General features: G+C 38.4%; 4 protein-coding genes and 2 pseudogenes across 7 annotated transcripts; 4 read left to right on the top strand and 2 right to left on the bottom strand.

Annotated features, from left to right (window-relative positions):
* Window positions 1–163,350: 163,350 nt before the first annotated feature.
* PUS7L (pseudouridine synthase 7 like) lies at window positions 163,351–184,492 on the bottom strand. The gene is made up of 9 exons (XM_068971328.1): window positions 184,441–184,492; window positions 180,290–181,215; window positions 177,473–177,632; window positions 175,680–175,872; window positions 172,884–172,982; window positions 171,940–172,021; window positions 169,888–170,168; window positions 165,588–165,641; window positions 163,351–164,412 (listed from the first exon to the last, which is right to left on the bottom strand). Exons 2-9 carry the CDS (start codon window positions 181,200–181,202, stop codon window positions 164,086–164,088), a joined length of 2,109 nt encoding a protein of 702 aa, XP_068827429.1. The 5' UTR covers window positions 181,203–181,215; window positions 184,441–184,492; the 3' UTR covers window positions 163,351–164,085.
* A 183-nt stretch (window positions 184,493–184,675) lies between these two features.
* IRAK4 (interleukin 1 receptor associated kinase 4) lies at window positions 184,676–207,950 on the top strand. Of its 3 annotated transcripts, none has more exons than XM_068970592.1 (12): window positions 184,676–184,741; window positions 186,379–186,548; window positions 188,932–189,074; window positions 189,852–190,034; window positions 190,422–190,582; window positions 191,796–191,860; window positions 195,442–195,556; window positions 195,984–196,093; window positions 201,390–201,573; window positions 202,697–202,759; window positions 207,246–207,404; window positions 207,520–207,950. In XM_068970592.1, exons 2-12 carry the CDS (start codon window positions 186,388–186,390, stop codon window positions 207,553–207,555), a joined length of 1,380 nt encoding a protein of 459 aa, XP_068826693.1. In that variant the 5' UTR covers window positions 184,676–184,741; window positions 186,379–186,387; the 3' UTR covers window positions 207,556–207,950. The 3 variants fall into 3 exon arrangements, with proteins under 3 accessions (XP_068826693.1, XP_068826692.1, XP_068826694.1); XM_068970591.1 differs by having other exon boundaries at window positions 188,929–189,074; XM_068970593.1 differs by lacking the exons at window positions 184,676–184,741; window positions 186,379–186,548; window positions 188,932–189,074; window positions 189,852–190,034 and having other exon boundaries at window positions 190,455–190,496.
* Window positions 207,951–224,650: 16,700 nt separating this feature from the next.
* TWF1 (twinfilin actin binding protein 1) lies at window positions 224,651–237,656 on the bottom strand. Of its 2 annotated transcripts, XM_068970257.1 has the most exons (10): window positions 237,572–237,656; window positions 235,681–235,758; window positions 233,325–233,503; window positions 231,730–231,825; window positions 230,460–230,564; window positions 229,608–229,628; window positions 228,694–228,819; window positions 228,294–228,444; window positions 228,003–228,124; window positions 224,651–226,707 (listed from the first exon to the last, which is right to left on the bottom strand). In XM_068970257.1, exons 1-10 carry the CDS (start codon window positions 237,594–237,596, stop codon window positions 226,537–226,539), a joined length of 1,074 nt encoding a protein of 357 aa, XP_068826358.1. In that variant the 5' UTR covers window positions 237,597–237,656; the 3' UTR covers window positions 224,651–226,536. The 2 variants fall into 2 exon arrangements, with proteins under 2 accessions (XP_068826358.1, XP_068826357.1); XM_068970256.1 differs by lacking the exon at window positions 229,608–229,628.
* Window positions 237,657–276,987: 39,331 nt separating this feature from the next.
* TMEM117 (transmembrane protein 117) lies at window positions 276,988–864,826 on the top strand. The gene is made up of 8 exons (XM_068971681.1): window positions 276,988–277,037; window positions 286,130–286,434; window positions 372,460–372,592; window positions 569,647–569,746; window positions 650,027–650,124; window positions 742,892–743,051; window positions 849,741–849,870; window positions 863,821–864,826. Exons 2-8 carry the CDS (start codon window positions 286,158–286,160, stop codon window positions 864,465–864,467), a joined length of 1,545 nt encoding a protein of 514 aa, XP_068827782.1. The 5' UTR covers window positions 276,988–277,037; window positions 286,130–286,157; the 3' UTR covers window positions 864,468–864,826.
* Window positions 864,827–947,720: 82,894 nt separating this feature from the next.
* Window positions 947,721–950,111, top strand: LOC138078635 (syncytin-B-like; annotated as a pseudogene).
* Window positions 950,112–993,321: 43,210 nt separating this feature from the next.
* On the top strand, window positions 993,322–993,650 carry LOC138077670 (E3 ubiquitin-protein ligase RBX1 pseudogene; annotated as a pseudogene).
* The last annotated feature ends 6,488 nt before the right edge of the window (window positions 993,651–1,000,138 follow it).

Genomic DNA, 1,000,138 nt, shown 5'->3' with positions numbered 1-1,000,138 from the left:
TGTTCACTCTGAGTTGACCTCTCATAACAAGCCTCTGTTTCATGCCTTTAGTCCATCTGTTCATCACAAATGTGGAAGTCTTGTCCAAGGAAGATTTTCTTACTTTTGCCAAGGAAATTACCCAGCTTGATAATGGTAATTCTTCCACAATCCATCCCCTTCTTATCTACCCCTTGCTCACAAGTGTCATTTTTATTCATCACAGAATTACAGACTCCTCATGGTGTTTTTCTAAATTAATCCTACTGTTACTCTAAACAAAGCAAAAATGGACTTGACCCACAACTGTTTGGTGGTTACCTTCAGTATACTGTAATTTAGAGTCATTCCAGTTGCCCTGCAGCTCTGAATGCATCGTTACCTTAGGAGCCATGCCTGTGTGTGCATGCTAATTCACTTCAGTCATATGACTCTGTGCAACCCTATGGACTGTAGCCCACCAGGTTCCTCTGTCCATGGGATTCTCCAAGAAAGAATACTGGAGTGGATTGTCAGGCCCTCTGCCAGGGGTACTAACCAACCCTGGGATCAAACCTGCATCTCTTACATCTCCTGCATTGGCAGGCAGGTTCTTTACCACTAGTGCCACCTGGGAAGCCCAGGTGCCATGCCTACCTTCATACAAATAACAGAAAATAGAACTGCACCTGTTTAACTGACTATGACTGCTGACTGCAGGCAAAATAAATATTTCATTTTCATCACAGAATGTTTGTCATTCAAAGTAGTATTTGCAGTGGAGCATTTGATTTTTTTTGATCTGCTGTAAATTTTTGGAAACAATGTCCTAGGAACAGGACTGTTTTTTTCTTGTTTTAAAGAAGCAGGAAGATGTATGGGATATGTATTTTATGTCATTATAATCTGCACAGTGTTTAGTAAAGAGCATTATTTCTTTCCTTTTATAAAAGATAAATGTTACACAATATCTAAGTAACTGACTGGATTTCTAAAAACCCTGACACCAGAATTTTTTCATTATTCCAGACCAGAACTGTTGTGATGAATATCACAACATTTACTTATCTCTTTATTATCTTTCATTATCTCTCTTCCTTTTTCCTTCCCTACTGGTGAACATGCCATGAATAAACTAATCTATGCCACCTAAATCAAACATTTCTCCACATGGACAATTATAGCTACCACTTATGGAATTCCTTTGACATACCAAGCACTATACAAGGGACTTTAGAAAGGTTACTTTATTTATTTATGCATTTCCCCCCATGAGACTTAGAGAAATTTGGTAATTCAACCCAGACCACATATCAAATCTCTTTGGTTTCAAAATCCATACTTTTTAAGAGAAGACTATATTCTTCATACTAGCTCAAATCTCATGCAGCACAGTCATAACCAACAACAACTTGGAAAATAAAGCCATAATTATATCAAATGTATTGTTTGATTTATAATGCCAACAATTATTATTATAAATACAAACTATGTTATGATATTGGCACAGTGTAGAAGAAGTAATTCCAATCTTTCAGAGCAAGGATATATGTGCACTATACTCAAGATAGACCTTGCTTTATCATCTGAATTCGACCATGACCAGCTGTGTAAAGTTCAAGAATGTATTCAAACTCTATAAGCCTACTCTTTATCAACTGTAAAATAGAGGCAATGATATTTATCTCAGGCAATTGTTAAGGTGACTAAGAAAGCTAACATATTTGGCATAATACTGAACAAAATATGTGCTTAATGTATGTTCGTGCTGACTATGATTTTTATTGTGTTACAAGAGAAGACTGAGCATTCATACCAAAAGAAACAACTAAGTGAATACAGACTGCTTTTCAAGTATTAGTAGGTAGGGTTTAGGTTTATCATTCTCCACTGTTTACCTAAAACTGGGGGGTTTTCTGAGATGCAAGACTTTCAATGTGAAAACGGGATGTGCTGAGCAAACTGGGATGAATGGTCACTCAGGTGCAAGGTTCTCAACTAAGGCACCATCGACTTTTTGGGCTGAGTGAGTCTTTGTTATACAGTTGCTCCCCTGTACATTTTAGAATGTTTATCAATATCCTTGCCCTCTATGCATTCAATGCCAGGAGTACCTCACTCCTGTTGTGACAACCCCAAATATTTCTAGACATTGTCAAATGTGCCCCCAGGGAAACAAATTGGCCCCAGTTGAGAACCACTGACCTAACAGGGGGAAAGAGTTGGAAAATGGTAAATGCACAGAAAATGGGTTTGCCAAGAGACCCCCAGAGTTGCTGTTTAATTTTTAATTGTAAATGACCAATTGTTAAGTAGAAACTCTATATGTTGTAGCAGATCTGGAAATTTTTCATTATTATAGTTAAAATAGTACAAGCTGTGGCCATTGAATTAATAACTTTTAAACCATTGTTATTTGCAGTATTCATATACAGGTATACAGAAAAAAACCAAGCTCCACTTCCCAAGGATTTATTAACCTATATTCTAATTGTCTATTTACTTTTCTGCAAACAAAACCAGATTATAAGCATCACGTGAAGAAGAACTATAAACAGACTTTGAGGAAGTGTCCTCCATCACCAAATGCTGTGTAAGTACCAAAATTTCTATAACCTAGGAGAACTAGGGAAAATTATCAGCCAATCTTACAAAAGACTGGTTCCAAATAGGGAAAGGAGGACGTCAGGCTGTATATTGTCACCCTGCTTATTTAACTTATATGCAGAGTATATCATGAGAAACACTGGGCTGGATGAAGGACAAGCTGGAATCAAGATTGCTGGGAGAAATATCAATAACTTCAGATACACAGATGACACCACACTTATGGCAGAACATGAATAAGAACTAAAGAGTCTCTTGATGAAAGTGAAAATGGAGAGCAAAAAAGTTGGCTTAAAGCTCAATATTCAGAAAACTGAGATAGATCATGGCATCTGGTCCTGTCACTTCATGGCAAATAGATGGGAAAACAGTGGACACAGTGACAGATTTATTTTGGGGGGCTCCAAAATCACTGAAGATGGTGACTACAGCCATGAAATTAAAAGACACTTACTCCTTTGAAGAAGTTAGGACCAACCAAGACAGCATATTAAAAAGCTGAGACATTATTTTGCCAACAAAGCCCCATCTAGTCAAGACTATGGTTTTTCCAGTAGTCATGTATGGATGTGAGAGTTGGACTTATAAAGAAAGCTGAGCACTGAAAAATTGATGCTTTTGAACTGTGGTGTTGAAGAAGACTCTTGAGAATCCCTTGGACTGCAAGGAGATCCAACAAATTCATCCTAAAGGAAATCAGTCCTGAATATTCATTGAAAGGACTGATGCTGAAGCTGAAACCCCAGCACTTTGGCCACCTGATACAAAGATCTGACTCATTTGAAAAGACCCTGATGCTGGGAAAGATTGAAGGTGGGAGGAGAAGGGGATGACAGAGGATGAGATGGTTGGATGGCATCACCAACTCGATGGACATGAGTTTTAGTAAACTCTGGGGGTTGGTGATGGACGGGGAGGCCTGGCGTGCTGCAGTCCATGGGGCAACAAAGAGTCAGACACAACTAAGCAAGTGAACTGAACTGAACTGATCAGCCAATCTTATCATCTCTCTTTTAATTATGATATTTATGCCATTTATACTTAATATAATTATATATTTACATCCCGCTATTTGTTTCCTATTCTCTTCTCTTCTTTTTTTCTAGGAATAGTAGTCTCAGTTGAGGTTTATTTTTTTCTTTCTCTTTCATAATTTAAAGATTTTGATCTACTTTCTTCTTCCTTGAGTGTTTTGCCAATAAAGATATGTCATCCTTATCCTCTGTATATGGGGTATCTTTGTAATGACTGTTTTTATGATTTTCTCTCTTGATCACTATTGTTGTATGAATCGTTTATGGTGTACCCTGAGGTAATTTTTTTCATGTGTCTTCCTTTTGGAGTTCATTGAATTTTAAGGACTGTAAGTTTATCATTTTCATCAAATGTGCTAACTTGGGAGCCATTATTTTTTCAAATGTATTGTTTTTCCTTCTTCTCCTTTAAGGGTTCTAATTATACGTATATGAAATTGAATGAAATTGTCTTACAGCTCTTAAGGCTCAGTTCTTTAAATACTATTTCTTCCTTTCTGTGTTTCATTTGGTTTATTTATTTATTTATTTTTGCTGTCTTCAAATTCACTTGTCTTTTCTTCTGCAATGTCTAGTTTGACAGTAATCCTATTCAATGTATCTTTTGTCTCACAAGCTATAGTTTAGAACTTTAGCTTGGGTCTTTTTAGTAGTTTACATGCCTCTACTCAACTTTTTGAACATATGAAATGCAGTTGCAGTCATCCTTTTGACGTCTGTTTTTAACATATGAAAAAAATTCTTAGTCAAGTTTTGACTAATTGATTTTTCCCCTCAGTATTGGTCATACTTTCCTGCACCTTTGAGTGGTTGATAATTTTTGATGGGTGTGAATATTACACTTGTGAATATTGTGAATATTACATTTTGGGGTGCTACATGTGTTTATATTCCTATAAATCTTCCTGAACTTTGTTCTGGGATGCAGTTAGATCCTTTCTGATTCTACTTTTAAAATGCGTTCAACAACAGTGCATTTGGGCTTCCCAACATAGGACTAACAACCCAAAAAGATGTCCTTTCCATTATAGGGGACTGGAATGCAAAAGTAGGAAGTCAAGAAACACCTGGAGTAACAGGCAAATTTGGCCTTGGAATGCGGAATGAAGCAGGGTAAAGACTAATAGAGTTTTGCCAAGAAAATGCACTGGTCGTAGCAAACACCTTCTTCTAACAACACAAGAGAAGACTCTACACATGGGCATCACCAGATGGTCAACACCGAAATCAGATTGATTATATTCTTTGCAGCCAAAGATGGAGAAGCTCTATACAGTCAACAAAAACAAGACCAGGAGCTGACTGTAGCTCAGATCATGAACTCCTTATTGCCAAATTCAGACTGAAATTGAAGAAAGTAGGGAAAACCACTAGACCATTCAGGCATGACCTAAATCAAATCCCTTATGATTCTACAGTGGAAGTGAGAAATAGATTTAAGGGCCTAGATCTGATAGATAGAGTGCCTGATGAACTATGGAATGAGGTTCGTGACATTGTACAGGAGGCAGGGATTAAGACCATCCCCATGGAAAAGAAATGCAAAAAAGCAAAATGGCTGTCTGAGGAGGCCTTACAAATAGCTGTGAAAAGAAGAGAAGTGAAAAGCAAAGGAGAAAAGGAAAGATATAAGCATCTGAATGCAGAGTTCCACAGAATAGCAAGAAGAGATAAGAAAGCCTTCTTTAGCGATCAATGCAAAGAAATAGAGGAAAACAACAGAATGGGAGAGACTAGAGATCTGTTCAAGAAAATTAGATATACCAAGGGAACATTTCATGTAAAGATGGGCTCAATAAAGGACAGAAATGGTATGGACCTAACAGAAGCAGAAGATATTAAGAAGAGGTGGCAAGAATACACAGAAGAACTGTACAAAAAAGAGCTTCATGACCCGGATAATCACAATGGTGTGATCACTCATCTAGAGCCAGACAGCCTGGAATGTGAAGTCAAGTGGGCCTTAGAAAGCATCACTAAGAACAAAGCTAGTAGAGGTGATGGCATTCCAGTTGAGCTATTTCAAATCCTGAAAGATGATGCTGTGAAAGTGCTGCACTCAATATGCCAGCAAATCTGGAAAACTCAGCAGTGGCCACAGGACTGGAAAAGGTCAGTGTTCATTGCAATCTCAAAGAAAGGCAATGCCAAAGAATGCTCAGACTACCACACAATTGCACTCATCTCACATGCTGGTAAAGTAATGCTCAAAATTCTCCAAGCCAGACCTCAGCAATACATGAACCGTGAACTTCCTGATGTACAAGCTGGTTTTAGAAAAGGCAGAGGAACCAGAGATCAAATTACCAACATCCGCTGGATCATAGAAAAAGCAAGAGAGTTCCAGAAAAACATCTATTTCTGCTTTATTGACTATGCCAAAGCCTTTGACTGTGTGGATCACAATAAACTGGAAAATTGTGAGAGAGATGGGACTACCAGACCACCTGACCTGCCTCTTGAGAAATCTGTATGCAAGTCAGGAAGCAACAGTTAGAACTGGACATGGAACAACAGACTGGATCCAAATGGGAAAAGGAGTATGTCAAGGCTGTATATTGTCACCCTGCTTATTTAACTTATATGCAGAATACATCATGAGAAATGCTGGGCTGGTTGAAGCACAAGCTGGAATCAAGATTGCCGGGAGAAATATCTATCACCTCAGATATGCAGATGATACCACCCTTATAGCAGAAAGTGAAGAGGAACTAAAAAGCCTCTTGATAAAAGTGAAAGAGGAGAGTGAAAAAGTTGGCTTAAAGCTCAACATTCAGAAAACGAAGATCATGGCATCTGGTCCCATCACTCCATGGGAAATAGATGGAGAAACAGTGGAAACAGTGTCAGACTTTATTTTTTGGGCTCCAAAATCACTGCAGATGGTGATTGCAGCCATGAAATTAAAAGACACTCCTTGGAAGAAGAGTTATGACCAACCTAGATAGCATATTCAAAAGCAGAGATATCACTTTGCCGACTAAGGTCCATCTAGTCAAGGCTTTGGTTTTTCCAGTAGTCATGTATGGATGTGAGAGTTGGACTGTGAAGAAGGCTGAGTGCCGAAGAATTGATGCTTTTGAACTGTGGTGTTGGAGAAGACTCTTGAGAGTCCCTTGGACTGCAAGGAGATCCAACCAGTCCATTCTTAAGGAGATCAGCCCTGGGATTTCTTTGGAAGGAATGATGCTGAAGCTGAAACTCCAGTCCTTTGGCCACCTCATGTGAAGAGTTGACTCATTGGAAAAGACCCTGATGCTGGGAGGGATTGGGGGCAGGAGGAGAAGGGGACGACAGAGGATGAGATGGCTGGATGGCATCACTGACTCGATGGACGTGAGTCTGAGTGAACTCCGGGAGTTGGTGATGGACAGGGAGGCCTGGTGTGCTGCGATTCATGGGGTTGCAAAGAGTCGAACAGGACTGAACGACTGAACATAGGGCTTCCCTGGTGGCTCAGACGTTAAAGTGTCTGCTTCCAGTTCGGGAGACCTGGGTTCAATCCCTGGGTTGGGAAGACCCCCTGAAGAAGGAAATGGCAACCCACTTCAGTATTCTTGTCTGGAGAATCCCATGGACAGAGGAGCCTGATAGGCTACAGTTCACGGGGTCACAATGAGTCAGACACGGCTGAGCGACTTCACAAGCAACAGTGAAGCAGTGCTCAATATAGGGATTATTATTGCCCTTATGTATTATTCTTAATAATAATTAATTAGAGGCAAGAGCTGTCTGTGTACATCAATGCTTATGAATGGAAAGGTTTTCCAGTCTGGTTTGGGAACAGACACTGTTTCTAATCCTATAAGAGCCAAGGGCACTATCACTTCTGATTCTTTTGGGTGGTTCTTTCCTTATTCATGTAGAATGTCTCACATGCATATGCACTGTTTTTAAAGACTGGCATAGTTCATATTGTTCAATTATGATGGAAAAGTCGACTTAAAAGATGAACGTTGCTGCAAGATTTGGATAGTTCACCTTCTTCTGGAAATTTCCTTAAAAAAAACAAAGGATAATGGTAACTCCAAGCTTATAGAACAGTTACTATAAACAAAGAAATAAAGAAAAGAAATAAATAAAATATTCACAAAGGAGAAAGAAGGCTTGGCCAGCACAGATATTAAGTAATATGAGTGAAAAATACACTTTCTTAAGATGAGTATTCACCCTTTTTTTTGAAAATTATAGACCCTGTGTGACACATCAAAAGTTGAGTATGTGAGCAGGTTCATTAGCAGGAGTTCTCCTAGACCATGTTTTGTCAAGAGAAGCAGAGGAAACAGGCTATGCAAACAATAAAATGAAGCCAGAGCTATAGGAAGCTTTGTGATAAGACAGAAAGAAAGTAGCTGGAAAGCTACTGCACCTCTCAACCCCAACAAGTAGCTGAGCTGGTCCAGAACAATTCAGTTAATTCAAAGACGGCTTTTCTTCCTTAAGGATTGCCCATAATAAATGCAAATATACTCTAAGAAGCAAGCTGGGAAACAGGATCAAAATTTACCTACCACTGGAAAAAAGAATGTCAGAGAAATCTGGTTATGGAGCAGATAAAAATTGTGACCAAATATTTTAGAATTAATTATAAAACAATGAAGAGATTTCTTTTGAAATTAGACCTCAAATCAGAAATACAGGAAATGAGGGTCAGTATAGAAAGATAAAAGGAAGAAATAAAATATATTCTAGCAAAATTCAGAAAAGAAGTTGGGGGAACATCACAACTAAAACAAAATTGATAACAGTTTAACGGAAAATTGAAAAATATTAAGAAATAAAGAATTTGGAAAAATGAGGAAAGTGACCATATTGAAATGGAAATTATGGCAGGAAAGAAAAGAAGGAAAGAAGAATGGATAGATTAGGGAGGAAAAAATTAAAAGATATGTATTAGAAATCAACTGCATGAATTTTGAGTCATCTCTGAAGAAAAAAAAAACAGAAGAACAATTTTTTTAAAAAAATTGTTAAAGTCATGATGCAGGAGAGCTTTTGTTGAAATAGACACCTGAATCAGTGTATCTAGCAAGACACTCTGGCTACAAAGGAATTGACAAAAAAGGTCAACATGAAGACGTTTCCTAATAAAGTTATTGGGCTTTAAAACAAATAGAAATGTTTTTACCCAATCAGATAAAATAAATATTGTTTATGAGAATAAAATAAATAGGTTATATTCACATTCTCCACAGTAATATTCAACATCTCAAGACAATGGAATGATATCCTTAATATACATACTTGTGGAAAGAAAACATGAGACAAGGATTGTACCCACCCAAACTATCCTTTACGTACAGACAATAGACAAACAATTTTGAATATACAAGAACTCAGAGAATATTTTTCTGCCAGCCAAAATGCAAAGAGAGGATAGGTAAATGATGGCAAAATGAATGATAGTTTTGAATAATTTTAAGTTGAAGCTAAGATTGAAACAAATGTTGAGTAACAGAACAAAATGAAAATTATATCGAGTAAGATGGTTTTGAACCATGGTATTGGAGAAGACTCTTGAGAGTCTCTTGGACTATAAGGAGATCAAACCAGTCAATCCTAAAGGAAATCAACACTGAATATTGGAAGGACTGATGCTGAACCTGAAGCTCCAATACTTGGGCCACCTGATGCGAAGAGCCGACTCATTGGAAAAGACCCTGATGCTGGGAAAGATTGAGGGCAGGAGGAGAAGGGAATGACAGAGGATGAGATGGTTGGATAGCATCACCAACTCAATGGACATGAGTTTGAGCAAGCTTCGGGAGATAGTGAAGGACGGGAAGCCTGACGTGCTGCAGTCCATGGGGTCGCAAACAACTGGACATGACTAAGTGACTGAACAACAAAGATGAAAAATAAAATACAAATACATCACAGTTTTACATATAAAACCATATTGCATAGAAACAAACACCACATTGTAGAAATTGAATTAAAAGGAGATACAAGAAAGAACAGATTAATTGCAGGAGTTTTTAAAACACATCCATCAGTTTATGACATAGCAGAGGGCAAGAACATATGTGAGAATACAGAAGACCTAAATAACATAAGTAATAAAATAGTTGTATCTTGAGATATGACTTTTGTATAAGCATGTAGCATACATAAGTTCCAATAAATAAAAATAGTTCTTGATCACAGTCTAGTAAAATAAAAAAAATAACAAAAGCAGAAAAATTAAAGATGCTTCTAGAGAGTTTTAAAATAATTCTTAGGTCAAGTAGAAAACATATACTAAAGATTTCTAAAAGATTGTTTCAGAATATCAGCAATAATAAAAAGGTGAACATAGGGGTAAATTAAAACAAGACTCAAAAGAAATTTATTTTATAATTTTAAAATTTCAGATTACTTTAAAAAATAAAGGAAAAATTAACAAGTAATTCAAATATTATTTAAAATTAAAGGAAAACAATAAAGAAATTAATAAATATGTAAGCAGAATAAAATACTAGAGAACAAACTATTAGGCTCTTAAATTATACTAAAGATAATGTGTCTAAATGACTGGTGGAAGAAAATTGCCACAAACGAAGACAATTGCCACAAAAGGGAAACTCGAAAGTCTCCTTGACAAGTTAGTCTGTAAATATGTGTAGCTTAAATATGTGTAGTTACATTATCCTAGTGGCAAACTTTTTTTGATTTGTTTTTTGTCATGGGTGATAAGGGAGAGGTTCCAAGGAGAAAAAACAGAAACAAAAAACTAGACATCTTATTTCTGGTTCATAAATGAGAGGAATAAAAAAATAATAATAACTTTTACAACAGTATCACTAAGTAATAAAACTAAGAAATGATAGCAAAAGAAGTATGTGGAAAGATACACACTAGTGTCAGTGATGGTATTCTTGGATGATAGAGCATAATTAATATGTATTCTTAATTTTAGCTACAATGGGCATGTATCCCTTAAATAGTAATAATTAAAAGAGGATTCTCTATCTCAAATAGACCCAAAAATCAATTCCAGATTTACTGCATATTTAAATGTGAAAGATAAAGCAGTAGACTTTTAAAGAAAACAGAATATATATGTGACCTTGGGATCAGCAAAACTTTCTTTAAAAGGATTCCACATATATGTGTTAATACAGAATATTTGTTTTTCTCTTTCTGACTCACTTCACTTTGTATGACAGCCTCTAAGTCCATCCACATCTCTACAAATGACCCAATTTTGTGTTACCTTTTATGGCTGAATAGTATTCCATTATATGCCTATACCACATTTTCTTCATTCCTCTCCTGATGAACATTTAGGTTGCTTCCATGTCCTGGTTACTATAGGTGGTGCTGCAAAGAACCCTGGGGTGTATGTGTCTTTCTGAATCATGGCTTTCCCAGGGTATATGCCCAGTAATGAGATTGTTGGGTCCTATGGTAGTTTTATTTTTAGTTTTTTAAGGAACCTCCATACTGTCCCCCATAGTGATTGTATCAATTTACATTCCTACTAACAGTGCAGCTTAGTTCCGTTCACTTCAGTTGCTCAGTTGTGTTTGACTCTTTGCAACCTCATGAATCGCAGCACGCCAGGCCTCCCTGTCCATCACCAACTCCCGGAGTTCACTCAGACTCACATCCATCGAGTCAGTGATACCATCCAGCCATCTCATCCTCTGTCATCCCCTTCTCCTCCTGCCCTCAATCCCTCCAGCATCAGAGTCTTTTCCAATGAGTCAACTCTTCGCATGAGGTGGCCAAAGGACTGGAGTTTCAGCTTCAGCATCATTCCTTCCAAAGAAATCCCAGGGCTGATCTCCTTCAGAATGGACTGGTTGGATCTCCTTGCAGCCCAAGGGACTCTCAAGAGTCTTCTCCAACACCACAGTTCAAATGCATCAATTCTTCAGCACTAAGATTTCTTCACAGTTCAACTCTCACATCCATACATGACCACTGGAAAAACCATAGCCTTGACTAGACAGACTTCGTTGGCAAAGTAACGTCTCTGCTTTTCAACATGCTATCTAGGTTGGTCATAACTCTTCTTCCAAGGAGTGTCTTTTAATTTCATGGCTGCAATTACCATCTGCCGTGATTTTGGAGCCCCCCAAAATGAAGTCTGACACTGTTTCCACTGTTTCTCCATCTATTTCCCATGAAGTGATGGGACCGGATGCCATGATCTTCGTTTTCTGAATATTGAGCTTTAAGCCAACTTTTCACTCTCCACTTTCACTTTCATCAAGAGGCTTTTTAGTTCCTCTTCACTTTCTGCCATAAGGGTGGTGTCATCTGCATATCTGAGGTTATTGAGATTTCTCCCAGAAATCTTCATTCCAGCTTATGCTTCTTCCAGCCCAGCATTTCTCATGATGTACTCTGCATAGAAGTTAAATAAGCAGGGTGATAATATACAGCCTTGACGTACTCCTTTTCCTATTTGGAACCAGTCTGTTCTTCCATGTCCAGTTCTAACTGTTGCCTCCTGACCTGTATACAGGTTTCTCAAGAGGCAGGTCAGGTGGTCTGGTATTCCCATCTCTTTCAGAATTGTCCACAGTTTCTTGTGATCCACACAGTCAAAGGCTTTGGCATAGTCAATAAAGCAGAAATAGATGTTTTTCTGGAACTCTCTTGCTTTTTGCATGATCCAGCGGATGTTGGTAATTTGATCTCTGGTTCCTCTGCCTTTTTGAGAACCAGCCTGAACATCTGGAAGTTCACGGTTCATGTATTGCTGAAGCCTGGCTTGGAGAATTTTGAACATTACTTTACTAGCGTGTGAGATGAGTACAATTGTGTGGTAGTTTGAGCATTCTTTGGCATTGCCTTTCTTAGAGATTGGAATGAAAACTGACCTTTTCCAGTCCTGTGGCCACCGCTGCACCTAACAGTGCAGTAGGTGTCCCTTTTCTCCACATCCTCTCCAGCATTTATGGTTTGTAAATTTTTTGATGGTGGCCATTCTGACTGTGGTGAGGTGATATCACATTAATTTTTATTTGTATTTCTCTAATAATTAGTGATATTGAACGTCTTTTCAAGTGCCTCTTGGCCATCTGTGTCTTCTCTGGAGAAATGTCTATATAGATCTTCAACCCATTTTTTGATTGTGTGGTTTGTTTTTCAGTATTGAACTACATGAGCTGTTTGTATATTTTGGAGCTTAATCCCTTGTCAGTTGCTTCATTTGCAAATGGGCTTCCCTGGTGACTCAGAGGTTAAAGCATTCTCCTGCAATGCAGGAGACCTGGGTTCAATCCCTGGGTTGGGAAGATTCCCTGGAGAAGGAAATGGCAACCCACTCCAGTATTCTTGCCTGGAAAATCCCATGGACAGAGGAGCCTGGTGGGTTATACCGCATGGGGTAGCAAAGAGTCTGACACGACTGAACGACTCTCTTTCTTTTCTTTCTTTCTCATTTGCAAATACTTTCTCCCAGTCTGAGGGTTATCTTTTCATCTTGTTTATTGTTTCCTTTGCTGTGCTAAACCTTTTAAGTTTAATTAGGTCCCATTTGTTTATTTTTTGTTTTTATTTCCATTACTCTAGAAGGTGGGTCAAAAAATTTTTTGCTGTGATTTATGTCAAATAGTATTCTTCCCATGTGGAATCTAGAAAAATGGTACAGATGAACCTATTTGCAGGCAGGAATAGACATACAGACGTGGAGAACAGACCTGTGGGCCCGACAGAGGAGGTGGGGTGAATTGGGAGACTGGAGTCGACACATATACACTGCCATGTGTAAAATAGATAACTAGTGGGGAGCTGTTACATAGCACAGGGTACTCAGCTTAGTGCTCTGTGATGACCTAAAAGGGTGCGGTTGGGGTGGTGGGTGGGAAGTCCAAGAAGGAGGGGATAGTGGTAATGTTAGTCATTCAGTCATGTCTGACTCTTTGTGACCCCACGTAGTGTAACCCGCCTCTGTGGGCTACAGAATCTTCCATCAATGGCATTCTCCAGGCAAGAATTCCAGAGTGGATTGCCACTACCTTCTCCAGGGGATCTTCCCAACCCAGGGATTGAACCCAGGTCTCCTGCATTGCTAGCAGATTCTTTACTGTCTGAGCTACAGGGAAGATCCATACTTTGCAGAGTGATATCTAAATCATTTGGAAAGCTAATCTGATTTAAATGTCTCATTATCACCAGTCAATTGTTCTGACTTTTGAGGAAAACACATGCTGCTTCCAAGAGTCTCCTCTGTTCTTTTCTTTCTTCATCCTAGTCTGTAGATCTTGTAAAGAAAGATTTACAGTAAGCAGAATCTGTTGCATAAAACTGTATTGATAATAATAGTCATATTTCAGAAAATACTGTTTCTTTCACTTTGGTTGTTTAAAACTGAGACAGGTCTGAAAAGGTGGTTGAGGTATAGGACAAAGTCAACCTAGGTGTCCGTAAGTTTCCCAACTGTTTTCTGAGAATAAGGAAGGGAGTGAAACAAGAAAGGAAGGTGATCATAAAAGAATCACTGAGAAGAAAATGAAGAGTGGGATATATGTATATATATATATATATATAGCTGATTCACTTTGATGTACAGCAGAAACTAACACAATATTGCAAAGCAACTATACCCCAACTTTGTTTTTTACAAAGGATACAAAAGTGTCAATCAAAACTGACTGTAGTAAAGTTAAGAACTTTCATTAATCAAAAGATACCATTAGAAAAATAAAGAATGTGGAAGACATGCTTTGCAAATCGTGTATGTGACAAAGGACTTGTTCTAAATATATACAGGTAAAAGTTTTGCTTGGAATTACAATGAAATTAAGAACTTCTGTTGAAGACACTATTAAGAGAATGAAAAGTATGGAAGAAATTATTTATAGCACATTTTATCTGACAAAAATTTGTAACCAGAATATATTAGAAAAAACTTGAAATAAAAAAATAGACAACTAAATATAAAAATAATCAAAATATTTAAAATATATTTGGTTAAACAGTATATCAAAATAGCCAATAGATGTAGGAAAATGTGCTCAACATCATTAGTCAACAAGAAAATACAGATTAAAATTAAAAAACACACAATTTTAAAATTACACATTTTATTACATACCCACAGAATGGACAGATTTAAAAGATGAAAAGTACCAAATGGTGATAATGACTTGATATACTCAGACACTGCTGGGGGTGCAAAGCACTATGACCACTTTAGAAAGTGCTGAACATATGCGTAGTATATAACTCTTGAGTATATTCTCACAAGAAACGCATTAGTGAGTTCAAGAAGAGACATAAGAGACATGTACAAGAATGTTCACAACAGCACTATTTTTGCAATAGCCAAAAATGAGAAAATACCACAAAATCAGTCAACAGTAGAATAGATCAACAGACTGATATCTGTACATAGTGGCATGCTAGACAGAATGAGGATGTATAATCTACAACTACATGCAACAATAGAAATGAATCTCACTGAAAAAATATTTAGAGAAAGACTTAGAGCCTCCTTCTCCCAAAAAACAGTGCATACAAAGTGATTCAATCTATGTGCAATATACAAAAGCAGGCAAACTAGTCAATTTTATTAGAAGTGGCTAATTTCCAGGATGGGGAGAATAAAGATTGAAGTAAAGATGGGTGAGCTTCCAAGATGCCGGTGCTTTTTTATTTCTTGATCTTTGTTCTAATTGTACAGGTAGTTTGTGAAATTTCATATATCTGAAATCTTGTGTATTTTCATATCATAATGATATGTATCATTTTTCTGTGTATATGTGATGCAATACATTCTATAATAGACATTTTTAGAGTAAAATGTTACTATAAAGAAACTTCACTATTTTTTTTTTTTGCTATATGGAAAAAATTTGAAAGAACTTCTGGTAATTAAATATTAAAATAATCTTTTAAGATAAATATTTAATTCCAGACACAATTTAATCCATAGAGTCATAACTAGAAATCTCACAAGCCAAAATTGTGGAAAATTCTGATAAAAATAACTTGTTGGTTGTATAAACATTATAGGATTATTTGATAGAAGTATTTTGGACACAATGGATTCACACTGAATACATCAACTGAGTTTCTATGGAGACAAATAATAATAGTCCATGAAAAATGAAATATAATTGGAAGCATCAACTGCTTTAAAAGGATGTAAGTTTTTCAAAACATTTACACAATTATTTCTGTTTAAATGGCCTTTATAATTGGAATTCTGCAAAGTCTTATGAATTGATTTGTCTTGCTCCTGAAAGTTGGTCTTTTGGTCAAAAATTATTGAAAGCAAGTTCCTAATTGTTTATAGTATAGAGATACATATAAACAAAATGCTTCCTTCTGGACTTAATTCAGTAATATATGGTTCATTTCATTTTGCTAATAAGACAAAATTCTAGCAATCTATTAGGATAGAAAATATCAGGAAAAATTATTTTCACTAAGCTTTATTTAAAATCCTACAGTAGAGAGCAAGGATATACTATATTTAGAAAAAGTAAAAATAGCTTTCCTCTAACCATAGGGTCGCTAAGAGTTGGACACGACTGAGCGACTTCACTTTCACTTTTCACTTCCATGCACTGGAGAAGGAAATGGCAACCCACTCCAGTGTTCTTGCCTGGAGAATCCCAGGGACGGGAGAGCCTGTGGACTGCCGTCTATTGGGTCGCACAGAATCGGACACGACTGAAGTGACTTAATAGCAGCAACGAGGTGTTAAATTGGAAATGAGCACTGTGGCATACAACCAGTAGTTTTTCACCAGGGGGAAAAATGGCAGAAGATCAGAAAACATAGGAGCCATTCTTGAAGTTTACCCCAGTGACATGATTGAATGCCAAATAAGCTGAAATGCCACCAGGATGGAGTGAAAATAAGACAAGGAGCCTTCAGCAAACCAATGAAGGAAAGGATGTTATCTTCCCAAGGCCAGAAGAAGAAAGAGTGCTCTTACCCAGCCCACCTTGAATTAGAAAACTCTGGAAGCAAAGGGGGAGCTAATAATACAACGCTGTTCTAGCTGGGGAGGTGCCTGGAAACCCATGGCAGTAACAAGATGATGCCCAAGTGTTTAAATATAAGATTCTACCAGTGTGTTTGCAAAAAGCCAACTACATGCCTGCACTCAGAAGAAAATGACACTGAGCAAAAATCCATCCATGCATTTCATTTTGACATACAATGTCACATTTTTCAAAAATTACAACCATTTATTTTATAAAAATGTGGACTAATTAGACATACTCTAGGACAATGTCACAAAAAAAGAGCAAACATGTCAAATCTCTTTATTTAGCCTTTTAAGGTCTCAGTGTGTTTTCTTATCAATAAATTATGAAGACAGGACTGGATAATTTTGGTGACCATTTACAAGCCTAACATTTTATGTCTCTGTAATTTTATGACTTGAAATAAAGTATAAAAAACACACAATCACCAGGGAGTGGAAGAGTTTATGGGCTGAAATAGGTCAATATGGATATTAGATCTTCATTTTAAAGGAAAGGTAGCAAAAATGGAGTAGAAGGCAATGGCACCCCACTCCAGTACTCTTGCCTGGAAAATCCCATGGATGGAGGAGCCTGGTAGGCTGCAGTCCATGAGGTCGCTAAGAGTCAGACATGACAGAGACTTCACTTTCACTTTTCACTTTCATGCATTGGAGAAGGAAATGGCAACCCACTCCAGTGTTCTTGCCTGGAGAATCCCAGGGACTGGAGAGCCTGGTGGGCTGCCGTCTATGGGGTCGCACAGAGTCAGACACGACTGAAATGACTTAGCAGCAGCAGTAGCAGCAAAAATGGGCAATGCATTTTGGGATATAATCCAGGAACTTGAAGAAATTCTTACTCCTTTATGACACAAAATATGGTGGGAACCAAAAGCTAAAACCAATATTTCGCCATCCAGTGCAGGTCTGTGCAGCTCAGATGAATTATATGTAGTCAACCAAGTTTCACAAACACACTGAAGTGAAAAGAATGTATTTAACAACCATTTTTGAGATGTTTTATAGAAATAAGATTTATGCACACTGATTTTTTTAGTTCCATCCTTTTACACTGCCCACAAATATAAAAAGAACTCCTTTAACTATAAAGGGTAATAAAAACTGAAATAGACTCAACAGAAATGTGGGTTCTCCTTTATTTCATGTACTCACCTGTGTAAACTGAGACAGAAAATGTATTTCACATAAAAGCATGATGTTTTTATGGAAAATTTAAGAAAGACATTATGAAGCAAGTATAATTCTATATTATTTTCTAGTTGTTTGCTTTTTCCTAATTTTGTCTGCAAGTGCATGAAAAATGCTTGGAAAAATGTAGGTTTCAGAGCCCAGTTATGAGCCATATAAGAAAATCATTTTACCTGTTTTATTGCTACATACATTTTATTAACCCATTGTCCAAGTTACATATTTTACCAGACTTACTCTCAGTTGAATAGTGAATGTATTGGAAATTCAAATACATGTTAAGGCCTCCATTGGGGACCCTAAAATTTCTTTTGTAGTGGCTGCCTCCAAGAAAAACTCTTTAAAAATTATTTCAATCTGTTTTAAGAAACAGTAATAGTCCCTATCACATAGTACAGTAAAAGCAAATATGTTTTGTTTAATATTTTTAGAATATTTTTAGAACTGTGAGCATAACCTATCTATCTACCACATAATCTGCTTGACCAAAATTATCCAATGTATATAATTAAAAGATAAAGCCATCTTCTGTCATCCACAGCTAAATTAAATGAACTCTTAGGAATCACTTTGAACATATATCTTCCTAAGCAATTCTGTATATAGCTTTTTTTCACTTATGTGGCTGTAGATAAATACAAATAGGTGCTATTGTAACTTCCCAATACCTTTGAGGTAATGCTGAGAACACCCAAGGTTTGTAGTATCCAGAACAGAAATGCTGCTGAAACACAAACCAGATATCATCTCTTACCATCATTTTCTCCCTTCTTCCAGAAGTAAACAAGAATTCTAACATGCCTGCTGAGCTTGAGCCATATGAAGTTGGAAATTTGGAAAATACCTAGGTACCTGTTTATAAATACAAAGTAAGGAAGGGTAAGCTAAGTTACCTAATTTGACAGTGGTTTTCCGCAATCTGGATCAGAGCTGAAAGCACTGATATATTTGTTAATTATTCTTGATAGGGCTTTGTCTCATTTAATGTAAGCCAGAAAGAAGATAGGAGGAGCAGGGTGGTGAGCTCTGCCTATGTGTGAAATCACCATGGAAACCACATCTATGACTAATCAGTAAGAACAGGAAGGCATGATTTTGCACTTATTATTACAAAGCCCCACATGTGAACTTATTTAAATTCCCTCTCACTTTGTCTCTCTTTTGAGTTAAAACAATACTCAGGGTTTTATTTTTTCCAGAAGAGTGCCTGAGTGCCATTTAGCCAGAGATCCCCAGCAACCTCTTCTCTCAAAATCTGGCCCAACATTTCTCAAAGCAATTGAAAACATCTATCACCTCTCACCCTCTCTCTCTTTCCCTCTCCCAATCTCTTTCTTTCAATCGCTCTGCTCTGCCATCATATCTTTTTTTAAATATAGTAACAAGCGTAAAGATATGCCCACATCTGCACGTTTGGTTCATCACAGTTGGAATTGGAATAAAGAGCTGTTAGGATGGTTCAAAATGCTGTCTTAAAATATCAGGACAGAATGTCGAAATAGGATTCAAAATTAGATTGCTTAAGAACCAAAGTATTTCCAGAAGGACAGGTGTAGTCAAGAAGGTCAAATAAAATGAGGAGTGATAAATATCTATTGGATTTCACAGAGAGGAAATCATCGACGACCTTCGTGGAGCCACTGATGTAAAACTGGAGTAGGATTAATGAGGAGGAGGGGTGAGGAGGTGCAGACAGTGAGTTCAGAATGAAGTTCAAATAACTTCTTTGCAAAGAGAGAATGGCATCTGAGACATATGCTTGAAAAGGGCTTTGTTTTCTAAACATTTTAAAGGCAGAAGTGTCTTGAGTATGTTCAAACACTAACAGGGTGGAGCTAGTAGAGAGCAAACAGTTGAAGACTGAGAGAAGTCAGAGGCAGGAGGCGACAGTATCCTGGGAAGAAGCATGTGGACTGGCCATGGGCAGAAAGAGATACCCAGATAGTAAAGGGTAGGTTATAACCCAAATTAACATCTCAGTGTGGTGGCAGGAAGTTAAGAGAATTCTATGTTCAGACTTAGACTTTCACCCTAAGGTAAGTAACCAAGTCACCTTCTGAAAAGGAAGGTCAGGAAGCAGATGAGAGGTGTCAGGTAAGGTGAGAAAGTCTGAAAGGTTTTGTTTCTGATGAGGGCAGAAGGAGATTCTGGGGGAAATATTTAAGGATGGCCAAGAAGCACTGAGAAGCCACCTAAGGCTGGAGAGGAGTCTGTGGTGGCACCAAAGCCATGTTGAGGCCACTTTCTTCAGCAGGACCAAGTCACCTAGTAGAAGAAAATATTGGGTGGGTGCTAAGTCACTTCAGTCATGTCCAACTCTGTGAGACCCTATGGACTATAGCCCACCAGACTCCTCTCCATGGGATTCTCCAGGCAAGAATACTGGAGTGGGGTTGCCATGCCCTCCTCCAGGGAATCTTCCCAACCCAGGGATTGAACCTGTGTCTGTTATGTCTCTTGCATTGGCAGGTGGGTTCTTAACCACTAGAATCAATTGAGGGAAAATAAAATGGCCTAAAATATTCCTAAGATTATATCACCTATTGAAAATTATTTTTGCCAGCCTCAAAGACCTATTTAAATACATGCATACACAACCTTTTGGAAAGCACACCAAATTTGCCATATTTCTAGGAATTAATCACTGTAAGGCTGTTTGAGGCCAGAGATATGCCTTTCTGACACTGTGCCCCAGGATCTAACAGGGCCAGGCACGTAGCAGACAATAAATGTTGATAAATATTTATTTAAATCACTGCTATGGGTTTTGCTATGGGATGGGTTTCTTCAATATACTGTGAAAACAAAACATTGGTCATTTGTCTTCAAGACCAAAAGAAATCAGTATAGAGTATCAGTGTAAAAAGATCAGTATAAAATATCAGTGTAAAGTGCCTTCCCTGGTAGCTCAGATGGTAAAGAATCCACCTGCAATGTGGGAGACCTCGGTTTGATCCCTGGGTTGTGACAATCCCCTGGAGGAGGGCATAACAACCCACTCCAGTATTCTTGCATGGAGAATCCCATGGACAGAGGAGCCTGGCAGGCTACAGTCCATAGGGTTGCAAAGAGTCAGATGCAGTTGAACAACTAGGCATGCACACACATCAGTATAAAGTATTAAGGGTAGATTACTTACTGGCAAATTGCATGTGGAAAGACATACATGTACTTTTAGTTTATTACTAAAGCACATGATTTAAAAGAGATCCAGGTACACTTACTAAAAGGAGATCATCATATTTAACTATTGTGTCAGGAGGAAGTAGGAGACAGTAGCCAAAAGACAGAAGGCTGACCTCAGGGAATGCAGTCAGTACAGATACAAATTTCACGTCGTCAGTTGATGATCCAAGGACTTAACCATGAAACCAAAAATAACAGTAGTTAGTCATTATCAAAATAACATTCTGGGGTGTGTATTATGTGCCATGTTCTGGGCTCAGCACTTTAGATGAACTCTCTAATCTTTACAACAACCATGGGTGACAGGCACTATTAGCATCCTCTCTTTGTACAAAGGGGACTATACTTAGAGAGATGAAATAACTTGCTAATGGGTACAGATCTGGTAAGTGTCAGGGTTCACATGGGTTTAGCTCCATCACCAGAGTCTACTCTCTTCCCCATGCTGTCTTCTTGTCTAGTGCAACCCTTCATTTGTCTAATGTGGAAACCAAGGCCTGGGGAGTGAAGTGAGTTGTCTCTATTCACACACTTTGTTAATCATAGACTGATGAATAGAACTCAGGTCTCTTCCTCCCTAGCCCAGCAATCTCATATCCATTCTTGAAAGCCATAAACACTGATACATTAATTCTATATTAATGTAATTTCATTAATTTAAAATACCATAATTTCAAATACCACCTAATTCCAATTCATTGACTTGATGAACAAAATTCACCCTTAGCTAAGTGACTGGATCCATTTTTGATCTTAACAATTTTGACCAAACTGAAATGGATCTAATATAATTCATAACTTGGGAACATATTTTTAACTCAGATATTTGAGAGAAATTCTGTCATAATAATCTTTGCTATTATTCCATTATTGTAATGTGAGAACAGCAAGAAACAAAGACCACTATAAGAAGAATTTGGGAGAATACCAAAAATAGAAAAAAGTAACAGCAGGTCCTATCACTTCATAGCAAATAGGAGGAAAAGTGGAAACAGTGACAGATTTCATTTTCTTGGACTCCAAAATCACTGGAGTCTGCTATCACAGTGCTGTAGCCATGATGCTTGCTCTTTGGAAGGAAAGTTATGGCAAACAGTGTATTAAAAAGCAGAGACATCACTTTGCTGACAAAGGTCTGTATAGTCAAAGCTATGGCTTTTCCTATAGTCACGTACAGATACGAGTTGAATGATAAAGAAGGCTGAGTGCCAAAGAATTGATGCTATCAAACTGTAGTGCCAGAGAAGACTCTTGAGAGTCCCTTGGACAGCCAGGAGATCAAACCAGTCAATCCTAAAGGAATTCAACCCTGAATATTCATTGAAAGGACTGATGCTGAAGCTCAAATACTTTGGCCACTTGATGCAAAGAGCTGACTCATTGGTAAAGACACGTATGCTGGGAAAGATTATAGGCAAAAGGAGAAGGGGGTGGCAGAGGATGAGATGGTTAGATAGCATCACTAACTTCAATGGACACAAATTTGAGCAAACTCTGGGAGATAGTGAAGGACAGGGAAGCCTGGCACAGGCTTTGTGACCTTTATGAGGTCACAAAGAATGGGACATGACTTAGCAACTGAACAACAATAGTAGCTAATATTACTATGGTCAAGCAATAACCTAAGCTCTTTAAATTTATTATTTATGTATTTATCACAGTATTATCTCACAGAAGATGGGAAAAAATAGCACTCCATTTTTCAGTTCAAGGAAGTGAAGTACTGGGTGTTTTCATCATGTATCTAAGAAGCAGCAGACTCTGAATATGGATCTTGCCTCTCTGGCTCCAGAGCCCACACTCCTACTGGAGAACCCTTCACTCATATTCACATTTAGGCCTGTGCTGATTGTGCTTGTCAGTTCAGTCGTGTCCAGCTCTATGTGACCTCACGGACTGTAGCTTGCCAGGCTCCTATGTCCATGGGATTCTCTAGGCAAGTTTACTGGAGTGTGTTGCCATTTCCTTCTCCAAAATAATGTTCTTATTTTCATATAAACATAATTTATGCACATATTTAGTCGTATAAAAGAGTAGTAAATAGGACTTCTATACCATTCTTGAGTCTTCAGCTGAGGTCCCAAATCTGAGGTCAATGGATGAAAAGTACTATGTCTCTGATCTAAAGGACTTACCATAACTATTCTAGAAGTCATCACTTCTAAAAATCTATAGAAGATCAGGATAGAGTTTCATTAGAAATTCCCTAGGGGTTTTAGCAAGATGAATTCCTAGTGATGGGAGCAAAGAACAATCTTTGGATAGACTGATGGAGGTGGCATCAGTTCAGTTCAGTCTCTCAGTCGTGTCTAACTCTTTGCAACCCTATGGACTGCAGCACGCCAGGCTTCCCTGTCCATCACCAACTCCCAGAGCTTACCCAACCTCATATTCATCAAGTTAGAAATTCCCTCCAACCATGTCATCCTCTGTCATCCCCTTCTCTTCCCGCCTTCAATGTTTCCCAGCATCAGGGTCTTTTCCAATGAGTCAGTTCTTCACATCAGGTGGCCAAAGCATTGGTGTTTCAACTTCAACATCAATCCTTCTAATGAATATTCAGGACTGATTTCCTTTAGGATTGACTGGTTGGATCTTCTTGCAGTCCAAGGGATTCTCAAGAGTCTTCCAACACACAGTTCAAAAGCATCAATTCTTCGATTCTCACATCCATACGTGACTACTGGAAAAACTATAGCTTTGAGTAGACAGACCTTTGTTGGCAAAGTGATGTCTCTGCTTTTTAATAAGCTATCTAGGTTGGTCATAGCTTTTCTGCCTAGGAGGAAGTGTCTTTTAATTTCAAGGCTGCAGTCACCATCTGCAGTGATTTTGGAGCCCTAAAAAATAAAGTCTGACACTGTTTCCACTGTTTCCCCATCTATTTGCCATGAAGTGATTGGACCTGATGTCATGATCTTAGTTTTCTGAATGTTGAGTTTTAAACTAACTTTTTCACTCTCCTCTTTGACTTTCATCGAGGCTCTCTAGTTCTTCTTCACTTTTTGCCATAAGGCTTGTGTCATCTGCATATCTGAGATTATTGATATTTCTCCCGACAGCCTTGATTCCAGCTTGTGCTTCATCCAGCCCAGCATTTCACCTGATGTACTCTGAATATAAGTTAAATAAGCAGGGTGACAATATACAGCCTTGACGTACTCCTTTCCCAATTTGGAAACAGTCCATTGTTCCATGTCCAGTTCTAACTGTTGCTTCTTGACCTGCTTACATATTTCTCAGGAGGCAGGTCAGGTGGTCTGGTATTCCCATCTCTTGAAGAATTTTCCACAGCTTGTTGTGAGCCACACAGTCAAAGGCTTTGGCATAGTCGATAAAGCAGAAGTAGATGTTTTTTCTGGAACTCTCTTGCTTTTTCGATGATTCAATGGATGTTGGCAATCTGATCTCTGGTTCCTATGCTTTTTCTAAATCCAGCCTGAACATCTGGATATTCATGATTCACATACTGTTGAAGCCTGGCTTAGAGAATTTTGAGCATTACTTTGCTAGCATGAGATGAATGCAACTGTGTGGTAGGTAGTTTGAACATTCTTTGGAGGTAGCATACTCCAAAGGAAAGGTAAATAGACATCTCATTCTCCCATTGTATGCCCCTTTCTAAGTGGATAAACCCCTTGATTCATCTTGGTATAATACAAGAGTGAAGTAGAAGAGTCCTTGAGAGAACCTAGTGAATCCCTGGAGTTCAGAGGGCAGAGAGCATAGGTATGAGATGCACCCCTGGAGCAGTGTGGCAGTGGTATCTGGCACAGTGGCCTTTGGCAGGTAGATGAGTAGAGAGAGGAGGGTGGGGTAGTAGGAAAGACCAACTTGTGTTTCTAGAGTTTGGTAGAACCCGGATGCAGAGCCCAGCTCTGGTGGACCAAACAAATGTCATTGAAGTAAGCCAGATCCTAACCTAAGAGAGTTGTCTGGTTGGGAGGTGGGAATCCAGCAGAGAAAGACTATGATGGCTCTACCTCCAGGACAGAGCTTGAAAAGCTGAACATTGTCCTGAAAGATAAGCTGAAGAAAGTATCACCCATGACAGGGGATGTTACAATATGGAGGTCCTGAGACCATTGGCGGTGGGTCTCAGAGGAGCCACAAAAGAGCCTCCAACAGAGGAAAAGAAGCATTCAGGCATCTCCTACAGGAAGCCCAGGTCTTTTCCCCACTTTTTGATTGGGTTGTTTGTTTTTCTGGCATTGGGTTGTATGAGCTGCTTGTATATTTTGAAAGTCAATCCTTCATCAGGTGTTTCATTTGCTATTATTTTCTCCCATTCTGAGAATTGTCTTTTCATCTTGCTTATAGTTTCCTTTGCTGTGCAAAAGCTTTTAAGTTTAATCAGGTCCGACTTGTTTACTTTTGCTTTTATTTCTGCTACTCTAGGAGGTGGGTTGTAGAGGATCTCGCTTTGATTTATGTCATCAAGTGTTCTGCCTATGTTTTCCTCTAAGAGTTTTATAGTTTCTGGTCTTACATTTAGGTCTTTAATCCATTTTGGGTTTATCTTTGTGTATGGTATTAAGAAGTGTTCTAATTCATTTTCTTACACATAGCTGCCCAGTTTCCCAGCATCATTTATTGAAGAGACTGTCTTTGCCCCATTGTATAATCTTGCCTCCTTTGTCAAAAACAAGGTAACCATAGGTGCATGGGTTTATTTCTGTTCTTTCTGTCTTGTTCCATTGGTCTATAATTCTGTTTTTGTACCAGTCCCATACTGTCTTGATGACCGTGGCTTTGTAGTATAATCTGAAGTCAGGAAGGCTGATTCCTTTACCTCCATTCTTCTTTCTCAAGACTGCTTTGGCTATTCAGGGTCTTTTGTGTTTCCATACGAATTGTTTAATTTTTTGTTCTAGTTCTGTGAAAAATGCCATTGGTAATTTGATAGGGGTTACACTGAATCTGTATATTGCATTTGGTAGTGTAGTCATTTTCACAATATTGATTCTTCCTACTCAGGACCATGGAATATCTCTCCATCTGTTTATGTTGTCTGATTTCTTTCATCAGTGTCTTATAATTTTCTGTGTACAGTTCTTTTGTCTCCTTAGGTAAGTTTATTCCTAGATATTTAATTCTTTTTGTTGCAATGGTGAATAAGATTGACTCCTTAATTTCTCTTTCTGATTTTTCATCGTTAGTATATAGAAATGCAAGTGATTTCTGTGTATTGATTTTGTATCCTGCAACTTTGCTGAATTCACTGATTGGCTCTAGTAATTTTCTGATACAATCTTTAGGGTTTTCTATGTACAGTATCATGTCATCTGCAAACAGTGAGAGCTTTACTTCTTCTTTTCCGATCGGGATTCCTATTGTTTGTCTTCTCTGATTGCTGTAACTAGAACTTCCAGAACTATGTTGAATAATAGTGGTGAAAGTGGACACCCTTGTCTTATTCCTGATCTGAGGGGGGAATGCTTTCAGATTCTCACCACTGAGAATAATGTTTGCTGTAGGCTTCTCATATATGGCCTTTACTATGTTGAGGTAGGTTTCTTCTACACCCATTATTTGAAGAGTTTTAATCATAAATGGGTGCTGAATTTTGTCAAAGGGTTTTTCTGCATATATTGAGATTACCAAATGGTGTTTATCTTTCAGTTTGGTAATATAGTATATTGCATTGATTTTGTGTATATTGAAGAATCCTTGCATTCCTGGAATAAACCCAACTTGATCATGATGTATGAGCTTTTTGATGTGTTGCTGAATTCTGTTTGCTAAAATTTTGTTGAAGATTTTTGCATCTATATTCATTGGTGATATTGGCCTGTAGTTTTCTTTTTGTGTGTTGTCTTTGTCTGGTTTTGGTATCAGGGTGATGGTGGCCTCCCAGAATGAGTTTGGAAGTGTTCCTTCCTCTGCAATCTGTTTGAGAGAGTTTTAGAAGGATAGGCATTAGCTCTTCTCTAAATGTTTGATAGAATTCTGTGAAGCCATCTGGTCCTGGGCTTTTGTCTTTTGGGAGATTTTTGATCACAGCTTCAATTTCAGTGCTTGTAATTGGGTTGTTCATAATTTATATTTCTTCCTGGTTCAGTCTTAGAAGATTGAACTTTTCTAAGAATCTGTCTGTTTCTTCCAGGTTATCCATTTTATTGCCATATACTTGTTCATAATAGTCTCTTACAATCCTTTGTGTTTCTGCATTGTCTGTTGTAACCTCTCCTTTTTCATTTCTAATTTTGTTCATTTGATTCTTCTCTCTTTTTTTTTCTTGATGAGTCTGGCTAAAGACTTATCAATTTTGTTTATCTCCTCAAAGAAACAGCTTTTAGTTTTATTAATCTTTACTATTATTTCTTTCATTTCTTTTTCATTTATTTCTGCTCAGATCTTTATGATTTCTTTCCTTCTACTAATATTGGGGGGTTTTGTTCTTTTTCCAGTTGTTTTAAGTGTAAAGTTATTTTGTCTGTTTGATTTTTTTTAATTTCTTGAGATATGATTGTATTGCTATAAACTTCCCTCTTAGAACTGCTTTCTCTACACCCCATAGGTTTTGAGTTGTCATATTTTCATTGTCATTTGTTTCTAGAAATTTTTTTATTTCCTTTTGATTTCTTCAGTAACCTGTTAGTTAATTAGAAACATGTTATTTAATCTCCATGTGTTTGTGTTTCTTGCAGATTTTTTCTTGTAATTGATATCTAGTCCCATCGCATGGTGGTCAGCAAAGATGCTTGATATGATTTCAGTTTTCTTAAATTTACTGAGGTTTGATTTGTGACCCAAGATGTGGTCTATCTTGGAGAATGTTCCACGTGCACTTAAAAAGAAGGTGTACTCTTCTGCATTTGGATGGAATGCCCTGAACATATCAATGGGATCCATCTCATTCTGCTGTATCATTTAAGACTTGTGTTTCCATATTAATTTTCTGTTTTGATGATCTGTCCATTGGTGTGAATGGGGTGTTAAAGTCTCCTACTATTATTGTGTTATAGTCAATTTCTCCTTTTACGTCTGTTAATGTTTGCCTTATGTATTGAGGTGCTCCTACATTGAACGCATAGATATTTACAATTGCTATGTCTTCCTCTTGGATTAATCTCTTAATCATTATGTAGTATCCTTCCTTATCTCTTGTTATCTTCTTTATTTTAAGGTCTATTTTGTCTGATATAAGAATTGCTACTCCAGCTTTCTTTTGCTTCCCATTTGCATGGAATATATTTTTTCATCCTCTCACTTTCAGTCTATATGTGTCTTGAGGTCTGAAGTGGGGTTCTTGTAGACCACATATATATGGGTCTTGTTTTTGTATCCATTCAGCCAGTCTGTGTCTTTTGGTTGGAGCATTTAATCCATTTACATTTAAAGTAATTATTGATATATATGTTCCTATTGCCATTTTCTTAATTGTTTGGGGTTGATTTTGTAGATCTTTTTTCTTTTCTTGTATTTCTTGACCAAATAAGCCCCTTTCACATTTGTTGTAAAGTTGGTTTGGTGGTACTGAATTCTCTTAACTTTTGCTTGTCTGAAAGCTTTCTATTTCTCCATCAATTTTGAATGAGATCCTTGTAGGGTACTATAATCTTGCTTGTAGATTTTTCCCTTTCAGTACTTTAAATATACCCTGCCATTCCCTTCTGGCCTGCAGAGTTTCTTTTGAAAGATCAGCTGTTAAGCATATGGGATTTCCCTTGTATGTTACTTGTTGCTTTTCCCTTGCTGTTTTTAGTATTCTTCCTTCGTGTTTAGTCTTTGTTAGTTTGATTAGTATGTGTCTTGATGTGTTTCTCCTTGGGTTTATCCTGTATGGGACTCTTTGTGCCTCTTAGACTTGATTGACTATTTCTTTTTCCATGTTGGGGAAATTTTCAACTATAATCTCTTTAAAAAATTTCTCATACCCTTTCTTTTTCTCCTCTTCTTCTGGGACCCCTGTAACTTGAATGTTGGTGCATTTGGTATTGTCCCAGAGGTTTCTGAGACTATCATCAATTCTTTCCATTCTTTTTACTTTATTCTGCTCTTCAGAAGTTATTGCCACCATTTTATCTTCCAGCTCACTGATTTATTTTTCTGCTTCAGATATTCTGCTATTGATTCCTTCTAGACTATTTTTGATTTCAGTAATTGTGTTGTTTGTGTGCTTGTGTCTTAATTCTTCTAGGTCTTTGTTAATTGTCCCTTGCATTTTCTCCATTTTGTTTTCAAGGTTTTTGATCATCTTTACTGTTACTATTCTGAATTCTTTTTCAAGTAGTTTGCCTATTTCCTCTTCATTTATTTGGACTTCTGTATTTCTAGTTTGTTCCTTCATTTGTGTAGTATTTCTCTGCCTTTTCATTTTTTTTTTAACTTATTGTGTTTGAAGTCTCTTTTTCCCAGGCTTCAAGGTTGAATTCTTTCTTCTTTTTGGTTTCTGCCTTCCTAAGGTTGGTCCAGTGGTTTGTGTAAGCTTCATATAGGGTGAGATTTGTGCTGAGTTTTTGTTTGTTTGTTTTTCCTCTGATGGGTAAGGCCGAGTGAGGTGGTAATCCTGTTTGCTGATGATTGGGTTTGTATTTTTGTTTTGTTTGTTGTTTAGATGAGGCGTCCTGCACAGGATGCTACTGGTGGTTGGGTAATGCTGGGTCTTGTATTCAAGTGGTTTCCTTTGTGTGAGTGCTCAGTATTTGATACTCCCTAGCATTAGTTCTCTGGTTGTCTAGGATCTTGGAGTCAGTGCTCCCACTCCAAAGGCTCAGGGCTTGATCTCTCTTCAAAGACCAGCTTAGGTCCAATCTACCAAGAGGAATTACACCTCAAATGAGAGGGCCTTTACTTGAGTTCCAGAAGCCAGTGTACAAGAACACAACAGAGATCTTTGACTCAGTGGAAACTCAGTATTGCCTGCCACATGGACAGGCCTCCTTGGATTGCAACAGATGACTAGAGGGTCTCCCCTGTAGTTTCTTAACTGGTCACCTTATTGCCAGGGTCCAGCCCCGGTGGATCCAGGGTGATTCGAAGGTGGGGACGGAATCGGCGTCTTTAGAAAAATACATATTTAATCACAGATATAGAGAGAGATTAGAAATGGATAGTGTAGTAGGAAGATTAGTGGAGAAAAAGAGGCTGAATAACTTGGATTACATGGAATAGCATCCATGCTCCAGATGGGAATTCAGCCAGAAAAATGGGAGTAAGAAAGAGGCAACATGGGGGAATCAGTCTTTCCGGAAACTGATCCGATTTCTTTATTTTTGGGTTTGCTTATATACCTTTTGTTGCACATAGGGATGAATACAGAGTCACGTGGGGATCAGCAGTCCTGACCTTTATCAAAATCCGGTGCTTCACATAAATGTATAAAAAAGGTACATCATCTTCTGGCCATGAGTGAGACCTGCTGACATTTTATGATCCTTTCTTTCTGATAACCAAAAAACTTATTTCTTCCAAGGGTGTTTTTTCTTAAACCAGGCATCACCCTCCAAATAAAGTTACATTCCTATAGGGTGAGGGTGTAGTGAGTTACAATCAAGAAAGGAATTTATTTAACCCAAGGTTAACATGATTAATCTTAAAGATTAATTCTTATGTCTCCTATATGCTTAAAGGTTAATACTCATTTCTCCTATATGCTAGTTATATTCATTATAAGGGTAGGGAACATGGAGATTTAGCAGCAAACATCAGCCCAACAACTGAAAATCCTTTCACCAATGCTCCACTTAAGATCTATTTGGTCTTAAGATATGATAAAGCTACATTTTTACATAGCAATAACACAGCGATTTATAACAAAGTACAGTGATCTATTACAAAAGAGAAAATCCATTAACTCAAAAAGTCTAGTATTGCTAACATCAAAAACTACTATATTTCCTTTGCTATATTCCAAATACATTGATTAATATATTCCCAGGTGCCTAAGGATATGGAAGCCTGGCGGCAATCATTGACTCAACAAGAAGAAAAAGCCCTATGCTAATTAAGACTCTCAAAATACTCCAAAACTCTCTGTGCTGTTTATGGTTAAGAGGTAGTAAACAATCATGTGCGTAGTGGCAGCAGTATGGATAATCCTGTCACACAAGCTAGTCTGTCAGCAGAGAGGTTTGACCTGAGACATCCTTGTCCCACCCAGAGCAGGGAATTAGCAGCAATTATTGATACAACAAATGAAAAACCCTTCACCAATATAATTCCTAACCAACCCACTATACTAATAATTTCTAACTCCCCAAAATAATTTGCCTTTAGTAAGTCTAAAGTATCTCATGCCTCTCAGATTGGGAGGCTGTAAACAATCACATGTGGCCGGACGAACCTATACAGGTGGGCTAGATAACCTTCAGAGGAGTCCGTAAGCTGAAACACTCTTGTCATGCCCAGGAATTTTTATTGCCTTTGAGCTGCACGTTTACTCCTTCTCCAAGAGGTACGGTTATGGGGGAGAGCCCCCTGTAAAGTCAGAGGTGTAGGTGAGAGCATAAAACAGACTCTGGTTTGGGGGTTAGATACTCGGGAACAGGGGGTTTCCTGAGGCTTGATCACGCCTTTGTGTATGCCAAGCCTCGTTCCTCATGACCTTTGCCATGGGCGGAGTTCCTCATGCTGGCTCCCGGCACCTTATCTTCAGTCTAGCAGTTCTTTATCCAACATTTACATTGCTTTCAATAATACTTTTCCAAAAGAAATATTACTTCCTTGCTCTGACCTTTTTTTAATGCTTGCTCCCTCCCAGTTAAGATTGAACTCTTCAATATTCATGGAAGGGATTCAAAAAATCTATTTTCTTATTCATTTTCCAACATATAAGTGTTTTGACTTGTATTTGGACCCACTATGAAGAGGAAAATTTAAATAGATCTCTAAGAATACATTTTGGCCCCACGAAGTTCTGTGGATATGGACTTTTATTTCCCCAAACTTACTATGAATGTCACAACTCTGTCTCTCAAGCTGAAATGCTTCCATAACCCCAATCAAAATCCAACCACCCTTCAAAGTTCAGCTCAAATATCACCTTTTCTTAAATGTTACCTGATTCCCCCAGTTGGAATCAGTTAGTCCCTGGTCTGTATTCTCCTGTCCTTTTCTGTATTCTTTTCATTTTGATCTTGTTTCATTCTGTTTCATATTATAGTTAGCCATGTAGAAAGGGTGCAAGACAAAAGCCCCACATGTACATTCACTCCCAATTTTCAATTTATCAAGAAATAAAAAGATGAATTTATCAGATTCCAGTTACATGAAGATTCAAAGAGTCTGCCTGAACGAGCAGTGACTGAGACCTTTGAACAAGTCCAGGGTCAAACAAATCTAGTTACCTATGAGGAATGTGGTCTTCAGATGAACCTGAGTGAAGAGTGTGGAGATAGTGAGACTCAGTCTTGAGGTACCAGCAGACATGCACCAGGGACAAACCTGAGAGATCCATAATAAGTGGTACCAGTTCCCAACACCTGGATTTAGAAACCTCAGGAGAAGAATTTAAGAAACTGAACTTAAGAAAGGATTTTTATCTCTAAAGCATTGCAATGATGCTATTTGGGAGCCAGTTAAGAGTTTTTTCATATGGTTTCCACAGTGGGAAGGATGGGGGAAGGGATAGTTAGGGAGTTTGGGATTGACACTTGCACCCTGCTGTATTTAAAATGGATAGCCAACATGGATCTACTGTAGAGGATATTGAACTCTGCTTAGTGTTATGTGGTAGTCTGGATGGGAGGGAAGTTTGGGGGAGAATGAATACATGTATATGTATAGCTGAGGCCCTTTGCTGTCCATCTGAAACTATCACGATTGTTACTTGGCTATACTCCAACATAAAATAAAAAGGTTTTAAAAATTATTTCATTGACGGGAAGGAAGTTATTTCTTATGTCAGCTGAAGGTGAGAGTGATCAGGGATAAAAAGAAAGTATTGAAAAGCATGAGGATATGGGCATGATATCCGAGGGAAGATGACAAACCCTAAATTGTGATTTGGTCTGTCCATATGGGTGCTGTGAGAGGCCGAACAGCAAGTGTGTGGGCTCAGTGTGTGAATAGGCACAGAGGAGAGGAAGTCAACAGCCCACGTGTGACTGTGATACTATGACATATCAGTAGCAATGACCTCTGACAAATTACAGAATTGCTTTGGAATTAGAGAAACAACCTCTTATGGCTAAAGGGGGACACCCTAACGTGCCAAGAAGCTTGAGTAAATCACTCCACCAGGGAAAGGGATTTGCATCTGAGTTTCACCTACTGCTCACTCCTATATTCCAAGACAGGAGAAACTGAATGTCAAGGGTTACAGTTGGAGACACTTAATAAATGTCCATTGAATAAATAATAAGGATGTTGTCATGTTCTGTGGAAGATCTCATTATCAGTTCTTGCAAAACAGTGTGTCTGGCAATTCTCTCGTGAGTCAGATGGTAAAGAATCCACCCGCAATGCAGGAGACCTGGGTTTGATCCCTGAGTTAGGGAGATCCCCTGGAGAATGGAATGGCAACCCTCTGCAGTATTCTTACCTGGAAAATTTCATGGACAGAGGAGCCTGGCGGGTTATAGTCCATGGGGTTGCAAAGAGTCGGACTTGACTGAATGACTAACACTTTTAAAGACTTTCCTGGTGGTCCAGTGGTTAAGACTCCACGCTTCCACTGCAGGGAGACAGGTTATATCCCTGGTTGGGGAACAAAGATCCCATATGCCTCATGGTGCAACAACAGCAAAAAAATTAAATTTGATATTTTGGGTTTCCCTGGTGGCTCAAACGGTGAAGAATCTGCCTGTAATGTAGGAGACCTGGGTTCAATCCCTCCGTCGGGAAGATCCCCTGGAGAAGGGAATGGCTATCCACTCCAGTATTCTTGCCTGGAGAGTCCCATGGACAGAGGAGCCTGGTGGGCTATGGTCCATCGGGTCTCAAAGAATCAGATATGACTGAGCAACTAACACTTTCACTCTCACTTTCAGCCACCTGTATCTTTACCTGCTGAACATGCCCCTTTCCCCTTCCTCAAGTAAATGCAGCTCTTCTTTGATGGACCTGATCCTCCTTGGCTCTAACTTTTGATATTAAGTGAGGCTGTCAGTCGTGGGCACATGAATCAGGCTTGCCATTCAAATGGTTCAATTGTTTTAGCAACAGGGACTGGTAAGAAAGATTAACACAAGACTCAAACTTTGGTTAATCAGCATTTTTCCATAGAAATGTCATATGCAGAAACATATCTATCTTTCCTCACAGTAACAAACCTACCATGTTAACAACATTGGAGCTGCTGCTCCCAGCCATGTTCACGGTCATGTGGAGCAAAATCCAGCATGGAGGAGAAGAGAATGAAGGCCAGCAAAGATAAGCTCAGAGGTATGTGTGTGTGGGTGTGTGTGTGTGTGTGTCTAAGAGAGAGAGGCAGAGAGAAAATTTTTATTAGGAAAATAGTAATTATGTTTTTCAGTGTACATTTTCTCCATTAAACATTTTCCTGCTGTTTAAACAAAAATTATTCTTTTAAGTCAGAAGAAAACACAAATGTATATAATAAAACACATATTGGGAGGACACATGTGAATGTTTATCATCCTTTAGCTGATCTAGCCTCTCCAGACTTGCCTGTTTTAAGCTGTTTATTTCCATCCTATCACCATGTGTGACAGTAATGAAGATTCTGGCTTCATAGTCCATATGCTAGAAGCTGCATTGTTTTCAGTAACACTCTGGGACCCCACTATAAATATTTAAAGCATGTCAAGCTTGTTATCTACAAAGGAGATTCTGGGTAAGAACTGAGCTCTAAAGCTCTCCTAGAACATTAGCATGGGGTGAGAGAGTCATTATAAATCCATAAAGCTTTGTAAAATTCAGGCTGACTTCTTATTTTAGAAGTTGTCTTTGATTTTTCTCATATATCTTTCTTTGTATATCCTGTTTCTGACTCAATAGCCTTGTTTAATATTTCTAAAGGAGATCATCACACTGATTCTTAAAATCAAAGAACTTAAGGAAGAGGAATTTTAAAAAACCAACAACTAGGGGCAAAAACTAAGCAAAGAATAAAATGTTAAGGAAAAGTAAAATCAAAATTGTCATGAACCACCAACAGACTTGAAATCTGAATTATTCAAAGCAGCACATTTTCTGGATTCCAGCTCAATGCTGCAAGAATTGGAAACAGAAAACAGGGGCATTGTTATATATTTTTCACTGCCAGCCTTCTGCTGCTGCCACAAAGCACCCCAGTTCCTGTCCTGACTGACAGTTGGCAAAACCTTGCATGGAAATTAACAAGCAGAGTCCCTGGTTTTGTTTTTAAGTGATACAGATTCACCTTTAGATTTCTTCGGAAACCCTACTCCATCTAAAATTTTACCCACCAAATTCTTCTAATAATCTGTCAGGGAAGACTTGCTTTAATCATTTGCTTTAACATTGGGCACAATTGCAAATATAAAGACTGGATATATTAAGGCAGTTAATTTTCAAAAAGTGGATACAGTTCCTATCATTTCTCTCCAACTTGTGATCTTTAAATCGACATTGCCAGCATTTATCCTAAGATCATATAAGTAATAGACCATCTCCAAATTTATTACAAATATGTTGCCTCCCAACTCCATATATTTTTTGATAATTGAGACTTCAACAAAACACTGCAGTCATTCTTTTTCTTCTTCCCTTCTTTGAAAATAAACTTAAAAAAATTTTTTTAACCTTCACTTCCATAGGGCTATTCATGGGATTTATTTCTTCATGAAAGCAGAGTAGTCTCTCTGTGGTTTGAAGAGCCTTGCCTACAATACTTTTTTTTTTTTTTCTCTTCTCAGACTACTTTATGTTAAGTCCTGAATCTCTGGAAAGCCATGGTAAGGCTGTTGAACAATGCCTGAAAGGAAAAGAGGAAGAGAGAAAGCTGGAGTGGGTTAGTCACTGTCTTGGAAGGGCAGACTCAAAAAGGGAGTGTCATGGCAATGCCCAGCAAAGGAACACCTGAAAAGATGTAGCAAAGGAGAGGTGAATTTTGTTGCAGACTTAGGTGATGTTTTAAGTCAACTTTTTCACTCTCTTCTTTCACTTTCATCAAGAGGCTCTCTAGCTCTTCTTCGCTTTCTGCCATAAGGGTTGTGTCATCTGCATATCTGAGGTTATTGATATTTCTCCCAGCAATCTTGATTCCAGCTTGTGCTTCATCCATCCTGGTATTTCACAAGATGTACTCTCCACAGAAGTTAAATAAGCAGGGTGACAATATACAGTCTTGACATATTCCTTTCCCAATTTGGAACCAGTCTGTTGTTCCATGTCCAGTTCGAACTTTTGCTTCTTGACCTGCATACAGATTTCTCAGGAAGCAGATCAGGTGGTCTGGTATTTCCATCTCTTGAAGAATTTTTCATCATTTGTGGTGATCCACACAAAGACTTTGGCATAGTCAATAAAGCAGAAGTAGATGTTTTTTGGAACTCTCTTGCTTTTTCAGTGATCCAATGGATGTTGGCAATTTGATCTCTGGTTCCTCTGCCTTTTCTAATCCATCTTGAACATCTGGAAGTTCATGGTTCACGTACTGTTGAAGCCTAGTTTGGAGAATTTTGAGCATTTCTTTGCTAGCGTGTGAGATGAGTGCAGTTGTGCGTTAGTTTGAGCATTCTTTGGCATTGCCTTTCTTTGGGATTGAAATGAAAACTGACCTTTTCCAGTCCTGTGGCCACTGCTAAGTTTTCCAGATTTGATGCTTTTGAACTGTGGTTTTGAAGAAGACTCTTGAGAGGCACTTGGACTGCAAGGAAATCCAACCAGTCCATCCTAAAGGAAATCAGTCCTGAATATTCATTGGAAGGACTGATGCTGAAGCTGAAACTCCAATACTTTGGCCACCTGATGTGAAGAAACTGACTCACTGAAAAAATCCCTGATGCTGGGAAAGATTGAAGGCAGTAGGAGAAGGGGATGACAGAGGATGAAATGGTTGGATGGCATCAACAACTCAATGGACATGAGTTTGAGTAAACTCTGGGGGTTGGTGATGGACAGGGAGGCCTGGTGTGCTGCAGCCCATTGGGTCACAAAGAGTCGGACACAACTAAGCGACTGAACTGAACTGAGTTGAAATAGGTGATATAGGGATTCCCTGGTAGTTCAACTGGTAAAGAAAGTGAAAGTCGCTCAGTGGTGTCTGACTCTTTGCAACCCCATGGACTATACAGTCCATTGAATTCTCCAGGCCAGAATACTGGAATGGGTAGCCTATCCCTTCTCCAGGTGATCTTCCCCACCCAGGAGTGGAACAGGGGTTCCTGCATTGCAGGCAGATTCTTTACCAACTGAGCTATGAGGGAAGCCGAAAACTGGTAAAGAATCTATCTGCAGTGCAGGAGACCCCAGTTTGATTCCTAGGCTGGGAAGATCCCCCAGAGAAGAGCTACCCTCTCCAGTACTCTGGCCTGGAGAATTCCATGGACTGTATAGTCCATGGGGTCGCAAAGAGTCATACACGACTGAGCAACTTTCCCTTCACTAGGTGATTTAGCCTAGGAGAAAGCACTAGTACACAGCTTGGCAGAAAGAGCTTTTGTATAGTGTCTCCTTTTCTGCCCTTCTTCCTGATTGTCCATACAACAGAGAACTAGCCCGATGGGGGACATCGCCAGGACCCACCCCCCTCCAAAAGACTAAATGTCCACGTTTCCAGTTTCCAACAGATCAGGCATAAGCTAACTCAGTACTATGCTTGTCCTAAATAATGCATGTCTAATGAAATAAGTTTGGAAGGACTAAAAGTTCCCACTCTATCTCTCAGCTAAAATTGCATACAGATGCTGCTCTGTGCCTGTATTAACTTGTAACTGTGAACAAATTATAAGGTTTTAAGATCACAGAAAAGTTTTTGAAGTTGAAAATAACCACCATTACAGACAAAATAACCTGTCACTTCTTTTAGAGTTCAGGGAAATAAAATGTTGGTAAGAAAATAAAACATTCTGGCTCCATGCCAGAACATAACATTATACTCTCATGCACTTCTAAAGTGCTTATCTTAAGTGTCAGCAAGTGGTTGTTTGTTGAAATCCATATTCCTTAAGCATATTTAAGACCTTTTTGATTGACAATACTGAGTGTCTGTTACACATAAGATTATATGTTAACTTTGCTCTAAAGAAATAACATCCAAACCTTTATTTCATCAGATTCAAACTTACATTTATTTAAAAACCATCCACAAATCAAGGAAAGACAAATATTTAGTATATTTCATGAAAGAAGTGATAACTGTATTTTAACTCTGTAATGTCATTATCATTTCCTAGTTTTGATTATTTGAAACAAATAATACATACAGTTTAGAATCTGGCTAGGAAAACTTTACACTTCTGTCTGCAGATACTAAATCTAATAAGAAGAATAAGGTTTTTAAGACATGTGTAAGTTCATAAAAATGAGGCTTAATTATAATTTTATGCTGTGGTTTTGATGGTTTAATCATAATGGTTTAATCATAAAGAATAAATAACCAATATGAAATTTAAAGGGAAGTGGTTTTTACCAACACTCTGGTTAATCAGAAAATGTGCAATGTTAGGTCTCAAAAAGGAGAAAACCTCTTTCTCTCAAGACTTCTCTTCTGCAGCTGTAATATACAGAGGTCTAAAAATGACTGAGATGAATTGCCCCAAGGTTCAACCCAAGCTTTTTGTTTGAAGGGCACACTGAGCGTAAATTTTTGAGCCTAATTATTATGCCACTTCAAATACACTCCTCCAGTGGGATCAGTGGAACAGAGCCATCCACACACAGGTTGAGCATCTCAAACGTCTACCCTTCTGACCCTTTTTAGCTCCTCTTCCTGCAAGCCAACTTATTCTGGCTTTTATTTTCTTTATTTATCTTTCCTACACTCAAAGAGAAAAAATGAATGTGAAAGAAACAGAGCCACAGTACCAAGTTCTTGGGCATACATACATAAGCAGGTAGATAGACTCTCTCATACTGAGATTTTTTAAACTCTGTGCATAGCTTGTTTCAAATCAGGAAAATAATTTTTAATTTTCAGTAGCAATGGCACCCCACTCCAGTACTCTTGCCTGGAAAATCCCATGGACAGAGGAGCCTAGTAGGCTGCAGTCTATGGGGTTGCTAAGGGTCGGACACGACTTAGCGACCTCACTTTCACTTTGCACTTTCATGCATTAGAGAAGGAAATGGCACCCCACTCCAGTGTTCTTGCCTGGAGAATCCCAGGGACGGGGGAGCCTGGTGGGCTGCCATCTATGGGGTCGCACAGAGTCGGACACGACTGAAGCGACTTAGCAGCAGCAGCAGCAATATAGGGCCTAGTATGACATGTCATACAGGCCAGGGAACTCAGCGTCTGAGAGCACCTTCTGAAGAGTAGAACTGATACATCAGACCAGTTAGCAAACATGTTATAATGTAATTCTGCCTTTATGTTCATAGGTCTAATGTTTTCGGCTAATTTGGTATTAACTGGTCTAAAGGTCAGGAATTCTAGATTCTGCCCTTCCTTTAGAACTCTTTGTTACCTTGAGTAATTCATGTAAATGATCTGTTCTAAGTCATTTGTTCCCTCATCTGGGAGGTGAGGAAGTTGGATCAAGTCAGTTTCTAACCTGTGGGTCAAAAACTTGTTAAGGGCAATGAAGTTACTAAAAAGGTTCAGATAAATCAAATGTACAGCTGAATAAACCCTACTATCACACTAACACATATATTACTAATGTTTCAAATGTACGCATATATTGTTGCTTTTAGTAGACTATAAATTCATTTAAAAGGCTTACTGAATTCAGAAAAGCATTTTGTTATTTTGCATTTTTATTAATCATCTAACAATAAAATTACAACTGAAATTATGTGAGAGATCCTATTAAAGTATCTGGTGAAGTCTGAGATTATGCCAACTTTGAAATGCTAAAAAATCCTTGAAAAAAACGCCGTGCAAAATTCTTAGGCTGCTCTTTGGAAGGGCTATAGTAATGTAAAAATAGAGCTATTGGGCACCTCTTTATCCTGTTTTCTACCTCACTATTAAGGTGACTTTTTCTGTGTCTATGGCTGTGGATTCTAAACACAGTGCCTTCAGACTCCAGCTTAAACTAGGAATACCAAAAACCGGAAGCATGTCTATTTCTTTTTTTGCCAGGAAGATAATCTAGCCTCTAACAACTGCAACATTCTTCTTGGAACACAAAGCTTAGGCTGTGAAATTCCATATTAGAAAATAGTTTTGAGACTTGACATGAGAAAAATGAAATAATTCCTTCAGAATAAAAAAAGAGTGTTGGAGAGATAATATACTTCCATGAAATTAGTACCACAGAAATAGGAAAAACTGTATACTGTATTCATTGTAATGCTTTGGGCATAATATACGTATTATATAAACATAAGTTTTTTTTTCCTTTTCTTTTGTTTTCTTTCATTAGTCTTATAATATATGTATTCAAAACTGAAAGTGAGCTAAAGTTCTCACTGGGGATACCAACTGATCAATTATCAATCAGAGTAAATCTTTTTTTCTTTAGTTGATTCTTCATCTCTGTTGCCCATATACCCTCACAATCCTTTCAATGGTATTTTCTGTTGTTCACATCTCACAAATATCAGAGCACTGGATTCCTCTCAGCATCATTCAGAATGCTGGTGCTTACTTACTATCTACACTCTGATTTTCCACAGGCAGAGTTCACTTTGTCCCAGTGAAACCACAAATTCTTACTCCTGATTGATTCCAGGTCACTTCCTACTCAAATCCATTCTACTCTGCCATCAAAATTGTTTTTCTGAAATAGATTTGCTTACGTTAACAGCTGCACCCAAGTTTTAAAACCCCATTATCATAAAGAGACATTCTGCCCTTCTTAATCTAGCCTACAAAGTTTCACAGCTTGGATGTGAACCTCCTTTTTAGCCACATGTCAAACCAGCTAAATCTTACTATTGCACTATGATTTTTTGTAACTCATGGTATTTGCTACTGCTACTTAGTGGGTCTAAATTATTCTCTTTCTAAAGTCTCACCAATCCTGTGTCCCTACCTGTCAACCTTGTATTCTTCAATATCCAGACTAAACATCCTCTTTTTTGCAGCTTTGTCTTACTCCTTTGTCCTTGGGAGAATGAACTGAACCCTTTGTGCAATAGTAACTAAACATCTATGTGTGATAGCATACTAGATACTTTGGGTACAAATGTTTATAATGAGACAAATTCTTGCCTTCAGTGAGCTTTCAGACTAGTAAGGGATACAGTTCTGAAAGAAAGAAATGCCACTTAGTGCATCAGTTCTCTGACAAAAATCTGTACTCAGAGTGGTTGACCACAAAGAAGAAGGTGATCAGTTCTAGAAGAGGGCAAAGGGGGCAAGGAGGAATAGGTCCAAAAAAAATCATAGAGAAGATAGTTCCTGAGCTGAATCTTGAAAACATCAATAGGCATACAACAGGGGATAAATAAGAATCAAGAGAAACGAGAGAGTCTATATATGCAGTCATTCAGGTGTTCATTCAGCCATTTATTGGGTGACCATGATATGTCAAGCACTGCACTAAGGGTTGAGAACATAAAAATAAGTTAAAATACATTCTTATCTTGTAAAAGGCAAACAAGTAAAATAAGCAACTATATGATAACAGATACAGCAGACAGCCTCTAAAATAGCCTCATGGAACAAGGAGTCTGACTTCAATTGCATTTTGCTCTTTGATTCCTGACACCTCTCATGCCCTATTCTCCCCCTTTCCATTCCACCCATATCAGAGCAAGACAGTGAGAAAGCCTTGGGGCTCCATCCACTGGTTCTGGTGGAAAAGTTTGAACTATCCAACCCCTTTCCCGTGGGAACCCTGACCAAGGCCCCACCTCCTAACTATAATAAAAACTAAAGCTACTGTCTTCTCCCTTCTCTCAAGAAATTCCAGACTGGCTTTTATGCCTGCCCTACTCTCTTCAGAAAGACCCCATTATGTGAGTAATAAACATTTTTATACCATCTCGGTGCATGTGTGGTGTCATCAGTCTGGACATGCAAACCAATTATGGGTGGGATTTATTGCTGCCACAGGACAATCACAGAACATTCTCAATGATGCCAGCCTGGGTGTTCCAGGTCTTGTATAATCCCCTCTATTTGAATGTGGGCTGAGCCTAGTGACTTGTTTCTAACAGGTGTATCCTATCACTTTAAAGAAGTTGTATGCCTCTGTGCTAAGCCATGCCTGACTCTCTGACTCTTTGTGACCCCAAGGACAATATCCCACCAGACTCCTCTGTCCATGGGATTTTCCAGGTAAGTTGCTATTTCCTCCTTCAGGGGATATTCCCAACCCGGGGACTGAACCCTCATCTCCTGCATTGGCAGATGGATTCTTTATCACTGAGCCACTTGAGAAGTCCCTTTAAAGAAGTTAAAATAGTCCTCTGTGATTAGAATGCAAAAGACTTGTTTTCCCCTGCTCATTCTCTCCTGCTGTCTTCCTCAGTCTAATGGAAACCAGTTACCAGGCTGTGAGTTACCTATGAGGGCCACATAACAGAGAACTGAAGGAGGCTGGTGTCAAAAGCCAATGAAGGACTGAGGCCCTCAGTCCCTCAGCCTATGTGGAACTGAACTGGCCAAGAGCAAGGTCAGTGAGCTTCAGAGTAGATCTTCCCCTAATTGCACCTTCATATGAGACCACTGCTCTGATTCGCACCTTGATCACAACCTTGTAAGAGACCCTGGATAAAGAACCCAGCCAAGCCATGACCAGATTCCTGACCCACAGAAATTATGGTACAGTAAGTCCCCTACATACGAGCCTCAAGTTGTGAACTTTTGAAGATGGAAGCACACTTTCCATCCAAGTCAGGTGTGAGTGAAATTGCAGTTTGCCCTCTGTCTTCAGTTGCTGACAGTTCTTCAGCCCTACCCTCTCCCACCTCCTCTCCCTTCTCCAGTCAGTAACTTTTCTTGCCTTTTCATTTGATGCCAGCTCCTGTGTGCCAGCTGTCGTACCATGCTACAGTCCTTTTTAAGGTACTGTGCTGGGAGATTAAAAATATTTTATTTTTTGTGTATGTTTGTTTTTTATATATTGATGTTATTTGTGTGAAAAGTATTATAAACCTATTATATAGTACAGTACTATATAGTCGATTGTGTTTGTTGGGTACTTAGCTAACTTAGTTGAACTTACAAATGAATTGGACTTAAGAATACATTCTTGGATTGGAACTCATTCATATGTAAGGGACTTACTGTATAATAAATATTCATTGTTTTAAGTCACTAGGTTTGGAGACGATTTACTAAACCTCAATAGATAACTAATACAAAAGACTATTACAGTGGTGAAAATACATAAAGAAAATAAGCTACTTCTGAACATAACGGGTAAAGCATACCGACATGAGAAGCGTGGCAAATGTATGAAATGTGTTGCTTAAAGTAATTCAGCATCACTAGACTAGAGAGTCAGGGTAGGGTTTGTCTCCAGCTGAGCCCAGATAGATGTACTAAACCACGATAGGAGAGTGCATTGTGAGGTCATGGAAAGTGGAGAGAAAAGAGGCATTGAAGAATTCTAAACAGCAGGACAACATGATCATATTTATGTAACTTGAGCCTGTGCTGTTCTCTCCCTCAGATTCAGACGTGTCTGGACAGGTTTTTGAGGACTAAGTGGTGTAGACCCTCAGCAGTCCGTTTGCACGAGTGATCAAGAAACACCCTGGAAAATAAGTCAATCTGTAAGAAGCAAGAGTTCCTAGGACTCTTAAAGTCAGTGACAGAAGAGCAGTGCTTTAAGCTTAGCAACACAATGTCTGCAGCTTTGATTACCCTTAATTCCTGTCCCTGTAGATTGATGCCTGAGGTCCAAGAAGAAAGAACTGTAATGACGAGCGAGGAATCTACATGACTATTTCAGAAACTTCCCTGGTGGTCCAGTGGTTAGGACTCCAGGCTTCTACTGCAGAAGGAATGGGTTCCAACCCAGCTTAGGGGGAAGATCCCACATGCTGTGTGGTGTAGGGTAAAAAAAAAAAAACAAAAAACTACAATTAAAAATAAAATAAATGCACTTTACATTTTTTCCAAAAAAATATAAATAAATAAACAAAAGGACTGTTTCACAAGATTCCCATGAGAATCTCAGATCCCAAGACAATATCATCAAATCAACAGCAGTGGAGTCAGTAGATTTGGCAGGACGAAAGGTACTGGCTGCTTTGCAAGGACATTGGAGCCTTAAACTTTGGACACCGTCATTGGCATCAGCGCCCTGGCGAGGACTCCAGATCTTTTAGCAGAAAACATTATTCTCTTTTTTCTTTAGAAGGTAGAACAAGGGAGAAGGAAAATAATGGATGACCAAAAGACTACATACTTCAGAGTATACATGGAATGCCACCAGCCCCCCAGGCTCCCATGTTTGGAGAAGAATTTGAGAGATCTAGAGGTTTCTCAATAGGGAGGGGTCAGTGAAATATAAAGAGGAATACTATTTTTTATTAATAAACTTTATTCTTCATAACAGTCTAGATTTATAGAAAAATTGAGCAGATAATAGAGTTTTGACTGCTTTTCCCTATTATTAACATCTTACATCAATATGCTACCTATATTACAATTAACTAACCAATACTGATATATGATTATTAACAAAAACCCATAATTTATTCAGATTTCCTTAGTTACCATATGTTCTTTTTTTGCTCTATGATCTTATCCAGGACACCATCTAGAATTACATTTAGTTGTCACATCTCCTTAGGCTCCTCTGAGCTGTGACATTTTGTCAGACTTTCCTTTTTCCAATGACCTTAACAGTTTTGAGGAGGACTAGCCAGGTAGATTGTAGGACTCTCCTCTATTGGAATTTTCCTGATTTTTTCACATCATTAGACTGAATTTTGGGGAGGAGAAAAACTATTTTGATACTGATGTTGTGCATATACTTATCTCTATACTGCTTTGGCCTGGGAATATAAAATGTATTATGTTTGTATTTCAAAAAATCACTACTATAGAAGAAACATGGAGTAGGGTCAAGAAACTAAACAGTATGACCAATTTGAAGACTATTGCATGATTCAGATAAAATGCAATAAGGATCTGGGCCAAGGAAACTTTGCATGAAAAGAGAAGGGAGAGATATGAGATGTGTACAGAATGTTGAAATGGCAAAATTCTCTAGCCAACTGCATATGAATAGGAGGATTCTGCAAAAGTGACTGAGAAGAAACAGTTGAAAATGGGACAAAGAACCAGAAAGAGCAGAGTGCAAAAGTCAAAGAAAGAAAGTTTCAGGAAAGATGTGGTAAGTCAAATTAAAGAGGGCCGATGTGATCTTTGGACTTGAAAATTAATGGGGTTTTTGAAGTCAAGGTAGTAGCATGGTTGAAAGGGCTCAAAGTAAAATGAAACTGAAAGTGAAAGTCACTCAGTTGTGTCTGGCTCTTTGTGACCCCATGGACTATGGAATTCTCCAGGCCAGAATACCAGAGTGGTTCGCCTAGCGCTTCTCCAGGGGATCTTCCCGACCCAGAAATCGAACCAGGGTCTCCTGAATTGCAGGAGGATTCTTTACCAACTGAGCTATAAGGAAGCCCTGAATTGAAATAAGGAAATTTAAAAATAGTGTCAATATTCTAAGTATTCTGATCCTAAAGGAAAGAAGAATGACTAGTATAGAAGCTAGAGAGATACATAGAATGGAGGACATTTGTTGATAAATGAGACAAGAGCATTTATTTGTAGACTGTATGGGGTAGAAGGAACAAATAAAAAAGATTGAAAATATAGCAAAATGAAAAACTGGTTGTATAGCAGATGACAAGATGGTGTCTTCATGATAATAACAGTATACATACTGAGTATTTACCTAACTATTCCAGGCACTAGGGTAGGGCTTCAAAGCATTGTTTGTATTAACCTTAACAGTACTCTTAAGAGGTAAATATTGTGATTATCCTCATCTTCTGGATGAAAAAACTTAAGCAGATAGCAGTGTGAGTCAAGATTTGTACTCAGGCAGATTAACTCTACCATGGGGTCGCACAGAGTTGGACACGACTGAAGCCTCTTAGCAGCAGCAGCAGCCTAATCACTGTTATATACTGCATCCCCAAAGCCAAGGTGGTAGTCTGAAACAGCAGAAGAGGTATCTGTACCATGGAGGAAAGCAGCATATGTGGGTGGCATATGGTGGTTGCATAATAAATATTTGTAGAATGAATGGAAGAATAACAGTGCAAATATAAATACATAGCTATTGGGGCAGGAAGTTGATGGGGGTCACATTTTACAATGCTGATTACATCAGCATTGATGAATTTGTAACACTTCATACATAAACAGTATATCACTTGTTTCATTATATTACAAATCTGTATTTCACCTCTGTGTCCTCACTTACCTGAATCATACCTCCTCAGCAAAAGAGGGGGTGGGGCTGATCTATCCCTTGGATTCCCTAGGGCAGAACTGGAAAAGACTTCAGAAGATGTCAGAGGCAAGGAAGAAGCAGAGCACAATGAGAAATTGAAATCCAATGAGTTGAAAACCAGTGGTCTCCAAACAGATGGGAGAAGCAGAAGCAGGTTTGGAATCTAAAACTGTGTCACTAGGGATTTGAAATCCTCGGAGTCAAGAGCCAAAGCAGAGGCCTGGAAAAATGATTTCAAATGATGTGGCTTTCTGAGTCTTACTTTCAGCTCTCAGTCACAGTAATGAATGCCCAAACTGTCTAGTTTAGAATGGAAAAGACTACAGATCTCTTCAAGAAAATTAGAGATACCAAGGGAACATTTCATGCAAAGATGGGCTCAATAAAGGACAGAAATGGTATGGACCTAACAGAAGCAGAAGATGTTAAGAAGAGGTGGCAAGAATACATGGAAGAACTGTACAAAAAAGATCTTCATACCCAGATAATCATGATGATGTGATCTAATCTAGAGCCAGACATTTTGGAATGTGAAATCAAGTGGGCCTTAGAAAGCATCACTATGAACAAAGCTAGTGGAGGTGATGGAATTCCAGCTGAGCTGTTTCAAATCCTGAAAGATGATGCTGTGAAAGTGCTGCACTCAATATGCCAGCAAATTTGGAAAACTCAGCAGTGGCCGCAGGACTGGAAAAGGTCAGTGTTCATTCCAATTTCAAAGAAAGGCAATGCCAAAGAATGCTCAAACTACCGCACAATTGCATTCATCTCACATGCTATTAAAGTAATGCTCAAAATTCTCCAAGCCAGGCCTCAGCAATACGTGAACTGTGAACTCCCTGACGTTCAAGCTGGTTTTAGAAAAGGCAGAGGAACCAGAGATCGAATTGCCAACATCCGCTGGATCATGGAAAAAGTAAGAGAGTTCCAGAAAAACATCTATTTCTGCTTTCTTGACTATGCCAAAGCCTTTGACTGTGTGGATCACAATAAACTGTGGAAAATTCTGAAAGAGATGCGAATACCAGACCACCTGACCTGCCTCTTGAGAAATCTGTATGCAGGTCAAGAAGCAACAGTTAGAACTGGACATGGCACAATGGACTGGTTCCAAATAGGAAAAGGAGTGCGTCAAGGCTGTATATTGTCACCCTGCTTATTTAACTTATATGCAGAGTACATCATGAGAAATGCTGGGCTGGAAGAAGCACAGGCTGGAATCAAGATTGCTGGGAGAAATCTCAATCACCTCAGATATGCAAATGACACCACCCTTATGGCAGAAAGTGAAGAGGAACTAAAAAGCCTCTTGATGAAAGTGAAAATGGAGAGCGAAAAAGTTGGCTTAAAGCTCAACATTCAGAAAACTAAGATCATGGCATCCGGTCCCATCACTTCATGGGAAATAGATGGGGAAACAGAGGAAACAGTGTCAGACTTCATTTTGGGGGGCTCCAAATCACTGAAGATGGTGACTGCAGCCATGAAATTAAAAGACACTTACTCCTTGGAAGAAAAGTTGTGACCAACCTAGATAGCATATTCAAAAGCAGAGACATTACTTTGCTGACTAAGGTCCGTCTAGTCAAGGCTATGGTTTTTCCAGTAGTCACGTATGGATGTGAGAGTTGGACTGTGAAGAAGGCTGAGCGCCGAAGAATTGATGCTTTTGAACTGTGGTGTTGGAGAAGACTCTTGAGAGTCCCTTGGACTGCAAGGAGATCCAACCAGTCCATTCTTAAGGAGATCAACCCTGGGATTTCTTTGGAAGGAATGATGCTAAAGCTGAAACTCCAGTACTTTGGACACCTCATGTGAAGAGTTGACTCACTGGAAAAGACCCTGATGCTGGGAGGGATTGGGGGCAGGAGGAGAAGGGGATGACCGAGGATGAGATGGCTAGATGGCATCACGGACTCGATGGATGTGAGTCTGAGTGAACTCCGGGAGATGGTGATGAACAGGGAGGCCTGGCGTGCTGCAATTCATGGGATCACAAAGAGTTGGACATGACTGAGCAACAGAACTGAACTGAACTGATGTCTTTGTTAGCATAATTATGTCCCTTGCGTATGGTGCCTGGCATAGTGAATGTGGTTTGAAGCTGATAGGATATGTGGACGGACTGATCAAGAACTAGGAGAACTAGAACTTAATTGATAATTATTGTTGATGCGTGTATTTCTCAATCTCTTCCTACTTCTGGACATACAGAATGATTATCTCTTGAATGCAATCAAAGTTATCTGACCTGCTTTGATCAGTAACATAGGAGTGGTAGCACAAAAAAAAAAAAAAAAAAACTGAATGGGATGGAACACTAACCATCTGTAACTTTAAACTAAAAATTTTAGCAGAGTTCTTAGTGACTATTTAAATGAGCATATTTGAATTTTAACTTGATAATTATGCTGTAATGTCACTTGGATTTTTAGTATGTCCCTGGCTTATACTTGGATATTATTGACATATAATATATAGTCCTATTTAAGATGATAAATGATTACCCTTCAAAGGGAATGATAATAGAACTGTGATTCACAAGTGTATTAATCATTCTCTCTAATTGCAGGTATTCACAGTATTTCCAAACATTTTTATTGAGAACATATGCAACCCAGATGCCTCTCTCTAGTCTTCAGGTTTCCTCAAGTGTATCAGTTAGCATTTGATCAGGGAAGTGAAAATGCTGTAACTGACATAGAATAAGGGATTTTTTAAAAATAGGGATTGGTCCTTATGAACTTGTGGGAGCTGACAAAGAATTTAATGGAAAATACTTGCACATCTGATGGTGGGTCTGCAGTGCCAGCAGGTCAACAGTGCCCACAGTCTTGTGTGAAATGGGAATCTGTGAGGGCAAAATGGTACTCCAAAGAACAAACTGGAAGCCACAAGTAAAAGGTAGACCCCACATCTGTCTCCCAATATCTCCAAACTTGAGATGTGGATGACCTGAAGAAAGGGCTCATCCCCTTCTCCACGGTGCTGCACACCCACCTGGCCCAGGAAGCTAAGAAGCTAAAGGAAGACTTGGGGGGGAGCTGCAGGGCTGCAGGCCAGTGGTGGCCCAACACCCACACACGAGGCCAGCAGATCAGCAACAACGCACAGCACTGGCACTCTCCTCGACCTTCAGAGCATGGTCGCTGCTGCTTCATGTGGGCCTTCCAGACTCTCCCTGGCCAATCCTAACCTCAAAACATGCTGAAAAGCAATTCTTGGGAAGGTTATTTTATAGAAGCTGAGTTGATACAACAGAAAATCACATTAAGCAATGCTAGTGTGTTCTGCAAATCTGTGTTTCCCCTCATACAGGACTTCCCTGCTCCAGAGCTTTGCAGGTCACCTCCTTTTGCCTCCCAAGTATTCTGCCAGGTTGTTCTCTTAATATCCTGTTCCCACTCTCGAGTAGGCACGGCTTAGTCACTACTGAAATTATCGATACCCCAGAGTAATGGAAGTATGTGGGACCCAACACTAGAAGTGGCCGAGGCCACCATACTTCCTTTTATTTCCACCCAGCAATGGGAAACTAGATGTCAACATCACCTTTGGTTCCTAAATCAACCACCCAGAGTACTAGACAAAGAAAGAAGAGTTCAAATTCCGAACTCCATATGGCTCTCATGCAGCTTCTGTTTCTGCCTCAGCCTCCCCTCCCTCAAAGCTCCCATGGGAACATGACAGTGAGAACACACACTTCTTCAGGGAGAAAAGCCCCTTCTGCACTCACCAAGTGTGCTTGGGCCCAGTGGCCCGAAGAAGGAAACAACAGTGGGCACCCCAGCATGGTTCTCAAAGACAGCTAAATCAGCCTCAAAGAACACTGTGTGGGATACCAAAGTGAAGTCAAGTTAGTGCCAGGCTTTCCCTGCACAAAGAGGAAGAAATCAGGTCTGTGTTTTCTGCTACAGTCTAGTCTTATGGACCTTGTAACAGCAATGTTTAGGCAAAAACAAAATTCTCTCTCTCTGTCTCACACACACACAGACTCTCTCTCTCTCTCTCTCTCTCTCTGTCTCTCTTCCCCCAAGAATTATCAGTATTTTTAGGCATTTGGAAACTTAAAAGCAGATTTGGTGGGAGATTCTGTCTTCAGTGTGGAATGATCCTACTGAAAGTGCGAAGTGTTTAGTACTGAATAGAAAAAAGCCCTAACATCTCAGTGAATGCATTATCTTTCAAGTTCATGATTGGGTCACCATCTCTTCCAGGAACATTAGGGGATTTTTGTCTTACACTTGTGTAAGTTAAGCTTGGCTTCTGGTGGTTCCCATAACCTCCACCACCAAATCAAAATCTCTTCCACTGATGAATTGACAGCTCCACCTCCAGATGGACAAAATTGTGAACAGCTTGTAAAGGATTCTTTCCTAGTTAAAAAATTAAAAGTTCAGACATTCCATTGCCTTTTCAATGCACCTCCCAATGGAGGCAATCTCTGAGCCTCTATTTATGAAATACTTTTCTTGAAAGAGAATTATAAGAAATAAATGAGATGTTGTCTCTTGGCAAAACTTTCCATATAATAAGTACTCAAAGCTATTAGTATTACATATTACTCATAATATTCAACTCATATACATCTATGTGTACAAACATATATGTGTGTATATGAATACACATCCTTATATATCATTGCTTACAATATCAGGAAGAAATAATTAGTTTCCATATTGAGCACATATGTGAAAAGGAAAGAAATTCATCTCTCCAGAGAGTGGGAAGGAGAATGGAAAAGACAAAGAAGTATTGAGTGAGGAAAATTTCAGTGAAATAAAACAGACACTCTATAAATTAACTGTAGCAAAATCTCATTTATATTCCAATTTTGGATCTACCAACAGACATCCTTGAATAGTCTATATTATCTCAAATAAACTATAATAAACATCCCTTGACTTTTATTCCTACTGTAAAAATTATTAAAACTTTTGAGGACAATGAGTTCTACCAATTTTTCAAGGTTTTTCATAAGAACAGATGGTTGTGTGCTAATTTTTCACCTTATTTTGAGCTGTTAAATCATAGCATGTGTTTATTATGCTTAAACGTGCAAAGTTGAAACAATGTTAATTTTTTCCTTGCATTTTATATGCTTCAAATGTTTTTATTGTTTTCCTAAAGAAGACTATTTAAGTCATATGGAGGAATCTCTGTATTTACCAGGTTTTTCACATTTAGCAAATTAATACAGATAATAAATCATTTGTTTCATGTCACTAATGAATTCCTTCATGCACCCATGACTCAGTGATTAATTTTTGAGATCTTCCTGAGTGCCAGGTACTGTTCTAGACCCTGAAGAAACAGAAACAAGTCTTAGTTTCTGATTCAAACAGATTTATTGAGTCCGTTACCAGCATAGACATTTTTTCAATCACTATACAACGTAACCAGAGGTAAATGTAAAATACTGTGTGGTAAGGAAGGAAGTAACAAATGTTCTGTGGAGAACAGAGAGACGGTAGAAAAGAATGGTACGACAGAGGTGATATTTTAACTGGGTGTTAAAAGAGGGGTTTACACAGAAATAGGAGGAGATGGTTTTAAGTAGAGGATAAAACCTGGCAAGTGTCAGGGAGAGTGGGAAAATCACGTGGCCTGCGGGGTTATGGCAAACAAGGCCCAGGGGAGACAATGAGCTGCAGAGGGAAAGCAGCCCGGAGGTGCCTTCGGAAAGGCGTGCTGAAGAATTTTCGCTTGGTCCTGTCAGCACAAGGCCCTTTAAGGATTGACATAGTTCAAAGATTCAAAAAGTGGAAATCAAAGAAAATGACATAGACCTGATATTTTCCTTGGTATTTCTTATTGAATTTTAACCTGGGCATCACATTATACTAGGTTTCCAACCAATTTGAAGAAGGTCTGTTAATGAAGTATATGATAAAGTTTCAAAGTCAAGAAAGTTTAGCCAATGTGAATCTGGGAGAAAGCTCAGAATAGGATAATAATTCCAGGTGAAAGTTCTCTATTTCTGTAGTTACAGTGTGGAAAGTCTTAGTCGTTACACTGCAGAAAGATTTTGACCTGAAATATTCCCTTACCTCCTGGAATATTCAGGAGACTTCCTTCCAGCTTATCTATCATCAGGGATCGTAAGCTATCTGTAAAAATATATTTGCAATGATTCATCACTGTAAAAAATGTAAATTAATATTTTTAAAAGTATAAGAGCAATATATTTCTTTGGGGGATTGTATCTGCATGGGAAAGATAGAAGAAATAACAGACAGGATTTTAAGGAGACTAATTTATCAGAAGACATGAGAAGTTTTGTGTGTGGACATTTATATTATGATACAAAGTCTTTGAATCAATAACAAATAATTCCAAATCAATACCAGAAGCTAACACTATCTAAAGAGAAGCAAGAAGCAGAGTTTCTAAGAGCTAAAATAAGAATGGTCCTTTATTAACTTTAATTTTATAGAAAAAGTCGAATCTATTTCAACTTATAACCATTTACATCCATTCAGTTCAGTTGCTCAGTCGTGTCCAACTCTTTGCGACCCCATGAATTGCAGCACGCCAGGCCTTACATCCATTGGCTCTTATTAATTGGCATAGATATGGTGCACATAGTTGTTATTAGACAACAACTAATTGTTATTATTAGAAAGTATACTCAAATTTGTATCTTCATTCACCAGTTCTTTGTATACATATATTCATACAAAGTAGTCTAATTACTATAATGTATTATAATTAGGGTCTCTACTTGAACCAATTGGAGAAGTAATTTCTACCATTTCCATCTAAAAAGTCACCACCATTCATGATCAAGTTCAATTGCATTTGAAAGTACACTAGACCAGGAATTAAGAGACCATATTTTAGTACCCGCTGTACTATTGATCGGAGAAGGCAATGGCACCCCACTCCAGTACTCTTGCCTGGAAAATCCCATGGACAGAGGAGCCTGGTAGGCTGCAGTCCAATGGGGTCGCTACTAGTCAGACATGACTGAGCGACTTCACTTTCACTTTGCACTTTCATGCATTGGAGAAGGAAATGGCAACCCACTCCAGTGTTCTTGTCTGGAGAATCCCAGGGACGGGGGAGCCTGGTGGGCCGCCGTCTATGGGGTCGCACAGAGTCGGACACGACTGAAGCGACTTAGCAGCAGCTGCAGTAGCAGTACTATTGATAATCCCAAGTAGATTGCTACAAGCTATTTCATCTCCTTGAAACTCCATTTTTCCAACTATTAAATAAAACAGTTAGAAGGAAGATGTAGGTATCTTCTAGACCCCAGATGCAGATCCTGATATATAGCATTCATTCATTCATTTACTTATCCATTCAACTGATATTTACTGGGTATCTTATCTGTGTCAGTGCTGGAGATACAGCACCTGGGATACAGCAATGGGAAAGACCATCAGAAGTCCCTGCTCTCCTGGAATTTACACACTCACGATAGGAGATAAATAATAAATCAACAAGTAAATGCAGTAATTTCAGATAGTTATAAATGCTGGTAATATGTTTAAGAATATCTGATGAGGAGCAAGGATTTGGTTCAGTACTGTGTACAAATCGATGTACAGTGCATAATGTACCTTACCCCATATGCTTCATATTTGAATAATAATGTTTCTTGCAATTAAATTTTTGTACCCAGTGGTATAAATAGCAAAAATAGCTTATAGGCATCACATATATTGTTCTTTATAGATTAGCTGCCGAATTTAGTTTTATCCTCAGTTGTATTCAACTCTTTGCGATCCCATGGGTAGTAACCCACCAGGCTCCTCTGTCCATGGAATTCTTCAGGCAAGAATACTGGAATGGGTTGCTATTTCCTTTGATCCCTCTTGACACAGGGATCAAAACTGAGTTTCCTGCATCACAGGCAGTTTCTTTACCTGCTGAGCCACCAAAAATCTCTTTTAAAATATGATTATAATCTGGAGCATTTAGACAGATATTAACATGGAAGTAAAAAGATAGTAAAGTGAAAAGGATATGAGAAGAAGGTCATTCAGTTGTTCATCCTTGGGGCCCCATGATAGATCAGAAGGTGGTTAATATTTGCCATGTCCAGAAGGGCAGCGCAAAGCTAGAATCAAGACAACTGTGACTATCAGACTTATTGATATGATTTTGCTTGGATTATGCACACTTATGTTTCCATTTTTCTTTTATTAAATGACAAAAATATTTCCCTTTCTATTTTATATAGGAGACATAAAGACAAATTTATCATTTCCCTTCATTTGAAATGCTGATTGCTACCATGTGCATATTGAGTTCACAAAAAATATGTTCATCACTGAAAGGTATCAGTATGTGCAGTAATAGCCAAGTAGAGCTTTGTTAGGATGGGTTTTGAAAGCATTCATAATGTCACTATACAGTGATTGTTGTGGTTTTTTTTTTTTTTTTTTGAGTTCAAGTCTGTGCTTTAGGTCATAAATAATCCTTAAAGTTGTTTTCCTCTTAGCTGATTTGGTGAATACATTCTGCATTTTCCAAACATGTCATCTATAAACTACTTCAAATAGTACTCTGCAAAATGGAACAGAATTGCAAAATAATGGGCCAGTAGGTCAAACTATGGATAATGAAAGATACTGATGTATTTGTTCACATAAGAGATTTGGAAAATAATGTTAAATATGCCCCAGAATTCCATAGAGGAGTGGATGAGGATCTTCCCTTTATACAGACATCACATCCAATGTAAAAAAAATGAATAGGTCAAATTGTACCTCATTTAAAACAAAGAGGGATAGGACTTAGAATGATAATCACATCAATTTCTCAGCAGAATATTGCTGCCTCAAGGTGCTCTGGGTGGTGCAGTAAGATGGGTGGAATAAGCTGCAATTGACCAGAGAACTATAGCAATGTAACTTCAGGAAAAAAAAAAAAAAAACACTTAGTTTCCAAAGTGACAGAATGCTTTGAGAAAGTACCTCAAAGTCAGAGTTGAAGATACTACCCCACTTATTTAGACCTAAAATTTCTCTTTCACAGTATGAAAATAACATAGCCACATTTAAACCATTTTAGATTAGATTGATTTACTTGTGCAAAGAGTTTTTATCTCAGGATATGTATTTTTCAATCTGTTTGAAACTGTAAATAATGAGCCACTTCAGTCCATGGGATCTCAAAGATTCAGACACGACTGAGCAACTGAACTGAACTGCACACAAAAGAAGACTATCAATCTTTGAAACAAATATTTGGTAATTATAAATGCTATGAAAATAAAAGAAAATGTAGTGTAAGGTAAAATCTTCCAGTTATACTAGGTATCCCAAGATATAACAGGAAAACTTATTCCAACTTAAAAAAAATATATGTGACACTCAGAAGTGTCACACTGGCTAAGTCATCAGAAACACATTGTTTCTAAGAGCATTATTCCAGGTGCCATTGTCCACATAGCCCTGTGACAGGTTTGGTGTAACTGTGTTGTAACCTCCCAGCTTTAAAACAAGACATTTGTGAGCAAGCATTTCTTTTCTTTCAGTCCTTTGCTCTTTGCTTGAGGTACACAAGCACAGCCGTCACAGCACAGACAAAACTATAGACAGAAAATGGCCTGGCTAACGTCAAGTGAGCCATGCTCCGACCAAAGATGGGGAAGAGCTGTCCAGGCACAGATGCCTTGTGACTTGACTATGATCCTGTTCAGCCTGATGCTGAAGCTGAAGCTCCAGTACTTTGGATACCTGATGCAAAGAACTGACTCATTAGAAAAGATTCTGATGCGGGGAAAAATTGAAGGCAGGAGGAGGAGGGGACGACAGAGGATGAGAAGGTTGGATGGCATCATCGACTTGATGGACATAAGTTTAGCAAGCTCCAGGAAGCTGGTGATGGATGGGGGGCCTGGCATGCTGCAGTTCATGGGGTCACATAGTCGGACATAACTGCATGATCAACTGCGCTGATGATCCTTTCCCCCCTTGGACCAAGAATCAATTTGTATCTTGTTTTTTAGATCAAGTATGGAGTATGAATTTATTCAGTGGACACACCACTTCTGCTTCCAATCTGAGAGAACACATTTTGCTCTAGTGGTCCTATGAGCCTTCACATTGATGTGAATGGCTATAATTCTGTGCATGGGAGTGATCCTCAGTATATGGCAATAAGAGGCTACAGTGTATTCTTCCCCAAATGTGGATGTAAAATAAACAAATTGTCTTTCTAATCTTAAAATAATATCCTGTTTCACTGATGCAATAGCAGGAGATTAGCAGAGACCCGACCTCTAACTACATTAAATCTACAGAGCAAACAGAAAACATAAAATATTTCCAGAATATGAGAGAAATAAAATATGTCTGAAGTCTCATGGTATAGCCAAATAATACTTGATGGTTGACATAGTGCAACTTTACTTACTCTTTTTTCTTTTAATTTACTTCCACTGTCTTTTCCCTCTTACCTTTTTTAAAGCATTCTAAACAAACTGTTCACAGGGATCTAACAGTGACTCAGTTTATATGCTTCCTTAAAAACAGCATAATTGCTTTTAACTCATAGCAACCCTTATTACTTTTAACTCTGTTGCTGCAGGTCAATGAATATCTTATAATTGCTACATGTCCTCAAAATATTTTTGTTAAGTGTTCAAAGACAGAGCACCAATAAAGAATGAAAGAAGGAAGAATGAAGCCATGCGCTTGGGTGAAGAACGCCAGCTGTGTGGAAGTCCAGAATCAGCTTGTCTGATGGCTGCTTTGACACCTGCTGTAGAGACATCACTAGCCTAATGAGATAAGAGCCCACATACATATGTCACCAGTTTGGGGTAGGAGGCATATCGGATCCACTCCGTCTAGCCATTAGAGCTTTGACTTTGTTGTTTATGATGATGATGCTGAATATACTTATAGGATTGGAGTCATTTGATACTTACTGAAATATATATTAGTTTTTAAAGAATCAAAGTATGGGGGACCAAACAGTGTATTGAGCTAATTATACAGTATAGCTACTATTTTGCTATTCAACAGTTAAAAATTTGTCACCATAGGTCTTGCTGATCGCTGAACCCAGCGTAGGCAAGGCTCGAGTGGGGAAGCTGGAAAAAATCTGAGGAGCCATAGGAGTTGCAGACATGCTTTGTTCTCTAGTGGCTGCTACTGCTGCTGCAGCAAGCGATTTTCAGGTGGTGCTTATAAAGGTATACAGAACAAAGGGGGCATGCGGCCAAGCGAGGACATCATGGCATGGATGCACAGTGCTCTGAATGATCTCAGCTGTTACATAACCATTCAAAGTCATTGTTTACAGAATGTGGGGGGACAGCGAGAGGACATGGGGAGAGAACCTGACCACCACCATCTTAGCTAATTGTTATTCCTCTTCATCATAGAAATTGAATGTGCATTTTTTTTCTGAGGATCTCATTAATGTAGGTGTTCTCCCCATGTCAACCTTTAGTCCTCATTAATTCTCAACTTCATACTCTCCATAGGGAGTAGCTTCTGTTCTCATTGCTTCAGTTGTATCACTAAACTCACAGTCCCCAAATCTTCTATTCAACCCAGTTCTCTCACTTGGACTTCTGACCCATATATGAAACTACCCGCCAGATCTCCCACATTTGTCTTACTTTTTGTCTCCAAATCCATATGAGTTCTTCCCCCGTGCTTCTTTATTCACTGTATTTTGTCCATTGAATGTCATCATCATTCATCCAGTTATCAAGGTCTACACCGGAGACTCTGACTTCATCCCTGCTCCTTCCCTGATATATTAATTACTCCCTGATATAATCAGTCCTAGTAGTTTTTTCTGTTTCTTTAATATTATATCTATATGAGATGATGGATGTTACTAAACCTATTGTGATAATCCTTTCATAATGTATGTAAACCAAATCACTATACTGTATAACTTAAACTTAAATAGTGCTGTATGTCAATTATATCTCAATAAAATATATATGTATATCAAAAATTTAAAAACACAAAACCAGCATAACCTACTTTTCCATTATTATACAGTGATTCCAGAAGCTATCACTCTGTTCATCATGCATGACAACATTTTATCTATACCACGCTGAAGTTTCAAGGACACTAAATTAGGAAATTTATACCTATGGCTGATTCATGTTGATGTCTGGCAGAAACCAACACACTTCTGTAAAGCAATTATCATTCAATTAAAAATAAATAAGTTTAAAAAAATTTTTTAAGAAAAAAATTGCAAATAAATAGGACTTCCTGGCAGTCTAGTGTTTAAAAATCTACCTGCCAATGCAGAGGACATAGGTTCAATCCCTGGTCTGGGACAATTACATGCAGCAGGGAAACTAAGCCTGTGCAATACAGTTACTGAGCCCTCATGTTCTAGAGCCTGTGAGCTACAATTTCTGAAGCCTGAGTGCCCCAGAGCCTGTGCTCTGCAACAAGATTAACCACTGCAGTGAGAAGTCCACACACTGCAACTATAGAAAGTAGCTCCCACTCCCCTCAACTAGAGAAAAATGAAGACCCAATATAACCAAAAACAATATATAAATAAAAATTTTAAAACTACAAATAAATAAATGAAAGGAATTCATGTGTTCCACTCCGCTTATGCTAAAGCAGTAGAGTAACAAGGAAATCCTAAACCCACTTGTGACCGGAAGATACTGATGCACCAGATAGGGAAATGTCATGAGTTAAAGCTCATGAGTTCTCTATTCACTTTATTTGGTTATTATTATCTTAGAAAAACCCTAATTTCAATTTCTTTATTCTTATGGACTCAAGAAAAGCTCATTTAATAATCTAATGAGAATTCATTTTAATGCTGAGTTCCTTTGTTAGTCTGGACAAATTTTGTATGGCCCTATCAACTCATAGAACTTGTCATTTTGGCCATATCCAAGTTAGGAAAAACTCAAGCCAGTAACAATTAATGGTATTCAGACTTTCTTTTTTCCCATCAGTTTTGTCTTATCTTTTTTCCTTTCTTCTTTCATTCCTTCCTATTTTCCTCTCAATTACTTCTAAACCATTAATACAGTATCTGTTTCTTTAGAACCACTGTGCAATCCACACAGTTAGGAAGTATAGTATCAGAAGTCCCCTTGCACATTCTTCAAGACTGGTGACCAATAATATCCCAAGAAAAGATGACTCTAATTTTCCTTGTATCTGATGAAATGAGTTGGGACTAATGAATGTCAAACGGTAAGGGTCAAGGGACAGAATATCCATTTGCCAGAATCATTGTAGGAGTTTTCAAAGGGCAAATCTTTGTGTTGGACCCAACATTCATTCATAAGAAACAGTAGACATCTTTTTTTGTTCCTGTTGATGATGATCTAATGGTGGAAATTCCCTGCATACTTGCCAGCAGTGAAGAAATGTTGCTTCAAGCAGGACTACTGATGCCTTTCCATTATAACACATAAGGCTGCCAATGTAAAAACTTAGCTCGAGTTTCCTCACCCCCCAAAAAGGAGAGATCATGTGTCTTGAGAGCAAGTAAGGAAAGACAGAAAGAGCATTAACTCCAAACTGGGGACTCAGAAAGCTAGTTCTGGGCTCTGCAACTAGCTTCATGCCCCGGACCCTCATTTCTTCAACTGTGGAGTGAAAATATTGGATGAGATGATCCTTAAAGCCCCTTCTGAGGAGGGCATGACAACCCACTCCAGTATTCTTGCCTGGAGAATCCCATGAACAGAGAAGCCTGCTGCTGCTGCCGCTGCTAAGTCGCTCCACTCGTGTCCGACTTTTAGCGACCCCATGGACTGCAGCCCACCAGGCTCCTCCATCCATGGGATTTTCCAGGCAAGAGTACTGGAGTGGGATGCCATTGCCTTCTCCAACAGAGAAGCCTAGTGGGCTACAATCCGTGGGGTCACAAATAGCTGGACACTACTGAAGTGACTTAACAAACCCCTCACACCTCTAACACCCTTTGTTCCAGAGTTCATCATGAAAATGATTTCAAAGAAAAAATAACAGTGGAGTTTAAATAAAATAAATGAATAAAACAATGAGGAATATGAAGGATAGAGTGAAGAGCATGATGAAATAGTTCCAAACTCCTTGACTGAATAAATACAATCTTTTAAAAAATGAATAAATGAGATCAGTTTAACTGACAAATTCCTGCCACGCTTGTGATCTACGAATGTTCTAAGTAAGGACGTATTTTCCCACTGCAGATCAGAACCTCCTCTGGTAATGAGGCTGAATTTCAGCAGTGAACTTGAGATTCCACAGAACATAAAGGATGTGTTTTAGGGAGATAATGTGGACTCCTAGGAGGACTTGCTAGAGAAGCAAATGTTCTCTGTTCTGTTTCACAGAAGCTGCCTGGCACCAAATCCACAGGCACTAAGCTCACTACTTGCTTTTCCTCATACTCTCTCCATAAATGAAGGGAGACAAAGAAATAAAATGTACCAGTGAGAGAGTTCTGTTACTCACCCCAAACTAGATGCTTACAGTTTGATAGAAAAATTTAGTTTTTAATTGTATAATCTCATTCCTTGAGTCTCAGAAAAATGAAAATGAATGGGGTATTTCTTCTCATTTTTTTCTTTCAGTGTAATCATTTTAGGAAAGTTATTTTGCAATGCCAATTTTAAAACTTTCCCAGTTAACTGTTCTTTCATTTCTGCAGTGCCTAAGCAACTCCCAAAGTTCAAAGATCACAGTTCTTTACAAGGCAGCTCAGTATAACGATTATGTTCACACAGAGCAATGAATTGCATGCAGTATTTCACGCTCTTTCAGAGTGGTGACTGTTGGCAAGGCAAAACTATTGGTAATCCTTTCCACAGCTGCAAAATAGCCTCTGTGTATCATATCACTAGATCGAATGGCAATCAAAATGCACACTACCTTAACAAATAAATATTAAATTGTATTGAGACTCAAAAATTCAAGATGACCGAAATTTCACATCCTAACATCAAAAGATCTTTATTTATTTATAGTGGGTATTAAATTTGTTTGCAACCTTGCATGAAATATGCATTAAATTTTACTTATTTCATCTGACAGTAGTTTATTTGGCTAGGATGCACAGTACGATGTATGTGCCAGGAAGATTGCTGTTTAATAAGCGGGAAAAAATGGAGCTCATAAATGTTTGTGGAGGACTGGAATGTTCTACATTAAGACTAAACTTCAGTGATGTATTATTTAAAAATTATAACAGCACTTTGGAATTTGAAGTGTCTGATGTACTGTGTAACATAAAACTGTGTACAAATACCCTCTGTTTTGAGACAAATCCATTCGCTTCAGCCTCTCCACTGCCACCCAGAGGAGTTAAAAATCAACAAACAACAGGGAACATTTCTCTGAGTCAGCGTTAGGAGGAAAAACCGAGTTTCTTTAGGAGTTTGTTTTTGGAGAGCATCAGCCAAAGGATAATAATAACAACAACAAAAATTTGGGTGAAGTTTTCAAGTGACCGAGAGATCATCAACTGGAATTCAAACTTAACAAATGTGCAGGGGCATAGGGTTTCAAGTCACAGCCCAACACAGGTTTGCCTGGTGTAGGGCAGAAAACAGAGCATCTCTAAGCATGGCCCATTACTTAAACGCATAAAAGCACTGACTGAAACAGCTGAGTGTTTTCAAAGCTTTTACCCTTCAGTTAGTCTGGATAAAGTAACTTGTTTTAAAGTTAATTGTAGGTTACTTTTAAATACAGTGTGAGGGGGTCTCCAATTTATGATTCTCCTTTTCATTTATTGCAAAGATAAAAGTGGAGTGTGTGTGTGTTTCAGTTGAAAGGCTTTTATAAATTTATGTCCTGAGAGTACCCTGATGGTCTTCTTAGCAGAGATATGTTTTTGTTTTATTGATATGTTTCTGGGTAATTTTCCATGCTTTTTTCATCTTAATATGTTTTATGCATTTTTGGTCTTTTTGACACTCTTCAGTAGATCTTAAATAGGAAAGGTGGGATAAACTGCCCCAACTCTTTTAGTCTAATAAAAGATGCTTTCATAAAAAGGCATTAAAATTCCATTACTGTCTCTGTTCCAGGTCAATGGAAGACAGATACACAAATGTTATGGTTAATTCATATCTCCCATGAAGCTTATGATTTAATGTACACAATAAATATTAAATATGTATTAATGTATATACATGCTATATGTATCTAGTATACGGGAAGATGCCCTGGAGAAGGAAATGGCAACCCGCTCCAATATTCTTGCCTGGAGAATCCTGTGGAGAAAGGAGCCTGGTGGGCTACAGTCCATAGGATCACAAAGAGTCAGACACAACTGAGTGACTGAGAACACACATGGACACCTGTAAACACCACAGCCAAAGAAAAAAAAAAAAACACTTCCATCATCTCCAAAAGTTATCATGTGACCCTTGGTAATCCATCCCTCCTTCATGCAGTCTCCAAGCAATCATTGATCTTTCTGTCCCTATAAATGGGTTTGCATTTTCTAGGGTATTATAAAAGTGGAATTATAGACCATGTGCTCTATTTTATCCAGATTTCCTTCACTCAGCATAACCATTTTGTGATTCACTAGAGTATTTATGTGTAGTGATGATGTCTTCCCATTTTATAATTTTATTTATTTATTTTTGGTTGTGCTGGGTCTGTCTTTGCTGTGTGCAGGCTTTCTCTAGGTGCCGTGAGTGGGGGCTACTCTTCCTTGCGGTGCATGGACTTCTTGTTGCAGTGGCTTCTCTTGTTGCAGAGCATAGGCTCTAGGCACAAATAGTTGTGACACGGGGGCTCAGCAGTTGTAGTTCCCAGGCTCTAGAGCACAAGCATAGGCTCGGTAGTTGTGGCAGCATGAAGGACAACTTAGTTGCTTTGCAGCATGAGGGATCTTCTTGGACCGGGGATTGAACCAGTGTCCCCTGCATTGGCAGGCAGATTCTTTACCACTGAGCCACCAGGGAAGCCCAAAAATATCTTCCTTTTCACTGATGAATAGTATTCATTGTCTGACTCTACAAAAACTTCTGGATTTACTCTTTTGATGGGTATTTGGGTTGGTTCCAGTTTGGGTGAGTTTTTCAAATCTTAGACATTATTTTGTGTGAGTTCTCATTGTGGTTTTAATTTGTATTTATTTCCCTGATGATTAACAACTTGGAGCATATTGTCTTACATTATGTTTGTCTATTGTTTACTTGAAACTGTTCTTTATATATTCTGGATACAGGTTAATGTTTTCATCTATATTTTCTTATAGAAATTTTATCATTTTAGATTAGATCATTTAGATTGTTTTTAAACTAATGTTTATGTATGGTGTATAGTAAGGGTTGATTTTTTTTTCCCATTCAAATTCTTGTTTTGTTCTGCTTATGAATGTGTCTATTTTATCATCAATAGGAAACTAACTTTACAGTAGGTCTTGAAATTTACTAGGGTAAATCCTCCAACTTTCTTCTTTTTTATGGCTTTGTTTATTCTAGCTCCTTTGCATTTCCATGAAAGTTCTATGAAAATGTTTTTCTATTAAAAAAAAACAAATTTTGATTGGGATTACATTGATTTTATAAATCAGTTTGGGGATCTTAAAAATATTTGCCATCTGAGGGTATTTTCTTGAAGATTTTTTAAAGTATTTATCAAAGATATTGGCCTGTCATTTGGGGTGTTTTTTTTGTTTTTTTTTTTGTAGTGTCTTTGTCTGGGTTTGGTATCAGGATAATATGGCCTAATAAAATGAATTTGGGAGTGTTTCAATCTCTGCAATATTTTGGAATTGTTTGAGAAAGATAGGTATTAGTTCTTCTTTATATGTTTGGTAAAATTCCCCTGTGAAGATCCTCTTAACTTTCTCTGCCTCTATGAATTTAGGTGAAATAGTTGCCTATTTCAGTCCTTGAAGGGATGTCTTCCTGTGGGAGTGTTCATCTACAGACGGTGTGTGCTCAATGCCTTTGGTGAGAGGGCTGGATTTGATGTGGACACCACTTATGTCTTTACTCAGTTTGTGCAGGCAGCTACCACCTTGGTAGAGGGTGTGGCTGGGGTAGCGGGGCTAGTCCTGTGCTGGGTGTGAGGCCGGACTTCCTCTCTGCTTAGTGGCCATCACCACTCTGTCAAGGGTGGAGTCTCAGCCCAAGTTGTTGGAGCAGAAGCCCTGAGCATCAGGCTTAAGCTAGCTTTGTTCCCTTTAAGTTTGTGTTTTCCCTCTCCCCATACCAGGATCTTTGCCCCAGAGGAGGGGAGTGCTGAAGAGAGTGCTACCCACCCCTCACAGACAGAGGTCCAGTGTACTTCTTGAGTAGGCTTCTGGAGCTCCATTCATATGCAGCCCAGGGTGTAAGCCTCTTTTGTCTCCCATAGCTACTGGTCACTGCCCCTGCCTCTGCCACCCCCACCCTTTTGTGAAAGGGCTGGCAGGGACCCGCGTGAAATCTCAGCATGTGTCAGGAGGTTAGCTGTGGTAGAATGGCTGCCATCAGAGATCTTGGTAGCTTCTGTGGTGCTGCGGAAGCACCAAAAATGGCTGTTGCTCTACCCCAACTGCACCCCAGGGCTAGGTCACCTCTGCATCCCACAGTCAAGTCTTTTCCCTGGTTCTAGCCCCAGATTTAGTGCCACACTGTGGCTTGGAGAGTGAGATTTGCTCAGCTCGAGCTAAGGTGTACAGAGTGGTAGTCACAGGAAACCCAGCAACTGCTGTGGAAGGCTTCTCTCCTAATGAGCAGAGTCCAGCTTTCTCCAGCCTTTCTACTGACCCAGCAGCTGTTCAACCAGACAAGGGGACTTGTCCCTCTACACTGGATCCCAGAAGTAGGATACCCAGACTGTGGCTCAACTCAGCCACTTCCCATAATGGATGTCTGCTCACGCAGTCTCCATTTTCCTACCAGGGGCACAGGTCCTACTTGATTACTTTTCTTCCCTTCAGGCACAATTTTGTGAGTATCTTTCTTTCTTTCTTTCTTTTTAGTTTTTACTTATTTATTTATGGATGGCTGTACTGGGTCTTTGTTGCTGATCGTGGGTTTGTCTAATTCAGGTGAGTGGGGGATACTCTTCATTGTGGTTCGGTGGCTTCTCTTGTTGAGAGCACAGAGAAGGGCTTCAGTAGTTGTAGCTCATGGGCTCTAGAGTGCTAGCTCAATAGTTGTGATGCACAGGTTTAGTAGCTCTGCAGCATGTAGGATCCTCCTGGACCAGGGATGGAGCCCATGTCTTCTACATTGCCCAGTGTATTCTTTACCCCTGAGCCACCAGGGAAGCCCAGGTTTATCATTCTTACAGCCTTGGTTGTGTAAGAGTTCTTCTGCCAGTTTTGGGTTGGTTTGCAGTGAGGATTGTTCCACATGGAGATATATTTGTGATACGTTTGCATGGGAAGGTGAACTCTATGTCTTCTTATTCTGCCATCTTGATGTCCACTTTTACATATTTTTCATAACAGTATGTTCAAGCTGGTTTTAGTAAAGGCAAAGGAACCGAAGATCAAATTGCCAACATCTGCTGGATCATGGAAAAAGCAAGAGAGTTCCAGAAAAACATCTATTTCTGCTTTATTGACTATGCCAAAGCCTTTGACTATGTGGATCACAATAAACTGGAAAATTCTGAAAGAGATGGGAATACGAGACCACCTGACCTGCCTCTTGAGAAACCTATATGCAGGTCAGGAAGCAGCAGTTAGAACTGGACATGGAACAACAGACTGGTTCCAAATAGGAAAAGGAGTACGTCAAGGCTGTATATTGTCACCCTGCTTATTTAACTTATATGCAGAGTACATCATGAGAAACGCTGGACTAGAAGAAGCACAAGCTGGAATCAAGATTGCCGGGAGAAATATCAATAACCTCAGATATGCAGATGACACCACCCTTATGGCAGAAACTGAAGAGGAACTAAAAGCCTCTTGATGAAAGTGAAAGTGGAGAGTGAAAAAATTGGCTTAAATCTCAACTTTCAGAAAACGAAGATCATGGCATCCGGTCCCATCACTTCATGGGAAATAGATGGGGAAACAGTGGAAACAATGTCAGACTTCATTTTGGGGGGCTCCAAAATCACTGCAGATGGTGACTGCAGACATGAAATTAAAAGACACTTACTCCTTGGAAGAAAAGTTATGATTAACCTAGATAGCATATTCAAAAGCAGAGACATTACTTTGCCGACTAAGGTCCGTCTAGTCAAGGCTATGGTTTTTCCAGTGGTCATGTATGGATGTGAGAGTTGGACTGTGAAGAAGGCTGAGCGCCAAAGAATTGATGCTTTTGAACTGTGGTGTTGGAGAAGACTCCTGAGAGTCCCTTGGACTGCAAGGAGATCCAACCAGTCCATTCTGAAGGAGATCAGCCCTGGGATTTCTTTGGAAGGAATGAGGCTAAAGCTGAAGCTCCAGTACTTTGGCCACCTCATGAGAAGAGTTGACTCATTGGAAAAGACTCTGATGCTGGGAGGGATTGGGGGCGGGAGGAGAAGGGGACGACAGAGGATGAGATGGCTGGATGGCATCACTGACCTGATGGACATGATTTTGAGTAAACTCCGGGAGTTGGTGATGGACAGAGAGGCCTGGCATACTGCGATGCATGGGGTCGCAAAGAGTCGGACACGACTGAGTGACTGAACTGAACTGAACTGAATAACAGTATTTTCTTTATCAGATGTTTCTTTTGCAAATAGTTTCTCTCAGTCCCTGGCCTGTCTTCTATTTGTCTTTATATCATTTTATGCAGAGCAGATTTTATTTTCAGTGAGTCCTGTTGATCAGTTATTCTTTCCTGAGTTATGTCTTTGGCATTGTATCATAAAAGACCATCTAGATATTCTCCTATGTTATCTTCTAGAAGGTTTATAGTTTCGCAGAGGATGATCCATTTTGAGGTAATTTTTATGAAGTGTGTAACGTTTGTATCTAGATTGGCCTTTTGTACGTGGATGTTCTGAAGTTCCAGTACCATTTGTTAAAAGACTGTTTTTGTTCCTTTTTTTTTAACCTTTGCTCCTTTGTCAGATCTCAGTTGACCGTATTGAAAGGAGTCTGTTTCTGTGTTCTCGGCTCTCTTCCATAGATCTATTTGCTTATCCTTTTGCCAACACAATACTGTCCTGATTACTGTAACTTTACCGTAAGTTTTTGAAGTTTCATTGTGGCAGATCTCTAACTTTCATCTGATTCAAAATTGAGTTGACTATCCTGGGTTTTTGCCTCTCCATGGAGACTTATAGAATCAGTATGTAAATATCTACAAAATAACTCACTGGAATTTTGACTGAGATAACATCGAATTTATAGTGCAACTTAGTAAGAACTGACATCTTGACAATAGTATGTTTTACTATCCATGACCATGGTATATCTCTGCATTTATTTAAGTTTTTCTTTGATATATTTCATCAGCTTTATAGTCTTCCTCATAGATCTTGTACATATTTTGTTAGGTTTATACCTAAATTATCATTTTGGGGAAAGCTAATGTAAACAGTAATGTGTTTTAAATCCGAAATTCCACTTGTTCATCACTGATATATAGAAAACTGATTGACTTTTGTACATTAACCTTTTATCCACACCTTTGCTATAATCACTTATTTGTTCCAGCATTTGTTTTGCTTTGTTGTTTTTAATCATTTCTTTCGAATTTTCTACATAAACAATCATGTCATCTACAAAGACAGTTTTATTTCTTCCTTCCCATTCTGTATAGCCTTTGTGTTTGTTTGTTTGTTTTTTCTGTAACTTATTGCTTTATTTTTTATTTTATTTTTTTTGGCTCTTTATTTTTTATTATTATTATTTTTTTACTTTATGATAGGGAACACCCTTGCTTTCCTCTTAATCTTAGCAGGAAAGACTCACATTTCTGCCTATTAAATGTGATGTTAGCTACAGGGGAATTTGTATGTATTCTTTTCTTAATATAAATTTATTTATTTTAATTGGAGGTTAATTACTTTACAATATTGAGGTAGAAGTTTTCATCTATTCCTATTTTGTTGAAAGTTTTTTAATCATAAATGGCTGTCAGATTTTACCAAAGGCTTTTCTGCATCTATTCCATATAATCAGGTGATTTTTCTATTTTAGTCAGTTATGTGATGAATTTCTTTTCAAATGTCAAACTAAACTTGCATACCTGGGATAAATACCCCTTGTTTGTGATGTATAATCCTTTTAATATGTTAGATTAATCTGTTAATGTTCTTGAGGGCTTTGAACTACTATTGGGTTACTGTCAATTTCTTCCTTCATGTTTGTTAATATTTATTTTATGTATTTAGGTGTCTTTATGTTGGTTGCATATATGTTGTAGTCTTTGTTTTCAAGTCTATTTTATCTGATATTAGTAACACTACCTTTGCTTTGTTTTTATTTTCACCTGCATGGAATACCCTTTTTTATCCCTTCACTTTCAGTCTGTATCCATTCAGCTATCTTTTGATTGGAGCACTTAGTCCATTAACATTTAATATAGCTATTGATACATATTCACATATTTCCACTTTGTTAATTATTTGTGGGTTGTTTTTATAGTTCTTTTTTCGTTCATTTCTTCTGTTGCTCTCTTCTTGTGATTTGATGACTCTCTTTATGTTTGGATTGCTTTCTCTTCCTTGTGTGTATATCTGTTACAGATTTTTGGTTTGTGGTTACCATGAAGGGTGTGAGTGTGTGTGTGCATATGTCTTAAGTTTGAAACCCTCAAATTCTAACAACCCTCAATTTTCCTCTCCTTCCATTTACTGTTTTTCACATCATATTTTGCATATTTTCATTTTGTACATTATGCATAGATATGATTTTATTCCTTTTGTCTTTTAACCTTCCTAGTAACTTTACTACTGCTTGATCTATGACTTTTACAATATGTTCACCTTTACCAATGAGATTTTTCTTTTGTAATTTTAATATTCCTATGTCTGTGATCTTTTCTTTTCTGTTTATACAAGTCCTTTCAACATTGTTAGAAAGCAGGTTCTGTGTTATTGAAGTCAGTTAGTTTTTGCTTGTCTGTAAAACTTTTGATCTCTTCTTCAAATCTGAATAGCCTTACCAAGTAGAGTATTCTTGGTTGTGAGTTTTTCCCTTTCATTAATTTAAATGTATCATGCCACTACATTCTGACCTGCAGAGTTTCTGCTGAAATGTCAGCTGATAGCATTATCGGGGTTCCCTAGTATATAAATTGTTGTTTTCCCTTTCTATATTTAATGTTGTCATTTTAATTACAATATATCTTGATGTGATACTCTTTCATTTGTTTCTGTTTGGGACTCTCTGTACTTCTTGAACCAGGATGTCTATTTTCTTCCCCAGGCTAGGGGAATAATGTAAATGTTATAATAAATAATGTATAATAAAGGTATTATACATTATAAATATACATTATATACATTATAAATAAATGTATAATAAATAATATAATAAATAAATAAATAATGTAAATGTTAGTACTCTTGATACTGTTCCTAAGGTTTCTTAAAGTATCTTCAATTTTTTAAATTCTTTTTTCTATTCAGATGCAGTGATTTCCACTCCTCTGTCTTCCAGTTTGCTGATCTGTTCCTCTGTATCATCTAAATCTACTGCTGATTCCCTCTAGTGTATTTTTATTTCAGCTATTATATCTTCAGCTATTTGGTTCCTTATATTTTCTCTTTGTTAAACTTCTCCATTTTTGTGAGTGGTGGCTCAAATCTTGGTTCAGTGCTAAAAACACATTCTATGTTTGTTTGAGCCTGTTACAGTAGGAAAAAAAAAATGAGCCCAAGATATCTGCTAGTTTATACACAGAGTTAAAGTATCTCTTCTCTGGATCTCTCTGCTTTGAGACTATCTCCTCATTCTCCAGTCCCCAGAGCCTCTTTTGCTATTTTTCTGATTATAAGGATGGACTCTCTATTGAATATTTAGCCCCTCATGTATCCACTCCACTATATGCTGCTCTGTGACTGGGATCTACCCTTGCAGCAAAGCATGAGGAAAAAAAAGTGGGAAACATACCTTGTGCCTTTAGTTTTTAATCCATTCCTCAAAAAATAAACTTTCAGAGTCCTCGGATAGGGTTTTTTTTGTCTGATATTTTAGTTGTAATTAGTAGAAAATATGGCTATAGTTGGCTCACATAACCATGCTGGACACAGAAATCCCATCCTTATTGTTTAAATCAATGTTTCTCAAATTGTGGATCATGACCACTTGTCGGTCATATACTAAGTTTAGTGGTTGTTGATTCACATTCTAAAAATTAAGTGTGTTAGCAACTTGTCTAGATTATATCAGATTGCATCACATGTAGTAAAACTAAGTTATCTCATAAAATTTTTACTTGCTTTTTATTCAATAAAAATTTATTGAATGCTGGCTAAGTGTCAAAAACTGTTTTGCTCACGGGGAGTATAGTAGTGAACATAATGCACAAATATGCATTTTAAAAAATTTTACTTATTAGTTTGGGCTCGGTCTTCATTGCTGTGCATTGGCTTTCTCCAGTTGTGGCGATAGGGGGCTGCTCTCTAATTGTGACGCATGGGTTTCTCTTTATGGTGGCTTCTCTTGGTGTGGAGCATGGGCTCTAGAGCACGTGGACTTTCTTAGCTGTGACTCCTGGGCTCAGTAGTTGGGGTGCACAGGCTTAGCTGCCCTGTCGCATGTGGAATCATCCCGAACCAGGGATCAAACCTGTGTCCCCTGCATTTGCAGGTGGATTCTTAGCCACTGAACCACCAGGGAAGTCCCAATGCATACTTATTTTAAAATGGATTTGAAGAAAAAATATTTCTTAAAAGTTAGTTCACTCTACAGTAGTTAGACAAATAAAAGAAAAAGTCCACCTTACCTGTCTAGTCTTGTGTGAAGGAATTCTTTGGGGAAAGTGGAAATTGTACCCTATCACAAGAAACAGAAATCTAAGCTTCCTAGGAAATGATCTGCAATAATGTGGACCAAATAAGGTCTAAGAGCAATTTTACAATAGCTACAGTATAGGGTTTTGTGGGTGTTTTTTTTTAACAGAGCTTACATAAACAAGCGTCTTTTCCTCCAAAATGTTTACACTGATTGTTTTACACTGTTTATGAAGATAAAGAGAGTTTACATGATTTTATAGAATGGAAAGCTAGACCCATTGTTGTTAAAAATTCTACTGCCCCAGAATCAGGAATCCCCTATTGACTACATTTATGTTACAGGCCTCCAACGTGGTGCCTGATCTCTCTCTTTCTGCTCTCCCATATTATCTTCTCTGCTACTCACCATAATCACATTCCTGCTTATTTCTTATACAGAATGGTGTCAATTTTCCTTTCTTTAACTTGTCTTCAACTTCTTGCCTCAGATCTGAGGCAGATCTCAGGTCAACCTCAGGACCCATTCTACAGCCTCTTATCACTCTACCCTCCTTAAGCTAGAAAGGCTCTTTTTCCTTTGCATCTGGAGTCTTGTTATAGTATTAGGAGTTTTATTTTCGGTCTGTACTTGGGAATGGAGCAAAACAAGGCCCTATTGTCCTCATATCCAAACAGTCCCCTCAGTGGAAGTAAGAGAATGAAAGTATGCCTTTCCCATTTCAAAAGCCTCTGATAACTTGTTGGATAATCTATGTGTAGTCTATATGTTTATATATACATGAGAGCATATATCACTACATAGAGTCATACATGCTCCATCCTATTCAAATTTTGTTTTGTTACAGACATGTTTGTTTTTAGTAGAAATGTTCTTCATCTATTTCTGATATGGCATTAATATTGGGATGGGAGGCATAGCACCCATTCCATATGTACAGCAGAGATCTCTAAGGAACAGTTCCCTATATCCCACATCCTTCATTCTTTATTTTTTTCTCAAAACAGCCCTAAGTCAGCCACTGCCAGTCAAACCATATTGAAACAGGAGATAGACTATATAGTCCCTCTCTTCTTTTGTTGTTGTTCAGTTGTGTCTGACTCTTTGCAACCTCATGGACCACAGCATGCTGGGCTTCCCTGTCCTTTCCCATCTCCCAGAGTTTGCCTAAACTCATGGTCATAACAACAACAACAACAACAACAAAACTTTCCTAGAAAGTTGTGTTTTTGCCAGTTTTCACAAATAAATTTGCATTCCTGTAAGGTAATTGCAGAAAGCAATGCCCATTCCAAGTCATTCAAGTTTCTCTAGGCACCATTTTCAACCAAAAGAAAATTAACTGAGCATACATAGCTAAAGAAAATGTACATTTAGACAAACACAGTGATTCTTTTTAAAGAACAAATATTTCTTTCTAGTCTGCTTCTTAAAAATAAAAAAGTGCAGATCTGGAAGCAATTTGGTAAATTTACTGCATGTAAATTATAATTAGCTTTAGACAGAAATCATTTGTTTTCTTGAAAAGAAGTAGATAAACTCAAGGACAAGGAGATCAGATTCAAATCTTAATCCCAGAGTTAAGTGAGGCAGAAAGAGACCCAATGTGCAATGTCAACTATAAATATATGCTAGGCTCTTTGAATTACTATGTTACTGTCTACAGCGTTGCATTACTTTTTTGCTATAATGAAATCTTACATATTTATGGCTTTGACTACACAGAGACTTTGTGAATATGATTACTCTAGTTCAATATGCTTGCATATAAAATTGAGATGAATTAGAAGTTATATACCACAAGCACCAAGCCTGAAAATGCAATATCAAAGTTGGTTAATATGAGTATTAGTGAATTTCAAAAGAACACTGTTCAAGGAGTAAAATAAATGAGTTGAAGCAGATATTTAAATTCTGCTTTACAAAAACGGTGCTGTGGAATGTCTATTCTATCAGACTCTCCCCAGGAGGATCTTCTGTCTCACAGCTTTTACCAGGTAAACAATGGACCATATGCTTTTGCCTCTTCACACCAAAGATAGCTAGATAGGTGTCAGCAAGTAACACTAAGGTAACCCAACACTAAGTCCACCAGAAGTCTATAACATGCTTTGGTATGAAAGACTACACAGGAAAAGCAGAGCTAAGTCAATCAGATTTACCATGTAAAGCTGAAAATAACAGATATGGAAGAGAATGCCAGTTGGTGGTGAGCTGGGAGGCTGGAAGGTTAAGTAGACTCAAGGTTAGAATGTGCATTTGGACAATGAAAATTAACCAAAGTTAAATTTTGAGAGGAGGAAAGAGAGGGGGAAAAAAAAAAAAGAAAAGCATAGAGAAAAGCAGAAAATTGAACAACACCTAAAGTAGAAAAACTAGTGTCCCTCTGCCCATCAAGGAGTCTGAGATATTGACTTTTCCTGGAGACATCCCTCAAGGATGAGGTTTTGAAAATTGTATCTGCATAAAAACACACCTAAGCTGGGCAGTGGATAAGGTTCAAAGAACTTGTCATCACTGGGGACTACAGTTGGCTATATCAGCCTGGGAGTTAAGTGCTCTGAGAGGTGATCACATTCATGTGATCCAATCATGGATCACATTCGTGGAATCATCATCCTGCCCAAGACTTCCATTGTTTCCTTTTCTACCATATTTTCATATATTCACTTCATAAATACAGCACTTTGCTTGGAGAAGCCCAAAAGTACCTCTTTCCCCCTATTCTGGGACCTACCCCCTCAAGTCCCCTTAGATATTGCCTTATCAGATATGTATCTCTTCACACTTTCACTCAGCCTAAGTATCAATATATCACCAAATCTCTCATCTTAGTTCTGCATCAGCACTGCATCTTCATAAAGCTAAGACTTGTCTTTTCCCTTCCTTTCTCACATATGCATTTTGAAAGTCTACAGATGTATCTATGCTTCACACTTTTAATTAACCCCTTAGCCTACTGTAAGCTGGCTTCTCAAATTGCCAAATATCTCTTTTAAAACCTGAGAGGGATATTCTTTACCCCAGCAGATTTACTCTCCACTCTTTCCCATTTAGCTTGTTGCTCAAGGAATCTGACCTAGATGAACCGCCTCGACTGCTCTTCTTTTTTCTTCTGGCAACCCACTGAGTTTTGTCAGTGAGTCACTAGAGGAGGCCAGAATATGTGCAGAAGGTACACGTCAGGAGGGTCTCTTCTACAGCACAGTCTCTCAATCTCTCTCTCACACACATACACACTTCTTAATTACCCCATTTGAAGGAGCAAGTTGTTTCCTGGTGAAACTGACTGTTCAAGTCCTTAAAGTCTTTATCAAATTTTTCCTACAGTGGAATTTAGTACTCTTAAACATCTCTTCCTTCTAGATAATCTCCAATTTTTGAATTCTTAGTTTTTGACAGCTCATTCTCAACCCACTTTATCCATTTCTCTCTCCATGCTACTCTTTTTATATTGGTGTTTCCCAGAGCCCAAGTTATATTTATTTCATGTTTTCACTAGGATAACCCAATCCAATCTCCTAGCTTTAATACTCACCAAAACACAGTGTTTGGTTTATAGTAGGCACCCAATATATACTTGCTATGTGAGTGAGTGAACATGTACACTGATGACTACCAGATCTTATCTCTACGCCTGATCTCTCCCTTAATCTTCTTAATATGTATTATTAGTCTCTACCAAATGTCTCCATTCGGATGCCTTCACAAACATCAAAAACTCAACATGTTCAAAACAGAATTAATTATCTTTACCTTCAAATCTTAGTTCTTGTGTCCCCTATCTTATTTAATGCAAACCTACCCACCCAATTGCTCAATTTATAGATCTCGGTGTTATCTAAATAACCACCTAATTCCACACTTTGCTCCTTAAATCGAGTCAGTTCCACCACATTAAGTCCTCTCTTCCTCATACTTGGTTCTCCATCCGCTACAGTCTTCATCAGGTTCTCATGGTCTCTCATCTGACTAGCACAATGTTCTTTATTTCTGCTTTACTCCTTTCCAAATTGTCCTGGAAACAGCCTTCCAGGCGATACTTTTATGTTACTTCTCTACTTAAAATGACTCAGTGGTTCTCATTTGCATGACCTTCTTGGTCATGGCAGGCTTTCTACCTAATTTTCAAGCTTTTTGTCTTTTACTTCCAACATGTACTTTAAACAAGTTGACAATACTCAAAATAACTCTTACAGTTCTTTCGGTTAGAATTTTCTCCTCAATTTTATCTTCTATGCATCTTCATATCATCTAAAACCTCAAGTGATCTCCTCATTTATGCCTTTCTTCATTCTTCATTCTTTTTACCTCTCTCTTTTTCTTGGCTTAGCTAATTCTTTGAAAATTATTATTATAGCTCTGAATAAATGGTATTGTCATTACCTATCTGTCTCACCCAAGAGACTGTAAGACCCTTGAAGATATATCTTTACTTTGTTTGATGTATTGAATATAAGGCCTTCTTAAATAAAAAAAAAATGCAAAGAGATAAAGGAAAACAATAAAATTGGAAAGACTAGAGATCTTTTCAGAAAAATTGGAGATATCAAGGGAACATTTCATGCAAGGATGACATGATAAAGGACAGAAAAATCAAGGACCAAACAGAAGCAGAAGAGATTAACAAGAGGTGGCAATCGCTTATTGGCCTTTTGGCTAAGATCATGTGAAGAAGAGGTGGCGAGAATACACAGAAGAACTACACAAGAAAGGTCTTAATGACCAGGATAACCATGATGGTGTGGTCACTCACCTCAAGCCAGACATCCTGGAGTGTGAAGTCAAGGGAGCCCTAAGAAACATTACTATGAACAAAACTAGTAGAGGTGTTAGAATTCCAGCTGAGCTATTTAAAATCCTAAATGATGATACACTCAATAAGTCAACAAATTTGGAAAACTCAGCAATGGCCACAGGACTGGAAAAGTCTTTTCTTCTAATTGCAAAGAAGAGTAATGTCAAAGAATGTTTAAACTAGTACAATTGCATGCTCATCTCACATGCTAGCAAGGTTATGCTCAAAATCCTTCAAGCTAGCCTTCAGCAGTACATGAACTGAGAACTTCAAGATGTACAAGCTGGGTTTCAAAGAGGCAGAAGAACCAGAGATCAAATTGCCAACACCCGTTGGATCATGGAGAAAGTAAAGGAGCTCCAGAAAAACATCTATTTCTGCTTCATTGACTATGCTAAAGCCTTAGACAGTGTGGATCACAGAAAACTGTGGAGAATATTTAAAGAGATAGGGGTACCAGTCCACCTTACCTGCCTCCTGTGAAACCTGTATACAGGTCAAGAAGCAACAGTTAGAATCATACATGGAACAATGGACAGGTTCAAAATTGGTAACGGAGTATGTCAGGGCTGTATATTGTCACCCTGATTATTTAACATATGCAGAGTATATCGTGGGAAATGCTAGGCTGGATGAATCACAAGCCAGAATCAAGATTGCTGGGAGAAATATTAACAACCTCAGACATGTAGATGATACCACTCTAATGTCAGAAAGTAAAGGGGAACTAAAGAGCCTCTTGATGAGGGTTAAAAAGGAAAATGGAAAAAGCTGGCTTAAACTCAACATTCAAAACACTAAGATGATAACATCCGGTCCCATCATTCCATGGCAAATAGAAGGGGAAAAAGTGGAAGCAAAGACAGATTTTATTTTCCTAGGCTAAAAAATCAGTGCAGATGGTGACTGAAGCTGTGAAATTAAAAGATGCTTTCTCCTTGGAAGGAAAGCGATGACAAAACTAGACAGCATATTAAAAAGCAAAGACATCACTTTGTTGACAAAGTTTCATATTGTCAAAGCTATGTTTTTCCAGTAGTCATGTACAGATGTGAGAGTTGGACCAAAAAGAAGGCTGAGTGTTAAACAATTGATGCTTTTTTAAAAATATAAATTTATTTATTTTAATTGGAGGCTAATTACTTTACACTATTGTATTGGTTTTGCCATACATCAACATGAATCTGCCACGGGTGTACACGCGTTGCTAAAGAAAACTCTTGAGAGTTTCTTGGACAGCAAGGATATAAAACAAGTCAATCCTAAAGGAAATCAACCCTGAACATTCATTGGAAGGACTGATGCTGAAGCTGAAGCTCCAATAATTTGGCCTGATTTTAAAAGCCAGCTCATTGGAAAACACCTTGTTGCTGGGAAAGATTGAAGGCAAAAGGAGAAAAGGGTGGCAGATGATGAGAAGGTTAGATAGCATCAACTCAATGGACATGAATTAGAGCAAATTCCAGGAGATAGTGGAGGACAGAGGAGCCTGATGTGCTACAGTCCATGAGGTTGTAGAGGGTGGGACATGACTTAGGAACTGAACAGCAGCAACTGAATTCAGTAAGTAAGTGTTAAATGAATTTCTCTTTCAAATCCTGCTATTCTTATCCAAGATTTACATGGAAATTGTGTTATGGGTTAAATTGTTTCCCCATAAAAATACTGATGTCCTAATCCCCAGAACTTTAGAATGTGACCTTACTGGGAGACTGAGCCTTTACAAATGTAATCAAGTTAAAACAAGTTTATTAGTATGGGCCCTAGTCCATAAGACTCAGCTCAGTCATGCAGTCATATCTGACTCTTTGTGACCCCATGGACTGCAGCACACCAGGCCTCCCTGTCCATCACCAACACCCAGAGTCTACTCAAACTCATGCCCATTCAGTTGGTGATGCCACCCAGTCATCTCACCCTCTGTTTTCCCCTTCCCCTCCCACCTTCAATATTTCCCAGCATCAGGGGCTTTCCCAATGAGTCAGCTCTTCACATCAGGTGGCCAAAGTATTGGAGTTTCAGCTTCAGCATCAGTCCTTCCATTGAATATTCAGGATTGATTTCCTTTAGGATGGACTAGTTGGATCTCCTTGCTGTCCAAGGAAAACTCAAGAGAACACCACAGTTCAAAGGCATCAATTCATCGGTGCTCAGCTTTCTTTATAGTCCAACTCTCACATCCATACATGACTACTGGAAAAACCATAGCTTTGACTAGATGGACCTTGAAAGGCAAAGTAATGTCTCTGCTTTTTAATACACTGTCTAGGTTGGTCATAACTTTTCTTCCAAGGAGTGAGTGTCTGTTCATTTCATGGCTGCAGTCACCATCTGCAGTGATTTTGGAGCCCCCCAAAATAAAGTCTGCCACTGTTTCCACTTTTTCTCCGTTTATTTGCCAAGAACTGATAGGACCGGATGCCATGATCTTAGTTTACTGAATGTTGAGCTTACGGCCAACTTTTCCACTCTCCTCTTTCACTTTCATCAAGAGGCTCTTCAGTTCTTCATCACTTTCTGACAAAAGCTTTACCATAGTCAATAAAGCAAAAGTAGATGTCTTTCTGGAACTCTCTTGCTTTTTCGATGATCCAATGGATATTGGCAATTTGATCTCTGGTTCCTCTGCCTTTTCTAAATCCAACTTGAACTTCACAGTTCACATACTGTTGAAGACTGGCTTGGAGAATTTTGAGCTTTGCTAGTGTGTGAGATGAGTGCAATCGTACACTAGTTTGAACATTCTTTGGCATTGCCTTTCTTTGGGATTGGAATGAAAACTGACTTTATCCAGTCCTGTGGCCTCTGCTGAGTTTTCCAGATTTGCTGGCATATTGAGTGCAGCACTTTCACAGCATCATCTTTCAGGATTTGAAATAGCTCAACTGGAATTCCATCACCTCCACTAGCTTTGTTTGTAGTGATGTTTCTTAAGGCTCACTTGACTTTGCATTCCAGGGTGTCTGGCTCTAGGTGAATGATCACACCATCATGGTTATCTGGGTCGTGAAGATCTTTTTTGTACAGTTCTGTGTATTCTTACCACCTCTTCTTAATATCTTCTGTTTCTGTCAGGTCCATACCATTTCTGTCCTTTATTGTGCTCATCTTTGCATGAAATGTTCCCTTGGTATTTCTAATTTTCTTGAAGGGATCTCTAGTCTTTCCCATTTTATTTCTTTCCTCTATTTCTTTGCATTGATTGCTGAGGAAGGCTTTCTTATCTCTCCTGGCTATTCTTTGGAACTCTGCATTCAAATAGGTATATCTTTCTTTTTCTCCTTTGCCTTTATCTTCTCTTCTTTTCTCAGCTATTTGTAAGACCTCATCAGGCAATCATTTTGCCTTTTTGCATTTCTTTTTCTTGGGGATGTTCTTGATCCCTGCCTCCTGTACAATGTCATGAACCTCTGTCCATAGTTTTTCAGGCTCTCTATCAGATCTAATCCCTTGAATCTATTTGTCACTTCCACTGTATAATCATAAGGGATATGATTTAGGTCATATCTGAATGGTCTAGTGATTTTCTGTACTTTCTTCAATTTAAATCTGAACTTGCCAATAAGGAGTTCATGATCTGAGCCACAGTCAGCTCCTGGTCTTTCTTTTGCTGACTGTATAGAGCTTCTCCATCTTTGGCTGCAAAAAATATAATCAATCTGATTTTGGTATTGACCATTTGGTGATGTGCATGTGTAGAGTCTTCTCTTGTATTGTTGGAAGAGGGTGTTTGCTATGACCAGTGCATTCTCTTGTCAAAACTCTGTTAGCATTTGACCTGTTTCATTTTGTACCCCAAAGCCAAGTTTGCCAGTTACTCCAGGTAGCTATGACTTCCTAGTTTAGCATTCCAGTCCCCTATAATGAATAGGACATATTTTGGGGGTGTTAGTTCTAGCTAGAAGGTGTTGTAGGTCTTCACAGAACCGTTCAACTTCAGCTTCTTTTGCATTAGTGGTTGGGGCATAGACTTGTATTACTGTGTTATTGAATGGTTTGCCTTACAAACAGAGATCATTCTGTCGTTTTTGAGATTTCATCCAAGTACTGCATTTTGGGCTCTTTTGTTGACTATGATGGCTACTCCATTTCTTCGAAGGGATTCTTGCCCACAGTAGTAAATACAATGGTCATCTGAGTTAAATTTACCCATTCCAGGCCATTTTAGTTCACTGATTCTTAAAATATCAATGTTCACTCTTGCCATCTCCTGTTTGACCACTTCCAACTTGCCTTGATTCATGGACCTAACCATTCCAGGTTCCTATGCAATATTGCTCTTTTTTTTGGACTTTACTTCCATCACCAGTCACATCTACAACTGTGTGTTGTTTTTTCTTTGGCTCCGTCTCTTCAGTCTTTCTGGAATTATTTCTCCACTCTTCTCCAGTAGCATATTGGGCACCTACCAACTTGGGGAGTTCATCTTTCAGTGTCCTATCTTTTTGCCTTTCATACAGTTCATGGGGTTCTCAAGGCAAGAATACCAATGAGACTGTCATAAAAAGAGAAAGTTTGGATACAGATACACAAATGGCCAAAAGATAAAGTGAAGAGAAGATGGCTAACTACAAGCCAAGAAGAGAGGCCTGGGCACATCCTTCTCTCACAGCCTTCAGAAGGAACCCACCTGCCAACACCTAGATTTTGGACACAGTTGTGTCCAATCTCTGTTGTCTAAGCCACCTAGCCTGTGGTTCTTTATTATGACACCCATAGCAAACTAATACACATTGCAATTCACAGTTATTTCTATGCAAGTTTGTCTATATGTTTTTAATTTGCCACTTCTATTCAATCTTTAATACCATTCCTGGATGCTGAGCAATTTTCACTGGGCTTGGAGTTGGCAGTGTTTTCATTATTAAACGTTAATGGTATTCAGTTAACTGAATATCTTTTTAACTTAGTGAGTTAAAATGCAACTACTAACGTACTCTTGTTATGTGGTGGTGGTTTAGTCACTAAGTCATGTCCAACTCTTATGACCCAATGGACTGTAGTTTGCCAGGCTCTTCTGTCCATGGAAGCATACCTCTTTTTATACTTCTCCTATAAAACTTCCAATAGATCTTGAAAATATTTCATTGCATTTAAATTCATAACTATGTTACCTGAAGTTTATTTTGCATTTCTCTGGCTCTACTAGTTTTTTTCACCATATAGTACTTTCCTCTTAGATGTCTCCCCCCAGATTAACCAGTCGATATATACCATATAACCTCCTCTCTCTGAAACCATATTATTGACTCATTTCTCAGACACTGAGTGAGAACTTAAAGGTTTCAACAAATTGTCCAAAGTACTGAAGGTGGTAGAAGAATAGGGCCATCACAAGGGGGGAGAGGAGGTGGGAAAGGGAAGGATTGAGAGTTTGGGGTTAGCAGATACAAACTATTGTATGTAGGATATATAGACAGACAATAGGGTCTTACTGTATAGGACAGAGAACTATGTTCAATATCCTGTGATAAACCATAATGGTAAAGAATATATATATATATATATATATATACACACACACATCATACTACTATAAACTAAATTTTAAAAGATAAATAAAATTTAGATAGTAAAACAGAAAAAGAAGAATAGAGCCATCAAATGAAGCCTTGACTACAAAAAGCATGCAAACTAGTAAAAAGGACAAAATAAATATAGTAGATCTTGAAATTATTACACATGTGCCCAAAGACATTTGCAATCTCCAAATACCAGCATATAATTTCATTAGTGACTTCTACTAAAACTGATATAATAATACAAGCATTGCAGGGTTGTTTTGACAATTAAATGACATAAGATATCACAGACAGCGGTACTGTTGCCCTGAAGTCTGCAGATTCTGCACTTCTGTCTAGACTTCCTTCCCTGCTCTCTGTGACTCATGCTCACACATCAGCCTTGAAGCACTCACAGTTCAAAATGATACCTCTGCAAATATATGCCACAGACTTCTGTTTTCTTAAAAATGCTCAGATACCAAAAGTTTGCCCTATTCAAATGGCCACCATTTAAGCAACAAGGAGGGATTCGGAGGAAGGAGAAATCACACCTGATTGCATTAGAAGATCCTGGGTTAAACAAACTAGCTATTCATACAGGAATTTCATAATTTTTAATGCATGAATGTGAACTATTAATACTTCAGAAGGGTTAAGTATTATAGAATTTTCCCAATGTATATTATCACTAAAGAGTTGGACATGACTTAGCAACTAAGCAACAAACAACAAATATGATCATAAAGACATTTTTCATAGAAGAAAACATGGGAAACTGTTGCTCATAAAACTCCAGCCTGGCAATTCTGGCTTATAAAACAAATCTGAAATTCTTGAGCATAAAAATATTTTCAGTGTTCCTCAATTCTTTCTTTTTATTATTGTCTCAGTATCTTATTTTGATTATCTTCACTTGAGGTTTGTAATCCTCTCTGCATTTCCACAATTTATCTTTTTTTTCTACACTGTACAGCTCCTGGGATCTTTGTTCTCTGACTAGGGATCAAACCTGGGCCCATGGCAGTGAAAGCATTGAGTCTTAACTACTGGACTACCAAGGGATTCCCTCTATGCTTTATGTTCTTATTCATGAAGTTCAACCTGCCTTTCCTCCTCTCTGCACACACTCAATCTTTAGAGCACATGAGAAAATATTTCTTATCAGTCAAGATAGGTCAAGGTATTGAAAAGAAGTCATACTTCTTTTTTTCTCTGAAAACTTCCTACTTCCTGTACACTCAGGCAGAATTATTTTTGTTCTTTATGTTTTTGTTGTTCAGTTGCTAAGTCATGTCCAACTCTGCAACCCCACTGACTGCAGCGTGCCAGGCTCTCCTGTCCTTCACTGTCTCCTGGAGTTTGCTCAATTCATGTCCACTGAGTCCAGTGTTGCTATCTAACCATCTCATCCTCTGCCCCCCTTCTCCTTTTGCCTTCAATCTTTCCCAGCATCAGGTTCTTTTCAAATGAGTCGGCTCTTCACATCAGGTGGCCAAAGTATTGGAGCTTTAGCTTCAGTCCTTCCAATGAATATTCAGGGTTGATTTCCTGGTTTGATCTTGCAGTCCAAGGAGCTCTCAAGAGTATTCTCTTGAGAAGACTACTCAACATGTTATGTACTACTACATAACTATGGAAAAACCATAGCTTTGACTATTGAAATTTCCTACATTCCAGCATACTTCATGGGTATAAAATTATTTGTGACTATTTTCCTTATTAGGTTGCTACCTCCTTAGAGACAAGAGCTGAATTAAATTCCTCTTTCCATAGCTAGGACTCAGCACAGATGCTGGCCCATGTAGTATCTCCTCAATCCTTACAAATGAAACAATTAGATAATTGAAGCTAAATAATTCAAGTGCATACAATTCATCAATCAAGTTTTGACTATCAATAATTACCACCCAGCAAGAGGAAACTAAAAAAAAGGAAAGTTAAGATCTGAATGGGAATTGTAGAGAAGTTATAAAAGTCTGACTGAAATAGCTGATAGGAAGCAGTCTATAAAAAGAAAGATGGAATTAAAGAGATGATGAAATGAGAGAATTAAGCAAAGTCAAAGGATTCAAGAATCAATGGGTACTCAATGCAGGTTCAGTAGGTCTGAAAATTAGAAAGTTAAAGCACTTCAAGTCAGAAATGATATTTTTAGAGTTTAAGATTTAGAAATGAAGAAATGTAACCAAATACCTGCCTCTTTACAGAATGTATAAAAGTTTGAAGAAGCTGCAAAAGTTAGGATTGATCAGTGAAAATTACAGGAGAGGCAATTTCCAACTTCATTGGAAGTTGTCAGCGAAGAATTATTCAAGCAAGAATTATTCAAGCTTTGTGTAGCTAGATGGGGGAAATGGGATGGACATGTAAAACACTGGAGATGGTGAGATTCCAATGTAATATATATAAAATGGAGATAAGTGCACTGTGATCTAACTACCTATGGAAGAGAGGTTGTCCTAGAAGACAATAGATGGTGTTACTGACAATGTGAAAGTGAAAGTGGCTCAGTCCAACTCTTAATGACTCTCATGGACTGTATAGTCCATGGAATTCTCCAGGGCAGAATACTGGAATGGGTAACCTTTCCCTTCTTCAGGGGATCTTCCCACCCCAGGGATCGAAACGAGGTCTCCTGCATTGCATGTGGGTTCTTTACCAGCTGAGCCACCAGAGAAGCCCAAGAATACTGGAGTGGGTAGTCTATCCCTTCTCCAGGGCATCTTCCCAACCAGGAATCAAACTAGGGTCTCTTGCATCTCAGGCAGATTCTTTACCAGCTGAGCTACCAGGGAAGCCCATCTATATGAAGACAATAATAAACAAAAATGGCATAAACCTCAAAAAAAGAGAAAGGTTGTTTATTGATAGTGGCAAAGAGGATGTTGTTTTCTTCCTCAGGCCTGATGAATTACATGGAAGAGGAAAAAAAATCAGTTCAAGGGTCAAGGGCCAAAGAAGCTTACAAATGAGGTTCCTCTGAGGAAGTGAGAACTGTCAGTGGAAAGAACATATGCAAATATACATGGCAAAATATTAGGTTTGTGTGCATTGACAATGGCAGATTTACTTATGTAAAGCTGGAAATACTTAGTTATTCTATATTTAGACTGAAGAACTTGGAGGTGAATTTTTTTGCCCGTAAATGTATAGTGCAGAATATCAGAAAAAGTATTCAAATACTTAATAGTGAACTTTAATAATTTTTATTTATAAGTTATCTTTTGGTGTCTTGTTTTAAAGTCAAAGTACTTAGATTACTTAAAATATCTAAGGTTATCCAAAAATCTATTATAAAAGCATTATCATAAATTTAGAGGGGACACTGACAAACTAGGAAGTGTTCCTGGTAAATATGACTAGGTTGAAAGGCTCCAGGAATCAATGTTATATGAAAAATGATTTTGAAGTATGAATGCATAATCTAGAAAAGTCTGAAGCAGAGGCATAATATGTCCCTTCACATACTTAAAAAACCTTTCTTGGAGAGAGATTAGACATCTATATAGAAAAAATATTGATCTATGGTAATATCATTCCTATATGTAGATTGGAACTTGAAAAAGAAAACAAATTAATTGAAATTGTTTAAATTTTTTTTAAAGAAAAACTAGAAAGTAACCAACAACAAATTGGCTATCTTGTAGGGCAGCTGGCTTACCGAAGGGAGAATTGTCCAACAAAAAAATGAAAATATGGGGATTACATTATTATATGTTATTACATGGTTCTTGCATTGGAAGACAGATTAGATGATGGTTGGAGGTTCAGGACATTGTACAGGAGACAGGAATCAAGACCATCCCCAAGAAAAAGAAATGCAAAAAAGTAACATGGCTGTCTAAGGAGGCCAGACAAATAGCTGTAAAAAGAAGAGAAGCAAAAAGCAAAGCAGAAAAGGAAAGATATATCCATTTGAATGCAGAGTTCCAAAGAAGAGCAAGGAGAGATAGGAAAGCCTTCCTCAGCGATCAATGCAAAGAAATAGAGGAAAACAACAGAATGGGAAAGACTAGAGATCTCTTCGAAAAAAAACTAGAGATAACAAGGGAACATTTCATGCAAAGATGGGCTCAATAGACAGAAATGGTATGGACCTAACAGAAGCAGAAGATATTAAGATGTGGCAAGAATACACAGAAGAACTGTACAAAAAAGATCTTCACAATGAAGATAATCACAATGGTGTGGTCTCTCACACTCATCTAGAGCCAGACATCCTGGAATGTGAAGTCAAGTGGGCCTTAAGAAGCATCACTATGAACAAAGCTAGTGGAGGTGATGGAATTCCAGTTGAGCTATTTCAAATCCTGAAAGATGATGCTGTCAAAGTGCTGCACTCAATATGCCAGCAAATTTGGAAAACTCAGCAATGGCCACAGGACTGGAAAAGGTCAGTTTTCATTCCAATCCCAAAGAAAGCCAATGCCAAAGAATGCTCAAACTATGGCACAATTGCACTCATCTCACACGCTAGTAAAGTAATGTTCAAAATTCTGCAAGCCAGGCTTCAGCAATACGTGAACTTCCAGATGTTCCAGCTGGTTTTAAAAAGACAGAGGAACCAGAGATCAAATTGTCAACATCCGCTGGATTATTAAAAAAGCAAGAGAGTTCCAGAAAAACATCTATTTCTGAGTTATTGTCTATGCCAAAGCCTTTGACTGTGTGGATCACAATAAACTGTGGAAAATTCTGAAAGAGATGGGAATACCAGACCATCTGACCTGCCTCTTGAGAAACCTGTATGCAGGTCAGGAAGCAGCAGTTTGAACTGGACATGGAACAACAGACTGGTTTCAAATAGGAAAAGGAGTGCATCAAGGCTGTATATTGTCACCCTTTGTTTAACTTATATCCAGAGTACATCATGAGAAATGCTGGGCTGGATGAAACACAAGCTGGAATCAAGATTGCTGGGAGAAATATCAATAACCTCAGATATGCAGATGACACCACCCTTATGGCAGAAAGTAAAGAAGAACTAAAGAGCCTCTTGATGAAAGTGAAAGACGAGAGTGGAAAAACTTGGCTTAAAACTCAACATTCAGAAAACTAAGATCATGGCATCCAGTCCCATCACTTCATGGCAAATAGATGGGGAAACAGTGGCTGACTTTATTTTTCTGGGCTCCAAAATCACTGCAGATGGTGATTGTAGCCATGAAATTAACTGATGCTTACTCCTTGGAAGAAAAATTATGACCAACCTAGACAGCATATTAGAAAGCAGAGACATTACTTTGTCAACAAAGGTCCATCTAGTCAAGGCTAAGATTTCTCCAGTGGTCATGTATGGATGTGAGAGTCAGACTGTGAAGAAAGCTGAGTGCTGAAAAATTGATGCTTTGAACTGTGGTGTTGGAGAAGACTCTTGAGAGTCCCTTGGACTGCAAGGAGATCCAACCAGTCCATCCTAAAGGAGATCAGTGCTGGGTGTTCATTGGAAGGATTGATGTTGAAGCTGAAACTCCAATACTTGGCCACCTGATGCAAAGAGCTGACTTATTTGAAAAGACTCTGATGCTGGGAAAGATTGAAGGGGGGAAGAGAAGGGGATGACAGAGGATGAGATGGTTGGATGGCATCACCAACTTGAAGGACATGGGTTTGTTTAGACTCTGGCAGTTGGTGATGGACAGGGAGGCCTGGTGTGTTGTGGTTCATGGGATCTCAAAGAGTCCTACACGACTGAGCAACTGAACTGAACTGAACTGAAAGTTCCTTTTAAACTCAATTTCCTGGTTTAATAGTACTATATGTTTAGAAATCTATTTTATGTTTTAATCAAAATTGAATTAAGTCAAGAACCTTACGGAACCAAGTACATATTTTACAAGCTCCATTTTTCTTTACTGAAATGTTTAAGCAGGTTTAAACATAAATAAGCTCTTTTAAAACACACTTGGCTTTTAAAAGAATATTTATTCAACCATGACTGTTTCTTAAAAGAAGGAAAAATATTAGTGACTTATGTTTATTAAATGGATTTGAAGGACATTCACTCATGATTCACTTAAATGAATTCAAAGAGGTTGACTAATGGTTTTATACTTTCTGTCTAGACTAGAAGCTTAAAAAGCACACCTGTGACTCCCCAAGCCTCTGCTAAATTATGTCTGGTAAGACAGTTTTGTAAGAAGAAGAAAAACTCATCACCCACAATACCCACAAGTATGAATCTATAGATGGGAAGCCGAGAGTCATCATTGCATGTGACTGCAGCAGAGCTTCCCAAAAGCTTTTGGCCTTTGTGCAAATATGCAGAATGTATATTCCAGCAGGAGCTCAGGGAGGGCTGATCGTGGGAAGAAAAAAAAAGTGTGAACCATCTGTTAGTTTCCACTCCATAAATTCTCACCACCCTTCTTCATAAATCAATTCCATGGGCCTTGAGTCTTTCTCTTCCCTGACACTCCCAATGTTTAAGGGTCTATCTTTCTCCCAGTTTAACATTTGAGAAAGACTGGTGTTCAAGCAGTAATGCTGAGTGTGTTCATTGTGTTTTAAGCTAAAATGCAGTAGATTTCTTTTATCTTATCTGATTGGATGACTACTGATTTATTAATTCATTGGAAACTATTCATTCCAAGATTGCCAAATTATAGAAATGAATCAAATAATCCTTTCAGTCATTAAAATATTGGTAGTGGTTTTTCAACTTTGGTCTTCAGAGGCTGAACAGTTATATCCAAGAAATTGTACTGGTTCTTCCCAATTACAACATAAAAGGGGTCTGAAGTCCACTTACACCACTTACCTTTAAATCACCCATTAGTTCCAGAGGCATCTCTGTGACTTAATAGATGAGGCAGACACGTAAATAACTAACACAATAGAAGACAATACAATAAAATCTATTGGGAGCATTTGAACAAATATCACAAAGAATTAGCATTTGCATTGTACATTAAAATCCAAACAGGGTTTTGATAGAAAATGTGAAAGGAAAAAGAGGCAAGAAGGTAAGTGAAGGAAAAGTTGAAAGAAAAATTCACAGAAGCTTAGAAGTAGAAGCATGTTTTAAGAACAAGTCCCAGAATGCAGACTCTTTGTTCTTGGTTTCCTACACGTTTTTTGTTTCTCCCTCCCTCAGGAATTGTTCAGCCAGGATGGACGCAGCATTGGAAAGAATAGGTCTGCAGGATCTAGAAAAGGCTTTTCCTCTGATGTAAATACACTTGTCATCCAAACGGGACCATGAGACAAGGGCTTAATTAAATACCATCAATGTTAATATAGATATCTGAGCACTTACCACTTATTGCAAGAGTCATTCAGAGGCAGCAAGCGTCCTCAGTTTGATTTGCTCATTCTTCTTTTACCATTTCTACTCTCCTAGTCCCTAAAATTTTCTCAAATTGAAAAGTTCAGAGGGAACAAAAGATATAACCAGATCGCAATTCACTGGAGCTTTTTTTACCCCTCAAGTAAAATTAAGCGGTTGGCATAGCAGGTCATGAACATTCTTTCCAGTTGTAATGCTGTTGGATGCTACCAATACAAATGTAGTCAGCGTTTAATCCATCTCTCATCTTTCCTCTCTCCTTTCCTCCTTCCTATTCTCTCTTTCTTTCTCAGTCATAGATATTTATTTTATACATAAAAATGACATACATTTTTGACAACAATGATTTTTAAAAACTACTTAATCTTTAGGCTAGTCTGACATTTTTATCCAGAGGCATTTTATCCCTAAGTGAAAATTCTTATAGTATATTTACATATTTAGCCTACTAATCAATATAAAAATATATGTCATGTATATATGTGTATGTTTACCATGGTACACATATAAATCACTTGTGAAGAGAGTCTAATATAAAAAAGTGAAAATGAAACTCACTCAGTCATGTCTGACTCTTTGCAACCCCATGGACTATACAGTCCATGGAATTCTCCAGGCCAGAATACTCGAGTGGGTTCAGTTCAGTAGCTCAGTTGAGTCTGACTCTTTGCAACCCCCATGAAGTGCAGCATGCCAAACCTCCCTGTCCATCACCAACTGCCAGAGTCCACCCAAACCCATGTCCATTGAGTCGGTGATGCCATCCAACTATCTCATCCTCTGTCATCCCCTTCTGCCCTCAATCTTTCCCAGCATCAGGGTCTTTTCAAATGAGTCAGCTCTTCCCATCAGGTGGCCAAGTACTGGAGTTTCAGCTTCAACATCAGTCCTTCCAATGAACACCCAGCACTGATCTCCTTTAGGATGGACTGGTTGGATCTCCTTGCAGTCCAAGGGACTGTCAAGAATTCTCCAACACCACAGTTCAAAAGCATCAATTCTTTGGCACTCAGCTTTCTTTATTGTCCAACTCTCACATCCATACATGACTACTGAAAAAACCTTAGCCTTGACTAGATGGACCTTTGTTAACAAAATAATGTCTCTTCCTTTTAATATGCTGTCTAGGTTGGTCATAATTTTTCTTCCAAGGAGTAGGCATCTTTTAATATCATGGCTGCAGTCACCATCTGCAGTGATTTTGGAGCCCAGAAAAATAAAGTCAGCCACTGTTTCCACTGTTTCCCCTTCTATTTGCCATGAAGTGATGGGACCAGATGCCATGATCTTAGTTTTCTGAATGTTGAGTTTTAAGCCAACTTTTCCGCTCTCCTCTTTCACATTCATCAAGAGTCTCTTCTTCACTTTCTGCCATAAGGGTGGCATCATCTGCATATCTGAGGTTATTGATATTTCTCCCAGCAATCTTGATTCCAGCTTGTGCTTTTTCCAGCCCAGCATTTCTCATGATGTACTCTGCATAGAAGTTAAATAAACAGGGTGACAGTATACAGCCTTGACGTACTCGTTTTCCTATTTGAAACCAGTCTGTTGTTCCATGTCCAGTTCTAACTGTTGCTTCCTGACCTGCATACAGGTTTCTCAAGAAGCAGGTCAGATGGTCTGGTATTCCCATCTCTTTCAGAATTTTCCACAGTTTATTGTGATCCACACAGTCAAAGGCTTTGGCATAGATAATAACTCAGAAATAGATGTTTTTTTCTGGAACTCTCTTGCTTTTTTGATGATCCAGCTGATGCTGACAATTTGATCTCTGGTTCCTCTGTCTTTTCTAAAACCAGCTTGAACATCTCGAAGTTCACGGTTCATGTATTGCTGAAGCCTGGCTTGCAGAATTTTGAGCATTACTTTACTAGCATGTGAGATGAGTGCAATTGTGCAGTAGTTTGAGCATTCTTTGACATTACCTTTCTTTGGGATTGGAATGAAAACTGACCTTTTCCAGTCCTGTGGCCATTGCTGAGTTTTCCAAATTTGCTGGCATATTGAGTGCAGCACTTTGACAGCATCATCTTTCAGGATTTGAAATAGCTCAACTGGAATTCCATCACCTCCACTAGCTTTGTTTGTAGTGAGCAAAAACAAGACCAGGAGCTGACTATGGCTCAGATCATGAATTCCTTATTGCCAAATTCAGACTGAAATTGAAGAAAGTGGAGAAAACCGCTAGACCATTCAAGTGAAAGTGAAGTCGCTCAGTTGTGTCCGACTCTTTGCGACCCCATGGACTGTAGCTCACCAGGCTCCTCCATCCATGGGATTCTCCAGGCAAGAATACTGGAGTGGATTGCCATTTTCTTCTCCAGGGAGATCATTCAGGTATGACCTAAATCATGACCTTATGACCATACTCAAATGGGTAGCCTTTCCTTTCTCCAGGGGATGTTCCCAACCCAGGGGTCGAACCCAGGTCTCCCACATTGCATGTTGATTCTTTACCAGTTGAGCCACCAGTGAAGTCCCTAATACAAAATGGCTAATGTCAAATGTGAACACATCCCTATTCAACCCAGAAAGAATATGAGATTTTGCTCTGAGAAAGGAAAGTCTAAGAGTTAGTCATTTCAGTAGCGTTCCTAAGACTCATCAGAATTCTTGCCTCCAGGATTGTGATTCAGAACAGTGGTTAGATCAAGTGTAGGGATTTTATTCTAATGGACACTGATCATTAGACTGACATTGACCGTTAGACTAACACTTTAACATTAACATAAGACTTCCTCAGTCCTAATGGAAAAATTAAATAAATTTTTAGCACCCTTGAAGAAGTGGCAATCCTAAATCCAAAGTCGACAAGGGCCCCGTGAAACTTTCAGAACTGGTTTCAGCGGGGTTGATAACATGTAAGTATAGCGTAAACCCAGGCCCAGGCACTCTACTTCCACTTAGGAGTCCAAATACTCACTTCTGGAAGATTGGTCTCCACACTCTCAAAAAAATTCTGATTTGTGCTGCTTCTTAAATGCTGAATGTGTGGAAGGAAGGTGACAATTGAACTATGCAAAAGTGAATATGCTGATTTAGCCCATTAAGGAGAAACACCCCGGAAGGCTGGGAAAGCACAGGCAATAATCAGTTAAATGAGTCATACAAAATGAATCTCAAATAATTTTATATGTCATACAAGTAAGGACATTTCTCTCAAACAGATTAAATGTAACTAACTCATTAAACTATTTGGATAATATGGTGAGAATATTTGGATAATACAATGAGAACTAATAGCAGTAGACTAGACTGTAACAAAATGAACCCTTACGAAAAGGTACAGGATAATCTGTTTATAGGAAATTTCATAAACTGCAAGAAAGATTTATTTAGTAATGTCTGTACCACTGTAGAAAAAATATGGATATCCTCATTCAGCAAATCTCACGAGTCCCAATACTTGTAGATACATTAAATTTTCTGACTCTGAGAGTTTTGACAAACTTTGCCTTACATTCTAGCATCTTGTATGTAGGTTAGTAATACATATTCCTGGGAGACATATTTAATTTCCACTGGAGCAAAGCAAAAAATTATTTTCTAATCAAACAAACCACACTATAAACATACCCTTGAAAATAAACTAAGCAAATTTTATAGACTTGTTGGATTAGACTAGCCTTTAATTATAACAGAACTATTACATCTCTGATGATTAAATTATGAGTTGTCAGCATTTCCTTACATTTAGTAATTAATGACTTGATCATGAAATTTTACTTTCAGCTAAGGCTTGATAAGGAAAGGCCATAATTTAATTATAATAGCAGTAACAACAACCTCATCGAAGATGCAACGAAAATTCCTAAAATTATCCAGGAATTCAGTTTTTATGCCTTTTTCAATGTTATCCATTTCAGGTGCATATTGGTTAATTTTAGGTTGTTTGTACTTGATTCAGGCTTCCCCAGTGCCTCTGTGGCACTAAAGAACCCAAATTCAACAGTTTAAATGCAAGAGACTTCAGTCTGATCCCTAAGTCGAGAAGATCGCCTGGAGGGAGGGCATGGCAACCCATTCCAGCTGTTTTTGCCTGGAGAATCCCATGGACAGAGGAGCTTGATGGGCTATAGTCCATAGGGTCTCAAAGAGTCAGACACGACTGAAACAACTGAATGTGAGCACACAGAACATAATATAAGTTGTGCTCGTATGTCACTCATATTAAAAATCAAGTTTAAAATAACTTCAAAAATAAGATTTTTATGTTTCCATTAACATTTTGTGCACAGAAATGGTTAATAGTGACAAAGTAAAACTAGTAAAACTATATTATACATACAGTGATTTTAGAAAATAATAGATTATCAATTTGGTATTTCAAAGTCACAGCCAATGTACTGTTTCTATCTGTTGCATTGTTTATTTGACAAAACAATTGGCTTTGAAGCTTTTGTTTAAAAAAAAAAGCATAATCAAATGAAGAAGTCAACATGATATTTGGAACACATTACTGTAATTTTTAAGGCAAGACTAATTTTAAACTTTACAAAATTCTTTCGAACTATTTGAATTTCTAGGAAATATATTTTTTTAATTGCTTGTGAGTATGTGATAAATTACATATTCTCCCAGGAAGCAATTAAAGTATTAACTACATGTTTTAAACTAATTTTCCTAAGGATCAGATTAAACATTGAATAAGAGAAGAAGGACTTCCCTGGTAGCTCAGATGATAAAGCATCTGCTACAGTGTGGGAGACCTGGGTTCAATCCCTGGGTTGGGAAAGTCTCCTGGTGAAGGAAATGGCAACCCACTTCAGGATTCTTGCCTGGAAAATCCCATGGACAGGGAAGCCTGGTAGGCTACAGTCCATGGGGTTGCAAAGAGTAGGACACGACTGAGTGACTTCACTTTCACTAGAAGGATGATACTATGTCCAAAGGTAAGGAAAATTATTTTTCAACTTCTCTCCTTTAATACCATAGTGAAAGTGAGTGTCTTAAATATTATTAAGTACTGTCTTACAGAAATATCAACTGTCTTATAGTCATATTTATTCTGTCCCACAGTAACTTTAAGACGGTTTTCCAGGCTGCTCAGTGGTAAAGAATCCACCGCCCAGTGCAGGAGCTGTAGGAGACACCAGTTTGATCCCTGAGTCGGGCTGATCCTCTGGAGGAGGAAGTGGCAACCCACTCCAGCATTCTTGCCTGGAGAATCCTGTGCACAGAGGAGCCTGGAGGGTACAGTCCATAGGGTTACAAAGTGTTGGACACAGCTGAGCGACCCAGCATGCACAGATGATATCTCTAAAATAGTGACTTATATATTTAAATCTTAAAAGTTTGTGTTTAAATTTTAAATATGGTTGCCCTAAATTCTGAAACTATAGTTATTTCAGACAATTGAGTGAATTGCCCCAAATCAGTTGTTGAATGGTCCCATGTATATGGAAATGAGATACAAAGTTCATGCTCTCTTCCCAAAGTTTGCAAATGTTTCTTGATTACGTAATTCAATTACTTAGCAATTTGGAGGATTAAGATGGTAAAGAGAAAGCCCCAGGAAGATACTTAAAAATATCCCATGCTAAAAAGATTATGTGCTTTAGGCTTGACAAATGTGAAGTGACATCTGCCAACCCTTTTGTAGAAAAAGATAAAGGAACTGGTTCATCAAGGAAAAAAAAGAATTCTTACCAGGAACCAGTGAGAGGAATGACACATCATCAAAAAGAAGCAGGGCTAAGCAAGTGAATCACACGTACTGCTTCAGGAGATGAAAGGCAATGGCTTTTAATGGTTTTTAATTCATCTTATTAATATGCAGACCAAAGATAAAGAATCTTCTAGATCAAAGCCTAGAAGCATAATGGAAACTAGTTGAATACAACTAGATCTAAAAACGTCTGTCAAGGGCTTAATGTGCAAAAATGAAATACTTTGGTTCTACTAGATGATCTTTAAAAACTCTTTCAGCTCTATTGTCATATAATATTATATTATGAAACAAAACCCAAGAAGACATGTATCCTTTCATGCTAGTACGTTTTAATGCTGAAAAAAGGAAGTGTGCCTTGCCTAGCCATGAAAAACTGGGCTCTGGCAAATGGCTGTAGTATAAGAACTTTAAATTACACAAGATTTTTGAATGCTGTTTCATTTTCAGGCAAGACTGCCTAAGTTTTAACATTCAAATGTGATAATTATCAGAGAATATGTTCACTACTTTAATATCAATTGAATCATTGAGTCTATTAAAATTTGTCAACTAAATTAAAACTAACAGGCTCATATCTCTGTAATACTTTTTTCTCTGTGTTAAAATTGTTTTACATATATAGCAAAGAATCCTATTAGTGGTTGTTACCCACCACAGAATGAATAGGAAACTTTCTTTAGTGGACTCACTTAAGTGTGGGGACCATGAGCCCCATTATTCTATCCAAAGGATCAGTTACTTGAAAGAGAGGACCATGAGCCCCATTATTCTATCCAAAGGATCAGTTACTTGAAAGAGATAGATCTTCCTTATTCTATGGAGAATCACTTACACCATCTCCCTTAGTTATGTAAACGTTTGCCTAACAGTGCCATGGTCCTGTCAGAAATATATAATAAAAGCATTTTTGGTTCTGAGGCATTTTCTTAAAAGCATGAATGTGTGCTAAGTCTCTTCAGTTATGTACAACTCTTTGTGACTCTATCGACTGTAGCCTGCCCGGCTACTCTGTCCACGGAATTCTCCAGGCAAGAACACTGGAGTAGGTTGCTGTGCCCTCCCTCAGGGGATCTTCCCCACCCAGGGATTGAACCTTTGTCTTTTATATCTCCTGCATTGACAGGCAGGTTCTTTACCTCTATTGCCACCTGGGAAAAACTGCCCCACTCACGTGGGAACAAGTTAGTTATTTGGGGAGATCTGGCCTTCAAGGAGGCCCCAGGATACTTCTAGAACCAGAAGACTCCAGAGCTATGCTAAGAAGGAACTGGAGCCTTGGAGAGGGAAAGATTGATCCTTTGCACTTCCTTCTTAAAGGAGTTGACATACTGCAGCCTGGGGACAGGCTGGAGAATGTTCTTTATAGCTCAGGAGGAGCAAGAGTATGTATGACAGGCTCGGAGCCCTAGGGATGCTAGATGTGTATATGACCTGAGTGATGAGCACTGGGCAGCCTACCTATGCAAGGGGGCAGCTGCTTATTTTTGCCAGAGGAAGTGTTTTCACTGAGAATTGTCAGCCTTTCTGATTTTTGTCAGAAAACCCAAGAACATTCATGTGAAAACCCTGTTTTCAAATGAAGCCAATGAATTTATGATTTTATTGAAACATTGTGAAGGGCCATACAAAGCAAGTCTACAGGTGGATTCAACTCTGAGTAAGGGCATGGTGGGTCTCTAATGAAATCAAGTCAAAACAAGTAAGAACAGAGCCACTGAGACTGTGGCCTGAAAACAGCCACCTTTATGTGGAAAGCTTTAGCTTAAAAAATTTCCTCACCTGAGATCATTTCCACTTCCAAGGTCAGTCCACATGATCTTAGCCACTGCTGCTGCTGCTAAGTCGCTGCAGTCATGTCCGACTCTGTGCGACCCCATAGACAGCAGCCCACTAGGCTCCTCTGTCTCTGGGATTCTCCAGGCAAGAACACTGGAGTGGGTTGCCATTTCCTTCTCCAATGCATGAAAGTGAAAAGTGAAAGTGAAGTCACTCAGTCGTGCCCGACTCTTAGCAACTCCATAGACTGCAGCCTACCAGGCTCCTCTGTCTTCCAGGCAAGAGTACTGGAATGGGGTGCCATTTCTTACTCCAGGGGGTCTTCCCAATCCAGGGATTGAACCTGTGTCTCTTGCATCTCTTCCATTAGCAGACAGATATTTTATCACTAGTGCCACCTTTGAAGCTCCAAGGTCACTTCACATCCAATGACTAATCTACAAAGAATATAAAAATCTAGCCTCCTTGTGCCAACTCTGGATAACCTGAAGGACCACTTCAGTTCCAGAGCCACTCCTGAGACTATCACTGGGGCCATAACATAGCTCCACTTGTTTCTCTGCCCACTTCTTCTCTTCCTTTTTTCCTAGAAGAATGCTCCTTAATACTTATCCCATATACTAATCTCTTTTGAGTTCCTGGGGAACCCATTCTGAGATATAGATAGAAATAAGAATGATAAATTTTTGTGGATTTCATGGGTTCTTTTCTTTTACATTCCTGAGAAAATACTACTTAGGGAAAATTTTATAATACAAGTTAAGATGACAATTTTAGAATTTGGTTTTAGAGTCTGAAGAATATTTGGTTTAGATTTAAATGATTCTAAAAGGAAGATTGGAAGATGAAAACAATTATATTATTGTTTTCAATAATTCTAGATATAGAATAATGAGTTCGATTCCTGGGACAGGAAGATCTCCTGGAGAAGGGAATGGCTCCCCACTCCAGTATTCTTGCCTGGGTAATCCCAGGCACAGAGGAACCTGGTGGGCTACAGTCCTTTGGGTCCCAAAGAATTGGACACAATTTGAGCGGCTACGCCTGCACAAAGACATTGGTATGACAGTATAAGCTTGACTTTTCAAAGGATGCATTATAAATTTGAGGTTCTATCATAGAGTAATTTTGTCTAATGTACCAAGGAAAGGAAGAAATTTTGCTAGCCTTTTTATTTCCAATAATCTGTAATTTTACAAATAGACTTAATTGTATAAACTTATAATTGGACACACTTCTTGGATTTATGTTTAATTGGAGTTTTATAGGAAAAATTGATAATTAGGCAATTTAAATATAATTTCCTGAAATACTTTAAGGTTGTTTTTGCATCCTGGCAGTTTGAATGACCTTTGGTCAGATGGTATTTTCCTCAGGAACTTCCCAGAAATACTTTCTTTGAAAGAAATTGAATCTATCTACTAATTGCCTCATTTAAATTTATTTCTTGATTTGTGGAAACAGTTTTTGAAATTTTATGAAATGATGCTCACTTCCATAGCTCCTAGAAATGCACACTTTTTTCTAAAATGTTAAGTTCTGTCTGCAATATACATTTTAAAATACAAAAAAAATCATGCCCCTAAAATCATGTCTGCATTATCAGTTAAATGTTGATTTTAATTGTAATGCCTAAATATGCATCCATTCTTCTAATTAAAATAATGATTAAAACATGTTCTGAAAAATATATCTTTATATTTTGGTTTAGAGCGGTAAAGGTATGACTTTCTTAAAAGATGGTGATTGAACTCTTGTACCATTTACATATTTGTAATATTTATGAATAATTAATTCAGATGAGACTGAATAATAAAATGAAATCCACAGTGGAGTTAAATTTTTATTACACCTTTGATATACCTTCCCTTAAAAGAGAGTGAGAATGCTAGTGTGTGTGTCATGAAGAACACATGGATTTCACTAGTTAATAGCTTTCTGAATGTGGACAGTTTACTTCAATTCTAAACCTCAACTTCTTTACATAGAGATTGTAGCTCAAAATGTGATGGCGAGATTAATTGGGATAATATTGATATAAGGAAAATGCTTAGCACATACAAAATACCTGTCCCATAGTCAGGATTTTAAAAATTATAACAATCATTAATATTTGCATCAGAACACCTGGATTCCTGTCTCTATCATTAGCAGCTGCTGCTGCTACTGCTGCTGCTAAATCGCTTCAGTCGTGTCCAACTCTGTGCAACCCCATAGATGGCACCCACCAGGCTACCCCGTCCTTGGGATTCTCCAGGCGAGAACACTGGAGTGGGTTGCCATTTCCTTCTCGAGTGCAGGAAAGTGAAAAGTCAAAGTGAAGTCGCTCAGTCGTGTCCAACTCTTCGCGACCCCATGGACTGCAGCCTACCAGGCTCCTCTGTCCATGGGATTTTCCAAGCCAGAGTACTGGAGTGGGTCGCCATTGCCGTCTCTGTATCATTAGCTATGGGTCCTAAATCCTCTAACTTGGATTTTTGTCATGAGGAATATGAGGAATTAATAATACCTGGCCTTCTGTACAAGGTTGTCTTAAGGATTAAATGAGATAGTAGATATGAGAGTGAAATGTTAATCACAATGATCCTAATTTTTCAGATGAGGAAACTAAAGGCTAATTATTGGAAGCAAACTGTCAAAGGCTGGATTGCTAGCAAGTAGTAGAGCCCAGATTTGAAACCAAACCTTTAGTCCCTGAACACAGGATTTGGTTCAGTTCATTTTATCACACAGCTGCTTCTCATAAAATTTTTAAGCACTTTTCTTTGCATAGGCCAAGATTATTCCCAGTGCCTGGGGTAGGATTAAGCCAAAAAAAGAAGTGAAAGAGCCTCAGCTGCTGGGGTGAAAGGGCACAGGAGTGGAGAGTAGGGACAGCTAATATACTAACCATTCTGTTCCTAATAATAGTTCTCCCAGCATCCTGAATTCAAAGCTCTGAAGTCAATCTTTGACTTTCCCTTCATCACCCACAGTTGTGTTTCCAATTCCAGCCATTTCTTCTTTTAAAATGATTCTATTATCCCTCTTTTTATCCCCATTTCCACTGCTACCATTTCTACATATTGCTTTATGCCTAGATACAGCAAACAGCCAGATAACTTCCTCTGCCAAGTTGTCCTCAGCAATATTGCTAGACAACTCTTGCAAAGACTTCACTTTTAAGAACTGTGAGGACTGGGATTATACAGGAGTGGGCTGGAGCTGGCATGTACCAGCTGGCAAGACTAGACTGTGCACATTTCAATTCTGAATTCAGTGTAAGTAGCTTGAAGCTGGCTGTGGTGTGGATATTTATGCCACAGAAGTCAGTGAATATTACCAATCAGGGCCCATTTCCCCCCAGACAGCAGTTGTTAAGCATTTAGCAGCCCTGACTACATCTGACATATTCACCTCTTATAGATCCTCTGCAGAGTACTAATAAATACATATACTAAAGAAATCAGGAGAAGGCGATGGCACCCTGAATCCCAGGCATGGGGGAGCCTGGTGGGCTGCCGTCTATGGGGTCGCACAGAGTCGGACACGACTAAAGCGACTTAGCAAGCAAGCTAGCAAGCAAAGAAATTAAGGGCTTCCTTGGTGGCTCAGACGATAAAGAACCTGTCTGCAATGTGGGAGACGCAGGTTTGATCCCTGGGTCAGGAAGATCCCTTGAAGAAGGAAAAGGCTACTCACTCCAATATTTTTGCCTGGAGAAGCCCATGGACAGGGGAGCCGGGTGGACTACAGTCCATGGAGTCACAAAGAGTCAGACCTGACTGAGCAACTAACACACACAAAGAAATTAAGTAAAATCACTCAGCTCCTCAAAAATATATACGTGTTCATTCATCACAGTCCAAAGTCTAACTCTGCTGCCTAACTTTCTAGACCTGTTTAATTTGGTTCTTTCTTACATAGCTAACCTTTTTTATTCTTCTGTAAGACCCATTCCACTTATACTGGTAAGCCCCCACTGTTATTGGCGTGACCTATGATGAGCCCAACCGTTGTTACCTGTACTCATGCTCTGACTCCCACATAGAGAGATTTCTCTTTCTCCTACTTTTTCAACTTTCTATTATTCTCAAACCTTTTGATCTCTACAGAGTTTGTCCAATTATTTGGCATATATTTCTTTTCTATTCTTTCATTCCTGTAGCTATAGCACAAATGGTTTGCAAGCAGCATCTATGTGGTTGTTTGTATTTCTAGAATCAGGTAATTTGTAGTCAAACTCAAGAAGCTCAGCTAGCCCAGTGGTTTCCAAACACTTTTCTGTGATCTGATATTGTTGTTCTGGTTCAAAACATTCTTCCAAGATTAATGCTGGGCTTCTCATTTTTGAAGCAGTTAGTGGCCCTATCACACTCACAGTCCTCATGTGGAGAGAACCAGTGAGCCCCCTACCTGCAGCCCTCACTGGCCAGTCACCCTAGCTGTAACTGAAGGCATGGCTTGGACTGCCTCCATTTTTCTAGAATATTCCTAATAAAATTGATTTTTTTTTTCTATTTTTGGTCAGCATTCTCATGTGAATTAGTATTTTCTAAGTTTAACTGTGAAAAAAACTACATAATATAGGAAAAAGATTGGAAGAATAAGTTCTACTTCGTAATACGTAATAAAAAAAGATTCCTAAATTGACAGCTGTTCAAAAAACAATTACACATGAGTGCCTTAAATATGTTATTATATTATATAGTTATCCATTTTAATAATATTTACCCTTTGTGTGCCACATATACAATGTGAGTGACACCTCCTGGCTCAATTCAGGGCAATATGAGGTTTATAAGAAAGGACTAGTAATTCATCTGCAAATAAGACTCTGTTTAGACTGTAAATGGTTGAATGTTTACAGTGTGGTTTGCTAAAAATTCAGAGGATACAAAGATATTGGTCTGACCAAAAAGCTTGTTTGGGTTTTTCCATACCATCTTACAGAAAAACCCAAATGAACTTTTTTGGCTAACCTAACAGATCAGATAATGTTCCTTTTCTCACATGTTTTACCATCTAATGAAGGAGACAGGCCAGGAGGCTACAAACTAACTGTAAAGCGAAGAAATCACTATAAGTTCAGATTCACCAAACCATCATTTTTTTCACTTAAAATAATCAATAAACCCATCATCGTTTACTGAGCTGCAGCACAATTAGGCGGTTAGGAACACAGATGGAAGAGCTGGAATTTCAGCTCCGTTGCTAGAAAACTTTGCCAGTTTTCTCAGCCTCTCAAATACCTACATTTCCTCCTGTGGAAACTGTGGGGAATAATGACAGTATCTACCTCGTAGGGGTGTTTGTTGTTGTTATTTAGTCGCAGGAGTGTTAGGAGGTTCTAAATAAGTTACCACTTGGAAATGAGCACAGGGTCTGGCACATGGAAAGTGCTAGATAAATGTTGATTAAGTATTACTGTGGTGCTTAGAGATTTTTTTTTTGTCCTGTTTGATTTATCAGTCTTAACATATTTCATCTATTTAGAAGAGTTCAGTCAGTTTATGTTGTTTGGGTTCATTTGGGGATAGGATAAAGGAACATAGAGGAGGGAAAACCATCTATATTTGTATCATTGCTTTTCTTCACCATCAGTAGAATGAAAATGACCTCAGGATATAGAGTTTCTGGTACTGGAAAAAGTGTAACAGACACTGGAGGCCCTTCGCTTCCTAGAAACAACCACGTGCAAGCATTTTTTAATTGAAATGAAAATTAGATCATTTCAGTCATGAAATTAAAAACTCTTAACCAACAGGTGAGGAAATCAAAGCCAGATTTAAAGTTGGGTGGGAAAAGGCTTGAATTACGAACCAAATTCCATTTGCTTCTACTGGATTAGATGATTTACAACAAAATCTGGAAATTTCAGTGGCTCATAAACAACATAAAGTCAAGGTTTCAGTGTATCTCATAATTATCTTCTGCAGTCCAAACACATTGACAGAATAGATAGGTACAAATACTTTTAGAAATTTTCCCAGGGTCTAATGGGAATATGTATTGGAACAATAACAAAAATAGACTTCAGTGTTTGCTGCATTGTCCTTATACTAAGAGAGAAAACAAGAACCAAGACACAAAATAATTATGTATCCACTTCTGATGTATTTAAAGGAGCAATTGACACTTTATATGTTGAGATAGCTACATGCACATGTTTCCATAATTATTTATTCAGGCATAACATAATAGTTATTTTGACTTATTTTTTGTTTACTTTTTTATCCTATGGATTTGAGGCAGACTTTTCCTGTAAAAGGAATGCTAATCTTGAGTCACTAGCAACAATCAAGCAGTTATAATCTCCTCTCACTTTCAAGATTAAATCCACATATTTAACTTCTGCCACAATTCCCTACCTGTTGGAAATGATCTTTTGAAATGTGATCCAAAAAATAACTTTCATTGATTTCATGTGAAGGTACTAGAAAATGCTAAACTATCTAAAATAACTTCTCAGAAACTCTGAGCAAAATAGACAGCTTTATTTTTACAAAAGCCATTTTAAAATACAGGAAAAAGAAGTGATTCCATGAAAGTACATGAGGTATAAAGTGAGTATATCCCTCATTCTTTTGCTTCTTACCTGCTGAGATTTTTTTAAAAAAAAATGAAACAATAGCAATTACATGATTAACCCTAAAGAAAGAAGAAAGGGCTAATAATACACAGGAAAATAAATAAAAATATATTGAAGTTAAAGGTACCAATAATTAACAATGTAAAAGAACTAAATACTGTAATTATAACTCAAGGATCACTAGAACGAATTAAATAACAACTAATGGTTCCAGAATCACTGTGGATGGTGACTGCAGCCACGAACTGAAAGATGCTTGCTCCTTGGAAGGAAAGCTATGGCAAACCTGACAATGTATTAGAAAGCAGAGACATCACTTTGCAGTGAACAACATATGCTTACAAGAGAAACATCAAAAAACACATAAACATCCAAAAAAATTTTTTTAAGTAGATAATGTTATACCACACAGACATAAATTGTAAGAAGCAATATACTTGCATTGCTATACTTATGTAGCTGAATCACACAGAATAAACTTTTAGGACGAACCATTACTAGAAATAGAGACATTTCATTATGGTGGAAGTGTAAGTCCACCAAAAAAAAAAATGTAAAATTCAAATTTGTTATGCACATAGTAACATAGCCTCAAAGTATATAAAGCAAAATTTGACCAAAATTAAAAGGACAAACAGACAAATATGTAATCATGAGGGTAGATTTTAATACACTTAGCAACTGATGCAATAAGGATATACACAGTGAAGTCATAAACAATTTGAATAAGACATTTATCAAATTGACCTAATTAGCATAACACCTCATCTCAAACTTCAAAATATACATTATTTTTAAGCATATATAAAACATTTACCAGAACTGACAATATGCTAAATAACAAAGCAAATCACAACAAATTCAAAATAATTGAGTTCTATAGGACTAAGCTAGAAATCAATACCAAAAATACTATTTTTAAAACCCCAGATACTTTGCAGAATACTTTGGGAATTCATTTCTAACTAGCCCATGAGTTGAACCTGAAATATACAAATCTAAAAAATATTTTGAGCTGAATCATGATGAACATATGATACTTCAAATCTTGTGTTATGCAAGTAGCGCGTGAGTGCTCAGGCGCCTGACTCTGCCACCCTATGGGCTGTCGCCTGCCAGGCTCCTCTGTCTGTGGGATATTCCAGGCAAGAATGTTGGAGTGGGTCGCCATGCCTTCCTCCACAGCGTCTTCCCAGCCCAGGGATCAAACGCAGCTCTCTTAGGCCTCCTGCATTGACAGGCAGGTTCTTTACCACTACCACCACCTGGGAAGCCCTGGTATGCAAGTAGAGCTGTGCTTCAAGGAAAGTTTGTCGTTAAGTACTTACATTAGAAAAAAGACTAAAATAGATTATCTAAGTATCCATCTTAGGAACTTAGGGAAAAGAATAACAAATTAAACCCAAAGAAAGTAGAATAAAAGAAATTATAAAAATAAGAGCAGAAATCAGTGAACTATAATAAACAAAGCCAAAAATTTATTCTTTGAAAAGACTAATAAAATTTGTAAATCTCTGAGAAGACTGACCAAGGAAAAAGAGAAAAAAGGTACAAATTGCCAATAAAAGGAATGATTTATATTTCCTACCAATATTTGAAGGCAATAAAAGTCATCAAAATATTTATGCCAATTAACTTAAAATTTTAAATGAAATAGACAAATTTCTAGAAAAACACATCTTATCAACACTGAGAAAGAAGTAGAAACTTAGAGTCCCGTATTTCTAAATATACGTATTTCTACATCATTACATGAACTGGATAATAATAAAAATCTTCTCACAAAGAAAAAGGAGGGAGAAGTGAATTGGTGAATTTTACTAAACATTTAAGAAATATTAAACTTATCCAAGGGCTTCCCTGGTGGCGCAGTTGGTTAAGAATCTACCTGCAATGTAGGAGACTCAGGTTCAATCTCTGGGTCGGGAAGATCCCCTGGAGAAGGAAATAGCAACCCACTCTACTATTCCTGCCTGGAAAACCCCATGGACAGAGGAACCTACTGGGCTGTAGTATCGGCGTCACAAGAGTCAGATACAACTTAGCGAATAAACAACCACCAACAAAAACTTTATCCAAACTCTTCTTCAAAATAGGAAATAGGAAACACTTTCCAACTAAGTGAAATTTGATAAGAAAATAGAATAATGAAAAGATTTTTTAAAATAACTTGGGAAAGTATGCATCTTCAATAAACTTCAGATATAAATACACTGTTATGATTTTTAGAAATTATTTTTCCTTGTCCTAATTTTGAATTTTAAACAGTTCAAAAAGAAACTGCTTCTTGGTGTAACTCCATTTGTATTAATGGAATAAAGGAATTTGGGTCTTCTAAGTATTTGTTTTTCATTTCAATACTTCAATAATATTTTTTATTATTTATCTCCTTTCTTTTTACCTTCCCTCCTGAAGGTGGGCTTTTTCCTCCTGTGTACAAAACACTCGGTTACCTTCATCCCTAAAATTCCCCCTCAGCCCTATAAATTCCTGGTTCCCTAGCCAGCCTTTAACCAACTAGACTTGAAAAATGAACCTAATCTTCCATCTCTAATTTTTCACATTCCATTTTGTCTTTCAGCCTCAGCAACCTGATTTCCAACTGCACCATTCCACTCAATCTGCTTTCAGAAAAGTCACCAATAAACTCCAAATTCCCAAATGAAATGTAATTCTTTCTGTCTTTATTTTTTTTCTGGATCTTTCTGCTTCATTAACTCTGCTCACTTCCACAGATTCTCCAGACTTTTCTTCTGTGACAATAACCTCTTCTGGCTCTCTAATCACTATATTTTTTTGGCGCCTTATTCCTCTGATAATGTATTTCTAAACAGATGCTCTGTTCCACTTTTTAACATATGCAATATTCTTATTTATCAAAATAATTTGCATATCCACAATTGCTGTGCTAAAGCTTTAAAGAAACATTGTATTTTTAAAATTGGTTTAATACTGCTTACTATTTTTACTGCAAACATTCTTATTACCAAAACTTTAAATAGTCTATAAAGTTAATGCATGTTAGTATGTTATCACAAATTCTAATTCAGTGAATTTACCTGAAAGTGAATTAATTAAAATTGCTGCCAACTCCACCTTTCATTAAGTTGAAACATTCTAAGTGATTTTGATGCATCTTAATTAGTTGTGTTTTGAAAGCAGAAATAGCTACAAATTTGACCCCTATCTTGCTCATCTTTTAAAAATGTAGGATCACCTTTTCCCTTTCAAGATAAATCAGAATTTTCACATTTTAGAATATGAGTGACAAGGCTAGTAAGCTATCTGTTACTCTCTCTCAAACCCATGAAGAGAAACTTACTAATCACTACAGTTTCAACCTCATATACAACATAGAGACTGGGATAGATTCTCTCTAGAAAAAATTCACAATTGGCCCTTTCTACACCAATAAGAACATGATTGTAATCTTCACCCAGTAGCCCAAAGCCTTTCCTTTGTAGTCACTTTGGTCTGAATTAAACAACATATGAATATACAAGTCAATAATTGGAGCTTGAATACAATGAGAGTCCTGAAAGATGGTAGAAAATTAGGGATTTTCTACAGGAAAGTGTTTAAATTAACTTGCCCCTTTGGGGCAAAAAGTTGAGGAGCAGTTTTTGCATTTGTCAAACACTTGGCTTGGATTACAGTGAGCTACTCACCTCACTGTAAACTGTCAGTACATTTTAAAGTCCAAATGTGTCCTCAGATTAAGAAGAAAATGTAATATGCTAATTACCATGTGTTACCAAACCAAACTTGGGTCTACTTTGCTCAATCTGCAGTTTACTGATCCTAGGCTGCAATGAAGGAAAGTACAAAATTTATTGTGAATTCAAGCAAGGAGAACAGGCAGCTAATGCTCAGAATACTCGAACTCCTAGATGGCTTTCAGGGAAAGCTTTATAAAGGCAAGGCGAGGAAGTGTATCACAGGGTACCTGATCAGTTCATGGACGTTCTTCTGATTGGTTGGTAGTGAGGTAACAGGGTGGTATTTTGGGAGTCAATCCTCAACTCCAGTCAGTCTGGTTTTATGTATTCATTGTCATCATGCAGTTAGCTTCTTCCACCTGGTATGATTTAAATATCTGCAAAACAATCCAAGGATCTGGCTCAGGACATTGCCTATAGCCCTTCTTGAGGAGGAACCAAAGATCCTTGATTTTGTTTTATGGCTGAACTATTATTGTTTTGTCTTCCTTGTCTGCTTTCCCTTGTTTCTTCATTTCTCACTTCTGTGATTAAATTTGCTCTTTGGAACTTGGAGACAGCCTAGGAGTCTAAAGCCTTTCTACAAACAAGATACAGAGGACACAAAGGTTTGCCCCCAAGAAGGTCCCTCAGGGTCTTGCTCTGATAAATTCCCTGAAATCATTATTTATAATCACACTGTAGAAATTTACAAAATAGTAATACATACGTTGAATTCACCCAAATAAATCATTTCAATTACTATTTGTCTTTGTCTATGAATTATAATCCCACATGGGCATGCATTGACTCATCCCATAATTTGCAGCCTACTGGTTAATGATCTAGTCCACAAAATCAGAGAGCACCAACCATTAAAATGTAGAATACGTGTTTTAAATTATCAAATCTTTCTAAAAATAGTTTAAAGATGTTGTCTAACGAAAAATTATATTCTTTAATCTTTAGCTGAATTTATCTCTAATTCTTATATAATCTTATCATTGAGTGAATATAAATCATTAAGGAATGGAAATTTTCTAAGTAGGAAAGAACTTATGAATGAAGAGGAATTTGTGTGGAAAAGTTACTCTACTTGCAAATGTATAGTTAAGCTTTTAAATAAAACTTCATGTTTGAAAGGACTTGTTATTAAATTGAAATAGAATCTGTAATTCCTTCACTGCATTTCAATTTAGGTAAAATTTCTTCACCAAATATGAGGTCTTTTTATAAAGAATTCTCTCTCCCTATGTAAATTACCCAGCTGCCCCTTAAGCCCTTTAAGTCATTGTAAAAGATTGGATCTGTGAGTCCAAGTTCGATGCATGAAACAGGGCACTCAGAGCAGGTGCACTGGGACAACCCAGAGGGATGGGATGGGGAGGGAGGTGGGAGGGGATCTCGGAGTGGGGGATCCATGTGCACCTGTGGCTGATTCATGTCCACGCATGGCAAAAAAACTACCACAATATTGTAAAGTAATTAGCCTTCAATTAAAATAAATAAAGTGATTTAAAGAAAAGAAAGGAAAAAACAAACAAAAAAGAATGGGTCTGTGAAGGGCAAATACGTGCAGTGGCAACATAACCAGATCCTAGGAAGGAACTCAGTAATTCCAATTCAGATAAGTCTTAGTAGAATAAAGCATGTTTTAAAAATGCTGTTGCCTTTTGAAAGGTCCACATCTCATAAGACAAAGATAGCATAAAGGATGCCACAACAGTGTTTACAATGCCTGCCTAAGGTAGATTTGAGACTTTACAAGAGGTTTGCGGACTGTCTGCTTCCCATTAGTGATAGAGCAAAGCACAAGAGGCAGCTCCTACCTCTGCCTCCCTCCCCACTTCCGTTCACCCCTGTCAATCTTCACCACAACACATTGCTCTCTTAACTGACATGAACAGGAGGGCTCCACTGTGAAACCTTATCTTTTGACAATGGCTTTCTGAAAATCAAGCAGAACCAGGATAAGATGAATGAGGCAGGAAAGAAAATTGAAGCAGAGTATAATTTTGCTAACCCTGGCCTTGCCTTCCTTCCATCCCAGGCTTCTTGTCGGGCCCTGAGCACATAGGAGAAGGGGCTATATGTGTCTAGGGTTTCTTTTCATACCCTTTCAACTCCCACATTCTTCTGTCTCCCCATCTTACTAGTCACCACACCACAACTCCCTTCAAGGCAAATCCCTGTTTCCTATTAAAAAAGACTTTCTCAGGTTTTGACTACCAGCAAACTGAATTCTTCCAAAATGGCTAAATTGAAGTAATAACTGTAATAAATTAATCCATTCTAATGGAAATGGATAGAAAAGCCTGAAATCGCCTTCCTTCCTCTTCAAATAAACACATTTTAATAATAATTTGGAATAGTAAAAGATACTTCCTGGCCAGATAAAATAGGAAAAGATCAGGGAATTACACAGAACATAAATATCTTCTCCTCCTCTTTTCTCCTCTTATAACTTACATCTTTTCTGGTAAGGTAGGCATGCTGTTGTAGAGAAGCTAAATACTAGAATTTGAAACCCTCTCTGTAACTCACAACGTATATTTCCTAGAACAAGTCCTTATTCTTAGAACTTAAGTTCATCAACTATAAATGGAGTTTAAAAATTATCTAATCATAGAATTGTGTGGATCAGGTTGGTTTTATGTAAATCTAACAAATACTATAAAAATAAAAACTTTTCTTTTGTAATTTAAACAGTCTTATCAGAAACCCCACTGGTGCCATTATCTGTGTCTGACTTATGGGACATGAGGATATTTTTGTCTAGTTTTAACCAGTAAGCAATAAGATTCTTCACTGCCACATTTTAAAATTTATTACAATTTTCACTCTTTACAACTGATAACATTTTCATAATGACTACATGTGATACATGGTTTATAATAAATAACCAGGCAAGAATAACTAAAAGCAAAATCTTGGCATGTGGCCAAGTAAGAGAAATGGTTAAATTTCCAGACAGTCCAAGAGCAGAAATACATTGTCCATATGCCAGGCAGGCAGCAAAGAAATTAAAGCTAAGTAATAATATACCTGCAACCTCTGGTGCAACTGTGGGAAACATGGAAGAAATAGGGCAGATGCACTAATTTCAGGAAAGCTATTAGAAAAGAAGAGGTTAACACTAAATAAAATGTTGGAAAGTCATAAGGTAGAAAGGTAAAATCATGAATAGTTAGTGACCAAATCTCTTAGTAGTCATAGTAGTGGCCCATGGTTAACTTGACATGTAGCAATTTTGAAAGGCATACAGGCATAAGTTGACCAATACAGCAATGCTTACTAACAAAGTATAATTACCTATTTTATTTTAAAGTCTCTAGCAATCGTTTCTTCTCACTGATTATTAATCTAAATAATTTCTTAGGCAATTAAAAAATACAATGGCTGGTTAGCTCAAGGGCACACAATCCTAAAAAAAAAAACTAAGAAACAGATTTCTTATAACCATTTTTGATATTGTTAAAAAAGATAAGGATAATTGTATCTCCTTCAAACATCTTTCTTGTTTGGAACATGTTCTTCACATTAATTTAAACATCTGTAATCATGTTAGATGCTGCCTTCTGACTTGAAAAAAAATCTATTATAGAAAAACATGATTTCATTCAAATGTTAAAATAGATGAAAATTTATTTTTGAAATAGGATCTCCTTCACTATCCCTTATTTCCATGGTAAAATCACTTATCTTGAAGGGTCATGAACTCTTTTTATAAGAAAAAGAGTTCATGAGGATTCATGTCATCATCTGTGACCCATTATCTTTCCAAAAACATACTGACAACTTTGCTTTGACTATGAGAGATCATTTCAACTATTGTAAAAGGATAAAAACTATAAGGCTAGATTAATGAAAAATGTGTGTGTGAAAAAGTTTCTTATAGCCTTTTTATAAAAATCAGATTATGCTTAGATAATATAAATCTTACTTTTACATCTTATATCCAACGACTCCAATGTTAAAAATTATTGTGGTTTTTCTTTTTCTTCTTTTTTCTTCAGGTGGAACATGCTTTTACCTGAGGCCAAAGGATCTCTTCCATTCTTATTTCTGCTCTTCGAGCTATGAATACTGTCACACTTATTGTGGGAAATGGTTGTGTTCTTCTACTGTGAAATTTTAGGTTAATTACTTGAGTGCATTAAAAAACTAATGATTTACCAAAAATAGTGATTTTTTCCCAAAGGATAAGAAGTATCTCTCTTCAAATCTTAAAAATATACAATAAATTTGCAGATGTCTCAGGGAGAGAGAAAAGCTGGCCTGGTAGATTATAAAGCAGAACATCTATGAGATTCGGATATGATGACAGAGTTTAAAAAAATGGAATTAAGAATCAAGAAAATCAATGCATATCAAGTAAATATGCAATGTTAGAACAGTGCAAATGTGGCCAAATAAAAATGGTCATAGTAAACACTCTCTTCCAACAACACAAGAGAAGACTCTACACATGGACATCACCAGATGGTCAATACCAAACTCAGATTGATTATATTCTTTGTAGTCAAAGAAGGAGAGGCTCTACACAGTCAGCAAAAACAAGAATGGGAGCTGACTGTGGCTCAGATCATGAACTCCTTATTGCCCAATTCAGATTTTAATTGAAGACCATTAAACCATTCGGGTATGACCTAAATCAAATCCCTTACGATTATACAGTGGAAGTGACAGACAGATTCAAGAGATTAGATCTGATACACAGAGAGCCTGAAGAACTATGGACGGAGGTTCATGACGTTTCACAGGAGGCAGTGATCAAGAACATCCCCAAGAGAAAGAAAGGCAAAATGGTTGTCTGACAAGGCCTTACAAATAGCTGAGAAAAGAAGAGAAGCTAAAGGCAAAGGGGAAAAAGAAAGATATACCCATTTGAATGCAGAGTTCCAAAGAATAGCAAGGAGAAATAAGAAAGCCTTCCTCAGTGCTCAATGCAAAGAAATAGAGGAAAACAATAGAATGGGAAAGACTAGAGATCTCTTCAAGAAAATTAGAGGTACCAAGGGAACATTTCATGCAAAGATTGACTCAATAAAGGACAGAAATGGTATGGACCTAACAGAGCAGAAGATATTAAGAAGAGGTGGCAAGAATACTATATGGAAGAACGATAAAAAAATATCTTCATGACCCAGATAACCATAATGGTGTGATCACTCACCTAGAGCCAGACACCCTGGAATGTGAAGTCAAGTGGGCCTTAGGAAGCATCACTACAAACAAAGCTAGTGGAGGTGATGGAATTCCAGTTGAGCTATTTTAAATCTTAAAAGATGATACCGTGAAAGTGCTGCACTCAATATGCCAGAAAATCTGGAAAACTCAGCAGTGGCCACAAGACTGGAAAAGATCAGTTTTCATTCCAATCACAAAAAACGGCAATGCAAAAGAATGTTCAAACTACTGCACAACTGGATACACACACTAGCAAAGAAATGCTCAAAATTCTCCAAGCCAGGCTCCAACAGTATGTGAACAGTGAACTTACAGATGTTCAAGCCTGATTTAGAAAAGGCAGAGGAACCAGAGATCAAATTGCCAACATTCGTTGAATTATTGAAAAACAAGAGAGTTCCAGAAAAAACATCTACTTCTACTTTATTGACTATGCCAAAGTTTTTGACTGTGTGGATCACAATAAACTGTGGAAAATTCTGAAAGAGATGGGAATACCAGATCACCTGAACTGCCTCCTGAGAAATCTGTATGCAGGTCAAGATGCAACAGTTAGAACTGGACATGGAACAACAGACTGGTTCCAAATTGGGAAAGGAATATGTTAAGGCTGTATATTGTCACCCTGCTTATTTAACTTATATGCAGAATACATCATGCAAAATCTGGACTGGATGAAGTTCAAGCTGGAATCAAGATTGCTGGGAGAAATACCAATAACCTCGGATATGCAGATGACACCACCCTTATGAGAGAAAGTGAAGAAGAACTAAAGAGCCTCTTCATGAAAGTGAAAGAGGAGAGTGAGAAAGTTGGCTTAAAACTCAACATTCAGAAAAATAAGATCATGGCATCTAGTCCCATTACTTCATAGCAAATAGATGGGAAAATAATGGAAACAGTGTGAGACTTAATTTGAGGGGGGCTCCAAAATCACTGCAGATTGTGACTGCAGCCATGAAATTAAAAGATGCTTGCTCCTTGGAAGAAAAACTATGACCAACCTAGGCAGCATATTAAATAGCAGAGACATTACTTTACCAACAAAGATCTGTCTAGTCAAAGCTATGGGTTTTCCAGTAGTCATGTATGGATATGAGAGTTGGACTATAAAGAAAGCTGAGTGCCGAAGAATTGATGCTTTTGAACTATGGTGTTAGAGAAGACTCTTGAGAGTCCCTTGGACTGCAAGGAGATCCAACCAGTCCATCCTAAAAGAAATCAGCCCTGAATATTCATTGAAAGGACTGATGCTGACACTGAAACTCCAATACTTAGGCCACCTGATGTGAAGAGCCAACTCATTGGAAAAGCCCCTGATGCTGGGAAAGATTGAAGGAGGGAGGAGAAGGGGACGACAGAGGATGAGATGGTTGGATGGCATTACCCACGCGATGGACATGAGTTTGAGTAGGCTCCGGGAGTTGGTGCTGGATGGGAAGCCCTGGCATGCTGCAGCCCATGGGGTTGCAAAGAGTCGGATAGGACTGAGCAATTGAACTGAACTGAACTGAGAACGTAGTAAATGTTTTGTCTTTTTAGGAAGGTCAGATTAAAAATATATCTAAGGCCAAAAAAATAATCACAAATTACAATTACACTCCACATTGTTAAAGAAGATTTAGCCTAATATGTCCTTACCTTTGTGACACTGATATAAAAAACTGTCAAGACTATGTGGCAGAGGAGATCTGACACAGAAATTTCTAAATGCATTTTAATGGAAGCTTTCATATCACAATTATGATATTAGAGGTAACGTTACAGGTTAATAGAACATTTTTTAGCAGTCAATAGATATATGAGTTTTAAATCTTAAAAATAAAAGTCTGACAGATATTACAGTCAAGAAGTATGAAACATCCAAGATTTTACCCTACTTGAAGCTAATAAATCGGTCTGTCACAGTTTCCTGGATGTTTGTGGAAGACAAGAGTCTCTGGAGTAAAAGACGAGGTTTGCTGGTCACAGCAATACCAGCGGGCTATATATATCAGCATTTTTCCTGTGTCCCTGAGTCTCGTCCACATAGGGTGACGTACAGAGCCAGTGATGTCTGCACATGTGGTAGGTTACATTACAGGACTGAAATCCTGAGCTTAGGGAATTCAAATCTTTCATAATGGGCAGTAAGCCTGTGTGAACTTCTACCAAAGAATAACATATTTTTATATTGACAACAAAGAAACCTGCCTTTAATTTGAGGGCGATACTATTTCTATCTCCAAGGCTATTTGCTGTACTAGGTGTCAGCAAATTTTTTTGTAAAGAAACCAGGTAGTAAATATGTTAGGCTTTGCAGGCCATCTGGTCTCTGTTGCAATTACTCTACTGTTATTATTGTAGTATGAAAGCAGAAATAGACAATATGTAAATAAATTGATGTGCTGAGTTATAATAAAACTTTATTTACAACAACAGATGACGAGCCAAATTGATCCATGGGCCACGTCTGGTGTAAAAGCATCCTTCAAAATTAAACAAAGGCCAATCAGTGTCTGCTAATAAGATATACAAAAATATGAAAGCCTCCCAACGTTATGAAGCAGTTCTCACCTCTAGTTTAAGGCCAGATGTTTTAACTATAGGAAGTCCCCTACATACAAACCTTCAAGTTGTGAACTATAAATGATGTGAACATGTATGCCAGCCCTTGCATGCCATGCTGTTGTACTGCAGTACTATACTGTTCAAGTAACTGTACCACAAGATTTAAAATGTTTTCTTTATTGTTTGTGATTTTATGTACATATTATTTGTGTGTAAATTATTATAAACCTATTATGGTACCATTAGCTGATTGTGTTTGTTGAGTACCTAGGCTAACTTGTTGGACTTATGAACAAATTGGATTTACAAATGCATTCTCAGAATGGAACTCATTCGTAAGTAGGAGACTTATTGTATTTATATATCTAGTGATACACACACATACAAAGATAATAATATATCAGAGAAAATATCACTGAAAATGACTGTATTGGCTGATCAGTCAGACAAATGTATTCAATAACCATATACTGAACCTCTACTATGTGTCAGATTTTATTCAATGTGCTGAGATGCAAATGTGAACAAATCAATAGAATTTCTATTATAATGGCAGGAAAGAGGTTTTGAACAAGTGAGCAAGTTAAGCGTAAACAAGTGCTCTGGAGAAGGCACTTAATGTATAGAATGACAATATAAAATTTATCTCACTATATAGAATAGACAAAATAAACAGACTTACACATATAAAATAAACTGCTGCTACATGACAGAAGAAACAAATGGAGAAAATGTAGCAGAGTTAATATGCAGCATTTGAAAATTGGCAAACAAAATGGAAAATAAAACTAATTTTACTTTAATAATATATATGTCTAGATTAATAATCTGAAAAATGTCAGATATCTGAGAACATGAAGTATATATGTCAGGTTGTAGGGAAAGCTCTTCTTTCATACATTTTCAGTAGTACATGTCCATACTAAAGGATATCTGTATGAGGATATTGTATATAGCAGCAAAAATCAGAAATAAGTTAAACATCCATAAATAATAGTATAGATGAAATGTGGTACATATTAAAGATGCAATGCTGTAATTTAACAAAATAGTGTTTTTAAAATTATGTCAATGTAACTTCATCCCCCAAAATTTTGAGTAAAAATAAGCCAAGTTGCAAAAATGACCAGAATAGCTTTTTAACATTTTGGGGCTTACACACAAAAACGTCCTACATTTTCTATGGATGTATATGTATAGAAAGGTAAAAGGTTCTTAAAAGGATAACAAACTAAACATGGTTGACTTCTAATGCAGAAAGGGCTGGAATTGGGAGCAAACATCACATGGGATTTTAACTTTATCAGCAACATCCTAAATTTTAACTTAAATGGTCTATATACTCGTATGGGTCATAAGCTGAACATGCCCCCCAATCAAAGATATCAGATTTTAATCCCAGAACCTAAAACATTCTCTTATATGAAAAGATTTTGAAGGTGTGAATTTTGAGATGAAGAAATTATCTTGGATTATCTGGATGAGTTCTAAATGCAATCATAAGTGTGTTTACAGGAACTTTCCTGACAGTACAGTAGATAAGAATCCACCTGCCAATTCAGGAGACACAGGTTCAATCCCTGGTCCGGGAAGATTCCACAGCCACAGAACAGCTAAGCCCATGTGCCACAACTACTGAGCCCGCAGGCTGCAACTACTGAAGCCTGTGTGCCTATAGCCCATGCTCCTCAACAAAAGAAGCCGTCACAGTTAGAAGTCCACACACCACAACTAGAGAGGAGCCCTCACTCTCCACAAGCGGAGAAAGCCTGCAGGCAGCAATGACCCAGCACAACCATAAATAAAATTAATTAACTAAGTTTTAAGTGGCTAGACCATTTTATTTTAAAATAGAAAAGCATGTTTATGACAGAGAGGTAGAAAAGATACGACACAGAGATGAAGGCGATAAGAAGATAGAACAGAGATTTGAAGATGCTGACTTTGAAGACTAGAGAGATACAGCCACAAGCCAAGCAGCAGCAGCCGCCACCAGAAACTAGAAGAGACGAGGAATGGATTGTCTCCAAGAACATCCGAAGGGAGCATAGACCTGAAACTATCTAGTGTTTTTGGCCTGGTGGAACACATTTCAGACATAGATTCTCGAGAACTAAGATAGAATAAATTTCTGTCATTTTAAGTCACCCAGTTTCTGCTGATTTATTACAGCAGCCATGGGAAACTAAACTAAAGAATATACAAAGGGAAAAGACCAAAAATAAATCCCTAAAAGCCAAAATGTTAACAGCTATTAGTTCTGGGTCATAGGTTAAGAGTAATTATTCATTTCTTCCTTCTCTGAATTTTTAAAACTAAAAAAAGACACTGATAAAACTGTCAGAGGATTAGAGCATTTAGAAAATTTTACTTTGGAGCCAAATTTCTCAATTAGGGTATTACCTGTAGACAATCAGTTTAAAGATTACAAAAATGAATTAATGTCACTCAATCTATGGCATAGCCTCTAAATTAATTTAGTTGGTTCACAATTTCAAAGCCTCTGGTATACCTTGAAGAAAATCTAGGTTCTCTGGAATACTCTCCAGGTCTCTTGGTTGTTTCTAGATACCTTCAAGTTAGCATTCTGCAGGCAACAAGCTCAGTCTAGCAGAGAGCCTGAGGCTTGAGCTAAGCTTATAGCTGTGTATGCACTACTATGCTGGTGGCTGCTGTCCCTCCTTGGCTCATAACAGAATCACTGCAATCTTCATAGATATTTTTTAAATGATCAGTTATAAAAGGACCCCACAATGTACCAAGACTCTACCTGAGAAACTGCCTTTCACAAAAAGGCAATTTTTTTCTTGCCCATAGCCCCTTTCATGATAGCCATTTTCCTCTTTAGAAGGGAAAACATAATTCTCATCCATCCTGAATCTTAATATAGTATATTGTTTCAGGAAATACACTTGGCATGGATAATCATCTATGGATACACAAACTAATTAGTAGAGCTAGCAAAATTTCCATCTCATTAAAGAGATGTATTACCAATAAAAGTTTATTTTTGTATTTACCATTATCAAAATGTATGTACTTTATCAGTTTTATATTCATAATAATCATACTGAAAACTTAAGCTATTTTGACTTAAAAGTTGTATGGTCACAGGGCATAAAAATCTAAATTCCAATATATAAGTATACATATTTTTATGGAAAATAAGCATGAGAGGGGAGTCTTAGTTTGGGTCTACAAACCAGGAGCTTGAAGAAAGAGCTATGACTTTTATTAGCTGTTGAGTCACTCAGTCATGTCTGACTCTTCATGACACCATGGACTGTAACCCACTATGTCCGTGGAATTTTCCAGGCAAGATTACTGGAGTGGGTTGCCATTTCCTTCCCCAGGGGATCTTTCTGACTGAGGGCTGAAACCTGAGTTTCCATGTCTTCTGCATTTCAGGTGGATTGTTTAGCACCGAGCTACTAGGGAAGCTCATAAAACTTGGCATTTATTTATAAAAATAAGTTGCATTCACAGAGAAAAATTCAAACTTTATAAGCTTGATGTAAAATGTTACTAGTTTTTCTTATTTGAGAAAAACAGATCAAATCAAAAAGGTCTCATTTTCATAATACCCCGATATATAACAAATTATCAGACACATCTGTACATATGGGTACACTATATTCTTAGAATATTTTTGCAAATAACTTAAAATCTGATTTGGCAAATCATTCAACTGAAAAATATAGAAGAGCTATAACTCCATATGATTGTAACTATTCTTCATATATTCTAAATATTTACCCCTTCTCTTACATGCTGGTGATTTAGTCACTAAGTCATGTCTGACTCGTGTGACCCCATGGAATGTAACCTGCCAGGCTCCACTGTCCATGGGATTTCCCAGGCAAGAACACTGGAGTGAGTTGCCATTTCCTTCTCCAGGGGAATCTTCCCAACCCAAGAATTGAACCTGGATCTCCTGCATTGCAGGCAGACTCCTGTGCCACAGGCAGACTTTACCAACTGAGCTATAAGAGAAGCCCTTACCTTACATAGGATTTACAAATATTTTCTATCATTCCATAGGTTGCCTTTCAATCTGTTGATTGTCATTTGATGAACACACATTTTAAAATATTGATGTATTCCCATTTGTCTATTTTTATCAAATAAAATCAGTCATCAGTGTCGAAAATGATTTTTTTTTAAAATTTGGCACCAAAAGCAAAAACAACAAAAGTGAAAAGAAACAAGAGGGACCATTCAAACTAAAAAGCAAAAGATTTTCATACCAAGGAAAATCATCAAACAGTGAAAAATCAACCTAGAGAAATGTTTACAAATCTGTTTTCTGATATGGGCTTACTATCCAACATATATCAGCATCTCATGCAACTCAATAGCCAAAACACAAACAATCGGATTAAAAACTGGACAGTGGAACCAAACAGACACTTTCCCAAAGAACACAAATGGCCAACAGGAATATGAAAATGCACTTTAACAAGGATTAAAAATCCAAATCATTGGGAGGAAAAGTAAAGGAGAAAGAGGGAGAGAAGGAGAATGGCAAAGGCGCACGATGGCTGGATTTGTTGTGCCCAATACCGAGAAGACACAGGATCAGTTCAGTTCAGTTCAATCGCTCAGTCATGTCTGACTCTCTGTGACCCCATAGACTGCAGCACGTCACCCCTCCATTTCCATCACCAACTCCTGGAGCTTGGTCAGACTCATGTCCACTGAGTCGGTGATGCCATCCAACCATCTCATCCTGTCATCCCCTTCTCCTTCTGTCTTCAATCTTTTCAAGCGTCAGGGTCTTTTCTAAAGAGTCAGTTTTTTGCATCAGGTGGCCAAAGTTTTGGAGCTTCAGCTTCAACATCAGTCCTTCCAATGAATATTTAGAACTGCTTTTTTGAATTTCAGAACTGGTTTGATCTCCTTGCAGTCCAAGGGACTCTCAAGAGTCTTCTCCAACACCACAGTTCTAAAGTATCAGTTCTTTGGCACTCAGCTTCTTTATGGTACAACTCTCACATCCACACATGACTACTGGAAAAACCGTACCTTTGACTATATTGACCTTTGTCAGCTAAGCAATGTGTCTACATTTTTAATATGCTCTCTAGTTTGTCACAGCTTTTCTCCCAAGGAGTAAACATCTTTTAATTTCTTGGCTGCAGTCACCATCTGCAGTGATTTTTGGATCCCCCAAAAGTAGAGTCTCTCACTGTTTCCGTTGTTTTCCCTTCTATTTGCCATGAAGTGATGGGACCAGATGCCATGATCTTCATTTTCTGAATGTTGAGTTTTAAGCCAACTTTTTCACTCTCTCTTTCACTTTCATGAAGAGGCTCTTTAGTTCTTCTTCACTTTCTGCCATAAGGGTGGTGTCTGAGGTTATTGATATTTCTCCTGGCAATCTTGATTCCAGCTTGTGCTTCATCCATCCTGGCATTTCGCAAGATGTACTCTGCATATAAGTTAAATAAGCAGGGTGACAATATACAGCCTTGACATACTCCTTTCCCAATTTGGAACAGAGTCCTTTGTTCCATGTCCAGTTCTAACTGTTGCTTCTTGACCCGCATACAGATTTCTCAGGAGGCAAGTCAGGTGGTCTGGTATTCCCATCTCTTGAAGAACTTTCCACAGTTTCTTGTGATCCACACAAAGGCTTTATTATAGTCAATGAAGCAAAAGTAGATGTTTTTCTGGAATTCATTTGCTTTTTCTATGATCCAACGAATGTTGGCTATTTGGTCTCTTTCTGGTTCCTCTGCCTTTTCTAAATCTAGTTTGAACATCTGGAAGTTCTTGGTTCACATACTGCTGAAGCCTGTCTTGGAGAATTTTGAGCGTTACTTTGCTAGCGTGTGAGATGAGTGTAATGTGCGGTAGTTTCAGCATTCTTTGGCATTGCCTTTCTTTGGGATGGGAATGAAAACTGACCTTCTCCAATCCTGTGGCTACTGCTGGTTTTCTAAATTTGCTGGCATATTAATCCAACAACCTTCACTATATGAAAGCAAAACTGTACATGTACTGGCAAAAGGGCTGAATTCTCCTAGCATCAAGAGACCTGACCTTAGATTTTTTAGCTATTCTCTTCAATTTTCTATTGCTTAAGCACACAGATCTCTCTGTTTGCCTTTCTTATTTGATGTATTTGCTATTCTAAAAAAAAAAAATCTCAGAAAAGAAATGTAGATCTAGTTTTAATTTTGCTCTTGAAAAACAGTTCATCCTCCAGACTTTATACTTTGATGCTCTAGTCAAACTTCTCTGTCTTTAGGAGAACAAACAAACCAAATTTATAGCCTATAGATGTTTAAGTCTTTAGGAATACTGAGTGTTTCATTAATCCTAAACACTGCATTCAAGTATCCAAACATCTTGAATTATAAAAGGCATTTTTAACAGGAAGACAAATAATTACATTACCTTTAGTCTGGGCATTTGATCAAGAAGTTTCCTGTCACATTTAGGCAGGAATTTCTGTTTAGATTACTAGTCAGATAGATGTCCTATCATCTTTTTAATCAAGCTAACAACTCTTCAATCAAGGTTACAATGAAATCAAAACACATATAGGAACACACATCTTATAAACAGGAAAAATGCAGGTCATGACACCATACAATTAACTGTTTGCTCTTAGGGGAAAAGCTCTCATTGTTTCTTTAATAAAATTTAAAAAGTAAATTAAAAACCACTATAATTCATTTCAGGTGTATCTTTCAGGCATACAGAAACATGGTACTAGTCTATAATTCACAATCTATACATATTTGTTAATAAAGCTTCCTAAGTACTCTTGTGTGTTTTTTTAAATGATACTCTCTCATCTTTCTTTAGGTGCATGAGTTCTCTTTTTTTTTTCCCCAAAGTGCTCCATCTATGAAATTTTATACTCAAAGTCACATTAGGATAAATCATGTATTTCTAGCAGTAACTAGTCAGAATATAGCTAATCTTTTAGCTCTCCTGCTGCTAGACCATGGCAATAACTGATTTAAAAAATAATATAAAATAAAGGCCTTCCCTTCTTGAAGATTGTCCTTTGCTTCTCAGATGCTGAACTGGGGGTTTGAGGCAGAAGTGCTTGCAGGTGAATAGAAGAGTGAAATGATGCTAATTTTGGTGTTTCTCTAAATGTATCAACTGGGCATCAAGAGATAGCCCAGAGTGTGTTTCCCTACCTCTTAACCCTTAACTAATTCTTAGCGCCAAGGATCCTGTGGCCTGGTTTCTATTGAAAAGTTGTTTAAAAATCCAGAGAGATGAAGTGTTTTCTTTTCTGGATAAAATGTTTAAATTTTTATTTTAAAAAATATTATTATTCTCCAACTTAAATAAACATTCAGGTAAATCCTTAACTTTGAAAAGAAATTTAATTATCAAAGACAAAAGCTCCCTCTTTTTGTTGAAAAGCTGAACAAGTTTTCTACTGTTTCTTTTTCAGTGGAGGCCTCTCATAATGTTCTACCCTCAATAAAAAAACTCTGGGGTAGACCCATCAGCTCTGGGGACATCATTATTTTTCAGGATGATTGGTGATTAACAAATGCATTATATCATCAACTTGCATTTATTAAGTGCCCAAATGAACATAATGTTATGCTGCATGCTGTATGAGGCAAGTTAAATACACAGTCTCTACCCTCTAGAAAGAAATTATTTATATTTATCAGATAGCAGCATGATGTAATCTGTGGGGCATTGAATGAGAGCAGATTTTATTCATGAGAGTATCACTAACTGAAATATATCCTTTAGCTACTCCTTAGGCAAAAAAATGAAGAACAGGAAGAATTACTCTTGTTTTCTGTCTAGGTGTTCTAATAATGATTCTAAATCTCTGCTTCATGTCACAAAGGGATAACCTAGCTACCTTAAAATAAAGTTTAGGAAAATTTCTATTTTATCCAGTAAATTAAGGTGAAGAGATTATAGAAGAGATTCCCCCAAAATAGCAAACTTGTCATTGTCTAAAAATAATTTTAGGGAGTACAAAAAAGAACATTTTAATAATAATAAATTTATAGTAACACATATTAAAAGTGATTTATGTAAATGCTCCCTAAATCTTTGATATAAAATTTCCTTTAGATAAATTTATTCAAGTTTAAAAAGTGATTATATTTTTAAAAATATATTAACTATCATGCAGATATGACAAAAGTCATGAGGGCAGAAAGGAAGATGATGAAGTTTGGGATACATTGGGTTAAAGCATGAACTTAGCATGTAAGTAGCAAAAGAACAATGCCAAAATAGTCTGGCTGGCCTTTCACATAAAATTTTCTTGTTCAAAGTTGTGATGTCATTTTTTTCATAGGAGCATAACAGTTAAAATATCATGCAATACAAACCCATCAAAACTGTTCATCAAATAATTCACATCTAACACACTGAGAAAACAGATACCATTCCAACTACAATATTACAAAAATTATAAAATACTTAGGATAAAAAATAACAAAGGAAAAGAAGGAGGTGTTCTGAAAACCAGAAAACACCACTGAGATATATTAAAGACCTAAAAAAATAGAAAGGTACCCATTGTTCATAGATTGGAAGACTTGATATTGTCAAGATGCAATATGCCCCAAATTGATCTATAGATTCAATATAATTTTGGGAAATTCCTCAGTTAGCTCAATGGAATAAGTAGACAAGCTAATTCTACATGGAAATCAGAAATTAGAAAATTTACATGGAAAATCTAGAGACCCGGGATAGTCAAAACAATCTTGTAAAAGAAAAAACAAGTTGGAGAACTCACATTTCCTGACTTTAAACTTACGACAAATTTACAATGACCAAGACAATGTGGTGCTGGCATAGCTAGATGTATACCATTGGAATAGAATTCAGAGTCCAGAAATAAACCCTTATATGGAAGGATTTTTGGCAAAGGTACCATGAAAACTCAATGGCGAAAGAGTAATCTTTTCAAAAAATGTTGCTGGGACAAATGCATATCCATATGTAAAAGAATGAAGTTAGACCCACCTCATGGTGGTGGAGTTGGTTTAGTCAGTAAGTCGTGTCCAACTCTTGCAACCCCATGGACTATAGCCTGCCAGGCTCCTCTGTCCATGGGATTCTCCAGGCAAGAATACTGGAGTAGATTGCCATTTTTGACCCACATCATATCATATTCAAAAATTAACTCAAAATTCACCAAAGAACAAAATGTAAGCACTAAAACAATAAAACTCTTAGAAGAAAACATAAGCACATATCATTGTGACCTTGATTTAGGCATTGACTTTTTAGATATGATGGGCTTCCCTGGTAGCTCAGCTGGTAAAGAACCCACCTGCAATGCAGGAGACTCCAGTTCAATTCCTGGATTGGGAAGATCCGCTAGAGAAGTGATAGGCTACCCACTCCAGTATTCTTGGGCTTCCTTAGTGGCTCAGCTGGTAAAGAATCTGCCTGCAATGCGGGAGACCTGGTTTTGATCCCTGGGTTGGGAAAATCTCCTGGAGAAGGGAATGGCTACCCACTCCAATATCCTGGTCTGGAGCATTCCATGGACTCTATAGTCCATGGGGTCACAAAAAGTCAGATACAACTGCAATTTTTACTTTCATTTTTAGATATGACACCAAAAGCACAAGCAATGAAAGAAAAACAAAGCAATATTAGACTTCACCAAAGTTAAACACTTCTATACTAAAAAAAAAAAGTTAAAAGATGACCCATATAATGAAAGAAAATCTTTGTAAATCTTATATCTGATAAGAGATTTGTATCTAGAGTATAAAGAATACTTACATTTCAAAAATAAAAAGAAACCACCCAATTAAAAAAAAAATGACTCAGTGATTTGAATAGACATTTCACTAAAGAAAATATATAAATGGCCAACAAGTAGATGGAATACTGGTCAATGTCATTAATCATGAGAGAAATACAAATTGGAACCACAATGAAATGCCACATCATACTATAGAATAGCTATCAAATAGAGAGATAATAAGTATTGGCAAAGATGCAGAGAAATCAAACCCTCATACATTGCTAGTGGAAATATGAAATGATGCAGCTACTTTGGAAAAGTTTGACATTTCTTCAAAAACCTAAGTATCAATTTACCATATGCTCCAGCAACTCCAATCTTAAGTATACAACCAAGAGAAATGAAATAATATGTCCACATAAAAACTTACAGATGAATGTTATAGAACCTAATAACCAGATAGCATAACTAATCCAAGTGTTCGTCAGCTGATGAAGGAATAAACAAAATGTGGTATATATATACAATGAAATATTATTCAACCACAAAAAGAAGTGAATTATGAAAGTGAAATACACTACAACATGTTTACATAGGTTGAAACCTTGAAAACATTATGCTAAGTGAAAGAAGCCAGAAACAAAAATGCAAATATTGCTTGATGCAATATATCAAATGTTTGAAAAGGCAAATTCATACAGACAAAAAGTAGACTAGTGATTGCCAGGGGCTGGGATAAAAGATTGATTGGGAGTGATGGCTAATGGGAATATGGTTTGTTTGGGCAAAGATGATGATGATAGCATTCTGGAATTTGATAGTTGCAATGGTTCCATAACTTTATCAATATACTTAACAAAGTATATTTTGTATATTACATTTTAAAAGGGTGAATTTTAGGGTATATGAATTATCAGTTCAGTTCAGTTCATTTCAGTCGCTCAGTCATGTCCAACTCTTTGTGACCCCATGGACTGCAGCATGCCTCTTTAAACAGTATATATTACTAAACTAGCAGCATTAGTTCCCATTTTAAAAAATATGCATTAGCTTTGTTTCTTGTTTCCCTAGAATGTTGTTCAAAGAATAAAAATAAGCCAGATTCCAGTATCATGAATATATAACTAGTACTTATTAGTTTCTTACAGCTGCTATAACAAATTACCAGAAACTCTATGGCTTAAGATAGCCAAAATTTATTCTCTCATAGTTCTGAAGCCTAGGATTTCTAAATGAACATTTCAGGGAGACCATATTCCCGCAGGAGGCTCTAGGGGAGAATGCCTTCTCTTTTCCAGTATCTGGTGACTGACTATGCTCCTTGACTTGTGGCCACATAATTCCAATCTTTGCCTCCAGGCTCACACTATTTTCTCTCTTCTATGTCTAAGTTTATTCTGCCTCTCTCTTACCAGTCACTTGTGATGACATTTAGAGCCTATCAAGATAAAACAGGATAACCTCCCTATCTCCCTTTTTCCATAGAAGGCAACACTCACAGGTTCCAGGCATTAGCACATGATATGTTTGGGAGAAATTATTCCACTCATCCTACCTCTACTACATTGCAGCATTGATGAGTTTTAGTGACTCAATGTCCATGAATTTAACCAAACTCCAGATGGTCAAGCCCAGGGAAGCCTGGTGTGCTTACATATGGTGTGTTACATAGAAAACCCTAAAGATGCCACTAGAAAATTACTAGAGCTAATCAATTAATTTAGTAAATTTGCAGGATATAAAATTAATAATAGAATTATTATGCATTAATAATAATATTAATGGCATTCCTATATACTAACAATGAAAAATCAGAAAGAGAAATTAGGGAAACAATTTTCCTATTTGGAACCAGTCTGTTGTTCCAGGTCCAGTTCTAACTGTTGCTTCTTGACCTGAATATAGGTTTCTCAAGAGGCAGGTCAGGTGGTCTGGTATTCCCATCTCTTTCAGAATTTTCCACAGTTTGTTGTGATCCACACAGTCAAAGGCTTTGGCATGGTCAATAAAGCAGAAATCGATGTTTTTCTGGAACTCTCTTGCTTTTTCCATGATCCAGTGGATGTTGGCAATTTGATCTCTGGCTCCTCTGCCTTTTCTAAAACCAGCTTGAACATCTGGAAGTTCACGGTTCATGTATTGCTGAAGCCTGGCTTAGAGAATTTTGAGCATTACTTTACTAGCATGTGAGATGAGGGCAATTGTGCAGTAGTCTGAGCATTCTTTGGCATTGCCTTTCTTTGGGATTGAAATGAACACTGACCTTTTCCAGTCCTGTGGCCACTGCTGAGTTTTCCAAATTTGCTGGCATATTGAGTGTAGCACTTTCACAGCATCATGTTTCAGGATTTGAAATAGCTCAACTGGAATTCCATCACCTCCACAAGCTTTGTTTGTAGTGATGCTTTCTAAGGCCCACTTGACTTCACATTCCAGGATGTCTGGCTCTGGGTGAGTGATCACAATCTCATGATTATCTTGGTCATGAAGATCTTTTTTGTACAGTTCTGTATATTCTTGTCACCTCTTCTTAATATCTTCTGCTTCTGTTAAGTCCATACCATTTCTGTCCTTTATTGAGCCCATCTTTGCATGAAATATTCCCTTGATATCTCTAATTTTGTTGAACAGATCTCTAGTCTTTCCAATTCTGTTGTTTTCCTCTATTTCTTTGCACTGATTGCTGAGGAAGGCTTTCTTATCTCTCCTTGCTATTCTTTGGAACTCTGCATTCAGATGCTTATATCTTTCCTTTTCTCCTTTGCTTTTCACTTCTCTTCTTTCCACAGCTATTTGTAAGGCCTCCCCAGACAGCCATTTTGCTTTTTTACATTTCTTTTCCATGGGGAAGGACTTGATCCCTGTCTCCTGTACAATGTCACGAAAATCAGTCTATAGTTCATCAGGCACTCTATCAGATCTAGGCCCTTAAATCTATTTGTCACTTCCACTGTATAATCATAAGGGATTTGATTTAGGTCATACCTGAATGATTTAGTGGTTTTCCCTACTTTCTGCAGTTTAAGTCTGAATTTGGTAATAAGAGTTCATAATCTGAGCCACAATCAGCTCCCAGTCTTGCTTTTGCTACCTGTATAGAGCTTCTCCATCTTTGGCCGCCAAGAATATAATCAATCTGATTTCAGTGTTGACCATCTGGTGATGTCCATGTGTACAGTCTTCTCTTGTGTGGTTGGAAGAATGTGTTTGCTATGACTAGTGCGTTCTATGGCAAAACTCTATTAGCCTTTGCCCTGCTTCATTCCGCATTCCAAGGCCAAATTTGCCTGTTACTCTAGGTGTTTCTTGACTTCCTACTTTTGCATTCCAGTCCCTTATAATGAAAAGGACATCTTTTTTGGGTGTTAGTTCTAAAAGGTCTTGTAGGTCTTCATAGAACTGTTCAACTTCAGCTTCTTGAGCATTACTGGTTGGGACATAGACTTGGATTACTGTGATATTGAATGGTTTGCCTTGGAAATGAATAGAGATCATTCTGTCGTTTTCGAGATTGCATCCAAGTACTGCATTTTGGACTCTTTTGTTGACCATGATGGCTACTCCATTTCTTCTGAGGGATTCCTGCCTGCAGTAGTAGATATAATGGTCATCTGAGTTAAATTCACCCATTCCAGTCCATCTTAGTTCACTGATTCCTAGAATGTCGATGTTCACTCTTGCCTTCTCCTGTTTGACCACTTCCAATTTGCCTTGATTCATGGAACTAACATTCATAGGAACTAACGGTTCCTATGCAATATTGCTTTTTACAGCATCAGACCTTGCTTCTATCACCAGTCATATCCACAACTGGGTATTGTTTTGCTTTGGCTCCATCCCTTCATTCTTTCTAGAGTTATTTCTCCACTGACCTCCAGTAGCATATTGGGCACCTACTGACCTGGGGAGTTCCTCTTTCAGTATCCTATCATTTTGCCTTTTAATACTGTTCATGGGGTTCTCAAGGCAAGAATACTGAAGTGGTTTGCCATTCCCTTCTCCAATGGACCACATTCTGTCGACCTCTCCACCATGACCCACCCATCTTGGGTGAACCCACACGGCATGGCTTATTTTCACTGAGTTAGACAAAGCTGTGGTCCGTGTGATTAGATTGACTAGTTTTCTGTGAGTATGGTTTCAGTGTGTCTGCCCTCTGATGCCCTCTTGCAACCCCTACCATTTTACTTGGTTTCTCTTACCTTGGACGTGGTGTATCTCTTCATGGCTGCTCCAAAGCAAAGCGCAGCCACTGCTCCTTACCTTGGATGAGGGGTATTTCCTCACCATGGCCCCTCTTGACCTTGAATGTGGAGTAGCTCTTCTCAGGCCTCCTGCACTGGTGCAGCCACTGCTACTTCCCAAATGGCCATCTATATTTGTTCCTAAAATATTGAGTGCCAAGTATGTCCCTAGCTCTAGAAATAGTGTTCTAAGAATGCTGGATCATGGAAAAAGCAAGAGAATACCAGAAAAACATCTAATTCTGCTTTATTGACTATGCCAAAGCCTTTGACTGTGTGGGTCACAAGAAACTGTGGAAAATTTTGAAAGAGATGGGAATACCAGACCAACTGACCTGCCTCTTGAGAAATCTGTATGCAGGTCAGGAAGCAACAGTTAGAACTGGACATGGAACAACAGACTGGTTCCAAATAGGAAAAGGAGTACGTCAAGGCTGTCTATTGTCACCCTGCATATTTAACTTATATGCAGAGTACATCATGAGAAATGCTGGACTGGAGGAAGTACAAGCTGGAATCAAGATTGCCAGGAGAAATATCAATTACCTCAGATATGCAGATGACATCACCCTTATGGCAGAAAGTGAAGAAGAACTAAAAAGCCTCTTGATGAAAGTGAAAGAGGAGAGTGAAAAAGTTGGCTTAAAGCACAACATTCAGGAAACGAAGATTATGGCAGCCGGTCCCATCACTTCATGGGAAATAGATGTGGAAACAGTGGAAACAGTGTCAGACTTTATTTTTTTGGGCTCCAGAATCACTGCAGATAGTGACTGCAGCCATGAAATTAAAAGACACTTACTCCTTGGAAGAAAAGTTATGACCAACCTAGATAGCATATTCAAAAGCAGAGACATTACTTTGTTGACTAAGGTCCGTCTAGTCAGGGCTATGGTTTTTCCAGTAGTCATGTATGGATGTGAGAGTTGGACTGTGAAGAAGGCTGAGCGCCAAAGAATTGATGCTTTTGAAATGTGGTGTTGGAGAAGACTTGAGAATCCCTTGGACTGCAAGGAGATCCAACCAGTCCATTCTGAAGGAGATCAGCCCTGGGATTTCTTTGTAAGGAATGATGCTAAAGCTAAAACTCCAGTACTTTGGCCACCTCATGCGAAGAGTTGACTCATTGGAAGAGACTTTGATGCTGGGAGGGATTGTGGGCAGGAGGAGAAGGGGACGACAGAGGATGAGATGGCTGGATGGCATCATTGACTCGATGGACATGAATCTGAGTGAACTCTGGGAGTTGGTGATGGACAGGGAGGCCTGGCCTGCTGCGATTCATGGGGTCACAAAGTGTCGGACATGACTGAGCGACTGAACTGAACTGAACAGGATGTTTTGGTTGCCTAGAAAAGGAGGCTCTCACTATCTAGGGTTTCAGGGAATCCCCCACTGAAAGGTGTTTAAATTAAGACCTTAGATAGTAAGGATTATGCAGGAAGATTGGAAATGATACAGTTTATAAAACAGGGGCAAAGTAGGAAATAATTGGATTTCCATTTTGTAGGAAATAAATGGATTTGAATATGACTATTGTGTATATAACAAATAAAGGTTAATATCTTTAATATAGGTAGAATTCTTACAAATAAATAAGCAAAGCTGACCATATCAGGGGCATAAGACAATATACCAAAAAAGAAACTGAAATGTGAAATATTTTAGAAGTAATCAGTAAATAAAAATTGGAATTTAAAAAGTGAAAAAATCTAAAAAATTATTTTGCATGTTGTACTAGAAATGCTTTAAAATAACTAGCACTTATAATTGGAAAGAGGTACTGTGGGTAATTTGCAACCCACTCCAGTGTTCTTGCCTGGAGAATCTCATGGACAGAGGAGCCTGGCGGGCTACAGACCACAGGGTCACAAAGGGTCAGACATGACTGAGTGACTGAGAACAGACACACACACTCACTGTGGGTGATAATGCACGGTGCCTAGAAGCTTGGGTTGGGAGCCATATTGCCTGGGTTCAAAACTCACCTCTCACTTATCACCTGTATGATCTTTGGCAAGTTTAATCTCTCTTAGTTTCAACATCTATAAAATAGTTCCAGTACAAGCTCATAAGGTTATTGTGAGGTGAGGATTAAATATGAAATAATGTGTATCAAGTGATTAAAGCAGCACCTGGTGCCCAGTAAATGGTTGTTATTATTTTGTGACCCTGCCCAGTGATTTTATGTGGTACTGAATCCAAATACTGAATCATAACAGATACCTGGGCTCATTTCCCATCGACTTGTCTAGTCTTACACCATACAATAGCATTTAATTTCATAATGCTTATTCATATAATACATGTTAATTGCTGAAGACTTATGTTACTATATTAAAATATATGTTAATGACAGGATAAATTCTCTGGTTATCATCCTAATTTTGAAAACTTTCCTGGCTATTTTTGCATGAATTTTTTTCCTAAATGCCCTTTAAAATCTTTTTAAAATTTTCAAATTCCAAAGTAAAATGCTCCAAAAAAAAGGCATGGAGTGCACTTAATTATAGATGAATGTGGAGAGAGAGTCCCCCTATGTATGTATGTGCTATATTTCTTTGTTTTACCCTTCCATCTTCCCACATGAATACAACCACGATAGTATGATCTTATATATTTTTTCACATAGGTCAAAGAAACAAAACTCTATGTGCATGTATGTGTGTTTGTGTATATGTATATGCATATATATATTTACACACAAACATAATGTATTTATAAAACAAATTCTATAGGAAATTCCAAAACAAGTATTTCAATAATGTAGGAATAAGCATATCACTTCCAAAAATAACTCCATTAAAGGAGAAAAGTATTTATTTTAAAGATTCTATCTACCTAAAAATTAATCCTATTTCTTTATAATTAAACTGTATTTCAATAACCTATATATATAAAGTGCTAAGAAATTCTGTTTTTGGGTGAAAACCTTTGCCAGTTAATCTGAAAAAATTATCATATACATCCACACACATCAACACACCCGACTTTGTATTTCTTAATCCAGCTGTGAGTGCTCACATGTTGTACATGGTTATAGTCATTACATTTCATGGCATTTGGATTTTTATGTACTTGAAATATTCTGTTTAATCAGTACATTCAAAATGAAGGAACACAATTTATCATGGTTCTTTACAATGGGAAAATTATACATTAATCATTCTCCTTCCAAAATATCAAAGTTAAAAACACCTTACAATCTCTTATTACAGAGAAAGCAGAAGGGCAGTTTCTAGATTCTAGTACATGGACCAAAACAGGCTCTTCAGCAAGAGTCCTAAGCCTGGGCCAGACTGCCGAACTTCTATTCTGTGAAATAACAAATTCAACACTTAGCCCAAAAAGTTCATTAAGTCAAATAGAGGACCAGGTGAGGTATAACACAAATCAGTGGCAAAAACAGCACAAAGTATAATGTATACTATAAACAGCCCTGTGGACAAGCAGAGGCAAACTTCAGGGTTTTGCCCTTGCATTGGCCACCTCCAAGACCTCCAGAAGCTGCTGAATCAATGTGGTCACATGTTCACTTGTTTTGTTTATATTTTTTACACTTTTTATTTATATATTTTTAAACTTTAATTATTTAATTGTATTTTTGGCTGTGCTAGGTCTTTGTTGCTGTACATGTGGGCTTTTCTACAGTTGTGGTGTGCAGGCTTCTCATTGCAGTGGCTTCTCTTGTTGCAGAGCATGGGCTCTAGAGTGTGTGGGCATCAGTAGTTGTGGCATGCGGGCCCTAGAGCACATGGCATGGGCTTAGTTGCCCCGTGGCATCGTGGAATCTTCCCAAGGCAGAAATCAAGCCCATGTGCCCTGCATTGGCAGGCAGATTCTTAACTACTGGACCACCAAGAAAATCCTATTCACTTGTTTTAAACTTATAAAGGTATTTTGCTTTCTGATTCTTAAAGAACCCCTTTCTTCTCATATTGAATTTCGATTCTAGGGAATCCCCTAGCTGTCCAGTGATTAAGACTTTTTGTAACAACATGAAAACTCCAGTATTCTTGCCTGGAGAATTCAATGGCCAGAGGAGACTGGTGGGCTACAGTCCATAGGGTCGCAAATAGTCGGACATGACTAAGCAGCTAACAGTCTTAACTTAGGGAATTCCCTGGCAGTCCAGTGATTAGGACTTGGTACTTTTTCACTGAGGAGGGCCTGGGGAACTAAGATCCTACAAGTATATGTAAATATTCTTATATATATTCTTTTTACTTATTTATTTATTTTGGAGACTCTTCTTCCCTAAGTGTAGAGGGACTACACTCTCTTGGCTTTGTTAACACCTCATCGCTCTTGGATACATGCATCCTGTCCCCTCCAACCCTGGTACCCAAACAAAAGGAGGAGGGAAGGATAAATTACTTTTAACTCATTTAAACTTCTGCTTAAAAAGGAATAGTTTGGAGAGAAGTGAATTTTACTACACAAAATGTAGTGACCAACAAATAACACTTGTGTACTACAAAACACATATCGACTTTAAAAATTCCTAGCAATGGCAGAGGAAGAGACCAAGAAAGCCCTCTTTGTATTATCGTTCCCTTCTTGTTCTAAGACACGGATGCTTCCAGAGGCAAAGAAAGGAAAGGAATGCACAGTAGATGTTTCAAACTGTCCGTAAAGTTTTATTTTGGTTACATTTTCGTTGCAGGACAGATGAGAAAAATGTTAAGATTAATAAGGAAACATAACCATTTAATAAATGACATCTGTTGGAAAATAGCCTTTGAAAATTCAGCCCTTTCAAGTGAAAAAACATTAAAAATTCTCTAAGCTTCCCTCCCCAAAGTGAAATACAAATTGAGCAGAGCATTTCTAGGGGGGAAAGGTGTAGCATATTTTTCATATTTTGCAACTGCAAGTGTAAAACAAAAAGAAGACTGCAGAAAACAGAAGACACTAATAATAAAGTAAGAGATCACCAAAGTTGAAATAAATTTGAAACACATGGACATCACCAGATGGTCAACATGAAATCAGATTGATTATATTCTTTGCAGCCAAAGATGGAGAAGCTCTACACAGTCAGCATAAACAAGACAGGGCGCTGACTGTGGCTCAGACCATGAACTCCTTATTGCCAAATTCAGACTTAAATTGAAGAAAGTAGGGAAAACCACTAGACCATTCAGGTATGACCTAAATCAAATCCCTTATGATTATACAGTGGAAGTGAGAAATAGATTTAAGGGACTAGACCTGATAGATAGAGTGCCTGATGAACTATGGACGGAGGTTCGTGTCATTGTACAGGAGACAGGGATCAAGACCATCCCCAAGAAAAAGAAATGCAGAAAAGCAAAATGGCTGTCTGAGGAGGCCTTACAAATAGCTGTGAAAGGAAGAGAAGTGAAAAGCTAGGGGAAAAGGAAAGCTATACCTATTTGAATGCAGAATTCCAAAGAATAGCAAGGAGAGATAAGAAAGCCTTCCTTATAGATCAATGCAAAGAAATGGAGGAATACCATAGAATGGGAAAGACTAGAGATCTCATCAAGAAAATTAGAGATACCAAGGGACCATTTCATGCAAAGATTGGCTCGATAAAGGACAGAAATGGTATGGACCTAACAGAAGCAGAAGATATTAAGAGGTGGCAAGAATACACAGAAGAACTGTACAAAAAAGATCTTTACGAACAAGATAATCATGATGGTGTGATCACTCACCCAGAGCCGGACATCCTGGAATGTGAAGTCAAGTGGGCCTTAGAAAGCATCACTACTATTACACAGTCTAGGCTTGTCACAGCTTTCCTTCCAAGGAGGAAGTATCTTTTAATTTTACAGCTGCAGTCACTGTCTGCAGTGATTTTGGAGCCCAAGAAAAGAAAATCTATCACTACTTCCACTTTTCCCGCTTCTATTTGCAATGAAGTGATAGAACTAGATTCCATGATCTTAGTTTTTTGAATGTTGAGTTTTATGCTAGCTTTTTCATGCTCCTCTTTCACCTTCATCAAGAAGCTCTTTAGCTCCTCTTCACTTTCTGCCATTAAACTGGTATCAACTGCATATCTGAGGTTGTTGATATGGCTCATGTACTGTTGAAGCCTAGCTTGAAGAATTTTGAGCATTACCTTGCTTCTTGTGAAATGAGAGCAATTGTGTGGTAGTTGGAACATTCTTTGGCATTGCCCTTCTTTGGGATTGGAATGAACACTGACCTTTTCCTATGGCCACTGCTTAGTTTTCCAAATTTGCTTAGATATTGAGTGCAGCACTTTAACAGCATCATCTTTTAAGATTTGAAATAGCTCAGTTGGAATTCCATCATCTCCACTAGCTTTGTTCATGGTAGTGCTTTCTAAGGCCTACTTGACTTCACACTCCAGAATGTCTGGCTCTATGTGGGTACTCACACCATTGTGGTTATCTGGGTCATTAAGGCCTTTTTTAAAAAAAAAAAAATGATTCTCCTGTGTATTCTTGCCACTTCTTAATCTCTTCTGCTTCTTTTAGGTTCTTGCTGTATCTGTCTTTTAATGTGCCCATCTTTGCATGAAAAATCTCCAATTTTCTTGAAGAGATCTCTAGTCTTTCCCATTCTATCGGTTTCCTCTATTTATTCACTTTGCTCACTTATGAATGCTTTCTTACCTCTCCTTGCTATTGTCTGGAAATCTGCATTCTGCTGAGTATATCTTTCCCTTTCTCCCTTGCCTTTTACTTCTCTTCTTTCCTCACCTTTTTGTAAAGCCTCCTCAGACAACCGCTTTGCCTTCCTGCATTTCTTTTTCTTTGGGATGGTTTTGGTCATTGCCTCCTGTTCAATGTTTTGAACCTCCGTCCATAGTTCTTCAGGCACTCTACCTACCATATCTAATCCCTTGAATCTATTCATCACCTCCACTATATAATCATAAAGGATTTGATTTAGGTCATGCCTGATTGGCTTAGTGTTTCTCTCTACTTTCTTCAATTTAAACCTGAGTCTTGCAGTTCGGAGCTCATGATCTGAGCCACAGTCAGCTCCAGGTCTTGTCTTTGCAGTATATATAGAGCTTCTCCATCTTCGTCTGCAGCGAATATAATCAATCTGATTTCAATATTGACCACCTGGTGATGTCCATGTGGAGAGTCATCTCTTTTTTTGGAAGAGGATGTTTGGTATGGCCGGTGTGTTCTCTTGGCAAAATTCTGTTACCTTTTTCCCTTCTTCATTTTGTACTTCAAGGCCAAATTTTCCTGTTACTCCAGGTATCCTTTGACTTTCTGTTTTTGCATCCCAGTCCCCTATGATGAAAAGACATCTTTTTTTTGATGTTGGTTCTAAAACATCGTATAGGTCTTCATAGAACTGTTCAACTTCAGCTTTCACAGCATTAGTCACTGGGGCATAGACTTGGATTACTGTGATATTGAATTGTTTGCCTTGGAAACAAACAGAGATCATTTTGTTGTATTTGAGATTGCACCCAAGTACTAAATTTTGGACTCTTGTTGACTGTGAGGGCTACTCCATTTCTCTGAGGGATTCTTGCTCACAGTAGTAGATATACTGGTTATCTGAATTAAATTCTCCCATTCTGGTCCATTTTAGTTCACTGATTCCAAAAATGTTGATGTTCACTCTTGCCATCTCCTGCTTTACCAGGTACAATTCACCTTGATTCACGAACCTAACATTTCAGGTTCCTATGCAATATTGTTCTTTACAGCATCAGACTTTACTTTCACCACTTTTACAGACACAAGCACAACTGAGCATCATTTCTCCTTTGGCTCAGCCTCTTCATTCTTTCTGGAGCTATTTCTCCACTATTTCCAAGTAGCATATTGGACATACTGACCTGGGGGCTCATCTTTGGTGTCATATCTTTTTGCCTCTTCATACTGTTCATGGAGTCTTCTCCTTCTCAAACAGCTTTTGACATTTTGGTTGGGCTTATGGATGTCCAGAAGATGAACCATATTTCCTGGCCTCCTTAGTTGCTCAATGGGCAAGTGACTGAATTCTAGCTAATGACAGGTAAGTTTCTTTAAAAATATTAGGCCCATACCTTTTGATCCTCTCTTGGTCCTTTTTTTCCCTTTCTGCCTTGAAAACATTATAGCAACCAATTTGGATATAAGCAAACCTTGGAATGGAAATCTGTGTATTGCAAAGCAAGATAGAAGACATATGGTTCCCAAACACCTTGCAGGATAAATCTCTTCTACAGCATTGCACTGCCCATTTTAGAATTTTACTTGAGAAGTAAATTAATTACTCTCTTATTTAAACCATTGTTATTTGGGTTTTCTGTTACTGGCAACTGAACATTACCATATCTGACATTGGATATTGCACCAACTAATTTTCTTGGATATTAGTGTCAAGTACTGAGATCTCTCTCTACCATGTATGGGCTATTAAAAATATCAGTGCAAGGTGCTAAGTCATCTTGAGAGGGACAGCATTTTCTCCTCACACATAATGCGCAAGCTGTTGAATGACTAACTGGAGTACTTAGCCACAGTTTAGACAGAAATGAAAAAGGTGGAGTTCACAGAGACAGAAGTAGAAACACGGTCATAACAGTCATCAAGGCCGTGACTAAAAAAGACCTAAGCAGGCAAAGATCCAGGTCAACAAAATTAGCAAAGGTAGACTGGAGTTGGCAAGTACTTGGACCCTGATTAGAAATCAGTAGATCAGGAATCTGGAAGGATTTGAAGACACCCTAGAAGAATGAGACCTAAGATTAGAGATTCTGGGCCATAGAAGATCAGAAACTCACATCAAAGAGCTTAGCACAGAGCTTATTGTTGTTTTTTAGTTGCTAAATCATGTCCAACTCTTTTGCAACTGTATGGTCTGTAGCCTACCAGTCTTCTCTGTCCATGGGATTTCCCAGGCAAGAATGCTGGAGGGGGTTGCCATTTCCTTCTCCTTAAAAGGCTTAGGTTCCCATTAGAAGGCTTTAAGCAGTCATGGATAATCAACAGTAAAAATGAGGTCTATTACTGGCTGAGGAGTCTGTAATTTTAGAGCTCCCCATATGTTTAACACAGGGCTAGAATTTATCTCATAATAAGCAACTGATCTGAAACTTCAGATACCTTTGGCTGGGAAGAAGGAGTAAAATAATTAAAGAATAAAGAAATTCTTGATACAGGGATCCAAACTCCAAGTATGTTAGACTTTCTTGAGCTAATTTATGAGCATGATAGGATTTTATGAAATACAAGATCACAATAGTTGTCATGAAAATGTAGTCTTTCAGTCATGTCTGACTACTTGTGACACCAGGGTTTATAGCCTTCCAGGCTCCTCTGTCCATGGCACTCTCCAGGCAATACTGGAGTGGGTAGCCATTCTCTTCTCTAGGGGATCTTCCCGACCAATGTATCGAAGTCAGGTCTCCTACACTGCAGGCAGATTCTTTATCATCTGAGCCGTCAGGGAATAGGATCCCTTAAAGTCAAGATATAAACCAATTTAGTGAAGACCATGGTATGACACTGTCATTCTGGTAGAATTAAGTATTACTGACTAGTTTTGCATTTTCTCAAGCATAATGCATAAACCATATATATTCTACATGGAAGCCTGCAATAAGACAATTTGGTTTCATATGTAAAAATACGGAGGAGTCAATGGCACCCCACTCCAGTACTCTTGCCTGGAAAATCCCATGGACGGAGGAGCCTGGTAGGCTGCAGTCCATGGCGTTGCTAAGAGTCGGACACGACTGAGAGACTTCACTTTCACTTTTCACTTTCATGCATTGGAGAAGGAAATGGCAACCCACTCCAGTGTTCTTGCCTGGAGAATCCCAGGGACGGGGGAGCCTGGTGGGCTGCCGTCTATGGGGTCGCACAGAGTCGGACACGACTGAAGTGACTTAGCAGCAGCAGCAGCAGCATTTAAGAATATGGAGTTTGTTTGTTTGTTTTCCTCTAGGAAAATGTTGCCTACTAGGCAATTTTGCCTCTAGGCCTGATAGCTAAACCCTGAAACTGGAATAATCTAAGAAAGAGGTTGAGGCAACTTGGATCATCACATCCACTGTTTTTTCATGCTGCTATGAGGAAAAAAAGCAATCAACATACAGAGATAGGCAATATCCTGATTTTCCTAGTAACAGAGATAAAGAGAGAGACAGAGATAGAGAGAGACCAACAAAGAAAGAGACAGAGGCTCAAATCTTTAACAGATACTGAGCACCACATTTATGCCAAAATCAGCTTATTTATTTTGATGTAATCTATCCAAGTCTTCACAGAAATTTCTACCTTACCCAAATTTTACCTACTCCTGAAATTCTATCATATTTAAAACAGAATAAAATCCTAGTTTTTAAACTTTAGATTGATAAAAAAAATAAAGAGGCGGAGATAGGTTTTTCTTTTCAGTCCACATAGTTACAGAGTGAATTCTAATTAAATATGTGTGTGATTAACAGATAAATTTCAACTCATTCTACTATAGTGAGAAGAGAAAAATAGTAAAGTTTGAACAAACAGTAGATATAGAGATAATACTATAAGAAAATCAATAGAATGAGATTCCTAAAGAGAAAAAAGAGAAAGAGAGAAGAAATCTAAAGTAAAGGGGTAAAATTACAAATGGGCTTTCAGACAAGCTGTAAGTACTCCAGGCAATGAAGGATGATTGAAGACTGGAATTAAAAACAGATTCAAACAACAAGAAACATATTTTGTACAGAGGGACATATGTAATGGCTCAAGGGGAAGAAAGGAAGTAAGCCATGGAGCAGTGAACATGAGAGAGTGATTCACTCTGCAGTCACAGCAAGGTGATCAAGAGATGAGGTTAGAAAGCACAAAATGACTTTTCAAGTTAAGCAGGAAATTTCAAATTAATTTCAGGGTCCGAGTAGACATACTGAAATGGTAGCTGATACAAAATTAATCCTCTCCTGTTCTTGAAAGTCTTGAAGTAGGAAGAGGGAAGTTTGTAGGGAAATGAATAGGGAGAAGTTCAAAGATATTCACAGTTGTTTACATGTAAGAAATGCCCAAGTAGGAAAAGATTTTCAGCAAAAGACAACTCATCAATCACCTAATTTAATACTATCAGTATGCAAAGTACTGTGGTCTAGATGAGTGCCCTAAGGTTCAAGGCTTGGTTCCACCTCTTACATTATCATCTTATGCAACATCCTTGTTTCTTTGACCAAAAGGATCTTTGTCTATAAAATGAGGATAATAATGTATATTTAAAAGAATATTATCAAGATTAAATCCAATAAATTGTGCTCAAATGCTATGTGAATAGTACATATTATTGAAAAATAGAAGTGGACATTTACTTTACAGTGGTTTTAAGCAGCAGAAGAAACACCTTAGAGAAGCTGTCAGGGAAATGGAGTGCAGGGATTCACTTAAAGCACTGTAACTAAAACGTCTGTGATCCTAAAATACTTAGCTCTACTGCCTCAGTCCCTGATCTCAGGGACTCTGCAATTTAGTTGAAGGGGAAATATGTGAAGGGGAAATATGTTAAATAATGAGACAACAGGAAAAAAAACTATCACAAAGAAACACATAATTCACATTAGATGAGTGTTAGAGATACAAAGGTTTATGCTGGAACATTCTTAGAAGAACTTCCTGGAAAAGAAAAGGCTTGAGGCATGCCTTTAGAATGATTGGAATTGACTAATCAAATGAGGAATAAGAAAAGAAGAAAATGGCAAAATAATAAGGCTAGAAATATAAAGCATAGATATTCAGATTACTTAGTCCATCTATGTTAGAGAAAGAGATAAAAAGTTTAAATGTCATAGAAATGTTAAATGTTGCTTACATGTCATTGAAACAGAGGAAAATAACTACAAATAATTAACTCCAATATATACAAATATGTTAGATATAGAACATATAGAATAATATAAGACAATTTTCTATTTTGCTAATTGAGGGATAAATTAAAATAAATGCCTATGGGAGGAAAAGGGAATGACATAGGATGAGATGGTTGGATGGCATCACTGACTTAATGGACATGAGTTTGAGTAAGCTCCGGGAGATGGTGAAGGATGCGGCAGCCTGGCATGCTGCAGTCCATGCGGTCGCAGAGTGGGACATGACTGAGCAACTGAACAACAACAATGGAATATACTAACCAGAAACCAAAAACCAATAAAAGAAAATGTAAGCCAAAATGAACACAACCATGATCTTTATAAAGACTGTATTTATTTAGACAAAATTTATTTATTTAAGCAAAATAATACTATAACACTTAAAAAAACCTTATTTTAAATAAGGTAAGCTTATTTTAGTTATTCATTTAAAATAACTTTATTTTAAAATATTACTTCTGGATTTTAATGCTTATTTCAGATTTAAGGTTTAATAAAATTATATCCAGTTTCATAAATGCTTGTTATCATTGGCCTTAATAAAAGAGAAGTTAGAAAGAGAAAAATTGAATCTTAGGACTTTTTTTATATACTATTAAAAAAATTGATAAATCTTAACACAACATGGTCTTACAAACTATAAAAACTGCATTGTGTCATCTACTCATTTTGAAGCACCAAGTCAAAACTCAAAAAGTAGAAACACAAGTATAACATACATAAGAGAGAAGGAAAATGTGCTTAAGTTACAAGGTACTTCTAGGAAACATGGAACTTAGAACAATTCCCGCTGTCTTCATCTCTCTTCATCCCTCTTCTTCGCCCTTTTGGCTTCTGCTGAAACTCTCACAGGGAATGCTGTTGCATTAGAAATGTGAGAAACACCATTCAAGTGGTCCCTGGGCAACTTTGGGGTAAGACCTTACCACATTGTTACCAAAACGTTTTTTCCACTAAAGCATTTCTTATGAAAATGCAGTCTCTGGCAGGAGTAATAAATTCCAAAATTAAAACTGTGATGAGCATTTCATTATCAGCTTTTTATCTATTTTCCTAGTAGGACTTGTAGTCCTAGAGGATTTATTTGCAGGAATGGGAAGTGAGGAAGACCTTGGCATGGCTTGTGTATTATTTAGGATTCTTTTGTAACAAGCAACAGAAACCAAACCTGGCTAAATTAAGTCAAAAGAAAATAATGATATGAGTAGCATACATGCCCTTAGGGAAAGCTAAAGAACAAGGTTGGAAAAGTGGAACCAGACAACGCCAGAAGGTCTTCCCAATCCCATGTGACCATAAATGCTCAAATATAAACAAGTTTCTTTTATCTCTCATTACCTCACTCAAGTATTCTGTCCCTGGACAGCAACTGATTAGTCATATTGAGGTACTTACCTTACTCTTGACACTACTGGGGAAGGTTAGAGGAAGTGTTTGGCAGGAATAGCCAATGAACTTCTTTGTTTTCTGTAGGAACTAATCAAGCACTTGGGTTTCCATCATGGCAACACTACACACAAAAAAAGGTGGCTAATTTGAAAACAGCAAATCAGAGTGTCATTAGGAAATGGTAGAGAAGTCTGGCAGCCAAAAAAAAGAACCAAATACTGAATGGCTACACAGAAAATTTCTGTGGAGGTTTTTCAAGTGAAGCAACCCTGTAAAGCAAATGGTCTAGAAAGAAATAACAGCTTCAAATGCATGTTCACACACTACATAGAAAATAAGTTATTAAAACAACTCGATAATTGCTATTTGAGTATTGACAAAAAAGACTGAATATAGAAAACACTTAGAAATCAAAACCCAGTAAAAATGGAATGCCAAATAAAGATAAAAGCTAACTAAAAAGAAGTTTAACGGATCAATTTAGTTCAGCTGCTCAGTCATGTCCGACTCTTTGTGACCACATGAACCACAGCACACCAGGCCTCCTGTCCATCTCCAACTCCTGGAATCCACCCACACCCATGTCCATTGTGTTGGAGATGCCATCCAACCATCTCATCCTCTGTTGTCCCATCCTTCTCCTGCCCTCAATCTTTCCAGCATCAGAGTCTTTTCAAATGAGTCAGCTCTTTGCATCAGGTGGCCAAAGTATTGGAGTTTCAGCTTCAACATCACGCCTTTCAATGAACACCCAGGACTGATCTCCGATCTCCTTTAGAGAGTTTGACTGGTTGAATCTCCTTGCAGTTCAAGGGACTCTCAAGAGTCTTCTCCAACACCACACTTCAAAAGCATCAATTCTACTGTACTCAGCTTTCTTTATAGTCCAACTCTCATATCCATACATGACCACTGGAAAAACCATAGCCTTGTTTAGATGGACCTTTGTTGGCAAAGTGACGTCTCTGCTTTTGAATATGCTATCTAGGTTGCTCATAACTTTCCTTCCAAGGAGTAAGTGTCTTTTAATTTCATGGCTGCAGTCATCATCTGCAGTGATTTTGAAGCCCAAAAAATAATGTTTGACACTGTTTCCCCATCTATTTCCCATGAAGTGATGGGACCAGATGCCATGATCTTCGTTTTCTGAATGTTGAGCTTTAAGCCAACTTTTTCACTCTCCTCTCACTTTCATCAAGAGACTCTTTAGTTCTTCTTCATTTTCTGCCATAAGGGTGGTGTCATCTGCATATCTGAGGTTATTGATATTTCTCCCAGCAATCTTGTTTCCAGCTTGTGCTTCCTCCAGCCCAGCGTTTCTCATGATGTACTCTGCATAGAAGTTAAATAAGCAAGGTGACGATATACAGCCTTGACGTACGCCTTTTCCTATTTGGAACCAGTCTGTTGTTCCATGTCCAGTTCTAACTGTTGCTTCCTGATCTGCATATAGGTTTCTCAAGAGGCAGGTCAGGTGGTCTGGTATTCCCATCTCTTTCAGCATTTTCCACAGTTTATTGTGATCCACACAGTCAAAGGCTTAGGCATAGTCAATAAAGCAGAAATAGATGTTTCTCTGGAACTCTCTTGCTTTTTCAATGATCCAGCAGATGTTGGCATTTGCTTTGTGTTTCCTCTGCTTTTCCTAAAACCAGCTTGAACATCGGAAAGTTCACAGTTCATGTATTGCTGAAGCCTGGCTTGGAGAATTTTGAGCATTACTTTACTAGCGTGTTAGATGAGTGCAATTGTGTGGTAGTTTGAGCATTCTTTGGCATTGCCTTTCTTTGGGATTGGAGTGAAGGCTGACCTTTTCCAGTCCCGTGGCCACTGCTGAGTTTTCCAAATTTGCTGGCATATTGAGTGCAGCACTTTCAAAGCATCATTTTTTAGGATTTGAAATAGCTCAACTGGAATTCCATCACCTCCACTAGCTTTGTTCGTAGTGATGCTTTCTAAGGACCACTTGACTTCACATTCCAGGGTGTCCGGCTCTAGGTGAGTGTGAGTGATCACACCATTGTGATTATCTGGGTCATGAAGATCTTTTTTGTACAGTTCTTCTGTGTATTCTTTCCACCTCTTCTTAATATCTTCTGCTTCTGTTAGATCCATACGATTTCTGTCCTTTATTGAGCCCATCTTTGCATGAAATGTTCCCTTGGTATCTCTAATTTTCTTGGAGAGATCTCTAGTCTTTCCTCCACTTCTTTGCATTGATTTCTGAGGAAGGCTTTCTTTTCTCTCCTTGCTATTCTTTGGAATTCTGTATTCAAATAGGTATGTCTTTCCTTTTATCCTTTGCTTTTCACTTCTCTTCCTTTCACAGCCATTTGTAAGGCCTCCTCAGACAGCCATTTCTTTTCTGCATTTCTTTTTTTTTGGGTATGGTCTTGCTCCCTGTCTCCTGTACAGTGTTGCAAACCTCCATCCATAGTTCATCAGGCACTCTGTCCACCAGATCTAGTCCCTTAAATCTATTTCTCACTTCCACTGTATAATCATAAGGAATTTAATTTAGGTTATACCTGAGTGGTCTAGTGGTTTTCCCTACTTTCTTCAATTTAAGTCTGAATTTGGCAATAAGGAGTTCATGATCTGAGCCACAGTCAGCTCCCGGTCTTGTTTTTGCTGACTTGTAGAGCTTCTCCATCTTTGGCTGCAAAGAATATAATCAATCTGATTTCAGTGTTGACCGTCTGGTGATGTCCATGTGTAGAGTTTAATAGATACTCTATACTTAAAAAAAAAAAATACTACCTCTAAAGATAAACTCTGGAACTAGCTTGATTTTATGACTCTGAAGGAGCTGCTGTATCTCAAATTTTGTATGCCACAAATTGTTTTGATCCCACAGACAAGTCAAAATTCTAGTGGCATATGTAACATTTACAAATTGCCATGTAGTCTTGGGGTACATGCATGTGGTCACTTCTATATTTTTCCAATTAATTCCTTAGGCCCATATCTGCCTCTTGAGTAGGAAGTGCAGCATCTCTCTTTGGGATCCTCCTTTTCCCTGAACTCTCCAAAATACGCTGGCTTTACCCAGTAGAAAAGGGTATCTTCCACACTGAAGCAGAGAGTAGTTTTGCTCTTGATTTTTATGCTACCTGGTGCTACTGTTGAAATCTAGTGCAATAGACAGACTGTGTTCATATGATGTACACCCTTGTTCAGGTAGCCTTAGGTCAGGCAAAAAGTATGAGCTCTTTCACCCAGGGAAAACCCCACAAAGTTTGTCCACATTTGATTCCTGAGTCACACAGGGCTGTTTCCATTCTTTATCACATAAAGGACCAGAATCACTCTCTTTTTTCTTTTCCTTAAGATGTGGGGGTATCTTGATTTTAAATTCTATAAACTCAAAAGCTCATCCTATTCCTGCTGACAAGAAGTCTTCTCAAAAATTGTCCAAGGAATGACATGCTCAGGTCTCCTGGGCATTTCCACCCCTTCCCCTAACCCCAACCCCCTGCTTCCCCCCACACACACACTTCTGAAAGAGACCACTTTTAATGTCTGCAAGGCAATTCATCAACCTAAGGGAAACTACCCAGCTGATTATAATCACTTTCAGCTTCTCTATTGAGTCTATGTTTTCTTTGAAATCAGGTTTAACCACAATTTCCTTACTTTATATTTGCTAAGAAATCTTCAATTATGAATACCCATGCTAAGTTCGTTATATGAATTCCCATTAGCTGAGTTATCAATGCATGCAGAATAGATCCATGGTCTGTAGGGACTTATATGACCTGACTCATATCATCCTGAATCTTCACTCATACCATGTAACCCACAGCCCCAGTAACGTTAGTGTTTTCCCCCCTTGAATATGCTAAGCTCATTCATATCCTGCCCAATGCCTTCCACTCTGCCTTCTATGAAGGTTTTCTTTTTCATGACTCTTCAGATGTCCTATCTAACTCCTGCCTTCTTAATTTCAGTGTCACTGCCTCAGAGAGTCCTCTCCTGAAGTTCCTCTGTTTACTAATTCCATCACTTGATCATTTCTTCTGTCATACTAAAGCTATTAAAATTTGCTTTTTTACTTCTTTATTGTTTGCAACCTCCCACTAGAAGTGTCCTTCTCTGTCTTGTGTATTGCATTTCCAGACCCTGGAAAAGTTCCTGAAATACAGTAAGCATTCAATAATACAGTAAGCATTCAATAAATATTTTTTAAATAACATGAACTAATTTATGTGAAACATAACTTTTTTATAACTGTTGCTTTATTTGTAAAATGGAGATGACATCTGTGCTTCAAGGACTGAATAAGAAAAGAGCTTATGAATGCTGATATAGCACTACTACAAATACATAATTATAGCGGTACATAAAATATTAGAAAGGGAATTGAGAATTTCTTAAGCAGTTATTTACCAGGTTGTGAGCTCCTCAAGGGCAGGAATTCTATCTATTCCTGCTATCACTGTATATTTCATGCTTAGTATAGTGTTTGCCAACTAAATAAATACTTGTTGAATGAAGAGATGACTCAATTAAGTGAGAACAGCGTCTCTCTGTTTCCAGAAAGACTTCCATCTAGAAGGAAGAAATTTAGCTGTAATCCTTCAGAAGGAATTATGCCAATATTACTGTGCTCTGTTCTTCATTTACTCATTCATAAGAATCATTGAGGACCTACTACGTGCCACACACTGTATGTAAGATATGAAGGATACAATGATACAAATAAGACAACCAATCAACCAAAAAATAATGCTCCTGCCCTCATGGATGCCATTATATGATGAGACATTAATCAAATAATCACAGAAATAAATTTATAGTTTCAATGAGATAAATGCCGGGAGTGGACTTTAACTACTTTGGAAATAGGCATAGCTATTTCAAACAGATGTTATAAAAGTTTCTCAGACAGAATATATATTTTGGATATTAAAGAAGATAACTTTTTGAAGAGAGAGCTGGATCCAAGAATATACAATATAAATTAAAATTTTTGTCTCATCTACAAAGTTTACTAAATTAACTATTGAATGATTTGCATGTTCAAATATTTGTTTAGAAGGGAAATTTCACCTAACTCTCTTTATCCTTAAGTTTGTCAGTTGCCTTTAAAAGTTACCTGCATCCAGAATGTCTCCTCATGCTGTCAAAATGAAAATTTCCTCTTCTTAATGTGTTTTGAGTATTAACTTGATATTAAGACTTCTTAACTTGATATTAAGACTTTGATTTCAATTTGATATTAAGATCATGACTTCTTTCTGTTGGCATTTGCCTTTGTTCATAACTTTATATTCAACCATTAAAAATATTTGTTTTGGGTGAACCTGTTGCATATAGCGTAAAAGCACAAAGAGTGATATCTTTCCAAAAAAAAAAAAAAACTTTTCTGGGATTAAGCCATTATAAATGTACTGATAAATGTTTTTGGCCTCATTTCTATCCCAGATTACTGTTTAATTGAAAGTTTGTGTCCAAAACCAAAATGGAGTTAGACATGCAAGAGATCACTAAGGATACTGTCTCTGAAAGGTAAGGTGAGAGGAAACAGAAGTAGAATGGAAAAGCTTTTGGACCAAGGTACCGGTCAGAAAATTGAGCAAAGAGAGGAGAAAGGAAGGACAGCTGGTTAGGAAAGAGCTTCAGGCTAATGCAGCTCCCTGAAAACATTATGATCAGGCCAGAGAAGAGTCTACAGAGAGACTGCCCATCGAGGGGTCTCTACTATCCATGTCATCCAAGCTACTGGCTGCAGTAGCAGACAGAATATGTCAGCTCCAGTGCGTCAGCACATTCTGAAGATGCTGCAGCTGGAGCTGATAGGCTAATAGCTTGCCACATGGCAGGGTCACTTTTGAAGGGATAGCTGAGTGAAAGAGTTCAGTGAGTGCCACAGACATGCTATTTTACTCAAGTACCATCTACATATAGTGAAATGTACAAATCTTAAATGTATACAGCCTAACGAGTTTTAACAAATTTATAAATCCACTTACCGCATCCCAAATAAGATGTAGAAGATTTTGTTTACACAAAAATATTCTCTTCTGGCCTTAGATCCAAACTTCTTCCCCTTTGCCCCCACCACACACACATACACACTGAAATACCAACTGTCCTGATTTTTATTACCACAGTTTATTTTGCATTCTTTGAACTTTATATACATGGAATCACAACACATGTTCTCTTTTGTTCCTGGCTTCCCTCATGCAGTACAATACTTTTGATATTCATTAATGCCTTTGCATGTATCTTAAAGTTTTCCTTTTATTGTCTGAATACACCACCATTTCTTTATCCGTTTTCCTTGTATACATGTTTGGGTTGTTTCCAGTTGCTGACTATTACAAACAAAGTCACTGTGAACATTTTTTTACAAAATTTTGTAAAATTTTGTGGATGTATATTTTCATTAATCTTTGATAAATACTTAGGAATTGGACTGCTGACTCATATGATATGTTTAAATATATGAAAAATTGCCATATAGGATTCCAAATTATTTGTACAATTTTTTACACAGTTGGCTGTGTTTTGATTATTATTTCATTAAATGTACATACCAATTTTGGATGATCTGACATCCAAACAGAATTGAGTCTTCCACTCAATGAATATCATATCTATCTTCATTTTCTTCATTTTTTTCCTCTCAGAAATACTATCTTGTTAATGATATATAGGACATGGAAATCTTTGTTAAATATATTCCTAAATATTTCATGTTTTCATGCTACTGTAAATAGTGTTGTTTCTAAAATACCACTGCTCAATTATTCATCACTATTATATGGAAAAAAATCTTGACTTTTGTACACTGAGTTTGTGGTTTGTGAACCGGCTAAAATCATTTATTACTTTCAGCTATTTCTTTTGTTCTTGTAGATTTCTTTGTATTTTCTTGTATAAAATCATATTGCCCTTTCCAAAGGTAGAAATTTAATTTTTCCTTTCCAAACTTTATGCACTTCTTTTCCTTGCTTTATCCATTGGCTAGGATGTCTAGTATAACAAAAGTGATGAATGCAGATATATTACCTTTTTTTTCTGATCTTAACAGAAACTATAATATTTCACTGCTAAGTTTATTCTTAAATATGGATCATATTTTCTGGCTTCATTGACTGTTTTATTTTTTAAAATTTCATCCCCAGTGTTAAGCATAAAGTATCATCAGTATTTTTTAGATTATTTCTCAAACAGTACAAGTTCCTTCCTAACTTGGCTGTTGGAAAGAAAGGCTATTTATTCTGAATCTTCCTGGGACTTGAGTTGTTCTGAGGATAGCCCACAGTTTAATTAGAGTGGGTTTACCTACCCTCAGATATGGAAATAACATGGCTCTCTACTAACTATTAACAATTCATCTCACCCCAGTACTCAGTCCATCACACTTCCTGGCATACAGCACTCTTTTATAGTTTCCTAGAAAAGCTTGAGAAACCTATATGCAGGCAAAGAAGAAACACTTAGACCTGGACATGGAACAACAGACTGGTTCCAGATAGGAAAAGGAGTACGTCAAGGCTGTATATTGTCACCCTGCATATTTAACTTATATGCAGAGTACATCATGAGAAATGCTGGGCTGGAAAAAGCACAAGCTGGAATCAAGACTGCCAGGAGAAATATCAATAACCTCAGATATGCAGATGACACCACCCTTATGGCAGAAAGTGAAGAGGAACTAAAAAGCCTCTTGATGAAAGTGAAAGAGGAGAGTGAAAAAGTTGGCTTAAAGCTCAACATTCAGAAAATGAAGATCATGGCATCTGGTCCCATCACTTCATGGCAAATAGATGGGGAAACAGTGTGAGACTTTATTTTTTGGGCTTCAAAATCACTGCAGATGGTGACTGCAGCCATGAAATTAAAAGACGCTTACTCCTTGGAAGGAAAGTTATGACCAACCTAGATAGCATATTCAAAAGCAGAGATATTAATTTTCCAACCAAGGTCCATCTAGTGAAGGCTATGGTTTTTCCAGTAGTCATGTATGAATGTGAGAGTTGGACCGTGAAGAAAGCTGAGTGCTGAAGAACTGATGCTTTTGAACTGTGGTGTTGGAGAATTCTTGACAGTCCCTTGGACTGCAAGGAGATCCAACCAGTCCATTCTGAAGGAGATCAGCCTGGGGTGTTCTTTGGAAGGAATGATGCTAAAGCTGAAACTCCAGTACTTTGGCCACCTCATGCGAAGAACTGACTCATTGGAAAAGACCCTCATGCTGAAAGGAGGAGAAGGGGATGACAGAGGATGAGATAGCTGGATGGCATCATGGACTTGATGGACATGAGTTTGGGTAAGTTCCAGGAGTTGGTGATGGACAGGGAGGCCTGGTGTACTGCAATTCATGGGGTTGCAAAGAGTCGGACACGACTGAGTGACTGAACTGAACTGAGAAAAGCATAATTTTTATTTCATCCCAGATTTTCCTGTCATCACAAACACAAAGGTTTTGGGCATCTTAACCACAATATTTTGTCATTTCTGTGTGTATGTAAGTCTTCAAATATTTAGGAGAGTTCAATTTTGTTCTCCTTACCTTTTTGTCCCTTATATTTTCTACTTGTCTACTGTTTAGTGCTTGCTTCGATTTCATCTTCACTTCTCTGATGGTTTTGTTTTTGTCTTCTGCACCTTTTTTGAAATCTGCTGTCTCAGGTTTCTTCTCATCCTCCATTTATCATGTATTATATTTCCTATGTTCTTTTCTTTCTTCTTCCATTTCTTTCAATTTTTTGGCCAAACCACATGGCATGTGGAATCTTAAGTTTCCCAACTAGGGATTGAACCAGCACCCCCTGCATTGTAAGCATGAAGTCTTAACCACCAACAGGAAAGATCCTTACGTCTCTTTTTTGTCTTCTTTCATAGAAGTGATTGCTTTACCAAAATATAAAAGTATGTGTCACAATTTTTATCTTCTTTATGGTCACTCGTTTGCAGGCTGTTAGTAAATTTTGCTTCTCTTTTCCACATGTTTATCTCCCCCCCACCCACATATTCATCTTTGTATTGAGACTGTGACAGTTTTCTTTGTTACTCAGTATTGAATGACTTGAATTCTCCTGGGCCAGTTATTTGCAGGAGGTTCTTGGTTAGGAGGGTAAGGCCAAGATAATCTTCTATGATTTATGACTCAAAGATTCTCTCTTCTGCTTCCTACAAGTACTGATACAACGTCATTATTTGAGATGATTTTTTTTAGCCTCAAACCAGGTTTGGCAGTATTTTTGCCACCAGCCTACCTACTGAATTTTTCTCTTTAGGGTACACCCTTCATATTTAGAAAAAGCATTTCTTGCTGTTTTTGAGATCTGCTGTTACTGAACTCTCTTGTCACTTTTTCCCCCCACTTCCTACCATGCAAGTTTTTTCAGTAAAAACTGCTCTTGGCAGTATTTACATGCACTTTAAATTTGCTTATCATATTGTTTGCTGATTTTAAAAAATGCTGTTTTCCTTATTGCATATTGCTATGATTTCCATTCAGGAGAAGGGTAAAAAAAGCCCAGTTACACAACCACATTCATATCACAAGTCACCTGAAAGTGTTTTGGCAGAGACCTAATGACTTATAAGACTTAATGTCTCTTGGATGACATTAAACCCAATTATAAAAACAGTAACTGAGGATTTAGCTGTTAAGTTCTCTAATTTGTCTTATTAAACACATGTGAAATATTTCCTAATAGCTCCAACTAGGAGAAATTCTATTCCACAGCAATTACTAGAGCAGTTAAGCTGACTGTCAAATTACTTTACTTGATTTGTCACCTAGAAAGTGACTGCATGATAAAAATAAACATTCTAACACTTCAGAAACAGGCAGAGAAAATTCTGAAATAGTCCCCAGCTTTCTTTAGAGCACTAAAAACATGGAGAATACCTAGTAGAGTTAGATGAGTGACAAAGGGCTTATAAGTACTAGGATATATTTCACTGTGAAATTAGAGCAGGCATTGAAGTTGAAGGCTGTCTCCTACTGAGTTTTCTTCTGGGAATACTAAGAAACCATCAGTACAAAGGTCACAGAAGTATCTTATGAAGCTAACGACATGACTTTTTGTGGCTATGGAACTGATCAAGTCAGTTGTCAAATGTAGACTGAGAGCATGGGGGCATGAACCAAAGAGAAAGAAAAGTAAAGGGGAAACACAAGGAAATAACTATGAGTAGTCATATTTATATACATATATTTTCTAATACTTTTTGTTTTTAACATAGCCTTTAAAATGCACAATGATCATACGCTCCTCCACTCTCTCTGGCTCTATATAATATAGTGTTCCCAGTCTCTTCTTTCATCTGTAGAAAATATTTGTATCACACTGAAGTAGGTTCGGAGAAAGCAATGGCACCCCACTCCAGTACTCTTCCCTGGAAAATCCCATGGACGGAGGCGCCTGGAAGGCTGCAGTCCATGGGGTCGCTGAGGGTCAGACACAACTGAGGAAATTCACTTTCACTTTTCACTTTCATGCATTGGAGAAGGAAATGGCAACCCATTCCAGTATTCTTGCCTGGAGAATCCCAGGGACGGGGGAGCCTGGTGGGCTGCCGTCTATAGGGTCGCACAGAGTTGGACACAACTGAAGTGACTTAGCAGTAGCAGCAAAGTAGGTTAGAAAGAATTCAAGAGTATGAATTAAGGAAAAAATATTCTCTTTATATAAATATAAGAAAAATAAAATACACCTACTGTGGAAGACAGTAAGTATTGAAAATATATAAAGGTTAAAAATATTTTTTAAATTTTAATAAAGAATTTGAGCTTGCTTTTCTAATCATGGTTTAATCATGGGTTTTGTGTGTGAAATAGCAACATCCACACACTTTCTGGTTAAACTTATGATTAAGAGAATAATAAGTGATAGAGTATAGAAAATAGTAAATACTACATATATATATACATACATTTTGTGGGAAAAATTTAAATGTTTTTAAATCTTTTACAATCATTCAAAGTTTCAGTTCAGTTCAGTCGCTCAGTTGTGTCCAACTCTTTGCGACCCCATGGACTGCAGCATGCCAGCCTTCCTGGTCTATCACCAACTCCCAGAGCTTGCTCAAACTCATGTCCATTGAGTTGGTGATGCCATCCAACCATCTCATCCTCTGTCATCCCCTTCTTCTCCCTCCTTCAATCTTTCCCAGCATCAGGGTCTTTTCCAATGAGTCAGTTCTTCACATCAGGTGGCCAAAGTATTGGAGTTTCAGCTTTAGCATCATTCCTTCCAAAGAAATCCCAGGGCTGATCTCCTTCAGAATGGACTGGTTGGATCTCCTTGCAGTCAAAGGGACTCTCAACACCGTAGTTCAAAAGAATCAATTCTTCGATGCTCAGCTTTCTTTATGGTCCAACTCTCACATCCATGCATGACAACTGGATAATCCATAGCTTTGACTAGATGGACCTTTGTCAGCAAAGTAATGTCTCTGCTTTTAAATATGCTGTCTAGGTTGGTCATAGCTTTTCTTCCAAGGAGCAAGTGTCTTTTAATTTCATGGCTGCAATCACCATCTGCAGTGATTTTGGAGCCCAAGAAAATAAAATCTCTCACTGTTTCCATTGTTTCCCCATCTATTTGCCATGAAGTGTTGGAGAAGACTCTTGAGAGTCCCTTCACGTTCTGCCATAAGGGTGGTGTCATCTGCATATCTGAGGTTATTGATATTTCTCCCGGCAATCTTGATTCCAGCTTGTGCTTCATCTAGTCCAGCATTTTGCATGATGTACTCTGATATAAGTTAAATAAGCAAGGTGACAATATACAGCCTTGATGTACTCCTTTCCCAATTTGGAACCAGTCCATTGTTCCATCATATATTCAAAGTTTAAAATGCTTTGAAATCATGGTTGAAGGAATTAACTCTTCCTATTTTTCTTGAAAAATTCAATGTTAAAATTTTTTATGACAATGGAAATGATTCTTGTATCTAATCAAATGTCTCTTATCAACTAATCATACAGCTCTAATTTGAGGAGCACACATTGTTAGAGCAATCCTCCAGCACCTAGTTTGGATGTTATGACTGTTTTTATTCTTTTAGTGATCATTATAGACATTATACCACATCTTTCCAATTTAACAAAAATTAATCAATATATTTATCCATTTTTACAGATAAACTTATATTGTTAATACATTTTAGTTCCCTCCCAGGTGCTATGTTTTAATTTATCATCTATATTAACCTCAAAGATATTATAGACATCAGCATTTTGTCAAGTCAATGCTTGGTTATATTTAACTACATATTTACCACAGTTTTGTTCATCACTTGTTCTTCTACCTTAGGCTTTTGCTTTGGGATCTTCTGTCTTCTGCTTGAGGATTATGTTTGTTTTAATTTCTTCTGGTGATAAGCTTTCTGAGTTATTTCAATATATTTCATTACTAGTCTGGAATTAGCTATCATACCCAGAGAATAATCTTTACCTGGATGTTTTTAAGCTTTCTTTAAATTACTGATATATTATATATTAACTATTATTTGTCTCAAAGTGGCTTTATTTTTATTTATACTATTTGGGATTGATCAGACTTCTTAAATCTGTATTTTACTATCTTATTAGCTCCAGACAATTCTCAGCCACTATCTGTTGAAGTGTTGTCTTTACCTTATTATTTTTTTTCAGATTCAATTCCTTCAGATTCCAATTAAATGCATTTTGAATTTCCTGACTGTAACCTTCATGTCTCATCTCTGCACTTTTTTGTTCTTGTTGTTAACCTCATTGTTCCATTCTGGATTTCTTTAGGCCTATATTTTAGTTTACTATTTTCTTATTTCACATCCTAAAGATGATGCTGTGAAAGTTGCACTCAATATGCCACCAAATTTGGAAAACTCAGCAGTGGCTACAGGACTGGAAAAGGTCAGTTTTCATTCCAATCCCAAAGAAAGGCAATGCCAAAGAATGTTCAAACTACCACACATTACACTCATCTTACACACTAGCAAAGTAATGCTCAAAGTTCTCCAAGTCAGGCTTCAACACTATATGAACCATGAACTTCCAGATGTTCAAGCTGGATTTAGAAAAGGCAGAGGAATCAGAGATCAAATTGCCAACATCTGTAGGATCATAGAAAAAGAAAGGGAATTCCAGAAAAAAAAAAAAAAACAACAAAACTACTTCTGCTTCATTAACTACGCTAAAGCCTTTGACTGTTGGCAATTTGGTCACAACAAACTGTAGAAAATTCTTAGAGATGTGAATACCAGACCACCTTACCTGCCTCCTGAGAAATCTGTATGCGGGTCAAGAAGCAACAGTTAGAACCAGACACAAAACAACAGACTGGTTCCAAACTGGGAAAGGAGTACGTCAAGGCTGTATATTGTCATCCTGTTTATTTAACTTATGTGCAGAGTACATCTTGCAAAATGCTGGGCTGGATGAAGCAGAAGCTGGAATCAAGATTGGTGGGAGAAATATCAATAACCTTAGATACGCAGATGACACCACCCTTATGGCAGAAACTGAAGAAGAACTAAAGAGCCTCTTGATGAAAGTGAAAGAGGAGAGTGAAAAAGTTGGCTTAAAGCTCAACATTCAGAAAACTAAGATCATGGCATCTGGTCCCATCACTTCATGGCAAATAGATGGGGAAACAATGGAAACAGTGACAGACTTTATTTTCTTGGGCTCCAAAATCACTGCAGATGGTGATTGGAGCCATGAGATTAAAAGACGCTTGCTCCTTGGAAGAAAAGCTATGACCAACCTAGAAAGCATATTAAAAAGCGGAGACATTACCTTGCCAACAAATGTTTGTCTAGTCAAAGATATGGTTTTTCCAGTAGTCATGTATGGATGTGAGAGTTGGACTATAAAGAAAGCTAAGCACTGAAGAATTAATGCTTTTAAACTGTGGTGTTGGAGAAGACTCTTGAGAGTCCCTTGGACTGCAAGGAGATCAAACCAGTCAATTCTAAAGGAAATCAGCCCTGAGGATTCATTGGAAGGACTGATGCTAAAGCTGAAACACCAATACTTTGGCCACCTGACATGAACTGACTCATTTGAAAAGACTCTGATGCTGGGAAAGATTGAAGGTGGGAGAAAGGGATGACAGAGGATGAGATAGTTGGATGGCATCACCAACTTGATGGACATGAGTTTGAGTTTGAGCAGGCTCCAGGAGTTGGTGGTGGAGAGGGAATCCTGGCATGCTGCAGTCCATGGGGTCACGAAGTGTTGGACATGACTGAGTGACTGAACTGAATTGATTTTGCTTTCAATTTTGGGCACTGTTAATAAACTCATGAGTTATTAAACTCATTTTGATTATTACAATTTTCACTTCTGGAAAGTATATTAGTTCTTTTTCAAATATGCTAGATAGTATTTTAAATTTCTTGTTTCCTGCATATTTTCAAGCTTGTTTCTTACTTCTTTAAAAGTAGTCAACATGAAGCCCATGTCCAGAATTTTGAAGGTCTATTTATACCATCTTTTGTTTCTGCTGACACTCATACATGATGTATTGCTTCTTCTACTTTTTTTTTTTTTTTTTTCCTGTGCTGCTTAGTGTCTGAACATAAATGGGAAACCTGGGATAAGTTTCCTCAAGAGAACATTTGTGCTAGCATCTATGACATGGACTCACTACCACTTAAGTTCAAACCAAGTTCATGGCTTAAGAGTCTTTGGATTCTATAAGAAAAAGCATCTGGGCTTCAGCTTTGGCTCTATGTTTTACCCTTCTCAAGTTTTTTAATTGCACTCTATCTCTGTGCCTTCATCTATAAAATAAAAATAACAGTACTTAACCCACAGATGAATACTTACTGGTAAGATGTAAAATGTTAAACACATAGTGTTCAATGATTAAAATCCCATTATCATTATGTTCCCCCAACTTGCCTTAATGTCATAAAGTATTAGAAATATGCATGCAAATTCAGAAATGGGAAGAAATTAATCACGAATTAATAAGCAAACTGCACTGTGACACTTTGCATTAGGAACCAGCAGAGAAAGTATTTATCACCACGGGCTTGAAAACAAGGAGAGCTAGGGTAAATATTCTTTGAAAACTAGGGTAAGTTATTAACCTCTTCAAGCCCTAGAATCTTCACTTGTAAAATGAGAATAGTTACAGTCCCTGAGAGCTGGTTCTGAGTTGTAAGTGAAATTCTGCAATGCATTTAATATTTAAATCAAAAGTAGTCATTGTATAGGTAGTGATGACAAAGATGAAGAGATTAAAATTATTTTGGCAATTCATGTAAAAGTAGAAAGGCATTATAAGGGGTTTCAATTCTAATACTCTAAATTTTCTGTGAGGATAAAAGACTATTTTAGAATTTTCCTGAGATACATATACTTACCAAGCAAATTTACCTAGGTATAAATTATTAAGCCTGCTACATGTGAGGCATGGATGTGTACCTGAGGTATAAAAATGAATACCCTTGAATACTTAGTATAGATGACCAGATATTCACTCAAATAAGTATAACGTGATGTAGGGCTGTTATAAGGACACAGATTTTACAGATGAGACATTTATTAAGCCTAAACAGAGAGGAATGGAGAGGCTGAGAGAGAAAACATGAGAAAACTTGCTATATTTGGAAAGGAACAAACAGAACTGAACAAAAGGTATGTTTTCACAGAACACGAGGCAGATGACACTTGAAAGATAATCTGAAGCCATACTGTGCAGGTCTACATGTGCTGTCTTTAGGAATTTGGATTTTCATTCCATTAATACTGGGAAGCCGCAGAAATGTTATATGGTCTCAACACAATGACAGGATCAGATTTCTACTTTCAAGCGGGGCAGGAGGGTAACTGACATTAGTATACAAAGATAGACCAGTTAGAGTGAAGAATGGGGGCAGTCAGTTAGAAAATTATAACAACAATCAAAACGAGAGACAATATGTACATTAAAAACACAAATCATCAAATGCTTCATATGAAATTAGTTTTCTCTTTCAATGCCTTGGAAGAATGCTCTTAGAACTCAGAATAACTGCATCTCAGTTTGTCCACCGGTTTCTAAATGTAAAACGTGCATTGTTATTATTTACATATCATAAAATCTATTAATTTCTCTTAAAATATTTCATGGAAAAACTAGTTTCTTTTTGAAAATCATATGCAAAAAAACCCAGCACATTTTATCATAGGCTAAGGAAATTATAAAGGTTATGTTAATAGAAAGAGTCTAAACCTTCCCTTTTCAGAAACAAACACTAGTCCTTTATGACTAGGGGTGGGGGTGGAAACAATAATTAGCTAAGATTAAAACCCTATTGTAGTGAAAAATTCAGAATTCTGACTTAACGAGTCTAAGAAAATGCCAGTAAGGCTTACCAGAAAAGGGTGACTTGGAATCAAAGCAGAAAGAATCGAGTCCCTAACCCTCTCCACTCCCCACTCATCTTGTTGCTCAAACACCCTCAGCTGAGGAGTGACCAGCTGTTTGTTCTCTTCCCCCTAAAAACAACCAAATAGCTCTTGCTTTGACTTCATGATTAAATTTCCTCTTTGTAACAGAAAATATTAGTAATTGAGTTGAGTATGTAGAAAGGAAACTGATAAAGGAAAGGCAATTTAATGTTTCTTATATTTTGCCCTATTTTCCAATGTCTAAATATAAATAATTTCATGGGTATCGTGACTTTTCTCCGTAAGTAAAATTGTCCTTTAGTAAGACAGGGTCTGTGTAGACAGGCAGAGTAAATTAGCTCCTGCTTCTCAGTTGCTGAGAAAATGAATTGCTTAAGAAGATTAGAGTCATTTTCTTTACTTAAAGGTATTCCTGACAGCCCACACTGAAATTACACAAGATTAACTCCATTAACACCATTTTCCATTCTTTAAACTAGTAGCTTTCTAGAAAGTAGCATCTAGACTGAATAGTTCAAAGCATATTTTAAGAGAAGATCTCACAATGCTTAGAAACACTAATATTAGCATCATTTAAGGATTCAGAATGAGGTGCTGAGTGGTCAAGAAGTCTATTGGTCCTACAGTGAGCCGGAAGTGAAATGAAGATGCCACTTGTTTTTCTCTTCGCCATCTAGTGGTCTGCATACTCTTTTTGCAGATGGCATTTCAAATCAAATGATATTGTCAAGGATATCCCTCAAAGGCAGGGATATTACTGATTTGTCTTTCCCCATTGCATCTTACAGAGTGCTGTGAATTTAGGGGCATGTTTGGGGGCCTATCAAAAATAGGTAAAAGGAGAGGGGCTTAGGAAAATAAATTAAAACAGTACCATAAGACATCACGCTATCCTTAAGAATCTTTCTGAGTCTGAAAGCAAAATCCATAGCACAGGTACTACATTTTAAACTATTTATATATGGCAGTTCAGTAGTTAGATTTCACAATCCCACTGCCGAGGGCCTGGGCTTGATCCCTGACCCAGGAACTAAGATCCCACAAGTCATGTGGCATGGTCAAATAAATACTTAAATAGATAAATTAATTAATAAATTATTTACATTAACCACAATTAGTATTGTGAAAATGTACAATGCATAAATTTTTGTCTCTCTAGTGATATGCTGGCATGAGCAACCAGACCATTCTGAAAAATGCAATCATGATCCTTCAATTTCCTCACCTTATACTTGTTAAAATTTCAGTATTCTTTAAGTATTCTTCAGTTTCAGAAGTAAATACAGAAAAAATATGACAAGTCCTATTTTCCTTCCTCTCCATATCTCCCTCCAACCTCTTCTCCTATTCCAGCATTAATGCAAGAAAGTTTTCCATTGTTATATGCAGCTTCATTTCTTGTCTCTTAAGGGTAGTTCTCAGGTGGAAAATATTGAAGAACAGTGACCCAGATAGCTCTTAAAGATCTAAATTTGAATGAACTGCTGAATTCCCAGATTTAGAAATATGTAATTCTACTTATAAAAAATAAATAAATAAATCTAAAAGTGTGTTGAATTATAATCATTTTATGCTAAGACAGAGTCAGATCAGATCTCAAGGGAAATTCATTAGCCATTCAATTATAAAACTTTCAACAGAGAGCCCAGTAATGTAATATTAACTAAAATAACACTAGTTACATTTATTAACAATTTGCTAGGTGCTACACACTAGCACTTTCATAAGATTTTCTAAAAGAAAATCCCTATCAGTACAATTTTAAGATATGACACGTGATCATTAGTACTTGTGCTTATAATATATTGAATTTGTGTATTTTTCATTATTTTGTTTGATGCTATACTGTCCTAGACTGGAAAATGATTACTAACATAACTTCACACCTGACATCACAACAGAGAAATTCAGTGGGTTACTAAAGTGAAAGTGAAATCGCTCAGTCATGTCCGACTCTTTGCGACCCCGTGGACTGTAGCCTACCAGGCTTCTCTGTCCATGGGATTCTCCAGGCAACAATACTGGAGTGGGTTACCATTTCCTTCTCCAGGGGATCTTCCCCACCCAGGGATTGAACCCGGGTCTCCCACATTGCAGGCAGATGCTTTGACCTCTGAGCCACCAGGTACACACTAACACAGTGACAGGCCCTCTCTGAATTCAAGTACTCTCATTATTCCCCAAACTTCAATTGTTCATGTATTGCTGTTTTAATTACTGCTATATCTATACTAGTAGTTGCTTATTGCCTTTACATTGATTTCCTCTTTTCAAAATTAAACTTATTTTTCAAAGAAACATCAAAAAAGTGGAAAACCAATATTATTGGCCATAAAAAAAATGTACCTAGGAAAATAAAGTCAATAAAACACAGCAGTATTATGACACTCTCGTTAGATATTATTGTCTGCTGGTACTCCTGAGCCTAGGGCCTCCACTAGCTCTGTTAAAAAGGTAAACCCAGCAAGTGATATGTAAATATGAAATAGTCAGCTTTCTCCTTGTCTTAAACAGAATGGTTGAGGAAAAGGTTGGAAGAGTACTGGGAAAACAAAACAATTTTCTCACTGTACTTTTTCAATGAAACTTAATATTGTACCAGGTATCATCTAAAGAAACCTTCAATAGCCTATAATGGTGTTGCCTATCATTGAGATACAAGTCCCAAAATATTCTAGAAAACACCCCCAAATGATTTGGGAATTCCCTAAATGATCTCCTATTACTTTTATTTTGTTCTCAGAATCTCAAAAGGAATTTTCTTTTTCTCAAAACATGCCCCAATATGTCTATTAATCAATATCAAGAAATATTAAGTTGGTAGAAATAGAAATTATTATTAACCAAAAACTTTTCAGAAGGCAAATATTAAGTGGATGAAAGCAGTACTGATCTAGAAGCATAATAAAGTTCAATCAAATACCATCTTGCTTGAACTTGAACAGGTCAGTAAACCACTCAAATATTTTCCCATTTGCAAAAATAGGGAAAACACTACCCACCTACAGGGTGGAAACATGGATTACAACAAGCGGAGTGGAAGTGCCTGTCACAACACTCAGCAATTGTTACCTGGATCAAAGTTGCATATGACTTTGTTTATGATAGCTTACAAAAAATCCAAGTGTTTTTATCTTAATAGAAGACCTAAATTTGTTTTACCTTAGTAAGCCTGAGTCACTATTGCTCAGTTTCAAATATTACATTGAAAATTAAAGCTAATCCAAAGATTCTTCTGAGGGCCTAAAATGCTCCAGAAAAACCCTAGGTGACTACTCGTTTGGTCCAAAGTCTATTCAAGTCCTTGCTGGGGAAAAAAAATAGAAATTAACATGGCAAATAGTATTAGTATATTAATTTTCCACATGAACAGTATCTGAATACATTTTATGGTAACCGGAAATAAGTTTAGTGATCCTTTCTTTACACAGGGCCAAAGTGCTAAATAAAGATAGCTAAAATTATAGTGCCACCTAGAGGCAAAGAAAATACTGTCAATGATGGCACACTTAATACTTCCATATTTTCTAATTGCTACCCAATGTTTAAAAGAAAACTGAGATTTAATTATTGAGTAATTCAGTTTCAGATTATATTTATAAGATATAATTTATCATATAAAACTTAAAATATTACTTCTAACTTTTTTTACTACTTAATACAGCATCATTTCATTTTCAATGACCATTAGGTAATAAAGGTAATTCTGAAAATCCACAGTACAACAATCTGCAATGTTGGTGTCCTGAATTTATTATTAAAATATATAAAGGCAAAACAGGAATCTTCTAGTATTAAAAAAATTCCAAACATTCTATGACATTAACAGAATGGCCGTTTCATTTCTTTCTGTTCCCTTCCAAACTTGGATTTGTGGATATTTATTTAACAGTAACTAAGTGCTAGGTACTTTTCTAAGCTGCTTTATATATATTAACTCAAAATCATCAAAATAATCCTAAGAGGTATTACCATCCCTGTTTTTATAGAAGTTGAAACCGAAACACACAAACTTCTAAGGCCACACTGCTGTAAATGGCAGAGCCAAGCTTCAAACTAGAGGAGTTTGTCTCCAGTATCCATGCTTTTAATCACTATTCTGAAGTGCCCCTCCTGTGTAAAAGCTGCATTTAGTGTATACACTCCATTTGTGTTTTACATATACTTTTGAGGGGCAATATTTTCTCTCATACATAAAACTTTCATTGTTAATACCTACATGTTTTGCCATCAAATTGTTCCATCTCATTTCACTTTAGGTTAGCTAATGCTGGCCTTTCAAACTGATTCTTTCTACATATAAAAATGTTACACTAAGCAAATCTCACATTACATATGGTTTTTTTCTTCTTCTGAATTTTATTTCCTTATGTTAATATATCCAAAATGGTTTGACTGACTTAAATATATAAAAGTACCACATTACTGACATAATACTCTCTACAGTATTTTAAATTTAAATCATTATGTAATGCTACCAGCAATAAAAGAATGCTCAGATTTTTTCTAATCAGTATATTCCATTTGCTCCCAAATTCAACTGATATAAAGTGGTTAAAGAGATTTGTGACATGGAATAGTTAACCTAACAAATATTTAGAATTGAAAAAGACACAAATACCCCAATGTTCATTGCAGCACTATTTACAACAGCTAGAACACGGACTCAACCTAGATGTCTATCAGCAGATGAATGCATAAGGAAGTTGTGGTACACACACACGGAGTATTACTCAGCTATAAAAAAAAGAATGCATTTGAGTCGATTCTAATGAGGTGGATGAAACTAGAGCCTATTATACAGAGTGAGGTAAGTCAGAAAGAGAAACACAAATACAGTATATTCATGTATATATATGGAATTTAGAAAGATGGTAATGATGACCCTACATGCGAGACAGGGAAAGAGACACAGATGTAAAGAACAGACTTTTGGACTCTGTGGGAGAAGGCGAGGGTGGGATGATCTGAGAGAACAGCACTGAAACACGTATATTACCATATGTAAAACAGGTGACCAGTGCAAGTTCATTGCATGAAGCAGGGCACTCAAAGCTGGTGCTGTGGGACAACCCAGAGGGATGAAGTGAGGAGGGAGCGGGGAGGGGGTTCAGGATCGGGGGACACATGTACACCCATGGCTGATTTATGTCAATGTATGCCAAAAACTATCACAATATTGCAAAGTAATTATCCTCCAATTAAAATAAATAAATAAATACATTTAAGACACATTTAAATGTTGGAATGGGTAAAATGTTTTCTTCCTCTAGAAACATTAAAAAGGTGGAGATAATTCTATTATTTGTTGTTTATGAGGTTGGTGCCACCTTGATTCCTTAAATGAGCCTCAAAAAGAATCAATAATAGTCACTAGTAAGTGTCAGAGCTAGAGTCTGAGCGCAGATCTGACTCTAAAAATTTATGTTCTAGATGATAGAACAAAAATTACAAAAAAGTGGAGGGTCAGTATGGGTCAAAATAAAGAAATTGTATAAAAATTTATTTCAATGTTCATCAAAGATCATTTATTTCATAAAGGAGATATCATACTAATACTACCCTGGGATCAGTTCAGTTCAGTCGCTCAGTCGTGTCTGACTCTTTGCGACCCCATGAACCACAGCACGCCAGGCCTCCCTGTCCATCACCAACTCCCAGAGTCCACCCAAACCCATGTCCATTGAGTCGGTGATGCTATCCAACCATCTCATCCTCTGTCGTCCCCTTCTCCTGCTGCCCCCAGTCTTTCCCAGCATCAGGGTCTTTTCCAATGAGTCAGCTCTTCGCATCAGGTGGCCAAAGTATTGGAATTTCAGCTTCAACATCAGTCCTTCCAATGCACACCCAGGACTGATCTCCTTTAGGATGGACTGGTTGGATCACCTTGCATATCATGTTAATAAATAGAGGGATAATATTTTCCTGAAGTACTGTTCTGATCAATAATTTCAAAAATAGAAAAGAATGGCACTAATTAACAAAATGCTTCATCTTCCCCTCCAACCATATGTTTTCATTACAACCTAGTTTAATCTACATTTTAAGCAAGGAGCCTGAGGATATAAACACTACTCCAAAAGTTTTTCTTTAATGTTACCTTCTTTAATGTTATCTTGCAGTATGCTCCTAATAGTCCAGAAAGATTTTAACTTTCATAGCACAGAACAAAGGTCATTGAGATATTAGTTAATAGAAAGAACAAAGGCTTTGGAGTCTTAAGTTCAGATTTTGCCACTTGCTAACTGTACATCCTCTTCAATGTGAGTATCAAATTCCTACTTCATTGCGATGGTGTGTAATTAAAGAAGATAACAATTATAAAGCTACTAGCACATGGTGGACACTCAAATTTTAGCTCCCTTTTCACTTTCCTTTAAAAAGTGGCACATACTGATTATATCAAGGGTATCAGTTTTAAAAGTCATGCTTCATTATTTCCCTCAGACAAACTGTAGCATAACACGAAGCGTCAAGATCAAAAGAGATCAAAAGGGATAAAGTTGTTTCATCGATGTGGGAACCTTCCTTCTTGACATCAATACCATGGTCTTCCATCAGTTGGTATGAGAGATTACAGGGATGTTTCAAAATCTTTCTATAGCATCCTGGAACATTCAGTTTCAGGGTAGGTATTTTAAATTTACATGTCTGTAGTCCATCTCTGCTGAGTACTTCCTGGTACCACTGCCCTACTTTGTTTTTAGGGTACTGAATATTGTATCCAAGCACTGGAAGAACCACCTATGCAAGGGAAAGGGAAAAAAAAGGTACATGAAACAGCCTTCAGAAAAATACGTGATCATTTCTCTTTTTTTTTGGCCACCCTGCATAGCACATGGGATCTTACTTCCTTAACAAAGGACTGAACCTGCAGCCCCTGCAGTGGAAGTATGGAGTCTTAATCATTGGCCTGCCAGGGAAGTCCATATGCAATCATATTTTAAATTTACTTCTATGACTGGGAGTTGAATATGTAAAAACACACTCAGAATACAAACACTGCAATCACTCTAAAACATGCCACTGAATACTACACTATTTTGATTCTTTTTAATGCTGCCAGGCAAAAAGAAGAGCTAACTGAAATCAAGAAGGACTCTTAGTTAACAAGGTAACCAACTCAAGTCAGATATTATTTGACAAATTGCTGTTAAGGCAGAAGAAATGGAATAAGAAGTTGAGGTACATCTAATTACCCAACAAACTTAATCTTTATTCAGTCATACAATGCTAAAAGCATATTCTTTCTGGAACAAAAAGAATAATCCCTACTGCTCAATCACAGAAATTTTGACAATTTTCCATTTTCCTTGCTTACTTATTAATAAAAACATGAAAGCACAGAAGAAGCTGCCAAATTAATTTCTATTTTCTCAGCTGCTCATGAGTAAACTACATTTTGTGGAGGTTTCCTTCTTTGCTGATGACTTCTAGATATTTCTCCTTTAACTGGAACCAAAATGTAGGCAGCAAAAGGCACCAGGTAAAAAACTCAAATACACACAACATGAAAATTTCAAATTCATTATGCTCATTGGAAGAAGCCAGACACAAAAAATCACATATACTATATGAATCCATTTCTATGGCATTCTTTCAAAGGCAAAACTGTAGGGCAAGAAGTAGCTGAGCTGGGGCAGGGGCAAGGGTGAGAGGTGACTGCAAAGGGGCACAGGAAGTTTGAGGGAGACGGGAAACTGCTCTTTATCTTGATTCTTGAGGTAGTCATATGATTGTCTACATTTATCAAAACTCATAGAACTATAAACTAAGAAGTGAATTTTATTGTATATAAAGTATATCTGAATAAAAAGTAGTAGAAAAAAAGGAGGCGGGGAGGAGAAATGCTTAGTACACTGTCTTTTCAGCACAATGTCTATATTTAAGTCTAAATGATAATTTTTAAGCAAGTTTACCTGATGTATTGCATATGTGTTAGCTGATTCCTCTTCTTCAGTTACTAGATGAACCTATTTTTAAAAAACATGATGAAAATACAGATGATTCACAAATGTTCCAAATTCCCTCAACTTTTCCTAACTCTGTTACGTATAATACAACTTCTTAACTGAATATACTCATACTCAAATAAGATCTTTTCACAGCTTGTTTCTATAGGAGCAGACTACTTAAAAATTAGAATGATTCTTCTTGCTTTAACCCAATAACTGCAGGGGAAACAGAGAATGGGGCAGCTTATCACTCTGAAGCAACACCTTCACCTCAGTTATCAATCATCTTTTTCTAAATAGCCAAGTATTTTTTATTACACTGAATCAAAAATCTGTTTCCATGAAATCCCTCTCCAACCCCTGTCCCCAACAGGTATTATATTACTCTATGAGAAATAGTGCTTCTCAAAATGTGTTTCATAGACTAGGAATAATTGTCACACATACGTGGGAAAAAAAAAGTGAGTGATAAGTTTGAGAAATGTTGCTCTAGGACACGGAATAAATAATTCTGATTTCTCTGAGACATGAAAGCTCAAAAGTATAAAGGTTAGCTACCATCACTCCATGAGGATTAACACAGTCTCATTTTCCTAAAGCATTCACCATATAATGCCTAGATCGTCTCTAAACTTGCTTGCTTTCCCAATTCTCCCTACTCAGATCAATAATATGCCTCCTTTTTGGTTTTTCATTTTGGGTTTATTTGTTTGTTTACATGTTATTAACCCATTTTAACTGCTGCATTCAGAAGTGGACATAATATTCTAGATGTGATATGACCAAAATACATGGGACTATGATCTCTCTTGCATCATCAATTCCAGCTCTTTGCCTTTCACAAATTCATAAGCATTCTTAAAATACTACAATTTAAGCAATCTGTGAAAATACGGAACAAACATTTTCAAGTACAGAACACCGTAGCTCTCTTTAGAGAAGTCCCTCCAAGCGGATATCAACTGATGAACTAACCATTCTTTGTCGTATGGCATCTCCACAAAGATGAATTCACGTGAATTTCTCTTTGTCTAATTCACATTTCTCCATCTTACTCACAAAAAAATTATGAAAATCTGCCAAGTCACCTGAAATTAAGCTACATCTGTAGGCGTAGTACTTTTGCCTGGAAAATCCCATGGACGGAGGAGCCTGGTAGGCTGCAGTCCACAGGGTCGCTAAGAGTTGAACACAACTGAGTAACTTCACTTTCACTTTTCACTTTCATGCATTGGAGAAGGAAATGGCAACCCACTCCAGTGCTCTTGCCTGGAGAATCCCAGGGATGGCGGAGCCTGGTGGGCTGCCATCTATGGGGTTGCACAGAGTCAGACATGACTGAAGCAACTTAGCAGCAGCAGCAGCAGTAGGCCTAGTAATTCTATCGAAAAGGGACTCAGATTAGATTCCTATAGTTTCCTACAATTTTTAATGTAGATGTGCAACATGAAATATTCTACAAATATTGTTTTTTCCTTTTCTATATTTTCCATATTTTATGTCCTGAGCCTCCAATTCTTGCCTTTTCTTTTCTCAGTGCTAACTAATAAAGTATAAATAATCAATTTAAAAAATACAGATACTTTTCGCCACTAATGAAAAGAAACTCTGCAAAGTGTGAAAGAGAAAAGTTTTTCTTTTCTTCTATATCTCCTGAAAGAAAAGCAGACAAAATCTTGATCAAAAAATATCCTTGCAAATGTTACCTGGAACGAAGTCTTATGAGACACATGCATTTCAGAGATTATTGCTATATCTTGTCAAAGTGAACTTCTGAAAATTTGAATTAGAAATGGCTGACTTACTAAATAATGTATTGCCAAGAAATATTTAAAAGGACACGTTTTCTGAAAGGTATTAAAAAACTTAATGTTTTTCATTATTTATCAAAATGGAATCAACTGACATGGCCCTTCTTCCATTTATATGAGGTAAAATAAAACCTAAGATGCTGCTAGATTTCTTTTTACACAGTTTCAGAATCTGTGTCTCAGTTAAATGACTATTCTTAATGAAGCTCCTAGTGATCACTTTTTTTTTTCCCCTTAATGTTTCTTATATTTTATTGTTTGACTATGCCGGGTCTGACTTGTGGCACGGCAAGATCTTTGATCTTGTTGCAGCTAGCAGGATCTTTACTGTGGCATGTGAATGTTAGTTGAAGCATGAGAACTCTTAGTTGTGGTATGTGGAATCTAATTTCTTGACCAGGGATGGAACCCAGGCCCCCTGCCTTGGGAGCACAGAGTCTTAGACACTGGATCACCAGGGAAGTCCCTCGCTTTCTTATTTAAATATTCACAAGTCATTCATTTAATAGAATAGTAAAGCAGACCTCTTTGTTGTGGCTCACTCATCACTCAGCCTTGACTCCTTTTCTGATAGTGTATCTGCAATTTCCTGGGAGCTTCCCTCCCAGTTCTTGAATGTGGTTTGGGTGGGATGGTTCCAGAAAGAAGTCCTTGGAACACAGGCTTTGCCAATCACATACTGCAGTCCACAGTAACTGGTCTGGGGACATGGAACAGAAACCAAGCCATTCTGAGACTCAATTCCATGGCTTTGACTGAAACTGTTAGGAAATAAAAGACTTCTTTGCTGGAGAAGAAACTGAGAATGGATCTAATAGAGAGGAAAGCAGAGCTGAAAGATGAAGAAAATGAGATGGATGATTTAGGACACTGTCTAAGCCCCTTCATAACAGCTGTACCTGAATCAATCATGGACTTCAGTTATGAGGGCCAAGAAATTCTTGTCTGCTTTCCTTAAGTTAGTCTGAGGTAGGCTTCTATCACTTGAAACAAACAAACAAACAAAATCCTAACTTATACATCTAAAACTCTGCTGTTAATTTAGATAAATCATCCTTTATGGTAAGGTCGGAGTCTGTTTTTTCTCCACTTTTGAAAAATAGGACCATACCCTATCTCCGCATGCTGACACTTTTCTATACCCCATGATTTCTCTAGTCGAGACCAAGCTGGGCTAGGAATCAGACAACTAGGTCTTCTGAATTCTGCTACCTACGTCACTTAACCTATCTCCTCTCCAGCCTGGGTCTCAATTTTCATTTCTATGAAATGGGAATTAGAAAAGAAGTCTCTAAAATATTTTATTCCCCTAAAGTTCAATGATTTTATGATGTTATATACAAAAGCACTACTCAAATCCCTTCATTAATTTTTAAAATATAGTTTTGAGATTGAATTAAGATAATGATGAATAGTCTCTTTTTGCATTACAATGCTATGAAATGAATTTATGTGATTTATGGAATTCAGTTTCATTATTTAGGTCAAATTCACAGAGATTAAAATACCATAAAAATACTAGCTGGAAATACCAATATCCAAAATATCCAAAATACCATGGAGGAAATGGAAGGATCAATTTTATAAGACAAATTATATTTCATTAATATAAATGTCTCTAAGATCTTGTTAAGAGAGAAAAAAACAAGTTGTAAAAACCACTTATATAAAAGAAATGACATTTCATATCCTATAGCATTATTATAGAAATTTTATTCATTTTCCTTTTCATGGTTTGAGTTTCGAGTCTCAAATTTCTGTCTTTTTTTTTCTCATTGTTAACTAACAATAAAAATCCACTTTCTGTGGATATTTATGGGAAAGCATAGAAAATGGTCTAGAAGGAAATATGCCAAAAGAGACTGATTTTCTGATAGTGGCAGAGGAAATCACAATAGAGTGGTGGCAGGAATGACATCTCCATCTGTACTGTTTTGGATTTTCAAGGAGCCTGTTTCACGCATTGGGTGTGTGCTCAGTTGCTCTGTCTTATCTGACTTTTTGCAGTCCCACAGACTGTAGCCCACCAGGCTCCTCTGTCCATGGGATTCTCCAGGCAAGAACACTGGAGGGGCTGCATTTCTTCCTCCAGGGGGTCTTCCCGACCTGGGGATGGAACTGCGTCTACTGCATCTCCTGCATCGGCAGGCGGATGCTTTTACTGATGAGCCACTGGGGAAGCCCGATTCATGAACTGCTTGTGGAATTTTCTAAAGAACGTGTTCTTTTAAGGAAGGCTTACTATCTTTGTAACTCTCACTTCATACCACTGACCATTTGTATACTTCTATTTAATGGCATGTTAAGTGTCAGCTGACAGCAGAGTAGAAGCAGATGAGCAAATACAAGTTTAAAAAAAAAAAGCATGTTTAGTTTTAATTTTTTTCTAAAATAAGAGTTCCTGAAAATAAGTGCTCCTGATACATAACTACTCTTGATGAAATGATACTTACTTTACTACTTGGTAACTGCTCATTGTCAGCATCTTCATCCAAACAGACCAAGTCACCCTCCACAACTCTTGAGCCATAAGTTGCAAGTCTGTAAGATACTGCCTCATTCCAGATTTTGCTGCTGTATGCATGAACGTAGAATATGCGCATAGAATGGGGGAAGGAGAACCACGCCTGGATGCAGCCCTCCTCTGTCATGCCAAAGCGATGCAGTGAGTCTAACAGTGCTCTCTCCCGAACTTTGAATTCGGGCATCAGGGAAAGTGTGCCTTTAGCATCCTCTGAAACAAAGAGATCAGTCAGTTCCTTTTATTCAAAGGCCAGTTATCAAGAGCTTTACCATGCTCTCTAAATGTACTGAGCTATCCTGGGAACCTGAATATGAAGATGAGGCTCAGCACCAACCATAAACCAGAGCTACATTTGAAGAGGTTTTTTGTTTGTTAAAAATCATTAATCATATGGTTCATTCACTTTCCCTGCTTTAAAAAGAGGACATTAGTAACTCCAATTTCAGGATGGAGATTAACTAATTTGCAGTTATTTAGAACACTTTTTTTTAAAGCATTATACAAGTCCCTGAGCTGAGATTTTAAAGAGCTATTATGGACATTGTACAGAATTTTTTGAATAAGAAAGGGTTGACATCTGGATCCTTCAAGTATACTATTCAATATTCTACTATTCAGCATGCTTTTTAAAATGAGATTACTGGACTCCATGGCAAAGCTGCTTATTCAGGTAGGGCCTTGGAGTAAGCATTTTAACAAACGCACCAGGTTTCTTGCACACACTAAAGTTTAACAGTCACTGCCATAAGGAAATTATTTTCTCAGGACCCTACAATAGATGTGATTTTGAACTTTGTTTAGTGTTACTTAGATTACTCATAACAATGTGAAATGCTCATATGGTTTATAGATTTGGGTGTGGCATAAAAATATTTTTCACCTATTAATCATTATATATGTAATATGTACCTAGTTAAAAATAATGGAGATATTAGAAACTCATGTCCTTTATTTGTATGCAAGTGAAATTTAATATACACATATATGTTGATCATATATTTAATGAATCTAAAATCTTATGGTTGCTGTTACTACTTAAATACACATAACATTTATTCAGTATTCAGAAAAAGCCAGGCACTATTTTAAGAGCATTAAATCTATTATTTCATTTAAATATTAACAGTCTTTTAGGTATCATTATTAGCTTCAATTTGAAGATGAAGAAACTAAAACAATGAGGCTAAATCACTTGCACGAGACCATATGCTGGGAAGTACTAAAGTTGTATTAAATCCATGTAGATGGCACCCCACTCCAGTACTCCTGCCTGGAAAATCCCATGGACGGAGGAGCCTGGTAGGCTGCAGTCCATAGGGTCGTGAAGAGTCGGACATGACTGAGCGACTTCACTTTCACTTTTCCCTTTCATGCATTGGAGAAGGAAATGGCAAACCACTCCAGTGTTCTTGCCTGGAGAATCTCAGGGACGGGGGAGCCTGGTGGGCTGCCGTCTATGGGGTGGCACAGAGTTGGACATGACTGAAGCGACTTAGCAGCAACAGCAGCAGCAGACTGACTCTAGAACCACAGTCAACAAATTTTTTTTAGTGCTTCTCATTAAGTATTCTACATATATTTAGCTAAAGTTTTCAAAATTAGCAATCAGGGCTAAATGGAGACTAGATCTAAAACAATGCACAAAGTACCAGATATAACAAATGTACTTTTATTTAGTTTATTTTTCAGTCTCCTGATTGCAGTGAATTATACTTACACCAATGTCAGTTTAGAACTGGGAACTCTTATCTTTTTTGAGGATTTAGGCCAGGAAAAACTCATAAAGCATCTTTCCCCTCACCCAACCCCAAAGCAAGAGTTATACAAAAGTCCCATAACAATGTAGTACCTAATAAAAATGCTTAAATATATATTACAGTCTATTTCTTATCACATTTATGTAGAAATGAATGCTATCCTGATGATATAACACTGGTATATCTACCTAACTATATACGAGGTAAAGAAACTTTTAAAGTACCAGTCTGAAGAAAATATTTCTTTGCTCTATTTACAGGATCATCCAAATCTTCTGGTGTAAAAAACAATTTTACAGCCTTCACCTTTAAAGACCAAACAAGCAAATACATATTAGATGAAAATGACAAATTACTTACTTTAAAAAAAAGGTACATCTTGAAAGAATAGGCATTTAACATGATATTTGACATGGCAATTCTATCTTGAAGCATTCATAAGCTAAACAATTTAGAATTAACTTCCAGTGCAAAGCAACCTAATATACAGATTTAAAACCTTATGGACTGCAAAAATGGTCAACACAACTTCCATACATCTTCTGTCATTTTTTGCCTCTATCATAGAAGTAAGAACACTATATTAAGTGATGACAGAAAACTCAGGCTTTTCCAACACACACAACAAAAAAGGGGGAAAGAACAAGCATAGGCAAGTGGCAAGCCACTAATTTCATTTGTGTTCTCAAGTTTCAGAACTCTTTGTCTTTGGTCTTAAAAATAATTTTTAAAAAAATAAATGTAAATAAAAGTTTAACAAATTCCCAACTTTAATATTTTCTTTTAAAACATAAACAGATTAAAAGATGCTCCTTTAAAAAAAAACATATCTACTAGTTCCTGTATTTTATCACTGTTTCCAGTACTACAACTTATTTCTAAGTATGCATCTTAGAGTAGGAAAGGATCTTAAAACAGGGCATTCAATCTAGCCTCCAACTCATTTTTCTTTTATACTGTTCATTCATTCAAACAAATATTATTCAGCATCTGTTTTGCTGTAAAGTGATATCATGAATATAGTTGCTATTCAATAAACATGATGTACAGTACATATATTTGGGGGTATACATGCATTTATATGCTGGGTTAAGAAAGCAATGAGCTGGCTCATGTAGTAAGTACATCTGACAAAACAGGTAAGTTCATATCTTTTCAGAATCCATACCGTTTCACTCTTCAGCAAAGCCAATCCAATTTGGTCTGTGTGAACTTTCCTTCCCATCCCAAATCTCTGTGGTCCATAGTAATTCACAAACCCTTTATTCTGTAAACACACAAAAAAATCAGTTAATTAAAAATATATTACTATAGACTCATGTCTGTGATCTCCCAAAAATCACATGTTGAAACCCTAACCTCCAGTGTGATGGTATCTGGAGATAAGGACTTGAAGAGATAATTAGATCATGAGCATAGCGGGTTCATGGATAAGATAAGAACTCTTATAAGAAAAGGTGCTGGAGCTAGCCGACTCTCTTTCCACCCCATGTGAATACAATAAGAAGACCAGGCAAGTATCCTGATCTCACGCTTCTATCCTCCAGAACTATAAGTAATTTTCTCTTGTTTAAAAATCACCTTGCCTATGGTTCTTTGTTACAGTCTCAAACTAAGATAAATAATACAATTATTGTGTCAAAATATGTAACCAAGTCTTTCTCTTTGTTTTTATTGTAATAAAAGAATCCTGTAATTGGCAATACACACATGGATACCAAGTGGGCTGAGAAACACTATATGGTTAAAGAATACAAAGGAAAAGAATAAATGATTGAAAATCAGAAAATAAGTGAAAAAGCTTTAAAAATATGTGAGCTTTTCATTCCCATTATTGAGGAGTTTTCTGGCATGTGGGATTCTTGGTGCTAAAATCAAGAAAGCTCTGGGAAAACTGGGATGAACTAGTTACCTAGTACTGCATCTGCTCTGATTCCTGAAGCTCCTCCTGATTTCAAGGATTCGGCTGTCTGCAGATGCTTGAAATACGAAGCAGGTTTATTTTCAAACCCAGCAAGTCCTGGCTTTTTTGTATATAATGGTTGCTTTTTCGATTATCTCAGTTTCTGAAAGTCTGGGCCAAGACAATGGCATAGCATCACTTCAGTAGGAACAGAAAATTGATATTTACTACTGCAACCATTGAGGATACTGGTTGGTGGTTAAACATGTCCTCACAAAGCAAACAGCAGGCCCATATGGTTTCCTGAAAAACAAAAGAGCTCTCTACACTCTATGGGGGGAATATATTAATATATTCATTCAATGATGATTATCGAGCACCAATTCCAGGACTGTTCAATAACAGATGCAAATAAAAGATAATCTGTAATCAACACGCTACACAAGGAACTGCATCCTGATCTCATGCCACAAAGATCAACTGCAGATAGAATAAGTACCCCCTGTATTAAGTCTCACAGTTAAATCTTTTAACTATTTCAAATTTGGAAAAATAACATTAGACAATATCCTAAAAACACCAGGAGAGTTTTAAGTACCCCTGCCAAGTTATTCAGGGTTGATTACAATAAAATGTTTATAGCAATCTGAGTTATAACCCTTTAAAACAAAACTCCAAAGATTTCTTATTTTCAGGACTTCTCAGCTCGCTTCCCCTCATCATAAGAACTAAAGGAAAGTTGGCTAAATCTAAGATTATTCCTACAGAGATTTTAAAATGTATATAAATAGATACCAAATGAAAGATAGGCAATAAATAACATCAAAGTTCAGAAAGCCCCACTCCCTTTTCTAAGAGATATCTTTGTAATAGTTTAACAGGGGGAAAAGAAAAAAAAAAATAAAGTCTTAGGTAGGTCTAGAGAAAAGGAAAAAATAACCATATGAGGATTTTAAATATCTTTAGTGAAGATATTTTCCTGACTGTTAGGAATAATAGTGATTAAAATCTGGTTTCTGTTTGTTTTCCTGTTGGAGAGGCATAAAATTGTATGAAAAGGTCTTTGTGGTCAGAAACTTGCAGCAGTGTTTCTCAATGTTAGCTGTGGAGTAGAATCACTTAGGGAGATTTTTTAAAATGCTAATGCCTAACCTATATCCCCAAATGTTCTTATTCAATCGGTCTGGGAGAAAAAACAGATTATTGAATTTTTTTTAAAACACCCTAGGTTGAGAATTTCTGGTCCAGATCAGGGGTTGGCAAGCTATTTAACTACCCCACAAGTCAAATCTGGCCCTGTAACCACTGCTTTTGTATATAAAGTTTTATTGGAATACGGCCATGTTCATTCATTTATGTATGGTTCATGGATGCTCCCACACAAAAGCACTAGAATAGCTGCAACAGAGACCATATGTCTACAAACAAGAACATTTCTTTTCTGGCCCTTCACAGAGAAAAGTCTGCTGACCCACAGTCTATATGATCAGATTGAAGGCTATGGCTATATGTACACATTTAGATGCCCAGCAAATATCATTTTAAAACTTACAGTAAGTAATTTTTTTACTGTAAGAATAATAAAATGTATATGATTTACCATTTGCATACATTGAAACAAAATTCAAAATTAGATTGAAAAGAAAAAACATTCTGAAAAGTAATATAAAAACTATTTACCAAAGATTTCTGAAAAAAAACGCTGAACAAAGTCTCCCCCCAAATTAATCTCTCTGCCTGTAATATTACTCTAAATGGCAGATGCTAAAAAACAAACAAACAAACAAAAAAAACCTGTCCTTTTAAATAGATAGGTTTTACCCTTCCAACTGGGGGAGTCTACACAATTTTTTAAATTACACTAACATTGTGTTTTTTTCAATACAAAGATATATACCAAGAAGAAAAAATAAAAAAGATAAGTAAAATGGATCCAATTATCAGTTTTTAAAATAATTATACATACACATAAAAAGAAAATGTACAAAAGAAAATATTTCCCTTCATATCTCAATGTAAATAAAGATTTTCCCAAAATACTCTACAGTGCAGTTTTCTTACCTTAACATTTTCTATTGCCTCCAAAATTCTCTCTCTCAGGTTTGCAGAATCATTTATTTGATTTTTTAAATTTCTGATGACAATATCAAAGTGATTTCCTTTGAGCTGACCAAGTCTAAGGGAATCCTCTACAGGCCGAATGTTAAACACACTCATTCTTTTCTTTTCAACTTCTTTTTCAATATTTTTCAACCTATAAATGATAAATCATTTATCATTTGGATTCAGTTAACTCTTACATTTAAAAAATAGTTTGTGTTTAAACTGTTAAAAATTATTAATATGTTTAAAATATTAAAAATGTCAAAAATTAATTTAAAATAAAGTTTAAATGACAGATGGCAGACAACCACTTATACTGGAATACTGAAAAACTGGAGGGATTATTTCAAAAACACATCTTTAATTTATTTCAACAGATGTGCACTAAAAACCCTTTATCATAGGATTATATTAACAGAGTTATTCTAAGAACTGGAACACATATTCCTAATGCTATCACTCTATGTAGCCTTCTGACTTCTCCTCAGTTCAAGTGAAAGAACCTCTTAACTGTTCGCTCTTCTGTCCTTAGACTTTGCTCCTTTCCTTCTCAGTTCTTCTCCAATGTTACCAAAAAGCCACTAGCGCCAGAGGACTTTCCTAAAGTTCTGCTCTGAACACTTCTTTACTCAAATTTTCAGTTCTTCACCAATATTAGATCCCAATTGTCTTATCCTAACTTCTAAGATCCTGTAAGAACTGATGTAAACTTTTCTTTTTCTATATTTTCTGTAGACCTTAAAGAAACCATCTGCTTTATCAGGCAGACTGTTTTGCTTACAGGCCCTCCAAAATATCTTCAGATTTTCTGCCTCTGCTAAAATCTTACTATTGGTTAAAGGGTAATTAAAATTCCATACCCATAAGCCAAATCAAACTACTCTTTCCTCCTAGAAACTAATAAAATATTTTGTCTTTGGTGGTTAAAAAACAGTTTTTAACATCTAAATACCTTTCAACATCTAAAGTCATTCCTTCTTAGCACAGTGCACTTCTTGACCACAAAGACAAAATCATAAACATTTTTCTATCCCTCATATGAGAACTTAAAAATATTTAACAGAAAATAGTACTTAAATATCTCATGACTAAATATTAATATATTTTTAATACGTCAAGTTAGGCAGAATTTTAGTCCAATGATTCAATTTTTTTTAACTTTACCTTAAGGAAAGCATCCTTAAGGCACAGATTTAAGTGTAATAAAGTTAATCACAGTAGTATTTACAGTGAAAAATTGGAACAGATTTCTATATCCCAAAACAAGGGAAAGTTAAACAAATTAGTCCATATAATAAACATGACTTTGAAATATTTCAGGACATAAATTTTCATTAAAAATACTATTTTACTTTTATTAAGTAAAATACAAATTACATATACAGTACGATTTTCACATATATAAAAAAGGCCTCTGTAGCATCTGCAAATATCTTAGTCTCTGAAAAATGTCTGAAACAGACCAAACTGTTTTTGTGGTTATTTCTGTGTAAGAGAAATTTTAGTGACATTTAATATTCTTTTATATTCTTCGAAATCTTCTACAATAAACATGTATTACTTTTACAATAATAAAAGTCTATTTAGAAGATAATTATACTATTAATGCAGAATATGCTGCTCAGTAAGCCTATAATTATTACTGATAGTGAGGTTAATATGCTCCCAGTATTATTCTCAGTTTTTAATCTAGTATTTATTTATTTGATGCAATAAGAAAATAAAGTTCTCTCCTTTAAACATCTTATTACCTCTCTGGTGTCACTTTTCTAACCACCATCGCTTGATAAGTGATGGCTTTCTTGTCTTTAAGTCCTGCATAACTAAAATCCGAAGGGATCACACCAAGTTTGACAGCTAAAAAACCAACTGCTTCAAACATTTCTAGATTTTCTTTTCGTAGGGTAAAAGCTGAAACAAACAAAAAATCCTCAATTACAAAAAAAGCAGCTAAATATATCATTTACATTCTTAGCAAACTGACAGATCATTATAGTGAATCAAATCATTAATTTAGATGAGTATCTTTAATCAAAATACAATCAGTAAAATACAAACCTCACAGATTTCAGCTCTCATTTTTAAAATGCTAGTTGGTTCACTAAAGGCTTACAGAAAAAAAAAAAAAATCCACATTCCCTGATTAGGCATTCATATTAGCTCTAATCCACCCCTCCAGTCTGCACTTGGGCTATCTTATATATCCTATAATTGTAACCCAGAGAACTTGTCACAATCCTTGGATGAACTAAAGCCTTTCACTGTTGTGGACTTGGATGCATTGAGGTCCTTTGTCTAAAACACATGCTCTCTCTACTTATTATTTGCCACACTTTTTTTCATGCTTCAAGATCCAAGGGCCACAGCAGTTTTCCCTCAAATTCCTTCCAGGTTCTCAAGGCTGAATGCTCCCAAAGTAGGGATCGTGTTTGTTTCATTGACCATTATACCCTCAGACTAACACAGTAAGTATTCAAATATTTGTTGAATAGATGAAAAAACAAACGTTACAAGGAGTTGATTACTTAAACCTACATGTCTTCACAAGCTGTCATTATCTACATCATGACACTGAACACCATGCCATAATTTATCTCTTTAAGTTTGTGTGCCCTGTAGATCGGGAGTTCCAGGCCAGGAAATCAGTAAACAAAACAGAGCTTGTTGCCTCATGGTAGAGCCTTCAAATGTCTATTAGATGAGAAGGTGAGAATGAGATCGCAAAAGTGGAAGGAGGAACAAGCCCAGTAACAATTACCACCAAGCACTACCCCCCGACCCCTGCCAACCTGTTGGCCTATATAACCTACCAACATTGACAGTAAGAAAACATCTCAGTCCTCAGTTCACCATAAACATACGACACTTCAAAGTACTGTCCTCTTCCCTCATATCATGGAAAGGAAATTCAAAGTATTCTGCAGAATAATTTGTTTTGTACAGCTCCTCTAACCATCATCAGGAGCTACAAGAGTCTCTCTGAAGAGCACTCTAAGAAAAATGAACATTTAACATAAGCTTGACTCAGGAAGCAGAAGGATGTGAAATCTATCTATCTCTGAATAAATGAAATAGCTAAACAAAAGCTTGTAATATCTATTCTTTAGAAATCATGTTTAAAAGAAAAGAAAAGAAAGATCTGTATGTTCTTTGTATCTCTCTATAAAGAATCTCTAAAAACATGGAAACAGCAAGTTTCAAAAATATGCAGGGTGGATATTATTTATGAAAAGTTTTAAAAATTTGCAATGATTCGGTATTTGAACATATTGCAAAATGACCACCACAATAAGTCAACATTTATCACCACACATAATTACAATTTTTTTCTTGTGATGACAGCTTTTAAGATCTATTTTCTTAGCAACTTTCAAATATATAATACAATATCATTGACTATAGTCACCATGCTATACAGGCCTCCTGATGGCTCAGTGGTAAAGAATCCACAGGTTTGATCCCTGGGTCAGGAAGATCCCCTGGGGAAGGAAATGGCAATCCACTCCGGTATTCCTGTCTGGGAAATCCTATGGACAGAGGAGCCTGGCAGGCCATAGCCCATGGGGTCCCAGAGAGTCGGACACAACTTAGGCCACAGCCAGAGGGATGGCAAAGAGTTGGAAACGACTTAGTGACAAAACAACAACAATCATGCTGTCTGTACACAATATTCCAGGATTTGTTTATTTTATAACTGGGAATGTGTACCTTTTGACCACCTCCATCGATAAACATAAATTCGTATTTCTAAAAATTCATTTTAAATTGCCAATAAGTTAAACATAATTACAACATAAGCAAAACCTGTTTTGAGATCCATAATAATTTACGAGAACTATCCTAGTCCTGGAGCCAAAACTTTGAGTATCAGTTAGTAATAGTGTGAAAAAAAAATAGTATTTTAAATATACCAAATCCATGGAACTGGACAGACATCACTAAAATATCTTAAAAGTAAAGGAACAGCCTGGCTAGGAACTGCAAAGTGTGAAAAACAGACCAAGAAAGTGTATTACATAGAATAAAAATCAGAATCTGATAACAGGGCTCAGAAATCTCTCTCAACAAGCCCTTTTGATGATTGTATGAATGCAAAATTTCGAGAAACTCTTCTTTAAAAGATGGACAGTGTCAAACGAAGGAACTCCCTATAAGTCTGCAGGATTCTTTCCATAGGCGATGAAGTCCAGCTGTTCCAGATTACAAGGTATTCTCTTCACTTCCCCAAGTACCGCAAACATATTTTACTTCTTTCCAAATACTTAAGATAATTTTCAAAATACGAACTCAAGATTCACCCCCGTGAGATTTATTAAACAAAGTAATTCTTTAACTTTATACATTTGTGACTACATTAACTATAAACATGTGTTAATCACACTTTCATCAATAAGGTTAATATTTTACAACTAGTATATTTTGAAAGGCTTATCTTTCACTTAAAAAAGGACCCATATATTGTTTTCAATATCCCTCTGGACATGTCTATTTAATTCATTTGAAATTACACAGATTTCACACAGTTTTATCTAAGTGTACCTAAGAAAATGGTAATGATGTCTTGTTACCTGTGTATGTATCTTTTCTTCCCTGGCATTCAAGAAGAGACCTCTTCCAGTGCTTGTGTGCTTTGACCCGAAATCTTACAGTTATCACAACATTTGGGTTATCAGCACTGTCACTCAGTTCAGGAAAGGATTTGGTCTCCACAAGATTTCCAAACTTCTTGTTGACAAAATGGTGGACAGCTTTTCTGTGTTCTTTGTTCGTATCAGGTTTAAAGGTAAATTTGGAATTTTCTTTCTTTGCATCCAAATATTTAAAAAAGTCAAATGCTTCCTCTTCGGATACCAAGTGACAAAGTTCCTTATACTCAAGATTTGGCCTTACAACAATTTCACAGTTTTTTCCTACAGTTATTAAAAAAGGAAATTTCTGCCTAATAGCACTATGCAAGGTAGCCCTCTGGTTCTTATCAAGGATTCTGCCTAATGAGAATTCAGGAGATGGTCCAGTTAGCTCAGTTTTGGAGTCCCACTTCTCTTTTATATCACAGGCAAACTGATTCAGTAATTCATTAGTTTTTTCATCTAACAAGGAGCCTAATACGTCAACACTTTCTTCTTCACCTTTGTAAGTTCTATCTTTGATAGTATCTTCCTTTTCTGAACAAGGCACAAAATTGTGGTCATCACTGGAGCTACCAGCCAAAGTACTGACTTCTTGATTGCTTGTCTCTTCAAAAGATAAAATCTGAAGATCTAGTTTTGCTTTTTTAGCCAAATTATTTGGCTCAGGTAGTACTTTAGTAACCTTGTAAATAGGTTTGTCACTGGCTTTATTAACTAACTCTCCCTGTTCATCAATCTCAATAACAATGAAGTCACTTGGTGAGCCTTTTATGTTGCCACGAAAACCAACATGATCAGTTATAAAACACAAAGAACTAAATCTGACTCTGAAATCTGTATCCTCTTCCATTCTTGAACAATGCCTACAAAAGAAACAGAGGTGATCAATTACCAGGAAGAAAAAAAAAATCTTCATAACAAAAAAAGAAATAGGTTTGCAGGATTTATTTAATTCTGCTTCTCTCTCTTCCTTCCAATTCTGAGTCCCCTTAAATGACATTACTAATTTATTTCTATATATCATGTGTATTTTGACTCTCCTATACCAAGACGGCATGTCTGGTCATTTGTATCTTGACTCTTCACCCACTCCACGTTTTCATCTATTAAAATTCCAGGATTAAAATGGGTTAGTTTCAAGCTCACTTTTAAAATATCATTGGTAGACCAACAAAGAAGAGACTGGAACATACACTTTTTTTTACAATGAGTTGTCTGAATTCCATCCCTGAAACCTAAAATTTCCAGTTAATTTCAGAGAATCTGTGACTAGATACTAATATATGGAGGGATAGGGGTAGGGTAAAGGCTGAGGGGAAGACAGGAAAAAACAGTCCACAATGACATATAATGAAGTACTAAAAACAATTTGCAGGATTTCCATGGTAGTCCAGTGGTTAAGACTCCAAGCTTTCAATGCAGGGGGTGCAGGCTTGATCCCTGGTCAGGACACTAAGATCTTCTGGGCATGATTCCAAGGCGCATGGCCAAAGAAATTAATTAAATAAAACCAACATGCAATGTGATTAGGCTTCAAGGAAGGCTTATGTTAACCTTGGACCTTAAACCTTCATGAGAGTTCAGATACAAACTTTTTCAGCTGACCCATAAGAAAAGTACAACCATCTCTCTCTGGCATCAGAGAGAAGACACATTTACAGAGCTTCTTGAAGCAAACTTCACTCACTCTTTGCACAACCCATGGCTACCAAATGGAGTTTCAGGAGAGAGAAAATGCCCAAGGAACTGGTACTGCCCGATTCTCTGTGTTCATCATGCTCTCCAGGTAATACATCATCTGGACCTTCATCCCATTTCTACGGTGTATCTATTCATCTGAACCAATTTAGAAAACCACTTCCACTCCATCCTTTCTGTAATGTGGAACTCACAGAAATTTCCTAATATTCCACTGTCCTAGGAAATAAATCGGATATATTTATTTTTCCTCATTCCTTAATTTCCTGCACAGACTCCTCAGTTTCTTGCCTGAACTGAAACCTGGCTATTTCCCTTGGGCTGCTTCTTCTGTAGTCCTCCTATGTGACAGCTATTTTTCCTTGCATACCCACCTGGGGACCTGGAGGTTGTAAATATTTTCTGTGTTTGCCACTGCTGCTTCCAAACCACTTTTTCTTCCTCTACCTCCTCAAATCCCATTTCCTTTGAAGTTCATACCATCAGGCTGTACTATTTGCTGCCACCCTCTCTCTGGTCTCAGGACAATTCTTCTTCACTCACTAATGACTTTAATACCTAACTTAAAATATACTATCCAGCCTGACCTCCACAACCATCTATATGGATGATTCATTTAACATCACAGTCCCTCAGTTCCTTAATCTCAACCGCAAACCTTCTACTTTGTCTCGGTCTAAGCTTTGATTTTCTCATCACCAAAAGTTGCATCACCTTTAAGCATCTGGCTCTCTGATTATCCCTTACTGCCCTTTCATCACCTCTATTTTAATACGTTCATTCCAGAAATTCTTATACACTATGAAGGCCTCTAATCTCTGCTTCTATTACTAGTCCACCATAGTCAATTTTCCACATAGTAGCCAGAATGATGATTTAAAAAGGAAAATTAAATCATAGCACAACCCTATTTAAACCCTCTAATCACATGTATAATAAAATCCAAATTACCTACCCTGGCTTCCAAAGACTTCTAAGATTCTGAACTCTGTTCTCCAAATTTATCCTGTACCCTTTCCCCATTATCCACTATACTTCAGCTACACTGGCCTTCTTCAGTTCCTTTATGCCAGCTGTTCCTGTTGATTAAATCAGTCTCTCTTCAATAATATCCTTAAAGAGATCTTCCTTGACCAATAATCGGAATAAACCAGCAAGTCACTATTTTCCATAAAATCTTATTTAATTTTCTGCATATTTCTATTTAATCATTTTACTTCACTATTTACTAAATACCTACCCCAACTAGAATGTTTGCTCCATGAAAGAATCCTGTCTGCCTTATTCATTGATTATCTCACAATTAGAACAGAATCAAGCACATAGTAGGTGCACAATCAATACTGATTATTGGATAAATAAAATGACTAGTACAAAATAAGGGCAGTAAGAGTGAAGAGGAAGAAAGAGGGGGTCACTTTTGCCTAGAATAATCAGTAAAGCATAATGCAAGAAGTGGCCACATTTTCAAAACACTTCAGGAGGCAGAAATGAGGCAAAGGCATAAACAAACTATGCAACGTGTTAAGAAAAAACTGAACAGCCCAGATACAGAGCAGTAGGAGAAAGTGTTTTCTAGCACAGTTCTGGAAAATATGGCCGGATTAGTGCCAAACTAGGTAAAACACTTAATGCCCTGTCAGGAGCTTAGAATCCATTGAGTGGTTAATCGATGGCCACTGGAGGTGTCTGAGCAGGAAAATAACACAATCCTAAAAGATGTTTTAGTAAGCTGACTGATAGTACTAGGCAGGATGAATCTGTTGAACAGTTAGAGGAGATCAAAAGCAAAACAAGATGTGATCAAGTGCTCAGCTGTAGGAAGAAGATATGAAAACATTCTAAGCTAGTGGCATAGGAGAACAATTTGAGAATACAACGATGAGGGAATTACAGCCAAACATCCTAGTAAGAGTGGAACTGTGCTGAAGGGCAGCCAAGGAACCCACACAGAGTCGAGTTTCCATGCCACAGATGTGTCAATAAGCCTGCCGGGCGGACATGGAGAGGGCAGTTTGGCTGACCCAAGGCTTGGGAATTTGGATTGTGGCTAAGGGCAGAGTCTAGGAGGATGTTAAAAAAGGACAGTAGCTCCTCCTGTTCCTTCCACCGCCAACGCTCCACCTAATTCACTCTTACTTCCTACTTCTGCCACCAACCAGCAGGACTGACTCCTGGAGCTTAGACTTCAGGCGCTTTCCAAAGCACCCCCGACACAGCCATTGGCTTCACGGGCGTCTTCTCCACCCCCATCCCCGCCTAAAACTCAAGGCGCGGTACTAGCTCACATCGCGCTCCTCTTGGGGACAGAGCGTCAGGGTCTCAATGCCAATACTGTCATCGCCCCCTGCACAAGCCCACGTGGCGCCAAGAAGCTCAGCCCAGTCTACCTCAAGTCCAGCTGAAGGGTTTCCTCCGCTCCTCGCCGTGCGCATGCCCGGAAGCCATAAACTAGCTAGTCTCCGACAGAAGAGTATTTAAAGGGGCAGGCTCCTACTTAAAGAAACGCCTCTGTAATTTTTGACTCAGTGAAGCGGCGAGGGGGAAGCACAAAGAGGAAGGGGGCGGAGAGGGGCGGGGGCGGGACCTGACGGATTGGGCACGCCCCGGCCCTTCGTTGTATCTGGGTCCTGAGGTCGCTGGCTCAGCCCCACGGCGCCGTGTGCGCCCCTGCGCCCCGCGCCCGGGCAGGTAAGGGGTTCCGGACTTGCGCGCCACCTTCTCCGCGAAGTGTCCGAGGTCTGCGCCCTGGCCTCAGGGTTGTGGAGGGACTGCTCGGAAGGAAAATCGACTTCCCTTCAGCCCAAGTGAGAAAAGTTAGAGGGGAAGTAGGTTGCGTGCGCAGCGCCTGCTCCAGGGTAAAGATTTGGGTGGGTCCCTAGGGATTAGAAAATTGGTGGGTCCTCCATTGGAGGACCGTGGGGCGAAGAGAAGCGTCACTCGGTGGTCGGACCCCGCCTCGAGTTTCTCAACTCCCGAGCTATGTGTTCTGAGAACCCTGTTTACGAAATGAAATCTCTTTTCCTCAGAACCAGGAAGTAGGACCAGCACCCAACAAAGATGCTGACAGCGTGGAAAGCATTCTGAACACCCACAAAATTCTAATTAGTTAGTTTCTCAGGCTTCCAGAAAATTAGAAAGTGGAGTGGCATTGTCAGCACGTTCTCAGATGGGGAAAGGGTACCGACAGCCTGGAAACAAGAGGGAGCAAAGGGATGAAAAGCAACCTCAGAAAGCATTTAGCCATTTAGGATGGGATGCTGGGGAAGATTGAAGGCAAAAGAAGGGGTGGCAGAGGAACAGATGATTGGATAGCATCACCGACTCACTGGACGTGAATTTGAGCAAATTCCCAGAGACAGTGGAGGATAGAGGAGCCTGGGGGGCTATTTGGGGTCGCAAAGAGTAGGACGGGACTTAGTAACTGAACAAGTGCCTCAAAAACGTCTCTGCCTAAAGAGCTGAGAGCAGAGGATATTCAGATTTGCCTTTTCCCTTTCTGAGGGTAATCCTTGAAGAGACCTGTCAGAAAGTTAAGATTTCTTTTTACTTTTGTTTGCGTGCTAAACGTTCATTTGACGTTTGCTTACCCCTGTCCAAACAGAAATCCTGAACTTCCAGGCTAAACGTGCTCCTTTCAGTCTTCTCCATCTTATTGTAAAGGTCAGGAAGAGGGCGGAGAGGGGCGGAACCACGGGCGTCTTCTCCACCCCCATCCCCGCCTAACTCAAAGCGCGATACTAGCTCACAGAGGGTCAGGGTCCTTTCACAGTCTTCTCCATCTGCCTAAAGAGTAGTTAGGTGGCAAACCACAGGGTTCACCTTAGTAGGGAATGAATTATCATCAGGCAAGTCTGATGGATTCAAAAATTGCGGCAGAATCAAGGAAGAACATGTTACATAAAAAGGTAGTGAATAGACCATCTTTGAATGCTATACAAATTATTTCAGGACATTTTTTTTTTTTTACTTCTACCAAAGAATGTTGCATAAATATTTACTAGTAAAGAAATACAGATTGAATCAAATACATTTGATTCCTGAATATGTTTACATGAATTTTTATGAAAAAGTACACTTTTTGCACCTTTTTGTAAATTTCACTTAGAAAATATTAATGTCAGAAAAAAATAATCCTGTAATTTTTAATTAATATTTAGAGGCGGAGAAAGACTAAAATATCAATGTCTTGACCTTGGAGTTTTCCTTTATTACAGTGTAATAAGTTGCCAGCATTTCCTATGTTAGAGCAAAGTGTGATGTATAAGCTTATAGATGTCATCACTAAAGCTACTGTAAAATTTTAATGAGAATTTTCCATATTTTAGGAATAAAAGATGAACAAACCCATAACAGCATCAACATACGTGCGCTGCCTCAGTCTTGGACTAATTAGAAAGCTGTCCGATTTTATTGATCCTCAAGAAGGATGGAAGAAGTTAGCAGTCGCTATTAAAAAACCATCTGGTGATGATAGATACAATCAGTTTCACATAAGGTAACATAAAAATCTTTCTCTTTTTAAATTCTTACATCACAATTTAGAATGATTAATAGGCACAAATACTGTCTAATGCTGCAGTTCAGAAAATAAATCTCTCTAGGGGAGGTATGGTAATAAATCCCTCCTCTTTTTTTTTTTTTTTTTTGCGACTTTTGCTTCATTCTTCAATATATCAGCCAGGTCAATACTGTGATCTTGCAAATAAATTTTTATGGTTAAATTCACGTATTAGTCTCTAATTCACTTAAGTGGTATATTTGGGGAATTCTTCAAATTGATGTTGTAAAGTTGCTTGTACATGTATACATCTATAAATCGACTTCTTAGTTCTTACCCTGGATTTTTCAACACTGTCTTCAGAAAAATTCCATTCTATTTGTCTCTACTTGATTCAGTTTGAGATATAAGTACAAGTTTTGTTTTTGTCAGTTATTTCAGCCAAAACTCATGTCAAAATATGTCTCTGGAAGCAAAGGGAAATAAATTTATTTGTGACTTTCAGCATTTACCTGAAAAAAATCTGAAACTTTAGTTTTCATATTAGTCTTTCCAGGAAGTGTTTTCTCATGTGAAGGATGAGCATCTTAAATTATTTGGAGGAACCTTAAGTTTAAACCTCAAAAACCATTCTTATAGACAGTTTGTTGATATTCACTTGAAGACCTTGGGAGAAGGGACTTCCGTGGTGGTCCGGTGGTTAAGAATCTGCCTTCCAAAGCAGGGGATGTGGGTTTGATCTCTGGTCGGGGAACTAAGATCACACATGCCAGGCACGGGGTAGTCAAGCACGTGTGCAGCAACTCCTGAGCTCATGTGCTCTAGAGCCTGTTTACTGCAGCTGGAGAAGCCTGAGCCCCGAGATACAGCACAGCCAAAAAACAAAAAAAAAAAACGCAGAAAGCATAGTTGAGGGAATGAGGATAAAAGACTCTTCTTTACAGAATAATGGCAGCAAATATTGAAAGAATGAGAGAACTAAAAAATTACCAATTTATGACTACCAGTGAGTAATTGATTATGGAGGGCTCATCAGTGAGTGCTGAAACCCCAAGACAAAAGGGTGTTGATGAACAAGATACCCATACGATTTCAAAGTATATTCCACAGATGATTTATGAATTGCAAAGGGGAAAGGTGCTTTTGCAGAGAAAAAATCTGCAGTACACCTCCTTAACCAAGTAATCCAGCTGGTGTCATCAGTATTGGTACAGACTGCCAGTATGTGCCCCCGGATGTGATGCAGTGGAAAGGAGACATTGTCATCTATGTAATGCTCTTACCAGCAGTTTTTAATCTGAATTTAATCGTGAGAGATTCGTCAGACAAATCTAGACTGTGAGAGTTCTACTACACATCTGGTCTAAGTTCTATAAAGAGGACACAGACACAGAGATGAAGTGGGAGAGGGCGAAAGCATAAACATGGTTAAACATTACCTGGTCATTCGGTGAATCTAGATGGTTGCTCATAGTATTTTCCTTTCAACATTTCTGTAGGTTTGAAATTTTTTGAAATAAATTTTCAGGAAAAAACAGGGAGCGCTAAGTTGTTTAGGTTTTTTAATATTGCTTTCAAAACTGTTGATAGTTTTTTTCTTTTTTATTTATTTTTTCTAATTTTTACAATGTTGTGTTGGTTTCTGCCATATAACACAAATCAGTCATAATTATACATATATCCCCTCCCTCTTGAGCCTCCCTCCCTTTCCCCCATCCCTCCTCTCTAGGTCATCAACAGAGTGCCAAACTGGGCTCCCTATGTTATACAGCAACTTCTCACCAACTATTTTTAAAGAAATTTTTCATGAAAAACTGATGTTTTTCCCTCAGTTGAAATGGAATATAGTTAAGATCCAAGGAATAATTCTCCAAGTGTATGTATTTTCTATTTCTTTAAGCAGCCTGATTTATTAAAAATCATAAGGCTAACAGTGTTAATAAGTCATGAAGGGAACTAGTATAGCTTAGTATGTTGAGAGTACACCTGTGTGTGCAGTGAGATATCAGTTTGAATCTCAGTTTGTATACAGGTTTATTGGCTGTGTGACTGTGGACTGCTTACCTCTCATGCTTTCTCTTTAGTACATTAGCATGATATTCACAGTGTCTTTGAGAATTATATGAGTTCATGTTTTGCATCCTGTAGCCCACTGTAAATACTCAATGTCTGTCAACTTATCATCACCTTCAGCATCTTTTCTTCCTTCTGCCTGTCTTTCCTATTCTCTGTAATTCTTGCTGACTCTCTTTCTGCCCCTTTCTTTTTTTAATCATAGGAAGTGCTGTGGACAAGAAGGGGATTGAGGGGAATAATACCTACTTACTTGTTAACTCTGCTTACATACTAATCTTATTTCTCTGTTACTTGCTTTAAGGAGATTTGAAGCATTACTGCAAACTGGAAAAAGCCCCACGTGTGAATTACTGTTTGACTGGGGCACCACAAATTGCACAGTTGGTGATCTTGTGGATATTTTGGTCCAAAATGAGTTTTTTGCCCCTGCAAGTCTTTTGCTACCAGGTAAACTGAGCGTGTCTACGATATCAGTGACTAGGATGGAAAGACAAGTGACAGAAATAGGAATGTTTCTTCTCTTACTTTTTTCTCAGAGTAGATGAACCTTACCTTTAAGATTCTTCATTCTTTCAACTCTCCCCAACTCTTTAACAAGCACCCTAGACGCTGCAGACTTGCTGCTGAGAAAATCCTGAAACTGGTAAGACTTCAGGATTCAGTCTGAACATGCGGTTAAAGTCAGGTAGCTTTATGCCAATAGGAAGTTTAGAATGATGACAAAAAGCTCTTGCTTTTTTTCATCCTCAACTTCCACCCTGATGGGACTCTGATTTCTTATACTGTGTTCCAGTGGGTTAGTGTCTGGTTGCCTTCCTTCCCCATCAACTACTTTTTCCCTTTGACGCTATTTACACCAGCAGTTCTTACCCTTCAGAGGGCTTAAGAATCACCTGGAGTTCTTGATTAACATGTAACTTCCTACGCTTTACTCCAGACCTCATTATCAGAATTCTTGAATTAAGTTCAAGGTCAATGTGTTAAAACAGGTACTTCAGTGCTTCTGCTGCAGTGACTTATAGGCCACTTTTTGGAAACACTGCCTTGCCCATCCTTATCCAAATTTACAAATTCTTACTAGGTAAATTCTCATGAGTGCTGTGAAAATATGGGGCTAATGGGTAGAAACTGGAATGATGTTAAGTAAATTGAGCTCCTAATTTAACTTTTTCACAAACAGTTTTTCTTATGTAACAACAACTTGTATCTTATTTCACTTCTTAGATGCTGTACCCAAAAATGTTAATACACTGCCTTCTAAAGTCACTGTAACAGTTCAGCAGAAACCGAAGCCCCTCTGTGGCAAAGATAGGACATCTGTGATATCTGATGAGAATCTTAAACAAAACTATGTGCTACCTGACTCCTCAAGTCCAGAAAATACAAGTTTAGAATTTAGTGATACACGTAAGTAATATTTGCCTTGCTTTCTGCTAGTGAGTTTGTCATGAGACCATCACTGCTTTACAATAAAGCTCTCCTTTTGTTTATTTTCTCTGGCAATAGCTCTTCTGTGGTCTTGTCTTCCTCCTGATTTATTAGGTGTTGTCTTCATTGTTTTAGTGTTATAGGTGAGTAGATGTAATAGGACATATGAACAACCACAGAAGATGTGATAAAAAAAGAAGTAAATATTTACATAGTTTGAAAGGATCATTTTATAAAGAAAATAAGTGACTAGAGTTTAAATATTTGCATAGGTATGAAATATCCAAATTGAGAAAATACTGAAATTATGAAAACCAATTTCTTTTTTACTGAAGCACTCTTTTTCTTATTCTATTGACATTACAGGTTTTCACAGTTTTTCATTTTTTGAATTGAAGGATGTCACAAATAACTTTGATGAACGGCCCATTTCTGTCGGTGGTAACAAAATGGGAGAAGGAGGGTTTGGAGTTGTGTATAAAGGCTACGTGAACAACAGGACAGTAGCAGTGAAGAAGCTTGCAGCAGTAAGTTATATTTTCTGGAAGAGAAATAATTACACTGTTTCCTAGTGTGCTATATGTGAGTGAGTGAAAGTTGCTCAGTCGTGTCCAACTCCTTGCGACCCCATGGCCTGTATAGCCCATGGAATTCTATAGGCCAGAATACTGGAGTGGATAAGCTTTTCCCGTCTCCAGGGGATCTTCCCAACCCAGGGATTGAACCCAGGTCTCCTGCATTGCAGGCAAATTCTTTCCCAGTTGAGCCACAATGGAAGCCCAAGAAGACTGGAGTGGGTAGCCTATCCCTTCTCTAGCGGATCTTCCTGAGATCCGCTAGATCCTCCCAGGAATAGAGCTGGGGTTTCCTGCATTACAGCTGGATTCTTTACCAACTGAGCTATGAGGGAATAATAAATATTAAATTAATCTTCAGGAAACATATTATTTCAGTGTGTATTTTCTCTCAGTAAACATCATTCTAAATTGGCAATTCTTAACATTTAAAACTTTGTTGAAAGCTACAGACACTGTCTTTACAAGAATTTAGTTGTATTCACGTACATACAATTATACACATAATTTGGTGAGATTCATAAAATAGAGAAGCCGAATTCTACACAGTGCTCCATGTAGAATCAATATTAAAACATTAAGATGCTAAGAAAATTTTATAAAAATATCTTCCTTATTTACTTTTCTCATTTAAAAATAAAGTTTAGAAAATATTGCAATAAAACATTTTAAAACTTCTCATTTGCACCCTTTGTATTTCTATTAGAATATCTTATATTTTAAATCTAAAATATATATTCTAAAATATCAATACAATACATTTTTTATAATAAAGATCCCTTTGTCATATATGTTGCAAATACTTTTGCACATCTTGTTTTTCTTTTTGCCTTCAAAATTGCTTATGTTTTCTAACACACTGAATTTTTTTTCAGAATGTTTACAGTAAAGTCTCTTATTATTTCATTTTGTTCCCACAATGAATCACTGAAGTATATGTAGTTATATGAGTTATATGGTTTTCTTCCTTCCATTTAACCAGCCATGAGATCTTGAGCAAATCACTATTTCTAGTTCTCAGTTGTTTATAAAATGGGGAGAATGATGACTTACATATATTTAAAAAAAAGCAGGATCTGCCAGATGATCTCTTGTACCCCTTCTAGCTTTAGGAGCCTCTGGGTTATTGTATGGTATTATATTGTATATTATTTTATATTTTTAGATGGTTGACATTAGTACTGAAGAACTGAAACAACAATTTGATCAAGAAATAAAAGTAATGGCAAAGTAAGTTAATTTGGCAGTATGGTACTATGGAAGAGAGCAGAACAAGAAAGGACCTATTTCTTACCCAGAGTATGCCAAGAACTGGTGATATTTTTAAATATAGGCTAAAATAGTTTAATGAACTTGACAGAACTTTAACTCTACAATTTTATGGCTACATATACTCACTCATATGTGTGTAGATTAAACAGCAGTCATTCTAAATCATGGCAAAATTATATGGAATTTCAACTATCTGGATAGTTGATAATGGAACTATGATTCCATTATCATGTTTTCTGTTCCCAAAATTTATGAGAGGTAAATTATAGTATATATATGCATGTGTGTATAAATATATATTTATATATTAATATATACATGGCAAATAGTCCATTTGATATGTTAACACCATAAACCAGGGAAGTGTTATATGCAAGAATGTTTAGAAGCCATTGACTCAGTATGTTTGAAAATTATCAGAAAGAGAAGGAAAAACAAATTGGGAAATTTATTCTAATAATTATAGTGATTGATACTTCACTATATGTTGTTGTTCAGTCGCCAAATCGTTTCTGACTCTTTGCGACCACGTGAACTGTAGCATACCAGGTTTCCCTGTCCTTCACTATCTCCCTGAATTTGCTCAAACTCATGTGCGTTGCATCAGTGATGCCATCCAACCATCTCAACCTCTTGCCCTCTTCTCCTCTTGCCCCTAATCTTTCCTAGATCAGGGTCTTTTCCAGTGAGTCAGCTCTTCACATCAGTTGGCCAAATATTGGAGCTTCAGCTTCAGCATCAGTCCTTCCAATGAATATTCAGGGTTCATTTCCTTTAGGATGGACTGGCTTGATCTCCTTGCTTGATCTCCCTCAAGGGACTTTCAAGAGTCTTCTCCAGCACCACAGTTTGAAAGCATTAATTCTTCAGCACTCAGCCTTCTTTATAGTTCAACTCTCACATCCATACACGATTACTGGAAAAACCATAGCTTTGACTATACAGACCTTTGTCGGCAAAGTGATGTCTCTGCTTTTTAATATGCTGTCTAGGTTTATCATAGCTTTCCTTCCAAGAAACAAGCATCTTTTAATTTCGTGGCTGCAGTCACCATCCACATTGATTTTGGAGCCCAAGAAAATGAAGTTTGTCACTGTTTCCATTGTTTCCCCATCTATTTGCCATGAAGTGATGGGACCAGATCCCATAATCTTACATTTTTTAATGCTGAGTTTTAAGCCAGCTTTTTTACTTTCCTCTTTTTCACCTTCTATACCATAGACCAAAAACTGTAATGCATTAACCAATTGTTATAACCACAATTGTTGTAACCATCCCCAATACACACACTTTTTTTTTCCCACTGAGATACAGAAACATTAAATAACTTTATCCAAGGTCACTTAAACATAAATATGTAGGTTTCAAATCCAGATCTGTCTGACTCCAGAACTTGCGATTTTGAAATAAATCCTTAATAGGATTTACCAATTTATTCTCATTAGACCCATTGCTATAAATGACCAATTCTAGTTGCTTAACTTCAAGAAAGAAAGAAAGATTGGAATTAATTTTTTCAGTAAAAATAATGTACACTGAAAAAAATAAAAAGACTGTCCAGGATTTGTTCTTTCTACTCCTACTTCCACTCTCCAGTCCTAAAAGTAACTTGTTCAAAATAGATAATCTGGAAAATACAGGAAAATATTCATCCCTGGAATATATCACTCAGAGATAACCACTGCTAGTATTTTGATGTACTTGCTTCATGATGAGTGTGTGGCATTTTTTCCATGTTGAAACATTTAAAATTATTGCATAACATTCTAGCATATATACAAATTATGTTTTATTTAACCATTACCCTTCCATATTTGTTTCTAATTTTCAGTATTACAAATTAAAGCACCTTTAAATCTCTTACATAAATATTTAAGTGCAAATATGCTTTTTTCATCAGGAGACAGTCCTGGAAGAATTACTGGTTCTGAATGCATGCACTTTTTAAAGACTTTCTGAATATTTGTCTAAATGACTTTGTAGTTGTTATAGTAATTTGGTGGCTCAGATGATAAAGAATCTGCCTGCAATACAAGAGACCCAGGTTCAGTCCCAGGGTCCAGAAGATCTCCTGGAGAAGGCCATGGCAATCCACTCCAGTATTCTTGCCTGGAGAATGAATCCCCATGGACAGAGCAACCTGGCAGACTACAGTCCATGGGGTCACAAAGAGTCAGACATGACTGAGTGACTTTCACTTCACATACTTCTACCAGCAGTTTATTGCGATTTCACAACTGCTACCACAATACCATTAAATAGTATTGCTCTTTTTAAAATAAATATCAACCTCTGGCCCTTACTAGCAGAATGACCTCAGCCAAGTTTCTTAATTGTCTGTTTTCTCATTTGTAAAATGGGATAATTATTTTAATAATGAAATGTTTCATTAAGTTATTTTAAGGGTTAATTAAACAAAGCAGGTAAATCAAGTACCACATGCCTTGTTAGTATAAACTCAGCAAATGTTATCTACTCATTTTTAAAGTGTGCCAATTTGGTGGAAAATGGAATACTTGCTGTTTTAATTTGCACGTCATGGAATATATTCTGGGCTCTCATATTTGTTGCTCTTTAGTCACTAAGTCCTGTCTGACTCTTTTGTGACCCCCATAGACTGTAGCCTACCAGGCTCCTTTGTCCATGGGATTCTCCAAGCAAAAATTACTGGAATGGGCTGATGTTTGCTAGTTCAGGGTATCTTCCCAGCCTAGGGATCGAACCTGCATCTCTTGCTTGGCAGGCTGGTTCTTTACCACTGAGCCACCAGGGAAGCCAGAGGGCTCTCATATGTATTTGCTCATTTAATTCTCATGGCATTTATGTTACATAATAGGCATTATTACCCACATTTACCAGGGAAAGTTGCTGAAGCTCAGTGAGGCTGTTAACTTGTGAAAGGTCACATTTCCAGGAGGTGGCAGAGCTGTACTTTTAAACTTAGGACTTTGAGCCCAGATTTCTTTGTACATACTGTACCATAGATGCCTGCAGTTTTGTTATACTTCAGCTTTATTTAGTCTTATTACTCTCAAGTATATAAAGAAACTCAAATTAGGTTATAAATAACAAGATACTATTAAAGATCAAAAATGTATAAATTAGATGTAATTGAAAATCAGATATCTGTAAATCAGTGCTTTGAATGTGTTTGAGAATTCTTGAAAGGGTTGTCATACACGTTTCGGCACACTTCTTGAACTCTTGTTTACGCTGTCATTAAAAATTATGTGAAACAATGGTAAACACCTACCTAGTTCTTAACCAAACTATTATATGTGAATTATTGAGCTTTAATTTTAAAATCAAAATTATGTTGATTAATATTGACCAAAAGGGAACTGTTTACAGAACATTATAAACAGTTATACTAAACATATATAAAGATTTAGAAACATATGTATCACATTGCAATAATGTATAGCATATAATTATTTCTTTCTCTGTTTTCTTTTAAAGCTCTAAATTGAATAACATAACCTTCAGGGAAATATGTGTATATATGGTAATAATTTTGGATGGAAAATTATTTGCCACAGGTGTCAACATGAAAACTTAGTAGAGCTCCTTGGTTTCTCAAGTGATGGCGATGACCTCTGCTTAGTGTATGTTTACATGCCCAATGGTTCATTGCTGGACAGACTGGCTTGCTTGGTAAGATGTTTTTTATTAGGTTGTTTGGCTTCCTGTTTCTGTGTTGGAATTCTAATATTTTCTCTATGACAGAATCTTTTAAACTGTATTAATATCTTTTCTAGTTTGTGAAAACTATACAGTTGTTATTTGAACAATTGGAATTCCCTTTCTATCAGATGATAATCTAAAATGGAAAATTATCAGTCAAGGCTAGACTTTGAAGATGCTCTCATATATTTTTATTGTTTGATAAGAAATGCTAACTTCCATTTGATCTTATTTAGCTCCTTTTGTTTAACAACTTAAAAAGTGGTAGTTCTAAATTGTTAGCAATGTAATAATATGGTCAGTAGCTGCTTAGAAGAAATGTTCTGTTATATATTTTCTATAGATTTTTTTTATTCTCCTCTTTTATTTTTAATTGGTTTGTTTCTTACTTCGTAAGGATGGTACTCCCCCACTCTCTTGGTACATGAGATGCAAGATTGCCCAGGGTACAGCTAATGGCCTCAGTTATTTACATGAAAACCATCATATTCATAGAGATATTAAAAGGTAAATGCTGCCTTTAAAAAGCTTTTGGAGAACAGTCTTTAAAGAATAATTTTCTCTCATTCTTCCTATTCACTGTTGACATGAACTTCTTAACTTGCCATGAAAGCTCGTCTCACTAAGGACATCTATAATCTCTCTTATTTCAAACCCAGTGACCTATTTCTAGTACTCATCCTAAGTAACCTGTGTCTTTTGGTTTGTTTTTCACAGTATGTTACTCTGTTCTTCTTGTCAGAATTATTTTCTTATTTTCTGGATCATCACTCTTTTTTGAATCACTTTCATTCTTCATGAGTACATTTCAGTTATCTTCCTTGTTATGTATTTATTTAGTTAACAAATATTAATTGAGCATCCATTATACGACAGGTACTGTAGATGGTATAGTTAGCAAAAGTAGCATTTGTAGCATCTGTCAGCAATCAGATAATCACAAAATAATATTAGAACTTTAGTGTATAGTCTATAGGATTAGTATAAAAAAGAGTTCCCTGAGAAAATTAAACTTACGTAGAGATCCAAAGAATGAACAGGACATAAGTGAGCACAATTTGAGGACAGCTGTAGAATATGGAGGAAAAGTATTCTGGGAATAAGGAAGCACATTTCTGAGACCAGTGTTCAGAGGGAACATGATGGATTACAGGAGGTAAAATAAATGACTAAAGTGCAGAAATTGAAGGAGTGATTGATAGAGAAATAAGATAAAATTATAAGGTAGGAAGAGAGCTAAGCCCTGTGTAGGACCTAATAGACCAATATAAGAGCTTTAATTTTATCATAAGTATAATCAAATGCCATTGAATAATTATAAGGAGAAATGTGGCATCATAGTTGAGTTTTGAGAAGATCACTTTGGCTTGAGTATAAAGACTCATTTGTAAGAAAGGGGAGCTTGGAGCCTGTCATAGAAGATTTGGTGATAACAGTTTATATGAAGAAATGTGAACAGATTCTTGCTTACTCTTGCCTGCAGGGTGGGTGGGTAGCATTCAGGGAGAGGAACATGCCAGGAATGACAGGAGGATTTATGGCTTCTAGAACCACATTCTGGAATGATTGTGGCATGATTCATTTACAGAGAAAGCACTGAAAGAGGACAAGGTTGGGATTGGAAAATGTGAGTTCTCTTTTGTACATGTTGTGTTAAAGGTTCCTTTAAGATACAGAAGTGAGTAGAGATGTTAATCAGCATGACGTACATGGTGGAGCTAAAAGAAGTCTGAGCTGAAGATATCAATTTCTGTGTTACTATGTATGAGTTGAAGAGCTAGCATATAGTTACCTTAACTTTAAGAAAGATACAGATTAAGAAAAGGTTACAAGATTTAGCCCTGAGGAACTATTTAAGACTTAATGGCCAAGTAGAACAAAATGAGTCTAAAAAGGAATCTAAGAAAGGATGCAATGAAGCTGAAAACCAGGAGAGTGTGGTATCCCTGAGAACAAGGAAAGACAGTTGCCTGAGAAGGATTAGTCAAAATTTTCAGTTGTTTTTTGGAAGTCAGAATGAAAACTGAAAAATGACCCATTTTAAAAAACATTTAAATGAAGCATTTGATTAGTGCCATGAAGGTCATTAGTGACTTTCAGGAAATCTATCTCCATGTAGTAATTGGGTCAGAATTCAGGTGGTAGTTTCATGAAAAGATGGGGTCGATAAAGGACAGAAATGGTGTAGACCTAACAGAAGCCGAAGATATTAAGAAGAAGTGGCAAGAATACACAGAAGAACTGTACAAAAAAGAGCTTCACGACCCAGATAATCACGATGGTATGATCACTCACCTAGAGCCAGACATCCTGGAATGTGAAGTCAAGTGGGCCTTAGAAAGCATCACTATGAACAAAGCTAGTGGAGGTGATGGAATTCCAGTTGAGCTATTTCAAATCCTGAAAGATGATGCTGTCAAAGTGCTGCACTCAATTCGCCAGCAAATTTGGAAAACTCAGCAGTGGCCACAGGCCTGGAAAAGGTCAGTTTTCATTCCAATCCCAAAGGAAGGAAATATCAAAGAAGGCTCAAACTACCACACAATTGCACTCATCTCACATGCTAGTAGAGTAATGCTCAAAATTCTCCAAGCCAGGATTCAGCAATACATGAACCGTGAACTTCCTGATGTTCAAGCTGGTTTTAGAAAAGGCAGAGGAACCAGAGATCAAATTGCCAACATCCGCTGGATCATGGAGAAAGCAAGAGAGTTCCAGAAAAACATCTATTTCTTCTTTATTGACTATGCCAAAGCCTTTGACTGTGTGGATCACAGTAAACTGTGGAAAATGCTGAAAGAGATGGGAATACCGGACCACCTGACCTGCATCTTGAGAAACCTATATGCAGGTCAGAAAGCAACAGTTAGAACTGGACGTGAAACAACAGACTGGTTCCAAATAGGGAAAGGAGTACGTCAAGGCTGTATATCGTCACCCTGCTTATTTAACTTCTGTGCAGAGTATATCATAAGAAACGCTGGGCTGGAAGAAGTACAAGCTAGAATCAAGATTGCCGGGAGAAATCTCAATCACCTCAGATATGCAGATGACACCACCCTTATGGCAGACCGTGAAGAGGAGCTAAAAAGCCTCTTGATGAAAGTGAAAGAGGAGAGTGAAAAGTTGGCTTAAAGCTCAACATTCAGAAAACGAAGATCATGGCATCTGGTCCCATCACTTCATGGGAAATAGATGGGGAAACAGTGGAAACAATGTCAGACTTTATTTTGCTGGGCACCAAAATCACTGCAGATGGTGACTGCAGCCATGAAATTAAAAGATGCTTACTCCTTGGAAGAAAAGTTATGACCAACCTAGATAGCATATTCAAAAGCAGAGACATTACTTTGCCAACAAAGGTCTGTCTAGTCCAGTCCATTCTAAAGGAGATCAACCCAGGGATTTCTTTGGAAGGAAAGAGGCTAAAGCTGAAACTCCAGTACTTTGGCCACCTCATTCGAAGAGTTGACTCATTGGAGAAGACTTTGATGCTGGGAGGGATTGGGGGCAGGAGGAGAAGGGGACGACCAAGGATGAGATGGCTAGATGGCATCACTGACTCGATGGATGCAAGTCTGAGTGAACTCCGGGAGTTGGTGATGGACAGGGAGGCCTGGCGTTTTGCGATTCATGGGGTCGCAGAGTCGGACACGACTGAGCGACTGAACTGAACTGAGTCAAGGCTATGGTTTTTCCAGTGGTCATGTGTGGATGTGAGAGTTGGACTGTGAAGAAAGCTGAGCACCGAAGAATTGATGCTTTTGAAGTGTGGTGTTGGAGAAGACTCTTGAGAGTCCTTTGGACTCCAAGGAGGTCCAACCAGTCCATCCTAAGGGAGATCAGTCCTGGGTGTTCATTGGAAGGACTGATGCTAAAGCTGAAACTCCAACACTTTGGCCACCTCATGCAAAGAGTTGATTCATTGGAAAAGATCCTGAGGCTGGGAGGGATTGGGGGCAGGAGGAGAAGGGGACGACAGAGGATGAGATGATTGGATGGCATCACCGACTCTATGGACATTAGTTTGAGTAGACTCCAGGAGTTGGTGATGGACAGGGAGGCCTGGCATGCTGCGATTCATGGGGTCGCAAAGATCAGCCATGATTGAACTGAACTGAACTGAAGAGAGAGTGAAATATGAGTATAAACAAATCTAATGAGACACTTTTATTTAGCCCATGAAGGGGGATAGCTGGAAATCAATGTGTCATTCAGCAAACTTTTTTTTTTTAAGATGGCAGAGACCAAAGCGTGCTTTTATGCCTGTGGGAAGAGGGATGTGATAGAACAGAAGAGAGAAGTGAGGTAGTTTATAGAATAAGGTTCCTGAGAATGTAGAGAGGAGTCCTGTAGAGGGATTGGCCTTAGAAAAGAGAAGATACACCATCTCCCATCCCTTACTCAGTGTATTCTAACTGATCTGTATTCTAATTGACTGCTACCTCATTGTCTCTTCTGTTAATCCTGTGTATTCTTACTGAGGGATATGTTGACTTCAACTGCTACCTCCATGTGGGTGACTCAAATCTATATCGTCAGCCTCCAGTCCTATATTTTCAGTGTCTCCAGACTAAATCACCCTACCACAATGTTCCATAGCACTTCCTAAGTCAACACGTTAGAAGTCAAATTCATTTCTCTTCCAACCCAAATTCTTCCCTCTGTGTTTTTTTCCTAATCAAGTGAAGTCAGTATGCATCCCATCTTCTAAGCTAAAGACTTCCTCATTCCCCATACCATATAAATTAAAAGGTTCTATTGAGTGTACCTCAAAATTTGCACCTCCTTTTCTCCTCAGCCTTTATTTACACTTTCACTATCTCTTATTTGCTTTTTCACAAACTTTCCTGGTCATCCTTTAATTGGTCCGTGCCAGTTCTTGTCTGTGCTCTAATATACTGCCAGGTTGTAGTTCTAAAAATCAAGTTTGATAACATCATTCCCCACTATGAAACATTCAGCTGGCATTCTGTTGCTTCCAGGATAAAGTTCAAGTTCTCACATTCCATTGACACTAGTTACTTCAAATTGAGCATGTGTTTTTTGTTTTCATCATTGTGTCCATTCTGTTCCCCTTGCCTCAAATGCCTTTCTTTCCTTCAGTAACCTCAACTTCTAATAATCCTTCAAGACTACACACACTTTTCACCTTCTCCTTGAAGTTTTCTGCAGTTCTTCTGCACACACAGTTGTTCTCTCAGCATCACCATTAGGAATTTTTAGAAATTATTTCTATGCCTTTGTCACAGACAAGATTCTAAGATTGTCCCCATGCCCAGCACTGAGCTTAAATACTGTAACACGTTGTGGGTCTTCAATAAAGTTTTGTTGAATGAAAGTATGATTGTATGAGCAAATGCATAAAATAAATGAATTAAGATCTTTTAGCCATATTATTTCCCTTCAAAAGATTTCAGAGAGAGTACCCCCTAAGAAATGATATAGTTGAGATACTCTGGTTGGAAGTTTGTTTTTAAATGAATTGAGAAATTTTAGGGGAGGAATTAAGAAGGGTGCTTTCGCATACTTTGAGGGAAGTTGCCCTATAATAAATTATTTGTGAAATAATAAAAATATCACTAATGTGAAGAGTTTTACTTCACTTTTTTTTCAAATTTTCCTTACAGAAACAAAAAGGAAGACAGTTTTATTCTTCTTTAGCTATAATCCTTAATCCAGATTTATTTACATAAATTCAAGCTTTTATGATGTGTATTATAAAATACTCTGTAAATACATACAGTGTTATACCTTCCTGAGGAACTGTTTGATTTGTTTAAAAAGAAAAACTGTTTTTCAGTGCAAATATCTTATTAGATGAAGACTTTACAGCCAAAATATCTGACTTTGGGCTTGCACGGGCTTCTGAGAAGTTTGCCCAGACAGTCATGACTAGCAGAATTGTGGGAACAACAGCTTATATGGCACCTGAAGCTTTGCGAGGAGAAATTACACCCAAATCTGACATCTACAGCTTTGGTGTGGTAAGTTTCATATATGTGTATTTATGTATACATGTAATAGGCTTCCCAGGTGGTGCTAGTGGTAAAGAACCTGCCTACCAGTGCAGGAGGTATGAGATATGGGTTTGATCCCTGGGTCAGGAGGATTCCCTGGAGAAGGCATGGCAACCCACTCCAGTGTTCTAGCCTGGAGAATCCCATGGACAGAGGAGCCTGGTGGGCTACAGTCCATGGGGTTGCAAAGAGTTAGACACGACTAAAACAACTTAGCATGCATGCACACATACTTGTAATATATTATATTTTACTATACATATAATTAGTAACAATAATCATTCTGGCTGTACTTGTGAAATTGAAATAGAATATTTTGAATACACCTATGTTGCTTAGCTCCCATATGTAAAAATACAAATTGCTCACTTTAACCTCTAGTTAAATGAGAAAGTAATAAAAACTTCTCTGAATTCGTAAGGCTTTTAAATTGATTTCTGAAATTACTGTAAGAAATAATATTTTTGCCACATGAATTAGCATGAAACTTAGTATATAAATTGTGTCCTACACTATGCATTTTAGTGTCATATTTTAAAGAGGAAATTTTTTAAAGGAAATATGTTGCGGCATTTTCTGATCTACCAGTTTGATAATAACCTTTTATGATGGTGTAAGGAGTGGGGCAGGAGTGGTTGGAGAATTGGAAAATCCTTTATCTTTTACACTCATATGTGTTTCTTTTATGGATGTCTACTGTCATAACACTGTGAAGTTAAGGCACAAGTTTCTAGGATATGCCTGAGGTTTAGAAAATAGTATTCTCCTAAAAGCCAGAGAAAATTATCCTTGTGAAATATCTTCTGCAAGACAGGAAAAAGAGTATCTCCAGAACACATATTTAGGGGGCTGATTGTTTAGCGAGTTGCCAGTATTAAAGAATTGCGTGTGGAGATGGATGAGTTCTGAGGTGTCAGGGAAGAAAGGGTGGTAAGAAATGACGACAGCTCGTGTTCTTTCCACTTTCATGCCTAAAAGGCATGCAGTGTGTGGAAATGGTTCATTCAATTTCATAATCAAGAGCCATGTTCCTTCCAGTTTTTATGTGTTGTCTTGAGTCTTATATTTACGGGTTTTACTTTCTTCTTAGGTTTTACTAGAAATAATAACCGGACTTCCAGCTGTGGATGAACACCGTGAACCTCAGTTATTGGTAATCGAAAGATTTCACTTTTCTAGCTCTTTTCTCTTTCATTTATAATCTAAATTTATGTGGGTAAATTTGACATCTGGAAATGTCATTTTCTACTGGCAATCTTTCTGTTGGCAATACATAGTGGCATATGGAAAAAGCATCAATTATTTTTAATCTCAGCTCTGCCATGAAATATTTGTGAAGCTTAGAGAAGACACTGATATATTCTATGTTCTAGTTTCTTTGAAAATCACAATGGAGCTGTATGATTTCTGAGATCTCTAGTGTATTTTTATTTTGTTACTTTCATGGTGATTACTAATACCATTTTCAGAGGAAAAATAACATTCTTCCTTAGAAATTTGTGTCAGACTAGAATTGCTAATAAAATTCTTTCTCCATTTCTATTATGGAATATTTTTAATAAAGTTATTATAGGAAATTTTACCTGTGTATTATATAGGGATTCATTGACAATTATATAAATAGACTAACTGAACACTAAAACTACAGTAAAGTTATGCCAAGCCTTGTTTTCCTGTATACTAAATTTTAAGAACTTACAGGGTCCTATTAAATTAAAAACTTACATAAATACTACCACATATGTTTTTCATAAAATTATTCATATACCTCAGTTTAGCTCGGTTGCCCACTCTTTTCCAAATCCTTGCCACACCATGGACTGCAGCACTCCAGGCTTCCCTGTCAATCACCAACTCCCAGAGCTACTCAAACTCATGTCCATCCCATCAGTGATGCCATCCAACCATCTCATCCTCTATCGTTCCACTTCTCCTCCTGCCTTCAACCTTTCCCAGCATCAGGTTCTTTTCCAGTGAGTCAGTTTTTCACATCAGGTGGCCAAAATATTGGAGGTAAAGCTTCAGCATCAGTCCTTTCAGTGAATATTCAGGACTGATTTCCTTTAGGATGGACTGGTTGGATCTCCTTGAAGTCCAAGGGACTCTCAAGAGTCTTCTCCAATACCACACTTCAAAAGCATCAATTCTTCAGCACTCAGCCTTCTTTCTAGTGCAACTCTCATATCCATACATGACTACTGGACAAACCATAGCTTTGACTAGATGGACCTTTCTTGGCAAAGCAATGTCTCTGCTTTATAATATGCTGTCTAGGTTGGCTATAGCTTTTCTTCCAAGGAGTAAGCATCTTTTAATTTTATGGCTGCAGTCAACATCTGCAGTGATTTTGGTGCCCAAGAAAATAAAGTCTGTCACTATTTCCACTGTTTCCCCATCTATTTGCTATGAAGTGATGGGACCAGATGCCATGATCTTCGTTTTCTGAATGTTGAGCTTTAAGCCAACTTTTTCACTCTGTTCTTTCACTTTCATCAAGAGGCTCTTTAGTTCTTTGTCACTTTGTGCCAAAAGCTTTCAGTTCAGTTCAGTTCAGTTCAGTCACTCAGTCGTGTCTGACTCTTTACAACCCCATGAATCACAGCACACCAGGCCTCCCTGTCCATCACCAACTCCCGGAGTTCACTCAGACTCACGTCCATCGAGTCAATGATGCCATCCAGCCATCTCATCCTCTGTCGTCCCCTTCTCCTCCTGCCCCCAATCCCTCCCAGCATCGGAGTCTTTTCCAATGAGTCAACTCTTCCCATGAGGTGGCCAAAGTACTGGAGTTTCAGCTTTAGCATCATTCCTTCCAAAGAAATCTCAGGGCTGATCTCCTTCAGAATGGACTGGTTGAATCTCCTTTCAGTCCAAGGGACTCTCAAGAGTCTTCTCCAACACCACAGTTCAAAAGCATCAATTCTTTGATGCTCAAAAGCTTTAGTGTAGTCAATAAAGCAAAAGTAGATGTCTTTCTGGAACTCTTGCTTTTTCTGTGATCCAGCGGATGTTGGCAATCTGATCTCTGGTTCCTCTGCCTTTTCTAAATCCAGCTTGAACATCTGGAAGTTCACGGTTCACGTTCTGTTGAAGCCTGGCTTAGAGAATTTTGAGCATTACTTTGCTAGTGTGTGAGATGAGTGCAGTTGTGCAGTATTTTGAACATTCTTTGGCATTGACTGTCTTTGGGATTGGAATGAAAACTGACCTTTTCCAGTCCTGTGACAACGGCTGGGTTTTCCAGATTTTCTGGCATGTTGAGTGCAGCACTTTCACAGCATCATCTTTCAGGATTTGAAATAGCTCAACTGGAATTCCATCACCTCCACTAACTTTGTTGATAGTGATACTTCCTAAGGCCCACTTGACTTCACATTCCAAGATGTCTGGCTCTAGGTAAGTGGTCACACCCTCATGGTTATCTGGGTCCTGAAGATCTTTTTTGAATAGTTCTGTGTATTCTTACCACCTCTTCTTAGTATCTTCTGCTTCTGGTAGCTCCATACCATTTTTGTCCTTTATCGAGCCCATCAATGCATGAAATGTTCCCTTGTTATCTCTGATTTTCTTGAAGAGATATCTAGTCTTTCCCATTCTGTTGTTTTCCCCTATTTCTTTGCATTGATCGCTGAGGAAGGCTTTCTTACCTCTCCTTTCTATTCTTTGGAACTCTGCATTCAGATGCTTATATCTTTCCTTTTCTCCTTTGCCTTTAGCTTCCCTTCTTTTCTCAGCTATTTGTAAGGCCTACACTGATTTTATTCTAATTTCTGTGTTCTAATGGGACAAACCACTGTGAAAAATTCAGACATGTGTATACCAGATTATTTCCCTAGAACAAAGGTTAGAAAGTCAAAAGGTATAATATATTTTCTCAAAGGCTCATGCAATATTTTTAAGAAAAACCATAAATGTAATGTCTCTATATTAAAATGTTGCTACAGATGTCCCTTATATAAGTATATATTATAAAGCTTGCCATGGGTTCTTGGATATGTACAATGAATATTGAAAAGTGAAAGTGAACGTTACTCAGTCATGTCCAACTCTGCAACCTCATGAAGTATATGGTCCATGGAATTCTCCAGGCCAGAATAATGGAGTGGGCAGCCTTTCCTTTCTCCAGGGGATTGTCCCAACCTAGGGATCGAACCCAAGTCTCCCACATTGCAAGCAGATTCTTTACCAGCTGAGCCAAAGGGAAGCCTAAGAATACAGGAGTGGGTAGCCTGTCCCTTCTCCAGTGAATCTTCCCAATTGAAAGGCAATTGTCATTGCCTTTCTTTGGGATTGGAGGGGTCTCCTGCATTGCAGGCGGATTCTTTACCAATTGAATATTACATGGTATCTAATATTTTACATTAAAGTATAAAGCCTCCAATTATTATGAAAAGTTAATATTTTCATAATATTTCATAATATTTTATACAGGGTGAGTGCATGCTTAGTCATATCTAACTCTTTGCAACCCTATGGACTGTAACCCACCAGGCTTCTCTGTAGCACATAGTGAAATTTTGTCTTTATTAAAGAAATAAATCGTCTGTTCCATTGGTTATTGGAGGTCAGGAAAGAAGCCTGGGCTGGAGTTACAGTTTTTGAGCCGTTCATGTACAGGCATACATAATGCTTTGGATGTTGATTGTATTATACAGAGAAAGTATATAGATTAAAAATATAAGAGGGAAAAAGATTACTACCACAAAAATAGGACTTGCAATGACAGAATTACTCTGTCATAGTTCTGGAAACCAGAAGTTGAAATCAAAGTTTTGTCTAGGCACCATTCCCTCTGGATACTTTAGGAGAGAGTCTTCCCTTGCCCCTGCCATCTTCCAGTGGCTGTTGACATTCCTTGACTGGTAGCCACATCCCTCCAGTATCTGCCCCTGTGACTGTCTTCCCCTCTGTGTGTATGTGTATGTGTTTCTTTCTTATACAGATGTTTATCATTGGATTTAAGGCCTACCTGGGTAATCCAGGATGATCTTATCTTAAATTGCTTAACATAATTACATGTGCAAACACCTTTTTCTCCAAATACAGTTACAGTCACATGTTCTGAGAATCAGGACTTGGACATTTCTGTTGGGGGACCACTGTTCAACCACTATAGCATTCTCGTTCTCCACCTCTCCGTATTCATTACCTTTCTATCATGGCCTTGCCCCCTTTTTCCTCCTCCCTTTTTCTCTTGATTCAACAGTGTGAGTAACCCACAGAGCAGTGTGCTTGTGCAGAGAGGAAGATCTGCATTCAGAGTTGAAGTTGCATCATTGGGGGCACAGCACAGGAGTAGACCTCACTGTGCTGGAAGCCTAGTAAGGGCTGCTAATGAGCATGTGAGAGCAATGGCTAAATGTTTCTAGGAAGGAGATATGTAAGTATGTATTAATATAAGTAAGTAAATAAATAGAGTTTGTCCTAGACGTCCTCAATTCTTAATAAGGTTACAATAGCAGATAGTAAATATGAGTAAATGTTATTACAATATAGATTAAATAATTTAAATTATTATTTTATAACATAGTAATATTAATTTAGTTATAATTTATATTTATTTATAAATACACTTATGAATTTACCTGCTTGTTTCTCTTTTATTTGAAACTTTTAAAGTTTTAACTTTTGCCTTAAAGCTAGATATTAAAGAAGAAATTGAAGATGAAGAAAAGACAATTGAAGATTATGTTGATAAGAAGATGAATGACATTGATCCCACTTCCATTGAAACTATGTACTCTGTTGCCAGTCAGTGTCTGCATGAAAAGAAAAATAAGAGACCAGACATTAAGAAGGTATTCACTTTTATATGTATTTAAAATGTGAAGGAGGTGGGGTTTGTCATTTTTTCCCACGTGTACATTTCCAATCAATTATTTAATGCGTTTGTTTTCTCTTTCTTTATAAAAGGTTCAACAGCTGCTGGAAGAAATGACAGTTTCTTAAAACTTTATTGGAATAGACTGTTGGATTTTTCTATACAGCTATCTAAATCATTTTTTAAACTAAAGTGTTTGGGTTTTTTTGTAAGTATTCTTTATCTTTTATAAGGCAGCATGGTGAAATGCAGTGGTTATTAAAGCTTATATAGAACTCACAATATAGAGGACAAACAATAGTCGAACCACTGTTGCAACACAACCCAACTTTCTTAGAGTCACTCTGAGTTCTTACAGTAATCCCTGAGATATTTCCTTGGAACCTCAGCAAACACAGTTTGAAAACTCAGAATTAGCTAAACAGAGGATGGGACTATAGGGTGAAAAGACCCTGTGCTGAAGCCTGACTGTATTACTAATTTTCTGTAAGGGTTTGGGAAATGTCTTAGCTGCTTTGAGCCTTGTTTTTTTCGCCTGTAGTGTTGGATTAATATCTACTGTGCCTCTGTGACAGGTAGTCATGATGCAGAGTATGTACAAGCACTTTGTAACTTGTAAAGGGATATAAAATTTAATGTTTATATAAATAATGATAAAATCCTATTATAGTTTTCATTTCTTTATAGGGTCATGTTCACAGTGTGCTATTAGCAATCATTCACCATAAGCCAGTTATGCCCTGATGGTACTCCCATGATGATGTGGCCATTAGATTATGTTATTGGCAAATTTGAAGGTGTTTTGAGATGCAGCTAAGGTCCCTCATCTGCTGACTTTGAGTATCAATAATAAGATGCTGTTTTGGGGGCCTGACCTAATAAGGTAAGCTCTTACAAGAAGTCTGAGCGATCCTCCTGTGGACCTTGAAGTAAGCTACCATGTTGTAGGAAGGCCACATTGGCTATAATTTACTGATAGCCTCTAGGAGATGAGAGCTACCTTCCAGCTCTCAGTCAGCAAGAAAAATCTGGAACCTTGGTTGTGTAATACCAAGAAACTCAATTTTCCAAAAACCTGAATTAGCTTAGAAGAGTACTTCAAATTTCACCATAGCCCCTGCTGACACCTAAATTTCAGCCTTGTGAGACCCTCAGTAGCAAACATGGATTTCTATGCCTGGACTTGTGACATACAAAATCATGAGATAATGAATGAGTCGCTATAAGCTATTAAGTCTGTGATATTTTTTTATGCAGCAATAGAAAATGAATATACATATTCCCATGGTTCTCCCATGGGGACATTCCGCCATGTTCATAGGTTATATCCACAATACCAGGTATCTGCAATTACTCATTCATTCAGTAATCTTGATATCATTAGTTCTTTCATTAACCCCTCTCAAGAATGGGCAGAGTGAGCTATAGTAGAAGGTGATTGTCCTCTATATTATTTAGACTTTCCTAAATGTTTTCTTGGGAAACAAAGATAGTACACTTTTCAAGTCACCTTTATAAACTAAGCATTTAAGCAAAAAGAAATGTTTGCTAGTGGAAAAGGAAAATAAGTAAAATCACTTGATAACAATCTCACTAGGAACCCACATAATCTGAGGTACGTTATGGCTTATAACTGAAAATGATGCTGTTTGAAAATATAATGAGAATTTAATTATTTCTTGAAATTAAATGGTAAACGAGGAGCCAGGCTTCAAATCCACTCTCATATGTAAGCCTATGCTCTTAACGCTTCAGCTTTCTCTTTCTCCTCACCCTTGCCTCACCTCTCAACTAACTTACCTCATGGTTATTGGGATCCCAATGGTGCAGTCAGTTTCCTACTAACAATACAGATGCTTTCTCACATTGATTTTTTTCATGATTACTTTTTTACACAGTTGAGTCTGTTCTTAGCTGAGTAACTTGGTAACTTTAATTTTTGTTCATGTCATCATACCAAGCTGGCTTGGTATCATTTTAGATAATATCTTCCCTAACATCAAGCTTCTATGCAACAGTCTCTTTTGGCCTTTGTCTAACCACTTCATCCACTCTTCAGTGGATTTTCATCTGTGTTTTTGACAGTTTATGGATAAACAAAGATGTCAAAGAGACAGGATGTGTCTGAGTTTATTTATCCTGCCTTTGGCAAAGGAGTCTTTGTCTGCAAAATGAAAGTGGTTAGAAGGCAAAAATAGGATTAAAAAAAAAAGAAGATGCCCACAGTATAGATGTAGCAAGCTCTCGTGTTGTATGCAGTTGAGATTTCTTGCACCATTGGGACCTTAATGACTGTGAGATGGGTTGTTTGAGAGGTGGGGGAGGCGTGAGAAGGAAAGACAGAAAATGATGCTCTACCCTTCAATTTCACCCTAAAGAAATTGTCCATTAAACCTGGGATCTGGGTTGTTCGCTAACCACCTCTCCAAAGCATGCATTTGCTCTGAAAATGGGCTTTCAGAGAAAAGAGAAGGATGTGCGTTATTAGCTAAGACCCTATCTCTCCGCAGGGGAAGAGCCAAAAGGTAGCAGAAGTGATGTTCTTAGTTCTGTAAGATTGCACAAGGTACCTAATCTGCTCCATCAGACTCAATCTCTGTTAAATTGGCTTCCTCCACTGTGTTCTCTGAGAGCTCTCACGTGACAGGTTACCTTCCCTTTACCCTCTTTATCAGTCAGAAATAATTTCATAAGCATCTACTCTGTACTCAGCATTTCCTTTATATACGGGCCAGTTGTCTGATGTGGCTTGGCTGGTGTTTCAGGAAGTTTTCTTTGTTGTTGAAACTGTGCTTAATGCTCTCCCTGGATTATCTGCTTCCATATCCAGAACAGTCTTGTAAGAAAGAGTCTATTAACTGTGATTTACCAAAGAAAAAGCAGGCAGAGAGAGGAGAAATGACTTGTTAAAAACCAGACAGCTAATCAAGGGGCAGAGTGTGGATGCTCACCCCACTTCCTCAAATTCTAAAGCCTATACATTTATGACTATCAAATAGCAGAAAAGTGAATAGGAACTCCTCCACCACTGTTCTTCTCATGAACAAAGTGGATTCTGTTGAGGAAAGGTAAATAAGAAAATTGCTTGGTCAAATAAAAATGAATGTCATTGCTTGGTTAAATAAAAACAAATGTTATTACTAATCAGGTGAGCAGTATTTCAAATGCTGCTGGGGAAAAAAAGTCAGGAAATCACTTATTTTCAGAAAAACACTAATTATACAGATATAAATTCTTCTGAGTAAAAATGCCAAGAACACTAGTGTCATCTTCAGCTTAAATAGGCCTTCTCTAGTTTGGCTGGCATTGAAATATTAGAATTTTATCTTTATTCCTCCAGGAAAAAAAAGCATATGTATAAAATAGCATGTCCAAACTATATTAAAAAAATTCTAAATGAGTAACCCATTTCACTGATTTTGAAAATTTCACAGTATAATTTGGTAGACATTTCCATTCCATTAAATGGTATTGGTATCAGACTTACCAAAATTAGATATGGCTTCTCTCTCAAGAACTCTGTCTTAACTATTTTGAAAGCAGCAGTATAGTAAATCCAAGATTCCAAAGCAAGAGTCCGCACTGTTTCATGTCCGATGGTTATGTGCTGCATGGTGCGGGCTGAGTTTGTGTGACTCTTAGCTCTGGGAATGAATGACAGAGGGGTTTCCCTCAACTCGCAGCTGGACAGGACTAAAGTTCTGAGAAGAAAAATGTACAATGTACAAGCTCTTTTCACTGTTTCCTCAAGGCAGAATTTAATGGCCTGTAGTGATATCTAGTTGAAGCATTTTCTTAACTGCCTTTGGAACATGCTTCCCCCTAATCTTTTATAGAGACAGAAAAAATCAGACAGATTTTTGAAAAAACTGTTTGGTGGAGACTTTGATGTGAATTTTTCATGTTGCCTCCAACAACTGATTGTGCAAACCAATAAGTAATGAGAGCAGGGTTGAGAACCAGTGACCTGCCCCATTACCAGAAAGAACAATTGCTTTTTTTCCCTGTATTTTTGACCCATTGAATTTTGCCAACTAGCCAACTAGCCAACTAAATTTTTAATTCTAAATTTTTCCAGGTTCTAAGAGGAACAGGCAGATAAGAGAAAAAAATAGTCAATATTTTTCTTTACTTTTCCTGAAATAAAATTAAGACAGATTTAAGACATTCTAAAGTATTTATTGGGCTTCCCTGATGGTTCAGTTGGTAAAGATCTACATGCAATGCGGGAGACCTGGGTTCAATCCCTGGGTTGGGAAGATCCTCTGGAGGAGGGCATGGCCACCCACACCATGCAGTATTCTTGCCTGGAGAATCCCCAGGGACAGAGGAGCCTGGCAGACTAGTTCATTGGGTCCCAAAGAGTCACACACGACTGAGTGACTAAGCAAACACAAAACATTTATTGCTCTGTTCACCTTTTGGTTCTATAGCTATACAAAATAACTATGGTCCCAGCTATCTATAATTCCTTTTTTCATTTTCAAAATAATCATCAGTTCAGTTCAGTCACTCAATCGTGTCTGACTCTTTGCAACCCCACGGACTGCAGCACGCCAGGCTTCCCTGTCCATCACCAACTCCTGGAGCTTATTCAAACTCATGTCCACTGAGTCAGTGATGCCACCCAGCCATCTCATCCTCTGTCGTCCCCTTCTCCTCCTGCCCTAAATCTTTGCCAGTATCATGGACTTTTCCAGTGAGTCAGTTCTTCACATCAGGTGGCCAAAGTTTTGGAGTTTCAGCTTCAGCATCAGTCCTTCCAATGAATATTCAGGACTGATCTCACTTAGGATGGACTGGTTTGATCTCCTTGCAGTACAAGGGACTCTCAAGAGTCTGTGCCAACACCACAGTTCAAAAGCATCAGTCTTCGGCACTCAGCTTTCTTTATAGTCCAACTCTCACATCCATACATGACTACTTGAAAAATCATAGCCTTGACTAGATGGACCTTTGTTAATACAGTAAAGTCTCTGCTTTTTAATATGCTGTCTAGGTTGGTCATAGCTTTTCTTCCAAGAAGCAAGCGTCTTTTAATTTCATGGCTGCAGTCACCATCTGCAATGATTTTGAAGCCCAAGAAAATAAAGTCTTTCAATTTGTTTCCCCATCTATTTGCCATGAAGTGATGGGTCTGAAGGCATGATCTTAGTTTTCTGAATGTTGAGTTTTATGCCAACTTAAGCAACAAAATAAGCATATATTCTAATTTTTTCCAACTTTATGGAAGTATAGTTGAAAAAATTGTGTATACTTAAGGTGTTCAGATGACACCACCCTTATGGCAGAAAGTGAAGAGAAACTAAAAAGTCTGTTGATGAAAGTGAAAGTGGAAAGTGAAAAAGTTGGCTTAAAGCTCAACATTCAGAAAATGAAGATCATGGCATCTGGTCCCATCACTTCATGGGAAATAGATGGGGAAACAGTAGAAACAGTGTCAGACTTTATTTTTGGGGGATCCAGAATCACTGCAGATGGTGACTGCAACCATGAAATTAAAAGATGCTTACTTCTTGGAAGGAAAGTTATGACCAACCTAAATAGCATATTGAAAAGCAGAGACATTACTTTGCCAACAAAGGTCCGTCTAGTCAAGGCTATGGTTTTTCCAGTGGTCATGTATGGATGTGAGAGTTGGACTGTGAAGAAAGCTGAGCACCAAAGAATTGATGCTTTTGAAGTGTGGTGTTGGAGAAGACTCTTGAGAATCCCTTGGACTGCAAGGAGATTCAACCAGTCCATTCTGAAGGAGATCAGCCCTGGGATTTCTTTGGAAGGAATGATGCTAAAGCTGAAACTCCAGTACTTTGGCCACCTCATGCAGAGTTGACTCATTGGAAAAGACTTTGATGCTGGGAGGGATTAGGGGCAGGAGGAGAAGGGGATGACAGAGGATGAGATGGCTGGATGGCATCATTGACTCGATGGACGTGAGTCTGAGTGAACTCCTGGAGTTGGTGATGGACAGGGAGGCCTGGCGTGCTGTGAGTCATGGGGTCACAAAGAGTCGGACACGACTGAGCGACTGAACTGAACTGAACTGAAGATGTTCAACATGATGCTTTGATATACAGCTCTCAGTATCCCCAAGGCATTGGTCCCACGGCCCCATGGATACCAAAATCCATAGATTCCCAAGTCCTTTCTATAAAATGATGTAGAATTTGCATATAACCTATCTACATCCTCCTGTATATTTTACATCCTCCTGTATATAAGTAATCCTGTAAATTACTTATAACATCTAGTACAATGTAAACATGATATAAATAGTTGTAAATACAATGTAAATAGGTAGGTAGTTGCCAATGTGGCAAATTCATTTTGCTTTTTTGACCCTTCTGGAATTTTTTTCCAAAATATTTTCAATTGATAGATGCAGAACCCATGGGTAGAGGGACCCAACTGTTCATTGTGAAATGAATACCACAGTCAAGCTAATTATATACATCCACCACCTCACATGGTAACCTTTTTAGTTATTTTGGTGTGGTGTGAATACTTCAGATCTAATATTTTAGCAAATTTCAAGTATATAATGTAATATTACTAACTTAAGTCACCATGCTGTACTTTAGAGCCTGCAGACTTACTTATTTTATAACCAAAACTTTAACCCTTTGACCAACCTCTCCCCATACTCCTTCTAAAGTTTGAACCATCCCACTATAAGAATAGACACAGGTAGGATTGGCTTTTTAATCACTCACATTCTAGTCTCAAAAATAGTATGGAGGCAACCGTAATGAATCTCCAAAAATAATGCTGAGATGAAATAAGGAAAAAATATGAAATATTCTCACCTAAAACAAAAATCATTAAACTCAACAAGCTTTGATTGTTTTCTGTGGTACAGGCACTTAAAAAAGCAATGTATATATGCAAAGTCCTTGTTCTCAAGAGAAACTCTCTGTTCAGATAATGATTACATACAAGTAAATTTATAAAAACAGCATCAGGTAAGGAAAACTGTTAAGAAAACATTAACACTATGTGTTGTCATAGATTCCCTTCACATAGAACATTTAACAACATCCAATGGCACCCCACCTAGAAAATCCCGTGGACGGAGGAGCCTGGAAGGCTGCAGTCCATGGGGTCGCTGAGGGTCGGACACGACTGAGTGACTTCACTTTCATGCATTGGAGAAGGAAATGGCAACCCACTCCAGTGTTCTTGCCTGGAGAATCCCAGCGATGGCGGAGCCTGGTGGGCTGCCGTCTATGGGGTCGCACAGAGTCAGACACAACTGAAGTGACTTAGCAGCAGCAAGCTCAAAAAAAAAAAAAAAAAAAGGAAAGAAAGAAAGGAGGCTACCAGTGTAAGTCTCAGAAGTTACTAGAATGTACTGTAACTTTAAAAAAGAAAATAACCTAAACTGAATCAATTTTTTGTGTGTTACGCTGTGTTATCAGAGACCTCTGGGTCTCAGTGAGCCAAGAAGACTTCATTATAAAGTTTCTACTACTAATACTATCCTGGGAAAAGGAATACTGTTTTTCAGATTATGTCAGATGTTTTCCTCTATTGGCTATTTATGCATCACATAATTTGGAGAAGATAGTAGTTAAGGTCATCTAATCTGATTGCCTCGCACTATGCGCTCAGTTGTTATGTCCAAGTCTTTGCAATCCCATGGTCTGTAGCCTGCCAGGCTCATCTGTCAATGGGATTTTCTCAGCAAGAAATACTGAGGTGGACTGTCGTTTCCTCCTCCAGGGGACCTTCTTGACCCAGGGATCAAACCCATGTTTCCTGCATCTCTTGCACTGGCAGGCAGATTCTTTACCATTGAGCCACCTGGGAATCCTTTGCTTTGCATTGACTGTGTGGGTCACAATAAACTGTGGAAAATGCTGAAAGAGATGGGAATACCAGACCACCTGACCTGCCTCTTGAGAAATCTGTATCCACGTCAGGAGGCAACAGTTAGAACTGGACATGGAACAACAGACTAGTTCCAAATAGGAAAACGAGTACATCAAGGCTGTATGTTGTCACCCTGCTTATTTAACTTGTATGCAGAGTACATCATGAGAAACACTGGGTGGGAAGAAGGACAAACTGGAATCAAGATTGCTGGGAGAAATATCAATAACCTCAGATATGCAGATGACACCACCCTTATGGCAGAAAGTGAAGAAGAACTAAAGAGCCTCTTGATGAAAGTGAAAGAGGAGAGTGAAAAAGTTGGCTTAAAGCTCAACATTCAGAAAACGAAGATCATGGCATCTGGTCCCATCACTTCATGGGAAATAGATGGGGAAACAGTGGAAACAGTGTCAGACTTTATTTTGGGGGGCTCCAAAATCACTGCAGATGTTAATTGCAACCATGAAATTAAAAGATGCTTACTTCTTGGAAGGAAAGTTATGACCAACCTAAATAGCATATTGAAAAGCAGAGACATTACTTTGCCAACAAAGGTCCATCTAGTCAAGGCCATGGTTTTTCCAGTGGTCATGTATGAATGTGAGAGTTGGACTGTGAAGAAAGCTGAGTGCCGAAGAATTGATGCTTTTGAAGTGTGTGTTGGAGAAGACTCTTGAGAGTCCTTTGGACTGCAAGGAGATCCAACCAGTCCATTCTGAAGGAGATCAGCCCTGGGATTTCTTTGGAAGGAATGATGCTAAAGCTGAAACTCCAGTACTTTGGCCACCTCATATGAAGAGTTGACTCATTGGAAAAGACTCTGATGCTGGGAGGGATTGGGGACAGGAGGAAAAGGGGACGACAGAGGATGAGATGGCTGAATGGCATCTTCAACTCGATGGACATGAGTTTGCATGAACTCTGGGAGTTGGTGATGGACAGGGAGGCCTGGCATGCTGCAATTCATGGGGTCGCAAAGAGTCAGACATGACTGAGCGACTGAACTGAACAGAATGCCATGTTTATCTGGCAGTCTTTTTTTTCATTTTGATTTTTTGGTCTGGGTTCACCTTTTGGAAGATAATGTACAGTGACAAAGACTGTTGTAATCTACATATCAGTTTTTACTGTGGAATTTTTTTTTTAATTTCATTCATTTATTTATTTTGGTTGCACTGGGTCTTTGTTGCTGTGAACAGCCTTTCTCTAGTTGCAGTGAGCGGGGGCTACTCTTTGGTTTGGTGCGCTGGATTCTCAATGCGGTGGCCTGTCTTATTGCAGAGCACAGGCTCTAAGCACACAGGCTTTGGTAGTTGCAGCGTGTGGGTTCAAGCTGTGGAACACAGGCTTAGTTGCTCTGCAGCACGTGGAATCTTCCCAGAACTGGGATCAAACCCATGTCCCCTGCAATGACAAATGGATTCCTATCTACTGTGCCACCAGGGATGTCCAGAATGTATTTTTATGATTAGGAAAAATCACATTCTGGTTTATAGTGAAGTACTTTGAAAATTTAGATAGTATGAATTAAATCTTCAGAGACTGATCATCTCAGGCTGTTCCATAATACTGATATCTAAACTCTAGGTTGTGACAGGCCCCTTCTTCTGCTACAGCCATTCTAACAGCCAGATAGTGTCTTTACCTCTTTTAAGAATTAGAAAGGAGCTAACAGTATGGTGATAATCTTTTTGCAATATGTAAGTGTAGCAAGTCACCATGTTATACACCTTAACCTTACACAGTGTTGTGTCAATTTTATCTCAATAAACCTGGAAAATAAAAGAATTAAAAAGTTAAGTGGAGACTACATCCTTAGCCCATCCTCTCCTTTATAAAATGTGTATAAATAATGATAGAACTTTTATTGTCAAGAAATCATATCCCATTATATATTTTAGACAAAGACTAGCATCCTTTATAACCATAACAGAGTTTGACTATTATAAGTTAATGAATATTGACCTTAAAAATATTGACATGCTGACCAATATCTGTTTAAAAATAATATCACTTCCATTGTTGGCATTCATTGGTCAAATATTCTTAAATCAATTCATAAGTTAGAAGGGAACATGCTATTACTTACTCTGTTAAATATATTAGGAAGCCCTGCCATACCAAGATTATTCTTTTGCCAAGAAAGATTAATAATAGTATCAGCCCTTGAATATTCAGGCCTAGAAAATGGCAAAGGAGCTTTTAAAATTCTCTCCATAAAAAAAAAAAAAAAAAGGCCGGCAATAATTGTCAGAATTGACTTTTTCAGAAGTGGAAATTAATCAAAAGCTTGCAGCAACCCCATGAGCATTTATTCAAGGAAAACAGCTAAATCTCAGTGAAGACAACAACAACAAAAAAAAATAAAGACAACAAACTTTGTGGCATTTTAATTTACCCTACTCCCATCCCCTGCTTCCTACCTCAGCAGTAACTTAAAAAAAAATAGCCCACATTTTTGGTACCAGAGGGAACAGAACAGAACTGGAGTTCTTCACAGCCTGATTCTGAAAGAACTACAGTTATTTAACGTGTCTGGCGGTTCCCTGGAAGACTCTATTCAAAGGTTTATCTCTATTTGATGTGACTAAAGCTAACGTATCACTAAAAGCTTTTATGTAGAGTCATTGTCAAAATCATTTACTGGGAAATTTATATGTCAGTTTAATATATTTTATTTATTATATTGGAATGTAATTGCTTTATAATGTTGTATTAGTTTCTGCTATACAAAATCATGAATCAGCAATATCATATGCCCTGTCTGTTAAGCCTCTCTTCTGCCTTCCCATTCTACCCCTCTAGGTCATCACAGAGCATCAAACTGAGCTCCCTGTACTATACAGCAGTTACAGCGGAGGAAGCGGGTGGGGGGGGTGAATGAGGGAGTAGCATTGAGAGATATATATATACTGGTTTAGTTGTTAAATCGTGTCTGACTCTTGTGACCCTGTGGACTGTAGCCTGCCAGGCTCCTCTGTCTAAATCGGGTAGCTGGCAAATGTTTTAATCACAGCTGCCTAAAGTGATGAATAGTACAAACAATAGGTTAAAATCCTTGAAAGGAAAACCTGAGGGAGAAGACCTTCATTATGGCTTTGAAAGGTCTTGAATACATTCTTGGGGATGCAGAAAGCCACGCACGTGTGTAAAGGCCATGTGCATGCTCAAAAAATCTGTGATGGCCTAAGCTCTAACCTCTGGCTGACCTTCAGGCTCTGGACAAGCAGGAGGTGAAAACTAAAGGAGAGTCTAAACTGCCTGGCTGAGTGTGGATGATGTGTCTCACGGAGGTGCACACAGAGCCTGTGGCAAAAACAGGGATTTATTGGTGTCAGACATCAAGCAATCTTTATTGATTCATCAGCTGATGACTAAGCTGAGTTGAGATTTCTGTGGCCACATATCATGAAGAATACAAACTTTGCAAAATTAGCTCATAAAGTCACTACATAAACAACAAATCAAACAACAACAACAACAAACCTTGGGGAGGAGGCAACCTGATGTCCAGAGTTTCCACATTATATTATATTAAATTCCCAGCTTTCAATAAAAATAGACATGCCAATAAACAGCAAAGTATGATTCATATCTGGGGAAAAAAATTTCACTCAAAACTGTACCTAAGGAAGCCTAGATGTTGTGCTTATGAGACAGACTTTAAATCAGTATTTTAAATATGTTCAAGAGCTAAAGGAAACTGTGTATAATGAATTAAAGGAGAACATGAGAACAATGTCCTAACAAATACATGACATCAGTGAAGAGATATAAATTATGAAAAGAAGGCGAAGAGAAATCCCAAAGTTGAAAAGTACGATAGCTGGAATGACAAATCCATGAGAGGGCCTAACTAGATTTGAGCAGGCAAAAAACAAAGAATCATCAGTCTTGAAGAGAAATCAGTTGAGGAACAGAAAGAAAAAGAATGAAGAAAAATGAGCAGATCCTCAGAAATCTGTGGGGCAGCTTCAAGGTGACCAAAGTATGTATAGTGAGAGTTCCAGAAGGAGAGGTGTGAAAGTGCTAGAAAGAATATTGGAAGAAAGAATGGTTAAAAACTTAGTAAACTTGATGAAAAATGTTAGGCCACTCAACCGAGAAAGTAAGAACTGCAAGTAGGATCAACTCAAAGAGATCTTACTCCCAGATACATCATAATAAAGACAATCTTGAGAGCAGCAAAAGCAAGAGATTTAGCAGATATAAGGGATCCTCAAAAGGCTCATTATCTAATTCTTCAGCAGGAAACCCAGACATTCAAGGCCGGAAAGAAAGAGTGTCAACCAGTAATTCTAACAAAACAATTCTAAAACATTGAAGAAAATAAGACATTGATAGAGAAACAAATGTTGAGAGAATTTATCAGAAGAAAATCTGCCCTTTGAGAAAAGAAGAAATCCTTCAAGCTGAAATGAGAGAATACTAGAGACTAACTATAATCCACAGGAAATAAATAGAAATAAAAACACCAGGAAAGGTATTATACACATAAATGTAAGAGGCATCACAGATATCTTGTGTGTGATTAAACCAAATGATTATAAATGTCATAAAGCAATAATTATAAATCTGTGTTGTCAGACACACAGTGTTTGTGCATAAAGATGTAATTTATATGACAATAATAGTTCAAAGAAGGGGGCTGGTACAGATCTAGACAGGAACAAAGTTTCTGCATATTATTGAAATCAGGTTTATATTACTTGAAACTAGATTTTTGCATAAATTAAGATGTTAATTGTAATCCCCAGGATGCCACTAAGAGAATAACTTATAAAATATGCTAAAAGAAATGACAAGGAAATTTAATTATTATCCAGGATATACATAAATATGTGTGTATATGTATATATATAGTCCTTCAGTTCTTCCACTAATGCTTTTGTGTTAAATATATATTTATATATAGGATAATATATATTATATAGTAATGTTAATATTATATTGATATATAATCTTCACAATAAATATATATTATCTCTAATATTATATTATAATACATAATAAGTATATGCTTTCCAGGTGGCTCAGTGGTAAACAATCTGCCTGTCAGTGCAGGAGACTTGGGTTCGATCTCTGGTTGGGAAGTTCCCCTGGAAAAGGAAATGGCAACCCACTCCAGTATCCTTGCCTGGAAAATCTCATGGACAGAGAAGCCTGGTGGGTTACAGTCCATGGTGTTGCAAAGAGTCAGACACGACTGAGCAACTTCACTTTCACTTGAGCAACTAGACAACAACAACAATCCTCATAACAATCCTATGAATTTGATAATACTATCCACATTTTAGAAATGAGGGAATTGAAGAAAAGTAACTTGCCCAATGTTACACAGCTAGTAAATTGCAGAGCTGGAATTTTAACTCAGACATCTGACATCGGTCTGTGCACTTTACTATGCTGCCTCTCATCATACTGATCATAATCATCTTCCCTGTCATTTGAGGAGAGCTAACTGTTGTGCCAAAATCTGTTGGATCATCGAAAAAGCCAGAGAGTTCCAGAAAAACATCCATTTCTGAATACCAGACCACCCGACCTGCCTTTTGAGAAATCTGTATTCAGGTCAGAAAGCAACGGTTAGAATTAGACATGGAATAACAGACTGGTTCCAAATAGAGAAAGGAGTATGTCAAAGCTGTATATTGTCACCCTGCTTATTTAACTTATATGCAGAGTACATCATGCTAAATGCTGGGCTGGATGAAGCACAAGCTGGAATCAAGATTGCCGGGAGAAATATCAATAACCTCAGATATGCAGATGATATTACCCTTATGGCAAAAAGTGAAGAACAACTAAAGAGCCTCTTGATGACAGTGAAAGAGGAGTGAAAAAGCTGGCATAAAACTCAACATTCAGAAAACTAAGATCATGGCATCTGGTCCCATCACTTCATGGTAAATAGATGGGGAGACAGTGACAGACTTTATTTTGGGGGGCTCCAAAATCACTGCAGATGGTGAGTGCAGCCATGAAATTAAGACACTTACTCCTTGGAAGGAAAGTTATGACCAACCTAGACAGCATATTAAAAAGCAGAGACATTACTTTGGCAACAAACATCCATCTAGTCAAAGCTATGGTTTTTCCAGTAGTCATGTATAGATGTGAGAGTTGGACTATAAAGAAAGCTGAGCACCGAAGATGCTTTTGAACTGTGGTATTGGAGCAGACTCTTCAGAGCCCCTTGGACTGCAATGAGATCCAGCCAGTCCATCCTAAAGGAAATCAGTCCTGAGTATTCATTGGAAGGACTGATGCTGAAGCTGAAACTCCAACATTGTGGCCACCTGATGTGAAGAACTGACTCGTTGGAAAAGATCCTGATGCTGGGAAAGATTGAGGGCAGGAGGAGAAGGGGGTGACAGAAGATGAGATCATTGGATGGCATCACCGACTCAGTTGGCATGAGTTTGAGTTACCTCCAGGAGTTGGTGATGGACAGGGAGGCCTGGCATGCTGCAGTCTATGGGGTTGCAAAGAGTTGGATACGACTGAGTGACTAAACTAAACTGAACTGTTATGCCAAGTGTTAAGTCTACAGCAGGATCACATTTAATAGCTCTGTAATGTAGGTCCTATTTTTTTTTTCTTATTGAGAAAATTGATGCCCCCAAGTTTAAGTAATTTCTCACTCATTTTCATTGTGTTAGACAGCAATTCTCCACTGTTCCCTAGACGCATGCCCTTTGCAATATACTTCTGTAATTCTTCCCATCAAGAGGTAAATTTCATGTTTCTGGTCCTCGGATTCAGAATGGTCTTGTAACTTACTGTGGCCAATAGACTGTAGACAAAGTGATATATCAGTTCCAATCCTGGGTCTCCAGAGCCCCTGTGCACTACTTTTCTCTGTTCTGTCTCTTGAATCATTGTCCACTGCTATGAGAACAAGCCAGGGCTAACAGGCTGCTGCTGAGACCGTACTAAGCAAAGACATCTCAGATGACATCATTCTAGACCAGCCAACCTGCCAGCAGACCACAGATGTGAGAGAGGTCAGCCAACCAGGAGACTTGATAATTGCTATTTTAAACCACTAATCTAGAGGTAGTTGTAGCTACCATTAGTATGGTAGCAATACATAACTGATGCAGTCATGTAGCCAGGATGTGACAGCATCTCTCTGTCACACAAATACACACACACACAAAGACATGATCTGTGGGCTCTGATCCATGCAGCTTGATAACAGGAGACTAAGAAATTGATTTAACCCCACCTCCATTCATGAAGCCACGAATGTGGAGGGGCACAGGAGACCCCCTGCCCTAGCACCAGCATTGGTTGAGTAGCAGGGAAGAGGAGGGGAGGGGCCTCCGAGAACTTTCCAGCCTCTTCAAACTAAGAGACATCTCTGTTGCCCGATCTCTGTTCCTTTCTTAAGAGACCCACCCCTCAGCCTGTCCCTCCTTCCTTCCCCTCTCCCTCACCCAGACCTGGTGGATCCTTCAGACCTTTGCCTCTTTCACTCCCTTTGCTGGGGCGGGTGCTGTTTGTATGTGGAGAGTAGATCTTTGAAGTTCCTGTTCTTTTCCAGCCCAAGTCTCTAGAAGTGGAAAGGTGGAAGTGAACAGTTTTTTTCAATATAAATAAAGGGTTTATAAGACACTACAGTCTAACTGAATTCTAGCAAATGCAGATGTAATGGATCAGCACTAGCTGTTGAGTAGAAATTTGTCTTTGGTCTTCGCAGAACAGTCCACTCGGGAATGGGTCAATACTGGAGTTTCCTGGGGTAGAAACTATGGTCTTCTGAAGGCAAGAGGCTGGGCAAGTGCTAGTGACATTTGCCCTGCCCAGAAATACAGCAATGGAGGCCGGTGCCACTGTGCCGAACCTATCACTGCTTCAGCGTGCTCCTTTCCCCACTGTCCAAGGAAAGGCAAAATCTCATTTTATTTATTCAACAATGAAGTGTCCACTATGTCCTAGACACTGTTCCAGGTGCTAAGGATGTATCAGTGTAAAAGCCACCAAACTTGTATGGAGACAAGCAACACAGATACATATTTCTTAAGTGCTTTGAGGAAAAATAAAGCAGGATTAAGGTGTGAGGACAGGAAGTACAATCAGACTTGGGAGGTCAGGGAAGACCTTTCTAGGCAGGTGACACTTGAGCAGAGGCTGCATTAAATGAGGACGTAAGGTACGTAGATATTGGGAGAGAGGGTGAGGAACAGCAGTTTTCCTGAGGCAGCAGCCACATGCTCGGTCCTTCAGCGGTCCTGCCAGCAGCTGAGCCGATTGGACTGATCAAGGGATGTGGAGAGAGCCATGGGCCAATTATCACCGTTAATCATAACCACTATAGACCAATAGGTAGGAATAGTTTGTGGACTGAATGGAGGGAAACATTCAATTTATATCATTTAAGGCAAACTGTATCCCGGTCATGGCTACCCATGAATCATTTGTGGAACTGTGATTCCTGGGCCCACCTACTCTTTATCAAAATCTCTGGAGATGAAGCCCTAGAATCAGGGATTTTTAAAAACAGAAACAAAAACCCCCCAATATTTCTAACGTATGATCATATATGCAAAGAGAACACATGAAGAATGTATGTACCAAACTCCAGTATAGGAACCTCAGGCAGAAATGAGCAGAAATGCCTTAAAGAATTTAACTTTTTAAAATAGTTCTCAAAATTAGCCCTTTTAATGAAATTCTGTCTTGGTAAAACTGCTACCAAAGACATCCAGTTTGTAATATAGCCCTAATAAAAAGGATCAATCTGATCCTTTATTGCAAACCAGAATGCACTCAGTATTTGTTGGATGAATGTCTCAACAGTTTACTGTCAAGTCTGTTGGTCACCCTACTCTTCTGGGTTGCTGCTATCACAGTAGAAACCAATAATGCCATTTCCATTATTGCTGCAGTAGTGGGAAAGTTCTCATCTATTAAGCACTCCATTCATACAACCTGCTTAGGTTTCAAACTAGTTAAAATCCTTTTTGATGTAGATAGGTTAATTAACAAACAGATGAATGGATTTCTAACCCATCAACAAGTATCGCATTATTTGAGTGAAAGTTGCTCAGTCATGTTCGACTCTTTGCAACTCCGTGGACTGTACAGTCCATGGAATTCTCCAGGCCAGAATACTGGAGTGGGTAGCCATTCCCTTCTCCAGGGGCTTTTCCCAACCCAGGGATCGAACTCAGGTCTCCCGCATCGCAGGTGTTTTCTTTACCACCTGAGCTACCAGGAAAGCCAACTGCACTATGTAGACTTATCCAAACATTAAAAAAGAAAGGTCATACTAGAAAACCAACTTAGGACGCAATTTAAAGAGAAAAATTTTATTGCAATATAAAACGCACTTATAAAATGTCCACAGAAGGCATGTAATTCTTCACTGCTATATAAATTTACTGGGAATACTTTATTCACTTTCTATTGTTATGACATCACCTAAAACATAAACGATGAGTTATACTCTATAACAAATGCATCACTGATTTTCAACAATCATTGGTTTAATAATTAAAGATTATATAATCACATCTATATTCTGGAATGTTCACTTTCATGTAGTGTAATAGAGTTTAAGAGTATAATTGCACATGGATGGTATAGAAAGAAAAACATTCACTACTAAATTATTTTATACCATTATAACAGGTTAACATTCTTCCTGACTGAAAATAAGAGCTTCAGCAGCTTGGTCTATAGTCAACACAGTTCCAGGATTCTCAATGCAGTAGTGTGTATGCGTTTGTGTGTGTGTACCCACCGAAAAACGTAACTCTTTTGTAGAAAAGTGCAACATTACTGTAATTATTTTGCATGTTTAAATATGCAAATATGATTATTTGTAAACAAACAAAACCCCACACAAATACTAATTCTAGGAAAAAAAAATCTGTCAACTCATTATTCTAACATGCTTTAGTTGAACACACATTGGATTTCTGAAAGGTGCATATGTTACCTTAGATAATAAAGTGTAAAAATGACTTTCTTATTTCATACTATGAAATGTGCATGTCTGGTATTTGCTTTATGCATCATAAAGTTTAGATCAAGAAATTCTAAATCCTGGATCCCCACAATTCACTTAGAAAAGTCCTCAAAATTATGGCTCTTGCAGCAGGTTTATCAGATTACACATGATGAAGTGTTCTAGCTCCCTCTATTTCAAGTATTGAAGAAAATGAGGCTCAAAATCTCTGGAGGTTGTTAACTAAAAATGTAAAGCTTTAGAAAACAGTTAAATGTGTTTTGAAATATGATATAAACTGAAACATATTCTTAATCTGTGTTAGGCTGATGAGTACCAGGACTTTAAAATAATTTTATTAAATCTGAACATTCATTCAAAAGTGATAAAGAACAATTTGCCTATTAGTGTACGGTTTTAGACAAATCAATTGTGATGTTTAAAATGTTTTCAATATTGTTGACATCAATTTTGTTTTCTTTTGAATATTAACTTGATGTTCAATTAAACATAAATATTTTGCCTCACACTACATATAATGAAATGACTTGTTTTTGAAATGGAAAAAATTTTATAGCACTAGAATGAGAATGTACTAAAGTTGTTTAAACATGTCTTTCAACATCATCAGAAGTCCTATAGTATAGAAAATATCTAGTACCTTTAAGGTTTCAGAGTGAGCTGATCTTCTGCAATTTTAAAGCCATTTAAAAAACCAGAAAGTCAAATAGAAAAGACTGCTGCAATAAAGCACTGTCTAAACATTGCAGATATGATCCCACAGTCTGAGTGAGCACTGCTCTTCAGAGCAAGCAACTTTCCACTTTTTCCTAGGCACATGAAGTTTTCAGCTTAGAAAATAACCTAACCTGGTCAACATATTCATTAAGTGGAATGAATATTTTAAGGTCTTTCTCCCTTAAAAAAAAAAAAAAGATGTATCACCAAACAGTAATAAGACTTGTATTTTACTTTTAGACATTAGCCTTTTCTGGAATTGGCCCAACTGTATAAAATTTTAAGAATTATATGAAAAGTGTGGAATATCACTCTATGAAAACTGTGATGAAATTAAACATCATTATATTGAACTCTTTTCTAGATTTAACTCAGAAATCATAAGTCTTCTTTAACATTAATTTTATAAACATAGAGAAGTGAAAAGTGCTAATTTTCAAAAAGTACAATTTTTCCCTCTGCTATATATTAACATGGAATGATTTCCGTTCTCCTGTACTAAAAGCTGGACTTTTAAAAAACTAGTATTATAATATTTTTATTCAGTAGTAGCTTCAGTTTCAGCTGGACCCCTAATTATTCTTCGAATTCCTCTTTTTCCTGAAGGGCCTTTTGGTTTTGCAAAACTTTGTTTATGTGCATGCTGCTTGGGATGTACTTCTTCATAAAGGAAGTCTGCAGTCAACTCATCCCCATTGTCTATCTCGATCTGTAAGAGGTGAAATTAGCAAAGTGTAATGCAGTATGAAAAAACACAACATTCAAAACCTAATACAAACAACGTTTGCAGGTGTGAATGCTCACAGATAAATACATAATACCCATTCCAGCAAGAAAGAACCCAAGACCATATGAAAATAGTTCACTTGAATCTTTTTTGGGAGGAAGAGGTGGGAGCTATATGGAGTTGCTTTAATATATAATCCGCTATATTTATTTCCTGTTTGGTTCTTTCTTCTCCAGTTTAACTAATGTTTAAAAGTAGTATAGTAGGAATCATCACTATATTCTTAAGTTGTTCTGCTTTAGTACACTATATTTTCCAGAAACATTACTAATGGAGCCTTCATCACTTGGGTCACTTGAAATCACTCTGTTACACAGGCTGGCAAACTGTGGCCTGCAGAACAAATCTTGTTCAAGTTAAGAGTGTGTTCTACATTTCTAAAGGGCTGTAAAAAACAAAATAATAAAACAAGAATATGTGAAAAAGACCATATGTGGTCTGGCAAAGCCTAAAATACTATCTGGTCTTCTAGTAGAAAAAGTGAGCCTGCTATAGGTGATTCTTAAGAACTTCAAAAGCTCTTAAAATGCTCAGTACCTAAAACACTGGTAATTTGTAAGGACCTGTGTTTTAGGAGTTGAAGAGGTCAAGAATAAACCATATGTTTCCCCATGACTCACCTGCATTTAAGAGAACTTGTAACTTAGTTCCCCAAATTTATGTTATGCTCATACTCTTTCCCAACAACTGGAAAGATTCTCAACACCCCATGACTCAGTTATAAATGAAGACTGTGGTTTCTTACTAATAAAGTCTTGAGAAAATAAGAAATAAGCAGCTTTAGTAGCACTGTCCAACAGAACTTTCTGCAATGTGGACTTACCCTCAAAATTCTGCACCAAATACAGTGCCATTGGTCACATGTAGCTAAAATGAGCATCTGAAAGGTGGCTAGTGCTTTTAAGGAACTGAAATTTAAATATCATTTAATTTTTATTTATATTTAAATAGCCACATGTACCTTGTGGCTAAACATTAGATCTACAGGGAGGCTGGGATCATAATAGATCATCCCCAAGCACTTAAGAGAATTTCCTAAGGATTCATGATGAGAAAAAGGGAAAAAAAAAACCTTTTCATTTACAAATTACAGTACATCATGAATTACATGAAAAACAATAAAAATGTAATAAAAATTGAAGAATTTTAAATAGGTATTAAATGTATTAATAAGATAAATTAGGTAAAATAAATTAGATAAATAATTAGGTAATTACCTTTCTAATGACATCCATTTGTAGTTGTCTTTCTACAATCTCTAGCAGAGGGCTCTTGCAGCTAGAATATAGCATTCGTTCTCTTATACTGCATGTGTATCCAGGCATTGAATAAATAAAAACTGTAAATTAAAATAATAATAAATCCAATTAGCATATCAATTAAAGCAAATACTAAATCTTGTAAAACTACAATTAAGCCCTCTGGTCAAGAAATAAGCAAGAATATAGTGATGAAATGCCAATCAGCAAACAAAAAGCAACATGTTAAAAAAAAAAACTACCATATACCTATAGACTCCAAATAGTCTCCTTCATGAGAATGTTTATACAGAAAGAAATGATAACGTGCTGCATCTTTGGGAATCCTCTTTGGCAAATCTTTTAGTTCTGTATTTATTGTGTTGGCCAAAATTATAATTTCATTTTTTATATCTATTTCCTGTCAATAGAAACAAAATAGTTATTAAAATAGATACACAGAAATTTAAAATTTATAATTAAAAAAACAAAGAGATAAGGGGAAAGTTACATAATTTCACTTTTTCCAGTGAATATATTTGCTTTTGTAAGTTTAAAAACAATGAATAAAAAATAAACACTTAAAATCCATTAAAAGCAAACCTTATATTAATATAAGCCAAAGGTCCCGAAGAGAGAAGCCACTTCATAAAAATCATATGTCTCTTACCAACTGCACATAGTTCAGCTGTCTGTTATTCAATTTTTCCAAAGCTTGAAAAGCTTCTTGAGAAATAGGAAATGCTACTCCTTGTAGTGTTTGATGCTTAGCGTCCACACTCACGTCAGTTTGTACCTAGTATGACAGATTCAATTTACTGATGAATTTTAGCATTAAGCAGTGTCAGATGGCAAAGAAAACCTAAACTCTACAGAGTGCCATTCCACCCTTTTAATATAATTAATTCTGCCCATTTAAATATAATTAAAAGTAACACTTAAAACACTATGAACTTAAAAGGCAAATTGTTCACATTTGTTTCAGGTTCTGCTAGCACTTTGTCAACATGCAGAGTGTATGCCACATTTTGATGAAAATGCCAAAAGTGAACATCTGAGTGAGTGTGCAATGTTAGCAGGACTTTGTTTATATGTTTGGTTTGGCACAACTGCCATGAGCTATACACAAGCTCTTTGAAGTATCTTCAGATTATACTTTTAATTATGATATTTTACTTGATAAAGCTTATGAACACTTGTGATATAAATACAATATGTATAGAACTTTGTTCCTCTAGACATACAGTGCAACACAAACACCATGCAGAGTTGAAAGGAGTACAAACAATATACAAAGACAACATAGCTCAACAAATTAGACTACTGCAGAAGTTCCAGACTTAAGAGCTTTCATTCCTAAGAACATGGGTGTGCACGTTTTGGAAGAAGAGTACTTCAAGAAAGCTTTCAATGCACATATTTACGACTTTCATACTCAATAAAAGATATTTTAGTATAGGGTCTCATTTGCAGTACTGCAACAAAGTCAAAATTGAAAGTTTACTTAAAAAAAATGAATGGAGATTCTACAGCATAAATGGCATTGGATAATGAAAACATTATAGAACATATGCAAATGCATACCCCAATAAGATCCTCTGGGTTCTGATTGCAAGGAATAAAACAAACTATCAAACTTGTTAAAAAAAAATCACGTAAAAATCCATACTCCAATAACTTGAGTTAAAATAATAATGATAGATCCTTGCTATCAGGTCAATATAAATAATATTCATTTTCCAGACTGATTCTTATTAGTCCGTTACTCAGAGAAGTGAACAGTAGTTTCTGCTACTTGTTCTTTTCTGTAAAATTCCAGTAGAAATACAGTACCTATTGCTGCAATAAATACATTAGATATGATAAACTATAATATGGATGAAATTTATTGACTCATATGCTAAACAAGTACTCATATAACCATCTCCTATATATGTATATATATGTATGTGCACACACCCATCCAGGCAGTGCCCACAGACAACTTACAGAGCCTCTAGAATCCTAAACACACTATAGCATAGACGTTTTACTCTCTTTAGCCATTAGTATTCTCTGAAATAACAAAACAAACCTTCCTCAGGCATCCTTATTAGATATCATATCCCTCACACTATGTAAGTAACATATACTTTTCCCATTTATTTAGAATTCAAAGTATAAAATTAAGAACAGCTGTACTTCTAACAGGAGGATTACTAATCTAACCCATATATTATAAAGACAGGAGAAAGCTATTTATGAAGTTGACATGAAGTTTAATATTTACTTCCAAGTTTTTCCTAAAAACACATTGAACACGGTCTTGTCTCTAAATGGAACAGAATGTTAGCTATTCAACTTATTTATTCTCCAGTTACCTCTTCATCTATTAATTAAAAATTACAATACTTTTAAGCACTTAAAATCTTGCAAGATTTCAAAATGGTAACATACCTCATTAATTTTAATTTGTCGTAATTCTTCCTCAGCTGCAGTCAGCGGGGCAGGAGAAGACTGTGACAGCAAATATTTTTTATACCCATGTAATGATACATCTTCCTGTAAGCACAGAAATTGACTGTTACTAGTTGTCAGACTACTTTAGGAAAAACAAAATTATTAATTTAACAAAAAAATATTTTAATTGAAAATAAATGGTAACAAGAATCTTACTACTTCTCTATTTTTAAAAATATTTTATTCTACAGTTTTCAAAAAGCTTTAAGGGGAGTAGCTATGCTTCATTTCCTAAAGCTTTATAATTACTACTCTTTTGTATGAGGTGGTGGTGGTAATGCCAGACACATGATGAACCTGATCGTGCTTCAAGTCTACAGGACAATTACTACTAACCTTCTGGGGACGCCTTCCCCACAATTATTTAATAATCAGCATCCTCAGATTATGAATTCTGTACTATAATTATTTATAGAAAATAATTATAGTTCTTATTTTATATAATTATTTATAGAAAATAATTATAGTTCTTATTTAAAAGAAAAATTACTTCAAATAAATTTACTTCTCATCAACATTCTGTGGTTTGGAAGACTGAAACTAGAATTAAGAAACCAGACCACTTCACAACTAATGTGAATAAGCAAAGCATTCCCATTCTTGTGCTCTACCCATCAGAATGTAATAGTCACTGAATCACAATAAAAGCTCTGAATACAAAACAAAAAATTTGTTCAAAAAATACACTGTAATTTTCTGAATGTGGGGGTATATGTACAAATACATGTATTTACCATACAAATTTTATAATGAAGTAAATTCTTAATCTTAACATACATCTTAATCAACAATTACCCCAATCATCAATTTACCTTTCAATATTCTAGTTTAAATAAAATAGTTATTGCTTCCATATTATGAGTATTAATGTCCAAAATACCTAAAAACCACTGTTTCTTTTAAGTAGCCTCTCATTTTCTGAGCCTATTAACTCATCCTTAAAATGAAAAGGTTGAACTAAATGAGGGGTTGAACTAAATTATCTCTAAGAGAGATTCTAGCATTTGAAGACTGAGGTGTCAACATATTTTTAAAGGGTGAGTATTTTATGTTTCAGTTAATATGCATATCATATGAAATGTTTCCTCTTATTCTTATGCTTACAGATTTACCAATCAGAATTCACATTAATTACTCCATTACCTAGAAGTTCTTTAAGTGTTTTAACTGCAACACACAGACTCCATATATAATATAAGTTTTGTACCTTTACTGTTCCAAACACTTCATCTTTAATGTGGCCACCTCCAAACTCCTTTTTCAGAGTTGCTCTTGTTGCTGCATACAACATTTTTTGACGAACCTAGTAATTGTGAAAGTTTACTTGTAAGTTTACAGGTGAAGACTATCATTACAAAAATAGCATTTAATGAATGTTTTAAAACCGACAAGCACATTAAAAACAAACTATGACAAAGTCCATCAAGTGTAACATGCTAAAATGTGCGTATACAGATAGGCATCATAACACTGGCATCTAAAACATCAATAGCTACTAAGGTAGATCTCAACTTATAAGTCATTTTTCAAAAAGTAGAAAAAGCTAAATTTTAAAAAATTCTTCATTTTTTCAAAGTATAAAATGAGTTCAAGAATTAAAAGAAGCTACTTAAAACACTACTTTAAAGTCATTGAAATAAAGTAATCTTGATAGACATTCTACTCAAAGCAAGTCTAGGTGAGATATTACTAATTAAAAATCAAATATTCATGGCATAACTATGGCATAAAACATTCTATGAGGGACAAAGATGAAAAGAATTATAAAATATACTATTATTAAGGAGTCTGATATTTATAGCATCTACGGGAAGCTACTAAAGATAACTGCCAACCAGTAGAAATCATTTCATAATTTTGCACTGTCAAATCCAATATTTCTTTCAGACAAGATATATAGAGTTAAATAGGAGGGGATGACTTTTGAGAATGATATCTACAAAACTTTAAAAATTATTATTTTTCTATAAGAAGAAAGAAGTCTTTAAAATATTGGACTGTATGCATATATTAATTTTTTTTGTTCTATCACTTAAGGGCTTCCCTCATAGCTCAGTTGGTAAAGAATCTGCCTGCAATGCAGGAGACCTAGGTTCAATCCCTGGGTCGGGAACATCCCCTGGAGAAGGGAATGGCAAACCACTCCAGTAGTCTTGCCTAGAGAATCCCTATAGACAGAGGAGCCTGGCTGGCTACAGTCAATGGGTCGCAAGAGTCCAAGAGTCGGACGTGACTTAGTGACTAAACCACCATCACTCAACTTTCCTAAAAGAAATACTTATCTGTATGTATGCTCATCACCTGAATGGTAGCTATTAAGAATATTTCATATAATGCTCAGTTAGTTCTGTAAAAATTATTTATTATGATTAGAGCAAAATAGTAACCTTTATTCTTCAGAGGTCCAGAAAGTCATTTATAATAGCCACAAATTTTTAAATTTAAAATCAATAATAATTATTCTGATTTCAATCAAGGTCAAGATTTCTGAATCTCGGTAAATTATCCTTGGTTCTACATTACCAATCCAAGGATTTTTTTCCATCGTCATTCCCTTCTATGAAAAAGACTATTGCTTCCTAACTTTTTCTTGGCCTAGGAATATTTCAGAAAAAAATTTTTTAGCTTTTAATGTTAAAGTGAAAGTGGAAGTGAAGTCAGTCGTCTCCAACTCTTTGAGACCCCAAGGACTATAGCCAACCAGGCTTCTCAGTCCATGGGATTTTCCAAACAAGAATACTGGAGTGGGTTGCCATTTCCTTCTCCATTTAATGTTAAACAAGTTACCAAAAAATTACTTACATGAGAATGATCAGGAGACCACGCAATGAATATCCATTCATATCCCTGGGCATTCTGAGAATCTAACCTGAATAATACATAGCACGGTTGTTTGTCCTCCAACAGGGGTAAAACAAAAGAATCATAATCCTGATCCCAGGAATCTGAAGGCTTCCTACACGACCCAATCACAAGTTTCTCTGTGAAGAACAATTTTTAAGACACATAAATGGTTTGAAATACCAAATGGTGGAATAATGAAGAACAGAAGAATAAATTAATATGTAATTATTAATTGCTCTATTCACATCAATATATGAAAAGGACCTTGGCTGTAACAATACAATATACAGGAGTATATAATAAAATATTAGTACATACAAAAATATAATATAAAGTAGTATTAAAAAGTAAAAATTATGACCAGGACAGGTAAAATAATGTTATGAAAAACACAAGAAAGGAACATACAAAAATGATTATAAATAGCTGAGTTAGATGGTTGAAGAAACGGTATAGTCTATTTTCCAAATGTTTGTTATAAAGTATCAACAAAATGTATTTAACTAAGCATCCAACCACTCAAAGGTGTAATTTCTGAAATTAACATTGAATTGCACAGTTAAGAAATACTAAATAAAAACAGGTTTAGCTCCTACTTGGCCATAGTATTACAAATTTAAAAATCTGTCCACAAGCATAAATTGGTACAGTCACCTTGAGACATTATTGGGAGAATCAAGACTGTATTCTGCATAGAGAAACTCTTGCACATATATACAAAGGTATTCACTGCAGCACCATAAAATAACAGTGGAAACTGAAAATAGCCCACATGTTCATCAATAAGAGAAGGGACATAAAATATGTGGCAGTCATGATAAAATTCTATTCATATTTAAAAAGAATTAATGAGCCTCTATCAAAGGGGCTTCCCTGGTGGCTCAGAGGTTAAAGCGTCTGGGTCGGGAAGATCCCCTGGAGAAGGAAATGGCAATCTACTCCAGTATTCTTGCCTGGAAAATCCCATGGACGGAGAAGCCTAATAGGTTACAGTCCATGGGATCGCAGAGTCGGACACAACTGAGCGACTTCACCTCACCTCACCTCACTTCACCTCACCTCTATCAAAACTAATTATAAAAATATTTACAGAAAAAGGAATGATGCAGAAAAAGACATCAGCTCATATGAACTTAAAAACTCAAAAACAGCACTACATGTTATTTAGGGATTGCACATACAAAAAAAGTTCCTAATATAGTTTCCTCAGGAGAAGGTTGGAAAGTACAGTTGTTTAAACATCAAATTACAAAGGTTTGAAGCAAATTGAAAAAATGTTAGCAGTTATTAATTTAAGAAGGGATGGAAGTATTTGTCATTTATTCTTCATAATTTCCTTATTTAAAATTTTTTCTCAAAACAAAAAACAGGATAGGTGACAGACAAAATAGTGATTTTTCTGTTGTAGAGATGTGAGTTATACCAACTTTTCCATTTTACTTACCTAAGTCAATTAGAAAGTGATAACACTTAAAATTTTAGTTCAATAGTTCTAAAACAGGCTACTTTACAGTATATGTTTATTCTCATTGAGTGTGTTAACATATGCAGAACTGCATATTTTTCAAACTATTTTAGTATTTTTAACATATAAGAGAAACTGGAAACCAAATTAGATTTACTTCCAGTTTATGAAAGAACAAGATATTTTTCCAAAGCAAAATATTTCAAGGTAATTAAGAAATTAGGCCAATGGGATGTTTTAACATATTCATTTGAGATTAAGTAATTATAATTTAATTATTCACACTCAAACCAGCCAAATTAAAAGACTCTCCCACCCAATTAATTTCCCTGCTTTCAGCTTTATTTTGAAAGGCTCAATTTACAGTTTATTATATTCTCAGAACTGTTTCCCATTAACAAGAAAAAGGAATCATTTCTCAGCAAACATTACAATCAAGTTGAAAAAACAGGCAGTTTAAAACCCTTTCCTTCTACTTCAAACTAACTTTATTGAAAAATAATTCACAAATAACTGTTTATTTTTCAGATAATCGCCTGTTACTGATTTTCATTCCAGAGATGCAAGCACTGACATTAGATACAGATTGCATTACAGAAACTGAGACTCAAAAAAGTGAAAGAGAAAGATGTCACACCAAAACCAACATCTTTTTGTTTCCCTGATAGTCAACTACAGAATTCAGAAGGTAAGCAAGGGCCTTTAGGAAATGCCCAAAATATAGAGGATACAGGTTAACTAAAGGCAAGCTTTCAACCCGCTTCACATTTATTAATAGTCCAAATCACTGACAATGACTTAGCTTTACATAACACCCAATAATTCAAGAACAAAAAATGTCTAACTAACCATTTTCAATAGATATCTTCAGAAGTCTGTATTTTCCATTTCTTGCTCTGGCAAAGATATCTTTAACGTCTTCACTTGCTGTGCAAAAAGATACAGAAAAGTAATATTTATGCATTAATACTTTCTAATGCTACAATAATAATGCTAATTGAATAAGGAAAACATGAAATATAATACAAAGAAAAAAATCTTGAGTATGCAATATTTTCTTATTAACAGTCATTTAAATTATAAAACTTAAAAGGTATACCAGACACTGAAAAACGGCTTTTGCTGTTGTTGTTCAGTTGCTAAGTCATGCATGTCCAACTCATCTGCGATCCCCCGTACCGTAGCCCGCCAGGCACCATACCAGAGCGGGTTGCCATTCCCTTCTTCAGGGAATCTTCCCCAACCAGGGATCAAACCTGCATCTCCTGCACTGGCAGGTCGGTTCTTTACCACTGAGCCACCAGGGAAGCCCCATATACAGCTAAGAGACATAAGTATGTTTTAAAAGTATATTAATTCTAACCTGTCCTAGCTACGTTAGAATTGGGAATGAATATATGAAAGTTTCTCAAACCCAATAATGAACAAATTACAAATCTGAGAAATACCTTTACTGATTGAAAATGCTGAAAATCTGCTCTCATTCTCTTCTGGTCCAATTTCAAGTTTACGATAAATAAAAACACTCTCTTCATCAATTCATTTTCTACATTTTCATGTTTAAAGATGACAATAAACGTCAAATGCCCTATCCTGATTGAAGTCAATAAAATTCCTTCAAGTTTATACTTCTGGTCACACTTTTCTGACTAGTATTTCTCAAAAAGCTGGAGTAATCTCACTGAGCAAATGTATACTTAATAACCTGTCCCTTGCGCTATTAAAACTTCAATTTCGTTCTGATTTTGTTCTTGGGGTGTATATTGACAGCAAGAACCACTTTTAATAGTGCTTGTTATTAGACTCAAGCATCAAAGTCAATAATTAGATATCCATGCATCAAAACTAACGCAAACAAGAGTGCTTTCAGATTTGAGGCTATTTTGCTTTTCTTTGCGTGTGCAGGAGGAGGTATGGGGTGGTGTCAAAGACTTATGAACAAAACAATTAGATGTTCATCTGGGGAAAAGATTCGTTGTCTATTAACAGGAAGATCTTGTGTTTATACTAGAACTCGTTAAGTGATCGCGAGTAACCCCGGGACATATTATTTGATTCTGATGAGGTGAGAGCTTTCAGACTGCCCATTAGCAAACCATGAAATAACACAGGTCAATTAAAATTGCACATTCAACTGCCTGAATGGGATAATTATACGATGCGACACAGATCAGACTTTTCAGTTCCCCGAGGAGTACCTAAGAACGACCAAGACGCCTCCTACTTAGGATACATACAACGGTGCTGATGTTCCCATTTTGGAAGAAAGCGCGGAAGAGTTTGGGAAGCATTCTTAGTAGAAATGAAAAAGATTCCGCATCTTTCTTTTTATAATTCAAATAATATAACAACTCTTCTGGACCGTGAAAAAGAAAATTCGCCTGTCTCTTGACAATAAAAGGACCCCGATCGCCTTCACGTCTCCAGGTCTTCCCAACCCGTTAAAGTTGGGTTAAGGTCGGCTGCGGCTGCAGGCACGCCCCCTTCACCCCGGCCGCCGCCGGACCCACTTCCTTCGCTTCGGCGAATTTCGGGTCCGTCCGCAACGTGGCGGCGGCCGGGCCCGGGAAGGGAGGGAGGCAGGCCGAGAGCGCCCGGGACACGGGAGCGCAGAGAGACTCAGAGGCCCGGCTCGCCCCCGACACACATTCCCAGTGCTTCGGGCCCGACTCCGGCCCCGCCCGGCCTGCCCGGGGCCTCCGGGGAGCCCCTTCCCCAAGGGCAGCGCCGGCGCCGTTACCTTGGATGCCGGTCTGGTGGGACATGGCGGCGGCCGCGAGCTCCCGGCTCCAGCGCTGAGTGCAGCGAGCGGCCCCGGACGGCGGCTCCAGGAAGTGGCCGCTCCTCCGCCGGCCCCGGCGCGTCATCGGCCTGCGACCTACCGCCGCCCCGCCCCGCTAGGCCCCCGGCGTCCTCGCGCGCCCCCAGCGCTCCCGCCGCCTCCGGTCACCCGGACTGTCTCCCAGCTGCGGGACTGCAGGTCCACACCTTCGGCCCTCAACTCCAGCTACTCCAGCTTTCTGCCTAGGGTCACTGTCCCCGGTGTTTGCCGCCGCTTCTCCGGCTCCACCACCATGAAGCACCACAGGGCTGGCAAGATAGCTTTCCCTTCTGGGGTCTGCCCTGCCAACGCCTTTCACTGGTTCAGCAAAAGGATGCTCAAAACCGGAAACGAACATTTTACTGAACACAAGTTTTCAGCTTTAAAAAGATGTGCAAGATATCCTTCTTGGTTTACTCTTCTGCTGTGTGTACAATTTAATGTAAAGGGTCCCGCTCCTCCCGATTTTTTAAAAAGGATAGGCAGTTTCCCATCAAAATTTGAAAGGCTTTTAAATTAATTTCAGACTTAAACCTTTTCTTTTTTTAGTTGGGCCCATTTAGAGACAAGGTTTTCCTTTCTCTTCATTCCAAAAAGAAACAGCCACTGAAAGTAAAATTAGCTGATTTGAGTACTCCTCTGTGGTCAGTTCCATCATTCCAAACTAACTGCTCTGCTTTCTATTGGTCCTTTAGTCTTCAATCAGGTAATTATTCAAGATTCATTTGTGAGGATAAAGTTATAGCATATTATTAAAAACTATTTTCCATTCTGTGCTTTTATGAGCATGTGTTTCCATTTCTAAGGATAATTTATTTATCGTCTAAATTTCTGGCTGCACTGGGTCTTTGTTGCTGCCCATGGGCTTTCTCTCACTGTGTGTGTGTGTGTTGGGGGGGTACCCTACGCGTAGCTTAGTTAGGGTGCACAGCCTTCTCATTGTGGTGGCTTCTCTTGCTGCGAAGCACAGGCTTTAAGGCACATGGGCTTCAGTAGTTGCAGCATGCGTGCTCTAAGGTGCTCAGGCTCCAGTAGCTGTGGCTCGTGGGCTCTAGAGTGTGAGCTCAGTAGATGTGCTGTGCAGGCTGTAGTTGCCCACAGCATGCAGAACCTTCTTGGACAGGGATGGAACCCCTTTCACCAGTATTGGCAGGCAGATTTTTCTCCATTGAACCACCAGGGAAATCCCTCTAAGGATAATCTTGGTAGTTATTTTTGTACTACTTTTCTAGAACTCCTGGATTATAATTTTTTAGGTAGAAAGCTTGGTGTTTTGTGTTTAGGGCCTTGAACTGACAAGTATAAAAATGTACAATCTGATTATCAACAAATACTTTGTACAGACCAATAATATAAGGACAAGTTAACAAAATCACTTTTGAAATGTGACATATTTTTAATTAGCAGGTAGGTAATTGCTTTTCTTAATGGGGTTCACAGCAAAAAAAAAGATTGCTGTGTTCTGTTCCTTGTTTTTTAGGCTCTATTTCTCAAACACATCTTCATATTTTGGAATAACCAAAATTTAATCTGAGCTTTATAACTTGTTTGGATTTAAGAAACGTAAGGAGGAGTTCCATTCTAACCAAATTCTTCCTGACACGACAGTTCACCCTGATTTACCAGTTTTCACAGCATTGTTGAGCACAGAGAGTGCCTCTGCAATTTGTTGACTGACTCATGTTCTGGTGAGTAGGGAAAATTGCTTAAGGAGGTTGACATTACTCAAATGTACAGATGAGAAAAATTAATTTTCCCATGTTGATCCTTAGAAAAGATCCCTGTATATTCAACCCTGAAGAGGAGGAAAGTCCAGGTAGGTTGGATAAAACCACCACAGCATCTGCCGGATAATGCTTTTTTTCCTGCCAGTACAGTAGTTTGAGTTAAAACTGCAAGGGACTTGTCTGCATTGTTTATGAAACAACAAAATTCCTCTAGCAAAACAGGAAATCTGAGGAGGGAAGATGTTTGTTAAAATGTGAACAGCATGGCCAAAATGTTTTTTTTTTTTTTTTTAACTGTCCATCAGCATTTCTACATGTAGTCAGATAATTTCCTTAGCAAATGGATTCTTGATGCCTTCATCGGATGTTGTTTTATGAAAATGTTTCTGGTCAATATTGACAGCACACTTAAATTTCATAATTTGTTATGTCTGATGTTCATTTCAGGTTAGGTTATTGTACTAACTTTAGAGAAACGGTTTATTGAGTATGTAGAGTGCTAGTGGTTCTTGTATTTTACCTATTTAAGAGACTAGATTATGATAGAAATCTTGTTTGTTTGGTTAATCTCTCTTGCTTGCATCTTTAATGTGATACCAATTACATGACTTCTCACCTTATCTTTTTTAAAAAATTGTGATAAAATACACATGAAATTTACCATCTTAACGATTTTTAAATGTTCGATTCAGTCATGTTAAATACAATCACCTGTTATGCAACCAATCACCAAAATTCTTTGCCTGTTGCAAAATTAAAACTTAATATCAACATTAAATAACTTTCCATTCCAACTCAACCTCTAGGCCCCGGCTAATATCATTCTATGTCTGTCTCTATGAGTTTGACTGTTCTTAGTACCTCATATAATTGGAATCATACAGTAGCTGTCTTTTTGTGATTGGCTTATTTCACTTACCAAACTGTCCTCGTTTCATCCATGTGTAGCATGTAGAATTCCTTCCTTTTAAAGGCTAGACAATATTTTAGTGTGTGTATTATACCATGTTTTGTTTATCCATTCATCCATCATGTCTTCCTTCTTGTTAGCAAAATCAATTGTATTATTCTCAGATATTTTTATCAGTTTTCTATAGCTACTAATTAACAAGTTAGCACAAAGTAGACAGCCTTACACAGCAGAAATTTATTCTGTCACAGTTTTAAAGGCCAGAAGTCCAAAATCATAGCTGCTATCCTTCTTGAGACTCTAAGGGAGAATCTTTCCTTACTTTGTCCAGCTTTTGGTGGCTGGTGGCATTTCTTGATTTGTGGCCCCATCACTCTAATCTCTGGAGTAGGAAATGGCAACCCACTCCAGTGTTCTTGCCTGGAGAATCCCGGGGACGGGGGAGCCTGGTGGGCTTCCATCTATGGGGTCGCACAGAGTCGGACACGACTGAAGCGACTTAGCAGCAGCAGCAGCAGCACTCTAATCTCTGCCTCTGTGGTCACATTGCTTTCCTCCTCCTCTGGGGTATCAAATCTTCCCCTGCTTTACTTTCATAAGGACACCTACCATTGGATTTAAGACTCACTCAGATAATCCACGGAGAAGGCAATGGCACCCCACTCCAGTACTCTTGCCTGGAAAATCCCATGGATGGAGGAGCCTGGTAGGCTGCAGTCCATGGGGTCACTAAGAGTCGGACACAACTGAGCGACTTCACTTTCACTTTTCACTTTCCACTTTCATGCATTGGAGAAGGAAATAGCAACCCACACCAGTGTTCTTGCCTGGAGAACCCCAGGGACGGGAGCCTGGTGGGCTGCCGTCTCTGGGGTCGCACAGAGTTGGACATGACTGAAGCTGCTTAGCAGCAGCAGCAGTAGCAGCAGATAATCCAGGATGATTTCTTCATTTCAGTAAACTTAATTGCATCTGCAGAGATCCCTTTTCCAAATAAAGTATCGTTCACAGGTTCCAAAATTAGGATGTAGACATATATTTTGGAGTGTTGTAATTCAGCCATCAGTCCGCTATAGATGCCTGAGGCTTCTGATACTCTTGATGATTGCTTCTTCTTGATATACTCCTTTTTCTCTTCTTTGACACTGCACTTAACTGATCTTCTTAACTTGGCTGGGCCACAGTATCCAGAGTATTATTGTCATACTTTAGTCTGGATGTTACTGTGAGGATGTTGTGGGGATGAAATTAACATTTAAGAAGGTAGACTTTGATAAAGCTGATAGTCTTCCATAATGTGGATGGGCCTCATTCAATGAGTTGAAGACCTTATTAGAACAAATACTGAACTCTAGAGCAAGAAGAAATTCTGCCAGTCTGACTGCCTTTGGACTTATATGGAAACCTCCCCCTGAACCTCCAGTCTGTGGGATTATCTCATCAGAAATTTTTGTACTTGTCAAGTCTCCACCATTGCCTAAGCCATTGGCTTAAAATAAATATCTCCTTTCATGTATGCATACATCCTGTTGATTCTGTTTCTCTGGAGAAGCCTAATACCCTTGTCCTCTTTACCTCATTTGTCAAAATTTGTGAAAAATGAATTAATTATATCTTCATCAAACTAGCCCTACTCTATAGACTTCAGTATTTCTCGGTGTGATATCATCACTTAAAAGCAGGTCCTTCTAACCTGCCACACAGCTGCCTCCAGACCTAGGAGACCTTGCTTATAATAACCACGTCACAGGTATCACATACAAAATTAACATAGTTGTTATCTAGTGACTAAGTCATGTCCAACTCTTGTGACCCCATGGACTGGAGCCTCCCAGGCTCCTCTGCCAAGGAATTTCTCAAGCAAGCATACTGGAGTGGGTAACCATTTCCTGCTCCAGGGGATCTTCCTGACTCAGGGACTGAACCCAGGTCTCCTGCATTGTAGGCAGATTCTTTACCAACTGAACCATCAGGGAATCCCTCATTTATATATCTTTCAACTTGTCACATCCAATTATTTTCCAATTCTTACAGATTCAGCTGGTTTTGCTTCTGAAAGCAGAACCCATTTTTAGGTTCCCTTTGTGTTTGTTTGGATTCCTTTTTTGTGTGTCTAGTTGCTCTACTCTTCTTACCTTGCTTTATTTTCTATATCGGCCCTACATGAACAAATCCATGCTCAATTGTCAAGTTCATTCCCTAAAGTGCTTTTCTGACTGGTCGGTCTCCCACATGCTGATTTTCATTGCCTCTCACTGCCTGCAGAACATGGGCCAGACTCCTCATCTTGGCACCCAAGGCTCTCTGCAGTGTCTTTCCTAACAGTGGCCTATGGCCATTACATGTTATCTTCTGCTGTTTTACTAATCTGGAAGACAACCCCTCACTCTCTAGCTATATGCCCAGTTTCCACTGTCTCTACCTTTCAACAGTTAACCCACCCTTTGGAGTCCTATCAACTTCCAAGAAGCTGTTTTTCAATCTCTAATATGTAAGGAGTCTTAGGTCTTCAAATACCTTTAGCATTTCATGTGTCTGTTCTAGCACCTCTCTTACTCTTTCCTGTAGTCACAGATGTATGTGAACTGACCCGTCTTCCTATTAGACCATCTAGTCCAAGGACTTTATCTTGTTGCTTTTTGCATCTCACATTTATCTGTTATTCATTCAGTTGTCCTTTCATTCATTACATTGTTTCTGACATTGGGGATATAATCATGATCACTGTGTTCTGTAAACATTTCTGGAATTAAAAAAAAATCTTGATGATTTTCATTTTACATGTGGAAATGAATGTTGCTAAGTCACTGATCCTCAGTGGAACTGCAAAATATGAGTGATGAGTGCTGAGCAGTTTCTCAGGGATGTTCTTTTAAGTTATCAAACCGTGTGATTCTTTGGTAATTAAAATGATTGTATATCTACTCAGTAAAACAACTGTTTGGAGACAGTTCCATTTAGTTTATGCAATTTAATGAATTTTCTTTTGAAAAATCTGTATTGTAAGATTCTTCTTTTAAAAAACCTTTATTTTTATGGTAATTATGTTTTCAGCAGTGACTACTCAGACAGTTATAAAAATTGCATACTCTAATGCTACCTCTTTCTTTAGAAACTAACTGATATAAAACAATGGCACCTTATTGTTGGCCCTGTCAAATTATGTATTCTTGTTATTTATATATGTGAATCCTCTGCTCTAACCATGAATATTTTCCCACCTTTTCTCATCAATTACGTCTCCAGTTGTTTAACATTTATCAGAACTGTCATGATACTAGTCCCTTAGATTTGTATAACGGTTTAAAGTTTTAAGGGGCTTCCCTGGTGACTCAGACAGTAAAGAATCTTCATGCAATGCAGGAGACCCAGGTTCGATCCTGGGGTCGAGAAGGGATCCCTCCACCCCTGGAAAAGGGAATGGCAACCCACTCCAGTATTCCTGCCTTAAGAATTCCATGAACAGAGGAGCTTGGTGGGTTACAGTCCATGGGGTTGCAAAGAGTCAGACACGACTGAGCGACTAATGCTTTGACACTTAAGTTTTGAAAGAAAACATATAGCCTTGTTTGAGCACTGAAATAATCCTCTCTGACAGGCTGAATGATGTATTCTCAGGTTTTATTTTTTAACTGTCAGATTGAAAATTGAAGCATAGAGAGAGGAAGTCAGCAGCTTTCAAGACTAGGGCAAATGTTTCTAAGAGATGGAAACCATTTAAGACAATGTATGCAAATAACAAGATTTATTATAAGAATACAGAGCCTGGCTTCATTTCTGCTTCTCTCTTTTTTGCTCTCTTTCCTAATGGGATCTCTCTGTGCACTCAATGGTAGAGTATGGCCACCTTACCCTTCCCAATTGACAGTCACAGTTCTAGCCACATGCAGAGATTTAATAGTTGTTTCTAAGTTTCAGATTCCTAGGGGAGCATATGATTGAGCCTGCTTGGCTTAGGTATCAAATTGTCCTGGGCCAAGTTGGCTAGTTTAGCCAATACACACTGTTCTATGAATGAAATGCAATTACTATAAGAGGGCAGATGCATCTTGGATTTGACAATCTTAGAACTTCTGCTTTTTAAAATTTGGTGGAGCAGCTGCTTAGAACCTCATTTAGAAGTCACAAACTCATAGCATCCCAAGGACAGTTAAATAACATAAGTGAATAAAACTGACAGATGGAGGCTGCAGGACCCAGATGGAGCACAGGCTCCATCAAAAGGCCGCTACGACTACTCAGTTTCAACTGACTGATGCTCCATGGGAGTCTGGGCCCAGATAACCAATCTTCTGATTTTCAAATAAACTCAGAAATTGGGATTTTATATAAAGTTCCCATCTAAAATTTTTAATCCCAAATGAGTGAGAAAACAAAAGCAAACCAAAATCCATGACTGTCTGCCGGTAGTTTAGGACTTCTGACCTAGATCTGTCTGGTCAGTTGTCACAGAATGACATATAAGCTCTTACATCCTCCATGAAGTTTTTATACAATGAAAGAGCAAACAGTGTGTACATCATTAACGTGTGTAGTCCATGCGTTTGTATATGCTGGGTATACAAATAAAGCATAAAGCATCATTCATCTACCTTGGCTCTGAATAAGAAACTTGATGAAAGCATATCTTCTTCACTTTGTGAGATAGTTTATTATAAAGAGCTGCACTATTTGCTTTGCTGCTGCTAAGTCGCTTCAGTCGTGTCCGACTCTGTGTGACCCCATAGACAGCAGCCCACCAGGCTGCCCCATCCCTGGGATTCTCCAGGCAAGAACACTGGAGTGGGTTGCCATTTCCTTCTCTAATGCATGAAAGTGAAAAGTGAAAGTGAAGTCTCTCAGTTGTGTCCGACTCTTAGCGACCCCATGGACTGCAGCCTACCAGGCTCCTCTGTCCATGGGATTGTCCAGGCAAGAGTACTGGAATGGGGTGCCATTGCCTTCTCCGGCACCATTTGCTTTAGGCTTTCCTAAAAAAAAAAGTTGATGCTGTGAAAGTGCTGCACTCAATGGGCCAGCAAATTTGGAAAACAGCAATGGCCACAGGACTGGAAAAGGTCAGTTTTCATTCCAATCCCAAAGAAAGGCAATGCCAAAGAATGCTCAGACTACCACACAATTGCACTCATCTCACATGTTAGTAAAGTAATCCTCAAAATTCTCCAAGCCAGGCTTCAACAGTATGTAAACTGTTAACTTCCTGATGTTCAAGCTGGTTTTAGAAAAGGCAGAGGAACCAGAGATCAAATTGCCAACATCCGCTGGATCATGGAAAAAGCAAGAGAGTTCCAGAAAAACATCTATTTCTGCTTTATTGACTATGCCAAAGCCTTTGACTGTGTGGATCACAACAAAGTGTGGATAATTTTACAAGAGATGGGAATACGAGACCACCTGACCTGCCTCTTGAGAAACCTGTACGCAGGTCAGGAAGCAACAGTTAGAACTGGACATGGAACAACAGACTGGTTCCAAATCATGAAAGGAGTACGTCAAGGCTGTATATTGTCACCCTGCTTATTTAACTAACGTGCAGGATACATCATGAGAAATGCTGTGCTGGATGAAGTGTAAGCTGGAATCAAGATTGGCGGGAGAAATATCAATTACTGCAGATATGCAGATGACATCACCCTTATGGCAGAAAGCAAAGAAGAACTAAAGAGACTCTTGATGAAAATGAAAGAGAAGAGTGAAAAAGTTGGTTTAAAACTCAACATTCAGAAAATTAAGATCATGGCATCTGGTCCCATTACTTCATGGCAAACAGATGGGGAAACAATGGAAACAGTGGCTGACTTAATTTTGGGGGGCTCCAAAGTCATCATGCAGATGGTGACTGCAGCCATGAAATTAAAAGACGCTTAGTTCTTGGAAGGAAAGTTATGACCAACATAGACAGCATATTCAAAATCAGAGACATTACTTTGCCAACCAAGGTCCATCTAGTCAAGGCTATGGTTTTTCTAGTAGTCATGTATGGATATGAGAGTTGAACTGTTAGGAAAGCTGAGCACCGAAGAATTGATGCTTTTGAAGTGTGTTGTTGGAGAAGACTTTTGAGAGACCCATGGAGATCCAACCAGTCCATCCTAAAGGAAATCAGTCCTGAATATTCATTGGAAGGACTGACGTTGAAGCCGAAACTCCAGTATATTGTCCACCTGATGTGAAGAACTGACTCATTGGAAAAGACCCTGATGCTGGGAAAGATTGAAGGTGGGAGGAGAAGGGGACAACAGAGGATGAGATGGTTGCCGTCCTCATCGACTCAATGGACATAAGTTTGAATAAACTCTAGGCAATGGACATAAGTTTGAGTAAACTCCAGGTGTTGGTAATGTACAGGGAGGCCTGGCGTGCTGCAGTCCATGGGGTTGCAAAGAGTTGGACACGACTGAGCAACTGAACTGAACTGAACTTCCTAAAGAACAAACCTTGTTTTAGGAGAAAAAAAGCCATGTAGAATCTATATGTCCCTGAACAAAATTTTTAACTTGAACCTCATTTTTCTCTTACGCCAATATCAATGTCTCATGACTGTCATGGACATATGATTTTATAAAGCTTTTGATGTATATTAGGTGCTCAACATATGTTAGGCTTCATATCTGCTAGTTGGAATTAAGTTCAACACAGTACTATAGTTTTAGAGCATACAGTATGAAACATGCAGTATGTTTCAAAATAGTGTGATTAAAAACAGGGCAAGTAAAGTTATACTGAATTTTCAAAAATCAAAAGTACTGACCCAGTGTTGGTTTCTTCTGAGTGCTGCTCAGTCATTTCAGTCATGTTTGACTCTTTGTATCCCTGGGGACTGTAGTCTGTCAGGCTTCTCCCACGGCATTCTCCAGGCAGGAATACTGGAGTGGGTTGCTGTGCCCTCCTCCTGGGGATCTCCCGAACACAAGGATTGAACCTGCGTCTCCTGTGTCTCCACATTGCAGGTGGTTTCTTTACCCACTGATCGACCTTGTTTTCTTATATGGGTCCATAAAACCACAGTATCACTAACTGCTTTGTCTTATTTACATTTCCTTAGAGTTATACAGCATCAAATAAGAAAAAGAAAAACTTTGGTCATAAAAAAATAAGGCTTAAGCATTAAACAACTTTTTTATGCATGTAATTATAACCCCCAACAATCTGTAATAAACACCTGGCAAGACTGCTAAAACTTTGAACACAGAAGAGGATATTACAGAAGATTCTTCCATTTCAGTGGGCTCTGTGTTTGAATGAATCACCAAGGAAACAGAATAGTTTGGGTTAAAGATCAGTTCCAGCAAATAATATCTCTTTGTCAGTCTCCCTGAGTGAAATCTAGGCTGAAGTAATCTTAACGCACTTTCTAATGAAAGAAACTGAACACTCAGGTTCAAAAGAGCTGTTTATAATGATAAGGATCCATATTGGAATCAAAGTGCAGGAAAACACAAAGCACCCAGCTTTTTAATGCATTATTTATAGTGGGATTTTCACCCCGGTTTGAAGAAGTGCCTTAGCAACGGGATCTTGAACCTCATTCTCATTATCTCTAATGTCTTTATGTGGGTAGGATGGTTTAAATGGCTAATGGGAATATTTGCAGACTCCTTTGGAAAGAAAGTGTTCTCTCTTTCTTTCCCTGTTTCTCTGTCTTTTCTAGTGATTCTAATTAACCCCTAAAAGCTCATCTAACATTTTAGTGGCACACGTGAGAAAGCCTGTCTAATACTAATTCCAAGATGGGGGACAACCATCTATGTCCTTTTAAGTATTTTTGTAGTCGCAACACAGGCAACTTCCACATTTCCGTATTAGAGGAATTTAGGGCTGAAATCTGCAGTCTGGCTGGAAAGCCGTGCAAGGGATTGTGAAGTTGAGCTTACCTAGCAGTCGGTTTTGTGCTTTGTGTGTATTTTTCTGTGTGTGAAATAAATTTGAGAAAACAGTTCATATCAAATAATTGGGGGATGGGTGGAGCTGGAGCTGAGCAAGACTGTGGGAGAATTAAGGCCTCTTCACCCACATCCTTAAGTACCCTTTGGAGATGTGTGAAAACCATAGTTTCCTGATGGGAATCCAAAATGGATTAACCTTTTATTAAGTATACTTCCACAACAAAGACTTTATACTAAAGCTTCAGTGCATCTATTCTGTTTTTTATTGGAAGACTAAGTCCATGTGTTGGCTTTATTTAGGGATGTTAGCGCATTAACTAACATTTTATATGTTAATGATGGGAACAGTCATACAATGAATTCTAGGAAAGGGATTGTTCTAAAGTCATTAATTATATTGGGTCATATGTATTTGTAAGGCATTAATAATATATTTTGGTGAGACTGATGGGTATTAGACAATATTCTTCCTTAACAAGAAAGTTCAGATTTTATTTACATGGCTAGGTACCCAGATAAAATTTGCATTTCCATCTCCCTTGCAGCTTGATGTGACTTTGTGATTAAATTCTGGCCAATGAGATAGAAGAGCTGTTGGGTGAGTCTTGACAGCCTTCTTAAACCAAAGCTAAATAGCTGGTGAGACCCCTTTTTGATTTCCCACTTCCTCCTGTTTCCTACTAGAATGAGGATATGATAACTGAAGCTTTAGCTGCTGTATTGGACTTGAAGTAACCTTGATAAAAAAAAAAAAGCCACAGATTTGGAGAGTTGAAAAGAAAGAGAGGAGCCTGAGTTCCTGTTGACTGTGGCTTTCTAGTATCAGACCTAGAATGTCTACCTTCAGACTTCTTTTACATGTAAGAATAACATCTTCCTTCCTTTTTAAGCCATTGTTATCACCAGTCTTCATTATTAGCAGCCAAATATATTTCATAAGTAAGACACTTTGTTTCACCAAAACTATTTCGTTTAGTTCACCGAGACCCAGGATAGCAGGTTTGTAAAGTGAGAGGTGTTATCCAAATTCCTTTGGTTCCTGAATTTTGGATAACAATTAGAATTTGGAAAGCAAGGGATACAGATAGTTTTAAAGTGATGTTATCACTAGTTGGTATTCTATATGCTCTGTAACCACAAGATGAGTCTGTGTGTTAATCATTCAACCTTGTCCAACTCTTTGCGACCCCATGAACTGTAGCTCGCCAGGCTCCTCTGTCCATTGGACTCTACAGGCAAGAATACCAGAGTGGGTAGCCATTCCCTTCTCCAGCCAGGGGATCTTCCTGACGCAGGGATTGAACCTGGGTCTCTTGCATTGCAGGCAGAATTGAGTGGAATGGGACCAAGGACTCCTCAGAGATGTGAGCATTCATCCTTTTTCCTTTTCTTTACTCACTGCCATGCAGCACATTTTAATACAAGTCACGAGCACCTTGGATTTAATACAGTAAAAGGAAAGTGAAGGGTAGATTGGTATACCAGAGAAAGAAATGGAAAATTCTTACTTCTGTGCTTTACTGTTCAATCATTAGGTTGGCCAGGGTTTCACTGGTTAATAGATCCTTCCATGTACTTCTCATTCCTACCTGCCAGTCTGTCACTAGCCCTTTCACTTTTTTTTTGTTTGTTTGTTTGGCTACACTGTGTGCAGCCTGTGGGATCTTAGTTCCCTGATCAGGGATTGCGCCCTTGGCAGTGAGACCGTGGAGTACTAACCTTTGGACCGCCAGGAGATTCCCTGATCAATCTTGTTTAAATTGGTTTACTTTGATCCTAGGGCTAGGCTGGTCTGTCGTCAAGAAGAAGCTGACTTTGCCACTTGGTTCCCAGGTCTGGTTTCATTCGGCTTCGTTATAGAACTGTTCTACTTGGAGTCACATGAGTCACTGACTCAATGTCCATCCCTCTTGCCCTCACAATAATACTTTTACCAGCCTTCCTGATGATGCTGGGTTTCATTCAGGTTTTCTGAACTGGTTTTCCTTCTCACCTTTCATATCATGAACTCTCCTTTTTTTCCCCTGCCTTAGAAATAACATCCCAGCTTATTTCTTTACACTGTAGCCCTTTGCCGTGGCAGCTCACATGAGCCCACATCAGTCCGTTTCTCCTGTCAGGGTTCATTAGGCTCCCTCTCATGGAAGCTCATTTCACAGCCCTTAGCTGTTGTTTCTTCCTGAACCATTCTTTCGCAGGATGACAGCACAGGTCCAGTTAAGTCACAGTTCACTTTCCCTGGCTCTAGACACAGTAACCTCCAACCCACTTTAACTTTGATCCTGTTCATTTTTAAAAATTGTTTTTCCTCCCTCCTTCCAGCCTTTCATCCCATCTGCCTTCCTTCCCTTACTTCCTCCTACAGCCATTGTCAGTGCCCTGATGTTTCCATGTCACTATCCTTGTTAACAGTGAGGAGAAATAGAGATTCCCCAGTGGATCCTCTAGTAAATCCTTATCATTGCGGCACATCTTAGATGTTTACTAGGGTGCTAGAATAAGCGTTGCACACTGCAAGCCCCATACTTGCTCAGCCTCAAGACTGAAGGGTTAGACTCAGTGAGAGAGCCAAGTTTCATGAGTAGGAGGAGCTTACGTGTCAGAGGTGAGGTCCTGGAGTAGTATCTACTACAGATAGCAGGCAGGATATGGTGGCAGTCTTTGCTACCAGGGAGGGATGAAGTTATGGGGGAACTGATGTCAAGTTGACTCTTCAGTTACCAGGAAAACCAGTAGAGGAACAGGCCCCTCACCCCTGCCTTTGATAAGCTATCATGGTGGAGACGTTCTTATCTAAGGATTAGAAATACCTCTAGCTGGGGCCAAGAGCAAGTATGTCAGCATGTACTAATTAGGCTTTATGGCTAAAGAGGAAAGGTCATCTCTGTGAGTAGGGTGTAGGTGAGGTGAGGTCTGGTTAAGCAGGAGTGTACAAACAGCAAGAAAACAGCCACCTTGGGTAACCTGATTATATGGTGTTCAAGAGGATATAGATCTTTTTGTTCTACAATTCAAGTCCAGAGGAGAAATACATTGAGATAATGATAATGGGCATGAGAAAAATACAGCTCAAAGTGAGATAAATTGCATTTTAAGAATTTAAAGTCTGAATGCGCATATGGGAGGCTGTATTATTTCCCAGAGGGGAAAGCTCTGGTTTTAAGCTCACATCCATGACTGCCTCCCTGTGTGATGGCAGTGAGACATTGAAGTTGTTCAAGACATTGAGAAAGTGAAACATTGAAGCAGGCAAGAAAGGGTGATTGCCCTGTAGTAGTCTTTGAGCTACAACAGAGCCCTGAGTTGTTTTGGTACTTTCTTATTTTTTTTTTTTTTCTTTCTGTTCTCCTCACTGCCATCCTGTAACATTGCAGTAATTTTGTTTTTGATTCTTCCCTGGTTTCTCTGGAGGGTGTCTCATGTGAGCCTACTGGTGCTGGGCCCTCTGCTCTGGACCGCACCATTCCTTCCTCCTACCCAGCGAACTTGTCCAGGCTGTCACTTGTTCACAATACTTGCCAGGTAACCAGAAGCCAGTCCGGTAAACTAATTCACAGCAAGGTGCTCATTCACAGGTTCATTAAACATTTACAGAGCAGCCCCGCTCCTGTGCTCAGTGTGAATGACTCACCAGGGCTATTCAGCTGCATTATCAATGTATCCTGTGGCAGCCTTGGGCTTTGGATCAATCAGTCCTGGGTTTGAATCACATCCTGTCACTTGCTAGATATCATCCTGAAAAAATTTACTTAGCCCTTCTGGAAGTCTCACTTTCCTCATCTGTATAATGGATACAAGACAATGATAACTCCTTGCAGGAGTTTTGGGGTTTTAAGAACAACCATATACACACAGTGGCTAGCTCAGAGTAGATTTTAAAGAAATAGTGACTTTTATGATATTATTGGTTATCCTTTCCAGATATTATTTATGAGGACCTCTAACACTTTAACTTTGGATGTAACTCACTGGTGCCTTAGCAATAATGAGAATTATAAGTCATATGACACGTTGTGAGAGACATTTAGGGAGTCAGAAATCTTTCCCTGCCTCCCACCCACACCAGTTGTCTCAGTTCTGACACTAGAATACCCAAGTATCAGCTGTCTGAGGAACTGAAGCAGAGTGGATTGCCGAAGACAGGAGAGGGGTTATAAGGATACACAGAGGTATGTTTTCTAAGGAGGCAGCCTGGCTCTAAAATGCCAGGAAACAGCAACAGCAGATCATGAGTGAAGAAAAATAGGTCACTTGTTTGGAATCAAGGTGTCAGGTAGCATGCAAGGTGAAGAGCCCAAAGCCATAAACAGTAACAGGCTGTGAAAACTGCTACCACAGCCGTAAACCAAATGGCTGCCTTCCCACATACACCCAATGGGTAGAACTGCTGGTCATGCAGTGTCTTTTTGCCACACTTGCACACATGCAAAACAACACCATCAGCCATCCGCAGCATCATTTGGAACAGAGGACAATGCTAAATCAAGAGACCAGACAGCTGGTTATGAAAAAGGGCAGGAGGGCAGTGCAAGAGAAAGTGGGAATAAAGCTCTCCATTTGTTTGGTTTGCCACCTTAAAGTGTATTGTACTTTTAAACTGTTTATGGCTTCAAGCTATAGTGTGTCAAATTTCAGAATGCCTAAATGAAACATCTGCTTGTTTGCATATTCTTAATACATTGAGTAAGACCTCTACTATTGTAGGATGCTTCTGTGTTGTGAAAAAAATTTCTAAATACTTATTCTGTATGCTGGTTGTAAAGGATTTTAAACTGGAAGCCGGGGGCTACCACTTCAGATGGCCTTTGAGCAGTCATCTGGGATTGTCAGCTTTCGGGGAAGGGAGGAGGTAAACAAAATGCTGTTTGGATGGTGTGGGATAACAACGAGCTGTGCGTTCTGCCCCATTACAGGCATTGTCATCCCACAGTTCTCTCTTCTACGGTATTCACCTCCTGCACGTTACCCGTGACAGCCTAAAACTCTGGGGAGATGACTGAGATAAAAGAGTAGCTGAGGCAACAGCAATTTTGGTGAACCCTGGATTTAGAAGCTAGTTGCAAAAAAGGAAAGACTTAGCTATCAAATGGCTAGTGTCTTACAAGTTCTTCAGATTTCGTAAGCTTCTAAAACTAGCTACATTATGATTATTACTTTTTAAAAGTGACTTACCTATCATGAACTAAAGAGTTATTTAAAGTAACATATTAATATTGTTGAGCTTGTGCCTCAGCCCTGTCCGACTCTTTGAGACATTTTGGACTGTAGCCCACCACGCTCCTCTGTCCATGGATTTTTCAGGCAAGAATATTTGGAATATGTTGCCATTTCCTCCTCTAGGGTAATGTTGTTGAAATTACCGAAAATAAATTTTCTGAAACCCAAACTGTGATATGATGTTAGGATTATTTTCTCTGATGTCTGATATATATTTATATTAATTTTATTGCAAAAGGGTATAACTGAAATTTCACAAAACCTAAATTCATGAAGAGTTTAAAATAAATTGAAGTTATCTAGAAGCTAGGAGCTGTGAAAGGATACAGAAATATCCTAGTTTCCCTAACCCTTTCAGTTGTTAAGGAGCACACTGGATTCTGGAGCATTTGAACAGATAAAGGGCCTTTGAAAAGTCAATAAGTAAATGAATATAAATATTGGTTCAAATATGCTCTTTAAAAATAATACTAATTGATTCAACTGAATACAAATTTATATAATTTTAAGTTGCTGGAAAAAGCAGTTTGTGTAGACAGTGTAACTGTTAACCTACTCTCAGAAAGTAATTTTAATGGATCTCTATCAAAGGCATTGGCTTTACCTGAAAGGATAACAAGCTGATAAGGGAAATATATATATTCCTGTTGTAGTTATGTTTAAAAAGTAATTATTGAATAAAAATTCCTCTTGGAGGAAGAATCGAGGGTGGTTTAGGAGATACTCCTTTTGTTTTATGATAGAGAAGAATATTTATATTTGTTTATTTCCTTTTGAAGTCCTGACTTGACAAGAGCAAAATTTGAGTTTATGGCCTTAAAGGACTGGAATGGGCTTAGGATTTTCATGAATTTAGGCAGCAACTAAGGAAGGCTTCCACTCCTCCTGAAAGCAATGGAAACTATTTAAATAATTTAGAGTCAGTGGACAAGGACTACACCATTCTTTTGAGCTTTTTTTAAAAGTTTTATTTTTCAGACTATAAATTATGTTAGTATATGAACACAATTGTCTTGGGGGATTTTGGATGGAACACTCATTAAATTGTTTGATTCTGCTTAGCACCAATGCAGAATTTATAAAAACACAGTTTTTCCTAAACTCAGGCTGAACACTGAATTGTTTATTTCCCATTAGCATAAAATTTACTTATATCAGCTATATTAATGCAAACATAAGAGTTTTATTCTTCAGAGAAGTTAGTTTTGTGATCTAAATTTAGAGCTGCTTCTCAGTTTACCTCATGAGTGATGATGTTATTTTAAAAAAACATAGAAACAAAGAAACTTTATGGCCCCTTTGGCTTATCTTCTTAAAGATGTGTACTTAGAGAACAGGTATATGCTTGCATTTAATTAGCAGCTCAAAAATACAGAAGAAGGTCTTGCTTTTCAAAGATGCCTCTCTAATGAATTTGTAGAATCTGAAGTCCACCTTAAGAGTGCACTTAGGACTTAGATTTTTTTCCCTACTTGCATTTTAAAACTTGCAGATAAGGTTATACAAATAGATTCTCACTTCTACCCATTTATGCATGATTAGTTCTAGATATTTGAGTGAATCAACATTCCTATGGGGAATAGGAAGTACATAAAAGTATGTGCTGACATTTTTCAACATTACATTTACTGAAAAATAAAATGAACTTTTAAACAAATGTTTTCTAATTTATAAGGAATCTGTGCTCCCTCCTCTCCACCTTAGCCTTTTCTTTGTTTATCAGTTCTCTTAATCTTAAAATTTTAATACCACCTTTGTGGGCTCAGTTCAGATTTTGATTTATTTTTTAATGGAGTGAGAAATAGAGATCAGAGGGATGTGTATATCCATGATATTTTAAAGAACTACATATCTTCATAACATCTCTCCATTCTTGATTTTTTTTTCATCACTTTCCTTTTCCTGCTTGACTTGTCATTTGTTCCTTCAACTTGAAATACCTCTCATATGGGGTTTCCTTCATTCCCCATAATGAACCACATACATTGGGAACAGGAGGTTAACATTAAGCCAAAGACAGAATTGTAGAGGGAGGGGCAGCACGAGGTCACGGCTGCTGATTAAGTCACTAAACAAGTTGGGGGAGGAGTCTCTCTTGAACTAGTCTGTTGACCTAATCATTCACTTTCTATGAAGTGGTGTAGACACAGTCTATGCCATGCTTTTACTTGTTTTTTTTCTTAACTTTAGTGAAGGAAAAAAAGAATACGGGCTTCTACCTGTCTCTGAGTCTCTATCTACTGAATGCAAGTTTTTCTGATTTTCAATTCTAAAGCTTCATTGGTGGCAGACTCCACTGTAAGACGAACTTCCCTATCTTGTTTCTTGGAATACTGTTGCATTTCCCCTTATGATATTTCAGAAGGCATGTTTAATCCAACAGCATTGATTTTCTCTATTATCCTAGTTGTGACTAGGTGGTTAAATTGAAATATGCATCGTTATAGCACATAACTCTCTAGGCTGTTGGGGACTTCTAGAAAGAGTTGTATTGACATTCTAATCATTTTGTGATCCTTTTCTATATGGAAGCGATCTAAGCTTATATTTCCCAGATAAAGGCAGTTGCATAAATGTGGTAAGATAAAATTAGAAAAAGAAGAAAAAGCCTATGTTTATCCATTGCATATTTTTCAGATATTCCAGCTCTCTAGTTCTTATGAGCATGTAATTAAAGGAATCAATGTAGAATCAGTGCATTGCTGTAGAAAAATAAGGAACAAGCATTCTTTATTTTGCAGATGTGCAATTTCATGCATCTTGCCCATGTTATTGTCCTCATAATAAAAAATCATTGGGAGGAAGAGCACTGCTGTCCCATAAATATAAGACAAATTAACCTCAAATACACAGAGACAAATAAATGATTTAAATCTTTACCAAACCTGTCTATCTATGAGATGTTTTAAAAAACAAAATGAATAAAATTTGCATTTATTACCGCTTGGTATAAATTATTTATAACTATAGAATCTTACAGATTAAATAAGCTCAATTGTCTGTGTGTCCAATACCCCTATTGTTCACATGAAGAAATCTTGTGTATGTATGTTAGTAAAAGTACACAGAAGTACATGGAATTCCAAACCTGGGTGCCCTGAGGCCCTAAGGCACAGAGATTTATAAATTTATCCACGGTGATACAGATTGGCAGTATCTGTATTGGCAGAGCTGACTAAACCCACCTTTCTTGGCTCCTTTCTTCTATTTTTTTTAAAGGGCTGTATCTTAAAAAGTTTTTTTTTTTGTTTATTTTATTTATTTGGCTGCACTGGGTCTTAGTTGCTACATGTGGGATATTTTATTGTGGTGTGTGGGATCTAGTTCTCTGATCTGGGATTGAACCCGGACTCCCTTCATCACCAGGAAAGTCCCCTGACTCCCCTTTTAATTCTCCTTTGTCATACTTCAAATGTGATTATTTGCAAGACTACTGAATTATTAAATCACTATGTTTCATTTGTGGGGAAGGACAGGAATTTGGACCTCCAAGGAAGATAAATTTTTCCACTAATTTATTTTGTGTATTTCTTAAATGTCAGCCATGAGGGTATAGAAGACCATGGTGGGTGAACTAGCTGTGGGTGCCCCCATGTGGGTGTGGCCTTAGCACGATTCTGTTTGTCTCTTTCATGGGGACAACTACAAAGAAATAAAAGATGATGAGCCTCATAAAGTTCCATAAACTTTAAGAGAGCTGGGCATTTGTGGATATGGAACTGATACTCAAGAATTCAAGACTTCTCTCTGAGCACACAAGACTCAGCCCACGTGCTTACGTGTATCTCGGTTGTTGTTTAGTCACTAAGTTCTGTTCAGCTTTTTTGAGACCCCATAGACTGTAACCCGCTAGCCTCCTCTATCCGTGGGATTTCACAGCCAAGAATACTGGAGTGGGTTGCCATTGCTTCCTCCAGGGGATCTTCTCAAGCCAGGGATTGAACCTGTGTCTCCTCCTTTGGTAGGCGGATTCTTTTTCACTGAGCCACCAGGGAAGCCCCATGTGTGTCTTTACTAAGGGACAAATGTGAGCTGACTTCTGTGAGAGGCCAGCTGTGGAAAGATAGCCACATAGCTATCTGGGTTGCGTGAACCCAGATAACCACCCACACCCACATTAAAACAAGATTTTTCTTTTCTTGCTATTAAGTCCTACAGAGAAACTCATATGAAGTAATTAAAAACTTTGGTTTTGTAGATTCAGGTAAATTTATGATTACTGCTTGTTCAGTAGTGATAATATTGTAACATAAGTCAGTTACATGATAAAACTGACTTTAATAATTTTTAAAATGGCTATAATTAATATTTATAAAATTCTTAAAGGTCTAAAGAGCACTGTAACATTGTTTATGTTTAACAAATATTTTATGAAAAAGTTATATGGTATGATATTTTGGAAATAGAATCTTTTTTATAAGTTCCCTGGATTTACCTCTCTTAAATGCAGTAAATCTATTTAGGGACAAGGCATTCGTACACAAAGCAACCTGTGGGTTCACAGAAAAGAAAACAAATTACAAGTAAATATTATTAAATGTACAAGTAAAATATTATTAAAATAGTCTCTATTTGTAATGATAAAATTCTTTGCATAGTAATCTTGAAATATCACTTGTTACTACTTCTGTGAGTCCTATGTCTCTAGGCAAAGCTAGTGGTTCATAGACTACTTATTCCTCAGGTTCTATGTTGTAATAGAATGATAATAATACTGGTCTTTTTCTTTAAAAGATGAGCTTCTTATATAATACATCTTATGTAAGATAATGCTGTCTTAGTTGTTTCTACAATACACAGTAAATGCTTGCTAGAAGAATTAATTAAAATATTGTTTGAAGGGGTGATCCATTGAAATTTGACAGTCATTTTATGTACAGAGAATTCTATTCAATAGTGGTAATTATAACAATATTAGACCTACTGTACAACTGAACTCATAAAATGTATTAGAGACACTGAGTGAAAGTCATGGACCCAAAGAGGTTGATAAACTTTTCCACCAAAATTTTGGTGAGATATTCATATAGGAATTTTATTGTAAAAATGTGAGGCCTTTCATGAGATCTGTTATCCCTGGAAATGAAACTTTAAAAGAAGATAATAGATGTACCAGAATATGCCAGATATTTTACTATTTTGTTTAATTCACTGTGTTCCATAACTTACATATTATTGGCTAAATATTTTAGATAAGAATATCTGTTTTAGATAGAGTATATTCCAAATAGGAAAAGGAGTACTTCAAGGCTGTATATTGTCACCCTGCTTATTTAACTTACATGCAGAGTACATCATGAGACACGCTGGACTGGAAGAAACACAAGCTGGAATCAAGATTGCCGGGAGAAATATCAATCACCTCAGATATGCAGATGACACCACCCTTATGGCAGAAAGTCAAGACGAACTCAAAAGCCTCTTGATGAGAGTGAAAGAGGAGAGTGAAAAAGTTGGCTTAAAGCTCATCATTCAGAAAACAAAGATCATGGCATCCGGTCCCATCACTCCATGGGAAATAGACGGGGAAACAGTGGAAACAGTGTCAGACTTTATTTTTGGGGGCTCCAAAATCACTGCAGATGGTGACTGCAGCCATGAAATTAAAAGACGCTTACTCCTTGGAAGAAAAGTTATGAGCAACCTAGATAGCATATTAAAAGCAGAGACGTTACTTTGCCGACTAAGGTCCGTCTAGTCAAGGCTATGGTTTTTCCAGTAGTCACGTATGGATGTGAGAGTTGGACTGTGAAGAAAGCTGAGCACCGAAGAATTGATGCTTTTGAACTGTGGTGTTGGAGAAGACTCTTGAGAGTCCCTTGGACTGCAAGGAGATCCAACCAGTCCATTCTGAAGGAGATCAGCCCTGGGATTTCTTTGGAAGGAATGATGCTAAAGCTGAAACTCCAGTACTTTGGCCACCTCATGCAGAGTTGACTCATTGGAAAAGACTCTGATGCTGGGAGGGATTGGGGGCAGGAGGAGAAGGGGACGACAGAAGATGAGATGGCTGGATAACATCACTGACTCGATGGACATGAGTCTGAGTGAACTCCGGGAGTTGGTGATGGACAGGGAAGCCTGGCGTGCTATGATTCATGAGGTTGCAAAGAGTCGGACATGACTGAGCGACTGAACTGAACTGAACTGATAGCAAAAATAAGATTTGAACTCAGACCTGTGTATCTATTAATAACTCCAAAAACTCTAGTAATCTTTTCTTCATAATGCCTATTTACTCAAGGTAGGAGATTAAATGGTCAAAAAGACTCTTTTGAGTAAGGCAGAAAACTATCTTAAAGAAAACTGTATGAGTAAGTTTTATTTTTAAAAATAAGTATTTGAAACAAAATGTATTTTTTGTGTACTGATGACAAATTAGTTGAAACACTTTGCACATCAGCTTAAATGCTGATTTTCAAGTTTCTCCCTGTTATTGTGGATAGAAAACACTTTGTGCCAGCTTAGCAGTTTTAAGTGACAAATTGCTTATATTAATATATATATCCTCACAGCACTAAAACACTAAAAATTATATGCAGATGTCCAGTATTGCTATTTTCAAAAATAATGACTAATCCATTAGCTAGTACTTGTGGATATAAGGGAAACAAGAGATTTGAGGAAGTTCATTATCACAGAGCAGGCCACGCTTCTCAAATTTCTCTTACCAAATCCACCCTTCCAGGGACCTAAAGGAAGCTTTCTGGTTAAACAACAAACAGCACTGCTCCATCCCAAAGAAGAGTGATTTACTGAGGTGAGGGGTCATTCGGGAACCCAGGTGTCGCTGGTCCGTGGCAGCAAGGAGCCTGGCCTTGCCTGTAGAAGGCAGTGGTATCAGTGTCGGTGTCAGACTTCACCTTGGCCTGCGGCGAGTGCTGCTCCCAGCACAGCTGCCCCAGTTCTCTCCATGTGACCTGAGATGCTGGCGACTCCAGCTCCAGGAAGTGGCCTGTGAATCAGAGGACAAACCAGAAGGTGAGGTAGGGCCTGTTTTATGTGATTTTCCTATTTCTGTGCCATGCTCAGGGGGGACTGGGGTCAGTGACAAGAGGTACTTAGAATTCAAGGGGACTGGTATGCAGAGGGTGGGGAAAACTGAGAGGATAAAGCCCCTCGATAGAGTATATTATAGGACTCAAATGCCTTCAGAGGTCAGGGGTCCAGGCAGGTAACTCAGATGACTAGGGAAGGCCTTTTTGAAGTAGCTGTTTTGCCATTTAAGAATATAGGCACAGCAAGGCCAGTTCTTTGTTTTCTGAGAAACTAGCCATTCATTTTTGTGTGTGTGAAATCTATTTGTTTTTAAATATTTGCAACTAAGTTAGAATTTTCTGTTTTGCTTTGTTTTTTACCTCGTCATGTGGCATGCAGGATCTTAGTTTCCTAACCAGGGATGAATCTGTGTCCTGTGCTGTTGGAAGCACAGGGTCCTAGTTGCTGGACCCCAAGTTAGAATTTTAGAGTAGTGTGAGGTCAAAGAAAATAATTTAACAGGCCTAATTGTTCACCAGTTTGCAAGCTTTGATATAGGGCAACTATTTGGGATTCTGGAGGGAAAGGACCTGCCACATTCCCTCTGATAGATGGATTTCATTGGTCTGCGATGAGTCCCAAGCATCAGATTACCCTAACGTGAAGTTGAGGTTGAGCCCTACTCACTTAATAGGTGGCATGAAGTGATGGAATTCCAGGAGCTGCAAGGCTGTATCAACAAGGCTTCCCTGGCTGCCTTTTCTCCTGCATTCTCTTATGCGAGTTCACCAACAGAGCCATGACTTCAACAATTCCCTCTACCTATGCTTCCCCAACTTAAATTGTACATAAGAATCACTCAAGAGCCTATTAAAATTACTAAACACACTGCAGGAGATTCTGATTCAGTAGGTGGGTTCTGGAATTTGCTCTTAACACCCACATTATTTTACTGTAACACAGATGGTCTGGAGACCACACTTTAGAAACACTGACTCATAATGGGTACTGTTGGCTGGCACATCTGTTATTTCAGTCTGAGTTTCTTGCCTAAGTTATAGGTCTGCATACACAACTGCCTGCTGGAAATCTCCATCGTCTTTACCTGAATATCTCAAACTTATTGTCTGAATCCAAATGTATTATTTTTCTAAAGCTTGCATACAGATTTATTTTTTTTATTTCATTAAAATGCATCATCATCAACATAGTTGCCCAAGCTAGATACAGGTACAATCTGCATTTGTACCTTTGGTGGGTAGGGACTAGCTTTCAGGATGCAAGGGTATATGGTGGGCAATAGCATGCCCACCAATCAGCTGCTTTCCTATCCAGTTCTTTGTCATGTCTGCTCAACTATCCTCCTGTGGCTTCCTAAGTGTAACCTAGTTCTTCTGGGACAAGCCAATACTAATAACAACTTTATTTACTGAGGTTTACTCTGTGCCAAGCACTATTCTAAGTGTTTCATATGTATTAACTCAATCTTTTCTTGAAGCCACTGAATTCTCTGTCTAGTTTTTGGCAGCTCCCTAACTCCATGAGGCTAAATCTGCTCCCCATCTAACCAGTTGCCAACTGGGACGTCTGGTTCAAAAGATATATTGTCATCTTCTTCCTACAGTCATACCACCCACTTAACTACAGATCCCAGGATCTAGGATCCCTGCTAGGGATTCCTCTAGGATCTAGGATTCCAGGGATATTGATGGCTGCCTGAATTGAAATAATTTTTAACTCAGTTCAGTTCAGTCGCTCAGTCGTGTCCTACTCTTTACAACCCCATGAATCGCAGCACACCAGGCCTCCCTGTCCATCACCAACTCCTGGAGTTTACTCAGACTCGCGTCCATTGTCCATCGAGTCAGTGATGCCATCCAGCCATCTCATCCTCGGTCATCCCCTTCTCCTCCTGCCCCCAATCCCTCCCAGCATCAGAGTCTTTTCCAATGAGTCAACTCTTCGCATGAGGTGGCCAAAGTACTGGAGTTTCAGCTTTAGCATCATTCCTTCCAAAGAAATCCCAGGGCTGATCTCCTTCAGAATGGACTGGTTGGATCTCCTTGCAGTCCAAGGGACTCTCAAGAGTCTTCTCCAACACCACACTTCAAAAGCATCAATTCTTCAGCGCTCAGCTTTCTTCACAGTCCAACTCTCACATCCATATATGACCACTGGAAAAACCATAGCCTTGACTAGACGGACCTTTGTTGGCAAAGTAATGTCTCTGCTTTTCAATATGCTATCTAGGTTGGTCATAGCTTTTCTTCCAAGGAGCAAGTGTCTTTTAATTTCATGGCTGCAGTCACCATCTGCAGTGATTTTGGAGCCCCAAAAATAAAGTCTGACACTGTTTCCCCACCTATTTCCCATGGAGTGATGGGACCGGATGCCATGATCTTCGCTTTCTGAATGTTGGGCTTTAAGCCAAATTTTTCACTCTCCTCTTTCACTCTCATCAAGAGGCTTTTTAGTTCCTCTTGACTTTCTGCCATAAGGGTGGTGTCATCTGCATATCTGAGGTGATTGATATTTCTCCCGGCAATCTTGATTCCAGCTTGTGCTTCTTCCAGCCCAGCGTTTCTCATGATGTACTCTGCATGTAAGTTAAATAAGCAGGGTGACAATATACAGCCTTGACGTACTCCTTTTCCTATTTGGAACCAGTCTATTGTTCCATGTCCACTTCTGACTGCTGCTTCCTGCATATAGGTTTCTCAAGAGGCAGGTCAGGTGGTCTCGTATTCCTATCTCTCTAGAATTTTCCACAGTTTCTTGTGATCCACACAGTCAAAGGCTTTGGCATAGTCAATAAAGCAGAAATAGATGTTTTTCTGGAACTCTCTTGCTTTGTCCATGGTCCAGCGAATGTTGGCAATTTGATCTCTGGTTCCTCTGCCTTTTCTAAAACCAGCTTGAACATTTGGAAGGTCACAGTTCACATATTGGTGAAGCCTGGCTTGGAGAATTTTGAGCATTACTTAACTCGTGTGTGAGATGAGTGCAATTGTGCGGTAGTTTGAGAATTCTTTGGCATTGCCTTTCTTTGGGATTGGAATGAAAACACATTTTCCAGTCCTGTGGCCACTGCTGAGTTTTCCAAATTTGCTGGCATATTGAGTGCAGCACTTTGACAGCATCATCTTTCAGGATTTGAAATAGCTCAACTGGAATTCCATCACCTCCACTAGCTTTGTTCATAGTGATGCTTTCCAAGGCCCACTTGACTTCACATTCCGGGATGTCTGGCTCTAGTTGAGTGATCACACATCATGATTATCTTGGTCATGAAGATCTTTTTTGTATAGTTCTTCGGTGTATTCCTGCCACCTCTTCTTAATATCTTCTGCTTCTGTTAGGTCCATACCATTTTTGTCCTTTATTGAGCCCATCTTTGCCTGAAATGTTCCCTTGATATCTCTAATTTTCTTGAAGAGATCTCTAGTCTTTCCCAATCTGTTGTTTTCCTCTATTTCTTTGTATTGATTGCTGAGAAAAGCTTTCTTATCTCTTCTTGCTCTTCTTTGGAACTCTGCATTCAGATGCTGATATCTTTCCTTTTCTCTTTTGCTTTTTACTTCTCTTCTTTTCACAGCTATTTGTAAGGCCTCCCCAGACAGCCATTTTGATTTTGTTCATTTCTTTTCCATGGGGATGGTCTTGATCCCTGTCTCCTGTACAATGTCATGAACCTCCATCCATAGTTCATCAGGCACTCTATCTATCAGATCTAGTTCCTTAAATATATTTCTCACTTCCACTGCATAATCATAAGGGATTTGTTTCAGGTCATACCTGAATGGTTTAGTGGTTTTCCCTACTTTCTTCAATTTAAGTCTTAATTTGGCAATAAGAAATTCATGATCTGAGCCACAGTCAGCTCCTGGTCTTGTTTTTGTTGACTGCATAGAGCTTCTCCATCTTTTGCTGCAAAGAATATAATCAATCTGATTTTGGTGTTGACCATCTGGTGATGTCCATGTGTAGAGTCTTCTCTTGTGTTGTTGGAAGTGGGTGTTTGCTATGACCACTGCATTTTCTTGGCAAAACTCTGTTAGTCTTTGCCCTACTTGATTCTGTATTCCAAGGCCAAATTTGCCTGTTATTCAAAGTGTTTCTTGACTTCCTACTTTTACATTCCAGTCCCCTATAATGAAAAGGACATCTTTTTTGGGTGTTAGTTCTAAAAGGTCTTGTAGCTCTTCATAGAAATGTTCAGCTTCTTCAGTGTTACTGGTTGGGGCATAGACTTGGATTACCATGATATTGAATGATTTGCCTTGGAAACGAACAGAGATCATTGTCGTTTTTGAGACTGCATCCACCTACTGCATTTCAGACTCTTTTGTTGACCATGATGGCTACTCCATTTCTTCTAGGGGATTCCTGCCCGCAGTAGTAGATATAACGGTCAGGTTGCCACCTCCTCTAAAACAGTGCAGTGCTAGAGTCGGGAGGGCATTCAGAGATTGTCTGGAGCGATTTCCTTATATTACAGACTTGGAAACTGAGGCTTAGGAGTACATAGTGGCTTTCTAGGGGTAAGAAAGATGTAGGAGAGCTGGAGATCAAACCCCAGGTTTCTGTTTCTGTGTTGAATGCTAGAAGGTAAGTTCCCATCATTCTAGGGGAGTTACATGATACAGGGGAGTTTTGCTGTGTATTTTCTGTATCTGCCTACATGTAGAATAGTGCCTGGAACAGTGCAGTGATTGCAAATATATACACCACAGATGTATCTATCTGTGCTAGGTTGGCAACACAGAAAACTCCTTTGACATGAAGAACTGTTGCTATGTTGCAGGAACATTATGTTTAATGTAGTATGTGGATTACTTAGCACCTCTAGCAAAAATGCAAGGAAGGAAATAGAAGGTTGTGGCAGCAAAGACCTACCTTAATTATTCTGCACAAATATCCCTCAAGAGAAATCTGCCCTGGCCACCCTTTCTAAAATTTCCATCTTTCTCCATGCTCTGATTCTGCCTGTTTTTCTTTTTTCTTTTCTTTTTTTTCCATTGAAATGTAGTGGACTTATAATATTGTATTAGTTTCTGATATACAGCACTGTGCTTCAGTATGTTTACGGATTATACTCCATTAAAAGTTATTACCAAGATAATGGGTATAATTCCCTGTGCTATGCAGTATCTTCTTGTTGCTTATCTATTTTATATATAGTAGTTTATATCTCTTAATCCCATGCCCCTAATTTGGCCCTCCCACCTCTACTTTTCTTAATCGCATTTCTCACTGCCTGAAGTTTTATCATTATGCCTTTTGTGTTTACCACCTATACACTCACTAAAACAGGCTATATGAGGGCATAAGCTTTGTTTTTTTCACCACTACATCAAGAGAAGTATCTGACACAGTAGAACTTCCTGAAAATGATGGTTTTACATTTTGGAATGGAAACTTAAATAACATTCAGCACTTTGGCATTTAGAGGCATAATATACCTCTCCAAATAGAAGCAAAAAAGACTCAGGGCTGTACAATGCTGGAGTCATAATGTGAGAGATTGGATAACATTATTCACAGGGATATTTACAAAAAACACTTTACATTAAGTAAATGACTTCTCCCATGTATTTTTACCCTGTATTGGACAAATAACCCAGTACTGCAAGTAAAACCATGACATTTGGACAGGGGATACTTGCTTATTTGTGAATACAAACATAATAGGTTGAATTCCTCCAAAATTCAGATTCACTTGGTAACTCAGAAGTGATTATATTTGAAACTAAGGTATTTATAGTTTTAATTAGTTAAGGATCTTGAAATGAAATCATGCTGGATTTGGGGCAGGTCCTAAATCCAATGACTGCATCTGATTTATTTATTTATATTTTTAAAAACTTTTCATCCTATATTGGAGTATAGCTGATTAACAATGTTGTAATAGTTTCAGGTGAATAGCAAAGCGTCTCAGCTATATATATATATATTTATATATATATATATATATATATATACATGTAGGCATTCTCCCCCAAACCGTCCTCCCATCCAGGCTGCCACATAACATTGAGTAGAGTTTCATGTGCTATTCAGTAGGACCCCATTGGTTATCCATTTCATGGAAAACATATACATGTTAATCCCCTCTCTCTCCCCACCCACAACCATAAGTTCATTCTCCAACCCTGTGAATCTGTTTCTGTTTTGTAAATAAGTTCATTTTTTATCATTTCTTTTTAGATTTCACTTATAAGGATCCAATGACTGTATCTTTATAAGAGAAAAGAGAGGAAGATTTGGACACAAAGACACAGAAGAGAAGATGCCATGAAGATCAGAGTAATAGAGCTGACAAGCTGAGGGACACCGGGAACCACTGGATGTTTCAGGTAAGAAAACATTCTCTCCTAGTGTCTTTGGAGAGAGAAGACCCTGATCAAGATGGTACCTTGACTTCAGAGTTCTGGACCCTAGAAATATGAGAAAATAAGTATCTGTTGTTTTAAACCACCATTTGTGGTAATTTGTCACAGCAGCCTAAAAAACAAATACAGTGAAGACAGGAGATAATTTGCTTACTTGTAGATAGAAGGATGTGGATTGTACCATATAAATTAGTCTACAATATTTTGAAGTTAAGTATCATAATACCTAATTCACTAAGTGAAGATAATGCTTTGAGACTTATCCTTTTTTAAAAATTAATTTTTATTGAAATATAGTTGATTTACAATATTATATTAGTTTAATGTGCACAGCATAGTGATTCAGTATTTTTGCAGATTATACTTCATTTAGGTTATTACAAGATAATGATTATAATTCCCTGTGCTATAAACTATGTCCTGTTGCTTACGTTTTATGTACAGTAGTTTGTATGTTAGCCTCATACTCCTAATGTGTCATTTCTCCTCCCCTCTTCTCTTTGGTAACCACAAGTTTGTCTTCCATGTCTGTGAGTCTGTTCCATTTTGCATGTAGATTTATTTGTATTTTTTAATCCACATATGAGTTATATCATACAGTATTTGTCTTTCCCTGTCCAACCTATTTCCCTGAGTATAGTATTCTTAAAGTCTAACCTCATAAGGCTTCCGCATTCTCTTCTACAGTGTACAGGCCCATGTAAGAGATGTGCGTGCTCAGCCGCTCAGTGGTGTCCACCTCTTTGCAACCGTATGGACTATAGCCCACCAGACTCCTCTGTCCGTGGGATTTTTCCAGGTAAGAATACTGGAATGTGTTGCCATTTCCTACTCAGGGGATCTTCCTGACCCAGTGATGGAACCTGCATCTCCATCCACATTGCTGCAAATGGCATAATTTCATTCTTTTTATGGCTAAAATTTCATTGTGTATGTATACCATATATTCTTATCCATGTGAATTTTAGGATTGTTTATTATAGTTCTATGAAAGATGTCATGGATATTTTGATACGGATTGCATTAAATTTCTGGATTGCTTTGGAAAATATGGCCATTTTAGCAATATTAATTCTTCCAATCTGATAGCATAAGTTATCTTCCATTTTGTGTATCATTTTCAATATCCTTCATCAGTGTTTTATAATTTTCAGAGTATAGATCTTTCACCTCCTTGGTTTATTCCTAGATATTTTATTCTTTTTGATGTGATTAAAAAATTTTTTTTCTCATTTTGATATTACATTATTGGTATAGAGAAATTCGGGCATCCCAGGTAGTGCTAGTGGTGAAGAACCCAGCTGCCAATGCAGGAGACATGAGACACGAGTTCAATCCCTGGGTTGGGAAGATGCCCCTGGAGAAGGAAATGGCAACCCACTCCACTATTTTTGCCTGGGAAATCCTATGGACAGAGGAGCATGGTGGGCTACAGTCCAAATGGTCACAAAGAGTCGGACATGACTGAAGTGACTGAGCACATACGCAGTACATACACATAATCAACAGGTTACTATATATTAATCTTGTATCCGGCAACCTTACTGAATTCATTTACTCTAATACTTTCTGGGTGGAGATTTTAGGGTTCTCTATATGGAATATTATGTCATCCTTAAATAGTAACACTTTTACCTGTCATTGTTTGCACAGACTTAATCTTTTTAATGATATCCTAAAACTCAGAGGAGTGGGCCAGGCAGGCCTCTGGGATGAGCAGCTATGATGGAAGAGAGGACCTAGGCATTGAAAAAAGGCTTGCAAAGCCCCTCCTTATTTTTCCAAAAGTTGAGACAGTTGAGGGTGGGGGGGATGGCTCCCCTTAACCCTTTAAGGAGGCAGGGAGAACAGCCCTTCTAGTCTATGGGCAGAGTTAAGCTACTGTTTTTCATTTCATGGCTACATGAACACATGGACATTTTCTTCAAATACAGAAGTAAATCATTTTCATTTCTTAATTTAAAAAATTCCTGTTGCTAATTATTTTTCTTATCTTTTGTTTTACTCTCCCATATCCTATCTTCCTGCCCTGAGGCCCTTAGTGCTAAAATAACTGGAACTGAAAAGTCCCTTTTCAACCAACTGGCTTTCCCTACTTCTTCAAAGACATTATTCACTATCCCATACAACCTGTTCCTGTGAATGAGCCATAACATTCCTGATTCTTCCAGCTTCTTCTCCATATCCCTTCTTCCCACTTTCTCTCCTACTGGTCTTTTCTCTCTCCCCTGCTTCAGTGTGTGCTGACCAAAAACCTTATGAGTAATGAGCATTGTTTCTGTGTATTTCCCTTTGCCTGGAATTTCTTGTTTCTCCCTTTTCTGCTTATCTAAATTCTTGTTATCCTTCAGTGTTTACTTCAAACATCTTCTTCCATCTGGTGTGATACAGCAATTCGTAAGGATGGCTTTATTCTCCATTGCAAATTTCTATAGACCTTATGTTCAAGTTGAATGCATTTGGCCTTCATCACATGTCACCTTTCATTAGTATTTATGGTGATTTTAATCCATCTCTTGTCTGCTTATTTACATCATGAGTTTCCTGCGGAGACAGACATGCTGTGTTTATCTTTGAAACCTCAGCACCTTGCAGTGCTTTAATGGACTAGTTGCCTTGGATAGGTTTATAGGTTGGGTGGTGTATTTGGTACTTTACATGAAATTAAGAGGGTTTTTTTCCCCCTCATTTTTTTTCTCTTTCTTTTTTTTAAATTATGATAACACATTTACAGGAGACTTGGAAAATACAGAACATAGTCACATATATTCCACTATATGTTACCATTATTTTTAAGTAGATAAATTAAGATTTTTAGCTGGAGTTGCAATATCAAACTCTCAAAAATTAACAGAATGAATATTTGGAAAAGTAGAAGGATATAGTAGATCTGAAAAGCACTATGAACCAATTCGACATAGGTAAGATTTATACAATTTTCACACAAGAGTAGGATACAAATTCTGTTCAATTTCCCACAGACCATAAACCAGGAGACACTGGAACATCTCTAGGGACATAAAACAAGGTACAAAAATCTCATGCTCTAAAGCTATTGAAATCAAACAGAAACTGTTCTCTTATTACTGTGGAATTATGTTAGAAATCAATATCAAAAGATACCTGAAAATAACCCACATATTTTCAAGTGCAATGTGACACTTACCAAGCGAGATCTTTGACTTAATTATTGAAAGCCTCAATAAAGTTTGAAGGCTGAAAAAACACAGAGGGTGATTGCAGGGAAGAAAGCATTTAAATGAGAAATTAGTATCAAAATGAGAAATTAATATCAAAGATACTTTAAAAAAACCCCATGTATTTGGAAATTAAATATCCACTCTAAAATGATAGGTGTATCTAGAAGCTATAACAAGGAAAATTAGAAGATATTTTATCAGAATAAAAAATAAAAGAGAATTTATCAGAATTTGTTGCATGCAGCTGAAGCTGCTAATCAAGAGTTTTGAAGTCCCTCAATCTAGCCTCTCCCCCTTGGGCTGTCTACGAAACCTGTCTAAGTGGATCTACTGGAAACAGTCTGAAGAAGAAAATAAAAGGCTATTTGTTTTAGGAGAAATGAAGCAGGAAGAAAGTGAAGGTCAGCTCAAAACTTCCCAAAGGCAAATTTGCCATTTAAAACCAGCAGTCACATTCCTGTGGATGAAGTCATCCCCAACCTCAGTCAAGTGCTGCTTCCTGGAAGTGAAGGGCTGGTCAGCTCTTAGGGCCTCTGTATATGTAAGAGTGGGTGTGAGGCAGGAGGGAGAGATCAAGAAGAGGCAGTAGAAACAACTAAAGTGAGTGGGCAGCGAAACAATTGACCCTCTCGGTCATCATAGCAGAAATGGCTCTTTGAAGGAACTGCTGCATTTATGCAGATTCTTCAGGATGGGCATGAGACAGGGCAAATGCTGGCCACCAAGCAGGTGACAGCTCTACTCTTCCTATGACTGCTAGTCTACGCTTTGTTTGCATGACTCTTTTGTTTTACAACCTGTACAGAAAAATCCCTCTGCCAAGCCCTTTATAGGCTAAAGTGGGGGCTAGGTGAATCAGTCATTTGGTAAAAGAAACTCCATGGAAATATAAGCAGGGCAGGGAGGAGATAAATAATTATGATAATAAGAAGATCATTTATGGAGAACTTATATGAACCAGGCCAAATGTTAAAATTGTAAGACACATTATTTAATCCCTCTAACAACCTATAAGGCAAGTACTACTAATGTATAGAGGTTCAGTAATTGGCTTAATATCACATTGCCACTATCTGGGCAGAACCAGGATCCCACAGCAAAGGCTCTAATGGTCTAAGCAGTAGACATGTGATGGTCATCTTTCCCCAAGCAAAATTCAGGACCTGCAGACTAACTAAAATATATCAGAGTACACTGCGTACCATGGGGATAGACATTCACAGTTAGGATTGCTGAGAAGAATCCTGGCAATAGAGTCACTGGCCTTTAAATACCAGAAGAAAATTATGGATCAGCTTCAAATGTCTATTCTTGCCTCTTTGGCAACAGGAAATTGTGCTGTTTGTGTTTGGAGTGTGCAATTAATATCAGTCTGACTGACCTATTGGAAGTTAAAAATAGTTTTGCTTGGAGTTCATCAAATCATTGATGAAAGGGTTTCCTGGTACACTTGATATGGATTACAGATGCTTCCTCCTATAGTTTCCTTTTGGTTTCAAAGGTCCATTTAGAGAGGATCATTTGGTCTGATAAAAAGTTTTCACCAAATTTTGAAATGTATATTGAGCTTGTCTTTTTCTTTTTTTTTCAAATAGAGTATAGCTCTATTATTAGTCTAATGGGATGAGGTAAACAGTGAAACATAATCTCATGTGGTTACTTCTAATTTCTGCACTTGGTTGGATTTTACAAAGAAATTATATGTAAACAAGACACATTTTAAGCCTGTCTATCGGCAGGGTTGACTCTGCTTGAGGAGGTGGAGTAGGCAGATGATTGGAGAGTTTTCATTTGAGAGTTTCCTACTTCCACTATTCCTATCATTGCCCGGACATTGCCTGAAACTGGGATCAGTTTGCTGCCTATAAAGAAAAGAAATGGAGTCGTTTGGTTAAAATAAGGATGGGCTAATGGGAGATACATAGCCCTGCCATCTTGGCGTCTTTCTGGGGCTTGTGTCTATACCATTTTCAAACACTGCTGGCCAACATTAGAGAAATGATTAATTTCTATGAGTAAGCAATCATCATCTGTGTACTGGACCAATAGACTTTGACCTGAAAGAAGGTTTTCATAGCACAATAAAGTTTGATGGGAAGGAAGAATGACCTTTATTGAGCAACCATTATGTAACTGGTATTGTATAGGAGTCTTATACATATTAAGGCATTTAAAACTCCCGATAGGTCTGTGTGGTAGGTAGCAACTGGGATGGAAAGAGACTAGAAAATAAGGATAACAGTAACATAAAGATGAAGAAAAGAAGCCCTAGGGATTCTTATTGTAGTTTTATAGTAGCAATTTGCTCAGGGTGTGGCTAGGGTTGTAGTGGAACCAGATTCAACACCAATAGTCCCTATTCCAGATCTCTAACTGTAAAAACCCATAGCCCTTTTGCGGTACACAGGAGGAAGTATAAGATGAGAGGCTGAAATCTGGGCTGATGAGATCCGTTGACTGGTTTCTGATCCTTACTCCACCGCTCGGACCAGTCATGAGATCCTGTATGAACTGATCAGTCTCTGTGTGTCTCTTTCCTCAAAGGTAAACATGGAAGTGAAACTAACAGCAGCTATCTATCTCACAGGCCTGTTGCAAGGATTTTTAACACTTTAATACATGAACTGGGTGTGGGGCACAATAAGCCTTCAATAAATCAGGCTTTTATTGTTGCATGTTATTGTGAGAAAGATCAAATGTAGAGGCTATTGCCCTGTCTGGTTGTTAGGGCTGAACTGGAGATCCTGGGTGGGTAAGACCCTTGTAGGCAGATCCTTTACAATCTGAGCCACCAGGTAAGATCCTGGCTTACCAAAGCAAAGGACACAAGCCTCTTGATCAGTGGTAAAAAGGGAACATTGTTATTGAAGAAAATCCTGCTCATTTCAATATTTTGCCTTGAAGTGGTTCTGGAGAACTGTATTCTTTAAAACTTGAGACCTCTCAGTTAAGAACAACTAGTAAGCTTTGCTGCTGCTGCTAAGTCGCTTCAGTCGTGTCCGACTCTATGCGACCCCATAGACGGCAGCCCACCAGGCTCCCCCGTCCCTGGGATTCTCTCGGCAAGAACACTGGAGTGGGTTGCCATTTCCTTCTCCAAGTAAGCTTTGGTTAAGCTTATTCTTAAAATTATTATTAAAGGAAACCAGACCACGTGTTAAGAAGATAGGGATCTAAAGGCAGGATAACAGCACCATGTAAAAGAGGCCAGATATTTCAGTTCTGATTAACTGAAGTTCATTCCAGTAGACACCTGTGTAATTCAACCAGTCATAGAGTGGAGCAAGTTTTTTCTTTCAAGTAATCTGGAGAGAAGTTGCTCAATGATTTTCACCCCATTATCCTTTGAAATACAGCGTGTTGTACACACTGTCTTTCAGGGATAGGAAAAGTGCCTTTTGTTTTCATTTGGCTTGTTTTTTGGGAGTGGGGTAGTTAATAAGCCACAGGCCTCAGTATTATGCTGCACAGTTCTTGAAGTTTTAAGATTTTCCAGTTTTAATTTATTGAAGACTTCTTGCTCTAAATGAAGATGTAAGGAAAATATAACACATGGTGAAGATAAGGAGAAAAGGGAATTCTATTATACCGTGGGTGGGAATGTAAATCAGTGCAGCTACTATAGTAAACAGTTCCTCCAGAAAAAAAAAAAAAAGAAAAACCTAAAAAGAAAATTAGCATATGATCCATTAATCCCACTCCTGGGTATATATCTGAAGAAAGCAAAAACATGGATTCAAAAGTTACATATACCTCAGTGTTCATGTGCATGCTTAGTCGCTCAGTCATGTCAGACTCTTTACAATCCCATGGACTGCAGCCTGCCAGGCTCCTCTGTCCTTGGGGATTCTCCAGGCAAGAATCCTGGAGTGAGTTGCCATGCCCTCCTCCAGGGGATCTTCCCAACCCAGGGATCGAACCGAGGTCTCCCACACTGCAGGCAGATCCTTTACAGTCTGAGCCACCAGGGAAACCCAATGTTCATAGCAGCATTATTTACAATAGCCAGGACATATATGGAAGCAACCTAAGTGTTCATCAACAGGTAAAGAAGATGTGGTATATATTTACAACAGTAAACTGCTGCTGCTGCTGCTGCTAAGTCACTTCAGTTGTGTCAGTAAAATACTCAGCTATGAAAAAAAAAAGAATAAATTTCTGCCATTTGCAACAGCATGGGTGGACCTAGAAGGGTATTATGCTTAGGGAAATAAGTCAAACAAAAACAAATATTGTATGTTGTCACCCCTACGTGGAGTGGAATCTAAAAAATGAAGCAAATGGATGAATGTAACAATGACTCAAAGATATAGAGAAAAAACTAGTGATTACCAGTGGGGAGAGGGGTGGAGGGAGGGGCAACATTGGGTAGGGAATTAAGAGGTATAAACTAGTATGTATAAAATAAATAAGCTAAAATATATATTGTACAGCACAGGGAAATATAGGCCTTAGTTTATAACAATTTTAAATAGAGTATAATCTATAAAAATATTGAATCACTATGCTGCACATCTGAAACTGATATACTATTGTAAATCAACTGTAGTTAAAATATGGGACTTTCGTGCTGGTACAGTGGCATATATATATATAGCATATGCTGACTGTGTGCTCAGTTGTTCAGTCATGTCTGACTCTTTGCAGCCACATGGACTGTAGCCCACCAAGCTCCTCTGTCCATGGAATTTCCCAGGTAAGCATATTGGAGTGGGTTGCCATTTCCTACTTCAGGGGATCTTCCTGCCCCAGGGATCGAACCCGTATTTCTTGTGTCTCCTGCATTGGCAGGAGGATTCCTTACCTCTTTGCCACCTGGGAAGCACCAGATACAGCATATGGAGCTCATGTTAATTAGTTACATGGTTTAACAAGTTTTTTTTTTTTTTTAATATAAAAAGATGGTAGACTTGAATGGTTAAACTGTGGAATTAATCTGCTATTTACTGAGCCATTACCATAACTCAGTGTGTTCAGTATTGAGGATGCAATGGTAAGATTTAGTCTCTGCCCTCAAAAGCATTTATAGCTTAATGGGGGAGGAAAAGACATAAAAAAGTACAGCACATGTAAAAAATGTCATAGTAAACTGTACAAAGTGCAAGCATAGGAAACAGCTATCCCTGGGGAAACTTGTGAAAGCTTCACTATGCTGAGAGTTCAATAAGATGATCACAAACTGACTACAATGGGGATTTATGTGGTCATTCTTAGAAGCAGAACAATTGTCAAACAGTGAGAAGTATGGTAGTGCATGCCCAGTGAACCCTGTGTACACTAGCTACACTGCAGGACTTGAGAATGGCTCTTTCCACCCCGTTTCAAAATCTGCTGACATCTCAGCTCTCCCTCTTGCTGCCCAATCAATTCCTGAATCATGCTGATAGTCCAGGAGAGAGGCTATTCTCCCAGGTTTGCTACTGGCAGTAGCTATGCTGCTGCTGCTGCTAAGTTGCTTCAGTCATGTCCAACTCTGTGCAACCCCATAGACGGCAGCCCACCAGGCTCTGTCGTCCCTGGGATTCTCCAGGCAAGAACACTGGAGTGGTTTGCTTTTCCTTCTCCAATGCATGAAAGTGAAAAGTGAAAGTGAAATCGCTCAGTCCTGTCTGACTCTTCATGACCCCATGGACTGCAGCCTACCAGGCTCCTCCGTCCATGGGATTTTCCAAGCAAGAGTACTAGAGTGGGTTGCCATTGCCTTCTCTGGGAAGTAGCTATAAATTGTCCCATTTTCCATTTGACTAGACAAACTAGTGATCACTTCCACAGCAGCTTTTAATACATTATAAGCAACCTGTAAACTGAGGTAGCAGTTGTTATTGGGTAGGGAGAGAAATAAAGGCCACACATACATACAGTAGGAAAGAAAAAAGTGAAAGTGAAGTCGCTCAGTCCTCCGACTCTTTGTGACCCCATGGGCTGTAGCCTACCAGGCTCCTCTGTCCGTGGGATTTTCCAGGCAATAGTCCTGGAGTGGATTGCCATTTCCTTCTCCAGCGGATCTTCCCAACCCAGGGATCGAAGAAAGAAACCGGTCAAATGTGATAAGAGGGTCTTCCTCCTGCATGCTGCAAATGAATCATTTAAGCACCACAGAATGTTAGTTTTCTGAGCTTCAGGCTGCAAAAACGTTAAAAATTGTGCTTGTGTGTGCTTCTGTATACATGCGTGTGTAAATGTGCCTATGCATTTATCTGTGTATATATGAATATATATGTATGCATATGTACATTTATCTGTTCATTTCTATGTGTGTATGAATGTATGTGTGCTTATAAACATGTATATACATGTGTGAATATATTAGCGTGTGTGTGTGTAAGAGAGAGAGAGCAAGAGAGAGAAACCAGACAAGCTGGAAAGTAAGTTTAAGACTTTCTCACATCCTCGCGGTCTCGGTCTCTCCCCATCCCCTCTCCTCCACACCAACAGACAAAAGCAGAAAGGATGCCCTGTGACCTGACTGCATTAGAAAGTTTGCAGCTCCTAAGAGGACGTTCCACCTGGGAACCTCATTGGTTCTCCACAGGATGGTGGGTTTTATAAGAAATCTCCGATTTCCCCGGGAAGGGACTGCTGCTGACAGGTTAGGCTGGAGCGCCGCCGCCCCCGGCCGCCACCCCCACTGCTCTGGGTACCAAAGTCGGCCCCCGCGCGCTCTGCAGAGGAGGGCCGGGCAGGGCAGCTGGGCCCCGGAGCTCGGCCCGCGGCGCGGGCGCTAGGGGAGGGAGCGGGAGGGCAGGGCGGGGGCAGGGGCGGCGGGAGGCCATGCCTCCAGCTGCGGAGGCTGCCGCACAGCTGGAGCCGGCGCGGTCACCGGCGCGGCGCCGTCGCCCTCGCGCTCCGGCTCTCGCTGCCCGGCCCGCGGCCGGCGGACTTTGCGGAGGGCGCCTGGCGTAGGCGGCGGCGGGTGTGGGCCGAGCCAGTATTTATAGCTCGGTGACAGCAGCCGCGGCAGCGACGCCGCTGGCCCGTCTCGCCGCGCTTCCCAGAGAGGCCGCGAGCGCGGCAGAGGGCTTCGCTCCCCCGGGTCTCCCGAGTGCGGACGCCCAGAGTCCGCGCGGCCCCCTCGGTGAGTACGCGGCCCGGGCGCCCGGCGCGCCTACCCCGGCTCTCGGTCCCGCCGCGGCGAAGCCCTCCCGGCCCGGCCGCCCGCAGCCGCGCCGCCTCCTCGTCCCTGCGCGCGACTGCGGCCCCGGCCGCGGCCCCCGGCCGGCTGCCCCGCGCCGCCCCTCCTTCCTGCCCGGGGCTGGCGCGCCGAGGGGTCGGTGAAGTGGCCGGGAGGGGAGCGCGCCCCTGCCCTCCTGAGAAAGGGCGGAGGAGGCTCGGGGGAGGGCTGGGGAGGGGGCACCCTCAAACTCCCGGGCTCCGGGGGGTGAGGGACGTCACCAGGATGGACGGCGAACTTTCCTCGCTTCAGTGATTCCTAGGATGCGAACAGAGTGAAAGCCCCAGTATTGTGCGTTAATTAAATTAACAGGTTGTAGTTCAGGACTGTTTTCCTTAAAAACAAAACCCCCCAGACCGCACAGAACTTGAGCACTTTTGAGTGTTTACTACCTTCATCACGATTAATAAAGCTATCTCTCTGTTCCTACTTTTGAAAATGCCGGAGGCCCACAAGTGTGTTTGACCCATGTGGGTCCACGTTGGCTCCCTTATTCATTCTACCCGCTGTGGAACAATAGGCGAGTGTGTGTGTATGAGAGATGCTAGTAAACATCACAAGCTTGTTTTAGTATTATGTGTAGATAGAAGTCTCATGATCGACTAAGTGTTTTTTTGAGTTAAAGTACATTGAATAAATGTGTTTTCCCTCTAGTTATAAATGATACGTTGTTTGAAATCCAGAGAAGAACTTCTAGGAAAATTTCAGGGTTTTGTTTTGTCTTCAGAATAAAGTTCTTCCAGTTTATTGAATATAAACGGTAGTAAGAGTCGCTGTAAGAGCTATTTCTGTTGTAAAACACTGAATTTTTGTCATGTTTATACTAACTCTATATTCTTCCTTCCCCAGTCTTTGTACTTTAAAGGTAATTATGGATTTTGACATTTTGACTCAGATACTTGTTCTCACCCCACTCCACCTTCATCTGAGCCTTGTATTCAGAAACCAGTACTTGTTTATTGTATTTAATTTGCTTCTTCAAATTGTCCGTCAGTTAAAAAGCAATTTCAGATATGAGTAAATTTTATTTTATTCATTAACTCTTACTCTTTTTGATGTTGTGTCTGGAATATGATCAGGACAATTAATTCTTCATCAGCACATGTCACAGAAGAGAAAGTCTAAGTATTTTAGAAGAATTAATTGTTCATTGTTTTTCGATTTAGGACATGAAAAGGCCGTTTTGATGGGAAAGCTGGCTAATGTCATGTTTAGAGGGGACCTCAGACCTGCTCTGCTTTCAAGTTTCCTATTTAAAAACTCACATTGGTTCAGTGCTTTGTTATCCCAAAGACTGGAGGGTAATAACAAGGAAAACAAGTAATTTAAAGATTGGAACAATGTGAAAAGAAAGTCTAGGAAGTGATTTATGGAGGTGATCCTCTAAATTAGCTAGGGTACCACAAGTACAGACCTGATATCTGTGCAGAGCCACTTACAGCAGTCTCATTGATTGACTTAAAAGGTTGCTTTTTATTTAAAAGGCTGTGTGGTCTCTTGTATTGGACTAAAAAATGAGAAGCTCCAACTTTACTTCTGTTACTATTGCTATTTGTATTTTTAAAACCTGTATTAAGCACTTGCATTATGTAAAATACTATGTCATTTCCTTGTGCTTGCCTTTTCATCCAACAATTCAAATAGTAAACTAAGACCTATTCTTACCTCAGGACTGGTCCAGGCAAATATATATATTTGGTTTTCTCACCTTCTGCCATTTCTCTTTTTACAGACTTGGATATCCCTTTATCAAGAGTCTGCTCTGTCTGGTATAGAATCTTCAGTGCTTTTTTTTTTCTCACACAGTTCTGGTCTGTTACCCAACTGTCATCCACACATTACTTTTTCGCTTATTTATCCATCAGCAAAGATTTTTTGAGTGCCCTGTAGGTGTAAGTCACCACCTAGTTCTCACCCTTGCTTCCTGCCCACTGGAAGTTTTTAGGTTATCCTTTTCAGTGTAGGAAATACACAGTAAATGAGAGTATTGACTTTGGGGTCATAAAGAGGTGGTTCTGCCTGCTTCCCCCAGTTGGTAGTTGTATGACCTTGGGCAGATAACCTTTTAAAACTCTGTTTCTTCACTGGTAAATCCAAAGGTTAGGTCTAAGGGTTGATTGAGATAATGCATGGAAAGTACTTGCCAAGAGCCCCAAATATAAAAAGCACTCCAAAATGTTAGTGCCTATATCTGTTCCAGAGGTATTCTTCTCAGGAAATGCATTCCCCATCTCAGGAAATGGCAAATCCATTCTGGGGTTTGTCAGGCCATGTCCACATCCGGTCCATCAGGACATCTTGTTATCTCTTCTTTTTCAACTGTATCCAGAATCTGGTGCATTTCCAAGTATCAGGCAGAGTGGTCAGATGGCATCACTCTTCTGTCCCCCATTTGCACAGAGTGAGGCCCATGTGGTAGGATGGCCTCAAGGCCTGATCATGATACTGCCTCCCAGATCTCTAGTCCCTTCATACTCCCCTGGACCCACATGCTGTCCAGTCACACTAGCCTCCTGGCTTTTCCTTAAATGCACTAATCATGTGCAGCTCAGGCCTTTCCCTTTGTCTGGATCATTGTTTCCTGAGATGTCTGCTTGCTTTACTTCCTTCTTTCACGTCTGCAATTGTCACCTTATAGTGAGACCTTCTTAACTTCCCTGACACCCCATGTTAACTTTTCATTTTCTGCATCAACTTATAACTTTCTAAAATACTGTCTGTTTCATTTTTCTCTGTTTAATTTCTTTTTCTCTCAATCTAGATCCTAAGGTTCAAGGCAACAGGGGTGTTGTTTGTTAGTAACCTTCACGTGTAGGCCAGTGCTTGGCACAAATACGCAATAGTGAACATTGAATAGTGAATAGTGAACAAGTGAATGATGAAATTATGGAATTAGTATGGAATTAGCAAATCTGGACTTCACCACTCTCTATATATGATTTTGGACAAGTAGCTTGTGCTTTCTGAGCCTCATTTTCAGTATTTGTAAAATACGATGATATTCATGCTTTGTGTTATAGTAAAATCCCGAGACACTGAGAATAGTATATACAAACCGCTCAGTAAATGTAATATACAGTTGATGTTATTTCCATGCTCATGTTTAATGGGAATGACCAGAAGTCACTTGTGTTTTAATAGTGGTCCTCAGGTAAGGAAGTGTCTGAAAGTGACCAGGCACTTACAAGTGAAATCTCCTTTAGTTTCCACTACTGCCCTGTGAGGAAAGTATTTTCCTGAGGATTCTGCTGGTGAAGAAGTGGAATCTCAGAGTGGTTAGGGATTTGCTCAAGGTCATAGAGCTAGTGAGTAGCAGGTCAGGTAGAAATGGACCATATTTCTCCCATCACCATTTGTTTTGCCTTCCTGACGCTTTTGATCATTTGTGTGAAGTCATTCTAATGATGTGATTTCACCCGATAAAAACACTAAGTGGTAAAACGTGATATAAACATAGGCTGTTGCTATTTATCTTTTAAGGAAATAGTATTAAATAATTTAAAGCTCTGTCTGCCCTTTTGATAGGCAATTTTTGAAGTGATTATTTCCCAGGGACTAAATGAAACGATTGTATCAATAAATAGTGTTCTGTCAACTGCAAAGAGCTTTACATACATTAATATAATACTATAGGTAGGTAACTGAAGTAAATAACCTTTAACTTTGTCTTGTGCTGAAACAGCCAAGAAGTATCCCACACACAGCTGTCTGCAGCACAAAGTGCATACCACAAAAAACAAAGTACAAGGAATCTTTTTAACAATTATTTTTCAAGACATTAGATTCAAGGTGCTGAAATAAAGTTCACACTTTTGGCAGGGTACAGGCATGATCATCTTTAATAAGCCCTTTGACAAGAATTAAGAAGGATTTCAGGTGAATTTTCAGACATAAATACCAAGGAGCTTCAAAACATTTAGAGAAATTCTTTTTTTTTAATCCTAGCACAGTGCTGCACAGTGCAAATGATATTCATATTACCTGGTTAGGTATCACTAGATTCTAAGACCTGCATTAGCAGAGCTGGACTTTGGGGGCACTTGGCTAGTAATACTGTCTCTTGTATAGCATAATTTTTTAGTTCATCAAGGACTTTGCCATATGAACTCATACTTTTTTTTTTTTAAATGGAAGTGATACACTCCATCTTGCTCATACTTGTCATTATGCATAAAGCATCACCCGAGCCAGGGTTCCTGCTGAGGGAAACATAAAATTTGTACTCTTGAAGTTCCTTGAGATTTTCACTTATTTGGAAAAACCCCAGTAAGTGAGGAAGGCAGGGTGCTTTGGTCCAATCAAGTAAATGATTAAAATAATTATCAGGGCTTTGATGTTCTCCTGGTCCAGTACTTGATTATCTTTAATGTAAACTGTTGGAGCTGCCTCCCAGCTAGGGTTGCCGTTTTCATCATGCCTCTTACCAGTTTGTCATTTTCCAAGTAGGCAGAGAAATCTTTCAAAACCCTGCTGCAACCAATTGTACTGCTTTGAAAATTTTGATTCTGTGGTCTCTAATCAGTAAAATAAAGAACATTCCTTTTGTGTAATCTTCCTTAAAATAGCCCCAGATTATCCTTAACTATCTGAGGGTGCCCCCAAGTGCTCTGTGTTCCAGCCACACAGAACTACTGATACCTCTCTCTGTCTGTCCCAGACGTCCTTTCCTGTGCCTTTGCTGAGCTCCTCCTCCAACTTGCACGTAATCACCTACTTTGCATTTCTCCATTCTTAGCTGTTAGTACCAGGTGAAATGGGGCTTCCGTGGTGGCTCAGATAGTAAAGAATCTGCCTGCAATGCAGGTGACCCAGGTTCAGTCCCTGCGTTGAGAAGATCCCCTGGAGAAGGAAATGATTACCCACTCCAGGATTCCTGCCTGGAGAATTCCATAGATAGAGAAGCCTAGAGGGTTACAGTTCATGGGATCCAAAGAGTCATACACAACTGAGCAACTAACACTTTCACTTTACTTCACCAGGTAAAATACTGGCTTGTAGTAAAATGCATGACATTTCTGATAACTACACTAAATACCAGTCCCTCCAGAGTATAAACCATGACTGAAGGCCTGTGGATTATCAGGCAGGGTATAAAGTTTCCGCCTGTCACTGCCGTTATGTGAAAGCAGCGGCTTCCAAGATACTGATGGTGGCATCTATCTCATGATTTTATTATTATGAGAGAAAATTGAATAGTGTGAATTAGTCTAGTTCTCAGAGGTGCAGTGTTCTGTATAAGTAGAGTTGGAAAATCAGAATGGATGTCAGTGATGCATTGCAAAAGGACAATCAGATCAATTCAACTACTTATACTGATGTTCAAAGGAGAAGGAAAAAAATTAGAGCAATCCTGGTCAGTCACATGATCCCAGTTCTTTCCAATCATGGTATCAAGTCAGTTTGAATAGTAATAGTAGATTCATTTATCTTAGAAGTACTATGAATCTTTTGTATCAATTGGCTTTATCATTAGGAACTTTCTAAACAACATAAAAAAAGGCCAGATTTTGGAATCTATGTCTTTGTGTGGAGAAGATGTAGTATAGAATGTTGAAGGCACGTGGCTTGAATTTGAATCCTGGCTCTGGCATAGGCTTGTTCTGTTCTTTGATGCAAGCTACTAAACTCAGTTTAAACATTGCTTCCAATAGAGTATCTCTTCATTAGGTTGCTATGAAATTTGAATGAGATGTTTGTAAAGCCCTTTAGCACAGTGTCTGCGAAGTGGTTAAATCTTTAATAAATGTTAGTAATAATGAGAACAGTGCAGAACCTGGTGCTGAAATGGTATGATAGCTGTAGGGATGGGGTTGAGGGTTTATCAGTGCTTGTTACTGGCCTATCATTCTTGAAGTCTTTGGATTCAATGCTCTTCTCTTTCCTTAGTGGAAGGAATGGCAGGTTGCTCTGCCTTCTTCTCATCTCATTTATACAAGGGGGCTTCTCTTTTGTAGTTCCACTCAGTTTATCCAGTTTATTGGTGGCCCACTATGAGGCCAGCACTGTGCTATGCCCTGAAAGTAAACAGCCCTTTCCCTGGAGACTTTGTGATCTAGGGAGGGAGACAAATACATAAATAGATAACTTCACTATGATCTGCTAAGAGCTAAGATAAAAGCACATTTACTTAAGATAAAAGCTCAATATGGAAGCAGAATTGAATTTTAAAAAATTTAAAAAAAAGTTTTTAGACTGTGTATACCCTGTAGCATAGTCAGTTTGAACAGCCTCAATCCTGGGTTAACAGTACAGTCACTGAAAGTTTGTATTGATCGTCAGAATGCTTTATGGGAAGTACAGAGGGGAAAGCAGTTTTGGTGGTCTGGATAACAGGCTGATATCACTAGGCAAACTTTTGTCAACCTCCTCACATAGGGAGTCAGGAAGTAGAGATGAGCACTGTTGTTGTTCAGGTTATGTAAGTTTTGAAATTTGGGGCCCACTAGGATACATTGATTCCACTTTAGAGTGTGAGGCAAGAATATATAAACATGTTTACCATAAAAGAATAAGACCAGATGATCCTATTCACTCGGCTAGTGTCTAAGTCACTGAATCTGTCAGAGGAAATGAAGATTAAGCTGTAAACATGATTGGAAATATTATTATTATAATATGAATTTATTAGTGGCTGCCCTGGATCTTTGTTGCTGTGCACAGCCTTTCTCTAGTTGCGGTAAGCCGGGCTGCTCTTCATTGCAGTGTGCAGGCTTCTAGTTGTGGGGGCTTCTCTTGTTGCAGAGTGCAGGCTCTAGGCACACAGGCTTCAGTAGTTGTGGCTCATGGGCTTAAATGTGGAATCTTCCCAGACTGAGGATCTAACCCACGTCCCCTGCATTGGCTGGTGGACTCTCAACCACTGGAGCCCCAGGAAAGTCCCTTCTTTGTTTTCTTATCGTTCATAAGGGAGTAGTAGTAGCATGCATAGCATGGCTCTGGGAGTTAGGACCTGTACTAAGGCAGGATTGTTGTTCAGTACTATAGTTCTCTCTTGAAACAATGTAAATATTGGAGAGGAACAGCTACCTCCAAATTTTTTTGAATGTTGTAACTCAGTTTGGACATGTGGAAATTGCAGAGCCCACAAAGCAAGATTCTGAAGTTAAAAACAACAGCAATAAAACAAATATATGCCTGCTTTCCACAAAACATTTATTTAAAAATGAATGAGAGTTATATGTATTTAGTTGTCTAAATCCGGCTGCCTTGCTTGTGTGTGGGTGGTGAAGGGAGTTGATGGGGGAACCACACCAGAATTCCTCACTGGTAGGAGAAGTTTCAGAGAAACTAACTTCTTAACTGACAGCCCTGTCCAGTTCTGATGGGCATGTAGCAACAATTTCTGCTTCAGGACTCATTGGCCTTGAGGTGTTTCTGTGTATTCTCTTCTAAAAGTGGTCTTTGGACACTTCCAAAGATTTTGCATGAAATTGAGTTGACAGCTGGCCCCTTCTGGCATTCTTCCGTATTGAATGCTGTGAAAATGCATGATGTTTGTCTTTGTTCTTAACTACTTTTATCTGCATTCTTTGGTGTGAGAACAATGTAGGTCTATAACTGGGTGAAGAACCTCATGTTAAAAAAAAAAAAAAAAAGCCATCCCTTAGTGATCTGAGCTCCAGCCCCTAAGAATAGATATTTCAGAGTATTTATGAAGAAGGAAATTGGTTGGAAGTTTTATGAATAGAAGGCACAATGACTATCTGTGTTGCTAAATTTTACTGCCAGTCTTTTTGTGTGTTTCCATAACTTTTCTAAATAATTAAGCCAAGTCTTCATTAGCTTAGATTGTGGTCTTAATTGATATTCATCCACCCAGAATGTTGGACTGGAACTTGGGAGGCAGCTTTGGAGGCTATTCTCAGGTCTTCCATTGACTTCAAGTTAATTCAGGCTTGTGACTTGATCTTTGTATCTTTTTCTATGTGTAAAATGAGAATTTTATTATTATCCTAAATTTAATTAGCTTTATTGCTGGATAAGAAAAGAGTTACAGCTTAGTCTGAGCACCAAATGGGCTCACCAAGACTGAACCCCAGAATTAGATAAACTAGTCACCCAGTCCCAGCCCTGGAGGACCTAGAAAGGCTTTTGTTTCTATGGGCAGACTGGCCCCCAAAGAGGAAAGAGAGAAGAGCTGAGCAAGATTTAGGGGTGGGGCCTGGGTATCAGCATTTTAAGAAAGCTTCTGTACTTGAAGTACACATCTGTGTTAGTGCCGTGCTCTTGAGGCACGTTACATATTTTGCAGTGCCTCTGGGCCCTTGCGTGCACCTAGGTTAAGCATATGTGCGTTCATCGCCGGGAAAAAAATTCTATCGATCCTCCAAACTCCAATTTGAGTATGTCCTCCTCTCTGAAATCTTTGCCTTTCTTCTCAGTTCACACAAGCAGTTGCCCAAGTTGTACTTGCAACTACTCTGCCATAGGCTTAGCTATTTCATGAAACTTATTCGGTGCTGAAATTATTTGACAAATAAGACTGAAAATTTTTATAAAAATCTGTACAAGTGCACACATTTTTCAATGTAAAAAAAAAAGAAGATCTGAAAGTATAGGCACAAAATTATTAAGGGATCTTAACTCCAAGGAGAAGGAGTTGGACAGAAGAGGATATTTATTTTTTGTTAGTTTGTGATCAGTTTACCTCTGTGTTTCTGTAATTTTGAAATGATCTGTTTCATGATTAAAAATGATAATCTAAAATAGGAAGAGTCATCATCCCAATTTCAGACCCCATTGTGCCCTCTCATATCCCTTTCTCTCTCCCCTACTCTTTTACTTCCCGGAGTCCTCATATGATCAGAAGTATGATGAGATAACAGGGAAGGGACAGTATTTACTATTCTCGGTCTCAAACTTGTCTTGGTACCATAACTAGGAATTGGTCTTTTCCAAATCTCTCTTTATTGGGTTGTTGTAAATCTGAACAGGTAGCAGAAAGAGAGGGACTACTTGTTGTTTTGCTCTAACCCTGTGTATCTTTTCTCACGCAGGTAAACTGTGGAAGTGAAGTTCTGAAGGATGGGTAAAGACTTTCGTTATTACTTCCAGCACCCCTGGTCTCGCATGATCGTGGCTTACTTGGTGATCTTCTTTAACTTCTTAATATTTGCGGAGGACCCAGTTTCTCATAGCCAAACAGAAGCCAATGTTATTGTTGTTGGAAACTGTTTTTCATTTGTAACAAATAAATATCCTCGAGGAGTTGGCTGGAGGCTTCTGAAGGTGCTTCTATGGCTACTTGCCATTCTCATAGGACTAATAGCTGGCAAATTTCTATTCCATCAGCGTTTGTTTGGTAAGTACCCATGAATGTAATGTAGGTAATTATTAAATTCTCTTCTCCAAGATAGAGCTTTGTTATTTCTAAATGCCAGTTTAGAATGCATTTCATTTGCCTTCCAGCATTAATTTGCTGTGTCCTGTGGTAGTTCTGGTTCCTCAGGTATTCTCTGTTGAATGGTGTACTTGTCTATGTCCTGAGGGATATTAGCATGAGGTAAAATTAGTTCTAAACTTAATTTTTTTAAAAAAAGGTGTTACCTCTAAAATGAATGTGTGTGAAATCTTACTTAAAGAAGATGTGTAAATAGCTCTTTCCCCAGAAGTAGTACCTAAGTGTGATGTCATAAAGGGTTTATAAATCATAAACAGAATGATTCCATATCATTAAAGTAGGCTAACCATTGCCCATATATTTATACCTATCATTCATTCAGGGAATTAGAATGGAAACTCTTAACTTGTTACTTTCATTTCTTTCCTTTTTGTCTTTGTAATTTTGAACATTGGTTCTAGATGTTTATTTTAAGCCTCCTGGTCAACCAGAGACCTGTATTATGGTAAGGAATCTCTTGGTAGTAAGCAACAGAATAAGAGAGTAAATTAGTTTATGTTTAAAAATAACTTACTGTATGGATTTTGGGATATTTCACAGAGACCAGGGATAGAATTTGTTTTGATACTTGGGATAAATGGAAACAAGGGCTTGAATTCTATCTGGATGATGAGACAAAGGATGTTCTTTGTCTCAACTTCTCTATCATATATGCTTTATTCTCCTTTCACCCTTAAGGTCAGTTTATATCCACTTAGAATGTTTTGACTCTTGTTCCCGAGTTTAAACTCTTTAGTTCAGTTCAGTCTCTCAGTTGTGTCCAACTCTTTGCAACCCCATGAATCACAGCACGCCAAGCCTCCCTGTCCATCACCAACTCCCAGAGTTCACTCAAACTTATGTCCATCAAGTCGGTGATGCCATCCAGCCATCTCATCCTCTGTTGTCCCCTTCTCCTCCTGCCCCCAATCCCTCCCAGCATCAGAGTCTTTTCCAATGAGTCAACTCTTCGCATGAGATGGCCAAAGTATTGGAGTTTCAGCTTCATCATCAGTCCTTCCAAAGAACACGCAGGACTGATCTCCTTCAGAATGGACTGGTTGGATCTCCTTGCAGTCCAAGGGACTCTCAAGAGTCTTCTCCAACACCACAGTTCAAAAGCATCAATTATTCAGTGCTCAGCCTTCTTCATAGTCCAACTCTCACATCCAGAGTTGACTCAGTTTGGGTGTGGTTCCTACCTCTGGCCCAAACTATTTTGGCCAGGAGGTGGATACTATTTATTCAACAAATTCATTGGTTACTTATTATGCCAGGCACTATTCTAGACTCTGAATCAAAAATGGAGGTTATCTACCCTCATAAACACATCCTACAGGAGGGAGAAAGGTTCTAATCAAATAAATGTATAAAATGTGAAGAGGTGGTAAGTGCTGTGGGGAAAAAGAAAGTTTTAAATGCTCCTGGGTCAATTAAGAAGAGAATTTAGCAATGAAACTTTAAATTTAGCAATTATAAGATCATAGGTCACTTAGTGTGGGTATTTTCAGTCTAGAAGCTTGGTTAGAAACAGATGGCAGTGGTTTAGGAAATAAACAAAAATATATGTACCTACATACACATAATTATACCGATATATTCTTCTCAATCTCTACTCCTCAAACTGTAGCCATCTGTTTCTATTACATAAACATAGAAAATGTACATCTTTTATATTTATTATAAAATATGTGGTTTCAAGAAATTTGATGAGGAAATCGGAAGTAGCTAAAACTTAAGGGGCCAAGGGGAGATTTTGTTGTTATTTCAGGTGATGGAGGTTTTATTGGAGAGGTGAGATTAATTGATCTGCTTGTCATTGTGGGGGAAGAAGTTAGATTGAAGCACAGATAAAGGTATAGAAGGAAGACGGTATCTCTGAAGGTTCCTTTGGTTTGTGACTTAGGACCCAGGCACAAATAGTGGTCTTAGGACAGTAAGAGAGACTTGGTTCCTCAGAGATAGTCATGAGTGAGATCAAGGTTGGTACTGTAGTAGGTATATTTGAGGCAGAGGAGTGGAGAGGTGAGTGTCCTCCCACCTGGAGATTTCTGTTTCACTGTGAGGAAGGAAGAGCTTAAGATGAAGATAGAGGGGTTGATGAACAAGGGGCTTATGAAAATGGCCAACATTTTTTTTGTTTGTTTGTTTTAAGAAATCTTATTTATTTGTTTGGCTGCATCAGGTCTTAGTGTGGGGGCTTCTCTCTAGTTGTCGCTCATGGGCTTAGTTACCCAGAGGCATGTAGGGTCGTGGTTGCCTTACCAGGGATCAAACCCATGTCCCATGCATTGGAAGGTGGATCCTTATCCCAGAAAGTGGCCAACGTTTGAAAGAGTTACAGGAGGGAATGTGCATGTGAACTGACTAGGACAAGGTTTACTGATGATTGCCAAGGGCTGTGGCGGTTAGTCACCATAAATTTCAATGACAGCAATCTGAATAGTGGAGCAGCTTTCTCTGTGAGAGTTCTGTCACCTGGCACAGAATTTGAGTGATTCATCTGGTTGGGGAATGCTCAGGCTTGCTGTATTAGAAACGAAGGATGGGAAACAAATGGAAAGTTCTAGGGAAAGAGTTATTGATGTGATTAGCAGAGGGTTCTCGCTGGACGTGGAAAGGAGGTGGGGAAGACAGTGGTTTGGGAGGAGTGGACAGGGGCCTGAAGATGTGGACGAAACCTAACTGGTGAACAGGTAATCCTGTTCAGAGAAGGGGAAGGACTGATGGGTGTGGTTAGATGGCATGTTATAGCAGAAGTACAGCCATTCTTTGGTGGTGATTCCCAACCAGGGTATGTTCTGAAGATAGTGGGTGCTAAAGTGAAATGCAGAGAGGGGTCATTGATACGAAGGATAACTAGGAATTAGATATGAGGTGGGCCATCCACTGAACATTGAACAGGTGTGGTGTTATGATACTAATCACATGGATAGAAGAGGTCAAGAGGAAGGGTAAGCAGGAGATGATCGGTTTTCAAAGATGGGTGAAGGGACAAGCAGAGCAATAGATATCAGTTATAAGCAATGGCTGGATGTACCTGTAACCCACTCCATAAATTTGCTCAATATAGAAAACTAATGAAAATTCAGATCAGAACATCCAGTTTATCCAGCATATCCAATAACCAGATTATCTGCCTATATTATAAAAGACTGAATGAAAATCATAAGGTGGAAAAAAAAAAAAAGAAAATTTAGGTGAAGGTAATGGTTTTTAATAATACAGGCAGATCATTTGGCTTTGTAATTATTACATTTTGTTAAGTTACTCTATTGTGGTCTTATCTCTTATACTAAAATTACATTTAGTCATGGCTTTTTAATTTGCTTACTCATATAATTCACCCCTGGGGGGAAAAAAAAATCACTCCAGATTTCATGTAGTTTATTTACTACAAATTGTTTTAGCAAAAATGTGTCCTCTTTTTTTTTTTTTTTGCTTACAATAGATAAGATTTTATAGAATAGTCAGCTTTATCTCTTCTATTTGGTAAGTTACTTTTTTCTTTTCTCCCCATATTAAAAGTCTATGAAATTACATGGGGTATTAGAAAAGGGATAATAATCTTCAGCAACTCTTGGTGATTACTAGGTAAGATAACTGGACTCCTAATTTAATTTTTTAATGAACTCCAGACTAGTCTCCTCCTTTCTTTCTCCATGGCTGTTGTTTCTTCCTTCACGCACAGATTCTTATTGGTCATTTGCTCCTAATAGTTCTCTCCTCCTCCAACTCATTCTGGATTTTGTTACTAGAATGAATATATATATATAAAAACATGGGTAAATGGCTCCTATCAGCTACAGAAGAAAATCAAAACTTCAAAGCACATTATTGTCTGCTCCTGCCTGCCTTTTAACCTGGTCTCTTTCCACGTGCTACGGAATTGTTTGCTAGTTCTCAAACCTGCTGTCTTCTCAATTCTCTGTCCCTTTGCATGCGTGCTCTCCTGTGCTCATCATACATACTTGTCCCCTTCTTGTTAATTTGGCCAATTTCTCTTTTTCCTTCATATCCAAATTCAAGTATTATGTTCTCTGTGACACTTTCTCTGACTGCCTTCTATCAGATGAAGTTGTTTTCTCTCCAGCTCCCACTGTGTCCACTTGCACCAAAGCACGTACAGGAGGAAACTCTGGAACTGACGCCATGCGGCCTCGTGGAAAAGAACCCACATTTTAATGCAGGCACACACATTGTCCTCATTGGTTTGGAATGTGATGAATGTTTTCATCTTTGTTCCCCTTTGTACATAATTCATTTTTTTAAAAGGCCATATTAAACCTCTAACAGTTTGTAGATGCAAGCTTGTGGTAGGTGGTGGTAATGGTGATGATGGTTTATGTATCTTAAGAGGTATGGGATTGTTCACTACAAGCACAGACACTTTTGTTATAGAAATTGGAATGGTTTACAAAATAATCAAAATTATTGTTTGACCAAGTAAACAGTTTCTTTTTTTGTAATTCTTTAATGAAATAAAAATATTAAATAGAATGTCACTACCCCTTTCATTTTACTGACTTGTTGAATTTTCCCTCATTTATTTTACTATGAAAAGTCTCCTCTTAGTATATTTCAGAAGGTCAACACAATATTGCCATTTTAAAGTGTGTGTGAGGAAGAGTGAATGATTGTATGAGCACACAATTTAATCCAGTTCATTGGTTATAAATCTTATTTTTATGAGACATGAAAACTATAAGCAGTTTAGTTCATAACATGAAACCCTGTCATGATTTATAGTTTGTAGTGGGATTTGTCCTAAATAAAAATACTGACTCTTGCAAATTGGAAACTGCTTTTTATCAGAGACAGAAATGATTACATCCATTTAAAACTATCCCCTTCTCACCTGTGCTGTATGACTGGAATAAAATGAGAGAGTTCGTTTTCCTACATATTAGCACTAAACTTGTAAGATTTCAGACTGGTCACAAATCCCAAATTTCCCAAATGTAGAATATAATTTAAGACCACATGTTAAATCAGAATTAATACATTTCAATTAAATTTCTTTAGTTTTAACACTGAATCTTGTTGAGGTATTATATTAGGATTTACAAAATTGGATTTCATTAGGCTATCAGTTTGAACTTTTCCAGTGCCTTTGTTTTCCATTTTGTTGGATGATTCCATTGTTTAAAAAACTAAGCATGAATTTAAATAATGCCTTTTATAGGATTGTACAGGACTGGAAAAGGTCAGTTTTCATTCCAATCCCAAAGAAAGGCAATGCCAAAGAATGCTCATCTCACACGCTAGTAAAGTAATGCTCAAAATTCTCCAAGCCAGGCTTCAGCAATACGTGAACCATGAGCTTCCTGATGTTCAAGCTGGTTTTAGAAAAGGCAGAGGAACCAGAGATCAAATTGCCAACATCCGCTGGATCATGGAAAAAGCAAGAGAGTTCCAAAAAAACATCTATTTCTGCTTTATTGACTATGCCAAAGCCTTTGACTGTGTGGATCACAATAAACTGTGGAAAATTCTTCAAGAGATGGGAATGCCAGACCCCCTGACCTGCCTCTTGAGAAACCTGTATGCAGGTCAGGAAGCAACAGTTAGAACTGGACATGAAACAACAGACTGATTCCAAATAGGAAAAGGAGTACGTCAAGGCTGTATATTGTCACCCTGCTTATTTAACTTATATGCAAAGGACATCATGAGACACACGGGACTGGAAGAAACACAAGCTGGAATCAAGATTGCCGGGAGAAATATCAATCACCTCAGATATGCAGATGACACCACCCTTATGGCAGAAAGTGAAGAGGAACTAAAAAGCCTCTTGATGAAAGTAAAAGAGGAGAATGAAAAAGTTGGCTTAAAGCTCAACATTCAGAAAACGAAGATCATGGCATCTGGTCCCATCACTCCATGGGAAATAGATGGGGAAACAGTGGAAACAGTGTCAGACTTTATTTTTGGGGGCTCCAGAATCACTGCAGATGGTGACTGCAGCCATGAAATTAAAAGACACTTACTCCTTGGAAGAAAAGTTATGACCAACCTAGATAGCATATTCAAAAGCAGAGACATTACTTTGCCGACTAAGGTCCGTCTAGTCAAGGCTGTGGGTTTTTCCAGTAGTCATGTATGGATGTGAGAGTTGGACTGTGAAGAAGGCTGAGCACTGAAGAATTGATGCTTTTGAACTGTGGTGTTGGAGAAGACTCCTGAGAGTCCCTTGGACTGCAAGGAGATCCAACCAGTCCATTCTGAAGGAGATCAGCCCTGGGATTTCTTTGGAAGGAATGATGCTAAAGCTGAAACTCCAGTACTTTGGCCACCTCATGCAAAGAGTTGACTCATTGGAAAAGACCCTGATGCTGGGAGGGGTTGGGGGCAGGAGAAGAAGGGGACAACAGAGGATGAGATGGCTGGATGGCATCACTGACTCAATGGACGCGGGTCTGAGTGAACTCCGGGAGTTGGTGATGGACAGGGAGGCCTGGCGTGCTGCGATTCATGGGGTCGCAAAGAGTTGGACATGACTGAGCGACTGAACGGAACTGAACTGAATAGAGAAACCTAAAATTATTATGCCAATAGACTTATTATGCTCCAAACTCTGGGAGATGTGAAGGACAGGGAAGCCTGGTGTGCTGCAGTCCATGGAGTTGCAAAGAGTTGGACACGACTGCGCAAGTGAACAGCAACAAGACATATAAAAAGGGGAACTTGATTTTTTGAGCTTATCCAAGAAATCATTTTTATTCCAAAAAAGGAATTGAAATGATTTACAAAGCATTTATGTTTAGCACATATGTTTTTAGAGTAGAAAATGATTCCATAGAATCAAATATGTTTTGATTTCTTGAGTTTTGCTGTAGGTTTTGTGCTTCCTTAGAGGCTGGACAAAAGGGAGTGTGTGACACATCATATAGGTTTGGATATCCGAAATGACAGAAAGGATGCAAACTGCATTTCATAGGGGAATTTTTCTGTGCAGTAAATTCTGGAATTTCTTGCCCTAAATTGTAGTAAGGAGATTTTTTTGTCTTTTTTTTTTTTTGTCATTTTTTTTCCCCTTATAGAAAACACTGAATGGTGAGGTGGCAAGTGCAGAAGTAGATTTCATATTCTTGTGTTTAAAAATGAACTTTCTTAAAAGTTTAGAGTATAACTTTTAAGCAAAAAAGCAATTATACAATATTTTATTCCCTGAAAGGAATTCTATGAAAGGCAAAAGTGATCAGTCTAAGTAATGCCTTCTGATTGAATGGCTTTGTTTAGGGATGGATATTAAAACATCAAGATTGTGACAGACTTATTTCTCAAACAAACTGCTCCTGCTATTTGTATTTCTCTGTTTCTTTTTGTTTTCTAACATCTGCAGAGCACCTATTAGTTGCAATTTTCTTTTTAATTTGGATGAAGGGCAGGCTATGTGGGTGAAAGGCAGGTCGACTAAGAATGAACGGACTAGTATAGTGTATAAAAATGATTCTGGCCCTGTTAATATTGTCTAGTTCCTTTTTTCAAACTTATATATACATAATTATTTGTATAAATTATTTATTAATTTTTTATTTCTTAGCCATACCATAAGCCTCACAAGGTCAAGAATAATGCTTTGTTGCTTATCATTTAATCCTCAGTGCCTAAAACAATGCCTGGAACATAGTATTATTTGATAAGTCTGAATGAATAAATACATTAAAATTTTTTGTCTTTTACATGTTATCTTTGCCAGTGTTGCCTTTTTATTGTAAGCTATAGAAGAGTATTCATTTGTTCATTTATAAGATATCAGACATGGTCCCTGTTTTCAGGGAATTTAAAATCTGGTTAAAGATAAGACACATATGCATGAAAAATTAATTACTTTGATAATACAGGAAATGCATATCAAGTATCAAATGAATAGAACAGATAGTGAGTCAAAAAGGGAGGTCACAGTGGACCAAGGGGAAAGAAAATTGCTGCCAATGTGGGGTTTAAGGGGGTCTGAAGCATGAGTGAGTTTAAAATTATCAAAGATGAAGCAAAGGATTCATTACAGATTTCAGGTCATGAGGTAGATGGTGTAGGCAAAAGAGATGAGAACAATTTAGCTTTTTTTAGAGTGGAGGAAAACTGAAGAGGTCATACTCATTTTGACTGGAGTGAACGGTTTGTGTTAGGAAAGAACAGGAGATGCAGTGGAAAGATAGGCTGGGTCTAAATTCTTTGTCTTATGTGGTGGTCTCAGACTTTGGACTTTATCACTGCAATATTTGAATCAAGGGAAGTATCTGAACAGTTGGGAGATGATTACAGGATTAATCCTGAAGCAGAATGTACTGGAAATTAGAGAGAGATTAGGGGAGAAGAAAGGAGTAGGAGAAGAATTGATATTTCTGAACTGTGGTGTTGGAGAAGACTCTTGAGAGTCCCTTGGACTGCAAGATCCAACCAGTCCATTCTAAAGGAGATCAGTCCTGGGTGTTCATGGGAAGGACTGATGCTGAAGCTGAGACTCTAATACTTTGGCCACATGATGCAAAGAGCTGACTCATTGGAAAAGACCCTGATGCTGGGAAAGATTGAGGGCAGGAGGAGGGGATGACAGAGGATGAGATGGTTGGATGGCATCACCAACTTGATGAACATGAGTTTGAGTAAACTCTGGGAGTTGGTGATGGACAGGGAGGTCTGGCGTGCTGCAGTCCGTGGGATTGCAAAGAGTCGGACACAACTGAGCAACTGAACTGAACTGAAAGGAATAGGAAAGTATTTTGGGAGCCTTATGCTTGAGACTTCTCACTCAGGCCAGTCTGGCATAGGTGTGAGATAGTGGGCAACAGAGTGGGAGGTACTGGAACCTTTTGCAGCTTCCACAGCTAATGAGATGTGAGGAGGTGAGAGTAAGGGTGAGGTAATGGGGATCTAGGAAAGCTGGTATTGTTGACTAATGGAATGATAATCTTATCAAAAAAGAAAGTCATTAGAAGAATCCAATTAGAGATAATGAGTTCAGTAAATGATAGCTTCAGGTAATGAGAACAAAGTGAAAGCCAATTTACCTTGACCTGTACTCAGTAAGCACAGATTGGGTTCACTTATCTTAATCCAGGCCCACCACTGCTTACCCAAACCTAGAGACCAGATGTGTTTAAGATTTCAGTGTTTGTACTTACAGTAATAGACTTCCCTGGTGGCTCAGAGGGTAAAAGCATCTGCCTACAACTCAGGAGACCTGGGTTTGATCCCTGGGTTGGGAAGATCCCTTGGAGGAGGAAATGGCAACCCACTCCAGTACTCTTGCCTTGAAATCCCATGGACGGAGGAGCCTGGTAGGCTACAGTCCATGGGGTCGCAAAGCGTCAGACACAACTGAGCGACTTCACTGCCCTACAGGACTGAAGAAATACTCCATCATCAAATACATCTATATATCTGTAGCTGAATGTATATGTAGTCACATGAAGTGGTACATGAAGTCACATGAAGATCAGCTCAGGTTAGGTTTTGCTGCTAAGTGAATTCAATCAAAAGGTTGAAGACAAAAGGAAAAGGAGGCAGCAGGGGATGACATGGTTAATTAGCACCACCAACTCAATGGACATGAATTTGAGCAAACTCTGGGAGATAGTAGAGCACAGAGGAGCCTGGAGTGCTACAATCCATGAGGTGGCTGAGAGTCAGGTGCAACTTAGCAACTGACCAACAACAAGAATTCAGATTTGGTCAGGTCTTGCCAGTAAATCAGCAAAGATAGAGTCTTTTGGTTTAAAGAATTACAGAAATTGGATAATGGATCTGTACTTGAGTATAAGCAAAGTTTCATATGAATCTTTGGTTTCCTCAAGATATCTATCTGCATAGAATTCACAATTCTTTTTCCAAAGGCTGTGATGAAAAAAGTAATGATTTGACTGATTAGAAACAAAAATACATGTTGAAGGTTTCTTTTCCTTGTGTTTATATTATGTAAAATATTAAGAGTGTGCTGTCTTCTGTGTACCTTGGTCTGTTTTAGTTTTAAACAGGAAGTTCTAAATAAAGCATTCTCAAAACATATAGAAATTTGAGGAGACAAATTCTAGGAATTTTCCTTTCATTTTATTTAAACAAAAGTCTGTCACCTATAAAATACCAAGTAACTCAACAATGTTTTGTCACTTAATGGATTTAATAAAGGTAAAAACTTATTTTTTGTTGTCTTGGCTTTAAGTCTAGTTTGAAATTTTTTCTTTGTATTTGAGTTATGCATATGATTTTATCATTTCAAAATAGAAAATATTCAGACGTTTCAGAAAGTGTGGATAAGATAGTCCTCGGGATATAGGAATGTCAAAACATGAAGGAACAGATTTAATCAGATATCTTGTAAGGAAAAATTATTAATTTAATGCAGTGATGTGAGTATGATCCAATCTCTTTTGTGCTAATTTGAGATCTCAATAGCTGAATAGTACAAATGACCCTAAAAGTTGATAATAACTATCCTGATAGTTTATAGTACATTAAAAATATGTGTATTTATTATTACCCAAAGTGATTGTCTGATTGACTTGTTTTTAGTATTGCATTCTCAAGATGCTACGTACTTCATTTTGGAGAACAAATGCCATATATGTAGCCAACATGCATAGAATATCCATAGTTTTAAGCTTTGTCTTCTCAAGATACAAGATCATGTTTGATACTCATGATAGATACTATTTAAATGTTTATCACCATCTTCATTCTCAACCAGTGTATACACAATGCCAGAGTCTTCATTTTTCTAGACAGTTGAATTGTCAGCACATAATTCCTTTTTGTAGAGTAAAATAATTTTAGAGTCAGAGTGACCACAGAGTTCATATTGAAGAAAATGTTACACCATTGCATGGAGTGGCATTTAATATGGAAGGAAAAAAGCAAAGGTTTTTGATATGTAAAGTTAGGAAATGTAAGCTGGGAAAATGATTGACATTTAGCATTAAAATAATCCCCAAGGAACACCCCTCTTCATAGGGGAATTTGATGTCTGAGAGTTATTAAACTTGGCAGCCCTTTCCAAAAAATTTCTCCTGTTACTTTAATGTTCTTCTCTGTCTTTGAGCAAGAAGGGAAGGTGAGGCTGGAAATTTCAAGTCTGCGGCCATTTCTCCCCACACCTGCTTCTTACGTGCCTTCGGTTAGTTTGCGGTGCAGCCAGCTGAGCATCCATTAGCACCAAAGGGCATCAGCCGCAGCTTCCAGTGTGTTAGGATCCTCTGGCTGCTCTGCTTCCCATAGGACAGAGGATACAAACACTATAAAAGATACCTCAAGGATTTAGTAAAACTAATTCAGATTAGGGCATGGTAATTAAGCAATTATTAACCAAGTACCTTTCTAGGTACTTTTTACTGTACTTGGTAGAAATGAGTCATTCAGGGGCCAAGGCACCCTTTCCTTTCCAGAGTCAATAGTGGCCTCCACTTTCTCTTCTCATTTCCTACTTATGGGAGGTAATGGTAGAAATTTCTTAGGAAAGCGTCTATCAAATGGAATTGATTGCAGCAGGGAGACCCCCCCACACACACATGGTGGTAAGAGAAACTGCTTCCAGTGATGAGCAAAATGTAACTAACCAGTTAAACAATACTTAGTAAAATTTGAAGTGAAGAGTGCTTGGTCACTTTTCATTTAGAATCACATTGCTGAGGTTTTGTTTTTCAAATAGTAGAATAGTCCTGGGTGGGAGAGGAATGTGATTTGAAAGAGTACTGACAAATAAGTTTCCCCTCATTTGTTTCTTTTCTCTTTTATTAATACCCATACCTTAGAATCATTTCTTGAAGGTTTTTTTTTTTTTTCTTGAAGGTTTTTTACTGGGTCGAAGTTTTATGCTACTTGGGAGGGTGATGAACCAACAGAGAGTTAACAGTTGACATCCTCGGGAGATCTAGGTTCCAAGGATAAGTGCTGGTGGATGGGAGAATGCTGGAGAATGTTCTGATGTGGTAGCTGGGTTGCTGTGCAGATTTCTAGGTAGAAGGGGAGAAGAAAAACCATTAGAAGGACTGGAGGAACACAGGGAATCAGGCTGGAACACGAGGTGCACAGCCTTGCCAAAGACAAACTCTAGTTGCTTTCAGTGGTAGACTTGAAGCTGCACATTTGATTTTGAATCAGTGGTGGTTGAAGTAGTCCTGCTGTTTTCGGTTTGTATTTTTATCATGGCTGTGACCCAGACTTATTGCTGATGGATAAACAGAAATGTTCAGGGTTGATTAGCTTGGCTCCAAGGTCACAACAATAGCCAGCTGTAAAATTGGAACATAAACTGAAGTCTCCTGGTGCCCGGACAGACGCCTATTCAGGTTCCCAGATGGTGAACTGACAGCCTGCGAGCCTTGCCTGCCTCAGGACTTGTTTTTGCAGGGCCACTCCCCATGGCTTCGCTCCACTTTGCCCATGTGCAGGGATCTTTTCTGGCATCCCCTCCTGCCTGACCAGCCTCTCTTTTGGACAAAGAATGTCATTTAGCTGACCCCACAGAATGTTGTGCAGTTTCCCGGGAAGAGCCTGTGGTTGGTGCTGACCCGGAAGATCTGAGCATGATGGTCTCTGCTCATGTAGCCATCAGTAATCTCACAGCCTTGCTGGACTTTACTTCTTCCCCAGATTCCAGAGGAATGTGATTACATGTCAGGATTTCCCTAGGCTTGTCCGTGCTTGTGTGATTCTTTGTGTGTTCTTGAGAATATGCCCATTGAAATGAATAGACCCGCTAAGAGTAAGTGCGTGAGCAGACATGTAAACTTGGGAGAGTGAGTCAGAACTTCCCCTCCACCAGCCCCAGAGTGTTTGTATTGTAAGTTTATTGTTTGTTTGTAAATTTTAAACTTCACACTCTCCTGCTGCTGCCACATTCCTACAAACACCTGACCCAGGTGACCAGGGGCACCAGGGTGAGGAGGCTGGCCTCTGCCACAAGTCCCTCTTCTTGAACTCCCTAAACTGTATCTCCCTAGTGACATTAAATGAACACATGATCAGTTGCTAAATCATGTCTGACTCTTTGCGCCCCCAGGACTGTAGCCCACCAGGCTCCTCTGTCCATGGGGTTCTCCAGGCAAGAATCCTGGAGTGGGGTGCCATTTCCTCCTCTAGGGGATCTTCCCTACCCAGGGATCTAATCTGTATCTCCCTTATTGGCAGGTGGATTCTTTACCACTGAGCCACCTGGGAAGCCCTAGTGACGTTCAAACACACCAATAAATCCATCACACGCTTTGTGTGCCTGACCCTGACCCCCGTAAAAGTAGTCGCCCATGGGTCCTTACTCTCCGCTCCCTGCCTGGCTGGTTGAGCCTGCTCCCTTGGCCTTCCATGCCCCTGTCCCTGTGTGGCCCCCCTGTGGCATGCAGTGACTGTCCCTCTAGAACATGTGAGTATAGTGTTTTCCTGTGTCTCTCCTTGTGTTTCCTATTGTGACTGCACCTGGCTGACCATCTCATGAGAGAATATAAAATGGTATTTCTTGGAGCTTCTTGATTTATCCACTCTTCCTGTATGAACTGTACCATTTTTCAGCATCATCAGTAGTAAACACTGTCTACCTATCATTTGCAAAGGACAGTGCTAGATGCTATGAGACATTGTCTTTTAGGAGGTTGCAGTGAGCTAAGAGATTAGACACACATACGAAAATACAGCTGTACTATAACGGCAGTGCCGGCATGTGATAATTGCCATGTAAGCAAGATGGGCAGTCTGTTTTGAGGGGTTTATTCTAAACAGAAATGGTTACATAAGCCTTTGTAATAGAATTCGGAAATTCACAGGAACCACAGCATCTCAGTGTGAATGGACTTAGCGAGAACATCCTTTTTATATTTTCAGCCAGCATTTGAGCATCTATGATAGTGGCAAACTCACCATCTCTCAGAAAGTGTGTATCTGACCACATTTGTACAACAGTTCTTGAGTCTGAATCTGAGTTTTCCCTTGCACTTCCGGTAGAATTCTACTGGATAGAGGAGGGCATTCCAAGCTGGAGCAAGCACTACTGGATAGAGGAGGGCATTCTAAGCTGGGCAAGCACAAAGTTGTTGGGGGAGCGGGGGTTACGGACAAATGGTTTTGAGGTAGAATGAGAATCTGCAGCAGCAGATGTGAGTTGACTGGAGGCAGGAAAGGGAAGTTGCAAGGCAAATTGTGGAGAGAATTGAATTTAAAGTTCAGGAACTTAAAATTTATTTTGGAAACATAGTAAGTCATGGAGCATGGCCAGCCTGTTTTAATTTAAATTACAAAAGTAGTATAATATTGTAGTGAGGAAAAACCCCAAACCCCCAAATATGTGAAATGAAAGAAGAAAATCAAACATTTTGATGACAAGGTGACAAGATCAAGATACTGTTGTAGGAAGATGAACACAGGATCAGTTGGCCTTGAGGCAGGAGGTGTGCTGCAAGTGCTCGAGTACACCTGACCTCAGATAAGCAAGGCTTGGTTTAGAAGTGGCAATGAAGATGGAGTATCAGAAAAAAGAAGGAAGAAAGGGTGTGAAGGAAGTCCTAGCATGCTCACTCTGCTTTTCCTTTTAAAAATAAAATCTTCATTTTAAGTACTTCTGTTTCCTGAGTCCAGGCCCCATCATTTACTGAACATAAAACATATCGATCCATTTCTAAGATTGAAACTTAAATTATCATTAAATCATCCTACCTTCTTTTCTCAGTTTGCTGAAAGAAATGAATGTATTTTTCTGGTTATTTGTAACACTAGAAGACCTTTAGGAAAAAACAGATTTATGCCCATATATATATATATATATATATATATATATATACTGTGAAGACAGTTAAAGCATTGAATTTCTGTTTTGAAGCTTTGTGTTTGCCTGCTGTTGTCCATTTTTTTGAATCATGCTCTTTGATTTGTCTCAATTCACTTGAAAAGTATGGCAGCCTTAATTATTTAGGGCTTGATTTTGTTCATTCAGTAAATGCTTACTGAACATTGTCTTGGCTCTGGGGATCCAGCATTGAGCAATACAAAGTCCTTGCCCTGAATGAGTTTACATTCTAGGGGGAAAAATGTACAATAAGCAAGTTATTACATGTTATGTCAGAGGGCAGTAAATTCTGTGGCAACAAATAAAGCAGGAGAACTTTAGGGAGGGGCCTGGGAAGTTGCTGAAATTCCCTCTCTGTAAAGGTGGCATTTGGGCAAAGGCCTGAAAGATGAATGAGAAACCCAAGTAGCTTTCTGGGGAGGAAACTAAAAAAGAAGAGAGCAGAGCAAGCCCCAAGGCAGTATGTTATTTTGAGTGTCTGATGAGCAGCAAAGAGGCTGAGCAGTGTGAGCAGAAAATAGGAGTGGGGTTGACATGTGCTGACAAGATTACAGTCATTTCATTGTAAACAGTCCTTTTCCCTTAAGTAAATGGGAAATCCTAAGCAAATACATCAGTGTAGCTTTAAGAATTTAGTTCCTAATATAGATATACTGTATTTCAAATTGGTATTTTAATTAAACTCTTGAGCCCTGCTGCTTGTTAAATACTGCACAATCAGTGACTTTTATTCTGTCAATTTCTTTACTCTTCTGAACTCCCCATTATGCTCCTTTATGGGGGTGCCCACCCCACTCCAGTCGGATATAGAAAGGAAGAAAGCTGCTTTTTTAAAAGGATGGGCTAATTTTTAAGTAATTTCAAAGGCACTCTACTCTGCCTGGCATGCTGCAGTCCATAGGGTTGCAAAGAGCTGGACACGTCTTAGCCATTCAACAGCACCAACTCTGCCTGTTCGTATCCCTCTGCCAGCACCGTTAACTCTGAAGTAGTGTTTTTAGCAGTATGGCGGGGAGGATGTTACTGAAGGCATCAGTTTTGGGGCAGTCCCAATTGTCTGTCCTAACTCTCATATTTCCCCCATAGAGTAAGAAAAAGGATCTTTTTTTTCCTCTAGGGATGAATAGATGTTCTGTCCACATTAGCGGGTCAGGTGTTGTAGAGATGGAGGTTCACAGCCCTTCCCAGGTTTTCTCTGCTTTATAACCCCAGCCATAAGTCTGTTGGTTTAGTCACATGAAAAATGACCCTACTCATTTATTCCTAGGTTGTTTTCCTGCTTCTATTGAGAGCCTAAACAGATCACTGAATTTTGTAAACATAAGCATTTGTTTAAACCAAGACAGAGAATTTATTTAACAGCCAAATTCTAGATGGTAGATCAAATTGAAAATGAAAGAAGACTATTTTTGCTCTTTCTCAGAAAACTACCAGCAGTGGGTGGAGGAGGATTTTCAGACAGAATACTTTGAGCAAATCTAGATTTTCTAGCCTTAGATAACCAAGAAAGATTAATAAAAGAGATGTTACACATCCCTTCAAAAGATATTTCTGGTGTGCCTGTTATATGGGAGACCCAATTCTAGGTACTGGGGATACAATGGTGAATGATAATAGGAAAGAAAACAAGATTCGTTTTCTCATATGTCAATGTACTTTGGTGGGGTATAAACAATTGTGGTCATTCATGCAGTTCATCAGATGCTTCTGTCTTACCCTTCTCCTCTGCGATTGTACTTTGTGGTCTTGTGATTAACTCTGTGGTAACTCTTGTGATTAACACTGACTAGTAAGTAAGTAGGCATGATGTGTAGCACTTCTGATCTAGAGCATTTGATTGCACATGCAAGACTCTACAGCTTTGTTTCCTCATTTCCTGAGTGAGCAGCAGTCTTCCAGGTAGTTGCTGCTCAGAGTCCCAGAGTGAAGGCAGTGTGGAATAGAGCTCTTAGCTTCCCCATAGTGGACATGTAGTATGAGAAAGGAATAAACTTTTGTTGTTTAAAGCCATTGAAATTTTGAAGTTGTTTGTTATCATTGCATAACCTGACTGATACCATAATCTAAAAATAAACCCAATTTTACAAAGAGAGAATTTCAAATAATGCTAATTCTATAAAGAGAACAAGACAGAGAGCTGATGGAAAATGCCTGGGGTGTGTGTGGAGGCTGCTTTAAACAGAGTGGTCAAATTAGCTCCCTTTGACTAGGTTATATTGGAACTAAGACCTGAATGGTGAGACGGAGCTAGCCAAGGGAAATCTGGAAGCAGTGCACTTCAAATGAAAGGAACAGCAAATCAAAAATCAAAAATTGAAAAAAATCTCTTTTGGTATGCTTGAGAAACATCAAGGATATTCATGGAGGCTGAAGAGGGAGGAGGAAGTAGGTAAGAGCTAATGTTGTAAGACTTGGCAGGTCATGGTAAAGAAATTTTATTTCATTTTAAGACTAAACCAGCATAGGGATTTGAGCAGAGAAATTACATTACTTGATTTAGGTTTTTATAGTGACTATTTGGGTTGCTCTGAAAAGGATGGCTTTATGGGGAAAGAATGAAAGCAGGGAGACTAACTTCTAACTGGTAGTTAGGTGATTGGTTGCTGTATTGGTCCTCATGAAAGAATATGATGGTTTGATTCAGGGCAGTAGTATGGAGAGAGAGAGAAGTGGATGGTGTTAGGATGCATTTTGGAGGTTGATTTTATAGGATTTGATGATAGATTGAATGTGGGTGATACTCAAAGATTTAAAGAGGGATCGTGTGTGTGTGTGTGTGTGTGTGTGTGTGTGTACCTTTTTGAGCAACTGGGTAGATTGTGTTGCTATAGGGAGATTGGGGGAATAAGAGATTTGGATATGAAAAATCATGTTTCTGTTTTGGACACATTGAGTTTGAAATGCCTATCTATAATCATATTTATTCCATACACATTGGGTGTGTTTGAGATTCCAGTTCTAGTAATATGCAGTAGCTTATATCAGACTAACTTTCCTGCAGATAGAAATTCTAACTTTTTATGCTTCCTCCTCCCCCAATACTACTATTTTAAGGCACTGGAGAATTACCAAAAGAAGGCAGAAACAGGAGAGGATTTAATCTTGATAAAAGGGAGCCATACTGGTGTGATACATGTATATATAGCTTTAAGGCTGAAGATATTTCTTAGTCTGTTAAGTGGAGGAAGAGCTATAACTCCAGTAGAAAGACACAATTCTTTGGATTTGAGGATTCAGAATATGCCAATCAGGGCTGATAGAGCAGTTGCAATGTAATGAGGGAAATCCTGGAAAAGTCATATCCACAGAGTGGCATGCCCTGTATTTTATGTGTAAACTATGCTTGAACGTACTCTGAACTGTACATTCTTGGAGGAATCTTCAAAAATCCCAATAAAAGCACTATAGCTGGTGGGTTGAAGAGCTGGATGGAGATTCTACTGGCTGTCCACCACTGGATAAAAAGTTTGGAATTTGAGTCCTGCTAAGTTAGAAGAATCGGTAAACACCTTGGGCTTTCCACTGAAATTTCAGAAGGGCTGCCCCTTAGAACGCTGTATCCTAGGGCCACGCGATTTGCCCCAGATCTGAGGAGGAAACCAACATAGACCCATCCTATCCAAGTATAAAATCAAAGCTACACAAGTTCAAGATAATTAGTCAACAATTTAAGTGAATGGTTGAACAAGAAATCAACACTCTTTAGAGGAAGATGGCAGAATGCAGAGTCTCTACAATGTATCATGTATAATGTCCAGTATACAATAAAAATTGATTTTATTTACAAAAACAAAACCAAAACCTCAGCACAGTTTTACCCATAGTCCAAAGAAAAAGTAGTTGATAGAAACAGATACCTAGATTACCTAGAACTCAGTTAGCAGACAAGGACTTTAAAGCAGTGTTTATGCATTGTTTGTTGGCAGGTAGGATAATACAAAGAAGACCACTAACAAGTTCATAATCAAACTGCTAAAATCAAAGATAAAATGCTAATCTTGAAAGCAGCTGGAGAATAGTCATTTTATATAGGGGAATAATGGTATGAATGATAGCTAACTTCTTGTTGCAAACAAGGCCAGAAAATATCTTTACTGAAATAAAAGTTTCAATCCAGAATCCTATATCCAGCCAACATACATTTCCAAAATGAAGGTACGTAAAGACATTTATCTCTAGCAGACCTTCACTATAAGAAATGCTTAAGAAGCTTCTTTAACTTGGAAAGCAGTGGAAGCAGACAGACACTAAAGTCTGTAGGAGACTGAAGAGCACTAGAAAACATAAATATGGGGACAGATTAGAAGACTATATTTTCACTTTTAATTTCTTTAAAACTGGATGTATAAAGGAAAAAATATATTATGAAACTTTATAAAATATATGACAATAATAGCACAGAGAATGGAGGTATATGAAACTATACTGTAGTGAGATTCTCATGTTTTACACGAGTTGACACAGTGTTAATCTTAGACTATGGTAAGTTAAGAAGTCATGTTGCAATCTTTAGAACAATCACTGAAAAATAATACAAAGAGGATAGGCGAGAAATCGAAATAGGAAGTAAATTAAAATTAAAAATTTTTGATTGTGCTAGAAGAAGACAGGGAAGAAGTAGCAAAGTATACAGGTGGGGTAAGGATAAATCAAATAGCAGAGTGGTAGACCTAAACCCAACGATATCTATAATTAGATTCTATGCAAAAAGGCTAAACATTCCAATTAAAAGGCAGAGATTGTCATGACTGAATTTAAAAAGCTTTATCCAAGCATGTGCTCACTGTTTGTAAGAGATGTACTTTAAGTATGAAGGCATAGAGCAATTGAGGTTGACAGGATGGAAAATGAATATATCATCTAGACAGTATATGAAAACTGGTGTGAATGTCTGACTATCAGACAGAGTAACCAAGGCATACATTTCAAAATGATGAATGGGTCAATTCATCCAGAAGATACAGCAAGTATATGTGTACCCAAGTATAGAGATTCAAAACACCAGAAACAAAAACTAACAGAATTAAAGGGAAGAAAGCAAAGCTATAAATATAGTTGTATGGATTTATTGTTCTTTTCATAATTTATAGAATTAAATTAGACAGAATATTTAATAAAAATATAAGCTATTTTAAAACTAATGTCAAGCATCAAACAAAAACCATCAGAATATACATTCTCTTCAAGTGGAATGGAATATTCACCAAAGTTTATTCTTCTGTAAGGAAAAGGGAGAATCGAGGATTTTTTATTTATTTGTTTACTATTTGGAATGTAAAACAGTTCAAATTAATTTCAGAAGATACTAATACAGAGTATGTTTTCTGATCACAATGGAATTATAATTAGAAATAGACAAAAACACAAAGCGCACAGTGCACACACAGGAAATCAGAAAAGATTTGGAAATTTAAAAACATTCTTTAAATACCTATGATCAAAGAAGAATTTAGAAAGGAAGTTAGCAAATATTTCTAACTGAATGATGATGAAAATATAACATCAAAGTTTATGGGATATAACAAAAGTAATGCTTAGAGGTAAATTTATATTTTAAATGCTTATATTAGAAAATAAAGATTTTTAATCATTGCATTAAGTTCCCATCTTCAGAGGTTAGGAAAAGAAAAACAAACAAAAAATAACTAGAAAGGAGAAAATAGAGAAGATAAGAGCAGAAAAGAAAGAGAAAAAGGACAAACGATGGACAAAATTAACAATGCCAAAGGTTGATTATCTTGAAAAAATAAAACTTCAAGTTATACTAAGATTGATCAAGAAACAAAGATAGAAAACAGTTTACCAATATTAAGCATTAAAGAGGGAATGTCACTACAGTTTCTAAACATGTTAAAACACAGGGAATACCAATTTATTTATGCCAATAAACTTCCCCAAACCCCACATAAGAAATGGATAAATTTCTTAATAGACTTAGTTTAACAAAACTGAAATAAGAATAAATAATCTGAATAACTTTTATATAGATATAATAAATTGAATTCATTATCAAAAATCTGTCCACAAAGAAATTTCCTGGGTTAAATGTTCCCATTTCTTTTGGCTTTGAGGAGTTGGTGTTATTCTCTATGCAAAAGAGACATTCAAGGATTTATTCATTCATTTATTTAATACTTGTATAGTAGTTATGTGCCTGGCATTGTTCCAAGCACTTTACAAATGAAAACAAAATGTCAGATGTTTATTGTGGTAAGGACATGGAGAGATGAAGGAGAATTTCAGGAATGATTACCTCCTACAAATATGCTGTATACCTTAACAGAACCTGGCTGTTTTCTTCCCACAAGTGACAGAAACTTGTGGGCAAACTGAATCATGCTTTCAAATGTGTACTCTGATACTGTGATCAATCAGTCAGTGCCTTATTCTCATTTTCCTTCTGCGTACAGAGTAAAACGCAATAGGTTAAAGTCTGAAATAATGAGGCCCAGTTATCTTGCTTTCTGTTCCCTGTTCTTGCCTCATCATTTTCTGGCTTTTGAAGTCATGCTGTCTGTTACCTTACATCTCTACATGTCAAACCTTATCTGTTCATTACAGTTTATTTCAAATGTTGCCTCCTTCCTGATTTGTCTTTGTATAAACCCTTTGCGTATTGCACATTGTAGGGATTTAATAAGCATTTCTTGAAGCACATGAATAGATGAGTGAATGAAGGCAGGTATCTATTATGTTAGATGATTCAAGAAGCAACCTTCTCATTGCAGCTTCATCCTCATTGGTATCGTGTTTTTAAGACTAAAAATTAACTCTGAATAAAATGTCTAGTTTGGCTGTACAACAGTGACTAATGTTTAATACAGCTGTTTAAGCTGTTACAGACCAATTTTGCAGCACTTGAGAGCAGGTTGACTTGATATTGATTTGATTGGGTAATTGATGTATGTCAACAAGAAATTAATGTTTCATGAAACATTAATTAGAGGTATTTTTCTAAGCATTTATGAGGGATATTTTTTCCTGTGTTCAGAGTATAGTACTAGGTCTTATTGGATGTTCAACAATTCATTCAGGTGTTGTTCTGATGGAAAAAGGCACCTTATCAGCTTTCTAGGTCCTATCTTAATTCCTTAATTCCTTAGTCAACATATTTGTTTATTATTAAATATGTAATTGGGATTAAATCATAAGTGATAATTTCTTAAAGACTTGATGTAAATGAGTGTAACAGTCTTTGCTGTTTCATGGGGTGAGTTGTGACTAAGGCTTTTCAAAGTTCCCTATCTTCAGAACCACCTGCTATGTATACAAACCACAGGCTCATCATTTTCCATTTTGGGCTTATATCCTTTAGTAATCAAAGATTGGCTTGAAAACAGTATTGGCACAGACCATCATTATGAGCACAGATACTATTCTAAAAATAAATGAAAAAATTGTCATAGAAAACCTGTGACTAAGGCATTGTACCTATTTGGCCAATGGAGAACACAGTGACACAGCAGGTATTAAGAAGTAAGAAAATTCTTTTAGGCATCTAATTTGCTAATTTTTAGTTGAAAATTCCAAATACTTCTCATTGTCTACCCTGTATGTGTGTTTTAATGTTACCAGAGAACTAGCTTACTCAAGAATGAAAGATTATAAATCATTATATGACCTACTTGAAGGGGTTGAGTATGACAATGCCCCTAGTTGCAAAGGTACTTTTGAATCTTTCCATCTTTAAATTATGACATTTAAGATAATAATGAGTTTCCCTACTCTACCATCAAGTGTTGCAGTGTTACTTGCTCCATGATGCAAAGAAATAATGTTGAAGTAAAATTTAGCCATCTTTGAATTCTTAATATCCTTGCAAAGCAGTCTGCAGTTTGTGTAATATCCATAGATTATAGCTTGCTTTTCTTCTTGTGATTCTTTTTTGGCAAAGAGAAAGAAGGAAAGAAATGATGATACAAATGAGGTATTTTACTGCAATGGGAAATATATTGAAATAGAAGATCATAAAGTCAGAGTCTAAAATGTAGGGGCAGTAGCTGAAGAGGATGGAGGAAGACCAGTAGAGAATTCTTCAAAAATGCCATGGGAAACAAAAATTTAAGAAGTGGGTGCTCAGTAGAGATGAATGCTTGAAGAAAGACAGAAAGATGTCGCAAATAAAGAGTCATTAAATGTGCTGATAGTTTAAAATAGAGACAGCATTTGTTATCAAAACTGCTTCTATTTTATCCTTTTTGTGGAATGATAATGCTTTATAGATTTCAATTCTTAGAGTGTTATCCTTCAGTTTAAAAATAAAGGAAAATCTTACATTTCTTTTTAAAGAAGCTTAGTACAGTATAATCTGGCACATTTAGCAAGTGCTGTGCAGCATAGGAATTATTTAGAAAGTCAATTATTTAAGGATCTACTTTAATCAAAACCTTTTCATATATGAGAGTATATCAACATATATCTGAAATCTGTTAACTCTAATGTGTAATATAAAGGAGTCAAGCTCATCCAACACATTGAGATGTTCACAGTTTTGATGAAGCTCTAATTTATCAGTTATTTTTCATATCAAATTTAATAAAAAGTTTGAATCTGCTATTGTTTTTGCTTGTCATGGATATTAACTAAAATCAGACTTAAACTAAAGCAGGAAAACATTTTGGTTAGTTTTATGTCATTAAAAAGAAGCTGCTCATTTTCATTCTAATCTTTTAAAGGTGTTTTTCTTTCTTTACTTTTCTACTCATTTTTACTGTATTCTTTTTTGGTTAGCTTTTACTTCTTACCTTTTCTTGTCACTTCGTGTTTCATTCTGAAATTTTATCTCTTGCCTTTTACCAAGATCAGTCCTTGAGTTTTTGCTATTTTGTTTTTGTTTCTTGCATATACTTGCTTTCTCCTTATTCTTTCAATAATTTTTCCTTATTTATCATTATAGCCAGTAATGAGTTATAATTGTTTTTGTAGTAGCTTACTTTTACTCTGAACTGAAAATTCCATACATGTCTTTACACACTGTCCTTTCATCTGTTTTGACTTCTTTTCATTTCTTTATTTTACTCTTGTTTTCCTATCCTAGTTTCTCTCACTTTGGTACTTGTTGGTGTTTTTTCCTTTGGACTAATGGACTAAACTTTCTTAGTTCATAATTCTGTAGGAGGGAGTGAAAATACTAAAGATTAGAGAGACTTCAGTTCAGTTCAGTCGCTGAGTCGTGTCTGACTTTTTGCAACCCCAGCTGATGTTGGCAATTTGATCTCTGGTTCCTCTGCCTTTTCTAAAACCAGCTTGAACATCTGGAAGTTCACGGTTCACGTATTGCTGAAGCCTGGCTTGGAGAATTTTGAGCATTACTTAATGAAGACTAAAGAGAACCTTCTGCTTTTCTGTCACAATAAAAAAGAAGTATTATGGACTTTGTCTCTTCATGGGTGAGAGGCCAGAAAGACTTATCAGCAGTATTAAATCCTGGAAGATAGCCTCATCTTGTCTGTTTCTCCAATCCCTATTCCCTCTTCTTATTTTTAATCTAAGCAAGTTTTTGGATAGTTGATCCTGTATTCTTCGTGTTCTTTTTAATTTGACTTGTTCTTCAGTTTAAGTCCTTTGTTAGTACTTGGCACACAAATAACACACTGTATGTATCAGTTGAGTTAATTGGAGCTACCGTCTAATGTACTGGCTTTGTTACCATCTAAATACACACTCAAACCTCTAATTTCTAGAAGGGTAATGGTGATACCAAATTGGATCTTGTGGGATGGAGTGATGCCAGGATGGCCTAAACTCTCTGGGGATCCAGGAGGGAATTATGTTTTCTCACTAGTAAATAACATGTGATATTTGATAAGTTTTCTCAAGTAATGAAAGATCCTCAAGGGAACTGGACTGATTAATACCAACTGTATTAATTCTCCTCTGTGAAAAACAAGTTAACCTTCAGTCATTTGTTAGATACAAGTTGTGCCAAGATATTATATAAATGATGTATTTTTTAAGAAAGAAATACAAATAGTTTATTTGTATCATTTGCTAAACCCCAGGACAAGGGGTTGAAAGGAATCATGGGGAAGAATACGTGTATGTGTATATGTGGAGTGGTAGCATATTCAAAAGCAGAGATATTACTTAGCCGACAGAGGTCCGTCTAGTCAAGGCTATGGTTTTACCCATGGTCATGTATGGATGTGAGAGTTGGACTGTGAAGAAGGCTGAGCTCCGAAGAATTGATGCTTTTAAACTGTGGTGTGGGGAAGACTCTTGAGAGTCCCTTGGACTGCAAGGAGATCTAACCAGTCCATTTTGAAGGAGATCAGTCCTGGGATTTCTTTGGAATGATGCTAAAGCTGAAACTCCAGTACTTTGGCCACCTCATGTGAAGAGTTGACTCATTGGAAAAGACTCTGATGCTGGGAGGGATTGGGGGCAGGAGGAGAAGCGGACAGCAGAGGATGAGATGTCTGGATGGCATCACAGACTTGATGGACGTGAGTCTGAGTAAACTCCGGGAGTTGCTGATGGACAGGGAGGCCTGGCGTGCTGCGATTCATGGGGTCGCAAAGAGTCAGACACGACTGAGCGACTGAACTGAACTGTGGTATGGTATACAAGGTGTATATAAACAGAGTCAGAGTCTAGTAGGGTAAGAGGATAAGCCGAAAGGGCTAAGCTGAGGTTTCTAGGAGATCCAGTAGCCTGCATGTCTCCTATTAGACATAGTCCTGGGTGCTCAGACCCGTGGACCAGATGTAACTGAGTTTTAACTGGAAATCCACATCTTTTCTTCTGAGATATGTTACTGCTTTATGCTTCGGTAGCTCAGGCAATTCAATTTGAATTCTGTGTTTCTCATTTCCATTCTAAAAGTCATGCTGGATTGTGTCTAATAGAGTTTCTTTCATAAACTCATTTCTCAATCTCTTTATTTCATTTGCTCTTTCTCTTGACTGTGATTTTGGCTGGATTGATCATCTAGCTGCTTAAAATTCAAAGAATCTAATTTGGGACAGAGTCTAGAACAAAAACATGTTGGGCTGCTTTATTTATTGTTGAAAAGAAGAGTGACAAATTATCACACCGTTATTGAGTTTGGATAACAATGGGCAAGGGAAAAAAATGTGAGGCCATTTTGCCTTGTCTTTATGTCTCGCTCTTTTTCCTTTCCCTTATGTATTAATTTTTCAGAATGATGTGCATCCACAGACCCATTCCACTGCATAGCTGGAACCTCTGCCTTTAGTCTCATTTGGTAAACTTACTCATGTGGAATAATTTGAACAGGTTAAACTTTTAGTCTGTTCAAATTCAAACACCTCGTTGGGGTAGTTTTGATTGACTTGGTCCCTTTGGGTAAACTCATTATTTCAGATTTCCTCTCCCTCTCCAAAATGTCATCTTGAATTATGATAGAAGAATGTGCCTTTCATGATCTGCATGGTGTCCAGTGGCTCATCCTGTCTCTGTGGCCTTGTCCCTTTCATTCTGGTTATTGTTTGTTTTGTACTTATGGTAAAGATTAGCAGTGATAAAACTTGTGATTTGGTTTCTCTTAGATTATTCAAGTGTGGCTGATTGAGCTCTCTGGGTCTTTGACTGGTTCATCTGTTGGCTCCTACCCAAAGTGTTCCACCTCTTCCTCACCATGGCTGGCCTCAGCCAGGCTTGGGCTGTCCACTCGGTTTCCTTCACTGGTATTCTGTCATCTCTAGGGTCATTCAGGAACTTAGGCTGATCTTCAACATATAGGTCTCAAGGGCACTCCTTTCATTTATATCCAGAAGAGGATGGAAAAGGCATGCTGTGTTGTGCATATTCGCTCTGTCATGTCTGACTCTTTGTGACCCCATAGACTGTAGCCCGCCAGGCTCCTCTGTCCATGGGGACTCTCCAGGCAAGAATACTGGAGTGGGTTGCCGTGCTCTCCTCCAGGGGATCTTCCCAACCCATGGATCAAACCCAGGTCTCCTGCATTGCAGACAGATTCTTTACCAGTTGAGCTACCAAGTAAGCCCCTGGAAAAGGCATACTTATTTTCAACTACCTCTGCCTGGAAGTGGCACAGATTATTTCTGGTTATATTCTATTGGTGAGAATATTGGAATCTTAAGATCTGTCCTATTTGTCCTATAAACTTGATTTTCAACTTGAAGTGTGTTTATTAAAAAACAGCTGTACTCTTTGACCTATTAATTGGGAGAATCTATTCCCTGATGTCTCAGATGGTAAAGAATCTGCCTGCAATGTAGGTGACCTGGGGTCAGTCCCTGGGTCAGGAAGATCCCCTGGAGAAAGGAGTGGCTACCGGCTCCAGTATTCTTGCCTGGAAAATCCCATGGACAGAGAAACCTGACAGGCTATAGTCCATGGGATCACAAAGATTTGGACATGACTGAATGACTAACACTCACTTTCACACTGTAGAAATAAAACTGGTTTTATGTAAACATATGTTTGCACATTTATGGGACTTGTAGCAGCAAATAGCTGAAATCAATATGAATGACAACAAGTAAGAAAAAGTTGAATAAAATGTGTGTTGTGGTCCTTTAATGGACCAAAACCTGGTGGTCTGGAGTTGACAATAAGAAAGTGAAAGAAAGAAAGAAGCTAGTATTTCCTGGTTTACACAGAGAACCAGTACAACCCTACAACAGGGCTTGCACTGCTCACGAAGGCTCAGGGCATCCTCTCGAGGAGGTCTTGAAAGCCCAGGCGGGAGAGTGAGCTCAGTGGGTTTCCACGCTCCAGAGGACTAGCTGGAGGGAATAGGGGAGAGAGAGAGAGAGAGACACGGGGACCCAAGCCTCTGGTGGAGGAAGGGTGCTTTAATGATCCTTCTGTGAGTATATATAGGCTGTTATACAAGGAATTTCTTTCGACAATGATAAAGATCAGAAAACCAAATGTACAGCAACTATTATCAAGGAAACAAAGAATTAGCAATGGTCATAAGGTCAGAAGACAATCCATGTCTCAAGAAAGAGGGTCATGACTAAGCAGTTTTGTCCTCAGGAGAATGTTTACTGAAGGAAATCCATGCATGTGTTTTATCTCATGACCTCAGTCCTGGGAGCAGCATGCCGCTCGACTTGTTCCGTTAACCAGGAACTGATAAGGAACAGAATATTTATGAGAGACAGAAAACAGCACACAGGAATTGTCCTGTTAAAAGTTCCCTGACAAATGTGGATTATCCATGTTACATAGTATTATGTAGTCATTAAAATTATATCTCTTGACCCACAGTGATGTCCATTTTGCTAAGGGAGAAATACAAGTTCCAGAATAATGTACATGTAATTTTGTGTTTATAAAACCAAAAAGCACACACACACACACACACACATATATATATATACATATAATCACTTTGTGCTGTGCTTAGTTGCTTAATTGTGTCAACTCTTTATGACCCCATGGACTGTAGCCTGCCTGGCTCCTCTGTCCATGGGGATTCTCCAGAAAAGAATACTGGAGTGAGTTGCTGTGCCCTCCTCCAGGAATCACACTTTATATGTATATATATTTAAAATTTGTTTGAACATAGAGTTGTGAAAAGATCTACTCAGCTTTTGAAACATTATCTTTTTGTCACATGTTACAATAAGGAAATTTTACTTTTGTAATAAAAAGTTAAAAATCAGGAAAAACATCACAGCTCTGAGAAGCCACTGTAACTTTTATCCAAACTGCTTTCTAGACTAGAGAGCTTCCTGCAGTCCCCAGGGGGAATTTCAGAGCTTTGAAGGGTGTGCTCTGAAGTCGGGATGACTTTTGTAGTTAAATTAATTGTTATATTATTTTACACAGGAAAACAGCTAAACTATTGGGATTTATCCAGTTATTGATGTTCTCAGAGGCAATCATCCTCAGAAAGACTGCTGAAAAAACCTGCTTACACCCTGGCCTGGTTCATGTCAAGCAACCAGTTTTCCAGAAGTGGATATAGTGAATGAAATAGCAAAAGTGTATCAATTTAGGAAGTTATTAGAACTAATCTATAATTTTTGGTAGATAAGAGGGAGGAACACATTTTGTAGCAGCTAAAAATATGAGAATCAAATAGGGTAGAAACAATAACATGTAGCTAAATTTGTGCTTTTGGTAACTCACTAGGTTTATGAGATTTTGATTGAAATTTTATTTTTACATAGGAAAACAGTAAACAGTTAAAAGGGAAAATTTTTTGTATGTTTTAGAAATTTTAAAGCATGGTACTGTATAAAAACCATTTTCAAATGAGACATTTTAGTAATTTAAAGAACAAATGTAAAGTACCTACTTTATTTAAAAAATAACATTGATTATTGCTCATGGATAAGAGTTTGATAATTGGAAGCCCCTGAAGATAGAGCACAGTGACTTAAATATAATAGATGATCAGTTTAGAAATGTGTACCAGTGATACTCTGAAAGTATCTATTGAAATGGGTCCCTGGAAAGCTGTGCTTATTCTTGATTAACCAAAACAAAATATATTTTAGCTGAATTATAAATGATCATAAATGGTAGTCATACATACTGACTCGTGAATAAGTTTGTCAAACGTTATTAGATTAGGGATCCAAGCATTACCACTACATTATTTTAATATGGTTGTGTTTCAGCTGCACATATAAATAGATTTATCCAAGGTATATGTTGAAATTATTCCTCTCCTGTAAGAGTTTCAGAATTTAAACCCTAATCGAACCCTGGTCTCCCACATTGCAGGCGGATTCTTTACATTCTGAACCTCCAGGGAAACTCAAGAATACTGGAATAGGTAGCCTATTCCTTCTCCAGCAGATCTTCCCAACCTAGGAATCGAACCCAGGTCTCCTGAACTGCAGGTGGATTCTTTACCAGCTGAGTTACCAGGGAAGCCCCCTATATGAGTCATAACATAGGTTAAATGAATAAGGAAGATTTTTATCTTATATTTTCTAAAACTTTATAATCAATAAACTTTAAAGCATTTTTATTCAATAATTTTAAGGCATCTATAAAACTTTATGAAAAAAAAATTTAAAGTACTCAATGAAATTGGTGAAATGGAAATGAGAATCTTCCATGGTGGTTATCAGTGACACCATATATATCAGTATATAATTCTGTCTATAATCCCATTGCCAGTTCCCCCCAGTGGTGAGGTCAGTGAGGGTAACACATCTCTCTGAAGCAAACTTTTACAAGCTGTGCCAGTATAGGACCCCAAGCAGTAAATAAGTTAGTTTTGCTATTCGGTGGGGCAAGTGTATCAGTAGTTAACATGCAGAGAGGGGCAGTTCTTACCTATTCCTCATTACAAGTCTGATGTGGGCTGTGGCTTTTCCATAGAGAGGCTGGATTCTGAATCATCTTTCACCCATTTGCTGTATTTTAAGGAGATCCCTGACTCCTCTCTGCAGATTTCATCAATGTATATCTTATCAGTATGCACAGGTTAAAACATTCACTTATTCGAGTTTATCTAGCTCAGCTAACTGATAATTTGTCCCTGCTGCATTTGGGGTAATCTATCCCCAAGCCTTTCTGTGTTATCTTGAATAATTGAGAGCCCGCTGGTCCCAGAGCCACATTGCTATCGAAGCTGCTGCTGGGCCTCCATGGCTCGATTGAGAGTGTTTCTGACTGGCTGGGAAAAATGTACATGAAGGTTGTAATAGACCTTGAGAAAGGAAATCTCTTTTACCAGGACAGAAGAATAATTCATATATAAGGAAAATAAATGAAAGTTTCCTTCAAGTCACTGGAGTGCCTCCCTCTAGTGTCTAACATTTTTCAAGTAGCATTTTATTTTTTACATTCCTTATTTCATCAGCTTTCAGTAGGAGAGTTTCTGAGTCTTAGTTTTCTCATTTATAAACTGAAGTAATAACTGCCTTCAGTTCTACAGTTTTGTGAAGATTAAGTAGTTAGAGGGATGTAAAAGCTCCTATAAATTTGCATACTACTCTAAGGCATTACTTTCTTTCTCAGTTTTTTTTTTCTTTTTATTACTTTGATAACTTCCTGGACTATATATTGATACTGCTACTTGAATATAACATATAACTAACCATGTTACATGGTTAGAGGATTATTAAAAATTTCATTTCTCACTAACTTGAATTTTTATCTTTTATTTTTTCTGTGCATAAAGAAAATCAGCCTGCAGTCACTCATTTCCAATTTCAAAATTGTCTTGTAAAATTAAGTAGCTGAGGCTTTGCAGAAGTTTGGGGAGCATAAGGAACTGCAGATGAGTGCCCACTCATTCTGGATGTTCAGATCCTAAGGAAAAAGTTGTATTGCCCAATTTCAGCTTGTTGTGTCTTGGAACTGGGCTCAGAGGGTCCCTGAAGACTTGCAGGCCCAGAGGCAGTGCTTTCCTTCAGGCGCTTTTCCATTGAGCCAGAATGTGTGACCTCGTGCTGCTGCAGGTTCACAAAGAGATTGTATTTCACTGTGCTCATAAACCCATCTTGTAAAAGAAACAAGGTTGTCTTTTAAACTTTTGCTCCTGTTGACAAGAAAAATAAAACCCAGCCTACTTTCAGGCAGGACTTTAGGTCCTGAAAAGGATTCTTAACAAAAATGAACAGTCAGCTTCTCTTATGTCCTAATGAGAAGTCAATCCTTTTCGTTTTTGTTGAGAATACTTTTGTATCAACTTCCCATTCTTCATGTACAAGTGCAGTCTATTATGAAAAAAAAAAAGAATCAGGATTGATAAATAGGCCATTTATGCTTTTTTCTGTCTGGAATTAGAAAGTTCCAACTATCAGGGCTGGTTAAATGGAGAGTTCTACAACCCATAATGAAAAGATGCTTGTTAAATTTACTTTTTAATCCTTGATCTTTGTTTTTATTATTATTATAGGCATGACATGTAATTCCCATCTTACGTATGTGTGAATTTTCAACTATTTGCTCTGTCATATCTTCTTATATATTTTATACCTGGCTATGTCAGTATTAAATAAGGCTGGGATCTATTTTGGGCTTCCCAGGTGGCCTTAGTGGTGAAGAACACGTCTGCCAATGCAGGAGACATAAGAGATACGAGTTCGATCTGTGGGTCAGGGAGATCCCCTGGAGGAGGGCATGGCAAGCCACTCCAATATTCTTGCCTGGAGAAGCTCACGGACAGAGGAGCCTGGCAGGCCACAGTCCATTGGGCCACACAGTATCAGACATGACTTAAGCAACTTAGTGTGCACAAGTTAATCTTCAGTTCAAAGCTTATGGAGATAAGGGAATTTAGATCAATTATTTTTATATCATTTATAAGAAGAAAGCATTTGTGAATTTCTTTGTGTCAGTAGTAAGGGTAAGAAATAATGTGTTTGCATTTTTGTTTATATATATTATTTGACCCTAAAAAATAGGCTGAATGTTTAACTTGTTAGTTGTAAATTGTTTGGTTAAATTCTCTCTCTCTTTTTTTTAGAGCAGAGAAAAGTTTATTGTAGGGCTACGCGAGGAGAATTGGTGGCTTATGGCTCATGTCAAAAAAGCTGAACTTTCTGATGATTTTCAGGGAATAATTCTTTTGAACAAGATTTGGGATGAGGGCTGCAGGGTCTGTGACTTTTTTCTGATTGGTTGGTGGTGAGGTAATAGAGCAGTATTATGGGAATCTTGTGCTCAATCTGTAGTTACAATCCTTCACCTGGGTGGGGGCCTTAGTAGCTGCATGTGACAGTTGAGCATGTGAAGTGAGGCTGGTACAAGCTGAGATGTGTTGGATGTTGTAAAGTGCACACAAAAATGAGCACAGAAAAGATATAAAATATTTTACTAATAATTTTTACATTGATTGAATGTTAGAATGGTATTTCAGATAAATTAAGTAAGATATAATATTATAATCAATTTCACTCTTAATTTTTTGATTGTGATTACTAAAACATTTACAATTGCATATAACATTCTTGAAATGGTGACATTACAGAGATGGATAACAGGTTAGTGGTTGCCAGGGGGTGTGCATTCCCTTGAAAGTAAAAGTTATTTAAAATTTCTCAGGGGACTTAAAGTTGTCTTCTATAGCAAATTAATTTTTTGGTTCAGTAAATGTTTGAGAAAATCTTTTGTTTGCATCACATTATTTTGATACAGGGGATACTCAATCCTTGCTTTGAGAAATTCACTAAAATGCCACATAGGAAGCCTCTCATTATATGGAATTATATGTTAAGCCATTTGGTGGGGAAAATGACCCACCATGTATGAAGGCTCAAAGAGAGACAGGATATAAAGAAATAAAATAAAATTACACATGAGACTCTCATACTTCTATTGCACAGTACTGCTCTGAATAATTTTGGTATAGTTGTATTATGTTTAGCTCCTTCTCTTCACTGAGTTCCCTCATTTTGCCCCTGAATTTGAGAGCAATTTAGGGAGATGTGCAATTTCCAAAGGCAATAATTTTCATTGTTTCACATCAAGAATTGCATTATTTCAAGGGCTTGCTAATTTCTTAGAGGTTTCATGTGTAGAAAGTTGACTTTAAATTCACTTTGGGTCAGAGAGCATGAGCATTCTGTAGTTCAGCTGTGTAGAGAAAGGACGCTCTTCTTAGGGACAGGGCACCGTCTTGTGGAATGTACTGAGTATAGCAGCTTATTTCAGCCATCAATTGTAGATTTCAAGATCCTAAACTAGTCAATTAATTTATTTCAGACATTTGGAAAAAGAAACTAAGACCAACAATAAAGATGTACACTTGTCTGTAGCATCTTCATTCATAACTACAGCTTATTTCAGTTCTGGGACTGATTTTTCTTAGTTATGTGATACTGAAGTTGAGACAGGATAATAGCATTCTGATTTGGTGTGCTTTTAAAAATATAAAGCTTTCATTGAAGTTCTTGAGCTATTTTTTCCTTTCTCAAATTTCCAACTGAGATACTTGTATTTTATTATAAAAAGAGTTCTATATTTTTGCCCTTTTTATTTGAAAAACAAAGAGTGTTTAAATTATTTGATCCAAACAAGTAAGCGCTGTTGGATAACGGAGGGAGAAAAGATTCAAACAATTTATATTAAATTCTCTGAAACTGATTTTAGTTATTTGTAGACGTGAATTTTAAAAAGTGAAGCTATTGAAAGAGTCTGGTTCATATATTTATTGCTTTTTAATGTTTCTTCTTGATGTATCATGTGTACATATGAAGATTAATTATTCAGTTTATATCTCTTCATCATCCCATTTCATATTCAAAGCCTGTCAAAAATAACTGCCAGATCACTGAGATATTAACACTGAGAACAGAATAGATTTCTCAACCACGTCTAGCAGAACAATTAGTAGATGAGGCAACATCCAGCCATTGAGCTAACCAAACTTTTCCAAAGCATTTATTGCCTTTTTAAGCTGATGTAAGAGAAACTACATATAAAGAGTGGCTAGGAGGGAATAAATCAGTTTGATTTTCCTTTCATTTGGAGACCCTAGCAGCCCATTTCTAAAATTTGTTTGTTTTATATATATTACATTTTTTGGAATCCAACAATTATATGAAAACCCATTCCGATTATGAAAATATAACACAGATACCCGGAAAATTCAAAACTGAGGAACGAGCCAACCAAATATGTTATAAGAAGGAAGCATAAGGTTGGCCTTGCCGCATTAGAGAATGGAGACAGAAGTTACCCATATTGACAACAGAGAGCTGAAATAATTGTTCCATTCTAATGATAATATTATTGCCATTGATTGCTTTATTAATCAAAAAGCCTTCATGAATTTCAATGTGGGAACAGACTTTAAAATCACTGTTTAATATGCATAGTATTTATTTACTAGATGGATCAGTTCTTGATGGAATAAGAATTTTGTTTAAATTCACTTTCCCCCAAAAGTCAGCTTTTAAATTTATAATATTAGTTTTAATGATGACCATTATTCAGTTCTGTCTAGCCTTTCCAGAAATCTATGCTTGTTTCATAGCCTCTAGTAAAGGTTTCTGTTAATGAGAGACCTTGACCCATGTCCTTTCAGGAGAACAATATATATATATATAAATTTTTTTTTAATAAAGTATCCAATTCAGTGGAGTCTTCCAAGCAACTGTTTCCACCATCTCCCATGATCTTGCTCCTTTCCTACTGTTTTTGTTTTTCTATCCCATCCCGTTTGTGAAAGCGAGGCACTGAGCCAACAGACACCTCATGGATTGGTAGCAATCTCAGTCACTTGAGTGCGGGGTGGCTAGCTGGCCTCTTTTGGTGTGAACAATTCAGCTCTGTGTGTATTGGTCCTAGTTAGGGCGGGCTCTGTAAGGACACTCTTTGAGATCAAGGTGCCCCATGCCCAGATAGGCTTGTCAACACGTGAGTGCTTCAAAGAGAACAGGATGCAGCTCCTCCTTACCGTTTTGCTCTTGAAAGAGATGGAAGGGACTCACCTATTTTCAGTGAGGCATTGAATGATTGCCCCTGCTGTCATTCTCCGGCATGACAGGAAGTCAGGACTGCTGCTTGAAACAAAGCTAGAATCCAGTTCTCAGGAGGAGATTTCCTAGGAGAAAATGTTATTTGGTATCTTGTAAATAGCCGTTCTCTGGGGAGAGTGATTAGCGCAGGCTAAGAATAAAGAATGTACTTTTCTGCCTGCTATTTTCTGCAATGTATACAAAACTGATTAAAACAGATTGTTGCAGGTTGCTGTTTCATGATGCACAAAAGCATCATGAAAATTTGAACAGTTGGAAGGCAAACTTTGGTGAAAAATACAGGGGCTTTTGCAAGAAACTAAACTAAATCTGCTCTTTAAAAAGGTGTAACTGGAGTCTGTTTTGTGTTTGGTCTACTTTGTGACCAGGATTTTGGGCCAGTGTAGACATGGGAGCTCAGAACAGGGGCCCCCACAGTTCTGATCCCAGCAGATCTAATGTGCTGCCTCTCACTGCCAGACCTGGAGGACCAGAAGGAAGAGCAGAAATTACACTCATTTGGGGTCAGAGTGAGGGCTGCTGTAGCCTCACTACACTACACTGCCCAGATAAAGGTCAGTCTACTCAAGGATGACAGGGGCAAGAAGACAGATTCCATCGACTAAGCATGGAAGCAGAAGGAATGTGGGATTGAAGAGCAGAGAAGAGCAAATTGGGGATTAAGGATTCCTTCTTTCTGCTCTGCAGGCTGTAGTCTCCAAGATGACTCTTTGTGTCTTTGCATTTCTGGTATGCCAGAGGTCTGCATGGGGCAAATCTGTAGAAGAAGAGTAAAGCAAAAGAGAGCTTATAGACTAATATAAATATCGATATGCAGGAAAACTAAGTTAAATATTGGTTCTACCTCTTAACAGGTGGGTAATCTTGAACACTTTACTTACTTACTCTAAGCATCATCAGTTTTGTATTGCTGAAGCGCATAATACCTACCTCATAGTGTCTTTTTTTGAAGATTAAATAAAATATAGTATATAAAAATCCAAACTGTACCTGCCATATTGTAAATGCTTAGTAAGTGCTAAGGTGACTATTATTTATCAGCTTCTATATAGTATGAATACTACTTTCTCATACCTTAATAATCAGCTGTATTATCCATGAACTATACACATGATTCATGGTTGCATGCTCTTAATTATTAGTAGTTTGCATCATCGGTGTAAATGCATGGCTGTTAAGGGAAAGCAACTCTAAACTCCTGCCCCGTTGCTAATGAGCAGAGAGAAGGGAAGGGGTATGAGTCCAGCTCTTACTATGCAGTTTTGTGTACATCCCCTGAGTTTACCTGTGCAACATTTTGATGAAATAGGTGCTATTATCTTTTTGTTTATAGTGAAGAAACCAGGATTCAAAGCATTTAAGTTGTCTAAGCTCACATGGATTAATGGTGGAACTGAAATAGTGGTTTTGAAAGTCAGGTATATGCTTTTGCACTTTAATCATATTTAATTTTTTTAAATAAAAGAAATTTAGGAGGTAGATATACTTTAATAACCACTTTGATAAAATTGTTTTTTAAAAAAGTAATACATAGATTCTATTTACATTTCATTCTTAGAACAACAGGTGAATCATTCACCTTCCAGGCAATCATTGGATGAGAGTGGGGAAGGGAGCAATTCCCTGGGTAAAGTAGCTCTTCATCAAAGGACCATTCTTCAAGAGGGTTGAGAGTTGGAGCTGGTACCTGACAGCATTCTCAGCAGCTTGGAAAACACATCCTTCAGTTTCGAAGGGAGATCTGGAAGGTTTTCCTAGCATCCATGACACTTCCGGTGACATGTAAGTTAGAAAAAGGAGAGTTCAGTTCAGTCACTCCGTTGTGTCTGACTCTTTGTGACCCCACGAATCACAGCTTGTCAGGCCTCCCAGTCCATCACCAACTCCTGGAGTTCACCCAAACTCATGTGCATTGAGTCAGTGATGCCATCCAGCCATCTCATCCTCTGTCGTCCCCTTCTCCTCCTGCCCCCAATCCCTCCCAGCATCAGAGTCTTTTGCAATGAGTCAGCTCTTCACATGAGGTGACCAAAGTATTGGAGTTTCAGCCTCAGCATCAGTCCTTCCAATGAACACCCAAGGCTGGTCTCCTTTAGGATGGACTGGTTGGATCTCCTTGCAGTCCAAGGGACTCTCAAGAGTCTTCTCCAACACCACACTTCAAAAGCATCAAATCTTCAGCACTCAGCTTTCTTCACAGTCCAACTCTCACATCCATACATGACCACTGGAAAAACCATAGCCTTGACTAGACAAACCTTTGTTGGCAAAGTAATATCTCTGTTTTTTAATATGCTATCTAGGTTGGTCATAACTTTCCTTCTAAGGAGTAAGTGTCTTTTAATTTCATGGCTGCAGTCACCATCTGCAGTGATTTTGGAGCCCAAAAAAATAAAGTCTGACACTGTTTGCGCTGTTTCCCCATCTATTTGCCATGAAGTGATGGGACCGGATGCCATGATCTTCGTTTTCTGAATGTTGAGCTTTAAGCCAGCTTTTTCACTCTCGTCCTTCACTTTCATCAAGAGGCTTTTTAGTTCCTCTTCACTTTCTGCCATAAGGGTGGTATCATCTGCATATCTGAGGTTATTGATATTTCTCCTGGCAGTCTTGATTCCAGCTTGTGCTTTTTCCAGCCCAGCATTTCTCATGAGGTACTAGAAAAGTAAACATTTAATATGGGTTTCTCTGGTAGCTCAGTGGTAAAGAATGCCTCTGCTAATGCAGAAGACACAAGAGATGTGGTTTTGATCCCTGAGTCAGGAAGATCCCCTAGAGTGGGAAATGACAACCCACTCCAGTATTCTTTCTTGGGAAATCCCATGGACAGAGGGGCCTGGTGGCTACAGTCCATGGACACAAAGAGTCAGACACAACTGAGCGACTGAGAACACACACATGGAATTATTTCCTATGTTCTGTTTTCCTACCAGTTATAAACTGTTTGAAGCTTAATTTTCTTTGTTTCCCTTTCAAATGGTAACAGTTCCCTTTGCAACTTCTATACTAGGTTGACTGTTTTCACACTTTAGTTTTGCTTTGAAGACCACTGTTGAAAATTTGTTAATAAATCTCACACCAAATAGTGTAAAATAGTGTAAAATTATTTTCCTCTCCAGGTTAAATGAAGGTCATTTGTATGTTTAGCCATTCTGGATGCGTTTAAGATAAAATTAGTGTCTTTTCTCATCAGGTTTTAGGCCTAGGGATAAGGACTTTAAGGATTATTTTATTATGAATATTATTAAATAAGGCCGTGATTCAGTTCAGCCCAATTAGATGTTATGTTACATATATTCTAAGAGTATTTTAGATTCATATTCCTTTTTTAATCTTAAGAGGAAATCTGGGTAGAAAGAAAGTACTTTTCGTTACTCTCTTATTGATTTCTTAATGACTTTCCCCGAGAGGTGATCATGGACTTTACCTCTTCTTTTCCTGGGCCATCCTCCTCTAAACCTAGCAGCCTCTTACTATACTGAGAGGTATGAGATAATCTTATTTGATGTCTCTGCATCCTCCCATATTTCAAGCTTTGTGTGTTTCTTGTATGACCTCTCATCTTTCTTGAGTAGAAGAGTACATACCACGTGTTAGGTTCTCTTCTAGGTGCTCAGAATATGCCAAAGAACAAACACTCTGAAGTCCCTGCCCTCATTGACCTCACAGAATAACTTACATTTATACTAAATAAGTCCTCATTTCCATTCTTAATTCCATCTCTTAAATGGTTTCTTTGAAAAATACCTATTGCATCTTCGAGCTTTCTACATGTATATTGATGTTCACTTTAATATACATACGTATATATGTATGTATGTGTGTGTATATATATATATATATGTATATATATATATTTATATTACAGTCAGGCTGCACTGGAGAAGGCAATGGCACCCCACTCCAGTACTCTTGCCTGGAAAATCCCATGGACGGAGGAGCTTGGTAGGCTGCAGTCCATGGGGTCGCTAAGAGCTGGACATGACTGAGCGACTTCTCTTTCATGTTTCACTTTCATGCATTGGAGAAGGAAATGGCAACCCACTCCAGTGTTCTTGCCTGGAGAATCCCAGGGACGGGGGAGCCTGGTGGGCTGCTGTCTATGGGGTCGCACAGAGTCAGACACGACTGAAGCGACTTAGCAGCAGCAGCAGCAGCAGCAGCAGCAGCAGGCTACCCTAAAACCACAATACTTTCTTAATTTTTCTCTCCATTGTCTGAGTAGTTTGCATCTAATATCCCATCTTCCTTAGTTCTCCATTCCCAGTAATATTGTAATCTAATGTCTTATCTTAAAAGTTTGCTTTTTTTTTCTAGGAAACTAGAAATGGCAACCCACTCCAGTACTATTGCCTGGAAAATCCCATGGACAGAGGAGCCGGTAGGCTACAGTCCATGGGGTTGCAAAGAGTCAGACACAACTGAGTGACTTCACTCACTTCACTTTTCACTTTCATACATTGGAGAAGGAAATGGCAGCCTACTCCAGTGTTCTTGCCTGGAGAATCCCAGGGATGGGGGAGCCTGGTGGGCTGTCTCCTATGGGGTCACACAGAGTCGGACACGACTGAAGCGACTTAGCAGTAGCAGCATACTCCCATGCTGCCACCTTGCCTTTTTCTTGGACCACTGAAGCATATTCTTTCCTAACTGGCCTCTTTGCCCATAGTTACTTCAGTCCTCAAGTCCAGTTTATAAGCTGCTGGCAGAATATTCTTCGTTGGGAAGTTCCCCAACACCAGCTCCAGTTTTGATGATTCACCAGGACTCAGAGGCCACAGTATGTACTACTCAATGGCTGTGATTATGTTGAAAGGATACAAAGCAAAATCCAGGAGGGGAAAAGCTACGTGAGGCACAAACCTGGGAAACCAGGCACAAGCTTCCTGAGTTCTTTCCCAGTGAAGGCATGCAGAACACACATAATTCTTCCAGAAAAGAGTTGTAACAGCTGTGTGAAGTGTTGCCAATCAGGGAAGCACGTTAGAGACTCAGTGCCCTGAGTTTTAATCGAGGGCTGGTCATATAGGCACCCTCTGCCCCTGGAGCATATCCAAATTCCAGACTCCCAAAAGGAAAGCATGCTTTTAGCATAGTCATATTATTTATGCAAACAGTTTATGAAGAGACAGCCTTATTAGTTATAGATGATGGGAACTCTTCCAACATCCAAATTCCCACGTGTCAGCCAAAGGCCAGCTGGCCTTTCTAAAGATTGCTGTTCAGGACTGCTATGTTAACTCTTTTTTGCACACTCCTCCTAAAGAGTAGCTCTGATGTCAGTCATTCACTAAAAGCTTAGTAAATATCTGAAATGCATTATGTACAGTGTTAGGTATTGGAGATGCAGTGATGAGCAAAATAGATAAAATTCCTATTTTGGGTAGCACAATGTCAGGTGGTAATCAAGGTTATGAAATAAAATAGAGCAGCTTAAATAGATAAAGACCAATGAGATAGAGTGGGTGGTGTTTTAGATGGAGTCACAAGGGAAGGCCTGTCTGAAGAAGTGAAATTTTAGTAGAGACTCAAAAGAACATCTAAGCATTGACAATAGCTGGTGAAATGCCTAGAATGAAACCACAACATTTATTGTAGCTGAAGTGGAATGCGAAAGGTGAGAGAATAGAAGGAGATAAGTTTGAAGATATAGAAACTGGATTATATGTGCTCTTTTCAGAGACCATGGTAAGAAGCTTGAATTTTATTCTAGCTGTGATGGAAATTTCTTAAAGCTTTTGGAACAGTGAATAATATAATCTAACATAGTTTTAAATGATCGTATTAGTTGCTGTCAAAAACTAGGGCAAGAGTGGAAGGACACTCAGTTCTAGAAGTCTTAAGATGTCTTGAAGGGTTGGACTAGAGAGGGAGCTGTGGAGTGATGAGAAGATATTAGGACAGTTTACTTCTTAAGAACTGCAGTCACCCAGTAGCTACAATATGCAGTTCTGATATCTTACTTTGGCCTTCAACACATTTTTGATCTTGAACCAATCTCATTCCCACTAAAAATTTCTCAAAATTTCCTCTTATATATTCCATATTTATTTCAGCATCTCTGGCCATTAATTAAATATGATACATTTCCCCTCACTTTCATGATTTATTTTATACTCATCTTCTTATGAAAAATTACAGTCCCCTGTAACTGTTCTTTTGCATCCAAATGTAACTTATTCTTCAAAACTCCTTTTCTACAAATGCTTCCCTATTTTCCACTTTGGAATTGATTTCTCTCTCTTTTTTTTTTTTTCAGTGCTTAATTGCTACCTAAAAATCTAACCTACACTTAAGTAAGTAAGTGCAAGTGTTAGTCTCTCAGTCGTGCCTGACTCTTTGTGGCCCCATGGACTGCAGCCCTCCAGGCTCCTCTGTCCATGAGATTTTCCAGGCAAGGATACTGGAGTGGGGTGCCATTTCCTTCTCCAGGGGATCTTCCCCACCCAGGGATTGAACCCGGGTCTCCTGCACTGCAGGCAGATTCTTTACCAACTGAGCTACAAGGGAATACCAGTTTTACGTTGCTCATGATTTGTGGGCCAGAAATGCAGAAAGGGCTCTGCCTACGTTGTGCACCTGGTGTGCCATCAGCTAGAGTCCCTGGGACTCGAGGATCTATTTTCAAGATGGCTAGTTGACTCCCTCAGTTCTTCTTGGCTCTTTTCTGTCTCCAAATCCTTCATCCTTCAGCAGGGGTATCCATTTACAGGTCTGATTCTTATAACTGTGTCTGCGGTGTATGGAGAAAATTTGCCATCCTCATATTACAGATGAGGACCAGTCTAGAGAACTTCTGGCAGAAATAGGCCTGTAATTTATCCGGTTTATTTCCAGGACAATGATATACCATAATGAGGTTTAATGCCTAGGCCCTCCGTAGTAGAGTCATAAATCTACCCTTCCATTTATACCTCTCACTACACTTTTAAGTGGAAGGCTTCCCTGGTGGTTCAGATGGTAAAGAATCTGCCCGCAATGCGGGAGACCCGAGTTCAATCCCTGGGTTGGGAAGATCCCCTAGAGAAGAGAATGGCAACCCACTCCAGTATTCTTGCCTGGAGAATCCCATGGACAGAGGAGCCTGGTGAGCTACAGTCCATGGGGTCGCAAAGAACTGGACACAGCCGAGTGACTATGCTTTCATTTTCACATGTTAAGTACTGGATATTCTTGTCTTATCAACAGACCCAAAAACTTTCTCATAATTTTGCTAATATTTATCTCTAGTTTCTTTTTTATTTGTACTTATTAATATTGAAATACTAATATAGATTGAGATGCTACTTTGTGAGATACAAGGCACTAGAGATATAAAGGTGAGCAGGAAATGTTCTTCACCCTCAAGGGATTCTCATACTAGCATTTAGAGATGGTGTTTCCTAGGTGGGGCCTCATCCTTCTTTCACTTCCTTTTCCCACCTCTTGTTAAAATCCTACTCATTTTTCAGATGTCAGAAAAAAAGGTCACCTCCTCCATGAAGCCATTTTTGTTTCTCTGGTCATCTTGTCATTTTTATATTGTAGGTTTTGTATTGTTCACAGTTTGTAATTGTATGGTTGTCTACAACTTCTTTGGGTCTCCTACTCTGTTGATATTCAGCAAGAGGAAAAATTTGGGTTCAGTTTATGATATATGCACCCCCACCTGTTGGAACACTGATGACTTTGTAACAGCTACTTCCAGTTTGCCAGAAACAAACATATCTTTTTTTGGTCCCTGCCTTCTACACAGGAGAATTCTGCCTCAGTCATGGCCTCTGTTGAAGTCCCTGGTGACTGTGATTGTCTCCAGGGCCTGTGATCATTGTCACCTGTGACTGCCCCTTGCTGCAGTTGTTTGGACTAGGAAAAGTGCACAGAACCCAAGGCTGATGAACTCATTAGCTGAACTGCAGCTTATCAGCCTTTCAGATTTTCTAATGAGTTTGCACTTAGACTGGAAAGTTTCAGTTTGTGGTAGATGTTTGCCCTATAATTTAATATGTTTTTGAGTCAAACAACCATATTGGTCTGTGCCCAAAGAGAGAGACAGCAATCGGAGACTCTGAGAGTGTGGCTCTGGTTGTAGTTGTTCCACAGTTCAACTTCCTCTAAGTTTGAACTTCACTTTAGTTTCTTTCTTTATGAGATTGCCTCTCAGATGATCACTGAGATCTTGATCTCACGGTCTTGATTGCATACATTCACTTGAATATGTTTTGCAACCCAAAATGCTTTGACCAAAATGTTGCCAGATTCAATCTTTTTTCAATCCACATTTTTCTGTCTCTCACTACATTTTAAAACTGATGGACCACATTCTGAAAAATGTATGTTTTCCTTGGCTTTTAAAGCACTGATTATTTTGACTCCCCCTTCTCCTGACATCTCCTTCTGTGCTTGCCTTTCTTTTTGTCCTATGAAATACAAGCATTCCCAGTGGTTTTCCTTTTGGGTTTTGTTTTCTTTGTTCCTACTTTTCTCTTGTTCTTGTCTGTTACCATGGTATCAGCTGTCATCTCTATGAAGGTTACTGTTAAATATACTTCATACACACATGCACACAGCCTTCATAGTCTTGACTTCTAAATTCCACTGTTTTCTTATTGGCATATGAAACGTAACTAGTCAAAACAGAATTCTTAATCCTTCCCTCCAGATGAGTTCATACAGCTACTGGATTATTTTAAAATTAACCCTATGAATTTGAGTCCTCATGAGTTTCTTATTTTCTTTTAATAGTGTTATGTTTCTCTTAGTAACATAACAAGAATTTTATTTATACACTTCTAGGTTTTCAGTGTTAATCTAGACTTTCAGAATACATTATGATTAAGAATGATTAATAAAAGACCTACTTGAGTCATAATTAATAAGAGTAGACCCTACTTGAAGTTCACATTTCTAGACCTGGCCTTTATCTGTCTGCTGAGTGGGAGGCTATTTTCATCTCACCTGTAATCCATTTTAGATGTCTAGGATGTAGGAAAGTAGTGACTGCAGAGTCACAGCAGTGAGTTGATCCTGTTGACCTAATGCAGTGTCCCCTCAGCAGTTCTGTATGGGTGAGAGCACCTTGTGATGTTGGTATTGAATAACTTACTTCACAGTGTCCAGCACAGTAGTTATTTGTGCTCTACCAGACTGCTTCTCTTATACAACACTTCTCTTGAAATTCAACTCCTGAACTGATTTGTTAACCTTTGCAGTAGAACGAGAGAGTCTGAGACGTACAGAAGGTAGGACTGACTTTAAGATGAAAGTGGCTTTACAGGTAGTTGGAAAAGCAACCTATCTGACTAATTCAGGAACTTCCAGATTCTTAGTCCCACCAAAGAAGACAGCAGTCATCTTCCGCTTGGCATGGAGCAGCTGTCAGTGAATGAGTATCTATCAAATACATGTGATAACCAAGCATTATATCTGTTATCAAAAAGATCTTGAAAATGAAGCCTCTGCCCCCATACATGAACCTTTCAGACTGATGAGAATTCAATACAAGGCCTAATTCAACCACATGAGAGAGTTGATGATTGTGCTGTTTTTGCTCATATTGCTTGAAGTCTGGTACCGTGTATATTTAATTAAGAAACTGAAAATATTTTTTTAGCTCCAGTTGAAGCCATCCTAATAGTAATGAACTTTGTAAGGCATGAAGAGAAAGTTGGATTGTGTAGAGCACAGTTTCTTGAATGTCTTTACTGATGGGTCTTCTGTCTAGACCACAGTGGCAATTTCATGATTTGTGAAAGATTCCAAACTGTCTCGTGGACTATCAAGAGACAAAATTATTTTCAGTGTATGTTAGAGAATTTTATTGTGTAACACATTGATGGTCTATATTTGCATTTTGAAGTAGCAGTACTAAATAGCCTTATTCCCTGATCATTCTGAATAAACAGAAATTTACCACATAGTGAAATTTGCCTATTGGACTCATGGAAAACTGTGTTTTGCAATGAATAGAGGCTAATTCAATGAATAGGAGACCTTTGAAATTCATTTTAGGTGTATTTTTACCACATTTTAATTCTTTTTGAAGTGAGAATGTACAAAAATCACTAACTTTCAGCAGCTGTAAAAATGACTATCATTATTGAGCACTTGCCCAGTGCATAGCACGGTTCACGGTACTTTATACTTGTTCTATCTCAAATTAGTAGACTCATTAGCTAAGTAGTGTATTAGAAAGAAAATGAGCTTTGGGGGCCATCAGAGCTGGATTTACCACTGTATAGATTTGTAACCTTACATAGCTATTTTTCTTGTCTCTGGAGAGGTTTGTCATACCATTCATGTATACTTGTTTTATCCTCATACGTATGTTAATATAAAGCTGGTCAAATCAATAGCACTCAGTGTTTATATTAATCCCTTGGGTGAGAATTGAATGTGAGTTTTTATTTTGAAATTTGGAGCCCACCTACACTTTTCTCAATCTGTTCTCAAGTTGTCTGATTCTCCTAAGAGCAGTAAAAATCTAAAAAATCTACTGGTGGGATTAGACAGCTGGAGCTTGCTACATTGTATTACATTTGAATAAGGTCTTTAGATACAGTGTTTATGGTGTATTTGTTTGCTTGCCTGCGTTTTCCTTAAGATCCTTAAGATTTTAGCAAGCCTTAGCATTCTGAGGATAGGAGCAGGCACCACACAGAGGCAGATTAAGAAGTTACAGCACTGAGTGTGACTGTTTTTGGGAAACCATCCCTGTTAACCAATGAAACACCAATGAAAAAGAGAAATCAATTAGATTCTTTATTATACTTGAAGATACTCTCATGCTTTAAAAATATGTTATATTCTTTATATTTTTCTAGGTTTAGAACAATACTTAGTATAGAGTTTTTGATATCTATAGAACCAAATGTGCATGCAAGAGAGAGACAGGAAAGAAAATTAAATTCATCTACCATTCCACCCTGTTGCTGGGAAAGATTGAAGACAAAAGGAGACAAGGGTGGCAGAGGATGAGATGGTTAGATATCACCAACTCAATGGACACGAATTTGAGCAAATTCCAGGACATAGTGACAGATAGGGAAGCCTGGCATGCTGCAGTCCATGAAGTCGCAAAGAGTTGGACACACAACTTATCAACTGAACAACCATTCCACCAGTCTTGACTAACCAGAATACAATTTTGATTCTGATTTTTTCCATTTTATTAAGTTTTATAAGATAACAATTTAAAAAGACTATATGATTTCCTGTCATATAGCTATCCTGTAATTTATTGAGCCAAATTTCATTGATTACTTAGGTCATTTTTCCTGTTGATATAAAAGAAGCATTTCTGTGTATAAATCTTTGCCTGAATGTCTGACATTTTAAGGGAAGACTCTTAGGGAATTATTTGAGTCAAAAATAATAGAATTTTAAAAAATTTCTGAAAACAAATCATACAATAGCTTTTTGAAAAGAATGGAACAAGTTGCATTTCCACCAGTAGCATAGAAGAGTTTTGTTTTTCTTTTTTCATCCCAGATGCCTTCCTTTTTAACAGTATGTTAGTGAATTTACAGTTGGTTTTGTGTATCTTGAGACAGAGTCAGGCATGGCAGTGCTCACTCCACTGGACCAGAAGTTTAGAGGATCTGAAAGTTGGAACTAGACCTGCCCTTGAGTGGAAGAGCTTGAGGCTGGGATGGGATATGGGACCAGGATGTAACTACAGACATTGGGAGGAAGTCCATTTAGGAAGGTGCTCTGTTGTATACAGAGTGCAGACATAATTGTTTTGTCAGGACAGAGAACCAGGCACAGAGGGATGTGAGCAAGAGACCCAGTTACCGAATCTAAAGGCTCAACTGGGACTAGGCTTCAGGAGCAAGCCGGAAGTCTAATTGTTAAAACTTGGCCAAAGGATCAGTTATCAGAGCCAGACTAAGAGTAAGTTCGACTTGATATCTGGTGCCCTACATTGAGCCAGAGTTTCTGTCTCACAGGGATGCTATTGGTCCAAAGCCTAAGAGAAGACTGAACATCCAGGAGAGATTAAGTGGCTCCCACTCTACAGAAAGGAGCTATGGAGTTGGAGCATACTGGAAGAGACAGACCACAGTAATGTCACCAAAGGTGACTATCAGGGTTTTAGAAGAAGTTAGAGAGAGATATGGTGATGTAGAGGAGCTAGAGGAGCCAGGCCTAGATATAGTGCTATTTAACACTTGTGTTAAATTGATAAATTAGGGAACAAGCCATTCACTATTCAAATGACATTAAATAAAAACAGTAGCTTGTAATTTGGGAAATTAGGTCTCAATATTATCTTGAAAAACTGGATAAATGATTAAAACCCAACAATAGCTTGGCAAGGACAAATGTCCAACAATACCTTTAAATAGGAAAACAATTCCTACCAATAAATTATTTCTACTCAATTACAGACTAAAAGATTGAAGACCTTTATTTCCTAGTTGACCTTTTCTGGAAAACTCATGAGCTATTAAAGGAATTTTTAAATTCAGACATTAGTAATTTTAGTCTTACCAGTTTTAATATCTCCTGAAATGTACTGGATTTTGTAGTGTCTGGTTACATTTATAACAAGAATAAAATATGTATCAGACCTCTCTTTGGTGCCAGCTGGCAGGTACTTCTTAGAATAAGTATTGTATTTTTTTTTTTTGGCTCCAAGTCAAAAGGAAATGGATATCATGAAATTATGAAAAGGAAAATCTGGTTTCTCTAGTGCTGGATGGGAAAAGGTCACTAAACACTACTGATTACTGCTTCCGCTGCTGTTTTAATGAAAACTTCTAAGAAATTGAGTGTTGAGGACCTGAGGTCAATTGAGTACAAAAGGGAGTTATTGAATATAGAGCAGAGAAAAATAAAAATTAGCTGAGGAGACACTGGAATGAGTCATCCCACTTTTTATAAATGGAAATATCAGTGCAGCAGAAAATTTTATTAGAATGATTTTCATGTGTTGCACTAATAGCGTGCTTTCAGTTTCATTAAAATTTTTATAATACTTGAAAGATATCACCCACTGATGTGGATTTTTAGATAAAGATGAAAAGGTTAGTGGTAAGGAAATGAGGGAACACTTATAGCCTGAGATATGGGCCTTTCAGGAGCCCTAACATTACAGAAAATGTAAAAATGTCTGATATAACTGTGCTTTTAAACCAAGTTTCTGCCAGGTGGTCGAGGTGATTTTTTTTGGAGGTGATTCAAGCCAAGCAACCCTCTTTCTGGCAGCTCAGCTCAGTCTGGGCCACTTATATGCCTAGCCATGGGTATCTGGTTGTCTGACCTCTTAAAACAGGAATTCTATCCTTTTTAATCTTCCTACCACCAAGAGTGGTTGAGTGTTAACTTCTGCCTCAATGTCTCCTTTACGTACTCAAGTACCATTCTTTTGTTGTCTTAACTTCTCTTCCACAAAAGCCCAAGTCTTTAGTCACTATCATATTTAATTATATGCACTATTTAATGCACTGTCATATGCATTTACAGAGTATTGTGTTTTATCTCAGTGATTGCATGATCGTCTTGCCAGGTAGTATAATTTAAGAAAAGAAGCAATTCAGGTTTTCTGAAATCAGTTTACCTGAGCGATTTAGCATCCTCACAGATTAAAAAGGGTGATTTGAAATTGTTTTTTCAAAATCATAGAATAAACCAGATTCTTTAAATTGTTCACTAAAAGAAATTTTATTTCCTTAAAAACAACTTTTAAATTTAAAATCCTTTGTGATATTAGTGTTTTAAATGTTATCTTCATCTTTAAAATGGGAATTTCTCAGTATACCCCGGATTGCTGGCAACTATTTATAATGTGGGCAATTGGTTTTTAAAAGATTGGGAAAATGTCCCTTTCATTTGTGAGTGAAAGAAGCATTGAAATTAGTGGGGAAAGTAATGGTTAGACAGAGAAGGCATTATTCTGTTTCTAAATCTAGATGGCAGAGCAGAGTGTGTTTGAATCAGAGAGATTTGTTGATGATGTCTTGATTTTAGATTTGCCACCGAATCTCCATGGCCTGAAGAAAAATCTTGACTCACCAGGGAAATGTTTTTCAGTTCCACATGCATATATTAATCTACAGTTAACTTCAGGCCTAAAGATTGCATGAGTGCATTAGATTACCTATAACATGTATTAAAATAGATTTTGATAGTACTAGTCCTAGAGTCCTCACCATGCCCTCGCATAGGAGAGGTCCTGGCCAACTCTTTTCTACCATTTTATTATCCCAGGTGAGTGTCTTAGCTTCCCTCTCTCTGATCATTTAACTATCTGAAGTGGAAAAGCAATCATACAGCTAATACTCTCTGTATCCAAGAAAACCACCTTTTCCTTGTCATTATACCAAGCAGGTTAGTCCCTTTATTGTTCTGATTTCTTCATTCCAAAAATAGCGTTTGCTTCAGTATTTGCATATCAGAATCTGTTTTTTAAGCCTTTGTCTCTGTGTGTGTATGTCCAGTCTCAAGATTTCTAGCTCCCTAAAATTTTAGTGAAAGCTTTGAAATGGTGGCTTCAGTTGATGGGCATCAGATGAGTTTCTTAGTACTCACATTAAGATACTTGTCCTTTTTCTCATTCCCAGTATGTACCCAGTTGAGCCTTTGAGGCATGTGATGGGAGGGTGGGAGGCAGTCCTGATGGGGGGTGGGAAGCAAGATCATCTCCCTTCTCTTCCTCACAGACTCCATGGGTCTAGATTTTTCTCCCATTACAGAACTCTCGTTACATCAACTGTTAAATCAATTCACATATACTTTTAAAACCACTTGTGATTTTTTATTCAAGTGTGTGTAAGAATAATATCAGAAAAATGCCATGTCTCAACCTTTTCTTTCGAGTGTGTATTAGAAATAACCTGAAGTGTTCGAATTAGAGAAGAATGAAGACTAATTCATCCATTTAATTTAGGAAAGTTACTTAGGCTTGGAGCAAAAACTTTCATTTTCCATGAACATTTCCATGAACTCCTGGGTCTAGCTCTAACATCTTATTCTTTATAGAGAAGGGAGTGAACTCTGCCTCCAGCCTATTCTCATTGATAACATTGTTTTTCGCTCTCTGCATGTTTTCTTATGATCCTCTGCTCCCAAATCCCTAAAATTTTTCTGTTGCTTTTGTTGGGATCAGATGAGTGAATATCGTTAAGAAAATATATTTTCTTAGCATTATCGTGCTCATAATATCTTTTATTTCTTTATTTCCATGTTGTGGTTTCAATGATTCTGTTCATTTTTACCAAATATTTTTACTAGTATGTTAAGCATTACATTGTATTTTGAAACTACCTTTTCTATCTAAACATTATTTTCTTTATATTTCTATTTTACTTTATCTATTTTATTTCAATTAATACTTATTCATAGTTGATCAATACATGCTGTTGTTGTTATTCTGCTGCTAAAATCATGTCCTACTCTTTTTGCCCCTGTGAATTGCAGCACGCCAGGCTTCCCTGTCCCTCAGCATCTCCTGGATTGCTCAAACTCATGTCCATTGAGTCAGTGATGCTATCCAACCATCTCATTCTCTGTCATCCCCGTCTCCTCCTGCCTTCAGTTTTTTCCCAGCATCAAGGTCTTTTCCAGTGAGTTGGCTCTTTGCGTCAGGTGGTCAAATATTGAAGCTTTATTTTCAGCTTCAGTCCTTCCAATGAATATTCAGGGTTGATTCCCTTCAGGATTGACTGAGTCCAAGGGACTCTCAAAAGTCTTCTCCAGCATCACAGTTTGAAAGCATCAGTTCTTTGGCACTCAGCCTTCTTTATGGTCCAACTCTCACATCCATACATGACTCCTGGAAAAACCATAGCTTTGACTATATAGACCTTTGTTGGCAAAGTGATGTCTCTGCTGATCAGTTCATATTAGATGAATTATTAAATAAAGATGGTAGAATGGGAGCTCCATGAAGGCTAGGATTTCTGTCTTTATTTTTTGTCTGTATTTTCAGCATTTACAAGAATGCTTAGCACATGGTAGACACTCAATAAATATTTGCTCAATGAATGAAAAAATATGATCCCCCCCTCAGTTAATAGTTAGGTGCTAATGTTTTGGGGGCTTCCCTGGTGGCTCAGCAGTTAATAATCCCAGTGCAGGAAATGCAAGAGATGCAGATTCGATTCCTGGGTCTGGAAGATCCCCTGGAGAAGGCAGTGGCAACCCACTTCAGTATCCTTGCCTGGAGAATTTCATGGACAGTGGAGCCTGGCAGTTTACAGTCCATGGGGTCACAAAGAGCTGGTGAGACTGAGCACATGCGCTGATGTTTTAAAGGTGTTTTTCCATGTAATTGTCAGTTAACATGTAGCCTTTCATCTCCTGTATGTCCTCCAAGGAAATTAGTCTCATTTCTTTATATTTTCATTTCAACCAGAAATAAACTTCACAGTTTAAGTGTTCACCAATCATAGTTTTTCACTATGATTTTGAATAACTTATCCTTCCCTACTCCAAGGAAAACTTGGCATCATTGAAATTATTCACTAAAGATGTCCTAGGCTTTGAAACATTCCAAAATAAAAGTTCAAAAAATGTTTTGAGCAACTGGAAATGTTTTGAGAGATGGAATTCTTTATATAAGCTCCAAGTTTGTCATTCTTAACCTCACTGGGGCCACCGACCCTTTTGAAAATTTGATATCTATCAAACATCTGACCCTGCCAAATGGACATACCAACATTTAACACACACATAATGTGTTTGCCTTAATAAGCCTCTGAAAGCTTATTCAGGCTTCTCTTGTGGCTCAGATGGTGAAGAATCCACCTGCAGTGCGGGTGACCTGGGTTCAAAAGCTTATTCATGAACTGTCTATGGGTTCTTGGACTCTGGTAAGATAACCTGACTTCAAGGGCAGGCATAACTATAATACTAGACTTCAAAGTTTTTAGCTCAGTGTCTGATTCTGATTCATCTTCCATCATAGAAAAATGCTTTATGCTTAACAAATATTAAGTGAAATAATGTCTAGTGATAAAAACGTCATAGTTTTATGATAATATTTTAAACTTTTTACTATCAACATGTTTACAAAGGTTAATAAAATTTGTCTTGGATATTTGTCCTGTCGTAATATAAAGGACATATATGATGTCCAAGGGGAAGGGAGCTAACAGGAGGACTTTTCTTTATGGAAAGCTGGGACTATCTAAATGGCATTTGCATGGGAACTGGACACAGGGGAGCAGAAGCAGTTAGAGGTATATTTGACCATGTGCAACTGTTACTCTAAATCTAAGACCCAGTTGTTCTCTTAAGTTTATGAATCTTTCCCATTTTTGCCACTGTGTGACAAGTTGCCATTATTGCTCGAGTATATTATCTCTAAGAAATCAATATAAATTGAATTTGTGCAAGGCACAGAGTCACGCAATATACTTTGATATGAGAGTAAAGGAATCTCTTGACTTCTGTTTTTTCATTAAGCACTTTGTTCACTTCCATCATGGCAAAAAGAAAAATAATTATTTTTGTTTGTTTATAGAAATACAATTGAGAGTAGCAGTATTGCAAGTAAGAATATTAAATATATCTTGTCAAATAAGATAAAAGGTATCATGAAATCTCCTATTTATACTGATGCATTTCAACAGACTTAATTCTGCCTTGTTTTGGGGATGTTAGGTATAAGTACCCAGATGTGAAAGGCAGAAATGCTCTATCCTTTTCACTGTTTCTCTGGGGCATCCTGGGGTAGACAGAGGAACACAGGAGAAGTTTTGGGCTACATTCAATTAAGTGCAAACCCAGATCCTGCAACCTGTTGTATCATTGATGTGTGGGAGAGTTGAAGCCAGGAGGGAGGGTAAGGAAAGGATAGGTTTGGAGGGCTTGAAGCTAGCAACACTTATCTGCAGAGAAGAAATGGCGTTAGTAAACTTGTTCTGACTCTGATTTGGTTTCGCTCCTCTTCTTCTCCATAAGTCTTTTATTCCCCTTCTCCTACCTGCAGGTCTCTTAAGAATCTCAATGAAAATGAACACACTCCTCATTCTTCCTTGAGATTGTGATCACTTCCTATTCTTCCTTGCTGCAAGTGTGATATGGTGATTGGATGAACTAACTCATTCATTTCTCAAATCATCCTGGAGCTCCTACTGTGTGTCAAGCACTTTGCTAGGTATTCAGTGGGGAACAGAAGAGACACAGTTCCTGCCATTGGAGCTCTAGGCCTCTGGTTAAATGCATGGTAGAGAGAGACATGGGGCAGCCTGACTCTACTGATCTCTTTGGCCATCAGAAGAGGGAAAGCTTGGAGGGAGAAAGGTTCAAGGGGAAATGGAGGCGTGAGGGGGGATTTCCTGCCCCAGCTGTTTGCTCTTCACTGCCAAATGTTTTCAGTGACTTAATGCAAACCTTGTTAAATGTTTTATTTCCTTAAAAAAATTGTTAAAATTATTAAGCTAAAGTAAGACTATTGTATAGAATTTAGAAACTGTAGCAAGATTCAGAGAAGAAAATTTCTCTTGTAATCCTTTCATCTAGAGACCACCTCTGTTAATATTTTGACATGTGTTCTCTGAATAAGACGTGCACTTAGAGTGTGTATTCAATATTTATCATAGTCCTACCCCTTCCAGGCCATTAGACGTCATTTTTACGCCCATCTTAATGGCTGCATGATTTTGTCACTTTATTGCACCCTGATATTTGGCTGAACATTTAGGATGTTCATGAGATGCCACCTTTTAAAACTAGTTACATCACTCCAATGTGAACATTTTTCTACATTGTCCCTACATTTTTCTACGTTGTTAGAAAGGCGAACCCAGTGAAGTGTTTTGTATCACTGCTGCTGGAATATGTAACTGCTGGGTCTGATGGGGCTTTCCCTACAGTTCCTGGGACTGAGAAATCAAAGATTATCTGTAGCAATTTTCCTACTTCCTCACAGGACTCATATGTTCCGTAGGGCTGAAGGGGCTAAACCATAAGCCAGGTAGATATACTGGGCAGAGCCTCTCCTTCCTTCTCACTTCTTGTTGTCCTAAAATAGATATGGCCTTCTTCTGGCCGATATGATTTCAGTGTTACGCCCAATGCTTCTTGCCTGGAGATTCCCGTGGACAGTGGAGCCTGGTGGGCTACAATCCATGGGTTGCAAAGAGTCAGACACAACTGAAGCAACATAGTATGCATGCATCCAATGCTTACGCTTCCCTCTGCAGCTCCTCCTAGTGGCTCATCCTTCTTTGCTGCTATAATTAGATCCAAGTTAGGGTTGGAGCTTTCCAGAGCATATTCGTATTATCTGAAACCACTTTTAAGACCTTTCTATGCCTAGTTGTAAATGTGGTGAGTTGCATGCAGAGATCAAATGTGATTCACTGAGGTAGAGATAAAATAATAACTCACCTTGAGCACATGCCACGTATCAGGTACTAACAATCCTATGACACAGTTAATATTATTACCCTCATTTGGCATATGAAGACCCACAGGTGGGTGGGGTTATATAGTGGCTGTAGGTCATCCCAGTGGGCTGTAAGTAAACCAGAATTCAAGCCTCTGTTGTCTGTTTCTTGAGCCCTCACCCTTACTCATCAGTTCAGTTCAGTTGCTTAGTCATGTCTGACTCTTTGTAGACTGCAGTCCGCCAGTCCTCCCAGTCCATCACCAACTCCCAGAGTTTACTCAAACTCATGTCCATTGAGTCAGTGATGCCATCCAACCGTCTCATCCTTTGTCATCCCCTTCTCCTCCCGCCTTCAATCTTTCCCAGCATCAGGGTCTTTTCCAGTGAGTCAGTTCTTCGCATCAGGTGGCTAAAGTGTTGGAGTTTCAGCTTCAATATCAGTCGTTCCAGTGAACACCCAGGACTAATTTCTTTTAGGATGGACCAACTGGATCTCCTTAAAGTCCAGGGGACTCTCAAGAGCCTTCTCCAACACCGTAGTTCAAAAGCATCAGTTCTTCAGTGCTCAGCTTTCTTTACAGTCCACCTCTCACATCCATACATGACTACTGGAAAAACCATAGCCTTGACTAGACAGACCTTTGTTGGCAAAGTAATGTCTCTGGTTTTTAATATGCTGTTTAGGTTGGTCATGGCTTTTCTTCCCAGGAGCAAGTGTTTTTAATTCCATGGCTGCAGTCACCATCTGCAGTGATTTTGGAGCCCCCAAAATAAAGTCTGTCACTGTTTCCACTGTTTCCCCATCTATTTGCCATGAAGTGATGAGACCAGATGCCATGATCTTAGTTTTCTGAATGTTGAGCTTTAAGCCAACTTTTTCACTCTCCTCTTTCACTTTCATCAAGAGGCTCTTTAGTTCTTCTTCGTTTTCTGCCTTAAGGGTGGTGTTATCTGCATATCTGAGGTTATTGATATTCCTTACTCTTCATGATGATATATTCATCATGTATATCATAAATATATGTGTATAATTTTTAGTTTAATTTACTTTTTTAAAAGTTCATGGGCTAAAATAAAACCAGGACATTACATAATTCTTACCTGAATTTTTAAGCCAATTATTTTACTTGCTTCTAATATTAGGTTTCTTTTAAGACTTTTATCAGGCAAAAAAGCAAAAAGTTTCATGAAGACTTACAAACTCATAGAATGTTTCAGCTTGAGTGAGGAGTCTCAGCAATGCCCTTGTCCTATTGTCTGGTTGTATAGACTTAGGTTGTGATTTTAGACCTTGGCTGGTTGAGGTTGATTTAGATTTCTGCTCTGATCTCTATTCCAGTCTCTTGGTCTGTGGCACTGAGTCATCCTCACTGGTTTGTTAGATATCTTACTCTTCTCTAGTGGGGAGTGGAATCCTTCAGTTTCAATTTCTGCTCCACCAGAATACTCTTACCAAGGACAGAGCCTGTGAGAGAACATAACTGCCAGACACACTCACATTGTTTGAGAAAATTATGGCCTCCATGGTGCTGTAGGACTCCTGGCAGATCATAGACCTTACCAGAGAAATCATTCTGCCCTTGCCCAAGCATTTCTTTTTTATTTTGATAATAAGTGACTGTGCCCTTTTTGTTTATGCAGGCTCCATCTGGTGTAGTCTGATGAAGGTTGATGGTTATTTTTATATCATCAGCAATCATATTTTTTGTTTCATTTTTAGAACATCTCTTGCAGGCATTTTGAAAAAAAAAATCTCTTTTTTAACTTGTTGCCAAATTCCTACAAAGGTTAACAGCAAAGTTTTTCAGTGCCAACCTCACTTAAGAATTAATCAGCTGGAGGGCATCACCGACTTGATGGACGTGAGTCTGGGTGAACTCTGGGAGTTGGTGATGGACAGGGAGGCCTGGCGTCCTACGATTCATGGGGTCGCAAAGAGTCAGACATGACTAAGCGACTGAACTGAACTGAAACAAAAGGTTATTTCACCATGCTAATCCTTTTGTTTGGCTTTGTATAATTGAGTAGCTAATTAGAAGCTGTTTCTGATTCTGTATTTCAAGATAAATGCTTTCTGGACTTTAGACCTGTTCTTTGATTTTCTTTGATTTTTTTCCTTCCCTCTCCCTTTCTCTGTCTCTCTCCCTCTCCTTTTTTCCTCCCCCTCCCCCACTTCTTTCTTCTTTTTTTAAACTAATTTGATACTTGCTTGGTGCAGTTCTTCATGTGGGTCTGATTGCTCTTGATTCTGTGTCGGCCTCCTATATGCATTTTTTTTTTTTTTTTTCCTTTTGGCTGATCCACATGGCTTGAAGAATCTTAGTTCCCAGACCAGGAGTTGAAACCACACCCTCAGCAGTCAAAGTGCAGAATCCTGAACACTGGAAGGCCAGGAATTTCCTCTGTGCCTGCCTCCTTGACACTGGGAATTATTCTGTGTTCTACTGAGTTTGCAACTGTCTGCCTTAGCCAGCACTCAAAGCCACTGTCTCATTCTCACCCAGCTTCTAGAAATGCTGTCTTCAGTCTCAAATGACTGTCTTCACACAAAATCCTCTTTCTTGTCTTCATGCTTTTTGATTTCTGTAAAATTTGATACCATTCACCATACTCTCCTTGATATTTCCTTATTTGATTTCCATAGTGAATGTTATCTACTGTATTACTCTGCTTTTTCTTCTTTTTCACTTCCATTTTTGTTTTTTATCTTCCAGTTTCCTGTAAGTACTAAGAGAACTAGATGACATAGCTGCTTCTGTGATTCAAAAATTCAAGCTTCTGTGATTCAGACACTGGAGATCATGCTGTGTCCCTAGCCCTCTTTTCCATTCTTTTCTTCTTTCCTCAACGGATGCTCTCTCTTTCAGTGACTTGGTTTACTCTGTAGAATTCACTGATTGGCTCTGGCTTGATGAAGTTCAAGTTTAAATCTTTAGGTCCAACCTCACTCATGTTATTTCTATCTCTTTTAGGACCTCTCCATTCCAGATTTGTCTCTGACGGCTGTCCATTTCTGCATCTTTCCCTATTCTGCTACTGCCATTACCATTTTCCCGGTTCCTGAGTTTGAAATGCTAAAGCCATTCTCTGATCTCTGTCTCTTTTATACTCAATAGGCTATCAGTTGCCAAATTTTATAGATTTTATCCCTTAAGTGTCCTGTACCCCTTCCTACCCACTCCTTCTTTCTTTTTTTTTTTTCATCATACCAATTCAAACCCTGTACTCTTTCAATAGGCATTTTAAAATCTATTCTTTACAATGTGGATAACTTTGTATGAATATATCATCTGAAGCGTAATTCAGAGAATGCCTCTTCTCTTTTTGGAAACCCAATTATTCACTGTGTTTAAAATGAAACTTAGATAAAATAATACTTTAAAATGAAACTTAGATAAAATAACGCTTAGATATTTGAAGTCCACAGCCTGACTCCAGTTACCTTTTTGCTTTTCCTCCTGTAGCCTGCTTCCTTTATCTTATACTGCATTTAAACTACTGTTTTGTTAGTCATTGATCTTGCTTTACGTATCTTTTACTCATGGTGTCATTCATAACTGGAGTCTTTGACTCTCGTTATAATAAACCTGCCCACTTTTCCATCTTCTATTATGCTTTAGTTGATTCTCTTAAAATAATGTCTCTATCCTTATTTGAGCCCTGTAGCATTTTATGTTTGTGTGTGTGTGTGTGTGCTTTTCTTACTTAGCTCTGCATTATTTCCATTTGCTGAGCTGTCAGTCTCTCTCTACTCAACTACCTAGCAATAGCCTAGAAACTTCAAAAATGTAGCACCTTGTTTTCTTTCTGATCTTTTCCCCACAGCACATGCATGCACTTCAGCAGAGAAGGTAGTTAATAAATATTTGGTGGATGCCTAGATGAATGAATTATATTTTGCTCATTTTCCAGTGCTTGGTTTTCTTTATATGCAGTTTATGTTAAAAAATTACTGTTTTAAAAGAGAAAGAGGTTTGGAATCTGACAGAGCTAGCTTTAGATTATAGACATCTGATTTCTACTTGTGTGATCTTGGACAATTTATGTAATTTTTCTGAGCTTTTACTTTCTCATCTGTTATTCAGAAGAATCACATGTGGTGCTTACTATGACATTTGAATGAGATATTATGTGAAAGACCTTGGCAAAGAGAAGAATCAGTAAAAGTTTTGCTTTCCCCGCTGTTTTCCATTCTTTCTTCTTTTTTTCTCTATTATCAGAAATGAAATAACAATACAATTATTATTTACTTTTTGTTACTGTGTCTCATCTCCCCAACTAAATGTCAGGTACCTTGAGGGAAGGAACTGTTTTTATATTCATATCAGCAGTTAAGATCAGGCTCTACAAAGAGAGTTGTTCAATAAATATTCATTGGATAAATGAGGTTTACCTCTTTACTCAGTTTCATTCTTTCCATTCAATGACTTTTTTATATTGGCTGCTTCTCCATCGTTTCTTCTGTTTGGCCTCTTTCCTCTTGTTATTCACACATCTCCCAAATTGCACACTCATGCTTTTAAGGTAGGCTTTCTTCCTGAATTCTACTGTTGTTTTATTTTTTAGTTGCTAAGTTGTATCCGACTCTTTGTGACCCCATGGACTGCAGCTTGCCAGGCCTCCTGTCCCTCACCATTACCTGGAGTTCGCCCAAGTTCATGTCCATTGAATCAGTGATGTTATCTAACCATCTCATCCTCTGCCGTTCTCTTCTCCTCTTGCCTTCAGTCTTTCCCAGCATCAGGGTCTTTTCCAATGAGTTGGCTGTTTGCATCAGGTGGCCGAAGTATTGAAGCTTCATCTTCAGCATCATTCCTTCCAATGAGTATTCAGAGTTGATGTCCCTAGGACTGACTGATTTGATCTCCTTGCTGTCCAAGGGACTCTCTACTGTACCTAGTCCTAAATTTTTCTCTCCAGATTGCCTGTACTAGAACACCTCTTGTGAGCAGGACCAGAGAAAAGCACAATAAGGAGTCTTTTTGTTGGATTTAACACTGAATCAAATATATCTCACAAACTTTGGTTTCTCTCAACATTTACCTAGTTTATTCCTTTCTTTGGTGTTAGACAGCAGTATGCTTGCAATGGATTCTGTTAATAGGAAGGACTGTATAGTTAGAGAATGGAGCAGTAACTTCATTGTCTATAGAGGTTCATTATGAACCTAATTCTTTTGAATTTTTTGTTTGAACTTAAAGACTTTCTTGATGATTTCCTGATAGTGATGGAAAATAGAGAATGCTATAGAAATTAACATGCAGGCAAATCTAGCCTTATTTGTGCCTCTGGCTTAATTATATTTAGTCATTTAAATGTCTGTGGGATTTTTTTAAGTAAAGGCATTACAGTAAAGTGATGAATTTGGTGAATTTATGTTAGCATGACATCATCTTAATATTATGTTTCAGTTGGTCTAGAAATCAGCTTTGCTTTGAAGTTTTCTTGATTAAACCATGTTGATTTATTAATGTAACCTTTGCTTAAATTTTCTGAATCTTGTTATTGTAACTCAAACAACTGAGGTAGTTTACATTAGTATAAAAGTTAGAATTCATGAAAATGCTCGTTGGTGTCTTCATGGTTTTATTTTGTCATTTTGTGGGGTATTTAGTTATTCTAATCACTGATGTTTTAAAATTCTTTAGAAGATCCAGGAAGAAACACCCCTCATCTCTGCCCAAGTTCTAAACAAATTAAGAAGTGAGACATAAATATTATGGTGATCAAGATAATATCTCTGTTCTGGAATACTGTGAGCTGGAGAGTATGTGTAGCTTGTATCTGCAGGCAAGGGGACTTCTCAACACTCAACTCTAGAGTTAAGTAGGCTTCCCAGTCCCAGGCAGTACTGCACTGATATACCTCCCCTGGAGGAGCAGAGCAGAATTTGTTGTGCTCTCCAGGAGAAACCAGGTCTCTAGGGAAAAGGCACTAAGCAATATATGCCAATTTTCTTCTTCTGAAATGATCAGTCAGATATGTCACTTCTGCCCTGTAAATGGAGAGAGGTTAGAAGTGGTATAGCCAGTGGAGCATTCTCCACCTGGAAGGAAACCATCCCCCCAGCAATGTTAATCATCTTGTGATAAGTTGGTGGTTAGGAAAAATGGTATGGACAATGAAAACATATTTATCTTCGTATGTTTAATAAAAGGAATAGCCAAGAGTTCACGTATTACTTTGCATTTAACAACTACCTAAAAATGTTTCTTTTTCATGTATTTGGTGTGCAAATTAGGATGACATCTGGTCACACATTTGCAATTACACAAATGATTTCCAATATGCTCCTGTAATAGGTATCACTGTTTTATCTAAGTCTTAATGATAAACCACAGTAGCATCTAGCCTGTTACAATATCAGTATTTATCATCACCAACACATCATAAGTGATTACTTCCCCTAGACATTGAAAAAATAACTATTTTGAAGTCTATACAAGAGACTAACTCAAAAGAGATATTTGGAAAGATTTTCCTACCAGTATCTCTGAAACTATTGGTTTGCATACTTGATTAAAAACAAAATTTCCTGTCATAATTTCAAGTTGATATGCCACAAAAATAGTCAGTTCATTTTGTATAATCATGGAACTTCTTTGAGGACAAACAGTTCTTTGAATTGAAAGTATCGAGAAATACACCAGTATTCTAACCACAGATTTTCATGCCTTCACATACAGAAACTTAAATGTCAGTAATATTCTACAGTGATTAAGTCATAGAAACAGTTCTGATGTTCAGGATGGGAAATAAATTTGCATATACAAATTTACATGCACATTAATATTTGATATATAAATGTTAAATATTAAATTATCTCCATCAAGCCTTATAATAAAGCTACATAAGTAACTCTTTAATAAAATACCTATAACACAGACTTGAAGTCCATAACACTATGTTTGTGTCCACATATTATATAAGAACTAAATAAAAAGTGGATTGTATGAAAGTAGGACTTCAAACAAGAATGAAAGAGTGGATTCTAATGGTCTGTATACATTTAGCTCTTTTCTATAAAATGCATTTTGTTGGCTATCCAGACTGTGATGTGGGTCCTTATTTGTTTTGCTTGCTTATTCTTTTTATATCAGAGATAAATTGTAAACATTACTAGATTAAAACTTGAAAGCAATATTGTTGCATACTCAAAAATGAAAAAGTACCCCTAACAGCTAAATTATAATGCATTATTATTCATTCAGTTTGCATGGACACTGAATGAATAGGTCCTTGAAAATAACTAACCCTCTAAAATAATAATAATGACTAGATCCTCTAAAATATAGACACACATAGATCCTTTAAAATAACTCCTATCTTTTTTATTTTATTGGTAATATATGAATCAAAAGTCTGACTAAAAGATTATAAAATATGGTGAGAAAATGACACATTATGTGAATTATAGTAGCGATCAAAAGAAAATATCATTAGTGACATTTTCTACACAAAGGTTGCCCTTTAAAATTACTCAATTATTGCAAGACTTTCATGCTGTGAAGATTCTTTCCACAAAGTTTCTTGTGCCCTGTCACCATAATGTCAAACACTTTATTAGGTAAAGTAAGCATTATTTTCTATTTGTGATATTATATCTTTCATCATAAAATCTTATATCTTATTAGGTTTTGTGATTTCCATGCTTCAGATTCTCAAGTGGCTCCTATTAGCTGCCAGAATAATTACAGAGCTTAGAGTTTTTAGTGCTAGGTAACAAACTATCCCAAAATTCAGAGGCTTAAATCAGTAATAAATATTTCTGATGTCACAATTTCTCTGGGTTAGGAATTTGGGAGGAGTTTGGCTGGTTACACCTTGGGATCTCTCATGAGGTTGTGTGACTATTTCAGCCAGGGCTACAGGCATGTGAAGGCTTGTCTTGAAAGTTCTCTTCCAAGATGACTCTCAAGTGGATGGCGAGTTGGTGCAAGCTATTGGCTGGAGCCCTTGGTTCCTTACCACTTGATTGTCCCCAAGACATGACAGCTGATTTCCCCTAGAGTGAGCAATTCAAGAGAGAGACCAAGGTGGAAACTGCAGTGTCTTTCAAACCTGGTCTTGGAAGTCACTTATTGTCACTTCAACAATTTATCACCTGTCATACAAGCCAGTCACAGTTCAGTGTGGGAAGATTCTACACCAGGGATAACTAGCAAGAGGTGAGACTTGGCAGGAAATATCTTGGAGTTTGGCTGTCACAATTTACAAACGTTTATTTTAGTTAAAAGTATTAAATTGGGTTAGAGGGTCATATTTATATGCATAAAACAATTTCACTGATTCTTTGAAACTTCTAGTTTCTAAGCTTCTTTTTAATAACTTTTTATTTTGTATTTACAAAATACAATTATTTTTTATTAACAATGCTGACAGTGCTGTGGTAGTTTCAGGTGAACAGTGAAGGGACTCAAACTTGCATATACATGTATCCATTCTAGCCTTCTTCTAAATCTCAGACATTAATTTCTTGCAGTCCCCAGAAGCATATCATATAGGCTGATGAATCTATATTCTGTTTTAGTGCCTTCTGTTGATATCCACTGCCTGGAGGTGGGGTGGGGTTGGGGCTGGTAGAGGCTGGTGCTTCCATAGTTATGGCTTCATGTTTTAACCTACTCAGTTTGAGATCCATGCCTATCCTCTGGTTTCTTAGTGTTCCCAGAATTGTAATCTGTCAAACTGCTGAAATAAAGATGAACTCCATGAAATCCTTCCTCTTTTAGATTTGTACCAATTTCCACCCAAGAATGGAAAAAAAAATGTTTCTATTTGCATCTCTGAATTGCACGTTATTTTATTCCTAAGTATCCGAAGAGCATGATCTTCTGGGTCTCACAGGGCTCATACTTGGATTCATGGGCTGAGCTTCATGGTAATGTGTACCATGATGCTTTAGAAGCAGTGTTGTCTTGCCTATGTCTTTTTATACTCAGCTAGAATATTTCAAGAAGATAAAATTATTTGTTATTAGAATTTTTTCCTTTAAATTCATCAGACCTCTCTGAATCCCAGCTGTAGGCTCAAACTAGTCACCTGCCACAATCTGCACAGCATGGTATGTGTTAAACAAATGTATCCCCAGTACTTTTAGCAGCTGCATAAAGAATATTTGTGGAAAAAATATTGAAATTAGAAGATTGTTAACCTATGTGCTATGCTGTGCTAAGTTGCTTCAGTCATGTCCAACTCTTTGCAACCCTACAGACTTTAGCCTGTCAGTCTTCTGTCCATGGGATTCTCCAGACACAAATATTGCAGTGGGTTGCTGTGCCCTCCTCCAGGGGAACTTCCTGACCCAGGGATCGAACTCTCATCTCTTATATCTCCTGCATTAGCAGATGGGTTCTTCACCATTAGCACCGCCTGGGAAGCCCTTGTTGATCTTTGTGCTCATTAAATATACTTTGAGAAAAATGAGATTTGGTTTTGTATGTCTTGGAATTATTCATTGCAAACACCTGTCAAGGTATCTTTGGTACGATAATGAAATATTTCAATTTAAAATGGGCAGCGTGAAACTCTTACCTAAACTCAGGAAAAAGCACCCTGACATATCCCTCCCAAATATGGATAATAGATTTTTCCTACATTTTATGTAAAGTGCTGTGTAACTATAGATTCAGCCCTCTTTTCCCCTCTTCCAACTGGATGTTTGTACCAAGCTTGTAGCCTATAGGATTTCAGGAACTGCAGTGCTTAAGTTCTGAGAAATTTTTTTCATAAGCTATGGAATATGTCTGAGAAAAAATAACAACATCTGAATTTCCTGTCTAAATTAACATTAGCCATCTTAGTCAATATTTACTCTTTTAAATAGATATTTTAATGAACTATAAAGTCCTAGAGGAAAGAGTTTTTGAAAGATTGAAATTAATTGTTACTTGAATGTTTAAAAGCGCTCCTTATCAAACTGTCTGGAAATGATATTCTCTTTATAGAAAGATAGAAAGATATTTCAACTACTGAAGAATTTTTTTCATGGTTTTAGAATAATTCAAGTTTTATACTTCCTTAATCAGTTTTGGCACAATAAATATTTTTCAAAAAGTTTGTTCATTTTGTATCCTATTTTTTTGTGACTATGTACCTTTTTCATTTCTAGTACTTTTTTCAGCCATCTCCCTTTTTTTATTCTTCCTTTTTTTATTTTTTAATCTGGTAAGAGAGTTGTCTGTTTTATAAAATGTCAACATTTTTAGCTTTGTAGATTCTTTGTATTTTATTTTTACCCTCAATTTAATTATTATTTGTTCTTGTCTTTAATATCACCTTCCAGGTATGTTCTCTTTTCTTTAAGTTGAATATTTAGTTTATAGATGTTCAGGCCTCAGTTTAGTTCAGTTGATTTGCTCAGTCCTGTCCGACTCTTTGTGACCCCATGGACTGCAGCGTGCCAGGCCTCCCTGTCCATCACCAACTCCTGGAGTTTACCCAAACTCAAGTCCATTGAGTCGGTGATGCCATCCAACCATCTCATCCTCTGTCATCCCTTTCTCCTCCTGCCTTCAATCTTTCCCAGCATCGGGGTCTTTTTAAATGAGTCAGTTCTTCACATCAGGTGGCCAAAGTATTGGTTTCAGCTTCAATCCTTCCAATGAACACTCAAGACTGATCTCATTTAGTATGAACCTCTTTGCTGTCCAAGGGAATCTCAAGAGTCTTCTCCAACATGACAGTTCAAAAGCATCAATTCTTCGGCGCTCAGCTTTCTTTATAGTCCAACTCTCACATCCATACATGACAACTGGAAAAACCATAGCCTTGACTAGACGGACCTTTCTTGGCAAAGTAATGTCTCTGCTTTTTAATATGCTGTCTAGGTGGGTTCAGGTCTTCTTTTGTAATGTAAGCAATTGGTGACTAAATTTCCCATTTTGTAATGCTTTTTTTGGTATTCTACATATTTGATATGGAATTTTTTGGAAAGGAGTCCTAGTGTAGTTTAAATATTTGAAAACTGCCTTTTGATGCAATTGTTTATCTGTTTTTCTCTGGGAAAATGTTTTAATACCAGGGCTGCTGAGTTGTTTTCTCTTGTGGAGATTTTTTTTTTTTTAATCTTAGTTGTATAAAATTTGTACCACATTTTAGTTTACTGGATAAGCTTAAAACACAGTATTATAGAAAGCTTATTCAAAGCTATCCTATGTCTTCAAATATTATAGAAAATGGAAAATATACAAGTAAATTCTGTTGAAAAAAATTGTTCAATTCTAAATATTTCTCCACTTTGGTTAGAATTTTTGTTTTATGAGTGAATTATTTTGAAATACGTTTTAAAATTTTCTGGACCATGAGATATAAAAATCATTAACTTTTTTTATTGATTGTTAATTAATTATATTGTGTTTGAAACTGTGGTCTGTGTGTTGTCTAATCATTGAATTTTGCTAAGATTTCTTTTGTAACATAATACATGATCAATTTGTAGAGTTTTCAGTGCATGTTAGAAGAATATGCATTCTGTAATTGCTATATGCAGAGTTCTGTATGTCTATTAAGTCATTTTAATTTTATTATTCAAATATTTTGTTTGTTTGTTAAAGTTTGTTGTCTACATGACCTATCAATAAATAACAGAGGGATGTTCAAATCTCACACTGTGTAGTAGGTTTCTTAGTTTCTCTGTCTAGTTCTATCAGATTTTGTTTTATATATTTTGAATTTATCTTACATGATGTACTGTGCCGGCTTGAAGATTATTGTATTTACCTGGAGAATTTAATGTTTGTCACTATGTAATTACCCTCTTTAGTCCTAATATTATTTTTTCACTTAAAATCTATTGGTCTAGAATTCATACCCATTCTAGCTTTCTTTTGGTTAGTTTTGTCTGATATACAATTTTACACCTATTGCTTTCAACCTTTCTATATTCTCCTGTCTCTCTTGCAAGCATTCATCTTTGATTTCATTTTTCTGTCAGTTTTCTAACTTCTAACAATTATTATACTATATATGATCAATATATTGCTTTTATATTGTGATCTGATTATCCCACTTTTTTGTGTTTTTCCCATTATGTAACTTTTCCTTCTTTTTGTCCTTTTTTGGGAAGGGAAGATGAACAAATTTTGTCCACTTCTCTGTTTCTTTCACTTTTTCCATCCCTCCTCTACTCCTCCTTTGGTTTATAAATTACACTTTCAATACCTACTCTTTTAGTGTCTACCCTTGAAATATCACTATTTCAAGTAAAATTTAAAAACCTAGCAACTCTACAGCTAATCAATGTTTTAAGCACCTCTCAAATGATACAAATTATTAGAATGTTTTAACTAAAGTCAATTGTTTCTTATATGGGATTGTTGTTGAGTATTCTGGTTCTTTTTTTTTAATTCCACAAAGTAGGCATTAATATTTTTATTATTTTATACAAACATTGTTTAGATTTGATATGTGTTGGTCAGTTTCTTTTCCACCATTCTTTCTTATCTCAGATATTTCTTTCTCTGGAAATGAAGTCAATCCCAGAGTCAAGTTCATTTTCCTTGAAGTACAACCTTTAGAAATTTTTTGAAGGTCTGTAGAAGATAAATGTTCTCAATATTTATTTTTCCTTTACTTTTTAAATCCTTATGACAGTTGTCTTTTAATTACAATTTTAGTGCATTTGCCCTCATGTAATTACCGATATATGCATGTTTAAATCTATCATTTTGCTACAAACTAGCTTTTTGTCTAATATTTTTCTAAGTTCTTTTTTTCTTCTTCTTTGCTTTCCTTTAAATAAATAAAACAATTTTTTGTATTTTATTTCTTATCATTCTATATCTTTGTTTATCATACATATTTTATTCTTTTAGTGATCACCCTACAGTGTAAATACATAACTGACTTACCAGAGTCTACCTTTGCTTACTATTGTCAACACTTTACAAGACCTTTATAGCTTTTGACTCCATTAATCCCCTCTGCCTTTAGACGTATTTTTGTCATAAGTTCCACATATGTATTAAACCTAAATGATAGTATAATTGTTGTTTTATTTAATTAATTAGTTTATTTTGGCCACACCACATGGCATGTGGGATCTTAATTCCCCAACTTGGGATCAAACCTGTGCCCCCTGCAGTGGAAGCATAAATTCTAAACCAATGAACCTTCAAGGAAGTCCCTTGTTGTTTTATTTTAAAACAATATTATCAAGGTATAATTATCATACAATAAAGTCCATATGTGTAAGTGTACAGTTTGGTAAGTTTTGACATATGTATACATCTGTGAAATGTTTCTTCATGAGCTTTTGTAATTACTTTTTCTGATCCCTTCAAACCTCAAGCAACAACTCTTCTGCTTAGCTTGCATTTTCTAGAAGTGTATATAAATGAGATTATACAATGTGTACATGTGTGCCTGCTGTTTAATTGATATATTGGTTTTTAATTTTAGTCATTAATTTTAGTTTTTGACTTTTTAATTGATTTCAAAAATAGATGCCAGTTCTGTGATAAAATTCATAATCTTTTAATCTATTTTCTTGAACATATTAATTGGTTATTTTGATTTCTATGTGAATCATTAATCACTTTATATTATTGGTCTTTTCCTATTGGGTTTTAAGTAATTTTCTTATCTTATTTTCCTGTGTACCTATTTTTTTTATTTTAAAATTTTTATTTTTACTTTATTTTACTTTACAATATTGTATTGGTTTTGCCATACATTGACATGAATCCACCACGGGTGTACTTGAGTTCCCAATCATGAACCCCCCTCCCACCCCATATCATCTCTCTGGATCATCCCGATGCACCAGCCCCAACCATCCTGTATCCTGTATCGAACCTAGAATGGCGATTTGTTTCTTGCATGATAGCATATGTGTTTCAATGCCATTCTCCCAAATCATCCCACCATCTCCCTCTCCCTCAGAGTCCAAAAGTCCGTTCTACACATCTGTGTCTCTTTTGCTGTCTCGCATACAGGGTCATCATTGCCATCTTTCTAAATTCCATATATATGCATTAGTATACTGTATTGGTGTTTTTCTTTCTGGCTTTCTTCACTCTGTAATCGGCTCCAGTTTCATCCACCTCATTAGAACTGATTCAAATGTATTCTTTTTAATGGCTGAATGATACTCCATTGTGTATATGTACCACAGCTTTCTTATCCATTCATCTGCTGATGGACATCGAGGTTGTTTCCATGTCCTGGCTATTGTAAACAGTGCTGCGATGAACATTGGGGTACAAGTGTCTCTTTCAATTCTGGTTTCCTCGGTGTGTATGCCCAGCAGTGGGGTTGCTGAGTCATAAGGCAGTTCTATTTGCAATTTTTTAAGGAATCTCCCCACTGTTCTCCATAGTGGCTGTACTAGTTTGCATTCCCACCAACAGTGTAAGAGGGTTCCCTTTTCTCCACACCCTCTCCAGCATTTATTGCTTGCAGATTTTTGGATTGCAGCCATTCTGACTGGTGTGAAATGGTACCTCATTGTGGTCTTGATTTGCATTTCTCTGATAATGAGTGATGTTGAGCATCTTTTCATGTGTTTGTTAGCCATCTGTATGTCTTCTTTGTAGAAATGTCTATTTAGTTCTTTGGCCCATTTTTTGATTGGGTCGTTTATTTTTCTAGAGTTGAGCTGCATAAGTTGCTTGTATATTTTTGAGATTAGTTCTTTGTCAGTTGCTTGATTTGCTATTATTTTCTCCCATTCAGAAGGCTGTCTTTTTACCTTGCTTACAGTTTCCTTTGTTGTGCAGAAGCTTTTAATTTTAATTAGATCCCATTTGTTTATTTTTGCTTTTATTTCCAGTATAATTGAATGTCAAAGGTAATATGTGAAGAATTATATAGATTCATGAAGATATAATTCTCCTAGGGAAGATTTAATTTTCTTCTTGAATGCAGATAGAAAGTGAGTTTTAGACTTTGGACTGGTCTGTTTCTGGTTTGTCGTCTTGTGTTATAGCTCTTTATGTACCACATCTGATATCCTGGACTGCACTCAGAGTTCCTGGTGTATTCTGATTTGGTATATTCTGAATTCCAGCTTTTGTTTCATCAGCATTATGAGACTACTAGAACCTATATTTAGGGATTTTCATGTATCCGTTATTCTTCACTTGGTCTTACCTCTGTCGACTTGAAAAAATGCACAATGTGAAAGTTGAGAGCTAAGTTTTATTTGTGGCCAAATGAGGACTGCAGTCCAGAAGGCAGCACCTCAGATAGTGCTGAGAAACTGTCCCGATGAGCTATGGGGGGAGGACAGTAGATACGTGATTTTGGTGAAGGGGGGACACATGCAATCAAGCGTTTATTTTTCCTGAAGTTTTCTACTAGTCTTGTGAAACTTTTGCTGGTCATGAGGAACAGTTGTCACCATGAAGGATTAGAGCTTTTGTAGATGAGGAGATACAAGTATTGGGCTCATAAAATCAACTCCTGAAAATATCTAACTATCTGAAGACCTGTCTTGCCAGTTTTTCTTTGAGCACAGAATGCCTCATCTCTGTTCTCAACTCTAAACTCCTTTCAAGGGGTGTTGAAAATCCGAAGCTGCAGCACACATGATTTAATCCTTGTAGAGGTAGATGGCAAGTGCCCATGGCAAGTACCCGTTTGTAGTTGATACCTCTCGTCTACATAGTTTAGGTGTCAGCAAATACTCTATAGGAACTTGTGCTAGAATGTGGGGCTTACTTTCTGAGTTTTCCTTTTTCTGGTAGTTGGTCCCTTGTGTTCTAGTAGTATTGGTAGCCAGAATTTCAATTTCTGTCTCACCCAGTGATTGCCTCAGATGATAAGCCACAGTATTCCATATGGTCCCTGAAAATCAGAAAATCTCTCAAGAGGAAAAGACAGCGGTAAGAGAGGAGCACAGAGAAATAACTTCAGAGATTTGAAGATCTCTTTTAAGTCTTCAATTGGGTCATAATGAGCACATACCTGTGAGGAAACCACTCAGGGTAGGGAAGGAACCACTCAAAAGGATCAGGGGTAAAATCCTTGGTTCTCATACAGGGCCAAGAATAGTTTGTGTCCCCACAAGTCAGAGAGGCAGAGTCTTGGAATTTATGGTGCATCAAGTAGAGTGGAGAGGTGATAGTGCGACAAAGTTAGCCCTAAAATAAAGAGTTCTTTGATCTAACAACGCTGAAAAACTAGGCTCAGTAGGATCAGATGATTTCCAGGTAACTTAAATACATCTCAGAACAAAACCCAAAAGTACTTAATAAGAATACAAACATATCTAACACTTAATAAGATGAAAATTCATAGTGTCCAGATTTCAGTAAAAAAATTATCAGGCATGCAAAGATGCAAGAATATATGACCCATGATGAGAAGAAAAATTAATTAATAGAACAAAGCCAGAATTGGCACTGTCAACATAATTAGTAAACAAAGGTATTAAAGATTATTACTGTAATTCGTATGTTTAAGAATGTAGAGGAATGCTAGCATGTGTTGGGACAGCCAATTTTAAATACTTTATGTTTGGTAATTCCAAAATCTGAAGTCCTTGTGTGGTCTAAACATTCTATTTGCTATTTCTGTCGACTCATGCATGGTAACATTTCTTTTTGTATTTGGTGAATATTAACTCTGAACTCATATTTTAATAATAAGATCTATGGGAATTCTGAGGATTTAAATTAGGCTTCTTTTGCTCTAGAATACATTTGGGTTTGCCAAGTTTGGAGTCCAGGAGACACTATTCTTTTAGGACAACTGTGGACTCTTTGGAAGATCCTGATTTACTGTAGAGATGCAAGTTCATTTCCTAATATGTAGTATCTCCAGGCTTAACGTCATTTTCTTAGCCTTCTTATGGGCCATGGCCCTAAAGGAACACCAGATTTTAAATGTGCTCACTCAATTCAGTTCAGTTCAGTTCAGTCACTCAGTCGTGTCCAACTCTTTGTGACCCCATGAATCGCAGCACACCAGGCCTCCCTGTCTATCACCAACTCCCGGAGTTCACTCAGACTCACGTCCATCGAGTCCGTGATGCCATCCAGCCATCTCATCCTCTGTCGTCCCTTTCTCCTCCTGCCCCCAATCCCTCCCAGCATCAGAGTCTTTTCCAATGAGTCAACTCTTTGCATGAGGTGGCCAGAGTACTGGAGTTTCAGCTTTAGCATCATTCCTTCCAAAGAAATCCCAGGGCTGATCTCCTTGCAGTCCAAGGGACTTTCAAGAGCCTTCTCCAACACCACAGTTCAAAAGCATCAGTTCTTTGGTGCTCAGCCTTCTTCACAGTCCAACTCTCACATCCAAACATGACTGCTGGAAAAACCATAGCCTTAACTAGACGGACCTTTGCTGGCAAAGTAATTTCTCTGCTTCTCAATATGCTATCTAGCTTGGTCATAAATGTACATCTCTTGTGTTTTTACAATTATATTTATATACATTACATTTATAGTACATAGCATAGCCAGACACATAGTAGGTGCTCAACAAATGTGTAAAACAAATATTTTTATTGTGAAAAAATATTACCAACAAAATGAAGAATTTTCCATATGAACTACTAACATGAACATCAAAATCTGTTTTTGTCAAAGAAGGCATTTTACAGTTCTGTAATTAGGTCTCAGTTTTCAGTGAGCCTATGCCTCTGGACTGAACCTCCATGTACTTCTTAGTTATCCCACAGTTCCCTAAGGCGGGAGAGGATAGCTTGAGAGGCCTGGAGTTGGGCACTTCTTTTCCTCCAGATCACTTAGATTCTGATTGAAACTTAGCATGTTAGGTGTGGTGAAGCAGCTGCTTCTGAGGGTAGTCCTTGTTAAGAAGAATAGAGTGTTCTGGAGCATTTTAAAAATGAGCCTCCCTCCCACCTCTGCCATGGCTAGGTGTCTGGAGTTTCTAACTTTCAGTCTTGCACACACTGAGTATTCTTGCCTGGAAAACCCCATGGACAGAGGAGCCTGGTGGGCTATGGTACATAGTATCACAAAGAATCAGACACAACTGAAGCAACTCAGCACAGCACAGAACAGCACTTGTACACAGTGAGCCTGCAGCATTAATTACAGTTCAGGTTTTCCTATGCCAGCACTGCCTGGTTTCCAAGGCAGTTTTTTGTGATTTCTTTTTTTTAATAAGTTTTTGTGTAATCAGCTGTGACTCTTTGTACTCACCTGTCTGCCTCTATAATGGTTTGACCTCGCCTGTGTTACAGGTCTTAGAATTAGAGTTTTCAGTCTGTTCAGCTTTTTGCTTGTTAAGTGGCTACTTCCAGGCTTCTTATATTTGGAATTGATAACCTGTTCATAAATTTTTAACACCATTATTTAATTAATCTGTAAGTGGAATGGGTAGAAAAATAGTAAGTTTGCAAATACAAGGAGCCAGTCTCAATGAGTTAGAGGACTTATGAATGAAAGAGGAAAGCTGCGAATGAAAACCAATTTCAAAATAGAAGGCAAAAGTCATGTATCAGTTCAGTTCAGTTCAGTCACTCAGTCATGTCTGACTCTTTGAGACCCCAAGGACTGCAGCACGCCACGCTTCCCTGTCCATCACCAACTCCCGGAGCATACTCAAACTCATGTCCATTGAGTGGGTGATGCTATCCAACCATCTCATCCTCTGTCATCCCTTCTTCTCCTGCCTTCAATCTTTCCCAGCATCAGGGTCTTTTCCAATGAGTCAGTTCTTTTCATCAGGTGGCCAAAGTATTGAAGGTGAAGCTTTAGCATCTGTCCTTCCAATGAATATTCAGGACTGATTTCCTTTAGGGGGGACTGATTGGATCTCCTTGCAGTCTAAGGGACTCTCAAGAGTCTTCTCCAACAACACAGTTCAAAAGCATCAATTCTTTGGTGCTCAGCTTTCTTTATAGTCCAATTCTCACATCCATACATGACTACTGGAAAAACCATAGCTTTGACTAGATGGACCTTTGCTGGCAAAGTAATGCCTCTGCTTTTTAATATGTTGTCCAAGTTGGTCATAACTTTTCTTCCAAGAAGCAAGCGTCTTTTAATTTCATGGCTGAAGTCACCATCTGCAGTGATTTTGGAGCCTCCCCAAAATAAAATCTATCACTGTTTCCATTGTTTCCCCATCTATTTGCCATGAAGTGAAGGGACCAGATGCCATGATCTTAGTTTTCTGAATGTTGAGCTTTAAGCCAACTTTTTCACTCTCCTCTTTCAGTTTCATCAAGAGGCTCTTTAGCTCTTTTTCACTTTCTGCCATAAAGGTGGTGACATCTGCCTATCTGAGGTTATTGATATTTCTCTGGCAACCTTGATTCCAGCGTGTGCTTCCTCCAGCCCAGCGTTTCTCATGATGTACTCTGTGTATAAATTAAATAAGCAGGGTGACAATATGCAGCCTTGACATACTCCTTGCCCGATTTGGAACCAGTGTGTTGTTCCATGTCCAGTTCTAACTGTTGCTTCCTGACCTGCATACAGGTTTCTCTAGAGGCAGGTCAGGTGGTCTGGTATTTCCATCTCTTTAAAATTTTCCAGTTTGTTGTGATGAAGTCATGTATGCTGCTGCTGCTGCTGCTGCTAAGTCGCTTCAGTCGTGTCCGACTCTGTGCGACCCCATAGACGGCAGCCCACCAGGCTCCTCCGTCCCTGGGATTCTCCAGGCAAGAACACTGGAGTGGGTTGCCATTTCCTTCTCCAATGCATGAAAGTGAAAAGTGAAAGTGAAGTCACTTAGTTGTGTCCGACTCTTAGCGACCCCATGGACTGCAGCCTTCCAGGCTCCTCCATCCATGGGATTTTCTAGGCAAGAGTTCTGGAGTGGCAAGAGTCATGTATACATGGATACAAATAATAGGAAACCTGGAGGACATGGCAGAATTTTGACTCCTGGCTTTATTTTGGCTTCCCAACCTTCCCAATATGTATGGTTGTGGGAGGACCAGTCCCTCCTGTCCCATCACCACCTATGATCAGGGAGCCAGTGTCTGAGCCTCATATTGATCAGGATTGCTTGAAGAAAATGGATCAGCCTTCAAGGGATTAGTCTTGACAGTTTAATTTTTCTTTTTTGTTGGATCAACAGAATGCCCAACACTAAATTAAAACCTAGTTTAAAAGTATAAATATTTTTTTTTTTCAAAGCTGGTCTCCATATAATAATGATGATGCAAAAAATTTATTAATAGTGATGATGTTGTCATTCCAAAAGGAAATCAGCCCTGAATATTCATTGGAGGGACTGAATCAAAAGCTGAAGCTCCAGTGCTTTGGCCACCTGATGCGAAGAGCTGACTCATTGGAAAAGGCTCTGATGTTGGGAAAGATTGAAGGAAAGAGGAGAAGGAGTAAGCAGAGGAAGAGGTGGTTAGGTAGCATCACTGATTCAATGCACATGAATTTGAGCAAACTCTGGGAGATGGTGGAGGACGTGGTCTGATTCTCCTTTCTTTCTAGAACCTTTTGAAATGTACATTATAATGCATATTATAATATACATGTTATACTTATAATGCATATTATGATTTTTAATTTCACACACAATTATGTTTCAACTCACCATATTTGATTTTCTGTCAAACTCAATGACACAAATATTTTCTGTGTAAACACCTACTTCTAATAAGGAATGATAGCCATCTGTTCAATGTTTTTAAATTCTCTTAATACACTGAAGTAAGGAGATTTGATCTGAATATTAATGAAATGGTGTCCTTAGGGTAGAAAAGTTTCATCATTTTATACTTATTATATAAAATTGTGTTTGTCTAACTAGAATAGCCTTCTTCCCTAATGATATTCTGGTGTGTTTTGTTATATAATTTTCTTTGTTGAGGTCCTATTCGTGGACTAATTCTCTAACTGTTGTTATTTTTATTCTGTTAGCATTTTAAAATTAGTAAATCTCGAAATATAATTTTCTTACAAACTATACATTTATACAAACCAGTCATGAATTCTTAATGTACTTATTTTAGTCTTATTGAAAGTGAAGTTCAATTAATTTTAAGTGCTCTGATCCAATTTCATTTGACACTTTATCCTCTTCTAGACCTAAGAAATTGAACATATTAATTGTCAAGTATGCTGATATTTAAAATGTTAAATATTAATGTTAAAGAATCTTATCAGTGTGTTACTTTGGGTTCATTTTATATATTAGAGAGGCATTCAATGATAGATAAAATATAAGAAGTAATATTTTTTGTTTTAATGAGTAAGACTAATTCCTTTCTTTAACCTAAAGACTTTTGAGTTAGCAGACTTTGAACTAATCTCTCATTAACAAAACAGTCCTTGAGATAAAAGTCATGTAACCTACCCCTTTTCACTGTGCTTGACTAGTGCCCATATCGCCTAGTCTTCACTGGAGGAAAATTATTACCTCCTGTGAGACTCAATCCTATAAGCTCTTCTGGCTACTACTCCAATATATGAAGTGTTTGACAACGAGGGAGATTTCCTAGAGGAGATCATGTCTGACCTTAATTTTAAGGCCCACAGGAAATATAGGTCTCAGTCCAGTGATGGAGGAAGAAGAGTACCCCAAGCAGAGTGTTCAGCATGAACACAGGAAACCGATGTCTGTTTAGTGTTGATGGAACTAGAGAGAAAGCTGGTGAGAGAGGAGAGATGAGCCTGGCTCAAGTCAAGCAGTGCCTTCTATACCATGGTAAGGAGCTTGAATTTTATTCTTTAGGTGAGGAGTGATCACTGAAAGATTTAAAATGAAGGGGTAGTATGACCATAGTTATATTTTAGTTAGCTCTATTGTGGGTGGATTGAGATGGGAAAAGAGGCTGGAGTAAGGAAGATCAGTCAGATTTTTGCCACAGTCCCACTGCAACAAATTATGGGAGAAGAGCATGCATGAAAGCTTATAAAATAATAAGACCATTGATTGAAATGGAAGGTGTGCAGGAATCAAGAATCAAGAATGAATCTAACCTTGTCAGTTTGAAAATGATAAGATGATGAAGTCAGCAGTAGGGGTGGATTTAGGGATGGGAAAGATCAGATTGGAGTCGTAGGTAAACTGTGTGTTGGGACAAGAGGTGGACATTTTGAATTCTTTTATTTTTTAATTAGCTTATTTATCTATTTTTTGTCTGTGCTGGGTCTTTGTTGCTGTGCTCAGACGTTCTCTAGTTACAGCAAGCGGGGCTACTCTTCCTTGTGGTGCGCAAGCTTTCCAGTTTCAGTGGCTTCTCTTATTGCAGAGCGCAGGCTCGAGAGGAGTGAGCTTCAGTGGTGGTGGTGAATGGGCTCAATATTTGTGCATGGGGGCTCAGTAGTGTGGCGCATGGGTTTAGTTGCCCCGTGGCATGTGATATCTTTCCAGACTGGGGATTGAAATCATGTCCCCTGCATTGGCAGGCAGATTCTTAGCCACTGGCCCACCACGGCATCCTGGATTCTTTCTTGTGTCCTGGGTTTGCATTGACAGTAGGACATCCAGGCATACAGTGGGTAGGTTTGCCCTTCCAGTCTGAAGCTCAGGAGGAGAAATCTATGCTGGAGATACTGGATATTAAACCCACAGAGTGAGTGAGACTCTATAGGGATATGACAAAGGGAAAGACTGAGGACAGGCCATGGGGAACATTGTTGTTTATGTGACAAGTGGAAGAGATGCCCCACAAATTGATGAGAATAAACAAGAAAGTAGAAAAAGCACAAGGAATATTTGGTGTTTGGGAAACCAAAGAAGTAGAGTATCAAAAAGGACAGAGTGGATAACTGCTGTGTCAGACGCAGCCTGTAAGTTAAAGGCCAGTATATTTCTACTATATTTGGCAATGGTGGGGACCATTAATATTTGCCAGAACAGTTTCAATAGTGCTTGCATTGTATGTCCGCCTCATGAGGGGGACTGATGAAGATTACTCTCTTAAAGTCTGGATGAGAAGGGAAATTGAATGGATGGTAGTTTAAGGACATGAAGTCAAGAAAGCACTGTTTTTAGGATGGACTTAAGAAGCTTAAAAGGCAGAGGGAAGAGAACCCAGAGAGAGAGATTGGATACAAGGAGAGAAAAGAAGGTTGCTGAAGCAAGGCACCAAAACAGGGGAGCCTATGGTTTTAAAAGCACGTGTGATGTTTTTGCAGGAAGAGCACAGAAAAATATAAAAGAAGATGGTAGGAATAGCAGAGAAAGTAGAAAAGTGGATGGATGTATATGAGTGGGAAGAAAGTTGAAGGAAGTCATATTTAGTGGTAGTGATATCTTCTTGAGGTTGAGACTAAGGCCACATTCTGAGAGTGAAAGAGGCTTAGTAGGAGCTTTGAGGTGGAACTTAAAATGGATGCATTACTGTGCAGTGCTGTGGTAACAGCAGGAGTTGGAGACCTTGATTATGTGATAGTACATCAACCCATTTGTGTAGCTCTTCCCCCGGAAGTTTACTGAAATTGGAGAAAGCAAATTGTAGCTCTGAGTCAGAGTTGGGGTTTTGTTGGGCTAATATAAAATAAACCTAGGGTGCACACAAAACAAGGGTGCTAGGGAAAAGAATGTGTGATAAGGAAACAGGAGTTTAATGCTGAATAGGAGGAAATGGATCTCAGGACATGTTTAATTGATGGGGAGAAACTGGGGAGGAGGTGAAGCTTAAAGAACTTCAGGGCTCCACAGGGCTCAAAAGGTGGGGGTAGTAGACACCAGATTTACAAAGACAGAGGGTTTTTGGTTGTATAGTGGAATGTTGTTTGCTCATTTGTTTGTATGTTCCTTCCTTTTTTAATCTATTGGGCAAATCTTTATGATTCAAAACATGCTGTGTGTCAGTGCCATGGAGACACCAGTGGTGAGGAAGACAAGCGTGGTCCTCACTGTGTTGCAGCTTACACACAGGTGTGGTGTGTGCACCGCAGACAGGAAGCTGCACAGTCTTGGGCATTAGGTTTTCTGAGGTTGTGTTATCTGAGAGATGGCTACATCATCACCAACAAGATGTGTTTCCCTGCATATTTTACATGTAGAAGTTTTTGGAGGACGTGAGGGCAGGTCTCAATTTTCCTTCCAGAATCTGCCCATCAGTATTTTATCCAAAAAAAAAAAAATTACCATATGTTCTGCTGAATACTGGGGACATAAAGAAAAAAAAATAAAGATTCCACAACTTGGACCATTATAAACCCGATTCTTTCTTACCTTCTCAGAGCCTTTGATTCACTCACTGGTCATCTTGTATCTGGTAAGACAACACTAGCTGCAGTAATAAAATCCTACAAAATATAGACTGACTATATCTCAATTGAATTTCTCACTCCTATAAAGCCCAAAACATGACAGATTCTTCTGTCTGAAGCAGTGATTCAAGGACCCAGGGACTTTGGGTCCCAAGGATGTAGGGCTCCACCTTTTTCAACTTGTTTGCAATACTTGCCTTGCATTGTGGATCAGTGTAATGCTAGGGAACTAACTTTGTCTGGCTCTGGGAGTGAAACATGTGACATAAGCTTAGCTAATCATTGCTTTTCATAATTCTGGTTATGGTGATTGGTTCCGGATCCAAACAAGCCCAGGTAGAGTTAATCATACGACTTTCTTAAGAAATGCTCCTACAAATCATTTCTCCCTAGACAAAATGAAGACACATACCTCAGGATTGTTTCAGTCATTTTAAGATTACAAAAATTATGTGCAGATGTGTTGGAGGAGCTGGTTAAGATGGGACCCTACTCTGAAGAAAGAGCTGGGAAACAGAGATAAATCAAGCCTTGATCCATATTGTTTGAGTGCTGGATCAAGCCTTTCTTGAAGTCATATTATTGTTTAGTTAAACTAAATCTACATTATTTTCTAAACATTTATAGTAAGGAGAAAATTATTTTTTGTTCAAGGAACAAATATCTTCAGAAAATATGAGAAGCCATAAAGATCAACTTATTAGAATTTAAGCTGATATTGGTTTTCTGTTTTATTTATTTAAATTTTAGAATGATATCTATTTAACATATGTTTTGTAACACCATTTTTGGAGTACATCAGAAGCCTAAGTATTCCATAGTGATAAAAAGCAAGGGTTTGGAACCGTTGTTTTTGTTATTAGCAACATAAAATATTATTACTGGTATGTAGAATGCCTGCTGTGCTGACTTTGAGTTTTGACTGCAGCAAATTAAATATATTCCTTTAAATAACTGCAAATTTTATTTATGTATATCTGTATACATTAAGTAGTTGCACATATACATTATGTATGTAATTGACACATTGTATATAGGAGATTTTGGAGCAGAAGACTTAATGAATAGTAGTGTTAACTTCAGTTTGGCATCTTCTTGAGGAAAGATCTCCTTTCATATTTCCTGGTCAGGGTAGTATGTGTAATGCCACATTTTCTCCTCTAAATTAAATACCTTGGTCAGACTTCCTACTTACTAAGGTGAACAGAGAGTACAAAACTGGTAATTTTTAGAGCATCTCTTTTTATCTCTAAAATTTAAAGCAGTCCCAGGGCTTGTTGAGTCCTGGAAATAGATCTTTGAGTCTGCATTAACCTGTCCTTCCCCTCTCCTCTTGCTGCTTCGGTGATGGTCTTTGGCACCATGATGGCATCTAAGAGAGTGTAGGTTGGAACCTGGGAACTTCCTGGTGAAATCTGAAACTGGCCCTGTGCAAGGAGGAAAAGAGCAGACCAAAGCATGAAGCAGACTCCTCCAGACTGGTAGGCTTAGCAAGCAAAGGAACTTATGTGTGAGGCTTGTCTCGAGTGGTCACAAGACAGTGGATCTCTGCATCTACACGCCAGAATCAGAGGTTTATACAGAGGTATTCAATGGGCTCAGTCATATATTCCATCCTGATGGTCTCAAAAACGCATTTCTCTCTTAAGACTGTGTTCTTGGAAATGGTTCTCATTAGGGGAACAGTGTGGGCTTCCCCGGTGGCTCAACAGTAAGGAGTCTGCTTGCAATGCAGGAGCCGAAGGAGATGCAGGTTCGATCCCTGGGTTGCGAAGACCCTTTGGAGGAGGAAATGGCAACACACTCTGGTATTCCTGCCTGAAGAATCCCATGGACAGAGGAGCCTGATGGGTTACAGTCTGTGGGGTCGCAAAGAGTTGGACACGACTGAAGCGACTTAGATACAAGCATAGGGAACCAGTGGGCAGCGTATATCCCAAGTCCGGGCATGGGGGTGAGGAACCTCTCATTGCCCTGGTTCTGTTCCTGGGTCAGCCAGCTGTCATGCCCTGTTGATGACCTCCACCAGCAGACTGCTGGAATCCTACCCAGGTTGCTGTGTTCCTAATGAGAGTGGGTGACTGCTCTGCTGGTTGCTCTTCCCTTGAGGCCAGCTCAGTATCTTTACTTGAATTCCAAGGCCATGACCCCTGATACTTTGGCCTTCACCAGCATCCATGGCTTCAAACCCAAGTGAGGTTTTGCCACCTTGGAGACCAGAATCTTTGTATCCTCTCTGAATCTAGAAGCCCTCCACTCAACCTTGCTTCAACAACTTCCCAGGAGTACCCCCATCTCTTAACTGGAAGCACACATACTTCTAGTCCTTCTCCTCTGAGGTTGTTTAGTTTATTTCTTTGTTCAAGGTCTCCTGCTGAAAACTGCTTCTAAAGAAAAGGGACCCAGAACTTAGCATAAAAATCTGGCTGTGAGGTAAAGAGCAAATGTTCCTTTTTATTCTTTTGCTGATGAGAACACAACAGCAAAAAAAGCCAAGAAATAAAGTAGTTTCTCCATAATTCTCTTACACCTATCTACTTCCATCTTCCACAATTCATGTAAGCTCATCATATATTTTAAAATTAGCTTTTAGGTCATTATCCTTGTTAGAATCTTATGATTCTTAGTGGTTCTAAACCTCCTGTATCTCCAGGAAAGATTCTGAGATTCTAGGCTATTTCAGTACTTTACACCAACATTTGTAACAATTAATCACTGTGCCCTCCAACCCTCTCTTCTAACGCATGGGCTTGTGTACCACTTTAATGCTGTCGATAGTTTTGTTTTCCAATTACCTTGACCATAGCAAAGGTGATGGCCCATACAGTCCAAGACATATTTTATTAGGAACATAAACAAACACTAAGATTTACAAATATGCATATGATTAAAATAAAAGTCATTTATCACTTTGTCAGTGATATATCCCTCTTAGTGATGTCTTTTATTTCAGTTGACTGTTTTCACTCAGGTATCTCCCTGAATCTCCTCTAAAGAAGAGTGTTAAAAAATTCTGAATTCTTTTACCTATAAGAAAGGTGGCATATAACTTATTATCCAAACAAATACACTTCAGAAAGGAAGGGGACACTCAATAATTATGCCAGGGCAACAGTCACAAGCCACTGCTATCCCAGGGAAAACAAACGTGTGTGTGGTCACACCATAGGGTGGAGATAGCTCACTTTCATGTGACATCCTTAGGTAACTCTGAGGTTTCTGATTTGATTAAATTGATGGGGAGGGAGTCAGCTGATGACAGTGTGTGTATACATATTTCTAGCATTAGGATGGTCACTCAATGAGTTAACCTTGAAGTAGCTTATGGGAAATTTTTTTTAATATGATTTGACTCAACATTTGGGTCACTCTGGTTCTGGCGTTAATATATTGAAGCTCTTTTATTGTGTGTTTCAAGTGAATTGCAAGTCTTGTTAACTTGCCATTTTGTTATAATGGCTCTAATGGCTTAAATTAGTGCCAGGCAATGAGTTCGGCAATGACAGCATAAATGATCCTGTCACATCTCTCATTTTACTAACTCGTCATGTACAGTCATCAGTCGTCATGTACAGTTAACCCACTGTATTTTATTTGCAAAGCACTCTTGAGTCACCAGCATTATGATTTGACTTTTAAAGTATATCCATTAGTGAAATTTTTGACATATGCGTATGTTAAGAAAGAAATTCACATTTTAATTTCAAAGAACTCTAATTTCTGGTCTTAGCGGTTCTTCAACATATCAACTGCTGAACTGAATAAATAGATCAAGGCTGAAGGACTTGCAGCAAAGGGAACACTGAGCCCATCGGTCTAAAATAAGATTTTCATTAACTACTCAAATGATGGTTGACTTTGAACATCTTCCTGCCTTGCTCACAGCTGTACCTCTAGCACTGGCATGTGAGAAACACACATTCAATACTTGTTGAAAGAATGAATGATATTCTTTGCAGTTTGCTTTAAGATATTTATGGCGTGGATTTTTCACTCTCAAGCATTCTCTGTTTAATATCTATTTATAATATTCCCGACAAGGTGTTGTGTGGAGACTTGCAATTCCCTGGATTTCTATAATTATTGATTCAATTATCACAAGTTGTATAAGGCTGTAATTTGCAGCATCAGTATCCTTTGCTTCAGTGGAACATTTTCCACATTCTTCTCTCAGTTATAATTCACTTTCCCTCTGACTTTCAGATTTGTCCTTTGCTTTTCTTGTACAGGCCAAGAAACCAGAGGAGGTAACCAAATCTCCCATATTTGCTCCATTTAGAGTTTTAGCTGGGGTAATGTTTCTGTTAGCCTGGTTTCCAAATGAAATCTAAAGTGCTATTTTAATAACAGAAAGGGATGAGGGAAAATTAGTTAAATCTTAAAAGATGGTTTCTTCCTATGCTCAGAAGCCTATGTGAGAGCTATTGTCTCTCCCTAGAGAGATATTTTCCAGATGGAAATATACATATTTTCCCCATAGCTTTGACATATCATCAAAAAGAAATATTTTCTCTCGTGAGAAATTTTATTGTAAGATTTCAGACCTACCCTATTTTATTTGTAGTTCCTATATGTACATCATCTTCTTTCTCATTATTTGGATAAACTTTCTCTTAGGAGAAACCAGGATGGCCTGTGTTTATTTTTTCTTATCTTGTTTTTTTTTTTTTTTTAGTCTTCCTCACCTTTCAGGATACTAGTGCTCTCAGTTCTCTTTATCATAAATCAAAATATTTATCTGGCCTATTTATGATACCAGTAATTTTTACTTTAGTATTCATCTTAATACATTTTCCTCCTTGAAGTATTTGCATTTTAACATTTTTGCCTTTTTTTATTGAAGTGTGGTTGATGTAGAGTATTATATGTTATAGGTATAAAATGGAGTGTTTCACAATGTTTAAAGGTTATACTCCACTTATGGATATTATAAAATGTTGGGTATATTCCTTGTGTTGTACAGTATATCCTGTAGCTTATTTTATACATAATAGTTTGTACCTCTTATTCCCTATATTGCCCCTCCCATTTCCTTCTCCTCACTGGTAACTACTGGTTTGTTCTCTCTATCTGTGGGTCTGCTTTTTTCATTGTTATTATGTTTACTAGGTTGTTTTATTTTTTAGACTCTACATATAACTGATATCATATAATATTTATCTTTTGGTCTAACTTTTATTTAGTGTAATACCCTCCCAGTTCATTCATGTTATTGCAAGTGGCAAAATTTCATTCTTCATTCTAGCCTTATTCCTGTGTGTGTATGTGTATTCATATGTTGATGGACACTTAGGTTTTTTCCATATCTTAACAATTGCAAATAATGTTACTATGAACATTGGGATTGACGTCTGTTTTTGAATTAGTGTTTTTTGGCTCATTTGGTTATATACCCAGGAGTGGAATTGGTGAGTCAAATGGTAGTTCTATTTTTAGTTTTTTGAGAAACCTCCATACCGTTTTCCCTAGCGGCTGTACCAGTTTACATTCCCACCAGTAGTGTAAAGGGGTTTCCTTTTCTCCACATCCCTGCCAACATTTGTAATTTGTCTTCTTTTTAATAATAGCCGTTGTGATAGATGTGAGATGATATCTCATTTTAGTTTTGACTTGCATTTCCCTGATGATAAGTGATACTGAGCAATTTTTCATGTGTCTGTTGGCTATCTGCATGTCTTCTTTGGAAAAATATCTGTTCAGGTGTTCTGCCTATTTTTTAATCAGGTTATTTATTTATTTATTTTTGATGTCCACTTGTTTGAGCTGTTTATGTATTTTGGATATTAACTCATTGTCAGTCATATCATTTGCAAATGTTCTCTCCCAAGTTGTCATTTTGTTTTGTTGGTGGTTAGCTTTGGCTCAGTCAGTTAAGATTCTACCTGTAATACAGGAGACCTGGATTCAATCCCTGGGTCTGGAAGATCCCCTGAAGAAGGAAACAGCAACCCACTCCAGTATTCTGGCCTGGGAAATCCCAGGGACATAGGAGCCTAACAGGCTACGGGGTCACAAGAGTCGGACACGACATAGTGACTGCACCACCACCACCTTTTATCTGTGCAAAAGCTTTTAACTTTAATTAGGTCCCATTTTTTATTTTTGCTTTTATTTCCTTCACTTTAAGAGACAGATCCAAAATTGCTACAATTTTAGTCAAACAGTATTCTGCCTGTGCTTTCCTTTAGGAGTTTTATGGTTTCCAGCTCCACATATTGATCTTTAATCCATTTTGAGTTTATTTTTGTATATGGTGTTAGGGAGTGTTCTAATTTCATTCTGTTATGTGTAGCTATCCAGTTTTCCAAGCACCACTTATTGAAGAGACTGTCTTTTCTCCATTGTGTGTTCTTGCCTCCTCTGCCATAGATTAATACGCCATTCTCTTCATTTTTAGTAATTATCTTTGTAAATGAATACTAGGCATGATTAGAAATCATGTTTTGCTGGGAACCACACTGACTCCATAACACATGTACGTGCTACCAGACCCCACACACCCCACACACTTGTGCACCAGCCTGTATGTGGAATGGATATTTTAGGTATGAGTAAGGCTATAAGGAAAAGGTAATGGCACCCCACTCCAGTACTCTTGCCTGGAAAATCCCATGGATGGAGGAGCCCGGAAAGCTGCAGTCCATGGGGTCGCTAAGAGTCGGACACGACTGAGCGACTTCACTTTCACTTTTCACTTTCATGCACTGGAGAAGGAAATGGCAACCCACTCCAGTGTTCTTGCCTGGAGAATCCCAGGGACGGGGGAGCCTGGTGGGCTGCCATCTATGGGGGTCGCACAGAGTCAGACACAACTGAAGTGACTTAGCAGCAGCAGCAACAGCAAGGCTAATAAGCCTTCTGATTCTTATGATAGAGACTTCATTTTTACTGTTCACATTTTCATGTACTTTATCATAAGTGAAGTTTGCCTATCATCTGACCAGTACTGGGAATGGGCCTGTGGGAACAAAAGGGAATTAAGAATTTATGTAACATCTTTACCATTTGCCCTACTTAAGTAGTTTCAGTAAATGAACCAAAAACATATTTCTGAAATAAAAAAATATAAGGTAAGTGTTCTAATTAATCTTATTTTCATGCTAGCGTTATGAGTGCTCTCTGTACACTAGATTTTCATGCTAGTATTTGCTCTAGGATGATGAGGTGGAGATTGTCTTGGACTTCATCATTTATTTACAAAAGAGCAATAAGGACCTTAGGTAGTAGTTTCTCCTGTAAGACAAGTGATAGGGGCAAAGACTTCAGAATATTAGTGAGATAAAAGAAATTAACTAAAATAAAACAATGCTGTATGTATTTTGAGTTGTACACTGATATCCAATAATAATTATATTGCAGGTCAGTTGCTCCGGTTAAAAATGTTTCGTGAGGATCATGGATCATGGATGACAATGTTCTTCAGCACAATTCTCTTTCTCTTCATCTTTTCTCACATATACAACACGATTCTTCTAATGGATGGGACAATGGGGTAGGTTATCTTTCCCCTTTCTCCTGTGGTGAGTGTTATATTTGAAACTCATAAGAATTCAATAATTTTTTAGTTTGTGGTAGCCTGAATCTTTATTAAAAATATTCTATCTTAAAAGGTATTTATGAATTTTTCTTACATAAGACATTTAGAGTCTTTTCTCCAAGAAGCTTATAGCATTTTAAAATACTTATATTGTATTCCTTATTCTTTAGGTCTTCTCTTGAGGTAGTTTGAGAGCAGGCAGTAATCTTAATATAGTGACAGAGTATGAGAATCAGGAAATTTTGACTTGTTTATATTCACACAATCAGTAGAACTGTGCTGAAATGAAGGTCTCCATGTTTACAGTTTCACTGCTCTACAATACACGGCTAAAAAAAAGTTTTTTTATACTGGTGGCATTTTTTTTTTTAACTCTCTGGCAGTTCCAACAGAGAGACCTTTGTTATAAATGGGCCATTTTAAAAGTGGGCCACCCTGTATTAAGTCCAGAGTTGTAATCTATACTTATCAAATCACTAATCAAATCACCATGGCATGAAGATGTGCTAACAAGTAGATTGTAGATTTTTTAAAACTTCTCCAGTTATTGGTTTGCTCTTTTTAAGTTTTAAGGGCACAATACAAGGAAAATGGCTTAATTTACAGCGTTAAGAATTAGATTAGTGACAATAAGAAACCACCTTAGATATTTGCTGTGCACTGAAACAGTTCCTAAGGAAAGTTTTGATCTATTCCCCCCAGTAGATTGGAAAGCCAGCTAATACCCTTTTCTTCTAAATGTAGTAAAAGCACTTCTGTCGACCAGTTCTATAGTGCAGTTGTTTTGATGTTATGTCTGGATTTTAGCCACCACTCTTCAATGCTGAGAGGGATAGCTCAATTAAAACTTTATTAGTTTTTCCCCTCACCATTAAAGGAGATGAATAGTCAAGGAAAGGCAGGCATTTCACAAGATTTATACTTTAGTCCGTACTCACAAGTGGTAAATTCAATAATGTGATTGTTTAATAGATCAAACATTCAGGCTTTAGGAAACTATTAAAACCCATTGTCTGTTAGTTATTTCTTAGGCTTCAAATGAAGCCTTTCATACTGGGTCTGTTTTTAAATAGTGGAGTTGCAGATTCTAACCCATGGCTAGTCAGAATAAGCCTCAGCCTTAGAGCCAGTACCTGTGTAATGAAACGGGTAATGGTGTTCTTGGAATTACCTAACACAGTTGAAAGTCTCTGAATGGATACATGTATATGTATGGCTGAGTCCCTTAACTATTCTCCTGAAACTATCACAATACTGTTAGTTAATTGGCTATACCCCAATACAAAATAAGTTTAAAAAAAAAGTCTCAGGAGAGCTGTGTATTCTCACCCCTGGGACCAGAAGTGGAGGGAATCCATGTAAAACTTACTCTTTCTAAGCTGTTGCTGGAAATAAAGTATTAAATACCATTTGTATGTAAAATATATCCGTTGCTTAGAAGTTGACTTTTCATTTGATTCTACTCTTTTTTTAAATTTTTTTAATTTTTATTTTTACTTTATTTTACTTTATAATACTGTATTGGTTTTGCCATACATTGACATGAATCCACCACGGGTGTACATGCGTTCCCAAACGTATACACAATGGAGTATTACTCTACTCTTTTTTTTTTCAAATGGAACTAAGTGAGGTCTGTGATAATCAGAAGTGCTTATTCTGAAGAAAGAAGCAGATTTAAAAGTAATAAATGCAGCAATGCAGATTCCCTGGCACATTGTAAAGCACTCCATAGCTAATAATAAAGTTAATTTTAGTGAGAGCTAGCAAGAATGGACCACAGTAACAGACCTGAATTGTTTCAGACCTCACAATGTCCCTCTGAAATAGGTATTTTTATTACATATTGGAATATGGCTGGCTCTCCATTTTACATATCAAGAAACTGAGGACCAGAGAGGTTTCATCACTCAAGCAATAATAGAGAAGGTGTTGAGCCATTAACTAGTGAATTCTAGTAATATAGCCTGCCCTAAGGTTAGCACACATTTGAGGGATAGTTGATCCTGTTGTTCCAACACCATATGGAACCTTTCTTTGTATTTTTATCATTCAAACTGAATTTGAAAATTGAAAGAAGTAGTAGGTATGTTCAGGAAGAGAATAGTTTAGAATTTTTTATATGTATTTATCTTAAGTAAAATGGAAGGTGATTGTCTTTTATTCTCAGACTAAATATAGTATTTCATATTCTTCTGTAATTCTTGAACTTTTCACCAATAGGCTGCATCTTTGTTAAAAAGAATCTCTTCTTGAGAGGACATTTTTAATGGTACCACTGAAAAAGAAGTCCAACCACAGGAAAAATGGTTTATTTCTGCAGATTAAAAAATTAAATCTCCATTTATAAAAGATGCATTATTAATTATTAATTATTTTGACACATGTCATTTGAACTAGTGAGTGCTTTAATGTAGGACTGCCAACCTTAAGGAAAATCAGTTCTCAGAGTGGGTGGATACCACTGTGCCTTTGAGGTAGATGCTCCATGTTATCTGAGGCATTGCTTCTCTTGTTTAAGGCAGGGAATGATGGAGCCAGAGGGTACAGGAAGGATAGCAGGCTCACAGATATCATGATTGACAGATTTTCTATCAGAGGATTGCTGGTGGTAGAGAGGAATTCAGGATTCTTTACCCTGTATCTGATTTACATTGAGGATTCCTATGTGTCCTGGTCTTTAGATCTTTCTAGGAATATTGGTTTAGAACCATTCCAAAGAGGACTTTAAGGATTTCCTATGAAGGCTAAACTTTTGTTCATATAGTTTAGAACTCCTTTCTAGAACAGAAGCTGTTAGGCCTACAAAGAGTGAATTTAGGATTTAAGATCGGAAAAAAAGATGTTTCCCTAGAATGATTTGCTTTTTTCCTCTTCCCCCCACTCAGATTTTAGAATTGATTATAAATTTAGGCTCAACCAGAGTCCCTTGATCCCTTGTTACCAAGAAAAAAATCCCTAGATTTATCTGATCAGAACTTCAATAGTTTTAGCCACAGCTTACTTGATAAGAGTCAAGTCGCCTGCTCCTAGAGTTCTCATTGCAATGAATTCCCTGAGGTATATACTCACTCATGGCTTCAGCTGCCTGTGGGGAGCTAAGCTGAGAGGCAATGAGATAAAGGGGATAAGAGGAGAGTTAGAGATGGGCTAAAGGGACCCAGGTCCAGACAATCCCTATTCCTCTTATCTTTGATTCTGCTTCCACTGCTCCATACCTCCTGCCACCAAAGTGATGCTGTCGTAACCTCTTTATTTTTTAAGTCACCAAGATGAAACTAAGTTCATCTTCCATTAATGTGTGAGACTGTAGGTGTGGGTTCTGCTGCAGAGAAGGCTCTCAGCCTGGGCAGAGTTTTACATCTAGACATTTTATAAACAATTTTGTTTTTACAAGGTGGCTGACTACCTAACCTGAAACCTCTCCCCCTAAAAGACATTTAGAGATGCTTAAAAATACAGTAGAGCCTTAGACTTTTCCCCCTCTGATTTCATATTATTTGCTTATTTTTATTTTTTATATGTGATTAACACTGACTGATTGAAATATAGTTGGTGGGTAATATTATATCACTTTCGGATGTACTGCCTAAATAATTTGGCATTTGCATACATTATGAAATGATCACCATGATAAGTCTAGTAACATCTGTCCCCATATAGAGTTATTACAGTATTATTGACCATATTCCTTATGCTTTATATTACATACTTGTGAATTATTTATTTTATAACTGGAAGTTTGTACCTCTTAATCTCCTTCTATTTCAATCCCATCACCTCCCTCCCCTCTGACAAACACCTATTGTTTTCTCTGTATCTGTAACTGTCTTCATTTTATTTTCTTGTGTCTTTGTTTTGTTTTTTAGATTGCACATAAAAGTGAGATCATAGAGTGATTTTCTTTCTCTGACTCATTTCCCTTAGAGCAATACCCTCTAGATCCATATATTCTGTTGCAGTGGCAAAGTTCCATTTATTTTATTAAGATTAATATTCCATTATATATGTAATACCACATCTTCTTTATCCATTCATATATGGATGGATATTTAGGTTCTTTCCATATATTGGCTATTATAAATAATGTTGGGCAATGAATATAGGGGTGCATGCTGCTGCCACTGCTAAGTCGCTTCAGTCGTGTCTGACTCTGTGCGACCCCATAGACGGCAGCCCACCAGGCTCCCCTGTCCCTGGGATTCTCCAGGCAAGAACACTGGAGTGGGTTGCCATTTCCTTCTCCAGTGCATGAAAGTGAAAAGTGAAAGTGAAGTCGCTCAGTCGTGTCCGACTCTTAGCGACCCCATGGACTGCAGCCTTCCGGGCTCCTCCATCCATGGGATTTTCCAGGCAAGAGTACTGGAGTGGGGTACCATTGCCTTCTCCGATAGGGGTGCATATGTCTCTTCAAATTAGTGTTTTTATTTTTGGGGTATAGATACCCAGAAGTAAAAATGCTAGCTCATATGGTAGTTCTAGTTTTATTTTTTTTGAGGAACCTCCATACTGTTTTTCATGGTGGCACCAATTTATATTCCCACCAACAGTGCACAAGGTTCCCTTTTCTTCACTTCCTCATCAACACTTGCTATTTATTGTCTTTTTGATGATAGCCGTTCTGACAGGTGTGAGATGGTATCTCATTGTGGTTTTTGTGTTTCTCTGATGATTAGTGATGTTGAGCATCTTTTCAAGTGCCTACTGGTCATCTGTGTGTCTTTAGAGACCAAATGTGTACTCCCGTCCTTTGCCCATTGTTAAATCTTTTTCTTTTTTTTTTAATGTTGAGTTAGATGAGTTCTTTGTATATTTTGAATATTGACCCTTTATCAAATATATCGTTTGCACATATCTTCTCCTGTTCAGTAGGTGGCCTTTTCATTTTGTTGATAGTTTCCTTCCCTGTACACAAGTTTTACAGTTTGATGTAGTCCCATTTGTTTATTTTCACTTTTGTTTCCCTTGCCTGAGGAGACAGATCCAAAAAAATATTGCTAAGACTTGTATAAAAGAACATACTGCCTATGTTTTCTTCTGGGAGTTTTATGGCCTCAGGTCTTACGCTTAAGTCTTTAATCCATTGTGAGTTTTTGGTATGGTTTGGGAAAGTAGTCCCGTTTTATTTTTTTGCTTGTAGCTGTCCAGTTTTCCCCACACCCTGAGAGAGTCTTTATAAATGCATAGTTGAGCTTTCCAGAAGATAAAGAAAAACCCTGAGGCCAATAATGAAGAAGGATTTGAACACCGAGACAGTGAGTCTGTGAAGTGACACTTAGGCAGTGACTTAAGGACTTGAGTTTTAACTTTCATGTCAGGATTAGAAACAAGGGACTTGGGTCGTATACGTAAGAAACTGAAATGGAAGCCTCCACATTAGATGGTCCTGCAAGCTGCCTCTGAGAAAAAGGATGGTCTGGAAACATATAACCACTGGCACAGGGAGCATCTAGGAAGTTTGATTTAGAGCAGGCCTTGGGTGGAACACAGAAAATCTTCCAAGAACTCATAGCCACAGGTGTGATTTATGGTTTTCACATGCATTTTCTCTTGGATTTAGAACACCTGCCAAATCTCCCTGGCTGCTCTTTTCTCCCAGTTTGAAGTTTCTGCTTCTCTCTGGAGCACCTCCCCACCCCCAAATAACTTCCAGAATGCTTCTGTTTGCTTATACAGAGCAATTTAGTTCCCGCTCTTCTCAAATTGTGTCCACTTTGATTTACTGGGGCTTTTCGTTTCATAACCAAAATCATACTGCTACGTGTTCCAATCAAGAAAACCGGTGCTCTAAGATGAATGCTGTCGTTCCCAGAAATGCAGGGGCTGCGGCCGTGGCATTTCGCCGTGCTTTAAAAATAGCAATTATCCTTTCTCCTTTCATTCAGCTGTGTATTTAATTAACTGTCTCTTGGGAGAGAAACACGAAGATGCTCAAAGAAAAGGGGGCAGAGCAATCAACCAAGTTAAAATTAAGGTTATGTAGTAATCACATTCCACGGTGTGCTGCCTTCTTTACATATAAGCCTGAAGCCTCAAGGCAGCGGGACACCGATAGGAGAGAAACAGGAAACCATTTTCTCCTGGAGTTAGAGGACTTGATTAAAAATGATTCCAGATAAATCTCTCTCCAATTTTTTAAATTGCTTGTGTTCATTAGGTGTGTCAAAGCCAATCTATTAGAAATTCTCTGTGGGCAGAAATGGAGGGCTCTGCTCCCGGTCCAGATTGAGGACCTCACTAGTAGAAACTGAGTCGTGTGTGGCTGGAAAGGGTTTTCGGTGTTTGGACACTTCAAACCCCTTTTAATGTGGTCTTTCTGAAGAGCTTCTTACTCATGGAATTTTTTTAGAATGGAAACTATTAAGCCCTAATTTAGGGAATGATTACCTGGTCTTTTCAGACCCCTCAAAGGCTAAAACATGTGTTGTTGTTCAGGCGCTCAGTCTGACTCTTTGCGACCCTGTGGACTGCAGCGTGCCAGACTTCCCTGTCCTTCACTGTCTCCCAGAGTTTGCTCAAACTCATGTCCACTGAGTTGGTGATGCCATCCAACCATCTCATCCTCTGTCGACCCTTTCTCCTCTTGCCTATATGACTATATGAACTCTTGACTATATAAACCTTTGTCTATAAGGTGATGTCTCTGCTTTTTAATACACTCTTTAGGTTTGTCATATGTTTTCTTCCACATGTGTAATATGTAAGAAATGAACTGGTGGGAAAGCAAAGCATTTGCACTGAGATTGAGGCTTATATATTTTGGGGCTCCAAAAATCACTGCAGATGATGACTGCAACCATGAAATTAAAAGACATTTGCTCCTTGGAAGAAAAGCTATGCTCAGCCTAGACAGCATATTAAAAAGCAGAGGCATTACTTTGCCAGCAAAGGTCTGTCTAGTCAAAGCTATGGTTTTTCCAGTAGTCATATATGGATGTGAGAGTTGGTCTATAAAGTAAGCTGAGCACCGAAGAACTGATGCTTTTGAACTGTGTTGTTGGAGAAGACTCTTGAGAGTCCCTTGGACTGCAAGGAGATCCAACCAGTCCGTCCTAAAGAAAATGAGTTCTGAATATTCATTGGAAGGACTGATGCTGAGGCTGAAATTCCAATACTTTGGCCACCTGATGCAAAGAACTGACTTATTTGAAAAGACCCTGATGCTGGGAAAGATTGAAGGCAGAAGAAGGGGAGGACAGAGGATGAGCTGTGGATGGCATCACTGACTCTATGGACATGAGTTTTGAGTAAGCTCCAGGAATTGGTGATGGACTGGGAGGCCTGGTAGTCCATGGGGTTGCCAACAGCTGGACATGCCTGAGTAACTGAACTGAGCTGAGACAGTGCACTAAGTCGTGTCCAACTCTTGCGACCCCATGGACTGTAGCCTGCCAGGCTCCTCTGTCTATGAGATTCTCCAGGCAAGAATACTGGAGTGGGTTGCCATTTCCTTAAGGCTTATATATAAAAAGATTCCAAAAAGGACCACTTGATGGCAGCAAAGGGCATGTTTTCATCACTCACTGCCTGTTTTCAATGTATCACAAGCAGGTTTACTCCTTTGAAAAGAAGTCTCCTCCCCCTTCTGAATTTTTGAAACTTGGTGTTGAAATATTTGCCCTGTCAGTGGTTAACAGCCATTTTAAGAAATCCACATAGTAAGCTCTCTTATAAGTACTTATTTTGTGATGTGTTTGGCCCCTTTTATGTTCTAAAGCAGGTTTAAATACAGTACATATAAACATCTCTATGAACACATACACTTCTATGTTTATGGGCTTATTCTAGGATAAATATTGTGTTTAGCACTGAAGAGATGAGACACTTGACTCACTGATAAAAAATTCCTACATGAACTAGAATAAGTGTCTGAAGAGTACATAGTATTTAGGGAAGGATGTGAAGAAGCTGATGTTTTCTAGTGTTAATCATGAAGAAATGTTTTATTTTTCCTGATAGAGAACCTTTTCCAGGGGAGTTTTACAAATATTAACTAATATGTTAATATGTGTTAAGTATTACAATAACAGAATTTGAGAAATAAGACAAAGTAATTCAGGCAATTTAGAAAATGGAGGTAAGAATTAGGTGGTGGGTGTGATGACAGTGGAAGAGACTGTCTCTCTCTTCTGTTTTCTTTCCTTACATTTTAGTAAGAACTTATCTGGAGTACTCACTGAAAGAGTGCAGTGAGCACTGTCTGGGAGGGGGATGTGGTAAGAGCAGTTGGTTGAGGGGAGGCGACAAGAGAGAATGTTTAAAATGGACACTATTTTAAAATCCAAGATGAATGGCTTGTATGTATAGAGGGGGCAGCAGAAGCCAGCAAGGATGAATCAGAGAAACAAGTGAGAGACTAGCCTAGACTTGTCTGTAGGTTGCATGAAATCATTTAAGGTCTAATAATGTTTTGTATAGTACACGTGTGCAGCTGCCCGAGACTTTTGCCTGTCACCCTCTTATCCTTTTTTTTTTTTTTTAAAGAATGATCATACTCTGGTCCATCAGGGTGTGCATACATTGCATCAGAAAAGACTCAGCTTCTGTTGCCAGGGATGTAGGTTACAGCCCAATATGAAAAATCAGGGTGAAATTTTTTACTCCAGGCAGTACTTTTTTCTTTACTAAATTCACTGTTTTTAAAACCTTCACTAAAGCTCTTAGTTTCCTTAATCAGACTTCTTTTCTAGTCACCAGTAGTCTAGAAGTAGGAGCCCTGCTACATGTTTTTATTGTTAAGAACTGTGGTTTTCATTTGCTCTTCAAATACAAAGTTGCAGGACCTACTGGTAGCTGCATGCTATGGAAGGAGTATTTTTGTGAGTTTGTTTATCTGTTTTGAAAGGTGATTAATTTGTTTTGATAAAATTACAAGAGAAAATTTAAATAGTCTTTAATAATGTTAAACAATGCAGTTTTCCTATAACTTAAACTGATAAAATTATTAAGTGCAAAACTATCCTTTTAAACTGTAGTAAATGAAAAAAGGTCTCTGAGAGTCCTTTCAGTGGTATGTAACAAAACATTGAATTTAGGGATGGGTAAAGGATGGAGGCCTGGTGTAAGGTTGAGGAGCTGGGGTGAGGAGAAAGCCTAGTTGTACGAGGCTTTTTAAGGAAGCCTGGAAGTGCTTGAATCAATAGCTGAAAAGCCTGATTGGCTACTAATATAAGGCTGAATGCAAATTCTGCTGGAGTGGTGCTTTAGATAATTTGTTGGCTTCATTCTTAATTAGGCTAAACATTGACTTGCTTGTACATTTAATTCACAATAATAGCACAATTAATTACTAAGGCTGGGAGGGAGGCGCAGAGCTGGTTGCCTGGAATGGACTGGTGAGAAGAAAAGCTGCAAATGAAGACTGAGTCTGGTCAAGAGGGCTGACCCAGGGAGGGAGGCTGGTGAGAGAGAAAGAAAGGGAGAAAGGGAGGGAAATTGAGAGAGAGAGAGACAGATAGACTTATTTAGCCAGAGGCAGTATAGCAACAAGACTCAAGTGGCTGCTTTTAATACTATTGGTTGCACATTACTTAGTTTTGATAGTATTAACATAAAGGTAAAATAGTGCAGTGTGTCTCAGTTGTCACAGGTTTATTTCTAGTGTTGGTTAAATTGATAAAATTTTAAAACATCAGTGAAAACCATACTCAATTTTGCATCCTTTTTCAGTTCAGTTCAGTCACTCAGTCGTGTCCGACTCTTTGAGACCCCATGGACTGCAGCATGCCAGGCTTCCCTGTCCATCACCAACTCCTGGAGCTTATTCAAACTCATGTCCATCGGGTTGGTGATGCCTTCTAGCCACCTCATCCTCTGTCATCCCATTCTCCTGTCACTATCAATCTTTCCCAGCATCAGGGACTTTTCCAACGAGTCAGTTCTTCGCATCAGGTGGCTAAAGTATTGGAGGTGAAGCTTCAGCATCAGTCCTTCCAGTGAATATTCAGGACTCATTTCCTTTAGGATTGACTGGTTTGATCTCTTTATTATTCTGTAGGATCCTTATTACTCTATGGGAATCATTATCATCTGTCTAGAATTGACATTGATTTGACACACTTGCCAGGTGTTCTGTGATCATTGTTCATAGCTGCTTATTTCAACTCTCTTGTTAGTTTATCAGCTTGTTATTCTTGTTGGTTTTCATTCAGTCATGTCTGACTCTTCATGACCCCATGGACTGCAGCATGCCAGGCCTCCTTGTCCCTCACCGTCTCCTGGATTTTGCCCCAGTTCATGTCCATTGCATCAGTAATGCCAATTCAGCCAACTCATCCTCAGCTTGTTACTGGGAAAGAATTCTGACCCAGGAATCAGATATCTGGATTGTACCCCAACTTAGCTACTTACTGGCAAAAATAACTCAAAAATTTAGTTTCCTTTTTTTCTTTTTAGAAATAGGTTGTTGTGAGAGGATTTTTATTATATTACTGTTATCACCTTCCTCATCATTATTATTAATCTGGGGGAAATGCATGCTTCTATATTGGAGTAACAAGCTAAATTAAACATAACATTGCCCAAAATCTTGGTTGCCTTTAGTTTTGTTTGGTATAGAAAGCAATGCGGTATAGTAGAAAGAGTATGGACTTTTGTCCTGACACCCTTTAACTGTGTCACCTTAGGTAAACTTTACTTCCTGAGCCTGAGTTCCTCCAACATAAAATGGGGATATGTGTACCTACCTTTGTGTTGCTGTGACAATCAGAGATAACAAAACAATTGATGTAATTCCTGCTATATAATGAGCTCCTGATAAATGCAAGTTGCTGTTATAATAATTGAAAACATAATACTTTATCAAATCTTTAGCTCTCATTAAATATCAGTTGTTATAATAACGGCAAGTACTTTGGTTAATATAATGAAGTGATATACTTTATGACAATGATCTTATTACATTATCATCAATTATAATAATTACTATCAATTTCATAAAAAATACCTAAATCAATGCTTGTCACCTATAGGTTTTCAATAAATATTAATTTTCTATGTCATAAAACATCATACATAATCATAAACGTAATTGATTTAGAAGTGAAATCAATGCATGTAATACATAGCACCCGGCTCAAATGCTACTGGAACACATCTTTATGAATGCAATAAGCTATTCTTTTCTTTTTTTTTCATCAGTGATGCTCAAAGACCTTTCCTGATTTAAGCAGCATATTAAATGAATATTGTTACCTAATTAAAAAAATACTGTATTGCATCATTTATAATAAAAGATCAATAAGGTAAAAAAATTTGAAGAAATTAAAGGGGTATTAGATTTTAATATTTTATAGCCTAATACTAATATTTTAATTATCTCTCCTTAAAAATACATATTTTAAAAGATTAGGAGGATAGTTCCCAGGTATGTTGAGAAGTGTAAAATATTCAACATCATGTGCAGTTAATAGTAAAAAATATATATCACATATAAAATGTGTGATATATATATAAAATATAAAATATATATCACATATAAAAATTAATACATTTGTTTGCTTCATTTCTTCATATACTATTTTTAATGTGTAATATGTTATTGTAATATATTTGAAAACATACATTATATATAATAGATATTATTCAATATACTTACATACATATATGTGTATATATAAATGTTAACTATTAGATAATCAAGTCTATTTATTAGTTAAGTCATTTACTTTTATTAGAGAATTTGATGTACACTTTTAAAGTTAAGCACCTAAAATAATTCAGTGAAGATAAAGTTATGAGTAACTACCCAGGGAAGAGAAATTGTAGCAGTATGTATATAATGTAATTTGTAAAAGGAATCCAAATTGGTAAAGAAGAAGTAAAACTCTCACTGTTTGCAGATGACATGATCCTCTACATAGAAAACCTTAAAGACTCCACCAGAAAATTACTAGAGCTAATCAGTGAATATAGTAAAGTTGCAGGATATAAAATCAACACACAGAAATCCCTTGCAATCCTATACACTAATAATGAGAAAATAGAAAGAGAAATTAAGGAAACAATTCCATTCACCATTGCAACAAAAAGAATAAAATACTTGGGAATATATCTACCTAAAGGAACTAAAGACCTATATACAGAAAACTATAAAACACTGGTGAAAGAAATCAGAGGACACTAATAGATGGAGAAATATACCATGTTCATGGATTGGAAAAGTCAATATAGTGAAAATGAGTATACTACCCAAAGCAATATACAGATTCAATGCAATCCCTATCAAGCTACCAACAGTATTTTTCACAGAGCTAGAAAAAATAATTTCACAATTTGTATGGACATACAAAAAACCTCAAATAGCCAAAACAATCTTGAGAAAGAAGAATGAAACTGGAGGAATCAACCTGCCTGACTTCAGGCTCTACTACAAAGCCACAGTCATCAAGACAGTATGGTACTGGCACGAAGACAGAAATATAGATCAATGGAACAAAATAGAAAGCCCAGAGATAAACCCACACACCTATGGATACCTTATCTTTGACAAAGGAGGCAAGAATATACAATGGAGTAAAGACAATCTCTTTAATAAGTGGTGCTGGGAAAACTGGTCAACCACTTGTAAAAGAAATGAAACTAGAACACTTTCTAACACCATACACAAAAATAAACTCAAAATGGATTAAAGATCTAAATGTAAGACCAGAAACTATAAACCTCTTAGAGGAAAACATAGGCAAAACACTCTCTGACATAAATCACAGCAGGATCCTCTATGACCCACCTCCCAGAATATTGGAAATAAAAGCAAAAATAAACAAATGGGATCTAATTAAACTTAGAAGCTTCTGCACAACAAAAGATACTATAAGCAAGGTGAAAAGACAGCCTTCAGAATGGGAAAAAATAATAGCAAATGAAGTAACTGACTAACAGCTAATATCAAAAATATACAAGCAACTTATGCAGCTCAATTCCAGAAAAATAAATGACCCAATCAAAAAATGGGCCAAAGAACTAAATAGACATTTCTTCAAAGAAGACATACAGATGGCTAACAAACACATGAAAAGATGCTCAACATCACTCATTATCAGAGAAATGCAAATCAAAACCACAATGAGGTACCATTTCACGCCAGTCAGAATGGCTGCGATCCAAAAGTCTACAAGCAATAAATGCTGGAGAGGGTGTGGAGAAAAGGGAACCCTCTTACGCTGTTGGTGGGAATGCAAACTAGTACAGCCACTATGGAGAACAGTGTGGAGATTCCTTAAAAAACTGGAAATAGAACTGCCTTATGACCCAGCAATCCCACTGCTGGGCATACACACCGAGGAAACCAGAATTGAAAGAGACACGTGTACCCCAGTGTTTATCACAGCACTGTTTATAATAGCCAGGACATGGAAGCAACCTAGATGTCCATCAGCAGATGAATGGATAAGAAAGCTGTGGTACATATACACAATGGAGTATTTCTCAGCCATTAAAAAGAATATATTTGAGTCAGTTCTAATGAGGTGGATGAAACTGGAGCCTATTATACAGAGTGAAGTAAGCCAGAAAGAAAAATACCATTACAGTATACTTATTGGAAAAGACTCTGATGCTGGGAGGGATTGAGGGCAGGAGGAGAAGGGGATGACCGAGGATGAGATGGCTGGATGGCATCACTGACTCGATGGACGTGAGTCCGAGTGAACTCTGGCAGATGGTGATACACAGGGAGGCCTGGCGTGCTGCGATTCATGGGGTCGCAGAGTTGGACACGACTGAGCAACTGAACTGAACAGAACTGAATGCATATATATGGAATTTAGAAAGATGGTAACAATAACCCTGTATGCGAGACAGCAAAAGAGACACAGATGTATAGAACAGTCTTTTGGACTCTGTGGGAGAGGGAGAGGGTGGGATGATTTGGGAGAATGGCATTGAAATATGTATAATATCATATAAGGAATGAATCGCCAGTCTAGATTTGATGCAGGATACAGGATGCTTCCCTGGTGGCTCAGAGGTTAAAGCTTCTGCCTGCAACGCGGGAGACCTGGGTTTGATCCCTGGGTTGGGAAGATCCCCTGGAGAAGGAAATTGCAACCCACACCAGTATTCTTGCCTGGAGAATCCCATGGATGGAGAAGCTTGGTGGGCTACAGTCCATGGGATCGCAAAGAGTCGGACACAACTGAGTGACTTCACTCACTCACTCTCTCACAGGATGCTTGGGGCTGGTGCACTGGGATGACTCAGAGTGATGGTTTGGGGAGGGAGGTGGGAGGGGGGTTCAGGATTGGGAACATGTGTGCACCCGTGGTGGATTCATGTTGATGTATGGCAAAACCAATACAATATTGTAAAGTTAATATATATATATATATATATATATATATATATATATATATATATATATATATAATGGGGGAAAAAAAGTTATGAGTAACTACCCAGGGAGAAGAAATTGCAGCAGTATGTATAAAAGGAACCTTACAAATTCATCTTAATTGAATATGTGGATGTATATAAAACCAAGGAATAATTAAGATTTTTGTAGGTGTTACGTGAGCAACAGATGTGATATATATGTGGGGATTATGTCAAGTTAATGCACATAGTGGGTTCAGAAGAAAGGAGAAAGCTAAGTCAGCATCTTAAACAATTTAAGTGTCTGGAGAAGATGGTGTTGATTATCATTTCACTACACTATCTACAGGTGAGTCAGTTTAGGGTAAATTTATGAAAATTCAGTAACCTAAACTAGTAAAGAAGCTAAATTTGTGCACCCATTTGCTGAACTGCTTCCAGGGAATTTGCTTATTACTTAGACCCTCAAGTATGGGACAGTTCTTAATTAAAATTCACAATAGCCATTTCTCTTTATGTTTCTTAGGAACAGGGTCTCAGACAAAACCAGACTATTGACATTGTTAATTTTCCTGAACTTGACCTCATTGATTTAAAAATACACTTTTTGAGTACTTCCATAGGGTAACAAAGAGTTGGACGTTACTAAGCGACTATCACTCACTCACTCACTTTGAGTACTAATCACCAGTTGTAGAGATTGATCTCCTTGGGGTCAAAGAAGTTTCTAGAGCTGGTTCAGGAAGCAGGTTACATACAAATTTAATCATGGCCAGACAATGGGTGATAATGGGTTACAAAGATAAGGTAAGAATCTTGGACTAGGAGATTCAAGTCAAGGTCAACAACAAGAGATTACCTGTCATGGTTGTAGACTAAATGTATAGATTACTTAAGAATCAGCAACAATTTTTTAAAAAATCTGCAACAAGGTAGAGCTGACAGCAGGAGTTTTGGAGAATCTAATGATCACTGTGGACCCTCTTCCCCAGAGTCTCAAATTTTGTGTACAATATGAGGAAGTTAATAGACTTCATTTTGAAAGCCATTGAAGTATGTGTCTCAGAGTTAGGAGGCTCCAAGGAAAAGATCTTAAAGCTAAGATGTATCAGTCAGGATAGATTTGTGTCTATATTAGTAACAATTGAATTCTACTTAGTAAAAATATATCATACTTATCCTTTCTATATGAAGTATCTTTAATAGACTTCTCCACCTTCTAACACAGTGTCTTTCTTCCTGTGAAGGGAATAGATATAAAATGATTAAAAAGTCATTATCTTGTAATTTGACATAAAAGGGATAGATGAATTTCTCATCAAACTCTAATACTCATTTGCATATGGTGATAATATTAGATGGTCAATCAGATAGTTAATGATTGATTGGAAGAGAAATCTATTTGATAGCAGGAAGGAATGGTACCAAGGTTCGTTAGACTGATGGTAGCATGCCCTGGTTCAGTTCTTTTTACAGCTAGTATACATACCAATTTGGTGAATACATCCATTCTGAATGATACTTCTCTTGCTGTGTCTGTCCTAAACACTTTGAATATCATCCCTACTTAATAGAAATAAATGAGGTAAGTTAGTAAATTCATCAGAAGAGACACAGGTCAGTGAGATCTTAGGAAGATATTGATAAAATGTATAATGAATCAGAGGTATCATGGAATTTTTTTACATTCTAGATGTACAAAATTGAGATGAGTCAAGAACACAGCTGGAATTCGATCAGTTAGTATAGAGGAGCCAACTGAGGCTGAACTTGAGCACTCCTGGTTTCCCTGGCAACAGGGCCCCCTTCCCAAGCAAGTAATATTTTAGTGTGAGTGAAGTAATAACTGGAAGTAGAAAAATATGTGTTCACGTCAATGCCTACTTCTGGGAAGGTTTGGGGAGGAGTTTGCTAAAGGCAAAGGATGAGGTCATGAGAGCGGAAGAATTTAAATTAAAAAAGGAAAAAAGAGTTAAATTCAGCTTGAGCTTGAAAGCTTCTGGGCCTAGCACCACACATAGCAGTGTTGCTTCTCTGACTTTGGGTGAAGCCAGGGTAGATAGTAAATCACATGGGTGCATATGTGATATATTATCTCTTCCATCTTAGCCCAGAGAAAGTACTGGGCTGGGAAATGGTGACCTGAGTAAATTGGCTTGGGTTAGAGCCATCTGCTGTCTGGATTTCTCTGCCTGCTTTTATATGTACCTACCCAGGAAGTTCTCATTTGCCCAGAAGGATCAAGAGGCAGTCAAAACAGATTTGCCCATATATTTCTGTGAATTTAGTTTACTTCGTTTTTAATGTTTCCATAAAGTGCTATTTTTTCTTGCCAAATGTATCTTTTCAAATTCTGCTCAATGGTCTGAACCTTTTCTACTTTTGTTAAATATTGGTTGAATGTGTAGCACTGCTTGGAGAACTGAGAGCCTGGGGAGAGTCCACAATGGGAACCTCACTCTTTCAATTCTATTTTTCCTTCTCTGTTCTAGAGGAAAGTCTTAGCCTTGATGTGTACACTGAGTATCCCTGGTTGGAACTAATTTTCAGTCAAGTTCTTAGGCTTCCCTTGTGGCTCAACTGGTAAAGAATCCATTGCAATGTGGGAGACCTGGGTTTGATCCCTGGGTTGGGAAGATCCCCTGGAGAAGGGAAATGCTGTCCATTTCAGCATTCTGGCCTGGAAAATTCCATGGACTCTATAGTCCATGGAGTCTCGAAGAGTTAGACACTACTGAGTGACTTTCACTCTCTATTATAATAAGGACCATGAAATTATTTTAAGATTAAAGATCTCATTGCTCTTTTCCAGGAATAAGTGGATATCAGGTTAAAATGTAGTAAGAATGAGTTCATAGGCAAAAAATGAAATGATAGGGATCCATATTCACAGTGAAGCCTCAGAAAGGGCCTTAGTGATTGGCCAAAGAAAGGCCAAGGTTAAGGGTTGACAGACAAATTTGACTCCATCTTCTGCACCCATGGCTGTAGTTTAAGGAAGTTAAAATCAGTTCCATTTTGCTTCAGGCAGTATTATGAAGCCCTATTTTTTTTCTTTTTTGTTTTAAAGATTTTTTGATGTGGACCATTTTTAAAATTTTTATTAAATTTGTTACAATATTACTTCTGTTTTATGTCTAGTTTTTTTGGCCACAAAGCATGTGGGATCTTAGCTCCCCAATCAGTTATTGAACCTGCACCCCCTGCATTGAAAGGCGAAGTTTTAACTATTCAGTGGCCTGCCAGGGAACTCCCAAAGCCCCATTTTCTCCTCCCAGATCCCAATAATCGTAAATAAGTGTCCATGTCATATAAGAATATGATTGTAACTGTGTGTGCAATCAGCAGTGTCTGACATGGTCCCAGTGACCCTACTCCTGCTATTCAAGGCCTTGTGTTCTTCTCTCCTTAAGTGTAGGTTGAATCTAGTGGCTCACTTCTAATAAATTGAGGATGTAAAAATGATGGGTTGTTAATTCCAAGATTAGACTTCGGTCTTCCCTCCCTTCTCCTTCCTGCCCCTCCCCATCTCCTCTTTTCCATCTAGTCCTTACTCTGGGGAACAAACTGCCCCATTGAGAGTTGTCTTATGGAAAAGCCCTCTGGCAAGGAGCTCTGCCAACAGCAGGCAGCAAGGACCTGAGGCCTGCCCATAACTACCTGAGTGAGCTTGCAAACAGATCCTCCCCATATCAAGCCTGGAGAAGATTATAGGCTTAGCCAATATGGTCATTCTAGCCCATGAGAGACCCTCAGCAAGAAGACCCAGGTAAACTGTGCTCAGATCCCTGATCCCCAGAAATTGTGAGATAATAAATATTTGCTATTTTTAAATTGCACATTTTGGAATAATTTGCTTTCCTCAGTAGATAATATACTGTTTAAAACAGAGGGTTATATGTGATGAAAACATTCAATAATAACGCTATATACACCCACAAATGCGTGCTCAGTCGTTCAGTCATGTCTAACTCTTTGCGATCCCATGGAGTGTAGCCCACCAGGTTCCTCTGTCCGTGGAATTTACCAGTCAAGAATACTGGAGTGGGTTGCTGTTTCCTTCTCCAGGGGATCTTCTCAGCCCAGGAATCAAACCCACATCTCTTGTACCTCCTGTATTGGCAAGTGGAGTTTTTACCACACACACATCCAGAAGGGCCACAAAATCCCTGTGAATGTATGGTAGGTATGAGTTTTCCCTTTGCTTTCCTCCATTTTACCTTTCTCTGCACTAATTTTATTTTCAGCTATGTTTTTCTGACTGTCTTCTTCCATGTTGATGGTAGGAAGACTTTAGAGCAGTCCCAAAGAGATTAGCAAATAATTAATGGATAATATCAGGCATAGTATGAACAGTATGGAAAGGCAAAAAGATAGGACACTGAAAGATGAACTCCCCAGGTTGGTAGGTGCCCAATATGCTACTGGAGATCAGTGGGGAAACAACTCCAGAAAGAATGAAGAGATAGAACCAAAGCAAAAACAACACCCAGTTGTGGATGTGATTGGTGATGGAAGTAAAGTCTGATGCTGTAAAGAGCAATATTGCATAGGAACCTGGAATGTTAGTTCCATGAATTAAGGCAAATTGGAAGTGGTCAAGCAGGAGATGGCAAGAGTGAACATCAACATTTTAGGAATCAGTGAACTAAAATGGACTGAAATGGGTAAATTTAACTCAGATGACCATTATATCTACTACTGTGGGCAAGAATCCCTTAGAAGAAATGGAATAGCCGTCATAGTTAACAAAAGAGTCTGAAATGCCATACTTGGATGCAATATCAAAAATGACAGAATGATCTCTGTTCATTTCCAAGGCCAACCATTCAATATTACGGTAATCCAAGCCTATGCCCCAACCAGTAATGCTGAAGAAGCTAAAGTTGAACAGTTCTATGAAGACCTATAAGACCTTCTAAAACCAATACCCAAAAAAGATGTCCTTTTTATTATAGGGGACTGGAATGCAAAAGTAGGAAGGCAAGAGATACCTGGAGTAACAGGCAAGTTTGGCCTTGGAGTACAAAACAAAACAGGTCAAAGGCTAACAGAGTTTTGCCAAGAGAATGCACTGGTCATAGCAAACACCCTCTTCCAAAAACACAAGGGAAGACTCTACACATGGACATCACCAGATGGTCAGTACCGAAATCAGATTAATTATATTCTTTGAGGCCAAAGATGGAGAAGCTCTATACAGTCAGCAAAGATAAGACCAGGAGCTGACTATGGCTCAGATCATGAACTCCTTATTGCCAAATTCAGACTTAAATTGAAGAAAGTAGGGAAAACCACTAGACCATTCAGGTATGATGTAAATCAAATATACAGTGGAAGTAAAAAATAGATTTAAGGCATTAGTTCTGATAGACAGTATGCCTAAAGAACTATGGATGGCGGTTTGTGACAATGTACAGTAGGCAGTGATCAAGACCATCCCCAAGAAAAAGGAATGCAAAAACGCAACATGGTTGTCTGAGGAGGCCTCACAAATAGCAGAGAAAAGAAGAAGAGCTAAAGGCAAAGGAGAAAAGGAAAGATATACCCATTGGAATGCAGAGTTCTAAAGAATAGCAGGGGGGATAAGAAAGCTTTCCTCAGTGATCAAAGCAAAGAAATAGAGGGAAAAAATAAAATGGGAAAGAGTAGAGATTTCTTCAAGAAAATTAGAGATAGCAAGGGAACATTTCATGCAAAAATGGGCACAATTAAGGACAGGAATGGTATGGACCTAACAGAAGCAGAAGATATTAAGAAGAGGTGGCAAGAATACAGAGAACTATACAAAAAAAGATCTTTATGACCCAGATAACCACAATAGTGTGATCACTCACCCAGAGCCAGACATCCTAATGCGAACAAAGCTAGTGGAGGTGATGGAATTTCAGGTTAGCTATCCTAAAAGATGATGCTGTAAAAGTACTGCACTCAATATGCCAGAAAATCTGGAAAATTCAGCAGTGGCCACAGGACTGGAAAAGGTCAGTTTTCATTCCAATCCCAAAGAAAGGTAGTGCCAAAGGATGCTCAAACTACTGCACGATTGCACTCATCTCACACGCTAGCAAAGTAATGATCAAAATTCTCCAAGCCAGACTTCAGCATTACGTGAATTGTGAACTTCCAGATGTTCAAGGTGGTTTTAGAAAAGGCAGGGGAACAAGAGATCAAATTGCCAACATCTGTTAGATATCAAAAAAGTGAGAGTGTTCCAGAAAGACATCTATTTCTGCTTTATTGACGGTGCCAAAGCCTGTGACTCTGTGGATCACAACAAACTGTGGAAAATTCTTCAAGAGATGGGAATACCAGACTACCTGACCTGCCTCCTGAGAAATCTGTATGCAGGTCAAGAAGCAACAGTTAGAACTGGACATGGAACAACAGACTGGTTCCATATTGGGAAAGGAGTCTGTCAAGGCTGTATATTGTCACCCTGCTTTTTAAATTTATATGCAGATTACATCAGGCAAAATGCCAGGCTGGATGAAGCACAAGCTGGAATCAAGATTGCTGAATACCAATAACCTCAGATATGCAGATGACACCATCCTTATGGAAGAAAGCGAAGAAGAACTAAAAAGCCTCTTGATGAAAGTGAAAGAGGAGAGTGCAGAAGTTGGCTTAAAACTCAACATTCAGAAAACTAAGATCATGACATCTGGTCCCATTACTTCATGGCAAATAGATGGGGAAACATTGAAACAGTGAGAGACTTTATTTTGGGGGGCTCCAAAATCACTGCAGATGGTGACTGCAGCCATGATATTAAAAGATGCTTGCTCCTTGGAAGAAAACCTATGACCAACCTAGAAAGCATATTAAAAAGCAGAGACATTACCTTGCTAACAAATGTCTGTCTAGTCAAAGATATGGTTTTTCCAGTAGTCATGTATGGACATGAGATCTGGACCAGAAAAAAAGCTGAGCACTGAAGAATTGATGCTTTTGAACTGAGGTGATGGAGAAGACTTTGAGAGTCCCTTAGACTGCAAGGAGATCCAACCAGTCCATCCTAAAGGAAGTCAGTTCTGAATATTCATTGGAAGGACTGATGCTGAAGCTTCACCTCCAATACTTTGGCCACCTGATGTGAAGAACTGACTCATTGGAAAAGACCCAGATGCTGGCAAAGTTCGAAGGCAGGAGGAGAAGGGGACGACAGAGGGTGAGATGGTTGGATGGCATCACCGACTTGATGCAGATAAATTTGAGTAAGCTCTGGGAGTTGGTGATGGGCAGGGAAGCTTAACATGCAGCAGTCCATGGGGTTGCAAAGAGCCAGACACAACTGAGCAACTGAACTGAACTGATCAGGCACAGAGACTGTGTAATGTATCATACGGTGGGTTTTAGAGGCACTATTCATCTTCTTCTGGAAGTCAGAGATAATTTTTCTATGAATTGTCATAAAGAAGACCCTCAGTGACCTTCCTAGTAATTTTCTTACAGTAACTAGAATAATGAATTTTAGTGAGCTGATTCTTTCCTGGTGTCTCAGTATGGTCTTTATTTTCAGTCTTAAGGACTAACCTCATTGTAGGTGTGGCACCCAAGTGGAAGTCATTAGTTTCTAAGGAGAGTGTATTACCTATTGGGCTTTTACAACAATATCAAGCATCATGGCAAAAGTTTTTGCCAATTTCTTTTTTCAGATGGATGGTTTCTTTTAGATATAAAGTTCTACTTGTGATCAAGGAAAAAGCAATTGTCAGGTAATATCTTCAAGTTTTCCAGTTATGTAATTCCATGATTTGTTGTTAGACAACCTACTTTTTAAGTGTTTCTTACCAAAAAGGTGTATATTTGGCTTGAAAACCTGGTGAAGGAAGGTTAATTCAAGGCAATGTCTCTTCCTGTTCTGACTATAGGGGTAGTTAAAACTCTGCAGGTCTTTTCTATTTCTTTCTTTAGAGCAGTGCAAATTCTTTGAGTCATCAGATTACAGGTGCCATATACCACTTTAATTTAGGAGTAATTGTGTAATGCTCTTTAAGTTAGGCATGAGAAAGTACCTGTATTTAAAACTGTTTCCAGACTTGGCAGTTTTTACTGCAGCCTGCACTTGCTCAAATAATTCTTAGCTAAAATCACCTAACACTTCCTTGTGAGCTTTGTGTGACACATTGATATATATGTATATCCTTTTAGCAGGAAATGAGTTTGAATTTTACTTCAGGAAGTAAGAATTATATTATAAGCAGAAATATAAAAAGATATGATAAAATGCTTTCAGCTAGTAATGTCATAGCATCCCTAACCAGAGAAAGCACAACAGAGACATGGGAATACCCTTTTACTTTGCAGAATGAAGCAGAAAATTCATGTCATGGTTTCAGGTAAAGATAGGAGGAGATACTTTTCGTGATAGATGTCTGTTAGTGGGCTGCAATTTATTATCATGCCTTTAAAAATTAAAGTTATACCCTGCCCTCATATAAAACCCCCACGAGGCTTCTGGCACTCACTTTGTAATTCTTCCAGCCTGTCATCTAGCAACTTGCTGATTTTTCTCTCTTATCCATGTAAAAGGCTTTAGCACCCATCTCATTGGCTTGCTCTCTGTTGTAAATCTTGCCATTGTTCCGGGTGTGTCTAAAATCCACACTGTCACCTGTCACCTCCTGTCAAAACATCTAATGGTCACTTCTTAGTCTTTATTTGACCTCTGCCTCCAGCGCTTGGCACTTGGGATCATTTCTGCTTTTTTGAGATACTATATATTCTTGGTTTCTATGTCCATATACTCCCCTCTTCTTTTTATTCTCTCCTCTCAAGTATTGCTTTTTAGTTTCCCTTCGGCTCTCATCAGCCTTCTTGTATGAGACCCATCCTCTTCACTTGATTGACAGTTCTCACGTCAGTAGTTCTAAAATATTTATCGCTTATTTTTCTTCTGGGATGCATATGATTTTAACTGCCATAAGTATCCATTCAAGCATCTCAACAATATTTACCCTTGATAAATCCCAAATTGAACTCAACTCAAATCCCGCATCGCAGCCCTGCTTTGTTCCATACAGTGAATGGCACTAGTATCTAACCAGTTGTTGAGTCCGGACACTTGGGTACTGTTCATTCTTCCTTTTCTTTGCTTATTTTATACATGCAGTGTCACAAAGGTTCTTTGATTATACCTGCTAAATACCTCTTAAATGCATCTGCTTAGGTCTGTCCTACTGCTACTCCCCTATGGTTTTTTCCTTGGATTCTGCAACAGCTACCCCTTCCAATTCATTCTCCACACTATGGTGATTCCTCTTAAAACGCAGATATCCCTGCTTACAGTTCTTCCATTTTCATTGTCTTCATAATAAAGTCCAACTTCTTCCATGGCTTAAAAGGCTCAAAATAATATGGCCCCAGCTTACCTTGTTATTATGCTCTTTTGTTACTTTTGCCCAAAGACTAAGTTCTATCCAAAGTGAACTTTCAGTTCTATAAATAGAACAATATCTTTCTCACCTCTGTCTGACTCTATCTATTCAGGTCTCTGCTTAAACATCACTTCCTCTTAGAAAATGGTCCTAACACTTAAAGGTCAGGTAAAATGTTCCTTCTTTATATTTGCATAACTCTGCACATCAGCCACATCATAACATATTTACCACACTGTGTTTTAATTGCCTTTTTACTTGTATATATTTCTCATCAAATTATGAGTTTTATGAGGGTGGTAGTTTTTTAAAAAAATTTTTAGGTGAAAATGCACTTTATTGACATTTGTATACATTATGAAATGATCATCATGATAAGTCTAGTAATCATCTGTCCCCATACAGTGTTTTTACAGTATTATTGATCCTATTGCTTATGCTATACATTGCATCCTCATGACTTTTAAAATTTTATAACCAGGTATTTGTACCTCTTAATCCCCTATACCTATTTGCATCCCCCCTTCTCTGGGAGCCAACTGTTTGATTCTGTTTTAATTTTTTGCTTGTTTGATTTGGTTTTTAGATTCCACATGTAAGTAAGGTCATATGACATTTGTCTTTCTTTGTTTAACTTTCTTCACTTATGATGGTACCCTCTAGATCCATTCATGCTATGACAAATGGAAATGTTTTATCTTTTTATGGGTGAATACGGTTTCATTGTGTATATAGATATCACGTCTTTATTCTTTTATTTATGAACATTTAGGTTGCGTCCCAGAAGTGAAATTGCTGGATCATATGGAAGTTCTATTTTTCAATTTTTGAGGAACCTCCATACTGGTTTCCATAGCAGCTGTAATTTACATTTCCACCAACAGGGGGCAGTTTTTCCTCTGTATTTTCACCAAGACTTGTTATTTGTTACCTTTTGGGTAATAGCCATTCTGACAGATGTGAGGTGGTATCTCATGATGATTTTGATTTGAATTTCCCAAATGATTGCTGATTACTAAGTGAGCATCTTTTCATGTGACTATTGGCCATCTGTTTGTCTTCTTTGGGAAAAAAGTGTATTCAGGTCCTATGCCCAATTTTTAATCAGGTTTTTTTTTTTTTTTTTAATGTTGAATTGTATGAATTCTTTGAGTGCTTTGGACTTAATTCCTTATTGACCATATCATTTGGAAATACCATCTCCCATTCAGTACATTGTCTCTTGGTCTGGCTGATAGTTTCCCTCACTGTGCAAAAGATTTTTAGTTCAATGTAATCCCATTTGTTTATTTTTGCTTCTGCTTCTCTTGCCTGAGGAGACGGATCACCAAAAATATTACTAAGACTGATGTCAAGAGTTTACTGCCTAGCTTTTTTTCTGGGAGTTTTATGGTTTGCGATCTTACATTAAAGTGTTTAATCTATTTTGTGTTTATTTTTGTATATGGTATGAGAAAGTAGCCTGGTTTGATTTTTTTGCACAAAGCTATTCACTTTTACCAGCATGTATATTTAAGAGGCTATCTGTTTCCCATTGTACATTCCTGTCTCCTTTGTTGTAAATTAATTGACTGTGTAGTTTTGCTTTATTTCTGGGTTCTCTATTCTGTCCTATTGATCTTTTTGTACCAGTACCAGAGAGTACAGGTGATATCAGGGAGCATGGTACCTCTGATTTTTCTTTCTTTAGTTTGCTTTGGCAATTCAAGGTCTTTTGTGGCTCTATTTCCATACAAATTTTAGAATACTTTGTTCTAGTTCTGTGAAAAATGCCTCTGGTATTTTGATAGCGATTGCACTGAATCTGTAACTTGCCTTGGGTAGTATTATCAATTTATCAATATTAATTCTTCCAATCCATGGGTACAGTATATCTTATCATTTGTATGTATTGTGTTCAATTTTTTTCATCAGTGTCTTATAATTTTCAGAGTACAGGTCTTTAACCTACTTTTTGTTATAGTTGTTCCTAGGTATTTTCCTTTTTGATACAGTTGTAAATGGGTCTCTTTTCTTATTTTTCTCTTTCTGATAGTTTGTTATTAGTGTATAGGAATGCAACTTATTTTTGTATATATTTTGCATTCTGCAAATTTAGTGAATTAATTGATAAGTTCTAATAGTTTTTTGGTGAGGTCTTTAGGATTTTCTATGTATAGTATCATGTCATCTACGAACAGTGACAATTTTACTTCTTCCTTTTTGATTTGGATTTCTTTTATTTCTTTTTCTTGTCTGATGGTTGTGGCTAGGACTTTCTATACTGTGTTGCATAAAAGTGGCAACAGTGGGCACCTTTGTCCTGTTACTGATGTTAGAGTAGATGCTTCTAGATTGCTTTGTCATAGATAGCCTTTATTACATCATGTTCCCTCTATATCCACTTTATTGAGTATTTTTACCATAAATGGATGTTGAATTTTGTAACAAGCTCTTTTTCTACATCCATTGAGATTATTATATGATATTTATTCTTTATTTGTAAATTTGATGTATCAAATTGGTTGATTTGTGGTATTGAACCATCATTGCATCCCTGGGAAAAGTCGAATTTGATTATGGTATATGATCCATTTAATGTATTGTTGGATTAGATTTGCTAATATTTTGTTGGGGATTTTCGCATATATGTTCATGAATGGTACTGGCCTGTAAGAGTGTGTATGTGTGTATCTTTGTTTTCTTTTAGTATTGGGCTGATTCTTTGAAGGTGACTTCAGTAGCATTCTTTCATCTTTAATTTTTCTGAATTGTTTGGGAAAGATATTAACTCTTCTTTAAATGTTTTGTAGAGTTCTTCTCTGTAAAAAAAGTCCTGACCTGTTTGAAAGTTTTTTGATTACTGATTCAATTTCATTACTGGTAAATGGTCTCCATGTTTTCTGTTTTTTTTTTTTTTTCTGATACAGTCTTGGAAGAGTGTCCATTTATAGAAACTACTCATTTTTTCTAGATTGTCTATTTTATTGGCATTTATAGCTGTTTGTAGTAATTTCATATGATCCTTTGTATTTTGGGGTTGGTTTTCATATCTCCTATGTCATTTCTGATTTTATTTCTTTGGACTCTCTCTCGCTTTTTCTGTTGGTAAGTTTGGCTAAAGGTTTATCAGCTTCGTCTCTTCAAAGAGCACAGCTCTTAGTCTCATTGAATATTCTACTTTTAAAAAATTCTCTATTTTATTTCCTCTTTGATCTTTATTATTTCTTTCCTTCTACTAGCTTTGGGTTTTGTTTGTTCTTTTTCTAGTTACTTTAGATGTAAGTTTAGTTTGTTTATTCAAGATTTTTCTTGTTTCAGAGGTAGGCTTATAATACTAAAACCATCCTTAGAACTTCCTTTACTGTGTCCCATAGATTTTAGAATGTTATGCGTTCATTTTCATTTGTTTCCAGCTATTTCTTGATTTTCTTTCAATTTCTTAAGTGATCTATTGGTTGTTTATTAGCATGTTGTTTAAATTACATGTATTTGAAGTTTTTTTTTTTTTCTAGTTTTTTCATGCAGTTGATTTCTAGTTTTATACCATAGTGGTTAGAAAAGCTACTTGATAAGATTTTAATCTTTTTAACTTTATCAAGGCTTTTTTTAAAGAAAGATTAGCATGCTAATTATCATGGGGAATATTCTATGTACACTTGAAAAGGATGTGTGATCTGTTGTTGTAGAATGGAATGTTCTGTATATACCTATTAATTCAGTCCAGTCTAATGTATCATTAAAGCCAGTGTTCTGCCTATTTTCTTTGCTGTGATATTGACAGCACCTAGTGAGATGTCTCTTCACTTTCATGCATTGGTGGAGGAAATGGCAACCCGCTCCAGTGTTCTTGCCTGGAGAATCCCAGGGACAGGGGAGCCTGGTGGGCTGCCATCTATAGGGTCACACAGAATCGGACATGACTGAAGCAACTTAGCAGCAGCAGCAGCAGCAGTGAGATTTCTACCTGGCACATAATAAGTACTCAGTGAGCATTTGTTGATTGAATGGATTATTGAATTTTCTTTCTAAAAGATTTATTATTAAACAGGCTATAAAGGTGACAGAATCACAGACAGCTCCCCAGGTGGCACAGTGATAAAGAATCAGCCTGCACTGCAGGAGATATGCATTTAATCCCTGGGTCAGGAAGATCCCTGGAGTAGGAAATGGAACCCACTCCAGTAGGAACACACTCCAGTATTCTTGCGTGGAGAATTCCATGGACAGAGGAGCCCAGCAGGCTACAGTCCATAGGGTAACGAAGAGTCAGAGATGACTGAAGCACGCACAGAGTGTGACATTTTAAATGATACTACAGTGAATGGAAAACATAATTCTCAGTTGCCTAAATTGCTACCAGAGAATGAATGTCCAGCATACAGGAAATCTTATGAAAAGTCAGTGGCATAATACTGTGGCATTAATTTACCCATCACAAAGTAATACGCTGATCACATGTTAATGAAATAGTGTGTTTTGAATGATTTTTGTAGGAGTTTGATTTTTGTAGGAGTGATGTGTCTACAGAACTACTGTGTTTACTACTGGCATTTTGCTTATTTAGTTCTTCAGCTTTAGTAAACCTTTCAAAACTTTTCGACTCACTTATCATATTTTGTCAGCTTTCCTCCATGACTGGGAGTTTGTAGATAGAATGAAAATATGAAGCTGCTTTTCAGCCAGAAGTTTTTATTCCAGGTTAAGTGATGGATGCATACTTTTTCTTTTTACAACATTGTTTTTTTAAATTTCACATCAGTATACCTTGATATCTGTCTGAAGATGCCAGATGCAAACTTGGCTATGTGAAACCAATTTTTAATTTTGATTCCTGTGTGATTTTAGCTTACTTGATCATGGATGGTGTTAATGTGTGCAGGGAAAATTTGAAACCTTGTGTAACTACAGTTAGTACACCTCACTGCAGCAGTTTAAAAGAAGGTTTGTTTGTAGCCATTTTGATCACCATGAGCATAAATAAGGCATGTGCTCTTCCGGGAGCCAGCACGGGAGATCCCACCCATGACAAGGTCATACGGGAGAGGCCTGATGGGCAAGGCAGAATCAGGACTCGAGGGATCCCCTGGACCTGCTTGAGCATCTACCCTCAAACCAGAATTTGTCCATTTTTCTATCTTATGCTTTTCGCCAAACTCTTCTGATATTAATGGGGGCTGTCCCTGACCACCTTTCTCTGAAGGAAATCAACTTAGGACTCTAGTTATTAAGTCTACTGGGCATGATAAGAGTGTTCCAATCCAAACCCCTCCGATGACTTTTTAGCTTGCCTGACAGGTTTGTTCAGACTCCTGCAGTTACGCATGTGATTGTTTACAGCCTCCCAATTGTGAGAGGCACAGGAAGCTTAAAACATTCTAGGAATGTAGAGCCTTTCGAGGAGTTAAAAATCATTAGAATAGAACTGGTTAAGGGTTTCATTGTTGAGCCAATGCTTGCTGCCAAGTTTTCATATCTTTCATTGTGTACCTGGGAGTGCATTAATTAATATAGTGATATATAGAAATATAAGTAAGTAGCCTTGATATTTACAACATTAAACCTTGAGTTAATAAATTCCTTCCTTGTTATAGCCCACTGGACCTTTGCCCTATAGGAATGCAGCTTTATCCAGTGCTTTCAGTTTAAACCTTCCATTAAACTGCTGCAGTGAGGAGTACTAACTGTAGTTATACAAGGAGGACTTGTATAACTAGACTTTAGAAGAATCACCTTTAGAGAAAATAAGTTTTCTGGTTAACTAACCTTTATCAGAAAGAAGGGTCATAAAATGTTAGCAGGCCTCCTGGCCAGAAGATGATGTAAATCATGTAAAACTTTTGCATATGGAAAGGTTGGCAGAAAGAAAGCCTGGTCTTGATAAGGGTCAGGACTGCTGACCCTGCATGACTCTGCATCTTCCATTATTCTCTATGTAGAGCTCAAGGTATATAAGCTTCCCTGGAAAACAATGTTTTGGGCCTTCCCTCATCATCGCTTGGCTCCCCTGTGTCTTTCTTTGTTTCTTTCTTTATCTTATTTTCAGGCTGACTCCCTGGGGCTTAGGGGCCCTCTGAGTTCACTTTCCTGCCTGGGCTTCTAAGACCCACGCGAGAGGGAGCCCAAGGCAGGGCACCTTCTGCTACTCAAGAGGGCGCCTGTGGCCTATGTGAACAGAGCAAGTCTCTTGTCTGAGGCTTTATTGGCTTTCTGCGTAAACCAAGGAATATCAGCCTCTTTTCTCTCCTCTATTCTCTTAACTGCAAATTCTTTCCTCATCTCTCTCTATATCTATATATCTCTCTTGCCTTGCCATCCATGCTTGGGATACCCTGGATCCAACCGGGGCTGGACCCCGGTAGTGCTCCACTCTATTTTCTCTGGTGATTCTAGATTTCTGACCACTTCCTTGGGCTTTCTTGTAGTTTTTTTTCCTTCATGGAGAAATGTAATTTTTGTTATAGATAAACATGTTTGGAAAGTGTTACATTTTCCTTCATATATTTCTTGCTCTTTTTAGAAAGTGAAAGCATGCACAGAGGAACCAAGAAGATAAGACTTTGGAGCTGGAATAATGGACAGTGGTTGCAGGTTTAGGGGATTTGGAGACAAAGTGACTGTAACTGGGCAAATGTAAGCTTTTCAATAAGATGGTGGAGCTTTGAGTCTTGGCTCTGTTTATTAATTATCAGAGCTTATGCAAGTTGTTTAAGTCTTTAAGCCTCAGTGTACATATCTGTAGACTTACCTTTTAGACTTGTTTTGAGAAGGATAAGAGATGATGATGATGGATTTGAAAGTGTTACCATCTGAGCCACCAAGGAAGTCCAGTGCAAAGTGAGGTAGCCCTTTAAATGATGATATTTTGTTGTTGGCAGGTTGTTTTTCCACTATGTTTTGTTGTTGTTGTTTAGTCACTAAGTCATATCCGACTCTGTGTGACCCCATGGACTTCAGCACACCAGCCTTCCCTGTCCTTCACTGTCTCCTGGGGTTTGCTCAGATTTGTGTCCATTGAGTTGATGATGCCATCCAACCATCTCATCCTCTGTTGCTCCCTTCTCCTCTTGCCCTCAATCTTTCCCAGCATTAGGATCTTTTCCAACAAGTCAGCTCTTCGCATCAGGTGGCCAAAGTATTGGAGCTTCAACTTTAGCATCAGTCCTGCCAATGAATATTCAGGGTTTATTTCCTTTGGGATCAACTCTTTTGATCTCCTTTCAGCCCATGGGACTCTGAAGAGTCTTTTCCAGCACCACATTTTGAAATCATTTCTCCACATTATAAAATAGTTGATACTTTGGAGTGTATCAAGAGTAAAACTCTGAAACAAGACCAGCAATGGCATGTACTTTGGGACTGCCATATGCTTACTGCTGCAGAGCTTTTCATTCACACCTACTCAGGCAACCTTGGGTCCTTGGTTTGGGATTAGTTTCTGGGATGGCATTATTCTTATTGAGATACTTCTTTGGACGCCTAGCATTTAAAGGATACTGCAGGTGAACTTCGTAAGCTATTCCTAAATCAAGATTATGTTCCATTTTTATATGCTATAATTTAATGAATTCTTATTTTAAAATAGTGATATTTGCTTGAGTACTGAGGCACCTGTGAAGCCAAAAAAAGATAGTTTTGCATAATTTTGTCAGTTTAGGTATATTACACAAGAATTCTTATGGATTGTAGAAGAATTCTATGTGACCTAGTCTTTTCCACAGAACCATTCTAGTTGTCAGCCAAGAGAAATAAGGGTTTAATTAAACAGAATAAAGTAACTTTTTCTATACCCTTCAGGCATTTGAGTTGAAGCCACAACTGGAAGAATTTCCTGCCTTTGTTATACTCTGGGAAGATCTGTCTGTGTCATCCTGTCTGACATCACCTGACACAGAACTGTGGCATTTCACCATCTTTTGTCATTAATCTCAGTGTTTAGAGAAGCCCTGATTGAACATTTCTGGTGCCCCAGAATTAAAGACTTTGAGTAAACTTCAGAATTTTAAAATTTGATTTTATTCAGAAACCCTTTTATTGTATAGGCGAATATTGATATTATTGTTTGTTTAAAATGAAAGAATATCTTGCTGGAATTATTCTTTGAAAAGTAAACTTTGTGATGGACTTACTGTATTTCTGAGTTCTTGATTCTTTAACTTATTTCTAAGAGTGCTTAGTGCTTAAATACACATTAGGCTGACTGATACCTGGTAGGAGAAGAATGCTTCTTTCTGTTTTCTTGAAAGAACTGAATTTCTGTTAATAATTCTCTTTGTCTTCTTCATCGAGTAACTAAGATAAGCACATTTTTTATCTCTCCCTCTTATCTTGTTCCAGATGAACATTTTTGTCTTTTATCCCAGTTATCATGTATTTAATACAGCCTCCTCAACTTTGTTGCAACATAGAAATAGATATTTCTTTTTCTAGAAAACCATAAAATAAACAACTATGTAATTTTGTATCTTTATATTCTTCCTCCCCAGCTTTATTTAGATATAACTGACAGAAGTTGTATTATATTTAATGTGTACAGTGTGATGATTTGATATATATAAACACTGTGGCTGCTGCTGCTGCTAAGTCACTTCAGTCGTGTCCGACTCTGTGCGACCCCATAGACAGCAGCCCACCAGGCTCCCCCATCCGTGGGATTCTCCAGGCAAGAACACTGGAGTGGGTTGCCATTTCCTTCTCCAATGCCTGAAAGTGAAAAGTGAAAGTGAAGTCGCTCAGTCGTGTCCAACTCTTAGCAACCCTATGGACTGCAGCCTGCCAGGCTCCTCCATCCATGGGATTTTCCAGGCAAGAGTGCTGGAGTGGGATAAACACTGTGAAGTGATTACTAAAATCAAGTCAATTAGCATATCCATCATCTTACATAGTTACCTTTTTTTGTGGTGAGAACTTTTAAGATCTACTCTTTTAGCAAATTTCAAATATATTATATAGTCTTGTTAATTTTGGAGAAGGAAATGGCAACCCACTTCAGTATCCTTGCCTGGAAAGTCCAACGGACAGAGGAGCCCTGTAGACTACAGTGCATTAGTCACCATGATACATAGTAGATCTCTAGACTTTCTTCATCTTGCATAGCTGAAACTTTGGGCTCTTTCAACAATGTCTCCCATTCCACATCCTCCACCCCTTGCCTCCAAACCCCTGGTAATCACCGTCCTACTCTCTGCTTGTATGAGTTCAACTCTTTAGATCCACATATTGGTAAGATTGGGATTCCCTGGTGGCTCTGATGGTAAAGAATTTGCCTGAAATGCAGGAGATCTGGGTTCGATCCCTGGGTAAGGAAGATCCCCTGGAGAAGGGAATGGCAACCCACTCCAGTATTCTTGTCTGGAGAATTCCATGGACAGAGCAGCCTGGTGGGCTACAGTCCATGAGGTCGCAAAGAGTCAGACAAAACTAAGTGACTAACACAATAGGTGAGGTTATGCAGTACCTGTTTTTCTGTTAGTGGCTTATTTCACTTAGCCTGTTGTCCTCAAAGTTCACCCCTATTGTTTCATATGACAGAATTTCTATCTTTTTAAAGGCTGAATAATATTCCACTATATGTATGTATGTATATACATATATACACACACATATTTATATGTTCTTCACTCATTCATCATTCTACAGACACAATTTGGTTGCTTTTGTATCTTGGTTACTGTGAATAACACTGAAATGAGCATGGGTATTTCTTTAAGATAATGATTTTCTTTCCTTTAGGTACATACTCAATCGGTCATGGATCATTAATGGTAGTTCTATTTTTAATTTTTTGAGGAACCTCCATACTGTTTTCTGCAATGGCTACAATTTACATTCCTAACAACAGTTTAGGAGGGCTCCTTTTCTTCCATATCCTCAAAGACACTTGTTATCTTTTGTCTTTTTGATGACAGCCATTCTAAGAGGTGTGAAGTGACGTCTCATTGTGATTTTGATTTGCACTTCCCTGATGATTAGTGATGTTGAATGTTCAAAAATACATATTTGTTGAAGATTTGTATGTCTCTTTTGAGATTTTTATCGTGAGTAATATTGATATGTCTGTTAATATTATGTCATGCTAATGAATAATGAATTTAGTGCATAATACATAATAAATTTATCTTCCTAACCTTTAGATCTCTAGACCTTATTCATCATTCATAACTGAAATTTTGTATCCTTTGACCAATATCTCTCATTTCTCATCCTATAATAACAATAGACTCTCAGTCTAAGGCCTAGGAAGGTTAGAGAAGTCATGAAAATTTATGGTAACCCAAAAAATAAAAATGCCATTCATATTTGCCCTCAAATACTTAATAGCAGAGGAATTTGTTGCTGTCTCATGAATGTCCTGCTTTGAACTACTGCTTGTCTGTCTTGTAACTCATCTTGATCTTGTGACCTAGTTCTTCAGTTCAGTTGCTCAGTTGTGTCTGACTCTGCAATCCCATGGACTGCAGCACGCCAGGCCTCCCTGTCCATCACCAACTCCCAGAGTCCACTCAAACTCATGTCCACTGAGTCAGTGATGCCATCCAACCATCTCATCCTCTGTTGTCCCCTTCTCCCGCCTTCAATCTTTCCCAGAATCAGTGTCTTTCAAATGAGTCAGTTCTTCCCGTCAGGTGGCCAAAGTATTGGAGTTTCAGCTTCAAAATCAGTCCTTCCAATGAATACTCAGGAATGATTTTCTTCAGGATGGACTGGTTTGATCTCCTTGAAGTCCAACGGTCTCTCAAGAGTCTTCTTCAACACTACAGTTCAAAAGCATCAATTCTTTGGTACTCAGCTTTCTTTATAGTCCAACTCTCACATCCATACATGACAACTGGAAAAACCATAGCCTTAACTAGACGGACCTTTGTTGGCAAAGTAATGGGTGCTTTTTAATATGCTGTCTAAGTTGGTCATAACTTTTCTTCTAAGGAGCAGGCATGTTTTAGTTTTATGGCTGTAGTCACCATCTGCAGTGATTTTGGAGCCCCCCAAAATAAAGTCTGCCACTGTTTTCACTGTTTTCCCATCTGTTTGCCATGAAGTGATGGGACCAGATGTCATGATCTTAGTTTTCTGAGTGTTGAGTTTTAAGCCAACTTCTTCACTCTCCTCTTTTACTTTCATCAAGAGGCTCTTTAACTCTTCTTTGCTTTCTGCCACAAGGGTGGTGTCATCTGCATATCTGAGGTTATTGATATTTCTCCCAGCAATCTTGATTCCAGCTTGTGCTTCATCCAGCCCAGCGTTTCTCTTATACTCTGCATATAAGTTAAATAGGCACAGTGACAATATACAGCCTTGATATACTCCTTTCCTGACTTGGAGCTAGTCTGTTATTCCGTGTCCAGTTCTAACTGTTGCTTCCTGACCTGCATACAGATTTCTCAAGAGACAGGTCAAGTGGTCATATCTTTAAGAATTTTCCACAGTTTATTGTGATCCACACAGTCAAAGGCTTTGGCATAGTCAATGAAACAGAAGTAGATGTTTTTCTGGAACTCTCTTGTATTTTCAATGATCCAGGAGATATTGGCAGTTTGACCTCTGATTCCTCTGCCTAGGCCTTAGCCTGGTTTTTATCCTTAAGTTGTCACTATAAAATCTCTAAGTAGACTATGTCTTTGGTTCCATTGTTTCTCTTACCAGTCTCAAAATCCTATTTTTTTTCTATGAAATCAAATGATAGGATCAGGAAGACTGGTTGTATTTTCTAAGAAGAAAAAAAATTAGTTGTATGTGTCCTTGACTAGGCATATTTGTAGTAGCTTTGAGGTCAAGCTCTGCTTCAAATCCTGCCTCTGATGCTTTTCTAACTCTCTTGTCTTTGGCTATAATAATTATAGATAATGCTTGTTAAGACTTGACTGTTTTCCAGGTGCTGTGTTACATGATTTCTATGTATCGTTTTATTTAGTGCTCATGAAAATGTTAGGTGGAGAGTTGCTAACAAAGGTTAAGTAGCTAATATTGTGTTGGACACAGTCAGAATTCAAACGCAGGATTTGGTGATTATTAATATAATGTATGAATATATTTATTTTTTAAAGATATAAACAGAAAACATTATAGCAGGCTATCATGGTACACTGCATTCTCAACTAAACAAAGATGATTTTTGCCCAAAACCCAGTGCCTTTATGATAACAATTCATTATCTTATACTGAAAAAAATACATAGAGTGTTTTGGTTTTAGGATTACAGGGAGAAGCACATGTTAAAAAGACCAATAGCCAGATGACCCTTAGCAATTCTAATGGTGTGCTACAGGGCTCTGGGTCTTCCCCTGGCCTATCAGCCTATCAGTAATGTAGCTGATGATAAAGAGGCTGAGGAACTGAACCATATTAATTAAGAATTCTTGGGCTTCCCATGTGGTGCAAATGGTAAAGAATCCATCTGCCAATGCAGGAGACACAGATTCGCTGGCTTGGGACAATTCCCTGGAGAAAGAAATGGCAACCCAGTCCAGTACTTTTTGCCTGGAAAATTCCATGGACAGAGGAGCCTGGCAGACTACCATCCTTGGGGTTGCAGACTCAGACACCACTGAGCATGCACATACCATGTATGCATAGACCCGAGTAAGGGGCTGAAAGTAACAAGAGGAAAATTAGAGACAACTTTAGATCCTACACTTGGATTCTACCTGAAAAATACAGGCTGTACTTTTTTAAAATTTTAAATTTATTTATTTTTTAAAATTGAAGGATATATTGCTTCACAGAATCGTGTTGGTTTCTGTCAAACATCAACATGTATCAGCTATAGGTATACATAGATCCCCTCCCTTTTGAACCTCCCTCGCACCTCCTTCCCATCCTGCCCTTCTAGGTTGTTCCAGAGCCCTGGTTTGAGTTCCCTGAGTCAAACAACAGGTTCCCATTGGCTATGTATTTTGCATATGGTAGTGTAAGTTTCCATGTTACTCTCTCCGTACATCCCACTCTCTCCTTCCTCCCCCCATCCACTATGTCCATAAGTCTGTTCTCTATATTTGTGTCTCCAATGATGCCTGCAAATAATTTCATCAGTACCAGGCTGTACTTTTAATGGAAGCTTGTTTAGTAAAGCTCTTAAGGTTTTAGCTGACTGGAGGCTGAATGGCAATCACTAGTGTGAAATGACTATTAGGATAGCTCATGCTGTAATACATAGAGTTGTTTTCCGAAATAAGGAAAAGAATCATACTCAAGCAGTAGCAGACCACATCTCATACATTTTGATCAGGTCTCATTTCGTATACTAAAAAGTTAATCAACCATCTGCTTGTACTTGGAGACCAGACCAAACTAATAAAGAATGTTCTGACTATTTGATTTCAGGAACTGTTAAATCTGGATTTTAGTCCTGGGAATGTTATCTCTGTCTTCAAATACTTGAAGAGCTGTCATGTACAATTGGGAGTAGTCTTAATCTTTGAAGTGCCAGGGGGACAGAAAAGAGAAAAGATGAATGAATCACAGTTATAGAGAATCAGTTTGGGTTTAATATAAGAAAGAGCTTTTAAACTATTAAAGCCATTTGAAACTAAAGGGACTGTTTTAGTTGGTAGAACAATGAGTTAGTTCCCTGTCAGGGTTCAAACAGCTATTAGCAAACCACTTGTCAGGGAGAGTACTGAAAAGATTTTTGCTTTGGGTGACTGGCTAAACCTGATGACCTCTAAGGTCTTTTCTAAGTCCAGAATCCTTTATTGTTATGAAAAAAAGGAGACATTAATGTTTGCAGCAGAGCAACATATTGCCTCATAAAATGACATCTAAATGAGGAGGAATATGAATTCTACGATGGAAATTACCTTTTCAGGAGATATATCTTTTAATTTTTAAAATTTGCACAATTAAAAAATTTATTTCATATGTAGTTTTACTTGTACTAGTTCAGTTCAGTTCAGTTGCTCAGTTGTGTCCGACTCTTTGTGACCCCATGGACTGCAGCATGCCAGGCCTCCCTGTTCATCACCAATTCCCAGAGTTTACTCAAACTCATGTCCATTGAGTCAGTGATGCCATCCAACCATCTCATCCTCTGTCTTCCCCTTTTCCTCCCACCTTCAACTTTTCCCAGCATCACAGTCTTTTCAAATGAGTCAGCTCTTTGCATCAGGTGGCCAAAGTATTGGAGTTTCAGCTTCAACATAAGTCCTCCCAATAAATATTCAGGAATGATCTCTTTTAAAATGGACTGGTTGGATCTCCTTGCAGTCCAAGGGACTCTCAAGAGCCTTCTCCAAGACCACAGTTCAAAAGCATCAATTCTTCGGTGCTCAGCTTTCTTTATATAAACAGTACTTTTAAAAAAATCTACAAGTAGGAATGTGAATTTATTATTTTAGGACAAAACTACAAATGTTAGGAAAATTGGGTCAGCTTAAATAGTTTTCCTGAAGAATACAATATTGAATTCAAATTGTCAGAAGGATCCAGGTGAGTGTGCACCTGAACCAAGGAGAGTAGGTGCACAACTGTTTACTTACATCGGTTCTAATGCCTCCATCTCCACAAAAGGGAGAGGCCTGCTAGACAGACTCAGAAGCCCGTGAACAGTTCATGAACCCCATGAACAGTATGAAAAGGCGGACTCAGTGGACCCATTGATTTGACAGAAGCCCTCTTTACCAGGTATAGAAAAAGTCAGGTCTTACCAAGAAACCCACACTCTCTTGTTTTCTGGCCATTTCCTTTTTAATTAAACACATTAAAAGGTGGTACCTTGGATCAAGTTATAGTTAAATCCAATAGGCTTGTAGTTAGTTATTTTAAGATACTTTTATTTTTGCTTGAACCCTATATGTATGCTTTATCGTGCAGGTTTTTTTTTTCAGTGTTTTTCATTTTATTTTTATTTCTCTGAAATTATTTAATCAGAATCAATTCTTTGTTTCAAAGATTTGGTCACATCTTGCCCATATCTAATTTTGCCACTGAAAATTTTGCCACTATAATTTTTTTCTTTTTTTGGCCTTGTGCGGGATGAAGTACATTATTATGACCCATTCTTTAAAATTTTATTTTTTAATTAATTAATTAAAATTACAGTATAATTGATTAACAATGTTGTATTAGTTTCTGGTATATAACAATGTGATGAAGTTATATGTATGTGTGTGTGTGTATATATATATATATAATTTTTCAGATTCTTTTCCATTATAGCTTATTATAAGATACTGTGTATGGTTCCCTGTGCTATACAGTAGGACCTTGTTTATCTATTTTATATATAGTAGTTTGTATCTGTTAATCTCAGACTCCTAATTTATCCCTCCCCTCACCCCTTTCCCCTTTGGTAACCCTAAATTTGTTTTCTGTGTCTTTGCATCTATTTCTGTTTTGTGAATAAGTTCATTTGTATAATTTTGTTTCAGATTCTACATATAAGTGTGACCCATATTTTAAAATTGCCTATTTTGATCAGGTTTCTATAAAGTATTCAAGAAGCCCAGTGTGAAGTTTCTTTTTAAATTAATGGTGGATTTACAGACTTCGAGACTGAGCTTATGATTGCTGGGAGAAAGAAGGATGGGAGGAAAGGATAATTAGGGAGTTTGGGGTGGGCATGTGCACACTGTGTTTAAAATCAATAACCAAAAACAAGGACCTACTGTGCAGCACATGGAACTCTGCTCAATGTTATGTGGCAGCTTGGATGGGAAGGTGGTTTGGGAAAGAATGGATACATGTACACATATGACTGAATCCCTTCGCTGTTCACCCGAAACTATCACAACATTGTTAATTGGCTATACCCCAATACAAAATGAAAAGTTTAAAAAATTAATAGTGAACTTATTATGATTTACTTTTTTACATCAGTAAATTTTTTCCCTACATATGCCTGACAAGTTTTTGAAGTGCCTTTGTAACGTTTTCCACTTTGCTTATACTAGGGAAAGGTCTCTATTTTCGTTTAGAAATTACTTTGCCGTGTTTCTTCAGGAAAAATCACACCACAGATTCCTCAGTTGTTGTCTCTCCTGAAAGTAACCTGGGAATAAAATATTCTTTCTTTTACTTCTCTTGTGATATCACTAGTCACAAAATAGAGAGTATTTACATATTATTAATATATATTTTGTTTAGGATCTCAGCCATCAAAGACTTGAACTACATGAATTCTTGGGAAAAAAATAACGTTCTTTGACTTCATTTCCCCTGGTTAAGGATTTCTTAATGTGTATCTTTTCAAGCAAGTTCTTATTTTTAAAGTCTTACTATAAAAATGAGAACTATGCAGTTGAAAAAGCTGCATAATAAACCACCCCCAAACTGAGTGGCTTAAAGCCAACTTATTTAATAGTTGCTTAAATGAAATAGCCATTTTATTTGTTTGTGTATCTATGGGTCAGCAATTCAGGGTGGATATTCCTTTGCCCATCTCATTCAGCTGTAGTCTGACATGCTTTAGAATGACCTTACTCATATATTTGTTCATTTCTGCTGTCAGCTGGACCACAAGTCCGTAGCCTGCTTGTACAGGCTTGTTCACATGGTGGCAGCATTTCAAAAGTTGCAAGAGAGAGTTCCCAGTAGCAGGAAGAGAAGTCTAATGAAAAAGCAATTTTTAAGCCTCTGTTTGTGTCACATTTGCTTAAATCTCATTGGCCAAAAGAAGGCATTTGTTGGTAAGGAAGTAGATGATGCAGGGCCATGGATGCAAGGAGATGTGATTAAGTTGTTTCTATAGCCAGCTATCATATTGGTGTGTACATTTATTTTAATTTTTGATGCATTTTAATTTTTTTATTTTTGTTAATGTAATATGAGCATAGACTCTAAAGAAAGTAAAAGTGTGGTGTGGACAGGAGGGAATAAAATATTAATACACTGAGAGTTCATGATCCTAAGAACTTCACATACTTTAGCTCATTTAATTTTGTGAGTTGGAGTGGAAACTGAAATTAAGGAAGACAAGATTAAAAGCCTTGTGTAAGGTCACAGTTAACAAGTCTGTGGTCTCAAAAAGCATTTTAAAAAAATAATAGAAAATATTAGTTATGATACATATTAAGGATAGGCACTCTTTTATAAACTGTATTTATTCTTATGTGTTGGTTCACAATGCATAATAAAATTCTTGTAATGGATAGGTTTTCAAAACGCTTTTAAGCCACTCTATTAGCCCATATGGCCTCCCTTGAGTGTATGAAACCAGAATGCTCACAACCAGGGGGATTTAAAAATATACTACTATTTCCCATTCCTGCTTTAGCTGAAAGGTGTACCTTGACTGCTATATTACATTGACATAGTGTTTTAATCAGGTGATGAGCACCCGACCTTTTCCACTGCAGTTAATCTCTTTTTATCAGCACCTACTAACATTTCTTTGAGACTTAAACAAAATCATGACCTTAGGAAAGATTTTATATTCCAGAGTGGAAGAGATTAGAACATAAATTTTCCTTATTGATAAAACCCTTTTAGAAACCAATAAAGAGCAAAAGAGGCATTGAAATAGTTTGGATGCAATACTGTGGTTTGAACTGAAACATTTGTTACTCAGATTGGGTGTCTGAAAGAGGTACGGGGAGAGCTTCCTATCACAATCTATTACTATTTCTTTGTTAATCTCATTTTTCTTCAATCGTACAAAATGAAATGTTCATTTTAAAATCAGCACACATACCAAAATGTCTTCTTTTATTTGCAAAATGGAACCCTTCCATTAAACATGGGAAGAGAAAGAGACTTTTAAGGAAATATCAACAGAATAAGAGCATTTCTATTAGAAGTTTCTTGAACTGAAATAAGTTTCTACTTGATGAGTTTATTTGAAGCTTCTCCCTTTGAGATTATTTTTTTCATACTTACCCAACATGAGTAAAAATTGCAAATTGATAAACTGGAAATCATTTGATAGAAAACAATAGAAAGAAAATGTTCATAAATTCCTACAAATCTCTGCATGCAAAGAATTCAAACAGTAACTTGAAATTCTCAAGAGTGCTTTAGAGATTGATTAGAGATTTTTTACAGCCATCATCTTCTGTGCTCTCCAAGTAAAGTGTGGGCTGGAAAGTTATTTTAAAGTCATTTTATTGCAAGGAAAACAGCAGGATTCTTCCAGAGCCCAAATGCTAGTAAAATTGCAATGAAACATTGAAAATTACAAGGTCAAATCTTTATATTTATGTGAAAGCAATATTCAGACAAAAAAGGTGATATTTTTCTAAAATGTGGCATATTCCAAAGAGATGTGCCATGTGTGTGCTAAGTTGCTGCAGTTGTGTCTGACTGTGACCCTATGGACCATAGCTGTCGACGCTCCTCTGTCCATTGGGTTCTCTGGGCAAGAATACTGGAGTGGGTTGCCATGCCCTGCTCCAAGGGATCTTCCTGACCCAGGGATCGAACCCATGTCTCTCATGTCTCTTGCATTGGCAGGCGGGTTCTTTACCATTGGTGCCACCTGGGAAGCTGCACATTTTGATAATTACCCCCAATTTAGGAAATACTAATGAAGAACATCATTTTAAAGGCATGAAATTTTTTTCATATATGAATCGCCAGTCCAAGTTCGATACAGGATGCTTGGGGCTGGAGCACTGGGATGACCCGGAGGGATGGTACTGGGAGGGAGGTAGGAGAGGGTTTCAGGATGGGGAACACATGTATGCCTGTGGTGGATTCATGTTGATGTGTGGCAGAACCAATACAATATTGTAAAGTAATTACCCTCCAATTAAAATAAATATATTTAAATTAATAAAAAAATAAAAGTGCTTATGAAATGTAATTGTGGTATGAGTACTACTTATTGAGTTTATTTTCAGATACTGCTTTGTATTTGGAGCATTGTTTTGAAAGGAAAGAGTCAGCAACAACAATCAGCTTGTAATTAGTGCCAGGTATGTCAATTTTTTAAAAAATGATTTTAGCAAACAAATGATAGAAACTGAAAATGAAGGTGATTAAAAGAAGGTAATTTCCCAAACAAAGCTAGATTACCTGAGTATAGAACCCCAGCAGGCCTCCTGTTTTGGCTCCTTGGGCTCCACTTTTGACTGCTGATAAAATAGGCTTATCCATGTTGGACCCTGGAAAAGGAAACGGCAACTCACTCTAGTATTCTTGCCTGGAGAATCCCATAGACAGAGGAGCTGGCGGGCTGCAGTGCATGGGGTTGCAAAAGAGTCGGACATGAGTGAAGCGGCTAAACAAACAACAATCTATGCTGGAAAAGGGCTCTGCAGGTGGTTCAGTGGTAAAGAATCTGCCTGCTACTGCATGAGACACAGGAGTCGTAGATTCCTGCCGAGTAATGAAGATCCCCTGGAGGAGGAAATGGCAACCTGCTCCAATATTCTTGCCTGGAAAATCCCATGGACAGAGGAGCCTGGTAGGCTATAGCCCATAACATAGAGTTGCGAAAGAGTCAGACACAACTGAGCGATGAGCACATGCCAGGAGAACAGACCATTAGAAGAGATCCAGTGTGGCCGCTCCAAACTGAAGCTTCTATAATTTGTTAGTTTGGGCTTCCCTGGTGGCTCAGCTGGTAAAGAATCCACCTGCAGTGAGGGAGACCTGGGTTCAGTCCTTGGGTTGGGAAGACCCCTGGAGAAGAGAATGGCTACCCAACTCCAGTATTCTGGCCTGGAGAATTCCATGGACTATATAATTCATAGAGTCGCAAAGAGGTGAAAATGACTAAGTGACTTTCACTTTCATAATTTGTTAGTTTAATAATATTTTGTTATACAATGCTATAAATCCATTATACTTGAATGGCAACTCACTCTCCCACTTGTCTTCAATTGTCATTTTGGGATAACAGATTTCATCAGAAAGAGTAAGAGCCTTTGGATGAATACTTATATATTTAAGTTCTTTTTCTGCTTTGTAAAATTGTGCTTTTGTTATAAGTACCTTTACTGTTTGCAAAGTTATACCAAACAGTAAACAACACAATACAAAAACCCCCTTGACTGTCCATTTAAACATAAATGATTCAGTTTTCTATTGATCCATTTAACATTTTTAACCTGATATATAGTGAATGTACAATATTATGCTAATTTCAGGTGTACAACATAGTGATTTGACATTTGAATATACTATGATATGATCCCCACAACAAGTCACCACCTACACATCTATTATTAAAGTATTGTTAACTATATTCCTTATGCCCTATATTACATCCCTGTGGCTTATTTATTTTATAACTGGAAGTTTGTACCTCTTAATCCCCTTCACCTATTTCACCCAATCCCCAAACTCCCTCTGCTCTGATGACTACCAGTTAGTTCACCCTATCTATGAGTTTGTTTTGTTTTTTCATTTGTTTTATTTTTTAGCTTGCACATAAAAGTGAAATCATACAGTAATTTGTCCTTCTTTGTGTGACTTATTTCACTTAGCATAATACCCTATTTCCATCTACTTGGACTGCAAGTCCATTCTAAAGGAGATCAGTCCTGGGTGTTCTTTAGAAGGTTGCTAAAGCTGAAACTCCAGTACTTTGGCCACCTCATGCGAAGAGTTGACTCATTGGAAAAGACTCTGATGTTGGGAGGGATTGAGGGCAGGAGGAGAAGGGGATGACAGAGGATAAAATGGCTGGATGGCATCACCGACTCGATGGACGTGAGTTTGGGTGAACTTCGGGAGTTGGTGATGGACAGGGAGGCCTGGTGTGCTGCAATTCATGGGATCGCAAAGAGTTGGACACGACTGAGCGACTGAACTGAACTGAACTGAATACTCCATTGTGTGTATGTATATACATATACATACACATCACATTTTCTTTATCCATTCTTCTATTAATGAACATTTAGGTTGTTTCTATATCTTGGCTGTTGTCAGTAATGCTGCAGGAAACAGTGATGCATTTATCTTTTCAAATTACTGTCTTTGTTTTCTTTGGGTAAATATCCAGACATGGAATTGCTGGATCCTATGGCAACTCTTTTTTTAAGTTTTTGAGGAAACTACGATTTTTCAATGTGGTTATACCAGTTTACATTCCCAATAACAGTGCACGAGGTTTCCCTTTTCTCCACATCCTTGCCAACTATTGTTATTTGTTGTCTTTTTGATGATAGCCATTCTGACAGGTGTGAGGTGATACATCATTATTATTTTGATTTGCATTTCCCTGATAATTAGTGACATTAAGCATTTTTTTCACATGTCTGGTGACCATCTATATGTTTTTTTTATTGAAGAAATGTCTATTCAGGTCCTGTGCCCATTTTTAAGTCAGATTGTCTCTTTGATATGGGGTTTTGTGTGTTCTTTGTATTAATATATTTTAGATATTAACCTCTCAGCATATACATCTTGCAGACATCCTCTCCCATTAAGTAGGTGGCCTTTTCATTTTTTAATGGTTTCCTTCCATATCCAAAAGGTTTTTAATTTGATAAAGTCCTATTTATTTTCTCATTTATTTCCCTTGCCTGAGGAGACAGATCACCTGAAACTATTACTGAGATTGATATCAAAGAACTTACTGCCTGTGGTTTCCTCTAAGAATTATATGGCTTTAGGTCTTACCTTTAAGTCTTTAATCCATTTAAAAAATTTACTTACTTGCTATTATTTTTATTTTAAGCTGTGTTGGATCTTTGGTGCTGCGCATGGGCTTTCTCTAGTTGCAGTGAGCAGCGGCTGCTACTGTTTGTTGCAGTGTGGGGGCTTCTCACTGCAGTAACTTCTTTTGTTGTGGAGAATAGCCTCTAGCCCCGTGGGCTTCAGGAGTTGCAACACGAGGACTCAGTAGTTGCAGAGTGCAGGCTATCATGCATGGGCTCCACAGGGGCTTAGTTACTCTCTGGCGTGTGAAGCCCTTCTGGACCAGAGATCAAACCTGTGTCCCATCAATCGGCTAACAGACTCTCATCCACTGTGCCATCAGGGAAGTCTGTCTTTAATCCAGTTTGCGTTTACTTTTGTAGTAAAGTAAGAAAGTATAAGAAAGTGATCTAGTTTAATTCTTTTGCATGTACCTTTACAGTGTTCCCCAGCACCATTTACTGAAGAGGCTGTCTTTCTCTCCACTGTATATTCTCACCTTCTTTGCTGCAGGTTTAGTGACCATATGAATGTGGGTTTACTTGTGGGTTCTTTATTCTGTTGCATTGATCTTTGTGACTGCTTTTGTGCCAGTACCATATTGTTTTCACTACTAAAGCTCTGCACTATAGTTTGAAATCAGAGAGTATGATCCTTCCAGTGTTGTTCTTCTTTTTCAAGATTGCCTTTTCTATTCAGGGTTTTTTGTTGTTCTATACACATTTTTGAATTATTCATTCTAGTTCTGTGATAGTTGCCATTGATATTTTGATAGGACTACATTGAATCTTCCTTGGTTAGCTGGCCATTTAACAGTGTTAATTCTTCAAAACCATGAGCATGGAATATATTTCCATTTATTTGTGTTGTCTTCATTTCCTGTCATCATTATCTGATAGTTTTCAGAGTACAGGTCTTTCACTTTGTGGATTACTTGTATTCCTAGATATTTTAGTTTTTTGATGCAACTGTAAATTGTTTTGTTAATTTCTCTTCCTGATAGATTGTTATTAGTATGTGGAAATAAAATGGTTTCTGCACATTTTTATCCTGCAGCTTTGCTGAATTCATTAATGAATCTAGTAGTCTTTTGGAGGCATCTTTAGGATTTTCTGTGTATAGTATCATGTCATCTACAAGTAGTGACTGTTTTACTCCTTCCTTTCCAATTTTGATACTTTTTCTTGTTTGATTGTTGTGGATAAGGCCTTCAATACTATGTTGAATAAAAGTGGCAAGAGAGGGCATCCTTGTCTTGTTTCTTTTGTTAGAGAAAACACTTTCAGCTTTTCACTGTTGAGTGTTATTTTAGCCTTAAGTTTGTGTAAATGACCTTTATTATGTTGAGCTATGCTCCCTCTATACCCATTTGTAGAGAGTTTTTAGTATAAACAGATATTTAACTTTTTTAAAAGGTATTTTTTAAAAGGTATTTGCTGAGAGGAAAGATGCTTTTTATTCTTCATTTTGTTAGTGTGGCATATCACATTGATTGATTGGCAGATATTGAACCGTCCTTGCGTCTGGGGTAAATCCCACTTGATCACGATACATGATCCTTTTAATGTATTGTTGAATTTGGCTTGCTAATATTAATGTTTTGTTGAAGATTTTTTCATCTCTGTTATTCAGTGATATTGGCCTATAATTTTCTTTATTTCTTTTTATTTTTTCTTCTTTTTTTGATGATGTTTTTGGTTTTGTTATCAGACTGACGCTGAACTTTTAGGATGAGTTTGAAAGCATTTCTTCCTCATGAGTTTTTTCTAATCTGAGAAGGATGATTTTTAACTCTTATTTAAATGTTTCATAGATGGCATCTGTGAATCTGTGTGGTTCTGGGTTTCTTGAGAGTTTTTGAATACTGATTCAACTTATTAGTAATTAGTCTGTTCACATTTTCTATTTCTTCCTGATTCAGTCTTAGAAGATTGTATGCTTTTCAGAATTTATCCATTTCTTCTAGTTTGTCCATTTTGTTGGCATATAATTGTTCATAGTAATCTCTTATGATCCTTTGTATTTCTGTGGTGTCAGTTGTAACTTATCTTTCATTTCTGATTTTATTTGGGGGGCCTTTTTTAATAAGTGTGGCTAAAAGTTTATCAATTTTGTTTATATGCAAAGAACCAGCTGTTAGTTTCATTGATCATTTCTCCTGTTTTTTAGTCTTCATGTATTTCTGTTCTGATCATTACTTTTTTGTTCTTTCTACTAACTTTGAGTTTTGTTTGTTCTTCTTTTTCTAGCTCTGTTTGATGTAAGCTTAGATTGTTTATTTGAGATTTTTCTTGTGTCCTGAGGTAGGTTTTTATGTCTGTAAACATTCCTCTTAGAACTGCCTTTGCTGTATCCCATAGATTTTGGAACTTTTTCTTTTATTTCTTCAGTGATCCATAGTTTGTTTAGTATTATACTATTTATATTCCACATTTCTGTATTTTTTTGCCATTTCTTCTTGTAGTTGATTTCAAGTTTCATAGCGTAGTGTTTGGAAAGCCACTTGATATAATTTCAGTCTTCTTAAGTTCTTAAATCTTAAGGCAGGAGGAGAAGGGAGCAACAGAAGGGTGAGATGGTTGGATGGCATCACTGAATCAATGGGCATGAGTCTGAGCAAACTCAGAAAGATAGTGAAGGACAGGGAAGCCTGACATGCTGCAGTTCATGGGGTAACAATTAGTCAGACAATGACTTAGTGACTGCAAAAGAACAACAAACAGTATTCATCCTGGGGAATGTTCCATGTGCCCCTGAAAAGAACGTTTATTCTGCTTTTGGTTGTAATATTCTGTATATATCTAATAAGTTGACCAATATGTCATTTAAGCTTAATGTTTTATTTTTGATTTTCTGTCTGAATGATCTGTCCATTGATTTAGGTAGTTGTTAAAGTCCCCTGCTACTATTGTGTTATTATCAAGTTTCCATTTATGTCAGTAAATATTTGCATTATACTGTTAGGTGCTCATTTTTCTCTCTCTTCTCCTAGGATCCCTATAATGTGATATTAGCATATCTGATATTGTCCCAGAGATCTCTTATACTGTCCTCATCTCTTTTCATTATTTTTTTCTTTTTTCTGTTAAGCTATAGTGACTTCCACTCTTCTGTCTTCTTCTCACTGATCTGCTCTTGTGCCTCATTTAGCCTAGTACTGATTCTGTCTAGTGTATTTTTCATTTCCGTTATCATATTCTTCTTCTGTTTGGTTGTCTTTTATATTTTCTAATTCTTTGTTAAAAAATTCTAATTTCTCACTCGGTGTATTTCTTCTCCTCTTGAGTCCATGACCATCTTCATGATCGTTAATCTGAACTGCTTCTTGGGTAGATTGCCTATCTGTATGTCACTTAGTTTTTCTTCTGGGGTTTTATCTTACTCCTTCATCTGAAGCATATTCCTTTGTTGACTCATTTTCTGTGAATTGCTGTTTGTATTTTTACATATGTGGTAGATGAGTTACATTTCTTGACCTTTGAGAAGTGGCCCTCAGTAGGTGATATCCTTTATACCTAGCAATGCAGCCCCTTCTCGTCACCCAAAGACAAGCTGGTTGCAAGGAACCATCTGGCCTTTGTTTGTGGATATGGTATAGTCCTGTAGGCTATAGGACTCTAGTTTTCTTGCTTCTGGTGTATGCCCTCTGGTGGGTGAGGCTGGGTCTTGGCCCTTTGGTGGGTAGCATTTTGTCTAGAAGTAGCTGTGGACTCAGATAGTCTTTAGGCAGTCTGTCTGCTGATGAGTAGGGCTGTGTCCCCACCCAGTTTGTTGTTTAGCCTGAGGCATCCAAGCAAAGGAGGTTATAGGCTATTGAATGTGGCCAGGTCTTAGTGCCAAGATGTCAGCCTCTAGGAAAGCTCATGCAGATGAATACTCCTTGATATGTTTCCCACCAGCATCTCTATCCCCAGAGTGAATCATAGCTGCCTCCACAGCCCCTCGCTCCGCCTCCCCAAGAGACCCTCTAAGACTAGCAGGTAGGTCTGGCCCAGGCTCCTATCAAATTTTTGCTTTTTTTGGCGGGGGTGGTCCTGGTGCATGTGAAATTTCTCTAGCCCTTTTAGAGAGAAGTCTCTATTCCCTGCCGCCCACCCCCACCTCATTGTCTGGAACTCCTGCAATCAAGACCCATTGGCCTTCAAGGCCAAATGCTCTGGGGGAATCCTCTTCTTGGTACTGGACCCCTGGGGTGGGGAACCTAATATGGGGTTCAGAGTTCTCACTCCTGTGTGAGAACCTCTGTAATATAATTATTCTCCAGTTTGTGGGTCTCCTACCCAGGATGTGTGGGATTTCATTGCATCTCGTATCCACTTTCTTAACCTTCTTGTAGTTCCTTCTTTATGTTTTTAGCTGTAGAAGGTATTTTTGGGTAAGTTTCAGTCTTTTACATTAATAATTCTGCAGTTAGTTGCTTGTGAGATGAGGTGACCTCTAAGGTCCTTCTACTCTGCCATCTTGGCTGCTTCTGTTTGATGGTAATTGTTAATGTTAAAATGTTAGATGTTAAAAGCAACATTAGATCACTGTAGACATTTTTTTAAATACAAAAAGTATAAGGAAGAAACAAAAATCACCTGCAATTAATGTACTTAGAAGTAATTGAAATAAACTTTTTGTTATAAATACATTTTTTAAAAAAAAATTGGCTTCTTTTCTTGAATGAAGGTGTAGCTAGATATGGAATTAGAAATGACTATTATTTGCCTTTGGCACTTTGAAGATATTATTCTATTGTCCTTTTATATCTATTGTTACTAATATCTGTGTAATTTTTATTCTTTTTTAGATAATAATTGTCTGTATCCTTCATTGCTTTTATAATTTGTTTGTGTTTGAAGTTTTCTGCATTTCACTATAATATATCTAAATGTGATTTATTTTCATTTATCTTGCTTAGAATTTTTTGCAACTCCCAAATTTTAGAATTAACATATTTGTGATTTTTGGAAAATTCTCAACTATTATCCCAGTATATATTGTCTCTCTCTCATTTCTGTAATATCCTTTCTTGTATTTCTAGAAGACATATATTATACCATTTTATCTTATTTTCTTTCCCTCTTAATTATTTCATTTTAAGAATAAGAAAATCTTATTCTTCTGTCTTTGTGGCTTTCTGTGGTGTACTGTATATTATCCACAGATGTTTTCTAGGTCACTAATTACCTCTCAAAACTTTGAGTGAAACTTCTGTTCTTTAACTTATCAATTTTAAATTTCAGATTGTGTTTTTCACTTCCATAAGTTTTATTTTATTTTAAAATCAGCCTTTTCCTGGGACTTACCTGCTGGTCCAGTGGTTAAGACTCTGCTTCCACTGCAGGGGTGCAGGTTCTCTCCCTTTAGTTCCCCGGTTGGGGAACTAAGATCCCACATGCCATGCAGCAGGGCCAAAAAATAAAATAAAATAATATTAGTCTTTTTCCTCCTTACATAGTGTTATGGGCTTCACTGTCTGCTCCACTCCCCCCACCCCGAAAGATTTTTATCATTAATTTTGTTAGATGCTTTTCCTCATGTGTTGAGACAATCATGTGATTTTTATTTTTTACATTCCTTGATGGCAGTTTTTCTTTCAGCACTTTGAATATATTATCCCACTACTGCCATGCAATGTTTCTGCTGAAAAATGCACTTACAGTGTTATGGTGGTTGCCTTGTATGTGACAAAGTCACTTTCCTGTTGCTGCTTTCAAAATTGTCTCTTTGTGTTTTAACTTTTGACAAATTGATTATAATATCTTAGTGTGGATTTCTTTTTTATTCCTAGAGTTGGCATATGTTCAGCCATTATTACTTTGAGTATGTTTTCCTTTCTCTCTTAACATTCTGCGACTCTAATAATCTAATATAACAGTTCACTTGTTGGTGTCCCATAGATCCCTTAAGCTTTCTTCACTCTTTTTCATTTTTTTTATCCTTGACTTAATTATTTTCAGTGATACTTCTTTGAGTTCATGAATTCTTTCTTCTGTTTAGTCTGTTGTTGGAACTTCTGGTGAGTTTTTTATTTCAATTAGTGCCTTCTTCCAGCTCTATGATTTCTGTTCAGTTGTTTTAAAACTTATTTTTCATCTCTTTGTTAAAATTCTCCCTTTGTTCATGCATTGTTCTCTTGACCTCTCTTATGACAATTGTTTTGAGTTATCTGTAAAATAAATCATACAAGTTTTTTTTTTTTATGGTCAGATTCTAAAGCTGTATCTTATTCCTTGCTTGCGATATCTTTGTCTGATTCCTCATTATTATTATTATTATTTTTTGACCCTGTGTGTTGGTTGTCTATGCAGTGGACAAACCAGACACCTATCTCAGACTTCACAGAGCAGCCTTGTACAGAAAAATACCCCATCAAGCATCCTTGCCAGGGATTCTGGATGCCTCTATGAACTGTTTCCTTCATGAGGTTGAAGTAGGTAGGCAGCTTTTGTTTTAGCCCCCTTGTCCTGTGGTGAACTAGGGAATGTGGGAGGAGGAGCTATAGCACCTACCAGTGCAAACTGCTGTCTCTATTCTCCCCCAAACTGTGCTAGACTGTGCTTGACCTGTCAGAGCTTCAAAACTGGTAAGTCAGATGCTAATTATTTAGGCATCCCTTGAAAAGTTAGGGCCTTGGATGTGGATCAACTTTCTCTCCCGGGGGGAATCTAAGAGTTAGGCTTCTTCATCTGCTCATGATATGCTGAACAAAGAGGAGGATCTGTGGTATCTATCAATCCAGGATGTCACCTTCATTCTCCCCTGGGCTGCTGGAATGTCAGAGCTCATTGGAGCTCCAAGATTGGCAAGACAGATGATAATTCTTTGGGTGGTCCCAAAGAAGTTGGATCATTGGACACAGGGATCAACACTTTCCCTCCCCAGGGGGAAACGGAGATAGAATATTTTTTTTAATCCATTCATTTGTGTTCAGCAGGGACAAGATCTATGGTGTTGACCAGCCCAAAACACCATCTCCGTTTTCCCCTGGTGGCTAGTTTGTGCTGAACACATCAAAGTCTGACAATCAAGATAGAAGTCATTTTTCTAGGAAGGCCCTGCTGGACAAATGAAAAAAGTCCCTTTTCCTTCTTGAGTGAAGCTGGGGGTTAGAGGTCTCTTCCTGACCATATGGCACTGTACCAGGGACAGAACTCTGACAAGAGATTATCCAGAATCTCTCAGCTGACTTCAGTAAGTCTGGGTTTGCATTCTCTGATGTATGGAGGCCTTTCAAATAGTTTCTGAATTTCTCACAAAAGTAATTTTTCTGAAAATTGTTGCTGAATTAGTGTGTTTGGTGGTGGTTGGAGGTAGGATGAACCAGCTTACAGTTTTTAATTAGTTTCTTGGGAGTCTTGTGTGCTCAGGTCAGTTTAAAGAATAATAATCCAATGGACAAACCTTGAATCTCATTTTAATTTGTTTTACTTTAGGTACTAATGAGTTAGAATTTTTAATACAGTTAGTGACAAGTGGTGCTAGTGGTAAAGAACCTGATTCAGTCCCTGGGTGGGGAAGATCCTCTGGAGAAGGAAATGGCAACCCACTCCAGTATTCTTGCCTGGAGAATTCCATGGACAGAGGAGCCTGGCAGGCTACACTCTATCGGGTCACAGATCTCAGACACGACTGAAGTGACTTAGTGTACATAACATTGGCTACATGCATTTCTTCTTTTGTAAAGTAAGGGTGAATATACATATTATCTTTTGAAAGCAAAGTGAGTTCATTTATCAGCCTACAGTCTCTGATGATTCAGTGTTAGCCACTTCTGAGTACTGTCATATCTGCAAGTTAACGTCTTTCTTGGCCTCCTCCAGAAAGTTGAAAATTAAATTTCATTTCTATATTTGGCAGGGAAACACATGCGTGTTTGAAAATGAGGCGGAATCTTGCTTTCAACTGTATTTAATACCTGGCAGTTAATCATAAAAAACCACCAATTTCAATCTCTCAGGATACTGTACCATATTCTAATTTTGTAACAATTAAAATAATATACTCCTTTTCCATTAAAACTTCTTTAGAATCTTAGTCTTACGTAATAGAAAAAGTTTCAGTTAGATATCTTCTTATAAATGAATAAAATAAGATACTCTGTGGTGTACCCACAGAGTAGGGCACATAAGACTCACTTGTTGATTAAAAAATATAGAAGATGCCTGACAGCATTTGCAAAAGTGAGATATAGGTTTATATGCTTGTGTTGTTTAACCCTTGGTTTAGAATTACTTTTCACAAGAGATAAAAGAGCGTGAGTTACAAGGTTTAGCATATATAAATTCCATATATGTCATATATTTTTCAAGTTTTAATGACTGAAACTCATCAGTGTCATAATTTATGATTATACTACACTAATATATTAGTGTTTAATTTGTTGTTGTTTTTAGGAAAGCTATTGCTAAACTGCTGTAGATTTGACTGAAAACCTTAAGATTTGAGGAAGTATGATACATTATAATGCCTTTAGAAATTCTATAAAGCACTAACTAAATATTTAACAATAGCTACCAGTAGAATTACATGGGACAGAGGTTGGGAGGTCAATTAGAAGTTGCTCAGAATCATAACTGGCATTTTTCCAAACTGTGTGTCTTTTAGTGTTTGTTAAGTGTGATACATAAATGAAAAAGCATTCCTTTTTTTTCCTTATAAGCAACTTTTTTTCCATTGAATTTCGAAGTTGGGCATGGGAAATAGATGTCACCTCAAAACCAATGTCACTTGATAGGTAGTAACTACGTGAGGGTGATGTTTTCGAGAGGATTCAAATACCCTCTCTAAGCAAAGATGCTCAGTGCAAAGTATCATTTTCCAATAGTGTGGGTGTTTACTGACCCTTTACAAGTGCTAATAAGATAGCAAATGTTACATCCAATTTTTCATTATTTGGTCCTTATAAAATATTTTGAAAATAGAATTACAGATGGCACAATTTATTCATGCCAACTCTATTTTCATATTTCTGGGATGGGTTTTCAGAATTTGTTATTCTTGGGCATATGATTATTTTGTTCATTGCTTTCCAGTCACTGCTCTGACTCAGACCTTACTGGAATTGGAATTGGGCCGATGGCAGTTTTGCAGTTATGCTTTCCTAATGACTCATTTGTACTTGAAATTTAGTTTTGAGTTCACAAGTGTAAGGTCTAGAATCTCTCTACTGCTGTATTTTATTTAACTGTAATTTTATTCAATATTCTACAGTGTATTCTACCCATGGCTGGTTTGTCTATCCTTTTTCAAAACCTGGTTGATAATCTGTGATTGTAGCTTAACATATGGGTATGGGAGATTTCAGCTCTCACTTAGAAGATTCCAGTCAGATTGATGACCTCCTTTAATTTGAATATATGTATTTTCTGGACAATTGTCCTCTCTGTTAAGGGATTCTGCACTTAGCTGCTTGAATCTTCTAAAATGTCAAACTCTTTTTAGCAAATGCCAGCTCCATAGAATGTGTTCCTCTATTTATCAAGTAGTAATAGTAATAATAATAACAATTATTATAATCATTTTGTTTTCCACCTAAGATTTTATTCTTAAAAGTCAACATGGAATGATTTACCTACATTTATGAGCTTAGATATTAAAATCTCTTTTATCTTCACCATCAGTAGCATTTCCTGACTCTCAAAGAAAGAGATTTTTATTTCTGTATTATATCTGAATACCTTAAAGGCAATATGTTTGAATGAGATAATGACTATATTATATACTTGCTCTCAGATAGCATTTTAGGCTGTATCTCCAAAATGAGAAACATGCCCTCCGATAAGATTTAACCTAGTATATAAATCAAGGCCAATATTTCCAATGTAGAAGCTGATCTGCCTAAGGAAATGTTAATTGTAAGAAAAACAATTAAAAACAAACACTCATAACAGCCTCTTAAAGGCAATTCTTGGAATGACGGGTGTTAGAGCAATGGATCATCACCCCCTCAGTCTACAACTCTAGCTTTCCTGGCAGCTGTTAACCCTTTGCCCTCTTGTAAGCCACATGACATAGGTAGACAAATGTAGGTATTGAGGGTCAAGCAAATGTGAGGTCTTTTCTTGTGCAGTTTCAGAAATTAGATTCGTAAACCATTTTATTATACAAAAGTGACTTCAAGGTAACTCCTTATTTCCTTTTAAAATACTATCATGAGACATTTCACTATCTTCTGGAGTTTTAGAAGATGAAATTTAGATGAGTGCTTTTAATTTAAAAGGTGAGAACATTTAGAAAATGATCTTCTATTTAAATGTTTTTATACCTCACACTGTAAAAGTTTTGTATAATCCTGTATATTATATTAATTCATTTGTATGCATCTTTAATTCATTTAAATTAGTTAGAATTTAATCTGCTGGATCTTTGATTCAAAAATCTCAAAGTATCCTGCCTGACTGTATGAGCTTATTATTTTTTCAGTATATCCTGGTGAGGTAGTGGTTAAGCATTACTCCTTATTTTACAAATGAAGTACAAATGAAGCTGAGAGAGGCTTAAGGGACTTGCTTAAAATCCCAGAGCAAGTTAATAGCAGAAAAGCAATAAAGGCATAGTTCCCTGACTTGAGAAATTTCCAATCTTTCCTCAAAATATATTCCTAATTCCACTCTAAAATGCTACATTGTCTATGAAAATTAGCATATTATTATATGCCCAGCGCTTTAGGAAATTAAAATGTACCTAAGAGGAATTTAATACTGATAAAATATCTCTTTCTCTCTATTTCACTTTGAGAGGATTTCCAAAGAAATATGTGTGATGTAAGTATCCTTATGTATACTGGTACAGTAAGATATTTTCTTTCATCCAGTCATATAAGGAGCACTGACAAAAGGCATCAGAAATAGTAAACAGAGGAGAAAATGGTGACTATAAGTGTGTTTGAGATTAATGGTAATTTTTCTTACTAATAGAGAGTCTTACAAGCTCAGGTATTTTTCTGTTAACTAGCAGGTGTTTGTCCTTCGAACTCAATGAATCATACAGTCATTGAAATGTTAGTACTATTGGGGGCTTTAGAATTTTCTGGAAGCTTACATAGAAAGCAGGATTTTGTTCTAAAACACGCTTGACAAGTCATCACACAGTCTCTGCTTGAGCACTTTGGGAGATGAAAACTTATCTCTTTTCAGAAAACATTGTTCCACTAGTGAATAATTGTAATACTCAATGCACAAATATTTCTTGGGCACCAATAATATATAGGTATATATTAACCTGTATGCAAATTTATTTTATATATGTTATATAATGAAAGAAATAGAAGATAATGTCTGATTTTGAGGACCTTGTCCAGGTTAATTCCTGAACCTCATTTTCCTTATCTGAACCTCAGATTCCTCATCTGAACCTCAGATTCCTCATCTGAACCTCAAATTCCTCATGATGGGGAATTGTTCTGAAGACAAAATGAGTCAAACATAAAACATATAGGAGAGCGCCTGCTACATATAGTAAGTGCTCAATAAATCTCAGTTCTTATTGTTCTCTGACCAGAAACCAGAGTATCTAGATACTGTATTAGAAAGCAGAGACATCATTTTGCCAACAAAAATCCTTATTGTCAAAGATATGGTTTCTCCAGTAGTCATGCATGGATGTGAGAGTTGGACCACATGTTGATATATGGCAGAAACCATCACAATATTGTAAAGTAATTATCCACCAATTAAAATAAATTAATATTTTAAAAAATAAGGCTGAGTACTGAAGAATTAATGTTTTCAAACTGTGGTACTAGAGAAGACTCTTGAAAATCACTTGGATAGCAAGGAGATCAAATCAGATGGTGATTGCAGCCATGAAATTAAAAGACGCTTACTCCTTGGAAGGAAAGTTATGACCAACCTAGATAGCATATTCAAAAGCAGAGACATTACTTTGCCAACAAAGGTCCATCTAGTCAAAGCTATGGTTTTTCCAGTGGTCATGTATTGATGTGAGAGTTGGACTATAAAGAAAGCTGAGTGCCGAAGAATTGATGCTTTTGAAGTGTGGTGTTGGAGAAGACTCTTGAGAGTCCCTTGGACTGCAAGGAGATCCAACCAGTCCATCCTAAAGGAGATCAGTCCTGGGTGTTCATTGGAAGGACTGATGCTGAAGCTGAAACTCCAGTATTTTGGCTACCTGATATGCAGAGCTGACTCATTTGAAAAGACCCTGATGCTAGGAAAGATTGAGGGCAGGAGGAAAAGGGGACGACAGAGGATGAGATGGTTGGGTGGCATCGCTGACTCAATGGATATGGGTTTGGGTAGACTCTGGCAGTTGATGATGGACAGGGAGGCCTAGTGCGCTGTGGTTTATGGGGTCACAAAGAGTAGGACATGACTGAGCAACTGAACTGAACTGAAAGGAAATCAGTCCTGAGTATTCATTGGAAAGACTGATGCTGAAGCTGAAGCTCCAATACTTTGGCCATTTGATGCGAAGAGCTGACTCATTGGAACACACCCTGATGCTGGGAAAGACTGAGGGCAGAATGAGAAGGGGAAGATAGAGGATGAGAAGGTTGGAGAGTTTCACCGACTCATTGGACATGAGTCTGAGCAACCTCTGGGAAACAGTGAAGGACAGGGAAGCCTGGCATGCTATAGTCCATAGAGTCACAAAGAGTCGGACATGACTTATGGACTGGATGACAATTGTTTTCCATGTGTAAGATGACAGAAAGGAGAGAGAGAGAGTTATTTATTTGTTCTCCACCCCATTGCCTTAAGTTAGCCCCTCATCACTTCTCACTGAACGACTGAAGTAGCCTCCACACGGATCTGTTTCTAGCCTCTACCTTTGCAGTCCATTTTCCCACAGAGAAACAAAAGAGAAATTAAAGTGCAAATGGAGCATGTTAATCACCATCTTAATAGTCACTGCTATGCATATACTTCAGTATGAACTGGTTCATATGACTGGCAGTGTCCTTGATCCAGCCCCAACTGCTTCTTCAGACTTATCTATACTGCATCTGTCCTCTAACATAGTCCACATTCTCAAATTTAGACACTGTGTCAGTTCTCCATGCTTTCTCAGGTCTTCAGTTCTCCAGGTCTGGCCTGGGCCTCCATCCCACCCCTTGTCTGAGCTGCAGCATCCTTCTCATCACCTGACCCTGTTTACTTCCTTCCCTAAGGTGGTGTTCCTACTCTCCTGTCAAGGTTCAATTTATTCACCTCCACCAATAAGTAATTTGACCTGTAAAGTGCTCTCAAAGACTTTTATTCCTACATTCCTACCTACTTACCACATAGGGCTACAGTAACCTTTTTGTCACTTCCCACCTCTAAACTCAAGAGCCTGGAGATGAGGGACCATGGTTTATTTACTTGTCTTTCCCTAGGGTCCTTTTCTTGGCGCATGGTAGATACTCAGTAAGTGTATGTTGACTGAATAACAATAGACAACAGAGTGAAACTGTTGCTTCAAAAAGAGTGTGATAAAAGTTGCAGAAAGGGAAGACTGTGCCCTGACTTGTAGGCAGAGAAAGGAGCACGGAGATGAAAGTACTTGAGCTAGAAGATTTTTCTTTCTGGAGTGAAAGGTATTCAAATAAAACCGCAGGGCATCAGTCAAACTGTAGTCCTTGTGCCAGAATGTAATCCCTAGTCAGCTACTTCCTACCCACTTCCTGTAAGACATTATACATCTATACAGTGGATGTTATAATGATAAGACTTCCCTGGTGGCTCAGATGGTAAAGCGGCTGTCTACGATGCAGGAGACCCGGGTTCAATCCCTGGGTTGGGAAGATCCCTTGGAGAAGGAAATGGCAATCCACTCCGGTACTATTGCCTGGAAAATCCCATGGACAGAGGAGCCGGGTAGGCTACAGTCCATGGGGACTCACAAAGAGTCGGACACGACTGAGCGACTTCACGTTCACGTTCACATTATATCCCTCAGCTCAGTTAAATATGTTTTAACTCTTTTGAGAGCTAGATTGAGGAGATGCAAGTTGTCTTCCTAAGCCTGATGATTGGGAACTCATGTAAGTTTTGTATATCATTGAGTTCTGTTGTTTTTGAGGACCAGAGATTGGAAAGCAAGCAAACAGGCTCACGCATAAGCAACAACTTGTAAAGTCCAGGATTTTGGAAATCAGCAATAGCTACATGGTCCTGCCATCTCATATTTTTCTTTCTTTTTTTATCTAGTGGTACATTCCAGTGCTCCTTTTCCTGTTCAGTGAATTGAAAGGCTTCTATTTCCCCTTGTCAGCATGAATATATGTGTTCAAAGGAAATCACATTTTGTATTTACTTATCTGACATATGATTGTTAGGAAGTGGCCTTTGTTAGGACTGGGAGAGAAGAGAAGGAAGGGGGTTGGGTTGGGGCTTGAAGGAGGAAAATGGAGTTTTGATTCGTGCCTGGTGTGTCCTAGTCATCATATGTATATTGCAGGTTTTAGCTCATTTAGTTCATATAGCAGTCCTGTTGTGTATTAGGAGCAGCATCTTTGTTATAGGTGAGATAACTGAGGCTTCAGAAATTAGGGAATTTGCCGAAGGTCACACAGCTTGCAAAATTGGCCTTTAACCTCATCTTTGACTCTGAAGCCTCTAGGGCTTTTGTTTAACCCCCATGAGATAACCATTTTTGAAAACTGGTGTCTTCCAAAGGTTTTTTTAGATGCCTTAGTGGTTTTACAGAAACTGACAGTACCATTACCAGATAAAGTGAAACTATTTTCCCACACTCTTTGGAGAGCTGGACTAGCCTTCAAAGAGGAAAGTAGCCCCAGTAGTTAGTTGTCTTCTCATTAGCTAGTCTAGCTGGTACTCTGGACTGTAGAATACTGAATGATCATAAGTCCCAGCCTGTTAACTAAAAAATCGCTGAAGCAATAATGGTAACAATACACAGCCAGATTATGAAATTAGCCCTGGGTCGGGAAGTTCCCCTGGAGAAGGAAATGGCAACCCACTCCAATATTCTTGCCATGGATGAAGGAGCCTGATGGGCTACAGTCCATGGGGTCGCAAAGAGTTGGACACAACTGAGCGAGCTCACTTCACTTCACTTCATGGGATTTTAATGGGTCATCTCTGAAAACTTCATCTTGTAGGTCTCTCTTTAAATAAGTCCATGTTCTCCTGATAATTTCACAAATCCTATAGAAGGCACAAGACAGTTTATAAAACTTGTGTCTCAGGCTCTAGGGTTGTTACTAAGGTGATAAACTAACTGGATATGAACTTGTCTTAGATACAGCAGAATTTAATCTGAACCATGTATGGAATAGATGATATTAAAACAGCAATAATCATAACAGAAATCTTTTATTGTTTGCCCTCTGATTGTATAATAAGTCCTGTTTAAGAAAAAATATAGTACAGTAAAACATTTTTATGAAAATGAAAATTATTGATGATTCTGTTATCTATGAAAAACACTGTTAATATTTTAGTGCATTTTCTTACAGTGATTTTAGTATATATTGTTTTCTAAAATTTAGATTGTACTCTATATTCAATTTTATAACCATTTTTTACTTAAATTTAATGTATCCCTTTTCACTGAAATGTATCATTAAAATTTTAAAATCACTATTTTATAAGTATTATTTTTATATTTAAGGGGTTTAGAAATATAAATCTAGGGGATTTCCCTGGAGGTCCAGTGAATAAGACTCTGTGCTCTCAATGCAGGGGGCCTAAGTTTGATCCTTGTTCTGGGAATTAGATCCTACATGCCACAACTTTAACAAAAAATTTCCACATGGTGCAATAAAGTTTGAAGATCCTGCATGTGGCCACTAAGACCTGATTCAGGCAAATATGTATATATTCTTATTTAACCATATCCCATTGGCTTATTTGGTTCAATTGGAGGTATGCACTGGCTAAACTCAGCTAATTGGAGTGCTTCCAAGAAATTTTTAAATTTGGAATTGCTCTGGTAGCTGAAACCCTGGCAGCTTTCACTGGCTTTGTTTGTTGGGTACTGTGTGCACTGGGAGTACACAGTCGCTTGGTTGTGTCTGACTCTTTCTGACCCCATGAACTATAGCCCACCAGGTTCCTCTGTCCGTGGGATTCTCCAGGCAATAATACTGGAGTGGGCTGCCCTTTCCTACTCCAGGGGATCTTCCTGACCCATGCATCAAACTCTGCATTGGCAGGAAGATTCTTTACCACTGTACCTTGTTGGTCTTTGTAAGAAAAAATTAAATTGACAATGCAGAGAGAAGATACAAGAGTCAGAAAAAAGGACCCCGCCAGTATCTCTAGTTTCACTTGTTCTTGAAACTCATTTTTATTTCTGGCTTCCCATGACTCATATGTTCTAACTTTCTATTGATACCCTGAGCTCATTTAAGCTGGGTTTCTGTTGCTTTCTACAAAATATTTTGACTAGCGCATTAACCTTGGAGGTTATAGATGAGAAAACTGAGGCTGAGAGAGCTTAGGGAAGCTGGAAAATGGTAGAATCGTGATAACACTCAGATATATTTGACTCCAAGATCTGCACACTCAACAATTAACATTCATTTTCCTGGAGCAGAGATTTTCTGGAACTTCTATTTCCATGTGTTTCTCTCCAACAAAAATAGCAGCAAGAACAGGAGAAATGATACATAGGCACCTGTTAATTTTAGTTTTAATTTTTTATTTTTTTCTTTTCTGGTACAGGGACAGAGAACTGAATATGAAACAGTGAAGAAAAAGTGCCTTTGTGTTTCTGTGTTTCCCACCTACTACTGTTAATGTGGGCTTGCTTCCCAGGTGGCTTTAGTGGTGAAGAACCTGCTTGACAATGCAGGAGACGTAAGAGACATGGATTCTATCCCTGGGTTGGAAAGATGCCCTGGAGGAGGGCATGGGCAACCCACTCCAAAATTCTTGACTGGAGAATCCCATGGACAGAGGTGCCTGGTGGACCATGGTCCATAGGGTCACAAAGAGTCAGACATGACTGAGTGATTCAGCATAGTACCGCACAGCACTGTCAATGAATGCCCTGCCAGTAATGACCAGGCTACTTCTCACACAGCTGGGACTAGTTATCAACTGCTTTATTAAAGATACTGGGCTTCTTGTTTCTTCCTTTGCCCTCCCCATTTCCCCATAACTCTGAGGTTTTAGAAATAAGGTCACCTACATGGAACCTGTGATATTTCATCATCATCACTACATCATCACTGGTGTTAATATTTGCTGAGTGATTGTCACAGGCCTGGAGCAATTTAGGCACTTGATGTTATTTTCTAATTTAATTTTTACTAATGAGACTTTTTAGGTATTTCTACCATTACTGTTTCAATTGATGCCATTGCTATTGTTTTCTCCATTTTACATATGAGGACTCTCTCAAAAGATACCTTTTTGAAGGTCACATACATAATTGATGGAGTCCAGATCTGAATTCGACTCTGTCTTCTCTGGAAGTCCATGCTTCTAACCGCTCTAATACTACTGCTTACAACATATTCAGTGGTAGGCATGGTTCCCTCAACCTGCACTGGGAAAGAGAGGGTGATAAGCAGACTGTATCCTTTTTAGTAATGGCTTCCCTGGTGGCTCACTGGTAAATAATCCACCTGCAATACAGGAAATATAAGTTTGATCCTTAGGTTGAGAAGATCTCCTGGAGAAGGCAATGGCTACCCACTCTAGTATTCTTGTCTGGGAAATCCCATGGACAGAGGAGCCTGGCAGGCTGCAGTTCATGGGGTCACAAAGAGTTGGGCATGACTTATTGACTAAACAACATTCTTTTTAGTAGTGGGGCTCACTGCTGGGAAAGGGGTCAGTGTTTAAAAGGGTTGTGGAATCCAGTAGTCAAGATAAGATCAAAGATAAAAATCCATCTCAACTGGTACAATATTCAGATCACTTTGCAAGGAGCATAGTGGTTCTGCTCTAATATAGGATGTAAATTACTGCTTGAGAATTACAGAGACAAGGTTATCCAGACATTGGAAAATAGAAAGGGAAGGACTGGAAAAGTTGTCAGAGCTCCAGCCGAGTATAGCTGTCACTGCAAATCTCTGGGCTTCCTAGTTGGTGCAGTGGTAAAGAATCCACCTGCCAGTGCAGGAAACTCATGTGATGCTTGTTTGATCCCTGGGTCAGGAAGATCCTTTGGGGATAGGAAATAGCAACCCATTCCAGTATTCTTGCATGGAAAATCCCATGGACAGAGAAGGCTGGTGGGCTACAGTCCATGGGGTCGCAAAGAGTCAGATATGACTAAGTGACTGACCACACATGCACACAGATCCCTAGATTCAGTCAAAGAATTGAAATGCATTAGAAAACAAAGTGTGGCTGTAGAAACTGACTGATCCCAAGCAGGCTTGAATGGGAAAGTTGGAGAAGTGTGTCTGTGGGAGCTGTGGTGTCACTGCAGATGTGTTAGCATGTAGGTATGCTGTCTTAGCCAGGGTTCCTCAAAGAAGCAGAACCAATAGGGAACACATGTACATACATATGAGAAAATGTAAAAACTATGTGTAATATATGTGATAAAAAAATATATATATAAATGAGATTCATTCTAAGGAATTGGCTCATGTGATTATGAGGCTAGGATGTTTTATGATCTACTCTGTATAAGCTGGAAAGCCTTCTGTGTAAATTCCAGTCCTGGTCCAAAGGCCTGAGAACCAGGAGGGCTGATGGTGCATGTCTCAGTCCAAGAGTAGCAGCCTGATGCCCTGGCTGAAGCAGTCAGGCTGGGAGAACAGATTCTCCCTTCCTCTGCTGTTTTTTTTTCTATTCAGACCTTCGACAGATTGGATGGTGTCCATCCGCATAGGGGAGGGCCATCTGCTTTACTGAGGCCACCAGTTTTAATGCTAGTCTTATCAGGAAACAACCATACATACATATTCAGAAATAAGGTTTAATCTGAGCACCCCATGATATAGTCAAGTTGATACATAAAATTATGCCAAACAATAGCCACTAGAAAGACTAATTTTAGAGTATATCAGCCAATGGGCAAGACCAACGATTTGGAGATTAGCCAACACTTGCTTGCTGCTTGCTGACTGACCTTTAGCAAATTATTTCACCTCTCTAAGCTTGAATTCCCTTATCTGCAAAGTGAGGATAAAAGTATTTATCATATACAGTAGCTAGGATGCCTGATCGACTTATAATTTACATGGAATAGAATGCTATTTTCAAATATTAAAATAAAAATTCTTTGGTTTAAAGAAGTGAGAGTAGGAGGAGAAATATATTAGTTAGGGTTCTCCATAGAAACAGAACCAGATCAAGTGAATGCACACACATACACACACATATACCACACATGCATACCACAAACATATGCACATACACACACCACAGACACACATACACATACCACATGCATATACACCACACATACCACAAACATACCACACACACACACCATAAACACATATACACACTGCAAACATACACACACACTACGTGCATATACGCCATACACATACCACAAACATACCACACACACCACACACACATATATGCCATAAACATGTACACACGCAACACAGACATACACCACACACCCCCCCCGCACACTACATACCACACCACACATACTCAACCAAGGATTTTCTCATGGGATTGTGAGTTTGAAATCTGTAGAGTAGGCCAGTAGGCTGGAAAGTCTTAGGCAAGAGCTGATGCGGCTGTCAGTTCAGTTCAGTTCAATCGCTCAGTCGTGTCCGACTCTTTGAGACCCCATAAATCGCAGCACGCCAGGCCTCCCTGTCCATCACCAACTCCCGGAGTTCACTCAGACTCACGTCCATTGAGTCAGTGATGCCATCCAGCCATCTCATCCTCTGTCGTCCCCTTCTCCTCCTGCCCTCAATCCCTCCCAGCATCAGAGTCTTTTCCAATGAGTCAACTCTTCGCACGAGGTGACCAAAGTACTGGCGTTTCAGCTTTAGCTTCATTCCTTCCAAAGAAATCCCAGGGCTGATCTCCTTCAGAATGGACTGGTTGGATCTCCTTGCAGTCCAAGGGACTCTTAAGAGTATTCTCCAACACCACAGTTCAAAAGCATCAATTCTTCGGCACTCAGCCTTCTTCATAGTCCAACTCTCACATCCATACGTGACCACAGGAAAAACCATAACCTTGACTAGACAGACCTTAGTTGGCAAAGTAATGTCTCTGCTTTTGAATATGCTATCTAGGTTGGTCATAACTTTTCTTCCAAGTCAGGAAGTAGAATTTATTCTTCTTTAGCAAAACCTCTATTTTGCATTTAAGGCCTTAAGGAAGAATGCATTAGATGAAGCCCTCATACAATATTGAGACTAAGACAACCGATTTTAGGATGCTATGTCTACATCTACAAAATACCTTCATAGCAACACCTAGAATAGTGTATGAAAAACTGGGTTATTCAGATTGACTCACAGAACTAACCATCGCTGGAAGTAAGACACCTGTGGATGATGGCCACTGAGAATACCCAGGAGGCTTTGAAGGGGAGTAGACGGGAAGACATGTCTCCTCAAACACACTTGGGGACCTTGAAGAAGGGGAGCCCTATGTTTTAATCATTGTGTACAGCCTGGGAGGTGGAAATCCATGCTCATTAGCCTCTTCATTCCTAGAACATAGTGGCCACAGAACAGAAATCGTTGCAGGTAGATGGGTCAAGGCAAGTGAATGGGCAGGCAACCTTATAGAATTCCAGTGGGAACTGATGCAGAGAATAACAAATTCCTTTCTGCCCTTGCCTCTGACAGTGATATGGACATGTTCCCTCCACAGGTCAGGTGAGATGGGGAGAATGAGAAGATAAGAAAGATGAGCAGAAGGCCTTAGACCTGGGCCATTGAGGAACTGCATTTATCAGGGCTAATATGAAGTTTCGGCTTCCAGGCAGAATATGAGTTAGAGATGGGAATTTCTATCACAGCAAAAATAAAGTGATATTTTTGCACACACGGGACTGTAGACTAAAACATTGTAAGCACAATACTTAGCATAGTGCCTGTCATATACTGAGCACTCAGTCAAGCAATGCTAACCATAGGAGTAATGGTATAGCAGTGAGCAGTGGTAATAGAGGAGTGGGCTGCTGGAGATGGTGATGGTACTAGTAACTTTGGTACATGGATTACCAGTCTCATGGTGGGCTCAGAGACTAGATGGACCAGAAGGGGGTGGTGGTGTTGAAAAATAACAGTGACATTACAGCTTATCTTGGTCTCAGATATGTCAAAGTTTTATGTGGAATTTTTCAGAAAACTCTTCTACCCTTAACCTCCACCTGCAGCCTCATACAATGTTCTAGTGAACCTCTGATACTGATGGAAGTGTGTGCTTTCTTTCAGGTGTGTAGATGTCAGCTGGAAGTCTGAGAGCTGCACAGATTTCCCCTTATTTATTTACCTTATTTAAGGTTGAGGCAACTGACCCTAAGGGCTCAGGGTAAATTAATTGCTGGGACTGAACCCAGGCCCTCTGCTACCCAGTAGTATTTCTACCATACCCCCTCTCTTCTCCTCAGGAGAAACACACAGCCACTTATGTAAAGAGCACATCTATAAATGCATTGTAGGAAATCAAAATAATGAAAAAATATGTAGAAATATACTATTGGAAGAATATGAGGTTCAGTTTCTAAAGCTCAGCTCCGTGAAACTGAAGTATAAAATACGAACTTTCCATAATGATGTCTACATCTGGTGAACAGTATCCTTCAGGAAATCTTGAATATTTAGAAAGGGAAACTTCATAGGAAATTCTGTTTTTAGGAAAGGTAGGTAATGTGGTGGTGACGATAAGCTGCATTCCAGGGAATCAGATTAATAACCAGCAAAGTAGTCACGGTGAAACAGACTCTAACATTACTTTTTGGTTTCACAGAAGATGATATTTTGATGTCCTGGGGAAATATATGTTGGGTTTAGTGATCCTTGTTTCTCAGACTTTTAGACAGTTGGTAGAAGTGACTTTCGGCAAAAATCTCCAGATTTTCTTGAAACAGGAGCCTGAGAAAAAATAGTCGGGAGCACTGTTCTCCGGTAATTGAGGCCAGTCGCCTGTGTAGATTCACTTTGCACAGCACACAGCAAAGAGCTGGATAAGACAAAGGGTAATGATGAATCAGACACCGAGTGGACATAGAAACCCATCTGTTAATGCTTGGGTCTCTTCTCTGACATCCCTACTAAGCCTTCTTCATGTCTTTGCTCAAATATCACCTAACCACTGAGGCCTGTTTTGACCTTATTTAAATTCTATCCTGACTCAACTCCTGTGCTCCCGAACCCAAATATCCTGCTTGATTTTTTTCTTTGGCATGCTTTATCATCTAACTTACTGAGAATTCCTTCATTTAGTGCATGTTATGGGTTAGATTGTATCTTCTTCATAAAAGATATGGTGGAGTCCTAATCCCCAGAAGGATTAAGACCTCAGAAGGTAACCACTTGGAGAGAGGGTCTTTATAGAGGTAGCTGAGTTAAATGAGGTCAGTGGGCAGGCAAAATTCAGTACAACTGGTATCCGTGTCACAAAAAGGGGAAAAAGAGACACAGAGTTAGACACACGTGGAAGGAAGATGATCGAGAGACACAGGGAAGAGATAGCTGTCTATAAACCAAGGAGAGAGGCTGGGAACTGACTCCCGCCTCACGGTTCTCAGAAGGAACCGACCCTGCTGACAGCTAGGTTTCAGACCTCTATAACTGGACAATCCATGTCTGTCCTGTAACCCATCCAGTTTGTGGTACTTTGTGATGGCAGCCCTAGGAAACTGATATGTTTACTATTTAAGGTGTGTGTTATTCCACTGGAATTATAAACTCTAGGAAAGCAGAGATTTTTCACTCTTTTGTTCACTGATAGATCCCAAGCATCTATAGAGAACAGTTCTTGGAATATTGTAGATGCTCAATCAGTATTTAAAAATGTGAATGAATGGGTGATTAGGCTTAAGCACGAGTAGTCTTAAGGAGCTTGCTACCTGTATCATCAGGTGGATAATAACGTCTTCTTTACAAAGATGAGGAAACTGATGCCTAAGATCGGGCTGCTCAGAATCATCACAAAACAGTACAGGTTTTCTGAATTCCGCTTCCAATTAAGGTCAGTATTTGATCTACTATCACAGTGGATCTCAGCTGTAGTTTGCATCAGAGTCACCTGCAAGGTGTGTGAAGACCTAGATATTCAGATTGAGACAGTGTGGGGAGTGGGCCCTGAGAATTTCTAATGAGTTCCCAGATGATGTTGGTGTTGCTGGTTCTGGAGGAGCACTCTGGAAACCGAAGTACTATGTAATAGCCAACTTCCTAACCTTATGACTTGGTAAGTATAAGTAGCTCAATACATAATCAAAGGCTGTGATACATTACCCATTACCATGGGTTGTGTATCTTTTGAAACTTGATTAATCACCTAGATGTTGCAAGGAAAATAAACACTCGTATTTCCATTCTTGGTTATTACTGTTTTTTCTTTCTTTAATGTTGTGCTTTCATGTTGGCTCTCTTCTTTTTTCCCTCATTTTCTTTGTTCTCTTTACTGTGATCTTTCTTTAGAAACCCTATTTGTTGTATCCTGTGAAATACAGTGATAAGTATGTGAAAATAATATAACTTAATTAAGCTTAAGATAAATTATCTTGCATTTAGCCTGAGGACAGCACAAAGCCTGCCATAATTTCTGTTGTTAACTTCACTTCGGAGGTTTTATTTGTTGAGGGGTATCTGAAAAACCATGGAGATTCAGTTCAGAAAAAAGCAAATTGGGCGACTGCAGTAATAATGTTTAAATCAGAGAGCTGAGGTTTTAGACACAGGTGATGAAGTTATCATGGAAAACATTTTTCCCCTTTGGCTGTTATTACTCTGTAACTAGCTTTAACATTTGTACGGGAATAGTGCATCATCCGGAAGAAAGGAAACTGGACTTCAAAAAAACAAAAAGAAAATAGAAAATTCGAATCAGAGAAAAAACATCTGTCTTAAATTGCTTGTTGTGTCCATACTGATGTTCTTAATTAAATAGAACAAAACCAAGGGAGACCTAGATTAATTCCTCAAATAACATATTTTTGTGTCATGATCAAGTGAACAGTGATACAATTTTGACTGGATAATCAATGATATTTGCTAGTATTTCTCAGATATGAAATTCTTAGATTGTATGGTTCTGAGACTTCTGAATACGTATAGCCATTTCAAATATGGGAAAGGATTTGCTCAGAGAACTTTTTCATTTTTTTTGATATGTGTTGAAATGGTAATTAAAACCACTAGAGGGCACTGTGGATAAACACTTGTACCAAAGACATCTATTCAGAAGATGCAACTTGTCTGAATTTAGTTGTACAGGAAGTCTTCAATTACCCACATGTACTGTTCCAAGATTCTGTTTTTAAATTACTATTTTGGAACTCAGAATGCATTTTTCTCATAGACTCAATAAAAAGAGTAGTGATATGTTCCTAAGTTAACCCCTAATAGTCCATTGAATGTACATTGTAACTGAGATTTATTGGCTGTATAAAAGTAAAAATAACAAAACAACAGAAGAGCCCCAGTAGAATATACAACTCATTTATATGTAATGGGGTTAAGAAAAACTGAATGTAGAAGGTTTTTGAGGGGCGAGGGGTCAGTTTAATTACAGAAGCCCACTGGCTTAGAAATATTACAAAGCTGCAATCTGTTCCTTCAGAAATGATAGAACAGAAATCGTCAGCAATGAGCTGCTAATCTGCGGGTGCCCCCACTAGCTAGACTGCTGGCACTAGCCCCCTCCTCCCTTCTGCTGTGGCTGAGGGTTGGGTTGACTGTGTTCTGCTTCACTGGGAGCCAGGTTAGTACTTTGCTTTCTGATGACCACTGCTTATGGGCCCTCTGCTTCTCCACCTGGTATTATTCAGGAGCATTTCTTCCTTTTTTTCCTTTATGTTAAGAGGCAGCCATCTGTCCAGCCAGCTGTATGTGTGCAGCTATTTCCTCCTGGCCTCAAGCTTGCAGGGGTGATTTCTTTTAGCAACTGTCCCGGATCTAGTTTCAGGAATTCATTCAGCTCACTTCCAAGGAGGGCACGGGACCACCCCCTTGGCCGCAGCAGTCACCCTCTGTCCCTCTGTCCTCCTGCACTGGGAATGGTGTCTGCTGCCACTTTCGTCCTTCTAACTTAATGACTATTTCTGGAATATCCAGTTTTCTTTTCTCTAGGGCTTTCACTCCATTAGTCTACATTTCAATCAGTGAATATTCTAACCTAGATGGGAAACAGCACCATTTATTTCTCTCCTCAGAGTTGAAAGTCAGTTTTCTTTATTCTCTTCAGAGCTCATGGGGATGAAGATGGAGGAAAAGGGTGAGCAAAATGTCTGAAGATGTGTGAGTGAAAGGCTCTTCCTCTCTGGATGGTAAATACCATAACTGCCCTCAAAATTTAGGTTGTATCAGTATCACCTGGGAGTGCTCATCAAAAATGCAAGTTCCCAGAGGTGTGGAGTGAGAGCCAGGAAGCATCCTCAGTGATTCTGTGTGATTCTGAGGAGGGTGGGATTCAGGCCACACACTGATAAATTATGCAGTAGGCCCTGCATCCGCAAGCCTCTTTCAGGCGAATGTGTTGTGATTTTAGAGTGCAATCCTTTGTTTATGGGTTTTTGTTTTAAGGCAGCACATGTGTCACTATCACCAAGGAGACAGGAAAGGTATTTAGTTGGTTTGTTTGGTTGAGGTTATGAAAAAATAATGTTTAGTGAAGATGGGCATCGATCTGATCTGCCCATTTAGGAGTATGCATGTAGCGTTTCCACTACATTTTCTACAAAAGGGGAAAGCATTATTCATGAAACCTTCTCCATGTATGTTCTTTTTAGATGATAAATAATTGAAAGTAAAGGTTGGCATCAGTATGCCATCTCAGGCTTTTCTTTTCCTTCTTTTTTTAAGGGTAATGAGGAGACAGATGGTGTTTTTTTCTATAAAAGCCAAAAGAAAAAAAAAAAAAAAAGAAACACCCCTCCCAAATCTCACAGTTGTGAAAGCAAGTCTTACACGGTTTCCAAAAGCAGATCTCAGATCCTGCAGGCCCTACCACCTTAGCCCCCAAGGACAGTGAATTTCATGGATGGTAGATTTACATATTCTGAATATATGTTACTGGATCGGCTAAATAGAGGGGATTTTGGTTGAATCCAGGTCTTTCTAAGTACACAGAAAATAAATATCTAAGAAGGGAGAACCAGCTGTGTCCAGGTGAATAGTAGTGGCTACGTTTCAAATATGCTGGCATTTAAATGAGTAATAGAAATTACACTACCCCCCATACAAACATCAAAATACTGTTTCATTTCGGTGCTTATAGCCTTTCATCAAAAGTAACATTATTACTTAAATGGAAGGAAGAAATCCGTTTTAGAAAGATAAAACAAGTTTCCAGTATGTGTTTTGACTAGACAGATGATGGCAAAAAAATTCCAGCTCTGCTGCCTCATTTTTAAATAGATCATTGAAATGACAGCACTTTGATTTTTTCAGTGTTCTTTTTAACATTTGACAAGTCTAAGTGCTTCTATCTACATAAGTCACATACTAATTAGCAATTAACCACTGTTATTTAATTAGACTATCTAGTTGGTGGATCACGCATTAATCACTCCCAATTTGTTGTGTGCTGGCTGTTTGTGGTGATGAGACCATTCTGCTGGGCTTCGTTTCATGCTGTGAGATGCTGCTGTGCCCAGACACAACCTCTTTCTGCCTTTGTCTTGAATTTACAGAAGCAACATAAAAATGTGTGGAATTGTGCTAACCCTAGCTAGTCAAGTAGACTTCCAGAAATGGTTACGAAAGACAAAAAGGAGTATTTGCTGATTGAGTAAAGGAAGAACCCTTTCACTGAAGAGATTCATTATGTTTTCTTCGTTCCTAAGCTTTGGATTTTCTCTCAGATCATTTGAAAATGACATGTACACTTTAAGGAAAGGTCAAAATTGTATCTTACACCTACTGAATTTGCGGAACTATAGCTGTACAATAAAAACTCAAATATTCAACACTTTTCCAAAGCTTTTGGTGAATAGGGTATATTGCATGAAATGCATTTGAAAGAATTTTAATTAGAAATGACCAGAGTAATTTAGAGACACTTATTTTAAGAAAAATGTTATGATTAGAGTAACTTTTTGTATGTTTTATTCTATTGGTTGTTATATAAATGGGGACTTCTACTATTATGAATTCTTTCAACAGCATATAATATGTCTTGAAAAATAGCTCCTAGGGCCTTATCAATTATTTTATCCAGAAAATACTCTTGATAATTAACTCTCCCCTCTTGTAGCTACACTGAACCAGGAGTAGACTTCATCTAAGTCAGTGGTTCCCAGCTCTGGGCAAAGGTCAAGGAAGCAGGTGATTTATGTATCCTAATTACCTGTGGAGTTTTTTGCTTGTTTACTTGTGTTTCTGTATGAAAGACTGTTGTTTCTTGTGGGGCTTTGTCATGAAAGGCAGCCATTTTTCCCCCCGATCGTGGGACAAGCTCATCTGGTGTGACGAGACTCATTGTTCCCCCAGAATGTGAAACATGCCAAAACCTAAGGCAATGATCACTTCAGGCACGTCTGACAGCAGTCTGACTTCCCTGAGTGACTGCACACTGGCAGTTCTCTGCTGGAAGATCCATTATATTTCCCAAGCAAGCTCACCTACAGCAGCCCTGAGAGAGAGGCAGCATAGAAACCAAAGCTTTGCGAAGGTATTGACTCATTCATATTTGCACAGTTCAGAAGCCCTGGAATCAGGACCAGGACCCAGTTTTTTCCTACTGGTCTGGAAGTCTCTCCACTGTACATTTCTCTACCTTCTCCTCATCTTCCTTTTCTTCCTCTTATCTTCTTCTGGATAAAGGCATTTAAACAAAGACATTCAAGTTTAGTGGGCTATTATTTTAAGTTGTATGTAATGATTTAGTTCATAAACATAACTTTGTGTTAACTTTTACTTCTTTAAAATGACAGGTTCATCAATCAGCTCAAATATGTATAGATTATCAACTAGTCAAATGTTACCTTTTATGCTGCATGCATTCCTAATTATTGAAAAATGGAATTATATCTCTGGAAGTATTTTAATAAAGGTTCTATAATCATGAATAATGAATCCCCCTAGCTGCTTTGACTTTTCTCTTTCCATGTATAACCCCCAACTTCAGAAAACAAAACAAAACAAAACACAGAATGAAGCCTGTCTTCTGTAAACAGAATGATTGCTGTCTCATTGTGATAGAAGCTGATTGGTGATAATACTCAGCAAATAGAAATCCTTCCTCCCCTACCACTCTGCAGCACAGGAAATATTTTAGTTGATAATAGAATTTCCTTATAAATTTGCAGTTATTAACTATACTAATTAAAAATAAATTTAGAATTAAGAACAAACTGGGATTAAAGAATTCCAGATCTTTTGGACAAATCCAATGATGATATATTTGGTAAGAGAAACAGCTTAACTCTTTTAAAAAAAGATTTAATGCAACTTTTAAAGGTTGCTTTCTATTTACAGTTATTACAAAACATTGATTATAGTCTCCACGTTGTAGGTATAGTACATCCTTGAGCTTATTTTACGTCTATTTGTATCTATCACTCTCCTACCCCTATACGGCCCTTCTCCCGCACTGGTAACCACTGATTTATTCTCTGTGGGTCTGCAGCTTAACTCTTTCAGTAAACATGGTAAGTTTCTGTGTTAGCAGTATTCAGGTATCATGATCAATGAATCAGTTACTTCATGTCTGTAATTTACACGGAGCCCAATCTGACAAGAATCAATGTTCTCAAAAGAATACATGGTGCTATGCTTCATATTACTTTTGGTATATTCTTCCTCTGGTCAAAGACCAGCTGTGCGATTTATAAAGTGGTAGCATGGCATAGTAGAACTCAATAACTCATTTTGAATTCAAGATTCCTGACTTCTAGTCTATCATTGGTTACCATCTAGTGTTATGATTTTGGGACATCATTAACTCCCATCTGTAAATGGAAGGAAATAGCCTAACATTATCATTTATGCCTTTTAATCCTAAAGTTTTATGTGAATATTTAAGCAAATATGCTTCAAACTCTGGGCAAACTCCCAGGCTATGAATGCTGATTGAAATCTGGGACTAGGGAGTTTCCATTTAAACTCTAATGATTTTAAAAACATTCTTGAGTTTTCAATAGTCAGGGTATTTTATGGACATTTTTAAGGAGTTGGCAGTTTGCTAAAATTAGGTAGCAGCTAGAACTCAGCCTACAATCTCTGCTCTGTTTAGGAGAACGCTGAAAACAGCACAGAGGCTACGATACACAGAAGTGACAAAATCCAAAATTTTTCTTCAGTTTACTCCTCAGTTTGTCAAACCAAAAATGTATGCCATGATTTCTAGTGATACTGAGGTTGGTGATAGAAATTACAAAGCTTGAAAAACCTAGACGTTTCTTTTTTTCTACTCAGAGTCTAAAATCAGAGCAAAACTTATCAGCTCGTTTGTTAAAAATATAAACAGGAGGAGAATTCACGTATTTAATTATTATTCTTTTCCACTGCACAAAGTAACTGACATTTAGTCTTTCAAGTGGAGATTTGTATATTATTATGTAAATGACCCAAAGATGGCATCTGTGTACATATTGGCCCAACAAGGCCTCTATGCTCACATCATAGCAGGCTTAGATAGTTAGCTGGCATCAAACTCAAATTCACATCTGTTTGGTTGCTTTACTCTGTGTCCTGTGTGTTGCTCCTTGGGTTTATACTGCCTAGGACTCTGCACTTCCTGGGCTTGGGTGACTGTTTCAGTTCACTTCAGTTCAGTCGCTCAGTCGTGTCCGACTCTTTGAGACCCCATAAATTGCAGCACGCCAGGCCTCCCTGTCCATCACCATCTCCTGGAGTTCACTCAGACTCACGTCCATTGAGTCAGTGATGCCATCCAGCCATTTCATCCTCGGTCGTCCCCTTCTTTTCCTGCCCCCAATCCCTCCTAGCATCAGAGTCTTTTCCAATGAGTCACTCTTGACTGAGGTGACCATAGTACTGGAGTTTCAGCTTTAGCATCATTCCTTCCAAAGAAATCCCAGGGCTGATCTCCTTCAGAATGGACTGGTTGGATCTCCTTGCAGTCCAAGGGACTCTCAAGAGTCTTCTCCAACACCACAGTTCAAAAGCATCAATTCTTCAGCGCTCAGCCTTCTTCACAGTCCAACTCTCACATCCATACATGACCACAGGAAAAACCATAACCTTGACTAGACGGACCTTAGTCGGCAAAGTAATGTCTCTGCTTTTGAATATACTATCTAGGTTGGTCATAATTTTTCTTCCAAGGAGTAAGCATCTTTTAATTTCATGGCTGCAGTCACCATCTGCAGTGAGTTTGGAGCCTGCAGTCTGCCTCTGTTTCCACTGTTTCCCCATCTATTTCCCATGAAGTGATGGGACCAGATGCCATAATCTTCGTTTTCTGAATGTTGAGCTTTAAGCCAACTTTTTCGCTCTCCTCTTTCACTTTCATCAAGAGGCTTTTTCCCCCACGTTAAGGAAGTTTTCAGCTATTATCTCTTTAAATATTTTCTTAGGTACTTTCTTTCTTTGTCCTTCTGGGACTCCTATAATGCAAATGTTGGTACATTTAATATCCCAGAGGTCTGTTAGACTGTCTTCATTTCTTTTTATTCTTTTTTCTTTATTCTGTTCTGGGACAGTGGTTTTCACCATTCTGCCTTCTGGCTCACTTATTTATTCTTCTGCCTCAGTTTTTCTGCTATTGATTCCTTCTAGTGTATTTTTCATTTCAATTATTGTATTGTTAATCTCTGTTTTTTCTTTAGTTCTTCTAGGTCTTTGTTAAATAGTTTTTGCATCTTCTTAACCCTTGTCTCTGTTTTTTTTTCTGATATCTTGGATCATCTTTAGTATTATTAGTTTGAATTCTTTTTTTGGCTATCTCTAATTCACTTAGCTGTGCTGGGGTTTCATCTTGGTCCTTCCTATGAGATATATTCCTCTGCGGTTTCATTTTGCCTAACTTTCTGTGATTGTGGTTTCAGTTTCAAAGGCTGCAGGGTTATAGTTCTTGCTTCTGCTGTCTACCCTCTGATAGATGAGGCTATCTAAGAGGCTTGTGGCAGGGTTCCTGATGGGAGGGACTCTACTGTTGGGTGTAGCTGTGTCTTATCTCTTTGATGGACATGACCATCCTCTGGAAGACTTTAAGCAGCCCTCTGCTGGTGGGTGGGGCTCTGGTCCCTCCCTGTTAGTTGTTTGAGCTGATTCATCCCGTCACTGGAGCTACAGGCTGTGAGATGGGGCTAATGGCAGCCTCTAGGAGCGCTCATGCCCCAGAATTGCTGCTGCCACCGTCTTTGTCCCTGCAATGAATCACAGTCACCCTCTGCCTCCACATGAGACCCTCAGTAGGCCTGGCCAAGTCTCTTATGAGGTCACTGCTTTTACCCCCCTGGATTTTGCTATGTGCCTTCCAGGAGTGGAATCTCTGTTTCTCCCAGTCCCGTGGATTTCCTATGATACAAGCTCCCTAGCTTTCAAAGCCAGTTTCTTTTTATTGCTCTCATGCCAATACAGAAGTGACAAAAAAGGGCATAAAGTAAGTTGTTAAACTCTAAACTGAACTGAAGTTACTTAAGTTGTGTCCAACTCTTTGTGACCCCATGGACTGTAGCCTACAAGGCTCCTCTGTGCATGGGATTTCCCAGACAAGAGTACTGGAGTGGGTTGCCATTTCCTTCTCCAGGGGATGTTCCCAACCCAGGGATCGAACTCAGGTCTCCTGCATTGCAGGCACATGCTTTACTGTCTGAGCCACCAGGGAAGTGAAGTCTTAACCACTGGACCATGAAGGAAGTCCCACTAAACTCTAAAACACTCTGAAATTAAGAGAATAGACTCTGTATTCAGAACTTGGCCATACAGCTTAGGTGACCTAGGGGAACTTCCTTGAACCTCATTTTTTTATTGCCAAATGAAGGTAACGATACTACTTCCTTCATAAGGTTGCTCTGAGGATCAAAAGAATTCTCCTTCAAATATTTCTAGAGCACAGACATAAATGTGTATTATGTATATGTTTCCCTGGTAAAATGAAGTGAAATACAAGTATCATATAAGTTATCTACAAGTGTTATGAGGAATGTGAGCATGTAGAAAGCATGAACATTATAGAAGCAAAATGTTTCAGAGTTCAGAGTAGATGATACTCAGTTCTAAAAAGCCATTAGGACTTTGGGAATAATTTTGCATTTATGTGAAAGACAACTCTGAAAGTTAATAGTGTGAAATATTAAAAAATATATTCAAAGATAAAAATCCCTCTAATGATCAAAATAATTCTCATATGTCCATTTTTATGGTTCATGTACATGTAGTCTTCACATATATTATATTCATACCACAAAAATATTACCCAAGTACAGAGATGAATTTATAAAAACCAAGGAGGCTTCTTGTTTTAATTTAATTTCCAGACAATGAATTGCATCAATGAGTTGTAGTACTTAGTAAAAACTACAAAAGAAGAAATAGATTAATTATAAGACTACAGTTCCCTGGCTCAAACATGATGCTGATTTTCATGCTTTAATTCACCTTGGTTTGACAAACTCAATCCTCCTAACAGAAAAAACAGACTGTGCTTGAACACCAACAGTAAGGTGACTTAGTGTTTCAAAAGCTGTCCTCATGAGGACAGGACGCCCTTTCCAGAAGATTAGCATGGTAAAGTGGGTTCAGAAAACACAATGAGCTCTTGACATTTACTCTTTGTGAACCAATGCACGATACTGCTAAGTGCAGTTATCAGGAGATGTGTGCAGTTGGTCTAGTGCATGGCATTAAGGGGGTTACAACAAAGAGCAACGAAAATAAAGTCAATTTGTACATCTACTTAGACTATATGCTGAGCAACAGAAATGCCAATAATAGAAAATGAAGTCAAATAAAATAGAGTGACCTGGAAAATGTATACAATAAAAATATTATTACTGAATAGGCAGATGTGAAAGAGAGCACTCCTCCACCTTACAGTGTTGCTTTCTGTGATGGATGATTTAGAGAGCATGGATTGACCATGCTGCTGCCAAGTTGCTTCAGTCGTGTCCGACTCTGTGCGACCCCAGAGATGACAGCCCACCAGGCTCCCCCGTCCCTGGGATTCTCCAGGAAAGAACACTGGAGTGGGTTGCTATTTCCTTCTCCAATGCATGAAAGTGAAAAATGAAAGTGAAGTTGCTCAGTCGTGCCCAACTCTTGGTGGCCCCAGGGACTGCAGCCTACCAGGCTCCTCCGTCCATGGAATTTTCCAGGCAAGAGTACTGGAGTGGGGTGCCATTGCCATCTCTGGGATTGACCATATGCACTGATAAAAACAAATTATTAAGAAAAAAGTAAGGAAATTATTTAATGTCTATTTTATGACACACATAGTTATGCTATAAGTCTTTTGGGGAAGAAAGCAGGATACAGCTGAACAAATGCAAGGAAGGAAAGGAGGGAGAGAAGGAGAGAGGGAGGAAGAAAGCGAAGGGGGGACAACAAATAACAAATGAAAAGAAGTCAAGGTATTATGGTGATTGAGAGGCAAATTTACCCAAACATTTCTTACTAGACTTTTATTAACATACGGAAAATTAACCATTAGTCATTGTAGGTATAAAATATATACATGCACACATATGTATATCTTTGGAGATATATATATCTCTTTGGATATATATATATATATGTATATGTATATATATATGGCTTTCCTGGTGGCTCAATTGGTAAAGAACCTGCCTGCAATGCAGGAGACATGGGTTTGATCCCTGGGTCAGAAAGATCCCCTGGAGAAAAAAATGACACCCCATTCCAGTATTCTTGCCTGGGAATTTCCATGAATAGAGGAGCCTGGTGGGGTACAGTTCACGGAGTTGCAGACATGACTTAGCAACTAAACCACCTCTCTCTCTCTCTCTATATATATATATATATATATATATATGAATTTATAAAAACCAAGGAGGCTATATATATATATATATATACACACACAGATTAAATTTCTGTTATAGCTAAAAGATGAATAGGTTGCTCCACCACTTGTATGATAGGCCTCTTATATAGTAGTGAAAAGAGTGAATAGCCTTAGATAAATAAGGTGATTTTGCTAGGCTCTACTTTCCTCTTGTATAGAATGGGGATTATAACTCTTAAATGGTTATAAGGAGTAGATGAAAAAATGCCTGTAAATTTTGACATACATTAAAGATTTCATTTTTCATCAACATTAGCACACAATGAGGGAGAAGTCAGGTTGAGCAGATACAATTTAGGAGCATTTGATCATCATAAGCAAGGAATATACAACTGTAGATTCATGCAATGCTGGTTTTCATTTAGGAAGGAACTAGAAAAGTTGAGATTTGTTTAACTTTTCATAAATATTCATCCTAGTTGGGCTTCTCCTTCTGAGAAGAAGGAAGCCTAACATAAAAATAGGCAGAGTTGAGACTTTAACGCATGTGTAAATTTAGGAAAACAAACTATGTGGGTAAATGAAAGATACGGAGAAATGAGTAAATGTTAAAATTGAATTCACTTATTTAAAGGTAGAAAACAAGGATGAAGAGAGAAATTCCTCTTTTTTTCATTTCTCTATTGATATGTGTTGAAAGGACTTTTCATGAGTTTAGGAACGTTTAGTAATGAAATACTAGGACAATTTGTGAATTCAGATGTTGTATTTTAGGAAAAAAAATGATGCTGGCAGCCTCAATGATGCTGGAACATCTCATTTTTTATTCTACAAAATTTGTATTAAAGAATCTTCTTTCTTTGAGAAAGGAACATTTCTAGAAGATTTCTGAAGTTTAAATATGGTAACAGATGGTGCTTCAAATCTTCTGTCAATTATGTATATGATATAATTCCAAAATTTAGATTTATTACACAGCTGCAATTCTGACTGAAATATTATAAAATCCAGGTACAGTCAGAGGGATATCCATTCCTATGTGGACCGCTTATATATATATTTGGAGGAAATTTCAGATTGCTCAGGTCACTTGTCCTTCTGTTTCAAGGATGACTCCCAGAGTGATTACTCTTTAGTTGTCAACACAGATCAGTGTGAGACCAAAAACCTGTCCATCCTTTGCATGATAAAGCATATTGACTAGTGTGAGGCTGTAGGTGATCCTGTTAGTCTATGACTTATCACTTTTGGCTTGTAATTTTTCTGACTCTTTTGCTTGAATGAGAAGCACTGGCTTTTTCCTTACTCTGGCTGTTTTCTAGATGTCTATGACAGTATTCCTTTGTTTGAAGCATGCCCATGTGTCCAAAATGATACCATAGGATATTCTGATTTTATACTTTTGCTTCTTTGGTTCCCTGCTGCCATATTTTTCTTTCTGTCTTTCCTTATAAATTTAGACTGTAATCAAAAACCTGAGACCACTTCATGACCTTAGCACATGCTGTCCCATATGCCTTTGGTGCTTTTTCTGAGGTTTCCATGTGTCTCTACTTCTATGTCCCATTCTCAGAAAGACATTCCCTGTCCTTTATATCATTAGTTCCCACTGATGGTCCCACTTGTTCCCACTTCCTACTTGCTTCTGTTATTTTTTATTTAAGTACTGTGTTTTGTTTTTTTTTTGTAGCACTTATTACAGTTTATAATTGTTGTTGCTGTTGTTTAGTCGCTCTTTGTGACCCTATGAACTGTAGCATGCCAGGCTCCTCTGTCCTCCACTATCTCCCAGAGTTTGCTCAAATTCATGCCTATTCAGTCAGTGATGCTGTCCAACCAACTCATCCTCTGCTGCCCCCTTCTCCTTTTGCCCTCAATCTTTCCTAGCATCAGGGTCTTTACAATGAGTCAGCCCTTCGTATCAGGTGGCCAAAGTATTGGAGCTTCAGCTTTAGCACCAGTCCTTCCAATGAATATTCAATATTGATTTCCTTTAGGATGGACTGGTTGGATCTCCTTGCAGTCCAAGGGACACTCAAGAGTCTTCTCCAACACCACAGTTCAAAAGCATCAATTCTTTGTCTCTCAGCCTTCTTTATGGTCCAACTCTCACATCCAAACATGACTATTAGAAAAACCATAGCTTTGACATAATTTATAATCATTCATTATATATGTTACTTAAAAAATCTTTCTTTCTCCTCTGCACCATGTCTACCTGGAACATTTTTATATTCTCAGATCCTTGATTAAGATATCCAGTTATTTTCTTTTCCATTTATTTGACATGTTTTAAAACTTATAAAGAAATTATAAAATAGCAGAACTCCCAGATATCTAGATTCTCTATTAATATGTTTGCGATATTTGCCCTATCATTTTATCTTCATATATACCTATTGTTATTATGTATAGACCTCCAAATACTTCAGCTTACTTTCTAAAAATGTCTCCTTTAAGCACTTTTTTGTTGTTTATAAACATAAGACAATTGTGAAAATCAGGGCACTTGGCACTGATATGATATTAATGGTTAATCCACAGTTCACATCCAAATTTTGACATCTGTTCCATTAACATCTATCCTGGCAATTGTTTTATGAGTCCAGGATGCAAGTCTTGATCACGCATTGCATTTAGACACCACATCTCTTTATTCTCCTTTCATATGAAGTCAGCTTTATAAAACCTTGGTATGTCAAGAAAGGATAGTTTAGTAGTGTTGTCGAGTATCTGTAAATTTGGTTTATCTGATGGTTCCTCATGATTGGATTCATTTTTGTCAGGAATGTTACCTGAGAGGTGTTTCTGGCTCACTGCATCATATGGTGAGGCACATGATGTCAAACTCTATGTTTCACTCAAATTTCTTTTTTTTTCAAAACAGTTAAGTCTTAGTCTCTTAGCAAATTTCAACTATACCACCAATGTTATCAACTATAATCACCAAAATTATATATTAGATCCTCAGATCATATTCATCTTATAGTTGAACGTTTGCATCCTTTTACCAACCTATTTCCCTCACTCTCTGGCCCTTGGCAACCTCTTTTCCACTTTTCGTTTGCATTCGTTTGACTTTTCTTTCTTTTTTAAGATAATAAATATTACCATGCAGTAATTTTTGTCACTCTGGCTTGTCACATGCATGTATGCATGCTAAGTCACTTTAGTCATGTCTGACTCTTCACAGCCCTGTGGACTGTAGCCCTCCAGGCTCCCCTGCCCATGGTATTCTCCAGGCAAGAATACTAGAGTGAGTTGCCATGCCCTTCTCCAAGGATCTTCCCGACCCAGGGATTGAACCTGTGTCTCCCGTTACTCCTTCATTGTGGGTGGATTCTTTACCTCTGAGCCACCAGGGAAGCACCTTGGCTTATTATACTTCCATCAGATTTCTTAACAATGACTGAGTGAATAGTAGAGGGTTATATTCTAGAACTCCAGACATACTGTTTGTCAGTATGTCTTACAAGTGGTATTCATGAAACTGTTCAAAACTAGAGATGACTGATGTGTGAATCCAGGCCTCTGGGCCCTCTGTCAGGTCTAGACTTAGATGTTATACACTATTAGCTTTTCTTTTTGTATTTGAAGTGTACACTTGTTATTTACTGTCAGTAAGCTGTATGATGAGGTATGGTGCTGTGAAGTCACTCAGTCGTGTCCAACTCTTTGTTACTCCCATGGACTGTAGCCTGCCAGCTTCCTCCTTCCATGGGATTCTCCAGGCAAGAATACTGGAGTGGGTTGCCATTTCTTTTTCCAGTGATGAGGTATCAGTCAGTTCAGTTCAGTCGCTCAGTTGTGTCTGACTCTTTGCGACCCCATGAATTGCAGCACGCCAGGCCTCCCTGTCCATCACCAACTCCCGGAGTTCACTCAGACTCACGTCCATCGAGTTGGTAATGCCATCCAGCCATCTCATCCTCTGTTGTCCCCTTCTCCTCCTGCCCCCAATCCCTCCCAGCATCAGAGTCTTTTCCAATGTGTCAACTCTTCACATGAGGTGGCTAAAATACTGGAGTTTCAGCTTTAGCATCAGTCCCTCCAAAGAAATCCCAGGGCTGATCTTCAGAATGGACTGGTTGGATCTCCTTGCAGTCCAAGGGACTCTCAAGAGTCTTCTCTAACACCACAGTTCAAAAGCATCAATTCTTTTGCGCTCAGCTTTCTTCACAGTCCAACTCTCACATCCATACATGACCACTGGAAAAACCATAGCCTTGACTATAGACGGATCTTTGTTGGCAAAGTAATGTCTCTGCTTTTCAATATGCTATCTAGGTTGGTCATAACTTTTCTTCCAAGGAGTAAGTGTCTTTTAATTTCATGGCTGCCATCTGCAGTGATTCTGGAGCCTAATCATACTAGGACCACAGCCTTGTCTAACTTAATGAAACTAAGCCATATCCTGTGGGGCCACCCAAGACGGGCGGGCATGGTGAAGAGGTCTGACACAATGTGGTCCACTGGAGAAGGGAATGGCAAACCACTTCAGTATTCTTGCCTTGAGAACCCCATTAACAGTATAAAAAGGCAAAATGATAAGATACTGAAAGAGGAACTCCCCAGGTCAGTAGGTGCCCAATATGCTAGTGGAGATCAGTGGAGAAATAACTTCAGAAAGAATGAAGGGATGAAGCCAAAGCAAAAACAATACCCAGTTGTGGATGTGACTGGTGATAGAACCAAGGTCTGATTCTGTAAAGAGCAATATTGCATAGGAACCTGGAATGTCAGGTCCATGAATGATGAGGTATAGGTTATTGTTACTTTAAAAAATACATATTTCCATGCATGTGCCTGTGTCTAGAACATAGGCATGAGGTAAATTAATCAATGAACCGGTGAATCAGTGTTCAGGATTAGATTTATGCCATGATATTGTGCCAGTTCTGAAAATCGATCCTCTGATCCTCATAATATGTCCTTGGTAGAACCATACCATGTCGTACCATTAGGGCATTTCCTGATTTTCCTCACACATTTTTCAGAAACAGGTGAAATAGCTGAGTTCTTAAAACTATGGAGTGATTTGCCCAAGGTCATGCATTGTGATTGGGATTTGAACATCTCTTTAACAATAACTTCCATATTTGGGGGTAATCCTCTTAATCTCTTCAACAGAAAGGATTTTCTAAGTGTAGAAGCATATTTTGACATCAGTTTCTAGGTTTCTTCTTTCTCCTTCAAGGATGACTGAATAGAATTTAATAAAAATGCTTTTAATGTAACTCTCCTTGATTGGAGATGGGTAATGGACTAGATGGGGTTCTGCCAAATAGATGTACTCAACTTGCCTTCAGCTTAAGGATGCTTGTGATTTTCTCAGGATGGAATCAAAGACCATTAATAGAACTTGATGTTTTCTTCAGTTCAGTGGAGAAAGAGATGTACTGATTTTGCTTTTTATTCTCATCTACATTGTCAACAGCAAAAATCATTTGTGTCATTATTGTATTATTCATTCTCTGGTGCTGTTAATCTTAGAGCACCGTGTACATTTTAAAATCCCTCAACCAAAGAAAGATGAGAAAAATAAGGAGATGGAAAATTCATTCTTTCTTAGGAAAGGGGTTATACAGCTATTTCCTGCTTTTCTGAAGTTTGCTTTACACCACTTCACTTTAATGAAAGACCGACATCAGTACTTGTTTTCACTAACCGAAAGAAATTTTGCTTTTGTAAGGAAGGTGAAAGTGAAAATAGGGTTTAGGATTTGTTCTGTTGCACTGAGTCATTATGGAGGCAGCACGCTCTGCATTATCGTGAGAGCCACTGCCAAACTCCTTTCCTGGGAACTACAGGCAGCATCTCAGCATCAAGCTGCCATAGCTTTGAAATGTGTTTCTGGGCATTAGTGCTTTTTTTTTTTAAATTATTTTGTCCATCCATTAGCAAAATATGTCCTAAGGTAACTGCTCCTTCACTTTGCATTTTTTTAGCTTTTGAAAGGTTTCATAGGAACTCTCCTTTCAGACAGTGGGAGAAACCTGTACTTTCACTTATTATATTATGATAGATTTTATATCAGAGAAACCCTCCTGTTACAAATGTCTAGAAATGCTGGATAAGATACAGCCAGCAACATTACTAATGTAATTAGTAGCTGTGACCATAAGAAAGTAAAGGAAATTCTCAGGGACCAACATTGAGAGTGATGAAAATAGGGGTTCTGTCCTTGCTTTTAGTGGTCTCGTGGGTAAATCAGTAACATTTGGCTTTGCATATCATAGTATTGGTGTTATATTTGAATATTGATAGATATTAATAATAAAATGATGATTTAATCAACATAAATAATAGTTGTTAAATTTGGACTAATAAATTAAAATATATGTGTGACTTTTCGTGCAGTTAAGTTTATGATGACTGCTCCTAAAGTCATGCAGATGCAGAATTTTAAGTTTTTGGTAGCTATGGTAGATTGTAGTCTTGGACTGCAGAACATCCAAGAAAGAGGGCTCGCATCACATTTTAGTGATTGAAAACCTACCAGAGCTATTGACTCCACAAATCACACTCAAGTAAAATTAAAATTAAAAAATAAAAATGAATGATTATTTTACATTTTGAAAAACCTAAAAAATCAAGAGAATTCCAGAAAATATCTACTTCTGCTTCATAATAATTTGCTTTTCCTCATACATTATCACATATAAATCCTTTTTGATGAATATATTATTTATGTTTGCATTTCTGGAATTTAATATGGATAATGTATGTTTTAAGACTTGCTTTATTTCACTTAACTGTTGGTCTGAGATGTATCTATATTGTTGTTCATGACTAAGTTCTATTCATTTTCACTGCTGTATTACATTGAGAAAAATACCACACATAATTTGTCCTTCCTGTTCTTAGTAGAAATTTCGGTTGCTTGTAGTCCTTTTGCCATTTCAAACATTGTTGATAAGAAGATTTTTGTACATGTCTGTTTGTGTACATATATACAGCTAGAAAATACTGTTGCTGTTGTTCAGTTGCAAAGTCATGTCCGACTCTATGTGACTCCCATCAACTGTAGCACACCGGCTTCTCTGTCCTCCACTATCTCCTGGAGTTTGCCCAAATTCATGTCCATTGAGTTAGTGATGCTGTCTAACCATCTCATCATCTGCCACCCCCTTCCCCTTTTGCTTTCAATCTTTCCCAGCATCAGGGACTTTCCCAAGGAGCCAGCTCTTCACATCAGGTGGCCGAATTATTGGAGCTGCAGCATCAGTCCCTCTAGAATATTCAGAGTTGATCTCCTTAGGAATGATTGGTTTCACCTCCTTGCAGTCCAAGAGGCTCCGAACAATCTTCTTTAGCACCACAATTCAAAAATATCAATTCTTCTGTGCTCAGTCTTCTTTATGGACCAACTCTCAACATCTGTACTTGGCTACTGGAAAAATCATAGCTTTGACTCTATGGACCTTTGTCAGCAAAGTGACGTATCTGCCTTTTAATATGCTGTTTAGGTTTATCATAACTTTTCTTCCAAGGAGGAAACGTCTTTTAATTTCATGGCTGCAGTCACCATCTGCAGTGATTTTGGAGCCCAAGAAAATAAAACCAATCACTGTTTCTACTTTTTCCCCTTCTATTTGCCATAAAGTAATACAAATGTATGCCGTGATCTTAGTTTTTTGAGTGTTGAATATCAAATCAGCTTTTTCACTCTCCTCTCATCACAAGGCTCTTAAGTAGGAATCAAATTGTAGGTTGTAGGTTATGTGTATCTCTACTTTGTCAGATACCACCAAATTATTCTCTAAATTGCCTGTTCCAATTCACACGTCTATCAGCTGTGGATCAACTTTTATTTATTCACCTTCTCATCAAACTTTTAAACTTTTTCCTATCTAGTAGATGTGATATGATATCTCCTTGGGGTTTTAATTTTCATTCCCATAACTATAGGTGGAGTTGAGTGTCTTTTTATGCTTAGTGATGTTTCATATTCTTCTGTGGAAAATATATTTGTTGCCCCTACTCCACATTTTTGCCATTCAGTTCTTTATCTTATTAAATTTTTTATGAGTTCAAGTCCTTTGGAGGTTAATCTTTTTTCTAGGTATATGTGTCATTAATAATTTCTTTATATTTATAGTCTTTTAGATCTTTTATTATGAGACATTTCAAACATAACAGAACTAGAGAATAGTGCCCTGAGCATGGGTACCATTGCTTTGCTACAATAGTATCAATTTTCTCTTGGTATATGGTTACTCTTGCTTCAAGTATATCTCTCCCCATAATCCACTCTTCCACCCCTCAAGCAAATCCCAGTTGTCATATAATTTTTATAGGGCCTTTATAAGAAAACTTTTTTTTTTAATTTTTAATTTTTTTTTAGTATAGCCAATTAAAATGTGATAGTTTCAAGTGAACAGTGAAGGGATTCAGACATATGCATACATTCTTCCCCCAACTCCCCTCCCATCCAGACTGACACATAACATTAAGCAGATTTCCATGTGCTATACAGTAGGTCATTGTTCAGTTCAGTTCAGTTCAGTCACTCAGTCGTGTCTGTCTCTTTGCAACCCCATGGATTGCAGCATGCCAGGCCTCCCTGTACATCACCAACTCCTGAAGTTTACTCAAACTCATGCCCATTCAGTTGGTGATGCAATCCAACAATCTCATCCTCTGTCATCCCCTTCTCCTGCCTTCAGTCTTTCCCAACATCAGGGTCTTTTCCAATGAGTTCGTTCTTTGCATCAGATGGCCAAGTTATTGGAGTTTCTGCTTCAACATCAGTCCTTCCAATGAATATTAAGGACTGATTTCCTTTAGGATTAACTGGTTGGACCTCCTTTCAGTCCGAGGGACTCTCAAAAGTCTTCTCCAATACCACAGTTCAAAAGAATAAATTCTTTGGTGCTCAGCTTTCTTTAATAGCCCAACTCTCACATCCATACATGACTACTGGAAAAACCATAGCCTTGAATAGATGGAACTTTGTTGGTAAATTAAATTATTTGCTTTTTAATATGCTGTCTAGGTTGATCATAACTTTTCTTCCAAGGAGTAAGTGTCTTTTAATTTCATGCCTGCAATCACCATCTGCAGTGATTTTGGAGCCCCAAAATATAAAGTCTAACATTGTTTCCACTGTTTCCACATCTATTTCCCATGAAGTGATGGGATTGGATGCCATGATCTTTGTTTTCTGAAAGTTGAGCTTTAAGCCAACTTTTTCACTCTCCTCTTTCACTTTCATCAAGAGGCTTTTTAGTTCCTCTTCACTTTCTGCCATAAGGGTGGTGTCATCTGCATATCTGAGGTGATTGATATTTCTCCCAGCAGTCTTGATTCCAGATTGTGCTTCTTCCAGCCCAGTGTTTCTCATGATGTACTCTGCATATAAGTTAAATAAGCAGGGTGACAATATACAGCCTTGACGTACTCCTTTTCCTATTTGGAACCAGTCTGTTGTTCCATGTCCAGTTCTAACTGTTGCCTCCTGACCTGCATACAGATTTCTCAGGAGGCAGGTCAGGTGGTCTCGTATTCCCATCTCTTTCAGAATTTTCCACGGTTTATTGTGATCCACACAGTCAAAGGCTTTGGTGTAGTCAATAAAGCAGAAATATATGTTTTTTTGGAACTCTCTTGCTTTTTCGATGATCCAGCGGATGTTGGCAACTTGATCTCTGGTTCCTCTGCCTTTTCTAAAACCAGCTTGATTATCTGCAAGTTCACAGTTTATGTACTGTTGAAGCCTGGCTTGGAGAATTTTGAGGATTACTTTACTAGCGTGTGAGATGAGTGCAATTGTGTCATATCCATTGTTGGCTATCCATTTTAAACATAGTGTGTACATGCCCATCCCAAACTCCCTATCCTTTCCTTTCATCCTTCACCCAGGCAACCATAAGCACCTGCTTAAAGTCAGTGAGTCTGTTTCTGTGTTGTAAATTCATTTCTATCATTTCTTTTTAGATTCTGTTGTAGTTTGTTTTTCACTTTTTTGCTTGTTCTGTTGATAAATAGAAGTCTTTAATTTAATGTAGTTGATTTTATTAGCTATTTTTCTCCACAGATTAATGTGATTATAGTTCTTGTTTAAGAAATCCTTTGTAGCTGAGATCATGAAGACATTCTCCTATCTTCTAAATATTTTAAAGCTTTCTTTTTCACATTTAAGTTCTTACTCAATTTGAATTAAATATTTATGTATGGTATGAGATATAGGCCCAGTTTTCTTTGTTCATTCATTTTGTTTTTAAAGAATGCCTGTTTGTCTAGGCACTAGTAATACTAGGTCCCCTATACCCTTCCCATCCAGTCTTTCATGCTATCTCTAGTATATATCAGTCCTCCAAATTTGTGAAGATTTATTTGTAGATTCTTTGTTCTAACATGGTCATGTTATCTTAATTACTATAACTTTATAATAAATCAGCATTAGTAAAGCAAAAGCTCTCAACCTTGCCCTCCTTCAAAGTCTTGACTATTCTTGGAGCTTTGCTCTCTCTTATAAATTTTAGAATTAGATTATTAAGTTCTACCAAAAGCTTTTGACATATTTATTTGGCATCACAATCCATGTATAGAAAGATTGGTGGTAAAATTATATATTTCACATTTGGAGGTTGAAAACGTGAATGTGTTATATTTTTCCATTTGTTTAGTTTTTTTCTTCTCTTTATTCTTTTCTTTAGTTTTCTCCTTCACAATGAGGTTTGACCTACTTAAAACTGTAATCCTCTTTTACTCACATAGTGTTTAACCCCATATTACAAATTGTTAGAAGTGAGAGCAGACTTTTATCTGTTTGGTTATTTCCTAAAGATACACATTAAGTACTCAATAAATTAATTTTTATAATAGCCACCATAAATATCATTTATATCTTTTGATAGATTCATTCCTTTTTTCAGTGATATCCTGGTAAATGTTTCACAGTAGGTTTTCTGAGCTTAAGGGAGAAGAGGAATGGTTTTCAGAGTTGCTGATTTTCATGGTATATATTATCCTACCGTGGCCAATTTCAGGCTATTGGGTTGGGTGCAAAAAGTTCCTTCAGTTTTTAAGTAAAAATAAAAGACACATTTTTCACTTTCACCCAGAAGTTTATTGAACAATATATTCACCATTTTCTCCCCTAACTTCTGCTATTTCCAGACAATTTCATAATTGTATGTCCTCAAAACTTTTTCACTCTCTGAACAAAGAATGTGCCTGGGAGCTTTTTACAGTCTTCCAGGGAATTGAATATTTTTCCATTAAGAAACTTTTATAAAGACTGAAATAAATGGAAATCCAAAGGTAAAATGTCTGGTGAACATGGTGAATGAATCAGAATTTCCCAGCCTAGTTGTAGCAGTTTTTGCCTGGTCATATAAGAAACATGTGGTCTTGTGTTATCCTGATGGAAGATTATGTGTTTTCTGTTGACTAATTCTGGACACGTTTCATCAAGTGCTGTTTTCAGTTCTAATTGGGAGCAGTACTTGTTGGAATTAATCGTTTGTTTTTCTGGAAGGAGCTTGTAATAGAGGATTCCTTTTCAGTCCTGTTGGGCTTCCCACGTGGTGCAGTGATAAAGAATCTGCCTGCAATGCTGGAGACCCGTGTTCACTCTCTTGGTAGAGAAGATCCTCTGGAGAAGGGAATGTTTACCCACTCCAGTATTCTTGGCTAGAGAATTCCATGGACAGAGAAGCCTGTCGAGGCTACAGTCCATGAGGTTGCAAAGAGTCGGATGCGACTGAGTGACTGACACCACTGCCCTTCCAGTCCTACCATATACACTACATCACCTTCTTTGGATGAAGACCAGACTTTACTGTGGTTGAAGTGAAGTGTTAGTTGGTCAGTCATGTCTGACTCTTTGCCACTCTGTGGACTGTAGCCTGCCACAAGTTCCTCTCTCATGGAATTTTCAAGGCAAGGATAGTGGAGTGGGTAGCCATTCCCTTCTCCAGGGGATCTTCACAACTCTGGGTCTCCTAAAATGCAGGCAGATTCTTTACCATCTGAGCCATTCATGGTTGGTGGTGGTTTATTTCATTTCTCTTCTCCCCACAATCTCTTCCATTACACAGTATTGTATAATATCCACTTGACATCACCCAGCACAGTTTGTTTTTAAAACAAAACTTTTTTTATGTTTAAGTAGAGAATTGCATGCAGAAATATGGTCAAGAAGGTTTTTTTGCTTAACTTATGTAGAACTCAAACATCAAAGCAATGAACATAACCAAGCTGGTGAAAATGAGTTTTGAAACTTGATTTGGATATTTTGAATATGTCAGCTATCTCCTGCCTGGTATAATGTTGATTGCTCTGAATTAGTCTCAGTTTGTTAGCTATCAACTTCAACTGGTCTGCCTGACTGTGGAGCATCATCCAGTTAGAAATCTCCAGGACAAAACTTTGCAAACTACTTCTGACATGTTTAATCAGTCACAGCACCTTCTCCTTACACTGGACAAATGTGTTTTTGCATTTCAGTTGCATTTTAACCTCTCTTGAAATAATAAAGCATAGTATGCTAAAATGTTGCTTCTTTTCTTCCATCTTCAATGTTAAAATGGCTACACAAAGATTCACCAATTTTGAGAATTTCTTTAATGCATGCTGATATGACAGCTGTCACAATACAATCTAACAAAATTATTTCAGATGAAGTTAAAGGCATCTAAGCTCTACTAGAGCCAGGTTATGGAAAAATCGGAATGAACTTTTTGTCCGGCCCAATAGTAATGTGAATGTAGATCTGGAAAGAGATATGAAGTAGCACACTATTGTATAGTATTCCACCAAACAGAAATAGTAGGTGTAAATAAACTCAAGGTCACAAATAATTGCAAAATGTAATAATGCAGCTAGGTATTGAATTGTATGTTTATATATTATTTTTAACAATGGCTTTAATTAACAGTTGACTTGCACAATTCTTGAAAATTTAGCAATGAAGTTTTGCAAGCTGTACATAGTGACTGCAGAATACCACTGTCTAGATCCTTTATGTTTCGTGTGACTGTTCTAGATATCTTTTCTCACTTTGTAAAATTAAGTTTTCTAATACTTTTTTGTTGGTGTATGGGAATGCAATTAAGTTTTATGTAATGTCCTTATATTTGGCAAACTGGTTATGATCTGTTCTTAACTGGAATAATTTATATGTACATTCTTCTAGGCTTCTTTGTAGACAGTGTTATCATCTATAAATAATGACAGCTTTATTTCTTCATTTCCACTCCTTATACATTTTATACCTTGTTGTTCTATTATTGCATTGATGTGAACCTCCAGTACATTTTAGTGGTAATGGGAAGTCTCTTCCTTTTGATTTTCAATGAGTGCTAAAGGATTTTCTTTCTTTTTGATATCTTCTTAGACAAAAAGCTTTGTATTATTCATAGTTAGATGAGAATTTGTTTCCTTTTTTCATTAGTCATTTAAATTCTATGTGCTTATTCTGTATCTATTGAGATGATCATTATATCAATACTATGTAACAAAAAATATTTAACTTGCTAGTAGTAGTTTGTCACATACTTAGTAATACAGTATCACAATACAGAGAACCATTGTTGACAGAAATAAAAGGAGACATGGAAAAATAAGTACACAGAAAAAATAAATGTATATGAACATAATTACATACTTGATCTACTGGAAGAAAATAGAGTACTCCATTGAATAATAAAAAAATACAGAATATTCTCAAGCCACATGGAATGTTTATAAAATTGGCCATTTAATAGGTCAGCTATAAAGCAAGTCTCAGAAAACTTCACAGATTCTGTATCATGCAAGCAATTTTCTCTGACCACACTAAGCTTCTTAACTACCTTTAAGTAACATCTTCTTATTTAAATTCAATTTCACTCATTCTGCTTTCAGCTACATGTACCTTGACTTTTAGTTTATTCATTTTTTTTGCATTTATCTTTGTAGTTTTTAAGTCCCAAAGTTCTGTTAGATTTTTCAGGAAATCTGCCAAAGTTTGTATACTTGTTTTTAATGATCTCTTAAAATCTTGGGGAAAAAAATTCTTCAAATATCATTAAACATAGTTATTTTATATTAGATTACATGCTGAATATAATTTCAACATTTTTTGTATGATTTTATTGTTGTTTTCTTCTATTTCTATATTCTGGTTGCTTATTTCCTCATGTTAGTATAATATAGACTCTTGAATTTAGAATCGATAGAATTTTTTGAGTTTTGCATTTAAAGTGCTTTACTGCAGAGAGAAGGTGAGTTTGCTTCACGCATAACTATAGCCTCTAGCAACCTTGTATTACTTGATATTAATATCTTGGCTTGCGATTTTTTGACCACATAAATATTGTGAGCTCAGTCTCCAAATCCCTTACCTCTGTCTGTATTCAAGACAATTTTTTTTCTCTTATTCCCCTCTGTAGGGTGTATTTTATTTTCTAATTCATTATTTTGTAGAGGGTACTGTTGTTGTTCAGCTGCTCAGTCATGTCTGACTGTTTGTGACCCCATGGACTGCAGCACACCAGGCTTCCCGGTCCTTTACCATCTCCCAGAGTTTGCTCAAATTCACGTCCATTGAGTCAGTGATGGCATCCAACCATCTCATTCTCTGTCGCCCCCTTCTCCTCTTGCCTTCAGTCTTTCCTAGCATTAGGGTCTTTTCCAACAAGTCAGATCTTTGCATCCGGTGGCCTAAGTATTGGAGCTTCTGCCTCAGCATCGGTCCTTCCAATGATTATTCAGGATTGATTTCCTTTAAGATTGACTGGTTTGATCTCCTTGCTGTCCAAGGGACTCTGAAGAGTCTTCAGTCTTTCCCAGCATCAGGATCTTTTCTGATGAGTAGGCTCTTCACATCAGGTGGCCAAGATATTGGAGCGTCAGCTTCAGCATCAGTTCTTCCAATGAATTTTCAGGGTCGACTTCTTTTAGGACTGACTGATTTGATCTCCTTGCTGTCCAAAGGACTCTCAAGAGAGTGTTACTTTTTCAAAATTTTTGCTTTGTTCAGGAGTCTGTAGTTTTACTGGCTAATTTTCATACTCCATAGGCTTTGTCTGCAATTCCTTACATGATTATACACTGTAAAACTCAAAGTGCTAGGCTTTCAGGGAAAAATTCTAAATTGATCAAAGTATACCATTATTGGGTATAGTTGACTGATATTTTGTTTAGAATATTTGCATTTTAGTCCAAAGGTGAAACTGACTTCTGATTTTCCTTTTGCATCAATTTCTTATCAGAATTTAATGTCAGCATTATGCTGACCTAAACTAAGTTGAGAAAGGTTCCCTTTTCACCTATTCTCTGGAAGAGTTTGTATAAAGATTCTTTTTTTCTCTTAGTGTTAGTGGTATTCCTCTTTCTCTTTTGTATTCTGCTTTCTCTTTTGTATACATTAAAGGCTATACATATTCCTATACACTTACACAACAGCTATAGAAGAATCTGACAAATTTTGGTGTATATTGTCACTTGCAAATTTTTTTTTTCCTGCTGTTACAGATTAAAACTGTTTTCATAGAATAAAATAGAGTGTGAAAATAGAGGTCATAGTTAAATGAACAATAAGGGTTTCAAAGCATCTTCTACTCCTGGCAAGGTAGTGTGCTCATTGGTTGAGAAAATTTTTAACATGGTAAAATAATACCAGTTGGCCAAAACCATGCAAAGTGTATTTGTCCACACTAGCTGTTAATGGCTGTGAGCATATTAACATTCAAAGCATAGGAAATATAAATACACACCATTTGGGGTGTTTTTTTTTTTCTGAAAAAAGTAATGCTTACCAAAATAAATAGTATTATAAAAAATCAGAATTTCATAGGAGATGTTTAATGATATAATGATGTTTGCTTTTATATTCTTTATAGCTCTTGGCACAGTACTGATATTTGAATGGACAGTATTAGAAAATGTATATTAAACAGTGGATAATTCCACCGTAATTTTAATGGTAGTTGGAGCATCCCTGTGTTAGGCCCTATCCATGTCTTTATTTCTTTGCTTGTGTGAAGTTATGTGTGAGTACCAATAGACAAGTGTATATGTATTCATGCATAAAATAATGGCCTTAAAAATTACTTTACAAAATTATTCATCAAAAATTTCACATTGCTTATAAAAATAATGTTTATCCACAACACCCATTCAGGTATAATTTGAAGAATTAAATAATAAATAAGTGATTATAGTTTTGCAAAGTATTATTGTGGGATTCAGATTAGAAAGAGTATAAATACTTGACATTTTTATATTTTTAAGGATTAATCAAAACATCTTCAAGAATTATATATTATAAATCACAATTAAAACTATGGGAACCATAAAGAAAACTGAAACAAAATTTATTTTAAATATACCATTTAAGAAATGTAAGAGTATAATCATTTGTACCCTCATATCAAATGAAAGGCAAAAAAATTAACTTTTGATTTTTGTCACCTTGTAAATAAAAAACATTCCAGAGCAAATGATGATCAATGCTCAGTGAATAATAAAGCTTTATTTGGCAGGTTTTACAAAAAAGTTAACTGGAGTCAATATTTGATCAGCTAGAGGGATAGAGGGACAGGTAGGTCAAAGCAATCATTAATTCACAGTTTTACTGCAGAATGAAGAGAGGTAAGCTGTGGAGCTGGAGTGAAGTGTTGTGGAGGTGGACGTGGGGCACTGGAAAGCTAGGAACCCAGCAGGGGACAGAGCTGCTGGGGAGTTGGGGGAAACAGATCACAGCCTTTGTTTGCTGGATGGGGCTTTCCAAAGGGCAGCTAAAGCAGTGAGAGCTTGAAGCAGGTCAGTCTACTTTGCTGGCTTTAGGTACTGAAAAGTTGATACGTAGATAAACCTCTTTCCTGACACTCTCTACCAGCACTTTGTCCCCATCTCTCTGGATTGTTTCTGCCTCTCCTTTAAAAATCTTTTAAAAATCTAATATTGATGGCACAAGCCTATTTTGAGGCATTGTGCTTGCTAGGTACATTATCTCAAGGAACTTTGAGTCTGGTAAGAGAACCCTTCAGAGATCTGCTGCTTAATAATATAGTTCTAAAGAGTAATTTCTTAAACCATTTTTATCTGTCACCTTTTGTTTCACAAAGGATGTCTTATATTCCTTTGAGTTAAGAATTTACATCAGTAAAGAGTGAAGATTTAATCTTACTGACAGCCCTGAGGACATTCAAGGGCAATATCACCCACGTTCTGGGAAGTTTAGGAGTGAGAGTGATGGCATGTATTAAAGATATTCAGATTGCTACTTCTTCTAAATGAAAATTTATTATTTCATTATTCCTGAGCTTTTATTTATTACAATCCTTGGGATCTGAGATAATTGAAGATAACAATAATAATCCCTTTATGTGTTACATACTGTGGAGTCGAAGGATTCCCAAGTGTGTCGCAGACTGCAGATAGAGTGGGAGATCCGAAATGGTGAAGGAAATGCACACACACACACACACACGGATGCCCTTGATGTCCTGAGGGAAACGTGCAGTTTTAAAATATGATAAACCCTGTGGAATGTCAGAGGTATTGCAAACCCTCCCCCCAGCTAACAGTAGCTATAGCAATTTGCTGCTAGAGGGAGGATAATAACAATGATGATGATAATAACAGGTAATATCCACATTTGTTCTAATGGACAACAGTAGCAAAAGCTATGCTCTCTCTCTCTCTCTCTCTATATATATATATATATATATAATATATATATATATACACACATATATATATATATATGCAAGGAATGTCAAACCTCTTTTCATTTCTCAGGAATAAATGAATAATAAAGTAAAGTGGAAGCCTGGAGATATAATAATTAAAAATTATTGTAAAACTGGACCCTGGGAGAAAATGTTGAAAGAGGAAATTTGAGCATTATGTGTTCTTTCGCTGCATATTTCCCTTCCTGTCAAGTGGAAAATCAGGTAGCCACTTAGGAACATCTATGATGTTTAGATTTTCTATAATCAAGTTACTTGACAATAGAAGTCATATCATCTTGATAAAGAAGCTAAAATCCTTAAAATGGTAACTAATGACTGGGTGAATGGGAGTCCTGGTGAGTTGGGGGATAATGTGGGGGCATTAGTCCCTGAATGGCCATGTCCCACATGCTCACCACTTATTATTCAAGTTAATAGAGAAGCAACTAACCTGAATATGTAGTAGCAACTTTAAAAGAGATCATATGGACTTAATCATCATTATCTGCTTCATCAATATGCTTTTAAAAATTGACATTCAGTTGGCAAGCTAATGTGATACATTAATGAATGGCACCATCACTGCAGTCAAAATGATCTGGATTCAGATACCAGCTCTACCCCTAAGTAGATATGGAATACTGGTAAGTTATTTCATTTTCCCAAGTTTCAGTTTCCTTATCAAATATAAAGATGAAAATAATAGTACCCATAGTTCATAGAGTTATCATGTAGATAAAATGTGTGTGGCACATAATAAAACAGTGCACATTAGCAATGCTGGTAAAGTTAGAGGAAGACATTTATGTCACTGAGTGATTCATTTCCTTCAATATGTTTGAGGCATTTTGGGGGCAAGGTTCTATGGGATTTGTTCACCCTTTCCAATCCTTTGTGATGAAACTGAGCCCATATCACATGACTTTTCTGGCATCTTTTAAAAAATAATTTCATTTGGCTACTTCTAGCCCTCCTTGAAGCAGGCTCATTGGGTCAGGGGTGATAATTAGACCTCCCAGTGTGCTCAGTGAAAGCTTCTTTCCTTTCCACTCGGGTTGCTTCAGGCTGACTGTGGGAAATAGGCAGTGGTTGGCCTCTTCATCTCATCACCTAGCACTCTGATTTCTCTTCCCAGTTTTCTCGGCTGCCTCTGGCTCCACAACAAAGGAAGGGCAGAGAAGTAGGAAAGTCACGCTCGACTCTGACTGTCCTGGCAAGCTCTGTTGGCACTCTCTGGGCGGTCGTGGGGGCTCTGTGGTTCCCTGATGCAGCATTGTTGGGAATTTCTCCCTTATAGTTCCCTTGATGTGGCCTTCTCTTTCTATCAATTCTGGTTCCACCCTCATTTTCCAGGCACTTCTGGTCTCTCCATTCTGTCCCAGGGACCTTCTTGGCTAGAATCTAAAACAACTCTTGTCGGCCCTCTGAAGCACATCCTTTATCTGACCAAAGCAAAGAGTTACAAACCCTTTAGCTTAGCTCGTTCTGCAGCTGTGGTCTATCCTCAGTGCAAGGAGAACTCTCAGCGAGGCTGTTGGGTCAGGTAGCCAGAGTCTCTTCCTTGTTAGATTTCTCAGGTGTAGACTGTGTGTATCATCTTAGTTCTGGAAGACAGGTATGAAATCTCTCTGATTCTGTTTTCCCAGGGCTTAACATTCAAGAACATCACTCCCCGATCCCAAGGAATACAAAGAGCTCTTGTAATTTGCAGCCTCTTATCTCTGTCTCTCTTGCCTTAGATGTAGGTATCCAGTTCTGGATTGTTGAAGAGGTTTTTGATCACCTCCTTTGTAAGGTTTCTTTAGTGGTCTCTAACACTAAATGGGCATCCTACAATTTAATTCAATTCAATTGCTAACTATCCTAGTTAGCACAGGCCCTACAACTTAAGGGTCTGAGTTCCACGTGACTGTTTTCATTTCAAATGCTAACTGCAAGTCCTCCATTCCAATGCTGTCTGCACTTCTGTCCAATTTGGTTACAAATTCAGGAATTTCAACACTCCGCCTTCAGGTTTGAAAATCCATTAGAATGACCCAGAACTCAGGAAGGTACTATACTTACAGAGACTCTTTTATTATAAAGGAGGATACAAATGAGCAGTCAGATAACTTGATACTTAGAGTAGCAAGTTCTAGAAGGCTCCTGAGCACAGAGCTTCCAGGCCCTCTCCAGGCACATACCTACAGAACACATCAGTATGTTCACCAAGATCTCCAATCCTCAGTGTTGAGAGCTGTAATCTAGGTTTTATTTCATTGATGTGATTAATTCATTGGCAATGTTATTGAACTAAATTTCTAGTCTCCTTCCTCTCCCTGGAGGTTGTAGGGTATGGTTGAAAGTTCTAACCCTCTAATCCTGTGGTTGGTTTCTCTGGCCACTAGCCTTTCCATCCAGAAGCTAGCTGGCCATACCCCCTCTCCCCCACCACCATGGGTCACTTTGCTAGTGTAAACTTCATATGGTCCAGAGTGGCTTGTATGAGAAACAAGAGACTTAGGAAACCCAAAGATTTTTGAAGCTTTGTGTCTAGAGCCTGGGACAAAGATCAATTATTATTTTTTTAATTATACCATCACCTTGAAATTTGGGAGTGATCGGTGCCTGTTGTTTAAAGCCCCAACCAAAAGTGAGACCGGAAGAATCCCATTTTACGTTCTGTTGACAGTGAAAGCGCAGCGGAACTATGCTGATGTGAATGTTAGTTCATGTAGAAGTGTGACCTTTACGTTTGGGTGAGACCACTTTAAATGTTTTTGGAATTTTGTAATCATGAGTGAAAGAAATGATTCAGATCAAAGCACTTGCTGAAAAATGACATCCTTGATAACTAGTGACATGTTTTTAATGTTTGCTGTAAACACCATGAAGGTTCTGCCTTTGGTGAACCAATTTGAATAGAGATTCCCCGGGTACCAAAGCATATATTGAGAAGAATATTTTATTATTTTGAAAGATTTGTATTTAGAAAGAATCTATGTGCCTGTAAATCTTAATCAAGGATTAGAAAGGAATAATTTTATCTAGTAATTTGTAAATTTTCAAACATGTCTGAGGGAACTAAACTGCTTTGACTCTGAAGGATGCCTTGGGGTCATATTGAGACTTCTCAAAAGGCTGCCCTTTTCCATAATCTGAAAATTGATTTTCTTGCAAATCTCCCTGAATATATGAACAATCAGTTTTGAAATTCAACTGAACTGTATCAAAGGGTTGGTTATAATAATTGTGAAAGCTGCATGGAGAGATTATCTTAAAAACCATATGTCATCTTTCAAAAAAGATGTCATAATATAATTTAGAAACTGGAATTCTTTGCAAGAAATGTTTAAAGATCAGAAGTACCTGTTATCACTTGGAGTACAAAGTTATGTTAGTTTTTAGGCTTATGAGTTAGGCTGTGTGATGAATGATATTTTAGATAACAATAAGATTGTTGAGGTAGATATGTCCTATTCTGTATGCCTCCAAATACCAGCATAGTCTGTACACCAGCCACACCATAAGCTAACCTGTGTGAACCCTACTTATATATGTAGCAGAGAGCCACATGTAAAACTGATAGTGATCATTAATCAAATCCATTTCATCTGCCTTCACTAATCAATGTTGTTTTAATTGTTGCTACAAAAGACTTGCATGTCCTCAAAATGACACATCACCTACATAATAAGGTGTTTACCTGAATTGTTTTCAAGCAACTTCGAGTCAGCTGTGTCTAGTTTGAACTGGGCTGGTAAAGACTGGATAGGATCTTTGACCCTCCAGATGAGCATGAGTGAGTGTCTGCTCAGTGACCTTTAGAAGTCAGGGGGTTGAAAACTCCACCCTCAGATCTTGCTAGTAAGCACCTTCTTTTCTGAACATGTAGAGACCTGTCACTTAGCTACACCCACACAGAATAACAATTATTGCACCCGTTTCCAGTCACTTTTCCCTACACTTCCCACATTCCGCACACTTTAGACCTATTTCTTTATTCTTTATCCCATAAATACCCTGAGCCCCTTGCTTTAAGGGAGGCATATCTGAAGCTTGTTCTCCTATCTCTTGGCTTGACTGTCTGTGAATAAACCCTCTCTTTGCTGCAAACCTTGGCATCTCAGCCATTTGGCCTGCTGCATATCAGGAAAATCAAACCTGGTTTGGTAACGTATTTATTACTCTGTTTATAATAGGTAGACAATGGTGTGGTTTAAATTCATACAGTTAACATGGGAAACAACTTAGATGAAGGCAAGTATAAATCTATGATACAGACTAATTTACAAAGTTAGCAGGAAGCTTATTTTGTTAAGTAAAGACAGAAAGATTAAAATTAGACACATGATTAAAAAATAAAAACTTTTAAAATCTCTACTGATTATTTACATCTATGACGTCTTTTTCCATGAAAATGAATGCACACTTTGGGAAAGATTAAACATTTAGCTGTTGAGAACAGTTTTTCTACAAATAACAGAAATTCACTGTAGAAAAATTTAAAATATGGATAGTCAAAAATCAGTCTTAGGAAAAACGTTTAGTGAAAAGAGCATGGACGCTGGAGCAGAACCCTTGAGTTTAAATAGTGACATATGCACTTACTAACTGTGTGATGCCGGGGGATTTGCTAACCTCTCTGTGCTTGATATTCCTCATTTGTAAAGTGGTAACAATAATAACAACGTTCTTATAGGGTAGATATGAATAGTAAGTTAGTTAATATCTGTAAAGTGTTTAGAACAGTGTCTGAAATAAATTGTATGTATGGGCTATGTTGCTTTGGTCATGTCCAATTCTTTGTGACCCTATGGACTGTAGTCTGCCAGGTTCCCCTGTTCATGGGATTCTCTAGGCAAGAATACTGGGTTGCAACCCCCTCCTCCAGGGGATCTTTCTGACTCAGGGATTGAAACCATGTCTCTATGTCTCCTGCATTGGCAGATGGATTCTTTACTACTAGAACCACCTGGATATTGAGTGCTTATATAAATGTATTTTAAATAAGTTATATATTAATACACATGCTCTTTGAACAAAAATTTTGCCCTACTATATATCTTGATCCTGTTTTTTTCATGTATGTTACCATTTTCACATTTTAAATATTTTATGCAATTCAGTTATTAAACAATGATTTATCACACATTTAATCCAAAAAGTATATAACCTATTATTATACTTTTAGCTTTGTTGACTGAAAGAAAACAAACAGTGTAAAAGCTGTGAGTGAAGTCTATTCAGTGTCTTAGTGAGGACTGTAGCCCAGCAGACAGCCTCTCAGAGAGCACTGAGAAATTGTTCAGAAGAAGTAAGGGGTGTGCCTGGGATTTTGGTGAAGGGGGTACGTGCAACCATGACGCATGCCAGGGGAAGACGGCTGCTAGTTATGAGTAATAGATACCTTAGTTAATGATTTCAGTGCTTCTCTAAGTATGGGAAGGTGCAAGTATCAGGCTCCTAAAAATTTTATCCTGAAAACTATCTGAAGACCTGTTTTGCCAGTTTTCCCAGAGCACAAAATGCCTTATTCCTGATCACTACCCTGAAACTGCTTTCAGTGTGTGTTGAAGGTCAGCAACTACAGTAGCTAACGACTTGCTTTGTTTAGAACCACATGACAAGTGACATTCTTTTGTTGGCAGCTTGTTTTCAGCTTTTTATTTTTTAAAACAAAATCATAATCTAAATTAGTAGCAGTCATGATTTACAGGTGGCATGGTTGGTAAAGAATCTGTCTGTCAATTCAGGAGATGCCAGAGATGCGGGTTCCATCCCTGGGTTGGTAAAATCCTTTGGGAGAGGAAATGGTAACCCACTGCAGTATTCTTGCCTGGAAATTCCATGGACAGAGGAGCCTGGCTGGCTATAGTCCATGGGGTTGCAAATAATTGGACACAACTGAGCAAGCATGCACTGATTTTAGGATAAGTTGTAAGAAACGGAATTATAGATGCATACATGAAAACACATATGTGAGCATTTTAAAATACATTAAAAAATATTTTTTAAATATCCTACTAATTTTCTTCCCAGAATCAGGGAATGAGGTTATTGCTACCCCCTTTTAAACTTCAGTTGTCAAACTACCTGTTTATACCATGTTGAGAAAGGTGTTTCCAACACAAAGTTTATCATTTGTCAAACTAACATTTTACTTTAAATTTTGATCTCTTTTCCTTCTAGAGATTAAATTTTTAAAGTTTTAATTATGCTTACTTGAACAGAGAATTGGAAATATTTTGGAATTTTAAGCAGTTGTGGGTGTTAGAATACAGCTTTTAAAATGCGTATGTGTGGCAACTTTAGCAGATAGCAGAGACGAGCTTGATTGTCTCTTTTGTATTTTAACATAAATTTATACTTAAAAGACATCTGTAGAAAAGTGTATGACACAGGAGAAAAAAATGAACAAATATATTGTCCATTCAACCTGATAACAGCAACCAACACTTGAGGCAGGCACTAAGTGATGTATATGTATGAATAAATATAACTATAAATATACATAGCACATATATTTTACATAATCTCACATCTTCATAATAACTTTCTGGGACAAGCTGTATTATTATCCTAGTTTTGAAAACCAAGAAACTGAGCTACCAAGAGGTTTTGTAACTTGCTCACGTTTCCATAGCTATACGTGATGGAGTCTCACAATTTAAACCAGGGAGTCTGGTTCAGACTCTATGCTCAACACATATTACCTTTCCAAATTCCTTAAACCAGGAATCAAAGACAAGAAGGAAGCCACAAATTTGAATTTTGGGGAAAATTGCCTTCAGAAAGTGAAGCTATAAATGGAGCCTATGTTGTGATTTCAAGGATTGAGAAATAGCAGCCTTGTTTGGGTCACCTAAGGCTTAATGAGTCAAGTATGGAATAAAGCTTGGACTTCCCTTGTGGCTAAGCTGGTAAAGAATCTGCCCGCAATGCGGGAGACCTGAGTTCAATCCCTGAGTTGGGAAGATCCCCTGGAGAAGGGAAAAGCTACCCACTACAGTATTCTGGCTTGGAGAATTCCATGGACTGTATAGTCCTTGGGGTCGCAAAGAGTCAGACACGACTGAGCAACTTTCACTTTCACTTCTCTTCATGGAGTGAGGCTTGGATTCCTCTCAGGTTGGCATGAGCTGTTACACAGAGCAGACACGAGCAGGTGCCTTGTGTAGGGTGGAGGAATGGATGCCACAGCTTGATGAAAGCAAGTCTCATGACTATGAGACTCTCCAAGGGAAAGCCAGAGACAGCCTGTGCCAAGAATATAGAAAGAAATTGCTTTAAATAATGATTCTTTCATATATTACTTTGAAGTGTTAAATCAAATGTGGTTGCTGTATTATGTGACCCCTGACTCCATTAGAAATGTAAGCTACATGTCTAAATTACCAAGTTGGTAAGGGTGTTTTCTGAATGAATCACTTATTCAACAAAAAGTATCTCCATGTGCCAGTTACAGTCCTGCTGCAGTTCTGGAGATTCATGCCTAAATAAGACAAATATAAACCTTTCTCTTAAGGAACTCCTAGTGGGAGGCAAATAATGTGCAAATACACAAGATAATGACAGACCAGACAGGGAATAAGTCATTTCAGGAGTTAACAAGGGGCTATCGAAGAATGCTGTGTAAACTCCCTGGACACACATTGCTTGTGTGTACAACACTCATATCTTGAAAGAAAGTAAAAGATGTTCTCCTCTAAATCAGCATATGATGTCAGATCATGTCACAGAGGTTCTAAGAGAAAATTTTCCATAAAGTCAGTGCTAGGACTTCCCTAGTGGTCCAGTGGTTAAGACTTCACCTTCCAGTGCAGGGGTGCAGGTTCAGTCCCAGGTTGGAAGGAGGAGATCCCACATGCCTCATGACCAAGAAACCAGAATACAAAATAGAAACAATATTGTAACAAATTCAATAAAGACTTTAAAGATGATCCTCATATGTGCCACAACTTCCTTATGCATTCATCTGTCGATGGACATCTAGGTTGCTTGATGTCCTCGCTATTGTAAATAGTGCTGCAATGAATGTTGGGGTATGTGCGTCTCTTTCAATTATGGTTTTCTCAGGGAATATACCCAGTAGTGGGATTGTGGGTCATATGGTAGCTCTATTCATAGCTTTTTAAAGAATCTCCATACAGTTGTCCATAGTGGCTGGATCAATTTACATTTCCACCAGCAGTGCAAGAGGGTTCCTTTTCTCCACACCCTTTCCAGTGTTTATTGTTTATAGATTTTTTTTGATGATAGTCATTCTGATCCGTGTAAGATGATACCTCAGTGTAGTTTTGATTTCATGTCTTGGAGAAGGGGATGACAGAGGATGAGATGGCTGGATAGCATCACCGACTCGATGGATGTGAGTCTGAGTGAACTCCGGGAGTTGGTGATGGACAGGGAGGCCTGGTGTGCTGCATTTCATGGGGTCGCAAAGAGTCGGATACGACTGAGTGACTGAACTGAACTGAACTGAATAATGAATGATGTTGAGCATCTTTTCATGTGTTTATTAGCCATCTGGATGATGTATGGCAGAAACCAACACAATATGTAAGGCGATTATCCACCATTCAAAATAAATTTTAAAAAAATGATCCACATAAAAAAATCTTAAAAAAAAGTCTATTTAAAAAGTCAATGCTATGATTATGTGTTTTGGGTAAAAAGATAAAATATATATGGCCAGCTAATAGATTAGAAAACTGAATATTTGTCAAAAAATACGACAATTGCAATTTAAATTACTGAGGTCAACCTGAAGAACACTCTTCAGAGTGTTTAGAGATCTAGACTCTGGGCCAAAGTCTGCCATTGATGAGCTGTGTGACTGCAGGGGAATCTATAAACTTCTCTATATTTCTTTGTTTGTTTATCTAGAAATAAAATTATAAAATATATATCAAGATAAAATGAATAACAAAGCTTGCATGAAGCTGATTTGTTTTACATTAAATGGTGTCAGTGTTTTAAGCAGTAGTGACTGAATCTGATCTATCTAATGCTTTTATAGGCTTCAATTCATAATGTCAGGCTTTCACCAGTTTTTCCAATTTTGTTTAACCAAGGTTGTTCTATATAAAAATGAATCATTGCTGAAACATTTATTTTATTCCAGTTGTGTTGATAATAAGCTGTTTGAGAGCAGCTGTGTTTCATTGTTTATTTTGATTCAATATTTAATTTGGAGAAAACCAACAATATAAAGATGTAGGAAATAGAGGTGCTCTTTTCTAGAACAGTCATCATACTTGTTGACATCATTTACTGGACAATTTTAACTTGCTCAAAATAATATATTCACTAAGAATCTCAGCAGCCTCTAGTCAAAAATGAAAGCTCACTTATGCAATAAGAGATAGTCAAATCAGTATGGCAAAATCTGAAACCTATATTTTTCTCACTGAACATAATCTATAATCACAACAGAAAGCTATTTCACCAGGTGTTACCCAGGAAGGCACTGGTAGGTAATCTTACCTGAATCAGTTTTTCTATGCTGTGAATACTAATGTAATCACTTTCTTGGGTTTTCATATTTTTCTCCACTATCCATTTAAAGATGAACCAAGAACTGGTTCTTATTTTCAGGATACTTCTTCCTTAACATTGTTTCAAGCAGTTGGCAAATTCATATACTGAAGGAGTAAAAGTTGTCATGGTGATTTAAAAAAAAATCCACATAGCTACATTCATTCTAAAAAGTGTTCCTTGTTTGGCAGGGGATTGGTTTCTGTAATGTACAAACAGTTATTGCAGGCAGCAAACTGCAGTTGTGGATGTGAAGCTGTGTAGGTTCATATGCATTCAGCTTTTAGATCTTTCCTTCACGTTTTCTTGGTTCACTGTGTTGTCAATGTATTTTGTACGTTCTCCTTTGTCAGTTTTGCAGATCGGAGAAATCATTGTATGAACTAAAGAAGGAAATAATGTATTTCAGTTTATTCAGAGCATCTATAGTTTAGAAAGAAATTAGAATAACAGATACATTTATAAGGAAATGGCTTATTGATACCCACCTTCTTATCACTTTATCAAAATCTCTTTAAGGTAAAGATAAAACATACAAATAGCTGTGGAAGAGTTATGTATCACATTTTTTTCCAGAGTCCCCATTATTCTGAGAAGAGAAGCTCATCATTTGAGACAATTCTGCCAGTCTTTGTGCTAGCAAATGTATTTCAGTAGTTCAGAAACACGTGATAACTTTGCTCTTTCCATTTGGGGAGGTCCTTACTTAAAAAAAAAGAGTTTAAATGAGTCATGGCAGCATTTTGTAAGTCATTTACAAAAGTTTGCACCATTTTGTCTCTTGTCACATTGAAGAAATAAGGCATATTTTTCGTGTTGTCAGCATCACTCTGTGATAGGCAAGTACCTACATAGTGTGTACAGCAACCTTCTCTAATGGATTGCATGCCCCACATAAGAACTTGCAGTGTGCTCATTAAAATTACAGCAACAGGAGAAGCAGAATAAATTGCCACCAAGCATTTGACTATGACATTTATGTGTATTTCTTCTTGACATGCCTATGGGCATGTCACTGTAAATTGTCCATGAGGATCGTAGTGACAGCTTTATGGACTAAAGTTACAGACCCATCCTCTCACTCGGCTAAATGGTGACAGCCTAAATAAGAAGAACATAGTGAGAATAGCTTATACATTGCTATATAATTCTGTTATGACACATTTTAGCGAGGACTATCCCAAGTAACTTGGGGATTTGAAACACGAGAAAGTAAGTATCATCAAATGATTTTCAATTATGACAAATATGAAGGCTCCTAGCCCTGGAACAATTACATATACAACAATGGTATCTACTTTTTAGGATTATTGAGAGGATTAGTGAAAACTCCTAGCCCAGTGATTAAAATATAAGAGAGATTTCATAAATATTTCATTTTTTCTTGTTTGCTAGCATTGTCTCTCTTTTCCTTTACTAAACTATGTAAAGAAACTCAGATGAGGTGCAAAAGGGTGGTATCAACAATATTCAGTGCAGTCATTCCGGGGGAAAGTTGGAGCAACTGGAGAAGAATCCAGGGAGAGGTAGTCTAGTATTTGAAGGGGCTTGGTACGTAAGTTAAAGCTGGGGGGAATGCAGAGATTATTTTGACAAGAGGCCCCGCAAAAGCAAAAGCTGTGCAGCAGGGGTTCACTTGATGTTTCTGACAGTCAGTGGAAGAACAGCTGAGATTGGCTAAAGGCAGAGGGCTTCAGCCTGATATACCCAGAAAACTATGGACTTCATCTTCTAGTAGCTGAATAATTTTACTTGCTAGAACAGTGGTGACATTTATAGAGAAAAGTTTGTCTGAAGAGGAGCTGTTTTCAAAGGTGAGAAGATAATTCAGTTTTAGACATAGAAGATTTTAAGAGAAGAAGCAGTCACAGTAGAAAGTGTAGGGCTGTATATATGAAAGCCATTTAGCGGGTGAGTTTTTACAGACATACGCAGCAGTAGAGAGAGACACGTACATAAAGAAAGATGGAGAGACATACAGAAAGGGAGGGAGGGATGGTCAAAGGGAGAGAGAGACAGAGGCTAACAGACAGAAGAAGAAGAGGAGGACAGAACAAAGGGGGGGAAGTACAAGGTCTTAACTAACTTTGGCATAAGCTCACATTTAGCAGATGGGAGGAGGCAACACCAGTGAAAGAGAGTAAAAGAATGGTCATTGAGGGAAAAAGAGAAAGAAAAATAGAAAATTGTCTACTGTGCTGGGAGGCATGACTTTCTTTTTACTCGGTTCAGTCACTGTATGGGTGACTTTAACTCACTTTATTTTTTATAACAACCCAATGAAACACTATCACCAAGTTCCAGAACAGAAAAAGAGGCTTTTATAATAAGGAGGTTGTTAAATAAGGCCATCCATGCACTTTTTAAGTGGCAAAGTTGGATTTGCACCAGGGATTATTTGACTGTGAGCTCTGCTTTTATGATCACATCCCCAAGGCAAGAGTTCAAAGAGGAAGGTTTTTAGCAGTTCTGAAAAGATACACAAAGAAAGAAAATTAGGCAAACCCATTGGCTTTGGTTGTTAAGAGATCTTTGATGAAGGTCAAGAAAATAGTTTCGATTGAGAGCTGAAAAGATTCACTGCATGGGAAATGAGGAGTTCATGGTTAAAAATCAGAGGCTGAGGTCCTCTATTCTCTGGGGAAACTGGGCAGTGCAGGAGAGAAATATGATAGTAGGTCTTTGGTGTCTGGAGTCAGAGGAAGGTTTTGGGTAGTGACATGAGAGCATGTTATCATCTTAGCAGCTCATATAAGACCATCTTTGTAAGATAGGAAGAACTTCTTTGAGAAGAAGATTGAGAGAAAGCTGCTGGGGCTTGGCTGGGTTATGTTTTATATTGAATAAAAAAATTACTCTGCAAGATAAATTAGGGAGAAAGAGGAAAGGCTTAGTCTCTGCTCTTTCTAGTTGGTGGATTTCCTGGCAAGGTGTAGTGGCCAGGGTCGAGAAAAGAGACTGGGAAAAAAATCGTGTTTAATGAGATTTTGTGTGTGTGAAAAATCTATGCTTCGTATGACATGACACCTTCTGTTATCCTTACACATGTCAGTAAAACTGCAAAATTCAAAATATACTTGGTACTATTAGTTGGTTTTGTTTTCTTGTAAGATTTACATCACTGTTTGTGAAGTATTAAAGTAGTCATTTCATAAGGAGGAGGGCCCATATTTCCTGAGCATTTAATTTGTTATGGTGGTTTCATATTGCTTTAAGATTAGAATAGTCGAACTAATAAACTTCTAGGGTAGAAGGAAGTGGTAGAGAGAAGAGATTGAAGATGCAGTGTGAGATTAGATGGACTCAAACAATAGGTGTGAGGAAGCACAGTTGAATGTTGGACTTTGAGGAAGGCAAAAGTTTTGGCCCATATGAGTAAACAAGTGAATAAAATGATTGCCAAGGAACAGAGAAAGATAGTTTCCAATGCTATTGCATTAGTTTCATAAATTTTTCTAGCAATGTTGCCATTTGAAATAGAAATGGATAAAGTCCAGGGGTATATTTAGGTAAGGACTGTATGTTTCCTTCAAATGTATCAGGAAGGTATATGACAGTTTTATTAAAAAAGAAATTTCCACTAACTAAATGTAAGTGTCTTAGGACACCTAATAATTTAAGTATCTATGTAGGCGTCCATATCATTTATGAAATATCTCCATTTTTGCTTCTGAGACTCTACCCTTGGTGGAATAATCCAAATGTCATCCACCCTCCGTATTGACTGCTTCACAATTTTGCTCTTATGGGCTGTATTACATATGTTTCTTGTCATTTTCTCTACCCATTGCAGCTGAGAAGGTGAACTTTCATGTTTAAAGTTCCACTGAAGGGATAGACCTGGGAGCCATGGTTTTAACCAGATTGTCTGAGTCTTCTCTGGACTTCAACTGATTGGAACATGGGAGTCCCCTGACAATGCAACAGCTAAGCTGTACTTACTTAGTGACTTATGATCGATGGCCTAACAAGAAAAGATGAACTGGGCTGATATGTTTCTCTCTCTCTAGAGAGTATTACTCGATAAATGCTGTGACAAAAAGCTTCAACAATTTACTGAAATGGAAAGAATGTCCTGAAGTTTACCTGTGGCCATAAGGGTGGGATAATCGTGATTTTAGGTCCAGTTTCTAAAAGGTCTTTAAGATGAGATCCTAAAATATAATTTTAATTCTTTGTTTTTAAAAAGCATTAACTCTCCAACTAATGGATCAAAGGGTGCAGTGCATCTTGCTCTCTGAGCTCTGATGTCTTCTCCCTTGAACAGTTGTAACATTTAGCTGAAACTGAAACAGTATGGTCCCACCTGCAACAGAAGTGACTGTTCTCAGAACTAGCGAAGAGACTCAGACTGCAAATACTGTCTCCAAGAATCTTTGATCATTTTATTCACTAAAATATGAGGACTGTATATTAGTATTTCTTCAGTATAGATGTTTTTCTATTTTGAAGCAAGAAGAGATTTTTAAGAATATGAAAGAATGCTGAAGATCCATTAAATCCCTCATTGGCAGTTTGTAGTCTGCATAACCTTGAATATTTTATTAGCAAGGCCATTTTGCTTTCAAAATGCAGTCTTACTGCTCAAAGTAATCTCTCATAGACTAGCCTCTTTAAAAAACTAGTTTCTATGTGGTTAAAGAGGACAAAAAATTGTCACTCCTGGTTTTATTTCTTCTCTCTGTATATTGTTCTTACTTCATTTCATTTTGGGGAAATATAATAAGGCCAATTAAAATTCTGTGCAATTTTCTGATGTTGTAAAGGATGCATGACTCTAAGCGAAGAAAGTGGCTAAAGGTGGTTGCTAAGAGCAACCAAAGAAGAGGCTGTAAATTAATAGGCTTGTTCCTTTCAAATATGGCATTAATCAGAAGGAAGGAGGGAAATTTAAAATAATTTCTTAAAGGAAGAACTGTGTGGTAGGGAGATTAGTAATATATTTGTATGCCAAGATGAATTTATGGGCCTCTTGGGGGTCTTTTTGAAGGGATTGTTGAGCGACAATTCTAAAGGGAGACCTATGACTGACTTACTGGATCAAAAAAGAAAACTGCAGAGCATGAGGTGATTCTCTAAAAAGAGAGATGATGATAAACTTCTGGAGTGAAGCCAAAATTAAATAGGTTGGGTGAAGGTTTTTCCTTAAAGCCATGGAGACAATGTCAATCAGTTGGCATTATTTCTGTTTTGCTTTGGAAAAGGTTTAAAGAGGTTCTGCTTAAATTTGATGCTGATTTTAAGTTAATTTAAACATTGGCTATTTGCATAACATGTATGTTTTTCACTGGAGAAGTGTTTGGAAGCTCATGCTAATTTGTGATTTCGGTAAAGTTTAGGACTTGTGATTTAAGTCAAAAACAAATCCATGATTCTGCTACTAACTGGTGCTAAAGTTACTTAATTGCAAGAGTATTTTGTCAGATGGCTCTTTGAAAAAGGTGTGGACATGTTCTGCAAGTCTATTGGTGAAGATTTCTATGAAATGTGTTGCAGTTCATATGTATAATGACTCAGGTGATGAATCCATTTTTAAAACAGTGTTTTCTCTCCTGAATGGTATGATTTCCAATGTAATATAAGAACCTACTTGTTCTCTCTTCAGTTTTAAGCAGTAGTAGGCTTATGCTTAATTGAGTGCACAACTACAAAATCCCTGTTATCTTAGTTTTAGTAATGGTGCTGCTGCTGCTGCTAAGTCGCTTCAGTTGTGTCCGACTCTGTGCAACCCCATAGACAGCAGCCCACCAGGCTCTGCCGTCCCTGGGATTCTCTAGGCAAGAACACTGGAGTGGGTTGCCATTTCCTTCTCCAGTGCATGAAGGTGAAAAGTGAAAGTGAAGTCGCTCAGTCGTGTCTGACTCTTAGCGACTCCATGGACTGCAGCCCACCAGGCTCCTCCATCCTTGGGATTTTCTAGGCAAGAGTACGGGAGTGGGATGCCATTGCCTTCTCTGTAGAGGTGTATAAATCTTTTCAAATCAGTGTTTGTGTCTTAAAAAAATGTCCAGAAGTGGAGCTAATTTTAGTGAAACTCTGTGCTGGTTTTCATTGTGGCTGTACAGTTTACAATCCCAGATGCAGTGCAAGTGTTCACTTTCTCCATACCCTTACCAACACTTATTATTTGTTGTCTTTTGCTAATAGCTATTCTTATGGGTGTGAAGTGGTATCTCATTGTGATTTTGATTATAGTCACCTGATGATTAGTGATTTGCACATGTTTTCATGTATCTGCAGGCAATCTGTGTGTCTTTGAGAAAATGTCCATTCAGGTCCTCTTTTAATCTGGTAGTTTTTTTTTTTCTTTCAAGTTGAGTTTTATGAGTTCTCTGTATATTTTAAATATTAACCCCTTATCATACAAATTGTTTGCAAATATCTTCTTTTGTTTAGCAGGCTGCCTTTTCATTTTGTTGGTGGTTTCATTCATTGTGTACAGGCTTTTTAAGGTAGTCCCATTTGTTTATTTTCAGTTTTGTTTCTCTTGTCTGAGCAGACAGATCCACAAAAATATTGCCAAGACTAGTATCAAAGTGTACTGCCTATGTTTTCTTATAGGAGTTATATGATCTCAGGGTTTGCATTTAGGTCTTTAATCCATTTTGTGTTTATTTTTGTATATTCTGTGAGAAAGTGGCCCAGTTTTGTTCTTTCGCATGTTAAGCTGCCCAGTTTTCCCAACACCATTTATTGAAGAGATTGTCTTGCTATCATTGTATATTCTTGGCTCTTGGTCAGTTAACCATATAACTGTAGGTTTACTTCTGAAATTTCTATTCTGTTTCATTGGTCCACCTGGCTGTTTTTGTGCCTGTGCTATACTTTTTTTTTTGATTATTTTAACTTTGTAGTATACTGTGAAGTTAGGGATCAGGATACCTCCCGCTTTGTTTTTCCTCCTAAATGTTTCCATTATTTGGGGTCTTTGTGGTGCTGTACCCATTTTAGAATCATTTGTTGAGTTTGGTTTCTTAATATTTTGTTGAGGATTTTTGCATCTATGTTCATCAGTGTTATTGATCTATGATTTTTCTTTTTATTGGTATATTTGCCTGATGTTGGTGTCAGGATGAAGCTGGCCACATAAAGTGAATATGGAAGCATTCCTTCCTCTTCAGTAGTTTTGGAATAGTTTGAAAAGTATGGGTGTTAACTCTTCCTTAAATATTTAGTAAAATTCACCTGTGAAGTTGTCTCATTCTGGACTTCCGTTTTGGGCAAGATTTTGATTATTGATTCGCTTTCATTACTTGTAATTTGTTTGTTGTTTTTCTCCTATTTCTTCATGCTTCAGTGTTAGAAATTGTAAATTTCTAGGACTTCATAGTTTCTCTCAGGTTGTCCATTTTATTGACATAATTTTTCATAGTAGTCTCTAGTGATCCTTTGTATTTCTGTGGTGTCAGTTGTAACTCCTCTTTCATTTCTAATTTTGTTTACTTCTGGCTAAAGGTTTATCAGATTTGTTTATCTTTTCAAAGAAGCAGATCTTTGTTTCGTTGATAGTTCCTTTTTAAAGTGTCTATTTTATCATGCCCATTCTGATCTTTATTACTTATTTCCGTCTCCTAACTTTCAGCCAGTTTTGTAATGTTTGGCATCATAGGTTACGTCTTTTTGTCTTGTGTATCCCTTAGCTACTTATTGTGGATATAGATGATTTTACTACATTTGTCTTTTAACATTCTTTCTAGCTTTGTATGTGGTTGATCTGCTACCTTCCTGTATGTTTGTCTTTATCAGTGAGATGTTTCCTTTCAGTTTTCATATTTCTAGTGGTTTTCTTTTCTGATTAGAGAATTTACTTGTAAAGCTGATTTAGTAGTGCTAAACTTGTTTAACTTTTCCTTCTCTGTAAAACTCTGTATCTCTCCTCCAGCTCTGAATGATATAGTGTTCTTGATTGTAGATTTTTTTTCCCTTTCATCATTTAAACTGTATCGTGCCACTTCCTTCTAGCCTGCAGAATTTCTGCTGAAAAGTCAACTGGTGGTCTTATGGGAATTCCTTTGTGGATAACGAACTACTTTTCTCTTAGTTCTTTCAAGTTTCTCTCTTTATCTTTAATATTTTCCATTTTAATCGCAATGAGTCTTGGTGTGAATCTCTGTGTTTCCTGCATCTGGATATCTGTCTCCTTTCTCAAGTTAGAGAAGTTTTCAGAGAACGTCAAAAATTCTCTTCTCTTTTCTTTCTTTTTTCTTCTCCTTCTGGGATCCCTGTAATGCAAAAATATTTTTATGCTTGATGTTGTGCTGAAAATCCCTAAAAATTTCCTCATTTTAAAGAACTTTGTTTTGTTGTTCAACTTGGGTGGCTTCCACTACTCTATTTTCCAAATTGCTTATTTGTTTCTCCATATTATCTAATCTTCTATTGATTCCTTCTAGTGGCTTTTTTTGGCTCTTGTATTCTTCAGCTCTGTTTGGTTCTTTACATTTTTTGTCTGTTGAACTTCTCACCATATTCATTCATTTTCTCCTAAGTTTGTCGAACATTTTGTTATCATTACTTTGAAGTTTTTAACAGATAGCTTATTTTCATTTAACTTTGTTCTGTTGGGATTTTAGCTTGTTTCTTTGTTTAGAATATATTCTTCTGTCACCTCATTTTGTCAAAATTCTGTTTTTAATTCTATATATTATGTGGATTGGTTACATTTTCTGATCCTATAGAGGTTGCCTCACGTAGCAGACGGCTTCTGGGGCTCAGGAGTACATTCACTCTGGTCACCAGGGCTCTAGGGATGCCCTCTATGTGGATTGTGTGGGCTTTCTGTTGTGGTGGGGCTGACTACTGTGGGCACACTGGTTAGTGAGACTGGGCTCCTGCCTGGTTGGCTGTCAAACCCTATCTCATGTGGTAGTTCCTGTCTCTCTGGTGGGCAAGGTTCGGTCCCAGTACATCTGGCTGCAAAACCTGGAAGGCTCGGGGCTGGAAGTCAGCCAGCTGCTGAGCAGATCTGAGTCCTAGTTTGATGGCGACATGGGCTAGGATATCCTGGGACTGGTGCTGGCCCAGTGGTGGGTGGACCAGCTCCTACAGCAGCTACTAGAAGTTCCCAGGGGGCTCAGAGATGTTGCCAGCTTGCTAATGAGCAGAGCTGAGTCCCAGCAAGACTGGCTGCTCAGCCCTGGGGAGTCCCAAGACTGGTGCCAGCTGGCTGGTGGGTGGGTAAGCCCCTGCACTGATAGACTAGAGGGAAGACTCCTAAATGTCACTTCCAGCAGCAGTGTTCTTATGGTAGAAGGAGTTCCCCCAAATGGCTGTTTCCAGGTCTGTGTCCCTGTGGGGAGTCCCAGTTTCCTTCTACATCTCCAGGAGGCTCTCTAAGATCAGCAGGTGGGTCTAACCCAAGTTCCTTATGAATTACTGCATATGCACTGGGTCTCAGAGTGTGTGAGATTTCCTATTCAGTCTTTAATGACAGAGCCTCTGTTTCTTATAGCCTCCTGGCTCTCCCGTACAAAACTTCCTACTGGCTTTCAAAGCCAGGTGTCTTTCCTGTTCAGCATCACCAGGCTGGTGAGCCCAGTATGGGCTCCTGGCACCTTGAGGAGAACCTCTGCAACTGTGCTTATCCTCCTGTTCATGTGTTGCCTGTTTTACTGGGCCTCGATTATATTAGGGTGCAGGTCTTAATTATACCAGATCTTTGTCCCTCCTACCATCTTATTGTGCTTCTTTTTTGAATCTTTGGTTGTATAAAATCTTTTCTAATATTCAAGTCATTCTCATCAATAGTTGTTCTGTAAATATTGTTAATTTTGGTGTGCTTGTGAGAGGAGGTTAACTTAGGATCTTATTACTATACTATCTTGGCCACCCAGTAATTATTTCTTAAAAAAATGAATAGATAGTTCATAGAAAAATGTATATATAAGATTATATTTTTATTTAGATTAAATATAAAACTGCAAAAAATTACAAATCTTATTTTATAAAAAATCTGTGTAAATCATTCAGGGTATGGGACTTTTGAACTGAAATTTTCCTTAAAACCAGGAAAGAGTTTATGTGGTAAGCAGCAGAAATGAGATAAAGAAGAAATCCTACTCTTGCATAGATAAACAATTATAGCTGAAATTCAATAAAGTTGTTACTGAGTCCAAGTTCATAGTGTTCACCTTGTGATGGGCCAGTAAAGTGAGAAACAAGTTGTTAGGGCAAAGAATAGTGACTTTATGTGGAAAGCCAGCACACTGGGAAGGTGGCAGACTAATGTCCCAAAGAACCATCTTCAGTTCAGTTCAGTTCAGTTCAGTTGCTCAGTCACGTCCGACTCTTTGCGACCCCATGAATTGCAGCATGCCAGGCCTCCCTGTCCATCACCATCTCCTGGGGTTCACTCAGACTCATGTCCATCGAGTCCGTGATGCCATCCAGCCATCTCATCCTCTGTCGTCCCCTTCTCCTCCTGCCCCCAATCCCTCCCAGCATCAGAGTCTTTTCCAATGAGTCAACTCTTCACATGAGGTGGCCAAAGTACTGGAGCTTCAGCTTTAGCATCATTCCTTCCAAAGAAATCCCAGGGTTGATCTCCTTCAGAATGGACTGGTTGGATCTCCTTGCAGTCCAAGGGACTCTCAAGAGTCTTCTCCAACACCACAGTTCAAAAGCGTCAATTCTTCAGCACTCAGCCTTCTTCACAGTCCAACTCTCACATCCATACATGACCACAGGAAAAATCATAGCCTTGACTAGACAGACCTTAGTCGGCAAAGTAATGTCTGCTTTTGAATATACTATCTAGGTTGAAAGAGTCTGAAATGCAGTACTTGGATGCAATCTCAAAAATGACAGAATGATCTGTGTTCGTCTCCAAGGCAAACCATTCAATATCACAGTTATCCAAGTCTATGCCCCAACCAGTAATGCTGAATAAACTGAAGTTGAACGGTTTTATGAAAACCTACAAGACCTTTTAGAACTAACACCCAAAAAAGATGTCCTTTTCATTATAGGGACTGGAATGCAAAAGTAGGAAGTCAAGAAACACCTGGAGTAACAGGCAAATTTGGCCTTGGAATGTGGAATGAAGCAGGGCAAAGACTAATAGGGTTTTGCCAAGAAAATGCACTGCTCATAGCAAACACCCTTTTCCAACAACACAATAGAAGACTCTACACATGGACATCACCAGATGGTCAACACTGAAATCAGATTGATTTTATTCTTTGCAGCCAAAGATGGAGAAGCTCTATACAGTCAACAAAAACAAGGCCAGGAGCTGAATGTGGCTCAGATCATGAATTCCTTATTACCAAGAACCATCTTACCTAGTTATAATTCAGGCTTTTTTTATACTAAAAGGGGAGGCAGGTAGTTGGTTGTTGCAAACTTATTGGTATCAGAATCCTTTGTTCTTGCATCTGTCTAGACTCATAAGGTCATGATGTTCCTGTAAACTTCTGAGATGACAAATACTATTCTCTGTTCTGAAACTCTGTGTTGTTCAGTTGCCCAGTCTCGTCTGGCTCTTTGTGACCCCATGGGCTGCAGCACACCAGGGTTCCCTGTCCTTCACCATCTCCTTGAGCTTGCTCAAACTCATGTCCATTGAATCAGTGATGCCATACAACCATCACATCCTGTTGTCCCCTTCTCCTGCCTTCGATCTTTCCCAGCATCAGGGTCTTTTCTAACGAGTCAGCTCTTTGCATCAGGTGGCCAAAGTATTGAAGCTTCTGCTTCAGCATCAGCCTTCTAATGAATATTCAGGATTGATTTCCTTTAGGATTGACTGGTTTGATTTCCTTACAGTTCAAGGGACTCTCAACAGTCTTCTCCAACACCACAGTTCAACAGTATCAATTCTTGAGCATTCAGCCTTCTTTATGGTCCATCTCTCTCATCCATACATGACTACTGCAACTCTTTATATAAATGGAAAAGTGTTACTCCTTTAAAGGTCAGAGCCTTGAGAATGGTCTATCCTTTATACTTTCAGACTATAGGCAATATTCTTAACTTGTAGCAATAGCGATAGTAAGCGAAGGTTAAAATCAAAGAAATGGACCCAATACAGACAGATATATTCATCCCTATTACAACGTGGGGCAGCAATTTCCTTTGTTACCCTTGTTATATGGGCCCTCTCTCCATGTTAATGAGGCTATAAAGAAAATATCACATGCAAATGAAGTAAACAGTAAATAAGTTTTGAGATCCAGTTAGTATCTTTGAGAATGATGGGGGTAGAGTCTGGCAAGGGTTTGTGGGGTAAGTAAATGAGATTATGGGAATGGGCCTTAACTTTAGAAGCAAAAGATGGTTTTCTAAGCATTCTCTGGAATTGTTGATCTTCCTACTCACTTGGTGAATCAGTATAAACAAGCTAACTATTTTGAGTTACTTGTGTCACCCATTCTGATTTGAAGCCATTGCTTAGTTGAAGGCAATCCCAAGCCTTGAAGAGTATGGACTGTAAATATTTAGTGCAAACAGTTTTGTAAATTGACGTGAGTATCTAAAATGTAAATTGGCATGACAGCCAATTGTCACAGTTGTTTTTCTTGATTCTTGCCAAGGAGTTTGAGCCCACCCACAGGGTTTAAAATAAGTAAAATGGGGAATCACCATTTAAATCTCTACTCCTTATAACTTTTAATAATGCTTATTTATGTAATGGTTTACTATGTATGTGACTTGTTTTCTGAAGTACCTCAATTTTGTTTTGGATGTTGTTATGGCATAAACAATATTTTAAAATGTTGTTAATCTTTTTACAGTTCAGAAAAGAATAAACCCTCAAGTATTAAATCAACTTTTTGAGTGAAATCTATAGATTTTTGGAAATATATGAATCTGTATTAATTTTAAACATTACATGGTGAAGTGAAACAAAGCTAGGCAGTGGAATTTTTTGCAATTTGGGTAGTGGAAAGGCCTCACTGAAAGGTAATAACATTTTAACAGAGACTTGGCAGAAGAAAGGGAATGAGCCTTGCAGATATCGATGGGAGGAACATTCAGGCTGAGAAAAAAGTAAAAAAAAAAAAAGTCTTGAGGTAATAAAAATGTACCTGCTGTGTTGAGTCAATACCAAGGAGTAGAACAACTCAGGGGAAGACGGCCAGCAATGAGTTCCATGAGTTCAAAGGGCAGGGTGTGTATGGCCTTTTTGGGCCTTGAGTGACATCCTTTTGGGCCTTTGGTGACAAATTATGGCTTCCCTGATAGCTCAGTTGGTAAAGAATCCACCTGCAGTGCAGGAGACCCCAGTTTGTTCCTGGATCAGGAAGATCCACTGGAGAAGGGATAGGCTACCCACTCCAGTATGCCTGGGCTTCCCTCGTGGCTCAGCTGGTAAAGAATCCACCTGCAATACAGGAGACCTGGGTTTGATCCCTGGGTTGGAAAGATCCCCTGGAGAAGGGAAAGGCTACTCACTCCAGTATTCTGACCTGGAGAATTCCATGGACGGTATAGTCCATGGGGATCACAAAGAGTCCAACATGACTGAGTGACTTTCGCTTTCACTATGGACAAGAATCGAGTAGGAGATGGTAACCCATTCCAGTATTCTTGTCTAGAAAATTCTGTGGACAGAGGAGCCTGGCAGGCTACAGTCCATGGGGTCCAAAGAGTCAGACATGACTGAATGACTGAGCACACACATATGGACAACAAAACATGTCGCTGACTCATTCATTATTTCTGGCACCTCACTTTAGAATTGTTATGAGAAGCCTGGCTTCTCTTCCCTGGCTGATGCATTATTCTATGCATCCAGCCTTTTCCAGTGAGAGACCAGTGAAGGGTACCTGCTTCCTCTGAAGGGTTGTGGACTGTAATCACTCTGTAGCTTTTTCCCCCTTGGTTACACAAGATCTGAGCCCCTTGGGGCAATGCAGAAAGTTAAGGAGTATGGAAAAACATTCTATAGAGAGAAGAGGCAGAATCAATCTCCTGGTCTGTGACACAGTAGAAGAGTTGCTGAAAATTCACGGATAGAATATTTTTTTGGAAGAAACGTTTAACATGCACCAGGAGAACTTTTTGTAAAGGCAGTGTCTTTTTATTAACTTTGTGAGTTACATGATTATTTTATGAAGATAACAATTGCCCTTCGTCTTTTGACTAAATCTGTGGTTTTCTGTTGCTATAAGATGTGCTTGGTGCTGGGTTTCCGAGTGGCTCTGAGAAGCAGAGCAGCTGCTCTCTGTGTCAGAAAAACATTTTTCCTCCTGTCTCAGAGTGGACATAGTTGGCAGGGGCTCATGTAGCTCTTCAGCCTTAGATCCATCTTCTGTCCAGGTGTGCATTCACCCGTCCTTTCACAAGACTGATGCTTTATCTGAGAGACCTTGGGACTGAAATAATTAATGACCCAAGGCTCCAACTTGGCTAAGAAAGAACAGCAAGGCCCTCATATTAGATACAAGGAATACAAATGTAAAAAACTATAAGGAATGGAATTTTTAACTTATTTATGACATTGAGAAAACAAACTGCATTTAATTCTTTCAACAACGTGTGAGATATTACTATGTTTTACTACTATTTGTGTTTTACAGGTAAAGAAACTAAACCATATAGATGAGTAAATAGCTTAAAGTTACAACCAATAAACAACCAAAAACTGAGTTTTGGATGCAAGCATATTTTACTCATTCAAATACTAACAGTTTTCTGTGTCGTAAACACTCTGGCAAAAACAAACAAACAAAATGACTCTAGAGAAAAATTAGCAAAGGTGGTAAAATTCAAGGAAGTCTCAGGGAGCGAATTCAGAAATAGGTAATCTTATAATTATCCTATAAATGAGATTTGTCATGGCCTGGTTTAAGGTCAGTGTGGTTGTGTCTCAAATATCTATGTGCTTAAAAATCATTTAGGGAGTTTCTTTTAAAATGCAGATTTGTGAACTCTAACCCAGAGGCTCTGGTTAAGTGGGGGTAAGGCAGAGTCTGGAAATCCCCACTTGGTAAGTATCCAGATAATGTTGATGCAGATTCTCTGCAAACACATTCTGAGAAATATTGCTCAAAGTGGAAATTCACTCGTCAGAACAGTACCAAGAAACAGGAGGCTTCCAGTTTCACATCCAGGAACTGAGAGAAAACAGACCAGTGCACTGCTCACAGATGTAGATAAACAGGGTTTCTCCAGCAGAGGCTTTTCCCATTTATTCCAGTCTGACTTTGAGAATAAGAGAAGGTGTGAAGTGAAGTGAAGTCACTCAGTTGTGTCCGACTCTTTGCGACCCCATGGACTGTAGCCTACCAGGCTTCTCCATCCATCGGATTTTCCAGGCAAGGGTACTGGAGTGGGTTGCCATTTCCTTCTCCAAGAGAAGGCATAGAAGAAGTAAAGTAACTCCCCTTTTAGGTAAGATTACAGAAATTTGAAACAAATGCAGAAGAGGAAAATGTAAAACATATTTATTATTTCCCTCCTTATTTTCATTCTGTACTTTTTTATTTCACTCACACAGCCAGATACGCTAGAAGAGATTCTCAGAGAAAGCTAAAAATACTGCTCTTGTCACTAACAGACTTCACATCCCCATTGCTTCTTTTTTTTTTTCTGAATCCTTAGTAGAGAAGGGTATCTTTTTGTCTCTTGCCTTTTTCTGACAAAAATTAGGTTCCTGGGCTCTGAGTTACTTTTGTGATAGATTCTTGTCTCTCTGACTAAATTCACTAGATCTGCATTGAGGCCAATAGTTCAGGTCCCCGGGATGTCACTCAGGCCTGACATTGGGCTCAGGTTGAGCAAGGGCTTTGTTTTAAATAGGGAGCTCAACCTGGCAACACAAAGAATAAAACAGAACAAAAGTCCCAAGGCTGTAGTCTTGAACATAAGTTCGTTCTGTCATTCAGCAAATGTTTATTGAGTGTTTATTGTTTGTCAGATATGTGCTGGATGTTAAGCTGAGGAATAATTCACGGTTAAAAGAACTGATTTAGAAAACCTCATTGTCTTTGGTTTCCTGTTGAAAACCTTTTAAATTTGTTTATCTATTCTGTACTGTAAGCTTATTTAAACCTATGATTAAATGCATTACTTTTGAGCATTTATGATGCCTGTTACCTGGAGAATTCTATTTTCTGTGCCTGGAGAACTCTGTGTATTTTGGGGTCATGTAAAGAAGAACAGTATTAAGACCATAGACTTAAAAGAGTCAAACCAACTCTGGGTCATACTTGCTTTTGATTCCTGTTAGCAGGGTGAACCCAGCTGAGTTATTTCTTTCCTCTGGGCTCATTTTTGAAAAATAATCTGTAAAACTCTAGAGGCTTTCTGAAGAGCAAATAAAGAATATAAAGGATTTGGCACATATTTAGTAGTTAATAAATTTCAGTTACTATTATTATGGTGGCTTCCCTTGGGGTTCAGATGGTAAAGAATCTGCCTACAATGCAGGAGACCCAGGTTCTATCCTTGGGTTGGGAAGATCCCTTGGAGGAGGGAATGGCTACCCACTCCAATATTCTTGCCTAGAGAATCCCATGGACAGAGGAACCTGGTGGGCTACAGTCTGTGGGGTTGCAAAGAGTCAGACACGACTGAGCAACTAACACTATTATTTTTGTGATTTTCCTAAAACCCATGAGGAGCCTACAGTATAGATGGGGACACAGATATGTCTTTAAAGGTGAAAAGCAAGGCACTGCAATGAGCACCAGGTGAGTCAGGGCAGCACCATGTGCTGTGGAGATAGTAGCGAGGAGAGGTGTTGGAAGCAGCCTCCTAAAGCCAGTCTCCACTGTGTGGTATAGACCCAGCATGCTGCCACCCTCTGATTCTATATTCAAATCCATCTTTAGTGTGCAGTTCTTTATTTTGAGCTACACAAATCGAGAAATATTTAAAAAGTAAGTAATAGAAGAAAAAGAACAGTTATTCTTGTAAGGGAAAATTAAAGGATGTGTGATTATTTAAATCTAGCAACATGGTTCTTAATAAAGTTTCTAGTACATGAACTCTTTTGGAAAGGCAAGAAAAAATACAAGACAAGGAGAAATCTAATGATAGAGCTTTTGTTTTTAATTTTTATTGCCTTCTCATGCCTCACGAAGGGATTGCAGGAAGCAGGTGCCAGTTAAGCATGTGCTGATGAATGACTGCTATTTCCCTCTTTTCTGACTGATTTTTGCATCTAAGCCATTGAACAAGAACAATTTTTGTTAAAAACAGCTTATCTGGAATGAGAGGACTGTTAACTTTTGAAGTTATACTAGTTGCATTATAGCCAGGGTGATCAAACCATCTGTCATTGAGAAGGGGATACTTTTGAGAATAAAAAGGGATTCTTTATTAATAACTAAGCTGAGATGCATGTCAACTGGGCTTGTCCTGGATAAACTGAATATGCAGGCAGCATAATGATAGTTTTTATTTATTAAATACTCATCATTAGTTGTTTCCTGATTAATATCAGAAATAAATTCAAAGAGCCTATAAAACTAAGCTAACAAAAACTCAGTCATGCAGATGCTATAAGAAAAGTTAAATGTTTAACATAAAGGAAAGAAATAAAGATGAATAGTTATTGAATGATTATTTTTTAGGCATCATCTCACTCAATCATAGATAAAATGCCCAGAAAGATATGTAAATTCCTCACGGTTTCACTGCTAGTAAGTAAAATAGATACAGTGGAAACAGTGTCAGACTATTTTTCTGGGCTCCAAAATCACTGCAGATGGTGATTGCAGCCATGAAATTAAAAGACACTTACTCCTTGGAAGGAAAGTTATGACCAACCTAGATAGCATATTCAAAAGCAGAGACATTGCTTTGCCAACAAAGGTCCATCTAGTCAAGGTTATGGTTTTTCCAGTGGTCATGTATGGATGTGAGAGTTGGACTGTGGAGAAAGCTGAGTGCGGAAGAATTGATGCTTTTGAACTGTGGTGTTGGAGAAGACTCTTGAGAGTCCCTTGGACTGCAAGGAGATCCAACCATTCCATTCTAAAGGAGATCAGTCCTGGGTGTTCTTTGGAAGGAATGATGCTAAAGCTGAAACTCCAATACTTTGGCCACCTCATGCAAAGAGTTGACTCAGTGGAAAAGACTCTGATGCTGGGAGGGATTGGGGGCAGGAGGAAAAGGGGACGACAGAGGATGAGATGGCTGGATGGCATCACAGACTTGATGGACATGAGTCTGAGTGAACTCTGGGAGTTGATGATGGACAGGGAGGCCTGGCGTGCTGCAATTCATGGGGTCACAAAGAGTCAGACATGACTGAGCGACTGAACTGAACTGAGCTGAATAGATATAAATGAGGCTTTAATTTCAGATCTGTCTGACTTGGGATTTTATCAAAAACTATATCAACAGTTTTTGTCTTAAAGCAAAAAAATGTTTAATAGCTGCATTTAAGTAAAAATTGTGATTCTTAAAATAATTCACAGTGTCTCAGCAATATAATTTCAAAGAAAGAAGTAAATTGAATCTTTCTATGAAGGTTAGTCTCTTTTCCTGGAATCCTTCAGAACATGGGAGCATCCCTACTTTTGAGGTAATTTAAAACAAAAAATAGAAAGGGATGCAAGCTATTTTCCATGTACACTATGCATTATTTTTTCCTAGTCCATTTCTTCTATACTCCAAATGTCCATGCAATTTTCCCAGAAACTGAGTATTTTTAATTTACCCTTTCCTTGTGCTTTTTCCTTGGTGCTGAGTGCTGATTTTTTATACTGGCTCACTGGTAAACTTGTTTCTATGTAATAAAGTAGACCAAGGTTACTTTGTGACTCCCATCTTGAACCTGAGTTGTGCTCTTACGTCTAAAGGATAACGGTGATACTGCAAAAGGAATAGAGATCCTGGTGACCTTGAATCCAGGCACATAATGCTGGCTATAGTCAGACCTCTGTTTTCAAATCTTTGTGTTTAGGCATACAGTAGCTGTGTGGGTTTGTGTAAGTTACTTCACTTCTCTGTGCAGAGCTGGCTTCAAGGATGTGTGATCTGCAGTTACCCAGGGACTGGTACTCGGGAGGACTCCTTTGTTCTTGTTCAGTTGCCAGATCATGTCCCACTCTTCATGACCGCATGGACTGCAGCACACCAAGCCCCTCAGTCCTCCACTATCTCCTGGTTGCTCAAATTCCAGTCCATTGAGTTGGTGATGCTATCTAACCATCCCGTTCTCTGCCACCCTCTTCTCCTTTTACCTTCAGTCTTTCCCAGCATCAGGTTTTTTTTTTTTTTTTTACAGTGAATCAGCTCTTCTCATCAAATGGCCAAAGTATTGGAGCTTCAGCTTCAGCATCAGTTCTTCCAGTGAATATTCATGGTTGACTTCCTCTAGAATTGACCGGTTTGATCTCCTTGCAGTCCAAGGGACTCTCAAGAGTCTTCTCCAGTACCACAATTTAAAAGCATCAGTTCTTTGGTGCTCAGCCTTCTTTAAAGAGGACTCTGCCCTTGGTTTAATTCTCTGATGTCTCTATCTTGAAATTTGTAGTATTTTTCAAACACAGAGCTTTTGCATTTTCATTTGGCACCAGGTCTCACAAATTATATAGCAGATCTTGTTTCAAATCCTTATTTTATTATTTTTTGAATTTATAAAAAATTTTAAAATAATTTATAAAACAGGGATAGTTTTCTTCATCTTAGGGCATGGGTTCCTCCTAGGAAAGAGCACACCAATGGGAAGGTAGAGTTAGGCAGTGAGCTTAGTCCAAACTGTTTAATTTATTAAGGAGGAAAGTTGAACTTGGCCATCACATGATGTTCACTCCTCTTAGTGTTTTTGGTTTAGCCAGCTGTGCGCATGTGCCATGGGTGGGGGCAAATAAAAGTGCTCTTTTAAATGAGAATATCTAGGAGATATTTGAAGCATAAGGCAAAGCTGCATGGAACCATGGTCAGGTATAATGGCATGATAATGAGGGAGAGTGTTTCTCTTTATGTCAGCAAAATTGGGCTGTGGTCCCACCATGTCAGTGCTGGCATCGTGGCATCAGGGTCATAGCTTAGGGGACTGGCGCTGGCCAAGCGCCAGGGGCAGTGTTGACACTGGTGATAAAGTTCCCTTTGAGGTTTTAAAGGAGCAGATACACTGACAGCCACTACCACCATGAAAATGAACTGACATTATCCTGGGAGGAAGTGGAGGAGAATGGCAGATGTCAGGCGCTTCCTTAGGCACTGTATGAAAAACACAGGTGAGAAATATTCTGCACACTCTAAGAAATAATTGGAATGGATTTTGTAAGGGGCTAGAGGTTCTTTAAAAGCTAATGAGGAAATGGCATCAGAGAAAGATGGGTTGTTGAGAAAATTAAGACCCTATTCTGAGTTATTGTGGTCTGTGACATATAGGTTACTTTGACAAATGAGCCTCCTTTATTTTGTTAATTAATGTTGGGAATAATTGTATTTCAATTATATATTTGAGGCAATGTGAATGAAAGTGTTAGTCGCTCAGTATGTCTGACTCTTTGCAACTCCATGGACTGTAGCCCGCCAGGCTCCTCTGTCCGTGGAATTCTCCAGGCAAGAATCCTGGAGTGGGTAGCCATTCTCTTCTCCAGGGAGTCTTTCCAACACAGGGATCAAACCCAGGTCACCTGCATTGCAGACAGATTCTTTACTGTCTGAGCCACTAGGGAAGTCCAATAAGGCCATGTAACATTCTAGCAAATCATAATCTGAACACCAAAAGCAAGGGGAAATAAACCTCAGTAGAAATGTTACTAATGCATCCCTTCTTTATAAAAAATGATAATGGATTGTTACTGTGGTGTTTAGAAAGGTTTTTATTTCTTGTTAACACCTCACAGCTCATGAAGTTGAAGGCCATTTAGTATGAAAGTGGTGGCTCAGATGGTAAAGAATCTGCTTGCAATGCAGGAGACCCTGGCTTGAATGTCCTAAATCAGGAAAATCCCCTGGAGAAGGGAATGGCAACCCACCCTAGTATTTCTGCCTGGAGAATTTTACCGACAGAGGAGGCTGGTGGGCTTTAGTCCACGGGGTCGCAGTCAGACATGACTGGGTGACTAATATACAGTATGCAAGTGAAGGATTCTGTTCATGTTCCTACATTTATACTGTGGAATTAAATATGGATAACAAATTGGCATATATTCCCAGTTAGCCAATACTGCCATATAGTTGAGTAATCAGTGTCCACAAAAATATCTTAATTTCTGGTAATGCATAGATTAAAATAGTTGGCTTCTTAGTACATGAACTTTGTAGGTGAGAACAGTGGGGATAAAGAGCTGTTCATCGAAGACAGTACTTTCAGAGGTTATTTCTATAGTTCATTAATGTGTCAACATTTGAATTATAGAGGTCCCAGAAGAAGAAGAAAGAGGGAAAGGGCCCGAGAAAATATTTGAAGAGGCCATAATTGAAAACGTCCCCAGCTTGGGAAAGAAAATACTCAGGAAGTGCAGAGAGTCACATACAGGATATACCCAAGGAGGAATAAATACACCAAGACACATATTAATCAAACTAACAAAAATTATTTAGTAATTACAAGGAAAGAGCTGACCGTGGATTCACTGGCCCAATGGAAGAGACAAAAACAACAGAAACAGAAGCCACCACCCATTTCTAGGAAGGAAAGTAAAGACAGGACATAAATTATTGGTTTGACACTTGGTACAGTGTATTTAAAAAAATGTAACACTGAGAAGCAGATTTCTCAGCCTGCAGTGCCTGCCATGGAGAAGAAATATGCCATTTAGCAAGTACCTTGCCCAGGTGTTTTTGCTCCTACCAGCTGGCAACTACAGAATATAACACCATCTTATACTCACCAGGAGACATTACAACAAGTTTCTGGGGAGTTAACAAATAGAAAATATCCAGGCATGCTCAGCAGGAATGAAGCTTTAATATTCTTAACCTGCTGAAGGCAGTGGAAAGTGTTCATTAGAACAGTTGCTTAAGTAAGTCACATTTATATCGTCTTCTAACCTATTTCTTTACTGAACTACTCTGAAGCTGGCATTTCCACAGGTATAACAACTTGCTGCAAACAGGTCAAGAACTCTGCTCTGACTTCTGCCAAATTTGGAGAGTTTCGTTTTCATTTATGTTTGAACCATTTTGGTTGATAGCCTAAATGAGAGTATTTGCCTGAAGACTTTTTGGGGGGCTTACTTTGGAATGGTCAATCCTGTGGACAGAGGAGCCTGGTGGGTTGCAGTCCATGGGGTCGCTAGGAGTTGGATACGACTGAGTGACTTCACTTTCACTTTTCACTTTCATGCATTGGAGAAGGAAATGGCAACCCACTCCAGTATTCTTGCCTGGAGAATCCCAGGACGAGGGAGCCTGGTGGGCTGCCGTCTTTGGGGTCCCACAGAGTCAGACACGACTGAAGCGACTTAGCAGCAGCAGCAGCAGAGCTAAATTTATCACTTAGAAACATTAAACAATAGCTTGAATGATACACTTTCTAGCCGCCAAAGTGACCAGATACAGTGTCACGCTTTAGTCCTGAGCTTTGTTAATTCACTGAGTCTTTATGTTGATTTGAAGAGAATGACTCCTGGAAGATTTTGTTCTCATTTTGAAATATCAACTGCTAAGTTGCCATACTATTCTATAAACATTTTTTTTAATGAAGATTACCTTCTAAGAACAATTTAGAAACATTAAGATAATTTCACTTGTAGTTGTGACCCTGCAAAAGTTGCAAAATGTTCCCGCTTCATGATTTTGGCAGAGTACTTCAAACCAAACTAACGATTCCGGCAGCACTATTTTATTATTCAATTTGCTAACAATTCCAGGTTCCTGCTACATATCTTAAATTTTCTTATTTATAGAAAGTGTTTTCTTCTCATAGACATAGCTTTAGAAATTTTCTGATACTGAAATATGTTGTTATAATACACAAACTCAAAAGAAGTTTGAGGGAGAAAGCTAGTAATTCAAAAGAAATGTAAAGTCAAGAGACAAAATTCAGAAAGGAAAAGTGTAGGAATTAAATCACCGTAACTTCTGTGTTGATAAAAACTCAGAAAAAAGAAATGTTGTAATTACTTGAAATGTTTAATTTTAATAAATGGAATACCATTTGTTTAAAAGACATTTTCATACTATTAGCCTCCATTTTTTCCTTCAAGGAATGTTTTGCTGGAGCATTCCTTTGGAGCGTAGAGATGCCCCAACTATCCATAAATATTTAAGATCCCACAGAATTATTTGATGTCTTGTAGCAGTTAATAAAACTGTATCAAATAATTTAGAGTAGATGAGCTGGCTGAGAATAGATGTCATGCAACACATATGAAAGAACTATTTAACATTCTAGGAAAGTGACTCTCCTCAGCTGGATATTCCATTTTGACACTGTTTATCACACACAGCTGGTTCATCCATGGTGGGTCATTCATGGCAGAGGATGTACTCAGTGGGCAACTCAAGAATATATGCATGATTGGATGAACCACAGGGAAGGGACTTTGACTCAATTTACAGTATATTTGCTTCAACATGTTTCATTTCTAGTGTTTAAAGATATATCAAGATATTTTGGATAAGGCAGATCTGATGAACTCAACATCAGATTTTATAAGACCAAAGGGGGACATTACAATATTCATCATCCTCAGAGACGTACTTTTAAAAATGAATTCAAATTAAATGCAATAAAGGAGTTTTTCCTGGAAGAATATTGAGGTTTGCTAATTCTATCCAAAGTACCATTTTAGAAATCTTAAAGCCATATGAAAAGGACAGTTTTTTTTCAGTGTCATGCAAAAAGCTGGTAACTTTAGGAAAAAGACTTTTCTAAAAGAATAATTTTATATCTAAGCCAGGTTTGGTAAACTATGGCTCATGGATCAAATCCTGCCTAGTTTGGTATGACCCATGAGCTAAGAATGGTTTTTACATTTATTTTAAAGTTAACATTTATTAAATAGGTATTCCATACCAGGTGCTACATGTCTTAACTCTTTTCATCTTCCCTATCCTTTAATGAGTTTAGCATTATCATAGTTCACACTTGTCAATGCGGAAACTGGAACAGAGCGAGCCAGAGAGCGAGCCAGAGTCACCCAGCTAATAAGGGTCAGAGCCAGGAGACAGCAGTTTGACTCCAGAATCTGTGCTTTTAACCTTTTATTGTCCTTTCAATGCTATAACACCTCTGAAGCCCAAACTCCCTGATCTGCTCTCTGTGCCCTCTCACCACTTGCCTTGTCCTTACTCTTCCGTAGTTCGCTCCAGACATCTTTGACTCTGCTGCTGCTGCTGCTAACTTGCTTCAGTCATGTTCGACTCTGTGCGACCCCATAGATGGCAGCCACCAGGCTCCGCTGTCCCTGGGATTCTCCAGGCAAGAATACTGGAGTGGGTTGCCATTTCCTTCTCCAATGCATGAAAGTGAAGTCACCGAGTCGTGTCCTAATGTGTCTTCTAATCCATGCAGTCTGTGGATTGTCACTGAAGTTTGCCTTCTTCACTGAAATACTTTTAACCCATCTCTGTCTTTCCAAGTCCTGCCTGCCTTTTAAGAACTGTCACTAGTAATAAGCAACTGGAAGATGCTCTTTTTATTAACCCCAAAACTTTTAGCAACCAACTATACAGAGGAGATAGTTACAGAATTATAGGAGAAAATTTGAATAATTTGAATGGTATTCACATATTTAAATGGTTGAAAAATGAGAAAAATAATATTTCATGACATGTAGAGATTATGAAAATGCAATTTCAATGCCCATAAATAGTGTTACTGCACTATAGCTATGCTCATTCATTTATGTATTGTCCATTATATATTTTTTGTTGTATATGATTGCTTTTATGCTGAAATAGTGGAGTAGGGCTTCCCAGGTGGCCTAGTGGTAAAGAACCCACCTGACAATGGAGAAAGGAGATGGAAGAGATGAGTTCAGTCCCTGGGTTGAGAAGATCCTCCGGAGGAGGGCATAGCAACCCACTCCAGTGTTCTTGCCTGGAGAATTCTATAGACAGAGGAGCATGGTGGGCTACAGTCCATAGTGTTGCAAAGAATCAGACACGACTAAAGTGACTTAGCACCCACTCATGCACAGTTATTGCCACAGGGACAGTCTGTACAAAGCCTAAAATCTTTACTATTTGGCTCTTTACAGAAAAATTTGCCAACTCCTGTTCTAAATTAGTTTCTGATCTTGATCTACAATGAAAAAGTACATAGTTTTTAATACATTTGACTTTATGGCATAATTATATCATAATTATTTATGAGCTAACATTGTGAATGGATAATCATAACATGTTTGATTGCACTAACATTTGCATGACATGTAGTAGGTTCCCAGTAAATACATAGTTTTGAAGACATGTTTAATTTAGTCATGTTTGTCATCTCCCTGAAGCAATTAATTGCCATAAATTTGAAAACAATACATTTGTGAAATCACAAACCATATTTGTGTCTGATTTAACTCAGCTAAATGTAATCTTAATTAGATGCATGGTATTCTAGCATTTCTTGTTTCCAATTCATTTTTTATGGTTCCTCTGTGCCATGCAGTATTAAAAATATATGCAAATCTCTGTGACTGTTCTCACTGAGAGACAGAATTTTCTGTGATCTGTAATCATCTATTTATACATAATGAAATTGATTTGTAAAGAATCAATAATTAGATGGCCTTGAAATATAAATCTTAGCTTTCTGCTATAGAACGACTTTCTTCTGGTTAACACTTTTCTAGGTTCTGAATCTGATGCTTCCACAATTATTGATTATAATTATTTTTAAAGTTAATGACTCTCTTGTGACTTCCTTCAAGGCTGGAGTAAGTCCAAAATGCAAAACTTCTGACGGAGGTAGTAAACAAATAAATCTTTAATCCTATCAAGCAGGTGCTTTACTGGAAGTTGTGCTTATTAGAAACAGTGTCTCACAATTCCATTAATAAAATCACATCAGCATAATGTAATAAGTCACATGTACAACAGTGAGGTTTTGGAACCAGAGCCAGCATCCCCATGAGAGTGAGTTGTATAAATCTTAATCTGAGAAACTATTAAAACCTTTTAGAACAAACAGGGATATGAGAAAAAGTTTCCTAGGTAAAGGCTAACTTCTCTTTATGAAATAGTAAGCTATATATTTGAAATATAAGATTGTTTGGACAAAAAATGACTATTTGCATATATGTAAAATAAGTAGAATAATTCTTTTAGAATGACATTGAACCATATTAATCTTTATTTCCACTGATACAAAATAAAAGCTGTATTCATGCTATTTATTGTGTCTCTGATAGCATAGAAAATTTGAGTAAGAGTTAGAAAAGAACTCAGCAGTTAACATTTTTAAGAGTCGCTTAGTCTAAATTCAGTTTTTTCACTGGGAAAATTTGAAATATAATTGATACTTCTGATCACTTTACATGATCTCTAAGTGTGTGTGAAGGAAATATTTTTTATAGGTTCTATAGCTACTATTTTCTATAGGATTTCTTTTTTAAAATTAATCTGTCACTGACTCAATGGACATGAATTTGAGCAAGCTCCGGGAGATGGTAAAGGACAGGGAAGCCTGGCGTGCTTCCTGGCATGCAGTACATGGGGTCACAAAGAGGTGGACAATACTGGGTGACCCAACAACAATGAAATGATAATTATGTAACATGGTGTTACATGTAAATCTTTAAAGAGTTTTAAATATACCAATTTACAAATACAAAATAATGCATGTAACATGCAGGTATGTTATATGGCACAATGATATAATGAACACCACTGCCCACATCAAGAATCAGAACACTAGTATCCTGGATCCCTTTAGACATTATTTTGAATTTTGTGTTTGTTATTCCCATGCTTTTATTTTAAAATAGTTTTATGGGGAATTGCCTGGCTATCCAGTGGTTAGGACTTAGCACTTTTACTTCTGAGGGCTTGGGTTCTATCTCTGGCTGGGGAACTAAGATTCCACAAACCATGGCTCAACCAACAAAAAAAAAACCAGTTTCATGTATCATAACTCCCCCCACAACTGTTGTCAATATTGCTTATCTTTGAACTTTTTTATTAATTTTTTTTTTATCCCTGATACTGTATCTGGCACTTTCATTCATTTTCTCTGCAGTAAAATATTCCACTGTGTGAATATAGCACAAGCTATTTATTCATTATCCTACCTTTGGGCATCTGGGCAAGTGTGTATACTGCCTTATTTTTCACTATGCTGCTATTCATATTAGTGTAAGTGTCTCCTGACATTTGCAGAATTTCTTTGTGGTATATAATGAAGAGTAGTTTAAGCATGGAAGATCATAGTTTATCCAAATAATGACTTTACTACGTAGTGCCTAACTGGTTTTACCATACGGCACATTGTTTTAAAAATGCATATGCACATTTGTTACCAGCAACATTTGATTGAATCTGTACCCTCCCTAGCACTTGGTATTGTCAGAATTCTTAATTTGTGCCAGTCTGTTGTGTGTAAAATGATATCACTATAGTCTTGATTTTCATTTCCTTAATTACTGATAAGAATGAATACCTTTATATTTTTATTACTTTTACATATTTCTTCTCTTGTGAAATATCTTGTGTCTTGTCATGTCTTTTGTCCATTTTCCCCCTCTCTATTGGGTCATTTGTCTTTTTCTTATTGATTTTTATTAAAATCCAATTTAAAATTATGATCTCCACCAAAGGAATGCTCATTTCTGATTAAATATTCTGTTGAAGGTAGATACCAGACTAAACCATATATATATTCTGTTATATAGATAGTAGCCTATATTAGCTGGAAATATGTTTATATTTTTTAAACCCAGAACTAAGAGTGATCTTTCATCGTAAAGCCTTTTAATTCTAATATGTCTATTATTGGGACAAGTTGAGTACTAAACTTGGCTTGACACTTTTATTTTATGCTAATTAATTATCATTTGTATTATACTTGGTACTTTGAAAAGTCTTCCAATATTCATTGAATTTAAAAGTTCATCATGATAATTATTTAGGTCATTGCTATCATATCTGTAGGTCATTTTTATTTTTAAAGCCCTTCCTAGTAGTATGTCATTATGCCATTGTCAATGATAACATTGTATCAATAGAAAAGCTACTTAAACATCATTATGTTAATTATTATAGCTATTTAAAATGCAACTTTAAAGCCAAATTGTGCTTTAAAGTGATATTTCAAATATAAGAGGAGAATCTATTCCTTGAAGTATGAGCTTTCCCTGATAAGGGTTTTTCATTCTTTTCTTCATCCTTATCAGAAAAAGTCACTATCTGAAGATAATTATTCACTTCATCTTTCCTACTTAATGTGATGACTTGAATTCCCAAATGCCTTTTCTTTTCAGAGCTCCTCACTGTACCTCAGGCCCCCATGCTAAATCTAATTTGTTCATTGACTTCGTATATTTACAGTAGCATAACAATGACCGTGTTGAATTACATGCTAAATATATTCTCCATGCTGTTGCTTTCTATATAAAAGAGAACTCTACTTTGCTGGTATCGTCAGACATTTAAACCAGTGTTCCCAGGTGGAATGAGAGTTCATCTTAAATCCAGTTTCTGAGAAGTAAGGATAAGCTGGAATCAAGATTGCCAGGAGAAATAACAACAACCTCAGATATGCAGATGATATCACTCTAATGACAGAAAGTGAAGAGGAATTCGAGAGTGTCTTGATGGGAGTGAAAGAGGAAGGTGAAAAAGCTGGCTTAAAACTCAGCATTTAAAAAACTAAGATCATGGCATCTAGTACCATCACTTCATGGCAAATAGAAGGGGAAAAAGTGGAAGAAGTGACAGATTTTATTTTCTTGGACTCCAAAATCACTGCAGACTATTACTGCAGCCATGAAACTGAAAGATGCATACTCCTTGGAAGGAAAGCTATGACAAACCTAAATAGCATATTAAGAAACAGAGACGTCACTTTGCTGACAAAAGTCCCTAGAGTCAAAGCTATGGTTTTTCCAGTAGTCATGTATAGAAGTGAGAGTTGAACCATAAAGAAGGCTGAGCGCCAAAGATTTGGTGCCTTTGAATTGTGGTGCTGGAGAAGACTCTTGAGAGTCCCCTGGACAGCAAGATCAAACCAGTCAATCCTAAAGGAAATCAACCCTGAACATTCACTGGAAGAACTGATGCTGAAGCTGAAGCTCCAATACTATGGCCACATGATGTGAAGAACCAACTCATTGAAAAAGACCCTGATGCTGAGAAGGACTGAAGGCAAAAGGAGAAGAGGGCAGCAGAGGATGAGGTGGTTAGATAGCATCACCAACTCAATGGACATGATTTGAGCAAACTCCGGGAGATAGTGGAGGATAGGGAAGCCTGGCATGCTGCAGTGCATGGGGTTGAAAAGAGTCGGACATGACTTAGAAACTGAACAACCACAACAAAGGAAACCTTATATGGGATAACTTCTCTAAGACTTTTGCTTCTCTGTTACCATCTAATGTTAGCAGAACTCCTGAAAATTACATTCAGTAGTTGCTGTCTGTGGGATGAATACATGCAATGTTTAAGGTATCAGGAAAGATATATGGAATACAAAGAATGATAAGGGGCCTCCTGGATACTACTTTAGAAACTGCTTGTATAAATGTGAAGTGGTAATAAATATTTATAAACTATTAAACTTAATAAATTATTATGAAGTTTGCATTGCAGTTTAACAAATATTTTCCATTTGACTCCCCCCTGCCAATAATATTGTGAGATGTCATTGTGCAGATAGGAAAAAAAAAATTACATTCAGGAAAATTAAGTGATTGGCTCAAGGGAGCTCAATGAGTAAAATTAAATTCAGTTCTTCCAATTGCAGAGCTTTTGCGTTTTTCATTATAACATATTTCCTTTCATACTTGTGTAACCTGAAAATTCTCCATGAAACTCGGTTAGTTGAGTTCAATCAGGTTCTAGCACACTCTCTAGAGCATCATTCGATTGGAAGCAGACCTGAATTCTCGATGTAACTTTAGAGATAGCCTGGAATGTCTGATTTAGCTATTGCTGGGTGACATTTGAGAGGTGGATTTTGTTCATGGGTAACCCACAGATTTGGAGGTCTTTCTTATTTGGATCCTGGGATTGCATCCATCATGAGTTTTTAACCTCTGAGTGTACATGTACGTGTACATTTCAGAGAGGCCTGATAGCCATAAATAGTAATTGGCCACCACTCAAGAGTCAGTAGATACTTCAACAGACTGGTTAAACTTTCCCTAGGCTGACCTGTAGCTCCAGCACTAGACTCAAATGGCTGATGGCCAGGAGTAAAAGTATCAAATACCATTTCCCTGGGAGCTGGCCCTGGTGTCCTCTTTGGAGGACTACACTTTCTGTCCTCTTTGGAGGACTGAACTTTCTGTACTGTCTTTAAGCTTTAACCTTTGGGCAAATCAAAATGACAACACCATACACCCTGTAAATCAAAAACGATGGGGCCAAAGACCATTCTTCATCTCTGTTGCCACTCAGGGCTTTTATTCTTCAAGTAATAAACATGAAGAAAACATGGATCACAGCTGTAAGGAACACAAGTATGTTCTGGGTAAGAAACTATAAATAACAATGTTAAATTTTCTTTGAAATGAATGAAAAGGAAGGATAGATTTATAGAAATGGTGTAAAAAGCTGATGGTTTTCCTTTCTCCACAGTGAACTTATCTAGTTATATGAAATAAAATGACTGCTTTACTGAGATAAAAAGAATGGTAATATATTCTTGACTCTGTCTTTCATTTGATTTACTTATCTGCTAAAACAAAGCAAAACTCATGACAATAGCTAATATAATAAAGCTCCTTTCTACTGACTATGAAGAGAAAGTCCTCATTTCTTCACTTGGCATTTAGGTGCTTTGTTATTCTTGTACCCAACTCAAAACCACCACTTCCGCATGGCCACCACTTCTTCAAACAATCACCTGCTGCCAGGTGGGTCTCTCTATCACTGCAACTCATAGATGCCCACCTCTGTACTTTTGTTTGTTTGGTTCCCTCAGCTCAGAGTATTCCTCCCTCATTTCTTCCTTTACTGGCTTCTACCCAAACTTTGAACCCTTCTTTACCCGCCCAGAGCAAAGTAGCCTAGAAGAGTAGGGGCTGACAGGCTTGTTCAGTAAAGACAGTAAATGTGGTAGGTTTGGTGGGCCATAACACCTCTGTTGCAACTGCTCAATTCTGCTATTGTAGCACAAAAGCAGTTTTAGATAGTATTTTTAAAAGTGAGCATGGCTATGTTCCAATAAAATTGCATACAAATAATTTATAAGGATTATTTATATAAAGGAGCCATAGTTTGCAAATTCTTGTCTTAAACATCTATCGTGATTAGCAGTCATTTGTCCTGTGCTTTCTTTTTTTCTTACTGTTTCATGTGTTTATCCGATACTTATCCAGCTAGACCATAAGCTCTATGAAGACAGTCTTATCGTTCTTTGTATTCCGTACATCTTTCCTGGTACCTTAAATATGGCATATATTCAGATATTTGTGATTTATTTAAACATCCTTTTAAATAGAGTAAAATGCCTGATTCCATCTTTACTTCCATCCTGTTGCCTTTTTTTGTGTGTGTACTCTTGGCTCCAAAGTAAATAATTCACCTGCAAAGCAGGAGACCCAGGTTCAGTCCCTGGGTCAGGAAGATCCCCTGGTAGAGGAAATAGCAACCCACTCCAGTATTCTTGCGTGGAAGATCCCATGGACTTAGGAGCCTGATAGGCTACAGTCTATGGGGTCACAAGAGTCAGACATGACTTAGAGACTAAACTACCACCATCATCACCACTGATTTTTGATACTGCAATTATATGTTGATTCTTTGCTGTGTGCAGGCACCAACCCATGCTGAGATATACTGTATTGCCTCTCTATGGTACAACATGTATTAAAGATCAGGATAAATGCTTTGACATGTATTCTAAGAAAAGATTTTATGACTTATTTGCTGACAGAATGGTTACGATGAGACCTTTTGCCTAGCCTGACAACAGCCCTCGTTTCTTAGGAGAACAGAGTATCACAGGTTGGCCTCCTCATAGAAAGCCTGCTGAGTTTCACCATTTAATAAAATAGAGTACACAGTGCAATTTGTACAATGTCAAACTTCAAAGAACAATTTATAACAATAATGTTTCTATTTACAGCATGCCACTAAGGAAGGGACAATAAAATGTCAAGTTTGACAATGTCCACTGATTGATGTTAAGGTCAGAAAGGAAAAGATTTCTGTTCTCAGAATTGCAGAGTCAGTTGGCACAAAAGAGGGCAGAATACAATCAACTTTGTATTCTTTTCAAAATTCAAGGCTTTGGGAAGGACAGCAGTCAAGATGTTATATTTACCCAAGAGAAGCTTGAGTAGAAAAACTGGAAACAATCAAACATTGCATAGTACCCGGTTTTTCCCCCTCTCTGCTAGCCTGTAAAAAGTTCTGATAAGTGCAGTCTGGTCATCAGTTTTTATTCATGCTATGCTGTAACCATCTATTTGGATATGTTAGCTGAGCCTTGCAAATGCTACGCCCACATTTTCTGGCAGCAAAGATGGGGTCTGAGAAGATTCGTTATAAGCCATGAGATTTGTAGAACTGATGAGGGGGCAAGTATAACTGCCCCAAGTGACAGGAAATACTGATCTGAGATGACTCCTCTTGGAATATGAATTAGCATGATTCACTAGTAGCAAATAATGGTTGGGCTGATCACAGTGAAGTATCTGATACATGTCAGCTACCTCTCTTTATAATAAAACGCCCCAAAGCTAAGTATAGTAATAGGTCATTCTCATACCACAGTGTGTGGGATTAAGTGCTCAACTTTGTGTAGGCTGTTACTGCATTCTGGATTGTTCACATACTGATAAAATCATAGAATTTCTGAAAGTATATTTCTCAATCACACCTTCTATCAAAATATTGCTGTTTCAACCTACTGTACAGCTCAGGGAACTCTAATCAGTGCTGTGTGGTGACCTAAATGGGAAGGAAATCCAAAAAAAGGGGGGATATATGTATACGTAAAGCTGATTCACTTTGCTGTATAGTAGAAACTAACACAGCATTGTAGAGCAACTATACTCCAACAAAAATTAATTTTAAAAAGTATGTTAACTGTCTCAGAGTGAACCAGTGAGCAACTGAGCTCAGCACTGTGGCCCAAGTACTGGGCGGGGAATGAAACCTAGAACTGGAGGTTTTCCTGAGTGACTTGTGATGAAATCAACTCATCTAGGAGGTGGAAGAGGATGTACTTTAATGCTGGCTTATGTAAATGATATTACTTTATCAGCACCTAGGGAACGCCCAAAGGCATTGAAATTGCATCACCTTTCACCCCACACTTAAAGAGTGTGGTATTGTCAAAGGAATAGCCATTGTGGAGGCCAGCTCATAGGAACAAAAAATACTGAAATCATTAAAAAATATGCAGACAAAATAGAGAACCAGAGAACTCAAGCTGTATGGAAGAACTTCAGCACTATCTACATAGAGATTGAGAGACTGAGTATTAGTTACTAATTTTTTTTTCTATTAATAGTTGCTGAGCTTGAATGCTGTGCCAGGGGACAGACATGAACAGAATAAGACAGATATTACCTCTGTGTGCTTCCCAGGTGGCTTAGTGGTAAAGAATTCACCTGCCAGTGTAGGAGGCTCAGGTTCGATCCCCAGGTTGGAGAGATCCCCTGGACAAAAAAATGGCAACCCATTCCAGTATTCTTGCCTGGAAATTTCCATGGACAGAGGAGGCTTGAGGGGTGCTGCCCAAGGGGTCACAAAAGAGTTGGACATGAGTGAGCAACTAAAACAACAAAATCCTGTGCACATGCAGCATATATTACAACCAAGTAACTTTATGATTATGATATTTTCAGGTGCTGCAAAAGAAGAGTAAGGGTGCTTTGAAGGTCTGTGATAAAAAATTGACCTGACCTAGTGTGAAGAAGGGTTGGGGGCAGGAAAGTTCCATTGAAGCAATGACATTTACACGTTGTAATCTGAAAGATGATTAAAAGTTAGACTGTAATGGGGGTAAGAAGAGAGGACAAGTGTTCCAGAGAGAGGGAGAGCCTATGAAAGTTCAAGGTGAGCATGATAAAGTTTTGGATCTACAAAAATGCTGGTATGGCTTCGAGCTGGATTAGGCTAAATTGCTTTTTCTGAAGAAAGAATAACAACAGATTTTCTCATATTATTCAAATTAAATTAATTATCCCCAACACCCTAAAGTATCAAGCCAGGAAATTCTTTTATCATTTTAGTATTCTAATTGTTACCACTTTCATCAATCCCATTTTTATCATAAATCCTATAATTGTATAGTTTTTTATTAAGTTTATCAAGTGTTTTTACATGTAACATTCAATTCTCACAATATGAGTCATAGAGACCAGGATACTTTTCTCTTTTTTAAATTAATTAATTAATTTTAATTGGAGGCTAATTACTTTACAATATTATAGTGGTTTTTGGAGAAGGCAATGGCACCCCACTCCAGTACCCTTTCGCCTAGAAAATCCCATGGACGGAGGAGCCTGGTGGGCTGCAGTCCATGGCGTCGCTAAGAGTCCAGCACGGCTGAGCGACTTCACTTTCACTTTTCACTTCCGGTGCCTTGGAGAAGGAAATGGCAACCCACTCCAGTGTTCTTGCCTGGAGAATCCCAGAGACGGGGGAGCCTGGTGCGCTGCCGTCTCTGGGGTCGCACAGAGTCGGACACGACTGAAGCAACTTAGCAGCAGCAGCAGTGGTTTTTGCCAAACATTGACATGAATCAGCCACGGGCGCACATGTGTTCCCCATCCAGAACCCCCCACCACCACCTCCCTCCCCATCCCATCCCCCAGGGTCATCCCAGTGCACCAGCCCTGAGCACCCTGTCTCATGCATCTAACCTGGACTGGCGATCTGCTTCACATATGATAATATATAAGTTTCAATGCTATTCTCTCAAATCATCCCACCCTCGCCTTCTCCCACAGAGTCCAAAAGACTGTTCTTTTCATCTGTGTCTCTTTTGCTGTCTCACATATAGGGTCATCGTTACCATCTTTCTAAATTCCATATATATGTGTTAGTATATTGTATTGGTGTTTTTCTTTCTGACTTACTTCACTCTGTATAATAGGCTCCAGTTTCATCCACCTCATTAGAACTGATTCAAATGCATTCTTTTTCAGTTCAGTTCAGTCGCTCAGTTGTGTCCAACTGTTTGTGACCCTGTAAATCACAGCACGCCAGGCCTCCCTGTTCATCACCATCTCCCGGAGTTCACTCAGACTCATGTCCATCGAGTCCGTGATGCCATCCAGCCATCTCATCCTCGGTCGTCCCCTTCTCCTCCTGCCCCCAATCCCTCCCAGCATCAGAGTCTTTTCCAATGAGTCAACTCTTCTCATGAGGTGGCATTCTTTTTAACGGCTGAGCAATATTCTATTGTGTATATGTACCACAGCTTTCTTATCCATTCATCTGCTGATGGACATCTAGATTGCTTCCATGTCCTGGCTATTGAAATCAGTGCTGCGATGAACAATGGGGTACACGTGTCTCTTTCAATTCTGAGACCAGGATGCTTTTCAAGGGAAATAGAGGGTATCAGCATAGACCTTACAGTTTCATTTTAGGCCAATTCTGATATTTACAGTGAAAGTCAGACATATTTACAAAAATCATTTTTGATTTTTCAGCTCAACTATAGGAAGTTCCTTTTTTTCTGGGGAGTTATAAATCAACCCCATCATCATTTTTTCATTGAATATGATTTTTTAAACATGTCACTTTTTTGATGATTAGTGAACTGAATATTTGTTTTCATTTACTAGTGACTATTTTTATTTCTTTTTCAGAGAAACATATGTTCATGTCTTTTGCTCATTTTTTTTCCTCCAGCTTTATTGAGATATAGTTGATAAATAATATTAGATAAGTTTAAGGTATACAAAATACTGATGTGATGCACTTTATATGTTAATAAATGATTAGCATCATAGCGTTTGCCCTTTTTAAATTAAGTTTTATTCTGTTTTACTGTAAAAGTTGCTTATGTGTTTTGGATATTAACTTCTCATCAGATATATGGTTTCTGAATTTTTAAAAAATGTATTCATTTTTAATTGAAGGATAATCGCTTTACAATATTGTGTTGGTTTCTGCCACACATCAGCATGAGTCAGCCATAGGTATACATATGTCCCCTTCCTCGTGAACTTCCTTCCCACCTCCTACCCCACGCCACCCCTCTTGCTTGTCACAGAGCCCTGGTTTAAGCTTTCTGAGTCGTACAGCAAATTCCCACCGCCTTGGTTTGTCAGTTTTCCCCCCATTCCTTAGGTGCCTTTTCACTCTGTTGATTGTTTCCTTTATTGTGCAGAAGCTTTTTAGTTTGATGTAGTCTCACTTGTCTATTTTTGCTTTTGTTGCCTGTGCTTGTGGTATCATATCCAAGATACTATTGCCAAGATCTATGTCATGAAGAATTTTGCCTCTGTTTTCTTCTAGGATTTTTACAGTTTCAGGTGTTAAGTTTCAGTTTTAGTCTCTTTTGAGTTGATTTTTGTATATGATGTGTATTTTTCTTTCTTTCTTTTCTTTTCTTTTTTTTTTTTGCATGTAGAAATCCAGTTTTACCTGCACCACCTGTTGAAGAGACTCTCCTTTCCCCTTTGTGACCTTACTGAAGATCAGTTGACCATATATGTGTAGATTTATTACTGGGCTTTCATTTATTTTCATTTCTCTAGATGTTTCATTTGGTCTCTATATATGTTTTTATGACAATTCTATTCAGTAAGACCATAGTGAGATGTCATCTCATAGTGAGATGTCACCTCATCACAGTGAGGACAACCATTATCAAAAAGTAAGAAAAAACAAGTGTTGGTGAGGATGTGAAGAAAATGGAAAACTGTGCAAGCCTGTGGAATGTGAAATGCTGGAGCCACTATGGAAACAGTATGGAGGCTTCTCAAAAAAACTAAAAACACAACTTATCATATGTTTCAATAATTCTGCTTCTGGATATATATCCAAAAAAATCGAAATCAGGATCTGGAAGAGATTTGTTTTCTCATATTCATTGTAGCATTTTTCACAGTAGCTAAAATGTGAACATAATATTAATGTCCATTGATAGATGCATGGGTAAAGAAAATGTGAGATACACACACATACATTCACCACCACCACCCCCCCCAACACACACACACACACAAACACACACACACTGTGCTTTTCTGGTGGCTCAGTGGTAAAAGAATCTGCCTGCCAAGCAGGAGATTCAGATTCAGTCCCTGGGTTGGGAAAATCCCCTGCAGAAGGATATGACAACCCACTCCAGTATTCTTGCCTGGGAAATCGCATGAAGGGAGGAGGCTGGCAGACTTCAGTCCATGGGGTCTCAGAGAGATTGACATTGACATGTACACACACACACACACACACACACACACACACACACACATATACACACACTGGAATACTATTTAGCCTTAAAAAATGAAATCCTAATATATACAGCAGTATGGATGAATCTTGAAGGAATTATGCCACATGGAATAAGCTAGTCACAGAAGAAAAAATACTATATGACTACAACTATATGAGATATATAAAGTAGTCAAAGCAGAAAGTAAAATGGTGATTACTAGAGACTAGGAATAGGTAGAGGGGGAATAGTAATTGGTGTTCAATGAGTATAAAGTTTCAGTTATGCAAGATGAAAATATTCTAGAGATCTGTACAACATTGTGCTTATAGTTAAGAATACTGTATTATACAGTGAACAATTTGTTAAGAGGGTAGGTCTCATACTATATGGGTTGTTTTTTTTTTTACTCAAATGTTTGAAAAAAGAAATATAATTAACTCATTACTTTATATTGGATGCTCTGTGTGTGTGTGTGTGTGTGTGTGTGTGTGTGTGTGTGTGTTAGTCACTCAGTAGTGTCCAACTCTTTGCAACTCCATGGACTGTAGCCCACCAGGCTCCTCTGTCCATGGAATTCTCTAGGCAAGAATACTGGACTGGGTATCCATTCCTTTCTCCAGGGAATCTTCCTGACCCAGGGTTGAACCCAGGTTTCCTGCATTACAGGTGGATTGTTTACCATCCGCACCACCAGGGAAGCCAATATTGGATGCCACTAAGAGACGAAACCATCTAAGGGACAGAGATGTGGAATACATGTGAGAAAATGAATTCTTCTTGAAAGAGGGCTTATAGACTGGATGACCACCTAAGATTCCTTTAGCTATGGGTTTCTATGATATCTGTGTGAAGATGTGTGAAGCGGTTTGCATATCATTAAGAATGCTGTCTCTAGTATAGGGATAATTTAATAATGCTAATTTACTAATTAATATACTAATGGTGGTATTTCAAGTGCTGTGGATTAAAAAAAAATAAGGAGAATGAAAAGCAAAGCGCAAAAGGATCTGCTTTAGCTCTATGGCATTTATGATGTATTATGGTCCTTGTTTGATACATGACTGTAATAAAGCATTGCCATTCAATTAGAGTAAGTTAAGTTTAAAATTAATATTGTGCCTGTGTTTGATTCCATTTAAAGGGCTGGAGAAAGGAAAAAGGGTTTTGAACCATTCACTGTGCATTAGCTCCAATGACAGACTATAAATCATATTAAGTCATGGGCCTCTGCCCAGTTGTGATCGCTGTGTGGTCCATGTCAATGTCAAACTTTAAAAATGTGCACCTCAGTTAGAACGGCATGCATTTAGTAATTGGACAGAAGTAAGTGGAATGAATAGGAGGTTAAAATCTGGCCCTTTGGAAATGCTTTGACACTTTACCCAGGAGCCTGCATTTATTAATAGTAATGGTTTCTAAATTTTTATTTTGGCCAGCTTGCTGATTATATAGAAAGCCCTAGAAGAGTGATGAAGGAAATACATTAGTAAAAAGTATTAAAAATTATCTTTGACATCTCTTGCACAAGGAGCAAGATCAGATGGTTGATGAAAGAGCATAATTCAATCAGTAGGAACATCCATTTTAGATTTTTTCTTTCTTGTTTGATATTTAATTCTTCCCGTTCGTGTTATGAAGATACATCAAGAATTCCATTATTACTAAGAAAATTCATCCTGTGGGCATATATTTTGAGCTTTGAATTTTGAACTTTCTCAAAATTCACTTATTAGCAACTAATGAACAGAAGAAATTAAAGAAATAAAATACACACATGTGTAAGTTTATGTATGTAGTGTATACTCAATTGAAAAGAAAAGCTTTGAGAAGGAATTAAAATTTCAAAATTCTCACTGTGTCAGAGATTCTTTTAGACAGTAACTAATTTGTAAACAACTAACAAGTATTATTTGCTTGAGAATATATGACATTGTGTAATATTTATATGCCATCACATTTTTATATTAGTTGTATGATATAATCAAGATTAGTTAATTAACTAGTTATGTTATTGCCATGATGATCAGCTCTTTCTTGGTGGAGGATGACAAGAAAAAAATACATTATTCAGGCATTGACATCAGGCATTGGATTCACTACATCACTATAGCTTGTTGTTTCTGCGTCTGCAATGTGGTAAGCAGTGAAAAGGAACAGCATTTGCCTATTATATACATACCTATCGCACTAAAACAAATATTACACAATCATATACCAGCCTTTTAATGAGAATCTGATCCTGAAGCATCAATATATTTATTTGCTTTATTCAGTTTAATATTTTTCTGGCATTTTGTATATGGAATCTTCAAGTCAGACAATTCCTTGGCAACAACGTTGAGAAAAAATAAGCAAACTCATCCAATGATGAGGACTGGGAAGTCATCTTGCATAAAATTTGCACCAAAGATGCTTTTGAATGAGGGGATGAGTGATTTACAGATAGAAATTTGATGGGACAACATGGAAATAAGTAGAAACATGAGATGAGAGATAGAAATTATTTATTAGAAATAGAGTGGAATGGAGGTTGGATAGTGAATATATGTCAGTACAGGAGTAGAAATGAGAATTTAAAATGGGCCCTTAGATTCAAAGGAAAGTTGAAGAAAAGCAGCGCTGGGGATGACGAGGAAAGAGGGAAGAAAAGACTCAATCCCACAGTTCCCACTTAATTCCAGTGTAAGTGTTAATTCCCATGACTCAAAGATGGCTTCTAGATCTTCACTAGCAGCCGTACTGGAATTATGTAAACCAGAAATAATCGGGAATAGGTCAAAGTGAGTTTTTATGGTGCTTGGGGACAGTTCAGATATGCATCCATAATGAATTTTGAAATAAAGAATATAAGCTATCCCTCCTGAGAGTTCATATTTAATAGGTCAGAGCAGATAGGGGTAAAATCATCTTTAGAATAAAATTTCCATAGGTCAGCAAGTTCTACAATAACCTGATTGGATATTAATGTATTTGAAAATATAATGTTTATTGGCTAGCCTTGCAAACATAGAAAAAGGTGAGTTGAGTTCATTCAGCCCACAAATCTAGACTGAATGCCTACCAGACACCAGACACAGGACATAGTGATGGACAAGAAGACAGTGACCCTACCCCCACATAGCACTTATAGTCATTGAAGTCACTGTTGGAATGATGTGGCTGACCTTGGTCCAGGAAAGAGGGTGTCAGTGATAACCATTTTCCATTGCCCAGAGCATGTCTCCTTTGAAGACAGAAGGAGCAGGTACTTTTGTTTTTCATTACTAAAGAACTGAATTATCTAGCTGATGTTGCTTGAGTTCATATTAACCATACAGGTTTCTGGTCATAATTTTGTTTTGCAGATATGTCTGCTAATTGGGAAAGAGTACACTAGTTGAACAAATATGAGGACTTTGGTCCTTGTGGCATTTATATTTCCCTTTTGAGATATGGACATTAGCAGTCTCTGTATTATTAATATATTATAATATATAATAACCCCTTTGGGAGGGTGCCCTTCTTAGACTGCTGCCAAAATCAGGTTGTTGAGTCTTAGAGGCTGGGGGCTAGACCGTATACTATCATCAGTCTCTCGGTCTCTTGAGGAATAGCCAGATTGGCTATTTGGTGACATCCAATATTTCCGGTTAGCTGTTCTTGTTCGCTCTTAACATTTCTGGAAGGAATTGGTCTTGTTCAGTTTCTTCAAATAATATAGAGCATGGGTTTGAGAAATATTACTTTTAAATTAGCCATGGAATAGATAAGCTCTTCTTTTCTTGCTTCTTCTTAGTGATTCCCTGTGTCATTCCTTGATCTCATCTTATCCCAGGCATTTCCTGCCTCAGATGTGGCTGGCAAAGGGCCATCCCATCATCTTATGTGTGTTTCTACTGTTCAGGGATCAGAGTGATCTCATGATGTGTTAATTTGCTTTTTTTTGTTTCCGGTCCATTTGCCTAGAAATCTGCTGTTATTTGGTTATAGGCAAAGCCAACTTCAGGCTATATATTTTAAAAAGACAGAAAAGAAAACCTGAAATTACCTGCCCTTTTTTAAGGAGATTTAAGTAGAGCAGCAACTAATTATCCTTTAACAAAATGTCTTGTCTTGGTATCAGCATTTTTCTTTCCTTCTTATTTTTTAGAACTTTCCAGCACAAAATACTTAAATAGATTTGTGCCTGATGACTATATCTATTTTTACCATTGTCCTGTGCAGATCTCAGTGGTATTTTGCTTTTATTAACCCAAATGTTACTATAGTTCACAGTGGACTTGGTTGAAGAGATTACTATTAGCACTGTACTTTTTTCATCCAAATTTGAAATGGGAACATGAATATTTTTCTTTTATGGTATACGTACTGGGGTATTTGTTTAATTATTTGTCATTACTTAGGTATGTGAAGAACAGTGACATAACAGGATGTTTAAAAAATTTAAAAACATTTGATTTTGATTTTTTTTTTCACCATAAAATATGGTGAACCTGATAAACATAGACAGACTCTAGCTGAAGCTTGGAAGGACAGATGAGTTTGGTGGAATCCTGGCTTAGAACTCCAAACAACACAGTTTTGAAATCTAGAGGTCAGAATTTCAGGGTCAGATGCTATTGGTGGAGACCAAGAAACTGAATATTAGTTTGCCATATGTATATGGAACAGAACTTTGAAAAAGTCCACCAAGAAAAACTGGTATCAGTAGAAAGGCTAAAATGAACCTAGAAATGGTTGCAAATTGGGAGCAAAGGAAATATGTGGCCATGAGATGAGGGCCGTGAGATGAGATGACACTGCATTAAGAGGAATGCAAGTTACAGATTATAGGAGAACATTGGAATGCAGACTGCAGAAGCTTTCAGGAAGTGTTTAATACTACGTTAAAATTTGAAAGATTCTTTTTGAGCACAGCAGTCAGGCATAGCAGGACTCCAAAATTAGCGACAGCTTAGCTCAATACATTTATCCTCTATAATGGGCCAGACACAGTGCTGGGTACTTTCATATTATATGGTGTACTGAAAATAATGCTGAAGCTAAAAACTTAAAACATGGGTTATTTCATACCTCATAAACATGCCAGACGGGAATCACTAGCATTCTATTACTTGCTAATATATGGAGTAATGATATATAGTGACCAGTAAAACAAAGATCATGGCATCCAGTCCCATCACTTCATGGGAAATAGATGGGGAAACAGTGGAAACAGTGTCAGACTTTATTTTGGGGGGCTCCAAAATCACTGCAGATGGTGGCTGCAGCCATGCAATTAAGACGCTTACTCCTTGGAAGAAAAGGTAAGACCAACCTAGATAGCATATTGAAAAGCAGACATGACTTTGCCAACTAAGGTACATCTAGTCAAGGCTATGGTTTTTCCAGTAGTCATGTATGGATGTGAGAGTTGGACTGTGAAGAAGGCTGAGCGCCGAAGAATTGATGCTTTTGAACTGTGGTGTTGGAGAAGACTCTTGAGAGTCCCTTGGACTGCAAGGAGATCCAACCAGTCCATTCTGAAGGAGATGAGTCCTGGGATTTCTTTGGAAGGAATGATGCGAAACTGAAACTCCAGTACTTTGGCCACCTCATGTGAAGAGTTGACTCATTGGAAAAGACTCTGATGCTGGGAGGGATTGGGGGCAGGAGGAGAAGGGGACGACAGAGGATGAGATGGCTGGATGGCATCACTGACTCGATGGACGTGAGTCTGAGTGAACTCCGGGAGTTGGTGATGGACAGGGAGGCCTGGTGTGCTGCAATGCATGGGGTCACAAAGAGTTGGACACGACTGAATGACTGAACTGAACTGAATTGAGTGTTGGACTGCAAGGAGATCCAACCAGTCCATCCTAAAAGAGACCAGTCCTGGGTGTTCATTGGAAGGACTGATGCTGAGGCTGAAACTCCAATACTTTGGCCACCTCATGCAAAAAGTTGACTCATTGGAAAAGACCCTGATGCTGGGAGGGATTAGGGGCAGGAAGAGAAGGGGACGACCCAGGATGAGATGGCTGGATGGCATCACTGACTTGATGCACATGAGTTTGTGTGAACTCCGGGAGTTGGTGATGAACAGGGAGGCCTGGCGTGCTATGATTTACAGGGTCGCAAACAGTTGGACACAACTGAGCGACTGAACTGAACTGAACTGAGTGTTAGAACTGAGATTTATTCTTTGTATTTGTAGCACTGGTCATTCTTTTCTGCATGGGCAGTGCTAGTTAGAGTTTGGAATATATAAAAATATCTAAACATGCCAAGACAAATAAATTCCATTTAAATATCCTAATCATCTCAGATTTATTGCACATATTAATGCTTAGATACAGTATATTGTAGCAGTGTTTAGTGCCAATTCATTCTATTTTTAGTTAAGGCTCACTCATTGCCAAGTTTTGATGTGTTTTCATCCATTAAAATGTAATGCTTGATGATACTTTGCTCATGTTTTGCGTCTTCTCTTCAACCTGTAACTTTTCCCAGAGCAAAACTCATTTGGCCCTTCAGTTTCCCTCAGATTTCCTCACTATCACCGTAAGACTCCCAGATTGGATAGTTTTATCTCTATGTCCTTCTGACTCAGCCCACTGCGGCTTGCTTGCTGCTCCTACTGCTCAGAACAAGCAGCCCCTAGGGTCACCAGAGCAACCCGCCAAGTGCAGGTCCTGGAGCTTCTTGGCAGCCTCTGTGTCACTCTTCCCATTCTCTTCCAGCTTCTTTGACTGCTTGCTGTCAGTCTCTTTCACGGGTTCTCCTCCCTCTATCCGTTAATGGCCCTTGAATGTGGATCCACATCTTCCATTTCTATAGCATTTGCCTTGATTTGGTACTAATCGCCTCTCACCTAGTGTGTTTCAAGAAACGCTGAAAGTCCTAATCACTGGGCACAAACCTCTCCCACCAACTCCAGATCAGACTATAACGGTGGCCAGAATAGTCACCCCTTAAGACAAGCCTAATTCTCCACTCTATCAAAATATACATTGCCCAATGAATAAAACAAAAGTCCTTACCAAGGCACACATAAGCCCTCTTGGGGGGAGGATAGGCACTCTGTCTATCATGTCTAATCCCTTGAATCTATTTGTCACTTCCACTGTATAGTTGTAAGGGATTTTATTTAGGTCATACCTGAAAGGTCTAGTGATTTTCCCTACTTCAATTTAAGTCTGAATTTTACAATGAGCTCACCATCTGAGCCACAGTCAGCTCCCAGTCTTGTTTTTGCTGACTGTATAGAGATTCTCCGTCCTCAGCTGCAATAGGTCTGTCTAGTTAAAGCTGTGGTTTTTTCAGTAGTCATGTATGGGTGTAAGAATTGGACTGTAAAGAAAGCTGAGTGCTAAAGAATTGATGCTTTTGAACTGTGGTGTTGGAGAAGATGCTTGAGAGTCCCTTGGATTGCAAGGAGATCAAACCTGTCAGTCCTGATGCTGGGAAAGATTGAAGGCAGGAGGATAAGGGGACGACAGAGGATGAGATGGTTGGATGGCATCACCCACTCAATGGACATGAGTTTGAGCAGGCTCCAGGAGTTGGTGAGGGACAGGGAAGCCTGGCATGCTACAGTCCATGGGATTGCAAAGCGTCAGACAGGACTGGGCAACTTTATTGAGCTGAACTAAAGGCACACCAGCCTCCTGAGTCAGGCCTCCGTTCTCCATCCCTGCCTCATGTCCCTCCTCTCTCCTCTCTGACAGAGGCTGACACCTCTGAACTGCTGATCGTGCCCATGTATCTGTCCACTTACCAGTCTGAGTCTCCAGTAACTTTAATCTTTTTATGCCCTATTCCCCATTGATAACAGTAAGAGTAACTGCAGTGTCTGTATTAAGAGGAGATTGTGATGGCCCAAGGAAATGTGGCCTGTGAAGCTGGTGAATTTCCTCCAAGCGCAATACAATGATCTGTACATGTTCATTGTGGCTCCTGTTTTTAGATCACTCTGAGGTGGGCTTGAAGGGATTGGCAGAGGATGCTCAGGAAACCAATAAAGCTAATTAAAAGCTTAGAAAATTAGAACCATGGAAAATAGGTAGAAGAATAATTATTCAGCCAAGAGAAGAAAAAGCCTAAGGGGAGATATAAGAGTGAAAAATTATTTCCTAGAGAGTAAACTGAGACCATCCTCCATTAATATTGAGAAGAAAACATAGCAAAACATGTAGGATTTATATTTGCCATAGGAAATTTATATTTCCCAGATAAGGGATTGGCTATGTAGAATTGTTTATTCATGAAACTCTCTGAATTTGTTTGTCTATAGATCTAAAAAGATATATTTACTTCCATCTAACCAGTTTAGGTGTAATGTGGCCTGCCTGCAAAGAAGTAACTTAGGGATCTTGTGCAGTCCCTTTTCTCTCAGTAAGTCTGTCTCCTTTTGCCCCTATTCATCTCTCGAAATGTCTCTTTCTGGCTTTCTGTCTCTCTACCTCTCTATTTCTATTTCTGGTCTGTTTTTCTATCTCTTTGTTCTCTCCTCATTTTCTCCCTACCTGACAATATCTCTGTCCCATCCTCCAGCCCCAATATGCAGTATAAGCAAATGTTTTTCAGAAATAGTCCAAACACTACTCTTCTACTCTTCTTATCTCACAGTCATTGTGTGTTTTTGGTTGGCATTACAGTATTTGGGGTTAGAGGAAAATTTGTATTTCTGTAATGAGTTGAGGGGTAAAGAATCTGCCTGCCAAGCACGTGATGAGGGTCTGATTCCTGGGTCAGGAAGATCCCCTGAAGAAGGAAATAGCAAGTGACTCCAGTATTCTTGCCTGGAGAATCCCATGGACAGAGGAGCCTGGCAGGCTACAGTCCACAGAGTTGCAAAGGAGTCATAGAAAACTTAGCAACTAAACAATAGCAGCAGTGAGTTGAGGACAGAAAAGCTTTATGACCACTTTCTTTGAAACTTTCTGTTGCCACTTTTTTTGATAAAAGTTTTATGATTACTTTCTCTGAGATCTTCTTTTTCCTGCCATATAGTTACTTATTTTAGCAAACTTCATATGTTTTCCTTTTGAGAAGATTTTTTTCTACGAGTTTTGAACAGAGCATTTGACCAGAGAAGTTCCTGTATTGCCTGATATTGGAAGTCCAACGGAAGGTGTATTAATTATAGAACTGATCTGAGAAACACAGACCCCTGCTCACCTTTGACCAAGGGTTTTGCAGGTCCCGTTTCTAACCTCTGGGATTTCATAGACTGTAGCTGTTACAGTATCTTTCTACGTATGTGTGGATGTCCCTTCTTCCTTTTATTTTGCTTTATTGATGCTTGTGGCGTTCTTCTTTGTCTTTCAATAATGTCACCTCATATTTATTCCCTATGATTTCTAGAAATCTAGAAATCTAGAAAAATAGAATTTTTTTCTATTCTTCTCTTTCCTTTTTTAGTTTTCAGCCTTTGGGACAGATTTCCCCTTATCTTTTTATGAGATTGACTCTTCATGGATGCAGCCTCCACTAGAATCCTGTCACTTGGCAGACCAATGGATCTCAGCACCTACTACTAGAATCCACATGGCAATGAGGTGACAGATATTAATGCTCATGTTATTTGTGAGCGTCACATGGCTGAACTGATACAACCATTTTTCTTTTGTCCTGAGCCGAGACAGTATTTCATCCTTGACTTTTTTAAAAAAAAATCTGGTGTTTACCAGATTTTAGAAGCTAAAAGGTAATTTAATTTTATTCCTTTTTCCCCCTCAAACTAATTCATGTCATAGTTGAAGAGAACAATCTAGTGTCCAACATCACGGGTACATTGTGACCCAGCAAACCCCAGAACTTGAGCTTTGTAATATAAACTATAGGAAGAAGAGTGAAATTGACACTGCTCGTGACGTGTAGAAGAGAAGAAATTAAGACAAGAGAAGGGATTGGTGGTCACTGTATGCCAGATGTGGAGTTGCCAGTGTATGAATAACCACTCTGGACTACTATTTCAACAGGTGCTACCAAATGTTAGCTGCCCTAGAATAGTTATTGGGAACTGAGTGTGAATAATGTTGCTCTAAGGTAGAATTATTAGTTAGTAATATTACCTGTAACTACAAGTCAAGTCACTTAAATTAGAGCTTTGGGTTCCCGGCCTCCATTTCTCTCTTCCTTTACTTTTAAAAATTATTTTGAGCACACACAATCAGTTTAATCGAAATTATATTATTTAAATGTTTTCAATTAAGTAGTGTTTAGGTTGCATTTTTCATGTGTGTGTCACAAACATTTACTGAGCCAGTATCATTTGCTAGATGTTACTAAAGCACCTTATTTATTTATTCATTTAAACCCCACAAAGGCCCTATGATTTGTATTATCTTCATTTTAAATGTATGAAAGCAGACACAATTTTCTAAGAGGGTGCTTTAGGTCAGACATGACTATTATTGACAGAGACTAAGATTTTTGGAAACTGGACTCCAGTTTTCTTTCTGTTATACCTTCAGTTCAGTTCAGTTGCTCATTCGTGTTCAACTCTTTGTGACCCCATGGACTGCAGCACGCCACGCCTCCCTGTCCATCACTAACTCCCAGAGTTTACTCAAACTCATGTCCATTGAGTTGGTGATACCATCCAGCCATCTCATCCTCTGTCGTCCCCTTTTCCTCCTGCCCCTAATCCCTCCCAGCATTAGGATCTTTTCCAATGAGTCAGTTCTTCACATCAGGTGGCCAAAGTTTTGGAGTTTCAGCTTCAGCATCAGTCCTTCCAATGAATATTCAGGACTGATTTCCTTTAGAATGGACTGGTTGGATCTCCTTCCCATCCAAGGGACTCTCAAGAGTCTTCTCCAACACCACAGTTCAAAAGCATCAATTCTTTGGCACTCAGCTTTCTTTATAGTCCAACTCTCACATCTATACATGACTACTGGAAAAACTGTAGCTTTGACTAGATGGACCTTGGTTGGCAAAGTCATGTCTCTGCTTTTTAATATGCTGTCTAGGTTTGTCATAACTTTTCTTCCAAGGAGCAAGTGTCTTTTAATTTCATGGCTGCAGTCAACATCTGCAGTATTTTGGAGCCCCCCAAAATAAAGTCTGTCACTGTTTCCCCATCTATTTGCCATGGAGTGATAGGACTGGATGCCATGGTCTTCATTTTCTGGATGTTGAGTTTTAAGCCAACTTTTTCTCTCTTCTCTTTCACTTTCATCAAGAGGCTCTTTGGTCCTTTTTCGCTTTCTGCCATAAGTGGGTTAGCTGTTCCAATTTGTCTGTTGTATTGAATGACAATTATATATTGTTATAATATTGAGTAACAATTATAGAATATATATCTGGAAAATACAATGGAAATAAGGAAAATTTTTTCTCTTATTTATATAATCCAAATTAATACTTGACATCAAATTAATAATTGACAGAGTGATAGTGAGTATTTTGTTTGAGGAATAGAAGATGAGTTCCAATTATAGATAGTTTATTTCCTTTATCAGATTTCGAGACTATTTAGTCCCATTCATAGAAAAGTAGACTTTCTTTTGTAAAACAGAGCTTATACAGTATTTTACTTATTATGCTATATCCCTTTTCTCTTTTTAAAGCTATTTTACTACTAGCATTGCACTGATAAGTTATCTTCCTTAGATGGCAGTCAGAATGAATGATTACTTGTCTACCTCTCAATAAAGTATAATAAATTTATGATGGTATAATAAAACACTAACAACAGCAGACAAACCACATTTAATGAATATATTTTAGGAGTCAGATAAGAAAGAAACTTTCCCCTGTTCCTCAGGGATAGTAAAATGTAGGGTGAGAATCTGAATGTAGGTTTGCATGCCTCCAGAGCTCAGAGTATTAACAGCTACCAAAAAAATAAGGAAAAAAATAATTTTAGGAAATAACGATTTTTAAAAAAAATTAATTCAAAAAATACTAGAAATTCAAGAACTCTTTGGACATCTGCTCAATCCACATATTTTCTTTGAAAAAACATTAATATTAAAATGAACTTTTATAGAACAGTCTTATTTTCTTTGTGAACAGATGGCCAGAGTTATATCTATGAAACATTTTTTTTTCATATTCTGGAGACACGATATGCAGTGGTTGTAGCATAGAGCTTATGAGTTCTCATTTCCTACACTGAACCAATTTAATAACATGACAAAAAATCATTAGTGTCTGACCTGACTTCTAGGGGCCAAATAGGCCTTTCAGTATTTGTTTATTTGAGTCTATAAGTTTATTTATTTTTCATTCTGACACTTCATAGTAAAATAAGTAAGATCTTCTCAACAGTTTAAAATGGACAGAAATCTTCATTCACAGATGTGTTTGTTGAACTGTGATCCATGCATTCACCAGATAGAATTTAAAAGGAATAGTTGATCCTTTCTCTTTATTTGTTTCACTAATCACTTTTGCCAAAGGGGACATATTATTTAGTTGTTTCTATTTTAAAGAAAAATGGCAACTTCCTCTTCCATATTTCCTTCTTCTTTCTCTGCATAAAGGCAGTCAGGAATGAAGCCGTTGCTAGTGCTTGCAGATGAGCCTCTATGCAAATTGCAGTACTTTGTAGCAAGATAAAACTCATAGAGTGCTCATCTCTGCATGTAGGACTGTTTTTTTTAGCAACGTATTAGATGCATGCAATAACTCACAGGTACTAAGTCCAAGTACAACTCTTGAATAGTTGAGCATATGCCTAAATCAGGTCTTGAATCTGCTTGACCAAAGAAACCATTCTCAGATCCACTTCTGGTTCACTCAGTAGCCTCTGAAAGTAATTTGTTCTGAGCTTTGTTTCCCCTCCAGTCAGTAAGGCTAATCATACTTACCACACGCCTCCATCACAGCAGTCTTCTGAGATTAATAAAAGTGTCCACTGAGCATCATAGATGCTGAAAAGTCACTGCCTGAGTAGTACTAGTAGATGGTGTAAAGGGTAGAGGTGGGAACACATTCAGTTCTTCTAAGTATTATGCAATAAAGCAAACACTATTATTTGCTATTAAATGCTGCTTCTCCCAGATTCCTACATGGAGACTTGTGGCCACGCTAGTTTTGGTTTTTATAAAAAAAGATTCTGAAACAAGCCATGCATAAAACATCTCTCTAGCCTTCAGCTCACTGTAGGATTTTCTTTTTAAAACTTTGTTCTGAATGAACTTTCAGAAAAATAAAACGAATCACATATTTTCTTACCTTTCAGAGCTGGGTGTGTAAACTGTTTCATTGGGGTTCATGAGTAATGTCGCACGTGTGCCACCCACTCCTCTTTTTGCACACATAGCAGACATTGCAAATCTCGTAAAATCCACCACTACCTGAGTGAAGCAGAACCTTAGACTTCTGCATAACTCTGTGCTATGATCAGTCTGTCAGACTTGGGGATGAATCAGAACCTTTGTCATTCCTCAACATATTATTGGAATTTTTTAAACTAAAGTTGTGCAACTTTTTTTTTTGGTGTCAGATGAACTAAGTCTCGGATGTACATGTCCCCCTTCCAGTTCTGTTCTGTGACATTGGGTTGTTTCTATAATTTTTAAGTCTGGGTGTACTTCTAATACAATATTTTTTATATTCCTCACATTCTTTCTGATTGATTGCCTCATTCATTTACTCATTAAGTAACATTTGTTGACCCACTGCCACATCTGAGTTAGTGCCTCTGCAGTAAAGCAACTTAGAGAAAAAATGTCATGTACAAAAACAGCCATGATACAGGATAACATGAGTTCTGATTCACTTCCCTCCATTAGAAACACAATTGTGTGTCTCTTCTTAAGCCTATGAGGCCTAATTATCAGTGTATCATTCTGTCCCTTTATAGCCAGGCTTTTGGAATTAAAGTGAATGCCTATACTCATGGTCTCCTTTTAATTTCTTCCTAAATGTGATCAAACTCACTATATTCTAATATTTTCCTCTACTCAACCAATGGTATATTTCTGTTGAGGTCAACAATGATCTGAATGTTAAATGTTGCAGCTATATTTCAACTCTTAATTTTTCACCTCACTTAAGTATTTCATAGTCAATTATTTTCTCTTTTTAAAATTTCTTATTTTGTTCCATTTTCTTGAATTTCTTGTTGTATTTCATTGTACTTAGTCAGTCACTCGGTCATGTCTGACTCTTTGTGACCCCATTGACTTTAGCCTGCCAGGCTCCCCTGTCCATGGGGATTCTCCAGGCAAGAATACTGGAGTGGGTTGCCATGCCCTCCTCCAAGGGATCTTCTCAACCCAGGGATCAAACCCGGGTCTCCCACGTTGCAGGCAGATCCTCTACCATCTGAGGCACTAGGGAAGCCCAGGAATAGTGGAGTGGGTAGCCTCTCTCTCCTCCGGGGGAACTTCCTGACCCAGGAATTTAACTGGGGTCTCCTGCATTGCAGGCAGATTCTTTACCAGCTGAGCTACCCAGGAAACCCTATATTTCACTAATAAACTCCAAAGTTTTTCTGTCTCTGGACAGATTCTATCTCTGTGTCAGTCATCTCTTTAGGCAGGCTGGAGTATTTTTCCCTTTGCAATTGTTTTGAGGTTGATATTCTTGGGATTCTCACCTCAGTTCCTCTTCCTTTTCTTTATGGAATTTTACCCACTTTTATAACTGTAAAGAACAAACTGTACCTCTAACCTAAGTGCTCTTACATCCTTCCCTGCATTCCAGTACAGACTCATATATTCAGCTACCTATTTTGCATGTCTCCAGTGTTCCGCAGGAAGATAAATCTCAGCTTTTCCAATACTGAGTGTATCTCCTTTTTCACATGTGCTTCTCTTCCTATATTTTCTAATTTGATTAATGGCACCACTGCCTACTCAGTTGCTGAAGCCGAAATACAGAAGTTTCTCTTAAATCCATCCTTTCTCTTAGCATCCTCATCCTGCAAATGAGGGAATTGTCGGTTCTTGTTCCTCGTTAGCTTTGACTGTGTCTCTACCTCCTCCTCTCTGCTGCTGGTTCCTTAGTCAGGCCTGTCTTTCAAGTAACTTGTTTTGGCAGTCTCCTGACTAGTCAAATTTCACCTCATTGTGGCCTTATCAATCAACTCTCCATGCTGCTGCCAGCTTAGTATCAATAGAATACAAATTAACATCTGATATACAAGCCTTGGATCAGTGAAAGCCCCCTTTACATTCAGGATTAAATGTAAACAATTCTTTCTTCAGGATCTAGTTGCTACCTGCATTTCCATCTCCATCTGTCATCACTCTGATCCTCTCTGTGTAGTAGCCCTTGGTTTGGGCTTCAGTTTCCTAGCACTTTGAATTTCTTGAATACATCATGATCTTTCTTGCCTAGTTATTCTTGCACCTGAAATTCCCCCTGTTCCTCTTGGCTTCCTTAAATTGACTCATACATTAAATTTCAATTCTGATGCCATTTCTACATTAAAGCCTTCCTTGAGTTATAGCTTTTTTTTTTTTTTTTAATTATAGCACTTTCTGCTTAGCATTGCTGGAGAAGGAAATGGCAACCCACTCCAGTATTCTTGCCTGGAGAATCCCAGGGACGGGGGAGCCTGGTGGGCTGCCGTCTATGGGGTCGCACAGAGTCGGACATGACTGAAGCGACTTAGCAGCAGCAGCAGCAGCTTAGCATTGCAGTTGTCCTCTCTAATCTTTAGCTGTCTATCTCAGTGCCTTTTACTATTCATAACACATGAGTTGAATCAATTGCCCCATAATTGGTTCTGTCCCCAATATCTATCCACTCTATCCCAGGGCTTCTGGACATACTCTTGACAGAGTTCCCCTGCCTGGGTTTGCTGGTGCATTGGCTAGTGGCAAACAATATGCAATATCGGATCCTGAAGTCACTAGGAGTTTGAGACAAAACCAGGCTGTTTTGCTTTTGATTAGTGAGGGAGAGAAAGATAAAAGAACTATGAAATAACTTCCCACCTAATTTAAAGCATCATTTTAATGTCATCTATATTGGGGATGCAAATCTTTTATCTTTGTGGTCTGTCATTACTATTCACTTTACCATGAAAAATGTCAGAATGATACTGTTTGACTTGTTTAAGTACTTCCTGCTTCTTCAAGTCAAGAGATCTTGTAAGTAAAATGTCTTACTATATCTTTGCATTATACATTTATTGGGGTGTATTGATTATCAGTTGTCTTCTTTGTAATATTGTGTAATTTATTTTTATAAATTATTATCTAGTTGCCTATCATCTCTCTAATCTTCTGCCACATCTTAATATTTTTTATTTAGGAAATATATAGAAAATATATTGGAAGGAAATTGTAATAGTTGTGAATAATGCAATGTCAGATCATATCTTCCTTCCAATCTTTAATGCTTTTTTGTTTTAATAGTGAACCTTTTTTTACCTTTATGATTAAAAAAACAGGAAGAAAATCAACAAAATAAAGGGAACGTATATATATGAAAAGTAATAACATTTTATATTCAGGCCAGTCCCTTTCTGAGAGAATAATGACCCACATTCCTTTTTAATACTTACTTAACCAACAGAAGTTTATTAAGTGCCTTAACCAAAGGGAAAAGTGCTGTGATTTAGAAGACAGAAAACCCAACTCTGCTTTAGAAGGTAGAAGAGGACAGGAAGACAAACTGATACTGGAGCTTTATTTCAAGAGATAGGCAAGAGTTGACTGCTGAAAAGATAAAGGAAGCTATTTCAGGCATAGGGAACAGCCTTGTGCAAAATCTCACAGAACTAGAAAAGCAAGGGGGAGTCAGTTTGGCTGAAGAGTACTATGCATATGAGCCGGAGAAAACTAGAAAGATTGTTTGCCACATAATTGTGTTATTTCATAAATTTTGGTAAGTATTGATGAAAGGAAAATACTTTTTCTTTTTTTGGAACTTAATTTTTTAATTTGAAGGATAATTTCTTTACAGAATTTTGTGGTTTTTCTGTCATACATCAAAATCAGCTATAGGTACACCCATGTCCCCTCCCTCCTGAACCTTCCTCCCATCTCCCTTCCCATCCCACCCTTCTAGATTGTCACAGAGCCCCTGTTTGAGTTCCATGAGTCATACAGCAAATTCCCATTGGCTATCTGTTTTACATATAGTATTGTAAATTTCCATCTTACTCTCTCCATACATCTCACCGTCTCCCTCCTCCCCTCCCCCCATGTCCATAAGTCTCTTCTTTATGTCTGTTTCTCCATTGCTGCCCTGAAAATAAAGTCATCAGTACCATCTTTCTAGATTCCATATGTATGCATCAGTGTACGATATTTATATTACTCTTTCTGACTTCACTCTGTATAACAGGCTCTAGGTTTGTCCACCTCATTAGAACCAACTCAAATGTGTTCCTTTTAATGGATAAGTAGTATTTCATTGGGAGAAGGCACTGGCAACCCACTCCAGTACTCTTGCCTGGAAAATCCCGTGGATGGAGAAGCCTAGTATACTGCAGTCCATGGGGCAGGGAAGGGTCAGACATGACTGAGCGACTTCAATTTCACTTTTCACTTTCGTGCATTGGAGAAGGAAATGGCAACCCCCTCCAGTGTTCTTGCCTGGAGAATCCCAGGAACAGTGGAGCCTGGTGGGCTGCTGTCTATGGGGTTGCACAGAGTCGGACACGACTGGAGCAACTTAGCAGCAACAGCAGTGTTTCATTGTATATATGTATTGCAGCTTCTTCATCCATTCATCTGTTCATGGATATATAGGTTGCTTCCATGTTTTCAGTTCAGTTCAGTCACTCAGTCGTGTCCAACTTTTGCGACCCCATGTTTTTTTTGCAGCATGCCAGGCTTCCCTGTCCAACTCACGGAGTTCACTCAAACTCACGTCCATCAAGTTGGTGATGCTATCCAGCAATCTCATCCTCTGTCCTCCCCTTCTCCTCCTGCCCCCAATCCCTCCCAGCATCAGAGTCTTTTCCAATGAGTCAACTCTTCACATGAGGTGGCCAAAGTACTGGAGTTTCTGCTTTAGCATCATTCCTTCCAAAGAAATCCCAGGGTTGATCTCCTTCAGAATGGACTGGTTGGATCTCCTTGCAGTCCAAGGGACTCTCAAGAGTCTTCTCCAACACCACACTTAAAAAGCATCAATTCTTCAGCACTCAACTTTCTTCACAGTCCAAATCTCACATCCATACATGACCACTGGAAAAACCATAGCCTTGATTAGACAGACCTTTGTTGGCAAAGTAATGTCTGCTTTTGAATATGCTATCAACGTTGGTCATAACTTTCCTTCCAAGGAGTAAACGTCTTTTAATTTCATGGCTGCAATCACCATCTGCAGTGATTTTGGAGCCCCCCAAAATAAAGTCTGACACTGTTTCCACTGTTTTCCCATCTATTTCCCATGAAGTGATGGGACTGGATGCCATAATCTTCATTTTCTGAATGTTGAGCTTTAAACCAACCTTTTCACTCTCCTCCTTCACTTTCCTCAAGAGGCTTTTTAGTTCCTCTTGACTTTCTGCCATAAGGGTGGTGTCATCTGCATATCTGAGGTGATTGATATTTCTCCCAGCAGTCTTGATTCCAGCTTGTGCTAATTCCAGTCCAGCGTTTCTCATGATGTACTCTGCATATAAGTTAAATAAGCAGGGTGACAATATACAGCCTTGACGTACTCCTTTTCCTATTTGGAACCAGTCTGTTGTTCCATGTCCAGTTCTAACTGTTGCTTCCTGACCTGCATACAGATTTCTCAAGAGGCAGGTCAGGTGGTCTGGTATTCCCATCTCTTTCAGGATTTTCCACAGTTTATTGTGATCCACTCAGTCAAAGGCTTTGGCATAGTCAATAAAGCAGAAATAGATATTTTTCAGGAACTCTCTTGCTTTTTCCATGATCCAGCGGATGTTGACAATTTGATCTCTGGTTCCTCTGCCTTTTCTAAAACCAGCTTGAACATCTGAAGTTCCTTGTTTTAGCTATTGTATATAGTGCTATAATGAATTTTGGGGTACATGTGTCTTTTTCAATTTTGGTTGCCTCAGTGTATATGGTAATTTTGTTCCTGATTTTTTAAGAAATCTACGTGCTGTCTTCCATAGTGGCTGTATCAGTTTACATTCCCACTAGCACTGAAAGAGGGTTCACTTTTCTCCACACTCTCTCCAGCATTTACTATTTGTAGACTTTTTGATGATGGCTGGCCATTCTGACTGGTGTGAGGTGGTAGTCATTGTAGTTGTGATTTGCATTTCTCTAATAATGAGCAATGTTGACCATCTTTCCATGTGTTTTTTAGCCATCTGTGTGTCTTTTTTGGAGAAATGTCTGTTTAGGTCTTTTTCCCACTTTTTGATTGGGTTGTTTGTTTTTCTGGTATTGAGTTCTATGAGCTGCTTGTATATTTTGGAAATTAATTCTTTGTCAGTTGTTTCCTTTGCTATTATTTTCTCCAATTATGAGGGTTGTATTTTCACCATTTGTAGTTTACTTTGCTTTTTAAAAGCTTTTAAGTTTAAACAGGTCCCACTTGTTTATTTTTGTTTTATTTCAGTTACCCTAGGAGGTGGGTCATAGGAGATCTTGCTTTGATTTATGTCATTGAGTGTTCTGCCTATATTTTCCTCTGCTGCTCTTACATTTAGGTCTTTAATCCATTTTTGAGTTTATCTTTGTGTATGGCATTAGGAAGTGTTCTAATTTCATTCTTTTGCACATAACTGTCCAGTTTTCCCAGCACCACTTATTGAAGAATCTGTCTTTGCCCCATTGTATATTCTTCCCTCCTTTGTCAAAAAACCCACAGGTGCATGGGTTTATCTCTGGACTTTCTATCTTGTTCCGTTGATCTATATATCTGTCTTTGTGCCAGTACCATATTGTCTTTATGACTGTAGCTTTGTAATATAGTCTGAAGTCAAGAAGGTTGATTCCTCCAGCTCCATTCTTCTCTCTCAAGACTTTTTTGGCTATTTGGGGTCTTTTGTATTTCCAGATGAATTGTGAATTTTTTTGTTCTAGTTCTATGAAAAATGCCATTGGTAATTTGATAGGGATTGCACTGAATCTGTAGACTGCATTTGGTAGTATAGTCATTTTCACAATATTGATTCTTCCTACTCAGGCACATGGAATATCTCTCCATCTGCTTCTGTCATCTTTGATTTCTTTCATCAGTATCTTATAATTTTCTGTATACAGTTCTTTAGTCTCCTTTTTGCTGCTGCTGCTACATCGCTTCAGTCGTGTCCGACTCTGTGCGACCCCAGAGACAGCAGCCCTCCAGGTTCTCCTGTCCCTGGGATTCTCCAGGCAAGAACACTGGTGTGGGTTGCCATTTCCTTCTCCAATGCGAAAGTGAAAAGTGAAAGAGAAGTCACTCAGTTGTGTCCGACTCTTAGCGACCCCATGGACTGTAGCTTACCAGGCTCCTCTGTCCATGGGATTTTCCAGGCAAGAGTACTGGAGTGGGGTGCCATCGCCTTAGGTAGGCTTATTCCTAGATATTTTATTATTTTCATTACAAAGGTGAATGGGATTGATTCCTTAATTTTCTTCTTTTTCATTGTTAGTATATAGGTATGCATGTGATTTCTGTGTATTGACCTTATATCTTATGACTGCTGAATTCAATGATTAGCTCTTAGTAATTTTCTGATAGTATCTTTAGGGTTTTCTATGTATACTATCATGAGATGGTTGGATGGTATCACCGGCTCAATGGACATGAGTTTGAGCAAGATCTGAGTGTTGGTGATAGACAGGGAAGCCTGGTGTGCTGCAGTCTAGAGGATTGCAAAGAGTCAGACACAACTGAGTGACTGAACTGAACTGATCATGTCATCTGCAGACAGTGAGAGTTTTACTTCTTTTCCAATCTGGATTCCTTTTATTTCTTTTTATTTTTTTCTGTCTCTAATTGCTATAGATAGGACCTTTAAAAATATGTTGAATAATAGTGGTGAAGAGTGGACATCCTTGTCTTGATCCTGATCTTAGATTGAATGCTTTTAGTTTTTAACCACTGAGAATAATGTTTGCTGTGGCCTTGTCATACATGGCCTTTACTAGGTTGAGATAGGTTCCTTCTATGCTCATTTTTTGAAGCGTTTTTTATCATAAATGGTGCTGAATTTTGTCAAAGGCTTTTTATGCTTCTATTGAGATGATCATATGGTTTTTATCTTTCAAGTTATTAATATGGTGTATCACATTGATTGATTTGTGGATATTGAAGATTCCTTGCATCCCTGGAATAAACCCTACTTGATCGTGGTGTATGAGCTTTCTAATGTGCTGTTGAATTCTGTTTGGTAGAATTTTGTTGAGGATTTTTGCATTTATGTTCATCAGTGATGCTGCTGCTGCTAAGTCGCTTCAGTCGTGTCGGAATCTGTGCGACCCCATAGATGGCAGCCCACCAGGCCCTCCCGTCCCTGGGATTCTCCAGGCAAGAACAATGGAGTGGGTTGCAATTTCCTTCTCCAATGCATGAAAGTGAAAAGTGAAAGTGAAGTCGCTCAGTCGCATCTGACTCTTCGAGACTCCCATGGACTGCAGCCTACCAGGCTCCTCCATCCACGGGATTTTCCAGGCAAGAGTACTGGAGTGGGGTGCCATTGCCTTCTCTGTGATATTGGCCAGTATTTTTCTTTTTTGTGTGTTGTCTTTGTCTGGTTTTGGTGTCAGGGTGATTGTGGTCTTGTAGAAGTTTAGAAGTGTTTCTTCTGCAATTTTCTGGAAGAGTTTCAGAAAAATAGGCATTAGCTCTTCTCTAAATGTTTGATAGAATTCTCTGAAGCTCTCTGGGGTTTTGTTTTTCGGGAGGCTTTTGATCACAGTTTCAATTTCAGTGTTTGTAATTGGGTTGTTCATAATTTCTATTTCTTCCAGGTTCAGTCTTGGGAGGTTGAACTTTTCTAAGAATCTGTCCATTTTCTCTAGGTTATCCATTTTATTAGCATTTAGTTGCTCATAATATTATCTTATGATCTTTTGTATTTTTGTGTTGTCTGTTATAACCTCTCCTTTTTTTATTTCTAATTTTGTTGATTTGATTTTTCTCCCTTGTTTTCTTGATGAGTCTGGCTAAAGGAAAAGGGAGGGAAAAGTATAAAGGAAGGGGTGGAAAAGAGGGTGACAAAAAAGAGAGAAAGGGGAAAGGAAAAATAGAAAAGCAAAGATAAATAGACATATGTGAAAAAGATTTATATATAATTCAGGAACAGCTACAGCGAGTAAAGAACTAGAAGAAAAGCAGTTGAATATTTCAAAACACAGTCAGAAAAATTAGCAAAAAAAGGGTAAAAAAGAAATCTTAAAAAGAAATTTTTTTTTAAACAAGAAAAAAACAAAAAGGAAAACTCTATAGCATCACAAAAGGCTAATATGAAGGTAGAAATATATAGGGGGAATAAGCAGTGTGATTTATAAGAAAGAAAAAAAAGGTTCTCAAGGTCTTAGCTCTTCTTGCTTGTGGAGTCTGCCCCCAGGGATGGGGTGGGTTAGGGTTCTGTGGTGTTTTCCTGGTTGGGTGAGCTTGTGCCTATGTTCTGGGTGATGGAGCTGGATTTCGCCTCTGTGAGTGCAGTGCAGTGTCCAGTGGTAGGTTTTGGGGTGTCTGTGGGTTCAGTGTGCCTCTGGGCAGTCCTTCTGGCTTTGGCAGTGTTAGACGCATCTATTTCTGCAGCTGCTTCAAAGTGGCCCTCTCAGCATGTCTTCACTGCTGCCAGCCCCCTACTTATCCCTGGAATCATTGCCAGAGCTTCTGTTCCCTGATCCTGCGCTTTGCTGCTGGCCGGAGCTTGCTAGGTAGGGTCTTGTGTGGCTTTTTTCTTGTCTCCCCGACCATGCCCTCTGCATCGTGGAGACTTGTGTGGGCTTCCCTCAGCCCCTGAGCTCACCCTCTGGATCGCAGGTCTTGTGTGCACTTGCCTCGGCCCCCTGAGCCCTCCCTCTGTGTTGTAAGGCTAATGTGCACTTGTCTTGGGCTCACCGGACTGCCCTCTGCACCTCACAATTTGTGTGCACTGCAGAGGTTTGTATGCCACCCCTCTCTCGGTATGCCGGCCTGCCCTCTGTGCTGCGAGGGTTGCGTGTGCTGGAGAAGTTTATATGCTTCCCCACTCTTGGCACCACAGGCTGCAGGACTTCTGTGGGCTTCCCCTCACTCCCCGAGCCTACTGTCTGGTTGGGTCCACAGTCTGTGAGCTGTTTATGGGCTGAAAAGTGCAGCTTTTCTTTTTTTTTTTTCTGCCCTCTAAGTCCCTACTTTGCCTGGTTTTCCAAGACTCCACAGGTCCCCGTTGGGCCCACCTGCAAGGGAGCTTCCCAGTGCTCAGGAACTCCTCCAGCTTCAGGACTCCCTCCTTCCCTCGAGGCACAAGGTCCCATCCAGGATTTCTCCACCTTTTCCCTTTATGTGTCTCCATCCTCTTTCCTACCTCATTTTGGGGAGCTTAACCCACCCCCCTGGGAGGCCGGGGGTCTTCTGCTGTCGCCTAGAAGTTGCTTTGTAGTAGTTGTTCGATATCTTGATGAGTGCTTGATGTATTTGAGGGGAGGCTGGTGATCTCCCTGTGTTACTCCTCAGCCGTCTTCTTCCGTCTTCTACTTTTTCTTTCTTAGTTAGCTCTAAGTAAGTATATCATATGCAGTATGTCATTTTATGCAATATATCATTTTGTTAAAATTAATATGCATTGAATTTTTTCTTCAGCCTTTATTTTCCAGGTATTAGTACTATTTGTTAAATTAATTTTTATTGGAGTAAGTATTTTTGTCTGGAAAAATCTCATGGACAGAGCAGCCTGGCAGTCTGCAGTCCATGGGGTTGGAAAGATTCAGACATGGCTTAGCAACCGAGCATGCATCCACAGTTGCTTTAAGTATAAAATGGATAATTAATCAGAACCTTTCCACTTCTTTAAACTTATCACAGTTTATTTGTATAACCCCCTTTGGATGAATCTCATTATATTTTTGTTTTATTACAAGTAGTTTCATTTTTGTCTGTGGTTTTAAAGCACAATTCTTGCATTTTATTTTTCCCATTTTCAGGCATCATTGGGGGATATAAAGCAGCCATTAGTAGAATGACTGTCACATTTCTAAAGAACCTAAAATAGTATTAAACTTCTCATCTTGACCCATAATTCATGTTTGTCCCATAGTTAATCTTATTGGAAAACTAGCTGCAAAGTGAATGAGAGCAGTGATGCAGCTATATTATATATATATATATATATATATATGAGAGGGTGTGGCTATATTAATTTCTTTTACTCTACTTTGAATGTAGTGGTACCAGGCACCTCCCCTCATGATCATAGCTTATTTCAACCAGAAGTTTTCTAATTTAAATAAATTCTGGTTTTGTTAATCATCAAAGGTAAAATCATGTCATCATATGCTGTGTGCTTTTAAATCAGTGATTCTGAAGCAGATTGTTCTTTGATATTTCCATCATTTTTTCATGAGCTGGCATCAGGAACTTTGGCAGCTAAAAGAATTCAAGCACTCTGAGCAGAGTTTAGATGTCTCCTGATGGTGGGATGGTCACGGTTATTCTGAATGAGATTAACTATTATTCTGAATGAAATTGATGAGCACTCAATCAATGAATAAATGAGGACCTTGTTTGAAGTCAGGAGGCTGTAAATGTTTCCTTTTCATAAGCTCCAGCTCTGATCATTTTTCATCTGTCCAAGTGTACTTAAATGTGTCATTTGGTGCTTATAACTCTTAGGGAGCTTACAACTTTTAGAATATAATCTGCTTTACAGGGTCCTTTGTAGTGACCCCCAAGAACCTTTGTAGATCAATGTGGTCTTGATGCTTGCCCGAAATTGCCTTCCAGACCACCAGGAGTAGTGTAAAGAGGCCTTAGCTACAGTGGTGGTTTCCAAGTCTGGCTGAATGTTAGCATTTCCAGGAAATTTTAAAATTTTAAAAAATGCTGATGTCTGCAGCCCACACCAGCTGAAGTCAGACTCTGTCAGAAAGGGGTCCAGTCAGTGATGTTTTCTGAAAGCTCCTGGGGTGAGTCTAGATGTCACAGAGACTGAGGATGAGCTGAGCATGGTCAAAACTAAAGGATGGAATGGGCATGCCCACCTGTTAGCCTTGGTGAAGGACCTGGGAACCAATGTCAGTCTGGGCAGAGAGGAAGACTCAGGCATAACGTCAATATACTGATGACTAGAGGGCTTGAAGAGGGAAAAGTTAAAGCAGATGGCAGGAGATGGGGGCCGTGCATTAGCTGGTGCCCTTGATGGTGTGTTCACAGATCAGGTAAAACTGTATTGCAAAGAGACAAGTTCAGGGGAAAAGGGACAATTAGTTTAAAAGATGACAAATACTTAAAATTAGTAGAAATAATAGTTTTCCTCTTTGCTGTCTTCTGTTCTCAATTTTGAGGGCAGCTGATTTGCATGTGTATTGTTAGACTAACTAAAGCCAGTGACATCTTTATCAAAGTAAAAGGCACCATGTGCTTGGCTTTCCTTATATGTGTGCACTTAATGCGTTGTCTATTAAAATCAGGTAAGGTTCACCAGGCTCCAACACTGATGTCTATTTGGAGACCTCCCTGGGGCCTATTCTTCTGCTCATTTGAAGCACTCCTAGCATGCCCTCACTCTAGCTCCAGGAGCTAGATGAAAAGCTAACCGTATGTGTAACCAGAGGGTCTACTTTTTACCTCAGACATTGCTCCCAGCTGCCCTTGTGCCTGCCTACGGACATGGTCTGGTTTTGTACTTTGGTGACCATGTTTCTATTAAATCTCCTCCCTGGAGCTGCTGATTTGATTTTTTTCAATTGGCTGAGCAACTTTAAATAGACCTTAGTTATCTGTTAATCCTTGATTTAGAATCCCAGTTCAGACTCTGACTGCTCAGCTCACTTCCTGGTTTCTGGTTGTTGGGACACATACATGGCAACCACTATTAAGAGGCTGAGAGGTGTATCCCATGCCCTCTTCTGCCCTGTAACCAACCAGTTTGCAAGGACTCTATAAAGATGTCTAGAAGCATATTTTTGAGCATGAATGATACTCAAATGGAATTCATTATAGATCAAGGTACAGGTCTGAGATCTTGGAAATGGAATTAAAATGTCAGAACTGCTGTACTGTTTCAGTATTTATTCAATATTTTTGAATGATAAAATATTAAAGTTTAGCTAAATCAGTATGGACTTCTCAGAGTGTTGATGAGAAGTATCATCTATATTTCATGAGATTCTATTTATATTTTTGTGTGTATGTGTGCTAGGGAAAATAGAGGCAATGCTACAAGGATTATGTGTTATATTCTAAATTTACAATCATAGAGATTTTAAAATGTTGTATCAGATGTTGATGGGAGTTATATTTTTGAACATGAAAAGAAATCCATCTTTAATTGTAAATTGGGAATAACTTCTGTGCTGGTTTGTTTTATGTGTAAACTCAGGTAAACTCTAGTACCCAGCTTTTGAATCCACACAAAACATCTGGAAGTTCATGGTTCATATATTGCTGAAGCCTGGCTTGGAGAATTTTCAGCATTACTTTACTAGTGTAGTGTGAGATGAGTGCAATTGTGCGGTAGTTTGAACATTCTTTGGCATTGCCTTTCTTTGGGATTGGAATGAAAATGGACCTTTTCCAGTCCTGTGGCCACTGCTGAGTTTTTCAGATTTGCTGACATATTGAGTGCAGCACTTTCACAGCATCATCTTTCAGGATTTGAAACTGCTCAACTGGAATTCCATCACCTTCACTAGCTTTGTTCATAGTGATGCTTCCTAAGGCCTACTTGACTTTACATTCCAGGATGTCTGGCTCTAGGTGAGTGATGACAACATCGTGATTATATGGGTCTTGAGGATCTTGTTTGTACAGTTCTTCTGTGTATTCTTGCCACCTCTTAATATCTTTTGCTTCCGTTACTGCTAAGTCACTTCCGTTGTGTCCGACTCTGTGTGACCCCATAGACAGCAGCCCACCAGGCTCCCCCGTCCCTGGGATTCTTCAGGCAAGAACACTGGAGTGGGTTGCCATTTCCTTATCCAGTGCATGAAAGTGAAAAGTGAAAGTGATGTCGCTCAGTCGTGTCCAACTCTTAGCGACCCCATGGACTGCAGCCTACCAGGCTCCTTCGTCCATGGGATTTTCTAGGCAGGAGTACTGGAGTGGGTTGCCCTTGCTTCTGTTAAGTCCATACAATTTCTGTGCTTTATTGAGCCCATCTTTGCATGAAATGTTCCCTTGTATCTCTAATTTTCTTGAAGAGATCTCTGGTCTTTCCCATTCTATTCTTTTCCTCTATTTCTTTGCATTGATCTCTGAGGAAGGCTTTCTTATCTCTACTTGCTATTCTTTGGAACTCTGCATTATCTTTCCTTTTCTCCTTTGCTTTTCGTTTCTCTTCTTTTCATAGCTATTTGTAAGGCCTCCTCAGACAGCCATTTTGCTTTTTTGCATTTCTTTTTCTTGGGGATGATGTTGATCCCCTGTACAATGTCACAAACCTCTGTCCATAGTTCATCAGGCACTCTGTCTATTTGATCTATTCCCTTAAATCTATTTCTCACTTTCACTGTATAATCATAAGGGATTTGATTTAGGTCATACCTGAATGGTCTAGTGCTTTTCCCCCACTTTCTTTAATTTAAGTCTGAATTTGGCAATAAGGAGTTCATGATCTGAGCTGCAGTCATCTCCTGGTCTTGTTTTTGCTGATTGTATAGAGCTTCTTCATCTTTGGCTGCAAAGAATATAATCAGTCTGATTTCGGTGTTGACCATCTGGTGATGTCCATGTGTAGACTCTTCTCTTGTGTTGTTGGAAGAGGGTGTTTGCTATGACTGGTGCGTTCTCTTGGCAAAAATCTATTAGCCTTTGTTCTGCTTCATTCTGTACTCCAAGGCCAAATTTTCCTGTTACTCCAGGTGTTTCTTGACTTCCTACCTTAGCATTCCAGTCCCTGCTAATGAAAAGGACATCTTTTTGGGGTGTTAGTTCTAAAAGTTCTTGTAGGTCTTCACAGAACTGTTCAACTTCAGCTTCTTCAGCGTTACTGGTCGGGGCACAGGCTAGGATTAACATGATATTGAATGGTTTGCCTTGGAAACGAACAGAGATCATCCTGTCGTTTCAGAGATTGCCTCCAAGTACTGCATTTCAGACTCTTTTGTTGACTGTGATGGCTACTCCATTTCTTCTAAGGGATTCCTGGCCACAGTAGTAGATATAATGGTTACCTGAGTTAAATTCACCAGTCCATTTTAGTTCATTCATTCCTAGAATGTCGACTTTCACTCTTGCCATTTCCTGTTCGACCGCTTCCAATTTGCCTTGATTCATGGACCTGAATTTCCAGGTTCCTATGCAATATTGCTCTTTACAGCATCTGACCTTGCTTCTCTTACCAGACACATCCACAACTGGGTGTTGTTTTTTGCTTTGGCTCCATCCCTTCATTCTTTCTGGAGTTATTTCTCCACTGATCTCCAGTAGCGTATTGGGCACCTACCAGCCTTGTAAGTTCATCTTTCAGTGTCCTATCTTTTTGCCTTTTCATACTGTTCATGGGGTTCTCAAGGCAAGAATACTGAAGTGGCTTGCCATTCCCTTCTCCAGTGGACCACATTCTCTCAGACATCTCCACCATGACCCGTCCATCCTGGGTGGCCCCACATGGCATGGGTTAGTGTTCTTTAATTAGACAAGGCTGTGGTCCATGTGATCAGATTGGCTAGTTTTCTGTGATTGTGGTTTCAGTTTGTCTGCCCTCTGATGCCCTCTATTAGTGCCTACCGTCTTGGTGGGATTTCTCTTACCTTGGACATGGAGTATCTCTTCACGGCTGCTCCAGCAAAGCACAGTCATGGCTTTTTACCTTGGATGTGGGGTATCTCCTCACAGCCACCGCTTCTGACCTTGGATGTGTGGTATATCCTCTCGGCTGTTGCTCCTGACCTTGGGTGTCAAGTTCACAATTTTTAATTAAAATGGAAATAAGCAGCAGCTTCTAATTTGCATCCACTGGATCATCGAAAAAGCAAGAGAGTTCCCGAAAAATATCTATTTCTGCTTTATTGACTATGCCAAAGCCTTTGACTGTGTGGATCACAATAAACTGTGGAAAATTCTGAAAGAGATTGGAATACCAGACCACCTGACCTGCCTCTTGAGAAACCTATATGCAGGTCAGGAAGCAACAGTTAGAACTGGACATGGAGCAGCAGACTGGTTCCAAATAGGAAAAGGAGTACGTCAAGGCTATATATTGTCACCCTGCTTATTTAACTTCTATGCAGAATACATCATGAGAAATGCTGGACTGGAAGAAGCACAAGCTGGAATCAAGATTGCCGGGAGAAATATCAGTAACTTCAGATATGCAGATGATACCACCCTTATGGCAGAAAGTGAAGAGGAACTAAAAAGCCTCTTGATGAAAGTAAAAGAGGAGAGTGAAAAAGTTGGCTTGAAACTCAACATTCAGAAAGCTAAGATCATGGCATCCGGTCCCGTCACTTTATGACAAATAGATTGGGAAACAGTGGAACAGTGTCAGACTTTTATTTTGGGGGGCTCCAAAATCATTGCAGATGGTGACTGCAGCCATGAAATTAAAAGACACTTACTCCTTGGAAGGAAAGTTATTACCAACATAGACAGCATATTGAAAAGCAGAGACACTACTTTGTCAACAAAGGTCCATCTAGTCAAGGCTATGGTTTTTCCAGTAGTCATGTATGGATGTGAGTTGGACTATAAAGAAGGCTGAGTGCCGAAGAACTGATGCTTTGAACTGTGGTGTTGGAGAAGACTCTTGAGAGTCCCTTGGACTGCAAGGAGATCCAGCCAGTTCATCCTAAAGGAGATCAGTCCTGGGTGTTCATTGGAAGGACCGATGTTGAAGCTGAAACTCCAATACTTTGGCCACCTGATGCGCAGAGCTGACCATTTGAAAAGACCCTGATGCTGGGAAAGATTGAGGGCAGGAGGAGAAGGGAACGACAGAGGATGAGATGGTTGGATGGCATCACCGACTCAGTGGACGTGAGTTTGGGTAAACTCTGGGAGTTGGTGTTGGACAGGGAGGCCTGGTTTGCTGCAGTTCATGGGGTTGCAAAGAGTCAGAGACAAATGAGTGACTGAACTGACTGAAGAGCAAAAACGGATTTCCCAAAGAAACGAGAAATTCTTCCTGATGATTGCAGCATCAATTCCTTCCCAAGAAGTTCCAACCTACTGGCCTGCCCTGCAGACCTCAGGCTTGCCAGTCCCACAGTTGTATAAGCCAGTTCCTTGAAAGAAATCTTTTTGTTTATGTATATTTTTCTGTGCGTGTGTATGTAAGCGTGTCTGTCTTTCTAAGTCTATCTGTCTGCTGTCTGTCTATCTATCTGTTTTATCTATGTATCATCTCCTACTGATCTCTTTCTCTGGAGAACCCTTACTGATAACAGTTTCCTAAATGGAAAGCATTTTAAAGACATGAAGTAGATAACATCCAGGTAAATGCTAGGATACAGGAGTTGGAATATTTTGTTCTTATGCTCCCATTTTAGTAAACTATTTTAAGAAGCAGATTGTGAAGGCTATGCAAAGCCTTCCGTGATACCGCCCTGGCTTCCTGGCCCCTTTTCCTGTCTCACTGTGCATCCGGCAGCAGCTCTGAGTGGCCCTTGTTGCTCCCTTTAACATTCTTGCTGCTTTCAATTCTCTCTGACTTTGTACATCTGCTCCCTTATACTTCAAATACATCTTCCCTCCTCTGTCCATCTTCTGTGAAGCCTGCTCTTCCCTGGCCCCTCTCTTTCACACCAGAAGAATTGGGAGTCTTTCATCTCTGCCTCTCCCCTGATGTACAGCATTGTCCACATAGGACTCTGTTGACTTATTTGCATGTCTTTTTTCATTTGCTAAATGGTAATGACCACATCTTGTTCATCTTTGTATTCCCAACACCTCACACAGTTCCAGGCATACGGGAGGTATTCAGTCAGTATTGCCAGAAGAATGAATAAGTAGCTGACCCTCTGTTTCAAGTTAAATTGCAGCCTGGGAGGCATTTTTAGTGGCTGTTTTTTTTAGGGTTGGATATGCTTTTTTTATCTGAAGTGGCTGAAGAGAAGTCTCTAGGCAGATAGACCTTTAATTCCTACCCAAAGCCTATACTTTTAGTATTTGTGGAGGATGATATATACTCCCAGCAGATTTAAGCTGATTGGGCAGAAATCTATGGCATTGTATATTGGTGGCATGAATGCTTCATAAACTCAGAGTACAACTTTGGTCCTAATTAATTTTAACTTTTCAAATTAATGACTTGAGACTCTTTCTGCATTCATTAGCAAGAAGTCCAGTCTCCCTTTTTAAATTTAACCTACCCAGTTCAGTTCAGTTACTCAGTCATGTCTGACTCTTTTTGACCCCATGGACTGCAGTATACCAGGCCTCCCTGTCCATCACCAACTCCTGGAGCTCGCTCAAAGTCATGTCCATTGAGTCAGTGATGCCATGCACCCACCTCATCCTCTGTTGTCCCCTTCTCCTCCTGCCTTCAGTGTCTCCCAGCATCAGGGTCTTTTCCAGTGAGTCAGTTCTTTGCATCAGGTAGTCAAATTATTGGAGCTTTATCATCAGCCCTTCCAGTGAATATTCAGGATTTATTTCCCTTAGGATTGACTGGTCTAATCTCCTTGCAGTCCAGTGAACTCTCAAGAGTCTTCTCTAGTACCACAGTTTGAAAGGAGCAATTCTTTGGTGCTCAGCTTTCTTTCCGTACCCAGTTGACCTTAAATTTTGTGCCTTACCTGACCCAATGTGGAGTCCCTGGGGTCTTTTTCAAATGTGAACCATCAAGGAAGCTATTGATTATTCTTCTACTGTTCTTGGGTCTAGCTGCCATGTAGTATGTCATTTGAAGCTTGCCCCCACATCATTACACACACTCCTGTCCACTATGCCTTGGAGCCCTCCCTGGCCCTGACCCGACCTGGGCCATGAGCATATCCCCCTTCAGAATGTTTAGAAGTTTAGAAGAGCTCCCATCAATCAGACTTTGCTGGCAGGTTTGGTTTGGGGAGGCCTCAGGATTCTGTCCTACCCCTGCGCTACAGTCACATCCTTCACAAGCCTGTGTACCTCCTCTCTTGAAGAGTAGATGGACCCATTTCCTCCCCCGTGACCAGCTCTGCATGTCAGGGATCTTGGAGAATTTTTGCAAGAGTCTCAGAGATTTAATACGCTCTTTCCTATTCCCCTTCCCCAGTAAGTTTCTTATCCTAATGCATGGAACTTCTGGAAAATTACCAGCATGATTCTTCCTGGAATCGAGGGAACATGTGCTTTGAGGTGACTTTCTGCTTCATCCCTTGAAATTAGTGAAGCCGATCTCTTGTTTATGAGTCTTTCAAATGGCACTTGATTTAATCTCTACCTTATCAGGCATTATGGATGGCAAAATGGTAGTCCTTGCATTTGATAAGGCTATATCACCACTTTTCCATTAAGAGATACCAAGAAACATGGTTAGTTAAAAAGCAGAAAGGTGTTTAAAATGCAATGCCTTGTGGAAGAAACTCAAAACAGTCTAAATTCCAAATGTGAATTGTCCACAGGCTCTGAAACAGGGACTAAACTACCTTGTGGGTACTCAGTGCCCTTTCCCACACCATTAATTTTCAGCTTCATCTTTTATGATTCCTTTATGTTGTGCTTGCTCTAGCCAAGATAGTTCACTACTTGCACTGCTCCAATACATGCAGACTTGCTCATATTTCAGGAATTTTCTCTTGTTCTTCCTCTTCCCTTTGTGGGACCTTCCAATTCAACCTAAAAATAATTTTTCTCCCAAAAGCTGGGTTTATCTTTTGCTAGCCCAGTGTTTCATCTATGACAGTAATAGCTACCATTTCTTAGTCTTTTCTATAATAACAAGTACTTTCTTCTTGGTGATTTTTTTAAAATATGGAAATAACATACCTACATAAAAGCATATAGAACATGCACATGTGTAACTTAATTTTTACCTGCATGCATGCTAAGTCGCTTCAGTCATGTCTGACTGTGCAACCCTATGGATTGTAGGTCGCCAGGCTCCTCTGTCCGTGGGATTCTCCAGGCAGTAATCCTGGAGTGGGTTGCCACGCCCTTCTCCAGGAGATCTTCCCAACCCATGTATGGAATCTGTATCTCCTGCATTGCAGACAGATTCTTTACCACTGAGTCACCTAGAACCCAAACTTTTATGACTCTTGAGAGTCCCGTGGACTGCCAGAAGATCCAACCAGTCCATTCCAAAGGAAATCAGTCCTGAGTGTTCATTGGAAGGACTGATGTTGAAGCTGAAACTCCAATACTTTGGCCACCTGATGCGAAGAGCTGACTCATTTGAAAAGACCCTGATGCTGGGAAGGATTGAGGGCAGGAGGAGAAGCGGATGACAGAGGATGAGATGGTTGAATGGTATCATCGACTCGATGGACATGGGTTTGGGTGCGCTCCGGGAGTTGGTGATGGACAAAGAGGCCTGGCATGCTGCAGTTCATGGGGTCGCAAAGAGTTGGACATGACTGAGCGACTGAACTGAACTGACTGAAATATTTTTAAGTGACACCCATGTTACCGATGTTATTACCATTTGTGTTAAACAGCAACAACAACACAATTGCCAGCACCCTGGAAACCCTCTGACTGTCTTTCCTAATAATAAACCTCTGTTTCTCCAAAGTAACCCATATCTCACTTGTATGCTCTTCGCTTTCTTGCTTTTCTTTGTAGTTTTACCACTTAGAATACTCCCCTAATCACTGTAGTTTCATTTTTCCTGTGTTTTGAGCTTTATATACTTATAATCATACAGCATGTTCTCTTTTATTTTTGTCTGGCTACATTTATGTAAGTTTCTGAGCTCCATCCAGGCTTTCTATAGTAGTAATTTGTTCATTTTCGTTGTTGAATAGTCTCCATTGTATGACTGTGCTGTAATATGTTTATCCATTCTTTTGCGGATAGACATTCACGCTGTTTCCAGTTTCAGGCTATTATAAATAATGATACTATAAACATTACTGCTTATTTCTCTTGGTGACCATGTACACATCTGGGCCTGGAATTTTCCTGTGGAAACTTTCTAAATTCAATTTTGTGAATAGATCTGTTTTTTAAAATTTCTTTTTTTGTTCCTATGTACATTTTGGGCATTTGTTTTTCTACTGTGTTGATTTCCTCTAAATTTCATAAAATGCCCTCTTATTATTTGTTTAATATCTGCAGGATCTGTAGCAATGCCCCTTTTTCATTCGTGACATATTTACTTTTCAGAAATCTTTAGTTGTAGCTTCTCTCTTTATATTTGACTCGTCTTGCTAGAGAGTTATCAATTTTATGTCTTTTCATAGGACCAAATTCTCTCACCTTATCTATTGTATATTTCCATTTTTTCTTCCACTTAAATTCTACTTTTAGAATTTTAAAATTATTTTTATCTTGTGGGGGTTTATTTTACTACTTCTTTAATTTCTTGAGAAATATTTTTAATTCATTAATTTTTAGCATTTTTTCTTTTTTAATATATTTATTTAAAATTGAAAGTTTAAGCATGGCTTTAGCTGTATCTCATGATATTTTTTATTACTTTCCAGTCCAAGATGTTTTCTCTGTCCCACTGAGATTTTGATTTTGACTTATATATTACTTGGATGTGTATTTCTTAGTTTCCAAAGATCTGGGGATTGTCGTTAGTTTTTTATTGTTGATTTATGGTCTAGTTACATTATGGTCAAAGAATATCCTCTATGTGATTCTGTCATTTAAGAATTTTGAGATTTGCTTTGTAGTCTTGTTCATTTTCTTTCATTTTCTTTTTGAAAATGTTTGCCTTGTTTATTTCCAATATGTCTGATATTCTTTGTTGCATTAGAAGAATGTATATTTTGGACTTATGTGGGTATATTTTTATGTGTGCCTGTGTGTGTGAATGTGTCTGTTTTTTCTTGCTGTCTTATTAATTTACTTTAATTCCTAAATTTTGATGGCATATTGTATAATCCTGACGGATTTAAATTTTGTTTAATTTACAATAATATTTTTGCCTTAATTGATGTTACTATAGCTATACCAGATTTCTTTTTGTTATTGTTTGCCTGTTACTTTTTAAACATTTTTTACTGTTTTTCTTTGAACACTTACGTAGTCTTAGTTTTAGTTATATTTTTTGTTTGTTTGGTTGAGTTCTTTTTGGCATCTGAGACCTTAGTTCCTTACATGTGTGTGTGTGCGTGCTAAGTTGCTTCCATTGTGTCTGACTTTTTGTGACCCCACTGACTGCAACCCACCAGGCTCTTCTGTCCATGAGATTCTCCAGGCAAGGACACTGGGGTGGATTGCCATGCCCTCTTTCAGGGGATCTTCCAGACCCAGAGGTTGAACCCACGTTTCTTATGGCTCCTGCATTGCAGGTAGATTCTTTACTGCTGAGTCACAGAGGAAGCCCTTAGTTCCCTGACCAGGGATCACATTGTGCCCCCTGCATTCAAAGTGTGGAGTCTTAATCACTGGACCACTAGGGAAGTCCTGTTATATTTTTCATGTGCTGTGCTTAGTTGTTCAGTCATGTCCAACTCTTTGCAACCCCAGGGACTATAGTTCACTAGGCTCCTCTGTCCATGGGATTCTCCAGAGAAGAATACTGGATGAGGTTGCCATTCGTAGATAGCATATAACTGAATTTTTACATTGCATATCAGGAAAGTATTTTTATTCTATCCGTATACTTTTTCTCTGCTTTTTGTATTGTCTATTTCCTCTAAGTACCTCATTTTTATTTAGTTTTGAGCTTTTTTGTTGTTAAAAATTTTCCTCAAATACATGGTAATGTGTGAAGTGTGTTCATTCTCAGTAGTGGGCAATAAAAAATGATTGGAAAGTCTCTGTGTAGACAGGCTTGTGACCAGTAAGACTCGAGTAGAAGGGGGTTGTGGTCTATGGGAATTGGCTTATCTCACTGGGTGATCCTCAACTGTTAATGACTTTGGGGGGAAGGTCAGAACTGGTCAGTTTTTTTGAAATGGAACTTTATCTTTAACCCATATAAGTAGTATTTTAGGTAATGGGGCTCACTGTTTAATATTAAAAAATATATAAATTTTTTGGCTTCTGCTTTCATTAAGGGGTCTAAGTCTGCTTGAATTTCTCCAGATATTGCTAGCAAATGTCCTTCTTAGCTAGGTGAGACACAAGTCATTTTCTGTGTTTATTGACTGGAAGAAAGTACATAAACTACTTATGCAGGATTTCCAATCCTATTTTAAGTTCCATCCTTTCTCTCTCTCACATCTAGAAATACTGAACCTCCTCCAGTCCCTGAGTATTGTCAAGGTTCAGAAACAGAATTAGGTCCTTCCTTAATATCCCCAAAGAATTTCATACTACAAGGCGAGTTGAAACCATCATCATCTCTCAATCTGCTTTGTAAAAACTTTATTAATATTTCTCATTTTCTGTTATCTCTTCTCCTACTTTGCAAGTTTATTCTTCTCTTCCTATACTGTCATATCATTTGAGTTTGGTGAGGAGAAGCACATCTTCTCACTCCACCAAGTTCACATGCAGTCCTGCCTCTGAAGTACTGTTATGTATGGCACCAAAGAGCCTCCTGGAAAATAACACTGAATAGGCAGTTAATACAAAGATATCTTGCTTAAGGACAGTGGGCAAGTGTTGAAATGGAAGGAATTATATGAATAAATCATAACATATTTTATTCCTGTCCCCATGGATTTACACGTGAATCCTAAGGTGAGAGAACATAACTGCAAATCATTGATACAGTAATTTCTCTGATGATTAGTGATGGTGAGCATTTTTTCATGTACCTATTAAGCAGTTGTATATCTTGTTTGGAAAAATGTCTATTTTAGTTTTCTGCCTATTTTTAATTGGTTGTTTGCTTTTTTGATACTGAGTTGGGTGAGCTATTTATATACTTTGGCTATTAGCCTCTTAATAGATGTATTATTTGCAAATGTTTTATCCAATTTAATAGGTTATCTTTTCACTTTATCAGTGGTTTACTTTGCTGTGCAAAAACTTTAATTAGGTCTCATTTGTTTATTTTGCTTTTGTTTCTTTTGCTTTAGGAAATGAACTTAAAAAAATATTGCTGCAATATATGTCAAAAAGTGTGCTCCCTGCATTCTCTGCTAGGAATTTAATGGCTTCTGCTCTGATATTTAGGTCTTTAATCCATTTTGAGTCCATTTTTGTGTATGATGTGAGAAAAATCTTCTAATTTCATTATTCTACTTATTAAAGAGACTGACTTTTCTTCATTGTATAATTCTGCTTCCTTTGTCATAGATTAACTGACCATAAGTGTGCATGGGTACTGTGAGTGCTAAGTTGCTCAGTTGTGTCCAACTCTTTGCAACCCCATGGACTGTAGCCTGCCAGGCTCCTCTGTCTATGGGATTCTTCAGGCATGAATACTGGAGTGAGTTGCCATTTCTTTCTCCAGGGGATCTTCCTGACCCAGGCATCAAACCAGCATCTCCAGTATCTCCTGCATTGGCAGGCAGATTCTTTACCACTGGTGTCATCTAGGAAGCCCATTAATCATGTGTTGGGTTTATTTTTAAGCTCCTTTTATGTTACTGTTGATCTGTCAATCTGTGTGTCAGTTTTTATGCCAGTACTCTGTTGTTTTGATTACTGTCATTCTTGTTCTTGTTGTTTAGTCACTAAGTTGTGTCCAACTAATTTATGACTCCCTGGCCTGTAGCCTACCAGGCTTCTTTGTCAAGGGGATTTCCCAGGCAAGGCTACTGGAGTGGGCTGCCATTTCCCTTTCCAGTGATCTTCCTGACCCAGGGATAGAACCTGTGTCTCCTGTATTGGCAGGAGGATTCTTTACCACTGAGCCACCAGGGATAGCTTTGCAGTATTGTCTGAAGTTAGGAAACATGATATCTCCAACTTTGTTCTTTCTCAGTATAGTTTTGGCAATTTGGGGCACAATTTGTGGTTCCACATAAATTTTAGGATTACTTGTTTTTGTTTTGTGAAAAATGTCATGGGTGTTTTTATAGGGATTGCATTAAATCTATAGATTGCTCTGGATAGTATGGACATTTTAACAATATTAATTCTTCCAACCCAAGAGCATGAGATAGCTTTCTGTTTCTTTTTATCATATTTTTATTCCCTTCATCAAAACTTTTATAATTTTCAGAGTATAGGTCTTTCTCCTCATTTATTACTGGGTATATTATTCACTTTGATGTGATATAAAATGGGATTTTTTTCTTGCTTTCTATTTCTGATAGTTCCTTATTAGTGTATAGAAAAGCAACAGATTTCTATATACTAATCTTATATCCCACAACTTTTCTGAATTCCTTTATTAGATCTAATAGTCTTTTTAGTGGCGTTTTTCAGGTCTTCTTGGAGAAGGAAATGGCAACCCACTCCAATATTCTTGCCTGGAGAATCCCATGGATGGAGGGGCCTGGTGGCTGCAGTCCATGGGGTCGCAACGAGTCAGACACGACTGAGCGACTTCACTTTCGCTCTGTCTTCTATGTATATAGCATCATGTCATCCTCAAATAGTGATAGTTTTACTTCTTCCCTTCCAATCTGGAGACCTTTTATTTCTTTTTCTTGTCCTATTGCTGTGGCCAAAAAAGTCAATACTATGTTAAATAGAAGTGGTGAGAGTAGACCTCTTTGTCTTTTTCCTGATTTTAGAGGGTAGGTTTGAGTGAACTCTGGAAGTTGGTGATGGACAGGGAGACCTAGGGTGCTGCAGTTCATGGGGTTGCAAAGAGTCAGACACAACTGAGTGACTGAACTGAACTTTCAGGTTTTCACCATTGAGTATGATGTTAGCTGTGGATTTGTCTTAAATGGATTTTGTTATGTTGAGATATGTTCCCTCTACCTCTACTTTGATGAGGATTTTTATCACGAATGTTGAATTTTGCCAAATGGTTTTTCTACATCTAGGTATATGGTCATTTAATTTATATCCTTCCTTTTGTTAATGTGATGCATGCATGCTCAGTTGCTTCAGTCATGTCCGATTCTTTGCGACCCTATGGACTGTAGTGCACTAGGCTCCTCTGTCCACGGCACTCTTCAGGCAAGAATACTGGAGTGGGTTGCCATGCCCTCCTCCAGGAGATCTTCCCAACCCAGAGACTGAACCTTTGTCTCCTGTATCTCCTACACTGCAGGCAGATTCTTTACCACCAAGCCACCAGGCAAGTCCTGTAAATGTGGTATATCACAGTATTTGATTTGTGTTTATTGGACCACTCCTGCATCTCTGGAATAAGTTGCACTTGATCATTGTGTATGAACCTTCTTACATATTTTTGAATTTGATTGCCAATATTTTGTTAACGATTTTTATCTATATTCATCAGATTTATTGGCTGGTAATTTTCTTATCTTTATTTTTTTATTTTTGGTAGTGCCTCCATCTGATTTTGGTATTAGGCCTTCTAGAATGAATTTGGGAATGTTTCATGCTTTTCTGTTTTGGGGAATAGTTTGGGACGAATTGGTACTAGCTCTTTATATGTTTGGCAGAATTCTCCAGAAACTAAAATTTTGGTGGTGAGCATGCTGTAGTGTATACAGAAATTGAAATATAAAGTTGTACTTATGAAACTTATATAATGTTATAAGCCAATGTTAATTAAAATAATAAATACTAAGCATTTTCCCATATTCTCTGTGGGTGTTTGACGCTTTAGGGTATCAGCAGCACTGTTGATATTAGGACATGTTGGGATAGAACTAAGGTAATAATGTGGGTACATTGATGACTGATCTCAGAATTGGAGAAGGTGGCATAGGGCACAATGACAGAATTACAATGTACTTTTGGGTCTTGACACATACACTAACAACATAAATAGTTGCAATAACAACTTTAGTGGACATCAGTACAAGAGAGGATATCTTTAGTACCATTTTTGATATCTGTATCAACTGGAATAAAGTTGCTAAGAGTACTAGTTCTAAAAGCACAAGTGAAACTCTATGAAATATCTTTGAATTATTTGGGAGAAAATTGGATGGACTTGAAATGTTCACAAGTGGGTGAAAGTGTGGCCTTATTTCCTTTTCTTGTTACCATAGGCTGGGGTGGTATAACCTGTGAAGCAAACACTCTAAAAGTCAGAGAATGAAATTCTTTACTATTAAATCAAAAGAAGCTATATAATTAGTGAAATTGCAGAGCAAATTTATAGAGCAATAAGATTGATCTCACTTTTAATTTGAAGCACATTTGATAATAATTGGGCATTCATAATTAGCTGAAGAGATGCCCCATGGGTGAGCCTGACTCTTAGACAGAGGGTCCAGGCCCAGAGATGTTTGAGGGCAGAAGTGTGTGCTAGTTGACACATCAGTAGGGTTTGACATCTGGAAAATATTTAAGAGTCCTATATTTGCTACCCTCAATCACCCATACTATTGGCAAACTCAGTTCTAGACTCCTCTCCCAAGCTTCTGTGAAGCTTTCTCAGCTCTGTAGTCTTTACTATGATGTCTACTTAAGCCTATCTTTTCCTTACCTTCTCCTGACACTTTGTAGGAGACTTGTGAAAGTCTTTGATCTGTCAGAGATGCAGCCTCTACTCTAAGCTACACTTAATCTGTCTTTGTTTAGTCTTTTGTCAACATGTTTTATTTAAAAATCAAGCTCCCTTTACATTAGCAGTCTAAGAGATGTAACCTCTTATCTACTTCTTATCTGTTAAATGCACAGATACTCCCTGTCACTCAGTTGACACCCTCTCATTGTGTGTCCTGCATCTCAGTGGAGACACATTCAACATATTGGTTTTAACTAAAATATGTATATACATTATTTTTAACTGTGGAGAAGAATCTTATTTTAAACTTTAGCACATTTAGAAAATGTGTATATGTAAATAGTACATTGACATTTAAACAAAGCTCCCTTCATTGTCTGAAGCAGCATCATAAAGAGTGGGCACAATATATTTATCCTTGTTCTTTTTAGGAGTCTGAAAACTAACCTAAGTCTATCAGCTAAACTGACGATCCTTTTCCTGCAGCACATTTAGTGGCACTCCTTTCTAGAAGGAAAAAAAAAAAAGTATTGTTAAAACTGAACAAAGTATTCAAAACCGCATTTTTAAGCTCTAAATTTTTTACTTGGAGAATAGTTACAGGCTTCCAGGTGGTGCAGCGGTGAAAGATTCACCTGTCAGTGCAGGAGATGCAGGAATCGTGAGTTTGATCCCTGGGTCAAGAAGATCCCCTGGAGTAGGAAATGGCAACCCACTCCAGTATTCTAGCTTGGGAAACCCCATGAACAGTATGGAAAAGCAAAAAATATGACAGCAGTATATGAGCCAACCAGGTCAGAAGGTGTCTAATATGCTACTAGAGAATAGTGGAGGGCAACTACTAACAGTTCCAGAAAGAATGAAACTGCTGGGTCAAGCAGAAATAATGTGCAAGTGCCTGGTGGTGAAAGTAAAGTCCAATGATAAAAGAACAATGTTGCATAGGAGCCTGGAATCTTAGGTACATGAATCAAGGTAAATTGGACATGGTCAAGCAGGAGACATTAAGACTGAACATCAGCATTTTAGGAATCAGTGAAATAAAATGGATAGGAATGGGTGAATTTAATTCAGATGACCATTATATCTACTACTGTGGACAAGAATCCCTTAAAAGAGATGGAGTAGCCCTCTTCTACAAAGCAGAAAGAGTAGAAAGCTGAGTGCCAAAGAATTAATGCTTTTGAAATGTGGAGTTGGAGAAGACTCTTGAGAGTCCCTTGGACTGCACAGAGATCAAATCAGTCAATTGTAAAGGAAATCAGTCCTGAGTATTCATTAGAAGGACTGATGCTGAAGCTGAAACTTCAGTACTTTGGCCACCTGATCCAAAGAACTGACTTATTGGAAAAGACCCTGACACTGGGAAAGATTGAAGGCAGGAGGAGAAGAGAATGACAGAGAATGTGATGGTTGGATGGCATCACCAACTTGATGGAAATGAGTTTGAGCAAAGAATAGCAAGAAGAGATAAGAAAGCCTTCTTCAGTGATCAATGCAAAGAATAGAGGAAAAAAACAGAATGGGAAAGACTAGAGATCTCTTCAAGAAAATTAGAGATATCAAGGGAACATTTCATGCAAAGATGGGCTCAATAAGGGACAGAAATGGTATGGACCTAACAGAAGCAGAAGATATTAAGAAGAGATGGCAAGAATACACAGAAGAACTGTACAAAAAGGATCTTCATGACCCGGATAATCATGATGGTGTGATCACTCATCTAGAACCAGACATCTTGGAATGTGAAGTCAAGTGGGCCTTAGAAAGCATCACTACGAACAAAGCTAGTGGAGGTGATGGAATTCCAGTTGAGCTATTTCAAATCCTGAAAGATGATGCTGTCAAAGTGCTGCATTCAGTATGCCAGCAAATATGGAAAACTCAGCAGTAGCCACAGGACTGGAAAAGTTCAGTTTTCATTCCAATCCCAAAGAAAGGCAATGCCAAAGAATGTTCAAACTACCGCACAATTGCACTCATCTCACATGTTAGTAAAGTAATGCTCAAAATTCTCCAAGCCAGGCCTCAGCAATACATGAACCGTGAACTTCCTGATGTTCAAGCTGATTTTAGAAAAGGCAGAGGAACCAGAGATCAAATTCGCTGGATCGTCGAAAAAGCAAGAGAGTTCCGTAAAAACATCTATTTCTGCTTTATTGACTATGCCAAAGCCTTTGACTGTGCAGATCACAATAAACTGTGGAAAATTCTGAAAGAGATGGGAAGACCAGACCACCTAACCTGCCTCTTGAGAAATCTGTATGCAGGTCAGGAAGCAACAGTTAGAACTGGACATGGAACAACAGACTGGTTCCAAATAGGAAAAGGAGTACGTCAAGGCTGTATATTGTCACCCTGCTTATTCAACTTCTATGCAGAGTACATCATCAGAAATGCTGAGCTGGAAGAACCACAAGCTGGAATCAAGATTGCCAGGAGAAATATCAATAACCTCAGATATGCAGATGACACCACCTTTATGGCAGAAAGTGAAGAGGAATTAAAAAGCCTCTTGATGAAAGTAAAAGAGGAGAGTGAAAAAGTTGGCTTAAAGCTCAACGTTCAGAAAATGAAGATCATGGCATCCAGTCCCATCACTCCATGGGAAATAGATGGAGAAACAGTGGAAACAGTGTCAGATTGTATTTTTGGGCTCCAAAGTCACTGCAGATGGTGATTTCAGCCATAAAATTAAAAGACACTTACTCCTTGGAAGAAAAGTTATGACCAACCTAGGTAGCATATTCAAAAGCAGGGACATTACTTTGCCGACTAAGGTCCGTCTAGTCAAGGCTATGGTTTTCCCTGTGGTCATGAATGGATGTGAGAGTTGGACTGTGAAGAAGGCTGAGTGCCAAAGAATTGATGCTTTTTAAGTGTGGTGTTGGAGAAGGCTCTTGAGAGTCCCTTGGACTGCAAGGAGATGCAACCAGTCCATTCTGAAGGAGATCAGCCCTGGGATTTCTTTGGAAGGAATGATGCTAAAGCTGAAACTCCAATACTCTGGCTACCTCATGCAAAGAGTTGACTCATTGGAAAAGACTTTGATGCTGGGAGGGATTGGGGGCAGGAGGAGAAGGGAACAACAGAGGATGAGATGGCTGGATGGCATCACTGACTTAGTCGACGTGAGTCTAAGTGAACTCCGGGAGTTGGTGATGGACAGGGAGGCCTGGTGTGCTGTGATTCATGGGGTCTCAAAGAGTCGGGCACGACTGAGTGACTGAACTGAACTGAACTGAAGCTCTAGGAGTTGGTGATAGACAGGGAAGCCTTGCGGACTGCTGTCCATGGGGTTTCAAAGGGTCAGACTCGACTGAGTGACTGAACTGAACTGAACTGAGCCCTCATAGTCAACAGAAGAGTCTAAAATGCAGTATTTTGGTACAGTTTCAAAAACAACAGAGTGATCTTAGTTAATTTCTAAGGCAAACCATTGAACATCCTAGTAATACAAGTCTATGCCCCAACCATTGAAGCCAAAGAATCTGAAGTTGACTGGTTCTATGAAGACCTTCAAGACCTTCTAGAACTAACACCAGAAAAAAAGATGTCATTTTCATCATAGTGAATTGGAATACAAAAGTAGGAAATCAGGATATGCAGAATAACAATGGAGGTGACGAATAGATTCAAGTTTGGCCTTGAATTACAAAATGAAGCAGGGTAAAGGCTAACAGATTTTTGTCAAGAGAATAGGCTTGTCATAGAAAACATCCTCTTCCAATAACACAAGAGATGACTCTACACATGGACATTACCAGATAGTCAATTCCAAAATCAGATTGATTATGTTCTTTGCAGCTGAAGACGGAGAAGCTCTATACAGTCAGCAAAAACAAGACTGGAAGCTGAGTGTGGCTCATATCATGAGCTCTTTATTGCAAAACTCAGGCTTCATTTGAAAGTAGGGAAAACCACTAGGCCATTCAGGTATGACCTAAATCAAATCCCTTATGATTATACAGTTGAGGTTGTTAGTTGCTCAGTTGTGTCCTACTCTTTGCGACCCCGTGGACTATAGCCCACCAGGCTCCTCTGTCTGTGGAATTCTCCAGGGAAGACTAGTGGAGTGGGCTGCCATTTCCTTCTTCAGGGGATCTTCCCGACTCTGAGATTGAGCCCATGTCTCCTGCCTTGCAGGCAGATTATACAGTGGAGGTGATTAATAGATTCAAGTGATTAGATCTTATAGACAGAATTCCTAAAGAACTATGGTTGGAAGTTCATAACATTGCACAGGAGATGCTGACCAAAACCATCCCCAAGAATAAGAAATCCAAGAAAGCAAAGTAGTTGCCTGAGGAGGCTTTACAAATAGGTGAGGAAAGAAGAGAATCAAAAGGTAAGGGAGAAAAAGAACAATATCCTAACTGAATACAGAGTTCTATAGAATAGCAGAGAGAGAGAAAATGGCCTTCTTAAATGAACAATGCAAAGAAATAGAGAAAATAGTCAATGCTATGGTTTTTCTAATAGTCACATATGGCTGTGAGAGTTGGAGGCTAGGTGCCAAAGAATTGATGCTTTTGAACTGTGCCAGAGAAGACTCTTGAGAATCTCTTAGACTTCAAGGAGATCAAATCAGTCAATCCTAAAGAAAATCAACCCTGAATATTCATTGGCAGAACTGATGCTAAAGGTGAAACTCACTGGAAAAGACCCTGATGCTGGGAAAGATTGAAGTCGAAAGTAGAAGGGAGCAGCAGAGAATGAATTGATTGGATAGCATCACCAACTTAATCGACATGAATTTGAACAAACTCTGGGAGGACAGAAGAGCCTGGCATGCTGCAGTCCATGGTGTCACAAGGAGCAACTGAACAATAAGAACAACTCTCAGAGGATAGAACATTGTCACCAGTAATTACTGGGCTTTTCTTCATTCAACCTCCTGGAAAGAGATTTCCTCTTTCTCTCTTTGAGTCTTGATTCTAAATTACCAGGAAAGGGAAAAAATAGGATATCAGCAAATTTGGTTATGCCAGTATGTGGGTGCCTGCTAGGTCGCTTCAGTCATGTCTGACTCTGTGTGACCCTGTGCACTGCAGCCTGACAGGCTTCTCTTCCATGGAATTCACGAGGCAAGGATACTGGAGTGAATTGCCATGCTTCACTCTTAGTACAGGATATCTATGTTCCAAGCCTGCCCCTGTGACTCTGTGGACTGGGGAAATGTGATAATGGGTTGAAGAAATTATTAGACAAGAGGTGCTGGATGATAATCCAGGAAGTGATACCTAACTTTGGGATGCTTTCTTCCCTCTTGGAAACTTTTGAGTTTACAAATATTGGGTCCATGATCTAGCAAATAGGAAGACTATAGAGATTTAGTGAGTAATGAACTATGTCAGTTTACTTAGTGAATATGAACTATGCTTATGTAATATAAATTCACGTGCTACAAGAAGGGCTTCTCTGGTGTCTCAGATGTCAAAGAATCTGACTGCAATGCAGGAGACCCGGGTTCAATCCCTGGGTCAGCAAGATCCCCTGAGAAGGGAATGGCTACCCATTCCAGTATTCTTGCCTGGAGAATTCCATGGACTGAGAAGCCAGGTGGGCTACAGACCATGGGGTCACAAAGAGTTGGACATGACGGAATGACTAAGCGCACACACAGCACATCATAACTGTTTCATAATAGATATGCAAATAAAGGATAGGTCTCTGACCTACTAGCTCCCATTTCCAAAATAATATAGTGGTCCAGAAAAGCAAAAAAATGGGGAGGTCCCACAAGATGGCAGAGAAGTAGGAAGTAGAATTTGCCTCCGTTCACAGAAACAACAAAAATATATATACAAGTGGCATGAATCACACAGAATATCTACTAAGCACCAACATAAAGCCTCGGATGCCCAAGAAGACAAGAAAATCCTCACATAACAACTGAGTAGGACAAAAAAGAAAAAGAAGGAATCAGAGTGGGGCCTGTACCCTAGGGGGAAGCTTTATATTCCTTATTTCATGTAATCCTCAAGAAATCCTTGTGAGGGAAAGATATTCTTATTCCCATTCTACAGATAAGGGAATGGATTATTATCAAGCTTATTGTTTATCCCAGGTCATAGAGTGGGAAGGTGGTTTGTCAACCCAGTACTTTCTGGTTCTAGGACTCCTGCTCTTCTGGTACACCATTTTAATTTCCCAGAATTTACCATAGTGGCAGAAATAATCTATAATAAGTTGAGGATAATCACAGGGAAACAGGAGGCTATTGTGTAATTCAGATTAGAGATGGTTATGAACAGAGATAAGATATTGGTAGCAGTAATGACAGAAAAACAACATAGTTTGAAGACCTATCAGAAGTAACCTCATGAAAGGTTACATTTGATTAACCAAATGTTGAGGGTAAAAGAGAGGGAGGAGTTGATGTTAATTATTCTAAGGTTTCTGTATCTACTACAGATGAATTTCACTGAGTAGGCTTAAGCAAGACAAGGAATGAAAGGAAGAATTGATGTAATGTGCGTGTGTTAGCAGTCAGGGTGGGTTTGTCCAATAAATACGCCATCTGCGGTCTTATATGTCTTCTGTAGAGAAATTAGAGAGAATGTATAGCTAAAGACGGGGAATTTGAGTTGGAACTTTACTTGTAAACATTTTTAGGTTCAGATGCAGGTTTAGTCACTCTAGACTCTTCTCTGGTGGCTCAGCTGGTAAAGAATCCACCTGCAATACAGGAGACCTTGGTTCGATCATTGGGTTGGGAAGATCTCCTGAAGGAGGGCATGGCAACCCACTCCAGTATTCTTGCCTGGAGAATCCCACGGACAGCAGAGCCTGGTGGGCTGCAGTCCATGGGGTCGCAAAGAATCGGACACATGACTGAGCGACTAAGCACACACACAGTCTCCTTCTAACAAGTGTCTGCAACAGTTGTCACCTTCCAGTGAATTTTGCTCTGTAGCTTCATACCCTAGGTCTTTCCTGGAAAGTTCATACACATGTTTTGATCTCCTTCTAAGTTTTTCAATAGTCAAGAAGTAGACATTTTGAGAAGAAATACTAAAATGTGGTTATTTGGATAATAGTTGAACAAGTGACTGAATTGAAGACTTTTAATCATTTCATTATAAATAATTAAGAAAGGTTAATCTCATAATATGTTTAATTTCCGGCATTTTATGTCAACAGATTTTCACCCCAAGCCTTAAGACCACTTAGAGTTTTTGCTTGAGGTTCATTGTGTTTAATACAGGTCTGTACTCATGTTAAGTCAACTCCTTATCCATGATTTACTTGTTTGTGACGCCCCCAATCTTGTTTATGTTGCCCAAACGTGGCTGAAAGAGACAGCTGTGACATTATGAATCCAGCTGGCCACAGATGGATCTTCAGTGAAGCATGAATCCATTTTGGGTTGGTGATCTATGTTTACTGCCTCTTGTTAAACTTTCAGAGATTCAGCTCCTAAATCACCTGGCATGACTGAATCCACTTACGTGTAAGTAATAGACTGAAGTAAGCTGGAACCTCTGTTGCTTGTGCTCAAGACTCTCACCTGTAGGGCCAATTCTTCATATTATCATTTTGTTGACTAGTTAGTCCATGTTAGAATCTGTTTAGTTTATGGCCATTTAACACATAAGTTTCATTAGGTGCAATAAGCTTAGTAGCTCATGTTTTGAGGTTACGATGATTATGAGCCTTTCCAAGATTTTGTTGATGTTTTCACATTTATGTTATGGATTTGACAGTTAAACTTGAAATCTCAAGGAGGGGGGAATGAAGTTGTAGCCTGAAAAGTAATTCTTTTAGAATTTTTAGAGAAAATATCAATGATGAATGTTTACCTGCAAGGCTGATAAAAGTGCAGGCTTTTTTAGATCTGTGCACGGATACCAGTTAAAGCACAAAGCAAAACAAAGATGTATGAATAGTTGAAATAATTAGCTAAAACTGAACAAAACTAAAACTTAACAATGGCTCCTAGCAAATAAAATTTAATTTTGAATCAGTATCCAAAAACTCTTGAGTGTATAAGCTCCATAACTTCACTTTTTCGGAGTCCAATGTGATATTCAAACTGGCCAGAATTGCTGATATAAATATATGCACACTGTGTCCTTTACAACCTGAGTAGGAAATAGTGCTAAATGTTAATAGATATGCAAATGAGTGAACTCATGGTTGAAAGTTTTTATGGCAGGTCTGCCTATTTGCAATTCTTCTTTACATTTGTCCAGAACAGCAAAATTTAGAATAACTGCTAAATTTTTTGATACAATATGTTCTTTTTAAAAAAGAAGCTTCTCTCATGGCTCAGTGGTGAAGAAGCTGCCTACAATGCAGGAGACACAGGAGATGCAAGTTCCGTCCCTGGCCAGGAAGATCCCCTGGAGAAGGAAGTGGCAATTCACTCCAGTATTCTTGCCTAGGAAATCCCATGGACAGAGGAACCAGGAGATTTTTAAAATTTTGTATCAGGCATTAGCTGATTTATAGTACTGTTTCAGGAGTACAACAAAGTGATTCAGTTATACATACATCATTTCCTTTTCAAATTATTTTTCCATTTAGGTTATTACAGATTTTTGAGCAGAATTCCCTGTGCTGTACAGTAGGTCCTTGTTGTTTATCTGGTTTAGATATAGTAGTGTGTATATGTCGATTCCAGATTCCCGATTTATCCCTCCCTCTCTGCCTTTTATCCTTGGTAACCATAAATTTGTTTTTACATGTGTGACTCTACTTCTGTTTTGTATATAAGTTCATTTGTATCAGTTTTTCTTTTAGATTCTGTATATAAGCCATATCCTATGATATTTTTCTTTGTCTGACTTTACTTAATGCAATAACCTCCAGGTCCTTCCATGTTGCTGCAAATGACATTATTTCATTCTTTTTAATGACTGAGCAGTATTCTGCTGTATAATATGTACCACATCGTTTTTATCCATTCATTTGTCCATGGACATTTAGGTTGCTTCCGTATCTTGGCTATTGTCAACAGCACTGCGATGAATATTGGGGTGCATATATCCTTTCAAACCATGTTTTTCTCCAGATATATGCCTAGGAGTGGGATTGCTGCATTATATGGTAACTGTGTTTTTAGCCTTTTAAGGAAACTCCATATCGTTCTCCATAGTGGCTGTACCAATTTACACTCCCACTGAAGTGTAGGAAGATTTTTTCCCATACTCTCTTTATCATTTATTGTTTGTAGACTTTTTGATGATGGCTGGTGTGAGATGATATCTCTAGGTAGTTTTGAGTTTCATTTCTCTAATATTATGATTAGTGATGATGAGCACCTTTTCTTGTGCCTGTTTGTCATCTGTATGTCTTCTTTGGAGAAATGTCTAGAATAAGTAATAAATTTTAAATATCACTCTTTACTTTTAAATATATTAACTAATTTATTCTTAATTAAATTCTCTCTGCTATGTCCTCTGCTTTATCATGGCATTCGGTACTCACCATGTGCCCACAGCCACAGAGGAGGGACATTCTCCTGTTTTGTGCTGATGTATCTTTCTACATGAATATAGGATAGTTATTCTGCCATCAAGGAGATATAAATGTAGTTGGAGAAGTGAAGTAAACACAGAAAACAATTTGAAAACATGTAAAAATTTTTCATGTCAATCTTATTTTATTGCTATTTTTAGGGTTTAATATATATTGGTTTACCTGTGTAGTGAAAGTGAAGTCGCTCAGTCTTGTCCGACTCTTTGCGACCCCATGGATGGTAGCTTACCAGGCTCCGTGATCCATGGGATTTTCCAGGCAAGAATACTGGAGTGGGCTGCATCAATAAATATGAATAACTTGGGTCACTTTGTTAATTCATAAATTAAGCAGATGTTTACTGATTACTTACCACTTGTAGGCAGTGCTCTAGGCTCTGGGGTATCAACAGTGGAAAGAATAGATAAAAATGACTTGCAGTCGTCCTGGAACTTATGGAATAGTTTTAGCTATTGGTTACTCTCTTGGTTTTCAGGATCTTGATAGGGTCTTGTTTCTTGACATCCTAGTAACTTTTGATTGAATGATGGATTTTATAAATAAAAATAGATGATATTTTATTCTTCCTGAAAAGGTTCACTTTTTCCTCTGTTAAGTGCGAAGAATAGAAGCTGATCACCTTAATTCAGTCATGAAATGGACTAGAAAAGGGGTTGATTTACAGTTTCAACAAGGACCCATACATCACAGGTTTTCTTTAGTCTTCATTACCCTAGTATATCCTGAGCTATACTCTCAGAATTTTCTGAACTATAATAGTTTCCTCAGCGTGAAGTAGCCAGACCTCTGCTATACTTTACAGAGACTTCCTCCCATCCAAGTCCTAACGAGGCCCAACCCTGCTTAGCTTCTGAGATCAGACAAGATGGGTTGTGTTCAGGATGGTATGGCCGTAGACTATAAAGACTTTCTACTTAGTCTCTCAGCTTTCCTTGTGCACAAGTTCATAATTTGGCAAAAGTCTTGAAAGGAAAACTAGCTGTGTCTCTTACTCTCTTCTGAGCATCTCCTTTCTCACAAGAATCTTGATTCCTTAAATTTCAAACAATGCCTCTTTAACCTACTGAGACTGTTCTCTGCCAGGGCAAAATCCAGGTTCTCGTTTTCTTGCCTTGCATGTGGAATCAGCTAATGTCCCCAGAGAAAATACAGTTAACTTTCCCATAAAGCTCACCAATCTGGTATCTTGGTTTTTCTTCTCTTCATTGCTTCATCATCTCTTAGATGACTTTAAGCAGATTTGAGGAGTTATTTTTATATTTTGGTTTTTTTTTAGGGTTTTTCTGCTGGATCATTGGTTGGTTGCATGCTTACTATCTCATCCTTGTTTTCAGATACTGAAATAGAAGAATCATGCCTTCTCTTATATACATCTATACAACCACAAAGAATGTAGCCAGGAATTTCTATCCTAGCCTAATGTATTCTGGAATTAATTGGCAGAGTGAACAGGTGGAGATGTAACATTGAACAAAATCTTCAAAGTAGGTGTCACTGAAAAAGCTGGACAATTAAAAGAGCTACTATGCTATAGTACCCTGAGTCCAGTGACCAAGAGCTGCTTAGATGGGTGAACTCAGTATTAGTGGGAATCCAAGACCTGATGGTAGCTCTAGGGAGCTGTAGCTTCTGGATGCTTCTCTTGGCTTCTTATTATGAATTATCCCCACAGGAAGTAATCCTTCATTGTCATTGTCTTATTAAGATACTTGGGAACAGAGATATTCTTTGTGCTTTTTATATCTCTACTAACAGTTGTAGGAAGAAGGTATAGCACAGTAGTTAAGTGCATGGATTTGGGAGTCAATCAAATTTATATTCAAAGCTTGTCTATTTATTGGATGCTTAAACTTGAGAAAGTTGCAAAAACTCTCTAAAGCCTTAATTCCATATCTGTGAAATGGGAATAGCAATACATTTCATTGTTCCAATATGAAAATTGATGAGGACTGTGTTTTTAAAATGCTAATAACAATCTCTAGCACATTGCTAGCATGCAGTTTTTGGTAGCTAAATTTTTTTTGGGGGGGGGGCTATTATGGAAACATGTGGAATAAGACCCAGAATTTTGAGATGAGACCTTAAGATATTTACATAGCCCCTCCAAAGTAAGTAGATGAAGCACATGGAAAAAGTTGTTAAGAATTATGTTTGTTTTTGTTGTTAAAAAACTATTTAAATATCTGTGTAAATATCTGTGTGTTTAAATATCAGATTAAAAAAGTATCTGAAATAACTCTAGAAAAAATAACTGAATTGGAAGCAGTTTAACTCTCAATGACTTCAAAAATGTGCTTCTTCATAGTTTCAATAGATAACTAACAAACATTTATCTACTGCATATTGTTTTAAAGTTAATCTAATGGATACTCTAAGTTGTATAGATATTATCATGTTTAAGAAAAGGAACAAAATTTAAAGTGAAAGAAAACTGAGTAAAAAAAAAATACTTAGAATTAAAAAATATGTACAGAGAAATTTGGTTCCTAGGTACCATTCATTAGTTAGGTGGTATTGATTGGGCAGGGTAAGTAATATTTTTGAATCTCAGTTTTCTTAGTGAAATTACAAATGGGAAAAATGATAGTTCGGATTTTCTTGACTATCAAATGAGAAAATGAAAATGCTTAATAAGCAATAAGCATGATCTTATTACCTGTTTTTAGTAGTCGGGTGTACCTTTGAACCTTTCTTTGAGCTCTGAGGAATATAAACTTGTGTTTAATAGCAAGCAAACAACAACTAGCTATGCCAAGTGATGAAATGGAATTTGGCCACTGCTATTAAATAATAATTTAAGTCACATGTATTTGAGTAAAATTTTACATCGCTTCCCTACGTGGAAATTTTTCCCAAGTCTTGACTTTCTTCTGAACATTATTCAGATATGACATTATACTTAAAACTTACTCCCAGCATCTTTTCAATAGTTCTGATTTTGAGAAGACAGAACTGGAGGAAAGTGAGCTCTTCTCTTCCTTTCTAGTTACTCTAATTCAGGAATTGTTTCTGCTCTCCTCATACTTGAGTGAGCATGGAATGATGCGTTTGCTGAGTATTTCTGTTTGATTTTCCAAAAGCTGTTGTCAGTCCTGCAGCTCAAAAATGAAAGGCACATGGTAATTGGTGTAGCCACAGTCAGTTTTCAAATCTAATTGGAACTGACCCAGACACCCTCAGAGCTCCTCCTAGCCTTTCAGATTTATAAGCGCATCTGGTGAGATAAAAGCAAGAAAGTTTGTTAAAAGGGGGAAAATTCCCTTTTGAGTGTTGCTGAACCAGAAAGCTTTGACTGTATGGTTCTCTGAGTCTGGACAATGTCTTGTGTGTTTGTTTCCACAGAGCATATATCATTACAGACTATATGGGCATCCGAAATGAAAGTTTCATGAAATTAGCTGCAGTAGGGACCTGGATGGGGGACTTTGTCACAGCTTGGATGGTAAGAAATTTTAACTTCACCGATTTCAAATGTCAGATGGAAGACATGCTCATAATGTTATACACACTCTTTTTCTTTTTAAATCAATAGCCTCATGAATTATTTTATTTCATGTTATATTTCAAATAACATTCCAAAGTGAAAAAAGAAGGATCTTGTTTTCATGGTTAGCATTATTGCACTTGTGCAAAGCCCTCACACATGAGAAAGTCTCATTTGTTTCACCAAATTTAAACAGTCATTTCAATAACAGGCTTGTTAGATAATCCAAGTCCAGTTATCCCTAAATTTCCAAGCAGTAAGTCACTGGAAATGCTGAGCTCTAATTGTTGGTCTTCCTGTCAGCCCAGCTCCTTTTTGACATAGCAGTGCTGTTTATTTTGTTACATCATTCCTCTGTCCTCCCAAGGGTTAAAGATACAGTTTTATTTTTCTCAACCAATGTGAATTGGATTTTATTCAGTACACACTATTTTTCATGGTTTAGGACAGAAGTTACTTCTCTTGCAAGGGGAACAAATTCATGAGAAAGACAAATCTAGAGATTATATGCAATATCTGTTTACCTCAGGAAAAAGCATCAATACAATTATAATACTAACTAATGATGACTGTCTACTGAGATATATTTGTATATGTAAAGTACATTTATGTGTGTATATATGTATATGTATAGACATGTATGTGTGTGTATATATATATGCATGTATGTGGGACATACACATTCATCAAATTAATGGAAAACTCTTCTGGGAAATTTTAAATAATTTTATAAGGATTGTTCGCTTGTTTTTGACATGTACACTTTTAAGGTAAGAAATACTGTTTGGGCTGTCTGATAAGACACATGAAGTATCTTTAAGGACTTTAAAAATGGTTTTCTGTATTTCTTTTCCTCGTTGAACCTACTAACTGAATGGTAACTAAGGAGGTCTGAGAGTTATCTGTTTTAGTCTCTTTCCTGCCTTATCAGTCTTTGTGTCTGCAGCAATTAGACAAACCATGTTTCATGCTGGGCTCATCTGCCAGGAGAGTAATTTCTGTATTTAAACACAGAGTTAATTAAAGACACTATGTAGCTTAAAGGCTCTGGGTCCTATAAGTTTATAAGAGAGTCTCAGAATGCAAAGAGCGTTGTTGTTATTGTTTAGTTGCTAAGTCTTGTCTTTGCGACTCCATGGACTATAGCCCACCAGGATCCTCTGTCCATGGAATTCTCCAGGTAAGAATACTGGAATGGGTTGCCATTTCCTTCTCCAGAGATCTTCCTGATCCAAGGGTCGAACCTGCGTCTCTTGCTTGACAGGTGGACTCTTTACCACTGAGCCACCTGGGCTTATAAAAATGGAACACTTTAGCATTCACTGACACCTTTCATAAGTGTAGTTAATCCTAATTAGCTTTATTCAAATTCATTCACTTAAAAATGAGAGGACCTACCAAAAGAAAGATGATGCCCAAATTAAACACAACTTGGCAGGGACATGCCCTATAGACGTGCTCCTGACACTGCAGGGCGATTGTCACAACTGTTACTGCCATTTCTGTTAATAGCTTTGTTTCTTACCTGAAACAGGTGTTTTCAGGGCACAGGAAGCAGTTATTTCTTAATAGCTACTACTGTCATCATTTTGCAAGTGACCATAACAGAGTTTGCCTAGCCTGTGTTTGAAACTCCTCCCTCCTCTATTTAATTTTAGAATGTTATCAGAACCCATTACCAGATGCTTTCCATTTTATTATTTTTAAAATTGAAATTTGAAAATGTTATTTGTTTGTAATCACTAGAAATAGGAATGAGAATAAGCTAGACATTAAGACCAGGCAGCCTCATCTGTTTCCACTGGGAAAACCGTTTAAAAGGAAATATCAACTTTAAACTCGTAATTCCCTTAAATTCTGAGCTGATGCCTTCTGGAAATTTTTGCATTTATTGTGAATTATGATTTTGACTCATTTTATGATGGCTACTTAATAAAATGCAAAAGAGAACTGGATCAATTCAGAAGTTTGGATTCCCTAATCTTGCCACCTATGGTTTGACCTTCCACAAATAATATACAATCCTTTGAGCCTTAGTTTGCACGTGTCTTAAAAAGGATTAATAGTTCCGATTGGTGCTCCTGGGTTTTTTGTGAAGATTAAATGTGTGGTCCTGGGACCAGACTTAACATGCAGATGTGTAAGGGAGATATAAGTGCTTTATTGTTACTGTTCATGTTTCTGAACCGCCATCGTCTTGACTGGTCCCAGTCCCTTGAAGTAATGCAAAGGAAGGCCATCGATCCAGACTTTAGGCTTTGGAGACTTTATATCCCTCCTCTGAAGCTCCAGGAGCACAAGAATCCCACCTTATCTCAGACCTGGGGTCCAGGCACTTGAGATTTTCTACCTATTGCCCAGGGTACATTTCCTTTTCACGGAAGTGTGCACTGACCCTTACTGAAGGCAGCGAGAAGCAACAGAGTAACGAAACATAAAGTTTGCAGGCTCAAGTCAGCCATTTGATACAGAAACCACTTCCTTTTCCATGACACCGTTATTTATTTGTCACCCAATTCCACCCAACTTCTCCTCAGACTTTCCCACAAAATAGTGTTTCCTAGGCCATATAGGGGTTTCCCAGGTGGTACAGTGGTAAAGAACCTACCAGCAATGCAGGAGACGTAGGTTTGATCTCTGGGTCAGGGAGATCCCCTGGAGAAGGAAATGGCTACCTGCTCCAGTATTTTCGCCTGGAAAATCCCATGGACAGAGGAATCTGGCAGTCTGCAGTCCATGGGGCCACAGAGAGTCGGACACAACTGAGCAACTGAGTGCACACACACATACACAGGCTGTATATATAGCTCTGCCTATATTGACTGGTTATGTTATTTTTATAATTGAGCTATTTTTCTTTTGAACCATAATGTTGGGTGCAATGTCTGGGCAGCACTGAGAGGCAAATGCAGGGTATGACTTTGCCCTTTAACCCTTCCTGATTGGATTTTTACCATGCAGTCTTCTGCCCTACTCTTGTGGTTTAAGGGAATACCAATAATTCCACAGTTCAATCTGTAGTCTTTCTCTCCATCATCCAGATTATCTTCAGAGTTTCTCTTAAATTTAGTACTTTAATTTCTTCTATTTCTACTAGCTAACCTTATAACTTTTTACCTTTTCCTGTACTGTAGATTAAGACTGGATTGGGAGTCAAGAAAACTGTGCTACAGGTTCAAGCCAGCAAACCTTCTGAAGTCTCTCATCTCTTCCTTTCTGTAAAATGAGGAAGTATCAAAATCCCTTTCTGCTTATGTTATCTGAAAAACTGACCATTTCCCGTTAGTCACAGGGACAGAGATGGGGAAAAAAAAGTTTTCTCCTGATTTGAAAGTTCAGTCACACAGAGAGGATTCCCAGAGCACATCATTTCTATTCCCATTTCTATTCACTGACTAGGCAGTACATTTCCATATAAATATTTATATGTCTACATATGTGTGCATTGATAACATTTAAAAAAATAATAGTTTTCCTCTTGAGAGGAGCCTAGGGAAGCTTTGACCTTCATTTGTCCAAAGAATTCTCATCATGAAATGAATATCAATGATGAAGGTTACTTGTGGAAAAGCAAGTGATTATTTACATTTCTGATAAAAGTATGCCTTTCAATATATTTTAAAACTAGAGAATTTTTCTCCGGTGGAAATAATTCAGAAGTTTCCCTTGGTTTTAAAAGGCACATCAGAACTGATGTAATCCACAGATGAGGCCAGTATGAACCAATCCGGCAAAAATCTTTGGCCCTCACTCTACTAAGTGTAAGGCTCTGCTCAGTTCAATTCCCTGGCAGTCCTGGCCATTCCGGACTCTGTTGTATGCCTTGGGCAGAGGGCAATGAGTCAGGGTTAAAGTTGCTATTTTTTTAAAATAGATTTAAAAAAAAATTAGGATAAAAGAAATATATAAAATGACCAGTTATTTAATTCAGCATTGAGCTGGCCCTTTTACTGTGTTGCAGAGACACAAAAGCAAAAACACGGGTGTCTTCTGTGACACCATGGCCATGTATCCCCATATTTGCCCACACTCTGTGCCATTAAGCAAGGAGTTGAGGAGGGTCAGACAGTCCCACAGCACATGGCTTCAGCTTGACCACCCCTCCCTTTGAAAGACAGAGGTCACAGCTCTGCTGAGCTATAAAGTGACAGGGGATTTTTGAAGACATGGTGATGACACCTGCTTCTGTCCCTCACCAGAAGAAAAATTACTTGCTGTCTATCTATCCCTATCCTATCCCTATCCTCATCCTTTTCCTCAGCCCCTGGTTCCTCCTGCTCTGGTGACTTTGTTTTACAGCAGTAGGTGGTACATGGCTCACAATAGTGATAGGGACATCACATTCTAGGTTTGAAGCCCATGGCTGTGGGGAGGTGCTTGCGTGTGTGCTAAGTCGCTTCAGTCATGTCCGACTCTTTGTGACCATGTGGACTATGGACTATAGCCCTCCAGGCGCCTCTGTCTATGGGATTTCCCAGACAAGAATACTGGAGTGGATTGCTATTTCTTTCTTCAGGGGATCTTCCTGACCTAGGGATCGAACCCAAGTTTCTTTCGTCCCCTACATTGGCAGATAGGGTCTTACCACTAGTAGAGAGGTGAAGAAGGATAAAAATAAGTGAAGACAGTTCTGATGGTAAACACTAATGTCATGATAAAGCACCCTACATCATAAAACCACATACTGTGTATACAGGCATTAAAAAAGTGCTCAAGAAATATTTATTGTGGGAATAAATAGATACATTGTAAGAATACATAGCAGTAACTTATTTTTCTTCTGTTCTTGTTCAGTTTTGTCACTTTATGTTATAAAATGGGCATTCTAAAGTATTGTCAAGGTTGGAGGGATGGGAACTGTACTGTTTGGGACACTTTCATATACCAGCTCCCTTCCCGCCTTCCAACAATTAGGCTGTGCACTTCCTCCTGCTGAGCCTGTGTCCATAATCAGGAGGACATGAGCTAGGAAACACCCTTGAATGGAAGTGATCAACTGTTTTTAAAATTCCTATTAGAGCATAGTTGATTTACAAGATTGTGGTAGCTATAGGTGTACAGCAAAGTGCATGTTATACATATATCACTCATTTTTAAAATTCTGTTTCCATATAGGCCGTCATCTATTTTATATATAGTAGTCTGTATATGTCAACCCCAATCTCCTAATTTCCACCCCCCACCCCACCCCTTACCCCCTTGGTTTGTTTTCTACATCTGTAGCTCTGCCTCTGTTTTATAGATAAGTTCATTTGTATCTTTTTTTAGATTCCACATGTAAGCGATGTCATCACATTTGTCTTTCTGTAACTCACTTCACTCAGTATGACATATATATATATATTCTTTTAAAGATTATTTTGTGTTATTTTGCATTATAAGTTATTACAAGATATTGATTGTAGCTCATTGTGCTATATAGTAGGGCCTTGTTAGCTATCTCTTTTATAGAGTATGTGCTTAGTTGATCAGTTGTGTCTGACTCTTTTGCAGCCCTATGAGAATCCTCTATCTGTGAAATTTTCCAGGCAAGAATCCTGGAATGGGTTGCCATTTCCTCCTCCAGCGGATCTTACCAACCCAGGGATTGAACCAGCATCACTTAGGTTTCCTGTATTAGCAAATGGGTTCTTTTCCACTAGCGCCACCTGGGAAGCCCCCAGTAGGAGTATGTTAATCCCAGACTCTTCGTTTATCCCTCACCCTTTGCCCCTTTGGTAACTATAGGTTTGTTTTCAGTGTCTTTGAGTCTCTCTGTTTTGTAAATAAGTTAAAGTGTATCATTCTACTCAATGGTGATGTACCTTTTATACAATACACAGTCTTTGGCAATATAAAGATTGAGCTTCTCAGATCCCACCAGAAGGTTTCTTGAGTGGTCATTATTGCTTTCAGGGGCATAGTTCTGCTCCTGGGGGCAATGGAAGAAAACTAAGTTGAGATAAATCCCTTCAACCACTTAAGCAGAGAGTTTTTACTGTACTATATAAGACAGAAAATTGGTTAAACTTCAGTGGACAGAGGCAGAAATAATTAAAGAATGGTATATACTTGAAAATAATTTATACTTTTGGGTTAGTATTTATTTACAAATCTAGAACAGAGTAGAGATGAGAAATACCTTTGCAGCATTCAAGAGTAAACTATTCTTTCTAGCTTATTATTTTTTAATATAAATTTATTTATTTCAATTGGAGGCTAATTACTTTACAATATTGTATTGGTTTTGACATACATTGACATGAATCCACCATGGGTGTACATGTGTTCTCCATCCTGAACCCCCCTCCCACCTCCCTCCTCATACCATCCCTTCTTTCTAGCTTAAACATAGAAAATATGAAATAAATTTTGTAATTATGAATACATACCTGAAACTTGGTGAATTTTTCTATCGTCCCATGTTTATTGCATGCTTAATAAGGAAAGGGTGTGATTGTTTATACTTTTTAAATTTCACCAAATTAGTCATAGTTTATTTAGTTCAAATTTTTCTGTTATATACACATCATTATTTTAAGGACTGTTCTGCAAATGCTAAGTTTGTGTGTGAATACTAACCTAGAATATAACCAACATCACATCTAGCTAGTTATCTTTTTGAAATTGAGTTTATTAATTCATATCATGATCAATGCCAGTTTTCTAATTATTTCTTTAGACTGATATTTCAAAATGACAGAATAAAGAGTATAATTGAATTGATTTAATATCTAAAATTAAGTAGCATTAATAGCTTTACTGAACTATCATAATAAAAGAATTTAAACCGTGAAACACTGAATAGAGGGACCATAGTCAGCAAACTCATTGAACAAGTATGAAAACTGAAGAAAAAATCAGAAACCTGCATGCAGATTTAGAAGCAGCAGAACTGGACATGGAAAAACAGACTGGTTCAAGATTGGGAAAGGAGTATGTCAAGGCTGTATATTGTCACCTTCGTTATTTAACTTATATGCAAAATGCTGGGCTGGATGAATCACAAGCTGGAATCAAGATTGTGGAGAGAAATATAAACAACCTCAGATATGCAAATGATACCACACTAATGATAGAAAGTGAAGAGGAACCAAAGAGCCTCTTGTTGAGGGCTAAAGAGTAAAAAAGCTGGCTTAAAATTCAGCATCCAAGAACTAAGATTGTGGCATCCAGTCCCATCACTTCACGGCAAATGTATGGGGGAAAATGTAACAGTGGCAGATTTTATTTTCTTGGGCTCCAAAATCACTGTGGATGATAACTGCAGCCATGAAATTAAAAGACACTTGCTCCTTGGGAGAAAAGCTATGACAAACCTCAGTTCAGTTCAGTTCAGTCGCTCAGTCATGTCCACCTCTTTGCGACTCATGAATTGCAGCACGCCAGGCCTCCCTGTCCATCACCAACTCCCAGAGTTCACTCAGACTCACGTCCATCGAGTCAATGATGCCATCCAGCCATCTCATCCTCTGTCGTCCCCTTCTCCTCCTGCCCCCAATCCCTCCCAGCATCAGAGAGTCTTTTCCAATGAGTCAACTCTTCACATGAGGTGGCCAAAGTACTGGAGTTTCAGCTTCAAAATCATTCCTTCCAAAGAACACCCAGGACTGATCTTCTTTAGCATGGAATGGTTGGATCTCCTTGCAGTCCAAGGGACTCTCAAGAGTCTTCTCCAACACCACAGTTCAAAAGCATCAGTTCTTCAGCACTCAGCTTTCTTCACAGTCCAACTCTCACATCCATACATGACCACTGGAAAAACCATAGCCTTGACTAGATGGACCTTTGTTGGCAAAGTAATGTCTCTGCTTTTGAATATGCTATCTAGGTTGGTCATAACTTTCCTTCCAAGGAGTGTCTTTTAATTTCATGGCTGCAGTCACCATCTGCAGTGATTTTAGAGCCCCAAAATACAAAGTCTGACACTGTTTCCACTGTTTCCCCATCTATTTCCCACGAAGTGATGGGAGCAGATGCCATGATCTTAGTTTTCTGAATGTTGAGCTTTAAGCCAACTTTTTAACTCTCCTCTTTCACTTTCATCAAGAGGCTTTTTAGTTCCTCTTGACTTTCTGCCATAAGGGTGGTGTCATCTGCATATCTGAGGTTATTGGTATTTCTCCCGGCAATCTTGATTCCAGCTTGTGCTTCTTCCAGCCCAGTGTTTCTCATGATGTACTCTGCATATAAGTTAAATAAGCAGGGTGACTATATACAGCCTTGATGTACTCCTTTTCCTATTTGGAACCAGTCTATTGTTCCATGTCCAGTTCTAACTGTTGCTTCCTGACCTAGACAGTGTGTTAAAAAGTAGAGACATCACATTTTTTACAAAGATCTGTATAGTCAAAGCTCTGGTTTTTCCAGTAAATGTGTACAAATTCGAGAGTTGAACCATAAAGAAGGCTGAGCACCAAAGAATTGATGCCTTGAATTGTAGTGCTGAAGAAGACTCTTGAGAGTCCCTTGGGCATCAAGGAGATCAAACCAGTCAACCCTAAAGGAAATCAGCCCTGAATAGTCATTGGAAGGACTGATGCTGAACCTGAAACTCCAGTACTTTGGCCACCTCATGGGAAGAACTGACTCACTGGAAAGGACCTTGATGCTGTGGAAGATTGAGGGCAGGAGAAGAAGGGTGTGACAGAGGACGAGATGGTTGAATGGCACAACTGACTCAATGGAGACTTATAGCAGAGACAATGGATATGAATTTGAGCAAACTCCCAGAGATACTGAAGGGCAGTGAAGCCTGTGTGCTGCAATCCATGGTGTTGCAGAAAGTCAGACATGGCTTAGTGACTGAACTACTGTTGGAGCTGGACCCAAGAGCCCAGTGTTACTCTGATATTTTTCTCTTTTGCTCTCTCTGCCTGTTCACTGAAGCTATTTCATGACTATAGTCTACTCCATGCTTGGTAAATTTACATTGCTTTTCATTATTTTATACAGTGAAATAGGAAACTGGATCAATCCTTTAAATAAGTAATGTGCTCTCTTTCTATGAAGATTCTCTCTAAAGTGAGATACCATGGTGAAGTGTATGCCAGTGGATTTGGAAGCACATTGAGGAAATGCTCTTCAGGGAAATCTGTAAGGAGATGAGAGAAGCAAGGGACAGATGGGGAAGGAGGTGAGCAAAGATGTGGTCATAGTCTCAGGTAGTCTATCCTTGACTTGAACCACTGGGCAGGTTCTGTGTTCCTGGGGATTGGAGTATACCAGTAGGTGACGGGGACGTGGGTATGACACACCATTGACTATAACACAGAAAACCCAAAAACGTTATACTGAATGGCACCCATAACTGTCAAAAAACATTGTCAGTTCATTTGATTATTTGATTGAAATGAGAAATCTAAGGGAGGAAATATTTTTTACATTTCCGTTTTATTCTTTGGAAAATTCAGAGGGAACCAAATATGGTCATTTTGACTTTGCATGTATAAATATTTTAATGTATCTATAAATATTTTAGCATTGTGTTTCATGTTCCTTCAAAATAATAAGTTCTTACTAAAAAATTAATAAGACTGGAGAGTCTAACCTCCTATTTTCTGATAGCATCACAAATGGTGATCAAGCATCTTTTGCTTTTTAGGGTTCTTGTATTTTTAAAGTACTAACAGAATATGATGTTAAAAAAAAGGATTTCTGAGTAAAATAGATTGTATTATAGAATATAGATATTTAACAATAGAGGCACAAAGTCCGTCTCTGCTGTAACTCTCCTAACCTCAATATCTATCAGAAATTCTATAGTATGTTATACTATGTATGTACTTTATATTTATTTATTAAAAATGTGTGGAATATATTATTCTAAGCATATAAAGGGTACCAGGAAAGTGCATTGGATTGAGCTACATTAAGATGTGAAAGGCACTATGGACATCTCTTATAGAGAGACACTCCCACTAGAGGCAGGAGATGCTCACATTCATCTTTTCCATCCCTAGCTTAGTTGCAGCATCTTTTCATGATACTATATTTCTATTACTTGGTTTCTACTTCCACAAGGCAGGTGTCCTTTTTGTCTACACATTTGTTGTGATTTTTCTAACTCAATATTCCACACTTTTTAGAGCACCATTTATCAATCATTTGCCTGAGGTTTAAATAAAAGCTAGGAGACATTGATATTTTTGCCTCTGAAAGTCCATTATATAGTGAAATGAATGCTGGTTATTAATATTAGCTCAGAACCCTCAAAAAAGAAGCTATGTGCTTCTTTATGTAGTAATTTTGAAAGTAGTTGGATTATTTATCTTTTACATTTTTTTTGGTTAGTTTAGTGCCTTTCCTGTGGATCAAGCACTATTTTGTGTATGTGTGTGTAAAATTTCAGTTAGTTTTCAATGCTTTCAACTACAATACTATCCTGTCAAGTGAAATACTTTTCTTAAGGGTATTTAATCATAAACATTAACAAGACACGGAATATAGCTTTTGTTGGTTTGATACTTTTTTCTGCCAGTGTGTGAATAAAATTTGTTTAATTTAGTCATTGGTTGGGAGAGGGGAGTGCGTATCTTTTTAGGTACTAAGTGATAGTACATCACATCTTAGCCAAGCTAATCCTTTATTTTTTTTTTAATTTTTATTTTTACTTTATTTTACTTTACAATACTGTATTGGTTTTGCCATACATTGACATGAATCCACCATGAGTGTACAAGCTAATCCTTTTAAACTTTAGAAAACTCAGACATTTTTCCTGTTCCCTTTGAACAGATATAGGTGTTTGAAAGCATGTTATTTCTGAGGCTGGAAGAAAGTAGAATAATAGTTTTATGTGATATTTTTAAGATAGATAATTCAGTTCCTGATTTTTTAAGTCCCAAGTGTTTTGTTTACATAAAATTGTTATCCTTTAAGCAGTTGTTTGCCTCAAGGATTTTTTGAGCAGTAAAGATTTTTTATATTCACAGTGTATGTTGCATTTGTAGTTAAATGTTCTATAAACATCAAAATGAAATTTATAGCAATGAAGTACTAGTACTTATGTCTCATTGCTGTTGTTTATAAAAGCTCATACATAATATTTCAAGAGATTGAAGTAGTTGAGTGAGCAGAGGGAGTATTTTGATAACGAATGATGAAGTAAAACCATGTTTGCCATATATTCTTCTCTGTTCTTATATATCTGAAATCTGTCTGGGAAATAAAGAACTTCCTTTTGCTCTTTATGCCAGACCTAAGCTTGACTCCAGTATCCTTCACTAGACTACCAGTCGCTCAATGAGTAGCTTCCTGAACATGCTACTGCACAAGAAAAGGACTAAACTGAGCATACAATACTAATGGGACTTATCAGTTACATATCATATAAAATAAGTGACCTTTGACATTTATGAAGACATTAAATAGCACAGAAGAGTAAGTTCACATCAGTTGTTCCTTTAATGCTAGATACCAGGGATCAGAGAAAGAAAGTCAGGACACCACTTATACCAACTTAAAAATTCCAAATTATTCTTGACTACTTTGCCGAGAATATATTTGAGAAGTATTACCTAAATGAGTCAAGTGGTTGAGATAAAACAGGAAACCTGGAGAGTAGCCTTCCATTTTCATTGAAAAGAATAGCACCTCTCATAAAGGTTTTAAAATACATCATGAAAAAGATACTGTGAACCTGTAGCTATGGAAGAAAAATGAAAGCTAATAATTTTCAAGATCTGAGTACTTTTTCCCTTGACTTATCATATAATTATCCTAATTTCTATTTGACATTTTCAATTTCAACTAGAGGTGACAAAATCAATGGATGATTTTTTAAAAATCCAAGTGCAGATTCAAGAAACCATAATGCATCTTATTTTGCTTCAATAAAGATTAGCAGAATGAATCAACTTTCTGCCTAACCATATGCTAGATATCTAAACTCATTTATTCATTAAATGCATATTTATATAGTGACTTACTACTTTACTATGACTGCATGTTCAGTCGCTTCAGTCGTGTTTCACTCTTTGAGACTCCATGGACTATAGGCTACCAGGCTCCTCTGTTTATGGAATTCTCTAGGCAAGAATACTGGAGAGAGTTGCCATGCCCTCCTCCAGGGGATCTTCCTGACCCAGGGACTGAACCCAAATCTCCTGTATCTTCTGCATTGCAGGTTTATTATTTACCCCCTGAGCCACCTAGGGAGCTCATACTTTACAACCTTATAATGTAATGCTTTTGAGTATTAAAAGGGGACTAAAGATAATAAAAATTATTAAATTGTTGAAACATTTTGTTTTAAATAAAAATTAAAAAAAGAGAGAAATATTTCTTTTACCAACAAATTGGATTTACTGTTTTGGCAGAGATATAAAATGTCTTTTCAAAGACCATTTGAAAAATGATTTTTTCTAAAATACAAAAATAACATATTCATGTATAATAAAGCAAATATATATTTTACAAATCTTATTTTGATTATATGAACACTTAAAATATAAGCAGAATTATTATTCTTGGTTCCTATTCACATATTTTACTTTCTTAATCTTGAAAATCTCTAAACTCTCTGTCCTGTGGACAGTCTGGCGGGCCACAGTCCATAGGATCGCAAAGACATGGATGCAACTAAAGTGACTTAGCACACATGTGCATAGATCATAATATTTTCGAGAAAATATGTTCTCTAGTGTCAAAAGCCCTGTGAAGCTAACAATGTATTCTACTCAACAGAGGATTGTACAATTTTATTTTTAGCACAATTTTAGCCCAAACATTTCCACAGATACCATATTTTTGCTACATTCCCACTATCTTTTTATTTTTACTAATATTTTTACATGGTAAAACTCATGAACTAAGTTGTCTCTAAGTGTAATTTTAAAATATTTTCCCCAATTTTGATGCTGCAAAGAAACCTAAGACACTTCATCCCTTATTCATTAATCTCACCTATTAAATACATATTAATAGTAAGCAATTACAGGGGCTTCCCTGGTGGCTCAGTGGTAAGGAATCCACCTGCTAATGCAGGAGCTGTGGATTCGATCCCTGATCTAGAAAGATCCCTTGGAGAAGAAAATGACAACCCACTTCAGTATTCTTGCCTGGAAAATCGCCATGGGCAGAGAAACCTGAGGGTTACAGTCCATGGGGTTGCAAAGGGTCAGAACTTACTTAGCAATTGAACAACAAAATCACCTACAGAGTAATAACAAATGAGTGATGAAGTAAACATTAGAATATATTAAATATTGTAAAATGGAATTCAAAGATCATTGCATTTAGTGTTAACCTCCTCTTATTAAAGGAATCTCCTCAGTGCCTTGCCCCAGCCAGCCCTTCGCAAGACTTGCTGAGTTGGTGGGTATTCATGCTGCGTAGGAATTGTTGTCCTGCACCATCTTTTAGTCTATTCAGATCTTCCCCACCTTCTTTCAATATCCTAAGTCATCAGTTTGTGGTGAAGTTTCAATGAGTGACAGTGGCTTTCTGTGTTAAACTTGCATAAATAATAAATACTGGAGTTTCAACTTCAAATGCTCCGAGGGCCAGGCCACTCTAGTACAGTGTGAAATATCTGGTATGAGATAAAAGGGTGTGCAGTAGCAGGGTGGAGGAGAAGAGGTGTTGAACCAGAGAGCGTATTTCCACAAAGAGACAAAAAATTTCAGTTTAGTGCAAAAATACCAGGAATGAGAAGGAGGCTGTAACTTCAGCACGGATGCTACCCACTTGCCACCTGCTTCTTGCTTTCGTGAAGCTGCAGACTGACTGACACATGACATGAACACGGAGAGATGGGGATGAGAAGTGAGCTTCGGGAAGGTGCCATTTTGGAACGTCTCAAGCATACCTCCTAAACGGATCCATTCTCTAAGGGTTGGTTCTCCCTGTTTGGTGATAGACATGTAGGGGAGTCAGGAAGTACCTAGGCTCTAATCACAGGTGATGAGAACAACCCCAGTCCTTGTACCACTTAGCGCTCATCTCACCCAAACAGTGAAGGCTCAAGTAGGCAGAAACATTTTCCCAGGAACACTTTCTCAAGTGTTAATGAAACACTTGTTATTGAGGTCAGGCTCACCATTACCAGCATGGGTACCAAGAGACCTGGCACACACGCTGGATTTGTTGGCTGACTGCACTGTGCAAATCTCACTAGGGTGTCCATATCCATAGCACTCTGAGGCAGTTTCTCAATATGTACAGTGAACCAAGCTTATTGTTTAACTGGTAGCCCCAATCAGGTTTTTTTTTTTTTTTTAAATCTGCATTTCACAAGGCAGTGGTTCCCAAATTTGTCTTTACTTTGGAATCTCCTGGAGTGCTTCAAAGACCACTGATGCCTGAGACAACAGGGAGGGGACTTAAATTGTCTGGATTGTAATCTGGGTGTGGAATTCCTTGAGCTCTAAAGTGCAGGCAAGTTTGGGACCATTTCTCTTAGGTGATTCCAGTAAGTTTGATGTGGGAGTATTTTGGCATATTCTTTGGGGTCATAACCAGCTGATATTAAGTAAGGCTGAAGGGAATCAAAGGAAGGAATCTTGTGTTGCTGCTGGGAGACTGTCCAAGACAGAGATGAAGCAGGGAATGAAGAGGCAGAATGGGTGAGAAGAGGGCTGGTCTTCTCACTGAGTTGCAGCACCCCAGAGGCACACACATTGCCACGAGGTGATGTGAGCGCTCTATGCATTTCCCCTCGCCTCCAGTGGTGTATGTCTAGACCTTGATTTGGGTTTCTTACAGAGCAACTTTGACTTCCTTCTGATATGCACAGCAGACTGTCCTGAATATACACCAGCTTTGCTAAAAAGCTAATCAGTAGCATCTGCCTTGGCTTTGGCACAAATTATTCAAGAAGTCTGCCTCTCCAGAGAGGACAGGCATCCCCCACCTTCTCCCAGTTCATAAGATGGAGAAGGATAGTCATGTCATCATTTTGCCTATTCTTATAGAGTATCTTCTCCATAAAGTTCCTTTTAGCCCACCCTCCCACCAGCAAAAGACCCACTCCCCCAGTTCTCTACATGCTTTAATTTGATTCTTTACTTGCATTAAATGTTACTAAATATTGTTGCACTAAGTATTGTTGCCATTTGCTCAGAGGGTGGGTTACTTTTAATAATTATTGCTTAGAGAATATGACTGTGAACTGCTGTGAGATAAATTGAAGCATGTGGAATTATGACTGTTCATATTGTTAGTGTTACTTAATTTAAAAATTATAGTGTTTCATAAATGAGAACATCTTAAAATATAGTCCACAATTTGCATTTGCTGAATGAAGACTTCTTTTTTTTTTTTACTAATTTTAACATCTTTTTATTTTTACTATACTGTACTATTATTCCCACAACTAAGCTAAACTGAAGTAACATCAAGATTGTATATTCACCATTTTATAAGTTTTTTCAAAAATGAGGTCAACCTTAAGTTGCTCACTCTAAATTATAAATATGCATGATGCTAATGTTATATCATTTGCTAGAGTCTCCTTTGCTTATAGGAATTAAGATATGAACTGCATGAAATATGTTTAATGATGAAAACTCCCACTGAAAGGCTTATATTCTTTAACAAATACTTGTCTGTCAGTTAAATTTTCCAAATGATGATAGGACTATCTCGGGTAAATAAGAATTCATATTTACTGAAATAAGTGGTTAAAAAGTAGTGTTGAAGAATGCTGAATCTTAAAGTATAATCTTGATGCAAAGTAGATAATTTAAAACTTTAGCTGCCATCAAACTTTATCTTATAATTTTTCTCTCCTGATGGGCTCTTAATTCCAATAGTACTGGAATTCCTCTATCAAGATTAGAGGCAAAAATACACTCATTTTTTAAAAGATTTCTTGCCATATATTTTTAGTCCTGTTTATTTTAGTAGGGTCCAGGTTGCAGATTTTGTGAAAATACTAATTTTATAGTCTCTAAAATGGATTATATGTAAAAAAAAATGTGAAGGGAGGAAGTTTAGGCTAAATATGCCATTCAAGAAGCAAACTTGAGAAGCAGATGCATAAAGATGACATTTTCCTAGTCAATGACAATTATAAAGAGCCTCTCATCTGGTTTTCCTGCCACATTATGTTTCCACAACAGTTCATTGACTTGTCTATAAAAGTAAAGCTTGGAGTCAATTAAGGTGTGACAACAAAGGAATTCAATAGAAAACCCAGGGGAATCAAAAGATAAGGTAAGTGTAGATTTTAATTCGGAAGATTTGAGAAAACAGCTGCACAAGAACAACAGCTTTTGATGCGAAGTGGATCTTGACAGAAGCCCAGATCCCTGATATTTCAGTCCTGTTCATTTGTCAACATAAAGGCGAGAAAGAGTCTTATGGGATTAAGCAAACTCCATGGCTAAAAATATGGTTTGACATTTCTTGAATGCACTTGACAAGACTCCACATAAAATTATATCAGCATTCTTTCCAGCTAAGAGAAGATTTTTAAGGGAGGCCAACTTCTTTTATTCAAATTCAAATTTCATCTTTGGTTGCCATGACATCTTAAGAAATTTAATCCTGTATTGTTCAGTATTAAATGTTGCGTATAGGGTATTTGAGTATAGATGGAAAATAAACTTTTAAAATGTTATTGTAAAAATTAAATTTCATTTGGACACTTTTAAAAGAATGAGCAAAGCCTGTAAAAGTCAATTACAGAGATTCTATACAATAGGAAAAGTGATTATTGACCATATTGTCAATAGCTGTCTGTGACTGCCCTGCTCTCTGGTTTCCTTGCTGCTGCACAGCTGGCTGACAGATTGTGGCTAATGTGCAAGCAGAGAAGGTGAGGGGGAGCTAGGGTTGCAGGATACAGGATGGATGCCAGCAGCCTGAGCGACTGGGCCGATGCCTACGGTGAAATTCTATCGTGATTGGGGTGATTGGAAGTCAGGGATGAATGAAAAATATATAATGGAAAGCAGGTACCTGTAGAGCCTCAAAATGCTAAGAGCTCCTCTTCATATATAATTACGGTCTTATGTTACCGCCTTAAAATATCTGCCTTCTTCAATTGTCCATCCCTTCAGAAAATATTATTTGCCAGCTTGTTAGACTTGAGGTCTTGTTCTCTTTTCCTGCAGGAACAACATACTGCAGTGTCCAATCACATTCTTTACTTTTTAAAAACCTTTCTCTCTCTCTTTTTAAATTATTTTAAGAAACAAAAGCAAAGTCAGATGGTTTAGTTTTCTAAAATGAATGCAAAGGTGTGAATGGTTAATCAGGCTGAAACAATTGCAGAGCTGTGCTTTTGAAAGCTTACCAAATGTTAGCCCCACTTTCAATGTTAGCATTTTTTTTTTCCTAAACAGTGGGTCCATAATTTTTAATGAAGGCTTTACCCATTCATCCTTGAAATTCATAAGTATAATGTACACCCAGATAATCACAAGATTTGGTATCAAACTGTGAGTCATGTAATTTCTGCATGCCTATGAATTAGCACTTGATACCCTCAAATTTCACTGCATTTCCTGTTTTCCCTACACATACCATTAAAAGTAAAAATGCTGACAAAATTATTATTAATTGCTTGTAAATCTGTTGCAGTCATCAAAAGAATGAACTTAATTGGGCTGGTTCTTGAGATACTAAAAGTGACTTGAAAAAAAGAATCCAAGCTACCAGATTGCCTGGTGAGAAACAAAGTGCTAATGTGGAAATGACAGAGAAGGTACAGAAACAAATGTAGGCAATTTAGAATAATGGGCATCTCCACCCAGGTTCCTAGTTTCAAATCAGAGAGCGGATGAAAGCACAAAAACCCTGGCCAATGGAAGACTGCAAGAGAAGCGGCAGATTGTAAATTAGCAGGACCCTGCCGCTAACCTGAAAAACAACATGACATTTCCTGAAGGTGTTCCAAGGATAAAAATAAAGACTGAGCATGTGTAAATATCCAAGCTACTCCCTGGAATAAGGCTCATGCATTTGCAAACAGCATCAACTCTTTTAAATCACCGAATCAGTCATTACCTTAGCATCTAAGTTATTTTGGTCACGTACTTCTCCATATATAGTATATATATATACATGTGTATATATATATATATATATATATGTGTATATATATATATATATATATATATATAGTGAAAAGGAAAATATTAGTCGTTCAGTCATTTCCGACTCTTTGCAATCCCATGTACTGCAGCCCACCAGGCTCCTCTGTCCATGGGATTTTCCTGCAAGAATACTGGAGTGGGTAGCCATTCCCTTTTTCAGGGGCTCTCCTGCCTTGCAGGCAGATTCTTTACTGTCCGAGATTCCAGGGAAGCCTCCAAATGAGTGATAAATATATTGGGCTTCATCTGCAATTCCTGGGTAAATTTGAATTAATCCTGAGCTGGAGCACTGAAAACTGATATTTGCAAATATTACAGTTACCATTTAGAAATATGTATATGATCTAAGTTTTCTTTTGAGAAAAACTACCCACCTATATTTAAAAAAAAAATGCCTTGACAAAAACAATCCTTGTTTGACTAATCATTTTGTTTCTTTAAGTAATGAACGTATGCAACGTTGGATCCTTGATGAATCAACATTTCTCTGTGGATACACATCTATGTTTACGTGCTGTTAGAACAGAAGTCACTGTATATAGGAATGTTGCTTTGAAGAAATATTTGCAAAACATGCAAACTTCTGTATCTGTATTTGGAAAAAAAAACAGGTTTTTGTTGCTAATATATACATGATATATATATATATATACACACACACACACATAGGCTTCCCAGGTGGCTCAATGGTAAAGAATCCACCTGGCAATGCAGAAGATCCGGGAGACACAGATTCAGTTCCTGGGTCAGGAAGATCCCGTGGAGGAAGTCATGGCAACCCACTCCAGTATTCTTTCCTGGAGAATCTCATGGACAGAGGAGCCTGGTAGGCTGTAATCTGTGGGGCCACAAAAAGAATTGGACACAACTTAGTGACTAAATAACAACAATGTGTGTGTGTGTGTGTGTGTGTGTGTGTGTGTGTGTATGTAATTCATTTTGGAGGAAAGATAATATATAAAAATCCAAGTTTTCTCCCTTTAAAATTTTTTCATTTTGGAAAATAAATTATAAAAGGAAATGATTGGTTAAAGTGCAAAATAATCCATCAATGAGTATTATTTTAATGAAAACTGTTACTTATATTTTAAAATTTTGAGTTGAACATAATTTTCTACAAATACAACCACTGAATAATATTGGATTTTATTGTACTGTTTATGAAGCTCTTCTGTCAGCACTCTGATTCTAATTGGTAATTCCAAAGAAATTATTATAGTTGCCATAGTAACAACAATCACATGTAAAACTTATTGCACTCATGTGCCAGAGCCCCTTCTAAAGGCAGTGAAAGTCTCTCAGTCATGTCTGACTACACTGTTCATGGATGTCTCCAGGCCAGAATACTGAAGTGGGTAACCTTGCCCTTCTCCAGGGGAATCTTCCCAACCCAAGGATCGAACCCAAGTCTCCCGCATTGCAGCAGATTCTTTACCAGCCGAGCCACCAAAGAAGCCCAAGAATATTGGAGTGGGCAGCTTATTCCTCCTCCAGTGGGCCTTCCTGACTGAGCAGTAGAACTGGGGTCTCCTGCATTGCAGGTGGATTCTTTACCAGCTGAGCTACCAGGGAAGCCCAGAGAATCTTGTTTGAGAGTGAGCATTACATATCCCCTTTCATCAACCTGATCATCTCCCCATTGTTGGTAAATTAAGGTAACTTAAAGTGAAAGTCACTCAGTTGTGTCAGATTCTTTGCAACTCCATTGACTCTACAGTCCATGAAATTTTCCAGGTCAGAATATTGGAGTAGGCAACTGTTTCCTTCTCCAGGGCATTTCCCAACCCAGGGATCAACTAGGTCTCCCACATTGCAGGGGGATTCTTTACCAGCTGAGCCAACAGGGAGGCCCATGGATAGTGGAGTGGGTAGTATCCCTTCTCCAGCAGATCTTCCTGACCCAGGAATCAAACTGGGATCTCCTCCGTTACAGGTGGATTCTTTACCAGCTGAGCTACCAGGGAAGCCCAAAATGTTTTAAGTCTATTGATGTATTTAAACCCAGTGCTAAAATGTATATGTATTATTACTCCCATTTTACAGTTGAAGAAATGGAGGCATTGTATGCCAAAGGTTACACAGTTATTAAGTGATTACAACCAAGAAGTTTCATGAGCCTTGGGCAATGGGATAATTATGGATATTGAGTAACATCTCATTTACTTGACACCAAAAATAGAGTTTTCTCCCATTTAATATTTAATGCAAATAAAAGTTAATTCCTGGAGGTTAGTGATTGTAATGGTGCTTTGATGAAAATGTTTCTGAATGTCTCTGTCTTAATAAACAAAAAATGATAGAGATAAGTTAAGCCTTTTTATTCATAGTGAAAATGTTGTTGAGTTTGTCTAGGGCTGGGTTCCGATCTCAGTCCTATTACTTAGGTGTTACATGATCTGAGCTTCAGTTTCTGTATTAGTAAAATGAACTGATACCTACATCCTTATAAAACAATTAGTGTAGAACTTAGGCCGTCATAAATGCTAGCTGTTATTATTTTTATTGACTTAAAAATTTCATTTCCATAAAAGGAACGTGAGTGTAATGTCTACTTTGTAAGGGTTTTGTGAATTAAATCAGTAGAATTGTATATGCTATCATTTCTAAATGCATATGTGTGTGATATACTCTAGTACAGGGCTTCACAGTTAAAATTCAATAAGCATATAGATTAAATGGGTTAATGCAGACAAAGCACTTAGAAAAATGCCTAGCACATATGGCACATAGAAAGTGTTTATTGCCTATTAGTTAGTGTTATTGCTATGGTATCATTTAGTTTCCATCCTTCAGTTTGTGCTCCTGTTATATTTATTCCCTATTCCCTGTTGATCTATGGTTAGGATAGATTAATTCATTCATTAAATTTTTTCATTTCTTTTCTTTTGCTAAGTCATGCCCTACTCTTTGTGACCGCATGGACTACATCATGCCAGGCTTTCCTGTCCTTCACTATCTCCTGGAGTTTGCACAAATTCATTTCCATTGAATTGGTGATGCTATCTAACCATCTCAACCTCTGCTGCCCCCTTCTCCTTTGCATTCAATCTTTCCCAGCATTAGGGTCTTTTCCAATGAGTCAGCTCTTCACATCAGGTGGCCAAAGTATTGGAGCTTCAGTACCAGTCCTTCCAATGAATATTCAGGGTTGATTTCCTTTAGGATTGACTGGTTTGATCTCTTTGCAGTCCAAGAAACTCTCAAGAGTCTTCTCTAGCACCACAATTCAAAGGCATCAATTCTTCAGGCCTCAGCCTTCTCTGTGGTCCAACTCTCACATCTGTACATGACTACTGGAAAAACCATAGCTTTGACTATAGGAATCTTTGTTGGCAAAGTGATGTCTCTGCTTTTTAACATGCTCTCTAAGTTTATTGTAGCTTTCCTTCCAAGGAGCAAGCATCTTTTAATTTCATGGCCTCAGTCACTATCCACAGTGATTTTGGAGCTCAAGAAAATAAAATCTGTCACTTCTTTCACTTTTTTCCCCTTCTATAGCCATGAAGTGATGGGACAATATGCCATGATCTTAATTTTTTGAATGTTGACTTTTAAGCCAGCTTTTTTCACTCTCCTCTTTCACTCTCATCAAGAGGCTTTTTAGTTCCTCTTCAGTTTATGTCCTTAGAATGGTGTCATCTGCATATCTGAGCTGTTGATATTTCTCCTGGAAATCTTGATTTCAGCCTGTGATTCATCCAGCCTGGCATTTTGCATGATGTACTACTCTACATGGAAGTTAAAAAAGCAGGTGACAATATACAGCCTTGTCATACCCTTTCCCAATTTTGAACCAGTCAATTGTTCTGTATCCAGTTCTAATCTGTTGTTTCTTGACTGGCACATAGTTTTCTTAGGAGGCAGATGGGTCTGATGGTCCCATCTCTTTGGAATTTTCCACAGTTTGTTGTGATTCATACTTGTTCCAGGTAATATCACTAAGATCCATAATTCAAGAAGGTGAGAAATAAATGGTAAGGAATGTATTGCGATCAGCTCTTAGTTGGAGGTGTCTATGGGACATCCAGGTACAGGAGTGAGTCAGCAGTTGAATACAGAAATGAAATTGGGCTCTAAACAGCTCTTTGGGAGTCATCAGAATTTGCCTATTATTTGAAACCATGAAAGAGAATTTAAAGAATAAGAAAAGGAGTATGCTGTATCTGAGCTCCAGAAAATAGACTTTTGTCTTCCAGTTGTTATTTGTAGCATTGCTATTTGTAGCATTCACTCCATAAGATGGAGTGAATGAATGCACAGATGATGTTATGAGAGTTCTCAGATTGAATAAATACTGATCACTCAGAGACCCGAGGACCTGTTCCATTTAAAACATCTCTGATGTTATCTTGCCTCTGTTTCATAAATGTAGACTAATGTTCACCTAGTTGTGCAGTCATCTCCATGGGTATTATAGACTTGCCTTTCTCAAAATTGAGTAGTGAATCATAGATTAAAAACAAACAGCCTTTTGCAAGTTATTTTGGTACCCTAGGGAAATCTTCACTGATGCTGTATATTTTGACTGGTCAGCAGCACTGGATAAATACATGTAGTTAATTTCTGTTTTGCCATTTCATGGATTAAAGACACTTCCTGACCAGCCTCAGTCCTCTTTTCTGGCTCACTTACATTCTTACAGAAGGGATTTGCCAGTTGAAGAAATAAGCTAGAAAACTTTAGAGATGGCTTGCTACAAAGTTTACATGTTCCTCTTGGGAAGAAAAGAGAGCAGTTTAGCAAATTCCTAAGGTTTGCATTTAAACAGAAGTCTAGATACCAGCACATTTAAGAAATGAGATTAAAATTCTTCAGCAGTATGAGCATCATTTTTGAATTGCTCACCAAGGCTTTTCAAACATCCTTAATACCTATGTCTACAAGATGATTCCATGGCATAACATCTAGGGATATGGAGAGCTTAAAAAATGATCTAAGACCTTTTTTTTTTTTTTTAAGAAAGAGCTCTACATTTATCTAGTAATAGAATAGAATTTCTGTCTTTATTGGACTCTGCATTTCTGAAATGATCTTTCATGGAAATTTCAAGAAGGTAATAGACTCAGTCTGTAAATAAGCTCTTATCTTTGCATGCTTTGCTTTAGAAGCAATAGGTAAATGTGTTACACCTTTGAAAGTACAGTGATAAAGATTTTTGATAGTCATCAATTTTGTGAGCATTTATAACATTGAGCATGAAAAGAGAAAAGCTTTCTTTATTTTTAACTAGAATGATGATTAGAAAAACTATTTCATGACTTCACCCAGAAGGAAATGATGAGCATCATTAAGCTATATTAATTTTAAACTTTGTTGGATTGCCATTGATTAGCTAGTATTCAGAAATGGGAGCTCTAAAACGTAACATTCTAGGTAGAATCGTGATTACTTTTATGTTTTAAGACAAGAATATCTAATCTTCTAATGGTATTTAGCATCATTGAAGCCACTCATCATAATTCACCAAGTCACCTGGATTTGTTTCTGAAGCATTTTCTTATTTTCACTTAGCACTGAGCCCCTAGATTGGAACAGCCTCTTGTTTTTCTCCCTTCCCAAATGAGAAGAATCCCAAGTTAACTGAATTGGCTCCCAAGACTCCTGGGGGAATAGACAGGAGCTAGGGTGGGTTTGGGCATAATGTCTCCTCCATTATCCATTGAATCCACAATGGAATGAGGGAGACTAGAGAGATCTCAGCACCAAGGGGTCAAAATGTAAACCAAAGTCACAGAATCATGCCATTCTGAGAAAATGGGCAAAAGCCCTGGTCAAAAACAATAGGATGGAAATGTAGAATAATAGTTTTGACATGGAAAGAATAACCTAAGAAAATGCCTTAATAAAGAGATTTCTGAACTAAGAGACTGGCAATTTTAGCTGTGGGTGAGTGGGTAGTCAGAGCAGCAGAAATGAATACAGTGACACTGTCTATATTCTGAGAATTGCTTAAGCATTTCTGGATGTTACATTAAACCACCTTCATGGTTAGTAGCGCTAAGAACTTCAGTTGAGCTTTTTTTTTTAAGAGAATCTATAAAAATGAATATTTAGGGGAGGTATATCAGTAAATTTTGTGGAAGAAGTGAAGCTTCATATTGTCTTTGGATCAGAGTCAACTTGAATCTCCTTACTAAGAATAGTCCCCCGGGGAAAACCAGCCTAAACATTGAAAATGCTTGCATTTGGGCAAGTTGTCTGTATGGGGTGAATTACACGAGACCCACTGGTTTCTAGATGGACAAATCAAATTATCTGAAATAAACATGTTATACTACTTAAGTGGTCATGCTGCTATAAGCCTTGCAGTTAAAAAATGACTAGCCCTCTAGTCAAGACTATGTTCACACAGATTTAAGCATTCTGCAAAATCTTCTTCATTGAATGGTTAAGAGCAGTTTCTACACAGAATTCTCCAAGTTGTCTGTCTTTGAAATTAGCCTTCTTAGCCAAATTTACAAGGCTTCTTATCAACCATAGAAATAGCTTAAAATATACCCTCAGTCTGTCAAGACTTAAAGCTATAATGTTTCATTCCATAGTAGGATTGCATCTAGCCCACTGTAGTTGACTGATAAATGCTTGTTGCAGGAACACTGTTCTTATAAAAATTGCCACATCTCTTATAAGATTTTTACACCTTTCTTTTACCTTAATTTCCCAGAAATTTGGGATCTGTACAATAGGATAGTTCCTAGAGGATTTTTTTGAATGGATTTTTATCTCAATTCATGTGCAGTAAAATGTACTTTGTTATACTAAACATGAATTTGTTGTACACCATAGGAAATATCTCCATGGATGATTCTGCTATCAAATCCTCCAGCATAACAATACTTAATGCACTGTAGTCCTGCTGGATTATAAAACTTATTAAATTTTCCTCCCCCTAGAGACTAATATACTTTTTTGATGTCTGGGTATACTCTTCTTGCCCCTATTGGATTTGATATTACAGTGTAAAAAATTATAGACTCTGAAATCAGATATTTGGGGTTCTTGCTTCAACTCTGCCACTTCCAGTTTGTGGTACACTGAGTAAGTTACATAGTCTTCTTGAATCCTAGTTTCTTTCCCAGTGGGGTAAAGAAAGTGATGTATACAGATACACATATCTGATGTTGCATTACATAATACAGTTCATAGTATGCATAATCGGAGAAGGCAATGGCACCCCACTCCAGTACTCTTGCCTGGAAAATCCCATGGACGGAGGAGCCTAGAAGGCTGCAGTCCATGGGGTCGCTAAGAGTTGGACACGACTGAGTGACTTCAGTTTCACTTTTCACCTTCATGCATTGGAGAAGGAAATGGCAATCCACTCCAGTGTTCTTGCCTGGAGAATCCCAGGGACGGCGGAGCCTAGTGGGCTGCTGTCTATGGGGTCACACAGAGTCGGACACGACTGAAACGACTTAGTAGTAGTAGTAGTAGTAGTAGTACAGTGTTCTTGCCTTGAGAATCCCAGGGACAGGGGAGCCTGGTGGGCTGCCATCTATGGAGTCGCACAGAGTTGGACAAGACTGAAGCAACTTAGCAGCAGCAGCAGCAGCAGTATGCATAATACAGGTGTGTAGTTCAGAGCCCTACACGGTTGGAGCTAAAAGATAAATTGTTTAATATTCTCTTGAAAATTCCAAACTGTCCTTTTATTTCCTAAGTTCCTATACTGTTAGGCCAGATTTAAAAAATCTTAGATCTGCAGCATTAATGGACCACCCTGTTTGCTGTGACAGTTAACCACCTAAAACGTTTTATTTGTACAAGAACTATGTGGGTGTTACTGAAACAGTGGAAAATAAAAAAGAGGAAAAAATTCACTCATATTCTTACTACCTGAGAAAACCATGGTTAATATTTTACTTAAAATTTTTATGCCGTTGTACATTATTATAATTACATTTCAGTGTTAATTACTTAGCACACTAACAATGAGCATTTATTCAGTGTTATCAAAATCTTTTCAATGACTGCAGCATAACTCTGTGTGGTTATAACCTAGTTTAAGGATTCTTTCATTGTTGTTTAGATTGTTTCTAGTGTTGTGCTATTCTAAATAATGATGCATGTTTTGCATGAAGCTTTTTCAATTTTTTCATGTTATTTTATTAATTGAGATTCCCCAAATTAGAACTTTTGAATCCCCTACATATGTACTTAACATTTTTATTGTGGTAATATATACATAACATAAAATTTACCATTTGAACCATTTTTTTTTATTGGCATACTGTCAGATTGCCAAAGCAGGGGCAAAGAGTCATAAAATCTAGTGTTGGCAAAGATATGTAGAAATGATAATTTTCATACATTATCAGGGGAAATGTCCACTTTTATAAACTTTTAAGAAAGCAACTGAGCCACATACCAAAATATTAAGTGCAGTATTTTTTGATTCAGCAATTTTAATCCTAGAAATCTAGCCAACAAAGATACTTGCACATTGCAAAAAAGTATATATGCTAAGAATTTCACTGCTATGTTGAGTATAAGGGCCAAAAATTGAAAATAGCTCGTGTATATCAGTAGAAAAAGAGTTAAATTATGATGTGTTCAGATTTTATAATATAACGCAACCATTAAAAAGAATAAATTAGGGATACATATGCCTTCATGGTGGAGAAGGCAATGGCAACCCACTCCAGTACTCTTGCCCAGAAAATACCATGGACGGAGGAGCCTGGTAGGCTGCAGTCCATCGGGTCGCCAAGAGTCAGATATGACTGAGTGTCTTTAGTCACTTTTCACTTTCATGCATTGGAGAAGGAAATGGCAACCCACTCCAGTATTCTTGCCTGGAGAATCCCGGGAATGGGGGAGCCTGGTGGGATGTCATCTATGGGGTGCACAGAGTGGGACAAGACTGAAGTGACTTAGCAGCAGCAGCAGCAGCAGCATGCCTTCATGGAAACTCTTCCATGATGGAGAATGTTGAAGCATATGTGCTAAAATATTAAAAGTTAACATTTTTCAGTTATACACTTCAGTGGCATTAACTCACATTTTTGTGGAACCATCACTACGCATTAATCTCCACCACTTTTTCATTTTTCCAAACTGAAACTCTATATCCATTAAATAATAACTTCTGTTCTTTCTCTCACCCAGGCCCTGGCAAAAACTGTTCTACTGCTGTCTCTATGAATTTGACTATTCTAGGTTCCTCTTATAAGTAGGATCATATAATATTTGTCTCTTGTGACTAGTTTATTTTACCTAGCACAATGTCCTCAAGATTCATACATGTTGTAAGCATCCACTGGAGTTTCTTTCCTTTTTAAAGCTGAATAATATGTCACTGCATGTATGTACTATCTTTTGTATGTCTGTCCACCCATTGATGGATATATGGGTTCTTTCCACCTTTTGGCTAATCTGTGGCTGTGAATGTTGGTGTACAATACCTCTTCAAATCCCTTCTTTCAGATATTTCTCCAGAAGTGGAATGTCTATATCATGTCATAATTCTGTGTTTCATTTCTGAAGAACCACCTTGCTATTTTCTAAAGCAGGAATATTATTTTGCATTCTCACCAGCAATGCAGAAGGGTTCTATTATCACCAACAGCTGTTATTTTCTGGGTTTTTGTTTGTTTTCTTTTTGTTTTTTACTTTTTTTAGTAATAGTTGTCCTATTGAATGTGAAGTATTTCATTGTGGTTTTAATTTACATTTCCCTAATGATTAGTGATGTTGAGACTCTTTTCCTGTGCTTATTGGCTATCTGACATCTTCTTTGGAGAAACGTCTGCTTATGTCCTTTAACCATATTTAATCAGATCGTCTTCTGTTATTAGGGCTTCCCTCGTGGCTCAGATGGTAAAGAATCTGCCTTGCAATGCAGGAATCATGGGATCGATCCCTGGGTCAGGAAGATCCTCTGGAGAAGAATACTCCAGTGTTCTTGCCTGAACCCCGTGGACAAAGGAGCCTGATGGGCTCTAGTCCATGGGGTCACAAAGAGTCGGACAGGACTGAGTGACTTTCACATTCACTTTCCTATTACTAAGTTGTAGAAGTTCTTGATGTATTTTGAATAGGAAACCATTCTAGATATATGTTGTGAAAATATTTTCTCCCACTCCATGAGTTTCCTTTTCACTGTTGATATTGTCCTTTTATACACAAAAGTTTTTAATTATGATGAAGTACAATTTATCAGTTTTGTTTTATTGTCTGTGCTTCAAGTGTCATGACCAAGAAATCATTGTCAAATCCAATGTCATGAAGCTTTTCTCCTGTTTTTTCCTCTAAAATTTTAATGTTTTAGCTCTTATATGTTTAGGTTTTTTATTTCTTTGAGTTAATTTTTGTATGAGATAGAAGGAAAGGGTCTGACTTCACTCTACTACATATGATGTCTAGTTTTATCAACACTGTTGAAAAGACTGTCCTTTCACTGTTGATGGTGTTGGCATCTTTTTAAAAAATCACTTGACCATATATGTAAGAGTTTATTTCTGAACTCTCTAGTCTCTTCCATTGGTCTATGTCTGTCTGTGTGCCATTATTATATTATTTTAATTGCTATAGTTTTGTAGTAGTTTTTGAAATCAGAAAATATGACTTCAACTCCATTTTTCTTTTTAAAATGAATTTTTAATTGATTTTTATATAGAAATATGCACATTCATTTTATAGACCAACAAGTTCTAAAAGAACCAAGTAAGATTCTTTCTACCTTCTGGGGGAAAACCAGTAAAATTTATATCCTGAGGGATCAATGCACTCTTTTCCCTGTGAGTTAATTTTTTGTTTGTTTGTTTTAAACTATTTTTTTGGAAATAATTTTAAGCTGACTTAACAGTTTCAAAAATAATACAGAGAATACCTTTCTATCCTCCAATCTACTTCCCCTAATATTAATGTCTTATGTAACCATAATTCACTTATATGAAAGAGAAAATTAACGTTAGTATAATGTTATTAACTAAACACAGATCTTATTTGAATTTAATCAGTTTTTCTGCCAGTGCCTCTTTCTGTTCCAAGATTTGATCCAGAATCTCACATTTTCTCTTTGTAATTGACAAAAAAGAAACAAATTTTGAGGATATAACTTTGTTGTTGTTGTTCAGTCACTAAGTCATGTCTGACTCTGCAACACACGTGGCTTCCCTGTCCTTCACTATCTCTCGGAATTTGCTCAAACTCATGCTTGTTGAGTTAGTGATGCCATCCAACCATCTCATCCTCTATCACCCTCTTCAACTCTTGCCCTCAGTCTTTCCCAGCACTGGGGTCTTTTTCTAACGAGTCTGCTCTTTGCATCAGGTGGCCAATGTATTGGAGCTTCAGCTTCAGCATCAGTCCTTCCAATGAATATTCAGTGTTGATTTCCTTTAGGACTGACTGGTTTGATTTCTTTGCCATCCAAGGGACTCTTGAGAGTCTTCTCCAGCGCCACAATTCTAAAGCAACAATTCTTAAGGACTTGGCCTTCTTTATGGTTGAACTTTCACATCCGTACATGACTACTGGAGAAACCATAGCTTTGACTATTTGGACCTTTGTCAGCAAAGTGATATTTTTGCTTTTTAATCCACTATTGAGGTTTGTCATAGCTTTCCTTCCAAGGAACAAGCTTCTTTTAATTTCGTGGCTCCAAATATAACTTTAAGACAACACAAATATTTCTATTTCTTTGCAAACTTTTGCCCAGTCTTTTTAGCATCCATTAGTGGATTTTGCCTGAAGCAATTATTACTGTGGTATTTGCCTAGCGGTAAATTTATACTTCCCTCATTTCCTTTTACATTCATTGATTGGACTTCTTTTGAAAGGAAAAACTATCCCTTCTTCCCCCATTTATTTATTTAGATCACATTTTTTAAGCCTCTTAATACAGTTAGCCAACTTGATTCCTAAGAGATTTCACTCAAGTTATGCTTATTAGCAATAGTATTTAATATGTAATAAAAATGTTTTGCTCCTTCAGTGGGCTAACACGTCTCCTTCTTGAGAGGCTCTCTCTGAATACCACATCTATGCAGACTCCCCAACTCTAATATTCTCTGTTTTAAAAGCTGAGCACCATGAAAGAGAATATCAGGGGATGGTAACTTAGAGGTGTTGGTCAGAGATAGTAAAATATTTGCTCAGATCAGAAGTTTGAGGAAGAATCAGGCAGAGAGAAAGTGGAGGGAAGAGTATTCCAAGAAGAGGAAACAATGTGCGCAAAGACCTGAAGCAGCCAAGTCACTGGTGGATTCCGTGAACTCAAGGAAGGCCAGTGTGGTTGGAGCAGAGTGGGCCAGGCAGAGGTGCTTAGGAGCTAAGTTGGGTGGTAAGCAGTGGTCACATCAGGCAGTCTTGAAGACTGTTTGAAAGGATGGCATTTGCACAAGGAGCAGTGGAAAACCATTGAGGGACAGTTTTCAGAGGTTGTTTCAGCATTGTCAGTTCTGTTACTAATTATATTTATTTCCTAGAGCTGCAATAACAAAGAATTAGGATTTAAAAATAATTATTCTCCCACAATTTTGGAGGCTAGAAAACTGAAATCAAGGTGTTAGCAGCACCATGTTCCCTTTGAAGAACCTAGGGTAGGATCTTGCCTTTTCCTAGCTTCTGGGGGCTCTAGGCATTCTTTGGCTTGTGGCATAATACTTTCTCATTTCTGCCTCTACCTTCACGTGAGTGACTTTTCCCCTTGTATCTTTATATCTTTATATAGTAGGCCTTCTCCATCACCCTGTGTCTCTTTCTGCTTCCTATAAGGATGCCAGTCATAATGGGTTAAGGGCTAACGAACCCTATTCCAGTGGAACATCTTAACTAACTACATCTGTGAAGACCCTATTTTCAAGTAAGGTGACATTCTAATAAGGTACTACGGGGAACAATTTCAACATATCTTCTAGTTCAGTTCAGTTCAGTTCAGTTGCTCAGTTGTGTCCGACTCTTTGTGACCCCATGAATTGCAGCACGCCAGGCCTCTCTGTCCATCACCAACTCCTGGAGTTCACCTAAACTCATGTCCATCGAGTTGGTGATGCCATCCAGCCATCTCATCCTCTGTCGGCCACTTCTCCTCCCTCCAATCCCTCCCAGCATCAGAGTCTTTTCCAATGAGTCAACTCTTCGCATGAGGTGGCCAAAGTATTGGAGTTTCAGCTTCAGCATCAGTCCTTCCAATGAATACCCAGGATTGATCTCTTTAGGATGGATTGGTTGGATCTCCTTTCAGTCCAACGGACTCTCAAGAGTCTTCTCCAACACCACAATTCAAAAGCATAAATTCTTCAGTGCTCAGCTTTCTTCACAGTCCAACTCTCTTTTAGGGTGACATAATTCAACACATCACAATAATCTGTGGAAAATTCTGAAAGAGATGGGAATACCAGACCACCTAACCTGCCTCTTGAGAAACCTATATGCAGGTCAGGAAGCAACAGTTAGAACTGGACATGGAACAACAGCCTGGTTCCATATAGGAAAAGGAGTACGTCAAGGCTGTATATTGTCACCCTGCTTATTTAACTTATATGTGGAGTATGTCATGAGAAATGCTGAGCTGGAAGAAGCACAAGCTGGATTCAAGATTGCTGGATCAATAACCTCAGATATGCAGATGACACCACCCTTATGGCAGAAAGTGAAGAGGAACTAAAAAGCCTCTTGATGAAAGTGAGAGAGGAGAGTGAAAAAGTTGGCTTAAAGCTCAATATTCAGAAAACTAAGGTCTTGGCATCTGCCTCCATCACTTCATGGGAAATAGATGGGGAAACAGTGAAAACAGTGTCAGCCTTTATATTTTTGGGCTCCAAAATCACTGCAGATGGTGATTGCAGCCATGAAATTAAAAGACGCTTACTCCTTGGAAGAAAAGTTATGACCAACCTAAATAGCATATTGAAAAGCAGAGACATTACTTTGCCAACAAAGTTCCATCTAGTCAAGGCTATCATTTTTCCTGTGGTCATGTATGGATGTGAGAGTTGGACTGTGAAAAAAGCTGAGCGCTGAAGAATTGATGCTTTTGAACTGTGGTGTTGGAGAAGACTCTTGAGAGTCCCTTGGACTGCAAGGAGATCCAACCAGTCTATTCTAAAGGAGATCAGTCCTGGTTGTTCTCTGGAAGGAATGATGGTGAAGCTGAAACTCCAGTACTTTGGCCACCTCATGCAAAGAGTTGACTCACTGGAAAAGACTCTGATGCTGGGAGGGATTGGGGGCAGGAAGAGAAGGGGCCGACAGAGGATGAGATGGCTGGATGGCATCACTGACCCGATGGACGTGGGTTTGGGTGAACTCTGGGGGTTTGTGATGGACAGGGAGGCCTGGCGTGCTGCAGTCCATGGGGTGGCAAAGAGTGGGACATGACTGAGCGACTGAACTGAACTGAACTGAATTCAACACATAATACTGCCAGTATTTCTTTTTCACTTTTGCATACCCACCTATATGGCAAGTTTTTGTAATTTCAAAATATCTTTTGATCTTATATTGTTAATGTAATAACTTCATGTATTTTGTTCAAGATACCAATTCAAAGTATCTTCGCAATGAAATTTTATAGTTGGGAACTATTTGCCCTGATGTTTAGTTTAATGGCCTTCTTTTGAGTAACAATGTGCATTTTTCCATACATTTGTGAGATATATGTAACTTCATGAATTATCTGTTTTGACACTTATTCTTTGACGACAGAAGACAAGAATTTTTCCTATTATCTATAATTACTTAATATGGAAATTATATTAATGTTTCATCTGTTGTATTTTCTGCACAAAACATGCCAATTTGTTTTTGGTACTTTAAATAATTTTTTTATAAAATGTTTTGTTTGGATTTCTTTTATATGTTTCAGTGCTTTTCTTTGAAATTTATTTTCAAAATGCATAGACAAGAGCATAGAAAATCCCCCTTTATCAAGAGGTCAGATTAAATAAGCTCCCCGTATTTTCTTCTAGTTTTCTATGGGTGAATTTTCTTTACATTTAAAGATCTTTAATGTTTATTTTTCCTAATTACTAAAATGATGCATTCCATATCTATATATAAACGTAAAATAAGTGGTTAGTGTTTAAGAAAATTTAGAAAAGTTTGAAGGGAAAACATTTTCCCATACCTTTAAGACTTGCTGGTAACTGCTTTTACCATTCAATTTGTTTATCTTCAGGCTTTTTTCCATGCCTATATTTTTAACCATATTGAATAAATCTCCGTGTACAATTTGCAGAGTCTCACTTTTCTAAAAATTATGATCACAGCGTGTTATTGAACATGCTTTGTAAATATTTTTCAATCAGTTGATTCATTGGCTCAGTATTTGTGACCCCATGGACTTCAGCACACCAGGCTTCTCTGTCCATCACCAACTCCCGGAGCTTGCTCAAACTCATGTTCATTGATTCAATGACTCCATCCAACCATCTTATCCTCTGTCATCCCCTTCTCCTCCTGCCTTCAGTCTTTCCCAGCATCAGGGTCTTTCCCAATGAGTCAGTTCTTCCCATCAGGTGACCAAAGTATTGGAGTTTCAGCTTCAGCATCAGCTTTATCAATGAATATTCAGGACTGATTTCCTTTAGGATTGACTGGTTTGATCTCCTTGCAGTCCAAGGGACTCTCAAGAGTCTTCTCCAATACAATTGTTCAAAAGCATCAATTATTCAGTGCCCAGCTTTCTTTATAGTCCAACTCTCACATCCATACCTGACTATAGGAAAAACCATAGATTTGACTAGATGGACCTTTGTTGGCAAAGTAATGTCTCTGCTTTTTAATATGCTATCTAGGTTTGTCATAGCTTTTCTTTCAAGGAGCAAGGATCTTTTAATTTCATGACTGCAGTCATCAGCATCTGCACTGATTTGGGAGCCCCACCCCCCAAAAAAAGTATCTCACTGTTCCATTTTTTCCCCATCTATTTGCCATGAAGGGATGGGGTTGGATGCCATGATCTTCATTTTTTGAATGTTGAGTTTTAAGCTAAATTTATCACTCTTCTCTTTCACTTTCATCAAGAGCCTCTTTAGTTCTTCTTCACTTTCTGCCATAATGGTGTGGTGATGTCATCTGTGTTTCTGAGGTTATTAATATTTCTCCCAGCAATCTTGATTCCAGCTTGTATTTCATCCAGTCCAGCATTTCTCATGATGTACTCTGCATATAAGTGAAATAAACAGAGTGACAATATACAGCCTTTCCAAATTTGGAACCAGGTCATTGTTCCGTGTCCGATTCTAATTGTTGCTTCTTGACCTGCATACAGATTTTTCAAGAGGCAGGCAAGGTGGTCTGGTATTCATATCTCTTGAAGAATTTTCCACAATTTATTGTGATGCACACAGTCAAAGGCTTTGGCATAGTCAATAAAGCAGAAGTAGATGTTTTTCTGGAACTCTCTTGTTCTTTTGATGATCCAGCAGATGTTGGCAATTTGATCTCTGATTCCTCTGCCTTTTCTAAATCCAGTTTGAACATCTGGAAGTTCATGATTGATGTATTGTTGAAGTTTGTCTTGAAGAATTTTGAGCATTCCTTTGCTAGTATGTGAGATGAGTGTAGTTGTGTGGTAGTTTGAGCATTCTTTGGCATTGGACTTTCTTTGGGATTGGAATGAAAATGGACCTTTAAAGTCCTGTGGCCACTGCTGAGTTTTCCAAATTTGCTGGCATATTGAGTGCAGCACTTTCACAACATCATCTTTTAGGGTTTAAAACAGTTCAACTGGAATTCCATCACCTCTACTAGCTTTTTCACAGTGATGCTTCCTAAGGCCCACTTGACTTCACATTCCAGGATCTGGCTCTATGTGAGTGATCACACCATCATGATTATCTTGGTCATAAAAATCTTTTTTGTACAGTTCTTCTGTGTATTCTTGCAACTTCTTCTTAATATCTTCTGCTTCTGTTAGATCCATACCGTTTCTGTCCTTTATTGTGCCCATCTTTGCATGAAATATTCTCGGTATCTCTAATTTTCTTGAAGCTATCTCTAGTTTTTCCCATTCTAATGCTTTCCTCTAATTCTTTGCACTGATCTCTGAGGAAGGCTTTCCTATCTCTCCTTGCTATTCTTTGGAACTCTGCATTCAGATGCTTATATCTTTCCTTTTCTCCTTAGCCTTTTACTTCTCTTCTTTCCTCAGCTATTTGTAAGGCATCCTCAGATGACCATTTTCCCTTTTTGCATTTCTTTTTCTTGGGCATGGTCTTGATCACTGCCTCCTGTATACAATGTCACAAACCTCCATTCATAGTTCTTCAGGCACTCTATCAGATCTAATCCCTTGAATCTATTTGTCAGTTCCACTGTATAATAGTAAGGGATTTGATTTAGATTGTACCTGAATGATCTAGTGGTTTTCCCTACTTTCTTCAAGTCGGAATTTGGCAATAAGGAGTTCATGATCTGAACCACATTCAGCTCCTGGTCTTGTTTTTGCTTACTGTGTAGAACTTCTCCATCTTCGGCTGCAAATAATATAATCAAACTGAAATTGCTATTGACCATCTGGTAATGTCCATGGGTAGAGTCTTCTCCTGTGTTGTTAGAAGAGGATGTTTGCTATGACCAGTTTGTTCTCTCGGCAAAACTCTATTAGCCTTTGCCCTACTTCATTTTGCACTTCAAGGCCAAATTTTCCTGTTACTCCAGGTACCTCTTGACTTCCTACTTTTGCATTCCAGTTCTCTATGATGAAAAGGCCACCTTTTTTGGGTGTTAGTTCTAGAAGGTGTTGTAGGTCTTCATAGAACTATTCATCTTCAGCTTCTTCAGCATTACTGATTGGGGCATAGACTTGGATTACTATGATATTGAATGGTTTGCCTTGGAAATAAACAGTGATCATTCTGTTATTTTTGAGATTGCACCCAAGTACTGCATTTTGGACTATTTTGTTGACTATGAGAGCTGCTTTATTTCTTCTAAGTGATTCTTTCCCACAGCAGTAGATAAAATGGTCATCTGAAATAAATTCTCCCATTCCTTAAAGATTGCCAAATATACTGTTGTACAGATACTTTACTAAAGGAGTCAGAGAACCCTGGCCCATTGGCAAAATCCAACCTACTGTCCGTTTTTGTAAATAAAGTTTTAATGGAATGCAGCCACACTCATTTGTTTCCATATTGTGTCTAACTTTTTGTGGTACATTTGAGAAGTTATGACAGAAGTTATAAACACCAAAAATCTTAAGTGATTACTGTCCCTTTCACAGAAAATATTTCTAAAGTCTGCTCTAATATACTTTATTATTCTTTGAGTTTTGTAACCTAAATTGTTTACTTCTTTTGACTTAATATATAACGTGGCAGTGAAATTTTGCCTATTACATTTTTATTTATATTTAGTTTTTTTAGGCCAGAATATGAATAACTTTAATATAATCATTTCAACAAAGATATATTAAATGTATATTTTATAACTAATGCTATATTAGTTCCTGGGGATACACTTACAACCTTTTCCAGTCCTGTGGCCACTGCTGAGTTTTCCAAATTTGCTGGCATATTGAGTGCAGCACTTTCACAGCATCATCTTTCAGGATTTGAAATAGCTCAACTGGAATTCCATCACCTCCACTAGCTTTGTTTGTAGTGCTGCTTTCTAAGGCCCACTTGACTTCGCATTCCAGGATGTCTGGCTCTAGATGAGTGATCACACCATCATGATTATCTTGGTCATGAAGATCTTTTTGTACAGTTCTTCTTAACATCTTCTGCTTCTGATAGGTCCATACCATTTCTGTCCTTTATCGAGCCCATCTTTGCATGAAATGTTCCCTTGGTATCTCTAATTTTCTTGAAGAGATCTCTAGTCTTTCCCATTCTGTTATTTTCCTCTGTTTCTTTGCATTTGCTGAGGAAGGCTTTCTTATCTCTTGCTATTCTTTGGAACTCTACATTCAAATGGGTATATGTTTCCTTTTCTCCTTTGCTTTTCACTTCTCTTCTTTTCACAGCTATTTGTAAGGCCTCCCCAGACAGCCATTTTGCTTTTTTGCATTTCTTTTCCATGGGGATGATCTTGATCCCTGTCTCCTGTACAGTGTCATGAACCTCCATCCATAGTTCATCAGGCACTCTATCTATCAGATCTAGTCCCTTAAAAGTAGTAGAATTTAAGCTCTGCTAGAGCATGGACTTTTAAAAAAATCTTTTTGTTCTTTGCTATACATGTAACACCTAGAATGTAATGTTTGGCGCATGGTAGGTGTTCAATAAATTCATCTGTGAAATGACTGAGTGAGTGAATCATACATTGTTGTTAAACTGAGATGTGTAATTGGTATCTCATTAGTGCTTAAGTGTGGAAGTCTTTGTTAGCTAGTGATCACATGCATAGAGATCCCTATTAAGCTGTGTTCTCCTCAGTGGATCTACGGTTTGTTAATCTATGGATCCCCATCATCTTGTATGTAGTTTATCACCTGTTGTTGTTGCTCAGTCGCTAAGTCATATCTGACTCTTTGTGACCCCATGGACTGTAGCATGCCAGACTTCTCCATCCTCCACTATCTCCCAGAATTTGCTTTAATTCATGTTCATTGAGTCAGTGATACTATCTAACCATTTAAAAGTTTATCACCCAGTAGGCCTCAAACATGTTAGTTGAAGTTCAGAGTGACTAAATTTCTGCCTTATGTTTGTTGGGTGGGAGGTATACGGAAGAGAGTTCAATGAACAACCTAGACTCCAAGGGACACTGAACAGAGAGCTTGTTTTCAGCATTTTAACCTTGGTTTACTAAACTAAAAGGAAGTGTTTTTTTCCTTTAAAAAGTAATTCTGTTGGAAGACAAAAATTGATTGGTCTTCACTTGACTTTGCCAACAAAGGTCCATCTAGTCAAAGCTATGGTTTTTCCAGTGGACATTTATGGATGTGAGAGCTGGACTATAAAGAAAGCTAAGAGCTGAACGTCCGTATAGTCAAGGCTATGGTTTTTCCAGTGGTCATGTATGGATGTCAGAGTTGGACTGTGAAGAAGGCTGAGCTCCGAAGAATTGATGCTTTTGCACTGTGATGTTGGAGAAGACTCTTGAGAGTCCCTTGGACTGTAAGGAGATCCAACCAGTCCATTCTAAAGGAGATTGGTCCTGCGTGTTTTTTGGAAGGAATGATGCTAAAGCTGAAACTCCAGTACTTTGGCCACCTCATGAGAAGAGTTGACTCATTGGAAAAGACTCTGATGCTGGGAGGGATTGGGGGCAGGAGGAGAAAGGGACGACAGAGGATGAGATGGCTGGATGGCATCACTGACTCGATGGACGTGAGTCTGAGTGAACTCTGGGAGTTGGTGATGGACAGGGAGGCCTGGCGTGCTGCGATTCATGGGGTCGCAAAGAGTCAGACATGACTGAGCGACTGAAGTGAACTGAACTGAAGAGCTGAAGAATTGATGCCTTTGATCTGTGGTGTTGGGAAAGACTCTTGAGAGTCCCTTGGACTGCAAGATCAAACGAGTCCATTCTAAAGGAAATCAGTCTTCACTTCATTGGAAGCACCAGTGCTGAAACTGAAACCAATACTTTGGCTACCTGATGCAAAAAACTGACTGATTGGAAAATACCTTGGTGCTGAGAAAGATTGAAGACAGGAGGAGAAGGGCACGGCAGAGGATGAGATGGTTGGATGGTATCACCAACTCAATGGACATGAGTTTGAGCATGCTCCAGGAGTTGGTGATAGACAGGGAAGCCTGGTGTGCTGCAGTCCATAGGGTCACAAAGAGTCAGACATAACTGAGTGACTGAACTGAGCTGACACTTGACTCCTTAGTCATTTCACTTTCTGCCTTGCTCCAGTACTGAAATTCTAGCTGGTGATGGAAAGAATGTTATATAATGGTCTCAACATAATTAAAACGCTGCCCTCAAAGAATTTTATAAAACAACGTAGGAAGAGAGTGACCAAGTTAAGAAGAGAAAAAATGGCTACCGTGAACTGTGGTACAGTGTAATGGAGGACCAGCTCAGAAAGAAAGGGATTAAGTGTGACTTGTAAAACACCTAAGACCCATCACATAACTCATGTTGACACACTTGTTATCCCAGCTGCATTTCTCAGACTTAAAAGATTGAGTTATAAACCATTAAAGAGATGCAAGTAGCATTTCCAGTAAGAAAAGCCCATTCCTCACTGGTTTCTTGTAGAAGCATTGCTTATAATGCAGTGCAGACCATTTTAGGAAGGAGACAATGCTTTAGAACACAAAGATACCCAACTCTTTGGGCAAAATGGTCAGTTATCTAAATCTGCAAACTTTGCTGGATGAACAAAAATATACTGGGCAAATGAACATCTGTCTTCCTTTTCTTCTTTACACCAAAGATTAACTGTTATAGATCATTTAAGGCTTAATACCACATGAATAATCGCTTGGCAGTCCCATCACCTAAATCTTAAAGCAATCTACCCTTTCCACATGTATAATCACAAACCTTGAGTGTAACAGAAATGTTTATATACTTATAACTTATTTGTGTTCTACATTTGCCTGTGGCTGTGATTCTGCAGGTAATGTGAAAGGGACTGTTGCAAATTTAATTAATGATTGCCAGCTGGGTATACTCAGTCAGAAACCCTCACTTCTTTTTCTTAGATCTTTGCATCCCCTGATTCACCATGCTTCAGGAAAGTTATTAATAATTCAAAATTTATACCCTGTAAAGTGAAGACTGATTGAGCTATGAGTTGATTAAAATTTACACTTATCCATTTAGTTGTGGTTTCTCAATTTTGAAAGAGAATGTCATGATAATGTTATTGATTTTGATTTTCACTGGATTGTTGCCTACAACTTTGCCAATGAATTGTCTAGGATAGGCTTGGATGCCTCCAGTGATGGAGTACTCATTACCTAATGGGGAAACCCTTTCTATGTCTTGATAAGTCTGACTATTTGAAAACTTCTCCTTTCAGTGACCTTAAATCACTTCTCTTCAGCTTATAGTTTTGGATTATTGCTCCAACTGTTGTGGACATACCAAAACTTCCTATATATTTAAAGGTACATGACATAATTCACCTAAATATTTTCTTCTCAGAGCAAAGAGCTACAGCTCAAGTCATTTCTGAGTTGACTTGACTTCAAGATAGCTTGATACCACAATCAATATTTTGGCAATATTTGTCTTGAAATGTGGATTTTGCACTATAAATCATTACTCCAGCTATGAGTATACCCAGAAAATGACTATACTATCAGCTTTCATGTTTTAGGTACACTGGTAATTTAGGCCAAGATTACATTTATTTTTAATAATCACATCAATTTATTCATTCATATTGAATGTACTGAAAACTATATTTTGTTACATAGGCTACTGTTAAGCCATGCCTCCTCTCCCATTCTAATTTGTTTATTGCCTATGATGATAAAAATTATATTTAACCTTATTATAACTTGTAAAATCCAGGACATGTCTGCATTTTTAAAAATACATGCTTTGATCATTTTTTCTAATCTACTCTATTTATTCTGCCATTGCCCTGTCACCCGCTGGTTTGAATCATAGAACTGTATGTCATCCAATTCCTTGACTGGTATATTAAACTTCAGCATTCCCTCTAGGTGATTCATTAACCAATCTCTTTGGATAAGGTCATTCAACCAATTTCAAGCCTGTAAATACACATTGTTATGAGCATGCATAGAAAAGTCAGAAATCCTAAATAAGATTCTCAAACCTCCCATATAAAAGATATAATATTTTAATTATCCTTGATAAATTATGCAGTTCTTCTATCTTTTTTTACCCTTAAAAGAAGATGACATAGCTACATCTCAAAATCTGAGAAACACTTTAAATGGAACAGAGTATGTAAATTGCTTGGCAAAATGCCTGGCACATAGTAAGCAGTCAGTTAAGACTGAATAGCTTCATCATTGTGTTATTTAGGGGAACATGTGCAGCAATAACAAGTAACTCCAAGATTTTAGTACCATATAACAGTCAATGTGGGTCATGTTGGTTGGCAAGTCACTTTCTTCAATGTTGTGATTTAGGGACTTGGACTCTTTCCATTTGGGAAAAGATGCCATTCCTTAAAAATCTCATTGTCTTCTTTATCTAGGTAGAATATAAAAAGGAGGTGGAGAAAGCATACCCACTCACAACTACTATCACCTAGAAGTGAAATAAATCACTTCAACTCACATTCCATTGAGAACTAATCCAGCTGCAGGAAGGGCTCAGGAAACGTGGCCTCCAGGGGAGTGACCACTTCCTGGTATTAGCTTAGCCCTGAGTAATATGCACGAGCACACATTTTTGGTGAACAGGTTCCCATCACTGCCTCCTTATTATCATCACCTTATTATCATCAATATTCCCTCATCAAACCACAGGCATCTCGTCCCTCTGTCTTGTCTAGTAAGATCTGTCAGCAGCAATGACAGAAAGAACTACCCGACATTTCACCATGTCCTCTCTATGTACTAAAGGGTTTTGAGGAGTGATAACATTATTGCAAACCCAGAAAAGAGCCTGATAGATGATTCAAGCACACGCACCCTGACACGCCTAGAAATGCAGCTGTTTGAAGGTATCTCATAGCCTGGTTGCAGTGATTGGCAAAGGCTTGATGAGCTGGCCAGTGACACCTCAGTCTTACACATAGAAAGAATTTCTTTTGATGTCTAATTAAACAAAAAAATCCTCTTTCTCCAAATCTGTAAGTTAAAATAACTTCCTAGATCTATTAGTTGCCTGAAGGTGAAGGTGAAGTTGCTCAGTCGTGACCGACTCTTTGCGACCCCATGGACTGTAACCCACCAGGCTCCTCAGTCCATGGAATTTTTCAGGCAAGAGTACTGGAGTGGGTTGCCATTTCCTTCTCCAGAGGATCTTCCCAACCCAGGGATCGAACCCAGGTCTTCCGCACTGCAGGCAGACACTTTACCATCTGAGCCACCAGGGAAGCCCATTAGTTGCCTACCCTATCTTATTATATATGCTTACTTTTTTCATATTTAGGGTATTAAAAGACTCCTGTGGACATCATTATAGCCATTTGTAATCAATTATTGTGTTGTATGTGTTTTCATATGTAGGAGTGTATGATTTATTATACTTAGAAATATACAAATGAAAAAACAAAGCATTGCCAATAATCCTCAGGTAGAGAGAGTAACAGTTTAAATTCTGGTGTAGTTATAATATTTTTCTCATTCGTATGAGAGAATTATTATTAATGACTATGTTGCATTACTTGGTAAGGATAAATATGCAATTGTTCATCCAAGCATTCCCTATTGTTAGATGCATGTCCGCATGGTTGTTGTTGCCTGTGCCATAGCACTGTAGTCTGTTTCCTGAAACAGGTAGAGGGTCTCTGCTCTGTGATATCATGGCCTTGGGGTCATTTATTTATTGCCCACTTCTGTGTAACATGGTGCACAGGAGAAAAGAATCTGATTGATGTTTGAGATTAATCAGTTTGTAGGATCTCTTGTTCATTCTCAGACCTACCCTAATATATACAGATAAGCTCCTGTGTTCTCACAGTGTTATTATTAGTGTCTTTTCTCACTTGCCACCTATCAACCATTCTACCAGACAGCAGAAATTTAAAAACAGGTCACCAGGAGGTTCTGCAGCAATATAAGCCAGATAATGATATGTATCCAGTAAGAACTCCAAAGGGCATTTATGCAGGAAGAATAAGAATGATCGGCAGATGATTCGCCTAGAATCTCTGCCAAGACCTCCACTTGGTGAAAAGGGCATTTGGGAGTTGTGATAAGGAGATATGGTTAGGATTTTGATGTCTGCTCTTATAATTATCATGGGAAGTCCTAGTACTTACAACACCAATACTGACAGCTGAGTCAAGCAACCATTGTTGACTTGCCTTCCCACTGAACCTGATGCCTCAATGAGGGTAATCAGACTATTTTCTCCTTCAGAGATGTAGGGTCGGCAAACAAAGAAAAGTTAAATGAGAGCAGTGTTCTTCACTTTATAACTTGTTTCTTTAATTGATAGCCAACTTAGCAAATTCTCTCTGAGCTGTTAAATGTACATGAAAAGATACAAAGAGAGAGACATGCATGTGTAAATTGCTTACCTTCAAACCTCCCCATATGTTGTGTCACACTTAACACTTAATAATTCTGTGTAATAGGATAGGTGAAATGAGAATGATTCGCTATCAGAATAACCTATTTTTATAAGAAATATAGTTTAAAAATCTAGTAATTTTCAAAACTATTCAGTTTAACATAATTTTGAGTAGCCACCTTGTATATCTAGGAAGACTAATTTTACTGTCCCTAATAGAAGGATTACCTTAGCATCCTTCATTTTATAAAAACTCTGTGGTAGAAAACCAAAAGGAAGAAAGTTATGAATTTGTAAAAGATATAAATAAATAATAATTGCACTAGAAAAGCAAAAGTAATTTCATCTCCAATCTCCCAAATCATTACTACTCTGTAGTGCTTCAGAAACAGGTTAAATTTCAGTTCATGTGAGTAAGAATCAGTAGTGGTTCTCTGGTGGAATGAAGGAATTACCATTTCTCTAAGCATGCCTGACATTCGCTTCAGGAGTGATTTGAAGTGAGAGAAGCTGGGAGTATATAGAAAGTAACCTTATATTAAACCAGCAGTAATTTTATATTTAAGCATCCTCATTTAATTCTGAAGGCAGTCAACCTTTCTAGTACCTATTAGTTTCTTGCACAGATGGACTCTCACTGGGGAGGCTTCTTAAAACACTTCAATGTATATGTGCTTTTTAATTGTATCCAGATTTTTATATTTGCACATTTATATTCCCCATATAAAGCTAATCTAGATGGACAGAAGTAAATAGGAAAAAATATAAAGGTCATTATGATCTTTATATTTTCTCTGGTTCCTTTAATCTACATGTTTGTTAAAGCAAAATTCTCATTTTTTTCTATTTTTCAAAAATACTTTATTTTGTGTTATATGCTAAAAGAGGGAATTTTGACTATATATAATTTCTCATATTATGCCCTTTAGAGCTAATGTTGTTAGCCTATTATTTATATTTTCATTTAATCATTTATCAAGTATTTGAAAATCTATAAACAGCAAGGGCCATATATTTATAATGTTTGGTCCTCAGTAATTTTTTTAAACTTTATATTTTATATTAGTGTATAGCCACTGGAGAAGGGAATGATAAACCACTTCAGTACTCTTGCCTTGAGAACCCCATGAAAAGTTTGAAAAGGCAAAAATATATAACACTGAAAGATGACCTCCCCAGGTCAGTAGTTACCCAATATGCTACTGGAGAAGAGTGGAGAAATTACTCTAGAAAGAATGAAGAAATGGATCCAAAGTGAAAAAAATACCCAACTGTAGATGTGATTGGTGATAGAAGTAAAGTATGATGCTGTAGAGAACAGTAACGCATAGGAACCTGGACTTTTCAGTCCATGAATCAAGGTAACTTGCAAGAGGTCAAATAGGAGATGGCAAGAGTGAACACTGACATTTTAGGAATCAATGAACTAAAATAGACTAGAATGGGCAATTTTAATTCAGATGACTTTTATATCTGCTACTGTGGGGAATAATTCCTTAGAAGAAATGGAGTAGCCCTCATAGTCAATGAAAGAGTCCAAATGCAGTATTTGGGTGCAGTCTCAGAAATGACAGAATGATCTCTGTTCATTTCCAAGGCAAACCATTCAATATCACAGTAATCGAAGTCTATGCCCCAACCTGTAATGCAAAAGAAGCTGAAGCTGAATGGTTCTGTGATGACCTACAGGACCTTCTAGAACTAATACAAAAAAAAAAAAAAAAAGATGTTCTTTTCATCATAGGAGACTTGAATGCAAAAGTAGGAAGTCAAGAGATACCTGGAGTAACAAGCAAATCTGGCCTTGGAGTACAAAATGAAGCAGGGCAAAGGCTAGCAGAGATTTGCCAAGAGAATGAACTGGTCATAGCAAACACCATCTTCCAACAACACAAGTGATGACCCTACACATGAACTTCACCAGATAGTCAACATGGATTTGAGATTGATTATATTCTTTGCAGCCAAAGATGGAAAAGCTCTATACAGCCAGCAAAAACAAGACCAGGAGCTGAATGTGGATCAGGTCATGAACTCCTTATAGCCAAATTCATACTTAAATTGAAGAAAGCAGGAAAAACCACTAGACCATTCAGGTATGACCTAAATCAAATTCCTTACGATACAGTGGAAGTGACAAATAGATTCAAGGGATTAGATCTGATAGAGTGTCTGAAGAACTATGAACAGAGGTTCATGACATTACACAGGAGGCGTTGATCAAAACCATCTCCAAGAAAAAGAAATGCAAAAAAGCAAAATGGTTGTCTGAGGAGACCTTACAAATAGCTGTGAAAAGAGAAGTGGAAAGCAAAGGAGAAAAGGAAAGATATACCCTGAATGCAGAGTTCCAAAGAATAGCAAGGAGAAATAGGAAAGCATTCCTCAGTGATCAGTGCAAAGAAATAGAGGAAAACAATAGAATGGGAAAGACTAGAGATAGCTTCAAGAAAATCAGAGATACCAAGGTAACATTTCATGCAAAGATGGGCTCAATAAAGGACAGAAATGGTATGGATCTATCAGAAGCAGAAGATATTAAGAAGAGGTAGCAAGAATACACAGAAGAACTATACAAAAGATTTTCATGACCTAGATAACCACAATGGTGTGATCACTCACCTACAGCCAGATATCCTGGAATGTGAAGTCAAGTGAGCTTTAGGAAGCATCACTACGAACAAAGCTAGAGGAGGTGATGGAATTCCAGCTGAGCTATTTCAAACCCTAAAAGACTTTGCTGTGAAAGTGCTGCACTCAATATGCCAGCAAACTTGGATAACACAGCAGTGGTCACAGGACTGGAAAAGGTCAGTTTTCATTCCAATCCCAAAGAAAGGCAATGCCAAAGAACATTCAAGCTATCGCACAAATGCACTCATCTCACATGCTAGCAGAATGGTGCTCAATATTCTCCAAAATAGGCTTAAACAATACATGACCTAAGAACTTCCAGATGTTCAAGCTGGATTTAGAAAAGGCAGAGGAATCAGGGTTGAAATATGCAACATCCATTGGATCATCGAAAAAGCAAAAGAGTTCTAGAAAAACATCTACTTCTGCTTTATTGACTACACCAAAACCTTTGACTATGTGGATCACAACAAACTGTGGAAAAGTCTTAAAGAGATAGGAACAGCAGACCACCTTACCTGCCTCCTGAGAAGTCTGTATGCAGGTCAAGAAGCAACAGTTAGAACTGGACATGGAACAATGGACTGGTTCCAAATTGGGAAATGAGTATGATGAGACTGTATATTGTCACCTTGCTTATTTAACTTATATGCAGACTTATATACATCATGCAAAATGCCAGGCTGGATGAAGCACAAGCTGGAATCAAAAGTGCTGGGAGAAATATCAGTAACCTCAGATATGCAGATGATACCACCCTTATGGCAGAAAGTGAAGAGGAACTAAAAAGCCTCTTGAAAGTGAAAGAGAAGAGTGAGAAAGCTGGCTTAAAACTCAACATTCCAAAAATGAAGATCATGGCATCTGGTCCTATCACTTCATGGCAAATAGATGGGAAACAATGGAAACAGTGAGAGACTATTTTTTTGATCTCCAAAATCACTGCAGATGGTGACTGCAGCCATGAAATTAAAAGATGCTTGCTCCTTGGAAGAAAAGCTATGACCAACCTAGACAACATATTAAAAAGCAAAGACAATGCTTTGCTGACAAAAGTACATCTAGTCAAAGCTATGGTTTCTCCAGTAGTCATGTATGGGTATGAGATTTGGACTATAAAGAAACATGAGCACTGAAGAATTGATGCTTTTGAGCTGTGGAGAAGACTCTTTAGAGTCCCTTAGGCTGCAAGATCAAACCAGTCAATCCTAAAGGAAATCAGTCCTGAATATTCATTGGAAGTACTGATGCTGTAGCTGAAGTTCCAATACTTTGGCCACCTGATGCGAAGAGCTGACTCATTGGAATAGACCGTGATGCTGGGAAAGATTGAACACATGAGGAAAAGGGGATGACAGGGGACAAGATATTTGGATGGCATCACCGACTCGATGGCCTTGAGTTTGAGCAAGCTCCAAGAGTTTTTGATTGACAGAGAAGCCTGGTGAACTGCTGTCATTGGGATCTCAAAGAGTTGGACACGACTGAGCAATTGAACTAAACTGAACTGAACAGCCAGTTAACAATATTGTGATAGTTTCAGGTGGACAGCAAAGGGGCTCAGGCTTACATATTCATTTATCCATATTCCTCCCAATCCCACTCATATCCATGCTGCCACATAACACTGAGTAGAGTTCCCTGTACTATATAATAGGTCTTTGTTCGTTATCCCCTTTAAATATAGTAGTGTGTACCTGTCCATCCTGAACTCCCTAACTATCCCTTCCTCCCACCCTTCTCCTCTGGTAACCATAAGATCATTCTTGGCCAAAAAATACACGAAATGATGTTGAACATCACTAATTACTAGAGAAATGCAAGTCAGAACTCCAATGAAGTATCACCTTACACCAGTCAGAATGGCTATCATCATCAAAAAAAAAAAAAATCCACAAACAATGAATGCTGGAGAGGATGTGGTGAAAAAGAACCCCCCTACACTGTGGTGGAAGTGTAAATTGGTATAGCCACTGTGGAAAACAGTATGGAGCAAAAACAGAGCTATCTCATGACACCGCAGCCTTACTCCTGGGCATATATCTGGAGAAAAGCATGGTCTGAAAGGATACGTTCACCCTAATGTTCATCGCAGCTCTGTTTATAGTGGCCAAGATATGGAAACAACCTAGAGGTCCATCAACAGAGGAAAGAATACGGAAGATGTGGTGCAGATATACAATGGAATATTACTCAGCCATTGGAAAGAAAGAAATAGTGCCATTTGCAGTAACATGTGTGGACCTGGAAATTGTCATACTGTGTGAAGTAAGTCAGGCAGAGAAAGAGAAGTATCATATGATAACACTTATATGTGGGATCTGAAAAGAACTGATACAAAGGAACTTATTTACAAAGCAGAAACAGACCCAGAAATGTTTTTCAAAATAATGCTGTGTGCCAAGGAAAGTGTGAGGGGGTTCAGGTGAATACATTGTGATCTGTAACCTGGAGGAGCTCATAGTCTAACGAGGGAAATGGGCATATTGTACTTCTGCTGGATCTTGGGTCATAAATAGAATTAAACCAAACAAAGCGGTAGGCAGCTTCTCAGGCAAAACACTATGTCCCAGTGTTTGAAAATCAGTTATCTGCTGCCCTTAAGAAACCACACTGGACCATTAGTATATGATTTTTGAGAAGGCTGCTTCATGTAAGGGTGTAAATATGAAGGTATTGAACAGAGAGACGCTTTGTAAGATCCTCACTGACTCATTATGAAGCACTAACCAATGATTTACTTAGCATTGATCTGTCTGTCCATGAGGTCTAAGGAAGAATCAATATGCTAACTTTCTATTTCAAGAGGCAGCTAATAACATTAAATCCTTTTTTTAGGTGGATCTGAGAATTGCTTAAGAATTGAAGTAAAAATAATCTAAGCTAGTGTTTGGGGAAAGAACTTGTACATAGTACCGCTTTCAGGACAAATTTGAAAGGTATATTGTACAGTAAAATAGTTATGAGATACCTCATGAGTCAGGAAGGCTTACACTCAGGCCTTGGAGATCACATTAAATTACCGGGACAATGTGAGCTACTTACATCTCCGTATCTGATTTTATTTCTTCCTGATTTGGGCTCCTCTTTTAGGCCTGTGGTTCTGTTTTCTCTCTCAGTAACTTTAGTTATCTTTGCATCTAATAAGTGACTTTGACTTTGCTTTTCTGCTGACCGTTTGCTGCTAATCCTGATTCATTTTTCCTTCTTGTTTTTCTGATACTGGTTTTCCATCTTACTGCATCTCAATGCTTAACTCATTCAAGGGCCCCTTAACTCAGTAAAGAGAAACTGAGAGTTATAGATGTTATCATGGTTTCTAGAGCAACTCAGCCCTACTTGTGGCATTTCTAACTAAGGAGACCAGCAGACCTTACTGACAAGCCTCCCTGCTCCTGCTGCTCTGTGTTTAGCATCATGCAACTTCTGTCCATTTTGCTCAAATGCCACCATCTCAATGAAGCCTGTCCTTTCCCCCTCCAAGTACAATTGCAATCATCCCCATCTTGGCTGCTACTTGCCCCTGCCCACCCATCTGTCTTACCATGCTTAGTTTTTATTTTTTCCATGTCCCTTATCACTTTATAATATGTAACTTCTTTACATTTATTGTTTAAATGTTTCTCTCACTAGAAAAATTCCAAGGACAGAGGAACCTCAGGGCTACAGTCCAAGGAGTCACAAAAGAGTCAAACAGGACCTAGCGATGAAACACCAACAGAATGTTAATACCATAATTTTTGTTTGTTTCATTGATGTAGCCCAAGAATCTAGAATAGTGCATTAGCACATTGATAATTCTTAATTCATGTTTATAGAATAAATGAGTGAGCGATTCTCATGTCCAATTCATTGCTGCAATTAGGAATGGATTTATTTTATATTCTCAGTACTCATTTCAAATAGCTACTTGCTGGGAATCTTCCTTTCAGTCAAGTGCTGCTACAGAAAATAGTTTTCCTCTGTATTGTATGAAAAGATTTGCTATCACTGTGAAAAATATGTAGAGGTTTGTGAGAATGGTTTTGATAAGCTGGAGATACTAAAAGAATGTTAGATTTTCTTCTATAGAACAGTATCCTCTTGGACATAAAGGTATTTACCTTAGGCTCATGTTATCATGAGCATGAATTTTATTAAGTTGTTTGTAACATACAAAGGGATATGACAACATGCTATACCTGAAATAAAAGTTAAAATATCATCTTATTACTCCTTAGAGCAACAAAAGAAATCTCAGCCACCTGCAATGCTTAAACATCTCTTGTAAAAGGGAAAGGGAAAAAGGTTCAGAAACCTTAAATAGGCAAAGAAAAGCAGTAATATGCTGCTATTCCTCAACACAAGGAAAGAACTTAGAAATACTATCAAAATTAACTTCTCTGTATCACTGTAAGATGATATAGAAGTAACTTTAGAAAAATCAGTTTTTATCCAAAGTTTAAATAATTTCTTCTGAAAGAAAAATGTGACATACTAGAAAAGATGACTAAAAATGTGTGAAATTCTGGGGTTACCTGTTCTAAAATGAAAAGCAACCTAGCATGACTTTTTGACAGAGCTTCATAGAATTATGCCAAGAACTGATTAAATTGCTCAGTTAAAAGAACAGAGATGACAAACAGGACCAGCTGTAGACCAAGCATTAGTCCACAGCAGCTGTGTACAGTGTGAGCTACAGAAGTGTCCAGCTAGGGAAAGTAATAACAGACAAGATGGCCACTCAAAATACAGAATTTAATGAAATAGACAACCCACTTTCATGATATTCTCTTTTTTTGTTTGTTTTTATTTATTTATTTTACTTTACAATATTGTATTGATTTTGCCATACATCAACATGAATCTGCCATGGTGCACACGTGTTCCCCATCCTGAACCCCCCTCCAACCTTCTTCCACATCCCATCCCTCTGGGTCATCCCAGTGCACCAGCCCCAAGCACCCTGTATCATACATCAAACCTGGACTGGCGATTTGTTTCTTACATGATAATATACATGTTTCAGTGCCATTCTCCCAAATCATCCCACCCTCTCCCTCTCCCTCAGAGTCCAAAAGTCCATTGTAAACATCTGTGTCTCTTTTGCTATCTCCCATACAAGGTTATCATTACCTTCTTTCTAAATTCCATATATATGTGTTAGTATACTGTATTGGTGTTTTTCTTTCTGGCTTACTTCACTCTGTGTAATAGGCTCCAGTTTCATCCACCTCATTAGAACTGATTCAAATGTATTCTTTTTAATGGCTGAGTAATACTCCATTGTGTATATGTACCACAGCTTTCTTATCCATTCATCTGCCAGTGGACTTCTAGGTTGCTTCCATGTCCTGGCTATTATAAACAGTGCTGCAGTGAACATTGGGGTACATGTGTCTCTTTTGATTCTGGTTTCCTCAGTGTGTATGCCCAGTAGTGGGATTGCTGGGTCCTAAGGCAGTTCTATTTCCAGTTTTTTAGGGAATCTCCACACTGTTCTCCATAGTGGCTGTACTAGTTTGCATTCCCACCACCAGTGTAAGAGGGTTCCCTTTTCTTCACACCCTCTCCAGCATTTATTGCTTGTAGACTTTTGGATTGCAGCCATTCTGACTGGCGTGAAATAGTACCTCATTGTGGTCTTGATTTGCATTTCTCTGATAATGAGTGATGTTGAGCATCTTCTCATGTGTTTGTTAGCCATCCGTATGTCTTCTTTGGAGAAATGTCTATTTAGTTCTTTAGTCCATTTTTTGATTGGGTCGTTTATTTTTCTGGAACTGAGCTGCAGGAGTTGCTTGTATATTTTTGAGATTAATTCTTTGTCAGTTGCTTCATTTGCTATGATTTTCTCCCATTCTGAAGGCTGTCTTTTCACCTTGCTTATAGTTTCCTTTGTTGTGCAGAAGCTTTTAATTTTAATTAGGTCCCATTTGTTTATTTTTGCTTTTATTTCCAATATTCTGGGAGGTGGGTCATAGAGGATCCTACTGTGGTTTATGTCGGAGAGTGAAATCTAACATCCAAAATGCTTAAGTTTCGATTTTCAATTTTGGATTTGAGGAGTGGTTAACTTAATGTTAAGCATTCTTTTTTGTTGATTTTCTTAAGCTATTAAGTATGCTCAGTCATGACCTCATGGACTATAAGCTGCAAAGCTCCTCTGTCCATGGAATTTTACAGGCAAGAATACTGGAGTGGGTTGCTGTTCCATACTCCAGGAGGTCTTTCTGATCCAGGGATCGAACATGTTTCTCTTATATCTCCTGCATTGGCAGGCAAATTCTTTACAACTAGTGCCACCTGGGAAGCCCTAATTAAGTCATATAGAAAGACGTCACTTTGGTTTCAAAGGTCCATATAGTCAAAGCAATGGTTTTTGGAATAGTCATGTATGAATGTGAGAACTGACCGTAAAGAAGCTGATTGCTGAAGAATTGTTTCTTTTGAATTGTGGTCCTGGAGAAGACCCTTGAGAGTCTCTTAGACAGCAGTGAGCTCAAGCCAATCAATCCTAGTGAAATCAGACCTGAATATTGATTAGAAGGGAAGATGCTAATGATCCAATACTATGGCCACCTGATACGAAGAGCTGACTCATTGGAAAAGACCCTGATACTAGCACACATTGAGGGCAGGAGGAGAAGGGGGTGACAGAGGATGAGATGGTTAGATGGCATCACCAACTCAATGGATGTGAGTCTGAGCAAACTCCAGGAGATAGTGAAGGACAGGGAAGCCTGGGGTGCTGGGAAGTGTTGCAGTCCACGAGGTTGCAAAGAGTCAGACACAATTTAGTGACTGAACAACAAAAGAGCACAGATATTGTCTTCAAAAATATTTGAAATCACGGCTCTCATAACAAGTGTGTATAGAAAATCATTTATAGACTTTGGAAAAGATACTCAGCCCTGGATACTACTTCAAACAAATAGAATCTGAATGTCCTGGGGTAAGACTCAGCAACCCTGTGACAGGAACACTGCTTAGGCGATTCTAATGCCTGTTGTTGGCTTTTGCCAGGAGGAGAACCCATTTACCTACATAAATCTGTGGAGAAATGAAAGGAATAAATTGAGTAAGAAATGGATGAGAAATGTGTGTTTCAGTTACACACTCCTGAGATTTATAACTCTTTATCCACAATTCCAAAACCTCAAAAGTTTTGAAAGCTAAAAAAGAAAAAAATATTTTATAACTTACTTCATGGAAAAATCTACATAGCCTTCATTTTTTGGCAAAACCACATCTGAACTGACATGAGGCTCTTTGTGCCCTTTATTTACACCAACAGTTGTGAAGACTCATGTGTTTTGTTACAGAAACACAATGCGTTTTATTGTGGAAGAGATACCTGATAGACTGTATGTCTACCACATTTCCCTTCTAGAATCTGAAGAATTTGGATTCATGTCAAAACCAATACAGTATTGTAAAGTGAAATAAAGTAAAAATAAAAATTAAAAAAAATAAATTCTGCAATATATCTGGCCCCAATAAATTTTAGATAAGAGATGATAGACTTGTGAAGGCCTCAGCTGACATTTTGTTCTGTCCTGCAGTGAATCAATTTGAGTATATTCTACTTCCCGGTTCTAATCTCCTTGAGGGCAGGGACTCTGATCTGCTTATTTTGTTCAATAATTACATTACATATTAGATCACTTACTAGTATCTTTTCCTCCAAGCCTGTATTAGTCAGGACTCACCAGAGAAACAAAACTAATATGAGTTGTATATATGCACATAGGAGATATATGTCTGTGTATATATATATATGTATATAGTAGATATATATACAGGTGATATACATATACATACACATAGGTGATATATCTCTGCACATAGGATATATATATATACACACACACACACATAGAAGATATAAATTATATATATATATATATATATATATATATAAGATTGTGGCATCTGGTCCCATCACTTCATGGCAAATAGATGGGGAAACAATGAGTGAGAGACCTTTTTGGGGGGGCTCCAAAATCACTGCAGATGGTGACTGCAGCCATGAAATTAAATGACACTTGCTCCTTGGAAGGAAGGCTATGACCAACCTAGACAGCATATTAAAAAGCAGAGACATTACTTTGTCAACAAACGTCTGTCTAGTCAAAGCTATGCTTTTTCTTGTCATGTGTGGATGTCATAGTTGGACTATAACAAAAGCTGAGTGCTGAAGAACTGAATCTTTTGAACTGTGGTGTTGGAGAAGACTCTTGGGAGTTCCTTGGACTGCAAGGAGATCAAACCAGTCAATCTTAAAGGAAATCAGTCCTGCATATTCATGGGAAGGACTGATGCTGAAGCTGAAGTTCCAATAATTTGGCTACCTGATGCGAAGAACTGCCTGATTGGAAAAGATCCTGATGCTGGGAAAGATTGAAGGCAGGAGGAGAAGGGGACAACAGAGGATGAGATGTTTGGATGCCACTGACTGGATGGACATGAGTTTGAACCAGCTCTAGGAGTTCGTGATGGACAAGGAAGCCTGGTGTGCTGCAGTCCATGGGGTTGCAGAGTCAGATATGACTGAGCAACTGAACTGAACTGAACTGATAGGATATATACATAAAATATAGGTTATATATATTTATGCACACCCATATATATACACACATAAAGGATATATGCATAGGATATAGGATATATATATATATATATATATATATACACACACATACATAGGAGATATATATATATACATATGTGTGAGAATATTTATTATAGAAATTGGTTCCTGAGATTTTGGAGGCCAGAAAATCCTATGCCATCTGTGAGCTGAAGAGCCAGGAAAGCCAGTGGTATAATTCAATCTGAATCTGAATACCAGGGAGTCAAGAGAATCTGAAAGCCAGGGGTTCACTGATATAAGTTGAAAGGCCTGAGAACAGGGGCCATGGTATAAGTCCCAGTCCAAGTCCTGAAGGTCTAAGAACCAGGAGCACCAATGTCCAAAAACAGAGGAAGATAAATGTCCCAACAGGAGTTAAAAAAAAAGAAAATCACCTTTCTTCCACCTGATGGTCTATTCAAAGTTTCCATGGATAGGATGATGCCTATCAATAGAAGGGTTATCTTCTTTACTCAGTCTATCAATTCAAATACTTATCTCTTTTGGAAGCACACTCACAGACACACTCATAAATAATGTTTCATCAGGTACCTGTATTCCTTAGCCCAGTCAAGTTAGCACATAAAATTAGTCACCGCAAGGCTCACAACAATCTTGTGAGAGACACAGGGCTTATTATTCTCATTATTAGAATGAACAACTTGAAACAACTCAGTGAACTATCATAACACTTAGTGGAAGCCACAGAGTTAATGATCAGTGAGTCTTTAGTAATCTGAACATTGCTTTACACTGAGTTGAAAAAGCAGCTGAGTTGTTTTCCCATATGTAAAGAAGTACATCAGTGTGTGGTTATCAAAACTTTAAAAAGGAAACATTTAATAAATACTTGTAAAATATATAAACATTTTCCAGATCTTGCAATGAAAAATAAATGAGTCAGTGGACACACATTTTATTTTATTTATGATCAGAGTCAGCTTTCACATAAATAGGGATGTATAAGGGTAAGTGAAAGTGAAAGTGAAGTCGTGCCCGACTCTTTGCGACCCCATGGATAGTAGCCTGCACCAAGCTCCTCCGTCCATGGGATTTTCAAGGCAAGAGTACTAGAGTGGGTTGCCATTTCTTTCTCCAGGGAATCTTCCCAACCCAGGGATCAAACCCAGGTCTCTCACATTGTAGACAGACGCTTTACCGTTTGAGACACCAGGGAAGGGTATAAGATTGACACTAAATTGTGGCTCTAAAATGTTTCTTCCTAATTTTCAGATTTAATACATTAATCACCCCTCTTATATACAATTTCCTCAATATTTTCAATTTTAGTGGACTAGACCAGTGAAAGTGTTAGTCACTCAGTCGTGTCCAACTCTATGTGACCGTGGACTGTAGCCCACCAGAATCCTCTGTCCATGGAATTCTCAAGGCAAGAAGTAGGTTGCCGTTCCCTTCTCCAGGGATCTTCCTGACCCAGGGATCGAACCAGGATCTCCTGCATGGTAGGCAGATTCTTTACCATCTGAGCCACCAGGGAATGGTTTAAAGGGAACAGGATTTTCATGTATCAACATCATTCTCTCTCCAGCAGCAGAATCTCCAGTTTCAGAATCAGGGGCCACATATTGCATCCAAGATCCTTCGCACTGAAGCTTAGGCCTGGGTTTCCTGCTCCAACTCTTTGTCTCTCAAGGATATGGTGGATGTTCAGTATTTTCAGTCTTTTCTAAAGGGGATTGTCATTTTCCAAATGTAAGTGTCAGGGAAGGAAGAGGATTAAGAATAAAACGGCTTACTTTGACTGTCATACTAAATTGTTCTGTGCATGTCATGAATCTTCTCTGTGTCTGCTTCCCCATTGTTAAATGAAGAGTGCAAACTATTGAATGGCTATGGACAATGTGAACTGATGTTAATAAGAGTGCTCTGCAAATTATTGTATATTTAATGTAGGTGAAGTATTGGTTGAATACATTGACTAAATAAAATATCCTTCTACAAAAAATTCTAAAAATAGATGGTAAATTGTTTGTTGAAATAAACCATCGTTAATATTAATGAAGTAGACACAGGGAACACTGGATAACAGCTTGGACTTTAGAATCGGACATACTGACATTTAGTCTGCATCTCAGCTCTGCCACAGTGTGACACTGGATCAGATCAAGCACCTTCTGCTCCCCATTCTGGGAATACAGTAATGCCAAGATCATGGAGGAAATGCATGTTAATTGACTATCAGAAAGCATATATTAAACTCCCAAAGATATAAAGTGAAAACTTGATTAGCATTTTCTCTGCTTTATATCAGTTAAGATAGAAATAAGGTATGTGTGGGAAGGGGAGGCATTTCTTCAGTGTATCCAGCTTTGTACTTATAGACTTGAAAACAAAACAGAGAACCTATGAGTTTATTTGTCTATGCACTTTTGAACATTATTAAATATCTTTATTCATTCTAGAATTAATTATTTTGAGATCTTAGTCATGCCTCTCTAGGATTAAAGATGAAAACTTGGAATCTTTTAAAATGTCATGTTCTATGTGAGGGTGATTGAAAGGGTGTGGAAAAATTAAATCATTACTAGGAATATGGTGAGGCAGCTGAAAAAAGCAGGGAAAAGGCTAACAGAGTTTTGCCAAGAGAATGCACTGGTCATAGCAAACACCCTCTTCCAAAAACATAAGAGAAGACTGGTCGAGAAACTCTATACACTCAGCAAAAACAAGACTGGGAGCTGAATGTGATTCAGACCATGAACTCCTTACTGCAAAATTCATACTTAAATTGAAGAAAATAGGGAAAGCCACTAGACCATTCAGATATGACCTAAATCAAATCCCTTATGATTATACAGTGGAAGTGACAAATAGATTTAAGGGACTAGATCTGATGGAAAGAGTGCCTGAAAAACTATGGATGGACCATCCCCAAGAAAAAGAAATGCAAAAAAGTAAAATGGCTGTCTGAGGAGGCCTTACAAACAGCTGAGAAAAGAAAAGTGAAAGGCAAAGGAGGAAAGGAAAGATATACCCATCTGAATACAGAGTTCAAAAAAATAGCAAGGAGAGATAAGAAAGCCTTCCTCAGTGATCAGTGCAAAGAAATAGAGGAAAACAATAGAATGGGAAAGACTAAGAAAATCAGAGATACCAAGGGAATATTTCATGCAAAAATGGGCTCAATAAAGGACAGAAATGGTATGGACCTATCAGAAGCAGAAGATATTAAAAAGCGGTAGCAAGAATACACAGAAGAACTGTACAAAAAAGATCTTCATGACCCATATAATCACGATGGTGTGATCATTCACCTAAAGCCAGACATCCTGGAATGCAAAGTCAAGTAGGCCTAGGGAAGCATCACTATGAACAAAGCTAGTGGATTTGATGGAATTCCCGATGAGCTATTTTAAATCCTAAAAGATGATGCTGTGAAATTGCTGCACTCAATATACCAGCATATTTGGAAAACTCAGCAGTGGCCACAGGACTGGAAAAGGTCAGTTTTCATTCCAATCCCAAAGAAAGGCAATGCCGAAGAATGCTCAAACTACCACACAATTGTACTCATCTCACACAGTAATAAAATAATGCTCAAAATTCTCCAAGCAAGGCTTCAACAATACATGAACCATGAACTTCCAGATGTTCAAGCTGGTTTTAGAAAAGGCAGAGGAACCAGAGATCAAATAGCCAATATCTGTTGGATCATCGAAAAAGCAAGAGAGTTCCAGAAAAACATCTACTTCTGCTTTATTGACTACACAAAAGCCTTTGACTGTGTGGATCACCACAAACTGTGGAAAATTCTGAAAGAGATGGGAAGACCAGACCACCTGACCTGCCTCTTGAGAAATCTGTATGCAGGTCAAGAAGCAACAGTTAGAACTGGACATAGAACAACAGATTGGTTCCAAATAGGAAAAGGAGTACATCAAGGCTGTGTATTGTCACCCTGCGTATTTAACTTGTATGCAGAGTACATCATGAGAAATGATGGGCTGGATGAAACACAAGCTGGAATCAAGATTGCTGGGAGAAATATCAATAACCTCAGATATGGAGATGACACCACACTTATGGCAGAAAGCAAAGAAGAACTGAAGAGACTCTTGATGAAAGTGGAAAAGGAGATTAAAAACGTTGGCTTAAAGCTCAACATTCAGAAAAACTAAGATCATGGCATCCTGTCCCATCACTTCAAGGCAAATAGATGGGGAAACAATGGAAACAGTTAGAGACTTTATTTTGGGAGGCTCCAAAATCACTGTAGGTGGTGACTGCAGACACGAAATTAAAAGACACTTGCTCGTTGAAAGAAAAGTTATGAGCAACCTGCTGCTGCTAAGTCGCTTCAGTTGTGTCTGACTCTGTGTGACCCCATAGACGGCAGCCCACCAGGCTCCGCCGTCCCTGGGATCCTCCAGGCAAGAACACAGGAGTGGGTTGCCATTTCCTTCTCCAATGCATGAAAGTGAAAAGTGAAAGTGAAGTCACTCAGTTGTGTCCGACTCTAGCAACCCCATGGACTGCAGCCTACCAGTCTCCTCCGTCCATAGGATTTTCCAGGCAAAAGTACTGGAGTGGGGTACCATTGCCTTCTCCATATGAACGACTTAGAAAGCTTATTAAATTTGCATCTCCAACATCTCCTGCATTACAGGTAGATTCTTTTCCTCTGAGTCACTGGGAGGACCCAAACTCTACCATGCAGTCAAAAATTACAAAAGACACAAAAAAACGTAACAGCAATAAATACAACTAGCAGAAACAGACCCACTGAAAGTTTAGTTTTTAGAATCTTCCATGTAGAACATAAAAAGATATTTTCAAATAATGCATTCAAGTAAATAAAGAAGAAATTAAAAATATAGCTAAGGAATGAAAGAGTTCAGTTCAGTTCAGTTCAGTCGCTCAGTCGTGTCCGACTCTTTGTGACCCCATGAATCTCAGCATGCCAGGCCTCCCTGTCCATCACCATCTCCCGAAGTTCACTCTGACTCAGTCCATCGAGTCCGTGATGCCATCCAGCCATCTCATCCTCTGTCATCCCCTTTTCCTCCTGCCCCTAATACCTCCCAGCATCAGAGTATTTTCCAATGAGTCAACTCTTCTCATGAGGTGGCCAAAGTACTGGAGCTGAAGCTTTAGCATTATTCCTTCCAAAGAAATCCAGGGCTGATCTCCTTCAGAATGGACTGATTGGATCTCCTTGCAGTCCAAGGGACTCTCAAGAGTCTTCTCCAATACCACAGTTCAAAACCATCAATTCTTCGGTGCTCAGCCTTCTTCACAGTCCAACTCTCACATCCATACATGACCACAGGAAAAACCATAGCCTTGACTAGACGGACCTTAGTTGGCAAAGTAATGTCTCTGCTTTTGAATATATTATCTAGGTTGGTCATAACTTTTCTTCCAAGGAGTAAGCGTCTTTTTTTTTTTTTTTTTATTAAATTTTAAAATCTTTAATTCTTACATGTGTTCCCAAACATGAAACCCCCTCCCACCTCCCTCCCCATAACATCTCTGTGGGTGATCCCCATGTACCAGCCCCAATCATGCTGTATCCTGCGTCAGACATAGACTGGCGATTCAATTCTTACATGATAGTATACATGATAGAATGCCATTCTCCCAAATCATCCCGCCCTCTCCCTCTCTCTCTGAGTCCAAAAGTCCGTTATACACAGCTGTGTCTTTTTTCCTGTCTTGCATACAGGGTCGTCATTGCCATCTTTCTAAATTCCATATATATGTGTTAGTATACTGTATTGGTGTTTTTCTTTCTGGCTTACTTCACTCTGTATAAAAAATTGCATGGCTGCAGCCACCATCTGCAGTGATTTTGGAGCCCCCCAAAATAAAGTCTGACACTGTTTCCACTGTTTCCCCATCTATTTCCCATGAAGTGATGGGACAGGATGCCATGATCTTCGTTATCTCAATGTTGAGCTTTCAGCCAACTTTTTCGCTCTCCTCTTTTACTTTCATCAAGAGGCTTTTGAGCTCCTCTTCACTTTCTGCCATAAGGGTGGTGTCATCTGCATATCTGAGGTTATTGATATTTTTCCCAGCAATCTTGATTCCAGCTTGTGTTTCTTCCAGTCCAGTGTTTCTCATGATGTACTCTGCATGTAAGTTAAATAAGCAGGGTGACAATATACCGCCTTGATGTACTCCTTTACCTATTTGGAACCAGTCTATTGTTCCATGTCCAGTTCTAACTGTTGCTTCCTGACCTGCATACAGATTTCTCACAAGAGGCAGGTTAGGTGGTCTGGTATTCCCATCTCTTTCAGAATTTTCCACAGTTTATTGTGATCCACACAGTCAAAGCCTTTGGCATAGTCAATAAAGCAGAAATAGATGTTTTTCTGGAAGTCTTGCTTTTTCCATGATCCAGCGGATGTTTGCAATTTGTTCTCTGGTTCCTCTGCCTTTTCTAAAACCAGCTTGAACATCAGGGGTTTCATGGTTCACGTATTGCTGAAGCCTGGCTTGGAGAATTTTGAGCATTTCTTTACTAGCATGTTTAAAAATGACCCAGACAGAACTTTTAGGAATAAAAATATATAATGATTGAAATGAAAATTTTAGTTGTTGAATTAAAGAGCATATTAAAGATAGATAATTATAATTATTAAATTATAAAATACATCTGAAATATATTTTCCATAATGATGTACAGAGAAATAGAAAATATTTAAAGAAGGTAAAAGACATGAGGTAACAAGCTTTTATGTGCCTCTTATAAAAATTCTGGAGGTTGAAATAGGATGGATGAAGTAATATTTGAAGGAAAAAAAGGTTTCAATTTTCCCTAATGTTAAAATTATGAATTTTCAGCTTCCAAAATCACAACAAATTCAAAATTTCCATCCCTAGACAAGTGAGAGTGAACATACGTATTATCAAAGGAAAAAATATCCTTAGAAGTAACAAGAGAACAAAACAAGTTATCTGAAATGACAGATTGATGATTTCTAACCAGCAACAAAGGAGTCCAGGAGAATATCTTCAAGGTGCTAAAAGAAAATTAGAACAGCATGCATTGCAAAAATTGTTTTGTAATGAAAGAACCAAGTAGAAACTTTCTTAAGAAGTAAAGCAAACTTTATCTTTACAAACTCCTACTAAAGAAACTTCTCAAGGCAACATTATATTTAAGATGCATGAAAAATGATTTTTTAAAAAGCAAACATGCTAGAAGGGATATATGAACCAAAAAATGTTTAATATGCTTTTAAATATAAGCAAAAATGATTGTGAAAAAGTACCATAATGACTTATTTGTTAAAAAAAAAATAGGCAGGTGATAATAAAAGCCAAATGAAACTAAGATTCTGAACAAATTAGCATCTAAGTGGGAAGGGGTGATCAGAGTTCAGTCCCTATAAGTTCATTGAATTGTTTGGGAGTAGAGTGGTGATATTGATTAACTAGATTTTACTTTTTTTCTAACTTTATTTTTAAATTTATTTTTAATTGGAAGATAATTGCTTTGTAATGTTGTGTTGCTTTCTGCTGTACAACCGTGGGAATCAGCTATAAGGATACATATATCCCCTCCCTCTTGAGCCTCTCTTCCCCGACCCCATCCCACCTTTGAGTCATCACAGAGCACAGAGCATGGAGCTGAATTTCCTATACAGCCCCTCCCTCTACCTACTTACTTTACACATGATGGTGTATATATGTCAATGCAACTCTCAGTCCATCTCACCCTTTCCTTCTTCCACTGTGTCCACATGTACATTTTCTACATTTGTGTCTCTATCCCTGCCCTGCAAGTAGGCTTATCAGTGCCATTCTTCTAGATTCCATATACATGCATTAATATACAGTATTTGGTTTTCTTTTTACTTACTTCTCTCTGTATATCAGGCTCTAGGTTCATCCACTTCAATATAACTGACTCAAATTCATTCCTTTTTGTGACTGAGTATTTTTGCATACAGGGTAAACTTTCTACGGCAAATTCTTAGTAAACAGAAATAAATACTATAGCATCCAAATCAATGGAGAAGAAAGAAATGAAATACGAATAAAAACTCAAACAATCTGAAAGATGCTTTCAAATTATGGTGCTAGAAAAGACTCCTGAGAATCTCTTGGACAGCAAGGAGATCAAATAAGTCAAGCCTGAAGGAAATCAATCCTGAGTATTTGTTGGAAGGACTGATTCTGAAACTAAAGTTGCAATACTTTGGCCACTTGATGTGAAGAGTTGACTCATTGGAAAAGACCCTGAGGTGGAAAAGATTGAAGGCAGAAGGAGAAGGGGGTGGCAGAGGATGACATGGTTATATATCACCAACTGAATGGACATGAATTTCTGCAAACTCCAGGAGATGGTAGAGGATAGAGGAGCCTAGTGTGCTACAATCCACAGGGTCAGAAAGAGTTGAACATGACTTAATGACTAAAAAAACAATAACAATCTGAAAAAAAGGCAAACTGAGGGAAAAAAAGAAAAGTTGAAGCAATAAGGATAAAAAATGAAGTGGTAGAAATAAATTATATTAGTAAGGACAGTTAGTTTTTAAAGGGCAAGATTGACAGATTAAGTTAAAGCAATTTTAAGCTATGTGCTGTGTATTAGTTTTCTGTTTCCACACAAGTTATCACAAACTTCGCAGCTTAACCCAAAGTCATATTGCAGATTTCTGAAGGTAGACATCTACATGAGCTATACTGGGTTCTCTGGTTCAGATCTCACAAGTCCGAAATCAAAGTATTGACCATCCTAAGCTCTTACCTGGAGGAGGTGGGGAAGAATCCACTTCCCAGCTCATTGAATTTGTTGGCAGAATTCTTTGGATCCAACAGGCAAGGATCATTGGGAATCATTCTTAGAATTCTACCTTGTTATTCAGTCGCTCGGTTGTGTCCAACTTTTGCGATCCCATGGACAGCAACACACCCAGGCTTCCCTATCCTTCATCATCTCTCAGAGCTTGCTCAACTCATGTCCCTTGAGTCAGTGATGCCATCGAACCATCTTGTCCTCTGTCATTCTCTTCTCCTCCTGCCTTCAATCTTTCCCAGCATCATGATCTTTTCTAATGAGTCAGTTCTTTGCATCAGGTGACCAAAGTATTGGAGCTTCAGCTTCAGCATCAGTCCTTCCCATGAATATTCAGGACTGATTTCCTTTAGGATTGACTGGATTGATCTCCTTGAAGTCCAAGGGACTCTCAGTTCAAAAGCTCAATTCATTTCAAAAGCATCAATTCTTTGGTGTCAGCCTTCTTTATGGTCCAACTCTTACATCCATACATGACTACTGGAAAAACCATAGGTTTGACTAGATGGACCTTTGTTGGCAAAGTAATATCTTTGCTTTTTAATATGCTGTCTAGGTTGGTCAAATCTTTTCTTCCAGGGAGCAAGTGTCTTTTAATTTCATCCTGCAGTGATTTTGGAGCCCAAGAAAATAAAGTCTGTCCCTGTTTCCCCATCTATTTCCCATGAAGTGATGGGACCAGATGCCATGATCTTCATTTTTGGAATTTTGTGTTTTAAGCCAGCTTTTTCACTCTTCTCTTTCACTTTCATCAAGAGGCTCTTTAGTTCTTCTTCACTTTCTGCCATAAGGATGGTGTCATCTGCATATCTGAGGTTATTGATATTTCTCCCAGAAATCTTGATCCTAGCTTGTGCTTCATCCAACCTAGCATTTCACATGATGTATTCTGCATATAAATTAAATTAGGAGGGTGGCAATATACAGCCTTCACATACTCTTTTCCAAATTTGGAACCAGTCTGTTGTTCCATGTCTGGTTCTAACTGTTCCTTCCTGACCTGCGTACAGGTTTCTCAGCACACAGGTGAGGTCGCCTGGTGTTCCTATCTCTTTAAGAATTATGTCTTCTACATGCTGTTTTCAAAACTCATGCCTCAAATATAAAGAAGGAGAAATTTTGAAAATAAAAGAATGGAAAATATGTACTAGGGAAACATTATCCAAAATAAAATTGATATAATTGCATCATATCAAGCTAAATGGATGTTTAGAAGGGAAAATAAGGCATTTTAGGGTTGAGAAGAGTTACCACATTGTGATGAATAAAATGAATTCACCAGGAACATGTAACAATTTTAAACTAATAGGTTCCCTATAACATACCTTCAAAATTTATAAAGGAGAAACTGACAGAATTTAGTAACTGATACATCTACCATCATAATATCAATACATATATTTTAAAAAGAGATACTGAAAATGAATAAGTATTCAGTATTAAGAACTTATAGTGATTAAAAGCAGGAGAATCAGTTTTAAAAGATAAGGAAGAAATATATGAGCAGAGATTCATATAATAAAGACTAAGGTACTATAAGAGAAATTAAAGTAACCAAGAAAATTTTGAAAACCTAATAAAATTAAAAAATTTTAATGAGATTAATCAAAATTAAAAGAAAAAAGCACAAATAAGCCATATGAAAAGTGAAAAATAAATGAGCAATAGAGATACGGTGAATATTGAAGTATAACTATATGCTCTATTCTAGATAAATATCAGCAAATTGAATTTAAAAAGCCAGATACAAGAAAAGCACATTATATTATTCTGTTTATAAATGTACAATATAAATAACTAAACAATATTCTATTATATTTATGTTTACAACCAGATGATGTAAAACCACAAAGAAAAACAGGAAAATGGGAATTACAAAATACAAAGTTTAGAACTGTGGTTACCCTAGGGGAATTTGACTAGGGATGAGTACACAGAGGGCTTAAAAGTCTTTGTTTTTATTCTGTTTTTTCCAAGGTAAGTAGTGGGAACATGCCATACTATTTATTTGTATTCCTAACGCCTTAATATACATAATATGCTCTTTGATATAAATACAACTTTGAATAATTTTAATTAAAACATCTTAAATATGTAGCTGCATGTGATATATTAACAACAGAAAACAGCTTGGTTAAAGGAGACTTCCTGAGTTTAATTTTAAAATATGCCCTGAAACCAATATTTTACTTTTATTAGAAATGAAAATACTTAGTTTTACTTTTAGACAATGAATGTTGAAATAATAATCCTATTGCAAAGATACATATTTAGGTCGCTGCTTTTGAATTCTGAGCTTGCTGTTATATCACCCAAACATTTAGTCCATCTGTGTTCAGGCAACAATGGAGCATGGAAATAATGCTTGCTTAAACTTATAAGGTATGTTACTTGGTGGCTGCCTTACTTGATAATCTCTCAAATTTATGGAAAATATGGACAACCAATGACAACCTATGTCAGATGGTTGATATAAGTTCATTTTCTTGGACTTACTATTTACTAACAATAGGAATGTTAAGTCAACTGAGGTCTGGAGATTTGTCACCTATCAGAGTTGACTGAAATATTTTGATAAATTTTGTGCAAGCAATATGGCAGGCTATATAATGGTGCTGGGTTTGGGAGACTGAGCCAGCTCCATTGGTTCTCTCATTAGAACTAGCTTGTTGTAGACATTTCATTCAGAAACTAGGATCCTGAGGTCCTTAACATGACTTTTATTTTCCCTCTGGGGAGATATTTGCTCTTTCTATGATATAAGGACTGTTGATGAATAATGATTCTTATAATCACATTTCTGAAAGCATCTTTTCTTTGTCTTTCTATTGGCCATCCATTCATATGTACAATTACAAAGCTATTGTAACATGGCCTATTTTGTATAATTAATTTCTCTAGTAACAATAATATCTATATTAAAAAATAAGGAAAGTCTAGAAACTGAAAGCTACTTATTCCTTCAAGTCACAAAACAAAAATAAATTCTTAACCATGTAATATTCAGCTACTATCATTTAATAATTTAGCCACTCATAAGGAATAGCATGTCAGAAGATAATGTAAATATTTTCCTGTTGGCTCCTTGCTTAGAAAAACCAGTAGTAATTTTCATTCTTCCCATTTTTTCTAAATTATAATTCAGTGTGGTATACAGCAAATTGTACTGGGGCACATCATATTTATTTTGCATCTGTTAACACACTGTTGGGAACTCTGCAGACCTTGCCTGGGAAGGTACTTTTAGATTGTGTCTATTTCTGTATTCAGGTTATTCAGGTATCTTTTTCTAAGTGCTTCTATATTCTGAGACATGCCTAATTTCCTTACTTAATAATAAAACAGCCCGTGACTCATTGTAAATCAGTAGGCATCCAGCAATAAGGTGCAATATATCACAAAAGCAGTGCAGCTATCATTGGAGATAATAAGCAGGTGCATTAATATTCATGCTATCTGAAATCCTGGTTGTGCTTCTAAAAAGCTATAGAATGCATTCCAGGTTTAATGTTCACCAATAGATGTTTGCCAGTGATTTTCAGATATTTCTTGTAGCAATTCATTCAAGGCGTCACTAGGTAATTTAGAAAACTTTCATCCTTGGTTTCCATTTACTTAATTGTATACTCAGCTCATGTACCTCAGTGAGCATGCATAATTCTTCCTGGTTGGACTTGGCTCTTTTTCTCAACTGGAAGTGCTGTTGTATAAGGCAGATTGTATGTGTGCATCTGTGTATGTGGTATGGTGTGTGCGGTGGGGGATCAGATGGCAATGAAAGGGAGAAAACTACATGCATTATCCTATACGGTACAGTATTTCCCTAGTGTCAAAGAAACACATTTGGACTTTGTTTCCGTATGGAATGACCTATGAGGGAGGATAAGAAAATAATACTTTACTATAAGTGATACAGAGATACCAATAAAACAGGAATACCACATAAAAATACACAGGCTGGCCATTGTCCACATCCAGAGGCTACCACACACCAGCCTCCAGAATTACACAATGTAGCAACACCACAGATAAGGCAGATGAAAGTGCACTCCTGTTCACTCTTTAAGGTAGATGATTAATACATGTCCTTATTTAATTTATCTATAAATAAATTTATAATAAACCAAACATATTATGCACATGAATAATTTTTAGTAGCATGCATCTTAGACTAAATATCCTTCTTGTTTGAAATTGTTTTTGATTTTTTTTATTTTTCCAGGCATTGATAAAGGCCTTTTCCACCTCTTTTGGAATCTTGACTATATATCTTCTGTGTCTTCCTAGCTTCCCAAGCAGTTAAGGGACAGGGTTGGGAAGAAAAGGAATATTCTACCATCCAGAGAAGAGTGGATGGTGAGGCTTAAAAGTAGTCAGTAGTCAAACATCAAGCAAAAAAAAAAAAAGAGTCCAACTCCTTACTCCAGTTCTGATGATGGTGGGAGAAATTTGGGGATATATGGCTGCAGTATGAACAAGGACTTCCCATCAATCTTCTTAGAAACATAGAAGTAAAATGAACATTTTCAAGAAATACTGGAGCCTTGCTCACCATCTTTTCCTCCTGTCCAATTTAAGTGCTGACAATTCCTGGTTTCTGACCAATGACTTTTTACTCACTGTCATGTTCATGTTATTCATAATGATAAGCAGTCTTTCTTCTTGGCCTGGGTATGTGAAGATTCACTCATTTTGATGTTGGCTTTAGCTATTGGTAAATCAATGTGTCTTGAACCATAATTCTCTGGGCAACTAAAGCCCTCAAAAATAGTTCCTTCAATATTACAAATTGAAGAAACTTTGTAACTTCTCATCCTGTCCCTGAATGAACCACTGTAGGGAATTTCAAAGCACATGCCAAAATGTGGATTTGCTTGGTATTGAATATTTGGCATTAATTGACTATTCTTGCTTAGTAAGTTCCAAATACTGGCTCATAATTCCACCTAAAGAATTTTGTACAATTAATATGTACAAATTACTATGTGTGATATACCTCAATCTAAATAAAAGTAGCATCAGTAAAGTCAGGGAAAGAATATTGCAGCTCTAGTGGATAATTATTACATTACTGATCATCTCAATTTACTTTACTTGGACAAGGAAGTTAAAAAATGAACAAAGAAAATACACATCTTGGTCATAATAACAATTATACAAGGACATTTATTCAAGTGTTTAGAAATAATTGGAGAAATCCATGAAGACCATCATATGCCATGCCATATGCTAATAGCATATGTGCTGCTCGGTCACTTCAGTCTTGTCCAACTCTTTGTGACCCCGTGGGCTGTAGCCCGCCAGGCTCCTCTATCTATGGGATTCTCTAGGCAAGAATACTGGAGTGGGTTGCCCTGCTGTCTTCTAGAGGATCATCCCAACCCAGGGATCAAACCTGCATCTCCTGCATCTCCGACATTGCAGGAGGATTCTTTACCCAGTGAGCCACTTTGGAAGTCCCTGCTGATAGCATATTTTGCCTTAATTTCATGACATGGGAAAACTACTGGAAAATGATTAGCATTATTACCTTTAAGAGATGAAAATTATTAATGCTCTTACAGAATGCTTATCATTCCATCAACTAAACACTTTTTCATATTTCACTTATCTGATAATATAGGTAGCCACATAACCTAATTAAAATTTTGTTACATATATATACTATACTGAATATAAAGCAAAGCTTTTCTTCAAAATAATCTCTCAGAAATTATTAACCTGCTTTATGTTCAAATAACTATAAAATCGCATATTATGTTTAATTTTATTTTGAATAAAGTTGTATTTGGGGAAAGCATTAATCTAAAACAATGTTAAATAAAAGTGAACTTTGAATGTTATTTAGGTCATCTGATAGATACTATTCAAAAAGGAGACAAGTATATCACAGATGTAGTAATTATTTTTGATGGTCTCAAAATTGCCAAAAATACATATCGTTGTAAAGAAGCCTCTTAATAATCACTTTAAATAGTAATATAGAATTTTTATTTTAAGATAACTGAGGAAACCAGAATTGAAAGAGATACTTGTACCCCAATGTTCATCGCAGTACTGTTTATAATAGCCAGGACATGGAAGCAACCTAGATGTCCATCAGCAGATGAATGGATAAGAAAGCTGTGGTACATATACACAATGGAGTATTACTCAGCCATTAAAAAGAATACATTTGAATCAGTTCTAATGAGATGGATGAAACTGGGGCCTATTATACAGAGTGAAGTAAGCCAGAAAGAAAAACACCAATACAGTATACTAACACATATATATGGAATTTAGAAAGACAGTAATGATAACCCTGTATGCGAGATAGCAAAAGAGACACAGATGTTTAGAATGGACTTTTGGACTCTGAGGGAGAGGGAGAGGGTGGGATGATTTGGGAGAATGGCACTGAAATCTGTATACTATCCTGTAAGAAACGAATCACCAGTCTATGTTCAATACAGGATACAGGATGCTTGGGGCTGGTGCATGGGGATGATCCAGAGAGATGATATGGGGTGGGAGGTGGGAGTGGGGTTCAGGAATGGGAACTCATGTATACCTGTGGCTGATTCATGTCAATGTATGGCAAAACCAATACAGTATTGTAAAGCAAAATAAAGTAAAAATAAAAATTAAGGAAACAAACAACAAAAAAAAGAAGCCTCTTAATAATCACTTTAAATAGTAACATAGAATTTTTATTTTAAGATAGGAGATATAGGCAATGAACTCAAAGTGTAGAGTATAAGTATCAAAGATTCTAACTTTATCTTAAAAGAGGAGTAAATCAGATGCTTGATCTGTGATGGAGGGTTGCCAAATGTAGTGACAGTCAGCTATGTTTCAAGACAGTGCTAAGTGGAGATATGATGGCTACTGCTCTCAGGCTCAGATGGCAAAGGACAATTCTCCAAGGTAAGTGGTACTCCCTGAAAGGCCTGGAATAGTGGTGATAGCTTACTTTGAATGGTGTCGCTGGATTTGTGGTCTCTGAAGAAGATTTAACAGTGGGACCAAAGACAGGTCTCAGTCACTCAGAGCTTTGTGCAGCAAAATTTTATCTCAAGTGACAGGACAGAGAAAGCTTCTGACATAGACACCAGAAGGGCGTAGAAAGAGTACCCACCCTCATTAGTTTAAGCAGGGCCTTATATACTTCTCAACTGGCTGCTGAGAACAGATAAAAAGAATACCTCAAGGTTTGTAAAAATTCCACCAGATCCTTTCCCAGGGCATACATCCGAGATAATTTTGGTGCAAGATTAGCCAGGGAGAATGGGTTCTGGGTGAAAATCTCTGGGTGAGATATACTGTTGCTGTGTAATCAGAGGGATGAGTCTTGAGAAACACGTTCCCAGGCGAGACTTGTTACAATTAAAATCATTAGCATAGAGCCTAAGAAAGGCATTTCTATGAGTAAAACATTGTGTTGTGTAGTCATTAGTTCTGGACCTGAAGCAAGGCCAGTTCTTGGGCAAGATACATTGTTCACAAGGCTTAAGGAAAGCATAAGTGAGAATGTTCACTTCCTCCTTAAAGGCCTTGGACCGCCTGCCTAAGCTTTAACTCTCACCATGGGGATAGGTGTTTTGATTGGGAGAGGGCTCTGCCACCCATCAACATGAGCCTCTTGCAGAATGCTAGTCTAGGAGCAACTCACATCATTCAGATGGCAATCCATTCCAGATGAGCCAGTATGAGAGTTTTGTTATTAAGAATAAAAAGGGAGAAAATAACAAGAAAGTCCAATAATAGTTGAATCCTCCACCAGAAATATGATACCACAAACCAGAGGAAAATTTTGATACAAACATCTCAGTGAACTAATAAAATTAGAAGAATCATTTTCTTTATAAAATAAGATTTCAGAGCAAGACTTTAGAGGAAAAAAAGAATTTAGAGAGGATGGTGTAAGACAGTAGAAGAAATGAGAGATGAAAGGCTCAAGGAGAGATGCAGAAGAGAAAAAGTAGAGGAATAAAAGTCAAATTGGAATCTCCAGAAACATTCATCAATACACCCAAAATCAAAGTACAGGATATGGCTGAGGGAGTAAAATTAAAAAGAGGTGTAGACATCGAAGACAGAAAAAGTAAAAGTATGCCCCAAGACTTAATAGACTAAAGAAAGACTTGAATCTTTAGACTTATAAGGCAAGTTGTGTCTAGAAAAGAGACAGACAACAAAAAACTTAGCAAAATTATTACACTTAAAAAAAAGCTACCATGGGCTTCCAAGCAATAAAAAAAATCAAATTCACTTGTAAAAAAAAAAAGGAAAAAAAATTCAGGCTCCAGTTTTCTGATATTTCTCTTTGGCATCACTCAATAGTGTTTTGGTTGCAAAGAGTCAGACATGACTGAGCGACTGAACTGAGGGCTGGCTGATTGACATTGTTATATGGCAGAAATCAACACAATATCGTAAACAGCTTTCCTCCAGTGAAAAATGAATACAAATTAGTACTTCCATTGTGGTAGTAGATAAGAATCCACCTGTCAGTGCAGGGGCCATGGGTTTGATTGCAGTTCCGGGAAGATTCTGTATGCCGCAGAGCAACTAAACACATTCACCACAGCTACTCAGCCCATGTTGTAGAGCCCACGAGCCGCAACTGCTGAGCCCGTGTGCCCCAGCTACTGAAGCCTGCGGGCCCTGGAACCTGTGCTCCGCAACAAGAGAAGCCACTGCTATGAGAAGCCCAAGCACCTCAACAAAGAGTAGGCCCTCTCACTGCAAGTAGAGAACACCTGCGCAGAGCAAGGAAGACCCGGCACAGCCTAATAAAATAAAATTGAACACATACAAGTATTAAAAATAAGGAAACAATGCCCTCAGTTCTAAGGAAAACAATTGTGATTCAGTAACTTCATATTCCGCCTAATTACTGCGTGTGTTAGTAGCTCAGACATGTGCACTCTTTGTGACCCCACGGACTGTAGCCTTCTAGACTGTTTAAGATCATGGCATGTGGTTCCAACACTTCATGGCAAATAGATGGGGAAACAATGGAAATAGTAATAGACTTTATTTCCTTGGGCTCCAGAATCGCTGTGGATGGTGACTGCAGCCATAAAATTAAAAGATGCTCCTTGGAAGAAAAGATTTGACCAACCTAGACAGTGTATTAAATAGCAGAGGCATTACTTTGCCGACAATTGTCCGTTGTCAAAGCTATGGGTTTTCCAGTTGTCACGTATGGATCTGAGAGTTGGACCATAAAGAAAGGTGAGTGCCAAAGAGTTGATGCTTTTGAACTGTGGTGTTGGAGAAGACTCTTGAGAGTCCCTTAGACTGCAAGGAGATCCAACCAATCCATCCTAAAAGAGATCAGTCCTGAATATTCATTGGAAGGACTGATACTAAAGCTGAAACTCCAATATTTTAGCCACCTGAAACGAAGAACTCAGTCATTGGAAAAGACCCTGTTGCTGGAAAAGATTGAAGGCAGGAGAATAAGGGGATGACAGAGGATGAGATGGTTGGATGGCACCACTAACTTGATGTACATGAGTTTGAACAAGCTCCGGGGGTTGGTGATGGACAGAAAGGCCTGGCGTGCTGCAGTCAGTGGGGTCGCAGAGTCATACACATCTGAGCAACTGCACTGAATTGGAGTGTAAAGAAAGAATTTGCGTGTAGGCTGCATTGTTGTCATGAACCTCCCCAAAGAATGTATCGTAGAAAAAAAGTTCTGACGTAGTGGAAAAACTCTAGCTATAGTGCTAGAAAAGACCACTGAGGCAATTTGTTTCCAGGACTAAGGTCCAAAAACGGCATGACTTCTGATTAGAGACCAGAGTGTAGATGTATTCCAAAACCGTAACAACATAGAAATGATATATGATGTAAGAAAGTATAATATTCTGATGTTCTCATCTGTTTTAGATGAGGGGGAAAGATATCATTTAAAGATGATAAAAAAAAACAGGGATTTAAGATATTCTGCAAATCCAAAAGTTAGTAGGAAAAATAAGATAATAAGTACAATAAGGTGATGGAGGGGGAGAAGGCAGAGGGAGAATAATCAGCAAAAATATTTTATCAATGCTGTACTAAGGAGTAAATAACATTGAAAGAAATAATAAAATACATCTATTAAATGAAGTTTTGTTTGTTTTACTTTACAATATTGTATTGGTTTTGCCATACATCATCATGAACCCACCACGGGTGTACATGTGTTCCCCATCCTGAACCCCCCTCCCACCTCCCTTCCCATACCATCCACCTCTGGGTCATCCCAGTGCACCAGCCCCAAGCATCCTGTATCATGCGTCGAACATGGACTGGCGATTTGCTTCATATATGATATTATACATGTTTCAATGCCATTCTCCCAAATCATCCCAGCCTCTTCCTCTCCCACAGAGTCCAAAAGACTATTCTATGCATCTGTGTCTCTTTTGCTGTCTCACATACAGGGTTATCATTACCATAAGATAATAATCAGAAAAAATAGAAACCTTTTATATTTCAGTAGTGTGTGTGTGTGTGTGTGTGTGTGTGTGTGTGTGTGTTTGCTCAGTAACTTGGTCGTGTCCAATGCTTTGCAACCCCAATGGCTATAGCCCACCAAACTCCTCTGTCCTTGGAATTTTCCAGACAGGAATACTGGTGTGAGTAACCATTTCCTACCTCAGGGGTTTTTCTCAACCTAGGGATCGAACCTGAATCTCTTGCATCACCTTCACTGGCAGGTAATTCTCTACCACTGTGCCATCTGGGAGACCCATATTTCAGTAGAATGCTCATAAGATATAGGAGAGAAAAATAAAGGAAGAAATTATTTAAATAGCTTTGCATGTTCTGTTGTATAATATTCAAGATGTATGGTTAAATAGAGCAAAGTTTCAAATGAGAATGCAAAATTGTATGTATAAATTTGCTCATTAATACTGTTAACATATATGCTTAATAGAACAGCACTATATCCCTTAAATAATACTTCACTGCATAATAGCTATATCAAGAGAGGCACTATGTAACTATAGTTATTGTTATTATGTTTTGATATTGTATCTTTAATAAATCAGTATTTTCAGTAATATCACATGCTAAACATAAAACTGTATGTAGTACCTACATTTGGAGAAGGAAATGGCAACCCACTCCAGTATTCTTGCCTGGAAAACCCCATGGACAGAGGAGTCTGGTGGGCTACAGTCCGTAGTATTGCAAGAGTCGGACGTGACTTGACGACTAAACCACCACCGCCACATACATTTGAGTACCTGCATGTATAATTGGGCTAAGAAAATGAGACTGGAAAAGATGGGGAATGTTAAAATGCAAATGAATGCTCAGTTACATTACATAAATCTTCTAGGAAACCATCTTAGATTGTTGCAGCCTTTGGTTGCTGACCTCCATTGCCTTACTTTTTAACAGCAATTTTAAACTATAGCATATTTTTAACATTATAGGATATTTTCATCATTTTCTAACACTTCAGTATATGATAGTCTTGTCTTTATGGAAGTGATGATTTGATTGTCAATCCCTTTGATTCCAAATCCAGTTATTCAACATAGTCACAGGAAGCAGAATGATTGGGTAGAAGTTCCAGATATCAACCATGAAACATCAATTATTACTGTTATAACACCTGTTAATATGTATTATGTGCCCTTAGATGAAGAACAGTGGCTCAGATGGTAAAGAATCTAATCTGCCTACAATGCAGGAGATCTGAGTTCGACCCCTGGGTCAGAAAGATCCCCTGGAGAAGGAAATGGCAACCCACTTCTGTCTTCTTGTCTGGAAAATCCTATGGACAGAGGAGCCTGGCCGGTTACAGTCCATGGACTAAGAAACTAACACAGAGAGATGATGAATAAGAAACTGAGACACAGAGGGGTTGATTATTTTGCACCAAATCTAAAGCTAGTTAGAGATAAAATATGGAGAAGGAGGGCAGGCTAACTGCTGAACAAAATATTAATAGGACAGAGGAGCCTGTTAGGCTGCAGTCCGTGGGGTCGCTAAGAGTCAGACACGACTGAGTGATTTCACTTTCATTTTCACTTTTCACTTTCATACATTGGAGAAGGAAATGGCAACTCACTCCAGTGCTCTTGCCTGGAGAAGCCCAGGGACAGGGGAGCCTGGTGGGCTGCCGTCTATGGGGTCGCACAGAGTCGGACACCACTGAAGTGACTTAGCAGCAGCAGCATCTGTGTAACCCTGCTCACTAATTTTTATTTATGGACAAAAGATGGGATATAACAACATAAAATTGAAAAACTGTTAAGAAAAGTTCATCTAAGGGTTTGTAATCCATTAAGTTCACTAGGAAATGTAAGGTATTACTGACATCATTGTCATTTTCCTGCTGCCCTATTACTCTCCACATCACATACACTCAACTCACACGAGAGCAAAGTTTTCACTTAGATTCCTGTAAAGATTACTTTCTTTCATATTCAGTGGATCAGATGGTAAAGAACCTGTCTGCAATGCAGGAGACCCTGGTTCAATCCCTGGGTTGGGAAGATCCCCTGGAGAAGGGAATAGCTACCCACTCCAGTATTTTTGCTGTATTTTTACTGTATTCTCCAGTATTTTGTCCATGGAGAAGTCCATGGACAGAGGAACTTGGTGGGCTATAGTCTATGGGGTCGCAAAGAGTTGGACATGATTGAGCGACTAACAACACTGACTTTTAAAACTCGATATTCATCTACCTCTCTACAAAAGTAGAAATACAATACAGAAATTCATGAAACCAGAAGTTTTTTCTTAGAAAAAATCAATAAATATAATGAACTTTTAGCCTACACAGACTAAGATAAGAGAGAAAATTCAAATTACTAAAATCTAAATAAAAGTGGGGACATTACTATTGATTCAGGAAATAAAAAGGATTATAAGAGATTATTATGAACAATACACCAAAAAGTGGGGTAAATCTAGGTGAAATGGAGAAATTCCTAGAAACACAAAAGCTACCAAAACTACATTATAAAGAAATAGATCTATAACTAGTAAGAAAACTGAATCAGTAATCAAAAATATCCTAACAAGTAAAAGCCCCTGGACATAATGGTTTCACTGGTGAAATCTACCAAACATTTAAAGAACTTTAAAAAAAAACAAAAATCTCTATATTCATGTTTCTGGTCAAATTGCACAATGAAAGTAAAAGTGAAAGTGTTATCGCTCAGTAATGTCTGACTCTTTGCAACCCTGCCCTGTAGCCTGCCAGGCTCCTCTGTCCATGGAATTCTAAGGGAAGCATACTGGAGTGGGTTGTCATTTATCAAACCTTACAATAAGCTTGTATTCTACTGAGTAAAGCTACCTTCAAGGCATAATGCAATAAGGAACTTAATGAAGTTCTAAATTTTATGCAAAGACCTAGTAAAGAGGAAACGATAAGAGAACAATTGTGAAACTCAAAGAGTTAAACAAATATCTCTCAGCTGAGAAAGTCCCACAATTTCAAATTCTAATAATCTTCCTTAGAGAGAAGCATCAGCAAGTTTTGCATTGTATTTATGTTACACAGCAACCTCTTTTTGCATTGTCCTCAGCAACCCCTTTCCTGCAACTTTTCCCACAAAGACTGTCCTTGACCAACATAAGAAATGCATTTGATTTTTCTAATGCAGAAGGTAATTGAATTTTTCTTTATTGAATGCATCCCTTTAATGACTGTCTCTGCTCCTGCCAATTTAGCTGCAAGTGACCTGACATTGATCTGATGATATGACTTAAAAAAGAGTTGGAGCTGGGGGTGAAAAAGACCAGCTGTCTAGCGTCAGAAAAATGTTCTTTGCCTCATCTTGCCATTTTCCTGAAAAAAGCCTTTATCCTTGAATGTCATTTTTACAAAACATGCTGCTGTAATAATTGGTATATAGCAGCAGATTGCCTCCTTCTAGAAAATATAATAAGTATTTACCAGAAAGTGCCCTGGAGAAAACATTGAAAATTGAATAAAATCCACCCAGTAATCATTCTGTACCTTGAAAATATTTATTACCATGCAGCCACTTTCTGAAACAGGATAAATATTGCTGAACAGAATTAATTAAATCTGTTACAAAACTGGTGAAACATGAAATATTTATTTAAGTATTTATTTACTTAACCTTGAGGTTTTGTAAAAAATAAAATTTGACAAGAGAATTGTTATTCAAGACGGTTATGAAGGAATAGTGGATGAAGTCATTATATTCAGAAGAATAGCAATTCTTTCCTCAAGGGGAGTTATGATATAAAACTTTTTATGCCCAAGAATATATGGAATTTAAATGTCTCTGCTTTTGTCTTTACTCGTTTTCTCATAAGCATGTAACTCACTTGATTCATGGTTCTCTTTTATTCTAACATCTTCCCTTTGTTCATTCTGTTAAATATCATGAATCTTTTTTTGATTGAAGATACAATCTATAGGCAGTAGTCTGAGTGAGAAAATAAAATCTTTTAATTGTAAAGTGTCATGAAGAAAATAAATAATGAAGTCACTAATAAATAAGTTTCCTTTAAAAGTAGATGAAACCAATGTTTTTCCTTTTGAATTCATAATATTACTTGCATTCACAATTACCAAAGTCATTAACAATTTAAAGAAATAAACTGAAAGTTTATATTAAGACTACTTATACTTGAATCTTCAGATTCAGTAAGTAAAACCATATCACACACAAAGTTGGTGTAAGCCAAGTTAAGACAAAGGTATAATAAATTCACGATGTTACTCAGTGACAGTCCATGAACTTGCTTTGGTTCTCATCAACCAAGAGAAGCTTGGGAGTTCTATCCAAGAACTGATGTTGAAAAGAGAGTATAAAGAAGAAATGAGTGAATATTTCCTGGAGACTGGGCTCCTCACCCTCTGTTCTGATTTCATCTTAATCACTAGCATGCCAGTGAGTGTTTTTAGAGACCATTTCTTAGATGTTGAATAGCACATCAAAAGGGCTTGCCTGAGAATTGGTGTGCCTTCCACAGAAATTCCAGTAGTATGGAAGAGGTCACTGATCCAGAAGACATCCCCCCTCTACCCAGTCAAAATCTTTCATCATAAATGATTAAATCTCACTCATTCCATTCCAGTCAGATCATTGCTGGAAGTCACACTTAAATGTAATGTTAACACTTTAAAAGAGCATGAAGAAGTATATTTTAATGGATGATGAATATGTTTCCTTACTCAATTCAGTATATCTCATCCTATATAGTTTCTTAATTTTGAATTTGTTTTGTTTGAATTTGAACTCTTATCAATTAAATATATAATTAATGAAGGTATATTTTGTGAAAAAAGGAACATGTGTGTGTACATACACAAATACATTTTCTTTTATTAGAAAAAGTATATTCCCCATCTCTATCAGCTTTTTAAAAATACTTTTGTAATAGGGTATTTACTTATGATTATTTTTAATATTGGCTGAAACTATTAATATGAGATGTGGCCAGTGAGCAGTTTCCTTTGTTAATGCATTTTTGTGCTTTTTGAAATTGAAGTATAATTGATTTACAGTATTATATTAGTTTCAGGCCTACAACATAATTCAATATTTTGTAGATAATACTCTATTTAAAGTTATTATTAAATATTGACTATATTCCCCATGTTGTACAATATATCATTTTAGCTTATTTATTTTATATAGGAATTTGTACCTCTTAACCTCTTACCCCTATCTTGCTGTTAATGCATTTGTAAAAACAAGCATGCATTTGTATCAATTCATTTCCTTGTATCTTCTTTGAGCAAATATTTTGAAGTCTTTTATGTAAAAGATTCTTAGACATTAAAAGGGAAACAAAGACAAATCTGCACCTTCAAGAATTTTAAAATGTAGAGAAGAGAGGGGAAATAGTACATAAATGAGGAAAATAGAAGGTGGAAAGTGATATGTGACATAAGAAGGATGACTCAGGACCACAGGTGGAAGGAACAGGGAAAAACATCACAGTGGTGATGTGACTTTACCCAAGATGTCAGGATCTGTGGGTGTGAGAAAAAGAGGTAGAACACTTTTGAGAAAATGCTGGATAATTATAATAAATGTGCCATAAAAGGGTTCAAGTCATGGGACTTCCCTGGTGGTCCATTTTTTAAAAATCCACCTCCCAAAGCAGGACATATGGGTTTGGTCCCTGATCTGGGAACTAAGATCCTACATGCCTCGGGGCAACTAGCCCATGTGCCACAACTAGAGAAGAGCCTGCATGCCACAACGAAAGATCACACGTGCTGCTACTAAGACCTGATGCAGCGAAATAAATACATAAATATATTTTTTAAAGGGTTTGTACCATTGAAAGGGAAAAGGGAGAAAAAAGAAGTCGCTATTTTGACTAGTAGTATAGGTAAAAATCTCAACAAATCAGGAAATATTTGAATTTTGGAGTTTCTGATTTAGAAACATTTTAAAAGAATATGGCATTTAATTTAAATATTATGTTTTTGTTTCTATGGAGAAGTTAACAGTATCTTAATATGCTTTCTTATATAAGATCATCTTGATGGATGTTTTTATTTATTTATTTTATTTATTTTTTACTTTACAATATTGTATTGGTTTTGCCATACATCATCATGAATCTGCCACAGGTATACACGTGTTCCCAATCCTGAACCCCCCTCCCACCTCCCGCCCCATACCATCCCTCTGGGTCATCCCAGTGCACCAGCCCCAAGCATCCTGTATCCTGCATCAAACCTAGACTGGCGATTCGTTTCTTATATGATATTATACACATTTCAATGCCATTCTCCCAAATCATCCCACCCTCTCCTCCTCCCGAATTTAGAAAGATGGTAACGATAACCCTGTATGCGAGACAATAATAGAGACATAGATGTATAGAACAGTCTTTTGGACTCTTGATGGATGTTTTTAAAAGAATATCACTATTTGATATGTTGAATGACCTTGAATATGCTCATTCATTATGTAAAGTCAAATGAACTGTGAAAACTTTTAACTGAAGGAAATATATCCTTATAATTTTTATCTCTGCATGTGTTCTAATGTTAAAATACATATTTTATTCTTAGCAAAATGTAGATTTTATATATATATAATTTATGTGTGTGTGTGTATATATATATATATATATATATATATATATATATATATATATATATATATATATATATAAAGCTGAATGGAAGATTTATGAAAGTGCCTAATAAGTTTCTTTCATTGTTGCAGGTCACTGATATGATGCTTCAGGACAAACCCTATCCTGATTGGGGAAAATCTGCAAGAGCTTTCTGGAAGAAAGGAAATGTTAGGATCATTTTATTCTGGTAAGAGACTGTTTCATTTATTGACTGTGTCTTGCCTCATTCACAAAGGACTTGAGTTGGACTTAGTTTTCTTTAAATATATAGAATTCTATCTGGAGAGGCATTTCTAGTGGACACTGCTCCGTCATTAAAATGATGAAAACCATTATCCTAACTAATCACTTTTTGCCTACACATTGTTGCATATACCCATTTACAAGAGATACATTTACTAATACAGTAAAGCAAATGAGATCAGAGGTAAGTAGGTTTTTGACTCAGTAAAAATAAGCTAGAATTTTCAATGAAATCTGATATAATCCAGCATATTTGACAGGAAATTGTGCAGGGAGGGAAATTCACTACAGACCACATCTGGCTCATTGGCACTTCTTTATGTAATTTCTTTTAGTTGTCCAGCCCAATTATTGCAATGAGAAAACAATCCATGTCTTATAGAACTTTGTTTTTTGGCGGAGTCAATGTTATTTATATATATTTAAACAAGCTTAGAGAGAAATGGTAGGAATATAGAAACAGCAAGAAGGGCATTTCACCAGGCTGTGTGACACTGTGCAAGCACAGGGATTCAACCTGATGTGTGAAAAGTTATCTACTCTGACACTCAGAAGGCTTGTAATTCATGATAATTTTAACTTCATAAATTGCATAAAGTGCATATTGTTTACCTGCATTTCAAAAAAGAAAAAATCTCTTTATTCTTGGATTTAATTCAGAGATTTTATTTTATTTTTTCATGTACAGACTCCAAAAACCATGGTTACTAAGTACTTGGAAGAAAGTATACACTCTAAGCTATCTTTATGCTTCAGCAATATTACTAAATATTTCTTTAGATATATAGTATTTTTAATTCAATTATTAAGACTCTTGAGAGTCCCTTGGACTGCAAGGAGATCCAACAAGTCCATTCTGAAGGAGATCAGCCCTGGGATTTCTTTGGAAGGAATGATGCTAAAGCTGAAACTCCAGTACTTTGGCCATGAGAAGAGTTGACTCATTGGAAAAGAGTCTGATGCTGGGAGGGATTGGGGGCAGGAGGAGAAGGGGACGACAGAGGATGAGATGGCTGGATGGCATCACCAACTCGATGGAAGTGAGTCTGAATGAACTCCAGGAGTTGGTGATGGACAGGGAGGCCTGGTGTGCTGCAGTTCATGGGGTCGCAAAGAGTCAGACACGACTGAGTGACTGAACGGAACTGAACTGAATTAGCAAGTAAACAAAAATAGATTTTTTACTACTATAAGAATGAATATGATTTTGTAGATGTTTATTCACAGCTTGTCTCTATGAGTCAAGTGTGGCCTATTTTTATGATGCATTTAACTTTATATCTTTTCCTATTTGTAAGCTCCCCATGTAGCTTGACCAGATAATATATACTATAATAATTATAGCATGTCTTTACTGAAGGTATGTTTTGCTCCAGTCTCTGTGCTGAGTATTTACTCATTTCATCCTGATAACCCTATAAGTAAGTGTTAGTAGTGTAAGTATAAGTCTCTGACTTTAAGGCTCCAATTCTTAATCTTTACACTAGACTATTTCTAGAAAAACCAAGGATACATTGGTGTACAAATTCCAAATCACTATCCTTAATCATTATTTAGGTAATGGTGCTAAATAAGAGTGTGAAATTCTGGAAGATCATTCTACCCTATAGAATTCTGTGCAGGGGTTTTAAGAATCATGATTTAAAAGGAGATAAACTCTAATATTGAAAGTGCTTATGGACTATGTCTCTTTTAAAATATCCTTTTACTGTGGAGGATTTCCTTGGCAGTCCAGTGGTCAAGACTTTGTGCTCCCATTGTAGGACACAGGGGTTCAATCCCTGGTCAAGGAACTAAGATCCCACATGCCCCCTGGAGTGGCCAAAAATAAATAACTAAGATAGGCATTTTTTAAAATCCATTTACTATGTTTACAGATTTCTTGTATTATTAAATGTATCTTCAAAGGCAGCCCGTTGATTATTGCAGGCTGCAGTCGCAAAGAGTCGGACACAACTAAGCAACTAACACACACTTTGTTTATTAGATAATACATTTGAGAGATGATTTTTCATTGTTATATTTCAGAGCATGGAGAGCATAAAACAATTGGAGGAAAATTTAAATACCACTTTGAACATGTTTTTTCCTATTTTATCCGTTACATATAGTCAGATTATCTTGACAACAGTATTCATGGTTTTAGAAAAAGGAAAATTTGATGTAAAAAGGTGAATAAGGAAATTATGTGGGAAGCAAAGAAATCTCCTTTTTTGTTTCTACTTTTCAGATAAAAGGGATTTAGCAAGTATAAAGAACATTTGTTTTTTTAGCTCTAGGAGATAAAAATATAGAAATCATTGGCAAGGTTTTAAATGAAATAAAACATAGTATTTACATACTCTGTGTTACCCATTCAAAAAGAGGGTTTTTTTTTTTTTTGCTTTTTCCCTAGTTAAGGAGAGATGAATTTATGTAAAGAAAAGAAATCTGTAGTAAAGAAATTTTGCAAAGGAAAGCCTTATAAGTTGCAGTGTGATTGTGTGCCAGAGTTTAAACATTACAACATGCAATTATGCTGTTGTAAACTTACCTTTTACCTATATGTAGCTGCTTAACTGACATTTCTGAGTCTGTCAGAAATATTTCATTTGCAACTATGTGGCTAAGTTCTTCCTTAATTCTTAGTAATAGATGTTTCTACACCAGAGGAAATGGTTCTTCTTTCTTTCAGTAAATGTGCAAAGGTACATTTCATGGGCCTTTAAGCCTTGGAGGAGACTCAAGTGTGGTAGGTTTGAAAATACTAAATGCAAAAGGACAGACTATAGAACTACCCTTCCAAAGCCCCATTCCCAGGCCTTTTGTTAACTACAAATAATAAAAATTTAAAACCAAAATCCTAAATTAATGCTGTAATGTGTGTGTGATCAGTTGTGTCTGATCTTTGCAACCTCATGGACTGTAGTCTTCCAGGCTTCTCTGTCCATGGAATTCTCCAGGCAAGAATACTGCGGTGGATAGCCATTCCCTGATCCAGGGGATCTTCCTGATCCAGAATCAAACCCGAGTCTCCTGCATTGCGGGATAATTCTTTATGTCTCAGCCACCAGGGAAGCCCCAAGTTAATGCCACATACTGTTCTATTTTCCAGAGGGATGCACAAAGCCTATTTTCACTCACCTGTATCTGAAGTGAATGTATGCATAAACATGGACATAAAATAACAAGTAGTATAATATTTATGTTAGCATCTATCTCCCTGCTTTATTTACTCTCTGGAGATACAGTTTATATGCTTTTGAGCGAAAACATGTCACAAAGATATTTCCCAAAGTTTTATATTAAAAAATAAGGGAAGACACTCTTCTGTAATTAGTAGGAGAATCAGTGGAAGAAGAAATTGGGAGAGCTGGTGGGTCATTCGGGCTTCACAGATACTTCAGTTCCTTGCCCTGGAGACACATTAAGAGGATTGCACTTTTCTGCACCCTCTGATCACATGACTTGTTTTGACCAATTAAAACATGAGTGGAAGAGACATGGGTTACCTGTAAGTAGAAGCATTTAATTGCCAATGAGAAGCATTGAAAATGGCTCCTTTCTCGGTAGCCACTGTTGGAGTTTGTGTCTAGCTGAAGCCCTTGTCATTCAGGCTCCATGAAAGACGAGAATAGAGCCAGCATCCTTAACAACACATGTAGTATAAGCAAGGAATCAGTTCAGTTCAGTTCAGTTCAGTCGCTCAGTCGTGTCTGACTCTTTGTGACCCCATGAATCGCAGTGAGGAATAAAATCTTTGTAAATATTAAGCCACTGAGATCTGGGGATGTTTGATAGGGCAACAATAACCAGCCTGTCCTGATGTACCCTAAAAAGTATAGTGCTGTCACAGCAGAAAGTGAAAATTTTTGTCTTTTAAGAGCTAGACAGAAAATGGCAAGGAAACCGATGATGGAGGCTAGAAAGATGGCAGTGCAGATGTTATAGTGCCAAAGCATTTGGTAAAAACTGTGGCCTGTGATTAATTAGATGCTTAGACTTGGAAAGCATAGTGTATGGCTGTGGGTGTCTGGGTATAAACAACCTCTTCCATTCTACTCTGTTGCATAGAAGAGATTGCATTTCATTTGTTCTGTATTTGATGATTCAGTTTAGTTCAGTCACTCAGTCATGTCCAACTCTTTCAACTCCATGGACTGCAGCATGCCAGGCTTCCCTATCACCAACTCCTGGAGTTTGCTCAAACTCATATCCATCCAGTTGGTGATGTCATGCAACCATCTCATCCTCTGTCATCCCCTTCTCCTGGCTTCAATCTTTCCCATCACTAGGATCTTTTCCAGTGAGTCAGTTCTTTGCATCAGGTGGCCAAAGTTTTGGAGTTTCAGCTTCAGCATCAGCATCAGTCTTTCCAATGAATATTCAGGACTGATTTCCTTTAGGATTGATTGGTTGGATCTCCTTACAGTCCAAGGGACTCTCAAGAGTCTTTTCCAACACCACAGTTCAAAAGCATCAATTCTCTGGTGCTCATCTTTCTTTGTAGTCCTACTCTCACATCCCTACATGACTACTGGAAAAAACATAGCTTTGACTAAATGGACCTTTGTTGGCAAAATAACATCTCTGCTTTTTAATATGCTATCTAGGTTGGTCAAAGCTTTTCTTCCAAGGAGCAAGTGTCTTTTAATTTCATGGCTGCAGTCACCAATTCAGTGATTTTGGAGCCCCCCAAAATAAAGTCTCTTCCTGTTTCCATCATTTCCCATTTGCCATGAATTGATAGGACTGGATGCCATGATCTTAGCTTTTTGAAGGTTGAGTTTTAAACTAACTTTTTCACTTTGTATATTTTTTAAAGGTACTTTTGTCTAGTGCCCTTATGGTTTGGGCTGGCAACTTTTGATCATGGTTATTTTTATTCTTGACTGAGAAACAAATGAGCTGATGCTGGTTTTTCTACTTTGAGTATTATGGTTATTACTCAAGTCTAACAAGGTTATTAGGAGAAGGCAATGGCACCCCACTCCAGTACTCTTGCCTGGAAAATCCCATGGATGGAGGAGCCTGGAAGGCTGCAGTCCTTGGGGTCACTGAGGGTCAGACATGACTGAGCGACTTCACTTTCACTTTTCACTTTCATGCATTGGAGAAGGAAATGGCAACCCACTCCAGTGTTCTTGCCTGGAGAATCCCAGGGACGGGGGAGCCTCGTGAGCTGCCATCTATGGGGTCGCACAGAGTCGAACACGACTGAAGTGACTTAGCAGCAGCAGCAACATGTTTATTTGACCAGACAAGAGCTAATCAAGAAATGATTATTGTCTTAATATATATGTGTGAGAGAGTAACAGGATAACAATAACAATAAATGAAATAAAGTAATAAAAGGACTGGAGAATTGGGGAAATATCAGTCAGAAGCGTTTTAGTAATAGCTTTACTAATATCCAGATGTATGTCCTATATTTCTACTTTGAGTTTCCATTTTCTTTTCTGTAAAAGGGATGTTTGTTATTTTGTGCAGTCCTTTTCAGCTCTGCAATGCTATTTTCTATTGTAAGCTTAAGGTGTTAGAGAGTAATTCTGTCTGCTTTACTCCAGAGAGCAGAATATGGACTGCTATAGTCTGAATGTTTGCGTCCCTCCAAAATTCCTATGTTGAACTCTTGATGCCCTGTGTGATGGTGGGACCTTTGGGAGGTGCTTAGGTGGTGATGATGGCACCTGTAGAAATGGGACTAGTGCATTTATAACAAAAATGCCACAGCCCGTTCTACCATGTGAGAGCACATTGAGAAGGCACCAGTTATATATTAGGGAGGAGGGTCTCACCAAACTCGACTGTGCTGATACCTTCGTCTTAGACTTCAGGCCTCCAGAATTGTGAGAAATAAATGTCTGGTGTATATGTGTCACCCAGTGTGTGATATTTTGCCATTATAGCCCAAATGGACTAAGCTATGAGTCAATGAGTGTAAGTCCCACGAAACAGATTTAGGTCCAAGTATGAAAGAATGCCCTAATAACATGAGTCTCTTAGTGCTGAATGAGCCTGCCTGATGTACTGCTAAATTTCCCGTCAGTGGAAGTATTCCTGCTAAGACTACTACATAATCCTTCAGGGATGCTATACAGGATTTTCACATTGAGTGAGAAAAAAGGTAAATCACTTAAAATTTTCATCAAACTTCAAGATTCTCTGACTCTACATTTTTAACTAGAAAAGTACTGCATATTGATTTTTAATAGAGGATACTAATTATAATTTAATATGTTCTGTATAATTACATCATCATTATAGCAAAATTTTTTGCAGTAGACAATAATTCATGAAAGGTTCCAGGGGCAACTAGAGTATGCACAGATTTTTTGCCTCACTTCCCAAGTGATAAATGAGCCCATATCTTCTCTCTGGATGGATTTTGTCTTTTTGCCTTCAGCCTTCCTTCCGCCTCAACATGCCTCTTTATGCAGTTGTCTATCTTTAATTAAAAGCTGCCTCTGTGAGGAAAAGCCGAACATTTTTAGCCCAGGTCATGTAAGTGTACCTGTTGAATCAATAGCCTTCACTTTTTGCACCACACTAAGTTAACAGACTCCATTTAAATCTGGCTACTTCACAGTGGATGGATTCAAGGATATGCTTCACCTGGTTTTCTTGCTAAATGTTGAGTTTCCTACTGCTGAATAAATAGATGATTGATGTTGCATTACTATTTTGTCAGACTGATGTGTTATATCACTTGGTGATTTTCATGTAAAAAGTAAATTTTATATTTATGCCTTAGGGATTTAACTCTCAATCATATATTTATGCCTGGGCATTAATACCCATGCCCTTCAAGACATAATTTTGCTGAATTAAGAAAAAGTCTTCTTTTCATTAACTTATTTAAGTAAATGCTTAAGCACTGGGTACAATATGGTTAGAAGTGGTTAGAAGCACAACTGGAGCAGGTTGCCTGACTTCCCATCCTGGCTTTATTACTTACCATTGCATGTCAGTTGTTACTATTTTGCTTTACCTGGTATTATGGTATGTTATGGAAACAATGGCAGCTTTTATTTTCTTGGGCTCCAAAATCACTGAGGATGCTGACTGCAGCCATGAAATTAAAAGACGCTTGCTCTTTGGAAGAAAAGTTATGACACACCTATGTATGCTCAGTTGCTCAGTCATGTCTGACTCTTTTGAGATCCCATGGACTGTAGTCCACAGGCTCCTCTGTCCATGGAATTTTCCAGGCAAGAATACTGGAGTGGGTTGCCATTTATTTCTCCAAAGAAAAACCTAGACAGCATATTAAAAAGCAGAGACATCGTGTTGCTGACAAAGGTCCCTATAGTCAAAGGTATGTTTTTTTCCGGTAGTCATGTATGGATGTGAGAGTTGGACCATAAAGAAGGCTGAGTGCCCAAAACTAATGCTTTCAAATTGTGAGCTGGAGAAGACTCTTGAGAGTCCTTTGGAAAGCAATGAGATGAAACCAGTCTATCCTGAAAAAAATCAACCCTGAATATTCACTGGAAGGACTGATGCTGAAACTGAAGCTACAATACTTTGGCCACCTAATGCAAACTGGTGACTCACTGGAAAAGACCTTGATGCTGGGAAGGATTGAGAGCAGGAGGAGAAGGGGATGACAGAGGATGAGATGATTGGATGGCATCACTGACTCAACGGACATGAGTTTGAGCAAACTCAGGGAGATAGTGAAGGACAGGGAAGCCTGATGTGCTGCAGTCCATGGGCTTGAAAAGAGTTGGACACAACTGAGCAACTGAACAACAGCAAATGTTACAACTGGTATTATGAGCACCAGGTGCTCTCTATGATGCTGAGAATGCAACTTTGAAAGCGAAAATAAGGACTCTGACAGCATAATGTTCTGTCCTGTGAGAAATATGGTGAAAGTGAAGTCACTCAGTCCTGTCCGACTCTTTGCAACTCCGTGGACTGTAGCCCTCCAGGCTCCTCCACCCATGGGATTCTCCAGGCAAGAGTACTGGAGTGGGTTGCCATTTCCTTCTCCAGGAGAAATATGGTAGTAGGAGGAAATACCTACCAAGGTGTAAGTGCTGTGATCTAGTTTGAGGTGAGCTATAGGGATGGTTTACCTAGGGGTGAGATGTCATCCAGGATAAGGAGTAGCCAGAAACATGATGATTGGTTAGGTATGTAGATTGAGGTCAGGCAGAGGAAGTTCAGGGTACTGTTGAGTGGTTAGGCTTGAGCCACTGAAAAGGTGATTATGGTACTCACTGAGATAGGAGAGCCTGGTGGAGGACCAAGTCTTAAGAAGAGGTGTAGTGAATCCAGACTTGAGCATGTTGAACTTGTACTAATTGAGGTGCCTACTATGCAGTTCTCTATGTGGACGTGAAGCTAAGGAGTGATGTCTGAGACAAGAATACAACTAACATTTGTATTTTGATTTACATTTTTATACTTTGGTAGATGTCATTATCTATATATATACAGTGTTTGAGTGGGTGTAGAATAAAAAGAGGGCTTCCCAGGTGATGATAGAGGTAAAGAACTGCCTGCCAATGCAGGACTCATAATTCCTGAGTCAGGAAAATACCCTGGAGGAGGGCATGGTAACCCACTCCAGTATTCTTACCTGGAGAATCCCATGGTTAAAGGAGCCTGGCAGGCTATGGTCCATAGGGTTGCAAAGAGTATGGCACAACTGAAGCGACTTAGTGCACACACACACACACATACACACACACACACACACACACACACACACGCAGAGTGAAAAGATCTGCTAGAATAAACCTGCAGAGCTCTTTTATTTAGGAGCAGTCAGAAGAGGCATCTTCAAAGAAGACAGAAAAAGAGGGGACAAAAAGAATGAAAATTCCAAAAAAGTGTGTCATGGATCCCAAGAAAAGAGAAAATGTCAAGAGACAGTCATGTCAACAGTGAAATGCTGGTGATATATCAAATAAGATCAAAATGCAAAGTGTCAATGAGACTTCACTCTAAAATTACCATCAGTGATGAGCTTGACAAGAATGGTTTTCTGGAATGTTGCTGATAGATTCCAGACTTGTACCTCTCTTGTATCAAGGGTAAACCCATGTTTAGGAGAGGAGGAAAGAGGAACAGTGAGGGGATTTAGAAGGTAGGAGAGAAAACTAAAGGAACATTTATATTTAAAAATTAATATTTCCCAGAAGAATTTAAATATAGTTTACTGATTTGGTTATTAATGTATTTGTTTCATCCAGAGCATATTCATTTCCCCCCCAAGAGGTAGAGCTCATTTCAAATTATTTGCTGCCCAGATATTGAATGAAAAGCTCTTAAATTCTGTAGTGACAATTTACTGTTTGTTATTCTCATGTTTTAGTAGGAAGATAGAGAATAAATAGTTAATAGAGTTTTAAATTAAAAATCTTTAAAAGTTTAAAGAAATGTATTAAAGTCAATTGGTGACTCAGTTCTCTCCATATTTCTGCTCAGATTACATTACTTGAGAGCATAACAGCATCTTAGCGTGTCCCTAGGACTGTGTTCCTGGTACACAGTAAGCATTAAATATACCCTTGTCATGTTGACTACTTTGGTGAGAACTGTCAAATCTAAGACACTCTATGATATTACTGAAAATTTCTTCAGATAGAAGACTTCATTTAAAATGATGAGGATAATTAAAAGTATTTTGACTTTTTGATTAACTGATATGTTTATTAAAAAACTGATAGTGCTTAGGAGTTTTTTTCTGAAAAATGTTTAGAAATTTTTTTTTCAGTTAAAAAAAAATCATCTTGGTTACAAATTATGTGCTTTACCTACACTAAAAAGTCAATTAAAATAGCATGGGATATGTTTCTACAGAGACTTAACGTTAGCCATACACTGACCCTGAACATTTTAAATTTAGGATCTTTCCCTCATCTCTTAAAAGTGAGTTAAGTTTAAGGAAAAGGAATTCAATAAATTGGTGTTATCTTACTTACTAGTACTTCCCTCTTATGGGGCTTCCCAGGTGGCACTATGGTAAAGAACCTGCTTGCCAATGCAGGACAAGTAGGAGATGTGGGTTCTATCACTGAGTTGGGAAGATCCCCTGGAGGAGGGCATGGAAACCCACTCCATTATTCTTGCCTGGAGAATCCCATGGATGGAGGAGCGTGAGAGGCTACAGTCCATAGGGTCACAGAGTCAAACACAACTGAAGCAACTTAGCACACATGAACCTCCCTGTTACAGGCTTTTAATTGCTAAGCCCTGGAATAGCAACCCTGAGTGCAGGAACAGTCCTTGATTTAGAAATGTTTGAAAGAAAATGTCCTTTAATAATGGGTTGGAAATACTGCATAGTTTTTCTGTGTAACAGTTATTGGTAGAACAGAATTATTCCTCTTCAGTTTTAAATTTACTGGTCATATGGAGTACTCCCCTGCACTGGGAGGCCTAAGTCATACTTATTACTTTTCTAAAGTATAGGTCATGTTTTCTAAGGTCCCTGAGTTCACATATAATAGTATAAATGCACAAAATTAAAATAGAAACAATAAATTCTAGAAGAAAAAAAGCAGCATTTAACCAAGTTTAGTGTCTCAATTCATCTCAGCAGTGTAGGAACCCTTGCCTGTCTTTTCCTTCTTTCTCATGAATGTGCCTCATCCCACTTTCTCTAATAGAATAAAAGTGCAAGTCTTTCATATTAACAAAACTCCAAGTATTTCTATGACTCTACCTATTAGAAAGCCCAAATATTATCTTCACTCTTGCTATTTCCCTAGTAACTATTAGTGGAATATTTTGAGGTATTTATCTTCATCCTGTATATATATTTATATACAAAGTACCACAGTACAAGTGTCTTAAACTGTCTTTGCTAGCATAAAAAAGTCCTCCTTAAAAAAAAGTGTTTGTTTTTGTGGGCTTTGGTCACAATCTGCCAGTTAGAATTAAAGTTTCCTATTCAGGAGATAATTAGTATTTCAGAAGAGCTGTCAATCTTTGTTTAAATCATTCCCATCATAACTGTCCATCAGCTTTTCGCAGACTGAATGAGACAACAATAAAGTCTCAGTGTCACCAAGTACAGCTGGTTGTTTAGTGCCCATGATTCATTTTGGTTCACATTCAGTGCTGAGATGGGCGAGCCACCAACTCAGTTTCTGTGGCGCATCATTCACTGTTGGAAACTCACCATTGATTGGTTTTCAAACCAGGATGGCTGGTAAATAATACTTCAACTTTCTCTGCAAGGCAAATCTTTTACTGTTATCAACTGGAAATGAATCATTGTTTATTTCATGGGCCACTGATCAAAACTAAGGCAGTTAAAGAATACAGGGCAAGGTTCATCCAAGACAAGCTGAGGCCTGTGACAGTCCCCACCCATGTGCAGTTTCTTTCTTTCTGAATTCCCCCCAGCAGTTCTGGTTCCTTAATGCCAGCTCTTTTTTTCAGAATATCCTATTCCTACATTTTCCCCTGCTGGGCAGATCTCCCTGTACCTGCTCTCTTTAGAAGAAGGGATGGATTCATTAACCATGTTAAAGACTGAACTGCTTTGATGCTTGTTGTTGCACCTGGGAAGCTTTCTGATGAAACAGAGATAGAATGTATAGGCAAGTGTCAGATCAGATGAGACTAAGTTTGTTCTCACATGTGTATTTTTAGCCTAAGGTGAAACTGAAAGTTGCTCAGTCATGTCTGACTCTTTGCAATCTCATGGATTTCTCCAGGCCATGGAGTTCTCCAGGCCAGAATACAGGAGTGGGTAGGCTTTCCCTTCTCCAGGGAATCTTCCCAACCCAGGGATCAAACCCAGGTCTTCTGCATTGCAGGCAGATTCTTTAACAGCTGAACCATACGGGAAGCCCAAGAATACTGGAGTGGTCGAGTGGGTAGCCTATCCCTTCTCCAGCGGATATTCCCGACCCAGGAATAGACCCAGGGTCTCCTGCATTGCAGGCAGATTCATTACCAACTGAACTATCAGGGAAGCCCTTTACTTAGCCTAAAGGTTAAACAAAATCTGATTATAATGCTGGGCATAAGAGTGACTCACATTTCAGAAACCAAACAAGAACCAGTGTCTCCATGTGTAAGCTGGACAAAGCTTTGCTCCAGAGTGATCAACGAAACATGCAAGCTTGTCTCACTCATTTATTATCAGATGGTAAAGAATCTGCCTGCAATGCAGTTGACCAAACCTGGGTTGGGAAGGTACCCTGGAGAAGGGAATAACAACCTACTCCAGTATTCTTGCCTGGATAATTCCATGGACAGAGGAGCCTGGTGGTCTACAGTCCATGGGAGTCACAAAGAGTTGGACACGACTGAGTGAATAACACACTATTGACTGTATTAGGAGTTCTGTTGGGAATGCAACAGTGAACAGGAAACATACATAGCTCTTGTGTCACATGATTTGCTGTCTTTCTTACCAACTAGATTATTGGTTGACTAGAAAAACTAAGCAAATAAAATTATAATGATAAGTTCTAAGAACAAAACAAATACCAGGTATTGTAACCTTTGCCAATTCTCTCCCTCTTCAGCTCACATTTCTTGAAAGGATTGCCCACATTTACTCTCCACCTGGGGCTTCCCTGGTGGCTCAGTGGTAAAGAATCTGCCTGCAATGCAGGAGATTTGGTTCCCATGCCTGGATTAGGAAGAACCCCTGGAGGAGGAAATGGCAGCCCACACCAGTATTCTTGCCTGAGAAACCCCATGGATAGAGGAGTCTGGTGGGTATAGTCCATAGGGTCAAAAAGAGTCAGACATGACTGAAGTAACTTAGCATGCATACACTCTCTACCTTGCCATTTGCCAATTACACTGTCATCTCTACTCTTCTTCTACTCCATAGTGGTTTCTTGTCATCAGTTCTCCTGAATTTAAGCTTTTCTCAGATTTACACTGCACAAACCATCACTATTTTGGAGGTTAACCAAGCGCTTCTGACTTTCGTGGGCCATGTTTTATTGTAAGGTGGTCAATTATGGAAGGACATAGTTGAGAAGTAATATCTTGACTTTTTTAATGTTCTTTGGTTCAAATAAGAAAGGGGAACTTTTGCATATGGGTATTAGACATTATATTATTTTCCTAAATATAAAATGTCATTGAAAAAAACTTTATACCAGTATTGTCGTTGTTGTTCAGCTGCTAAGTTGTGCCCATCTCTTCGTGATTTCATGTACTGCAACATGCCAGGCTTCCCTGTTCTTCATTATCTTTCAGAGTGCTCAAACTCATGTCCATTGAGTCAGTGATATGATCTAACCTTTCCATATTCTGTTGCCCCGTTCTCCTCCCACCCTCAATCTTTCCCAGAATCAGGATCTTTTCCAGTGAGTCGGTTCTTCACATCAGGTGGCCAAAGTGATCTTCAGCATCCAATGAATATTCAGGGTTGATTCCCTTTAGGATTAACTAATTTGATCTCCTTGCTGTCCAGGGGACTTTGAAGAGTCTTATCCAACACCACAATCTGAAAGCATCAAAGCATCTTTGGGGCTCAGCCTTCTTTATAGTCCAGCTCTCATATCCATACGTGACTACTGGAAAAACCATATATTTGACTATCCTTTTCATTATTATTTAGAATAAGAATGAAACTCCAGAAAAACACTTTCTCTTCATTTTTTAAATTAGTACATATATGTTGCATGGTCTCTCACTTTGTACAGGGCCTTGTATTTTAGTATTTACAAACTTGTGAGTTTTATTTCTTATTTTATTTTATTTTTTTTGGTTTCATTTTCCTAATAGGCAAATAGCCTTTTTCCTCTTGGTTTTATTTCTTTATTATTTATTTTTATTTTTTAATATATATTTCTTTATTTTAATTGGAGACTACTTTACAATATTGTATTGATTTTGCCATACATTGACATGAATCTGCCATGGGTGTACATGTGTTCCCCATCTTGAACCCCCCCTCCCATCTCCCTCCCCATTGCCTCCCTCTGGATCATCCCAGTGCATCAGCCCCAAGCATACAGTATCATGCATCAAACCTGGACTGGCAATTCATTTCACATATGATAATATAAATGTTTCAATGCTATTCTTCCAAATCATCCCACGCTCGCCCTCTCCTACAGAGTCCAAAATACTGTTCTATACATCTGTGTCTCTTGCTGTCTTGTATACAGTGTTATCATTACCATCTTTCTAAATTCCATATATATTATATGTATTAGTATACTGTATTGGTGTTTTTCTTTCTGGCTTACTTCACTCTGTATAATCGGCTCCTGTTTCATCCACCTCATTAGAACTGATTCAAATGTATTCTTTTTAATGGCTGAGTAATACTCCATTGTGTATATGTACCACAGCTTCCTTATCCATTCGTCTGCTGATGGACTTCTAGGTTGCTTCAATGTCCTGGCTATTATAAACAGTGCTGCAATGAACATTGGGGTACACGTGTCTCCTTCAGTTCTGGTTTCCTCAGTGTGTATGCCCAGCAGTGGGATTGCTGGGTCATATGGCAGTTCTATTTCCAGTTTTTTAAGGAATCTCCACACTGTTCTCCATAGTGGCTGTACTAGTTTGCATTCCCACCAACAGTGTAAGAGGGTTCCCTTTTCTCCACACCCTCTCCAGCATTTATTGCTTGTAGACTTTTGGATTGCAGCCATTCTGACTGGTGTGAAATGGTACCTCATTGTGGCTTTGATTTGCATTTCTCTGATAATGAGTGATGTTGAGCATCTTTTCATGTGTTGTTAGCCATCTGTATGTCTTCTTTTGGAGAAATGTCTATTTAGTTCTTTAGCCCATTTTTTGATTGGGTCGTTTATTTTTCTGGAATTGAGCTGCAGGAGTTGCTTGTATATTTTTGAGATTAATTCTTTGTCAGTTGCTTCATTTGCTATGATTTTCTCCCATTCTGAAGGCTGTCTTTTCACCTTGCTTATAGTTTCCTTTGTTGTGCAGAAGCTTTTAATTTTAATTAGGTCCCATTTGTTTATTTTTGCTTTTATTTCCAATACTCTGGGAGGTGGGTCATAGAGGATCCTGCTGTGATTTATGTCAGAGAGTGTTTTGCCTATGTTCTCCTCTAGGAGTTTTATAGTTTCTGGTCTTACATTTAGATCTTTAATCCATTTTGAGTTTATTTTTGTGTATGGTATTAGAAAGTGTTCTAGTTTCATTCTTTTACAAGTAGTTGACCAGTTATCCCAGCACCGCTTGTTAAAGACATTGTCTTTTCTCCATTGTATATTTTTGCCTCATTTGTCAAAGATAAGGTGCCCATAGGTGTGTGGGTTTATCTCTGGGCTTTCTATTTGTTCCACTTATCTTATTTCTGTCTTTGTGCCAGTACCATACTGTCTTGATGACTGTGGCTTTGTAGTAGAGCCTGAAGTCAGGCAAGTTGATTCCTCCAGTTCCATTCTTCTTTCTCAAGATTGCTTTGGCTATTCAATGTTTTTGTATTTCCATACTAATTGTGAAATTATTTGTTCTGCTGCTGCTACTGCTGCTAAGTCGCTTCAGCCATCTCCGACTCTGTACGACCCCGCAGACAGCAGCCTACCAGGCTCCCCCGTCCCTGGGATTCTCGAGGTAAGAACACTGGAGTGGGCTGCCATTTCCTTCTCCAGTGTATGAAAGTGAAAAGTGAAAGTGAAGTCGCTCAGTCGTGTCTGACTCTTAGCCACCCCATGGACTGCAGTGCACCAGGCTCCTCCATCCGTGGGATTTTTCAGGCAAGAGTACTGGAGTGGGGTGACATTGCCAGCTCTGTGAAAAATACTGTTGGTACCTTGATAGGGATTGCATTGAATCTATAGATTGCTTTGTGTAGTATACTCATGTTCACTATATTGATTTTCCAATCCATGAACACGGTATATTTCTCCATCTATTTGTGTTCTCTTTGATTTCTATCACCAGTATTTTATAGTTTTCTATATATAGGCCTTTTATTTCTTTAGGTAGATATATTCCTAAGTATTTTATTCTTTTTGTTGCAGTGGTGAATGGAATTGTTTCCTTAATTTCTCTATTTTCTCATTATTAGTGTATAGGAATGCAAGGGATTTCTGTGTGTTGATTTTATATCCTGCAACTTTACTATATTCATTGATTAGCTCTAGTAATTTTCTGGTGGAGTCTTTAGAGTTTTCTATGTAGAGGATCATATCATCTGCAAACAGTGAGAGTTTTACTTCTTTTCCAATCTGGATTCCTTTTATTTCTTTTTCTGCTCTGATTGCTGTGGCCAAAACTTCCAAAACTATGTTGAATAGTAGTGGTGAAAGTGGGCACCCTTGTCGTGTTCCTGATTTTAGGGGAAATGCTTTCAATTTTTCACTATTGAGGATAATGTTTGCTGTGGGTTTGTCATATATAGCTTTTATTATGTTGAGGTATGTTCCTTCTATTCCTGCTTTCTGGAGAGTTTTTATCATAAATGGATGTTGAATTTTGTGAAAGGCTTTCTCTGCATCTATTGAGATAGTCATATGGCTTGTATTTTTCACTTTGTTAATGTGGTGTATTATTACATTGATTGATTTGCGGATATTGAAGAATCCTTGCATCCCTGGGATAAAGCCTACTTGGTCATGATGTATGATCTTTTTAATATGTTGTTGGATTCTGTTTGCTAGAATTTTGTTGAGGGTTTTTGCATATATGTTCATCAGTGATATTGGCCTGTAGTTTTCCTTTTTTGTGGCATCTTTGTCAGATTTTGGTATTAGGGTGATGGTGGCCTCATAGAATGAGTTTGGAAGTTTACCTTCCTCTGCAAATTTCTGGAAGAGTTTGAGTAGAATAGGTGTTAGCTCTTCTCTAAATTTTTGGGAGAATTCAGCTGTGAAGCCGTCTTGTCCTGAGCTTTTGTTTGTTGGAAGATTTCTGATTACCGTTTCAGTTTCCTTGCTTGTGATGGGTCTCTTAAGATTTTTATTTCTTCCTGGTTCAGTTTTGGAAAGTTGTACTTTTCTAAGAATTTGTCCATTTCTATCAAGTTGTCCATTTTATTGGCATAGAGTTGCTGATAGTAGTCTCTTGTGATCCTTTGTATTTCTGTGTTGTCTGTTGTGATCTCTCCATTTTCATTTCTAATTTTATTGATTTGATTTTTCTCCCTTTGTTTCTTGATGAGTCTGGCTAATGGTTTGTCAATTTTATTTATCTTCTCAAATAACCAGCTTTTGGTTTTGTTGATTTTTGCTATGGTCTCTTTTGTTTCTTTTGCATTTATTTCTGCCCTTATTTTTAAGATTTCTTTCCTTCTACTAATCCTGGAGTTCTTCATTTCTTCCCTTTCTAGTTGCTTTAAATGTAGAGTTAGGTTATTTATTTGACCTTTTTCTTGTTTCTTGAGGTATGCCTGTATTGCTATGAACCTTCCCCTTAGCACTGCTTTTACAGTGTCCCATAGGTTTTGGGTTGTTGTGTTTTCATTTTCACTCATTTCTATGCATATTTTGATTTCTTCCATGATTTGTTGGTTATTCAGCAGCGTGTTGTTCAGACTCCATATGTTGGAATTTTTAATAGTTTTTCTCCTGTAATTAAGATCTAATCTTACTGCATTGTGGTCAGAAAAGATGCTTGGAATGATTTCAATTTTTTTTGAATTTACTAAGGCAAGATGGTAAATTATGGCCCAGAATGTGATCTATCCTGGAGAAGTTCCATGTGTGCTTGAGAAAAAGGTGAAATTCATTGTTTTGGGGTGAAATGTCCTATAGATATCAATTAGGTCTAACTAGTCTATTGTCTCATTTAAAGTTTGTGTTTCCTTGTTTTCTGTTTAGTTGATCTATCCATAGGTGTGAGTGGGGTATTAAAGTCTCCCACTATTATTGTGTTATTGTTAATTTCCCCTTTCATATTCGTTAGCACATGTTGTGGTGCTCCCATGTTGGGTGCATATATATTTATAATTGTTATATCTTCTTGGATTGATCCTTTGATCATTATGTGGTGTCCTTCTTTGTCTCTTTTCACAGTCTTTGTTTAAAAGTCTATTTTATCGGATATAAGTATTGCTACTCCTGCTTTCTTTTGGTCTCTATTTGCGTGGAATATCTTTTCCCAGACCTTCACTTTCAGTCTGTATATATACCTTGTTTTGAGGTGGGTCTCTTTTAGACAACATATATAAGGGTCTTGTTTTTGTATCGATTCAGCCAGGTTTTGTCTTTTGGTTGGGGCATTCAACCCGTTTACATTTAAGGTAATTATTGATAAGTATGATCCTGTTGCCATTTACTTTATTGTTTTGGGTTTGCATACATACACCCTTTCTGTGTTTCCTGTCTAGAGGAGATCCTTTGGCATTTGTTGGAGAGCTGGTTTGATGGAGCTGAATTCTCTCAGCTGTTGCTTGTCTGCAAAGCTTTTGATTTCTCCTTCATACTTGAATGAGATCCTTGCTGGGTACAGTAATCTGAGTTGTAGCTAATTTTCTTTCATCCCATTAAGTACATTGCCATTCCCTTCTGGCCTGAAGAGTTTCTAATGTAAGATTAGCTGTTATCCTTATGGGAATCCCCTTGTGTGTTATTTGTTGCTTTTCCCTTACTGCATTTAATATTTATTCTTTGTGTTTGATCTTTGTTAATTTGATTAATATGTGTCTTGGGTGTTACACCTTGGGTTTCTCTTGTTTGGGACTCTCTGGGTTTCTTGGACTTGGGTGATTATTTCCTTCCCCATTCTAGGGAACTTCTCAACTATTATCTCCTCAAGCATTTTCTCATGGTCTTGCTTTTTCTCTTCCTATGATTTGAATGTTGGGGCATTAAACGTTGTCCCAGAGGTCTCTGAAGTTGGCCTCATTTCTTTTAATTCATTTTCCCTTTTTCAACTCTGTTTCATTTTTTCTATCATTCTATCTTCTACCTCACTTATCCTATCTTCTGCCTCTGTTATTCTATTGTTGGTTCCCTCCAGGGTGTTTTTTTTAATCTCATTTATTGCATTATTCATTATATATTGACTCCTTTTATTTCTTCTCAGTTCACTTCAGTCCAGTCACTCAGTCATGTCCAACTCTTTGTGATCTCATGAACTGCATCACGCCAGCCTTCCCTGTCTATCACCATCTTCCAGAGTTCACTCAAACTCAAGTCCCTTGAGTTGATGAGCCATCCAGCCATCTTATCCTCTGTTGTCCCCTTCTCCTCCTGCCCCCAATCCCTCCCAGCATCAGAGTCTTTTACAATGAGTCCACTCTTCACATGAGGTGGCCAAAGTATTGGAGTTTCAGCTTTAGCATCATTCCTTCCAAAGAACACCCAGGACTGATCTCCTTTAGAATGGACTGGTTGGATCTCCTTGCAGTCCAAGGGACTCTCAAGAGTCTTCTCCAACACCACAGTTCAAAAGCATCAATTCCTCAGTGCTCAGCTTTCTTCACAGTCCAACTCTCACATCCGTACATGACCACTGGAAAAAACATAGTCTTGACTAGTTGGAACTTTATTGGCAAAGTAATGTCTCTGCTTTTGAACATGCTATCTAGGTTTGTCATAACTTTCCTTCAAAGCAGTAAGCATCTTTTAATTTCATGGCTGCAGTCACCATCTACAGTGATTTCAGAGCCCCCCCAAATGAAGTCTGGCACTGTTTCCACTGTTTCCCCATCTATTTCCCCATCTATTTCCCATGAAGTGATGGGACCAGATGCCATGATCTTAGTTTTCTGAATGTTGAGCTTTAAGCCAACTTTTTCACTCTCCACTTTCACTTTCATCAAGAGGTTTTTTAGTTCCTCCTCACTTTCTGCCATAAGGGTGGTATCATCTGCATATCTGGGTTTATTGATATTTCTCCCAGCAATCATGATTCCAGCTTGTGCTTCTTCCACCCCAGCATTTCTCATGATGTACTCTGCATAGAAGTTAAATAAGCAGGGTGACATATACAGGCTTGTTGTACTCCTTTTCTTATTTGGAACCAGTCTGTTGTTCCCTGTCCTGTTCTAACTGTCACTTCCTGACCTGCATATAGGTTTCTCAAGAAGCAGGTCAGGTGGTCTGGTATTCCCATCACTTTCAGAATTGTCCACAGTTTATTGTGATCCACACAGTCAAAGGCTTTGGCATAGTCAATAAAGCAGAAAGAGATGTTTTTCTGGAACTCTCTTGCTTTTAACATGATCCAGTGGGTGTTGGCCATTTGATCTCTGGTTCCTCTGCCTTTTCTAATTCCAGCTTGAATGTCTGGAAGTTCATGGTTCACGTGTTGCTGAAGAGTCTCCTGGAGAATTTTGACCATTACTTTACTAGCGTGTTAGATGAGTGCAATTGTGCAGTAGTTTGAGCATTCTTTGGCATTGTCTTTCTTTGGGATTGGAATGAAAACTGACCTTTTCCAGTCCTGTGGCCACTGCTGAGTTTTCCAAATTTGCTGGCATATTGAGTGCAGCACTTTCACAGCATCATCTTTCAGGATTTGAAATAGCTCAACTGGAATTCCATCACCACCACTACCTTTGTTCATAATGATGCTTTCTAAGGCCCACTTGACTTCACATTCCAGGATCTGGCTCTAGATGAGTGATCACACCATCATGATTATCTGGGTCATGAAGATCTTTTTTGTACAGTTCTTCTGTGTATTCTTGCCACCACTTCTTAATATCTTCTGCTTCTGTTAGTTCCATACCATTTCTGTCCTTATCGATCCCATCTTTGCATGAAATGTTCCCTTGGTATCTCTAATTATCTTGAAGAGATCTCTAATCTTTCCCATTCTGTTATTTTCTTCTATTTCTTCTGTTTCTTCTATTTCTTCTATTTTCTTCTATTTCTTCTGTTATTTTCTTCAATGCAAAGGCATTGATCGCTGAGGAATGCTTTCTTATCTCTCCTTACTCTTCGTTGGAACTCTGCATTCAGATGTGTATTTCTTTCCTTTTCTCCTTTGTTTTTCACTTCTCTTCTTTTCACAGCTATTTATAAGGCTTCCCCAGGCAGCCCTTTTGCTTTTTTTCATTTTTTTTTCCTATGGGGATGGTCTTGATCCCTGTCTCCTGTACAATGTCATGGACCTCCTTCCATAGTTCATCAGGCACTCTGTCTATCAGATCTAGTGCCTTAAATGTATTTCTCACTTTCACTGTATAATCATAAGACATTTGATTTAGGTCATATCTAATGGTCTCGTGGTTTTCCCTACTTTCTTCAGTTTAAGTCTGAATTTGGTAATAAGGAGTTCATGATCTGAGCCACAGTTAGCTCCTGGTCTTGTTTTTGCTGACTGTATAGAGCTTCTCTATCTTTGGCTGCAAAGAATATAATCAGTCTGATTTCGGTGTTGACCATCTGGTGATGTCCATGTGTAGAGTCTTCTCTTGTGTTGTTGGAAGAGGGTGTTTGCTATGACCAGTGTGTTCTCTTGGCAAAACTCTGTTAGCCTTTGCCCTGCTTCATTCCACATTCCAAGGCCAAATCTGCCTGTTACTCCAGGTGTTTCTTGACTTCCTACTTTTGCATTCCAGTCCCCTATAATGAAAAGGACATCTTTTTTGGGTGTTAGTTCTAAAAGGTCCTGTAGGTCTTCTTGAACCGTTCAACTTCAGCTTCTTCAGCGTTACTGGTTGGGACATAGACTTGGATAACTGTGATATTGAATGGTTTGCCTTGGAAACGAACAGAGATCATTCTGTCATTTTTGAGATTGCATCCAAGTATTGCATTTCTGACTCTTTTGTTGACCATGATGGCTACTCCATTTCTTCTAAGGGATTCCTGTCCACAGTAGTAGATCTAATGGTCATATGAGTTAAATTCACCCATTCCAGTCCATTTTAGTTCACTGATTCCTAAAATGTCGACATTCACTCTTGCCATTTCTTGTTTGACCACTTCCAATTTGCCTTGATTCACGGACCTAACATTCCAGGTTCCTATGCAATATTACTCTTGACAGCACTGGACCTTGCTTCTATCACCAGTCATACCACAGCTAGGTATTGTTTTTGCTTTGGCTCCATCCCTTCATTCTTTCTGGAGTTATTTCTCCACTGATCTCCAGTAGCATATTGGGCCCCTCTGACCTGGGGAGTTCCTCTTTGAGGATCCTATCATTTTGCCTTTTCATACTGTTCATGGCATTCTCAAGGCAAGAATACTGAAGTGGTTTGCCATTCCCTTCTTCAGTAGACCACAATCTGTCAGACCTCTCCACCATGACCCACCCATCTTGGGTGGCCCCACATGGCATGGCTTAGTTTTATTGAGTTAGACAAGGCTGTGGTCCGTGTGATTAGATTGGCTAGTAAGATGGTAGGTGTTGTGAGAGGGCATGAGAGGGAAGACACCCTGAAACCAAATCACAGACAACTATTCAGTCTAATCGCATGGACCACAGGCTTGTCTAACTCAATTTATTTCTTCTGGGTCCTTGTTAAACCTTTCTTGTGTCTTCTCAATTCTTGTTTCCAGGCTATTTATCTGTAACTCCATTTTGTTCTCAAGATTTTGGATCATTTTCACTATCATTATTCAGAATTCTTTGTCAGGTAGATTTCCTGTCTCTTCCTCTTTTGTTTGGTTTAGTGGGCATTTATCCTGTTCCTTTACCTGGTGGGTATTCCTCTGTCTCTTCATCTTGTTTATATTGCTGAGTTTGGGGTGGCCTTTCTGTATCCTGGAAGTTTGTGGTTCCTCTTTATTGTGGAGTCTTCTTGCTATGGCGGCGGGGGGGGGGGGGGGGGGAGGGTTGGACAGATGGCTTGTCAAGGTTTCCTGGTTAGGGAAGCTTGTGTCAGTGTTCTGGTGGGTGGAGCTGGATTTCTTCTCTCTGGAGTTGCAATGAAGTGTCCTGTAATGAGTTTTGAGATGTTAGTGGATTTGGTGTGACTTTGGGCAGACTGTCTATTGAAGCTCAGGGCTATGTTGCTGTGTTGCTGGAGAATTTGCATGGTATATCTTGCTCTGGAACTTGTTGGCCTTTGGGTGGTACTTGGTTTCAGTGTAGGTATGGAGGCGTTTAATGAGCTCCTATCGAGTAATGTTCCCTGGATTCAGGAGTTCTCTGGTGTTCTCAGAATTTGGACTTACCTCCTGCCTCTGGCTTTCAGTCTTATTCTTACAGTAGCCTCAAGACTTCTCCATCTCCCTTTGAAGACAATGGGCTGCCTTTCTGGGTGCCTGATGTCCTCTGCCAGCATTCAGAAGTTGTTTTGTGGAATTTACTCAGCGTTCAAATGTTCTTTGGATGAATTTGTGGGGGAGAAAGTGATCTGCCTGTCCTATTCCTCTGCCAGCTTAGGACTGCCTCCACTTCTGGGTTTTATAAATGGAATGAGGGGCTTTCATTTTCAGAGGATGTGTGGTTGGGGAGGAAAGATTTAGGATGCCTGAAAATTTGGAACAAAATATACTTCAAGAGATAAAATAAGAATGTTAACAGACTTTAGAGGTAGGAGATAGATGTTACATAGGCATGTACTATAAACCAAATGCCTGTGTCTCTCCATAATTTATATGTTGAAACATAATCACCAGTGTGATGGCATTTGGAGGTGAGATCTTTCAGAGGGGATTAGGTCATGAGAATGGAGGCCTCATGAATGGGGTTAGTGCTCTTAATAAAGAGGCCCCAGATTGCTCCCTCACCTCTTCTACTAAGTAAGGACACTGCAAGAAGCTGACTGGCATTGAGCCAGGAAGCAGGCTCTTCACAGCCTCTGAATCTGTGGGTGTCTTGATCTTGGATTCCCCAGTTCCAGAACTGTTAGAAATATATTTCTGTTGTTTATAAGCCAGTCTATAGTATTTTGTGATAGCAAACCCACTAAGACAGTATGTCCAACATAAATAATACTTTAAATATTTTGCTGATTTGTATTACAAATCTTATGTTTTTATTTTGAAATATTTATAGCTTACAAAATTGGGAGAATAGTAAAAAGAATTCCTGCATACCTTTCATCCATGTTCCTCAGCTGACAAATTTTAAAATCATTTGCTTTATCATTCTTTCTCACTTGCTATATAATTAGGTAAGGGTAATATATTGAGATCAGTCCTAGGTGTTCATTGGAAGGACTGATGCTGAGGCTGAAACTCCAATACTTTGGCCACCTCATATGAAGAGTTGACTCACTGGAAAAGACCCTGATGCTGGGAGGAATTGGGGGCAGGAGGAGAGGGGGATGACAGAGGATGAGATGGCTGGATGACATCACTGACTCGATGGACATGAGTTTGGGTAAACTCCAGGAGTTTGTGATGGACAGGGAGGCCTGGCGTGATGTGATTCATGGGGTCACAAAGAGTCAGACATGACTGTACAACTGAACTGAATGTATTGATATTAATTTCCTGATTTGGACAGTTAGATAATTCATGTTAGAGAATGTCCTTCTTTCAGGAAAGGACAAGTACTCTATTGTATTTCCTAAAACTATTTTCTTTTAAGAGTAATATTTTATTTCCTAAAACAAGGATATTTTCTCACATAGTTCAAGTGTCAAAATCAGAAAACTAACATTGATACAATATTTTATTTATAGACCTTATTCCAAATTCACCAATAGTCTCAATAATGTCCTTTATATGAAGAGAGAGAGTGGGAGATAAAAAAAATTAAAATATTGTTTTGTTTTCATCTGGTTTTCTGGTTTAGTACTCATTACAGAAATATACAATATATTTATTTGTCAAACCTCTTTAGAATTCTTTAGATGCATGTTCTTTTATGAGTGCTGAAATAAAATATTTTCATTAATCTTTGAAGATTTATTAGAACTTTTTCAAGATTTGATGAGCTTTAGATAGCACATCACATTATGAATATTTTCTTATAATATGTACATTTAAAAACTGAATGTATTCTTAGTATAACACATTTTCAGTTTGGCTCAGTGAACTTTTGAGAAGTAAATGCTGCTATCTGCCAATCTTCTTTAAACCTGTCCATATATTTGTTTTATGTAATTCAGAATCAGCAGTACTTTAAGCAAGCATTCAATAAGCTGCTAAAATAGATTCCATGTTGGGCTCAAATTGTAGAAGAAAGAGAAAACTTGTATTGGATTTCAGCTCCCAAGATCCATGCAGTTGATTTGGACAAATCAAAATGCAAATACAGTGATTGCAGGTCACATGATATGGTTCATCAACAGAAATTACCTCATGCTGACCATGAGTTCCATTTGGAAATAGAACATTAAAAAAGAGGATTAAGGTTGTCATGGAAATAGTCCCAGAGGAAATTGAATCTAATTAGGCCCTTGAAGAAAGCAGAAGTCAATAAGAAGCACAGAGAACTAGAACCTTCAGATCATGGCAGATTCAGCAAAAAGAAAAAAAAAAGAGTACTTGTGAGAAAATTGGAATAGTTAGCATTCTCATGTCCAATATCTGGCAAAAAGAAACATTTTTTATATATGAATAATCTTGTCATAGGGCTGGGGTTCCAGAGCAGGCTTCCATAGTTCTTAGAGGCACTGGGGTGAGCTAAACATAGTGACTGAGCCCATGAGTTGCACACACACGTGGATTTACCTGAAAGGGCAAGATTGCCTCTCAGGAACTGCCAGAGGCCTATTGACCATACTAGGCTCCAAACTCAGAGCCAGACAAGCAACAGTGTTGGCCTCATGCTGAGTGCCTGGTGGTTGAGGTGAAGATAATTAGAGGCCTCTAATCTCTAATGAGAGGCAGGGATTTATAATTTAGGTTTTATTCCCAATTATATTAAGAAAGTTGGCATTTTTTGTGGTTTTCTTACCGTGTTCCTCCAACTGTGAGTTCAAGGAAGGGATCATGTTTTGTTTTGCTCAGTATTCCCAGAGCCTACTGACTATTTAATAAACATTTGTTCGGTATCTGATGCCAGAATAAATGAGTACAATCTTTTATAAACAAAACTAGGGCCTTCTTATATTTTTTTTAATAGAGAATTGCCCTGGAGTGAGGACATCCTGGTGTGTGTGTCGGGGGGTGTGGGGGGGTGGGGAGCTCATCTGTATGAGTAGCCCTACGTCCCTTGGGGTATTGCCCTTCCCTTGGGGTTCTATCATTTATATTCCTGCCACCATCACCACAACTTTGGCCAAATGTGATAAGAAACACATTTTTCATTTCTGCTTGTCATGGTTAATGAGTCCAAAATGTTCCAGAAGACCAGTACAAAACATTAAAACAGAAAGTATTTTAAGAATGTGAAGATGTCATAAACACAGTCTGGTATCCTACATACAGGTCTGTGATCCTATACCATCTCCTCTGTTTAGTTCAGTTCAGTCGATCAGTCATGTCTGACTCTTTGAGATCCCATGGATTGCAGCATGCCAGGCCTCCCTGTCCATCACCAACTCCCGGAGTTTACTCAAACTCATGTCCACTGAGTCAGTGATGTCATCCAACCATCTCATCCTCTGTCATCCCCTTCTCCTCCCTCCTTCAATCTTTCCAAGCATCAGGACCTTTTCCAGTGAGTCAGTTCTTAGCATGAGGTGGCCAAAGTATTGGAGTTTCAGCTTCAGCATCAGTCCTTCCAATGAATGTTCAGGACCAATTTCCTTTAGGATGGACTGGTTGGATCTCCTCTCTGTCCAAAGGACTCTCAAAAGTCTTCTCCAACACCACCAGTTCAAAAGCATCAATTCTTCAGTGCTCACCTTTCTTTATAGTCCAACTCTAACATCCATACATGACTACTGGAAAAACCACAGCTTTGACTAGACAGACCTTTGTTGACAAAATAATGCCTCTGCTTTTTAATATGCTGTCTAGGCTGGTCTGGAGAAGGCAATGGCACCCCACTGCAGTAGTCTTGCCTGGAAAATCCCATGGATGGAGGAGCCTGGTAGGCTGCAGTCCATGGGGTCACTAAGAGTTGGACACGATCGAGTGACTTCACTTTCTCTTTTCACTTTCATGCATTGGAAAAGGAAATGGCAACTCACTCCAGTGTTCTTGCCTGGAGAATCCCAGGGACTGGGGAGCGTGGTGGGCTGCCGTCTGTGGGGTCACACAGAGTGGGACATGACTGAAGTGACTTAGCAACAGCAGCAGCTAGGTTGATCATAACTTTTCTTCCAAGGAGCAAGCGTCTTTTACTTTCATGGCTGCAGTCACCATCTGCAGTGATTTTGGAGCCCCCAAAATAAAGTCTCTCACTGTTTCCATTGTTTCCCATCTATTTGCCATGACTTGATGGGACCAGATGCCATGATCTTAGTTTTCTGAATGTTGAGTTTTAAGCCAACTTTTTCACTCTCCTCTTGCACTTTCATCAAGAGGCTCTTTAGTTCTTCTTTGCTTTCTGCCATAAGTGTAGTGTCATTTGTATATCTGAGGTTATTGATATTTCTCTCAGCAATCTTGATTCCAGCTTGTGCTTCATCCAATCCAGCATTTCTGATTATGTACTCTGCATATAAGTTAAATAAGTAGGGTGACAATACACAGCCTTGACGTACTCCTTTCCCTATTTGGAACCAGTCTGTTGTTCCATGTCCAGTTCTAACTGTTGCTTCTTGATCTACATACAGATTTCTCAAGAGCCAGGTCAGGTGGTCTGGTATTCTCATCTCTTGAAGAATTTTCCACAGTTTGTTGTGATCCACACAAAGTCTTTGGCATAGTCAATAAAGCAGAAGTAGATGTTTATCTGGAACTCTCTTGCTTTTTCAGTGATCCAACAGATGTTGGCAATTTGATCTCTGGTTCCTCTGCCTTTTCTAAATCCAGCTTGAACATCTGAAAGTTCATGGTTCACATACTGTTGAAGCCTGTCTTGGAGAATTTTGTGCATTACTTTGCTAGTGTGTGCAATTGTCAGACATTTGTACAATTCAAGGACCTTTTACTTTTTCCATTTGCTATTCTGCCTGATTCTTTGTGGTTCAGGCCACCGTATTTCTCACTGGAGTCTTCTGAATGAGTCTGGCACAGGATTATAGTTACTTTTCCAGTTATGAGTCTGAGTTATTGCCAGACTGTGGTGATTAATCCAGGACTGGTCTTGACCTCTATGTAGCTATTACCCTACCCAGAGTATTATATATGAGCCATGACAGTGGTGATTTTGTTGCTAAGCCATGTCCAGCTCTTGTGACTCCATGGATTGTAGCCTGCCAGGCTCTGTTATCCTTGGGATTTCCCAGGCAGGAGTACTGGGGGGTTGTCATTTCCTCCTCCAGGAGATCTTCCTGACCCAAGGATTGAACCTGGGTCTCCTGTATTGCAGGCAGATTCTGTACCATTGAGCCACCAGGGAAGCCCGTATATGAACCATACAGGAGCCCAAACCTCCATAGGAAAATTAGCTCCAGCCATAGGGTCACAGAGAGTCAGACACAACTGAGCTACTTTCACTTTCACTTTTTCAAGTCCTTTTTATATGATTTTCAACCATATTAACTTTTCTGTTATTACCTCACTATTGAAATATCCTTAGAAATCTATTCCAAAATTGGTATCATTTATTGAGTGTTTCCTATGTGGCCAGCATTGGGCATTCACTGTCATCGTTTCATTTAATCCACACCACCACTCTGAAAGGTAATAATCATCATTATCTGCACTTTAAAGAAAATCTCTGTCTTACAGAAGTTGTGTAGCTAGGGTTCGAGTGCAGGCTGGCTGATTTCAGAACTTACACAAAATCGCACTGGTGAGCCTACTTAATCCAAGATTTTAAGACATTAAGCACAGTTAATAATTATTAACTTATTTGTGAAATAAAACAAATAAGTTGTTGTAACCTTTTCTTTCTTCTTGCAAATGAATTTGGGTGGATAAAAAAAGAGACAAGTCCAAGAATCCTTTGAGTTTATCTGCTTTTGTTCTAATACCCTCATATTATTGACAAAGAAATCAAAACAAAAATCAGTTCAGTGACCTGTCAAGGTAACAAAATTATTATCTCTATGCCAATGAACACTCAGGACTATTGGTTCCTTGTTTAATATACTTTTGTTTCCTATATCACATTGCTTCTCTATATTATTTTTTAATCGATATAATTTAGACTAAAAGAACTTGCTGATGATTGGATATGTTAAGGTAACAGGTCATATAAGCCAATAGTAATAATCAGAACATTCTGTGTAGTTTAAATTAGTGTAATTGTATATCATTTTTTCTCAATTATAGGAATTAGGCAAGAAGAAGATGTACAATATGTAGTTTAATATGCCAATAAAGCATGCATGATGTATTAACAGAATCTTCACTGAAGTGTTTATATGAAAAAGCAATTGCTGTTTTTCTTATTTTATCTTCAGGAATTTCAAGGACTTCATTTCTTTAAAACATATTTGCAAGGTTGAAAATAAAGATTACAGTTGATGTCCTAAAAGCTGGCACTAACAACTACAATAAAAATGGCAGCATTTTACTAGGGGATGCTAGAAGTGTGAAGATATTAAATATTACAGCTAGTCAAAGGACCTTCTCCTTGGAAAACAGTGAATTTAATATTCCTGCAGAAAATATGCCAGAAAGAGAGAATAATTCAGCACTGATTGCAGGAATAAACTAGATGACATCCAAAGTTCTTGAGATTCTAAAACTCTATCATTCTATGTGGATGATTTTCTTATCTAAGCTTATCTATGTGTTTGGACAGACATGAAGAGTTCAGAATATTGATTAAAGCAACTCCAAGTAATATTGTAAGGAAATGTTCATTTTAGCATGGTTATTTTATGGAAAACTATCCAGCCATTAAAAGCTGTGCTTTGGAAGGATTTTTAATGACATGAAAGGTGGAGATGAATAAAAAAGATGCTGATCTAAGTAAATGTGGGAAACTGTTTTGATTGGAAACTGAAAAACCAAGAAAAAGGGAGCTAGAGATAAATAACTATTTATTTGGTAAAATTATTTCTCTGGGGATATGGGTTAGTAATTCTGAGCCTGCTTCACGTGTATACTGAGGTTGATCAATGAATAAATAAATGGTGCATGGTTTTCAGTGGATTTCTAACTGTGGAACTGGAAAGTTAGAAATAAGTAAGGTGGGTGGGTGGGTGAGGTTACAATGAGCAATGTGGTACTAGATTAGAGTCAGAAATATCAGTATAAATTCATGTTTAGTTTAATATAAAGATAGATGTATACTTACAGAAATAATTTTAGGTACATTTGTATATATGGGTTGGAATATATACATATATTTCTTGTTCTGTACATTGAGAGGGCTTAAGCAGAATGACACTCTGGTAGCAAAAAAGCACACCTAGCGACCAAATCTTGGTTTCTAATGTTGTTCTTCAATGAAAGAAATCAGGGTACCTGGGAGAAGTGTTCAACCCTAGATCTGGGTCAGATAATATATAAAGTGATCCTAGAGTATCTTGAAGTATACCAGAAGTTAAAGTGAAAGTGGAGTTGTTCAGTAGTGTCCTACTCTTCGCAACCCCATGGATTGTAGCCTACCAGGCTCCTCCATCCATGGAATTTTCCAGGCAGGAATACTGGAGTGGGTTGCCATTCCCTTTTCCAGGGGATCTTCCCAACCCAGGGATCGAACCTGGGTCTCCCATATTGCTGGCAGACCCTTTTAGCATCTGAGTCACCTGGGAAGCCTTGGGAACCAGAAGTTAAGGAAGTGTTCAAAAACAAAATAAGAGGCATGTCAAAGGGACTCATGAGTCAATTTCAAAGAGCTTCTAATGACCAAAGTTAGAATAATTTGATCAGCAAAATAAATGAAATAGTACTGGGTTATGCTTCAAAGTATCAAATAGGTATTCATGAGTTTATATCAATATTGAACAGACAAAAATGATTGAATGGGCTTCCCCAATGACTCAGTGGGTAAAGAGTCTGCTTGCAATCCAGGAGAAACTGGAATTATGAGTTCAATCCCTGAGTTGGGAAGATCCCCTCGAGGAGAGTGTGGCAACCCACTCCAGTATTCCTGCCTGAAAAATCCCATGGAGAGAGGAGCCTGGTAGGCTACAGTTCGTAGGGTCACAAAGAGTCAGACACGACTGAGCAACTAGGCAAGCAAGCGCGTGATTGAATAAATAAATGAAGAAGAAGATAGAAGTCTCCCACGTTGAAGAATTCTAAATAATTTATGGAGAAACTCCTTCCTTCAAAATAGTGAAGCTCAACTGCTCACTCATTGAATGCAGGCCAAAGTTTTGTCTTAGTTCCAAAGGGTAAAGTAAGGAAAGGATGAAAAAAGTCACCTGCCAGTGGAAAACTCTGGCAAACATAACCCCAGCTCTATGTTCAAGCTTAACATCATCAGTGATGAGCCACGTTGGTAGCATATAGATTGACCCCATCTCTAAAATGCTGTCCTGTTAAAAACATTTTATATTTACTTGGGCTTACTTTTTAAATACTGTGTCATCATAAGATTGGAAAGAAGAAAAGGCCATTTATCTCCTTTTCTAATATTTTGAGGGGCCTTCTGCCGAATTGTTAAGTAAACTCAGTTTATGGGAGAAGACGCCTATTCTGGAGGACCTCCTGGCTAGCAGCCACAGGCTTCATATGGCCAGTGTTCTAGCCTTACAGTAAGATTCTAATTATGGGCTTTCTGTTTAATTTACTGATCTCATTCCCATCTCAATGTAGAGATATCTCAAACATATATATGTTATAGGTAGGTAAAGAAGTTAGAATATATTGTGATCTCTATCATGCCCTCCTTATAAGCCTGCTTGCAGTTAGTAGAATTTGTAGGTTTGAGAGATCATCAAAAAAATTTAAATTACTAGTTAATGATACTTCTGAGGTTTTGGATCTAAATGGTCACTTTTAGAGGACTCATTCTCACTTAAAGTCTGTCTGTTTGGGGTTAATGTTCAATTTTTTCAGATCTCCTTTCCCCTTTAGACTTCCTTGCCTTACTTGATGATAGAGGAGAGGAAAAGCTCTGTATCTTTGCTGATCTCTGCAGTAGAGTTGCTGATTTAGCTTTATCTGTGGACACAGATGACTGACATATCATTAATTCTGTCTGATCTTTTAAGTCTTTTTCTACTTAGGGATTCCATGTGCTTTTTCCCACTCAAGTCTCAACAACCCCTTTGTCTTGATTGCAGGCCTGTGCTGTCCTCTCCAGTAGGTATTTGGAGCAGGTTTAATCTCTTGTACATAGCCCTACCCCTCTACAGTGTCCTAAAGCTGTAATAGCATCCTTTTGTAAGAAAAACCTGCCGCTTTCCTTGGACTACAGCCAGGGAAACCCTGATATGCTGGAGGACATTTTTTTAATGTGGTCATTTCTACACATCACTACTTCCTCCTTAAAGTGGACCCTGGTTGTATAGCAGGGTAAGATACTTGCTGTCTGGTCTCTTCATCTGTCTTCTATCTTTCTTTTACTTCTAATACTCATGGCTGGAAAAGCCAATTTCTCCTATTTCCATTCATATTGTATCCACCCTGTATTATTTCTACTCCTCTGTTCAAGACAGCAAGGGCTGTTTACAGAGGAGCCCTGAGATAACAGAAACTAGGAATTGCCAAGGATTAAAGTATATTGGCTTAGTCAGTCAGTCAGTGTTAGTCGCTCAGTCATGTCTGACTCTTTGCAACCCCATGGACTGTAGCCCTCTAGGTTCCTCTGTCCATGGAATTCTCCAGGCAAGAATACTGGAGTGGGTTGCCATTCCCTTCCCCAGGGGATCTTCCTTGACCCAGGGATAGAACCCAGATCTCCCACATTGCAGGCAGATTCTTTACTGTCCGAGACTCCAAGGAAGCCTCCATAGTTCCAGAATATAATCCTCACTGCATCTCCGCCCCGACCTTGCATTCAAGCAGCACTATAATGCCCTATGCTACACTTCCTAGGAATTTAAATCTTTTCAGAATACTTTATTCTATAAATCACGTGTGGTGGTTGTGTATACAAGAAGGTGCTGAAACTATGAACTTTGGGGAAAAGTCATGAACTGAGAATTTGAAAATTCTCCTTGAACTTTCATTTAGTCCCCAGTCCCTGGGCCACTCCCTAGAAATTTCCTTATACTAAGGTCTTCTTATTCCAGCATTATAATGCCAGTGTTCCAGTAGATGACTTGGGCCCTTCAGCTGTGTTAAGGAACCTTCAGTCTCCACCCTAGACCTTCTCTCCTCATGTGGGGAGGGGGGTCTAAATTGACCATCATTTGGAACTTGCTGCTTCAGTTTTTACGCATGTTTTAAAAAACACATATTTCAGTGTGTCTTTCTTACCACCAAAATGAATATTTACCTATTTTTTTTACATGGTTCCAAACAAGGGCTATTAAAATATTCTATTTTTCTCCAACTTGGCACTTACTTGGCTGCTAAGAATATGCCACTCTTAAAATGTTTTTAATTAGAAGATAATCACTTTACAATATTGTGATGCTTTTTGCCATATATCACCATGAATCAGCATTAGGTATCCAAAGTGTTCCCTTCCTCATAAACCATGAGTTTCCTACAAGTTTTAGGGCTGTGCTTCCTACCATTCACACGAGTTTCACCTTAATTAATTAGCTCAGAAAGAAATACCGAGAAGCTTCTGAAAAGTGTGATTGGCTCCCTCACCCTGCTGGTTGGTTGGGCCTTTGCAGAAGATGAGGACTTCCTGGGATGTGATCCATCACCCTGGTTGTCAGCACACCTCCCCTGCATCTTACTAACTTTGCACTGTTTACAAAGCTTAGTGTATCTTTTTTTTGAAAAATATTCCTCTCCGCATGACCTACCCCTTTTGCTTCCCTTCTTGTGCAACACCTGCAACTTCATTCTGAAATCTATTACCGGCCTTTGCCTTAACTCCCTTATACGTTACACACACAAGTACAACACCCCAGGATGTGCACATACATACACACGCACTGGGTCCACACACATTCTGTGCCCACACAGATGCACATAAACCCACACATATGTACACTCACATGCGGACACATATGAGAATATATTGAATTGATCATAATCCTTGGTCTATGAAAGTTTTATTATTGATTCATGCAATATCATCTTTATTCTACTCAACTAGATAAAGTCAGGCTTAGACTTTATGGATTTCAATCATTGTCAGTCTGCTTGTGCTATGCTGTGCTTCGTCGCTCAGTTGTGTCTGACTCTTTGTGACCCCATGGACTGTAGCCTGCCAGTCTCCTCTGTCCACGGGGATTCTCCAGGCAAGAATACTGGAGAGGGTTGCCATGCCCTCCTCCCAGGGGATCTTCCCAACCCAGGAATCGAACCCAGGTCTCTGCATTGCAGACAGTCAATCTACCTAAGAACCCACAAAGTACAATACTTTAAATTGGACTCTTTTTCCAACTACCTCAAATCTACATACTCTTTGATCACCTTTCTCTACCCTGCTTCATCTGTGCCATGTCCAGAACAAGGGGCAACCAAGAATCAGTAATTATTTTTCCAAAGGAAATTTCCTTTTAGCTGAAGACTGTCCAAAAAACAAATATTTCTAAAATAATTACTTATTGTTTTTAATATACTTATAATATTAATAATTACTTATTATTTTTAGAAATATTTGTTTTTTTTGACAAAGTCTTAGGCTAAAAGGAAATTTCCTTTGGAAAAATTTCAAGTATTAGAAGGCATGTGAAGTAAGGTTTGGAAGTCACTGGGAGCTTCACTTTTGCCTCTGAAACCCTCCTGTGTAAGTGTGATCCCCCAGTCCCTTTGTGAAGCTGGCCTTTCTTCTGAATATTCTTTTAGTAACCAAACCATGCCAGAGGCTATGTGATTCCCTATGATAAATCAATGAGTGCAGCTGTCATTGTAGGAAAAGTGGAGAATTTAACAAACATCACCATAGCTTTGTTCTCCACAGGCTCACTGCATTTCAGTCTTCCTCAGCTCTCCCAGTCATGTGTCCCCAACATTATCTTCTAGAAGCTTAGGGCAGAGCAGCCACCTGTACCACCAGGCTTCCACTCTTCCCTCCATCCATAAGGGATGGGAATGCTGAGCTCAGTGCCCCAGGATATGCATGTTTTATTCACATCTGCAGCTCTGATAAAGTAAAATTACTACATGCTGCACTCTCTCAGCGCAGCATTTTCATGTATCTTGGTGTGGAGTGCTAAATGTGCGGTAGGGAAGGGAGCAAAAACTATATGTTCAAATAAAAATACTTTACTCAAATGAGAAAGAGCAGACCACTTTTAGGTTTCCCCTCACACTTCTAAAATGCTGGCTGAGATTCCTTTGTAATGTATTGTGAAGCAACTTAGTACTTAATGAAATGAAATTTGAGTATCAGAGAAAGAAAATGACAGGCCAAAAAACTGCCATGAAACCGCATTAAAATGTACTTGGCGTACATTTGAATTACCCCAGTTGCATTGCAAAAATAGTACAGCAATAGAGTTACTGGAATTAAAAGAACAGAACATTGCCAAGGTTGAAACTATCAACAGCAGTTTAGTGTGTGTGTGTCTGTGTGTGTTTATCCTCATGAATAAATGAGTTTATATTTTCTTTTGTATAAGGTATGTATGTGTGTATGTCTGTGTGTGTGTGTGTGTATAGTCCTATAATCTTCAACTGGATTCTAATTTCTCACAAATGTTACATGAAGACAGTTTATTATTTGTTACCATTAAAGCAATTTTAGTATATAAATATCTTCACCAGTGATTTTACCATGGTGTAATTTTTTATGCAAAATATTGTGGTGCCAACTGAAGGTCTCTGAGGTTAATGAATTGCTCACTTAGCATCATTGCTTATAGTAAATCTGTCCTTGCTGTAGAAGACTCCAGTTAAGTGATCCCTGATTATTTATCTGCACTGCAGCAATAGTCTTTAACAAAATTGTGTCCACAGTGGATTGAATTTACTGGACTGGATTGGGAGAAGGAGAAAGGATACTAATATCTCTGAGACTGTACTGCAGTTGCTGTTTTAAATATATTATCACACTTAAGTTTTGTGAAACCCAAGGAGCTACATGTTATTATCCTTGTTATACACAAAAAGAAACTCAGGCTTCTAACTAATGTCATAAAACAGTTTTAAAAACACATACTCATGTTTGTTTCACCTTATCATGGTGCTTTGAGAGTTCCCTGGATGGCAAGGAGATCAAACTAGTCAATGCTAAAGGAAATCAACCCTGAATATTCCATGGAAGGACTGATGTGGAAGCTGCAGCTGAATACTTTGGCACTTAATAAAAAGAACTGATGCATTAGAAAAGACCCTGATGCTGGGAAAGATTGAGGGCAGGAGGAGAAGGAGATGACAGAAGATGAGATGGCTGGATGGTATCATTGACTCAATGGATGTGAGTCTGAGCAAACTCCGGGAGATAGTGAAGGACAGGGAAGCCTGGTGTCCTGCAGTCCATGCGGGTTGCAAAGAGTCGGACACAACTAAGTGACTGAACAACAATCATGGTACATGTAGATTCTATGTCTAAACAGTGCTCTACATGTTTAATGAAAGAAATAGAAGAACATGATGTAGCCACCTTCAAGAAGTCCTTTTGTCCTTTGGGGGAGCCTCCACATTTTGCCAGAGTCACATAGAATCACTGCTAGTGTTGGCTCAGAACTTGCCCTTATACACTTACTGTAGTTTGTTAAGATACTATGGCCATCTCCTCCATGTCGGTGAGCACTGGGCTAAGATATGGGCTCTGTTTCTGGATAAGAGCAGGATGGAGGGCAGAGATAAAGGTCACTGGAAATGCCCTTAAAATAGCATAAATAGGATGAATTATTTCTTTCTGAACAAGTTATAAAGGCAACCAACAGACCCCCTGGGTTTAGTATCATCAGTTCAGTTCAGAGCTCAGTCATGTCTGATTAATACTTTAGTATCATACTAATAATAGTGTGATACTAATACTTTAGTATCATAGATTTTTCTTCTACCCTGAAGTGTGGAGAGTTTGCCTCACTTTTAAACTCTAGTGAAATTAGTATATATACTGAGCTCAAAACATAGATATATAATATAGATAATACATGTGTAACATATATATCTATACAAACATCATATACATGTTTATGGCCTAAATATATCTCCTCAAATTCGTATTAGAAGTACTAACCCCCAATACCTCAAAATTTGACTGTAAGTAATTAATAGTATTTAAGTTTAAATAGTTATCAAGTTTAAATTAAGTCATTAAGATGGACCATATTCCAATATGACATATATCCCTATTAGAAGAGGAAATTAAATCAGAGATACACATAGGGTAAATCATGTGAAGACACAGGGAGAAGATAAAGGAGAGAAGCCTCAGAAGAAGCCATCCAACAACTTGATCTTGGGCTTCAGACTCCAGACTTGAGAGAAAATAAATTTCTGGTTTTCATGCCAGCTGGTCTGTAGTCCTTTGGTATGGCAGCCCTAGCACATGCATAATATAAATATAATAAAAAATTAGCCCAACTGATCCCAATCCCCAAACAATGAATTTTATTAAAAAATAATAATAAAGTTATATAATACAAAAATAATCTAATGTCATAGATTTTTGCAAATGCAGTTTCTAAGGTCTGGATGCCATTGGCTAATTCCATGTCATGTCTAATCTCCCACATGTTCAGTATTTGCATTACAGAGCCACAGCCATGGTTGATTTGCAGAAACATGACCCTAGGGCACTTTATTATTTGCAGCCATGGAAAAAAGATTCAATCATGTTTAGTCTATTATACTTATGAAAGAAAGAAATGGATTATTAGATTTTTGAAATATTCACAAGTTGGAACAAAATGGCTTTGCAAGTTAGCTAGAAATTCAGTTTATCAGACAGCTTTTTCTGCCTAATCGTGTGTTCAGTTCAGTTTGGTTCAGTCGCTCAGTCGTGTCTGACTCTTTGCAACCCCATGAATCGCAGCACACCAGGCCTCCCTGTCCATCACCAGCTCCCAGAGTTTACCCAAATTCATGTCCGTTGGGAGAAGATAATGGCAACCCACTCCAGTACTCTTGCCTGGAAAATCCCAGGGATGGAGGAGCCTGGTAGACTGCAGTCCATGGGGTTGTGAAGAGTCGGACACGACTGAGCGACTTCACTTTCACTTTTAACTTTCATGCTTTGGAGAAGGAAATGGCAACCCCCTCCCATGTTCTTGCCTGGAGAATCCCAGTACCAGCAGAGCCTGGTGGGCTGCCATCTGTGGGGTTGCACAGAGTCGGACACGACTGAAGCGACTTAGCAGCAGCAGCAGCATGTCCACTGAGTTAGTGATACCATCCAACCATCCCATCCTCTGTCATACACTTCTCCTCCTGCCCTCAATCTTTCCCAGCATCAGAGTCTTCAAATGAGTCAGCTCTTTGCATCAGGTGGCCAAAGTATTGGAGTTTCAGTTTCAACATCAGTCCTTCCAGTGAGCACCCTGGACTGATCTCCTTTAGGATGGACTGGTTAGATCTCCTTGCAGTCCAAGGGACTCTCAAAAGTCTTCTCCAACACCACAGTTCAAAAAGCATCAATTCTTTGGCACTCAGCTTTCTTTATAGTCCAACTCTCACATCCATACATGACCACTGGAAAAATCATGTGTTAAGGAAGAGCAAACCTTCCTGAAAACAAACCTTATACTTACTTCTATATTTGAACAATAATGCTAACTTACATACGTTGTGTCTCTAGTGTACTTTACAAGCTCTAAAGGACCTTTCAAGGATTGTCTCCTCTTTGGCAAACCCTTCCAGGGCTCTGTTTGATCTCACGTCACCCAGATTTCCCTCTGTTACAGCTTTAATTGCACCATCATGTGGTCTGTTTACTTACATGTTGATCTCCAAAGCAGCAACTGCGCCTGTTCACATTTCCATTCCCAGGACCCAGCAAGGTTCTGACATATGGCAGGTGTCCAGTAAATATTTGTGAAGTTTTGTGAAGCTTCATATGCCTTTTCAGAAACACCGATTTTACAGCTGAAGAACCTGACATTCAGAAAGTTTTGTTGACTAGTCAGGTTAAGGAGAGACAAAAAGCAGACATTGGGATGGGTAAGGTAGTGATATGGGAGTCCTAGTGGGCAGTCAGAGCCTGGATCAGTTTAGGTGTTATGATTTTGTTCCAAGGGAGATGGAAAGTCACTAGATACTTTTAAACAATGTGCAATATGATTTCATTTATATTTGTAAAGATTGCCCTACCTGCTAAAGGAAAGAAAGAGACCAATTAAAAGGACATTACAGGCATCCTTGAGAGAGACAGTGGTGGTTTCTTAGGAAGCAGCTGAGATAAAAAGATATAGCTTGATTCGAGATATATTTTGGAAGGAAAACTGTAAGGATTTTCAAACATATCAGACATGGGGGGGTTATTTATTAATTTGGTAAATATTTATTACCTGTTGTGTGTCAGTAACTGTTTTAGAAACTGAACAGATACGAGAAAAATCAGATAAGGTACCTGGTAAACCTGCAGTTTACATTCTGGTGAAGTTATACAGCTTAAACTGAACAAGCAAGCAAGTAACTAAAAAACCCATAATGGTTTTTGCCATAAAGAAGACAAAACAGGTTGATGACCGAAAGAGGCCACTTTACACTGTATCATTAAGGGAAATTCCTGTGGATCCTTAATTAGAGAACTTAATGACAAGAAGGAACCAGCCATGTGAAGATCAGGAGAAGGTATTCCACGCAGAGGAAATGGGTCATACAAAAGCCCTGCGATAGGAACCAAGCATGCCCTGTTCTAAAAATAGAAGAAACCCAGTGAGGCTCACAGGGAGTGAAAAAATTGTGGAGAGTCCTTCAAAACTAGGTCACTCCAAGAGGCAGTAGTGGGAGAGATGTGGTTTGGAGTCTGAGGGTCACTCTAAAGAGTAGAGCAGAAAGCCACTGTGAAATTTCAGTCAATATTTAAAAACAGTCATTCTAATTACTCTGTAAACAATGAATTATAGGAAGGTAATATGAAAAACAGTGACCTGGGCAAGACATGATATTGACCTGCACCAAAAAAGGTGGTGGTAGAGATAGAGGTGTTCATAGATTCAGAATATGTCTTGGAGGAAAAATAGACATGAGGAGGCACAGAGAGAGATGATCCAAAGATGACTTGTAACTTGTGACCTTCAGCACCTGGGCAGATACTGATGCCATTTAGAGATGGGAAATTGGCAGAGAAGCAGTTTGAAGAGGAGAATCAAGATATCTCTTTGCATAGGTGTCTGTTAAACACCCAAGTTATGTCAAATAAGCTGAGGATCAGAGAAAGAAAAAGAAATGTTACTTTCAGAGTTTTTCGAAGTGAGCAATACAATATTAAATGGTCAAGTTGAGATGCCCATTGAACATCATGTTGGAGATATCAATACCAAATAAAAGAAATAACCCAGACTCTGTATTTATGAGTGAGTGGAGCCACACCACCCTGACCTCTCATTGGTTGAGACAAGGCCATTGTTCCTAGTACATAGTTGTGAGAGAGGGACGTGTACTTACTGAGCTCAGATGAATGTACCGTGCTAGAGAAAGGGCATATCACACAGCTCATGCGTAGTGCACAGGGGTTCTAGAGTGGCTCACTTCCAGATTACTTCCATTACTTCCCCCATTTTTCACTTTTTAGACACCATCTTTTGACTCCTTCCGATCCCTGGGAGCCTTTCCCACACTTCTGCCTCCTGCCTTGTAAAGCTGGTAGAGACCATAGATATGCTTCTATTTCCAGCAACTGCACTGTTCATAAGATTTCTTTTGGGAACTACAATTAGTGTTTCAACACCTAACAAATGTTCACTATATTGAAAAAAGTTCATTGTAATTGTATGTGTCAGCATTGGGGGAAATGTTGCTCTTTATTTCAATGCTTTTAATATGGAGCCACATTCAACACACAATAATTTCATAAATTAGTGGAAATGTTTACTTCTAAGATTAACATAAACCAGACTGATTTTACATTTTAAAAACCCTCCTTTGTTCAATATTGTGAGCTCTTAACTCTGCAGTTACATGCGTGTGCCAGTGATGTGCTTTTCCATGCATCATCTAAAAGCACCCTATAATTGTCATTCCAGATTTAGATTCAGTGCCAAGCCACTCTTCTGACCTGAGCAAGGTGTTTTTATGCTACCCAGTTGAATCAACACATCAACTCTGTGGAGTAGTAATATTATCCCAGTTTCATAAATGAGGGCATTCCTGGTGGCTCATGTGGTAAAGAATCTGCCTGCAATGCGGGACACCTGGGTTCAATCCCTGGGTCAGGAAGATAACCTGGAGTAGGAAATGGCAACCCACTCAAATGTTCTTCCCTGGGGAATCCCATGGACAGAGGAGCCTGGCAGGCTACAGTCCATGGGATTGCAAAGAGTCAAACTTGACTGAAAAATAACACTTTCTACACTTGTAAATGAGTAAACAAGAGTGGTCTGGTCCATGAATTGTTTGATATCATATAGTGAGTAAGTAGAGGAGCTGACACTCATTTCCCTGCTTTTGAATAACAATCAGGTTAAATTAGTTTCAAATTAATTATGCCCTCTTGTCCTATTATAATTAGTCTTTCAGTTTGCTGTTTGTCCAGCTTACTGAATCACATGATATGGTTTTCTAGAAATATTTACTTTCACTCACTATTAATTCTCTATTCCCAAAATGCAAAGTATAAATGATGGCTCCAGTTTCTCCCTCCACCTGGGTTTTACCGGAGTTTCAGATTTATGAAAGTTTCATAAAAGCAGAGCCTCTATTGTTTCACTTTTATATTCTCAGTGCCTGGAACAGCAGACATCCAATAAATATGTACCAAATGGGTGATTAATGAGTATCTCGTTTTGAATGTCCCAGAGTCTCCCAAAGGGAACTTTCTGTTCTATTCTGCTCTTTTCTCCTCTGGTCCAGCCCACCTTCTGTCTCTCTGTCTCCCTAATTCTCTCTCTTTCTGTATTAGAATGGCACTATCATCGATTTATACCACCATATCCAATAATTCATCAAGTCCTATAAATTCTTCCTTCTTGTAGGAAGAATTGTGGAATTTGTGGAATCTGCCCAGTATTTGCTATCCTTTCTGCCATTTCCCTAGTTCAGATTGTCACCCCTTTTCTTCTGAAATACCATAATAGCTACCTAATTCGCTTTCCTACCAATATCCTTGCTCACTCTTAATCCATTCCTCACTCAGAAGCCAGAATAAAATGTCTATTTTGTTTAAAGCCTTTCAATGGCTTCTACTTAAGATGGCACTTATAACTTCCAAAAATTTTAATAGGATTTCAAACTGAATCCAATAATATACTGAAATGATCATCCACCATGATCAAGAGGGATTTATCCCAAGGATGTAAGAATTCTTCAGTATCCACAAATCAATGGGATACACCATGGTAACAAACTGAAGAATAAAAACCATATGATCATTTCAATAGATGCAAAAAAGCTTTTGACAAAATTCAACACCCATCTATAGTAAAAAGCTCTCCATAAAGTGGGAACGAGTTGACTCATTGGAAAAGACTCTGATGCTGGGAGGGACTGGGGGCAGGAGGAGAAGGGGACGACAGAGGATGAGATGGCTGGATGGCATCACTGACTCGATGGATGTGAGTCTGAGTGAATTCCGGGAGTTGGTGATGGACAGGGAGGCCTGGTGTGCTGCGATTCATGGGGTAACAAAGAGTCGGACACGACTGAGTGACTGAACTGAACTGAACATAATAAAGGCCATATATGACAAACCACAGTTAACAAACATCATTCTCAGCAGTGAAAAGCTGAGAGCACATTCCCTCTAAGATAAGGAACAAAGCAAGGATGTCCATTTTCACCACATTTATTCAACATAGTTTTGGAATGGCAATCAGAAGAGAAAGAAATAAAAGGAATACAAATCGATAAAGAAAAGTAAAACTGTCACTGTTTGCAGATGACATGATACTATTCATAGAAAATCCTAAAGATACCACCAAAAAACTATTTGAACTAATAAATGAATTCAGTAAAGTTGCAGAATACAAAGTCAATATATAGAAATCTGTTGCATTTCGATACACTGATAGCAAAATATCAGAGAAATCAAGGAAACAATCCCATTTACATGGGTACCCAAGCATCCAAAAGAATAAAATACCTTGGAATAAACCTACCTAAGGAGACAAAAAACCTTTACACTTGAAAACTGTAAGAAACTGGAGATGACACAAACAGATGGAAAGATACATCATATTTTTGTATTGGAATAATTAATATTGTAAATATGAATATACTTCCATGGCAATCTATAGATTACATGCAATCCTTATCAAATCACCAATGGCATTTTTCACAGAATTAAGACAAAAAATTTCACAATTTGTATGGAAACACAAAAGACCCCAAGTAGCCAAAGCAGTGGTAATAAAATGGAGCTGGAGGTTTCTTGACTTCGGACTATACCAGGATTTCAAAGTCAATTTTATGAAGCTTATGTTTGACTCTAACTTCATCCCTTGTCACTTCCCACCTGCAACTCCCTTGACACGCTTCCCTCTAGCCATAATGAATGTCTTTGATTTCCACATGACTTGATACTATCACTTGCCTTTGTATCTTTATACATTTTATCCCCTTTGCCTGGAGCACTTAAAACCTTTTTTTCTTTAAAATTATGAAATAAAACACACACAGAGAAAAAGACTTAAACATAACATACTATATAATGAATAATTATAAAGTGAACACCTGTGTATCCTCTACTAAGTCAAGAAAAAAAAAAAAATCAACTTCCCAGAGGCCCGCCAATGATTGTTTCATGTTAAAGCCTCTTTATCTTCCTCCCTCCACAACCAAGTTAACCACTATATGAATTTTATTTCCTTGCTTAAAAAAAAAAATAGTTTACCAATCACACATGAGTTTCTAAACAGTTTGATTTAGTCCTTTCCCATTTTAAGATTTATATAATCATGCTCTATATTTTCCTTCTTTCACTCATAATTATGTTTGTAAGACTTAAACATGCCTTGGTGAGTGTCTCCAGTTACATTCATGTGTCAGTTCCCTGAAGTGAAGTGAAGTGAAGTGAAGTCTTTCAGTTGTGTCTAACTCTTTGCGACCCCATGGACAGTAGCCTACTAGGCTCCACCGTCCATGGGATTTCCCAGGCAAGAATACTGGAGTGTGCTGCCATTTCCTTCTCCAGGGGATCTTCCCAATGCAGGGATCGAACCCAGGTCTCCTGCATTGCAGACAGGTGCTTTACCATCTGAGCCACCCTGCTCCCCACCAAAATTGAGATTTGTGGCTTAGATGAATCTTAGGAGTCCATCCTAAAGTATTAGGGTTTCAGCTTCAGCATCAGTCCTTCCAATTTCCTTTTAGATGGACTGGTTGGATCTCTTGCAGTCCAAGGGACTCTCAAGAGTCTTCTCCAACACCACAGTTCAAAAGCATCAATTCTTTGGCACTCAGCTTTCTTTATGGTCCAACTCTCACATCCATACATGACTACTGGAAAAACCATAGCTTTGACTAAATGGACCTTTGTTGGCAAAGTAATGTCTTTCTTTGGTTTTTAATATGCTATGTTGGCCATAACTTTTCTTCCAAAGAGCAAGCATCTTTTAATTTCATGGCTGCTGTCACCATCTGTAGTGATTTTGGAGCCCAAGAAAATAGTCTCTCATTGTTTCCATTGTTTCCCCATCTATTTTCCATGAAGTGATGGGACTGGATGCCATGATCTTAGTTTTCTGAGTGTTGAGTTTTAAGCCAGCTTTTTCACTCTCCTCTTTCACTTTCATCAAGAGACTCTTCAGTTCCTCTTTTCTTTCTGCCATAGGGTGGTGTCATCTATATATCTGAGGTTATTGATATTTTTCCCAGCAATCTTGATTCCAACTTATATATTAGTTAGGATCATGTAAACTCAGATTTACAGAAACCTAAGATCAACAGTGGCTTGAAAGACTCCAGAAGTGAGAAATCCAGGGTCAGTACAGTGATGCATGGTTTGCAGATTTCCAACCTTTTCACATTTTGCTGCGCTGATCTTTAGCATTGCAACTCATAAGCCAAGGTACATACTGGAAATCCAGTTGAATCTTCACATTTCAGTCTGTGGGTAGGGGAAGGGACTAAGTAAGCGCACGCATCTCTCTCTTCTTTTAATGGCACCTCCCCAAAATTGCACATATGACTAATATTTACATCCAAAATGCCTGACTCTAATTACATGCCCACTCTTGGTTTGGCTGCCAAGCACATATGGAATAATCACATGTTTATCCCTTTGGAAAAGGAGGGAACAGACTGCAACAACTTGTGACCTTTTCATCCTCTCCAGTCTCATCTCCCAGTTACTCAGTTCTCCTGCAATCTATTGCTAATTACATTTTGTATCATTTTAGAAATGATGTAAGTACATTTATATTTTATACACATATACATGTATATATTTAATTGCTTTGTTTATTGTATACTAGTGTTATGAGAGTGTATTATAGACATTTGTTCATCACATGCTTTTGTTTAATAATATATTTTTTATATATTTCCACATAGCGTAGATGAACCATAATTTACTTAACCACTCCCCTATTCATATACATTTATATGTTTTCAAATGTTTTCAGTGATTATTTTCTTAACATATATTATTTCATATTTGTATGAAACAGTATATGTCACTAGAAATGTAATTATTGGGCTAAATGGCATATACACTTTTAATTTTAATAGGTATAATGAATTTATTTTCTTGGAAGTTGTACCAAATTGCACTATCACTGGGAATGCATGAGATTATTTGATAATTTGTATTTTTACCAACACAGCATATTATCAGAATTTTTAATCCATGCCTTTGTTAGATTAAAAATGGTGATTCCTTTTATTCCTCTTTATTTGATGGTATTGATAATTTCCTTTTTATTTGGTAATGGTGAGCTTTTTTGGGGTTTTGTGGCAGGTATTTTGCCTTGCAGAAATATTTCATTTTTATCTAGTTTAACTTAGAGATCTACCATTAGTTTTTAGACTGAAAATCTTGTAGTCCTACCACTATCCATTGACCAAGCCTCCTTTTCCCTCACAGATTTGAAATACTGCAATACCTATAGTCTAATCTCTGAACTCTTAAATTTTCTTTAGTGATGCACATTTTTCATCCTTCTATTAGTACTAAAATTGTCCATTTTATGTACATATGGTTGCTTATAGTAGTCTCTTACGGTCCTTCATATTTCTGTGGTGTCCATTATAACTTCTCTTTTTTCATTTCTCACTTTATTGGTTTGGGCCCTCTCCTGTTTTTCGTTGATGAGTCTGGCTAAAGGTTTATCAATTTTGCTTATCTTTTCAAAGAACTGGATTTTAGTTATATTTATGTTTTCCATTGTTTTAGTCTATATTTCATTTATTTGTACTCTGAAGAAATAAACTGTATTAATTTGTGGAACTTTGTACTTTATATAGGAGTGGTCCACATTTGTTTTTCATTTTCCAAATTTTCTTGATTGTTCTAACTATTTTAGATAAAATTAAAACAGGTATTTTATTTTAGAGTGAGTTTATGATGCTTAAAAATCCTATTGACATCTTTATTAAGAAACTGTTCTCTTTTTACCAGTGACTCTCTCCCTTCCTTGCTTTTTTTGTTTTGCATATAGTACAGAAATTCCTTTTTTGATATCTTTAACATTCCCCTGAAGTCATCTAGTCACGGTTTCTCAATCAATAGTAGATAATTGTAGAAATTAAAAGTCCTTAATATTCTTGTGTCAATCTTTGATTTTTAATTCATCTTGTGTCTTTTTGTTCATTGTGTTTTCAATACTGGCATTATCAGATTTAGGTCATATTAGAAGTAATGTCTTCATGGAATATGCAAAAATAGCCTCTAGGTTACTTTCTTGTATAATTTAAAGCCAGGATCAATTAATTAGAAGGCCTAGCCTGAGAAACTCTGGAGAAGATTCTATTTGTCATTACTATCTAAGAGTTTACCTATTATATTCTCAGGTTAAAAATCAAATTAAAAACTAAATATGAATGAATTCAAACCATTTATCCTTTAATTTTAATTATTTAAGGGAAAATTGGGGGGGGAACTAAGAAAGTACTACTGAGAACTCTGGACATGATTATTAGGGGAAAATGATAGGAGGAACAGGAAAATGGGACTTTCTATAATCTCAATTTAGCTTACATTCTTTGATGGAAGTGACCATGTAAAGGAAATGTCTTATATGTACACTACATAGCATTTCTATAACTCCATGTGTGCTGGGTCAAAACAATCATTAATGCATCATTTTATAGAAAATGCTTTCATTCATTCTATATTAGTCTAGAGGTTTAAGAATTTTAATTTGACCACAGTCTGTAGGATAGCAAAGAGGTGAATAAATATGAAAATTATAAGATCAGTTTCTCAAGTTGAACCACATAAAGTTAAAATTCATTAGTTCTATTTTATCTTAACAACATATATATGAAGGTATAAATTTTACTTTGCTCGGGGGGTAATGTACCCTCCATTGGAAATACCTCACCATTTTTAAGTATGTTTATCAAAGAATGTTAAGAAACATTTAGCTTCTTCCTTGAGTAGAACTAAATAATATTGATAAGATATTCTGTGTTTCAGCTTTCTGTTTCTGAATACAAGAAATTTATGTTTTCCTTCTATAAATATATTTACCATATGAAGGAGAGCTAGAAACTGGCAGAATAAGATATTAATATAGCCACAGTGTTTATTCCCCTTTTAAAGAAGACAGTGTGCTTTCGCATTGAAAAATCTATTTCAGCTTCTTTTTTTCCAGCCCCTGTAACTTTGTTTGCTGCACATCGTGTTTTAAAAAGTCAATTCAGACAAGATGTTTAGTGTCACCATTTTGACATGCCATTTTCTCCTGCTACAAGGAATTTAAATGACAGTCATATATTTTGAACAATTTCTGAAAACACATTTTTTCTTTTAATCTATATACAAACTCAATTAGCGTGCAGGTCAGTAAGTGGGAAGGCATTTGTAGACTCAATCATTTTGGGTTAAGGAGTAGACACTCTGAAAGCTTACGAATTAATGGAATGGAAATAATGCTTGGAACCTCTCCAAACAGTAACAGTCTCAATGGAGCAATTAAATATGTATGAAGAATGTTTGCTGAGAAGTTCAAAGACATCAACCGAGGGTTTATATTTTTGGTTTAATTTATTCAGCACCTTCCAGTGAGCTGATGCTTGATGGTCTAAAGACGTTTCTGGGCCCTGTATACACTGTATCCTGCACGGAGCTTTGACTGACAATCAGTCAGAAACAATGTTTATTTTAATCATTTAAAGAAGTGCAAGAGAGGAGGGAAAATAGGAGTTTGGAATTAGCATTCAGGTACCTAGAACTGCCTCGTGAATGAATTGGGCACTATTAAGAGTATGCCAGACAATCTTCAGCCCATTTAATTGAAAGTATTGGCATTAGCAAAACTCCCATTTCTGCTCACAGCAGTGGCATTTAGGCCTTCAAATTATAGCTCACTTATGTTATCGCTGTAATCTGTATCTTCAGATCATTACTCTTCCCTCTCACAAAGAGAAGTCTGTGTGGTAGTGACTAGCTGCACTTTATGTCCTTAGTGAGTAATGCAGCTATTGTAATATTACTGATTAAATCAACTAATAAAAGATTTTTTGCAAAACAAAAAAGGCAACAGAATGAGAAGGCAATATTTCCTTTTGTGCTCTAGTCTTTTTTTAATTGCAAAGAACATAAACATATTTAATAGAGAAAGGTTGTTTTGTTTGTTTTTCTGGGGATTTCTATTCAAATGTATGTGGGGCTATACTCATAATCTCTCATTGGGCATTGTTGCTCATTATTCTAGGCTGCAGGAATTGAAATTATCAAACAACTGCAATCCATATAATGGGCAAAATATCCAAAGAAGGTCAAGGTTTCGAGGGGGTTCTCAGTGGCATGATTGCTCTGCTGGACGCCCCTACCATTTCCCCTTTACATATAGTCTCATCCTGGGAAAATGGCTTTACAGGAACCAAAGCCATCTCCAGAGTGAGTGACAACTCTGAGGAGGAGCCACAAAGCCGAGGCATTCATCTTTGAAATAGATTTACAACATTATTAAAGGAAAAAGCTGAAGCATCACCATAATTTAACTGGATATAAAATGAAAACAGACCTTCCAAAATGAAAACCTGAAATCCCAGGGAGGCATTTAAAAGGTGGTTACTGACAGTTCTGTCATGGCCAATTTATAAGCCGTGAAAATGCCCTGCTTTCAAAACTTCTTTTAGGACCCTGGCGTTTGGGGCCTATCAGCCATCAGTTGGATGCTTTTCTTATACTGAGGAAATCCTAAAGGTGCTTTTAAGTTGATAGATTCAGCTCCCCTGAGACCTGGCACTTAATGGTCTGTAATGGCAACCTGAGACCAAGCCTAGTCTGACCATTGTCACAGATCACCGAGCAAACAGTTCAGAGCTCTGTCACGTATATGTAAAACTGTAATTAACTTATCGAATAATTATAAATATTGAATAATCTTATTAGTTGACACTGAATCTACCAACACTCCTAACTAATCTTTTAGTTAGTGACTCTGTACTCTAGATGGTTAAAAAAATGGTGTTAAAGATATTCACCTGTAGGTAAGTCAAGCATGTGTTTCTGAGGTCACAGACAAGTAAATAACAAAGTAAGGCATCTAGCTCTAGGTTCTTAAAATGCTGACTGGACCGGATCACTCTCAGAAACCTTTATTCTCAAAATAGTAATACGCCACCCAGAGATCATCTCCACCCCAGCCTTACCACCCCCTGCCTTCTACTTCATTACCAACAGCAACAAAAAAGTGCAGATTCTTAGCATAGTGTTCAAGGCTTTACGGGCATCAGGTCCACCTCCATTTACTGTTTGCATCTTTGAACATCTGTAACTGCAAGGAGATCCAACCAGTCCATTCTGAGGGAGATCAGCCCTGGGATTTCTTTGGAAGGAATGATGTTAAAGCTGAAACTCCAGTACTTTGGCCACCTCATGTAAAGAGTTGACTCATTGGAAAAGACTCTGATGCTGGGAGGGATTGGGGGCAGGAGGAGAAGGGGGCGACAGAGGATGAGATGGCTGGATGGCATCACTGACTCAATGGACATGAATCTGAGTGAACTCTGGGAGTTGGTGATGGACAGGGAGGCCTGGCGTGCTGCGATTCATGGGGTCGCAAAGATTCGGACACGACTGAGCGACTGAACTGAACTGAACTGAAACCAGCTTACCTGCCACCTGCTCACAAGAACACAAGCTCTCCATGCTCTCCTGGGAAGTGGGGCATGTGGACCATGTTCCACTCTCCCTAGAGGGCCTTCCTCCCTTTTCCAGTTATTCACCTTCATACATCTCCAAAAATTCATCTTAAGTGCCATTTTTTTATGGAGTCCTGCTCCATCTCTATTATTTAGGACTTCTTTTCATTTTCACATCTCTTGATTCATCTTTACGTTATAGTACTGCTTCCTAGTCTTTGAGTTGGGTGTTGATGGGGGCTTGACTTACACTGAGGTGAAATACCTTTCTCAGTTGAAAGACTTAGAACACTTTGTTTAACCTTCTGAGCCTCACTTTTTCCACAGGGTTGTAGAAAGCATCTAAGGGTACTTGACACTGGGTAGGCATTAAAGACATTTAAGGAAATGTCAGACTCACCTAACTCTGTCCAAGAAAAAATATTTATTGTTCTCTAGCAAAATGAGAGCAATAAAGATTATTGACTAGAATTTTATGGTTGTTGCTGTTGATAGTTGTTACTTAGCAAAAAGAAGACAACAATTAAGAGAGAGGAGAAAGAGAGGGAGAAGAAGGTGAAGGAGAAAGATAAGAAGAATGCAGTCCTCTATTTAGCCTCTAATTAAAAAAAAAAAATCAGTGCTTGTAACATAAATGTCAAGAGCCAATGCATTTTTAAAATGTTTTTTATTGTGGAAAAATACAATATAAAATATAATGTAAAACACACTGTTTTCACCATATTTAACTGTACAGTTCAGTGGCACTAAATACCTTCACATTGTTGTGCAGCTCTCACCGTCATCTATCTCCCAAAGTGTTTACTTTCCTAAACTGAAGTTCTCCTGCCATTAAACACTAACTCCCCATTCCTCCTCGTACCCACCCCCTGGCTCCTGGCATTTACCAATATACCTTCTGACTCTTTGAATTTGACTATTCTAGCTACCTGGTATAAATGGAATCAAATAATATTTGTCTGCACCTAATGCATTTTTGAACTGTGGTTTTAATTGGTATGTCTAATATTACATTTATATCTTTAAAAAATTACCTATCAAAATACAGGAAAGAAATAAGTGACTGAGAATTTTTAAAACTTATTTTTATTGAGAAAATTATGGCATGTCATATTGTGTAAGTCTGAAGTATGCAATGTATTGATGTGATGCATTTGTTTATTGCAGTATGGTTACTTTTTCACATTGGTAATGAAACATTAATGAATCGGGTGAGTATCTGTGCATTAGAGAGGTCATATTATCTTTTTTCAATTATACAGTTAAAACATTCTCATATTAGCCCCAGAATAAAAAAAAAACAGCTGCAAATATTAGCATACACATTGCTGAAATTTTCACCATATTTGGAAAGGATGTTCAGGGTGATCAACTTAAAATGTGGGCTCCTATGGTTTATGCACAATTCATTCTGCCCTAAGGAGGCACCTTAAGGCAAGAAGCAGCCATCCACTCAACATATTGAAGCTAGAAAACTGGAGCATAACCATGTTAAAGGATGGAAAAAGTTTGGAAATAGGGAATGAACCAGTTGCTGTTAAACACTATGCTAAGAAGCCTGCAATTAATTTTCCTATAAATAATTAGGCAGTGGGTGGTGAAGGTGGGAAGGCAGTAGACTTAGATGAGCCTCCCCACATCCTAAGCCGCAAGAGCAGAATTGCTGAATTTCAAGTGTTGGTTATAAGGAGCTCCTTTTCCTAAAGACAAATCTACATAATGGGCTCAAGGAGATTAGAAACTGCGGTTATTTGAGTGACTCCATTAATTCAGCAGGAAGTTCGTATTCTCTAGGCACTTTATATGTTGACTCCATATCATTCTCATGGCATCTGTGTGAGGCTGACATTGTTACTCACATGTAGGCGGTGTGAGCAGACAGATTAGGTAATTTGTTTAAGGTCACACACTAGTAAGTGTAAGAGCCACAATATCCACTGTGATTTCAGGATGCATAAAAGCCGTTATGCTATACTGCCACCTTCTACGTGAACCCTTACAAATACACAGACACAATCAAAGAGAAACATTACAAAAACATGAATAAAGGTCTTGTCAGTAGAGAATCTTGGAAAATGATCTTGGGAAAAAAATTGTTTGATCCTCCATTTTTTCCCTTTACCTCATTTGACCAAAAAGAAAAAACAGAGGCAACAATTCAAGTAAGGTAATAGTAACCATTATGAAACAAAAAATTTAAAGACATAGATTAGAATGGCTTATGAATAGTTAAGTAAACTCAACAAATTTCTCATCATCAAAAGAAAAAATCACAAGTCAAAAGACTGACATATTGACTATATAATATATATCTGTGTATATTTGTTTATATATACATTTTCAATAGAAAATAATTTTAAAACATTTTAAATGATTGATACACTGGCAACATATTTTAAACTGAGATGATTAATATTCTTACTAAAGAATCAATTTGAAAAACACTATGAAAATAAAGTTTATAGAAAATACATAAAAATAACAGCATGTAAAATTAACAACTTGATTATTGAACACAGACATTCTAATGAAAACTGCAGGATACCATCTTCACCTATCAAATTGGCCTAGAAATTTTTTTAAGTTTCCACTGTATAAGATAAAAATAGACATTTATACACTGCTGGTGGGGAGTGTAATTTGAATCAACTTTCTAAGAAACAACTTTTAAAATACAGAAATTACCCTTAAATAATCATAACTTTTGATTCAGTAATTATTCTGCTTGTAAAAGTATAAGTTAAGAAAATGCTAGATATTGACTAGGGTCTATAATACTGACATATGAGAAAAAGATAGCAAGTCTAAATAAGCTAAATAACTTTTGTCATGGAATATTATTTAACATTAGCTGTTTAGCTAAAATAATATTTTTGAAGAACATTAATATTTTCTGATAAAATACCCACAATGTAACAAGTTTAGTGTAAAATCAGGATGCAAACTTGGAAATGGCATAATAATAGTTTTGTAGCACACACATGTGGGTACATGCATTGCACATACACAGGTATGCACATATAGCTACAGAAAAAATACTGAAATGAAATACAGTCAAAGAATTACAAAGCACTAGCAGGAAATCATCCATCAAATTATTATTATTTGAGTAATTTTATTTTCTATTATGTGCTTTTCTATAACTATGAGCATTAAAACATAATTTTAAAATGGAAAATAAGTTTTGAAAAACAATCCTTTCATATTTCAAAATGAGGATACATCACTGGATACTGATGATCACTACAGGATTGTTATTAAGTGAAGTGTGCTATTGATCAACTGACTTAGGGAGCCAATACAGATAATACCTTAGATCCCCAAGGGCATTTGATATTACATTATTCATATCAGTCATTTATAACTCCAATTACATTGCTGGAAACACTGCTTAGGGGCATCATTTGTGGTCAGCAGTTTTGAAAAAACTTTGTTTTTTTTTTTTTTATTTTAAAACAAAAAATCAATCAATTTATTTAAGTGGTCTCCTCACTTTCCTTCCCTCAGTTCAGTTCAGTTGCTCAGTTGTGTCTGACTCTTTGCAGCCCCATGAATCACAGCACGCCAGGCCTCCCTGTCCATCACCAACTCCCGGAGTTCACTCAAACTCATCTCCATCAAGTTGGTGATGCCATCCAGCCATCTCATCCTGTAGTCCCCTTCTCCTGGCCCCAAACCCTCCCAGCATCAGAATCCTTTCCAATGAGTCAATTCTTGGCCAAAGTACTGGAGTTTCAGCTTTAGCATCAGTCCTTCCGGTGAACACCCAGGACTGATCTCCTTTAGGATGGACTGGTTGGATCTCCTTGCAGTCCAAGGGACTCTCAAGAGTCTTCTTCAACACCATAGTTCAAAAGCAGCAATTCTTCGGCACTCAGCTTTCTTCACAGTCCAACTCTCACATCCACACGTGACCACTGGAAAAACCATAGCCTTGACTAGATGGACCTTTGTTGGCAAAGTAATGTCTTTGCATTTCTTTTCTTTTTTTTTTTTTTTTTTTCATTTTTTTAGCTTTTATTTTTTTTTCCTGATTTTTCTTTTCTTTTTTTTTTTAATTAAATTTTTAAATCTTTAATTCTTACATGTGTTCCCAAACATGAAACCCCCTCCCACCTCCCTCCCCATAACATCTCTGTGGGTCATCCCCATGCACCAGCCCCAAGCATGCTGTATCCTGCGTCAGACATAGACTGGCGATTCAATTCTTACATGATAGTATACATGATAGAATGCCATTCTCCCAAATCATCCCGCCCTCTCCCTCTCTCTCTGAGTCCAAAAGTCCGTTATACACAGCTGTGTCTTTTTTCCTGTCTTGCATACAGGGTCGTCATTGCCATCTTTCTAAATTCCATATATATGTGTTAGTATACTGTATTGGTGTTTTTCTTTCTGGCTTACTTCACTCTGTATAATCGGCTCCAGTTTCATCCATCTCATCAGAACTGATTCAAATGAATTCTTTTTAACGGCTGAGTAATACTCCATTGTGTACATGTACCAAAGCTTTCTTATCCATTCATCTGCTGATGGACATCTAGGTTGTTTCCATGTCCTGGCTATTATAAACAGTGCTGCGATGAACATTGGGGTACATGTGTCTCTTTCAATTCTGGTTTCCTCGGTGTGTATGCCCAGCAGTGGGATTGCTGGGTCATAAGGTAGTTCTATTTGCAATTTTTTAAGTAATCTCCACACTGTTCTCCATAGTGGCTGTACTAGTTTGCATTCCCACCAACAGTGTAGGAGGGTTCCCTTTTCTCCACATCCTCTCCAGCATTTATTGCTTGCAGATTTTTGGATCGCAGCCATTCTGACTGGTGTGAAGTGGTACCTCATTGTGGTTTTGATTTGCATTTCTCTGATAATGAGTGATGTTGAGCATCTTTTCATGTGTTTATTAGCCATCCGTATGTCTTCTTTGGAGAAATGTCTATTTAGTTCTTTGGCCCATTTTTTGATTGGGTCGTTTATTTTTCTGGAATTGAGCTGCATAAGTTGCTTGTATATTTTTGAGATTAGTTGTTTGTCCGTTGCTTCATTTGCTATTATTTTCTCCCATTCAGAAGGCTGTCTGTTCACTTTGCATATATTTTCCTTTGTTGTGCAGAAGCTTTTAATTTTAATTAGATCCCATTTGTTTATTTTTGCTTTTATTTCCAGAATTCTGGGAGGTGGATCATAGAGGATCCTGCTGTGATTTATGTCTGAGAGTGTTTTGCCTATATTCTCCTCTAGGAGTTTTATAGTTTCTGGTCTTACATTTAGATCTTTAATCCATTTTGAGTTTATTTTTGTGTGCGGTGTTAGAAAGTGATCTAGTTTCATTCTTTTACAAGTGGTTGACCAGTTTTCCCAGAACCACTTGTTAAAGAGATTGTCTTTACTCCATTGTATATTCTTGCCTCCTTTGTCAAAGATAAGGTGTCCATATGTGTGTGGATTTATCTCTGGGCTTTCTATTTTGTTCCATTGATCTATATGTCTGTCTTTGTGCCAGTACCATACTGTTTTGATGACTGTGGCTTTGTAGTATAGCCTGAAGTCAGGCAAGTTGATTCCTCCAGTTCCATTCTTCTTTCTCAAGATTGCTTTGGCTATTCGAGGTTTTTTGTATTTCCATACAAATCTTGAAATTATTTGTTCTAGTTCTGTGAAAAATATGGCTGGTAGCTTGATAGGGATTGCGTTGAATTTGTAAATTGCTTTGGGTAGTATACTCATTTTCACTATATTGATTCTTCCAACCCATGAACATGGTATATTTCTCCATCTATTAGAGTCCTCTTTGATTTCTTTCATCACTGTTTTATAGTTTTCTATATATAGGTCTTTAGTTTCTTTGGGTAGATATATTCCTAAGTATTTTATTCTTTTTGTTGCAATGGTGAATGGAATTGTTTCCTTAATTTCTTTTTCTACTTTCTCATTATTAGTGTATAGGAATGCAAGGGATTTCTGTGTGTTGATTTTATATCCTGCAACTTTACTATATTCATTGATGAGCTCTAGTAATTTTCTGGTGGAGTCTTTAGGGTTTTCCATGTAGAGGATCATGTCGTCTGCAAACAGTGAGAGTTTTACTTCTTCTTTTCCAATTTGGATTCCTTTGATTTCTTTTTCTGCTCTGATTGCTGTGGCCAAAACTTCCAGAACTATGTTGAATAGTAGTGGTGAAAGTGGACACCCTTGTCTTGTTCCTGACTTTAGGGGAAATGCTTTCAATTTTTCACCATTAAGGATAATGTTTGCTGTGGGTTTGTCATATATAGCTTTTATTATGTTGAGGTATGTTCCTTCTATTCCTGCTTTCTGGAGAGTTTTTATCATAAATGGATGTTGAATTTTGTCAAAGGCCTTCTCTGCATCTATTGAGATAATCATATGGTTTTTATTTTTCAATTTGTTAATGTGGTGAATTACATTGATTGATTTGCGGATATTGAAGAATCCTTGCATCCCTGGGATAAAGCCCACTTGGTCATGGTGTATGATCTTTTTAATATGTTGTTGGATTCTGATTGCTAGAATTTTGTTGAGGATTTTTGCATCTATGTTCATCAGTGATATTGGCCTGTAGTTTTCTTTTTTTGTGACATCTTTGTCAGGTTTTGGTATTAGGGTGATGGTGGCCTCATAGAATGAGTTTGGAAGTTTACCTTCCTCTGCAATTTTCTGGAAGAGTTTGAGTAGGATAGGTGTTAGCTCTTCTCGAAATTTTTGGTAGAATTCAGCTGTGAAGCCGTCTGGACCTGGGCTTTTGTTTGCTGGAAGATTTCTGATTACAGTTTCAATTTCCGTGCTGGTGATGGGTCTGTTAAGATTTTCTATTTCTTCCTGGTTCAGTTTTGGAAAATTGTACTTTTCTAAGAATTTGTCCGTTTCTTCCACATTGTCCATTTTATTGGCATACAACTGCTGATAGTAGTCTCTTATGATCTTTTGTATTTCTGTGTTGTCTGTTGTGATCTCTCCATTTTCATTTCTAATTTTATTGATTTGATTTTTCTCTCTTTGCTTCTTGATGAGTCTGGCTAGTGGTTTGTCAATTTTATTTTTCCTTTCAAAGAACCAGCTTTTGGCCTTGTTGATTTTTGCTATGGTCTCTTTTGTTTCTTTAGCATTTATCTCTGCCCTAATTTTTAAGATTTCTTTCCTTCTACTAACTCTGGGCTTCTCCAATTCTTCCTTTTCTAGTTGCTTTAGTTGTAGAGTTAGGTTATTTATTTGACTTTTTTCTTGTTTCTTGAGGTATGCCTGTATTGCTATGAACTTTCCTCTTAGCACTGCTTTTATAGTGTCCCACAGGTTTTGGGTTGTTGTGTTTTCATTTTCATTAGTTTCTATGCATATTTTGATTTCTTTTTTGATTTCTTCTGTGATTTGTTGGTTATTCAGAAGTGTGTTGTTCAACCTCCATATGTTGGAATTTTTAGTAGTTTTTCTCCTGTAATTGAGATCTAATCTTACTGCATTCTGGTCAGAAAAGATGCTTGGAATGATTTCGATTTTTTTGAATTTATCAAGTTTAGATTTATGGCCCAGGATGTGATCTATCCTGGAGAAGGTTCCATGAGCACTTGAAAAAAAGGTGAAATTCATTGTTTTGGGGTGAAATGTCCTATAGATATCAATTAGGTCTAATTGATCTAATGTATCATTTAAAGTTTGCGTTTCTTTGTTAATTTTCTGTTTAGTTGATCTGTCCATAGGTGTGAGTGGGGTATTAAAGTCTCCCACTATTATTGTGTTATTGTTGATTTCCCCTTTCATACTTGTTAGCATTTGTCTTACATATTGCGGTGCTCCTATATTGGGTGCATATATATTTATAATTGTTATATCTTCTTCTTGGATTGATCCTTTGATCATTATGTAGTGGCCTTCTTTGTCTCTTTTCACAGCCTTTGTTTTAAAGTCTATTTTATCAGATATGAGTATTGCCACTCCTGCTTTCTTTTGGTCTCTATTTGCGTGGTATATCTTATTCCAGCCCTTCACTTTCAGTCTATATGTGTCCCTTGTTTTGAGGTGGGTCTCTTGTAAGCAGCATATAGAGGGGTCTTGTTTTTGTATCCATTCGGCCAGTCTTTGCCTTTTGGTTGGGGCGTTCAACCCATTTACGTTTAAGGTAATTATTGATAAGTATGATCCCGTTACCATTTACTTTATTGTTTTGGGTTCGGGTTTATACACCCTTTTCGGTTTCCTGTCTAGAGAATATCCTTTAGAATTTGTTGGAGAGCTGGTTTGGTGGTGCTGAATTCTCTCAGCTTTTGCTTGTCTGTAAAGCTTTTGATTTCTCCTTCGTATTTGAATGAGATCCTTGCTGGGTACAGTAATCTGGGCTGTAGGTTATTGTCTTTCATCACTTTAAGTATGTCTTGCCATTCCCTCCTGGCCTGAAGAGTTTCTATTGAAAGATCAGCTGTTATCCTTATGGGAATCCCCTTGTGTGTTATGTGTTGTTTTTCCCTTGCTGCTTTTAATATTTGTTCTTTGTGTTTGACCTTTGTTAATTTAATTAATATGTGTCTTGGGGTGTTTCGCCTTGGGTTTATCCTATTTGGAACTCTCTGTGTTTCTTGGACTTGGGTGATTATTTCCTTCCCCATTTTAGGGAAGTTTTCAACTATTATCTCCTCAAGGATTTTCTCATGATCTTTCTTTCTGTCTTCTTCTTCTGGGACTCCTATAATTCGAATGTTGGAGCGTTTCATATTGTCCTGGAGGTCTCTGAGAGTGTCCTCGTTTCTTTTAATTCGTTTTTCTTGTTTCCTCTCTGATTCATTTATTTCTACCATTCTATCTTCTATTTCACTAATCCTATCTTCTGCCTCCGTTTTTCTACTATTTGTTGCCTCCAGAGTGTTTCTGATCTCATTTATTGCATTATTCATTATATTTTGACTCTTTTTTATTTCTTCTAGGTCCTTGTTAAACCTTTCTTGCATCTTCTCAATCCTTGTCTCTAGGCTATTTATCTGTGATTCCATTTTGATTTCAAGATTTTGGATCATTTTCACTATCAATATTCGGAATTCCTTCTCAGGTAGATTCCCTACTTCTTCCTCTTTTGCTTGGTTTGGTGGGCAACTCTCCTGTTCCTTTACCTGCTGAGTATTCCTCTGTCTCTTCATCTTGGTTATATTGCTGCGTTTGGGGTGGTCTTTTTATATTCTGGTAATTTGTGGAGTTCTCTTTATTATGGAGCTTCCTCACTGTGGGTGGGGTTCTATCAGTGGCTTGTCAAGGTTTCCTGGTTAGGGAGGCTTGTGTTGGAGTTCTGGTGGGTGGAGCTGGGTTTCTTCTCTCTGGAGTGCAGTGGAGTGACCAGTGATGGGTTATGAGACATCAAAGGTTTTGGAATAATTTTGAGCTGCCTGTATATTCAAGCTCAGGGGAGTGTTCCTGTGTTGCTGGAGAATTTGAGTGATATGTCTTGTTTTGGAACTTGTTGGCCCTTGGGTGGAGCTTGGTTTCAGTGTAAGTATGAAGGCATTTGATGAGCTCCTATTGCTTAATGTTCCCTGAATTCAAGAGTTCTCTAATGTTTTCAGGCTTTGTATTTAAGCCTCCTGCTTCTGGTCTTCAGTTTTTACAGTAGCCTCTAGACTTCTCCATCTATACAGCACCGATGATAAAACATCTAGGTTAAAGATGAAAAGTTTCTCCACATTGAGGGACACTCAGAGAGGTTCACTGAGTTACAAGGAGAAGAGAAGATGGAGGGGGTAGTTAGAGGTAACTGGAATGAGATGCGGTGAGATCAAAAGAGGAGAGAGCAAGCTAGGCAGTAGTCACTTCCTTATGTGCGCTCTATAGTCTGGCCCGCTCAGAGGTATTTACGGAGTTATACAGGGAAGAGGAGAGGGAGGAAGTAGACAGAGGTGACCAGGAGGATAGAGAGAGGAATGAGAAGGAGAGAGACAAATCCTGCCAGTAACCAGTTCCTTAGGTGTTCTCCACTGTCTGGAACACACAGAGATTCACAGAGTTGGATAGAGAAGAGATGGGGGAGAAAAGAGACAGAGGCCACCTGGTGGAGAAAAAGGAGAGTCCATAGGAGAAGAGAGTGGTCAAGCCAGTAATCTCGCTCTCAGGTAAACTTGGGTAGTGAAGTTTGGGTTTTTAAATGAACATAATTGACAACAAAAACCTAAGAGCAAAGGTTAAAAATCTAGAGTAGAGGTTGGATTTTCAAAAATACAATATTAAAGAAAAGAAGCAGAAGGAAAAAGCAGGAAAGAAAGAAAGAAAAAAAACCAAGAATTATTAAAAAAAAAACAAGCAAACAAAAAAAACAAAACAAACAAACAAAAAAAAAACCCACCAACAACCATCCAAAGGCTATATATGGTGTTTGCCTTAAAAAAAAAAAAAAAGTCTTTTTTTTAAAAAATAGTAATAATAGGTTATAGTAATAAAAATTAGAGAAATAGAAGACTTAACAATTTAAAAAAAAGGTTAGAAAAAAAAAAGAAAAAAAAAAAAGGAATGATTTTTAAAATAGTAAAAATATATCTGGCTCTTCTCTGATGTTTTGGGCCGTGTGGGATCACTTCCAAGGTGGTTCCCTCTGTTTAACTTCTTCCGTTTGCTGGTTTTTCAGGCTCACTAGTTCAGTCGCGCTGTGGGGAGGGGGGATGCCGCAAACAAATAGCGCTGTCGTGTGCTCACAGTGTCACAGCCCCGCTTGACCTGTCCCTTCTCGCGGCGCACAAACCGCTCCGGCTCTACGATGCACAGCCGGGAACCGTCTGGGGCCGGCCCTAGGCTGCATGCACTTCCCAGTCCAAGCCGCTCATGTTTGGCGCTCAGGTAGCCCTCAGAGGCACAGATTCAGCTGGGACTGCGCTTTGTGCCCTTCCCAGGTCCGAGTAGCTCAGGAGTTTGGCGAGCGTGATCGCCGCGGCTTGTCACCTTTTCTGTCGCTGCTGCTCAACTTTCTGGGTGGACCGCTGGCGTCCCCGGTGAGGCAGATTGTGACTGTCCAGCACCCCCAGAAGTCTTAGCAAAGAAGCCCGCTTGCAGTTAGGTAAGTAAAGTCTCTCCGGGTCTGCAATTGCCCCTTTCCAGTCCTTACGGCTCTGGCTGCCTGTCCCCGGCGGGGGATGGTCTGCAGCCGTCTTTTTCCGTTCCGTCCTTTGTTCTGTGCTCGGTCCTGGTGGTGTCTTATGTTCGAGCTTTTCGCGTGGTAGCTATCACACAGTCTGGTTTGCTAGCGCAAGTTAGATCGTTCTGGTTGCGCGTGGGGCGTTCCTGCCCGATTCTTACAAAGCACTGCAGCCCGCGCCTCCCGCGCGTCCCTGCCCTGCCCCCACTTCCCAATGGCGGATGCAGGCGTCTGTGCTGCTTTTCCGCTGGGGGAGTTACTGTTGGGCTTGTAATCTCTTGGTTTTAATTATTTCTTTATTTTTCCTTCCTGTTATGTTGCCCTCTGGGTTTCCAAGACTCGCCACAGACTCGGCAGGGAGAGTGTTTCCTGGTGTTTGGAAACCTCTCTTCTTAAAATTCCCTTCCCGGGACGGAGCTCCCTCCCCACCTCCTTTGTCTCCTTTTTCGTCGTTTATATTTTTTCCTACCTGTTTTTGAAGACAATGGTCTGCTTTTCTGGTTGCCTGCTGTCCTCTGCCAGCCTACAGAGGTTGTTTTGTGGAGTTTGCTCAGCGTTGAAATGTTCTTTTGAGGAATTTGTGAGGGAGAAAGTGGTCTTCCCGTCCTATTCCTCCGCCATCTTTATGCTCCTCTCTGAAAAAACTTTGTTTTCAAATTTATACATCGCTTTGCTGGCAAAGGTCCATATAGTCAATGCTATGGTTTTTCAGTAGTTGTGTGTGGATGTGAGAGTTGGACCATAAAGAATGCTGAGCACCGAAGAACTGACACTCTTGAACTGTGGTGCTTGAGAAGACTCTTGAGAGTCCCTTGGACAGTAAGGAGATCAAACCAGTCAATCCTAAAGGAAATCAACCCTGAATATTCATTGAAAGGACAGATGCTAAAGCTTAAGCTCCAATACTTCAGCCACCTGATGTGAAGAGCTGACTCACTGGAAAAGACCCTGATGCTGGGGAAAATTGAGGGCAAGGGAGAAGGGGGCTACAGAGGATGAAATGATTGGATGGCATGAACAACTCAATGGACACAAGTTTGAGCAAACTCAGGACAGGAAACCTTGGCATGTTGCAGTCCATGGGGTCACAAAGAATCAGACATGACTAAGCAACTCAACAACAATATACCCACATACTATGTATACAACTATATGCACATATAAAGATAAGATACTATATATATATATATTGAAGTTTATATAAAAATTTAATATATATTTGTATGTTCATATATAATAAGCAACATATATGTTTTGAAGAAATAGCATACCTTTTCTGTGTTTTTATTGCATTTCTGCACTTTTAAAAATTGCAGCCACATGCAGCTACATTTAAAGCTCTGTTGGTCAGTTATATAGAATCTCATTATTATACTTAAAAGAAGTTAGTATTGAATGTGGACCCAAAATGTCATGTTTTAACCTTTTAAATATGAAAAAGGGAAGAAATATGCAATCACATGTTTCAATAAAGCTAAATTTCATTTTCAGCCTCATCTCATTATTTATGATTTGATCAGAATCACAAGATGAAATTACTCATAAATAATACATGGGTATTTCATGTGGATTTTGATGTAGATTTATTCAGTGTAGAATTTTAGTGCCTTATATTACCATACATTCTTGTATTTTATACCAAAAGTTATGGCCAGTAGTAATATAATGCATTAGAATTTAGTATGATGTCACAAACCCCAAAAAGAATTTACAGATACAATTAAAAAGTATAAAATAGCATAGGCTTTTATTTTACTTGATTTCTGCTTCTGAAAATAGCATTATTTGGATTAATAAAATATCAATGCTTTAAAAGCATTTTCATTATCTTTAAAAATGCACAAATTTTTTTCTACAGGTTATTGAGTTTTACCAGTCCCAGCATGCGATGATAATTTGTTTGGTATTAAGTCTTTTTCAAAAGGGTTTATAACTTGGACATTATTTGGATAAACAGCCCAGCTTTATGCATAGGTTTTCCTATTTCCAGGTCTGTGGCTGGCTCATGTTGCCCCTGACAAATGGGCCCTATCCATCCTAGTTAACTCTTCCTCACATGAAAGAAAAGGCTTCCCAGATGGTGCTAGTGGTAGAGAACATGCCTGCCATTGCAGGAGGTACGAGAGACTCAGGTTAGGTCCCTGGGTCAGGAAGATTTCCTGGAGGAGGGCACATCCCAGTCCCCTCAAAGAGCCCATGTACTAGGTCACTGGAAGAGAGGGGAAGGGAATGTTGGACACCCATGAGACACTTCTCTTTCTCAAGCGCCACTCCAATCTGGACACCACTCAACTCTTGGTACGTTGGTTCTACTCAGTGAAACAGAACACATCATTCAGGAGAGAATTCTTGTTTTGCATATTCTTCTCAGAACAAAGAGTTATAATATGCAATAGGGAGGAAATCCATGAGAAAATGTGGTGTTTCTATTTTCAATAAAGTATATATTGTGCACATAGGTTTTTCAGTTGAGACAAAATTCTTTCTGCTATAACATTTCTTAACTCATTATTGTTCAGTCATAAATTTGTTAGTTTTCATACGTTTCTTTAGTATAATTTGTATCCCATATCTTTAAAATAAGCAGATTCAGAAAACCTAGAGGTTATTAATGCTTCTTGTTGTTCAGTTACCCAGTCATGTCTGACTCTTCATGACCTCGTGGACTGCAGCACACCAGGCCTTCCTGTTCCTCACCATCTCCTTGAGTTTGCCCAGGTTTATGTCCATTGCATGCTTATTACCTTTAAATAAAGAGAAAACATATGGAGAGGCATTGGTCAAAGGGCACCATGTTTCAGTTATGCAAAATAAAAATGTTCTGGAACTCTAATGTACAGCATGGTGACTATAGTTAATTCATTATTTTGAAATTTACTGAAACTAGGTCTTAAATTTATTCATCATACACTAAAAAGACAACTATATGAGGTCAAGGATTTGTTAAATAGCTCGATTGTGGTAATCATTTCATAATACATATGTTTATCAAAATATTATATTGCACACCATAAATATATGCAATTTTTGTCAAGGTGTTGTTTAGTCGCTAAGTCATGTCTGACTCTTTTTGACCCCATGGAGTATAACTCCCCAGGTTCCTCTGTCTGTGGGGTTTCCCCGGCAAGAATACTGGAGTGGGCTGCCACTTCTTTCTCCAGAGGATTTTCCCCACCCAGGGATGGAACATCTGTCTCCTCCTTTGGCAAGTGGATTCTTTACCTCTGAGTCACCACGGGAGCCCTTTTGTCAATTATATCTCAGTATAATAAAAAAAATGAATTGTACTGTGTATTAAAAATGGTTCAAATGTTACTTTTTTCATGATGGAAACTTAACTACCTTTTTACTAAGAATTTCTTTGTTTAGCTTAGCTTTGATTTCAACTCAGTAGGTACTAAAGCATAAGGTAGACATTTGTGAACGAAATGAATCTGTGGCATCATGTTTGATGTTAGACGGTAGTTCAGACCTTCCAAAGCTTAAAAGAAGTTCCGTATTCATTCCATTAAATTTTAAAAAATATGTGTTTATATTTTTCCTCTGGCATTAGCTCTTGTTATGTTAGGTAGTTACTGTCTATAATAATATGGACAGACATGGCCTCATTGAATAATTGTTGTTCTATTTCTTTCAATAGTTTGAAAGACTTGTGGCTCATATGGCTGATTATGAAGTTTCATTCACTTATGAAAAAAAATGTTCTTTCCTGATGACATATGGTGTATATTCTAGGGAAATATTTTTCACATTAAGGCATCACCAGGGAAAAAAATTAGACTGTTTTGACATTTCTTTTATTTAAACTCTTAGAGGAGAAAAATCAACCTTGTTAGATGAAAGAATCAATATTTATTCAAAACCTTTTGAAGAAACATTAAAGATGGGTTCAAAACATTTGTAATTACATTTTACCTTGGAAAGCTTTTTACAATTCAATAGTCAATGTTTCTTTTAAGGCATCTCAGTGGAGAAGATAGATTTCCTCGAAAATCACATATAAAAGAATTAACAAACACACAGTAGTGGCTGTGCTCACAGGCTACTGGAATGTTGAGATGAGTATTGATCAGTTAAGTCTCTCATCCGAGTGTTTCATTAGTCTGCATTTTCCAGCATGGGGCCATCGGGAAGAAGTGGCTACTGAGTTTGTGAAATATGGCAGTCTGAACAGAGATGTGCAGTAAGTGTAAAGTATACCATGGATATAAAGGCTTTAGTAAGAAAAAAAATGTAAAATATCAACTCCCTAAGTTTGTCTTGATTACAGGTTGTAATGATAATGTTTAGATACGTTGGACTAAATGTATTATTAAAATAAATGTCACCAGACTTCTCTGGTGGCACAGTGTATAAGAATCTGCTTGCCAGTGCAGGGGATACAGGTTTGATCCCTGGACCTGGAAAATCCCAGATGCTGCGAAGCAATGTGCTTGGTTGATCTTGTCTTCTGGACCTATGAGCCACAGCTACTGAGGCCACAAGCGGTAACTGCTGAAGGGTCTGCAGCTAGAGCCTGTGCTCCACGGCGAGGAGGCGTGCACACCACAGGGAGCAGCAGTGCTGCAACTAGAGAAAGCCTGTGCGAAGCAACAAGACCCAGTGCAGCCGAAAGTGGACCAATAAATAGATAAAATGTAAAAACCAAAGAAGCCTTAAGAGTCACCTTCTCACTTTTTTAACTGGAAGAGAATTGCTTTACAATATTGTATTGGTTTCTGCCATATATGAACGTGAATCAGCCATAGGTATACATAGGGTCGCAAAAAGTCGGACATGACTGAAGCAGCTTAGCACACACACAGGGGCTAGTGGTACCTGATGTGTTTTTCCAAGGCACATAGTGCTGTCCAGAAGACTGGACTTGGCCACCAAAATAATCCCACAGTTATCTATGGCTAGAGAAAGGTGAGAAAGCACATTCTTAAGTAATTTGTAGTCACTGCTGTGTTTACAATGAGAATTTCTGTGAAATTGTGCCTTATAAATTCACTTGTGATTTTCTGACTTCTCTTCTGGCCAGGAGAGGTCTAAACTTTTCCTCAGATCCTGCCTTGATCATCAGGTGCATAGATGTGAAAACTCCTTTAATATTAGATGAGAAGTTATGTGACATCAAAAGAAATTGTACCTAAAACATGCTATAATTGTTACTTATCAAAAAGAGGTCCTTAGTAAGAAAAAATTTCCACTTTGTAGGCGCTATCTAATACTCTCTATTTTCAAACCATTGGTCATATCATCTATTATTATCTCCTATAATAAATACCAAAAAAAAAAACTGTACATTATTTCTTATGTGGTGTTTGGGGAAAATACTATTCAGAGTGAATTCACTTTAAAGCTGGCTATATCAGTAACCATTATTTGCCATGACAACATGTACTTCAGTTCAATTCAGTTCAGTTCAGTCACACAGTAGTGTCCGACTATTTGCAGCCCCATGGACTGCAGCACACCAAGCTTCCCTGTCCATGACCAACTCCCAGAGCTTACTCAAACTCATGTCCATTGAGTCAGTGATGCCATCCAACCATCTCATCCGCTGCTGTCCCCTTCTCCTCCTGCCCTCAATCTTTCCCAGCATTAGGGTCTTTTCAAATGAATCAGTTCTTCATATCAGTTGGCCAAAGTATTGGAGTTTCAGCTTCAGCATGAGTACCTCCAATGAATATTCAGGACTGATTTCCTTTAGGATAGACTTGTTTGATCTCCTTGCAGTCCAAGGGACTCTCAAGAGTCTTCTCCAACACCACAGTTCAAAAACATCAATTCTTCGGCACTCAGCTTTCTTTATAGTCCAACCCTCATATCCATACATGACTACTGGAAAAACCATAGCTTTGACTAGACAGACCGTTGTCAGCAAAACAATGTCTCTGTTTTTAATATGCTGTCTGGTTGGTCATAACTTTTCTTCCAAAAAGCAAGTGTCTTTTAATTTCATGGCTGCAGTTCCATCTGCAGTGATTTTGGAGCCCCCCAAAATAAAGTCTCTCACTGTTTCCATTGTTTCCCCATCTATTTGCCATGAAGTGATGGGAAGGAAAGTTATGACATGACTGAGCGACTGAACTGAACTGAAATGATGGGACCAGATGCCATGATCTTAGTTTTCTGAATGTGGAGCTTTAAGCCAGCTTTTTCACTCTACTCTTTCACTTTCATCAAGAGGTTCTTTAGTTCTTCACTTTCTGCCCTAAGTGTGGTGTCATCTGCATATCTGAGGTTATTGATGTTTCTCCTGGCAATCTTGATTCCAGCTTGTGCTTCATCCAGTGCAGCATTTCTGATTATGTACTCTGCATAGAATTTAAATAAGCAGGGTGATGTACTCCTTTTCCTATTTGGAACCAGTCTGTTGTTCCATGTCTAGTTCTAACTGTTGCTTCTTGACCTGCATACAGATTTCTCAAGAGGCATGTAAGCTAGTCTGGTATTCCCATCTCTTGAAGAATTTCCCACAGTCTGTTGTGATCCACACAGTCAAAGGCTTTGGCATAGTCAATAAAGCAGAAATAGATGTTTTTCTGAAACTCTCTTGCGTTTTTAATGATCCAACAGATGGTGGCAATTTGATCTCTGGTTCCTCTGCTTTTTTTCTAAAACCAGCTTGAACATCTGGAAGTTCATGGTTCATGTACTGTTGAAGCCTGGCTTGAAGAATATTGAGATTACTTTATTAGCGAGTGAGATGAGTGCAACTGTGGTAGTCTGAACGTTCTTTGGCATTGCCTTTCTTGGGGATTGGAATGAAAACTGACCTTTTCCAGTCCTGTGGCCACTGCCGAGTATTCCAAATTTGCTGGAATATTGAGTGCAGCACTTTCACAGCATCATATTTCAGGATTTGAAAGAGCTCAACTAGAATTCCATCACCTCCACTAGCTTTGTTCATAGTGATGCTTCCTAAGGCCCACTTGACTTCACATTCCAGGATGTCTGGTTCTAGTTGAGTGATCACACCATGATGGTTATCTGTATCATGATCTTTTTTGATGGTTCTTCTATGTATTCTTGCCACCTCTTCTTAACATCTTCTGCTTCTGTTAGGTACTTCAGGCTGCACTAATTTAGAAGGAAAAAAAAAAGGACAAATATCACTTCATGGATAGAGTTTAGTTTAGTTTTTTTAAAAAACTATCTTCCATACTTCCTGACTTCCCACTAGTTTTACCGTGAGAAACCATATGGTAATTATAGCTCCATCTGCTGGAAGAGAAGCAGATGGGCCAAATCTTGAGGTTAAGAATCTTGATCAGAATCCACAAGTAAAAAGAAGAAAAGATTTTAACAAGTTGCTTTAAATATATTTTGGTTTGTTTTTGTGAGTTGCATATTAGATTTTATATAGCATATACTTCAATATACTAGTACCTCTGTTAATCACATAAATTGAGTTCTTCACAGCTTGTCATGGAATTTTCCTTTATTTTGGGGTAGTAGTTATATACAGATTACAAAATTACACTGTTTACTGTCCTTAAGATATAAATTTTAAAAATATAAAAGTACAAAAACTTATAAGTAGAACACATTGATATTATTTAGTAAAGTTGATCCACAGCCTTTACTATGTATTTCCCTTTATAAGTGAGATTTTTTCTTCCCTATAGATATTGATTTCTTACTGAAAAGCCTTTAACATTTCTTTTAAGGTGGGTTTAATAGAGGTGAACTCTTTTTACATTTCCTTTATCAAAAAAGTTCTTTATCTCTCCTTCAGTTCTAAGTAATAAACTTGCTGAGTAGAGTATCCTAGGTTGCAGGCCTTCCCTTTCAGTAATTCAATATAACATACACCTCCTAGGGGTGCAGCTCCCAACCTGATTGTTCCTCATGCCTTTCTGCCGGATTCTGTGTGTTTTTTGTTTTTTGTTTAACAAGAGTATTTTTTGTGTTTTTGATGTGTGTGTTTTGTTTTTTAACAAGAGTTTTTCTACCAGTCTCAAGTCAGTTTTCAGTGAGAATTGCTTCACATGTAGATATATTTTTGATGTGTTTTTGGGGGCAGGTGGACTCCATGTCCTTTTAATCCACCATCTTGTTCTCCACCAACCATCCCCTGGGGAAATCAGGGTAGTTATTATCATTTTCTTACAGATGAAGACACTGGGGCTCAAAGAGCATAAACTTGCTTATTATCACATAATTAGTAAGCAGAGTTGTAATTAAATATAGGTCTGCCTAACTCAGAAACTAATTTTCCATACCCACACCACTGATCAAAATATCAAAATATAATATGGAAAGTGCATAAAATCTGAAGTTTTTGGCTCCTATAGAATCAAAATTCTGGAGTTTTGGTATCTTAGTTAGAAAGTCTTTAGATATCATTGAAGTTTTGGCCGTTTGGTACCACATTTTCTGAAGGTGTATATTTGAAAAAGTTAATGCTGCAAATGTTTGTATCATTGTTATGCAAAAAAGTCATATGAAAAAGTAAAGCTTAAGGAAGCAGCCCAATTTAATCATAGGACATAGACAGAAGATACTGCGGTGTTCAGTAACTCCTGCTGTTGATATTGAGCCATTTAACTGGTAAAGAAAACCACTGTAATTTTCCCAGTTGAGTAGTAAATTGAAAAGTAAGAGTGTTTGAAAAACCTTTACATATGCCAGCATTTTGAATGGAATTTGGAACAAAGCCTTATTGTAAAGCTCAATTAAAAGCAAGTCCCTCTGAATGAAGTTCTGGAATAGTGTTTTTGTTTTTTTTCACTTTGCACCCCATGAAATTCACCTTATTGTAATTCTTTATTGATTTGAGTATAAATTACAAGATAATGACTTTTATTCAAAGTTGGAAAATTACCTTGTTTAATGAACTGGAATGTAAACAGCCAATGTTTTGCTATTAAAAAGAAAACCCAAAAGGGCTTTATGTAAAAGAGAAACCCTTAAGGATTAATATAAGTGTGAGTCAACTTCTTCAGGCCTTTTCCCAAACATTTTTTATATTAAAGACAAGTTTTGTCTTAAAAGTAAAAAAAAGTATTGTACAAACTATATTCAATATTCTAAAATTTGAATGTATCACAATTTTTTCAGTTTATCACACATGCACATATTATGTAATGTGTATGTATGTGTGTTCCAATTTCTATAAATTTGAAAATAAACATTATTTATTTTTTGTAACAGGTAACTGTAATAGTAAAGAAGTAAAAACTCAGTTTTCCTTTGGAAGTAGATGGCAGGAATTGAACCCAGGTCTCCCACATTACAGGCAAAATATTTTACCAGCTGAGCCACAAGGGAAGCCCAGGAACACTGGTGTGGGTAGCCTATCCCTACTCCAGAGGATCTGCCTGACCTAGGAATCAAACCGGGGTCTCCTGCATTACAGGTGGATTCTTTACCAACTGAGCTATCAGGGAAGCCCAAAGAGAAAGTGTTAGTCAATCAGTTATGTTTGACTCTTTGTGACCACATGGACCATAACCCACCAGGCTCCTCTATCCTTGGAATTCTCCAGGCAGGAATACTGGAGTGGGTTCCCACTCCCTTCTCCAAGGGACTTCCCAACCCAGAGATTGAACCTGGGTCACCCACATTGGAATTAGATGCTTTTTACCATCTGAGCCACTAGGGAAGCCCTTTGTTCACTCAATGAGACTAAAAGAATAGAGAATTCTGTTCATTCCTGTTGCTTCCACAAATGCATATGCTTGAGGAAGATGAAGGAGATAGCTTGTCTGAGGTACAAAGGTAATAGTTATGAATACTTTATAGCTTCCAGAATAAAGTTTCATGTGGTTTGTGTTCCCTTTTGTACAGTTTTATAGCAATTAATATGATATACCACTATTTTCATGAAATGAGATTCATTTTAAATATTGCTCTGTTACTAAATGAAGCAGTTAACTTCAAGAGTGGAAGCCAGGAAAAATCTCTTGACCAGAATTTGTATTAATCCCTGCTCTATTTTTTAGGTAGTATTTTTTATTGAAATTGTGCTTTGTAGAAAGCTATGATTTTTGCTCTTTCACCGAGAGGTAGTGGCATTTATAAGTTAACACTTTAAATAGGCTGCTATTTGAAATAGATAAAATACTTTCAATTTGGGAAGTTAATGATATGGTAAAATAAATTCAGAATTGCTTTTATGTATAACATAAAGTTTTTTTAGAAATGTAATATTTCTCTGTATGTTTGTTTAGTATGATTTCTTATGCCATTTAGAAAAGCATGAGATCAGTTCTGCATTTATTATTTTAAGCATTTCTTGAATGACATGGCACCTTTAAGGCAAGATATTGCCATCTAGATAAGATGGCTAACCCTGGAGATAATTGGCCATTTCACTGAGCTGCCATCACTGGTGAGATAGTTTTTTTGGACTTAATTGTCATTATGCCTCTAGTAAGGAAAAAATGGAAAAACATGTTACTGTACATGAAAAGCATAAATGGAAGATGCACCCTTCACTGGCTAAAACAAAGTAGAGTAATCAGGACATATTCTTATAGTTCATAATTTATTTCATTAAAGGTTCATCTTATATCCTGGAGGATCACATTAACATTTTCAAAGTAATTGAATTGTTTAATGTTTTACAGCATTTCAATTTTATAATTAGAATCCCTGTTTTAGGCTCTAAAATGTTACTTATTCAATTTCATGGCTTTCTAAAGAATTTTCAGTATACTTACAAACAAGCCAACACTGACTATGTATATAATGTACAGTTAATACGACAGAACTATTAGTTTAATGGGTGATTGAAAGTGAAAATATTAATTGCTCAGTCATGTCCAACTCTTTGCAACCCCATGGATCATAGCCTTCCAGGCTCCTCTGTCCATGAAATTCTCCAGACAAGAATACTGGAGTGGGTTGCCATTCCCTTCTCCAAGGGATCTTCACTGACCCAAGGATCAAACCTCAATCATCCACATTGAGAACAGATTCTTTACCATCTGAGCAACCAGAGAATTATGAGGTAGCATATTTTTCTTTCTGAATACGTTATTTTTCATCTGTTTCTCATTCATTGTTTCTGTCTCTTTTGTCTACCTAAAACATCGACCACTAGCTGGAAATTCAGAATCCATTTTCGATGTGTTCTCTCACCACCTTGATTTTGTAACTATTAATTAAGCGTCACCCTTTGGCATTTGTTTTCTCCACAAATCACAAATGTGAACATTGAACCATTTGCTTCAGAATGACCCACTGCTGCTGCTGCTGCTAAGTCGCTTCAGTCATGTCCCACTCTGTGCGACCCCATAGACGGCAGCCCACCAGGCTCCCCCGTCCCTGGGATTCTCCAGGCAAGAACACTGAAGTGGGTAAATGAATATCTGAATATCTTGTTACCTTAACTTACCTTAACTCTGAAGCTTGGGGAACATGGGGCAGTGTTTCTGAGAGCAAGGTTTGTGTGTGTGTGTGTGTGTGTGTGTGTGTGTGTGTGTGTGTGTGTGTTGGTGGGGCTGGAGTGAGAAGCCTACTCAGAGATCCCTCAGATGAGAATAACATTGATGAGAAGATATAAGGGAAGGCATAGAGGAGAAGAGAATTCTCACCTCATTGTTGCAGAGGAAGTGAATGACAGCATGGGCAACCTTGATTATTCAGTGTATATGTGTATGGGCATTACTCAGAGAACAACAGAAACTGGACATAACAGGTGATTTTCTAGCTAACCTAAAACCAACAAAAGGAGAACATATAAAGATGTGCTTTGACTACAAATTGTCTATTATATTTACATATTTGTAATACTGAATTTCACCATGTGTATGGATATTCACTGAAAGAACCTAAATAAGTAATACTGAATTTCACCATGTGTATGGATATTCACTGAAAGAACCTAAATAAATATTAGTAATAATAGTAACTGCTGCTGCTGCTGCGTCGCTTCAGTCGTGTCTGACTCTGTGCGACCCCATATATGGCAGCCCACCAGGCTCCCTCGTCCCTGGGATTCTCTAGGCAAGAACATTGGAGTGGGTTGCCATTTCCTTCTCCAATGCATGAAAGTGAAAAGTGAAAGGGAAGTCGCTCAGTCATGTCTGACTCTTAGCAACCCCATGGACTGCAGCCTACCAGGCTCCTCTGTCCATGGGATAACTAGCATATATGAAAACTAGCAATATTTTTAGCATTGTATAAACATTACCTTGTTAAATCCTCACAGCAACCTTATGAGTTATGTACAGATAATGTAAGTTGTTCCCAATTTGACAGAGCTGGAGTTAGAAGCCAGGCAGTATAATTGCAGAAAATGTGAGATAGGGATAGTGAATGATGAACACACAGATGAAAAACAAGCAACAGAAAAAATAACAGCTTTGCAAAGATGTCTTCTTGAGAAGTAAAATAAGATGACATGAAAAAGAACGCTTGGGTGACTTTTTGATTGGGAGTTCAGGGAACACTTATCTGAGGTTTAAGCTGAATACTGTATGATAAGAAACCAGAAAAGGAAAGATGAGAACAAGGATTCAAAGGCCGCAAAGCAGGAAGGAACTTGGTGTGTCTAGGAACAGAAAATAGGCCAGAGTGAAAATGGTACCAGATGATATTGGAGATAGGCAAAGGTGAGATCATGTAAATAGTAGGGACAGTTTTGAATCTCATTCCAAGTATAATGAGATACCATTGGAGAAGTGAGTAATACGACTTGGATTATGTTAAACAGGCCATTTTGGTGCTCTGTGCAACATATCATAGAGAGTCAAAAACTACAAGCAGTAACTAAGCGTATCTGTATAGTCCAAATGAAAGAGGACAGTTCTTTAGAGTGTAAGTAATGGACATGGAGACAAGTGAACAAATTCAGGACATGTTTTTGTCTTTTTTCAACCTTTATTATTATTTTATTACTGAAGTGAAATTGACATAAAAATTTAATAATTTTAAAGTATACAACCAGTAACTATTGGTATATTCGAAATGTACAATTATCACCTCTATACAGTTCCAAAACATTTGCATCACCCCAAAAGAAAATCCTGTACTCATTAAGCAGTTGCTCCTCATTTTTTCCTCCCTTAGATACTCACCATTCTGTGTTCTGTCTGTATTTATTTACCTAGTCTGGATATTTCATACAAATGGAACCATATATGTAGTCTTTTATGGATGATTTCTTTCACATAATATTTAGGTTTGTTTATGATGTATCATTTATTAATAATTTGTTATATTTTATTACCAAAGAACATTCCATGTATGGATAAAACACCTTTTATGGGGACTTCTCTGGCAGTCTAGTGGTTAAGACCTTGCCTCCCAATGCATGGAGCACAGGTTTGATCCCTGGTCAGAGAGCTAAGAACCCAAGATCCCACATGCCTCACGGCCAGAAAACCAAAATGTCAGACAGAAGCAGTATTGCAACATATGCAATAAAGACGTTAAACACACACACAGACACGCACATTAATCACCAGTTGACTGCCTTTCTCAACCATTTCCTTCATTCTGTGCTTTGGTTTTAGTGTTCTTCATTTTCTAATTTCTTAACGTGCAAAGTTAACTTACTTATTGGAGATCTTTTTAAACATAGGCATTTACAGCTCTTTGTCTGTAAACAGCACATCTGATAAGATTTTATTTGTTGTGTCTTTGGTTCATTCATTTTAAAATATTTTGCGGTTTCCCCTGCAATTTTTTCTTGATCCACTAGCTATTTAGGAGTGTGTTGTTTAATTTCTACATATTTTAAATTTTGAATTTTAAGTGATTTGTATATGTACTTTTGCATCTTGCTTTTTTTGGTCAACGTTACATCTCTGAGTTCCCTCTGTGTTGTTGATGTGCTCTGTGCCCCGTGCTCAGTCACTCAGTCATGTCCTGCTCTTTGTGATCCCATGGACTGTAGTCCTTCAGAATCCTGTGTCCATAGAATTTTCCAGGCAAGAATATTGAAATGGGTTGCCATTTCCTACTCCAAGGAATCTTCCTAATCCAGGGATCAGGCTTGCATCTCTTGCGTCTCCTGCATTGGCAGGTGAATTCTTTACCACTGAGCCATCTGGGAAGCCTGTGTTGTTGGTGTGAGTTATTTATTTTCATCACTGTAAATATTTATTTGCATTAATACAAGGTAGTTTACATATCCACAGAATTAGTGCTGCCTCTAATTATCTTTTTGTTAGTCATTATGATCAATTATGCTAGAAATATTCTAGTGTCATTGCAAGAACTGTGGCTTGTATATTATGGGCATTTTCAATTTTATTATACAGCAGTAAATGGTTATCGAAAGTGGTATAATAGTTTGAACAACATAATTCAGTTCACACTGCTCCATATCCTCACTGATAACTTGGTATTGTCAGACTTACATTTTTGTCAAACTAGTAGGTGTGTGGAAGTATTTCTTTGTGGTTTAAATTTTAATTTCCTTGAACTTTAATTAATAAGAGTTAAATTTCATATTAAGATTGACCCACAGTTTTCCTTTTGTTTCTATCTTTGTCAGACATTAAATGAATTGGGAAACTTTCTCCTGTTATATAATAATATTAACTTTACGGAAGTCTGAGGCCTAAGATATGATTTCTTCTGCTCTATTGTCTGGCGTTTAAACTAGAATGATTTTGCAGTTTGTTATGTGATGTTTTATTGCCCTATAACTGATACATGCATTATGATAAAAACAAAAATTGAAGTGGCACCAAAAGACATAAAATAAAAAGCAAACCATTACCACCTCTAGTTCCACTCCCCACAGTGGCTATTTAAAACTCTTCCTGTATTTAGTTCTGTTTTTTCTAATCCTAAACAATTGTATTGAAAGTGAAATGGTTAATCTCTCAGTCCTGTCAGACTCTTTGCATCCCCTCAACCTGTACCCCGCCAGGCTTCTCTGTCCATGGGGTTCTCCAGTCAAGAACACTGGAGTGGGTTGCCATTTTCTCCTTCAGGAAATCTTCCGGAACCAAGGATCAAACCCTGGTCTCCTGCACTGCAGGCAGATTCTTTACCATCTGACCCACTTTTTAATTGTATCAACTAAACAATAATAACAACAAACTATCAAAACATAGCAAATTTACTCTCCTATACTTCCCTAGTGGCTCAGATGGTAAAAGCATCTGCCTATAATGCGGGAGACTCAGGTTCTATCCCTGAGTCGAGAAGATACCCTGGAGGAGGAAATGGCAACCCGATCTAGTACTCTTATCTGGAAAATCCCATGGGTGGAGGAGCCTGGTGGGCTACAGTCCGTGGGGTCACAAAGGGTCGGACATGACCAAACAACTTCACTTTCACTTTTTCACTACCTTCTAATACCCCTCCAGCCCACTCTGCAGTGCTTCGTATTTATTTTCTTAGTATTGCTTCTTCTATTTCTTTCCTTTAAATAATGGCTCCATATTTCTCTACCTTTTTGCCCTTCCACATTCTTCAAACTTCTATCAGCTACATTATTTTTTTTTACACTGTAGAGGTTAATTACACACTTGTCATCGGAACTGTAATTGCCTTCCATGTTTCGTCTATTGATTCAGATCAACATTTGTAAACCCACTAATGATTTTTAAATTCTATGTTATATTTTAAATTTGATCCACTGAAGAATCAAATAAAATGACTGATCATGCAATTAAGGCAATGACATTAAATCTGACATTCAGTGAAGACCATGTAACCAGTACCAATGTCAGACAGATTCTCTCTTTTATACTCGAACAGCTGCCCTAAACCATGGATAGGAGAAGAGAATAAAGAGAATTCTATCAGGCTCATTCCCACTGCACCTCGCTTCCTGTTTTTCACACCTGCTGTCTCCTTGCTTTGAGCTCCCTGGAAGCTTACTGAAACGAAGGCCTGCTAAGCCTTTGTGCCTCTGCTCCTGCAGCCTTCATTCCGAATCACACTTATCCAAATCCCATTATCTTCTTCTCCTGAAAATTTATCAGAATCTTTCTCCCTCATGTTCTCCTTGCTATTACGGATTTTCTTCCTTTTATGCTGCTGCTGCTGCTGCTGCTAAGTCACTTCAGTCGTGTCCAACTCTGTGCGACCACATAGACAGCAGCCCACCAGGCTCCGCTTTCCCTGGGATTCTCCAGGCAAGAACACTGGAGTGGGTAGACCATCACTAAAACATCAATGGGATTTAAAGTGGTTAACAAAAGAACGCAATTTATCATCTTGATATAAAAGGTGTTTATCTTTGGATATCCAAGAGTGAGTGAGTGAAGTCGCTCAGTTGTGTCTGACTCTTTGCGACCCCATGGACTGTAACCTACAAGGCTCCTCTGTTCATGGAATTTTCCAGGCAAGAGTACTGGAGTGGGTTACCATTTCCTTCTCCGGGGGATCTTCCCGACCCAGGGATTGAACCTGGGTCTCCCACATTGCAGGCTGATGCTTTACCGTCTGAGCCACCAGGGAAGCCAGTAGATTTCTAAATTTTCAGCTGTTGGGGTTTAATATTTGCTAAAATTCCCTAACTGCACCACTATAAAAAAGGCTATTGGTAGAAAAGGTAAAAATTAAATGTATCACTTTTGATCCTAAAATAGCTTTCCAAACCTATCTTTTCAAATAGCCTTAATCTATGCTTGTTTTTATGTTTTAAAGGCAATAATCCAATCATTCTTTAGTCTTATTTCTCTAAATTATCCAACAGATATTCAAGGATAAATCTGATATATGTATACACACATATTTTTTCAAGTTCTTTGCCATTATGGTTTATTTATTAGATGAGCCAGCAAACTTAGTTGCTTCAGTCATGTCAGCCCCATGGACTGATTAGGCTCCTCTGTCCGTGACAAGAAAACTGGAGTGCATTGCTATTTCCTCCTCCAGGGGACCTTCTTGATCCAGGGATCAAAGCCTAGTCCCAGTCATTGCAGGCAGATTCTTTACCACTGAGCTGCCAGAGAAGCCCTATGTATAACATATAGAATGTTTTTCCTTGTACTATATAGCAGGACCTTGTTTATCTAATTTAATATATATCTATATCTATATATCTATCTATATCTATATATTAGCTTGTATCTGCTAATGTCAAACTCCTAATTTATCCCTCCCCACCCCCTTTCCCCTTTGGAAACCATGAATTTGTTTTCTATGTCTGTGAGTCTATTTCTGTTTTGTAAATAAATTCATTTGTATCAAACTTTAGATTCCATGTATAAATGATATCATATGGTAGTTGTCTTTTTCTAACTTACTGCATTTAGTATGATAATCTCTAGGTCCATCCATGTTGCTGCAATGGCATTATTTCCTTCTTTTCTATGGCTGAGTTTTTTGTCTCTATGTATTGTACTGTGCAGAGACATTACTTTGCCAACACGTTCCATCTAGTCAAGACTATGGTTTTCCCAGTATGTATGGATGTGAGAGTTGGACTATAAATAAAGCTGAGTGCTGAAGAATTGATGCTTTTGAACTGTGGTGTTGGAGAAGACTTTTGAGAGTCCCTTGGATTGCAAGGAGATCCAACCAGTCTATCCTAAAGATCAGTCCTGGGTGTTCATCGGAAGAACTGTTGTTGAAGCTGAAACTCCAGTACTTTGGCCACCGGATGCAAAGAGCTGACTCATTTGAAAAGACCCTGATGCTGGGAAAGATTGAGGGCACGAGGAGAAGGGGACGAAAAAGCATGAGATGGTTGGATGGCATCACCGACTCAATGGACATGAGTTTGGGTGGGCTCCGGAAGTTGGTGATAGACAGGGAGGCCTGGCATGCTGCAGTTCATGGGGTCTCAAAGAGTCAGACATGACTGAGAGACTGAACTGAACTGAACTGATTGTAATGTTCTGTATTTGAGCTTCAGCTCTATGGCAGCGTTCCCCAATCCCACCTCTTCTGTACATCTCACCTCTTCTCAAAGTAACCCATCTGGGGTCTGGAAGCGGGAAGAATGTAGGAAGAAAGAGTCCCCACTAGCTAGTACCAACATTTTAGCCTCCTATATCCCACAGTGAACAGTTTGAACTATTATCACAAACATAAGAAAAATAGAGGTTTGACATTTCTTTTGAAGGTTCCCATCCATTGTACTAAAATAATGCTTATTGGACTCACACAGTCCCATCATCTTGTTATCAAACACGCAGTTAAATTCATGTGACATCATCAGTGTTGAATGATCTAGGCATGAGAAAAGACTATGACATCTAACAGTGGAAATGAAGGAAAAGGGATGACCTTCTAAAATCTCTAAACTGAAAAGGAAGTCAGAATGTCACTAGAGCCTTTTGTTCTTAGATGAGGAATGGATGGTATTAGAGAGCTAAGTACCTAAACTGTAGCTTTAAGGAATGAGGACAGTAGACTGGGTGAAATGTATAAGTTTGAACTGGATGAATTCAGTTCATCCAAATTTTATTTATTAAAAAAAAAACAAAACAAAAAAACACAGAAAAATACCTACCTTTGAAAACTACCTACCAAGACTCATGCACCTCAGATCCTTTAAATGTTCTTGAAATTATCATAATATGATGATAAGTTTTGAAAATCACCCAATTTCATTAGGTTAATGGGTGATACCTTCAAAGTTTCCATTGGGCCAAATCAGATATTTCTGTGCCTGTACAAGCATACCACCAACTCCAGAGTGGATGGCCCTTTTATCTCATAATGCCACCAAAGCACAGAAAATTATTACCAATGAGAAATATGGGTTTGTGTATTAAATACATCATCTCTAATTTTAAAAAAAATTTAAGTGTTATAATTCAAAAGAAAATTTCCTTACCAGTTGAGAATGAGATAATATATAGTAGCTTTATGCTTGAATACCTGTTGAATAATTTGGACAAATAAGACTGAAGAATGATTGGATTATTGCCTTTAAAATGTAAAAACAATATTTAAAATGTTCATTTATTGTATATATATCCCTCACAACATCATAAATAGGTAAGCCAAGATAGCAAAGTGGCTGAGAGCTTGGCATTGAAGTCAGAGATGTACCTGTATGCATACTCAGTTGCTTTAGTCGTGTCCAACTCTTTGGAGACCGTGTAGCTCGCCAGGCTCCTCTGTCCACGGGATTCTCCAGGCAAGAATGCTGGAGTGTGTGGCCATGCCCTCCTCCAGGGGATCTTCCCAACGCAGGGATCAAACCTGCATCTCTTACATCTCCTGCATTGGCAGGCGGGTTCTTTACTACTAGCACCACTTGGGAAGCCCCTAAGTCAGAGATACCCCGATTTAAATCTAAGCTACCTGTTTGATTAAAATCTAAGCTTTGTGATCTTGGACAGGTTATTTAATTTCTGAAAGTCTAGTGTTCCTTATGCAAAATGAGGTGATTAATAGTACTTACCTCATAGGATTGGTTATATGAGAATTGAGTGCAATAATATACTATCTACTACATTATAACTGCTATCATTATCCTTTACTTCTTCTTCATCATCATAAACATTGTCACCATTTCAGAGATAAAAAATTAAGCCTTAATCTTCTGAGTACACATAAATAAGTACTCTAAGCTATGACCATTTTTTGTCTTCCTTTGACAAGGTTTCTTTTCAATATATATATGAAGAGCTTTTCTCATAGAGTAGATCCAGACTAATAACCTTTTAGAGCAAAGATAGTTAAATTTAACTAAGAAAAATTGCTTTTAGGTATTAGATGGCATTTTAACATGCTTGAATGCACTTTGAAAGCATCTTTCTTTCTTGTTACATTTTAAGAAAAGACATTGAAAGAACCTTCCCTCTACAATTATTTGTGCATTTGAAGACAAGTAGCTGGGCCAAGTTTTCTTCTAAGGCTAATTTTTTTTTTTTTTTTAATTTAAGTGAGCATTTTCCTGTGAATAGATGTTCCATGGAAGCCTGAGTTTATTTTCCAGATTGGATAGGTAACAATTTTGACTGATCTTAATTATGTCAGATTTCAAGAGCTAAGCATTTCTATTCTATATCTGGCCTGGAAATATTTCCAGTAAGCAATTATTTTAGGATTCCAAGAATCCTAAATTTCTAGAGCTGTATTTTCTATTGCTTCATAAAACATCACCACAAACTTAGTGTCTAAAAAAAACAACACTTTTTTTTCTTATAGTCTGTAGGTCATGTCTGGTATTATGTGGCTGGATTCTCTGCTCAGGCTTTAGACAGGTTGTCAGCTGGCTTCTCATCTGGAGACGTGGTCCTCTCCAGGCTCATTTCTGTTGCGGGCCTCTTTCACTTCCTTGTGATTATAGGACTAGCATCCCTATTTTTGTGCTGCCTGCCAGGGCTGCTTCCTGCTCCTAGATGAGAATGACCCCCCCTGCAGAGCTCTCCATTTCCCTTTACTGCTACCAGTCTCTGCTCTGAAAGAGCTCATGTGGTTGGGTTAGGAGCACCCAGATAATCTCCCATTTGGTTAACGAAAGGCCAAGTCATCAGTAATCTTCATTAAATATCCAAGAATCCCTTCTGATATGTAAAGTAATATAATCACAAGAATGATATCTCACAATATTCATAGGTTCTGCCCAGACTCAAAGGGAGGAGACTGCACAAGGACAAGGATCACTGAAGGTCCTCTTAGATTTTGCCTGCTCCCAAGCACCCAGCGAAATACCGAGGGTATATAGGTTCCTGTGGCTCTGTAAAGAAAGACAGCTCATAATCTGTTCTCACACCAACTTTGTTTCCAGCTTCCCTATTTCAATAACTATCATCCAGTTTAGCATGAGTTCTATTAATTTTCCTTTCAAATTTATATGCATATATATTTTATCCTCTGTATCATTATAACCATACCATTCATGCTTTACTGCAATGGTCTATGTTCTATTCTTTCTCAGTCTGTGCTTCACCTTCTCTCCAGGACTGAAGCTATTCAGCAAAATGATGAATTTGCTTGAGATATTTGAGTAAATGCCAATAAAATTGTCAATTACTGGTTAATTGCAACCAAATAGTCTTAAATTGATTTTCCAGATAATTTCCTCAATTGTCTCTTCCTCTTTGCTAGTAGAGATCCTGGGAGCAGAACACAAATTAGGCCCATGTCTGAGTTTACATCCAATTTTGCAATTTTCAAAGGAGTCTATATGTTAAAGAAAAAAGTGTCCTCAACAGTGGTTCATCTTCAGTCTTTATCCTGTAAAACCTCTGCCTAGTATTTGGCTGTTTTGACCACATATTCATTCTTGAAATTATCTTTCTGGCTTCTATAAAGTTGTTTCTTTGGCTGCCCTGGGTCTTCATAGTGGCCCTCTGCTTCTTCATTACGACTCTCTGGCTTTTCTTATTGGGCTTAGCTGCCCTCTGTCTTGTGGAATCTGAACCTGTGTTCTCTGCACTGGAAGGTGGATATTTAGCCACTGGACCACCAAGGAAATCCCCTAAAGTATTGTTTTATTTTGGATTTCTTCGTATATCCTGTCATATGTCTCTGGCCTTCTCATCCACCAACCTTCTCTGGATATACCATAAAAAGAGATGATCCTCAAGATTCTGTCATTGACTTTCTGGGTTTTTTTTTCCTTTTTTAATCTGAAAAATCTTATTAAGCTCCATGTCTTTAACAGTTATGGGTTCTTTCGTTGGCTCAACAATAAAGAATCCACCTGCAATGCAGGAGAGGTGTCAGGAGCCATGGATCCAATCCCTGGGTGGGGAAAATCCCCTGGAAAAGGAAATGGCAACCCATTCTAGTATTCTTAGCTGGAAGCTCTCATTGGACAGAGGGAACAGAATTCAAAATATTTCATTCCTGCTTTATTTCATATTTCTCACTTCAGTGAATGAGTTCACAGTCTTTTTAGTCACACAGTCTAGAAACTTTGGAAATATGTCACTCTTCCTAAAAGTTTCACTACTACCCACTACTACTATTTCCATATTTTCTTTCAAATTTGCTTTTTATCTGCAATATCCATTCCACTATTGCAATCTACTCATTTTTAGGTCTAATTTCATTAAATGTCCTAGATACTTTCCATACCTGAATAAAAACAAATCAGATATTCCTGAAAACTTCCATAGCAGCATGGTTTTTGCTTAACTTTGGATTTGTTTGTATATGTTGCCTTCCTTTAGCTGGTGATAAGTTCCTTAAAGGCAGAGATCATTCCTATGTCCCTTCAATTTATGTCTATGCCTTACATGCTCAAATATTTCTTGAATTTTCTGTGTCCATGCATGTGTTACAATATGACTTTCTTATTCAAAAAGCAATACTATTTGTCAATCTTGTACATTACCTGAAATAGCATTATTTTCTCAAGGAGCTATCTAAATTCTTGATAAAATTGCACTTTTACACAGCTTCAAAATTCTCCACTGATTGACCAGATAAGATGGATGACCTACTTTTCAAATGTCAGCAATCTACTATTAATTAAATCAAATTTATAAGCTGGTTCTCTGACTAATGCTGACATGCTCCTTTCCTCTTTTTTAGTGAAGTAGTTTTTTTTTTTCTTTCTAGTTTGTCCTGAATTATTTATATAAACAAATCAAAGATTCTTCACAGGTTCCCAAGAGAAAATAAATATATATCTGCAGTAATAAAGCTTTAGATGTTTTAAAAAATCTTTTTCCATTAGAATTCAAGAATGGAGCATGTCTCTTATGAATCCTAATATTAATTTTTTGATCTTCCATTGTGACATGACAATTTCTTTTACATATTTTTGTAAGACTGTTGGGAATTTTTCTAATTCTGTGGTCTATTTTGTCATCTTCTTTCATAGAAGTATTTTGTGTTTGTAATATCTGCTTTCCTAGCTATTATATTATGTCCCCAGTGTCTTTGAAAAGATTCTTTCTTCCAGGGATACTTAAGTTCTGAAAGCATTCTTCCCAGTGGACAGTCTCCTGATGATACATCTTCTTCAAGAGATATTTGAAAAGATACTGAAAATATACTTTCAGCCTTGGCTTGACTTATTAAACATCTTGGCTTCAATGAAGTCACATAATTTTACCTGAACCTCCATTTTTAACAGTATATAAATTCATCCCAGTTTTTAAAACAAATAAATCATAGTTGGGTTCTGCTTACCCCATAAGATCCTAGTTTCTCTTCTGTTTTAAAAAATAAATTTAACAGGAAAACATGAAACATGGTATGTTTAACTCAAAATTTCTGCTTGGCATTTTTAAAAGTCAAAAATATATTTGGAATATCATAGCTCTCATTTTATTTTCATTAAATAAACAAACAGGTGTATAGTTCTTGCTGGCATTATCTGTAGTTAATAGGCATTTATGTATAGCTTTATCTTTATTACCACTTTCATTACTGATTTGTGGTAACATTTTATACCTGAGGTAACAATTAGTAGAGTATGTTTCACATGCTTTCTTCTATTGAATTGGTGAATTATTTAGTATATACATGGTAATTCACTAGGAAGAAAAATTGTGTTGGTGAGTTTGCTAAGAGACAGAGAATTAGCATGCCCGTTAGGTCCATGAAGCCTAATTTTGCATTGCACAGGCCTCTTCCTTTGCTCTGTAAATACTGAAGGGAATACCATCAGTCGCAGAAGTATCTGAGCTTGGGGGCAGGTGAGGAATAAATACTATTTCCTCCACTCAGTTCAGTTCAGTCGCTCAGTCGTGTCCAAATCTTTGCAACCCCATGAACCACAGCACACCAGGCCTCCCTGTCCATCACCAACTCCCAGAGTTTACCCAAACTCATGTCTGTTGAGTCGGTGATGCCATCTAACCATCTCATCATCTGTCGTCCCCTTCTCCTCCAGCCTTCAATCTTTCCCAACACCAGGGTCTTTTCAAATGAGTCAGCTCTTCCCATCAGGTGGCCAAAGTATTGGAGTTTCAGCTTCAACATCAGTCCTTCCAATGAACACCCAGGACTGATCTCCTTTAGGATGGACTGGTTGGATCTCCTTGCAGTCCAAGGAACTCTCAAGAGTCTTCTCCAACACCACAGTTCAAAAGCATCAATTCTTCGGCACTCAGCTTTCTTTATAGTCCAGCTCTCACATCCATACATGACCACTGGAAAAACCATAGCCTTGACTAGACAGACCTTTGTTGACAAAGTAATGTCTCTTCTTTTTAACATGCTGTCTAGGTTGGTCATAACTTTCCTTCCAAGAAGTATACATCTTTTAATTTCATGGCTGCAGTCACCATCTGGAGAAGGAAATGGCAACCTCCTCCAGTATTCTTGCCTGGAAAATCCCATGGACGGAAGAGCCTGGTAGGCTACAGTCCATGGGGTCACAAAGAGTTGGACACAACTGAGAGACTTTAGTTCATTTCAATCACCATCTGCAGTGATTTTGGAGCCCCCCAAAAATAAAGTCAGCCACTGTTTCCACTGTTTCCTCATCTATTTGCAAATAAGTGATGGAACCAGATGCCATGATCTTAGTTTTCTGAATGTTGAGCTTTGCTAGATTTAATCAATTGATTTATGCTTACTGTTTTTAAAATATCGGTAATGTGACAGTCATTCGGAGAAGGCAATGGCACCCCACTCCAGTACTCTTGCCTGGAAAATCCCAAGGACAGAGGAGCCTGGTAGGCTGCAGTCCATGGGGTCGCTAGGAATCGGACACAACTAAGTGACTTCACTTTCACTTTTCACTTTCATGCATTGGAGAAGGAAATGGCAACCCACTCCAGTGTTCTTGCTTGGAGAATCCCAGGGACGGGGAAGCCTGGTGGGCTGCCATCTCTGGGGTCGCACAGAGTCGGACACGACTAAAGCGACTTAGCAGCAGCAGCCAGTCATTGATAATTAGTAATGGATGACACAGCCTAAATCCAAAGAACTTTGCAGTGCACTAAGTAATTTTTCCCTAAAACATGTGTTTTGTTCCACATCTAGAATTATGAAACACAAAGAAACTAAATTGATTTCTTGTGACCAAAACTAACTATGCTCTGTATCAATAAGCTACTTTTAAGTACCTCTGAGTAGACTGACATCATTCAGACACAACTAGAGAAATTCAGGCCACTGAAAGGAATGTGGCCATTTCATTTGTCACCTCTTATGTCAAAATTGCCAATGGCCAGGATTCCACATTAAGTTGCAATGGTTGGATACCACAGAACTCCAAGGGGCATTGTTTATGTAGATTAGCATGCCAGGACCCTGTCCACATAAATTAAAATCTGCATGGCCAGATGACCCAACCCAGAGGTGCCTTTTTTAGCCACCTCTTTCATGCCCTTTCAGAAACAAGAGTTGCTAAATATCTTCTTCATTTCAACTTGTTCACTGCATTTTGAGCTCCTGCTGTATTCAGGGCACTTTTCTTCATGGAATAATAGAGAGATATAAAGATAAATAAAACATAAACATATAGTTTAATGGACAACATTAAAGTCTAATAATTTCCTTTACCATCTCCAAATCCCCATAGAGCCACAAACAAGATAAGTTTAATAACTGCATCTTGTTTCACAGGATCCTATCTTAACACATCTGTTCAGGTTGGCCAAGAACTGACTGTAGCATTAAAGAAAGCCACATGAGAAGCTGTGCCCTTTCCCTAGGTCACTAAGCAAGCATCACCTTTGTGTTCCCTTGGTGCTTCTTGCTCGTAAGAGTGGGAAACAGGAAGGACACTAAAACCATTTCTTTATCGACTTCTAAGGAGCAATCTTGAGTTCATTAGCTAGGTGATGGTGCTGAGTAAACCCATGAATTTCAGGATGAGCTAGCTTGAGGATCTAGGTGGTGGTTGTTTTACTCACAGAGTTGCAGTGGTAACATTGGTCATTAAAACAAGCAAAATGAAAAGTGTCAGGATTATCTCATGGCCATCTCTCAGGTCACAACTTCTGTGTGCTGGTAGTTGGTGTTCCAAATGGAACTGGATGTTCGAACTGGCTCTCAGTTGTACAATGGAAAGTGAAGAAGAGTATTCTTCTGTTTATGCCTGCTTGTTTTATTTTCCCCTCTAAACAACATGGTGAGAAATAATGATATTAAATCATTTTAAATTCTATTGGCATGTCACATTTCATTTTATGTGTTTAGTACTTTAACATATGAAACTATAACTAACTTAATTGTAAGATTAAATTTGCCATCTTGATCCATGCATTCGTTCTTTTTTATAGTGATAACATTAGAATTTTCATTTTTAATAAGATTCACAGAATTTTATTTTCTTATGAGAAATTATAAAATACTATCTGACTTGTTTTGATTGAGCTCCAACATTTTAACACAAGTACTATAGAAAGAAATTAAAGTGATTTTTACTTCTTTTAGTGGTTACAGTAATTGTGCCACATAATCAGAAAAAAATATGATATTCATGACTGGAATAAAAGATTATAAACATTTTAGAACATGAGTAATGGCTAATCTATTAAAACATATGAAAACATTTATTATGTTGAATCACATGAAACTGCTATTTTTAGTAGTATAAAACATGATCAAATTTTGATGATTTTGTTTTATTCAACATATAATATATGAGTTAGGAGATTCTCTACATCCCTGCTGCCTGATTTAGTCAAAATGAAATTATGTGATGATTAACACTGAATTAGCCCTCTGTGGATAATCCAAGCTCAATACCAGTTCTTCTCTCTCTTGATTTAATCTCTGATTTCAGGCTATTTAATTGTGCAATAAGTCTGTCTTACAGTGGTTATGAATGGAAGAGGGAAAGCAACATTAACTAATTTAGTTACTTAAAATAGAAGTTCAGTATTTTTTCAAAAATCAAGAAATTAGAGTGAAAGAATGGTTAAGACTATGAATTAAACCACTATTGGGGAATTATCTTGATTCATTTACATGCACTACTCTGTTTCCAATCAACATACGTAATAGATATTTGAGTAGATTATAAAGTATGTTTCCAGATGAGATCCAGATGATATTAAATTTTTTAGCATATCTGCAGATTTTTAGCTAAAGAGAGAAAGTAGTTTACTACAGGGCAAGTCCTGTCCCTGGCAATCCATGTGACATGAGCAAGTTCCCTAACCTCTCTGGAAGCATTTAATTTTCTCGTTTAACTGACAACTAATAGTGCACATATAAATTCACAATTCCATAGCAACCCTGTGGTTCCCAGGAGCCAAGCCCAAAGATTGGGCAGTGAATTAGAAAAGCTCTTTTAACCCTTCTTGGTCTCACATTCTAATTCCTATTAATTTAAGAGGAGTTAGCAGCAATTGAGGGAAAGCAAACACACTGGAAATTTGAAAACATGGACGTGAGACTAACCACTTCAGCTGATAATTATGTGTGGGTTCTTTCTGTTTGACTGGTGGCCAGAAACCAGAGGCAGTAGAATTGATGAGCCAGGATGTCCTGCTGCTGCTGGCTACAGCTTGAAAAGAAATAATCCAGATAATTGTTTAATTGGATGCTATTTAAAAAGAGAAGTTGAAACTCCCAAGAATCATGATCCAGAGTAAACATCTTTTCAACCATATTGGTTAAATAAAAACCAAAGGATGCTGCATTGATGGCTAGCATCCATGAGGATCCATTTTCACTTCCATTTTCACTATCTTTTTTAACCATTTCCTGTCAGTTCTTGTTAGAGGCTCTGTCACTTTTACTTTTCAATGTTAAGCATTCCTGGATCATAACTTTCCAACATTATACTTACATTAATAATAAAAATGGAAAATGAGTGCGATCTTAGCTATGGATCTAGTAATGAGAGAGTAAAATCAAATGCTTCAAATGAGAGGCAGTGTGCACAGCAGTTATTACACAGGTTTTCATGGGTCAGCCTGGGTTTGAGTCATCTTATATCTTTTATTTTATATAATTGATAAAATCCATAGCACAGGTTCAGCTAACTGAACTTTCACTCACTCAGTTTCTGCACTTGCAATTTGGAGTTAGTTGATACTGGATTATAGTAAGAATTATACACACATACACACACACACACACAAGAATTATACTAGTTAATTTGTGTAAAGCTCTTATACCAGTCTGTGACATATTGCAGGTGGCATGCCTGTAAATTTTTGTTGTTGTTTAGTTGCTAAGTTGTGTCTGACTCTTTTGCAACCTCATGGACTGTAACACACCAGGCTCCTCTGTCTGTCGAATTTTCCAGGCAAGAATACTGGAGTGGGTTACCATTACCTTCTCCTGAGGATCTTCCCAACCCAGGGATCGAACCCATGTCTCCTGCACTGCAGGCAGATTCTTCGCCACTGAGCCACCTGGGAAGCCCATGACTAGTAATTTGTTATTGTTACTGTTTCCTTCATAGAAGTTTCACATAAAAGTGACTATTTTTGTATAACCTAATAGAGTCATGGCTCTTTGAAACTGGTGCTTTAACTGAATTATCATAGCATGGTACAATCTATCAGTTTTATAAGAGGTGGTTCAGAAAAACAAATCACAAGCAATAGTTTTGCTTCCACAAACTGTCTGCATCTTATCTATTTCTAGATAAGGCATTGAATGTAATTTTGGAGGTGGAATAACCAATTAATGGATTTTAATCCCCTTTTCCTTTTCTTTATTCCATCCTCTTGACTTTATTTTTAGAGCTCCTTCTCTGAGCTGTATGCATTCATATTTAATGATTGCCATTTTTATTCTTTTTGTAGTATTAAATATTAAATATCAGGCAGAATACTTCCTTTAATTTCTCTTTGGAGTAATAAAATATTATCAGTAACTTTCTCTTGAGATCTGTAGCAATACTCTTTGTCAAAACAGAAGTAATTAATAAAGCTAAGAAAGCACCTAGGAAAAGCTCTTAGGAAGAGTATTATTATTTATTGGGTAAATAAAATATATCAAATAAACTAAACATCTAAGACATGAATTGGTATAGATTTGGTCTCAGGAAGCTCTGAGACATTCTGGTCTCAGGAAGTTTTGTAGAGCTCTGAAGCTCGACAACAGATATTATGATAAATTCTAATTACCAAAGAGTTTTAATGATTACTTTTAATGACTTTATTCACAGTACAGTGAGATTATTAGCATGAGTAAGAATGACTCCTTTGAACAGACTGTGGTTGACAAGGAAAAGGGGTGTAGGGGAGGGATGAACTGGGAGTTCAGAATTAGCAGATGCAACAATTTTGTATAGAGTGGATAAACAACAAGGTCCTATTGTATAGCATAGGGAACTGTAGTCAGTACCCTGTGATAAACCATAATGGAAAATATGAAAAAGAATATGTATATGTGTGTGTGTGTGGGTGTGTGTGGGTGTGGCTGCATCACTTGGCTGTACAACTGAAATTGACACAACATTGTAAATCAACAATTCTTCAATAAAATAAATTTTAAAAACAAAATAACTCCTTTGTGAATTTTGTAATAGGTGAGACTTGTGATTATTCATCAAACAATTATTTCAAAATCTCATATTTTGTCACCTAAAAATATGCCTCTGCATTAATATTTAATTTTACAGTATCAGTTAACATACTTAGACCAATGAAGTAATATTAAATATGAATTCCTATGTAATCAACTGTCTTCACAAAAATAAGATTTCAGGTGTCTCTTGGGGAAAGTGCAGCAATGACATTAAAAATACTAACCTATCAACCACAGGCTCAGACCAATAGGATGGATGCCAGCCTTGGAGCTGTAACCCTGTTTCACCAAGACTTCACCCTCTCGTACTGGATAACAGGAAGGTGGCGGACCCTTGTGAAATAGGCAGAAAGGGACAAGCTTGAGAGAATTGGGATCCCAACCATTTACCAACCTGTACCAGACAGGGAAGCCTGGCATGCTGCAGTCTATGGGATCACAAAGAGCTGGACAAAACTGAGTGACTGAACAAGTTATACAGTGTATACTAAGAAGTATATATATTCATAGCATTCTTGTGAAGCACACATATGAAAAGCCAAGAGTGAAGAGGAAATACCTTTATTATCAAAAAAGAGCTTCAGAAAATAGTCAATATCCATCTATTCTTCGTGAAAGTTGTTATATTTTTGTTGACAAAAGAAATTGTAATTTAATTCAAATTTGCTTAAAGTTTCTCAAAACTCAAGAAGACAAAAACAAATTGACTTAAAATTTTTTTTAATTCCATTGTTCTTATGTTTCATTGTATAATATTTGCAATTTCTTTCTGTTTTAGTTAACAATTATTTAGGATTTCTCTCATGCTCATTTAATCCATTTGGATTTCAGGAAATGCTCAAAGATGTTCTAAACAGTAGCATAGATAATTTTTAATTTATACTTTGGAGATAATGAGTCAAGTTCTTTAGAATCTACAATTTTAATAAATTTTAATAAATTTTTATTTTCTAAAGTTAAAAAAAATGTATCTTTTCTATTCATAGGGTAAAAATCTAAAGAAGAGTTCATTATATTCATTTTATCAAAATATAACCTGTTCCAAATAGAAAGTTGTAAAAAGGAAACTTCAAGTTTTAGTTTAGAAATTTGTAGTTTGTTCAGTTGTTAAGAGAATTCTAGGATGATTCATATTATTCCATTTTTCTTTTCTCTTTTATTTATTCCTTTATATTAAAATTATTTCAGAATATTTTTTCTTTTTCATTTTTCTTCTTATAATTCAAAATAATATCTTTGTACAAAGATCACTCTAAAAGCAGAGGCTCTACTACATGATGGACATTCTCTGGCAGATTGCATTTTCACCGCCCACATTTCAGATTCACTTTGAATATCAGTATTAAAGACCAATTTAAATATTTTCTTTAAGACTTTATTTGATAATTGTTACAGTTTCAACCAATGTTCTTTGAACTCCATCTGCATATAATTGTGTATGATTTTATGGAGGCTACAAAAATATATAAAAGAAAAATCTCAGGCCCCTAATATTTTATGGCTTCCCTAGTAGCTCAGATCGTACCAAATCCACCCGCAATGTGGGAGGCCTGGGTTCGATCTCTGGGTTGGGAAGATCCCCTGGAGAAGGGAATGGCTACCCACTCCAGTATTCTTGCTTGGAGAATTCCGTGGACAGAAGTGCCTGGTGGGCTACAGTCCGTGCATTCACAAAGTCAGACATAACTGAGTAACTAACACACACAGTATCATGTAACTAGGGATGGGGGAATCAGACGTTGTGTGACCTGGATAGGTCACTAGGCCCGAAGTGATCTATGATATGAGTCCCATAAGAAGAGGTATGCATTCGGCATGTAGAAGTGGCTTCTCTACAGAGCTCGTCAGGCTATGGGGATGATGAAGGAGACCCATCTATCTATATTCTCTCTTTTTAGAATGATCATGGAATTCGAGGACTTTCTTACCCATCTGCTTTATGTGTGTCTGCCCCCTTCAGTAAAACAATGTATATATAATGAGAGTTACAACCAATGCTGTCTTTGGAATATATGGTATACTAAGTAAGGTTATTTATAATATTTTGTTGTAATTATTTGTTCTATAGTCAGTGCCTTATTTTTCTTTGGGAACATTCTTGAAAGAGATACTATCATACCTTTTTCTAATTGCTTTTGAAAGAAAGCTCAGGTTGCTTCTCTTTTCATCTTCCTTTTGGGGATTATGCCTCAGGATAAGTACTTGGCAAAGGGTAGATGTTTAATACAGCAGCTCAGGTGCACTCGCCACTGTTTGTATTGTTACTCTAATGTTCTTTACTGTCATGTTCCTTGCAGGACAGTTCTTTTTACTCTGACGTCTGTGGTTGTACTTGTCATTACAACTGACTGGATCAGCTGGGACAAGCTGAATCGGGGATTTTTGCCCAGTGATGAAGTTTCCAGAGCCTTCCTGGCTTCTTTCATCTTGGTCTTTGACCTCCTTATTGTAATGCAGGTAAATGTCTTTGTATTTTCTTCCTCTCCTGAAGCCACCCCAAGCTTTGTTCTCTATATTGTAAACATCATTCAGTGAAAGGCTCCATAAAGCTAGAGAAATGCATAGTTTACAGTTGCTATTAATGGAGCCTTCTCTAATCATATTTTCAGCCCTTTTACTGGGAGTATAAGCCAAATGGGCTTTTATGAGAAGGGCACCAAGAAGTCATTGTATGACCATTGCAAGGTGGCCCTGGAAACCATACAGAATGGTTTTGTTTTTTGCCAAAGCTTCAGGGGGAAAAAAAAATCACTGTCATTTAGTAAATGGAAAGCTGCAGAGATGAGGATGATATAAAACCAATGAAGCCAAGATAAGCAATTGCCAAAGCAACTCAGGGTTTTAAAGCAGTTGAAATGGAATAATATAAAAATGCTTTTTCTGGTTATGGAAATTATCACTTTCTTTCAGTATTCACAAGAGATCATTCCATTTTTATGTAAACAATATTTCTGCCCTGCTTAGCAACAGATTGTACAGTGGCTTTGTGCTAACCAGTGCTCCTCATGTAATCTTCTGGTGTGAATGCTTTGGGGTCTTAGGGATGTTCCTTTGAGTTAAGCAGAAAGAGACATTAACTATTACTTGGCACTTTGGCACTTTGGCACTTTGTCTTGTTCATTAAATGTCCATCCATTTGCTAGACATTCTCTTACTGCTTTCATAAGGCAGTTTTGTGTTTTCCCCTCCAGAGGCATTGTAAGTCACCAGAACAAAGGCTCCATTGCTGAAGGGAAAATAAACTTCATTATCTTCAGAATTTATGTGAGATTTCACAGAATACTAGACTGGTTTTCTCATTTCTAGAGGCAAAGAGATGCCTTTATAAAAGATATTCTTTAGTGTTTTGAAAGAGAATAACAATCTGTTTTGCTTTGTGGTTATTGTTGTTGTTTTTGAGGGGAGTTATGTTTTTGTTTCTTTGTTTTGGTATATAACATTGCCCAGGCATGAGACTCAAGATCATTCCTAGGATATATTCTTTTGTGCTGTGCTTAGTCACTCAGTTGTGTCCAACTCTTTGCAACCCCATGGTCTGTACCTCACCAGCCTCCTACGTCCGTGGTGATACTCCAGGCAAGAATACTGGAGTGGGTTGCCATGCCCTCCTCCAGGGATCGTCCCAACCCAAGGATCAAACCTAGGTCTCCTTCATTGCAGGAGGATTATTCACTGTCTGGGCCACCAGGAAATGGTATTATTTTAATGGATGACAATTTAAAATATTTTGTTATTTTTAAGAATTAAATAAAATTCAATTATTGTCTCATCTAAAACTTGACATACATTTTTTTTATTTCCTGTGTGATAGTTTAGCATAGTGAAGAAAGCCCTAGGGAAGCCCTGGCAAGGTTCCTTGTCTCTCACTTGCTGTAGGACCTCCTCTGGATATTTGTAAAATTAAGTTTATAGCACTTAGACAATAATGTGTCATGCGTTAGTTGTTTAAAGACTATTTTTATTTTCTTTCATCTAACACTCCTCTTAATGAATATACTATCATTTATAAAATATCTACTTTGCCCAAGTGGCCTACTGGTACCTCTTGAACCCATCTTAGTGTCAGAAGTATTCATAGTCAAGTAGACCATTATCTTTTCATTTGTATATGTGAGAGCATAAATGTCTTGATTTCCTACTACCATCCACCACCTTTTACCCTCTTTATATAGTTTTAATTATTCTTCCAATAGGTTCACTAAAATCAGGGATTGAAGTGGGAAAATGTAATGTTATAATTTGCCAATGTTATGGGTCACTCAAAGAGTATTGAATAAAAGAGAGATGGAAGGAAGGATAATCAGGATTTATGCATGCAGAGTCAGCAGGATTTGGAAGGAAAAGGCATTCTAGATGCAGGAAATGGCATGAAAGTGTGGAGTCAGTAAATACTGAAGTGTTCAGAGAGTGCCCAGAACACCTTGACTGAAGATGGAGAGTTTCTGCTGAGGAATATATCAGTTTGGACTGTTTTGGCTACAAGTAACAGTAACCCTGCCAAGCCAACGTAGTCAAAGGGGAAAGGGGGAAATGTATGGCTGCATGATGAGGCTGTCCTGCAGAATTAAAGAGGAGGTATGCAGTAGCGTTTTAGTGGCACACGAAAGCAGAGACTAAAGTGTAACAGGAAGCCCAGACCAAGCTCTTATTCTCCAGCTCTCATCTTTTTTTCTTCGCTGCTACTTTCTTATTCTCTTTTGCTGTAAAGCAGCTTTTTCAGCTTTCCAGTTCACATGGAAAAAGATGGCCACAGTCAGCACCTGAAAGAGAGACTGCTCTCTGGCTGTTGGATCTGCCTCTGGATTCCAGGGAAGAAGTAGCAGGGACCAGATTGTCCTACATCCGTCTGTGTCCTGCTGGGAGTGAAGCAGTCCTAAAGATAAATGGGGGAGAAGTTGGGCCTCAAAAACCAGATTAATAGGTGTCTAATACAAGGAGGAGTCGAAGATGAGGCCCCCCCCAGAGGAGGTCTGATTAACTTCTTTGCTCTCTCCCTCAACCCTTAGTAAGCCAGCCAGGCATACTGATTCATCATTTGCTATGTCTCTTGTGGGGCTTCCCAGGTGGGTAAAGAATCTGCCTGCAGTGCAAGAGACACAGGAGCTGAGGGTTCAATCCCTGGGGTCAGTAAGATCCCCTGGAGAAGGGCATGGCAACTCACTCTAGTATCCTTGCCTGGAGAACCCCATGGACAGAGGAGCCTGGCAGGCTGCAGTCCATGGGGTCACAAAGAGCTGAACATAACTGAAGTGGCTGAGCACGCATGCCTCTTGTAACCTTATCTTTCCTTCTCAGTCCTCTGCCACCATTCCAGTCCTGACTCTCCTCTGTACTATTGTAAACTAATCTCCAGTTGAACCTTCTGCCTCCAGATGTCCCTTTGGCCCATATGCCCTATACAACTCGCCCTCCTAAGCTTCCAATCTGAAACATCATGATGTGTATGTCACTTTTCAACCAAAAATATTGTCAGTGACTCCCATTGTCAAAGAATGAAGTCCAGACCCCAGGAGCTCTCTGTTAGTGCCCTGTGTGGTCTGACCTTATCTATGTATTCTCTCACATCTTCTATGATCTGGCTCTGCCCCAGCCCCGAGGACTGTTACTTGACCCCAGCAGCTTTATTCCAGGGTGTCTGTGATCCTCTGTTTCTTTCCCAGATCACGTCTCTCAGTCCTGTTCTGCTTGTTTTGACTTGACCACTGAAGACCGTTCCAGTGCCCCCTCATCAAAGCCATGGGATGACTTCCTCCTTGCAACTCCTGAGGCACCTTTTATCCAACCTGCAAATCAGCATTTCACCTTTTCCTGCTTGGTAGAGCATAAACCACTGCTTATAACTATCTGTCCCTGGAGCCTCTCTAGCACAGAGCCTTACATGTGCAGCAGTAGACTCAGACTAATAACTGCTTGATGAGGATAAAGTAGTGGCATTTTGGCACCGAGTTTCATGCAAACTTGGTCCCCCTCTGGGAGCATCATGTTGAAGTTCAAGGAACTAGTACGTGTGGTGAGAGAGTGGATTTAAGGAATCAGAGCCTCAGAAGGCATATATATTCAAGCTTTTAAAAATGTCTAACACAAATGTCCTAACAAGTCCATAACCAACTAAGCTCTGATCTAATCCACTTCATATCCACATATTTCCAACAAAAGAGAAATAGAAAAGTAGAGAAATTGCTAGAAATGGAGAAATGTTTTTACTAAAAGGTTTTGCCTCATTAGAATTATTTAAGTGATTTAAAAGTAATCGATTCTAGGCTTTTATAATGGTAGGAAAATTCAACTTATACGATTGAAAGATATTTAAATGCTTGGTTAAAAAAAACCCATTTGAATCTTATAGTATGACTATAAAGATTTTATATTAACAGGACTAGTGGGCCCATTCTGAATATTTTAAGAGAAAGTGCAATTATTTATTTTTATGACTTTTAACTAGAATTTTTCTACATTTTTGTGAATACTATTTGTTGTATCACATTTTTCTGAGTTTTAGTAAATTCGCTAGAACTAAGGCATAAACAGATGCCAATAAACTATAACATGACTCATATAAATCACACATTACTGTAGAACACAAGAAGTAAATTGTAAAGAACATTCCCTCTGAGGAAATCTTGTCTCAGATTTGTTTATGTCATTTAACTTTTATATACTCCTTGAATTCCTTCCTTAAGTATTTAATCTGCCATTATAGTCCATCTGGGATTCCCTGATAACTCAGGTGGTAAAAAAAAAAAAAAAAATCCACCTGCACTGCAGGAGACCTGGGTTCAATCCCTGGGTTGGGAAGATCCCCTGGAGGAGGGCATGGCAACCCACTCAAGTATTCTTGCCTGGAAAATCCCCCATGGACAAAGGAGCCTGACAGGCTACAGTCCATGGTGTCACAAAGAATTGGACACAACTGAGTGACTAAGCACATATATCCTACCTACTCATCTTTTCTGCTATATTGAAGAAAAGATATACCTAAGACATATAAGAATTAAAAATATATGTTGTCCAGGAAGCAAGGGCTTCCCAGGTGGTGCTAGTGGTAATGAACCCATTTGCCAATGCAAGAAACATAAGAGATGTTGGTTTGATCTCTGTGTGGAGAAGATCCCCTGGAGGAGGGCATGGCAACCCACTCCAGTGTTCTTGCCTGGAGATCCCATGGACAGATGAGCATGCTGGGCTATGGTCCATAGAGTTTCAAAGAGTCAGACACAACTGAAATAACTTAGCACACACACACAGAGTAAGCAAAGAACAAAATGTGTCTTAGGGGTTCACCAAAAAAGAAAAATAAACAAAAGAGAGAGAGCAGTGTAGACAGAACAGTAGGGAGGAGCTTCAGAAAACAAATTAAATTAAGACAAGCATCTTGAATTTTAGAAGGCAGAACAAGGAACAAGAAAAAATTTTCCAACTAGGAGTAGTATCATAGTCATAAATGTGAGAACTCAGTTTTGTTCCATTAAGATAAGAAAACATTTAAAAATTCATTTCTAGTGTTCATCTTACCAAGTGCTGGAGACAGAGGATAGGGGAAAGGAGATCAAAGATCAGTAACACAGTGCACAGGAGTCTGTAGCTGCAGAGAGGAATTTACAATTTAATGGAATAGATATGAGTAGAAAAATAGAGATATTTGAAAAAGACTATATTTAGATGAGTTATTCAGGTTGAAAGTAAAAATTCAGCTAACCCACCCTCCCAAAATATGAAGACTTTAGGAGAAGGAAATTCCTCTTCATAAGTTAGAGAACATTCTGGGGTTTTTACTAGACAAGAAGAGAGACAGAGTGAAAGAAGGAAGAGAAAGGAAGAGAAGGAGGAGGAGAGGTGAAAGGCTAGAAAGATAGATATAGGCAGGAGTGAGTGGAGGAGCCAGTAAAATTTTCCAGTGTGTGTGAGTGGGTGGAGTTGGGCAGGACTAGGCAGTGGTGATGACCACAGAGGCCAGTGATGCTGTCAGTTCTGTTCAGTTGCTCACTTCTGTCCAACTCTTGGCAACCCCACGGACTGCAGCACGCCAGGCTTCCCTGTCCATCACCAACTCCCAGAGCTTGCTCAAACTCATGTCCATCAAGTCAGTGATACCATCCAACCATTTCATCCTCTGTCGACCCTTCTCATCCTGCCTTCAATCTTTCTCAGCATCAGGGTCTTTTCAAATGAGTCAATTCTTTGCATCAGGTGGCCAAAGTATTGGAGTTTCAGCTGCAGCATCAGTCCTTCCAATGAATATTCAGGACTGATTTCCTTTAGGATTGGCTGGTTGGATCTCCGTGTAGTCCAAAGGCCTCTCAAGAGTCTTCTCCAACACCACAGTTCAAAAGCGTCAATTCTTCAGCGCTCAGCTTTTTTATAGTCCACCTCTCACATCCATACATGACTACTGGAATAAACCATAGCTTTGACTAGATGGACCTTTGATGGCAGAGTAATGTCTCTGCTTTTTAATATGCTCTCCCGGTGGGTCATGGCTTTTCTTCCAAAGAGCAAGTGCCTTTTAATTTCATGGCTGCAATCACCATCTGCAGTGATTTTGGAGCCCAAAAATATAAAGTTTGCCACTGTTTCCACTGTTTCCCCATCTATTTGCCATGAAGTGATGGGACCGGATGCCATGATCTTAGTTTTATGAATGTTGAGCTTTATACCAACTTTTTCACTCTCCTTTTTCACTTTCATCAAGAGGCTCTTTAGTTCTTCAGTTTCTGCCATAAGGGTGGTGTCATCTGCATATCTGAGGTTATTGATATTTCTCCTGGCAATCTTGATTCCAGCTTGTGCTTCCTCCAGCCCAGCATTTCTATAAGTTAAATAAGCAGGGTGACAATATACAGCCTTGACCTACTCCTTTTCCTATTTGGAACCAGTCTGTTGTTTCATGTCCAGTTCTAACTGTTGCTTCCTGACCTGAATACAGGTTTCTCAAGAGGCAGGTCAGGTGGTCTGGTATTCCCATCTCTTTCAGAATTTTCCACAGTTTGTGGTGATCTACACAGTAAAAATATTAGGTATAGTTGATAAAGCAGAAATAGATGTTTTTCTGGAACTCTCTTGCTTTTTCAATGATCCAACAGATGTTGGCAATTTGATTTCTGGTTCCTCTGCCTTTTCTAAAACCAGCTCGAACATCTGGAAATTCACAGTTCACGTATTGTTGAAGCCTGGCTTGGAGAATTTTGAGTCACTACTTTGCTAGTGTGTGAGGTGATATATCTATTGTTAAATTTTCATTTTTTCTTCGTTTATCAAAAATGCTTTGCATAACAACTCTGATGGATTGGTGTGGGAAGGTTAAAAAACTGTTGCGCTTCACACCTGGATTGGTATAGCTTAGCATCAAGATAACATCTGTTGAACAAAGTGCCCAGGAGGTGGAGAAAGTCATGAGTTAAACTGCTAGAATTTACAGGTAAATACAGGGAGGTTTTGAACACATATCTGTTTCCTTGAACTTTTCTTCTCTTTAACAGCTTGTCCTCTAGAAATCTTCTCTCAATACCTTGTGTGTTTCTTAGATATATATAGATATATATAATATACATATAGATAGATAATATGGATTAAATATTCATTGTATATGTAATAGCTTTATGTATTTCAGGGTGATGGGAGAAATCTTTTAAAAAAGAGACTTTTAAAGGGGAAAATAGATTTAAGGATTATATTTTGGTGAATATGTGTGAAAACACTGTTGATGCATCTTTTCAATGCTTCTCTTTCTTGTAATTTATCTATGCACTTGCCTATTACTTTCATACCTACATACCTACTTTCCTCCTGTAACATGTGAGCTCAAGGAGAGGAAATGTATTTTTTCATTTTCACAGCTAATTTATGTTCAGTATGTTGCAGCCTTACCATAAATATTTTGCTGAATGAAAGAATAAATAAAGGGATGAACATAACATTATTTCAGGAAAGCCAAAGAATATGAGATTTTTCAAGAAGTGAAATGTTTACGAACAGCAGGAGAATGAACCATCAATACTATCAGATTAGGTCATTTCCACTGAAGTATGATCCTACAGTAATTAAATATCCAAATAAAAATCTGAATAAAATGCTCAGTTAAATATTAAAAAGGACTCTTTGGTCTAGTTGGAAAGCACTTAAAGAGAAGTAATGTTTTCTGAAAAGTAATTATTAATGCACTGAAAAAATAATTATGAAGATTACATTCAACAGTCATTTCACTGAATTACATTTACAAATCTAAATTGTATTTCTTTTCTGTTCCACGCATCATTGACTATTTAAAAAATAGACATTGTATCTCTTGATAGACTTTATTTAAAAACTCCATTCACCTGACTTTAGTAGGGCACTTGTTTTGAGAGTGGAATCAGTTCCTTTAGAACATGGGGCAGAGCAACAAGCATGAAGCTATTTTAATTAAATAGCCATAGTGTTTTGACAAGTTGGCATATATTTTTAGGGTGAGTTATTTCAGCTGTTTTGTTTACAGCTTACTTAGAAAGGGTTGTTTAAATGTCTGTCCTCCAGTTTTAGCATCTTCTTCAGCTTTGGGAATACTTTATATAACTTTCTTCAAAGTATTTAAAACTCCTCTTCATATTTATTTTATATCTTTATTTTCCTTATGCAATTTCTACACTCTTGTTTGAAAACACAATGAAGGTGATTTCTGTCATAGGTCGACATGATGATATGAAATAAGGATTTATCCTTTAAATAATACCTGGATTAACCATAAATGCTGGTTTTCTTCATGATATGTGTCTAGGAGATCGAATCGCAGCTTTATTGTCACCATTTTGTGCTTCTGACATCATTGTTGGTCCAAGTGGATAATAGAGACATTCAAATTGTAGCCCCATTTAAATGCTTCAGACCCCTAGGTATTTTGTTCAAAAAGAAAAGTTAGAGGATAATCACAGAGGGGAACCTCAAATATTAATTAGTAGTCCCAGAAACTGGTCTCCAAATAGCAGACAGACTTACCATAAGTCATGTCTATGCAGCGTGATGGAGGCCAACCAAGCAGGCAGGAGGTGCCAGAGAACAGATTTTGGCAGAAGGTGATAGGTAAACTGGAAGCATTGGGGTTATCAGGCAAAATAAAATTTAGAATTCAATTGCAGTATATGACAAACACACTCACTCGAAAATGAAACTAATAGTCTGGCTAGCATATGAAATAGATCACAGTTTTAAAACAAGTGGGAAGGTCTATGAGGGATTATTGTGAGCAGGAAAGATCACTCAAGTCTTTATGGATAATGTGGGGGAGAATGTAGCTTGAATGTAGCTTGAAGGAATGATAAGATTTGTTTAAGCAAGTGGAAAATAGAGACATTCAAGTGGTAGCCCCTTTAAATGCTTCCGACCCCGAGGTATTTTGTTTTTTAAAAAAGAGCTGGAATATGATTTTTTAAAACTAGGAAGATATAAATTCTACACTACTGCACATGAGCAATAATTTTTTCAAAGCCACACTGAGGCAGGGAAACAGAACTCCCTTAAATTAGTATTTTTCCAATGGGTGCATTGTTTGCAGGTGCTGTGGCATGATCTGTGCTTGATCATCACCCCTAAAGAGTGTTCCAGCCCTGGCTGCTACCCTGTCTTTGTGCGTATGTATCATGGTTCTCCCTGGATCGCATGTATTGTGTTGCCATTTGTCATTGCATCAATTATACATGATTAAACAAAGTATAATGTTGAAGACTAACACATTCAGTCATTTCATCAGGCCCTCGGCTTCACTGGGGCAAGTTTCAAACTGGAAGTATTATACTACAGGTCAGAGTTTTATAGGTTTGTTGTAGAACGATAAGACGTCCTCATGAAGAGGACGTGACCCCACCAGTTGACCCACAAGTGGGATCTAGCACTTGGAAGTCTCCTCTCTGCTCCTCTGTGTTTGTATATCTCCTATCCGCATCATTCCCAGAGCGCAAGCCATTTTCAAAGGAGCAGTCTTGAGAGAGCAAAGTGTAGTTGAGACCATGTGATAGGTAGTCAAAGTTCCATTAACTCTGGAGTTGGACATACAAGATGAGCCTTGAGGAATACCGGGTAGAAACTAATGTAAAAGGCTAGCATTCCCTGAGCAACTACTATATTCTGAGCAAAGACCTGGATGCTTAGGCACACAATATCTTATTTAATCTTCTCAACCCCTCCTAAAGGATTGATAGTGTTATTGTATATAATTTAACAAATGAGCAAAGTGGGAACTGCCCAAGGTACGCAGAATTGGGATTAAAAAAAAGAAAAAACACAGTTGTTATGATTCCAAAGCCCATAGTTTTTTCAGATCTTGTAGTATTGTACATATCAAATGAATTAATCTACACAAATATACTCAAGTAATGTCTAAAGCAAAGCACTTGACATATAGCAGAAAGCTTCGTGAATGAAGGGAACACTCCTGCAACAGACTAGAGGCAGGATCTAAAGTGTGATCTTGGTTAAGTCACTTCATTTTTTTCATCTATAGTGTGATGTTTCCTGACCCATGTTATTTTTATGATAGTCTTAAAAAGGCACTTGAAGTGTGATATTTTTACATATTGAAACTATATACTCTGGTTAGAGGAAAATAATTTGGTTAAGAAGTATTTCAAACTTATGCTGTGAATTACAATGAGTCATTTAGGCTTCTTTTGATCTTGGCTATGTGGCTCAAGGGTAAAGAATGTGCCTGCAATGCAGGAGAGTCAGGAGACGTAGGTTTGATCCCTGGGTTGGGAAGATCCCCTGGAGGAGGAAATGACAGCCCACACTAGTATAATTTTTTTTTTAATATTTATTTGTTGATTGATTGATTTTTTAAATTGTTTTACACATTGTGTTGGTCTCTGCCAAGTATTAACATGAATCAGCCATAGGTATACATATGTTCTCTCCCTCTTGAACCTCCCTCCCATCTCCCTCCCTATTCTACCCGTCTCAGTTGTTACAGAGCCCTAGTTTGTGTTCGCTGAGTCATACGACAAATTCCGGTTGGTTATCTATTTTACATATGGTAACATATGTTTCCATGTTACTCTCTACATATATCCCACCCACTCCTTCCTCCTCCTGCAGCTGTAGTTTCTGAGTCAAATGTCCATTCACTTTGGAGTTGAACATGAAAGATGAGCCTTGAGGAATATTGAGTAGATAGTGGTTCAAAGTCCAGTCTAGTCTAGTGATCCTAGAGATTGGGTCCATTACCTGGTGCCCATAGTAAGAATCTTTCTTAGTGGAAATGGCAAATAAGCTATGAAGAAGGGTAGAATTTGCAGTGTAAACAGAACTGTGCTAAAAAGAAAACAAGGATGAAGAGAGAAAAGGAAGCAGGGAAGCAGAAAGTGTCAATATGTCTGTTCTCTATGTCTGTGTCTCCATTCAGTTCAGTTCAGTTCATTTCCTAGTCGTGTCCAACTCTTTGCGACCCCATGAACCACAGCATGCAAGGCCCCGCTGTCCATCACCAACTCCTGGAGTTCACCCAAACCCATGTTCATCGAGTCAGTGATGCCATCCAACCATCTAATCCTCTGTCATCCCCTTATCCTCCTGGCCCCAATCTTTCCCAGCATCAGGGTCTTTTCAAATGAGTCAGCTCTTCACATGAGGTGGCCAAAGTACTGGAGTTTCAGCTTTAGCATCAGTCCTAACAATGAACACCCAGGACTGATCTCCTTTAGGGTGGACTGGTTGGATCTCCTTGCAGTCCAAGGGACTCTCAAGAGTCTTCTCCAACACCACACTTCAAAAGCATCAATTTTTCGGTGTTCAGCTTTCTTCACTGTCCAGCTCTCACATCCATACATGACCACTGGAAAAACTGGATGGATCTTTGTTGACAAAGTAATATCTCTGCTTTTTAATATGCTGTCTAGGTTGGTCATAAATTTCCTTCCAAGAAGTAAGCATCTTTTAATTTCATAGCTGCAGTCACCATCTGCAGTGATTTTGGAGTCTAAGAAAATAAAGTCTGTCACTGTTTCTGTTGTTTCCCCATCTTGTGCCATGAAGTGATGGGACCAGAAGCCATGATCTTTGTTTTCTGAATGTTGAGCTTTAGGCCAACTTTTTCACTCTCCTCTTTCACTTTCATCAAGAGGCCCTTTAGTTCTTCTTCACTTTCTGCCATAAGGGTGGTGTCATCTGCATATCTGAGGTTATTAATATCTCTCCCGGCAATCTTGATTCCAGCTTGTGCTTCCTCTATCCCAGCATTTCTCATGATGTACTCTGCATATAAGTTAAATAAGCATGGTGACAATATACAGCCCTGTTGTACTCCTTTTCCTATTTGGAACCAGTCTGTTGTTGCATGTCCAGTTCTAACTGTTGCTTCCTGACCTGCATATTGGTCAGGTGGTCTGTTATTCAGAATTTTCCACAGTTTGTTGTGATCCACACAGTCAAAGGCTTTGGCATAGTCAACAAAGCAGAAATAGATGTTTTCTGGAACTCTTGCTTTTTCAATGATCCAGTGGATGTTGGCAATTTGACCTCTTGTTCCTCTGCCTTTTCTAAAACCAGCTTGAACATCTGGAAGTTTATGGTTCACGTATTGTTGAAGCCTGGCTTGGAGAATTGTGAGAATTACTTTACTAGCGTTTGAGATAAGTGCAATTGTGTGGTAGTTTGAGTATTCTTTGACATTGCCTTTCTTTGGGATTGGAATGAAAACTGACCTTTTCCAGTCCTGTGGCTACTGCTGAGTTTTCCAGATTTGCTGGCATATTGATTGCAGCACTTTGACAGCATCATCTTCCAGGATTTGAAATAGCTCAACTGGAATTCCATCACCTGCACTAGCTTTGTTCATACTGATGCTACCTCAGGCCCACTTGGCTTTGCATTCCAGGATGTCTGGCTCTAGGTGAGTGATCACACCATTGTGATTATCTGGGTTGTGAAGATCTTTTTTGTACAGTTCTTCTGTGTATTCTTGCCACCTTTTCTTAATATCTTCTGCTTCTGTTAGGTCCCTACCATTTCTGTCCTTTATTGAGCCCATGTTTGCATGAAATGTTCCCTTGTTATTTCTAATTTTCTTGAAGAGATCTCTAGTCTTTCCCATTCTGTTGTTTTCCTCTATTTCTTTGCATTGATCCCTGAGGAAGGCTTTCTTATCTCCCCTTGCTGTTCTTTGGAACTCTGCATTCAGATGCTTATATATTTCCTTTTCTCCTTTGCTTTTCACTTCCTTTCTTTTCACAGCTATTTGTAAGGCCTCCTCAGACAGCCATTTTGCTTTTTTGCATTTCTTTTTCTTGGGGATGATCTTGATTCCTACCTCCTGTACAATGTCACAAACCTCCATCCATAGTTCATCAGGCACTCTGTCTCTCAGATCTAGGCCCTTAAAGTCTTCAGCTGTACTTTGCTGGAGCAGCCATGAAGAGATGCCCCATGTCCAAGGTAAGAGAAACCCAAGTAAGACTGTAGGCACTGAGAGAGGGCATCAGAGGGCAGACACACTGAAACCATAATCACAGAAACCTAGTCAATCTGATCACACAGACCACAGCCTTGTCTAACTCAATGAAACTAAGCCATGCCATGTGGGGCCACCCAAGACAGACGGGTCATGGTGGAGAGATCTGACAGAATGTGGTCCAGTGGAGAAGGGAATGCCAGACCACTTCAGTATTCTTGCCTTGAGAACCCCATGAACAGTATGAAAAGGCAAAAAGATAGGATACTGAAAGAGGAACTGCCGAGGTCGGTAGGTGCCCAATATGCTCCTGGTGTCTCCATTGCTGCCCTGTAAATAATTTCATCAGTGCCATCTAGAGTCCAAATATATGTGTTCGTATACAATATTTTTCTTTTTCTGACTTATTCCACTCTGTGTAATAGGCTCTAGGTTCATCTACAGCACTAGAACTGAGTCAGATATGTTCCTTTTTATACTGAGTTAATATCTCATCGCATATGTGTACCACAGCTTTTTTAAGATTCATCTGTCAGTGGACATCTAGGTTGTTTCCATGGTCCAGCTATTGTAAATAGTGCTGTAATGAACATCGAGGCGCATGTGTCTTTTTCAATTTTGGTTTCCTCAGCGTATATGCCTAGTAGTAGGATTGCAGGGTCATATGTTGGTTTTATTTGTAGTTTTTTAAGGAGTCCCCATACTGTCTTCCATAGTGGCTGTATCAATTTACATTCCCACCAACAGTGCAAGAGCGTTCCCTTTTCTCCACAATCTCTCCAGCATTTACTGTTTGTAGACTTTTTGATAATGGCCATTCTGACTGGTGTCAGGTGATATCTCAATGTAGTTTTGATTTGCATTTCTCTAATAATCAGCAATGTTGAGAATCTTTTCATATGTTTGTCATTTGTATGTCTTCTTTGGAGAAATGTCTCTTTAGGTCTTTTTCCCACATTTTGATTGGATTGTTTGTTTTTCTGGTATTGATTTGTATGAGCTGCTTGTATGTTTTGGAAATTAATCCATTGTCAGTTGTTTCGTTTGCTATTATTTTCTCCCAATTTGAGGATTGTCTTTTCACCTCATTTATAGTTTCCTTTGCAGTGCAAAAGCTTTTAAGTTTAATTAGGTCCCACTTGCTTATTTTTGCTTTTGTTTCCATTAATCTAGGAGGTGGATCATAGAGGATCTTGCTGGGATTTATATGATGAGTGTTCTGCCTGTGTTTTCCTCTAAGAGTTTTATAGTTTCTAGTCTTACATTTAGGTCTTTAATCCATTTTGAATTTATCTTTGCCACACTAATATTCTTTCCAAGAAAATCCCATGGACAGAAGAGCCTGACAAGCTATAGTCCATAGGGTTGCAAAGAGTTGGACAGGACTGAACTACTGAGCACACATACACAGATAACTATAGTAATGTGATGATATATAAAGAGGCTGAAGTCTCGGTGCATTGCATCCATAATCTGCTAGTAGAGATGTACACTAAGGGGATGATTTAAACCCTTACCTGTTTGGAAGAATCACCAAAACTTACAAAAGCGTGAATTCTCTGACTATAGGGAGATTGCTAGAAGTTTCTCATTTAGAAATATACAGTGGGGCTGAGGGATTACTAGGCATTACAGATGATTCTTGTGACTCCAGTCACCTGGGAGCCACTTAAAAATGCAGATTTTCTGGTCTTCTTATAGCTAGAGGATTTGGCCTGTGAATATGAGTTTCTATTTGCTCAAATGGATTTCTCTGAAACTGATTGCTCTAAGGTAATGTCCTAGTTATAAGTGAATGTTTGTAGTTACTACAATTCAGATGGCTATACATAAAATTACACAAAAGAACCCTAAGAAAATTCGCATTGCCAGATGGTACTCAGAATTTATCACATTTGATGAAGTTTGGGGAATTATTCTGAATTTTGCATTTCCCCTATAAAAATACATCATTCTTGTGGTACATATTGTGAAAAGTTGAACAGTTAACATCAAATATGTATGTGTTGCATTTTTCTCTAATTTTTGATGAAAATATATTTTTTAAATATCCCTTTGCTAAAAATGTATTTCTGAGATGCTTACCATTTATTTGTTTAATATCTGTTTGATAGCTGAGTACATTTAATTGGCAAGTTGAGAAGAATAGAATAGCATGAAACCAAAGAAGTATCAATTTCTGTTTTATAACAAATTTCTACATAAAAGTATGCCTGGGGAAAGCAATGAAAATTGGTTGTTTATAATTATTTTCATTCCTTCTAAAGTGACTAGGTGCCAAGATATCTTTTGTTTTAATGAATAGGATGATAGTATGGATGCAAAATTAGGAAACTCAGGGACATAGAGGGGCTTCCGGCATATGCAGTAGGATGGTAGGAGCCAGAGGGTTAGAAGGAGTTGTTGTGGGAAAAAAAAAAAGAGAAGATATAGTGATGGCAGCTGCTACAGCTAACAGAACTTAGGAGAGGGAGAGGATTTTCTGGAAAGTTTGGTTCTATCAAATGCAGTATTATATCCAGCTTCTCAATGAAATTTCAAAATATATATAATATTCTCTAATCCTTTTGGCATTATTTTCCCTCAGTCCCATCCTCCTATTTTCAGTTCAAGATGGGCTTCTGCGCAAGATTCAGGGGGAGGACAAGGTCATGGAGGCCAAGGTGTATTCTGATTATACATATATGAAAATAAGTGGGTCCTTACATGTAATGAGTAAGTGCAGAAATAAGATCTGATGGGGACATTCACTTTGTCTTAGCCTCTTAATTATTGAATATCTGAACTTCTTTCCTGTTTGATTTCCATGGGACTACCTGTTAGTGCAAAGACAAATTATATGTTTGTTTCCTCTCATGGCCTTGATATATCAGTATACCCTGAGGTTCTTCCCTGGCCTCTTTATCTTTTTTTCCCAGCTATTTTTCCAAGACAGTTCCTCCGCATCATGGCATCAAGTCCTCCATTTAAGCTGGTCTTTCTCTAATCTCTCTCAAATCCAGGTACCTCTGCTGAATGTCAGGCTTGGATATCTAACTGCCCACTACCTGTATACTCCTAGATGTTCCATGAACTTCTCTGGGTTCTCATTTTTAAAATGAACCAATCATGAATCCCTCAGACTACTATCAACTTAGTCACTCAAGTGGAAAAAAAAAAAAAAAAAAAAACTGGGAAATATAAACGATGTTTCTTTCTCACCTACCTTCCAGCCAACAGTCAAGCTTAGGCCTTCTTTTTTGCTAAACATCTCTTGAATTTGTTTCTCCTGTACACCCTTATACAAACCTCTGCTTCAGTGTGTGTGCTCAGTCACTTCAGTCATGTCCAACTCTGCGACCCTATGGACTGGACCCTGCCAGGCTCCTCAGTCCACGGAGAATCTCCAGGCAAGAATACTAGAGTAGGTTGCCGTGCCCTCCTCCAGGGGATATTCCCAACCCAGGGATCAGACCCACGTCCCTTATGTCTTCTGCACTGGTAGGCAGGTCCTTTACCACTAGTACCAGCTGAGAAGCTCCTGCTTCACTTTGGGTTACCATCAACTTTCACTTATATGAGTACAATACGGTTTCTCTTTTTTTAGGCTTATCCCATTTCTCCAAAATAATCTTTTTTACATAAAAATTTGATCCTCAAAATTCTTCGAATAGAAATTCATTTGCACACTCTACTGGGCTTTTTATCATCTAATCCATGCTTTGCTGCTGGCTTCTTCCTGGCCTTCATCTTCCCTTCCCTCCCATCCCCCACCTTTTACAGCTTATATTCCTTTAATTCTTAAATACCTATTGATTACCAAAACCATGATGTCTTTGTTCATGGTGTAGACCTTTGCTCATGCAATGCAAAGGCCTCTCCTCAGTATGCACGTTTGGTTGCCCTTAGCCATCTTTCAATCCTCAGCTTAAATGCAGTCTTCTCTGTGAAGCCTCATCTGCCTCTCTCAGATAAACCTAAGTGCTTCTTTTCTTATATGTCCCAGGCAATTTTTATAAATTTCAATTAGAGGTGCTCCCCTATTGCATTGTGTTTATTCATTTATGTGTATATAACTATCCCACTATTTCAAAAGTTGTGAGAATTACATGCCATAGGTAAGTCAAATATAGAGAATATTCAAGAGGTGTTGGTTAAACTCAGACCAGCAGCTAGATCAGTACCTGACAAGTCACTGGGACTCATTAATCATGTTTTAAATGAAAAGTTTTACAGTATTTACAAATGGAAGTGATTTTATTATCTTTCTAGGCTTTGGGGCCAGTGTACTTTTATGAGCTTCTTATAAGTTTTCTACATGAGAATTGTATTTCTATTAATCAAAAATCAAAATGTTTGTTTTTACAGGGTTTCTTTAAGGTCCTGTTGACATTAGACAGCTTATACATTAAATGTGGTGTGGGTTCTAGAAATATTTATCATCTGATATTTTGCAGGGCACAATCCAAATCCAGAGTAGAGTCTTGCTTCTAACTTTACTGTTTTTCCCTGAGCCCATTTTTTGCTCAGGTAAACTCTTCTAGCTGAAACTGGTGTCCTCCATGACCACCATTAATATACCCCTTATAGACAGCTGGAAAAGAGGCTGAAAGAGTGGGAAAATGTGTTGCTGTGATTGTTCCTCCCTGTATTATGAAACAGGTTAAAAAAAACTGATTTAAAAATCATCAGAGAGATATTCTGAACATGACAAACCTTTTTTATTTTTTGTAATTCCTGGAAGAAGGAAAAGAGATAAGAATATTATGACTGAGCCTTGACTTAGCAGAGGGGCTTCCTTGAGAATGGAGTGATAGATAAACAACAACTTGCTTTAACATTAGGTAAAAATGTCTGTTATTGTGGGTGGAAAGACTATACAAAATGAATTAATACTTAAAACTTAAAAGCTCATAATCCTAAATATAGTCATAGAGACTCCATGATAATTTATTAATTTATAAAAATAACAATCATCTATTTTCAAGTCCTTACTCCATAATGTTAATAATGATATAAGTCTGCTTGGTATTTAATATAGAATCACTCAAAGGTTCAAACTTAGTAACAAACATACTTTTAAATATATGTTTATTATATTTTATAATAAAATTATGCTATATTTATTTATAATAAAATTATATTATAATTGAAAAGTTATGGTTTATTTTAATGAAGAGAGGGAAAAATTGTAGATTTTAACAGTGTAAAGTGGGAGAACTTGAAAAAGGAGTTCTAATAAAATGAGACATTCTAACTGGAAATATATATAGCTGTGTGAGATAGAGCATAATGAAATATAAAAAGATAATTTCATTAGAATAAAATTACTTGAATTTTATGAGACAAGCCTTGTCATGGAGAAGACACTAAACTTATCTTCTTCAGCATGGTCCAGGTGTTAATTCTGTCTGCATTTGTATGATTAGCAGCTCAGAAACATTTTCTGTTTGACTGCTAGAGTTCTCTTGTTAATACAATATGTATTTTCTGAGATGGTCCCCCAAAAGATAAATACCTAAATGAATAATGAAACTTCTCTAAAATTATTGACTCCCAGAGATCTAGAGTATTGAAGCACTCTCACCTTTTCTGTTCAAATTCATTTGGACACTTTATCTCAACACTAAAATGGCTTTCGGATGCCCTCATCCCTCAGTAAGAATAAGTCTGATGTGTTTTTGAATGTTTTAGAAAATTATTCCCTTATCTGAATGATTGTAACTTGCTTGTGAATCAGAAAGAGTAGATCATCAGCCCCCAAACTAGGTGGAGGAGGGCCAGTGTAAATATTTTTGACAGTTCTTTTGAGATCTGTTTTAAAGCTGTGCTTTAAAGGGAACTTGCAAATCTAATTAATATACAACTATAGTCCCATGATGCACAGTAACCTACAGGGATATTTTAAACTCATTCTGCCAGAAAGATTGTGATCATTTATACACCCCCAACAGTGACTGAAGATACTCGGTGTGGTAGGCAGAATAATGCACCCCAGCACGTACGAACACACACACACACACACACAAAGATATCCACATCTTAATCCCTGGAACCTCCAAATATGTTAAGGTATACAGTAAAGAGAAATTAAGTTTGCACTGGAATTAAGGTTTCTAATCAGCTGACCTTAAAATAGGAAGATTTTCCTATAATAGCCAGGAGGGCCCAATGTCATTACAAAGGTCTTTAAAAGAGTAAGAGGGAGGCAGAACCAGAAGGATAGCAGCTTGAAAAAGAGTTGGCCCAGTATTGCTGGCTTTGCACATAAAGGAAGGGAGCCAATAAGCTAAGGAATGCAGGCAGATTCTAGGATCAGAAAACAAGGAAGTGGATTTTTCCTAAAGCCTCCAGAACAAAGACAGGTCTGCCAACACCTTCATTTTAGCTCCATGAGAACCATTTTGAACTTTTGACTTCCAGAACTATAAGGTAATAAATTTGTATTGTTTTAAGGCATAAAGTTTGTAGTAGTTTTTAAATAAGTAGAGCTAGAAAATTAACATCTTTTTCCAGTCTTTGCTAATATGAGATATTATTGCTCTTTTAAATCTTTTTGCTAGTCCATAGGTCAAAAATACCTTATTGTGTTTCAGTTTTTTTAATTGTTAGTTAGATTGAGTTTATTCTGCTAGATATTTGATCGATACTAAAATTGTTTTATGAACATCAAGCACATGAGTTGATACTATTCATTACTGAGGTTCTAGGTTTTGTTTTTTTTTTTTTTCTTACAGATTTGTTTGATCATTGTTTCATTTTTGCTGTTGGTGTCTAACACATTAAGAAAAGCATTTGCTAAGTTTTTAATCAGGAATTTGTGTGTGTGTGTGTGCTAAATTGCTTCAGTCATGTCTGACTCTTTGTGACCCTGTGGACTGTCACTCGCCAGACTCCTCTGTCCATGGGATTCTCCAGGCAAGAATGCTAGAGTGGGTTCCCATACTCTCCTCCAGGGGATCTTCTCAACCCAGAGATCGAACCCAGGCCTCTTATGTCTCCTGCATTGGTAGGCAGGTTCTTTACCACTGTGCTACCTGGGAAGCCCAGGAATTTATGGTGAACGATTTATAAAATAAAGCAACTTTTCAACATCATAGAGGTGCTGTTTCTTAGTATGCTTTTTAGTTTGCACTCTTAATGTAGTAAACCATGAAAACAGATTTCTTACTTTGACCCATCCTTACACCACTAGAGTTATTGCTCTTTGTGATAGTGCATTATTTATAGTATACTGCTGCAGTCAATTTTGCAAGTATGTTTGTAAGTGAGATGTGTGTATTCTTTCCTTCCTGCTAATTTTTATCTTGGTCATGTTAGTCCTATAAATAAATTAAAAGTCCCTGACTTTTGTTGTGCTCTGGAATGATAAAGAGCTATTTGTATTACACTCTATTGTTCCATGCCTTGTTACTCCTCTTTCTGTACATGATTTTTACATAAGGTAAATAATCTCTATGTTTAGAGAGTAAATGAAAATACTCATATTATCAAACTACTATTTTGAGGTAGAACCTCTCTACCCCCATCTTTTAAAATTAAGAGTGTTTTGTTTTTGTTTTCCCACATCTTTAAGCCATTCCTGTCATTATGGGAGGAAAAGGAGGTGAGACATGAGAAACACTTCTCCCTGGAGAAGTGTTGTTGGCAGCATAGCTTCTGGTTGCCTGTAATTTCATTAGATTTATTTTCCTATCATGTTTTATTGTTATTACTCTGACTATCATTATCATGTGTGCATAGTTGCTCAGTCTTGTCCAACTCTTTGCAACCCCGTGGACTGTAGCCTGGCAAGCTCCTCGGTTCATGGGGATTCTCCGGGCAAGAATACTGAAATGGGTTGCCACGCCCTCCTCTAGAGGATTTTCCCAACCCAGGGATTGAACCCATGCCTCCTGCATTGCAAACAGATTCTTTACTGTCTGAGCCACCAAGGAAGCCCAAGAATAGTAGAGTGGGTAGCTGAGCTACCAGAGAAGCCCATCATTATCATTATTATGCTTTATATGAAATCCTGTGTGTAGTATACCAAATTATAAATATATTGTTAATTCATCTTTTATTATGTTGACTTAGACTATACTAATAGAAGCATACAGGATACAACATTTTTTAATGGTCAGTATATTTCAGCAGAATTGTTTTAAATTTGGGGTACTATATTAAAAATGTATTGACTTGAGAACAAGGTGGCAGGGGAGTAGGTGGACAGGGAGCACATCTCTCTCCACAGAAGCATCAGGAGTACACCTTCCGACAGAGAGGTGCATGCAGAACACCAGCTGAGAGCTGACAGGAGCACCTGACCAGCAGAAAAGTGTGTATAGACCCCCGCAAAACTCGGTAGGACAAAGGAACTGAGGGGAAAACAGGAGTGTTAGCAGGACTGGACCTGCCCGTGGCGGGTGGGGGTACTGAAGCAGGGGTCCAGTCCCTACATCGGGGCAATTGTCTGAGTCAGACTGATAATGAAACAGCTGATCTGTAGCAGCCTAAATTGAATGAGAATCAGACAGTCCTTGCCACAGCCATACATACCCCAGACAGGGACATAGATCCCCTGGAAGGTGCAGTGGCTAGGAGCTGGAGTTTGGAGATTGTGGAGAAGTCCCAGGGTGAGGACTGCTGTTGACTGTGAAGAGATGGATCCAGGGGATGTGAGGAGGAGACTGTGGTGGGAACTCCCAGTGGAGGAAAGTCGGGCAGCCATGGAAGCAAGGGGATACTGCTGAGACTCTCTCCCCCAACACGCCAGCATTGGTAGATGAACAACAGAGAGGCTGGCCCATCAAACACCTGAGCACTGAACTTCAGAGTAGGATCCCACCCAGGGTGCCCTTTTAAGTGCCTGATGTGCCGATCTACAGAATAGGACCCCAGCCAAAGGGGCCCCTCTATGTGCCTGATGCGCCAGACAACAAAGAAGGACCCTAGACAAGGAAGCCCTCTAAGTGCCTGCATGGGCAGAGCTAAGGAGAAACACTGGCCAAAAGGGCCTTCTGATCGCCAGCTATGGGAGGCTCAAAAAAAGACTGATAGGGCCATAACTCCTGTGGTGGAGGCAGTCCCTGTCCCTGCACACTTGGCACCACCAGGGTCCCCACAATCCAAGCAGCTGCAACACCTTCACACTCAGCTCTCTCTGGGACAGAGCTGCCACAGGCAAAGAGAGTCTTACATCTGCGTGCAGGGTCGCTTCAGTTGTGTCTGACTCTGCGATGCTGTAGACTATGGCCTGCCAGGCTTCTCTGTCAGGGAGGGTGGTTCTCCAAGCAAGAATACTGGAGCATATTGGCCAATACTGGTTACTAGAAGGGAATCCTTCTAGAGCACTTTATTTCCTGCTGCCCTAGCCAACAACTCCCCAGAGTACCTGATGCTGCCAGAACCCCTGCGGCCCAAGCAGCTGCACCACCTCCACACCTGGCCCTCACAGGGGCAAACCCAAGTCCTCCAGGGCAGCCTCAGGAGCAAACCCCAGTGAACAACCCACGTGCAGAGATGTAAATAAAACCACAATTGAAACCCAGGGGCAGTGTGACTAAGGAAGAAGGCCCAAAACCTTTCTACCAGCTGTACAAGCTAGTTAAATTCATATGATCAACTAGGCAGACTCTGTGTCTGTGGAATATATAAAAGGTCATTGAGAGCTCCTACAAAAGATGCACTAGTTCTGATAGCTGTGGACTGTGGAGGCAAGAACACACAAGAGTAGGAACAGATTAGAATCTGAGCTGCCCCCACAGCAGGTCCAGAGATCAGCACAGTGTTGGAGGGCATCCTAGGGAGGTGAGGTGGACTGTGACTCCCAGAAAGGGAAAGGACTCTGACAGCAGTGACTCAAGAAAAACATTTATTATTCTTGTGTTTTGACTTGTTCTATAGATTCTTTTGGATTTTTTTTTTTCCTTTTTTTCCCTCAAACCACCCTCCCCACCCCCACACTGCTGCTGTTGGAGTGGTCGATTTTATTAACACTATGAAATCTAACTAAGCTTTTGAACTTTTTTTTTCTTTTTTTTCTCAGTCACATTTTTTATTGTTGTTATAAACCTCTACCTTTCTGCATTGGGCTTTTGCAGTTCTGGGGAGTTTTCCTTTTTTTCCTTGTTTTTCTTTCTTCTTCTGTTTTTTTTTTTTTCTCTTTTTTGTAATTTTAATTTTAATTTTTTTAAACCTAGTATATTTTCTCTACATTTATTCTTTTGTTTGCCTTTCCTACTGTTCTTTTCCACTTGAGGTTAATCTTTAATGTATATAAATCCTCATCTACCTCTATTTAACTTTGCATATCTATTATTTTTTTTTTCTTTCCTGTCCCTCAACATATTTGTTAATTTTGTTTTCATTGCTTTATTCCCCACTTGGCACCTTGCTTTAGTTCTGTTTTCCAGTTTGTGCTTTAGTTACTTTTGTTCTTAACTGGTAAATATAATTTTTTATTACCTTTGTTTGCTGGATCAATCTCCTGTACTTTATTTTTGTTGGACTGTTTTGACTTTGCTCATGGGTGTATATGTGTACGTGTATATCCCATTATTTTAATTATCATTTGCCTGATTTTGTGTCTGCCATTTGTCTGGGGTTCATCTTTGGTTTCTCATTTTTGGATATTTGTTTTAATCTCACTTAATGCCATAACAAACCACTTGTGTAGTCTTCTTTACTGACTGGAGATCAAGCCCTGAGCCTTTGGAATGGGAGCACTGATTCCAAGACCCTAGACTACCAGAGAACTAACCATAGGGAGTATCACACAAAGGAGCCACCTGAATATAAGACCCAGCATCACCCAACCACCAGTAGCACCCTGTGCAGGACAGGGTGCTAAATAACAGACAAAACAAAAATACAAACCTAATCATCAGCAGACAGGATTACCACTTCACTCAGACTTGCCCATCAGAGGAAAAACAAACAAACAACAACTCACCATAAATCTCACCCTACAGGAAGCTTACACAAACCACCAAATCAACCTTAGGAGGGCAAAAACTAAAAGGAAGAAAGAATTCAAACTTGAAGCCTGGGAAAAGGAGACCTCAAACACAATAAGTTTACAAAAATAATGAAAAGGCAGAGAAATACTATAGAAATGAAGGAACAAATAGAAACACGGAAGTCCAAATAAATGAAGAGAAAATAGGCAAACTAAGTGAAAAAGAATTCAGAATAATGATAGTAAAGTTGATCAAAAACCTTGAAAACAAAATGGGCAAAATGCAAGAATTAACAAAAACCTAAAAGAATTAAAGAATAAACATGCAAAGACAAACAACACAGTTATTGAAATTAAAAATACTCTAGAAGGAATCAATAGCAGAATATCTAAGGCAGAAGACTGAATTAGTGAACTGGAAGATAAAATGGTGGAAATAACTTCTGAAGAGCAAAATACATTAAAAAGAATGAAAAGAACTGAGGATAGTCTCAAGAGACCTCTGGAACAATATCAAACACATCAACATTCAAATTACAGGGGTCCCAGAAGAAGAAAAGAAAAAGAAAGGATTTGAGAAAAATTTTGAAGAGGTTATGGTTGAAAATTTCCCCAGTATGGAAGAGGAAATAGTCAATCAAGTCCAAGAGGCACAAATAGTCCCATACAGGATAAACCCAAGGAGAAACACACCAAGACACATATTAGTCAAACTGCTGCTGCTGTTGAGTCGCTTCAGTCGTGTCCAACTCTGTGCAACCCCATGGATGGCAGCCCACCAGTCTCCCTCGTCCCTTCTAACAAAGACTAAACACAAAGAAAGAATATTAAAGGCAGGAAGGGAGAAGCAACAAGTAACATACAAGGGAAAGCCCATGCACTTAACAGCTGATCTTTCAGCAGAAACTCTGCAGGACAGAAGGGAATGGCAGGATATATTTAAAGTACTGAAATGGAAAAATCTATGACCAAGATTACTGTACCTGTAAGGGATTTCATTCAAAATTGATGGAGAAATAAAAAGCTTTTCCGGCAAGCAGAAGTTTAGAGAATTCAGTACTACCAAACCAGCCTTAAAACAAATGTTAAAGGGACTTATATAGTCAAGAAATACAAGAGAAGGGAAAAGATCTGCAAAATCAACCCCAAACAATTAAGTTTTCTCAATTTTTGCTATTTTTGGCAACAGGAACATATATATCAATGATTACTTTAAATGTAAATGGATTAAATGCTCCAATCAAAAGACACAGACTGGCTGAATGGATACAAAAACAAGATACATATATATGCTGTCTACAAGAAACCCACTTCAGACCTAAAGACACATATAGTCTGAAAGTGAGAAGATGGAAAAATATATCCCATGCAAATGGGAAGCAAAAGAAAGCTGGAGTAGCAATCCTCATATCAGACAAAGTAGACCTTAAAATAAAAAAGATTATAAGAGATAAGGAAGCACACTATGTAATGATCAAGGAGTCAATCCAAGAGGAAGATATAAGAATTATAAATATCTATGCACCCAACATAGGAGCACCTCAATACATAAGACAAACACTAACAGACATAAAAGGAGAAATTGACAGTAACACAATAATAGTAGAAGACTAACATGCCACTCACACCAATGGACAGGTCATCAAAAGAGAAAATTCATAAGGAAACACAGTTTTAAATGATACATTAGATGAGATGGATCTCATTGATATCTTCAGAACATTCCATCCAAATGCAGAAGAATACACCTTCTTCTCAAGTGCACATGAAACATTCTCCAGGACAGACCACATCTTGTGTCACAAATCAAACCTCATTAAATTTAAGAAAATTGAAATTATATCAAGCATCTTCTCTGACGACAACACTATGAGGCTAGATATCAATTATAAGAAAAAAGCTGTAAGAAACACAAACATGTGGAGATTATACAACATATTTCTAAATAACCAACAGGTTACTGAAGAAATCAAAAGGGAAATAAAAAAATTTTTCTAGAAACAAATGACAGTGAAAACATGATAAGTCAAAACCTATAAAGTGAAGTCGCTCAGTCATGTCCGACTCTTTGCGATCCCACAGACTGTAGTCTACCAGGCTTCTCTGTCCATGGGATTTTCCAGGCAAGAGTACTGGAGAGGGTTGCCATTTCCTTCTCCAGGGGATATTCCTGACCCAGGGATCAAACCCAGGTCTCCTGCACTGCAGGCATATGCTTTACCCTCTGAGCCACCAGGGAAGCCAAAACCTATGGGATGCAGCAAAAGCAATTCTAAGAGGAGAGTTTATAGCAATACAATCCTACCTCAAGAAACAAGAAAATCATTAGGCAACGTAACTTTATACCTAAAACAACTGGAAAAAGAAGAAGAAAACCCCAAAATTAGTAGAAGGAAAGAAATCATAAGATCTGAGCAGAAATAAATGAAAAAGAAATGAAAGAAACAACAGTAAAGATTAATAAAACTAAAAGCTGGTTCTTTGAGAAGATAAACAAAATTGACAAACCTTTAGCCAGACTCATCAAGAAAAAAGAGAGAAGAATCAAATCAAGAAAATTAGAAATGAAAAAGGAGAGGTTACAACAGACAATACGGAAATAGAAAGGGTTATAAGAGACTATTATGAACAACTCTATGACAATAAAATGGATAACCTGGAAGGAATGGACAGATTCTTAGAAAAGTTCAATCTTCCAAGACTGAACCAGGAAGAAATAGAGATTATGAACAACGTAATTACAAGCACTGAAATTGAAGCTGTGATCAAAAATCTCCCAAAAAACAAAAGCCCAGGACCAGATGGCTTCACAGGAGAATTCTATCAAACATTTAGAGAAGAGCTAATGCCTCTCCTTCTAAAACTCTCAAAAAATTGTGGAGGAAGGAATACTTCCAAATTCATTCTATGAGGCCACCATCACCCTGATACCAAAACCAGTCAAAGACAACACAAAAAAAGAAAACTACAGAACAATATCACTGATGAACATAGGTGCAAAAATCCTCAACAAACTTTTAGCAAACAGAATTCAGCAGCACGTCAAAAAGCTCATACACCATGATCAAGTTGGGTTTGTTCCAGGAATGCAAGGATTCTTCAATATATGCAAATAAAACAATGCAATACATCATATTAACAAACTGAAAAACTATATGAAAATTTCAGTAGATGCAGAAAAAGTCTTTGACAAAATTCAGTATCAGTTTATGATTAAAACTCTTCAAATAATGGGTATAGAAGGAACCTACCTCAACATAGTAAAGATCATATATGATAAGCCTACAGCAAACATTGTTCTCAATGGTGAAAAACTGAAAGCATTCCCCCTGAGATCAGGAACAAGACAAGGGTGACCACTATCACCACTATTATTCAAAATAGTTCTGGAAGTCCCAGTTACAGCAATAAGAGAAGACAAAGAAATAAAAGGAATCCCGGTTGGAAAAGAAGAAATAAAGCTCTCACTGTTTGCAGATGACATGATATTGTACATAGAAAACCCTAAAGATAGTATCAGAAAATTACCAGAGCTCATCAGTGAATAGCAAAGTTGCAGGATACAAAATCAGTGCACAGAAATCACTTGCGTTTCTATATACTAACAATGAAAAATCAGAAAGAGAAATTAAGGAATCAATCCCATTCACCACTGCAACAAAAAGAATTAAATACCTAGAAATAAATTTACCCAAGGTGACGAACTGTACACAGAAAAGTATAAGACACCAATGAAAGAAAGATGACATAAACAGGTGGAGAGATATTCCATGTTCCTGGGTAGGAAGAATCAATATTATGAAAATGACTATACTACCAAATGGAATCTACAGATTCAGTGCTATCCTTATCAAATTACCAATGACATTTTTCACAAAACTAGAACAAAAAATTTGTGGTTCATATGGAAACACAAAAGACCCCAAATAGCCAAAGCAGTCTTGAGAAAGAAGAATGGAGCTGGAGGAATCAGCCTTCCTGACTTCAGATTATGCTACAAAGCTACAGTCATCAAGACAGTATGGTACAGGCACAAAAACAGAAATATAGACCAATGGAACAAGACCAGAAATAAACCCATGCACCTATGGGTACCTTATTTTTGACAAAGGAGGCAAGAATATACAATGGGGGCAAAGACAGCCTTTTCATTAAATAGTGCTGGGAAAACTGGACAGTTATGTGTAAAAGAGTGAAATTAGAACACGTCCTAACACCATACACAAAGATAAACTCAAAATGGTTTCAAGACCTAAATGTAAGACCAGAAACTATAAAGCTCTTAGAGGATAACATAGGCACAACACTCGATGACATAAATCAAAGCAAGATCCTCTATGACCTCCTAGAGTAATGGAAATAAAAACAAAAGTAAACAAGTGGGACCTGATTAAACTTAAAAGCTTTTGCATAGCAAAGGAAATTATAAGCAAGGTGAAAAGACAACCCTCAGAATGGGAGAAAATAATAGCAAATGAAACAACTGACAAAGGATTAATTTCCAAAATATACAGGCAGCTCATACAACTCAATGCCAGAAAAACAAACAACCCAATCAAAAAGTGGGAAAAAGACCTAAACAGACATTTCTCCAAAGAAGACATACAGATGACTAACAAACACGTGAAAAGATGCTCAACATCGCTCATTATTAGAGAAATGCAAATCAAAACCACAATGAGATCTCACCTCACACCGGTCAGAATGGCCATCATCAAAATGTTTACAAACAGTAAATGCTGGAAAGAGTGTGGAGAAAAGGGAACGCTCTTGCACTGTTGGTGGGAATGTAAATTGATACAGCCACTATGGAAGACAGTATGGAGATTCCTTAAAATCTAGGAATAAAACCACCATATGACCCAGCAATCCCACACCGATGTGTATACCCTGAGGAAACCAAAATTGAAAAAGAAACGTGTAGCCCACTGTTCACTGCAGCACTATTTACAATAGCTAGAACTTGGGAAAAACCTAGATATCCATTAACAGATGAATGGATAAAGAAGCTGTGGTACATATACACAATGGAATATTACTCAGCCACAAAAAGGAACACATTTGAGTCAGTTCTGATGAGATGGATGGACCTAGAACCTATTATACAAAGTGAAGTGAGTCAGAAAGAGAAACATAAATGTTGTATTCTAACACACATATACGAAATCTAAATAAATGGTACTGAAGAATTTATTTACAGGGCAGCAATGGAGAAACAGACATGGAGAATAGACCTATGGACATGGGGAGAGGGGAGGAGAGGGTGAGATGTATGGAAAGAGTAACGTGGAAACTTACATTCAGTTCAGTTCAGTTCAGTTCAGTTGCTCATTCGTGTCCAACTCTTTGTGACCCCATGAATCGCAGCACACCAGGCCTCCCTGTCCATCACCATCTCCCGGAGTTCACTCAAACTCACGTCCGTCGAGTCGGTGATGCCATCCAGCCATCTCATCCTCTGTCGTCCCCTTCTTCTTCTGCCCCCAATCCCTCCCAGCATCAGAGTCTTTTCCAATAAGTCAACTCTTTGCATGAGGTGGCCAAGGTACTGGAGTTTCAGCTTCAAAATCATTCCTTCCAAGGAACACCCAGGGTTGATCTCCTTCAGAATGGACTGGTTGGATCTCCTTGCAGTCCAAGGGACTCTCAAGAGTCTTCTCCAATACCACAGTTCAAAAGCATCAATTTTTCGGCACTCAGCTTTCTTCACAGTCCAGCTCTCACATCCATACATAACTACTGGAAAAACCATAGCCTTGACTAGACGGACTTTTGTTGGCAAAGTAATGTCTCTGCTTTTTAATATGCTGTCTAGGTTGGTCATACTTTTCTTCCAAGGAGTAAGTGTCTTTTAATTTCATGTCTGCAGTCACCATCTGTAGTGATTTTGGAGCCCCAAAAGATAAAGTCTGCCACTGTTTCCACTGTTTCCTCATCTATTTCCCATGAAGTGTTGGGACCAGATGCCATGATCTTAGTTTTTAGCTTTAAGCCAACTTTTTCACTCTTCTCTTTCACTTTCATCAAGAGGCTTTTTAGTTCCTCTTCACTTTCTGCCATGAGTGGTGTCATCTGCATATCTGAGGTTATTGATATTTCTCCTGGCAATCTTGATTCCAGCTTGTGCTTCTTCCAGCCCAGCATTTCTCATGATGTACTCTGTATAGAAGTTAAATAAGCATGTTGACAGTATACAGCCTTGACATACTCCTTTTCCTATTTGGAACCAGTCTGTTGTTCCATGTTTGGTTCTAACTGTTGCTTCCTGACCTGCATATAGGTTTCTCAAGAGGCAGGTCAGGTGGTTACATTACCATATGTAAAACAGCCAACAGGAATTTGCTGTATGGCTCAGGAAACTCAAACAGGGTCTCTGTATCAACCTAGAGGGGTTGGGATGGGGAGGGAGATGGGAGAGAAATTCAAAGGGAGGGGATATATGTGTACCTAATGGCTGATTCATGTTAAGGTTTGACAGAAAACAGCAAAATTCTGTAAAGTAATTATCCTTCAATAAAAAAATAAATTTTAAAAAATGTATTGACTTTATTCCATTGAAATACAATTGATTTACAGTATGGGTTAGTGGCAAAAGGGCTTTCAATGTTTCATTTTTCAGTATTATGCTGACTGGGTTTGTCATTAAGGGCTTTTGTGTTGAGATATGTTCCCACTATACCCACTGGGGAGAGTTTTTATCATGAATCACTGTTGAATTTTTTTCAAATGCTTGCTTTTTCTGCATCTATTGAGATGATGTGGTGTTTGTCTTTTCTTTTGTTAATGTGCTGTATCAAGTTGGTTGATCTGGATATGTTGAATCATTCTTGTACTTCTGGAATGAATCCCACTTGATCATGGTGTATGATCTTTTTAATGTATTGTTGAATTCAGTTTGCTAATATTTTGTTGAAGATTTTGGCATCTATATTCATCAAATATATTGGCCTGCGATTTTCCTTTTTGCAGTGAGTTTGTTTGGTTTTGATATCAGGGTGATGATGGATTCATAGAATTATTTGGGGAGTGTTCTCTCCTCTTCAGTCTTTTCGGGTAGGTTGAGAAAGATAGATATGTGTTCTTCTTTGTATATTTGGTAGAATTTCCCAGTGAAGCCATCTGGTTCTGGAGGAGCTTTTCTTTACTATAGATTCTAATTCACTTCTAGCTATTAATATCATCAAATTATCTGTTTCTTCTTGACTCAGTCTTGGCAGAGAGTTTGTTTCTAGAAACTTGACCTTTTCTTTTACATTGTCCAATTTGTTGGCATATAGCAGTTCATAGTATTCTCTTAAAATTTCTTTATATTTCTGTGGTTATTGTTGTTGCTCAGTCACTGTCATGTCTGACTGTTTGTAACCCCATTGACTGCAGTATACCAAGCTCATCTATCCCTCACTGTCACCTGGAGTTTGCTCAGATTCATGTCCATAAATCAGTGATGCTATCTAACCATCTCATCCTTTGATACCCCTTTCTCCTTTTGCTTTCAATATGTACTAGCATCAGGGTCTTTGCATTAGGTGGCCAAAGTCTTAAAGCTTCAGCTTCAACATCAATCCTTCCAATGAATACTCAGGGTTAATTGCCTTTAGGATTGACTGGTTTGATCTTCTTGCTGTCCAAGGGACTCTCAAGAGTATTGTCCAGCACCACAATTCAAAAGCATCAGTTCTTCAGTACTCAGCCTTCTTTATGTCCAACTCTCACGTCACTACATGGCTACTGGAAAAACCATAGCTCTAACTATATATACCTTTGTTGGCCAAGTGATATCTCTGCTTTTTAATATGCTGTTGAGGTTTGTAATAGCTTTCCTTCCAAGAAGCAAGCTCCTCTTAATTTCATGGCCACAGTCACAGTCTTCAGTGATCCTGGAGCCCAAGAAAAGAAAATCTATCACTGTTTCCATTTCCCCCCCCTTGTATTTGCCACGAAGCAATGAGAATGGATATCATGATCTTAGGGTTTTTAATGTTGAGTTTTAAGCCAGCTTTTTCATGCTCTTCTTTCACTCTCATTAAGAGGTTCTTTAGTTCCTCTTCACTTTATGTCATTAGAGTGGTATTTTCTGCATATCTGAGGTTATTGATATTTTTCCTGATGGTCTTGATTCCAGCCTGTGACTCATCCGGCCCAACATTTTACATGAGGCACTCTGCATATAAGTTAAGTAAACAGAATGACAATATACAGCGTATTGTATCCCTTTCCCAATTTTAAATCAGTCCATTGTTCCATGTCTGGTTTTAACTGTTGCATCTTGACCTGCATACAGGTTCTCAGGAGATAGGAAAAATATTCTGGTATTCCCATCTCTTTAAGGATTTTCCTTAGTTTATTGTGATCCATAAAGTCAAAGGCTTTAGCATAGCCAATAAAGCAGATTTTTTTTTTCTTGAATTCCCTTGCTTTTCTATGATCCAAAGAATGTTGGCAATTTGATCTCTGGTTCCTCTTTCTTTTCTAAATCCAACTTGTATATCTGGATGTTCTTGGTTCATGTACTGCTGAAGCCTAGCTTGAAGGATTTTGAGCATAACCTGCTGGCATGTAAACTGAGTGCAAGTGCATGGTAGTTTGAACATTCTTTGGCATTGCCCTTCTCTGGGATTGGGATGAAAACTGACCTTTTCCAGTCCTGTGGCCACTGCTGAGTTTTCCAAATCTGCTTACATATTGCATGCAGCCCTTTAGCAGCAGCATCTTTTAGGATTTTAAATAGCTCAGCTGGAGTTCCATCACCTCCATTAGCTTTGTTTGTTGTAATGCTTCCTACAAGGAAGTCAAGACCCACTTGACTTCACACTCCAGGATGTCTGATTCTAGGTGTGTGACCACACCATTATGGTTATCCTAGTCATTAAGACCTTTCTTATATAAATTTGTGTATTCTTGCCACTTCTTAATTTCTTCTAGTTCTGTTAGATCTTTAATGTTTCTGTCCTTTATCATACCCATCCTTGCATGAAATGTTCCCTTGATATCTCCAGTTTTCTTAAAGAGATCTCTAGTCTTTCCCATTCTATTATTTTCCTCTATTTCTTTGCATTGTTCATTTAAGAAGGCCTTCTAATCTCTCCTTGCTATTCTCTGGAACTCTGCATTCAGTTGAGTATATCTTTCCCTTTCTCCCTTGCCTTTCACTTCTCTTCTTTCCTCAGCTATTTGTAAAGCCTTCTCAGACAGTCATTTTACCTTCTTGCATTTCCTTTTCATGGAGATGCTTTTGGTGACTGCCTCCTGTACAGTGTTATCAACCTCCATCCATAGTTTTCAGGCACTGTGTCTATGAGATCAAATCCCTTTGATCTAGTCATCACCTGCACTCTATACTCATAAGGGATTTGTTATAGGTCATACCTGAATGATCTAGTGGTTTTCCCTACTTTCTTCAACTTAAGCCTGAATTTTGCAATAAGGAGCTCATGATTTGAGTCACTGTCAATTCCAGGTCTTGTTTGTGCTGACTGTATAGATCTTCTCCATCTTCAGCTCCTAAGAATGTAATCAACTTGATTTCCGTATTAACCATCAGTGATGTCCATGTGTACAGTCATCTCTTGTGTTATTGGGAAGAGGTTATTTGCTATGACCAGTGTGTTCTCTTAACAAAACTCAGCGTTTTCCCTGCTTCATTTTGTACTCCAAGGCCCAACTTGCCTGTTATTCCAGATATCTCTTGACTTCCTGCTTTTGCATTCCAATCCCTTATGATGTAAAGGATATCTTTTTGGTGTTAGTCTGGAAGGCCTTGTAGGTCTTCACAGAATTAGTCAACTTCAGCTTCTTTAGCATCAGTGATTGAAGCCTAGACTTGAATTACTGTGATTTGGAATGATTTGCCTTGGAAATGAACTGAAATAATTCTGTTGTTTTTGAGATTGCACCCCATTACTGCATTTTGGATTCCTTTGTTGACAATGAGGGCTACTCCATTTCTTCTAAGGCATTCTTGCCCATAGTAGTAGATATAATTGTCATCTGAATGAAATTTGCCCATTCCTGTCCATTTTAGTTCACTGACTCCTAAAATGTCGATATTCACTCTTGGTGTCTCCTGCTTGACCATGTCCAATTTACCTTGATTCATGGACCTAACATTCCAGATTCCTATGCAATATTATTCTTACAGCAGCAGACTTTACTTTCACCACCAGGCATATCCACAACTGTGTGTCATTTCTTCTTTGGCCCAGCTGCATCATTCTTTCTGAAATTATTAGTAATTGCCCTCTGCTCTTCCTCAGTAGCATATTGGACACCTTCCAACCTGGGGGGCTCATTTTCTGGTGTCTTTTTTTTTCCACCTTTTCATACTGTTCATGGGGTTCCCATGGCAAGAATACTGGAGCAGTTTGTAATTGCTTCTTCCCGTTGACTACGTTTTGTCAGAACTCTTCACTATGACCTGTCCATCTTGGGTGGCTCTGCATGACATGGTTCATAGCTTCATTGAGTTACACAAGTCCCTGTGCCATAACAAGGCTGTGAGACAGGAAGAGGATTTCTATAGTATTTATTATTTCCCCTCTTTCATTTTTTACTTTGTTTATTTTGAGTCCTCTCTGTATTCTTGGTTAGCCTGACTAGACATTTGTCAGTTTTACTTTTCAAAAAATCAGCTCATGGTTTTGTTGATCTTTTCTGTTGTTTTGTGTTGTCTGTTTATCATTTCTCTGATCTTTATTAAATCCATCCTTAGCTGATTTGGGGCTCTGTTTGTTCCTCTTTTTCTAATTATTCTTGGTGGCAGGTTAGGTTGTTTTTTGAAATTTTCCTTCTTTTTTAAGGAAATCCTTTTGTTTCTACAAACTTCCCTCTTCAAACTGCTTTTGCTGGATGCCACAGATTTCATATCGTTGTGTTTTCATGGTCATTTGTCTCAAGGTATTTTCTGATTTCCTCTTTGTTTTCATCATTGAAGCATTGATTTTTAGTAGAATATTGTGTTATCTCCGTGTAATCATTTTTTTCTTGTTTTTCTTTCTTCAGTTGATGTCCTTTCACATCATTGTGATTAACAAAGATACTTGAAATAATTTCTATCCACTTAAATTTGATTTCCATTTGCATGAAATACCTTTTCCCATACCCTCACTTTCAGTCTATATGTATCTTTCTCTCCAAAGTGAGTCTCTTGTAGGCAGCATATTACAGGTTCTTTTTTTTTTTTAATCCAATCTGCCACTCTGTGTCTTTTGATTGGATCATTTTGTTCATTGGCATTTAAAGCAAATTTTATTAAGCATGTATTTCTTGTGATGTTAAACATTGTTTTCCAGGTGATTTTGTGGTTGTTCTTGCTTTTTTTTTTTTTTTTCGTGATTTGATTATTTGTATTATGCTAAAGCTCCTTTTAGGGTTTTGTGAATCCATTGTATCTTTATGATTTGTGGTTACCCTGATTTTAAAATTTAACCCATAACTATATCTACTTGCTTTAGGCTGATAGTCATATAAGTTGAAACACATTCTAAAAGATCTACATTTTTACTCCTTACTTCCATATATTGTGATTTTTTTGATGTCCTATTTTATATCTTTATGTTTATCATTTTGATGTTAATTATGGTTATAATTACATTAAAATTCTTGATTGTCTCTCAATCTTTGCCTTGAAATTTAAGTGATCTTTGTTAGGTAAAAGACGACCAGCACACCAAAAGAGTGTCTAACAGGCTTTAATGGTGAAGCGCTCCCGGGTGGGGTTCCCAGACCCTAACGGGGCAGGTCGAGGAAGTCCGTGCACCAGGACCGTGTTAGAAGTTTGTTTATATATGCACGCTGCGAGGAATGGCCAGGTTAATGGATGGGGGGTTTGGATAGGTTGCCAGGCTGAGGTGTCGCGGGCTGATAAGTCCTTCTACATGGTGGAGGTGGGGCAGGATTAGCTGGCTAACTGTGCTGTCACTGGTCCCCGGGATCTGGGAGGCCCCTTCCTTACGGACTTCCCCGCCAGCAGGGGAGGGAAGGGGTGGCCCATCATAGCCCCCGGGTCTGACCTTACAATTTTCAGTCCTTTTATATATTTGCCTTTCATATTGTCTAATGTGAGATATTTCCTATTGATTCTTGCTTATTTTCTATTCAAGAAGACCTTTCAATATTTCTTTTAGAGTAGGTTTAGCATTGCTCTATTTGTTTTTGTTTGTCTGAGAAATTTCTAGTTTCTCTTTTTATTCTAAACAATATTACTGCTGGATAGAGTATCTTAGGTGGCAGAATTTTCCCTTTCAGGACTTTGAGTACATCCTGCTACTTCCTTCTGGCCTGCAAAGTTTCTGTAGTGAAATAAGCACATAGGCTCTTGGGAGTTCCCTTGTAACTGACTTTTTGTTTTCTCTTCCTACCTTTAGAATCTTTTCTCTCTTTTGTTTGTTTTTATTTTTTAATTTTCTGTTTTATTTTGGAGTATGGTTAATTTACAATGTTGTGTTAGTTCCAGGTGTACAGCAAAGTGATTCAGTTACACATATACATATATCTGTTCTTTTTCAGATTCGTTTTCTGTATAGGTTATTACAAAGCATTCAGTAGAGCTCCCTGTGCTATGTAGTAGATGTAGTAGGTCCTTGTTGTAGAATCCTCTTCATCTTTTACTTTTGCCATTTTAATTATGATATGTTTTGGTGTGGGTCTATTTGAGTTCATCTTATTTGGGACACTATGTGCTTTCTGTAGGGCTTCCCAGGTGGCTCAGTGGGTAAAGAATCCACCTGCAATGCAGGAGACACTATTCGATCCCTGGGTCAGGAAGATCCCCTGGAGAAGGGCCTGGGAACTCACTCCAGTATTCGTGCCTGGAGAATCCCATGGACAGAGGAGCCTGGTGACCTACAGTCCATAGGGTCTCAAAGAATCAAACACAGATGAAATGACTGAGCATGTCCACACATGCTTCCAATACCTGGATATCAATTTCCTTCTTTGTGTTTGGTAAGTTTTCAGCCATAATTTCCTCAGATACATTTTTTATCCCCTTTTCTCTTTCTTCACCTCCTGGAGCCCCTATCACACATAGGTTGGCATACCTTATGTTGTCCTCTAGATCTCATATGTTACTTTTTTTTTTTCAATTTGTCTTTTTGTCTGCTGCTGATTGGGTGGTTTCCATTATTCCATGTTCCCGATGACTTATTCATTCTTTTGCATTATTTAGTCTGCTATTCATTGCTTTAAGCTCACATTTTATCTTGGCAGTTGAGTTGTCTAATTTTGATTGGTTTCTCTTTATAGTCTCTAGTTCCTTGTTACAGTGATCAGCATTTATGTCAAGAATCTTCCTTTACAAAAATTTTTTTCCTTAATTCCTTTAGCATTTTTATTACCTCCTCTTTAAACTTGGCATCTGGTAGACTGATGAGACCTATTTTACTCTGTTCTCTCAGGGAATTTCTCTTTTTGATTGGGAGTAGTTTCTCTGCTTTTTTTTCATTTTACTTAAGTTTCTATGTCTCTGAGTTTAGGAGAAACAATTATCTAATGTGGTCTTGAAGGACTCTTTTTTATGTGGCAGCATCCCTCTGTAGGGGTTTCCCAGGTGGTGCTAGTGGTAAAGAACCTGACTGCCAGTGCAGGAGATGTAAGAAGTGTAGGTTCAATCCCTGAGTCAGGAGGATCCCCTGGAGGAGGGTACAGCAACCCACTCCAGTATTCTTGCCTGGAGAATCCCATGGACAGAGGAGCCTGATGAGCTAGGATCTCAAAGAGTTGGACACAACAGAAGCCACTTAGCATACATGCACACACCCCTGCATAGACTGTGTGAGTCCAATATTTTTGACCTGAGGGTTGTTTTTGGTGTGGATGCCTGCTGTGTCTTTCCTCAGTATGCTGGTTGTTATCCCCTTGATAGGGGCTGTGATTGATTAGTGTTATGGTGACTAGAACCTGAACTGGATATTGGGCAAGATCTCCTCTTCATTCTGTGGCTGTCACAGATCTGTTGAGGTTAGGGTTGGCCCCCCAGTTGGATTAGAAGCCCCCAGATCTAACTCCAAGCTGCAGTGTGGGATCAGTGGAACTGGAATACCCCTGTAGGGAAAGGAATGGCTGAGTACACCTCTACAGGATCCGTCTCTAGGATGTGAAATTCTGTGATGCTGCCCACCACTTGGTGTGTACACCAACAATGTCTGCCACTGCTGGACCTGCCCTTGGACCTGTTCCCTTAGCAGAGATGATGATCGGCTCAGATGTCAGCCCCCTTCCATCCCATGTGAGCTCACAAAGCTTCCTGCCACTGGAGCCAGGCCTGGTGAGCATGCTGACAAAGGGATTCTTATGGCAGACCCATGCCCTGTCCTGTGCCCCGTGATATTGGAGCTCCTATGGTGGCACTGCATCCCACTCTGCACACGTGATGGCCCAGGACCACACTCTAAGCCCTTCTGGCTGTCTCTGTGCAGCTAGACTAAGTCTTCTCCCAGGGACTATCCACTGAAGCCTGAGTTTCAGCACCTAGTACCTGTGCATATCAACAGTCCTGCCCATCTTTGATTTCCAACTTGAAAGTAAAGTGACTGGCAGCCATCAGTGCCTATCCCTCTGGGCAAGCCAGCACTTGCACACTCTGTGTGAGCAGATTCAGTCCCCACCAGGTCACTACCTGTCCTTGGAGGCCTCTCACCTGACAGTGGGGGTTCCCTGAGCAAGGGAACCTTTCCTCTTTCACAGATCTCTTCCACAGGCACAGGTCTTATCATGATACCTTTCTCTTGGAGGTGGGAGGAATCCTACCCAATTACAGTGACTCTTTCTTGGCTGTGTAAGAGATCTTTTGCCAGGTTTCAGTTGGTTTTCTGTGAGAATGTTCCATATATAGACATATTTTTGATGTATTTGTGGCAGAAGGTGAGCTCCATGTCCTTCTACTCCACTTTCTTAATCTCCACTCCTCAAGTATAGACTCCTAAGTTACAAAAAGGTTACAAGTTTTTGGGAAAAAAAGACTGGAAAGCACAGAACAGAATAAATAATAAAATCATTTATAATATAACCTTCCAGATAAATTCATCATTATTTGTAGACTTTAACTTATATATATACATATTTTCCCCCAAACAGAATCATCCTCTGCATTATTATTGTTTGGTAAAATGCTTTCTCACTTCACAATGTTATTAAAATTTTCCATATCATTACATGTTCTTTCAAAAAATTATTTTAATTAATGTATTATAATTTTATCAGTGATGGTATTAACAGATTCCCTATTGTTAAACATTTATTTCCATTTTATTATTATTTGTGATACTTCAATGAACATGACACTGATTATTTCCTTGAGATAAGTTCTCAGAAATTGAATTGCTAGGTAAAAAGTGTTACATGTTATAATGACTTCTAATATACTCAGTTAAATTCCCCTTTAGAAGTTATTTTCTTTATAATCCCATAATAAGCACCAGAAGGTGACCACTCACCTCAACAGCAAAGAATATTGGATCTGTATTAATAGTTTCCAATTTGATTGGCAAAAAAGAGTATTTTATTTTTATATACATTGCTTTAATTACATATGTCCAAGATCATTAATTCAACTCTTAAAACTTGGATTTCTTTTTTACTTTCAGCAAGATAATATAGAACTGTAGATTCTCCAACCACCTTTAGGGGCCTTAGGTAGCATAGTCAACTAAAAACAAAAACATCCTTCTGCATCTCTCTGCAGGGAAACATGAATATCCACAATGAGTACAACATACAGAGACCATCAATACCCTCTCTTCTTGACAGGTTTTACCACCAGATGAGCTCAAGTCAGATTAAATTTTACTGCTGTATCAATGCTGGAAAAAATATTTTCAGAGCTTTTCTACTTCCTTATTGAATATAAGGGATGGTCGACATGTAGTAAGGATGGTCATTTTTTCCTTCTCAATTGGCTATTTATATTCATTCTTTATATAATTTGTTGTTCACTTTTTATTAAGATGCTTACTGTTTTCTTCATTGGCTGCAATTGCTGTCTGCACATTGACGATATTACCTCTTTTCTTGTAATATGTATCATAAATATTTGTCCTGAGTTTTATTATTAAGATTATTTGCAGGTGTTATCATGCTTGAGTCTGCTCAAGAATCACCTAGTGTATCTGCATGTGGTAAGGAGTGGCTGTGTATGTGTGCATGCATATGTGTGTGTCTGTGTGTGTCTGTGTCTGTGTGCACATGCATATTTGATGAAAGTTCCTGAGCACTACTCATAGAAAATACTATATAAAAGGTAAAGATAAGATTCGGGAGTCTGAATCTTAGAAGGCCCAAATGTGATTCTGATGCAGGTAATCAGAGACTCACATTTTTGTTTGTGGCTGAGTTTGTTCAATTTGCAGCTATTTTCACTTTCAGTTCAGTTCAGTTCAGTCGCTCAGTCGTGTCCGACTCTTTGCAACCCCATGAATGCAGGATGCCAGGCCTCCCTGTCCATCACCAACTCCCGGAGTTCACCCAGATTCACATCCATCGAGTCAGTGATGCCATCCAGCCATCTCATCCTCTGTCGTCCCCTTCTCCTCCTGCCCCCAATCCCTCCCAGCATCAGAGTCTTTTCCAATGAGTCAACTCTTTGCACGAAGTGGCCAAAGTACTGGAGTTTCAGCCTCAGCATCATTCCTTCCAAAGAAATCCCAGGGCTGATCTCCTTCAGAATGGACTGGTTGGATCTCCTTGCAGTCCAAGGGACTCTCAAGAGTCTTCTCCAACACCACAGTTCAAAAGCATCAATTCTTCGGCGCTCAGCCTTCTTCACAGTCCAACTCTCACATACATACATGACTACTGGAAAAACCATAGTCTTGACTAGATGGACCTTAGTCAGCAAAGTAATGTCTCTGCTTTTGAATATGCTGTCTAGGTTGGTCATAACTTTTCTTCCAAGGAGCAAGCGTCTTTTAATTTCATGTCTGCAGTCACCATCTGCAGTGATTTTGGAGCCCAAAAACATAAAGGCTGACACTGGTTCCACTGTTTCCCCATCTATTTGCCATGAACTGATGGGACCAGATGCCATGATCTTTGTTTTCTGAATGTTGAGCTTTAAGCCAACTTTTTCACTCTCCTCTTTCACTTTCATCAAGAGGCTTTTTAGTTCCTCTTCACTTTCTGCCATAAGAGTGGTGTCATCTGCATATCTGAGGTTATTGATATTTCTCCTGGCAATCTTGATTCCAGCTTGTGTTTCTTCTAGTCCAGCGTTTCTCATGATGTACTCTGCATAGAAGTTAAATAAGCAAGGTGACAATATACAGCCTTGACGCACTCCTTTTCCTATTTGGAACCAGTCTGTTGTTCCATGTCCAGTTTTAACTGTTGCTTCCTGACCTGCATACAGATTTGTCAAGAGGCAGGTCAGATGGTCTGGTATTCCCATCTCTTGAATAATTTTCCACAGTTTTCACTTTAGGTCTGATGAAATCTATCAATCTTTTCCTTTGTGGGTTCTGCTTGATGCTAAACTGTGGGCACTGTGTTTCAAGAGACATTGACAAACCAGAGAACTTCCCCAAAGGTCAACAACCAGGATATTGCGAGAACCAGAATGACAAAGGAATGATGGAGGGAATGGGATGTTTGACTTAACACATAGACTTTAGGAAGGAACATGCTGGTTATCTTCCACTGTCAAGTGGAACAAAGCATGTAACCATTCTCTACTGTACCAGAAGGCTGTACTAAGAACAGTGTGTTGAAATTCAGAGCATCAGATCCATCTCCCACCTTGAACTTCCTTTTACACAGCATCTCTCATCATGTCACTTCTCTGGAATCTTTTATGACGCTGGTTTTCTTTAGGAGAATCCTGTGTCCTATGAGAGCCCTCCCAACCCCAGCCTCATCTGGCAGCCTCACACTTACTCCTATGAGCCCTTTCCACAGTCATCAATGTGTTGCCCAAATGAGGGCTTGAATTTTCTCAAAAATCTAGACAAGTTCATGAGTCTTCTCCTTCTCAAACTTGAGTTTCATAAGTTATCTGATCTCTAACAGATAGATCTTCCCTTCCCTCTGCCCTGAGCCAAATGGCCCAGAATCCTTGGGAGTCCATTTCTCACATGACCTTTTTTCTGAAGTTTCACCACTGTGACCTTACTCAGAAAAAAGTCACTGAAACACTCAAAGATGTGTTTATCTGCTCTTGCATATATTAATATGTAGTTACTATTTATTAGGTATAAAGATAAATAAAATGCATATCATTTATTCTAAGATTCTCAGCATCTCTAAAAATAAGAATTAATGAAAATTAAATGAAAAAGTTTAGTGAATATTTAAAAATTTCAGAGAAAGGATCACAACTACATAATTCACATTTCCACAGTTATCAAAATTAAAGTGAATATATAATGCATTCAGATATAAAACTATGTTTAAGAGGATAAGTATAAAGGAAAATAATTAAATTTGCCTGACTTATATAGAAGAGTAGCAGCATTGTGTTCTGAATCAAATGCATAATTTTTGCTGAGATGATTAAGTGGAAGATGTTTATGCTTCCATTGGAAATTTGATTGGTGTTATACAGCATGTTAACTGAAAGACATGCTCATTTTTACTTGCTTAGGAATCCTTATAATGTTCAATAAAGCGGCTGCATGTTTTTGCATAACAAAAGAAAATGTGCATAGTTAATCACTGAATGTCTTGGGATAATGAGCATGTTATGTATTTTAGCATCTGTTATATTTATATTTCATTGTGGCCATTAATGGACAATTTTCCTTTCCACTGTATAGAAGAAAATTTTTTCTTATTGTTGCACAGCAGTTTGAAGTAGGAGTTATAGTTTTTCTAGAAGCAAATTACTCAAGCGTATTATTGTATTTGGAGTCAATCCTTTCAGGTATCAGTGTGCTGTGCAGCTGAAGTTCCGAGTCAGTAAGAAACCCACAATTGGGAGTCAGAAGCTCTCAATATTTTAATCCCATATCTCTACACTTTCAGAGTTGGCTAGAGAGCTGTCATGAAATGCCCATTAAGAAAAATGTATTCCTCAATATTATACACATGACTTAATTAGCCAGACCCAAGCCTGAACTTCTGTGAAAAGTTCTGTAAACTTCTGTGAAAAAAAAAAAATGTGTTTTTCTCTGTAAAGCAGTTAGCCAGCTAAATAATTTCTAAATAGTAGACTTGTCATCCTAATGCAGTTTGACATTATCTCTAGTTGATCAAAAACCCGAGCTTTTTCTCAAGGTGACTAAGAACCCTTTTATGCTTTGACTGTAGAATATTTTGAAAGTTGATACTAATTGTATTAGCTAAGGCTGATTTCCTTTGCAAGTTCCAAAGCAGTGCAGGGTGCACTGGAAGGCAGAAGCCATCATACTTATCTTAGAATCACCACCATTTGGCCAATGTGATGCAGTAAGAGTTCCCATAAATATATATTGAGTTGAATTAACTTCATTTGCCATGGATTATGGAAACTACCAAGAATTTCAGCAAAACTAACACTGTCAGTTCTACATAGAGTTTGAAGCTTTAAGGAACAGTGCATTTTATTCAGCCAGTAAGTAAATGTAGCTATGAGAAAACTATTAGATCTTATAGTTCATTCATTTAGCTACTTTTGGAAAACTATTATCTCAGACTAGACATTCTAATTCTAGCCAGGCAAATTCTACCCAGGCAAAGCAAATGTCATAATCAGTGTTACAGTCCATAACTAAAAGCTATCTTTGCTTGAGATACGGAACATTTTTCCCTACTGTGCATCTTGAATTTTTGCTACCATTTCAGCTCATTTGTTTTCAGTGAATTCTAGAATCTTCCTTTCACAGAAAGATATTCTCATTACTAGGGAGTTCAGAGACCATTAAAAAGCCCAGTGTTATGAGGTAAAGGGAAAGTCAGAAATAGTTTTTAAAAGAGAGATTATAAACAAAGTCTGTTGTATCCATGATGCCTTACCTCAATGACTCTTGAAATCAGAGTGAATCACTTAAGGAATTTAGGGAAATGATATGATGTCAGAAGTAAGAAAATATATCTTAGTATATATAGACACAATTGCATTTCCAAAATTCTAGCTTCTGCAGATATGTCACAGAGGCCACTGAGGGGGAGACCAAGACCTCAAAACTGGTGGTAAATGGAAATGGGACTATCTACCTCAATCAGAACACCTTCCATTTTGTGGCAGATTCCTATACAGTATCTCTCAGAGTTTCACTGTTCAAAATATTTGAACACCACACCTCTAGAACAGTACAAAAATGTAATTTTAAATTATTTATTAAGAAGTGTAAGGGTTTTGAAAAATCAAGCTGCAAACATACAGAATAGAGACTTAGTAACAACAGGCATGAAAACATCTTATTGCTGTATATGAACCATCACCATGCAATGGCTAATAAACAAACAAACCAAAAAACTTAATAGGAGCTAGGGCTAATACTAAAAGAAATATCAATTCAAATTTGACATGATAAATTCAGTTCTAGTCTGAACTGCTCAGCTGACTTATCCAGAATTGTGTTCAGAAAAATTCCTGTAAAACTGGAACATTTTCAGAAAACTTGTGCAGGATAGTGAAGATTAATACAAAACCTGGAAGAGAAAGTTTTCAACCAAATTAATTTTCTTAAAATACTGAGACACTGATATAAGACAGATATTTTGTCTTAAAGACAAAGTCCTTAGCCTTATTAAGAGATGGAATTAAGTTTTTAAAATTCAGACTATAAGAAAAAGAAAAGAGAAGTCCATGATGGGTATGAGTCATAGCTTGTTTTTTTTTGGTAATTTTTTTTTATTGTGGCAAAATAATGATAACATAAAACTGACCAGTTCTGTGGCTTTAACTATATTCACATTATTGTGCAATTGACAAAGACTCTCCCTGACCGGGCACCCCATGACTCAGCGGTAAAGAATCTGTCTATAATTCAGGAGTCACAGGAGATGCAGTTTCCATCCCTGGGTTGGGAAGATCCCTGGAGCGGCAAATGGCAACCCACTCCAGTCTTCTTGCCTTGAGAATTCCACGGATAGAGGAGCCTGGTGGGCTACAGTCCATAGGATCACAAAGAGTCGGACAGAACTGAGGTGATTTAGCATACACATAGCACCCACTGTCCTTGACCAGAGCCTAGTCAGGCTTCTCTAAGAGCTCTCCTCTGCTAGACTTCCTGCCTTGGCCTTATGCTCAAGCCTGCCTAGCCCTTTGTAGCAAAAATCCTACTACGTCAGCTTAGAGTGACTGCTCGACCTTTATCTAATCACCCCTGGCTGCCTTCTTCAAGAATCCTGTTAAGTTGGTTTAGTAAGAATTCCATATCCTTGATGTGTCCTATTAGTAATTTTCCATCCACTGACACCACCTCCCACCCTCTTCCCCATCCACTCTGCTCCTTAGATATGAATTCTCATTTGTCTCTACCGTGTTTAGAAGTGAGCCCAATATCTCTCCCCTACTATGGTGGTCTTGGCACCTACTGCAATAGTTCTGAATAAAGCCGCCCTTTTAATAGCATCAGAATAATTTTTTTTGCTAACACAATCATCACCATGATCCATCTCCATAATTTTTCATGTGAAAAACTGAAACTCTATGTTCATTAAACTATAACTCTTCATTCTCTCCTCACCTCAGTTTCTGGCAACCACTATGCTACATTCTGTCTGTATGAACTTAACTACACTACATATTTCATAAAAGTAAAATCATATGATATTTTGCATTTTTTGACTGGTTATTTCACTTAATACAATATCTTTAAGGTTCATCCATGTTGCACCACATGTCAGAATTCCCTTCGTTTTTAAGACTGAATAATAGTCCATTGAGAAGACTCAACTCATTGGAAAATATCCTGATGCTGGGAAAGATTGAGGGCAGGAGAAGCAGGTGACAGAAGTTGAGATAATTGGATGTCATCACTGACTCAGTGGACATGAGGTTAAGCAAACTCTAGGAGATAGTGAAGGTCCGGGAAGCCTGGTGTGCTGCAGTCCATGGGGTCACAAAGAGCTGGACAGAGTTAGCGATTGAACTACAACAGTATTCCATTGTTTGGATATGCCACTTTTGTTCATCTATTCATCCATCATAGAAACTTGAATTGCTTCTACCTTTTGGTTATTGTGAATAGTACTGTTGTGAACATGGGTGTACAAATATCTACATGAGTCCTTTCAGTTATCTTGTATATATAATACAAGTGGAATTGCCATATCATATAGTAATTCTAATTTAATTTTTTGAGGAACTACCATGTCAGTTTCCGCGGTGACTGTACCATTTTCAGTTCCGATCAATAATGCCCAAGGGTTCCAGTTTCCCAAATCTTCTCCAACACTTGCTATTTTCTGAGGGTTTTGGTAATACTCCTTGTAATAGGTGTAAAGTAGTTTTCATTTGCATTCCCTAATGATGAGCCATTCTTGTTTGCATTCCCTAGTGATGAGCCATTCTTGTTTTTCTTTAAAGTTATAAACATTTTTTGTATCAGTTAAAAGAAAAGCTTTATATCTGAGTTATTTGGAGTTCTGCCTCCTAATAACCTTAGGATCCCTCTAGCCTCCTAAGTTCCTATACTGTAAGACACCTCTGTCCAATAGAAATACAATGTAAATGATCTATATAATTTTGTTTTGTAGTAGCCATATTTTTAAAAAGAAACATATAAATTAATTTTAATAATATATTTGAATACAATATATCTAGAAAACTATCATTTTAACTTGTAATCCATATAAAACTTAAGGTGTTTTATATTCCTTTTTCATGCTAAGTCACTAGTGTGTAGTTTCTACTAATTTGTTGTTGCTGTTCAGTTGCTCAGTCATGTTCAACTCTTTGCTACCCCATGGGCTGCAGCATGCCAAGCTTCCTTATCCTTCACCATCTCCTTGCTCAAACTCATGTCCATTGAGTCAGTGATGCCATCCAACTATCTATTCTTCTGTCATCCCCTTCTCCTGCCTTCAATCTTTCCCAGCATCAGTGTCTTTTCTAATGAGTCAGCCCCCTGAATCAAGCAGTCAAAGTATTGGAGCTTCAGCTTCAGCATCAGTCCTTCCAATGAACAATCAGGACTGATTTCCTTTAGGATTGACTGGTTTGTTCTCTTTGCAATCCAAGGAACTCTCAAGAGTCTTCTGCAACACCACAATTCAAAAGCATCAATTCTTTGGTGCTCAACCTTCTTTCTTAGTTCTACTAATAGCACATCCTAATTCTTACTGTCCCCATTTCAAATACTCAATTGGCCCATGACTATTTGGGGCTATTAGCCCCCAGTAGCTAGTGGCTACATATTGCACAGATCTAAGCTCTTGATTCTAATTAAATACTCACTGAAGTTATGAAAAATTCAAAGACAAGAACAACCAGTTAATAATACATGGGAACAGTTAGAGACTTGATTTTGGGGGGTTCCAAACTCACTGCAGATGCTGACCACAGTCATGAATTTAAAGGATGCTTGCCCCTTGGAAAAAAAGCTATGACCAACTTAGACAGTATATTAAAAAGCAGAGACATTACTTTGCCAACCAAGGTCCATCTAGTCAAAGCTAAGGTTTTTCCTGTAGTCCTGTATGGATGTGAGAATTGGACTATAAAGAAAGCTGAGCACCAAAGAATTGGTGTTTTTGAACTGTGGTGTTGGAGAAGACTCTTGAGAGTCCCTTGGACTGTAAGGAGATCCAACTAGCCCATCCTAAAGGAAATCAGTCCTGAATATTGGAAGGACTGATGCTGAAGCTGAAACTCCAATACTTTGGCCACATGATGCAAAGAAACTGACTCATTGAAAAAGACCCTGATGCTGGGAAAGATTGAGGACAAGAAAAGAAGGGGATGACAGAGGATGAGATGGTTGGGTGGCATCATGGACTCAATGGACATGAGTTTGAGTAAACTCCAGGAGTTGGTGATGGACAGGAAAGCCTGGCATGCTGCAGTCTATGGGGTCACAAAGAGTCAGACACAACTGAGCAACTGAACTGAACTGAACTGAACTAATATACAGAAATCCCATACACATGGGTAGCTCGTGGGTAGATGAGGACATATTGCCACCTTGCCACCATCCACATGTTGACCACACATATTTCTGCCTGCTGCCGTACTCACAGGTGGAAGGAAACCTCTTTCTGGACAATGGCAGCCAGAGGGTCTCCATTTTGTTATGTTACTGTAAGGTGACAGTACTATTTTATACTATTTTATATTTCTTTAAAACTCACACCATCTCAACTAAGCTAAATTGTAAAATGTGGTTCAGCTAGTATGAACCATAAATGCTTTGATTGCCCAGGAACCAATATACAAACAAAGTTTGGAATCATGTCATTTGTGAATTGGTCAGTTTCTGTATAGAGGTGACTTCTTTAATATTTGATTTGTAGATCAAATAAAGGTTAATTTTTCCCCTATTGGCATGCTTTTTAAGATTTCTTTTTTCTTTGGACAAATTTTAAAGTCTTTGTTGAATTTGCTACATTATTGCTTGTTTTATGTTTTGTTTTTCTGGCCATGAGGCATGTGGAATCTTAGCTCCACAACCAGGAATTTAACTGGCACCCCCTGTATTAGAAGGAGAAGTCTTAACCACTGGACTACCAGGAAGTCCTGGCATGCATATTTTAAGTTTATCCTTTCCTTTTTCTTTTTTTCCAGTAGCCAGCAAGTCACAGAAGTGGTGCCATTCAAATTTCTTTTTTTAATATAAATTTATTTATTTTAATCGGAGGTTAATTACTTTACACTATTGTATTGATTTTGCCATACATCAACATGAATCTGCCACAGGAATACACGTGTTTGCCAACCTGAACCCCTTTCCCTCCTCCCCCTCAACTCACCGTACCATTCCTCTGGGTCGTCCCAGTGCACCAGCTCCAACCATCCAGTATCATGCATCGAACCTGGACTGGCAATTCGTTTCATATATATTATACATGTTTCAATGCCATTCTCCCAAATCATCCCACCCTCTCCCTCTCCCACAGAGTCCAAAAGACTGTTCTATACATCTGTGTCTCTTTTGCTGTCTCACATACAGGGTTATTGTTACCATCTTTCTAAATTCCATATATATGTGTTAGTATACTGTATTGGTGTTTTTCTTTCTGGCTTACTTCACTCTGTATAATCGGCTCCAGTTTCATCCACCTCATTAGAACTCATTCAAATGTATTCTTTTTAATGGCTGAGTAATACTCCATTGTGTATATGTTCCACAGCTTTCTTATCCGTTCATCTGCTGATGGACATCTAGGTTGCTTCCATGTCCTGGCTATTATAAACAGTGCTGCAATGAACATTGGGGTACACATGTCTCTTTCAATTCTGGTTTCCTCGGTGTGTATGCCCAGCAGTGGGATTGCTGGGTCATATGGCAGTTCTATTTCCAGTTTTTTAAGGAATCTCCACACTGTTCTCCATAGTGGCTGTACTAGTTTGCATTCCCACCAACAGTGTAAGAGGGTTCCCTTTTCTCCACACCCTCTCCAGCATTTATTGCTTGTAGCCTTTTGGATTGCAGCCATTCTGACTGGCATGAAATGGTACCTCATTGTGGTTTTGATTTGCATTTCTCTGATAATGAGTGATGTTGAGAACTTTTCATGTGTTTGTTAGCCATCTGTATGTCTTTTTTGGAGAAATGTCTGTTTAGATCTTTGGCCCATTGTTTGGCTTGTTTATTTTTCTGGAATTGAGCTGTAGGAGTTGCTTGTATATTTTTGAGATCAGTTGTTTGTCAGTTGCTTCACTTGCTACTATTTTCTCCTATTCTGAAGGCTGTCTTTTCACCTTGCTTATAGTTTCCTTTGTTGTGCAGGTGCTTTTAAGTTTAATTAGGTCACATTTGTTTATTTTTGCTTTTATTTCCAATATTCTAGAAGGTGGGTCATAGAGGATCTTGCTGTGATTTATGTTGGAGAGTATTTTGCCTATGTTCTCCTCTAGGAGTTTTATAGTTTCTGGTCTTACGTTTAGATCTCTAATCCATTTTGAGTTTATTTTTGGGTATGGTCTTAGAAAGTGTTTTAGTTTCATTCTTTTACAAGTGGTTGACCAGTTATCCCAGCACCACTTGTTAAAGAGATTGTCTTTAATCCACTGTATATTCTTGCCTCCTTTGCTGAAGATAAGGTATCCATAGGTGTGTGGATTTATCTCTGGGCTTTCTATTTTGTTCCATTGATCTATATTTCTGTCTTTGTGCCACTACCATACTGTCTTGATAACTGTGCCTTTGTAGTAGAGCCTGAAGTCAGGCAGGTTGATTCCTCCAGTTCCATTCTTCTTTCTCAAGATTGCTTTCACTACTCGAGGTTTTTTGTATTTCCATACAAATTGTAAAATAATTTTTGTAGCTCTGTGAAAAATGCCGTTGGTAGCTTCATAGGGATTGCATTGAATCTGTAGATTGCTTTGGGTAGTATACTCACTTTCACTATACTGATTCTTCCAATCCATGAACATGGTATATTTCTCCATCTATTAGTGTCCTCTTTGATTTCTTTCATCAGTGTTTTATAGTTTTCTATATATAGGTCTTTAGTTTCTTTGGGTAGATATATTCCTAAGTATTTTATTCTTTTTGTTGCAATGGTGAATGGAATTGTTTCCTTAATTTCTCTTTCTATTTTCTCATTATTAGTGTATAGGAATGCAAGGGATTTCTGTGTATTGATTTTATATCCTGCAACTTTACTATATTCATTGATTAGCTCTAGTAATTTTCTGGTGGAGTCTTTAGGGTTTTCTGTGTAGAGGATCATGCCATCTGTAAACAGTGAGAGTTTTACGTCTTCTTTTCCCATTTGGATTCCTTTTCTTTTTCTGCTCTGATTGCTGTGGCCAAAATTTCCAAAACTATGTTGAATAGTAGTGGTGAAAGTGGGCAGCCTTGTCTTGTTCCTGACTTTAGGGGAAATGCTTTCAATTTTTCACCATTGAGGATGTTTGCTGTGGGTTTGTCATATATAGCTTTTGTTATGTTGAGGTATGTTCCTTCTATTCCTGCTTTCTGGAGAGTTTTTATCATAAATGGATGTTGAATTTTGTCAAAGGCTTTCTCTGCATCTATTGAGATAATCATATGGCTTGTATTTTTCACTTTGTTAATGTGGTGTATTACATTGATTGATTTGCAGATATTGAAGAATCCTTGCATCCCTGGGATAAAGCCCACTTGGTCATGGTGTATGATCTTTTTAATGTGTTGTTGGATTCTGATTGCTAGAATTTTGTTGAGGATTTTTGCATCTATGTTCATCAGTGATATTGGCCTGTAGTTTTCTTTTTTTGTGACATCTTTGTCAGGTTTTGGTATTAGGGTGATGGTGGCCTCATAGAATGAGTTTGGAAGTTTACCTTCCTCTGCAATTTTCTGGAAGAGTTTGAGTAGGATAGGTGTTAGCTCTTCTCGAAATTTTTGGTAGAATTCAGCTGTGAAGCCATCTTGTCCTGAGCTTTTGTTTGCTGGAAGATTTCTGATTACAGTTTCAATTTCTGTGCTTGTGATGGGTCTGTTAAGATTTTCTATTTCTTCCTGGTTCAGTTTTGGAAAGTTGTACTTTTCTAAAAATTTGTCCATTTCTTCCACGTTGTCCATTTTATTCGCATATAATTGCTGATAATAGTTTCTTATGATCCTTTGTATATCTGTGTTGTCTGTTGTGATCTCTCCATTTTCATTTCTAATTTTATTGATTTGATTTTTCTCCCTTTGTTTCTTGATGAGTCTGGCTAATGGTTTGTCAAATTTATTTATCCTTTCAAAGAACCAGCTTTTGGCTTTGTTGATTTTTGCTATGGTCTCTTTTGGGTTTTTTTTGCATTTATTTCTGCCCTAATTTTTAAGATTTCTTTCCTTCTACTAACCCTGGGGTTCTCCATTTCTTCCTTTTCTAGTTGCTTTAGGTGTAGAGTTAGGTTATTTATTAGACTTTTTTCCTTGTTTCTTGAGGTATGCCTGTATTGCTATGAACTTTCCCCTTAGCACTGCTTTTACAGTGTCCCACAGGTTTTGGGTTGTTGTGTTTTCATTTTCATTCGTTTCTATGCATATTTTGATTTCTTTTTTGATTTCTTCTGTGCTTTGTTGGTTATTCAGCAGCATGTTGTTCAGCCTCCATATGTTGGAATTTTTAATAGTTTTTCTCCTGTAACTGAGATCTAATCTTACTGCATTGTGATCAGAAAAGATGCTTGGAATGATTTCAGTTTTTTTTGAATTTACCAAGGCTAGATTTATGGTCCAGGATGTGATCTATCCTGGAGAAGGTTCTGTGTGTGCTTGAGAAAAAGGTGAAATTCATTGTTTTGGGTGAAATGTCCTATAGATATCAATTAGGTCTAACTAGTCTATTGTATCAATTAAAGTGTGTGTTTCCTTGTTAATTTTCTGTTTAGTTGATCTATCCATAGGTGTGAGTGGGGTATTAAAGTCTCCCACTATTATTGCATTATTGTTAATTTCCCCTTTCATACTTGTTAGCATTTGTCTTATATATTGCGGTGCTCCTATGTTGGGTGCATATATATTTATAATTGTTATATCTTCTTGGATTGATCCTTTGATCATTATGTAGTGTCCTTCTTTGTCTCTTTTCACAGCCTTTGTTTTAAAGTCTATTTTATCTGATATGAGTATTGCTACTCCTGCTTTCTTTTGGTCTCTATTTGCATGGAATTTTTTTTTTTCCAGCCCTTCACTTTCAGTCTGTATGTGTCCCCTGTTTTGAGGTGGGTCTCTTTTAGACAACATATATTAGGGTCTTATTTTTGTATCCATTCAGCCAGTCTTTGTCTTTTGATTGGGGCATTCTACCCATTTACACTTAAGGTAATTAATGGTAAGTATGATCCCATTGCCATTTACTTTATTGTTCTGGGTTCAAGTTTCTACACCCTTTTTGTGTTTCCTGTCTAGAGAAGATCCTTTAGCATTTGTTGGAGAGCTGGTTTGGTGGTGCAGAATTTTCTCAGCTTTTGCTTGTCTGTAAAGCTTTTGATTTCTCCTTCATATTTAAATGAGATCCTTGCTGGATACAGTAATCTGGGCTGTAGGTTATTTTCTTTCATCAGTTTAAATATATCTTGCCATTCCCTTCTGGCCTGAAGAGTTTCTATTGAAAGATCAGCTATTATCCTTATGGGAATCCCCTTGTGTGTTACTTGTTGTTTTTCCCTTGCTGCTTTTAATATTTGTTCTTTGTGTTTGATCTTTAATTTGATTAATATGTGTCTTGGGGTGTTTAGCTTTGGGTTTATCCTGTTTGGGACTCTCTGGGTTTCTTGGACTTGGGTGATTATTTCCTTCCCCATTTTAGGGAAGTTTTCAACTATCATCTCCTCAAGTATTTTCTCATGGTCTTTCTTTTTGTCTTCTTCTGGGACTCCTACGATTCGAATGTTGGGCATTTAACACTGTCCTGCAGGTCTCTGAGATTGTCCTCATTTCTTTTAATTCATTTTTCTTTTTTACTCTCTGATTCATTTATTTCTACCATTCTATCTTCTACTTCACTAATCCTATCTTCTGCCTCTGTTATTCTACTATTTGTTGCCTCCAGAGTGTCTTTGATCTCACCTTTCTTGCATCTTCTCAATCCTTGTCTCCAGGCTATTTATCTGTGATTCCATTTTGATTTCAAGATTTTGGATCATTTTCACTATCCTTATTCAGTATTCTTTATCAGGTAGATTCCCTATCTCTTCCTCTTTTGTTTGGTTTGGTGGGCATTTATCCTGTTCCTTTACCTGCTGGATATTCCTCTGTCTCTTCATCTTGTTTATATTGCTGAGTTTGGGGTGGCCTTTCTGTATTCTGGCAGTCTGTGGAGTTCTCTTTATTATGGAGTTTCCTCACTGTGGGTGGGGTTTTACAGGTGGCTTGTCAAGGTTTCTTGGTTAGGGAAGCTTGTGTCGATGTTCTGGTGGGTGGAGCTGGATTTCTTCTTTCTGGAGTGCAATGAAGTGTCCAGTAATGAGTTATGAGATGTCAATGGTTTTAGAATAACTTCAGGCAGCCTGTATATTGAAGCTCAGGGCTGTGTTCCTGTGTTGCTGGAGAATTTGCATGGTATGTCTTGCTCTGGAATTTGTTGGCCCTTGGGTGGTACTTGGTTTCAGTGTAGGTATAGAGGCGTTTGATGAGTTCCTGTCAATTAATGTTCCCTGGAGTCAGGAGTTTTCTGGTGTTCTCAGGATTTGTAGTTAAGCCTCCTATTCTGGCTTTCAGTCTTACTTTTACAGTAGTCTCAAGACTTCTCCTTCTATACAGCACTGTTGATAAAACATATAGGTTAAAGATGAAAAGTTTCTCCACAGTGAGGGACACCCAGAGAGGTTTACAGAGTTACATGGAGAAGAGAAGAGGGAGGAGGGAGTTAGAGGTGACCCAAATGAGATGAGGTGGAATCAACAGAGGAGAGAGCAAGCTAGCCAGTAATCACTTCCTTATGTGCACTCCACAACTGGACCATTCAGAGATGTTCACAGAGTTATACAGAGAAGAGAAGAGGGAGGAAGGAGACAGAGGTGGTCAGGAGGATAAAAGGGGGGAATCAAAAGGAGAGAGACAGATCCAGCCAGTAATCAGTTCCCTAAGTGTTCTCCACCATCTGGAACACACAGAGATTCACAGAGTTGGGTAGAGAAGAAAGGGGGTGGGGTGGAGACCGAGGCGAGCTGGTGGAGAAAAAGGAGAGTCCAAAGGGGGAGAGACCAGTCAAGCCAGTAATCTTGCTCCCAATTAAAAATGGGTATTGAAGATTGGGTTCTTAAAGGTACAAAATTGATAAAATTACCAAAAAGCAAAGATTAAAAATCTAGAGTAGAGTTTGGAATTTCAAAAATACAATATTAAAGAAAATAAGGAAAAGAAAGTCACAAAAATTATAAAATATATATATATATATGAAATTTGCTTTAAAAAAATAGGGTCTTTTTTTTGCAAAGTAATAGTAAGTTATGAAAGTGAAAATTAAAGGAGTAATAGAGGACTTAAAAATAAAAAAAAATTTTTTTAAAAAGAATGATCGTAAACAGTAAAAATATATCTAGGACTTTCTTTGGTGTTGTTGTGAGTATTGTGGGGTCAGTTCATTTTTGGATAGTTCCTTGGTCTGGCTTCCCTGGTGGCTCAGACTGTAAAGTGTCTGTCTACAATGCAGGAGACCTGGGTTCGATCCCTAGGTCGGGAAGATCCGCTGGAGAAGGAAAGGGCAATCCACTCCAGTACTGTTGCCTGGAAAATTCCATGGACAGAGGAGCTTGGTAGGCTATAGTCAATGGGGTCGCAAAGAGTTGGACAGAACTGAGTGACTTCACTTTGGTCTGGCTTATATTTCTCAAGATCTATAGGCCCCTTCCTATGTAGTTGATACTAATGACAGGGTTTTAGTCTATTGTACCTGTCACTTCCAAGGCAGTTCCCTCTGTTTTAGTTTCTTCCGTTTGCTGGTCTCTCCAGTGTCTGATTTCCGCCCTGACACAAAGGGAGTGGTGGTTGACACTTTTTTTAGGCTCACTTGTTTAGTCGCACTGTGGGGAGGGAGGGATGCTGCAAACAAATAACACTGGCCTGTGCTTGCAGTGTCCCCTCATGTCACATGTGCTCTCCCTGCCCACATTGCTCAGGCTCTAGGTTGCTCCACCAGAAACCATCCAAGGCCAGCCCTGGGCTGCATGCACCTCCCAGGTCTAAGCCGCTCAGGTTCAGGCACTCGGGTAGTCCTCAGAGGCGCAGATTCGGTTGGGCTTGCGTTTTGTGCCCTTCCCTGGTCCGAGCAGTGATGAGGTGTTTGGTGAGCACAGTCGCTGTGACTTATCGCCTCCCCCGTCCCTACTGCTCGGTTTTCTGGGTGTACAACCGGCACACCTTCTCAGGCGGATGTTGACTGTCCAGAACCCCAAGAAGTCTTAGTTAGCATAGAAGCCTTCTTGCAGTTTGGTAGATAATGTCTCCTGGGGCTGCGATTGCCCCCTTCTGGCTCTGGCTGCCTGTCACCAGAGAGGGATGGTCTGCAGCAGGCTCGTTCTATTCAGTCCTTTGTTCTGTGCACGGGACTGGTGGTGTCTTAGGGCTTTTCACGTGGTAGCTATCCCACAGTCTGGTTTGCTAGCCCAAGTTACTTCACTCAGATTGCCCTTGGGGCATTCAGGCCAGATCCTTACTCTAAGCAATACAGCCCGCACCTCCTCCCTGCCCAGCCCCCGCTTGTTAGTGTCGGGTGCAGGTGTCTGCGCTGCTTCTCCACTGGGGAAGTTACCATTCAGCTCATAATCTGTGGGGTTTAATTATTTATTTATTTTTCCTCCCTGTTATGTTGCCCTCTGTGCTTCCAAGGCTCGCCACAGACTCGGCAGTGAGAGTGTTTCCTGGTGTTTGGAAACTTCTCTCTTTTTAAGACTCCCTTCCCGGGATGGAGTTCCATCCCTACCTCTTTTGCCTCTTTTTTTGTCTTTTATATTTTTTCCTACCTCCTTTCAAAGACAATGGGCTGCTTTTCTGGGTGCTTGATGTCCTCTGCCAGCATTCAGAAGTTGTTTTGTGGAATTTATTTAGCGTTTAAATGTTCTTTTGATGAATTTGAGGGAGAGAAAGTGGTCTCCCCGTCCTATTCCTCCAACATCTTAGGACCGCCCCCCTCAGATTTCTTAATTGTCTAAGTGTCTTTTTAATCTCTACAGAAGCAAAGGCACTATACTGTAAATATAGCACCATGGGTGCCAAATCAGAAACTGTCACATGAAATATTAGATCCTCCGAGATCCTTGTCAACTTTAATAATAGCAATATTTCATGAGCCAAGAGTCCCCTCTGGGGCCAGCCTAACACTAATAGCTGTTAAGTTCTAGCCCATTTCAGTGTTCCTCAGGGTTTCATATTTGTTTCTTCTTTGTTCAGCCTGCATGCCAAACAGTTAGAGAGCTTTTAAGCAATTAAGAAGGAACCTCTTGTCAATTTAAGCTTAACTGTTGACAGTTTGGATCACAGGGTAATTGTTCATGAATTAATGATGCAGTGAGGTTCATTGAAATTGAACAGACAGTATTGACTACCTTTCTATGCTTCCTATAGAAGTCAACATTTTTTACTACTCACAATGTCAGATACCCTTTCTTGTACACTGGATTTCTCCCTCCCATCCAGAGGGAAGCTGTCTGGGGACTAGATCCCTGCCTGCTGCCACTCTTCTGTCCCTCAGGGCATCCAGCTCCACCACAATGCTCCGTGACACTTACCCATGGACTGACAAGGAAATTTTTCATTCTTATCACCTTGGGCACATGCGTTTTACCCATGCTTCCCCAAATAGATTTAGCTCATTAAAGTAATATTAATTCAATAATTATATGAATGCCTACCAAGTATCAACTCTGTGCTGGAGGCATCACACTTACTAACTTATCACATGAATCAGGCACTGATTATTCTTCTGTTACATGTATGTAAACTGAGGCCCAGTGAAGGCACACCCTGCATGGGTCAATTACCACCCCTGGTACAGTGGATACATATGGAACATCTCTGGGCTCTGGCTTCCCTTATTTAAATGATGGGATCAGCAACACTGCTACCAAGTGTTGCTGTAAGAAATAAATTATGTAATGTTTTATTTTAATCCCTTTTCTTCTTCTCTTCACTTTGCAGAAATGGAATAAGTTTTTGCAGAGCATTGTACTTCTTAATAGAAAGAGGAAAGGAAGCCTCCTCATTTAGACTAATGAGCCAGTCTTTCACTGTGTTATACCAGATTGTTCTGTATCAAAGAACTGGGCCAAATGAAACTAAAACTAAATGTGCTTTTTGAAGGCTCTCTTTAAATATTTTTTAATAATATGACCACTAATGAAATTGTTCTATAGAATCCTATTGTAGTCTAAGTTAAAATTTATGACCCCAGCATGATTAATATATAGGATCTCATGCACTAGCATGATCCTATGAAATTTCTTTTAGGCAGAATCAATTTATAGCTAAAGTCTTATAAAAATGATATTAAACTACATATACATAAATGTATATACTTGGGCTTCCCTTGTAGCTCACTTGGTAAAGAATCTACCTGCCATGCAGGAGACCGGGGTTTGATCCCTCTGTCTGGAAGATCCCCTGGAGGAGGAAATGGCAACCTACTCCAGTAGTCTTATCTGGAGAATCCCATGGACAGAGGAGCCTGGCGGGCTACAGTTCATGGGGTTGCAAGAGTCAAACACAGCTTAGTGACTACACCACTACCAGACATAAATGTAGAAGTATAACACTATGAAAATATTGATATTCCATTTATACTGAATACTATTTATTTCTAGTCAGGCATTTGAGTGTGTGTATACTGTTTTGAACTATGGTGTTGGAGAAGACTCTTTTGAGAGTCCCTTGGAGTACAAGAAGTTTCAACCAGTCCATCCTAAAGGAAATCAGTCCTGGGTGTTCATTGGAAGGACTGATGCTGAAGCTGAAACTCCAATACTTTGGCCACCTCATACAAAGAGTTGACTCATTTGGAAAGACTCTGATGCTGGGAAGGATTGGGGGCAGGAGAAGAAGGGTACAACAGAGGATGAGATGGCTGGATGGCATCACCGACTCGATGGACATGAGTTTGAGTGAACTCCAGGAGTTGGTAATGGATAGGGAGGGCTGGCGTGCTGTGATTCATGGGGTCACAAAGAGTCAGACATGACTGAGCAACTGAACTGAACTGAACTGAATACATAGTTTTAACTAATACCAGAGGATTTTAAATATCTGTAACTTTAAATTATCTTAAAAATAATTTTGTGTAAAGCTATACCTTTTCAGTTGCAACTAATACTAGCAAATTTAAAATAGGTATTTGTGTATTGAGTTTTTTTTATCATGTTATATTTATTTTTATTACAATTGATAAGTGTGATAGATTACTAGAGAGTGTTGCTTAATATTTTCAAACCAGCAAACAACAATTGTGTTGTCAAAAACAGCTCAAGCAACTTGCACATCTCTCACCTCTCTGAGACTGTATTGTTCTTACTCGAAGTGTCTTTGATCAACCACTCCCAAATTTATTGCTTCAGACCACAGGGTATCAATGTCACTTATTTGATAAGTACCTATTAAATGCCAACAACATGCCAGGCCTGGGGTATTAAATGTGGTGGATAAAAATGGCATTGCCCTTTTGGAGCCTGGAATCTAGTGGCAGAACTAGGTATTAATCAATGAAGTATAGAAATATATACAAAAGAACAAACTATGGTGATTTTTCTTATGGAAAAGTACAAGAAGATATGAGAATATTAAAAGGGGGGACCTGGTATTGTCTGCAGAGCTTGATTACAGATTACCTCTCTGACCAATCAACTAGGTGAAGAAGGTGCTATAGGGAAAGACATTAGACTTTGCATGGATATAAGCTTGCTTTTCAAATATGTCTTCCTTGTCCTGAGGTAGGTTGCTTAAATTATCTGAAAATCTCAATTTTCTCATTTATTAAAAAGCAGAGACATTACTTTGCCAACAAAGGTCTGTCTAGTCAAGGCTATGGTTTTTCCAGTAGTCATGTATGGATGTGAGAGTTGGACTGTGAAGAAAGCTGAGCGCCGAAGAATTGATGCTTTTAAACTGTGGTGTTGGAGAAGACTCTTAAAAGTCCCTTGGACTGCAGGGAGATCCAACCAGTCCATTCTAAAGGAGATCAGTCCTGGGTGTTCTTTGGAAGGAATGATGCTAAAGCTGAAGCTCCAGTACTTTGGCCACCTCATGCAAAGAGTTGACTCATTGGAAAAGACTTTGATGCTGCGAGGGATTGTGGGCAGGAGGAGAAGGGGACGACCGAGGATGAGATGGCTGGAGGGCATCACAGACTCGATGGACGTGAGTCTGAGTGAACTCCGGGAGTTGGTGATGGACAGGGAGGCCTGGCGTGCTGCAGTTCATGGGGTCACAAAGAGTCAGACACGACTGAGTGACTGAACTGAACTGAACCAAACTGATAAAAGGACTTTGTTGTATTTACCAACACAGTTCTTTAAGACTGTAAACTAGATTTGTTAGTGCCTGGCATACAACAAAGCACTTAGTAAATAATAGTGTCCTTTCTCTCCATTGCTCCTTTGATGACAAACTTTTTCTTAAAGCTTAAAAAAATTGCATTCTTCTTCTTAAATATTCTTACAAATTCTATCCAAATCAAAGACAGGTAATTACAATATAGAATTTTACCTGTGGTAGAAATACTGATGTTCAATTTACCACATTTTATTTCAAGTCAAGTGTTTGACCAGGAGTGTAATTAAGGGCATGGATTCATTGACTTTAGGAAAATAGCATTATACATATCATTAGCTTGCCTGAGTAAAGTCATGTGTCTTAATGGAAAACCCACCAAACTAAGAGCTAGGAGAATGCGATTGCAAGTGAGATGCTTGAAAAGTCAAGGTGCAGCTCTGGGCCTCAGGCCAGTTCCAAATCCCTTTTAGCTCAATCATCATAGGAAGCTGAAAAATTAAATTAGGGCCTGTTTCACATGGTTGACTCTTATTCTTTCTGGGATTCTTAGCTTAAGGGTCACCTCCTCTGAGAAACCTGCTTTAACTGCCTAAGGTTTGGTCTATTGTCAGTTCTCTAGGCTCCCTAAATAGAAAAGGCCACTGTTTACTGAATGTGTGTGCACAGGACTGAACCTTCCCCGCACTATGTTCTCTGTGAGCGGGTGAATAGTGCCCGCCTCACATCTGAACCCACCTCACATCTGAGCTTGACAGTGCTCGACATTTAATGGGCACCATGCTGCCGAGAGAGTATTTGGTGTATCACCTAAGACAGAAAAAAGATCACCAGTTATGTGCTTAGCACCATAAAAGTGTTCTCAAAAACTGTATAGACTGAACTTTCACCTTAAGGAAGTTATAGTTAAGTGAAGAGAGCAAGACTAAAACACAAACAAAAATCAGACACTATAAGAAGGGCATCATAAAATGAGGTATGAAGACTGGAAGAGAGTTGACTGAGTAGAAAAAGGAATAGACAGAACACATGGGAAGATAATAAGTAAGTCCAGCAGGATGCATGGTAGTTAGTGGTGGGAACTGAAGCCTGAAGTCAAGTTATGAACGGTCTTGAAAATCAAGAGGAGCCATTTACAATTTTTAGAAATTTCATACATATGATTTCATATGATCCCATAATAATCCTTTTTTAAAATCCTCTACTAATATCCCCACCCCCCCCTTCCTCTCCCCTCAGGGAACCACTAGTTTGTTCTCTGCATCTGTGAAGTCTGCTTCTTTTTTGTTTTATTCACTATATTTTAGGTTCCATATATCATAAAGTGATATCAAGTGGTATTATAAAGTGTCTGATTTATTTTACTTATCATGAAAGTGAAAGAAAAAGTGTTAGTCGCTCAGTCACATCTGACTCTGCGACCCCATGAACTGTAACCCACCAGGCTCCTCTGTGCCATCCAAATCCATATATGTTGCTGCAAATGGCAAAATATCATTCTTCTTTATGGATGAGTAGCATTCCATTGAGTGTACATGTGTGCATGTGTATGGATATATACCACATCTTTGTGCATTTATCTGTTGATGGACACGTAAAGTGCTTAAATGCTTTGGCAATTGTAAATAACACTGCTATGAACACTGAGGCACATATAACTTTTCCTGGAGTTCTTTGGATATAAACCCAGGAGTGGAATTGCTAGGTCATATGGAAATTCTATTTTTACATTTTGGAGAAATGTCCATAAAGTTTTCCACAGTGTCTGAACCAATTTACATTTTCACCAGCATAGTAGGAGGGTTTCCTTTTCTCCACATCCTTGCCAATGTTCATTATTTGTATTCTTTTTGATGATAGCCATTCTGACAGGTGTGAGATAACATCTCATTGTGGTTTTGATTAGCATTTCCCTGCTGATTAGTGATGTTCAACATCTTTTCAAGTGCCTAGAATTTAAAGAATCTTTCATTCAAGAAAAAGAAAGTTCACAAAAACCGTAATAAGGCAAGATAGGAGAAGGTTTAGAAGGAAGGTTATCAGAATAAATAATGAGTCAGTTGAGTGGCCTTATCTTGTACCTAGGAAAAACTTTTGACAGAAAATTATATAGGTGAACATTACCTCACTCAGCCATGTCTGACTCTTTGTGACCCTATGGACTGCAGCCCCACCAAGCTCATTTGTCCATGGAATTCTCCAAGAAAAAGTCCTGGTGGGTAACCATTCCCTTCTTCAGTGGATCTTCCTTACCCAAGGATTGAACCCAGGTCTCCTGCATTTCAGGCAGATTCTTTACCATCTGAGCCATGAGGAAAGCCCTTTTGAGTACAGCATGGGAACAAAAGAAAGTTGTTATTGTTCAATTGCTCAGTCGTATCCAACTCTTCGAGACTCCATGGACTGCAGGCTAGCCTGTCCTTCACCATCTCCTGAAGTTTGCTCAAACTCTTATACATTGAGTCAGTGATGCCATCCACCCATCTCACCCTCTGTCATCCCTTCTCCTGCCTTCAACTGTTCCCAGCATCAGGGTCTTTTCCAGTGAGTCAGCTCTTCGCATCAGGTGGCCAAAGTATTGGAGCTTCAGCTTCAGCATCAATCCTTCCAATGAATATTCAGGACTGATTTCCTTTAGGATTGACTGGTTTGATCTTGCATCCCAAGGGACTCTCAGGAGTCTTCTCCAACACCACAGTTCAAAAGCATCAACTTTTCAGTGCCCAGCCTTCTTTATGGTCTAACTCTCACATCCATACATGACTACTGGAAAAACTATAGCTTTGACTATATGGACCTTTGTCGGCAAAGTAGTGTGTCTGATTTTTAATATGCTGTCTAGGTTTGCCATTCCGGAGAAGACAATGGCACCCTGCTGCAGTACTCTTGCCTGGAAATTTCCATGGACAGAGGAGCCTGGAAGGCTGCAGTCCATGGGGTCACTGAGGGTCAGACATGACTGAGCGACTTCACTTTCACTTTTCACTTTCATGCATTGGAGAAGGAAATGGCAACCCACTCCAGTGTTCTTGCCTGGAGAATCCCAGGGACAGGGGAGCCTGGTGGGCTGCCATCTATGGGGTCACACAGAGTCGGACATGACTGAAGTGACTTAGCAGCAGCAGCAGCAGGTTTGCCATAGCTTTTCTTCCAAGGAGCAAGCATCTTTTAATTTCATGGCTGTAGTCACCATCTGCAGTGATTTTGGAGCCTAAAAAACTAGTCTGTCACTGTTTCCTTTGTTTCCCCACCTATTTGCCATGAAGTGTTGGGACCAGATGCCTTGATTGGTTTTTCGAATGTTGAGTTTTAAGCCAGCCTTTTCACTCTCCTTTCACCTTCATCAAAAGACTCTTTAGTACCTCTTCACTTTCTGCCATAAGGGCAGTGTCATCTGCGTATCTGAAGTTATTGATATTTCTCCCAGCAATCTTGATTACAGCTTGTGCTTCATCCAGCCTGGGATTTCACAGAATGTACTCTGCGTATAAGTTAAATATGCTGCTGCTAAGTCACTTCAGTTGTGCCTGACTCTGTGCGACCCCATAGATGGCAGCCCACCAGGCTCCCTAGTCCCTGGGATTCTTCAGGCAAGAACACTGGAGTGGGTTGCCATTTCCTTCTCCAATGCATGAAATTGAAGTGAAAGTGAAGTCGCTCAGTCGTGTCCAACTCTTAGTGACCCCATGGACTGCAGCCTACCAGGCTCCTCCATTAAATATGCAAGGTGACAATATACAGGCTTGACATACTCCTTTCCCAAGTTGGAACCAGTCCGTTGTTCCATGTCTGATTCTAGCTGTTACTTCTTGATCTCCTTACAGGTTTCTGAGGAGGCAGGTAAGGTGTTCTGGGATTCCCATCTCTTTAAGAATTTCCTACCATTTGTTGTGATCCACACAGTTAAAGGCTTTAGGGTAGTCAGTGAAGCAGAAGTAGATGTTTTTCTGTGATCCAGAGGATGTTGACAATTTGATCTCTGGTTCCTCTGCCTTTTCTAAATCCAGCTTGTACATCTGGGAGATCTTGGTTCACATACTAGCTTGGAGGATTTTGAGCATTACCTTGCCAGCATGTGAAATGAGGGCAATTGTGTAGCAGTTTGAGCATCCTTTGGCATTGCGCTTCTTTGGGATTGGAATGAAAACTGACCTTTTCCAGTCCTGTGGCCACTGCTGAGTTTTCCAAATTTGCTGGCATATTGAGTGCAGCACTTTCATAGCATCATCTTTTAAGATTTGAAATAGCTCAGCTGGAATTCTATCACCTCCACTAGCTTTGTTCGTAGTGGTTCTTCCTAAGGCCTGTTTGACTTCACACTCCAGAATGTCTGGCACTAGGTGAGGGATCACACCATCGTGCTTATCTGGGTCATGAAGATCTTTTGTACAGTTCTTCCACGTATTCTTGCCACCTCTTCTTAATATCTTCTGTGTCTGTTAGGTCTATATTGTTTCTGTCCTTTATGATGTTTTTTGCATGAAATATTCCCATGGTACCCTAATTTTCTTGAAGAGATTTCTAGTCTAGTTTACTCTAATCCCTAAAAGAAAGTAAGGATTAGAAATACAAAGAGTTAAGGGATAGAGGGGGGAAAAAACCCACTCAATTGATTCAGAATTTATACCAGCTTTGACTCACTTTTTTTTTTTTTTTACTTTACATCAGTTGTGTTTAATAAAGAAAAAAACCTAGAGGCACATACACTTGACAAATTTAGTAATGTGGGCCGCTGGTGGCATTGAACATGAAACTAACATGCTCATAATAAAGTTTCTAGAAGTTTAGGGTAGATTCTTAGGATAGTACCTATATGCTAATTCAGTAGTGTCCAGTTATTTGCAGTGCTATGGACTGTAGCCTGCCATACTCCTCTGTCCATGAGGATTCTCCAGGCAAGAATTCTAGAGTGGGTTGCCTTGCTCTCCTCCAGAGGATCTTCCAAACCTAGAGTTGAACCCATGTCTCTGAAGCCTCCTGCATTGGTGGGCAAGTTCTTCACCACTAGTGCCTCCTGGGAAGCCCTCTTGAGATAGAATAAAGTCTAAAAGAAGTAAGACAATGAACAAAGTCATTTTAGAATAATACTTTTTATTTAAATCATGTTCTTATTATCTAACTCATGCCCACTTCTTTTATCTCATTAATCATCATAGCAGTTCAATCAGGTGGAGTACCAGTTATAGAAGAACAGATACTCAGAGAGATTAGTTGTCATATTCAGGGTCATCTAGTTAATGCAGAGTCAGAATTAAAAGGAAGAATTTCTGAATTTCAAATCTGTATCATTAAAGTTAAAACTAAAATTTATTAAATAGTAGGAGTGTTACGCACACATGTTCAGTCACTAGGTCATGTCCCACTCTTTTGTGACCTCACGAGGAGCCTGCCAGGTTCCTCTACCCATGGAATTTTCCAGACATGAATACTGGAGTGGACTGCCATTTCCCCTTCCAGAGGATCTTCCCAACCCAGGGATTGAACCTGCATCTCTTGCATCAGTGGGCAAATTCTTTACCACTGCACCACCTGGGGATATGTTTTCTATAAATAGAGTGAATTTAAGACATGACAATCAACATGTTTAACTTAATTTCTTGAGTTCTGTTAGATGGTTCATAATTTTTGTCCAGAGAACAATGCAGATAATGATTTCTTGCCAAATACTTTAGGGTAGTCCATGTAGTATTTATGTTGAAGAGGATAGATATTGGGCTCAGATTTGCTGGGATAAACCCTGATCCCCATTTACTAATTTGTTATCTTATGCAAGTTTCTTAACCTCTTAAGTCCTATTGTCTTTGTCTATAAAAAGTGGATAATAATAATAATAAACATGATTCTTTTAAAATAGGAGAGGAATAAATAAATGAATTGATGGTAAGGAATAAAAAATTCTCATGCAAGCTAAACCACTGTTGTACATATATTTTATACATCGATACAGACACACATGTAGTTCCTATTTGCCATGAACTACTAATTTGTATTTTAGGACATGTCTAATCCATTTCATTTTCTAACCATTCACTAGAGAAATGACACAGTTAGTTTTTCAGGAAAATAGAATACAAGCTTTTATGACATTTTACTGATTTTTAGTGATCTGTGTTGATTCAGTCAGTTCAGTTCAGTTCAGTCGCTCAATTGTGTCCGACTCTTTGCGACCCCATGAACCGCAGCATGCCAGGCCTCCCTGTCCATCACCATCTCCCAGAGTTCACTGAGACTCACGTCCGTTGAGTCAGTGATGCCATCCAGCCATCTCATCCTCGGTCGTCCCCTTCTTCTCCTGCCCCCAATCCCTCCCAGAATCAAAGTCTTTTCCAATGAGTCAACTCTTCGCATGAGGTGGCCAAAGTACTGGAGTTTCAGCTTTAGCATCATTCCGTCCAAAGAAACCCCAGGGTTGATCTCCTTTAGAATGGACTGGTTGGATCTCCTTGCAGTCCAAGGGACTCTCAAGAGTCTTCTCCAGCACCACAGTTCAAAAGCGTCAATTCTTCGGCTATCAGCCTTCTTCACAGTCCAACTCTCACAAACCTTTATTGGAAACCAGAAGCAAATAATTCCTAGATTCCTGGTTTTAGATTTTAAAGCACTCCATTAGGCATTGGAAAAAGTGCCTGAAAGTTAAATTTTAAAGGCTTTTCTTTTTATACCAAAGCCTTTTCATTTTCCCAATAAGGTCTATATGTAAAACATGGTATCACTCATGAGTAAGTACATGTTAGTAAGTACATGAGTAAGAGCACTTTATGACTATACTTTATAAATGTTTACATTTAGATATTTCTTCCTTGCCCTTCCTCCCCTCTCACTCTGCACTCCAAAGCTGTTACAAAATTATTTATTCAAAACAATGTGAGTAAACTTCAGCAAAACCCACTGTTGGCTAGAGCAGTTTTTGCATTCCCAGAAATTGAAGCTGCTGACAGGAGTAGTGCTATGAATTTAAGCATGTGAGAAGCAAGATTGAGCTTTTAAATTATTATTTGAAACTCAATCCCTTCAGTAACTTCTACTCCTTTCTGCTGTCTATAATATTCCTTTGTGGTTTTGGAAACTTGTAGAAAATACCTTGTGGCATCCAGTAAAATAAGAATGTAACAGAGCTGCTGGGAGAGGCTGAAAGAGGCAGAAGGAAGTGGAGGGGGTGATCCCAGTTCTTGTTAATCATAGCCTCCATCCTTGAGAAACACCCTCTGCTATAGACTGGAAACCTGACTCCATATTTCAAAGGACCAAATCACACATTTGTCTGAAAAGGAAAATAATGTATCTTCTGATGGAGATGAGGACAACCAGCCTTGCAAGAGATCCTTGGGAGTCAGAGTCACAGCATGTATACCATTCTAACACCCACATTTTCACATCTAACTGCATCTCAAAAGCCAGTGGACACACTTAATACTTTAATCCTATATTCTTTTCATCATAAAAATGATTATTAATTTGTTAGTACATCTTATAATTAAGTTTATGTGTTTACTTTATGTGTAAATATATATATGTTAGATATATGCTTTTTATAGACACATAGGCATTCAAAATATTTTGGCATTGAGAAGTGCAAAATAGTTTGGACAAAATTGTATAAATTAAGTGTTTATAAATATATGTGCAGTCTAACAATATTTCATTCCTTTGCAACTGACAGAATAGAGAAGGCAGCAATGAATGATTAAGAACCACTGATCTATGATGGGGAAATACTAGAAATATTTAAAGTAGATAATTTTTTTATTTTAAAGGATACTATAGGTGTTACATTAGAACTGAGGTTTGTAGAAATTTGTTTTCCAAAGATGAGAAATTTATTTATTTATTTTTTAAATATAAATTTATTTATTTTAATTGGAGGTTAATTGCTTTACAGTATTGTATTGGTTTTGCCATACATCAACATGAATCCGCCACAGGTATACATGTGTTCCCCATCCTGAACCCCCTCCCTCCACCCTCTCCGTACCATCCCTCTGGGTCATCGCAGTGCACCAGCCCCAAGCATCCAGTATCATGCATCAAACCTGGACTGACAATTCATTTCATGCATGATATTATACATGTTTCAATGCCATTCTCCCAAATCATCCCACCCTCTCCGTCTCCCACAGAGTCCAAAAGACTGCTCTGTACATCTGTGTCTCTTTTGCTGTCTCAAGTATTTTTAAAAATTTATTGAAACAATTATTTTGTAAAATGTGTCTTGACCTCCTAGGAAATTGTCAATTATCTGAGAAATTTAACACAACATCTTGATCTAAATTAAGGTGAAGAAATGTGGGATAAGTGTTAACATAGCTTAGTGGGTTCAGAACTGACTGAAGATTGGACTAATATGTTAATTTAAAAAATTAATATCAGTCTTTAACGTGATTTCTAAAGGTTTGCAGCAGGCTTTTATTTTTAATCCTCTCCTATTTAACTTCTTTCTAAGTAAATTGCGTTCTGGTCAGATTTGCAGATGAAACTAACTTGAAAGGGATAGATACTATATTGGATTATAAAACTTTAGGCCAAATCTAATAAGATGAAATTTAACAGAAGTAAAAGGTGGCTTCTACTCTTTAAAAACACACACGTGTGTGTGCACACATGTGCACACAGAGACACACATTAAAAAGATGGTGGAAACAGGTTTTAAAGTAACATGTATCAATATAGAACAATTTTTAAAAACAGTAGATGGATAATGGATATTTATTTACTATAAATTGGCTTTCAAAGCAGGAAGCTAAAGAAACTAAGGAGGAAAAAAATAGACCATAAAATTATAAATGAGAAGAGTAAATAACCATGAATATAGAGGAAATTAAAGGAATAATTTCAAAAGTATTTCAAAGGCATTATGCAAATATATTTGTATATGTGCACATAGGCATACACATTTTCAAAAGCCAACAACATACTTAATGGCTAAATATTAGAATTCTAAATGCATTTCCTTTCAATTTAGGAACAAGATAAGGGTGTTCTATCATTAGAGTTGGTTGGCAGATAACAGAAGCCATTCTGACTAATATTAGTATTTTAGATATGGTCATGTGGCAGAAGTGATTATGAAATGGTTTGAAGACTGTGGAGCAAGATCTAGGCTTAGCTTCCAAGTCCGTCACCCAGAATTCCAGTCTAAAACTGGCCTGCCAGGAGAGCTGCTGCCTCCATTGGGATTACGAAGTAGGGGAAACCCAGCAATCCCAACAGTTAGCTCCATGACCACACCATCTCAGGTATGACCTATGGCAGCAAAACAAATGCTCTGCGCACTACCTCTCAATACCTGCAAAAGAAGGCATGAGACACAGGGTCTCTGTATGATTGAGAAAACCTCAGAATGTCTATGAGGTTGCTCCTGGTTTAGAGTATCAACAGACCAGAAGCACGGCACAACTTGCCTCACTTCCACCCTACAAATCTCATGAGGAGACATTTTCTTCTTCTCAGTGTGAGCTAGATTATAGGTTGGATCTAAGCTTGAAGTGACCCTAGGAACTAAGCTAGAGGCTTAGTTTCCTAGCCTCTAGCAAGCAATAAGTCATTTTAAAAAGGAAATGAAACGACCATGACTGGAACAATCTAAAACGTCTGCCATACTATAATTCCATTGCTCAGGAAATGGTAGCCAATGAAATTAACCAAGAGAAAGAAATCAGAAGTATAAAGAAAGAAGCAGAATTATCATGTTTTTAGTTAATAGGGTCATATGCTCAGAAAACCAAGAGAATCAGCACGAACAATACTAGAAACAGTTAGAGATATATTTGGTTTTAATATATAGAAATTAAATAGCTTTTTTATAATCAGTAACCACTTAGACAATATAATGTTATCCCATTAACAAGTGCAACCACCACAACAAAAGATATACCAGCTCCCATAAAATTAATAAAAATGTTTATGTGAAGAAGGTCTTGAAAATTCCTGCTAGAAATATATATAAATATATACAAGAAATATTAAAATTCTGGTGATATTGAACCTTGCCATTCAAAGCAAGCTTCCTGGGTGGCACAGTGGTAAAGAATCTGCCTGCCAATGCAGGCGAGGCAAGAGACACTTGTTCAATCCCTAGGTCTGGACGATCCCCTGGAGAAGGAAATGGCAACCCACTCCAGTACTCTTGCCTGGAGAATCCCATGGACAGAGAAGACTAGTGGGCTACAGTCCATGGGGTCACAAAGAGTCAAACACAACAGTGCAACTGAGCACACATTCAAAGCAAAACATGTTTTTACATTGCTTTTTCTTACATATATTTATAAATTATACATAATATAAATATATTCTTATTCATATATTCATATAATTAATAAATATATAGCATATAATTTTATATAATTAATAATTCTATATTTTCTATAATATATTGATGTTTATATATTATAAATATATTGTTTTTAAAATAATAAAATATAATATGTTTATATGTTGTAAATATATTTTTAATAATAATATATGAATAAATATATTGTTAATATTAATAAAACAAATATTAGTGTTTATATATTATATGTTTATATCATATATAATAATAAATTATATATGATATATAATAAACATAAATATATAACATGATTTATATAAATATACATTTATTAATATTTATTTATAAATATATATAAGAAAAAACATGTTCTCTTTTAAATAGCAAGGTTCAATATAACCAGTATTTTAATGTTTTTTAATCATATGTAAAATATATAAATATATATACATGTGTTACAATATATATATATTTTTTCCCAAATCAACAAGACTTTTTTGGACCTGACAATTCTACATTTAAAATTGAAAAATACATGTGCAAAATTAGCTGTGAATATCTGAGCCAGATATTAAAATATATCATGAAATCATAACTAAAATAGTTTCTGCATTAAGAAGTAATAGAAATTCACTGGATTAAGGTAGAGATTTAGAACACACCTAAAAGATATATAGAAATAATCTAAAGTAAAATGAAGTTGACATTTCACATGAGTGGGAAGAAAATAAATTATTCAATAACTACTGAGGTAACAGGCTAGGTGTTTGCAAAAAACAAAATAGAATTGGATCTCAACCTAAATATTTAACACCAGAATCACTTCTAGGTGAAATAAATATATTAAGGAGAAAAATGAGTAAAAGACATAGTTGATAAATGTAAATAGTTAATAAACATTAAAGGAGATTCAACTTCACTCATAACTTAGAAAAAAACAATCAAAGTAAAGATCTTTCATTTTTTGCCTATCAGATAGAAAGGCCATAGGACCTCATTTATGAACACTAATCTGGCTGTAATTTCTGCTTTTCTGGAAAGGTTAGCCAGTATCACCATAACTCTATTTTAGCACATTTGCCTACTCACTTTTTAGCCAACTTCCAGCTATGGAAGGCCTTTCCTGTTAAAATATATGAGGCTTGAGGAAGAAACAGCTCAACCCTATCATCTCTAGCCATTTAATTACTTAGCTGTGCATGTAAAGAATTTGTTTTCTTAAGAGATACCATGTAGTTGTCTTTGTGGTGGGGTGGGGGATGGGAAGGGGAGAGCGGTGCTGGGGAGATGTGGGCTAGAGGCTTTGAAGGAGGGGAGGGAGTGTTTTTAAATCAGAGGCATCTATATGCCTATAGGCTTCCCTGGTGGCTCATAGGTAGAGAATCCACCTACCAATGCAGGAGATGCAGGTTCAGTCCCGCATCTGGGAAGATCCCGTGAAGGAAATGGCAACCCACTCCAGTGTTCTTGCTGGGATAATCCCATGAACAGAGGAGCCTGGTGGGTTACAGGCCATGGGGTTGCAAAAGTCAGACACAACTTCGCAACTAAACAGCCACCACCACATATGTCTATAGGCATGTTTGAATTTTTGACCATATGCGCATTTTCATATTTTAAACGTGGCATAGCATCTAGAACAGGGTTGGTGTTTGTCACACTCTTTCCTGAGGAGATGAACTGGGTTGTCATTGGGTTCAGATATAGGCATTACCTTCTAAGATTGGTCTGTGAGCTAGCCAGAACATGTTAGAAAAAGTAACCACGTCACAAAGGAATTTGCAGTCTTGCCAGAACAGGCATCTGGATATGTTATATAGTTAGTTGAATGAGGAACTGGGGTAGAAATTACAGCAGTGCTCATGAAAGAGAGTCTGGAAAAGGAATGAAAATGTGTTGGCTGTGGGCTCAAGGGATAGGATGGCGTCGGGGAGGATATTAAATGAAACAGCTTTGGATTGATGGAAAAAAAAAATGCTAAGCAGCAAGGCTCTCTGAGGAGGCTGCTGTGGTCAGTAGTGAATTCTGTCATTCAGAAAGCTGTTCAGGACTAAGCCTCCTGTCATTCAGGTAAGGGGAGCAAAGGGGTAGAGATCAAGCTTGGGATTCTACAGGCTCACAGACATAGAGTACAGACTTGCGTTTGCCAAGGGGGTTGGGAGGTGCAGAATGGGGGTATTGGGAGTTTGGGATAAGCAGATACACACTGTTATACACCGGAGAAGGCAATGGCACCCTACTCCAATACTCTTGCCTGGAAAATCCATGGACGAAGGAGCCTAGTAGGCTGCAGTCCATGGGGTCGCTAGGAGTCAGACACGACTGAACGACTTCCCTTTCACTTTCCACTTTCATGCCTTGGAGAAGGAAATGGTAACCCACTCCAGTATTCTTGCCTGGAGAATCCCAGGGACGGAGGAGCCTGGTGGGCTGCCGTCTATGGTGTCGCACAGAAGCAGACACGACTGAAGCGACTTATCAGTTAGCACTGTTCTACACAGAATGGATAAACAACAAGGTCCTACTCCAAAGCCCGGGGAACCAATTCAATATCCTGAAATAAACCTTAATGAAAAATAATATGAAAAAGAATGTGTGTGTGTGTATATATATATATACACACACACACATATATATATGTCTGAATCACTATGCTATACAGCAGAAATTAACACTACATTGTAAATCAACTATACTTCAGTAAAATAAATTTTAACAAACTCAGGATTCTCAGGATTCTTAGAGGTTATCCTAATCCTTCTGGTATTCATTGTTGGTAAGAGCCCTTAGATATTTTAAAAGATAAAAAAGAAATAGTCCTATATAAGAAAACAAACTTAAAATAGGTTGTAAAGCTAGCAGTCAGCCGACTAGTCTCTCAAGAACTCTTCTGGGGAACCAGCTCTTTAAAGCAGAACCACAGCAGATTGCTAGTCATATCTAAAGGCCACAGGACCACTTTTATCACTTTTTCCATTTGGCTTTGAGATTTTTCTAAAGGTTAGCCAGCTTTACCACATCTTAGCATCTTGGGAAATCCAGGGAATACTCCTTTCTTTTCAGCTTGCTTCCAGCTGATGGATTCAAGACAGCTGCTTGTAAGCAGCAAGAAGAGATATGACCTTGGAGCAAAGGTGGTAAAGCAACTTGGTCTCACCTTCCCTTCTTCAGACCACCAAGTCCAGAAAGTGAATGTTTAATACCCTTGGGAAGATTTCTGGCCTCTGTTCCAAACAATTACTGAACTAATCTAAATTACACAAACACAGACCATTTATCAAGGTCAGCCTGCAACGATTTGCATATCTAGGCAAAATGTTCCTGGTACAAAGGGTGAGCAGAGGATAAATAAAGCAGAAATAAGGTGCTGATTCAGTTCGGTCGCTCAGTCATGTGTAGCTCTTTGCAACCCCATGGACTGCAGCATGCCAGGCTTCCTTGTCCAACTCTGGAGCCTGCTCAAACTCATGTCCAACAAGTCGGTGATGCCATCTAACCATCTCATCTTCTGTCATCCCCTTCTTCTGCTGATTAGTCAAAGAAAAAAAAAAGGTGCTGCCTAGTCAAAAAAAAAAAAAAAAAAATCATTAAATACAATGGAAGAGTTAGCTGGTTACATGAATGATATTTTGTTTTCTTAGTATGAGACCAAAATGTGCTTTTCTTCTTTTATAATAACCTAAGAAACAAAACCCTTTGCAGTTTAGATGGAGACACTAAGACTTTGAAGGATGTTAACATTGTTGACAAATAAGGGAGAAGTGAAGAAAAAGAGACAGCCAACTCTAAGGAAGTGGTAAAGGAGACAATATTTGCAACCCTGAAATCAGCTCCAACTCTCCTTTTCAGGCCTTATTTCCTACAGTGATAAGCAAATTCTCTAAAACTAAGTGGTTGTCTATTAATAGCCCATAATTTGAACTGTGATTCTCCTCCAGTTTTACACATTCTCCTCAAAAAATTGTTGGTGGTGGTGGATTTGAGGTTCTTTCTTCATCACAAAATAATTGGGAGATGAAGCAGAGAGGTAAAGGGAAAATTTATTTAACCAAGGATACACTCTTAGAGGGAAAGCGGGCAGGCAGGTGAAGAGATGCCACACTGAGTTTCTTTGGCAAGCTAGTTATGAGGGGCATACAATGAAAGGGTGGAATAGTCACTGGTGAAGAGGAGTTTGGGGGTCGACTTCCCTGATTTTCACCCCAGCTCCATTTTCCTGATGGGAGGAGGGATTTCTGCCCCCCATTAGCTTAAATCAGAAATGTCCTGGGCCTCCCTGTGACTGACAGTAAAGAATCTGCAATGTGGGAGACCTGGGTTCAATCCCTGGGTTGGGTAGATCCCCTGGAGAAGGGAATGGCCACCCTCTCCAGTATTCTAGCCTGGAAAATTGCATGGATAGAGGAGCCTGTAGGGCAACAGTCCATGGCATCCCAGACCACGGGATCACAAAGAGTGGGATCGCCAAGACTTGGACACAACTGAGCGACTAAAACACACAGAAGTGTCATGGTGTTGGTGCATTATGAGAAAGGTAAGGAGAGCAAAGTGAGCAAAAGGCTACTTTTGGACTTGAGAGATTCCCACCTTTCCCCGCCTTTCCTTGCTACTCAAACACTTATCATCCAATTTCCTATCATTTCCTGCTTTCCTTTGTCTGCCTATGGGCCCCCACTGTGTGACTTCCTGCCACCTGGCTCCTGCCCCCATTTCTCTGCTGATATGTAGCTATCTGCCTGCTGTAACTATAAGCCCATCCCCCAAAGACAAGTATTGTATTATATGTTTCACTTATGTGAGATACCTAGAATAGTCAAATTCGTAGATGCAGAAAGTAGAATAGTGGTTGCCAAGGGCTGAGGGGGCAGGGCATAGAATAGAGAGTTTTATTTTATTAAATACAAGAGTTTCAGTTTGGGCAGATAAAATTCTGGAGATGGATGCTAATGGGGCTATACACCAGTGTAAATGTACTTAAAACTACTGAACTTAAAAATGTATTAGATGGTCAATTTTATGTTATTTTACCACAATTTAAAAGAAACAAAAAAAGCTAAAATCAGTAAATGATAATCAGTAAGGTACTCTTATAGTGACTGGCTTTAAACGTCCACAGTCTCGCATGTGCTGTGTCACCATCTCTCTGAAATAATATTTTTGGTGGGAAGAGCTTGGCACTAAGCTGATCATCCTTGAGTGTGTTTGGTAGACTGTGAGTCAGAACCATGTCCATGGCCTTGACAGGGAGTTTGAAAGCCTGATGGAGTCACACAGGGAGGGCAACCTGGATTGGGAGGTTGCCTGGCTTGGTCAGTGCTGAGCTCAAGGGTAATAAGGGGAAAAGTGAAGGGCTGAAGACAGATCAGACAGACTAGTACAAAAGTCTTTAAGGATTAAGGTGAACAGAGAGCTAATTGTGATTCATTTACACAGTCAACATATCATGATTATTACTTTATTTTCTGATTGTTAATGTTATTTTTCAATAAGGATGTAATTAATTCTACATTTTAAAATTCAAAGTATGCTGAATAGTGAGCCTGGTACTATTAATTGTCTCTTTTTTTATGGTCTGCAAATAAAATGACAGTTAGGGACAATATAGCTTCTTATCCTCTACTAGATAATTTATCTCACTTGTAGAAGAACAGAATATTTTAAAGGTAAAAGGGACCTTACAGATCATCTGCTAACTAAGGTTTCATTTTTTAACAAATGAAGAAATTGAGATCTGTGAAACTGTGTCCTTTATAGCATCGAATAACTTTCTTCTAAAATTCTGTCCATTCCATAAAAATAAAATCATTTTGTTTGTTTAATTTGATTACCTTTAAATAAGTTAACTTACATCATTTCAATCTAGGTCTTAGCTGGAAAGCCAGACTTTTATTATTTGTTCCCACTGCTCTCCTTTTATTATGCTCTAGGAAAGAGTATTTTGGACAAATGTTTGGCAGTGTATTTAATTTATAAGTGACATATTGCTTTAGTAATGGTGTATGCCACTTGCAGTGTTCCATGAGGGTGGATCTAAATCAACTTTCAGTTCCTACATAATGATGCCTGTACCATGTCCTTCACTCTTTAAATGGATTAATAGGGTTTTGGTCATCCTGCTTCAAAATGCAGAGTGTGGTTGTCCATAATCTCTTGTTCAAAATACACAGGCAGTGTGCAGCACACAAGACGCATGACAGAGCCTCTTCTTCTTCTCCTCTCTCTCCCTCTTTTTCCTTTTCTCAGCAGTGAAAGGACTCATAATAAGTCTGTCTTCTCTTAGACTCTTGCACACACTGCATGATAGTTGAAGCTGGAGCAGCAGGACATGCTTGGTTCCGTTTTCCAGGCCGTGTCACTTCTGCATATGTTGCTGAGTTGCTCTTCATTGTGTCAAATGTAGCTTGACCAATTTCCTCCAGAACACAATTTGAGTCAGCAGAGTGATTTCAGAGTTGAGTGCCTACTCTAGCTGACAGTCTGTGTGAATTTTAACTGAGGTTTCCAACACAAGGGGAAAGACGCATTAGGCCAAATGTAAGTAAAATCTTCAGCTCACTGAAGTGGGTTGTCCCTTTGCAAATAGTTGTATTAAGCAAGCATATCATTGAAAATAATGTTCCTCCAAGGGATGCCATGTGAGAAGAGATCAGTTTAGAAGCCAATGAATTAATTTTAATTGCTTTTTCTCTGATAAGGACATTGATTTGCCATTTCTTTAGACAACTGAATATAATTTGTTAATTTTCTCCATCAAGATTTTTATTCAGTCTGTCTTTACATATACACACAGGCACACACACACACTGACACACACACACACACACACAGTATGTATATGTGTAATCTTGCAATTAAATCACTTTTACCTATCCTTTAATATTTTATTCCATGGTGAATAGTTTTCTAAATTAAAAGTTTGAAATTTTCCCCATAGGTAACAGATTCTGGAAGGATTTCAAAGCCATGCATGTTAAACCTCAGATGTAGAAATAAATTTGAACTCCAAAAAACTCACAAATGTGATAGAATCATAAAAATCTCTGATGTGGACCCGAGAATACTCTTGGGCTCAAAGGTACTTAAGTTTCAAGTATTCACAGAGGAAAAAGGTAGTAGTTTCTCTGAATGATTCCTATCTTGCTGCATAACCTCACAGTTCTGGTAGCACGCTTAAGTATGTATTTAGTTGCACAGGAAACTCTCAACATAAACTCCAAACCCTCCACGCACGAGCACAGGAGAGTTCTGAAGAGACAATCATCAAGGTAGTTAATTAATTTTCTTATATCTGGCTCTGTTCCCAAAATAATTTAGGGTCATAGCATTCTTCAAGTAAACTGTCACTTCCCTCTTAGGGAACTTTGTGTTTTGCTTAATAATAGAGATGACTTTTCTTACAAGAGTTACCAATCATTGGATCAAAGTGACAGGACAACATTTTTTAAAACTCAAAGAAATAGTAAAAATAATAATAATAATAATAAGTACAAAAACAGTAGCTGTCCCTATCATTAGAATTTTTCCATAAAATGTTTCTATAGTCAGGTCTGGGAACAACAATTTCAAATAAGCTGCATATTAGAATTTCCTGAGCTTTTAAAAAAATACCTATATTTGAATCTCACTGTAGAGTAATTGAGGTGCTAGTGGTAGCACCCTGATCGTGCTAGTGGTAAGGAACTCATCTGCCAATGCAGGGGATATGAGACACAGATTCAATCCCTGAGTCGGGAAGATCCCCCAAAGGAGGAAATGGCAACTGACTCCAGTATTCTTGCCAGGAACCTAGGAGCCTGGCAGGCTACAGTCCCTGGGGTCACATAGAATTGTACACAACTGAAGCAACTTAGCACACAAGCACATAGAGCAATTGAAGTGACTCTGTAAGAGTAGTATCCAGTGAGTCAAGCCTGAGCATCGTGGCCTCAGAGGGATATGTTTATGATTTCGTAAGAGGGCTAATCACAAACAGGGACCAACAGAGTAATAGAAAGTACTTGACTCAGCTTCTAGTTAGAATCTTATATGGGCATTGTGTTTGAAAAACAAAAATAGAGGGACCTTTGGGAGTTGTGTTTGGGAGGCTATAAAAAGTGTTTTTATGGAGATTTTCTTAAAAGAACAACAATGTTTAACACTAAGGACATCTCAGAAATTACCAAAGCATAGTTTAAGAGAGAACACATAGGATAAAAAGTCGTAGAGCCTAGTAGGTGTTGGTATTAATTATTAATTACCACATATAGAAGTATATGCATTATATCTAACTTTGTATTTATTGAATTCATATCTCAATTACTTCCTTAAATTTTCTTTGGACTGTTAATGCTAAGACCTAATTATATGAAAAAGAACAAAGGGGAAAGCAATTTGCTTCAACTGTAGTTTTTGTTTTTATATTAAGAAAAGGAGACTTTTGAATCTTTGGGGCAATTTGTGCTGATAACAGCAAGAACCAAACTAAACACACACACACACACACACACACACACACACAAGACACAGAAGGAAGCTTGAAGTAAAGCATTAGGATTATTACAATAGACTAGACCTCTTTTCCCATCAGAGTTCATGTTTCTCTACAAGGCTCACTTTTCTCATCCTTAAAGGGTGCTGCTTTTGCTAAAGAGCTGATTCCTTTACATCCTAGCCTGTATCTCTAGGTTTAAAGTCTTGTGCCAGTGAGATAATAAAAATTGGGGGTTGAAAGCCTTTCTTAATCACAGTGAGTACTGAAACTATATTATTATTATTAGTCAAGTATACATTGGTAACAGAGATTCACTAGTATAAAAATTCAAACAAACTGCATTTTTGTCCCTCTTAAAATACCATAGACTGATATCAATGATACATCTCCTTACCACTTTCAAAGGCTTAGATCATAAAGTGTGATGGAATATCTTCAGACTTTTGCAAATCTATGTTTAATTTTTTTCCATGAAAGTTAGTAGATGATAGATCAATTTAACTCATTCTTCAGGCCCTCTGTTACACAAATTTTCTATTGTTTGTTTAAACAAACAATAAGTAAATTTATTTATTAAAAAACATGCTTAAAAAAAAGTCACCCATTCAGTAAAATATAAATAATGTAGTTATTTTAACAACTATGAAAACTAGAATCAGGTTGTCTGGGTGTTCTAGCAGAATTCATAATGTAGAAAATTAAGCTCGTTTAGAATATGTTGGTTTAAGCAGTACAAGTTGTTTCTTTCCAAGTGCTTGTAGCATCCCTCTATTATTAACCACAGCCTGGCAATTGACATTCCTGCCAGATCAGAGTGCTATTCTATGTCTCGTTATGTGAGAATACATTCTAAAATCTACTCTTTAGGTTCCCAGAGAAGTGCTGAGCACTCTTTTGGAAGTAGCATCCTTCTCCCCCTGAGGACTTAATCTGTCATTTTTTTCCTAACTTAGTAAAATGCAGCTGTCTTATGGAATAGATTCAGTTACTCACTCACTCATTCTTTCAATTGATTTTTTTATCCTCTTACTCTGTTCTCAAAACTATATCAGGCATTAAGAACATATAAGATGAATAAGACATAGTTCTTGCCTTCAAGTTGTTACAATGTAGCATAGGAGAAAGACCAAATCAGCCAACTTGACATAGGCAGGGTGCTCCAAAGAAGACCGTAACGGTCTTGGCTTCAAATGTCAATTTAAGGAAATGAAACACAAGAAAGATAAAGTAGCCAATCAATAGGTTATGTTTCCAACTGACCCAGTTTTTATCCAGAGTATATGCCCATATCATTGATACTTTCTTAAAAACTCTCACTATCATTTTCTCTTTTTTCTAAAAATAGTTCATTTCTGGGAATAGCCTGTCTGCTTTAGGAAAGTCTTGCCTGCCATACTTTTTTAAATCACTCAAGGCATACAAATAAATTCGGATTCTGATACAGAAATCTGGTATGAGTCACACAGGGAAAAAATAATTATCTTTTGATTGTGGATTTTTAATAAAAATTAAAAATTAAAATCAAGCTATTGCTTTTGTCAAAATTCAGGTGAGTTTACAGCAATTAGAACACACTTTGGAGTATTTTCTAACAGTTCATCCCAAGTGATATCTAAAATCAGAGCTGCTTTTAGAATGACGTTCCTATTCTCTACACAGCACTGAAATTGGTAGATATATCACCAATGGCATTAAAAAAAAAAAAAAAAAACCACACACACTCAAAAACACTGAAATTGCATTTCCCAAGCAATCACCCTCAGTAAAGCCTTTTCTGCATTGGGGTCATTTAGGAGACTGGCGAACAGATTTATCTTCTTTTCATTTTTATTTACTTTACTTGCCTTTTCCCCTTCTGTTTCTTAAGACAGATATATATGCTTGATAACTAAAAGCTGAAAAAAGAACATTTCACTGAAAAGAAAACTAAGTGCTTTTAATTTGGGGAATAATTTTTAGTAGTATTAATCTATAAAGAAAATTAGTCATAGGAAGAAATTTTATGTCATCTCAGTTCTTTTGCAAATTCTATGCAGAACCATAATCACTGGGAAAAGCATGAAATTAGAATTAATCTGACCAGCATACTTATATAACTTTCTATTAGTATTGAAAATAATAAAATCAGCAGACCCAAAGTAAATGGATATACAGTGCTGTTTTTTATTAATATTTCCAAAGGCCGAGGAAACTAAAATTTCATGCATGGTACTGTAAAACTTAAATGATGCACAGTAGTTTGAAACATGAGTTTTTCTTATATAACTTGGCCTTTTCAGGTCTATATATTTGTTTAGAAATCTGTATCTTTTGGTTTATATTGCTTTACACTGATGAAGTTTGTGTTTGAATTTAGTAATGAGATAGTCTTTTGAATTTGTCAAAATGAATGTCTAAAACAAAAAGAGATTTAGTTCTGTTTTATATGAAATTTCCTTTCCACTGGCTATTTGGAAATTACATAAACTCCACCTACTTATTCTGTTTGAGACATGTGGCATTACCCATGATCACCCAATCTGTATTTCCCTTGAATCAGATATGATCAGATATGTATGGAGAGCTCTTAGGTACTGGCTTGTGAGGAGTTCATTTGTATGATGGATTGGGGAGAACTGGGGGAAATAATCCATCCTATGGGAGGAATAGAGGAACTTGATAGAGTAAGCTATATATAGCACCACAAGAAGGGAGTGCATAGGAACAGAAAGAATCCCTGAAGCAGGAGGCTGGATCAGCCTGAGAAGCAGCAGAATTGAAAACATTTTAAACAGTCATTAGCAGGAAGCAAAACCAGCGGTTCTAGAAATTCTAGGCTAATGAGAATCCTCAGTGTCTTTCCAGTATTTTCCTAGCAGGTTCATGAACATTATCTTCTATGGTCGATGTCTGTTGAAAGTCAGGGGAAAAAAAGAAAGAAATGGAAAAGGCAGATGCTACTTGGTAAGAGAGAGAACCAAGTTCATGTGCAATTGTGAGCCTCATTGGTCAACTTCCCAGTAACAGTGTACGTGTGGTAGAAGATGGGGGATAATAAGGCAATTTTTTAAGAATAAGAAGTCTTGAAATGCCTCAACATCCTTTTCTTCTGGAGATGCCTTGGGGAAGACAGATGAGTAAGAAAAGAATGATAGTGACAAGATTACATGTAAAACAGATACAGGAAAAGAACCACACTCAACAACAACAAAACTAAACCCAAATGTAAATTATAAAAGAGGAAAGTGTAGTTAAATTAAGCTCCTTTCATTCATTTCTCATTTATAGTATTTATAGTATTGTCTTTGGAATGAGTTCATGGAGTCAGAAGAATTAACAGGATAAGAGGTATCATATCAGTGCCTCACTAGGTATTCAACTGAGTTCCTCTAAATAATTTTCTTTTGTTTATTTTATTTGGAATATCTTTTTCTAATTTCTTTTCAGCTTTGACCTCTTCCCCAAGCTGTAGACCGATAGACCACTTGACTTCTGGACACTGCCACTGAGCATCCTATAGGAGTCTCATACTTGACATCAGAACTTGTTTTATGACCTTTCTGCTGCTGCTAAGTCACTTTAGTCATGTCCGACTCTGTGCGACCCCATAGATGGCCTCCTACCAGGCTCCTCTGTCCCTGGGATTCTCCAGGCAAGAACACTGGAGTGGGTTGCCATTTCCTTCTCCAATGCATGAAAGTGAAAAGTGAAAGGGAAGTCGCTCAGTCATGTCTGACTCTTAGCGACCTCATGGACTGCAGCCTACCTGGCTCCTCCATCCGTGGGATTTTCCAGGCAAGAGTACTGGAGTGGGGTGTCATTGCCTTCTGCAAGCCATCTCCAGAAGAAAAGGAATTTGAGGCATTTCAAGACTTTACTATTGTGGCCCAAATTGCTTTGTCTCCTATATTTTGTGGTTGTTGTTAATGATGTCACCATCTGTTCAGATTCGATTTTTGTTTCTTCCATACCTTTGGTTCTTATATCCAATATATTGACATCAATACCAACATTAATTTTTCAAATCTCACTCCCAAATTCCTATCATTGGCCTCATCATGCCTTGCATAGACTTACAGTAAATTTTTAATATAAGACTCTCCCCACTCTAATCATTAATCTTCTTATATTATTGCCACAGTCATCTTCTTAAGGACCGATTTGATCTCATCATTCACCAGCTCCAGAATCTCTGTTGGCCCTATTGCATGTTGCATAAAGTCCAATCTTGGAAGTGTTGGAAATAAAGCCATCAGCAGGTCCCTCAGCCCCATCCCTGCCACTCAGTTTCAACCACACTGAATTTCTCACCCTTCCCTGCACAAGCCTGGACTATTCACACCTATTTTTATGTTCTTTGACAGTCGCTTCAGTTGACAGATTAACCCTCTTAGTCGTCTTTTCAACAGAGGACAAAGATCACCTCCTCTGGGAAGCCTTTGTAAATGCTCTCAGGCAGGATACTCTGTCCTTTGGCATTTTACTTCCTACCTGCAACATAGCACTTACCATATTTGATGATTTTTCTATCCTGGTGTCTGTGTCCCATTAGACTGTGAGATCCTGTAGGAGAGAGAAGTATCAAACCTGTGTGTTCCCAGAGCCTCACAGGGAGCCTACACAATATCTGCAAAGTAAATGTTGGCTAAACAAATGAACAAAGAAGCAAAGCATAGTGAAATGACTAAAGTCAGAGGAAGGACACTTAGAGAGATTTCAGAAAGCAGAACAATGGAGGGCAGGATCTAGTTAAATGCAGAGTAGAACGTGCTAAGTGTCAGAGCTGTTTTTAGAAAGTAAAAGTGTCACTTTCTTACAAATGCTCAGAAAGTGATTGAGCACTTATGAGGAGCTGGCTAAGGGATTTGTACATGAGATAAGGGGTGGCTATATTAAATGACCTCTAATTCAATTCAGAAGTTGTGTTATTCCTCCTTAGTAACAATGCCTCAGATCGTCTGATGATTTCTAGTAATGAGTAATAGCTGAATTTTAAGCCTGGTTCTGGAAGCTTTTTTCTCATAAATACTTGAGGATATACTCAGTTAGAACTCAGCAGAGCCAGGGAGAACAGTATATTAAGCAAACACAAATGACAAACTGTAATTTTTAGAAGATTGTACATGAAAACCAAAGTATCACGTTTTTAACATTGCAGGAGTGGGGTTTGCCTTTAGTGCTCTCAGAGCAGGGAGCAACTTCCTCCCTCTCCTGCCTTGTAGGGATTGGCATTAAGGGACATTGTCTGGCCTACATTTGGATTGAGTCCAGCCCTGTCTGCTTGTGGTAAATTGTAGCTCTAATATCTCTGTGGGTTTTATAAAACATAAATAATTATAATGCATTGTTTTTATATAGCATCTTTCTCTATGGAGTCTAAAGTGCTGCATGGATGTGTTATCTCATTAAATCTCACGGCACACTGGGGACATTGGGAGAATGCAGGGATATTATATCCCCTTTGAACCCAGAGCTGAAAAGGAATTGCTTCAACCAAAAGTAAATAAAAGCATGATTGAATAAAAGCAAGATTTATAAGACAATATAAGGTTAGAGTTTAAAGAAAGAAAACGACTATTAGAATTAAAGTTTTTTTTTTTAAAGGAATTGCTCTGAAAAATGTGTGTCTAGAGTGTGCTTATAAATATTTTAGCTATGAAATTAAAATAAAATGTGATAACTTTAGAAATTTAAAAAACTAGGGCTTTTTAAACCATCTGTAATTTTACCACAATAACAGAACAAATTTGGTATATTATCTCCATATTGCTAGTTTTTAATTTGGATTTTTATTTACTGTATATAGGCAAGATTATACTTATAGTATATATTCAATTTTATAAATTATGTATTTTTAACTTAACAATATGTCATAAAGTTTGCATAATTATAATTCTGAGAAGCTTATACAATTTTCCATGGAATGATATGCCATAATTAGTTTTACTCTTCTGTCTAAGTTTGTTTCTATTTTTTTCATTAGATTGAGTAATAACAAATTGAAACTGTGCACAAGGTTTTTTTATTTTAAGTTATTTCCTTAATTGAAAGATTTCCACATGCAGAATTATCAGGTTAATATGGATGTATAAGTATGTTATAACAAGTCTATATAAACATACTTCAAAATTAGCATGTAAGTCAGAAAAAGAAATAGTGAGAAAATAAATCTGTCTAAAGACTTACTATGTTTATAGGTTGGCAAAGCAGCCACTTTAAAAGTGAAAAATCAATTTTTTGTCAATGCTCAAACAAGTGGTTTGATTTTATTTTCCATCATGTCTTTATTTAATTTAATTACTTTGATAGTGTGAAACCAGATAGAAAAAAGAAAGTTGACTCATAGAAAACACAAATTTGTACCAGATGGAGGAAAATAGATTTACTTGGATAGAACAGATAATTTTTCTGCCCTTTTAATTTACATGGCCAAATGTTCTCTGAAAATAATTAGGTGTGTATGTGAATATCAATGCCTAACGTCCCATTTCAGGGAGGTAAATAAGATTGTGGTTTTCTTATTAATTATAGAGGCATTGGGGGAAATGATATGCATATAACTGTTTTTAGTGGTGAGTTTTTATATGGTTATCTGATTTATGACATAGTCATTTACCAAAGTCATTACTTCCACTCAAGGATAAAAAATATTGGCTTTGGTTAAGGTAAACATTAATAAGTGTTGAAATGTGATGTAAATACTGGCCAAGGAAACTGCCAGGCTGATGTTACTCTAAATGACCATCAGTCTAAATGATAACTTGAGTATGAAGTCAATACTAGCCTCAATATGGGTAAGGCATATAGTGTTAAGCATGGACTTGGGAATCCTGAGGTTTTAATCACTTTTCTCAATATTCTTATGGCTCTTAACTCATATGCCCATGTTTAACTATTCTATAGTTGAAAGCAATGTTGCAAACTGACTTAGGTTTATGTAGGACACCAAAAACATTTCTACTAGCTCACAGAAATTTTGCAGATCATTCATATTTTTATACCTTTAGCAATAGTGTTCAAATAATATGCTTTGAACATTGTAGCAGCTCTATAGGTTGCATTTTTTTATTTTACTACATATTCTAGTAAGAGGATCTATCTTGAGGAAAAAAAGAACTTAAATCAAAATTTCGTAAGAAAAGAGGATCTGGTGAAGTAACCAAGATGGCAGGGTAGGAAGACCCTGAGCTCATTTCCTGCCCTGGACACACCAAAATTCACAACTGTTCAAAGAGCAGCTATCTATGAGAGTGACCTGGAGAGAAGGAGAAATGAACTTCTACAGCTAAAGATAGAAAGAAGGAACCACAGTGAGATAGGAGGCATGAAAACACAATAGAGTCAAGACCCATCCCCCCCCCACCCCCAGTTAGGTAACACATAAATGAACATTATTACAATTGCAGAGGTTCTTCCTAAGAACTGAGGGGTCCAAGATCCACATCAGGTTCCCAATCCCATGGGTCCTACACGGGGAAGGCTGAACCCCTAGAACATTTGGCTCTAAAGACTAGTGGGGCTTACTTTCAGGAGAACCAGGGGGCTATGAAAAATACAGACTGTATTCTTAAAGGGCTCACACAAAATCTCAATGCTCTATGACCCCAGGTAGATGCAGTGATTTGAAAGCAAGCTGGGGAATACACACTCATTGATCTTGGAAAGCCTTTTGGATAAGGAGGAAGCAATTCAAACACCCTGGGACATAGAAACTCACAGGAGCCATTTTTGGGAGCTCATCCTACTACAAGGACACTGGTGCCATTAAGCAGCATTTTGGAATCTGCCTTCTAGCTTACTAGCTCTAGGAGCTGGCTCTGCCTACCAGTACCAGTCCTAGGACACTTCAGGTCTAACAGCTAGCTGGGCAGGGACATAGCCCCACCCATCAGCAAGCCAGCTGTCTTAAGACTCCCCAAGCCTCCAGCTGTTATAGGACCAGGTCTTACCCACCAGCCCAGCCCCAGCCCTATCCACCTGCCAGCCAACAGTCACTCCAGGAGCCCCAGGATCCTGCAATCAGAGACCCTGGAACACAGCTCTTCCCACCAGTCAGCTGGCACTAACCATAGAACTCCCTGGGCCCTAAAACTACTTACCAGCAGGCTTAAGCCACTTCTGAAACCTCTGGGCCCTATAGCCAGAGACCCTAGGACCCAGATCTGCCCACCAGTGGGCCAGTATTAGCCCCAGGAGTAAGCCTCAGCCACCAGCCCCAGGACTAGTGAAGCCCTACAGCCAGCCAATGTCAACACGTAGCCCATCCTCCAGCAGGCTGGAGCTACCAGGGATGCTGGTGCTACCAGGGCCTCAGCCCCACCCACTAGCAGGTTAACACCAATTCTGGAACATCCTGGATCTCTTAGAAAGTCGTGTCAAGATCTGGCTTCACCAGCAGATCATCAACAGTTCTGTCATGCTGGACCCTTCCCCTTTCCCCACCAACCCTCCCATCCAATAGCAGGCAGACACTAACCATGCAACCCTTCTCCAACCATGATCTCAGGACCTCACAGCCAGCAGCCATTCTAGGACCCACCTCCACCCATGAGTGGGTCAGCACTTGCCTTAGGACCGCCCAGCACTCCATAACCAGTTGCCTCTGGGCCAGCCCTGGGACCAGGATGCCCTTGACAGTGCAGCCAGCTGCACCAGAACATATTCCTGCCCACCAGCAGCTGGCAGCCTCCACACAAGGCAAGGTCAGATAGTTAACAGACCAGTGGCCAGCTTTCCTACCACACTGCCCACAGTAGTCAACCCACCACAACAGCAGGACCCATATAACCCACATAGGAGGACCCCTAAATCATATAGCTCTGATGACAGAGAGGAGTGTCCTGCTGGGCCCCATAGGACATTTCCTACATAAGGTCATTTCTTCAGATCAGGATATGAAACTAACCTAGCAAATACAAAGAAATAAAAGCAGTGAATTAAGTAAAATGAGGTGACAGAGAAAAGTATGTTCCAAGTGAAGGAGTAAGATAAAACCCCAGAAGAAGAATTAAGCAAAATGGAGATAAGCAAAATACTTGAAAGATAGTTTCAGGTTATGATCATAAAGGTGCTCAAAGAAGTCAAAGAAGAATGGATGAACAGAGTAAGAAGTTAGAAGTTTTTAACAGAATTAGAAAGATGTGAAAAAGAATCAAACAGAGCTGAAGAATAATATAAGAAAAAAAAGGAGAAATCAATAGTAGATTAAATGATACAGAGGAACAGATCAGTGAACAGAAAAAGTAGTGGAAATTACTCAAGCAGAATAACAAAAAAAAAAAAGGAGAGAGTAGACATCAACTACAAGAAAAGAATTGCAAAAATACACACATGGAGGCTAAACAATGTGCTCTAAACAACCAATGGGTCACTGAAGAAATCAATGAGGAAATTTTTAAATACCTGGAAACAAATGATGCAAAACAAAATGATCCAAAATCTCTGGGATACATCAAAATCAGTTCTAAGAGGGAAGATTATAGTGATACAAACCTACCTCAGGAAAAAAGTAAAATCTCAAATAACTAAACCAACACCTAATGAACTAGAAAAAAAGAACAAATACAACCCAAAGTTAGTAGATGGAATGGAAATCATAAAGATCAAAGGAGAAATGAATGAAATGGCTACTAAAAAAGCAATACATGATTAATGAAACTAAAAGATGGTTCTTTGAAAAGATATACAAAAATGCATTTAGCCAGACTCATCACGTAAAAAAGAGAAAGTGCCTGAAATCAGTAATGTCAGGAATGAAAGGGAAGTTACAACTGAAACCACAGAAATACAAAGGATAGCGAGAGATTATTATAAACAATTATACATCAATAAAATGAACAACCTAGAAGAATTGGACAAATACCTAGAAATGTACACTCTCCCAAGACTAGAGAAAGGAAGAAATCAAAAGTATGAACAGACTAATTGCCAATAACAAAATTGAATCATTCATTTAAAAAAAAAAAAACCCTCCCAACAAACATAAGTCCGGGATCAGACATTAACAGGTTAATTCCAGCAAACATTTAGAGAAGAATCAACATCTGTCCTTCTCAAACTATTCCAGAAAATTGTAGAGGAAGGAGTACACCCAAACTCATTCTGCAAAACCAGCATCACCCTAATAGTAAAACCAGACAAAGATATCACAAGAAAAGAAAACTATGGACCAGTAACACTGATGAACATAGAGGCAAAAATTCTCAACAAAATATTAGCAAACCAAATCTAACAATTAAGAGGTTCATACACTGTGATCAAGTGGGATCACAGAGATGCAAGGATTTTTCAATATCAATAAATCAATGTGATACACTACATTAACAAATTAAAGAGTAAATGTCATATGATCATTTCAATAGATACAGAAAAACATCTGAAAATTTTTAATGTTTATTTATGATAAAACCTCTCACAAAGTGAGTATAAAGGGAACATACCTTAACATAATAAAATCCATATATGACTAGCTTAAAGCTAACATCATAGTCAATGGCAAAAAGCTAAAAGCAGTTTTTCAAGAGAAAGAACAGGCTAAAAATGCCCATTATTGCCAGTTTTTATCTAACATAGTATTGGAAGTCCTAGCCACAAAAAAATGAGACAAGAAAAAAATATATAAGTAGTCAAAATTGGAAAAGAAATAAAAGTGTCACTGTTTGCAGATAACATACTGTATAAATAGAAAATCCTAAAGACACCAGTAAAAAACTACTAGAACTCACCAATGAATTCAATAAAATTGTAGGATATAAAATTAATATACAGAAATATGTGGTATTTCTATACACTAAATTATCAGAAAGAAAAAAAATCTAGAAAGTCCCACTCGCAATTGCATCAAAAAATAATAAAATACCTGGGAATAAAACTAAGGAAGGAAGAAAAAGACCTGTACTTGGAAAACTGTAAGATAACTGATGAAAGGTATTGAAGGTAACACAAACAGATGGAAAGCTACACTGTACGTCTAGACTGGGAGAACTGATATTGTTAAAATTATCATAATACCCAAGACAATCTTCTGATCCAATGCAATCCCTATCAAAATACCAAGGAATTTTTCACAAAACCAGAACAAATAATTTTAAGACAAAACAGTCTTGAGAAAGAAGAACAGGCTGAAAGAAGAGCAATTTCAAACTATAGGGCAAGTTGATTTCAAACTATAGGACAAAACTATGGTAATGAAAACAGTATGGTACTGGCAGGAAAGCAGACATACAGATCAGTGAAGTAGAATGGACAGCCCAGAAATTAATTCACACTTCAGTCAGTTCAGTTCAGTTGCTCAGTCGTGTCTGACTCTGCAACCCCGTGAATCACAGCACACCAGGCCTCCCTGTCTATCACCAACTCCCAGAGTTTACACAAACTCATGTCCGTCGAGTCAGTGATGCCATCCAGCCATCTCATCCTCTGTCGTCCCCTTCTCCTCCTGCCCCCAATCCCTCCCAGCATCAGAGTCTTTTCCAATGAGTCAACTCTTTGCATGAGGTGGCCAAAGGATTGGAGTTTCCGCTTTGGCATCAGTCCTTCCAATGAACACCCAGGATTGATCTTCTTTAGAATGGACTGGTTGGATCTCCTTGCAGTCCAAAGGACTCTCAAGAGTCTTCTCCAACACCACAGTTCAAAAGCATCAGTTCTTCGGCACTCAGTTTTCTTTACAGTCCAACTCTCACATCCATACATGACCACTGGAAAAACCATAGCCTTGACTAGACAGACCTTTGTTGGCAAAGTAATGTCTTTGCTTTTGAATATGCTATCTAGGTTGGTCATAACTTTCCTTCCAAGCAGTAAGTGTCTTTTAATTTCGTGGCTGCAGTCACCATCTGCAGTGATTTTGGAGCCCCAAAAAATAAATTCTGACACAGTTTCTACTGTTTCCCCATCTATTTCCCATGAAGTGATGGGACCAGATGCCATAATCTTCATTTTCTGAATGTTGACTTATATAGGCAATTAGTCTGTGGCAAAGTAAACAAGAATATACAAAGGCAAAAAGACTCTTCAGCAAATAGTCTTGGGAAAACTGGACAGTTACATGCAAGACTTACACTGACCTACTTTTTCATACCATATTCAAAGTAAATTCAAAACCAATTAAAGACTTAAATGTAAGACATGAAACTATAAATCTTCTAGAAGACATGCAAAGTATCTCTTTGACTTCAGTCTAAGCAATAATTTTTTGTATATTTCTCCTCAAGCAAGGGAAACAGCAGCAAAAAATAAACAAATGGGACTGTAACAAACTAAAAATCTTCTTCACAGAAAAGGAAACTATCAACAAAATTAAAGGGCCATCTACAGAATGAGAAAAGATACCAGCAAACAATATATTAAATAAGGGGTCCTATTTCCATCATTATTTGATTCACCTCCAACTTGTTCACAAGCACCAATAAATTATAGTGTCCATAGGCTTTTTTTCACCATTGTGTCCCAAGGACCAAGCAGAATACCCTGATAAAGTAGAGAATTGAGCACTTGCTTTGCACAATATTCTCTTCTCTTTGTGTGGTTGGATCAATCCCATCCTCAGTTCTCAGATCAGGTATCACCTCTTCCAGGATGCCTCCTGAGTGGCCTCTTTGTTATTATCTTTCTGTCTTCACTTTATTTCCTTCACAGCACTTACTAATTTTACCTCATTTCATCTAGTTGACTCTACTTCTTTTATCTTTTGTTCTCCCTGTATGTGCTATCGTGCTTGGTCATGTCTGACTCTGCAACCCCATGAGCCCACCAGGCTCCTCTGTCCATGGGATTTTCAAGGCAAGAATACTGGAGTGGGTTGCCATTTCCTACTCCAGGGCATCTTCCCGACCCAGGGATAGAGCCCGCATCTTACCACTGTGCCACCTGGGAAGCCCTCTTGGCTTAAGTTATTATACTTGAGAGTGGGGTCTCTGTTGGTCTGTTTTGTTCCCTGTTGCATCCATAGCATACATCACCTTACCTGGTACCTTTCACTCGAGAGGTTTAATCTACCTAGAGACCTTCTCTAGCCCTACTTAAAGTAACTTCTCCTAGCCAGTCATCCTAGCCTATTTTCTCTTTGGCACTAATCACTTTCTGAAATTATTCTGTTTGAGTGTTTGTGCTACATTCAAACTGTAAACTTCATGAAGGTAGAGCCTAGAACTAGATCAACTTGGAGATACTACTGTATGGCCAATGTGGAAAAAAGGGGCTGACATGACAAATTGCCATGTGTACAAACATTTAGCCAATAAAAGATGATGTCATGAAAGGAAAAGACAAGTTACATTAAAAAAAAAATAAAAAGCAGTAGTTAAGACTGAGATGCTTGGGGCTTGGCAGCTACTTTCCCACTTATATATTATAGTAAGTAAGTCAAATACCTTTTCTGAACCTCAGTTTCCGTACTGCAAAATGGGAAAAGGAAAACTCACCTTGTATCATTCTTTTAAAGATAAAACAAGGAAACATACGTAAATAACTATGCTGGTGCAGAGCCTGTTTCATTAGCTCATTGAATGGTGGCTGTTTGTCATAACCGTTCATGCTTCAGTGCCTGGCTGGAGGGATGGCAAGCAGAATGTTTAATAATATTAGTAAAAGGAAATCCATTTCCTTACATTTAAATAACTTTAGCGGGCATATCTTTATTTTGGATCATAGAATGTGTAACCTATAGATCATACTATATACTTGTCAGTGAGGGCATACAAAATCATAATCATTGACTTGAAAAAGAAAAATAGAAAAATTGTTAATTATGATCATATATATTCTTTCTCATTGTATGTAAATGAGTCTCAGGTAGTACAATTGAAATATTTCACTGATTCTGAGTTAATTAGTATCTCCTGTAGTTGCTTACATTATAACACACAAGCGTTCTTTGTCTGTATTTTTTCCAGAAAAGAAATATGAAGAAATCTGCATTTCTGGCTGAGGCAATTGTATATCTATATTTAGAGGCAAATGATACCTGATTCTTTGAAGTTTTTAGTATGGGTATTTAGTTGTTAAAGAGTGGATTTATTATTTAAAAGAGAAATACAATTATTAAAAACCCAGTATCTCTGAATTGAGAGTGGGAGTGGGGATCTATCAGAGAGCTATAACTTTGTAAAACAATTTGGAACCTTTATAAAACTAATTTCTGAAGACAGTCTATTGCCTGAACAGTTTCATAATGATGTGGACTGGCCAACTTCTCCTCTAGTGAGAAGTAATAAATCAAGTGCACCTGGATTTATATAGGAAAAATAACATATTAATTGATTTATGTATATGTGTTACAGATATCCATAAAACGAAGCTTTTGGCAACTGCAAATGTAATAATTTCAAATTTACCTATGACTCACCAAGTACAATTGAATGCTTGAAGGCAAAATTTTATGTTTTATGTTTAGTTTTTATGATTGCTTTCATGTAGCTTTTCTGTGCATTAAAAGTCAATTTTCAGAACCATAAGCTTACCAATTTTTACAAATAAAAATTTTATGAGGTATTATCCTGAGGTAGTATGAAATTATTTTCTGATAATTTTTACCACCTTCCCAAAGTTCACTGTTACTTTGTTTCCACAGGATATTGTTTGTAATATTTCTAAATATGACACTTTTCATTAAAATCTAATATATTGAACAGAGATATTATATGGGGCTTCAATCCAATAACATTAGTGATGACTTTTCAATGTTGCTTACACTGATAATTCTGTTTAAAATCAAATATCAAGACAGGCTTTAAATGGATTATTAATAACATATTTATAGAAATTGTGTCATCTTCTACCTACCATAATTATGAACAAGAAGAATTAATCCTTGGAGAGGTTCCCAGAAACACAGTAACTTCAATGACATATAGAACAAGAAAGACTTGAGATAAAATAAAATAGATTTTTTAGAGAGCTGTGCAAAATGTATATATTTTTGTATTGTTGTTCAGTTTCTAAATCATGTCTGACCCTTTGCAACCCCATGGACTGTAGCACACCAGGCTTCCCGGTCCTTCACTGTCTCCTGGAGTTAGCATAAACTCTGGTCCATTGAGTCAGTGATGCCCTCCAACCATCTCATCCTCTGTTGTCCCCTTCTTCTCCTGCCCTCAATCTTTCCCAGCATCAGGGTCTTTTCCAATGAGTTGGCTCTTTACATCATGTAATCAAAGTATTGGAGTTTCAGCTTTAGCATCAGTCCTTCCAATGAATATTCAAGGTTGATTTCCTTTAGGATTGACTGGTTTGATCTCCTTGCTGTCCAAGGGACTCTCACGAGTCTTCTCCAACACCACAATTTGAAAGGATTAGTTCTTTGGCACTGCCTTCTTTACACACATTACATTAAATTATAATATATATGACCATATTTATATATATACACAAGGAAGAAAGCTATAAAGATAATATACGTTAAATGTGTTATATTGTTCTTATAGTTCTCTTTCTCGTGTTTTTGTGCTACCTTGAGTCACCTACATAATATAAAATTTTATCACTTAATGATATGTCAAGCCACAATGCATTAGTAATGCAAATCTCAATGTTATTCAACTTCCAAAGAAACATAAAAGTTGTGTCTTTTTAGGAAGTTGCAAGGTTTAATAGCCAACACTGAAGTGAAAGTGTTTGTCGCTCATCATCACCCGACTTTTGTGACCTCGTAGCCTGCCAAGTGGACTGTAGCCTGCCAAGTTCCTCTGTCCATGGAATTCTCCAGGCAAAATACTGGAGTGGGTAACCATTCCCTTCTCCAGAGGATCTTCCCAACCCAGGGAATAAACCTGGGTCTCCCACCTTTTAGGCAAATTCTTTACCATCTGAGCCACTAGGGAAAAGTCAACACTAGTGGGCACCAAATCACCCCCAAATTAATCCTGTTTTCTAGTGCAATGATACAGGAGTCTGCCATCAGAGTATGATGAAAGTATTCTCAGGTAAGAAAACTGAAGTGCAAAGAAGTTGGGGAGAGAGTATTCATTACTACAAGTATTCTAAGTTTAGAGCCAAATCTATGAATTGGCAGTAAAAATTCTAAGATGGCCATAAACCATCTAGGGGCTTCCCAGGTGGCTCAGGGGGTAAAGAACCTGCTTGCAATGCAGGAGACACCAGAGATATGGGTTCGATTCCTGGGTTGGGAAGATCCCCCTAGAGGAGGGCATGGCAACCCACTCCAGAATTCTTGCCTGAAGAATCCCATGGACAGAGGAGCCTAGCAGGCTATAGTCTATAGGTGGCAAAGAGTTATACATGACCAAAGTGACTGAGAACAGCACAGCATAAACCATCTAGAGTTAAACATGCACCTCAGCCTGCGTATTTTGCGGCTTTGTCAATGACTTTCAGGGTAAACACAGACCCACTGCCATTCTTTGACTTTGCAATGGTAATGAGGCAGGATTCCTTCCTCGTGTGCTGCAGGTACCAAGATAATTATAAGAAAATATTATTTCAAGATGAGCTACAACATACCACTAACAGGAAAGTTTTAATTACAGATATAAGTTAGCATCCAAGGGAAATACACATTGACATGACAATTGACTTTTAGGTGGGAAGATAGTTGGAATGTTAGTGCATAATGAAAAAATTAATGAACAAGCTTGATATGGTATAGAAAAAAATCTCAAGTCAGACTGGGAACCAACCCTTTTGATAGTCACTATACAGGACTGGGCAAGCTACTTGACTGTTCTCTGAGCCTCAGTTTATTCCCTTATAAAATGAGAAAAATTTTCCTTGCCACATGTATTTGCATGTGGTTTATTGTCGATCAAGTGCTTGATACACTTTATGATAAATGTTTATGATAAATGTTGGTTTGTTTTGTCTGAATATAGTTTGAAATGTTGCAAGTTTATGATAAATGTTGGTTTGTTTTGTCTGACTATAGTATGAAAATACAATCTTCTTAACAGGATTTTTTTTTTTCTGTTAAATAGAATTCTTAATAAGGGGGGGATGCAGTGAAACACAGTGATACTGATTTAATTTCTTCTAATCTTTTCTCTACCAGTTGTCTGTTGGGTTATAATATGGGAGGAGTCTTGTGACATCACTGACCCTCATTGTCTATATCTGCAGAAGGAAGAGCCTAGTTTCTTTATTTATTAATGCCATTTGATATTCTTTGAGAATAAATGCATTGCATATAGTTGGTATTCAATATGTGTTGAATTAATTGAATTGTATGGTACAATTCAATTAACAGATACAATTCTATGTGCAAGTAGCATGAGTTAGTAGGAACTTCTTATATAGACTTCACATTCAATCTAAAAGTGCTGAGTGGATTCTATAAACCAAGCCGACAATAGTCACCTCGGGCTTTTCTGAATGGAACGTGTCAATATAAAGACAGGCAATTGCTAAGATGCATGCAAGGCTTCTTTACCCCAGCTTGGAGACTTGTTTTTCAAAAGGACCCTGAGGGTGGTAGAATCACTCTCCTAGGTTTCCAACAAGTAAAACAATGTATTTTCGGTTTTTCTTGGCCAATGATCTCTGAACTAAAAACAGGTTCAGAAAAGTTTTAGATTCACTGAGGTATAATTCCCCAGCAACAAAATGTATTTTGTTTTTTTCATTCCTCCAACCTGCCTCTATATATCTTGTTTTTCTAGTCTTTACTCTCTTACTTGAGGGTTGATAATTTTTCTCTAGCGCTCAGAGGATGAACTCTCTTGACCTAAAACTCATTGAAGAAAGGCCTGGGATTTCTGGTAGTTCAAATCCATTGCTCTAAAGGTTTTACTTTCTGTTCATGTTATCAGCAGACAGTGATAACTGGAGGTCAGAGGCAGACACTCTGTGATTGTCTTCTCTGAGAAAGATGAAGACAGAAGGAAATCATGTTAGTAGAGCAGCAAGGATCCAGCCTACTGTTTCTAAAACTCCATTGCACTCTGGATACAGTGAACTTAGCCTAGCGTTGTTTTGTTTTGTTTCAGAAAAGCAGCCCTCTTGACTTCACAAAGAGTGATGGTCAGAATATTTAACTACTGATACAGTGAAGGTATTGATCAACCAGAGTAGACAGCAGCTGTAAACAACCAATGCATCCATGCTGGTGCACACATTAGCCATTGCAGGAGCTGTTGAAAATATAAAAAGGAAATTTCAGGTCTCAGAGTCCCCTACTCAGTCAACATTGACTTTATTTTATACTAACAATAATTTATTTGAAATTAAAAGACTTGTAGTCTCTCTCCAGCCTCTCTCCTGCCTCTTTACTCTGTTCCTACTAAGAGCAAACCTCTTCATAAGGGATCTACAGTTATTGTCTCTACTTCTCACTTGCCATTTTCTCTTGAACCAAGCAGTCAGGCTTTTGTCTCCAATTTTAGCTTCCTCCGGAGCTTGGGGATCTTATCCAGAGCAACAGTCCTGACATTGCTGAATCCTATGGTTAACTTTCAGTCTTCTCACTCAGACTTTCAGCTGCATTCAGTGAAGTTGACCACTTCTTTCTTCTTGAAACACTTTTTTCACCTGGCTTCTAAGCTGAACTTTCTTTTGTTCTTCTTATAATATATGTCATTCTTGTTCTGTTTTCCTTACTGGCTTCTCCTCTTCCAAATTCTAAATGTCAGTGTGCCTCAGTGTTCAGTCCCTGGTTATCTTCTCTTGGCTTTCTATGCTCCTTTTCCAGATGATTTTATCCAGCTCTGTGGCTTTATATCATTGTGACTCCTACACCTACATCTCCAGTATTTTTTATTTTTTTTGGCCATGCCACATGGCATGTGGGATCTTAGTTCACTAACCAGGGATAGGACTCAGGGCTCTGCAGTGGAAGCTTGGAGTCTTAACCCCTGGACTGCCAGGGAAGTACCTACATCTCCAGTCTTGGTTCCTCCCCTAAGTTTGCCAACTGCCTACACAATACCTCTACTCAATGTTTAATAGCATATTCTAAATAGATCTCTAGATTTCTTATCTACCTCCCTATCTTCTACAAGTTGATTGGTTCCCCAAATTGTACCTTCTCAGTAAATGATACTGTCATTTACCAGTTGCTGGAGCAAATGGTAAATTCAGAAGCTCAGTTGGGGCTACTTCAAAATACTTCTTGATCTGAACACCGGATCAGCATTGTTGAACCACCATTATCTCACACCTAAATTATGACAGTCATCTTGTGTGTTGTCCTTAGTTGCTCAGTTATGTCCAACTTTGCGACCCCATGTGTTGAAGTCTGCCGAGCTCCTCTGTCCGTGGGGATTCTCCAAGCAAGAATACTGGAATGGGTAGCCTTTCCCTTCTCCAGGGAATCTTCCCAACCCAGGGACTGAAACCCGGTCTCCCACATTGCAGCTGGCCTTTATTCCTCCTGCAGCCAACCTACCACTCTGCACATCATTCACCCTCCTATATGCCCCTTATATGCCTGCTGTTTCTTGAACATTTCTGGGTCATTTCCTCCTCAGAGCCATTGCATTAGCTCCTCCTTCTAGCTGATGTCCTCCTCCAGAGGTGTGCAGAGCTGGTTCTTTCATATGAGTCAGTACTCCATACCAAGGTCACCCTCAAAGAAGCTTTCTTTTGACTAACTAAACTAGTACCCACCCCTAACTCACCGTGCTCCACCCCCTTACCCTGATTTATTTTCTTTAGAGCACTTATCTCTATTTGACATCATACTGTATTTCTATTTGCTGATTGACTGGTCTCTCTTCTATTAGAATATATGCTCCATGAGACATTGTTGACAAATATATTATGAAAAAGGAACCTATTGCAAGAAACACTAGAGCCCTTTACCTCAACCACACATCTGATCAATCTTATATCCTGTCTATGGTTTGTGAATATTTTTATATTGAATTACATTTATCCACTTATCTCCACTATTATTATTTTTTCACAGAGAAAAATGACTTCAATATTAAATTAAAATTTTACCAAGGACAATATCTACTGTTTTGACAGTATGCAATTAATTTTCCTATATAGCTTATAGAAGAAATTAGTCATTCAGACAATTGTATGTGACCATTCCTGGCAGCATGCATAGAGCCAGAACAGATAACTGGAGCAGTGACATTTTATACCAAATGTGCAAATACAATAAAGCACAAAATAAGCAAGGGCTGTTACTATTGAACTGCAGCCAGTGTCTGAAAAATAACATGAAAATGTGATGTTCAAAAACTCTTCCACCAGACTTCACATTTTCCTCTTTAGGAAAAGAGTTATTAGGTGGTCTCAATTTTTAAAATATCAACTTATTATATAGCTAATATTCATTCATCTTAAGTGCAAAATAAGTCAAGTTGTTGTTTGATGATGGATGAAAGATTTTATCCAAAAGGATCTATCATCGAGTTATGACACCATGTTTCTTTAGTCTTTGTATTAGCTTTCATTTTCAGCAACTTGTCCTAGTCAGTGGTTTGCCTGCACCCTACCCCCTCACCCCCACACACACATAGGAGTCCGTAAAATGTCAAGCACTCTTTCGGTGCATATTGGTGAACTGTACTGCCCTGGTGAGGGATATTGATTTCCCATTATTCCTAGAGGCCACATGATGCATTTCTGTTAGCTGTAAACACTTAAAGAATGACTTTTATTTTGTCCTTTACTGCATCTGTCTGCCCGGGCAGGACATCTGTAAATGAGGCCTCACGCTTTTCATCAGACATTCTTCCACCTTTGTGCTTAAAGGAATGATGCCTTCAAGCTGTCTAGATATAATAAAACTTACCTTAAAAAACCCACTGCTGTGGTACCAGAAACTCATGGTAGTCTCTTAAAAGTAACAAACTACACTCACTTCTCAAATCTACTTTGGGCTCGACTTATTTGCTTTCTCTATGGGCACTAAACTTACTCAAATCTCATTGAGGTACACGGGCTTCAGAATTAGCCAGGGAAATTCCTATTGGCCTTTGCAAGTGAAAAGGATTACTGATGAAGCAAATACGTCACACCACACTACAAAATATGCCTTTAGGATGAATTAGATTGTTTGAACAACAATTCTGAGAGTTCATCCTTATCTTAGAATGTGTAAAAATCTTGAGTCAACTTCTTTCAACATTTTATGTAAGGATTTACAGTTTGACTTGGATTTGTCTTAGTGAAGGATTAGATCTGCTATCTCTTCTACTCATTGAAGAAAGCCTACTTCAATCAGAAGGACAAGATTTTTCCCCAAAGCTTTTCAATCTTTTAAATACCATAAGTGACTCCTGAGAGAGAACTCCAAAAGAGTATGGAATTCATTTGCCCAGAGCGGGAAAAAACAATAATGAGTATTAGGAGAAAATGAGAGTATAACATAAGAATAATTGTCAAAAGATACCTATAAGAATTAACCTGCTGATCGTTCTCTTTTGTACCTCCTTCATGTTTATTGCTGGGCATCTCTGATATTCGTTGTTGCCTTGATCACCTTCCTAGTGTCACCCACTGTGGGAAATGATCTAAAATTTTTTAATCACATGTTGTTTTACATTCTGTTTTCTTGTTCTCTAACTTGGTTGAACGTGTCTCATGAGCTCCTTTACACTTATATGGGAATTAAAAGGGTATGTTGGATCATCACAAGGAGCATTTTTACTAATTCCCCAAATATTAACTGCCTCATCTAACGGTATTTAAATTTGACCGCTTTCTTCCTCCCATTATATACTGTTTCCTTTCCTCTGTGATCTTTGGCAAATGACTTAATCTTTGGGTTAAAGGAATGATCTTTCAAGCTGTCTAGATGTAATAAAACTTATCTTAAAAAGCCCACTGCTATCATGCCAGAGCCTGATGGTAAAATTTCTTAAAAGTAATTACTGTCTGTGTAATTGCAATACACCTTGTTATAGGGAAAAAAACATTTTTTTCATTATAATGAATCTCAGTTTGATGTGTAATATTATTTACAAAACCACATATTTATTGCTCTGTTTAACTAAATTCCATTTACATGAAACCCAAAAGTAATTGTATATCTTTAACTTTCAAGGAGCACCATTCATCAATTCATCAAGTATATGAGTTCTTAGTATATACTACAGGAATGGAGAAATGTAACAGTGAACAAAACAGGAGAAAATTCCTTATGTTGCTTGGTGCTTACATTCCAATGGGAGAGGCAGGTAATAAACAGACAAATAAGCAACATCTACTGTACATCAAGGTTTCCAAGGATTTATTCAGCTAAGTGATACCATGGCAGTTTTGCCAATTAGGAGAAGTGCACTGTTGCTGAAAGAAATCAGGCACTTGAGATTCTTAATATGAAGCAAAAATATCTTCCAAAGCATGAGTACAATTCTTTAGACCACCACCGTTCACTGTCATCTAAAATCTTGTTGCTAGGACACGATAAGCATGGAAAAACCAAGGATACTTTACAAGCTGGGGACATTTTGGGTAGAATAATGTTCTGATATTCGTGGACCTCTATTCAGTTCTGAAATAGGAAGAATGGAGATTAACAAAGGGAAAGAAGCAAATCTGTAAAGTTGAATTTTGAAATCATTTAAATCCTTATAATCTAAGTGCCTATAAAGAGGAGATATGCAAATTATTACACTGAAAATGGTATTTTTAATCAGTATTTAGGAATCTATTGTCAATTCTATTCTAAATTGTTATCTATACTTTTGGCAAACTATTATCTAAATCGTGTCTTAAATTTCTCAAAAACCAAGTGGCCAGTCTTTAGCTCCTAAAATATGATTTTTGTTCTGAAACCATGGTTTCATTTTTGCAGGGTAAAGTATTCACTGTTATTACATTTTTATCCCCTAATACTTCTCTAAATAGAAATGGGGGCCCCTTCATTTGATTTGGGAAATTGAATGCTAGTTGGGGAATTCAAAACCATGTTGGTTTCAAGCTTGAGTTCCTCTGCACAGTACCAAGCACTTTTCCTGAACCCCAGGGCATGTATCTCAATGAGAAAATGTGAGGAAATGATGAATCCAGGATATCTTGAGACTGTATATTCAACACCGTCCTGCAAGTCTATCTGGATGTGATCCATGAATAATAGAGCCACACTTGGATGGAATCACATTTGGACACATCAGTCCCAAATTACTCGTCCAAATGCAATTTGGACATCAGTGTTCAAATGTGATTTTTATAGCTATAAGCAAAAGTAAACCCTTGTATGTAAGAAATCTGAGTAGATATATACCATGGCATTTCTCATTTATTTTTATATGGGAAATATACCCAACTGAATAAAAATTAGCTGTTTCTCATATATGAAGCAAGATACAAAGTCGGAAGTCTGTTCATTACCGTAAGCTGATCATAACTAGAGTAGGGTGAGTGACACAATGTACTTAAATCATTCTCACATCACTGAGCCACAAATGGAATAGACGGCTGAAGGCGTTGTTGGATTTGAGAGGAGACCGTAGTAAGGAAGCTTTGAATTACTGAATACTGATAGCATTCCTTAAAGAACAGAGTAAATGAACATATTATAATGTAAAATCACAGGACCCACCTGTCTCTACCCCAATCTAGGTAGCTGAATACATCTTGCTTCGTCAACGTTTTCATCTGATGTTCAAAATATAATTTTTTAAATGTATGCAGAAGGGAAGAACACCATGGCTCTCATAACATGTACATACAATCTGTGCGTGAAACTGCTATACATCCATAGTTTTGATGCCAAGAGAATCTCAGTACCTGCTAGTAATCTCCTGTTGGTCAAATCTCCCTACTCAACTGTCTAATTGCAAATCAGCAACCTCTGGGACAGTTGATTAATGGAGAAAAAGTTACAGTTGATCTTCTTGGTCAAATTAGGCTTGGATAAAATACGAGAAACTTCTGGGGTTGGGGTGGGGAAATCATTTAAAGCCACTCATGGAACTGACTTTTGGTGAGAGATGAACATGCAATGACTGTTATCAGTGGTTCTCAGTAAGAACAGGTATAGTGTACACGCCCACTCAATTGCTCAGTCGTGTCTGACTCTTTGTGACCCCATGGCCTGTAGCCCACCAGGCTCCTCTGTCCATGAGACGATCCAGACAAGAATACTGGAGCAAGTTATCATTTTCTCCTCCAGGGGATCGTCCCAACCCAGGGATAGAACCCATGTCTCCTGTGTCTCCTGCATTAGCAGGTGGATTCTTTACCACTCTACCACCCGGGAAGCCCCCAGAACAGGTATAGCAGGTATAGATAATTCTAGTAATGAGTCAAAAGCAATTAAGGGTCATCAGTTTTCATAGTCAGAGGCAGCATGGCCCAGCAGAAAATATGTATTCTTTCGCCTGTGCTCTGCCATATGACAGCTACCTCATTTTGTCACAATTTAACCTCTCTGAGGCAAATTTTTCTTTTCTGTAAAATGAGTTAATAATAGCAAGTTTTAGGGGGTTATTTTGTATGTAATTATAAGTGTGTAGCTTAGGATGATGCTAGAACATTGCCAGTGCTTGAAAATGTATGATCCAAGTATCCTTGGGTTTCTTTGGCCTTTAGTTTCACATGTTGCTAGGTTACCAGCTCCTGCTGCATGGTAGCAATGCCTCCCCCATCACAGTGAAAGTCCACCAGTTATCCTGGAGGTCACTACAGTGTGAGATATACATTGCACAAAAAATTAGTTTGCTCCTGTTCTTCTGTCCTCCACTGAGGTCACTCACATGTCCCTTTGAGAGAAATGACCTTCCCTATGGTCCTGCTCCTGGTGCCCTCTGGGAGGACTCTGCTCTGACCAAAGTCCCATCAGAGACTTCAGGAGGCCAGCACTATGCAGTGGATGAGGGCAGGAGAAGATGACCTTCGTCCTTTTCCACTTGGACCCTGAAGCAGCTTTGTGTGTGATTCTCCTGAAAACAGATCTGTCTGCTTCCTCTGCTTCACTCTCAGGAACACTCTGACCTTGGAATGATGCTGGGAAATCAGCCATGCTCGTTGACTATTTCTCTGTCTTTTCCCTCTGTTTCCAGCAATGTGCTAGTTGCTGTTCAGGCATTATCTCACCTTCCCAAGAAGCCTGTGGGATTTGGAGATGAAGGTGGGGATTGAGAATATCATTCTTCTTCCTCTTTTATCTCCTATATTAAAAAAGAAACATACTTAAGGTATCACTACCATCTGATACCTCCATTAAGATGAGCCCAAAATGTATTGAAAGTGGTAGCAATGCTTATTATTACCATTCCATTCTAAGTAAAGGTCAAAATTTACACTGATTCAACAATGCATCTGCAGAAATACAGAGTAGGAATTGAACTAGGGGCTTCCCTGGTGAATCAGATATTTAAGAATCTGCCTGCAATAAAGGAGACCCAGGTTTGATCCCTATATTTGGAAGATGCTCTGGAGAAGAGAATGGCAACAAACTCTAGAATTCTTGCCTGGAGAATCCCATGGAGAGAGGAGCCTGGCGGGCTACAGTCCATGGGGTTGCAAAGAGTCAGGACACGACTGAGGAACTAAACTACAAAAATAAGAGTGGCAGGGAGAAGGTGGAGGCAGGGAGTTAAAAGACTAAGGAAAACAGCTTTTAAAACCCATATCTGGTCGTTTTGTTTATTTATTGTTTGGCTGTGCTGGCCTTCCTTGCTGCACGGGCTTTTCTCTAGCTGTGGCAACCAGGGGCTGCTCTGTAATTGTGGTGTGTGGGCTTCTCACTGCAGTGACTTCTTTTGTGGAGCAGGACTGTGGGTGTACAGGCTTCAGAAGTTGTGGCTCCTGGGCTCTATAGCACGGGCTCAATAGCTATGGTGCACAGGCTTGGTTGCTCTGAGGCATGTGGGATCTTCCCAGACCAGGGAGCGAACCCATGTCTCCTGCACTGGCAAGCAGATTCTTTACCACTGAGCTACCAGGGATGCCCCTGGACATTATCAAGGGGGAATCTGAGAGACTTTATGTATCATCTCTTTCATTAGTTCTTTCTTTGGTTTTAATTTCTCAGATGGTGTAAGATACTACTCTCACATTTTCCCCAAACTCTCTACCTTCATCTCTTTAAAAAAAAAAGAAAGAAAGAAAGAAAGAAAAGAATGCCACCATCTAGATGAAGAGGAAGACTTTCTCCCATCCTCTAGTCTACATTTCCTGAATTCCTCTTTCTATCTCCAAGTACAGTTGGGATATAATTAAGGAACTATTTGGGGTGTGGTGAGGATTTGATCCCAGTATACAAGAAATCTCTAGAGATTACTTTCAAACTAAAATCAATTTCATACCCAGTAGAAAGCTTTCATTTCATGAAATGAAAAGCTAAACAATAACAGTCCAAGAACATCTTTTCAAAAGAAAGTACACTAAGTACACTTGCCCAATTACTACCAAGAAGTATTCACTCCCTTTTTTTTAAATTGAAGTGTAGTTGATTTACAGTGTTGTGTCAGTTTAAGGTATACAGCAAAGTGATTCAGTGATTCTTTTCAGATTTTTTCCATTAACAAGGAATTAAATATAATTCCCTGAGCTATACATACAGTAAGTCCTTATTGTGTGACTATTTTATATAGATAGTAGGTGTATCTGTTAATCCTAAATTCTTCCTTAAACCAAGAGGTAAGAAAGGGAATTGCTCTATTGATAATGTTTTATGTTTCTTATCCTGGACTAGTGAAAGATTCTCTGGTTATCATTGCCAAGCATAATTTTTTATGGCAAATGTCAGTTATATTTTAGCAAAGGACTAAATTCAATTTTAATTCTTTGCAAGTGTCTTCTGAGTAATATAGAGCAAGATGATATCAATGAAAAAAAAAGTGCACTTTAATAAAATACAATAGTTCGCAAGTATTATTCCAATCCATTTTACACTAATATTTTAGATCAAAATATTCCAAATTAATCCAGCATCAGTGCTTTGGGTTTTCTGAATTTCCAAAATTACATGTCTATTTGCTGATGATGAAAAACCAGGAAAAGCAAGACCAACAAGATACTGGCATACGCACCAGTAGTAAGGGATGATATTGCATCATTTTATTTTTATACTTATGTATTTATTTTTTATAACTGGCTTAAAGTTCTCCATAGATCAAAAATTAATAAACACTGAAAACTTTCCTGATTACCACCACTCACATATTCTTCTTTCCTTTAAGGTTTGTTCTCCCTTAATCAGAATTTCTGCAAAGAGGGGAGTGGAATGAAACGTTCATGCACACTATTATCAGCACACCTCAGTTAGCTTCATATAGAGAAATCTCAGAAAATTTTAACTTTTAATGTCAAAATAATGGATTAAAATTTTAAAGTAATATTTTGTTATTATTTTTTCATCTCCAAGTTCTTTAGAAAATATTCACTAAATATAGAACTGTTTGTTAATTTAGGGGTAATTTTATTACTGGAAATAAAAACATGGATTCAGCTTAAGGTTTCTTCATTATTTAGTGTATTTCTTCTTCACATGCTAGTTATGAACTTTAATTTGGTGCTTCTATCCAAAAACCAAGAGCAGATGAGTCACCTAAAAATATCCTCATCTGCATCTTTTTTCCTTCCTTGTGAGAAGCAGGGTCATCCCACATGATTTTGCCTTGACAACAAGGAAATAACTAATGACAGTTTTGGAATTAATTCACTGTGCATCTCTCAGGCTAGCATGTCAGGCCTTCCATCATTTGGTTCAAACTGATGCTAAATTGCAAGAGAACAGGACAGAAAATTTTGGCATTTTTCCATTCCATATAGTTGCTAGCATAGATGATTAATAAAACTCCCTTGATGTGAATTGAGGAACTTGGTTAAATGAATTAGACCCTCTTTGTCTTCTTACAGAAAATATGCTGGTATAAATTTCTTATTTTTAAAAAATAGTGGAACAAAAAATAACTAAATTACCCCATATTTATAAAATATGGATCACTTCCTTCCTATAAAAATTTAAGATCAGACCTCCATAATGAAAGAAAGAAACATATATTAATGCACATCAATTCTGCATTGGTTTCTTATTATCACATTAAAGAGAAAATCTGAGGATATAAGTTATAACTTAATTTTAATTTTGATTGCATACTGCTACCTAATGTACATAAAACAACCATCACAGAACAAAACAGATACAACCAACAGCTGGCTGCATTTAAATGATTTTAAAATAAGTGCTTATAAAAAGTCAATTTTTGGTGTTTTGCTGCTTAGGAACAAAACAAATCACAGATATGTTGTCATGTTGGTTTTCTCTGACAGGACTGGGAATTTCCACATTTCATGGGAGACGTTGATGTAAATCTTCCCGGTTTGCATACTCCTCATATGCAGTTCAAGATTCCTTTCTTCCAGAAGATCTTCAAGGAGGAATATCATATTCACATAACAGGTAAAATTTCGAACATGATTTGATTGTCTTCTGGTTAACGTCATGCTGGCTGCTTTAAAAATGAAAATGGTAACAGTTTAGAAGCATCTGGCAATATAGTTTAGTTTTACTCACTTAGCAGTGCAAGGTGGTTCCAGATCACTGGGGGCCTCTGGACCATCATTCTGGACTTAAGTTCCTGGTGCTTTAACAATTTCAGCTTCAGCATCCAGTGGGCAAATGAGAATAAAGAGAATGGGGGAAATGACTGAGAGAGTTTGTCTGTTTCTTAGCCACCTGGCCTGGAAATAGAATGTGTCACCTCCACTCAGATTACATGAGGAGTACCTAGTGAGATAGCCCCACACAGAGTCAAGGAGAACAGAGAGACGTGATCTGCCACTGAGCACCCATGTGGTATCAGGTCTTGTATTCTAGCCTAGGAATATCACTAGCTGTCTCTGCCACACTCCTTAGGCCACTCTGCCTGGGTTTTGTTCATTAAGTAGGTTTCTTTTTCACAACATACAGCTCAGTATATTTTTTCAACATGAATACTCTTTGTGCTTTCTACTTCATTTGCTGCTGAGATCAAAACAATGGTATCCTACAGCTCCAGTCAGACCACATTCCTTTAGGGAGTTCAGGCCACTTCTCATTTGACTGAGTGAAACTGCTGTGGCAAGGTTCCATGTTTGCCTCAAGTCATTCACTTGTGGATCCTTAGATTATTCCATTTACAAATGTGTCCTGCTCTTGAAATGGCTTGAATATGATTTATTATAATATTCTTTCATGACATCTCAGTCATTCTCATCTAAACAAGTTATGTTCTTGGAGTTATGTTTTATAATTCTTTTTTTTTCTTTTAGCAAGAATCAGTAAGCTACATAATCAAATAAAGAATGGCATTAGTTCTCAAGCTGTTCAAATGCAGGTAGTGAACGTGTGTGTTTTAAGGACAATGGCCTAGGATCCTACACCTGCTATAATAAAAACTGCCAAAGAAATCTGTGCTTACACGACCGTCTGTGCTGCCGAATAAAAATAGCCTGAGCGCAGAGAACGTGAACATCTGAGTGCTGCAAAAAAAACCTTTACTTCCCAACTTGAAGGCTGTTTTTTGCTTTGAGCATGAGGCGACCTTCCTAAATTGGAGAATGAGCTCATGAATAGGGAAGATACAGCAGGTTTCTTTTCCTATTCAAAATGAATGAGGCCCATCTATTAAATTTGCTGGGTAAATCAATCAATTTGAGTTCAGGTCACATAGTGTGGTTTCAGAGTCCCCACTTAATCTCTGCAGCACACTGCCTCTCAGACTTCTAAAACAGCTATCACACACATGGTATCATCATATCCCTTTGGGTGGGCTTTTGCCAGAACCATCTGTTCTTACTATCAGCTCTTGTCTCAGACCATCATGGCACTAATATTGTCGCTGACTATCAGAAGGCTTTTCAAAAATATCCTATTTGAGTGTAGAACATCAAGTTTAAAAAAAGGAGAGGAGAGGTGGGGAGGGAGGCTCAGAGAGTCCATTGGCCGGAAAGGAAAATAAAACTGTTAAAAATATTTAATTCAGGGCTCTTATGCATAGCTTTGTCATATATGCTGTCATGTATAGACAGGGGTAGGGGCAGGTTTTGTGATGCCCAAAGCTTACATAATTTGGAATGTTCTACTTAAGAATGCATGTGTGTGTGCCAAGTCAACGTCAGTCGGGTCTGACTCTTTGTGACCCTATGGACTGTAGCTCACCAGGCTCCTCTGTCCATGGAATTCTCCAGGCTGGAATACTGGAGTGAGTTGCCATGCCCTCCTCCAGGGGATCTTCCCGACCCAGGGAAACTGAAGAAAATCAGGACGTTCCCCCTTTTGTTTTGTCGCTGTTGTTCTCTTTGTTCTGTGAATTGACTGAAGAGGTTGCTGAAGCCATTCTGGAGTACCACCCATCTGCCCTGAAAGGCCTTTGACTTTATTTGGTATTGTAAAATAGTTGTTTCTGGGCAAACCCAGGTAAAATATCTAAAACATAGTGCACTGTGTTGTATTTTAACATGCTCAATAGTTAGTAGCCCACAAACTTCCAAGAGAACCACAAATGCTAGCTTGATAGTTTCCTCCAAGTTCTGCTTTTTGTAGGTAGACCTTAATGCTTTCCGGGTCAGTAAATATAGAATCACCCCTGGGATCATTAAGCATGAAACACTCTCTATCTGTCAATAGTTCTGAAGCCTTAGTTTGTATGGGAATCACCTGGAAAGCTTGTGTAAACGATCCATCAGCCACACACCCAGAGTCAGATGCCTCAGGTATGAGGTGGAGCCTGGAATCTGCCATTCTCTGGAGCACCACCAGTGATGCTTCTGCAGGTAGCCAGAGGATCATACTTTGAAAAATACAGGTACTGAGAAACATTTCCTGTAATCCGAACTCCTCTCATCTCAGCATTTATGTGCTTTCTATAAGTCTTATCAAACGAAACCCAAGGGGCAGAATACACATTCAATAGAAATGGGGTAGGGACATCCCTTGTGGTGCAGTGGTTAAAAGAATCTGCCTTGCAATGCAGAGGATCTGGGTTCGATCCCTGGTGGGAGAACTAGGATCCCGCATGGAGTGCAACTCAGCCCATGTGCCACAACTACTGGGCCTATGAGCTCCAGAGCCCATGTACCACAACTCGAGACTCTGTGCGGGGCAAGAAAAGATCCTGCCAGACACAGCGAAGATCCTGCATGCCCCAACTAAGGCCTGATGCAGCCAAATAAACAAATAAAAATTTTAAATGGGGTAGTCAGTGAGAAAGGCATATCTGAGAGGAGTTAGAAAGTTCAGAGCTGGGGCCAAAACAGAGGAGGTCCCAAAGCAGAGCATGACTGGAGAAAGGTCCAGAAGAAGCTGGAGACAGAGCTAGAAAAGGATCCTACAGACTGCCAGACAGCTGTGTCTAATGCTTTCTGTGTTTGTTCTGTACCAGAAGAGCCTAGGCAGGGATGGCTGGGATTCTTCCAGGGTCAAGGATGGCTTGATGGTCTCAATTATCATTTCTCTGTGATCTGGAAAAGACGTTCAGTGCATGCTGAGGCAATGGAATGTAAAGATTTGGTGTGTAGATTCCAGCTCTGCTACTAACTGGTGGCAGGGCCCTTGTCAAGCTCTTTAACCTCTTAGAGGTTCAGTATTTTCATCTGTTAAATGGGGACAGTGATGGTACTTATCCCATAGGATTGCAGTGAGGATGAAATTAATTAATATGTACAAGGCACTTAAAACATTGCCTGCCGTGAAGCAAGCACTCACTAAGTTCTCACTGTTTTTACCTAAAGCTTTTCCTTTTATCCATTCAGAATCTGCTTTCCCTATAATTCAAAAAATACTAGGTAGCCTGAGAGAGGGCTCTCTGATTATTTATCAACTATTCTGAGTTCTTTGCTGTTATGTAAATAGCAGTTATGTTCTGAGTCCTTGAGAAAGACAAAGCTAGGAATGAAAAAAAAAAATCTCTCTCCCAATGAAATGCTCTATATGTAGAGGGTTATCTGGCACTGATGAGTTCCCATTGACATTTTAAAAGCCTTTAGGATTTGAGTATTTTTTAATCCTGATTCCTAGCTAGTTTTATTTATTCATGTCAGAAATAACTTGAATTGTTGCATCTGTTTAGCTCATCTGGATCCCCCCCCGACAGATGGTTTGCTGCAGTATGTATGAGCTTTCATTTTATAAGCTGAGCTACAGCTTATAAAAATAAATCATCTCTTTTCCAAGGGTGTGTTAAAATATTTTTTTTCTGGGAATTTTGACTTTAGTAATAAAGGGGATAAATGGTTAGTGATTTGGTCACACTGGTGCTTTTAGCTCAAGTCCACTGTTCATTCTCCTAAAAGTAAATGCTAAATACAACCATATAATTATCTCTTTCGCCCTCTCCCCTTTTACCTATAAGATGAGTGCAAAGATGGATTCAAAATATGATGTACCAAGTCTCTGGAGGCCAGAGAGGAATGGCCTCTCAATTCAGACTCTGAAGCTCCCGAAGTCCTATTAATGCCAATCCCGTTGGAAGCTCTGCCATCTGTCATCCTAGTCAGACAAAAGAAGTGTCCCATTGGTGGCCATCATCTGAGTAAATTAGGAGAGGGTTGGGGGAAAGGCCAGAAGGAAGGCCTGTGCATCTGTGAGGAGAGAATTCACACTACTGGCACGACGAGGCCCATGGGAACCTTTCGGCAAAAATGGAAAATGTAGCAGTAAACAAGCCTCCCTAGGTCTGTGTTCTGTTTCAGTTTCCTGAGCAGTGCGAGGGCAGAGGTGCTTCACAATGGCGAGAATGTGGAAAATAATGCATAAAAATAATGTCCTTCATTTTATTTCCATAGGTGCATGATTTCTGGCAAATTAGTTCCCAAGGATTGTTTTTTAAGGAGCTCTCCTGTGTCAATCAGATCTTGGAAAGTGCTGGCAAGGGCAGGCCAGTGGTCCGTCCAGCAGAATATTCTGTCTGGCAAAATTAGCAAGGGGCTTGTTATAGGGAAATGCAATGCATCTTCTTCACCATGACAGTCCCCAGTGATCATGAATTTATCCAAAGCATACAAGGATCTCTTACTATTCTCTTAGTTATGAATTTTTCTGAACCTTTCCTGCAGCAATTTCCATTTCCAACACATTTGTGAAGCTCTAGCATTAACTGTTTACTTCTGCCTAAAGCAGCAATTCCTTTTATTTGTCCCAAACTCATCTTCTTCAAGGCCATGGTTGCTCTGCCCATAGCCTGTCAGCCCTTGCTGCCCCTAAGCTGGTCTGTCCTGTCCAGACTAAGGTGTCCTGGGTTCATTTATGCATAGATGAGGGTTTTTATAGTAAAACTCACATGCTTTTCAGATATTTCTCTTTATAGCCAGAAGAAAGACTTGAGATATATAACTAATCATATTCTTTAAGACATAAATAGTTTGTTTTTCCCAATTTTCCAGACTTTATCTGATTTTAGCAGTATCTTAGAATTCACCAGATCATTGTGACAATGGCATTTGATTTGAAAGACTAGAACTTCACTCCTTGAAATTTTTCTGGACACAGTATTTCAGACTTTACTTATTGATTAATGGACACTTTCTGACTTAACATGTGTCTAAAACTAAACAAGAATCTAGGGAATACAGAAATGAGCATAGCACAGTTCCCAGTCTCAAGAAAGTCAGAGTGTGATGGTAATTGAATTCAGTACAACTTCACATCCTTTTCTTCTGCTTTTCATCATCACAAGTTTCTACCTGTATTCATCATATTGGATTATGTCCTAAAGGAGTAGTCTCCTACTTAAGAAAGTAACAATGACAAGAGGCATTTTGAGAAGCTATATTCATTTGCTTTTAAGTCTTGAGATAATTTACTAACTCATTTCTTATTAGTTCATGAACTTTTTAGTAAGTATCTTCAATTTGCTCAACCATCTCCTCATGACCCAAGCATTTAATGTGGTTTCTGGATATTCTTAAATTACCTGGTTGCAAGTGGGATGGGGGGGGGGGTGGGGCCAGTGCTTAAAGAGCGGCTAACTCAGAGTGCCCTGTTTACACTGATCAGGTCTGGAATGAGAGGATATTGAACATGGCCAGGAAACCCATTACAGCACACTGTTACTTATTTAATTATACAAACTTCATCTTCTTCAAGGTCAGGGTTTCCTGTGATCACATAACGGATGCTGGTGACTTTGTGGAGCATGACCACTGGGCATAGAGTCCGCCCAAATGGTGACACCTCTTGCTAGAGAGGTGCTAACAACACAGCTCAACCTCAATGCTAACTGGCAACCCTACTGAGTAAAAGATTTTTTTTAAATATTATAATTGCATATTTGAATCATGAAAGGTTCATTATAGGTAGAAATATCAGCACATATAGTATTTTTCCTTAGTTGAAAAAAAATAACACTTTTCCCCAAACTCTTGTCATTTCCTATGCTAAAATGAGGCTGATATTTAATGAAGAATTCTTTTAAAATTAACTAGCCCGGGATTCTCTAAGCTCCCACAAAGTAAAATGATAAAATTACCATCATAATATCATTTTTGCCAATCAGTAAGATTCATTACAAGCACACAACACAGGAAAGAAGCAATCCCACAACACCATGCAGGGATTTCTCATTAAAGGAGACAGTGAGGTATTTCTAGAAGGAGATAAATAGAAATAATGTATGGATTCTTACCCTTCCTCCTTGCTGATTTACATTATGCTATGTAGTTGAAACAACAGGGGGAAATGCAAAAACTCTCATGCAATTAATGCCAAAATACCAAACCTCTTGTTGTGGTTGCCTGACTGTACATTCACAACAACGCACATGAAAAAATGGCAATAGAAGCACTGTTAGTCTTTTTCTTTTTCTGTGTCTTACACCTTTTCATGTGAGTCATTTCAGAGACTCAAATTTATTTTTTATGGTAAACAGGATTTCTGAGAATATACATCTTTTTTTTTTTAAGGAAAGCTTTCTCCACTGAAAAATGTGTATTGCATCTTTTTTGTTCTAATGGTGAGATTTCCTGCTCCATCATAAAACATTAAGGTTTAGGCTGTGTTTATTTCGTAGACTCATCAAGAAGACTTTTAGAACTAGGAAGAAATCTTAAGGGTTATATAACTCAACTCCTTCACTTCATGGACAAGTACACTAAGTTGAGTTGTCCCACTTGATTTTGCTTTCTAGTTTGCTGCATCTCATAATTGTAATTTTTTAAAGAGCAGAGAATATTGCGAAGGTAACAAAACACTGTGTAGGAAAATGGAAAAAAGGACTGTAGAGAAAGATGGACATCCTTCCTCTGTACCGACGGATAAATGGAGCAGGAGTTATGTCAGGTGGGCAGGACGCAAAAAGTAAGAAGAGCCGTTTCTTCTCTATTTTCAGCAGTTGCATTTTCAACTGAGCAACTACAGCAGTGGGGGAAGGGCAAGGCTACCTTCGCAGAAGCAGAACAGGAAATAAATCAATAGGAATCCTGCCTCATCTAATTCTCTCCCCTCCACACTTCCCCACCCCCACGTGGTCTCTCGGCTATGGAAACGGAGTGGGGGTATGGGGAGAATCTATCCCCTGTTATTTAGCTTCACATTTTGTGTGCGTTTCTCTGGACTGCAAGCTGTAGACAAATTATCAATTGCTAGGGATTTTTAACATGTTGAATATGCTGATTCACAATGCATATTTACATTTAGATACACACTGGGGCCTCTTAGGTAATTAGTTCAGTGAAAGTAAAAGTGTTAGTCGCTCAATCCTGTCTGACTGTAGCCCACTAGGCTTCTCTGTCCATTGAATTCTCCAGGCAAGAATACTGTAGTGGGTTGCCATTTCCTCCTCCAGGGGATCTTCCCACCCATGGATTGAACCCAGGCCTTCCACATTGCAGGTAGATTCTTTACCATCTGAGCCAGCAGGGAAGCCCAATTGGTCCAGTGATATCTACCTGTTAATGTCACTGCTCAGTAATTCATTCTGTTTATCCAAACTGAAACACTGAGGGTATATCTTTGTTAGAAACCATTAACATGCTGTTCTCTCTACTTATATGGTATATTAACTGGATTGAAGAAACAGAAAGAAGAAATTGTAGAAATAATACTACCCTACATTTTGGGCAAACAATATATTTCAGAAAACTCTCGAATACCACTTCTTATTGTGCTTGCATGCATGCTAAGTCGCTTCAGTCGTGTCCGACTCTGTGCGACCCAATGGACTGTAGCCTACCAGGCTCCTCTGTCCATGGTCTTCTCCAAGCAGAAATACTGGAGTGGGTTTCCATGCCCTCCTCCAGGGGATATTCCTGATCCAGGGTTTGAACTGGCGTCTCTTACATCTCTTGAATGGGCATGCAGGTTCGTTACCATTAGCATTACCTTGCAGGTCCACAACTTTCCATTATAACCTGTGAAATGAAAATATCTCCTGCCATATTAATTAACAAGAAATGTCACAATCATCACCAATATCTGGCCTCCAAATGTGAAAGAGGACTCCCAAAACTGAGATCCAGCATATGCTGCCACCCCCACAGAGATTGCTTAGGGGCTGGGGGAATGCAAGGAGCAAGGTAAACAAGGAAACAAGATTGGCCCCAGACAGCTGAGGTGCATGTGAAAGGAAGAATTCAGTGAGCCCGGAGGCTTGCATCTTCCAGTACATACAATGCTGAATTCCTTAACTTGACACCTGATCTTCCATGTTCAAACTGCCTGCTCACTTTATTGCAAATTTCCTGACTTCCCCTCCTGCCTCCTTAGAGCAGTTTTGTCAGAACTAATTCCTAGATTTGGCGTCTTTAACCTTCCCTTCAAATAAAATAGCTCTCTACTTTCAGGTTGTGACAATATTTTTTAGTCAACAATCATGATAATCCTTTGAAGTGGTTTGATGGGTGTCTGAGTAACCTGTATGCAGGTCAAGAAGTAAAAGTTTAAATCGGACATGGAACAAGAGATGGATTCAAAATTGTGAAAGGAGTATGTCAAGGCTGTATATTGTCACCCTGCTTATTTAACTTATATGCAGAATACATCATGAGAAACGCTGGACTGGAAGAAACACAAGCTGGAATCAAGATTGCTGGGAAAAATATCAATAACCTCAGATATGCAGATGACACCACCCTTATGGCAGAAAGTGAAGAGGAGCTCAAAAGCCTCTTGATGAAAGTGAAAGAGGAGAGTGAAAAAGTTGGCTTAAAGCACAACATTCAGAAAACGAAGATCATGGCATCCGGTCCCATCACTTCATGGGAAATAGATGAGGAAACAGTAGAAACAGTGTCAGACTTAATTTTGGGGGGCTCCAAAATCACTGCAGATGGTGACTGCAGCCATGAAATTAAAAGACGCTTACTCCTTGGAAGAAAAGTTATGACCAACCTAGATAGTATATTCAAAAGCAGAGACATTACTTTGCCAGCAAAGGTCCGTCTAGTCAAGGCTATGGTTTTTCCTGTGGTCATGTATGGATGTGAGAGTTGGACTGTGAAGAAGGCTGAGCACCGAAGAATTGATGCTTTTGAAGTGTGGTGTTGGAGAAGACTCTTGAGAGTCCCTTGGACTGTAAGGAGATCCAACCAGTCCACTCTGAAGGAGATCAACCCTGGGATTTCTTTGGAAGGAATGATGATGAAGCTGAAACTCCAGTACTTTGGCCACCTCATGTGAAGAGTTGACTCACTGGAAAAGACTCTGATGCTGGGAGGGATTAGGGGCAGGAGGAGAAGGGGACGACCGAGGATGAGATGGCTGGATGGCATCACTGACTTGATGGACGTGAGTCTGAGTGAACTCCGGGAGTTGGTGATGGACAGGGAGCCCTGGCATGCTGCGATTCATGGGGTCGCAAAGAGTCGGACACGACTGAGCCACTGAACTGAACTGAACTGAATGGCAGAAAGTGAAGAGGAACTAAAGAGCCTCTTGATGAAGGTGAAAGAAGAGAGTGAGAAAGCTGGCTTAAAACTCAGCATTCAAAAAACTAAGATCATGGTATCCAGTCCCATCACTTCATGGCAAATAGATGGGGAAACAATGGAAACAGTGAGAGATTTTATTTTCTTGGGCTCCAAAATCACTGCAGATGGTGACTGCAGCCATGAAATTAAAAGACACTTGCTCCTTGGAAGAAAAGCTATGATCAACCTAGACAGCATTTTAAAAAGCAGACATCACTTTGCCAACAAAGGTCCAGATAGTTGAAGCTATGGTTTTTCCAGCAGTCATGTATGGATGTGAGAGTTGGACCATAAAGAAGGCTGAGCACCAAAGAATTGATGCTTTTGAACTGTGGTACTGGAGAAGACTCTTGAGAGTCCCTTGGACAGTAAGGAGATCCAACCAGTCAATCCTAAAGGAAATCAACCCTGAATATTCATTGGAAAGACTGATGTTGAAGCTGAAGCTCCAATATTTTGGCCACCTGATATGAAGAGTTGATTTATTGGAAAATACCCTGATGCTGGGAAAGATTGAGGGCAGGAAGAGAAGGGGATGACAGAGGAGGGGATGGCTGGGTGGCATCACTGACTCAATGGACATGAATTTGAGCAAACTTAGGGAGAAGGAAATGGCAACCCACTCCAGTATTCTTGCCTGGAGAATCCCAGAGACAGAGGAGCCTAATGGGCTGCTGTCTATGGGGTTGCACAGAGTCGGACATGACTGAAGTGACTTAGCATCAGCAGCAGCAGGGAGATAGTAAAGGACAGGAAAGCCTGGCATGCCACAGTATATGGGGTCACAAAGAGTCGGACATAACCGAGTAACTGAATAACAACACCGGTGTTATTCTCCATTTCACAGCACAAAAAATTGAATTTACATAGTTAACAAATAGAAGGGTTTGGAGGGAGAGGACAGAATCATAGAACTGGAAGGCATCTATTTCTGTTAACTCAATTTGAAACTAAAATCGTTGAGATCTGGAGAGGTTAAACACATTACCCACATTGTACTATTTGATCTCCGTCTGCTGGTGTCCAGGCTGCAGTTTTTGTCACTAGGATTCCCTTCTCACAAATCAGTAAAGATGTGTTAGAGCAGAGTGATGGTATCCATGTCAGGCAACACATTCTTAACTGGCGTCTCCTTCCTCTTGTCTTAATATATGGACACCAGGTCACTTGAGAAGTGACATAACCTGATTCTTTAATGTGAATGTTTAGTGGTCAGGCTGACCCAGCACCATTCAACTTGGGTAGAGAAAATAATTTGAAAGTATGAAAAAAAGCTCTTTCTATCTGCAGAGTTCCTTCAGTTTGATCACTGTACATTCACTACTTTTTTCCCTGATTTTTTTTCCCTTTTACTGTTATTCACTGAGCATCTTCTAGCCACCAGAAAAGCACCCTTCTCTAAGCTCCATGAGCATTCCTCTTTTTCCTTTCTGATTCTGTGGTGCTGCTTATATACCATTTCTGACATCATTACCCTAGAAACAGAAACCCCATATGGGAGACTGCTCTATTCATGAGTTGATAAATGTGATCTAAGCAGGGTTTTTCCAAGGGGCCTTTGTGAGCTCAGATGGTAAAGAATCTACCTGCAGTGTAGGAGACCCAGGGTTTCCTCCATTGGTCAGGGGGGAATACCTTCTCCAGTATTCTTGCTAGGAGAATTCCATGGATAGAGGAGCCTGTTGAGCTACAATCCAAAGGGTTGGAAAGATTCAGGCATGACTGAGAAATTAGCACTTTTTTCACTTTGTGAGTCAAAAAGTTGATGGTCAGTCATACAGTTTCAAGGACCTCTTCCCCTCCCCATAGCTTCATAACCAATGTCATTTACAAAAGGAGAATAAGTATGGATCTCCTACAACAGAGATGGACCCAAAACCCCTCTCCTAACTGCTCCAATCCGGAGAAGGCAATGGCACTCCACTCCAGTACCCTTGCCTGGAAAATCCCATGGATGGAGGAACCTGGTAGGCTGCAGTCCATGGGCTCGCGAAGAGTTGGACACGACTGAGCGACTTCACTTTCACTTTTCACTTGCCTGCGTTGGAGAAGGAAATGGCAACCCACTCCAGTGTTCTTGCCTGGAGAATCCCAGGGACAGGGGAGCCTGGTGGGCTGCCATATATGGGGTCACACAGAGTCAGACATGACTGAAGTGACTTAGCAGCAGCAGCAGCAGCAGCAACTGCTTCAATCACGAAAGCTACAAACTTAGTGCCTCCATGACACTGAATGAGAATCTCTGAACTTTTCATATCACCGGTCCCTCATTTTGCTATGCCTTCTTTTCCTATGATAGTCTCCATTCTTTCCCTTCTCTCTGCCCCCTCTCTTCCACATTAGCTGATCTTTTTCTGTACATTATTCTATCTGCAGCATAATAAAAACATATACTAAAAGAAGCATAACATTCTCCAAACTGTTCCCTGTCCTTTTCTTTCGCTACCGCATGAATTGCTACTTCCTTCAAAATTCTTTCTGCAGAAGTTAGCACTCAGTTTTTAGTCCATTTTCTCAATGTCTTCATCTTTATGGTTTGTATTACTCCTGTGACACCTCTTAGATGTGGCCTATTATTATTATTATTTATCTGTTGATGTCTCTGTTCTGTTTTCTCCCATAAGATGTAAGTTCCTTCCTTGAAGGCAGTGACATATGCCCTCAGGATCTACTAAGGTATCCTCCACAGAGTCTATTATGAATACAATAAATATCTGGCAATGATGCCTGCCTTTGTATTTGGTGGAATTTCTCTGGCTTGAGCTTTCTTGATTTATTTTACAGTTGATTCTGTTTTCATTTTGAAGATACAAGAGGGCAGGAGTGGCTTGAACTTAATAGTACGAGGTGTTATAAGCATCTTTTCATATCTGGAAATGTCTCCAGTGTCCCCACTTTAATTTGTAGTTTGGGTGTGCCAAATTAATCATTCAGGCAAGAATTCTCATTACAAATATTATAAACCCTGTATAGTTGAATGATTTTAGGACAGGCAGTTATAATTTCTGTTCCTGTGGTTTAAATAAATTCTCTTCATACAGAAGTTGTACCTTTCCATGCAAATGAAGACATTATCATGACTTAGGCAAGGCTTTGATGATAATAATAGTGACAATTACTGAGTTCCTATTATATAGCAAACATTGTGCTTAGTATATAATAATCTCATGAAATGTTAACCGCTTTAATAAGTACTGTTATTTTCTGCTTGTATAGAAATTGGAGTTTGGAGAATTTAAGCAACTAACTCAAGTTAATGTAGGTAGTAGGTTTTGGAATCCAGACAAGGGTTTGGGAAAGCCTTCATATTTGCACATTATAGGAGCTTGAAAATGTGTAATGATGATAAAATATTTTCCTAACCTCCTTTCCTCCACCGAAGGTCATATTTAAGCTATGTGTTCTATTGAAGTATGTATTACAAAATACGTGTTTACCAGTTTTAGTTTAAGACGTTTTCCCAAGATCCTAGCTGTCATGTGAGGCTGTAATTTAATAATGTTCAATATAATTATTTTTAAATACAAAATAATTTTGACATTATATATAATAATTATTACTAAAGCTTTTAGAATCTGTAAATATATCACATTATTTGCTATAGCAAAACTATGAGGTGTTACTAAGCTAACACTTCATACTGTAAAATTTGGAATGAATTATAATAAAAATTGTAATGGAATATAGTATCCCTTCAAAGTTTTTCCACATTATTTCCATTTAAAGATGCAAAGATTTCACTAGATAATATGTCTCTAAATAATATCTTATTTATATAGGACTTTTAAATCCTACAAAGAAGTCATAGTGGTTATAGTCTCTCCAAATCATATCTTCTAAAGCTTTGGTTATATTTATATGTCTGATGAATGAATTCTGTTCAATGAGAATTTGATGCAATTATTTTTAAAGTCTTGAAATGAATGCTCAAGGATTATTGATCTGAACCACATTGACTAATAGTTTAATCAACAGGTCACCAACAAACAGCAATGTGAATTCAATTGATGCACTTTTGTGCTTACATTGCAAAATGATTTATTTCTTTCCCAGACATAATTATAAAACCATAAGAGATATTCAATCATATGTTGGACTTTTCTAAGAATTTTATTAGAACTTGTTTTTAAACCTTAATTGAAATGTTCTAGAGAATAACCTACATGAAACCCAATTAGAGTATAGTGGTGGTGCCTTAAAAGCCAGGAGACTTTGTCTAGTTAAGTGCAAATACCATAAATTACTGGCTCTGGGATCAAGAGTTACATTTTCACATGCTTAACATCCATTTAGTAAATTCCCTTTGCCAATTGACTTAATGGCAGCATAGTACTCTCAAAAAATTGTTGACATGTCTAAAACATTAACAGTTAATGCTATAATACCATTATCTCCATTTTATAGGAGAAAACCCTGTTGCAGTTTTATCAGTCATTGACTAATACACAGTATTTCTTTTTTAATGCAGGCAAATGGTTTAACTATGGAATTATCTTTCTCGTCTTGATTTTGGATCTTAATATGTGGAAGAATCAGATATTTTATAAGCCTCATGAATATGGACAGTATATTGGCCCAGGACAGAAGATATATACAGTCAAAGACTCAGAGAGTCTAAAGGATTTGAACAGAACCAAGCTATCCTGGGAATGGCGGTCCAACCACACCAACCCTCGGACTAATAAAACTTATGTTGAGGGAGACATGTTCCTCCACAGCAGGTTCATAGGGGCAAGCCTTGATGTCAAGTGTCTGGCTTTTGTTCCAAGTTTAATAGCTTTTGTGTGGTTTGGATTCTTCATTTGGTTCTTTGGACGGTTTTTGAAAAATGAGCAAGGCATGGAGAATCAAGACAAAACTTACACTCGCATGAGAAGGAAATCCCCCTCAGAACACAGCAAGGACATGGGAATCACAAGAGAAAACACCCAGGCCTCGGTGGAAGACCCACTGAATGACCCTGCCTTGGTGTGCATCAGGTCTGACTTCAATGAGATCGTCTACAAGTCTTCCCACCTAACATCGGAGAACTTGAGCTCGCACTTGAATGAATCAGCCAGCACCACTGAGGGTGACGGGGATCCAACGACTTCTAAAAGTACACCGACGAACTAGATCCAGTTTTGGGGAAAGCACAAAGAGCAGCCTTGAGTGTAACTTTCAGAAGTTAGTCTTTCCTTTCGTAAATGTGAGGTTTACATAGCATTAGGTAAAGAAATACAAATGATGCCACAACGGTGCTCAACATGCTTTTTCTAGGACTCATTGTTTTCTATTTGTATTATTATGATACCTGTGCCTACAGTATATCTAACAGTCCTCTAGAGATTGCTTTTCACAGTTGCACAAGCTATTTACTGACTTTACAGCCTACTAGATTAGCTGGTTACCCGCGTATCCAATGTTCAACCATAGTGGTGCCTTGAGACATTAAACTTTTTAACTGTACCAGAAATGAAGCGTGGAACAGTTCTCTAACCTACTTCACATGGGTTTTTTTTTTTTTTTGTATACAATTATTTTCATCTCCACTTGATGTCTGAGCAGGAAACAGATATAGCCAAGATGTGGTTCAGAAAGTATGTCTCGCTTTCTTATTCAGCAGTGGAGTTGGTGACTTTGACAGCTGGACTGCAGAGAAGCATAGTGATTACCTTTGAATTTTTATTGGCTTCCTGCCAAATACAAATACAGATGCAGAATTCAGTAATAGGAGAACGCTAATCCAACATGGGTCACTACTTGTGAAATGTGACTTTCTCCAACCAGTAATTGCAATTAGATGATAATACATAATTATGTTTTCCTAATTACAGATAAATTGCTACCTGATTAAAAATCCTGCCCTTCACCTTTGGGACCAAAGGTTGAGAGGCACAGTTAGGTAAACTCTGAAGTTTATTGGCATTTACACAAAGCCCTAGAAAACCAAGGAACTGAAGTTTTAATCATGTGAGGGTTGTGCAGCCTACCATCTACAATATTTGTACATCTTTCTGTAAATATGGCTCTGGACAGTGAAAACTGGAAAACATATGCCAACTCTGAGCCGGGGAACACCTCTAAAAATCATGCCATGGAACTTTGTGAGGTAGAAAAGAAGATGTGCATGACAAAGTCTGTTTATTGGCTGCTTTTGTGTGTGTGTTTTTGTGTTGTTTTCTTTTTTTTTAAGAACTAAACATCGCACATTAATAAATCAGAATTATACATCAGTAATTATGTGATCTAGTTTTTTGTTTATAATAGAAGGATCAATTGTATCTTAATTTAACAACAGCACCCCCTGCCTTTTTTTAACTCAAAGCCAGGCAAGCTAAGAAATGGGACAATCCCAGCTTGCTTTTAATTTTGTTCCATAAATTGTGGTTACATCTTTCTTGAGGGGGTTGAGGAAGATTCACTTTTAAGGCAAAATTATTTTCTTGTCACATACCAACATAGCTCTATTTTGTCTTTATGATTTTTTAAAACCTCTCTTGTTTTGATCTCTCTGCTTTTAAGCTTGCTGCATGTTGAAATTAGCATGCATAATAGAACTATGCATTTATCTGTCACTTGAGAGTCAGCTTTAATAAACATCTTTCTACCATTGTTTGCTCAGCAATTGGAACCATGCCCCTGCTGTTTCTTTCACCTTTAATAGCATGCATGGGGTACTTAGGAACATGAATATCTCTGACACTAAAATTGCAGAGATCAAGCTCACTATGGTAACCCATTGCCCCTTCTGTGCAAAGGAACTTACCACATTATCCCTGATATGTAGGAACATTGGCCATTACCAAATCTCCATAGCATGGAGCATTCAACTTTTGGCTCTGGGACAAGTAGACAATGCCATTTGAGACTATATTTTTATTTTTTCTGAAAGTCATTGTCTTGTAGAATGAGGAAGGAATTGATTTAGAAAGTGGGTGTTATTATCCGTATGTAGTCCTTATTAAAATATGATTTGAGGATCTCTACATGGCTCTTAAAGAAGAAGTACTTCCTGAAGGAATCTTGTCAGCAGAGATAAGATAAAAAACAAACCAATCCATCAACCTTAGAGCACTATGCTTAGGTGATTTAGGGGGTTTCCTGGAGAAACTGGATATCAGCTGATATGAAAATATGTCTTTAAAGTTTCCATGAATTTTAGTATCAAGTGGAATAATTTCCAAGGATGACATTTTAATAGTCAAACCAGATTCAAGCCTTCAAAGGCTTCCAGTATTCAATTGTATAGACCACTCTGGACCTTGTCATCTGCACATGGGTCTCCCTCCTTTTGCTACCCCTTTTGTTGTATTGTACATTCCATTTGCACCTATTCCAACTAAAGATTAGGAAATGAAATAAAATCAAAGTCAAAATCACACCCATCCATGCTTAGTCTCAGATCTGGACTTATATGTCACTGGGTTATGACTCCACAGAGCTTTATGAATACCAAAACTTTTGGACTATCAAGGACACTTAAAAAATGTGTAGTAAATTCAGAAAATGGAGAGTTAAAAGAAGAGGATTAAAAATTACTAACCAAAATTCTAAAGAAAGCATAACAAGTGTGATGACTTAATTGCTGTGATGCTTAAGGACTATAAACAATTATATTTCTACTGTTCAGTAATTATAGTATTTCCTTCTGTGCAGTGTAGAAATTGTACTAATTTGACATGATTTTAGTATTCTGTATCATAGAGTACTTCATTAGCAGTTTAAATGGAAAATAATATATTCCTAGACATAAATCTTATCATCACATACCCATTTAAATCATATAACCACAGTCAGTTATCTCATCTCCCCGTGGTGGCTCCTTATTGTGTTCACTTATCTTCTTGCACATATCTAAGATCATCAGCGAATCCTATTAGAAATGTTAAGAATTATTTCTTCATTTATTCTGAGTCCTCAGACACAAAATCCCCTGTCACCTTGATAGCATCAGATTTCACATGTAGTGTCCAGTGGCACTACCTCTGACAAGACAACAGAAAGTTGTTCAACACAGACACTCATATCTGAAAGTAACAGTCGTTAGCACTGTCATATCTCATGACTGGGCTCTACGAGCAATTCTGTTACACTCTTTGGCTGTCTTATGCGTCCCATGCATTCACGCTAAGTCGCTTCAGTCATGTCTGACTCTCTGCAACGCTATTGACTACAGCCCATCAGGCTCCTCTGTCCATGTGGATTCTCCAGGCAAGAACACTGGAGTGGGCTTCCTTGTCCTCCTCCAGGGGATCTTGCCAATCCAAGGACTGAACCCACATCTCCTGTGTATCCTGCTTTGCAAGCAAATGCCAACTGTATTACCTGACACTCAGCCAGAATCTCAGCACCCTACCATATCTTAACACTTAGTTGTCCTCACTGCAAACTGACAGCTCACTCTTGCGTTATTGTTGTTCAGTCACTAAGTTGTTTCCGACTCTTTGCGACTCTGTGGACTGTAGCCTGCCAGTCTCCTCTGTCCATGGGATTTCCCAGTCAAGAATACTGGTGTGGGTAGCCTATTTCCTTCTCCAGGGAAAGCATCCTGACCCAGAGATCAAACCCACATCTCCTGCACTGGCAGGCAGATTATTTACCTCTTAGCCAGCAGGGAAGCTCTCATTCTTGGGTGCTGCTGCTGCTAAGTCGCTTCAGTCATGTCCAAGTCTGTGCGACCCCATAGACGGCAGCCCACCAGGCTCCTCCACCCCTGGGATTCTCCAGGCAAAAACACTGGAGTGGGTTGACCATTTCCTTTTCCAGTGCATGAAAGTGAAAAGTGAAAGTGAAGTCGCTCAGCCATGTCCAACTCTTCGCAACCCCATGGACTGCAGCCGACCAGACCCCTCCATCCATGGGATTTTCCAGGCAAGAATACGGGAGTGGGGTGCCATTGCCGTCTCCCATTCTCAGGTATGCAACCCCAATCTGGGTATTGTGCTTTTATTGACTTTTCTCTCTCAGGTGGAGATGTGACTTCCTACACTCTCTGGCCTGATTTCCCCCAGCTTTGTTCTGCAGAACTAAACTCCATCCACGCTCTACCATCTGCCTAACCTTCTCTCTCTGCTATAAATATCCATGTCATTTTCCAGTTATCTTCAACAAGAGTGACTTGTAAGCCACAAATGCTACATCTCAACTTCTCTAATTGTTCAGTTATAGTATAGCCTGGTCCAGCCTGAACAGTCAGACACGAGCCGAAGAATCAGACACGACTGAGCGACTTCACTTTCACTCTATCTGGCCTGATTTCCCCCAGCTTTGTTCTGCAGAGCCAAACTCTATAATCTATTAACCACTCTGCCCTTAGGAAGGAGAGAGCAACTGAATTAGTTCTGCAACAGATAAACTGGCACTTTTCTTCTTTATCCCTATTTTTATTTTTAAACATGTTTGTGTACATGTGGTTGTGATTAACGAGAACAAACATAGATAAGAGACCCAAGGTCAGGCACCTTGCACTTTCAGGCTGGACCAGGCTATACTATAATTGAACAATTAGAGAAGTTGAGATGTAGCATTTGTGGCTTACAAGTCACTCTTGTTGAAGATAATTGGAAAATGACATGGATATTTATAACAGAAAGAGAAGGTTAGGCAGATGGTAGAGCGTGGATGGAAACGCAGCAAGGAAGTCTTGGAAATGAAAAATGGCAGATTTAGTGCAAATGGGCCTTGAAACTTCAGGGAATGGAGGGTGGTTGTTGTCAAAGGAACTTCAATATGAAGTTATCATGAGGGCAGTACTCCTGCCTGTTAGGCAGGAGACTCAAAAAGATATTGAATACAACTGAGGGGGTGACACGAAAGGTTGGATGGTTTCCTAAGCATCCTTACACTCAAATGATGCCGCATCTGCCCCAGGGAGTGTGGTGAGACCCAAAAGTGGGGGTATGAGACCTTGGAAACAAACTACAGACAGAGGTGTTGGTGGAGGGGACAACACGAGACGAGAAGGACGAGATGAACATGTAACAGCTGAAAGGCTGCAGCTTCCTTGATGAGAGATCAAACACGAGGGCAATGTCTGTAGTGTATTATTAGCATATAAAAGCTGACATCTCGTGAACAAAAATATCTTGCGGATCCTTTGGGATAGACATTCTGAAAATTTTTAGTGAGAAACACTAAAAATTTAGTGAGAAACCCTAAAAAAAGTTAGGTAGTATTATTACTATTTTAACATATGTAAAATACCACTGATTTTGAGCGTAAAATACCACTAATTTTGAGTGTGAAGTATCAGTTACTTTATTTCAGAGAATATGAAACACATCTAATATATTTCATAGGCTTATTTCTAAGCTCTGTCTTCCAACATAATTTTTCATAAGGTTTCAAGTTTTTTAACACAACATAATTTTACTACTAGCTTTTTTAAGGGCTTAACCTGCATGATTGAGAAAGACCACTATAATTTACAGTGGAGAACTACAGTAATAAAACAGATTTATAGATGTTCCTTATCTTACATATTTTGTTCTATCTAGATCTTTGTTCATTCTTCATATCAATATTAAACCATTTTGATTATTTTCTATGTGCAAACTATTGCATTTAATCCTCCCATTAACCATTAAGAGTAAGTATGGACTCCATAGACTGTAGCCCTCCAGGCTCTTCTGTCCATGGATTCTCCAGAGAAGAATAGTGGGTTGCCACGTCCTCCTTTAGGGGGTCTTCCTGACCCAGGGATTGAAGCTGTATCTCCTACATTGGAAGGTGGATTCTTTACCACTGAACCACCTGGGAAGCCTAAGTAATCTCATAGATGATGAAATAGGTTCAGAGAGGTTTATTAACTGGGCCAAGATAATAAAGCTAGCAAATACAGAGTTAAGATTTGAACCCAAATTTGCCTGAATCCAAAGCCCCATTATTTTCCATTACAATCCTTCATAAAGATCCATTGAAACTAGAGTATCTTTCAAACAGGATCTTTGATAAGGATGACCTGAGAAGCAGTTGTAAGACCATAATATGCATGCTTTCTAGCAATTCTTATCTCTCAAGAATCTAAATTAAATAATTTCAAACAGCTGTCTGGAAGCAATTTGCAAGTTAAATCATATGATTGAAACAGGTAAGTTTGAATGAAATGGCATTTATTGCCAGGTGTTCTGATTTAAGCTACATTTATAGAACCACAACACAGATTTGTCCTAATACAATCTCCAACATTGGAACTGGTTTCTTGCATGGTTTCCTTTCCTGATTTGAAAGGAAAGAATGGACCTCTGCAAGTTTTAAATGAACCCTCGGGCAGATGCCAGAGTAATAATATGTAGTTATGAATATTTAAACTATAAAAAGTGCTTAGTGATTGGCCAGTTTTAGAAAGCGTAATTTGAACATGGACTCTGGAAACAACCATATTTTGAAGTAATCATCCATAATTTATCATTTAAAGTCTTTACCAAGGTGAGTAAGCTATATTGTGATAAATAAGCACTGATCTTGAAAATATGACCCTTGAACACTATGAACTTTAGTTTCTAATCCATCAAATGGGAATAGCTCACAGAGTTTTTGAAAAGAATAAGCTTAGACTGCATGTGAACACATACTGTGAACAGCAACAAGCTGTGCAGGTGGCAGGTAATGTCCCAGGCCTGAGGTTCAGGTCCCTCCAGTGCTCATCTTTCAAGGGAGCTCGGGGGCTTGCCTTCACCAGCAGCTCCACACAGCGTTGAATGTGGTTAGCCTGTTTGTTCCAAGTTTTCTGTCTCTCTGTAATGGTTTTGAACTCTGCAAACTGCAATGTAATCCCTTTTCACTTTTAACGGAAGTTCAGATTCCTTAGTTTGGAGCAAGTGGCTAAATTGTCTGAAATCAATGACCATAATCCCTTGGAGCTGCTGAGCCAAACTTATTCCTCAAGGTTTCCTCTGCTCTAGAGTTCTTCAATTATTTCCTTCCTTTTATGATTGCTTTACTAGCTTCTCCTATCAGGACTTTCTCATCGTGCCAGTAATCCACCACCTTTCATAAATCCTGAAGTGAAAGGGCTTGTGTCCTCACATTTAGACAAGAGCCAACACACGCACACCTGAGCCCCTGCCCTTCAGCATCTTCCAAGTGTATTAGGATGCAGTCGAGGTAGCCATTTCTGAATCAGGGTGTTGCTCCAGCCTTGCCTTTCAGAAAAAGCCCAACTGCATAGCCCATGGCATTAAGGCGATGCTTCGGCCAAGCTGTGGTGCTTCAAAGAATGATATTTAAAAACAGGATTGTGGTTTTCCATTCAGCTTAGAGACATTTGCCTTGAATACATTATTTTATCTGGATAGTTCAGTTGACTTCAATCTAACCAACAGGAGAAAAGATTTGTACTTAAAAATCACTCTTGAATGAAACAAAATGTGTAAGATGGGAGAAAAAGCAATGGCCAAATCGAGAAAGACAACTCGAACAATTACTATTAACAGTGATGAAATTACTATAAAACTATCTTTGAACAAATCATAATGTTCCTGAATTTTTTGAGCAATATTTAGAGTTTCAAAGATGCCAGAAAGCCGGCAGATTCTGCCATTTACGTAGCCAAATGGTCTCCGGTGGGAATAGATTGCATTCACTTTGTGTCTCACAGGCTTTGTCTCCTACTGTCTGTCATGATCACTTACTGCCACACAGAGATCTCATCGTCTCTCCCCAGGATAGCTGCAGTGTTCTTCCCAATGCTTGCCTTTATCCAGTGTAATCATTTTCCACACATTAATGAAACAATCTTTCTAAATCTGGTCATATTACTTTACCTTTTCAGTGACCACTTATTGCTCAGTTAATAGTTTTTAATATTATTGTGCACAAATGCAAATTCCCTATGCCTACACATATTAGGATTTCATTTCTTGCTCATGTTACAATTGAATCAGGTGTCCACTGGGTGGCCTTCCATTCAGCCATTTGGGGATCCAGACATATTCCAACAATGGTTCCTTGACTCTAGAGTTTTCTGTGTGTTTAAAAAATGACGTCTGGTGAGAAAAGAGAGAAGGTGAGGAAAATCTCACAGTAGGCTGTAGGAACAGAGCTAGAAGTGCCCTACATCACATCACTTTCAGCATGTGTGTGCTCAGTCACTCTGTGTGTCCAACTGTTTGTGACCCTGTAGACTATAACCCACCAGGCTCCTCCGTCCATGGGATTTCCCAGCCAACAGTACTGCAGGGGGTTGTCAATTCCTCCTCCAGGGGATCTTGCTGACTTAGGGATTGAACCCACATCTTCTGCCTGCATCTCCTGAATTGGCAGGCAAATTCTTTACCACTTGAGCCACCTGAGAAGCGCGTGCCCTTGGCCAAAATTCTGTTTCAGGGTCTGCCTAACCACAGGGGATTCCAGGAAACACCTTTAGCTCCCTGCTTACAAAGGACAGGGACAATTTTTATAATTTCTAGTTGGAGAAGCATTTACAAAATGTAAACCCAGTCATGTCTCACATCTAGGAGTTCAAACTCAGTGGCTTTAGGATAGAACTGCCACTGAGCTGAGTTTTTAAAGGTGACTGTCTCACAAACATCAATTCAGGGATCATTGCTAAAGTGTAGAATTCGCTCTGGCACTAAAGACTGTCTCTGACTTCCATGCCCACAGGGTTCTGATCATCCATCCATGTTTAACTACTTACTACTCCCCTAGTGAGCCTCCATATCACTTAACCCTGCTATTGTCAGTGTCTTCTGTTTGAAATACCCTTTTCCACCATGCCCCTAGGATTAACTCAAGTATCATCTCTTTAAGGCTTTCTTCACCTTCCAAACTGAAAATGACTACCCATACATGACCCACTTTCATCTAGCAAAGCGTTTTTAACATTCTCTTTTTTTATAGGTTTGCATATCTGAATCTACTATTCAATTATAAAGTCCTTGATCTTGCATATAGCAATGACTTGAGGTAAAATTTGACTGAATAGCTATATAGTGAAGCAGTGTACTTGTACTTAGAACTGTCTCATTTGAGTAGCATAATATTCTCAAATTCTCTGACCCCCTTGATGATAAATGTTGTAAGGGAATGGACTCAGCCAAACAATTTCTTTAAGTTAGGTGGGAAATAGGATAAATTTTTGCATTTGATCTGGGGAGTGAGGGGTATACTAGCCAGGGCTCTCTAGAGAAACAGAACCAATAGAACATAGATTTAGAAGATGTACAGATATGTGCATATAGATATGAAGATTTATTATGAGGAATTACCTCAAAAGATGGTGGAGGCGAAGAAGGCCCACAGCTGCTCTCTGCAAGCTGGAGACCCAGAAAAGTGGTGATGTAATTCAGAGCTCTAAGGCCTGAGAACCAGTGGAACTGATGCCACAAATCTCAGTATGAGGGCAGGAGAAGATGAGATGAGACGTTCAATCTCAATCAGCAAAGCAGGAAAGGAGAAGCGGACTGCTCCTTCCTCTGACTTTCCATTCTCTTCAAGCCCTAAATAGATTGCATGGTAGCAAACCCTAGGCAACCATGGCCCTGGGTTTCCCTATTGGCTCAGTGTTAAAGAATCCACCTGCCAATTCAGGAGACACAGGTTCGACCCCTGGGGTGGAAAGATCCCTGAGAGAGGGAAATGGCAACCCACTCTTGTCTGGAAAATCCCATAACAGCCTGGTGGGCTCCTGTCCATGGGGTTGTAAAAACGATTAAACTTAGTGACTGAACAATAGCAACAATGCATGGCCCCTCAAATTGACACATAAAATTAACCAAAATCTCATTGAAATGGAGTGTCACAATTGAGCCAGAAAATGTGTACAAATTCTTCCTTAGGTAAAGGAGGCTCAAGATAGGTGCTGAGAACCAAACCAGGACAAAGCATGAGAGGCAATTAAAACAAAGAGCAGCCAATCAGCGTGGCAACTGGAAGTCCATGTTCCAGGCCATGAGACGGAGGTTCTATATCCCCACCTGAATAGTCAGTTGCTTCTGCTACAGACTAGATGGGTGAGTTTACTGTGATTGATTGCATAGGCTGTGACATGATGACTGACCATGTATTCTGAGATGCTGGTTTTTGAAGAAAGGAAGTACACTACCTCATTCTATGTAGCATTGTGAGTAGTTCACAGCTCTCTGCAGACCCATAGCACTCAGGGCATCCACGGGAAGAAACCACACAGTGAAGAGAGATGATGAAACAGATTTGCAAGATCTTACATGCTGTTCTCTGGAAGCCAAAATTAGAAAACAAACATGAAGCTAGGAGCTCTAGGACTCAAATGAACAATGATTATAGAGGTACTCTTATAACTTGTGTCTCAGAATTCCTTAGAAGACATTTACATATTGAAAACATCAATTATTCTTCCCATTTGAAAAATGTAGATCTCATAATCAATTGCTTTGAGTCAATGTTTAGAATTATTCATGAAAGAGTTATATTGTAATGGCATTTGATGAGAACCAGCAGCAGCATCCATTAATTTGATTAGTTTTGTAGGGGCTGGAAGAAAAAACTGGCACACAGCCCTAACTGAATCAATTGTATGGGGTCTAAGTGTAAATATCTAAGCCAGTCTCACCAGCCTGAGATCCAGAGGAATGACAGCTGTGTGGGGAGAAAATTGTCAGGGAGGAGATGTCTCATGTCTTCTCATTTTGCTGCCTTGGCATTTTATCCTCAGTCACCTGTTAGTGAAAACAGTGACAGATTTCATTTTCTTGGACTTCAAAATCACTGTTGATGGTGACTGCAGCCATGAAATTAAAAGATGCTTACACCTGGGAAGAAAAGCTATGGCAAACCTCAATTCAGTTCAGTCACTCAGTCATGTCTGACTTTTTGCAACCCCATGAATCGCAGCACATCAGGCCTCCCTGTGCATCACCAACTCCTGGAGTTCACTCAAACTCATGTCCATCAAGTCGGTGATGCCATCCACCCATCTCATCCTCAGTCATCCCCTTCTCCTCCTGCCCCCAATCCCTCCCAGCATCAGGGTCTTTACCAATGAGTCAACTCTTCGCATGAGGTGGCCAAAGTACTGGAGTTTCAGCTTTAAGATCAGTCTTTCCAATGAACACCCAGGACTGATCTCCTTTAGGATAGACTACTTTGATCTTCTTGCAGTCCAAGGGACTCTCAAGAGTGTTAACACCACACTTCAAGCATCAATTCTGCGGCACTCAGCTTTCTTCACAGTCCAACTCTCACATCCATACATGACCACAGGAAAAACCATAGCCTTGACTAGATGGACCTTTGTTGGCAAAGTAATGTCTCTGCTTTTGAATATTATATTTAGGTTGGTCATAACTATTCTTCCATGGAGTAAGCGTCTTTTAATTTCATGGCTGCAATCACCATCTGCAGTGATTTTGGAGACCAAAAAAAATAAAGTCTAACACTGTTTCCACTGTTTCCCCATCTATTTCCCATGAAGTGATGGGACTGGATGCCATGATCTTCATTTTCTGAATGTTGAGCTTTAGCCCAGCTTTTTCACTCTCTTTCACTTTCTGTCATAAGTGTGGTGTCAACTGCATATCTGAGGTTATTGATATTTCTCCCAGCAATCTTGACTCCAGCTTGTGCTTCTTCCAGCCCAGCATTTCTCATGATGTACTCTGCATAGAAGTTGAATAAGCAGAGTCACAATATGCAGCCTTGGCATGCTCCTTTTCCTGTTTGGAACCAGTCTGTTGTTCCATGTCCAGTTCTAACTGTTGCTTCCGGACCTGCATACAGGTTTCTCAAGAGGCAGGATGGTATTCCCATCTCTCTCAGAATTTTCCACAGTTTATTGTGATCCACACAGTCAAAGGCTTTGGCATAGTCAATAAAGCAGAAATAGATGCTTTTCTGGAACTCTCTTGCTTTTTCCATGATCCAGCAGATGTTGGCAATTTGATCTTTGATTCCTCTGCCTTTTCTAAAACCAGCTTGAACATCTGGAAGTTCACGGTTCAGGTATTGCTGAAGCCTGGCTTAGAGAATTTTGAGCATTACTTTACTAGCATGTGAGATGAGTGCAATTGTGCGGTAGTTTGAGCATTCTTTGGCATTGCCTTTCTTTGGGATTGGAATGAAAACTGACCTTTTCCAGTCCTATGGCCACTGCTGAGTTTTCCAGATTTGCTGGCATATTGAGTGCAGCACTTTCACAGCATCATCTTTCAGGATTTGAAAGAGCTCAACTGGAATTCCATCACCTCCACTAGCTTTGTTCATAGTGATGCTTTCTAAGGCCCACTTGACTTCACATTCCAGGATGTCTGACTCTAGGTGAGTGATCACACCATTGTGATTATCTGGGTTGTGAAGATCTTGTACAGTTCTTCTGTGTTCTTGTATAGTTCTTCTGTGTATTCTTGCCACTTCTTCTGAATATCTTCTGCTTCTGTTAGGTCCATACCATTTCTGTCCTTTATTGAGGCCATCTTTGCATGAAATGTTCCCTTGGTATCTCTAATTATCTTGAAGAGATCTCTAGTCTTTCCCATTCTGTTATTTTCCTCTATTTCTCTGCATTGATCACTGAGGAAAGCTTTCTTATCTCTTCTTGCTATTCTTTGGAACTCTGCATTCAGATGCTTATATCTTTCCTTTTCTCCTTTGCTTTTCACTTCTCTTCTTTTCACAGCTATTTGTAAGGCCTCCTCAGACAGCCATTTTGCTTCTTTGCATTTCTTTTCCATGGGGATGGTCTTGATCCCCGTCTCCTGTACAATGTCACGAACCTCAGTCCATAGTTCATCAGGCACTCTATCTATCAGATCTAAGCCCTTAAATCTATTTCTCACTTCCACTGTATAATCATAAGGGATTTGATTTAGGTCATACCTGAATGGTATAGTGATTTTCCCTACTTTCTTCAATTTAAGTCTGAATTTGGCAAAAAGGAATTCATGATGTGAGCCACAGTCAGCTCCTGGTCTTGTTTTTGCTGACTGTATAGAGCTTCTCCATCTTTGGCTGCAAAGAATATAATCAGTCTGATTTTGGTGTTGACCATCTGGTGATGTCCATGTGTACAGTCTTCTCTTGTGTTGTTGCAGAGGGTGTTTGCTATGACCAGTGCATTCTCTTGGCAAAACTCTATTAGTCTTTGCCCTGCTTCATTCCGTATTCCATGGGCAAATTTGCCTGTTACTCCAGGTGTTTCTTGACTTCCTACTTTTGCATTCCAATCCCCTATAATGCAAAGGACATCTTTTTTGGGTGTTAGTTCTAAAAGGTCTTGTAGGTCTTCATAGAACTGCTCAACTTCAGCTTCTTCAGCTTTACTTGTTGGGGTATAAGCTTGGATCACCGTGATATTGAGTGATTTGCCTTGGAAACAAACAGAGATCATTCTGTCGTTTTTGAGATTGCATCCAAGTACTGCATTTTCTTGACTCTCTTGTTGACCATGATGGTTACTCCATTTCTTCTAAGGGATTCCTACCCACAGTAGTAGATATAATGGTCATCTGAGTTAAATTCACCCATTCCAGTCCATTTTAGTTCAGTGATTCCTAGAATGTCGACGTTGACTCTTGCCATCTCCTGTTTGGCCACTTTCAATTTGCCTTGATTCATGGACCTAACATTCCAGGTTCCTTATGCAATATTGCTCTTTACAGCATTGGATCGTGCTTCTATCACCAGTCACACCCACAACTGGGTATTGTTTTTGCTTTGACTCCATCCCTTCATTCTTTCTGGAGTTATTTCTCCACTGATCTCCAGTAGCATATTGGGCACCTACTGACCTGGGGAATTCCTCTTTGGGTATCCTATCATTTTGCCTTTTCATACTGTTCATGGGGTTCTCGAGGCAAGAATATTGAAGTGGTTTGCCATTCTCTTCTCCAGTGGACCACATTCTGTCAGACCTCTCCACCATGACCCATCTATCTTGGGTGGCCCCACACAGAATGGCTTAGTTTCATTGAGTTAGACAAGGCTGTGGTCTGTGTGATCAGACTGGCTAGTTTTCTGTGATTATGGTTTCAGTATATCTGCCTTCTGATGTGGAGAAGGCAATGGCAACCCACTCCAGTACTCTTGCCTGGAAAATCCCATGGACGGAGAAGCCTGATGGGCTGCAGTCCATGGGGTCCCGAAGAGTCGGACACTACTAAGGGACTTCACTTTCATTCTTCACTTTCATGCATTGGAGAAGGAAATGGCAACCCACTCCAGTGTTCTTGCCTGAAGAATTCCAGGGATGGGGGAGCCTGGCAGGCTGCCATCTATGGGGTCGCACAGCGTCGGACATGACTGAAGTGACTTAGCAGCAGCAGCAGCAGCAGCCCTCTGATGCACTCTTGCACCACCTACAGTCTCACCTGGGTTTCTCTTACCTTGCATGTAGGATATCTCTTCACGACTGCTCCAGCAAAGTGCAGCCGCTGCTGCTTGCCTTGGACCAGGGGTATCTCCTCACGGCCACCTCTCCTGACCTTGAACATGGAGTAGCTCTTCTTGGCCCTCCTGTGCCTGTGCAGCCACTGCTCTTTGGATGTGGGGTTGCTCCTCTTGGCCACCACCCCTGACCTTGGGCATGGGGTAGCTCCTCTTAGCCACCGCAGCCCGGTGACTGAGATGTACTACCCCACACCCGAGGTCAGGGGCCGTGGCCAAGAGGAGCTGCCCCACACCCGAGGATGGCAAACCTAGACAGTGTATTAAAAAGCAGATATGTCACGGACAAAGGTCCACATAGTCAAAGCTACGGTTTTTCCAGTAGTCATGTATGATTTTTAGAGTTGGACCATTAAGAAGGTAGGGTGCTAAAAAGTGATGCTTTCAAACTGTGGTGCTGAAGAAGACTCTTGAGAGTCCCTTGGAAAGCAAGGAGATCAAACTAGTCAATCCTACAGGAAATCAACCCTGAATATTCATTGGAAGGACTGATGTTGAAGCTGAAGCTCCAATACCTTGACCACCTGATGTGAAAAGCCAACTCGTTGGAAAAGACCCTGTTGCTGGGAAAGATTAAGGGCAGGAGGAGAAAGGGGAAACAGAGGATGAGATGATTGTATGGCATCACCAACTCAATGGACATGAGTTTGGGTAAACTCCGGGAGTTGGTGATGGACAAGGAAGCCTGGTGTGCTGCAGTCCATGGGTTGCAAAGTGAACAACAACAACCTCATAATTCCAGGCAGTGATATATGCTGTATCATGCTCCAACCCACCACGACCCCACTCCCTGTTGTCTTTTCTAAAGGACAGAGCAGAGGAGTCTTTTTCTGAAACCCAAGGGCTCAAGTATGTGTCAGAGCCCAAACCTGAAAAGCAAGGTAATGAATCGACATTGAGGAAAATGATAGTCAGAGCTGAGGGTTTCATTTCCCCGTGCAGTTCATCCATTTGAAAGGGCCAAGGAATGATCATTCAAGAAGGCAGAAAATGCTTTGTATCCAAGGGATCTGATGGGAGGAGTGGCAGCGGAATCTGCCAAAGTTGTCACAGTAATGTTGTCATGGTTCCAGAGCAATCTATCCAGCTTGAAGCAGGAAGCTTTCCTGGGGGAGGCCCAAGCAGGGTTACAGGGATGACTCAGTTTGTGTTTCCTGGGGCATGTGGCCTCCATGCAGAGGTGTGGGATTTAAGGAAGGTTACCAGTAGAGCTGGACAGCAGGTGAGAGACCAGGCTGTGTTCTGTCCCTGCCAACTGGACACAACAAATAAGAAGGGGAAAATATCTTAATGCCCACCCCACCCCAAACAGGAGCTGGCTTATGAGAAAACATCACACTGCTGAGGATGGCTCTCCTGGGACACTGATAAATTTGGATAGGGGTCACTCAGTAACTGAACAAGGATGAATCAACAGGTGTGTAGGGGTTAGTTGTTTCGTTGCTAAATTTTGTCCAACTCTTTGCGACTCCATGGACTGCAGCACACCAGACTTCCCTGTCCACTATCTCCCATAGTTTACTCAAACTCATGTCCATTGAGTCAGTGATGCCATCCAAACATTTCACCCTCTGTCGTCCCCTTCTCTTCCTGCCTTTAATCATTCCCAGCATCAGGGTCTTTTCAAATGAGTCAGTTCTTCTCATCAGTTGGCCAAAATATTGCAGTTTCAGCTTCAGCATCAGTCCTTCCAATGAGTATTCAGGACTGATTTCCTTTAGGATGGACTGGTTGGATCTCCTTGCAGTCCAAGGGACTCACTCTCAAGAGTCTTCTCCAAAACCACAGTTCAAAAGCATCAGTTCTTCAGCGCTCAGCTTTCTTTATAGTCCAGCTCTCACATCCATACATGACTACTGGAGAAACCAAGGCTTTGATTAGACAGACCTTTGTTGGCAAAATAATGTCTCTGCTTTTTAATATGCTGCCTAGGTTGGTCATAACTTTTCTTCCAAGGAGCAAGTGTCTTCTAATTTCATAGCTGCAGTCACCATCTGCAGTGATTTTGGAGCCCCAAAAATAGTCTTCTCCAGAAGCACAGTTGAATGCATTGTCTGGGTTTACATACATAGATAACTTGCAAGTCAAAAGGTAATAAATGTATCTTAGTTATAGCTCTGGTCCACTTCTTAAAAACAAAACAAAACAAAGAAACCTTGTTTCTGCAAATAGTTGTCCCCAAACACCAACAATACCAATAACATCCTCTTAATGACTTCTGGCGAACTTGGAGATGAGCTGCCCAGATCAGCAGCCACCTCCAACTGTCAGCTCCTCAGGCCAATCTCTGCTGCAGAGACACTTTGCCTAGGGACTCAGCCTTCCTGTAGCAAATCGAGTGCATTATTTTCTAAGTTAACTAAAAAGGAGCATCATAGGCTGGATGGGAGGGGAGTTTGGGGGAGAATGGATACATGTATAAGTATGGCTGAATCCCTTTGTTGTCCACAGGAAACTATCACAACTTTGTTAATCAGCTATCAGTTCAGTTCAGTTCAGTTCAGTCGCTCAGTCATGTCCGACTCTTTGCAACCCCATGAATTGCAGCATGCCAGGCCTCCCTGTCCATCACCAACTCCTGGAGTTCACTCAGACTCACATCCATCGAGTCAGTGATGCCATCCAGCCATCTCATCCTCGGTCGTCCCTTTCTCCTCCTGCCCCCAATCCCTCCCAGCATCAAAGTCTTTTCCAATGAGTCAACTCTTCGCATGAGGTGGCCAAAGTACTGGAATTTCAGCTTTAGCATCATTCCTTCCAAAGAAATCCCAGGGCTGATCTCCTTCAGAATGGACTGGTTGGATCTCCTTGCAGTCCAAGGGACTGTCAAGAGTCTTCTCCAACACCAGAGTTCAAAAGCATCAATTCTTCAGCGCTCAGCCTTCTTCACAGTGCAACTCTCACATCCATACATGACCACAGGAAAAACCATAGCCTTGAGTAGACGGACCTTAGTCGGCAAAGTAATGTCTCTGCTTTTGAATATGCTATCTAGGTTGGTCATAACTTTTCTTATACTCCAATACAAAATTTTAAAAAATTAAAAAGGAGTATCAGATTGCATTCACATGAATCAAACAGAAGTGTTTATTTATAGTGTTGTTGAAGGAAAACTCTCTTGTTGCTAAGTCACTTCAGTCGTGTCCGACTGTGTGACCCCATAGACGGCAGCCCACCAGGCTTCCCCGTCCCTGATATTCTCCAGGCAAGAACTCTGGAGTGGGTTGCCATTTCCTATCAAAACATGGTCCAAAGAAATCTGGATCCTCTAGACATCCTACAGAACTTCACACTGACTCATTTTACCAATGCTATTCTATTTGCTGGGCCAAATGAGCAAAAGATGGTTAACATACAGAAGGTCTTGGTAAGAGGTATGTTTCCTATAGGATATGGCCCTTCAGAAAATGCAAGTACCTGATTCATTTGTAAAATTTTCAGGGTCCAGTGGTTGAGAACATACTAACACATCCCCTTCAAAATTAGTGGATCTGCCACCAAAAAGAAAAGAAAAATCACAATGCCTAATGTGATTTCACATATAGTAACATAGCCCTAGTCCATATAGCAGGCAACATGAAAGGCTTCCAGATTTAAGTGGATTTAAGCTTTGATTAAGAAAAAACTGCAACAGTTTTTAGGTGAGGAACAAAAAACTCTGCCACCACTTGGACCATAAGATCAACAAGCCCCACAGAGCTAGAGGCATCAGTGATGTGAAAAGAGGCTGAGTGGCGTTTGTGCCACGTCCCACTGAGAAAATCACAACAGTTTTCCTGGGTTTCTGGAGCAAGTCCATGCCATCTGCAGCAGAGTGTAAAACATGTGTAAAACAACTCTTGACGTGGGACTAGGCCCTGGTAGAGATGGAACATCACTTAACCATATAACTCAATTGCTTATAAGCCAACTATAGGTTGGGTACACCCAGGAAATGTTCACTGTAAGATGAGTGATACATCTGGCTTCAGGCATAGGCAGGACCAGAGAGCACGTTGAAGGGTGAAGGAGGGTAAGCCAGACCCCATCCCACCACCATGGTGTCTGCTGTGAACTGAAGGTTTTATCTTCCCCAAATTCATATATGGAAGTTTAATCCCCAGTGTGATGGCAGTAGGAGGTGGGGACTTGGGAGGCAACCAGGTTTGGATGAGGTTTTGGGAGTAGGGACCCCATGATGGGATATGTGCCCCTCAGTTCAGTTCAGTTCAGTTCAGTCGCTCAGTCGTATCTGACTCTTTGTGACCCCATGAATCTTAGCACACCAGGCCTCCCTGTCCATCACCAACTCCTGGAGTTCACTCAGACTCAAGTCCATCGAGTCAGTATGTTCCCTTAAAAGGAGATAAATATCCCAGAATGGAATCTCTTTGTCATGTGAGGATGTTGCAAGATGGCAGCTGTCTCTGAACCTGGAGGCTGGCCCTCACCAGACACCAAGTTTGTTGGTACCTTGATCTTGAATTTCTCAACCTCCAGAAATGTAAGAAATAAATGTCTGTTGTTTAAGGCACTCCATCTATGAAATTTTGTTATAGCAGCCTGAACTAAGACAGTATCCACATTTATTATGGTAGTATCCTTTCCTCATCTGTTTTTCAGATATGTGACAGATCCCAAATTACCAACTAAAAGGAAAAAAAAAAATCTCAGGCTTGGTTTATGGATGGCTTGGCTTGGAATATGACACAGCTGAACACCAAATCTAATACGGCTCATTAAGGGATGGCCTTGAAAAACACTGGAAAGAGAAATTCTTCCCAATGGGCAGTGCTGTGGTTGGTTCACCTGGTCATATATTCTGTGTAGAAAGAAAAAGTAACCCATGTTTGGAATGTATGTGGACTTATAGGTTGTGGCAAGTGGCCCGGCAAGCCAGTTAAGGGTTGTGGAGGCATATGCTTAGACATAGGAGTGATAAAGTGTTAAGGTCTTTGTACCAAATGCTAATGCTTACAGAAAACATTCACCCTGAGAGAGAAATTAAACAACCAAATAGAAAAAATAACTCAGCAGTTGATGTCAGCCTCTATCACTGGACATCCCAGGTTAAGAAAAAAAAAAAAAGGATATATATACACGTACATATGTGTGAGTGTGTGTGTGCGTGCGTGCATATATTCTGCTTTCTAACCATGTGTTTGTGTATTTGGGAAATTGCTGAGGCTGAGTCATCATGGCAAAATATTGATAAGAAATAAACTAGAACAAGTAAGCTGGATTGGCAGCTTCCACAGGAAGAAACCCGAACTGCCCACTGAAAACATATCATGTTATGAAAGATGTTTTGTCCGTCATAATCCAGAGAGATTTTTCAGCAAAATCAGTTAGTTTGTGCTCGTTAAGACAGCAAAAACAATCTGTCAGCCTGACCCTTCTCCACCATCTTTCTGTGAGCCTTGGGCTGTCCAGAAGCTTTGGGGAGACCTGCCTGCCTGACAGCTGATTAGAATATTTCAGCGAGATGCTGCTATGAATAAGAATTCTTAAATAAGGCAGTGAGCTCCTTCCTCTTTCTGCCTGAGTGCTCAAAGACTTTCTAAGGATATTGGGACGCTTTTTAAGAGAGTCTATTAATTAGGGAATATTGGGTTAGATGTCTTCTTCCATCCAAAGAACATGTTTATTCCAGTATCATGAGCTCAAAAAAAAAAAATATATATATATATACATATATATATATATATATATAGAAGATTAGAAAAGAAACAGACACATAGATGCAGCCTTATTTTTACTGCACTATTAATAGTATTCCCTTTACTGAACAGATGCAGAAATATTTGATAATCCATGAAAAGTGAAAGTCGCTTAGTCGTCTCCAACTCTCTGGGACCCAGTGGACTGTAGCCTGCCAGGCTCCTCTGTCCATGGAATTCTCCAGGCCAGAATACTGGAGTGGGTTGCTGTTCCCTTCTCCAGGGGATCTTCCTGACCCAGGTATTGTGAACACAGGTCTCCTGCATTGCAGGCAGATTCCTTACCATCTGAGCCACCAAGGAAGCTGGGTGGGAATTCATTTATTCTGGAACCACAAAAGCTGATGTGTTAGGGTATGGATATTCATGAATACGAGATGATTAGGCAAGCTGTCTTCATCATTACCTCTTCAGTGTGGGCATCAGAAGAAAAGACAAGCAGTGCTTCCTTAGGAGCCAGTTATCTCCATAGACAGATAAGGAAGATCCCACCCAGGGCATGCTTTCTAAGGCTTTCTTCTCCATGTAGTACATTATAGAGCTTTTATTTTTTATTTTGTTTTGCAAAACAAACTTATACACCAAAATAGCAGTCACTCCACTAAAACCAAGCAGACCAGCCTAAGTATTCTGTCCTCCCCTTAATCTATAAACACAAAACTTGCCAATCATGTGTGCACACACACATGTACATGCACACACAAAGTGAAATAATTTAGCACAAAGTAATGACTTGGATTTTAAGATTATACAATATTTCATTAGCAAGAGAGTAACAAATTGAATGTAATCATATATTTTTATGAGCTACTCTATGAAATCTGTCTGGTTGATTGGATTATTGACCCATCATAGCAAAAAAAAATATCTTACAAAGCTGTCTATCTTAAAAATCATCTTCAATAAATACATATTGATTGGAAAAATGAGTAAAGGAATTAATGAACAAATAAGTGGATAGATGAATGGAAGGATTAATGAATGCAATGTAAGTGGTATGAGAGCTTTACATAATATATGATCAGATCATATATTATGATAAAAGCTTGCTTGCCCAAATTATCCAGAATCCAGTAACATCTCTCTAAAGTGTTCTCACTTCAATTGTTAACCCAGGTCACTCAGTCCTGTCTGCATTTGAGAGAAATGCCAAGTCCATTTTCATTATTGATTCCTCATTGCCATATGGAGTTGCTGTTGGAAATTGGTCCCTTTTAGTCACAGGGGTTGATTCACACTGCTAAGATGACACCCTTAGGAATTTATAGCCTTTAAAAAGAACAGGCTCAAGAGAATCCCCTGCTCCTGTCTTTGAGTTCCCAAAGTAGAGCTCTTTAGTTTATTTATCCTCAGTGTAAGGCCATTTTTTATACAAAGCAAAATGCAGTGGACAGGATGCTGGGTTCTGAGACTCCATCGGCCTTGGAATCATGATGGACTGAAAGCAGTTCTGCCTCCAAAGCATTTTTAAACTTGATATTGAACCTAGACTCTCCCTTTCCATCGGACGCACACCCCGTTAGGGCCCATGTTGTTCCTTTTTGCCAGATAACTAACTAAAAGCATGGGGTAATATTGAATCTCAAAGAGGTGATGTAGATCTTTCTCCCTCCCAGGAGGTTTCTGGGCCCCATATTTTTACTCTCCTTTACATATCAAGGGGAATTGAGAGGGAATTCCCTTGTCCATGACCAAATGGCCGGCTCCTTCTTCCTCAAGGGAAATCAGCCTATACATAACTAAGAAGAACTACTCATCAGACTCTTACATAAACACAAGAGAGTCGCCATAGCAAAGGACCACAGCTGCTACAAAAGTTTCGAGCTCAGTCTCACCCAGCACTGCACAGCAGTGCACACAGTGACATGTACTGAATCCTTTACTGCCAACCAGGCTCTCTTTAAAGCATGTCACACTCATTAGCTCATTTGATCCCCAGATAATCTCTGTGATAGACATAATCATTGTCTCCTTTTTACAGATTAAGAAACTGAGGCTGAAGGAAGTTCAGAAAGGTGGTGGGCAATGTTGCAGAACTAGAAAGGAGTATAAACAGATTCAAGTTTATAGGCATATGAATTATCTATAGATACACAAGTATCATAGGCGAGCAAAGCTTGCTACCACAACATCTCTTTGGCTTGTGGATTATTTTGAGATGAAAATACTCTAGGTTCAAAAGACTTGGAGAAGAAACTTTGACTTTATCCAGTTAACTGCCTAAAAGAATTCAGGTAGAGGGTCTGTTGCCAGAATAAAGCTATCACAAGTGGTTGTTGTTCAGTTGCTAAGTCACGTCCGACTCTTTGTAACCCCATGAACCGCAAAACACCCTGCTTCCCTCTCCTTCAGTATTTCCCGGAGTTTGCTCAAATTCACATCCATCGAGTTGGTGATGCCATCCAACCATCTCACCCTCTGTTGTCCCCTTATTTTCCTGCCTTCAGTCTTTCTCAGCATCAGAGTATTTTCAGTATGTCAGTTCTTCACATCATCTGGCCAAAGTACTGGAGCTTCAGCTTCAGCATCAGTCCTTCCAATGAATATTCGGAGTTGATTTCCTTTAGGATCAACTGGTTTGATCTTCTTGCTGTCCATGGGACTCTCAAGAGTCTTCTCCAGCACCACAATTTGAAACCATCAATTCATTGGCACTCAGCCTTCTTTATGGTCCAACTTTCTCATCTATACGTGACTACTGGAAAAATCATAGCTTTGACTATAGAGACCTTTTTCAGCAAAGTGATATCTCTGCGTTTTAATACTCTGTCTAGGTTTGTCATAGCTTTTCTTCCAAGGAGCAAGTATCTTTTGATTTCATGGCTGCAGAATACCACCAGAAATGTTTGCAAAGAATATGGCCTGGCTGCAGTGGAGGAAACTCCAGGCAGCACCTAGAGACCAGAGTCCACTCTGTGTCCTGTTGTCTCTGCCTGCCACAGCAAACATTTGCTTTTCCATCTCCCTGTGAATTGTCTTCTTCCACTTGGAGATCTCAAACCACTACCCCTAACATCTTCTTTTGTTTTTCGCTGAACATGGTATTTAAGGTGAGGGCTTTGGCCATTTGGGGCAAGTTTCTTAGTTTTCCTGAGTCTCTACCACGTATATGTGTCATCAAACTTTTGCTTGATTTTCTCCTGTTAACCTATCTCATGTCAATTTAATTCTATGATCAGCCAAAGAACCTAGAAAAATAGGTAACTTCTTTCTCCCTGACAATATGTGTAGCCTGCTCTGTGCTGTGCACTGACTTCATACCAGTAGCGTGATGGGAAGACAGCAGGAGGCCTGGGAGGCAGAAATCAGAGATCCTAGCAGAGTTTGACCCATTCTTTTTGCCTATGCTATTGTGTTCCTTTACCATGGCCCTACAAACAGAATTTATTTTTCATGCTTTCCCTGCGACATACAGAATTTAAAGTGCAGGAAGCCTCAGTACCATTGAATCAAATTTGATTACAGACATATTGTATGCTTCATTTTCTGCAACACTCAGAGAATTAACACACTTAAAATTCCTACATGTGGAAATGTGTCATTTCTTTGGCTAGTTTTGCTCTGATAGGATTTTTCTTTTTCATTTCTTTGGAAAACCAGTTTACTCAAATGCAGATCCCTGTGGAGGGAAAAAAATGGAAAACCGCTAGTGGAGAATCGCTTTTAGCTTTTGCTATATGCTTCTATTGGCAGAGGATTTTACATGATACCAAGGAAAAGCGAAGAATAAGTAAATTTGAAAAGAGATTGTTTCAATGATCAAAATCCTCCTATTATGCATAGCTATATATTTTTGTAAAATGTCAGGATTTACATAAGCAAATTATTTTTCCTTTCTCAAAACCATCCCTTTTCTTGTATTACAGATCTTGCTGTTATGTAAAAATTACTTTAAAATTCTTCAACACACGGTAATACAAAATGTGCATATTTGTTTAAAATATATTCTAGGCAGTAAGTGGTCCTGATAGGAAATCTCATTTCTAGGGGGGGTCAGCTAACATTAGATCAGAAAGGTTGCAGTTCAAAGTGCTTTCAACAGCGTTCCAGTTATGTTGGTCTCAGAACTGATCTTACTACACAGTATGATGAATGCCAGAACTCATCTCTCATTGGTGAAATTAGTAATAAGATATTTTAATAATATTTAAGTGATGAAGATATTTTAATGATACTTCTCATTTTTGGATGAATGCAGAATAGAAACCTCACAAATCTGGTGAAAGACACTCAGAGAAGGCACTCAAAACTTAATCCCTTCAGGACCATTGAGATCCAGCCATCAAACCAGAGAATCCTTGTTTCCTGATGGTTACTAGAAAAGTGACCACATTCTGCCTCTAAAATATTGTTCAGTCTGCCTCAGGTGAATCTCTCATGCAAGGTGTTTTAAGTCACTTAAGAGAACAGAGAGATGGGATGTTATGATTACAAGGCAGATTGCATGCACTCTTTCAAGCCTATTTAGAAAATATCTAATAAATGTTGATGTGGGATGCAGAATTTTGTCTAAGATCTGCTTTCATTATGATATGCTACCCTTAATGCATAATACATAACCTTCATTATCTCAAATTTTTAGAGACTACATTTATCTATAGAAGCATCTAGAGAGGTGCGTCATTCAATTAATAAGTCTGCATTTGGTTATTGTTAACCACTCATCTACTTACGGAGAAGGCAATGGCACCCCACTCCAGTACTCTTGCCTGGAAAATCCCATGGGTGGAGGAGCCTGGTAGGCTGCAGTCTATGGGGTCGTGAAGAGTCGGACACGACTGAGCGACTTCACTTTCACTCTTCACTTTCATGCATTGGAGAAGGAAATGGCAACCCATGCCAGTGTTCTTGCCTGGAGAATCCCAGGGACAGGGGAGCCTGGTGGGCTGCCGTCTATGGGGTCGCACAGAGTCAGACATGACTGAAGTGACTTAGCAGCAGCAGCAGCAGCAGCAGCATCTACTTACAGAAGCCAGAAACCTCAGCATCAACTTTGATATTATTCAATTTTTAAACAATACATTGAAACAGGCAGCAAATCTAAATCTTTCTAATATATAGTTCAGATACCTTCTTTTCCACCTCCACTACTACCCACCCAGACTAACTTTTTATTATCTATCACATGGATTGTTGCCACAACCTCCCACCTGTCTTTCATTGTGATCTTGGCTTTCACATTTCTGGCATAATATTTCACAGTGTCACCCACTGTTTATAAACCTTCAATAACCACCCCCCCCCCCAATCCTTCTTTTCCTTTTATCAGAATAAAACAGGATTCCTTACATTAGAATCCAAGGGCTGTCACCAGTTGACTGTCTGGTTTCACGTCATTCTCCAGTTCTCCCACGGTTGCGCACGCCTGTCAGTCACTGCCAAGATCCTTGCTATTGCTCCTGGGGTTCCCTCTGCATAGAACACACGCTTTTTCTTCTTTACCTTTCAAAGCTTAAATGTAAATGTCACCCCCTCCACTAATCTTTCCTGATCCCCTTACTCAGAAATAGTCTTTCCTGCTTCTGTTACCACATGTATCTAAGTTTAATAAGCACCATAATTCTTCATTTTATTCTGCCTCCTCTACTAAATTTGAGTGTTTGAAGGCATGAATCACATCTTCATTTGATGTTCTTTATAGCACAATGGTAATATATATCTACCTAATAACTTTGAATTTTCTGCTGTACATTCAGGGCTTCTCTGATAGCTCAATTGGTAAAGAATCCTCCTGCAATGCAGGAGACCCTGGTTCAATTCCTGGTTCGGGAAGATCCCCTGAAGAAGGGGATCCACTGGAGAAAGGATAGGCTACCCATTGCAGTATTCTTGGGCTTCCCTTGCGGCTCAACTGGTAAAGAATCTGCCTGCAATGCGGGAGACCTGGATTCAATCCCTGGATTGGGAAGATCCCTTTAAACTTAGTGGTTTCTTAAATGCTTAATGTAAGAGCAGTGGCATTAAGCATTTTTTAAATTAATAAACTTATTTTAATTGGATGATAATTACTTTACAGTACTGTGATGGTTTTTTGCCATACAACAACATGAACGGGCCACAGGTACACATGTGTGCCCCCCACCCTGAACCACCCTCCCTCTTCCCCTCCCTACCCCATCTCTCCAGGTTGCCTCAGAGCACAGACTCTAGGCACCCTGCCTCATGCACCGACCTTGCACTGGTCATCTCTATTACATGTGGCAATGTACATGTTTCAGTGCTGTTCTCTCAAATCAGCCCACCCTCGCCTTCTCCCACTGAGTTCAAAGTCTGTTCTTTATGTCAGTGTCTCCTTTGCTGCCATGCATGTAGGATCATGAGTGCCATCTTTCTAAATTCCATATAGTTGTGTTAATATACAGTATTTGTCCTTCTGGCTTACTTCACTCTGCATAATAGGCTTCAGGTTTATCCACCTCATTGCAACTGACTCAAATGTGCTAAGTGAATGTAGAAACCATGGAGGTGGTGGTAGCTCAGGAATAAGAAGGAGCTGATTTTCCAGATTCTACACCTCAACCCCCAAGGTCCTAACCCAGGACCTAGAGCAAGCACTTTAAAACACACATCCCAGATTAATTCTGAAGCAGATGGTTTCAGGATCACATCCTGGTATGTGAGTGGGTGGCAGGGCATGAACAAGGAAATGTTAAAGTGAGTCCTAGAGAAGAATTCACTGGTGCTGAGAAAGGAAACCTGGAGAGCTAGCGGGCAGAAGGTCATTCTCTTTGAGTTCTCTGTCTCCACAGTTCAGCAATCAAACCAAATGGATGTTGCAGGTTTTCACTAGAGAAAAAAGTGATCTATGATCATATTCTTTCTTTTGAATTACTCTTAAAGGCCACCTGCAGGAATACATCAGTGTTGAAGTATTGATTATTTCCTTATTTTGAACAGAACATGCCAGAAAGTAACAGACCTTGGTATTTAAGTTGGCAAGTTGGTGGTAGAAGGAAAGTCTAATAAAATCCCATCACTGAAGGTTGAAATGGTTTTCAACCAATCAGTGGTTGTTCTTCTGCAATCATTAATTCAAGTGCTTAAGCCCAATTGTAGTAAAATAAGCAAGTGAAACAAATAAGCAATTGATCATTTAAATTGATGAATTTCTTGCCCCAGCTACAACATGTAAAGAACTTGGAGGCTCCCATATTTACACCATGAAAAAGCTGAACTAACTGAAAATCAACAACTTTTCTGAGATATGTCAGAGAAATAGAGGCGACAGGGGCAAATTGTCACCCTGAGACTGGGAAAGATAGGTGAATACAGAGGATCATAGCCAAACACAGAGAATCACAGGTGACATCCACTTATCTGAATTCAGAGCTACTGAAGGCAAAAACTGGTAGGAGCACTTAAATGATAACTTTGGTGCATTGGTAGAGTTTGAGTGTAAACTAGCTTTACAGTGAGAACTCTTGAGGGTCCAGTCTTTAGGGCCCTCCACTCTTTCCAGGGTTCACCTTGTAGAATCCCCAAGTTCTCATGCTTAGCAGCTAAGAAAAAATTCCTATATTTCTTGCAGGGAAAGTGAGAAAGAAATCATTCTGAGAAAAATCCATTCTTTATAATAAAAATCTAACCTCTAAGTAAAACAGCTTTACCAGATACTTATCCACCTGAGGGAAGAGTAATTATTCAGCTCCAGGTCCTTCTAGCCCTTCTGTCTCACCTACAGAGAGAAAAAAAGTAACTTTAGAACATCTGTAAAAGTCATAGGTCAGGGACACAGACCCACTAAAAGATTGAGATTCAATCATAAAATTGTAGAATGTTTCTGGTCCCCCAAACCTCAGGATTGTATCAGTAGGGCTTCAATATCATTATAATGGATTACAGCTAAAAGAGCTGCAATATACAAATTCTATTTAAGAAGCAGTTCTTTGGTAAACCCAAGACAAGAGAAGAAATATAAACAACGACTTTAAAGGAAACTGAAAACTGAAGCCTCTGCCACCCACAGCTACAATAAACACTAAACATGACCCAAGTCCCAGTTAGATTAGCATAAAACTTCACACTAGCTGCTGTATACCTCAACTCCCTTTATCCTATGCATATTCAGCTTTCAACAAAATATTACAAGTCATGTTAAGAGGCAAGAATAAAACACAGTCTAAGAAGAAAAAAACAAGTATAATAACCATACTCAGAGATGGCATAGATTTTAGAATTATCGGTTAAGGAATAAAAATACTATGATTAATATATCAAGGTCTCTAATGAAAAAGTGCACAACATAGAACAGATGGGTGCTATAAACAGGGATAAAACTCTACAAGGATAAACAGGAAATGCTAAAAATTAAAACCTGTAAATAAAATGAAGAATGCCTTGATGGGCTCATCAATAAACTAAACACAGCCAAGGAAAGAATAAGTAAACTTGAAGATATGTCATTAGAGACTTTCTAAGTAAAATGTAAAATAATAATAATAATAATAATAATTTAAAAAGCTGAACATCCAGAATTGTGGGACAAGTGCAAAAGATTTATGTGTTTTTACGTTATGTAATTGGAATACAAGAAAGAGAAAATAAAGCAGAAAAAATTTTAAAACTTATAATATTTGAGAATTTTCCAATATCAATGACTGTGGGAAAACTAACAAGATGGAGCCAGTAGGGCTCCCCTCCCCACTGTCTACCGCTCTTGCCGCATGTTTTGTAGATGATTGTGTGACAGCTGAGCTCACATGTAGCACTGTGCATGCATGTCACGAGGTACTCGCCTGGCCACGTCCTGCTTTGTGCAGTACGCCTGTGTGAGCTTCACCATGAAAGCCCTGGCTGTTGCTGCACTGTTGCTACACTGGAGCCACAGCATGTTTTACGTTACATGAGGTTACGTTCTGGCTGCGTTTTGGCTGCATTATGGTTATGTTGTGGCTGCTGCTACAGCTCTTGTTTCCACCAGGAGGGAGACTGTGTTATGGCTGCCATGCCACCCAGGAGAGAATGAACATGTCTGCAGTTCCTGTTGTTCCTTGAGTCTCCTTGCAGCCTCTTAGCTACTTCCTTGCCTATCCTGGGTTCAGCGAACAGTGCACACAGTGTGAACAGCAAGACAGTTGGTGTCACAAACAGGATCAGCAAGTGCAAGTGGCATAGTCAGCAGGATGAGAAGCAATACAATGATAGACATCAAACCACAGGTAAAGGAAGCTAAGAGATCACCAAGTATGATTAATAACACATAATCAATACATAGACATATCATACTCAAACTCCAGAAAAATCAAAGAAAAAGAGAAAACTATAAAAGAAGACAGAAAAAATATGCCTAACGCCAAAAGGAATGAGAATAAAAGTTACATTGGACTCCTTGTCAGAAAACCATGCAGGCAATAAGAGAGTAAAATATTTAAAGAGTTGACAAAAAAAATCAGCTTAGAATTATGTACTGAGTAAAATTATCATTCAAAAATGGAAATATAGAGTCTTTTTAAAACAAAAACCAAAGGAATTCATTTCTGGTAGACCTGTTCTATAAATGTTAGAAGTTCTTCAGAGAGCAGAAAAATTATATAGGTGAGAATTTTAATCTATATAAAGAAATGGATAGAGTTCGAGAAAGAACAAAAAAGATAAAATATTTTATGCTTCTTCTTAAACAATGACACGTAACTCTGTCAGCAATACAATCATGCTAAACAATATTTGGGGTGATTATGGCTTACGAATGAGTGAAGTGGATGGTTTTAAAGGATGGGAGGGTGGTGATAATACTTGGCTATAAGGTGACTGCACAACGTATAAAGCAGTACACTATATATGAGAGTAGACTTCGTTGGTAGATACATGGCACACATGACAGCAACCACTAAAAAGAACCTTAAAAGTATAATTCATACGCTAAGAGAGGAGAGAAAATAGAATCATATTAAATGTTCATTTCAAACCGATCAGAGAAGGCAGAAACAGAGGGTACGTTCGTTTTTAAAAGAAAAAAAAAAAGGAAATAATAGAATGAGTGCAACAAACAGAGAACCATAACAAACATGGTTAGATAATACATCAACTGTAACACTGTATGAATCGGCTCAGACTGCCATAACAACATACCCTAGACTTTGAGGCTTAAACAACAGAAGTTAATTTCTCCCAGTTCTGGAAGTTAGACATTCAAGATGGAGGTTCTGCCTGATTCAGCTTCTCTTGAAGATTCTTTTCAGTATTTGCAGACACTCTATTACTATGTGTGCATACGGTCTTCCCTCGGTGCATGCTGAGATGAGCGACATGGAGAAAGAGAGAGAGAATGAGGAAAGGGGCGAGAGGGAGAGATGGTGGGCTCTCTGGGGTCTCTTCTTGTCAGCGCAGTGATCCTGTTAGATCAGGCTCCCACCCTTATTACTTCCTTTAACCTTAATTATTCCCTGTGAGGAGAAGGAAATGGCAACCCACTCCAGTGTTCATACATGGAGAATTCCATGGACAGAGGAGCCTGGCAGGCTACAGTCCATGGGGTCACAAAGAGTCTGTCCGCATCATCAAATATGGTCATCCTGAGGTTTATGTCCAAAAAGTTAGTCTTATTTCTTTAGAAAAATTCTTTAAATAGAAAAATATAAGTATATAAAACATGTTGCAGTGTAGTTGTCTTATTTATCAGCCATGTTGACGCGACGAAAATGAAACAAACAAGGAGGCACTGGCTGTTCCTGGGCGAAAAAGGGTCCCCAGTCCAGGACTGAGGCTTTGGAAAGGAAGGGAAAACTTGAACTATCACCTTTTTCAACGCGTCACCGCAGAGATTGAGGAGAGCAGACACTGGGCTCCAACTTAGGCCTACACAGAAGCGCGCCGGTGGCAACGGACTGTGCAGAAGTGTGACGGAGAGACCTACCCCTCGCCCGAGGTCCTGGGCAGTGGCCGAGAGAAGCAGTCCCACATCCAAGGAGTGGCGGCTGCGCAGGCACAGGAGGGCCTCCACGTACAAGGTCAGGAGGGGTGGTCATGAACAGATACACCTTGCCCAAGGTAAGGAGCAGCAGCTGCGCTTTGCTAGAGCAGCCGTGAAGAGATACCCCACATCCAAGGTAAGAGAAACCCAAGTAAGACAGTAGGTGTGGCGAGAGGGCATCAGAGGGCAGACACACTGAAACCATAACCACAGAATACTAGTCAATCTCATCACATTGACCACAGCCTTGTCTAACTCAATGAAACTAAGCCATGTCATGTGGAGCCACCCAAGACAGATGGGTCATGGTGGAGAGGTCTGACAGAATGTGGTCCACTGGAGAAGAGAATGGCAAACCGCTTCTATATTCTTGCCTTGAGAACCCCATGAACAGTATGAAAAGGCAAAATGATAGGATACTCAAAGAGGAACTCCCCAGGTCGGTAGGTGCCCAATATGCTACTGGAGATCAGTGGAGAAATAACTCCAGAAAGAATGAAGGGATGGAGCCAAAGCAAAAACAATACCCAGCTGTGGATGTGACTGGTGATAGAAGCAAGGTCTGATGCTGTCAAGAGCAATATTGCATAAGGAACCTGGAATGCTAGGTCCATGAATCAAGGCAAATTGGAAGTAGTCAAACAGGAGATGGCAAGAGTCAATGTCTACATTCCAGGAATCACTGAACTAAAGTGGACTGGAATGGGTGAATTTAACTCAGATGACCATTATATCTACTACTGTGGGCAGGAGTCCCTTAGAAGAAATGGAGTAACCATCATGATCAACAAAAGAGTCTGAAATGCAGTACTTGGATGCAGTCTCAAAAATGACAAAATGATTTCTGTTCATTTCCGAGGCAAGGCATTCAATATCACAGTAATCCAAGTCTATGCCCCAACCAGTAATGCTGAGGAAGCTGAAGTTGAATGGTTCTATGAAGACTTACAAGACCTTTTAGAACTAACACCCAAAAAAGATGTCCTTTGCATTATAGGGGATTGGAATGTGAAAGTAGGAAGTCAAGAAACACTTGGGGTAACAGCCAAATTTGTCCTTGGAATACGGAATGAAGCAGGGCAAAGGCTAATAAAGTTTTGCCAAGAGAACGCACTGGTCATAGCAAATACCCTCTTACAACAACACAAGGGAAGGCTCTACACATGGACATCACCAGATGGTCAACACCGAAATCAGATTGACTATATTCTTTGCAGCCAAAGATGGAGAAGCTCTATACAGTCAGCAAACACAAGACCGGGAGCTGACTGTGGCTCACATCATGAACACCTTATTGCAAAATTCAGACTTAAATTGAAGAAAGTAGGGAAAATCACTATACCATTCAGGTATGACCTAAATCAAATCTCTTATGACTATACAGTGGAAATGAGAAATAGATTTAAGGGACAAGATCTGATAGAGTGCCTGATGAACTATGGAGGGAGGTTCATGACATTGTACAGGAGACAGGGATCAAGACCATCTCCATGGAAAAGAATGCAAAAAAGCAAAATGACTGTCTGGGGAAGCTTTACAAATAGCTGTGAAAAGAAGAGAAGTGAAAAGCAAAAGAGAAAAGGAAAGATATAAGCATCTGAATGCAGAGTTCCAAAGAATAGCAAGAAGAGATAAGAAAGCTTTCCTCAGTGATCAATGCAGAGAAATAGAGGAAAATAACAGAATGGGAAAGAATAGCGATCTCTTCAAGATAATTAGAGATAACAAGGGAACATTTCATGCAAAGATGGGCTCAATAAAAGACAGAAATGGTCTGGACCTAACAGAAGCAGAAGATATTCAGAAGAGGTGGCAAGAATACATAGAACTGTACAAAAAAGATCTTCATGACCCAGATAATCACGATGGTGTGATCACTCACCTAGAGCCAGACATCCTGGAATCTGAAGTCAAGTGGGCCTTAGAAAGCATCATTATGAACAATGCTAGTGGAGGTGATGGAATTCCAGTTGAGCTGTTTCAAATCCTGAAAGATGATGCTGTGAAAGTGCTGCACTCAATATGACAGCAAATTTGGGATACTCAGCTGTGGCCACAGGACTGGAAAAGGTCAGTTTTCATTCCAATCCCAAAGAAAGGCTATGCCAAAGAATGCTCAAACTACCACACTATTGCACTCATCTCACACGCTAGTAAAGTAATGCTCAAAATTCTCCAAGCCAGGCTTCAGCAATGTGTGGACTGTGAAATTCTAGATGTTCAAGCTGGTTTTAGAAAAGGCAGAGGAATCAGAGACAAAATTGCCAACATCTGCTGGATTATGGAAAAAGCAAAAGAGTTCCAGAAAAACATCTATTTCTGCTTTATTGACTAGGCCAAAGCTTTTGACTGTGTGGCTACATAAACTGTGGAAAATTCTGAAAGAGATGGGAATACCAGACCACCTGACCTGCCTCTTGAGAAATCTGTATGCAGGTCAGGAAGCAATAGTTAGAACTGGACATGGAACAACAGACTGGTTCTACATAGGAAAAGGAGTACGTCAAGGCTGTCTATTGTCACCCTGCTTAGTTAACTTATATGCAGAGTACATCATGAGAAATGCTGGGCTGGAAGAAGCACAGGCTGGAATCAAGATTGCCGGGAGAAATATCAATAACCTCAGATATGCAGATGACACCACCCTTATTGCAGAAAGTGAAGAGGAACTAAAAAGCCTCTTGATGAAAGTGAAAGAGGAGAGTGAAAAAGTTGGCTTAAAGGTCAACATTCAGAAAACAAAGATCATGGCATCTGGTCCCACTTCATGGCAAATAGATGGGGAAACAGTGGAAACAGTGTCAGTCTTTATTTTTTGGGCTCCAAAATCACTGCAGATGGTGATTGCAGCCATGAAATTAAAAGACGCTAACTCCTTGGAAGGAAAGTTATGACCAACCTAGATAACATATTCAAAAGCAGAGACATTATTTTGCCAACAAAGGTCCATCTAGTCAAGGCTATGGTTTTTCCAGTTGTCATGTATGTATGTGAGAGTTGGACTGTGAAGAAAGCTGAGTGCCGCAGAATTGATGCTTGAACTGTGGTGTTAAGACTCTTGAGAGTCCCTTGGACTGCAAGAAGATCAAACAAGTCTATCCTAAAGGAGATCAGTCCTGGGTGTTCATTGGAAAGACTGATCCTAAAGCTGAAACTCCAGTACTTTGGCCACCTCATGCAAAGAGTTGACTCATTGGAAAAGACTGATGCTGGGAGGGATTGGGGGCAGGAGGAGAAGGGGACAACAGAGGATGAGATGCCTGGATGGCATCACCGAGTTGATGGACATGAGTTTGTGTGAACTCCGGGAGATGGTAATGGACAGGGAGGCCTGGCGTTTTGCCATTCATGGGGTTGCAAAGAGTCGGACACGCCTGAGTGACTGAACTGAACTGAACTGAATGGAATTTCTGAAGGATATTAATTCATAGTGTAATACAGACAGGTGAGTCACAGGTAGAGTTATATAAAGGATGTCTTAGCCAAGTCTTCCCACTTTCACTCTCTGTCTGCATATAATCATTACAGTGGTGTTGCAGGAAGGGGAACCCCTTCCAGGGCCTGAGAATGGACTCATCTAACACTGGGAAATGAATTTCCAAGGAGACATATACACTGACAAAGCAAGACACTTTGTTGGGAAGGAGCACTAGTGGAGAAAGGAGGGTAAAGGAACCCAGGAGACCTGCTGGCCCTGTGGCTCACAGTCTCTGGTTTTATGGTAATCTGGTTAGTTTCTGGGTTGTCTCTGCCAATTATTCTGACTCAGGGTCCTTCCTAGTGGCGCATGCATCACTCAGCCAAGGTGGATTCCAGCAAAAAGGACGTTGGGAGATTGGTAGGACATGTGACCTGGAGTCTCCTCTCTCCTTTTGACCTTTACCAAACTCTTGCTGTCAGTTGATAGTAGCTTGTTAGTTCTGTGTTGTTTCCCAGGAGTCCCTGTTATAAAATGACTCATGCAAGTGGTTACTATGGTGCCTGGCCAGGGTGGCGGTTTCAGTTAGTGGTTCCCATTTAACAATAGCAGCTGACACTTACTGAACACTTACCATGTTGTCATGGGACTATTAAAATTTCAGTAGCTATGGAGTAGACAGTATGATAATCTTTAGTTTGTTGTTGTTTAGTCACTAAGTCACGTCTGACTCTTTGAGACCCCATGGACTGTAGCCCGCCAGGCTCCTCTGTCCATGGGAATTTCCAGGCAAGAATACTAGAGTGGTTGCCATTGCCTTCTCCAGGGGATCTTCCTGACCCAAGGACTGAACCCGAGTCTCTTGCATTGCAGGCGGATTCTTTACCACTGCACCACCAAGGAAGCCCTAATCTTCCTTTTATAGGTGAGGAAACTAAGGCAGGGAAGGATGACACAATGGCCCCAATGTCACAGCTGGCAAGGGTGGACCTGGCACCTGAACCCTGCTGGCCTCTTTATTCACCCCACCTTCCACAGCCTCTGCCTCTACGCAGGTCCATGAAGTCATCTTGGAAAAAAAAAGAAAAATTTTAAAATTAAGGTTTCTTGTGAATGTGATATGCCAAACCCCACCCTCGCAGGCACTAGCACAGCCACTAGAGGGTCCCAGCCCATGCGACCACCTCAAGGAGAAGAAAGGCTACACGGAACTGGCAGCCAGATCTGTCTCCAGGGGAAAAGCCATTGGGCTGTGCTTGCAGGGGCCACACAGAGAATTCATCGCTGTGACCCGGGGCTGCCCTGTGACCTGAGACCCAGAACTATTTCTCTCTACCTGGTGGCCCCAGGAGAGCTGCAAATTCAGTTCAAGACCTCGTGTGGCAGAGAGAAGAGGACACACAGCCATCCAGAGAGACACAATCAGTAAGGACTGTCTGGGGAGTACCTGACCTCCTGATGAGCCAAACTAATTCCCTTCCCTCATGGAGAGAATCGGACATCACTATCTGCCCTCTCCTTCAGCCTGCCACTTAGAAATGCTTCCTCCTAGTGATCACACTCTTTAATTAAGAAGGTTCATTAAGCTCTGAGACAAGGCTGGGTCTTCCAGAAGGAGAGCATTTAGTTTTTATCTAGAGTAATTTGATTTTCTGTTTTAGAAATAAAAGAAAGAAAATATATATGTTTACTTGTTTAACTCACCTAGTAAAACCACCTCCCTTGTCTCCATTGCTAACAGAACTTTAATTTTTTACTTTAATGCAAAGGGCACAAGCACCATATTGCTTTTTTTTTTTTTTTTTGACTTATGCAATATTGGGGAAGTTACTTATTTGTGATTTGGTTCCTTCATCTACAATAAGTAGAATAAAAAAAAATAAGTCGAATAAGATTGCTGGGAGAACTATAAATAACCTCAGTTAAGCAGATGAAACCACCCTTGTGGCAGAAAGCAAAGAGGAACTAAAGAGACTCTTGATGAAGGTGAAAGACGAAAGTGAAAAAGCTGGCTTAAAACTCAGTATTCAAAAAACTAAGATCATGATATCTGGTCCCATCACTTCATAGCAAACAGATGGGGAAACAATGGGAAAAGTGAGAGACTTTATTTGTTTAGGCTCCAAAATTGCTGCAGATGGTAACTGCAGCCATGAAATTAAAAAACACTTGTTCCTTGGTAGAAAAGCTATGATAAACCCAGACAGCATATTAAAAAGCAGACACATTAATTTGCTGACAAAGGTCTGTATAGTCAAAGCATTGTTTTTCATGTGTGGATGTGAGAGTTGGACCATAAAGAAGGCTGAGCACCAATGAACTGATGCTTTTGAACTGTGGTGTTGGAGAAGACTCTTGAGAGTCCCTTGGACTGCAAGGAGATCCAACCAGCCCATCCTAAAGGAAATCAGTCCTGAATATTCACTGGAAGGACTGATGCTGAAGCTGAAACTCCAAAACTTTGGCCACCTGATGTGAAGAGCCGACTCACTGAAAAGACCCTGATGCTGAGAGGGATTGAAGGCAGGAGTAGAAGAGGGTGACAAAGGATAAGATGGTTGGATGGCATCACCCATTTAATGGACATAAATTTGAGCAAGCTCTGGGAGATGGTGAAGGATAGGGAAGCCTGGTGTGCTGCAGTCCATGGGTCACAAAGAGTCAAATGAAACTGAGTGACAGAACAACAGCAACCTCACAGGGTTATTTGAGATTTATAAGTTAATGCAAGCAATTAGTGCAGCCATTCTGATTATTATCCATGAGGAATGGAAATCAAGAAATCCACACAGGGTTGATTATGCAAACAAATTTGTAGCTTATCTGTATACTGCTCCAGTTCAGTAAAGTTCAGTCGCTCAGTCATATCCAACTCTTTGCGACCCCATGGACTGCAGCAAACCAGGCCTCCCTGTTCATCACCAACTCCCGGAGCTTACTCAAACTCATGTCCATTGAGTTGATGATGCCATTCAACCATCTCATCCTCTGCTGTCCCCTTCTCCTCCTGCCTTCAATCTTTCCCAGCATCAGGGTCTTTTCAAATGAGTCAGCTCTTCGCATCAGGTGGCCAAAGTTTTGGAGTTTCAGTTTCAGCGTCAGTCCTTCCATGAATATTCAGGACTGATTTCCTTTAAGATGGACTGGTTGGATCTCCTTGGAGTCCAAGGGACTCTCAAGAGTCTTCTCCAACACCACAGTTCAAAAGCATCAATTCTTTGGCGCTCAGCTTTCTTTATAGTCCAACTCTCACATCCATACATGACCACTGGAAAAACCATAGCTTTGACTAGATGGACTTTGTCGGCAAAGTAATGTCTCTGCTTTTTAATATGCTATCTAGGTTGGTCATAACTTTTCTTCCAAGGAGCAAGCATCTTCTAGTTTCACTCAGGCCAGTTCATTTCATCCCTCCTTTTCATCTATATGCTTTGTATTGATGACAGCTAATTCTACATTTCTAAGACCTTGCTCTTGAGCTTTAGATTTAAAATGTACCTGCCAAATGTATATACTTGAAGCACTGAATTAATATGTTTAGTGTGTCTAGCACTTTCCCACCATCATCACCCACTCAATAGACATTAGTTTGAGCCAAATCATGGGAGATAGTGAAGGACAAGGAAGCCTGGTGTGCTGCAGTTTATGGAGTTGCAGAGTCAGACACGACTTAGCAACTGAGCAAAGACAAAGACTTTCCCACAGGCCTTCCTATTTTATTGATAATTTACTTTAACCACTTACATTAAAATTTTACTACATAAACAGTGTGAAGTAGTTTTAAGTTTTAAACAGTTATACAAGTTAATTTCATTCTATGCCCTAAGGGGATTTATTGTATTAAAAGTATCTCATCAGAAATCAGGCTTCAATCATTGTTACTATACATTTGAATTACCATTATCAAAAATCTAAAACCTTAAATTAAATAGTCTAAGGGATATTAGAACTTTAAAAAAATAACTATTGAAGATATGAATGTGTTCAAGAAAAATGACTGGCTAGGAATGTTCTACAGTCTTCACTTGCAATAACAGGGAATAAGAACCCAGCAAGAGTAATGGACAGGGAGGCCTGGCATGCTGCAGTCCATGGGGTCACAAAGAGTCAGACACAACTGAGCGACCAAATTGAACTGAAGAGCCTCTGGCTAACATGCCAACAGGGGGCATCTCCCCCTCCACACAGAACTCTAACCTAACCAGGCTAGAGAGTTGTCTGCCCCTTTTCTCAGAAAGTTCTGGAATCATTTATCCTAAGCCTTTTCTGCAAGGTGCTAGTCAGGTGGCCAGTGCAGAGTGTGGCACTGTTCTTGTGTTATTGTTCAGTTGCCAATCATGTCCAACTCTTCACAACCCTGTGGACTGCAGCACGCCAGGCTACTCTGTCCCTCACCATCTCCCAGACTTTGCCCAAGTCCATGTCCATTGCATTGGTGATACCATCTCACCCTCTGTCACCTTCTTCTCCTTCTTCCTTCAATCTTTTCCAACACGAGGGTCTTTTTCAGTGACTCAGCTGTTCATGTCAGCAGTCCTTGTGCCTTTTGGCTAGTTATGTTTGAGTTTTTAGTAGAATTTGGCCTGACTGGCTTTCACAGTGGCACGCCATCCAGTAGCAAATTTGTGGATAAGAGAAAGCATAGACCCCCCCATCTACCTCTTCTTCGCCAGAAGATACCATATTTACCAAATAAGCTGTTGTCTTCTGCCCTGCCAAACTGGCTTTAAAACAGTTCGCATCCATTTCCTATTTGATGACTGGCCCTACAGTTCCCAGATATTCAAGTAATGAAAGAAGAAGTCATCCTAGATGATTTGCTTTCTCTGACTTTAGTTATTCAATCATTCCACATACCTAGTCTCTACATCCAATATGTCACTTCAGCTATATCCTTACCAAGTGTGCCATAATTCAGAAGCTCGCTCTTTTTCCTGGAACTCTAGAAACACTTAACTTTCCCTCCCCCTCATCTTGCCATAACTTCTAACACATTCCACATGGCAGCCACTCCAATGTACTCACAAGTCTAACCATATTCTTTATTCCACTGTCTTACACCACCAGCTTTCCTGGTTCTCCAGTTTGCAGACAGCATATTATAGAACTTCTTGTCCTCTATTATCACCTGAGCCAATCCTGGTAACAAAAGCCAATCCTTCTGTCTCCTAGACTGAGGGTTTTAGGGTTTGGTTTGGGGAGTTTTTTGTAGGTAGGGACAACATCATCCTTGTCTATCAAGCCCTAAACACAGTCTCCACCATGCTCTACTTGCTCTTTGAAGTGTTATTGTCATCCACCAACCCCCTCTGCCTCCCCTCTAAATCACATCTTTCCTTTTCAAAGAACATTCAGAGAAGAAAAAAGTGAAGATATTTATCAGCCTGAACATTTTCTGACCTCAAACTGACACCACTTTAACCAAAAACAACTAGACATTTGTCACTTTTTCTAGCTGCCTTGATGATGCTGGGGTGAAAGAGGCACAGCCTCTTAGACCTTGCCCTGGACATCTGGCAGGAGGAAATTGCTTACCAAGGCACAACAGTTCAAGCTTATGCTAAAATCTTCAGCTAATGTCGTTCAGGAAGAAAAGGTTTCTGATGAATTTCTGCTGCCCAATTCATGCATAGAAAAATGAAGAACAGCAGCCAGTGTAATTAGCAAGCAGATTTTCCAGCAACAGAATTTACACCTGGACATAAACATGTTCACTCTGGTTGGGATGAGCATTTGCTAAGGTAAATGCTTTTTGCAAAATTGTAAAGCTAATGATCTTGCACTGACAGCATAACCTTGAGCTTACTGCCAAATAGAATGCCAAGCGTAAACACTTAATGGAAGAAAACAAGCAATGATAATGGTCCTTCTTGTGACCCCCGGATTAGTGACACTTTGAGTGTTTCTGAGGTCAGTGGAAACACTTTCCTACTTGCTGGTAATTTTTTTATGCAGTTTTATGTATTTTATGATCTGACTTGATATGGATGAGAAGCACTTCATCAGTCAGTGCAAGATGCAATAATTGCTTCTCTTCCTCTGATTTCTTATCCCCAGAAGTGGAAATGATCAGCCTTGAACTGCAGTAGGGGCCAGTTATTATTTTTAAATATCAATGAAGTCTATAGGTAAAATCATTAACACTTATTCTGTTGGATTAGGGACATTTGTGGAATTAATCATGTGTCAGGGTAGGGAACAGGAACCATGTGAAGGAAGTTGAACACACAAGAAACTTCCTCTCACTCAAAATTCCAGTAGCCAGTGCTCACTGTTAAATAAGTGAATGGCATAGTGAAAGAAACACAGGATATAGAATGAAAGGACTTGGGGATAAATTCTATTGTCCAACCTCAGATAAGTTCAATCATTCTCACCTCCCAGTTGCCTTACCTCAAGAAAAAGTGGATAGTAATTTAGGGGTTATAGGATTGTTATTAGAACAAAATGAAATAATAATATATATGAAAGTTATTTGTATAGTACCTGGAATAAAGAGTTCAATAAATGCTACTGGGAATATGTGAATAATAAGCATTCATTCATGCTTTAAATTAAATGATATCCATATTATAATACTTTTCTTTCTTTCTTTTTGCCTCCCCAACATCTCATTGGGTGACATTTATATGTGATAAAGTGCCCACTTGATTATTATAGGAGCCAAAATAGGAGATACACTCTCTACTTACTTCCAGAAAACCAGTAACAGGCACATCACCCTATTATATATTTTGCTTATTTATCAAATTTATCATTATTTTTTGCACTTTCTTCAATACCTTAAGCTTCATAAGACAGAGCATTTTTATATATTTTGTTTGTGAGGAGATCCTCAGCACCTAGAATGCAGCTTGATACACACACAAAACTCAATGGATTTGATATTTCTGCCCATATTTCTGCCCATTTCTGCATGTGTGCATCCTAAGTTGCTTCAGTAATGTCCAACTCTTTGTAACCCCAGGTGCCTCTGTCCATGGGATTCTCCAGGCAAGAATACTGGAGTGGGTTGCCATTTCCTATGCCAGGGGATCTTTCCAACCCAAGGATCAAACACACATCTCTTATGTCTCCTGCATTGGAAGGCAGGTTCTTTGCCACTAGTGTGAGCTGGGAATCCCCATAATATTGATTTATGAACAAATAATGCAGAAATTAAGGGACAGTTAAAATTCACTCCAGTTGGTGGAACATAGATGTCAAGGTGTTCAGAGGAGGTGCTCACCAGAGATGTTGTCCACAAAAACCACTGCACAAGCAGAGGAAGCATCATGCTAGAATCTTCGGTTTCCAGAGCCATCTACGTTCCTGCCTATTTACAAAGCCTGCTTTAGTAGATTCCCTTAAATCTTGTGAGCTACTCAATACCCTTTCTGTTATTTATTTTACTATTATTTTCTCAATTATTATTATCCTTTTTTGGCCACACTGCACAGCATGCAGCATGGGGAAATTTTATTTCCCTGACCAGTGACTGATCACACACCCACCACCGGGAAGTATCAATAGCCTCTCTGCAAATCCAGTTTTTCATAAAAAAGATCTGATTCCTATTGGTTCCAGGTATGTGACTGATACTGAATTTATGCTTCTTTGGTGCCTATAGAAGAGTGATTGCTAAGATCACAGTTAGTAGGAACATTATGACAGAAGCAATCCCATTTTGGTAGTGTCACATATGACTTGAGCTGACCATTCACATGTTTAATCATTAGCTAAACAACTGGGGTGACAATTAGCTACATTAGAGCCATGCTCTGCCAGTTTTAATAATTTTAAATTCAACAGTCATACAATCATCGCTGAATACCTGCAAAAATTGCCTAGAATTAGAAATAATTCTTGACTATAAAATGGTGACATTAAGGTAAGCAAAGATTTTTTTTAGACCATAAGTAGTACTTACAAAAAAGACATTTAAATTTTTGCTGTTTAAAATATGATTTTAAGAAAATAGAAAGGCAAGCAACAATGGGGAAAATATTTGCAATTTCTAATAAATTATTTGTATTCAGAATATATAAGTACATATGAAAATATATTGATGTTAGTATAAATAATATATAAAACACTCTTACAACTCAACAATAAGAAAAGTCAGTTTTTAAAATAAGTAAAAAGCTTAAATAGATATTTCATAAAAGAAGATATAAGAATGCCAGTAAGCACATGAAAAGATGCTCAACATCTTTAGTCATCAGGGAAATGCAAAATAAACTCTCATACACTGCTGATGGGAGTATAAATTATATAATCACTTTCAGAAACATGTAATTAATTTTTATATAGATAAACAATGCTTATAAAATCCACCTCTTTGACCCTGAGGTATTTACACAAAATAAATAAAATCTTATGTCCACAAAAGGCACCCACACAAATGCTCACTGGGCCTGTATTCAAAATAGCCCAAACTGGAAATGACTAAATGGTCTATCAATGGGTGAATGGATAAAGAAATTATGGTATATCTATATAATTGAACACTGCTCAGCAATAAAAAAGAAGAAACTACTGATACACATAATAACATGGGTAAATTTCAAATAGTATCCTGGGCAAAAGCAATAAAATTCTAATGAGTTTGTACTATATGATTTATTCTAGCCCTATAATTGGCAAAGTAAGCTCTAATGATACAAATTTGATTAGTCATTACCTGATACAGGAATCAGTGGGGCAAGGGGGACTGACTGCGAAAGGGACGACAGATGTCTCTGTGGTAATGGAAATAGTCTATATCTTGATTGAGTAAGTGGTTGGATGGGGTACACATCTGTCCACTCCTCAAACTACACAGTTACAATGTGTGTATTTTACATGTGTATTACATGTAAATTTTTATCTTGATAAAATTGATAAAAAAGATCATTGATAATTTGAATACACAAAGCATGAGGCAGGATGTGGTAGGTGCTGCCATAACAATACAAGTTTAAATATGAAAGGAGAAAAGAAAAATTATTTTCACCTGGAGAAGTTAGGCAAGGCCTAAGGGAAGACACAGTGTTTGAGTGAAGGTTTAGGGTCTGGCTGCCATTTCAGCAATAGGGGAAGACACATGGATAGAGTATGCACGGGAAATGGCAAAGAATCAGGTGCAGCTGAGGTGCCCATTGCATTTATTCATTAACTCAGCAAATATTTTATTGATGGCCTGCTAGAACCAGGGACTCCCATGGTAGATGATAGAAAGTTCCTGGTTTCATAGATCTTACATTTTAACATGGAGACATATATAAAAACAAATAAATTTATAATATACCAACTGTGCAAAATATAGCTGGGAAAAGGAGAAAGAGAATGTAGGGGTGGGGATTTGGTTGCTCTGTTAGATGAAGTAGTCAGCAAAGATCTCTCTGAAAGGGTGACTTTTGAGCAAAGTCCTGAATAAAGAACACAGCAAATATCTGGGCTTCCCAGGTGGCCCTAGTGATAAAGAACCTGTCTGCCAATGCAGGCAATATAAGAGATGCGGGTTTGATTCCTGGATTGAGAAGATCCCCTGGAGGAGGAAATGGCAACCCACTTCAGTATTCTTGCCTGGAAAGTTCCATGAACAGAGGAGCCTGGCAGACTACAGTCCATGGAGTTGAAAAGAGTCAGACACAACTGAAGCGACTTAGCACAGCAGGTATCTGGAGGAAGTACATTTCGAACTGAAGGAACAGTTAATGCAAAGACCTTGAAGATGAAGCCTGACAGATGCACTCAGAGAACAGCAATGAGCAAGGAAGGACGTAGTGATTCCAGGGCAGGATCAGTGGGGAGCATGGCAGGAAGTGATGGGGAGTGTGGGAGAGGGACAGAACTCAGAGGGCCTTTCTTCTCATCAGTGTGCAATATGAACAACCTGAAGATCTCATTAAATCTCTAAATTTGGATTCAGTTGGTGTGGGGATACGGCCTGAGATTTTGCATTTCAAATAAGCTCGTAGATGATGCAACGATTATTGGTCCACAGATCACTTTTAAATATAAAATATTAGGACTTTGGAGAATATTTTAAGGAGTAGCATTATCTGCCGTTTACATCTGGGGGTCAAAAGCAGAGTCAGGAAAAAAAAGGAGACTACTGAAATACATTTGGGGGATAATGGTGATTTGGACTAAAATAGCTATGGAAGAGTGACAAGAAATGGTTGAATTTTTGATGTAGTTTTCAAATAAATCTGAAAAGACTTTTATGACAAATTAAAATTTTTATGCGATGTAAGAGAGAGGTCAAAGATGACTCCAAGGATTTGGTCCTAGCAAATGAAGTATTATATGAATCTGTAGTTCAAGGGAAAGACAGACATAAATTTAGAAGCACTGAGGACAGAGATGGTACTTCTTGCCATGAGACGAGATGAGATCACCATGTGAAGGTAGAGAGATATTCTAACATTGAGCCTGGGCATCCTCTGAAATTTAGAAGTCAGGAGATTAGGTAGAGCCAGTAAAGGAGATTAAGTATAAATGGCCAGTGAGGTATGAGAATCAAGAGGATGATGTCTCAGAAGCCAAATCATGAGGATTTTTCAAGAAAAGAGTGATCTTGACTTTCCTGGTGGTCTAGTGTTAAGAACCTGCCTTGCAATACAGGGGACACCAGTTTGATCCCTAGGTCAGGAAGATCCCACATGCCGCTAAGCAACTGAGCCTCTAAAGTCCTTGCGCTGCAACTACCGAGCCCACACACTGCAACTACTGAAGCCCACGCACCTTGAACCTGTGTTCCACAGTAAGAGAAGCCACCACATGAGTAACCCTTACACCACAATGAAGAATAGCACCTGCTCACGGCAACTAGAGAAAGCCTTCACAGCAACAAAGACCCACCACAGTCAAAAATGTAAAAATCAGTCAGTCAATCGACCTTTTCTTTTTTAAAGAGTGATTCATGTGTTGAATCTGCCAATTAGTTGAGTAAGATGGAGACTGAGAATGGTCATTGGGTTTAGCAAGGTAGGGGCCACAGGTGACCTTGATGAGAGCTATTTTATTGGAATGGTGAATTATAAAATCTGATTAAGGCGGGGTTTAGAAAGAATGAGAAAGGAGGAAGTGAAAACATTGAGTTTCTATGGTTCTATGGTGATCCCTTGGTAAAAGGGAGAACAGCAAAATGAACATAGCTGGAAGAGAGAAAGCACCATGAGAAGAACTGTTACGAAGGAAATTATTACTTTATGCTCTATGTTGCCAGGCATGACTCAGGAGAGAGAGAAAGATAAGGGATAATAAGGGATAATTGCTAGATGTTCTCAGAGATGAGAGACTGAAGCAGTTAGAGCACAGGTGGAAAGAGTAACTCAGGGCCATGGAAACAGGTGGGAGGGCAGAGCATAAGTGTTTAGATCTAGAGAGTAGGGAGCTACGGTGTGAGCTTGTAGGTCTCCAGGGAGTGGAAGGTCTTACTGGTTTAGGTTTTGGTGTTTTTTTTCCTCAATGAAAGAGAAAAACATCATTAGATAAGAGGGGTTGAAAGGTGCTAGAATTCTGAAGGGAGAGGATAAGCTGAGACGTACTTGTCTTGAGAGGATGAGAGAAATGCTAGGGAAACTATCAGACTGGCAGACAACACCATGGTTAGTTTTGAACTGAAGAAGAAAACGTCAACATAAACTGTATAGACGTTGAATAGGCAGAGAGTTGGCATTAACAGACTTCTGTCAAACAAATAGTTTGCAGGAAGAAAAAGGCACAAAAGGTAAGAGTACACAAAAAGAAAAAATAGACGGAATATGGGATGTAGCCATATAAGGAAAGAGAGTACATAAAAAGATAAGAAATACTGTGAAAGTGACCATTTGATTATATGCCTCTGTAATAGAGTCACAGAATTTTGAAATGTAGATAACAGAGAGAGTAAACTAGTTAATAGATTAATCACTTCCCTGGTAGCTCAGACGGTAAAGAATCTGCCTGCAATGTGGGAGACCTGGGTTTGATTCCTGGGTTGGGAAAATCCCCTGGAGGAGGGCATGGCAGCCCACTCCAGTATTCTTGCTTGGAGAATCCCCATGGACAGAGGAGCCTGGGGGACTACAGTCCATGGGGTTGCAAAGAGTCAGACATGACTGAGCAACTAAGCACAGCACAGGTTATAATCAGAGAGGAGTGTTGAAATCCATATTACCGAGGTCGTGCAGGCTTCCCAGGTGGCGCTAGTGCTAAAGAACCCGCTTGCCAATACAGCAGATGTAAGAGACTTGGGTTCCATTCCTGGGTGGAGAAGATCCCCTGGAGGGCACAGCAGTCCACTCCAGAATTCTTGCCTGGAGAATTCCATGGACAGAGTATCCTGATGGGCTACGGTCCATAAGATCACAAAGAGTGGGACATGACTGAAGTGACGTAGTGGACACACACATGTGCACGGAAGGTTGTGTAGTTGTCAGCAGCAACATGTCCTAGGATTTTCCATGAGAGAGATGTGGCACAAGCACAGATAAAGATGAGAATATTGCAGAAGACATTAAGGAGCCTAGGGCCTGCAGCATTGGAAAGGGCATCTAGAGGACACTTAAATCCCCAAGATTTAGGACTAGATGGGAGAAACTCTCCCCAGTTTCAACAGTTGGTCATATATTTATGGGAAAGGTACCCTTTGTGATAACAGGGGGCCAAATACTAAGATAGTCATGAAATAATGATGGGGTATAGAGGACTCAAAAAAAAAAAAAACTTTGCAGAATATCACCTGGGATTTCTACAGATGTATGGAAGAAGGGGAAATGGTCAGTAAAGAGTAAGAAGGACGCAGCATTTCTCTTGTCTGAAAGAGCTTCAAGGGAAGTGATGATTTAAGAGGAAACCTAAATTCAATCAGAGCATGAAGGCTAAGAGAACATTCAAAGAAAAGGATGACATGGAAGGGATTGGTAATTTGCTGAGGATTGGCCAGAAGTATGAAGCAGATTAATGCAAGGTGGAACTGAAAATTTAGAGTAGACACCAATCATGGAGAACTGAAAATAAGACAGAGTTTCAAATAACGATCAGGGAATACTAAGAAAAATTCAGATACAATTATAGAAAACTACCCTGGTGAAATCACCCTCCTGCAATGCAGGAGACCCTGGTTCGATTCCTTGAGCTTCCCTGGTGGCTAGGTCTGTAAAGACTCCGCCTGCGGTGTGGGAGACCTGGGTTTGATCCCTGGATTGGGAAGATCCCCTGGAGGAGGGCATGGCAACCCACTCCAATATTTTTGCCTGGAGAATCCCCATGGTCAGAGGAACCTGGTGGGCTACAGTCTATGGAATTGCAAAGAGTTGGATGGGACTAAGCAACTAAGCCCAGCACAGCATCCTGGTAAAATACAAATTTTCAAAGTTAATCCCTTAAAAGAGTAAAGTAAATGATCAATTGCTCTGTAAGATTCTGGGGACTCATTAAAGAGGTACCATTAAAAATTTACCAGAGACAAGAAGTATTTCAAACTGGAGTTCTTTCTTAAAGAAAGCAATATTTTTCCTAAGCTATTATAAGATTTAGGGGAAAAAATAGAAAGCTCTCTAATTTCCTTTACTAAAATTGATTTTTTTTTAAAGTCCAAAAAGTTTAAACAAATATTAGGACTACATTTTAAAATATTATGACTACATTTAAAAATCATATTTTGTTTGCATTTCCAATAAGGGTTTTAAAAATATATGTTTGTAAAACCATTACAAAACTCAGGTTTCACTGCTCACTGTTCAAAAACAAATACTCTAGAGACAAGTGTAGGAAAGGAAAACGTTGCTTTCCTTTTTTTTGAACTTGTCTCCTGAAACAACTCTGAAGACTCTACTCAGCCAAGAAAGATTTTAAAGGGAAAAAAGGAAAATGATCTGTTAATTCTTGAGGTAGGAGGTCAGATTCTTTACCAGTGCGTGCAGGCTTGTTAACTGCATGTGATCTTTTTTAGATGCTATCTGTTCACACTATCCGCTCACAAGATTACTGAAGGGGAAGTTGGGGAAGTGATCTAGCCATCCATTAATAACTTATTTTTTATTTCTTCTTCTTTAATGTAAGAAAAGAATCAACAGGTTGAGTCATCATGTGATCAAAAGATTTGAAAGGTGTGCTTTGTTCAGAGGTTAGTTAGGGGTTAATTATACAGGGTGACCTGATATAAAGGTTAGTTAAAATATAGCTTTGCCAAAGTGACAAGACAAAGGGACTTCTGCAAAGAGCTGCTTAGGTGGTCGTACATGGTGCCTTGTTGTCTTCATAAGTGGTACTTTAATATTTTGTAATATCTTTGCTCTTTAGAGCTTTTAGCCTTAAATTCTCTCTTACCTGATACTGATATTCCCACTGTAACTTTATTACAGTCCTTTCATTTTCAATATGATATTACTTTGTTTTAAGGGTATTTCCTCTAAGTAACAATGCCCAAGAGTATTTTTTAACCAAAGTGACCATCCCTGTCTTTATTTTTTGCTTTATTAGCTAATGAATTAATTTGGCTGTGTCGGGTCTTAGTTGCATCATGCGGATATTTCGCTGTGGTGCACAAATTCTCCAATGATAGTACGCAGGCCCAATAGTTGTGGTGCTCAGGCTTAGTGCTCAGCAGCATGTAGGATCTTAGTTCCCCAGCCAGGGACTGGACTCATGTCCCCTGCATTGCAAGGCACATTCTTAGCCACTGGACCACTAGGGAAGTCCCCATTCCTGTTTCTAATAGAATTTATCGGGCTAGTCCCATATAGTGCTATCAGTAACAGTGTGGTCTTCTTTTAAGGGCAGCTGACTTGAGTGGACACTACCATGTTTTGGTTTCCTATTGCTGCTATAACAAATTGCCACAAACCTGGTGACTTAAAACAGCACATAATTATTATCTGACAGTTCTATTGGTTAGAAGTCTAACATGGATTTCAAAGGGTTAAAAGCAAGGTATCAGCAGGACTGTGTTTCTTTCTTGAGACTGGTGGCTCAGACGGTAAAGCGTCTGCCTATAATGCAGGAGACCTGGGTTCAGTCCCTGGGTCGGGAAGATTTCTTGGAGAAGGAAATGGCAACCCACTCCAGTATTCTTGCCTGGAAAATCCCACGGACGGTGGAGCCTGGTAGGTTATAGTCCATGGGGTCACGACTGGGTGACTTCACTTCACTTCACTTCTAGGGAAGGATACATACTTTTTCCAGTTTCTGGAAGACTCCCAAATCCCTTGGCTTATGGACTTTACTCCTTCTTGAAAGTCAGTGATGTGGCATGTGTTTGGCCATTCATCTGTAGTAAAACTTTCCACTGTCCATATCTTGGGAAGTTTCTATGGAAATGACTCATATGCTTAGATTGACAATCTAGAATAATTTTCCTATCTCAAGGTTCATCACTTAATCACATTTGCAAAGTCTCCATTGCCATGAAACATAGCACATTCATGGGGATCAGAACATGAATATCTTTGGGAGGCAATTATTCTCCTCATCACACATCGCTGAGTTGCTCTGGGCCACCCAACCTCTTAGGGATTGTCTCGATCGCAGGGTGTTCCTTCTTTTTAATTATCATTATCTAGTATTCCTTTTGTGTGTCTCCAATCACTCTATTGTTAACTATTTAGATTTAACTGTGCAAGTGCAGAACCAGTTGCTCAAAACGAATGCCTTTCCTCTTACACACCTCCTATCATGAAGTTTCTGTTTGGATCCATTTAAATCTATTCTTGAGTGATTTTTCTCTGACAGGGTGGTAGCATGCCATATTCTTAGGATTTGTATATCCTCAAATTTTTCATCCTAACTAGTGGAGAATTGGAGAAGGAAATGGCAACCCACTCCAGTATTCTTGGAGAATCCCAGGGACAGAGGAGTCTGGTGGGCTGCCATCTATGGGGTCACACAGAGTTGGGCACAACTGAAGCGACTTAGCAGCAGCAGCAGCAACAGTGGAGAATATCATGCTCAGAGATTCCTACGTTGGACTCATCTCTTCTCATCAGTCCTAAGGTTTTTTTCCCACTGGTTTCTAGCTTTTATTGCTGCTACTGAGAAGCCTGATACAAAATTGTTTTTCCTTTTGAAGAGTTTTCATTGTTATTGGAAACTTTAATATGTTTTCCTCTTCTTTTTAGAGTTCAAAAATTTTACCAGGATATCCCTAGGTACATGTGATTATTATTTTTTTTTAAAATCCTTCCTTCCTGGATCTCAGTAAGCCCTTCTAATCTATTGGTTCAAGTAATTATTTAGCTCGGTTGAAATTTCTTCTCACTCCTCTTCCTTTTCTTATTTAAATTATAGCCTTTCTTCCATATACTCATTTATCTTTTCTGGAATTCCCGTTAAATCTATGCTCTGTTTATTAAATCTGTCTTCCAAGTCTTTTACACATTCCCTGATGGTTTGCATACCTCTGTGTGTTTCCCCTGTATTTTGAGAAACTAAGTTCTCTCAAGCATTTTGGTTCTCAAAATTTCAATTCTTTTTTAATATTCATTTATTAAACATTTAAGTTTAAAATCAGTCCTTTGAGAGGCTATAATTGAATGTCTTTAAGACACTTAATTTTCCTTACAGAAGTTAATATAGTTTGTTGCCATACATAGATATGTTTACAACAGAGTCTTTAAAAAACTTCTAGTTACTTCTTGAGCAGCAGTATTCCCTTGTGTGCTAGTGAGAGGATAGCAGTTTCTGTTGCTGTGGGCTAATCTGGCAGGTTGTCAGTTCCTTATTTGGGTCCAAGAAAGACCCTGTGCTCTATTCTCCCTTAAGCTATAAAGCCTCCTAGTTTCGAATTTCAGGAGCAGAGAGGGTTCAGCCCACTGTGAAACTCCCCTGGCTTAGAAGGTGAGGCTAATAGCACATCCTTAGAAGAACAATCAAGAAAAATGGTATTACTGTTGTTTTGTTAATTTTTTTTGAAAATCTGTGAATCTCTATGCACCAAGATCATCCCAGGATCAAGAACCTCTTTTCTTTCTCTAAAATGTGAATAATATTTCTGAAAAATTATACATGTAAAATGCAAAAAATAAAGTTAAATGCTCTGTGAAAAATATATGCAGTTGATAGATGAATATGTTCCCATATCTTCCTCTTCCTCCCAGGTCAAGTTTAAAAAAGATTTATCTTCTAGTTTAAGCCAGGCAAATATATACACTTTCATATATATGAATTTATTTTATTTCTGCAAAAAGACTCATGAACAAGCAGTATTCTTTAGAGATAAAAATGTTAACAGAGTTTCTATAAAGGTTTTACAAAATTCAGATTCAGATCTTTGATTCCAAGTCCAGTGTGTTTTCCACTATTCTACAGAATTGCCCTTACAGTGTAACACCATGCCCTCTAGCTTCAAAGAACATCGATTTAAGGGCTGTCCATTCTGAAAGCATTTATTAATATACATCTTTTGCAAGTCATATCATCTCTTACTTAATGACATGCAATAAATTTATGCTTGACTTTAGTTTATGAAAAAAATTTCTGTTGACTAGTTTAAATATTTTCTTCTGCCAGAATATCAGTGCTACATAATCTCCCATCTTCTTTTTTTTCTCTAATGCCAGAAAATTTAATTCAGTAAAATTAAGGTCTAATTATGGTAATCAAATCATCTTGAGCAACTAATAACACTGGATCCCTTTACTTCCTAAATTTAAGGAATCTTCTCTTTCTCATATTTTTTTTGTGAAAGCATCATCAAATAATTTTGAATAAATAAATAATAAATAAAATAATATTAAATAAAAATGAGTTGTAACTTTCTGCAGTTTTGACAGATATTTTAACTGGCTCTGGGTCCAAAACGTACACACCAGCCAGGTTAGCTATATAACTTGGGGGGCAATTTGGGTCATAGATGAGGAGTAAGACAAACAGATAAATAAGCTGATCTCCTTAAGAAATTAAGGAAAATTTGCTAGGGTTGGAGAAAAGTGATTTGGGGAGGAGAGACAAGGGAGAGGAGGTTGAATCAGAGGGGGAAAAATATAATAAACACTGGAAGCGTAGAGCTCAGATAGAAGAGATGAACAGTGAAGATCCCTCAGGAGATCTCATGCACACATTTAGTCCAATAACCCTTGATACAGAGTTCAGAGACTGACATGGGTATACGCTCATCAGCCAGCATCCTTTAACTCTCCTTCTGCTCCTGTCCCTAGACTTATTAATATATCCCTTGGCTCTTCATTACTGAAGTCACATCAGCACTCTCTAGCACAGTCACTAGCCACAGCATCCCTCTGGAATATGGAAACTCCTGTCTCCTTGCCATTGTGATCTGTTACTTCTATTTTCTTGTTGCAAATATAGGCTGTTATAACTTTCTATCTGTTTTGTGCTGGTCTCAGCCTATCAGTAACCAATGATGTGACTGGACCATCCTTAGGTTCTTATTCTGATGGCAACAAAATTTACCCAATGTACAGGGAGCTCTAGAGCTGGGAGAGCCCTTTAGAGTTGCCCAAGGTTGGAACAAGGACTTGAACCCTGCACAAAGGGGTCATATCTTTAGGGGAATCAGATCAGTTCATTCAGTCAGTCATCTCCAACTCTTTGTGACTCCATGGACTGCAGCATGCCAGGCTTCCCTGTTCATCACCAACTCCCAGAGCTTACTCACACTCATGCCCATCAAGTCGGTGATGCCATCCAATATCTCATCCTCTGCCGTCCCCTTCTCCTCCCACCTTCAATCTTTCCCAGCATCAGGGTCTTTTCAAATGAATCAGTTCTTTGCATCAGTTGGCCAAAGTATTGGAGTTTCAGCTTCAGCATCTGTCCTTCCATGAATATTCATGACTGATTGATTTCCTTTAGGATAGACTAGTTTGATCTCCTTGCAGTCCAAGGGACTCTCAAGAGTCTTCTCCAACACCACAGTTCAAAAACATCAATTCTTCGGTGCTCAGATTTCTTTACAGTCCAACTCTCACATCCATACATGACTACTGGAAAAACCATAGCTTTGACTAGATGGACCTTTGTTGGCAAAGTAATGTCTCTTCTTTTTAATATACTGTCTAGGTCATAGCTTTTCTCCCAAGGACCAAGCATCTTTTAATTTCATGGCTGCAGTCACCATCTGCAGTGATTTTTGGAGTCCCCCAAAATAAAGTCAGCCACTGTTTTCACTGTTTCCCCATCTATTTCCCATGAAGTGATAAGACCAGATGCTGTGATCTTAGGTTTTTGAATGTTGAGTTTTAAGCCAACTTTTTTACTCTCCTCTCTCACTTTCATTAAGAGGCCCTTTAGTTCTTCATTTTCTGTCATAAGGGTGGTGTCATCTGCACATCTGAGGTTTCTGATATTTCTCCCGACAATCTTGATTCCAGTTTGTGCTTCATCCAGCCCAGCATTTCTGTATATAAGTTAAATAAGCAGGGTGGCAATACACAGCCTTGATGTACTCCTTTCCCAATTTGGAACCAGTCTGTTGTTCCATGTCCTGTTCTAAGTGTTGCTTCTTGACCTACATGAAGATTTCTCAGGAGGCAGGTCAGGTGGTCTGGTATTCCTATCTCTTGAAGAATTTTCCACAGTTTGTTGTGATCCACACAATCAAAGGCTTTGGCACAGTCAATAAAGCAGAAGTAGATGTTTTTCTGGAATTTTCTTGCTTTTTCAATGATCCAACGGATGTTGGCAATTTGATCTCTGGTTTCTCTGCCTTTTCTAAATCCAGCTTGAACATCTGGAAGTTCATGGTTCACATACAGTAGAAGCCTGGCTTTGGAGAATTTTGAGGATTACTTTGCTAGTGTGTGAGATGAATGCAGTTATGCGGTAGTTTGAGCATTCCTTGGCATTGCTTTTCTTTGGGATTGGAATGAAAGCTGACCTTTTTCAGTCCTGTGGCCCTGCTGAGTTTTCCAAATTTACAATGCCAAAGAATGTTCAAACTACCATAATTTGCACTCATCTTTGGGAGATGGAGGAGGAGAAAGTGATGGAAAAATGAGTTACAATCAATTCAATACAGAACATCCACAATCTTTTTGCTCTTTTATCTGTGACTTGCCTTTTTCAATGGCAATTTCCATGTCATTTCCCCAAAATTCTAATGGCAAAAAATAAAATATGCCATCCTAGGTAAATGCCAAACTGATTTCCTTCCACAGTGCCACAAATAGGAAAGTGCTCAAATGGGACAACAAAGTCAGAAAAGATCATTAGTCAATGATGATGTCTTCCATATTGTATTCATTCTAATAGTCACAATCAAAGGGTACACATCCCCACTGACCCATAGCAGAGGCTTTGAATTTATCACGTCCTCTTTCTTGAATTAGACCTTTGGAGACCTAAACAAATAATATAACAAAATGGAACTTAGTATAGAAAGTCACTCTCAAAGAGCAGTATTGCATTCTCTGTCAAGATTTGCTCATTACTCCTAATTTAGAAATCTACACTCCATCTTCAAAGTCTGCATAGACACAGACTACACCACAGAAATGAGCATTACTAAAACAATATTTTCCTCCATAGCAAATCGAGCATAGGTTCACAGTAAAAGGCAGTTTTACTGAAATGATTTCTGGCAATGGCACTTTAAATTGCATGAATGCTTTTAAATCTGGGACAAGCTATGTGACTTTGGGCAAATCACTTTCCCCCTGTCTCAGTTTATCAATCTTAAAAGACACTGGGGGAAAGGGAGAAGCAGAAAGTTAATACCTGTTCTGTACAACAACCAGGTTTGTTCTAACGACGAACTGTGTTAAAGCAAACAAACATAAAACCAAAATCTTATGTACATGATTTGCTCAATGGTACTATAGTATGATAGAGGGATTCTTAAACTGAGTGTGCATCGGAATTACTTGTAGTCCTTCAAATGAGATTTATAGGCTGTATTGCAAGAGATTCTGATTCAGTAATTCTGGGATGGAGCCCAGAAATCACCATTTGTAAAAACTGCTCAGACAATTCAGATACAAGTAGTTCAGACCCACATGTGCAGAAATATTCAGAGCAGCTTAATTGGAGCACCCATGTCGCCTTCCCCACTCTGTTGGTTATTGGCACATGGCCATGGAAAACGGTCCTCAATGGTCCTGAGCCTCAGTTTCATCACATGAACATCTGGAATTAAATGGATCTTACTTGAAAGAACTGCACTGAGAAATGAAATGGATATTCTTTTTGAGACGCAAACCATTCTGTAAATGATTGTTAGTGGAAATTTATGTCATTGTACCTGCAAAAAGGGAGTTTAGAAGGAATAGGTGGATATATGGTTAAAGTGATACAGCTCTGGAAAGGTCAGTGAGAAAAAGGCAGAAAAAGAACATAGGTGACGTTCTTCTTGGGAAGGTAAGAGTAAGTAGTGACACAATGAACTAAAGTCTGGTTCTCCTCAAATCTGTTTACTTCCAACAGTGTTCATTTTAATAACATTTCAGGACTATTCCTATTTCTGTATAGGAGTCATGACTTAACAGTGATGCATCTTTCATGATAAGCAGCATAAAAAGTGCAGGTTTTGCTCCACTGTAAGTTTCCACTAGTATATTCTGCCTTAAGTTTAAGACTAACAGTGGCCATCTACTCACCAGGATGAACCAGTTATGATCAAGTACAAAAAATGGCTTCCAGCTCTGATTAAATCAACCCTCCATTATTCCTATCTCTGAAGTGAAGTGAAGTGAAATTCTCTCAGTCATGCCTGACTCTTTGTGACCCCATGGACTATATAGTCCATGGAATTCTCTAGGCCAGAATACTGGAGTGGGTAGCCTTTCCCTTCTCCAGGGGATCTTCCCAACCCAGGGATCGAACCCAGGTCTCCCACATTGCAGGAGGATTCTTTACTAGCTGAGCCACAAGAGAAGTCCATCCCTATCTCTTAACAATCGCCAAGATTAAGTAAGTTAAAATTCATAATACATTTGGCATATATTTAAAATCAAAAACACAGTCACTCTAATCTTGTACCTTTTGCCATGTGGAGACTGTTCAGATTTCTCTGTTAAATCACTACCACCCAGCTTTGCAAGTGATGAAAGCTTTCTTCTAATTACTTAGCTAGCCTTAACATTTATTGAGCACATTCAAGGATAGAAAGCTCTATGGAATTGAACTTGGCAGGAAAGGGTGGTTATAGATATACTCATACCACCCTCAGTAAGGCCTTATAGAACCGCAAGATCTAACCTTGAGAAGTTCTGCAAAACTGTCCACTATGGCTTGTAAACTGTGCATCTAAATAAGAAAAACATGTGTTTCACTGTCAGGAGGATGCAAAACTTGACTGAGTCTCTTCCTGAACTTGTTCATCGCACTGAGGTTATTAATGGGCTGTTGATTTTTCTCCCTCCACACAGCCTGTTGAGAAAAACTAGCAGAGGTACCTCCTGCTCAGTAAGAATCAAGCTAAGGTTATTATCTATAAAAATGAGATGCTGGAAAAGTTTTGAAAACATGTAGCACTAACTAGCAGAGAAGGCAATGGCACCCCACTCCAGTACTCTTGCCTGGAAAATCCCAGGGACCGGGGGAGCCTGGTGGGCTGCTGTCTATGGGGTCGCACAGAGTCAGACACGACTGAAGCAACTTAGCAGTAGCAGTAGCAGCAGCATTAACTAGTGAGCACCACTCAGAACACAAAGCAAGTTACAGTTATACGAAACATTTAAAAGTTTGTGTCCCAAATCTCATCTCAGGTTACTCTGTCATTAAGTGCAGTGCTGGATTAGCACACCAACTATTAATAGTACTTCCTCCTCTGCAAATAATGACACCTTGAAAAACATTCTTTCAGAAAATCACTGAAGAAAGTTGGATCATTTTTTAGGGGCATTCATGTATAACTCATTAGAAGAAAACAATATCATGATGCAGAGAAAAATAAATTGCGTATAAAGCCACTGTTGGTTCTAAAATTGTCATATTAAAAATTCAGTCATTTTCTTTCTCTATACCAAAATCAGGAAACCAGGTCTTGTGTTTGAAAGCGAATGTTAGTCACTCAATCGTGTCTTACTCTTTGTGACCCCATGGACTGTAGCCCACAAGATTGCTCAGTTCATAGAACTCTACAGCCAAGAATACCGGAGTGGGCTGCCATTTCCTTTCCCAGGGGATTTTCCCAAACCAAGGATCGAACCTACATCTGTGTCTTCTGAATTGAAAGGCAGATTCTTTACTGTCTGAGCCGCTAGAGAAGCGCTTGTGCTTACTGAGGAGTAATTAAAACTGTGAAAGGACCCAGTGCTTGGTAAATGTTATTAATTGGAATTAATTTAACAGGTCAAGGTCAGTTGAAAAGATCAAACAACTTCTCAAGGATGATGATGACCAGTGTTCAAACTCCAGGAGAGAAATCACAAAGTGGACTCAGTTTCTCTCAAGACCAAGTCATTGGATTGCCCTGAAAAAGTCCTTATTGTGTTATAAATTGGAAATTGTGCTTTATAAGAGCCTACACAATATATAAAAGTGTTTTTACAGATGATTTTTACAAACATTTACAATTTTTTCAAGAACCATTAGTTTGCAAAGAAGTGTATTTAACCCATTAATTGCCCAAGCTTCTTTAGCCTTCTTAATCAAGAATGAGACATTAGAGTGAGGTGAGGTCTGGTTTCAGATTGCTGTGCTCAATCCTGATTCTGCTCACTTACTAGCTGTAACACTTTATAATGTTCATTTCTGCTAACTATGCCTCAGTTTCACCATTTGTAAAGTGCGCCTAATGAGAACACTGTTGAAAGGATCAATTATTTGCACTAGTTCATTAACTTAATTAATAACATGGGCTTCCTAGGTGGCGTTCGTTAGTGGTAAAGAACCCACCTGCCAATGCAGGAGACATGAGAGATGTGGGTTTGATCCCTCAGTCAGGAAGATTCCCTGGAGAAAGAAATGGCAACTCACTCCATCATTCTTGCCTAGAGAATCCCACGGACAGAGGGGCCTGGTAGGCTACAGTCCATAGGGTCACAGAGTCAGACATGACTGAAGCTGCTTAGCACAATCGCACTCATGCTCAAAGTCTCTAAAAAGGAGAAAAAGCATTTATAAATGTTAGTTATTATGGTTATTCATGGTGATGGTGGTTTAGTTGCTAAGTCCTGTCTGAGTCTTGCGATCCCATGCATTGTAGCCCACTAGGCTCCTTTGCCCATGGAATTCTCCAGGCAAGAATACTGGAGTGCGTAGCCCTTCTCTTCTCCAGTGGATCTTCCAGACCCAAGAATCAAACTCGAGTCTCCTGCATTATGGATAATCTTCTGCATTGCAGGTGAGTGCTTTACCACTAAGATAGTTATTCATGATTTATTTTAATACAGAAATAACTTGTTTCTCACACGAGCATATATATAATTGAAATAAATTGAGGGAAGGCAAGTCAAATATATATATGAATTCATGATCCATAACTTGATTTTGATCAGTTCCATCTTTTGGTTTTCATTTTACTAGACTTGAAGTCTCAGAGACGTATTTTGGGGGGAAAAAAAAAACGTATTTTGAAGATACCTTTATTATATTTCAGAATGATCAACTCATAGCTATATAGGAATTTTTGTGGGATCATTTGGGTAAACTGTTTGTCAATTTTCTCAGTTTATAAAGAGTGGCTTTTGCTTTCCTGGGTCATAAGTTCCCAATTCCCTTGAGAGTTAATGGTGCATCCAAGTGCTCAGTAGTCACCTTGATTCCTCCTCTTCCTCATATTCCACATCTGATCCATTAACCTTGATACTTTTGTATTTCTGCTTCATCTGTTAACACTTCCTTCTCTCTCCAGAGCTACCATCTTACTCAAGCTGATAATATCTCTTTCTCCTTTATCTCCAGTCATATTCACCTTCTATATTCTTTAGATATTCAGGGCTTTTGTATTTGCTCTTCCTATGCCTGGAATAATTTCTATTTGAACATCTCACAGAGTTGTCACTTTCTCAGCTATGCTAGGGGCTGAATTGCATCTCTCTAAAATTCATATGTTGAAGCCCTAGTTCCGAGTGTGATGGATGGATTTGGACACAAGGCCTTTAAAAGGCAATTAGATTTAAATAAGATCAGGAGAGTGGTGCCCTCATGATTGGTTTAGTGCCCTTATTTTAAAAAGCCACTCTCTCTTTTCCCACCATGTGTTGCTATTTGTTGTTTCTGTTAAGTCATGTCTGACTTTTTTGCAACCTCATGGACTGTAGCCTGCCAGGCCAGGCTCCTCTATCTATAGGATTTCCCAGAGAAGAATACTGGAGTGTGTTGCCATTTCCTACTCTGGGGATCTTCCTGACCCACAAATTGATCCTGTGTTTCCTGCATTGGCAGGCAGATTCTTTACCACTGAGCTGCCTGGGAAGCCCCTCCCCACCGTGTGAGGTCATAGCCAAAAAGCAACCATCTGCAAGCCAGGAACAGAGCTCTCATGTGAAACTGACCATGCTGAGCACTCTGATCTCAGATCTCCTGCCTCCAGAATCACGAAGAAATGAATTCCTCTTAAGTCATCCAGTCCATGGTATTTTGTTATGACAGCTCAAGATGACTAAAACAATTTCCTATACAGCATATATCACAATCCATATTTATCGTGTTTATTTGTTCAGCAGATCAACCCTGAATATTCACTGGGGGACTGATGTTGAAGCTCCAATAATTTGGCCACATGATGTGAAGAGCCAACTCATTGGAAAAGACCCTGATGCTGGGAAAGATTGAGGGCAGGAGGAGAAGGGGGTGACAGAGAATGAGATGGTTGGATGTCATCACTGACTCAATGGACATGAATTTGAGCAAACTCTGGGAGATAGCAAAGGACAGAGAAGCCTAGAGTGCTACAGTCCCTATGGTAACAAAGAGTTGGACACAACTTGGCAACTGAAAAACGTAAAGCCCAGAGCTTTGTCATCTTGTTCACTGCTCTACCCAGCAGCTAGAACATTGATGGACATGCACATAGTAGATGCTAAAGAACAGTCTTTGAATAAATGAGCAAACATGTGCAGATGAGACACTTTTCCAGATGTGACATCTTTCCTTCAAGGAACATTACTTGTGGGGTGAAATACCAAAGTTTCAGTGAAAATTTAGTTTATAACCAACTGAGTTACAGATTGTACCCCATTCCATTTCTAGGCAAAGAGAAACGCACCTCAGACAACTAGTTGCATACTAAAACTGTCCTAAAGTGTAGAATCTACACGTGAGTCTCAATACTCTGTGGTTGGATATTATTCTTAGAGCAGGGAGGCCCAATTTGGAATTTCCCTCTGGAATCCAGACTTGACTAAATACTTCTGGAAGACTAATGAAAATAGGAATAACATCAATTTACTTGCTTTGGGAACTGAGGGTTCCCCCAGTAAAGTCCTTGGGGGAAAATATTAACCCAAGGGAAGAAGACTGAGGTTCATAGTTTAGATAAAGGAAAAGCTAGTGACAAAACAGAAGAGCCACTTGGGGTTGGATATAAAGTTTCTAACCCCCTCCTAAGGACAAAGGAAAGGAGAACATGTCAAAAATCCAAAGGCACCTTGAAGAGCTCTTTCATTAATATACAGTGGAACATCTGTATCTGACTGATAGCTGTTTCTTAGTGAAATACAGTAGAGACAGTGGGAGCAAAAGGCAGCCCTTCTCTGTAGCCTGTGATGAGTGTGGTTTGCAGGACCATGAAAGATGGATTTCCCATTTGTAATTCTTGCTGGAGCACAGTGCAAACCCAGCAGTTCCACTGACCAGAAGAGCAAATATCCAAAGTGGAGACACCACAGAGGAGGACATCCTGTCCTGGTGGCTTTACTCATCTTTGGCCTCAGTGGCAGCAATCATTTCGTCAGTGCAGATCAGGGCATGGCAGCTGAGAAACAGTCCCCAAAGACTCTTGGATCATTGCAGGTTTAATTAAGGGAACCTGTTAAGAATGGAGAATTGATTCTATTGTTGCAATTCTAATTTTTAGCTCCAGGCTATTGTAGTAGATATTGCATTTCTGGCACATAACATCAATCTTCACTGGGACTTTGGTCCTAAATCTTGGCAATACATGGCTGCTTAATAAATCAGCTCTGATATTCTATCTTACATGTTGACTACCCTAAAAATATTCATATAGTGCTTTAGAGTGTACAAAGTCAATCCACCCAGCAACTCAGTAATAGGGGTAAACTTTGGGGTTTAGGGAAAGAAATCAGTAAGCTCAAAGGGAAGAGCCATTAACTTCATTTTAATTCCTAGCTCTTCTTAATCAGACTGAGAAATTTAGTGCTTAAAAGCAAAATTTCTCATGGTGCTCAGAAAATGCAAATGATCTCTCGCTTGTCTCCCCCAGTGTCCTAGAGTACCATTCAAGACCTCAAGAGGAGACAGAGAATTCAGTGAGATACACCAGCATCGATGGGATGCTCTCCTCTCTTCCTGCACAGCCCCCCACCTCCATTTTATTCAGGCCTGGCCCCTGAGCAACCTTCAACAGATCATTCTGAAGAACAAACAGAAGAAAGCTGCAGTTAGGCATAGAGGCCTTCTGTCAAAAAGAAACTATATTCAAGCTCAGGCTATCTTATCTTGACTTTGTAAAAGTGATATAAATATAAAATGTTAAACCAACCTGACCCTTGATGTTCACATGTTACAGAGAGTATTATACAAAATATTGTTTTCATTCTGACACTAAAAAATTTTTTAAATGCACATGTTTTCACTAATTGAAAGGAGGGACTTAAAAATTATTATATATGTAATTTTGCCCAAAGAGGAGAAGTGTAGCATCTAAGTCCATGGTTTTCTCCAATTTTATTAGGATCTTCCATTGTACAGATGAGAAAATTAAAGATAAAAGAGATTTTATACTCAAGAAGTCACAAAACCAGGCCTCTATATCCAGAATTATTTTCCTCATTTTAGGAGGGAGTCGATTTAGAACTCCAAGCTAGCTCACAATTATGTAGTTTTTCCCTCTGACTCTTTTCCCCAAAGGAATATGACATTAGGCATTGAGTTGCTCTCTTCTCAAATTGTCATTATTATTATTATTATTATTTTGCCTAAGCATCAGAGCATCAGCTGGCTTTTCAGTTCTACTAGTCCATCAGTGTTTTCTTATTTCTATAGCAAGGGTTTCATCTTTAGTCCAATCTACGTCTAGTGCTGACATTCTGATAAGTTGGAATACTTGGGCATGGCACTAACGGAAGTCTCTTCACAGGGTCTGAGAAGCCTCCTGGAAACATATTCATAAAAAGGGAAAAAGGAAGCAGGCATGACACACCTCAATAAAGCCTTTGTCTTTGAAAGAGAATGAGCATTTTGAGTACATAGTGGCTGTCACTCAAATACATCTCCAGCCTGGATGCATGTCTAGAGAGAGAGAAAATGATAACTAAAAACTGAAGGAGCAGTTTTACATACAAATTCTGGAAGTGTTGTGTACAGGCAGCGCTGCTTGGGGACCCCTCTGACAAATTCTAACACAAGGGAAGAGGCGTTCCAGCCCCTGCACTTTTATCTACTGTGGAGCAGAGTGCACTGGCAATGATGCCTGGGGGAGCAGTGGAAGAGTTTACTAGAAGATTATTGTGCCCAAAGGGATCTTTGGAACATAATGGAGAAATAGCAAAGTCCCAAGGGGGCTTAATTATCTGTGAGAACACATACAGCAGTCCTTCGGGTTTCTTAGAACTACTTGAGGGTGAATATTGCAGGAGTTGATTCTACAAGTGGGTAAAAGAGCCAATGAAATTCATTTATAATAGTTACATTTTAAAATTATAAACAAGGAAGTGTGTGTGTGCTTAGTTGCCCCAGTCATGTCTGACTTTTTTTGACCCCAAGGACTGTAGCCTACCAGGCTCCTCTGCCCATGAGATTCTCCAGGCAAGAATAATGGAGTGGATTGCCATGTCCTCCTCCAGGGAATCTTCCCAACCCAGAGATGGAACTTGTGTCTCCTGCATTGGACAGGAGGGTTCTTTACCACTAGTGCCACCTGGGAAAATCTTTCCTTACTTTAACTTCCATCTTCTGAGTATTTAGATGAAGGCAGAATAGGGGAAGGATAGAGATCAGAGTAGAGATCAGAAATGAGGTACTCTGTACTCTGGAAAAACTGGTAGAACAGGCCTTCAGATAGATATTTTCAGAGGAAATTTTTTTATGAACCTGGTTTCTTGCATCTTCCCATACTGAGAAAAACACTAAAACCATTAACTAAGATTCCTGTTCCTCATAACTAGCAGCAACCTTCTCCTGAGATGTGAGCTTGGTTGCAGGTACCCTTTTTGCCAAAATCACATATATACTGACCGTCCCCCTTACCTCTTCTGAAGTTTTTCAGAGTTTTGTAAAAGGTTGTCTCCCAGGCTATAGTAGTCAGTAATCACTGAATAAACTTGACTCAGTTTTTATGTTGTGGGTTGTTTTGTTCAATAGCCTTTAAGGAGAGAGCACACCCTCAAGCCACTGTAGGTTCAAAACGTCAGAACCTTCCCAGATAAAATCTGAAACTGGTCCTCATACATGGCATGCAAAGAGAGTCCCAAGAAAGAGACAGACCATTCCAGATTGGGAGTTGGCCAGTTTGATAAGCAAGGTAGCTTACATATGAGACTGGCCCTGGGCAGCCAAGAGATGAATAGATTTCCACCCAGGTAGCTGCCAGAATTTTAAAGGTATATAGAGGCCTTGATGGGATTCAGTCACATGCACAATCGGGATAGTTTCAACAAAGTGTTACTCCCTAAAGTCTGCATCCTTGAAAATAGCTTCCACTGTGGGAATGGTGGGCAGAATATATCCTTTAACACCAGGTGACGAGGTGAGGAGCCCTGATTGCCCAGCTAGGTCCAGCTCTTCAGTCAACTGGTGGTCATGTCCTCTTGATGACCTCCTTCTGCAGCCACAATCTTCTAAGATTTTTAATAAGAATATACTTTGGCCATCTTATACGAAACCCGGATGCTGGGAAAGACTGAAGGCAGGAGGAAAAGGGGACAACAGAGGACGAGATGCCTGGATGACATCACTGACTCAATGGACATGAGTTTGAGCAATCTCCAGGAGATGGTGAAGGACAGGAAAGCCTGGCAAACTGAAGTCCATGGGGTTGCAAAGAGTCAGACATGACTGAGCAACTGACCAACAATTGTAATATATGCAGTTGCCTGTATCCACTGCATGTCCATGCAATTTCAGGGTTCTGTGACACCTGCTAGTTCCCGAGCCCATTTCTTCTATTAGGGTTTTAGCCAATTGTAGAAACAAAAATTAAATGTAAGTATAATAATAAAGCAATAGGTAGGAACCTAATTCAAAACATTCCATCTGATTCTAATCTCAGTTCAGTTCAGTCGGTCAGTCATGTCCGAATGCCTCAGCCACTGGAGAAGCCCTCCTCTAATCTATTACCAAGTAAATCAGCCAACATATTCCCCCTACCTAATGGGAAATGATGAAATCTTAGAGTATTCTTGGCATATTTATGTGTATTATGTCAATGTGTAGTGAAGTGAAAGTTGCTCAGTTTTGTCCGACTCTTTGTGACCTCATGGACTATAGAGTCCATGGAACTCTCCAGGTCAGAATACTGGAGTGGGTAGCCTTTCCCTTTTCCAAGGGATCTTCCCAACCCAGGGATCAAACCCAGGTCATCTGTGTTGCAGGCAGATTCTTTTCCAGCTGAGCTACAGGGAAGCCCCAAATTCAACATTCAAAAAATGAAGATCATGGCTTCCACTCCCATCACTTTATGGCAAATAGATGAGGAAACAATGAGAGACTTTATTTTGGAGGGCTCCAAAATCACTGTAGATGATGACTGTAGCCATGAAATTAAAAGAAACTGCCCCTTTGAAGAAAAACTATGACTAACCTAAACAGCATATTAAAAAGCAGAGACATTATTTTGCCAACAAAGGTCTTTCTAATCAAAGCTATGGCTTTTCCAGTAGTTATGTATGGATGTAAGAGTTGGTCTATAAACAATGCTGATTACCAAAGAATTGATACTTTTGAACTGTGGTATTGGAGAAGACTCTTGAGAGTCCCTTGGACTACAAAGAGATTAAACCAGTCAATCGTGAAGGAAATGAGTCCTGGGTGTTCATTGGAAGGACTGATGCTGAAGCTAAAGCTCCAATACTTTGGCCACCTGATGCAGAGGACTGACTCATTGGAAAAGACCCTGATGCTGGGAAAGATTGAAGGCAGAATGAGAAGGGGACAACAGAGGATGAGATGGTTGGATGGCATCACCAACTTGATGGACATGAGTTTGAGCAAGCTTTGGATGTTGGTGAAGGACAGGGAAGCCTGGCGTGCTGCAGTCCGTGGGATCACAAAGAGTCGAACATGACTGAGCAACTGAACTGAACTGATGTTAATGTGTATATATATATTCATGTATATATGCAAAGTTATATATTTTTTCATTAATATATATATGCATATGTATTTTAATGTATTTTAAAAGTCATATCTCCATTTTCTTTATCAGCTCTTTCAATAGTGACCATATTTGACTCTTCAGAACTCTTTTCATGGAATATTATTATCACGTTTGGGGGGTTTTGTTTTAGGATTTAACCTGGTCCAGGTTAAGAGAGGACATGCTGTCCCACTGATTATTTTTTAAATTCACAAATTTATCAAGTTAGGAAATTTTAACATTGTCAGAAAGAGGGAGAAGAATAGAGATCATGTGCTTGTTTAAAAAATAGCTTAGTTTTTTAAATAGCTTAGATTTAGATTTTAAAAAATAGCTTTAAATTTTAGACTTTGCTTTTTAAAATGAAAAAATGCTTAAGTCTGGGCATTTATACAAGTACAAATGTGAAATTATAATGGGCAACTTGAAGTGGTTCAACATGGATGCATTAACAAAATCACAAGTCAAAATTACCTTTAGATTGTGTGATCCTTTTGTCTACTTTCATGGAAGAAGCATTAGATAAGGACCTGCATCTTATCTTATAGGAGACATAAAAAACTTGACCTCTGGGTTGAAAATCTACATTAGAACAAAAATGTTCTAATTTTGCAGGGAAAATTAGACAGTTGGAAGACCATTTAAAATATTCTGAGTTTTTCTGATAGGGTTTCAGAGAATTCTCTGTTTGAGATTGTAGCTGGTGGAGTCTTATAAGTTCATGTAACATGGAGAGATGCTGGTATTCTCTTAGCCACTGAAGATAGAGAAGTGAACAATGAGCTGAGAGGGAAAGAGTATTTGCAGGCCAAACTCTGCCATCTGCTCAGGTAGCATAATCATGAAACATCTAATAGGCATTTTACTCTGTAATTTTATGGCATGTAAAGTTGGTGAATACTGGTGAGCATGTTAGACATTCAGTTACTTAGTAACAGTTGACCTTGAGTTGGATACTTTGCTTTTGTGAGACTTAGTTTCTCATCAGTAAAGTGGAAGGGGAAAAAATGTTATCTCTGCTGCTGCCGCTGCTAAATCCCATCAGTCGTGTCTGACTCTGTGCGACCCCATAGACGGAAGCCCACCAGGCTCCTCTGTTCTTGGGATTCTCCAGGCAAAACACTGGCGTGGGTTTCCATTTCCTTCTCCAATGCATGAAAGTGAAAAGTGAAAGCGAAGTCGCTCAGTCGTGTCCGACTCTTAGCGGCCCCATGGACTGTAGCCCACCAGGCTCCTCCGTTCACAGGATTTCCCAGGCAAGAGTACTGGAGTGGGATGCCATTGCCTTCTCCCTAAGTATCATTAAATTGTGAGGATTAAAGGAGACAATGTTCATGCAAGTTCTCCTTTACACTCATGAAAGTTCAAGAGTATAAAATACCTTTGATGAAAGGTACATTCAACAAACAATCAGTGCATCCCCACATACAGACAAACAGAAAGGCTCAGAACCTTCCAACAAAGTAGCAATGAGGAAGGAAACAATGGAGGGATGGAAGTAGCAAGAAAGAAAAGAAGACAGGAAAGAAGAAAGAGCTCAGAAACAGTGACAGATACATCAGTAGTACATTGGATAGGGTATTTTACACACTGGGAGAAAAAGAATCCTGGAGAAACACCCCATCATGGATGGCAGAGGGCAGGCAAGACATGGCAGACATCTGCTATCAGGGGAAGAAGAAGGTTATCAGTTATAAGGGAAACTGATGTCTGGTTGTCTCAGTGTTTACCAGCAAAACCAGTAGAGGAGCATGTACCTTACTACCTCTTTGTAAAACTATCACAGTGAAGATATTCTGATCTGAAAATTAGAACAGTCACTAAATGTGCAGAAGGCAAGAAGGCAAGGAGGAAGTTCAGTCATGTGAGTAGGATGTCAGTGATGCAGGGGCTGGTTGAGCAGGGGATGTACAGAGAGCAAGAGAACAGCCATCTTGGGTGGCCTGATCATAGCAGAAGGAAGGAGGGCAGGAAAGACCAATAAAAAAACGAGGGAAGGGAAAGAGCAAATCAGCCAGTCTAGTTGATGACACATTCAGGCATGCTTGAGCATGCTTAGTCACTGTCATGCCTAACTCTTTGTGACCCTAGGGAATGCAGCCCACCAGGCTCCTCTGTCCATGGGCTTCTCCAGGCGAGAACACTGGAGTGGGTTGCCATTTCCTTCTCCACAGGATCTTACTGACCCAGGAATCGAACCCAGGTCTCCTGCATTGCCAGCAAATTATTTACCAACTGAGCTATGAGGGAAGCCCCAAATAAGAACATTCTATTAATTCCCTTGCCATGAGTTTAGAATTTTTTAAAACAGGCAAAGATCTAGTTTGTTCTCTGTGGAGGTATCTTTCTAAGAAAATTAATAATAAATATAAATGAAAAGGAGTGAAAAGTGTTATGCTCCGAGCCCGTATCTCCGAACCGACCGAGAGAGCAAGTCCACCACAGTAATGCAAAAACAAGAAGGGAGTTTATCTCTAGCGCGCTAGGGCTCAAGTCTCATCCCACACAAGGGAATCCGACAAGAGCCCCGAACAAAGAAGTATGGCGGCTTATATACAGGCAGTTCTTTGTCTCAGTTACAGGAGTAGCTGGCGTTACATGATTGGCCAGGCAGGATGAGCGCATATCCTGTCTCTTTCTGGTAAACATGACTCAGGTCCTAGAGACTGTCGTTTGGTCCCTAACAAAAAGGAGTTTATGCCTCTTCAGAATAAACTTTTCAGGATGTCCTCGGGCTCTTCAGCAGTGTAAATAATTGACATCTAATTATAAATCATTTTGATCTGTTCAAAAGCAGGTCCCAAAGGGCTGCTGCTAAGCAATGTTTTTTTTTTTGACTGCTTCCAATTATTGTATTAATTAAAATTTAATTGGACAACCAAGCTCACTTCAATTACTTAATTAATTAATCAGCTACCTAATATAATAGCAAACCAAAAGCAAAACAGTACAATTTTGCAATTAAAACAGACAATATCAGATTAGCTTCCTTGGGACTACAGTGGTGTTAAGGCAGTTGCATTTACTTCCATATTTTAGCCCTTTAATTCTCAAATCTTTCACGTTAGTAATCCTCCCACTTCTTATTTTCTGCTGTTGCTGCTGCTTAGTCTCTCAGTCTTGTCCGACTCTTTGCAACCCCATGGACTATAGCCCACCAGGCCTCTCTGTCCATGGGATTTTTCAGGCAAGAATCCTGGCGTGGGCCACCATTTCCTTCTCCAGGGCATTTTCCTGACCCAGGGATAGAACTTGCATCTCCCGCACTGTGGGCAGATTCTTTATCCGCTGAGCCAACAGGGAAGATTGCCTCTGTCAAATTGCAACATTTATATTTGTCTAAGGCCATGGCACCCCACTCCAGTACTCTAGTCTGGAAAATCCCATAGACGGAGGAGCCTGGTGAGCTGCAGTCCATGGGGTCACTAAGAGTCGGACATGACTGAAGCGACTTAGCAGCAGCAGTTTCCACATCCAAGTTCAAGGCATGTTTGTTCAATCAGCTTATTCATAAACGTTTGAACTTCACCAAGACATGTCATTTTGGTTGAGTTATTTACAGTAGAGAGAAAGGCAAGACATTGTGACTTCCAGGCCTTATCCCTGGTTTTAAGACACAAGAAGAACTAATGAGGAGCCTGATTAATTTCCACAGGACTTGGCTAGTCTGTTTAACTTTCTAATTCTGTTTCAAACTTAGTAAATGTGCTTGGCTCAACAGTTGCTTTCTTTCCAGGAATCCTTTGAAAAAATCTAAGGTGTAAGCAAAATTAGTGAGTTTGAAGAATTTCCATTCTTTCTGGCTTTTCATGAAAGCTTCTGATCTATTAAAACGTCAGGAACAGTGCTGTGTCTCATCCAGATCTCATTACAGATGCACCCTTCTGAGCATAAGTCTCGCTGTGATGTTTTGCTTTGGTCCCAGTGAGAGGGTTACTAAGTCCAAGCTAAGTCTGCTCACCAAATAACAGACCAAAAGTTGGGGGACAAGGTATTGAGCAAGGAATAGTGACTTTATTCTGAAAGCCAAGCATCTGAGAAGATGGTGGACTAGAGTCCTAGAATATCATCTTATCAGGGTCTGGATGCCAGTTTTTATAGAATAAAGAAGTGGAAGAGGAGGGGAAATAAAGTAAAAAGGCAATAAGTCTTGCAAAATATCTCCTGGTTTGACTAGCCTGGGGGAGTGGGTGTGTTAATTTCTTCTTTCCTGCAGCCATTCACAAGTGGGCAGGGTCAGGGTATTTCCCCCTGAGCTGAACAAAGGCACTTTAGTTTAACATTCAGGCAGGGGGGCAGGGTTCCCCAAGGCAGGCCATTATGTATCCTTACAGCTATAGAGAATATCTTTTTTGTGATTATAGTAACAAAAACAACAAAAAGCAAAGGTTAAAGAAACAGATAAAACATAGAGTCAGATTTTGTTCTTCCCTGTTACAAGAGGAGAAATGAAGTAGGAGAAAGGGATTCTCATCCAGGGAATAGTCCTTCAATACAATGGGAAAACAGTGAAGTGGAAGCTAGGGCTTGGGATGACCTTGCAGACCAAGTTCTTTGCCCATCCCAACCCAAACAGCACAGCAGCAAACTCTCCTCCCAATTTACCAATTCTTTCTTATTTCCTTCCCCTGTGTGGTGTCCCAAGGAGGAAAGAACAGAAAAAAAAAAAAAAAGAAAACCCAAAACACAAAGAGGGCCTTGGAATGGAGGAACAGAAAAAAAATAGATCCTTATCATCCTTCCCTCTCCTGTTATAACTATTAATAGATTTCAGGTCCTCCTGAGCAGTATAACCTGTCTCCCCTCCTACCCCATAGGCAGAAAGTATTGGCCTTACTCTTGGATGGTGTGTTGGCCCCATCCAATCAGCAAATGAGCCACAAAGACTATCCCACTCATTGTAGCCTGGGTATAAAAATGGACTAAGGATCCCTGTTCAATGTCGGTTCTCCCTTGAGCTTGGCCCTCTGTTCTAACTGCGTCTCGCAGTCTAATAAACTTCATTCTCCTTTCATTTTTCCTCATGTCTGGAAATTCTTTTCCAACCTGTGCATGGACCAGGGCACCCCGGTCACTGCTCTCAGCAAATGGTCATCTCTTGTTGCCATGAAGTGCTAATTTGGGGACCCACTTCAAATGTGTTTCGGCAGTAGAACAAATAAAACATTCTTGAATGAGTGTCAGAAAGTTTTGGAATATTCTTAGAGTAATTGTACACTAAGCAGTTGCTGAGAGGATGGGAACCATGGCTTCCTTTTCAATTTTCCTTCCCATTTCCAGCATCCTTTATCATACCTGACACAATTTGGAGTTCTAATAAATGCTGGATGAATTAATGGATAAATAAGCTTAAAGTCACCACAGAAAGAAGCTTTGTCCACAGAGTCTGGCCATCACTCTTCCATTTCTTTTTTCCTGTTCACATATCCTACTGTTTCAATAAGCGGAGTCAATGTGGAAACTATGTAAATTACCACAGTGTTAATTCTTACTCACGTTTTATCATAACCAAGATGAAAATAGATTCATAGGGAATTAAGACTGACTTGCATAGAAATTTAAATCTATTCTGAAGCTAAATCTATTCAATTTAATTCTGAAGTTCAGGAGGCACTTGGCTGAACTCTGAAATCTGATATTTTTATTAACATTTCCTGGTAGCTTTCAAAATGTTACCCAGTAGTCAGGCAAGAATCCAAGATTCCTACTATGGCTAATTGAAAATCTGCCAAAGCCAGTGGTCACTCTTTTAAAGTTGCAAAATGCATTATCAGTTCAACATTGTGGTTTTCAAAATTCAGCAACCAGTAATGATAGACTCGAGAAAGCAGTTGGATCAGCTCTGAGGACTGTCACTGAGACCAGCTAGGGAAGATGGACACAAGATTAAAAAAGAGAGAGAGAGCTGCTTAAGTGTTCAGAGAGATAACAGAGTGAGGAGTATCAGGCCAACACTGGCAAGAGAAAGAGACCCCTAATGGCTGGTCTGCCCTGGGAACATTTGTTGATCCTGGTGAGATGGCTGAAGACTAAACAAAATTTTCACTGCCTTAAATGTCCACAGAGCTATGACGAAACTAGACAGCATATTAAATAGCAGAGACATCACTTTACCAACAATGGTTCGTATAGTCAAATCTATGGTTTTTCCAGTAGTCATGTGTGAATATGAGAGTTGGACCATAAAGAAAGCTGAGTACTGGGAAACAGATGCTTTTGGACTATGGTACTGGAGACTCTTGAGAGTCCCTTGGATGGCAAAGAGATCAAACCAGTTAATCCGAAAGGAAATCAACCTTGAATATTCATTGAAAGGACTGATGCTAAAGCTGAAGCTCCAATACTTTGGCCACCTGATGCAAAAAGCTGACTCATTGGAAAAGACCCTAATGTTGGGAAGGAGGGGAAGTGGGTGACAGAGAATGAGGTGGTTAGATGACATCACCGACTCAATGGACATGAGTTTGAGCAAGCTCTGGGAGATAATGAAGGACAGGGAAGCTTGGTCCTGCAGTCCATGGTGTTGGATACAACTTGGTGACTGAACAAAACCAGTCAGAAGAAAGCCACACACCCTACAGCCCTTATCCCAAATTTTGCCTATAAAAACTCCTCCTCCCAAACCACCAGGGAGTTCAGAGTTTTGAACACAGCATGAACTACCTGTTCTCCTTGCTTGGGGCTTCAAAAAACTGTTCTCTCCTCTAAAGTCCAATATTTCAGTTTATTTAGCTTCACTGCAAGTTAGGAATATGATCTTTCGTTTGGTAATAAAAACATCTATATCACTCAGAAAATCTAATTCTGAAATTGCAATAAAATGATCCCTGAATATTAATTCCTCCAGGTACCCGTAGAGCAAATAAAAAATTTCCTGAAGGAATACATTGTTTCATACCTCGAATTTTTTTTACAAGTAGTTTTTCAAATCAAAGTCACACACGGAGTCAAAGACATAACAAAACCGTGAGGAGATAAGACAACATGACTGAGGCCAGCAGAACAGAATAGACAGGGGAACATCCTGAGACTCCAGAGAACGTGTAGGAATTATCAGCTCCCTTGGATTTCAAAATCACTAAAGGTAATTTATTAATAAAATTAATCTAATTTCAACAAAGAGTTGTGCAATAATCTTCTAGATAATTTTAGTAACATAAATGCCAATAGTGCATAGTTCCCAATTTCAGAGAATTTACAACTTAGTCATAGCAAATATGTGCAGGCAGACTTGGAGATACTGCAGGTTACATTACAGACCACTGCAACAAAGCAACTATCTAAATAAAGCCAGCCACATGGACTTTTGGTCTCCCCGTGCTTACAAAAGATCCCCTGGAGAAGGGTATAGCAACCCACTCCAGTATTCTTGCCTGGAGAATCCTATGGACAGAGGAGCCTGTTGGGCTACAGTATATAGGGTCAGAAAGAGTCAGACGTGACTGAAGCGACTAGCATGTATATATGCATGCCTGTAGCCTATTAAGTGTGCAATATAATTATGCCTTTAAAATTCCATACTTTAATTTTAAAATATTTTATTGTTAAAAATGGCTAATTAGCATCTGAAGATGCAAGATTTTCACAGACCTACAATTTGTAAAAAGTTCAATACCTGTGAAGCAGGCAATAGACAAAGCACAATAAAACAAGGTATTTTTTTTCTTTTTATTTATTATTTTTATGGAAGGAATGCTAGGCCCTAAAAATAAAATAGCACAAAAGAAAAGATGCAGGCAGTTTCCATCCTCATTAACCATCCATACACGTGTGGGAGAGCGCATTTATCAAAGAATGTCGATAATAAGTGCAAAACCAGCCCATGCCTCTCTGAAAAAGAGACAGATACTGCTATGTGGGTAAATGTTAGAAGCAGGAGAATTGACTGAGGTGAGGGAAGAGAAGGCTAACCTGACAAAGTAATGACTGGGCTGTGGAAAAACAGTAGAATTTTACTGGTGTTATCTTCTCCAATGACAACTTGAGTACACATCTCCTTGACTGAAAACCTTTAGCAACTCTGCATCCACTGTAAGATAAGCTATGTGTAGCAGGTTTATCCAGTGGATTGAATAAGATGGTACGTCCAATTTGCAGTTCAGATGGAAAAACACGCCTACCCAGTCTGAATTAAAATTTGAGTTAAGGGGTCCTGTAGCAGGAAAGGGATGGAGGAGCATGGTCTGTCTTTTATTTTTCTCAGATCCCTCCTCTCATTCTCTTGCTTCTAGCTCTAGGCCATGGGCTGGAGAAAAGAGACTGAGAAAAACAAGAGGTCAGAGTTATTTAATCACATAAGGAAGCATGTCTTTCTCTCCTCACCAGTGGTGCCCTCCAGCAGCAGTATCCAGATGCTGGCTTTCCTGTGGAGCATTTTTGTGGGCTCCTCAGAGAGATCTCCATAGTGTACAGTCCTCATAGTGGGTGAAGCATTCTCTCGGGAACCTATTTTGGACTCTTCCATGCCCCTCACCCACCTGCTTGGCAACACTTGCCCAGCAACTCAACACACTGTGTCTTATCCCTGAGGCACCCTCACCCTTCCCTGGGTGAACATCTGTGAGGAACCTTTGACCACCCTGAAGCTGAGTGAGAAACCAGCCCTGATGTTCTCCTTGCTCCCAGCTTTGCTGCCTGAATGTGGAGCTCTGCCCGTCTTCTCATCTCCAGGGTTCTCTGGTCAGGAAATGTCAATATATGCAGCCTGTAGGTCCACGTATGTTTCCCAAGAATTCTTTCCCCTCCACTGGGAAGAGCCTAAGAATTTCTGTAGTTGAACAAGCATCAGCATAGGAGTAAAATGCTGGCTTCTTGTGGTTTTTGTTTTACTTTTATTTTTAATTAGAAGATTAACTACTTTACAATATTGTGATGGTTTCTGCCATACACCAACATGAATCAGCCATAGATATACATATGCCCCCCTCCGTTGAACCTCCCTCCCACCTTTCTCCCATTCTCACCCCTCTTGGTTACCACAGAGTGCTGGGTTTGTGTTCCCTGCATCATACAGCAAATTCCCACTGGCTATCTACTTTCCACAGGGCAATATATATGATTCAGTGCTATTCTTTCAAATCATCCCAACTTCTTTCTCCCCAACTATGTCCAAAAGTCTGTTCTCTATGTCTGGATCTCCTTGGCTGCTTCTTTTTGCTGGCACTCCCAGCCTCTCTGAATGTCTCTTGCTCATTTATGCTGTCTCTCTCCACCTGTCCTGCTTTTTTTCCTGTATGAGAAGATGAAGAGAAAAAAGAAATGCAGTGCACTATTCCTCTAAGCACACGATTTCCTGCCTTTATCTCATACAATCTGGAAGGAGTGGGGTGGGGAGAAAGAGTGCTTTGGACTCATCTTAATAAGGTCTCACAAGATCTCTGTTGCTCCTCTTAACGACTGCCCTCAATTTTGAGACTTTTGACAAAATTGAAGAGAACAAGAATTATAGTCAACATTCTGATTTCCTAATTATGACTCAGAAGAACTCAATCTGATTCTCTGATGACCCCTCCCACCTTTCCCCCATGCTTCTACACAACCAACATCCTTGACTTCTTGCAACATCCCAAGCATGGCTTATTCTTTCATGCCTGCCCCAAACTACTGCCACCTCTGCTTGAAATCTCTGTTGTTTCCCATCTGGTCAGCCAAATTTCTATTGATCTTTCCAGAGAAAAGTAGGGTTCTCTTCTGTTGAAACAGTCTTTTTTGTTATCCCATTGCTTCTCTATATGTATCTATCATGGCAATATTAAATTAAAGAGTAAATATTGAAATCAACCAAATTTTACCAAGGGATTAAAATCTCTGTCCTTCTAGAGTTTAGACTCTCATTCCCATTAGTCTAGGAGCTTCAAGAGGGCGGAAGTTATATTTTAATTGATGCATGTTCCCAGAGACAAGCTAAAAACCCTAAAGGATTTAGTGGTAAGTGAATGAGTTAGTGAAATAGGTGTTGTCAAAGGAAGAATACAGACATAAACAAAACACAACGGGATCACAGAAGGGAGAGGGACTCTCACTAAAAGAATCAGGAAAGCATTTTGGAGAAAGTGATATTTGTTCTAGGCTTTGAAGGAAGGTACTATGGATTGAACTGTATCCCCTAAAAATACATACGCTAAAGTCTTAACTCCCAATACTTCAGAATGTATCCTTATTTAGATATAAGTCATTGCAGATGTAATTAGTTGAGATGAGGTCATATTGGAGTAGGATGGATGCATGCTGTGCTGTGCTTAGTTGCTCAGTTCTGTCCAACTCTTTGTGACCTCATGGACTGTAGCCCACCAGGATTCTCTGCCCATGGGGATTCTCCAGGTAAGAATACTGGAGTGGGTTGCCATTCCCCTCTACAGGGGATCTTCCCAACCCAGGGATCGAACCCAGGTCTCCCACATTTCAGGAGAATTCTTTACCATCTGAGCCACCAGGGAAGGATGGCTGGGTCCCAGCTAATGCATATGACTGTGTGTGTGCTCAGTCACTCATTCTTGTCCGACTCTTTGCAACCCAGTGGAATGTAGCCCACCAGACTTCTCTGTCTATGGGATCTCAAGGCAAGAAAATGGAGCACATTGCCATTACTTCCTCTGGGGGATCTTTCTGACCCAGGAATCAAACCCCAGTCTTCTGTGTCTCCTGCACTGGCAGGTGGATTCTTTTACTATTGAGCCACCAAGGAAGCCCCGATATATATGCCGGATGTCCTCACAAAAAGAGGAAATTTGGGAAATAAGTTAGGGAAGATAGATAAATATATGTCAAATAATAACAATTGAAGAAAATAAACCAGCTTGGAGAGATAGAGTTTGATAATGAGGAAGGGGTCCAGGAAAGGGGATGATTGAGGCCTGTGCACAGGGAAGATGTCTCTAATAAGATGGCATTTGAGATCTGCAGGAAGTGGGAGCAAGCTGGGCAGCATTTGGAAGGTTAGCAGCCCTGCCCCTGGGGCAGGGGTGGGAGTGGCTGGCCTGTGCCTGATGGTGTCTGGGAAAACAAGAAAGCCACCATAGCTGCCACACAGTAAACAGAGAAGAGAGTTTTAACAGATGCAAGTCAGAAATTTCGGGAAGAAGTGAACAATAACAGGGTATAATGGTAAGAAATAACTAGAGCTTGCTAATACTTGGTTTTTGCTCTTGGAATTGCACATGAAAAGATGTGGCCATTCCCTAAAGAAATTGTTAATCTTTATTTAAGGCAATGGCATCCCACTCCAGTACTCTTGCCTGGAAAATCCCATGGACTGAGGAGCCTGGTGGGCTGCAGTCCATGGGTCGCTAAGAGTCGGACACGACTGAGCGACTTTACTTTCACTTTTCACTTTTCTGCATTGGAGAAGGAAATGGCAACCCACTCCAGTGTTCTTGCCTGGAGCATCCCAGAGACGGCGGAGCCTGGTGGGCTGCCGTCTATGGGGTCGCACAGAGTCGGATATGACTGAAGCGACTTAGCAGCAGCCTTATTTGTGATAGTTATTTCAATAACTTTAAAGATATACTATTAAAAAAAAAAGAAAATGTGCTCAAAATCATTAGAAAAATGCAAATTTTAGGCCCAGTGAGATCATAACACACCTTAAATACATAAAATTTTTATTTGGGAAAAAAAAAAGTGAGAACTAAGGCAGGAAGCACAAGTCAGTGCCAACTTGTATAGGATCTTAATTGTCACATGGAGAAATTTGAACTTTATCCTTTAAGAAAATGTTTGATATTTTTTAGAAGGGTAATGTCTTGATTTCAAAAAACAAAATTTTATGCACAGAATGGTTAATTTAATAAAAATGATAAAATACAAAATTTAATTAAAATCATGTTTTTTTTTACTAGAATCATTTCTTCTTTTACTAGAGTGGAAGTTTTAAAGTCATTAAAAATATTGAAGGTAGGATAAATAAGCAAATCTAATTGCCCAATTGACATGTTTAAAAGCTGGACCAAATTTATCTTGCGGAAACTCCAGAAGTTTGTTCTATAGTTTGAATAATTCTACAGGACTTTCCCCTCAGTAACATTTTTACTTTGTATGCAACAAAGATTGGTGACAATTAGCTCCAGTATTAACACATAATAAAAGACAATAATTTTAGAAATTAAAAAGTATGGCCATTCCAAACTTATGACTGAATTCAGTCAACACCCAGTGTTCACTTCCTGCCCTGGAATGGCTGCCACCCTACATGCTACTGCATGCAAAGACACTGAGGGTTTGATGACCCATTCTGCTCTTCCAAGTGAACAAAAGCATTTTCAACGTCGCTGGATGTATGGTTAGCACTTCAAAATGTAACTGCTGGATTTTCACTCCAAAAGAATGCTGAATTATTAAAAAAAGGTGCTCAACTTGATTCTTTTTTCCCTGCAACACATCTTTTCTCATAGCTTTTAATGCATAGGAGCCTGGAAACTTTGTCAAATGTTAAGTATAGGAAATGTTCTCAACATCTTAAGAGTCAAGTCAGCAATGAGGGTGATTGGATATTTACATAATTAGAAAACATGGTCAGAATTTAAATAAATCATTATAGGCACTGTCTCCACCGAAAGCCCTAAAGCTCCCACTCAGCTTCTAATTAATGCAAAGGGAAGAATGACATCAAATTACACACCAAACTCCAACTGTGATCAGTACTCAGAAATGTGCAAGAAAGTGAAGTTTCTCAGCCATGTCTGACTCTTTGCAACCCCATGGACTGTAGCCTGCCAGGCTCCTCTGTCTGTGGGAAATCAGTACTCAGACGTCAGTCAATAACCTGGCCAATTTCAAATTAGAGAGGAACTATACTTTGCAGGTATCCATACCTATTATTTGATTGACATTTACAAATAAGAATGAGTTCATACAGTTCTCTGGTGCAGCATGAAATATTTTATTTTTCTCTCTTCGGAGGCAGAAAAATTTGTAAGAGGCACTTTAATATTTTTTCTTTCATGATTGCCCCCAAATCTTGGCTAAAGCAGGGAAAATTAAACTTGGTCTTATGCTCTAGTTGAAAGCACAATAATCATTTCCAACTTCCTGGAGGTCTGAAATCTAGCCACGGTGGGAAGATTGACAAAATTTATCTAAACTGCCATTTTTCAAAAGCTTTCTACAAATGTGGTAGAGGAAAGCTGCTCCCCTCCCAATTCTCACCTGTATATAAATAGAACATACTCTAATTAGGATTTCATTTTAAATTCATTGGAAAAGACTTGAGTTTCACTTTTGAAGTTTCTGTCTAACCAGGTATAAAGATTATCCACGGGGAGTTGGAAAATATTTTTGTAAAAAAAGTGAAACTAAATACTGCTTCAGGCTAGGTTTCATTAGTATCAGCTTTTTCTTTTCATGTATTCTCTTGAATAGGGAAAGCAAATGATTTAAAACTCTTTATGACCATCATTCTCTCTTCTATGTATTAGAAGGCAGAATTCATCTGTTTGAGTTAAAAAGATGGCACTACTGGAGAGGATCTTAGAGTTTATCTAGTTTAACCCCTTTGAAGAAGGAATTCATGGGGCCTGGACTCCATCTTAGGCCTGTTCATGCTGATCATGCCCAGTCACCTTTCCAATGGACTCGGAACTCTGTGTTTATTGCCTATGAAAGCAACAACAGAAGGATAAGACCCCCTCCAGACAGGGGAACCTTGAAGATCGTGTCTAGGTTACTCATTGCCTAAGAGAAAACATACACTATCACCCCTTCCTCCAGACAGGCCATAAATGTTTCTGTATCTATCGGAGTGTAACCTCGGGTTTACTGATTATTGGCTAATTGTTTGACTGTTTGAGCACATAGCATATGAATGATGGGGTTATTGGGATTGTATTTTCCTTGGTTTATGTAAGTCTCAAGGAATTTGGAGTGGTGGGTTCAGACACATACACATGGGGTATAAAAGATTTTCACAAATGCTGGTCGGGGTCCCTGGCTAAGAGGAGACTCTGCCTTGGGCCTGCCGGGGTAATAAACTGCACTCCACTATCTGCATTGTCCTTCTGAGTGAGTTTGTTTCCCGGAACACGTGCCTCGCCCCTCTGGAAGAATTCAGCCTTTCAATGCCCGGTTTTTTCGCTTTGGCAGGTACTGAACAACAGGAAGGGAACTGAGCGCTCAGGTGAGGAGGAACCCACCTGGCAGGGTGGAAGAGGGGGCCTGATCACCCCCCTGGGAGGGACTAGAAGGGGCACGGACCCACAGGGGCCTGGAATAGGCTGGCAGCAGCGATTGCTTAGTACACAGGTCGACGAGTGTGCTATGGTTTAGGAAGGAAATTTGTGAAGGTCATTTAGGAGATGTGTCCATGCCATCTCAGGGAAAATTATTACCAGCGATCGCCAGGGGATTTTTAGGATAGGAAACTGGTCCTTGTATGCTCGTGTTCTGCCCTCCCTCAGGAGGTGTCCCATCTGCTGTGAAATTCTTGACCCCCTTGGAATTATTAGACTAGAAGGAAAGGGATACATAAGTGAGTATGAATTGACTTTTCCAGAGATGGCCAGGGACATGGTATATTTAACCCATCTGTGTTTTCATCCGCACCTGATCAAGCCCACCAAGGCAGAACGGACTTTAAGGGAGAAACAGTCTTGGACCACGTGGTTTCTGGTTTGGCTGTGCTGACCGGCAGGTGAAGGTATGCCAATCCCCTTTCTCCCTCTGGGATCTGGCAGGTAAGGCTCTTCTCACCCCAATTAGGAAGGAGGCAGAATGGCAATTCAAGTGTCATTGAGTGGAAATATCAGAAGTACATAGGGTACTGAGAACTTCGTAGACAGAATGAAAAGAAAAAGTAGAAGGTCTTAGAAGGTCTAAGAAGGTAAGCAAGATGGGAGGAAGTGAATCTAAGGCAACTGTATTGGAGTGCATGATTAAAAATTTTAAGAAGGGATTAGGTGGAGACTACGGGGTGAAGATGAAGCCTAACCACCTCCACATACTCTATGAGGTCCAATGGCCCCTTGCGGGAGTAGGATGGCCACCAGAGAACACCATGAACTTAAAAATAGTGGAAGCAGTCTATTCAGAGGAGAGCCGGGACACCTGGATCAATATCCATATATTGACTCATAGCTAGGGTTAGCTCAAGACCCTCCTACTTGGACAAGGTTCTGTATTCAGAAGGGAAAGGGAAAAACATTAATGGCACAAAAATTGACTCATGATTAAAAAGGAAATTCTACAGGATTTGGACGGGTCGACCTGACCCCTCCCCCATACTGGATAGTGACGCTCCTGACTCAGTGCTCCACCAGGATCGGAGGGCGCCTTAATACCCAATTCAGGGCCAAATGAAGTCCTGCAGCAGCTGCTGCTCCTCTGCCAGCTCTTCCCGAGGTCGTAGAGCCACCACCTTGGCAGGTTCCGATCCCAGTGACAGAACCTCTGGCCAGCACTTCCAGGATCCGGCTCCAGCCGAACCGCCCAAGCTATACCCATCTCTCCCAGTGAGTACTGCCAAGAAGGGGAGGGAGATGTTGGAATTAAGCAGAGACTGCTCTCTGCCAGAGAGCCGGACGGAATGAAAGAGAACAGACGAGATTTGCAATGCTAGCTGCTGCTCTGGGAAAGTCTATCTCAGGCCATCCGGAAAACCTCCTCTGCCCCAGGGACAGGACAGTCCTTCAACCGGTCCCAATGGAGGCCCTGGGCCCCATTACAGCGAAACCAGTGTGCCTGGTGCTAAGCTTTTGCCACTGGAAGAATGAATGCCCTAAGGCAAGGAAGGAAGAGGAAGCTCCCGCAGTTGTGGGGCTTGCTGACTTGGAAATTAAATAGGGCTGCCGGGGCTCAGAGATATCAGGTCCCCAAGAGCCCATGGTAACCTTAAAAGTGGAGGACCAAAACATTGATTTCATGGTGGATACAGGAGCTGAACTGTTGCTAGTAACAAAACCTGTGGCACCACTCTCCAAAAAGACTACCACCGTAACTGGGGTATCGGGAGAAGACATGATTAAATCGTTTTGCCAGCCCAGAAAATGTCAGATGGGGGGGCACCAAGTGATTCATGAATTCCTCTACATTCCTGAGTGCCCAGTTACCCCTGTTAGGAAGAGACTTGCTCTCCAAACTAGGAGCACAAGTGACTTACTCCCCTGAGGAGAGGCCCACCTTCCGGATGGACACTATGACTTATTAGCTCTCTGTCTCAATACCACCCCAAGATGAGTGGAGGTTGCATGAGCCTCCGAAGGAAGAACCACGTGGGCTGGAAGAGCATGAGAGAGAGCTAACTCAATTATTCCCTGAGGTCTGGGTGAAAGACAAAGCCCCCTCCCACCCCAGGCTGGCTAGATATCAAGCCCCAGTGATAATAGAACTCAAACCAGGCACCATCCCGGTTAGAAGGCTCCAGTACCCACTACTGATAGAGGCTGGGCTGGCATACTGCCCCACATCAATAGATTGAGACAAGCGGGCATTCTAGTAGAGTGTCAGTTGGCTTGTAATACGCCAATCCTGCCAGTTAAAAAGGAAGGAGGACAGGACTATAGGCCTGTACAGGATCTCAGGCTAGTCAACCAGGCTACTGTGACTTTACACCCCACTGTTCCAAACCCCTATACCTTACTTAGCCTCCTCCTGCAGAGGACTAAAATTTATTCTCGCCTAGATCTCAAGGATGCCTTCTTCTGCGTACGCCTCGCCCCAGCGTCACAGCCCATCTTTGCCTTTGAATGGGAAGATCCACTCGGGGGCACCAAGCAACAGCTCATCTGGACTCCCCCACAAGGGTTTAAGAACTCCCCAGCCATCTTTGGGGAAGCCTTGGCTTCTGACCTGAACTCATTCCATCCGGAGGAGTATGGATGTTGGCTCCTACAGTATGGGGATGGCCTGCTGCTGGCCGCCGAGACCAAGGAAAAGTGCTGGGAAGGGACAGAAGCACTGCTCCAGCTGCGGATGGAAGCAGGCTACCGGGTGTCGAAGAAGGAGGCACAGATCTGCACGGCGGAGGTAAGGTAGCTGGGGTTTGTTTTAAGAAGGACACAAGGGTCCAGACCCTAGTTGGGTCCTATATACTGATGGCATTAGCCTGATAAAACAAGGACAACGGCTGTCAGGTTAGCCAAAGTGGAAGGGGCCATCAAGACTGAAAAGGGATGGTGGGAATTGCCAAGTGGCGAATTATTGGTACCAGAGGAGCTGGCACACAATCTGGTAAGCCAAACACACCAAGCGACCCACCTAGGCCATGGTGCCTGCTCACAGGTTAATGCTGCCTCTCGGGTATTCAGACAAAAACCTCTGGGTATTTAGCAGAAAGGCACGCTGCCCTTTGAACACCAGGGAGTGGACTTCACTGAAATGAAACCTCACCGACACTACCATTACCTGCTGGTCATGGTATGTACGTTCTCGGGATGGGTAGAAGCTTTTCCTACCTGGACTGAAAGAGCATCAGAAGTAGCCCGGTGCCTGCTTAGGGAAATAGTTCCCAGATTTGAACTTCTACCAGCATTGGTTCAGACAATGACCCGGCTTTTGTAGCTGATTTAGTACAACAAGTAAGCAAAACTCTAAACATCAAACAGAAACTGCACACTGCATATAGGCCTAGAGTTCTGAGATGGTGGAATGAACCAACTGGACATTAAAGAGACTCTCCAAGTGGATCATAGAGACTGACTGCTCCTGGGTGGACTTGCTTCTGACGGCTCGGCTCAGACTCAGGATGACCCCACAGTCCCAAGGCTATTCTCCATATGAAATTGTGAATGGGAGGCCCCCCTCCCATAATAAAACAGATGTCAGCAAATTTGCCTCAGGTAAGGGGGAATAGGACTTCACAGCAGATGGAACTGGGTAAGGTAATAAATTGGGTAACTAAGTTTGTACAAGAAAAGGGTGCCGTTCCCCCTTGGGGAACAGATTCATGAGTTTACTCTTGGTGACCAAGTATGGGTCAAAGATTGGAAGCATGATTTGCTAGCCCCTTGGTGAAAGGGCCCTTATGTTATTTTAACTACCCCTACTGCAGTTAAAGTTGCAGGTATTGTCCCTTGGATCCATCATACGAGGGTGAAGAGAACATACCATGCAGATCCAAAAACACTGAGTGGACTGCACAGAGGGACCCTGCTGACCCTCGAGAGACTAAGACCATCCTTAAGAAGGAAAAGAAGATCCTGGACGAGCCCCTTCAGGATGAAGCCGCACAATCAACTCCTGCTGCTTGGCCTCATCAACATGATTTTGAATTTAACTTCCGTTTCAACTCAGGACAATGTTTTCATCTCATGGGCACATTCCCGCGCAGACTTCCACAACACTTCCAACTGCCGGGTATGTAGGGCTATGCCTCTCTCAGTCATGGATGGACTTCCTTGGTGGGTGTCACCGCTCTGCCAAGGAGATTTTAAACCACTCTGCTCTTTTCTGGGATGACAAAAAGAGACTTTCCTCTCTCTTGTCAATCATAACCTCTCCTTGCTCTCTTGGTGTAAGACCTACAGTCAATAGACTCGGGTCATGGGGTTACATTTGATATAAATGCCAGTGTAAAAAAAAGCCTAACCTACTTGTTGTAAATCTACCCCAGTAGCCCCGGTAAATCTACCTGATTTACATGCTAGGTGGACAAGATCCGTGTTTCAATGATATGAGTATCAGTTCAGTTCAGTTCACTCGCTCGGTCATGTCCGACTCTTTGCAACCCCATGAATTGCAGCATGCTAGGCCTCCCTGTCCGTCACCAACTCCCGAAGTTCACTCAGACTCATGTCCATCAAGTCAGTGATGCCATCTAGCCATCTCATCCTCTGTCGTCCCCTTCTCCTCCTGCTCCCAACCCCTCCCAGCATCAGAGTCTTTTCCAATGAGTCAACTCTTCGCATGAGGTGGCCAAAGTACTGGAGCTTCAGCTTTATCATTATTCCTTTCAAAGAAATCCCAGGGCTGATCTCTTTCAGAATGGACTGGTTGGATCTCCTTGCAGTCCAAGGGACTCTCAAGAGTCTTCTCCAACACCACAGTTCAAAAGCATCAATTATTCAGTGCTCAGCTTTCTTCACAGTCCAACTCTCACATCCATACATGACCACAGGAAAAACCATAGCCTTGACTAGACGGACCTTAGTCAGCAAAGTAATGTCTCTGCTTTTGAATATGCTATCTAGGTTGGTCAAAACTTTTCTTCCAAGGAGTAAGCATCTTTTAATTTCATGGCTGCAGTCACCATCTGCAGTGATTTTGGAGCCCAAAAAAATAAAGTCTGACACTGTTTCCACTGTTTCCCCATCTATTTCCCATGAAGTGATGGGACCGGATGGCATGATCTTCGTTTTCTGAATGTTGAGCTTTAAGCCAACTTTTTCACTCTCCTCTTTCACTTTCATCAAGAAACCCTTTAGTTCTTCTTCACTTTCTGCCGTAAAGGTGGTGTCATCTGCATATCTGAGGTGATTGATATTTCTCCTGGCAATCTTAATTCCAGCTTGTGTTTCTTCCAGTCCAACATTTCTCATGATGTACTCTGCATAGAAGTTAAATAAGCAGGGTGACAATATACAGCCTTGACATACTCCTTGATAGGAGTATATTGCTCCCTTATTCGTATCCTCTATAGGGACAACAGATATCATGATTAAAATAGAGGCCTTGACTAATTTCACAAAACAGGCCCTTCTGGATAGAACAAAGGCCATCCAAGCCTTAAATGAAGAGCAAATCCAAATGAGAAAAGTGGTAATTCCTAATAGAATGGCTTTGGACATACTCACAGCTGCTCAAAGAGGGACCTGTGCTATAATTAAGGTTGAATGTTGTGTATACATTCCTGACTTATCTGGCAATGTATCAGCTGCTTTAGATGACATGAAAAACCAGATAAAAGCAATGTCAAATTCCTTTCTGGACTTCGGTCCTATCTTGGGTGAAGGGCGATTGGTGGAAAACTATATTTACCACTGTTATAGTTGCCTTGATAGTTCTGCTTTGTGGACCCTGAATTTTACAATGTATTATGAACTTTGTAACCCGAAGATTGATGTCATTCTCCCAAATTGGCGGTCGGAGAGCCAGGGTGCAATATATCCCTATGAATGATGCTCATAATATGAGTTAAGAGCATCAAGAGGGGGGAATGAAGAAGGAATTCATAGGGCCTGGACTCCATCTTAGGCCCGTTCATGCTGATCATGCTCGGCCACCTTTCCAGTGGGCTCTGAACTCTGTGTTTAGTGCCTATGAAAATAACAACAGAAGGGTAAGACCCCCTCCAGACTGGGCAACCTTGAAGACCATATCTAGGTTACTCATTGCCTAAGAGAAAACATACACTATCACCCCTTCCTCCAGACAGGCCATAAATTTTTCTGTATCTATCAGAGTGTAACCTCAGGTTTATTGATTATTGGCTAATTGTTTGACTGTTTGAGCACATGAGCACATAGCATGTGAATGATGGGGTTTTGGGGATTGTATTTTCCTTGGTTTATGTAAGTCTTAAGGAATGTGGAGTGGTGGGTTCAGACACGTACATGTAGGGTATAAAAAGTTTTCACAAATGCTGGTCGGGGTCCTTGGCTAAGAGGAGACTTTGCCTTGGGCCTGCCGGTGTAATAAACTGCACTCCACTATCTGCATTGCCCTTCTGAATGAGTTTGTTTCCTGGAATGCATGGCTACAACACCTTCACTTTAAGAACCATTGCCCAAGGAGCTAAATAACTTGCCTTAGGTGACATAGTAAAAAGAATTGCCCTGATAGTAATACAATTCTGAGATCCTGATTTAAAGTTTTCTGTTCAAAGTGAAATATTTAAGCTCCTAGGGACTGAATTGGGGCTTCCTTGGTGGCTCAAGTGGTAAAGAATCTGCCCTATGTCAGGAAGGAATTTCCCCTGGAGAAGAAAATGGCAACCCACTCCAATATTCTTGTCTGGAGAATTCCATGGACAGAGGAGCCTGATGGGCCATAGTCCATGGGAGTCACAAACAGCCAGACATGACTAAGCAACTAACACTTTCACTTTAGGAACTGAACTAAATTTCAAAACTCCCACAGCCTCATGGTCTCAATGAAGTAAGATAATAATGCCTCCAAGAGATCAGATCTGAAATCTTTTAGCATGTAAATGTTTCATAAAAGTTTAGCTATTATTGTCAAGAAATAGTTTTTGGGTGCTCATACATATTAGCACTTATATGTCTCTATACTTGTGATACAAAGATTCTTCAAAGCTCAGTGCTAGGACAAGAACAATTCCTTAGCTATAAAGCCACGTGGAAATTTAAGAACACAGAAAATATAATGTAACAACACAACCTCATCATCCTCACTGACATTAAAACCAGAGCATCTGCCATCTCAGACATCATTTGCTGGCCTATTTTAAGGATACCTGAGATTCTGGCTCAGACTGTGTTGCCAAGAGCGTCCCTGGGGACTGAGGCAACCCAAAGTAGCCAACCATGTGTACACTCCCTAAAGACTCTGGGTGGAACTCCTTTCAAGGCTTTGGTCTGAGCCTGAGCTGAAGGCAAGGCACAACCTGATTCATACAAACACACAGTACTACACACTGGGCTTCCCCAGTGTCTCAACAGTAAAGAACCTACCTGTCAATGCAGGAGACCCAAGACATGCAGATTTGATCTCTGGGTCAGGAAGATCCCTTGAAGGAAGAAATGACAATTCACTCCAGTATTCTTGCCTGGAAAACCTCATGACCAGAGGAGCCTGGTGGGCTATAGGGTCTCAAAGAGTTGGACACAACTCAGCAAACGTGCACAATGACAGCACTATATTCTTCTCTGTGGGTGCTTAGTTGCTCAGTCATGTCCAACTCTTCGAAACCCTACGGACTGTAACCCTCCAGGCTCCTGTGTCCGTGGGGATTCTCCAGGCAAGAATACTGGAGTGGAATGCCATGCCCTTCTCCAGGGGATCTTCCTAACCCAAGGATCAAACCTGTATCTCTTATGTCTTTAACACTAGTGCCACCTGGGAAGACTTCTATTCTATTCTTGCCTAATTATATCAGGTGTGGGATCCATAGCTAAAGAAGAGGGAGGAAAGAAGGAAGGGAGACTATTTCTAGATCTGGACACCCTTCCTTTCCACTCCTTGGATTCTGTTGTCTTCATAGCACACATCATGACAATTGTTAAGCAATCACTGATTTAAAGTCCAGGACTTGGACATGAAAATGCAGACCAGCTACTCGTTTAACTAACAGTCACATGCATTTCACTTCATTAAGTCCATTAAAAGTGTTTCCTGCTTACTTTTTCTACTGTTCATCTGGGATGCAAAGAGTTGACTCATTTGAAAAGACCCTGACGATGTGAAAGATTGAAGGTGGGAGGAGAAGGAGACAACAGAGGATGAGATGGTTGGATGGCATCACCGACTCAATGGGCATGAGTTTGAGTAAACTCTGGGAGTTGATGATGGACAGGGAGGCCTGGCATGCTGCAACCCATGGGGTCCCAAAGAGTCGGACATGACTGAGCAACTGAACAGAACTGAATTGATTTAAAGGCTATGGCTATGCAAGGCTATGAGTTCCATAAGAACAAGAACCATGTCTGTTTGGTTTATTGCTTTTCCTCAGTGTTGAGCATAGTCGCTGACATATAGCAGTTCTCCGGGAATTGCTGTTGAGTGACCAGAGGCAAGCATGAATTCTCTCTGCTGATAACACATGGAGTAGCCTCAGACCCTCTCCTTGGAAACATGGGATGAAGGGGTAAAGTGGGTTGGAGGAGGAAAGTGAATGCATATTTATTGAGTATCCCTTTTGCTCTATGCATTTTCATATATTACTTCAGGAAAACCTTACCTTGTAAAGGGTGGACAAGAAAATGCAGACCAGCTTCTTGTTTGACTAATAGTCACATGCATTTCACTTCATTAAGTGCATTAAATGTGTTTCCTGCTTACTTTTCCTACTGTTCATCTGGCAGTGCTCAAATTTGGAGTTATTTTAGTGAAGCACTAAATTAACCAATTAGCAACTGTCAACTTTCTCTCTTTCTCTCTCTCTTTTTTAAAGCTTGTCAGGTTTCATGGATTCTTTTCTATGTCAAGTTTCTGTCTAGGAATTGGTTTATGTATGTGGACATCCTAGCTCTCTAAATCCAAGCGGAAAATTCCATTTCCTCCTGTCCCTTGAAATAGCAATCCCAACTGTGTCCCAAAGTCTTTTGTTCTCTTGTAGATGATAGTATGGGGCTTTCCAGATGGCATTAGTGGTAAAGAACCCTCTGGCCAATGCAGGAGATGCAGGAGATGGTGGTTCGATCCCTGGGTCAGGAAGATCCCCTGGAAGAGGGCATAACAAGCCACTTCAGCAATCCCACAGAAAGAGGAGCCTGGTGGGCTACAGTTCATAGGGTCGCAAAGAATAGGACACAACTGAAGTGACTTAGTACATACATAGCACAAATGATAGTATTTGCTCCCCTCAAAACCCTCCCCACCCCACCAGGAGAAAAAAAGAAAGATACAGATAGACTGTATAAGAAAATAGATACAGAGAGAGAGGCAGAAACAACTTCTGATTTCTGTCCTGTTCTATCCTATGATACATTTATATTGATGATAATAATAAAACTGAGCCCAAAGATGGTTGAGCTGCAATTAAAATGGCAGCAGTGGGACTTCCCTGGTGGTCCAGTAGTTAAGACTCCGAGCTTCTACTGCAGGGGGACAGGTTCCATCAGTGATCAGGGAAGCAAGTTACCACACGCCATGTGGCACGGCCAAAATAAAATGTCAGTTGTCATTTCTTGGGAGCTCAGAGCAGAGCACACATTGAGGAAGTATCTCATTACCCAGCTTACTCTAGACAGACTAGTGTTCTGAGGACTCTGCCACATATTAGGTGTGCAACACTAAGGAAGTTACTTAACCTCACTACACTTGATGCCTCATTTGTAAAACAAGGATAATAATAGTAGCAATTAAATTAGACAATGCATAGAAATTACTTTTCACAGTGCCTGGTATGAAGCTAAGTGCCAAGTAAAAAGTAGCTCTTATAAGTATATACTCAAAAAACATTTCTTGGGTTTTGTTATATAGGAGGCATAAAATTCAAAGTTGGGGGTGTAAACACTGATTTTTCTTCTAGACTTTAAGGCCATTTAGGCATAGAACTATTTTGAGAAGGAAGTCTCTAATCATTGCTCTGATGTCTCATATGTGTATGTCCCATAGGAAGGGCCTCTATCCCCACTTGGCCAGGGTTCATAGACACATAGACACATCAGACTGCTATCATTTATTCAGTTAATCTAGGAGTGTAGAAATCTGATGGATTCATCAAGATAGTGTGAAATTAAGCTGGAATAATTATCTAAATGAACTGGGAAATTGTTGACTATCCAAAGTGGATTTTTTGGTTACCAACCATTTGAATATCCTTCTGACTATGGGGATGGCCCCTCTGTGCGTTAAGTGCAGGATCTCCTGACTAGAGAAGAGCAAGGAGTCAGAAACTACCTCTTCTCACACTCCAGCAACAAACATGTGACTTGGACAGTCAAATGCTCTCACCTTGGACTTTGAATCTTGAGGCAACTGGGCAAAAAGACAGGGATAATTGATATCATATTTCCAGAAGGAAGGTTGTAAGTCTAAAGGGTCCAATAGTGGTGGTGGCTGCACAAAATCTTTAACTGGACTCACCTATGGGACCATCAGTTTGTGTTTCTTGATGCCAAGTCTTCTTGATTCTCATGTATTGTTCAAGCCTGATTCTCCATTTTTTCCAAGGATTCTGTGAGCTCCCCAATCCTTCCTGTAACTTTCCTTTGTTTAAGTTAGCTGAAGTTGATTTCTGTTGCTTGCAACCAAAAGTCTAACAGAAATACTCTTCTTTGACGAATAGTTCTTGGTGCTCTGCTCCAATCAGAAGCTAGGGAAAATCACCTTTTCTCCCGTCTTGGGAGTATCTACATATGCCTGGAGGGGACACACTTGAAAGGTTGCAGAAGATGCTTCTGATGAATGCAGGAAAAAAGGGGAAAAAAAGATAGACTAGGGATATAAGATATTTTTTAAGAAAACCAATAGTGATTTCTTTCAGGGCTTGAGTCCAAAGCAGTAATTTTATTTTCACGTCAACACTGATGACTTTGGGGCATAAACATGAATCTGCTTAAAAATACATACTCACACACCAGGAAAAGCCTCCAGGAAAAATTCTAGTTACTTGCTAAGACATTTAAATTTTAAAGTACAAATGAGTAGTTAAAGATGAAAATATAATTACATCAACTGATAGCCAGTAACAGCTGTTAGTAGACCTGCAGATACCACATTTAATTTTTACAGCCTTTATCTTTGCTGTGTCTACTCTACCCTATATAATGGAGACATACCAGAATATGAGTTTCATTTCCTCAAGGCACAGATTAGACCCTTTTAAGAGTGATAGGATGGCCAATTGTCAGCCTGCTATTTATCTGGTCATCCATCTTCAGGGATTTTCCTTAAGTACCTCTGAGAGAGAACATACCTTAAGCCCTATGAGCTACCCCATCTAGTCTTAACAAGGTAGTATGTTGTGTGGGGGAGCAGAGCTATGAGCAGAACCTCACTCCAGTCAGCCCCATTGCCTCTCAAGGCCTCAGTTACTGCCCCAACTTCTGCCGGATGAAGAGGTTTTCTCACTTATCTGGAAAGTCTCCTGAAGCTTTAGTTTTGCTAGTGATCACATGCTACTTTAGCAGCTGAAATTAAGAATAGGGCTTAGAATTGGAGCAGGGAAACAGAGAAAGGAAGAAAAAGAGGGACACTGACAAGGAGGAAAATAGCTTTAGCATTGCACATGGCATGGCAGACAGACACAGGAAGTGCTAATGGAGAGAACGAAGTCCAAAGAAATTGAGAAAGTCTTCCATTCCAGTTCTCATCTACTTCCCATCCTCACTCTGAGAACTCTCTGAGCTGTATTGGTGGGATCACGGATGGTGCTGTAACTACACTACTTCAGTCCTCCCCTCCCCTAAGGCGGCTCTGCATAAACCAACAGCTTGTCTGAGCCCAGCTTGAGCACCTGAGATGCAGTGGATGGAAGGACAGGCAAACCAAGGTGGTCAGCACCCAGGCTCTTCCACTGAACATCTAAAAGAATTTGAGCAAATCATTTAAACTCTCTGAAGCCCTCATTTCCTCATCTGTAGTAAGAGGATAATTACACTGCCCTGTAAAGTTGCAAAGATTAACAATATATTTTTTAAGTTGCCCAGTTGTAAAGTGAGCAATCAGTAATCAGTAACCAAAATTATTGTAGCGATTGCTGTAACTACAATAGTTATCACTTCATATCTGTCCTGCAGAACCATGGCAGTCCTTGGAATGGGAAGTCTCTGGAACTGATTTGTGGATGTGGACCTAGGTAACACAGAGAGATTACACACAAAGTACTCCCAACTAATCCAATCTGAGTATTAATTGGAATAGAGACAGTTCTAGAGAGGAATGAATAGGCTCCAAATTGTTCCCAAGGAGTGCATCCTGAAAAAGTAGTATGAAACGAATAGCTCAGCTGCAAAGACAGATGTGTGCCACTCTGTGGTGAAGCACGGCTTATCTCTCCTAATGCAGTCATCATGGAAATGAATATTCTGTGAAGATGTTCTGTGGGAGCATCAAATGAGGTAGTATATGAGAAGCACTTGAGATTCTAGAAACAGGGTTACCTGAATACAGCCTCCTTCCTTTTCTGAACGACTCTGAGCTGTTTAGTTGCGAATTCAAGCAGCTGCCCTAAGTTACTGGCAAGTAGGAATGAAGGGAGTCTTGAATTCTGTTGCGGTCCTGGGAGAAAAAACCCAAGGGGCTTCCTCTCCTGTGATCTAGGTAAGCAATTGCTTTAATGGCATGGAGCCAAAGAATTAGTACTTCAGCCAATGAATACAGATTAAGGTCTGTGTATGGATCGCTAGGGTAAGGTCAGTGCTGATCCTACCTTACTGAAAAAGAACAATGGAACTTCCAAATAAACAGGGAGCAAAAGACGGAATGAATAGCAAACTAAATAAAACAGCATAGTTTTTTAAAAGGAAAAAGTAAATTGTGAGAAAAAGAAACAATAAATTAAAAGGAAGAAATAAAATCAGGTATATCAATTATTACACTACATGCCAGTGAAAGGTTTGAAGACAGGAATTGTTAGACATCATATATTTTATATATTATATTACTTACTGTTTATAAGTAATGTGTGTGTGTGTGTGGTATGTGCGGGCTTCCCTGGTGGCTCAGATGTTAAAGAAACTGCCTGCAATGCAGGAGATTTGGGTTTGATTCCTGAGTCCGGAAGATCCCCAGGAGAAGAGAATGGCAACCCACTCCAGTGTTCTTGCCTGGAGAATCCCATGGTCAGAGGAGCCTGGCAGGCTACAGTCCATGGAGTCACAAAGAGCTGGACACAACTTGACACTTAACACTTTGACTTTTCATTGTTTATAAGTAACGTGTGTGTGTCTGCGCGCTCACTTAGTTGCTTCAGTTGGGTCTGACTCTTTAAGACCCCGTGGACTGTAGCCTGCCATGGGGTTTTGTCTGTCCCATGTCTCCCCTGTCCATGGGATTTTCCAGGCAAGCACACTGGAGTAGGTTGCCATGCCCTCCTACAAGGGATCTTCCTGACCCAAGGATTGAACCCATGTCTCTTAAGTCTCCTGAAAGGGCAGGCAGGTTCTTTACCACTAGTACCACTTGGGAAGCTCTACGAGTAACCTATGTAAAATAAAAGAATCATGCAATTCTTTTATTCAAAAGGGACACAGATGGATAAAGAAATACAAGTCAATTGCAAACAAAAAGAAAGCAGGAGCAGCAATATTAACGTCACTCAAAATGGAATTTAGGGTTAAAGGTGCTATGCAGATTAAAGAAAATAATTATTTTACAGAATTTCAATAGGAAAGGACTAAGGGAATGGACAAGATGAAATATTTGAACAGATGATAGACAAGGATTTTCCAAAATTGATGAAAGATATTGAGCCACTCATTCAAGAACCCCTATCAGAATAAATAGGAAATTACATAAAAGTATATCTCAATAAAACAATTTAAAAACAAAGACAAGAGAACAGCATTTAGATAGCCAGGGATGTATTTTGACTGCTTTAATATGGCAGAGAAATGATAGAAGCCAGAAGATTATGAAGTGATATTTTTTCACATAAAAAGAGTAACACACACACACACACACACAAATGTGAAGGGAGCGAAACAGATTAAAAGTTCTAAACTTGTAACATTACAGCTAGCTAGGGAAATGGGGAAAAGTAATCATTTTTATTATATGGTAATAAGTCAAGTTTTCTCGCTGGTTATAAAAGGAAAAAGCAAGTGTATGCTGTTTACTATATATATACTTTAGACATAAGATTGAAGACAAAGGTAGGAAAACAGTCTATAATACAGACACTTAAGTCACCATCAGATGATGTTAAGACTGTAAAAATAAACAGAGCATTATTAGAGATGAAGAGAGACAGTCCATAAAAAGAAAATAATAATTCACAAGAACGTATGAATCTAATAACATGGTGAGAACAGCCACTGACCCTCCTGATGGAGAACTTGGCTTCACCCCACTAACTAAGAACAGCTGATGGAACCAGGGTTAAGTATGAGGTATGGAATCTTACTGCCAGAGGTATTGCCCTCTCTGCCCCTAATATGAGTTACTTTGACATCTGGGGGTTGACTAAAGATTATTATTGTGTTTATAGTGACTATTTCTCAATAGAGAGAAAGTTGGGATGGAGGCTAAGAAACCCTGGGTGCTGACTTACACCATGTAGAGAAATTTTCGATTGGTGAAGGATATAGCCCACTGTTAAGAAGATGACACAAAAATATCTTCCTTGTCTTCAAGCAGCTTACATTCTGGGGAAGACTACCTTGCAATACCAGACATAGCATGATAAAAAATGGTAGGTGCAAAAGTATAAAGACATAGGATGCTAAGTGTCACAAAGAGAGTTACAAATAAAGTCAAATGTAAAGTATGAGAAATTGAATTAAAAGTCACTAATTCAAATGCAAGGTGATAGAAAGCCATGTTTTTATTTCACATCCAGTGTCAGGATTGCACAAGTTTAAAGTGTAATAATACCATATCTCCATGGGGGCTATTAGTCAGCACATCACACATACTTGAGTCTTGCATTTAAAAATTATTTGAAACCTATTTCTTACATTATGATTTAACAAAAAGAAATATGTGGAAGATTAAACTGTAAAAACTTGAAGTTCCTGTGAGACACTTACTTCATGCAGTTTTCTGTGGAAACCATCTTGCTTGGAGGAAGAGTCAATGCATACCCTTTCCCATGAGCTTTCAGTAAGACTGCATCTCTTTGGAAGGGATGCAAACACAGGGCTCCCACTAGCTTTAAAGGACTGACATGGGGAGTCAACTAAATAGGACAAAAGGAAAACAGTTGAGACAACCTGCAGCTTCCCAAATAGCATCCTGCAAGCCCCTCCATGTGAAAATTGCAGGGCAGAAATCTAAAGAAAGTATAGGAGCATTCAGAAAACAACTGGTAGAATAATCATTCTATCTAATTACCACAGTGCCTCATGTAAAATAGGACCAACTGATCCCAGCCATTCTCCTTTCCCATCTACTGAATGTAAACACAGCTCATGACTCTCAGTTGAAGATTATAGCCTTAATTGAAATTCTTGCATACCAAAATTATGCTCAGAATAAGACCAGGAACTTTCAGATGTTGAAGTTGGATTTAGAAAAGGCAGAGGAACCAGAGTGGAATTGTGAGGTGGTTTGAACATTCTTTGCACTCATCTCAAACACTAGCAAAGTAACACTCAAAATTCTCCAGGCCAGGCTTCAACTATATGCGAACTGTGAACTTCCAGATGTTCAAGCTGGATTTTAAAAAGGCAGAGGAACAAGAGATCAAACTGCCAACATCCACTAGATCAACAAAAAAGCAAGAGACTTCCAGAAAAACATCTCCTTTTGCTTTACTGACTATGCCAAAGCCTTTGACTGTGTTGATCACAACTGTGGAAAATTTTTCAAGAGATGGGAATAACAGACCACCTTACTTGCCTCCTAAGAAATCTGTATTTATGTCAAGAAGCAACAGTTAGAACTGGACATGGAACAATGGACTGATTCCAAATTGGGAAAGGAGTATATCAAGGCTGTATATTGTCACCCTGCTAATTTAACTTATATTCAGATTACATCATGCAAAATGCCTGGCTGGATGAAGTACAAGTTGGAATCAAGATTGCTGGGAGAAATATCAATAACCTCAGATATTCAGATGACATCACCCTTATGACAGAAAGTGAAGAAGAACTAAAGAGCCTCTTGATGAAAGTGAAAGAGGAGAGTGAAAAAGTTAGCTTAAAACTCAACATTCAAAAAACTAAGATCATGGCATCCAGCCTCATCATTTCATGGCAAATAAATGGGGAAAAAATGGAAATAGTGAGAGACTTTATTTTTTTTGGTGTTCAAAATCACTGCAGATGGTGATTGCAGCCATGAAATTAAAAGATGCTTGCTCCTGGAACAAAAGGTATGAGCAACCTAGACAGCATATTAAAAAGCAGAGACATTACTTTACCAACAAAGGTCCATCTAGTCAAAGCTACAGTTTTTCCAGTAGTCATGTATGGATGTGAGAGCTGGACTATAAAGAAAGCTGAGCACTGAAGAATTGATGCTTTTGAACTGTGGTGTTGGAGAAAACTCTTGAGAGTCCCTTGTACTGCAAGGAGATCCAACCAGTCCATCCTAAAGGAAATCAGTCCTGAATATTCATTGGAAGGACTGATGCTGGAGCTGAAACTCCAAAACTTTGGCCACCTGATGCAAAGAGCTGACTCATTGGGAAAGACCCTGATGCTGGGCAAGACTGAAGGCAGGAAGAGAAGGGGACAACAGAGGATGAGATGGTGGATGCCATCACCAACTTGATGGGCATTTGTTTGAGCAAGCTGTGGGTGCTGGTGATGCACAGGAAAGCTCCATGTTCTGCAGTCCATGGGTCGCAAAGAGTCAGACACGACTGAGCAACTGAACTGAACTGAACTGAGAATAGTGGAGTGGGTTGCCATACCCTCCCCCAGGGCATCTTCCCAATCCAGGGATTAAACTGGGGTCTCCTGTTGTTGAAGGCAGATTCTTTACCATCTGAGCCACCAGAGAAGCCCATTACCCTGGTTACCCTATGAAAAATAGACAAAAATTGGATAAGAGCTGAGGTTGGGAGGCCAATAATATAGGTTATTGCAATACTTGGGGCAAGAGGCAGTGGTGGCTTAAACAAGGGTTATAACGTGTTGTGGTCACTCCTTTGGATGTACCTCTGTCGAAACTGATTTCAGATGTCAGCCATGATTATCAGCTCACCCCTTCACCCCACCATCACACATTAAGAGGGGGCATGGAAACGTGTATTACTTATATAACAAGGTTTGTGGAGAGAACTGAGTAGGTGTCCCAAGATGGTCCAAAAATGTCTTAGAGCAGGAAAAGGATATTGCTTTAGGCTAGTCAGAGGGGGACTGAACTGCAGGCTCCCACACCTGGTTTGTCTCTCCCCTGTTGCCAAAGGAGGGAGAGCACTGGGGAAGAAGGGTGAGAGGGAAGGGTAAATAGTCAAACATCCAAAAATGGAGTCCAGATCTTTAAATTGATACCTAATGGGAGAGGTAGTAAGAGGAGATCAGACTCTGGAACTATTTTTAAGACTGAGGTATATTATTTATACTTCGAATAGAACCTGGGATGCAAGGAAAAGAGAGAAGTTAGGGAGTTATTTGTCTCTCACTATATCTTAGCAAATAACAAATTCTTCTTTTAATCAGCAAAAAAGTTAGTTTATTTGTTCATGGGGCTCCCCCCACCCCGCTTCTATATTGAAGGTTTTATTTAAATAAAAACATGATGTCCTTTACTTTCATTTAATCCTCTCCAACTCCCCCAACCATTTCCTCTGTAAAGTAAGACAGTGCTCTGCAAGCAGGAATGTTTAAAACATATTTATGTCCTGTATTAGAAGAATAAATTTTGTGAAATGACTATATTACTTTAAACAACTCAATGCAAGTCCTATCAAATTACCAAGGGCATTTTTCACAGAATTAGAACAAAAAGTTTTGTTATTTGTTTGGAAACACAAAAGACCCTGAAGAGCTAAAGATATCTTGAGAAAGAAAAATGGAGCTGGAAGAATCATGCTCCCTGGCTTCACACTATACTACAAAGTTACGATTATTAACACAGTATGGTGCTGGTGCAAAGGACAGAAATAAACAGGGTAGAAAGCCCAGACATAAACCCACACACTTATGTCTGGGTTTGTGTCATAGGTTAAGTGACTGTGGTCACTTAATCTATGACAAAGGAGGCAAGAATATACAATGGAGAAAAGGCAGCCTCTTCAATACGTGGTGCTGGGAAAACCAGAGAGCTACATGTTAAAGAATGAAATTAGAATACTCCCTGATACCATACACAAAAATAAACTCAAAATGGATTGAAGACCTAAATGTAAGGCTAGATACTATAAAACTTAGAGGAAAACATAGGCAGAACACTCTTTGACATACATCACAGCAAGATCTATTTTGACCCACCTCCTGAAGTAATGAAATTGAAAATGAAATAAGCAAATGAGACCTAGAGAAACTTAGGAGCTATTGCACAGCAAAGGTAATTATAAACTAGATGAAAGACAACCCTCGCAATGAGAGAAAATATTTGCAAATGAAGCAACTGACAAGGGATTAATCTCCAAAATATACAAATGGCTCATGAAGCTCAATAGCAAAACAACAAGCAACCCAATCAAAAAATGAGTGGAAGACCTAAACAGACATTTCTCCAAAGAAGACATACAGATGGCTAATGAACACATGAAAAGATGCTCAACATCCTTAATTATTAGAGAAGTGTCAATCAAAACTGCAATCACCCCAGACCAGTCAGAATGGCCATCATCAAAAAATCTACAAACAATAAATTCTGGAGAGGGTGTAAAGAAGACAGAACCCTCTTACCGTATCAGTGGGAATGTAAATTGATATAGCCACTATGGAGAACATTATGGAGGTTCTTCAAAACACTGAAAATATAACTACCATATGATCCAGCAATCTCACTATTAGGCATATACCTTGAGAATACCATAATTCAAAAAGACATATGTACCCCTAGTGTTCATCACAGCACCATTTACAATAGCCAAACCTGGAAACAACTTAAATGCCCATCAAGGGAAGAATGGATAAAGATGTGGTACAGTTCAGTTCAGTTCAGTCTCTCAGATGTGTTCCACTCTTTGCAACCCCATGGACTCCAGCACACTAAGATTCCCTGTCCATCACCAGCTCCTGAGGCTACTCAAACTCATGTCCATCATGTTGGTGATGCCATCCAACCATCTCATCCTCTGTTGTCCCCTTCTCTTCCTGCCTTCAATCTTTCCCAGCATCAACGTCTTTTCCAATGAGTTGGTTCTTTGCATCAGTCAGTCAAAGTACTGGAGTTTCAGCTTCGGCATGAGTACTTCCAATGAATATTCAGGACTGATCTCCTTTAGGATGGACTGGTTGGATCTCCTTGCAGTTCAAGGGACTCTCAAGAGTCTTCTCCAACACCACAGTTCAAAAGTATCAATTCTTTGGCGCTCAGCTTTCTTTATAGTCCAGCTCTCACATCCATACGTGACTACTGAAAAAACTAATTTTGACTAGATGGACCTTTGTTGGTAAAGTAATGTCTCTGCTTATTAATATGCTGTCTAGGTTGGTCATAGCTTTTCTCCCAAGGACCAAGCATCTTTTAATTTCATGGCTGCAGTCACCATCTGCAGTGATTTTGGAGCCCCTCAAAATAAAGTCTGTCACTGTTTCCACTGTTTCCCCGTCTATTTCCCATGAAGTGATGGGACCAGATGCCATGATCTTACTTTTCTGAATGTTGAGTTTTAAGCCAACTTTTTGACACTTCTCTTTCACTTTCATCAAGAGGCTCTTTAGTTCTTCTTCGCTTTCTGCCATAAGGGTGGTGTCATCTGTGTATCTGAGATTATTGATATTTCTCCCAGCAATCTTGATTCTAACTTGTGCTTCATTTAGTCCAGCATTTTGCATGATGTACTCTGCATATAAGTTAAATAAGCAGGGTGACAATACACAGCCTTGATGTACTCCTTTCCTGATTTGGAACCAGTCTGTGGTTCCACATCCAGTTCTAACTGTTGCTTCTTGACCTGCATACAGATTTCTCAGGAGGCAGGTCAGGTGGCATTCCCCTCTCTTTAAGAATTTTCCACTGTTTGTTGTGATCCACACAGTCAAAGGCTTTGTCATAGTCAATAAAGCAAAAGGAGACATTTTTCTCAATGATCCAATGGATGTTGGCAATTTGATCTCTGGTTCCTCTGCCTATTCTAAATTCAGCTTGAACATCTGGAAGTTCACAGCTCATGAACTGTTGAAGCCTGGCTTGGAGAATTTTAAGCATTACCTTACTAGCTTGTGAGATGAGTGCAATTGTGCGGTAGTTGTAGCATTCTTTGGCATTGCTTTTCTTTGATATTGGAATGAAAATGGACCTGTTCCAGCCCTGTGGCCACTGCTGAATTTTCCAGATTTGCTGGCATATTGAGTGCAGCACTTTCACAGCATCATCTTTTAGAATTTGAAATAGCTCAACTGGAATTCCATCACTTCCACTAGCTTTGTCTGTAGTTATGCTTCCTAAGGCCCACTTGACTTCAGACTCTAGGATGCCTGGCTGTAGGTGAGTGATCACACCATCGTGGTTATCTGGGTCAGGAAAACCTTTTTTGTATAGTTCTTCTGTGTATTCTTGCCACCTCTTCTTAATATCTTCTGCTTCTGTTATGTCCATACCATTTTTGTCCTTTATTGAGTCCATCTTTGCAGAAATGTTCCCTTGGTATCTCTGATGTTCTTGAAGAGATCTCTAGTCTTTCCTATTCTACTGTTTTCCTCTATTTCTTTACAGTGATCCCTGAGGAAGGCTTTCTTATCTCTCCTTGCTATTCTTTGGAAATCTGCATTCAGATGCTTATATCTTTCCTTTTCTCCTTTGCCTTTAGCTTCTCTTCTTTTCTCAGCTATTTGTAAGGCCTCCTCATATAACCATTTTGCCTTTTTGCATTTCTTTTTCTTGGGGATGGTCTTGATCACTGCCTCCTGTACAATGTCAGGAACCTCTCTCCATAGTTCTTCAGGCACTCTGTCTATCAGATCTAATCCCTTGAATCTATTTGTCACTTCCACTGTATAATCATAAAGGATTTGATTTGGGTCATACCTGAATGGTCTAGTGTTTTTCCCTACTATCTTCAATTTAAGCCTGAATTTTGCAATAAGGAGTTCATGATGTAAGCCACAGTCAGCTCCCAGTCTTGTTTTTGCTGATATAAACCATAATAAGGAATAAAATAGTAGAATTTGCAGAAATGTGAATGGATCTAGTGACTGTCATATAGAATGAAGTAACTCAGAAAATGAAAAACAAATATCACATTATATTGCTTATATGTAGAATCTAGAAAATAAATACAGATGAACTTATTTGCAAAGCAGAAATAAAGACACAGATGCAGAGAATGGATGAGTGGATACCAGGATGGGGGAGGGGGTGGGATAAACTGGGAGACTGGGATTGACAATTACAAAACAGGTGAAAAAGTGAGAACCTACTGTATAGCATAGGGAACCCTACTCAGTGCTCTTTGGTGACCTAAATGGGGAGGGCATCCAAAAAAGAGGGGCATGTATAGCTGATTCACTTTGCTGCACAGTGGAAACTAACGTAACTTTGTAAAGAAACTATACTTATATAAAAATTAATTTTAAATGCTTATGGATTGAAAAAACTGTAATATGTTATTCAGGTATTATGTTGACTTAAGATTAGATGCTACCTTGTTTATCACTCAAGTCAAACACTGATGTTAAACAAAATTTTCTTAGTATATCCTAAATTAGAACACTGAGATTTTATATCACTTTTTTTTAAATTAATTTTTTTATTTAATTTTAAAATCTTTAATTCTTACATGTGTTCCCAAACATGAACCCCCCTCCTTCCTCCCTCCCCATAACATCTCTGTGGGTCATCCCCATGCACCAGCCCCAAGCATGCTGTATCCTGTGTCAGACATAGACTGGCGATTCAATTCTTACATGATAGTATACATGATAGAATGCCATTCTCCCAAATCATCCCACCCTCTCCCTCTCCCACAGAGTCCAAAAGGACTGTTCTATACATCTGTGTCTCTTTTGCTGTCTCACATACAGGGTTATTGTTACCATCTTTCTAAATTCCATATATATGTGTTAGTATACTGTATTGGTGTTTTTCTTTCTGGCTTACTTCACTCTGTATAATCGGCTCCAGTTTCATCCATCTCAACAGAACTGATTCAAATGAATTCTTTTTAACGGGTGAGTAATACTCCACTGTGTACATGTACCAAAGCTTTCTTATCCATTCATCTGCTGATGGACATCTAGGTTGTTTCCATGTCCTGGCTATTATAAACAGTGCTGCGATGAACATTGGGGTACATGTGTCTCTTTCAATTCTGGTTTCTTTGGTGTGTATGCCCAGCAGTGGGATTGCTGGGTCATATGGCAGTTCTATTTGCAATTTTTAAAGGAATCTCCACACTGTTTTCCATAGTGGCTGTACTAGTTTGCATTCCCACCAACAGTGTAGGAAGGTTCCCTTTTCTTCACACCCTCTCCAGCATTTATTGCTTGCAGATTTTTGGATCGCAGACATTCTGACTGGTGTGAAGTGGTACCTCATTGTGGTTTTGATTTGCATTTCTCTGATAATGAGTGATGCTGAGCATCTTTTCATGTGTTTGTTAGCCATCCGTATGTCTTCTTTGGAGAAATGTCTATTTAGTTCTTTGGCCCATTTTTTGATTGGGTCGTTTATTTTTCTGGAATTGAGCTGCATAAGTTGCTTGTATATTTTTGAGATTAGTTGTTTGTCAGTTGTTTCATTTGCTATTATTTTCTCCCATTCAGAAGGCTGTCTTTTCACCTTGCGTATATTTTCCTTTGTTGTGCAGAAGCTTTTAATTTTAATTAGATCCCATTTGTTTATTTTTGCTTTTATTTCCAGAATTCTGGGAGTTGGATCATAGAGGATCTGGCTGTGATTTATGTCTGAGAGTGTTTTGCCTATGTTCTCCTCTAGGAGTTTTATAGTTTCTGGTCTTACATTTAGATCTTTAATCCATTTTGAGTTTATTTTCATGTGTGGTGTTAGAAAGTGATCTAGTTTCATTCTTTTACAAGTGGTTGACCAGTTTTCCCAGCACCACTTGTTAAAGAGATTGTCTTTACTCCATTGTATATTCTTGCCTCCTTTGTCAAAGATAAGGTGTCCATATGTGTGTGGATTTATCTCTGGGCTGTTCATTCTGTTTCATTGATCTATATGTCTGTCTTTGTGCCAGTACCATACTGTTTTGATGACTGTGGCTTTGTAGTAGAGCCTGAAGTCAGGCAAGTTGATTCCTCCAGTTCCATTCTTCTTTCTCAAGATTGCTTTAGCAATTCGAGGTTTTTTGTATTTCCATACAAATCTTGAAATTATTTGGTCTAGTTCTGTGAAAAATATGGCTGGTAGCTTGATAGGGATTGCATTGAATTTGTAAATTGCTTTGGGTAGTATACTCATTTTCACTATATTGATTCTTCCGACCCATGAACATGGTATATTTCTCCATCTATTAGTGTCCTCTTTTATTTCTTTCATCAGTGTTTTATAGTTTTCTATATATAGGTCTTTAGTTTCTTTGGGTAGATATATTCCTAAGTATTTTATTCTTTTCGTTGCAATGGTGAATGGAATTGTTTCCTTAATTTCTTTTTCTACTTTCTCATTATTAGTGTATAGGAATGCAAGGGATTTCTGTGTGTTGATTTTATATCCTGCAACTTTACTATATTCATTGATGAGCTCTAGTAATTTTCTGGTGGAGTCTTTAGGGTTTTCCATGGAGAGGATCATGTCATCTGCAAACAGTGAGAGTTTTACTTCTTCTTTTCCAATTTGGATTCCTTTTATTTCTTTTTCTGCTCTGATTGCTGTGGCCAAAACTTCCAGAACTATGTTGAATAGTAGCGGTGAAAGTGGACACCCTTGTCTTGTTCCTGACTTTAGGGGAAATGCTTTCAATTTTTCACTATTGAGGATAATGTTTGCTGTGGGTTTGTCATATATAGCTTTTATTATGTTGAGGTATGTTCCTTCTATTCCTGCTTTCTGGAGAGTTTTTATCATAAATGGATGTTGAATTTTGTCAAAGGCCTTCTCTGCATCTATTGAGATAATCATATGGTTTTTATTTTTCAATTTGTTAATGTGGTGAATTACATTGATTGATTTGTGGATATTGAAGAATCCTTGCATCCCTGGGATAAAGCCCACTTGGTCATGGTGTATGATCTTTTTAATGTGTTGTTGGATTCTGATTGCTAGAATTTTGTTGAGGATTTTTGCATCTATGTTCATCAGTGATATTGGCCTGTAGTTTTCTTTTTTTGTGGTGTCTTTGTCAGGTTTTGGTATTAGGGTGATGGTGGCCTCATAGAATGAGTTTGGAAGTTTACCTTCCTCTGCAATTTTCTGGAAGAGTTTGAGTAGGATAGGTGTTAGCTCTTCTCGAAATTTTTGGTAGAATTCAGCTGTGAAGCCGTCTGGACCTGGGCTTTTGTTTGCTGGAAGATTTCTGATTACAGTTTCAATTTCCGTGCTTGTGATGGGTCTGTTAAGATTTTCTATTTCTTCCTGGTTCAGTTTTGGAAAATTGTACTTTTCTAAGAATTTGTCCATTTCTTCCACGTTGTCCATTTTATTGGCATACAACTGCTGATAGTAGTCTCTTATGATCCTTTGTATTTCTGTGTTGTCTGTTGTGATCTCTCCATTTTCATTTCTAATTTTATTGATTTGATTTTTCTCTCTTTGCTTCTTGATGAGTCTGGCTAGTGGTCTGTCAATTTTATTTATCCTTTCAAAGAATCAGCTTTTGGCCTTGTTGATTTTTGCTATAGTCTCTTTTGTTTCTTTAGCATTTATTTCTGCCCTAATTTTTAAGATTTCTTTCCTTCTACTAACTCTGGGGTTCTCCAATTCTTCCTTTTCTAGTTGCTTTAGGTGTAGAGTTAGGTTATTTATTTGACTTTTTTCTTGTTTCTTGAGGTATGCCTGTATTGCTATGAATTTTCCTCTTAGCACTGCTTTTATAGTGTCCCACAGGTTTTGGGTTGTTGTGTTTTCATTTTCATTCGTTTCTATGCATATTTTGATTTCTTTTTTGATTTCTTCTGTGATTTGTTGGTTATTCAGAAGTGTGTTGTTCAACCTCCATATGTTGGAATTTTTAGTAGTTTTTCTCCTGTAATTGAGATCTAATCTTACTGCATTCTGGTCAGAAAAGATGCTTGGAATGATTTCGATTTTTTTGAATTTATCAAGTTTAGATTTATGGCCCAGGATGTGATCTATCCTGGAGAAGGTTCCATGAGCACTTGAAAAAAAGGTGAAATTCATTGTTTTGGGGTGAAATGTCCTATAGATATCAATTAGGTCTAACTGATCTAATGTATCATTTAAAGTTTGCGTTTCTTTGCTAATTTTCTGTTTAGTTGATCTGTCCATAGGTGTGAGTGGGGTATTAAAGTCTCCCACTATTATTGTGTCATTGTTGATTTCCCCTTTCATACTTGTTAGCATTTGTCTTACATATTGCGGTGCTCCTATATTGGGTGCATGTATATTTATAATTGTTATATCTTCTTCTTGGATTGATCCTTTGATCATTATGTAGTGGCCTTCTTTGTCTCTTTTCACAGCCTTTGTTTTAAAGTCTATTTTATCAGATATGAGTATTGCCACTCCTGCTTTCTTTTGGTCTCTATTTGCGTGGTATATCTTTTTCCAGCCCTTCACTTTCAGTCTGTATGTGTCCCTTGTTTTGAGTTGGGTCTCTTGTAAGCAGCATATAGAGGGGTCTTGTTTTTGTATCCATTCGGCCAGTCTTTGCCTTTTGGTTGGGGCGTTCAACCCATTTATGTTTAAGGTAATTATTGATAAGTATGATCCAGTTACCATTTACTTTATTGTTTTGGGTTCGGGTTTATACACCCTTTTCATGTTTCCTGTCTAGAGAAGATCCTTTAGAATTTGTTGGAGAGCTGGTTTGGTGGTGCTGAATTCTCTCAGCTTTTGCTTGTCTGTAAAGCTTTTGATTTCTCCTTCATATTTGAATGAGATCCTTGCTAGGTACAGTAATCTGGGCTGTAGGTTATTGTCTTTCATCACTTTAAGTATGTCTTGCCATTCCCTCCTGGCCTGAAGAGTTTCTATTGAAAGATCAGCTGTTATCCTTATGGGAATCCCCTTGTGTGTTATTTGTTGTTTTTCCCTTGCTGCTTTTAATATTTGTTCTTTGTGTTTGATCTTTGTTAATTTGATTAATATGTGTCTTGGGGTGTTTCGCCTTGGGTTTATCCTATTTGGAACTCTCTGTGTTTCTTGGACTTGGGTGATTATTTCCTTCCCCATTTTAGGGAAGTTTTCAACTATTATCTCCTCAAGGATTTTCTCATGATCTTTCTTTCTGTCTTCTTCTTCTGGGACTCCTATAATTCGAATGTTGGAGCGTTTCATATTGTCCTGAAGGTCTCTGAGATTGTCCTCGTTTCTTTTAATTCGTTTTTCTTGTTTCCTCTCTGATTCATTTATTTCTACCATTCTATCTTCTATTTCACTAATCCTATCTTCTGCCTCCGTTATTCTACTATTTGTTGCCTCCAGAGTGTTTCTGATCTCATTTATTGCGTTATTCATTATATTTTGACTCTTTTTTATTTCTTCTAGGTCCTTGTTAAACCTTTCTTGCATCTTCTCAATCCTTGTCTCTAGGCTATTTATCTGTGATTCCATTTTGATTTCAAGATTTTGGATCATTTTCACTATCAATATTCGGAATTCCTTCTCAGGTAGATTCCCTACTTCTTCCTCTTTTGTTTGGTTTGGTGGGCAACTCTCCTGTTCCTTTACCTGCTGAGTATTCCTCTGTCTCTTCATCTTGGTTATATTGCTGAGTTTGGGGTGGCCTTTTTATATTCTGGTAATTTGTGGAGTTCTCTTTATTATGGAGCTTCCTCACTGTGGGTGGGGTTCTATCAGTGGCTTGTCAAGGTTTCCTGGTTAGGGAGGCTTGTGTTGGAGTTCTGGTGGATGGAGTTGGGTTTCTTCTCTCTGGAGTGCAGTGGAGTGACCAGTGATGGGTTATGAGACATCAAAGGTTTTAGAATAATTTTGAGCTGCCTGTATATTGAAGCTCAGGGGAGTGTTCCTGTGTTGCTGGAGAATTTGAGTGATATGTCTTGTTTTGGAACTTGTTGGCCCTTGGGTGGAGCTTGGTTTCAGTGTAGGTATGAAGGCATTTGATGAGCTCCTATTGCTTAATGTTCCCTGAATTCAAGAGTTCTCTAATGTTTTCAGGCTTTGGATTTAAGCCTCCTGCTTCTGGTCTTCAGTTTTGTTTTTACAGTAGCCTCTAGACTTCTCCATCTATACAGCACTGATGATAAAACATCTAGGTTAAAGATGAAAAGTTTCTCCACATTGAGGGACACTCAGAGAGGTTCACTGAGTTACAAGGAGAAGAGAAGATGGAGGGGGTAGTTAGAGGTAACTGGAATGAGATGCGGTGAGATCAAAAGAGGAGAGAGCAAGCTAGGCAGTAGTCACTTCCTTATGTGCGCTCTATAGTCTGGCCCGCTCAGAGGTATTTACGGAGTTATACGGGGAAGAGGAGAGGTGACCAGGAGGATAAGAGAGAGGAATGAGAAGGAGAGAGACAAATCCTGCCAGTAACCAGTTCCTTAGGTGTTCTCCACCGTCCGGAACACACAGAGATTCACAGAGTTGGATAGAGAAGAGATGGGGGAGAAAAGAGACAGAGGCCACCTGGTGGAGAAAAAGGAGAGTCCATAGGAGAAGAGAGTGGTCAAGCCAGTAATCTCGCTCTCAGGTAAACTTGGGTAGTGAAGTTTGGGTTTTTAAATGAACAAAATTGACAACAAAAACCTAAGAGCAAAGGTTAAAAATCTGTTTTTGAAGACAATGGTCTGCTTTTCTGGTTGCCTGATGTCCTCTGCCAGCCTACAGAAGTTGTTTTGTGGAGTTTGCTCAGCGTTGAAATGTTCTTTTGAGGAATTTGTGAGGGAGAAAGTGGTCTTCCCGTCCTATTCCTCCGCCATCTTTATGCTCCTCTTATATAACTTTTTATCACGGATCTATTTACACTTCTGGGATATAAAGAATTTTTTACTTACAACTTTTGTTTCAAAAGATACCTGTTATTATTTCATTACTAATTAAAGAGACAGCTGTGTTATAATAAAAGTGTCTTAAAATTCTGGGTTATATCCCCATTGTTGTCATAAACTAAGGAAGTATGTGGTCCTATGTATGTCAGTTCTCTTTTCTGAATCTCATAAGGAAAATGAAGAAACAGGATTCAAAATTTCCCAGGATTATTCACTGATGCCATGTAAGTGTTGACAGCAAGTTTAAAAGTTTCAAAAACATTTAAACAGTTGTGTGCATTCTCACAATGACTTGTAACAAAACTCTTCACCTTTGTCTTGCCAAATACAAGTGAAATGGTTTCATGGTTAGAGAAACTGAGAGGAAATATTTAGCTCCCAAGTGAGGAAAGTTTGTAAGAATTACTTTTAAATAAACTTTTTAATGAAATGAAAATATATGTAATATATGAAAAAATATATTTAATGAAAATATGTCTATTGTTGAAAATAAAAAACACTAAAAAGTACAGAGAATATTTAATAAAAATGTGCAAATTGACCACATTTTTCATTCCTGATCTCTAGAGATTTAGAAAGAATAAGGTCAGCAGAACCTATTTGTTATTAAAATTTAACTTTCAAATATTTGCATACCTATAGTCCAGTGTTTTATTGATAGGTGACTCATTTGAAATCAAAGAGATAGTAAAATACTTAAATGCAAATTATCTAAAGTCACTGTGACCCTGGATTATTAACATTGAGCTTAAAAATATTGATATAACACTGTCAAAATTATGACTGTATGTTAATTATCCCTTGTCCAAAGAAAAGAAATTTTTGTATGTAATTTAAAATAAAACAATAGAAAGATGGCCTAAGTCATATAAACGTTTAAATCAACTTTGTTTTTTGACAACCAAAAAAACCACTTTCTTTTTTTTTTTTTTTTTTAGTCTTGATAGGTTGTTAATTTTTTTTTTAATTTTTATTTTTACTCTATTTTACTTTACAATACTGTATTGTTTTGCCATACATTGACATGAATCCACCATGGGTGTACATGCGATCCCAAACATGAACCCCCCTCCCTCCTCCCTCCCCACAACATCCCTCTGGGTCATCCCCGTGCACCAGCCCCAAGCATGCTGTATCCTGTGTCAGACATAGACTGGTGATTCAATTCTTACATGATAGTATACATGTTTCAATGCCATTCTCCCAAATCATCCCACCCTCTCCTTCTCCCTCTGAGTCCAAAAGTCCGCTATACACATCTGTGTCTTTTTTGCTGTCTTGCATACAGGGTCGTCATTGCCATCTTTCTAAATTCCATATATATGTGTTAGTATACTGTATTGGTGTTTTTCTTTCTGGCTTACTTCACTCTGTATAATAGGCTCCAGTTTCATCCATCTCAACAGAACTGATTCAAATGTATTCTTTTTAATGGCTGAGTAATACTCCATTGTGTATATGTACCACAGCTTTCTTATCCATTCATCTGCTGATGGACATCTAGGTTGTTTCCATGTCCTGGCTATTATAAACAGTGCTGCGATGAACATTGGGGTACATGTTTCTCTTTCAATTCTGGTTTCCTCAGTGTGTATGCCCAGCAGTGGGATTGCTGGGTCATATGGCAGTTCTATTTGCAATTTTTAAAGGAATCTCCACACTGTTTTCCATAGTGGCTGTACTAGTTTGCATTCCCACCAACAGTGTAGGAGGTTCCCTTTTCTTCACACCCTCTCCAGCATTTATTGCTTGCAGATTTTTGGATCGCAGACATTCTGACTGGTGTGAAGTGGTACCTCATTGTGGTTTTGATTTGCATTTCTCTGATAATGAGTGATGCTGAGCATCTTCTCATGTGTTTGTTAGCCATCCATATGTCTTCTTTGGAGAAATGTCTATTTAGTTCTTTGGCCCATTTTTTGATTGGGTCGTTTATTTTTCTGGAATTGAGCTGCATAAGTTGCTTGTATATTTTTGAGATTAGTTGTTTGTCAGTTGTTTCATTTGCTATTATTTTCTCCCATTCAGAAGGCTGTCTTTTCACCTTGCTTCTAGTTTCCTTTGTTGTGCAGAAGCTTTTAATTTTAATTAGATCCCATTTGTTTATTTTTGCTTTATTTCCAGTATTCTGGGAGGTGGGTCATAGAGGATCCTGCTGTGATTTATGTCTGAGAGTGTTTTGCCTATGTTCTCCTCTAGGAGTTTTATAGTTTCTGGTCTTACATTTAGATCTTTAATCCATTTTGAGTTTATTTTCATGTGTGGTGTTAGAAAGTGATCTAGTTTCATTCTTTTACAAGTGGTTGACCAGTTTTCCCAGCACCACTTGTTAAAGAGATTGTCTTTACTCCATTGTATATTCTTGCCTCCTTTGTCAAAGATAAGGTGTCCATATGTGTGTGGATTTATCTCTGGGCTGTTCATTCTGTTCCATTGATCTATATATCTGTCTTTGTGCCAGTACCATACTGTTTTGATGACTGTGGCTTTGTAGTAGAGCCTGAAGTCAGGCAAGTTGATTCCTCCAGTTCCATTCTTCTTTCTCAGGATTGCTTTGGCTATTTGAGGAAAAAACCACTTTCAAAATTGATGTAATCTGATTTAGAAAACAGCTCTATCTCAGATATTACAGTCCAGCCTTGCTGCAATTTAAATGTCACCAGTGGCTGTTTGCTGTATCCAATGCTCTGTTCCATGAGAAGAATCTCAACCTTCATTTTTAAAAAACTTTTTAATTTTGTACTGGAGTATAATTGATTAACAACGTTGTGATAATTTCAGGTGGACAGCAAAAGGACTCAGCCATACATGTACAAGTATCAATTATCTCCCAAACTCTCTCCCATCCAAGCTTCTACATAACACTGAGCAGAATTCCTGTGCTATACTGTAGGTCATTGTTGGATATTCTTTTTAAATATAGCAGTGTATACCTGTCCATCCCGAACTCCCTGGCTATCCCTTCCCCAAATCCTTTCTTCTGGCAACTGTAAGTTCATGCTCTAATTCTTTACTTCTGATCTTAAACCTTAATTTTTGCAAAACCTGCCATATTTGGTAATTATTTTGATAATTCAGTTCCCAATATATCATGCTTTGCCTTTTAGTTGATTTTGTGGTTCTGTCCATGGTACCACAGACAGCTTTTTGATGGGAAAGGCAGTGACCTCTCACGACTGTATGCTTAGAACCTTACATAAAGCTTGATAACTGTAAGGGTCCAACAAATGTTTGCTATTCAAACAGTGATTGCTAAGTTCCAACAGTGGTTGGAAATTGAATCACAAAAATTAAGTTTAGTCTTTTGTTCTGATGTGTGCTAAGCAGTTTAGAACAAAGCTACTAGAGGTGATGGAGCCAAAGCAAAAACAATACCCAGCTGTGGATGTGACTGGTGATAGAAGCAAGGTCCAATGCTGTAAAGAGCAATATTGCATAGGAACCTGGAATATCAGATCCATGAATCAAGGCAAATTGGAGTGGTCAAACAAGAGATGGCAAGAGTGAACATCGACATTCTTGGAATCAGAGAACTAAAATGGACTGGAATGGGTGAATTTAACTCAGATGACCATTATATCTACTACTGCAGGCAGGAATCCCTTAGAAGAAATGGACTAGCCATCATAGTAAACAAAAGAACCTGAAATGCAGTACTTGGATCCAATCTCAAAAACAACAGAATGATCTCTGTTCGTTTCCAAGGCAAACCATTCAATATCACAGTAATCCAAGTCTATGCCCCAACCAGTAACACTGAAGAAGCTGAAGTTGAATGGTTCTATGAAGACCTACAAGACCTTTTAGAACTAACACCCAAAAAAGATGTCCTTTTCATTATGGGGGACTGGAATGGAAAAGTAGGAAGTCAAGAAACACCTGGAGTAACAGGCAAATTTGGCCTTGGAATGAGGAATGAAGCAGGGCAAAGACTAATAGAGTTTTGCAAAGAAAATGCACTGCTCATAAACACCCTCTTCCAAAAACACAAGAGAAGACTCTACACATGGACATCACCAGATGGTCAACACCAAAATCAGATTGATTATATTCTTTGCAGCCAAAGATGGAGAAGCTCTATACAGTCAGCAAAAACAAGACCGGGAGCTGACTGTGGCTCAGATCATGAACTCCTTATTACCAAATTCAGACTTAAATTGAAGAAAGTAGGGAAAACCACTAGACCATTCAGGTACGACCTAAATCAAATCCTTTATGATTATACAGTGAAAGTGAGAAATAGATTTCAGGGCCTAGATCTGATAGATAGAGTGCTTGATGAACTATGGACTGAGGTTCGTGACATTGTACAGAAGACAGGAATCAAGACAATCTCCATGGAAAAGAAATGCAAAAAAGCAAAATGGCTGTCTGGGGAGGCTTTACAAATAGCTGTGAAAAGAAGAGAGGTGAAAAGCGAAAGAGAAAAGGAAAGATACACCCATCTGAATGCAGAGTTCCAGAGACTAGCAAGAGGAGATAAGGAAGCCTTCTTCAGCAATCAATGGAAAGACAGAGTGAAAGAACAGAATGGGAACGACTAGAGATCTCTTCAAGAAAATTAGAGATACAAGGGAACATTTCATGGAAAGATGGGCTCGATGAAAGACAGAAATGGTATGGACCTAACAGAAGCAGAAGATATTAAGAGGAGGCAAGAATACACAGACAGTCAGTTCAGTCACTTCAGTTATCAGTCGTGTCCAACTCTTTGCGACCCCATGAATCATAGCACGCCAGGCCTCCCTGTCCATCACCATCTCCTGGAGTTCACTCAGACTCACATCCGTCGAGTCAGTGATGCCATCCAGCCATCTCATCCTCTGTTGTCCCCTTCTCCTCCTGCCCCCAATCCCTCCCAGCATCAGAGTCTTCTCCAAAGAGTCAACTCTTCACATGAGGTGGCCAAAGTACTGGAGCTTCAGCTTTAGCATCATTCCTTCCAAAGAAATCCCAGGGCTGATCTCCTTCAGAATGGACGGGTTGGATCTCCTTGCAGTCCAAGGGACTCTCAAGAGTCTTCTCCAACACCACAGTTCAAAAGCATCAATTCTTCGGCCCTCAGCCTTCTTCACGGTCCAACTCTCACATCCATACATGACCACAGGAAAAACCATAGCCTTGACTAGAAGGACCTTAGTCGGCAAAGTAATGTCTCTGCTTTTGAATATACTATCTAGATTGGTCATAACTTTTCTTCCAAGGAGTAAGCATCTTTTAATTTCCTGGCTGCAGCCACCATCTGCAGTGATTTTGGAGCCCAGAAATATAAAGTCTGACACTATTTCTACTGTTTTCCCATCTATTTCCCATGAAGTGATGGGACCGGATACCATGATCTTCGTTTTCTGAATGTTGAGCTTTAAGCCAACTTTTTCACTCTCCTCTTTAACTTTCATCAAGAGGCTTTTTAGCTCCTCTTCACTTTCTGCCATAAGGGTGGTGTCATATGCATATCTGAGGTGATTGATATTTCTCCTGGCAATCTTGATTCCAGCTTGTGTTTCTTCCAGTCCAGTGTTTCTCATGATGTACTCTGCATAGAAGTTAAATAAGCAGGGTGACAATAGACAGCCTTGACGTACTCCTTTTCCTATTTGGAACCAGTCTGTTGATCCATGTCCAGTTCTAGCTGTTGCTCCTGACCTGCATATAGGTTTCTCAAGAGGCAGGTCAGGTGGTCTGGTATTCCCATCTCTTTCAGAATTCCCCACAGTTTATTGTGATGCACACAGTCAAAAGTTTTGGCATAGTCAATAAAGCAGAAATAGATGTTTTTCTGGAACTCTCTTGCTTTTTCCATGATCCAGCGGATGTCGGCAATTTGATCTCTGGTTCCTCTGCCTTTCTAAAACCAGATTGAACATCTGGGAGTTCACTGTTCACGTATTGCTGAAGCCTGGCTTGGAGAATTTTGAGCATTACTTTACTAGCATGTGAGATGAGTGCAATTGTGTGGTAGTTTGAGCATTCTTTTGCATAGCCTTTCTTTGGAATTGGAATGGAAACTGACCTTTTCCTGTCCTGTGGCCACTGCTGAGTTTTCCAAATTTGCTGGGATATTGAGTGCTGCACTTTCACAGCATCATCTTTCAGGATTTGAAACAGCTTAGCTGGAATTCCATCACCTCCACTAGCTTTGTTTGTAGCGATGCTTTCTAAGGCCCACTTGACTTCACATTCCAGGATGTCTGGCTCTAGATGAGTGATCACACCATCGTGATTATCTTGGTCATGAAGATATTTTTTGTACAGTTCTTCCGTGTATTGTTGCCACCTCTTCTTAATATCGTCTGCTTCTGTTAGGTCCATACCGTTTCTGTCCTTTAATGAGCCCATCTTTGCATGAAATATTCCCTTAGTGAAGTCACTCAGTGGTGTCCGACTCTTTGTGACCCCATGGACTGTAGCCTACCAGGCTTCTCCGTCCATGGCATTTTCCAGGCAAGAATACTGGAGTGGGTTACCATTTCCTTCTCCAGGGGATCTTCCCGACCCAGGGATCAAACCCAGGTCTCCCGCATTGGAGGCAGGTGCTTTAACCTCTGAGCCACCAGGGAAGCCCTGGTATCTCTAATTTTCTTAAAGAGATCTCTAGTCTTTCCCATTCTGTTGTTTTCCTCTATTTCTTTGCATTGATCATTGAAGAAGGCTTTCTTATCTCTTCTTATCTGGAACTCTGCACTCAGATGCTTATATCTTTCCTCTTCTCCTTTGTTTTTCACGTCTCTTCTTTTCACAGCTATTTGTAAGGCCTCCCCAGACAGCCATTTTTCCTTTTTTGCATTTCTTTTCCATGGGGATGTTCTTGATCCCTGTCTCCTGTACAGTGTCACAAGCCTCATTCCATAGTTCATCATGCACTCTATCTATCAGATCTAGGCCCTGTACAAAAAAGATCTTCATGACCAAGATAATCATGATGGTGTGATCACTCATCTAGAGCCAGACATCCTGGAATGTGAAGTCAAGTGGGCCTTAGAAAGCATTGCTACAAACAAAGCTAGTGGAGGTGAAGGAATTCCAGTGGAGCTATTTCAAATCCTGAAAGATGATGCTGTGAAAGTGCTGCACTCAATACGCCAGCAAATTTGGAAAACTCAGCAGTGGTCACAGGACTGGAAAAGGTCAGTTTTCATTCCAATCCCAAAGAAAGGCAATGCCAAAGAATGCTCAAACAATTGCACAATTGCACTCATCTCACATGCTAGTAAAGTAATGCTCAAAATTCTCCAAGCCAGGCTTCAGCAATACGTGAACCTGTGAACTTCCTGATGTTCAAGCTTGTTTTAAAAAAGGCAGAGGAACCAGAGATCAAATTGCCGACATCCGCTGGATCATGGAAAAAGCAAGAGAGTTCCAGAAAAACATCTATTTCTGCTTTATTGACTATGCCAAAGCCTTTGACTATGTGGATCACAATAAACTGGAAAATTCTGAAAGAGATGGGAATACCAGACCACCTAACCTGCCTCTTGAGAAATCTGTATGCAGGTCAGGAGCAACAGCTAGAACTGGACATGGATCAACAGACTGGTTCCAAATAGGAAAAGGAGTACGTCAAGGCTGTCTATTGTCACCCTGCTTATTTAACTTCTATGCAGAGTACATCATGAGAAACACTGGACTGGAAGAAACACAAGCTGGAATCAAGATTGCCAGGAGAAATATCAATCACCTCAGATATGCATATGACACCACCCTTATGGCAGAAAGTGAAGAGGAGCTAAAAAGCCTCTTGATGAAAGTTAAAGAGGAGAGTGAAAAAGTTGGCTTAAAGCTCAACATTCAGAAAACGAAGATCATGGTATCCGGTCCCATCACTTCATGGGAAATAGATGGGGAAACAGTGGAAACAGTGTCAGACTTTATTTTTTGGGCTCCAAAATCACTGCAGATGGTGGCTGCAGCCAGGAAATTAAAAGATGCTTACTCCTTGTAAGAAAAGTTATGACCAACCTAGATAGTATATTCAAAAGCAGAGACATTACTTTGCCGACTAAGGTCCTTCTAGTCAAGGCTATGGTTTTTCCTGTGGTCATGTATGGATGTGAGAGTTGGACCGTGAAGAAGGCTGAGGGCCGAAGAATTGATGCTTTTGAACTGTGGTGTTGGAGAAGACTCTTGAGAGTCCCTTGGACTGCAAGGAGATCCAACCCGTCCATTCTGAAGGAGATCAGCCCTGGGATTTCTTTGGAAGGAATGATGCTAAAGCTGAAGCTCCAGTACTTTGGCCACCTCATGTGAAGAGTTGACTCTTTGGAAAAGACTCTGATGCTGGGAGGCATTGGGGGCAGGAGGAGAAGGGGATGACAGAGGATGAGATGGCTGGATGGCATCACGGACTCGATGGAAGTGAGTCTGAGTGAACTCCGGGAGTTGGAGATGGACAGGGAGGCCTGACGTGCTGTGATTCATGGGGTCGCAAAGAGTCGGACATACTGAAATGAACGGAAGCAGTTTAGAAAGACTGTCATGCTTTGAGCATATTCGCTCAATTGTGTCCAACTCTTTATCACCCTTAGGACTGTAGCCTGCTGGGTTCCTCAATTCGTGGGTTTTTCCAAGCAAGAATACTGTAGTGGGTTGCTATGCCCTTCTCCAGGGGATCTTCCCAACCAGGGGTCAAACCCACATCTCTTGTGTCTCCTGCATAACTTGAGAATTTTTTATCCACCAAGCCATCAGGGAAGCCAAACCTTAGAAAGACTAACTGAGTTGTATAAGAGCAACTTCATTATTCACCAGAATAGAAGATTTGTTGCCAAAGTAAGAAGATGGGGAAATTTATCAGCATATCTGAGGACAGATGCATTCTGTTTCATGGAAATAAGAATGAATCAAAGAGAGCTGGAAGCCAAGTTATGTGACAATATATCAGGTTTTTATGAAGGCTACAAGGGAGCTTTTTCTTAGGGAAGTGTATAGTTTATATGTGGTTTATATTTTCTTTGAGCTTAATTTTATCTATCTTACAATATAGGTCATTTTTTTAGTGCCAATACAGCTCAGCTGTGCTGAAGGATTTTTTTTTTTTTTTTCCTCATTGGACCATGGTTTTAAAGAGTAAATACAGCAATGATAATGGAAGTGAGGGAATCCTAACTGAAAGATTCAATTCATTTGGCAAGACAAAATATTGCTTGGGTATTCTTGTCTCAGAAGTGAAGTGAAGTGAAATGAAAATCACTCAGTTGTGTCCAACTCTTGTCTCAGAGCTCCCCTCTATTCAAACCTGGGAATTCATGTTTGATGATAAAGGTCAGCAAACGGGACTGATATAAATGAATAAAATAAAAATTTCTGCAGCAGAGTTTATATCAACTTGTATAACCTACTTCTTATCTTAGCTCTTATATTTAAACGTCCACCATCAATCCTCAGCCATATGAAAGTTTCTTGGGATAATCTTGATCTTAGCCAAAAGGGATTTGTGCATTAGCCTAGTGTTCTGGGCCTTAATTTTAAGTTACGTTATAGTCACTTGACACTAACTGTGCATACTGATTTTGATAATTTACATTTAGTTCCTGTTACTAAGAACAGCTTTCACTTCAACACCCACTTTACTTACTTAGTTGTAAGGGCTTAGAAAATTAAAATCATGCAAAACTAGGCTTGGTTCCAACAGAAGGTACCAGAGTCATTTCTAGGACATAACTTGAGGGACTATCTGTGACCAATACTAACTCAGAGCAGCTTTGAAACACAACATAGAATCACAGAGTGGCCAGCCCAGTGGGCAAGGGAAAGAGGTGAAAATCATAGTATTCAGAGATTTAGGTTGGTAAATAAAATTCAAGGCTACTTATAGCCAATGCTTGTTTCTATACCCTGAATGTTCCTTTTTTTTTTTTTTTTAAGTCCTAATATACCATCCAAGCCTTGAAGAAAGACAAGGCTCTGGAATTTTTACCTTGATAAGAAGTAGTAACACCTTTTAGTGCTATACTAATAATTCATTGGGCTTCCCTGGTAAAGAATCCAAATCAGGAGTTCCTGGTTTGATTCCTGCGTTGAGAAGATTCCCTGGAGGGGGAATAGGCTACCCATTCCAGTATTCTTGTGATTCTCTGGTGGCTGGAGACTCCCCATGGACAGAGGTGCCTGGTGGGCTATGGTCCATGGGGTGGCAAAGAGTTGGACATGAGCGACTACACGAGGCATAGCATACTAATTCATTGTTCAACAAATCTTCACTGACAGTTCATCAGTTCATTAAATGCTTTATGTAATTTTAATTGACTATCAGGCACTGTTCTAGGTGTGATGATTGTAACATTAAAAAAAAAACAGTCAAAATTATCTGCCCTTAAGAAATTTATACTTGGATGGCCTTCCCATATCTATTAAATTTTCATTTCTTCTAATAAGGGTCTGTGGTTTCTGCCTAATGGTGTTCTCTCCACCTGGAAGCAATGGTAAAAAGGTTTGCTATGATTCTTGATCCTCTGATGCGTGTGCTGGGAAGGGAGTTGGTGTAGGGAATCAACAGGCTAGCCTACTTGCTGCCCAAATGTCAACCCAGGATCTCAAGGTCATCTTGATGCCATTAATAAATCTTCTCAGAAACACATCCCTATACAGTGAGGAAAGAATGTTTTTAAGAGATAGAAACAATCGTACTGCTCTAGAACCCACTGCTGTATGGTGTTAACATTGATGTCATATTCTTTATTAGTCACAGTTGAGTTTAAGAAACAAAAACAACTCAGGGTATTTTAAGCAGGAACTGACATGAGGCAGAGAATTAGATGCCTACAAAATAGTTAGATGTTATACAAACAGATACTTTCCTGTTTGGGCCTCCAGTAACATTCCAAAACTGTAAGTCAACACTGGAACTGTGCCAGAAAAAAAGGGACCCCACTATTACCTCAGAAACTGCCACTGTTTAACACACAGAAAACTGGGTAACAGAAAACGAAATATTACCTGAGAAAACTCATGACCATAACCAGGCTGGAGAGCAGAAATGGCCGAAAAAGTGTAGAAAGATGTCTTCCACTCTGCTTTCACCTTCCAAATTTTTGGCAAGTTCATTTTAAATAGTGGAATAGTTTGCAGCCAGAACTCTAGTTGTAAGAGTTGAAGAAGGCAAAATGCAGACTGAGTGAACCCAATTCATATTATGCAACAGCCACTTCAACCTCCCAGACTCTTAGACTTTCACTTGACCTAATGAATCCGTTTCTGGGTACCAAAACAGACATACTAAAAATCATTTGCCCAATGGATTCTCATACTTAGGAACATCTGGGGGAAAATTAATTAGAATTATCAGGATGAGACCTAGGATACATAGTCATATTAAACCCACCTAGAAAATAGTTTTAAAATATGTGATTTAAAAAGAAACATTGAGATTTGCTTATATGATTTAATTTTATGGATCTGACTCTATTCTGAATCAGAAAGTGAAATACTTATTACCTCAGGTAATTGTTCACTTCACAATGCCAAATGGAAAAAAAAATTCGTTCCTCAGTGATTTGCTCTTCCTAGTTCTCCATACAATTGGACAAAATATTGAAAATTTGGTGGCTGCATTTCATTACAGAAGTTTGCCCAGTGCTGTCTCCGGGGGTATTTCAAAGTAATATCCTATTCAGACCTCAAAATGTATTCTTGTCTAGTTTGCAAGCAAGAAAAAGTTTAGCATCATTCCAAGAGATGAGATATTCCTCATTTAGAAGAGCAAAAAAGCATGTTCTTTCTTCATCTAAGAGAAGATTTCCATTGAACAAATGATAACGTTTGACTTCTAATGATCAGCTGATTTAAATGCATTAGGTTACTCAGTTCAAAAATAAGTGGTAATTTATAATTCACAGAGAAATATCAAATCAACCTTGCATATAACCTTCCTCACAGTGCCTTGAACAATGTCAGCTGACTTAATGAAAGATGAATTCCCTATGCTGATTTAATACTTTGCTAAGATAATGCATCTGTAGCTTTTTCCCAGAGTGACTTAGTATTTCCTGGAAATTCTCATGGTTTCTGAGGTTTTCTTAAATGTGAATTTCAGTCATAATTAAAAGGTTGTTTTAGTCATGGTAAGTAGCACTGGTTGTTGAAACAAACAACCCACAAACCTTGGTGGCTTACCACAATGAAAGTTAATTTCTAATTCAGCAGTCCAACCGAGTCTTGAGTGATCAACTCACCGTCTAGCGATTAGCATTCTAGTCTCCAGGTATCTGATAGCTCAACCTCTTCTATATCAAAGTAAAAAACATTTTCTTTGAAGGGCCAGACAGTAAATATTTTAAGCCTTGCCAGTCAAGAGGAAAAATCAAAGATATTATATAGGTATTTACTGAACAAGAGAGAAAATAAATTACAGCAAATACTGTTCTGATAAAATTCAAAAATATAATAACTAAGTATAGTTCTTTGTAATATAAGCCTCTCAGTGAGAAAAACTGGATTATTTTGTTGAAGGATATAATTTTGCTTAATTGAGGCATAAAATTGCTTTCCCTATAATCAAAATGGTTGCAGAGTAGAGTAATGCTACTCTGTATTAAGATATTTTTTCATATTTCATCTTTTCATATGATATGATCTGCCAATACTGATATCAGTCCATGAGTGTATGATTTTAATTGGCCATATTCATATCTTAAAAGATAGGTTTAGGATTCTATTAGATTCTTCTCTTGCCTTTTAACTTGTCATTACATTGCAAACTAATCACTTCTGATGAAGATTAGAAGGAAGCTCCTTAACTGATCAACTGCATGGATTTTGAAATAAGGAAATTTTTGAACTTGCATTGCTATGTCCGAAGTATTGCTGTTACAGGAGTCTGAGCTGGAAAAGTATATCACTGCAAATTTATGTGGGAATGGAGATTTGTTTTCTTGTTTTAAATTTACAGTACAGAAAGTGTATAAATCAGCTTGACATTACTTATGGCTCAAACATCAGGGTGTTACAGAAATGACTTCTCAGTGTACATGTCTCATACTTAAGTGGTATTTTGCCTTCAAATTCTAGGTTGAATTCAGTAAACATTATCAATTCTGTGGAAAAAGTGGATTTCCAAAGTAATTTAGTTTTTGACAATAGCGGCTGAGCACTGCTTTTGTTATTCAGGAAAATTTCAATTTTGAATCTGTTTAATTTGACAGTAAGATATTAAAACTGCTAAACCATGCATCCACTACTCAACTACCATGTAGGAGGGAAATGTAAGAAATCCAGTTTCTATTCCTGACAAAAGTTTATGGAAGTGATAATGGATAAATCCATGAAAGCAAATGGGATATGTTGTTGATACTTCTGTTTCAACAACACATAATAGATTCAAATACTTTCTGCAAAGACTTTACTCATAAATAAGACAATTAACAACCATATGCTTTAAATATTTTTTCACTATTTTTGTTCATTTGTCCACAGAACCTTTTTCTGATCCACACATATTTTTACCATCATCAGTTGTAATACATCTTAGAAGATTCCACTCCATGTTGTATTGAATTAATATTTTCTAAACTTCTCTGGACAGATACTCACCTGTATTTCTACTCAGATGATTCAGTAACTTAAAACTCGACATCCAATGAGCAACTGGTAGTACAGGTAGTATTTACTTATCAAGGATCAAAAACAAACCACACAAAATCATCTACGTTGTTGTTAATGTTTTTGTCAACTCTTGATGTTGCTTCTGTAGGGTAAGGGAGTTAGAGAAGGCAAGGTTAGGAAAAACAATGAGACCGGCACTTTACAGGAACAGATCACCTTTAATGAGGCGGGAAGGGGCAGCAGTCAGATTAGTGAGCTGTGGCACTAACCCAGGAAAAGAGTAGGTATACATAGGCATATATGTGGAAATCTACTGTCTTAAGGGGGTCTGTTCTTCTCCAGGGTTGTTTGGGTTCAGTTCAGTTCAGTCACTCAGTCGTGTCCGACTCTTTGCGACCTCATGTCCATCACCATCTCCCGGATTTCACTCAGACTCACGTCCATCGAGTCCATGATGCCATCCAGCCATCTCATCCTCTGTCATCCCCTTCTCCTTCTGCCCCCAATCCCTCCCAGCATCAGAGTCTTTTCCAATGAGTCAACTCTTCGCATGAGGTGGCCAAAGTACTGGAGTTTCAGCTTTAGCATCATTCCTCCAAAGAACACCCAGGACTGATCTCCTTTAGAATGGACTGGTTGGATCTCCTTGCAGTCCAAGGGACTCTCAAGAGTCTTCTCCAACACCACAGTTCAAAAGCATCAACTCTTCAACACTCAGCCTTCTTCACAGTCCAACTCTCACATCCATACATGACCACTGGAAAAACCATAGCTTTGGCAAAGTAATGTCTCTGCTTTTGAATATACTATCTAGGTTGGTCATAACTTTCCTTCCAAGGAGTAAGTGTCTTTTAATTTCATGGCTGCAGCCACCATCTGCAGTGATTTTGGAGCCCAAAAAAATAAAGTCTGACACTGTTTCCACTGTTTCCCCATCTATTTCCCATGAAGTGATGGGACCAGATGCCATGATCTTGTTCGGGTTAGTTATCTTAAACAGCTGGGACAAGGAATTCTGGAGATAGGCCTGAGGCTGGGACCTGCTGGGAGTTGGATGTAATCAACCTTAATGTCCATTTTTTTTCTCCTTTGGGTGAGAGAGTTCTTTGTTTTATATAGAATAGTGGGGAAGACCCAGAGGGGAGTTTTAACTCTGGGCTATTTAGAGCCCTGTAACTTTCCTTCAGTTTCCATCATCCTTAACTTTTTGAGCAACTATACTCATCAAAGGGTAATAGGTTTGAATTATTTTTTTCTGGATGCATTTTTTTTTTCAGCCACAGTCAAACACAATTTAATTAACTCAACATAAGTAAACAGCTTTCTTGCTTGGCTAACAAATGAGCCATTGGAAAATTTATTTAGGTTGCAACCTAATTAGTTTTTCTTTACTTTTGTGAAGGAACTCTACTATGTTAAAGTATTTTGTTTTTAAACTTTCTAATTTTTCTGGACAATATTTTCCTGTCAGTTGGGAATATTTCAGTGTGTACTCTGTCTGGTAATATTAAGACATACAATATCAGCTTCCTATTGCTGCTGTAACACCGCAAACTTAGTGACTTAACACAACACAATTTATTATTTTACAGTTCTAGAGATTAAAAGTTTAAAGTGAGTCGAACTGGCTAATATCAAAGTCTATGTTCCTTCCAGAGGTTCTATGGGACAATCCAGTTCTCTGCCTTTCGCAGCCTCTGTATGCATGTGTGCTAAATTGCTTCCGTCATGTCCAAATCTTTGCAACCCCATAGACTGTAGCTCACCAGACTCCTCTGTTGGTGGGATTCTCCAGGCAAGAATACTGGAGTGGGTTGCCATTCTCTTCTCCAGGGGATCTTCCTGATCCAGGGATTGAACCTGCATTGCAGGACTGCAGAAGACCCTAGACCTGCAATCCAGGGTCTCCTGCATTGCAGGCAGACCTTCACAGCCTCTAGAGGAGTCCTGGCTCGTGGCCTCAGCCAGTAATTACATTACTCCAACATTTACTTCCATCATTCCATTTCCTCCTCTGACTGACTGTCTTGCCTCCCCTTTAATAAGGGCCTTGTGATTACCTTAGAACCACTAGGATAATAATGGTCTCAGTGTCTTTTTAGAATAATGAGATTCTGAACCAGACAGCCAGAACTACTGCAGGTCTTCCATTAAGGGATTTTAAACTGTGCGTTTTTAACACTACAGGGAAATAATTTAAGATACTTTTAGTGTTCTTAGTATGAGAGGCTATTTTACATCATAAAGTTGGCATAAATTGTTTTGTAAAAAGGAAAGTGTTTCTAACGGTGTTTCAGTGTTTGTATTGATACAAAGTAAGTTATCACTTTGTAGTAGGTGATTTGGCCGCTGAGAGAATACTGTATTGCAAAGGAAGCAATCTTATTTCTTAAGACAATAAACTTATATTTTAACAAGTTCTCCGCTTCTGTTCATTGATTTCTAATTGACTTCAGGCTGGGAATTGAGAAGTTGTTTGAAGTAGGACAGGTAAACCTCAGCATATAATGCACTCAGCTCAGCTGCAGCGTTTAAATTCTACATTTAAAATCCCTTTTTACAGACACCACAGCAAAAAATATATCTTTCTGGGTTGCAAGCATGCAAATAGTAATAGGGTGACATTGTAGAGTTAATGTTAAATAAAACCCAAACGTGGGATGTGCGGAAAATAAGATTTGATTAATTTGTGGACTCATTTCTATCTTTGCCTTTAGCTTTCTTTAAAAAATTTTTTTTATTGAAGGATAATTGTTTTACAGAATTTTATTGTTTTCTGTCAAACTTCAACATGAATCAGCCATAGGTATACATATATCCACTCCCTTTTGAACCTCCCTCCCATCTGCCTTCCCATCCCACCAGTCTAGGTTGATATAGAGCCCCTGTTTGAGTTTCCTGAGCCATACAGCAAATTCCCATTGGCTATCTATTTTACATATGGTAATGTAAGTTTCCATGTTACTCTTTCCATACATCTCGCCCTCTCCTCCCCTCTCCCCATGTCCATAAATCTATTCTCCATGTCTGTTTCTCCATTGCTGCCCTGTAAATAAATTCTTCACTACCATTTTTCTAGATTCCATATATATGTGTTAGAATATATATTTATCTTTCACTTTCTGACTTACTTCTCTCTGTATAATAGATTCTAGGTTCATCCACCTCATTAGAACTGACTCAAATGCATTCTATTTTATGGATGAGTAATAATCCATTGTGTATATGTACCACAACTTCTTTATCCATTCATCTGTCAATGGACATCTAGATTGCTTCCATGTTCTAGCTATCATAAACAGTGTTGCAATGAACAATGGGATACATGTGACTTTTTCAATTTTTGTTTCCTCAGGATATATGCCTAGGATGGGATTGCTGGGTCATATGGTGCTTTTATTCCTAGTTTTTTTAAGGAATCTCCATACCATCTTCCATAGTGGCTGTATCAATTTACATTCCTACAAACAGTGCAAGAGTGTTCCCTTTTCTCCACACTCTTCCCAGCATTTAAATTGTTTGTAGACTTTTTGATGATGGCCATTCTGACCAGTGTGAGGTGATAATATCATTGTGGTTTTGATTTGCATTTCTGTAATAATGAGTGATATTGAGCATGTTTTCATGTGTTTGTTAGCCATCTGTATGTCTTCTTTGGAGAAATGTCTGTTTAGGTCTTTTCCCCACTTTTTGGTTGAGTTTGTTTTTTGGCATTGAGTTGTATGAGCTGTTTGTATATTTTGGAAATTAATCCTTTGTCAATTGTTTTATTTGCTATTATTTTCTCCCATTCTGAGGATTGTCTTTTCACCTTGTTTATAGTTTCCTTTGCTGTGCAAAAGCTTTTAAGTTTAATCAGGTCCCACTTGTTTACTTTTGTTTTTATTTCCTTTACTCTAGGAGGTGGGTCACAGAGGATCTTGCTTTGATTTATGTCATCGAGTGTTGTGCCTATGTGATCCTCTAAGAGTTTTATAGTTTCTGGTCTTACATTTAGGTCTTTAAACCATTTTGTGTTTATCTTTGTGTATGGTGTTAGGAAGTGTTCTAATTTCATTCTTTTACCCATAGCTGTCCAATTTTCCCAGCACCATTTATTGAAAAGGCTATCTTTGCCCCATTGTATATTCTTGCCCCCTTTGTCAAAAATAAGGTATCCATAGGTGCATGGGTTTATTTACGGGTTTTCTGTCTTGTTCCATTGGTCTATATTTCTGTTTTTGTGTGCCAGTACATTACTGTCTTGATTATTATAACTTTGTAGTATAATCTGAAATCAGAAAGGTTGATTTCTATTTCTCCATTCTTCTTTCTCAAAACTTCTTGGTTATTCTGGGTCTTTTGTGTGTCCATATGAATTGTGAAATTTTTTGTTCTAGTTCTGTGAAAAATGCCATTGGTAATTTCATAGGGATTGCATTGAATCTGTAGATTGCATTTGGTAGTATAGTCATTTTCACAATATTGATTCTTCCTTCCCAGGAGAATAGAATATCTCTCCATCTGTTTGTGTCATCTTTGATTTCTTTCATTAGTGTCTTATAATTTTCTGTGTACAGTTTTTTGTCTCTTTAGGTAAGTTTATTCCTAGATATTTAATTCTTTTTGTTGCAATGGTGAATGGGATTGATTCCTTAATTTCTCTTTTTGATTTTTCATTGTTAGAAAAATAGAATTGCAACAATTTCTTTGTTATATAGAAATGCAAATGATTTCTGTTTTTTAAAATGAGAATCCTAGAGCAGTTTGGTGCATTCTGTTAATGCGTTAACAGGGATCTATTTTGCTTACACTGTTGCATCCCAAGGGACTCCCCCAGGGACCCTGACTTGCTGATGTGTGTATATATTTGCAAAAACAAAAGAAAAAAGTTACCCATTGTGATACAAGGTATCAGTCATGCAACTCAAGACTGGCTTATAAACATATAGTTCCCTTATTTACAAAGAGTCTTATTTTTCTGACAGGATTTATTCACACTGTTGTGTCCTTGATTTGATGTAGAAAATGCTGTTAATCTGAACATTTATAAATAAAGTCTTGAATAGAGATTAAATTTTAAATTGCCTATTGCAAGGCACTTAAATTAGTTGCATCTGCAAAGTCGTTTTTTTTCTTAATATTTTTACTTTATGTATACAAAGTTCCTTTTGACATGTAAATAACAAATTCACTCATTCCAGGGATTAGGGTATGGATATCCAGGGTTTGACTTCCCTGGCAGCTCAGTTGGTAAAGATTTTGCCTGCAAAGCAGGATACCCTGGTTTGATTCCTGGGTCATAAGATCCACTGGAGAAGGGATAGGCTACCCACTCCAGTATTCTTGGGCTTCCCTTATGGCTCAGCTGATAAAGAATCTGCCTGCAATGTGGGAGACCTGGGTTGGATCCCTGGATTGGGAAGATCCCCTGGAGAAGGGAAAGGCTACCCACTGCAGTATTCTGGCCTGGAGAATACCATGGGCTTTATAGTTCATGGGGTCACAAAGAGTCAGACACGACTGAATGACTTTCACTTCACAACTGGGGTTTGGGGGTGGGGATTACTTTGCCTACCCAACTAAAAGGTCATTGGGAAAATACATAATGCTTTGGCACCTAATTTGATAACAAAATAATCCACACTCCACTATGCCTTAAACATGCACCATATGGAGTCCATCAGTTTTGACCTGATGAATATGCACTGTTAGTTAAAAAAAAAAAGTTACAGTAGAGTGATATAGACCACTGTCAAACGGTGTTGTTATAACTGCATCATCGCAATGTAGACTGCACTGAGACAGCTAACGGGTTTGAACTGAAGGCACCACGCATGGTCTCTGTTGCAGATTCACCTCAGCTATAATATAAAAGCGGGCATTAAACAAGACAGAAATGAATGTGAATGTGTTCCACTAAAACTTTGCTTATGACCATTGCCATGTGTGCGCTCAGTGCTGTCTGACTCTTTGTGATCCCATGGACTCTAGCCCACCAGGCTTCTCTGGGAATGGATTTTTCCAGACAAGAATACTGGAGTGGGTTGCCATTCCCTTCTCCAAGGTATCTTCCCAACCCAAGAACTGAACTCATGTCTCTTGTGCCCCCTGCATTGGTAGGCGGATTCTTTTACCACTGCACCACCTGCACACTGGAATTTAAATTTCATATAATTTTGAACATTGTGGAATATTATCACTCTTATTTTCAAAAATAATTTAAAAATGTAAAGCCATTTCAGCTCATTTGTTGTTCACTCGCTAAGTTGTGTCTGACTCTTTGCGACCACATGAACTGCAGCACACCAGGCTTTCTTGTCCTTCACTGTTTCACTGACTTTGCTCAAACACATGTCCATTGAGTCAGTGGTGCTATCTAACCATCTCATCCTTTGTCGCCTCCTTCTCCTCCTGCCCTCAATCTTTCCTAGCGTCAGGGTCTTTTCCAATGAGCTGGCTCTTCTCATCAGATGACCATGATATTGGAGTTTCTGTCTCAGCATCAGTCCTTCCAATAAATATTCAGTGTTGATTTCCTTTAGGATTGACTGGGGTTTTATATCCTTGCTGTCCAAAGTATTTTCAAGATCTTTTCCTGCACCACAGTTAGAAAGCACCATTTTTTCAGCACTCAGCCTTCTTTATTGACCAACTCTCAACATCCATACATGACTACTTTGACTATACAGACTTTTGTCACCAAGGTGATGTCTCTGCTTTTTAATATGCTGTCTAGGTTTGTCATAGCTTTTCTTCCAAGGTGCAAGCATCTTTTAATTTTGTGGCTGTAGTCACCATCCACAGTGATTATGGAGCCCAAGAACATTAAATCTTTCCCCCATCTATTTGCCATGAAGTGATGGGACTGGATGCCATGATTTGTTTTTTGAATGTTGAGTTTTAACCCAGCTTTTCATTCTCCTCTTTCACCTTCATCAAGAGGCTCTTTCATTACTCTTCACTTTCTGCCATTAAAGTTGTATCAGCTACATATCTGAGGTTGTTGATATTTCTCACAGCAATCCTGATTCCAGCTTGTGCTTCATGCATCCTGGCATTTCACATGATGTACTCTGCATATAAGTTAAATAAGCAGGATGACAACATACAGCCTTGATGTACTCCTTTCCCAATCTTGAGCCAGTCCATTGTTCCATGTCTGATTCTACATATTGCTTCTTGACATGCATACAGATTTCTCAGAAAGCAGGTAAGGTGGTCTGGTAGTCCCATCTCTTTAAGAGTTTTCCACAGTTTGTTGTGATCCACACAGTCAAAGGCTTTGGTGTAGTCAATGAAGCAGGTTGGTTTTTTTTTTTTTTTTTTAATTCCCTTCATGGTTGAACAAAAAAAGGCAGTGAGGACCACAGAGGGCATGGTTCCAATATGGCAGCAGCTGTGATGGATGTGGACACCCCAAGTGGCACCACGGACAACATGGGCAAGAAGAGCTTTGAAGTGAAACAAGTGGATTGCAGTAGCTTTTGGGGCCTGGAATATTGTGGTTGATGACCATGCCATCTGTGGGAACCACATTATGATCGTTCCATAAAATGTTGAGCTAACCAGGTATCTGCAACTTCTGAAGAGTGCATTGTTGCATCGGGAATCTGGGACCATGATTTCATTTCCACTGCTTCTCCTGCTATCTCAAAACATGGTAGGTGTGTCCACTGGATGGCAGAGAGTGGGAATTCCAAAAGTATGGGCACTAGAAAAGAATTCTTGCAAGTTCAATTGTTTCATTATTCATTTAATGATTCACCCTGTGCATGCTGTCACTTCAGTCATGTCTAACTCTTTGAGACCCTATTGACCATAGCCTGTGAGGCTTTTCTGTTCGTTGGATTCACCAGGCAAGAATACTGGAGTGAGTGGCCATGCCCTCCTCCAGGGGAACTTCCCAACCCAGGGATGGAACCTGAGTCTCCTAAGTCTCCTACCTTGGTTGGCTGGTTCTTTACTACTAGCACTACCTGGACTGTTCCTTAATTATAAAACAGATAGAATTCTGTGTTTGTCTTTTCAGTCTGCTCTTCCTGCAGCCATATTATATGCTGTGTCAAATGAAATCCAACTCCTGTCTATTTGCTACATCTTGTATTTGGAAAAGTGAACATAAATAAAAAGTCCCCTGTTACTAGGTTGGAAAGCCAGCTTTTCAAAGAGAGATGTTTTTTCATTAGAGCCAGAGCAGAATTGTCCTGTGAGCACATTGCTTGTTACAAGGAAGCCTGGTTACTGATGGCAGTCTTGGCAAGTCCCTTCTCTGCTCCAAGGTTTCCTCCTATATAAAGCAGCTTCTAAGAGCTAAATGACATCAGCTGGACGCAGAAAGAGGCTTTATAAACTATAAAGCCACTGTAAAATGTAAACATTTGTATGACGTGTTGCTTTCTCTTCTTAGTTTGAAAAAGTAAATTTGGAAAAAAAATTTATATGTAGTCTTAGCTAGCTAACAGAAATTTATGAACTTGAGTTGAGAATTGATATCATTTAAATTGACTTAATGGGAGAATACAAGTTTCCTTCCCAACTGCCACTCTTTACAATTTCTTTAAAATGTCTTGCCCATAGCAGGAATCACCCTTTCTAAAACTGATTCACTATAGTCATTAACTGAGAAAGTACAGTTTATTGCACTGGCTCTCAAAGTATTGGGGCTTCCTGCTTAGCTCAGTTGGTAAAGAATCTTCCTGCAATGCTGGAGACCTGGGCTTGATTCCTGGGTCAGGAAGATCCTCTGGAGAAGGAAATGGCTACCCACTCCAGTATTCATGCCTGGAGAATCTCGTGCCTGCCAGAGGAGCCTGGCAGGCTACAGTCCATAGGGTCACAAGAGTCAGACACGACTTAGCACTATCTTTCTTTCTTTCTCAAAGTATGGTCTGAGGACTCTTCGGTACCTGAAACACTTTCAGAAGGTTCATGAAATTTCTTTTCCAACTGCCTGGCTGTGTGAGGTCCACTTTTCCTTATATTTCAACCAAAACATGTTCAAATGAAGCTGACAAGAGAGCCCATCTGTCTTCTATTAAATCAGATATAAAAGGCAAAAATGCCACTCTTCTAATGTTTTCTTTTTTGTTTTTAAAAGTTACTTTTAATAAAAAATATGTTGAAAAAAATACAGCAATATTTGGCCTGTGGCCTGTTGTTTTCTACTTTTATTCTAGGCCTTTGCAGGCCTCCACTGCAGGATGCTATGTGGACTATGCCTAGAATTAGACTACCTCACTTCTGCTCACATTCCATTAGCTAGAACTCAATTATCTGAGCATACCTAACTGTAAGGGACACTTGGAAATTTAGTTTTTCTATATGTCCAAGAAAAGGGAATGTGCATTTTGCTGAACATTAGTATTTTCACCTTTGCTTGCTTTTTCTGGTAACCAAATTTTCATCCTCTCCCAGTTTCCCACAATACAGATAATGTATGTGGGATCTAGATAAGGTATGTCCTCTATAACTTATCAGGTGCAGTTTGTCATAGACTTGTCACTATGTACTTAGTGTCCATCCTTAGTGTTCACCAAAAAGAGTAGTTCCATTTGGAAAGGTAAAACAAGGAGACACAGCCATTACCCAGCAGGGGTGGTCCAGATGGGCAAGTGTTGTGAAGGCTCCTAACCCAGAGAGCAGGGGAAGATCTTTGATTCTTCTCCAGTCAGCTGTCTGGAAGGAATTCTTTTGTGCATTTTGCTCTGTGCCCCCCAACTCTATCCTGGGGAATTTTCTTCCTCATTTCTTCTCCTCATTGTCACATCTGAAGTGGGCTGTGCCTTCCTTGGGGATGCAGAGTTTTGTCAGCCCACTGTCTGTTGTTCAGTTGCCAGTCATGTATGACTCTTTGTGATCCCATGGACTACAGCATGGCAGCCCTCCCTCTCCCCCACCATCGCCCAAAGTTTGCCCAAGTTCATGTCCATTGCATTGGTGATGCCATCCAGACTTCTCATCCTCTGATGCCCTCTTCTCCTCCTGCCCTCAATCTTTCCCAGCATCAGGGACTTTTCCAATGTGTCGGCTGTTTTCATCAGATGACCAAAATACTGGAGCTTCAGCTCAAGCATCAGTCTTCCAATGAATATTCAGAATTGATTTCCCTTAACATTGACTGGTTTGATCTCCTTGCTGTCCAAGGGACTCTCAGGAGTTTCTCCAGCACCACAGTTTGAAGACATAATTCTCTGGTGCTCCACCTTCTTTATGGTTCAGCTCTCACAAATGTACGTGACCACTGTGAAGACAATAGCCTTGACTATATGGACCTTCATTGGCAAAGTCTCTGCTTTTCAACACACTGTCTAGGTTTGTCATCACTTTCCTGCCAAGAAACAATCATCTTCTAATTTCATGGCTTCAGTCACCATCCGCAGGGATTTTAGAGCCCAAGAAGAGGAAATCTGTCACTACTTCCACCTTTTCCCTTTCTATTTGTCATGAAGTAAAGGGGCTGGTAAAGAAGGAAATGGCAACCCACTACAGTATTCTTGCCTGGAGAATCCTAGGGACGGGGGAGCCTGGTGGGCTGCCGTCTATGGGGTCACACAGAGTCGGACATGATTGAAGTGACTTAGCAACAGAAGCAGCAGCAGTAAAGGGGCTGGATGTCACGATCTTAGTTTTTTTTGTTTTTTTTTGTTTTTTTTAGCTTTGAGCTGGCTTTTTTACTCTTCTCCTACACCCTCATCAAGAGGTTCTTTAATTCTTCTTTGCTTTCTGCCATTAGAGTGGTATCATCTGCATATCTGAGGTTGTTGATGTTTCTCCCAGCTATCTTGATTCCAGCTTGTAGCTCAAACAGCATTTCTCATGATGTACTCATCATATAGGTTAAACAGGGTGACAGCAGACAGCCCTGTCATTCTCCTTTCTCAATCTTGAACCAATCAGTTGTTCCACACAGGGTTCTAACTGTTGCTTCTTGACCCGTATATAGGTTTCTCAGGAGACAGATAAGATGTTCTGATATTCCCATCTCTTTAAGAGCTTTCCAAAGTTTGTTATGACCCACACAGTCAAAGGCTTTAGCGTAGTTCATAAAACAGAGGTAGATGTTTTTCTGGAATTCCCTAGATTTCTCTATGATCCAGCGAACATTGGCAATTTGATCTCTAGTTCTTCCTTTTCTAAACCCAGCTTGGACATCTGGAAACTCTTGGTTCACCTAATGTTGAAGACTAGCATGCAAGATTTTAAGCAAGACCTTATTAGCATGGGAGATGAGTACAATCGTTCTATGGTTGGCATGTTCTTTAGCACTACCCTTCTTGGGAACTGGGATGAGAATTGACCTTTTCCAGTCCTGTGGCTACTGCTGGGTTTTCCAGATTTGCTGACATATTGAATGGCATATGCATCATGCTTTAGGGTTTTAAATAGTTCTGCTGGAATTCCATCACATCAACTAGCTTTATTAACAGCAGCGCTTCCTAAGGCCCACTTGACTTCACTCTCCAGAATGTCTGGCTCTGAGTGACTGACCACACCATCACAGTCATCTGATTCATTAAGATCTTTCTGTACAGTTCTTCCATGTATTCTTTCCATCTCTTCTTGATCTCTTCAGCGTCTACTAGATCTCTACTGCTTCTGTCTTTTATTGTGCCCATCTTCGGGTGTAATGTTCCCTTAACAGTGCCAATTTTCCTGAAGAGGCCTCTAGTCTTTCCTCTTCTGTTGTTTTCTTCTAGTTTATATACTGTTCATGGAAGAAAGCCTTCTTGTCTCTCTGTGCTGTTCTTTGAAACTTTGTGTTTAGTTGGATATATCTTTCCATTTCTTCCTTGCTTTTCCCTTCTCATCTCTCTCCAGCTATTTGTAAAACCTCCCCAGATAACCTCTTTGCCTTCTTGCTTTCCTTTTTCTTTGGGATGGTTTTGTTTGCTGTCTCCTGCACAGTATTTTGGACCTCTCTCCATAGTTCTTCAGGCACACTGTTAACTAGATCTAACCCCTTGAATCTATTCGCTACCTCCACTGCATATTCATAGGGGATTGGATTTAATTTGTACAATGCTGGTAAAGAATCTGCTTGCAATGCGGGAGACCTCAGTTCGATCTCTGGATTGAGAAGATCCCTTGGAGAAAGGCTACCCACTGGCCTGGAGAATTCCATGAACTGTGTAGTCCATGGGGTCGCAAATAGTTGGACACAACTGAGTGACTTTCCCTTTGCTGGCCTAGTGGCTTTCCCTGCTTTCTTTAGTTTAAGCCTGAATTTTTATATGAGAAACTGATTATCTGAGCCACCGTCACCTCCTGGTCTTGTTTTTGCTGACTGTACACAGCTTCTCCATCTCCGGCTACAAAGAATGTAATCAATTTGATTTCAGTATTGACCATTTGGTGATGTACGTGTATAAAGTTGTTTCTTGTGTTGTGGAAAAAGTGTATTTTGTATGACCAGTGCATTCTCTTGGCAGAATCTATCTGCCAAGATTAGAGTCTATCCTGTGGGAGATTCTTCCTTATCTTCTCTTCATTGGCACATCTGAAATGGGCTGTTCCTTCCTTGGGGCTGCAGAGTTTTGTCAGCCCGCTGTCTATCAAATGATTGTTTTATGTTGTTTAATTACAAGCTCCTTTCGACCACCCATGTGGTTTCATGTGCCATGCAATTTCCTCATGACCAAAGTTTCAGGTCTATTTGCTGGCAATCAGTACTATGTGCCTGCTACCATACCCAAAGATGCTTTCCAGATATTGATCTCTAATCAGCTTGATTTTATTGCTTGTTCCCTCAAATTATTTTTTCTTAATTTAATGGTGGGCTAAAAATCACTATTAATATGTATGGTCTCTGGTGCAAGACTTAAGTCACTTTGATCAGTAGAAGTTTGGTTACTCAAAGCCTTTCTCAATCACATCACTTAGTCTTTGGGCTCTAGAAACAAAGATATTCCCAACCCTTTGGTGGCCCATATTTTTAGACTTTTTATAGTGCCTCTCATTTCCACTTATAATGTGGCCAGTTTTTCTTTTTTTCCTGAGCTCGTTTCTTTCTTGTAAAGTGAAAGTGAGGTCACTCAGTCATGTCCAACTCTTTGTGACCCCATGGACTGTAGCCTACCAGGCTCCTCCATCCATGGGATTCCACAGGCAAGAGTAGTGGAGGGGGTGGCCATTTCCTTCCCCAAGGGATCTTCCCAACCCAGGGATTGAACCCAGGTCTCCTGCATTGGAGGCAGACGCTTTAACCTCTGAGCCACCATGGAAGCTCCTTTCTTTCTTGTAGTTCAGTTCAGTCCAGTTCAGTTCAGTCGTTCAGTCGTGTCATGGACTCTTTGCGACCCCATGAATTGCAGCACGCCAGGCCTCCCTGTCCATCACCATCTCCCGGATTTCACTCAAACTCAGGTCCATCGAGTTGTTGATGCCATCCAGCCATCTCATCCTCTGTCGTCCCCTTCTTCTCCTGCCCTCAATGCCTCCCAGCATCAGAGCCTTTTCCAATGAGTCAACTTTTTGCATGAGGTGGCCAAAGTACTGGAGTTTCAGCTTTAGCATCATTCCTTCCAAAGAACACCCAGGGCTGATCTCCTTTAGAATGGGCTGGTTGGATCTCCTTACAGTCCAAGGGACTCTCAAGAGTCTTCTCCAACACCACAGTTCAAAAGTATTAATTCTTCGGTGCTCAGCTTTCTTCACAGTCCAACTCTCACATCCATACATGACTACTGGAAAAACCATGGCCTTGACTAAATGCACCTTTGTTGGCAAGGTAATGTCTCTGCTTTTGAATATGCTATCTATGTTGGTCACAACTTTTCTTCCAAGGAGTAAGCGTCTTTTAATTTCATGGCTGCAGACAACATCTGCAGCGATTTTGGAGCCCCCAAAAATAAAGTCTGACACTGTTTGCACTGTTTCCCCATCTATTTCCCATGAAGTGATGGGACCAGATGCCATGATCTTCATTTTCTGAATGTTGAGCTTTAAGCCAACTTTTTCACCCTCCTTTTTCACTTTCATCAAGAGGCTTTTTATTTCCTCTTCACTTTCTGCCATTAAGGTGGTGTCATCTGCATATCTGAGGTTATTGATATTTCTCCTGGCATTCTTGATTCCAGCTTGTGTTTCTTCCAGTCCAGCATTTCTCATGATGTACTCTGCATATAAGTTAACTAAACAGGGTGACAATAGACAGCCTTGACGTACTCCTTTTCCTATTTGGAACCAGTCTGTTGTTCCATGTCCA

The sequence above is a fragment of the Capricornis sumatraensis genome, chromosome 4, assembly GCF_032405125.1.
Source record: "Capricornis sumatraensis isolate serow.1 chromosome 4, serow.2, whole genome shotgun sequence".
NCBI classification, from domain to species: Eukaryota; Metazoa; Chordata; class Mammalia; order Artiodactyla; family Bovidae; genus Capricornis; species Capricornis sumatraensis.
This window is presented reverse-complemented; position numbering and strand designations above follow the sequence as displayed.

Coding starts and splice junctions, on each gene's coding strand:
- PUS7L (XM_068971328.1), bottom strand. CDS start 181,202: ATGGAAGAGGATACAGATTTCAGAGTCAGATTTAGTTCTTTGTGTTTT. Junction 175,873..177,472: donor AGAAAAGTGACACCAGAGAG/GTAATAAGATGT, acceptor TATCATTTATAG/GTTGAAAAATATTGAAAAAG. Junction 172,983..175,679: donor AGGCAATAGAAAATGTTAAG/GTAAGAAAACTG, acceptor GTGTGTTTACAG/AATAAAGGGTTTGTGAATTA.
- IRAK4 (XM_068970591.1), top strand. CDS start 186,388: ATGAACAAACCCATAACAGCATCAACATACGTGCGCTGCCTCAGTCTT. Junction 196,094..201,389: donor ATTCATAGAGATATTAAAAG/GTAAATGCTGCC, acceptor ACTGTTTTTCAG/TGCAAATATCTTATTAGATG. Junction 207,405..207,519: donor AGAGACCAGACATTAAGAAG/GTATTCACTTTT, acceptor TCTTTATAAAAG/GTTCAACAGCTGCTGGAAGA.
- TWF1 (XM_068970257.1), bottom strand. CDS start 237,596: ATGTCCCACCAGACCGGCATCCAAG. Junction 235,759..237,571: donor CCACCAGACCGGCATCCAAG/GTAACGGCGCCG, acceptor CTTTTTGCACAG/CAAGTGAAGACGTTAAAGAT. Junction 229,629..230,459: donor GACAAATTAAAATTAATGAG/GTATGTTACCAT, acceptor CCTTGCAATCAG/AACCCAGAGGATCTTATTGG.
- TMEM117 (XM_068971681.1), top strand. CDS start 286,158: ATGGGTAAAGACTTTCGTTATTACTTCCAGCACCCCTGGTCTCGCATG. Junction 286,435..372,459: donor ATTCCATCAGCGTTTGTTTG/GTAAGTACCCAT, acceptor ATTATATTGCAG/GTCAGTTGCTCCGGTTAAAA. Junction 743,052..849,740: donor ACCTCCTTATTGTAATGCAG/GTAAATGTCTTT, acceptor TTTCTCTGACAG/GACTGGGAATTTCCACATTT.